This window comes from Ammospiza nelsoni, chromosome 21 (genome assembly GCF_027579445.1).
Source record: "Ammospiza nelsoni isolate bAmmNel1 chromosome 21, bAmmNel1.pri, whole genome shotgun sequence".
Lineage (NCBI taxonomy): Eukaryota > Metazoa > Chordata > Aves > Passeriformes > Passerellidae > Ammospiza > Ammospiza nelsoni.
Window position 1 is genome coordinate 6599063 of NC_080653.1, and position 1029144 is coordinate 7628206.

At 49.5% G+C, this 1029144-nt stretch overlaps 57 protein-coding genes, 2 long non-coding RNA genes and 7 other non-coding genes across 93 annotated transcripts; 31 read left to right on the forward strand and 35 right to left on the reverse strand.

Moving 5' to 3' along the window:
* The first annotated feature begins 405 nt into the window (after positions 1 to 405).
* Positions 406 to 14031, forward strand: VKORC1L1 (vitamin K epoxide reductase complex subunit 1 like 1). The gene is made up of 3 exons (XM_059486830.1): positions 406 to 604; positions 12147 to 12256; positions 13318 to 14031. Exons 1-3 carry the CDS (start codon positions 411 to 413, stop codon positions 13542 to 13544), a joined length of 531 nt encoding a protein of 176 aa, XP_059342813.1. The 5' UTR covers positions 406 to 410; the 3' UTR covers positions 13545 to 14031.
* A 5265-nt stretch (positions 14032 to 19296) lies between these two features.
* GUSB (glucuronidase beta) lies at positions 19297 to 30043 on the reverse strand. Its single transcript, XM_059486831.1, has 12 exons — positions 29807 to 30043; positions 28095 to 28283; positions 27106 to 27287; positions 26557 to 26699; positions 26211 to 26398; positions 25301 to 25453; positions 24666 to 24844; positions 23853 to 23999; positions 22748 to 22832; positions 21131 to 21307; positions 20566 to 20701; positions 19297 to 19516 (listed from the first exon to the last, which is right to left on the reverse strand). Exons 1-12 carry the CDS (start codon positions 30041 to 30043, stop codon positions 19359 to 19361), a joined length of 1974 nt encoding a protein of 657 aa, XP_059342814.1. The 3' UTR covers positions 19297 to 19358.
* Positions 30044 to 30947: 904 nt separating this feature from the next.
* On the reverse strand, positions 30948 to 38370 carry LOC132082555 (argininosuccinate lyase-like). The gene is made up of 17 exons (XM_059486885.1): positions 37898 to 38370; positions 37845 to 37865; positions 35979 to 36173; positions 35797 to 35880; positions 35439 to 35495; positions 34785 to 34882; positions 34544 to 34621; positions 34222 to 34299; positions 33784 to 33836; positions 33499 to 33561; positions 33221 to 33335; positions 32535 to 32619; positions 32321 to 32380; positions 32103 to 32186; positions 31789 to 31869; positions 31590 to 31696; positions 30948 to 31168 (listed from the first exon to the last, which is right to left on the reverse strand). The coding sequence occupies exons 2-17, from the start codon at positions 37857 to 37859 to the stop codon at positions 31018 to 31020; spliced, it is 1404 nt and encodes a 467-aa protein (XP_059342868.1). The 5' UTR covers positions 37860 to 37865; positions 37898 to 38370; the 3' UTR covers positions 30948 to 31017.
* Positions 38371 to 40247: 1877 nt separating this feature from the next.
* LOC132082556 (argininosuccinate lyase) lies at positions 40248 to 47386 on the reverse strand. The gene is made up of 16 exons (XM_059486886.1): positions 47342 to 47386; positions 45936 to 46130; positions 45271 to 45354; positions 44914 to 44970; positions 44581 to 44678; positions 43902 to 43979; positions 43628 to 43705; positions 43432 to 43484; positions 43053 to 43115; positions 42769 to 42883; positions 42051 to 42135; positions 41837 to 41896; positions 41503 to 41586; positions 41225 to 41305; positions 40778 to 40884; positions 40248 to 40398 (listed from the first exon to the last, which is right to left on the reverse strand). The coding sequence occupies exons 1-16, from the start codon at positions 47351 to 47353 to the stop codon at positions 40248 to 40250; spliced, it is 1401 nt and encodes a 466-aa protein (XP_059342869.1). The 5' UTR covers positions 47354 to 47386.
* A 5524-nt stretch (positions 47387 to 52910) lies between these two features.
* Positions 52911 to 52981, forward strand: TRNAG-GCC (transfer RNA glycine (anticodon GCC)). The gene has a single exon. It is a non-coding gene; the product is annotated as a tRNA-Gly (tRNA).
* A 72-nt stretch (positions 52982 to 53053) lies between these two features.
* CRCP (CGRP receptor component) lies at positions 53054 to 81340 on the forward strand. The gene is made up of 6 exons (XM_059486887.1): positions 53054 to 53192; positions 56131 to 56167; positions 58583 to 58681; positions 60828 to 60922; positions 70682 to 70739; positions 80241 to 81340. Exons 1-6 carry the CDS (start codon positions 53185 to 53187, stop codon positions 80382 to 80384), a joined length of 441 nt encoding a protein of 146 aa, XP_059342870.1. The 5' UTR covers positions 53054 to 53184; the 3' UTR covers positions 80385 to 81340.
* A 4393-nt stretch (positions 81341 to 85733) lies between these two features.
* TPST1 (tyrosylprotein sulfotransferase 1) lies at positions 85734 to 119366 on the forward strand. 9 transcript variants are annotated; one of them, XR_009419858.1, is made up of 7 exons: positions 85734 to 85865; positions 100166 to 101111; positions 107615 to 107813; positions 116017 to 116067; positions 116927 to 117002; positions 117846 to 117893; positions 118823 to 119366. XR_009419858.1 is itself a non-coding variant. In XM_059487178.1 (6 exons), exons 2-5 carry the CDS (start codon positions 100252 to 100254, stop codon positions 117861 to 117863), a joined length of 1128 nt encoding a protein of 375 aa, XP_059343161.1. In that variant the 5' UTR covers positions 95020 to 95124; positions 100166 to 100251; the 3' UTR covers positions 117864 to 117893; positions 118826 to 119366. The 9 variants fall into 9 exon arrangements, 2 of the variants coding, with proteins under 2 accessions (XP_059343161.1, XP_059343160.1); XR_009419857.1 differs by lacking the exon at positions 85734 to 85865 and adding an exon at positions 94376 to 94587; XR_009419856.1 differs by lacking the exon at positions 85734 to 85865 and adding an exon at positions 95021 to 95124.
* Positions 119367 to 120216: 850 nt separating this feature from the next.
* KCTD7 (potassium channel tetramerization domain containing 7) lies at positions 120217 to 132704 on the forward strand. Its single transcript, XM_059486906.1, has 6 exons — positions 120217 to 120319; positions 122048 to 122280; positions 124881 to 125073; positions 125695 to 125864; positions 127973 to 128151; positions 129495 to 132704. The coding sequence occupies exons 2-6, from the start codon at positions 122261 to 122263 to the stop codon at positions 129869 to 129871; spliced, it is 939 nt and encodes a 312-aa protein (XP_059342889.1). The 5' UTR covers positions 120217 to 120319; positions 122048 to 122260; the 3' UTR covers positions 129872 to 132704.
* Positions 132705 to 133545: 841 nt separating this feature from the next.
* RABGEF1 (RAB guanine nucleotide exchange factor 1) lies at positions 133546 to 159703 on the forward strand. Of its 5 annotated transcripts, none has more exons than XM_059486799.1 (11): positions 133546 to 133662; positions 142844 to 143029; positions 144983 to 145149; positions 146115 to 146234; positions 148159 to 148179; positions 150522 to 150691; positions 153916 to 153997; positions 155172 to 155304; positions 155734 to 155825; positions 156743 to 156999; positions 157741 to 159703. In XM_059486799.1, the coding sequence occupies exons 2-11, from the start codon at positions 142851 to 142853 to the stop codon at positions 158137 to 158139; spliced, it is 1620 nt and encodes a 539-aa protein (XP_059342782.1). In that variant the 5' UTR covers positions 133546 to 133662; positions 142844 to 142850; the 3' UTR covers positions 158140 to 159703. The 5 variants fall into 5 exon arrangements, with proteins under 5 accessions (XP_059342782.1, XP_059342781.1, XP_059342784.1 ...); XM_059486798.1 differs by lacking the exon at positions 133546 to 133662 and adding an exon at positions 134054 to 134072; XM_059486800.1 differs by lacking the exon at positions 133546 to 133662 and adding an exon at positions 138851 to 138931.
* Positions 159704 to 161302: 1599 nt separating this feature from the next.
* TMEM248 (transmembrane protein 248) lies at positions 161303 to 177986 on the forward strand. Its single transcript, XM_059487151.1, has 7 exons — positions 161303 to 161493; positions 169837 to 170011; positions 170935 to 171220; positions 172793 to 172943; positions 173542 to 173725; positions 174305 to 174448; positions 175282 to 177986. The coding sequence occupies exons 2-7, from the start codon at positions 169853 to 169855 to the stop codon at positions 175300 to 175302; spliced, it is 945 nt and encodes a 314-aa protein (XP_059343134.1). The 5' UTR covers positions 161303 to 161493; positions 169837 to 169852; the 3' UTR covers positions 175303 to 177986.
* Positions 177987 to 190688: 12702 nt separating this feature from the next.
* On the forward strand, positions 190689 to 248486 carry LRRC75A (leucine rich repeat containing 75A). The gene is made up of 4 exons (XM_059487229.1): positions 190689 to 191302; positions 214868 to 214996; positions 228147 to 228259; positions 246370 to 248486. The coding sequence occupies exons 1-4, from the start codon at positions 191039 to 191041 to the stop codon at positions 246953 to 246955; spliced, it is 1092 nt and encodes a 363-aa protein (XP_059343212.1). The 5' UTR covers positions 190689 to 191038; the 3' UTR covers positions 246956 to 248486.
* Positions 248487 to 257442: 8956 nt separating this feature from the next.
* On the reverse strand, positions 257443 to 259759 carry LOC132082801 (uncharacterized). Its single transcript, XR_009419870.1, has 6 exons — positions 259725 to 259759; positions 259393 to 259472; positions 258784 to 258807; positions 258291 to 258361; positions 258042 to 258148; positions 257443 to 257666 (listed from the first exon to the last, which is right to left on the reverse strand). It is a non-coding gene; the product is annotated as an uncharacterized LOC132082801 (long non-coding RNA).
* LOC132082833 (small nucleolar RNA SNORD65) lies at positions 257738 to 257811 on the reverse strand. The gene has a single exon (XR_009419879.1). It is a non-coding gene; the product is annotated as a small nucleolar RNA SNORD65 (small nucleolar RNA).
* Positions 258473 to 258546, reverse strand: LOC132082829 (small nucleolar RNA SNORD49). Its single transcript, XR_009419875.1, has one exon. It is a non-coding gene; the product is annotated as a small nucleolar RNA SNORD49 (small nucleolar RNA).
* A 1414-nt stretch (positions 259760 to 261173) lies between the features above and the next one.
* NCBP3 (nuclear cap binding subunit 3) lies at positions 261174 to 277355 on the reverse strand. The gene is made up of 13 exons (XM_059487222.1): positions 277203 to 277355; positions 275600 to 275665; positions 274738 to 274843; positions 273729 to 273854; positions 271696 to 271824; positions 269411 to 269484; positions 268425 to 268533; positions 267528 to 267627; positions 267135 to 267241; positions 265844 to 266123; positions 264938 to 265095; positions 263623 to 263787; positions 261174 to 263122 (listed from the first exon to the last, which is right to left on the reverse strand). Exons 1-13 carry the CDS (start codon positions 277353 to 277355, stop codon positions 262887 to 262889), a joined length of 1809 nt encoding a protein of 602 aa, XP_059343205.1. The 3' UTR covers positions 261174 to 262886.
* A 4783-nt stretch (positions 277356 to 282138) lies between these two features.
* On the forward strand, positions 282139 to 298998 carry CRK (CRK proto-oncogene, adaptor protein). Of its 2 annotated transcripts, none has more exons than XM_059486703.1 (3): positions 282139 to 282454; positions 289538 to 290073; positions 295751 to 298998. In XM_059486703.1, the coding sequence occupies exons 1-3, from the start codon at positions 282211 to 282213 to the stop codon at positions 295886 to 295888; spliced, it is 918 nt and encodes a 305-aa protein (XP_059342686.1). In that variant the 5' UTR covers positions 282139 to 282210; the 3' UTR covers positions 295889 to 298998. The 2 variants fall into 2 exon arrangements, with proteins under 2 accessions (XP_059342686.1, XP_059342687.1); XM_059486704.1 differs by having other exon boundaries at positions 289538 to 289903.
* A 3408-nt stretch (positions 298999 to 302406) lies between these two features.
* YWHAE (tyrosine 3-monooxygenase/tryptophan 5-monooxygenase activation protein epsilon) lies at positions 302407 to 321840 on the forward strand. Of its 2 annotated transcripts, XM_059487122.1 has the most exons (7): positions 302407 to 302616; positions 311687 to 311886; positions 316449 to 316555; positions 316859 to 317065; positions 317593 to 317729; positions 319580 to 319626; positions 320931 to 321840. In XM_059487122.1, the coding sequence occupies exons 1-6, from the start codon at positions 302553 to 302555 to the stop codon at positions 319585 to 319587; spliced, it is 723 nt and encodes a 240-aa protein (XP_059343105.1). In that variant the 5' UTR covers positions 302407 to 302552; the 3' UTR covers positions 319588 to 319626; positions 320931 to 321840. The 2 variants fall into 2 exon arrangements, with proteins under 2 accessions (XP_059343105.1, XP_059343104.1); XM_059487121.1 differs by lacking the exon at positions 319580 to 319626.
* A 360-nt stretch (positions 321841 to 322200) lies between these two features.
* Positions 322201 to 373726, reverse strand: MYO1C (myosin IC). 4 transcript variants are annotated; one of them, XM_059487117.1, is made up of 32 exons: positions 373548 to 373726; positions 340554 to 340709; positions 339853 to 339968; positions 336429 to 336627; positions 335378 to 335458; positions 334529 to 334708; positions 334237 to 334335; positions 333903 to 334016; positions 333379 to 333450; positions 333049 to 333168; positions 332740 to 332822; positions 332022 to 332127; positions 331635 to 331715; positions 331210 to 331301; positions 330579 to 330673; positions 330401 to 330447; positions 330085 to 330165; positions 329820 to 329925; positions 329250 to 329367; positions 328928 to 329041; positions 328690 to 328766; positions 328513 to 328581; positions 328207 to 328291; positions 327851 to 328010; positions 326970 to 327053; positions 325930 to 326023; positions 325765 to 325820; positions 325249 to 325384; positions 324690 to 324760; positions 324371 to 324468; positions 324109 to 324208; positions 322201 to 323603 (listed from the first exon to the last, which is right to left on the reverse strand). In XM_059487117.1, exons 1-32 carry the CDS (start codon positions 373620 to 373622, stop codon positions 323577 to 323579), a joined length of 3192 nt encoding a protein of 1063 aa, XP_059343100.1. In that variant the 5' UTR covers positions 373623 to 373726; the 3' UTR covers positions 322201 to 323576. The 4 variants fall into 4 exon arrangements, with proteins under 4 accessions (XP_059343100.1, XP_059343102.1, XP_059343103.1 ...); XM_059487119.1 differs by lacking the exon at positions 373548 to 373726 and adding an exon at positions 371674 to 371728; XM_059487120.1 differs by lacking the exon at positions 373548 to 373726 and adding an exon at positions 364094 to 364112.
* A 2768-nt stretch (positions 373727 to 376494) lies between these two features.
* Positions 376495 to 391066, reverse strand: INPP5K (inositol polyphosphate-5-phosphatase K). 2 transcript variants are annotated; one of them, XM_059486784.1, is made up of 13 exons: positions 390913 to 391066; positions 388794 to 388901; positions 388041 to 388149; positions 385183 to 385299; positions 384720 to 384892; positions 384003 to 384114; positions 383376 to 383485; positions 382769 to 382795; positions 380902 to 381094; positions 380545 to 380682; positions 380018 to 380101; positions 379221 to 379325; positions 376495 to 378955 (listed from the first exon to the last, which is right to left on the reverse strand). In XM_059486784.1, exons 1-13 carry the CDS (start codon positions 390945 to 390947, stop codon positions 378839 to 378841), a joined length of 1428 nt encoding a protein of 475 aa, XP_059342767.1. In that variant the 5' UTR covers positions 390948 to 391066; the 3' UTR covers positions 376495 to 378838. The 2 variants fall into 2 exon arrangements, with proteins under 2 accessions (XP_059342767.1, XP_059342768.1); XM_059486785.1 differs by lacking the exon at positions 382769 to 382795.
* Positions 391067 to 391869: 803 nt separating this feature from the next.
* PITPNA (phosphatidylinositol transfer protein alpha) lies at positions 391870 to 416513 on the reverse strand. The gene is made up of 12 exons (XM_059486775.1): positions 416329 to 416513; positions 411486 to 411516; positions 405854 to 405999; positions 405272 to 405363; positions 401351 to 401358; positions 400334 to 400408; positions 399887 to 399970; positions 398958 to 399035; positions 397953 to 398063; positions 396574 to 396696; positions 395773 to 395842; positions 391870 to 394563 (listed from the first exon to the last, which is right to left on the reverse strand). The coding sequence occupies exons 1-11, from the start codon at positions 416346 to 416348 to the stop codon at positions 395795 to 395797; spliced, it is 816 nt and encodes a 271-aa protein (XP_059342758.1). The 5' UTR covers positions 416349 to 416513; the 3' UTR covers positions 391870 to 394563; positions 395773 to 395794.
* Positions 416514 to 417999: 1486 nt separating this feature from the next.
* Positions 418000 to 449605, reverse strand: SLC43A2 (solute carrier family 43 member 2). Its single transcript, XM_059486850.1, has 15 exons — positions 449561 to 449605; positions 447977 to 448178; positions 440946 to 441135; positions 439938 to 439993; positions 439192 to 439268; positions 433086 to 433178; positions 432303 to 432436; positions 431689 to 431891; positions 430902 to 431045; positions 427422 to 427560; positions 426855 to 426987; positions 425849 to 425922; positions 424051 to 424174; positions 421250 to 423235; positions 418000 to 421096 (listed from the first exon to the last, which is right to left on the reverse strand). The coding sequence occupies exons 2-14, from the start codon at positions 448134 to 448136 to the stop codon at positions 423074 to 423076; spliced, it is 1689 nt and encodes a 562-aa protein (XP_059342833.1). The 5' UTR covers positions 448137 to 448178; positions 449561 to 449605; the 3' UTR covers positions 418000 to 421096; positions 421250 to 423073.
* Positions 449606 to 451733: 2128 nt separating this feature from the next.
* SCARF1 (scavenger receptor class F member 1) lies at positions 451734 to 459700 on the reverse strand. The gene is made up of 11 exons (XM_059487194.1): positions 459544 to 459700; positions 458787 to 458848; positions 458406 to 458507; positions 457766 to 458291; positions 457107 to 457325; positions 456895 to 457023; positions 456694 to 456797; positions 456400 to 456511; positions 456198 to 456322; positions 455930 to 456067; positions 451734 to 455629 (listed from the first exon to the last, which is right to left on the reverse strand). Exons 1-11 carry the CDS (start codon positions 459636 to 459638, stop codon positions 454629 to 454631), a joined length of 2613 nt encoding a protein of 870 aa, XP_059343177.1. The 5' UTR covers positions 459639 to 459700; the 3' UTR covers positions 451734 to 454628.
* A 764-nt stretch (positions 459701 to 460464) lies between these two features.
* RILP (Rab interacting lysosomal protein) lies at positions 460465 to 464842 on the reverse strand. 2 transcript variants are annotated; one of them, XM_059486939.1, is made up of 8 exons: positions 464444 to 464842; positions 463868 to 463991; positions 463325 to 463446; positions 462966 to 463157; positions 462309 to 462472; positions 462076 to 462198; positions 461630 to 461713; positions 460465 to 461362 (listed from the first exon to the last, which is right to left on the reverse strand). In XM_059486939.1, exons 1-8 carry the CDS (start codon positions 464681 to 464683, stop codon positions 461206 to 461208), a joined length of 1206 nt encoding a protein of 401 aa, XP_059342922.1. In that variant the 5' UTR covers positions 464684 to 464842; the 3' UTR covers positions 460465 to 461205. The 2 variants fall into 2 exon arrangements, with proteins under 2 accessions (XP_059342922.1, XP_059342923.1); XM_059486940.1 differs by lacking the exon at positions 461630 to 461713.
* On the reverse strand, positions 464795 to 484024 carry PRPF8 (pre-mRNA processing factor 8). Its single transcript, XM_059486938.1, has 43 exons — positions 483974 to 484024; positions 483735 to 483844; positions 483490 to 483658; positions 482615 to 482779; positions 482304 to 482522; positions 480925 to 481137; positions 480678 to 480803; positions 480496 to 480601; positions 479814 to 480004; positions 479524 to 479643; positions 479258 to 479447; positions 478968 to 479087; positions 478531 to 478665; positions 478305 to 478434; positions 477797 to 477993; positions 477484 to 477690; positions 477231 to 477394; positions 476791 to 476917; positions 476473 to 476665; positions 475946 to 476133; positions 475497 to 475735; positions 474835 to 474981; positions 473749 to 473959; positions 473546 to 473662; positions 473215 to 473462; positions 472851 to 473030; positions 472477 to 472612; positions 471753 to 471922; positions 471338 to 471467; positions 470996 to 471142; positions 470652 to 470812; positions 470002 to 470193; positions 469177 to 469414; positions 468823 to 468951; positions 468160 to 468273; positions 467878 to 468051; positions 467449 to 467642; positions 466904 to 467143; positions 466676 to 466817; positions 466357 to 466497; positions 465982 to 466121; positions 465647 to 465849; positions 464795 to 465101 (listed from the first exon to the last, which is right to left on the reverse strand). Exons 2-43 carry the CDS (start codon positions 483832 to 483834, stop codon positions 464947 to 464949), a joined length of 7008 nt encoding a protein of 2335 aa, XP_059342921.1. The 5' UTR covers positions 483835 to 483844; positions 483974 to 484024; the 3' UTR covers positions 464795 to 464946.
* Positions 484025 to 485724: 1700 nt separating this feature from the next.
* Positions 485725 to 490138, reverse strand: TLCD2 (TLC domain containing 2). Its single transcript, XM_059487083.1, has 4 exons — positions 489911 to 490138; positions 489483 to 489565; positions 488921 to 489003; positions 485725 to 487013 (listed from the first exon to the last, which is right to left on the reverse strand). The coding sequence occupies exons 1-4, from the start codon at positions 490096 to 490098 to the stop codon at positions 486594 to 486596; spliced, it is 774 nt and encodes a 257-aa protein (XP_059343066.1). The 5' UTR covers positions 490099 to 490138; the 3' UTR covers positions 485725 to 486593.
* A 7083-nt stretch (positions 490139 to 497221) lies between these two features.
* On the forward strand, positions 497222 to 503596 carry LOC132082650 (apoptosis-inducing factor 3-like). The gene is made up of 18 exons (XM_059487016.1): positions 497222 to 497311; positions 497378 to 497487; positions 497577 to 497686; positions 498073 to 498117; positions 498222 to 498303; positions 498440 to 498552; positions 499208 to 499294; positions 499463 to 499554; positions 499716 to 499846; positions 500376 to 500491; positions 500863 to 500934; positions 501282 to 501345; positions 501446 to 501522; positions 501606 to 501723; positions 502330 to 502428; positions 502794 to 502869; positions 503268 to 503372; positions 503495 to 503596. Exons 1-18 carry the CDS (start codon positions 497250 to 497252, stop codon positions 503535 to 503537), a joined length of 1602 nt encoding a protein of 533 aa, XP_059342999.1. The 5' UTR covers positions 497222 to 497249; the 3' UTR covers positions 503538 to 503596.
* A 2031-nt stretch (positions 503597 to 505627) lies between these two features.
* Positions 505628 to 507842, reverse strand: LOC132082656 (uncharacterized). The gene is made up of 2 exons (XR_009419831.1): positions 507684 to 507842; positions 505628 to 505979 (listed from the first exon to the last, which is right to left on the reverse strand). It is a non-coding gene; the product is annotated as an uncharacterized LOC132082656 (long non-coding RNA).
* A 1427-nt stretch (positions 507843 to 509269) lies between these two features.
* WDR81 (WD repeat domain 81) lies at positions 509270 to 521886 on the forward strand. The gene is made up of 11 exons (XM_059487021.1): positions 509270 to 509329; positions 510080 to 513628; positions 513852 to 513959; positions 514580 to 514770; positions 516509 to 516699; positions 516912 to 517077; positions 517206 to 517371; positions 517688 to 518386; positions 518541 to 518686; positions 518853 to 519032; positions 520278 to 521886. The coding sequence occupies exons 2-11, from the start codon at positions 510088 to 510090 to the stop codon at positions 520602 to 520604; spliced, it is 5715 nt and encodes a 1904-aa protein (XP_059343004.1). The 5' UTR covers positions 509270 to 509329; positions 510080 to 510087; the 3' UTR covers positions 520605 to 521886.
* Positions 521887 to 522598: 712 nt separating this feature from the next.
* SERPINF2 (serpin family F member 2) lies at positions 522599 to 530515 on the forward strand. 4 transcript variants are annotated; one of them, XM_059487225.1, is made up of 9 exons: positions 522615 to 522988; positions 523873 to 524075; positions 524872 to 524928; positions 525795 to 526203; positions 526482 to 526625; positions 526780 to 526983; positions 527836 to 527978; positions 528552 to 528756; positions 529466 to 530515. In XM_059487225.1, exons 1-9 carry the CDS (start codon positions 522664 to 522666, stop codon positions 529789 to 529791), a joined length of 2016 nt encoding a protein of 671 aa, XP_059343208.1. In that variant the 5' UTR covers positions 522615 to 522663; the 3' UTR covers positions 529792 to 530515. The 4 variants fall into 4 exon arrangements, with proteins under 4 accessions (XP_059343209.1, XP_059343208.1, XP_059343211.1 ...); XM_059487228.1 differs by having other exon boundaries at positions 522883 to 522988; positions 524018 to 524075; XM_059487227.1 differs by lacking the exon at positions 522615 to 522988 and adding an exon at positions 523500 to 523600 and having other exon boundaries at positions 524018 to 524075.
* A 3569-nt stretch (positions 530516 to 534084) lies between these two features.
* Positions 534085 to 540879, forward strand: SERPINF1 (serpin family F member 1). The gene is made up of 8 exons (XM_059486726.1): positions 534085 to 534199; positions 536513 to 536598; positions 536960 to 537158; positions 537235 to 537390; positions 538215 to 538418; positions 539179 to 539321; positions 539921 to 540131; positions 540484 to 540879. The coding sequence occupies exons 2-8, from the start codon at positions 536521 to 536523 to the stop codon at positions 540741 to 540743; spliced, it is 1251 nt and encodes a 416-aa protein (XP_059342709.1). The 5' UTR covers positions 534085 to 534199; positions 536513 to 536520; the 3' UTR covers positions 540744 to 540879.
* Positions 540880 to 541356: 477 nt separating this feature from the next.
* On the reverse strand, positions 541357 to 548583 carry SMYD4 (SET and MYND domain containing 4). Of its 2 annotated transcripts, XM_059486723.1 has the most exons (10): positions 548271 to 548583; positions 547431 to 547581; positions 546523 to 546612; positions 545094 to 546234; positions 544166 to 544348; positions 543712 to 543878; positions 543268 to 543403; positions 542724 to 542840; positions 542289 to 542412; positions 541357 to 541677 (listed from the first exon to the last, which is right to left on the reverse strand). In XM_059486723.1, exons 1-10 carry the CDS (start codon positions 548399 to 548401, stop codon positions 541527 to 541529), a joined length of 2391 nt encoding a protein of 796 aa, XP_059342706.1. In that variant the 5' UTR covers positions 548402 to 548583; the 3' UTR covers positions 541357 to 541526. The 2 variants fall into 2 exon arrangements, with proteins under 2 accessions (XP_059342706.1, XP_059342707.1); XM_059486724.1 differs by lacking the exon at positions 546523 to 546612.
* RPA1 (replication protein A1) lies at positions 548560 to 571466 on the forward strand. Its single transcript, XM_059486725.1, has 17 exons — positions 548560 to 548667; positions 548980 to 549027; positions 549285 to 549363; positions 549882 to 549990; positions 550817 to 550905; positions 555469 to 555552; positions 556752 to 556884; positions 557843 to 557945; positions 559054 to 559122; positions 559263 to 559455; positions 560539 to 560678; positions 562281 to 562429; positions 563707 to 563839; positions 565111 to 565287; positions 566609 to 566716; positions 569997 to 570083; positions 570456 to 571466. Exons 1-17 carry the CDS (start codon positions 548635 to 548637, stop codon positions 570561 to 570563), a joined length of 1842 nt encoding a protein of 613 aa, XP_059342708.1. The 5' UTR covers positions 548560 to 548634; the 3' UTR covers positions 570564 to 571466.
* A 26563-nt stretch (positions 571467 to 598029) lies between these two features.
* On the reverse strand, positions 598030 to 627387 carry RTN4RL1 (reticulon 4 receptor like 1). Its single transcript, XM_059486999.1, has 2 exons — positions 627216 to 627387; positions 598030 to 601133 (listed from the first exon to the last, which is right to left on the reverse strand). Exons 1-2 carry the CDS (start codon positions 627226 to 627228, stop codon positions 599770 to 599772), a joined length of 1377 nt encoding a protein of 458 aa, XP_059342982.1. The 5' UTR covers positions 627229 to 627387; the 3' UTR covers positions 598030 to 599769.
* Positions 627388 to 628995: 1608 nt separating this feature from the next.
* On the forward strand, positions 628996 to 646406 carry DPH1 (diphthamide biosynthesis 1). The gene is made up of 12 exons (XM_059486943.1): positions 628996 to 629050; positions 629745 to 629891; positions 631980 to 632043; positions 639335 to 639456; positions 641118 to 641272; positions 641876 to 641997; positions 643330 to 643398; positions 644083 to 644239; positions 645087 to 645187; positions 645407 to 645485; positions 645736 to 645867; positions 646198 to 646406. The coding sequence occupies exons 1-12, from the start codon at positions 629002 to 629004 to the stop codon at positions 646270 to 646272; spliced, it is 1272 nt and encodes a 423-aa protein (XP_059342926.1). The 5' UTR covers positions 628996 to 629001; the 3' UTR covers positions 646273 to 646406.
* Positions 646367 to 647555, forward strand: OVCA2 (OVCA2 serine hydrolase domain containing). Its single transcript, XM_059486944.1, has one exon. It carries the CDS (start codon positions 646367 to 646369, stop codon positions 647363 to 647365), a length of 999 nt encoding a protein of 332 aa, XP_059342927.1. The 3' UTR covers positions 647366 to 647555.
* Positions 647556 to 660270: 12715 nt separating this feature from the next.
* HIC1 (HIC ZBTB transcriptional repressor 1) lies at positions 660271 to 664636 on the forward strand. Its single transcript, XM_059487193.1, has 2 exons — positions 660271 to 660577; positions 661253 to 664636. Exons 1-2 carry the CDS (start codon positions 660526 to 660528, stop codon positions 663196 to 663198), a joined length of 1998 nt encoding a protein of 665 aa, XP_059343176.1. The 5' UTR covers positions 660271 to 660525; the 3' UTR covers positions 663199 to 664636.
* Positions 664637 to 664929: 293 nt separating this feature from the next.
* SMG6 (SMG6 nonsense mediated mRNA decay factor) lies at positions 664930 to 770740 on the reverse strand. 2 transcript variants are annotated; one of them, XM_059486966.1, is made up of 19 exons: positions 770650 to 770740; positions 768044 to 769796; positions 766038 to 766230; positions 765239 to 765349; positions 764460 to 764566; positions 763765 to 763843; positions 762998 to 763108; positions 762171 to 762383; positions 747346 to 747407; positions 743619 to 743764; positions 719576 to 719692; positions 718910 to 719078; positions 710604 to 710805; positions 682081 to 682257; positions 679029 to 679175; positions 672168 to 672321; positions 668805 to 669016; positions 668493 to 668574; positions 664930 to 666957 (listed from the first exon to the last, which is right to left on the reverse strand). In XM_059486966.1, the coding sequence occupies exons 1-19, from the start codon at positions 770738 to 770740 to the stop codon at positions 666827 to 666829; spliced, it is 4257 nt and encodes a 1418-aa protein (XP_059342949.1). In that variant the 3' UTR covers positions 664930 to 666826. The 2 variants fall into 2 exon arrangements, with proteins under 2 accessions (XP_059342949.1, XP_059342948.1); XM_059486965.1 differs by having other exon boundaries at positions 679029 to 679178.
* Positions 770741 to 770824: 84 nt separating this feature from the next.
* On the forward strand, positions 770825 to 772974 carry SRR (serine racemase). Its single transcript, XM_059486968.1, has 7 exons — positions 770825 to 771013; positions 771210 to 771345; positions 771545 to 771648; positions 771719 to 771838; positions 771930 to 772004; positions 772226 to 772435; positions 772694 to 772974. Exons 1-7 carry the CDS (start codon positions 770834 to 770836, stop codon positions 772889 to 772891), a joined length of 1023 nt encoding a protein of 340 aa, XP_059342951.1. The 5' UTR covers positions 770825 to 770833; the 3' UTR covers positions 772892 to 772974.
* Positions 772975 to 773297: 323 nt separating this feature from the next.
* TSR1 (TSR1 ribosome maturation factor) lies at positions 773298 to 779344 on the reverse strand. Its single transcript, XM_059486967.1, has 15 exons — positions 779220 to 779344; positions 779035 to 779138; positions 778520 to 778736; positions 778305 to 778439; positions 777524 to 777954; positions 777122 to 777281; positions 776666 to 776832; positions 776223 to 776425; positions 775655 to 775817; positions 775322 to 775432; positions 774780 to 774912; positions 774325 to 774441; positions 773940 to 774080; positions 773757 to 773831; positions 773298 to 773661 (listed from the first exon to the last, which is right to left on the reverse strand). Exons 1-15 carry the CDS (start codon positions 779320 to 779322, stop codon positions 773483 to 773485), a joined length of 2439 nt encoding a protein of 812 aa, XP_059342950.1. The 5' UTR covers positions 779323 to 779344; the 3' UTR covers positions 773298 to 773482.
* On the reverse strand, positions 774642 to 774732 carry LOC132082835 (small nucleolar RNA SNORD91 family). The gene has a single exon (XR_009419881.1). It is a non-coding gene; the product is annotated as a small nucleolar RNA SNORD91 family (small nucleolar RNA).
* Positions 776072 to 776162, reverse strand: LOC132082834 (small nucleolar RNA SNORD91 family). The gene has a single exon (XR_009419880.1). It is a non-coding gene; the product is annotated as a small nucleolar RNA SNORD91 family (small nucleolar RNA).
* A 1874-nt stretch (positions 779345 to 781218) lies between the features above and the next one.
* Positions 781219 to 788629, reverse strand: POLDIP2 (DNA polymerase delta interacting protein 2). The gene is made up of 11 exons (XM_059487100.1): positions 788436 to 788629; positions 788007 to 788088; positions 787326 to 787423; positions 786467 to 786563; positions 785938 to 786013; positions 785290 to 785397; positions 784913 to 785049; positions 783972 to 783998; positions 783661 to 783786; positions 783183 to 783262; positions 781219 to 781699 (listed from the first exon to the last, which is right to left on the reverse strand). The coding sequence occupies exons 1-11, from the start codon at positions 788612 to 788614 to the stop codon at positions 781585 to 781587; spliced, it is 1125 nt and encodes a 374-aa protein (XP_059343083.1). The 5' UTR covers positions 788615 to 788629; the 3' UTR covers positions 781219 to 781584.
* Positions 788630 to 788724: 95 nt separating this feature from the next.
* Positions 788725 to 790903, forward strand: TMEM199 (transmembrane protein 199). Its single transcript, XM_059486974.1, has 6 exons — positions 788725 to 788916; positions 788995 to 789068; positions 789146 to 789235; positions 789980 to 790016; positions 790300 to 790412; positions 790504 to 790903. The coding sequence occupies exons 1-6, from the start codon at positions 788745 to 788747 to the stop codon at positions 790597 to 790599; spliced, it is 582 nt and encodes a 193-aa protein (XP_059342957.1). The 5' UTR covers positions 788725 to 788744; the 3' UTR covers positions 790600 to 790903.
* A 20-nt stretch (positions 790904 to 790923) lies between these two features.
* SEBOX (SEBOX homeobox) lies at positions 790924 to 792239 on the reverse strand. Its single transcript, XM_059486975.1, has 2 exons — positions 791955 to 792239; positions 790924 to 791831 (listed from the first exon to the last, which is right to left on the reverse strand). The coding sequence occupies exons 1-2, from the start codon at positions 792237 to 792239 to the stop codon at positions 791583 to 791585; spliced, it is 534 nt and encodes a 177-aa protein (XP_059342958.1). The 3' UTR covers positions 790924 to 791582.
* A 364-nt stretch (positions 792240 to 792603) lies between these two features.
* Positions 792604 to 796889, forward strand: KIF12 (kinesin family member 12). The gene is given in 18 exon segments (XM_059486949.1): positions 792604 to 792669; positions 792671 to 792801; positions 793122 to 793187; positions 793315 to 793393; positions 793472 to 793593; positions 793746 to 793821; positions 793934 to 794068; positions 794176 to 794404; positions 794526 to 794617; positions 794844 to 794979; positions 795064 to 795182; positions 795280 to 795384; positions 795469 to 795728; positions 795900 to 796083; positions 796208 to 796282; positions 796359 to 796468; positions 796557 to 796693; positions 796825 to 796889. Coding segments are annotated over 18 exon segments (2187 nt in total).
* A 110-nt stretch (positions 796890 to 796999) lies between these two features.
* On the reverse strand, positions 797000 to 802281 carry VTN (vitronectin). 2 transcript variants are annotated; one of them, XM_059486950.1, is made up of 9 exons: positions 802107 to 802281; positions 800419 to 800552; positions 799805 to 799924; positions 799064 to 799348; positions 798818 to 798957; positions 798416 to 798572; positions 798174 to 798323; positions 797395 to 797667; positions 797000 to 797221 (listed from the first exon to the last, which is right to left on the reverse strand). In XM_059486950.1, exons 2-9 carry the CDS (start codon positions 800477 to 800479, stop codon positions 797103 to 797105), a joined length of 1305 nt encoding a protein of 434 aa, XP_059342933.1. In that variant the 5' UTR covers positions 800480 to 800552; positions 802107 to 802281; the 3' UTR covers positions 797000 to 797102. The 2 variants fall into 2 exon arrangements, with proteins under 2 accessions (XP_059342933.1, XP_059342934.1); XM_059486951.1 differs by lacking the exon at positions 802107 to 802281 and having other exon boundaries at positions 800419 to 800670.
* Positions 802282 to 803807: 1526 nt separating this feature from the next.
* On the forward strand, positions 803808 to 815188 carry SARM1 (sterile alpha and TIR motif containing 1). Its single transcript, XM_059487008.1, has 9 exons — positions 803808 to 804235; positions 806648 to 807266; positions 808227 to 808439; positions 808564 to 808655; positions 810443 to 810678; positions 811398 to 811491; positions 812248 to 812437; positions 812530 to 812651; positions 813113 to 815188. The coding sequence occupies exons 1-9, from the start codon at positions 803808 to 803810 to the stop codon at positions 813240 to 813242; spliced, it is 2124 nt and encodes a 707-aa protein (XP_059342991.1). The 3' UTR covers positions 813243 to 815188.
* A 952-nt stretch (positions 815189 to 816140) lies between these two features.
* SLC46A1 (solute carrier family 46 member 1) lies at positions 816141 to 820983 on the reverse strand. Its single transcript, XM_059487046.1, has 5 exons — positions 820738 to 820983; positions 819459 to 820311; positions 819029 to 819112; positions 817972 to 818128; positions 816141 to 817433 (listed from the first exon to the last, which is right to left on the reverse strand). Exons 1-5 carry the CDS (start codon positions 820981 to 820983, stop codon positions 817358 to 817360), a joined length of 1416 nt encoding a protein of 471 aa, XP_059343029.1. The 3' UTR covers positions 816141 to 817357.
* A 3054-nt stretch (positions 820984 to 824037) lies between these two features.
* Positions 824038 to 836588, forward strand: SLC13A2 (solute carrier family 13 member 2). 3 transcript variants are annotated; one of them, XM_059486900.1, is made up of 12 exons: positions 824038 to 824139; positions 827138 to 827266; positions 827600 to 827736; positions 828938 to 829158; positions 830166 to 830343; positions 830546 to 830668; positions 831636 to 831857; positions 832000 to 832101; positions 832703 to 832817; positions 833969 to 834130; positions 834993 to 835130; positions 835885 to 836588. In XM_059486900.1, the coding sequence occupies exons 1-12, from the start codon at positions 824038 to 824040 to the stop codon at positions 836014 to 836016; spliced, it is 1761 nt and encodes a 586-aa protein (XP_059342883.1). In that variant the 3' UTR covers positions 836017 to 836588. The 3 variants fall into 3 exon arrangements, with proteins under 3 accessions (XP_059342883.1, XP_059342884.1, XP_059342885.1); XM_059486901.1 differs by having other exon boundaries at positions 828938 to 829082; positions 830135 to 830343; XM_059486902.1 differs by having other exon boundaries at positions 828989 to 829082; positions 830135 to 830343.
* A 34417-nt stretch (positions 836589 to 871005) lies between these two features.
* On the forward strand, positions 871006 to 892024 carry FOXN1 (forkhead box N1). Its single transcript, XM_059487080.1, has 8 exons — positions 871006 to 871125; positions 873552 to 874049; positions 876546 to 876656; positions 881163 to 881290; positions 882081 to 882177; positions 886709 to 886916; positions 888148 to 888675; positions 891158 to 892024. The coding sequence occupies exons 1-8, from the start codon at positions 871006 to 871008 to the stop codon at positions 891418 to 891420; spliced, it is 1953 nt and encodes a 650-aa protein (XP_059343063.1). The 3' UTR covers positions 891421 to 892024.
* Positions 892025 to 901046: 9022 nt separating this feature from the next.
* On the reverse strand, positions 901047 to 919648 carry UNC119 (unc-119 lipid binding chaperone). Its single transcript, XM_059486751.1, has 5 exons — positions 919528 to 919648; positions 910108 to 910221; positions 909073 to 909175; positions 908205 to 908377; positions 901047 to 906778 (listed from the first exon to the last, which is right to left on the reverse strand). The coding sequence occupies exons 1-5, from the start codon at positions 919646 to 919648 to the stop codon at positions 906666 to 906668; spliced, it is 624 nt and encodes a 207-aa protein (XP_059342734.1). The 3' UTR covers positions 901047 to 906665.
* Positions 919649 to 920178: 530 nt separating this feature from the next.
* On the reverse strand, positions 920179 to 924611 carry PIGS (phosphatidylinositol glycan anchor biosynthesis class S). Its single transcript, XM_059486942.1, has 12 exons — positions 924560 to 924611; positions 924320 to 924459; positions 924135 to 924246; positions 923688 to 923777; positions 923460 to 923551; positions 922761 to 922959; positions 922076 to 922218; positions 921872 to 921986; positions 921589 to 921734; positions 921388 to 921488; positions 920846 to 921056; positions 920179 to 920765 (listed from the first exon to the last, which is right to left on the reverse strand). The coding sequence occupies exons 1-12, from the start codon at positions 924597 to 924599 to the stop codon at positions 920490 to 920492; spliced, it is 1665 nt and encodes a 554-aa protein (XP_059342925.1). The 5' UTR covers positions 924600 to 924611; the 3' UTR covers positions 920179 to 920489.
* Positions 924612 to 925138: 527 nt separating this feature from the next.
* ALDOC (aldolase, fructose-bisphosphate C) lies at positions 925139 to 928906 on the reverse strand. The gene is made up of 9 exons (XM_059486821.1): positions 928788 to 928906; positions 927736 to 927858; positions 927443 to 927654; positions 927297 to 927351; positions 927033 to 927193; positions 926457 to 926540; positions 926198 to 926372; positions 925918 to 926117; positions 925139 to 925560 (listed from the first exon to the last, which is right to left on the reverse strand). The coding sequence occupies exons 2-9, from the start codon at positions 927845 to 927847 to the stop codon at positions 925465 to 925467; spliced, it is 1095 nt and encodes a 364-aa protein (XP_059342804.1). The 5' UTR covers positions 927848 to 927858; positions 928788 to 928906; the 3' UTR covers positions 925139 to 925464.
* A 1873-nt stretch (positions 928907 to 930779) lies between these two features.
* SPAG5 (sperm associated antigen 5) lies at positions 930780 to 939718 on the reverse strand. The gene is made up of 24 exons (XM_059487244.1): positions 939621 to 939718; positions 939362 to 939463; positions 938839 to 939152; positions 936919 to 938361; positions 936646 to 936838; positions 936051 to 936143; positions 935808 to 935942; positions 935408 to 935527; positions 935077 to 935169; positions 934805 to 934939; positions 934577 to 934670; positions 934415 to 934508; positions 934242 to 934323; positions 933670 to 933803; positions 933217 to 933382; positions 932876 to 933065; positions 932692 to 932763; positions 932424 to 932547; positions 932039 to 932150; positions 931758 to 931838; positions 931529 to 931672; positions 931306 to 931380; positions 931039 to 931119; positions 930780 to 930957 (listed from the first exon to the last, which is right to left on the reverse strand). The coding sequence occupies exons 1-24, from the start codon at positions 939642 to 939644 to the stop codon at positions 930850 to 930852; spliced, it is 4209 nt and encodes a 1402-aa protein (XP_059343227.1). The 5' UTR covers positions 939645 to 939718; the 3' UTR covers positions 930780 to 930849.
* A 450-nt stretch (positions 939719 to 940168) lies between these two features.
* On the reverse strand, positions 940169 to 943745 carry RSKR (ribosomal protein S6 kinase related). The gene is made up of 12 exons (XM_059487107.1): positions 943678 to 943745; positions 943382 to 943591; positions 942634 to 942717; positions 942489 to 942557; positions 942278 to 942347; positions 941515 to 941622; positions 941340 to 941380; positions 941216 to 941243; positions 940978 to 941067; positions 940818 to 940906; positions 940638 to 940748; positions 940169 to 940547 (listed from the first exon to the last, which is right to left on the reverse strand). The coding sequence occupies exons 1-12, from the start codon at positions 943732 to 943734 to the stop codon at positions 940326 to 940328; spliced, it is 1179 nt and encodes a 392-aa protein (XP_059343090.1). The 5' UTR covers positions 943735 to 943745; the 3' UTR covers positions 940169 to 940325.
* A 622-nt stretch (positions 943746 to 944367) lies between these two features.
* BLTP2 (bridge-like lipid transfer protein family member 2) lies at positions 944368 to 957960 on the reverse strand. Its single transcript, XM_059487062.1, has 39 exons — positions 957891 to 957960; positions 957119 to 957248; positions 956803 to 956849; positions 956332 to 956494; positions 956133 to 956251; positions 955728 to 955788; positions 955319 to 955517; positions 955045 to 955168; positions 954557 to 954681; positions 954403 to 954470; positions 954161 to 954309; positions 953805 to 953923; positions 953452 to 953615; positions 953080 to 953344; positions 952781 to 952986; positions 951533 to 952628; positions 951127 to 951318; positions 950846 to 951048; positions 950650 to 950768; positions 950355 to 950575; positions 950058 to 950248; positions 949873 to 949972; positions 949599 to 949801; positions 949018 to 949312; positions 948747 to 948904; positions 948450 to 948656; positions 948247 to 948346; positions 947871 to 948053; positions 947578 to 947699; positions 947347 to 947502; positions 947152 to 947273; positions 946691 to 946871; positions 946528 to 946614; positions 946315 to 946425; positions 946094 to 946229; positions 945752 to 945876; positions 945304 to 945405; positions 945089 to 945223; positions 944368 to 944924 (listed from the first exon to the last, which is right to left on the reverse strand). Exons 5-39 carry the CDS (start codon positions 956234 to 956236, stop codon positions 944742 to 944744), a joined length of 6312 nt encoding a protein of 2103 aa, XP_059343045.1. The 5' UTR covers positions 956237 to 956251; positions 956332 to 956494; positions 956803 to 956849; positions 957119 to 957248; positions 957891 to 957960; the 3' UTR covers positions 944368 to 944741.
* Positions 957961 to 958976: 1016 nt separating this feature from the next.
* Positions 958977 to 960966, reverse strand: SDF2 (stromal cell derived factor 2). The gene is made up of 3 exons (XM_059486760.1): positions 960786 to 960966; positions 960496 to 960692; positions 958977 to 959795 (listed from the first exon to the last, which is right to left on the reverse strand). The coding sequence occupies exons 1-3, from the start codon at positions 960964 to 960966 to the stop codon at positions 959508 to 959510; spliced, it is 666 nt and encodes a 221-aa protein (XP_059342743.1). The 3' UTR covers positions 958977 to 959507.
* A 70-nt stretch (positions 960967 to 961036) lies between these two features.
* SUPT6H (SPT6 homolog, histone chaperone and transcription elongation factor) lies at positions 961037 to 987663 on the forward strand. Its single transcript, XM_059486759.1, has 37 exons — positions 961037 to 961233; positions 966288 to 966419; positions 966869 to 967021; positions 967174 to 967244; positions 967760 to 967955; positions 968640 to 968724; positions 969154 to 969427; positions 970600 to 970701; positions 970949 to 971062; positions 971546 to 971635; positions 972098 to 972240; positions 972865 to 973016; positions 973593 to 973691; positions 973857 to 973986; positions 974088 to 974238; positions 974629 to 974783; positions 975261 to 975456; positions 975661 to 975800; positions 975879 to 975996; positions 976091 to 976167; positions 976296 to 976431; positions 976833 to 976970; positions 977272 to 977439; positions 978064 to 978191; positions 979158 to 979365; positions 979802 to 979949; positions 980582 to 980724; positions 981467 to 981607; positions 982670 to 982865; positions 982999 to 983237; positions 983467 to 983580; positions 983695 to 983819; positions 984266 to 984378; positions 984767 to 984844; positions 984933 to 985099; positions 986297 to 986478; positions 986624 to 987663. Exons 2-37 carry the CDS (start codon positions 966311 to 966313, stop codon positions 986808 to 986810), a joined length of 5166 nt encoding a protein of 1721 aa, XP_059342742.1. The 5' UTR covers positions 961037 to 961233; positions 966288 to 966310; the 3' UTR covers positions 986811 to 987663.
* Positions 987664 to 994266: 6603 nt separating this feature from the next.
* Positions 994267 to 995372, forward strand: LOC132082578 (adenine phosphoribosyltransferase-like). Its single transcript, XM_059486913.1, has 5 exons — positions 994267 to 994449; positions 994571 to 994664; positions 994748 to 994894; positions 994973 to 995068; positions 995157 to 995372. The coding sequence occupies exons 1-5, from the start codon at positions 994327 to 994329 to the stop codon at positions 995282 to 995284; spliced, it is 588 nt and encodes a 195-aa protein (XP_059342896.1). The 5' UTR covers positions 994267 to 994326; the 3' UTR covers positions 995285 to 995372.
* A 135-nt stretch (positions 995373 to 995507) lies between these two features.
* RAB34 (RAB34, member RAS oncogene family) lies at positions 995508 to 998275 on the reverse strand. Its single transcript, XM_059486912.1, has 10 exons — positions 998015 to 998275; positions 997843 to 997934; positions 997060 to 997125; positions 996791 to 996892; positions 996659 to 996723; positions 996531 to 996582; positions 996313 to 996394; positions 996143 to 996233; positions 995946 to 996056; positions 995508 to 995858 (listed from the first exon to the last, which is right to left on the reverse strand). Exons 1-10 carry the CDS (start codon positions 998066 to 998068, stop codon positions 995791 to 995793), a joined length of 783 nt encoding a protein of 260 aa, XP_059342895.1. The 5' UTR covers positions 998069 to 998275; the 3' UTR covers positions 995508 to 995790.
* Positions 998276 to 999099: 824 nt separating this feature from the next.
* RPL23A (ribosomal protein L23a) lies at positions 999100 to 1001131 on the forward strand. The gene is made up of 5 exons (XM_059487017.1): positions 999100 to 999256; positions 999675 to 999855; positions 1000078 to 1000254; positions 1000608 to 1000677; positions 1001070 to 1001131. Exons 1-5 carry the CDS (start codon positions 999232 to 999234, stop codon positions 1001082 to 1001084), a joined length of 468 nt encoding a protein of 155 aa, XP_059343000.1. The 5' UTR covers positions 999100 to 999231; the 3' UTR covers positions 1001085 to 1001131.
* Positions 999937 to 1000007, forward strand: LOC132082828 (small nucleolar RNA Z17). The gene has a single exon (XR_009419874.1). It is a non-coding gene; the product is annotated as a small nucleolar RNA Z17 (small nucleolar RNA).
* On the forward strand, positions 1000468 to 1000533 carry LOC132082827 (small nucleolar RNA SNORD42). Its single transcript, XR_009419873.1, has one exon. It is a non-coding gene; the product is annotated as a small nucleolar RNA SNORD42 (small nucleolar RNA).
* Positions 1001132 to 1003787: 2656 nt separating the features above from the next.
* On the reverse strand, positions 1003788 to 1005826 carry TLCD1 (TLC domain containing 1). The gene is made up of 4 exons (XM_059486983.1): positions 1005574 to 1005826; positions 1005350 to 1005432; positions 1004942 to 1005024; positions 1003788 to 1004552 (listed from the first exon to the last, which is right to left on the reverse strand). Exons 1-4 carry the CDS (start codon positions 1005768 to 1005770, stop codon positions 1004157 to 1004159), a joined length of 759 nt encoding a protein of 252 aa, XP_059342966.1. The 5' UTR covers positions 1005771 to 1005826; the 3' UTR covers positions 1003788 to 1004156.
* A 1503-nt stretch (positions 1005827 to 1007329) lies between these two features.
* Positions 1007330 to 1017884, forward strand: NEK8 (NIMA related kinase 8). The gene is made up of 15 exons (XM_059486937.1): positions 1007330 to 1007389; positions 1007693 to 1007898; positions 1008831 to 1009063; positions 1009680 to 1009811; positions 1009984 to 1010192; positions 1010586 to 1010665; positions 1010935 to 1011116; positions 1011316 to 1011466; positions 1012637 to 1012713; positions 1013840 to 1013957; positions 1014235 to 1014385; positions 1014500 to 1014663; positions 1014879 to 1015037; positions 1015116 to 1015274; positions 1016812 to 1017884. The coding sequence occupies exons 1-15, from the start codon at positions 1007343 to 1007345 to the stop codon at positions 1016838 to 1016840; spliced, it is 2097 nt and encodes a 698-aa protein (XP_059342920.1). The 5' UTR covers positions 1007330 to 1007342; the 3' UTR covers positions 1016841 to 1017884.
* Positions 1017885 to 1021804: 3920 nt separating this feature from the next.
* TRAF4 (TNF receptor associated factor 4) lies at positions 1021805 to 1027311 on the forward strand. The gene is made up of 7 exons (XM_059487028.1): positions 1021805 to 1021947; positions 1024602 to 1024653; positions 1024958 to 1025062; positions 1025136 to 1025297; positions 1025478 to 1025639; positions 1025717 to 1025872; positions 1026272 to 1027311. The coding sequence occupies exons 1-7, from the start codon at positions 1021805 to 1021807 to the stop codon at positions 1026902 to 1026904; spliced, it is 1413 nt and encodes a 470-aa protein (XP_059343011.1). The 3' UTR covers positions 1026905 to 1027311.
* The last annotated feature ends 1833 nt before the right edge of the window (positions 1027312 to 1029144 follow it).

Here is a 1029144-nt window from a genome sequence, read left to right on the forward strand (position 1 = left end):
CCATTTTCCTTTTGGAAAGCCCATTTTCCTTTTGGAAAGCCCATTTTCCTGCTGAAAAAGCCCAATTTTCTCTCTGGATTCCGGCGGGGCGGGCGCGGCGCTGTGAGGGGACCCCGCCGGGCTCGCGGCGGCCGCCAGGGGGCGCCGTGCCACGCCCCCCCCCCCCCCCCCCCCACCCCCACCCCCGCCCAGGCCTGACGTGACGTCGTCGCGAGGCGCCACGTCCGGCGCGAGCGGCGAAGGGGCGTGGCCAGCGCGGGGGGAATGGGGAGGGGGTTGTGGCGCGCCCGCCCGGCCGACCAATGAGCGGCGGCGCGCGTGCGCGGCCGGCCAATGAGAATCGCGCGCGTGCGCGGGGCGGGGCCGCGCCGGGCGCGCGTCGCGGGCTGAGGCGGAGGGACGGGACCAAGATGGCGGCGCCCGTCCTGCTGCGGGTGTCGGTGCCGCGCTGGGAGCGGGTGGCGCGGTCCGCCGTGTGCGCCGCCGGCATCCTGCTGTCCCTGTACGCCTGCCACCTGGAGCGCGAGAAGGGCCGCGACAGTCACTACCAGGCCCTGTGCGACCTCAGCGAGCGGGTGCGCTGCTCCGCCGCCATCACCTCCAGGTGAGGCGCGGGTGGGAGCCGCCGCCGCCCCCGCGGGGGGAAGGGGCCGAGGGCTGCGGGAGCGCTGGGGACGGGTCCCGGAGCGCTGCCTCCGGTGCCTCGGGGCGTGCTGGTGGCCGGGCCGGTGCTCGGAGGGGCTGCGGGCCGGGCGGGGGCGCGGAGGGGCCGGGGCAGGCGGGGACGGGGCAGCGCTCCCGGTGTGGGGCAGCCCCGGGGCTGGGGGGCCGCTGTGGGAACGGGGATTTTCGGGATCGCTACGGCCGCAGGGTGAGGCTCCCGCAATTGCTGTGTTGTAATCAGTGGCAATTAGGTGGAGTGACAGGCGTTTCAGTGGCAAAAGCCGGGCGGAGTGGAGTGCTGTGTGTGTGAGCAGTGGGTAAGGACAGCATAAACAAGTGCGATTGCGGGTGGCTCGCTTTGTTAGCGTGAATTGCAGTATCTGTGTTGCGTTCGCATTGGGACGAATCCTGGCAGCACAGGAGATGCTTTGGTGATCCAGAGGAAGTGCTTCATTCAAGGGAGGCTCGGATGCCTCTGCAGCACAAGCCCAGTCCAAATCCTGACTTATTTTGCAGATGTCCAGCCAGTTCAGCAGTTGTTTTCTAAAGGCCAAGGGCTCTTATTTCTGTCAGGAGAGTCATTGTATAAATCTCGTTCTTAAGCAAATCCATGTATTAAATCCTTCCTCTTTGTTTTAATGACAATTTTGTTGCTATTGTCTTAGTGCTTTCAGTTGAATGCATAGTTGAGATTTCCTTTTTCCCCTCTCACTGTAACCTGTGCAAAAGCTGTCACAGTTTTTACAGAGGTACTGCTGTATCATCATAACAAGCCAGTTTGAGGGAGCATTCTCATCCTCTGTCAAGGTGGGAGCTGTGAAATTATTGAGGCAAAACATCCAGGGTGCTCTTTTGCCTAAATCCTCTTCTGTGGTGGCAGAAGTGAGATTGTGTGACAGAGATCTGTATCTCTGGCCACCTGATATTGTGGTTGAGAGAAGCCTTTAACTCTGCTTTTCTGTCTGCCTCAGGTCATGTTCAGTTTGTGAAGGTGCTTGTTCATCTCTCTGCTTGGAAAGCGGCCTGAAATGAGAAATGTGGCTCTAACTAGGGAGAAAACTTGAATAAACTCAAATAATATAAATTAAATTATGCTCAGGCTGCTGAGTCTCATCAGGCATTTAACTTTGCTCACAGATAAAAGGGTGAAAAGACAATAACAGAGACTGAAGCCTGTTCTTGTACAGAATTGCTCCTCCAACATCTTTTTGTTGTTGCAGCAAGTGCTGCTCTTGTGACAGGGAATGGGATGTCACAGTTTTGATGGGTGTTTACTGAACACTTGGCAGAAGGAAATTACCTAAAGATATAATTGGAATTATTTCTAATTATGGAACCGAGCTCGCTAATTACAGTGTTCATTAACAATGCTGCAGCTGACTCGTTGAGTAAGACCTGGGAATCCTTGGCTGGAGGAATTGTGGATGAGAATGTGAGGAGTTGGGGATGAAATGCTCTCAGATCTGCCAGCAGTTGCTAGGAGAACCATGCCTGGAGTGAAGCACTGCAAATGCCAGGAGAGCTCGTGATCGTGTGAGCAGGTGGTAAAAGGAGTTTGTGCAAAAGGAACGTGCAAGTTCTGCTCACTCCAACCATATTTGGAGAAGAATTTGCTTTCCAGGCTGTGCAGGACACAGAGGGGGAGTTCTGCTTTAAAAGTAATGCAGGAGGGCAAGGCATTAAAGTTGGAAAGAAATTAATCTTATTTTCCACATTCCCACAGCTCCCATCCACTGTTCTCTGTCAGTGTTCCTTGCTCCCACATCACCAAAGTTTCTCAGGAACTTCATTTCTAAAAGGAACTTTTAACCACATCTTAGATTTCACTGGGGTTGTAAAGTTCCAGTTTTGTGTTCCAGCTTTTTCCCAGGTAGTTCAGATTTAACCTCTACATATCTTTTCTCATTGAGCTGTTACAATGTCAGTCCAAAATTAATTGATTTGTTTCTATTTTGTGTCCCACCTTTTTCTCAGGTAATTCAGATTTAACTTCCACATTTCTCATTGAGCTGTTACACTGACAGTCAGAAATTAATTGATTAGCTAATTATTTGAGCCAACTCTGCATAGTTAACTGTATGAGAAACTTCTGTTCCTACTTTTAGATGGTTCCTTGGGTTATGTGACTTTTTATTTAAGCTGGAATTGCTGATGGAACTTGGAATGTTGCAATCTTCACATCTTGAGTTTTGACTCCAAGAGTGAGCTGAACTTTAAAAAGCACTTAATGCTGTTAGGATTCATTTTAAATGCATAGAATAATTAGAATAAATTAGTTTATTCCTTCCTGAGCTGACTTTTTCTGGTATTTTGGGCGGAGTTTTTTTCACCAGCTGTTGGTATTTCCAAGTCTTGCTTTTAAGCCAGATCTGGCTTTGGTACAAGAGCAAGAACAGAAATGTAAAGAGTGCCAGCATGCAGAGGGAGGAGCGCAGAAAATCTCCTATCAGAGCCTGACTCATGCAGAAGGTTATGTTGGAGAGATCCCTGCCCAGTATCCCTTACCCAAAACATGAATGGTCAGCATATTTCAAATTTTTATCAAGGGGAAAGTTCAGGAAATAGTTTAAAAATAAAATTTGCTAAGGAGTGGCTGATAATGGCAGGTATTAGGGCAATACCTCCCTAATTGCTGTATTTATTTTAAATTGATTGCTGTCTGATAATTGAGAATTATTAAGGGTCAAGAATGACTTATTTATAAACTAGATAATAGTTTTCCAGTGAAAAATATTTTTGGTCCTGCTGTATTTTCACAGTGGGAATTACAGTAATAAAACCCATTTCAAGTCCTACAGGTCATGCTCCAGCTTGAAATAAAATGTGACCTTTAAGTGGTAATGCAGAGACTCAGAGCCTTTGGCTTTGCTCTTTTCCATGCCCTGAGAGATTTTGGGATCTGCTAATCCATTTTTCCTTTGTGCCTTGATGAATTGGAGGATAAATGAGAGGTTTTGAATGACTTTAGCAGCCTGGCACGCATTAATGAATGCTGTGAGAGCCTCAAGACAGCAGCACAAATGAGCAAAGGGCACATGGGTATCTTTAGCAATATTTGCAGCTGCGTCACTGAAGGGGTTTGGCAATAGTCAATATTGATCTTTGCCTGATTGCTGAAGGAGTTCTAGAGTGAAAATAGCATTTTGAGAAGCTGCATGTCATTGGTGTTTCAGGAATTCCCTGTTCTGTTCATGGGCAGAGTTTTGGATTGGTGTCTTGTGTTTGAGACACTTTGGAAAGTTGTGGAAAATTCTGATGTGACAGAATGGTTTGGGTTGGAAGGGACCTTCAAGGTCATCTTGTCCCAACCCCTGCCATGGGTGGGGACACTTTCCTCTATAATAAAATTTCACATCCACTTTGTGTTTCTGTGGATGCACCAAAATATTCACCTGAAGATGCCTGTTACGTGTGGGGTGTGTTGTGGGCAGCTCTGAAAGGGTGGCCTGTGACAGGTGCAGTGTTATTTTATAGTCCTGCCACATCCATAAATCACTTTAAACACTGAATTTACACCCTGTGTTCTGTTTGTGCTGCTGTGGAGCTGTTCCTCTGCAGAGTGGGTGTGAATTGCAGATGAAACTGCCCCGTGCTGGTTTCTCAGCAGAGCACACCTTGCTAGAACTGCTCTGGTGCATCTTTACAGGGAGCAAAGTGACAAAAACAACCCCAATGTCCAAGGAAATGGGGCATGGAGAAAACTCCCTAAGCTGATGTTTAAACAGGTTCTGTTGTGGGACAGCTCCTGTAACTTCTTGTCTGTCAAGTTTGATTAATCTCATAAAAGAACATTATGTGAAAATTGTCATTCATATCTCTAGTAGTGAATTCCTGATATCCCAGGAGTTATTTTCTTGCTGCACCTGCAAGCAAATATCCAGATATGTTTGAGGTTTTCAGCTGCAAGTGTTAGTGAGTGGTGTAAGGTGTTAGGAGATGAAAAAGGGATTCTGGATGCAGAATCCTGGATTCAGAAACCTCAGACAGGGTTTGCTGTCTGAGGGAAGCTGGGAAAATCTCTGCTTTGGAATTGGGCAGGGAGAAATTGGAGAAGCCAAATTCAGTGCAGTGTAGTGTTATTGTATGGTTCTGCCACATCCATAAATCACTTTAAACACTGAATTTACACCCCTTGTGTTCTGTTTGGTTGTTTGTGCTGCTGCAGAGCTCATTCCTCTGCAGAGTAGATGTGAATTGCTCTAAGAACTGCAGGTGAAACTGCCCCGTGCTGGTTTTCAACAGAGCACACCTTGCTAGAACTGCTCTGGTGCATCTTTACAGGGACCAAAGTGTCAAAAACAACCCCAATGTCCAAGGAAATGGGGCATGGAGAAAACTCCCTGAGCTGATGTTTAAACATCATGTTCCATTGTGGAACTTGTCTATCAAGTTTGCTTAATTCCAATTAAAGAATATTATCTAGCAGTTATTCATATTTATAGCTATAAATTCCTGATATCCCAGGAGTTTTTTTCTCATTGCTGCACCTGCAAGTAAATATCCAGATATGTTTGAGATTTTCAGCTGCAAGTGTTAGTGACTGCTGTAAGGTGTTAGGAGATGAAAAAGGGATCCTGGATTCACTGGGTTTGTGGTCTGAGGGAAGTTTGGAAAATCTCTGGTTTGGAATTGGGCAGGGAGGAATTGGAGGAGCCAAATTGGTGCCACAGGGGAGGGGAAGGAAACCCAGAGCCACTGCTGAAGGGGAGCCCTGCCCTGGGAGCCAAAGGTTCTCTGTCCCTTGTCCCCAGCTGGGCTGGCACTGCAGGCAGGGCTGGGCTGGGAGCATCCAGAGCTGATTCCATGGGCTGCACAGGGGAGGGTGCCAGGGATGCTGGTAGGAACCAGCTTGGATTTTAAAGTTGCTCTTAAAGCTGCAGAACTCAAATATTTTGGGGTTTTTTCCATCTTTCTAGTAAGAAATTTATGTTTAATACTGATACAACACTTATTGACTGAGGCACATTTTTGTAAAACACAGCAGTGCCCCTGCTGTGGTAATCTTTTATTTTCCATCCTTACAGTGCTCACACAAATGTGTTAATTTTTGCTTTTCATAAATATATCATTTCCAGCTCGAGTGGAATTTCTAATAGGGCTAGGAATTATTCTGCCTGGTGCACAGGCAGTAAATTTAACAAAGTGCTTATAATTCAGACTTGGGCTTCATTTATGGTAGCTTAATAGAAAAGATTATTAAGGAAAGAATCAGTGCTGTTGGTTTATATCTTGAATAGCCAGAGCTTCTGTAAAGGCTGCTATAAAATAATTATATTTAATAATTATCCACTGTCTGCTTAATATTTTGCTGATCTAGACACTGAGAGTTTTTACAGACTCTATCTGAAGCAGAGCTGGAGGATATATAGAAGAAAACCTCCTTTGGTTATGCTAAATGCTGCTAATAGTTTTAAACATGAAATTTAGTGTATCAACACTTTTGAGCACTCCTGGCTAGTTTACAAATGGGAATTTTTAATCTTCTTTTTTGTGGCTTCTAATTGAAGGCTTTTACTTAATTTATTAAAACTGTTAAGAGTGGCCTTGAAGCCATGAATTAGATTTAATCCAAAATCCTCTGGTGAAGCTGGAAAGAAGTTGCAACCAAAGTTTCCTAACATTCTCCAGATCCTTTGACGTTTCTATGAGCTTTTCACTGAAGGCTGGGGTTGAGCTCTGCTCCCCTCTCAGAACTTTCATTCTGGACCAGAAATTGTCTCAGAAATCCAGTGGTGCTTAAGGAAATGTGCACGTCAATTATCAATTTTTATTTTTGATAAAATTAGATTTATTGTTTCCTCAAGGTTACAAAGTGGTAAGGGGTGCCTGCTGTTGATAACAAAATAATTCTCATGGGGTGAGAAATAATCCTGAAATGAGAGGAAGTTAACTACTGCTTAAGTAACCACTACTGCTACCCAAAACCACCCAAATTTGAGTTCTTTCCTTGCAGTTTGAGTATAAATCTTTGTTATTGTTTGCCCTTTTGCACCAAACCCAACAACTGAGAGAGAATTGTGTTGGCAAAGCTGCTGCTGCACAAATGCAGATTTGGGATCAGAGAAGCCTTTGAATAATCTGGTCCCCTGAGGGATTTGATTGCATTTCCAAGCAGTCCTTGGGGACACTGGAATGAAACCTGGGAATTTGTCCTTCTTTTAAGGCATGCTGGAGCTGTCCTGAGCCAGTGGGGTTCTTTCCATAGTAAAATGGAAATCCAGGGTTGGTTCAGTTCTGGGCATAAAAACCAGGGGGTTTCCAGGTGAAATCCAGGGGATGGGGTTCTGCTCATCACCAGGGCTGGTGGTTGAGGTCAGAAATGCTCAGAAAACATTTGGGACACCCAGGAAAGGCTCAGGGGAGGCTGCCAAGGGTTGGTGCAGGTGAAACCCCAGTTCAGGAGTTTCAGCTGATCCTTAAGTGTAGCCAGGACATTTTATGGAAAATCCTTTCCTTAGGATTTTTCCTCCTGAGAAGCTGAGAGGCCACAGGAACAAAATGTAAACATTGATTATCTGCTGCTGGGGAATGCAACAGGTGCATCTGGGATTGGTCTCATGTGGTTGTTTCTAATTAATGGCCAATCACACTCAGCTGGCTCAGACAGAGAGCCTGAGCCACAAACCTTTGTTATCATTCTTTCCTTTTCTATTCTTAGCCAACCTTCTGATTAAATCCTTTCTTCTATTCTTTTAGTATAGTTTTAATATAATATATATCATAAAATAATAAATCAAGCCTTCTGAAACATGGAGTCACATCCTCGTCTCTTCCCTCATCCTCAGACCCTGTGAGCATGGTCACAGTGATGTCTTGATGGTTGAGAGAAGTTCTCAAGGGCCAAGGGTTTGATGGGTTTATAAAAGGCTAATCCCCAATGTTAATGGTCCAGCCTTTTATTAATGAGGATGTAGGACAGGATCTAAACCTTCCTGATTTAGGGATAACCACTCATTGATAGGTTTGGGATCGTTTGTAATCAATCCTTAGGGCCTGGGTGTGCTGCAGCAACTGCTGTGAGAGATGAGAAACCAAGGTCCCCCTGATCTGAACCAGAGCCCTCATCCTCAGACCCCTGTGAGCACCATCACACTTAAGGACAGTGGAGGCCAAGGAAGGATCATTCTTGGGAATTATCTTTGATAAAATTGTTCAAAACATCTGCAGGCAGCTGTGAGAGCTGGGGTGGCTACAGAAACACTCCAGCATTTCCTCCAGGGGGACGCTGCTCCAGCTCCTGGCTAAACAAACACTTTCTGCTTGCTTTGTTTGACTTGGTGGGTTTGGCAGGATTGGAGTTCTGCTGCTTTTGGAGCCAGTGCTGAGAGCTCAGAACTTGTAACTTGTTAAACTGGAAGGGTGTTTGCTTGTCCTCTAAAATGTTTGAGATGCTGGTGGACTAAATGAGGTTCTTGTGTTCCCTTTTAGCATTTTCTCTGCTAAATTATGTTAAAATGTTTCAAGTTTGTCCTGTTTTGGAACACAGAGGATGTTCATAATTGTGCAAAAGAGATTGAAATGATTTTAGTGATGTAAAAGTGTCAGATTTTATTGGAGGTACATCACTTGTGAAGCACAGTGACTTCAATTCTTTTTGTCTTCCTGTTAAGAAGTAACAATTGCACACAAATACTGCTTCAAACTTCTGAAAATGCAACATTGCTGAGCTTTGTGAAGGATCTCAAACCAAAAGGGGCATTGTTTAGAGGGTGGATAATAAAATTTCAAAACCTCCTTTTGATAAAAGAGGACTGAAAATCAACGCAGTATTCAATTGTAGATGTTGGGAAAGGAGATGAATCATTTAATTTTCAGTTTCTTGAATCACTTTTTAACATTTTAGAGAACATTGAGAGTGGTACATGGAGATAGGGAGGGAAACAGTTACAAAGATGTCTTAACAGTTTGTTCCTTGTAATTAGCTGAGATTGCTTTTGATTTTTAATAGCAGTGAAACTGGGCTGTGGTGAGAGTGGGTTTGGCCCCTGAGTGTGTCAGAGCTCTGAGTCACCTCGGGTGACAGTGACCTGGATCTCAGCACGGAGCTCCTGCTCCTCAGGGATGGAGCACCAGGCAGAGGCAGGACAAGCAGCAGAAATCAGGCTCTGCTTTTATCCTGCTCTGCAAGCAGCTCTGTACATCCTGCAGGTCATTTTGTTTACATTCTGTACCAAAAAATAATAATGCAAATGATAACACTTCTTCTAATTTTTTTTTTTTTGTAAAATGCAGGTTACATTAAATACTTCTGAGTTGTTGTTGTTTTTTGGTGTTTTTTTTTGCTTATCTTGCTATTAGGACTTTCTTCTTGCTATTTGTTTGCCATATTTTTTTAGACTTTGAAGTTTTCATCACTCAGGCAATTCACACCTGAGTCTGGTGAGAAAATGAACATTCTCTACTCAGTTTTCATCCTTCCTCCACTTGCTGGCAGAAGTTCCTGGTTCATTGTGAGTTTTACAATGTTAATAAAATTAGGAGACAATTTAGACTTTTCAGCAGGGAAATGAGATGGGAATGGGAATATACAAAGTAAATCTATAAAGTCTAAATACTTTGCTTTTCATTTGATGCAGAACACTTGCTCCCACTCCCAAACCTTATAAGGCTGGGAAAAGTGTTCTGTGCTAAAGCCCAGGCTGCTGAGCTGGCTCCAAGTGTGTGGAATAAGATGTGAGATTAGACCTGAACTCCATGGGCTGAAATTTAATACTTGATGTCCTCAAAGCTGCTACAAGGCCAACAAGACACTTAATGAACTCCTGCATGTGGAAAAAGCTTTCCCTGTGCTCTGACCTTGCAGCTCTGCACAGATCACTGCAGGACTCTGACTCTGGGAAGGGCTGGGACTCATCATCCCTCCTCTGGCAACATTTGATTATTGTCCTGCAGGGGCAGGGTCTGTAAAAGTCATTTCTGATATTTCAAGTCCTGTAAAATGCCATTTCTGATATTATAAGTCCTGTAAAATGCCATTTCTGATATTATAAGTCCTGTAAAATGCCATTTCTGATATTATAAGTCCTGTAAAATGCCTTTTCTGATATTATAAGTCCTGTAAAATGCCTTTTCTGATATTATAAGTCCTGTAAAATGCCTTTTCTGATATTATAAGTCCTGTAAAATGCCTTTTCTGATATTTTAAGCTGCTCTCAGACAGATGTCAGGATGTGAGAGCACTCAGGTAGGGCTGGATTCAGCATCCTGCACTTGGTTGGAGTTGGGCTGATGCTGAACCTTTGCCTGCTTTGGGTTGTGCAAGAAAACCTGAATGTGTTCAAATCATTTTAATGTCACCCTGACATGAATTCTCAACAATAAACTGAACTTGGGCATGGCAGGCTGAAGCATCTATAAATGTAATAATATAGAAAAATAAATAGAAACTATTAAATGTAGAAAGTAGTAGTTTTATATACTACACCATGTAGCATATACTAAACTACATAGTATATACTATACTATGTAGTTTTAGTAGTATATACTACTAAAGTATATATACTAAAGTAGTTTTATATACTACTATGATAATTTCTTTAAGTATTTGTGTGGCTCTTTAATTCAGCCTTTGGAATTTGGACACCACAAGACAATTGTTACATGTGCTGTGACCATCAGGAAGGCTAAAAAATTAACATTTCTCACTTAAAATCCAGATAACCTTTGAGGTGTGGGAGGAAATCTCACCATAATTGAGATTTTTTTTTGTATTTCTTTGTAACTTCCACAGCCCCAGAGCTGCCCTGGGGTGAGATCAGAGATCCAGGCAGCTCTGCTCTGCTTTTCCTGGCAGCTCTGGGATGCTGAGGCTCTGTCCCCTGGAACAGCATTGGCTGTGCTGCCTTGAAGCTTAATATTGGCACAAAAGTTTCACTTTTAAAGATTTGAGACCAAACTAGCTGAAAGTGTTTAATTTTTAACTGTTTGTACAGTAAATCTGCTTTCTAAGAACTGGGACCTGCTGGGTTTCTTGGGGAGAAGAGCACAAGAGTATAAATAGTAAATTCCAACTTAGTCTGCAATTAAAATAATGAGATTTGCACAGATGGCTGTGAGACTAGAAAGTCTTAAATTATCCTCATTGTGGTGCCTCTTTCTGTGAGAAAACTGTTTTGATGTGGGGTGAGTGACACCAGCACCATTCCTGCCATGAGCAGGGACACACCTGAGCTGGGACAGGAAATTCCTAAAACTGCACTTTCCTTGGAGTTTCTGCTGCTGCAGGATGAGGATTGGCACTTTTTTACCTTGCTAATGTGAAGCAAACCTTTCATTTGTTTGCTTGGCTCGATGCTCCAAAAATCTGCTGGCAGATATCCCAGTGTGCTCCTGTGAGTTAAATTACCTCAGAGTAACAAAATAACTTCATATTTTCAAGTGACACTAATAAATAGGGTTCTCACTTTGCTTTTCCAAATAATGGCATGATCTGCCTTAGGGCATGGAATTAATGGTGTCTGGCACAAACACAATTGCTAATTTAATCTTTCCTCCTCCTTTTGTAGGGCTTGTGCTGCTTTCTGCCTCATCACTGCAAAGTTGAAAGTCACTTTGTATGGATTTCAGGTGCTGGTTCAAAGTGTCACCCTGTGCAAGAGCTCCCACAAACAAGGGCTGGGGATCTTGTGATGGTGCCATGCTCAGCTCGTGTGCTTGACAGATTTGGGTTCCTCCTGAGGTGCAGATTTATGTCCTGATTCTTCTCCTGCTCTGATGCAGACAAAGGGAGTGGAACAAATCCTTGCCTCAGCTTTGTAGTGACCTTGTGTCCAATTGACTGTGGTGCATCTCTTCATGAAAATCCTTTCCTTAGGATTTTTCCTGCTGAGAAGCTGAGAGGCCTCAGGAACAAAATATAAATAATGATTATCTGCTGCTGTGGAATGCAACAGGTGCATCTGTGATTGGTCTCATGTGGTTGTTTCTAATTAATGGCCAATCACAGTCAGCTGGCTCAGACTCTCTGTCTGAGCCACAAACCTTTGTTATTCATTCCTTTCTGTTCTTAGCCAGCCTTCTGAGAGGAAACCTTTTCTTCTGTTCTTTTAGTATAGTTTTAATGTAATATATATCATAAAATAATAAATCAGCCTTCTGAAACATGGAGTCAGATCCTCATCTCTTCCCTCATCATAAGACCCCTGTGAATGCTGCCACAGTGCAGAGAGCTGCTAAAGCTGTCACTGGGGGAAGGAAATGTTTGTGTGACAAAACAGCTCCAAACTCCAGCCCTGGCAAGCAGAGCTGGTGCTCAGTGAATTTCCCTCAGCAGTTCCTGGTGTGTCAAACAACTTCAGTCAGCAAGGTGTGCTATAAAGCTGTGCCCAGTGCTCCCCCTGTTGCTGCTTGTTTTTCCAGGAGAACACCACATAAATCATGTCAGAATTTGTGTTCTTTTCTTTCCCCAGGAGCCCTGAAGTGGAAATGCTGCTGGAAAGCAGGAGGTGGGCAAATCAGAGTTAATTAGTTTCCCTGTTTTACAGATGGGGTCGAGGATTCGGTCTCTTGGGTTCCATCTTTGGGAAGGACAGTGCAATAAATCAGTCCAACAGTGTTTTTGGCCTGGTGTTTTATATACTACAAATGCTACTTGGTAAGTATTCATTCACTTCAGAGCCTCCAAGCAGGGCTGTGGGGATGGAGGAGGAGAGCAATATCCATTGCACAATCTGCAGGAAACCAGATAAATGCTTCTGATTTTATATCTTGGGGTTTTTTTTAGCAGCACTCTAATGATACATCTGTCCAAAGGGCTTAAAACCCAACTGATAACAAGAGTAATTGCATTTTCTCCTGATATGCTATTAATAATCCAAGTGTGAAGACAGTTTCTGTGCTGGTATTTTCACTCCAGTAAATTTGGCATTGGATTGCATGGTGGGAAAGAGAGGGAATAAAAATGGAATGGGCAAGTTTTGGAGGAGTAATGGAGAGAGCAGGCAAAAAAGTGCATGAAATATAATTTTATATATTTCTTAGTAACTCTGTGCTTTGCTACAAAGTTGTTAATCCTGACAGAAATAACCTGACCACGAATTTTCCTATAACTCAGGAATATGAGGATGGTTAATCCTACACACACTCCTTATCCTAGGGCTGTCAGACAGAGCCTTAGATACTCCTCTCCAAATACCCAGATGGCATTTTAATCAGAATTTTGTGTAACTTTTGCTGAGTGGCTCAGTTTGAATTGAGTTTTGCTCCTCTCCAAATACCCAGGTGCTATTTTAACCAAAATTTTGTGTAGCTCTTGCTGAGTGGCTCAGTTTGAATTGAGTTTTGCTCCTCTCCAAATACCCAGGTGCTATTTTAACCAAAATTTTGTGTAGCTCTTGCTGAGTGGCTCAGTTTGAATTGAGTTTTGCTCCTCTCCAAATACCCAGGTGCTATTTTAACCAAAATTTTGTGTAACTCTTGCTGAGTGGCTCAGTTTGAATTCAGTTTTGCTCCTCTCCAAATACCCAGAAAGCATTTTAATCAGAATTTTGTGTAACTCTTGCTAAGGGGCTGAGTTTGAATTGAGTTTTGCTCCTCTCCAAATACCCAGAAAGCATTTTAATCAGAATTTTGTGTAGCTCTTGCTGAGGGGCTCAGTTTGAATTGAGTTTTGCTCTGTGTGGAGAGGGGTGAGTAACTTTGTCTCTCTTGTTGCAGGTATGACAGCAAGTGCAGTAGCAGCTCTAATCCTCATGACATCCTCCATAGTGTCTGTAGTAGGGTCCCTGTACTTGGCATACATTCTGTACTTCGTGCTGAAGGAATTTTGCATTGTCTGCGTGCTCACATATTTGCTGAACTTCATTCTCTTTATCATCAACTACAAACGACTAGTTTATTTGAACGAGGCCTGGAAGAGGCAACTCCAACCCAAACAGGAATAACCCCTGCTGGAACTTTTGACTGACAGTCTGAAGACCCAACTTCCATTAAGTTTATTTTGCAGTAATTTTTTTATTCTCCATATCAGACACTTTTTGCCCCCCCTCTTTTTCCCCCCCCACGAGAATCATAATGGAAATTTTGAATGATAAATTTCAAGGGGCCCCAGATAATTTCTCTGTGCTAATCTTCAGTTTCAATGTGGTTATGAAAGAAAGCTCTATAACAATCAAAGACAAGCTTTAACTTTACTTTGAAGGAGTTTTAGCCACAGCAAAACCTAGACTCTCTCTCTTCCCCCTCCACTTGTGAAGTGGGTAACACTTGCTATAAAATATCCTGTATATAAATTCAGGTATAACAAGATGTGATCATGACATGAAATATTCTAGACTAGCATCACCATATTTAATGTTGCCATGTTTACAGTAAGTGTATTTTTTTCTCTTTTTTTTTTTTTTTTTGTTTTTTTTTTCTTTTTTTTTTTTTTTTTTTAGCTGATGGACTTAGATTTGACTAGGACTTATACTGTAAATAAAATTAGAACTCTTGGTTTCATTCCTGGAGAACTCACTGTCCCATGGGTTTGGTTAGGAGCTGTCAGAGGGTTCAGCTCAGAGTCGACTGACACGATGGAAGAAGTGACCTCTAAAGAACATGGAGTTGCTGCTCTCACTGTTGTGCTTTCACAAGAATGATGCTTGGGGTTGGTTCCATTTTTCCTTTTTTTTTTTCCCTTTTTTTTTTTTTTTTTTTTTTTTTTCTCCAGTAACGAAAATGGAATTAAAGCTGAAACCTGAAGTATGTTGATTAAACGACAACCTCATTAATTTCTGTACAGAACAAAAATAGCTTCATGTGGTCAATGAAAAGCTGATTTGCAGATTGGGGGTTGGATGAAGTGTTCTTTGAAAGGACTCCATTTCCAAGCAGAGCTGTTCCATTTGAAGCTGTGCTCAGCCAGCCAGTGTTACTAATGTTTGATGTTCTGTGAATGCTGCAGTATAGAATTGCAATTTGCAGTGGAAACCACTGAGTGAGCAGGATAACCAAGCAGTGCACTGAAAAAGCAGTTCCTTAATTGATCTTGGGCAGGATCTTTGCTTTGTGCTATATTGGGAAATGAACTTTAGGCCTGACACACACAGAGAAGATCTCTTGGAAGGGCAACCTGTTTAATGGGATAAGTAAGTCAATGTGCTCCTGAAAATGAAATGTGATATAGTGCTATCATTGCTCTTTCTAAGAACTAATTGGGGAAAAAAAATACTAAACTGCAGATTTAAACAAAGGAACAAAATTGTACACGTTGTTTCTGCACTCAGTATTCTAAGGCTGAATGTTAAAAGTGCCTTCTGTCTTCAAATCTTAAACCAAATACTTTGTGTTGAACTTGGCAGGCAGAAGTGTCCTTGCTTTAAAAATGAACAAACAAAATTCTCAGCAAACTTGCTGGGGATAGAAGAGTATTAAGAGATCTGGTTTTAGTTTTTAGACTGAGAAGTGGTAGCAGTATTGTTTTCAGTTTAATTTAAAAGGTTGATGTGATTTGGAAAAGTGAAATATTTGTGTTTCAGACTGTGTGACACCAAAATGTGTGGGTTCAGCTACTTTCTGTAATTGGTGCTGTGCTGCTTTTTGCCCTTGTCAGTTCAAAATATGAACAATTCCAACTGCATACCCATTTATTTAAAGAATAATTTAACTCCTTTTAGCATTTTCATTCTCAAACACGAATGTCAGAGAGACACTTCCATTGTAAGTGATTTTAAACACTAAGGATAAACTTGACTGTGAAACAAGCAGTGTTTCCATAGAGCAAAACAAGGTTGGAGATCAAATTCACAAAATTAATACTGAAATTACTACTGAAGTAATTCTGGTTTGCACCAAGGGTGGAGGTGGAAACTGCTTTTCTGTACAGAGTTGTGTGGTGTGAGTAACATCTGTTGCATGTAACACTAAATGACTTGTCCCTCATCTGACAGTTTTAGCCAACAATCCATTAAATGAGTTTTGTATTGACCAGAGTATAGTTAAAGCTTGTCTTGATGTTTAGTTCTGTCTCTCAAATGCCTTCCACTTTGATATTAAGGGGAATGAATGATGTTGAATTGGTCCCTCAAGGCTTGGCTCTGTTCTCTCCCAAGCCCTGAGGCAGTAGCAGTGTTTAATGTGTTGTATAGATTTTATCTCAGTGCATTCCTGTGATCTACACTAAAGATCTTTTTTTCATCCAAGGAAGAGGTGAACATGTGCTGCCTCGAAGTTGCTCCTGTCTCAGAGCAAGCAGCCATGGAGACAAGTCTAATCCATGAGTACTTGGTCCAATTCTGGGAAAAAAAGAGGAAAAAAAAGCCCCATCAGCTGAAAGTATTGGTGTTGACTTAACTTCACTGTGTCTTGTGCTTGTTTGTGTGGGCATAGTCTGTTGATTCAGTTTGTTTAGTAAAAATGTTTAGGGCCAGATTTTCAGCAGTCCTTGTTAGTGTGCACATGGGAGCAAATGGGGCTGGAGTTTGGGCTCTGGGAGGATTTGCAGCCACACTTTTTGTGCACAGCTTTGCAAATCTGATCCTTAATTGTGAACTCTCTTGTCTTGTGTGCTTCCCTTGCAGTTCCTTTTTACTGGAAGTGATTTGCTAGAAATGGGCCCTGATTTCTTCTCTTTCTCTCTCGTGCTTCAGAAATGCAGTTGGCCTGAATAAAGGGCAGAATGATCTTAGCAGGAGAAATTTGGACCTTTTTGCTTCCAGTTCTTTTGACTCTTTCCTTGCTGCTCCCAATGATAGAAACAGCATTTTCCTTCCAGTGAAATGGGTTGTGATTGAAATCACGAGTGCAGCTGTGCCTCCCTGCCTGCCCCAGCCAAAATGTGGTGGCAAATGTGTGCTTGATACTGGTTTTGTCCTTCCAAATCCAAAGGCAAATCCTAAAATTTCTCCAGGGTGCAGGAGTCTGGGTAAAGGCAGGTAAATTATATTTGGGCTGGCAAGGGACAGGGGGGGTTACAGAAATCCTTGTGGTTTCAGCACTCAGGAGAATGGAAGGGATAAAATTCACAGTTTCCAAACAGAGGTTCTGAATCTGGGCTCTTCCTGCCCCTCTTTGGCTCTCTCAGAATCCCAAAATTCCTTTAGGATCATGGAATATTCTGAGTTGGAAATTTCACAGTGAGGGGCAGATTGGAAAGGCAACAAAACCTCATCCCAACCCTGCTTAGGAATTAACCATTCCTGAAATCCTCTTACTGTAAGGTACTTGCTACTCTTTAAGGCCAGGGAGGAAATGAATATTCCTGGAAATTTCTCCCAGTGAAACCTTTGTGAGGCCAATGAAACATTGCTGAGCACCTTTGGGATCTGCACTGACAGCAGATCTCTGCTGAGGAGGTTTCTGGATGCTGGGGTTGGCATTTTTGTGCTGCTGTGGTCTCAGGAGGTTGGTGAGGTGCTTCAGGCAGTTCTGCTCCTCATTTATGTGGGCTAAGATCAGAGCTTGGCTTTAAATGCTGTTTAAACTGGTCCAAAAAAGATCTGAAGTATTCTGTTACCACAAAACTGTGTTAAGCATGGCCTAAATATTATTAGGTGTTTGTTCTGTATAGTCTGTTCCAACAACTATTTATTCCCAGTGCTTTCAAATCCAACACCCATTTAAAAAGGAGTCATTGGGCAGATGTTCCTTTTCTCAATATAGGCTGAGAGATTCTCTACTGGAGGTTTAGGATTCAATTTTGCTAACAGGTAAAAAAACCATGTAAATATGTACGAATTCTATTTGTTGCACATAACTTTTTTGGTATAAAAAAAAATAGAAAAAAAAACCCAACAAAAATAAATGTAGAAATTACCTGTGGATGTCTTGCTGCAATCATTCTTATGCTGCATTCATGCAGTCCAAACATAAGAGCTTGAATGAACCCAACCAGAGGCCTTTTTGGACTCAGTCTGAGCCTTAGAAACTGTTTTTAATGTCAGTACTGTAATTCTGTTTCTAGAATTGTACCAAGTCGTGTGGTTTTCCCCAAGACCTTGTGTGTGTTTAGCTGTGGAAGGGTTAAAGCACTTGATTCTCCCCAGATCCCAGTTTTCCCAGTAGAATTCCTGCAGCTTTGTGTCTGCCTGAGCATTGTGTGTAAAGGCTGAGCAGCGTTGACTTGAGGCTTTCAATGTTTACAGTTCTTTAAGCAAAAAAAAGAAACAAAAAAAAAAGCCCCAACCTTGTGGTTTTTATCACTTTCTGCTTTATTGGGGCTGCTCAAAGCTGGTCCCACAGACCACAAAATCCCTGGAAAAAGTGTTGGGAGTGTCCCTGGAATTGGGGAGGGGTTTGTTGAGAACAAGCAGGAATTGACCCTCAGATGTGTGCTCAGATTTTGGGGGGGCTGAGCTGAGCCCTGCTTTGTAAGGAGTGACAAATGTCAAATCCTCATCTGTGTTTTGGTCAGGTCTGTTGAAATTGAAGAAAATGAGTTTTTAAAGGATGATGGAGAAGTTGAAATGACTTTCAAACACTGCTAGTTGGCAGTACCATGGTGTGGTTGAACAAATGTCTTTTTATTGTGCATAGACTTTTATATTCTGGGAGTTTAGTTCTAGAGAAAATGTAGGCCTAGCACAGTGTGAGGAATGCTGTAGTGTTGTTTCTTTTCCCTTAAAAACACAAGAAAAATTATTGTGGAGTCTGCAGCGAACATCTGTGTCCTTACTGTGCTGGGGCAGGGTGGAAGTGCTGCTGGTTCCTCGTGTACCCCCTCTGAAGGGAACAGAATTTGGCCAGGACACAAGAGAAAAGCAAATATTTCCTTTATATGGTCAGATTTGGTCACTTCCCTGAGGCACTGACACAGAGGCCCCAGTTTCACCCAGAATCTGTGAATTCCAATAATTAAACTCCAGATTGGAACTTCCCAAATGCTTTGGGCAGCCTCTGCTTTTGTTGTTCTGCTGCTTTTGGGAAGTTTGCAGATTAAATATTCTGAGTTTTGCTGAGTGCTGCTGTGCAGGCCCAAAGGGGACAGCACTGCAGCAGCACAGGGATTTATTTACACCTGGCCCTGCCCCTGAGGTTTGGAACAGAATTTCCCTCTGGGCTGCTCTTCCTGTGGTGATATTGAATATGAAGGAAGCCCTTCCACATGGAAGTGGCATTGTTGGACACAATTTGTGTCTGACAGTGGCAGTTTTGGTACTGTAAAATAGATTTCGAGTTGATGTAGTCCCTCCCTGTGTAACATTCCACCTTGCTGCTGGAACAGGAATTCCAAACTCTCTGCTGGATGTGTTGGGTGCCTCACACCCCTCCTGCTGCTGGGAATGCTCAGGATTTCTCACACATCCATCCTGCCAGGCCAGAGCAGCTGCACAAACTCTGCTCCTCTGCAATCCTGTGGACAGTTTGCTGTGATCTCAGTAGTGTTAACTCTTAGGGGAGTTGAACTGGAAAACCTCATTTGCTGTAGAGGGATGTGATGTTCATTTAGAGTAACTTAGGTTTTGTTTTTAAGTTCAGCATTGAGTTGTATCATGTAATATTTGTAATTTTTTTTGCCATAAACAGATACCTCAGTCAGGATTTCTTAACTTCATCTCCTTGAAAGTGAATATTTGTTTTCCTGCCTGGAAACAAGAAGCCTCCAGACTTGGCTGAGCAGAGGAAACAAAAGTTTCTGATCTGCTTTGCATCACAGTAACTACTTCAGGTGGACTAGAAATAGCACTGGACTTGCAAGACTTCAATCAGGCATAAAACTTATTTAAACAGAGATTTAATAACGAGTTCAGCATCATCCCCAGCCCCTAAACCCTTTGTTTTCATTTTAGGAAGAGGGAATGTGATGTCATTGCAGGAGGAAGACAGCTTGATTCGTTTGCAATCCTCCAGTACCTGTCCCTAAGGACAAAGGCGGCGGCTTTGGGCTGGCGCTGCCGGGTGAAGATTCCCTTCTTGTTGCCCAGAACTCTGGTGGTGCCTGCAGAGAAGTTATAAAACACAGAAATTTATACAGAACGTACAAACCAGGCTCTGCTGTGAGCTGGTACAGTGCAGGGACTAAATCAGGCCACGTGGAAGGGACCTCTGCACTTTGTTTGCACAGTCAGGGAGCCATGCATGGGACAGGGCAATGCAGCTGCAGCTCCTGATTTACAGCTGCTGGGCTGGGACATGCACTGGGGTGTGCCCAGTGATCAGGGTTCTGTCTGCTGGAGATTGGCTCCACCTTCAGATTGGATGGAGGAAATGGTGGTGACTATTCACTGTCCTGTGTGGTGTCTGGATCCTTTCTGCCTGTTTCAGTTTTCACAGGAAATTAGAGAAAAGGATTGCAGCAGGTTGAGAGCCTGGAACTGCATCTGTGTCTGACCTTTTTGATGCTGCTTTTCTGGGCACTGCCATCACTGAGCTTTCTAATGCCTGTCCTGGTGCTCTGCAGGGTATTTTAGTGCTGTTCTCCCTCTCCCTGACTGCTCACCACCCCAACCCACTGCAGGTGGCATAAGCAGAACAGGTTCATTGTTAGATCTGAGTTGTGATTGTTTCATTTCTGTGAATTAGGGAATTTCCCTTCCTTTGTGACTGCACTTGTCTGTTAATAATGGATGGAGTGTCATGGTGAGCCAGCTGTGTGCCAGTGTGGCACCTGCTCCTCTGCTGCTGAACCTCTACCAAGTAAATTGTGATTATTTCAGGTGCTCTGTTCCCAGGGCAGCTGCAGGTGACACTGGAAGCAAGAGAGATGTCCCTGACAGCTGCCTGAAGCTCTGAATTGAGGGTGGCCAAAAACCAGGAGCAACTGGGTCCTCACAAGCTTCCCCTGTGCACTGTCCCATGCTCCTGGGAGCATCTGTGCAATTAAGCACAGGCAGGACCTTCTCTCTTGGCTCTGGGCATGCTGGATTTTGTGACAAAACCTGGTGAACAGAGAGCCTTTTGTCCCACCCTTCAGCACAGTGTTTGTGTGGCACAACCACTAAACTCCCAGGGATGATGCAGAGGTTTAGGATGTAAATAAAATCTCACCTTGATTGGTCATGAAATCAGCAAAATTCCAGATGAGCTCCCCAACCACGTACTCCTTCCTCTTCTTGTCCAGCACAGAGTGGTACTCCCTGAGCATGGCCTGCTGGTACTCCTCACTGAACATCATGGGGGGGTCCTGCAGCCAGGAGAGAGCTCAGGGCACAAACAATCCCACCCAGAACATTCCTGACCAGCAGCTCTGGGGCTGCCTGTGCTGCTTTAACCTGGCTGCTGTGACCATCAGCAAACACACAACTCCCAGGGGGAATTCTCCTGGTGGCCTTTGTCATGACAGGGACAGGAGTGCCACCCCCTGCATGGGACAGCACCAGGAACCTCCATTCTCCAGGGTTTGCTTTCATTTCAGCATTTTTAGCACTTCAAGGACAGATTTTGGAGTCCTGTGTAGCAGACAGAGTGAGTGGCAGAGCTCTCTGGTTTTGGTGGAGCAGGATCCCAATCCTGGAGCCCTTTGGACACTCCCAGCACAGCCAGGCCCAGTGGTGCCAGCCTCTCCCAGTTCCCATTTTCTGCCTCTAGGAGCTGTTTCCACCACAACACTCACACTGTGCAGCCCAGGCACTGAGTCTGCTCCATATTCACTCTGGATAATGGGTTTTTGGTAGGTTTTGTACCAGTTCTCAAACTGGGCTGTGAGTTGCAGTGGGATCACTTCCAGGTGGCCTGGGTCGTGGTACCAGGAGAAGTAGCTGTTCACACAAATCACATCCACATAGGGAGCCTGCAAAGAAAACAGTGAGAGTGTTCTTCAACCTTCTCTTGTAAATCTAAATCCTCCTTTGGGTTCAATTAATGGAATCCAGGTTTATTACACATAGAATTAATTGTTTCCCCCATCACTCAGGCTCTCCAAATATAATCTCTTTCCCAGAAAAAAAAATTAATAAGCTAACAGCATTAATCTGGCATTTTTCTTACAGATTAGGAAGTCACAGCAAAGAGTTAGACAAGATCAACACGTTTCATTCTCAGGTTTGTTAGAAGTTTTTTTGTTTCCAAGATGTCTCTGGCTTGCTGGTACATTTAGATGTACTTTTTCTTTTTGAGTATTGGAATGTGATTATCAAGTGAGTGGTCAAATATTTTGACTAGCAACTAAATTTTGTGCATCAATGGTGCAATACTAAGACTAAAGCATTCTGCAAGTTATTTGCCATTTCTACCACATGGACAGTGTGATAAAAGGGCACAAAGCCCCCTCAAAATAAAGTGATGTTGTATGTAACTTGTTCAATGTTCTCTTAACATGTTTTGTAATAAAAGAAAAAAAAAAGTTCTAATATCACATCAGTGTATGAGAGATCTGTTCTCTGGGATTGTTTGCCTGAGCTCCTCCAGCTGAGCAAAATGGGAATGGGATATCAAAAGCAGATTCCTGCTGGGCTCCATCAAATTTAAAACCATCAGAAGTTTGTTTTTTTTTCTGGGGTGGGGAGGAAAAACCTCAGAGTTGCAGCCATTCCTGCTAATTAGAGGATATTTGAGAAGAAATCCAAAGTGTAACCTGGATCAGGGATGTGTGGCAGCACCAACTCACCTGCTAGAAGTGATTATTGTACAAGGATCTACCCTGGAAACAAATACAGGTGTTAAAAATCCTTGGTCCATGCTATGAAAGGCCCCAAAATCCAAGGAAAGTGCATTTTGATTATTTATCCAGCTCCAGGGCTTTAATTGTGGAGCTGGAGGAGCTTTTAGATTATTCAACACAAAGAGACATCTGCCAAAGAAGATCTAGAGCAGTTGAAAGCAGGAATTAAAGCAAAGCTTCCTTCCTTTAGACTTCCACAAGGGTTGTGAGCATTTTAAAGAGGTTTAAGCTTTGGCTTAATTGCAAGTGAAAATCCTGAGCATTAGTAAACAGAATCAATGGCATAGCAAAGCATGACACTATTAATGGAATCCAGGGCCATAATCCTGCACACAAAGAATTGTTCTCTCTTACAGATCTTTTTTTTTTTCCAGTTGGACTACAATTACAGGATAAGGTGATTTCTACTAGAAACAAAAATATAATTTTTTTTTAGCCTTTCCTTGCTAAATATCTCCAGCAAATTTAGATAGGAGTGGGGGGGGAAAGGAGTGTAAAACAAGTGAGGAGAAAACGTATGAATTTAAAAAAACAAAAGAAAGAAAAAGCTAGAAAATAAAGCAAACTTACACCATGATCAAGAGCGTAATTAGCATCTGTCACAAAGGTGACTGGTCTGGAGGGGTCGAGGGCTTTAGTGTGAGCTATCACTGTCCTGTTTGCAAACAGTAAAGCAAGAGTTCAACAACAGCATGGAGCAGCACAGCCCCCTCTCCCCTGTGTCCCTCCACCCCCCAGACTGAGCTGCTTTGGATTCAGCAGCCAGAGCTTGAGTGAAATAAAGAGAATATCTGTCACCAAGTGCCACCTGAGAAGGAGCAGAGTGAAGCACACCAAGCACAGGCACGTGTGTGGTGGAGGGACAGTTGAGTTTGAGGACAAAACTGTAAAAAAAGGCAATGGGAAGTCTCTGAACAACTCCTGGGATGTGTTCCTGAGGCCCTGTGCCACAGCTGGATGTTTCTGAAGAAACCCTGAGTGAGGGAGATGGGACAGAATGGGAGAGTCAAGCTCTGCTGCTGGCCTGGCATTGCAGGAGGGTGGTGAAACTCCTGAAGACTGAAACTCACAGATCTCTCTTAATGCACCTCAGCTCCAGGGACACTCTGCTGCCCATTACAGCTGCCTCTGGGCTACCCAAAGCTTAAATCTTTTTAGAAACAAACCAAGGGGGCTGCAGGGACTCAAAGCAGTGCCTTTGAAGTGGGAAGCCACAGGACAAATAAGCAGCACTGACTGCAGAACCTTGTGTCCACAATGAAAGGCCAGTTATGTTACAGCTTTGCTGGAAATCTCAAAGGATTGCAGCTCATCCTCCCTGATTTCTGCACCTGAACATCAGAGCAGCTCATCTTCCAGTGCTAACAAGGAACATTCCATTCTCACCAGGTCTGGTTTTACTCGACCTTCAGCTCGAGATGCTCAAACCAAGTGGACTCCTGGGAATTTTGTGGAGTCTTGGTGGGTCTGAACCAACACATTGGAACAGTTCTGAGCAGCAGTTCCGCACGTGCAGCAGTTCCATTTTAGTTTGAAGTTTCCATTCTAGTTCGCATCCACAGGTTCAGCTCCAATGTTCCCAAAAAATACCAACCCTCCCTTTACTTCCTCTCTGTGCCACCCCAAGGGAAGAAGAGGCATCACCTGCCACGAGATGAGGAGCAGAGGCACTTACTTGAAGTAGTGAGCAGCTGGGGGCAGCTCTGAGGCCGGCTCGTTGGCCACTGACCACATGACCACGGAGGGCCTGTTCTTATCCCTGCGCACCAGCTCCTCCATCACTGCCAGGTGGTGCTGCAGGGACCTGTTCCCAAAGCTCTCCCTGGAAAACAGAAGGAGGTGAGGGTGTAAAATGCATCCATTTCCCTGGGAAAATCCATCCATCTCCCTGGGAAAACTCAGCACAGCAGAGCTGAGGATGGCTGTCTCTACAGGACACAACACAAGCACACATCGCTGCTCTCCAGGTGAAGGAAATAAAGGGAAGATTATTTTCTGACCCCAACATTTATAGTTTTCCAAAAGTGACAGTGGACTGGAGGGTGACAGTGCCACCTCTCCAATGACACTGGATAAACTAACAGTCCATCAAATTTCTCCTCCTCCATAAAGGAATGCAAAACAATGAGTTATTTACAGAAAGCGTGAGAGAAAATTCGCTACAAAAATGTCAACATCAGAAAGCTTAAAAAATCTTTAAAAATGAAAGTGACAGATGGCTTCTGCCCTGTTTCCCCAAAGTTTACTGCACAGTTCAGGGCCATGGTTTGGGCTCATTAACGGAGCCATGTGGCAAAATGTGGCAAAGTGCCCTCATCATGAGGCATTGCCCAACACCATGAGGCACCACGGTGGCGCAACGGGACATTTCCAAACAGAGCAAAGTACTCCCATTATCAGCACTGAGCACAGAAGTGTAACAGCAGTAAAGGGACCCTTGTGAGCAGCTGGGAGGGGAGCAGAGGGGCGAGGGCAGGGCAGCTCTTACGGCAGTTTGATGCCCACCCCCGGGCTCTCGTCGATGACGGCGATGCCGTAGGCGTCACACAGGTCCATGATCTCCTCAGCGTACGGGTAGTGGCTGGTGCGGAACGAGTTGGCGCCCAGCCAGCGCAGCAGGTTGAAATCCTTCACAATCAGGGGCCAGTCCAGGCCTTTGCCACGGATCTGGGGAGAAAAGAGCAACCAGCCCTTGTGAACAGAACCTCCCTGCTTGATCTAGCACCAGCCCTGCCCAGGGTGGGGAACACGACAGCCACTGCCACAGTCAGAGGGGTTTGGTTGGAGGGGACCTTAAAGCTCTTATCATTCCACCCCTGCCATGGTTGCTCCAAGCACTGTCCAACTGGGGCAGCCACAGCTTCTCTGTGCCACCTGTGCCAGGGCCTCCCCACCCTCACAGCAGACTGACTGTCTGTCAGCATGTCTGGCTGACAGCTGGGACATGCTTCAGTGTCTCCAGCAGCACATCCATGTGCCCTGAGGGATGGCAGGACTGTGGCAGGACCGGGCATGGTGTGGCTGTCCCCTTAGTGCTTAGCCTGGGAGGAGGGTGTGAGAGGAGAGGGCAGGTGCCACCTGGGCAGCAATGTGAGCTGAGGTGGCCCTGGGTGTCACACTTACATCTGCATCCTCGTGCTTGTTGACCCCGTGGAAGTAGAAGGGGCGGCCGTTGATGAGGAACTGGCTGCTGGTGACGTGCACGGTGCGGATGCCCACGGGCAGCGTGTACACGTCCTCCAGCAGGGCCCCGTCCAGATGGGCCTGCATCCTCACCTGTGTGACAGGGAGGAACAGGAGGGACCCTCACAGGGATGCCCAGGGCTCCCTCCCCTGTGTGGGAGGGAGAGTCTGGCCCCACATCCCTTCCCAGCCCTCAGCACACAGCCTGCTCCTCACTGCTGCTGCTCAGGGGCAGCTGGGTCTGACTGAACAAAAATACAAATGGAAGCTGAAGGATAAAGAATGAGCTCCTGGATGACCCTTTTTGTTCATCCCAAAATCTTCAGTGTCTTTTTGTTCATCCCAAATTCTTCAGTGTCTTTTCCCCATGCCATCCCCCCAGGCCATTTCTATGCCCTGATGCCAGGCCATGACTACCACATCACCTGCTCCCAGGTGTGACCCCGAGTCCCTGGAAACTCAGAGCAGCTCACCTCCCTGATTTCTGCACCTGAACATCAGAGCAGCTCATCCTCCCTCATTTCTGCACCTGAACATCAGAGCAGCTCATCCTCCCTCATTTCTGCACCTGAACATCACCACTGCCCTTAACCCCCACAGGATCTCCCAGGTTCCAGCTGTTAACTCATCATGTCCCCAGAGGGGATGGATGGACTCTCAGTCAGGAGCTCAGAGCACACTCCAGGAATGCCATTCTCCCTGACAGCCCCTTCAGAAGCTGCCAAAGCTTGATTTGATTAGTGCTTAATTAGCAGAGCCACTCTGGTCACACACACAGGCAGAGGCTGGGCCATATGGCAGTGCCTTAACCCCATTAACCACACCCAGAGAGGAGGAAATGCCACGTTACCTCCAAGGAGTACAGGTACCCAGGGTTCTCGTGCATCAGGTAAGGCCACCAGAGGTTGGGGTTGAGGACTTTGAGCTCTCCCTCTGGGCCATCACCTGTGGCCACCACCTTCCCCTCCTGGTCACGCAAACTCAGGGACAAGGAACTGTCAGTGCTGCCAACCACTGACACCTGGTACTGCACCCTGGCTGGCTCAGAGGAAACAAAAAACAATCACAGACTGCAGGAGACAGCTCAGCCTCAGGAAAAGCCACTAGGAAACAAATTCAATCAGACTAGAGCAGGATGCTCTCCCTGCTGCCCTTGGCACCTCCATCTGGAGCCTGAGGGAGCTCAGTGCACCTACCCAGACTGTCTGATGAGGAGGTTGTCACAGTGATGTCATCAATGTAGGCAGCAGGAGTGGTGTACAGCACAACTGGGCGGTGGATACCAGCATAATTGAAGAAATCAAACTTGGTGTTCTGCACAAAATAGTTCTTGGGGTACCTGAGTGAGCAAGGCTGCATTACACTTCACTACACAGCTGAAGGCAGTGCAAAATAATCATGTAAAATATCTGTATGACAAGCTGGACCTGTCTGTCAGCTGCTATACTGAAGGATTTTGCAGTTAACAAAGAAGTTAAAAAAGATCTTCATCCTTCAGGAGAGCTGGTACTTGCAGCTCCCAGCTGAATCCAAGCTTCTCAATCCTGCCCTGGATTCAGCTTGGCAAATCACCCAATCTGTGCACAAAACAGATGCAATAACTCACTGCTGATTCCTCACAGCTCCACCAACAAATCCACCATTAAGACAACACCACAGAGGGACTTCTGAACCATCAGCTGAACAAACTGCCCCTGTCCCACACCCCTGGGATGATCCCAGCAGTACAACAGCCCAGAACTCACCTTGATTTGTCAGCCATGTACTGGATGGAGCCCGGGGGCAGCGTGTGGGGGGTCAGGGTGTTGTTGAGGGCCACAGTGATGCGGCACAGGGAGCCTGGGCTGCCCTGCACCACGCTGCTGATGTCAGCCTCAAAGGGCAGGTGCCCCCCTTCGTGCTCCGCCACCTGCACCCCATTCACCCACTGCAAGGAAAGACATAAAAAAATGGGTTATTGGGATTTTGGGGTCAGAAGAGCATGGGGAAGGGAAGCCCAGTTATGAGGAACAACTGGGCTCTTGATCCTCAAAGGATCTTTGAGGGATCAACCTTGATCTTTGAGGGATTCCTTTTGCTGGGAGCTGTGTCTGGGTCACACCAAGTGTCACTGAGGGACACAGTGTCACAGACATGTTTTATGAGAAATCCTTTCTTTAGGATTTTTTTCTCCTGAGAAGCCGAGAGGCCTCAGGAACAAAATGTAAACAATGGTTATCTGCTGCTGTGGAATGCAACAGGTGCATCTGTGATTAGTCCATGTTGGGTGTTTCTAATTAATGGCCAATCACAGCCCAGCTGTCCAGACTGTCTCAGTCAGTCACAAGATTTTGTTATCATTCTTTTTCTATTCTTAGCTAGCCTTCTGATGAAATCCTTTATTCTTTTAGTATAGTTTTTAATATATAGCATAAAATAATAAACCAGCTTTTTGAAACATGGAGTTAACATTCTCATCTCTTCCCTCATCCTAAGACCCCTGCGAACACCACCACAACACAGTGTGGGGCAGATCCATCAATCAGGAAATGTTTAGTTACCAACCCCAAAACTGCAGGATCAGAGAAATTGGAATTCATCCTTGCTGGGGAAAAACAGGCACGAGCTCAGCAGGGGACGCAAAACAGAAGCAGGGATGGATTTGCTGAACAAACCACAAAACCGCCTTTAGCCCAGCCTAATTTAGGAAGCAGTAATTGTCCCTAATTGAGGGCCGATGCCCCGAGGCACGCACCACCATGGAGTAGTAGTGGGCGCTCCCGAAGCGCAGCACCACCCTGGGGGCGGGCTGGCCCTGCAGCCAGCGCAGGGGCAGCAGCACCTCCTTCTCGTACCACACCCAGCCGATGTAATTCTCCAGGCTCGGGTCCTGCGTGATGTCGTTGAAGCTGGCAGGCACCGGCATGTCGATCACAGGCCCGCTCTGGCAGGAATTGCACGGGAAAAGAAGGAACGGAGAGGTTAAAAAAAGGAATTTTACTACTGGAGGTGTCCCCTGCCAGTGACAGCCCTACAGTGCCTTTGCCAAGGGGAAATACTTGGGAAAAGCTGTTTAAAAACTGCTGAGATCTCTCGCAGCTCCTATACAAGCTCTGATCAGCACCAGGCACATAACCTGCCTGTTCCTAGAGGAAACAGCTGCTCCTTTCTACTCCCCTCCTGCTGTACAATGAAATGTTTTCATTAATGGCTCTGGCAAAACCCAAGCCCAGGTTGTTGTTTCAGTGGGAATTTTCTCCTGCACAGTTCCAGAGCAATGTGGGGGCTGTGGTGCTGTTTGTTAGCTAAGAGCTGTAGTAAATGTGTAACAAAATAATAGATATTTTGGGCAGTAATGGATATTTTGGGATATTTTTCTCTCCATGGAGATTGTTTGGGATCAGCTCAGCCTTTCTCACTGCATGAAAAAACAGATATTCCTTGGGATTACAACAGAATCCATTCAGTTGCTTATTCCAACATGAAGATTAGAGAGAGGCAGTGTTACAATACATTGAATATTGAGGAATCCAGATGCTGTTGCCAAACAGAGCTGTTCATTTTCAGCACTTTCTGCACTCAGGACGTTGCACAAAGGAGTTCTGCAGTTCTCCTTTCCTGAGGAAGCCTCAGGAAATGGAATGAGGAAGGTCTGGGCACTCAGGGTGGGCATCATGTGCGTGGCTGACTCAGCACTGGCACTGCAGAGAGCCCGGTGCCCTCATCAGAAAATCCTAGTGGGAAAATCCTTGGGTGGGCAAGAGGATTTTTCTTATATCTGATGCAGGAAAAGCCTTGCCTGGGCTGGCCAGAACCTGTGTGTCCTTCAGGGAGATTCTGTGAGTTCTAAAACAGGTTGAGTGCACTGATCCAAGCCTCTCTTTGAAGGGACGTAACTCAAGATTCCTCTCCTCTGCAAAACCTCCATAGTGCCCTTCTGCTCTTCTCTCCTTCCACAATCCAACAACAAAATCGGCCAAAAGGCTAAAAACAGAAATAATGAACGACTTATCCATTTCATGCATAAAATCCCTAACTCTTTTCTGTCAAGTAATGCACTTATTTCCAAGCACCTCTCAGTCACAGCAAAACTTTTCTACCAGCACTCTGAAACTTTGGAATAAACAATTCCCAGTGTCCTTCCAGGCACATTTTGTGCTGATTCTGTGCTGCTGGAAACTCAGCGCTGTACAAGGCTCCTGGAGGTGAATGGGGCTCATTCAAAGGGTGTTTGCCTTCGGAGCAGCACCGGGGGCATCATCAGGGGCTGCTAATTAGGAAATGCCTCAAAAACAGGGCAGGGTCAGCACCGTGAGGAGAACGGCAGCCCGGTGGGGAAGAAGGCATGGAAAGAGGAAAAGAGGAAGAAAGAAGAGGAGCCCCTGCAGCGGGCCGGAGCCCGGTTCTGAGGGGAAGGAGGGCAGCCCGTGCCCGGGGAAGGGCAGCGCCCGCCCCGCTCCCCGCTACCTGCCGGAGCGGCCGCCGGTACCAGCGCTGCGCGAACCCGGCGTCCCTGCCCGGAGACAGATCGGCGCGGAAGCTCCAGAGGCCGCCGAGCTCCCTGCGCTCGCGGGAGGGGGTGTCCCGGGGCTGCAGCATCCCGGCGGGACCGGCCGCCAGGCCCGGGAGGAACAGCAGCAACACCGGCAGCATGGGCAGCGTGCACGGACCGCCCGCGCCGCCGCCTGCGGCAGCCACCGCCATCTTGGCTGTGGGCAGGGCCCGCTGAGGGAGAGGGGCGGGGCCGAGGGAGAGGGGCGGGGGCTTGGCTGAGGGGAAAGGGGCGGGGCCGCGGCTGAGGGGCTCCCGATCCCCGTCGCGATCCCGGTCCCTGTCGCGATCTCGATTCCTGTCGCGATCCCTGTCACGGTCACGATCCCTGTCACGGTCCCGATCATGGTCCCGGTCCCGCCCCAGCGTGATGAGCGACTGCAGAGCTCGACATGGACCGGGTCCTGTCCCGCGGTCGCCTGCGGACAAAGCCACCAGTGTCCCGGCGTAAAGGCACCTCCAGGAACTTTCAGGCTCTGTCCTGGATCGCTGGATTTCATCGAGAGGCGAGTGCTCCCCTGCTCTCCCCTCCCCTCCTTCTTATTTATTACTTAGGGGCTTAAATGTATTTATCACCTACTTTTACTTATTTAGTCATTTGCTTACTTATTTACACGATTTATTTATTTATTTGTCGCAGAATCATTTCAGTTGGAAAAGGCCTCTGAGGTCACCAAGTCCAACCTGTGACCCCACACCCCCCTGCCACCCACATCAGGCCACTGAGTGCCAAACAAACTCTTCCTTAAACACCTCCGGGGATGGAGATCCCACCTCCCTGCACAACCCGTTCTGATGTTTGGTGACCCTTTCTGGGAAGGATTCCTCCTGATGTCCAACCTAAACCTCCCCTTAAGCACAGCTTATGTTTATTATTGTTGCTTGCTTACTCTTGGTTATTTCTTTAATGCCTGCTTGCTTACTTCAAAAAGTGACTCTGAATATAAATAGAAGTGTGGAGGTTATAAGTTACTGGAAATGGCAAAAGGAGCGCTGGTGGTTTCATGGGGAGAAGAGGGAGGGTGAACTCTTGAAGAAGCAAGACACAAGAGCAGGATTTCAGTGAATTATAGATACTTCAGTGTTTATTAACTCCATATCAGTGGCACGGGATCTCTCCCCACACTCTAAGCCTGCTCCTTGAGCCTCTTGAGCAGCTCCCGCAGCTGCTCGATCTGGGCGGAGACGCTGCTCTTGGCGGTGCCGCCCGCGGCCGTGTACTGCTCCACGCTGCTCAGCACGCTGAACACCTGCGCCACGTCGCTGCCAAACAGGGGGCTGGGGGCACAGGGGGGGCTCTCAGGGGGCTGCTCCCCGCGCCCAGAGCCTGTGCAGAGGCTGAGGGAGTGAGCACGGAGCCTTTTCCCCAGGGGAAACGCTCCTGAGCTTCTGCTGGCTGATAGCAGCTCACCGAGGAACTCCAGAGCCAAACCCCTCTGTGGGCTTCCTGCTCAGGGCAGAGGTGTCTCCCAGCCCCTCCCAAGAGCTCCTGCCCATGCCCATGCCAGCCTGCTGGAGTTGTCCCCCTCCAGTGTTTCAGCCCCAGCAGGAGCAGGTGGGATATTCAGGACACCTCAGCTGCGATATTCAGGGATATTTTGTCACCTCAGAATGTTGAGGTGCTGCTCGGCCCAGGCACTTCGGGGAAGGCAGATCAGGGAGGCTGAGCCCAGGAAAGTGAAATAACAGAGGGACAAACCTGATGTTCTGCAGCTCCTCCAGGCTGAGTTTGTTGATGGTGATGCCTTTGGTCTCAGCCAGCTGCACGGCCTTGCCAGAGGCGACGTGGGCTTGTCTGAAGGGCATCTGCAGGGCGAAGGGGACAGAGCAGAGGGGACTCAGCTCAGTTCCTCTGCATCCACAGAGATCCCAGCTCCAGCTCTCCCTCTGGCACTTACTCCCTTCCGAACCAGGTACAGAGCCAGGTCAGTAGCCAACATCTCCGGGCTCAGCGCCCTCTCCATGCTCTCCTTGTTGATCTGCAGGAGGAGGATCCCAGGGACACGTTACCATCAGCTCCTCCTTGGGGCATGTTAGTGGCAGGGTGAGGGGAATTCATCTGGAGCTCTGAAAGAATGCTCTGAGCAGCTGGCAGAGGGACCAAAATGAGCAGTGTGGGTGAGGCACTGAAGAGGAACAATCTGGAGCTGTGCTACTCACAGAATATGAACCATGATAATGTGAATAGTGAGAGGATGAAAAGAATCCTTACCTTGAGGGTGGAAATCACTCCAGTGGCAACCTGGAGCACAGCATTCAGGGTGTCTACGACATCAAAGACAGCCTCCTTGTCCTCCTGTGGTGGAACAGTGATGGAAATGGCTCTGAGCCAGCCTGGTGCAGCCCAAAACCCCCCAGGCTGAGCAGCCCTGCTCTGCTGACTCCTCCAGCCAGCAGGAGAGAGGGTGTGGAGAGGAGCAAGGGCTCTACCTGCAGGTCCTTGTTGTAGGTGCTCGGGAGTCCTTTGAGGACCATCAGAATTGCAGCCAACTGCAGAGGGAACAGGAGAGGCAGGGAGTGAGCACAGAGCAAAGCACAGCCCCAGAACCCACAGCTCTTTACAAAGAAAAGGCAAAGAAAAAGGAGATTGTCCAGCCCCAACAGGAGCAGTTTCCTCTCCCTCCTCCTCCTCTTTGGGGCTCACCCGTCCGAACACTCGCCCGGCTTTGCTGCGGATCAGCTCCAGACTGTCGGGGTTCTTCTTCTGAGGCATCAGGCTGCTGCCAGTGCTGGGAGGGACAGGAGTGCACTGGTGAGCAAAACCCTCATCCGTACACACTCATCATCACTGGCCCAGCCCTACAGAAGCAATGTGTAGGACCCTCTTCTCTGTATCCGTGTTTAGGGTGTAGGAAATCAGTGAACTGACTGAGTTCTCTTTGGTTTTGCACCTTGTTCGGAGCTCCCACACAGTCCCACCTGTCACAGAGAAACTTAAAAGGAGGCTCCCCCTACAGGGTCGCATCAGCAGGTCAGACTAAGTGTCAGCGTGACTTCATGGAGGGAGGGCTGTGGCTGTGCCACCCTGCAGACAAGGAGTCTGTCGGGACTGCAAACCCAACCACACAAGAAAGGGCTCTGGCAGCATTCCCAGCACAGGAGGAAGTTCTCTCTGCCAGCAGGTCCTGGACAGGAGTTGGGCTGAACAGAGACTTGGCTGAGTTAAGGGAATCAGAAATAAGTGCCCATTGCTGAGGAATATTCACCCTGAGGCTCTTGGTGCTGGGTCAGCCTCGTGCACAGACAGAGCCCAAGCACTGCCTCACCCAGCGTGGGCAGCTGAGGAGGAGAGGCTGAGCGAGGAGCTCCCTGCCCAGAGCTGGGACCCACCTGTAGGCATCAGAGAGGGTCAGGAAGCCAAACTCGCTGGTGCTGTAGATGATGAGATCCTCAGCCATCTTGCTGAGGTGGATCATCAGCAGGGTGGCAGCAGAGAGGAATTCCACTGCAGGGAAGGCAGGAGATCAGGAGGGGAAAAGGTGCTTGGACAAGCCACGGAGCCCTGACTGGGGCTTTAGTTCCCACATTTCAGTCCTTTATTAAGGAAGGGAACAGGAAAGGTGTCAGGAGCTGCTTCCCCCCGTGCTGGAAGCTGTGGCTGTGCTTACCCACAAAGTCCCTCTCGCTGACAGCATCCATGCTGTTCAGGCTGATGGAAGCAAAGTCCAGCTCTGCAAGGAAGGGGATGGACACAGGAGCTCACACTGGCTCTGACAGGAGCCTGAATGCACCAGAGGAGGTGACTTTTTATCTATTCATTACCCTCCACCCCCTTGTTCAAGTGCTGCAACACATCCAAAATAGTATTAGGACAATGTGGTGAAGCTTCCCAAAATCCCAGCTATTATGAGTAGTCGTTTATTATTATTTTTTATTAAAAGGATAACATTTACCACTGCACAGCAGCTGTCTGTCAATTCCCAGGGCATTTCCAGCCAGAGCTCCACTGCCAGGGGAAGAAAGAACCAGAAGTCACCCATGATATCCAAACTGATATCTGACCAAACTGAGCTCTAGTGATGACACCTCTGAAGATTTCTCTCCCCCAGTTCACTTGGATTTCACAGTGTGGTCTGAGGCTCATCAAACCCTGAACTCTGGACTAAACGAGATTTTCTCTCCCAAACAGGAAGATTTGCTTAAGGAAAGCCTTGTAATCCTTGATTTTCAATAAATAGAAAAATATTTCTATGTTGAGAGTCTTTGCAGAGGCAAACTGGGCTGCAGTGTCTATGGAATCCCCAATGGCTCAGGGGATGGACAGATCTCCCTCTTGTCTTCATCTCAGAGCAAAGTGATGGCTGAGGATCACAATAAAAAATAAACTTTACCTCCCTAAAGGCAAGACATTGATCCTCCTCTTCACCTCTCCCAGGCGCTCAGAATCACGGGTCAGTGCAACAGCATGGCTGGGGAAGGACAAGAGAGATGAAACAGAGAGATGAAGCTGGAAAATGGAAAGTGCAGGAAGTGAGAATGGCCAAAGGATGGAGAACAGGGAGTTGTCCAATGCATGTTTGGATTCCCAGCTGGTCAGAGCCACACAGGGAGTTCCTGTTCCAGTTTGCAGGGCGCCCTCTGGTCTGTCACTACCCCTGGGTGTCCCCTCAGCAGAGCGGGGCCCCGAGGCTGGGGAGGGTGGGAGGGGCTCACCTGAGCAAGAACTGGCTCCATCGGATGGGCTGAGCTTTCTGCAGGTGAGTGTAGCCAGGCAGGATCACATCGATTTCTCTGGGAGGGGAAGGACAGAGAGGTGAGCAGCAGGGAGGGCAGGGACAGGTCTGGAACTCCCTGCACAGGACACCCTGCAGCTGCACAGTCACACAAGCCTAGGACTGTCCTGCCCCCAAAAGGCCAAAGTTATGGAAAACAGGGACTGAGGGAAAGGACTCACATGGCAGCACGTTCCACCAGGGTCTCAGTGAGCCTCAGGAGGTGCGTGGAGATGATGGAGAGGGAATTCTTCATGAACAGCTTCAGGTCAGTCACAACCTGTGGGGGATTGGCCACAGCCAGGCCAAGCACAACAGGACAGATTTAGTGACCAAATATTGCTCAGCAGAACCCCCTGGCACCATTATCCCCTCCTGGTTCTGTGTGAGGGGAAGGGAAATCTTCCTGTGGGATGCATCCCTGGTCACTGATTTGTGAAAGCTGCTGTTGCTTTCCATGGACAGAACCAAAATCTGTGACTTTCAGTGGACTAGTCAGATATTGTCACATTTGAAGCAGAGAATTCCCAACCAACACAAGCTGATCATTGTGATCCTGAAAGATGTGCACACCCAGCCAGCAGAGTCGGGGGTCCTGGAGGTTTTCAGAGATTCCAGTGGAATTTTGTGGCCTTTTACCAGCAGGATGCAGCCCTGCAGATCCCATTCCCCTGGGTGGATGAGTCACTGCAGCATCATTAGTTTAAAGCCATCATTAATTTAAAGGGAATACAGGCTGGAGTGTGTCAGGGATGAGAGAGATGGCATAAAAATATTCAATTAAAGAACTGAGGTGGAGGAATACCAAAGGAGAAACAAAAAGATTCTGTCCATACCTGATCATTCCTGCTTCTGCCAGTGTGCAGCTTCCCAGCTACGTCTCCAATCAGCTCCTGAGGACAAGAGCAGGGTTTCTGTCAGCATCTCTGTGCTCTGAACAGGACAATGCACAGGAGCACATCTCCCTGCCTGCAAGGGACTCAGCTCCAGGATCCTGTGAGGAACCCTGGGATGTGCTCTGGGGAAGGGCAGCTTTGGGTACTTGTACAGTGCCACAGAAGGGGGCTTGGAGACCCTTGGCTGTGCCCCAGGGGTTCAGTGCCAGCAGCTCTAAAGGGATTTCCCAGAGGGACAGAGGGACAAGGCCTGAATGTCAGGCAGAGGATGAGGAAGAAGAGGCTGGAGGAGCCAAACCTTCAGCCTGCGCTCGTTGGCAGTGTGGATGTCCTCATCAGTCTGGATCACAGCAAACACTCCCTTGGACCATTCCTCAGAGATCTGCAAACAGCACAAACACCAGTCAGCCACAGGAGTTATTAAATCCAGGGAGGCTGCTCTCATTCATTCACCTGACAGTTTTTGAAGGAAACAAATACCTTTTCCAGGCCACCCAGGATCTTCTCCAGCTCAGCATTAGACAGGATCCCAGACTTCTCCAAGGCTTTGGCATAAGCCATGCTGCCCTGGATGTCCACCTCAGCCAGCCTCTGGTCATAGCTGATGGAAGCATTGAGCATCTCCATGATGGGATCTGTGCTTCCACTGAATCTTCCACCCCAAAGTTTACTCCCCTGAGAGAGAAAATAGCCAATTAAAGAGGCCTAATGACTCCAGATAAATCCTGTGCAGTAAATAACATCCTGTGGTCCATTTATCTGATACAGAGCCCCTGCTCAGCTCCTTCAGTGTGACAGCACTGACCAGAAAGTCCTCTGGACTTCAGGACCTCTGGAAATGGTTGAAGTGCTGGAGAACACATCATTGTCAATGTTATCTACCCCTGAGCTCCGAGGTCTGGCCCAGGAACCCTCCAAGATATTTTACTCTGTTGGGAGTCCTTGAAATTGGTATCAGGGAAAGATGCAAGACCAGCACAGATTTCTGTTTTGAGGCCTTGTAAAGGGAGGGAAAAATTAAGCAGTCAGTAGGATTAAAGGGAAATTAATATCCTTTAAATCCTTTTGGTGCTGTTTAACTAACAGATTCTTCTTTGATTGACAAAGAGCTGTGGGCTCTTTTTTCACAGAAACAAAAGTGGAATTTTCCTATCCAAGCCAGGATTCCTGTGGTGACCTCAGCCCCTGGAATGTGTCACCCACTCCAGCCAGTGCCCAAAGGCTGTGCAGGGTTCCAGCTGTGCCACAGCAGGGTGTGTGGGGTGTGTGTTGTGTGGGAGCTTCTCCAGCAGTGATTCAGAGCCTGCCTAGCCTCACCTGAGCTGTGTCAGCTCAGAAGATTTTTTCATGCCCAGGTAAGACAACCCAAGCAGTTTTCATTCTGCCAGGCTTGCACTGAAGTGGGTAAGAATTTTACTTGGGCAGAGACAATTTATCCAAGACTTCAAAAGCAACTTTCCAGTGCTACCAGGCACAAAAAGGAATTCGAGGGCACCTGAAGGAAGGGACTAAATACAGCAGCATTGCAGAGTGGATAATTACTAATCTACTTGATTTTTTTAAACACCACTTGCAAGTTTTTTCTCATGCTGGTCACTATAACTACCATGGACAGCAAGGAGCTGGAAGCTGATCAGTGCCAGGGCTTTACCAGCAAGGGACTGTTGAGTAACCCTAAAGTTTTCCCCGGTGACTGTTTCCATGTCCCTGTGCCTGAAAGGACAACAGGAGAGAGCCTGCAGAGGTGAGGTGTAGCCGTGTGTAAAATACAGCTTTGTTAGAAAGCTGAGGGAAGGCAGAGAGGGGAATCAGAATTGAAATTGAAGTGTTAGAGCTCTTCAACACTCATTTGGTGCGCCCAGGAGCAAAGTGAATGCTAAATTAGAGGCCATTCCAGAGACTCAGCACTTGACTGGGGATCAGGAGTATCCAGGTATTTAAAGCTTCCTATCAAAGCAGGAAGGGTGTCAGCAGAAACATTGCAATGTACACATTTACAATCCAGAAATCAAAGCTGAAAGGTTCATTTTGGGCATCTCCAGGACTCTTTGGAGCAGTGGCTGTGCAGCCTGGCAATGACAAACACTGCCTGGAACGTGGAGCATCGATGTGGGGAGCAGAAAGAGAACTCGCCAGGATGCCGGGTCACGTCTGGGCAGGGAAGGAAACTGAAAACGCAGCTTTTGTGCCGAGCAGTGTTTGTTTACACAGGCTGCTGGGAAGTGCCTGAGCCCCAGGCACAAGGATCGGCCTTTGCCTGGAGACAGAGGCAAGAACGCGGCGGCCCCGGGACGGCTCCGCTCGGCTGAGCACCCCCGACACCCCCGGGAAGCAAAGTTCGCTCACCTCGGCTGCTGCCATCGCGGCCGGGCCGGGGACACTGCGGGCCGGGGACACTGCGGGCCGGGGACACTGCGGGCCGGGGACACTGCGGGCCGGGGACACTGCGGGGCGGCTCCGGGCACGGTCCCGGTCCCGGTCCTGGTCGCAGTCACGACTTCGATACCAGATCCACTCACGGTTCTGATCCCAGCTCCAATCCCGGTCCCCGTCCCAACTCCGGTCCCGATCCCGGTCTTGCTCACAGTCACGATCCCAGTCCCAGCTCCGGTCCCGATCCTGGTCACAGTCAGGATCCCAGCTCCGGTCCCAGTCCCAGCTCCGGTCCCGATCCTGGTCACACTCAGGATCCCAGCTCCGGTCCCAGCCCCAGCTCCGGTTCCGCTCCCAGCTCTGCCCCGATCTTGATTTCAGCTCCAATCCCTATCCCAGCTCCATTCTCGGTGCCGATCCCAGCTGCAACCCTGTTCCCGATCCCAACTGGATTCCTGGTCCCGATCCCAGCCCCGGTCCCAGCTGCAGTCCTGGTCCCTGTCCCGGTCGCGGTCCCGGTCCCAGCTCCGCTCCCGGCGCTCCCGCAGCTGGTCCCGCCCGCCGGGGCGGGGAGTCCCCGGGCCAGCCCCGCTCCCGGTCCTGCTGTGCAGGGGCACGGTTTGTCCCTGTGCCTCACAGCACACTCAGGAATGGCATCCCCGCTTTCCTGTCCCCTGTCGGGGTTTGCTGGCCTTTAACCAGCCCCTGTGCCGTAATTCAGCTGGGAAGGAGCCTAATCCAGGTCCTCGGGTCATTGTCTGGAGCAGCAGGACACTGCCGGCGACACCCAGCTGCCTCTGGCGGCCCCACAAGGTCCTTTCCCAGCTGCATTTCCCGTGTAGTGCCCTCAGTATCCATCCGGAACAAGGCACAGACTGTCTATGTAGCCACCAATTAACTCACTGCTCCCCATTAATTATTTCTTTTTCAGACTTGCAGGCTTGAGGATGCACACACCATCACACTGTCTGCACTGAGAAAAACTCTGAACCATTTTGTTGCCAGGTTCCTTCTTCTTCTGGAGTCCCTCACTTTTAATATTCTTTTTTCATGTTCATTCTTTATGGATGTCCCCACTCCAGCTTTGACGGGAGGTTGCTGAGGGTTTGGAAGGATGGTGAGCACGAGATTTACATCCAGAACTACCCAGCTGATAATCAGCCTGAGTGAATTCCTGGCTCAAGCACCTTCCTGTGGCCTGTAATGAGCAGGGGGTTGAAACCAAAACCCAAATCCCAATGAGTCAGAGGAGGGTGATGGTGAAAGTCTGAAGACACCATGGACTGCACTCTGTAATGTCTGTGGAGCTCCACAGGCCCCTCCAATCTGAAATATTTCACAATTTTAAGAAAAGGGTGCATGGGTGGGGAGTACCAGGAACTGTAAACTACTTAATTAGGTAAGAAACTGAAATGTGGTAGTCTGCTGCTTCCCCTTTCCTTTCATGAGAGACAATGCCAGACTGTTGCTGCTGGGAGCAAGAGAAAATCTGTCCAGCTGAGGATCTAAAGAGAAGGAACCAGAAGATACAAACAGAAAAAAATAAGGGGAGTGGCGTGGATCAAGAAAGTTTCTAGGAGGAAAAAGAACTGTGAGGGGGAAATCTCTGTTCTTCTGACTGCAGGTGTTGAGTGTTGGTTACCTGTGTCTTTCTTGTTCCTCTAGCCTGGCAGCTGAGAGTGCAAAAGTGATTTCCTGGTGACCAGTGTGGAGAGTGAGACATGGGCCAAGACAGGAACACAGCAGGAAGGGAGCAAACACAAGGGAGGTTTGTGGAAAGGTAATTGAAATGTGCTGTTTAAATGCCAAGTGAATGGATTTGTTTTAAGGCCAGAATAAGGAGAGATGAGAAGTTGGTAAAAGTGAATTTTGCTGTTGCTGATCCTTCTTCCATGTGTTAAAAGCACAAATGCTCCAAAGGTGCAAGCACTCTGTGTCTCCTGGGGTACTTTGGCTGCAGATTTAGCTGCTGACAGTTTGTCCTGCCTGTGCTGCAGCCCCTGCCCCAAACTTGGTGAGGCAACACCTTTGTTATTTCTGTTCCCTGTGTGTTCCAGACCTGCAGCTCTGAGTCAACAACGCTGTGCTGCCTCAGCATGGGGACAAGGGGCTGAGCAAAACTCCAGCTTTGCAAGGCTGGGGTGGGAAAGGAATTTTGCTGAGCAGAAAGGGACAATCCCCATCTGCCAGCCTCCCCTGCAGGAAGGGAGGAGAGACCACACCCTTCCAAACCCGGGCTGAGCCCAGCCCATCCTCACCCCGAAAAACCAAGACACAAGAGCAGGATTTCAGTGAACTACAGACACCCCAGTGTTTATTAACTCCAGACCAGTGGCACGGGCACTCTGCTGCAGGCACGGGATCTCTCCCCACACTCTAAGCCTGCTCCTTGAGCCTCTTGAGCAGCTCCCGCAGCTGCTCGATCTGGGCGGAGACGCTGCTCTTGGCGGTGCCGCCCGCGGCCGTGTACTGCTCCACGCTGCTCAGCACGCTGAACACCTGCGCCACGTCGCTGCCAAACAGGGGGCTGGGGGCACAGGGGGGGCTCTCAGGGGGCTGCTCCCCGCGCCCAGAGCCTGTGCAGAGGCTGAGGGAGTGAGCACGGAGCCTTTTCCCCAGGGGAAACGCTCCTGAGCTTCTGCTGGCTGATACCAGCTCACCGAGGAACTCCAGAGCCAAACCCCTCTGTGGGCTTCCTGCTCAGGGCAGAGGTGTCTCCCAGCCCCTCCCAAGAGCTCCTGCCCATGCCCATGCCCATGCCAGCCTGCTGGAGTTGTCCCCCTCCAGTGTTTCAGCCTGGGTTATTCAGGACAGGAGGATGCTGAGGTGCTGCCCAGCCCAGGCACTTTGGGGAAGGCAGATCAGGGGGGCTGAGCCCAGGGAAGTGAAATAACAGAGGGACAAACCTGATGCTCTTCAGGTCCTCCAGGCTGAGATTGTTGATGGTGAGGCCCTTGGTCTCGGCGAGGTGGACGGCCTTGCCAGCAGCAATGTGGGCTTGTCTGAAGGGCATCTGCAGGGGCAAGCAGAGGTGGCACTCAGTGCCCAGGCAGCTGGGCTGCTTTTCCATGAGGAAAATGGATGTGCTACTTTCTCAGCTGGCCTGTTTTCCCTTAGGGCAATGCACGCTGAATCTGGCAGTGCTGGTGTGGAAGAGGGGAGGATTTAGGAATAAGTTATGATCAAGTAATTTGGATGTAAATTACTGTGAAGTCCCCCAGGTAGCACTGCCTGAGATGCATGTGAAGGATGTGTTTTCAGCTCTCATGGTTGTTGACTGCTCATCCCAGATCCTCACTGAGCAGTTCTGCATCCACAGAACTCCCAGCTCCAGCTCTCCCTCTGGCACTTACTCCTTTGTGAACCAAGTAGAGAGCCAGGTCAGATGACAGGATCTCAGGGCTCAGTGCCTTCTCCATGTTCTCCTTGTTGATCTGCAGAAAGGAGGGGCAGAAGGAGATGTTATCTATCATCAGCTCATCCTGGGGCACATGAGCTCTGAGAGGGACCAAAATGAGCAGTGTGGGTGAGGCACTGAAGAATTTTCACTTTAGGACCAGTCTGGAGCCCTGTCCCCTGTGTTACTCACAGAATGTGCTCCATGTTCAATACTTGAAAGATGAAGCTTTACCTGGAGGGTAGAAATCACTCCAGTGGCAACCTGGAGCACAGCATTCAGGGTGTCTATGACATCAAAGACAGCCTCCTTGTCCTCCTGTGGTGGAACAGGGATGGAAATGGCTCTGAGCCAGCCTGGAGCAGCACAACAGGCTGAGCAGCCCAGGCAGCAGAGTAGGGATGTGATCCCAGAGGCTCCTGCCATGGCACTCAGGGGGTCACCTGCAGCATCCCCTCCCTCAGCCCCTTTTCACCAGCACTCAGAAATGGAGTGCTGGGACAGCTCAAGGGCAGGGGATCACTGTATGTGCTTAGAGAGATTCTGTGGAGAGGAGCAAGGGCTCTACCTGCAGGTCCTTGTTGTAGGTGCTCGGGAGTCCTTTGAGGACCATCAGAATTGCAGCCAACTGCAGAGGGAACAGGAGAGGCAGGGAGTGAGCACAGAGCAAAGCACAGCCCCAGAACCCACAGCTCTTTACAAAGAAAAGGCAAAGAAAAAGGAGATTGTCCAGCCCCAACAGGAGCAGTTTCCTCTCCCTCCTCCTCCTCTTTGGGGCTCACCCGTCCGAACACTCGCCCGGCTTTGCTGCGGATCAGCTCCAGACTGTCGGGGTTCTTCTTCTGAGGCATCAGGCTGCTGCCAGAGCTGCAGGGAAGGTGTGGGGAGTGCACTGGTGAGCAAAACCCTCAGGCTGAAATCCCTGTTCCTGCCCTCTGAAAGGAACCTCTAAAGCTCCTTTCCTAGTACTCCTGTTTAGGGTGTAGGAAATCAGTGAACTGAGGGTGCCGAGTTTCTCATGTTTCCCACAGCAAAGCCTTTGGGTTTGCACCTTGTCTGCAGCTCCCACACTGTCCCACCTCTCACAGAGAAAGGAGAAGGAGGCTCCCCCTCCAAGCCACTGCAAAGGTGGTGTCAGCAGGCCAGGCTAAGTGATCTCAGGGAGGGAGGGCTGTGGCTGTGGCTGTGGCACCCTGCAGACAAGGAGTCTGTTGGGATTGCAAACCCAGCCACTCAAGGAAGGGCTCTGGCAGCATTCCCAGCACAGGAGGAAGTTCTCTCTGCCAGCAGGTCCTGGACAGGAGTTGCTGGTGAATGTAAACTTGGTTAAGTTACCAGAATCAGAAGTAAGTGCCCATTGCTGAGAAATATTCACCCTGAGGCTGCCTTTGTGCCAGACTCTTGGTTCTGGGTCAGCCTCGTGCACAGACAGAGCCCAAGCACTGCCTCACCCAGCGTGGGCAGCTGAGGAGAATCCCTCACCAGAGACCAAAAACCTACCAGTAGGTATCAGAGAGGGTCAGGAAGCCAAACTCGCTGGTGCTGTAGATGATGAGATCCTCAGCCATCTTGCTGAGGTGGATCATCAGCAGGGTGGCAGCAGAGAGGAATTCCACTGCAGGGAAGGCAGGAGATCAGGAGGGGAAAAGGTGCTTGGACAAGCCAGAGAACTCTAATTGGGGCTTTACTTCCTAATGATGGATTTCAGTTCCTTATTAAGGAAGGGAACAGGAAAGGTGTCAGGAGCTGCTTCCCCCCGTGCTGGAAGCTGTGGCTGTGCTTACCCACAAAGTCCCTCTCGCTGACAGCATCCATGCTGTTCAGGCTGATGGAAGCAAAGTCCAGCTCTGCAAGGAAGGGGATGGACACAGGAGCTCACACTGGCTCTGACAGGAGCCTGAATGCACCAGGCTGCCCCAGAGGAGGTGACTGTGAGCCCTTGAGCAACACAAACATGTTTAGTGGGGTTTTGTTATGATCCCAGACAGGCAGAGTGCAGCAGGGGCTGCTCTTCCTCCCACCTCCCTGGCACTGCCTGTCTCGGCAGCAAAAATCCTGGCAAATGAAAGGCTCTGGCTCCAGGATGGGGCACTGTGGTGCCATTCCCTCCCTCCCAGCTGTGACAGGCACTCCCATGCCCCTCAGGCCCAGGATAACATTTACCGCTGCGCAGCAGCTCTCTGTCGATTTCCAGGGGGTTTCCAGCCAGAGCTCCACTGCAAGGGGAGAAAGAACCAGAAATCAAGCAATTCTCCTTTCATATCCATCCAAAGCTGAGCTCTGGGAAGCAGGGAAGGCACCCCTGAAGTCTTTGCAGAGCAAAGCAAGGCCAAATGATCACACAAACAGTAGATCTTACCTTCCCAAAGGCAAGACATTGATCCTCTTTTTTATCTCTCCCAGGCGCTCTGAATCACGGGTCAGAGCAACAGCATGGCTGGGGAAGGACAAGGGGGAGAGAGCACGTGAGGCAGGGAATGGCTCTGTCCTTTCCAGTCATTATCCTGCCATGCCTGGAGCCTGGGATCCCCCTCATGAGGAGCCTGGCCAGAGCCAGGGGATACAGGGAGCTCCTGTTCCAGCCTGCAGGGCTCCCTCTGGGTTGTCAGCAGCCAGAGGTGGGAGGGGCTCACCTGAGCAAGAACTGGCTCCATCGGATGGGCTGAGCTTTCTGCAGGTGGGTGTAGCCAGGCAGGATCACATCGATTTCTCTGGGAGGGGAAGGACAGAGAGGTGAGCAGCAGGGACAGGGACACACCAGGGCTCCTGGCAAGGTCACAAACAGCATCTTTAGCCTGTGTTTGCTGAAGCTCTTCCATCTTCCTTCAAACCAAGCACACTGTGTTTAGCTATTCCAGAATGGTTAATCCACCCTGGGCCTCCTGGAATGTTGCCTGTAGCAGCAACCCCTCTGGGCAAGGATTCCCCAGCCCACCCCAGGTCTGGAGTGTGAGGAGCAGAGCCAGACAGGAAGCTAACACAGCTGAGCTTTTTCTCCTACAGAAACCTTTTTCCCACTCCTTCAGACAGGTTTGGTGCCTTCCAGAATCTTGTGTGGACCTCCCACCTCAACTCCTTTGCCAGGCATGAAGGAAAGTTTCTCTGAGGGATGAGGAAAGTTTCTGTGAGGTGAACTCTAGAAAAAATGGGGCTGCTGTGTCCCCTGGGCTACCCCAACGTGCCTGGCTGTAACTCCCTGCACAGGACACCCTGCTGCTGCCCAGTGGGGTCAGACAAAGGACAAACCAAAGAGTCTCCTGCCCCCAAAAAAGCCAAAGTTATGGAAAACAGGGACTAAGGGAAATGACTCACATGGCAGCACGTTCCACCAGGGTCTTAATGAGCTGCAGGAGGTGTGTGGAGATGATGGAGAGGGAATTCTTCATTAACAGCTTCAGGTCAGTCACAACCTGTGGGGGATTGGCCACAGAGAATGTCACAAATGCAGTGACAGCAAGGCAAACCCCTCCTTGTCCTGTGTGATAGCAATGTGTGTCTTCTTCTCATCATTTGGTTGTATTTCTGTGTTCATGTTAGCATTTCTGGCTCTCCAGGAAGATTTCCAGAGGTCACTCTGGGCTGAGGACTCCTGAAGTGAGGTAGAGGAGGAATACCAAAGGAGAAACAAAAAGATTCTGTCCATACCTGATCATTCCTGCTTCTGCCAGTGTGCAGCTTCCCAGCTACGTCTCCAATCAGCTCCTGAGGACAAGAGCAGGGTTTCTGTCAGCATCTCTGTGCTCTGAACAGGACAATGCACAGGAGCACATCTCCCTGCCTGCAAGGGACTCAGCTCCAGGATCCTGTGAGGAACCCTGGGATGTGCTCTGGGGAAGGGCAGCTTTGGGTACTTGTACAGTGCCACAAAAGGGGGCTTGGAGACCTTGGCTGTGCCCCAGGGGTTCAGTGCCAGCAGCTCTAAAGGGATTTCCCAGAGGGACAGAGGGACAAGGCCTGAATGTCAGGCAGAGGATGAGGAAGAAGAGGCTGGAGGAGCCAAACCTTCAGCCTGCGCTCGTTGGCAGTGTGGATGTCCTCATCAGTCTGGATCACAGCAAACACTCCCTTGGACCATTCCTCAGAGATCTGCAAACAGCACAATCATCACAGTTACCCTGGGGCTGTGAGTGTCCCCAGCAAATCCCAGCTCCTGGCATTCCCAGAAGTCTCATGCAAACTCTGGTATTCAGGCTGCTCACTGCATCCTGATATTCCACACTGTTGGTGGGATTCACCTCTCTATCCATGATAACCCTGCAGTGTTATGGAGGATTTAAGCATTGCAAGGAAAAATTGAGCTTAAATATCAGTGATTTCTTTATCATCATCCACAAAGTTTTCCCTGTAGAATATTGCACAGACTCGCTGTTGTCCAGAGTGGGTGAGCAAAACCAATGGATATTTTATAAAATCACTTCTCTGCTGCCTCCTCTTCCCCCCTACACCTGCTATGCATTGCCTCCTGCCAAGCTGAGCAGCCAGACTCAAAATTCCACGTGCCAGCAGGAAAAGGATGTTCTTACTTCCCACTGAAATGATTCCTAGTGCCTGCTCAGTCTGAAGAGAACACAAGGACATTTAAAGGCACTCTTTAAAACAGCAAAATGCTGTCAGGTAAGGAAAAATTCATTCCAGCACACACAAGAGGTTGTGAAGGGAAGAAATACCTTTTCCAGGCCACTCAGGATCTTCTCCAGCTCAGTTTTGGACAGGATTCCAGCCTTCTCCAAGGCTTTGGCATAAGCCATGCTGCCCTGGATGTCCACCTCAGACAGTCTCTGATCAACAGTAATGGAAGCGCTGAGCATCTCCATGATGGGATCTGTGCTCCCCACAAACCTTCCTGCCATCATTTTGTCCCCCTGCAAGAAATGAAGGGAAGAGACACAGATTTATGGATAGACCCCCTAAAAATCTCTTCATGTCATCCTTATCAGAGTAAAACTGAGGAACATCTCAGGAATGGTTTTATTCAGTCTATACCAGCAAAACCCTGGACTTGAAGCATGTCACTGTCACTAGAATTTATCCCTTGAGGTTACAGGTATGGTTTGGGGATCTTCCAAGATATTTGAATTCTGCAGGATTCTCTGAAAATAAACATCAGGGCAAGACCAGCATGGAACTGTCTTTTAAGGCAGCTGCTGATCTCTGAACCTTTGATGGACTCTGACCAAAAAAAAAACAAAACCAAAAAACCCAATAAAAAGGTAAAGGAGTCAAGGATATAGTGAAAACTGTTCTCTGATCCTTGAAATACTAAAAAAATACTACTCTTTTAGGGAGACTGGAAGGAAATATTCAGCTGGCAAGGAGCTGTGGGCCAGCACAAGCCACACACCCTAAGCCACCCCTGTGACTGCAGAGTGTCTGAAGTCACCGTTTGAAGCAGCTCCAGAGCCACGACATTGTCATGTAAAATGAGGATAAAACCCGCAAAGGAGCAGGTTGCAGAAAGGGAGGCCTGGGTGCCTTTCGGTGTAACAAATGTTCGAATGAGATGCAAAGGGAAGAGAAAACCCCAAAGCAGCCCCGGAAGGGCTGGGCGGGTGCGCGGCGCCGGGCGGGCGGCGGAGCTACCATGGACAGCGGGCAGGGAGCGGCAGCAGCGGCTCCTGTCCCCAAGGATGGGCGCAGAAAAGGGCAGGAGGGAGCCTGGGGGGCAGGATGAGGGTTCGGAGTGCTGGAGCTCTGAGTTGGTCCGCAGGAGGGAAATGGGGGAAAAAAACAAAGTTTGGCAACTCCTCGCTGGACACGCCGTGATGGGCAGAGGGGACAGGGGGTGAATGGTGCTGTTGGAGGGAAGGGTTGGGGTGGGAAGAGGTGTCCAGGAACATCTTCACTGCCGGGATCAGAGCTGGGACTGTGGGCTATTGCAGCAAAGACCTTCGCTGTGCCCTTCTCCATTGAAAACCCGGGAAAACCACTCAGAGAATCATGAAGGTTGGAAAAGACCTCCAGGATCAGCGAGTCCAACACTGCCAGGACCACCCCTAACCCACAGGGACACCTTTCATGAACCCTCCCAGGGATGCTGATCCCACCCGTTTCAAACGGAGCAAATCCCCCTCACCTCGGCTGCCATTTCGGACGACGTTTTGCTCGTTTGTGCAGCGATCCTGGCACTTGGTGCAACCTGCGGGACAGCGCGGAGATGCTCAGCTGCCGCCGTGTGCGCTCCCGGTTCCCCGAGCATCACTCCCGGTTCTCCGGGCATCACTCCCGGGGCGCTCCCGGTTCCCCGGACACCTCTCCCTGTGCGCTCACTGTTCCCCGGGCATCACTCCCGGTGTGCTCCCGGTTCCCTGAGCATCACTCCCTGCTCTGTTCCCGGTGCGCTCCCAATTCCCCGGGCATCGCTCCCTGCCCCGCTCCCGGTTCCCCGGACACTGCTCCCGGTGTGCTCCCGGTTCTCCGGGCACCGCTCCAGGTGCGCTCCCGGTTCCCCGAGCGCCACTCCCAGTGCGCTCCCGGTTCTCTGAGCATCACTCCCGGTATGCTCCCGGTTCTCCGGGCGTCGGTCCCTGCCCCGCTCCCGGTGCGCTCCCGGTTCCCCGGGCACCGCTCACCTGCTCCGCACGCAGCCCCGGCCGCTCTGTGGCTCGCTGCTCCCCGGCCCCGCTGTCCCGCTTTTACAGCCCTCGGCTCGGGGCTGGCGGCTCGGCCCGCCCCGCCTGGGCGGGGTGTGCCCGGGGCCGGCCCCGCTCGGGTCCCCCCCGTGTCCCCCGTGTCCCTTCCCACCCCTGCGCTGCTCGGGCTCAGGGGGTGCTTTGGACAGCGAGGCTTGGGAGGGATGCTCGAGTGGTGCTTCTCACCCGGTGTAGCTGCTGAGATGTGAACAGGTCAGGAACATCCTTGGAATGATTTTGTGGCAGTATCCATCTCTCTGTCACACTCCTCTAACGAGCAGTCTTTATTATAAACAGAACTGATCCAGTGCTCTGTGCCCATGGACACCCAGCAAACACAAAAAACAGATGGAGCCTCTTGTTTCCCATCTCTGCATGAAAGAAAGTGTTCACCCCACCTGGAAAGATGCTGCAGCCCCAGATCTGGGGCTCCCCTGCTGTCCCCAGGTTGTGGGGTCACCTGAGAGCCTCGGGCAGTGGCTGTGGGGCTCGGAGTTGTACTTGTGGCAATAACCTCTATATTAAACCCATCACACCCTGAATGTCATGGAATGAAGTGACTGATGGAAAGCACAAGGGACCTTTTGGAGCAGCAAAGCTGGAGCTCAGCACGAATATCTCATTAACTCAGAGCATTTTCTGCAGCCCCTCCACAGAAAGCTGAGTATTTGCTGCTGTCTCCAAGTGAGCTCCTGCAGTGCAATATTTTTCCATGCACATTGTCCAAACCTCTCACAGAGCTCAGGAAAGATATTCCAGCTTTCTCATCCACGTTTTTGTTGGATTTTCCTCCCTTAAACTGACCCTCTTCTTTTTCTACTGTTCTCTTGGTTCTACAACTTATCCCCTTTTCCTCCACTGGAAACCTGAAACAGTTCCCAATTCTTTTGCAATTCTGTTTCCTCTTGTGAAATCCATCATTTTTACCACCTTTCTTGCCTTCTCCACCTTTTCAAATTGTCCTTGTCCCCACTCTGGGCTTTGTCAGGAGATTGCCAATGTGTTGTGAAAACATTAAGCACTGTGTTTATAACTAGAGTGAGTGGGTGTAAATAAGATTTTGCTAGCCTGTGTCTGATATTACATGTGACAGGGGATATTCCATCCACATGGGATCTGTCAGCAATGCCTCTGTGGATTTAACAAACTTCCCAGGGATTAGCTGGCTTGGAGTGCTCTGCTCAGCTCCTGCCCCAGTGTGTGTCCAGGAAATTACGAATTCTCTCTTTATTTTTAGCTCAATCAGGCAATAACTATGTTTTCTCTATAATAATCAATGTAGGATGTAGATTAATATTTTTATCATGAGAGTGGAAGTAAAACAAAATACAAGGAGAATTCCTCAAACTAAAAATGAACATTGAAGAAATAGGATTTCTTAAGGATGCTTGGAGCTGGAGAGTTGAACTTTTTTGAGGGGAAAACAGTAAAATAGCAATGCAAAATATACTTTCTAATGCAAACTGAAGTGCATTCTCATTACTGTCTTCTCCATTTGTTCTGGTTTGGAAACAGAACAAATCCATAATTTCATCCATCCAAATTTCCCATCATTGTGTGATTTATTTGAACCAGAAAGATTAACTTCAAAATCCTCATCCCACAGTTAATACTGAGGAAGTTGTGAAGGAAAAGTGTCACACTTGTTTCCCATTCTAGCACAGGGAATGACAAATGATTCCCACATCAATATTCCCAATATTTTCCCTTTTTGAGGTGAAAATAAGTACTGGAGAGTAAATTGCCAATTCTGCAGCACAGAGAAGTTAAATACACTTGAATATTCTCAAATATCTGAACTTTATTTGTACTTCTGTAATCAGTCTTTCTCTACTATTTTTTGCTAGAATAGTGCAATGCAGAGGGAGTGCAGCTCCAAAGAAGCTTTGGTGGCTCTGGAACTCCAATTTTCACAACAGAAATGTGAAGAAAAAGTTCAGATATTCTCAAATATCTGAACTTTATTTCTACTTCTTTAATCAATCAGTCTCTCTCTACTATTTTCCTTTTTTGCTGGAAGAGTGCAATGCAGAGGGTGTGCAGCTCCAGAGGAGCTTTGGTGGTTCCAGAACTCCAATTTTCACAACAGGACTGTGAAGGAAAAGTTCAGATATTCTCAAACATCTGAACTTTTATCTCAAATATTATCTCAAATATCTCAAATATTGTACTTCTGTAATCAATCAGTGTCTCTCTACTGTTTCACTTTTTTGCTGGAAGAGTGCAATGCAGAGGGAGTGCAGCTCCAAAGGAGCTGTGGTGGCTCTGGAACTCCAATTTTCACCACAGGACTGTGAAGGAAAAGGATGGCAGAAACAGCTACAGTGCACCTTCATTTAAAAACATCCTTTTTTTAGCTGTCTTTTTGCTTTGGAGAAAGAAAACAGCTCCATGAGCTGAACGTGCACCGTCAGCTCGGCTGACACGGAGCCCTGCTGACATATTTTTATACAAAAAACCCCAACTTTGTTTTTAACTAATTTTTAAATGTAAAAGACCAAAAAAAAAAAAAAAAAAGGGGGGGGGGGAAGAAAAAAAGCCACCATAGGGTGCTGAGGGAAATGCTGAACACAGTAAACATCTTTCATGACAAAGAACACAAATACCCTGCAGATCTGCTGTCAATAGCAAGTGCTGGGCCCCCTGCTTTCAATAGTTAATAGAGGCCCCTCTCTCCCCAAGCAACAATCACAGTGTTAAAATGTTGACATGCTAAGCACATTTGGAAAAACCCATGTCTGCATTCCCTATGGATGGTGTAGCATCACTGTCTACCACCTAAAGAGCAGCAGTTCCAGCCAAAGTGACCTTCTCACCTCGTGGCTTCTCTCTTGATATTCCCTTTCATGGGGCGCAGTGCAGATGGAGCTGAGCCATATTTGGGTTCCTGTCTGCACTGGGAAATGTTTAGGAAATTTTTATTTGGGGGGAAAAAGCTGTTGGGAAAAAAGAGATGTTCGTGTTGTCGTCCTTCATCCCCAGCTGAGTCTTCGTTGTGGGTTGAAAAATGTCAGGAATGTGAAATTTTGAGAAAAAGGTGGAAAAAATGTGTCAGGGAATTGAAGTTTTAGGGAAGGGGTGGAAAAAATGTGTCAGGGAATTGAAATTTTAGGGAAGGGGTGGAAAAAATGTGTCAGGGAATTGAAATTTTAGGGAAGGGGTGGAAAGTACATGTCAGGAAAGTGAAATTTTACGAAAAGAATAGAAGGAACGTGTCAGGAGAGGGAAATTTTGGGGAAATGGTGGAAAAACGTGTCAGGAAAGTGAAATTTTAGGAAATGGTGGGAAAACAATGTCAGAAAAGTGAAATTTTGGGGAAGGGGTGGAAAAAATGTGTCAAGAAAGTGAAATTTTGGGGAAATGGTGGAAAAATGCATCAAGAAAGTGAAATTTTGGGGAAGGGGTGGAAAAATTGTGTCAGAAAAGTGAAATTTTTGGGTAAGGATAGATAATATGTGTCAGGAAGGTAAAATTTTGCAGAGAGGATGGGAAAAACGTGTCAGAAAAGTGAAATTTTTGGGAAAGGATAGAAAGAATGTGTCAGGAAAGTGGAATTTTGTGGAAAAGATGGGGAAAATGTGTCAGGAAAGCAAAATTTTGGGGAAATGGTGGAAAAAACGTGTCAGGAAAGTGAAATTTTGGGGAAAGGATAGAAAAAATGTGTCAGGAAAGTGAAACTTTTGGCGAAATGGTGGAAATAAATATAATAGTTTGTTGCTAGGGGAGAGATATAAAGAGATACAAAGGATTAGGATTATTGTGCTGAAGGTTCTGAACCCTTGGCTGAAGGAAGTGGTGAGAGGCAGACAAGGATTAGCAGATTTCTGGAGTGAAACCCTGAAATTTGATTGTCTGGAAATGCAGTATTTTCACATGAAACCTGCCATCCTTTCCCTTCTTTCAGGCAGCTGCATGAGGAGGGTTTGGGACATGGCAGAGCACTCACAGAGCTTTTGCTGTGGCACTTTTGGCCAATTTACAAGGCCAGTTAATCCTGACATGAAAAAGGGCAGCATCCATCACATCCTATGCTCTGAGTCACACCAGCAGCTCTCTCCTGGCTCTTTTTTATTCCACAATAAATTATTCTGATATATAAATAAATTTCTATCTGTCTGTGATGGATGCACATGCCCCACCAAAACTTTTTTTTAGGGGTTTTCAAATTAAAAGGGTTGAAAAGCCTTTGCAGTTGGCTTTTAAATTTTGCCCAACACTTCTATATCTGGTGATGGAAGTTTCTGGAAAACTGGGAGCTGCTCCTTGCCTGCAGTCCTGGTACTGGAGACTGTTCCTAAAGCAGTTTGCTCGTGTTACTCTGAATTAGCTTAGGATTTGCAACACCCCAAGGAGAAGAAAAGGCTTAATTTTGTCTGGTTTAGTTATGGAGAAAACAGTGGCTGCTGGGTTTTGTGCTGGAATTGCAAGGCAAAGATTGTGGGCACAAGTCTGATCCATTCAGTTTGCCAAATCCCTAAAAGATCTTAAATCCCAGCTGCAAGCAAGCAAATCCATCTGTGTGACACTCCTTAGGGAGTTAGAGGTGCTGTGTCTGCATATGAAATTTCCCCTGAGAGATAATGTCAAAATTAAGGAATTAATATTTCCCTGGCCAGGTAATTTTCCTTGCTGTTTCCATTACCATTTTTAGCTGTTTGCACCCATTGAAGTTTCACTGGTTTTACTGAGGATGTAAAGAGCAGTTGGAAAATTTAATAGCACATGGTTTAGATGGGAAAGAGTCACGGTGACAGCTGGGGGAGACACGGTGCTGATGAATTTGATGTATGGGTGCTTTAAAAGGCAACAGGAGTATTACACAACTACCTCAGCCCTGCAGCACTCCGCACGTGGTTAAAGATTTGATTTGAACGTACTTTCGCGATGCTGTTTTGCCTTTGTCACAGTTAACAGCGGCTAATTGCCAACCTGGGTGATTTCGGTGAAAAATTAAACAATTTTCCGTATGGTATACGAACAAAACCTGCGATAAAAGCAACTGCGCTATCACTGGCATTGGTGGTTCAGTGGTAGAATTCTCGCCTGCCACGCGGGAGGCCCGGGTTCGATTCCCGGCCAATGCAGTTAGTCCTTTTCCGCGTCACTCTTTTTTTTTTTTTTTCAAGTTCCTTCTTTCTCCTTCCTTTTCCGCTTCCGTCGCGGCTGCCAAATCCTCCTTCAACTCCACCGGGTCTCGGCTCGCTGCTCCCCCGCCGTGCCCCGCCGGGCTGCGGCTGCCCGGGGATAGCGGGAGGATCCTCGGGGAGGCCGCGCCGGGGAGGACAAGATGGAGGTGTAAGGAAGGGCCTGAGGGGGGAGCACAGGGCACGGCCGGGCCTCGGAGCCGCCCTGCCGTGACCACAGCGGGGCTGCGGGGCATCTCAGCGGGGTTTGTGTGAGGAAAATCTCTATGGGGTGTGTGGGTGCTTCTCTGTGGGCGTGGGGTGTGTGTGGGTACATGTGTATGTGGTGTGTGGGGGGGTACATCCATGTCGGTCTGTGCGTGAGGGGTGTGAGAGTGCAATGAATCCGTGAGGTTACAATAAATCCGTGAGGGTACAATAAATCCATGAGGGGTTTATTGCACCCAGCAGTGAGTTCTGGTCAATGTCAGAAGGGTTTGTTTTATTAAAACTCCTGTCAGATAGGGTGTTGGGGTGAAAGGCAGCGTGGCTCTGCCTGAATCTCGCTCTTGTCCCCTCCTGTCCCTTCCTGTCCCCTCTGCCCTGTGAGAGGCAAAATGGGAATTTTTCATTATTCCTGTGAGCTTTGTGTGGGAGCTGGAAATGCTGGAGAAGGAAAAAACCTGAGGAGTTTGTGCCAGCATTGCAAACACAGTAAGAGAGGCAGAATTTTGGCTGGTGGCTCTTTCAGGCCTTCTTACCGTGTGTTTTGGGCACAAAACAATAAGATTTGACCTGTTTTGAAGCTTAAAATCTCACGAGTTCTGTGGAGCTGGTTAAATTTCTAGTTTTCATTTAATTTTAATTTCTCTAGTGCGTGGGGACGCTCATAGGATGTATCCCTCAAAGTCACTGAGCTCCTACAGCCCTGTAATCCAGAGATGCTTCATTATTATTGAATCTTCTCTACTATAAGCATGAAAATCAGAAGTTGGTAAAAAATATGAAACATTTGCTGAAGTACAAGTTTGTATGACAGTCTTAATATGAATAGCAGCCTGCAGAGAAAATGAGCTGTTCTGGCTGTTATACACTGAGAAAAATGCTTTTGATAGCATTAATAAAAAAATCTGTGATGCTTCTTACACATCCACTGAGTTTGTATTAATCTTCTTTTGCCTCCTGCCTGATTTGGAAGGGAAACTTTGCAACTCTCAAAGTTCTTACTGTGGATTTTTCTTACCAGAATTATTCTGTATTTCTCACCAGAATTATCTGTTATTAGAGAAAAGAACTCTCAGAAAACTGTGTGGTTTAAATATACAACACGTGTGAAGCAGCAGACTTAAAAATATGAAGTGTCAGTGATATTTGTAAATGTGTGATGCCCTGTACTAAGATATTTTTATATATGCAGCCCTACTCAAGAGTATTTTGGTTTAGACTAAAATTTGGGCAAATATTAGCAATTTAAAGACCCTACAAAGTGTTTATGTTTTTGGGGTTACTATGAAAATTTTTAACTTTCTGCTTAAGTCTTAATCACATAAAAATTAAGCGAAGTGTTGAGCTGACTGCTTAAAAATACACATTAGACTCCATTATTCAGAATTCCTTGTTTCCTGACTGTAAAATTGGTAGCTGTGAGTTAGGACTGAAGGAAATTTTATTTCTATTGCAAAAATTGATCAGTTTATAATTCTGATATTTCAGAGCTGTTGAAGATTTGAGACTGACTCGTTGGCAGAAGCGCAAAAAAATTTTTTTTTTCTGAATGGACAAAGCTGATTGGAGCGAAAAAAGAAAGAAGGAAAGGAATTATCTTAAATAATTTCATTCTCAACCCTTGATTCCGCAGCCTCATTTGCATGGCCGCGTGTGGGTTTCACCCCCTTTCAGCCGAAGAATTCCATACGTAATTGTCCCTATAGAATGTCTTTGATCCGCGGGGATTTCTGTAGGGCCCTGCTGAATGCAAACATTCTGAAGACTCGCATTTCCCTCCCAACAAAAGCTACATATGGTTTGGGAAACATGAATGAAAAACTAATGCGTGCCTGAGCTCACTTGCTGAAGTTTCACTCGGGTCAGCGAAATGGAAGTTGAAGTTCATCTCAGCGTATTTTGGAAGGTCCTTTTCATTTAAAAACAATGCTAGAACCTGTGGAAGTTTGTGGATGCATTTACCATTTGAAAGTGATGAACGTGACAGTTCTATTCAGGCCGTTCTCGGTGCTTAACATCACATTGTACCTTTTTTTTGTTGTTTTTTTTTTTTTAATTTGCTTTTTCCTAAGCTGCTGCACAGACCTGAGAAAAGCTTTTTTTTTCCTTTTGTATGGAAACTTTCTGTTGTTGTGGCTGCTGACTGCTCAGCAGAATGTGTTGGTCAGGAAATAGAGGATGTTCTGGGGCAGGTTTTCTCCCTTTTTATACTTTAAATGTATAAATTTACAATATCTGGGAGGAATAAAGGCATCATGTGCTTGGCTCTGCCAGCCTTGGATAAGGATTCTTGCTTAATGGGGACTGAGGAAGTGGAAAATGGGAAACTCACCCTTAATATAGGAACAGGCACATAAAGATGGGAAGAATAAATAAAGAGGAAATGCAATAATTTTTTTTTTCATTCAGTACAACACATAAAAATTAAACCCTGTTTATGTCTATACACACACACGTGTCCATGGTACTAAAATACTCTGGTTGCTCCTGACTGATAAAGACAATAGTGCTTGTAATCTGAATTCTTTTTTCCATCAATTTTTATTTTAATAAAATCAGGCATTTTTTCTAAGGAAGAAGCAAAGCAATTTGGTTTGAGTGTGTGAAATTGGCTGAGAGTAAAATAGGGTGACTGAGTGAAAGGAGTGTGTTGTACAAGTGTGTTATAATTTATGGGGCAAACTGTGCAAAATATCCTCAATATTTATTCACAATTTTACTGACAGCATGGAAAATATTTCCCAGAGATGGCAATTGTAGAATCACCAAAATAAGATGTCTTGGGGCTTTTTTCTTTAACTTCTTTTAGTGTCTGTGAGTGGGCAAAGAAAAGCTTCAAAATGGAACTGTTTTTAATAATTAACTATTTTCATTTTTCCCTTTAGAAAAGATGCAAATGCTGCATTGCTGAGTAACTTTGAGGTAAGTTTGTCTTCATTCTGCTTTTAAAGCAGCAATTCCAAGCTGTCATCAGTCCCTTGTATAATCTTTGGAAGCTGAAACTGGCAGTGGCAATCAGCAAAACCTGCAGGGGATTTCCTCTTCCTTGCATTTGGTTTGGTTTCAAGAAAAAAAAAAAAAAAAAACAAGAAAAAAAATCTTCTTTTTAAAGAAGATTTGGAAGAGGTTTTGCTAGTAATGGGTACTGTAGTATTGTTTGCTTGGTCTTGAGATTATTCTGAAAAACATAATGGGAGAGTATTTTCCTCTCTCATTTTAAGGGGAGTAGAAAGAAATGTTTAATTTACCTGGTTTAATTTAAGCCAGGTAATGGAAATATTTTCCTTTGCTGATTAATTTAATTTTTGGAGCAGTTTTAATAACCCAGATGGTTTTGTCTGTGTTATTGTATTGCTGAAGCTGCTTTCTAATGCAGCTGTTTCATTCTGTTCTGAAGTTAATCTTGAGGTGTTTTATCCTGCAAACAGCAGAGCAGCACCTGGTGAGTGGTAATGAGGCATTTGGGATGAGCTCTGCTGAATTTCCTCTGAGAAATAGAGTGTTGCCCGATTGATAAATGACACAAAACTCGGATAAGTTTTGTGGGTGCTTTATTAAGGGCCCGGGGAACTGGGGGACTCACGTCCCAAAGTCCGAGCCCCCAAATTCACGTGTGGGTGCTTCCCTCTTATACATGCGATTCACAACAAAGTCTCTAAGGAACAGTTCCCCGTTCCCCTTGCCTGGTCACAGACCCCTTGTGATACATTCCTTGGTTCACAAACAAGGTCATTAATCCTCTGCTTATCTTATTCTAAGAGCATTGTATGCTGCCTCTAGACAGGTTAGCATTCTTACCTTCTTGCACTAGTTTAATTATTTATTAAATCTCTAAGACTACCTACTAGGTAACACACAAAACCCAACACACTTTCAACGGCTACAAAACTACTTTTTAACAAACCAGTTCACACTCAACTCACTATAATTAAATATTTTGCTAAATTTCATTTCTTTTCCAACAAGAGGAGACCCTGGCACCCAACTGGTATTCAATGTCTGGCTGTTAAAATAATGTCAAAAAAATAACGAATATGATTTTTTAAAGTACTGATTCTCTCCAGCTGCTGATCCCTTTCCATTTGCTCCTCTCCCCAGTGGCAGTTCCACTGCAGAGCCAAAGTTGTGTAAATGCAGGGGATGTTTTGCACACCAGCTTGCACCCTGCACATCCCTGTGAGCTTCTTGTCCTTTTGTGTTCTCAAAGCTCACAGCCTGAGTGATTTCAGCATTGCCAGGTTCCTCTTTCATGGAGGTGTGCAGTGATGGAGGGTTTGTAGCTGGTTGTGTTCATGTTTCTCACTGTCTGGAAATGTTTGGTGTCTTATTTCTGTGGAACTGTCAGTTTGTGATTCCCTGGGCTGGATCTTGAGTGAAGCCAGGTGCAAATGAGGGGACGAACAGTGAGAAGGGCTCTGTTGATTTACTCTGGGTATTGACTCTGGATATACTGCAAAGCCTGAAGCAAAACATCTGAAAAAGTCCATCCATCTTGTCGGTTTTTCGGCTGTTTGGGTGGCCTGGAAAGGCCCAGGGTGGCCTTGGACAGCCCGCGCTTCAAAGGACGAGAAGAGGCTTCAGATCTTTTCTCGGTCTCGGTGTTTATTAATTGTTTATCTAAAAGGTTTTCTCTTGGCCCGACAGAGGTCTGCACAGCAGCCAGCCATGAGCACACTGCGAGCCCCCAGGGCGGTCACCTATCTTTATACTCGAAATTATGTATACAATATTTATCATTTTTCCCCAATACCTTTTACCCTTATTGACCAGTGCACTTTTAGTAATAACCAATCCCAAAGTGCCACCATCACCACAGAAGATGGAGGCTAAGAAGAAGAAGAAGAACAGGACACGCCCCAATTCCTCCATCTTACTTCTTTAGACCCCCCTGTACAGAAATCCTAAACCCTGTGTCTTACACTCTAATTAACTTATCCCTTCACCATTCACCCAGTGAATTCCTCCCATCCTCACACAGGTGTCGTCTCCCGTGCAGGATCAAAGTGCAGCCACCAGACACTTCTGGCAACATTCCAGGACTCCCGAGCCCCCCGAGGGTGGTCTCGGCCACTCTGCACCTCAGTCCTGAGGTGCTGAGATCCCACACCATCTCTTTAAAATAGTCACAGCTTTAAAAACCAATTTACATCCTTATTCACCACTCTGGGGCCAAAACATTTCTCATTCCAGCTGTTGATGCATCCACCAGAACAACCACACAATTTTGTCGTTTGGCTGATAGGAATTTCCTCTTCATTTATGATTTCTTGCTGGAATATTTGTAGGTAAAATGCTCTCAGATGCTCTAAACCACTTTATCTTTATTTTTATTTTTAGGTGTACCAGTTACTTACTGATCTCAAGCAGCAGCGTAAGGAGAGTGGCAAAACCAAGCAGAGCTCTGGGCAGCAGAACCTGAACACAATAATGTATGAGGTGAGAAGCACTGGGAAAATCCATTTACCAGTTGGCTCAAGCTGCAATAATTCAATAATTCAAGCTGCAATGCTGTGTATTGATAATTTGGTATCAAATTTCCCCTCATTCAAACCATAATAAAATGTTTTATCTGCACTTTTCTGTGGTTGTAGGGTCACTGTGCTGTCAGGGCAGAGTTAGGCAGTTGCTGTTCTTAAAATCTATAAAAGAATTTCAACATTTCAAGAATTTCAACATTTCAAACCCCCTGGTTTTCAGCTGTTTAGTTTTGTTAGGATTTTTTTAATTCTAAAAATTCCATCCTTTTAAGACACAGGGCAGAGCTTGCCTTCATCTGATGAATTTGTGATATCATCTAATGTGATAATTAAGATGATGATCTCAAAGCTGAGGCACAGATGACGTGATATTTTTTAATTAACAGAACTAAATCAATCATTCCCAGCCAAAACAGATCATCTAAATTGGGTTTTTGACCCAAGGAAAAGCCAAACCCCACATACACATAACATCACTTGGATGCCAGGTGGGGAATAAACATTTCATCCCTTGCTGGGAAGGAATTCTAACATCTTATAATACAAATCTTACAATACAAATCCAAATTTATTTAAAATAAATTAGCAACTTCCCAGAGCCTTGCAGAGGGAGCCATTGTGTGTGTGCTGCAGAATTGCATGAGCAGCAGTGCCTGGCAGGCAGCTGAAAGCTCTTTGCCTTTGCTTGCATGAGTAATTCTGTTCAGCCCTGAACCCACTCATGTGGATAAGATCTGGCCTAGGCTTTGGTTTTGTTTTAGTTCTGGCTTTGTTTGAAAAAGGTACAGAGGTTGTAATTCCTGAGCCTTGTGTTCAACAAAATAGGGGCTTACCAAAAATGGGAATGAAATCTTCATGGAGACTGACAGTCTCCTCCTGCACCTCTGGGAAACAGCTGAGGGAGATCCTGTAAGTAGATTTGATCAGGATGCACCTGAAATCTTGAATTGCTTTGTTATTCTATGGGTTAAATACCTCTAGGGTGCTTGGTGTCAATTCTGGGTGGATTTTCTGTGTTTGACTGAAAGAAAAGCAGAATTTGATTTTATAGGGTTGTCTTTGGATTTCCTCATCAAGCTCCCTGCAGATTTGGATCCATTGGCACTGAAGTAACTCCATAAAAGGAGTTTTGTTGTTCTGTGTTTTGGCTTTTTCATTGATTTGAAATTGCCAAAAAAAAGATGAACCTGGAAGAGAAATTACTCCTGTGAAATAATTAATTTACATGACAATATAATGATTTAATTTCAATCACTGCTGGTGAATAACAGCTTCATTTTATCTGGAAAGGTCAGACAGGGCTTAAAGAAAAGAAAAATAAATTATATTGTTTAATTCAATCAACAATAAACATTTAGGAAGACTTAAAGAAACTTCCAGTGAAAGGTCAGCTATGAACTGCAATTTTCATGGGGTTTTTAATCAACAAATTGTTTTTTTACTTAATTCAGATTACTTTGTGTAATGTAATTCTTTTATCCACCTGCTCAATGTTGTTATTGTAAATAAAGCAAATAAATGGAACATTTGCTGTCAAAGTTAAGGTTGGTCGGTGTTACATGGAAAAAACTGATCAAAGTTTAATTGTCTCAATTAATTTTGAATAGCAAAATACCCTTGTAGATTTCATAACAAGCCTCTTAATCTGCTTCTATCAACTTAAAATTGCCAAAAATGCAGGTAAAGGGTAAAAACAAGGATAGGTTGGAGATCTTAAAGAGGGATTTCTGGGCTGGCAGTGAGAATATTCCTGGCACTGGGAACATGAAAACGGGTTTAGGATGAATTCAGCTTTTCCTGTGTGCTTTTGAAAGACAAAATCCAAACAAGGAGCAAACCAAGCAAATGTCTCACAAACACAAGAGGGATTTTTTAGCAGGCAGAGCTAAAACTCAGCCCTTTCCTGTATTCCTCAGCTTGCAGTTTTGTGCTTTGAACAGCTCAGATAAAGTTGATTTCCAAACCCAAATTGGTTGTCTAGGTTTTCTTGAGACTTTTCAGAGTGCTTGTTCCATACACAACTGGTAAAACAAGTATTAATTAAATAATTAATAATTAATTAACTGGTAATTAAATAATACATCTTTTCTTTCTGTCCCTTGCAGACACTGAAGTACATCTCAAAAACACCCTGCAGGTACCAGAGCCCTGAGACTGTCAGGGAGTTCCTGGTAGCAATGAAAGACCATAAATTAACCAAGTAAGTGGAGCTGTGCATTGAACAGGAGTAAAAACTCAATTAATGCTGACAAACTGATCCTGTGGGCAGTGTGAGGATCTGATTCATGGATTTTAAGGATTTTCTGCCATTCTTTAAATGCTCAGGCAAACATATTTTCCTTCACTTGTGGCTATTTCCATCTTTATGTGCTGTTTGTGCAGGATCTCTGAGATCTACACTTCAGTTCTTTAAATATTGTATCAACCACCCCCCTGTCCTCCCCAGCAGTTTCCTGTGGAGCTGAACACCCAGTTGTCATTTTGGGAAAGAAAAAGATTTCCATTGCAGTTCCAAGACTCCAAGGGCTTTTTTCCCCTCTGTGAGTGCTTGTCTTGAGGCACATAATCCTCCTGGAGCTCTGCAGAGTGGGACTGAAGCCTGATTTAACAGAAATGGAATCAGCTGGCCAATTTTGGAGAGTTCTGGTCACTGCTGACTTCTAAAGCAGAATAAACCCAAATATTTAATGCTTCTAAATGACTCCTTCACTTAGAGGAGGAGTTTTTCAGACACTGAGTGTGTTTTTAGTCCCAAGGAGTTCATCCTCTGAGAAAGAGGCTTTTCCCTCATTTGGCTGTGCCACAGAATGCACACTGAGGGCCCTGCAGTGCTGCAGGGAGGTTTTTAGGCTGTCCAGAGCAGGGAGAGCAGATTGGCAGCTTTTTGTTGGACTTTCAGTGCCCCCTCTCTACAGCCAGGCACACCCAGCTCTGCTGTTCCTTGGGAATCCTGGCCTGGAACTGTGCTTGGAGAATTCTGCCTTCTTTGCCAGCTCAGTAAATCAGTGTTTAACCCTCATTTTATCCAGCAGGATACTCATTTATGTATCCTCGTTATTTTCTGGAGGTATTGAAGCATGGAGTAAAGAAAATACTCTGCAATAAAAATACCAGAGGTGTAAAGAGGTGGTAATATGGCACTGAGAGGCCTTAAAATTGGCAGCAAATATTTTTTGAGTAGCAGTGAGCATCCTTTTCTTCTGGGTGTAAACCAGCCCTTTCTGAAGAGAAATAACCTTTGCTGGCAGTGCAGGGCAGCAGTTTAGGAAGAAGCAGCAGAGCAGGATTTTTTATAGTAAAACAACTGAATAATATTGGTGTAAAACTCCCATTAAAAATCAACAGGTTTATTCTTATTTAAAGCTCATTTCTAAACTTTTTCAGGTAGAATTTGACCAGAACCTGAGGATTAACTCTTAGTGTTATCACTTTCTGAGGGTTAACTCTTAGTGTTATCACTTCAGGTACCTTCACTGCAGCTGCTGCCAAGGTACAGCAGTTCATTATTTCAGTCTAGGAGATCCCCAGAGTGAAATCCTAAACAATCTAAATTATGACTGAGAAACTTCCAGCTACAGATGCTCTGTGTCCCACAGTGCTGAGCACTTTTGTAGAAGCTCTACCCAAATATTCACCTTCCCACAGCTGCTTGTTCAGTGAACTGGGAAGGTTGGAACAGTTACAAGTTTTAAATGAACTTTTGGACTGTTCCTTTTTTTGTGGATGCTCTGAGGTGCCTTTGGGGCTGGGGATCATCCTGTGTGTCCTTTTCCTGAGGCACTGAAGCAAAGGAATTATTCCCAGATCATTTCTTGTGCATGGTGGCAGCAGGATGAGAATGAAGAGCAGCCAGTGGTGTAGGTGGCAAATTCACATTTGGTTTGTGAGCATCCTGTACAACTTTTATCTGGTAAAGAACTTCCCAACTCTGCCATGTGCTAGAATAAAACCCAGAATTGTTTTGTGTGATCCTGGCACTTCTTTTTTTCTGATCTTTTCCATTGTCAGGGCTCATCTGGCAGCCCCTTCACCCCAAAGCACAGAGGGCACAAGGGGTGAATTCTCTTTAGGGCATTTTATGTTAAACCACTTAAAGCAGTGATGCCTCCAAGGCAATTTGGAGCTGCCTTTGGTTCCTACCCAAGGTCATTTCAACACTGCTCCTCTTGTTAAATAAAAAGGCTTTGGTGGTTTCCATCCTGTGGGATGCAGGTGGTGCTGAGGGATTTCATTCCAGCTGTGTGCAGAGAGCTTCCTTCCCTCAGAGAGGAAAGATTTGCAGTGTTTGCTCTTCCAGGACCTTGCTTGTGTGATCCCTTCAGTGACCTCTCCTCCCACCAAGAGTAATGAGCTCCAGACTCTCTTTGCTGCTTCCTTTCTGGGTAAGGCACCCCAAAATGTGCTCTCTGAGCTGCTCTGACACTGTCAGTGCTGCTAACAGCTCTCTGCAGTGGCTGATTAGATTAATTTGTGTTAATTGGGGCCTGTCCTCACACAATTCAGTCTGGTTAAGGGTCAGCAGCACCCCATCACCCCAAAGTGCTTCCCTGCCCTTTACATTCTTCTCATGACTCCACCTCTAATCAGAGAGGAAACAATTAACCAGCATGTTTATGCTGTTAATTAGGCTTAGCCTATTTCCTAATAGCAGAAGCCCAGGATTTGCAGCCCTGCCTGGGCTGTGCCATTCCCTGCCCAGGCTGTGATTGCTGCCCTCAGCACTAGGCTGTGCTCGTGGATGGGAGAATCCCCAGCTGGGAGGAGACAGCAGCCAGGGAAACACCAGGAACTGAGGAACAGAGTTTTCAATCAAGGGAATTCTTATTTTTCCTTCCACGGCCCTGCAGGATGTCAGGTTGCACGTGATGTCTGTGCTCCTGTGAGAGAATTGGTAACATAATTCTGGCAAATTCTGAAAATCATCTCAAATCCTTCTGTTATCACTGATTTTTGCCACTCAAAAAATCAAGTTACACTACCATCCATTTTGTAATGGATTTGTCTCTTTATTGTTACAGACACAAAAAAAACCCTTTCTAAAAGGCAGATTTTAAAAAATCAATTTTAAAGATTTTTAAAACATCAGTGTGTGCAAACAAGTATTCCAGAGTCATTTCAGAAAGCTGCCTTGCTAAATGGAGCAAATTCAAAGCCAGATATTTCCCTGACACAGTTAAGGTGTGGTAAACCAGTTTTTCCCATAGTTTTTAATCATTACTTTGCTAAAATTCAAACTGTAGAACTGAGATATTTTTAAAACTACAGCTCTGAACACACATAATGAATTTTATTATTACCTTGTTGAGGCCTCAGGCTTTGGCTGAAGCTCCAGTTCAGTGAGCCATGTTGTACTTGGAAATAGAATTTGCCACTAGCAGCTCATTTTCCAGTCTTAGTGCTGGAATGGCTTCATATTTGTAACTTATAGTGAATTGCATTTCATGAAAAGAACACTTATTAAACTGGAGTTCTGTAATTATCAGTTCAATGAAAACTGGCTCTGCTTGTGCTTCCTCCTGCCACTGATACCCTATCTTGTATCTAATTTTGGGATAACCAAATTTCCAATCACTGCATACTTTTATAATTTTAAAAGAACTGGTCAGGAACATTGCCCTTTATGTCTTTAAATCAACACAGCTGAGGAAGTGTTGAGCTGAAAATCTTCAGTACTTCTAGAAAATATTTTCCCTCATGACTGCCAAAAACTACAACAGATACAAACCTCTGCAATATGAAAGGCTGAAGGATTTGCTTTGTAATTTTTGTCTCCTCCAGAGCTTTCAAAATGAATATTCAGCAGCAAGTCAGCATTGTGCTCATTGAACAACAGCATCATTTAAGTGATTTTGAGATTATTCTCAGCTTTTCCAGTGGGAATCCTTGTGGAGAATCACAGCACCACTGGGGCTGTGATTTCCCATTTTGGGGAAATCCTCCCTCAGCCAGACCCTGTGCTCAGGACTCAGGCACTAAAAGCTGCCATGGGTGATTGAGGAGCATGGGATTTATATTTCCAGCAGGAATCAAAGCCCTGCTTGTGTGTCCAGCTGTTCCTTCACAGTTTTCCCAGTAACCCTCAAACATCCCTTCCTCAGGATAAATTTGCTTCTGCTCAGGCACAGATGTTTGAAGGGTTTTTTTAGCTCTCTGTGCTGGATCTTGGCACTCTTCTCTCCTTACCCAGACCTCTTGCTGGAAAAACACTCTGGGAGTTCAGCAGATTAAAAAAGGGCAATACCAACACACAGAGGAGATTTTGGTTAAAATACAAACTGCAAAAATTTACTTAGTGCTGACAGAAAATGGTGCATTTTGTGTGAATTTCCACAAGAGCATGCAAGTGTGGTGGAGTTTGCAGGGGCCTTAGGATAAGGGAAGATATGAGAATGTTGATTCCATGTTTTAGAAGCCTTGATTTATTATTTTATTATATATATTATATTAAAACTATACTAAAAGAATAGAATAAAGGATTTAATCAGAAGGCTAGCTAAGACTAGAAAAATAGCTATAACAAAGGCTTGTGACTGACAGACAGTCTGGACAGCTGGACTGTGATTGGCCATTAATTAGAAGCAACCAACATCGACCAATTAAAGATCTACTTGTTGCATTTTACAGCAGCAGATAATCATTGTTTACATTCTGTTTTTGAGGCTTCTCAACTTCTCAGGATAAAAAATCTTAAGGAAAGGATTTTTCATAAACCATGTCTGTGACATGCAAGTATTTGTATTATTTTTTAGAATGGATGTATCAATGTAGGGTTGTGCTGACTGTTCTGTTCTGTGATCTTGAACATGACCCAGAGGTGGTTTTTGTCCTGTAGAAATGTTTTTTAGGATTTTTAGGTTGGAACTCAACATTTTCACCTCCTCCAGCACTCTCCCCTCACACAGACCTCAGATCCCTTTTCCTCCCTATAATTGCACAGGTTTTTGTCCCCTGCAGCCTGAGCTTTGTGTGTGTCCCCAAAGCCACTCCAGAGCATTTTTCCATCCTGGACAAGCTGAGCCCCTGGGCTGCAGGATGTGGGATTTCTCAGCAGGGATTGCCATGGTGGGATTTCATCAGGAATTGCCATTGGGATTTCTCAGCAGGGATTGCCATGGTGGGATTTCTCAGCAGGGATTTCCATTTTGGGATTTCTCAGCAGGGATTTCCATTGGGATTTCTCAGCAGGGATTGCCATTGGGATTTCTCAGCAGGGATTGCCATGGTGGGATTTCATCAGGAATTGCCATTGGGATTTCTCAGCAGGGATTGCCCCATTGGGATTTCTCAGCAGGATTGCCATGGTGGGATTTCTCAGCAGGGATTGCCCCATTGGGATTTCTCAGCAGGGATTGCCATGGTGGGATTTCTCAGCAGGGATTTCCATTTTGGGATTTCTCAGCAGGAATTACCATTGGGATTTCTCAGCAGGATTTGCCATGGTGGGATTTCTCAGCAGGGATTGCCATGGTGGGATTTCATCAGGAATTGCCATAGTGGGATTTCTCAGCAGGGATTGCCATGGTGGGATTTCTCAGCAGGGATTTCCATTTTGGGATTTCTCAGCAGGCAGGTCCTGTACAAGTCTGCAGCACGGCCCATTAACTCTGATTAGTGGGATCTTGCTTTTATGTGAGAAAATTGCTTTCTCTGTCACTCATCTTTTGTATGGATTCTCCTCTTGAGTGAGCAGCTTTCATGTTCCAAACTGGTGCTAAAATCCAGGCAGGGCAGGGAAAATGCAGATGCTGAAGTTTGGGGGCAATGAGGCTGAAAATGTTCTTCACCTTCTGTTTGGATGAGTGGAACATTTCCCCTTTTATTTAACAAGCACCAGCGTGCCCTGAGTGCTGTAGGAAGTGTAAAGATGAATTCATGGGAGCTGAAAAAAGTTAATTTTACTTTTTAGATTTAATGGAGCATGAACTAAATTCAAGCTTAGCTCTGTGCCCAAGCCAAACACTGCAATCAGGGCTGATCCTAATGCATGGTTGCTTTACTTAAAGCTAGTCTCTGATGAAATTGTGGTTATTCAGGTTTTAATTTGTGTGTGTGCTGTCAGGAAATTCCAGGTACACAGAGAGCCTGGTCCCAGCAGTGAGATTTTGGGATCAGGAAATTCCAGGTACACAACCTGACCCCAGCATTCAGTTTTTGGAATCAGACCCAGATCCTGATCCCAGCAGTCAATTTTTGGGATCAATATTAAAAAGGTGCAGTGGGTACTGAGCTCCCACTCAAACCTCTGCCTTCTGCTGAGGGCTGAGCAATCCAGTTTCCTCTAAAATGCATTTTAGAGACATTTTGGGAGTGTTTGTTTCATTGCTTCCCTCATAATTACACATTACCATGTCTAAAGATCCTTGTGTCGGAGTGTTAATTAGTGCCTGTGCTGCACAAGCAGTTCCAGATGAAATATGGCATTTTTTATGCAGCTTTTGGGGCTTTTTTTTTGCTCCCTGCTGCTTGTTCCTTTTTGTTGTTCTGCATCATTTTCCAGTAGGGAGCTTTGCTGATCAAAACCAGCCATGAAATATTTCAGCTGCCACATCTGAATGTGTTAATCACTGTCAGTTCTCCCTCATTCTTCTGTTCACATTTACAAAAACTGCAAATCCCCTGAAATGATGCTTTTAGGATCTGTTTGGCCTGAGTGTAAAATTTCTGTCTGCCCCTAATGAGTTGGAGTGCTTATGAGCAAAATCTCTTGGAGAGGTGACCTTTTTTTGTTGTGCCCGCTATTTCTTCAGGAAACACCAGCAGTTGCACTAATTGATTGTTTTAGTCACCATGTTTAATTGGTGTTAATTTATTTCTGCTTGCTGCTGATGTGCCAGTAATCTTCCTGTGATAAACACAGCCCCACCTGCTTGAAAAGAACTCTGGATAAATCAGGTTTGCATTCTTCAGCTCAGCCATAAAATGGCTTTTGCCATTTGATCCTCTTTATTTGGCTCTGGGGTTTATATTTCAAGGATATTACTTTGAAAAGAACAGGATGGGGAAATTGATTTAATAAAAGTCAGATAATGTGCTTTGTGTGGAGCTGGGGGATTGGGATGTGTTTTGCTGCAGAAGAGAAGAAAGAGTTGTTTGAGAAGGCTCTGAAGTGTCATGTGAGAGAAACTTGGGTAAAATATGAATTCATCACAGGCTGTCCTTGTGAGTAGGCTGGGGGAGGAGGAGGAGCAGGAGGAGGAGGAGGAGGAGGGAGGTTTTTACAGGGAGGAGTTGTTGGAAACTCTGGAAATTGAGCACCAACATTTGCTTGGCCAGGGAGCAAAGCAGAGAGCACTGAAAGCACCAACTCTGCCTCCATCAGGCACCAAAGCAGGGAATTCCCAGCTCTGGAGGAAAAATCTTTCAAAACTCCAGCTGAATTAGCCAGATTTTTATAGGATAAAATTATTATTTAATATTCTTTGCCCAGCTCTGCATGGCAGTGCTGCCTTCAGCTTTGCTTTTACACAAGTGAGTTTTATCTCTCATTGATTCCTTAAATCACCTGCTTTCCATGTCAAGGATTTGAGTGCTCATCTCCTGCCATTATTGGGTTTTATTCCTGATTTTTATGACTCTGGTAGATGGCAGCAGTTGTAAACATCTCAGCTGTCTGTCTGAGTTCAGAGCAAAATCCAGCCTTGCTCTCCATGGCCTCATGTTGGAAACACCAAATTACCATGGGAAAACAAAGGAGGTGGATTCCCTGCTTCCCATCACCAGTGGAAACCTATTTTATTTCTCCAAAAGCAAAGCAAATTAATAATAAATAATTTTCCTGGATCTTTCTGTTAGGGATTGTTAATATGTCACAAATGCTGGATTGAAAATTCACAAGCTTTTTCTTCTGAAGCTGAAAGTGATGATGAAAATGGAAATTTTAGCTGGATCATCCAGCAGCCAGTGGCAGAGACCTTTTGAAATGAAATTATATCTCTGAGGTATCTCCAGACACACAGAAATTGGTGGTTGCAAACATGGAGTGATCTATGTTCTCTTAAAAGCTGTGAGGTTTCCTTCTAAAATCCCCCAGGGGAAAACTCTCCAGAATAAATTTAAATATGCTTTAAACCATCCAGAATCAGTTTAAATAGGCTTTAAACACTCCAGAATCAGTGCAAATATGCTTTAAAGCCTCCAGAACCGGATTAAATATGCTTTAAACCATCCAGAATCAGTGTAAATATACTTTATTTAAACCTTTCAGAATCAGTTTAAATATGCTTTATTTTAAACCTTCCAGAATCAGTTTAAATATGCTTTAGACCCTCCAGAATAATTTTAAATATGCTTGTTTTAAACTCTTCAGAATGAGTTTAAAAATGCTTTATTTAAACACTCCAGAATCAGTTTAAATATGCTTTAAACTCTCCAGAATCCATTTAAAAATGCTTTAAAATGCCCTATAATAAAAAGTCAGGGATGTTCAGCTCACCATGAGAATGGTTCAGCTTTACTTAATGCTGAAGATGAAACATTTTTTTTAAGGAACAAATTTCTCCACGTTTTTCTCTCTGAATGGAAAAGCAGATTTTAATTTTGTGCTTTTTAAAAATGTATTTCTACCTTGGAGAAGGTAATAAATGCCAAGATTTAGATTTTTCCAATTTGTAGTTCCCTGCTAGAAGTTTGTATTTGCAATGAGCTAAAAGAAAAAACCAAATTGCTGCTGTTTGATGGGATTGGAACTCCTTAGGTATGAAAATTGTTCTTGTGGTTGTGTGTTCATGGCAGAAGTTTTGGGTGTCTGCTGAGTTGTTTAACATTTCTGCAGACTTTAACAAAGCAGCAGGTAATTAATAATTAATCTTGCACAGTAATGATCTCAGGGTCTCTGCTTGCCAGCTTGGGCCAACAGCAGCATGAGCTTTTCCTGAGCACAGGAAATTCCCCAAATCATTCAAATATCCAAATGATGGCCCTTCAGCCACACTGCAGAGCCAGGCAGGACCATTCCTGGCAGTGACATTTCATCCCTGAGTTATCAGCAGTGTTTGCATCACTGCAGCCACTGAGGGCTCCCTCAAACCCCCAGTAATGTGTATTTTCCCCATTGTGCTTTTCACCCTCAAACCCCCAGTAATGTGCATTTTCTTCCCTGTGTTTTCACCCTCAAACCCCCAGTAATGTGCATTTTCCTCACTGTGCATTTCACCCTCAAACCCCCAGTAATGTGCATTTTCTTCCCTGTGCTTTTCACCCTCAAACCCCCAGTAATGTGCATTTTCTTCCCTGTGCTTTTCACCCTCAAACCCCCAGTAATGTGCATTTTCCTCATTGTATTTTTCATCCTCAAACCCCCAGTAATGTGCATTTTCTTCCCTGTGCTTTTCACCCTCAAACCCCCAGTAATGTGCATTTTCTTCCCTGTGTTTTTACCCTCAAACCCCCAGTAATGTGCATTTTCCTCACTGTGCTTTTCACCCTCAAACCCCCAGTAATGTGCATTTTCTTCCCTGTGCTTTTCACCCTCAAACCCCCAGTAATGTGCATTTTCTTCCCTGTTCATTTCACCCTCAAACCCCCAGTAATGTGCATTTTCCTCATTGTGCTTTTCACCCTCAAACCCCCAGTAATGTGCATTTTCTTCCCTGTGTTTTTACCCTCAATCCCCCAGTAATGTGCATTTTCCTCACTGTGCTTTTCACCCTCAAACCCCCAGTAATGTGCATTTTCCTCATTGTATTTTTCATCCTCAAACCCCCAGTAATGTGCATTTTCCTCATTGTGCTTTTCACCCTCAAACCCCCAGTAATGTGCATTTTCTTCCCTGTTCATTTCACCCTCAAACCCCCAGTAATGTGCATTTTCTTCCCTGTGTTTTTACCCTCAAACCCCCAGTAATGTGCATTTTCTTCCCTGTGTTTTTACCCTCAAACCCCCAGTAATGTGCATTTTCTTCCCTGTGTTTTTACCCTCAAACCCCCAGTAATGTGCATTTTCTTCCCTGTGCTTGTACCAGGGCAGAAAAGCTGCAGCTGCTCAACCACAGGCCTGTGAGTGCAGTGGAGATCCAGCTGGTGAGTACCAATGCCTGGGCCTGTCCAAGCAGCCTGAACCTTGGAGATAATTCATAATAATCAATAGGATTAGTATATATTTTATTGATTATTATATAATCAATAAATAATTGCTTCCTCATGGGCCAGGGATTGAATGGATCCCTTCATTTTATGCACGTTTTACATCCACGGCTTCAAATCCACTCAGCTTCCCCTCAGACAGATTCTCCACCTCTCTTTGTTTCATTTAAAATGCCCAATGGAGTCATTAAAGGTGATTTATCAAAGTATTGTAAATAAGAATATAATTAATATTTTTGCTGTGCAACTCTGTGATGGAATACTTTATTTTTTTACATCTTTCCTGTTTTAAATACTTTATTTTATTACATCTTCCCTGCTTCAACTCCACTCACCTTCCTCTCAGACCAATTCTCCACCTCTCTTTTCACTTAAAATGCCCAACGAAGTCATTAAAGGTGATTTATTAAAGTATTGTAAATAATAATATATTCACTATTTTTGCTGTGCAGCTCTGTGATGGAATACTTTATTTTTTACATCTTCCCTGTTTTAAATCCACTCAGCTTCCTCTCAGAGCCCTCTCAGACCAATTCTCCCCCTCTCTTTTTTTAATTTAAAATGCCCAATTCAGTCATTAAAGGTGACTTATAAAATTATTTTAAATAAGAATATATTTAATATTTTTGCTGTGCAACTCTGTGATGGAATACTTTATTTTTTTACATCTTCCCTGTTTTAAATACTTTATTTTATTACATCTTCCCTGCTTCAAATCCACTCAGCTTCCTCTCAGAGCCCTCTCAGACCAATTCTCCCCCTCTCTTTTTTTAATTTAAAATTACCAATTCTCCGCCTCTCTTTTTTTAATTTAAAATGCCCAATTCAGTCATTAAAGGTGACTTATAAAGTTATTTTAAATAAGAATATATTTAATATTTTTGCTGTGCAACTCTGTGATGGAATACTTTATTTTTTTACATCTTCCCTGTTTTAAATACTTTATTTTATTACATCTTCCCTGCTTCAAATCCACTCAGCTTCCTCTCAGAGCCCTCTCAGACCAATTCTCCACCTCTCTTTTTTTAATTTAAAATGACCAATTCTCCACCTCTCTTTTTTTAATTTAAAATGACCAATTCTCCACCTCTCTCTTTTTAATTTAAAATGCCCAATTCAGTCATTAAAGGTGACTTATAAAATTATTTTAAATAAGAATATATTTAATATTTTTGCTGTGCAACTCTGTGATGGAATACTTTATTTTTTTACATCTTCCCTGTTTTAAATACTTTATTTTATTACATCTTCCCTGCTTCAAATCCACTCAGCTTCCTCTCAGAGCCCTCTCAGACCAATTCTCCACCTCTCTTTTTTTAATTTAAAATGACCAATTCTCCGCCTCTCTTTTTTTAATTTAAAATGCCCAATTCAGTCATTAAAGGTGACTTATAAAATTATTTTAAATAAGAATATATTTAATATTTTTGCTGTGCAACTCTGTGATGGAATACTTTATTTTTTTACATCTTCCCTGTTTTAAATACTTTATTTTATTACATCTTCCCTGCTTCAAATCCACTCAGCTTCCTCTCAGAGCCCTCTCAGACCAATTCTCCACCTCTCTTTTTTTAATTTAAAATGACCAATTCTCCACCTCTCTTTTTTTAATTTAAAATGACCAATTCTCCGCCTCTCTCTTTTTAATTTAAAATGCCCAATTCAGTCATTAAAGGTGACTTATAAAATTATTTTAAATAAGAATATATTTAATATTTTTGCTGTGCAACTCTGTGATGGAATACTTTATTTTTTTACATCTTCCCTGTTTTAAATACTTTATTTTATTACATCTTCCCTGCTTCAACTCCACTCACCTTCCTCTCAGACCAATTCTCCCCCTCTCTTTTCACTTAAAATGCCCAACGAAGTCATTAAAGGTGATTTATTAAAGTATTGTAAATAATAATATATTCACTATTTTTGCTGTGCAGCTCTGTGATGGAATACTTTATTTTTTACATCTTCCCTGTTTTAAATCCACTCAGCTTCCTCTCAGAGCCCTCTCAGACCAATTCTCCCCCTCTCTTTTTTTAATTTAAAATTACCAATTCTCCGCCTCTCTTTTTTTAATTTAAAATGCCCAATTCAGTCATTAAAGGTGACTTATAAAATTATTTTAAATAAGAATATATTTAATATTTTTGCTGTGCAACTCTGTGATGGAATACTTTATTTTTTTACATCTTCCCTGTTTTAAATACTTTATTTTATTACATCTTCCCTGCTTCAAATCCACTCAGCTTCCTCTCAGAGCCCTCTCAGACCAATTCTCCACCTCTCTTTTTTTAATTTAAAATGACCAATTCTCCACCTCTCTTTTTTTAATTTAAAATGCCCAATTCAGTCATTAAAGGTGACTTATAAAATTATTTTAAATAAGAATATATTTAATATTTTTGCTGTGCAACTCTGTGATGGAATACTTTATTTTTTTACATCTTCCCTGTTTTAAATACTTTATTTTATTACATCTTCCCTGCTTCAAATCCACTCAGCTTCCTCTCAGAGCCCTCTCAGACCAATTCTCCACCTCTCTTTTTTTAATTTAAAATGACCAATTCTCCACCTCTCTTTTTTTAATTTAAAATGACCAATTCTCCGCCTCTCTCTTTTTAATTTAAAATGCCCAATTCAGTCATTAAAGGTGACTTATAAAATTATTTTAAATAAGAATATATTTAATATTTTTGCTGTGCCACTCTGTGATGGAACACTTGATTTTTTTTACATCTTCCCTGTTTTAAATGTTTTTTTGTTACACTAAAATCCAAAATTCTAAAAAGAACTGAGCAATAATGCAGGATGAGAAGTGGATATAAAGTAGCCATTGTCAGTGTGAGAATAATTCAGCTGCACAGAGGAATTGTAACTAAATGGAAATAGATGCTGCTGTTCTCTCAAACATCTCCTCAGGACTACAAACCCCTGTGGTAATAAAGAGCTTGTTACACTCAGGATATTATTTCAATAAAGATCTCTTGCATTAAGAACATCTGTTTGCAATCTTGCCCTGGAACCAAGCTGAGGAGGAGCAGGATCAGATTTACTGTAAAGAAAAGGGGAAGGACTAAGAGGGCCCAGAGAAGAATTTTCCTTGTGTCACCAAGGAGCAGAGTGGAAAAGCTGGAAGCCTCTCAGAGGAGATCAGTGATCCCAAGCAGGAGCTTTATTCAGTCAGAAACCACAATTGGAGCCTTTCTCACACCTTTGTTGGCTTCATGTGCTTAAACAGATTTATTTAATTGCCATCTGCAGCCTTTTCTTCCCTTCTTTAAATGCAGTCACCTTTTGGGGCTCTCAGGTCACTGCATGGCTTTGGCTGTCTCTTCTCCTCTGTCCTACTTTCATTGTTATCCTGCCTACACAGAAAATATTATACAAAAATTATATATTTATATATATATATATATATATATATATATATATATATATATATATATATATATATATATATATATATATATTTTTTTTTTTATTATTATTTATTTATTTAAATATATACTTTATATATATTTAATATTTATTCTATTTATATATAATAATATATATTATTATGTGTATAATATATACAATATTAATATATAATATAAATAATATATAATATATATTACATATTTTAAATAAATATATTAAAATAAAAATATTTTATATAAATATTTACATATGTATATATTGAAATATATATTATATATTGTATACATATAATAGATATAATAGATATTATATATATATAAAGAAATATATTAAATATAAACTAATTTATAAAAATATTTATATGTTTATATAATAGATTTTAAAATATAAAATATTAACTATAACATATTATTTTAAATATGTATTTAAATATATTTAAAGAAATATATTAAATATAAACTATTTTTATATAAATATTTATATGTTTATATAATAGATTTTAAAATATAAAATATTAACTATAATATATTATTTTAAATATATATTTAAATATATATTTAAATATATTTAAAGAAATATATTAAATATAAACTATTTTATATAAATATTTACATATTTATATCATATACTTTAAAATATAAAATATTAACTATATTATATTAAATATTTATTTAAATATATATTTAAATATATTTAAAGAAATATATTAAATATAAACTATTTTATATAAATATTTACATATTTATATAATATATTTTAAAATATAAAATATTAACTATATTATATTAAATCTTTATTTAAATATATATTTATATATATTTAAAGAAATATATTAAATATATCATTATATATAAACATATAAAATAAAATTCTCTCGGAATGGAAAAGCAGATTTTGATTTTGTGCTTTTTAAAAATGTATTTCTACCTTGGAGAATTTCATACTTACAGGCTGGCACATTGTCTTTTATACTGGAAAATATTTTGGAAAATGAAAGATCTTAAGGGGGTTTAAACAGTTTATTTTCTCAACCATGTGTTTTGCCTTGCCTTTGGTTAATTATCTCTGAGGGACATTAATTCAATCATTCATTCTTTTACTTTATTTCTTTTTTTAATGTGTTTTTTGCTATTGATGTGGTGCTGAGCAGTTTCAAATCACTGCTCAAAGGAGGAAATCACAGTGATTTTCTCATCAAACATCTCCCTCCCCCAGTGGAGGTAAATTATGTGCTTGATTGCTTTGGAAATGATCAGAGCCCTATTTCCTTTATTGCTGCACTTCACTGATTATTTAAAAATCTAATTCTTAGCTTATTATTCCAATGAACATTAGCTTTTAACTCACAGGTTGTTCTTTGATGCTGAGGTTTGTGGATCAAATGCTGAGAGAATTTCTCAGTTCCTTCAGGACTTTTTGGGGTTCTTCAGTGTGGCTTTATTTATTCTTCATTCTTGATTTATTGTTATGGCTCAGGAGACTAAACTAAATAAACATTAGCACTGAAAGCAGCCCAAGGAGGAGGATGAAGTCTCTTAAATTCTGTTTTTATTTGGATAAGCACAAAAGATAGGTATGGTTTGAATTAGGGATGTTTGTCCTTGTTTCACTGAGTAAAAAAAGGAATTTAGACAGTCCTCAGTGATTTTGTGCTTCCTTTTGTCTGTGACATTTATTTACACCTTAATTTATGAATAAACACTTTAATCCCTGGGATTATCTTCATGGGCTGCCTGTGAATTTCTGAGAATTCAATTGGAGCTGCAGGGGGAACGTGCTGCTTTTTGTTTGAGCTGGGAGAATTTTACACCAATTAATTTATAAAGTTTTCCTCTTTGATTCGATGTAGAGCATTTTGGAAACTAAATGGGAGCATTGCTGATTTTATGAACATATTGCAATGGAAATTGAGTATCAAACTGCTCTAATTTGGGTGAAATAGAGATGATGAGTCCTGAGGTGAGTGAATAATCCTATTTCACAGGTAGCACACTCTGGGTGTGGTGATGAATGACATTGATGTGCTGCAGCAAATTCTCTTTTAATGCAGAAATTACATTTCTGTCACACTCCCCACTTCTGCTCCTCACCCAGATCTGCAGATATTGAGGCCAGCAGCACTTTGGTCAGAAATACCCCAAACTTTGGTCAGAAACACCTCAGACTTTGGTCAGAAACACCTCAAATTTTGGTCAGAAATACCCCAAATGTGGGTCAGAAACACCCCAAACTTTGATCAGAAATACCCCAAGCTTTGGTCAGAAATTGCCCAGTTTGGGTCAGAAATACCCCAAACTTGGGTCAGAAACACCCCAAACTTGGGTCAGAAACACCCAAAACTTGGGTCAGAAATACCCCAAACTTGGGAGAGAAGTACCCCAAACTTGGGTCAGAAGTACCCCAATCTTTGGTCAGAAACACCCCAAACTTGGGTCAGAAACACCCAAAACTTTGGTTAGAAATGCCCCAAACTTGGGTCAGAAATACCCCAAACTTGGGTCAGAAACACCCCAAACTTGGGTCAGAAACACCCAAACCTTGGGTCAGAAACACCCAAAACTTGGGTCAGAAATACCCCAAACTTGGGAGAGAAGTACCCCAAACTTTGGTCAGAAACACCCCAAACATTGGTCAGAAACACCCCAAACTTTGGTCAGAAATACCCCAAATTCAGGTCAGAAATAGTCCAAACTTTGCTCAGAAATACCCCAATCTTTGTTCAGAAACACCCCAGACTTTTCCCATGGCATCCTCTGAGAGGGGAACTGTTCCCATTAGGGCTGGGTGGCACTGCCAACATCAACATCTGAGCTCATCCCCTCCTTCCAAACATTTGCATTTTTGTTTTCTTTACTATAAACTTTGCATTCCTGGCTGCTTATGGACTCAGTCTGGCTCTGGAGCAGTTTCAGCCAGTGCAGGGCTTTTGGCTGGACATTTCCTCCAGGATTGGTGAAATTGCTCCTGGAAAAGGAGGCACCTGAATCCATTTGGGGGTTTTTTGCCTCTTGGGCTGCTTTTTACATCTCATTTCTCTCCTCAGCACCGTATTTCTTGGTGCTCTCAGCATCAGAGGTATTTTGTCTTGCAGCTGTAAATCTGAAGGCTGAGAACATCTGCTGAATGTAGGATGAGTGACCTCCTGTTCCCCTGAGATCTGTTTTCCTTTAGGACAGTTTCATTTGCCTCTTTATCTACATGCTGTCTGGGCTTAATTTTTGAATTTTTCCTTTTGGCTTGTTGCTCTGCTGCTTCCTCACTGCTTATGTTGTCATAAATCATCTCAGGCTGGTTTTTTCACTTCCTGAAAGAGTGAAAAAAAATTTATTTTCACAGTTTGTGCTTTTGAGCCTTTGAAATCTCAAATAATATCACTACAAAATAAGGCTGAAATATCAATTTGACTAAGAAGCTGTCTGTCCATCCTGCTCTGTGTTGATTTGTGTCTGTGGGTGATTCCTGAGAGCTGCTGGAGAGGCACCAAGAGGTGAATTTTGCTGCAGGAATTGAAGGAATTCCCACTTCCCTCTGGATGTGTCAGCAGAAGATCCTCATCAGTGAAGGATCCTCATCAGTGCAGGAATATTTGGGCAGGTGCCCAAATATTCCAAGAGTTCTGCTTTGTAAAATGCTTTTGTGATGAGCTCAGGCTGTGTCTTGACAAAGTCTTCCCTGCTGAGCTGAGTCCTTCTCCCTGAGGGAGGAAGTGTGGATTTGATGATGCCAATGGGGTTTTTTTGGTTTTTTTTTGACCTGCAGATGGTGGAGGAAAAAACAACATTTTAATGAAATCACTTAGAGCACCAGAGCATCTGAAACAGCAGAGATGGTTTTCTTTCATCAGCTTCGTGCTCAGCTGGGATTTCTGGGGCTGCAGAGCAACCCCCAGAGCTGCTGTGTCTGTCCCTGCAGTCTGTCAGCCTCGTGCTGGGCCACAAAAATCACATCCCAGGGCTTGTTCATGCTGGGACTGGGGCATTACTCATCTGGAGTCACTGGGGAGCAGGGAAGAAAACAGGATTAGAATTCACATGTTCTGCTTAAAGTCAGGAGTTGGTAAGAGCTGATCAGAAATCCCTGCAGGAATTGAAGGAATTCCCACTTCCCTCTGGATGTGTCAGCAGAAGGGAATTTGGGAGCTCTGTCCCCTCTTTTTGTTTGAGTTCTGATGTCATCAGAGCAAGCACCTAAAGGAGAGAGTGGAGGGGAAAAGGGAGAGGAGATACAGATTTGGATAAAATTAAAATGGGAAGAGAGTTGGACTTCATGGATACAATAAATCAAATCTGAACAAGGCCAAGTGCTGTTTTCTGAGGGATGGTAACAAATCTGGGAGACATTGGTTCAGTGATCCTACCTGGAGTGATCCAGGTGCCCAAAGCTCCTGGGCTGGTTCTTTGTGCAGCTCCTGCTCCCACCTTGGAATGGAGTGTAACAGAAATGAAATTAATAACCCCATATCCAGAAATTAATAACCCCAATTCCAGAAAAGAATAACCCCATAATCCAATCTGAAAGGCAGGCTGATCATCCTCTGTGAGATTGAACAGCAGAGCTCATTGCAGAGGAGGGATTTGTCAGCAGCACTGGCACCAAGGAGGGGCTGGAGCAGATTTGATCGTGGAATCCCAATCCCAGAATAGTTTGGGCTGGGAGAGACCTGAAAGAACATTTAGTTCCAGGGATATCTTCTACTTCCACAATTCCTGGAGTGGTGCTGATGCTCCAAGGTGAGCTGAGATGATTCCCTGTAAATTGCTGGCAGGAATCAGCTGCAGGGGCTCTCCCAGCCAGGGCAGGAGGATGTGAGTGTGTGTGAGCACAGGGAATGCAGAGGAGCAGCTGCTGGGGAGCAGAGCCAGGGCTGCTGTTCAAGCCTGAGTCCTACAGTAGTTGCTGAGCCTGGAAAGCCACTCCACAGGGATTTCATCCTTTGATGGGGATAGTCCCCAGAAAGTCATTAACAAATGGAAATTCAGTGTCTGCCTTTTGCTGAGGAGTGGATTCTCTGTGTGTGTGCAGATCTGTGGATGATCCTGATGAAAGATGATCAGATTGTTTTTCTTCAGAGTCCTCTTTGCACAAAAATGAGTTGAAGTCCCACTCTGCTTTTCAGAAGGCATCTGAAGAGCTGGCAGTTGCAGCTAGAGCTGATTAAACCTGCATTGACTTGGAACCATCATTACTATAAATCACTCCTCTTCAAAGGCCATTCTCAAGGACTTGTTGTAAAAAAAGACAACTCAAACCCCACAATCCTAATTGGTTTCATTTGTGTTTGAAGAGTTCTTCTGACTTGCTTTTCCAGTCCTCTGACAAGCTTTTTTCCCTTTTAACAGCTGCCTATAAATTAGGGCAGTTGTTTTACTGGTAGCAGTGATGGAAAAGCTGCCACAGCTCCACAGTGGGAGTAGGTCCCTAATTAATCTCCTGGAATCATGGAGTTGAGTCATGACAGTGTTTTTGATGTTGCTCAGAGCTTTTAAATGTCTTTATATCCAGGAGTCTCCCAATCCAAGCAAATTCCAGTGGGGTACAGCTGCTGTAGGATGAGGTGGTTTCTTTGATGGGCTGATTATTTCCTGCAGGTACTGCATGAGATGCCAAGGTCCAGGGAATTCCTCTCAGGATATCCCATGAAAACACAAAAACTTGGGAGAAAGGTCAGGAAAGTGAGGCTGCATCTGAGCTAAAGGAAAAGCCTGGCTCAGGACAAGGATGTGGAGGTTGAGGGAGGCTTTAGGGGAAGCCAGGCTGTTCCCAGGGTGGTGTTTGCCTTGCTGTAAGGAAATCAGGATCTCATTACACAGTGCCAATTGTCGTGCTGAACAATGGAGTTCTTTCTTTCTTTCTTTTTTCAAAATATTCCAAGAGTTCTGCTTTGTAAAATGCTTTTGTGATGAGCTCAGGCTGTGTCTTGACAAAGTCTTCCCTGCTGAGCTGAGTCCTTCTCCCTGAGGGAGGAAGTGTGGATTTAATGATGCCAATGGGGTTTTTTTTTGGTTTTTTTTTGACCTGCAGATGGTGGAGGAAAGCGAGGAGAGGCTGACAGAGGAGCAGATCGAGTCCCTCCTGCAGACAGTCACCAGCATCCTGCCAGGGGACCCAGAGGAGCAGCACAGGGACTCAGCAGTGGCAGCAGAACACAAAGGTGACCAGGCATAGCAGGCAGCACTTCCAGAAGAGAACCAGCTGCTCTTACTCTGGGTTTGATACCAGTTCAATCCTGTATTATAACTGTAAAATAGATTCAGATTTTTATGATTTGGAGGTGATGAGGGAACCAATTGTTCACAAGGAAGCAGGGAAAAGGACACTATTGTTTGGGGGTTTTGTCATGAACAGGGGTGGCAGAGCCAGGGTTTGCAGTGGAGCAGCCTCAGGAGTGCTGGGGCTCTGCACCTTTGGGGATTTTTCCTTTCCCCACAGAATCAGCACAGCAGTGCTGCAATGAGAATTCCTTTCAGCTTTGCAGCTGCCCAAGTGGCTTCCAGAGCAGTGCAAAACCAATTTTGGGGCTGTTTGCACAGCAGGATCTCCCAAATCTGGGTATCATGGAATTGAGAGGATCTGTGGGAGGGCAACTCAAGGATGTCTGGGAGTCCCTTCTAAATAAAAGAGATCCAGATTCAATAAATCTGGATCCAGATTCTGCACTGAAGCCAGGGAGCTGGAGGGGGTTGAAGCTGGGAAATCAAAGCTGGGAGTGCCCAACCAGCAGAATATTGGGGTGTCTCTCTGCCCTCTGAACATTTATTGCAATATTCACACACTCACAAGGCACTCCTGAGATGGAGGAATAAATGAGGCAACACTGAGCTCTTGATCTGGTTTGGGAAAATGAGAGTCAGGCCTGGATGAAGCAGAATTTCCTGAGCTTTTTTGTGTGATGAAGGATTTCAGGATCAAGTATTTCATGTTGAAAGCCTTTGTGATTATAATAAATCATCTGTGTGTGAATATCCACACAAAGTCAGCCACTGGTTTAAATTGTGGCTGCAGACCATTCTTTTATAATTATTATGATGTACTGGAAATAGAAATAAAATTTTAAGTATATCCTGGGAGTTTTGTGACTTACAGACGACATTAAATCACAATATCTGGCTTTTTCCCCCCCCTCAGCTCTGTCATGGGTTTATTTTGTGTTTTTATGCAGAGAATTTGTGCTTTCTGAGCTTCAGTTGTGCAGTGTATAAAAGGGACTGATAAATTCCACTGTCTGGGGGATTTGTCATATTTGTTTCCATGGTATTTAAGCTTCTTTGATGTTTTGGAGAGGAAAGAAAATTATTGGAAAAATATATTTGTTGCCTTTTAAAGGATCATTTATCATACATTAAATGCCTTCCAAGGCTGGAGACTCAAGGTACATTTGGACTGGGTTTGTTTGGTGTTGGAGGGGGAAAGTTTTTAATGGGTTTGTGATACCTCAATGTATATTTTTCTCTCCAAAAGGGAAAGAAAACGAGAGATAAGTGGATCATAGCATGGAAAGACACACAATTAATTTTAAAATTAACATTTTTATTCACAGCAGCCCCTGATTTTGTTTGACAGGCTGCAGCCTTGGGCTGCAAGTGTTTACATTTTGATCTAAAATGAAGTTATTGAGATTTGTCCTGAACATATCAAAAGCAGCTGGAGCAGCCTGTAAATATCCTCAGCCAACAAGAACAGCTCAGCAGATCCCTGAAGCTGGGTGTTCCATCTTGGGAATTGATTTGTGGCTGGGCTGAGTTTCTGCCAGCAGCTGGGTGCCTGTGGGGTGCTGTGCAGGATGCAGAACTCCTCACTTGCTGCTGCACTGAACCTTTCAGTGTATCAGTTCCAGATGTTAACAGCTGGTAGCCCTCTGTGAACCCATCCATGGCTTGTAAACAATAATTCCCCTAAAAATCCAATGCTGAACAACATTTGAAAGGCTCTGGGCTTGTGGCTTGTGCACTGCATCAAGAAATGAGTTTTAAAGCTGTAAATTCAGGTGAGGATTTGCTCTGAGCACAGGTTTGAGTTGTGTTGTTTGATCTTTTCTGGGTCAGAACCCCCAGATCAGAAATGATTTATGCAGGTATCACCTTGCTGATGTGATTTCCCAATGTCCTGAATATCACACAGAAGATCTGCCAGTCTCCCACATTGCTTTTGATTCCCTTAATTATCCCCTTAATTAACCACAGGAGATGGACCCTCCTAATCTTGGAGCAGAGAAGGTGGCACTGAGTGGCTCTGGGGGTGCAAGAAAGGTAAATGTGTGTTCTGAGAAGAAACTCAGCACTTCCTGAATATTTAAGAAGTGGATATTACTTTTAATTTTCTCATCTCTTCTCTCTCCCTCACTATTTTCCCCTGTTGTGTGTGTTTGGCTCTGCTCAGGGCTGAGAAAGTGGAATGAGCTGCCAGAATCCCTGATCTGATACTTGAAAACACCTGGGCTTTCTCTCCCATCAATTCACATTTCCTGAGGATTCTTTGGCAGTCCCTGCTGGAGGATTTTGTGAGAAGAGGATTTATTTTATGGGAGGAGAAGGAGCTGCTGCTCCTGCCTGTGCTCTGGAGCTGGGCAAGGGGAGTGGATCTGCTGGAGCCAGATGTGCTCAGGGAGTGCTGAGGAAGGTGCAGGAAATCCTCCTGCAGAGCTGAGAGCTTTGGTGGGGCTCAGGGCTGTGTGTGAGGCTGGACCTGGACATTTTTTGGGTTTTTTTTTTTTTTTGGTTAAGATGGGAATTAAATGTGTGAGATGGCATTTCTTGTTTGGACTTAGATGTTATTAGTTCTTATCTATATTATAGTCTTACAGCCTGTGAGTTCTACACTACTTCATTCTAACAAACTAAAAATGGAGCTGTATTTCTCTTTACAAGGCTTTTTAAGGGTAAACTGTCTAATTAAGAAATGATATTTAAATTATTTTTACTTTTAATTTAATAACTAACTACTCATGGCCTGCAATGCAGATTTTTTAATCTAATTACACAAAACTATCTAAACTCATAAAGAAGAAGGACCAGTCTCTGGCCTAAAACTTCTATTTTATCAAACTATATATTTATATAATACTTCTATTGTATATATTCTATTTTATATATTATATGATATATGTTGTGTATATTATATATAACACATAACATATAACATATAACATAACATATAACACATAACATCTATAATATAACATCTATAATATATAATATATAATATATAATATATAATATTTAATATATAAATGTATTATATATTCTATATAATATCTATTACATATTGTATATTATATGTTATATATTATATATTACACTATATATTATGTATTATATATATTATGCTTCTATGTATTATATGATACTTCTATCTTACCAAACTTTATATTATATTACTTTATATATTTTTTACTATATATATTATATATTTTTAAATATATATTACTATATTCTAAAACTTTAAGTTTTCTACCATGTGGTATTACACACTTCTATTCAAACTACACATTTATAATCCCAGTTCTATCATTTAATTTTAGAATTTAATTTTGTTTAAATTTAATTTTTCTCCACAGCCTCAGGTGAAATGCAGTTTTCTCTTGGGGGTCAGTGCCTGTCAGCACAGAAAATCTAAAATCCTTTCAGGATGATCTTAACCACAGTTTTCTCTTGAATTTTTCTTCATTTGGTCAAGAATTACTCCACTGCCTTAAATTTGACCCAATCCAGAACCATTCCCTTCCCCTGGCTGTGCTGGGCCCCTCCAGCTCAATCCACCCCAGCCCAAGCTGGGATTATTCTGGATCCTGCTCCTGAACCATGCACACACACACACAGATATTTTTCTCTTTCCATGCACACACACAGAGATATTTTTCTGTGCTGCATTTTCTCTGATGGAACTTTGTCACAGACGTTTCTCCACAGAAATCCTTTCTTTCACATTTCTGCGTCTTCGGGAGCCAGAGGCTCCTGAAGAGAAGGTAAACAATTATTATCAGCTGCTGGGGAATGCAATAGGATTCACCTTGATTGGCTCATTTTCTATGTTTATAATTAAGGGCCAATCATCAATGCAAGCTAGGGGACTGAGTCCCTGGACACAACTTTGTTATGGATTCTTTTCTATCTTTTCTTAGCTTAGCTAGCAGCTCTGCAAACCTCTCTCTATATTCTATTTAGTATAGTCATAATGTATTATATATCATATCTTAATAAATCAAGCCTTCTGATCAAGATACAAGATTCACCGTCTCTCTCTCACCAGCAGCACCCACTCAGGTCGCTGTAATAGAACTTTTCATTGCCTGTGCCTGCCCTGGGGTGGCAGCTGTGCCAGGGCAGTGTGCAGACAGCACGTTCTGCATCCCAGAGAGTGCCTGCCTTGCTTGGCACCACATCCACCTCCTTTGGAAGCAGCAGCCTCAGCTGGGAGCTAAACTTGTGACACACTTTGGCTTTTGGCAGAGGGGACTCAGGAAAGGCTTTGTGCACCTCAGCCTGGCCAGTTTCAGGCTTTTCCTATTTTTTTCTTTTATTGCTGCCCTTAACCAGAGTGGAATTTAACTCCTGGGGATGTGTGAAGGCTTTAAACATGGACTGGAGAGATTTTGCCAGGTCTAAAAGAGTCTCCCAAGTTTTTGTTGTTTGTGAAGGAGGGAGAGTAACCTGAGGGCTTTTATGGCCATGTGTGGGTCATTGTACAGGGCTGAGAGGGTTCCAAAAATTGCTGGATTTTTATTAATTTGATGTTTTCAGTTTTCTGAGTGCTCCAGACCAGGACAGGGATGAGCAACACACGCTGAGCTCTGAAATGTCTGGGGTGGACAAAAAGCAGGTGAGATTTGGAGAAATGTGCAGGACAGGCACCTTGGGTGCTCTGCACCATCCCAGTCCCCATCTGGGTGCACTGGTGTCCCTTATGCTGTGGGGAAGGTGGGACAGGATTCACCTTCCTGGGCTTGGCTGAGCTCTGGAGCCCTTCCAGCCTCACCAGCTGCAGTGTCCAATCTCCATCCCCTCTATCATCTGCTGGGTTTTAATAACCTTCAAAATCATCTGCATTTTCCCTTCTGTGTGGTTCCTGCATTTCCTGACACAAAGCCCTGAGGGAGGGAGGGAAAAGGAAGGACTGGAAACACCCACACAGAACCTGGTGGGATCCAGCTCATCCTGCACGTGTGCTCTTCATCACCTCCTCCAAATGGGATCCAGCTCTTCCTCCCTGCAGGTTTGCTCTTCATCACCTCCTCCAAATGGGATCCAGCTCTTCCTCCCTGCAGGTTTGCTGTTCATCACCCCCTATAAATGGGATCCAGCTCTTCCTCCCTGCAGGTTTACTGTTCATCACCCCTTCCAAATGGAATCCAGCTCTTCCTCCTGCAGGTTTGCTGTTCATCACCCCTTCCAGATGGGATCCAGCTCTTCCTCCTGCAGGTTTGCTGTTCATCACCCAGAAACCCCCCCAAAAGCTGCTGCTTCCCTGTGCCCAGCTGGGTGAGCAGGCTGGGGGATGAAAATGGGCTAATCCAGGCAAATTTAAACCTTGTCCCTTTCCCTCTTCAGCATCCTGCCTCCAGGCATGGGCTCTGCAGGAATTTGCTTCTTTCCCATCCCCATGGGCTGCTCCAAGTGGGACAGGACCCCCTGGCCTGTGTCACCACCTCAGGTGAGACTCAGCACAGGGAAAAGCAGCTCAGACCACTGGAAATGGCCCCAAATGCTCCTCATGCTCCCCAAAACCTGCTGGAGGGTTGCCATGGGTCACCCATCCCTGTGCTGCCCTCTTGTCACCCTTGGAAGCCACCAGCTTTAGTGGGATGAGATGGGATCTGCAGCTTTTCACCCCAAACTCTGACTGACTCTTCAAACACTGCTTCTTCCTCTTTGGCTTTTGAGTTTTCCCTTCCTTTTCCCTGCTGAAATCTTCCCTCCAATGCCAGCTGAGCTGGTTGGAGCAGGCCAGGAGCAAAGGCTCCAAGGAAAACCACAATATTTTGATGAGGCAGGGAGAGTCAGAGGGAGCCTTTGGATTCAGCATTTTCTGCTGGGGCCTCAGCAGAGCCCAGGAGTTAATCATTCAAATATGCTTATGTGTAACTAATCTCTGCAGGACAATGAGCTGAGGAATTACTGAATGCAATTGAAATGGGGCAGAGTGGTTGCTGTAAAAAGGGTGTCCTGAGCCAATGGGAGCCAGCAGGCTCCTATAAAAGTGGGTGGGGAAGGAAAAGCAGCTGGTGGGAAGAGATCCCCAAAATCCCAAAGCATGTCCTGAGCTGCCTTTGCTTGGGCAGAGATCATCCTGAGCTGCTGGAAATCATCCTGAGCTGCTGGAAATCAGGCTGAGCCCTTCTCCAGCACTGCTGATCCCTGAGGGGTCAGTGGGAAGGGCTGGATCTTTCTGGAATCACCTGGTGGAGCCTCCAAAGATGAAATCCTGCAGTGCTGTGAGTTTGGGTCAGATTTTGGGGAAAATGTTGATGCTCTTTCAGGAGCTGGGTGGGATCCATGGAAGGACCAGCTTGTGGGAAGAGATCCCCAAAATCCCAAAGCATGTCCTGAACTGCCTTTGCTTGGGCAGAGATCATCCTGAGCTGCTGGAAATCAGGCTGAGCCCTTCCCCAGCATCTGTGGGATCAATGGATCTGGTGAGAAGGGCTGGATCTTTCTGGAATCACCTCGTGGAGCATCAAAAGATGAAATCCTGCAGTGCTGTGAGTCTGGGTCAGATTTTGGGGGAGATTTGGATGCTTTTCCAGGAGCTGGGTGGGATCCATGGAAAAGCAGCTGGTCAGAAGAGATCCCCAAAACCCAAAGCATGTCCTGAGCTGTCTCTGCTTGGGCAGAGATCATCCTGAGCTGCTGGAAATCAGGCTGAGCCCTTCTCCAGCACCTGTGGGGTCAGTGGGAAGGGCTGGATCTGCCTGAAATCACCTGGTGGAGCCTCCAAAGATGAAATCCTGCAGTGCTGTGAGTTTGGGTCAGATTTTGGGGGAGATTTGGATGCTTTTCCAGGAGCTGGGTGGGATCCATGGAAGTGGAAGCCTGGGTGAGGCTGAATTTGGGGAGCAGTGAGGTTCAGCAGTGTTACCCTGTGGGGTATCCCTGGAGCAGGAACCCCTGCCAGGGCCTTGCAGCAGGAACAGGGAGGTGAGGAAAGGGATGGGAATGGATTGTAGTGGATTTAGGGATTAGATCAGCTGGGCTGACCCCATTAACAATCTCAGGGCCTGTCCCATCCCTTGGCTCCCAGCCCTCCCAGCAGCTTTTGGCTCTGTCCCTGGTGTTGTTTGGAGCCTCATTGGATCCGGTGCCATTGGATAGCTCAGCCCTGGCCGGAGCTGGCAGGAGAAAATTCCTGCTGGAGCTTTCTGCCAGCCTTCAAATCCCCCAAAGAGGTGTTAAGTGCAGCTATTTCCAGCTCCAGGGCACAGACATTTATTCCTCTCGATGCCACTGCCAATCCTTCGAAAAGCAGGAAATCCCAACATCTCCAGGCATCCCATTCCTGCTGCTATTATTTTTTTTTTTTAGTTTAATAATTTTTTATCTGTCTCTTTTTGTGACTTTTCTGCCTTTTGTCCCAATTGAACCCACAAACATGATTTACACCAACCCCCCCATGAAATCAGCCTTCAGCCCCCTTTTTTCTCCTTGCAAATCAGCAAATGGGTGTGAGCAGTTTTGGATGGGATCACCCCTGCCCCAGCCAGCTGCTCTCCCATCCAGCAAACCAAGAGCACAGCCTGTTTCCTGTTAAATCTTGCTGCTTGCATTGGTTTACATTGTTTGTCTGATGTTTTACAGCTTCCAAGCTGATGTTGCATTAAAGCTGGCTGGAGTTGAGGCAAAAAATCAGATGCAGGCACTGGCAGAGTTCCCCAAATGCTTTCATGAGGGTTGATCCCATTTTCTCGGTCCCTGCAGGAGCTGTGTCCTGGCCCAGGCTCCAAAAGGTGCTTTTGGGACAATTTTGCAGTTTTGGGACAATTTTGGAGTTTTAATTGGAGGAAAGGCTGTGCCTCCTCCTCCTCCAGCAGCTTTGGTGGCTCTGGGTGGTTCCTGAGTTTCTCTTGACCCTTGAACTTTATTTTCAGTTTCTCTTCCTTGCTGTCCTGTTGAGGAGTGAGGGAGGCTGGGTGGGCACCAACCACAGGCTGGGGCAGAATTATATTTATATTTATCGCTATATTGATATTTATGTGAGTGTTTATAGAATGGTTTATAAAATCTTGGAGTAGATTGAGTTGAAAAGGATCTCCAAAGATCATTGAGTCCAACTCCCTGCTCTTCACTCCTACCTCAAGTGAACCATGTGAGCAGGAGAATCCAGATGCCCATGAACTCTGGGTTCCCTTCCCTGAGGAACCTCTTCCAGAGCATTTTATGTGGATATTTTTAATTTAAAAAATGCATTTTAGACAAAACAGGATGAGTCTCTGACTGAAGAATTCAGGTTTAATTCAGTTCCTTGCAGCTGGCACATGAAGCTCAGCCCTGCAGGAGGCAGGGGATGGTGAAAACACATCAGGAACCAGGAACCACGGTGGGGATGGGATTTAAATCCTGCCTTGTCTCATCTTTAACTGTGAGAATTTGAATTTCCCTCCTAAGAACCTCACAGAAAAGGGCTGCACCATCCCATCAGCAGCATTAGTGACCAACCTTCAGAGTTTTGATCTTGTATCTTTGACAGTGGAGTTTTTTATTTTATTTTTTGGGGGTTTGTGAGCTGCTTTCACTTCCTTGTGCCATTTTCCAGGTGCAGATGAGATCATTGCTTTTGAGCTCTTTATTAACAAGCTGATGGAGATTTATCTCATGAGGAGGGCAGTGTGCTAAAGATTTACAAACTCAGTTTTGATCTTGACATTAGGAATTTTCAGCCATTTAAACCTCATGGGACAAGAAATAAGAAATAGGAAATAAATAGGAAATAAATAAGAAATAAATAAGAAATCCCTCTTCTCTTAAAGGGTCAACTGAGAGCATCACACATCACACAAAACCTTCAGTAGAGACTTTATAAAAACTCCAGCCTAGCCAGGCTCTGTAATACTGATTTAGGGATTTTTTTAGGGTTTTTTTTTTCCTCAGGAAAGCCTAAGAAGGGGGAGGAATTAGGCAGTGGGTTATTCTGGGATGTCCCCGTGCCGGAGATGAGCTCTCCTCCCGCACACGTCCTCGTGCCACATCAGCAGCTGTCTGCAAGCCAAGGCCTGGGGAGATGCCTATGGCTGGAAAAACAGCTCCTTCTGTATTTATTGGACTTCCCAGCAGCTGGAAAATCCCAAAGATCTGCACCTCCAGGGGCTCCTGCAGCTGGGGGAAAAAGTTTTCCTGTGAAAGAAATCTCTATGATCCTAAAATGCCTGTGATGAGGGAGCATGGAGATGTTCCTGCCCCCAGAATTGTTTCTCCAGACGTGTGGCAAGGTCAGTTCACAGCTGTCCCATGTAGAAACCTGCAGGGATCAGGCAGACCTGGGGAGCTGTTTATCAGAAAATAAATAGCTCAGCTGTTTTTTGGGGTTGGAGCAAAAATCACCTTGATCCTCTCTGAGCCATGAGCAGGTGAAAAGTTGTAAAAATGAAATCTGTGTTCTCCTGACTTGGATAACCTGTTTAAATCCTCCTGAAATGGTGCTGGAGCAGGAAAACCCTGCTTGGTGCTGGATCAGGATGAGTCCAAAGCCTGCAGGAGCCAGGGATCCCTGCCAGGCAATCCAGGGAAATCTGGAGGTGCAGCTGCACTCAGGTTTGCACGGGGGTGATGCAAATCTGCAGTTTTGGGGGATCCCTGTGCTGGCAGCTGAGGGGTTTTGCTGGCAAACCCTGGGAATGGAATTTCTGCTCCCCCAGGGATTCCCAGGCTTGGTTTGGGTGGCTTTGGCCAAACCTTGTCCTGCCAAGGGCACTGCAGGGAAAAGCAATAAAAATGAGTGTTCCTCTGGGGAAAGCTGAGCCAGACACCAAAATCCTTCCAAGTTAAGCTCTGTCCTGGCTGCCTGTGTAGCTGACAGGTCTGCTCTGCTCCTAAAATGATCTCAAGGCAGGCAGGTGAGGCTCCAGGCAGGATCTGGGTGCAGGAACATCTCATTCTCCTGGGGTGCAGCAAAATGTCATCGGCTTCCTGTCTTGTGGCTTTTCCCTGAACTCAAAGGCTTGTTCTTGGGACACAGTTCTTGGGTTTTCTCCTCCTTTGGGAATTTTAAGTTATTTCTGAATGTCCAGGTTGGGTTTTTTGGCTCTGTTCAGTGCTTGTGCCCTTGCAGACACTGCTGGGGTCCATCTGTGGTGCTGGGTGCCAGCTGTGGGTAAATCCCATTCCCTGTCCCTGCTTCAGGGCTCTGGGATCCCCCCCAGCCCAGGGGCATCTCTTGTGGGCAGGGATCCTGCCCTGGCATCCTCCAGGGCACACTGAGGGCTCTGCTATGGAATGATTGGCAGTTCCCTTTGGCAGGAAAGTGCCAATCCCATCATTTCCCCATGGTTTTGGTCCCATCCATAAATGCCCAGGTCCCAGGGTGGGCTCAGCACATCCCTGATGGGACAGGGACAGGGAAGGATGCCCAGCACAGGGCACACAGGGCTTGGGATTTTGGAACTTTACCCCAAAACCAAATGAATTTGCACAGGACAAGCTGAAATCCACCCCTGCTCCTTCGTGTGTGCTTTATCACATCCTCCAAATCCCTCCCTTCAGTTCCTTCTCTGAAGGCTCCAAACCTCTACAACAGAGCTAACAGGGATTTTTTTTGAGCCCCTCACCCCTCCCTGCCTTTCCAAACTCCCTTTAGTGACCTCAGACATGAAAACCACAAGCACTGAACCTCCTCCAGCTGCTTCTCCCTGAAGGAGAGATCAGAGATCTTTCTCATGTGAGACACAGAATGGGGTCCTGCCACTGCTGCTGAGGGATTTGAGGGAAAAAAATCATATTTAACAGTTCTGGTCAGAACAGCTCACCCTGCTCAGGGCTCCTGGAATGAGCTGGACAGAGCCAGGGGGGAAATTCTTTGCATTCTTGGGATTGGGAGGTGGAATTAAGGTAAAATACTCCTGGATGAGGGCCAGGCTATCTGGAGCAGCAAGCTGTTAAATCTCACATTGGACTTGAATTCTGGAATAATTTTGGAGTGGAGTTGGTGGCAGGAAGAGTGTTGGGTTGGGAGTCCAGGCAGGGGGAAAATCCTCATTTTGGGCTGTGAATGAGCCAGACCCCAGCTAGCAGAGGTCAGGGCAGCAGATGCTGCTCCCCAGGCAGCAAAATGTGTCCCTAATTCTGGTGCTGGGACAGTCTGAGCTGGCCTGGCTCCTGCAGTGCCCAGCTGGGCTCTGCCATGTGGGGGAAAAGTCTGCTGGGTGCTGTGGGTCACATCTGGAAATGAGATGGAGAAAAAAAGCATCATTTGAGCTCCTGGATAGCACCAGAACTCAGGGATGCTCCTCCTTCCTCCTCCTGCCAGCAGGAACCCCAGGCACAGCTGGGGGTGGGAGAATGGGAACAGGCAGGAGCTGTGACAGTGATGGGAAAAATAGGGGGAAACAGGGGAAAACAAGGGAAAACCAAGGCAAAAATGGGAAAACCAGGGGGAAACAGGGAAAGAAACAGGGGGAAGCAAAGAAAAACAGGGAAAACCAGGGGGAAATTGAAAAAGAGGGGAAAACAGGGAAAACCAGGGGGAAATTGAAAAAGAGGGGAAAACAGGGAAAAAGAGGGGAAAAGAGAGGGAAACGGGGAGAAGCAGGGGAAAACAAGGGAAAACCAGGGGGAAACAGGGAAAACCAAGGCAAAAATGGGAAAACCAGGGGGAAACAGGGAAAGAAACAGGGGGAAGCAAGGAAAAACAGGGAAAACCAGGGGGAAATTGAAAAAGAGGGGAAAAGAGAGGGAAACAGGGAGAAGCAGGGGAAATGGAAAAAGAGGAGAAAACAGGGAAAAGCAGGGAGAAACGGGAAAACAGGCCAGAACAGGGAAATGAGGAAACAGGGAAAAACAGGGAAACAGGGAAAAAGCGGGGAGAACAGGGGAAAACAGGGGGACACAAGGAAAAATAGGGGGAAACCGGGGAAATGGGAAAACAAGGAAAGAACGGGGGGAAATGGAGACACAGGGAAAAAATAGAAGGAAACGGGGAAACAAGGGCAAACAAGGAAAAAACAGGAGGAAGCAGGGAAGAAACAGGGGAAAACAAGGGGAACTAGGGCAAAGCAGCCACTTCTGCTCCTGTCAGAGCCCCAGACTGTGACCCTGCAGCCCCGTCCTGCTCCCCCTGAGCTGCCCCTGGGCTCTTCCTTCATCCCTGCTGAGCCCAGGGGGAATTGGGGGAATCGTTCCCAACTTCTGGGACCAAATAATGGTCTGGCAAGAGGAGAAAAAATAAAAAATAATTAGAATATTTTTACAATAAATTACTTTTCATGAGTATGAAATCAAATGTCCCACTGAGCCATCCCCCCTTCCCTTCTCGGGGTGTTTGTGTGCACCCAGCCAGCTCTGGGTGCCAGATTTGTGCAATATTTGATCTGTGGCTGCTGGGTGAGCTTTGATTAAAGCAGAGCCCAGCGTGGGGCACTTCTGCCTCCTGGATTTCCAGCTGCTCCCTCCAGCAGCGCCGTTTTCCCCCTTTTCCCTCATTTCCCCCAGCCCGGAGGCACCGTTTGATTGGAAGGTTTTAAAAGGGACAATCTGTGTGAGTCACAGTGAAAGCCATAAAAGAAAAACCAATAAAGCCATCTGAAAAGTGCTGTTTAATGGATCGAGGGAAAGTTACTGGAAGCAGGAGACAGATTGTTTCATCTTGAAATCGTTGCTTCAAATCCCTCTGCGTTTGGGAGCAAAGGACATTTATTGCTCATCAATAGCTGTCAGGGAAAAGAGGTTTGAAAGGGATTTTGCCACCTTTGAAAGGAGTTGTGGGTTTTTCTGGGCTCCCAGCGGCTCTCTGAGCATATTTAAAAGGTTTTCAAGTGCTGGGTACTCTGGAAATTCAGGACTTCCAGGGCAGAGCTTTTCAGAGAATGGAAATAATTGTCCCTGTCATGGATACAGGTATCTGCTTACATGGCAAATATTGATTTTCTTAGTAATTAAATGCACCTGATCTAATCCATATTCACCTCTAGAGAGAAGTGCTTTTCCTCTTTCTCTGTGGCTTTTCCCAGACTGAATTTTGGGATGTTGAATCTTTTTGGATGATTTTTCCCTCATCAGTTGGCAGGCAGCACCAATCTGGGGAGTGTCCCGTGGGATTGTCCCCTTTGCTGTGACCCTGCAGCAGCACTGACATGTCTGCAGGCTGTTTGTCTGCATCTGAGCTTCTGTTTGTGGAGAAGAAATGTGTTTGCAGTTGGATTTAGCATTTGTATATGGCTGTGTCAACCTTAGCAAGTCCAACCCAACGAGTTTTCCTGCTGGTGAGGAGCTGAACCTGGATTTCCACAGGAGCACTGGGAGTGAGGGGGCAGGATGGCCTCAGGCCGAGCTTTGTGAGAGGTGAGTTCATCTAGAGATGTGAATTTCCTCATAAAGCTGCGCCTCCAGGGGCTGAGAGTCACCCTCGCTCCTTTCCTGGCTGCCTCACCCAGCTGTGGGTCACAGCTGGGGTTTGTGCCAGCAGCTGGCTCAGCCTCCGGCTCCTGCTCCGGTCTGACGCTGTTCCAGATGTTTTCCCAGTTGCACACGTGGTGGGCACGTGGCTGGCGCCTCCCTGTGCTGCAGAGCAGGTGTGTGACCCCAGGGGACACCTGAGCCCTCAGCGGGGCTGTCAGCACCGGGGTTTCTCTCCATTTACAGAACAGCTGGAGCTGGGCTGCTTTGGGAGGTTCCGCCTCTAAAGCCGAGCCCGGGGGCAGAACTCGGGCAGTTTTGTCCGTGTTTGTAACGCAAGGATAATTCTCGGTGAGCAAAGGGGGCGCGGAGCCGGGCCGGGCCGCCAACATCTGCCTGGCACATCTGGCCAGACGCTGCCGCGCGTGCGGCCCCGCTCCAGACGCGCGCGCGCGCCCCGCCCGCGGCCAGCTGTGCGCGCCAGATGTGCGAGAGGGGCGGGGTCACCGCCACGGTCACGCCTCCTTCCGTTGTCAATCACCCGCGGCCACCCAATGACGGCCCGCGACACATCGAGGCCCCCGACCAATCAGGGCGTGGTTGTGATTTCCATGGCAGCCGCAGCCGCGCGGCTGAGGGGAGGCGGCGGCGCCGCGGCCGCTCCCGGAGCCGCTCCCGTTCCTCGTCCCGCGACCGGAGCCGCTGCCGCTCCCATCCCGCTCCCTGCGCACTGCGATGGTGCCCGAGCGGAGCCGCGGCGGCGGAGGGGCGGCCGTGCCGCTGCTGCGCGGCTCCAGCCGGGCGCGGGGGCGGCGGCAGCAGCAGCAGCAGCGCAGGTGAGGGGCGGCCGCGCCCGCCGCGCACCTGAGGCGAGCCCGGGGCGGTTCCGCGGCCGCCGCTCCGCTCCCCGCGCCCGCCGCGCTCCGCCCTGCCCCGCCCGCGGCCCGGCCGTGCTCGGGGCTGGGGGCCGCGGCCTGAGGCGGCCGCAGGAGCCGCTGGGTCCCCGGCGGGCCGGGCAGCCCCGGGGATGCGCGCAGGGCCGGGCCCGTGCTCGTTCCCCGCAGCCGGGGCGTTGCCGAAGTTTCCGTGCGGGCGGGAGAAGTCCCGGCAGCGGCTCCCGGTGCCTTTGTTCGGTGCCGGGGAGGGCCCGGAGTGGCCGCGGTGGGGCTGGGGAGCACCGGGGCCGGGGCTGGAGCGCTGGGTCGGTACCTGCGGGCAGGTACGGAACGGCTTGGCTGGGAGAAGCCGAACGGGCTCCGGGGACACCTTCCCTTCCCTGGAGCAGCGTGTTCTGTTCAGTTTGATCGGTACAGTTTGATCGTTTCGCAGTTTGATCGTTTATAGCAGGAGTTGGAGCTGTCGCTCGGCTGGAGGTGGGTTTGCTGCGGCCGCTGCGATTTCCATTTGTTTTTGTGAGTGTGCCGTGCGGATTTCTGTGGGTCTGGGCGGTTTTGCTGTTCCTGAGGAGTTCGAGTCTCTGCAGTGCCCCGGTGTAGAACGGAGCGCTGAAATCCCTGTGAGGAGCACACAGAGAACTCGTCTGCTCTCAGTGTGACATTTTTCCTCTTTTTCCCCTTTTTTCTTCTTTTATGTGTAACTTTAGAGAGCTCAAAGCCTCTGTGTGTCGCCAGTGAAATTCCTTTTGTTGGATTGTTCTCCAGCAGGAACTGTAGAAATTAACAAACGCTGTTTGTTTTTGCATAACCAGCAGCATGTTGGTAACTCTTTTTTAACCATTTTCTATGCAAATCCTGATAATTTGCTGTATATATTCTAGATGTAAGTAGAGCATAATAGATAAAGATATTTCCTTTCATTTTAAGCAGAACTCTTTAATTATGTGGTTTTTAAAGTCATTTTAGAGGCCTTAAATGTTGAAAAACCTAAAAATATTGAATTTTGAGTGCTTGGGTAACAAAACTGAAAAGCATAAGTATGAGCATATGTATTATGTGATTGTAATAGAAATAGTGAAATTATTCCATAGTTGTGTGTTGTATTCCCTGATATGGAAACTTTCATTTAGGGATGGTGAAAGAGCTTAGTGGAGATGTTCTTCTAAGAAATAACTCTTCACTTTCTACATGTGCATTGTTTTGAGGGTGATTCTTGAGAATTCCCACTACCTGCTGCTTTTCCAGTATTTATTTTAAGAGAGAAAAAGTGAAAGGTGCAGGAAGAGGCAGGGAAGAAACTGATAGAGTTGACATTTACTTTTTGAAGTCCTAACAGCATTTTCATTTCTCATTCTCCAACAGAGTGATGATGGATGGCAGCACTTTGGGATATTTTCCATTCAATTTAGCCACTGCAAAATGAATTTCCTTTGTAGTTTTGGGTGTAGTGGTCAGGCTGTGCGTCAGAATCTTCCGTTTCTGTATTTTGGAGCGTTTTGGCTGGGGAGGGGGTGTTGTTGTCAAAGCCCCAGAAAATGAGGGATTGAGCAGCTCCCTGAAGAGGAAAAGGAATCCTGGGAGCATGGTAGGAAAACATGAGGGGAAAGACAATTTTTTCCAATGGTATGAAGTCTTCCCCTACTTCTCTCTTGCTCCTACTTTCTGGCACAACAATCTCCTTTTTTATTGTTTTTTTGTTTTGAGGATGCCTGTGGAGCCTCATGCCCTGTTGACACAGAGCTGAGTGTGACCTTTCCTCCCAGAAGAGCTGAGCTCAAACTCTGGCCCTTTACATTTTTCAACCAGTGTTGAAATGTGTGAAAACATTCCTGCAGTGGGAGCTGTAAGGGGAAGTTGCTCACTGCACTTGGAGCAAATCAGGAACAAAATCAGGAACAAATCCCATTAAAAAAAAAAAAAGAAAAACAAATCCCATAAAATCCAAGCTGTGCTCTTCCTAGAAGGAGCTCTGATGGTCAGAATCAGAGCCAGGACTTCAGGCCATGCAAGCAGAGGACAAGTTAATCACTGAGAAATGCTATTTATATATCTGGGGCTGTGTTTTATTTTGGGATGGGTGATGCCACTGGCACTGCCCTCTCAGTTTAGGCCTGGAAAAGCTCTGCTTGAGCAGGAGAAGGGAGCTGCTCCCTGTCCAGCCTCCACAGGGAAATCTGAGCTCTGGAACTCCACAGGATTCCTGGGAATGGAGCAGCTTTTATTCCTCTGCAGGGAATGTTTGAAACACCAACAAACCCCAGACTAGCATGAAATACAAATGAATGGCTTTGCCTCTTGACTAAGCTCAAAATTTTCAACATTTTTTGGATGAACTTGAGGAAAAAGGTCCTGACCTGCTACGTGGAGTGACAGGAGGATGAATTGTGAGCAGGAGAAGGAAACAAAGCAGTGCAGTCAGATCTGCTGTGCTCACATCATCTGAGGCTGACTCACAGGCCTGACTTTTCTGGGCACAAAATTCACTTACACACAATTCTGCTTGGCTGCACTGTCTTGTGATGAAACTTGTAGATCCTGATTTTTTTTTTTTTTTTCTGGGAATTCTTTCTTATCCTGGCACTTGAAACTTGCTGCCAAAGTCCTCTCTACCATTGTAGCCTTCTACAACTTCCTCAGCTCCTGTTTTTGTGTTTGTTTGGGTGATTGTGGGGTTTGGTTTTGTAAGGTGAGTGGCACTTTGCCCTTCTCAGATAAAAACCCCACAACATTTCAAAGCTCAGAGGGCTTTGCTGATTGCCCTGCTGTGATTTTGAAACGCTGTCAATTTAATTCCTGTTAACAGCAGAGCAATAATAACTTTTATAACCCTTCAGGCTGACAGATGCTCTCCAGAGCCCTTACTCATGGGGAGGAGGGAAGGTGGGGTTTGTTTGCACAAGGGCAGCAACTTCCATATGTCATCCTCATCCCAAAGAGCTTTCCTTGGAAATTATGCACACAGGGGATTTTACTGGCTTGGAGAATAATTGAATTTTGTGAGCTGTTCCTGACTGCTCCTCTCTGGTTTTCCTGACACACAGAGCCCTGGTTTTTATGGCGATAAAAAACCAGGACAGAAGGTTGTAGGACATTAAATCCTGATTCTTTATGGTCTTGCAGCCTTTGGCAGCTTTGAACTTCCCAAAGTTTGAGCTGATTGAATGAAGGTGTTTGTGGGTGATTGATGTGGGATTTTCCCACATGGCTGGATTTTGGTGGTGTGGGTGAATCAATACTCACAGAAATTCAGGAAACCTCCTCAGAGTCTGGAATTCACAGCTGGAATTGTGCCCACAGGGAGTCATCACTTGCTTAAAATTAAAGATTTCAACCTTCAATCACCAGCTTTCCTCCAATACTGAGAGTTCTTCAGCTTTGTTGTTGTTAAAGCAGGGTTTATTTCATTTTAGTAGAACAGATATTCTAATATAAATCTTAAATTTGACCTGATATGCTTTTCTCCAGTGATCACCTACCTGACTCCTGCATTTGGGGAATGTTGGTGTAACTTCAAGGAGCAGGTTTAGTTTGGAACATGAAGATTTCTGTGGAGGATTTTTTTTTCCTTCCTGAGGAAATTAGTTTTGTGGCATTTACTCAAACTGAGTAATGGTAGGGATTGGAGGAAGTGTAAATATTTGTAGGGTTTGTGTGCTCTGTGCTGAAATGCTGTTTCTTCTGGGTTAACTCTTCTCTCCAGTGGGTGCTGTATCCAAACAATTTTAAAAGATTCTGTATTATTTAAGTAGAACAATTTCCCCTTCCCTAATTTCAAGTTAAGTCTGCATGCTGAATCTTTCAGAAGAGAAACTTTGATTTTTGATGCTATGGAAATATGAACTGCATGATTTATTTTCCTTACTTTTTGAGCACTGTTCAGGTGACCTCCACTTAAATTTCTGGGAATTTGAGGGGTATTTTTTAAAATGTTTTTTAATGTGATCTTTAAGGTCCAGTTAAAGGAAAGAGAGGTTTGTGAGCAGAATGAAACTTTTCACAGAGGATGAATTATTCCTGTGAGTGGTGTTCTGGCCACTTCACAGGAAAAGAAGGGAATTAATATTTGAGTTATATTTGAGATTAATTTTGGTAACAGAGACTAAAAACTGAATTTTGGTTGGAATATTGTGACAGCTGTTGATTGGAATAAGCTTTGTAATGTTTTGGATGCCCTGGCAGAGAAAAACCCAGCAGGAATTCCCTGCTTTTCCCCACTGCTGATGGGAATTCTGTCCTGTGCCTGCACCTTCCCATAATAAAACACCCCCAGGGCTGGAAACCTCCTCAAATCAGCCATTTCTGAGTGAAACACTGATTTCAGGAGGAAAAGGTGAGGTGGACAATGGCCAGGGAGCAGGAAGGAGGATCCTGTGCGCTCAGGGATGTTCCTGCAGAGCTGACAGGGATGGGAAAGCCTGGAGGAATCCAATCTTTGAAAATGTTGGCGCTGCCTCCGTGCTTGGAGCTCCTCCCAATTAAAAGCATCTGTGATTCTGAGTGAGCTATTTCAGCCCTGAACAGCCACATCTTCCTTAAAATTCCAATAAAGTACTAATTTCGTTGGAGTTTTGGGAGGAAGAGTCAGTTTTGGGAAGAAAAATCAGTTTTCAGCTCACCAGATCTGAAAACCTAAAGCAGGTGAGCTGCAGAACACAAGTAAATTATTCTCTACATCATCTGTTAAAAATGGGAAAAATAAAGATACAGGTGGAGTCATCCAGCAGCAGAATAAAGATTTGTCTAAACCAGTGTTTGATAAAATCTCTGATATTCCCTCTAAAACACAGAATGTCCTTAGTCCTTCTTGGAAATGGAATTCAACAGACAGATTTTGAAACTATTTTCTATCTAAAAGTTTTGCTCAGACTCTTATGCATGTTTAGAAATCATCTATTTGTTTTTCTTCTCATCTGTAGAAATTAAAATTACTTTTGAATAATGCAGTTTTATGAAGCTGCAAAAGAAATGAGAAGAAGAAATAAGAAACTACTGAAATTCAGAAATTTCTTTCTGATAAAGAAATGAGAAACTTGCTTGTGTTTTGGGGTTTCAAACTGAATCTTGTGTCATCTCTTGGAAAAGCAATTCCTTGAGTAATTCCAAGAATAATTTCTTGTCTCATTGTCTCATCTCTTGGAAAAGTAATTCTAAGTGTAATTTCTTGTGTTATCTCATGAAAAGTAATTTATTGTAAAAATATTCTAATTATTTTTTATTTTTTCTCCTCTTGCCAGACCATTATTTAGGATTGGGATCCCCCATGGCACGTGCACTAGAGGACAATTTGGAGTAGGAGGTGTTTTTGTCTCATCTCTTGGAAAAGTCATTTATTGTAAAAATATTCTAATTATTTTTTATTTTTTCTCCTCTTGCCAGACCATTATTTAGGATTGGGATCCCCATGGCACGTGCACTAGAGGATAATTTGGAGTAGGAGGTGTTTTTGTCCCATCTCTTGGAAAAGTCATTTATTGTAAAAATATTCTAATTTTTTCTTTATTTTTTCTCTTCTTGCCAGACCTTAATTTATTTGGGCTTGGGATCCCCTATGGCACGTGCACTAGAGGACAATTTGGAGTAGGAGGTGTTTTGGTCCTTGCCAAGATGGTGGGCAAGCTGAAGCAGAACCTGCTGCTGGCGTGCCTGGTGATCAGCTCGGTGACCGTGTTCTACCTGGGCCAGCACGCCATGGAGTGCCACCACCGCATGGAGGAGCGCGGGCAGCCCCCGCGGGGGGACGGCGCCGGGGCCGCGCTGGGGACAGCCCCCAGTGGCATCGGTGGCGGTGGCGGCGCCAACGGGAGCCTGCCCTACAGCAAGGACATGCCCCTGATCTTCATCGGGGGCGTCCCCCGCAGCGGCACCACGCTGATGCGCGCCATGCTGGACGCGCACCCCGACATCCGCTGCGGAGAGGAGACCAGGGTGATCCCCAGGATCCTGGCCGTCAAACAGATGTGGGCCAGGTCCAGCAAGGAGAAAATCCGCCTGGACGAGGCCGGGGTGACGGATGAGGTGCTGGATTCGGCCATGCAGGCCTTCCTGCTGGAGATCATCGTCAAGCACGGCGAGCCCGCTCCCTACCTGTGCAACAAGGATCCCTTCGCTCTGAAATCCTTGACTTACCTGGCCAGGATCTTCCCCAACGCCAAATTCCTGCTGATGGTGCGCGACGGCCGCGCCTCGGTGCACTCCATGATCTCCAGGAGGGTCACCATAGCTGGCTTTGACCTGAACAGCTACAGGGACTGCCTGACCAAGTGGAACCGGGCCATAGAGACCATGTACAACCAGTGCATGGAGGTGGGATTCCAGAGGTGCATGCTGGTGCACTATGAGCAGCTGGTGCTGCACCCCGAGAGGTGGATGAGGACTCTGCTCAAGTTCCTGCACATCCCCTGGAACCAGGCAGTGCTGCACCACGAGGAGATGATTGGAAAAGCAGGGGGGGTTTCTCTTTCCAAGTGAGTATGAGCTTTTGTCCTTCACCTTGTGCTGTTCTGAAGTGGTATATTAAAAATATACTATACTATTCTAAAATATTATATAAAAATACACAATGCTGTAGTAAAATAGTATATTAAAAATACACTATACTATAGTAAAATAGTATATTAAAAATACACAATACTATAGTAAAATAGTATATTAAAAATACACTATACTATAGTAAAATAGTATATAAAAAATATAGTATACTATACTGAAATAGTATATAAAAATATAGTATACTATACTAAAATAGTACATTAAAAATAAACTATACTATAGTAATATAGTATATTAAAATATACTATACTGAAATAGTATATAAAAAATACAGTATACTATACTGAAATAGTATATAAAAAATACAGTATACTATACTAAAATAGTACATAAAAATATAGTATACTATAGTGAAATAGTATATAAAAATATAGTATACTATACTAAAATAATACATAAAAATATACTATACTTAGTATATAAAAATATGGTATACTATACTAAAATAGCATATAAAAATAGGGTATACTATAGTGAAATAGTATCTAAAAATATAGTATACTATACTAAAATAGTACATAAAAATATACTATACTAACATAATACATTAAAAATATAGTATACTATACTAAAATAGTACATAAAAATATACTATACTATAGTAAAATACTACATTAAAATATACTATACTATAGTAAAATAGTACATAAAAATATGCTATACTATAGTAAAATAGTGTATAAGAAATACAGTATACTATACTGAAATAGTATATAAAAAATATAGTATACTATACTAAAGTAGTAAATAAAAATATAGTATAGGATACTAAAATAGTACATTAAAAATATAGTATACTATACTAAAATAGTACAATAAAAATATAGTATACAATACTAAAATAGTACATTAAAAATATACTATACTATAGTAAAATAGTATATTAAAATATACTATACTGAAATAGTATATAAAAAATACAGTATACTATACTAAAATAGTACATAAAAATATAGTATACTATAGTGAAATAGTATATAAAAATATAGTATACTATACTAAAATAATACATAAAAATATACTATACTTACTTAGTATATAAAAATATGGTATACTATAGTAAAATAGCATATAAAAATATGGTATACTATAGTGAAATAGTATCTAAAAATATAGTATACTATACTAAAATAGTACATAAAAATATATTATACTAACATAGTACATTAAAAATATACTATACTATAGCAAAATAGTACATAAAAATATAGTATGCTATAGCAAAATAGTACATAAAAATATACTATACTATAGTAAAATAGTATATAAGAAATACAGTATACTATACTAAAGTAGTAAATAAAAATATAGTATAGGATACTAAAGTAGTAAATAAAAATACAGTATAGGATACTAAAATAGTACATGAAAAATATGGTATACTATACTAAAACAGTATATAAAAATATAGTATACTATACTGAAATAGTACATTAAAATATACTATACTATACTATATAAAAATATTAAAAAGTATATAAAATATAGCTAAAATAGTATATAAAATATATATACAAAATAGTATATTTTGTTTATAAAAATCGCAGCTTGGTTTCAGTTTCTCCCTCGGGCAGCTGATTTTTGGTGCATCTTTAATGCTAATGAGCAGTTTGCAATCTCAGCTTTGTCACTGTGTAATGTGAACAAAGTTTTACCAGTCAAGGCCAAGTTGAATTTGAATATCTGGTAGAGCTTTGCTTTTCTCTGTGGCCCTAAATAAAGCTGAGCTGTTTTATCTAGCCTGGTGTCACCCACAGCAGCAATATTGTTGTAGTGCAGGAATGGCCTTGGAGCTGAGTTTGCCAAGAACATCCTCTTCCAGGAAAGTGGAGAAACTGCTCCAAGAGAATAGAAAGCAGAGCTGGCAGCTTTGCTCCTGGCATGTGCTCCCAAAATGACAAACTTTTTGCTGAGAAGTAACCTTGTTGTAAGCAGATCTTTCGCTGTTCTCTTGGGCCATCTGTGCACCTGATTCAGCTGCTTTCAGAATCCAAAACTCAGCTCTGCTTAGGAAAACTGGATGGGTGTTGTTAAGAGATAATCTGATTTATTCTCTGGTTAAATTACTCTGGTTTCTTTGCCACTGTCCACAGCTGAAATACAGGCGCTGTTTCATCTTTACATTGAGAGAAAAATGTCACATTTTGACACTCCTCCTATTTTTGAATCCATCAGAATTGTTTTTAAAATCCTGAATAAGAAGCCCTGTTCCAGCAGCAAGGGCTGCCCAGTTCAATTACTCAGCTCCTGGATTTGGAATATTCAGCACTGGCCAAGTGCTTCTGAGTAGAGGCACCTTGCACAGCAAGCACTCACAGACTGTTACAGAGCAATTCTAGTTATTTAAACTCCAGTTTTGAGAAATAAAAATGAGGAATTTTCCTTCATTTAATGCCTAGGAACACAGTTGTGGATTTTCTAATATATTGTAAAGGCATTTGATTTAAAACAAATATCAAATTATTATCAGTGATTACAAAGAGAACTTTAAACTCAGGTAACAATTAGATATTTACAGTGTGGAGGTTTCACATCACCATTCCCACTGAGGAAAAGCCTCCACTGTTCCCAGGCTATCAGGAAGGGATCTCATCCCTTTTTTTGGCAGTGTTGTTCAGTAGCAGATTGAAAATGTGGAAATGTTATCCTGTGATACCTGCCTGGAACCTGATCCACATGGGAACTTCTCCCCAATTCCTGGGGTTTGTGGCTGCTTCAGCAGTGCCTGAGTGGAGATAACCTATTTTTACTCTTTTTTTTTTTTTTATTTTGGTGGTTGCCAAGCTTTAAGTAAAAAATAACTATAATCCTATTTCTAGTAAAATATTACTGTATTACAGTTTCCAGATTGGTGTTTCTAAAAATTGATAGACCCTTATACCATAAAACTCAACCACCTTACTGAATTCTTACTAATAATTCTTATTAAATCTGCTGGAATGGGCTCTGAGGAGTTGAGAATATTTGTTTCTAAAAATTTGGAAAATGGCTTGAGCAAAGCCATTTTCTTAATCTTTAGAAACAAAAAATGTGGGGTTTTTTTAGTAAATATAATAATAACAATAGTACAAAAAGGTGTCTATTTTTAGTAAATATGATGATGATGTGGGGTTTTTTTTTAGTAAAACCTTCACATTTAAGATAATAGAGTGTGGACATGTTCTTATGACCCTCAATCCAGTCTGGTCCCAGAGTTCTTTATGCCTTTATTATCTCTCAGGAGATGATCTGAGGAAGCAATTTCTGATTTCAGGAGGCTCTGGCAGTGCTGGAAGAAGACTGAGAAATGGGTTTTGTGTCTGGGGTGGCTTTATCTAATCCAATACCCTTGCAGTGGGTGGTGAAATTTGGTTTTCATTGCAGGATTTGATGATTTCAGTGACTCAGGCCTTCAAGGGCTGCAGAAATCCCAGTGAATATCAAAACCTTCAATGCCTGTGTTGTGTGTTTGACATTCCAGTTGAAATTGTGCAGGGAGAACTTGAGATTTCCCAGTTTGATGCTCTTGTTCCAGTGAAAACCTGCTGGGTTTGGCATTCCCAGTTGGGATATTGTGTAAGAATTTCTGGAAACAAGCAGAGCCCCCTGCTTTCATCACCTCTCACTCACCTAAGAGACCTCCAGGTCTTCAGATTCAGCTCCAGCCTAGGATGCTGGAGATGTTTTAATTGTTGCAGATATTTTTATAAAAGAATTCTGACAAGTTTTTACCATCTTGAGATATTCAAAATCATTTTGAGAACGAGATCACAGCGTCACTAAAAGATCTTTATAACCATGTTAGTACCTGCTAATAAATGTCCAGAATTTATTTCTCACCCTTAATTTTGATTTTTATCCAGGAAAAACTGCAAGGGCTGTGGGGATGTGCAGGATTTGTAGGAATGGGGATTTTCTGGGGTTTGAAGTCCCTGCCAACGTGGCTGTTGAAGGAATTCATTGTGGGCTCCATGCTCTAACCAGGATTGTTAATTGAGCTCTGGCATTTGCCTAAGTGAAAGCAGCTGTGCTGACCACTGATGTAAAGAAATGTCAACCCCTCTAGAGCAGTTTTTATTAGGTTTTTTTATGGAAATAGCTGTCTAGGCAGAATTACTTCAGAATTTACTATATTTAGTACATAGCTCTCATTTGATTCTGGTACAGATGCAGAATTATTTGGGGTTAGTCCTGTGTGCTTCCCAAAGCTGAAACTCTTCCTAGAGCTGGAATCACTGCCAAATCATCAATTTCCCCAAGAATTGGTGTTCCCTTGTTTTTCTGTTTGGATTTTTACATTTTGTCTTTCCTCCTGCCCCCAATCTGTCTTCCCTCACAGTCTTCATAAATTCTTCATCTGAGGAATCTTTCCCACAAATTGATTTTTTTTTTCTTCCCACAAATTGTTTTATTTTCCTTCCCACCTTAACTGAAAGCACAGAGAAGGATTTAACCAGCCCAAATGTGGAGCAGTGGATTTTTTATCAGTTGGATTTTAGCAGTGGATTTTTTATCAGTTGGATTTTAGCAGTGGATTTTTTATCAATTGGATTTTAGCAGTGGATTTTTTATCAGTTGCATTTTAGCAGTGGATTTTTTATCAGTTGCATTTTAGCAGTGGATTTTTTATCAGTTGCATTTTAGCAGTGGATTTTTTATCAGTGCTTGGGAGCAGCTAAGTGTGGTCAATCACCAGGAAGTGTTTCATGCTGAGGATATTGTTAGCAAAGATTAAAATGAGAGGGACAAAACACACATTTAAAATTTGTCATCAGGGTGAGGAATCCATCTGTGACAAATTTAGACTCAAATTTATCTTAACACCCATTTTTGGGGTGTCCTGCAAGCTCTTTTCCTTGTTCTCCCAGTATCACTCTGATTTTAAATTCCCAAATCAATTTGCAGTTTTGGTGAGGAGGTTTCAGGCTTGGCTGGCTCTAAGGACCATAAATAAATTTTACTTTTTTCAAACACCTCCTGATATTTTTTTCCTGAGTGTCCCAATCCACCTCTGGACTCCTCTTGTGATGCTTTGAACTTCTAAATCTCAATTTTCAGCAGCTCTTTTCTTGCTAATTTAATGTGGAGTCAGATGCTCATCTTCTAATTAGAATGATCACAAAAAACTTTTTAATTTTCCATCCAGACTTAGGAGCTCAGTCTAACAACCCTCAGAATGCTGAAATTTAGTCACAACTCCTGGTCCCAAAATCCCCTTCTGAGCTCCTGCCTTTGGTTTGAGGCTCTGCAAATTTTTATTTCAAATTTTATATCCTCTGAAGAGAATAAAGCTGAAAAATCTGGGTGTTTTTTAGAGGTTTTTTTGTTTTTCAGCTTCCATAAAACACCAATTGAAGGCCCTGCTTGCCAAGGCAGTTTCTTTATGAGCATTTCCCTGTCTGGTTTGTTCTTTGTTGATTGTATTTAAATTATTTCACCTTCCAGCACTGGATGAGTGATTTCCTTCCTCTGGCCTGGGAGGATTTTAGTTCTGCTGAGGAATAAAAAAGAGGAACAAGGTGAACTCTGGTGACTGCTGTGTGCTCAGCTGTGAGGCAGACAGAAATATTCCTTTTATATATCCAAAAATGTCCAAACTCTTTCTGAGGTCAGGAAAAAAAAGTTTTAAATTATTTAGAGTAAAAAATCAGGGAGTTTTCAATTATTCAACCTGAATTCTGTAAGTTTTGTGTATTACAATCAGAAAGACAGAACAAAGCAGTGCCAGGTTTCTTCCCTGGAAAAATAAAACACAAAAGTAGAGCAAAAATGAAAATTACATTAAATGAACAAGAAATCAATGATTTTCTAAATATGACATTAATTGTGCACTTGCCTTTAAGATCTGTGTAAAAACCAAACAATCAAAGGAATTATTATGGAAAATATTTCTTTTAGTTTGTAGCTTTCTGTCATCTCAGGTCTCTCTTTTATTAAACAAGTTTAAAAAAAATTAATCACAGAAGGGTTGTGAGAAGAAATAACACATGGATTGGAATTTAGAATACAGCTTTTAATAAATCCCAGACAATTAAACAGCAAATGTGGGAATGTGCCAGTGGGAAAATGGGTTTATATGTAGGTGTGGGTTTATTTTTCACTTAACAGTTCCTGGGCTTTCTCTGCTGCTTTTATGGAATAAAGGAATTGTTTCAGCACAGTGTGAGAGCCTAAACCTGACAGCATCTGCAAATATTGTGCAAATTGTTCTCATTAAAACTTCACTTCCCATCAGCTCTGTAGAAAACATGAAATTATGAGAGGGAAAGAAGAAAAATGGGAGAAAAAACAAACAAAAAAGCCCCCAATAAAACAGGCTAAAGGTCTTAATGCTATTGAAGAATAATTCATTGGAAATGGAATAATGGAAAGAGTATAATGGAAATTTAAAATTAAATCATTAATAATGGAAAATATAATTTTTTTTTTCCTTCCCCAGGGTTGAAAGATCCACTGACCAAGTGATCAAGCCAGTGAACGTGGAAGCCCTGTCCAAGTGGGTGGGGAAGATCCCAGCTGATGTCCTGCAGGACATGCCAGTGATTGCCCCCATGCTGGCCAAGCTGGGCTATGACCCCTATGCCAACCCCCCCAATTATGGCAAGCCAGATCAGAAAGTGGTGGAAAACACCAGGAGGGTAAGGAGTTTATGGGTTTAATTACTGCCTGAATGGATTTCAGCTCTAGAGCAGGAGCCTTGTGTCTGTTCTGACACTTTTTGCTGCTTCACAATGGTTTTTCTTTGGGGGAAATGAAAGAATTCTTTGGGGTCTTGAGCTGTGCTCTTTGGTGTGAGGAGCTGAACCTCCTGAGAGCTGCCCAGAAAGTTGGGGAGCTGGAAATGTCAGTTCTGAACCAAAATCTGTGTTCAACCTCATCTGGGGCCTGCCACTGCTTGGGTTTGCCTTGGTAAATTGTGCTGTGGAAATGCTGATATTTTCATGGGAATATATAATATATAATATATAATATATAATATATAATATATAATATATAATATATAATATATAATATATAATATATTGTATATAATATATAATATATAATATATTGTATATAATATATTGTATATAATATATTGTATATTATATATTGTATATTATATATTATATAATATATATTATATAGTATATAGTATATATTTTATATTATATTATATATATTAATACTATATTATATAATATAAATATATACTGATATAAATAAACAAATACTATGTTATGTATTATATAGTATATAGTATTTATTATAATATATACTGTATAATGTATAAAATACAATATATAATATACTATATATTATATATTATATGAAATATAATATATATTATATGAAATATATAATATATATTATATGAAATATGTACTATGAAATACAATATATAATATAGTATAGTATAATACAATATGGTGTAATATATGATATAATGTGATACAATATAATATTTTATATATAAAATATAAAAAATATAATATAAAACATTTGCTTTTCAGTAACATTGTTCTTAATCTTGCTGATCTTGGCCATCTGCTGTTAGGTGTTTATTTGGGTTAAATGCTGTTCCTGCAGAGGTGAAGCTTTTAGAGCATACACAAATCAAGATTTATAATATAAAAATTAGACTGAGTCATAATTAACAGTGGGAAAAGTTTTCTTGTCTGGATTTCAAACTCGATGGACAAGCTCAGTTTTTTATAGATGAGGTTTGGCAAAAGCTCTGGCCCAAACTTACCCCCCAAATACTCAGTGGGGTTTGAAAAATGACCCATAGAAAACAGCTCAAGATGATCAAAATGTCTGATTTTCCAATTCTTTGTAGAACAACCCAAAGATGGAGAAAGGTCTGGTGCTGATTAACCTAAACTTAAGGATTTGAGTCTGAATTTAATGTTGTTGGAACTCGAGTAGTTGGGCTGTTAGAGCTGTTTATCCCTGGAGGTATCCCTTGAAAAACTCATTAGCATTGTTGGAAATAGAATTAATAACTCTGCTTCTGTTCTTTTTGGTCTTAGTTTATTAAAAGAAAGTGACTTTTTCTGCTGCAGCAGAGTAATCAGGGAAAAAAATTGAATTAAACAATTTCAAAGGACTTTCTTCCACCAGCCCTCTGATCCTGAATAAACTGCTTGGAATACTGATGGGGTAGATAGAAATGAAAAAGGAATTGGGGTTTGTGAAGTCCCTAAACACTCTTGCATTATTTCTTTTTAGAAAAATTGTCATTAATCAACAATCAGTGTGTTAAAGGCTGGCAGGTTGATTTTTTTTAATTAATAGCTGCTAGCTCAGCATGGAAAAAGTAACCCACCCTATTTGGTTACAGTTTATAAGTTCCCTGTTTTAAAAGGGTCACAAACAAATGAAGTTGTCTGCAGTTAAAATAAGTGTTCAGTACTAGAAATTGCAAATTTTATTGGTTGTGTCTCAGTGATAAAATGGACAGAAGTTTTTACAGCCTGCTGACCTTTCCGAGCCTCCACCTGTGTGGGACAAGCTCAGGCCAAGCTGTAAAACTTGTCTGGATTTCTGTCTCTTCTTGAAATGGGTTTGATTTCACAATACATGAGAAGAATTCAGGTAATAAACAAAACCAGGGCAACTTTAAAGAAATGAAAACCTAATTTCAAAGGCTGAGAGTTTGCTGAGGCTTTTTCCAAGTTTGCTTTGAAGGATAATTTGTTTGTTTACTCATGCTAAGAGCAGCTGTTAAAAACTAAGCTGATCTAAATATTGCAGACATATGGAACACTCATTAATATTTTGGCTGCTGTTTTAGTTTAATAGCTTTACTCACAGCCCCAGACAGCATTTTAATTTTGTTGTTTATTGTATTACCCAGTATAGATTTTTCTAGTCACTTGTTCTTTGCCAAAATTCCATTTGCATGTGTGGTTTGTACAGATAAAATGTGGGATGTGTTCTGAATGAATGCTGAAAGCAAGAGAGTTCAAGATGGAGAGTTCAAAACTTAGAATATTTCTTTAAAAATAGAGGAACATAAAAATTTCAGACAGTTTTAGGCTCTGATGTGTGAGTTTGCTCTTGTGGAGTTTCCTTTCTCCTCCAGGAACCTGTGCTAATTTATTCCTTGCTACTGCAGCCTGAAGAAAAAAAAAAAAAAAGCATTTATTTAAATGGGTAAAATAAATAAATCTGGGTTTTTCCAGCCTTTTGGAGCTGGCACTTGGCAAGTGAAGTGTGTTCCTGTGTACTCTGAGCTGGTGAATTTGTAAATCACTGGAGCACTTATTTTGCTTTCTTTAAGCTTCTTCACCTGGGATAGCCTTTCACAGAGTTTTGTACTGGGTATCTTGAATATGGATGAAGCTGGCCAAAGAAAATCTTTCCAGAATTGCTTTTCAGTGCATAGTAAGAATATCTGGATCTTGTTTGTAGCCATTTATTGGCTCATTTTGTATTTGGAAGCAGCTCTCTTATATTTATATTTGTATTTGTGGTCTCCAAGACTTTAAAGTGAACACAGAACTTGAATTGTATTCATTGAAAACAGATAAAGTTTAGACTTTTAAAGCTGAGCAAAATCTGTCCCTTCTTGGAAAAGACCACAAATTGCACTTAAAGGTGAAAATAATGCTCAACAGTGAAAATAATGCTCAACAATTTAAAGCTACTGCTCTTAATCATGGAAGTGAGAACCAGCAGTGTCAAAATTCCTAAACCAAGGGCTGCTACTGGAGAAGAATGGAAAGAGATGGCTGGTGTGGTGCAAAATATTGATTTTCCTGAGCTTTCTGAACACTCAGCTGCTGTTCTTTATTCCTCTTTTCTCCTTTTCTGTCCCCTGCTGGTGACTTCCATATGTACAGCTTAAATATAATTCTTTTATTAGTCAGTCTGGAGACAAATGATGATTTTCCCCAGCTAAAGGACAGTGCTTAAATTAGAAATGCTGTCTCCTTGCAGGTATGCAAGGGAAGAAGTGCTCTCTGCTAAATTTGGATTTTTCACTTGTCTCTTACCTGTGGAGGACACAAAAATGCTGAGGTTTGGTTTTCTGTGCTCCTGCAGCACAAAAATAACAAGAAACAACCTGGGTTTGTATTTTAACATCTCTGCTTTTGTTTGGGGAGCTACCAGAGCATGAGGGGAGCTTTGTCTCCTCTTGTGCTGCTCTCCCAGTGCTGTGCTGGGAAATCAAACATCTCTGACAGGACCTGCACTGGGCCAGCCACGAGTCCAGCAGATTTTCCTGATGTGTTCACTAAAAACAAAAAACCATTAACTTTGTGTTGCTCTGTTTTCTGTTCAGCCTGACAATTTTATCTTTTCCGAGTTTCTCTTGTCTCAGTTAAGGAATGCAGAGCAGGGAGAGCAAGCTCTGGCCAGGGTTGTGCTGTTCCCTGCCTGTGACCTCTCCAAGGAGGGGATTTTGCCTTCCCTGAATGTGTTGTGGTTTTCTTGTAATTCTGTTGCTGATCTGTTAATTTATCGCTGCAAGGGTTCCTTCCTTATGGATACATAATTACTCATTGTTCCCTCCTCGAGTTTTAACAATTTCTACATCCTGAGCAGAGAGGAAATCAACATCCTGAAGTAAATGAAGTTTTCAGCTGTAAATTATGCTGAAAATGCAAATAATTAAGCTGTGTGTGAGCTGCTAGCCCAACGTCTATGGGGTGAAACACAAAAGTGCTTCACTCCTCATGAGAGCAGTGTGTAAAATGTCCTTATCAGTACTGTGAGATGGTGTAAAAGTGAATTTCAGTTTGCCAGAAGCCAGCAGAAGAGGAGAGAGCAGCTCCCAGCTGCAGAGCTCTGCCTGCCCCCAGGAGAAGCTGCTTGGTTGTGTTATGGTTGGCACAGTGGTTTCCTCTCCCATCTGTCATCAATTACATCAGATTTTCTTTGGCACATCCTTCCCCCTAAATCAATTTGTATGCTTGGAATACACACTCCAGTCAGTTCTTTTAACTTGTTCGTGGAGCTGTGCTCCCTGTCCTGGAGAGATGCAGAGGTGGAGTTACAGAATTTCTGAGGAGGAGCTGTGCTTTTCACCAGCACTGTTCAAATAGGTTGGATGTTAGGAAAAACTTTTTACAGAAGGGGTGATGAAGTTCTGGAATGTTCTGTCAGGGGAGGTGGTGCAGTCCCCATCCCTGAGCGTGTTTAACAAATGCTGGATGTGGCACTGGGTGCCAGGGTTTAGGTGTTGGGGCTGGGTTGGACTCCATGATCTTGAAGGTCTTTTCCAGCCTGGTGATTCTGTAAATTCTGGGAATTCTGGGAATTTTGGGACTGGGGAGGTGGTGCAGTCCCCATCCCTGGGTGTGTTTAACAAAGCCTGGATGTGGCACTGGGTGCCAGGGTTTAACAAAGCCTGGATGTGGCACTGGGTGCCAGGGTGTAGCTGAGGTGCTGGGGCTGGGTTGGACTCCATGATCTCAAAGGTCTCTTCCAACCTGGTGATTCTGTGAATTCTGTGAATTCTCTGGTTCTTCTCCTGCCAGCCCACAGCTGTTCTCAGCTCTGGTTTATGTTCAGCTAAAGGTGTTTTATGTTCAGCTGATGGCAACACCTGGAGATAAAAGCAGAGTTTCCTCACTCCAGTCTTATGCCTGGTTTATATTGTGAGGAACCATCTCCTGATTAGAGTCAAAACATCCATGACAAGCAGGGTTTCAGGAGTTTCTCTTTGAGGTTTTAAGGGCAGGAACAGTCTGTGATAAAGGTAAAAAGTGTATTTATCATTTATCCTAAGGGATGAGGGTAATTGTGCTGTTTGGATGCCCAGCTGCTCAGGGCCCTGCATCTCCATTTTCACTGATTACCCTGATCATAAAGTCATTTGGCTTTGTGGGTGTTTTCTCTGATATTTAAAACAAAAATCTGGGGGTTATTCCATCTTCCATGTGACCACAACAGCACAAACTTTCTCAGTCCCCTCTAAATTTAATATTCACTTTAATGGGTTTTTCTTCCAACATGTGGATTCCCAACTGCATTGTTTCTCTCCAGAGGTGCTGCTATCTCATTTCTTTTTTTAAAAAGGCATCCCAAACCCCTTAACACAGCACAAATATGATTAATAATGCATAAAGAGAGTTATTCCCAACTAAAATGCCCACTGAGGAGTGGTTGGAGCTGCCTTTTGGCAGCCATTGCTGGGCCTGTGTAAGATCCTGCTCTGTGTTGTCCCTGCTGGGTAAACATTTACATCTCCCATGGCCCTTCCTTGGCAGGCCCAGCAGAGGTGAAGAATTGTGTAAACCTTTAAAGCTGCCTTAAAAGTTCAGGAAAATCTGGAAGATGAGCACTCCTTGTGCTGTGGAGTGGTTCTAGGAAGGGGCTCAGCTCTGGTTTTGCCAGTGTTCTTTAATTATTTTTTTTCCTTTTACAATTAAACATCTTATACTCTACAGCTTAGCTATTTTAAAGTTTACCAAGCCCAAGCACACTTAGTTGCAGAGTGACTTTTACACAAAAAAAAAAAAAACATTATTTTTGTGTACTGGAACTGTCCAAATATAATGGGACTCTTTCCAAAGCAGACAGGAAAGTGGGTGAAAAAAAAAGCTTTAATCTTCTATAAAAAAGAATTCTAGGTTACACTTCTGTTCTGAAGTTCTCCCTGTGTGTTTAAAGGGGTTTTCTCAGGCAACTGGATGTGAAAATTGTTTTCTGATCTCTTTTTGAGGATAATATCCATTCAGTTTGGCTATAAGAATGTGTTTTGCTTTTTAATAGAGCAGCTTGAATACTGCCAACACTGAAAAACAAATTGACACAGGCTTCAGATCCCCCTCTTCTGGAATTCCATTTGGACTTGCAAAATAATTCCCTTAGAAATTATAAACCCCATTTCTCCTCAATTTACTGAATTCTTGCTGAGACTGGAAATAATTCCAATATCCTGCTTCTGTCTCTGTAATGCCACAGTGAGTGATGTGTTCTACACTTACAAATTGGTCAGAAAAGAATTTGGAGTCTGAAGCCTCTTTAATTTCTTTGGCTGCAGATGGAGTCATTGTTTTTAGGATTTCTGGATTCTTGTTGATGCCTGGGTTTTGATTCAAAAGGGACCATTTATGTTTTTGGAGCTACTTTAAACCAGTTTTTGTGCAGTCTCCTCCTGACAAAACCAACCCTTAGGTGATGTCAGTTCTGAACCAAAATTTGTGTTCAATCTCATCTTGGGCCTGCCACTGCTTGGATTTGCCTGGATAAATTGTGCTGTGTAAATGCTGAAATTTTCATGTGAATATAATATAAAATACCCTCAAAACATGTGCATTGAGTGACATTGTTCTTCTTAATATTACTGATCATGGCCATGTGCTGTTAGGTGCTGTTCCTGCAGAGGTGAAGCTTTTAGAGCAGACACAAATTGAGATGTGCAATATAAAAACTAGACTGAGTCAGAATTGCAGGAGAAGGAAAGGAGAAGGATTCTGGTTTGTCCTTTTCTGAATCAGTCACAAAGTGCTGTCACCATCAGGATTAATTGTTTTTTAAGAATTCCCAGCAAAGGAGAAGGTTCCTGTCTGTTCCTTCCACCTAACACAAAATCCTGGTTTTTCTGGTGACCTTTGCTGAGGTTATTCTGGAACATTTTTGCTGTGACAATGTTGTTTTGTAACTTCCATTCCCGTTCTCTGGGACACAACCTGCATTTAAATAGTTGGATAAAAGCACAAAATGAAAAATCCTCTCCTTGACTTATAAATATTTATGGTGGAGCAAGGCTCCAATAGCCACACACTGAATTTCTGCCCAGGGTGACTTTTCATAGTGTTCCCATGTGGGAATGCCAGTGGCCCCTGACTGAATACAAATGAGAGCTGTTCCTGTTTTATCTAAACCATGGAATATCAGAGTGCCACAGTGAGGGTGTGGAGCAATTCCTGCTCTCAGTGAAGCCTTGGATCCCAGGGATGGATTGGGAAGGGAATCCAGTCCTGAACCAGGGCAGGAAATTCAGAGCTGGCTCAGCTGCAGTGCCAGGCACTGCAGAATATTGACAGGCTGGGCATGGATTTGTGATCTGGCTATGTACACATGGGAGAGCAGAGAAAATGGTGATAAACATGCCCTGACTTCCTGGAGCTCCTTCCTGGGACACAAACCAGGGAGGGCAGCTCAGGGTGAGGCTTTGGAGCAGCCCCATTCCCATTTCCTGGCTTTAAGAATTTTCCTGAGTAGGTTTGGAGCAGCCCCATTCCCATTTCCTGGCTTTAGGAATTTTTCTGAGTTGGTTTGGAGGAGCCCCATTCCCATTTCCTGCCTTTAGGAATTTTTCTGAGTAGGTTTGGAGCAGCCCCATTCCCATTTCCTGGCTTTGGGAATTTTTTTGAATAGATTTGGAGGAGCCCCATTCCCATTTCCTACCTTCAGGGAATTTTTCTGAGTAGGTTTGGAGCAGCCCCATTCCCATTTCCTGCCTTTAGGGAATTTCTCTGAGTAGGTTTGGAGCAGCCCCATTCCCATTTTCTGGCTTTAGAGAATTTTTCCAAATAGGTTTGTGCCCTTTTTTAATTTTTATTTTGAAATTATTTCACAAGATCACAATCATGACATTGGGATGGTCAGTCTTTGTGCTATAGTAGACAGGATGGTAAAACTCTTCAAGTATGCTTTTGTTGTGGAAAAAAAAATACATTTTTTTGCCCTTTGGAATGTTTATTCTCAGAAGAAAAGATGTTTTAAAAATTATCCTCTAGAGAGAAGACAATATGCCAGAATATTTAATGTTCTAGCATTAGTGGATGCTAACAGCACAAAACTTATTTTCTTTTTTTTCTCTTTCCTTTAACAAGGTCTTCAGCATTTCAAACAATAGTGAATGAGGCCTTTGAGTAACAAAATTTTTGTTTGTTTTTCCAGGTCTATAAAGGTGAATTTCAGCTTCCTGACTTCCTCAGAGAAGTGCCACAGGTACAGTATGGAATTAATTTCCTTTTTGTGGGTGTAGCAGCAAAGGATATCAAACAGCCTTTATTTTATAAACCACTTCTTCATGAGCCTGATTTTCTGATTGATGGTGAGATTTGCTGATTATCCATGAGGTGGAATCTTGAACTCAGCATCCCAAACCTCTCCTGAATCCATGTGTAACTCCAGGGTGAAGAGTGGTGTTTGTCACCCTGAGCTGCCTCAATATTGCTGTGAAATGGAAGGAAAAATTGAGCCTCTTTTGTGGACAAAATTGTAAAATTTGTTACTTCTAGAGGAGCTTTATCTTTTCTTATCTTGGTTTAAAGCAAGTCTAGTCCAGAGGGCAGGGTTATAAATACTGAGAGATTTTTAAAATAAATAGAGATGTTATCAAAGTCAACAAACCAAGCCATGGATAGGGATGGTGTTGATTTAATAGCGTGCTATGGAACTTGAGGTTTCACTGAAAATTCACAATTTGGTACCCCCCAAATGCTGTTCTTTGTCATCAGCTCCCTAAGGGACCTACAAAAAAAAAAAAAAAAAAAACAAAGAAAAACCCTATTGTGAAGCTCTCAAACTGCAGGATCTTGTTGATATCACAGAATTGTAAAATCCCAGAATGGTTTGGGTTGAAGGGCCCTTAAAAATAATTTTTTCCACCCCCTGCCATGGACAAGGACAACTTCCTCTATCCCAGGTTGCTCCAAGCCCTGTCCAACCTGGCCTTGAACATTTCCAGGGATTGAACAGGTTAAAAATACCCAGGAATCTACCACAGACAAAGCATTTTAACTTCTCCATTTGTTCAAATAAAAATCATTTGATTTAAAAGGAAAACTGATTTCTTTTGTTCCAGCCAAAGAAGACAGTAGAAAGGAAGTCTCGTGGCAAGATAAAATGAACGTGGAGCAGTAAAGAGGCATAGCTGTAGTGTGTGTTTCATGTTTTCAGAAAATAACCCTGCTGTGGCCACCAAACCTTTCTGAGCAGCCTTTGTGTGATCTCTAACGTGGGCTTGGCTTTCCCTGGCTCTTTGCCTGCTTGGATCACTCAGTGCTCCTGCTTTGCTCAGCTCTGGAGAACCATCCCAGCCCTGTTGCTGCCAGCCTTGTCCCTGTCACTGAGTGTCTGCTCCATGTGTGCTGCTCAATTCTCAGGAGCTGCTGGGCTCACTTCCACGTGGGGTTGCTGCTGGGATTGCAGGATTAGCTGCAGGAATCATGGGGTGTGCTTTACCAGAGGGGAAATATTGCTGAGAGGGATTGATGGAAAATGCAAAGAGATCCTTCAGAATTGAGCACATCATGTAATAGATGGTGTGCTAGCAAAAAAATCCTTGATTTTGAATAAATCCTGGGTTAAATCCTTTAAATCCTTGTTTGCATACAGTATCAGTGGTTTTCAATTATCCTGGGGTACCCAAAACCACTCTGGTAAATTCCTTCTTCACTTCACAGGATAGGGAGGTTCCTGCTAAATCCCAGGAGGTGAATTTATACAATTAGCTTGGTTTAAATACAGTATTTACCAAAATCTGAGCAGATTTATCCATAGCAAAGACAGACCATCCAAAAGACAAAAATAAGCACTGTGGAAGAGTAAAAGTATATTCCTTAAAACATTAAAACCTGGTCAAATTGTTGCTGGTAGTGTTCTCCTTTAGTATTAACATAATGTAACTAAAGAGCTCAAAGGTTTGGAGAGCAGACATTGGTACTGATATTTTTGTCGTCTAATGTAAAATAGCTGATTCAATTTTAATTATTTTTTGACAGACTGAACCTATGGAATAGAAGATAAAATGGACATTTCTTGCACAGAAGGTAATAAAAGAGCGTTGCAGTTCTGCTCATTTGTTGTTCTTAGTTCAAGATGATTTTTGTTTAACTTCTGTAACTCCATGGGTAAGATAAATATGAAGTTATATTTTTTAAAGGAAGGTGCTAAAGAAGAGCTGGTTTGTGATATTTGATTTAACATCTCACAGCCAGTATTTTCAAAAAGCTGCATTTTAGTCACTGAATCAACAGTGACAAAATTTTGCAGGGAGCTGAGTAAATTCCAGACCAGTTAAGGAATGAGTGATACAAGATTTCCTGTGTTAATCCAGGATTATTCTGCTATCAGATGTTCTGGCCTGACAACAAAAGATGGCAAAATTTAAATCCAGTTTAAAAATAGCCCAAAGCAGTGTGCCCTACAAATATCCCCAAAATAGATCCTTATGTGGCCATAAATATAAACACCCTAAATATAGCCAAAAGCACTGCTCTGTGTAGAAATAATGGCTCTAAAATCTTCCCAGAGATGAATTACAGACCTTGACTGTGAAATCAATAGAGAAACCATCATCTGTTCACACAGTCAATTTGAAATAATGAAAGCATCAACCTCACTTTGCCACTTAGCTCTGAAAAATGGGTTTCAACCTGCAATATTTCTGTCTGAAGAAACCAAACTGGGAACTTCCCAGCATAACTTCCCACTGGCTCACAAGGCTTTGGGATGTCAGTGGAAAAACAATATTTTATTTATTTTTGTACCATGCTGCAAGCAGTCTCTCAATGATAAAGGAGGGACAAGCAGCTCCATTCCTTACAGTGGGATTTGTCCTGGCAGTGATTTCCACCTGCTGAGACAGCAGTGGCTGCTCTTAATTCTGCAATATTTGTAATTCCAAAATGCTGTCCAGGATAAAAAGCTGAATATCACCAGGAAATATTCCAACATAACTTTATTTGTTTTTCCTTAGAAGATCAGCTGCTGCCTTTTCCATGGGAAGGATCCCTCAGGCCTGTCCCCCTGGCATCAGAGATGTGCTGCTCTTGGCCTGCTCTCTTCAGAATGTTCTCTCCTCTTTCTTTCATCTGTTTTTGTTCCAAATTTTGCTGTTGTGAGCGCATGTAAACCTGTTAAAAAACAAAACAAAAAAAAATCACAGATGTTAATGTAGAACTGCATTACATTCACACAATTATTTTTTTTTAAGGTTTTAAAAAATGCAGAAGCAATGCCTGTCTCTGAAATTGCTCCTCTGTTTTAATTACAGGGCTCCATCTTCAGATTTTTTTTTTTTGTTTCTTGTAGCAGTTTGGTTTTGAATGTACAAAGCTTTCAAGAGTGGTCTGTGCTTGTCCTGAAAGATTCTTGGTGGAAAAGTTGTTTGTTTTATTCATATGTGAAAAATGTTAAATATCTTTTATTTAAAAAGAAAAAAAAGTTGATAAATTACATGTACAATTACAATTCAATGATCTTTTGTATTTTATTTTTCAAAATAAATGCTTTAAATGTGATTTTTTGTTTATTTATTTCTTAATTAATGGTCTTGTTTCCAAGTTAAAATTGACATAATTCAGGATATTGCTGTGTTAGTAATAATTCAAGATATTGATGTGAGGGAAGATATGCTGTCATGGGTTTGGATCTGATTTTAAGGTTTGCAATTTAATGGTTTTTGTTTGCTTTTAATAGCTGGGTGATGAAGGAATTGTAAATTGGAGTGTCCCACTGAGAGGTGTAATGTGAGATTTGTTTGCTGCAAGTAGAAGTAGGTAATTTTAGACTCTTGAATTTTTTTCCTTAACAGCAATTTTGTTCGGAGATGCTCTGCTGGGGGAAAACTGCTGTGAGTTGTACCCTAAAGTTTCGATCTTTAGGATACAACGCAGAACATGATTATTCCATGAGTTATTTTTGGGATGGTCGTTGTGGCTCAGTTTCTGCTCCCCTCGCTGGTTCAGGGCGGTGAAGGCGGTTTCAGCCTTCCCCACTGGTGTGGAGAGGAGTTGGTGCCAAAACATTTCTATTTCCTCGCACTGTGGATGTGACAGAGTTTTGCTTTTCCTCCGTTTCTCCATTTCTCGTGTGTGGTGCTGACAAACCCGCAGTGCCGTGAGGAAGGGCGGGCGATCCCCGTGCTCCTGGGGCCGCCTGAGGGCAGCGCGGCCCCGCCGCTCCCGAGGCCGCTCCGAACCCCGCTCCTTCCCCCGTTCATTCCCGGCGCTTCCCCGGAGCCGCCCGGGATCGCCCCGGTGCCGCCGCCGGGGCGGCTCCTCCCGCCGGGACCCGGATGGGCCCGTACGTGACGCGGGGGCGCGGCCGCTCCCCCGGGCCGGAGCGGAGCGGAGCGGCGGCCGCGGGCGGGCAGCAGGTGAGCGCGGGCGGGGACAGCCGGCCCCGCTGCCCTCAGCTCTCCCTCATCGCCTGCCTCCATCCCCGGCGGGGCTCCGCTACCGACCCGCGGCAGGTGAGGGAGCGCCGGGGAGGCCGCGGGGCTGCAGGGGTGAGGGGAGCGGAGGGACCGCGGCCGGGGCAGCCCCTCGCGAGCGGTGCTGCCGGTCAGGCTGTGTCCCCGTGGCATTATGAGAGTTTAATGTTTAATTAGTTATGAATGAATTATTGGTTATTTGCCTGAGTGTTGGCGTGCCCGCCGCCTGGTTTGTGCTGCCCCTGTGGTGATGCCTGTGCTCCTACAGCTGTCAGGCGGCTCCGAGCTCTGAGAGCTGCGGGATTCCGTGAGGGGCAGTGCCAGCACCAGTGAGAGCTGCCCCGGTGTTCTCAAAGCTGTGGGATTCCATGAGGGGCAGTGGCAGCCCCGGTGTCCTGAGAGCTGCGGGATTCCATGAGGGGCAGTGCCAGCCCCGGTGTTCTCAAAGCTGTGGGATTCCGTGAGGGGCAGTGCCAGCCCCGGTGTCCTGAGAGCTGCGGGATTCCGTGAGGGGCAGTGCCAGCCCCGGTATCCTGAGATCTCTGGGATTCCACGAGGGGCAGTGCCAGCACCCGTGAGTGCAGCCCCTCTGTCCTTCACCATGGTCACTCCAGCCCCCAGCCCGGTGTCCCTGCTGTCCTGCAGTATCACTGGGATGGACACTCCCATGCTGCCCATCCCTACAGCTGTCTTTGCTCTCAGCTGTAAAGTTGAGTTACACAGCCCTTTCATCATACTCTGTGGTGTTTGTGACTATGATGATGGGATTTTACAGTCCAGTTTATTGCCCCTCTTCCAGGATGTTTCTTTGACACAGATTCATTGGAATTTACTGGATGTTGTGTCTTTTCCCTCTGTGTTCACACAAACCTTACAATCATCTGTGTCTCTTGAAGTTGGTGATGCAGACTTTCCTAAATCAGGTCTCATTTACCCCAGTTTCTCTCTAAAAGGGGGAGCCTTCTAACTTCTCATAAAAGCACATCCCAAAGAGTTACCTTTGGACAGGAGTTTGTGTGAGACTCCTGTGATGTTCATCAAAACCTTGCTAGAAAACGCTTTGACTGTATAACCAATATGTCATTTCTTTGTTGGTATGTAACTTTTTTTGGGTTTGTAACTTTGCCAACACTGGTGCAACCTCAGAAGGTATTTAAGAAAAAGTTGTTTAAACCAATATGGAGAAGCTGAGAGAACAGCAGAGCCTTGAAAAGCTCTTATAAAACTCAGCATCAAGCCCAGTTCAAAGGTTGCTGTCATTCTCTGGGGAATGAAGGCAAACTGGCAGGGCCAGCTCATTTACTGAGCTGTCCCCAACAAAGCTCCAGGAAACAATCCCTGCTTTTAAATGGCAGGTGAAGGACTGGAAGGAAGCATTTCTGGTAGAGTTGAATGATGCTGATGTGATATTTGATTCAATGATAATTTTATTTATTGGTGGTGTTTTCTGTTGATCTAGACCTAGATGTATTTGAAAGTGAAATGGAGGCATTTGCTTAGTTTAAATAAATAAATTCTGTAAATTTAATACGAGATTTAACAAAGGAATATTTCTGCACATAGTTTAAAATAATTATTGCAGGTGCTTTGAGTGCAAAGAAAAGGATCAGCCCGGGTTTGGATGGGGCTTGGAGCAGCCTGGTCTGTGGATATGGCAGGGGGGTGGAATTGGAGGATCCTTAAGGTCCAGTTCAACCCAAACTGTTGTGGGGTTCAGGTGGATGTGTTTTCTTCATGAAATGTGATTAACTTGTGATTTTCTTTCAGGAGGACTCTGCTCCTGTCAGCACAGCTCTGTTTCACTGCTCCCTGGGTGAACTGGTGAAGCCAGCCCAGAGAGAGACTTCACTCACCTTTTAATGAACATCAGAAAACAGGTTCAGCTGGTCACTCATTGATCTTTTTATTGCCACTCCTGGTTCTCCAAATCCTGCTCTCATCATGGCCTAAACCTCTTTATTGAGGGGTTGTTCTGTGTGGATGTTCCAATGGCACAGAAGGTTGGTATCCTGAGCACAACATAATTCATGCTGTCTCATGGCTTTTTTTTTAAACCTTAGTGTCATATTGAAGATTATGAAAGAGGGAGAAAAATCTCTTTTCTCTTTTCCTCTAGCTCTTTTAGGAAAGAGACCTTTTTGGTGCAGTGCCAAATGGATGAACTTACCCCAAAACCCATTCTGTGGTCAATAATGCTGACATAGTTAATGGAGTGAATGTTGTTTATTCACACTAAATTCCATTTAGTGAAATCTATGGGACATCCTTGAAAAATGCAGACCAAGAACACATTTTTGATCAATCTTCTGTTCTTTTGAGTACTCTAAAGAGAACTAGAAATAGCAGCCAAAGCACTGGTGTCAAGTGGCAGCTTTATAAATAATTACTTTCACAGTAAATACATGCTCACCCTCAATTTTTGACTGTGCATCTTATAAATGCTGATCTGTAAGTTTTTCTGGCTGATAATTTGTTTATTTATTTAAAGGAATCCCTAGCAAAAGAATCTTTAATTTATATTGAGTCTATTCTTTATCTGTGAGGCATAGTTGAGTTGTTTGGATAACTGATGATGTCAGAATAAACTTTCTTTTAGGACAAATATTAAAATTGTTAATAGGGTGTGGCCCTTCAGAAGCTCTTCCATCCTTATTTATCTGCCTGTGCATTGGGCTGGGGTGGAAAAATGATTCTGAACTGTAGAGAAAAGAGAAATTAAATCTCTCTCTGAGCTGAGCCAACCCTCTTAATGATGTTTGGAACTTCACAGTAGCTACTTCTCTGTGTTTACTAGGGTGTTAAACAGGATCTAGGATTCATCTCCAAATTTTGTGGACACCCCCACAGAATGTGGAGATTTTCAGGAGATGTGGAGATGATCCTGTCTCCATGAAGTTCCTGTTTTGTTCAGGAGCATCCCAGCTCTGTCTGGGTTCCCTCTGAACTCAATATTTCCTTTAAGAGTTGAGATCTAACAGTGTGCACAATGACTGTTAGCACCATTATTAAGGCAGGTTTTAAAAAATTTTATGTCATTTTTTCTTCCTGATTTTGAAGGGAAGCATCCTTAAGTTAATAAATAAATGTGCCAGATGTGCTTGTACAAATAATCTTCCTCTTTCTGTATTTTATACTGGTTTGAGAGAAGGTTTGGAGGTGGAGAAAGCCTCTGGTGGTGAAATGTCTTTGTTAGGGAGTAGCGATGCCGCTGGACAACAGGGATTTTACATAATGCAGTGTAAGGAGAGCAGCGGGCTTCCCTTGCAATTATTATTTTTGTGGTGCAGTCTGTCCGTGCATCCCATTCTCCCGCTGAGGATGGGCTGAGAAGCCTCAAAGTGTTAAATTGAGATGATAATTAGCAGCGTGCTAAGGAGAGTTAAATATTCCTGTCCCACATCCCGTGTGTGCTGTGAGAGCTCAATATTCGTGTCTCACACCCCGTGTGTGCTGTGAGAGTTCAATATTCGTGTCCCACACCCCGTGTGTGCTGTGAGAGCTCAATATTCGTGTCCCACACCCCGTGTGTGCTGTGAGAGCTCAATATTCGTGTCCCACACCCCGTGTGTGCTGTGAGAGTTCAATATTCGTGTCCCACACCCCGTGTGTGCTGTGAGAGTTCAATATTCGTGTCCCACACCCCGTGTGTGCTGTGAGAGTTCAATATTCGTGTCTCACACGCGTGTGTGCTGTGAGAGTTCAATATTCGTGTCCCACACCCCGTGTGTGCTGTGAGAGCTCAATATTCGTGTCTCACACGCATGTGTGCTGTGAGAGTTCAATATTCGTGTCTCACACGCGTGTGTGCTGTGAGAGCTCAATATTCGTGTCCCACACCCCGTGTGTGCTGTGAGAGTTCAATATTCGTGTCCCACATCCCGTGTGTGCTGTGAGAGCTCAATATTCGTGTCTCACACCCCGTGTGTGCTGTGAGAGCTCAATATTCGTGTCCACACCCCGTGTGTGCTGTGAGAGTTCAATATTCGTGTCTCACACCCCGTGTGTGCTGTGAGAGCTCAATATTCGTGTCCCACACCCTGTGTGTGCTGTGCTGTGATGCAGCGGGCAGGGGAACGCCTGCTGTCCCCGGCTGCAGAGCAATCCCGCTTTTCCCATTCCCAGGGAATTCCAGAGCTCTCCCCGTGCCCGTCTGAAGGTGACAGACGAGCCGGGTGTCGCCAATGTGGCACGGACGCGTCCCCGCATCCCGCCCCTGGCAGGGCCGGGTTCCTGCATCCCGCCCCTGGCGAGGGACAGGCTGGGACAGCGGCCACCCAAATCCTCGCAGCAAATGACATTTTCCTGCAAAGCCGCGCCGGAGCCAATCGCTCCCTGCACCGTGCAGCCAATGGATGCCGGGCTCTCCCAGCCCCTGCCAGCGGCTCGGCGGCTGGAGGGCCTCGCAGCAGCTGTGCCCGCAGCCTCTCCGGGGGTGCCCGGCATCCCTGCTCATCCCTGCTCATCCCTGCTCCTCCTCCTCATCCTCCTCCCGGCAATACCGCCCCTGCTGCTGTGGGAGCGCTCGGGGTGACGCGGCCGCCGCGGGGAGCGCGCAGCCATCGGGGTAATCCGGGTTAGATTCATTTGGGTCTCCCTTCAGCAGTGCCACGGCCTCCTACCCAGCAGAGCTGCTCCCCAGAGCCAGAGGGATGGTGGTAGTCACGGGGCAGAGCAAAGCGAGTGCCACCCCGGATGATGCCATGTCGAGCTCGGATGCAGACGATGATTTCCAAGAGCCGGCCACTCCCACCGCCACCCAGGCAGCACAAGCGCTACCTCTGCTGCCCCAGCAGGTAAGAGCTCACCTGAGACGGGCATGATCGCGGCAGCACAGACTGCTCAGGTGCTGAGGAATTCAGGATTTGAATAAAACTCAGTCTCTTGAATGTATTTGAGTAGCTCGGCAGCTTTACTTACAAATTCCATCCAGGTTTGGATGGAGACATGCAGTTAAGTGTTTATTCTGGTCCTTAAGGCAGCCTGGGATGTGATAGTAAGATTTAGGCCTGATGTAAACAAATGCAATTTTTTTTTTTTGCAGTGTATAGTATAGTCTGGTTGTGTAAAGGACCAGCAGAGTGCAAGTCCCAAGGTTGACCTGAGATTTCTTCCCTTTTTTTTTTTTTTCCTCTCTGTGTAAGACTGGGAAAGAGGTTTTGTTTTGTTTCCTTTCCCCAAAAGAGCCAAGAGGAGGCATTAATATCTCAAATATCTGCTATTCCAGCTGAGTGATTTCTGCTGTTTCAGATTCCCAGCTACAATTAAACCACTCACTGATTCCTCCCAGCAGCCAAACATCCAAAATTTCACCCCTCAGAGCTCCCTGATCCGTGGCAGTGGGGCAGGAACCACACATTGACAAACTGCAAGTGTCCTTTGGCAGCTCCTCTCTGATGTCCTGGTTGCTTTTGCAGTTCCCAGAAGTTGTCCCACTGAACGTGGGGGGGATGTTCTTCACCACCAGACTGTCCACGCTGCGCAGGTACGAGGACACCATGCTGGCAGCCATGTTCAGTGGCAGGCACTACATCCCCACAGACGCTGAGGGCAGGTACTTCATCGACAGGGATGGCACCTACTTTGGGTATGTGCTGTGCTTTTATACTTTGTAATACTTTGTGATAGTTTGGTTTTGTATCCCAGTAGTTTTCCCAAATGGTTTACCCCAGATTGTACCCCCTCCCTTTACCTGTGTAATCCCTTTCCTTTGCTGAGATCATCCTCAAATCCTCACCCTGGCTCTCTGTCAGTCACTCAGCATCCCATCCCCTCCATCTAGAACTTTCTGTCCAGGACATGAAGTGATTGGCCAGAGGCCAGGGATCAACCCCCCAAGTGGTACCCCATACACTGACCTAAATGTCCATTTCCCAGTACCCATCCCTTAATTTATCTTATTGATCAGTAAATGTTATCTGCTTTAGGTTTCCACCTCCCTTTAAATGTAACTCAGCATCCCATCCCCTCCATCTAGAACTTTCTGTCCAGGACATCAAATGATTAATCAGAGGCCAGGAATCACCCCCCCAAGTGTTACCCCATACACTGACCTAAATGTTCATTTCTCAGTATCCATACCTTAATTTTTCTTATTGGTCAGTAAAATGTAACCAACTTTAGGTTTCCACCTCCCTTTAAATGTAACCTTTTAAACTTGTTTTTAACAGCTCTTTATCTTAAAGTGCAGCATTTAACATTGCACACCTTCAAAGCATCACAGGAGTAACTGCAGTTAAAAATTCTTTGTTGGTTGTGCAATGGGAAAAGAAACACACGAAATGCTTTGGATTTGTGCATTGTCTCCCCTAGAGTATCTCCTTGAATTTGTGCATTGTCTCCCCTAGAGTATCTCCTTTCAAGGTATCAAGTTGTTTGGATGGTTTAAAGAAGTGTTTGGAAATAGGAAACTTCTTGCACAACACTGGGTTTTAATTGATATTCAGTATCTGTAAGGAAGAGGGAATGGAAGGAATTAATCTAGGATTTTTACACAGTTGTAAATATGATGTTTTCAATCTTTAAATGGGATATAACTGCTAAAATAAAGCACAAGCCTTTAAAGAATTTCTTTTTCTAAATTATTTTTGTTGCTAGTGCCATATTTCTTCACCTCCAGGATTCCTTCCTTCCTGCTCAGCTTTAATTTTATTTTTAATTAAACTAACCATGATTACTAATGCTGTGTTTGAGCTGGGGTGAGATTGCTAAGAAAGATGATCAGTGTTCCTGGATTCAGGTCTTTGCCCAAAGAACACATTGCAATTTATTCCAAATTTCTTGTTGCTCCTTTATAGACATTTCCTTATTGCCTTCAACAGAGGAGCTTTGAATTATTTTCAAAACACTTTTGGGTTGTACCATAATCTGGGACAGAGGTAGATTAAACCACTGTGTTTACTTTAAAATAATTCTGTCTTTACATGAGGCAATTGTTGGAAAACCAATTAATTTGTGATGTTATCAACCTCATTGAAAATACAGCTGGAACAGAGAGCCAGGTTAGCAGGTGCTGTATTTGTTGTCATTCTAAGATTGTAGTAATGCTTTTTAATTTGATAAGATTTTCTTGGTTAACACTTATAAAGTGATTTTTTTTTGTTTATTTGATAAAGGTTTTGTTGATTAATACTTATAAAGTGATTTTTCTCTCTGTCAAAAGATCCTGTTGCTGAACAGTGTTTCAAAACTACGAGGAAATGTTCTCTCTCTTTTTAAAAAATTCTGATTCTTGATGATCTGTGATGAGAAACCTCCTTTGCAGATGTCCCATCCATTCAGCTGGATCTGTGTGGAATAAAATGTCCATGAAAATGATTCTCTGGGAAAATGCAGAAGTTTATTTTGTCCCAGACCTAAATTTGAAATACAGTGACCACAATTTCTTTCCCATGAAACACTCTGGCCTCTTCTGTGTTATAAATGGTTTCCTCCACAATGAATGTTTGGTTTAAAATCCACTGATATTTCTTCATATGAGTTTTGACATCAGCTGAGGCAAAATGTGAAATAATGGCTTGGAAAGCTGAACGTGGCAAACGGTTTTACAAACAAATGTTGGGAATATGGCTCATTTATCTCAGTTACTGTCTCAATAGAGCAAACAGTGAATATCCAACATTTCCTGTCCTTTCCCACCTGCAGCAGTTTTGGCAGAAATGTGTTTGTTAATGATATTTTTGCTCTTTTTTTTAGAGACATACTAAACTTCCTACGGTCGGGTGAGCTGCCCCCCCGAGAGCGAGTGAGGTCAGTGTACAAGGAAGCTCAGTATTATTCCATAGGACCCTTGCTAGACAATCTAGAGGATATCCAGCCTCTTAAAGGAGAAAAAGTTAGACAAGCTTTCCTGGGCCTAATGCCATATTACAAAGGTAAATAAACAAAGTAGCACTGGCTGTTTCTTCTGGTGGGGTTGCAGTGTTAAACCTCTGCTTTCAGTCTGCTCTCAGCTCTCAGACTGAGCCCATTGCTGCTGGGAAGTTTATTCTGTATTTTTTATGCTGTTTGGATCTTTGAGGTCTCCACATCCTGCTGCATCCCAGAGTGTGGATTTGTGTGCTTAGAAGGGAGCAAGGTTAGGCTGAAATGTTATCAAATGAGTGGGTTTGTCTGCATTTGTTCTGTCAGGACCTGCAAGTGAATAAACTTGGCCTTGTAGTGAGGCCAGATAGCTTGGCCATGTAATAAGGCCATCAAGCTCACCAGATAACTGAGGTCTATTTGATTATTCTATACATTATATAATTATATAATATACATTAATTATATAATTATGTCTTTATATATATATATATATATATATATATATATATATATATATATATATATATATAATATAATATAATAAGGCCACCAGGCTCACCAGATAACCGAGAGTGATTTGATTATTCTAGATTTTATATATTTATATAATGTATATAATTTAATATATATTTTATATATATAATATAAAATATCTACTATATATATTTTATATTGTATATATAATATATATACAATATAGTATATATATTTATATTTTATATATATTATATTTTTTAATATAATAAGGCCACCAAGCTCACCAGATAACTGAGATTTATTTAGTTATTGTAGATTTTATATAATTATATAATGTATATAATTTAATATATATTTTATATATGATTATATAATATATTAATTTATATATTTTTAATATAATAAGGCCACCAAACTCACCAGATAACCGAGATTGATTTGATTATTCTAGATTTTATATAATTGTATAATGTATATAATTTAATATATATTTTATATATGATAATATAATACATTAATTTATAATTCTTTTATATAATAATGCCACCAAGCTCACCAGATAACTGAGATTGATTTGATTATTCTATATTTCGTTATATATATTATACAATATATAATATTATATTTTTTATTATTTATAATTATATGTACACATATATAGAATAGAATAGAATAGAATAGAATAGAATAGAATAGAATAGAATAGAATAGAATAGAATGATTCTGTAATTATATATGAATTTATATATTTTTTAAATAAAATAAGGCCACCAAGCTCGCCAGACAAAGAGATTGATTTCATTATTCTATACTTTGCTCCATGCTGCTGATATGCTGCTGAGAGCAGCTGCAGTGAAACGTTTCACATGAAATAATTGTTTTTGATCTCTTTCCCTTGCCCTTCCTCGGGACGCTCCACCCGCGTCCTTCGCAGACCACCTGGAGCGGATCATCGAGATCGCCAAGCTGCGGGCCATGCAGAGGAAGGCCAGGTTTGCCAAGCTCAAGGTGTGCGTGTTCAAGGAGGAGATGCCCATCACTCCCTACGAGTGCCCCCACTTCAACTCCCTGCGCTTCGAGCGCAGCGAGAGCGAGGCCAAGCTCTTTGAGCACCACTGCGAGGTGGACGTGTCCTTCGGGCCCTGGGAGGCCGTGGCCGACGTCTACGACCTCCTGCACTGCATCGTCAGCGACCTGTCGGCGCGCGGCATCACCGTGGAGCACCAGTGCATCGGCGTCTGCGACAAGCACCTCATCAACCACTACTACTGCAAGCGCCCCATCTATGAGTTCAAGATCACCTGGTGGTGACTGGGGGCACAGAAAAGGGTCAGGGGACTGCCACAGGACAAATGCGCTTTCAGGGTCACCTGGTGGTGGCACATCGAGGGGTGAGAGGACTTGTAGAGGATAAATGTTCTTTCTAAGTCGCCTGGTGGTGGGTTGTGGTGGTAAAGAGGGGTGAGAGGACTTCTAGAGGACAAATGTTCTTTCACCATCGCCTTGTGGTGAGTGTGGTGGCACTGAGGGCTCCTAAAGGACAAATGTTCTTTCACCATCTCCTTGTGGTGAGTGTGGTGGCACTGAGGGCTCCTAAAGGACAAATGTTCTTTCAAGATCACCTTGTGGTGAGTGTGGTGACACATCAAGGAGTGAAAGGACTTCTAGAGGATAAATGTTCTTTCAAGATCATTGGTGGCGAGTTGTGGTGGCACTGAGGGGTGACAGGACTTCTAGAGGACAAATGTTCTTTCACCATTGCCTTGTGGTGAGTGTGGTAGCACTGAGGGGTGAAAGGACTTCTAGAGGACAAAATGTTCTTTCAAGATCATTGGTGGTGAGTTGTGGTGGCACTGAGGGCTCCTAGAGGACAAATGTTCTTTCACCATCGCCTTGGGGTGAGTGTGGTGACACTGAGGGGTGAGAGAACTCCTAAAGGACAAATGTTCTTTCAATATCATGCGGTGGTGAGTGTGGTGGCACTTAAAAAGGGTGAAAGGACTCCTAGAGGACAAATGTTCTTTCAAGATCATCTGGTCATGAGTTGTGGTGGCACTGAGGGGTGAGAGGACTCCTAAAGGACAAATGTTCTTCCAACATTGTCTTGTGGTGAGTGTGGTGGCACAATAAGAGGTGAAAGGACTTTTAAAGGACAAATGTTCTTTCAAGATCATCTGGTGGTGAGTTGTGGTGGCACTGAGGAGTGAAAGGACTTCTAGAGGACAAATGTTCTTTCAAGATCACCTGGTGATGAGTGTGGTGGCACTTACAGGACAAATGTTCTCGGCAGTTGCCTTGCTGCTCACATTCCTTGGGATCAGCCTGCTGGCAGGGGTTGGGAAAACCTCTGGAAACGTGACAAACCAGCCTGAACTCAGACTGTTGGCTCAGGTACCTTAACGAGGCACAAAACAAAATCACCTCATGCAAAGGATGGAGGGGAGTGGCTGAACATCTGCTCAAAGGTGCCACCAACCACGTGGCTTCGGGATGGAATTGCAGATTTTTCCTGCATTTTTGAGAATCTGGGGTGCTACTAAAGCTGACATTTCAGTTTTACCCTCTTAGAAATGTTTTAGTTCCTCCTTCAGCTTTATAAAGTTTGAGTCACACCCAACACAAAGATCTGGAAATGTCATTTTGATGTACTAGATAATTAAAAAAAAGGAATATTCCTTATATATAATTAATTGTTGTCAGGGTTAAGCTGTATTTCTTTTTTAATTAAGAATCTACGTTGTGAATTATAATGTTGTACTTCAATTATTTCTGTTGTTATCAAAAGGAATAGCAGATCTGGAATATATTCCTTAATGCTTTTAGGAATAATAACTGTTCATGGAAGACTTGTGCCTGTTTTTAGCCTTAGAAATTTTAAATGTTTACAATATCTACAAAAAAAAAAAAAAAGCTCTTTAGAATCAGGTTATTTGCAAAGGCTTTTGGTAAATGAGAAAACCCTGTCTGTATGTTCCTATTAGCAGCAGTAAGAGGAATATTTAATGTATATTATTTTACTACTGACTCTTTTTACATTATGTGATATTCAACTTTATTTTAGACTTAAAGTCAGATGATATTAGACGACAAGTGCTTCCTTCACCTCACCTTTTTCAGACAATTAAATCTTAATTTTATCCTTCTTCTTGACCCTTCTTGGTGTCATAGGAGGAAAAACAAAATTCAAACTTCATATTCAGATACTTCTCCACTCTAAAGCAGTAGGAAATTCCTTTCCATGCTGGAAGAGGCAGCCACTGCAGAATCATATTTTCTTTGGAAGGTCTTTTTGTACTTCTGACATCAGCAACCACATCCCAAATTTCAACTACTGAATTCAGCCCAAAACTGAGAGGGAGAAAAGTCTGAAAATCTGATTGTTTTGTGAAGTACAGAAAACCCCAACCCCCTTGAAGTGGCTTCAAAATAATCTTAAAGAGAAAGAAAAAGGAAATATTTGTATATTGCATTCCATTGGATTAATTAAAAAGCTCATTACTGATGTAATTAAAGGTTTTGTAACTTCATTTTACCCTGGACAATTTATAGACCCCACTGGCTTTAAGCTGTGGTTGGCATTACTGAGCCCTGAAGATTTTTAGGTTTTCACACACTGCACAGAGAACCCAAGATAGCTCTAAATTTTGGGCTATGACAAAAAAAAATCCCTCCAGTCTTTGATTATCTTTCTGCATATAAGCAGATTTCAGAGGATAATTCTATCTCCTGTATATAATTCTCTAACTGGAAATCACTTTCCAGAACAGCAATTCATAGTTCATTTTACTTACACGAGCTTAGGATAAGTTTACCTCCACTTTCACTGTGACTTTTCTAAATGGATTTTGTTTTGCTGAATTATAAATTGTATGTGTCTATGCATTGTAACCCGTAATGCCTTTGAAAATCCAGCCTGGATGCTAATGATCAGGGTTTGGAATTCTCTCCAAATGTGTTTTGTTAATAATTATGTTGATGTGTGATGTTCAATACTGTGAGTACTGCAGTGTATTATTTCTTAGTACTTTTGACTTTTCAGTTCAGGTAATATATAATCTGTATGTTTTTTATTTAAAACACATAGAAGAAAACGTGGATATAAAGGTTGTGTTGTGCAATAAATTATGATACTGAAAATTTGGAATTCTGGCTCATCTAGTCTGCAGCCACTGCTCTGTTTTTCCTCACCTTCCCTGGGATTTGAGTGTCCTTTGCCTAACTGCAAATGAAAATTAAGCCAGGAATCTCTGTCCTGGGCTGTTTTAATGGCATTTAGGTGTTTATTATAATTTCCTAAGCAGAGGCACTGCTGCAGCGTGTGCTGAGAGACCGGCTGGGATGGATCATTGCAATGACTGACCCATCCTTCCCTCCCCACCCATCCCTGTGACACAGCACAGCAGCTGCTCCCGTTTCTGCAGTGCTCAAAAAGAACCTTTCTGCCTCTGTTCAGAAGGATTTCCCCTTGGTCTGAAGTAATTTCCTTCTGTCCATCTGTCCGGCTGAAGCGCTGCCTGTCTCACAGTGGGATGTCCGTGCTGAAAAAAGAGAAAAAAAATAAAAGAAAAAGAGATAGAAGCCAGGACACAACACTGGTACTGAGCACGCAAAGAGGAGTTTGAAATAGCAGCGGGTATTTTGTATTTTTATATTTCCCCAAGGCAGCTCTGGGATGCTCGTGTGGGGCCAGGGCCGGGCCCTGGAGCCCTGCGGAGCTGCTGCGGGCTCTGGAGAAGGAAGGGAGGCTGCGGGGCGGGAATTCACCAGCTGGGAGAGCTCCATAGCAAAAAACAGAGGAGAGGGGCTGTGGGCGCGGTCACAGCAGCAACCCAGCCGTGTGCCAGCCCGGCCCTGTGCCAGCCCCGCTCACCATCACGGCACCCGCCGCCCCTCAGCCCTGCGGCCGCCGCTCCGCCCAGCCCGGCCCCGCTTCCTTCCGGGCTCGGTCCCGCCCCGGAGGTGCCGCCCGCCCTTCCGCCGGAGCCGAGGGAGGGCCGGAGGGGCTGAGGGAGGGCCCGAGCAGCGCCGGGGCTGTGAGGGGCTGCGGCGGCGGCAGCAGCGCAGCGGAGCGGCCGGGCCGGCCCCGCCGCCCGGGGCAGCCGGTGAGAGCCGCGGGGTGAGGGCCCGGCGGGGTCGGGGATAGCGGGGGCGGCCGCGTCCCCCCGGTTATAGCTGGAACCGAGGGTCGGGGCTCGGTGTCTGCCCCCCGAGGGGCTTCACACCGGCCCCGCTGCCGCCTTGGGCCTGGACGAGGGGACCCTGGGCCCCACAGGGCGGCGGCGATCGGGATAAACACCGGGATAAACAAACACCGGGATATGCGGGAACTTGGCAACCCGCCTTCCTCCTCCTAAAAGTGATTTTTATGAGATGTACATGTAAATGTTCGTTCTGTGGGGCTGTGCCGGTGTTACCGGGGTGCAGGTGGCGCTGACAGCTTTGCCACCATGCCCCCCCAGCCTGTTTTCCTCATGAGCTCCTTGTGGATCAAGGAGTTTTTGGCTTTTTTTTTGTAAGTATTGCCTCTGCCCGGCTGAGGATTAAAGTCCTTTAAACTCCAGCCGGGGGAAGTTTAGAGCATTTTTAAGGTGCTGAGCGGTGCTGCTGTGGGTGTTTGCCCTCCTCCATGTGCAGCTCCTAAAGCTAATTTTTGTTATCTCTGTGTTTAATTAATTCCGTGGCTCTGTGCCTGTAGCTAACAGGGTGCAGGTGTCACTGGTAGCTTTACCAACAATCCCCCACCCCAGCCTGTTCCCCTGATGAGTTCCTTGCGGATCAATGAGGTTTTGGCTTTTTTCCTGTAAGTATTGTCCCTGCCTGGCTTCTCACTGCACAGCTGAGGATCAAAGTCCTTTAAAGTGAAGCCAGGTGAAGTCTGGAGAGCACTTAAGATGCTGAGCATTGCATTTTGGATGGTTTTGTGGGTGTTTGTCGCTGCTGTGGAGCTCAGGTTGTTCCCTTGAAGCAGGGAGTGGCTCAGGCAGGGTGTGAGGTCCTCGGAGATGAATGATGTGCTTGAATTTCCAAAGGAATTCTCTCAGGGGTGGCTCAGTGCTGTCTGAAATCCTGCTGGGATGGGCTGCTGAGAAGGTTTTGTAGGTAAAATTAAATTGTTTTTTTGTTTGGCTGAGTGGGGCCCAGTGCTGGGAGTTAGCAGCACTGAACAATTTAGGTGAAAAGCATTGTGGAAATTGTGATTTAAATCCATGATTGACTTGCCATATTTTGTTGTTTGGGCTCATTTGAAGCTACTTTTGGTTCCTCACACCAGGACTTTGGGAGCTGCACTGAGCTGCCTTTGGTTTTCCAGTTCCCCAACACTTTTGTGAGACTAATGGGCAAACCAGAGCAGCAGAGAAGGGTGAGGTGTTTTCCAGGAGCAGGGAAACTCAGGAATTGGATGTGCTGCCCTTCTGGACACGGTTACACAAGTGGTTTTTGCAGCAGGGAGGATTAGGAGGAGAATTGTATCTCACTGGAATGTTTTGCTGACCAGGAAAAAGCCCAGAGCAACACCCAGTAGAAAGGGAGAATAGGATATAAAGCCAATTACAGCAATTCCTGAGACTGCTTTACACAACAAACAGATTATAAGCTTGAAGACAGTCCATGATTCTGGTATTTAATTTTGTTCTGTGGTGTTATTTAAGCTAGAACAGCATTTCTCAGCTCCTTTTTTTCTTGCTGTGTAATCCCCAATTACAGTTGGGTCTTTTTTTTTTCCTTATAATTAACCACTTGTGATCTAAAACTAGGCCTAGAAGTCTTGTTGGTGAAATCCTGTTAAGATGCCACTTGTAACAAGTCAAGTATGAAGTTTATAAAACATTTTGAAGTTTTTCTCTGAGGTTTTAGGCAGCTTAATTCCCATCTGTGTCCAGGTGAGTGTGGTTGGCAGGAAATAGTGTGTAGGAGCCTGTTGCTGAGGGGATTTTAGCAGTTTAAGCAGATATTCTCTTTCCTGTGACCTGAACTCCCAGCGGAGCAGCACAAAGAGTTTTTGATGTTTCCTGTGACCTCTTCAAAGCCCAGCTGTGGGTCACACGGAGGTGGTGAGACACAGCCTGGTTGGTCACCGATGTCACAACCCAAACCTGTGCCCCCGGGCCCGGGCTGACATTTGAAGGGAAATCCCAACTCCAAGCTGAGGAAATGCAGAGCTGCAGCCTTGCGGCCAGCAGGATTTTGGAGGTTCCATCAGTGGCTGCAATTTCCCTCCCAATGCCAGGAGCAGCTCTGTGGTTTGTTTGAAGTGGGTGCTCATGGCTGTTTCTTTTCTGGGGACTGTTTTCCCTGCACTGTTTGTCCTCCAGCTGCTGGAGCTGGAATGCTGTAATTGCAAGGGAGATGCACATGGAAGGTGTGAGCACTGCAGAGATAACACCCAGACCTCTTGCCTAATCCCCAACTTGTCCAATGGCTTTTGTGTTTTCTGTTCTCCAGCCTGAGCTCATCCTGCCCCACCCTCTCCTTAGGAGGAAATTAGCTCATGGTTAATTACCCTGCTGCTAATTACATGCCTGAGTGTTTGGGGTTCCACCCGAATCACGACTCTTTCAACACTTGGGTTGCTGCTCTTCAGAATTTTGGGGTGTTTGAGTCAGTGATTCTTTGCAATAAATCCATTTTAAGGGCACTTTTCCATTGGCAAAATACAAAATACACCTTGACTGCTTCCACCCCTCAGTTTTGATGCACTTTCTAACCTACCTTCTAAATCTATTTTTAGTGATTAAAGTTGGCTTGTTCTGAATTAAGATGGAGTATTCAGGCACCAGTAAAATGTGACCCAGCAGCAGTTCCTGTAAGAATTGTGTGTTTGGAGCCTCCCTGCTTTTCTTATTTTTTTTCTGCTTTAATATTCCATTTCTGGGAATGGCCATTAATGCCAGGGAGTTGCAGTGAGTTCATTGTGGGCATTCTTTGGGGCACTTTGATGTTTCTGAATGAGAGGAATTCAGGTTGTTCGTGAAGGGCTGGGGTGACTTTTGAAGAGCTGAATCTCATTTAATTCAGCCCAGTGAAAAGACTGCTGAAGGTTGTTGCTGATGCTTGTGCCAAGATATTTTTTTAATTTTAAAACTTAATTTTAGAGAGGGAATAAAAAACCAGACCAACAACAGCAAAAAAACCCAAAACAGCCACAACCCAAAGCAAAGCTGCCTGTTCCCAGTGTTTGCTGGTTTTAGATACATTTAATTAAGTTGTTACCGATGCTGAAACTCATTTATAGAACTTCAATTATAGAATTAAAGCTACTCCTTTAATTTCCAGTGCTAGTTTGTGGAGTTACTTAAAAACTGTTCTTCACAGCTTGTAATAATTATAAATTGATTGCAATTAGCTCTTACTGAAGGTGTTTATTGATTGATTGAGCAAGACCCTTTCTGCTCAGCTTTGAATTTGAGCTTTTCCAGCCAGCTCTCCAAAGGTGACCTCAGCAATCCAGCCCTAATAAATAGTTTATGACCCAGCTGAGATCTCCTGACGATCTGCACTGCTAATAAAGCTTCAGATCACTTTGCTCCATCCCTGGCAAGGCAGGGAGGTGGAAAAGAACCAGAAAAACAGGCTGGGGGTGTTGGAGTGGTAAATCCCTGCTGCTCCTGAAGCATCTTTCACCCAGAGCTGTGTCTGCAGTGCTGGGAGGATTCCTTGTGTTCCTTGCTGAAAAGAAGGTGTTACATGAGTTTAGTCTTTCATGTGTGCATTAAATTTGCTCTAATTCAGGTTGGAGGAGCCTTTTTTCCCCACCCATAGAAGCTGAGGATGCTGCGACTAACACCTGATTTAATGCATTTAATTTGGATTTTTCTGGTTATTTTGTAGCTTGGTCTGTGTGAAAATTAGACTTTATTATTTTGCTGTTATTGAGCTACAGAAAGTCCTGGAGGAATGATTGCTGCTCCTTCAGTCCCCTTCATGGATCACTGGCAAAAATGGCCTTGGAGCAAAATTGGTGTTTGCTGTGCCTTAACTCTGTCTGTGTTGTCCCAGAGGTGTGACAGGGAAAGTGAAGTTGGTATTGCCCTTCTGAAAGGTGTTTGCTCAAAACAGGTCAAAAAAAAGGAAAAAAAATCTCAAAGTGTGGGTGCAGAAACAAAAATGTTTATAGGAAGATGTATTTGAAAGCTTCAGGATAAATTGCATTAGCCAACAGAAAGCTAATTTTGAATTAATTGGTATTGCCCTTCTTAAAAGGTGTTTGCTCTAAATGGGTGAATAAAAAGAAAACAATATTCTGTAAGTGTGGGTACAGCAAAAAGAAATGTTTATAGGAAGATGTATTTGAAAGTTTCAGGATAAATTGTATTCAAGTCAATAGAAAGCTAATTTTGAATGAAACCACAGCGATTTGGTGGTTTGCTTTTTTTTTCATCATAACAAAACTGCTGTGAGGTGCTCTGAAAAATCTGGAGCAGCTCTGATCTGTCACTGGAGAGCTTTGATGTGCAGCCCTGCAGGCAGATCTGATTTAATGGGAATCTGAGGCCTCATTTCCTTTTGATTTCAGTAGAATTTGGGAAAATAAAGAATAATCTGGACATTCCCAACTGGGAATTCTTGTGGCAGCAGGACAGGGAGCATTTTGGTGTCCCCAGCCAGCAGGGGGACCTTTCCAGGCTGGGATTATCCCAAATCCATCCCTCAGGAGCACCCACAGTGTGTGAGGTGCACTTTAAAAATCACAAAAAAGAGTTGGCTGATTCCCATTTCCCCATTTCACTGGAGAAGGGAAAACCAGCAGATTTACTTGCAAATAAGTGACATTAAGTAAAAGCATTTTATAAATTAACAACCAAGTCTGAGAGCCCATTGTTTTTGTGAACTCTTGGAAGGGGTGTTGCTAATTAACACAGATACTCAAGAGTGATGAGGTTCAGTCCTGGCACAGAAACGCTCAAAAGAAGTTTTTTATTCTGTCCTGTGGTGTTTGAGGTGTCATTCCTGCCTTCCCTGGTGAATTCACATGAAGAGATGTTAAATGATGTTAAATTGTTGATGTGCTGCCTCCTGAAGTGCTGGAACTGGGACCAGGAGGGTGTTTGGTGCAAAGCCTCTCTCCAGCTTTTACTTGTTAATGTTATTTGTGATCATCTGGTATTTTATTGTGGATAAATTCTGGATTCGATTTTTTTCCATTTAATGTGGGAAATTGTTACCTTCCTTATGGTTTTCTGATTTCTCAGTGGGCAGGTGGTGTAAAGGTGTTTGGAGTTTGCTGCTCTCCAGCTCCAGAAAAACAACAAATTTGGTTTTTTCCTTTCAATTATGTCTGAAGTCAGCTTTGAACAGGCCATGAGTGAAAATAAGAGATGTGACCCTGCAGAATGTGTGGTGTGAGTGTGCAAACACAGGAGCTGATTGTGGGTAAGCAATGGTCACCTTTGGGACTGGGAGGGAAAGGAACAGAGAAAGGGGGAAAAAGCATTTTGGGCACTCTACAATTCCAACAAAACGTTTTTATTATGTAATATTATAATTATAAATATATTAAAATATATTATTTCTATATATAGTATATTATAATTATATAATTATTCGTTAATAATAAAATTTTATAATTATATAGTTATTATAAAATTAACTTTTATAATTTATAATTATAAATTATATATAAATTATATAATTATATATATAAATTATAAATACAAAATATATAAAAAATAATAAAAAATATTATATAATATATATGTTATATATTGTATATATAACATATAACATATGTTATATGTTATATATTATGTAGTATATATTATAAAATATAATTATATTATTAGAACTATAGTGATAATATAAAATATTAGTATATATTATATGTTATATTATATATATTATATATTATAATATAAAATATTAATAGTATTTATGCAACATATAGTATTCTTATAACATAAGATTGTTATATAATATGTTGTAAGAATACTATGTATGGCATAAATATTATTAATAATATGTTATGAATAGAAACAATCATTATGCAATATTTTAATATTGTACATAATATAATAATTATTATATATTGTATATAATACATTGTAATATTAATATGTAATAATGTTACTATATAATGTATTATGATAGAATCTAATATATATATTTTATTATATAATTATATATTGTGTATATTTAATACTATCTATTATAATTTAAACTTTTTTAATTAAAAATTATTTTATTAATATTATGTAAGATTTGGCGTTAAGTTACTTGCCAAAAATAATTTGATTTTTTTTTCACATTCATTTTCTCAAACCCTGAGCTGTTTCCTCATTACAATATTAATGCTGACCTGCAGAAATCAGCTGAGAAACTTTTTTTTTTTATTTGTTTGCAAGGACTTTTTCTGTGTGAAGTGTCAGCTCTGTGTGCAGCATGTGACTCCTTGCTGTGCTCAGGTGACTCCTTTGTCCCCAGGCTGGGCTGGTGGCCCTGCAAACACTCAGGGAGGGCAGGGCTGTGCCTGCAGCTCCCTGGCCACTGAGCAGGATTCATTTTTCATTTCATGTGCACAGGGCTGCAGCTCTGTGGGCACAGAGGGGATTTTGGTGCCCCTCTGGTGGCAGAGCCATGCTGTGCTTTCAGGTGTTTGATTTGTCCTTTAATTTTCAAATTAAATCTAGAATATGGGGCTTTGAATAAGAACAGATACCTCAATTCTTGGGATTATTGCAGTTCCTGAGTTGTAACTATATTATAGCTATTGCAGTTCCAGAGTTGTGCTTTTGAATAAGAACAGACACCTGAATTCTTGGAATTATTGCAGTTCCAGAGTTGTAACTATATTATAGTTATTGCAGTTCCAGAGTTGTGCTTTTGAATAAGAACAGACACTTGAATTCTTGGGATTATTGCAGTTCCAGAGTTGTGCTTTTGAATAAGGACACCTGAATTCTTGGGATTATTGCAGTTCCAGAGTTGTAACTATATTATAGTTATTGCAGTTCCAGAGTTGTGCTTTTGAATAAGAACAGACACCTGAATTCTTGGGATTATTGCAGTTCTGGGGTTGTGACTCTGTTCTGGTGGGTGACAGGATTTTACTGAATAAAGGACACCTGAGTTCTGGGGATTACTGCAGTTTCAGAGTTGTAACTATAAGTTGTAATTGTAGTTATTGCAGTTCCAGAGTTGTGCTTTTGAATAAGAACAGACACCTGAATTCTTGGAATTGCTGCAGTTCTGGGGTTGTGACAGGTGGGTCTGTTCTGGTGGGTGACAGGATTTTACAGGGTTTTATTCCCTCACACAGATCCCTGTGGCATTTCTGGGAAGTTTGTGGTATGAGAATGTTTTTATTTGTTGTGGTTTCCAGTGAAAGCATGGATCAGCTTCACATCAGTGGCAATTAAACAATTAAACATTTGATGAATATTTGCAGCATTTTTTTTTAGGACAGCCACCTGCAATTGAGGTCTCTGACCAAAATGCTGCTGCAGCTTCTGCTTTTAGGAAATGCTCTTGAAACTGAATCAGTGAAGAGTTTCAGGCTTTTCCTTCCCCTTTCTTTTCAGAATTGTTGCTCAAGGACACGAGTGATGCTCTGGGAATGGCCTGAGTGTGCCGATGCTGCCAAAATGCAATTCCTGCCCAGGCTGTGCAGCTGACACACACTGAAAATTTCATTTCTGACCTCTGAGGTGTTGGCAGCCAGGAGCTCCCACACAAGCCTTCCTTGAGAAATCAGCAAATGAAACCAAAAAAATTTTTGTGAAAGCAAAATATTTATGTTTCTCAGTTATTTCTGTCTATGGGAATGAAGTAAAACTCTCAAATATTTAATTTCTTTTCCATTTTGTTCTGCAGCAGCACAATGTTGTCTGTCAGGCTTTTCAGTGGGGAAAAAAAAAGAAATTATTCAGCTGCTCTCCCATCTATAAAAATGAGAACACGTAGCTATAAATGATGTCATCAAGAAATTGATTCCCTTAATATGCACATCTCTACAATGAAACTATTTTTAGGTTATTTTTAGCAACTCATTATTTCTTTCAAAAATAGAAAAGTGGGAGAAATCTTAATCCTTACGTAGATAAGATGGAATATTGAATTTGTTCCCCCCTCAGAGAAAATTGTGTGTTTCCTGTTACTTAGCTCAAAATAACTTGATGACATTAATGGGAAATGTTAAACATAATCAGTCTTTTTTAAGGGGATAACTGAGCTTGGAAGAAAAGAGCTGGAATTTCCTGGAGTAGAGAACTCTCAGTGACATTTGTGCATATTCCATCCTTTGCTGGATGATCCAGAGAAGAGTTTGGGGGTGGAATTTCAGGGGAACAGAAGAAAACTCTGAGTCTTTGACTGATGTTCTTCAGTTTAAGAAAATCCCTTTTTCCTCTTGCTTTCCATACATGGCAGGAAGGAAAAGGGGCTGCATTTACTGGACAAAACCTTGCTGTGCTAATTCTGCTATTTCCCTGTTTGTCAGTAGTGAAAAATAAATATCAATATTTGAACATGCACACCTTAACATTGCTTTTTTTGTTGCAGTCACTAAAGATAAACCCCCAGGGCTGTTCTGTGTGCAGGAGGGACTTTAACCCTGGCAGAGCCTGGGGAAATGGGGTCAGCTGTGATTCCCCAAGGGCCCTTTAGGGGCCCTGAAGCCTCACCAGAGTGGCTCTGTGCAGGCAGAATGCATTCTGTTCATTCATTCACACAGTGCATTGTGTCTGCTCCCTTTGCTGCTTTTTGGAACTTTATTTCTGTTTATTTCCCCATTGCTTTGTGTATTGGCTCTGAAAGCAAGGTGCTGGTGAGAGCAGAGCCTGGGGCTTTGTCCCCTGGCTGTGGGACTGTCACTGCAAAGGTGTGCATTGGCAATTTGTGCCCTGGCTGTGGGACTGTCACTGCAAAGATGTGCATTGGCAATTTGTGCCCTGGCTGTGGGACTGTCACTGCAAAGATGTGCATTGGCAATTTGTCCCCTGGCTGTGGGACTGTCACTGCTGCCCTGGGCCATTTTTTGGACCTGTGTGAGGGTCACAGCCCTTCAAAGTGTGTCTGGGGCCTTTGTCCCCTGGCTGTGGGACTGTCACTAGTTCCCTGTACCATTTTCTGGACCTGTGTGAGGGTCCCAGCCCTACAAGATGTCCCTTTGTCCCCTGGCTTTGGGGCTCCTGGTTATGTAACCGTGCCCTCCCTCCCCTCATTCCGTTGCTATGGAGCTGTTCAATAATTCAAGCAGGTGACTCCTTTCTGAAGGCAAACCCTCAGAAGCAATGATTTCCTGCAGGCTGCTGCCAGGTTTGTGATTTTAACCCTTCTCCTCTTCCTCAGGAGGAAGATGAACCTGAAGTCGGAGCGCAGGGGGATCCACGTGGATCAGTCGGAGCTGCTGTGCAAGAAGGGCTGTGGGTACTATGGCAACCCTGCCTGGCAGGGCTTCTGCTCCAAGTGCTGGAGGGAGGAATACCACAAGGCCAGGCAGAAGCAGATCCAAGAGGATTGGGAGCTGGCAGAGCGGTAAAGAACCTTCTTTCCTTCCTTCAGGGTCACTCTTCCAAATCCTGTTCCTGCCTCCTCTTTCCCAGCCCTGTTTGCTCAGGTTCATCACAAATCCCCCAATCTGACCTTTCCTTCCTTTTGATGCAAAGATGATGGATGTTTTCTTCCTTCAGAGTGACTCTTCCAAATTCTGTTCCTGCCTCCTCTTTCCTGGTCCTGTTTCTGGCTCAGGTTCATCACAAATTCCCCAATTTGGCCTTTCCTTCCTTTTCGTGCAAAGATGGATGTTCAGGACATTCTGGTGTAAGAGGTTTGAAAAGAAAATCTGAGAGGGAAGAAATCTAAACAGAGCCCAAGCTGCCCATGAATACTTTGACCTAATTTGCATATGCAAATCTGTATTTCTATCAGCAGTTAGACAATTTTGATTCAATACCCTCTGGAGATGGCAATTATTTCTTTCCTGCACCATGGTTTTACACTCCAGCTGCTGGTTAAAAACTGATTTTAGCCTTCTCTGTGGTCATTCTTTTCAACTACAGGCTTAAGCCCAAGAACATCAAAGCTTTTTTTTAATTGTCCAATCACTTATTTTCTGCAAGCCAATCTAGTTTTCCTCGTGTGATAAATGCTTGACCCTGAAAATGGAAGGTGTGTTTTCACAGAGGTCATGTCATTGTTTTGCTCTGCCATAAATGTCTTGCACAGTTAATATCAACTTTATTATTAGGGCAGATGTTTATGCTGCCACTCTTGGATCATCTCTAAAGCAAAGTGGAGTGTTCAAGGAATTCTTTAATGAGTAGCTGGGAGATACTGAAGGCACAGATAAGCTGTGATTGTTTGTTGCAGTGAGCACAGGTTTGTCAGCACTGATAAAATACAATTCCTGCCTCAAGAGATTGCAGATCCCAGACTATTGATGGTCCATCCTGAGCTGGAGGGATGTTTAAAGACAATTCCTCAGCTCTCAGCATCCTGTGACCAATTTGAATCCTCCTGCTCAGGAGGAAAAAAGGGTACAGGGTTGGTGAGTTTGCCCTCCTCTGCTTTAGATTAAAAACTTGCTCTTTCAAACTTTGCCTCATCCATTCAAGCAGATATTTATCACCAAAGCAGATTGTGACAACAATGATCTATTTCCCAAAATATTTCTGAGACTGGGACAGGGTATTTTGCTTTTGTCAGACGGGGAAGGACTGCCTGAGGCAACAGGTTGGGAAACTCAGTGTGAGGCAGGGGGGAAGGAATGAATCTGCTGCTGAAAATGAATCTGCTGAATAAATCTGCTGCTGGATGAATTTCCTGCTGGAAATCCCCCCTGTGCCTTTGGGTAACTCAGAGTGTGACATCAGGGGAAGCTGACCATGCTTAAACCTCAATCATCTCTCTTTGCACCTCACTATTTAACCCTGAGCTTTCCACACTTCTACCTCTGCATGGAAAGGGGGGTGTCCTGTAGTGAAGGGAGATAGGCAGAGGGGAGAATTAAAATGTAAAATGAGTAATTAATGATTGCACAGGAAATCAGCTCCTTTGCCTTGGTTCTAAGCCCTTAAACCAGACTGTGGTGGTTCACAGGGGTCCCAGGATGAGGGAAGAGATGAGAATGTTGACTCCATGTTCAGAAGGCTGGTTTATTATTTTATGATATATTGTATATTAAAAGAAAAATTACATATTAAAACTATACTAAAGAAAGAGAAAGGGTTTCATCAGAAGGTTAGAAAGGAAGGAGAGGAATGATAATAAAATCTTGTGACTGACCAGAGAGTCCAAGACAGCTGGACTGTGATTGGCCATTAATTAAAAAACAATGACATGAGACCAATCAAAGATTCACCTATTGCATTCCACAGCAGCAGATAATCATTGTTTACATTTTGTTTCTGAAGCTTCTCAGGAGAAAAGATTCCAACAAAAGGATTTTTCATAAAATATGACACCAGACCTGTGTTTTCCCACCTGCAGGCTCCAGCGTGAGGAGGAGGAAGCCTATGCCAGCAGCCAGAGCAGCCAGGGGGCACAGTCCCTGACCTTCTCCAAGTTTGAGGAGAAGAAAACCAATGAGAAAACAAGAAAGGTCACTACTGTGAAGAAGTTCTTCACTGCTTCCTCCAGAGCAGGAGCTAAGAAGGGTAACTCTGCTTTTCATGCTTCTGTGCATTTTAAAGTGAAAAGTTTTTGGCAGATGTGTTGTTCTAAAAGACAGATTAATGCTCTGTGCTTTGACTTTTAAAAGTTGGACTAGTGATGCTTCTGGAGAGTGATTGCTACTGAAAACACAGAAAAATGTGAGTGATGGCAAACAATCTGTCAAATAGAGCTAAACCTGTGTTTCTGTGTGATTTTACCACTGAACAGCAGAAATGTGTTCCTGGTGCTGGCACTGCACTGCTGAGAGGAAGTTCCCTGTTCCTCTGGCACACATTCCAGAGGAATTCCTGACTCAGCCATGGTGTCACACCAGGATTTAGGGCTGCAAGGGGAATTCCTCCTGGAGAGAGAGAGAGCAGCAGAGAAGGTGCTGCCTGTCAGTCACCCCAAACTGCTGTGTGTGAGTGTGACAGAAATATCACACTCACAGTGAGAGAAATGTCAGCTGGTGCTGCCAGGGTGCCTCAGTTTGGCAGGAAAAATGGGATGTGTGAGCAGGGTGCCCTGAGCTGCACATAAAAGTGAGGCTGGCAGTGTTTGTGTGGGCTGGCAATATCAGGTTGGGTGTTTGCTCTCCAGAATGTGTTACAAGCAGGAATGATGAATGGCACTGCTGGCTTGGCATAGCAAAGCTCACACAGGCAGAAGCTGGGAGATGCTGGGCTCTGGAGGAGGAATTCCAGAAGAAAAAGCAACATTAATCTGTCTTAACCTTAGAGACAATGCATTTTCTTTATTTGAAATTCAGCATTTTTCTGGTTAGAGTTGTCCTGGTGCATGACAGCAGCTGCTACACAAGGCGTTCATTCACCTGCATTAAACCTTTTTAGTTTTTAATGTTCATTTTTCTCACTTTCCATCTTTTCTTTTTTTGTTATCCCTTCACCACCTGTCCTGCCATGCTCCTGCTCTTGGTGCCCTGCTTGCTTTGGCCCTTTTATTTCAGCAGCTGAAGAGAAAACCCCTAAGCAAGGACAGCTGGGGAGGGAGAGGAATGCTGATAACATTCTCAGGGATTTGAAGGAGATTTTTACTCCCTCCTGGGAACTGGCTTCCCCTTCTGAAGGTAATGCAGCACAGCCTGGGAGAGCTGTCTGCCTGGTTTTAGTAAGCTTGGCTCTTAGTTGGGCTTTGCTAAACACAAACTAGGGTTGTGCCAGTTGTAACTTGTGCTCTTCAACATGAAGATGGCAAAAAAAAAATCAAGTCCAGCATCCTGAGGTGGTGTTGAATCTCTAAACCAATCCTTTGCTTTTTAGAAGGGAGCCACAAATGTAAAGCTGAAGCTTCTTTGAGCTCCACTTCAGGATTAGGATCAACAAAACAAGAATTTTGTAAGAATTAGCTGGATCTTTTGCTGCTTTGTGTTTTTATTTTTAAAAAAATCAGGTTGCTGTTACAAATCTGATTATTATGAGTTGAAACCACTTCAAGAACTTTGGCATTCTCAAAACATCTCCAGATATTTGTTATATAAACCAAGAAGAAAATTTCCCATCAAGAGGAGACACTGATTTCACTTAAACCAAAAGGACACCAAACAGCTTTTAGAGCTCCTCCTCCAGGAATTGTTTGCAGTCCTGACTCGTTGTGCTGGCTAAAGAAATGTGCAATGTTTATTAATGATTCCAGGAAGGTGATGAAGGGCTGTGTGTGACAGAGTTGGGGACAATTCCTGTTCACATCCATGCTTGGACTCCATGGCACAACCATAGTGAATCCTGGAGTGCTCCTGGTCTGCTGTGACAAGTGGTTTTCCTCTAGAAAGAGTGAAATATTAATTATGTTTATTTTTGTGAAGCTGGTCCTTCCTTCACTCTTCCCATGCTTGCTCCTGGCATTTTGGCATTTTCCTCTCTTTAACTTGTTGGAATTTCTTGGCTGTGATCAGCTTCTTTTTAGTTGGATTGAATTCTCTGAGAACACAGGACAAACCTGAGGATATTTTATTGCTGGAAGTTCATTTATTCCTGCAGCACTTGATAATCAGTACAGATTAATTTTCCTTAAAACAGGATTTCAGCTCAGAGATTAGAGAATCTGCAACTACAATAATTCTTCGTGTAACTCACTAAAAGACAGTTCATTCTAATTAACATTCACTTTTTAATACTTAATATTAATCTGCCTCAGTTGACTACATCTCTCTAGTCACTAAACAGCAATCTAGTTTGAATTTGTGACTGAAAAAATAATATTCACATTGCTTAAGGTCATACAGTAAAATGAGGCTCATTATTTTTATAAAAGAGTGAACTCATTGTTGAAGTAAGTAAATAAACCTTCAGCTGTGCTGTGAAATGAGATTAGTGATTAATCGTGGAAGAAATAGCTGATAATTCTGCCCTTTTCTTGGTTTATTATTTCCAAATAAGCTTTGTGCTTCTCTAATGACAAATTTAATTAATGGCCACCCTTCAGCTGGAATCCTGTGGAGGGTTTGGGGTGCATGGAGTGAATTGTAAAGGCAATGGAAAGAAATCCCCTCTGGAAATGTCCCTGAGTAGCTGGAAAGGAGTTGGGTTTGCACTCTCTGTCTCAATTGCTGCAGTTGGAATTTCAATATTTGCGTAACCTCTCCTGTTCTGGGCACTGAAATACCAGAGGTGCTCTGGTGGTGCCTGCCCAGGTCACTCCCTGTGCTGAGTGTGGGCTCTGCTCAGAGGAGTTTGGAGCTCCCTGGGTGACACAACTTGGGATTTTCTGTGGTGCTTGAACTCTTCAGAAACACAGAACAACCAGAAAAACCCCACTGAGCTCCCTCAAATCCAAATCACACCAACTTCAACACATCAATCCCATTTCTTTCTTTTCCCTTTGGATTGTGCATGCTGGTTGGAAGCAGCATTTCTGTGCATGTGAGGTGGTTTCAGGTTAAAGCCCTGTTTGTCTGGTGCTGACCATGAATATTTTCATGTTTTCTGTCTCTCTGCTTGCCTCTCACCACGTTCATTTCCACCACCTCTGTTCAATCCCTCCATTTCCAACAGCGCTGGCTGGCAAGCTGAAAGGTGGGTGAAGGTACTGCAGCAGCACAGTGAGCTTGGAACTTGGAAAATCAGATTATTTTGTGGAAAAAAGCATTATTATTATTATTATTATTATTATTATTATTATTATTATTATTATTATTATTATTATTATTATTATTATTATCGTTATTATCGTTATTATTATCGTTATTATTATGGTTATTATGGTTATTATTATCGTTATTATTATCGTTATTATGGTTATTATTATCGTTGTTATTATGGTTATTATGGTTATTATTATAGTTGTTATTATTATGGTTATTATTATCATTATTATCGTTATTATTATCGTTATTATTATGGTTATTATGGTTATTATTATCGTTATTATTATCGTTATTATGGTTATTATTATCGTTGTTATTATTATGGTTATTATTATCATTATTATGGTTATTATTATCGTTATTATGGTTATTATTATGGTTATTATTATTGTTATTATAATCATTATTATTATCGTTATTATTATAGTTATTATTATTATCGTTATTATCATTATCGTTATTATCATTATCGTTATTATCATTATCGTTATTATCATTATCGCTATTATTATCATCATCGTTATCGTTATCATCGTTATCGTTATCATCGTTATCGTTATCATCGTTATCATCGTTATCGTTATCATCGTTATCGTTATTATCGTTACCATCATCTTTATCATTATCGTTATCATCATCGTTATTATTGTTATTAGAATCATTATATATTTTTATCATTATTCTTATTATTACATCCAGCATTTCCCTGGCAAACCTTGAGAAATACAATTTACACAATTCCTCATTTGCAATTCACATTTACACAACTACAAATGACCAATTTGCACATTTGGAAATGATAAAGCTTTCTGCAATTATCAATCAGTGTCAAAAACCTGGAAAAAATTTGTAAAAAATATTGAATTTAATATAGAATATAATAGAATTTAATATATTTAATATATTAAATTAATATAACTAATATTTAAAGTGACTGGAAATTATAAAACTTTTTTGCAGTTATCCATCAGCGTAAAAAATTGAAAAATGCTGACTTTAATATATTAAATTAATATAATTAATGATATTATTTTAATATCTTAATGTAATACATTAATATAATTAATATTTTAAGTGACTGGAAATGATAAAACCATTCTGCAGTTATCCATCAGTTTACAAAAAAACTGTAAAAAATATAGAATTTAATATAGAATACAGTAGAATTTAATATATTAAATTAATATTAATTATTTTAATATATTAATTAATTTAATGTATTAAAGTAATATAATTACTATTAAAAGTGACTCAAAATTATTATACTTTTCTGCAATTATCCATCAGAGTAAAAAATTAGAATTTAATATAGAGTATAATTATAATATTTTAATATATTAATTCAATATATTAATATATTAAATTAATTATATTAATTTAATATATTAATTTATTTAATATGTTAAATTAATATAATTAATATAAAAAAGTGACTGGAAATTATAAAACCTTTCTGTAATTATCCATCAGTGTAAAAAAACTTAAAATATAGAATTTAATATAGAACAGAATATAATTTAATATATTAAATTAATACAATTAATGATATTATTTTAATATATTAATTAATTTAATGTATTAAAGTAATGTAATTAATATTAAAAGTGACTCAAAATTATTATACTTTTCTGCAATTATCCATCAATTTAAAAAACACAGAATTTAATATAGAGTGTAATAGAATTTATTATGTTAATAGAATTAATATAAAAAGTGACTGGAAGTGATAAAACCTTTCTGCAAGTATCCATCAGTGTAAAAAAAGGTTAAAAATATAGAATTTAATATAGATTACAGTAGAATTTAATATAGTAAATTAATAGACTTATATTAATTTACTATATTAAATTATATAAGTAATATAAAAAGTGACGGGAAATGAGGAAACCTTTCTGCAAGTATCCATCAGTGTAAAAAACTAAAAATACAGAATTTACTATAGAATGTAATAGAATTTAATATGTTAAATTAATATAATTATATTAATTAAATATATCAATATATTTTTATAATAATAATAGAATTAATTATAATAATTATATATATAATTAATATAATTAATATAAAAAGTGACCGGAAATGATAAAGCCTTTCTGCAAGTATCCATCAATGTAAAAAAAGGTAAAAAATATAGAATTTAATATAGAAAACAGTAGAATTTAATATATTAAATTAATAGAATTACTATAAAAAGTCACTCGAAATGATAAAATCTTTCTGACCTTACCCATCAGTGTAAAATCCTGATCTGTGTGCCCTGAATTTTGGCAGCAGAGCTCCAGGAGGCCAAGGCTCCCAGCCCTGCCATCCACAGGCAGGCCAGCCTCGAGACAGACCGAGTGTCCAAGGAGTTCATCGACTTCATCAGGACCTACCAGAAACCTGGCCAGGACATCTACAAGCAATGCAAACTCTTCTTGGACACCATGAGCCATAAAAGGGTGAGCTCTGAATGGTCTTGTCTCAATAAAATGGGGCAATTTGGGAGAGGGAGGAAATGCTGCACTTCTTCCAGCAGTTTGGGTTACAGAATCACAGAATCACAGAAGTTCAAGGCTGGAAGAGACCTATAAGATCATCAAGTCCAGCCGATGTTCTAACTGTTCACTAGATCATGGCAACAAGTGCCACATCCAGTCTTTTTTTGAATTCTTCAAGGGATGATGACTCCACCACCTCACTGGGTAAATTATTCCAGTATCTGACCACTTTTTCTGTGAAATATTTCCTTCTTAATTCTAACTTACATCTCGCTTGACGCAGCTTGAGACTGTGTCCTCTTGTTCTATCTGTTGTCGCCCGGAGAAAGAGACCGACCCCCAGCTCACCACAGCCACCCTTCAGGAAGTTGTAGAGAGTGATGAGGTCACCCCTGAGTCTCCTTTTCTCCAGGCTGAACAACCCCAGCTCCCTCAGTCGCTCTTCGTATGGCTTGTGCTCCAAGCCCCTTATTAGTCTCGTTGCCCTCCTCTGGACACGCTCAAGTAACTCGATGTCCCTCCTAAAGTGAGGGGCCCAGAACTGGATACAGTACTCCAAGTGAGGCCTCACCAGTGCCGAGTACAGGGGAAGAATGACCTCTATGCTCCTGCTGGCCACTCCATTTCTGATACTGGCCAGTTAGATACTGGCCATTGCAATATGGATCCCAGTATTACCAGTTGGATTGTGCCTGGGCCAGTCTGGCCCTCGCTGCCGGGCCAAAGGCAGCAGCTGCGGTGTGTCACCCCAGAGATCCCTTGGCTTGCTGGAGGTTGCAGCTGGGCACTGAACAAGCCCAGGCTTGTTAGGAACTCCATTTACCTCAGGAGGAAGGCTTCAGGTGATGGTGAAGAGAAAAGGAGATAGATTCTGCTGGAGGGTTTATATCCAGGGGTTTATTCCATGGTTACAGAGGTCTGAATGTGAGCAACTGCCCCAACAGAATCCCGACCGCATGGCCTGATCACCTGTTTAAGCTCGGGGACAGATGAGCACCAACCAGGTGGAAGGGGCAGGGTCTCAAGGGACGAGGGACACCCAGACAGGCCAATGACCCCCAGGCCTGAGGGGCATCCTTTGAACTTGACCAAGCTGATTGACAGGACTCACTCAGCGAGGGGCGAGGGGGAAGGGAGAGGGGGGTATTGGCATGTAAGTTTTCTGTGCTGTCTAGGTGGCCTGGAAAGGCCCAGGGATGGCCTTGAAGAGCCGACGCTTCAAAGGACGAGGAGAGACTTCTGATCTTGTCTCGGACTCGGTGTTTATTAATTGTTTATCTAAAAGATTTTCTTTCAGCCCAACAGAGGTCTGCACAGCAAGTCAGCCATGAGCACGCTGCAAGCCCCCGGGGCGGTCACTTATCTTTATACCCGAAGTTACGTGTACAATATTTATAATTTTTCCCCAATACCTTCTACCCTTATTAACCAATGCACTTCTAGTAATAACCAATCCCAAAGTGCCACCATCACCACAGAAGATGGAGGCCAAGAAGAAGAAGAAGAAGAACAGGACATGCCCCAATTCCTCCATCTTACTTCTTTAGACCCCCCTGTACCAAAATCCTAAACCCTGTGTTTTACACTTTAACTAACTTATCCCTTCACCATTCACCCAGTAAAATCCTCCCATCCTCACACAGGTGTCGTCTCCTGTGCAGGATCAAAGTGCAGCCACCAGACACTTCTGGCAACATTCCAGGACTCCCGAGCCCCCCAAGGGTGGTCTCGGCCACTCTGCACCTCAGTCCTGAGGTGCTGAGATCCCACATTGGCACACCTGGGGAAGGGACTCGGAAGCTTAGGACACACCGCAACAAGTTTGGATTTTCTGGAGTGGGGCAGGAGCCTTCAGATTAATCAAAATAAGATCTGGGTGCCTTTTCTTGGTAGTGTGGGACCAAAGGATGCTGCTAACCCCAGAGCAGCCCAGATAAATGAGTCCTGACTAAATCCCACATAAATGGGTCTGTCCAGCAATATTCTACATTGATATGATTGTGGAAATGACCTAAGATATCACTTGGTGAGGTTTTAGATCTCACAGGGTGGTTTGGGTTGAAAGGAATTAAAGATGATCTGAGCAGGGACACCTTCCACAGTGCCAGGTGGCTCCAAACCCCAGCCTGGCCTGGGACACTTCAAGGGTGACACAAATTAAGACTAAAAATTTCTAAAGATAATTCAGCATCTCCTTATATCCTTCACTGTGCTGCTTGTTTTTAATATTAAATAAGTGTTACCTTCATTTTCCATTTTAAAAAAATCAATATTCTTAAAATATTAGTCTGTGGTGCCACCTATGGTTGGAATCAGTCAGAATTCAGCACGATTTTTATTCCCCTCTTCTTCTCCCTTTGCTGTTTAGTTCCAAATTATCTCCTGAGTTCTCATGGAATCTTAAATTCCCTCTGTTTTAAATTCTTCTTGAACTTTTATTTCCTTTTTTTGGATCTGTTTATTCTGAGCACAGAGTTTGTGAGAACAGATTGGGTTTATATTTGAGTTCTCATTTCCTACTTCAGCCTTCGCAAAACTTGGGATTTTTTTACTACACATAAACCTGGCCTAAAATCCAGTTTCAGCAAGAGCTGACACCTGTGTACAGGAAAATGTCTGGTTTTTGGCCTTAAAGAATTCAGAAATCAAATTGTTCCCTCACTTTTTTTAATGTTTGGTTTAATTTAATGATGAAAATTGCCTTAATTAAATTAATTTTATGTTCTTCTGGTGCTCAGTTAGCAAAGTCCAGTGTTGCTTCACAAATACCACTGTAAATATATTTAACAGTAACTTTATCATCAGAAATGTGCTGTAGAGATGTTATTTCAAATAATTTTTGTTATTGGGGGTTTTATAGATTATAAAATATCTTTTTAAAAAATCAGGGGAAAAATCAGGGGTTAAACAGGGACAAACATTTTGTTTAGTCTGAGTTATTCTGTCAGTGCTCCCAGAGGAAAAAGCCATTGCACCTGTGCTAATATCCATTTATTTTTCACACATTAAAGAGCCAGTGTTGCCTTCTCCTGTTTGTAACTAAAACTGAGCCACTCTGAACACCTCTGCTGACACCTCTGCATTCTCAGACTGTTACTGCAGCTGGACAATTGCCTTAAACCAAACGAAAACATGAGGTTTGCTGCCAGCCCTTCACACTTACTCCCTGTTCTGTTCTCCTGCAGGATTTGAGCATTGAGGAACAATCTGAGTGTGCCCAGGACTTTTACCAAAATGTGGCAGACAGGCTGCAGACACGTTGGAAAGGTACCAGCTTCTTTCACCTTCCTCTTCCAAAAGCAATGATGTAAAACTAAATTGAATTTTCAGTGCAAGAAAAGCTTCAGAAATGCTTTTCTCTTTTCCTTTCCCTTTTCCTTTCCCTTTTCCTTTCCCTTTTCCTTTCCCTTTTCCTTTCCCTTTTCCTTTCCCTTTTCCTTTCCCTTTTCCTTTCCCTTTTCCTTTCCCTTTTCCTTTCCCTTTTCCTTTCCCTTTTCCTTTCCCTTTTCCTTTCCCTTTTCCTTTCCCTTTTCCTTTCCCTTTTCCTTTCCCTTTTCCTTTCCCTTTTCCTTTCCCTTTTCCTTTCCCTTTTCCTTTCCCTTTTCCTTTCCCTTTTCCTTTCCCTTTTCCTTTCCCTTTTCCTTTCCCTTTTCCTTTCCCTTTTCCTTTCCCTTTTCCTTTCCCTTTTCCTTTCCCTTTTCCTTTCCCTTTTCCTTTCCCTTTTCCTTTCCCTTTTCCTTTCCCTTTTCCTTTCCCTTTTCCTTTCCCTTTTCCTTTCCCTTTTCCTTTCCCTTTTCCTTTCCCTTTTCCTTTCCCTTTTCCTTTCCCTTTTCCTTTCCCTTTTCCTTTCCCTTTTCCTTTCCCTTTTCCTTTCCCTTTTCCTTTCCCTTTTCCTTTCCCTTTTCCTTTCCCTTTTCCTTTCCCTTTTCCTTTCCCTTTTCCTTTCCCTTTTCCTTTCCCTTTTCCTTTCCCTTTTCCTTTCCCTTTTCCTTTCCCTTTTCCTTTCCCTTTTCCTTTCCCTTTTCCTTTCCCTTTTCCTTTCCCTTTTCCTTTCCCTTTTCCTTTCCCTTTTCCTTTCCCTTTTCCTTTCCCTTTTCCTTTCCCTTTTCCTTTCCCTTTTCCTTTCCCTTTTCCTTTCCCTTTTCCTTTCCCATTTTTTAATTTATCTTTAAATTTTTTTTTATTTTTAATTTTTTATTTTATTTATTATCTTTATTGTATTATATTTTATTAAATTTCTAATAATATATATGTATTATAATTCTTACTATATATATATGCACACATATATTTCTTATTTTTTATATATATTATAATGGATGTATTATATCCATTTATGAACTCAGGTTGCCTTGAATGAGTAACCTTAATTTGCTGATATTGGGATTAAACCTTGCAAAGAGCCCTGGAATATTTAATGTGTGGGATTTGTTCCTTTCAGTGCCCCCTGAAAAAGTGGAGAAGGCAATGGATGAGGTTGAGAAATACATCATGACTCGCCAGTATAAATATGTTTTTTGCCCTGAGACAACTGATGATGAGAAGAAAGACCTTGCTGTCCAAAAGAGGATCAGGTAAGGCTTGAAAGGAAAATTAATTGAGTAATTCCTAATTTTCTAAATGAGCTCTGAATCAACCATGTTAAAAACTTTGTGCTGTGCACAGAAAAATGGCTTGTTAAGGGTTCAAAGCTTTTTATTAAAAATACAGAAAGAATGAATAGGTGGGATAATGACAACCACTACACTGGGAAAATTAGCTCTTATTAAATCACTGCCAAAAATAATTTTTAAAAAAAGGAAGTGCTTTCTGTGAAAATAAATGACATCAGTGGAATAAACTGGTTTGTGGCTGGAATAATGGCTCAGTGACACAAAGCATTCCTTTGCCCTGAGTTCAGGTTTCAAACCCCTGCCTGTGAGTGGCACTGAGAGTTTTTTAACCCTTTTTTCTCCTTTTTACCTTCACTCCTTAACCCTCAACTCCTTTTTCTCCTGTTGCAGGGCTCTGCACTGGGTGACTCCCCAGATGCTCTGTGTTCCTGTCAGTGAGGAGATCCCAGAGGTCTCTGACATGGTTGTAAAGGCAATCACAGGTTTGTGAGTGATCAATTCTGGATTTACAGCTTTCAATCTCACCTCTCTTCCTTATTGAGATGGTTTTTGCTGTGATCACAAAGGTGGGTCTGTTAAATGTGCAGGAGTTTGGAATTTCAGCTGTGGAGCAGGGATAATTTCCACACTGAAGTGCTTAGAATTAACTGATCTACTTAAAACACTTCCCCACAGACAGAAATGATGCAATAAATGCAATAAATGATGCAATAAATTAATTTTTAAAAATTCATGTAATTTAAAATAATATAATTTTAAAATAAATTGTATAATTTAAATTAAATTAAAAATTTTAAGTAAATTCACGTAGTTTTAAGTAAATTCATGTAGTTTTGAGTGAAATCGCCCAGGTTTTTGGGGTGAAATTGCCCACTTTTTTGGAGTGAAATTACCCAGGTTTTTGGAGTGAAATTGCCCAGGGTTTTGGAGTGAAATTACCCAGGTTTTTGGAGTGAAATCGCCCAGGGTTTTGGGGTGAAATCCCCCAGTTTTTTTGGGGTGAAATCCCCCAGTTTTTTTGGGGTGAAATCCCCCAGTTTTTTTGGGGTGAAATCCCCCAGGTTTTTTTGGGGTGAAATCCCCCAGGTTTTTTTGGGTGAAATCCCCCAGGTTTTTTGGGGTGAAATCCCCCAGGTTTTTGGAGTGAAATCCCCCAGTTTATTGGAGTGAAATCCCCCAGGTTTTTGGAGTGAAATCCCCTAGTTTTAAATAAACTTGCATATTTTAAAATTAATGCATATAACTTTAAATTAATTCATATAATTTGAGCTTGCTTTTTAGAAGGATCAGGAGCAGAAAAATGCACTTTATTTCCCTGAATATCACCCAGCAAATCCTGCTTATTCATTGCCTGATCATTACAATTGAAATAATTCCAGGATTTTTTTTCCCCTCCCAGACATCATCGAGATGGACTCCAAGCGTGTCCCTCGGGACAAGCTGGCCTGCATCACCAAGTGCAGCAAGCACATCTTCAATGCCATCAAAATCACCAAAAATGAGCCAGCCTCTGCTGATGATTTCCTGCCCACCCTGATTTACATCGTGCTCAAGGGGAACCCCCCACGGCTGCAGTCCAACATCCAGTACATCACTCGCTTCTGCAATCCCAGCAGGCTGATGACTGGGGAGGATGGATATTATTTCACCAACCTGGTGAGTGCACCAGGGAAGGGGGGCTTGGACAGCAAGGTTGGGCTTTTAGCTGGAGGTAGGAGTTGCCAGCAAAGGGCATAAATTCAAATTCATAAATATAAATTCACATTCGTGAACCTAAGCTCCAATTCGTAAATCTAAATTCCAATTCATGAACCTGAATTCCAGTGGGTAAAGCTGAATTCCAGTGGGTAAAGCTGAATTCCAGTGGGTAAAGCTGAATTCCAGTGGGTAAAGCTGAATTCCAGTGGGTAAACCTGAATTCCAGTGGGTAAACCTGAATTCCAATTCATGAATATAAATTCCAGTGTGTAAGCCTGAATTCCAATTTGTAAATAGAAATTCCAATGTGTAAACCTAAATTCCAATTCATAAACAGAAATTCCAGTGTGTAAACGTAAATTCCACCAACAATTAGTTGCTGGTGTAAGAAGAGGGAAAGGAATAGTAAATGTTGTAACATTTTCTGTAAATGTAGAAAACATTTTCTGTTATATTGTATATTCTCCCCTTCTTTTGCCCTTCTTTTGCCCTTCTTTTGCCCTTCTTTTGCCCTTCTTTTGCCCTTCTTTTGCCCTTCTTTTGCCCTTCTTTTGCCCTTCTTTTGCCCTTCTTTTGCCCTTCTTTTGCCCTTCTTTTGCCCTTCTTCCCTTCGTAAAACAGTGTCAAACATTTTCTGAGTGTAAAACATTTCGGTGTGTGGTGATTCTTGCAGTGATGCTCTCTGTGCTTTGTTTGCAGTGCTGTGCTGTGGCCTTCATTGAAAAACTGGATGCTCAGTCCCTAAACCTGAGCCAGGAAGATTTTGATCGTTTCATGAGTGGCCAGACCTCCCCAAAAAAGCAGGAGTCTGACAGCTTCTCCCCAGATGTGTGCCTGGGGGTGAAGCAGATGTGCAAAAGCTTAGACCTCCTCTCTCAGTTGAATGAGAGACAGGAAAGAATTGTCAGTGAAGCCAAGAAATTGGAGAAAGACCTCATTGATTGGACTGATGGCATCACCAAGGAGGTGGAGGATATTGTGGAGAAATATCCCTTAGAAATCAAAGCAAAAAGCCAAGCCTTAGCAGCCATTGACTCTGAAAATGTGGAGAATGATAAGCTGCCCCCACCCCTGCAGCCTCAGGTCTATGCAGGGTAATTCTCCTCAGCTAGCTGGGAAGGAAAGGAAATTTAAATCTTAAAGAGCTTAAATCAGTACATTTTTAAAGGTACTTTTGGTTTGGGGTTTGGTTTTTTTTTTTTTTTGGTTAAGTGGAATGAATTGTATTTATTTTAGTCCTGTAGGTTTCTCTTAGGCTTTGGTGGGTTTTTTGAACTGAATTTCGATTTTCTACACAAACTGGTGTAATTTTTAAGCAACGCTAGTCCATTGACATCTCTCCTGAAAGTTCCCTTCTAAGCATGCACTTAATTGTTTTTAATAATCAGTTTAACTTGAAGCCAAGTTCCAGCAGAAAAAAAAAAAAACCAATGTTAGTCTGAACTTATTCTGTAGCTGTAAAGATGAATTATATATTGTAAAATATGTAAAATTGTAAATAGATTTCAAATCTAATGTCCCAACTGTGCATGAGCTCGTGTGTGAGTGAAAATGTTCTCAAAATATTCATTTTAGCACCTTTTAGTTCCACCATCTTGCAGTAAAAAGGCAAAAATGCTGTTGGAGTTTGGATAACCTGGAGGGGAGAAGTTGTGATTTGCAAACTTGAGAAATCATCTTAATCTGCTTTGTTAAAAAAAATTATTTAAAAGATGCCATTTCTTCATTTAAATGCTCTGTCAGAACACCTGGTAGCCTTGAGTGGTGCACAAAGTGCTGATTTTACTGTGTGGGGGCCAGAAATTGAAAATATTTCAGGAATAGGAGGAAATATTTGTATTAAAAACTGCAGAATGTGGAACAAAAAAGGGGAGAGGAAAGAGACCATGAAAGAGTTGCTCCAAAAGTGTCTCTCTCTCTCCTGGTCACTTCCATCAGTGGGATGAATTTTGGTTGCTTTTTTGACAATCCTGGGGAAAATAAATAAATAAATAAATAAATTCATATAATTTGAGGTTGCTTTTTAGAAGGAGCAGAAAAATGCACTTTATTTCCATGAAATATCAACCTTCTGCTCTTCAGCGACCCCTTCAGCACCTTGAATGGCTTTTTGTGTCACTAAAAACCACTAAAATTCAGATTGGGGTGAAAAAGAGGAGCTCACCCCACAACCTCTTAAACAGAACTTGGAAACTTTTTCTGTGTCATTTGGAAATCTCTTGCAGCTCCTGAGATCCCAAACACAAAGCTCAGCTGGAGCTGCTTTTTAAGCCAGGTTTAATTCTTGCCATGAGGAGGAAAACACAAACCTGACGCTTCATTCCCATTCACTGAGGCTTCTGTTAAATCTGCACTGCAATAACTTCAGACCACGACTGTGATTTCTCCTTTTTCTGGCATTTTTGGCCTTTTTATGAACTATGCACCACCCCTGGTGTCCACAGAAGCAGCTGCAGCGCTGGGGTGCTCAAAACAACAGCAAAAAATCAAATTATTCCGTGTGTCACCACCCAAATCGCTTAGTAAATAATCCTGGGATTTATTTCCTTTATTTAGGTGCTGATTCTGATCTCCAGGTTTGTCCCCAGGGAGGGGTGGGGGAAGCAAATTTGCAGCTGTTGTGTAAATGAGAGTGTTTAAATAAAGTTCTGCCCTGGTTAAAGAGTCCCTAAACCCCTCCTCACCTTTTGTTATTCCATGAATGATTCATGGCTGCTCCTGCATCCTCTGAGTTGGGAGAATCTCCACCAATTTCTTATCAATTTCAAATATCTCTTTCTATTTCCATCAGTTCTCAAGTGCCCTGCAAGTTCTAGGCTGGGTACCAATGTTTATTTTTATTTTCTTTGCAGAGAAGTCATTTGAGTGATGCAGCATTTGGGAAGGATTTTGTGACTAAATATCTTTTTTTCATGTGCCATCTTGTAATTAAGGCACCAAAGTGGGGATGCTTGGAATAAATTAGTCAGGAAAGGTGGATTTGAGTCAATTTGATTTGAGTAAATTTGATGTGAGTAAATTTGAAACATGTACTCAAAATTTGAGTAAATGAGTCAGGAAAAATGGATTTCCACACCTTGGAGTAATCTCAGAGGCACTCAGAAAGTTTGGGTGAGACCCCAATGCTGCAAAAAACAGTAAAGCAGAGACTTTAAAGGAAATATTATTCCTTAAAGTGATTTAAAATACAGGTGCTGTGCTGTGCCCTCAGTCACAGTGTCAGAAATTTTCTTTATTTTTCCTGCTGTTAGCTCATTATCACTGAAAATAAAGACTCTGCAGCTCTTCAGGTTGGATCTTTTATTGTAAAATATTTCTTTGCATGGGAACTCCTGCATTTATTTCCTTTGGTAAGAAGATATTTTGCAGGAAATGCTGGATCATAAATTATGATTATCACTTATTAATTCAGTGCTGTCATTTTGGAGTTTCTGACCTTTCAGACCCTCATGGGACTGCTGAAGTTTTACATTCCCAAAGCAATTTTAGGGAATATTTTTCACCCAGGTATTTTAAAGCAGAATTACTAATTTATTTTTAATAATTAATTTATTTGAATGCAGAATATTTAGGGAAGGTTTTCTCCCAGCTTGCCCAGCTGTCAGGGACAGTAAACAGCTCCACCAGAGCCCACATTATCCTCGTGGAAATATCGCCATAGTATTACCATTAATAATACTAATTATTAATAATTCGTATTACATTATTAATAATTAATATTACATTATTAATATTATAGATTATTAATAATTATAATAGTGTAATATAAAACAATGGTATCATTCTTATTTATCACGATAAATTTTATTTGCTTTAAGGATTTACCCCGGACCACTTTTAGGTATTGCAATAGGTATCAGTATAGGTAGTTATGTTAGGAAATATTAAAAATAAAGATGTTTGGGGATAATTTTTAGAGGAAAAGGGGAGGGGGAAGGCGGAAACATCGTGAGGGCGGCTGGAGCGGGGAGCGCGGGGCCGAGGCGAGCGCGCCGTGAGGGCCCGGTGCCGTTCCCGGTTCTGTTCCCGGGCCTGTTCCCGCTTCTATTCCCGGTTCCATTCCCAATTCCATTGCCGGTTCCGTTCCCGGTTCCATTCCCAATTCCATTGCCGGTTCCGTTCCCGGTTCCATTCCCCGTTCCGTTCCCGGCCCCTCCTGCGCTGCCGGCGCCGCCTCAATCTTGTCCCCCCCGCGCCACCGTCGGCGGGTGAGGGGTCAGGGCTGCGGCCCGGAAGCGGCGGCGGAGGCGGGGCCCGGTGCCGGGGCCTGTCCGTGTGTCCGGCCCGGGGCTGCCCTGCCCGGGGAGCGGCCTCTGCCCCCGCCCGCCGCCCGTCCGCCCGTGCCCGCAGCCCCGGCAGGGCAGGACCATGGTGCAGAGCCCGCCCGCACGGCAGCGCCGCCGCCTCTGAGCCCCGCCCGGCCCGGGGGCCTGAGCCCCGCCGCGGACGCCGGTAAGGAGCGGACGGGGGCGGCTCTGGGCCCGGCCTGCCGGGGGATGGCGCCGGGGGATGGCGCCGGGTGAGGCCGCTCCGGTACCGGGAGAGCCCCGGGGAGCCTCGGGCCGCGCTGCCCCCGGGCCCCGGCTCGGCTCTGCTGGGGGGTTGTGCCTCGGTTTATTTTTGTTATTTCCATGTAATAATTATGTTGGGAAAGGTCGTCAGCTTGAAGTTTGTGTGCGTGGCGTCGTAGCAGGGAAAAAAAAAAAAAAAAAACAACGGTGAAAAAGAATAATTTCTGTAGCACTAAAAATAGTTGTGCTTCAAAATAGCGTCTCAACAGTGGGGCTTTTTGTGTGGTTGTTTTGGGATGTTTTCCCCGATTTTCTGTACACCTATATTTCATGCTCTTTCACTTTTTTTGGGAGGGTTTAACTTGACTTTTGATCTCCTGATGGTTTTAATAATAAAATTCCTGGTGCATCATGCCTGGAACATGGCTGCTCCATCCCCGCCGTTACATCCCAATTACCCTGGGAGAAAAACCCATTCCAGCACAGCTGGGATTTTATTTTCCCCCATTTTCCCTTTGTTTGCTCTTTAAGGCTTTGTCTTTGGGGGAAATTTATTTCCAGGATTAGCTCTGGAGATGGAATTATCGGGGTGAATTTGCCTGGAGGGCAGATGAGGATTCAGTAATTAAGGTTTGCTCTGCTCTCCCCATCCTCGCTGAACTTCCCCGAAGTTTGGCCGCTGTGGTGGAGACAAAAAACCGGGTCTGGCTGTTGTGGTAAATGATTATTGCGTTTTATCCCGAGGGCTGAGTTACAGGAAAGGCTCCCGATGAATCGCAGTGCCCCAGGGCAGGACCAGCGGCTCGGGTTTCACGGGGAGTGCTGCCCTTCCCTTCCCTTCCCTTCCCTTCCCTTCCCTTCCCTTCCCTTCCCTTCCCTTCCCTTCCCTTCCCTTCCCTTCCCTTCCCTTCCCTTCCCTGCCCGGAGCATCCCGGCGGCTGCAGCTGCTCCCAGCCGGTGTGCTCAGCCCTGGGACAGCTCCTGAGGCAGCCCCAGCACAAATAATCCTCAATTGTGGCCGCAGATCGCTCCCCGAGCCCGGCCCACCGGGCTGGGTTAAACCCCGGTGGCTTTGTTACCTGCCCTGATTTGAGGAGTGGCTCTGCTGGAATGCGATTCTTCTTTTCCGCTTGAAAGACAAGAGCTTGAAAGGTCACCTGAGAGAACAGAGTAGTCCCTGTGCTCGGAGTGCCCGGCTGAGGGACAGACAGAGCCGGGTGTCCTTTGTGAGCTGGGGACAGAGGGACAGAGCCTGGCACAGCCAGGCCCCTCCTGGAGCACCCTGAGCTGATCTGCAGGTCTGGCAGCTGGGATAATCTGATTTTTGTTAAATAACAGCACAGGCTTTGTGGAAATGAAGCTGTTTTATCAGTCTAGCCCTCAACTATTAATGAAACTTGGCTGGTGTCAGAATTGTTTTGCTTTTCCCAAACCTCCTCTTACCCAAAGCATGGCTGGGTGGGAATTAATTTTCTTTCTAAAACTGTCCTGACCTGTGAATAAAGCAGGTTCCCAGGGCTCAGAACTCGCAGGCTTTGTTTTGGATGAAATCTGTGTGTGTGCTGGCATTTGGGGTCTGTTAATCTGTAAAATGGAGAGAACTCCCCCAGCTGGGGCTGGGCAGGCTGAGATCCTGTTTGCTCTGAGCAGTGGGGGTGAAGCACAGACATGAGAATATTCCAGCCACAGCTTTGATATCTCAGCTGTGTCCCAGCTCCCTCGTTTCACTTGGTTTTGCTGCTGTTTCTGTTTCCATCAGTGGCCACTGGCTGTTTTGCTGCTTTTCTCCTTTCTTTCCACACCCAAACTCTGAATTTGCCTTTCCCCAAAGCTGCCATTTCCTCAGCTCGTCAGTCATTTTTCTGCTTGTGATTCAGGCTGTGTATCTGTCTGCATCCCTGTCTCCTCACAGTTCTCATTACAGCCTGAAGAGCCTTTTCCTGGCATTTCTCTGCACTTTCACTGCTGAATTGGGTCCCACATTCCTTAATGAGCAGCTTTAATGAAGTCAACAATTAACCTTGAACTGGTCACTCAACCAGTTTGTGATTATTGAGCAGTTCCTGAGAATTTTCACACTTCTTCATTAAAGCCATCCTGTATTTTTTGATTTCTCATGGATCTTTAAAGGTCCTGTAAAATGGAATAATTTCATTTTTCCTTTCCTCTGCCAGGTTCTCATGCTGAGCACCAGTAACCAGAGTAGCATTTTTAATACAAATTCAAAGTCCTTCATCTATAATTGTGTGTTTTATTGCAGCCTGGGTGATTTGTGTTGTGGTAACTCACGTTGGAAGTCATGACTTGGACAAGCTGGAAGGTTTAAAGATGCCCATGAGCTCTTTTAGCTGGAAGTGGATCCATTCCCATGGCACAGCTCTTGGCAGACAGAGGTGCCTGCTTCAAGTTTGGCACCAAAATGTCTGATTTTCAACCAGAGGTTGAGTTCATTTTGATTTTACAGCTGGGTATGTTTTAAATTATGTTTTTCATTTCTAACAAAAGTCAGAATTCAGAGTTCATTGAACCGGGGGAAAAAAGCTTCCTCGCTCTGTTGCTGCTTCCTGACTTGTAACTTTCCTTGCCTTTTCTCATTCATCATTTTAGGAACTGAGAACATACAAAAAATACTTGGAACTTGTTTGGATTTGTCTGTTTCTGCACGAATTTTTGTTCCAGTGGGAAATGGAAATGAACTTTGCTGTCCCCAGAGCATCAGCTGGCGCAAAGTTCAGGTGCTTGTGGTGAACCCACCAGACTTTGTGAACAGCACAAGTCTGTTGGGAAGGGCTGTCACACACAGATTGAGTAATGTTTGTTTTCCTTTTTATTTTTTACATCATTTTTTTTCAAGTTTTCTGTCTTTATAGAGAGTTGAAGTCAGAAATTTGGGTGTTTGAAATTCAGTCTCAATTTGATCTTGAAAATTTTCCAAATTACTTCCCTTCCTTGGCTTTGTTTCGTGGGCAGACCTGAAGTGCTTGCTGTTGGTGCCCCTCTTGGAGATGCTGAAATTATTAATTAATCTTTGAAAAGTGTTTTGAGGGGTGAAAAGAAACATTTCATGCAAATATGAAGCATTTGCTTCTTTCTATTCATGCAACCCCCTGGTTTTTGTTCATATTCTGCATCCTGATCCTTTATCAGGAGGGAGGAATGTCCTTGTCCACATTTCCAGGTGCTGTTCTCCCCCTGCCCTGTGCAGAGCATTCCAAACCCATTCCCTGCCACTTTCAGCTTCCAGGCTGCAGGAAAATTGAAGTTTTTTGGAAAATGTGAAGTTTTTTTCTCAGTAAACATATTTGTGGATAAAATAGCTCAGCAAACTGATAAGAAACTGGAGCCAATTCCCCTTATCTCCCAGTGGAGCAGATGTGTTTGTGCACAGCTGCTGATGCTGGGGTTATGTTGGGTTGCATTCAAGGACCCAAGGTGATGTTTTTGTGAAGTTTCCTCCTCCACATGCCCTGATTGCTTCCCTCCCTCCCTGTGTGCTGAGGAGAAACTGCTGCCATTTCCTAGGAGTTGTTTGGGTTTGGGTTATTTTGTTCATGCAGGAGGAGCTGCTGTGCCCTGGGGGATTCCTCCAGGTTAAATTCCTCCCTCCTGCCTGCCCTGGTGCTGCTGGGGAAGGTTTTGGGCTGTGCAATTTCATCCCACTCCTAAAAAAATTTTCTGAAGCTGCTGCAGGTCCTAACACCTCTATTTCCCCCAGATTCAGGATGCTGAATTATTTTCCTTACACTTGGTCTTGAGCCTCATCAGGTTGTCCCAGTATTACTGCGCCTGAGTGGGTGCTGCTGGTGATAGAGAGACGGTGAATCTTGTATTTTGATCAGAAGGCTTGATTTATTAAGATATTATATATAATACATTATAACTATACTAATAAAATATAAAGAAAAATTTGCAAAGTAATTAAGCTAGCTAAAAATAAATAGAAAGAATCTACTACAAAGTTGTATTCAAAAACTTAATTCTCTAGCTTACACTAGTGATTAGCCCTTAATTATAAACATAAAAAATGAGTTAATTAAAGTGTCTCTGTTGCATTCCACAGCAACTAATAATAATTATTTACTTTGTTTTTTAAAACATCTAACCTCTAAAAAACGCAGAAATCCAAAAAAAAAGGATTTCTGTAGAAAAATGTCTGCAACAGTCCCAGAGCCACCTCCCCAGCCTGTCCAGATCCTGTCACTGCCATTGGTGTCACTGCCAAGCTTGTCCCCATGTCCCTGTCACCCCCAAGACGCTGAACAGCACCAGCCCCATCAGCTCACACAACTCTGATTTTCATTTTGCTTTGTTTTCACTCTTAGACATCAAATTTGAAGAAAAGAAATCCAAATGAAAGCTGATTTTGGTACCTGTTTATTGTTGTTAAAGGTGTTTGAGGTGAACACTGCTTTGTTTGCGTTTATTTGTGGCTGCTTTCCCATGGTCTGTTTGGTTTGTATTTGTAAATATTCCTTTGGCACACAACATAAAGTGGTTCACCCTGAGCTGACCCATTTCCTAACCCCTCCTGGTAGGGGGGCACCTTTGAAAATACAATTTATTTATTTTTTTGAGCTGCACAGCTCTTTAAACACTGCTCTATGCAATGAGATCCTGAAAATTGAAAAACTTATGAGATGCTGGGACAGGCACTGCTGCCTCCTGCCCTTCTCCTTCACCCAATTTTCCTCCTTAGGGTATTTCAGTGGTGATTTCCCATTTAAACCCCTCCTCTAGAGTGATCACCTTGCCCTCACAACAAGAAGGGAAATACCTGTGAGGAAATTCCATCATTTTAAGCTTTCTAGTGGCAGGGAGGTGGATGACATTATTGACAAAAATGTCAAACCTCTTTGATCTCTTTAAAATTCATATTTGGTTTTGGGTTTTTCATGTTGGTAAGTGCAGTTTTGCTTTCAATACCTGCCTTAGTGCAGCATATGGGGTTTTTATTGTTCTTAGGAATTCAAGCTCCTTTGATATTAAACCTCCAAATGGGAATTCAATATTTCAGCTGTGACTCATTGTGCATTGACTTTTTGGTCTTTGCAATAGACTTGAAGATTTTCCTTGTTTGCAATTTAGCCTTGAAAAACTCATCAGTCTCTTTCAGCAGCTTCCTCTTCCACACTCTTTCACCCAAAAATAAAGAGGAATTCACAATGTTGCTCCTTTGAGATTGCTGTCAGGAGCTGTTTTGGAGGAAATCTCCCCAAAATATAGAATATTTTTAATTCTGTGTTTCTCTGGCACTCTGATTAAACTGTTGTATTTCCCCCCTTTTACCATTTAAATCTTTTTCCCTGCCTGGGTTTGTGGATGCTGATTTAAGAGCTCAACATCTCCAGGCTTTGCTGGTGAGCTGTAACTCCTGCTGAACATCCCTCGTGCCCAGCAATTACCTTGGATCTGCTGGCCAATGTTCCAGCCTGGCAGTTTTCATTCTTGAGCTCCTTGTTTAGTCTGACTGGGGAGATTTTTATTGCACCAAGTATTAAAAGGCTTTGCTGGAGTGCAGAGAGGCAGCAGCAGTCATTAGAGCCACTCACTAAATTATTTATTTGGCTAAAAAGTGAAATCTGATCTTGCATGCCTGACCTGCCAGGAGGTAAAAGCATTGTTTTGTTTTGGTTTGGTTTTTTTTTTTTATTTTTTTAACTGTGAACAAGAAATAAAAGTTTAAATTATATTCTTGAAGTTATTCATTTACACAGAGAAGGAAGTCAGTTACTAGAGCTGGCAGAAGAGTTGTGATGCATTGTGATTCTGACAGAGAGGAGTTTGAGGAACCCTGAAAATCCACAGACACTTTGATGTGATGCACTGATCTGCATCACAAATTCCGTGACAATTAAAGTCATTTAAGTACTTTGATTAAAAAATCAGTAATTCTTCAGGCAGCAGCATGGCAACATTCATCCTCGTGCTTTCCCCCACTGCTGTTTTCATGTCAGCTCCAGCACTGAAATCCACAGTTGTTCCCTTTTCCCTCCCAAATGCTCCAAAGGCACATTACTCCTCAGAAATTGCAGCTTATGGCATTTTCTAATTGCTTTCAAAGCCACTGAGTTATGGCAGCATATTAAACAACTGGCACTTAAAAGCTGGTGATCTCTTACATAAAAATATTAGCCTGAATATTTCCCTGTGTAGGATTTTCAGCACATCCCTGTTTTGTTTTTTTGTTTTTTATTTTTTATGGCTGTGGCAAACAAATTCTGATAGAGCTGATGGAAACCCCTTTAAAAAAGGAATCCCAGCCCTGGGTGTACTGTGGGTGACACTGAGCCCTGATTAAAACTGCAATAAACTCTGCAGCTGTGTTATTTCCTCAAGGAAATCCAGGAGGGGACACTGCCTACAACTCTGCTTTTGGGTTAGGTTTTGACCTCCTTCCATCTCCCCATGTGTGTCCCACGTTTCCAGAAGGAGTATTTGGGATTTTGCCTCTGGATGGAGCATTTGGGGTGTTTAACAGTGGCTCTTTGAAGGAATTTGGTGCCAGGACAAGACAGGCAGGAGGTGCAGGAGGGCGGATCGCTCCCAGCACGATCCCTGCCAGCCCAGCTCCCCTTCCCTGTCCCTGCTCCCTCTGCCACCTGCCCTGCCCGTGCCACAGCTGCTCTGGGACAAGGTTCTGGTAAGGGGAACGTTTCTCATCACCTTTTCTTCCCCTCTCACCCCTCTCCTTTCCCTGCTTTTCACCCTGGTTTTGTAGAGGTGTTCGCAGCACCTGCTTCTCACTGAGAAAAACCTCCTGGGCTTTGCAGGGTGGATGGTGCAAAATAATAAAGCCAGGGTGAGATCTTGAGCTCTGTCCCAGCAGGTTTCAGCCAGGACAGCGAGTGGGGACTCAGCAGGCACAGCCCAGGGTTGTGTTGTTGACACTGCACCTCTGTCTCTTCTCCCTGAGCTGGATTTTCCCCTCTCTGGGACACTTGTCAATATTTCTTCTGCTAACAGGAACTGCTGAAGCATTCCTGCCAGTAAAACCCTGAGTATACACAAGGAAGTTGGGATCATTGTACTCTGTGGGCTCTGAAAAGGGCTTTGTCTTCAGGCTTGTTCTTTACCCTTCTTTTGTTTTCTCTTAAATCAATAGATCACAGATCCCTCCCTGCCTTGCCCTGTGCCTCTCTCATCCTCTCAGCTGCCACTTTTCAGCCCTGCTACACTGGATTGGAAATAGGAGCCAGTGGGAATCACCCCAAAATGCAGGAGCATTTCTTAATTCAGTGCTATCAGATCTCTGTGGATGTTCCAGTTTAACCCTTGCAGTACAGAATTGTCTTTGCCTTTCCCTCAGAATTGTGGAGATAGCAGCACATTGCTAGGAGCAGGTTTAGTTGGGGTTGAAAGCCTTTTCAGCCAGGGTTTTAGGTAGAACAAAGATAAAGGTGGGCTTGGAGTTCCTCCTTGCAGAGCTTCTGAAGGAGATGCCACAAGGCTGCCCTTTAACTCCTGGCTCTTTGCATTTCCCTGCCTGTGGAGATGGGGAAGCTGATCCAGGAATTTAGGTCTTTCTGCTCTGCAGATAAAAATTCAGGAGGGGAATCAGACAAAATATTATATTTGGGGCAAAAATTAATGACTTGGGACATTTTATCAGTGTGTAAAGTCCTGCTTATGCTTACAGACAGAACAAAAATTCTAGATCGTGCAAGAATTAAATAAAGACCAGGAGTGTTCCATCCTCCACCTTAATGCAGTTTTTTGGGTGTTTTTGCCCATAGGATTCTTGATGCAAAAGCCTGAAATAATGTAGGGCTGCTTTTCAGATCCTGCTTTGAAAATAAAAGCATTTGGGGTGGGGTAAAGAGGGATCCTTAAGGTTTCAACCTCAGTTTTCAAAGGATGTGCAGAGTTTGAAAATAGAGGCATTTGGTGTGGGGTAAAGAGGGATCCTCAAGCTCCAGCCTCAGTTTTCAAAGATGTGCAGAGTTTGGTTTGTGCCTTGGTGCATTCAGACATTGCTGGCATTCAGATGTAGCAGTGATACCTGCCTGGGCAAAGGCAAGAAGAACTGGCTTTATTACTGATCAGTGATGCTGGGCTGTGCTGGAAGCCCTCATTGTTTAAAAGCTGTTCCCAGCTGGCACTTTGAGGCCCTGGGAAGGTGATGTGGAGCCTGTTCTGATTTCATGGAATACAGCAGTGATCAGAATCAGCCATGGAATTTAATCCCAGTTCTGTGTACAATCCCATTTCTCTCCTGTGTGATCCACCCCCCCCCAGCTGTAACACACAGTGCAGTGACTCTGTTGGAACATTCCTTCCCCCTCAGGTGAACAATCAGAATAATGTTCTACATAAACCTGTTGGAGAACCTGAAGGTTTACATCAGCAGCCGCCCTCCGCTCGTGGTCTTTATGATCAGCGTGAGCGCCATGGCCATTGCCTTCCTCACTCTGGGCTACTTCTTCAAGATCAAGGAGATCAAATCCCCAGAAATGACAGAGGTATGTGCAAAAATGATGCTCATTTGGAAAACATGCCAAAAGTTAGGCTTTTTCCCCTCTCAGATAGCACAGAGTTGTGTGGGGGATTGTCTCCATGTTATTTTCAGAAGGGCTGTTGGGATGGGTGTTTGTTGGTTGTTTTATATCAAGGATGAGGCCAAATCATTTGTCATGGATCTTCCCTGCTGTGGCTAGGAACCTTTCAGTTTGTTATTTAGGTGTTATTCAGTTTGTTTATTTAGCTGGTTTGGGGAACTTCTTCCCTCAGCACTGTCCTGAACTTGGGCAGAAACTGCTCATCCCTGAGTGTGGTGAGGGGCTGGGAACACAAACCCTGTGAGGAGCCACTGAGGGAGCTGGGGGTGCTCAGCCTGGAGAAAAGGAGACTCAGGGGTGACCTTGTCACTTTATAACTCCCTGAAAGGTGCCTGTGCTCAGCTGGGGCTGGGCTCTTTCTCCAGGCAGCACTGACACAACCAGAGCACACAGACTCAGGCTGCACCAAGGGAAATATAGGCTGAATATTAGGAAAACTTTTTTACAGAATGAGTGATAAAGTTCTGGATTGGCTGCCCAGGGAGGTGGTAGAGTCCTCATCCCTGGGTGTGTTTAACAAAGCCTGGATGTGGCACTGGGTGCCAGGGTTTGGCTGAGGTGCTGGGGCTGGGTTGGACTCCATGATCTTGAAGGTCTCATCCAACCGGGTGATTCTGTGAATTCTGTGAACAGATGAGTTTCCTTTCCAGCTCAGGGGAGGGAGCTGGGGCTGAACCCATCTGACTTGTGCAAACAGCTTTGCTGTAGCTGAGGCAGCCCTGCTGCTGTTTGTGCTGCTCTCTGAGCCGTGATTTTTGTTCAATGGCCTGGAACCGGGCGAGGCAGGAGCTCCTTCATGGGCTTAAAATCTCCCCTTTTGCTTTAAGGACTGGAACACTTTCCTGCTGAGGTTTAATGATTTGGACTTCTGTATATCTGAGAATGAAACCTTGAAGCACCTCCTGAACGACACCACAACCCCAGAGAGCACCGTGACCAGCGGGCAGGCCAGGTCCTCCACACAGTCCCCACAGACCCTCGAGGACTCTGGTCCCATCAACATCTCTGTCACCATCACGCTGACCCTGGACCCTCTGAGACCTTTTGGGGGATACTCTCGCAATGTCACACACCTCAGCTCCACCATTTTTGGGCACCAGATTGGACTTTCAGGTAGGCAAGGCTGGACCTTCAACAATTCAGGTTGCAGTTGGCTTTTAGTGGTTTTTTCCTAACCTTTCATGGGGGGATTGGCTTCAAACTGGAACTAAAGAGGTTTGGATTAAATATTAGGAAGAAATTCTTTATTGTGAGGGTGATGAGTACTCAGAAGTGTGGCTGCCCCATCCCTGGGTGTCCAAGGTCAGGTTGGGCAGGGCTTGGAGCAACCTGGGCTGGTGGAAAGTGTCCCTGCCCATGGCAGGGGTGGAACAAGATTGTTTTTAGGGTCCCCTCCGACCCAAACCATCCTATGATTCCAAATAATGATATTATTTTATTATTTCCAAACTATCATAATATCATTATTTTATTTAAAATAATGATATTATTTTAATGATATTATTTATTTTATTATATAGTGATTATTTTAAGCCTTATATCATCAAATAAAAATTTACCAGCTTACTATGGGTGAGATAACTCTTTTGCACAGAACACAGATGTGCTCCCAGATTTATTGTGAGTTTATTCCTGTATGGAGCTCTTGTTTGTTAGAGGAACTTTTCCCTGCATTCAGAATGGAAAAGAACCTGCAGGCGTGCCAAGATCAGGCTTGGCAGTTTGAAATGATTAAACCTAATGACAATGGAAGGTCATTTTTAAGCCAGCAAAATTCCAAACAGTGACTCTCTTCAGTTTTGTCTTGATCCATCAAGTCCTCAGCTGACATTTCAAATGTGGCATAGATGCACTAGAGAGTATTATGTTGCCTGAAAAATTCTAGTTTATCTAAAATGCATAAGTGAATCAGCTTTAATATCACAAACAGCAGCAGATAAGATGATTATGGCTTCTGTGGTGTGCAGAGACCAATCTGCTCTCTGGCTGCCTGCCAGGAAGTTTTGATAGGAGTTCATAGAGAATTAATAGGAATTGATAATAGAACCTCACTGTGTTTTAGCTTTCAGCCAGAATTGCATTTTATAATAATGTTGAAGGTCTTGAACCTGTGGAGAGACATTGCCAGTAGCTGCAAATGTGCATTACTGGGTTTCTGTTGTTATTTTGTTGCTGCTTTGAGAGCTACCAAATGCAAGTTCCATTTGCAGCAGCCTGGATTTGTTTTCAGTCTGAATTTCTCCACGTGGAGTTACCATACAGGACTCAATGTGCAGTTCAGTATCTCCTGGCACCTTTTTCTCTACACAAAATATCTCCAGTTTGAAAAGTGAGCATCAGAAAAAACAGATGTGGAACAAATTTCTTAGGAGGAGAAAATTCTTTTCTAATGAAGGCCTGTGAACATGCATGAATTCACTTAGAAAGAGTTTTTAATTTCTGAAAGCAGCCTGATGAGGCTGGGAGAGGTGGGAGAGATTAGAAAGAGCAGCAGCTGGGGGATTTTCTGCTTTGTTTTGGGTTTAACTTTTCTCTTTGCTCTCTTTGTTGCCTGCAAAGATCCGGGCTGACTCCAAAGGGTGATGTTTCCTGCCTTCATCATCTGTGTGTTCTCCTTCTCCCAGCAATTGTTGCTCAGATACTTTTGTGACCCAAATCCCAGCTTTCCTTGTGTCTCTCTCACAGGCAGAGAATCCCACGAGGAGATAAACATCACCTTCACCCTGCCGGCAGCCTGGAACTCTGACGAGTGTGTCCTGCACGGCCACTGCGAGCAGGTGGTGTTCAGCACCTGCATGACTGTGACAGCAGCCAGCAACGTGTTCCCAGTCACAGTGTGAGTGCAGCTCTCCCCAGGGGCTGCTTCCTGCCCCACCCATTCCTCTGAGCTCTTAGCTCCTCCTGAAAATTCCTGTTGATCGTGGAAATTCCATCCTTGCACTCCTTCCCCCGTGGTAAAGCGTTTGTCACAAAGCCTTTGCTGTCTTTGTGATTTTTTGGCCCATGCCTCCCTTTTAAACTTCACTGGGAGCAAGGGAATCAGTGGAAATTTAAGGGATTTACCCCATAATTGAGTTCCAGAGATGAGATTTGACACTGAGGTTCTCACCCTGTTCCCTGCTGAGAGATCAGCACAAGGCAAAGGCTGCTTTGCCTTCACCGAAATATCTTCCTTTGTCTTCTCTGGGGAAGCCTTAGGAAAACCAGTGTTTTTCCAATTAAGCTGTGGGATGTTGGCTCAGTGCAACAACATGCAGTTAAATTCTGATTTTAGCATAGCAATCATGTGGCTTTTGGGGTTTTTAACCTAAACTTTGGGGTTTTGTTGTTGCTTTGGAAGGCCCAAACTAAAACCATGTTTTGAGAAGCAAAGTTGTCCTGGTTGAACATGGAAAACACATTTCAGGGTGCTGATTATTTCTGTTTTCTTGCAGTCAGCCACCACATTGTGTTCCTGAAACCTACAGCAATGCCACTCTGTGGTACAAGATCTTCACCACGGCCAGGGACTCGAACACAAAATATGCCCAGGATTACAACCCCTTCTGGTGTTACAAGGGAGCAATTGGCAAAGTCTACCATGCTTTAAACCCCAAACTAACTGTCATAGTTCCAGATGTAAGTGCTGGGCTGTTCCTCTGGTGTTTTCAGTAAATGCTTAGCTCTGGTTTCATTGGGTATGGTTCCTAAAATTGTCATTTTTGCTGCTGGTTTATTGTGTGGTTTCATTGAATATGGTTCCTAAAATTGCCATTTTTGCTGCTGGTTTATTGTGTGGTTTCATTGAATATGGTTCCTAAAATTGTCATTTTTGCTGTTGGTTTATTGTATGGTTTCATTGAATATGGTTCCTAAAATTGTCATTTTTGCTGCTGGTTTATTGTGTGGTGTGAGGGCTGAGAATGCTCCACCCTAATGGATTTGGTGATCTTCATCCATGTGCCTCACAGCTCTTAATAACCACCATTTATAATTCGAAATCATTTCACAAAAGCCTCTGCCAATATTTGGAAAAATACCCTTAACACAGATCTTTATCATAAAAGCATTTTGTGCCACAATTAGGAATCACTTCCATTGCTGTGTAAAGGGGAGAAAGTTGATTAATGAAGTAATTTCTGGGTTGATCTGTTAATTATTGCTTTAATGTCCAATGCTAAGCCAGTGAATGGTTTTAATTTGGTTTTTTGTGTGCAGGATGATCGCTCTCTAATAAACCTGCACCTCATGCACACCAGTTACTTCCTCTTTGTGATGGTGATCACAATGTTCTGCTATGCAGTCATTAAAGGCAGACCAAGCAAACTGAGGCAAAGCAACACAGAATTCTGCCCTGAAAAGGTGAGTGTGTACTAACAAAATCCTGGCTCTGATAAGGAAGCAGAGAAAAGCTCCTGTTGGGCAGAGGACAGACTGGTTTTTCTTGTCTCTGGAGATGGGGATTTAATTCCTTTCATTGTGGACAGTGCAGGTAGGGGTTATAAAATCCACACAAGGGCTTTAGAGATCCTCAAAATGAGATTTCTGTCCTGCAGAAATGGATTATTGCAGCTCAGGAAGTGCTGGGCTGTGACTCTTCTGCCATAATTGTGGTGTTGCTTGAACTGTTTAGTGTGAAGCAATGAGCAGGTGCCATTAAATCTTCATTTATTCATTATCTTCTACCACAACAGACTGAAAACCCTGAGTAAAACATGATACATAATTCTAAGGGTTGTTCATCAGAATTAAGTTAAAAACAAAGCTGTTGAAAGAGTCATTGGTTGTTAATCAGAATTAAGTTAAAAACAGTAACAAAGCTGGTGAAAGAATCAGTGTTACCTTGGGGATCTGCAGTTTGCCTGAAGGATTAAATATTAATATTTTTAATTGAGAAGTAGGAAGCCACTGTTGACCCCTTTTGGTCTTAATGATATTTTGTAGTTTGAGCTGGTTTGGGGTGTTTTTTGTGGGGTTTTGTTTTTGGTGGTTTGGGACTTTTATTCTATTGATTTTTGCAAAGTACAAAATGCCTTCAGACTCCCTTTGATTTCCTTTCCAAGTCAGACTTTCCAAGCTTTCTTTGAAAAGTCAAGGACAGCTCTGCCAGCTCACAGAGATAAATCATATCACTGTTACAGGATTAAGAATTTGCCTTTAATTAAATATTTTCTCTTCCTTTGTTTTTCTTCCAGGTTGCTTTGTCAGAAGCATAAAAACCCTTCCTCCTCCTCCTCCTCCTCCTGAGAACGACCGAAACCATTGCCTGCTGAACCCAGCCTGGGTCTTAACACTCTGTGAATCCATTACCTTGCAATGTTGGTTTATTCCAACCAAAGACATTTCAAAGTGCCTGTAATTGATTTGTACATATTTATAAAAGCAGAATATCCAGAGTAATTCTGAGCAGATGTGCTTGTCCCCTGGCCCTGCCCTGGGACAGCCCCATGGTGGTGTAGATAACTGCAGTGAAAAGGCTCCACAGAGGCAGATTTTTGTCTAGCTGCACCTGGGCAGGTGAAGATGCCTTTGCAAGTGTCTCAAACCAACCAAGAGATGTTTGGTTTTTTGCCCAATCTGTACAGTGTGTTTGAACCAAGTATGCACCTTTGATATAATCCTGCATTTCCAAAGCCACCAATCTACAACATGAATTCAATGTGTGTTTGTGTGGCCTAATACTTTATTCCATTTGCTCCTTGCTTGCAAGAAAAGATATCAACGTTTTAGATTATTTTTTTTTCTCTTTTGGAAGAAAAAAAAAATACATATTCACATTTTAATAGTGCTGTATTTAGGACAAACTTGTGCTTTTATTCATAGTAAAAAAATTAAGAAGTGAAGTCCCATTTTAAACTGTTACTTACTGAAAAGAACTGTTTGATTTTTTTTGTTGTTTTGGTTTGTTTTTTTGGTTTGTTTTTTTGGTATTTCATTTGGCTTGCTGAATGCCAGAGAACCAGTCAGCACAGAGACTATCTGGAAAACTTTTCCACTTGGCCTCCCATCCCCAGCCCTCCAGCCAGGATTGTGTGTCTCTGCTGCAGAGCAGCTGTCTGTAAGCTTTTTTTATTTTTTTTTTCCCTTTTCTTTCTTTTCTTTCTAGAAAGTGAAACTTAATAAAAAGATGTATTGTGTTAGCAGCCTGCTGGGGCTCTGCACAGCCTTGGGCAAGTGCAAAGAGTGAAAGGAAAAAGAGATCCCAGAGTTTGTTCCAGAGCTTCACTGTGTGACTGTGCCTGCAGCTCTGAGGGGCAGCTGCCACTGGCACTGCTGAGCTCTGGCCCATTCAATTCATTAATTTGCCATTTTCTGCAAATTAATGAATGGGGGAAGTGGCCACAAAAGTGGGGATCTTGTGAGGAAGGTCAAAGAAACCACCCAGTGAAACCCCTTCTGTTCTCTGTGTCCATGCTTCACTCAGAGATTTGATTCTGTGCATTTCTCCCTTCTCCATTCTGCCTTTTGCTGCTTTTTCTCCCTGGTTCCTTGAGCAGCCTCCTGAATTTCAGGGCTCAGGCTCTTCCTGCAGCCACTTCCACCCCTGCTTTTAAATCTCACTGGTTGCCTTAACTGACTTTTTATTTTCTCCCAGCTTTCATTCATTCCTTCATTCACTCCTTCATTCCTTCCCACAGGCTTTTTTTCCTCCTCATTTTGCTCCAGACTCCTCAGAAGAAAAAAGCCAAGTGAGAATCTCATAGTCTCAGTGATGCTGGCAGAAAATTCCCAGTTAATTCCCTCCAGACACCACTCCTGGTCTGTGTGTGTTGGGACTTCAAAAAGTTCACGAGTGTTCAGGGTGTTTGAGCAGTCACAGTTTTGTTTCCTCCCACAGTTTCAGTTTCCCTAAATTGGGATTACCTGACATGTTTTCCTCCAGGGAATGTTAAGGCAAAGCTTTAGAGATGGCCTGGTTTGAAGTTTAGGGATTAAAAGAAGCTCCCAGTTTTTTCCTGATGCTGCTGTGGGCTGCTGCTGCTTCCCTGGGGGTGAGACAGGCCAAGAGCTCCTCCTGAGCTGTTCCTAAATCCCACAAATTAATCCTCACTCCAAGAGCTGCCTCTGAGGGTGGCTGGATCTGGGCCCCAAAGGCAGGAATAGGAGATGGATTGGGAGAGAGGAATCCTGGAAATACCCAAAATCCCCTGATTTCTCCAGGAAAGCAAAGCAAATCCTTTCTCCTTCAACAAATTGCAGCTCCAAACATCCCAGCTGGAATTTGGGCTCTTGGGGGAACCATTTGGGAATGAAAGGAACCTCCTTGGCAACTTCTCCCCCACTTTCTGCACCCCCAGGAATATTCAAGATTGTCACCCACAGATGCAGAAGGGAAAAGGTTGGAGAGTTTTGGATTTTTGGCCTTAGTTCATCCTTTTCCCCCCTGTACTGCAGCAGGGAGGTGCAGGGTGTCCCAGCAGGCCAAGTGCTGGAATGCTGAGGAATATTGGATTGTTCCCAGGTGATGTACAAAGTTAAATGCAGCCAAACAGAAGAGTTAAAACTTAATATTAAAGTTCAGATCATATTGATCTTTCCTTTTTTTGTTTTCTTTTTTCTTTTTAACTATGACTTGAATCAGTTTTGATTCTATTTGTACGTGTTTTCTTGTTCTTAGAAAGCTGCCATTTTCTTTTTTTTTTGTTTCTTTTTTTTTTTTTTTTTTTTTTTTTGCATTTTCTTTGGCATTACATAGAAAATCTGAGCCTTGGTTTCAACCCTCTGCAGGTGATTGTAGGGTTCCAGATGGCTGTTTTTTGTTTTGTTTTGTTCTTACATTTCACTTGTCTTGTTGCATGATGGTTAATAGCTGATTTGGAAATGACATTTCTCTCCTAGATTAATTTTTGTGTTTGTAAGATGTGCATATTGCTTTGCAGAATAAAAACTATGAAGTTTATCCTTGCTGTCTTTATTTCCACAGCCTGATGGCTGCAGAGCTTTCATAAATCAACCAAAATTACGTGGAGCACAGGAGGAAATCAGGGAAAAACCTGCAGCAAAATGAAATTGAATTTGGGTTGTAAATTCTCTTTTTCTCCCCAGCACTCATCAAAACCTTGCTGGAGATGAATTGCCTGGCAGGGAGAAAATCAATCTGAAGGTAGCAGCCCCTGTTTCTCTTTAACTCCTGGGACTTGTTTCTCTGCTGTCACCAAAATTTGGATTCCTGAGCCTTCCCTGTGCTGGGAGATGCTCAGGAGCTGCACTCACACAAAGGATCCATTGTGGCTCCTTCCTCTCAGCTTTTGCCAAATTTCTGGGTGCAGTCTGAGGCCTGACCTAGAGGTGTCTGTGAGCCCTGGCTGGGAACAGCTCAGAGACCAAAAGGAGGGTTTGGGTGTCCTTGCAGCCCATGGCTGAGCTGTCCCTGTCCCTCAGAGCCCTGTCCCTGCTCTGCCTTTTCCTGGGCTGCTGGGACACCTTGGTTTGTGTTTCTGCTTTTTAAAGATTTTTACAGCTCTGCTGTGACTTTTACTGACAGCTAAAAACTGGATCACCCCAGCTCTGCCCTGCTCTGCAAGGCTTCCTGGCAGAACCAATATTCCTTTATTTACCTCCTGAAGAAGTTTCTTTACACAACTGTTGGGATCTAAGCATAGATTTCCCTGGGCTGCCTTATTTTTAGCTCCTTGCAACAAAATTCGGGCACCTCAATGGAATAAATAGCAATAAGATTCAACCTGTAGTGACAGAGTAAGGCAAGGCAGAGAGCAGCTTTTTAAAATGTTTGTGAATAGAAAAATGTCACATTTTCGTGTCATTTGTCTTTTGAAAGATAATATTCCAGCAAGAAGGGGCTTTATAGTGAGGAAGGTGGTAAAATATTCCCTGTGGTCATGGGATAATCACACCTTGGAGTTGTTTTGTCAGTGGGGAAAGGATGAGAGAGCCCTGGAGCAGCTCAGCTCAGGTGAGGGGCTGAAAAACAGGCGTGTCCTTGGATTTTGTGTGAACAAAATTGTCACCTAGAAGCACAAATTGTTAAAAAAGGGAATTTTTGGGGGGTAGGGGCTTGCTGTGGGGCTCAGAGCAATGGATGTGCCCCTAAATTTGAGCCTCACTCTCCTGAAAGCCTGGTTGTGTTTCTTAAAGCTTGGAATGGGGGAAAACAGCTTAAAAATGCACATTTCCAAAAGGAAACCCTCCGTGAGATCCCAGGCAATGCAGGTGACCTGAACGTCCCTGGAAATAAGAAACCAAACATGGATCTGGGTCAGGGGGAAAAGCCTGGAATTCCTGCAGGGAAAGGATTTGTAGGATGAGGTAAACTGAGGCAAAATGAGGAATGTCAGTGGGGAAGGGAAGGGGGAGCTGTGTCCTGAGGGGACTCGGGGGGCTGGAGGGGAAATCCTGAGGATGGAGGGAATGGAGGCGATGGAGGAGGATCTCGGAGTGGGGATTCCTGAGGGATTCCTGAGGAGAATGGAGAGGCTGGAAGGAGAACCCTGAGCGGGGAGCGCTGAGGATGGAGGGGATGGAGGGGATCCTGGAGCGGGGATTCCTGAGGGGAATTCCTGAGGGGGATCCCTGAGAATGGAGGAGATGGAGGGGGATCTCGGAGGGGGATTCCTGAGGGGAATCCCTGAGAATGGAGGGGATAGAGAAGGGTCTGCGAGCGGGAATTCCTGAGGGATTCCTGAGGGGAATCCCTGAGGGGGATCCCTGAGAATGGAGGGGATAGAGGGAGATCCTGGAGGACAAAGGGTCCGGAGGGGGTCCGTAATCGGGTGTCCCTGTCCGTGCGTCCCCGTCCCGGTGTCCCCGCCGGAGGCCGCTGGGTGGCGGCACCAGCCCGTCCTTTCCCGAGCGGTTCCTTTCTGAGGGGATGGAAAATGGAGAATCCCGGGCCCGCAGCGTTTTCCCGCCCCGATGTTCCCCAGGGGTCTCTCGCTCCGGGTGGTGTCTGGGTTTGGCAGCGCCCGGGATTTGTGCACTGAAGGCAGGTGTGGCAGTGAAAACTGGGAATTTTCCTGGAGATGTCCCAGGGGGAGAGGCACTCCCGGCTCCCCTCAGGAGTGCGGCCGTGCTGCTCCTCCCGCATCCCGCTCCCCATCGTGCCCCGACAGCCTCCAAACACAGCAGGAGAGCAAAACACTCCCCTGACAAAATTCCTTGTCCTTTCATCCCCACCTGTATTCCCAATAAACAACAAACCCAGCCCTGGCACTCTGATGTAAGCCCCGAGCAGCATCTTAGGTCACAGATGAGCTCTTAATTATAAATATTCCACACCTGCAGCTGCCTGAGGGAAGTCTGGGAGTGAGGTTATTTCCCCAGGTTTTGCTTCCACGCAGGGAAAAGGAAGAGCAGGAAACTCCTAAGGAATAAACCCTAAATTGGGTTTGTGGATCTTCCCCTTGGAAGCCCAGCCCGGTGAGTACAAAGGTCAAAGCAATCAGACAAAACTTTTCCTGCCATCGATTAAAGGAGGAATTCCTGAGGATGTGTTTTTCTCTGTTGTGATAACCGTGAAGCTCAGCCCCCAGGTCTGATGCTGGTTCTGGCTGCCAAGCACAGGGTCTGCCTTAATTCAGAATTAACATCAGCAGCGATATTGGGGTGGAAAGGTGCTGGTTCCACGATGGTGGCTCAGATCCCTGCTGGCAGCAAGAATTCACCATTTCCTGACCAGAACCCAGCCAGGGATTGCTGGGGCTCAGGACAGGCTTGGTGTGCCTGGGGTCGCTGAGCCCTTGGGATGGCTGCCCTGACACAGGCAGGATCCTTTGGGGAGCAATTCCCCATGGCTGAGGGCCAGAATCTGGGCAGGATCCTTGGGGAAATAATTCCCCATGGCTGAGGGTGCAGGATCCTTTGGGAAGCAATTCCCCACGGCTGAGAGCTGGGATGGGGCAGATCTGTGGAGCACCCGAGGGCTGAGGGTGCATCAATGTCAATGTCACAGCCTGGGGTGGATGCTTTGCTGCTGCTGCAGCCTCGGGTCGTTTGTGGCACTGAGAGAAATTGGAGCTCAGCTTTAGGGCTGCCCCAAAATGAAACCCAGGCCCCGAGGGGCTGCTCCCTGCCCTGCGACTCCCTGAGCTCTCCCGAGTCCTGCTGGAGCTCTGCAGATCTGGGAATATTTCCATCACCAGATCCGAGCTCCAGTCCCCTTCAGGGGCTGACAGGGAAGGGCACAGGCTGGGTGAGGCCTTGCTGAGGGGGTGAGCTGCTGCCTCGGAACAGGATCAGGGTTTGAGATCAAAAACTCACTGAAACCAACGTTTCTGGCAAGGTTGAATCTCTTTTTGTGTCTCATACCCTGCTTTGAGCAGTAGGTGTGTGATGCTCTGAGTGCTCTCCACAGTGTGACCTCAGTGGGGTCAGAAGTTTGTGGACAGCAAACTCTCTGAGGACAGCACATCTCTGCTGGTTTTGGCTGGATTTTCCTGAGAGCAGCTTGCAGATGTTGCTGTTGGGAACTCAGAGCTTCCAGAGCTGGCTGGGACAGCCCAGGAGAGGCAGCTGGAGTTCCTGCTGGAGAGATTTCTGTGCTGGGGCTGCTTCCTCTGGGCCTTTGAGAAATGATGCCTCCTCTTTCTCCTTCCTTCCTTCCTCCTCCTCCTTCCTTTCTCCTTCTTTCTCCTTCCTTCCTCCTCCTCCTTCCTTTCTCCTTCCTTCTCTTTCCTTCCTTCCTTCCTTCCTTCCTTCCTTCCTTCCTTCCTTCCTTCCTTCCTTCCTTCCTTCCTTCCTTCCTTCCTTCCTTCCTTCCTTCCTTCCTTCCTTCCTTCCTTCCTTCCTTCCTTCCTTCCTTCCCTCCCTCCCTCCCTCCCTCCCTCCCTCCCTCCCTCCTCCCAGCCTCGCTGGCAATTTTGCCATCGATTGCAAATCCAGATGTGACCTTGCTGCCAAGAGATTTTTGGGAATCCTCCCTCCCTGCTGCTCTGAGCCTCTTTCTGCTCATTTCCCCACAGTCAGCCCCTTCCAGCCTGGGGCGCTTCGGCTGCTGCAGAGCTGCCAGGAAAGCTGCGACCTTCGGCATTCCTGGAAACGGGAAACCCTCCCTTGTCCAGCCAGCTCCTCATCCCAGACTCTCCCTGCTCTTGGGAGGGGTTGCTTTTCCTCGTGGCACGTGGAAGGGCTGGGATTTGTGTGGTTGAAGCTCCTGGGAGATGCCAAGAACGTGTTAAAGGGGTTTCATTTCTTGGGCTTGCAGAGGTGCTGGAAGCAGAGGGTGACTCATTAATCCATCCCGTGTGGGAGTGCTGGGATCTGCATCGTGCCTGCAAGGGGCAGGGGGCATTTCTGAGGCTGCAAAGTGATTTATTTGTTTTATTTGCAAAGACCAAAACCCCCAAAACTATTCGTAAAAAAGAAAAACAAAAGTTTATTTGTAAAAAGATGTAAAGGGAAGACAAAGTGATTTATTTGCTTCCAAAGCCACAACAGAGAAGAACCCTCTCAGCAAAGCCAGAAAAGATCATTTAAACCAGGAATCTTCTGTCTCTGGATGGAGGAAGGAGAGGAAAGAGGAAAGAGGAAAGAGGAAAGAGGAAAGGAAAGGAAAGGAAAGGAAAGGAAAGGAAAGGAAAGGAAAGGAAAGGAAAGGAAAGGAAAGGAAAGGTAAACACACCTTAGCAAAATTATTTTGGGTGTTCACAACCAACAGAAATAACTTTGAGGAGTTCTGGCTTTTCTTTCCCAAGGGGCCATGGGTTACCCCAGGTGAGAAGGAGGCAGAAATTGGGAATATCCACGGCAATAAATGAACCAGTTGGGTCTTGAGAAGCCTCATCCCTGTCTCAAAATAGCAACACTCCCCCTGCTCTGCATGTTTTAACACCCTCATCTTCTTACTGAGCAAAATAAGCTCTCAGCTGCAGAAGAGAGGGCTTTTATCTAGATTAAGGCTAAGGCCAAGCAGGGAAGAGGCCTCTGGCTTGCTCAGGACTGTCACCATCTGCTGCGTGATGAGCTTTCTCTTCTCTTTGCTGAGCCTTTTGGAGGTTTTGGGTTAATTTGTGCTGGGAAAACAAAATAATCCCAGAGAGTCTGGTTGTGCCCAGCTGGGAAAAGGCTCTGGGTGTGGGAAAGCTGTGAAATCCTCATTGTGGTGATGAGAGAGACCCTAAAATGCTGCTCTGAAAAGGATTTGGAGCCTCTGCAAAGGCAAAGCCATGGCTGGGTGGTCACTGAGCTTTTAATGCCAATTTTGATGAGTGCTGGTTGTTGGTACTTTAAATTCCTGGAAACTGAGCTGCAGGGAGTGCATTTCAGAATGCGCTGCTTCCAGTTTTGGGATATTTTTGTGTCCTGAGTACCCCTGAGATGCTGAGCAATGCCACAAAGGGGAGAGGGGAGGTAGATGCACATTTCTCAGCACTGCTTTTGTATTTTCCTTCATTTTAGGTCTAAATTTTTGGGTTGTGGCTCACCTGCATAATTCATCTTTTCTTTCTGAATTTCGGGTGCTCCAAAGTCCATTTGGATTCTCTCCTGCTGCATCCTCTCCCTCCTAATCCCATTATTCTTCTTCCTTAAGATGCTTTTTTATTCCAATCCACCAGAAGCACTTCTCCAGCCTCATCTTTCCCCAAATCCCGGTGTTCGTGTTCTCCCCTTCTCTCTCCCAAGGTTTTCCACACAAAACATTCCCAGCCCAACTCAAGCCCTCAACCCTGAGCAAACCCCAAACTGCCTGGGGCTGCAGGAAGTGATCCCTCCTCCCTCTGGGACAGCTCCAGCTCTTTTCCCACCCCCAAGCCTGGATCCCATGTTTATAAAACCCAAAGTCTGTTTACACACTGGCCAAAAGCTGTTTAGCACGAGGTTAAAGCTGCCAGGAATTTTGCTGGAGTCATCTGGACAAGGCACCCTTTGCTTCCCTCCCTGCAGGATTGGGAATTCCTCAGGGAATTTTCTGTGGGGTGCAGGGAGCAGCATTGGCAGGGAAATAGGGCAGGGAGATTTGGGAAGCTGTGCAGGGAGGATTTGGGACGGGGAACTGTGGATTTGGGAGGTGACACTTTGGGAAGTGTGTCCTTGGGTTTTTCCTGGAGTTTTTGCATCCACTGCCAGGCTCCAGCCCCAGATCCAGGATGGGATGGGAGAGGGAACCCCCCAGGACCAGCCCTGCTCCTGGGAAGGGCTTGGCCAGGATTCCTTGGGCAAGATCCCTTTCCAAGATCCCTTCTCCATGATCCTTTTGCCAGGATCCCTTTCCAGGATCAGATTTTCAGGATCCCTTTTCCAAGATTACTTTGCCAGAATCCCTTTCTAGGATCACTTTGCCAGGGCCACTATTCCAGGATCCCTTTTTCAGGATCCCTTTTCCATGTTCCCTTTTCCAGGATCCCTTTCCATGTTCCCTCTTCCATGTTCCTTTTGCAAGATCCCTTTTCCATGTTCCTTTTCCATATTCCCTTTCCATGCTCCCTTTTCCAGGATCCTTTCCCATGTTCCCTTTTTCCATGTTCCCTTTTTCCATGTTCCCTTTTCCAAGATCCTTTTCCATGTTCCATTTTCCATGTTCCCTTTTTCCATGTTCCCTTTTTCCATGTTCCCTTTTTCCATGTTCCCTTTTCCATGATCCTTTTCCATGTTCCCTTTTCCATGTTCCCTTTTTCCATGATCCTTTTCCATGTTCCCTTTTCCATGTTCCCTTTTTCCATGATCCTTTTCCATGTTCCCTTTTCCATGTTCCCTTTTTCCATGATCCTTTTCCATGTTCCCTTTTCCATGTTCCCTTTTCCCATGTTCCCTTTTCCCATGTTCCCTTTTCCCATGTTCCCTTTCCCATGTTCCCTTTTCCATGTTCCCTTTTCCAAGATCCCTTTTCCATGATCCTCTCCCATAATCCTTTTTCCATGTTCCCCTTTTCCATGTTCCCTTTTCCATGATCCTTTTCCATGATCCCTTTCCCAAGATCCCTTTTCCATGATCCTCTCCCATAATCCTTTTTCCATGTTCCCTTTTTCATGATCCTTTTCCAGGATCCCCTTTTTCACATTCCCTTTTTCCATGATCCCTTTTCCATGTTCCCTCTTCCATGATGCTTTTCCAAGATCCCTTTTCCAAAATCCTTTCCCATATTCCCTTTTCCGTGTTCCCTTTTCCAAGATCCTTTTCCACAGCCCATCCCTTTGGATTGAGGCAACACTTCTGGAATCTCACAAACATTTTTCTGCTCTTCTGATTGGATTAAACAACTAAACACTCGTTAGTGACAAAAAAAAAAAAAAAAAAAAAAAAAAACAACCAAACAAATGAACAACCACCACTCCAAAATCTAAACCAAAAAATTCCCCCATTAATTCTCTGGGAAATCAGCAAAACCTTTGCTGGAATTTCAGTTTTTTAAAGTTAAAATCTTCATGAGGGAGCATTGGAGGAACCCTCCTGTGCCTGCTGAGGAGCAGGAGCTGCTGGTGGGTTTGGGGCTGGGGGAACATTTTAGGAATTAAATTGGTTTGGCCATGAAAAATCCCAATTTCCATCTGTGGCAGCCAAATTGCTCAGAAGGGGACTTGGGTTTGTTTTAAATATTAATTATTTCTTCTAAAAATGCTTGTACAGGTCCAGTGGTTTCAGTGCCATGAAAGGTGCAGCAAATTAACAATTGAGAAGGAAATTCTGCACGTGGTGCTTTGGGGTTTTGGCAGCTCTGTCCCCTCTGTGGTCACTTTTCCTGCCACAGTTTATTCTCCTCCCTGGCCCCTCTGTGACCCTGCTGAAATCAGATGCCAGAGCTCAGGGCAGATCTCAGGACTCCATTGCAGCAATGTTTCCCTGCCTGCTCAGGTTCCCCCTTGCTTTGGGGATATTTTTTCTCAATTCTTCTCCCTTTTGCAGCTGAGGCCAAAGGCAGGGAATTAATTCAAAGGTGAACACAGGAAGATTTCATCCACTGCCAGGAGGAAACATGAATGCTTCTACCTGAGATTCTTTCATTTCTCCTTCAAAACGCCTCTCATGTGATGCTTCTCATCATTTTATTGGCCCCTTTCATCTGGAGTTTGGTTCATCTGCAATTTTATCTCAGCTTTTCCACCCTGTCTGCTGTCAGAGCCCAATTGAATCAAGCTTGGGATGAGGATGCCTCTCTGTCCTTTTAAAATCACATTTTTCAATTTGGCCTCCTTCCCCAGGGATTGCTGAGACTCCTCTTGCTGCATATGCTGGGGTCTTACAGGAAGGTTGATTTTTTAAATTTCTTTTTGGAGAAAGAGATAAAAATCACATTAACTCTGGGATTCCTTTAAATGCCATACTGAAAGGATTATTTCCCTCAGTCTTTTTCACACAGTGAGCAGCTGCAGTCTGGCTCTGATAGTGATATTTAAAATTAATCCAAATTATTCCATCCCAATCAACAAAAATTGGGAATTCCTGGGTTGCCTTTCAAAGGAGGATGGTGAGAAGCAGATTGGTCCCAGCTCAATCTCTGGTTTGAATGAGCTGCCAGAAAGGAGGAAGAATCTGAGAGGAGAGGAGATGCTTCCTCTCAGGTGAGAAAGAATCCCTGAATTCCAAGGGCTTTGTGTTTGGGTGTCTCAGGTGCAGTGTGAGAGCTCCAAACCCAGCAGTGATGGTGGGAACTCATAAAATTCCCACTCAGAGAGGACTCCAAGGGCAGATGCTCTTTGGAATGTCCCATATTGGATCAAACTCATCTAAAGTGAATTTTCCAGTTCAGGATGGGAGTCCTGGGCAAAACCTGGGATCAGGAAGGCGTTTTCTATTTTAGGGAAAGGAAATTAATTCTCCTGTGAATGTCTGGGTGAGCTGCAGGATTTGCAAACACACAGGAGGGCTGGAGAGAGACTGGGACCTTCCAATCAGTCCTTCCTGGAAGTGGGAATGAGTTTGGTCTGAAAAACAATCTGTAATATTTATAACAGGTGTGCCAAGAGGTTTGGTGGGTGCCCCCACCTGGGACTGAGGGCAAACCTCTCTGTTTTCAGGGATTTGCTGTCAGAATTCCATCAGGTTATCAGGGATGTTCCCTGGCTCAATGCACTGGAAACTTCAATTTCTTTTTGATGTGGAAGCAAGGATGTTCTTAAATCTGGATTTTGTGGCAGAGGAGTTGTTGGGTTTTGTGATCTCACGAGCTGAAGTTGTTTCCCTTTGAGGACTTTCCTAACTCAATATCAGACATCACAAAAAGCACGATAGGAGTGAATAAAAGAGAAGAAACCCCCTTAGACAAACAGCCCTTAATGGGCTGTGGCTCTGGGGATGAGTTTGGCAGAATATTTCAGTGTCAGAGCTGCAGGCACAGCCCTGGCTCCCAGCACAGCAGCATTTCCCAGTGCATGGCTTGGTTTGGATGTGCTGAGCACACCTGGGAAATGCTGAGTGTGCAGGGAGGGTTTGGGTCTGTGCCTCAGGAGACCCTGGGAAGGTGCAGGAGGGGATGGAGGCCCTGGGATGGAGCTCCTGAGGGATCTGCTCATCTTCCACCAGCCTGGGCTCATCCCCTGGGTGCTCCTGCTGCCTCTGCATCCCTCAGGGACAGAAACCCAGCTCCTCCTGGGGCTGTTTGCTCTCACTGCTAATGAGCTCACACCCCACACTCCTGACTTTATTTTTTCTAATTTTTTTTTTTTTTTTTTTTTTCCCCCCCTGGCTTTGTCCTGTGTGCCACAAACATCCAGGAGCAGGGGCTGAACTCCCTGCCCTGCTGGCAGCAGTGTCAGGAGGGCAAAGGTTGGGCTCTGTTTGTTGACTCAGGGCTGTGGTTGCTGGGCAGAACCCTCTCCTTGCTCTCCTTGGCCAGCCCTGCCCCTCCTTGGTGCCTCCAGGGTGCCCCATTCCACTGGGATCCCCAGGGAATGGGGATTGGGGTGCCCCACAATGGGTGGATGGGCCTGGAGAGGCTCCTGGTGCCTGTGCTGACAAAGCTGCATGAGCAGCCAGTTTGGAACTGCTTGAAAATGCACAAAATGCCTTTCTTTTAAGTGGGGGAAAGCCAGAGGTGGGCTGGATTTGGTTCTCCTCGTGCCCCAGCACCTTTAGGGCACCTCTCCCTCCCTCCTGCATGGGCTGCTCTGGTTTTGGGGCTGTGTCACTCTGGGGGAGTGAGGGCAGCTCAGCCCCATGTGGGATTTCCCTCTCTGCTGCTTTTCCAGCCTGGAATATTTTTGTTGGAGAGGTGAACTGACCTGGCTGGCTCCTTGCTGTACCTCAGACTTAGAGATGAGAGGAAAGAACAGGCTCTGGGATGCACCTGGGGACAGGCAGAGGGTTAAAGAATAAAGCAGGGATTTATTAAAATCCATCTCCTCAATGGATTCATCTAGGGCAGCACAAGAGCCCAGCCAGGGCTGCACCCAAGATGAACCAAAATGGTCCCAAAATGAACCCAAAATTAACCAAAATGGTCCCAAAATGCACAAACACTCACAGGGACTCTCACTTTTCTCAATTCTGCTCCATTTGCATATTGGAGTTAATTGTCCAATTACAGCTTTAGATTACATAAGTCCCATCCTTCTTGTTTTTCTCTCTTCAATTCTCTCTTTATAGGAATGCATGAAATAAAACCCTGAGTCCCTCAGAGAGAGAAAAGAATGCAGAGTTTGAATGCAGAACCTCTAGAGAAGCTGAAATATATTATGAAGTCAGGCAGACTTGAAGTAGAAGTGTAAGTTTTAGCTTTAAGTAAATAGAAATAGATCTTGAATGCCTTAGGAGACTGTGTCAGCCAGTCAAAGGCCCTAAAGCCTGGTTGAACTTAGCTCCAGACATAACAAAAACACAGCAGGACATTGCCTGGGTTTCCAGATGAAAATGTTTGTGTAAACAGATAAAATTATATATGCAGATTTTAGGTAAGAACACAGATTGTACCATTTACATAAATAGACAAAATTATATATGTAAGATTTTGTGTGAGAACTGACATTACTTTTGTACATTAGAATTAAGTTCAGATTGGTGCAGAATGTTTTAGAATTGTGTTTTTAGCTGATTGGATGATTTATGAATAAAAAGCTCCTGTAATGGGGTGCAGATGATGATGATGAAGAAGAAAAGGAGATGGTGGCTGCTGCTTTTGCTTTTGCTGCTTCTGCTCAAAACATCAGGGCTCTATGCCAGAAAGCTTTTAGCAAGGACTTTAATAATTACTCTGAATTCCTTACATTGATGCAAAAAACAATTTTACTACAACAAATAACTGCTCTTCTCTCTTTGAAGACCCAATGCCCAAAATGACAACCATTTGTTTGTATTTTTTGGGCCTGCAGCTTGTCCTTGGTCAAGCTGGAAAAGATTGTTTCGTCTCCTTACCCTGTGAAGGGAACTGAGTAACATATTATATGAAGCTCAGAGCTACACCTAAAGCAGCACAGAATCTGAAAAATATAAAAGTTAAAACCTGAGGCATCACCTGTTTCCCTCATGACTCGACTCACTATGGCTGAAGTGTGAACTGGTGTTTTTGGCCCTGAGCTGTGTTTTTGGGGGAGGACACCCAGCTTTTGGCTCATGGGCAGCACAGCCCTGCAGAGCAGAGCCAAACCCTGCTGAAGTCACTGGGGCCGTGCTGTTCTCGTGGTGTGTGGATCAGAACGAGTCAAGTCTGAGAAACAATTGCAGAGGCCTCCAGCCCTGTGGTGGTGGAGAGCTGCCTTTCATCCACCACAGTAACGTGGAATTTGGGAATTTGTGTGTTCAGGGATGTGCCGTTGCACGGGGTGCAGAGAGGCAAAAACTTCTCATGGGGGATTCTTTTTTAAAAACAGTTGCAGAGCGTTTCTGTGTGGGAAAACATCCCCTCATTGCCTTGGGATTCTTTTAAAAACAGTTGCAAAGCGTTTCTGTGTGGGAAACCATCCCCTCACATCAGGAGAGGGTCTGAGGCCACAGCTGGGGCCTCATCACCCCAAAGCTGATCCCTCCCAGGTTCCTCTTGAGCAATTTGTGTCCTGCAGCAGGTGAGCAGAGCCTGGCCGGAGGAGCTGCTCACCGTGAGCTTTATCAGGGAGCTTCAATCCATGACCTGAGCCCGGGCAGAGGAGTGTCTGAGATATCAGGAGTGATGGAATATCAGGGGTGATGGAACACCAGGAGTGATGGAACACCAGGGGTGATGGAATATGGGCTGGGGAGCGGCTGGAAGGAGCAGCACCTGCAAGGGAGGGGTGGCAGCGCTGGCTGGGGATGAGGATGGGGCACAGGTGGTGATGTTCCGATGGGCAGCAGGGCTGAGGGTGAGGGAGGGCAGCAGGTGCAGGATCAGCCAGGCTCGGCGTGGCAGGACACAGTGCCAGCATCGCCCGCAGGGGACAGGCAGGGGGACATCCCCGAGGGACCGAACGGCACCAAATCCCGCGGGTGACGAGGCTCGGGCGGGAATCCCTCCCCGGGGATGCCCTCGGGGGCGCCGCCCAGCCCGGCCCCATCCGCGCTGCCCCCGGCGGGGCGTGCGGAGCCCCCGGCCCGCGGGGAAGGAAGGACGAGCCAGCCCCGTCCGGCTGCGGCTTCCTCCGCAAGCCCTGCCTCGGTGCACCGTGCCCGCCCCCGGCCCTCCCCCGGCTCTCCCCGCTCCGAGCCGGCCGAGCCGAGCCGAGCCGAGCCGCGCCGCCTCCGGGGGAGCTCCCTGAGCGCAACAGTTCCCCCCGAGCCCGGGGCACCCCCGGGGACCCCTCGGCACCGGGAGGAGGCTGCGCGGAGGAGCCGCCGCTGCCGCCGGGCTGAGGCAGCGCCCGGAGCTGCCCGGAGCTGCCCGGATCCGGCGGTTCTGCCGCTGCCGGCGATGGAGCGGAGCGGAGCGGCCGAGCCGCGGCTCCTCCCGGCCGGGCGCAGCCGCCCCATCCTCCGCCTGAGGGAGCGGAGCCGCCCCGCCGCCGGCGGACACCGACCCCTCCGCTGATCCCCCCCGGGCATCCTCGGAACCTCTGTGCATCCCCAGCCTCTGTGCATCCCCAGCCCTTTGTGCTGTGCCCCCCCAGGCTCGCCGCCCCCTTGCATGCGGCCCCCGGGCTGCGGGAGCCGCCGGCCATGGGCACCAAGCAGACCAAGGGCTGCCAGCCGGGTAGCGCCGGGGAGAGCCCCCCGGGGCAGCCCCGCAGGAAGGCGGCCCCCAGGGAAAGGGGCGATTTCCTGGCTTCCCTCGTGGCCAAGTCCGGCGAGAAGTTCGGCAAGGGCGCCGGCGCCAGCTTGCCCCCGTACCACCGGAGGATCTGCATGATCCAGGACATGCTGCTGCTGGTCAAGCAGGGCAGGCAGGAGGAGGCCACCGAGCTGCTGAAGAACCTGCGGCAGGTGAGTGAGCACGGGCGGCTTTATCCGGGGAAGGGGCTGAGCTGGGGAAAACGCAGCTGGAGAATGACTGGTGCTGCTTCTGGTGGCAAACAGCGGCCGCGCTCCGCTCCTGCGGCTCCGACTCGCGTGGTGAAATTTTGGGGAAGCTGCAGGGTGGTCAGGGTGTCACAGAGGGGGAAATACCCCCAGGAAGGTGCTCGGGGTTGTCTGCAGCCACCAAACGCTGCCGGGTGTGTTTTTCCCCCTTCCCTTTTGCCTTGTGGCTCTGGGGTTTGTAGCCTGCTCCAAGTGGTTCCCACTCAACTTTCCAAAAGTTTGGTGTTTCAAGCAGCTCCGGAAAAGCGCCGAGGCAATTGGAGCTGGCAGCTTTTGAGAATCAGCTCTTTTCTTTGCTGGCTCACAAATACCCAGAGCTGGCAGTGTTGCTTTTTTATCTTTTTGGTGCACACAATCGCCTGATGGAGTTTTGCTGGTGTTGACTGTGGCTGGGAGAAACGAGAATTCCCCACTCCCCACTCTGGGGAAGCGGGCAATTAATTGTAGCGAGCCCGAGACCTTTTGCCTTGAAAAATCTGTTTGAGCTGGGCATTAGCTGGGAAGCAACAGGACGGAAAGTTGCTGTGAGCAAACAGAAAAGCAAATTAGCATTTAATCTTTTCCTGCTGATAGGTGCTGATAAAAACACCCGAGTGCTCTGGGCGTTTTCAAGGCTCTGGGGTGCGCAGGGCTTTGAGTTTTCCATGCAAACCTAAAGCAGATCCATCTTCCAGCTCGGGGTTTCTCCCTGGGCTGCTCGGTGTAACCAGTTCTGCCAGCCAGGAAAAGTTGTTCAGATCTCAGCTGGGCACGGGGAGCTGCTTTCCTGCCCTATAGTCTGTCCATGGGACTGCTCCAGTCTGGTTTTCTTTTGGGATTTTTGTGTTTGGGGTTTGCTGCTGGTGGTTTTCTGGTTTTCTTTTGGGATTTTGTGTTTGGGTTTTGCTGCTGGTGGTTTTCTGGTTTTCTTTTGGGATTTTGTCTTTGGGGTTTGCTGCTGGTGTTTTTTTGCTGATAGCATTTCATCCCCACACCATTTTCTGGTCCTTTTCAGTGAGTGGATGTTTTGTTTGGGGCACGTCCCCATTCAGCCCATTTCCATTTCTCCCTCTGCCCTGCAGGTTTAGGATTATCTTCAGAGCAGCGCAGCTGAGAAATCTGAACTGTGTCATATGATTTCTGTTTTTTTTTTTTTTTTTTTTTTTATGGAAAACTCTCCCCACTTTCAACTTTGGGATAAAATATTTTTCCTGAGAGGAGCGTGCTGCCTCTCTGGGATTTGGGGGTGGAATTCCTTGGGGCAGTGACCTCTCCATGTGGGATCTGTGGGACTGTGGGGGCTGAGCTGGGCAGCAGATCAGAGCCCAAATGTTGCATCCTCTCAGCCACGCCAAATCTTTATCGTTGTCACAACCCATTGGAGCTGGCAGGAGGGCAGGTGCTAATTTTAGAGGGTGTTTATCTCAAACACCTCCCCAAAAAATAAATCTTGGGGCCTGCAAAGTGCCAGGAATCACTCTCACATTCTCCCTGGCCCCAGGCTGGTTTTTCTCAGGTCTGTCCTCACTCTCTGTGCAGAATGAGGGAGCTGGCATGTGTCACCATGGATGCCCTAATGACAAACCTGACCACAGGGGAACCCTCTCATCTCACTGGAGATTGGGAAGAAAAAGCTAAAAATTAATCTCAAACTGCTGGGGGAAGCAAGGAACCTGTTACAGTCAGGTGCATCTCTGGCACTGAGTGTCTCTGAAGAGCTCTCTCTGATAAAATATATCTTAGAGTGTCAAAACAGAGAACTCTCTGTCCTAGATACCACAATAGACTCCAGGCAGGTTTTTAATGAGGTGATATTAATCCCTGCCTCCAGGGAGGGAGTGTGGGATGCCCCACTGAACAAATCCTGGTTGCTCTGGAGCTTTCAGCAGCTGCGTTTTGGGAGGGGATGGTTCAGGAGGGCTCCAAGGCACCCCTGGGGTTGTTTCCACTCCAGCAGGAGCCTCCCAGAGCTCCCTTGGAGTGTCTCAGCCTGAAAGGGAGGATCTGGGGAGAAGGAAAGGGGTGGGTGGATGAGCCTGGTGGGGCAGACTTTTCCCTGAGCCAATTTTAGGGTGTCTGTGCTCCCTGTAGGTGCTGCTGTAAAACTGAGTGTTTTCCAGCAAAACTGGGGTTTTCCCAGCAAACCCAGTGCCCTGGTGCCCAGCTCTCAGCAGAGATTTTTTTAAAATCCCAGGCATTTAGGTCACTGGGAGCCTTTCCACTGAGTTCAGCTGCCTTTGAAGCCAGCCCAGCGTGCTGCTGAGGGGTGGCTGACAGCATCCTTCCACAATTCTTTTTGGAGCAGGATGAGCCCATGGCCAGAGCTGAAAATCTTGGTTTTTCAGGTCTCTGTGCCATAACACCCTGCCCTACCCACCCACTGCAAGACAAGGTTTGGGGGGCTTTTTTTGCCCCCACAAAAGGTGTGTTTGATAATCAGAGCAGGGCTACAATCCTGTATACAATCCTCTCCTTCCAGTCCTATCCCTGGCATCAATGTCCACTGTGGCCTTTGCATTCCACCCATTTATTTGGAATTTATTTGGAATTTATTTGGAATTTATTTGGAATTTATCATCCTTCACCCTCCCCTGAGGTGGCAGCGATGCTGTTTTCCTTACAGGCTCCTGTAAGGATTCGTTTGTGTTTCTGGGAATGCCTGGAGGTTGCAAACAACTATAAAATACTGAGATACAAAGTGATTTTTTTGTTTTGGTTTGTTTGTTTGTTTGTTTGTTTAAAAATATAACAAGCATGAAGAGCAGACAGAGTTTGCTTCCTCAGAGAGGTCAGCAGTGGTCTCTGCTGTGGAGGCAATTTGATCCCACCGCCTGCCCCCAAAATAACACTCCTGTTATTGCTGCTGCCAGCAGCCATTCCAAAGGGTTTGTGCTCCTCTGGCACAGCCAGGCTAATTTAACATCGAGCTCCTGAGGCACAGAATGCTCATTTCTTTTTCCTTCTTTCTGCTCCGGAGCCCAAAATTCAAACCCCCCAAATCCCAACTTTTAAATGTGCTCTCCTTGGCCGAGGTGTTTTCCCTCAGGTGCTGCAGGGAGGATGCCTCTGGCATAAATGCAGTGGGAAGACACTGAAATAATTAACATTTGCTTTAAGCTGGTGCTGGGGGTTGCCAGAGGCTCGCTGGTCACCTGGAGGGAGCTGCTGGAAGTGATTCCTGCACGGAATAACTTGGAATTTATCTGCCATGAAGGGACTTCCCAGGTTTACCTGGCAGCATCTTCTCTGCGTTCCTACAAGGAGAGGCTAAAAAATGAATTTATTCAGGGTGTCCAGCACTTGGGACATGGGAACCCCCTCTCAAACCCCTTACTCCATCCAGCTGGGAGAATTCCAGCTCCATTTTTCCCAGCTGCAGAGCAGGAGAGGTTTGAACATTACAGAGCATGGCAATTTTATTTTTCCTTTTGTTTTCTCCCCCATACCGGTGAATTTCAGTGGTTAAGGCAGCCAAGCGCCGTCAGTATATTAAATTCTGGGAGTGTCTCTCCTGCTGGGGAGAGGATTTGTAAAACAAAGCATGTTTTCCTCCTCCTCCCTGCTGCCAGAGGATCGCTTTTCCCAGGCGAGATGGGGAAGCGCTTCCCAGCCCATTACGTTGCACTCAAGGAATTTGCCATTGGTTACGTGGAGCTTTTGCTGCTCTTCTGGGGCTGGGGGAGAGGGGAGGATGAGGAGGATGAGGAATCCAGCAGATCTGAGCATCATCTGCTCAGGGCAGGTGAGCAGCAGCTGCAGGAATTCAGTGGGGAAAGGGGGGAAAGCAAAGCGTGGCAGTAAATGCCAGGGTGTGCCCAAAGCCAAATGCCAAGGTCCAAGGTGTGGCAGCACTGGCAAGGTGGATTCTGTGCTCTGTGCCAGCCTGGGGTGGGCAGTGCTGGGGTGGGGAGGGCCCCAAAATGGGCAAAAACATCACCAAAAATCCCATTTGTAGGAAAAGGCTGGGAGCAAATGCGCTCTGTGCCCACCAAACATTGCAGCCCCTCCTGGCTGGGGCCCTGCCTGGGATCCCTGGGGTTTATCCCACAAAACCTTGAGGGTTATCCCACAAAACCTTGAGGGTTATCCCATAAAACCTTGGGGTTTATCCCACAAAACCTTGAGGGTTATCCCATAAAACCTTGGGGATTTATCCCACAAAACCTTGGGGTTTGTCCCACAAAACTTTGGGATTTATCCCACAAAACCTTGAGGGTTATCCCACAAAACCTTGGGGATTTATCCCACAAAACCTTGGGGTTTGTCCCACAAAACTTTGGGATTTATCCCACAAAACCTTGAGGGTTATCCCACAAAACCTTGGGGATTTATCCCACAAAACCTTGAGGGTTATCCCACAAAACCTTGAGGGTTATCCCACAAAACCTTGAGGGTTATCCCACAAAACCTTGGGGTTTGTCCCACAAACAGCCCCTGCTGTGGGTGCAGCTGTGCCCCTGCCCCATCCCAAGGGGATTTTCCAGCCAGAGTTTGTGGGGAATGAGACACGAGCTGAGCACCTTTGAAACTGTGTGGCACAGGGATGCTTAATTAATTAATTAATGATGAATATCTTCATTGTAAAAGGGGCTTGACTGGATAATAAAACACACAAAAAAAATTAGAAATACTGATGGGGACAGCTCACTTTGGGCTCCCGTGACTTCCTCCTTGAGACACAAGAGAGGGAAAAAATGAAAATCTTTGTGGCTGGGCTCAGTGCTTGCCCCTGGCCCTGTGCTCCCCAGCCATGGGCAGCATCCCATGGAAGCCACCCCAGGAATGCTGGAGGAGTTTCCCCAAAAATGAGCACCTGGTCCCTTCTCCTGTGTGCTCAGAGCACCAGAGGTGACCCAGCCTGGGGTCTCTGGGCTCCTCCCAGCCTGTGGCTGCCAGCAGAGGACAAGGATGAGGAATTTTGCAGGATTTTGGTTGTTTTTCCCCAATTGGGAGCTGCTGGGGCTGGGTGAGGGCCCTGCCCTGGCTGCAGCAGGGCCCCACAGGGTGGAAGTTGGGTAACCCTGCTCTGAGCGGGGTGGTTTTGGGATGAACCCTCATTTCCTCTGCCTCAAGCTGCTGCTGAAACCCCACCAGAGCTCCCCACACACAGTGCTTTTTAACTCTTGGGCTGCTGCAGGCAGTGACAATAAATATCTCTGAGATTTGGGGTGTTTCCAAAAAGGGTTTCTGGTGCAAGATGCTCGCTCACTTTGCCTCTTCCCATCCTTCAGTGGGATTTGCAGGTGGATGTGCAGGCACAGGATTGGATTTAATGATTTAATGATTAATTAACCCCCTGGAAGGTGCCTGCTGCTGCTCCTCCTGGGGGAAATGTGGTTTTGCAGGGAGAGGGAGGCTGGGAGAGCTGGGATGTGATACAAAGTCAGGGCTGGGCTGGGCTGTGGGCACCTGGAACAGAGCATCGGGTGCTGCCTGTGCCCTCACTGCAGACAGAAACCTCCAAGCTGGCACCAGTTAATGGTTGTTGTCCACCCCAGCCCCTGTTCAGCACTTTCTCTGCTTATATAATAGCAGGAATGTGTTTTTTCCCCACCCCAGGCTCTGCTTTTTTCACACCTGATAGGAAATGCAGCAGCTGGGGGCTGCAGACAGCCTGGCACACACCTTTTTTCCCCCCTCTATTTTCCTTTTTATCCTGTTTCAGGCTGTGAAAACCCCGAGTGTGAGGCTGCCTGCTCTCCCTGGCAGTGTGGGTGTGTGGGCACAGCCTCCCTGCACATCCCTGGGCTGTGTGGGGGCAGCAATGGGGCTGGTGCACCTGAAATTCAGTGTTTTGGAGCTTCACTGGGGGGATTTGTGGCTGTGGCCTTCTCTGAGCTAAGGGAGGTGGTTATTTATTAATATTCATTTCATTCTCCTACAAGGAGTGTGGAATTTTTTTAGTATTCAACATCTTCAGGTCCTGGCCAAATGCCTGCTATGATTTAATGCCTGATTCCATTTCTCTTTCTCTCTGTGTGTTTCTCAGCCTCCTTCTCCTTCAAATTTTGGGGAAAAGATCACTGCATGGCAAATTTCATCTTGCCTGTAAAAGGAAAAGCAAATTGTCCATTCCATTCCTCTCCAGGCCCAAGGTTTTAACTCCAATTACTCTTGGCTCTGACCCTGCTGCTGGAGAGCAGGAGCTGCTTGGGGCTTTCCAGCATTCTCAGATCTTTTCAGGACTCTTTATCTTTCAGACTCGGTATCTTTCAAAGTCAGAGGCTCTTCCTTTGTGAGAGCTTTGAGCTCTGGACAGGCAGCAGAGCCCAGGGCAGGGAGCTGCCTTTCCCTCATGCCTTTGGGTATCTCAGTGGATATTTCACTCTTTATATCACAATAATCTCCCCAGAGTCCTGCCTGGGGTTTGATGTCGATGGGGGAATTTCTTTATGGGATTCTTTATGCCTTTTCCAGTGGTCCCAAAGTCCTTGTTGGAAAACCATGGAGGTTTTCCTTGAGGTCTGCTCCTGCCCAGCCCTGGCTCCTGCTGATTTCTGTCCCTGGATGTCCCCTGTGCTGTGGGATTGCTTTCTGAGCAGCTTCCCAGCCCAGCTCCTGCTCCCACTGCTGCTGCCCATTCCCAGCAGTGCTCAGGGGCTGCATTTGGGGGAGGTTTCAGCAAGGCAGCAAAGGTAATTCCAGTTGTGTGGAAATGAAGGTTGGTTCATTGAAGGAGAGGCTGAGAGGAGCAGGAGCAGAAGAAAGGAGAGCCAGCCTGGAGCTAGAGCAGGGTTTTTGTGGAGGATGGGGATTTGTGTGCTGAGTTTTCAGCTCCTTGCTTTCTTTTAGGCACAGAAAGTGAGGAAATGAGTGCTGGGGACAGGAGCTGCAGTTCTGTGGCAGCTCCAGCTCTGTTTCCTACCCTCAGCATGCAGAGAACGTCAAATTGAGCAAGCTCTGTCTGTCCCTTCCTCCCACCCCAAGGACAAACTTGGAAAACAGAGACCAAACCCTCCTTGGGCAGTTCCTGTGCCTTCCCCTCTCCTTGTGCAGAGATCCCCTGGGTGTCAGAGCACAGGGTTGTGTGCCAGGAGCCCCAATTTCCATGGCTGGGAAATTCTCTTTTCCTGTCCCAGGGGATGAGCCCACTCTGGGCTGGGAGCAGATCATTCCTGCCTCGTCCTGCAGGGCTGTTCTGCCCAAGGCCAGGATCTTGGCACTGCACTGAAATCCCAGCAGGAAAAAAGCAAAAGCTGCTGAGGAAGGAGGGCACATTTTGGTGGGGAATGGTTGTTTTGGCCAGGGATGTGCTGAGGGTTTTTCCTGGGGCATCTCTGTCCCTGTTCCCACCCTGCTGGGGCTGCTTTGGGATTTGGGGCATCCCCAGCCCCAATGGGAAGTGGGATTCGGGAGCTGGGGGGGTTTAGACCTCAATAAAAAACCCAAATTCCCTGCACAGGGAGGAACTGAAGCTGCTGCAGCCTCTGCCCCAGGTTTGGTTGGTGTTGAACAAACGCCAGCTCCTGGTTCAGCCTGAGCTCCCCAAAATCAGGGCAGAGCAGCCCAAATCTCTGCAAAAACAGCACTCAAACCTCAGCAAACAGCCCCAAAACCTTGGTTCATCCCAAACCCCTCCATTTATTTCCATTTGGCTACAGCTCTCCCCTCTCCAGAAAGGATTTGGGGGAAATCTTGCTCCCAAATATCTCTCTGAGCTTCCTGGGCTTGCAGAAAAACAATTTAGGATGAGAGTGTGAATGATCTACACCCATGATTTACATCCAGCCAAAATAATCATGCAGGATTGGATTAAATCTTGATTTAAGCAGCCTTTTTTGTGTGTATGTGGGTTTTTTTGGGGGGTTTTTTTTGGGTTTTTTTTTTTGTGTGTGTGTGGTTAGGATTTTTTTGGGGGGGTCATTCTGTAAGAAAGAGGATGTTTTCCTGTTTGTTTGTAAAAAGCTGCTCCTGCTTGGGTGTAATTGGATACTTCCTTTTCTGAGGAGGGAGCCTGGTGGATCTGGGGACATTTATTGAGGCAGCTGTGTGGCTGGGTGAGGAGTTTTGTGTGGTTTTATTCTGGTGGGGAATGGTGAATTTGGGGTTTGCAGGGTTGATTGATCCTTTTGTGTTTCTGACTCATGTTACAGGGAAATTAAAGCAAGTTTAAAGAGCACAAAAGTGATTTTTAATGTTTTTTTTTTTTTTTTAATTAGTTAATACACTCAGAATATGCTGGATAAGAAAGCAGACAAAGTAAATGTCTCCAAACAGATTTTGCATTTAAAACTGGTTGATTCATTAAGTGGAGTGTTAATTGTGCATCATGAGTTACACTTCTGGTCACCCTAATTACAGAGCTTGGTCTCTCAGGTTGAAGTTTTACTTGCAGATTGGAAATTGTGCAATTCTCCTTTGTACTCCTGATTTTTTCATTGACATGCTGAAATTCAGTGTTAAACTGGAATAAGTGAATGAAAACCCTGGAAATTGGAACAGAACCTTAAGATCATGGAGTGAAACATTTGAATTAATTGAAATTAAGATGATTTCTTTGTCCAAACTCTCCCCAAAGCTGTGTTTGCACTTTTTTCTGATTGTTTTTATCACTGACTTCCCTGAAATCATTGGCAGCCATGTCCTGCCTACCTGGGCTAACAGAAGTTTAAAATTTGTTTAAAATTAAATATTTTTTTCCATTTTAAAATTAAAACCTGGCCAGAGGTTGGCATCAAATTGCTGGTTTGAAGTCTGGGTGGTTTAAAGTATTCAGTGTTTAAAGCTACTTTATACAGCAGCATTAATTGAATTTTAATATCACTGAATGGCATCCTTGGGCAGCTCAGTCATTAATTCTTCCTCAGCAAGTTTGGGCATTTCCTGGTGACTTTGATGAGCCCAAATCCTTTATTTTTGGGTTTCTCTGGAGAGACTGAGCCAGCTGGGAGGATCCCACCTCCAGTTTGGAGGCTCATGCCAAGGTGGATCCTCAAAGGAGCCTCCAAATTCCCTGGTGCCAGACAGGGAGGGAAGGAGCTGTGAAAGCCTTCAAGAGAGATTTTTACCTTCAAGAGAGATTTTTACCTTCAAGAGAGATTTTACCTTCAAACCTTCTTCAAATATCAAATACCAAATCCCAGCCCTGCTCTGCCTGATGGTTCCAAATCTGATGCTGCAAATAAAACCACACAAGCATGGCAGAAATCATGGGAAAGGCTTCATTTCTTCCCTTCATCCCCAAAACTGACTTTCCTTTGTTGCTATGAGGTTCCCAGCTCCCTGTGGTGTGGGCACAGCACTGATTGAGTCTCAGGCTGGGAAATTGGAGACTTTTGAGCCACCCTGCAATAAATGAGGGTAATTTGCCCATGCTGATGGTCTCATCCATTCCCTTGCCCATTTTCCTGAGGTGTTTTGAGAGGAAAGCCTCCTCTCAGCAGCTCCAAAATGGATGTTTTATTTTGTGTGTGTGCCATTGCCAGGCTGTTTCATGGGCTCACAGAGTGCCTGGGCAGCACAGCTGGGCTGGGTGTGCTGGATCTGGGGGGAATTCAGAGCATCCAGCAGGTGTGGAGCTGAGTTTGGGACTCTGCTTTTCATCCTCTCTCAGGATTGGAGCTGGAACTCCTCACCAGGTACCCCAAAACCACAGAGTGTCACCAGTGTGGGGGTTCAGAGAGGCTTCAGGCTGGGAGAGGGGAGGTGTGGGTGGGATGGTGGGCAGGAATTGCTCCCTGGCAGGGTGGGCAGGCCCTGGCACAGGTGCCCAGAGCAGCTCTGGCTGTTCCATCCCTGGCAGTGCCCAAGGCCAGGTTGAAGCTCCCTGATCTATGGAAGGTCTCCCTGCTCATGGCAGAGGAGTGGGAATGAGATGAGCTTTGAGGTCCCTTCCAACCCAAACCAGTCTTTGCACAGATTTGTGGGTTTGGGAAGGGGAAATGTGTCTCAGCTGGATGTGCACAAATCTGCTCTCCAACATCTCCTTTCTCAGTATAAAAATCCTTTCCATGGCATTCTTCTCTCTTGCCTTGCTGCTTTAGAACAAAGGTGGCAGCAGCCCCAGGAGCTGCCAGGATTCCAGGTTTTCCTGGATTTTAGGATATGAGCATCCCTGTAAGGCCCTGGGTACCTCATAAACAACAGAGGTGTGGGGGTGCAGCATCAAACACAGCCCTGCTCCCACGTGGGGAGCAGCTGCTGGGGCTGTACCACTTCCAGGCAGGAATTCCTGGCATTTCTTGGCAGGAAAAAAGGTCTCAAAGCTGATTTCCCACTCCATGGCAGTGGGCATTCAGTGGAAAGGCTGAACTGTAGAACAGGAGCAGCTTTGGTGCTTCTCCTGAGCTCTCCATGCACACCTTGGTTTCCCCTCTGGTTTCCTTCACACCCTGTTGGTGTCCAGAGGAAGAGGATGGAGAACCTGGCCTGGTGCAGGTGACAGGGAAAGTTTTGGCTGTGATAAACTTCTCCATCCATTTTTAGATATAAAGCAGTTCTCAGATGGGATGAACTCCCTGAAATGTGGTGAGGAATCTCTGCTTGGGGTGCTTTCATCTCTTGCCCATCAGCTGCTCTTCTCTCCAACACAAAGAAAATTCATCAGCCAAACTCCTCTACTGAAAGAAAATTCATCAGCCAAACTCTTCTCCTGAAAGAAAATTCATCAGCCAAACTCTTCTCCTGAAAGAAAATAAATCAGCCAAACTCTTCTCCTGAAATATTTTTTTTTAAAAAGACCTTTTAGTGTTGCGTCATAGCATAAATCAGCTTTATTTTCCACGAGGACCCGTGTTTGCTTGTGTGCCCTCCCTTTGGAAGAGGGCAAAAATCCAGGAGCTGGAATATTCCCAAAGGCAGGGACAGAGTGCCATTCCCACAGGCTGAGATCATCCCACTGATTGGGAATGTAATTGTGCAAAATCCTGGTGGGACCCAGACCTGACCAAACTCCCTGGGATGTTCCAGCTCTGACTGACCCATCCCAGAGCCTGCAGGGAAATGCTGGAATCCCCATCCCTGGAGGAATTTATGGGATGTGGGGACATGCTTTAGAGCTGGGTTAGTGGTCAGATTTGAGCTTTTCCACCCTAAATAATTCCAGGATTCTTTATCAGGGAAAAGCTTCTCTGCTTTCATTTTTCAGAGGGAATGGAGCAGCAGAAGGGCTGAGCATCCCTCTGGCAAAGGGAATTCCCAAGAACAGGAATGGAGTGCACAGAAGTGGCAGGGCTGGGAGCAGCTGCTCCTTATCTCTTCCTGAGCAGGCACATCAGGGAAGATAAAGCAAAAAGGGAAAAGATAACACAGATTGAGTCAGCCTGCCTCTCAGAGGGAGCTTTTTCCAACCTATTTACTTGTCACTGGTGATTTCAGCCCAGCCTGTGGATCTTCAGAGAAAACCAAGGGTTTTTTTCTTCCTGTTTCATGCCTTGCAAGAGGGAATCTTTCTTCCAGCCATGAATTTCTGGCATTTCTTGGCACGGGGGAAGGCCCCAAGGGCAGGTTTGGTGTCACTGTGTGCTAAATGCCACCCCACATCTGTGTGTGTGAGGCTGGAGGTGTCTGATCCACCACCCACCAGTGGCTCCTCCACTTTCAAACCAGCTCAGGGCCTGTGTTAGTCATGTTTTAATGATATTGGGATCAGCTGCTCGTGGCTGTGTGAGGAATTCCAGCCCAGGGCTGGGGATGGAGCAGGGAAGGGGAGGCTCAGCACAATGAGCTCATCCTGCCTTTCCTCTTGCTCAGCTCATCAGGTTTCAGGGATTATTCAGTGGTTGGAGCTGGGAAACGAGATTAAGGATTTGGTGCCGTGTCCTGAAACTTTCTGGGGTTCTTCTTCCTTTGCTGTGAACTTCAGGAGGAGCTGCTGGTGTGAAAAATATCAGTGCTGGCTGCTTTGGAGTTGGAAAATCAGCATTTTGGGCTTGCAGTGGCAGCACTGGGAGCAGGAGCTGTGAGACTTTGTTGTGGCACTGTGGGAATATCCTGTGGGTTCCATTGGATCCAGCTGAGTGATCCCAGGAAGGCTCAGGGAAGCAGGAGGGATTAGCAGGGTGCTCTGTTACCCCTGGCATCCCAGGCTTCTCCCTGGGGACTCTTCTGGGCTGGTGACACATTGTAGGGGACATCCCAGGCCATGGAGACAGGGATGCTTTGCTGGTGTTGCTGCTCTGTTGCTGCTCCCTGCCCTGTCCTGGGGGTGTTTTGGTGCTCACCCCCACCACAACTGCCCATAGCCAGGTTAGCTTGTAATTGCTCCAAGTTATGTATTTTTGTACCATGCAAATTTTGTTTCTAGAGTTTATTCATGATACTTTGCTAGCTATTTTCAAGCTGTAAGCAAAGTGTGGTTTTAACAAAAAAACCCTCAAGTGACATAGTGTATTTTTGCAGGAATGAGGGAGAACCATGGAACAGGTATTTTTTAAAGGATGCATGATAGGAAGAAGGCTGCTTTTAACTGCTTATATCAGACATATTTCAATGCACTTGTCATTGGCAAATGCCTTGAAATATGGGCTGGGGAGAAGCCCTAGATGGAAGGAAACTCCCAATCCTGAGCTCTGCACAGCAGCTGTGACTCAGCAGTGGGAGCAGCAGCTCTGCTGTGGATCCTCTGCTGCAAAGGGAGCTCCAGGTGTGGTTTCCATCACCCAGCCCTGGCTCCTTCTCCTCCAGGGGCCACAGATCCCTCACAGGTTCCATTTCCTGGGGCCACAGATCCCTCACAGGTTCTGTTTCCTGGGGCCACAGATCCCTCACAGGTTCTGTTTCCTGGGGGCACAGATCCCTCACAGGTTCTGTTTCCTGGGGGCACAGATCCCTCACAGGTTCTGTTTCCAGGGGCCACAGGTCCCTCACAGGCTCTGTTTCCCTGGCAGAAGCTTCCTGGGCCAAGGTGTGCTTTGTGTCTGATCCTCCCGAGCTGCTCTGGCATCTCCACTGGGAAATGGAATATCAACAACAGCGATTTAATGGCCCTGGCTGTCAAACAAAGCAGAAATATTTGGATTTTAGTGAGGAGGTTGGCACCTTTTATTGCTGGAAACAGGATGTGATGCTGCCTGTGCCACGTTTCTGCTTCTCCTTGCCTGCCCTGTGGCTTTGGGGGTCCCCACAAACAGAAAAGCAGAAAATCTGTTTATTACTTGTATCTGTTCAGTGAAACCTGGAGTGGATTTCCCTTCTCAGCCAAGCCCAGAGGCTCTCAGACCATTTTTGGGTTAATCTGTCACATCTCTGAGGCTCAGGACCAGCAGCCACCACCCTCTGGCCTTTCTGGAGCCTGGTGTGTGGTGAAATAAAGAGAATTTTAATGGCATTTACTGGAAATATTTGCTGGCTCTGGAGGGCAGAGCACTCTCCATTAGCCCAGCCTGTGTCCTCTGGGATCTCATTCCCTGATTTTGTGCAAAATTCTTCTTCCACTGCTCACTCGAGCTCAGCTCACTCTGGGGTGTCCCAGTCCCTCCCCAAGAAGGGAACTGGGTGGAGAAAAGAAGTTTTGTTTAACAAAAACCTGCGTGAAGCACTCTGCTAACCCAACCCCCTTGGCTCCAGAGGGATTTAAACATGTGCTTGTAGTTAATCAGGTATTTAAGTGGTTTTGTGACTTGGCAAGGCTGAGAGGAGCTATCCCAGAGGAGAGCAGAGCAGAGCAGAGCAGAGGCCTCCCAGCTGGAAGGGTTTGGAAATGGGGGTGTTGAGGGCAGCAGTGTGAGTTTGGCTTTCTGTGACTCAGTTTCTCCTTTTGTTCAGCTCTCTGCAGGAGCTGGGAGGCACCAGAGGCACCCCAAAATGCAATGGTTTGTGAAACAGGATGAGTTGGGGTCAGTGTTGGTCAGTAAATTCACCTGAGCTGGCACTGGGGGCGCAGGAAAGGTCCTGCCAGGTTAATTCAGACCTGGCACATCCTGGGCAGGATTCACCCAGGGTGAGAAAGGGTTTTAAAGGAAATCATCCCCCCTCACTCTTGGAAAAGCTGCTTGGGGAACCCCCAGCTCTGTGTGGGGCTGCTCAGAGAGGTTTCATGGAGTGTGAGGGAGATTTTCCCCTTGGCTCATGGATTTCACCCCTGTGGGGCAGCTCAGGAGACATTTCATGGAGTGTAAAGGAGATTTTCCCTTGGCTCATGGATTTCATCCCTGTGGGGCTGCTCAGGAGACATTTCATGGAGTGTAAAGGAGATTTTCCCCTTAGCTCATGGATTTCATCCCTGTGGGGCTGCTCAGGAGACATTTCATGGAGTGTAAAGGAGATTTTCCCCTTAGCTCATGGATTTCATCCCATGGGGCTGCTCAGAGAGGTTTCATGGAGTATGAGGGAGATTTTCCCCTTGGCTCATGGATTTCACCCCTGAGCAGGGAGGTTTTCCCACCTCAATCTGATTTTCCTGCTGGGTGTTTCTGCTGGGATTGCTCTGGAATTTGTCTCCACTTAACCACCCAGCATCACAGCACCGATGTTATTATGCAAAGTGTAGATTATTTAACCACACAAGGTTTTTTAAATTTATTGATTTGATGTTGCTTTGAATCCCATTACAGAGATCTGCTTTATTAATGGACTTTGTCCATGCTCCAGATTAACTGGGGGTGCTGGATTTGCAAATGAAAGAATTGGAATTCATGCTGTCCATATTAATTACTTGGGTGATGCTGGCTTCCTTGGGGAAACCTTTCTTTTTATTCCACTCCTGTTGCTTTGTCTTAATTCAGAAAATCAGTTTGGTGCTGTGAGATTGGGTTGGTTTTTCTCCTTTGCTGGAATTCCCTTTTAACATTTAGGAAGATACTAAATGGTTTTATGGAATAGGCTGCTCCTGAGGATAAATTTTAATGCAAAAAAGGGTCAGGGAGCTTTTATTTCAATGTTTTGTTCAACCCCACTTCCTCCTCTTTTGCTTTGTGCTAAAATCTCTCTGTATCTTGTTCCTTCTAAATCTTTGCCTTGCAAAATCTCCTAATTCCTGCAGTGACACTCAGCCAGATTCTTGTGCTGAGTAATTCCACTCTCTTTGCTGGTAAAAATCCAGGATATGCCTGGATTTTGGTGTGTGCAGGTATTGCTATTGATCCAAACCCATTTTTTCCCTGTGTTCTCCCCACCCAGGCTCCTGCAATGGTGTAAATGAACCAAAAAAAAAAAAAAAAAAAAAAAGAAAAGAAAAAAAGGTTTGGCATGATTTTATAGGAGTCAGCTGTAATTTGTTCACTTAAATTGTCTTTTTGTCATGCTTGCATTATTCCACAGCAGCCAGTTTGGAGAGTTAATTGAATATTTGTGTCTCTCAAAGATGCCTTCAATTACTTCCATTGAATAACTCTGGGAGAGAGAGCTGTGATGAGGAATCACTGATGCTTATTTTCTGTAGCAGAAATATCTGAGCCTTTATTCCAGCACCTATTAAAGGATGCCAAAACATTCCTGGAGCCTCCCAGCCCGAAATTCCATCCTTTTGAAGCAGAGATGAGCATCCATTGAGCATTCACAATGCATCCCTCCATGGCTAATGCAATAATAATCAGCTCAGGCCTTGGAGGTGGGAGCAGCTTTCAGAGAGCAGTTCTTGGGTTGCAGCCTCTCATTGTGTGTGCAGCAGGGGATTGATTTCTGCTGGGTCCAGGAGGCTTCCAGGTGAGGCAGGAACAGCGTTATTGATGCTGCAGGTTCTGGGGGAGGGTGTGGGAGTGTTTTCCCAGGGCTGGGCATCAAAACAAAACCCCTGTATGGTTGTGGGCAATCCCCACCTCAGGATTTATGGCTGCATTGATCAATCCCCCATATTTTCAACTTTTTTTTTTTTTCCTACTGTTGGATTGCAATAGCTCTGCTGGCTGAGGAGGGCAAGGGGAGCCATCAAAAGCAACAATTTTGGAGTGGATAAAAAAGCAAATGTGTTGTTTCAAGTGAGATTTGCAATTCCTTCTGTTTCTGCCTGCTCCTGGGAGCAGCAGGTCAGGATGGGCTCAGAGAAGGGTTTTAACCTGCTGTACATCAGCAGAGCCACCCTGGCCTCCTCCTGAAGCCTCTCCTGGTGGCAGCTGCTGGGCCCACACCATAAATGCTGATTCCTGCCCAAGCAGAGCCTGGCTCAGAATCGATGGCAGAGCCTGGCAGCTCGTGCAGGGCTGTGTTAATTGTGAAGGGAGGGAAATTTGGAGAAGGTGCCTGGGTTAGGGGAGTGAGAGGTGAGGACTCCCAGTGCCCCATTTGCTCTGTTAGACCAGGGCTGAGCTTTCCTGCATTTTCCATCCCCTCAGCCCAGCTCCAGCAGGACCCAGGGTCCTGTCCCAGGCACAGTCCCTGGCAGCAGCTGGGGACCATCTGGCCCAGCTGCAGAGCATCTGTTCTGCCATGCTGGGCTTTCCACAGCCCAGTCCTGCTCCTCCCCTTGCTGGGGTCTGCTCCTTTTCCCTCCAATTGCCCTGAACTCAGATGACCTTCATCACCTGTGAGACCCCTTCCCCATTTTATAAGCTACAAGAATGTAAAATTTGGTGGATGATTGGTTGATGATTTATGATCATGATTTATATTTTTGTTTGGTTTTTTGTTGGGGGGGGTTAGTTGTGTGTTTGTTCTGGGGTGGCTATGGAATGATGATGACAGCTGGTTATTGTTTTTGATGCTGGGGAATATAGGGGAAGGTTAATTGGAAGTGTATTGATGATCAGTGATTTGGGATGAGGGTTTAACAGGAGTGGTGACACCAGAGTCACCTGGGGAAGGGCAGGGGGTGGCAGGATGGACAGCAGCACCAGCCTTGGTGCCTGTTTGGCTCATCCCTGAGGCTGGGCCATCTGGGTGAGGCTTTTTGGACTCTTTTCCCAGCAGAGATGTGTGCAGGGGTGTGCAGAGCTGGGGTGTCTGGCCCATGGACGTGGGGGTGAGGAGCAGCCTGCACCAAGGGCTCAGTGTTGATCCAACAGCTCCCATCAGCTGGAGGGGTGTGGGGAGCCTGGGCTGTGATTCCAGGCAGGGAATTGTGTGATTGGAATGCTGCTCTTGTCCCAGGAGCTGTTCTTGCTGCAAGCCCAGACACCAGAGCTGTCTCACACAGGCAGTGGAAATGATGAGGGTGAGTGATTCCTCTCCGTCCTCTGCTTGTGAACCTCTTCCCCTTTCCTGCAAGGATCCCAGTTCTGCTTTTCTTTTTTCTTCCTGTAAATACTAATTTTAGGGTTGTTTGTGGATTTACTGCTTGTGAGGGCAGGGTGGGAGAGCTGCACACACAAATAAAAATCTTCAGTGGCCATCAGGCATCTCCTGTCACCTCCCAAGGACAAGAGTTGTCTGAGCCTCGGGTTGTCTCTAAAAAAGCCCCATGGGGTGCTGAAACAAATCATAAAAACCTAACTAATATGGATGGGTGATCAGCTGCAGAGCAGATGGGGCTGGTTTGGGCTGGGAGAGGGGCAGGAGAACCAGGCAGAGCTCAGTGCTGGGAACAAAGGTGAGAGCAGCACGAGGGGGATTTTCCTGCTCCAGCTGCCCCCACACTGGATGTCTAGGATCAGCTAATTAGAGGGGCTTTTCTTGGCAGGTAAATGAGAGACACAAGCTCATCCAGGGACTGAGTCAGCCCAGCTGTCTCTGAGCAGGATGAATCACCATCCTCATATGAATTGACAGCACACTGAGCTTAGGTGGCAGCTCTGGCTCCTTCCCTGACAGGAGATAATAGGCAGCCTCTCCTCCAAGTCCATTTTCCAGCAGGGATCTAGGAGGCTTTTGCAAGTGGAAATAAGTAGATTTTTTGCAGGTGGGATCTGGCAGCACGATGTGGTTGAGGCTGGGGCTGATCCTGGGAATCAGCCCTGTGCTGGGGCAGGAATTCCTCTGCAGCCCTGAGAGCTGCTGGTCACAGGGCAAAAGGGATAAGAAATTGAGAAATTGATGAAGATGATGAGAATTGATGAATTCTGCTCCTGAGCTGTGGTTTGGATACTCCAGGCAGCACCTGGGATGCTCCAGGAAGCTCTTTGGGCACACACACGAGGATGGAATGGCAGAGTTGATTAAATTGATTATATTTTCATTTAATGCTTCAGTGCAGAGCTGTGAAGGGGAGGCCCAGCAGCCAGACTGGAGTTAGCAGGGTGGGTGTAGGGCAGGGTTGATGCATGAGCCTTTTCCTTTGGGTTTTAGCCAGGAATGTGTGGGGCTCTGGGTGGAGCTGAGGGGGTGGGAGAGTGACCCCTCAGCTGTGCTTTGCTCAAATCCAGCTTTTCCTGCCTCTTCCCTTTGCAGGAGGAGAACTTTGTGGCATCACTGTCCTTGGGAGGGTTCTAAAGAGTCCTAAAGGGCTCCAGAGCTGTCACCCATCCATCTGGGAGCAGCAGCAATAAGTGACAAGTGCCACCAGGAGCCATCTGGTGCAGGCTCTGCATGGCCAGCAGGGTCCTGGCTTGGGGCTGGAGCCCCAGCTGGAGCCCCAGCCCCAGGCTTGGATGGAAAAGCAGGATTTGGGCAGCTCCTGCTGCTTTGGGAGGGATGAGATTTGGTGAGCTCAAGGCAGAGTTGGGTTAAAGGCAGTGGTGGATGGGAATTGTTGGGGTTGTTCAAAGCAAATCCTGGAGTCACCTTACCCAGACAGAACTTCCAGGCTTTTCCTGGGCTCCCAGTGGCTCTGTAAATCAGCAGAGCTGAGGCCATCCCCATTAAACATCCTCAGGCACTCTCCTGAAGAAATGTTAACTGAGATCTGGCCAAATTCCAGTTGGAGTCCTTGCCTTTGCCTGGCAGTATGGAATAAAAGAGCATTTTTCTGCAAATCTCCTATTCTCAGTTGTTTATTATCTGGCTGGCAGCATCACATCTCTGCCCATTAATCCATCTCTCCAAGTTCCTCCAATTGCAGCCTCCTGGAGGGGGTTCAAGCTGCCACCATTTATTATTTGAGTCAGTCTGCCAGGGAAATATTTGCTCCTTCCCTGAAGCATCAACTCCCTTCTCTCACTGCACCCTCAGTGCTTGAATGAGCCATTTGTGGCTCCCAAACTGATACTAACTCTGTGAAACAGAAAATACTCAATTATTATATCAATACCCACATATTTAATGCTGATTTGACTCCAGGCTGGTGGGTTGAACATGAAATGTGCAGAAGCAGTTGCTGGTTTGTGTGGAGCTTCCCAGGGTGGCTTTTGGGACCCCCATCCAGGTGTGCTGAGCTCCCAAATGCTGCCTGCCCTCCTCAAAAGTGCAAATTGTAAATTTGATTATCTCTGTGTGCCTGAGGGCTGGTTTGTCCCAAAATATTTTGTGGCATCGTTACCTTTGGGGTGCTTTACTCTTCTCTCAACCAGAAATCGATTCCTGCCTCAAAAATCTTTTTGGGGAAGAGTAGGAGGACGTGGTTGGGTTTTCCTCATAGGACACAGGTTGTGTCCAAAATGCAGAAAAACACAGGGCTGAGTCACATCTGAGCTGACCTCCCTCCCCACACCAATCCCACTTGCTGGAATCATTTTTCCCCAGATAACTTGGAGCAGATGATGGATGGAAAACTGAATTAATCCTTCCTTCCTTCAGTGCCTGACTCTTGTTTACAGCACCAACCTCCCTGCTTGGAAATTCAGGAAAATGCTGCCCTGATTTTAGTGGAGATAAAGGAGTTTTGGAAGCGGTGCTGGCCAAACCAGCAGCTCTTGGGATATTTGTGAGCAGCTGTGATGAGGTTTTTTTTGCACAGGAACCTCATTTGGGCAGCAGTAATTTGGTGTTAGTGAAAACAACAACAGCAGAAGCTGCTTTCCCAATGACTCCTCACAGGGACCTGCTGCATTTCCCCCTAATTACAATTCAATTTGCAGTGATAAATAGTTTAATAAGCAAAAAATGGGCTTGGCTGTGGTTGGTTATGGCTCTGTGTGGCTTGGGGGATGCTGGGATTGGTGGAAACACAATTTGGAGCTTCCAAAGGCTCAAAAAAAAACCCAAAAATTTGCAGTTTGAGCAGCAGAAAGAAAGAAGTGATTTTACATGAGGGAAAGAAAAGTTGGGGGTGCAGCTCCCAGATGTTTTCCTTGGGTGATGTTGGCCTGCAGAGTGATGGGTGAGCTCTGAGTTTTGGGGGAAAATAGATGTTTTTGTGGGTTTGCTGCAAATAACAGGTTGGGCACAGCATCCCTGTGCCTCTCACTGGGCTTGGGGTTTTGTTTTCAAAAATAATTGGGTTTTTTTTAGACCTTTCATGGCTGTGGCTGGTGAATTTCTATTGCTGGCTGCCGGAGGAACACGTTACATTTATTTTCTGCTGGATTTTTGGATATAAATTTCAAATTCACCCCTCTAAGTGGGGTAGGTGGTTGAGGGTTTTTGTTTTGGTTTTTTTTTTTTGGTGGTTTTTTTTTTTTGGTTGATGGGTTTTTTGGTGTTTTTTTTGTGTTTTGTTTTTGGTTTTTTGTGGGTTTTTTTTTTTTGGTGTGGATTTTTAAAATTTGTTTTGGTTTGGGAGTTTATTTTTTGTTTTTGGTTTTTTTTTTCCTATTTTTTTAAACCTGATAGCTTTACACTGCTACATTTGCAGAATATTCCTCCTGTGGAGGCTCAGCTGGTTGATGACAGGAAATTTTCCTTCCAGTGGATAAGGATGCATCAACGATTTGACTTTCAGCTTCCTAAAGCTGGAAACAAATGGGATAAACTGCAGAGAAGTCATGGTTGATTTCTATTTGAAAATTCCCCTTTTTCCTGCAGAGATGTTCCCATTTTTCTGCCACACCTGGACAAAGCACCCCAGCAGAGTTCAGGAATTGGATCCACTCCTGAACACCCTCAAATCTGCCCTGAGAAAGCCATGCCTGGCTTATAAACCACTTTAAACCTTATTTATTTAAAATCTGCACTTGCCATCCAGGTAAAATCCGCTGGGAAAAAGGAATGTGCTGAAAAAAGTGGCTGGAGCCAGATGCTGGGCGTTCCTGCAAAGGCACTGATGGGTGATTTGCTGCTGACAGCATGAACTGGTGTTAAGTTATTAAATTGCAGATGAGCTCATCACTTGGCCTCGAACAAGTTTCAGCCTTCAGAGGCTTTAAAATATTGTGTGTGGTGGAAAAGAGACAGTGCTGGTGTGGCAGAGAGGAAAACATCTGTGCCTAAAAAAATGGGAGAACCAGGAGGGAGCAGGGAATGCTCCACGTGGAAAATGTCAAGTTCTCCCAGCAGAGAGGAGGAGAAATTCTCTCGTTTATCAGCTGGAGTTTTTCATTTTAGCTGAGGAGAAAATGGTGAAGAGTTTTGAGATGCTTGAAGGGGCAAGATGCTGAGCCTGGTTTGGTTCTGAAGGTCCCAGTGAGTTGTGCCAAGTCCCCAAATTGGCCTTCTGGTGTTTGCCACAGATCAGGGACCAAATCCAGCTTTTATCTGATATTTGCTTGATCCTAATGCTGAGCTTTACTAAACTGGGAAGGTGACATCCATGCTAGAAAAGTGGGAGTTTCCTTTGAGCACCTCCCTCCACAATTTCTCTTCTTCCTCTTGCAAAGAAGCCCAGGGTCTCTCGACACTGAGATTTTTTTAAAGTACAAAACTAATATTTTGTATAAATTTGTAAATATTAATTATTATAATATATATAATTTGTATACTATAATTTGTAAATAGAAATTTGTTCCTTTGAGCACCTCCCTCCACAGTTTCTATTCTTCCTCTTGCAAAGAAGCCCAGGGTCTCTTCACACACTGAGATTTTTTAAAGTACTAAAATAATATTTTGTATAAATTTGTAAATATTAATTATTATAATATATATAATTTGTATACTATAATTTGTAAATAGAAATTTGTATAATATATATAATTTTTATACTATAATATAATCTGTATAATTTGTAAATAGTAATTTGGCAGAAGCCGTGAGACAGACCAGAAATCAGTTTGGCCACTTGATTTTCCCAGCTGGGCAGCCTCACACGTGTGTGGTTTTTAACATTCTCCTTTTTTACTAAATAACCTGTTTGCAGTCAAGGAGTTGCTGTTAACTCAGGCAGTGCTGCCGGGCTGATCCTAAAAATACCAAGGAAAGCAGTGGGATAAACACTTGTCACCTCGTTTGTGGCCTGAGCTGGAATTGCTATCATGTGAGATCCCTCGGGCTGTTGTGTCTGAAGGCTCAATGGATTTTTTTTAAAGTGTGGATGTTTATTTTCAACCTGTCTGAAATCACAGAGCATCCACGCCTACAAGCAATGTGCTTTCCCGTGGGGTTTTTGGGGCTGGAGCATCTCTGAGCTCAGGACAAGCTTTAATTTATTGCACGGTGGCAAAATGTTATTGGCTTGTGTTTGTCAGGAGGAAATTCTTTGTGCCAGGTGCCACCAGCTCCATGGGAAGCAAAAGAAGTTCCAAAAGGAATAAAAAGATTGTTTGGGTATTATACACACGAATATATTTGAGGTGAAAGGAGCACACTGTGTATAACCCTTCCCCTCACGTGTAATATGATGGATTCCACACGGGGAGTTCTCTGCTAAAATTCCTCTAATTATTCAATCTGAGAAACACAAACCATAGAAATCAGCCTTGGAGGGGGCCTCAGGAGGTCTGGCCCATCCCTGGGGCAGGATCAGCTCCACCTGAGCTGCTCCTGACTCCACCTTGTCCAGTCTGGCACAGCTTCCACTCCCTCCCAGTCAGCCTAACCCAGCATTTTCCCTTCCCTCTCTCCAATCCATCCTCCAGTTTGCAGTGCTGCAGTTTTGGGCTCCTCCCTCTCTCCCTGTGCACAGCAGCCCCAGAACTCCTCCAGTGTGGTGGTGTTCACAGGAGTCCCAGGATGAGGGAAGAGAGGAGAATCTTGTTTCAGAGGAGGATAATCTTGTTCCAGAGAGGACTCCATGTTTCAGAAGGCTGGTTTATTTTTTTATCAATATATTAAAAGAAAATGATCTATTAAAACTATACTAAAAGAATAGAAGGAAAGATTTCATCAGAAGGCTTGCAAGGAATAGAAAAAGAATTGAATGATAATAAAATCTTGTGACTGACCAGAGAGTCTCAGACAGCCAGACTGTGATTGGCCTTTAATTAAAAACAACCACATGAGACCAATCACAGATGCACCTGTTGCATTCCACATCAGCAGATAATCATTATTTACATTTAGTTTCTGAGGCCTCTCAGCTTCTCAGGAGAAAAAAATCCTAAGGAAAGGATTTTCCATAAAATGTGTCTGTGACACTCCAGTGCTGCATTTATTCTCCAGCTGCAGCTCTGTGTGTGATGTTCTCTGGGGTTATCTTGCATTTTTACCTGTTGCAAGTGTGTCATTGACTCAGTGGGTTTATGAGGTTGATCCTGCAGCCCTAAAGCCTCTTTGCAGAGCAGGTGAAGGCCAGGAGTGCAGCTTCCCTCAAGGTGACACAAGGTGTCCCTTCCTTCTCTTTGTCACCAAAACTGCAGGACAAACAAAAACCCTCCAACAACATTTTCAGTGGGAGCTGCTGGGGATCATTTCCTCCTGCAGTCAGGGCTGACTTTAAGAACCTTTGACTTTTCTGTCCCACCTAACCTTGCTGCTTTGCCCTGTTTCCTGCAGGATTTAGGGATGGAGTCCACCTCTCTGGATGATGTCCTCTATCGTTACGCCAGCTTCCGAAACCTGGTGGATCCCATCACCCACGACCTCATCATCAGCCTGGCAAGATACATCCACTGCCCCAAACCAGTAAGTGCCATGGTCTCCTCTCATTTTGTGCCTTGGCAAACTGGGAATGTGGAAAATCCTCCCAGTTCTGGGTGGGTCTGGACCAAGAGGATCGGGTTTTCCAGCTGAACAAGTGATATTCTGCTAATGTTGGTTCTCCTTCTGGCTTGTGTGTGGCAAGGGATCATCCATGGTGGATGGACCTGCAGGCATCACTCTGCTGTATTTGCTGCTAATAACAGGTCTTTAATTTCCTGTGAGAGTATCTGAAGGGATGGAGTCATTCACTGCTGCTTCTTGTGGATGTTTCACTCAGTTATAGCCTCCACCAGTGTTTGAAAAGGAGGGAAATTGCTTTTTTTTTAAAGCATTTACAGATTTCTTTAATGTTATGAGGCAAAGCCACAAAGGTCCTGTTTGGGCTGTGGTGTAGGTGTGACTCTGAAGGGCTTCATAAAACCCTCAGCCCACAGTAAAAGGTGCTGGGAAGGGTGGAGAGGACACCAGGGACCCAAATCTCCATTTTCAGAGACAAGGATGGCTCTCCATGTCCTGCAGCGCGAGATTGAGATGGAGCCACACCCCTGTGCTGTGCAGGGACATCCATGGATCCCTTTTCCTGTGGAGAACAAAATCCTTTCCTTCCTCCTCCCCCATGGGCTGGGAAAGTGCAGAAAGCTGCTCTCTGCTCTCGTGCGGGGCGCGTTTCCAGCAGAGAGGCCCCGTTCCCCTGCTGGGCCTGCCCTGTTCCAGAGCCCTGAGACTGAGCTGGTTCCTCCTCCTGAGGGTGAGAACCATGGGAGGAGAGCTCTGGATTCCCCATAAAAACACCCTGAGGCCACTCCTGGGCCTGGAGCTGCTCCAGTGCTGAGCTCCTGCTCTCCCCTGTCCCCCTGCAGGTTTCTGTTGGCACCAGAGGCTGTGCAGGAGGCAGTGCCAGGGTCAGCAGGGAGATGCAGAGTCCTCGTTGCTCTGCTCAGCCCTGTGGGGCACATCTGGACAGCTGTGTCCAGTTCTGGGCTCCTCAGGGCAAGAGGAGCTCCTGGAGTGGGGCCAGAGCAGGGGGACAATGAGGATGAAGGGACTGGAGCATCTCTGAGGGAGCTGGGGCTGCTCAGCCTGGAGAGGAGATGCTGAGAGGGGCCCCCATCCCTGGCTGTCCCTGTGTGCAGGGACCCAGCAATGGGACAGGAGGAAAGGGCAGGAACTGATGCCCAAGAAGCTCCACCTGAAAATGAGGAATTCTTCCCAGTGCAGGTGAGAGCTGGAGCAGATTGTCCAGAGGGGGTGTGGAGTGTGGAGCCTCCCTTCCCTGGGAGTTGTCTGGACACAATCCTGGCCATGTGCTGGGAATTCAGGGCCTTCCAGCCTGATAATTCTGGGATTGTGTGCTGACAAAACCCCAAATGAATCAGCCTGTGCAGCACTGAGGCTCTTACTCTGCAGGAAAGGCTTTTTGGATGCCCTTGGTGCTCTCCACATCCTCTGCACAGCTCAAAGCACCACACCAGGGATGGAAGGATGGGATGGATTGGATGGATGGATGGATGGATGGATGGATGGATGGATGGATGGATGGATGGATGGATGGATGGATGGTGAGGGAAGCAGGGGTTGTGCAGGTGACAAAGAGCAACTCCAGCAGCATCAGGGCTGTGCTGCAGCTCCTCATTGGTGGCTTTGCCTTGCTCAGCTTTGGGTGCCACTGGCTGTGCTTTAAACCTTTTACTTTTTTTTTTGTTTTGTTTTGGCAGCTGAGTGAAAAGTAACTTCATCCCAGTGTTTCGTGGTGGTTTCCTGAGATACTGATGTTCTCCAAGTCCCCAGAAAGTTGCCTGCTTTAGTCACCAGGGTTATTTTCCAGCTCCCAGCCCTCTCTTCCCCCAGACTGACTTCACTTTGACAGAGCCTTGGCACGATGTGTGAGAGCAGGAGAACACTCAGGGCCAGGAGTGCTGCAGAAGTTTTGGCTTTTGCTCTGAATCCTGTGCCATAAATATACATAAATCTATATGTTGAGGCAGCTGGGAGCTTGTCCTTATCCATGCAGAGGTGGATGGAGCTGGCCTGGACCCTGATCCCTGTTAACCTTCTCTTTTAAATGTGTTCCTGCTCAGGGTTCTGGGGTCCTGGAGAGGCTCTCCTGCCTCTCTGTACATTGCTTTTTTCACTCAGCTTCTATTTATACCACCCTCAGCTTAAAGGTGACCCCTTGGTCTCTCCTCTGAGCTAAAATAAAAGTTGAATCATTTTTCCAAGCCCTGGGTAAACACAGCCTGAGTCTGTATGGCCAGGAAAAACTGGCCTGGGCTCCCCAGCGTGGCTCTGGGGGTGCTGATTCCAGGCAGCAAACCCAACCCAAAAGCTGTAACTTGTGCTGGGGGAGGCTGGAGTGCTGTGAAGGAGGAATTTGGAGGTGGAAGTGTTTGGGGGAGCTTTGTGTGGGTGTCCAGGCAGTGCTGCAGGGCTGGATTGCTGCTGAGATCCCAGCCTGGCCTGTTGGTTGGGGTGTGAAAGGAGCCGAGGAAAAATCTCCTTCCCAGATCCTTTGGAACTCAGGGCTTGGATCTGGTCCCATTCCAGTGTTCAGTGCTGTTCAAGGAAACCCAGGTCCTGGAGTGCAGCTCTTGTCACCTTTGGGTTTCTGAGGCTTGGAAGTGGCAGATTTGCTGTTCAGGAAACTCAGATTGTGCAGGAAGCTTTCCAGCATGGAAAGGGAATCAAAGACATCTGAACAAGTGTCTTCTCCCCCATGGCCACTCTTTTATCTCCCTGCCTCTCTCCTTGTGGGAAAGGTTCCTTGGAAAGCAGCTCAGCTCCAAAGCCACTTCCCAAAACCCAGTGCCAGCAATCAGTGGGTGCTGCCCTCAGGGTGATGTCTGTCTGTCTGTCCCCACGGGCAGGAAAAGGGGACAGAACACCCCAGCAAAGCCATGTGCTGTGGGATTGCAGCAAACCTCCTGCAGCTGCTCTGGTTTGGAGCTGAAAACACAAACTTTGAGTAAGGAGTGAAGGGCCCCCGTAAAAAATTCACAGCTCTCCATGCCAGCAGGGATATCTGGCCCTGAACTATTGGAAAATTGAAGCAATTCCTTTTTTTCCACACACCAAAGGCACGTGTGTGGATGACTGATGGCTGAGATAGGGAGTGAGTCAGGCTTCCCTCCAGCTTGGGGACTTGGATTTGGGATAAGCACGGGGGGAAAAGGGAAAGTGGAGCCTTGGGCAAGGCTGGTTTGGGCTTTGTGCCGTTGTGCTGTTTCACTGCAACCCCTGGGATGTACCTGGGAGCTCCTCCAAGCCCTGAAGGTTGCCCAGAGTGAATTTTGGCTTTGCTGATCCCCATCCTGCTGCTTTCTGGCTAGGCAAGGCTGGCAGAGCAGCTTAGCAAAGCCCCATCCCAAAATCCAGCTTTGCCTCACCATTCTCCTGCAGCTCCTGGGCAGCAGCTTTTTTATTCAAAAAATGAAAAAAAAAATCCCAAAATCCAGCTTTGCCTCACCATTCTCCTGCAGCTCCTGGGCAGCAGCTTTTTTATTCAAAAAATGAAAAAAAAAAAAATCCCAAAATCCAGCTTTGCCTGGCCATTCTCCTGCTCCTCCAGGCCTCAGGTGGAAGATGTGACCCTGTTCAAACACCGGGGAGTCAATTTGGGCAAATATCTCATGTTGGGATTATCTCAATTTTGAATATCAACTTCATCTTCCCCACTGAAATTCAAGATAAATGGGGACAGGGGGAGTTTCTAAAGCTCTTCTAAGCAGCTGGAGAGTGGAAGCAAAGTGGATTTTGCCCTGGGTGGATGGAAGCTCTGTTTTCTTGTCATTTGAGCAATTTCTGTGTGGCTTCTTCCAGAGAGGAAGCACCCTCTATTAGGAAAAAACTAAAAAGGAAATAAAGAAATAAAAGCAAAGAGTTTTTGTAAATAGGGAAGGTGCCAGGAGGCTTTGCAGTGATTGCTCTTCCTCGATGGCAGGGACTGGGATCCCTGGCCAGAGTCCAGCAGGCGATTATCTCCCAGTTTGAGCTATTTGGGGATTTCTAAGAGCTTTATCCCACCCTTCCCATCTTCAAAGAGCTGTTGGGTAATTTGCTAAATCCTGCTGATTTCTCTGTCACTTTTCCTTTTTCCCCTTGCCATCCATCCTGCCCCAGCACAGCTCCTGGGTCTGCATCCGTGTTTTCTCATCTGCTTGGAGCCCTTGGAAGTGAAATTTCCCTGCTGCATCCCGGAGCTGCTGCTGGGAGAGCTTGGGTGCCCTCGACTGCTCCTTCCTCACCTCTTTTTCTCTTAAAAAAATACAGAAAATCCCCAGTTGTGCTGCAGAGCTGAGGTGGTGAGTGAGCTGCCCTTTCCCTGGGATTCACATTAGCAGGGACTGGATGGGAGAGGGTCCTGCCACCCCTCCCCAGGCTCCCAGGGCTGAGAACTCCCAGGGAATGACAGAAATGTCCCAAAAATATCCCAGGGACACTCCTGCAGCCATGGGGGGCTGGCCTGGGCTCTGCTTCCCGTGGGATCCCAGCTGATCCAGGCTGGGAAATGCTGAATTTGGGACATAAATAACCCAAAAATTCACATCTGGTTTCATCCTGGGAGAAGAGAGGGGACAGAGGAGGGTGAGTGGTGCCTGCTGGGATGAGACCTGAGGTTCCAAGGGCGATTTTCCCTGAGAAATTCCAATTTTCCTCTGAATTTCATCTTCCCTGTGCATGCTGAAAGGGAAGGCAGTGCCATCTTTCAGGAAAGGGAATGAAATCTTGAAATCAGAGGACAGAGTGGAACAAACACTCCGGAAAGGAGATATGATCAAGTTAAAATGAAATGGAAAAAAAAACCCCAGAAAATCTGAAATGGAGTGACTACAACAAAATACACTGAGAGTAAATGAAGTGCAGTGAAAAGGATCAAAAATTATTCCCATTGAATTCCCTAAAATCAGGGAATAAAGGTAAACAAAGAGACAAAAGAGAAACAGAAGAAATGAAATTTCAGAAATGAAACAAACCTGATACAAAGTGAAACAAGAAAAGCAAAATGGGATGACATGAAGTGCATAGCAATGCCCCATTGATCCTCATTTAAATCAAGATTTCATTCCCTTTCCTCAGAGTGCCATCATCCCCCTGAGCACTGATTCCAGTGGGTGTTTTTCTCTTTTTCTCTTGTGCACCAGCTGCAAAGATTAACCTGTTGTTTGCTGAGATATTTCCAGAGTAATGAGTAAATCCAGAGCAATCCCTCCTGGATTTTTAGTTGTTCATGGCAGGATACAGATGGATTTGGCATTAAAATTTCGCTGCTCCAGTGACCTTTCCAGTGGCATCTGAGTGATCTTCCCATAATGATTTTGTTTGTAGCACTCAAGTGGGTCCAGTTTAGGATGCTCCAAGGCCTCCCCCCACACCTCAGACAGGTTTTTAGGGCCAGGAAATGCAGCACACACCTCCCTGCCAGTCCCCACCCTGCTCCCATTCCTCCTTTTCTATGGAAGCTGAGCTGGGTACCCTCCAGCAGCTCTCAGGGAAGATTTTGATATAATTTTTTTTTTGCAATTTTATCTTCCATGTGCCCCTCAGGGCCATCTATCACCTCGGATTTTATTGCCTTCTCTCTCTAATTGCTTCTCTGAAGTCCAAGTGCAATATTACTGCAGGATCCTGTGGAACAACTTCCTGAGCTGCTGCAATCCCCTTCATCTCCTGCTCCTGCCTCTCTTGATAAGCCCTATTGTACACTGATTTTCATTTTGGTGTGTCAACACCCAGGCTGAGGCTTTGCACTTTGGCCTTTCTGCAAAGCACATTGGGGGAAAATGTGCAGAATTGGGTTCCACTCCTTCCCTTTGTTTCTACAGATTTTGCCTGTCAGTTTTCTGCCACTTCTGCCTTTCTGCAGCTTCAGCAGCTCCTGATTTGGGTTAATTCAGGGTTTAATTGCTGGGTCCTTGGTGCTCTGTGGTTGTCCTTAGTGAGCACTCAGTGCTGCTGGGATGCCCAGGGGTTTGTGGTGGCACAACTGGAATTTTAAGAGTTGCAAAAGAGCAAATCCTCTGCTGAGAGCTCAAGAATGAACCTGACTGGTGCTGAGGGGAGGTGGCCACCCCATCCCTGCAGCCAGGACGTGAGGGGCAGCTGTGACAATCCCACTCTTTTGGGGTTTCTAGGTTTGCCTGGAATCAGAGGATTTTGGGGTTTGCTCAATCATGAAGTTAAAACAGTTGCCATGCTCAGTGTTGGGCTAATTTGATGAAAGCCAAGGGTTAATGTGACCTCCTGGAGATGGGCCAGGCAGGTCCCCTCAGGTGACACAGCCTGGCTGTCCCTGCAGGCCCCTCCTGCCCACAAGTGCAGCCCAATCCCATTTTGCACCAGTTGCTGCCTTTCCCCCTCATTGAGTTTTATGCTGCTGTCAAGCAGGACTCCACAAAATGTTAATTTTGCCCTGGCACGGAGCCCCTGCCATCTGCTCCAGGACACCTTCAGCTGCCAGGGTGCCAGGCTGCTCCAAAAAGGTGCTGAAGGGCCAGAAGTGCTGCTCAGGGTCTGTATTCTCACCCTGCCATGCAGCTAATTACAGCCACAACCTTTAATTATTCCTACCTTTTTCAGTGCAGTCCTTACCTGCTGACCTGGGTTTGGAATTTCCCTGGATGGGTTTGTAGATGGCTTTGGGTGATGGATGGGGGTGAGTTTTCTGATCAGCATCTCCAAAATTCACCTTCCTGTGCAAAAAAAAGTTGCTGCTGGATGGGAAATTTAGTGATAAAACCTTCTAATAAGGTTTTATCAAAGTCTAATTTTTGCTTGATAGAAGATTGGTTCTTCTCCTCCTTAAAAAGAAAAAGCAAAACCTTTTTCTTTTATTTATGCTACTTCAGATTTTACCTCTTTTTCCTCATTTACCTTCTTCTTTCCTTTTTTACCTTCCCACGAAGAAAGTTTTGGTCAGATTTTACTTCTTTTACCTTCTTTAAGAGGGGATTTTTGGTGGTAAAACCTCTATCCAAGCAAACCAGAAGGAAGGGAGTGAGGTTTCTGCTGTGAACAGCATTCCCTATCCAAACAGCATCTGGAGCTGTTTGCTGGGTTTGCATTGTTTCTGTGCAGCTTTTATGTCTTTTATTTCTGTTTCTGTGCATCTTTTAACATTGTCTCAGTAGAATTTCCCACAAACTACAAGGGTCTCCTAATATTTGGTGTAGTTTGAGATGAAAACCCCCCTGAAATAGGTGATGTAGGATCTGATTTGATGCTGGGCTCTGACTGTGTGTAATTCCTGTGGCTCCACAGTGATCATTTCAAAATATGACCAAAAAAAACCCCCTCATTCTTATTAAAATAGCCTTTATTTAATTGCTTAAGTTCCTCCTATAATTTGAATTAAACCAGACATGATTTATTTTCAAAAGCTTTTCTGCTCTGAGCTACAGGGTGGTCAAATTGATCAGCCCTAAAGCCACGTTGTCACTTTATTTAGAATTTATTTTTGGGATCTATCACTCCACTATGCCAAATCTGCTTCCCTTTGGGGATCACCCTCATCCTCCACACACCAAATCCTCTTCCCAGAGGAGCCTGAATTGAGGAAAGGGGAATTGCAACAGACTCGTGGTGATATTTTAAGGTGATATTTCAAGGACATCTCCCTGGAGAGCTTTTCCAGGGTGGATTTTTCATGCTTTGCCCAAGGAACTCAGCCATGAAAGAGGAGGGATTTGGGATTTAGGATTTGGGATTTGGGGTGGATTCCCCCTTGCACACCTGGATGGGGCTGTAGGTAGGAACAGTCCCCAATCCCTGCGTTCCCCTCCTGGTTTTTGGGATGTTTTGGGGGAATGGTGGATTTAAATCTTTTCCCACCTCCTGATCTCACAGGATTTGCTGGAGAAAACCCCATTAGGAGTTGCAGAGGGGAATCTGGGACTGGCTGCAGCACAGATGTCTGCAAGCAACAATAGGCTGAGCTCAGCCCCACGCTCTGGAGGCACAGGGGGGAGGGACAAAAAGAAGAAGAAAGGGAAGGGAAAAAGGCAAAGCAGAAAATCATGAGATGACTTCAGCCCCTCGTGACAACATCAAAAGGGAAGAGTCGTAAATTCGGGTCCCATTAAAGCCAGGGGGAGCAGGAAAAGCCATTTTGGGGCTGCAGCTGCAGGTTTGGGGTGGGCAGAGCTCTGTCCTGGGGTTCATCCTCTGGGCCCTGGGGGTGCTGGACACGGATTTCCCTCCCTGATCCCCTGAGATCTGGGGGTCCCTGCCGTGTTTGGGGTCTCCATTCCCACTGTGGGCATCTCACAGGGTGTGAATCCCTCACACATGGGGCCATTTCCACATTTCCTCTGTGTTTTTCTCTCATCCTTTCCAAACCCCAACTCCAATCCCTGGGGATTTGCTCTCTTTGCCTCCTGCTAATTTGGGATAACTGATTGGATACACATTAAAGCCATTGAGGATTTTCTCCCCTGGAGCTTCCCAGGGCATGTCTCACTGTTTTATGCCTTTGTTTAACTGGATAATAATTCCATTTATCATTGTCAACATTTTTTTTTTGTCTTTCAACCACTTGAGGTTTTTTGCTTAATAATCCAGACTATTATCCTATTGTCCTAGCTGATCATCCAAGACAAAAAGAGGAGGATTTGGAAGGAAATCTCTCATTCTCTTTATTTTTAAGGTGTGAAATAGGTCATGTTTTAAGGTTCATTGTCTGCTGAACTGCATGAAAAGCAAAAATCTTGGCTGAGGGATCCCCACACCAAATATTTCCTGGGCAGGAATGGAGGTCCCAGGATAAGTGTGGTTTGTGCCTCATAGCTGCAAATCCTGCAGCATCCAGAAAGGGATGTGGCAAATGTGAAAATTCTTCTAAAGGAACCACAAAAGGAGAGGGGAAAAAAACCCCTATTTTTAATGGATTCAGGAAAGCCAGGGAGTTCTCATTTTCAAGATATGCAGGACAGCACGTTTTTATTTAAGATTGATTGTGAGTGACAGAAATGTGAGAACTGTGTAATAACGCTGGGGAAAAATATAATAAAATCCTGTTGCTTCCTCACAGCCCCCAGACAATGGCTAATTGTTCTAATTTGGGTCACTCCCCTGCTGTGCTGCAGCAGGAATCCTTCACCAGGGCTCTTGAATCATTAACATTGGCCTCTTTTCCACGGTGCTTGGCCCCAGGGCTCTGCCCATCCCCAGAGATTCTGCTCCTGGAGGAGGAGCAGGGATTCATTTCTTAATGAAAACAAATTAATTTGCTGTCACATCTTTATCACCTCCTTTGAGCTCTCTCTCCTTTTGGAGCAGCCCTGAAATCCACTTTGGGGACCCAAATCTTGCCCATGAGGTGATGCAGGGAGGGCAGGCAGTGACCCCAGGTTTATTTACCCCCAGTGGAATCACAGCCCTGCTCATTTCAGGGTTGTTTTTCTCTGGGGAAATCCCTCTGCCCTGCAGAAAAGCCAGGAAGGTGCTCAGGGGTGGTGAAAGGTGCTGGGTGATGCCTCAGCCACGGGGTCTGGACACAAATCCCAGCTCCAGATGTGTGGCTGATGGATCTGTAGGAGCTCAGTGCTCAGGAAAAGGGCACATCCCAGCTTTTTTCCCTTTTTTTCCTGTCAGCAGCATCAGCTGGGAAAGCTGGACTCTTGTGTGTGTGTGGTCTGTCCCATCTCCTCAGCCCTACCATGCAGTTTTCCTCCCACAGTTTGAAAACCAGATAAAAAGTGCACATTCCCACCCCCTGTGTGATGTTAGAGGGGTCACATCTTGTGTGAGGCTTTTCCTGTGTGTTATTTCAGGAGAGTTTGCTGCTGGGATTGGGCTCTGGTGGTGAGAAAATGCAATTTTTGTGCTTGGTTGTTGTCCTTTCCATGGAAAAGGCACTCAGGGTTTCCCAAAACCAGCTCTGTGGGATTCAGACTGTGCAGGTTGAGGTTTCCCTGCCCTCTGACCACAAAAATCAGCTTTGTATTGACCTTCCATGAGTGATGTGATGCAGACTGATAGAGATGTGGCAGAAAGAGATTTTTGCCTCAATTTTGATGTTGTGGGAAGTGCTTCACCCCTGGAAGCAGCAGGATCTGCCCAAAGGGGTTTGTGGCTTTTTTTTCCATCATTCCTGAGGGTGCTGATGGTGCAGAGATGTTATCCCAAGGCAGAGGGAGCATCCCACAGGAATTCTTGCCATCATCACTCCCCTCATCCCAGGGGTCTCCCCATTCCCCAAGAGGTTCAAACCTTGCCAGCAGGAGCTGGGCTGCTTTTGAAGCTGATTTTAAAGCTGATTTTTACACTGATGCCCTTTCCAAACAAGCTCTTGGGCTCAGTCCCACCAGGGTGTGTGTGTCAGCTCCAATTATTTCCTGATAGATTTGGATCAGGAACAGGGAAAAGCTTTTGTTTGGAGTCCTTGGCGCAACACCAGCAAAGTCTCTTCTCCTGCACAGAAGTTTTGGGGCTGCAGAGGTTTGGGTAAAAACCTGAAAAATTGAGATTCCTGAAGCAGAGAGTTTGTGGGAATGAGATGTGCAGAAGGAGGGAGCCCAGCCTGTGCCTTAGGAGGGCTCTGAAATGGGAATTTTATTTATTATTATATTTATTTTCTTATCACAAAGTTGATAAAGTGTGCAGGAATCATGTGCTCTAAATCATTTATTAAAGCCCCCAAAATAGAAATATCTCAGGATCTACAGGGCTTGGGATGTGAGCTTGTGAAGAAAAAGGGCTGAAAGGGTGGGGATGCTGGATGTGGAGAAAGGATTAAAATATTCCTTGTCCTGCTCCTGTACCAGCATGGATGGGCTGGGTTTGCTTTGGGCTGAATTTTTCAGGAATTGGTTTGATGGGAAGTTAAGGCCTGAGCTTCCCTTGGCCATCTGGAAGGCTTAAGGGAAAAAAAAAACCCTCATCAAAAACCTCAAAAAATCTCATTGGAGAGGCAAGATGGTCATGACACACCTGAACCAGCAAAAATTTGTGGTATTTTTTTTTTTACTTTCTCAGCTTTTCTGCATTCCTCTTGTGAATCATTTCACTTCCCCAACACTTCAGCTGGGATAATGCTGGAGACAGCTTGAATTGTCTCTTGCAGGGTTATTTTGGAGGAAATTTGCAGCACAAAATGCCAGCAATGTCCTTCCCCCTCAGGATTTTAACACTTTGTTTCCTTTTCAACACCGGTTCTTCAGGGAGGCCTCGGAGCTGAAAACCCCCACTCCTCCCTCAGGGTGGATCTGCTGTTTCAGGGGCTGCAATGCTTAAAAATAAAAATAATATTTAAAAAAGCAGATGAAATGAAAGCAGCTGGCACCTGGCAGGTAAAAAAAAATTAAAAAATATAGAAAGGTGTCAAAATCTGTGGTGTTTTCTTCTCATGTTGGGGTGGGTGCTTCCACAGCCGGGAAGGTGTTGCTGGCAGTGTTGCCTTCCCAAAATATTTTGAGGCTCTAATTAAAGAATTGCCTGCTTTTCAAGGCTTTCCTGAGGGAAACATGAGGTAAAATCCTGCTTTTCTTTATTTTCTCAGTGTTCATTCCACAGCTTGAGCCTCTCAGGGTTCATCCAGGCCCGGGGTTGGTTTTTGCCACAGGGCCTGCAGTGGGAGAGGAGCTGTGGGGACGCCTGAGGGATGAAATTTGTGGGATGAAAACCCAGATTTTGGGTTCAGCTTGGTGGTGAATGAGGTGTTGAAAAGCAGGGGTTTAAATGTGCTCCTATAAACCCAGATTTCCTGGGCAATTTCTGCCTGAAATCCCCTGGCACTGCTGCCATCAGTGCAGGTGGAGCTGGGCAAGCACCACCCTGGAATTGTCAGGGAAAACATCCTGGAATTACCAGGGAAAACACCCTGGATTTATGAGGGAAAAATCAGCTGGAAAATCAGCTTGTGATTCATGGGAATCACCATGATATATCTGGGAACAAACCCTCCCAATTTATATCAAGGCTTCATTCTTACAGTGGAGTCAAACCCCACAAATCCTGGTTGATATTTCTGCCTCAGCCACCTGCAGAGATGTCCTGGCTTTGTGGTTGTTGTGTTTTTTGGTTTTTTTACCCTGAGAAAACCTGCTGTAATTGTTTCCCTGTACACCCCCAAGTGATTTGTCAAAATCCCAATTGCTCCCAGGTAATTCAATATTTATGATGTCTTTATAAGGCTGGTCTTGCTCCACTGATGCAGAGGTGAGGGGGTGAATAAATTGCATAAATTTCATAAATTAGGGGGCAAAATCTGAGCTCTCAGGGAGGATGTGAAGGCAGCAATAATTGGCTGTCCAGGCAGAGGAGATACAGAACCTTCCTCAGGATTTTCCCAGAAAATCCTGAGCCATCCCCATGGCTGAGCAGCCCAGACTGACTGTTTATTGTAAGGTTTCATCTTTAATTCCTGTGTCTTCCCTAATGATGTAACATTTTGATAAAACCAGGCAGGCAGCACAAATTGTCGCATTTTGAATGTTTTTTTATCATTATTGATCTTTCAGTCAGGCTCATCTCTGCCTGTGACCTTTCAGAGAGCAAGAGAGGCACTGCAGGATGGGTGGTTGGAATTACTGGAATGCAGATCATCTGTATGAAAATCCTGGGGTTTATTTTATAAAAATAAGGACTGGGTTTTATTTTATTTTACTTTTAGGACCCAAAATTTCTAGACCCAAATCCTTAGAAACTCTCAGAGTTCAAGTTTTTCATCCCAATATCCCTTGGGATGAAAATTTGATCCAAAATCAAGAAGACACCACGTTTCTTCATGTTTTATTTTTCCTAACAATTAAATTTGTGAGATTTTTTCTCTTCCCAAGACTCCATCAGCTCACAAAGCTGCTGGGAAGTGATTTTGGGTGGTACTGAATGGGTGATTTAACCAAATTTAGTCAATCTCTGCCAGATTTTAGTGCTGGAAGCTGTTGTGTGGTGTCAGGTGGTAATGGTGGGATACTAAGGATATGATGATGATGATGATGATGATGATAATAATAATAATAGTAGTTCCTGCAGAATCTTAGCACTCAGAGAGGTTTTTTCCCCCTTTCTAGACAGTTTTAAGGGTGGTCCCTCAAGGTTTCCCAGCTCCAGCTGGAGCCGCTCTGGGCTCGGGGCAGCCCCTGGGTGTGGTGGCAGTGCTGCAGAGCTCTCACCCCGTGTTCTTTCCGTGTTTTTGCAGGAAGGGGACTCCCTGGGAGCCATGGAGAAGCTCTGCAGACAGCTCACCTACCACCTGAGCCCCCACTCGCAGTGGAGACGCCAGGGCATCATGAAGAGGAAGCCGCAGTCCTGGTGAGTCCCTGCTGGCTCCCTGTCCCCAGGATGGCCTTGCCACCCCTCGGGCTGGGGACACTGGAGAAGGGAGTTTTCCACAATGGTTTTGGCAAATTTGGGAGCTGCCTGTTGCTCCCTGCAGCCACAGGAGGAACAAATCCGCCCTGCTCAGAGCTGGGGTGTCCCAACCTCCAGAATCCTCCTCCCTCTCCAACTCACCAGAATTTCCCCCATTTATGGTTCCTTCATGCTCCCCCAGAGGTGTTTCCCTCTATTTCCATCTTCCTTTCCCTGTTGAACAGCACTTCAGTGCCTGGGGAGGAGGAATGGTCTGGAAAACCCGAGCCATCCATCCTCCAAACATCCCTTGCCTCCCAAACTTCTCCAAGAGCTTCTAATTAGCTGGTAATTAATGTACAGGCACGTGTCACCATGCACACTGTGGCTTGCAGTGCACAGAAGGAATTTTGTTGTTAAAAATAGGGAAAAAATAACCCAAATCCCCTCCTCATCCAGCTCCTCAGCAAAGCATTCCCATCTGGTGTCATCCTGGATCCACAGAGCTGAGAAACCTGTGGCTGAGGCTGATGAGAATGGAAAGGGCTGCTTGTTTTCCTTATGTTGGGCATTATATATTTATTATTTTTGCTTAGGGAAGCGAGAAATAGAAACAAAGCTGCAATCTGGGAGAGTCAGGATTTGTATCCAGGTGCTGGCTCGTGGTCCCAGGAGAGTTTTGGTTGTAATGGAGCTGTAGTAGGAATTAATCCAATGAAAAAAATGGGATAGGTAAAGAGAGGGGAGGAATGTGATCACAGGAGGAAAAAAAGACACAAGGAAATGAAGGATTGAGTGGCCAAATAGGATTAGGAGCACATTTCCCAGGGATCTGGCTTATCATCCTCACAAAGTGATGCCCTGAGAGAGCAAAACGTGGAGAAATATATTTCACTAGCAGCATTAGGAGAAATGTATTTCACTAGCAGTGTTACCTACATTTCTGGTGGGTTTTAAGGTGCATTAATGGCTAAAATCTGCATTTTCCAATAAAGCAGCAGAAACTGGGGGAGTGCTGGAGCTCCCAGGCTGTGTCCTGGGGGCACACGGAGCTGTAATGACCCAGCAGCTCATTAACCCTCCGGGGTTTCCTCTTAATTAGAGTAGGAAATGCTCACCCCTTATCCCCCCATTGTTCAGGTCACTCTGCTGCTACATCCGAGCTCTTCACAGCCCCCAAACCGCCCGAAATCCTTGGAAATGACAGAACCTCGAGCCCTGCTTTGTGCCCCTCTGTCTTTAATTACCAATCGCCGTCCTTAATCCCCAGCCCGGGATCAGCGCGGTGTGAGCCCAGCCTCGTGCCCGAGATTTGCAAGGCTTTATCTGCAGCTTTTCCTTGCAGCAGCCGGGAAATGGCTGAGGTTTCCCGGGGCTTTAGGGGCAGGGATCAGGTTTTGGGATCAGGTTTTGGGATCAGGTTTTGGCTGCCAGCGAGCCCTGAAGTGACCCGGTGCCAACGTGAGCTGCTGGTTCTGCCCCAGCCAGGCTTTGGAGGGTGGGATTTTCCTGCATTTCTGGTTTAGAAGCTCTTTTAGGAGGTGGCTGTGAGTTGAACCCTTTGCTGGAAGGTGAAGTCAGTCTTGTGCTGAAGTCTAAATGCCATAAACCAGGGATTTTAGAGTGAGCATCCTGCTCTGGGCTGGGCTTTCCAAGTGCACAGTGGAATTGTGAGCTCCCATTCCCAGGTGCTGGCATTGCCCTGACTCAGCCCTGCTGCCAGGTGTTGCAGGAACTCCCTGATATCACAGATTCACCCTTTTTCATGTGTGTGTTGCAGGGAAAATCTCTTTCCTTTATCCACACCCACATATCCACTGCAGGTGGGAATGGGAAGCAGAGCAGCAGCAGGAGGAGGAGGAGGATGGGCACAGAGGATGGAGCTGATTTTTTGGCCAGGCAGAAGGAGAGAGGCTCTGCTTCCTAATCCCAGCTCCTCCCAGGCTGGGTGTGCTCCCTAAATCCAGGCAGACATCCCCAGCCCTGGCACAGCAGCACCCAAACCTCTGCCAAATGACCTTATTTATTTTTTTGGCACGTTGTAAATCTGTCTGGCTCTCCCTCGCTGTCTCCACGCCCTCCCTCGGAATACATTCAACATCCAGGGATGAAAATCAGGGGAAAGCCAACAGCAGCAGGATGGAGGCAGCCTGCTAAAATCATTTCCCTGTGCCTGGCTCTGCCTGGGGACAGGATTCCAGCCCTGGAATCTCCCTGCTCCAGGAATCTCCCTGCTCCTGTCGGCATCACAAAGGCAAATCGGGAATCAAAGCTCCTGGGAGCAGGAGGTGTTTCCAGGGGAAACCATCCCCGGGGATATCCCGGTAGGAATGAGGCAGGAATGCAGCAGAGAGGATGGGGCAGTGGGCAGCAGCTGAAGGAATATCAAATATTCACGTTGTAACTCCAAATTTACATCAGATAAAACAAATATCTTTCCTTATACACACAATTCTTGTTAATGCCCCTGCACAAAGCAGGAGAAGAATTTAGGGTGAAGCAGCTCAGTTTAAATGGAATTAAATGGGGTCAATCTGGACCTAAATTTGTGGATTTTTTGACCCTGGTGCTGCTCAGAGAAACCCCCGAATGCTCACACCAGGCTGAGCCAATGTGGCATTTTCTGCTCTTTCTAACCCCAGTTTTCATTTCACAGCTCCCAGCCCTCACCTGTGCAAATTCCCCAGTGCTGGCACCTGGGAAGAGCCAGGAGCTGATTCTCTTCTCACTTCTCCTGGGTTTTCCAGGTGGTTTTCCTGAGCTGGGTTTTCCTGGGTTTTCCAGCCTATTCTTTTCTTTGCCACTTGTCCTTTCTGCTGGTGACACCTGTGACTCAGCCTGAACTCCTTTCACCCTCTGATGTGAAATCACCTTGAAAACAGCAGGAAAATGAATAATTTGGGACAGATTTTGGGCATGTGGAGGCTCTGTGAGGCTGTGGCAGATTTAACCCCTGGTTACCTGAGGGTTGGATGTTCTCCATGGCATTTGGCATCCAGGAGCAGAGACCTGTTGGAACAGAAGGTGTTTGGATTTAGAGATGAATTCACAGAGGTTGAGCAGCCTTATTTTGACGGCAGGAATGATCTTTTATCATCCCACTCCTGATTCCATCAGGGACACAAAACATTTCTGTCTTGCAGGAATGCAGGATGCAGGGCTTTCATGTTGGCAGTGCCTGCTTGCGTTGCTTTACAAAGGAAAAAATTATTAAAAAATGAGTTTTGATGGTGGGAGAAGCCCTTTGGAGAACAAAAGGGAATGTTTGTGGTGGAAATCCTCCTCTGCTGTGGCAGCTGGTGGGTGAGTGAGAGGAGTTGGAGCTCCTGCAACAAAAGGTCCCTTTGGAGCACCCAGCACAAACCCGGGTGGTGGGAGGAGGCTGGAGCAGGGGCTCCTGGCCATTAAAATCCCATTTCTGTGTGTGTGTGTGCTGGAGCTGCTGCAGAGAGCAGGGAATGTGGGAGTGGAGCCTCTGGGATGTGTGTGGGTGATCCCTTCTCCCTGTGCCCATGGATGCCATTCCATGCACATTCCGGGGCTGGCCCAGGGAGCTGAGGGGACACAGGATGCTCCAAATGCTCAGAACTCAGTGGTTTGGGGTGGTGGTGAAGTTTTCCACCTTTTGCAGTGGAAAACAGGCGATTCCCAAACCTCTCTGCTCTGTCCAGCATGGCCTGAGGCTCTGGGGATGGAGAAAAGCAAAGTTCTGGTTCCTGGTGGCTTTCCAGGTTGGGATGCTCAGCCCAGACTCAGACACACTCTCTAATAAATGTCTAAAAGTGATGGGAAGGCCTGGAGTGACACAGAAATGAGCTAAGATTTTTGGGAGAGAGAATGGAAAACCTTTGGGAGACACCTTTGGCTTGGTGGAGTTCCCACAGGGCTCAGCCAGTGTAATAAATTGGGAATATTTCCTGTGCTTTGGCAGAAATGTTTGGGAATTTGTGGTGCTGGAGAGCAGCAGGGAGCTGGTCCCAGCAGGGCTGTGGGATTTGGCAGGTGAGGAGCTTTGATGGGGTTCAGGGCACACAAAGAGGAGAAAAGGAACTTTTTGAGGTACCAATAAGGAGTTGGAATAAAAAGTTGGATGTAATTTTATCCCAGGATTGCCCTTTCCATCACCCCTGTCCTCCTCACCTCTCTCTCCCCTCCATGGCCATGGGGCATTGCCTCCATCTGCCCACTTTGGATTTTTATAGCTACTCAAGATGTGACTTTTCTCTTTCTCTTATGGCTGGGCTGGCAACAAACCCTGATGTGCCCTGTCAGTTCTGTTCCCTCCTCACCCTCTGCTCTGGGCTGCTGCCCTTGAGTTTATTCCCTTTGGCACCTCCCTGCTGCAGCCACAGTCCCACAGTCCCTGCTGTGTCTGTGCTCTCATGGGCTGGGAATGTCCAAGCTGCTCCTTTGCTTTGTGGAAAATCCATATCCCAGGATACCTGAACAGGAGCAGCATTTGGGGCTGGTCCTTTGCATTGAGATTTTTGATTTTTTTGTAGATTTGAGTGGGGTGGGCAGGTTAAACTGGGGTTAAATGTGCCCAAGCTGCTCCTTTGCTTTGTGGAAAATCCATTTCCCAAGATACCTGAACAGGAGCAGCATTTGGAGCTGGTCCTTTGCATTGAGATTTGGGATTTTTTGTGGATTTGAGTGGGGTGGGCAGGTTAAACTGGGGTTAAATGTGTCCAAGCTGCCTCCCAAAGAAAGGGAAAATCCCAACCCTCTGAAACTGGGATGCAGCTCCCTGGAGCTCCTTGTGGTGTAGAAATTCCAATGAATCTTCTCCAAAAATGGTGTTTAATGTGCAAATATCTCCTCTGGCAACCCCAGGGTTTTGTGACCATGGTGAAATGTTTTGTCCTGGTGGGAATTTGGTGTGATGTTGGAGGGGAGAGGAGGAATAAGTCAGCACAGGCTGAGTGGGAAGAAGGGAAGGATTCCATCCAGCTGGAGGTGGATTTCTTGAATGAGAGAGGAATAAAAAGAAAAAAAAGAAAGCTGTGTCATTTTAAAGTTGATAATGTACAGACTAAGAGGCTTTGGTGTTAAATATTTCTCTTTTCAGGCTAGTGGGGTATAAATTCAGGGTGTCCCTGGTTTGTGCTTTATCCCTGGGTTGGGGAGGGGGTGTCAGGCAGGGAGGGATGGACCTGACAGTGCACAGGGATGTCCTGAGCTGCTCCCAGCAGCAAAACAGAGGCTGAAAACCACCCAAGGAATTCCTTTTCCACCCAGTTCTCCCTGCTGGATGATGCTGAAGGGCCCAAAAGCCCAGAGAATTCAGGACAGGCCATTGAACCCCGCTCCAGAGGCTTGGAAGGAAAATGTTGTGATGCTTCTGGTTGAGTTGAAAGAGTCAGAGACTTTTGGCAGGATGAAAGCAGGGCCAGGCTGTGAACAGATGAAATGCCTGGTGTGGGTGAAAGGTGGAATGCTGCAAATCTGGGGGAGTAAAGATCTGTGAGGGCTGTGGTTGAGAAATAATTCTGCAATGTGTGGCTTGTGGCAATTAAAGGAGCTGCCACCATCATGGCTGGAAAAACCTTCTGAGATCAAGTCCACCACTAAGCCAAGATCACATCTCCACATCTTTTAAATGCCTCCAGGTATCCCTTAAATAATTTTAAAGCATAAAGGGAGTTATTGTTGATGATATTCTGGGAAAATTCTGATTTTCCTGTGCTTGTTGCAGTGGGAGCTGTAGGATCTGCCCCCTGCTTCCAGGAAAAACTGAGCAAACCACACCAAGCAGGTGGTGCTGAAATCACTCCTTGCCACTATTTGGCCAGCAGACCAGCAGGTTGGGGTGGAATTGAATTCTTTTTCCAGCTGAGTTTGGCTGGGGGAGAAATCCTCCCTGCCCATGGAGAAGCTGCAGCTGCTGGCACACCTTGCCCAGCCAGGAGCTGGCATTGACCAAGAGCTGCATTTGGAGCTGAGCTGTGAATAATTGATGGCCACTGAAATGCCACCCGGGTTGGTGGCACAGGGCTGGCACATCCAAGGGATTTCAGTGTGTAAAATGAGCCCTTCCCCTGCCCTTTGTGTGGGCTGCCCCAGAATTGAAAGCAATTGACCCAAACTGCAAACCCCGTTCCCCCCAGCCTGATGAATACTGACCCTGACAAAATCTCAAATTACTTTTGCTGCTCCTGTCAGCCGGAAATGCTGGAAAATAAAGCAGAAACAACCTGAGGCTGGGCTGGGGTGATTTAGAGCAGCAGGACACCCTTCCCCACTGGCTTTTCCCTCACACTTTTGCTGCAGCCTAATAAACTTAAGATTTTTAAGGCACTACCTCGATTTCAAGCCCCCCTCATCCTCCTCTTTCCCCTCTCCTCCTGCAGCTCAAGCAAGGAATAATGATAATTTTCCTCCCCTCCCACCTCCTTGCACTTGGGTTCTTGTGCCTCTTTAAATGTGTTTTTTAGTCCTGTGCTTAATTAGAAAAGGCCTTTGATGGTGCAAAGTGTGGGGTTTTAATTTGTTTTTTTTTTTGGTAATAATTACTCCTCTGCTTCTGGGCAGAGTGGAAATGAGATTTTCCATGGACACACGGCTGGGATTATTTAAATCCATCCCCACCACTCGGCCCGGTAGAAATTGTTATTAAACGAGGGAATCAGCTGGGAAAATAATTCATCCCCCTGCTTGGAAGTGGTCCAGACACTCTGGGATGATTTGTTTTGTCTCAAAACGGCCACTGACTCCTTTTTTTGGGTGCTGAGGGGCAGTTTGGGGCCTGGACGCTGCTCTGTGGGGGAAAGGCATCACTCCCAGCAGCAGAGCCCATTTAATCCCCAGCCAGCCCAGCCTGGCTGTCACCCCGGGCTGGATTTCCCAATTAAAACCATCAAGCTCCGTGATGAAGCTTTGATGGGCGCTTTTTACATTTATTTGATTTCCCCAGCCCTTTCAGGCGGTGAATGAAGGTGTTTAGTGAGCTCATCCATCACTTTAACTCGGTGAGTTCCCACCTCCCACTGCTGCTGCTGCTCTTGGAATGGAAATCATTTAAAATAACGCTGCAAAAAGGGGATGGGGGGGCTGTGTCATCACCAGGGGGTTCTGTCTGTCCCCGTGGGTGACACAAACTGGGGTCACCCCCTTCCTTCATCCTCACACTCCCCTTGGCTCCTGAGAGATGGGGAGGAGGGAAAAAACCAAACCCTCTGGAGCAGCTGAAGCACAGAAGGTTCTTTTGCATCTCAAAAGGGGATTTTGGCACCTCCAGGAAAAAGTCCAAAGCTTCTGGACGCATTGAGGTTTTTGCAGGCCTTGCCAGGCTGTTTTGACACATCCCAGCGTCAGAGGACCCCCAAGGCTGATCCCCTTTGTCCAGCCCAGGGTGCAATATGTTCCTGCAGGTGTTTTCCTCTCTCCTTATCCAGGATTAGCGCCAGCCTGGGGAGCTGGTGGGGTTTTTCTTGGGATGAATCCACGTGGTGTGCTGCAGGTCCCTCCTCTGGTGCCCTGGGGAGTGAGGATTATCCCTGGGCAGCTCCTGGCCTGGCACAAATGCCCATCTGGAGCCAGTCCTGTCCTGCATCCCCTCCCTGCTTTCATCAGCTGCTGGCCCCTCCAGTGGGGCTTGTTATCCCAAGGATGATGAGCTGGAGATTTGGGGGAAAAAAAGAAAAAAAGGAAAGAAAAGGAAAAAAAAAAAAAAAAAGCATCTGTTGATGTTGATATAATAATATGGACAAATCACTGGGGAAGATTTGAAGATTTGTTGTTGTGCTGATCTTTGCAGCGGCGTTCCTTAAACGGTGACACAACCCCTCATCACTGGTGGGTGCAGAGAGCAGAGAAAAAAAGCAAAATATTTGCATTGTTGGAGCAGGGAAGCCAAACAAGGAGAATCCAGGGAAGGTTTTTTGTGGTTTTCCTGCTTGTCCAGCAGAATTTGCAGTGCCTGGGGATGGGGGAGCTGGGCAGTGTTTGCTGCTCGGAGCACAGGATCACATCCCTGCTCTGTTTGCATCTCTGGGGGCAGCTGGAGGCTGAAATCCCCCACCAGCAGGGCAATAACCTGCCAGAAGCAATGGAGAGCTGGGGGAGAGGGAGTTTGCTGTGGGCAGCTCAGGCTGCTCTCGTTGTTGCCTGGATTTCTCCCTTTGTTTGGCTTTGCAGGAATGGCTGCAGTCACTTTCTGGGCTCAGGGAAGGGGATTTCAAATGAAACAACTGCACCAAAAACTGTGCCCAGCAGGAATAGCAACCCACAGGGTGCCAGAAACTCAATTCCAACCTCTGCTGCAGTGACAGAGGAGAGGGATGCTACAAAATCCTCTCACTGGAACAGAAGATGAAAAACCACCCCAAAAATCCCTTTTTCTTTAGAAGGCAGCAGCAGTGGGCCAGGTTGTGTCCTGTCATTCCTCACTGGGGGACAGCTGAGGGGACAATGGTGGCTCTGTTCTGCTCAGACCCAGTGTTTGGTGTTAATGGGAAGCAGATGCACCCCAGGGTTGGAAATTCCAACCCAGGGCTCCTTATCCTGGGGCTGCCAAATCCCAGGGACCCCATCCCAACCCCTGGGAGGTTGGGAACAGAGTTTGCTTGGCCAGCTGAACCCCTGGGTGCTGAAAACCAGGTGAAACAAAGCTTTTTTTGCTTGACAGATGTACAAATTATGATTTAAAAAAGCTTTTTTGGCTCAATAGATGTACAAATTCTGATTAAAACCTGGCCAAACATCAGGTGAGAGGTTCTTGGCTGCCTCACTGTGTCCATCTCCTCCTCCTTTGGCTGCTGCAGCTCCTCCAAGCACAAATCCCTGGATGTTCCTCAGGATGTTCTGTGCTCTGGAGGAGCTTCCTGACCCCTTGGATGGGCTTGGAGGCCACCAGCCCCACATGGGACATCACAGACCCATCCCATGGGCATGTTCCCCAAACCAGATCAGGAGTTTCCCTCTGCTCCATCCCCGTTTGCCTTCACTTGGGCACCAGAGCTGCTGGGATTTTGGTGGGACGGGCAGGATTTAGGGTCCTGCCAAGGATTTTGGGGGAAAAAGGGAGAAATAGGGGGTGATGGCAGCTGCTGGCTGTGGGAACAGTCCCTTGCCAAGGAGGGAGGGGACAGCAGGACCCCGGGAGCCAGGCTGGCTGCTCTCGGGCTCTGGCTCTCATCAGAGCAAGAGGGGACCTCAGCCTGCCTAAACTCTTCCAAATGTGATCTGTGCTCCAAGAAAATAAACATTTTAGGGAAAGCCAAGCCCCAGGCACACATTTTGGCAGCTGATCACTCCCTAATTGCAGGAAGAGCAGTTGGGAGAGGGGTTTTGTTTTTGTTGTTGTTGGTTTTTTTTTTTTGGTTTCTGATGAGAAAACTGGGCTGGAGGATCAGAGTTGAAATTTCTCTCCCCACCCCCAAAAATCCTGGGGTTTTCCCTTTTGTGTGAATGGAATTCAACTTATTTCAAGGAACAGGAAACACAAAGAGCCTCTGCCGAGTGTGAACCTCAAACCCCAGTGAGGGCCTGGATACAGGGAGTTCTCCACACATTTTTGGGGGTTTTTTTGTTTGTTTTTGTTGTTGTTGTTGTTGTTGTTGTTGTTGTTGTTGTTGTTGTTGTTGTTGTTGTTGTTTGACAGCACCAGGGGCAGATTTGAGGGCTGGGAGAGGATTTTGGTGAATTGGAGCCGTTGCCTCTCAATTCTGGCTGTTCCTGGGTGTTTCCCCCATCCCAAAGCTCCTGAGGCTCTGGATTGGGATGGGGATAATTAACACCAGCCCCAATTTCTATCGACGTGGCAAAACTCAGTTTGTGGTGAGGGGACAGAGCAGGAGCAGCCACGCTCTGCCCTCACTTGTGAGATCACATCCAGCCTCTAATGGGCTCATTCCTTCCAAAAATCAAACACAGCACCAACAAAACCAAAGGGGGAGGCTGGAATTATGGATTTTAGGGAAATCTCCATCCTGCTTTTCCAGAAAAATGCAGGAGTCCTGGCCAGCACTGCTGTTCTCCATCACATCCCTCTCCCTTTTCATTTTCCTCCTCTTCTTTCGCTTTTTTTACACTGCTGGCAGCCAGTTGGGTGTTTTTATGAGCAAATTATTCGGAATTTCTTTTCCTGTGGCCTCTTCCCTCTGGTTCCTGAGGGCTGCAAATGGATTTAAAGGTCCTTTTCCTAACCAGCCCTGCTTCCTCTCTCCTTAGTGGGGAATTGCTCATGTAAATCCAGCATTATTTGGGTACTTTTGTATCTCTTCAATCATAAAAGTCCCTTTCCAAGAGCCTTTCCAGCCTTTTTTTCCCCTCCTGTGCTAGAATGTGAAGAAAATGCTGTTTGTTTTATGGCAAACTCTCATTTATTGTAACACAAATCCTTATTTTGGGCCAATTCTCTTCCAGGGAGTCATTTCCAGAAGCAACGAGCCCAGGATGTTTTCCTTTGAATTGCTGATTGCTTTTCTCTGTGCAAATTGCCTCTCCTGTAAAATCCAGGTTCTATCAGCTGCAGCTCCTTATTCCCCTGGAGTGGAGTTTGCTGGGAAAATTCCAGCAATTTCTGTATAAAATCAGAGGTTTGGGAGCAAATTGGATCGTTGGGAGGGTGATATAAATACATTTTATTTTGGGGAGGATGGGATAGGAAAATGGAGCTCTCCAACAGCAGCAGATTTACTTTTATTTTTTTTCCCCACTAAATTAAATAGAGTTATAATTATAGCAAAGCATTTTGATTGCTCCCAAGTGTTTATTTTTAGCATTTTGTTTAGCAGGAAATAAAAACAAATTGAGAAGGGGGGAGGAATGATGGTTCTGAAACAGAGCAAGGAGCTTTCCCTTCCCTCCCCATCCCAACCTGCATGCAAATGAGCTGTATTCAAATGAGCTGCATGCAAATGAGTTGCTAATTGTCCCTGCTGGAGATATTGATGGGGGGATAGCAGAAATCCAATTTCTGAGCAGCTCCCGGCTTTTCATGGGGTCCCTTTGCTGAGGGACACTGAGGGACAGGGGAGGGACAGGGGGACAAGGGTGGGTGGCATTTCCATGGGATCATCCTGGGACAGCCCTCCCAGGTCAGGGAGTCCAGCAGGACCCCAGACACTGCTCTTGGGTGACATTGTGAGGTGACACTGCTCTGTGAGGGGACACTGTTCTGTGGGGTGATGTTTTTGGGTGCCACTGCTCTGTTGGGTGCCACTGCTCTGTGAGGTGTCTCTGCTCTGTGGGATGTCACTGATCTGTGGGATGACATTTTTGGGTGACATTGCTCTGTGAGGTGACACTTCTCTGTGTGGTGATGCTGCTCTGTTGGGTGACACCTCTCTTGGGTGTCCCTGCCCTGTGAGGTGACACTGTGGAGTGTCCCTGCCCTGTGAGGTGACACTGTGAGGTGTCCCTGCTCTGTGAGGTGTCCCTGCTTTGTGGGGTGTCCCTACTCTATGGGGTGACACTCTGGGGTGTCCCTGTTCTGTGGGGTGTCTCTGCTCTATGAGGTGACACTGTGAGGTGTCTCTGCCCTGTGAGGTGACACTGTGGGGTGTCCCTGCCCTGTGAGCTGACACTGTGGGGTGTCCCTGCTTTGTGAGGTGACACTGTGGGGTGTCCCTGCTCTCTTGGGTGTCCCTGCTCTATGAGGTGACACTGGGGGCTGTCCCTGCTCTGTCCCTGCTCTCCAGTGTCCCTTTGTCCCACAGCCCGAGGTGGAGCCTTGTGGCTGTGGGAGTGGCCAGCCCTCACCCAGGATAGAATTCCCTCTCCTTGGGGTTTTAGGTTTTGGGTTTTAGGTTTGTACCTGTGCCTGTCCCCATGGAGGGGCTGGTTTGGGTCCCTGTGTGTCCCTGTGGGTCCCTTCCAGCCCAAAGCATTGCATGGATCAGAGCTGTCAGCCACAGCTCCTGACTCTGATCCTGCTGGCCAGGATTTATGGATGGAGCCCTCCCAGGAGCCCAGAATTCCCTTTTGCCATCCAAACCCCTGGCCTGGAGCTTGGTGTGGAGCCAAGGGAAACGGGGATTTGGGGATTTGGGGATTTGGGGATTTGGGAAGCTGTGAGGGCACAGAACAGCACAGGAGGTCACTGTGGGGTCCTGCTGCCATAGGAACAATTTTAGCTTTCCCCTCCAGGTTTGCTTTTAAGGTGCTTCAAAATTCCTGTGCTGAATCCAAGGAGCAGCCCAAACTGTTTGGGGATATTTATTTATTTATTTTCAATATACTGTTTAGGGTTGTGATTCCCACAGAGCATTCCCAGCAGGCACAATCATTTTATAAACACATTAAAGTTAATTTTGATGTCACATTTCAGGGCCAGGCTGAGCAACCTGCCCTTCCTACCCTCCAAAACCCAGCACTCTGCAGGAGGAGCAGGCTGGAATTTGGGCAGCACAGGGATGATGTTGTAACAGGGATTTTGGGAGTTTCTGACATGAAAAGTGCAAACCTTGGCAAAACTGGGAAAGCTCTTGGAACAAGAAGAGAGCACAATAATTAATCCCCACTGGTGCTTTCTTACCAGCAAAGACTTAGGAATTTTTAATGAATTTATTGGTAAGCTCAAAAGGAGCTTTAAAGTTCCATATTTTGAAATTTATGTATTTTAAAAATCCTCTTTACCCTGAGAGTCTCTGAGGAGGGGTCTTTCCAAGCTGTGGGGAACAGAGGCTTTAAACTGTGCTGTTTATAAACCTTTTTTATAAACCTTTGTGACCACAGAGCTGGGGCAGCTCAGGAGCAATCCCAGCAGTGCCCACACTGGGTTTGTGTAAAATTCAGTAAAAAAAAATGATGAACCCAAAGGAGGAATTTCCTGGCTCTAAATTTTGGAGAATTTGGCAACTCCAGTTCTGGTCACTCCATTTGGGTGAACTGCAGAATTTTGATTGCTCCTCAATACCAGTCAGTCCACAGCCAATTTTTTATTTCTTTATTTATTTTTAAATCCTACCACAATTTTGGATGTTCTCAGCCACAGCAGTGCCCTGTCCACCTGGGACCTCCACAAAGTCCTTGATCTCAGGGCTATCCCATGGCTGCAGGTTAATTTGAGCTCCTTTTATGCCCTAAGAATTCAGTCTTTCAGCATCAGGAGGTGTCCTCAGATCCTGCATTAAGAGGGGTGAAAAAAGAGCATTTAATTCTCATTTCTGTTTCATTCATCCTCATTATATTGATATATTTTATAATATATAAATAAAATATAAAATAATAATATATAATTATAATATAAAATATAAATATAATAAAAATAAATAAATACTATACTATAATATATATGCTGTAATATACTATAATATACTATACTATAATATAATGTAATATACTATAATATAATGTAATATAATATAATGTAATATAATATAATATAATATAATATAATAATTAATATAATAAATAACAATAAATCAATACAATAATATTATACAAAATAATAATATATAAGTATAATATGAAATAGTACAGGCTATTTAATATACAATATGTTATTATCAAGTCACATTCCCTCTTTCAGCTAAATAATTATGTAATAGTTATTTATTATTCAAGACAAATAATCAATAAAAATGTATTTATTTGTCTTGATTCCTCCTCTGAGGGTGGGGATTCTCAGGCCTTTACTCACAATTCTCACTGATTTTGCAGCATTTGTTTGTATTCCTTCCTTTCCCAGTCTCTACTCCAGTGTTTGCCATCGTTTGGCGCAGGGATTTTGAAAAAAGATTCAATGCTGATCCTTGCTACCACCATTATTTCAGGACAAATCTTTTATCTCAGGATTTTACCTTTCTTTTGTTGCGTTGGATTTTTTTGGGTGACTCATTACACCCACTAATGTTTCACTGACATTTTCAGAAATACTTTTCTCACCAGGTGTCTCTCCAAATTCCTTGCTGGAATTCCTCACTCTCTGGGGCTGCCTCTTCATTTTCCCTGAGCTGTTCCTTTGCAGGGAATTGGGCTGAACATCCCAATTTTCCTTCAGCACACGACACAAGTCACGATTTGTGCAGTGCTTGAGAGCAGTGCCATGAATTTAAAGCAGGAGGAAACCCCTTTCTTTTCATTCCCTTTGATCTGAACATCAATATTTCTGTTTATGACAACATTTTCTGATCTGATTCCATGGCACAGAGCTTTCAGCTCAGCGTGAGCGTGGATAAATCAGCATCCTGCCAGTGTGGAGCTTAGGGAAGGGCTCTATTCCCAATCCTGGTGTTATATTGGGCAAAACCCCAGCTTGGGGGGGAAGAAAAAAATCAGTGTTTTCCCTGTGGAACAGCCTTGTAAAATGTGAGGATGAAACCAAGTGGGTGTAACTGATCCCCCACTAAAGCTCACAGGGATTTGTTTAATGGTTAAGATTTTCCTCCTGGGATTTGGGGCCAATTTTCTGGCAGGGCTGGGAGCTTTTCCAGCTGTTTGTTAACATAAATATCCCTCTTATTTCCATGTTCTGCCTCAGAACTGCTTGGATGCAATCCTGTTTGGGGTTTGTTTGCTTGGCTCCCCAGGGACAGGAGGGCAAAGCCTCCCCCAGGAGCAGCCCAGGCCACTCTGACCTGGGGGTTCAGGGGATCTTTGTGCTCATCTGCAGGGTGAAAAGGCAGCTTGGAAAGGGAATCAGTCAATCTGTTCCACTGGGGATCTGCTAAATCCCTCTCAGGGGGAAAGGATGGAACCCCAGGGAGAAATCCCCTTTTCCTGCCTGGCAGAAATCCCATACATGCTCTGAGGGAAAGAACAAATGTGCAGCAATAATGAAAGCAGATGAAAATAGGAAAAAAAAAAATACAGCTGTCCTGAAGCTGTCCCCATTCCCCCTTTGTTGTCTCCTTAACTTTGCTTATTTAAGGCCACACCAGACATCCCACAGGAAAAAATGGATAAAACCAGGATCAAGCCCTGGCTGCCGTGCTGATAAATGGTTATCACTGATTCCCAGGGGTGCTCTGTGCTTTATTTGGGGGTGAGATGCTGCTTTGGTGCTCAAAGGCTGCAAGACAAGAGGGATTTGGGGTTTTTTTCTGGGCAAAACTTGTTACTGAGGCATCACCTTGATCCCACATGGGGCTGCTCCCAAAAATGATGTGGCTGCAGATGTCCAAGAGAAACAGCTGCCAACACCAAAGTACAGCTCTGGATGTGGAGTAGCTCTGGATTTAACTGGTACTCAACTCATGGGCATGGATTTTTGGGGTAAAGCTCCCCTTTTTTGCCTAATTTGGAATCTCTGGGCAGTCATCCCTCATAGGCCGCTTGGAAAAAACTCTCCCAGAGGAGTCAGAGCAGCAGCATCACAGAATTCTCCACAGCATCATTCCTTGGGCAGCTCAGGAGACACCTGAGGCCACCAAGCTGACACAGCAGTCACAGAGCTCCTTCCACCCCCTCAGGCATCCAGGATAATTCATTAAAAACATCCTCAGCACATGGTTTGCCAGCAGGGCTTTGCTGGAGATAAAGTGACCTGTGAAAGTCCAGCCTAGCTCGTGCTCATAAATCTCTGAGATTGTGAGAATTCATGTATTTATCTGAGGGTTAATGTATTTATCTGAGGGTTAATGTATTTATCTGAGGGTTTCTTGTAGACCTCTAGAAAGGAGAGAACAGTTCTCACACACTGGCAATGAAGTCAAACCACCCTGGAATTGTCTGAGCTTCCTTTTCTAAGCTTGGGGTCTCAGTTTCCCACCTGTGCAACTGAGAGGACAAAAATCTTGTCCTGCTGCTCAAGGAGCTTCCTAGGGGAAAATGTCCCACAGCAATTCCTGCCTGTCTAACCAAGGGCTTCCTCACCCTTTTAAAAGCAGCAGGAAAGGCTCTGAAAAGCCAGGATAGCCTCTTTATGCCAGGGGTGGTAAAAATGAACTTTGCACTCCTGGAGGATGGGGTTGGGATGTGGGTTCCTCATGAAACAGCCCTGGAATGTCCCAGTGACCCCCAGCAGCACAGACACCCTGCAGAAGAGCTGCTGGAAAAGGGACAATGCCCTTTTCTGCCCCAGAGATGGGGCAGCTGAGAGGTGTTTTAAAAACTTTTATTCCATTTTCAGTCTCATGAGAAGGGTGAGACAATGCAGGTGTTAAAATTCATGCCATCACAATCACAGGCAAACTATTTTTAAATTACAATGCATTTATAAGTTTCTTGGTCTATCAGCTTCTTGCTGTGCCATGCCTTAAAGGCAATAATCTAAAACAACCCCTCATGGATGCCACTACAGTGCATCTTTCATAGTTCTGTTTCTCCAAAGTATCCAGTCTGATTTGCAAGGCCATCTTCTGAAACTTTTTTGTAGCTCCATTTCTCTCTCAACAATGTCTGTCCTATTCCATGGCATTTCTAAGTCAGCATTTCTTATCTCAAGGTTTGCACACTGTGTGGGCCTTGTGTCAGCCCTGAGAACTCTCCACAAACCCATTTCCCACAGTCCTCCATCCATCCCAGCTGAAATCCTCCAGGAAACCTCTCCATAACTCCTTGCTGGACAAGAGCCTTTCCCTGCCCCAGAGATGGGGCAACTGAGAGGTGTTTTGAAATCTTTTATTCTGTTTTTAGTTTCATGAGAAGGGTGAGACAATACAGGTGTTATAATTCATGCTGTCACAATTAGAAGCTGACTATTTCCTAATTATAATGTAATTATAAATTATAATACATTACATAATTATCTAAAAATCAATTTCCCACAACTCCCGTCCTTGCCTGTGGGTTTTCTGTATTTATTTTCTAACTCTGTTGAAGTCAGGATGGAAGGCACTAGAGGGGGTAGTTCATGTTTGGACTCAGGTGTTTATTATTTCTTATCAGTGAAACAGCTCCACAGCCATGAGTTCTTTCATGAGCAAGGCACAAAATGGCAAACTGTCTCTTGTTATGAGGTCTTCTAAGACTAAACCATCCAATTAAGAAATGACACCTGGATTATTTTCCCTTTTAACCCAATAACTGATCCCTCAAAGCCCAAAGTGTGGATTTTCTGTCCAATTACAAAACACCACCCAAACCCATGAAGAAGAAGGAAGAAGAAGGTAAAGAAGAACAACTTGTCTCTGCTGTAAAACTTCCATCTTGCTTCATATTTATTTCTAAATTCTAAAACCCCAAACTCTAAGTTTGCCACCCTGTGATGTTACACGGTGGAAATCTGGAATAACCAACTCCACACCTGTGATCCCAGTGCTGTTAGTCAGTTTTGGAAGTCTTCTCCACACCTGAGGTCAAATGCAGTGTTCTCTTGTGGTTCTCCCGACATTCCCTTGTGGGTCTGTGCCTTTCAGCACACAAAGGTTCAAATTCTCACACCCAGGCTCCCACACTTCCCTCTCATCAGTGCTGCCCCCAAGCAGAGCCAACCCCATCCTCACTTGTCTCTGCTCTAAAATTTCTATCTTGCTTCATATTTATTAATATTGTAAAACTCCAAACTCTTAAGTTTTCCACCCTGTGATATTACAGGGTGGAAACCTGTAACAACCAACTCCACACCTGTGATCCCAGTGCTGTCAATCAATTTTGGAAGCCTTCTCCACACCTCAGGTCAAGTGCAGTGTTCTCTGGTGGGTCTGTGCCTTTCAGCACAGAAAATTTCAAATTCTCACAGCACAGAAAGTTTCAAATTCTCACACCCAGGCTCCCACACTTCCCTCTCATCAGTGCTGCCCCCAAGCAGAGCCAACCCCATCCTCACTTGTCTCTGCTCTAAAATTTCTATCTTGCTTCATATTTATTAATATTGTAAAACTCCAAACTCTTAAGTTTTCCTCCCTGTGGTCTTACAGGGTGGAAATAACCAACTCCACACCTGCAATCCCGGTGCTGTCAATCAATTCCCAAACTCTTAGTTCTCTAAGTTCTCCACCCTGTAACATCACAGGAATAACCAGCCAAAATCTGGAATAACCAACTCCACCCCTGCGATCCCAGTGATGTCAGTCAGTTTTGGAAGCCTTCTCCACACCTGAGGTGAGGTGCAGTGTTCTCTGCTGGGTCTGTGCCTTTCAGAAAGTTCCAAATTCTCACACCCAGGCTCCCACACTTCCCTCTCAGCAGCGCTGTCCCCAAACAGATCCACCCCTCATTAACCCCTTCCTCGCCTCCCCCCGCAGCTTGAAGGCCGTGCTGATGGGGAAGCCCCAGGACAACACCGTGGACTTGTCGGGGATCCCGCTGACCCTGAAGGACCTGGAGAGGGTCACGTCGTACCTGGAGCACAGCTCGGAGCACATCGACACGGTGGAGCTGTGCTTCACCGAGCTCACGGACGAGATGCTGCTGCAGCTGCTGCCCGCCCTCTGCGGGCTGCCCCGCCTCACCACGCTGGCGCTCAACGGCAACCGCCTGACCAAGGCCATCCTCAGGGACCTCACCGAGACCCTCAAGGACCCCAAGAAGTTCCCCAGCGTCACCTGGATCGATCTGGGCAATAATGTGGATATTTTCTCGCTGCCCCAACCCTTCCTGGTGAGCCTGAAGAGGCGTTGCCCCAAGCAGGGGAATTTGCCGACCATCCTGGAGTTTGGGGAGGGTCAGGTCAGTGATTTGGAGGGGCAGGAGGGGCTGGGGGACAGCCAGGAGGAGCTGAGGGCTGGGCCAGGCCAGGCTGGCAGCACGGACTGGGTGCAGATGGACAGAACAGCCCAGGCTGGGGAGCTGCCTGGCCCAGAGCAAGGGGCAGCCACAGCACAGACATGATGTCCAGCCCCTGGGTGGGCACCTTGAGCAAGGATGACTTCAAACCTCAGAGCTGGGGGAGTTCTGTTCCCACTCCTGGGTGCTCCAGGAGTCCCAGTGCTGCCTTCCCCCTGTGCCACGAACGTCAGTGATTTCCTTCTGGAAGAACACATCAAAGTGATCACGTGGAGTGTTTGTATTTCCTAACAGCTGGCCAGGTGTTCTGAAGCATTAGTGGTGTGCTGTGCTTTTGGCTCTCTCAGAAATGCATCTCCAAGGGGCTGCAGAACCTCAGAAGGGCAAGAGAGGGGAGCAGGGAGGTGCCCAGGCTGTGCAGGGAAAGGCTCCCTTCCCTCAGTGCTGCATCTCAGCTGCTCCCCACGTGGGATGGACAGACAGCAGCCACCCCAAAGGGACCTGCCTGGGATAAACCTTCAATCCTTCCCACTCCTGACTTCAGGAATCACTGGTGAGAGGCCTGGCTCCTGAGATACAACAAAAACCTGCTCAGACACAAAGCAGGGCTCAAAAACCTGCTCAGACACAAAGCAGGGCTCAAAACCTGCTCACACACCAACCCGGGGTGTTCCTGTCAGTATTGTGAGCCCAGCCCAGAGGCAGAGCTCTGTTTTCCTGGGGCAGGGTTAAATCCCAGCCTGCAGCGTGCCTGGACACCACCCTCACCTCCAGCCTTACCAAAACCAGGCTGGCACCTGTGCCTGCCCAGGATTTATCCAGTAAAACCCAGTTTCCCACCAGCTCTAAAAATTCCTGAGCTTTTAATGGGAGGGACACACAAATCCTGGAGTCAGGGCTCAGGAGCATCACTGACAAAAAGAGACCACGGCACTGAAGGGTTAAAAAAGGTAAAACAAGCCTGGGGTTCATCCCCTGTCACTGCCACACAGCCAGCTGGGATTTAGAGCCCTAGAAAGCCTTGGCCATGGCTGTTGCCCCCTGGACCAGAAGTGCTTTGTTCCCAGTTTTTTCCAAGCCAGGGCTTTGGTTTTATTTTGTGGGAAATGGATCAGCCCAGAGCAGCAGGGCTGGAATGGGCACTTTGGCTTTTTGGAACCAGAATTTCACTGGATCCCAAAGCTGGGGCAGGGCAGGAAAGTGGGGAAGATTCCTCTCTGTGTTCCAGGAGCAGAGCTGACTCCCTTTGCAGGGGGAGCCTCTTTGCCCCAAGCCCTTCCCTGAGCAGCTCCCAGCAGAGATTCCAGCTTGGCTGTTTTGGGTGCAAACAGATTTTTGGTCCCATTGGCTCTGTCCATTTTTCCAGAGGGGATTCAGGCTGCCAGTGGTTGTTTGTCCTCCATTTGCAAGAAGGTAACTTAGGAAAAACTCTGCTACTTTTAATACATTTGGCAACAGTCAGTATGATTTGCATGTATCCAAGCCTTTTTTCCTTATTGTTTTTTTTAAATTCTAACTCTTTCCAACAGGCATGAAAAAAAAAACTAAAAAACCAAACTTTCCAGTGAATATGGAATATTTCTGTTTGAAATAAAGGAGCTATCCATAAACAAAATAAATGATAATGTTTAATAAAGGCCCAGTATTGAATTTTCCCTCTGTCCAGGTTGAATGCCCAGGAGAAAGCCAAGGACAGGCAGTGCTGAGAGCTGCTGCTCTGGCTTCTTCAGGGGGCTGAGAAATAAAGAGCTCAGTTTATGGGCTGGATTTATCAGGGTGGGCATAAGCTGGACACAGAAGCATCATAAAAGAATCTTTTAAATTTTAAATATTGCCAAAATAAAATAATGTGGGAGAAAGGAAGGCTGAGAGTGGTGGTGCTCCAGAGGGTGTTGATCTCCTGAAGGCAGAAATGCTCTTTATTGCAGCAGGGGCTCTGTCCCAGCAACAAACCATGGGGGCCAAGGAGCTGGGGGAACATAGGGGGATTTAATCAAGAATAAGATTTCTCTTTGCAGAAAAAAAGAAAAAGAAACTGCAGCAATTTCTTTTTCTACCCAGGTACCTCAGTACTGGGCTCTGCTCCTCATGCACAGCTCAAGCCCCTCTGCCTGTTTAAATTATTTAAATCACAAGCTCCTTGCTGCAAGGATTTTATTCCCTGCTAAGTGTTTGCACAGGACCCAGGGCCTGAGGAGCTGCCTGGACCCCCCAGTTCACAAATTCCCAAACCAGAGGCACTTTGCATTTAGAGTGAGCTCTGCATCCTTTATTCCTGCCTTGCTCCATTCCCTCACAGACAAAAACCACCCAGGAGCTGCTCCTGCCTCATCTCCAGCTCAGCCTCCACCTGCTGGGAAACACATCAGCCATGGGGAAATAATTCCAGTATCTCCAAAGGGAGATCCCCCAGCCTCTGCCCTGTGCAGGTGTTGCAGTGCCTGAGCACCTCTGTTCCTGACAATACCCCCGTGCCCAGGGAGGATTGAGCCCTCCTGAGACACACAAAGAGCTGGAAAGGGATTTTTGTCAATAGATCCGTGCATGCTGGAGGATGCACCAAATTACTGCCATGGAAAAAGGGGGAGAAAAGCAGAGCTGTTGTGGAGAGTCGGTTCTAAAAGCTTTGGCTCATCAGTGCCTCCCTCACAGTGTGGATTAGCTCAATTATCCACTTCGTGCACTTCGGGATAATGATGATCCTGTGGGCTCAGCACTGAGTGGGTTTGGTTGGGTTTTTTTTTTAAAGAAAGCAGAGTGAGAAGCTTCCCTTCCCAGCTCATCAACATCAAAACAAGCTCAGGGCTCACTCCACATATAATCAATGTTCCCTGGGCTGCTCTGGGCTGCTGCTTTGGGTCAGAAGCTTTTAGCTGGCCCTACATGAAGGATTCAAGGATTCAAGGACTGAAAATGGCTGCTGTTAGAATATTAAAACACAATGAGGTCATTTCTTGTCCAGGAGAGGAGGAAAGGGCCACCATAAAATAAATAAAGCATAAAAAGCCTCAGCCTGGCTTGGTTGGTTCTCTCCCCACAGCACCACAGCTCTGCCTGGGCATCAAACAAACCAGTCTGGGGAGATTTATGGGCTCAGCAACAAAAATGTAATTGGAAATCATTCTGTGCAGATTGAGGAGCCCACAGACAGTGAGGGGAATGGGAACAGCAGGCAGGGAATGAGAGAGGGGTGGGAGAGCCATGGAAGGGCTGGTGCCAGTTCCAGAGAGTTCCTGCCAGCTGGGGGGTCTGGGAAGGGTTTGCACCAAGGCTGGCTGTGTTCTGAAGGTGGTTACTCATTTAAATTGAGGGTTCCTTTGCCTGAGGATGGTTGGGAGCAGCAAAGAGGGCTGGGAAAGGTCACCCCTGAGCAGGGAGTGTGTGGGAGAGCAGAGGGAGACACAGAAATGCTGCTGGGGATGTCCAGAAACACAAAATAACTTAGGCCAAAAGCACTGCTGCTGCTCAGGGGCAGAAGGCAGCAAATGTCAACCCAAAACTGCCCAAACACCAACCTTTGCCAGAGGAAGAACCAAAAAGTGACCTAAAGGATCAAGGGGACACCAGGGGAGGCAGCAGTGCCCCTGGCAGTGCCACCACTCTGGGTTATCCCACTAAAACTGCCTCTGGAGAGGGGCAGAACCCCTCCAGGGCTCCCCTGTGCTCCATCCCCCTGTCACAGCAGCAGCAGCAGCTCTGTGAGCTCACACTCAGCACTCAGGGCATGGAAACACAAAGGCTCCCCAGCTCCATCAGCTGGGATCTGCCATTGCCAAGGAAACAAACTGACCTCATTAGCAGAATTCACATCTCAAGGCTCAGGGAAAAGGGGTAAAAACAACTGACCCAACCTCTGAGGAAATGTTCCTTGGTGAGCAACAGATGGAATCTCCTCCCAACCTCTCTGGTACAGGGATGTCAGCCTTGATCCCACTTTTCCTGCACTCCAAGGGCAGTGGAGTTTTTCTGTGCCTGGGGATGATTTCCACCAGCAGCTGTAAGAGCAGAGCAGCTTTCCAGCTCTGAGATGTCTTCAACAGGAAATTCTGAAGGACAGAGCCACCCCTCCCAGGGCTCTGACTGCCTCCAGCCAGCTCCAGCCTCTCTTCTAGGGAGGGCCCAGCTCCAGGCATGTTAACATTAATATTAATTAATTATCATGAATAAATGAAGGAATATCCCCAGGCTGGACAGGCCTTGGAACAAGCTGGATTTGTGGGAGGTGTCCCTGCCCACAGCAGAATGTTGGAGTGAACTGGGCTTTAATTCCCCTCCAACCATTCTGGGACCTGTTTCTATAAAATGTTAGCACAGGGTTTGTTGTCAGGGAGGAGCACCAGAGCTTTGCTCACTGGAACCCTGGATCCCAAGGTGGCACTGCAGGAAAGGTGTTTAGGAATAAAGTGTCATTTCTGTGCCAGCCCCACCAGCCCATGCTCAGTTACCCCTGAAGGATGAGGAACTGGAGATGCTTTGTTTGCAGCCTCTTCTGGCAGTTCTGGCCATGCATTTTTTATCCCACTTTTTTTATCCCCCTATTTTTTATCTGTAAATACACAGAAACACAGCTGGTTTTACCTTCAGCTCAGCTGATTGTTTTACATAAAACTGAAGAGCTGATTTAATAGAGTCAGAAAAGATGCAACCTGTTCACACAGCCTTTAATTATGTGTGCAGTTTGCTGAGTTTTCTTGGCTCCTAACAGCTTATTGATCCTGTGGCTTCTGGGCCATCCTTTTTCTTTGCTTTTTATTAACTCAGTCTGAGGAGAAAATAAACCTGTGGGCTGGTTTGCATCCAGCAGGTTGGGGTGAGCAATCCCAGCCTGCAGTGAGTGCACGTGGCAGCTCTCAGGGAGCTGTAATTGGAAGGACAAATAGACTGGAGGTTTACAAAAGAGGAGAGAAATATTAATGTTTAATTCACTGCAGGTTTGGTCTGGGCATTTATCACTGGATTTTCGAGGTGTGTGTGATGTAAAATCACTTCATTCCTGGCTCTCCCTGCCAGCTCTGTCCTTCTCCAGGGAAAAGCAGGGTTCCTCTGGTGTGATGTAAAATCACTTCATTCCTGGCTCTCCCTGCCAGCTCTGTCCTTCTCCAGGGAAAAGCAGGGCTCCTCTGGCTCTGGGAAAGGGTTTGGGGAGGTGCTTTGTGATCAGGATTTTGCAAGCAGCACTCACAGCCATCCTAAACAAAATCTACATAAATAAAACCTCGAAGCATCTTCCTAAAGGCTCAAATTTATGGAACAGCCATGCAGAGTCAGGGATGGATGGAAACCTGTGGGATATTGGGCTGCAACAGATGTGGAAACCCAGCAATGAGCTTCCCTTGGGCAGCTGCTCCTTGCCTGGTCACTCACTCAGGTGAGAGCTGCAGTTCCAGCTCTTCTAGGAATGAAAACCAAGGCACTAAAGAATCAATCCCACTCTGGGAGCTGCTGCCCCAGGGCTCTGACCCTGATCCTGGGATCAGTTCTGCATGCAGAGAAACAGCAGAAAATCCCAGAGGTGGAAAAGCCTCAAACACACAGAACAAAAGGCTCTGCTTGGGGCTGTGTGCATTTCCACACCACTTCCCAAGAGCACAACTTCACCATTCCTTTTTTGTTGTTGTTTCATCCTCCCTGCACCCACCTGCTTGTTAAATGATCAATTCCAAGGCTCAGCATTTTCCCCAAGCTCTGCTTTCCTGCAGGCTCAGAGCTCCCCTCCACCACAGGTGCAGAAACAGCAGAGCTGGGGGCTGAAATGCAAATATTGTCCTTTTTTCTGTGCCAGCCCCCAAAATGGGCTGAACTTCAGGGCAGGGGCAGCCACCAGCCCAGAGCTGTCCCCTCACCCTGGTGTCACACCCACTCTTCAAACCATTTTGGTGATGGTGATTTTTCAGCCCTGTTCTCCTCCCTGAAACCCTTCTTTTGTCTCAGCTCCAGCCTCTGACCTGTTGCCAGGTGACACCACGTTGTTGCTGTCATCTCCAAAGACCTTTCTGAAGCATAAAAGCAGCACCTTTGAAATCCCTGCCCTTGATGCAGCTCTTGTTTTGCATTTCCAAACAGCCTGGCCCTGACACTGAAGCTTTATTTCACCTCCTGCAAGCACAGAGCACCTTCCCCCAAAGCCCAGCAGCAAACAGGCTGCTGGGGAGGTGCTGGAATGATTCAATAAATTAAATTCAAAGTGCAGCTACCTTGGTGCAGGGGCTGCCCATCACTGTGCATTTCAAAGCTCCCACCTCTGAAACAATTCCCATCATCTTCCCAGCAGGAATCCCCTGGATTTCACTCAGCACAAAGAGTTTATTATTTACTGCCATGGATGGAAGGAATGAAATACCTGATTTGACACAGCTCAGGAAAATTGCTTCATCCAATGAGTGACCAAAGCCTCTGCCTGCTCCCAGCAGGGCTCCAGCCCCAGTTCCTCATCTGTGCTGAGGTGATGTGGAGCACTGCAGGCTGCTGCAGGATTATCAGATGGAGGCACAGATGTGAAACATTTCTGTTGGATATTTCAGCTGCTGCTGCATTAAACAGCTCACAGATCACCTCAGCCTAGCACTGCACTTGCTGTCTGATCAGGGCTGATAACCAAATTATCATTGGTGCCACTATTACCTTGACTCAGGTGTTTATTAATGAAGTTTCAGCTATCCAGGAAAATTTATTATTTTTTATTATGGCTGATAACCTCAGGCTTAGCTGGGAGTTTGTCTTTAATGTGCTGTTAAACCTCAAGCCTATTCCACTGCTCAGTGGTAACAGCACCCAACAAACCTTTAGGTGCAGTTTCCAAGTGCACAAAATACACAAAAAACCAAGAAAATCAAACCTAGAGTGACTATTTGACAGGATCTGGGAAAACATGAGCAAGAAAGCAATCAGAACATCTGGGAAATAAATCAAAATGATAAAGAAAACCAAGGAGAGCCCAGCAGAAAGCCACAGGCAACTTCAGAAACATCAATCATTATTTGTTTAGAGTTTGTGCTGCAGCTGGGCTGTGCAATGATTTCACCACAAACCATTACAAATAAAAAAAATTGTTATGGAAAAAAAATCCAGGTATTGACTTGCAAAAATGAACAGGAGTCTAATGAACAAAAATCTCAATTATTGGAGATTAAACTTTTAACATCTCTATTTGATTAAAACAGCAGGGATTTGAAATCAGCCTGCACTGAGTGCTTTCCTCACTTGCATTTTGTTCAGGTTTCAGTTGCACACAGGTGCTGGGCTGGGGGTGTTCACTGACTCAAAATCCACCTGGAGCAGGCACAGCCTGGCAGCTCCTGAGCTGCATGGGAGGGGAGGGTAATGAAGGGCAAATCTTGCTTTATTTTTATCAAATAAAAATAAGTTTTAACTCCTCTGGCTCCTCCTCACACTTTGGGGTGGAACCATGAACTGCAAGTTTGCACAGCATCAAACCTCATCAAATGAGGCTTTGCTGGTCCAACACTGAGACACATTAATTAACAGCTAATTAAAGAGTGACATTATCACTGTGTGTGGGATTCTCTACACAGTAATGAAAGTTGCAAATCTTATTACAAACAAGGAAGGAAGCAGCAGAAAAACCAAGTTTCCCCAAAGAATCTTCAAGGCTGCAAAAATCTTTTTTATTTCAAATGCTCTGAGCTTGGTCACTGCCCCACCTTGTGGGCTGGAGTAAAGCAGGACAGATGTGACTCTGAATTAGAGCACAGGAGCAGAAAATGCTCAAAGTTCTTTAAATAAGCTCTCCTTGCACACCCTGAATCAAACCCCACCCATGTTCAGCAGGTTTGGGATCAGTTCATAACAGCTGGGCTGAAACTGATGTCAAGTGTAAAATTAAGGCACTAAATGACATGAGGTGACAAAGCAGGGGATGTTTGTCCTGGCAGAGCATTGAATGATGCATTAACCTTGTCCTTTCTCACAGGAACACACAAATGTGCTCCAGCTCTGGCAGCACAAGGTCAGGGGGTGCCAGGAACACCCTGAGCCTGAGAAAGGCCAAAGTCCCCCTGGTTGTTTTGAGTTTTTGCTCTGAGCAGCTCAGGAGTTGCTGCCTGTGATGTCTCAGCAATTGGAACAAAGCTTTTGACATCCTTTAGCTGGGACAAAGGAGAAAACAAACCTGGGACACTTTTCTTGCATGACACCAACAGCAGCTCCTTTGTGCCTCACTTCTGAGATGAAGGAGAGTTGGAAAATTAACAGCTCCTCCTGCTCTGAGGGGAAAAGGAGTGAAATATCAATATTTAGGATTTCTTGCACTCTGAAAAGCTCAGACACACAGGATATCCCTTCCTCCCTCCTGATTAAGGAGCTGCAGCTCAAACTGCCTCAGCTGGATCAGCAGCCAGCAAGCCAAGAGAGAGCTGCTCTTTACATTGCATTAATAGCTGGCAAGTATTAATTACAGTAATTTATGGCTTTGCATCAGTGATGATTCTCATGCTGCTGCAGACAGGATTGCTTTACAATACTAATCAAGAAATGAGGATGATAACCAGCATTTATGTGAAATGTGAAGCTTGTGATTTACAAGCTGTGGATCCTCTCCTCCTCCTCCTCAATTCCAGCCCCTCAGCCCAGATTTTGGGGATAATCTCCATGTTTTCTCTCAAACTCTGATTTGAGACATGGCATTGCCATCTCTCTTATTGCTAAAAGCTGGCACTCAGCCATTCTTTGCCTTGTTGCATATTTTTTCTTTCTGCTTTAATCTTTTCATCTACTTTAGATTTATCCAGGGTTGTTGGCTGCTGTTGAGTGCCAAAGGGATTCCTGCCAACTGTTCTTTTGAAACCTTTAGAAAATCCAAAATAATTGTGTTTTAAAACCAGATTTTTGTCTGCTGTTTATTCCCCAACACTAAGTTTTAAGTGCTCCAAATGTAATCAAAACAGAATGGTTTTATTTCCCTTCCCCTCAAGCACCATGAAATTATCTGTGCTCCCCTGGAAAATCACAGTAAAACACTGAGGACATTTGTTATGTTTGAAAGGCACCATTTTCTAACAGAAATAACATTTTCCATTCATTAATCTCAGCAAAACCCCAGCCTGCTAAAGGATTCCTGCTGAGGAACTTTGGTTTTGATTAGAACAATAAACAAGTGATGCTAAAATGAAACTCATGAATATTTATCTCTAACAGATACCAACTGCACCCTCAATAAACCCAGGTAAATTCAATATTCAAGTTTTCCCAGATCAGCTTTGCTCTGCTTTAATGAGAGATTTCCAACATTAGAAAGCAAGAACTTTAAAACAAGTTGCAGCAAACCTTCCTTGAGCAAATTAAACAGCTCATTAAACAATTTGCTCATTATTTCTGTTTGCTGAGGGCATGTGGCTGCTTTTACCTCCATGGTCTGCAGATTGACATTTAAGAGGTGGATGTTTGTGGTTTTTGAGAGCTTTAAACCCATTTCTATTCCCAGTGAATGTTATAATATAAACATGTTCTAATACACAAGCTCGTAAAATCAGGCAAAAATAAGTTTTGGTTCTTTAAACACTGGGAACAGAATGGAATTTTAAATTTTAATAAAGCAGAGGAGTAACCTGTTTTTCATCCTGCTCAAATCCTTTCAGATTAAGAGCAACTAATTAATTCCAAACATGTTTTACCTACTCCACTGCCCAGGCTGAATGTCTTTATTAAGCCCTGGATGTACTTCAGTAACAATTCTAGGAAAAAAATTCCAGATTCATTTACCTGCATGTTGTAGAACCAGATTTCTCTGAAAAACACTGAGCCTGTTTTTCTGAACACTAACTTTAAGAGAAATTCCTGAAATTCTGCATTTCATGCAATTTACACCTCAGGCAGCACAGCCACCTGTGCTTTTGGAGGGACAGGGACACTGCCCTGATGCCACACAAGCAGCACCAGGTCACAGCAGCTTCCAGTCAGAAAATCAAAATGAAAAGCAATTCAGATGAACAATTTGATAAATTGAACAATGAACAAAATGAACAATTCAGATCTTCAGCTGAACTGCACAGGGAAGGCAAAACAATCCCAAGCTCTCCCACTTGGAGCTGTGCAGTGACCACTGTGATCCCCCCTTGGCAGTGACCACAGGCTTGTGAGGAATTGGTTTAATTATTCATTAAATTTTGCAAAAAGCCTTTGCAAAAAGCACACCCTGAAACCCTCACTGCTGACACCAGGTGGGCAGAAGGCTCAGCACCATCACTTTGGATGTCTGGAGCACTGAAGTGCAGAACCTGCCAGTTCTACTGATATATAATTAAGCTAATTGGGAGTTTTGGCCTCAGACACTGGGTTGTAACTCTTTAAAGCATCTCCAAGTTGCCAAGATTCCCCCTAACCCTTGAACTTTGCCTCTGCAGCAGACTTTAAATTCAAGTTTGAGATCAAAATGACAGACAGCAAGCCTGCAAACAAGCTACAGAAGCAGCTGCATTTGCTGCCCTGGTTGTCAGAGCACTGAAGGGCTGATCTGTGCAGTAATTAATTAATCTGTGCAGTAATTAATTACACTCTTGGTGTCTTGTTTAAACTCTCATTACCACCCTAAAACCCACTGGCATCATCTGCAGTGAAAATTTTTCACTCTGGGTACATCTTCATCTTACAGCACATTATAGGAGTGCCCATTTTCCTTAATGCAGTAAAGTGACCAAACAGTGGTTCTTTCTTTTTTAATTATTTTAATGTACATGTAATAAAACATTTGAACTGTTACCACTTTGTAACAGGCAGAAAAATGTTCTGTCTACACAAACTCCTCAAGCCCAGGTGTTTTGTTGGAGTCCTTCTGCCTCAGAGATGTTTGCAGCAGCATCACCTGGAACACAGGAGCAGGGTCAGGTAACCAGCTTTAATCCTCATTAATGCATTTGTTAATGAGTCAGATATCATCAGAAAACCTTTTGCTCACCACCAGTCAATCTGCCGGTAATTCCAGCAAGTTTGGGTTAGTTTCATCATGTGATATCACAGGAAATTGACACTTTGTGGCAGGAACAGGAACAGACCTTTATCTGTGTCTGCAGTGCAGAAACAGCTGCTCTCACACATTTACTGCATTTTTTGCCTAGAGCTTCATTAATTATACATTTACAACAGAAAATCTGCTCTAAATGTACAGTTAAGTCTCTTCTTGAGGCTGCAGCCAAAAGCCACCACACTCAGCTAAGAGCACAATGAATATTAAACTCACCCAGCAGATTCTCCTGCTCTGCTGTCCCAGTGCCCTCCACAGGACTCGGGAAGAGCTGTCCCATCGATGGGGGGACATCACCACCAGCACAGCCCTGCAGGCTCTACCTAAACACATCAGAAAATAAAGATTAGGCTTGAAATTCTAAGGAACACAGACTCAAGCTCCTTATTTCCTATAAACCTCACCCTAAATTGACATTTCACCTGGTATAGAACTCTATATAATGCACTGAGACCCATCACTCACCTTCACATCAGAGCCACCTCTCCCAGCTGCTCCTGGTGCTGCTGTGTCACAGCCAGGTGGAAGGCCCAGCTCTGCAGAGAAGTGGGACAGAAGGACAAGGTGAGATGTTTCCAGGGACAGCAAAGCTGCCTGCTGGCTCTAGAGGGCGAATGTGGAGGTTTGAGCTCCTGTGTGTAGCTGTGTTTCAGACCAGAACCAGGGTATCGTCAGTTCTCGCATCTGACGGCACTTCCTATTCAGGGTTATCATCATCAACAGCCGTTCATTAACTCCTCTAATTTATCACTCAAAACACCAGCTTGTATCTTAAACAGTTGTACAATCTCCCCCGTTGTCATGAAGCATTAACTCTTGTGTGTACACAAAATCAGTTTTATTTCGTTTTTATTTAACTTAAGAGGTAATTTTTACAATTATTTTTGACTTGTAAAGGCCTGGAACTTCTTTTAACAACTTTGCCCACCTTAATGTAAGAAGAAAAAATTGAACTTACTCTTTACTTCACGACATCTTTCTGCTGTGGGAATAAAAGCAGAAGTGTTACTACAATGCTTTTCAGCAGTATAAAATAAGTTTATGCAGGGAAAAACAAGAACAAAACCAGACCCTCACGACCAACTCTGCTTGTGTTTCCACCCATGCTTACATTGATATGAATCACTGAAATATTTATATTAGACAACTATTAGTACTCAAATAATTCTCTAAATTAATTCTTAATGAGGAAATTCTCTGTAAGTAATTCTTAACGTGGAAATTTAGAATTATGTAAACTTAAAGTAGTAGAAGAATGCAGCTCACAAGACTGTATTTACCAACAGGGCAATTTTCAAACTGAAATCGCCAACACCCCAATGCTCTGGGTGCAATTTTAAATGACACAGAAAGGGTCCATTATATTAAAAAATTTTAAAAAGGGCTTTAATTGCTGATTTTTATGGCTGCAGCGCCACAAAAACCCATGCACAGCGCTGGATGCCGAGCACTCCCCACAGCAGCGATTCCTGCAGGGCCCTCACGGAGCCCCGGGCAGGCCGTGCCAGCAGCGCTCCCCACACACACAGCTCCAACCCGGCCGAGCCCCGAACCCTTCCCGACTTACCGGGGAGGCGTTTCCGCGGTCCCGGCGGGGTCCGGGCGCTGCCGGCGGGGTCGCGGTGCCGCTGCGGCCTCCATGGTGGCCTGAGGGACAAGGACCATGAGGGCACGCGCCGCGAGGCCGCGCCCCCCCCCCCCCGCCCTTCCAATGGTGCGGCCCGGCCCGCGCGGCTCAGGCAGGCCCGGCGGCCGCTACCATTGCCGAGCTGGGGGAGCGAGCGCTTCAGCTCGCTCAGTGGTACGGGCCCTTCGCTCGGTACGCCGGGCCTGCGCCTTTCCGCTGCCCGCCCTGCAGGCCCCGAGCCCGGCCCGGAGCTCAGCCCGGCCTGCTCTCACCTCAGCAGCTCCAAGGGCACGGGACGAAAGGGCGCGAATCCGTTCGGCGGCCGCTTATAAAGCCTTGGGCCGTACCACGCCGAGCGGGGGCGGGCTGTGCCACTGCTCCGCAGGCGGGGGGAGCCGAGGCTCCCATTTCCTCCCGTGTGGGCCGTGAGAGAACGGGGCGGGCGGAGCTGTGGGGATCGCTCAAACCCCGCCCAAACCCCCCAAAAAACCCCAAAAAAGCCCTAAACCATCTCAGAGCAGGGACAGGTGACAGCCTCGGGCAGGGACCCTCGTGTGGCCGGGCACAGCCCCTGGGAGCATCGCCCTGCCCTGGGTTCTGCGTTTTCCAGGAACGCTGGAGAGGTCGGAGCGATTTCAGGCCACTTTTATTTAGAACAGAACAGCTGGTTTTAAATAAAAGTTCCATTCTTTTCTCATTGTGTCATCTTGAACTGAAAATAGGGGTGTTTTGGTGTCCTTTTCCCTCTGTTAAGTGCATCAGCCATCGTTTTAAAAACAAACATAAAGCCAGCTTTGCTTTAAAATTCCACCCTCAACACCACGTGTCCAGTCAGCCTGAAGAACTATTTATCAAAAATCCACATTTTCCAAACAACAAAAACTTCCCTACAAGAAGGACTAGTGTGGTGCTATAACAAATCAACTAAAATTCAGGTCCTGCAGCAAGAGCCAAAGCCAACATTCTCCTTTTTTGCCATTTTCGACATAAACACATTTTAGTGAAATACACAGGTCCCGTCCCCTACCAAACATCAATTTCTGCATCAAATTCTTGTAGGTGATGATAGCTGAGAGGTGAGTGAAAAATCACATTAGCTAAGGATTGAACAACTGAACTCAGAAAGGAACAAAATTCTCTTTGCAATCTCTTGATCAAAGGGATGTAAGTTAAAACGTTGAGGAAAAAGCATTGAGTTAAAATTCAGAGTTCATTTTTATACCAAATCCCTGGCTCAGGTAACTAAGGAAGCCCAAAGCTGGAAAGAATTCCTGATACCAGCACTTTCCAAGGCTTCTCTGTGCATGATAAAAAAGCAAAACCAGGCACACTCAATTACAAAACCTTTTCTAAACAATAAACTTCATTTTTTTCTTGCAGCTAAACTCCTGTGGGCTCAGCATCACACATAAACCCCCCCCCAAAACCATAAAAGCACAGTCCTGACCTGGATGGGGGAATTTTTAAGGCATATTTCTGACAACCTGGAAGGCAGAAGCAGAGTTAAGGGTCACAGGCCTGTACTTGATTCACAAATCTTTTAGATCAGCTAGAGATCCTCTAATCCCATCAATTTATCCTTCACCAGGTTTAAATTAGGAATATTGACATGGAAACACACAAGGGCTCCCAATAATCCAGCTTTGGTGCATGAGGTGTTGATTCATTTCAGGAAAAAGAAAGGTCCCAAATGGATTCAAAGCAGTGACACAACACAAAGGTTTGCTGGCAAAAAGACACCAGTGAAATAAATTTTATCAGGATTGGAAAGATGGGAGTGATTCTCTGGGAAAGCTTGGGGAGAGGGTATCAGTGAAAGCACACGTTTAAAATGAGTTATTACAGTGATCAGACATTGCAGGCGTTTCTCTCAACAGCACTTTTATGAGACATTTATATATTCAATAATTAAATATAAAATCAAGGATGAGTGTCACAAAACAAGGAAAGAGTAAGGCTTGAAGCCTGGTCAGCCCCCAGATTGCCCCTGCAGTCACTGTGCCTGTCATTTGACCTTTCATTTGACATGCTGCTATCCTCACACATCATAAAGCACAAGAAGAGTTCATTTTGCAGATTCCTTGCTGAAATCTCCAACCTACTTCAACTTAGTACAAAAAGAGGAGGGGCAAAAAAATAAAAAGTGAAAAAGTTGCTTGTTAAAAAGCAGAAATGGGAAGAGAAGTTCACAGATATTTTGGACTGACAGAACCAAGGAATAAGGACAATGCAAACAGATTTCAGACTATTAAAATGGTTTTGCTACCTGTTGTTTACCTGAATGTGATGTGCTGCATTATTCCTCACTCAGAATTACTGGCAATATGAAAATAAAAATAAAAAACAGCAGCTGCACACTGATCAAACCCTTGTCCTACCCAGGGAGGGGTGAAAATATGCAGGTAAAAAAGCTGAATGGAACAAGTCACCCATGTCCACATCCACGTGTAATATACAGGAAGAACATCCAAAATATTGACAGGAGACAGTGATCCTAAAGTTTTCCTTTTCTGTTTCACTTCTACATAGATAGAACAGCACAGAGGAGAACACCACTAGAGCTTTCACTGTGGCCAATGGGAAGATTCTCACAAATATAAAAATGCTTTCCAGCTGTTGGATGGATTGCTTCAGGACATAATCCAGGTGGAATGACAGGGATATAATCTCTCCTCGTGGAACAACAGCAAAAAAAAAAACAAAACACCCCCAAACCCTCAAGGGTTTACACAATTGTCAAACATCCAACTTTGCAGTCCTGAACATCTCAATCCCTGCTACAGCAGAATGTGGCATCACCAAAATGAATGAGCAGGATTCCTTGGATCCTGGTGGTGCCACTGGGATACCTATAGGGAATTTAACTGTGATAAAATGTGTAACTTGGATTTACATTCAGTGTGATAATCAATCCCTTCATGCTTTATCCTTGCTGGCTGCCCACCCAGGAAGCTTTATTGTTATTACTTCAGGAAGAAAGGAAAGGTGCTGGTAAGAGCCAGAAGGGCAAGGCAGTGATCTGGATCATGAAATAAATGCCCTGTTCTTTGGATGAGGTGTGTAAAACATTTTGTTAAAAGCCTCCATGATGAAAACATCAAGAACAGAAAAGGTCTCCTTAAAAACACAGAGCATTTCTGCCTCATCTTTTAAGTTCAAAGCTCAGGGGAGAAAATGTTTTGCTACAATTCACTACAGGTTTGCTGTCACAACCAGAGATGACAATGCCCTGCAGAGCACAGGGCCGGCCACAGACTCCAGACAAATGTCTTTGCTTTAGGTTTCAAGTGGTTTATGCCTCTCTTGTTGTAGAAAAGGATCAAAAACACTTCTGGAACCTTCACTGCAGAGTCTTTGCCAGTGTCCAGCTCCTGGGCAAAGGGGATCCTGCCAGGCTGCAGAGGCAGCACTGCAGGGTCAGGCTGTGAACCCAGTCATGATTCAGAGTCTGAGCCAGAGCTGCTTTCCCGGCTGATCTCGATTTGTAGGGAGGGTAAATGATCCAAGCGACTCTTTTTTTGCCTGGACTGTTCTTTTTCCTTGATGAGAGCACCCCAAACCCTCTGCAGCTCAGAGTCATCTTCCTCTGGAGATGCCACAGAGTTTTCAGCTTTCTCTGGAGTCTTTTCCTGCGTCTTCGGAGCAGACCCCAATCTGGTCCATAAATTACCTAAGCAGATGAAAAACAAACATTTTATAAAAACCAAAACAGACAGGACTGAGAGGAAAAAGTCAAGGAACCAATTAAACTCACAAACCCTTCAAACTCTTCAACCCTTCCTACTCCTCCCACCTCAATATTTGTCATGGAACTGATTATGCTTTGAAGAGTAATTGAAATTAAGCTGCAGAAGGCTCAGGGCAGCCTTGTTCACGTTTCCCCATTTTCAAAGGATGTTTAATTCACACCTCCAGTGCCCCTGCATTCCTGACACTTGTTTTGGTGCCCACAGTTTGAAAACAGATCTTCAGCCCACCTCCATAAAAATCCTGCTCCCAAACCCCCCAGCTCCTCCCTACACGTATTTAGATTTCAAAGCTCTGAACAAACATTTGCTAATTTATCCTGAATTTCATTCAACTTCACCCCTTCATGGCTTTCTGCTGGGACTTCTCTTAGACTCCAAAACCAAAGGAAGTGCAGCAGAACATTTTCTGCACAAAACTAACCTGATTTCTTCTCTCTGGTGTCAGAGTAGAGGCCTTTCACATCTTGTTTGGGGATTCCCAGCCTGCTGTGCACATCTGAGATTGGTTCTCGACGAGGAGCACAGGCACTGCTTGGAGCTTTGATTTCTGGAGAGTGTGGCCTTTTTCCCAGTCTCTGCCTCACGTCTGGGGATATTTTCAGTGATTAAAATGACAAAAAAAAAATCCTGTGGCATTTACTCTACCTCTGCCAGCTCAGTTTATGCTCATTCATTACTGAAACTAGACAGATTCTCTGGTTTTATCTTTTCTTTAGCCTGTTCATTTAAGTCTTTCATACTCACACTTCCTGGAAATTTCTGCAGTACAATTAAGTCAGATTTCATTTCAGTTTTGGCAATAAATTTGACATTTCATGTTTTCAAGCTGTGCTCTGTCCAAAAGATAAAAACCTAAGTTATCCCATGGCTCCTGCTGCTTTCCTGGTGTAGCAGCAGAGTGTGTAAATATCCAGCAGGAGGGAAAATTCCATGGAAACTGGTCTGCCTTCAACAATTCTTTTCAGGTAACAGATACCTTGATTTAAAATTCTACCACTGCTTGGTATTTGGCAGAATAAAATAAAAAGAATACTAAAGCTATTGATACTTAACCCTTGATGTGAATTTTGTATTCTGAAGTTTGCCTGGCTTAGCTGGATGTTCCCAATCTTACAGAGGGTCCAGACAAAAATATGAAGGGAATTTTGGGACCATGTGTCAACTTGTCAGAGGCCCAAAATGGGCAGAAAGGGTAAAATATACAAACATTATTTTGACATTTCATTAATACAAAAAGGATATAATATTATCTGACAGATAAGTTAAAAGATGTCAGAAGCAGCTGAAATGATACACATTTAAGTTAAATAAATAAGTTATTTAAGCTCAGAAATAAATCCTGCCAAATTGAAAACCACCCATATTCATGTAATGCACATTTGTAATGTGTATTTATGTGTATTTTTAAGTGTAGTCAGTGTTTCACATTTGATTTTGGGCAGGACATTCCCTGTGTGCTGTTTCTCAGCTGCAGAGAATCTCTGCCTCAAGGAGGGAGCGAATTAAAAGGGACAAAGTGGGGGGAGATTGGCACAGGCAAAGAAAATGGATGGAAATCAACATCACTAAAAAAGCTTTCACTAAAGTGTACTTGATTGTTTCCCCAAAGCAATTCCCACCTCAATCTCTGAGTGAGGACAAACTGTGTGAATGCAGAGCTTATCTGCAGTGGAGCACAGGTGTGAAATAAATATATTTTAGAGACAATTCTGCCCAGCAATGAGAGATAAAATCACCTGATTTGACAGTGCTGTTTGGCTGCCGTGGCCCAGAGTTATTCTGACGTTTCTCTTCCAACAGGAGCCTCACATCTGCAACTTTCTCCAAGGATCCTTTGCTGCCAATCCTGTTTTTGATGTTGCTGGTGGCTATGCTATCTGCTCGCATGGAATTCCTAAAAAAAAATCATAGATTTGATGTCCTCTAAATAAAATTCAATCTTGTGTTCTAAAGTCTTCTTATGTGGAAAATTACATCACAAAAAAAAATAATATCATGACTTCTCTGCTGAGAAAAAGTAGTAAAAACAGTGCTTAGAAGCTGTTCAAGCCAGAATCCTAAATATAACAGTAATTCCATGAATACCTCAGTATCCATTTCAAGGCAGCCTCAAAATTGTTGACATTATAATGAGTACAACCACCCTATTGAAGGGGTGGTAATATTTATTTGGATTTATATGGATGTTATTTTATTCATCTACAATATATACAACTTTGGCTAGTAAGCCCATAATGAACATAAATTCCTCTTTGTCACCAACAACTGAGGGTTATTTTTTTTTCCTCAGATAAAGAGCAAGAGGCAAAGAGATAACAGAGAGAGGAGTTATTTTTCCCTGTTAATTAGGGTTGTTTGCATAAATTTCTCTTGATTCTACTTCAGGTAATAAGCAATGACAGAGAGATCTGCAGAAAAAGCTGTATTAAAAACATGTTAATTCTATTGAAAGCCTAGTTTCTGTATTTCTTGTTAGAAAATCTATACAAAATAATATAATATATAAAATAATAAAATAATAGATTTTAATAAATATATCTTATTGTTTTATATAATTTTGCTACCTCAGTCTTCGGCAGCTCTGTCGCTAAAACCACGCAATCCCTCTTCACTGCTGCTTTTAAAGACTAAGAAACTTTTACCTAATATTTTTCAGCTGTGACTCCACCTCATCTGCATACATGGTCATCTTCATGCTTTTTTTGGGCGAGGGGGTGGAGATCATTTTCAGCTCCAGGTCATAATCCATCTCGTCCGAGTCAGAGGCGCTGGATCTCCGGGCGGCGCCGCGCTCCCGCGCCTGCCTGAAGGCCTGCAGCTCATCCCGGTACTCCACCACCACCCTGTCATCCTCATCCATGTCCTGATCCTCCTCCTCCTCCTCTTCCTCCTCTATGGGCTCCTCAGGAACATTCACCAAGCCTGCAGTGAAACAAACTCAGTTCTGATCTACTGAATTTTATACAACCAAAACCTAAAGGAAAATCACCTCACTAATTAATGATCTCCTATAAGTGAGTCTGTAGGTTTTAGTTCTCTCTTCTTAAAGAGAGAGAATATTTTGCAGAGTATTTTAACTGGAATCAATAAATGGCATAAAACTGCTACAGGACAAAATGTGTTCATTCCTCAGAGGCCTGGCCAAGCACAAAGCTGGACAGAGTAATTAAAGCACAACTGCCTCCTGTAGGAGGTGCAGCTCTTCCTCCCTGAGCTAAGCACAATTCCCAGGATCTTACAGGGCTTAATGTGCCAGCTGCTGGCTCTGCAAAAATCCCTTCAAGTCCTGCAAGCAGCAGTGCCAAAAAGAACACAGGTGTCATTATGATGCATTCATCACAGACACTGATTTAAATAGAAACAATTTCAATTTAGTCATCAGCAGCACTCAGACATCTCTTCAGACAGCACTACATGACCAACATGGAAAATCTTCCATGAGATTTGTCACATCCATGGCTGTATTTTTAACAGGCCAATCACATTGCACTTGTCTCATGTCAAATTTTTACACCCATTATTTTTCTACCTTAGGTAGGAGATGAAGGTATTCCAGCCTAATTAATAGAATTTTCTCATCTCTATTGTTCTACATTTAGAGATTGGGAGAATTGACTTGGCAAGTGGGACAAATTGCCAAGAAGGCTGAAGATGTCATTCATCCCTTCTTTTGGCCTTTGATGCCACAGTCCCCATGCCCTAAATTTTATAAAAGAAAAATGTCACATAAAAAGCAGCAGCTATTTTGGGAAGCAATGAGCAGAATGAAGTTTCCACCTCAGGAATTTCCTGTAAACTCTTAAAATAGGACTCAAATTTATTTTTTTAAGAAGACTTCCACAGATCCCATGGGATTGCTGAGGCACTGCTGCAGATCCTGGCCAGCCCTCCATGTCCCAGTGTCCCCCAGGGCTGTCCCAGTGCCCCCAGTACCTGAGTGCCGATGTTTGTAGGGGGGAGTCAGGCCCACATCATCCCCAATCAGAGTCCTCTTCTTGATCACATCCCGGTGGATCCTCCTGGAATGGTACCTCCTCTTCCTGAAAGCAGAGAGAGAGGCTGACATGCCTGCCAGAGGAATTATGGCTCATTCACGACCCCTAAATCCTGCAATTCTCACCCACTTTAACAGCAGATAAGTTTATGTCAGAGCTGGTCTGAATAGAAACTTCATTTTCATGAGAAAAGTCTCTCCTTATAATTGCAAAAACATTATTTACCTTGAAGCATCTACATAAACTCAATAGAAAATCCACAAATTAAAACAGTTTTAGATTAGCTTGTCCAATTACCTGCAGTGTTCCAATTCCTCTGTCCAATACTCACCAAGAATTGCTAAGAATTCCTTTCATGCCTCCGTAATTTGGATTGCCATATTTCATGTAATACTGGCTTCTCCTTGCAGCTCCCAGCTCCTTTTTGTCATCTGCAAAAAACATAAATTATAGGAATTTTTCCCTCTTAGAGCATAACTTACAGCACAGCATAAAAATAAATAACTATCCAAAGTCAGAGAGCGAGACTGAGTGTGCCTTAAAATCAGAATTACTTCACCCTCCAACATGAAGGATTCAATTTTGCTTACACCTCTGGAATTTCTCCTACCGCCACAGCTTTATTTGTGTCTAGAAACTTAATTCCAGGGAGACTGGGTTTGTAGAGATCAGCTTAACAGGGCATTACATCCCCCTGTCACTGCTGCAGTTTCCACTCACCTTCCTCATCACCTTTCTTTTCTTAATGAATGTGCCACTTCCTGCATGGTCCAGAAATTATATGGACATTAATTTTATTTTATTAACATGGATATTAATAAATAAAATTAATATTTAGCAATAATTCTTACTAATCCCTCATTGGCATCTCCAGTTGTATCCATATTTATAAAATGTGGAATTTACTTCTGGAAAAAGGCATCATTTCTATTCCATGGGATTGGGAAGAATGTCTTGTGCCCAAAATACAATTTCCAGGTACAATAATTTTCATACAACATGAACTGATATAATTGACACAAGAAATGTAGATTTGTGGCAAAATTTTAACACCTAATAATTAGCAAAAAAAAATCACACTTTTATAAGAAGTGTAATTTTTGAGGTGTTTATAAGAAGTGTTATTTTATAAGGAGTGTTATAAATAAGAAGCAGGCACTTTGAGGCATTAATTAGCCAACAAATAAAAGTACAAGAAGCAGTGAATTCAGGGTGCTTGGTCATTTACCTTTAGTAGCAAATCTCATGAACAGCTTGTTTCCTTTAGCCAGTTTATTGGCAGGGCGAAGGTCGTTACGCAGGAGGGAATCCTCTTCTACCTGGGAGAGGGCATCCAACTTTGGGGGCAAAAAAGGGATTTTGGACTCAAAAATCAAATTTTTGTTGAACAAAAATGGGTTGCTTACAGAGAAGCAATCAAGTGATAATGAAGAAAGTCGCTTTTCAAATGATGTTCAAATGAGCTCTGCTTTATTTTCTTGACAAGCTGATGTTAATTTTTAATGTAAACTGCCCTGAAAATGTAAAATATTTCCTTCTCTTGTTCCATAACATTAACTCAGGTTATTAAATCCAGTCATTGTCAAATGACTCTATATTACTGACTGAAATGCAGAAAATAAATAGCAAAACTCAGGCATTGAAAAGAATGATTTTTTTTTCCCCCTGTTTCATATCTAAATTATTTTATTAACAGGTTGTCATGCCCTCACACAATGACTAAAACCATTTCTTTTTCATTTATAGCTGCTTTATAGAAACTCAATTCAGACATCCATGATGTAGGAGTGTTCACTGAGCCATTGCTACAGGAAACCCTAATCACACCTATTATACACTCAGGCAGTGAGGATTAAATTGCTGCCAGGCCATCACTGTGTGTGCTGATTCCCACAGATCCATGGGCAGCCTAAATCCCATCGGGCTCTAAGCACTTTCCCTGCTGAAAGGTCACTGCCTTCCATTATTGTTCTGTCATTGCCTCCTCTCAGCAGAAAAGAGAAGCCAGGCTCACTCTTCAACTCCCCAAAATCTATTTTCACAAAGCCCTTTCCATTGGGATTATCACCACCTGCACTCCCTCTCACTCCCCACCTAATTTATTTTGATAATTAAATTGTGAATTGCAAATAGAAACCTAAAATGCTGTGAAAACTTCACCCCAGCCAGAGCAGCACTTCCAGAGCAGAGTTTCCACTTCCCTTCTGTACTGACCTCCACATCACTGGGATTGTCATCCTCAACCTCTCCTTCTTCTGTCTCATCATCAGAGCTTTCCTCCTGTTTTTCTAAGGAAAATAATTGGGGAAAAAAAAACAAAACAAAACCAAGCTCCATTTTAGTGTGTCAGCCTCATTTGATTTATGATTACCTACATTGTCTAAAATCAGCCTGAAGGTGTTTTCCTTCCTCCTGAGCAGCCTAGGGAATAATCAAAGCACTGAATGCCTATGGAAAAGTGGAGCACAGTGAAATTCAGAGCCCTGTGCCTGCAGCAGCACATGTGCATCATTAATTTAATTCTTTGAAAGCAAATGAAACTGCACTGCCTGTCAGGATTTAGTGTGTTCAAAATCAGAGATCAGCAAGGCCAAGGCACTAAAGGCACATTAAAGCATTTCCTTCCATCTCCTTTTCAAATGCCTGCAAATATCCAATAGTAACAATTAATCAAAAGCTTGAGAGAGAGAGTAGTAAAAAGGAAAAAAAACCTAACCTTAGTGACTTAATTTTGCTGTGAAATAACTAAAAAATAAGAGCATGCTTCCAGAACTGTTAAAATTGTGAGTTACTTTGATTCCTCAGTTCTTTTTAGCTCAGTGTAAGACAATTCATGGTGGTTTTTTTTCCAAAGCCCCCAAGAAATAAAATATTGTACAAAAGTAATGACTGTGGACAGCTATGAAGTGTGATGTGCCAATATCATTTGCAAAGATCTCAAAGTATTTCATAGGCCTAAGATTAAAAAATTCTCCCTCTTATATTTCAGAGTTCCTTATCTTAAATCTCTTCCAATGGACTTAAAAACTTAAAATAGAGAGTGGCAGCTGTCTAAATGATCCTGAAAATATTCCTGAGTGAAATCAATAAAGCACAATTAACTAAACTGAAACCAAAGAGAGAATTTAAGTAAACAAATTACCCAAATTTAAACCAAAATAATTAGGTTCCAGCCGGGAGAGTACTCAGGCATTTTTCTCCCTCACAAATTAGAAGTTTCTCACAGCACAGACCAATCTTTTGCTTCCCTAAGTGTCTAAACAGCCCTGAAATTCCTATCTAAAAAAAGGAATGTAACCAAGCCAGATGACTCCAGGGTATCTGTATGGATCTCACACCTTAAGATGTAATTGAACACTCTGTACTTTCTCTAATATCCCACTTTTCCAGAGGAACAGGAGTAATTCACATGACAGTTCTTATTTTCAGATGAGGTGCAATGATACTATAATTAGAGCAGGATTAAATATATATGTTTATGCTCCATTTAAGCAATGTCTCTAATCTCCAAAAATTTCCTAACAAGTCTTACTTGAAGCTTTATCAACATTTGGCCAAAATTAAAGTCATGTGGATGGCTGAGGAGCCACTGCTTTGTGGAGAAAAGGAGCAGGAAAAGGGGGTGAATTCAGAGAATCCATAAATTTAACAAAGCCCTAAACACCAAATTTCCCAGAAAGGCTTTTGGAAGAACGGCAGATATCTAACAGAGAGATTGGCTACTTGCATTTAAGTCATATACAGCATTTTAAAGCAAAATCCATGGAAAAGTTAATAAATATAACATTTTTTTGCTCTGTATCTTGTGATAGAGCACCTCCAACCACAGCACTCACAGCAGCCTAAGAGCAAAACTCTCCTCAGGCAGCAAAATTCTGATTTTAAACTTCCCCACATAAAAGGAAAATAAATTTACAACCAAGGCAGCGAGGTACCAGACTGTTCACGACACAGACATGTACTTTTGCTGCTCTGCTCTTTTATAACCAACCTTTTAATAACTTCTTTCTTAAAAGGATAGCAGCCAAATTTAGAGCTGGTACACACCCTGCTGAAGTGATGCACTGTCACGCTGCTGTGAGGGATCCACTTGAAGGATGCTAGTGCATCAAAAAGGGAATTAGCTGTGGCATTTCAAAAATAGGCCACTTTCTCACACCTGCTTTTTGCCCACTTTGCCTGCCTTTGTAGCACATCACCCAGAGCTATTTCTGTGCCCAGGGCCCACTATAAATACCAGCTCTTAGTGGCAGCCTCATCTAACACGTTTAGTATCGACTGAATTACTGCTTTTGGTCTAGCTCCAACCCACCTTTTAAGAAGCAGCTTCTTCAAAAGGTTTCCAAGATGAAAGCCTTTTTTAAAGTGGCAGAATACATTTACCTGCAACTATATGATAGAAGCTCCTTCAGTAATTTAGGTTATGCAATACCCCAGCACAAGTTTAAAGTTTCATTGATTTAATGAGATGATGGCTGTATTTGCATATCTCAATCTACCTTTCTTGGTTTTTTCAGCTGTCTTCTCCTTGTTGTTTTCTCTGCTCTTTGTTTTCTCCTGATCAGGCAGGGAACTCATATTTATCAGAGCCCGCGTTGCTGTCACTTCATCAAGCCAGACCACATTACCTGGGACAAACAGAAACACAAAACACAAATGCAGTTGGTGTCATCAAGCAATCACATCTCCCCCTGCCCTGCTGGAAGGAAATCAATGAAAAAAAAAATCAGAAATGACAGAAAAAGCCATCAGATCTCTTGCAGGGAAGGTCGTATTTTTTACACACCTGATAAGCTGAAGGACACACAATTTTCAGTTTGTTACAAATCACTGAAAGGCACAACAACAGATTTGAGAGGCTTCCTGAAACCAGCAAATCAAGGCACTGGATGGGGGTCAGTGGATCCATGTGTTCCCAAACAAATGTGATTAAGGGAGCAGCAGGGGGCAGGAATGAAGCCTGGATCTTTTTCCCCTTTGGCAATTGACAGAACTTTACTGCAGAATTCTGTTAATCTTTTCCAAAAAGCAGGAAAATAGGGGGAAATAGGAGACTGCTCCAGCACTTTGTACAGATTATAGGGTACACAGGTTCACAGTATCATTCAGGATGTGCCTTAAGCATCAGCAGATGGTACTAAAATATAACTTATTAGGCCAATTAAAAGCATTTAATAGATGTTGAAATTGAAAGAGCTAAAACTGCTTAGAAACAGGATTTGAACAAAACCTTTCTGCATTTGGTACAAATACAGCAACAAATGTCTCTGTTCTGCTGTTAAGCAGAGTGGATTCAGATATTAAGACTGTACAATGACCCAAAATAAGAGAATCTCTCTTAAATTACTCAAACAGACAAGAATTACAAGGTGAAGAACACCCAGGTATTAACTTCAACGATTGGTTAATAAATCTACATTTTTTTCAGTCTGCCTCATCTTCCCATTGCCAAATTTCCAAAACCTTCATCATTTCAGATTCATCAGTTTGAAACACAGGACACTAAATCCATCTTTGCACTAAATCACCTTAAGATGAAATTCAGTTGGGAATACTGAAGTTTTTGCCATGATGCAAATCTATGCTGAAAAGAAAAAGCTTCTTGATATTTCTACCAAGTGTAGCTGACATGGTAACTCACACACAGCATGAAAATTCACCATTAAAAAAGATGTGCAATAACCATAACTGGGTATTGTTACAACCCTGAAGCCTTAATTTTCACATGAATTTACTCATGCAGCATTTATAAAACAGACAATCTTAGATTGCCTCAGACAGAGTTAAGCTGTGCATTTCCAAGCTCCTGCATCAGCACAGGTCCATCCAGCAGCTCTGTACTGTAATTATCCACCCAGGGCTCATTGGGTTTCACATTTTCTATCAGCTTGTGCCAGTACCTCAAGCTGTCATACACAGTGACTTCAAGGTCACCATCTATTTTGTCTTGCACTGGAGCAGAATTTCTTCAGGGTCACTCCAGAGAATCAAGGTATTGATTCTCAGCTTTCAGCCATGCTTGTCAGGAAGTTTCCAGCTATTTGGAAAACCTGCGCTGGCTCCTTTTTCTTTTTCTATTATTTCAGGCACAAGGTTTGTAGCATGACAGTTTCACAGTATTCCAGTTCCATTTTCTGTAGCAGAAAATCTCTTCTACAGGCCTCAGTGTCAGTAAGGAAAGCACAACTCTCCACCACCTTTGATCTCACTGATCTCACTCCCCAAAACAGCCCTCACCATGTGTACCCACATTCCTTTTCCAATCTATGGAAATCACACCCAGCTGCCACCTCCTTCCACCCACCCATTTCTCCTGGAGCATGCACTACACAAATATGGCAACAAATCTCCTCCTCCTCCCAGAACCATCTCAACCTGCCCAACTGCACAGCTCAATCACCCTCTCTCAGATATATTATTTATGTCAAGGTGGAGATAATAATTTTAGACATTTTTCTTTTTTTCTTTAGAGATACAGCTGTGACCAGGTTTAAATAAAAGAGTAAGAATTACAAATACTCTGTTTGCTTACATGAGGTGTCATCCAGCCACTCAATATGAGCAGGAGGATACTCTTTGAAATAGGCAAAGATGTCCTGGGTGCTCATCTCATCCACTCCACAAATGTAAATGGTGTCCAGTCTTACTTTAGGAATTGCTGTAAAGAGGAAAAGACACAAAACTGGTACTTATTGCAAGCTTTCAGATTAGTGCCATATCAGTTTATAAAGCAAATACTTTAAAATAAACTAAAGAGGAACTAATTGAAGTGAAGCATGACACAGACCATAACTTAGTTTATTCTTCCACAATGCAAAATTTTAAATAAATTAAGAATTAAAAGAGGTTTCAAGCACTGGTAGATACAGAGATTGCACAGCAACCAACCAGCTTGAAAAATATTTTTTTTCCTTTTTGAACACTGCCAAAGTGCTATCATTAAGTACTAAAGAACCAGAACAAAACAAGGCCCTGCACAAAGCACTTCCACTTGCATCACCTGATGGGGAGCTGTTCCAGGCCACAGCTTAGCAGGTCCAAGCTGCCAGCTGGAAAAAAAGCCTTGAGAACCAACTGGGTGCCAAAAGCACCAATCTGTTGTGCACACATCTCCTGGCTTCTGTTCCAGCTTGCCATCAGTGCAGCTTCACTGTGTGTACAGCAGAGTCTGAGCTCCCTGTGCACAGGACACTGAATCCTCCACGTGTACCCACACACTGCTCCAGGCTTTGTACAAAGCATTTAAAAATTCTTAAAGAAGGTGAATCTTGGGCATTTAGCAGTAGTAAAAAAGGCACACCAAAAAATGTTTCCTTTTCCTGGGGTTGGTAAAACAAGAAGTGAAGTGGCAAGTGTCAAATAGGTTAAAAAAATAATAACATGCAAACAAGGAGGTGGAAGAACCCCCAAGTGATTCCTTTCAGCAGTAATGGGGAAAAACCTCTGGGAATGTAGGAAATATTGCAGGATAAATCAAGTCAAGACACTGTGAGGAAGTAACTGAAGGGATCTTTGCTCCTGAGTGCTGGATGAACTCGTACCTTTCTTCATCATGTCCCGGTCCAGGGCCACGTTCCTCTGGGCCAGGTTCACCTCAGCCCGAAAATGGAAACGTTTGGCTCTTTGCTCCTTCTTCTCTATTGCTTCCTGCAAAATGCAAAACAATGCACTCAAACAGGAGCCAGGAGCACACTCAACAAACTGCACTGAGGATACCTAAAATCTACCAGACAGCGACGATTTGTATTAATAATTCTGTTAATTCTGGAGAGACCTGTAGGTTTCAGAATGTGGAAGTAATTCACAAAAATATTTCTGTGTCACAGAACAGTTTTTGTGTGGATCCAGCAATGGGAATCAGGATGCATGGAAAACAAAGTGGCTTGGACAACACAGACTCCATCATGGAACAGGAGCATTATAGTCCTTAGTAATAAATATTAGACCTTACTAACAAATATTAAATACAACCTCTCTTCTAAAAGAAGTCTTTCTACCACAGGCAAAATTAATCTTCGAAAATGATATAATTTTCCCCCTATTTTTTTAACATATACAAAAGTGTGAATTTGTTTTCTGAGCATGAATTTAACACTGGAGAGCTGGCTCCAGAGAACTTTTTAGACTGGCAACTCAGGCTCCTCTTATGCAGCTCATGAGCAACAGTCTGCCTGGAACTTGTGCAGTTTTGGGAACTGGCTGAGAAGCTCCTTGTTCTCCAGATTTTATTAGGTAGCACTATAGATTTTTGAATCTTTGGAATATGCAGTGATTCATGCCAGCTGCATCACCTGAACACCAGACTAAGCCTTTGTGCATGCTGGGAAAGAAAGAAATGAAATGGTTCTACCTCTCCAGGGGCAAAAATGATAAAATGTTGAAGAGCCATAGCACAAAAATTACCTTGGAGGTTACATCTATGCCAGTGATGAAACTTCCAGCTTTGTTTTCATATCTCCTACTGGTGTCCTGAAACAAAGCAAAATGGTCATGAAACTTCAATGAGCGCTGAAAGCAACACATTTGTTACACTGAAAAAAACACCTGATCATTCTTACAAGAAATAGATCCTCTTTTCACTTTCACCCCATCTCATGTCAGTGAAACTGAAAGCACTGAACTGAACCAAACTTCCCTCACTGTAAGGATTCTTTCCTTTGACAGAATTTAGTTTCTATGTCAGCTGCTGCCAAGCTTTTACTCTCTCAGTAATACAGGAAAAGTCATCAAACATCTTTCCCAAGTAAGACTTCTACAATTTTGGGTTTGGGTAAAATTTCTTTGTAAAACATGAGCAGATTTAACAGTGATACCTGACTACTCAAATGTCAGTTTGAAGCTTTTAATCTCAGAAAGCGAGAACACCAAGCCACATCCAAAATTAAAACAAGTAACTTTTTATTCCTATCATTATTTCAACCCCAAATTCCAAATCCCAAGGTGAAACATTTCTGTTTTGATACTGAGAGAGGGTAAAAATGAAGAATGAGAGGGGAAAAAATTACAGGTTTCCTCTCTATCAGTCAGAACTGCTGAATTCAGAGGGACTAAGCCCCAGAGCCCCTGGACCAATGACCCAATTCTGTGCCCTCCATTGTTTGCATCTGTAAAATGGCACCTCTTCATTCTGACACTCTCAACTGGCAGAAGTTCGGAGCTGGAAGAACATCTCCTCCTTTCCTTAGGAGTAAACGTGTTCTTTACACTTGTGCTGCAATAATTCCTTTGGCTAAAGGACCATTTCTAGAAGTAGGTTAGTCTCAGTTTAGAAAGACCGAAGAACACACACACAATCCAACTGCTTTTCTTAGTAACAGCACCAAAGTTCCTCTAATGCTGCCAAATGGCCAGAGTTACTAGAGAAGGAAAAGCAAAATAAACATGGTTTTTCAAGCTGAAACCCCACAGTGTCTGAGGTTGACTCAGGGAGCAGAAGGAAGTGCAGCACGATGCTGTCTCTCAGGCCACATGTTGTGCAAAAGCACAAGCACACGTTGGTAGACCAGCTAATTAAAGATTAGCTTCCAAAGCAATTTTCACCCAAGTTTTCAGAGCAAAAGATTACTTAGGATTTTAGAACTCTGACCCATTTTTTAGTTGGTAAACCTAATCCTACTAAAACTTGTACAGAAACAATCAGCGAGTGCAAAAGGGCAGAAAAACATGGGGAAGGAAGGTCTCAAAGCCTGCTCGTCAGAGCCCACAGTCCCGGCGCTGGTCAGTCCCTGAATTCCCCGCTCCAGGAATTTATTCCCGGCATCAAACACCCCCTGTACACCCTCCCTGCCACCCACAACCCAACGCTGCACCCCAAATTCTCATCTCCGCCGCTTCCTTTATTCCATTCCTCCCCAAGTACACCCCGCCCGCTTCCTCGAGTCCCCTCACACCCCCGCTCCCACATCCCCGCTTTTCCCAATAATCCCCCCAAAAGCCCCCACAGAGCGCCCAGAGACCCCCAATCGCCGGACCCAGCCCCTCCGAGCCCCCCACCGCCGGCCCTCACCGGGATGAGCTCCCGCAGCGAGCGCCTCACAGGGATGGTCTCCAGCTCTCCCTCTTCCACCTCCATGGGCTCGGGCTCGGCGCCGCGCGGCTCCGCCGTGGTGGTGCTCGCCTCCGCCTTCACCGAGATCCGCAGGCCCCGCACGGCCGCCATGGCTCCGCCAGGCCCGCCCAGCGCGGCCAGCGAGACGAGCGCGGGGCGGCACAGAGCGGCGGGGCGGCTCCGAGCGCCGAGAGCGGCCGGGAGCGCCGGGCGGGCGGAGCGCGGCGGCCCCGAGCGCCGCCCGCAGCACGGCCTGGCCCGCCCGGGGCTCCCGCCGAGACCGAGCGGACCCTGGGAGCCAGCGCAACCCCCGAGCCCAGTGCACCCGAATCCAATGCACCCCCCGAACCCGGTGTGCCCCGAGACCCAGCGGACCCCGAGCCCGGTGCACCCCCGGAGCCAAACACAACGCGAGCCCAGCCCGGCACATCCCGGCCCGCCCGGAGCCGGTTCATGCCCAGGGGCTCGGGGTAGAACGGCCACAGAGACCGGGCAGAGCATGGCTTCCCCGTGTCCCCGGCGCTAGAGAGCGGACAAACACAGAACTTAAGTCTTTTCCCCAAAAAGGGTTTTTTTTTAAACTATCTGAACTCTAATGTTCAATTTTCCCGTCCATATTAGTGGAATGTTACACCGCTGATAAACTAATTCTCAGCTCGTAGTCCCATTGCTCACGTTCAGTTATTCTCTTTGTCCCCTTGTCCCAAGGTGTTCGGGTTGTTCCAGGAGAACAGCCTTGCCTTTTCTTGGCCTAAATAAACCACATGCTTTCACCAGTCCCCATGAGACCAGTTCTTCATTCCCCTCATGACTCTAATCAGCTCCATTCCCTCACACACAGCAGACCAGAGCCCTGTTGTAGCTGAGGAGTTGCTCCTGCCCTGGCATCATTATTTCACACAACTGCCAGGATACACAGCCACATCCCAGTGTTATTGTGTGTTATTATCACACCACCGGGAATTCCTGTTACCTCTCCAGCAGGACCTTCCCCTCCAGCTCAGGCTGCTCCACGCCTCATTTCTGTGTTTACATATAAACTCCATCCAGTGCATTTCCTGTGACTCGTCACTTTCCCTCTGAACTGATGGTACCTCCCAGGAAAACTCAAATTTAGACTTTGTCACCAAGACATTTCCCAGCTGGCAGCATCAAGGCTGCTCCCCTTACACAAAACCCAGTGGGATCAAGAGATCCTTCTACCCATCACTCATTCCAAGATTATTTATTCTCAAGTCTTCACGCAGAGCTCATTACACAAAGGCTCGTGTCACTGTTCACCAAAAGTGCTGCTGACATCCCACAGCAGCACCTGGCAGGAACTGCTGGCACAGGTGACATTTGCAAGCCAGGTGTGAAGCCAGGTCCCAGGCTACAGGAGGTGAAGAAAAGGAATAAACAGGACACAGGCACCTCCTGCGAGCAGCTGAGCCTAAACAAGAGGAAACATTTCTTATCAGTGGGATAAATGCTGTTTCTTCAGGTCACAGGGAAAAGAAACCAAGAGATGGAACCTTCCTTTAGGTTTAGTTTTCTAAGTAGGACACAGTATCACCATGTGATCTAGACCAGCTTGACAAAGCCAAACCCTTCAAGGAGCAGCTGGGACAGGGTTATGTGACACCAGGTCACCTTGCCCTGCTGTCAGCAGAGTGCAGATGAACCCTGGGCTGACCCAGGTGTTTCCTGATTTTGTTTCAACATCCCTTGGATGTCACCTCAGGCAGAACATTGCTGTACTCCAGCCCTCCATGCTTGGCACCTTTTCAAGATTCACTCATTGCACTCAGCAAGAAACTTTCAACTGACTGACTGTGGCTTTGGACACATTGCCAAAATTTTAGAGCTCCTTAGGAAAAAACAATCTCTGGCCAACTGGTAGGGACAATAAAATCAGGAGAGGGGAACAAAACCTGGGTACCAGTGGGGCTTTTTACTGCTAGGTGAGTGAATAGAATGTTTTCATAACATTTTGTAATTCCTTTGAGGATCTTGTAATTAACAGTGAATTCTTCAGCATTTCAAGCTGATTTAGGTTTATTCTTCTGAGACTGTGTCCCAGAGCTTTGTTTTTCTTTCACATTCCTCTCTGCAATCCCTCTGCCTATGAAAGATCACCTGAATTCTTAAAATTCATGTTAATTGTTTTCAAATTTGTAGGAAGCAGAAGGGCTGTGCTTTGTTGTAGCCTTTGTGCAGCAGGGATGGGGCAAGGGTAATAAACCACTGAGGGATGCAGTGTTTAAATAGGGGAGGAAAAAGAAATTTGGGAAAGGCTACCAGTCATTGTCAGAAATGTTAAGTAAGGAAAGGCTTTTACAAATAATGAAGGTGAGAAAGTGACTGTAGGAGAGAAGCTGTGGATGACCTGGAAGTGATCAAGGCCAAGTTGGATGGAGCTCTGCCTTAGTTGAGGTGTTCCTGTCCATAGCCGGGGGTCAGACCTGGATGATCTGCGAGGTCACTTCCAACCCAAACTACTCCAAGATCCTATGAAATCATTCCAGCATGAAAACACTCACAGGAGCGATTTAGGGCAGGAGCGTTATTGGTTTCCCCTCTTTGACCACCAGAGAGAGCTCATGCAACAGAATTCCCAACGTGAGCAAAAAGCAGAACCAAAACCTGATGGAAAACACCAATTCCCGCAGTTCTGGGATCGGCTGAAAACAGGAGATGGGGACCGGGAAGGGAGGGGAAAAAAATTAGTCTGCAAAAAAAAAAAAAAAAAAAAAAAAAAAAAAAAGAGACTTTTTTGCAGAGGTCTGGTAGGAGTCAGAAAAATGGTGAATTTTGCCCTAATAAAGAATTGGTTGTTTGTTTCTTTGTTTTGAGGTCTGCGAACACTGAACAGAAAGGACACGTGTTCCTGCGGATATGATTTAACTCTCCTGCCGTCCTGGGCTCTCAACAAGGATCTGCAGCTTTTCAAACCTGTGAAAAACCCATGAAAGTGTGTGTGCTATCCCTGCAGCTGGCCAGCACACCCCACACATCACCAGGGAAACTGGGACTGACTTCCAAATGGATATGGGCTCCTCCTAGCTCCAGTCCATCTAGAGAGAGAACAGCATTGGCAGAGGAAGGATGTGCATTTGTGAGGCTGAAATCAAGCACCTGGTGTTTTCTTATGGATTTGATGAATCCACAGGCTCCCCACCTGTAAAACAGAATATTTTCTCACTGGGATATTGTGGAGGTTAGTACAACCCTGGTAACCTCACACAATGCCAGAGTCCCATCCAGGACACAGCTACAGGGCCCTAAAAAAAGCAGGATATTGGGTGCAGGGAGGAGCACAGCACCCTCACAGTCAGGGACAGCTGTGCTCTAACATTGTTTATGCAAGTGCTGCCACAGGGAGAACACACAGTTGAGAAAGCACATTCCTTTCTGGAAAAAGCTCACAGAACTGAGCAGAGCTGGAGCAGAATTCTACACACATTGACACATACTACTCTGGCATTTAAGATATCTTGGAGAGCAGTCTAAAAGTGGTAAATATTTCTGTGTTTTCACAAATAGAACTCTTAATTTGTGCATGCCCACACACACATGGTTCTTCTGTGGCACCAGTGGAACTTAAGCTCTTTGCTGTTGCAGACCTCTGTGGTACTGCAGTCAGTGAACTGCCCTGAATAAAACAAAACTTTTTCTTTCACAGGGCTATTTTTAACCCAGAACAGCTCGTTGGCCCAATTCAGTGTGTACTGCCATGAAAAGAAGCTGTGCTAGCACAGCCATAGGTGGGAATATGTGGCTGGCAGTGAAGATGAGGAGAGAAGCTGCTGGCACAGCCCTGAAGGAAAACACAGCGAGCTGCAGCCTTCAATGTACAGATGAAAATATACACAATATACTGAGCTAGAAGGCACCCACAAGGATCATCTATTCCAACTTCTGGCCCTATACAAACATCCCAACAATACCAGAGCATCCCTGGGAGTGTTGTCCAAACCCTCCTGGAGCTCTGGCAGCCTTGGGGCTGTGCCCATTCCCTGGGGAGTCTGGGCAGTGCCCAGCACTGTCTGGGGAAGAACTTTTCCTAAAATCCAACCCAAACCTGCCCTGGCACAGCTCCTGCTCTTCCCTGTCCCTGGTCACAGTGCAGAGGTTGGTGCTATCCCTCAGAAGGATGTTGAAGATCACAATGAGGTTTGACGTCAATGTCTTCCTCTCCAAACAAACCAAGTATCCCCAGTCCATTCTCATAAGGGTTTCTCTCCAGACCCTTCCCCACCTTTGCAGGCAAGGAATGGTGTGGCAGCAGGGCCAGGGAAGGGATTGTTCCCCTGTGCTGGTCATTTTAAAGGCCACATTCGAGCGCTGTGTCCCTTCAGTTCAGGAAGGACATCGAGGGGCTGGAGCATGACCAGGGAAGGGAACAGAGCTGAGGGAGGATCCGGAGCACCAGGAGAGGCTGAGGGAGCCAGGAGAGCTGAGCCTGGAGAAAAGGAGCAGGAACCTTTTTGCTCTCCACAACTGCTGGGAAGGAGGCTGGAGCCAGGTGGGGTCGGGCTCTGCTCCCAAGGGACAGGACGAGGGGAAACGGCCTCAAGCTGTGCCAGGGGAGGGTAAGGCTGGATATCAGGAGGAACTTCTTCCCAGAGAAGGTCATTGGAAAGGCTGCCCAGGGATGTGGCGGAGTCACCGCGCTCGGAGGTGTTCAAGAAACGACCGGACGCGGCACTCCGGTGTGGTTAAGAAGGCGGTGTCCGGTACCGGGTCGGACTCGCTGATTACGGCGGTGTTTCCCAGCCCGATCGATGCCGCCACTGCCGGGATTCACCGGCCGTTCCCGCCTCCCCCTCCCAGCCGCCCTCACACGGACCCCGCCCGCGCGGGGAGATGACGTCAAGGCTCCCCGTGTGCGGTCACGTCCGGTAGGTGAGGTCAGGCCGGGGCCGCCATTTTGAGCGGCTCCGCGGGCGGCGGCGGCCGCGGTCGGGGGAGGAGCGCGGCCCCCATGGCCGGGCAGTTCGACTCCGAGGACCGGGCGAGCTGGTACTGGGGCCGGCTGAGCCGCGGCGAGGCCGTATCGCTGCTGCAGGGCCAGCGCCACGGCACCTTCCTGGTGCGCGACTCCAGCACCATCCCCGGCGACTTCGTGCTGTCGGTGTCCGAGAGCTCCCGCGTCTCGCACTACATCGTCAACAGCCTGGGGCCGGCGGGAGCCCGGCGGTCCGGCGGCGAGGGCCCCGGGGCCCCGGGTGAGTGACCCCCAGGGCCGGCGGTGCCCGCAGCCCGGGCAGGGCAACCGGGGCGGCTCCGCCGGGCGCCCGGGCGGTGTTCGCAGGCTGCAGCGCTTTGTGCTGGAGTTAAGCCGCGTTCGGAGCTGCGGCCGCTGCCCGAGCACAGCCGTGTCCGCACCTGCCGTCCTGTGCCACAGGAAATTCAGCGTCCTGGAGTTGGGCATCCCGCGGCTCCAGCCTCGCACCTCTTTGTTTTCCTGACCCCCTTAGGGATAATTCATAGATTTCCCGTGTTATCTCAGCCGGGAGGTGGTTCTGTGCGAGTGTCATCTCCAAAGCCTGACTTCTGACAAGGCAGTTTTGCGTTATCAGGGAGGCTGAGCTCGAGTTTGAGTGGTGGGAACTCCTCAGAATGTTTCTTGAAATCAGATGTGAAGTTCGGTTTGTTTCCCCTTGAAAGGAGAAGTTTGATATTATTTCTCATCAGCTGAACATGTAATAATGAAAACAACACACTGCCGATTGTGCCAGAGGGAGAAGCAGAATTTTTGCTGTTTAGTCCAAGTAAACCCCAGCAGTGCAGAACCCTTAGATGTGTCAGAATGTGCAGTTCAAAGGCACTGGTGTCCCTCTGCTGGAACTGCTCGAGTTTGGATATTAATCCTTGCAAAAATGATGTGGATATGTGATTAGCACCTCTGCAAGGAGCCACTAGATAATTTTTAATAATACTAAACCTGTGTAATAAGAGATTTGGTGAACTTGTTTGGCAGAAAGTAGATAGAGACACTGTGGTGTAGGTCTGTGGGTGGAATAGGAGACTAGTGGTGGAAAGATATAACAAGACTTGTTTTATTTTTCAGTCTCTGCACAGAGTGTTTGACTAAGGAGATAATCTGAGAGAAAACAAGATTAGTGCCAGTAGGTTTGCACTGTCATACAGGGGAAGCATTTCAGATTGGAAAAATGGGGAAAGTCTAAACTGATCCTGTTTGTGCCAGGAACCTCCTGGAGCTGCACGGTGCACTCAGGTCACAGAGCTCCACAGGCAGAAGTTAAATGTGGCTGAATTCAGCTGGAAATGGAATTTATTGCTGCTGTGGGAGTCAGAACGTGGTGGGTTCCTGTTGCTCTGTGTGTGCAGGCAGAGGTTTGTTTGGTGCTGTAATTGCTGACAAGGATGGCTGGTGTTGTGTGGAGCAGAGTCAGTCACCAGGATGCTTTGTTGTGAGTCCAACCTAATTGGATTTTAAAGACAGTGAGAAACACTGGCTCATGAGTGTCTGTCACTTCTGGGCAGTTGTTTTTTGGGGAGCAGCTCATCTCTGGAAAAACAGTGGCATCACTTCAGTACAGCCATCCTGACTTTTTTCTTGTGTTACATCCTAAGCTCAGTGACATTTGTGGCATTCTGTGGGCTGGCTTTGGTTAAAATCATGAAGTACCTTGTAATTCTCTTCTGTTTTAAAAGAGTAGCTGTGTAAGCTGGTGCCACAGTAGGCTTAATATATCTGGAAAAGTATAATTATGTTGTGGTTGGTCTCCTTTTTATTTGTCCCCTGGAGGTTCTGGGGAGGGGTGATGCATCACTGCTGCACTCCAGACACTCCCACGCTGATTTCAGTAATTTTAATTAAATCTTGCCTCCATGCTGATGCTGCTGCCTTCACACTCCAACCAAAGAAGGTGCTGGGGAGGTGTACATTGAATTATACTCCAAGTGTAATTAAGGTGCTCTTCCAGAAGAAAATAAGTGGGAGGTTGTTCTGCAGTGGAAGGGAGGTGAAAACAGTAGAAGATTGAAGATGATTCTGTGTTTGGGTAGGGAAGCTAATGCAGTAAAAAGAGCTAAACGTTTGCAGATTGTCCTGCTTTTTTACTGTGGCCAAGTTAGAACAGTAGGGAAAACAAAATTACTATATTTTAGTATGGTACAATTTTTTTACCAATTTATTGTTTGGCAAATGCACAGATCTCTCTGGGAAATTTGAATATTCCAGGTTGGGTTCTTGGGTTGATTTGTGTTGGGCTGCTCAGTGTCTGTGAAACCTCCTGGCTGCTCTCAGGGATAGGGAAGCCTCAGCACAGAATGAATGAGATGAGGGGCTTTGGCTTACCTAAAAACCAGAATGTCACAAAAACATGATACCTTCTCTGATTTCTGAAGTAGAAAGTAAACTTGCAAACTCTTTGTTAAATTGACCTTTTGACTGATGCTGCAGTTTCTAACTTCTTGCAGGTGATTTTTCAACAAAGAAAAAAGAATTGAACAGAATTTTTTATGTCTTTCTGGAGTGTTTCAAGGCTGTTAAAAAATAGGATAAATCACTGAATTATGTGAAAGAAAAACAGTCTGTTTTCAGTGGGAAGGGATAATTTGTGATGAGGTATCACAGTAATGGCTGAAGAAATCCTAAACAAGTGCTCCATGCAGGCATTAGCATGGTGATAGACAGCAGAGGAAATATTAAATATATCATGTGTTTATGATGTGACATGGGGGCTTGGGGTAAAAATGTGTGATATGCACTAAAAAATGCCTGAAATACCTAAAGATAGAAATGTTCTCTGTTGAGAGTGCAGCATTATAAAGACAGAAGCCTTATAATGTTATTAAATTTGTCTGTCTGAAGTAGGCAAATATAACAGATAAAATGCAGAAATGGATGTTTGCACAAGAGCATGAGTCTGCAATGAATTTTTCTTAATCACTTCCATTGTGACTGAACCTCCTGGAATCACAGAATCCTCACAGAATGATACCCACACTCAGCCCTGGGTGAGGTGGCTTTAGGCATGTGTGAGCAGAGTGGTTTAGCTCTCATGCTTGGGTTTTGGTTTTATTTTCATTTTTATATTGGGATAAAAATATATTGAAATGCAAACTAGTTGTAACTAGTGAGCAGAGTGGTTTAGCTCTCATGCTTTTGGTTTTATTTTCATTTTTATATTGGGATAAAAATACATTGAAATGCAAACTAGTTGTAACTTTATAAAGTGCTGTATTAGACATCTGCTGTTATCCTGTGATCTGTAAATGATGAGTGCAGTGATCAGAAATGAGTGTAACTCCTCAGTGAATGTTTTCCTGGTGTGCTCAGAGCTCTTCCACTCAATGGAGTTTTATGTTTTTATAGGGTGTTCATGGGGTTTATTTGTTCTGCTCAGCATGAGTAGGAAGGTACTTGAGAACAAGGAAAAGAGGTGTCCCTGAGGGGGTGGGGGAAGCACAAGGGCTGGAATGTGATGCCTTCAGAGCCCAGTTCCCATCTGCTCCAGGAGGAAGTGGCTGACATCACTGGGGTGTCTTACTGCTGCTCTGGCTGATAAGAACAGCTTTGCTGGCCCTAAACACTCTGAATTGGGAAAGGGAGCCACCCTTGTAGAATAAAACTAGATGTAAAAATAAAGACCTGTATTTCTGTGAAAGAAAATTTCCAAAGCTTGGGAATGAAGAGAAAACTCCTTATTGACACAATTGGAGTGAAGGGAGAAATGCAAACCCCCTGAGATGTCTGAGAAGGTGAGAAGTGTCTCTGTGGTTTCACCACCTGCCCAACCAGCACAATATTGGGTGGTTTATAGCCCTGATCCCCAAGATCTGGACAATATTTAAAACACACACCAGCACTTTTCCCAGACTGACACAAGGCAGCTCAGTGTCAGAGGGCTGTGACAGGAGGGAATGTGCATCATAAAGAGAGAACTGATATGAGCCAGGTTTGAAACGTTCTTCAGTTGTGGGACTCTTTGGATTTTAACTCTTTCCTCCCCTTTTGTGGCATCCTGAGATGGCTGGAGTGATGTTAGTGGAGGTGGAGTCAGGAAAGAAGAGGATACTCAGCCCTTTGTGCTTCTCATTCAGAAAGTTCCTCTTGCTCAGCTGAGCAGTGCTGGTGTTGGAGGTACTCCCTGAGCAGCTTCTCCAGCTGTGCCAGGCTGCAGAAAGAGAATTTCCAGAACTCAAGTGTCCCAGTTTCCACAGGACGTGACAAAGGACTCACCTTTCCATGCTTGTGCTCTTCTGGGAGCTTCAGGAGATGTGCACACTGTGCTGCTCAGGCTTGTGCCTTCCAGAGGGATCCCAGGATCATGAGGAAAGCTGCTCTTATTCCCAAAAAACCCCACTCACCTTGATGCTGTAACTTTTTCTTTGTTAGATTTTGTTAGAATTATTCCATTGGCCTGCAGGTATGAGCAGTGTCACAGTTCAAACAAGAGGCTGAAGAATTCCTCTGAAATCTGTTAATCTGTGAATTTCATTGTACCAGGGAGTGACAAAAGTCAGGAGCCTGTAGGGAGTGGAATAATTAATTTCCCCACTGCATGTGAACATCCCTTGGTTCATGGTAGCTGAAGAACATCCACAAAAGATTTAAACTGATGGAAAGTTTTCCACTTGCTTGGGAAGGTGGAATTGTGTTTTATTTCCAATCTGCATTTTACCACCTGTGACTTTGAACTATGTTGACCTTTTTATGCGTGTTTTAGCTAAATTTTAGGAGTCTTCTATTTAAGTTCTCCAGATAATTATGAGATTGCTGCCTTGATATTAATTGATGATTAATTTAGATTAAGTTTATAGATTTCTTGTTCTAGATCTTCTGTAGCCACATTACATTTTCTAAAAGAAAAGCATCAGAAGTGCACGTGGTTTTCTGGCAGTGTGGTCTTTGGGAGGGTGACATCTCTCCTTTCTGATGCTTTTCTCTCTGTCCTTTCAAGGAGTGCATTGATCTTTCTGATCCCAGAGTTTGGAGGGTCTGTGTCCTCTGGCTGTTGTTCAGCTGTGTAAAACACCTCTTAGGATCTGATTTTCCAGGATACAGTACAGTGATTTCTGTCACTCCTCTGTACATAATGTTCCAGAGGACTTTTCTTTTTAAAGTCCAACTTGTATTCAGGTACATTTGGCAGGTCCCTCAGGCTGTTGTGCATTAATTCAAGAGGGTGAACCTGTTCCAAAGGAAAAAAAGACACTCCAAAATGCCTTGTTCATCCTGGTGGAGATTGAAGATTGACCAGGCTGATGAATGTTACTGATGAACTGCTCATTTCCTGTGACCTGTGAAGATTTCTCAGTGAATCCCACATTGCTGACAGAGCTCAGCCCCCTGGCTGAGTCAGCTTGTAGCAGGTTTCACTGAGGTAAATTGGTGTTTCAGGATCTCTGTTTCTGTCATGTGAAATAAGTTCCATGTCAGTGAACTTCCCTGAGACTGTCTTCTCCATGTGGGTTGCAAAGAGCTTTGCTGCCCTGCTCTTCAAGTTCCCATGACTTTTTCTTTTTGCTCAGATGTCAAGTTTGATCCTTAAAGCTAAAGGTAAAATAGTGCTAGATATTTGCACGTTTCTGTCACCAGGTTGGTCTGAGACCTGCTGTGTTCCCCACTTCTGCCTCTAGTGAAGTGCAGCATTCCCTGTTTCCCACTGAGCTGTTTGAAGTGGTGCAGGCACGCTGCCTGTCCAGCCAGAATTCCTGTCCTGTGAGCCCACAGAGCTGACAGTGCCACTGGGATGAAATTCCAGGGTTCTGGCCAAGTCTAGAGCTCTATGTTACATCTCAGCAACAAAACTTGAGGGGGTTTTGCATCCTCTCAGCATTACACTGTGGGAGAATATGATGGATTCTTAAATCTCTTCCCATGCTGGGCTCACTTTTCTCACTGATAATTACATTAACTTCCTTTATCTCTGGTGATGCCGGTTTGAGGGGGTTTTTTTGCAGTTTTTCAAGGCTATTGCTTTTGGGTTTTGGCTCACTGTGTTTGTATTCATTTCTTTAGAGAGCCTTTCAGAGCTGTTAAAGCATGCAAACATGCTTTTTGCAATGACTTAGTTCTGCTCCTTTGGATTTCCTTTAAGCAGCCCCACTAATGCTGCTGTTCCTTCAGGATACTTCAGAACTCATTTCTCGGGTGTTGGTCTCATTGAATCTGCCCTTTTCTCTCTTAGAACCCCTTTCTGCTCTCCTGAAAGAACTTGTTGTAACATTAGCTTTCCATGCTGACAGTGCTACTTTGCAGGGAGTTTTGGATCAGTGACAGCTTGAAAGATTCTGCTAGCTTTGTACTCCAGAGCTAAGGCTTGGGACTGTTAGATATTCCCTGCAGAGAAAACAGACTTGCAAAGTAAGCATCTCTGTCTTGCTAAAAGAGTTACTCATTAAAGTATAAATCTTTTCATCTGCACTCCCTTCCCCCAGCCTTCCCCAGTTCTTCCCATAGCTGGTGGCACGGGATATGGTGGAAATAGAACATCATGTGTGTGTTTTTCCCCAGCTGAGCCTGAAGGACATAGAGTGGAAAAAAAAGCACAGCACACAGATTGGAAATGGATATTCTGCACTTGTAGTGATGCTTGTAATGGCTTGGATGTGAACATCATCTGTATTCCAGTGTATTTGAGGTTTGGATTTATGGCTTAGGCTCCATCTGACAAACATGGCAAAGAAGCTACAAGACATGAGATTAAAAGGCTGAGTCATTCCTGTTATGAAAATATAGGTTGTTGCTTTACATTGCATAGAATGGAGATAATTTTCTTTGCTGGTATCTTTTATCAAAATGAAAAATAACTTAATTTGTTTGCTGCTGTGCAAAGCAGTTTTCTGTAGTGTCCATGCCTTTAATGCAAGGTGTTACAACAGGTAAATAACCATTATTGCAGTGTTGTTCTTTGGAAATAGATCTGAGCAGCAGAAGAGAGTTACAAAAAATAATTTCCTTGAAATGGTACCAAAATTTGCTTCCTATATTTAGAGTATAAAACAGGGGAATTGTACAGGCTCCTGATGTATTGAGCATTTTCATCTGTTGGGTCCATATAACACTGAAAGAAACAAAGATATTTTTATCATAATTTGGGAAGTTTGGCGATGCCAGAGAATTTCTCTTTTCTTTCCTTGAAAAAATCTTTTTAAAAAAACTACTCATGGTCATGATAGTGCTGCCTTTGATTGAAAATGTTCAGAAAAGCTGAATATGATGTCAAGGTGATCAAATTCGGTGTTGAAATACTTCTGTTTAAATGTATTTGTCTTCTCAAATGTTTGATTTGTAGTTTCAATGCTCTCCTTGACATGTTGCCTTCTCTTTTCAGGGTCGAATCCCACCAGGTTTCGAATAGGTGACCAAGAGTTTGATTCTTTGCCATCTTTACTGGAATTCTACAAAATTCACTATTTGGACACTACAACCTTGATAGAACCGGTCTCGCGCTCGAGGCAGAATAGCGGGGTCATCCTCAGGCAGGAGGAGGCCGAGTATGTGCGAGCCCTCTTTGACTTTAATGGCAATGATGAGGAAGATCTCCCCTTTAAGAAAGGAGACATCCTGAGAATCCGCGATAAGCCTGAAGAGCAGTGGTGGAACGCAGAAGACAGCGAAGGGAAGAGGGGAATGATTCCCGTTCCTTACGTCGAGAAGTATAGACCTTCCTCTGCTTCAGTCCCCACTCTGATTGGAGGTAACCAGGATAGTTCCCACCCACAACCACTGGGTGGGCCGGAGCCAGGGCCCTATGCCCAGCCCAGCATCAACACTCCGCTCCCTAACCTCCAGAATGGCCCCATTTATGCCCGGGTTATCCAGAAGCGAGTCCCTAATGCCTACGACAAGACAGCCTTGGCTTTGGAGGTACATAATGGGCAAAATGTAGAAGGAAGAGATCTGTTCAAGGGATTTCCCTTTTGCTCACGTGGTAGTTTTAGAGGAATGAGAAAGGGAAAAGCTTTGTAATACTGGTTTTATGTCATCATTAATAAGTTATGGATAAAATGAGTGACTTGAGTCACTTTTAAATTAGATTATTGTTAATTATTACTAGGTTAATGAACCAGTATTGTGTCTGTTGTCAACCGTCACTAACATAAGTGTTTCCCCATCCATGTTTTCAGTTCTGAAATGTTTATTTTGGGGGGAGGGAGAGGGAGCAGCTCATAAATTGTATGTCTGAACCTGTGTTTGCTGTTGTGTGCCTCACCACAATCTGTACAAGGTGTGCTGGGTTGTTTGTTGGTTTGTGTTGTGTTGGGCATTTTTTTCTCCCCAATGTGTCAGCAGTTTTAAAGCAATCAGTGGAAACATTGCTACACTTTGAAATTACCTGGACTGAGATGATGATCACACACAGAATTTAATTGTAACATCACCTCAAGCAGATGACTTTGGGTTTAGGTTTGAGGCAAGAGCATTTCACAGTTCACACCACAGTTTGTTAGTCTGGTATAAAGCAGTGATTGATAAGAAATGCAATAGCACTTGTTCACACCACAGTTTGTTAGGTCTGGTACAAAGCAGTGATTGATGGAGCAGGGTTTGTAGTAAAGCACTGAGTTTTCCCCAGGTTGATTCACTTCCTGACAGGACCAAGTAATTGCACAGGCTCTTTTTGATTTGTCTTTTTTCCTCTTAAAAAAGTGACTGGAGTGCTCTATCTCTCCACATCAGATAGTTCTCTCCCAAGTTACACTTGAGGAAATTGAGAGTAAGGTATTCCCTGTGGCAGACCTTTGCCTTAGGATATGTAAATTGTATCCTTTAATCTAGGCTTTCTTTGAGCCAGAGGCTCTGGAATTTCCTGATACCTAATTGACTTCCTGTTTATATAACATTTTAAGTACTTGGGAAAAAAAACAGTTTCTGTGCTGAGTCAGAGCATCTCCTCTGCACTCTCAAATTCTTTGTGCAATTGTGCATAGCACAGGAGGCACTCCAGGACTTCAGGGACCTGGCAGCTGTAGGTGTGTGTCAGTGCAGAAGTGGGAGGTGCAGCACAGGCTGCAGGTGGGTCACTGATGTACAGCCTGGCAGGTGGGAAATCTCTCCCATGTAGGTAGGAGATACACTCTTGAGTTGCTGCACATTCTGTTATAGGGCTGAATATTTTTGGGTTGAGAAGCAGGTATAGAAATTCATGTAAACTGACCAGATTTTGGGGAAATGTGAGGATTTTTACCCTTCAAACTCTCATAAAGGTTAAAATGCTGTCTCTCTCCTTTTTCTCACCCTTTCCACCCAGTTACCCCCTGGAGCTTGGGAAGATTCCTGAATGCAGGCTGTTGTAATCACCAGATGTTAGATTGGTTGTGAGCCTCTGGATACTGTTGTGGCATATTTAGCAAACCCTTTTGGTTTTCTTTCTGAATTTTGCATTCTCTTAAGCCTTAACTTCACACTTTATTCCACCAAAGAACCCCACACTGCTGCCCAGTGCAGGATTTGGGAGCATGGAGTGAAACAGGGAGGGTGAGGAAATGCTGCTAATCCAGGCCATAAGCAACTTAGAGTGAAAGGAAATGCTTTCCACGCTGGAGAGCAGCTTGTGGGTGCCAGGGCTGATCTTGGGTTAGTTCAATCCTCTTCACCAAACTCACATGATCTGGCAAGAGTGCAGTGCTGTAGGAAGAGCAGCTTTGTGGGTAACACCTCTCTTTTCTGAGCTACCTTACACCTCTAGAGTCTTTTACTAACTGATGGGAGAGGCTGAGTAGCTGAAGGATTTGGGAGAGGCAGCTGAGAAGTGTCAGCTCAGCTTGGCTGTGAGACCACAGGGGATTTCTGGTGTCCAGAAATGGCCTTTGTGGGCCTCTTAAAACTACTTCAATATTTATCATTAGACACCTTGGCCCTCCTGGTTAGGGTGTTACATTCCTGTCTTGCTCTCCATTTAAGAAATGCAATAGCACTTGTAGTTCTTCATTCTGTATGTAATATTGCAAACATTTAGTTTTAAAAAGTGAGCCATTTATCACTGCTTCCAGTGGCCTTCAAAGCTTTGCAGCTTTTATCACTTCCAATCACAATGTTACTGAGTTGCTTTCAATGTCTGTACAAGGAAAAAAGCAATATTTCATTTTATCCAAGTTTTTCTTCATCCTGTCTATCAAAGTGCTGTCTCTTGTTGTTTCCTTTCTCCACATTCCCTTTCACTTCATGGTGTTCCTTCTCTGTTTATTTAGAGATCTCTTTCTTAGATAACTTAGTAGAGAGCATTATGTAAATCTGATCAGGCCATTTTTGCCCAGACCTCTTTATAAATACAGCAAGTGGGATTCTTTCCAAATGAAAACTCTTATCCTTAAATCTGGCAATATTCATGGCAGGGGGTGGATCCCACTGCTTCTCTGAGAAAAATAGATTCTTAACATCAAACAGTTTTTGCCCAAACTGCAAATAGAATATCTGTGCTGTTCTGTTATTTTAAGCCTGACATGCTTTTGAAGAGTTCAGGGAAGGAGGATCAGAGCAGATGATGTTCTAATAAAGTCTGTGCTCTATTATGGAGAAAAGATTCAGCAGGAGAAGTTAACATTTATTTTGCATGTAACTGGACCTATGCAAGGAGATTTCAGTGTATTTTAAGAGAAAAAAGAGGAGGAAAAGGGAAGATCTGTGTGGTGAATGACTCTGAGATCGATCGATTTATTTTTTTTCTTTGTAACAGTAGCAGAACTCTGCCACCTTGACCTCACCAAAGAGGAGTACTTGGAATAAAACCACAGCATACAGAAGTCTTCACTTGAACCTTCAGTTTTGCTTTGAAGCATATGGGGTATATTTAGTTTTAAAGCTTCTGATGAAGACTGAGACAAAGCTGGCTTTCTAGCAGGGTACAGTGTTGTTCCTGAGGTGCTGTGCTTGGTGGGATGATGCACTATGGACTGATGTGGCCATAAATCAATGCTGAAAGTGAGGAGAATTCAGAGACAGCGTCCACTCCTTGCCTAAAGGTTTTAAAACTTCAGCACTTGTAATCATAAGTAATTTTTGGAAGGTTTCTCTGTATTGTCTTCAGGAGAGTGGTTGAAATGCAGCTTGCTAGGCAGAGGTTTGAAGCAGATCTAGAAAGATCTTTCAGTTAGTCAGGATCTAATGGAGCCGTTTTATTAAGGCAGCATTTGTGAAATGGTTCGTGCTTGCTTAAAATTAGTCCTGCTTTGGCAGATGTACAGATATATAGATACATATGTAAGAATGAATGAGAAGGTTTATATATATATATAAATGAAATGGGAATAAAAAACCGTATCAGTGTGTCTGCTAAATGAAATTACTGGCCAAAAAGGAATATTTGATCTCAGAGGTCTCTCCTCATTTAACAGTTACCAAAAAGCAGCTTTCAAGTGTAGCTCTGTATGGTAAGGGGAATTCATAATTGAGTGTCCCTTGGCTGCAGTGACCCTGAAACACCCCTGGAACCAAAAACCAGCTGCAGGATGCTGGGGGAGCAGGGGAGCTTCCCAAGCACCCCACAGTGTAACTGTGTCACTGCTCTGTTGAACCCACCTTCTGCAGGTGAGTTTATTGTAAGGCATCCAAGATAAACCCTAATGAACACTAATTAGGTGTGACAGAGCACAGGCCCACAGTCTGCAAACCAGTGCAAGTGGTGCTTTTCCCTTCCCAGTGGGCTGGAGGTTAAACACTGCTCTGGTGAGGGCTGATCTGTAGATTATATCCAGGTCTGAAGCAGTTTGAAGTTATCTGGGACATTGTTCTGTCATGGCTGTGATTAGGAAATCAGATTTTCCACTTCTAGTATTGTCACATTAAATCTTACCCTTGTTAAATGATAGCTGATGTATTGTTTTGGTCAGCAGAGTATTTTTGTTGGTACAACCCCCCAGTGGTTATTAGCAGTAGCAAAATTATACAAACTGCATGATTAAATTCCTAAAGAGCTGAAGCTTGCATTCAGAACTGGAGGAAGGCTTCTTTTTGCCTGTAGCTAATACATAAGAGGATTTTCTTCAAAATATGATTCATTAAAATGTCTATACTAATGACTACAAAAGGCAAAAATAAAGCTACAGCAAGAGTCCCAATGGGCCTCTCATTACCAGATAAGTAATCATGAGAGGTATGGGAAGCTTAATTAAATGTCCATGAAAGGGGTTGAATTTATGAACTGTTAAAAGCTGTTCTGACAAAAGATTTCAAGTGATTAAAACCTGTAAAGTTAATGGAGAATGGTAACATCTGAAATTGTTTTCCTTGTTCTTTGCTGGCTGCCTGGAAAGTGCAAATAATGAGGTTGTATTTTAGATGGATTTGGAACACAGTGATGAGCATCTGTGTGAATTATATATTCAGTGAATTTCTGGATGAAATGCAGCGAGGCCTTTGGCCACACCCTCAGAGTTTATTTACAGTATTAGTGAAAGAAAATAGAGTCTATCTATCCCAAAAGCATCCTCCATCTGTGATGTGGGAAGAATTCTAAAAACCGTTGTACGTTACTCGTAAATCAGATTATTGATAAAATTCTGCAGAGGGGTAGAATGGGTGGGCAGCTTTTCAGTGGTGCATTCATTGACTCTGCAGTGAGTGTCTACAATGTAAATTGTGCTTCCTTGGGGTGTGTGAGTGCCACTTAATGAAGTGCCCTTAAATATGAACAGAGCTGGGGACTGATCAGACCCAGACTTGTGTCCTGGTGTGAACTCCCTGCACAGCCTGGGGAAGGGCCTGCTGTGCAGTGTGTCCCTGTGTCACAGTGGGGTGACAGAGGCTGCCTTTGGAATTGGTGCTGGCAGTATTAGGGTGGAGATTAGAATAGGGGATGTATTCCTGGGCAAGTGGGAGAGGCATCTGTTGTCTTTACTATTCCCATGAGTGCTGGACTTGGCAGTGCTGAGTTAATGGCTGGACTCGATGACCCTGAAGATCTTTTCCAACTTAAACAATTCTGTGATTCAGTGGGATTTATTTCTCTGAGAAATCCATGCTGGGAAAGCCTGAAATGCCATCTGGCTTTGCCTTTGGTAGTGGCTGACTGTGGATGTCCAGAGCAGGAACAGAGCAGCCTTATGGCACTTCTTACACTTGTTATAATCTGTGAAGAGTGAGAGATCCTCCACTTTCCAGCTTGAAAAGTGGGATTCCAAAGCTAAGGAGCAGTTGAGCTTGCAGGTTAGTGTCCACTTGGTCCAGGTGCAAGTAGGAATAGAGGTGCCTTGTTTTATGAGGCTCTGGGTGGAGTCCCAGCAGTGTGCAGGCCTCTGTCAGCCCAGCAAGGCACATTTCTCAGGACAGCACCTGATGGCAGGTCCCAGGAGCACTTGGAAAGGTTGGTTTTGGATTGCTGACTCTTCAATTCAGGTAGTTCTCACCTGATCGAGGCACATTTCTTTATACACTTTGTTGGAGTGAATGGCATTGGGGGCAGGCTGGTGTCACAGACACTGCCAGGACTAAAGCTGCTTTTTCTGGGTGTGTATCTGGTGCACGTGGGTGAAGCACACCAGGGAGGGGTGGCAGCTGATCCTGCCCGTGTTTCTGGTTTGTAACATGTTTATTTCTTACCCCACAGGTCGGTGAGCTGGTAAAGGTCACAAAGATTAACATGAGTGGTCAGTGGGAAGGAGAATGTAATGGCAGACGTGGTCACTTTCCATTCACACACGTCCGTCTGCTGGATCAACAGAATCCTGACGAGGACTTCAGCTGAGTGTGGCTCAACAGTTGCTCTTACAGATGGGAACAATCTCAACTTGTTTTTATTGCAGATGCCATCAAGACTAAGCTCGGACCGACGCTGCAAGTGGTATTGCTTGGATAAGCATTCTGATAACCTGCAAACCCCTGGGACTCAACACCACCATTCCTTAAGCAAGGGTCATGTAATTCAGGGTACGACAGTAGATAACTCTGTGTCCAGTGGCAGAACTAGGCCATGATTCTAGGTTGTAATGCCTGCTTATGTCCACGTGCACAGCAGCCTGGACCTTCCAGCAGCAGCAGCTGGAGAAGGCAGTGCTGTAGATGTTCAGAGAACATTTATAGCTCTCTCCAGGCCCATTGCTTATGTTGCTTCTTCCTCAGGCAATGAAAATCAACCGTAGACAATTCAATACCTTGATAGAAATTTCACAAATTTATCCTGGAGCTCTCTCTGTGTTTTTTTCCATCCTGGGTTCTCTGCAGTGCTCTGCATGGTCAGTTAGCTGTGCACAGCACAGACTGAGGCAAGGGCCTGTTGGGCACAGCCTTATGATTTACAGATCCTTACCATTTTCATGGTAAATGACAGATCCAATCAACCTCAGAATTCTAGAACCTTGTGGACACTAGATTGATTTCTTCAGTACTGTTGATGCTCCAAACATAGCAGCTGATTTTAATTTAAGATTTTTATTAACACACAGTATCTCCTTTTATCCACAAATACAAGGCTTATGGAAGTGTAAACCTCCATATCAGTGCTGAAAAATACGTGCATAGCACTTTAATACGTAGCTTTAAAGCAGTGTTTGATTCACTAAATATACTAAAATATTGACACTGCTTTCCAATAAAATTAAATTGTGTAGGGTTAGTTTAATTTTTCTAGAATTCTTCAATATTGTACAATACTGTTACAGTACAAATCAATGTCAAGCACGGTGAACTGACAAACCAAATATTAGTTTTATTTTAAAGAGTCTGGGGACTCTTCTGGTTTAATTCCCATCTGTAAAATATTTGATAGTGAACTCATGAGGATTTTATTTTTAATAAACTAATGGAAAATAATTGTGTGCTTCTGGATTGATTCTCAAAAGGCATAATAGAGTAAATATGGCTTCCTAGCTCATGATGAAAATCAGTGCATTGAGTAGGCACTTTATGCACTGCTTGATGGTTGTTTTTTAGTCTGTTCTTCTAATTATCTGGTTTTCTCTAATATAAATCAGAATGGATTTAGTAAGTTTTGTAAACTGAAATTAAACACTGAAATAACTCTCCCTTGCCTGTACCCTGGGTTGTTTTCCAAGCACAGCACTCTGGTGACCAAACTAAATTTTGTAACTTTGACTACAGTATAATCCATGCAGAAGGGTTTTTCTAAATAGCATCAAACTGAAACTGTTGGGTTTGGTTGCTTCACACCATGTGACCCCAAGGCTCACGGGTTGCAAAGGCCTTTGCTGCAAGGCACCAACCCTACAACCATACTGGTAACACTTTACCTCAGAACTCTGTAACATGCTGGAAATTATAATATTTCTGTTCTATTTAAGTACTAGTTGTTTTACTTCAAAATTAATCCATCAGCAAGTCTGAGTAATGTTCAGGTTATGGGCACTCATTAATTCTGTGGACTAACGTTGATCACACTTGTCCATCACCAGTCTCATGAGCACTACTGAGGATTAATGTCAAAAACTGACAGCAGGGACAGTGGGGTAAGAATGGAAATGAGGAATTGCAGCTCTGTTCTACCTTGGATTGCTATTCTGGTTAGGGTGACATGCCAGTGATTGTGAGAGCTCTTCTAGCTTAGTACAAAATTTACTTTGAGGGCAAAAAAATTGTGAAACTAACTCTAACTCATCAAGTTCTTTAAGGCTGATTTGTTTTCCTGTGATCCTGATATTCACTATAACTGTTAGCTGCACTCTGAATAACAGACTTAATACTGAGTTTTTCAGTAGCCCATATATTCTTATGTTTTTCTTCAGGTATTGCAAAAGGAACACAATAAACAGTGTGCCATTAGAGTGACACTGTTCTGAAGGATTTCTGCCAACTGCACTTAATGAAAGCCCATATATTTCTACCTTTCCAATCAGGAATTCAGATACCAAAAGATCATTTTTCTGGAAGTTTTATTATGCAAACCTTGCCTTTTTAATACAAAAGACTTTAATTGAATTAACTAGCAAGTTCCCTGCAAACTTTGTAGATGTGGTTTTGTTAAGACTGTATAAATTGTGAATATTTGTACACTTTGAAAGAGCAAAATAAGGAAACTAGAGGAGTCTTGATAGCTGCTGTTACACTAGAATCCCAAGTTCTTGTCAAGCAGTTTTTTTAGCTGATTGATACATTAATGCAACTGTTTTCCACTCTTCAGTTCTAAGCTGAAATGTGATTTTGTTTCATAGGTGATAGAAAGGAGTATGAATTTGGACAAAATAGACATTTCAACTTGTCAGGCTCTTCAAGGCAAATAGGTAGAACCCATGTCCATGAACATGTAGAGGAAATCCTTTTGTGGCCTTTGTTTATCCTCTGCTGTTTGTTCCCTCCCTTCTCCCAATGCGTGCAGAAAAATCATTGCTCAGAATGTTGGTCACAATCTTTTGTCTCTTCCTTGGCTGTGGTTTTGGTCTCTTGTGCATAGGCAGGTGTTAGAACTAGAATAATCATTTCTAGAAATACACCATGAAAGCAGAATGCTCAATTACACTGTGTTCTTCTGGTGCATTTACACGTTATATCACACTAAAAAGTACAACTGGCTGCTATGGTTTTTTAATATATATTTCATTTTGGTAAGCCCCTGCCTTTTTACTAATATATGACCTGGTTAAATCTTGTTAATCTGTTTGAATTGTATTTGTTAATAATGCAAAGATTTCTAATCATCTTTAAGAGCAGAACACTTCCTTTTTGTTAATGGTTTTGGGGAAGGATTCTAACCAAACCTGTTTGAAGAAAAATATGAACATGTGCCATTGTATTATAACACTATCCACTTTCTTGACAGTTAAAGTCCTTTTTTTATTTTTTTGTAGCATGTAATGTATATGTTCATAGTACGTGAAGTAAATAAAAGTATAGCCAAAACTTTGACTCAGTCATTCTCAATCAGTTCTTGGAGTACTTGCATGTAATAATTAAAAATAGAGGGGGTGTGGCCATTTTTAATTGGCCATGTTAGTATGAAAATAATTAAACACAGCACTACAGAAATAAGACAAACCAAGCTAACTAAATTAACTTATCAAACAATAAAATATGGCTTTTTTTGAAAGAAGGTGACTTTCTGTAATTAAATGAGTCAAGGGGTTGGGGGAAATGTGTATTCTCATTTCAAAAATAACTTGTGAGAAATGTTAAGATGAGATTTTGTAGCTCTTGCTCTCAATTCTACCTGCACAAGTGTGTCAGGGAATAGTCTGGGGATTGTTTGGATGGGAAGGTTGGGAAGATAAAAAGCTGTTCATATATTCTTAGAAATATCAGTGAACACAAAGTTACACAAATGAATACCAGCAAGAATCTCCTGCAGGAATCTACAAATGGTTCAGAAGAGCTGTTTTCATGTGTGGTGGTGTGAGAGCACTAACTCAGTGAAAGGCCAGGGTGTGCAGGTGTTGTCCAGGGCTGAAGGACAGAAAATCAGGATCAGAATCCCATGGGGAGCAATGCTTGTAACATCAATCTGCATTAAAGCTACTTTTGCCACACTATTCCTTAAAAACTGCGAGGGGACAGTGGCCCTTAGGCCCCAGGGATAAGAATCTTGGTGTGTCTCCACAGAGCAAAGATTATTCTGTCAGCTCTAGATGGAAAAAAACTTGTCATTTTTCATAGGTAGAAGCCCCCAGCTTTGCTCCAGTGCTCACCCACTGCAAAGGTGCCTTTTAATGAGATTAGCTGGGAGAATTTCAGAGCCAAAAGGGAGAGGGCCCTGCCAGCCATCCCCTCCTGCTCCACCTTGCTCTGGTGTCTGCAGAGCTCCCTGAGCTGATGGAGCACAGGGCTCATGCAGAAAATGCTTTTCCTTTTCCATTCCCTCTCCTTCCAGCTGTGGGGTTTGGCTGCAGCAGTGGTTGAATGAATTAATGTGAAAGTTCAGGGGGCAAAGGGCAGGCAAGGATTGCATCAGCAAATTGTGCTGTATTTCCTTGGATTAGGCTGTTTATTCCTCATGCTTTGCCAAATCCATGACCAATTTCCAAATATCTGAATGCCATCTGTAACGAGTGCATTCAAAAGAATTTCAAGTATTTAGACAATATGCTATTATTTAGCAAGGGGACCAAGAATGCACCTCACTTCTGGCAATTAAATCTGCTTGAAGTGTCCTGATTTATTGATATTATTGAACTCCCTGCAACCTGAGTGCCTGCTGAACATGAGGATCACAGAAAAATTCCTAAATTGATCCAAATCTAATTTGTTGTGCACAGCTTCCCAAGTCTCTGCTGAAAAATAGACTTTTATGGTCAAGAGAGTGCAGAAGTGATTTGCAAGTCTTAAAAATTTACACAGAGATAGTGTGCACTACTGGGACCTTTTGAGTGCCTAACTTTGTATCACATATTTACCATCAATTCAGAAGTAAAGGTTTACAATGATTCCCAATTTCAGCAAAATCAGCATTTTCTAATCTTACTTCGAATAAATAAAAAAAGCAAATTTTTTCTGGACTTGGCACCTAATTTTCAGTGATCTTAGTCACTGATGTCTTTGTTTTTAAGAAATCCTGATTAGATTATGCTGATCTGTGAAAAAGAGGGCCTAAATATCCCTTGAAAACAGAGCATTGATTTTCTGAGCAAGTGATATAAAAATAACTCTGTCAAGCTTTTAGATTTATTTATAAGAAAACCATAAGGTAATGTTGATCGTGCAGACCCTAAAACTCAAGTTCATCAACTGAAAAATAAAAAAGGCCACGAATAAACTACTGAAAAAATGTGCTTTGAATGGTGTTCAAGGTGTGTGCCCTCAGTCACCCATCAGGAGCCCATTTCAGTGGGCACAATACAATAAGTGGGGATACCTGACTTTGTGTCCAGGAGGTGCCAGGGCCAGCTCTGTCTCTGCTGTCGAAACTTGCAAAGGTCTCTGGGCACTTTTCCTGTCAGTGAGCTGATGGGAGAGCATCTGTAGTCTGCACTTCCAGGGAGACACTGGGAAAAGAGATAAGAATTCATTCACAGCTACCCTGAGCAAATCACAGAATTGTGGCATGGTTTGGGTTGGAAGGGACCTTAAAACTCATTCCAATTCCTCTGCCATGGGCAGGGACACCTTCCATGAGACCAGGTTGCTCCAAACCTAATCCAACCTGGCCTTCAACACTCCCAGGGATGGGGATCTTTGAAGATCAGGTTCATGCCAGCCATGCATCATCCCTTTTAGTTTTCTGAAACCATTATGATTTCAGAAATCGAGGCATTATCTCAGTTATTGAAGTGAATGCTCCTTTTGGTTTTCAGAAGTACTGTGTGAGGAACTCGTGAAACATTCCATTTTACTTTCTAGATTTTCTAGCCTCTTGAAACTGTGAAATTACCACGTGCTATGCACTGGAGGTAATTCTTAGAGCAAACACCCTGAGGAGGCTGCAGACACCTGTATGTGACCGTCTGCCTCTCGGTCACAGATCCACCCTTCCACGAGGGGCACATGGGGTGATTTGTACCCAAATACCGAGAGTGGGTAACACAAACAGCGCTGTCAGCGTCTGAGGTTAGCATAAACATGGAGAGATGGAGCTGCACTGAGGGAAATGCGACCGGCGGCCGGGCCCGCTGCCCCCCGCTCGCCCATAGCCATGAACCGGTCACGGCCCCGCCAGAGCCGGGTAGGGGATGGGGGAACCATCCCCGCCATTGCTGGGCTGCCTCATCCTTCATCCCGCGTTATTCCTCATCCCGCCTCACCCTCACACCGCTTCACCCATCCCACCTCACCCTCACACCGCTTCATCCATCCCGCCTCATCCGCACACCTTCATCCATCCCGCCTCACCCTCACACCGCTTTATCCATCCCGCCTCACCCTCACACCGCTTCACCCATCCTGCCTCATCCTCACACCTTCATCCATCCCGCCTCACCCCTCACACCGACAACACCGCCTCATTCCGCTTTATCCCTCATCCTGCCTCACCCTCACGCCGCTTCATCTTTCCTGCCTCACCCTCACGCCGCTTCATCCGTTGTCCCGCCTCATCCCGCTTTATCTCTCATCTCGCCTCAGCCCTCAGACCGCTTCATCCATCCTGCCTCACCCCTCATTTCGCCTCACCCCTCACACCGTCTCATCCTGCTTTATCCCGCCTTACCCCTCATTCCGCCTAACTCCCCATCCCATGTCATCCCGCTCGATCCCTCACACCGCCCCATTCCCTTTATTCTCACCCCTCCTCACACCCCTCCTGCCGCCTCACGCCGCCTCACCCCGCCCCCCGCCCGTTGCTAGGGAGCCGCCGTTGCCATGGGAGGCGGTGGGGCGCATGCGCGCGCCCGCGGGAGTGCCCGGATGCAGCGGGAGGAGGCGCTGCCGCCATATTTGCCCGGAGAGCAGCGAGCTGGTAGCTGCAGAGCCCTCCGGACCCATCGGCTGCCATCCGCCCCGCACAGTCCCCGCCGCCGCCCCGCCCGTAGGACATGGACGATCGGGAGGACCTCGTCTATCAGGCCAAGTTGGCTGAGCAGGCTGAGCGCTACGATGGTGAGCGCGCGGGCTCGGGAGGCCGTGCACGGCCGAGGGGAGAGGGAGGGAGGGAGGGAGCGGCCACAAAATGGCGGCTGGGCGGGGGAGGGGGGCAGGGGCGGAGGAGGGGGCGCACACAAAATGGCGACGGGGAGCGCCCTGAGGGGCCGCTGGAAGCGGGGATGGGGGGCCCGGGCGAGGGGGTGTCTCGGGCCGGGGCGGGGCCCGGGGCGGGGGGCGGTGGCGGCAGGAGCCGGGAATAAAATGGCGGCCGCGAAGGGCGAGTCCTGGAGGGGGGGCAGGGGGAGCCGCCCCCGCCTCGAGGGGCCCCACAAAGAGACCCCGCTCCCCCTCACGGCGCCGCGAGGTCCGGCCGGCCCCGGCCCGCGCTGCCCCGGCCGGGCGGAGCGGAGCGAGGGCGGCTCGCCGCAGACAACGCCCATGCCGAGCGCTCGGAGGGGGGGCCCGGCCCTCGGCCCCTCACCGGCCGTGCTCGCGGGGGTCCCCGGGGACGGGGCTGCGCTTCTTTCTCTGCCTCTACCCCCGGCTGGAGATCCTGCTGCCCCTGGCAAAGCCAGAGAGAGCGAGTTCTCACCCTGCAGGGAGCGAGTACATGATTCACTGCCTAAAGAAAACGCATATGCTTTCATTATGTGGTAGGGATTATTACAGGTAGTTTCACTTTCCCAGCGTTTTTCTTTTCATCCTTTTTCCCCTTTAAGTTTTTTTGTTATCTCTGATCATTTAATATCCGTGATGATTTAATATCTGGGGGAAAAGGGGTAGAGGGGAGGAACTGGCAACCCTGGGTGGTGTCTCTTGCCCCAAAAATGTCTGTCTTGCAACTGTTCCTTTTAAACATGGTTCCCCTGCATATAATAGAAAGGGCCTTTAATTTTCTCGACTCTTCTAAGACTGTTACTTTGCCCTGAGAACTGTGATTGCTCATTTGAAGTGAAATAAATATATGTAAGTGGAATGTGTGAATGCAGTAGCACCTCATTTAGAGAGGTAAGAATACACTCCAAATACTTTCTGTTCCCAAATTTCTATAGACGACATGACCAAGTTCTCACCAAATGACACATTTTTACTGAGCTGTGCTTAAAAAACATCTCATGGCAAAAAACATCTGATAGCATCATAGCAGAAAATCTGAAAAATACACGTTTTGGAGAAAAAAGGAGAAACTAAAACAAAAAGAAGGCCTAAATAAAACTCCATTCAGTTAGAGTTCTGATGGGAAAATAGGTTATAATTCATAGTATCACTAAAGGAAAGCAGTAAGTCAGTCTCTGCAATAACTGAAGGACCTAGAGAAAGGAAATGCCCCCAGAAACCAGGTATTGGGGTACCATAATTACCTTGGGCAGAGGAACACATCCATATTCCACAGAATGTGTGTTGAGGAGGGAAGGGTTCTCCACCTGGCAGGGATGAGTCAGTGCCACTGAAGGTGTTGGCTTTGGCTTGAGTGGAAACCCAACATCCTGGAGGAATCATCATCCTTGGGAGCTCTGGAGGCATGACTGTCTTTGTGGGCTTTTCTGAAGTCAGCAGTAAATCACTTTGTTAGAAGGCAACAGGACTCTACCCCATGGCACAGATCTGCAATGCAAACTTCCTGTCCACTGATAAAAATGGATTGGGAAGGATTATTGCCTTGGTGCAGCATTTCCCTGGGTGGACTTTTGGTTCTCCCAGCACCACGAATGTTTGCTAAACAAGCTGCCCAGAGCAGAATGTAGCAGACCTGTTGTGCTGTATTGCTTTTGAATGGGCATGAGACTTGTTACAGTTTTGGAGGGAGCACTGGACTTGAGTTGTTTTGTTTAAATCAGTGCTCTGGGGTTTAGGAATCAGGTTGGGTCGCCATAATTTAAGATGTACCCTCTGATTCTGCCAGCTGCTCTAAATGCATCTTCACTTCCTTCATGTCCATGGCCTGGAAGAAAATGTACTGTAGATACTGTTTTATCATTTAATTCTCTGTTCCTGTTCAGCTGAAACAATTAAAAATGATTGGCATAATTTGTTCTTGTTAATGTGAAATAATGCAGTTCTGCCAAGATCATAGCTGAGACTGCTGGATAATTCTGTGAACAAAGTGATTTCAGAAGCAATGTGAGGAAAGAGTCAGCCAATCCTAATTTTGCTCCTCAGTTTGATCTTTGAGGTGCACAATTAAGGACCACAGTTATTAATGGGCTCATAGAAAATGGGGTGATGGTAAGTACTGGCTACAGATACATTGGAATACAAGTCCTTTGGGTAATTCAGATATGAATTAGACAAATCTTTTTGTGTTTAACATTAGAATAAGTGTAAATTTCTGTCCCATCCTTCTCCTGGAGACTGGAAGAATGGTGGGTTGCTATTTATGTATGGCTCCTGGCATTTATAGCAGCACTTATGGTGGGCATCCAACTGTGGCTTCTTTGGTGTTACTTACCTGACCCACTTAGGGAATTTCTGAAGTCTTGGGAGCTGCATTTGTGAACGGTTGGGAATCTAGTCCTGTGTCTGTGCTGTCCTCAGGATGGTGGCCCAGATTAAGAGGACAACTTTCTAGGTACTTCTGCAGTGTAAGTAGCACTTAAACCCTGATCTCCAGAGATATATTAAGAGATTTGGGTGTCTGACTATCTTCACAGATCTGCTTAGGCATGTTATGGCAAATCACAAAATGCCAGGAAGCTTAGTGGCAGTACAGGAAGCTTGGTGAGAAATCTCACTCACTGCTATTCCTTATTGGTAGGATAATATAGAACTAAATGCACTCCTTTTTTGGAAAACAATTGGAGTAAGTGATATTGTGGAACTCTTTATATCAAGAGAATGTAGAGGATTCCTGTAGACTGCTGCTGAATATTGAAACCAATTCCTCTTTGTGGAGGCTGGGAACATCTTTGTTTCAGGTGAGAAACATGCTGTGGCTCAAGGCAGTCTGAGCAGATACTTGCAAGTCTTGAACTACATCACTTGGGTGAGGTGAAATAGGGGAGTTTCCCCCTCAGAACCAGAGAATTGGTCAAGGTACAGGTAAGGAAAGCCCAGCCCACCAGGACAGGCTTCCTGCTTCCCAGCACAGCAGGCTAACAGCAGCTCCTTTGTCTTTAGAAATGTCTTTATCACAGGCAGGAATGTGTGCAGCAGTGGGTTCAGTTCAAGATTTGAACCCTTTTTAGGAAGAGCTGTCTCCTAGTAACAGGTCTTCAGCTTAGAGCCTAATGAGGAATCAATAAGTCACAAATTAGAATTCAAGTTGCATATTAATTTTGCTTTGCAGAGCATTGGTCTCTTTCAAGCAGATGTCAAGCACACTTCAGTTTTTTGGGTTCCTCTCCCCGTGAATGGTTACCTCTTCCCCTGTTACAGCTCTTGCTGCTGTGGTGGTGTGGGGTGTGACTGCTGTCTCTGAGGTAAAAGGCAGGAAAATCTCAGCACATCCCTGAGAATTGTAGGAATCCAAGAGTTAAAATATGAGCAAGACAGTGCTAAAGGAGTAAGACTGTACAATTCTTTAAGTGGGAGTTGTACACACTGGGACATAAATTAACTTGTGATTATGAGCAGTGTGTGAGAGAGGGCCTTTGTCTGTAACGGCCTTCTTGAATTTCCTGAGGTACCAGCAGCAGACAAAGGAGACAGAATTCTGCACTTGCATGGTGAGGTCCTCTGCAAGCAGCCCAGAAGCTGAACTGGTTTCCAGTATTAGAGGATTGCTCAGAGCAGATCTCAGTCAAGGGAGAGATTTATGATCAGGCCCAGGCTTAAGATGTTTGCTTTCAAACTGAAATGTTTGTTAGAAATAGTGGGGAAATCCTCTTGTTTTGGAAAAGTAAATGTCCACAGCTTAAAGAGATTAGAGGAATGATATAAAAATGTTCTTGTTGCAAGAAGGACTTGTGGTAGACCATACAATTGATCATGCAGAAAATCCCACTGTTGCTAGGATAACTTGGCCCTAACCTGTGTTCCTCCATGTGTGTAAAGGTACAGGAGTGTTTATTGCAGAGTCATGCTGCCAGGTTTGGAAGGGTTTTCACTGCACCAGCTGTTCCAAACCTTACACAAGGAATAGCAATATAACCCTCTGCTTTGTCCACAAATCATCAAGCCACCGTGCAGGTTGGATATTATTTGGGTTTTTTTTTCCTTCTCTGCCTGTTGGTTGTCTTAACCAGGAATCCACCTGTTAGGTTCTTTTATGTGATAAGGAATGCTTCTCATTTGTGCTTGAATTCTGGTCTGACCCTTAGAACCAGTTCAGTTCTCTAAATAAAAGGCAGGATTAATTTTTTTTTTCCCCTGTGAGCAGTTGTCTGAGCTGGTGACCTGAATGAGGCAGTTGAGAGGTCAGAGGGGTGTTGAGCTGGCAGGAGGGAATCGATTGGGATGGGTTCAGCCCTGTCTGGATGCCAAACACAGGATTCCCTAAGAGAACAGAAAAACCTCATGCAGGCAGTGCCACGGTGTGTTCAGAGGAGTTCATGGATAGCAAGAGGAGCTGAACTTGCACTTGGTTGAATCTGGAGCTCAGCAGTGTAGTGAGCAGGGTGGTGCCCACTGATGCCAGGTGGAGGTTTTAGCTGTGGGAAATGCAGTCTGTGCCATTAATCTGCACAGTACATTCATCTCTTACTGAAGAAAACACACTGGTCCCTATTTCTTCAGTTCTTCTCATGTTTGTTCCTAGGAGTTTGCTGCTACTAAGTTAGAACTTCTTGTTTGCTTCTGTGGCTCCCTCAAATGCCAGCCTGCTTCCAGCCCAGATCCCTTGTGGTTCCACTGGTGGGCTTTCTCTGTTCTCAACACTTGAGGCTCATATTCATGCCCTGTTTCCTTGTCTTTCAGCCAAATGTTTATCCATGTGAGGACTTTCCTTCCTATCCCATGGCAGTTGAGTTCCTTAAAGAACCTTGGGTGAGGGACCTTGTCCAATGCCTTTGGGAAATCCAGGTAGACAATTCCAATGATGTCTCCTTGTCCACGTGCTTCACTTGTTCAAAGCATTCCAGTAGATTTGTGAGGCATAATGGAAGGCCATGCTCTACAGGATAATGATTATGCATATACCCACTTATTCAGGGTTTTTAAAGTGTAATTCCCATTGACTTGCCCCCTAGTGAGTATTGGGTTCATGGTGTTGTAGGTCCCCTTGAGTGTGTGCTGGAGCCCTTCTCAAGTGAGCAGTGTAAACTGCTTTGTGTTTGCAGCTGTTAAAGCCTTGACTGAAGGTTACACACAGCAGTTTAGGGTCAGACACTTCAAGTTGCTGTGACTTGTTGCTGATCATCTTTTGTTCATTGCAAAAATGAACAAGTACAAGGCTAACACTTGTACTGAGTCTTTGAATACTGTTTATAGTCTGTGATCATCTCTGGTAGACACAAGGGAACATTTCTCTGCTGTGTCCTCCACCTCCTCACAGCTCACAGGGTGCTCACTTGCAGCTTTTTGCTCCTGAAATGCTGGAGGAGGTACTGGGCAGCCGCTTAGAAGCTCGAGGATCCTGGTTTGCTTTATTGCCCTTAGATCAGGGCAGTAGAAAAGATTAAACTTCCCCATGACTTTTTAGCTTAGAGTAAGGCTTATTCTTTGTCTTTCTCTTTACACCCCAATCCCAAGCTTTGCACCTTGCTGTTCACAAACCCTTTGTAGGTGCCACCTCTGTCCCAGCCCTTGGTGCTTTCCAGGCTTTGCCTGTGTGTCCCTCCTGGTGGCTGGAGGTGACTCAGCAGGGTTTGCAGTGGGGAGCCAGCATTTTCATCACAGCAGCAGAATATAGGAACCTAAAAAATGGCCTGGTTATCATGACAATTTTGTAGTATCTTAGGCAGTTGTTTGGAGTCAGCTTTTCCATAAAAATACACAGACCTGGTCAGGCAGTGTGTGTGTGTTGTGGTGTTTCCTAACCAGCAGCAGGTGCTATCTAAATCTAGGACAAGCATGTCATCCTCCAGAATATTCCCCTCTCCTTCCTCAATTTACATTTTTGGGATTTCCTGCTCTGATGGTGGCATGAGCTGACAGTAGGACAATAAGTGACAGCCACAATCACCTGAGAGGCTGGAACTTAACCACTTAAATACAGTCTGTGCCTCTGAATCTGTATAACACTGCTTCTTCCATAATGCAGTGGAAGCATCTCTGGATTTTGTATGCCATGATTTGTCATTCCTGCAGTAATCCTTGGTAATGAAATGTAATCTCAGACTTGTCTTTTGTCTTGAATGGTCTCTGACTGAGCTTTCCACCTCCTTGTGGAAACTTCTAGATAGGTAAAACTGCACTAAAATTAAAAAGTAATTTTCTCTGTTGCCGGTGTGGGTGACTTTATTTTTGTTTTCTGTTGGAGGAGATACAGATAGGTTTTCCCCTTGCTTTTGTACTGCCTGTGTTCTTAAGATTTTTCATCAGGCTTAAATTTTCAGGGCTGGATTATGGCTTTACCATGGAAGACCCAGATATGTGCATAATATTTTGTCTTGCTGAATATCAGCCCAGATTTTTGTATTCTTAAGTAAAATTGGGCTCTTTACTTAACTAGAAACCTTTTGTGGGTAGCCTGAGAAAGACTGATAAATGTTCTGTCTTTGGGTGGGACAGTTGTTTATGGGTGGGATTCTGATCTGTGGTTGTGTGGTTATCTAGTGCCAAAATTAAGATTTTGTGGGGGAGCCCTTTCAGTTCCTGTCGTGGGTGTTGGGAGGTTGTACCCAGTGTGAGGGTGCTGCAGCTTCACAGCAAATGGAGGAACCTGAGGTGCTCCCCCATCCCCCAGCATCCTGTTCCCAGGGGCTGTCACTGTCAGGGAGCCTGTTTAACTTACTAACAACTCAGTCATAAAAATGTTGGGGTGATAAGGGCTGTTTGCTGATAAGGAGCAGTTGTGAGCCTGCTTTCCTTTGGCTCCCTCCTTTCTGTGGTTGTGGCTCTGCAGGAGGGGGGGGATGACCTCCTTTGCCACAGTCTGAAACACTGACCCAGGAGCTCCTTGTAGGGCAGGGCTTTGGCTTTGGCTTTGGCTTTGCACCAGCTATTGCTCAGCTGAGTTGGGTTTAACCTCTGTTTCAAGAGCTTGTAGATCTGCAGACTGGTGATAGATAGATAAATCCTGCAGAAGCCAAGCAGTTGATTAAATTGGTAACGATGTGTTTGAATGTCCACTGAAAACAGCTCCTCATTTACAGGGAACTGCAAGTCTTGTGTATAGTTTTTTATTTCACATTTTCATACTACACAAATGTGCTTCTAAGGAAGAGGTTGTGAAGGAAACCTGTAGAACAGTTGATAAAATGTGCCCTTTTTGGCCCAGTTGTTGCAGTTTCCTGACACAGAGCAGATCTTGGAAGCTGTTGCTGTCCATGTTCCTCAACCTCCACACTTCTGCACTCGTTAATCCATGTAGATCATTGTTATGTGGGATAAGTGTGAATGGATTTCTGTTGTCTTCATTAAGAGGCAGATTTTCTATAAAAGCACTGTGTACATCCAGGAGTATGACTGAAGAACTGTGCATTTAATCCCAATGGATAAAGCACAATATTAGAAACCCTTTAAAGAAAAGGCAGCATCTTCTGTAACCTCTGGGTTGCTTCTCTGAAGGCAGTAAATATTAGCCTTAAAAACAAGACCTGCATTTTGTTCTGGAGCTTGACAAAGATACCCAGGTCATGAAGACTGCAAGTCTCAATTCCTGATTGTCATTTTTGTCCCTAAGAACTGTCAGGCATCTTAATCTTGAGCATAGCTCTGTTGTTTAAAAAACTTCAAAATATGAGATGGCTTAATTTGCATAATTTAAAAAATTCACAGCTTTTAAGTAGATTCATTGTATGAATGGGATGGTAGGGTCTTTCTTCAGGGAAAAAAAAATCACAGTATTTGTTTTATTTAAGTAGCAAATTGTAGCTATATTATATTGCCTGTAGCTTAACTGGCATCAATTTCTTATGTTTATGTTAATATTAATTGTGTGAGCATGGAGTGTTTTAGGGCAGCTCTCAGATTCTTCTCACCATTTTGCAATTGCAGGGTGGTGTTTTCAACAAACTTTATCAAGTGATGGATTTTTTTGTTACTTTCTGTGATTTGGAGAAGCAAAATCTGCTGATAAAAATAGAGCCACCATAAAGTGTTGTCCTCCACATATGGAGACCTGTTGGAGACTGATAACACTGTTCTGCCAGGGAGCCTGCAGTCTCCATTGCTGCAGTAGCTCATCCCTGTTCAGGTTGTGATTTTGACATCTGAGGGCAAAAAAATGAAAGTTAAGCTTTATTTGTGTATTTAATACTGTTCTTCTAATGTGTCCTGAACAATCCCAATGTGGTTAGGTAAGGAAAGGGTTACAACCTTCCTTAAGTGGTTCAATCTTTGCTTCCATTGGAGTGTAGGAAAGCTGGCTTTGGTTTTGGTATTGATTGTTTTAACCTTAGGTTTAGAAATACTTTTCAACAGGCTTAAAATACAAATATATATTCATTCATATTTTGTGTGTTACTTTTCAGTGTGAATGGCTGCTTGGCTTGGGTACATATGGTTGCTGTGGGTACACTCAGGATGACTTCTTTGTTACCACTTAAAGCATCAAATATTTCTTTTGGATGTTCATTTTCCTACTAACAGTACTCATACATCTCTACATGTATTCAAATCTGGATTTTATATTTTTGTTCATTACCACGTTACACTGTATTCCAGTTAAAAAATCAGTGGAGCATCCTCTGATTCCTCAGATTTCTCCTGATTGTCCCAAGAGCCAGATCACATTTGCTCACCTTTTCTCACTGTTCTCTGCTTTTTCCAGAGCACTCTGGAGAACAAACACTCCTGTAGGATTGTGCTGATAACTGTTATTAATTTTTGAAACCCTTGTAAAATCCCAGATGAATATCAGATACTTCCTTTGTGGATGTGCTGATTGATTTGTTTGGAACACTCCAGGGTAAAAGTGAAGAGTAGCTGGATTAAAGGAGGGAATCTAATTAATTTCCCAAGTTCTCATTAATGTACAGCTTGTACTGAATGATTTGAAAGATGCTTCAGGTGTGAGAATAATTGCTTGACCTTTTCCTCCTAGAAATGGTTGAATCAATGAAGAAGGTGGCTGGCATGGACGTGGAGTTGACAGTGGAAGAAAGAAACCTGCTTTCTGTTGCATATAAAAATGTGATTGGAGCCAGGAGAGCTTCCTGGAGAATAATCAGCAGCATTGAACAGAAAGAAGAAAACAAAGGTGGAGAAGACAAATTAAAAATGATTCGGGAATATCGGCAAATGGTAAGAGGGAGTTGGTCTTAGAGCAGAATGTCATTTAGTTCTGGTCCCTTGCCATAAACAGCCCTGCTGTTCCAGGCTGCCTGTGCTGTGCTGACCTGGAGTAGGAAGGCTGGAGCTTGTTCCTTGTCTGGAGAATCAATCTCCTGGTGCAGGGGAGAGCTGTGGTGCTGCTGTGTGAACACTCAGGAGGGCTCAGGGCTTTTCCCTCAGTGCATCAGCAGCTCTGCCAAGCATCTGAACTGCACTGGCACTTCCCTGCCTGCTCAGGTGGGAGGCTCCACCTGCTCAGGAGGCCTCATTCCTTCCCCTCCAGCCTCACTGACCCCAAGCAACTTCTTTTTTTAATTAACCCTGTCAGAGGAGGTGTTTGGCTGTTAAACTTCCACTTCCTATAAAAGTTGCTTTGGATCATACAGTGACACTTTCTGTGATTCTCTGTCCTAGAGAGATCAAAACATTAACACTTGAAATGTCCATGGGGGAGTTCTTCAGGCTCTTCTTGGCTCCTTCTGTCACTCCTGTTCCTGGGGATGTCCTGGTCATCCCAGCTGTGAAACTTGTGTGTGTAGCAACCTCCAGGGCCTTGCTGTTTTCTCTCTGAAGAGAGGGAAAAATTGATCCACATAACTTCATGCTGACTTAGTCAGTGTGTGCAGCTTTACCTAAAATGGAGAACTTGCAGCAAGCTCTGACTTGCATTGGTAAGGGCTAATGAAAGCTCCAGCTCTCAGTGAGTTTGTTCCCCCTGCCCTAAATGATGGTTCAGCACAGAGCAGGCAGCCTCCCATACTATTTAAATCCCACACACTTCTGCAGAGACTTCATCTCCATTATTTGAGGACATGTGCCTCCACATGGTTCACATCTTCACTTCCAGAGAAACACTGGAGTCTGTTCTGTCACCTGGCACTGATTCACATACCAGCAATGGAAATGATCTTGCCTTGGAAATCTTCTCCCAGGAATGGCTCTGTCTCCTTGCTGTTGACTCACAGCGTTTCTGTTGCTCCATGGAATTGTTAAAGTTGGGAGTTTCTAATTTTATGCTGGCATTCTGATGGGATGAGACTCTGCCAGTTACATACAGTCCCAAATAACCTTTTCTTGATGGGTGTTTCCTAAAAGAACATAGAAAACAAGACAAAAGCTATCCAGTGATTAAATTTGTTTTACATTGTGTTTCCAGATTCTTTTGCACAGGGTTTTGTGGGTGGTTATCATCTTCTGCCAGAGATCCTTTGGTGATGAAAAGACTTTTCTCCTGCTTTTGAAAGGACTCTGGAAATAGCCTTTAGTCTGATCTCTTTTGTAAAGGATGTCTGACATTCTGGATGGACTGGGGTGCAAGAAATGCAAGTTTGTAGTGCTTGAGGTGTCTGAAGGATGGAGAGGCCACCTGAAGTCAGTGTCATGCCAGCTGATTGAGCTGTGAAATCCTCAGAGGGAGCAGCTGTCAGAGCTGCACAGGAGGAGCAGTGCCCTGGACTCTCCCTGGTTCCACACTGGGGAAAGGGTGGCTGTGTCTGCCCAGCTCCACAGGGACTCCTACAAGAGGTTCCTGAGCATTATCTGAAAGCCAGATCCTCTTAGTGGCTGCTGGGAGACTTAATAAGGGTTGGCATCTGCTCTGAGTGTGTGAGGGTTTGGCAGGATGGCCTGGGAGCAGGAACATGGCCCAGGTTTGGATGCTGCTGCTCACTGTCACTGCTCTGCACTCCTGCCCTGTTGTGCTCAGTGCTTCCCTGGAGAAACAGCTTCAGCAGAATTCTGCTCACTGTGATTCCCTTGTCAACAAATTCTGCCTATTGTAGCATTTTCCAGAGTAAGTTCATTGCTGGAAAAACCTTTTCAGACTTGAAAGGCTCTGAAGAAGGGAAAAACATCCCAACCAACCAAACATTGCCCCCCAACCCCCAAACCACGTTTGGGGGCCAACAAGGCCAAGTTTAAAGCAGTGAGGAGTTGGAAAGAACCAGAATCTCTAAAAGACACATTTCTCATCTACCAGAAGCAGCTGTGAGCGCTGCTGCAGTAGGAATTGAAAGTTTCTGTAGTGGTTTTTGTGACAGTAATTCTTTGCTGGGTTGGGTGTGTGTCAGTATTTGCTGTAATTCAGCTCATGGCTCACCTGGAGGTTTTTGAGCTAATGACCAGTGTGAGCTGGGGCAGAGCTGCAGGGATGGTGGTGCTGGGAGGGCAGAGCTGGGCTGGGCTTGTCTCAGGTGTGCACTGGGCAGTAGTGAGGAATGGACACCAGACTGTGCCTCTCCCCAAGCCACTTAGCTGAATGGAGCCAAACACATCCACAGCCATGAGGGAAAAGGCCACTGAGGTGCTTCCTTTGTACACAGGCTGCTCTCCTGGCTCCTGTGGCCATTTGGATCCACAACAGCCCCTGAATTTCTCGTCTGGCTGCATCTCTGATGAGAGCACAGTGAGGTTTGTGCTCTTCATCCTGCAGTGGGGTGTGGCACACAGGGCAGTTCCTCCCTTGCAGTTTAACCAGATCCATCCTCACCCCATAACACAGATATTGACCTGCCCCTTCCTGCTCTGGGGATGTGGCCCATGGAATTTGTGTTCCCAGTGCTCTCACTTCCAGCCTGGGCTGTGTTTGGGGCAGCTGCCAGGCTCTCCTCCATCCCCCCTTCTTAGAGAGTGCTCACTGAGCCACTCTGTCTGGAACTGATCCTTTTTGTACAAGAGCTTTTAGTTTTGTTGTGGGGTTTTTTGTTTATTTGTTTTACTCTTAATCACCTTGATTTCTATTAAATCTTTTTAAACTAAGCTTGCTCAGGACATTTCCATTGCCCTGGACAGCAGCTGATCTCTGATAAGTGTGACTGATCCTTTAAGCAAAGCTGGAAAAGGTCTGTCTGAGATGAAATAGAGTTTGTACATGTATGGTTATTTAACTAAAGAGGATTAGAAACTGATTTAATTCTTTGCAGTTTTACTGAAGATCTCTCTGCAAAAGAAGTCATTGAAAAAGAGGATCAAGAGGAAAGAAGTTTGCAGGAACTGACTGCTGGCCAAAGGTTTTATAGCGTTTGTAGCCCAAGAATATATGAAAGTAGATTCTTCTCAAGTGACCATATTTCAGCACCTTTCTTAAGCATTTGTCACATAATTAAGTACAGCATCTTATTCTTCCTGTGAATGTCAGGGCATTCTGACATTTGTCCATGAAATTTGCTGACAGTTAATTTACCTAAAGGAACTTTTGCAAATCTGTTACTTTGTACAAGTCAGTGTGTGTGTATGTGCCAGTTTATTATTTATTTTGGAGCTGTAATTTGAACTCCTTTTGGGTATAACTGCTGTGGTTACAAACCCAGATAGTTTGGGAGCTGTGTGGTGATAAAAGGATTACAAGGCAAGGAAAATGCTTAAAGGAAGAAGGAAAGCAAATGCTTGGGTGGGAGAATAGGAAGGGGTGATGGACTGAGTGGGGCTGCTCTGTGATCCAAGAGTTGCAGTTCCTGGCAGTTTCTTTAATGCATTTGCTTGAAATCTCTCCTTTATATGAAATCAGCTTGAGCCAGAGTTCTCTTCAGTGTAGCTGTGAAAGTTCCTGTGAAATCATGAAAAAGCAGCAATGGATGGGAGACTGCATTAAACCAAGCACTGCTGCTGGGCTGACCTGGGGGCTCAGAGCCCCCCTGGTTTGGGCAGTGGTGGTGGCACAGGAGGGGTTTCAGCTTCCCTGGGTGTGCTCAGTTCCTTTGCCTGCAGGTGTGAAACTCTCTGTGCTAAACCCTGACCTCATAGGCCTTGCTTTATGTTTGGAACTGGAAAAAATGAAGGTTCATGTGAATGTTTTCAGTTCAGACTATTCAAATCCAGTATCTGTTTTTAAATAAGGCTTTATGTGCTGTATTTTGGCCACAGATTTCACTGTCAGTGTTGATGATTTCTGCTTTTTCACTGAGTTTTATGCGCTTTGTGTTTTTCACCTGCTTCTGGAGCTTGTTTTCATCTTGTAGCTGACCTTTGTTTGTGTGCACATCTTGATTCTGTTGTGATACTCCATGATTTTTGTATTAAAGCTCTATTTTTAGAGCTTTGCCTCCAAGGACTCACTAGGACCTGTTGTGAAGGTGCCATTTCACTCTGGGGTATAATGGAGTTGAGCTGATTCAGGTTAATTACCTTCAAATTGTCCCCTTTGCTGTTACCACTTTTAGGGCAGCCTTCTGGGATCAAAAATGGAAGGAATAGAGTTGTGCAAGCCTTGCAGTGAGGAATTGCATCCTGAGACAAACAGTGCAATGGTCTAGCAAGATGTCTTCCAAGGAATTTCCAGTTCCACTGTTCAGTTCCCCATTTCATTGTCCATCAGTCCCTGCCTCTTGTGTGTGCCAGCTGAATGTGCAGAACTGTTTTGCTTAATGCACCTGTGGAGCAGCTGCATTTTATTTATTTTGCTTCTGTCTTAACCCTCTTTGGAATCTCATGATGTTACCTGTTTGATATTTGGGTACTTTTGAAAGCTTTTAGGCTTAAGCGCTCACCCTGCCCCCTCTTCTAATTTTTTGTTACATTTTTATTCTTCTTTATAGGTTGAGACTGAACTGAAGTTAATCTGTTGTGACATTCTGGATGTACTGGACAAACACCTCATTCCAGCAGCTAACACTGGCGAGTCCAAGGTTTTCTATTACAAAATGTAAGTACAGGCCTGAAACAGAGACAGAAATCTTAAAATACATCTAAGAGCTGCACAACAGTGTAAGAAACAGCAGTTTTAATTGAGTTGCTGATCAAGAAATCACATCCCTGCTTGGATTTTTTTATTTTGCATCAGCTGAACATTTACAAAGAGAAGAAAAGGTGTGTCTTGTGATGATTTAAAATTTCCTCAGCTCCTGGTGCAGTGTGTAAATATCTAAAAACACTTCAATTTCAGCTTTTAATTTAATGGTTGGTGGGCAAACAAGGATTACTGACTTCCCACTGTTTCTGTTCTCAGGAAGGGGGACTACCATAGGTATCTGGCTGAGTTTGCCACAGGAAATGACAGGAAGGAGGCTGCAGAGAACAGCTTGGTGGCTTACAAAGCTGCTAGTGACATTGCAATGACAGAACTCCCACCAACACATCCCATCCGCTTAGGACTTGCGCTCAACTTCTCTGTATTCTACTATGAAATTCTTAATTCTCCTGATCGTGCCTGCAGGTAGGTGGGATATGGGAATGCTGTGTGAGTACCAGCCAAGGCAGGAGTAACTGCTTTTCCTGCTTTCTTCTGCTGATGTTTGCTCTGGTTGGTGTCAGTTCACTGGGAAGATTTTTAACATATTTTGGAGTCCAGAGCTGCCACCTGTTTGTGTGGGAGTAATGAGAGGCAGAACAGTGATAACCTTGAATTGATCAGCTAATGGCAGCTCAGAGCTTGCCAGGTTAACTCTGTGCATGCTCTCAGATGCCCAAGGTGTGAGGTGATTTAACTTGTCTTGCACAGGCTGGAGGGGGTGGTGGCACTGATTTCTGTGGCCTGTGAGCATGTACAGAGTGGCAGTGATTGAAGCAAATACCATTCCTCTAACACTAAGGTTTTAGCAGCACTTAATCAAGATGTAGAAATGCTTAATAAAACCAATATTGAGTAAAAAGTTTCTTAAATCACACAAAGTGGCTGGTGTTAAGTTGTGCTTCTGGGTTGTGTTCAGCAGTGTTTGTTACATCTTTGTTGTGTCACTGCAGGTTGGCAAAAGCAGCTTTTGATGATGCTATTGCAGAACTGGATACACTGAGTGAAGAAAGCTATAAGGACTCTACACTTATCATGCAGTTGTTACGTGATAACCTGACACTATGGACTTCAGACATGCAGGGTGATGGTGAGTGAGTGCTGCTGGGAAAGCTCCTCCTGAGCCAGGAGCAGAGTGTGGAAATGGAGAGCCTTTGGTTTACTTCTGTCTCTCCTAATAATGACCCTCCTGTCCTGCCTTAACACTGACCAGGTGACAGGGGTGACTCTGGGGCCTTCTGAGCTCTCACTTGAAGGAAGGAGGTGTGGAATTAGCAACACTTTGTTTGTCCCCCCCCACGTGACTGTAAAAGCAGTGACTTCATTGATTTCATCTTTTCTTTCTTTCATGCTCATCTCTGGCTGTCATTCCAAGCAGTTGTGACCCTCCAGTGCAGGAGGGAGCACTGCAAATGGTTTAGTTCCCCTTTATTCCAGGTCACTCCATGTTCTCACTGCCACAGCAAATGCCAGATGTGCCCCTGACAGTACCAGAGGGTGGGACATGGATTTCTTCTGTTCACTAGCAAAGGACAGCACACATTTATGAAATGGTTTTGGCTCACTGAATGCACTTTCCCAACAGTTAAACTTTCACATACAATACTTAGTAAAATCTACTCATTTTAGGGTTTCTCTCTTGGAGAGACAAATGAAAAGAGCTGACTTCTTTACTTTTAACTTGGAGGGGAAGATATAAGTCCTGCTAAGATGATTTTGGGTACCTAAAAATGCCAAGAGCTTAGAAACAGCACTGCTGAACTTCACATAAATATGTGAGTGTCTTAAATTATTGGCAAGCTGTTCCTTGTAGCCACACAGCATTCCTGGGGCACTTCACTGGTGGTGTGTCCATTTGAAAGCAAGTGCAGAATCTTTTAACTTCCCAGTTTCCTGCTTTTGTGTAGGATGATGGGTTTGTTTTGAAGTGTTGTTACTCCATAGCTTCTCACTCTGCTCTTTGGGCTGTTGAGGCTGGGAATGCTGTAAATGTGTGGGGTCTTGGCTCCTGGTTTGCTCCACATCCCAGTGTTTAAGGCTCTTGTACCTCCCTTTTCAAGGATTATCTCTGGTGCAGGATGGACCCTGGGTGGATCTGTAGATTTTTCTCTAAGCACTGAAGTGTTGAATGCCTTCCTTGCCATGAGTAGGCATTGGAGAGGAGAAATGTATTCCAAATTCCCTCAGTTTAGATACAACCTTTACTTTATACTGGGGCCAAATACCCTGGTAGTCTGTGGAAGCCATTTTAGTGCAGTAACAAGGTTGGATCAGTGTGGGACAGTGCCAATCTCTTCCAAACAGTGCCTTCCAAAAGTTCCTGATCTGCCCAGAGCTGATGTCTCTCATGGATATTGTAGAAGTTCCACAGGATTATTTACAGGCTCTTTAGATTTTGAAAAAGGAAATAGAGATCTAAATTTCTTGCTCCACACCATGGAAAATAGATATTTTTGTTATTCCTGAAGCAGTTCAGGTTGTCCTGGTTACTGTGCCAGAAAGATAATGATGACAGAATTGAAGATACTGTAGGACTGCTTAAAATCTTGGTGGAATTCTTCAGATCCAGAGAAGTGATAATGTAGAATATTCAGACACAGGTGCAAAATTGAGTTTCCTCGTACTTTGCCAATACTCTGAGTCCATTTCCAGAGCTCCATATTCCCAGATGAGCAGACCTTTGAACAATAAATCAGTGGTGGCACAATGAGCAGTTTCCAGGGGATGGGAGAGGCTTGGAAAGGGCTTGTCCTTGGCATTGAGCTTTTCCCTTTTCCATTTCAGCCATGTAGGGATGTAAAGCCAGGCTTGACCCAGCTGCTGCTCTCCCATCCCGGTCCCTGTAGCTTTCCCATTCCCCAGATGATCTTGAGTTTATTTCCACACTTGTAATTTCATCTCCATATGATTCCTGTTCTCCCCTTCTTTCCTGCTGTATAGATTCCTAAAGGAAAGTCCAACTGTTCATTTCCTAAAAACTCTACTTTGTAAGTCTCTTGTTGTGGCTCACTGGAGTTTTCAGTGTCAGTTTTCCTGTCACTAACAGTGCCTGCCTCTGTCACCTGCTGCTGACAAATGCTTGTGTCCCTGCTGCCACTCCTGTGGCACCTGTCCCTGCCCAGGGGTGATGTGCTTGACCAGGATCCAGAGTAACTCACATGGTTGGGAGCTGAGCTGCAGTCCTGGATGGATAGAAGAGTATTTGGGCATGGGAAGTACTCACAGTGGCCTGGTAGAGGAGTATTTGCTCAAGTGTGTTGGTTAGAGCATGCTCAGATCCTCTAGTCTGGGTTAAAGCCTCTGCTTTCCTCTCTTAAACAGAATTCTGTCTATAAACTTTATTGTTGTTGAACGTCCTGTGTTCCTCTTCCAAAATCTACTTCCTATTTTACCTGGTGGTAATCCTGAATCTGGACATGCTCTGAGCAAACATTCTGGTTATCTGCTGGAAGTTACCAGTTTCATTTGATTGGGTTTTATTGCAAATGAAGTTTTTAGTTACTAATTTCTGTTGATTGCCCTTAAGAGAGTCCCATCTTATGTGGTTACAGATAATTGTAAGTGTTTTTTCAGCCTCCCTTATCAATTAAGTGACTTGTGCATGTGTGATGGCACCACCTGGAGCTTGCCCAGGTGCAGCAGAGTTTTGGTCAAGCCCTGCAGAAGGTGTTGCATGGAGCTCTGTGGGGCAGCTGGAGTGTAACCAAAGGAGGAGTCTCATGGACAGCCCCACTCCACTGCATGGCACAGCCTGTGGAACAGAGACATTCATTTCCACAAGATGTTTTTGTTTAATAACCTTGAACCCAGGGTTTCTGTCAGGTTGGACTCACAGTAGGGTGTTTTTCATACACTGAGGGCAGGAGTTACCAAAGGTAACTGTGTAAAATTCCCTGTAGTGCTTTGCTGTTGAGGCTTGAGTGGGCTTGGGCAGGAAAGGAGATGAGGGTTTGGGGAAGGGATTTGCAGATCCAGGGCTGTTGTTCCACAGCTGCTGCCGTGGTTTCTGCCTGGGCTGTGCAGCCCTTGCTCACCTGAGTGGTGTCAGGTGTCAGGGCTGGGTTTGTTTGTCCTCACACGTTCCAATGGCCTGGCTGCAGTTGTGTGTGAGGGTGCAGCTGATTCCAAGGCTTCGTTTCCATGGGAATGCTTCACTCTGGAGCTGGCAGTGTGGAGTGGGAGAGTGAGTGTGTACTGCATGAAAATATTAATCTCTGGGTGCTTGTTGAGCTGTTCTGCAGCTCTCAGTTTGGAATGGTAACATTTTCCTCCCTTCTTCCCACTTCCACAGGTGAAGAACAGAATAAAGAAGCGTTGCAGGATGTGGAAGATGAAAACCAGTGAGACACAAAGGCCAACAAGAGAACCCATCTCTGACCACCCTCCCCCTTCCCCACAAAAACCCTCAGTGTCACTCTGAGAACCACCAAATCTGACTTTTACATTGGGTCTCAGAATTTAGGTTCCTGCCCTGTTGGGTTTCTTTATTTTTATTTTTTTTACACAGTTTAAAAGTTCTTAAAGGCAAGAGTGAATTTCTGTGGATTTTACTGGTGCCAGCTTTTAGGTTCTTTAAGACACTAACAGGACTGCATAAAGGCTCTTTCAGCATTACTGTATTGTCTCTGCCAGCTGTGGTGACATTGCCATCAGACCTGGATGTGACACCCTGAAGGCCGTGTAGGGAGAGATTGGTCCTGGCCAGGTAGTGCTCATTGTGGTGGCATCTTTCTTTTTTTATAACTGTTTAAACTGAATTTTATACCAATGTTTCAACTTAATTGGGTGTTTAGCTTGAAGTTACGAGGTTGCATTTGGGACATTTCTTGTAGTGGTTTTACTGTATAAAAACAAAAAGTTTCCAAACTGCTGAAACGTTGCTGAAAATCATGGTGCTGGTAACAGTTCAACAATCCGTGGCTGCTCATTCTTGCCTGTTCTTTACTTTCCCTCCAAGCAGGTTAGCATTGAAGGTGGCATTGATAAGCCTGCATGCGTGTTCAATATTTTTTCTTTTCTCCCTCCCCTCTCCCCATCTCCCTTCGCTCGCTCAACCTCTTTTGTTCAGTATGTGTAACTTGAAGCTAATTTGTACTACTGGATATCTGACTGGAGCCACAGATACAGAATCTGTATTGTTCTTACTGAAACACAGCATGGAATTAACATTAAACTTAAATAAAACAAACCTAAATTAAAAATGCCAACCATCACTATGAATTTCTTTTAGGATAATAACTTTCCTTTGTTGCTTGTGCTAGGAACAGTTGGAGGGGGAGAGAGCAGCAGGAACAGCCTTGTTCTTCAGACAGGAGCTAAGGAAGATGTGGTGTGAGCGTGAGTTGTGCTGCTGGGAGCAGCCCTTTTATCCAGTCTTGCCCTGTATAAATCCCTGGGAAATGGTTGGTGAATTCCTCCCACCTGCTGTTGAGTTCCATAGAGGGAGAGAAGGGACTCAGGTTATCTGCTCTGCTGGGATAACCTGCTCCTTGGAAAGAACACAGAGCTGGGGTCAGCCTCCCCCAAACCATGTAAGGAAACAGCACCAAAGACAAGAGGGGTTGGTTTTTTGTAAAAATTTATTCAGCGTAGTCTGGCAGAGGTTATACACCAGCATCTGCAGCGTGCCCTGCACACACTGAGTGCAGCTGGGATGGCCTGCAGTGTGTCCACATTCCAGCCAGGAGCAGGGCTGGACAATGGCATCAGGAACCAGAGCAGGAGAGGGAGCTGAGGCTGTGAGAGGCAGCAGTGGGTGGGAGGCACTCAGGGCTGGCTGTGGCTGCAGCAGCTGGAGGGAAGGGTGTCTAAGGCAGGTAGGGCTGGGCCGTGGGGCTGTGCCACGGGTGCAGCAGCAATTCCCCGTGCAGCCCTGCACCCTCAGCTGTTTGCATTAAGGGAAGGTGCTGAGGAGGAGCCTGTGCTGCAGCCAGCACCCACCCCTGTGTCCCTGGAGCTGTGGGACAGCAGCAGTGCCCCATCCCTGGTAAGGCAGCATTGAGGCACTGCTATAAATACTGCGGGAATCAGAGTTCCAGTTCTGGAGCAAGAGGAAAAGCCATTTTTCCTGAAGGTGCTCTGAGCCTGCTGAGCTGTGTGGGAAAGGGGCAGTGGGGATTCCCAGACAGGGAAAGAAAGGAAGTGGGGGAAGCTCATGTTCATCCCATGGCCAGCCCAGAGCAGTGTAACCTCTGCAGTTTGTATTACATTGTGTTTGTGTGGATATGAAAAATTCCTATGGTATAAAAATAGAGAGCAAGAAATGGGACAGCTGACTTCAAAAAAAGATAAAGTCTCTGGCTCCTGATCAGTGAAGTTACATCATGGGTTTTTAAGGTTATACCTTGTAACCATAAACTAAAACCAACAAAAATTCCAAATCTAAAACATAAAATTTCCACATCAACTCCATCTCTCGTAGTGCATCTCGTCCTTGGCTATAAAGTATTTACAGGTTTTACTCATTTACACAATATGGCTTCACTATATTTGTAACACAAAGCATTAAAACATCTCCGAGCAAAATTCTTCATAAAACATTCTGAATACAAAGTTTGGCATTTCAGTGATTTGGCTGAGAAAGCAGCAGAGTTACTTGTTTTCTGATTGTGCTTTTTTTGGTGATGACAAGCACAAATTTTGGTCATTTCCATCAGGGCTTAAACTCTTCCTCCAAGCCCAGCTGAAGGTCCCGAGCTGTGGTTGCAGGGATGCTGTGCTGGACCCACCTTCAGGCAGGGAAGGAGGAGAGGAGAAGGCCTTTGTCTGGGACTTTGAGAGTAAGAGGAGAGAGCAAGGATGAATTTTGTGGTTGTTCTGAAAGTGCAGGTCTTTGGTAGTAACAGAAAGAGCAAAGCGAGGAGGGGGGGATTGCTGGGAGCAACGTTCAGCCAATTCCGTGGAGGGGAGGGAAGGTCCTGGGGCAGGGAATTGTTCATCATCGGGAATTCAGCCGAGGAGCCACCTGCAGGAGAAGGACAGGTTTGGAAGTGTCTTCAGAATGCTGCAAAAGACACTAAACATGCTGATTTTAATTCCTGAACATGGTGAGGCTGCTGTGAGGGGCAGCCTCTGGTCTGAATGGGAGCTCTCAGCTCTGCTGGAACGGCTGTCACTGCAGTGTGGGTTTGTGCTGGATTTATTTCTGAATAAGCTGGGGTCTGACAGTGCATAAATCAGCTGTGGGGCTGATCTGACTGCCAGGATCACCACAAGCTGAGAAAGGGAGAGGATTTTGAGTTCTTAAATGTATCTAAAATTTGATTTGCTATGAAGTAAATGAACTTTGGGAGGTGGAAATAAAAAGTGAGGACAGACCTGTGCTGAGTGTGAGTTTGGCAGCAGGAGCCCTGTGCCCAGCTCCAACTAGGGGAAAGGCTGGGATAGCAGGGCAGGAACATCCCCTGGCTGTGTCCCAGGCCTCAGTGCTTCTTGGGATCCAGGGTAAGTGATCCCCAGCCCACACTCACCACTGTTAGATGCCCGTTCTTGGCTTTGGCTATGAGCAGCTCTGAGCCCGAGATGAAGTCGATGATCCCTTCTTTGCCTTGTCCCACTGTGAACTTTATGCTGTGAGGAGCAGAGGGTGAGAACAGCCCTGGTGAGTGTGTGGGACTTTCCAGGAGCTGGGTGTTAACAGAGCTGCAGCAGATGTGCTCTGGAGCCTTGGCTGAGGTGGATTGGGTACATTTGGGTGGGTACAGGAAGAAGCAGGGCCCTGGTGTCACTCACCTGCCCTGGTTGATGTTGACATTGTTGATTTTGTTGGCCAGAATTGCTGTTTTTGTCAGTGTCTCAATCACGTGGTCACTCTGCAGGACAACATCACCCTGGGAGGGGAACCCATGCTTTAGGATCATGGCTTTGGTGTCACTGCACCAAAACCACCCTGCTGGAAGGGACAGGGTACAGGGACAGCACCAGAGGGGGCAAACACTGCTGAGCTACAGCAGTGAAAGAGCTGGCACAAAGTCACACCCCTGTCCCTTTGTCAGCCCCTTCTCCCAGCTGGATGTGCTCCCTGGAGAAGGGAGGGATGAGCCCCCAGTACCTTCTGCTTGTTGTCCTCACAGTGCACGTGCAGCACAAACAAGTTGTCACTCAGGCTGCTGACCGAGATGCCTGGGGAGAGATGGGAGTGTCACTGCTGTCACTGCACTGCCAGGAGCTGGGGAGGGCTCCCAGCCTCTCCAGGAATGCAGCAACTGTTCCACCCAGCACACTGGGAGGCTGCAGGGGGCTGAGGGGCCAGGCAGGGCCCACACTGAGCAGCGTTGGCAATTTCCCCCCCAGTCAGATATTCCAAGGGCCAAAAGCTGCAGCAGTGGCTCAGGGAGCTGCTGTGCAGGAATGGTGCAGCTCCCCCATGACCAGCCCTGCAACTGGGAAATCACTCAGGGGCAGGGCTGAAAGGAGGCCAATTGAGTAATTTTCGTGACATTTATGGAGCTTCATTTGAGAAAAACACAATTCCAAGATACTAAAGTGCTTGCCAGGATCAGCTCAGCCCTTTCTTGTCCAGGACAAAGACAAACTGGAGTGTGTAGAGGTGGATATCAGAGTGGAGCTGAGGGTCAGGGGGTGCCCAGCCCAGCCTGTGCCATCCCCACCTGTCAGCCTGGAGTAGTCGATGCGCTGCTTGATCTTGGACTCCTCCACCACGATGGCCGAGCTGTGGGTGAGCAGCAGCTGCCGTGCCCTCGCCTTGTAGCCCTTCCTGTCGTACTTGACCACGGGCACTGCATACTGAAACACGAGTGAGCAGAGCCAGGGCCCCCCTGGGCACTGCCAGCCCCCAACCAGGCCTTGGCAAACCAGGAATGCAGAAATTCTCTGTGCCAGAACTTCCCTCCTGCCCCAGAGCAGCTCTGGGCACACCCTGGTGGTGCCTGGGACACCCAAGGGGCTTTTCCCCCTTCCCCTCCAGCTCTAACCCATTCAATTCTTAACTGCCATTATTAAACTGCCCAAATCTCCACTTTCTCATCCATCAATTCTTCCCAGCCTGCCCTCAAAAGTATTACAAGCTTAATATAATGTAAAATTCTTGCTGTATTTTCTCCAGAAAACTAATTTGCCCTTCTGCTGAATAACTGGGAGCTTGACAAAAGCTTGACATCTCTCACCTTAAGTGCTTCATTTTCTAATGCTTGAAGGACTTTAGCATTTATTTCTTCTCTACCTGTATTAAAACCAAAGAGGTGGGAGGTCAGAAAGGAATTTCCAGCAAGGAAAGAGTTCATTAATCCCCCAATTCCCTCCTCCTGTTAAACTTGGCAACCCCCACTCACCCAGTCGAGTGTTGATGAAGAGCCTGGGAACACTCTGAGGATAATTGTCTTTTTTACCCTTGAATATCTCACTGGCAATTACTTTTTGTTCCAACTGCAAGGACAAAAGAAGTGTTCTTATTTAGTAGAAAATTTCTCCTCATTAAAAAGATACGTCTGTGTTAGAAGAGATGTTCCCTTTGTGGTTTTATTAGCAGTCATAATTGGATGAGGAGTCACCCTAAACTTCCACTCCAGCCCCTGTCAGTGACTGAGCCCTGGGCTCCTTTGCTCCAAGAACAAACCAGGGGCTGGGCAAGTGGGAAATCCCCCCTGTGACACAGGACAAGGCACCTGGGATGATTTACAGGGAAAATGGGGATAAAAGAGGCTCCTTATCAGTGAGTCTGGTCTGCTGGGGGAAAGCAGCTGCTGAGCTGAGTTAATCCCATGTCCCTAATCACAGGCTCAGCCTCATTCCAGGTGTCCATCCACTACAGGAGGTGAGAGAGGGAGCAGTGAAAAACCTTCATGGCAGTTAGAGCCAACATCTCCTATTGTCTCTTTACTGAGCTTTTTTTTCCCTCCCCCTACCTTTCCATGAGATGAATCAAATCTCAGTATAATTTTTATTCTTTTTAGCTACAACAGAGCAGCTGAAATGGTTCCTACAACTTCTCTGTTTAGAAAATGACTGGGTTTGTGTCTGCAGGATTCTTACTCTCTACTTTACATGGTACAGGCAGAATAATGCAGCTTCTTATATTTTTAGCTTCCATGGGCAGAGTAGCAGGGCTTTTCAATAGAGAAATTATCTGGGGGCTTGGCTCCAGAGCCTGTTTAAATGGTATCTATTGAAATATGTACAGAATGGGGTCTCTTCTGTGCACATTCCAGGCTTTTAGTGTTGTGTGTCTGACCTAAACCCAGATCAGTGACACTGCTCCTGTGGCACCCAGAAAGCAGAAATTCCCAGCCCTCCCCTCCCACTGCTCCCCTCCTCCATTCCCTGGGGTTCTGCCCTTGGCAGAGTGAGGGAAGCCCTGCAGAGGTTCCTGTACCTGCTGCTTCCACTCGGGGCTGATCCTCTTGCAGTAGGTCCAGACCATGTTCTGCATGCAGAGCCTGCGCAGGAGCTGCGACGCCTGCGGGGAGTGGGGGACAGGGGATGGTCAGAGCTGGGGATAAACCCACAGGGACAGAGACCAACAGAACCCAACAGCCCAGAGCCACTGACAAACCCACAGGGACCAAGAGCCCAGACCAGGGACAAACCCACAGGGAGAGAAACCAACAGCCCAGAACCTCTGACAAAGCCACAGGGACAAACACCCAACAGCCCAAAGCCAGGGACAATCCAACAGAGACACATCCAACAGCTCAGAACCACTCACAAACCCACAGGGACAAACTCAACAGCCCAGAACACTGACAAACTCAAGAGGGTGAAATCTGAGAGGGGCAAACCCAACAGGGACAAAAACCCAACAGGCCAGAGCCAGGCACAAACCCAACAGAGCAGCAGCAACTGCAGAAAATTCACTGCTGGATTAAAAAGCTCTTTCCTGACCAAGAATTAAATAATAAGCAATTGATTTTTTGCCTTTCTCTATGAGAGTTTGACCTGGGACTTCTCCAGCTGCTTTAGAATGGGGAATAAACACCAGGGTCCCTCCTCTCTGCACTGCTGTGCCCGCCCTTCCTTCCAGCTGTACCTTCAATCCAAACAATTATTTGGATAAAGTAACTGGGATTTTCTGCAATATTTGTTTTGAGCAGATAAACCAATTCAGGCAGATGCAGAATAATAACAGCAACAGAGGGAACTGAATTTGTTTAGAGAAAAATTAAAGTTCAGAAATGGATGAGAAGCCCAGGAGGAAATGGTGCTGCAATCCTCTAGGCCTGGATTCCCCTCCCACATCCCAGAGCTCATTCCCACCTCACAGAGTGATGGGGGAGGAGTTGGCCACGATTTGTCCAGGACATTTTTTGGTAAGTTCCTCTTGAGGTTCATGAGGAAGGAGAATCGGATGTAATCCAGGAAATACTCGTTCTCTGGGCACCGCGGGTGGTTCCGGTAGATGAAGCCTTTAATGAACCTGTGGGAGTGGAAAATATTGTTAGGAAATTTAAAAACTCATCCAAATTAGTGGTATTTCAAGGTTCTGTTTCCTGGGCTTTATTTAATAGTTGTAATTTATTTTAAAAAAACTCTGTAGTGACAAGAAAGTTTATTTTTAGGATCTTATTGTTAAGGAGTGTGATGTTTGAGGGCTTGGGCTGCTCTTCACACACCTCCTGATTGTCTCCACTGCCCATTTCCTCTTGGCAGCTTTTCGGCGTCCCAGGGTTCCCCTCCACCAGGACTGGATGGTGATGGCTAAAAATAACACAAAGATTTTGCATTAAGGGAGCTCCTTCACAAAACTGGCACCAAAAATGCTCAGGAAAACCCACTCTGGAAATAACCAGCTTTCAGTAGGGCATGGGGGCAAGAATATGAGTTTTTAATAATGTGATACATGGGATAAATGTCAGGAAAAGGATGGGAATTGCTGTGGGAGCTGCTGGAGGAACCTTTCTCCCTCCTCTGTCTCATACCTGAGCGTTTCATGGTCAGGAATTTCTTCCGGCGGTAGAATCCTCTCCACGTCGCCTGCATTTTTGTGGCTGGAATTGCAAGAAAAGCAGCAATTTGCAACTATGACCAAGCACATTTGGGCAGAAAAAAATGCAGCTTTTTAAAATAGAAATCTACTGCAAGTGTGAGTGCCTCACCCAGACTCTGTTTCCTCACTTCCAGAGCATCTTCTGTGGCAAACAAGGTCTTGGGAAAGCGGATAAAAATCTTTGTTCTGGAAATAGAAATGCAGAATTACATTTGGAGCAATTTGCTTTTGGCATCCCCTTTGGGCTCTGTAATCTTTCCCTCCCCCATTATCTAGAGAAGCTTCATTTCAAAGGGACAGCAGGGACATGCAATGATTCATAACCTCAAACAGAACACAGAACTGACCGTCCCATTTTGTATTCTTCTGGTTTGTAGCCAAGGTGCTTGACCAGCACAGCCACCCCATCATGGGGCCGCCCATCCCATGTGGGCCACGTCTCTGGACACAGGGATTTGTACCTGGAATTGGCAAGAGAGGAAATCTTAGGGAGAGAAGTGCAAGCCAAGGAGGAAGAGGGGGCAAGGGAAGGGAGGGACCCCGAGTTTCCCACACCTGTACGTGGTAAAGCTGCCCCTGTGCTGTTCAAAACAGCTCCCAGCCTCAACACCAGTGGGATGAAGCTCATGGAGAGGGAGAGGAGAGGACAGAATTGCCAAGCAGCCTCACCTCTGCAGGAACACCTCGTATTTCCTGCGGTAGGCGAAGCCGGCCCTGCGCACGCGGAGGTTCTCCATCAGCCCCAGGTACTTCACCTGGTGCCGGATCAGGACTTCATCAAACCTCTCTGGGCAGGGCATGGAAAGGGACAAACACCATCAGTGCCCAGGGGAATGGTCAGCTCTGGTTGTATCTCACAGGATGATCTTTAGTCTCCAAATAATCCTCACAGAACAAGTCCCACACAGTTTTGTGTCTCCTGCCTTCCCCCCTCCCATCCCTTTTTAATTATTTATATTTAGCTCCAAAATGAAGTTTTCCTTTGGGATGTTTTATGCATAGAGGAACCAAAACTGAGGGAGAATAGGGTCATTATAAAGAATTTACATAGGTCAATAATTCTTTACTATAACCACCACCTTCCCCTATCCAAGAGCAGTGCTCCCACTGCGATTCCTGGCTGCTGGCACTGCCACCCTCTCCCTACAGAAGCTCAGGCCCAGCCCCAGAATCTTCCTTTGGCTCCTTTCTGTGCCTCCCTGGCTGGGCTGCAGCTCTGCCTCTGTCCCAGGGCCATACCAGCCTGTTTGGCATCATTGGGTTTCATGCAGCGAATGTAGGAGGGCTCTTTGGACATCAGGATTTCCATGAGTTTGGAGAGGCTGTTTTTGAACTGAGTTGCTGCCTAGGAGAAAAAAAAGAAGACTGCACATGAAGGGATGACTTGGAGCTGGCTACAAACCAGCAGAATACAAGGTCAAGGGGTTTGCATTCAGATCATGTCAGAGTTCATGTTTCAAAAAGAGAGAACAGCCACAGCCCCCTCCAGCCCTCGAGTTCTCACCGTTTCAGGTCTCTTTTTGTCTGTCAGCTCTGTCCTATCAAAGCACTGGTTTATGATGGGGTTCTCTGAGTTGCACATGGTCTGCAGAGAGAGATGTTTTCAGAGATGAAGTACAGAGAACTACCAGAGAAACCTGAGGACAAAACTATTTAAAATAACAAAATGAACAGTGGAATCTCAATCTGCTTTTTCAGAGCACAGCCCTGTGGACACAGAGCCTCCAGGTGGAGTCTGGAGGAATCCTTTCCCTCAGGTGCCACCTCATTTGAAACCCAACTCCTCATTCTGTCCTGGAACCTCCTCTCTGCACACTCACCTCCTTCAGGTTCCTGAAGAGAAGGTCGTTGTTTTTATCGAGAAAACCTGCAAGAAAAACAAAGCACTCAGGCTGTTCCACTGGGACTTCAAGGCAGGGATTTGAGATTTGAAATTAATCTGGTTGATAAATGATGTGGGGATGTATTTAAGGCCCAGATTTTTGTTTTTATTGTTACCTGCAACACTATAGGTGACATCCCCAGCATAGTGTGAGAGCCGGAATTCCTCCCGCCCCAGCGACTTGCGCGTCTTCTGGTCAGCAAGTTTGTGCCTGGGGAGGGAGCAAAAACCTTCAGGAAAAACAAAATCCTGCAGGATTCACTTCAAAAAGCACCAGGACATTCAGTCCTAGAGCAGGACTGTGCAGCAGTGAGCAAGGAATGCAAATTGGGCTTGGGGATTTTCAGGTAAATGAAGTTATCAACCAACACATCATAGAAGTGACATTAAATGAATTTATGTTTAATTAAAAGGGGAATTTCAGTGTTCCTGGCAGATTGGTTCTGTGTGCACATCCTAAACTGAGGATTCAGAACAAAAGCAGAACATTTAGAATAAACAGACATTTGGAGCTCCAAAACTGAAGTAAACAATCTGCAAGGTGAGAGGTGAGTCAGTAACAAGAGTTTTGTTGCTCCTATTGCATTCTGAAGCTCAGTCAGGCATTTTGTGTTGACAACCTATTTTATATTATCTTAAATATCAATCAAATTCTCTGTAAAAGAGAATTATCATCTTTTATGTGGGACCCAGCACAGTGAGGATGCTATTCACACACAGGGATCCCTCAGCTGAGGGAGCACTCACGTGAGAAAATGAGGGTGGTTCTTCACAGTCTCCTCCAGTTTCTCCAAGAATGTCGTGTCTGTGGCATCCCCAGGTCTCAGACACTCCTCATCCTACAAACACACAAATTCCAGGCATTTCTGGGCTCTGCCTCACTGAAACTCTCCTCCAGTCTGGCCTTTCCACAGATAAACAATTTTTAGCTCAGTAAATGAAGAATTCTTGAGCTGAAAAGGAAAATATTTCCCTCCTTCCAGACTGCCTGTATTGGGAGCTGCTTTCCCCAGAGCACATGGAGGAGATGCAATGACTTCTAATGGTGTCACTATTCAGTGTATTATTGCTCTTCCCACCTACTCAAACACTTCCAACATAAACTGATTTTCCCCCTTGTTTTCCACTACACTGCTCAAAATTTTTCATTCAAAAAGATGTTTTCAACTCACCAAAATAGAAATGATGCCTTTGAATTTCTCTTCCACCAAATCACAAATTATTTTGTTATTGAAATACTGAACTGGTTCCCACTGCAAAGACAAGAAATCACACTTAGGTGAAAACAACTCTAGACTGGAAAAGAAATGTAAATTTCAGAACATTTCAGAGAACATCTGATTTAAACAATCTTTCTGTCAAAGCCTTTTTTCACTCATCACATTTGTTTTCCTAACATTGCCCTTATTAAAAGCTTGGGATGGCATTACTCACTTCCAGCTGTCTCACACAGTTACCAGGGTTTCCAAAAGAAGGGAAAAAGGAAAGTTCTTTAATTCCTTGGTTTGGAGCTGGTGGCAGCATCTCTGCAAGGAGAGGGAGGGGATTTGGGCTCTTACCGCGATGCCCTCGGACTCGTACTCCTCCTGCTCTGACTTCAGGGTCAGCTCTATGAAGAGCTGCTGCAGCTTTTCATTGCAATAATTAATACAAAACTGCTCAAAGCTGCAAAGAAAAAGCAGAAAAAGAATCACAGTTTGTACTGAAGGGGGTACAAAGAGTGGGAGCAGCAGGGATACAGTGAATTGAGAGAAATAGATTTGTGTGAAGTATTTATTTACTGACTGCATGCATTTAGTAAATTGATTATTTAGGGAAACTCAAAGAGTTCCAGAAGGAGGGAAAAATGGACATGAAGGATGGAACATGGAGGAACACAAAAACCTTGAATAAAGGCCCAATAACACTGCAAATCTGAGAGTCTTGGTTCAGTGCTACCTGCCAGGGAGGTTCCAGACTGTGCCAGTCCCATCCCTGGTTTGTCACCACCATGGGAAGATGCCACAACAGCCACCCTGGAGAGCTGGACAAAGGCACAGCTCCAGGTAAGGCATGAATACACCCTAAAACAACAGTTTATTTAAAATACCAGCACCATTAATAGCTGTAAATGCTAATTATTAGCTGGATGTCTTAAGTGTTAGAAGCCCTGTGATTAGCAGTTTTCCACCTGATGTTCTGACATTTAAATGCCACCTCTTTTACTAAGAAATGGAATAAAGCCTTGTGAAAACAGCATAAACTGAACAATGTAACTCAGAATTTATCAAAACAAACCTGTTGTGCTGGAAAACCTCAAACCCATAGATGTCCAGCAATCCTAGAACTGTTGTACTTCTCCAGCCTGGAAATTTCTCTTCCTGCAACAGAGCAGAAAACAAATGTAGGTAAAACAAATGCAGGTATTTGCTGACAGCTATGATCCACCCCTGGATCTTCATCATCAAATCCCAGCGTTTACTGGGATTAGATTAATAAAAAATTAATTTAGAAATTACTAAAAGCATGGGACTTGCTTTGAGGCTGAAAGATCTGGAAATTGCTGTCCCTTTTGGCTGGATCTCAACAAGCAGAGGGTTCACTTGCCTTGTAAGCCAGGGATTTGTTGACCTTGCTGACCAGCCAGGAGAAGGTGCGGCCGTAGACGGCCTTGGCGAGGGCATCCCTGGCATAGGCTGCCTGCTCCAGGTTCAGGGGACTCACCAGCTGCAACAGAGCAGAGCAAAGCACTCAGCAGCCCCCAACCAAGGGATCCCCTTCCTTTTCCTGCCTCATCATCACTGAACAGCCACTCAAAATCATCCTGCTGGTGGCTGGAGCATCACCAGTGGGATCCCTGCAGTGCCAGCCTCCTGAGAGGCGATGATGGAGCTGATTCACTGAACCCCCTTTGCCTCCCAAATCCCCTGTTCTTACCTCCTCCCCTTTTGCTATGATCTTCTTGTGGATCAGGGCATCCCGAAGAACCGAGCCATCCACTGCCAGCAGCTGCATGCAGGATATTCAATTAATTTATGGAGTTGTACATTCCATTCTCCTAAAATCCCAGCCCAATGAAACAACCCTTTATTTCCCACTCACACTGAACAACTCTGCAGCATCAATCCCTCCCTTCCCTCCTTTCTGGCAGGGATTTGAGCTAACAAATGGAAGGAAGTGACCAAGCAAAGGCACTAAGGTGGTTCTTCCTTTAGAACTTTTCCAGATTCTCTTCCTACCTCACTGCCCTAAGGTGGAAACCTCAAGGCAGGGGTGGTCAGATGGTAAATAGAGAAGTTGTCCATTAAATGGGTTTGATGATAATATTTGCATTCTACTTAGGTGAAATTAAATTTATGAGAACTTCTAAATCACAGTCTATTTGATGATATTAACCTCAAAGTAAGGAATCCTCTACAATTGACCTTTCCTGTAGTATCTCCCTCACTGGTGATACTCACCCTGGCCAGGTATTTAATCTGGTTCTCTGTAGTGACCTGAGCATTTCCCTGCTCATCAGCAGCAAACTGGACATTCCCCAGGTGCAGGACACTGGCCACAATGCTCAGCAAATCCTGCCATGGGAGCAACAGCAGAGATCAGGATGATGGAATGAACACACAGCAAGGTTTTGGTGTTAATTCACTTTTTAGAGAGCATTTTGTATCTTTTTGTGGGGAATTTTTGTGGGGAATACATTCACTCTGAATTGATTCACTGATTTCAATCAGAAATCTGAAATCAAACCAGAAAAAAATCCTTAAAAGTAGGAAAATCTGTGCTGCTGAACCTCACCTCCACCTCAGTGTCATTGAAGCCGATAACAGACAGGGCTCTCCTCATGATCTTCCACTCATTTTTGTCATTTATGGAACTCACTCTTGCACAGTGACCCTAAAAAGACACAGCTTGATATAAATAGGTAAATAATCATCAAAGATACATTACCCATGCTCAATGCATTGTGCTTCGTTTTAGAGCAATCACCTCAGAGTTATTTCTGAAGTGAGGGAAGGAAATTACAAAGTTAGTTGGAGATATCCCAACCCTGTAATATAATATTTTAAGAATGATAATTAATGTTCACCTTTACTAAATAGTGATACTGCTGTGGGTTCTTCTCAAGGCCCAGCCTCCTGAGCAGGTCCTCCTCCCCTCCCTCCAGCAGCTGGTAGAAGATGTGGAAGTTCCTCTCGCCGTGGTTCTGGTGCACAACTCGGGATTTCTCCAGGAGGTAGTTCAAGATGTGGCCCCCAACAGGAGCCCCCTAAACCAAACCACACACGTGGAAAGAGTTCATCAACACAGAGGAAAATGTTTCTGCTTCTTCGTTGTCTGTTCAAAGACAACATCTGAAGCAAAAGCCCACAAAAACACAGAAAATGATCTGCCATTCTGTGCCACAAGCTCTATTTCAGCATGGTGGTGATTTCAGTGCTAAAATTCCTTCTAGGAATTCACCACAAAGGGAAAGCACCAAAACTGAGTGTGGAGGGATTAAAGGAGACCTGAAGGATGGCAGTGCTGAGCTCCTCAGCCCCTGCACTGTGTCCACCTTGCTCCTGTGGGGCAGTTGGGATCAGAGTGGGCACAAACTCTGTGCAAAGTTACTCAGGACAGGAATTATCTTCAGATCTCCCAGCTGGTTTATGTGGATTTACCTGGGGAGCATCCACTGGCACAGAGCACTAGAAATAAAATACCCCAGAAATAAAAGGGTTTGATCTCAGGGTCTCCTTGTACAGAGAAATAAGGGAGGAATGAAAGGAGAGTGAGTGCCATAAAACTCTCTGGACCCAAACTTTGCTACCACAGGCTCTGCTTAAGCTGTCAGCAAGGAAATGCAAAGCACTCACTACACACACACAACAATATAAAAACACAGAGCTCCTGTAACTGGGACCAGTCCTGACATATAAAGCAGATTCCAAGTTACCCTGTAATCAAACTGCACATCCATGTACTTCCCAAACCGACTGGAGTTGTCATTCCGAAGGGTTTTTGCATTTCCAAAGGCCTGAAATGAAAATTATTAGAGAAAATTAAATGAGTACCAAGTCAGACTATTTATAAACACTTGGGTGAAGCTGTCAGTTATTTATTTACAGCCCAGGATTTTCCTTCCTGGAAACACAGAAGGAAGCAGATTTCTCCCTGAATTCTAAGGTTGATCTTTACACCCTGTGCAAGCAGTGCAGATGGAACATCCCTGAAAACACTTCCACCCTCCTGCAAGGTGATTTTAATGCCAGTTCACTGCTGACAACAAATGTCACATCTGACAGCCTCTCCTCTGTCCCCACAGCTGTTTGTCACAGCTCACTGCCACAGGGGCTGCAGGGCTGCCTGCTGCTGCTGGGGGCTCACCTTGCCTGGGACAGGGGACAGGGACACAGGGACATAGGGACACAGGGATAAAGGACACAGGGATATAGGGACATCTCAGGGAAACGGGGGTACAGGGACACAGGGATAAAGGGCACAGGGATAAAGGGAAACAGGGATAAAGGGACATCCCAGGGCACAGGGAAACAGGAATACAGGGCACAGAGACATCTCAGCCCACAGGGATACAGAGACACAGGGCACAGTGAACCAGGGCACAGGGACACAGGGAAACAGGGACACACAGATACAGGGACATCTTGGGGCATATAGATACAGGGCACAGGGCCATCTCAGGGCACAGGGACACACGGATACAGAGCCAAGAGCCATCTCAGGGCACTGCACACAGCCAGGGCTGGACACTAGAGGACACCACAGCACCACAAAACGAACCCAGCCTGTGTGAGCTGCCCACTGGGATGTGTCCCTTTGCAGAGTGACCCAGAGCTCTTCCCACCCCGAATCCCCTCTGTCCCCAACCCCCATCCGTGCCACAGCTGCTCCTGGAGCGCTTTGGCCGGGAATCAGAGCAGGATTCCCTGCTGATGTCCATCCCCAGGACACGCTGTGTCACCGCTGTCCCCAGGGCCGGGAGGTACCTCCAGGACGGGGTTGGACTGCAGCAGCCGGTCCTTGACGGTCTCGACCTGCTGGCTGGCGGGGCAGGTGACGGCGTAGTACTGCAGGATCTTCTTGGTGGCCTCGGTCTTGCCGGCGCCGCTCTCTCCGGAGATGAGGATGCACTGGTCCCTCCTCTCGGTGCGCAGGGAGCGGTACGAGTTGTCCGCGATGGCGTAGCTGGGAGGGGACAGCGGATCAGGGGAGTGCCCGAGAAACCCCGGCTGAGACAGCCCCAGAACAGCCCCGGGCCGTGGGCTGGGTGGGATCACAGCTCCTGCACGCTGGGGACAGCGCAGGACAGCGCTGACACTGCTGCTCACACCTCAGCCACCAGCCAGGCCATGCAGGGTCATCACACAGATGTCTGATCCTTTGAGACCGCTCTTTTGACTTTTCTTTCTGACAAAAATAGGTAAAAGTCGACTAAATTGTGCAGAACAACTGGCTTTTGTAAATACAACTGATCTCTCTTGTCACACCTCAATCACCGAGCCAGGCTTCTGCAGGGTCATCACACAGTCTGTCAGATTCTTAAAGACTGTTCTTTTAAACTTCTTCCTGACAAAAAGAGGTAAAAGTCGACTAAATTGTGCAGAACAACTGGCTTTTGTAAATACAAATGATCTCTGAAATATAAATGATCTCTCTGGTCACACCTCAACCACAAACCAGGCCTCTGCAGAGTCATAACACAAACTGTCAGATTCTTTGACACTGTTCTTTTGACTTTTTTTCCTGACAAAAATAAGTAGAAGTCAACTAAATTGTGCAGAACAACTGGCTTTTCTAAATACAAATGATCTCTCAAATATAAATGATCTCCCAAATATAAACGATCTCTCTGGTCACAACCTCAGTCGCCAGCCAGGCCATGCAGGGTCATGACACACTGATTATTTGAGACTGTTCTTTTGACTTTTCTTTCTGACAAAAATAGGTAGAAGTCGGTTAAATTGTGCAGAACAACTGGATTTTCTAAATACAAATGATCTCTCAACATCATGATCTCTCCCTTTCTGTCCTGGTCCCATGGGACAGAAAAGTTTTACACTCAAGAAACACCTCGTTCTCCACTGGTGTTTTTTCTTGCTTGTCTTGTAAGTGATGACACATCCAGGAGGTCACAACAGAATTTTGCTGCCTGAGCTTCTCTTGGGTGCTGGGAAGAGCTGGAAACGCCACCACAGCTTCAGGAGCACCCTCAGGTCCCCTCTGCCCCAAACACCAGGCACTTCCTCTGGCCCTGCCCTTCTGCTTCCTCCTCTGCTGCTTTTTCTTTCATTTCTGTGTGTGAGCAGGCAGGTCTCACACCCAGCCAGTCACACACTCCCACAGCACCAGAGAGAGCAGGGGATGAGTGACAATGGTGACAACTGCTCAGGGGGACAGGAAAAGGACAACCCCCCCAACACCATGTTCAGCTCTCTCATGTGGTGAGCAAGCAGATATCCTGTCTTCTTCACACACCTGACAACATTTGAGCAGCTTGGCTTTTTAAATTTTCATTTTTATTTTCATTTTTCTCTTTTTTTTTAAATTTAACTCTCCTGCTGTGCTATTAATTAGAAGTAATCACACCAAAATAACAGCAGTGGCCTTCTCCAGTCTATTAATACTTGGTGCTAAGGCAACACCAATGAGCTCCCTTGGCAACACAACTCACCCCACAAAATACATCATGTCCCTCTCTCCCCATCCACACTCTGCCTCTGGAGTCTTTTGGAAAGCAGCTGGATAAATGCAGATTTAATTTGGATTTGAAGAAGTGCCTCTGGCCCCAAGAGCTCCAGGCAGGCACAGACAGAACCACAGAAATAAAGATTTTTATGGTGCCATTTGCAGGCCATAAACAGGACAGGATGTGGCAGATCTCTGGGAATATGCTGGGTTCCAAGCCCATAGGGATAACTTTCCTCCTCTGAGTGTGAGGCACTTCCCAGAAAACCCAGCTGAACCATCTGACACCGGAATGGAGATCTGGAAGTGTTTTGGTTTTCTACAGTCAGTTTAGAAGAGGAGAAAGAAGAAAAAAGATGAGTGACTGGAAAAGGAGAAACCCAGAGCATCAGACTGCAGATGGAGCATTTTGATGCTCCTCAGAGGATTTTGAAATGCATATATAATCAAATAATACAATAAAATAATCAAATAATGCAATGAAACAGCAAAAATAGTCTGCAAAAAATTCTGTTCTCCCAGTGGGAGCAGCAGTACCCAGGAACACAATTCTCCAGGGCTCACTTAGGAGCTGCACATTCTACAGCTTCTGGAGGGACTTGTTAAAATGAAAGAAAGCCTAAGAAATAATCAGCCACAGTGTGATTTAAGTGGAATTAAAGCACATCTGCTCAGGGCTTTGTGCTATCCATGAGCATTGCCATCATCCAAAAACAGAGCCACAGCCCCAAGGATTTTCAAGAGAGCCCCAAAATTCCCATTTAAGTCCACAGAAGCCCTTCCCTGACCACAGGCAAAGGGAAGTGGGCAGGTTTGAATGCAGAGTTTTTCAGGTTTAATTCTCCCCCATCTGGGTTCATACAGTAAAAAATCATATTTTTGTCTCAACAAATCCAATTTCAAGTGCTGAGACTTTCCCAAGTAATGGTGTTTCTCCCCCTCTCTCTGTGCTTGCAGCACATTCTGATTTGTTTACTCTCCTGGGCTATGTGCCAGCAATAAGAAACAACCCAAATAGTTTGTTCAAAAATAATATAATTTACTCTTCCAAGATCTCTTTTAAAAAAAAGCCCAACAAAACACAACATAAAAAATCCTCCAAGAGGTGCTCAGAATTTGGCCTTTAGTCCTGAAGAAAAACCATTTTGAAGCCATGTGGCCTCAGCTCTCAGTCATCTTTTTTCTCTCAGTCTGACAAAAAAATTCAAATGCTTTCAAAAATAACTTTAAACCTCAAGCTTTTTTTTTTTCAGATGGGAAATTGGGAATGCTCACCAAGCCAGACCATGTAAATAAATACATTCCTTGTTCCAACAGGCTGATGGTATCTTAGCAACAAGGGAAATACCAGATAAATATTGGTCAGGCAGTAACAGCAGAGGTAGGAAAGAAACCCCCACACAGCAGAAACTCTTTCCCCTACTTAGCCCTGGACACAGAGACCCCAAATAACCCTGGAACAATGAACTCCTGTCCTGCCAGGGCTGGGTGAGCAGCTCTGTTCCTGCAGCCAGGAAGGAACCAACTCCCTTTCCAAATACTGCTCTTGCAAAGGCAACTCATCCTCTTTGGAGAGAGGAACAGGAATAGAAAGAGCCTCACACCACACCCTCAGAGGATCCTCTCTGTCCCTGGGACTTGCACTGGGACAGGGCAAAGTTCTGTTTGCCTCTTTTGACGTGTCCCATGGGTGGGAGTGACCAAACCTGCCCTGGCAGCACTCACAGGTGAGGAGAGACTTCGTAGAAGCTGACGCCGCGGTAGCGCTCCATGTTCTGCTTGGTGTAGATTTCCAGCTCCTTGTAGGGATTCACAGACACCAGCACAGAGCCAATGTAGGTCTGGAAAACACAACAGAAAGCAGAGAGATTACAGGAGGGCTGGAGGCAGAGCTCAGGTGTCTCTGGAGGCTGGACACACATCCTGGTGTGCTGGGGATGCTGCTGAGGGTTCCCAAACAGGCCAAGGGGGCTGAGGAAGAGAACTCAGCTCTGGGAAAGTGACACTGCTGCAGCTGTGCCAGCCATGTTATCCTTGCTGGGTAAAAAGCACCTCAAATGGTTTTAGGGTTCCCAACAAGCCATAATACTGGGTTATTTCTGATATGCATTTAGGACTGAGGTCAAGTCTGGGTGTGAATGAATTCGAGAGATGGAAGAATGTGGTGGGAGTTGGATTTTCAGTGCTGTCAATGCCACCAGATCTCAACAGGGGCACTGCAGTGAGTCCCTATACCCATGAAATGGGTGGTCCTGGCACCAGACTGGTCCTGGCACCAGACTGGTCCTGGCACCAGCCCCCTGGCCAGTGTGATCTGCCACCAGCACCCCAAACCCCACTGCTGAGCAGAGCCAGGTCTGTCCCATGCAGCAAACACTCTCCAGCTCACTGAGGGCCACCCTGGGGACTGTCCCTGTACTACTCACATAGATGAGGTTCTCCTTGAAGCGTTTCCTCAGGTTCTCAATGAATGCAGCCTCGCTGGTGAAGTTCTCCAGCAGGACAAAGTCCTGCACCCCGACGCGGTCCCGCGCCGTCAGAGCGCTCTCCATGCTCAGCCGGATGCCGTTGGCTCCCAACCCCTGCAGCCAAAAGCACAGGGAAATTGGGATGGCTGTGGGTTTGCAGGCACTTCCCTGAGTCCACAAGAACCACAGTTATCCTTGGATAACCATATTAAAATGGGATATTAAAATAATCCCATTGTTGATTATAACACATCATCAGTTGTCTGCTCTAATTGCTTTGAGGGAAGACAAGACAGCATTAGGGAAAAATTACTGCTAAATTTCCAATAACTTCAAATCAACCAAAGAAACAAACATTTGATAAAGAGAATAAAACTTGGATTTCCTTTCCCAGGCATCCTTTAGCAAGAGGGAGACTGAAATGTGTTCTCTCCTGTCTCTGATTTCACAACGGGAAGCTGTTTCGAGGTAAGGAATCTTTTATGACTAATGATGAGTCATCTCAGAAGCAAACAGCTTCACATTGCTAACCAATTGAAAAGCTTTAGCAAGGCACCCAATGGGAAAATTCTGAGGAAATTGAGAAGAAATGAGAAATGGGCATTTCTGCACCCACGCTGCTGAATTTAGACCATGAATCACTGACGTGCATCAAGAGGCTCCAACCCCTGACCCTCCTCTAAAGGTTCCATTTCCAACCTGACGTGGGTGAGACACAACCATCTGTGGAAAGCCCTCATCTGCTGACTCCTGACTTCACTGTAAAGCTGGGAGGGGAAATCTGCACCCAGGGGTGACTCAGTGGCTGCCTGTGGGGAAATCTCTACTCAAGGGACAGAGATGGAGAAGATGAGAGGCACCACAGAAACCAGAGACAGGAGAAACCACGCCTGACACCCTCTGCCTCTCTCCTGCATGATTTCCTTCAGCCCTTCTTGCTTTGCCCACTGCTCACAGCAGCACCTTTATCCTAAACCATTTCCTAAAGCACCAAGTGATGTTTTGGGATGCTGCACAAACACCATTGGGGTCTGTTCCTAAAACAGGCTCATGCACCAACAGCAATCCCAGACACCCATCACAAACTGGGAGTGCCAGACCCTGCACAGCGATGAAGATGAGTTTTTACTGACTCACAGAACCTTCTCAAGATGTGAAAGTGGTCAAACCACAGGGACTGGTGACATGCAGGGAGAAAAATAACCCCAGCCTTGGTCAGGAAGAAAATTTACCTAAAGTTTTGTTAAACAGTAATAAAAGCAAAAATCACTGAAGTATCAATTTGGGTCAAACCAGGTGCAAATCCTCTCAGTCTGCATTGTTTTGACTCACCAAATTCTTAGTAAATGTTTTTTTTTATTTGGTAAATGATTAGTAAATGCAGTTTTGCCTATTTCTGCCAGTTCTAATTGGCTTCCTCCCTGTAAGCCTGGGCAGAAGTGATTGCCTGAACCCAGCAGTTTTCAGATAGGAAAATCAGTTCCTTCTGGAAATCTCAAATCCAGACCCTCTCTAATGGCTCAAAGAAACATCATTTGATTTCCTGTTTTATTTTTTCCAATTAGTCTCATGGTCTGGAAGGCCTGAGTTCTAAGCTTGGAGAGACACAGCCTGGGAGGAATTCTGCAGATACTCTCGTGAAGTAATCCTTCTAAAAGGGGCCAAAATTTTCCAAGCCAAATCCTTCACAGCTTCAGCAAAATGCTCTGTTGTCTTCTACCCTCTCTGCCAAGGTGAGGAGAAAAGGGATAAACCCTTGGAGAAGGAAGGTGATGAGATAAGGGAAGGAAAATAGAGATAAATAAACTCTGCCTAGAAATTGGAATCTTTCTATCAGAGCAGTGCAATCCCAGAACAGGTTTTGGCCAAGGTGATGAGAACAAAGACAAAACCAAAGGAAAATATCTCCTTTTCCAGTGGGGAAATGCACAACTACAGCCCTAAAACACAGCTGCCTCAACAAGGAGTGAGGAAAACTTCCCCCCTGGCAGAGTTAATCCCAGTTTATATAATCCTGAAGCCTTGCACAGAAAACGTCACTTGGGCAGCTCTTTCATCAGCCCCTCCCTGAGGCCAGCACAAAGTGATCCCAGCTGTGCACATCCAGCAGAGGGAAGAGCCAATCCATCCCCCTCACAGCACACAAACCTCCTCTGGGACAGGCATTTAAGGCCAAGAACTTTCGGTTTCCTCCAGTTTTTGTCTCCTCATTCAACTCCAGCCCCTCGCCGTGAGAACAAAATCACCACCTCAAATCTGCAGCCGGCTCGAGACAAAACAAAAGCCAAACAAACGGCTGCAAGTGGCTTTTTGGTGATAATTAAATGTGCCCAGGGGATGTGATGCAGTCAGAGCCTCCTGAATATAAACTTCACTCAGTCCTGTACCCTCCCAAGCCCAAGCTGGGTGCAAATTTGAGCCAGAGCTGAGCAACAGGCACTGCTCCATACCAGCTTTTTGCTTTATTGCATATGTCCAAGTCTACCAGCAGCTTCAAATGTCAGTGTTAACTCTTTCACTGCCACTGACATCAACATATGGGCCATAAAAGGAGGTGACAATGAACTCTTTTTGCAAAATGGAAACAGAGCAGTCATGCAGAAGGAAGGAAGTGGGGAGGGAAGATGCTTCTTAAGAAAAAATAATCACAGTGATGATCATATGTTCCTACTGAATGTAAGGCAGTGAAAAAATTAAAATAACCAAAAATTTAATAAATTAAAATAACCAAATGATTTTCTGTTAGCAGGCAGACACCAGATCTGGTGGCTGTAAATTAATGCTAGAAAACCCAGTTTGGGGGATTAAATGTGGTGCAGTGGAGCTAATTAACCACTAAAGCAGTTTGTCTATGGACAACACTGGTTCCCTTTGAAATTCTTGATGAATTTCTGTGTGCTAAACCACCTCTGACTGATATACATTTACAAGATCCTCTGCTCCAGGCCAGAGATCAGCTTGGAGCACTGTGACAGCCCTGTGGCAGGGAGTATATTTCAGATAATTGGGAGAACACAGGCTGTGAGGGTCAGATCAGACCCTTCCTTGTAGAAATCAGTTTTTTTGGGAGTTGCCAGGAGATCTCAGTGCTAGAGGACACTGAGGGAGGATCTCAGTGCAGCTGCACCCTTTGGTTTGCACTGGCCCAGGACTTGTGCAATAAACCGTGCTGGAAATCTGACAGGGATTAAAACTAACTCAGATTTTTTTCTTGCTTTAATCCAGGTCATTTTCCCACACTGGTCCCACATGGCCAGGGATGGGGTAATGGGGAGCCAGAGCAGGGCCAGGGAGGAGCCAGGATGCAGCAGCAGGGCCAGTTCCTGCTGCCTTGAAATGCTTGGGAAACTCCCCCCTAAGATGCAGGTCGGGTTTAAGTTAAAGCTCAGCATCAAATCCATCCTCAGGCTCTGCTGCCTCCCTGGGACAGGGTAACACCTCCAAACCAAACCAGGGCAACTCCATCAGCAAAACAAAGAGCAGGAAAGAGGAATCTGCTGGTGTTCTCTGCAGGTTTTGAGCTAAATCACCTCCCTGTGGGACTGGGAGGGTGTCAGAGGCAGGGAAAGGAGGAAAGAGAGCACATTGAATCAGTTATTTGGGGCACATCCACCTTAGAGGTCCCCTATGGGATCAAAAGGAGGGCCTGGCTGAGGATCCCGACCTTTGTAGGATGGGGACACCTGATGCCACACCCAGCACAGGCTGCAACCAGGGAATGGCAAAAATCTGAGCAATCTGCATGTGATCTTGGTGCCTGTGGGCTCAGGAGTGCCTGAGCCTCCTCTCCATCTGAACCTGCTGTCCTGAGGGTCACTCCCCTCCAGGGTGCCCAATGTGACCTCTGCCACCACAATTCCCAAAGGCACCCCATGGAGCCGTTTCCAGGATCTGTTCCCACATTGTTTTAACCCATTCTTTGCTTTTAATGCCTTCTCCAGAGCCTGGAGCACAACAGTGGCTCAGGGCCAGGAAGGGAATAGTCCCTCTGGAATGGTGGGGACCAATCACCACCACAGCAAACCTTCCAGGGCTCTTTCTGTCCTGGGATTGAATTTTGGGAAAGACTTTCCACTGGTGTAAATTGGTGGCTGAATGCAGCCTGCAGAGCCAGGTTTACATTGGCTGGGGTTCCAGCTTTTCTTTGTGTTCATACAAGAGTCAACAAGACCAGCAAATACCTCCAAGCTCCTGGGAGTGCAAAACCGCTCCAGACTGTACCAAGGAGTTTCCTAAACTGAACTGGGAAATCGCTGACATGGGGTTGTGAAGGTGTAAACACATATTTTTCCTTTAAACTCTGCTTAATGCCAAAGCATGATAAAGTTTTTCCTCTGCTTAGGACATGGAGAACTAACACACCTCAGAAATGAGAAACAGGATCTTTTGCTCAGTGCAGCAAAATCAAAAGGGTTAGAGTCAGCCAGGCTGAGCACTTTGGGGGAATTTGTGCTGGAAAATGGGAGGGCAGCTCTGCCATGAGCAGAGCAAGAAACTCCCCCTGCCTTTGTCCAGCAGCTGCTCCATGGCCATGGAATACCCAACATGGAGCAAAGACTCATTCCCAGGCTTGATTTTCCAAGAGGGGCACTGGAATGGTTTAAAACTCAATTCCAGACACACTGAGGGAACAGGCAGCACCAGCAACTTTCCATGAGAAAACACCTGGAATTCTCAAAATGAATGGTCTTGTATGGAGCAGGGAAACTCCGTAACTGCTTCAGAAAGGAAAGTCACAACATGAACAGAATTTGTGCTTCAACACCTAAAAATGGATCTTGCAATATTTTCTCCTGGCAATGTATTTTTACAGATTGGGTTGTAGGCTCACTGGAAGAAGCCCAGGAAGTGGCTCCCTCTGGGAAGAGGCAGGCACCTTTATCTTGGTATCAAGTGCAAGATGATTGATCTGCAGGCTCCAGAAATAGCCACAAAGCCGGGAACGGAAGAACAGAACCAAATGTGAGTGGGAAGGGAAATTCAGATTAGATTCTGGAAGACAATGCAAGCTTGAACCAAGAAGGAACTCCTCGTGGGGAGGTGGCAGCTAAAAAATATTTGTCTCATGGATAGTTGGACATTCTTCACTGTCAGGCCAAAACTGCAGGAAAGAGAAAAAATTCCTTTGATTTCAACTTCATTCTACAGCCTGGGAAAGGGCTTGGACACAATGTGGGCCAGACAGCAGAGCAGACAAAAATCAACTGTTGTATCCACAGCCTCAATTCCCAAGGTGCAGAATGGGAAAGCTCCTCTTTCCCTCTGCATGGAGAAGGAAATAATGAAGGTGGCAGAGGTGGACCAGAATGAGGGATTCTGCCAGAAATCCCTGACAGACTGAAGTGCACCCAGGATCCTCCTCCCTCCTGCCACACTGCAGATCAACTGCTCATTTTGGACACAACTCCCTCTGTTAGTCAACAGCAGGGTTGGAAAAAAGGTTCCCTGAGAGGCAGCTCAGTGTCTCCCACAAAAATCCCCTACAAGAACCACGTGGATTTGTCTGCCCTTTCTGAAGCCACCTGAGCTGAGATAGTAATTGATAAGAAATTTGCTTTTAATTATGTAAGGACAATGAAGTGATTTCCCAAAAGACAACCTGGGAAAAGCAGAGCTGTCAGGTGGATTGGGACAAAACCAAGTAACAGCTCTGGTGCCCCAGACCAGCAGAGTTAGAGGGAACAACTTGAACTGCAGCTGCCACTCAAGCACCATTCTCAGAATTATTTTTTATTCCTGCTTCTTTTAGACAAATACATCACCAACAATGGAATGTCTGGAGTCAGGGAACTCGGAACTTGGTTGTTCCTCTGATATTTCCCATCCTAACCAGATGGAAGGATGGAACTCCAGGAATACACTATTTAGAAACTTATATTAAAGAAATATAAATGCTATATCCTTAACTAATTCTTGCGAAGTAATTACTTTGAAGTTTTCCACATTTGGGGTAGGGACAAATTGAAATAATAAGTAGATAATATTATTTGTTCAATATTTATAACATAATTATGCCTTCCAGACTTTACTTTGTGGGGGGATGAGTAAGGAAATAAGCAATTAGCAGTGAAAAGGAAAAGGCAGTTTTAAGAACTGATTTGAAGGACAGGAAAAATGTTTACCATTAAGAGGGGTAATGATATTTCAATCAACAGGCTAAATATAAAAGAGCACTAAGAAAAATGAACTAGGCAAACCAGAAAGATCACCAGGGCTGGAAAAGTAAATACACAGAATTTCTATATTTAGGGAGCTGACATTTTTGCTCCTGAACAGATGGCACAAGCTGCTGCTGCTTCAGAGATGTTGCTGGTGGCAGTTTGCTCAGGAGACCAGTGCCCACAGGCCTGGGCATCCCACAGCAGCTCCAGGGGACAAACAGATTTCAAAAAGGCATTTAAAAAGGTGAAACATCAGCTTGCTGTCCCTTCAGGTGAGTTTTGATGCTGATTTCCAGAGCAGCTGAGCAGTGAAGGGCGGCAGAAGCTCAAACATGAGGACCTGCTGCAGCTTTGGGGCACCCCCTGTGCCCCATTCCCTGCTGCCCTGCCCTGGCAATGCCAACCCCCCTGGCAGCCCTTCCCCTGCATTCCACACCCCCACAGAACCTCTGACACCACGAGGGCTCTGAGACACTCAAACTTTCCAGAGAGAGCTCCAGAGCATTCCGGGGCCATGCTGAGGGCACCTCCACACCCACAGCTCCCTCAGAGAACATCCCAGACACCACCCCAACACCACCTCTGACTGTCACACTGTCACCTCTGCCAGTCACACTGCTACCTCTGCCTGTCACACTGCCACCCCTGTATGTCCCACTGCCACTGCCACCCCTGCCAGCCTTCCTCCAGGCCCACAGCTGGCCCCAGCACCCCAGATGCCAGCAGAAATACCCTGTGGTATTTCACCTGTGGAGCTCTGTCACCTCCACTCCCACAGAGAAGGACTCAGGAGGTTCTCCAAAAGCTCTGCCCTTCCCTTCATCACTTTCTCAGCGGTCAGCACCAGAATATTTGTGAAACAGGCAAGGATCTCTGGTTTGAGCAGGTATGGGATGCAGCAGCCCCATGGTAACTCTTCTTTTTAACAGAGAATTGCTCCAATCTACACAAGTGACGTTTTCAACCCTTCTTTTCCTAAATTTGGTCACTTTACCAATTAAAGCCTTGAGCATTCTTATCCAGGCAAAAACTCACACACTTTTTTATAACACTCCTTCATTCTTGACCTCAACATCTTCCAGAATCAGTGAATTCCATGGCCCAATTATTCATTGTATGAAAATAATCTTTGCATTTCTTTGGCAACTTTTAGCTTAACTCAGTGTCTCTTCCCATGCTACACAAACCCAGAAAAAGGATCTCTGTGCTCTCTGTGGCACTGTTTTTTATTTCTCCTCCTCTTTTACCAGGTATCAATCCCAGTCCTCTCAATCTTTTGCCACAAACTCCTTTTCCCAAGCCTGGGACACAGGGCCAGGTGTTCAGGCTGCTGCTAAAGCATGGACAAATTTTCCTAAACTAAAAGAGCCTGGAGGAATTGAGGGGCAATAAATCCTTAAGCAGGGGCAATAAATCCAAAAAGCAGGTACTTCCTGCCATTGCCTAGGATGGCAGGAATGGGACAGGAGCCAAGCCCAGCTCCAGGACAGTCCCTTCACATCCTTGTGCCCAAGTGAAGGCTCCACCCTTTCTTCCCTCCTAAAGCAGAGCACAGCTTTCCCCTCTCTTCCCACTTTCTCAACTCCCACCTTGGTTTCCTCCTCCAAACAGGTATTCCCTGAATTTTTAGCCAATTTCACCCAACTTTCCAACAAAAGGATCCTTCTCAAAGCATTTCACTTTCCTGCTGAAACCTTGAAAACGTTTCTCCTCTCTTCCTCTGAGACCAGACACGCATCTGAGAGCTGCAAAGCCTCCAAAGGAGTGAAATAAACCTTAAAAAAACCTTAAATAAACCTTACCCCTCCTCGGAACTTCATCTCTGCCTCCTGCCAGCTCCCGCTGCCCTCGCAGAGCCTTCGCTTACGCTGCTGCAAAAAGCAGCACTCTCAGGACAACTTCTCTCCTCTGTCAGCTGCTTTATTTTTTTAATTTTTTTTTTTCATGGCATTTTCAGCGCAGTCAGAACTCCCTCCCTCCACCAGCTCCTACTGGAGCATCTGGAGAGGGCGTTTTCCAAGGAGAACTCCCCTCCCAGCAGGAGCAGCCCGGCAGAGGCAGTCCCAGGGAAATCAGCTGCGCTCTGCCTGTGGTGTTCCCGCTGCCCAATGACAGGAAAAATGGAAAGAAAAGTCATCCCAGGCACTGGAAAAGCTGGGGCTGAGCCCAGCACACAAAGCACAGCCATCAGACAGGAAGAGAGGAGCTCTGGGACAGGGGGTGATTGTCCTGGGACAGCAGTGAGGACAGGGTTGCCCAGACCCGCCCCAGCTCACCCCAAACACAGCAAACCCACAATTATTACACTGGGAATCACCCCCTCAGAGAATCAGAGACCATAAAGAATCCAGGCCTGGATGCTGTTTGCCTTTACAAGGATTTAAAATCACAGAATGGTTTGGGTTGGAAGGGACCTTAAATATCACCTATTTCCAATTCCATCAAGCCCCATCCAACCTGGCTAATGCAGGATTTTATTCCAGATTCCTTAGGAGTCATCCACCACCAAAACACCCATTTTACCTGAAAGTTGTGAGGTCCTTATTACAAAATAACCTGCACTAGCAAGGAAAAGCTTTCTAGAGAACACAGTGAAGGCCCTGCTGCCCTCATTCCCCAGCCCTTGCAAACACAAGTTGCACATTTTGCTGTCTCTGAGCTCATCAGTTTTCTCACACAGAATTATTTATGATCACAGTTACACCAAGAGTGTGAAAACCCCACCTCATTTCCCACCCACCTCCTGAGATAAGGACATTCTGACAAAAATACTGCACAGCCTTCATTAGCATTAGGGAAAAGTGAAAGAACAAGAGACAGTGGACACAGGCTGGAAGAAGGGAAATTCCAATGAGTTCTTGAGAAATTTCTTTTCCCAATGAAATATGTTGTCAAATACTGGAACAGGGGTCCCAAAAAGTTGTGAAACACTATCCCTGGAGATATTTAAAACTCAACCAGACAATGCCTGAGTGACTCAATCTAAATTGGTCCTGCCCAGAAGTGAGGTTGGACCAGAGATCTCCACAAGTTTTTTCCAATCTAAAATCACTCTATGATTTTATTAAACATTTTGTTCCTCAATGGACTAAGCTGTGGATCCATCCTAAAAGGAGTTATAGATAGTGCAAATAAAGATATAAATCTGTTAGAGAGGATGCCACCCCTCAGGTGTTTCAGGCAATTCATATTGTGAGCTGACAAGCAGATTCTCTAATCATTGAACATGCAGAGCCATGGAAAGATTCCCAAGCTCAGCTGCTGATGTTTCATGACTGGCACTATCTGCACTCAGCTCTGCTTAAAGGGTTTTTTGTTTGCTTTGTTTTTTCCCTTCTTATCAAAATGCATCCTTCACAAATTCTGCTACAGGAAGGGTAAGGTCAAGACCTGAAGTAAAAAGATTTAGAGCAAAAAGCTAAAAAGCTTCATCCTGCTCAGAGAGGAGGCTATTTAAAAGCAAACACACACAGCAGATGTTGTCAGTGGTTGGGTGCAGCACTCCCCTCTAATTAGCTCTGCCCAAGGCAGAGATCCCAGAGATCCTGGCTGTGGTGGATGTCACAGGCAGAATGTGCCAAGGATTTGGGATGGAGCTTGGCTGCTGGGAGCACTGCAGTGCCACAGCTCCTCTGCCCTCTCAGACTCCATTTTGAACATTATTTGTGCTTCTTGCACAACTCTGTTTGAAAGGACTTTCACTCACTCCTTATCTCAGCTAGGTGAATTTTTAACAGCAGCAGCTTCAGGATGTGGCTCAGAGGAGGGTTCAGCTTTGGGCTGGCCCTGGAGGAAGTGGACACTGCTCCAAGCCCCTCTCCTGTGCACAGGTGAGATCAGAAGTGATAAAAACTCCATTTCCCAAACTGAGTCACATCAGCCATTAGTGAAACACAACAGTGAGCCCTGAGCCAGGAGTTTTCCAAGCATAATTAAAGCTGTGGCCTGGCAGCTCTAACTCTTCAGGAGGAGAATGTCAGTGCTCCACCAGCACTCCTCAAACCAAAATAATTGTCACCAAACAGATTCAGTTAAACTCCTGTTACAATTCTAAGTATTAGCAGAGTTATCTGCACACAAACAACCTCATCTTTTCCTTCCTAACACTTCTCAGATCACATCTCATCACAGAAAATGCCACATAAGAGAAAAGTATACAACACCCCAGCACTAAAAAGTAGATTTTTAAACATATTTCCCTTGGTTTTTTCATTCAGGAGAACCCTTTTATTTATTTATTCACTGAAAAGACCTTTCCTCAAAATGCTTTTTTTCTGCAGCCAAACTACTGCCCAACTTCTGCTGGTGAGCAAATCCTGCATGTGGATTAACCTAAATTAGGAGGGGAAAAAAAAAAAGTTGGAAAGCAGAGATAATTTTACTTTATAAGATCTTGATCCTGGATTATGAAGGTGATAAAACCAGACTCTTCCTTTCCAGCAGAGCCCAGCCCTTGTCTGTGATTTCTGCTGAGGATGGCTGGCAAGGTCTGGCTCACTCCAACAGGCAACTACAGGCCGAGAGATGAATCAAGTTTTCCAGGCCTCACCAGTTAGAAGTGACTCATTTAAACCCTGGATTAGAGCACTGGGATTGCTCTGCTCGTTGCAGATAAGCAGCTGATTCCCTGAATACAATATCACATTCAAAGCAAGGGGACTGGAAACCTTTCCTGTCAGCCCTGCTCCAACAGGCTCGCTAAGCTACACCCGCAAGCAGTGGCTCTGCTGAAAAAATAAAGAGTTTGGTCCCATAAAAACACCACCAGTGTTCCCCTCTGCAGTGCAGATTTCACTGAAAAATATAACTCTGGAGGTATGAAATGCTGCCTTGGGTTTATGCTGTTCAAAAATCAACATGGATCACATCTGTGTTACTCCAAAAGGTGTCAAGTTCATCTATAAGTGAGTGAGTTCTTTCTGGATTTTTGTAATATTAGTTATTTCTGCCTTGCTAAAGAACTACAGAATAAGATACATTCCATAATTAGAAAGCACTTGGCAAAAATACCATGGGAAAGAAACCACCCTAAACAGGCCAGGAATTTGAGAGCCCTTCCTCTTGCAGGTCAGAGGAACGTCTTAATCAAAAAATAGAAATGTCTTTAACCTGTCACATGTGTCCTGCTGTCCAGATTATCCTGATCTAAAACTGATTAAAATGCCTCACATTCCTAAAACACCCTATAGCAGAAGCTGAAGGTTCTGAGGGACATTTGTCCCGTTGCTTAGGAAAAGCACCCTGTGTCCCACAGAGGATGAACATCCAACTGCAGGATAAGGATAAATCAATGCCCTGCCAAAGAGCCAATGCTAAATATTGTAACAGGTTTGATAAAAAGGCAAACCCTCCTCCCTATATTATTAGTTCTGCTAAGAATTGTCTCTTTTCTATCCAGTTTTTAGATTAAAGCATCTCCTCTTCCCCTCTCCAGAGTGCTCCAAACAAGTCATCATGAGCAGAGGTTTGAACACAGGACACTGGTCCCTGGAGACACAACATTCCTGCTCAGTTATGAAACTGCACACCTAGAAAGGTTAAACCAAAAGCTTGTTATACTCACTCAAAAGGTGCCTCAAGATGATGAAAGTTCCTTCACTTTACTGCAAACTTCATGACATCACAAGTTGACTGAATTCCCCGATTCTGTGTGAAGGTGTTTGCAAAGTTACAGACAAAACCTTCAAAATAGTGAGGTGTGGCCAAAAGGGTTCAAAAACCAGAAGACAAAGAATATTTAGATTATTATTTTGGATTCTAATTTATGCTTTGTAATGCCTAAAACTGTCAATACTGGTTTTGTTTGTTTTAAGAAAGCTTTGTCAGTGAGAACACCAAACTTCTTTTCTTCCCAAGCTCAGTCTTTCATAAATAAATACAAAAAAAAAAGGAATATTGCAAAAAATGGAGATGCACACGTCTCCTTGGATTCCTGCACTTTCTGTGCCAGTGCTGTTCCCTGTTTTGATGCCCCTGGTGATGGATTAAAAGGCACATATGACAGGCTTGTATTTAGTTATGGCTCCCGCACACACACAATAATTCTGGGTCTATGACGTGAGCGAAAACAGAAACTGGGTTAATCTAACAAATTAAGATAAATTTTCCTTGTTGTTGCTTTCTGCTGAGGCAGTGAAACAGAAATGGCTGGCTGGCTTTGACAGTGGCCATCAGAACAAAGTCCCACTTTACAGTCACCAGATGCCCTTAATGCGATGCCAGCTTGTCTCATGCCCGTGGCTGCTCCCGCTCACGGTCCTGTCAGGGTTTCCCTGATTTTACAAACACACTCCAATCCCAACAGCAATTGTTGCACTGACTCCAACAGCAACGTTTAAACCCAGCAGTTAATTCCCTGTGATTGCTCTGACACAATGGTTTGCAGCAGCTCCCTGCAGTGGCTGTGGCAGGGATGGGGTTTGGAGGGAGCTGGTAACACAAACAGCCTGACTCAGTCCAGCTGATGTGCATTCCTGCCGACTGACTTTGCAAACAGTCACTCCTAGTGGCAGGACCTACAGCTTCCTTTTAAGGGGAAAAAATGTTTTCACAGGAAAAATTAAGTGTTCAAAGCCTGTGCATATCTCTGTGCTTCCAGTGAGTCTCGCCTGTAAAAACACTTCTTGTTGCACGCAGCAGAACAAAAACTTCTCCTTCCTTAATTTAAAGCTGTTCCTCTTTTTTAACACAGCCATTGGCTGTCTGCCCATCCCTGGCACTCTCAGGTGAAATATCCTAGCACACTGCTTTTCACACAAATCAGCACTGAACACAGAGCTGGTTTTCCAAAGGAAGGACTCAATTTGAGTGAGGAAAACACGATGAAAGAGAACAGGGAACGTTCAGGCTGCAGACAAAACTTTCCAGCTCACACTGCTGACTGACAGTTCCTATTCCTTCACATTTCTTTTCCTGCATTTCTGAAAAGAGGTTCAGTGTTAGAAAGGGCTTCAGGCTGGAAAGCAAATCACAACAAAAACTTCTTGTTCCATCCACTGAGATAAGGAAAGAGTGAGCACTGGTGCTTTGCCTGCAAGTTAGATGAAGGAAACAGGATTTCCCTCTGCTACTCCCTGAGCAAGATCCCAAGGAAATGTTTCTAATAATAGGAAATTACTATATAAGGCCAGATCAGCACTAAACTGTTTGCAGTCTGGAGGAGAAGGATGTACAGGAATCCTGAGGAGCTGCTCACACATCAGGGCAAGGCAGCACACCCAGGGCTCCCCTCCACACAGAGGGACAGAGTTTAACCTGAGCTGAGCAGGGTCCTGTCCTACAGCCCTAAATAGCAACTAAATGGACAGATTAGAGATGCTCTGTCCTTCTGTGATGCCCTTGCTTTTCTCCATGGCAGGAAAAAGACAGAATATACTTTGAAATCTATAAAATAATACTTGCAAAGCAAAGCTAAGCAGGTCTCTGATTGGGAAAGGGCAGAAAAAGACACAATCACACAACATGAGCAGAGCTGATGCAGAGGGCAGGCTGAGAGCTCCCCTTCCTGGGCTGCAGATCCATGGAGCACCAATGTTTTATGAACTGGACAGTTCTTACTCATCTTGGTTTAAACAGCAAAGACATTGGGCACCATTTAAGTTCATTTTTGCAGCATTCCCACAAAATAGCAGGAATTAATGTCTCCTAGGCCAAGAGTTTCAGCAGCTCCAGGCAGCTGCACATCCCAGCAGAGCTGCCAGGGATGTGCATCCTTTCCACCATCCCTTCAGCAGACACCAAACCTGCAAGCCCAGTTAAAGGACACATTTTTCTTCTTATAAAAATGGGAGTTACTACAACAATGCTCACAGAGGCCTCCTTTGGGGAAAGTGATAGAACTGGAAGGTTTCTCTGTGATTCCCATCAAGGGGGATCTTTCCATCTCTGTTATTCTATGGGGAAGGCCAGGAGCACCCAGTGCAGGGCAGCCTGCTGAGCAAACACAGCCCCAGAGCTGCCACGGAAACGAGCACAATATAAATTGCCAGACATATTTATCACCCAGAGTTTTGTTAGGTTTTTTTTTTTTTCCTCCTTGACAGCAAGAGATGTTTGTGACAAAATGTACAAACAATTCTGTATCTGCAGCCTTGCCACATCCTATGTCTCTTCTCTGCAGAATGACACAACTTCCAGGGGAAAGCGAGGCCAAATCCCAGCCAACATTTTCCTGTCAGCTGGTGAGACCTCCTTGAGCTGCAGGGCTCAGTTTGCCACAGCAAATTTAATTTAAAAAAACTTAAAAAGAGAGCATTTAAAAAAAAAACAAAAACCACAACCCAGGCTATCCTTGTGAAAGTCATTGATGAGAGATTAGAGTTTGACAGCAAAGTTCTCTCTGCATCACAGCATCAGGAGCTTCACAGCCCCCATGAAAACACAGCTGAGATTCCCAATAATTCCCAATTCCCTCTGCTGTCCCTCAGGATTCCTCCAGTGCCACCAGGACCTCAGCAGCTGCCCCTGGTCCCCACAACACCTGGCCAGGACAGGGTGTGCACTCAGAGCCTTCCAGGGCCTGTTCTGGGCCAAGAGGATGTTTCACTCTGGGCTTTATCTTTAGGGACATCTTGATTTCTGAGGATTTTTAGACTGACCTTTAATTTTTGTCCTGTTAAATACTTCACATCCTTGACTGCACAGCAAGGGGGAAAATGAGTGCAGGCACCAGGCAGAGCTGGGAAATACAAGTGGTTATGACTCTGAGAGAAAAACAGCTACAAAAAAGCTCTAATTTTAAATGCTCTTATGCCTCTTTTCTCATGTAATACTTGCTCCATAACAATTATAAAGCAATTCAGCAAGATGGCCTCTGCTGCTATGGTTTGTGGTCAGTGGTATCTGAAGTTAAATTTGGAGAAGAACATTTTTGGGAATGAGCTCCCTGTGGATTTAAGTCAGTACAAAGTCTCAGCTGTCAGGCTGGACCCTAACACTGCTGTATTCCCTGTTTATTTTTCATACCAGCTCCAAGGATGCAGGCACTAAGATGTTTGCTCAGTTTCAAAGTCAAGTCCAGGAGAAATAAGATATTTGTCTTGGCTCTAAAAAGTGAGAAGAATCGTACCTGTGTATTGACAGGATCCCAAGCCTCCCCTGTGCCCTCAGTGATTGCAAAAATCTTCTCTAAATATAGAAATTATCTGTTTAGAACTGCCAGCACTAAAGCAGAAAGTTTAAGTTGCTTTATTTTCTTTAGTAGGTTAAATCTGAAACTTAAGGAAGGCTACCTGAAAGACATCATTCTTAACTGTGCCAACACTCATCATTTTACACAAAAATCCATTTTACATACAAATCCAAATACCAAATTTATCTACTACATCAGACTGCTTTACAGGAAAGAACTTCACTTCACTGACCTCTCTTGTCGTTTTCTCTTCTAACTGACAATTTCACCTATGTAGCTTTACATTAAAACAAACCACACCCAAAATCAGATCATTAGTACTGTGAAAAACAGTTTAAAAAGGAAATACCTCCCTCCAAAACAGCCAAATGAAATTGTTTCTTTTAAGGCAGCATGGAGCTTTTCCTTTTTATAAAACTTGAATAAAGCTATCGTGGAATTCCTAATTTGTTTTCAAAGCCATGAACTTTTCTGTTATGTGCAGACTGCAGCATAGGTAATATCTAGATTTTATGAGTATATTCAAGCTTCCAAAGTCAGAAGAATAAAGGTCAAATGACTAAAACTTTCCTCAAAAGCACAGGAGAGAGGCTCACATATGGAACATATTTGCCTAAATTTGGATTTTTTTAGAAAATATTTTGTACATGAGTGATACCCCAACAAATAACTAACCCTACTCCTCTCTACTGTTACTGTAACAACAAAATCCCTTTCTATGGACAGTTTATAGTAGGATAAAGATGTTTATATCAATGTAATATCTGGGATATTTTTATAATTTGTACCCAAAATATGGGGATATGTTGCTGTGAGCAACATTTTGTATTGGTACAATTGCATTTGCCATAGGTTTGTTCCATGGATTATCCACAGGTTCCTTGGGGAAAAAGCCAAATCAGCAACCTGTGAGTGTTGGGTGATATCTGGGAGTAACAAATTCTTATTTTCCTTCTGGGTGTGACCCCCCTTTGAAGCAAACTCTGTAGAAATTCCGTGGCAAACTCCAAGTTCTCAAGTGGAGTTAAGTTCATTGAATGCTTTGGATATTCAAACAAGTGGAGCAGTTTTTTAATTTGATGATTTGTAAGTGAAGAGTTTACAGGCACAATTTGTACTTCCACTTCTTTTTTTTTTTTTAACTTCTTATTTTTATTTTCCTTTTTCCTCTCTCCTCTGTTTCAAACTGACTTTGTTTGGCCTAAGGCAGGCAGTTATTTTGGGGCAGTGCAAAGTTATAAATAAATTCTAATAAAACTATTAGTGACACACATGAGACTGAACTTTTCAAACCATTCTTTGTAAGGGAACAAAGAGCACTTTACACTGACTGTGATGCCACAAGCCCCCAAAGAAAAATTTAAGGAAAGAGTTTCAACAACTAGCTCATGAACCCAAAATAAGAATATTGGATGAGCTGTAGAAATTCCAGATTGTGCTGAAAGGAAGGGGCTGAGCAGTCTGTCTGCAGGGGGAAGGAGAGGAGCCAGAGGCTGGCAGAGAGCTGAGCACGTGGGCAGATGATATTGCAGCTGATGTCTGAGCTGCTTCCCTTTGCCCTGCCTGCCCTGCTCCTGCTCCAAAGGAGGGGAAAAGGCAGCAGAGGAAGGGTATTTATTGTGTGAGCTCATCTCCTCTGGCTGCTCTGCCTGTGCCCCAAGGAGCCCCCCCTGTATCACTTAGGAAGGATTTAATGCTTTGGTGAATCTTTTCTGTCCCAAAATAGAGTCAGCATCACTTAACATCCACAGGGAATGATGAGCTGTCATTGGGATGGCAAAAGTGTTCCAGGCTGCCTGGAAAACAGAACTATAATTTCAGAAGGGTATCCCATTCCACCTGCATCAGTTGGCACTCACATTCAGAATATTCTCAATTCAGAATTTTGTTTTTCAAGATTGAATATTGTTTTCCAAGAATTTTAAAACTGACATTCCCATTGGATTAAAACCACCTTAAATCAAGATTTTTTAATGTAAAAAAAGCAGTATGACATTGATGTTAAAAAATAAATAAATTATGCCCTGCATAATTTACATTTGGATTACAAGCAATATCTCATCTCCAAGGTAGTTTCAACTCTCTCTTAAGGAGAACTACACAGTTTGCAATCTGCATTTTCAAAACTTTTTGCATTATCAGAGGCATCAGTTTAATCAGAAACAGAGACACTAAAGAACAATGAAGGAGTCCATCCCTTTGTGGTTCTCAGGAATGTGTGTTGCACATCTGGATAAACATGGGTCTGCAGAGAATGGAAACATTCATTCCTCAGCTGTGGTTGGGTCCAAACCCTTTTTCTTTCTCTGTCTGATTTACTCCTAATCCTGCATTTGGTGGCTGCAAAACTGCACAAACCCTGCTGAGGCTGACACAACAGGCCCAGGAGTCTTCCTCATGACCCTTCACACCTATTTTCTAAACAAAACCTTCTCCTGGGCTGTGAGCTCCAGCTGAAAGGAGAGATCCTGAAGGAATTGACAGTTGTGACATTAACAGAAATGCCAACTGTCCCACAGCATCTTGTTCTCCAGCAGGAGATGAGGGCTGGCACTCCTAAGAGAAAGCAAAGGGATGGACTTTTGCATTCCCTGTTTGTTTTTCATACCAAGCCCAAGGATGCAGTCACTAAGTTGTTTGCTCATTTTCAAAGTCAAGTCTAAGAGAAATAAGATATTTGTCTTGGCTCTAAAAAGTGAGAAGAATCAGAGGTATGAGACTGAGAAACTGAGAGCAGAGTTCACCATCCTGCTAGAAATCCTGGATTTGGAGATCTCATGGAAATTGGGTGCATTTAGATCTTTTGTTCTGATGCTGTGTGGGAAAACCCCACAGTCCATGGCAGCCAGGAGCACAAGAGGAACTGTCTGAACCATCCCACTGGGAAGGAAACACATTTTCCCCTCTGATTTCACAGGTACAGATCCTCTTGGATAGATCAAGGGCCTCCCCTTGGGAGGTGCTGCAGCACCATGAAGGAATCTGAGCTCTAATCTGACAGAAGGACCTAAGGCTCTCCAAAATAGATATTTCACATAGAAAAATCAACATTTGTTATCAAACCCCATCATGAAAGAAATACATAGAAACCACAGGCAGCAGCTTTGATTTGTTACCTTAAATTTTCTGTTTTACCAGCTCTCCTAAAGCCAGGGCAGCAGCATCTGCTGTTACAGCAACAACAGGAGCCCAGCCCTCATCACTCCAACAATGACAGGAGACTGCAAAAAGCTGAGAGCTGATACAAAATGCAGGGCAAGCCCTAAATTAACCCTGCCTTGCCAAGGACAGTGCTCTGCCCTCAGCCTCAGTGGTGTTGGAGTGCACCTGTGGCAGGAAAAAAGGTCAAGCTCTTTTATATCACCTAAAGGAAAGCATCAATATTTGAGGGTTTGTTTCAGGAGCTGTTGTTTGCATGGCTGAAGTAGAAAAACAGAGGCACAGAGAAGTTCATCACTGTAAATTATTGATCTGCTGCTTTCTACACACTGAAACTGGTAATTAAACAAATGGTAAAAAGATACTTCATCAATTATAAAGGTGCCACTTTAAATTACACTTGCTCCAGGATGAATAAAACACAGAGGTTAAATGCTTTGGGTATTTCATGCCTGCTTCTTGTTCAAAATCCTCACTGCACCAATGATTCTAATTCTCATATCCTGCTGCTCCAGAGCTGTGTGCTCTGTGTTAAGCTTCACAGAGGGAAATTAGAGCTTTTGTTTCACAAGTTTTAGTTCACACAATGTCCAGGAAGCACAGTGCCATGGTCAGGAAAGAGCATTTGGAGTAGATATCATGGGATTCCCTTTCTGCTCAGCAGGGCTGGTTATATGGCCACAAGTCAAAGCCCTGTGATTACAGCCCTCCCTCAAAAATCAGACAAAAAAAAAAAAAAAAAAAAAAAAAAGAGTTTTGTCTGCTAGCAGCCACTTGTGCAATCTATGAAGCACTGGGCAGACATTTGACACTGGCCTGATGGTTTTTAGTAGCTATAGACAAGCACACACCCTCTCCAACCTAAAATAACCAGCAAGCTGCTTGTGAAGCAATATGGTGATGACATCAAAGATGCCCTTTTAAGCAGAAATCATGTCACAATCATGATGATGACTCAAATTTGATTTGTGATAAAATTTTATATGAGGATGCACACCTTGCTGCATCAAGCTTAAGGTTATCTCATTCCACATGTTAAAGATGTGAATGTAAAAGTACACTAGCTCTAATACTGATTTTGAAACAGCAATCAAAGAACAGCTTGGCTATCTTGTTCTGGCATGGGTTCTCTAGAACAATTATTCCATCTTAAATAGATTTCACCCTGGGAAAGCATTTAGTGAAGGCTGAGTTCATCCATTGATTGAGATATGGAATATGAATATTCCAGGTTTAAGGCTGCAAATGCAGCAGAAGCAGCTGCCTTAAAGGCACATGCAAAACAACCCTAACAGGTGGACACAGCTGGCATCCCTCATGGAGCAGGGAAACAGCAGCTGCTGCCGGGGCCAGAACAATCCTGGAAGTCAAAGAGCTCATCATGGAGCAGAGGGGCAGGAGTGAAGGTGGGAGCTCAGAGAGGCTGAGGTGGAGAACTATCAGAATGTGGTGTGGAAGCTGGAGGTGATGGAAAGCTGCAGCTTTCAGCTGATGGAAACAGCCCCAGTGGATGATGGAGGTTGGGCTGTAGGATTTTTGTGGAGGAAAGAACATCAGTGCTTGGTAGGGGGACAGGAGAATCAAAGGCTGAGCTGACTCTTCCTACTGCTCCCCAGATAATGAGGCTGAAGCACAAGGAGAGCCAGCTCTGCCACAGGCCTGGTGCCAAGTGCTTTGTGAAGTGCTCCTTGCCTGTTCTGAGGAGAGTTACACAAGGTTAGGCTTTATTCATAAGTGCCTGATGGATCCTGTGTGTGCAGCAGCTCCTACCAGCAGAGCAATGTTTGTGGGAAATGTTAGCAAGAGTGTCTAAGAGATAAAGCCTTTGAGCTGCAGATGAAGCTGCCAACCCTCATTTCCAGCTTGTCAGAGCAAGTCCTCCTTGAAGTCAGCGGGCTGGAATGAAGAGAATCTGGCATTTGTGCTGGATGTATGGCTCAGGCAGGCGGGGCGGAGCTGTCTTTAATCAGACTTTCCACAGAGCAGCGGCAGAGGGAGTGGCCGGGGCACTCAGTGATGGGCGTTATCGCTGCCCATCCACAAATTCCTCCCCTCCGACTTCGGATTTCAAGCCTGACCTCCTTTCCTGCTTTCACCAGCCCTAGAGCTGGAGGGGAAGGGTCACACAGGACTGGAATCTGAGAGCCCTTCACATTCTCAGGATTGCTGGGCTGTGAGAGGCAGCACGCACTTGTCTGGTGAGCGGACAAATTCCACAACGGCTGATGGCTCCCAGGAGTGGCTGCATGCAGGTACCTGCAGGGCTGAACCCCCCTATTCCAAAATCCACTTCTCCAAGTGCTAACCCACTCCAGCTCACAGCTGATTGTGAAGCCTCTTCACCCACAGTGCATCACAAAGGAGCAAAATTCCAAAACATTTTAATCCAGCTGCCTACGACAGCATCAAGAATTCCAGTGCAAACCACTTTGGGTTGTTTTCTACCCTCACAACGAGCCTACAGTCCACTACATCACACAGAGCTCCAATTCCATCTAGAAATAGCCTCCTGAAGTCTCTGTTGCAGGATGACATTCTTAAATTTTGTTTCCTTGTGTGCCACTGCTGGTGGTGACAGCAACAAATTGCAGGAACCTGCACGAATACCCAGGGTGGGCACAGAGCCACATCCGACCTCTGGCATGGAAGGTTTTGGCAGCAGAATTAATTCCTTGTCCCCTCCCCTGTGTCTCTCATGGCATGCTCAGATACCACAACAGAGTAACCTTGTTCTGCTACCCACCACAAATGCCTTGTCAGAGTCTCACAGGGCTCTCAAAGGTTCTTTGGATCTTTCCACCTGGTGAAAAGCAGGGCAAAAGTGGGGATCTGTGCATCCTCACCTGGGTAAGGTATTGCCCATCCTCACCCTCGGCGCACTGGCTCTCCCAAACTCCATCCATGGAAAAAACAATGCTCTGGGAAGGGAGCAAAATATTCCAGACAGCAGTGCCCAACTGGATCCCTGTGCCTTGGGCTTCTCTCCCTGTGTGACCGTGTTCACAGGGGTTTGAGGATGAGGGAAGAGATGATGATCTGACTCCATGTTTCAGAAGGCTGATTTATTATTTTGTGATATATATTATATTAAAACTATACTAAAAGAATAGAAGAAAGGATTTCTTCAGAAGGTTAGCTAAGAATAGAATAATAAGGAATGATAACAAAGGTTTGTGGCTCAGGCTCTCTGTCCGAGCCAGCTCACTGTGATTGGCCATTAATTAGAAACAACCACATGGGCTAATCAAAGATGCACCTGTTGCATTCCACAGCAGCAGATAATCAATGTTTACATTTTGTTGCTGAGGCCTCACAGCTTCTCAGGAGGAAAAATCCTAAGGAAAGGATTTTCCATAAAGGATGTCTGTGACATCCCTGTTTTGGATGCCAGCCACTCTAAGGATGCTTTGGCAAGAGGCACAACAGACAGCAGCTTTTCCTGGCTCTGTGTCCAAGTGTGTGCAGCCTGGAAGGATTTATCAGTGCCTCTCTGATCTGAATGCACATTATAGGGCACCAGCAGTGCAGGACTCAGGGGCAGGTGCTCCTGCACTGCTCAGGAGCTGGGGCTGTGGGAGCTTGGGAATGCTCATTATGAGCAGTGGAGTGGAGATCGCCTGCTCTGTTTGTAAACCTTTATAAAGCCAACATTTAGAAAGCAACTAATTACCATTTATGTCCCAAACAGCTGGCCTAGCTCCACATCCACATGCTGGGAGGTTTTGGTGCCAATCAGCCCACACATCAGAGCACAAAAGTGCCCCAGTGTGACTGCAGAACCTTCTAGCAAACAAACTAAACTTCTCACTAGCACTGACTTCAAGGATCCAAACACAGCAGTGTAAGAATAGAACAGCCACCCAAGCCATCATTCCCACATCATTACACTACAGACACTTGTCCAAGGTGAAAAGGGCACAGAAAATGTCCTCTGAGGTGCCACAGGGCAGTCCCAGGCTGCTGGCAGCTGATGTTACTGTGACACAGCCTCTGTCCCAGCTGTACCTGTCCTGACCCTCTCCCCCTCTGGATGGGACTAAGATCCATTCAGCTCTGAGCAGACACTTCAGGGAATTAAACAAACAGAAAATGCTGGTTTTGTCATCACAGCTCTCCCAGCTTTGTTTCAAAGAGTTAATCAAGGGGTCAGATGGATGCAAGGACAAGGCAGGGAGTGGAGAACTACAGTGAAACCAATTAAAATTGGTTCAGTGAAAGGTGGAACAAGATGATCTTTAAGTCACTTCCAACCCAGATCATTCTATGATTCTAAACAGAGCTGATATCAAGATAAGCTTATCTTAGATACAAAAGAAAGGGCATTTCATGGAAGTGACATGGATGAAGCTCCAAGACTCCCTGGCTGCTTGCACATCCCCTCCCCTGTGCACACCCTCATGCCTTGAGCACTGGAATCCTGGAGAAGTGACACAAGGACAGAATCACCCCCAGCAGCCCTGGGGACAAGCCCAGGAATGTCACCAGGGGTGCAGCCTGTCAGGAGCAGGGAGCAGCACCATAAATCACCTAACCTGACACATGAGGATCCTGTCCCAGCACTGCTCTGCTACTCCCAAAAATTGCAAAACTGACACTTTTTGGCCTTAGAAATGAGGGCTGATGCTGGTGGGGTTTGGTTGCCAGCACAAGGAAAGGAGCAGCTCACTGCACACACTCATCACTGAGCCATTTATTGACCCAAATGAACCTCCCCATCCCCTATCAATCCAGAAATGTCAATCCAGCCCACACTAAACACTGATTGATTTTCTACTCTAACGAGCACCGTGTCACATTTGTGTTAACTACTCATCAGTTCAGATAAGTGGTTTGCAATTAAGATAATTTGAGACCAGTACAAGTGTGGCCTGAAAAGGAGTTCAGCACAGAGAAGTTCACTGCTCAGAACAGACAGCCAGGTACCAAGCTGACAGCTACAGCAGAATTTACCTTTCCAAACAAAAAAAAAATTTGTCACAACCTATTTTTTGCCTAGGAAGGCAATAACTGGCTCGTACAAAGATTTCTTCCCAGATGTGAACACTCACCCTGCAGCAACACTGATTTCTGCTTTCCTTCCTTTCAGGTGACACCACAATCCTTTCACAGGTGCTCCCTTATTCTGATGGCAGGCAGGCAGCATTCCAGCAAAGCTGCACTCAGGGACAAACAGCCAACTTGACTGAAGCCTCCAGAGAAAAATAAACAGTTACAGGAGAGCAGCTCTGAGTTCCATGGCCCTGAGCCTGGACATAGCTCACATTCTCATCCTACACAGAGCCACTCTGTGGAATTTTCCTCCCAGTGCAAGTGGTTTGGACACCAGCAGCTGCCAGTTCAACACATTCAGGTTACAGTTGGAACTCTCCTGTCCCCACCTAGATCCGGAAGCTTCAGAGCAGACACTTGGCAACCACCCAGGTTTTGCATAGAGAACACCACATCTCTTGCAACATTTCCTCTTCACATGAAGCCCTCATGATCAGTGTGCCAGAGCAGCAGGGAAGTCCTCAGTCCCTCCCAGCACTCACTACCTGCCAGGCTGCCAGCACCAGCCATGCCCTGCTTTTCTCTCCAGGAAGTGCAGCTCGTCTCTCTTTTTACTCTCCTTTCCTTTCTGCTTCTTCCTTGTATCAAGCCACAAATACCTCAAATCAGATTAGTTTATATTTTAATCAAATAATGTCTGAAAGCTTTACCCTAATATGTAAATGGCTCATAACCATCAGCCCTTGTATTCTTTAATTATATCAGGCAAAGTAAAAAGACATTCTGCTTCTTCATTATGCTGTTTTTCTTAAAAGTTCTAAGAGACTTAAACACACCTGGTTTGGAAATACCTTTTGCATAAATTATCCCAAATTCCTCCTAGCTGTCTCAAATCCCTGCAAAAGCAGCCATGAGAGTGCTGTTTCTTCTGTGGGTTTAGGGGACACCTCTTTGGTGATCTTAAAGGACAATATTTTAAGGTATTGAACAGACAGGCAGCACTACAGCTCACCTGTACTATTTTTACAATCAAGACTCAAACAATTTACAGACCTGTTTTGTGCTGGAAACCAAATTTTTAAGTGCTGAAACTAAGCTGCAACTGAAGCAATACAAGAGCCAGGACAATGGGCATTTGTCCCCAAGTTATTCCATGAAGCTGAGCTTTAACTTCCTTCAGCTGAATAGTCTGAGAGTCCCCTTCTTCAGGAGGATGTGGAGGCCAACAGAGCAAAATGAGATTGATCAGAACTCTGATATGGGCTCATTTTGGCCTCACTATCTTTTCTGCCTCCCACACACCTTTATCTCCATCTAACTTTTCAAGCCTCCAGTTTTTGGCCTCTACTTTCCTTGCTGACCTCCCACTCCTTTTCAGTTTCTGCTTTTTCTATTGGTCTCCCACCCTCTCTCAGCCTCCACTTTTCCTTCTGGGTTTTCAGCCTCTGGTTTTCTCTCAGACCAGCACAGAATATTCAAACCCCCTCAAGGTTATGAATTTGTAAATTCTCTTTCCAAACAACCAAGTTCCACCTTAATATGTCCATCCACACTTTTTCTACACTCTAGCTGACCAGAAATAATCCATGTCCATCCTGACACCTTGCAGTCAGAGCTTGGGTTTATGTCCAAGGAAACCTGGTGGTTCTCTCAGTAATTCCAAGCCTGCTAGGATTATCACAGCACTGTACAGTTGTTTTAATGGATTTATAAAGTAAAACATGAGAATTTCTGGGATGGTAAAAGTTGATGTTCTAAGCTTTGCTGATAGCTCCATAAATTGCTGTTCCCAGGTCCTACCCATCAGATTCCTGGACAGATGATCAGCAAAATTAAATATAATCTGCATTCCCACAGAGTGCTATGGTTGGGCACACACAAAAACACACTCTGTACTTTTCTGCAGAACTTGCTTTTGATCCTCTCCCTCACTTATAAGAGCAAACAAATGCACGCACAAATAAAATGAGGATTTTGCAAGTCACATATTTTGTATTCACCTTCATTATGACACAAAGGTTTTCCTTTCTGTTTTCCAACAAAATTGTGTACAAAAAAACCTTGTAATTTTGGGAAAAATAAAAAATAAACTTTTTGAACACAGTATTTAAAATGAAGCACTTGGTTTACTTGAGAAATGTGATGGGTGCTCTGCTGGTTGTTTATTCAGAACCCCAAAACCAAAGTCAAACCCTGACTGTTGTTAAAACCTTTTCGGGTGTAATGGGTGGGGAGGGAAGTTTCCTGTAACATCTGTGAGAAATCCCACGCTAACACAGAGGAGCAGATCATGAGTCAGGAAAAGGCAGAAAAGCTCTCAACTGAACCCCAGTGTTCACTCAAAGGAGGCAAAAGAAACATCTGCTTTTCTGTCTGAGTTCCAGTTCTGTCAGAGAGAGAATTCCTGCCTTCCTGGTGCAAAGGTGTGGCTTTCCCTCCCAAGAAGAACAAGAGGCAATTTCAGACTCCAAAAGTCCTAAGAGTGGAGGACAACCTGTTATTTAAAATAACAAGGTGTGTGGACACAGAACAAGGCTTCCTGGTCTCTAATTTGGAGATTCAATAAAACTCTAGAGAAGCCCAACACTAATTTGTGCAATAATCTTCCCACCACACCATTGGACTCGCCAGCTTTTACTGCAGATCAAAACCTGAGCTGCAGCAGCAGCATTTGTAATGCAGTGCTGTGTGATGTTGCAAACATGCACCAGGTTTTGTTTTTTCCAAAATGTTGGTTATAGTGTGCAGCCTTGTAAAGGACAGAACTGCATATTTTAGTTATTAAACTTCACAAACAAGTCTGGCTGTTGAAAGTCATTTCCCTGAGTAAACAATGACTCAGTGTGGGCTGTATAATGTACAAGTTATTAGTTACTGTTAGTGAGTTTAAAAAAACTCAACTCTATACAAAGGCCTGCTTCAGAATGGAAAATAGTTTTCCTCCTACTTCCATAGTCCCAGTTATATTGTTTCAGTGGAATTTAATTTTCTAAAAAGCTAAACAGATCACTATCTCTTCATTATATAATTGGACATTGACTTAACTGGACCCTTCAGCCATGAACAATATGTGCAGTGTGAAAGCTGAGTTTACCTTTTTTTCTGTTCTCAGTTTGTCATTATAATGCTGAAATCAAGCTGATTCTTTCCTGGATAGGAATAGCCCATCTAGCCCAGGCATCAGGTGACAATGAAAACAGACATAAAGACAGCCATAAAATATTGAGGATATGGTAATGAAGAAAAATTCAATTGCAAGCTCAATAAAATCCTCTGACAAACACTGCTCCCTAGTTGAATTACAGCTCCTTCCATAATCCCCCTCTTCATTAGCAAAATGGCCAAACACACCTGGTGATTGTCAGCTGGCAGAAGGCACCAGGACCACTCTGTCTAATGAAACTCAGCTGCTGAGGCACCAAGGAGGTTTTCCTGCAGCCTCCAAGCCCCTGCAAAGGCTGCTTTCCTGTTCCAGTGTGCCCTGTCCCAGGGTAGGAGCACATCTCTGTGTTAGCTTTTGGAAGGGGGAAATCTCTGGTCAGACTAAAAGGAAATACAGAGTGAGATCACAGAAAATCCTGAGCTGGAGGGACCCACAAGGATCATCTATTCCAACTCCTGGCCCTGCACAGAGACCCAAACAATCCCACCCTGAGCATCCCTGGGAGTGTTGTCCAAACCCTCCTGGAGCTCTGGCAGCCTCGGGGCTGTGCCCATTCCCTGGGGAGCCTGGGCAGTGCCCAGCACCCTCTGGGAAGAACTTTTCCCTAAAATCCAACCCAAACCTGCCCTGGCACAGCTCCAGCTGTTCCCTCCTCCTGTCACAGGGCAGAGGTTGGTGCTGCCCCTCACGAGGAAGCTGCAGCCCCCAGTGAGGTCTGACCTCACTCTCCTCTTCTCCAGGCTGAACAAACCAAGTGACCTCAGCTGTTCTTTACAGGACTTCCCCTCCAGACCTTTCATCATCTTTACAGCAAACTCTGTGGTGAAATTTTACTAGAAAAGCGCCTTCAAAAGAAATCACCAAAATAAATGTCAAGGCACAACAGCTCTAGCTTGCAGAGCCCAGCCTGCAGGCTGAGTGCCATCACAGCTGTGTCACAGAGCACTTTTTAGTCATTCATGGACTCTCCATTTCCTGGCAAATATCACAACACATTTTGACACGACATTCTTCAGCACCAACAATGACACTGCCCATTCAGTGACAGAGCTTTCAGTGGCTGCAGCCTGCTGTACCTCCCATCCCTGGGATCCCACTGCCCACAGGGCAAACACTCCAAAGGTGCTGCCAAAATGGCAAATTCTACATCCAGTTATTATCAGCTGCTGAACAGAATCACAGGAAGGGTGGTGGCCAGGCTGGCCCAAGGTCACTGTGCTGGTTAAAGGGCTGAGAGTGTCCCAGGAAAGCTGGACATTGGCACCTGACCAAATGCTTTCCTAAAGAAAAAAGCTGCCAGGGAGAGCTATCCATGCATGCATGAATGCCACAGGAGTTCTAAATACTAACCTTTACTGCCTTCAGTACAGGAATTTAATATAGAACAGACTACACTGGAGATATATAGCAACAGAAAAGGTACTGGCTCTGCTGCTCCTTGCTGTATTTAAATGTTAAAATATTTAAATAAGGGAGGGCAGGGCTGTAAGGAACACTTCCACCCCCACAGAACATGACTCAGTTACAACAAATTACTTGAGATTTGTCCACTCCAAACTTCTGCCATAATAAGCTTTGTTAGCCTTTCACATTGACTTGTGCTGCCTGCTTACATCTTTATTAATGTTTTCTGGAAAGAGCTGGCCACCCACCCCACTAATACATCAACAAGAAATATGCAGAGGAGGGCACAAAACACAAAGCAGGATATTTTCCAGCAGAGAGATCCCTGAATCCAGGCACAGAGAGGCACAGCACAAGTGGCTCCCTCCAGGCAGAAAAAGAACCGTGCTACAATCTCACAGGAAGACAAGGCATGCAAACCTCACCCACCAGAGCTGACAGCAAGGCTGGATGGATGGTTTCTGGAGAAGCCAGGGATAGCAATCCTAGGCAGAGCCAACCACATCACTCAGGAGCTGGTTGCACAGCAGCAAGGCAGCGTTTAACACAGGAAAAGCCCTGACAGGAGACACACACATGCCACAATTGCAATCACTTCATGACAGCACAAAGGGCACACCTGAGCCCAGCCCTCCCTGCCTCTGTGCAGATGTTGCTGTGCTCACACTGAGATCTGGGCTGGGGAACTGCTCCTCACAAATCCCCTCTTTGTTTGTTTGGCTGCTCAGTTCTGATTTGGATCAGTTCTCAGCAGTTAACCACCTCTGGCTGCCACTGCCAGAGGTAACCCAAAGCACAACACAGATGGTTTTCCCCACCACACAAATCAGCCTTTCTGAATGGCTCTTCAGCCTGTGTGAAAGCACAAGTGATTGAGTTACACCTCTCACAAATGGCTGTGGCACACACCAGCCCTGGGGAAATTTCTACTTTGAGTTCTCTCCACTCATTTTCTGCAGCACCTGTAACACTCCAGCTTCTCCCAAACACACTCTTGTCCTCCAGAAGGCACAGCTGGTTATCTGAGAGCAGTGCTCACTCATCAGCCCTTTGAACTGGGGGGGCAAAGTGCTGCAGCCAGTGCTCCTCAATATTTTCCATGCTGGAAGCATTCACAGCTGCCAGGTAAGGGCCAGGGGAAGGGGCACTGGGAGCTGGGTTTAGGCACTGTCCTGGGACTGTGGCAGCTGCTGCAGTTTGTTTTTCCTGCATTTGGAGCAGACTGTTCCTTTGGACAGGGGGAGAGGAATTTGTCCTGTTCCTAGAAAGCATGTGGTTCCTAATGCAGTAATGAGCAACATGACACTACAAACAGAAAAATCCCAAATATCTGAACATATTAGATAGACTAAGACTATCTTGGCTTTGCATAAAGGCATCCATAGAGTTTGAGCTTATTCATAAAAAGAAACATTATATTTAATGTTATAAAGCATTCTTAGCCCCCAGTTTTTTACTGGCCTTCCTCCAGTGGGGTTAGATCAAATAAAAAAATTAAAATGGCTTGGCTCATTTTGTCAGGATCTATGCAAGTTCTCTTACAGTTGTTATAAATCCTGAAGATGTACTGTAAATCACAAGTTTCTTCACTATTAATTATGCAGGAGAGAACAGAAATTACACACTGTGCATACTGACTCACGTGGGATCTCTCAGTCCTTAGTGTGTTATGATTCACACTTTTTTTTTCTCTTTAAAAATAAATCTATCCTTTATACCATGATAAATTAGAACATGTGTTCAGTGTAGCTCTCCATTGGTCCCTGCCAGGCAGAACACAAAATTCATATTTACACAGCCCCTCCCTAGAACACAGGATTATATCCACTATCAAAACTAAAACCCCTGAAGTGTTATGACAGTGGTTGCCATATCAGGGCCTACTGTGAAAATTAAGAACTCATCAGTCCCATAAGCCTTAGGCAGTTTCTAAAAGTTTTGAAAAGGTGCTGACAACCGGCAATTGTCTATTGCTCCAAAAGGGGATGAAAGAAAAATGCCTTTCTTTCCAAGCACTCTAAGATGTGGTTCTGTTTTCATTGCTTGTCCCACCAACCAAGCAAATTTTCTCATTTGTCACTTTTAAAAACTAAGCAGCTGCCATCCACAAGTAGTTCTGGAGGAGCCTTCCCCCCCCCCCCAGCAACTGTCAGAGAGAGATTAAATACCAGAATAATCTCTGTATTGTATCTCAGAAGCACTTTTCCTCTGCAATCCTCCCAACGACAAGAATGCAGCTCAAGCCAGCTTACTTGGAAAATTCAAGTTACTAGAATGAGTTGCTCATTCAGGCAGAGTCAGATTCCTCCCATGAGTCACTGTCACTTAAAACAATTAACTCCAGGTACATTAGAACTGGGGAAAACCGGCATGGAAAGCAGCACTAGAGATGGGGACCCTGAGCCTCAATGGGGACGCAGACCTGTGGTCTAAATTGAGAAGTTAAGGAGTTTGACCATCTCCACCTGTGACAGAGGGCTAAACAGAAAGGGCACTTCCCCATGAAGTGCTTTGAGGCACCTGTGCAAGCACTGGCAAAGAAGGAAGAATTCCTTCAATGCGAACAGTCAGCGCTGTGCCCAGCAGGGTGGATCACACCCAGGAGCTGTAACGCAAGTTCGGGATGTACGGGAAGCCTGTCTTGACAAGGGCAAGCCGAGCCGCCCGGAGCCCCGGCCGTGTCACGGCCACGTCTGAGACCCGCCCTGCCCGGCCCCGGCTCCGCTGGGGCTCGGCCCGTGCCGGGCAGGGATGCGCGCACGGAAGCGTTACCGGAGTGCACCGGGAACCGGGCAGCGAGAGACTGCTGCGGGCAGCCGGAGCCACGCCGTGCCGCCAGCGGGATGCCGGCTGCTCTACCCCGGTCATCTGCTCCTTCCGCGCAGAACGCTCCGAGTTTCCGGGAAGGTTCGGCGGCTGCGGGGAACGGCCGAGCCGCGGCTGCCCCCGCGCCGCCCCGCGCGCCCCGCGGCCACCATGTGCCCGAGCGCCGGTACCGCCGGGCGGGACGGACACACCGCGCACACCGACAGACGGACAGAGCGCCCGCTCGGCCCTCCCGGCCCCGCTCACCTGCGCTCGGTGGTGCCCCGGGACGCGCGGCTCGGGGCCCTGCGGCGGCTCCGGGAGCGCCTCGGCGCCGACTGCCCGCGGGAGCCCGCGGCGCGCCGCTAGTGAGCATGTCCGAGCGCCGGGCATGCGGGCTGGGCTGGGGCCGCCGCTCCGCCCTCACCTGCACCGGCCCCGAGCTCCGCCGCCGCCCCGCCTCGCCCCCCGGGCCGCCCCGCGATCCTCACGGTGTCCGCGGCAGCAGCAGCATCCTGCTGGGCAGCTTGTGCAGAGAGCTGCTGTTAGCTCCGAGGGCAGACGCACCTGTCTGCTGCAGACGGACAGATAAACCTGGAACGCTGTCGGTAATTCTACCGGCTGTGAGAGACATCGGGAGTGCGTGTTCCTGGGAAGGACGCAGGTGGAGTTCATTGCACCCAGCTCGGGTAACCATCGGCTGTGAGCAGCGCATTGGTTCATCCCACACAGGTGTGAAATACCCCAGGCGGTCTCGTCAGGATCTACAGGAAATTCTACGCACTGAACTCCAACAGCCTGAACCGCTCTGAGTTAAAGAGTAAAAAGCTCTGCTCTTGCCACTCCTGCAGCAAAGTATCTTAATGTTTCTCTAAAACCACCCCTATCTGGCCATTCATGCAACACCAACCCTGCTTGACACACAAAGTAGCAAGTTATTATTTCATGGAATGTTCATAAGTGTTTAAAACTTTTTAGGAAGTTGAACGGATTCCTTTTCTCTCTTTGATGTCTTCCCCAGGACCCCGGCACACGCTAAGGTTTAAAGGAACATTCACCCCTGAGAACAGCATTTCAGTCCTGCCAGTGTTCCCTAATAACACTACAAATGAGTCAGTAACACTCCTGCAAACCAAAGAACACCAGAATTGCCACTGTCTCCTCTCCCAGCAAGGCAGAGGGAGCTCTAGGTTTTTTCTGAAGTAAAATGACTCTACCTGCCGATTGTGTAACCACACAGTAAATGTCTCAGCTCATTTTCAGATTGAGTTTCAGATTAGTCACTAGAAAGACAATGCTAGGAAACAGCAGCAACGTGCACAGATGTGCACTTCAGTACAAGATGGCTCTGCCAGGGCTGAAGATCTGTTAAACAGGTTTTAAATAGCTATGACAGAGTGAAATTCAGTTGCACTTAGGTACTTCCAAACATTTTAAATTTTACATAGTTCCTTTTCTTTGACTCCTTTAATTAAAAATTATACAAATGCAGACAGAAAATATTCTGAAGCAAAACACGCGGAACAGCCATTAATTCCAAGAAAACTGAAATTATTCTTAGAGAAGTACCATCCTTCTCAACTGTTTGTGTCAAACCAGAAAAGATCAGCTCATGGATTTCCATTTGCTTACATACAAACCCTGAAAACAAGTCAATAAAGTTAACAGAATATTCAGTTCTTGAGATATTTATAAGTTTGTTAATATGTGCCTGTACCACTGAATTTTCCATATGTGAACCTTACTATAACATTCAGGGCATGAATCCCATGACAGCACAACCAACATAAGAGGAACAAAACAACTATTTCAAAGCTGTTCCCTTCCTCTGCTGTCTGAAAGTGCTCCCAGAATTCTGACAGAATTCATACAGCCAGGCCAAACACCAGCTTTGGTTCACTGCAGTATCTCTACAGAAAATAAATCTTAATGTTTTTCTGAACTCCCACTCACTTCACTGCTACTAATTCCATCCCAGATAGGAAAAACTGTTCACAACACAGCTCCAGTCCCTCCAATGACCAAGCAGCCTTGCAAACCCTTCCATTCTTACCCTGGGGTTGCTCAGTTCAGATCTAGGTTGGTTACTGTGGAAGCAGCAGTACCAGAAGGGAACAGGGAACAATAAAAGCCAGGCTTACAGTGCCGCGCTGTGCCTTGCGCCCGACCACGCGGATGATTTCTCCTGTAGGGACACGTTCAACCTGCAGCTCCATTTTCCCAAGGAAAGTCAGTAAATCCCTCTATTCTTTATGGATGGTTCTGGTTTCAGTGTGCAGCAACAGCAGCAGCCAACCTTGACTAAGTGCAGCCTTTGGTTCAGAGCCCTGTTGTGAGAGGAAAAGATGAACCTCTGTATTTATACCAAGTGTTAGGTGTGAGCTGAAACAATGAAGTTCAAGATTGGTTCCCACTCATTCCAATGTGCCACGACAGTTCCAAGAAGCCTAAATTTATGTTTGTGTTTATTGCCTCCAGCTTTGTTGCTGTTCCATTTCTGTCCCAGCAGGCTCAGAAAAGTCAGGTCGCTGCGGATGCTGTTCCAGAGGTGTTGGCACGAAACAATCCCATGGTGGACTTCAAAAATCTACCAAGAGATTTTGTGCAGAAAAAAATCCTTCATCTTTGCCTCCAAGAGCAAGCAATAAAAAACCCTGACTGCTCCCATGGTAAGTACAGGAAGTTCTGCAAACTGCTGCAGAATGGAATCATTATTAATTGAGTCCTTGAGTAGCTAACTAATCATGGCAAAGGAAATTAATTGGCACGTTACTGCATGAAAATTCCTACAAATAGGAGAAAAATAATCTGGTGAATGCTGGTTTAAGTTCAATTACAGAACTTTACAAAGATCATGCCATCCATTAATGGAGTGGCCAGACCTATCACTCTCCAAAAAAAAGATATCACATATCCTGCCTGTGACTGTGGGGGAAAAAAAATCAGTTTAAATTTCAGGTATTTTAATATTTGCTCAGGAGGTAATTCCTTCTATCTTCTTGGAAGAGCCAAACTTGAATTTTCAGCTCTACTACAAACCAACTGGAGTTGATAATGCTTGCCAAGAAAGCATTAACAAGATTAATTAACAAGATTACCAAGCACTGGCCACTCCAGAGCAAATACAGGTAACACAGTTCTGTTCAGCAACTGCAAAGAAAAGTTCTGTGTTTTGTATCTGGAATTATTCTTATGCTTCCTTAGTTGCTATACACAAGATCGTTCCAGTCCAACAATTGTTTCCTTGAGCACTTACTTCCCAATACAGAGTTCTACTAAAAAATAAATAGACTTTATCACATTTTCAAACCCAACACTGTCACTTCCCCAAACAAACCCACCCTATTCTCAGTAATGAGGAGCAATACCCAGCCTGATTTACCTCCCCTTTCTATGGACAAACATCACAACAGTCAGAACACCAAAGCTGTGTTAGTGGAATGGCTCCTGTGATGCAGATACCAGAATTATGTGCAGAAAAGCCTTCTGAAAATGGGCTACAAGTGAGTGGTAAGAGAAAAAAAAAGGTAAAAAAAGCAGAAAGAAGGTGCAGGAAAAAATGTAAAAGAACACAGAGGAGCAGAGTGTGGTCTGTGATGACCTGAGCTGTAAAACCACAGTACAGTGCAATTAGAACTTGACAAGTGATGCTGAAGCATTCCCTACCAGAGCTGATGTCTGCACTTGAGCACTGCCAGGTTCAAAGCACAGTTAGCAGGGTAAAACATTTTCTATCCTATTTTTCATCCTTTTGTGTTGCCTACATTCATATTTTCTGTATTATTCCTGCACCTCTGCATTTCCTCCTGACAGTTTGCATCCCCAGATCTCACACCTCAGCGTCTGACTCCAGTGATTCTCCCAAGCTGTGCTCAGCTGTTCCCACACAGATTTCTCTTGCTGCTTTCTAGGCTGCACAAAGTTCTCCTCAATTGCAGACACCCTGTAAGTGGAAATGACAGTTCCACTGCAATGGAGGGAGGTGGGATGTACAAACACAGATCCATGATGTTCCTCAAACTGAAGGAATTAAACAAGTTCAGGGCAGTTCAATTCCTGAGCAGATCATTTTCCAGAGTAAGTGTATATTAAATAGAATTTGCTTCGTGTCAATCACGTGCAAGCAGCAATTCCTAAATCCAGGGGCAGAAAGGGCCACAGGAAGTTTCCTGTTAGCAACACAGAGCTCTTAAAAAAGGTATCATTTCCTCTCTCAAGGAAAACCTAACTCCAGCTTTGTCCAACTGGCCTTTCCACTGCAGTATATTAATTGAAACAAGTTCATCTGAGTGTCACTCAGTGTCCAAGAGCAGAGAAGGAAGCAGTGGTAGTAGAAACAATGGTTTTTATCAGAATGTATTTTTAGGGTCTCACAAACACGCAAGACATCTTAGAAATATTTCCTGTTTACACAGAGCTGTACTATCTGTGTGCAATGATACACTGCACATCCTGAGCTTAGCCAGCAATCAGAAATATATGGGAGTTAAATGAGGCTAGACTGGACAACATTCCTTGGATATATAGCTCCCATCTGAAAATTATTTCTTCAACAGCAGGAAGTTATGAAAAGTTATCCTCAGATGGAACCTGAGTGCAAATTTATATTAAAATATAGAAAATTTAAAATATGATGCATAACTTAGTAGATATTTCATAAAGGGGAAAGAGACACCTCAAATCACACCATGAAAATTCACTGTGAAAAAGTGAAATTAGAAGAACCTGCTCTCAAAAATTAAGAAGCAATGTCAAGTGGTCTGGGCATTTTTACAAGGAAAATGTCAAAACCTCAATGGGGAAGAGGGACAGAAAATGCAAAACCACAAGAGCATTTAATACTGGATTCATTGAAATAGGGAAAAAATAAGATGAATCTGCTTTGTCAAAGGAAAACCTGCATTTATCCTTGCTCTTCTTTTGCAGCCCAAGCCCTACCATAAATTGTAACTAATTTCCTCCTAAAATATTTTGTATCTGTGCATCAAACATGTCCAAAAGAGGCTCCTTGGAGAAAAGTTACAAATTAATCCTCCCCACCCAAACCAATCTGTTCCTCCTCAAAGTAACAGAGGCCATGCACAACACTTCACTGCCAGGATTTATTTTAGAGGTACATGAAAAGAAAAACACATGAGTATAAAAACATTTCCAGTGATTACAACATCCAATTAAAAGTGTTCTAAGAAAAGAGAAATTTCATCAGAAATTGCATCATTACAGGTCATGGAATAGTTTGAAAAGCTACCATAGGTAACAGTAGTAAACAAAAGTGCCTCTGTGTGCATAATACTGAAGAAAGAAGTGCAGAGTTGTGTGCAGCATCCTCCTCACACACAAGCAGCTCCAATCCCAGCTGCTGGGGGCATTTTCTGGGAAGTCCTGTGGTTCAAAGGATCAGTTTACAAAATGCAGCTTCTGTGTCCAGTGACAGAGGGGTCTCAGCTCCCACAAGCACAAAGGATCTCGAGGGTCTGGCCCTGCAAAGAGGCTGCATGGCTCCCTCTGAGCTGCTCCTGCCCAGCAGATGCACCCTGCTTAGAAGAAACTGGATCTTGGTCCACAGTAAATTGCCAGCTGTGGGCTGGAATTCAAAGCCCACTGCTCTTTGGGCTCTCCACAGAATCTCCTTGCATGGAGAATGGTCAGAGAGTTACACCAGTGAAACCAGAGACAGCTCAGGAACTGCAGGAGGGACTGCAGTTCAAAGCAGGGGTTTGTATGATGCCCTAATTGCCAAGAGAAGTCACATATCTGGAAGATTCAGTGCAAAACAAATTCTTGGGAGATCAGTATAAATGGGCAAACTGTTTCTAATATGGTTCCAAAGTGTAACAGGAATGTACAAACTGTAAACCTCAAGGCAGTGTTAATCCATGCAATGAACACAGTATCCTCTGAACCTGCCCTCACTACTCACCAAGTATTCCCAACAGCAAGCATCAAGCTGAGATACAACTAAAACCTCCAGAGGCCAAGTGTTCCTAAAGCCCCCTGAGCTACCTACCCAGAAACCTATGGCAGAGCTTCTACAGGACACAAACACCTGGACCTCAAAAGGTTTTGTACAGTGAATGATAAAAGCAAAACAAATATCCTATCAAGCTGTTAACTTTCTATCTCAAAACAACCCTGAAAAAAATAAGGCTTTGAGAAAAAGAGCAAAAAGGAATCCACTCGGTTGTGAAGCAGAATTCCAGCATGAACATCCCAAACACTCCTTGCTCTTCCAGCTGAACCAAAGCTGCTCCTTTCCATCCCTGTGGGAGTGAGGAGGGACTGACTGTGCTCCCCACAGCTGGGGGGGAGCTGTGGGCACAGAGCAGGGGACACTCCAGGTGCTCTGGCCCAGCACTGCAGTCTGATTCTGTGGAATGTTTCCTATCCTTTCCAAAGATCTCTATTTCCCCATGCAGAAACAAGAGCCTTTCAGAAGCTAACTACCTTTCAGGTTCCCAAAGATACAGGAAATTTCTATTCCATCTCCACCCTCAAGTGCACAGGATACACAAAGGTCTGAGCACCTCTAGAAAAACACAAAGTTTGCAGACTGATTGTTATAAATTGAAGATATTTACAATTTTCAAAGATTATGCCGAATAATCAACCATGGGCTGCTCATCTATGCTAAAGCATTTCTCAACTTCTGCAAATTCCCTCAGAAGCTGTGGGATCCTGGCTCACTCCCAGCCAGGGACTGGTAAAAAAATGGGTTTATTTTACATTTTATAATGAGGGGAGTGAAGGCAATAGGCAAACTGCTTAATTGTTTTATAAAATAAGAATTTCAAAAATCAGGAATAGTGCATTTTGATAAATGTATTGCAATTTGGAAGAATCAGAAATTGAAAGTCCTACAAAGAGTTTTTCAGTAAGGCATGAAGAGAAGGACCTACCAAAGGAGACTTTACACACTCCAAAGATTTTGTTTTTCATGTGACCTGCTGTCACTGGTGTTTCCCAAAAGGTAATTAGCTTACATCTGAAAGTCAAATAAAATTTCAAAACAAGCTAACTAGCTGTATCTAATAAATAATTTTTAAATAACTTCATTTAAACTCAAGATTTGGAAATCAATTATTAAGTGGTTACAGCATAGTAAATATTGCATTGTAAATAAAATATCCTCTACAAAAAAAGGAACAGGCCTAAAAAACCTATGAAACATTGCAACCTCCTTGGGTTAAATCATTGCATCAGAAATGTCTATCACCTTAAAACATACAGCATACCTTAAGTGCTATTTTACAGTTCTCATCCAGTGCAAGAGAGTCACTCTCCCCAGAATAAAAATAACCATTTCCACAATAAATTATCTTCTACGAGCTTCCAAAGTTTCTGAACATTCCTACCTGTCTCACTCCATCTTCTAAGAGCAAAAGCTTACAATCACTAAGACATAAAGAATCATCTGACAGCTGAACCAGGACCATTAAATGCCCTTTCTATTTTCAGAATCACCATCTGATTTTGGATTGTCATGTTTCTGCAGCCAGCTGCACTCCTCCTCTGGCACATTGTCTTCTATGGGTGTTTGGCAAGACTGAATCTAGGAGAAAAACAGGATAAAAACCAAATTAATAATTCAAAATCACTGTGTTGCTCTGTATTATCCATACCATAATATAAAGATGCTGTAACAGGTACTCAGAGCAAATTCTTTTTAGCCAGGACACATCCTTTTAAAAATTCCTTATTCTGCCACTTTCCCAAGGATTAACACAGTTATGTTCAGATGCATATGAAAACAAATGAAGTAATAAAAAATAAATAACCACATCAACATTAATCAATGCTTCCTCCTAATGTATTACCTGAAAAGGTTCACTGATGCCAACTATTGAGTGCAGGTTATTGCTATAATAACAAAGCAAAAATTCTCCTCCCATCTTGGGTATTTCTGAAGCACTCATGTAAACCTGGCAAGAATAAGAACAGGCAATGAGCAATTTCCAGAGCAAAAAAAGTTTACAAAAAAGCCCTTCAGGGCACCATCAAAATCAGTATTTGCTATTTATAAGCACGTTTTAAAACATAAGCTAAAACGGATGGGGACAGAAATAACTCAGGAAACCATCTGAAAATTAAATCAGGGAAGAGAAGGAATATCCTTCACCATGTCAGGAGGCTGGATTGGTTCAGTGACAAGGGAGAAGGGACCCAGAGTGGCTGGAAGGGAAGGGCCAAAGGCAGAGAGCAGCAGAGGGAGTGGAGCTGCCTCCTGGTGGCAACAGCAGAGAAATCCACAAGCTTGGTTTGCTCCTGTCCCAAGAAGCCACCGTTCCCAATTTCAACTTCTATTTGCTCAGATAAGCATCTCTGGATATTTATCACTTGCATCAAAATAAGGTGTTCTTTGTTTTTTGGTTTTTTTTTTTTGTTTGTTTTGTTTAAATCACTACTAGAAGGCTTTGTAGCAGACAGCAGTTTTTAAAGAGGGACCAAAACATTCAATAGGAAGAATCAGGAAGAGGGATCTTAATAATATTGTTCTCAATTAGCTTCAACTGGGAAGAGAATACAGAACTCCTCAAGTTGAGGGAAAGGGGATATGGAACAGACCTTCAATGCTACTCTATGGAAAACTACATTAAAAAGAAATACAACTGACTTCTTTGCTGTCACTGCAGGAGGAAATTTCATCATCTTGCACCCAAGCATAAGTAACATAATCCTTCACATGCCTGAAAGTCACCTGCGGAGAAAGATACAAACTATCAGCTTCCTGATGGAAACAAAAACCATACTACATGAAAAACAGAGTTGTGAGAGATGTTTACTGTTTCACTGAAGTAATTAAAACACTCTAAGGATCAAAACATTTTGGGGACATGCACACATCTTCTGTTTCTGGGAGGGTGGGACTGCTCTGGTCTCTCACTCTTCCATTGACTTTGATTTTTGTTGCATTTCCACAGCTTTTGCAACATTTTACTTCAATAAACAACCAGATTATTTTAGCAGAGAATTTAGAGGATGTGGAAGAACTCCCATGCTGCAGAGCTAAACTGTCAGCACACACAAACTAATGGCAATCACACAACTATTTCACAGAGTTCTGCACCAGCAAGAATCATGCTCTAAAACTCCCCAGGACCTCCTGCAGGCACATCCCCATCTTTGGTGAGGTAACATTACCTGGAAGAGCCCAATCCAGTCCCAAGCACTGCTGGGGAACTCAGGCACTGCGGAGTAGCGGATGAGAACGTCGTGCTCTGCACACCACTCACCCTCAGGACTCAGCACAACCAGGGGCTCTGAGACAAGAGGCTTCATCTACACCAAAAAACAGAGTTTAAACTCAGTCAAGCCTGTCATTCTTTCAGTTATTCTTCTCTTCCACAACTGGACTCTTTAACTGACTGGAAATAACCTGACAACAATTTGCTGCCTTCACTATGATCAGAATGAAGCAGAGATTATGGTTTGGGAAATCAGCTGCTCTAAGGCAACACTGAGTAAAAGAAACTTTGTCTTAACATAACTGGGAAGCACCTCAAGTTTGAAAGTTCCTGTGACAGGTTTGTGATCACTGATGCCATAGCTCATGTGACTGATGTAGTTATTCAGAGTAACAGAAATTTGGTTTTCCTCTTCAGGGAATTCCCCTTCTTTTGATGCCACCTTGCTGAGATTTTTCAGTTTCCATAGAATTCTGTCTGTCCATGCTGGCTTCCTTTTCTTCTCACTGCAAAAATGTAAGGTGAAAAGTGAAATGAGCAGAGAAACAAGCTGCCAAAAGCTAAGAATGCTGTGCAAAATCTACTCAGAGTTCAAAGACTGTGAGATACATATTAATAAAAGGAGGCAATCATATCCAAGCTTCATTTTACAGCTCTGATTAAAGGGTTTTACAAGAAATGTTTCCTTAATTTGAGCTCCATTCAGCACAGATCATGGATTCTGAAAGAGGAGTAAAATGAAGGGGAGAAGGACATTTCAGTGGGTTAGTTGGCTTCATACAGGAAATGATACTTTCTCCTAAAACCCTGTAAAAACATGCATGGATTTAGAGAAAATACAACAGCTGTCCCAGGCTCCATACAGATATTCTGAGAAATGAGGGTGCAAACATAAGGAATGTGTAGGAAGAGTTTGAATGATGTTTGAAATTATTCAAGATATTTGAGAGCAAGTTTCTTTTAACAACACAAGACAGGACAAATTTGGGTAGCTTATGGTAACCACAGGTGCCACAGCAATGCTTTATTTAGAATTCTGTAAATTGTACCAGCCTGCATTTCAGGTTTGCAAGTTACTGCTGTCTCATAACAACAGGCTTTCAAAATTCCATAATCAAGGATGTTGTGCCTGCAACTGTACTTATCACAATGCTGAGTTTCCTTTTAAATCATAAATTACATCAGAAGACATGAGCCCTCTGTGGTTCTCTCTGTAGTGGGAAGAAGGCTTAACAGCAACTCTCTGGATGGGTGGATCACTTCAAATTGAAATGGAGAAAAGATCATACCCTATGGAAGGGGAATTAGAATGGACTGGATTGGATTATGAAAGTTAAAAGCAGGATGTGCAAGGAAAACTGTCAGTTTAATAACTTTAAATATCAAAACCAAGGCCATTTAGTTCAATATTCAACATAATTTTGTTTTACCCCTTCCTACCTTTAATAAAGTGGAAAGATTTGAAATGACTAAGGGCCCTTATCCCACTTACTGCAGTAATTCTATAAATGAACAGAAATCTTTAGGAGATGCCAGATGTCTGCTCTGCTGTGCAGGAAATACCAAAAGAACAGCTTAAGGTAAAACACTCCCTGTTTCAGAGAAAATGGAATATTAGATGGGAAAGAAACCCTCAGAATTCACACTGAAGGAGTGTGAAAAATAAAATTCTCTGGGCTTCAGTAAAAGCAACTGCAGAAATAAAAATTAACTTTTGCAGGGTGCTTGCCTTGAGGTCTTGCTGCTCACCCCACCTGAGCAAAGTCTCTCTGGTAGCTGGAACAGCAGCAGGATGCACACAGAATGTGTAACCACACTTTTGGTTCTCTAATCAGACAATACAGACAACCAGGCTGTGAATAATTTGTATAATGTCTAGGTTTGGATTATTTAAAGTATATTTTTAAGATGGATTTACTGCTGGGCCCATTACATCTTGTTATATGAAATTAGGAAGTAAAATGTCTTTGGGTCTACATAAATAAACTTCCAATATTAAGTGCAACAGCAGAGTAGATAACACTGCAGCTTTCAGACAGGTTAAGAAAATTCCTAAAGAAAATCAGCTGTCATCTGATTTTCAAATATTTCACAAAAATCAGAGCAAAAGCTCAGATGGAGCCTTGTTTTGATTCTGAAATATTAAAATCACTACAAAATTCAGAAAGTTCTCTTCTTACTTAAACCAAAACAGGGACTTCTGTTCTCTGGAAGTAAAGAAAAAGATCATTACAAAACCCTGTTTGGACAGGAACTTATCCTTCTGTGGAAACATAAGACTAATACTTAACAAACACACTTCAATATCACAGAAAAACTTTGGAAATTTAAGATACTCCACCTTCAACTTAAATTAATCAATAAAGACAAATATACAATAATTTTCAAATAGCAGCATATCAAATGAAATGCTTAAACAGAGAAGGGAAGCAAAAATGTCAGACAATTATTATTTTGCTCCTTTTTGACAACCAATGAGCACTTTTAGTAGGAAAGAACAAAACAGAAGCAGCTTAAACAAGTGCTCATTTATTTTGTTAATCTGGTCTTCCCAGAAAAGCAGCTGGGTTGTTTCATTACTTCCCTCATACAATCAGCAGACCCCAGCTTCTTCAGCCAAAAATATTCATTTATTGAGATTTGATCAATCCAAGCCTAACAGAACAGCTCAAAAGCCCCTCAATAGTGCACACAGGAAATTCAGGTTTGCTGATTACTAAAGTGATATTTAACCAAGCACCATAATCTCTCTCCTGGTTCCACATCTAAACTCATTTTATCTTTTACCTTGTGTCATAGACATCTGAGTAAAGGTCAAACTTGTAGGTGGGCTTAAAGTGCAGAGGACCCTCTTTGAATTCCTTCAGAAATTCTTCCTTCTTTTTTGCCATATTTAACTGCAGAAATAAAAAGTAACTTTTAAATATTCTGTTTAAAAAATCAGAGCTTAAAGGATGAGTGGAAAAGCATCCTCGAAGAATTCAACATTGCAGTCAGTACAACATTGGAAAGGTAAATTCAGAAGGGCCTCTTTGTTATAGCCAGAACTCTTGACACAATCCATCTAAAAGTTTAGAGGCAATTCTACCCAAAACATCCAGAATAATGTTGTCTTAAAAAGAATTATTGGGAGAAGAGGAGAGATAAAGGTGAAGAACAACTGACAAGACAAGAAGTTCAAAGAAATCTTCAGTCAAACATGAGTATTGTAAATGAGTAAGAAACTGCACAAAAGCAGAAAAAGTTTGCAAAGAACATGAGGGGCTTATGACCACCTCATGTTCCACCTCATGACTGCTCTGAGTTTGTGTTCTTTAACAGAAATCAGAAGCTCAAGGTGTAATTTAACTACCACATTGAGTTTGTGTGCATTAAAATTAAAATCAAACTCCCAAAGAGACTGAGCCAACCCACCTGGTCCTTTTCCCAGAGCAGACTGAAACGTTTGTTATTGATTGATTCTCTGACAAAGTGTATCCCATAATCTGCTATCCGGAAGTTTAGGTCTCCAAACCAGAAGAGAAGCCTTAAAACCAAACCAAGATGCATCAAACAAGGAAAATTTATATGAATCTACTAACTCAAGGGAAGAATTTGACAGAATGTTAGCCATTACACTAATTAGGTGCTCTAATCACTTTTATTACTTAATGCAAACAGCTTTAACACAAACATTAAGTAGCTATAGATAAGCTTACAAAGGGGCAACCTGCTGCTAAACAAAAAAAAAATTGAAGTAATTGAAACACTAAATTAAGTCCCTTGCATTCCAGCTGCTTGCTTATTGCTGCCTGAATATTAACTTCTGCATCTTACATCTCTGAACATTTAACAGCAACCTAAAGGATTTTTGGTATAAACAGGCTTTAGCTTCTAAAGCTTTCCTGCATGACATGTAGTCTATATGCTAACAACTGAATGTAATTAGAGACTGGAAGAGAACAGTCTTGTAAAACAGACATCTGTCTTTCAGGTTATCTTTCCCTCCCAGAGTTCAGGGTCAAGGCTGAAGGGACATATAAAATAAAATGATAGATGAAAAATCCAAACCCAAAACTCTTCAGTGCAAGAAGACATAAATAGATAATAGATAATAGATAGAAATAACACAGAACTGAGTGAACAACTCACTCATGATCCCAGGGACTTGGAATACCATCTCCTTCAAACTGCATTTCCAGAATTTTCTCAAAGTCATCCAGTCTCTGCTCAGTGTTCTCTATGTGAGCTGGCAGGTGGCAGTTCATGAAGCAGATCGTGCGCCCAAACAGGGACAGGCGGACACTGACTCCTCCTTTGTTCCCCTGCCATGGGAGATGAACAACATTCCCTGAAACTTTCCTGCAAATGGAACTGACACCACCTACAACCTTTTAAATCTTGCAATTAAGACTTAAATCAGTACCATTTATTTCTACACAACTTGTTGCGCATCAGCAAATAAACTGAAATCTGAAATTCCGGTCTGTGCTGCACATGAGGTTCAAACAAATGAGTTTGCTTGTCAGGTAATTAATTTTTAATGAAGCCACACCCTCCCTGTGCCAGCAGGGCCCGTGGAGAGGCACAGGGCACAGCAGGGAGCAGTCCTTACCCAGTAGCCGAAGAGGCCCGTGCGGGTGTAGTGGGTGTGGATGTCCCGGATGAAGGGAAGGTGCACGTGCTTCACAAAGATCAGGAGCAGCAGCCCCTGCATGCGAACCGAGGAGAGCTGGGAGACAGAAAACAAGGAATGGTCACTTCCAGGAGCTCCTTGGCTTTACCTCACAGGAGCTTTTAGGTGAAGAAGGCCACAGCAGAAGTCATGCAATTCCCTCACCAAGTCTGGCCTCAATACTGGGACACAGTAATTGCAGATTCACTTCATGTGAAAAACATATTCCACATAAACAATTCTGATCAATTCCTCAGCAGTTCCAACATTATATTTCACTCTGAAGTCACCCTCAGAACATGCACCTGCCCAAACCTCTTTAAAGACTTTTCCTCTGCGTCACCAACCTCTTGTTTCTGCCTGTAAGAATCCTATTCATGAAGGACCAAATCCTTCACTTTTCATTAAAAGCTTTAGAACTCACACCTACAAGTCCTCCAACAGCAGCAGCTTTTTCAAACTGAAGCACCCTTGAGCAGATCATTAAATATTCTAAATGCCTTCAAAAGCACAGCAGTCAATTCCAGGCATCTGCAAAAACAATGAGCTGCAAACAGCAGAAACTCCTGCCTTGCAGTGCCTGTAAAATCTCATTTACCAAACACTTAGAGAGCACATAAGACACGGGGTTTTTGTGGTTTGGGGTTTTTTTCGGTTTGTGTGTGTGGAAACTGTCTAATAAAGATGTTCTTCATTGAACATTTATGGACTTTACAATGATCCTGGCACGAGACACAAAATTCATTGTGTTTTAATGATCATGGTTCAATTTAAAATACAGGCATTGAAATACATTAACTGTAGTTCAATTTTATGCTGGATTAATTTAGAAAAAGACTGCATTAGAATAAATCTGACTATTCAACTGCTGGAGAAGCACAAAAAATTCAGCCCAAAATTTAAAACAGAATTCCTCCTTTGTCTCCCTATCTACACAATTAAACTATTTCAGAATATATTTTAATGTTTTCATTGTCCTTGAACCCAACAAAATACCCCACAGAATACTGAAACAATGGACTGCAATCACTAATGATGCATAAATATTTTAGTAGTCAGCATTCTCCTTCCCATAATCACATTCACGAGGCACCAAGATCTTCCAGTCCCTTTATTATTTATTTGCTTTATTTCACTTTGCTGAGTCCCCAGAGGTTTCTCAAGATCCCCAGGACCTGAACACAACAAGGCAGCACTGGAAGCAGGACCAGTCCCACCAGCCCTCAGAGCCAAATCAAGCACAGCCCTTGCACAGAGGGAACAGGATCCTGGTGGGAGAATGGACCGTGACCAACAGAACACTCTGAAAACAGAGCCTGCTACTGAGGGGACAGAATGTCCCAAGGGTGACACCTCTCCCTCAGCACAGGTCAGCCAAGGGGTGAGTGCCCCTCTCCTGCTCAGCCAAATTCCTGCCTGAGTCCCGGGCTGACCTTTCCTTGCTGCCTGCTTTGATTCTGACCCGGCCTGACAGCTCCCCCTTATTACTGCAGCCAATCGAGTCCTGCTGGAAGCCATTAGGTGGCAGCAGCCACTCATTAGTGTGCTCCAAACTGCCTCTGTAATAAATTAGAATGCAAAATCAGCCAGGCATACCAGCAGGAATTCTTTTAACTGTGTGGATACAGGGCCTGAATGTCAGCCCACGGCCAGATTTGGAATTTTTATCAGCAATGACTTAGGCCAGAGTGAACAATGTGGGTTTTTCTCCTTTTTGTAATTCCCAATGGGTCCTTTGTTTTGTTTAATTACAATTAAAAGAACAGCACAACTACTGAGTCTGATTAGCATGCAGATAATGCAATCACCTCAGCAAAATCAGCCAGAAATAGTGCTTGGTTTAGAAAATCACTACAAAAGGCTTTTAATTTCTCTTTACTAGAGAAATCCAGGATATCTTCCTACATTTACTGTTGGCATTATTAAAATATTGAGTACTTTAGCTGCTCTTATGTCCCTGATATTACCCCAAAATCTTATCATTTAAATTCCTATATAATGCTATAGGTCTTCAACCAAAAAATCAAGTCCTCATGTAAATATAAATATATACACCCATGAAAATCCTGTTTTACACATATGGAATTTACTTTCACCTGCAAATAAATTGGAAAAAGAAAAAAAAAAACAAGATAAAGGAGTCTTACCAATCTTAATGCAAATCACTACAAAAGGCTTTTAATTTCTCTTTACTAGAGAAATCCAGGATATCTTCCTATATTTATTGTTAGCATTATTAAAATACCCAGTACTTTAGCTGCTCTTATGACCCCAAAATCTTATCATTTAAATTCCCATATAATGCTATAGGTCTTCAACCAAAAAATCAAGTCCTCATGTAAATATATACACCCATGAAAATCCTGTTTTACACATATGGAATTTACTTTCACCTGCAAATAAACTGGGAAAAAAAAAAAAAGAAACAAGATAAAAGAGCCTTACCAATGTCAATGAAAATCACTGCCATTGCTTGGGATATTTATAGTGCAAGACTACATTAGAAGCATCACAATACAGTTCCCCAATACTGCACAGAGCAAAAAACTTTTCTACAAACAAGAGAGAGATAAAGATATTGTGGCCACAAGAAATCTGCTGTTCAGTATGAGTTCACATCACATGAAAAACAGGAAAACACAGGTGTGATGAAGAATCACCTCTACCATATATGTACCTATGGAAGTGACAGACACCTGCAAAAACACCATCAACTTCTCTTTTATGGATAATCTGAGGGAAAAAATTAAGACTTTTACTTCAATGCTGTGACATTTAAGAGTGATGTAAATAATTACCTTGACATATCCCAAGGGAGACAAGACAGTCATGAAAAAAATGCTCCATGGATCATCAAATGCCAAGTCAGACAGAAATTTTGTGATTCTTGAATTCACCTCCTGTAAGCTGAATACATCACAATTACTCACATTGCACCAGTTGGTTGGGACAGAATTCATAGGAGCTTTGCAGAACACAGACCCCAGAAAATTCTTGCAGTTCAGTTCCTCATTCAAGCAGTTTAACCCACACACAGATCTAACACATCTGACACTGAGTAAAACAAAATTAAAGGAGGTTATATACACCTGAAGATAGAGTTTAAGACAATGCCAGACTCAAGATGTGTTATAAAAACCTATTTGTCAGGACTTCAGAATTTCAACATAGTTTGGAAAATACAGTGGCAGATTGTGCCTAACGTGCTTGCACTAATTCCCTTAAAACATGCTGAATTTCCAACAACTTTCATATCAAAATGAACAGGCTAACAAAAAAACCAGCAGTCCCAACTTTTTGCGTGTTTAGAAAAGATATTTTGCATTCTGTCACTACACAGCAGCAGCTATAAATCACAGCAAATAATAGCAACTGCTATAAATCATCTCTGTTCTAAGTTAGTCAGGCTAAGTTAGTCTTCACCCTCTGGTAGCAGTAGTGTTAAACCATCTCCCAGGCAGTGATTCACACCACACAGTTCAAAACAGACCATGCTGAGACCCAGCAGTTTTGCAATAAACTCCCAAAGCAAGTTGTGGCATATCACTCACCCTATAACGTACATGTCCGTGGTGGGTTCCAGCGAGTTGAGCTGAAGCAAACTTGTGACATCAGGAGGGGGAGAAGCTGTGCCCACATTCCAGGTAACTAAATGTAATCTAGAAACAAACAGAAACCACACAAAACCAATGCTAAAATTGAAATGTGGACAGGCAACCAACTCTAAGAAGATTCTTGAGTTGATGAAAAGCGATAGAAGTTCCATTTGCCGGCCCCATCACTGCTACAAAAACAACCAACTGCAAAACCTGAATTCTTGCCCCTTATCCTTCATCTTTTTGCCCCAGATGAGGAAAGCTTCATCCAGAGTGCGGGACACCTCCTCGTGGATCTCGTCGTCGGAGCTGATGTCCTCCACGCAGGCCATGAGCTGGGCCACCCTGTGCCGGAGCTGCAGGCGCCCGCTGGAGCCGGTGCTGCTCAGGCTGCCCGAGCGGCTGCGGCCCCGCTCCGCCTCGGCCAGGGAGAGCCCCAGAGCCGCGTCCTCGCTGCTCAGCGATGCCATCGGCTCCCGGTCACCGCTACACCCTGAAGGACTGGCCCATTAAAGCCAAGAGATTGATCAGGGTTCTCCAGATCCAGCATTCAAAAGGACAAATGGAGGTGCAGCAATGCTGGAAAAAAAAAACCAAACCTGTGGTGTTCCCACCGCGCTGGCTGGGCTGTTACAAAAGCTGCAATTCACACGGTGAATTGGTTTTTTTCATAATAGATTTAACGTGGTTAATTCGACGAGCTCAGGGTTTAAAAGAATTTATTGTTGATTTGAATCGATCATGTGCCTGTCTGCAGGCGAGGAGAAATGTAATCTCCAGCTCCCAAAAGTTCTGAGCAGAACCAAGCAAAGCCACTGACTCTCAACATTCACGTCACAGCTGTTTCTTTACAAAATGGTTATTTTGGTAATAGAGCTTCTAAAAAGAGATTCACTTTATTGTCAGTCTTGTTACATGACAGAGAGGCTTAAAAGAAATTGTTAATTTTCCATCATCTTAAGAGTTCTATAATGACCTTATAAACACTGATAATTAGTGAACCCCATCAATACACCCATTATTAAGGCTGTGGTTTTATCCCACAATCAAATGCCTGCTCAAGGTGACGTATACAGAAATGGATACAGAAAAGCTGGAAAACAACCTTGCACAATAGATTAAAATGATACATAATTTTCCTCACTAATAGGGTATCTTTGTAAGGCTATGCTAAAGTCACACAGAAGCTACTCCAAAACAAATTTCTAGGGGAAAGAAAAATGTAGGTAGGTGCAGATCTAATTTTGCCACCGGAGATGGCACTTGGGAACACTCTCCAGTTACTAATTTTGTAAGACAATTACCTGATTAAACAAAACTGAAATAATGTTGAAGCCATCAGTCATTACAGACAGAAATTCAATTCCTCAAGGTGCCCAGTGACCACAGCACTGACAAAAACAATCTCAGAGGTAGAAACAAACACTGTCCTAAATACAAGCAACCTACTAAAGTCATTATTTAGCATCACCGCTGCTAATGCTCAAATGACTCAATAGCGGAGAATTTCTCAGGGTCACAGTGCTCATAATAAAGCCTTCAAAGGATTTTTAAGACATTTGAGCTCTTGTCAGCCTTGTTAGTTTGGCTGTTTTAAATTTTCCTGTCGCAGGCTGTTACCCAAATCCCATCTAAGCAGGTTTCTGTAGGGAAGGGATCGAGTCCGGACAGAACACCGACAGAGAGTGAAGAAACATTGTAAAAACACCGTAAAAGCAGAAGTTCGGTGTTTACTCAAGCTTGTTCTTCCTCAGGGAAAGTGACAATTTCTTGACAGCCGGTCTGTGACAGAAGTGCAGATGCTCGTGCCCTCACAACACATTAACAGAGCTCCGGGAAGTCCCGAACACCCCGAAATGCCCCATAAACCTCCCTGAACCACCTTCCACACCAGAAAATCAGCTTTTCTCCTCTATTTCATATGACTACGCCACGCCGCCAGTTTGTGTAATTCTGCGCTAATAAGCACGCACACAAACACAAGTTTCGCTAATTCTCGCTCATTTACGTAACCGCTCGCGGCCACTTTTCGGAGCCGCCCTCAGCCCCGCGCCCCTCCGCGCCCACCACTCACCTCAACTCCTTGCTGGGAAGGCCCGCGGTCTCCATGCCCGGGGGTTCTCGCAGGGAAGCGCTGCCCGAGGGACGGGGAAAGGGCCGGCGGAGCCCCCGGCTCTCCCCTCGCTCGGCCCGGCCCGGCCGCGGCCTCCGCGCCGCCCTCAGCGCTCCGCGCCCATCGGCGCGCGTGACGGGGGCGGGCACGCGCCGCGCCACGGCGCCCCCTGGCGGCCGGGAGGACCCACAGCGGCCTGAGGGCGGCACCGAGACCTCCCCGTCCTCAAAAAACCCCCCTCAAAAAACCCCTCCAAAAACAAACAAAAAAAACCCCCAAACATCCAACCCCCCCCAAAAAAACCCCAAAAACAAACAAAAAAAACCCCAGAAAATCCCCCAAAAAGCCCTTAAAAAAAAAAAAAACAAAACCCCAAAAAACCCTCTAAAAAAAAAAAAAACCCACAAAAAACCTCAAAAGAACCCCAAAAACAAACCTCAAAGAAATTCCAAAAAAGTCCAAAAAACCCCCCAAACAAAACCCCAAAACCCCAAAAAAAACACCCCCAAAACCCCCCAAAACAAAAAAAAACCCCAAACAACCCTCCAAAAAACCCCCCAAAACCCCCCCAAAAAACCCCCAAAAAACTCCAAAACTCCCAAAAAACCCCAAAACACACCCCAAAACAACCCCCAAAAATAGTCCAAAAACCCCCCAAACCCCACCCCCAAAAAAAACCCCCCAAAATCCCAAAAAAAGGCCAAAAAAACTCCAAAAACAAAACAAAAAAAAAAAAAAACCAAAAACTCTCCAAAAAAACCCCAAAAAAACCCTCCAAAAAAAACCCCCCAAAACCCCCCAAAAAATCCCCCAAACCCCATCCCCCAAAAAAACCCCAAAAACCCCCCAAACCCCCCTTCAAAAAAAAACTCCAAAAAACCCTAAAAAGACCCCAAAAAAGGAGGCAGAGGCGAGAGGCTCTGTCTAGTATTTTATTAGATTTCATTTCCAATATGCCTGTATTGGAAGATTTAGGAGACAAAAAAGGCACAAACTCACATTGAAAGAAACGACGAGATAATCTAACCCATTCTACAAAGTGTGTGTCGCCAAAGGAAAGAGCACGGGAGAACCCGGCGGGATGAACCCAGCAGGGCTGCGGGATGTGAGGGGCGAGCGGCCCTGGGGCAGGCTGGGGCTCGGGGGCTGCCCCTGGAACCCCAAAACCCGGGTGGGAATGGCGATCCCAGCGCTTGCAGCCCCTCCTTGGGATGGAGCCGATCCCGCCAGGAGGGTTTCTCGCCGAAGCTGATGGAAGATACGGCACGGGAACGCTGCGTGATCTTTGCTATGCTCACTAGCAGGAACCAAGCGTCGAGACTGAAGGGTCTTTACAGGATTTGTCTATCCAAAGGCTGAGGGATGCTTTCACTTAGGATCAAATTGGAAGGACAGAAAACAAAGGGTAGGGAGCAGAGGGGGAGGATTCAGGCTGAAGGTCCTGTAGTTTTCCCCCCCTCTCCCTCCCTCCAAGTTTTTCCACTAATCAGGAAAGCTTTGTGTAAAAGCTCTTACTCTGAAATCAGAGGATCAAAAAAGGATTGCAATGGTGGAATGTTACAATCTGCTTCCACGGCGATTAGTGTCATCAGATGGAAAAAGCCTCTTGGATAACACAAACTGAAAGAACAAGTGTGCTATGTGTATTCTCAGGTTGCCCTCAAGCGTAAGAATCCCTCAAAACATAACCAACAAACATGAACAGAAGTCAGTGCATAAATTCTCTGTTAAAAATACTTCAAACTGAAAGAACTCTAACTGGGGCCTACACTCCTAGAATACTTCTGGAACAGCTATACAACATGTCATGAAACATCCTGGTCCCAAATAGCCTCCAAGATTAAAATTTAGTTTTCTTTATCTATTTTACAATAAACTTGTTTTACTTCTGTCTGGTGAGATTGCTAAAACCCCTCAAACCCCACCCCAACCCCGCAGAACCATCTGAGGTCACTGAGAAGAGCCTGCCAGAGTTACTGGTACAATTCAGAGCTTATTGCACTTAGACATGAGTAAGGCAAAATAACAAACTAAAAATAAAGGGATAAACTGCCCCCTCCCCAGAAACCAATGCCATCCTCTCCCTCCAGAGCATTCCCATCTTCCCTCACACTGAAAACAGGGCATGGGAGCATTTCAGGATCTCCTGCTTGCAGGAGTGGGAAGGGCTGGAGGAGTCAGAGTATTACAGAATGCTAAAAAGACTCCTCAAAAGTGGTGATACACCCACGACTGTTTGGCATTCAGGGTTTCATCTTAGTGCTGCCAAACACAGAAGTGGAAAATAAAGTTATTACTACTAGGGGAGGGGAAAAATCAAACATTGGGCCTTGGGATAAGCAAAGAAGTAGGATTTTTTTTTTCCTCATATGTATTGAAGAAAGCAGCATTTCCTTGATTCTGTTCTGCTGAGTTGATTGTCTAAAGCTGATATCAACATAAGGATAGTTACAGTAAATATCTGAGTTCATTAAATAATGAGAGCTCTTCACATTAACAGTATCCTCTATGATTTATAATAACCAACAGATATCCTAGCAAACTGCAGGATTTAATAAGTAGTTTTTCTTACAGCACAAAAGAAGATATTTCAGTCAGCCTTGCAATGGGAAGAATATTATTGCTGAGCAGAACCACGGCCCCAGGCACCTGGAGGTAACCAGATGCCAACACCTCTCTTGCACACCAGCCTTTGCAACATCCCAATTTGTCCAGGGAGAATCACATTGTAATTATTAGTCAAAACCATTCCAGCTTTGTAAGTTATGGGAAGTCTTAATTAATAAAGAAGCAGGAAGTTGCAACATGTGTCAAGAAGGATTCTTTAAGACTGACATGTACAGCTGGAGGACAACAGAGCTACAAGGGCCAGAGAGGCCCCTAAAATGGAAACTCAACGGGTAAGTGCTGAATGCCCCAGCACAGGGCCTGACTGCAGCTTCTGGGCAGTCTTTAATTCATGTTTGTTAAGACAGAACAAAGGAATGCCCTGCAGAAGCCACAAATCCCAACTCACCACAAACCAAGAACTCTCTGGCTGCTCCTCATGCTGTACTCAGGTTACCTGCCATTAAATATCTCCCTCTGGGAGCAAGGGTGAGAGCAGAACATTTCATGGAAGAGTTTTGCACTTTTAAATATAGACTATTTCCATCTCCAAACAGACATTCAAAGAACAGTAAAGGGCTGGGCAGAAACAAAGGTGGCAGTTTATCCCACTTGGAAAAAAAAAATCAAAAACAAAACCAAAACAAAAAAATTCTAAGTCACCACATCACAAGACTATTTGAGCTAAAAATGTCACTTGGAAATCAAACAGGGCCACATGGAAATTGGTCTGAACACAATGAAAAAAAGAGGAGGGAGGAGTTGTAAATACAGATCTCTAAGTCACACGGCCCCAGGAGGAGGAAGCTCCTTGGGATGCACGTGCTAACATTGGAGTGCTTAGTACCAGACTGTCTATTTGCTCACAATATTAAGGGGCATCTAGAATTAGCTATGGGAGGTTTAAAATCGCCTGCCAGCTGGACAGAGAAAGGCTTGATCCAGAGATGGTCCATCAGTCAAGGGTGTGCATTCCCTGGGCCTTCCTGATGACTGTCTTGCAAACTGAAACAAAGAGACAACAGGGAAACGTTTCAGGATGGCTCTGGGAGAGCAGTGTGCCAAGGGAGGGGGCACACAACCTTGAGAGAGCAAATGTGAGTCAGGCAGACAATGCAGGGTTACACTGCAGCTCTGATCCACAGGAAATGCAGAGAGGAAAATCAAGTGGCTGAAGCTGCATTCAAAATTAAAATATTTCTATCAAAGAACTCCCTCACCTTGTTTTCCCTACTTACCACCAAGCAACCAGCAGATAACAGAGGGCAAACAGAACAAATAGTGAGTACTCCAGGAGGATGTGGTTCTGCCCCACCCCATTCCTTCCAAGGATAACTAGGATGGCATTTATTGCCCTAACAACCTGTTCTTCCCAACAGAAATGGACAATCCCTTCTTTCTCCTTGCTTTCTTACCTCTCTAATACTATACAACACAATTGTATATACTGTATATACTATACAACACAATTGTATATATTGTATATACTAAACAACACAATTGTATACATTGTATATAGTAAACAACACAATTGTATACATTGTATATATTGTATATATTGTATACATTGTATACATTGTATACATTGTATACATTGTATATACTAAACAACACAATTGTATATATTGTATATACTATACAATTTTTGCAATGTCTAAGAAAAATTTGGCAAAACCAGCCCCCAAACTGATGACATATTTTACAGAATAGAAAAAAAACAAGTCAAAACCTTTAAAATGGTCATTGCTACTTCTCCTGCAATGCCCAAGTGTTACTGCAAGCCTTGGCCCATTAGTAAATACTACTAACAAGCAATGGAAAAAATAAATTCCTCACAAAATGCTTGGAATATTCAATTTCCAACTGTATTCTAAGTATTTGCATGTCTAACTTACTTTTTTTGAGACTGACAAAAGTTTCTATGCAAGTCATGGAAAGTAGCACATGCATTACAGAAATAATAGCAGTAAACTACAGTATATTCCAACACATTTTTCTTACACTTTTCACTCAGACTTTTCTTTAGAATAGTTCTGAAATGAGGCAGTAAACCTCTCTCATCAACCTGTCAGTGAAATGGCTTCACTATAAAAAAAATCAATAGCACAGATTTGCTTGTCAGAAGATATGAACAGGATCATTCCTCACACAAATGTTGGGGGTTTTAAACCAAACAGAGCAATAGAGATTTGTCAGAAATCTCTTGATACCTACAGTGCACAAGGAAGGAGTCACATTAGTCATCTGCAGCCGACATTCCTTTCACTGGATCTTTTTCTCTCATCTGAAAGAGGAAAGAAGTGCTCAAGTAATGATTCTCACGTGTGTTATCTCAAAATTTATCAGTATGGAACATCTCCTGTGTGTAAGACATTGATTATATCTCAGCACCTCAAATCAGTGATTGTGAAATGCACATGCAGGGATCACTTCTGGTTAAGCTGTGGGTTGGCAGCAGATTTGGAACCATTATCCAAAGGGCAAGAGTGTACATGAAACTGTAATGAAATATCCTGAGGCATGAAGGGAGAGAAGGGTGCAGGGCAGGACACAAACCACAGAACAAGGTTCTCATTATTACCAAACTTGTGTTTCTCAGAGTGAGAATGCTGTTACAACCCCCACTACCTGCTTATGGTACTTAGAGCTATAAAAACCTTTTACCCAACGGGTTTCTGGCAACTAATGAGGACAAAAATCGACCATTCAGCTTTGAGTAAAAGCAAACAGAAGATATTGAGGCAGTAAATGAATCATTGCCACTCAGCCCCTCATTACCTGTGGTTCAATACATTTACTGCCTCAACAACAAACAGAAGGAGAATTCCATAATGATTAGGAGGAGATGCCAGCACGATGGACTCATGGCAAATCACTCACAGCACACACAGCATGACCTAAATAGCAGGAGCACAATTCACACCATGCCCTGACAATGCAGCAGCCTTTCCTCTCTCTGTGCTGGAGAGAAGCAGCTTCTCACACATCCCACACCTGCCCTGCTTTGCCACTAACCTCATCCAGCTGTCTCTTGGTCTCCTCCTCCATCCTACGGATGTCCTCCATAGTCAGATCAACCCACTTATCGAGCCAGCAAAAGAGCTGCCGGTGGAAGTTTGTGAAGAGCCTCTTTTCTTGCTGCAAAAGGAGGAATAAAACACAAACCAGCTTAGTCACAGGGCAATTACCATGGAGCTCACAGCACTGGAACAATTTTCAGAGATGTGTAGAATCAGCTCCCTCGCCCACCTTTCCATCGAGCTGCCACAATTGGAAACTGGAGATAGCTAATTTTTAATCTTTTATCAGAATACCTAATCTAGAGCCTTGAATCCCCAGAGAAATGCCTTTTTTTTTCCTTTCCAAACCTAGACAGCAGTCTGCACACTGCACTGAAAGAATTAGTGAATTTCCTTTGATTTGACAGTATTGTTCTGACTCAATAAAGTGCTCCAAGCTGGGTTTACTTAGAGCACAAAAATTGGTCTGGAAGTGCAGAAAAAAGGAGAAACAGGTATTTTGAAAATCCTTTACTTGCTAAAAACTACAAGTTAGGAAATGTAAAGGGCTGACATGCACTTATCTTATTATTTTTTTCTTTTGAAGTGACCTAAAAAAATGCCTAAATTTGTTTTCCACAGCTGAAAACCTTTCAGCACAGGTGACTAATGTGCACAAACTACTCCAGGTTTGGAGCAATTTATTTCCATTTTATAAGAGATAAGGTAGGCAAAATCATTATATTAGACAGGGATATATAATGCCTCTTGGAAAGACCTCATTAAGGAAGGACACTTCAGTTTTACCAATTATGGTTTCGTATCTCATCAAAAGCAGCCTGAATACTTTGATGCAAGCCTGTAGATACTCATAAATAGAAAGGGATTGGAGACACTGCATTATTCAGGTCTTTTGTTAGAGGTATTTAAATCCTGCAGCACCATGGTCATTCCCCCTTGGAGCTGCCTTGAATTGCTTTTGCAGAAGCAGCTCTGTGGTTTATCAATATTAACCACTGAGAAGTCTCTGATCTGAAGGCACAGAAGTTTTATGAACACAGCACTGCCTGGAAAACCACACACAACCATTCCCAGGTGTAGCATCCTGCCCCAGCTCATGGGTTATAGACTCTGCCACAAAAAAGCTCTTTTCAAGATACCACTTATGTTTTAATTTAATAAAGTTTCTCACCATCTGCTTATTTTTAACACAGGTTTTTCAAGCAGCAGACTGGGAGAGGAAAATGTGACCAGAGCTCCAGGAGTTTCAGAAAGATCCTCAGCAGCAAATTGAACCCAGCTTTAACTGAGTGCAGAATTTCAGGCATTGCCTGTACAGCAGGTGGGTGATGAGATGTGCCCCATTCCCACATCTCCCCCCATCCCAGAACTCACCTTCTGTATAAAGTTCTCCACTTTATTTTGCAGACCCCACCACTTGAATTTGACTGTTACCAGCTTGTAAGCACACATGTATGGACAATCTGACTGCTTCCCCAGGTCCTTCTGCAAAGACACAAAGATATCCACATTAATCCTCCAGTCAAGTGTCTCCAGGAAAGCAGCTCCTTCAGTCCTAACTGCAAAGTCTTCCCACAGTTCCCCACAATCCTCTTGCATTGTTACACCTTTCTTGTATTTTATTGACAAGTTTTGTCACACCTTTGCTCACCCTTTTTCAAGGCATGATGAAACTAGACCCTGGTTTCCTTCACAGGTGGCTTTCCCTCCATTCTGAGAACAGACTATTCCTTCCTCTCCTCTGTTGTCCACTCTTTCTTCCATTAAAATTATGTCTTTCAGCATCTTCACTGTTATACCACGGCTACTTTGCTTCCTTTAAAGTCTCTCCATAAAGTCCCTACCTAAAACATTTTGGAATTAGATTATATCATCTGAGTCATGATTACAAAGTCTTAAAGAAAACTCCATAAGGTTTCCTATTTCCCATTACAGGAGCCATAACCACTCCTCCCAAATAAATCACATCAACCTCAGCTCCTGCCAAGTTTGCCTGCTAGGAATCAGAGCTGGACACCAGGAGCTCCCCAAATCCCACCCAGGGTCCCTTTTAAAGACTGGCATTGTATCTGCACTTGTAATGTCTTCAGATTCCAAGGATTTCAGTGAAAGGTTACACACTGCTGGTCATTACTCAGCTATCTCATACTTGAATTCTCTTGGGTGAACCCTTGGGCTGAGCAGCAGACAGCTCTAGAGATTTCCTGGAACTCATTCTCTTTGTACCAAGCTCTTTCATTTCTTTTAAAATCAGAACAGATTCAGGTCTGAGTTTTGTATTTCCTTCTGCAGAAGGGATTCCAGTGTTTTCCAGATGTATCTTTGGCTCCAAACCCCAGTATCTGTCCTGATACAATTCCTGAACTCATCAATACAAACCTTCCAGTTGGGACCCAGAGGTCCACGTCCAGTCTTGACAGATTTAAACCTTGCTGGATCTTCTTCTGCCTTGTAATCCTGTTGGACAGACACAAAGATTAAACACAAGTTATCCTACTGTTTTCCAGCTGTTCCTTCACAAAAAGGATTTATTTTCCTGGCCCAAGACAAATCTCTGCCTTATCAAGAGCTACTGTTTTCAGACCTCAGCTTTAGGTCAGACACTCTCCAAGGAAAAGTATTCACACTGTGTTGTGTCCTAGACCTATGAAGAAGTGATAACAAAGTGATATGACCTTTGTAAGGCTATCAGAAGTCCTGTAGGATATATTTCCTGTAACCACTTGTTCTCTGGGAGCTAAACACAAAGCAGCTGTGCTATCTAGGACTGTTCACAGCACTGTATCAGTGTGATGCTCACATGCTGCTCACTAGAAGAAAAGTACAGACAGACTCACATACTGCCATGAAAATGGTATCAAATACTGTCTGTAAGTCAGGAAACTCAACCAACATTCTATTTTTATGCAGCTGATTTTTCTTTCCAGTAAAGAAACACCCTTTTCTTTCTCACAGTAACTGGAGTGGTTCTTAGAACCAAGTATTGCCTACATCATTTCCAGACACACTTGTGAAGCCATGGGTCAGTCTCAAAAGGAGGCAAGTTTAGGAGAGATCCTGTGTGGAAAGGGGAGTGCCATTTCCTGCTATTCAAGCACTGCTGCAGAAATACTGTTACATGCACAGGCAACACATTTTACAGGCAGTGTGACAGTTTTTAAAAGCTTTTCCTCTGGCTTGCATGAGTAGTTTTAAGGAAGGCCTTTCCTCCTCTGTCCATCCTCCCACTTGTCCTGCTGCCTGTGACCACCCCTGGAAGCACAGTTTGTCCCTGATCCCCCCCAGGGGCTGTTACCCACCCACCATACCTTGGGCAGTACTTGGCTCCTGTCAGCAATGTCTATATAAATGGCTTCTACACTCTTCCATACCTCTGGCTCCAGTTTGTGCACCTGCAGGGAAAAAAACAACACCCAAGGAGCTGCTTCAGTGACAGAACACTCCCAGCCTGAGAAAATATAAAGCCAGATGGAAATGCAGATACTCAGTGCTCCCCTTCCCACCCACAGAGAGGCAAACACACAGTGGGAGAGTTTCTAAAGAAGCAAAGGTGCTCACACAGAACAAGTGCTTGGGGGTCAATTTTATTCAGTTTATGTGAGAAGGCAAGAGAAGGGAGTCTGCCTTGGTAGTGAGACAAACATTTGAAATGCAGGAACACAGTGGAGAGACAGCTCCACACAGCACTGCTCTAACCCAGCACAGAAAGCAGTGACATTAAAGAGATGAGTAAAACACATGACACAAGTACTCACATTCTCTTGTGTTCCAAGATCTGATTTATGCCAGGTTTCAATTTTGATCAGGAAGTCATCCTTCATATACTCATTCTGTCATCAAAATAAAGCTTCTTATTATTCTAGGATATATAATTATATAAGACAAATATATAGTTTGTCTTCTTATTACACAGATAAGCAATAGGAGAGTCAACTCAAAGAACTAAATCAAAGAATGAACTTTCCATTTGACTGGGGTCCAACTTAGAGAATTTCAGAATTATTTGTAACCAGATCATTGCTTTCAGCAAAATTGACTGATCATTAATTACTCAGGATTAAATAAACCACAAGCTGTTCACAAAGAAAACCACCATAAATTCTATTGTTTTAGTGAAACATTTGGAGTTTATAAACAGCTTTTTCTTGAAAGGACAATATCTGCCACTCTATTTAGAGTTTAGAAGGGGTAACATAAGTTAGCTGGGCAGAAACTGTCTTTTCACAGAGATTATTGATCTAGCACTGAGTACATATTTTGATGCAACTCTTCAAATTAATAACAACATTAAAGTGATGTGCTGAGAGCTCTTGACACAAAGGGAAGGGACAAAAAGCACAGTTCTGCCAAGTAAGCAAAAAACTTTCCATTTCTCACTATCACTGTGAGTAGCAAAGGACTCCCAAAGGTAACCCTATCCTCCCTCAGGGGAGCAGAAACAAAGGCACAAGGCAGTGAAACATTCAGCATGTAGAAAGGAAATATCAAATTCAGAAGAGATTAATCAAGGGGAGAACATGGCAATAAACTGGTTTTTACTCAGTTTACCCAAGCAAGGGCTTGTTCCCATTTGTAAAGCTGAGTTTTGCTGAGCACAGACAGATCTCTGTCCATGCTCACATGGACACACCACCCTTGGTAAGGGGAGTTCATCTATGTGATCTTACAGTGATAAAAGCTAAAGGTTTTATCATAGGTTAAAGAGCTTCTTCTACCCAAACCACTTCATTTCAGACATTATTCCACAGATTAGCAGTAAAAGCAATACTTACTGTAATAACTGGTCCAAGGAATCAACACATGGAAAGAAAGAGACACAGTACTTTAGTGAGGAAAGACTACAGCAACCACTGCCCTCCTCCCACTCAGCTCCAGCTTCCCAGGTACCTCTGAGGGAAAAGACATGGAAATTGATAAAACCCAGCTAACTTCACGCCCTTCTCCTCTGGAAATTCTCAGAAAAACCCAGAGGAGCAGCAATTAATTATGCACTGCCACTTGTGCTCCCTGGCCTGCAGCCAGCTGGAGGAGAAGATGGAATGAATATGTTCAGCTGACAGCATTTTACCAATGCTCTCTCAGCTTGCAGATAAGGAGCCTCTCCACAGTTCCAAAGGAAACCCACGCTGGATTTCAGGCCAGAGCAGCCCTGCCTGGAGTAACCAGACCCTCTGCATCTCTGCTGCTCATGGTAACTGAGCTCCCTGGACACCCAGGCTCAATTATTCAACACAGAAAAGCAATTAAAGATCCTGTAACAGTCAGCAGCTGCTCTACCTGAGCAATTCTACTCGAGCAGAAGGAAGTCTGAAGCTGGAGGTGAAGTTCGTGGTCTGTTCTGAAGTCTAACATCAGGGCTTGATTAAGAAGCAATTTGGTTTTAAAGCTATTATAACAATTTTTGAGTTTTCAATCCAGCATCCTGCAGACAGTTACCATCCCAAATCACCTATCAGGCACATCCAGCTGCCTTAATTACCCACTGCTGGGCTTGGGCTGTTCCGAACCCCTAGCATGTGAAAATTGCTTTTTACAGCAATTTTACAGAAAGCAATTATTCAGACTAGCATGTTGGGCTGGAGGGAGAGAACAAGACAGCAGAGCTGAGGGTAATTTTTCAAAGGCTGAACTTCATCTCAAAGAACATTTCATTATTTCTGTAAGAAGGAATTGGGGTTTCTTTCCTGCTAGTCCGACAAAATCTGAATAAAGCAGCAATAATTATAAACCAGGGCCTTCCCACTTTGCCATGACTGTGTGCTGGGACTATGCAGCTGCCTCAAAACAGGTTCCTTCACCTCCTTAACTCCTTCCCTGTGGGGAAGACTCCTCATTTACAAAGAAACAAATTAATCTCTTCAGAAATGTCCACTGAAACTTCAATGCTTAGCTTGCTACAAATTAGGACCTGCTTCTTGAGGCATTATAGCAGCAACTCCTGCATGTTTCACTGCAGTTGTAACCTCTCAGTTTCTTGACATCTGGCCACAGGCCATGGTTACACTCACAGTGGAACACACATCAAATTGCTTTTCTAAAAACATTTAAGCAACATTAATATTTAAGTCAGACTGCAGAGAAGAACACTGCTCCCCTTGGCACCAGCCCACAGGTACAACTCTTAGACAATCCCCACTTCATTTCTACTGCAGAAGTTGTGAAACCATACAATAGCAACAACCTCACTTATAGCTTATACTCTCAAAGGAACTAAGCAAAGCTTCCATTCAAAGCACATAAAACAACATATTACAGCACAAGGAAGTGTGCAGAACTGCAGAAAGTTATAAGCCAGGCATTGAAATTCCCTCAATCTCTAGTACTACTTTGATAATGGCCCATAATATGTATATTAATTGAGCTTCTCAGAGGAGATATAGGGAAATGGAAGAAGGATGCAGTCATAATAATTAAGAAAAAAATACCATGAGGCACAATTAAGTAAAAGCACTGCTTTATTCCAGTTTAGAAGGCTCTGTGCAGAAGCAAGCTGTGCTCCAGGGACAGCACAGCAACACCACCTTGGACAGGAGGGCACGGGCAGAAGCACCAGCAGCTCCTACACTCAGGTTTGGCTCCTACTGGGTCCCTGGCTCTTAAATTTCAGATTCTAGTGAGAGGGCTGAAAGCCTGGCTGCTCTGAGCCAGCACAGCATTTTCTGCTGCCCAAGGATTCACAGCAGGGCATCAAAGTCTCCCTACAACCAAAACACTTGAGAGCATCCAAAGGAAAAGGGTAAAAAAAGGCAGCCCCACAATGCATCCATGGGCTCCCACATCCAAGGAATCACTCTCACATCCATGGGATCCCTCTCACATCCATGGGAACACTCCCACATCCATGGGATCACTCCCACATCCAAGGGTTCCTATATCCATGGGTCCTCACATCCATGAGATCACTCTCCATCCAAGGGTCCTCACATCCATGGATCTCTCACATCCATTCATCCCCACATCCACAGGTTCTCACATCCATGGGATCACTCTCACATCCATGGGATCACTCTCACATCCATTCCTCCCCACATCCACGGGTTCTCAGATCCATGGATCCTCACATCCCTGGGTCCTCTCTCACATCCACGGGCTCTCAAATCCATGATTCCTCTCATCCATGGGTTCCCACACCCAAGGGTTCTCCCCTCCTGCCCAATCCCAGCCAAAGGAAGGTTTCAGTAACTTTTCCAAGCTCTCTTGCTTCATGTCAGGCTACAGATTCTCTAAACAGATTTATCAGCCTCCGCATCAAAGCTGCCTTCTGCTCCAACCCCCACAACAAAGCACTTTTTATCTCATATTATGATGCTGTTTATTACAGTTGAGGGGGGTTTTTTGGCTTTGTTACCATTACTAGCATATTAAAATCTGAAATTTCTTTGATGGTGTTGAAAATCTTGTACTTGAATTTAGTATCCCATTCTTCAGTGGAATTTTATGAGTGTGGAACTGAAGGATAAGCAGCTTGAGAATAATAAAAGAAGGAACTCCCTAGCTTTGTTTCAGAAATTGGTGGAAAAGGAAAAGAGGAGGTGGAGGATACAGCCAGGCATTTAAATCAGCTCAGTGGGCTTAACATGGAAATAAACTAGACATTTACTAACTAATTTAAGTAACATGAAGCAAGAAAACTGCATAAAGTTTAGAAAGGTTGTGAACAACCTTGTTTCCACATCTTCTGTGAGACATTAAAAATTTATTCTAAAGTTGATGGCAGTATCTGAATTTTGTGTTTGAAATATCCATTCCACTAGACTGCTGCATGTAATTTCACAGACTGAAGTAACACTATCCTCTCCCACTGCAGAGCTTTTTCCTTCTTTTAAAACACTTCATTTAAAATTCACTTAAATAAATTGTCAAAAAAAGGGGGGGTTTATATATTGAGTTTCAAGAACAGTTGGAATTTTTAAGTGTTTTGTTCCCATAGCAACTGTACCACTACCAATGAGCAGCAAATGTATCCTTCAGAGATACAAACAGCACAAAATGCTGCCAAAAACACCACACAAGTTTGGAGGCAAAGTCAAATTTTCAGTTTACAGCAATAAAGACCAGAGAAGCTGTACTGGTTAAACACCATGGCTGGTAACTTCAGTAAGTAAATACTAACCACTCCTGTAGAAAATAGGTTTGACATTATCCCAACCCTTTACACAGCTCGCAGAGCCTCAGCCCTGCCTTTACAGATGGATTCACTTCAACTGCAGCATTGAGTTCATCCCTCACTGACCTCAGACCCTGCAAGTGAGCAGAACCCATCACTTAACTGCTGTTCCCTTCACCTGCTCTAAGCAGGAGGCACCTGAGATCTGCCCTGCTCCCCTCTGGCATCTTCCACTTTTTCCCACCTGGCTGTGCTGCACTTGAGCACATAAAATCACCCCTCATGTATTTATTTCATCTGTGTTACAGAGCTGTTCCTTTAGGAAGATTTCTTAGTCTGTTCTTTCTCTACCACAGAGGAAGGTCACTCTTCAGCAGCACATCAGACAAGGACAGTTCTTTTACCTCCTCACTTTATTTTGCTTTTCCTGACCACACAAAGAGCTTAGAATACAGGAATCCAAGATTTTAGACCTGGAACAGCTTCTCTACAGGTTGCATTTTTACTTATACCCTCCCCTACCTTTTTTCCCCCTGCCCCCAGAAAACAAAAAGGGAGAATCCAGAGTCCTTCCTCAGGCACTCACCAGTTCTGCAGTAGGGATAGGCATTCCATGCTTTTTCATGGATATTCAGAGCTCCTTCAGGGGCCAGCATTCTCACAAATGTTGGCACTTTGCTGTAGAATTTGGAAATAGGAAGAAAGGCATTGATAAGGACTACATGGAATGAGAACTGAGACAGGCAGAACATCACCTGGAATGCAAACACTGGAGATTTGCACAGCTCTAGAATTGGTAGGGCTCTCCCCAACCCCATTACAATGTTTTCCAGAAATTCTAAATCAGACATTTTAATATAAATCTTCTTTACATAATGAAAGATAAAACAAAAGAGGCTGAAAGCAGGTTGAAATCTAGGAGCTGTTTTGTTCTTCAGCCAAATTCAAGTATGAAAATATTGGGTGGCAGGATCAGACTTGCTTTGAAAAGCTCCAAGCCAGATTTTCTGGGACAGGGGAGGGTGGGTGTCCCAGTGATGCTCACTACCAGGTGCTGTCATTCTCCTGCCTTCTGCACCTTTCAGCCTTTACACAATCTGTGATTTACAGCTGCTGCAACCCCTCTGGCTCCCCTTGCCCAGCTCTGGGAGTGAACTGGTTCCCATACCTCTGTAGGTGGTAGATCTTGTGTGTGTACTGCCCACGCTCTCCATCCCTCTCGTAGGGCTCGTTCACCAGGACTTCCACTCCTTCACCTCCACCAGTTTCATTTTTACTGGCTTCTGCCACAGAATACAGCTGCCCCACTTGATACTGCAGAAGTTAAAGACACATTATTACCATGGCTATAATTCAGCTGAAGTAATAACTTTGCCAGAAGAAGCCAAGGACAAATTTATTACCCGGGGAGAAGGCAAAGAAAAGGACATCCACTGGTATGGGCAGATAAGCAGCTCATTTAATTTCATTTGAGATAGAAAGCTTGAGTGGTAGTTAGGAGGAAAGCACTGCCAATAAAACACCTTTAACCCTTCAATGTCAAGCTCCAAACCAACACAGAATCAGGAGAAAGCAGGAAAGAGTAAAGGAGCATCAGAAAGTAAGAAAACACAGATGACCTCAGGGATACTGCAGCAAAATCAAAAAGGGTTTCACTCCTTTTGAGTGACACACAGCTGTCCCCACAAAATTGAGAACAAGGTACTGCCAGTCCTGAATCAATAAGCAGACAGTGCTGCATCCAGAAGAGTCCCAAAGAAATTCACATCAAGCTTTTTTATAAAATGCAGGGTAAAGGAGTGAAAAACTTCATAAGGGAGACAGAAGATAAAGGGTATTTGCACCACCTGATTTAAGTGCTCCAAGAAACAAACTTGTTAAATGTGCACAGCTTAGGAGCCCTGAGGGTCAAAGATGAGCATCCCCCACTGCAGTTCAAACAACTGAGTATGAAGTGTGAAGTAAAAAGGGAATTTTCATTCTGAAAACTTTATCTAATGAAATAATTGAGCCAGTGTCCCAAATGACCAGTTGATCTATCCTACAGTCACTGCTCCCACTATTATTTTTCCTATTATCTTTGGTTTGGGTTGTGTTGTTTTTCCTCTGTATCTCACTTCCTCTTAGCCACAAGCTTAAACCACTACCAGGGACAGCACAGAATTTCAGCATACAGTAAAATTCTTACCCTAAAATCATTTCTCAGTCTCTTACAGACACTCACTTGGCAGCATTATTTCCCAGAAATCACCTAAAGTACTTGATACTACATAATTTCTTTCATAACAGGCATTCACAAATGTTTCCCTGGGCAGAACAGAGGAAAACCAAAAATAAACAGAAGAGAACATTCTCCTCTGCAGAAGATGTAAAGATTAATACTCTTGTCTCTTGTAGCTGAAAAAGGAGATGCAGAGCTCAAAAGAAACATGATCAAATGAAGAAAATTCACACAGGTCTCTCTGAGGCAAAGTTAAATGAGCAAAGTTTGAGGATGGAGAAGCTAAACCACTGACTTAAAAGGAAGAGTTCTAACTTAGCAGAGTTAAATCTTCAGAACTCTGAAGTGAGCAAAACAGCAACTGTTGCCAAAGGCAACAGTACAGGGACGCAATCTGAAAGGGTAAACCACAAAGTGTTTGGCACCAGAAGTGCAATGACAAAAAAAAAATCAACCACCAAAACCTCCTAAAAATTCCATAACATAACTACAAAGCAATGCAACACTGTTCAGGCCATCTTCCTTTTCCACAGCATAAGGCTGTGCATCAGAAACAGGAATAGCACTTCTGAAAGGCAGCCTGGAAAAGTGGAATGCTGCTCAGAGCTGAGAACCCAGAAATACCTCACTGGGCTGGAACATCTCCTGCAATGAAGATTTCCACAGTCGTTAAATTTTGTTGTCACAGCATCCAAAATAACAACAGTACCCAAAGCTCTCTTTGTGCCATCTGGTGCCAACAAAGGCCTGCTGGAAGAATAGATGGAAGCAAGGCTGGGTGCCCTGGGGGACAGAACAAAAATCAGACCATTTCCAAGATAAGAGCAGCAGCTCTGCTGGATCTCTCCAGAAGGTCCTGGCCCAGGTTACATGAGCAGCCCTCACTTGGCTGGACAGCTCCTGCCTGTCACAGCAGGTTGGGTTTCAGTCTGGGCTTTGGGCTGCAACACAAGTCTGTGACTTCTGACATTTCATACACCACACTGCCTTCCTTATGACTCCCTACACATGACCCACACAAAGCAGAACTCACCTCCCTCCAGAAGAGCAAAACAGGAGAGTTGTGAAACCTTAGAAGCAAAGTTGCTTTAGCAGAGTAAGAGCCACACAAACACTCATAGAACAGAGTTTATTATGAGTTTGGTAAGTACAGGATTACAGGGAGGACTGAATGGCTTTGCCTGCTTTGCAGCAAGTCCCAGGCCAGAGCTCCAGGAGCACAAACTAATTCCTCTTAGTAACAGCCTCTTATTCATTCCTTCTCCCTTTCAAATACTTGGGTCAAAGCTCAGACACTAAGAAGATAAACCCTTTGGTTTAACATCTTCACCATTTAAACTTCCCTGTTATTTCTGAGCCTTTAATCACATTGATAAGAGAGGAAATGGCCCAAATAAAACTGTCCCAATGAGCAAATCCCACATCATTCTCCCTGCAAAGGTAAACAGAGAGAAAGATTTTGGCTCTAGGAATCTGAACTTCAGACAGACCTGAGAGCACCAAAAAACTTCTCTTCTGCAGGATCATGCCTCTTGCTCTGTGCCAAACACCTCTTACACAGCTGAGAGAATATCTTCATTGCACCAAACTTCCTCCAGCAGGCCTGATCTCAACACAACCACCTTCAAGAGCAGTTGTTTTCCTGAAAGCTGCTTTGAATGCAATTAATAAGATTCCTGTGTGTTTGGCAAGCTCCTTGCCATGTGAAAAGGAACAAAGAGGCAGCACAGAATGTGTACACACAGCTCTAATCCATACCAGCATTTCAGTGGCAGCTGGCAGAGCCACCCACACGAGTCCAAGCTCCCCAGGCTGGCACCTGCTGCTGGTCAGGGGATGGGGGCAGAGCCTGGCACCCAACACTCAACAAGGAAATTCCCTTTGCTCCCCACAGTGGGACAGGGGGTAACCCAGCACAGCAGTGCAGCCTGCACTTGAGCAGGACTGTGTTTTGGCAGGGTTTCCAAGTAAAGGACAGACTGCTACAGTCTAACTCCTACATGCCAGTTTTAGTCATCACCAGGGCTTCTCTTGCACTGTTTGGTTCCCAGCTTGGCTAAGCAGCACTGAGCTCTGTGTTGATTAAGTCACAGCTCCCCAGTGCCTTCCTGATCACCAGTTTTCTCTTGAATTCCATTCTATTGGTTAAGATCCATTTGCTAAGGGTGGAGACTGAACACAGAATCCCTGGTATATCACAGAACCTCACAAAAGCCTCCCTGAACCCTTTCATGAGGTCTCAAAGTTACAATTAATTTCATTCCCTATCTTACACACTGGTATCAGATGCAACAATTTGCACACAGAAGATGTGAACTCTTAAGCATTTTGAGCAAAAACCAACCATATGAAAATGAAATCAGAAGTCCTCATGCTATCCAGAGATGCTTCATGAGCAGCTACACAGTCAGGAGCAATAACAAGTCTCCAGAGCCCTATTTAAGAGTTCTGCACACAAGGAAATCCTTGAAAGCAATGAAGGTTTAACAGCTGGTTTGCAGAACAGACAGCAGTGCAGTGACCAAGTGATGCACAGATGTGTCAGCATCTTTGCACACAGGAAGGGGGATGAGGCAATAAACACAGCAGCACTCATCTTGTGAGTCAACACTGGAAATAACCTTTTTTCTTAAGCACACCCAGCTACACAGGCAAAACTAAGTGAACTTTAGAACTGCTCAGGGAACTGGCTCCTGAAATCTGCCCTGTCACAGGAAAAACACCACACCTTGGAAAGGGACATCACTCATGGGACACAGGGACAATGTGCAAGTCTGGGGAGAAATTTGATTTGGTCAGGTTGGGGGTTCCTCCACAAGGACCCAGAGTGGAGCAATGCATGTCCTGAAACAGATAATCCCAGGGCACCCACAAAGGAGTTTGCCAGAGACTGACAGGTTTATCTACAGCCCAAACCCTCAGTTTTCCACACAGGCAGTTTACACACAAGGCTCTGGACAGGCAGGGAGGGACAAGAGCACAGCCAGGGACTCGCTTTAACTGGATGAAGGCTAATCCCAGTATCAGAGAACTTAGGAAAACCCTGAGTTGGGTTCCATCCAGTCTAACCCCCTCAAAGGAACAATCTGCATGCGGGTGCTTTGACTTTCTATTTACACACCTTGACACCAAGGAGCCACATCACTACAAGGCAGGGTTCCTGCTATTCAGGAAGGTCCTTTCTGTCCATTGAGCTCAAGCAACCTGCAATTTACCCACCAGTCTGCATCCTTTGCTTACTTGATAAAGCTGATCATGTTACTCCTTCCTTTGTCAAGCTCTTGCTCTTGTGAGTGGTGCTGGTGCACAATAAAAGATCCAAACTTCCCTACTCTCATACTTCACTCTGACTCCTGTTAAAACTGCTGGAAACAGATTCATGCAGAAAGCATAAAAGCTACAGGTAGGGAGCAAGCAACAGACAGAACTTCTGGCATTAACAGCCTTGTTCTTGCACTAACACAGAACACAGACCTAACCCCACTCCCTCATCAGAGTTCTGGGCTTTCTGTCAGTATCTGATACCTGTCACAGGAACAAGAAACTCAGCTCAGACACTGCTTCTGCTTTACCAGCCAGTCTGATGGCTGCAGGAATGCACTACATGAAGTTCTAAACTGTGTTCTGTCAGAAGAGTGAGAGTTATAAAAGGGATGTGCTTAAAAAAGTGCCTCCATGAGCCAGCCCACCACTGTCTACGCCACAGTAGCTGCTATATTGAGAGGAAAGAGAAATGAACAAGAGTGCTGTTATCACAGCTCTCCCTAAGAGTCAGAACAAGGCCTTGATCAGAGTTCACAAACCCAAGGCTCACAGCCAAGGATCACAAGGAAAAAATAAAACACATCCAGGAGAAGGAATCTGCTATGGAAGTGCTATAGACTCAGGCATTTCAATTTCTACCTTGTTAGTATAAAGATTAAAAAATTCAAAACACTTATATGGTTAGATTCTCTTCAAGAGTGATGTTCAATGCAAGAGGAAGGAAGGAAAGGCAAGCTGAAAATCAGAGGAAACAGGAGGGAAACAGCCACTGAGTCTGCACAGCTATTCCATGGGTGGTTTGGTGATGAAAATCACCCTGTCCAATAGAAACTACATCTCTTCTCTCAATTCAGCTTTATCTAAACAAAAAGAAAGTTTGCTGTATGTAAGAGCTAAATAGCACAGGTCTTAAAAAGTCCTTTTGCTATATGAACCTCCTAAGTAATTCTTGATCTTTGCCTAAGAGTTTAAAACAAAAGAGCTCCAGCAAAACACAGTTTAAAAGGTGACTTAAATCTGTGCTAAAGCTTCCCCTTTGTGTTAAAAAAATAGAAAAGAACAATAGTGCTAATGAAAAGGAAACTGCACTTGAAAACAGCCTGACAGCTCAAGATTTATAATCAGCATATCTAAAAGTATTTTGTAAGAGAGATGATTGGCACCCTCAGACTTAATACAATTATTTGGTCAAAAATGATGGTGAATGAGTAACAGCTCACAGGGGCTCCTGAAGACAGCTTGCATTTTCCAGTTTTTGTTCATGCTTTGATCAGAGGTTTATTTACAGTCCTAAAGCAAGAAGCAAAGAACTCACCTCCTCCACAGACACGGGCAGGATAACGCGGCTGGAAAGGAAACAGAGACAGAAATCAGCAAATATCCCTGCAGCCCCCAAATCCCCACATTGCTCCCAGCAATGGCTGCACAGCTCTCCTCTCCCCCCAGAATTCCAGCACCCACCCAAACTCCTTGGGCCAAAGAATATTTATATAACAACCTCAAAGAGAAGCAATACAGGATGGAGCATAATTGCAACCCTCTCTTAAAACTCTGTAATTCAACTGGTGATCCCTCAGCGGCCTACAAACCCACACAGCATCAGCACAGGGTGATCCCTCTCACTCCACCCTTTCAGCAATCCCATCTCATTCCTCATCAAGCTGCTGGGGAGGTTTCTGTGGGCTCAGCAATTCTGCAGAGATCTGCAATGGCCACAAGGCACGATTTGCTCACATGTCCCCAAGCAGCAGCAAACAGCAGAGGAAAGGCTTTCTCAGAGCTCACTGCAAAGCAGGGTGCAGCCACTGCTTTAAATTAATCTTTTTTTTTTCATTATTGTGGTTTCCTGAATGCTTCTGAGAATCAACTGACTGGACAGCAGAGTAAAAACTGCCTGAAGTCACAGAGATTTTTTAGAAAAGGATCAATTTAAAGCTGACAGAAATACATGCTTGTTAAGGTCTTCTCCAAAACTGGATCTGTGGTTGACTTCTGCTTTCAGCAAGGATGATGTCAAACAAGGAACCAAAGCAGAGACAGATAGGAAATGGATATGGCTACCATGGCAGAAGAATTCCCAATTCTTTGGGAATTAGTCTCAAAGGAACTGGGACACAACCAGGAAAAAAAGCCCTCTGTATTAATAAACTGATTATGAAAAAGCAATTGTGGTGAAAATAGAATTCTTTTTTTACACTTAACCAAAAGAACAAACTGCAATAGGGGCAAAAGATTACAGATTATGCAAGATTACTTGTGACAGCAACACTTTATGCTGACTGCAAAGTACAGCAGAAAGAACTACTGAGAACTGCAAATGAAGTTCAGTGTCAATTAAAAAAAAAAAGAATAATGCACTAAAGGGACTCATTTTCACCAAACACATGGGGTTAATGAGCCCCAAGTTAGTTACTGCCAATATCTTGTGCCTTTATGGAAAAGCAGCAGGAAACATCAGCTCAGTGGCAGTTCACAAGTAAATCCAATAGAGAAACTGGAACAGCACACAGACACACAAAAAATTACAATTATGTCACTAGAATCTCCCACATATCAACATCCTGAATATCGCACATAGTCCTGGTCACTTTATTCAAAGAGGATACAGAACAAGTGAAGGAAGTTAGAAAATATTATTGGAGATGGGGAAAAGCTTCTGTGTGAGGAGAAAGGAATTAAGAGAAAAAAAAACAGCTAAAAGGCTCAGGTATGGAAGAGTTTTAATGATCATAAATGATGTAAAAATAAAAGTGAATGGAGAAGGAACAGTGACTGTTTTACAACAGAAAAATCATTAGGCAACAAATTTTAGACCAAGTCATGTGTGCTTCTTTATGTCAAGTCTACTGAAGACATGGCATTCCTTGCCAAACACAGGAAATAAAAACAATTTTAAAATGGGATTTTAAAATAGAAATCCATGGGCCACTTGCTGGTAGGATACATTGAGTATAATTGCTTTAGCCACTGTTACATACTGTTTCCTGAAAATAGTATGTATGTTTCCTTGCTGAAAGGCAAGGGGGGAGAGGACCAACACCAGTGTGGTGTAAGGGAGGATGAAAAAAAGGAAAAAAGGGATTTTCACAGGTAAATTTTGCAATCAAGCATGGTGTTGGGTTAGTTAACTGGATAAAAGTGCAATAAAAGAGGGGCTGGATGACAAATTAAAGTGAAAGACCAAGAAACAGGGAAAAAACAATTTCTTTGGAATGGAGTTAAAACATTTCTCTTCAGAAAATCTGGTGTAAAACATTGCTGTAAGCAAATTAAATTCCATTTAGGAAACTGGAAGACACTAAATCTGAATTGTTATCTTGGAGCACAATGGAGAAACAGAAACACACACAAGATGAATGGTTTGCAGTTTGTTCAGCCCAAACCAAGAGAGTGAGGGTGAAAACCACTTACAGGTAGTCGAGTGATAAAGGAGGAGGAGGGAAAACTCCTCAAGAGGATCTTGAGGAAATCCTTTGCAGGAGCAGCAATGGAAACAAAGATTCCTAACTTTAGGACAGAACTTGCTCAATTTATGAGAAATTACATGGTGTGGTCAGCCTGAAAAGGGTGAGGAACATTTGAGATCCCTGTTAGATTAAAATCTGCCTCAAATGACAGCAGAGGGAAGTACAGCTGCAGGGAAGGTCAGTGGCATCATCATCACTTCACAGGAAAGGGAAGTGAGTCTCCACACTCTGATTCTCCTCAAGGTCTTCCAAGGCAGTTTAAATCAAAATAAGGATGGCAAGCAAGACTCCAGCCAGCATTTACAAACCCTGACACCAAAAAAATGCAAACAAATGAACAAAATCCAGGCAGCTGATCTGCAGCACGGATGGACAGAAATGCAAGATAAGTCTGAAAGTCTGACAGGACAGCAAATGAAAGGGTTAAAGTCATCACTGCATAACCATCAGGACAAGAAGCTGTAGAGAAATGATGATACAGACTTGTCTGATAATAAAATGTGACATCAGGTTTTTGTTCTATTGCTCTATTTCTGTATCAGCTCCTAAAATACTTACAGGCATAATAAAATCCATCTGATTTACTAGGGAGAGTGTGACAGGGGGTCACAGAGATGGAAGAATAATCTGCTCAGATGAGATGGAGTTACAGATCATTTAGCTTTTTACCACCTATGGTAGGAAGGCAGTAATTACCTGCATGCAACCAGAACTAACATAAGAAACAGCAAAGCACTTCAAACAGCCAGCTCACACCAAAACAAGAGGTTTCAACATGCCTTAAACAACTGCTTCCTGGAACAGGAGATTTCATCAAAAACCATCTCAAATGGGATGTAAATTGAGCACGTACAACACCAAGAAAATTTAAATCTGAGCCAACACAGTGACACAACTCAGAATGTGCAACTGTCAGAGGTGGCTGGGAATCTCAGAAAGTCAAAAATAAATTTTCATTTGGAAAGTCCAGCAGCAACCTTGACTGTCCTCAGAGACACATTTGTCTTACTAAGGGCAAAACAAAGGGAAGAAAAGAAACAGTATAATGGCAACTCTAAAAAGGTTTAGTGATCCTTTTGAAAATACAAATGGAAACCAATGTAGTAATTCTGTTTTTTTTTAACCTTTACTCTTAACGTTTACACTTCCCACCTTGTTTCTGAAGCAAGCAGCGTGAAAGACCAGTAGGCATGCTGATATGGTGAGGTAAATAATACTGAGTAAAATGACTTTTGGAAGTGATAGTCACGAAAATGAATTGCTCATGCTGTCAGAAATCTGATTCAAAATACATATGTTCTCACCTTCACAGCACAGCTGACTGATAATGAGCTTTACTGTGGCACAGGGCAAGGGATTGTGAGCAGAAAAATGAAAAATAACCCAGCCAAGGTGCTCTAAGAGGGAAAGCAGTAAATCCACAGGAAAACATCAACAAAACAGATGTTGTAGAAGGAGTTAATTATCTTTTCATGCACCTGAAACTAAGCACTTAGGCCAGGTTTCTGCCTGCTATCCAGTTTAACACTACAGAAGGTAATGGTGTTTCTGTGTTAGCAGCTCTGCTGCTCCTGAACTCTACACTCCTATTGTTTGGATAAATATAGCAGGGGTTTAAGGATTGGGAGAAAAAAAAAAGTTAATCAAGTTTAAAGGCAACTACAAGGATCAGTACAACCCTCAATGTAGTTTTAATATTTAAATCCACACCATGGTCCATAATCTTGCAAAAAAATTCCTGTAAGGAGGACACAGTCATGTAGGTAAATGTGTCTAAGAGAAGACCTGAAAACCCACTTTATCCCTGGGATCACAGGTATCTTTTGGAAGGGGAGAGATAAAAAATAAATAGAAAGCTTCTTCCATCAGCCAAAAGAAGTTTAAAACGATGGAATGCACTTAACTTGGGAATGCACTTGAGTTAACCTTAAGAATTCAGGAAATAACTATGTGCAGAGTGCACACAGCTCTGAAGACACCCAGGCAAAGTGCACCGGTCCAAGAGGAGATTCCACATCAGCAAGCACAAAGCAGCTGAACCGAGCACTGTGACAAGTGGTGACCAACAGCCACACACCCTCACGTCCAGCCAGCTTCCCACCCTTCATCCCCATCACAGGGCAGGACACCCGCAGCAGCCTCAGCGTCACTGAACAACTCCAAGGTGAGCCTTCCACACACCAAAAATATTTTGGAGCTACCTCATTTCTGACATTCTCAGGAGTCCCTTATTGGAAAATACACAGCCGAAGGCGGGAGGGGATCACAGCCAGCCTTGACACTCGGCTCTGTTACAGCGAGCAAGACGCCCCTGCCTCCCTCAGAGCTCCCACAGAAACCGCCGGGACCGAGCGGGCTCCGGCTCGGCCCTCGGCACCCGGGCACCGGCAACACCCACCGGGCGCAGCCGGTGCGGAGCCCGCGGGGGCACCGGCGGCAGCCGCGGAGCCGCACAGGGGCCGAGAGGCCCCGGAGCCCGCGGCCCCCGCCCCGCCGTGACCTTCATGCCGCCCCCACCGCCGCCGCGGCCCTCACGGCGCTCCCCGCTCCCTCCCTCCCTCTCCGCGGCCGCAGTGCGGGGCGAAGCCGGGCCGCCCACCCGCGGCCGTCACCGCGCCAGGCCCCGGGCGCGCTCGGAGGTGACCGGAGGGGCTCGGGGGGGGCCGGCATGGGGGAGCTCCCCGCACTCACTATTCCTTGATGAGCACCATGGCGGCGCCGCCGCGCGCCTCCCGCCCGGGCCAGCGCCGCTGAAGGTGACAGGAGGCGCGTCCGGGAGCCGCTGCGTGGGATGGACCGAGCCGAGCCGAGCCGAGCCGAGCCGAGCCGAGCCGCGCCGCACCGGGACGGGGGGGCCGGGCCGGCGGGGGGGGCCGGGGCGGTTCGTCTCTGCGGCAACGGCTGCGTCACCTCCGCGCCGCGCGCGGGGCGGGGCGGGGCGGGGCCGGCTGGTCCCGCCCCCCGGCCCCCTCAGGCGGCGCGCGCCGCCCTCACGGGCTTCTGCCCGGAGCGCCGCTGACGTTTTAAATTAAAACGCTTGGGTTTTTGGTGTTTGGGTTTTTTTAGGTTCTCTCATGACGTGTAAACCGCGCGGTGCTGTTTCAGTTTCAAGGCTAGGCTTGCCAGAGCAGTGCCGCAGTCTTCCCAGCAGTGCCGCTGGCAGGGAACTCCTGGCAAGCCCTTAGGTTGTTCTGGATCAACTCATCAACTCGTTTTAAACTATAGCTGCCTCTGTAGGTTCTCTCAAGAGGTGTAAACTGTATGGTTGTTACTTGTTTCAGCTCGGGACTGGGGTTCCCGAGAAGTCTCCCTGCAGTGCTCCCGGGAATCTCCGTCCTGCCACCAGCAGATTCTCCTTAAATCACACAATGGTTTCGCTTGGGAGAGACCCCAAAGACCTGTTCCACCCTTGCCATGGGCAGGGACACCTTCCACCAGCCTAGGTTGCTCCAATCCCTCTCCAACCTGGCCTTGGGCATTTGCAGGGATGGGGCAGCCACGGCTCCTCTGGGCACCCTGTGCAAGAGCTTCCCCACCCTCACAGGGAAGAATTTCTTCCCAATATCTAACCTAAATTTCCTTTCTTCCAGTCTGAACCCATTCCTCCTTGTCCTATCACTACAGTGCCTGACGAAGGGTCCTTCTCTGGCTTCTCTGTACCTCCTTCAGATACTGGTAGGTGCTGTGTGGTCTCCACACAACCTTCTCTTCTCCAGGCTGAACTAACCCAAATTTGCCAGCCTGTCTCAACAGGGGACGTGCTCCAGTATTTTTGTCAACTTCGTGGCCCCCCTCTTTTGGGAGGGTGGGGAAGGGAAATGACGAGTGGCCAGGGCATTAACGCAAATAGCCAGGGGATAAGTCAGTCCTACAGTCAGACAGGGTGAGTGGCTTCAGGTTATGGGCTTCACCTTGTCACCAGGTCATGATTTATGGCATTTTCAATGATTGTCATTATTGGATTGGAAAAGTAAACCACCACAGATTTAGCATCACCAAGCTAAGGCATGGATAACTGAGACGTGCAGCTTTGCTGTTGACACCTGTGATCCCTTCTAAGGCCACCCTGTTTATTTGTCACTGTTTGACAGCAGTTCACACTATAGCAGAGCTCAATCTCATTCTCAACCTGCCACCTACAGGGTTTGGGGTTTTTTTTCTCCAAGATTAAACTCATTTGGAGAAGAAAAAATTAATTGGCAGTGGCTCTTAGCTCCTAACCTAGAGAAGAGTCAAGGAAATATTCAACCTGGGTCCTGCCCTTTGGCAGATGCCACTCTATAAAGCATTCATGGTTCCATAATCTCCTTAGGAAGCAACCAATGCTTTTATTATGTTCACCCTCAGAAAGAAAACTAATGATTAACTTATTATCACTTTATTTTGAGATTGTACTGCAAGAGTGCACATCACCTTACAAACACAGAGAAGATGACACAGGCCTGCCCCGAGGAGTTCACAATTCCACTTCAGCAAATACAAAAAAATTCAGTGGACAGGAAAAGGTGGGAGAGGTAATGCTGGCAGGTTAAAGAGTGGGTTTTCTGAAAGAGGGGATTGTCTCCAGAATAAAAAGCAGGTGACAGAGGGTCAGGCACAAGGAAGTGACAATCAGCAGTAGGAGGACAACGTGGAGCACAGGACACCTGCTAAAAACAGATTGCACAGAGACAGGCTGGCAGCACATGGAGGAAAACAAGGACCTGTGGGCTTTATAATTAACGTGTAAGATTGCAGCTACATAACACATCATTGTTTCAGCTATTCCAGAGAAGATAACATAGTGAATCAGAAGTGGCCCTTTTTTTTTTAATAAAAACCCACAAACCAGTCCATTCCCAACAGGAATCTGTTGTACTATAATACTATTTTCCATTATGAGCACTTTGGAATTTTAAACTGGGGTGTAGGGAATATCAAAAAGCTCTGCAGGTGCAGAAAAAAAAATCAAAGGGGAAAAAAAAGAGAGTAGCAAAAATGCATTGTTTAGAGATTTCATTCCTTTTACCCTACAGTATCTGCTTTGAATTTTGTAGCACATTTTCCAAATTCATCAGCCTGTCAAGAGGGAAATCTCCTACTAGAAAACATTTTAGTAATTTACAGACTTAGTTAAAATCTCATTATCCTGCCATTTTCCTTTGCACACAGAGCATGAAGAGGCCAGGCTTTGCTGTGGGAGTTGAACATTTCAGTTGCTGTAGCAGCATTGCACTTAAATTGGTGTCTCAGCAAGATTTGCCCCCTTTTTTTTCCCAGACATCTGTGTCCAGTTTCATCTCAAGGATCCAGATATAGCTTTGCTCAGTGACTGTCATAGTGTGTCCTATTAAGCAGAACAGCACAGATTTTCTCTGCTACTTCTGACATTGTGTCATTGCATTAGTGCTATAAAGGCTGTGTCAACAGGGCTTAGGTTCTGACAGATTAGTGAAAGCAAAAAGCTGTCACCCTCCCTTCCCCACTCTGTGAATTCAATTTTATTTTAATACAAATGCAGATTAAGTGCATGTGAGAGGCTGTAGAGCCTGGGAGCAGTGTCTCCAGCAGGTGCAATCGGTTTACACAGCAACACCTTTGACTCTGAGGTACTCACAGATCAGGTTTCTGCTTCCTTACATTCAGCTGGGGTTACTTCCATGGAGCCCTTTCCCATGGCCACCCTCCTTGCACTTCCCATATGGATCAGGGTAAGGAGCTACAAAGGACACAAAAACCCCCAAGTCCTACAAATTCATCATTTAGGAATTATGAGAGCAGTACAAGACATTGACCTATATTTGAGTTCCACAGATAAATGCATTATTGATGCCAGCTGCTGGGACTCCACTCTTTGGTAGCACATTTATTTTCCCCACAAGGTGGCTCATGCACCAGGCATTGTCTGGTCCTGAAACACTCTGCTGGGAAGCAGCAATGCTGTTTTCCACTCCAAATGTATATAATGTTATTATATACAACTCTATTTCCCTAAGCATCAAAGGATGAGGCAAACTGCCCCTGATCAACCGCCCCAGCTGTGTTTCTGCTGTGCAAGACAATGTTTAGAACAATCTGAAGGCAGAATATTGCCCTCCTGCAATACTGACCCCACTGCTGCAGGAGGTGCAGCTCTGAAGCAGTTATGCCACAATCAGTAGAGTGTTTGCACATCTTGCATGCAGGTGCAGGTTTTTGATAGATAAATATGTTAGTTTGGTTCACAACTGTCAAAATAAATTTCACCCCATTCGATCAGAGCAGTGTTTCACTTTAGCCCAGTGTGTTTTCTCCAGCTTTGGCCAATTCTTACAGGACAGAACATGCAGACAAGTATCTTTCCTTGGCATAACTTTCTTATTTACAGCAACTTAAAATCTCCCTGAGTTAGTGGATGCATCAGACCATTGTTTAACCAGCCTCTTCTTTAAAAAAAAAAAATGTTACTTCTGTTCTCCACTACATTCTGCAGCAAAGAATTCCAGTTTGACTTTGCATGATCCAGAACATGATCCCATTTGTCTGTTCAACCCTGAACAGCTAAAAGCCTCCCTCTGTACCCACCAGGACATGAGCTCTCCTCACAGCTGACCAGCAGCTTCTGACATTAAGCACACACATTCACCAGATCATCAGATTAAACTGGATTTGAAGATATCCCTAATAAAGGGCAGGATCTGAGAATTGCAGTAGGGAGGTAGATGGCAGAAATAAAATTGTGTTCTTTGAAGAATGTGCAGCTAAATTAAAAGGCAGCAGCATCTCCACTAAGACTTCATTCAAATATGCCACTCTCTGTTCCACTATTTTGCTGAGACATATGTAACAGGCATTTAAGTGACATAAGAGTGGAAGAAATCACATTCAATTCTGAAACTGAGGTGGAAATAATGCTGGCTAGCACACAAAACACCAACTCTGCTTTAGGACACTGAGACTATGGATGGAGGCTCACACACCTGATACTTTATCTGTCATTGTCACGTCACAAGTATCTCTGAGCAGGAACAGGACTCTTCTCAAAATATTTAAAAGTATTGTAATATAAAATGCAGAAATCTGCAGAAAGCCCTCTGGCTGTACCACTGCTGGTGTGTCTCTGAACATGTACTTGAGACAAGACAGGTGACCAGCAAAATTAATCAAAACTCTGCCTTCTTAATTATTGCTCAAAAAAAGATGGAAAGCTCACTAAATCATCAATCACCAAAACTCAAAAAGTTCCAGAAGAACACAGTGCTGACAGCAGGCAGTAAATCTGCCTTGAAACAAACACATTTAATAAAGGCAACACATTATTTAAAAAAAAAAAATCACAGATGTGTAAAATCCTCGAGTGGTGAATCCTGAAAGGAGTGAAGACTACCAGGTACCAGGGAGTGCAGAGCAGCAGCGACTGGAGATGGCGCTGCCGGCGCACGGAGCGCTGGCCCCGCCACCGCCAGGGAGGGACCCGCGGGGCTGCAGCGAAGCTCAAACCCTGCCCGGCCCGGGGTTCTGCCTCCCTCAGGGGCTGCAGCAAAGCTGGAACCTGCCCGGCCCGGGGTTCTGCCTCCCTCAGGGGCTGCAGCAAAGCTAGAACCTGCCCGGCCCGGGGTTCTGCCTCCTTCAGGGGCTGCAGCAAAGCTAGAACCTGCCCGGCCCGGGGTTCTGCCTCCTTCAGGGGCTGCAGCAAAGCTGGAACCTGCCCGGCCCGGGGTTCTGCCTCCTTCAGGGGCTGCAGCAAAGCTGGAACCTGCCCGGCCCGGGGTTCTGCCTCCTCCAAACCCCAGCGAAGGAGCTCACACCCAGCTCAGCTTCCAGGTAATCTTGTCACAGGAAGGCCGCAGCACGGTGTTGTTTCTTGGACTTTTCCAACCAGACATAGAAAAGTTGAATGTCTGAGCCCTTGCCAGGCTTTGCAGTAAAACACCACCACTATTTCTCCAGAATTGTTTTATTTCTGCCCCAACCTTCCCGCGGCCACCAGCTCAGCCCGGTGCAGTCGGTGCTCCTCCTCAGCCCCGCACAGTCCTGCTCCCACTCAGTGCAGTGCTTAACACAGGGCTCCAGAGCCTGAGCTACCGACCTCAACAAGAAGGTTAAGGGCAGAAAAGTCTGCTTTAGACAAGGAAAACCTCTATAAAAATAAGCAGGTTAAAAATTCCCTTTGTATTCCCTCCCTGGTGTGAACAGGCCTGGGGCACCTTTACCCACACGTATTGCTCTGGCAGCAGCTCCACCTTACAATCAATCACCAGCTGCTCTGTCCAGACAGAGCATCAGCATTGCAGAAGGCTCCTAGAACAGCCCAAGTGGCAGCATTTTGGTCAGTCACAGTAACCTGGTGTTCAGCAGCTTAGTGACCATTATCATAGCAAGGTAAATCAGCTATGGCTAAAGGAAAAATGACATCACCACATCACCCTGCCATATGTCCACAGGATGCAGTTACCAGACACAAAGGAGTGTTCTGCACTCCTGGTTCTTTTCACCAGCAGGTCAGCTCATGTGAACACCAAGGTATCTGAAGCCCCAGAACTCAGCTTCAAGAAGCTTCTCCACTTTTTACTGAACACACATTGCTGCTCCCCTCCCAGGGGCATCTCAGGGGGGAAGGAGAGGCAAAAGGCAACAAAATGTCAAAGCACTTCATCGGTAAACAAGATCCAATTCTTATCTCAGAGGCTCCAGGACTGCAGACAGTTTAAAACACGTACAGCTGAGTTTGTGAACCGGGAAGAAGAGGAATTCCAGGCCTCCCAAGGCTTGGTCTAGGACCAGCAGTCCACTATAGGCTCTTCATTTCAGTGTGGAAGGCAGATCCATTGCTCACAGTCTGTGTCATTTGCAGTAATAAAAGGTTTGGGAGCTGTCAGTGCTAGCAGCCAACATTGAGCAAAACACTGAAGCTGTGCTCATACACATAGGAATAAAAACCCCTTCCCTGCCTCAGGAACAGGGATATGTCTGGAGAGACAGTAAAACCACGGTTCCAGCTACACATCAAGCAGAAAGACCATTATGAAGCCTTGGGGAGGGAGGACAGTGCAGCTTGCATCCGAGACTGTGTCAGCCAAGTTTGGGGGAAGAAGGGGAGAAAACAGACTGCAGTGTGTTACATTTGCAAACTCAAATTATGGTCCGTCTTCCTTCTTCCCCCATCCCTCTATTCCTTCTCTCCCCAGTTTCCCATGCAAACTCTCTGCTGCTGGAGAGTGTGATCAGGGGATAATTTAAGACACAATAGCTGTGTGGCCTTTATAAAAAGGAAAAGTGTCCCATGTTTTGGAATAAGGAGTGGGAAGTCTCCTCCTGCCATATTTCTGAGGAAATCTCAGTCTGATGTCCAGCCCTCACTCCAGTGATGAGCAAAGACTGGCAGAGCCAGGGGAGAAAAGTCCTGGCTTACACCACAGGTAGAACCCACAGATGTGGTAGGAACTTGTACAGGGGAGGTTGCACATGAAGCACCAGTTTAAACAAAGGCTTCCTCAGTGGGAGTGCCGTTGATTTTGAAGAAAAGTTTGGCATCTTCCATCTTCTGCTTCTTTTCTCTCTCTAGCCTGCGCCTGTAGCAGACCAGGTAGATTGGGAGGCAGAATCCCAGGAGGCTCAGGCCAAGCAAGCCAACATTCACCTGCAGGAGGAAAGCAAACCAAAATTAGGCTGGTTAGGAGAAGACAACAACCCAGCCACGCGTGCAGCAGTGTCAGAGCCCAGCCCACATCACCAGCTGTGGGCAAACAGGACACACCCTGCTCCCTGTGCTGGCAACATCCTCCACTGTTTTCATCCTTAGAGAACCTTGTGTGTGCAAGCTAAATGCTGCAAGAGTTTGTCACTCTGGATTATGGTTGTGGGAGTCTTGTTCCATAGAACAGGCAAGGGCTGGTGGAGCTGCAGGTGTTTCACACCAAGTTTGCTGATTGAAGAGCAACAGGCATGGGCACATGTAGCCTAGAGACCAGAATTCTCCCCAGCATCACCCATGTCACAATTTTATTGAGCTGCCCAGACTCTCAGCAAGACACCACATCAGCCCTGCCCTCAACAGCCATTTGGCTTTTTGGTCATTAGCATCAGCAATCCAAAATTTATTGGTAATTGGAGCTTGTAGTTCTCAAGCATCACAGTGTTCTTTCTCAATTTTGAGGTCTGCTCGAACTCACCCATTTTTAACCTGACAGATTCTGACTCACCACATAAAGTGTTAGTGGAAAGCACTCCCTTCCTCCCCTTCCATTCACCATAAGGGTTACTGGCTTCCCTGCCCAGGGACTCATTACTCACACAGGGACAGGGAAAGGTCTGGACAGCACCAAGGTAACAGCAGACTGAGGGACATGTAAAATTACAGCTGTTTTTAACCTTGGTCCATGCACAGGAGTCCTTAAATGAGCTAAAAATCATCTTAACCCCCAAGCTTTCATATCAAAACTGAGAAGAACTTGCCCAGAGGGGGTCTCCTTTCAAAGGTCCTGTCAGTGCCATGAAGAGAGGCTGCTGCAGGAGGGCAAAGAGGGCACTGATCAACGACTGCAGCCCTGTCAAGCTGCCAAACTGAGTCGAGGGGTATCTGTCAACAAAGAAAGCAACAGCATTATTATGTGTCACCTTGACTTCATATCACCCAGGTCAGATTACATTCCCAGCCCAGTAACAACAGAGACCAACGTGAGAGCACAGTGCCAAGACAGGCATAACGTGCAGAACTCCCTCCTGCAGTTAACTGCCCCTGCAGGGTAACTGCCCCTTTTTACAGGGTATTTACACAGACCCTGTGGTGTCACACTGCTCCTGAGAGCAGGATGGAACTGCTGCCAAGGCTGGAGCCGCCTTCTTCAGATCATTCTCACCCTGAGTCTCAGACTTTAGCAATATCAGATCCAGCACTTGTTTTGTTTTGCAGCTCTACTGTGGGCAAGTGGAAGTGCTTATACAGCTCCTGTTTCTATTGCACAGGGAGCAGAGTGGGGATATTTACAAGTTAAAAGCAGGGCTGCTTTATCCAGATGACAACACCAGTGCCTGAGCAATCATTTTCATCTGGTCATAACAATTTGCTCCCTTTGGAGGTGAGTGAAACCTGCACAACAGGTTAGTGTTTTCCTTTTTAGAGGACGAGTCTGATCCTATGTCAAACTAAACAACACTATTGACTGGCAAGTGCTGGTATCAGATAATATTAATGGAAAAATAAATTTCAGGAATCTTCTAACATCTTTCTCTTTCCATGAATGAGCAGTAATTAAAAACAGTCATGTTAAACTAAACTTGGGAAGAAAGAAGCAAATCAAAACTTTTAAATATTCAAAGAAGTCATATTCAAAGCAAAAATACCTCAACTCCAGGAAATTCCAGAGTTGCAGTGGTCAAATAGGATTAGTTTACCAGTAAGGTGATACTTACTGCAACATACTTTTATTTACCTTGCCCAAGACAAAAATATTTTGCTTCTGGCTGCCAGGGAACCAAAAGTTTATACATTTCTGAAGCAGAAATGTGTTCTCTAGTCTGGATTCTCCCAGATGTGGGGCTTAGATTTCGACAGAAAGAGTCTGTGGAGCAGTGGAGTCTCCATCCATGGAGATATCCAAACAAAATCAGTTGCACTCCTGGACCACCTGCACTACCTGACCTTGGTCTGGAGAGGTCCCTTTCCAACACAACAAATCTCTGATTCCCTGAAAGAAAACAGCTCCTCTTTGTTCCTCTGTCCTACCTCAGCACCGAGGGACAGATCTGTTTTCAAGGCCAAAAACATTGCTTAATGAGGAAGAGAGCATTTAGATTCAGCTATTGATAACTTGCAAAGTTGGAAACAGGATGGGTGATCTGTCCTGGGAAAGGGAGGAGGCATCACTAATGGTATCTTGAGCAATGTTTTATCAATGTCAGCTTCAGAGGAGAGCAGCAGTGATGTTTTCAGTCCTGTTAATGTTTTACCTGGGCACATGCACACATCTGCTCATTGCAAGACAAAAAAAGCCTTGAGTTTTTACTATATAACCTGTGTGTCAATAGTTTAGTCTCACACATAACTGATTCTGGCTCTGTTGCTAAACAAGGAAAGCCCTGGGATTTCAGCCCAGCTATTGTCATGTCTAGAGGTGACTGAGGAAACAAGTTGCACCATTTTTCTCCTCTGACCATGAAGACTTTGTTCCTGATCTCCCTCTTCCCTGGACAGCCCATCATCCCAAAGCAGTTTATCTGGCCAGCCACATCTTATGGGGAACCAGAGACTTACACAGCTGCATAGAGGCCTCCCACAGCTGAGTGGATGAATCCTCTCACAATTGTGTGCAAAATGAAGGACAGAATCTGAAAAAAAGAAGCAGAAAAATGTCACATCCTAGACACCCACTCAGGTGTGCCAGAACCCAACACCAGCCATTCCTAAAAGCTGCTCTTTTCAGGTAGGATTGGGAAACCCAGACCCAAAACCTGAAATATCAGCACGAGGGAAGAAATTTGTATTTGTCTCCAGGCACTGCTTTTCCTTACTCTGCACACACACAGGATCTCTCATTTGTAGGTGGCATTGCTGCAAGGACATGTGCCCAGCAACCCCTGGCCAGGATCACAATGCTTTTCCATGGCCACCAATTTAGTTAATTTTCCACAAGTTATTGCAGACAACACGTAAGAATGAGCAAACTGCTTTTACTTGCTCATAGGCAAACTGATGTTTGCCTACATCATCAAGGTGTGTTTAAGTATAGCATCGAATCACTAAACTCCTCTGCCAAAAATAGGTGGTGCCACAGAATAAATATTTTAAGAGGTTTATAATCCCACAGGTACCATTGGGCACAGCATTTGACGCAGAAATAAGCTGCTGTACACATCACCATGTTATGCTTCTTGCTGCAAGTTTTTCCAACCTTCAGCAGCTTAAATCAAGCCCAGTTTAAATGTACAGGCACTGCTGAGAGGATCTTGGTGGGCAAGAATTAGCTGCCACACAGGCCAGCTGCAGAAACTTCAAAAAATTAAAAAAAAAAAAAAAAAAAAAAAAAAGTTTAAAGTGCAAATAAATTCTGAATCAAGTGGCATTTTAACTACAGCTGCTTGTTCAGGTTTTCCCAAGAGATCCGAAGTGCAGAGTGTTGTTTCTGCTCTACAAGTGGGGCTTGCAAAGCAGGATGGAAGTTTCCCTGCAGTGCCAATCCCAGCCCTCCTGCCACCAGCAGCAGGTTCTCCTGGCACTGTGCTGTCATTCTGCCAGCACCCCACCCATTTCACCCACTCACCTGCAAGGGTAGATTAGGAATAAGACAGGTGATTCCAAATCCAACCAGCAGGAAGTTGGTGAACACAAAGGCATTGGTGGCATTGGTGATTTTCTGGATCTGACGGTCACGCTTTTTCTTCTTCTTGTCACCTCTGGAAGGACAGCAAAACCTGGGTTACAAACACCCCCAGCAGCTGCTGGGACTCACAGCAAGATTCTCTACACATCACATCAACTATCTACACCAGTTTGGTCACAGATCTGCCTATGGAGGTGCTGGGATCTCCACCAGTGGAAGCTGAGGAACATCTGGGTAATTATTTCAGTGCTGTTACTCTTACTCTTAGGCTAGGAGGGAAGTCTGAGCCTCTCCTGCTACAACTTAAATTTGCTCTTCTCGACTGATCTGAGTGGACATGGAAGATAGTCTGCTCCTTTCCTCTGCAATTATCAAGTCTTCCTTCAGGCTTTCTTTTCTATACTGAAGAGCCAATATTCTTTTCAGTCTTTGATCCCACAACACACAAGGCAGAGCAGAGGGGGCCTGCCAGTTGCCTGTATGTCCCATGTGGGGCACACTACGCACTGCTCAGCGTTGCTCTCCTCATTCTCCTCTGAGCCATCATCACACTCTTTCATTCTCCAGTCCATGATGTATCCGATCACAGGCGCTGTCAGCAGGCACAGCAGCTGCAGGACCCCAAAAATGGAAGTGTAGAAAGCCACTGCAGGGAAAAAAAATTATTAAAAATAGTTTTCAGTCCAAGCAATAGGAAAAAATATGAAAAAACCCTTCCCATTATCACTTCTCTTATCAGTCACTCATCAGCCTTCCAGACATCAGAATAGACATGCTGGCCACATTTCCTTCAGCCATTCTGATCCTGCACTGGAATTCTCTGGGCAGCAGCAGGCAGGGCTCCAAAAATGGGGACACAGCACCCACTGAGTGTCAGTGAGGTTTATTCTGGGCAGGACCAGCAGGAAGAGTTTTTATAAGCTTTGTGTGCTGCACAGCCAGGCCTGCTTTAGTCATCCCCTCTCCTGCCTTGCTGGGAGCTGCAGCTTCTCCAGCTGGGATGCTCCAGTGAGGACAATCAGGCTGGGAAGGTGAGGAATAACCCAGTTTGTGCTGAATGGACAAGTTTGGAAGAAAGGGGACAGGAGATTAACATCTAAAAATAACATCATTTGTGAGCAATTGTTACAAAGCTCAAAGTGATGAAAATTCCGTGCTAACGATGAGAGAAGTGTCCCCGTGGCTTGCTGAGGGAAAGCTGATGCCAGCAGACTCAGAAGAAATTGTCCCCTCCTGTTACTGAGCAGTTCCCCCACCCTGCAAGGCTTTTTTCCACTTCCTCTGGGCAGCCCACGTGGTGACTGAGGCAGCACACAGAAGGGCTGGTGAGTCACGGTGTGCCACAGCTCCAAAATAAGGATGTGGCTCTGAAACTGCCCATCTCAGCACACAGAGCACAAGTTACAGCCCTGCAAGCAAAGCAGCTGAAATTCTCATTTGTCCCTCCCGTGTTTAAGCCTAGCCAAAGCAGTATAGCCAGGATTTCCACCAAAATCCACTTGGTAATGGAGAGAAAGTTTCCAACCAGCCTCTCTCTCCTGAACAGTTGCAGCAAACCCCAGCAGGGCTGCTCTGCAGTGCCCAAGGATGGCACCTGGTGATCTTTTCCTGGCTCCAGCTGCTGGCAAAGGAGCTGAGAGGAACCTCCAAACTCACATTCATGGCCCCGTTCCTCCCACAAAGACAGGCCCTGGAGTGACCCCACATCCCCTCTCATTATAGCAACTGCTGCAGCCAAGAGAAACAGGTGGCATCACTCTCTGAGAGCTCTGCAGGAGCTGATTTACTGCTGGCTGGTTATTTTTTAATAGAGGGTAAGAAGCAAGCCACGCTGTCATGTTTTGCCTCTTTATGCTGCCCTGAACATTTAATCTTAGGCTCTAAACAGCAAGGGCAGAGGGCAGCTTGAATTAAGGAGTGAAATTTATGGGGTCAGCAAGGGAAGGGGAGGAAACAGTAGCTGCTACAAAACAAGGCCCCCTCAGCTTATCTATCATGTTAAAAAATATTTTTTCCCAAGGAGAAAAAGCAGTAATACCTAGCAAAGGAAGCACACTTGGGCACAAACCTTTACATTTCCCTGTTTTAGATGCTTTTCACTCAAAACTACCCTGAGCAAACACCTCACACTGTTGAGTATTCCAGCCAAAGGTCTCTCAGTATCACCACGTTTGAGAGCAAGGTGACAATTTATCAAAGATGCAGACAAATTTCAGGTTCTAGGTATAGCAGGCCTCCTCTCCCCTGCCTTCCTACAACACAATTATTTACAGAATGTACCCTTAAAGCTTCTTCCTCATCTTTTGGGGGCTTTCAGCAGATAAGCAGCCACAGGCTGACTGCTCTCTCCACCTTTTGGTTTCCTGACAGGTCTAACTCACCATAACCTGCACAGAAAGAACTTTCAAGGACACTGTGCCTCACTGCAATTAAAGACTTCACTACTGATCTGCATGATTCTCCCCACATCCTTCTCTCCTGCTGTAATCCCAGGAATATTTAACTTTTGCCCACAACCCTTGCAGGGTTTGGCTCAGCTCTCCCCTCCCTCAGTGCTCCCAAGGGCAGCTGCAGGTGGAGGGAGCTCTCTGAGCAAACCCCAGCCAGGAGAATAAAGGCAGGAATCAGGAGGAATGTGAGGGAGCAGCATCCCATCCCCTCCTGGTGCACACACAGATTGCATTTCTGGAGAGCTGCACGTGCCTTGGAGCTGCTCTTGCTGCAGAGCCTGACACTGCTGAGACCAGACAATGCCACTGTTTTGCTGATGCCATGGAAACACCAAGACAGAGACTGCACTGCAATGAGCCCAGGCTACAATCAGGGGGAGGAAGGGGAAAAAATAAGGAAAAAATCTTAAAGGTGGCACAGAAAAATTGCAGCATACTCAAGGGGCACAATCCCTGTTTTAGCAGGGAGCTGGATCAAAGCAGAATTGGCAGCTTATACAGTTAATGTTAATTCTGAAATTCCAAGGAGGGGAGGAGAAGGAAAGAAATTAAAATTAAATTAGTACAGCAAGCCTGGGTAAAAAGAAATAATATTTTTTTTAAAGCAGTGTCAGAGTTACAAGGTAAGCAGAAAAGGAAGCAGTGTTGGGAAAGGTAGGCAGTGTGAAGTTTGTCCTGTTTCTGCTGTTTAATGTCTAAGCTGGCTCCTGAGGCAGGAGATAAAGAGCTGAATGCTGCAGGCTGTCAGAGGCTCAAGAAACAAAGCAATTCAGGGAATGCCAGGGCACTTGGAGTTTCCTGAGTTTCCTTCCCTCCCCCAGAGCTCACTCCTGTTTTCAGAGGAGTGCCTCTTGATTTATCAGCTTCATGCAATCCAGATTTAACAAGTTCAAACTGGATCTTACTACAAAGGACAAAAACAAAATTTAAAAAAAAAGGCTAAGTCCTGTTTTGCAATCCTGGGTATTTTTGACAGTAAACTAATGTACTCTTTCCTGTTTGCTCCATGAAACTTCATCAGAACTATAAATGCAGGGAGTCCAGCCCTGAGCCTCCCCAGCACCCACCAAGCTGCATAAAAAACCAGCTCTGACTTCACTTCTCCCCCCTGGGTGCTGGGCTGAGGCATTGAGTCCAAGCATTACTCATGAGAGTCAGCTGCTCTGCATTCTCTGCTTGCTTGGGATAACTCAAGCAAATACCTGCTGAAATAGGTTTTCTAGTTAAAATAAAAATTAGCAGTCCACCCCTGGGGTTACTTGCAAGAGGCCTGTGTGGGGAAATAACGTGGGGCAGTATCTGACAGACACAGAGTTAAAATTAGCCTGACATTCAAGCACCCACCTCACTGCCCCTCTGTGCTGGGCTGCTTCCAGCCCTTCCCTGGGCCCTCCCAGCAGCTGTCAGTGCACTTGGACACCAAGGATTGCCCTGCATGGAGCATCTGCTGAGCAATCAGCTGCTCGGCCTTCACTCACCAAGGCTGGGTCACTCCCAGCCCCAAGGATGCAGTGAAAGTCTTCAGGGGTTCCCTTACCTTGACTTTCATCTCCAGACAGAAACTCCAGGATGGTGTTCATGGCTCCCATGTAGAAGATGAGCCTCAGCTGGGTGACACACATGGTGATGAGGCTGAGCAGCAGGATGGGGCTGAAGACACTCTTCATGAAGGAGGGAGTAGCTGCAGAAGGAAGAACAGAGCCTCTGAAGAAGGCAGCACACCCTGGCAAACATTCACAGCAGGGCCTCTCCTGGCCAGGAGTGCCAGTGGCAGCCCCAAGGAGTTCACCTGGTGCCTCACAAACTCCCACCATCAGCAGCTGCAGATGCTGGAGTTTGGCTACCAAAGTGGGGCAAGGCAGCAGGAAAGGAGGCTGCCCTGATTTGGTGGATTAGGACAAAAAGAAGCCTCAAACCATTTGCTTTCACTATCAAGGCCAGGTTGGATGGGGCTTTGAACAACAGGTTCTGGTGGAAGGGGTGGAATTAAATGATCTTTAAGGTCCCTTCCAGGTCAGACCATTCTATGATGCTCCAAAGTAAAGAAGACTTGGTCATGGTGGCAACAATCCACCTAAGAGCCAGCAGTGCCCAGCTGCCCTGTCCCCCTGCAGCCACAGCAGCTCCCATGTGCTGTCCCCACCACTGGCTGCACCATTTGTGTTCAGGGAAGGACACAGGGACAGGATTCCTTACATAACTGGTGGCTGGCACGAGGCCCTGGCAGCACCTGGCTCACGTTTTGCTCCCTTGCAAACAGGTCTGGAGCAGAGCAGGGAGGCCAGCAGGCCTGTGCCAGCACCCTGGGGCACCCAGAACCACACCTGCACTGTCAGGCTGGCACTTCACTTCCAGGTCCACTGTAGAAAGACAGAGCTTGTTGTTCTCCTGCAGAGCTGCTGGCTCCTTGGGGCCCTTCATGGAGCTCCCCACGCTGAGACGGCGCCCCACGGTCGTCACTTGCTTGTAGAACTGCTTCCCAGTGATTTTGTGGTCAAAGCCCAGCCAGCTGAACTTTATTTTCACCCTGTTGGGTTGCAAAGAGCATGAGAGCTGCAACACAGGGTGAGGAGTCAGAGGCAGCAGTGTTGCAGGAGTCAGAAGGGCTATTTGTGGATTTCAGGCACAGGTTTCCATTACAGACCCACAAATGGTTTTGATCCAGAGCACACTGAGATACTTTCCCTGGGCCAACTTGGCATAAATCAATATAAAAATACTTATGACCAGGAACAGATCATTCTCCCTTTGTAATTCCCACAGTTTGGAAAGTTCTGCTTTGCACAGGTAAGCCATGCTAGTGGCAGGCAGAAACCCTCAGCCTAAGAGGTGGCAGCAACAAACAACATGCAAGGGGTTCCCTGTCTACTACTCCTCTAAATTCTTTGTGCCAGCTTTTCCTAGAGGATTAGGAATGGGATTAGCCCTGCAGACTCACGAGTAGTCCATGTCTTCTGGTCCTGGGAAAGGCTCCAGGGGCCAGTTGAAGAAGCAGTTGAGGAAAACGAGTCCTGCACAGCTTGCCCAGACAAGCAGGATAAGGATGAAGGAGACCCCAAAGTCATAGATAACCTGGGAATCACAAGGGAATATGGGTTTGGCTACAGGAGCAGAGAGATGCTGCAATATTCTTGGAATGAGGTCTGAGAGAAGCAGGGAAAGAACATCATGATACACTTAAAATGGGTTACTCAAGTGGTAACAAAAAATTTTGTGACTTTCTTGAAAAACCAGCAGGCATTTCCCTGCACACCTGAGACTGCAGTGAAACATCCCTGGTTCAGACCCAGGTGATTTATCCAGGCAGCCCAGGTGACCATCTCACATCCCTTCAGTGCCATCTGCCAGCCATAAATTATCTTCAAAGCCAACCACTGGTGACCATCACGCAGATAAAATACACATTTTTGTATTAAAAAATATATATATATATATATATATATATATATATATATACAACTTAGATATTAACAAAGCAATCTTTCCTAAAAAAACTTTAGTTTTTCACTTCTACTTAGTACTTCTCAAGTTTTCTATCTGCTGCATTCTTGAGGCAGTCACTTGGGAAGTCTCTGATACAGACAGGAACTGAATCTTGCAAATGCACATCCCTAAAAAAGACCTTTAGCAAATGGTCTCACTTTCTTTCCACTTTATTGCTAAATAGGACAAGACACCAGCACAACACCACCATTCCCAAGCCTTGATCCCACAGCCTCACCTTGATTCCTGGGAAAGTCACGGCAGAGGAAGCATAGGAGCCAATCATCAGAGCAATGAACGTGGAACGAAGGTCCCCAAACATGTTGGGCAGCTGTGGAGAGAGAGGAACATCAGCTGGAGCAGGAATGAGGCTTTCTCAAGGAGATATTGGCATTTAGGATTAATTCTCCTGGATACCACAATGTGAAGCAGCCAGTTGTACTTAGGCATGACTTAGCTCTATAAGATATTACTCTGCAGGTTTCACTGGTGTCTCTGGAGACAGGCAATGTCTACAGCCCAAGATTTATGCGCTTACTGATGCTGCTTCTTTCCAGACTGACAGCATATTTTGCATCATTCACCTTTAGCACAGGAGCATTTGCTCCAGCTCTTGTGCTTTCTCTAGAAGTTCCTTACCCCAAAAACTTTTAGCCACCACTTCTCCTCTCCCACAAACACATGCCCAAATTCTCTGTTTATCACCTTCTTTTGAGCCAAGGGTTGTTAGACACAGGCTGCAGTCTTTAACACACCCTGCAACACCTTGAGCTGCCAGCTTTGTTTATGCACCTTGGGTCAGCACCCAAATCCTTTGCAGCAGACCAGAAAGTTCCTGTTATAACAAGAAGGAACAGAGACAAGCACAAACAGTGCTGCTGTTTGCATTTCCATTTCTAGCCATCTCCAAGGCTCCTTCTGTGGCAGCAGACTCTCTGCTGATCATTTCTGCATCACTGGGATGGCTCAGATGCCTCAGCAGAGCTAGGTGCAGGGAAGGAGTCACAAACACCAGATACCCAAGGATTTATCACTCAGCACAGCTACTGAGCTCTGCAGCAGGCAACACAACATTGCTGCTCCTGCCAGCCACCCCCTTCACTGCCTGGGCTCCCATCAGGTGTGCTGAGAGCAGACCAGGCTGGTTCTGCAAGGAGCTGTTGGGAAAGCAAAGCTCTCAGTAAGGACAGGCAGCAGCAGCTCACAGCAACCACTTCTGCCACCCGAACAGCAAAATCACTCCCCGAATGGCTCAGCAGCCCCTGCTTCCACCCAAGATCCAAAGGCAGAAACCAAAGGAAGGTCTCTCCAGCAGGAAAGCTTCCTACTCTGCTAGGAAAGGAAGAACTCCCTGTTTTCCTAAACAACCAGAAGTGAACAAGTTTCCATCACTCACTAATGCTGTCCTGGAAACTGGAAATTACAGGGAGAAGCATTGAAGTTGTCAGGCTATGGAGAGCTGGGCTGACACCTCCTGAAGCTGGTCAATAGGCAGAGATTCTGCCGCAGGCTGGCAGGTTTCCCTCCCACCTCCTTTTTTTTGGGTCACTTACTCCCCAAATTCACTTGAGCATCACTCCCACGTCAGCCTCAGAGGACCTCAAAGCAGGACACTGCAGATGCCTTCTAGGACTGAAGGCACGAGCAGCCCTTTTTCTGTGCAAAGAGGCTGCTGAGCAAAAAGATTCAGAGAATTTCAACCTGAGCAAGCAAGTGCTGCCATCACACCCCCCTTGCAGGGCTGAAAAACAAACCCATCTTTCCCAGGAGCAGCATATAAGGCCAGCAAATCTGGCTCGTGTCACGGCGTGTTTACAAGGCAGAAATATTCCCGAGCAGGAGCACTCCGGGACCCATCTGGCTGTTCATCATCCACTGCAGAGCTTCCTATGCACTGCAGCCTGCAGGTCCTCACATAACCCCAGGCTGGGCAGCAGCAGTGATGTGCTGAGCCTGATGCTGCCCGTGAACCCTGGAGGAGGAGGAGGAGGAGGAGGAGGCAGAAGGGCTGTGCTGCTCTGCAGAGCATCCCCACACCCATCACCCCGCATGCGGGAGAGCTGCCAGCAGGCTGCTCCCGGGAGCTGCAGACAGGAAACTGCTCAAGGATCCAAAGGTCTGTTACCAGGCACTGAAAAATCTCCTCTTGGAAGCACTGCCCTCGATTTACACACTCCCAGAAAGCAGCATCTGCCGAGGGGAATGGCTGAGGGTTGTAAAAAAGGATGGTCGCTGTCACCAGGATGGGCATTTGTTTCATCCCAAACACCCCAAACTTTAAATAATGTCCAGAAATGACAACAAAACTGCTGCTCCTGCTGGGGAGCTCAGGGCAGGGCAAGAGCTGCACAAACACAGCTGCTTCTTGGCAAGGGCTGGTTTTCCCCAGAGATCCAGAGTCCACAAAAAGCTTTTTTCATGCAGCAGGAAAGGAACTTCCAGGTGGATCCTCCTGCTCTGAGGGCTGCTGGAGACACAGAACAGGAAGGCACAAACAGGAGAACCCAAGGCTGCTTCTGCCTTGATTGGGACAGAAGTCCTAGAAAGGCTAAAGATTTCCTCAAATCCAATTTGGCACCCAGCAAGGAGCTAGATTAAAAAAATTGGACAGAAGAGATTTAATGTCTTATCCAGCCCAATCAAAGCAGGAAGTGCAAACACTGAGCACTTGGAAGGGACAGAAATGTGGGACTGCCTGGAGGGGCAGAGGGGGAAAAGGGGGAAAAGTCTTGAAGAGTTCAAGACCAAAAAACCTCTCAGACAGAGCCAGCACTGGCAGTGCCTGTGCAGGTCTCATCTGAAGACCAGCCACAAAAACAACATGCAATATTTACCAAGTCATTTTTCATGCTGTCTTTATACTAGCAAGCATTGGAAAAAATGAACCACAGAAAGGAGAGAAAAAAAAAAAGGCAATAAAAAACACAAGCCATGGAGCAAGTGAGCTCTGTTTTTCTGCCACCAAAAAGGATCTAATCCTCATTCTGATCTCATCCCCGCAGGGCAGAAGTGACTCCTCCAGCAACTTCTGCCCATTCTGGTATGACAGCTCCAATTCTGCAAGACCTATGACGACAGAAACTCTTAAGCCTCTTGTTTAAAGGTCACTGACACTCAATGCAATATTAACTTTATGCCCTGTCACAAAACACTCTGTGAATGTTGCCACACGTAACTGTTTTTTACTGGAATCCTTTATTGCAGGTCTGTAATCCTAAACTGATAAATCATTTCCTCTTGCAGATTTTTTTTTCCTCATCTGCCCTACAGTGAGTTTATAATAATTTATATTGTTTTCCAGCTTTTCTCTGGAGACATTCCATATACAGAAAACAGCACAGCATTGCTACCAAATCCTGTTTCCCTCCTCTTGCAAGGACTGTTTGAAAGAACAGCAAAAAAAAAAAAAAAAAAATCAAGGCATTGAGAACTAGACTACTGAAAAATGGTATTTTTGTTCAATTAAACTTTGTTTTCCCTATTGGGGGTGTGTTTGAAAGTTACACAGACACTAAGAATATGTTCTGCAGGAAAGCCTCAAACTGCCCCCTTTGCCCAAAGCATATGGAAACTCCTGTTCCCATTCTCCAACAAACAAAAGCTCACAGAGCCCAAAGTTTTCCTAATATTTCCAAGCAAAAAAGATTCCCTACACAGAAATGTCCCCCTCCTCTCTGATTAAAGGGGGCTGTTTGCAGCAGAAAATCAGACCAAAGCAGCTGTAGTTCTTTGAAAGGAAAACAGGACAGAGAACAATCTATAAAAGGCTCTTTGTGGTAATTTATCACACATGTTTATTTCATTGCATGAAATAGCTTCGGAGCAGAACCAGCGCCAGATTCCTGTGTTGCTGTCAGAGCCACCAGCACAGATCTGTTTCCATTTCCAATCTTCACTTACATTGGCCAAGACCAAGTCACGAGGCAGAAATCTCCCCTCTCTGCATTTTAACAACAGCACAGGCTGACCTTGTTCCCAGAACTGGGAAGCCTCTGCTGGCTGCCCCCTCGTCCCCAAGCCACAGCCCAGGCACCCAGGAGCAGCAGCTTGTTTTGGCTCCACAGCTTGCCATGTGCTGTCATGATACCCTGGGGACTTGTTGCTGGAAAAGGCTTTAAACTCAAGAGGCAAAAGCTTTGTGGAGCACTGTCCCAGGCTCTAATCCTGTTTATCCCTGTCTGAGGGTCCCTGCCACCAGATCACACCGTGTCCCAGGAGGTGTCAACACCTGACATCCCACAAGCTGGGCTTCAGGGACACCCTGCCACAAAGCAGCAACCAAAACCTGCCTGGGGTGGCTGAGGACCATGGCACCAGCGGGTCTGAGCCATTTCCTGGAGCAGCTCAGGTCACCTGCAGCTGGCAGGAGCAGGGAGTCACCTTGCTGTGACCTGTGGCAGCCAGACCCAGCTCCCCTGGCACCGGCAGGAGCAGGGCTCATCATCTCCTGGGTAATGAACCTCCTTACAAAGGTCTTTTGGGTGTCCCCTTTCAGTTCAGGCCATGCAGCGTGCTCAGGACACAGCCCATGAGCTTGTCCCTGTGTCCCTCCCTGCCTGTCCCCAGGAGCCACGGCTGGAAGGAATCCACAGGGCATCACCCTGTGACAGCACAAGAGGGTTCTTGACACACCAAGTGCAGCTTGCAGGCACAATGGTAAAGCTGTGAGCTGCCAACAACCAACATACAGCTGGCTCTAACAGGCAGCAGCACAGCTCTGCTGTGGTGCAGGTAAAGGAGCGTTTCCCTCCCACTTGAGGCTATTTTTAATGACATTTAGACACCTCAGGTACCAAAATGCATCAGAGCAGCTGCACAAGCAGCTACACCTGCCTGTGGGTTGGAGAAGCCAGGCCTGAAGCCAGCCCAGCTCTTTGCAGAACACACTGAGGGATGGGCTCCACCTGAGGCATCTGAGTGGCCTCACATCATCCCTGCCTCCTTCAGAGCTCCCCAAGGCTTGGATCTCCTCTTGGAAGAGCTGACCTTTTTCCTGCTGCTGCTCTTCCTTGGCACTGCAGAACTGGCTCACTAATGAGGGCACTAATAAGTGGCTTTGCTTGCTTCTGCTGCTAAAAGCCACAGCACACCCAATCTATTCCTGCCCTATCCTGCCCTCGCTCCTATCATCACCAGTGGTTCTAAAATAATCTGTGACCCCTTAATAATCACCCAGGGAGACAATAATCAATGCTGGCAGCAGCAGGATGGGAATCCTCTCCTCTCCCACAGCACTACTGAGGTGCTCCTCTATTCCTTGCTTTTATTTGAAGCAGGATGACATTTGCCCCACAGTTCCTTGGGGTCACAGACAAGGCTTCCAGTGAAGAACACCACATATGAAGGAGAGAGCAACATCTGCACAGAGTTCTGAAAGCTTTGGGTATATGAAAGCAACAGCAGCAGCAAAACCATGGTACACAGAGTGCTCTCTAAAGCCAGCCTCTGCCAAGCTTATGTCTCAGGACCTCAGCCAGTGTCTAAGCCCTGTTAAATTTGAGGCAACTTTAACAGGAAGTTTTACTTTAACAGCAAGTTCAAGGTAGTGCAGTCCAAATCTGAAAGTTTTTAACTACAGCTCAGGGGGAAAAAAAAAATTAAAAAAAAAGCAGTGCTTCCCAGGCTTGTTTTCTGGGCGACTTTCCACCCAGCCCTGCTTGAGCCACACTAACAACAATCAGGGTAATGAGGCAGAAAATAAAGCAGTTATTTGGAGAATGATACTGCTTCTGCCTCCAGGCAGAAAGAACCCCAAAACACAGAGATCCAGCTGACAGTTGTTGACCAAAGCTTTCCATACAATCCTGAATATATCCAAGTGGGCTGTGCACACCCAACAGCACAGCATTTCTAAAGAAGCCTGTGAGAGACTCTCACCCTTCTGAAAAGCAAAACCTTTTGTGATCAAGAAGAGCCATGGGGGCGAGATGCACACTGTGCTTGCAGAAAGCTGGTCATACCCAACTGCAAGGGTTTGTGCCCTGCTGATTCTTGCTGCACTATGTCAGTGCTAAATCCAGTGCAAACACACCTCCAGCCTGTGCCAAGCAGCTGAGCACTGCATGTACAGGCACATTATGAGCCCTAGACAAAAACACTTCCTTTTTTCTCCCCACCTTCACCTGAGATACAAAGGGCAGGTGGAAAAAAAAAAAAAAGAATGGGGAAAACAAGCTTTAGAATAACAACCAAGGACTCACTCCCAAGGGTGAGTGACCCTTTGTACCAAACACAAACACGTGCTATTCAAGCCACAGGCAGAAGATCCTCTCTGCTGCTGCCTGCCAGCCCAGCTCACAGGCACAGTGAGGGACAGAGCAGTCAGGTAGTAACTCTTCACTTACCGTGAGCGATGTGAAGGTCATGCACATCCCACCAAAGCCATTCAGAGCCAGGGCAATGAATATCAGCACAGACAGAGCTGCAACAATAAAAAACCTGCCCTCAGCTCCCACGGGGGTGCAGAGGGAAAGGAGGCAGAGCCCTAAAGGCTTTGGTCCTGACATGTGGGGACCTCCGTGGATCAACACCCTCAGGACATGTCACCAGGCATCTCCCCAGCCACACAGACAGGCAGGGACAGGGCTCTCCTCCAAGGCAGCTCAGAGGGGATGGAGGGGTTCCTTCTCTCTAAGGCACAGACTTGCTGATGCAGCTTGTCTGCTGGGTCTCAAAAGGAAGATTTACTTGAACAAACAATCCAAAGGGTCACTCACTATCTGCTCTTGAGCAGCCAGCTCCATCTACCTCTGCTAAAAAAGCCAATTAACTTTAGGTGCTATTACCTATTTCCCAACCCTGAAAAAGCCAGGAACTCGTTTGGAATTGCTCCTTTACAGGACCTGGCCCTGCCCAAAGACAAAACTAAGAGACCTGGGTATCTCAGACGTTTGGCCCTTGCTGCACTCTCCACTCGGTGTTGTGAAACACCAGCCCTTCCCAGAGCCACTTGGCTCCCTCAGCCTGGCTGACTGCTTGGCTTGTGACCCCAGTACAGCACTGGGGGGGTGACAGTTGAACTTTGCTTCCCCAAAAACCCCAAACCAGAGCCCTGCAACGCTCCCAGCTCAGCAGAAAGATGCCAACTTACAGTCTGGGTTACTGGCACCGTACGCAATCAGCACACAGGACACGGCAAAGCAGGCACTGCAAGGGAACCAGAGCCATCAGTTTCTCACAAACAGCCCTGCCCACAGTCAATTACAGCTGCTTCCACCTCCTCAGCACCTCGCAGGGCACTTTCTGTAAGAGGGAGGGAAGCTGGCAAAAAAAAAAATCCAGGGAAATACCCAAATCTTACTGGCAAACAAGTATTACAGGCAAGCCTTGCACAAGGGCTGGGGCAGGAACATTTCCATCCAGCACTGACACAGCTCTGTCTGGACCCAAATTCCCACTGGTTTTCCAGCACAGTTTTTCCAGCCCTCGCCTCAGGGTGACCAAAGGCAACAGCAGCAGCTTTTGTCCTGAGCCCCAGCACTCAACTCCCCTCTGGTAGGGTCTGACTCAGACACCTGCCCTGTTTTTCCCACTCTGCCCACAGGCCAGTTTGGTTTCTAACCAAGTTCACTGCATTAAAATTGTGACAGTTAAAACAGTGCTGGGGTCCAGTGATCCCAAAAGTCACTAATCCCTACATGCCATGACAGAAGCAGTTGACAATGTCACTGTTTGAGACAGAAAGCAACACACACCACATGGAAGAAAAGGGCCCTGGGAAAGGCAACAGGACACGTTTATCCCTGAGTTAACTCCCCAGCCAGCAAACAATGATGCAACATCTTGGTTTTGTGCCTCTCAGGACATAGCTCCCAGCCCAAGGAGAAAGCTACCCTCCCTGACTCACAAATGACTCTGCTCTTCCTCCAGGCTCCATCTGGCCAGGGATCACAGAGCAGCACTGCAGAGCTCAACTGTGGACACTGAGTCCCAGGCCCTTCCCTTATGGAGCAATGCACTGTGCTGGCTGAAATCACCCCAGAGCTGCTCTGCTGCCTGCACATCCCATCCCTCAGCCACTTCCCAAGGCTGCAGGGAGCCCAGAGCACCCAGCCAGGGTGGGAGTGAGCCCCCAGCCCCTCGAGCCCTGCACACCCACCTGCCCAGCAGCCGCAGCTTGCGGGGGCCGTACTTGTCCATGACAATTCCCAGGGGAAGAGTGATGGCACTGAGCAGGAAGGAGCCAATGGTGAAGGCCAAGTTCAGCATCTCATCCTGGGCGTTGCAGGAAGGCCATTTGTGCTCTGATGCTGTGCTGTTGTCGAGCTCAGAGGTGTTGGTGGTGGTCTCTGCACGGGGTGAGAGAGGACAGGGTGTTAGGATGAGATTTAAAATGCTGCAAAGGAGGGAAGGGAAAAGCCCTGCTGGGTATATGCCCTCCACAGTGCAGTTTTTATTCTAATCAGTGAGAAATGGAGAAGCAGAGCAGCAGAAGGGTGAGGGAAACCTGATGAACTCTGTTTTGAGCAGGAAAAAGCAGCTATGAGACACGTATGCCATGTAGCAGTAGGGTAAAAACCCAGGGATGGAGATTCATTAATTTATTAAAACAACTACGCAGCAATGGCCTGGCAATTACAGGACACTAAACCCTGCTAAACCCAAAGGGATACAAAAATAAGGTCCTGCTAATCTACAGCTGTCATGTTCTCAGAGATCTTCTCCCTAACAAAACTAACGACAGCTACAGCCAAATCAGTTATTTTGGTTCCAGACACCAGGCTGACAAGGCCTGGCACTGAGCAGCAGCCTGCTCAAATGAAAAGCTTCCTACCCTCACTGCAGGCATCAGGATGAAGAATGGCTTTGCAGCAGCCACCCTGCTTTGACTGCCCTGGCTCTGAAAAATCCTTCCTGGATTTAACTACCCTGTTCCCAGGGGGGCTGGCAGTTCACCTGCCTTCTCTGTTTTTTTAGAGCATGGATGCATCTTTAAGTCCTACCCTGTAATTAGCATTTTCTAGTCTTTCAAAATGAGTTTAGGTCACACAGATCAATTATATCCCCAGCTTTCTGTTCTTCTGTTCTTGCCCTTACATGAGGAATTCTGCATGCAAACTCCCACGCTGAACAGAGCCCACGTTGTGTAACCAAGACAGAAACAAGACAGTTCAAAAAAAAACCCAAAAAACAAAAAAGAAAGGAAAGAAGTTCCCTTTTACTGCCTCGTGTCAGCTCTTCTCCTGTTACATGCCTATCCCAAGGCTGCTTACAACTCCTCGAGTGAGCTGTGTGTGCCTTCAGACTGCCATTAACTCACAGCTCCAGTGCACTCCAGCTCTCCTCCTCCCAACACTTATCTGGAACCTTTGCTGCTATGACAAAGCACTTGCTCTCTTGCTGCTGCAAGCCGGTGATATCAAACACTCTCCTTCTTATTTAATAATTGATCTGACAAAGTTCAGTACTAAAGGAGGAACAGAGAGAAGTCACAGACATAACCACCAGCATGAAGTGAGGCTGGAGATTCCCAGCGAGGCCAGGTTGGTTTAGTTAATTAGCAGGAATCCCTCATGTGCCAGTGGCTTCTCATCCACTGCTTGCTGAGGCTGGTGGGGGAGATCCCCATGGCTGCTCTGTGTTAGCTCTGGAGGTGGCACAGCCCCACCTTGCACCTCCCTCCCTTCTACTCAATCCCAGCTCCTCTACAGTTACTGGTTTCAGCCTGGCTCTCCCAGCTGCCCTGAACCGCCCTCCCAGCTTTGTGTCCACTGCAAACAAACCTCACCCCACCTTCCTGCCTTCAGGTATCAGCAGGAATTCAGGCACTGATATCTGAGGCCTTGGAGCTGCCTCTGTCCCCTCCCAGCACTGCAGGGAAGGCTGGGGCATTTCTCCCCATTGACATTGCTCCCATCAGCATCTTTGCTAAGATTGCTTCAAGCTGTCTGTGTTCCTTTCCACTGCCATGTGCTCCTCACTGATAACCTAATCTGCCCCTTCTCTTGTGCTATGGATTAGGCATGGATAGCCAGAGTAAGCAACAAATATCCCCAAAATGTCACACGTGCCACCAGCAGCATCTCCTCTGCACGGAGGGCAGTGCACTGAGGCACCCGAGCCACATCCTTCGGAATCAGTCCTGGACAGACTTTGGGAGCCTCTCTGCAGTTTTCACCCACAGCATCAAGGCTTTTGGTCTCTCCACAAAGATAAATTCATAGGAAACAGATGTGGGTGAGAGGTGAAACTCGGGAAAACAAGGAGGAGGGTGGGGGGAATTGACAAAGTAGTAGCAGTTTGCCTGTGTCAGCACTCTCCAGAGATAGCTCAGCTGAGGAGTGGAAGGAGGGTGGAGGGACACGAACAGTGCAGTGACCTTATAACTTCTGCACGTGTTAAAGCCTCAGTAACCCTCCCCACACAGATCTCCAAGCAGGAATCTCAGCCTTTAAAGCTGGAGAATACAAATTCCTGTTCATGTTTGGATGTGTTCACTGCTGCATGTCCCCAAGGAGCTCACACAGCACACACCATGACGAGTGTGCATGAGGTGAGGACACGGCTCAGAAACAGCAAAGAAATTTGTCCCTTTCTAAACACTGGAAAGCTGGGAATGGAACACCAAACTTCACTCCCTGCCTGTACCAACCACCTTGTTTACAGCTGCTGGGTGCCAGCTCCAAGGAGGGGCCAAGCAACAGCGCTATGTGGAAATACAAATTGTTTGTGAAAATAGAAGCAGCCCCTGAGCAACAAGAGAAGATCCACTGAGGCGTAATGGAAATGATTCCAGCAGCCCTTGGCACCCTGACATCCCCTGATCCTTTGAGCCACCTCCATAAATAGAACATTTTGGAAGGGCTGCAGGTGTGTGCTGCAGGCACAAGGTCCAGCCAAGAGCTGGCTCATCCACGAGCAGGGATTTGGGTGCCAGCAGTTCGTTGGCACAGGACACAGAGTGGCAGCACAGGACATGCAGCTAGGAGGGGCTCAATGGGCAGAGAACCTGCCTAACTACTCACCTACCTCATGCACCTGGCTGCAGCAAGCAGCAGCTTCCCCTCAATCCCAGCTCAGATCCCGTTCCAGATCGGTGCGTGCCACACTCCCGGGACAATCTCCTACGTGCCTGGCTCCATCTGGAAAACTGCTCTGGGCAAGGACTGGCTCTGTGCCCAAGGTGCTGCCCTCCCCAAATCCTCCTGCATGCAGCACTCGAGGTGTCACACCCGGGCAGGGCAGCAGCACAAGGGCTGTGCTCACTCACTGCAGCCTCACTGACAAGGCAGCAGAAGCTACAAGTCTTTACCAGCAATTACAAGAACATTGCTGCCTATTTTTACAGCACTCCCCACACAAGCAGCAGGATTTCTGCTGCCCAATTAGTAGTTCAAGTTACTATTTAAAGAATGACAGCTTAGGTAAGGAGAAGGCTGCCTGGGTAATCATTTGTGTCAAGATCATTGCTGGGATTTGTTCAGGCTGGAACATTCAAAGCCATCCTTTCTCCAAGCAGCAGGTCAATCATTAACTGCTCTTCACCGACCTCTTCAAATCCCAGGCACACACACAGCACCAGAGGAACGAGTCTTGCTTTTCCAGCAGTGGCTGCCATCTCAGATAGCAGAGAGCAGCTTTCCTTTCATCTTATTTCAGATGCAGACTGAGTCAAAAAGGCAAGACACCCCCAGCCACCCTGACAATAGCTCTGTCACAGCCTGCACACCCTCATCTTTCTCCTCTTTTTTTATAGAAGAAAAAAAAATTGAGGGAAAAAAAAAGACAGAAATCAAGGGCAAAGAACAGGGAGTATTGGTTTAAAAAAATAGCACACTGAAAGACATGTGCAAACAACTGATTCTGCAGTCTGCCCACATAAGAACATGTTTTCTCTTTTTAGGATGGTGTCATACTTCTGGGAACTGGGAGGAGATGTTCTTGCTTTGTACCACTGCAAAAGCAATTTATTCGGGTTTCCCTGCCCTTCCACTTGCACTTCCAGGACCCCCTCTCTGAGTGCCTGGAAAGCTTCATATGACCAAGGCACAGTCCCAGTCAAACTCCCCTTCTCTGCCCAGCTGTGGTTTCATTTTGCAGCTGCTCTCAGCCAGCACCTTCCCACGACAGCTGCTGATCAGCACACTGTGTTTCCTGTACAAACTGAATATTTACTACCTTTACTCTTTTCCTGTTTACAGCCCCACACGTGCAGCCCTTCCACAAATCCTAGCTGTCATATCTGCCCAGATTGTGAGGGACCTTCAGACTGCAAGTTCCCCACCCAGAGCTCAGATAAATAAGGGAAAAGAGCTGTAAGGCAGCACCTTCCCCCTCTGACCACGTCAGGGCTCGTTAACTCGCTGTAAGTGAATTAGCTTATCATCCCTTTGGTACTCTGCAGCCCTGTCTTAGAGGAAAGCCCTCTGTGCCCCTTATCTCTGCTCTTTGTGAGCAAGATTATCAAGTTCAGGACATTTCTCTTTCTTCAAGCATGTTTCAGACCCAAGCGTTCAGCTTCCCAATCCCAGAAACATCATAGCAAGGCAAGGCCCTGGACTGATCAAATTCCCCCAGAGCTGATAAGGCCCAGAACGGTGATAAAGACTGAGGAGTCAGCACTTGCAGGAGTAAAAAGATGCTGCTTCAGTTGGTTAAAGGCCAAGTAGTAGTGTAGTAAAATCAAAATGGGAACAAAGTGCTACTACCAGACTCCTTGTCAGCGAATTTCAAGCATACCTCAGGAGGTGGCCCAGCGGGTACAACCCCCCACTCCAGGCCTGTTGCACAGCTGCTCTAAAAATATTTTATTTTTTGGATTTTTTCTCCCCAGGTGTCCATCTCCACCCTCATGTTACTGAGTTAAGGGTCCATTGGACCCCACGTTTGTACAATGGGTGAGTAAAATCCAACAGGAGGAGCCAAAGGCAAGCAAGGGATTCAACAGGGAGACAGAGTCCTTCATGAACTGCAGCACTTTCTGGGCAGCTGCTGATACCTTCAGAGAAGAGCCTGCAGAAGGCACAAGGTCTAGTTTTGCCTTTCATTGGAAAGTATCACAAAGTACAAGAGCTTATGCTGACAAACTGAAAGCCCTGCCAAGAACCTTTGGCTCATTAGGAAAATTCTAATTTTTTTTTTCCTTTGCAATACTTACATGCCCACAGCAGCATTAGGAACAACAAGTGCCCAAAGGCTACTCGTCATGATTTGTGTGCAGCAGCCTTCCAGCCAAGTTGGCTGCAGGATTCAATAGGTTACACTGAAAAAGGCAACCACTGGGTCACCCTAATGCCAGCAAAGGCAAAACTCAGTTTGGGGCTGGTCATTGAGAGCCTCCACACACTTGGAGCCAGGAGTCTTCCCCACAAAACTCTTACAGAGAGGACAAACCCAGGGAAATGAAAGTGAGTCAGCACAGATTAATGCCCCCACAGCTCATCCCAAGCCATCACCCGAGTTCAGAAGTGATGGCCAGATATTTGAGGACAATGAGAACATTTGACTGCACACATTTCTTCTCAGGGATTAAGCTTTCTTGCCTCGGGGCACAGGTTGGCCACTGGGAGGGAGCAGTTGCCCCCAGGGCAGCAATTTCACAGCAGTCCAAACATTTGCATCTTCCCTGTGGTCTGTGGGCATGGGCACGCCCAAGGGGAGGGCCAAAAAAAGCCACAGGTTGGGGAACAGGAGTGACAAACCGAGGTGAACCTCAGTGATCTGGGACAAACTGAAAGCAGCCAAGGCAAAGAGCAGGAGGTGGGCCCCCAGTGAAGTTCTTGTCCGCAGAGCACATCTCAGGAAGCAGACAAGCAAACGCCTGCTCGCAGAGACAGTCAGCATTTGCTTATCAGCTCCTGTGTGCTTTATCTGCGTGGCAGAAAGTCTCCACCTGATGGGTTTAACGTGATCTCTCGGCTGTGACAAAGTCTCCCTGGTGTGGAGGGAACACAGCAGCCTTGGACAGAAGTCCTGCAGGGTGTCCTGGCACTGGGAGTGTCCCGCACACACAGGAGTGCTCCTGGGGACACAGAGTGACAGGGAGCACCGCCCTGAGAGCGGAGCACAGGATGGGGATGGAGCTGCCAAACTGCAGCTGATAAAAGGCTCAAACATGTGCGTTTTTGCCAGGTGCACCAACCCAGGCCCTGGTACACAAAGCAGGGGAGATAAGCAGCTGATGAATGAGCAAAACCATCAGGTGATGAATGAGCAAAATCATCACATCATTCGCAGGTACCTTTGTCTGGACTTTGCTTCCCCACACCTCGGTTTTCCCCCACTGTTCTCAGCCATCAACTCAGCTGAGGCTCCATGCACTGATTTCCAACTCTTTTCACCAACTGCTTCCTCCACCAGCCCCAGGTGGGCTGATCCAGTCTCAGTATCCATCAGAGAGCCCAAACTGCCTCTGTTCACTCTGCCCTCCCCTCCTCTGAGCACATGCAAACCCTCAGCCACCACAAATCCACACCACACCTTTACCTCGAGTTCCTTTTAACCCCACTGACCACCCAAACACTCTGTGGGGTGCACAATTCCCTCCATGCCCAGGCTGGGGACAGATGTTCACCTCCAGGCTGCTTTCCCAGATTACCATTCCCACACCACAGATTTATCCCTCCCCTTCCAGGCTGTGTCTACAGCACGGACAGTCACTTCTGGCTGGGGCAGAGGGTGAATCTCAAGCCCTCACAGAAACTCAGCCTGGTTTGAGCACATCCTGGGTGCTTGAAGGAGAGGAATGATCAGATGTATTCAATTCTGCAAATTCTCCTCAACAGCAGCACTGGACTGCCCTGATATTATTGCCACCCATGCTCCTTGTTTTCTCACCACTAAGGACAAAGTTCCTCTTAAAAACCCAGGACAGCCTCCCCAAAAATCACCATCCTCCAGAGCCCTTGCAGAGGAAGAGCTCATGGCCAAGTAGAAAAGGCCATCCAGAAAAGCTCTACCCCATCTTTAAAGCTCCTTTTCCCAACCACCATACAAAACAACAGCACCTCCAGGCACACTGCACCATCACCAGGATGCCACTGCCTTTGGGAAGGAGCACAAATCCCTTTCTTTCTCCCCTGGGATCAACATGGAGCTCAGCCATTCTCCAACCACCTCCACACCCCCCTGCACCAGGGAACCACACCAGCAGCACCTTACCCCAACACGAGCCCAAAAAAAAACGCTTACCTAGCCCGTAGCACAGGTAGGAATAAAACCCTTCAGCCTTCAGCATGATGAGCAGGGACCCCCAGCCCAGCAGGACGGCAGAGAAGAGCAGGTTCTCGATGATGGCCGTGAACGCCATCCACCAGCGCCGCCGGTGCGCCGTGGCCAGCGTGGGGGCCATGGCTGCCTGGGGGGGTGGCCTCCTCCTTCAGAGCCTCAGAACCTGCAGGGAGCAACGCCCAGTGAGCCCACGCTGCTCGGAGAACATGAAAAACCCCCGCGGTTTAAGGGATGTCCTCACTGAGCACCCAGGCAGAGCTGCCTGATGGATGGCAGGGACTCCGGTGCAGAACTGGTTTGTGTAGGCGCCGGCCTGCCAAGGGACCTGCAGGGGTGGGGGAGGCACAGGTGCCCTTGGAGAGCCCCTGGGTGCTCGCTCAGTGACACAGGGCTCTGCTCAAGGACTCTGTTCCACTGCCCGAGCACCAGGAACGAAAATGCAGCAAACAGCCCACGGGGAATAAACGCCAGGACAGGACCCTGATGTCCCCACTGCCACCAGGCTGGGATGGGGACACAGCCCCACATCCCAGAAGTGACTTCAGAGACCCACCACGTCTGCTCTGCCCCGTGCAAAAGCTCTGGAAGGTGTGTGAGGGGTCTATAAATGCAATTTATACCCCCAATATATCACCAAGGAGCACTTTTTGCTGCCTGCCAGACCAGCCAGCTGTGAGACACCGCAGCTCAGTGGCATCTCCAGGCTGCCCCAGATGCTGGAGCTGCATTAACTGTGTCCAGCTCCACTTGTGCCAGTCCCTGGAGCCCACGGGAGCGAGCAAATTGGGGAACACACCTGGCCAAGGGGACAACCTGACCCTGGGGAGCCCCGAGTGACACAAGGCAGGTGGCCCTTCTGAGCCAAGCTGAGGCTTTTCCCAGCCCAGGCACAACCCAGGCTGCACTGTGGGGAAAGCAGCTGGCCACACAGCCAGCCAGGGCAGCTGCCCTTATTGGGGACACCCCAGCACCGGGTGCTTTGGCAAGTCTGACCCAGCAGCGATGCCTGGGGGTCAGAGCTCCCTCCCAGCCACAGAAGCCGGTTCAGAGCCCCCCTCACCCACAGCGCAGGCCCGCTGCCCCAGCACAGCCCACAACGCATTTCCTCCATCACCTCCTCCTCCTCTTCCTCATCCCTGCACAGCCCCCTCCCCAGCCTCGCCATCCTCTCTGCGACAAGAGCCGCAGCCCGCTGTCCCCGCTGCCAGCGGTACCCCAGTGCCCCCCAGCACAGCCCACCCCCACATCACCCCCGCAGCATCCCACACCCCCAGGGAGCCCCGCAGCACCCCCAAAGAGCCCTTCAGCATCTCACACCCCCAAACTGCCCCGCAGCAACCCCCCAAGAGCCCCGCAGCATCCCCTCCCTCCTCGCCATCCAGCCCCCCACCCACGCTCCCCTCTCCATCCGCTCTCCCTCCGCCGCCTGCCACTCCCACGCGTGAATGCCCCGATGCCCCCCACCCTCCGCAGTGCCCCCTCTCTCCCATGCTAAACCCCCGGCAGCCCCCGGTGCGGTGCCCCCGCCGCCCCCGGTCCGCTCACCGCCGGTGCCGCGCCCGCTCCGCTCCGCCGCGGTCCCACCCGGGCTTTTTATCCGGCCTCCGAGGCAAAACAGGCGCGCCCGCTGATTGGCCGCCGCCTCAGCCAATGGCCGCGCGCGCCGCTGCCGCTGGGGCACGTGCCGGTTCGCGCACCCCCCCCCCCCCCCCCCGCCTCCTCAGGGCCCCCCCCGAGACCCCCTCACGGGACCGCCCCCACATCCCCACGGGATCCACCCGGGATCTTAGCCCGGGACCCCCGGGATAGTCCCGAGATCCCCCCACGGGATCCCCCCATGGGATCCCCGATATCTCCTCCTGGGACCCCCCGGTATTTTACCCCGGGATCCCACGGTACCCCTCGACATCTTCTCTCTGTAACCTCCTCATTTCTTCCCCCCGGTAACCCCCGATATCTACTCCCCGGTATCCCCCAACTACCTCTCACCCCCAGGTGTATCCCCCGATATTTTTCTTCTCCGGTACTCGCCGGGATTCCCCCGGTGCTCCTGTAGTACGTCTCGATATCCCCCGGGACCCCTCTCGGTGTGCAGGTACCCCCGGTACCTTCACAGACAGACCCACACACACACTCTCACACAGACCCTCGCACACACAGAGACAAACACACACACAGAGACAAACACACACACACAGAGACAAACACACACACCCACCCTCACACACACACAGACCCTCACAGCACACACAGACACGCACACACCCGAACTGTGGTCGGGCTCGCCGCCTTCCAGGGCAAAGCGAAAAGCGACAACCCCGGGCTCGGCGGCGGGAGGTGAAGCGGCTCCCCCGCCCGGCCCGGCGCGGGGACAGCGAGACCGCCCCGCGGGCTTTGCTGCCGCTCTCCGCCGGTCTCCGCCGGCCCCGGGCGGCAGCCGCGGGAGCCGCACCGCGGAGCGGCTGCTGTGAGGGAGAAGAGCCCCGCCGGGCATGGGGAGCCGTGTGGGGAACGGCACCCGCGGCATTGCTGCGGGCACGGGCACCGGATCGGTCCTGCGAAGTCTGCCTGGGCTGCTCAAAGAGAGAGACCTGAGAAGCTGCTCCACCCCATTAAAAGAGTATTTTGGGAACAGCAGCCAACGCAGCTCTGGGCTGACCACTCTCATGACACAGCGGGACAGGGGCAATGAGCCCTTGAGACACCTCAGCCAACGACACAGCTCATTCAAAGAGTCACAGAAAGGTTTGGGTTAGAAGGAACCTAAAATATCGTCTCATTCCACTCCCTGGCATGGGCAGGGACACCTGCCACCGAATCAGGCTGGTCCAAGCCCCATCCAACCTGGCCTTGGGCAGTTCCAGGGGTGGGGGCAGCCACAGCTTCTGTGGGCAACCTGTGCCAGAGCCTCACAGCCAAGAATGTCTTCTCAATATCGCATCTAAGCCTGCCCCCTGTCAGCCATTCCTCCTTGCCCTGTCACTCCATCCCTTGTCCAAAGTCCCTCTCCAGCTCTCTTGGATCCCCTTTAGGTACTGGAAGTGCTGTAAGGTTTCCCTGTACTCTTCTCCAGGCTGAACACCCCCAGCTCCCTCAGTCTGTCCATAGCAGAGCTGCTCCAGCCTCTGATCATCATTGTGGCTTCCTCTAGCCTTGCTCCAACACATCCTGTCCTTTTTATGTCGGAATCCTCACACCGGACACAATACTTTAAGGTGAGCAAAGTAAAGGGGGGAAATCCCCTCACTAAACCTGTTGATCACACTGTTAGGGATACAGCCCAGTTTCATGAAATAAAATAATATCACTACAAGCCAGTTTCACATCTGACTTCACCACAACTCTGCCTTCTTTTTTTCTGTTAAATTATTTTTCAGAGCATTCCTCTGAGGTATTTCTAGACCTTCCATAAATCCTTCCCTCAATAGGGAGGTCCTGGCTCAGAGGACGTGTCCATAAATCCCTAGAATCTTTACAGGGGATATCTTCTCATCCAAAGCAGATGAAAACAGCGTTTGTGGCAGGTAAACACTCCAGAGGAAGCAGAGGGTCCCAGACAGACGGATGTGTCCCCACCACTCCATCCCTGTGGCGGGTGGGAAGAGGAAACTCCCCGGCCTTGGCTGTGGGAGAGGGATCAAACGTTTCAACAGCTGGAGAGTTGAAATTTAAGCCAATGCAAACAAACAAACAAAAAGCCCGAAGAAAACAAGGCAGCTTGGATCGGTGCCAGGTGTTTAATGGAGGTAGAAGAAGGCTGAGGCAGCACGAGACCCAGGAGACCTCAGCACCCAGACCTGGCTGCTGTGTCCAAGAAACACAAACCGTGACGGGGAGGAGCGTGAGGAGGGTTCCGAGGCTGTTTGGGGTCACGGGAACCCTCTGCCTCAGCAAGAGCAGGGAGGGCTCGGTTTTCCTATCCTAGAAGGAGAAAAGCTATCAGGTGATCTGTGGCCAGCTATAAATACCCCAGGGATTGAGTAAACAGCATGGGGAGAAAAAAAATAAAGTGAAGCCGACTAACAGCACTGACACAGAGATGTGTTTTTAGAAACTGGCCAGGAATGAGTTTTGCTGGGGGGGAGGTGGCAGCTCCTGCTCTGGCACAGCCACTGGGCTAAATGATGTGGTGCTCCTCAAAGGCTTGGGCAGTTTGGGAAAGGAGATTACAAGGCTGACAGGATGACAAGGAGAGAGCACCATGGGACAGACCCCAGGAACAGCTCCAGCCTCTGCTCCTGCCCCAGCAGAGCACACAGACACCTCTCTGCTTACAGACAGCACCTGCACATGGATCCCTTCCCACTGCCTGCCTTCCAAATGCTGCAGCAGCTCTGCAAAGTCAGAAATCCAGCACGGGAAGAGATTCCCCAGCCAGCTCTGCCTTGCAGACCTCCCACACCCAGAGCTAACCCGACAGAAGCATCCCCAGCAAGCAGCACCAGCGCAGCCACGCTGCAGGAGCGTGCGTGGGCAGCCACACGCTGGAAATCTGCAGCTAATTTCCCTTTCACTGCCCAGACACGGCCAAGATGCTTCATCTTCAAGCAGGGGAAACATCCTGGCTCCATGGACAAGGAAGGTTCTCCCAGCAGCAGCGTTTTCTCAAGCCAGGCACTGGTTTGAGGCTGTCAGGTTGTTGTCAGCTATTTACATGCTGCACCCAGAGTGAACTGGCTCACGTGGTGTTCACTTCTGGCACAGCACTGCTCAGCTCACAGGCTCAAAATATCCATCCCATTAGGGAAAAAAAATGGCTGCTTATAAATCAAATGTGGGACTGTCCCTGCTGCTATCATAAAATGGTGTCAAAACAAAAGCAAGCCCGTGCAGAACAGGCTGCTGCTCCAGTCCTGCCAGGATGAGCAGTTTTATTTGGATGCCAGAATATTTGGTGTTATAATCCCAGCAGCAGATGATTCCACTGCAGGAAAGGGTGCTTTGTGCTGGTTGCAAAACTGGAAGCTTCAGCCACATCAGATTGTGGGGATTTGGTGCCTTGTGCTGTGGAGAAGCACCCATGGGAAGCAAAAGGGAAAAAGCAAAACCCACTGTGTTTTCTGAAACACCCCAAACCCTGAAGCCCAGCTGAGCAGTGCCAGACCAGAAGGATTCATGTGGAGCTCTGCACATGGTGTGTGAGGTGCAGGCTGCAGCAGAGGGGCTCTGGACACTCACAGCCCACTCACATTCCTCCAGCACTCCAGTCTTGGGCTCTGCACAGAGCTCAGCTCAGTGAGTGAGAATTCAGATTTCAACAGAGATAGAAAATCTAAAAAAAATTTCCCAAACGGAAAGCCTGAGGCTGCTGACAGTTTCCACACTCTTGGGAATATTCCTGGTTATATCTTTGATTCAAAGGGCGGCTGGGAAACCCATCTCCTGAAGGGCATTTAATCTTCATTCCAAGGCTTTCACACCAAGTGAAATAACAGAGAAAAAAAACACACAAAAACCTTCTACTACTTAGATACATCTAAAACCAGAGCACTCTGCAAATCCTCTTTAGCATCTCAGCTGCCTTCACAGCAGGAATGAGGCGTGGGAGGTGGCAGGAGCTTAGGGCACCCGTGGAAATCCCATTTTCCAGGCAACTTCCATCCTTATCAGCACGGCACCAGGTGCACAGGTTGATGGTCACTGCCCAGCTGCCACGTTTGCACAACTGCAGATTGGAACTGTGTGGAGTTTAAAAGGCTGTCACTACCCCCTGTGTCCTGCCACGAGCTTTTCCACGTGGAAGCAAAGGCAGCCAGGCCCTGCCACAGAAGCCAGAGCCACACAGATAAACCCCTGCAGACCCAGATACCCTTTGAGATAAGCAGCTAAAATTAATTTTCTCTGAAGCTGCTTGTGACAGCCCATCATCTCTCCTCAGCCCAGCTCCACAAAACACTCCCCTTCAGTGAGAAGCACCTTTCCAGCAAGAGGCTCAGGGGATTTGGGGCAGGGAAAGGTGAAAACCCATGGGGTGAGAGTGGATTTTGTGCACGCATTTCCCAGCTGAGCACTCAGCAGCCCAGTGGTGACACGGACTTGAGGGTGCCACCACAGCACCCAGAGCATCGCTGTCCCCCGGGGCTGTGCAGACACAAGTGGGGCTGGTAGGGCAGCGAGGAGCAGAAAACAGTCCTTGAGCACCACAACCCCACCGGCTGCCCCGCTGTGGCCCCAGAGCAGAGGGGGTCACCAGGAAGGCTCGATGCTTCTCCAGTTCCCAGCTCTGGAGCTGAGGGGGTCACCAGGAAGGCTCGATGCTCCTCCAGTTCACTGCTCCAGAGCAGAGGGGATCACCAGGAAGGCTCGATGCTCCTCCAGTTCCCAGCTCCAGAGCAGAGGGGGTCACCAGGAAGGCTCGATGCTTCTCCAGTTCCCAGCTCTGGAGCTGAGGGGGTCACCAGGAAGGCTTGATGCTCCTCCAGTTCACTGCTCCAGAGCAGAGGGGGTCACCAGGAAGGCTCGATGCTCCTCCAGTTCACTGCTCCAGAGCAGAGGGGGTCACCAGGAAGGCTCGATGCTCCTCCAGTTCCCAGCTCGGAGCACGCTCGGCTGCCCAGGCCGGGGTTGGAGGAGCTCCCGGTGCTCCCGCGGCCCCAGCCCGGGCGGTGCCGGCTCAGGAGCCCGGAGCGCTGCCCGGCAGCTCCTTGCCGGGGCCAGAGGGCGAATCAGCACGGCTGCTGGCCACGTTCTCGTATTTCGGCTCTTCCTCCGCGGCAGCCTGTCCCTTCCTTTCCAGGCTGCCAGCTAACTCCGGGCTTTCCCCCTTCTCTGCCGTTTCGCTGGCCCCGTCCTGGGCACCGGTGCTTTTTGACGAGAGGGATGCGAGGAGGAGGGACAGTCTCTTGGCAGCGGGATGCTGCTGCTGCTTGCCCGGGGCTGGCTCGGCAGGAGCCCCCGGCACACTCTCCCTCTGCTTGCAGCTGTTCTCCGAGTCCCTGCGCTGCGCCAGAGCCCGGCGAGGGGGTTTCTGGATGGCCTCCATGCTCCTCCTCACCTTGGGCTCCTCCTTCGCAGCCCACTTGCCCTTCTGCAAGCTGCCCAGACGCTTCAGCACAGCCTGGACCGGTCCCTCGCCAGTCCCCTCCGCCTTGGGGTCGTGCCCTGCCGTTCCCACCATCATGTAGATGGTGGTGACATTGGGTTCCTTCCCCTTGGCCTCCCAGCTGCCGCATCTCGCAGCCGCTTCCAGCGCCTCCACTCTCTGTGCCACATGCCTGGTGCTGGACACCACCCTGCGGCGTCCCCCCGGCGTGGCCCGGGGCGATGGCCGGTGGCTTTCGTCCCCCTTGCTGAGGGGCTCGGCGTTCTCGTAGCAATCGCTGGCCGGGCTCTCGCTGGGCGGCTCGGCCGCCGCATCCCCCGGCGGTGGGGTCAGCCTGGATGGGCCCCACGGAGCCTTGGGCTTCCTGCTGGGGCTGGGCGTCTCGGCAGCCCCGAATTTTGTCCCCTCGGCGAAGGACACAGAGGGACGCTTGGCCTTGGCGATGCTGGACGTGCGGGGGATGGCGAAGGGCTGCGAGACATCCTCGGAGTCGAAGGCGGACGGGTCCGGGAGCGCCTCGGCAGCGGGGGATGCTCCGTCCTGCAGCTCAGCCCCGCCCAGCAGCGGGATGCCTGTGGGACAAAGTGACACGTGTTACAGCTGCCAGCCTGCCCGGGGACATGATCGGGGACACTGGGACAGGAGCTGATGCAATAGGATTGTCCCTGGGAACGTTTCCCAAGGAGGAGGTTGTGAAATGGGGTTGCCCCACTGGGCACGTCCCATCGCAGGCAGCCAAACACAGCCCTGCAGAAAGGAAAACAAGGACAAGGAAATAAACAATGTCTGAGCCAAGCACAGCTCCCTGGGACGGCCAGGATTGACCCCAGAGGTGAGCAGAGAGGAGGAGGAGGAGCAGCCATGGGCGTCACCTTCTCTGGGAGGGACGGAGTACTCGGGTCCCTCGTTGTCGGTGTCGAAGGAGGAGAAGGAGCTGTCTGAAACCCACGCAGATGATGGGGGCTCGATGAAGCTGGGGTTGTAGGGGATTTCCATGTCGTGGTGGGAAACTGGGGAAGAATAGACACCCAGGTGAACTCGAGCACCCCAGGGTGCTCAGAGGAGAGGGGTTTCAGGCTTCCCCCCAGAGAGAGAGTGCAGCTCTTCTGGAAGTGCTGTGGGCAGCTCTGCCTTGCTCACCTGTGACTTTGGGAAGTTTTGAGGTGCCCAGGTTAAAGCAGGGCATGAGAGCACTGAGGTTGGCCAACACCCCCTGCACGTGGTGCTTCATCCTGGCCAGCACACCATCATCTGGCACAGCTGCCCTGCAGAGCAGAGAGGGACATCAGGGGACACAGGACATGGGGGTTTGTGTCAAAGGCTGAAAAATGTGAAAAAATACCTGTCTCTGGCATCTGCTGAGCCGGCACCACAGCAGCAGCAGGCAACACAGAGCAGCAGCAGCAGGAGAGGGACAAGGATGGCAGCTGCAAGGGCTCCGTGGTCCTTCAAACCTGTGTGAGGAGATGGGCTGAGTATGGCATGTCCTGTGGCTGTGACTTACAGAACAGCCCTGCATGGAGAGAGCAGGAGCTGACAACTCCCAGTGGGGCCAGGAGGCACCAACATGCATCCCAGCACCTTCCCCAGTAAGGATGTGACCATCCCTTGCCCAGAAATGTGAGGTTAATCTTACTCAGCACACAGTCACCCTGCACAGGGTCACAGGTCCCCCGGGAGCACTGGCAGGGTGAGGAACAATTCACTCCAAAATAGCCCTCAGGACAGGTGTTGTTGCAGCTGGAAGAGAGAGGAAAGGAGGGAAATGCCCCCAGAGAGAGCAAGGCTCCAGCCCAGCCCCACTCCCAGAGTTATCCCAGCATTTTCCTGGTGTTACCTGTCTCCCCAGTAGCCTGCCTGGCAGATGCAAACTCCTGTCACAGGGTCACAGCTCCCTGAAACACACTCAGGGCAGAGGAACTGGCAGCCGTCACCAAAGGTGCCCACAGGGCAGGAGCTGTTGCAGCTGCCAAAACAGAGCAAAGCATCAGTGACTGCATCCCAGAGCAGGGACACCCCCAGGGACCAGGGGCCTCACCCTGGGCATACCTGGGTCCTGTCCAGCCGGGCTCACAGCGCAGGCAGGACCCGGTCTGGGGGTCACAGGGCTCCCCGTGCAGGCAGCGGGGACACGGCTGCAGGCAGCCATCCCCATGGAATCCAGGAGCACAGGGATCCTTGCAGAGGGTCCCGTTCCAGCCGGGCTGGCAGGCCAGGCAGAAACCATCCACGGGTGAGCAGGGCTGGCTGCGCTTGCAGCTCCCACAGCTGTGTAGGCAGAGAGGCACTGGGGTCACAACGCCCAACCTTTGTACCCCTAAAAAGCAGCTTTCACCCCACAAAAAGCAGCTTTCACCCCACAGAAACATTGAGCATCATTTTGGACTGAGGGGAAACACACAGTGGTGCCTAATGCTCTGTGGTAGCAAGAGGAGAGGAGGGCAGCAGAATCACAGAATATTCTGAGTTGGGAGGTGCTGCTTTATCACCACGGGGAGTGAGATTAAGGACAACCAGATTTTAGGGTGACACCTTCTGCTGACATTAGCAAGGTGTTTCTTTCGGGGCAACGCTGATGCTGCATCCACCCTGGGATGCTCAAACCCAGGACAGGTCTCCCTGCCCACCCAAAGGAACAGACACAGCAGCAATGCCTTCTCCCAAGACCTTTCTGCCGCCTGCTGGATCCCGCAGCTCCCCCATCTCACCTGTGCACGCACTGAGAGCCGTATTTCCCCGCCGGGCAGGGCTCCCGGCAGCTCCTGCCCTGGTAGCCGGGCTCGCAGGTGCAGTGGCCGCTGGCGGCGCTGCAGGAGCCGTGCCCGCAGTCGCAGCGCCGCTGGCACGCCGGTCCCCAGAAGCCAGGCAGGCACTCGCACTTGCCCGTCTCCTGCGCGCAGGGCGAGACATTGCAGGAGCACTTGAAGCTGCACCTCCGGCCCCACCAGCCCGGCTGGCAGCGGCACAGCCCGCTCAGGGGGTCGCACTGCGACGTGGAGGGGTTGCACGGGCATTGCTTCTTGCAGTTGGGCGCCCACCAGCCCGGCTCGCAGTGGCAGGCGCCGCTCAGGGGGTCGCAGCGGCCGTGGGGGCCGCACTGGCACGGGAACTGGCACAGCCCTCCCCAGTGGTTGGGGTCGCAGGTGCAGCGGCCGCTGGCGGGGTCGCAGCGCCCGTTGGGGTGGCACGGGCAGCTCCGCTTGCAGTCGTGGCCCCAGTACTGCTCGGGGCAGCCTGCCAGGGGAAAGGACACGGGCAGCATGGGGAGAAAGAAGCCCGGCAGCCCCCCGAGCATCCAGCTGGATTTACAGGGGGATGGCAGGGGCTGGGCGCGGGGAGGGCACTCACGGGAGCTGCAGTCTGCTCCGAAGAAGCCGGGTTGGCAGCGGCACAGCCCGGGTTTCACGCACACCTCGCCCTCTCTGCAGGCGTCCTCCCCCTCGCACACGGCTGTTGTGGCAGGAAAGGCACTCAGCTCTCTCTGACCGGGGCTCGCACCCCACCTGCCACCCACCCAGCTCCTGCAGGGACTGCATTCCCAGGGACAGCACCATCCCGCTTCCCGCTCCATCCCATCACCCTGCTGGTGATGCAGCACCATCAGCACCTGGGGCTCGGCTCGGAGCAGAACCTCTCTCAGGGAGAGCTGAGGGTTTCCCCAACACTCAGAGGATCCGCCCGGATGAGCGTGGGGGCCGCCCTTTGGGATTCACCCCATCCATCACTCACCGACCGTGCACGCCCTCCCCTCCTGCCTCCAGCCGGGACAGCACTCCGGGCCGGCCGCGAACCTGCGGGAGAGACCGGGGGTGTCAGCCAGGCCCGGGGGGCCAGGGCGGCTCCATGGCCCCGGCCGAGGCACAGCGATCATTGCCCCAGTGCTGAGAAGGCGGCGTGGCCCCCAGGGCAATGCTCCGGACGGAAACCAGAAAAATAGAAGGAAATTTAGGAGGCTGCAGCCCGAGTGGGCGGCTGGGATGGGATGGCTGGGCTCCCCGGAGCGCTGGGAATGTCCCCACGGAGCCGGGCCGGGTGTCCCTTGCCCTGGGAGAGGCTCAAAGCTTCACCAGTAGTGCACAAATGAGGCACCGAAGTGAAGGTCATGAGAGGCATCACTAATGATGGGAGACAATGGGAGTGGCAATAAATTCCGGGGACATCAGTCCCAAAGCTCTTTGAGGTTTGCTACAGCGGCATTTCCCCACGATGAGTTTTGCCATGGGTCCCATATTGCCCTGTTGCCCTGCACTCCGAGGGTGAATAAGAAATAAACCCTGGAGAAGGGATCTGATGCCCCAAATGCCCAGACATGCCCCAGCCGCACTCCCCAGCACCTCCACAGCCTGCACCCACCCCGTGCCAGGCTGCACATCCCTGTCCATGGGAGGAGGGATGGACAGCGACCCTCTGGGGCTGCTGAGAGTCCCCAGGAGATGGCACAGGTGGGGACCCCCGTGGCACAGGTGGGGACCCCCGTGGCACTCACCTGCAGACGTTCCTGCCCTCAGGGTCGAGCTCCTGGGCAGAGCTCTGCACCCACAGCCACAGCTGCAGGCAGAGGATGGGCCGGGCGCTCTCCATCCCAGCAGGGCACAGGGCCCCCGTCCTGGTGGCTCCCCAGCCCCACGCTGGTGTCCCTCTGTCCCGTCTGTCCCGTCCCACCCGCGGGGCGGCCTCTTCCTCCCTCCAGCCTTGGGTTTCTTCCTGAGGAAACGCGGGAGGAGGCGCCTGATCCAGGCGCAGGGGTGCGGCGGGGAGGGAGAGCAGGGAATGCTGCCCGGGCTATTTCTGGCCCTGGCTGCCACCCTGCCATGGAAAGGGGAATCCAGGGGCTCCACACAGCCACACAGGCGCTGGTACCTGCCTGAACATCTCACCTGTGCCACCCCACTCCCCTTGTGACATCCTCTATCGTCCCCAAAACTGCTTTAGCCAATGTCCCCCCCAACCCAAACAAACATCCAGTGCCACCCCCTGCCTCACGCCCCATGAGCCACCCCATGGCACTGCCAAACCCTCGCAGGGACTTAGAGAAGGGGTCCCCTTGTCCCCCATGGCAACAGCCTGACCTGTGCTGGCCTTTGAAGGGCTGCTGGCCACTGTCCCACCTCACCACGTCCCCAGGAGCTTTGTGTCAGCAGATGCACAGGAAACACCTTTTTCCTACCCAAGGCCAGCTCAGCTGGGGGGGCTCCGGGCTGGAAGCACCCCTTGGCCATGCAGGAATTAACTCCTCCATGCCCAGCACTGTGGGATCACACCCCTGGAGCCCCCTCCCCACCAGAAGGGGCTCAGGGAGCACAGCCATCAGGAGAAGGGTAAGGGAAATCTGGGAGCGTCACCCAGCCCTCCCCAAGCAGAGAGCAGAGGCTGCAGGCAGAACCTCAGAGGAAAAACAAGACTGATTTATTTCCAAATTAAAGGTAGAAAGTACCTGATCTGAGGGGACTGATGCCCCCATGAATACAAGGATTGTTCCAGTCTGCCAGGTCCCAGAGGTGCCAGGAAGAGGTGTCAGTACAAAACTGATTCACCCCAAGCCTGAGAAGTGCAGGAGTGGCCCTGGAGGTGCTGATCCTGTTGGCTCCAGCCACAGGAGCACCTGGACACCCAGTGCAGTGTGTTCAGCCCCCCCCAGCCCTGTGGGGACCCCAGGGCACCCCAACTGCACCTTCACATTGCAGGGATTGGGGAGCTACTAAAGAAAGGGGTGAGGTAAAACACCCACAGAGCAGGATGGGGCAGCTGTGGGCTGTGAGCAGAGGGGTTTGCAGAGAGCCACCAGGGGATGGAAGATCCCTTTTGGGGTGTGGAGAAGGAAGAGGGTGCAGCCCCCCACCATGCTGAGCTGCAAGCAGGGAGCAGTGGGGAGGGGGCCCAGCTGTGAGGGCCCCTCTTAGCTAAGCTGTGGGCACAGTGAAAGGGTGGCTGGTGGGCAGAGGTGCCCAGAGGTGCTGAGCTGTCCCAGCCAGGCTGGCAGCCCACATCCAAGTGTCCCAGTGGGTCTGCAGGAACCTGCCCTGGTGGCTTTGCCACCACCGTGGCACAGGGAAGTGCCAGGGCTGCTGTGCTGCTCTGGAATCCACTGGAAGAAGAGGATCCAGGAAGTTCTGCTGCGAGGACAGATCCTGCTCCCGTTGCCGTGGGGTCAGATTGCTGCTGTGGCTCTGTCAGGGCAGCTGGACCCTGCCTTGCTCTCTCCCTCTGGCTCCAGCTGTGTGTCCAGTGAGTCAATGATTTCCCAGGTTCCAGAGCAGCTGGATGAGGGGGGGTCTTTGCTGCTGCCCTGGTACCACAGCCCAAAACTGCAGAGAGAGCAGAGAAGGGCTATGGGGGAGAAGAACTTCCCCAGGGAGGATGCAGAATCCCAATCTCCCTCTGTGGTGATGTGGCACCCAGGACAAGGCAGATCCCCCTAAAACAGCACCCCCTGCTCTGACAGCACCCCTGCCAGCCCTGCTGACTCTGTTCCCATCACATCCAAGCTCCACAGCTGCCAGGTCCCAGCCAAACCCCAAACCTCTCTCCACTGGCAGAGCTTCCCATTCCTACCAGCACAGGAGCAAACTTACAAGCTCCTAATTTTGGATTCTGGAGGCTGAGCATCCACACAGTCTGTGCCATGACCTGGGAGCCAGGAGCCCTCCTCTTCATCACTGCACAAAGAAATGGGGGCAAACCTGCACTGAGCCACAGCAGCGAGTGCTGGAGCCACTCTGGTGTTTGTCCAGTGCTCCCAGTGCCACCACCTCACCTCCCTTTTGTCACATGCACGCAGGGACAAGTGGCATTTGGCCAGGCCATGCCTGACTGGTGACAGGGACACATGAGCCCCGGTGGCACAGCTATGCCAGAGCAACACATCAACTGCAGACATCAAACCTTTGATCTCTGGAGGGAGGAGGCAGCTCTGGGCTTGGGGAGGCTCCAATCCAGGGCATCAAGACATGGAAATGCTGGAGCAGGGCAGCCAGCCCCCGCCCTGCATGGGAGGATCCCAGCACCCAGCTGGACTCACCTGCTCCCCGACTCCTCCGTCGTTCCCAGCATTTTGGCTCTGATTTTTTTCCTCTGTTTTTTGATATTTGACTTCATTGCATCCAGGAAGAAGCTGGGAATTCTCTCCTCGTTCAGCAGCTCCCTGGTAAAAAGCAGCCAGCTGGTTAAGCAAGAACCTGGGGAAGATTCTGCTCTGGCTGTGGTGGGAGCAGCCTCTGCTGGGCCAGGGGTGGCTGCAGGGACAGGACTCACCTCTGGTAATAGGCCAGCTCCTCCTGCACCAAGAACAGGTTGGTCTTGAGCTCATTCCTCTCTTGCAGGATCTGCTGCAGCTCTTCCTTGGAGAAGCAGCAGTGAGCAGGGATCCTGTCCCCATCCTGGTGCTGTGGCTCCTCTGAGGGTGACAGGGCTCCCTCCTGGAGGGCACGGAAAGAGAGTCAGCAGGCAAGCAGAGACCTCAAAACCCCCACCCAAAGGCTGGGTGCACATGCAGGCAAAAATGGAAAAGCCTCAAAAATGTCCTCATCTCAGCCAGCAACCACACATGGCAAACCTCCCTCATCCTCTGTCCCATCTACTTTTAACTCCTGTCACCTCATCTTGCTCCACCCATAACACTTCTACAGAGAAGGTGTTGGTGGCATTGCAGACACCACCACACTATTCACTTTTAATCTGTGGGGTTTCCTTGAATAGCCATGTCTGGGTGTGCCAAAAGCTCCACACAAGGCTGGGAATGTGAGGTCAGTGTTGGTGACGGCCAGCAGCAGCGAGGCCACAGCTCAGACTCACCACACCAGGCTGTGGTTTGGGGTCACAGCTCAGACTCACCACGCCAGGCTCTGGTTTCGGGTCACAGTTTGGATTCACCACACCAGGCTGTGGTTTGGGGTCACAGCTCAGACTCACCACGCCAGGCTCTGGCTGCCGGCTCTCCAGGGCTGTCCTGCTCCTCCTGCTCGTTTCCCTCTGGCTCTGCAGCATGGCAGCCTCCAGGTCTGACTTCTGCTCCAGAGCACTCTTGAGCTGGGCCTGCACCACGGCCACCTTGTGCCGCAGCTCCTCGTTCATGGCCATGAAGCGCTGGAGCTGTTCCTGCAGCTGGAGGGCCCAGGGCAGCCAGAGGTGAGGCAGTGTCCCCACGCAGGGACAGCAGTGCCACCTGCCCAGCAGGCTCAGCAGCTGTGACAGCCCCGGGGAGGGGGATGTGACATGAAAGCAGCTGCCCGGGCCCTGGCACACCACACCCCTGAGCTCCCCGCCCTCACCGCCTCCGTGTCCCGGCTCTTGCAGACGATCTCGTGGGCCTGGGCACGGAGCTCATCCCTCTGCCTGTCCACCACCTCCTTGAGCCGCAGCATCACCTCCCGCTCCTTCCGTGCCGTGCTGTCTGGGAGCACACACAGGACAGGAGTCAGAGTCCCCCAGGGACTCCCCCAAGCCCACAATGCTATCAAGTTCCTCAATGCTTCTGCTAAGTCTGACTTGTTCCTGGTAATCTCACAGTGGAAAGAAGGGAACTGAGAGTTTTAGACTGATCCCGGAACATCCTTGTGTTGCCACAGCAGCCCAAATCCTGTGCCTGCCTCCATCACCCTTCTGGGGGCTTTCGAGGTGCTTTGGAGGTTTGGGATCTCCGATTTGCAGAACAAGGTAATGCCTGTGCTCCCTGCTAGGACAGGTATCCAAGGTGAGGGAAAGGAGAGCAGCATTCCAGACTCTAGAAGAACAAGTTCAGCCCTGCACCCAGCCTGCCGCTCCACAGGGACACCGTGTGGCATAGGGGACCCCAGCCCCACGGGGACACCCACCTTCCTGGGACTGGCTCTCGGCAAGCTGCCCCAGGAGCTGCCGGTTCTGCTCCTCCAGGCAGGCCAGGCGGCCGTGCAGGGCTCGCTCCCGGCGCTCGGCCTCCCACAGCCTCTGCTCCGGCTCCTGGGGACGGGGACACCGGGTCAGAGCCACCCCCGCGGGCAGTGACGGCCAGGACAGCCCTGAGCAGTGGACGGTGACAGCCAGGTCAGAGGCTGCCCAGGAGATAAGGGACAGTGGGGACAGTGCCACCATCCCGGAAAGGGGAACAGCTGGGTCAGACCCATACCAGAGGACAGGGATAGCGAGAAGAGAGCCGTCCCAGGGGATGGGGGACAGCACGGACAACCATCCCCTGGGAAAAGGGAACAGCGGGGTCAGAGCCATCACCACGGAGAACGGGATCAACGAGGTCGGAGCCGTCCCCACAGGGAACGGGAACAGCCGTCCCGCAAGACGCGGGACACCCGTGCCAGCCCCATTCCCCGGGAAAAGCCACCAGCCGGCTCAGCGGCGTCCCCAGGGCCACTCCAGCGGGGACACGCGTGGCTCGGCGCCACCGGCTCCCAGCTCACCTCCGCCTCCTGCGGCCCGGCCGGCGCTGCCGCCGGCGCCTCCCCCTCAGCGGCCGGCGGGGCCACCAGCGCCTCGAGCAGCTCCAGCAGCCGCACCACGGGCGGCACCAGCCCGGCCACGGCGTCGGGCCCGAAGCGAGCGGAGAGGCGGCGCAGCTCGGCGCCCAGCGCCCCCGCCATGCGGTAGACGTGCGGCGGGGCCAGCCGGGACGGCGGCGTTCGCCACAGCGGCTCCGCCATCGCCCCGCGCCCGCGCGGCTCCGCCCGGCCCGGCCCGGCCCGGCCCGCCCCGTCCGGGGCCGCCCCGTCCGGGGCCGCCCCCGAGGCGGGATCTCCGCGCTCCCTCAGCAATGCTCCCGTTCGTACAAAATTTATTGAGAGGAAAAGTGGGGAAAAACAACAACGCGAGGGGTGAGGGGGGCGAGCGGGGCACAGTGGAGGGGAAGGGGGGGAACACGAACACGCTGTTGAATATCAACAGTACTAAAGGGGCGCGGGCAGGATCAGGCGTAGAGATCCTCGCGGTCGGCAGAGTAAACCTCCCCCTCCTGCAGCAGCGCGAAGTTGAGGAAGTGAGAGGGGCGATGGACCTCGTGGTAAAACTCCTTGGGGTTGGCGAGCTGCAGCTCGTACTTCATGTTGGGGTCGTGGCGGACACCTGGAGAAGAGGGAGTGTCACCCACATGAGCACCCCTTCTGCCTCCTCCACCCTTCAGGAGCCTAACACAGCCCTCCACCCTTCTATGACTATTTCCCTGCCAGGAGAAAGGTCTAAACCCACAAAATCATCCCTCTTTGGGTTCCTCCCCTCAAGAGATTTATAATCCTTTTGTGCTAGTCGAGTGTTCTGTCACTCTCATTTCCTGACCCTTTCTCCAGCTGCCCGTGGTGTTCATGATACCAGCACCTCCCTACTGGGAACAGCTTCTCTTTTGCATTTTCCATTATCTCTCCTGCCTGACAGGGATTAATTATTCAGTAGCGATAGACCATGCACTACAATCCTGACAGACATGGGATCTATTTTTCCTCTCGAGCCACCAAAAAAAACCCAATTGAACTGGTACTGTGTAAAGTTCAGGGCACAGTGCTGGTATCCTTGCCAGCCACTCTGAAAAAGCCTTGGAGGGGATAAGGAGCTATTCCTCCCTCCCCAAGCTCCTCACACTGCCTCCTTTCCCTCCCCTCCCCAGGCCAGCTCACCCATGAAGTTGTAGTTCCAGGAGCCCTGTGCTGGGACCATGAAGAAGCCGAGGAAGCGGTCAGACAGCAGCATCTGCACCCTCTCGTAGTGGGAGGGCAGGTACCCCTTGGGGTTGTTGCCCTTGTCCGTGTTCTGCCGGCCCCACTCGTACCCGCTCGGGGTCAGCTTGTAGGCTGTGAGCGTGCAGGAGCCAGGGGTGAAACTGAAAAGGAGAAGAAACGAGGCAAGTCAGACTCACCTGGGGCAGAGGAGGGGTAGCAGGAATGAGCCAACACTCCCTTTGTGCCGATTTTGAGTTCTCCAGCTCTGCACCAGAAGCCTCCCTGCCCCTCACCTGCAGGTGATGATGATGGTCTTCTCCCCATCCCAGGAGGGGTTGTCAGCCATGACCTTGGCGTGGGTGGTGACATCCTGTGGTGAGAGCTGAGGGGACTCGTTTGGTTGGGTGTGAATCCACCCCAGAGGTTCCATTTCCTGTAAAAAGAGTGGTTTAGAGAAAATTCAAAACCATTTAAAATGAGACCACTTGAAGCCTGGCAAAAAGGACACAGAGATCACAGGCTTCCCTCTCACTTGATCTTAATCAAGTTTGGCGTCAGACTGAGCCCTTTCAGTCCTACAACTACAAAAGACCAAGGAAAGCTGTTCCACCACTTCAGGTCCTTTTTAATGACCTTCCACCCACCCCAGAAGCTGAACCTCTACCCACCTTGAGATACTCGTGCTGTGGCAGCTGCCCTGGGAGGTGCACGGTCTGGTGTGTCCCCCACTGGGGCACCATCACAATGCACCGGATCTCCTTCACCTGGGGGTTGTCTGGAGGGCTCACTCCATACAGGTAACCTGCAATCTGAAACACACACACCTGCCTTAGAAAGCCAGAAGAGATATCTGTGAGTGGGAACTCCTTCATTCCTGAGGAGAGCATCAGAGGGATCCACGTGGACAAAGCACAGCAGGTTCCCAGCCCTTTCTCCCCTGGTGTGCTTGAGTGGGGCACAGCTGTAACAAACTCCCTGCACACTCACCTGGGCCCTCAGGTCTGAGATGCAGATGAACTTCTTCAACACATTTTTTGGAAGAATGTAGGTGTAACCTGTCTCCTTGATGTCATCTGATGAGACATAGATGTGGTTTGTCCGCAGGTGGAGGTTGGCAGCAGAGATTGCTCTGTGAGGAGGAGACAGTGATCAGAGGGGGCACAGAACCTCCCTGAGCATTCCAACCCTTCCCAGCACCCCTGCCTGCCTTCCTACCTGACCCTCCACTCAGTCTTGGAGGAGAAGGTTTGGGTTTCGTAGTTGCTGGTGGTGGAGGTGATGATTTCATCCCCGTGTTTGTTCACCGTGCGGGTCTGCGTGGCCGTCAGCTGCGACTGCTCCTTGGTTTGCTTCTCAATTTCTGCAATCTGCTGTCTCTGCTGAGATGGGGCAGAGATCTCCATGCCCAGGATGATGTCTCGGATCTCTGACTGGGTCAGGGATGCAACGTTCACGCTGGGAGAGAAAATTCACCCGAGTCAGGCATTTCAAAACACATTCTGGAGCCTTCTCACCTGCAGGCACAAGCTCTTAACACCCACTCTGGGCACTATAAAAAAATTAAACCAAACTTTTTGAACAAAAGAGGGGCCATGATCACATAATGTTTAGATCAGTGATTTGGTGCAGACATTTTTATCTGCATTACCAGAAAGTTATTAAAATTAACCAGATCCCCGACAAAGCTGAGAGTGCACTGACAAAGACCCCTGCCCACAGCCTTTATGGCAGAAGGAAAGGCTGACAGGATTATGGCTTACTTGTTCTTCTTGCCATAGTCAGCAAGGATGAGATCCTTCAGCTGCACCTCCACCTTGATCCACTCCTCATCTGTCAGGGTTGGCCAGATGTGGTGAGGCTCAGTGATGGTTGTCTTGTCTGGCTTCAGGATAACTTTGGCTCGATCGTTGTTCACGTGCAGCGCCCGGAGAATCAGGATCAGACGGGAGAATGCCTGGGAGATGGAAAGAAGATGGAGTTAGGAAGAAGAAAATTAAATGTACAAGGCCCTAGAACAGCATTCCTCTGTTTGAGCATATGGGAATTGCCAGGGAAATCAATGTAAAGGAAAATCCAGGCAGATTCAGAGCCAAGTGCTCCCAAACAAATCATCAGGGATATCTGAGCCCTTGGTTCCTGCCTCATTTATCAGCAGCAAAGCAAAATGCAGGAGACACATGTGTGCTTACTGTGTAGGAAGAGATGGTTTTCAGCCAGTCATCATAGAGATTGAAGAGAACCATCTGGGGTTCAGTGGCCTTCAGGATGAGATCACCAAACTTCTCCACTTTCAGACAGGCCTGGAAGGGCAGCTGCAACTCCGAGCCTTTGATCACAATATTGGGGAAATCCAGCAAGTGCACCTGGAGTTTATCAGGAGGAATTAGCTCACAGCTACTGCAGAACATGACACAGAAGTGTCCTGTTATCTCCCACAGATTTTACACATCCTCAGGGAGCTGCAGCCTTACCTCAAGTGGGTCCAGCATGCCCTTCCGTGTCACTATGATCTGCTTTGGCTGCTCCTCCACGGGCAGGGATCGGATCAAGGCAGCCACTTCCTCAGCAGTCTTCCACTTGGCCAGCTGCAGAAAGACAGCAGGGTTAGAGAAATATCCCCCTGCTCTCCAGCAGCCTCTCCATGTCTCTGGGAACCAAAGGGACGCAAACCAAATTCTAAAAATACAACTGGAATTTATGGCTTGTTCCAGATCAGTGACAAGGCCCAGCATTTCCTCCTTACTGATCACAGAGGGCAGTTCCCATTCCTGGAGCTCAGTTACTCCTGAGTGGCTCAGAAAAAACCAGCTGGCTACTCCACCTCCCTGGATTTGCCACCTGAGCTGTCTCACTGCACTGGATGTACAGCCAAGTGTAACACGGAGCAGAGCACTGTTCCTCAAGCTCTGCTTGATGATGTGGGGTCTCTACACCTCAGAATCTCAAAATCCTTCCAGCAGCAATGCCTGTGTTCCTCCACTTTTATACCCCATGCTCCTGCCTGCCTGACCACTTGGACTTTGGAGCTCCAAACCCATTAAGAGGCAGGAAGATGAAGATCTTTGTGATGTTTTCCGCTCAAGGGAGTTCCCCAAGCAGTCTGAGCCCACCCCCAGCTGACATCCAAGCCCTACCTGTCCCAGACGTTTCTGTCCTGCCCACACAGAGGTGTGGATGATCTTCAGGAAGAGCTGCCCAGTTCTGGGATTGAAGATGAAAATGGCTCCGTTGATGGGTTTTGTGGTCAAATTCCCTTCAAAAGTCTGAGGGAAAAAGTGAGAGTGAGAAGTGCAGGGAGATAAACTGAGCCCACCCACACCTTTACACAAGAGCCAACTCTCTGTGTGCTTTGAGCTGTGAGGGAAATGTAAGAGCTGCCCTGTGCACTCTGCAAAAATCTGGCTCCATGTGTTGCCTCCCAGATTTCCATCAAGCATGGAAACCTCCACCCCATTCAGTCCTTTCCCTGAGCATCCCTCAGGCCTCACCTTGTGGATGGTGACTCTGTACACATTGGTGTCATCCACAAACCAGATGATCTGGTTGGAGAAGAGCTCCCCATAGTTCTGGGAGGACAGGTAGGGCTCAGTGGGCTCTGAGGAGTAGAGCTGCAGCCCTTTGCGGATCCGCTCCCTCAGCACATACAGGGCAGGGTTTGCTTTCATGATTTTGGCCATGGCCTGCTGGATCAGGGGTTTGCTCCCAGGGAACCAGTTCCCATAAGCACTGAAGGAGGAAACAAACAGAAGTTTGTTACCATTAGACCTGAAGAGGTGACAGCCCCACTCAAGTCTTTCCATGCAGCAGCTAGACCCCTTTCTACCTGCTGAAAATACAACTTTGTGCTGCAGTGTGACTTCTATAATGCCCTGGGAGGTGGGCACCTATGGCTTTTACCTACATCCCCTCAGTGGAAGCCAAAGCACACACATGCTGCAGTCCCAGAAAAGCTGCACCATCTCCAACAAACACACTGGAGAACAGATTTGTGACTCTGCCCCTTGTTTCCAGTGAGAAATAGCTGTCCCCACTTGTAGGGCTTTGAAACAAGGCCTGTCCTTCAGCTCCAACAACAGTCTGACAGAAATATCCTAAGAAACAAATTATTAATGAACTGAGGGAACTGAACCACTACTACTGAGAAAAACTGGGAAACCTGAGATGCCTTATGCCACTCACTACCCATCTCCAGCCTCTTCCTCTCCTCCTCCTGCCTGGAATACAACCCAGTCTGGAGATGCACTGAGACAATTCCCACAAACCACCAATCCCAACTCTAGAAATGAAACCACAGAAGAAGGTGCAGCTCTGACCTGTGCAAGTTGTAGGCCAGATCAATGGCAATGAGCACCCCAGTGGGAGAGGGGTAGATGCTCATGTTGTCTGTGGTGTAGTCCAGGAACTTGGCCCTGGCGTAGCGCTCGATGTCGTGTGAGTCGTAGTCGCCCCAGCGCAGCTGGATGTCAATCCAGTACTTCTGGGTGGTGGTGCTGTCCATCACATCCCTGAGGAGAAAACAGCCCACAACAAGCTCATCTGGCACAGAATTCTCCTGCAGTAATTGTCATCTAGCATGGACACTGCAGCCAGCTCATATCCACCCTGGAAAGGGACCCTGCTGTTCTCCCACACAGCAGCGAATGCAGAGGCTGGTGAAAGGTTTAAACAAAGCAGCACTGAGTCCAGGGATTGTCTGGTGAGGATTCACTCCAGATTCTGGCCCTGGGCCAGCTCAGCTTTGTGGGGTTTGCAGAGGAACCTTCAACAGCTCAGGGGAAAGTTCACCCAGAGGAGAGGACGGGAGCAAAGGCAGTGCCAGGAGGTGCTGCAACCACCTACCCAAACAAGCCCTGTGCACTGCTGGGCACAACCTCCAGTGTCCCCAAATGCCCAAGAGACACAGAGGCTCTGGATGACAGCAGCTCTGCACTGCAGGGAGACTGAGGAGAGGGAAAAAACTCACTTGGAATCTGCCAGCAAGGATGGACGTGACACATTCCACTTGTAGGAAGCAAAGAGAAGGATATCTGCACATGAGGAGTTCATCTTGTAGGACTTCCTGGGATGGATTGTCTCCTTCTGCACTGTCTCAATCTCCAGAGCATCCAGCTCTTGATCAAACACCTGGGGAAAAGGCAATTAAAGATGAGATGTGTTCAAGCAACCCAGATAAGGAATCTATCCTCAACACCAAGGCAGTCAGGAAAATCTCATTTTCCACTTCTTCCCTTTCTCTGCCAAATTCCTGGGGGAAGACTGGTCCTGCTCCAGAAGGGCACAGAAACAAACCAAGGTAACACTGCTCACCTGACACAAATCCATGACAATGCTCTCATGGATCTTCTGCCACAAGTGAGCTCGGAAAATCTGGATGAGGGAAATCTTCAGTGTGGGGATTTTGCCATGCATGAAAATCCCTGTCAAATCCAGCTGCACCTGGAACCCCACATACACCTGCAAGGGAAAAGCAGCTGTGAGAACACACAACAGCACAACTGAGGAAATTTTAAAAATGGAGCACTTAAACCTGTTAAGGAGGTTTAGTACCTCTCTAAGAGACGTTCTGATAATTAATTGGATCAATTAACTGCTCTAATTTCAGTGGAAAAGCACTGTCTGCTCCTAGAGGGACAAACACCAGGTACTTACATTGGCTCTGTTGATGGTAGGAGACCACCAGAGAGTGAATCTTCTGTTTGGAATTTGGTTCAAACCCGATCTCTGGGCATTTGTCAGCTTCTTCCACTTCATGGACTCCTCAAAGCCACTGGCCTTCTCCCTATAAAGGACAGATCATCAACTGCATTAGATTCAACTGAATGAGATGTCCCCCATCTCTGCTGCCATGTGTCACTTGTAACAGACACAGGGATCAGCCATGAGCTGGGAGTTTTGTTTCATGCCAAGAAATTTCCATGGATTTGCAAGAAGTTCAGCTGTAGCCCCCTTCCAGGTCCCTCACAACTGAACTACAGAAGGTTCTGAAGTGACCACTGAAAACCAGCAGAAACTCAAGAGAACCAGCACAGCCTGAGCCCAGAGCCCACAGCAAAGCTCCTCTTACCAGAAGAGACCCTCCCACGTGGGGAAGTAGGTGCCCTTGAAGAGTGTGTGCTCCAGGATGCCTTCCACCCCGCCCAGAGCCTGGATCATGTCCGTGCGGTAATTGTTCAGGTTCCAGAGTTTGCCATCGTGGCGCTGGTGTGTCCACCAGAACGGGTTCTGCTTCAGCACCTGCAGAAACAGAGAGCAGATCACTCACCTGGCTGCACTACCTGCAGGAGCCAACACCATGGTGATGGTCAGGGAGCAGGTAAAAAGCTTCATGCCCTCAGTGCTGGAGGACACAGCTCATCTGCAACACGAGTTCTGTCAGTGCTACTCTGCAATTCACTCTGGGTGGAACCCCAGGTGATATTTTTATCTTTCAGGGACTGGCCTTCTACAGAGCTGTCATTAAAGGCTTTAAATAACAAATTATTCCACTGTTACGAAAACTTAATATTTTGGAACGTTTATTTTGGGATAATTATTCTTCTCTCTCCAGAACTGATTCTGTAATATGTTGTTGTGTTTATTGTGGTTTCCTCCAATACACTGCAATCTATCTAAATGATTCCAAAGGGGATAAGCTACAAATTCTGGAGCACTTGGCTCCAAATAGCCTCTACCAGTCCCAACACAAGGCTGTAAATTCTTTCTGCAGCAGAGAGACAGAAGTGCACCTGCAATAATGCAAGGTACAAGGACTTTGTTTGGACAGGTGAAGAGAAATTCCCTGTCAGTACCTGATACTGTTTGAAGTCAGTCCTGACTCTCCATCCTTTATCATAAGCCAGAGTGTGCCTGTCCTTCTGGAAAAGGGTGTTAATCCGAGGAATTCCCCTGTCCCATGAGTCCTCCAGATCCTCCAGGGTCAGACGCCTGAAGGAACAAAATCCCCACACTTTGTTACCTCTCAATTTACAGCAATGCACTAATGAGTAGTTCAGCTGATGAGATCACAGAAATGACACAGAGCTCAGGGCTCTGGCAGGGGATACTAAAATGCCAGAGGTAAGAGAACAGCATTGCAGGTACCACAGGGCCAGCAAGGTCTCCAAAACCCCCAGACAGCACAAAACTTCCCACTGCTGCCTGCCTCCCTCACGTGGACACACACCTGTTCTGGGCTATGGCCTCCTGCCGTTTCAGGGCATACTCTGCCCACACCCTCTGAGAGTCAATGAATTCACTCTCCCATGGCTGGATGTAGCGGTACAGGTTGGGGATGAGCTGATCCTCCTCATGACTCATTCCTGAGCGGAAGTGAGTGATGCCAACATCTGTCTGCTTGGACCACCTGGAGCAAAGAGACAAGAATGAGGTAGGAGGAACTGGGACTTCCCTCATCACTGCCATGAGCTACTGTAAAGGCAACACAGCTCTGTACCATGGCATGGTTCAGCACTCTTGGAATATTTTTAGTGGAAAGATCATCTGAGAGAACACTCAAGTCATGCAGGAGTTAGAACAGCACAACTCACCTCAGGTCAGACTGAGGGATGAGAACGTGGCCCATGGAGAGCATGCCCAGCCCTCCCAGCTCCTTAGGGGTGTAGAACACCACAGGAGGAAAACGGCTGGGCATTTTGGAGTTCAGGCCAATCTTGATCCGAGTCTGGATTTTATTCTCACACTTCACCAGCAGATCAAGCAACTCCTGGGTATTTACAACAGCTTCCCGGAAATAAGTCATCAAGCCAATCAGAGCTGTGTTCCATTTATTGACAATCTAGAAAGGAAAGGAAAGGATCAGCTCCTGGATCATTTCCAAGAATCTGTAGAAAGCTATCATAGATCTCCCTCCTCCCTTACCTTAGTGAAGGTTGTGGAGCCAGAGGCCATGAGGATCTGCCTCACTCTGTTGTGAAACCTCTGCATGGACTCATCATCCACACGCAGGAAGCACTGAGCCGTGCGCTCCTTGGTCACCTGGAGAGCACAGAGCCATCAATCCCCTCCTGGGACCCCTCTCCAACCCATGGAAACCCCACCCAGGGATTGCCCTCCCAGCCCACCTCGTTCTGCAGGTTCCAGACCCCATCCTTGTGGGTGAACTCCTCGTAGCTGGTGCGGCACTTGGGCAGGATGCGGCACTCGAAGCCGCACATGTTGAACAGCAGGTTGGGGTTGTCCTTGCTGTACACGGACACAAAGCTGTTCTCCCACTGCACCGTGGTCACCGAGCGGGGCAGACGGTTCTTGATGTCCCAGAACACAGCACGGCCACTGCACAACACCATGGGCACAGGGACACATCACAATTTATACCCAAATAACAACTGGGCAAAGTCTCAGAGCTTCCTGAATTTTTCAGTGCAGACCCCTCACTTCTCACGTCTCATCCTGTGCATCTATCAGTCTCCAACAGTTATTTATCACTGATTTTCCCCCTTTTCCCAGCATTATTTATCACTGATTTTCCCCTTTTTCCTAGCACTTCTTCCCCAGTCTCCAACAGTTATTTATCACTGATTTTTCCAGCACTTCTTCCCCAGTCTCCAACAGTTATCTATCACTGATTTTCCTAGCACTTCTTCCCAACAGTTATCACTGATTTCCCCCTTTTTCCTACCACTTTTTCCCCAGTCTCCAACAGTTATTTATCACTGATTTTCCCATTTTTCCCAGCACTTCTTCCCCAATCTCCAACAGTTGTTTATCACTGATTTTCCCCTTTTTCCCAGCACTTCTTCCCCAGTCTAACAGTTATTTACCACCGATTTTCCCCTTTTTCCTACGTCTTCCCTAGTCTCCAACAGTTTTTTCCCCTTTTTCCCAGCATTATTTATCACTGATTTTCCCCTTTTTCCTACCACTTCTTCCCCAGTCTCCAACAGTTATTTATCACTGACTTCCCCCTTTTTCCCAGCACTTCTTCCCCAGTCTCCAACAATTATTTATCACTGATTTTCCCAGCACTTCTTCCCCAGTCTCCAGCAGTTATTTATCACTGATTTTCCCCTTTTTCCTAGCACTTCTTCCCCAGTCTCCAACAGTTATTTATCACTGATTTTCCCAGCACTTCTTCCCCAGTCTCCAGCAGTTATTTATCACTAATTTTCCCCTTTTCCCCAGCACTTTTCCCCAGCTGCAGCACTCACAGGTTCACGTCGTGCTTCATGAGGCGCATGCGAGCGTCCCGGGGCCAGCACTTCTTGTTGTTGTAGCCCACGATGTTCTCGTTGTTGGGGTCAGGGTGCTCTGTCAGGTACCTCTGGATCAGGTCCCTTGCCTCATCAGCTGTAAACCTGGAAATGCACAAAAAAGGATCTGGAATTACATGGTTGACTTAGCAACACCAGCCTGGTCGGAAAGATAAGGATTAAATGAGGAAAAGCTGTTTGTCAGACTGTGTGAAGCTAACTATTCCATTTTTGTGTCCTCCCAAGGAAGGGGGAAATTTCATTAGCAAATTTCATTAGCAACAGAGCAACTCAGGGTTTGGGTTACCTTCCCATGAAGAGATAGAAAAGGTTTATTTTACCAGTCTCTAATTTACCAAATCTCTAACAACTGGCATATTTCTATTTCTATTCATTTGTGTTTCTTGACATTGTTGTATTTCTATCAGTCCAGTGAAACTGCAGAAAAGCAAACTGAGAAAGCAAGAGGAGGCATGTGGACATCCAGTTATCCACAGAAATCTGTAAATTAAAATATTCCTGACCTTCAAAGCAAAAGAAACAAAAGCCAGCAGCAGGAACATATTAAACCCTCCTTGCCTTTGTGCTGACCTGAGGAAAGCAGGGCCCAGAGATCTCACCTGAAGAAGATGTGAATCCTGTCAATGTATCTGCAGAAGAGGCGAATGGGATGGGCCACCTCTGTGGCAATGTCCTGGAAGCTGAGGAAGTCATTTGGCATCTGGGGAGGCCCTGCCATCTCACTGGCCCTGTGCAGGCCCAGCACCAGCAGGTCCATCACGAGCCCATAGTACTGGACAATGAAGGAAGCAAACTGCAGCCCACGGATAATCCCATAGGAGTTTGTGTGATTCATGTCCTGAGGAGATGAAGGGGAGTTGTGAGAAAACACATCCCAACACATCAGAACCCTTTCTCCTGAGCAGCCGTTCCTCAGCACGACCCTGAAGGTTTTTTTTACTCCCTCATCACCTTTCCTTGGCAAGTCTTGTGCTCCTTCTTTTCCAAACCTTCCTCCCTCATGGGTCCCTTTTAGCACAAAACCCCCTTTCCTGACAAGAACCATCACCTTGTAGTTGATCACCACGTTGTTCTTGGCTGTCATGTAGTCAGCAATGTTGTGATCAACGATGAGACGCAGCAGCCTGTTGAGCAAGGTCAGGTCAATCTTCTCATACATCTTCTCAAAGCGAGACTCCAGCATCACGTTGCACTCCCCTTCACTCGTTTCCCAAACATCCTGCAGGTTATTGATGCCTGAGGGAACAAAATCTTGGGTTATCTGACACATCAGAGCACAGAAGCAGCCACTGGATACAGGAACTCAACATAAATCCTGCAATGCCTGATTTTTTAGACTCTGGATCTTCCAGTCTATCCAGAAGTGGGAGGAAAACTATGTAATCAACCATAAATGCTGCTGTGCAAGTTGTCCTCCTCCAGTATACACACATGTATTAACCTACAAAATACATCTCTGATTGTAATTATTGACTGCAAATTACAAAACCAAAATTCAGCTTCTAAGGAGACTCATAGGACACAAAGGAACCACAGGAAAAATCATTTTTGCATGGAATCCAAGAGCCCACTGACCTTGGCACCACTTGTACACCAGCAGTGGGGGTGGCTCAGTGTCAGCAGGTTTGATCCAAGGAGGGAAGAGCCTTCGCTTATCAGCCTCATACCACAAGTACTGATCCAGATAAGCATCTGTGATCTTCTCCAGGGGCTCAACATCATAAACAGGGACCAAGTGGCTGTAGAGATCCATGAACTCAATTCCCACCTAAAAAAAAAAAAAAGAGGGGGAAAAACTGAGGCTGGTAGTTGAGAGAAAATACAAAGTTTTTGTGCAATTCAGCTTCTGAATGCAGCATAACCTGGCTGGGCTTTCACCAGGCTTTTACTCACCTCCTTGAAGGCTCTCTGAGTCAGCAGATGACGCTTGATTCTGGACAGAGCTTCGTGGGGATTATCATAAGCCTGCTCAATCAAGCCCAGCTCCTCTCTCTGTGACTGATTCAGGCGTGATTTCACACTGAAAACAAGGGAGAACAGCTCAGCACCTGCACACAAACAGCCTAAGGGCCACAGCATTAAACTGATGAATGATAATGTTCAAACTGTAAATCCTCACAATCCACATCCCCAAACTTGCAAACATAGCAGTGGTTTTGCCCAAGTGACAGAGTCAATAGGAACTCCCAGATAAATTGGCAGTACCAAGACCAACAGCTTTACCAGTCCACCAGGGGAAATTTTATACCATACTTCATCACAGGAATAATGGATAACAAAACAGAAATTTTTCCCAGTGCCCCTAAAGATCAAGAAAATTTCCCACTGCTTACCTGTAAGCTTCCTTCAGCCTCTCCAGGGCTAAGATCAGCAACTTGGTGTCATGCTTGTAGGACAGGGGTGGGAAAGGAATGGGGGAGAACCTCCTGCTCTCCAGCCAGTGCACTGTGGTTGTGTACACAGCAACGGCCTCTTCTGCAGTGATGTAAGGCCCATCCTGCAGAACCACACCACCAGAATTCATCAGTGAAAGCTTCCCTATGAGAACAGCATTAATTTGGGCAATTTCAGGGAGCACAGAAGTACCTTCAGGTAATTATGCTGCCGTTCCTGCTCAGCTTTCAGGTAGAGTCTGGTCAGCCTGCCCAGGTTCTTCTTACAGACGGTTTTGTCAACGGTGGCGCCCCGGCGGATCCGCTCCCGGTTGTAGTGAGCTGTGTTTGTCCACCAGTCAGCTTTGGCCTTCACATACCTCAGGATCATGTTCTCAATAGGAGTTGGCAGCCCTGGCACCTGGGGAGGGACAGGAATTTGAGGGAAGCAGGAGTGGGAGCCTTCCAAGAGCAGTTCCACTTGGGTGATGTTAGAACTGAACCCAAAGGCCAGGTGAGAGCTTTACCTTCCAGGGAATATTGGCCTTCCAGCAGCGCCAAGCCTCACTCAGGTGCTGCAGGATGGTTCTGGCTTTGTTCTGCTTGATCCCTTCTGGCATCATGTCCAGGATGTCGTGCATCACAGCTGCCCTGAGCTCCAGGTCAAAGTGAGACTCCACGCGCTGCTTCGTGACAGTCTTTGCCACACCCTTGGAGTGACGGCCTGGAAAAAGCAAAATCCTTCAGAATTCTGACACCACCAGGCAGTGATTCTCCTCATTCCTGAGGAGGTGCAGGATGTCTGGAGAAATTACACTGCCAGGAGTCTGGAGTAAATGATTAAGGGGCTATGGAGCAGGAAATCCCACTTCCACTTAGAATCTGTTCTGGGGGCACAGATCTTGAAAGAGCTCTAAGTTGGTCAGTGGAGCATGGATAAAAACCACCAGTATGAACAGGGAACTGGCTGGCAAGCAAACAGTATTAATCTTTACCACACACTCCTCCCACGTGCAGCATTTACAGGGTGCTGACCTTCAAACTGCCTGGCCAGCAGATTCCCCAGCCAGCGTTCCAGCAGTGGGGTGATGCCCCTCATGAAGAAAAGCCACACTCTCCAGCCTGGAGCCCAGAAACCACAGCCAGGACCTTTGCCCACAGGCCCCTGGAAGAACAGAGACACAAGAGCAGGTCATTTATCGACATTCCAGAATTCCTCAGTTTAAATGGGGTCAGTATCATGTGGAAAGGTGGAACTCACAGTGTTAAACCTGTAGTAGATGAGATGTTTCAGGTCCTTGCACATTCGAATCTGCCTCATCAGTTTGTATTTGTACCGGTACATCCCTGTGAGCTGACCCACGTGGGCAAAGATGTACTGCAGGCCATCTGCCAGCTGAGATAAGGAACACAGTCAGGGGCAACAACCAACACCTCAGACACCCCCTCCAGCAGCCAGGTTTATTGGACAGATTGTATCAGGCCATACGAAGTTCCTAATGCTGGCTCAGACAATGATCAATTCTTATAAACTAATATAAAAGCAGAATTTCAAACAGTACTGCATATTTTCAATGTTTCCTCTCTTCACCATAACACTGCAATATTCAGCCACTTTGTGCATCCCATATAAAATATTCCAATTCTCCTCTCACCTTCTTCTCACAACATTTAAAACCAAAAAGCCAAAAAGCTTACCTGAAATGCATCCACATTCCCCAGTCTGTACTGGACGTGGCTGTCCACCACCAGCTTAGTCAGCCGCAGCACCTCCCGGCACAGATGGAAAGCGTTCCCAAAACGGGATTTCTTTCTTTCCTGGAAAAGACAAAATATTCAGAATTTATGTAAAAATGTCACAGAAGAGTGAAACAACTCAAATCTGGTCCACAACTGAGCAGCTGAGGCACTGTGACCTCTCTTTCCTCACTACACAACAACCTTCACATAAACTCTGCTCTTGTGTACAACAGCACACGGACTGGTACCTTTGTGGTGAGGGTCTTCACAGGCTTCAGGTTGAAGTTGTAATCCAAGTGAAGGTAATTCAGGTTCTTTCTGTGGATCAGCAGGTTCAGCATGTTGTAGCCCTGGCGACACACCTGCAGGCCAACCTCCACCCAGTCCAGCTTGGTGGACTGGAAAAACTTGGTGGCCTTGAAGGAGCGGAACAGGTACCTGGAGAGAGCAGAGACCACCATCAGCTCAATCCCTACAGAGATCAGCAGGTCCCCACTGAACAGAGCCCACTCACCTCTTCTTCTGGGCCTTGGGAGGTCTGTGTTTGAGTGCATTCAGGACATAGTACTTCAGGAGCTTCTGGTAGGACACTCTCACCTTGACTGGCTGTCCTGCTGGGCAGTGCTCACGGTACCTGCGGATAAATCACACCCCAAAGCTTCAGCTAACTCACATTCCTTAGACAAAAGTCTCCAGAAACTCTCCTAAAATCTCTAGAAACCAGCCAGCATAATGTCTTTATTTAATTTTCAGGTAATAATGTCACGATCACTGCATCAGCCCTTCCCCCAGGACAGAACTCACCAGTTCTTGACCAGTGGGATGTCAAGAGCTCTGCGGGTCCTGCCAGACCTCAGGTTGAAGGGTCGTGGTGCCCACAGCAAGGCAATGCCATTGGCTGTGTTATCAGTGTAGAGAGGGGTATCCTTCAGGAAAGGCTCCACAAACTCTGGCAACTCAAACTCTTCATCGTCATCAGGCAGTGGTTCCTGGCTCTGAAATACACAGCATCACACAAGGTGATTGCTGGTTGTTTCAGCTCAGTTTCTGAGTTGAGCAAGTTAAAAATCCATCTCTTTGCTCTCATGGAAAAAGTGTGGCTGCACTGAGCATGAGAGAAGCAAAAAGCACCCAACAAGGCAAACTGTGGCTACCAGACCCTGAGTTAGGTGTTATGGGATAACTTCAGGGAGATACCAGCTCCTGAATACACCAAGAGCAACCAAAAAGACAAATTATCTGTCAGAAGACTCTAAAATCATTAATTACACATTTGGCTTTATCCTGCAGAAACCAAAGGAGACAACTTTGTGCAACTCCAGAAGAAAACTAAAATGACAACTGTGGCTTTTTTTTTTTTTTTTTTTGTTAAAGGGCTGGTGCTTTCTTCTGAAATATTTATGTTTGTGTGCTGCTATCAGAAGCAAGATGCTAAAGCCCCCTACTTCCACACCTAGGGTTTATCACAGTTAACCCAGTGACTCACCTTGACAGAATGTCTGTGTGAAATGGGGTTTATCAGAGGATCAAAGTAAAAAGCTGGGAGGTCAGGATCTTCTGTTTTAATGAAAACAACGTTTGGAGTATGATACCTGCAACAAAAAATAAGCATTAGAGCCTTTGACAGCCTTTCCCCCCTCTCCTGGCTCTGGAGGCTGCTGCTCTTACCAGGTGAGGTGGACATGGTGTGGCAGGTTGTTGTACAGGTACGGGAAAGCGATTTTGTACTCTGTCCTGATGGGCTGCCTGATGATGATCTTATTGATGTCATTAAATTCATTCCAGTCTTCATCCCTTAAAATGAGACAAGAAACTGTTATGCAGGCATTCAGGGTGAGAGAGACAAACATTTGTGACTGAAAACATCCCCATTTCCCAGATAACCACTCATCACTCTCCTAAACCCAACACTTACTGAAGGTTGATGTCCCTGACGAGGGGCTCAAACTTGGGACCTCCAGGAATGGCCATGTTCAGTGCCTTGGAGGTGAAGAATGCTTTCAGGTCAAACAGGTAGAAGTAGTTGTCATCCACCAGGTCAGTGAGCAGCTGGTTGGCCAGGCGGTACAGGGTGGACATCATGGGCAGGGTGAACTGCCAGCGCTGGTACGTGGAGCCGTTCACATACCTGGGAGAGCAGAGCAGGGACACTCAGCACAGCCACAGCACCAGAGTCACCAAACACCTCCTGCCACCCATCACTCATCATGGACAGGTGACACATGGGTGTCTCTAGACTTAAGAAAAGGCTGCAGCACTGTTAAAGATCACTCTGGACTCCTCCTGCCCAGAAAATGCTGCTCCAGTTCCTCTCCTCCTCTGTGTCCCAACTCACACAGAACATCTCTGCACCTTGAGCAAATTTCAAATTCCAGCTAGACAATGCAGGCTGTCAGCTTTACAGCATGGTCAGTGTCACCATGGCATTTTCTGAAAAATCCTCTTTGCCCAGGATTTTCTCCTGGGAAGCTGAGAAACCTCAGAGAGAAATGAAAACAATAATTATCTGACTGCTGCTCCTGTGTTTGCTGCTTTGTAATATGGTCTGGACATTGTCTTACCAACAGGTGCATGTTTGATTGGTTCCATTGAATTGTTTTAACTTAATGATCAATCACCACCCAGCTGTGTTGGACTCTCTGAGTCAGTCATGAGTTTTTAATATTCATTCTTGTCTAGCCTTCTGATGTATCCTTTCTCTTTCGTTAGTATAGTTTCAATATAGCATAATATAATATAATTAATATAAAATAATATAGAAATTATAAATTAATAGAAAATTATAATATTATTAACAAATGATAAATATATTTATATTATATTATATTATATTATATTATATTATATTATATTATATTATATTATATTATATTAGCCTTCTGAGACCATGGAGTCAAATGCCCACCTCTCACCTCATCCTCATCACAAACACCACAGCCAGAAACATAATTTTTAGCAGGTGAGTGGGTCACAGGCCTCCTGGATAGAAGGGCCTTGCTGGATGTTGAACCATAGAATCCCAGAATGGTTTGGCTTGGAAGGAACCTTAAAGCTCATCTTGTTCCAAGCCTTCCACCTTCCACTATGCCAGGCTGCTCAGAGCCCCATCCAACCTGGCTTTGATCACTTCCAGGGATGGGGCAGCCACAGCTTCTCTGAGCAACTTGCACCTTCCCAACACTCAGGTTTTCCCTCCCACCCCTGAGGGAAGGTTTTTCTCTCCCCACCAACATCACACAAAGGTTACACACTGCTCTGCACTGTTTGTTTTCCCCCTCTCCCAGTGCCACGTACTTCCTGTTGTCCTTCAGAGGCTGGTGGTCATAGAACCAGTCCAGCACAGGGGCATCCTCCTCTGGATCCAGCTCCAGCTGAATGGCCTCCAGGGGCTCCACATCCAGGATGTTATCAGCATAATCCAGAGGGGGTTCTTCATCATCAAACGGGGGGAATCTCATCCTCTTGAAGTGACGCCTGTCCCTCTTCTCCCGCCTCATCATGATCCACATGGAGCTGCAGGAAACCAGGGGGAAGTTCAAATCAGGGGGGCTTTATGGTGGGTGCAGAAAGGTTTGGACCAGCTGGGTGAAGGAGAAGGCACCTACCCCCACTGGGCAATGTAGACAGGCTCGATGACCCAGGGGATCTCGTTGACGAAGGAGATGGCGCCGGTGATGTGGTACAGGACAGGAACGTCTCGGATCTGCTCCCAGGGCATGGGCATGTTCTCCAGCAGCTTCAGCACAGCATGGGGCATGTACTTCAGAGCACTGCAGCCACAAAGCGAGGGAAACCACGCTGGAGTGGCTCTCAGGGACAGCCAAGCAGCTGCCATGAGCCCCACAAGCTCCCAGTTTTCCCTGAGAGCTGCACATCTAACCCGTTCAAAAACCAAATCCGTGAATTTCCCGCTCTACCTTTGGGCTAGCAAAAGATGTGGCTTTCAGCAATGTTGCTAACAGAAATGGAAGTTTTAAAGTGAGTTTCTGGAGTTTTTATGGGTAATGGTAAGTTACTGCAGCAGACCATGATGTGTACTAGACAGCTCTCTACACCCAAACAGCAAAGAAGCACTCAGGATGCTTTTTCACCTTTCAAAAAACATTTCATACTCTCCCCAACTTCTTCTAAGACACTGTTTTATGCAGGGTAAAGTTTTTTCTCATAAATTCAAACGAACATTTCCCTTTGCTGATGCTCTTTTGCACTGACACCTCACAGCAACACTGACACTGCAAGCCCTTTGGAGAAAGGGCTTCTCCTTCAATGATACACTATCCAGGCTAATATTTCTTCTCATAAATTCAAAGCAACAACTCCTTTCACTGATCCTCCTCTGCACTGACACCTCAGGGCATCCTAAGCGAGCTACAACGGGCACGAAGAGACTTTTGGAGAAGAATCTCTCCCCCTAACAACCACCAAAGCAGCAGCGGCGGATCCCCCGAGCTCCCCCTGTCACACACCGGGGACCCCTTACCCCAGGTAGACGCGCTTGTCGTGCCGGAACTTCCTATTGGTCATGTCGCCGTGGTCGCGGATGATTTTGCGGACGTGCTCGGGGGGCATGTCCTCCTTCTGCGCGTCCACGAAGCCGAATTTCCTCTTCTCCGCATAGCGCTTGGCCTGCAGCTGCTGCCACTTGCGGGCTGCGGGGACACAGAGCCGCCGGGTCACGCCTTGTCCCCCCCGGAGGAGGATCTGGGGGGCCGGGGCCGTACCCACCTTTCTCCTGCAGCTTCTCCTCGGACATGTAGTCGGGCAGCGGCGCCAGCGGGTTGGGCACCGGGGCGCAGCCGCCGCGGTACGGGAACACGGCGGCCATGGCGACGCTGCTGCGGAGAGCGTGGAGAGGGGCTCAGGGTGAGGTACAGAATCACAGCGAGGCCGCCGCCGGCCGCTCCCCCGTCACTCCCGCCCGCCCCGGGCCCACCCCGGGCCCGCCGCTCCCCCTTGGCCCTCACCGGCAGCCGCGACCCCCGCGCTCCCCCACCACAATGGCGGCGCCGCGCCGTCGCTACCGCGCCTGCGAGACCCGGATGTAGGCGTGACTGGCAGCGCGGGATGTCCAATCAGCTTTCAGGAAGTCTGACAGACAGTTGGCTTACCCTATCAGAGCGAGGAGAGGTGGGGGCGGAACTGAAGGCGGAAGAGGGGAGGAAGTTGTGTCTGGCTCACACTTCCGGTGAACTGCCCCGCTTTCCCTGGTCCCGCCCTTCGCTGCTTCCCATTGGCGGAGAGGGGCGGCGGTGACAGCGCGGCGCCGCTTCTGATTGGACAGCGCCTGGCGTAGTCCACTGCTCGCTGCTGTAGGGGGCGCCACGGGACGGGTTGTGCCTTCCCCCCTTCCCGAGGGGTGGTAGGGGCAGGGGGAGCCCTCAGGGAGACATTTTGGGTATCCCGGAGAATCCCGGTGATGTCCCCGGTGGAACACGGGGCCTGGACATTCCCTCAGTGCGCTCAGCCAGCCCCCGTGGCCCAGGCAGGCAGCGGATGCTGTGCCCCAGTGATGCCTCACCCCCAGCCCTGCCCCCATGGCCACACTGTGGCTCCTGATCCCCCAGCAAGAAGCCACCCACCTCACTGCCCCCTTGCTGCCCCTCTCCAGGAGCACAGGGCCCTCCAGTGTTTGCCCAGCAGCTGTGAAATGTGAGGGCAGCTCACTGTGGGTGCGTTTAATGTGTTGTCAGGTCTCAGGGCAGGCTCTTGCCTTAGGGCTTTCCATGAGAACAGGGGTTTGTTCTGGAAGGAAATTGGATGGTTGGAGCAGGGGTGGTTCCCTGATGGAGATGCCCCTCCCAGATCCATGGTCCCCTATATGGTGGGAACAGAGAGGTGAGTCCTTCCCAAAGCCTTTCTAGCCAAGGCTGTGGCACTTCCCATGGGGATGGACAAGCACAGGGCATCCCCACGTCCGACCTCGGTGACCTGCAAAGCCGCTGCTTATCCCACCTTAGCCCTGTGGGAAAACCACGGCGGATTAAGAGGAGCCCAAACCAGGCTCCCCTGGCGCCCAGCCCCACGTGCCCGGGGTACAGGGCATCCATGTGACAGCAGGAATGTGGGAACACAATCCAGGCCTTGAGAAACACCCCGGCTGTGGGCAGAGGCAGCGTTTTCAGCTGTGCTAAGGGCAAGGATCACTGCAGCAGCTCCTGGAAAATTTGGAATATGTGGGTCAAACCAAAGAGAAAGCCCTGGGTGAGAGTTCTGCTCCAGCTGGGAGCTGTGAGGGTCACACAGGCACCTCAGCACTGCTTGAGGTGACACATCCAAACCTGGAGGAGTTGTGCCCAGCACCTGGAAGCTTCCCTGCTCTCCACAAATAGAAATATAAGCAGCTTTGGGCACACATTGTCTCCAGCCTCACACTGCCCATGGATCACTCATGTTTTCCCTGCCCAGCAGGAATGTGTCTCCATCTCAGAACACGTGCCACCCTCTGTGAGCAGTGCCTGCTCCTCAAACCAAGGCAGAGATTTTGTGTTAAAGCTTATTTGCCACACAAAGGAAACGTGACTGAGCCGGTGGATTTCTCCAGACTGGTTCACGTAACTCCACATGGGATGATCCTGTTATGTACACAGTGCTGGGCTGCTGGGGAGCAGTCCAGTGTGAATCAGTGAGGAAATGTGGGGTGGAAGAACATTTAAAAACCTTCATCTTCCTCCACAGAAAGGAGAGAGGTAGGGGGAAAAAAACCCAACAAGAGAGGTAGAGTGTGCCAGTGTACAGTGTATTTTCACTCCATGGCAGGGAGACACGGGGTAAGGACTGTGCTAAGTGACAGCCCCAGAGTGGGCTGGGGGATGAGTCCTTTTGTCCCCTCTCAGTCCTTTCCCCTCAAGCCACTTCATTTTGCAGCCATTGATTAAAAGCTCGTGTTAGTAGGAGCCTTTGCTGCCGGGTGAGAGCGTTACCCCGGGCTCTGCAGCACAACCTGGCACTCCTGAATCCTAAAAATTGCCTGAAAACCCCACATCTGTGGGAAGTGACCACTACACAGCATCCTCCTGCCAGCCACTCGTGCTCTCCCACCCTCATTAGTGGGCACTTAAATTATCTGGGGACAAAACACAGAAAAAGCTCCATTGTCAGCAGAGGTTGGGGCTGATCCTGACCTGCACCCCACAGTGACCACCCAGCCAGGTGGGACAATCTCCTCAGGGAGGGCTTATCAATGCAGGGCTTGGTTTTCACTGGCCATCACCCTGAAGGCAAAACCTTGGAGCCTGTCTTGCTGGTGCTGTTCTACAGAGAAGCCACAGAGAGCTCAGTGATCCGTGGCTGACGCTGGGGGCTGGAAACACCCTGTGGTGTTGGGATGTCTGGAAGAGCAGTGAGGAAACAGCATTGCCCTGCCCCCTTCTCATCTCAGTGGTGCCTCAGGGAGCCTTTCTGAGCAGCTCCCAGCTGTCCAACCACATCATCCAAAAGTGGGGAGCAGAGCCTGGTCCATGAGCACCTCCTTGCTGTGCAGGGCCACGAGCAAAGCCTGGATGCTCTGTTAGTGCAGCCCCTGCCTGCAAGGTGCTGAAACAGCCGCATTCACCTTCAGCGCTCCATGGGCTCACAGGGGAGGGGCTATTCCTCCTTGTCCTGCCGTTCCTCCTTGTCCTGCCCTTCCTCCTTCTCCTGCTGCTCCTCTTTCTCCTGCCGGGCTTTGAGGAAGTCGCTGCGCAGCAGGCGGTAGAAGAGGACGATGTTCATGGGCGTCATGATTGCCATGCCCGCCGTGCCCACGGCGTAGGCGGCCGCGGGCACGTTGTGGCGGTTGAGGAAGAGCCAGCGGCTCATCCAGGCCAGCGTGGCCATGCGGAACACCACGTAGGTGCCCAGGTTGACCAGGCTGTTGAGGCGGTAGCAGGGCGTGTGCACCAGGTTGGCCATGAGCAGGATTTGCCGCAGGTGCAGGAAGATGGAGTTGATCTCCACCAGTAAAGCCACGAGGGCGAAGCCCACGTACTGGTGGAGCAGCACGGCGATTCCAAAGCAGATGATCACCTGGCAAGGAGGGAGAAGAGGGGCTGAGCCCAGGGGGTGGTTGCTCTCAGCTGCTGCAAGCTGGAACCCCTTGGGCACAGCGTGGAGCAGAGGTGGGAAGGATCATCACAGCAGTGCTATCCCTGCAGCTTTTTCCTGGGTAAATTGTGGCTCTCTCCTGGGTAAAATGTGGCTCTTTCAGAGCAGAGAGTCGCCCTGAGCACAAGCACCAAAGCTGTGAGGTCAGGAAATGTAAAACATTGTATTTAAGTTAAAATTCGCATGGGAGGTGCCAGTGTTTGGGTGTCCAACACAAAACCAGCACTGCAGGATCTCACCTGCTGAGCAGAGGGCCCGGGCTCTGGCTGTCCTGCACTCAAACCAGAGCGGGTTTGGGCTGTCACTGAGTGTCCCTCCTCATCATTGCAGGAAACCTGAGTGGGCTTTTTTGTTCCAGTGGGAAGAGAAGGAAACAGCTGAGCCCCAGGCTGGCTGAGGAGACAAAGCAGCCTGACCTAACCCTGCTGTTGTGGCCTGGGGAATGCAGCCAGTTGTGGCCAAGCAGGTTTTTCCACACCCAGTGAATGGACAGGAAGGGAGACTGTAGCTCAGGGCTACGGTTGCTGCTGGCTCAGGGATTGTCCCCAGGACAGGGATTAGGTGGCTTTGCTGTGTCAGAGAGCCCCCTGAAGCACTCTGGGGCTGTTTGGGACAGGATTCCTGCCCCGCACCCTCCCTGCCAGGCAGGGGGACAGGCTCTGCCTGCCCACGCTCCAGCACACTCGGTCCTTTCTTTGGTTCATGCCATTAATGCTGTTCTCTGTATGGGCTCTGTAATGAGATTATCTGCTCCCCGCTCGTTAAGTCACTGTCTTGGCTTGAATTAGCTCCATTGTGGAGATGAACTTTTGGCTCACCAGCAGCAGCCAGCAGAGCCCCAGGGCTCACTGACAGAGCAGGTCTGACTGCCCCTCTCATCCCAGGTGAGTGCCAGCACTGTCCCTGTCCCTGTCCCCCTCCCCAGGCCCTGCACAGTCCTGAGCCTCCCCTGCACCCTGAAGCATCTCCACTGCCCAGCTCCAGGCTGTGCCACCCCCCTGCCCTGCAGCATCCACAGCCTCAGCAGCACAGAATTGTTTGGATGGGGAAAAACACTCCGGAACCTGGACAGAGAGAAACCCACACAGGGCACAGCAAGACATGCAGGGGGCACTGGAGTGGGGGTCCTGCATCCCAGCTGCTCCAGCTACACCAGAAAGTCACCCCGGGGAGGGAAGTGGATGGAGGGGATGTGCAGCCCTTGCTCAAGAGGGCAAGAGCCACAGGAGATGAGCTGCTCACTGTGCCAGAGGGGACACCGGGGTCACTGCTGTCAGTGACACTGTTGTGGATCAGCCCATACTCTGTACACATGTTGTTTCCTACTCTATTGGGACACACAAGACAGGTGATGGACTTTGGACGTGATTAGCATAAGATGTTTGATAATCAGGATGCCTTGGCAAGAACAAACAGAGCTGAAAATTAAATCAGTCTGGAAAGAAAATTACATCAAGTTCTGCAAGCAAGAGATGTTGTAAAATGTATAAGTTTGTTTATGTGATGATTAACCCAATCATTGTAATAAAAACTTACTAGCCATCCTAGAATGGTATATAAGCATATGTAGTCTGCAATGAATTTGGATTCTAACCAGCATTCAGTCTCCCCATCTCTCTCATCATCACTCATACCACCCGATTTTTGGATGCCTTTCTGCAGACCCTCTAAGAGTCCTGCAGGACCAAGAGGAGCTCCAGGCCCTGCTGTCTGGGCCCCTCTTCCCAGGAAATAAAATCATGCTTTGAAGCAGGCAGCAAACAACACAAAACAACAGCAGGAGCCCCCATGCCCAGCCTCCCTGGTGGTACCCGTGCAGGTGCACTCACCACAGAGTGATGAAAGAGCAGCTCCCAGGACTGATGAAGTTTCTGATTGCACAACATGTCCACAAAGTCTTCAATGAAATAGCCTGGGGTTGGGGAGTGCATGAACAAAAAGGGGGTCAGGAAGGGCTGTGCCAGCGAATCCCCCCCGCCCCGGTGGGCTGGGCAGCCCCCCCGGGACCCGCTGGTTACATCTGTGTGGGTGGGGAGTCACACACAGCAAAAGGAGGAAATTGGTGCTTTGGGTCCCTCTGGCAATCACTCTGTAGGACGTGCTCCCAGGAGGAGGCACCAACCAACTCCTCCAACCCCATGCGGGCACTTTTGGGGTGCCCCGAGCCCCGGCTCCCCCCGGGGCCGGTGCAGGGCAGCCCGGTGCCCATTAGCTCCTGGCTGCGGCTGCCGTGGGACAGAAAGGAGCCACTGTGCTTTGCCAAGAATAGCGCGATTGTTTGAGGTGCCTGAGACATCGCGACATGGCTCGGGGGGCTGGTGTCAGGCACGGACGAGCCCGTGAAGACCCCCGGGGGGACGGAACAAGGGACAGTCCGTGGCCACACCTCACCTACAGACACGGCCACCAGGCTGTGCGCCCCGGGCGGGTGTGTGCCCACCAGGTCGTTGGACATCTCGGGGTGGAGGTAAAACCTGCGGGGAGAGAGGCTGTGAGTGTCGGGCAGTGCCTCCAGGTCCCCATTCCCCTGCCGGTGTCTTCATTACCCACCTGGTGCTGCCGACCCTCCTTGGAGACCTCCTGTTGCCCTGCTCCCCTCTCCTCCTGTTTTCCCTGGAGTCTCCCCATCCCCTGGTGCCTGGCACCTTCCTCCCTCTCTCAGCATCCCCATTCTGCAGGTCCTGACACTCCCCAGGGTCCCAAACACCCCAATTTCCTTTCGCACCCCCTTGGCCGCAGTTTCCCCTCGGGGGAGCCCTCGACGTCCCCGTTCCCTCCCGGTGTCCCGGTTCCCCCGGTGTCCCCGCGGTGCCGCTCACCCGGCCAGCGCCCCGCCGCCGCTGAGCACGCTGTGCGCCAGCGATGTCCAGATGTTGCGCCACTTCCAGCGGTTGCGCCGGGCCGAGGGCGGCGGTGGCACGAGCCGCTCCAGCCCCCGGTTCAGCAGGCGGAAAGCGGCGAAGGAACCGGCCACCACCAGCAGCCCCGGGCTGAAAGCCATGGGCATCCACCGGCCCGCCGGGCTCCCATGGGACCGGCCCCGCTGCCCGCCGGGCTCCGCCTCGCCCAGCCCCGGGGCCCGCCCTGGGCACCGGCACCGCCCGCCGGCACCGCCCTGCCCTGCCCGCATCACCCCCGAGCGGACGGAAAGCGCCGGGGGCCGCCCCGTCGGGGAGCGGGACACCCGGGAGCGGGATAACGGGAACGGAGCCCCCGGGGATGTTCCCGCCTGCCCCGGCACCGCACGGCACAAGCGGCGCCAGCCCGGAGCCGGCCGAGCGCGGCACGGAACGGGGAACGCGTGTCCGGTCCCCGTGCGGGAACTGGGACGCTTCCCTCGTTCCCCGGAGGTTCCTCCTCCGCCTGGTGGCCGAACGCTTCTCCCTTGAGGTGCTGCGGCCGGGGGTCCCTCACCCCAAAGCGTCCCCGGCAGGTGATGCCCGTCGTTGTTTCCTTGGGCAGGAGCTCTCCAAGCGCCGCTCACCGCGGCTCAGGATCCCCCAGATCACACCAGACCACCGGAGCTGATCGCACATCAAGCACGGAAAAAGAACTGATTGCTTTGCCTAAAAACGCTCTGCCCACAGCACTGTTATCCCTTACTCCCCTATCCCATGTCCGATCCCGAGAAAAGCTCCCCGAAGTCTGGGATACCCCAGCTCTGCTGTCTGGAAGTTGTGGAAATTCACAGTCCCGTAGCCACAATTTTAGTTCTACCCTACAACTACGCTGCTTTTCCAGCTTCCCGTAATTTGATCGCTCCCTTGTTGCTTTTTGATGTCTCCAGCAGAAGCAGCCCTCGCTTCCCCTCCTGCCGCTGGGCTGAGTCACCGTGTACACACCGATTAATGTCAAACTCCACCTCTGCTTTGAGGTATTAATTTTGGATGAAATCTTCCACTTCCTCTTCGCTGAAACACAAGAGCGTGGAGACAGCTCTTAGTTGCTGTCCTGGCTTTGGGGTGATGGACACACAAAAACATCAAATACACACTGATGGAAGAGAGGCTGAGTGATTAAATCAAATTAGGGGATGGGTGAGGTTCTTTTCCAACCTAAACAATTCTGTGTTTCTATGATAGTCCCAACTGGTAAAAAAAGCATCTATTCATGCTGCACAAATTTGCTTAAAAGCCAGGCAAGACACTGCACTTTCATAACAGTTACGTGGCAGGGAGACAGTGCCTGAAGTAATAGGCAGCCCTGAGTGCTCAGGGGATTTTAAATAATCTCGTGTATTAGCAGTGGAAGGATCACACAGGCTAATCTGTTACTGAGAAGACCAAATGCAAAGACATTTTTGTTCAGCAGAAGATGTGCTGAGGAAAAGAGAGACATGCCTTGGAGACATGCTGGGCTGCTCGGGGCACTGAGGAGAAAAATCATTTAACAATTAATTGAGGATAAAATTGCACAGAGCCGGTTTCCGAATGAGAAGTCATCTGCGGTGGTTTAGCCTAAAAAAAAAAAAAAAAAATCTTGCCTGCCCTTTTCCCTGGTGACAACTCCTGCCTTCACCTTCCTGCAGGGAAAATCCCAGGCTGTGCAACGCCTGCAGCCCCAGCCCTGTTTCCTCAGGAGCTCCTCCATTTGTGTTTGTCCTAAAGATGAACATTCAGGGTTCGTGCACAGGAATAGTTAAAATGTTTCTGGAGGCTGGAGAGCTTTTACCTTCCACTTCTGCATGGCAGGAATTTAAGCCGAGATTAATGGAGCCTCTGGTTCAAGGACTTTGATCCCAATTGCTAGAGCACTACCAAGAGTTACATATAAACTACTTTTTGGGTCGTTTTAGCCCAGATTTTATTTAATTTATTTCCCATTGAGTTTCTTACAACCCCGATTCCAGCCTTTTTCCTTCCTCTGCAGCAATGGCATTAACCGGGGCGGTTTTGGAGCTGCAGACGTCCAAACCCAGCTACAAACAAGTCCCCTGACACCAGATCGGGCCAAAAAATCCAAACCACACGCCACAGGCTCGGGGGCCAGGCTTGTCCCAGAAGAACCCGGAGGGAAGAAGAGCAGGGACGGGAACTCTCGGGCTCGGCTGCCACCAGAGGTCCCTGCACGCCCGCTGGAGAGCCGGGAGCCCGCTCCGATGGGATTCCTCATCCATCCCCACCTTATTTGGAGACGCTGCCTTTTTCACCCAGATTTCCAGAAGTTTTCCGGCTGTCCCCAAACGACCTCGTTTTGCTGCGGGGATGCGGCTCAGGCTGGTGCCGGTGCCTGCTCCCAGCAGGGCAGGGGGAATCCTTGCAGATCCCAGCAAGGACGTGCCCAGGTCCATCCCATAATCCCACAATGGGGGCTCCCCAGCAGCAATCGGGGTGTAAATCGAGGGTACAGAATTTAATTAAATAGCTAGACAATCGTTTTTGTTTCCCTTTCCCAGGCTGGAGTTTCTCTGCAGTGTATCGGAGAGATACAACCCATTTTCCACAATTAAAAGCTGGCACTGAACTGAAAATTTAGTGATAATCCACCACAGGAATTCTGCCAGCTGACCTCTGTCCCCCCCCCAGATACTCTCCAACTACTCCTGAGTAGGGTTTTGGGTGTGTTTTTGCACTTCCACCATCGCTTACTTCAGGAGGAGCCCACTCTGCTCCCAGATTCCACAGAGGATTCACTGGAGCCAGGCACAAGTCTTGCTCCTGTTTTTGCAAAGCTTCCCTCCCTTAATCTGCCTCTCTGCATCCAGGGAGTCACAAAACCCATCTGCTCACCTAATGCCAGACCTGGCTCACACCTGAAGTAATCTGAGGAGTCCAAGAGCTCAAAACAAATCCAGTTTGGCTTCCAAACTTTAATTAGCTGTTGTCTCCATGCCTCTCTAAACTGTGCCACCACTCCGTCTGCTGAGGCCATAAGAGGTCAGATGATGCAGGAATGCTTTGTATATCCAGGAAGTCTGGAACTCCACACTCCTGAAAGGATCTGCTGTGCAAAATGCAGGTTCTGCATGGCAAAGCATGCCCATGCATTGCAGAGACAGCTGTGGAGAGAGATGAAATCAATTCAAACTTCAGCATCCGCCCCTTCCAGCCAGGTACACCTTCGTGGTGTGGAGAAGCTGGATATTCTCCAGGTAGAACTTGCTGTGGACACTGGAAAAAGGGATTTCAGTCTCTCAGCCACAGAGTTTATGGCAAGAAATGCCAAAAGTCAGCACTTGAGCCCTGACCTCAGGACCTGAGCTCACCTGGCAGAGGAAATCACCTGTGCTTGCACCACAGTGACCGTGCCCAGGTCTGCAAGCTCTCACTCCTGAGGGAAGCATTTTCCTTCCCCCCGGAGGGTTTGACCAGCACTGCAGGTGTTCTGCTGCCCAGGCTGCTCCACCTTCCTGAGACCATTCCTGGAATACCTGGAATGTCCCCTGGGAGCTTCCCAGAGCCAGCAGGTTCTGGTGCCAGACGCCAGCTGCAGCCTGGCATGTGGGAATGCTCCCAAACCACCCAGGCACAGCCTGCTTTGATAAATGACCCCAGGGCAGCTTGATCTGGATGCTCTTCTTCTGCCCTTCCTTTTTCCCTGCACTGAAAGGATTTTTTTCCCCTCAGGACTTGGCACAAGGGATTCGTTGGAGAAACCTGTGTTGACAGCAGTGTCCCCAAGGATGCTGCAGGCTCAGCTGCTCCTCCAGGGCTGTGCTGGACCAGTGGCACAGAGGATGCGCTCCCTCCTCACTCCAGCTGCACAGATATGCCATGGGATGGGCAGAATTCCATTGGTGGCAAATCCCCTTCAAGCTCAGCAGCATGGGCAGCTCCCCTCTGCTTTCTGCAGCTGTTGTGCTCCAAATGTTTTGACTTTCTGAACTGTCAATGTGCTGTTATTGGTAAGGTTTCAGGTTCCTTCTTTCCTTCCCCAGTGCTCACTGTGAAGTGGTGCCAGGTGTCTGCCAGGCCTGTGTCCCATCTCCCACCATCACCAGACATGAATGCTCAGGAAGAAAACGTGAAACATCACATATAATTATTCTTACCCTGTAAGCAAATTCGTTCTCACTAAATTTTCCTTTTCCCCGTCTTCTTCCCTTGTGGGATAAACATTTTTTCCCCTGTTTAATTCACCAGTCTCAAGCTTAAGTAATTTTTGATGAATATGTATGTGCTTCATGATTACATCATGATGCATTTACCACTACGTGGGTTTTTTTTTTTTTTTTTGCATTTCAGGCAGGTTAAGAATGAATCCTCCAAGGTGGAAGCACATCCCAAACCCCCACACACCCTCTGAGCCCACTCAATTCCTCCTGCTTTACAAACACCAGCACAGGAGCTTCCCCCCTGCATCTCCTGCTGCTGCTGGCTCCACAGCTTGGAACAGGTTGGGTTCCCTCCTGAATTCTCTCGTTATTAATATCACAAACCAAGCTGTTCTGAGAGCAGTGCCCCATTAATCACTCCAGCTCTGCTGCAGGTTTCACCTCGCTTCCTCTTCCTGCAGCTGAGCAGTTTCACTCCGCTTGTTAAAATCAGTGGCAGAGCAGGGAAGGGCCCTGAGCTGGGGAAAAGGTGGGAAAAAGATGAATCCACACAGCCATGGCATGAAAATGTGCTACTCCAGCTGATGGTGGTGGGAACTTGAAGGCAGGAAAGTTACACCCCTTAAATCTTTGCCTCTAAACTTGGGTTTTCAGCACTGGGGAGGCACAGCAGAAGGGAAGGTGTCTAATAAAACCCAAGGTCAGCTCAGCAGCTCGTGTGAGTCAGCACAATGTGGGTGGCAGATCTGCTCAGAGATGTCTGGTGCCCACCTGGGCTCTCTTTGTGGTTGAGGGCACCACTTCCCTTTCCTCTCTTCCTTCCTATGTTTAATCCTGACTTGTGCTGCAAGAAAAGGTCTAAAACCCTCTGAGTAACCACCTCTGGTTAACCTAAAAAAGGCCAAAAGGTGTTTACAGAGCATCTTCCTGAAAATCTGCCTTCAATCCCATCCCAGTCCCTTGAGGGCACGTTGTGTATTCCTGACACACACTCACATCCCCACAGCCAGCCCCCAGCTTCCCCCTGACATCCAAAGCCCTTTTCCACTTTGTATCCTCTGTCTATCACCTTTCTAATATCCATTCTATCACCTTTGCCTCTGTCAAAGCATTTTGGTTTGCCCTTTCCAAAATCCTTTCCCGGGCGCTCGGCTGCATCCATCAGCCAAATCTGCTGCTCAGCCCTGCAGTGCAAACATCCCTGCACAGGATCAAGCTCCACCTGCCTCATCCCCGAGGCTGCACACCTCTTTGCCTGCTCTCTGCACATTTCCATCCATGAGCAAACGCTTTTCCAGCCTTTTCTGCTGAGTCAGAGAACGCCCGGCGAGGGCTGCTGCTCCTCCACGTGGGAACGCGCTTCTGGGGAATAATTACACAGAGTTTAAATACGGACATTTGGCAGCCAAATTGCTTCACATTCCGGCTCCTGGCCAGGAGGGCAGAGCCCAGAAGCTGCTCATTGCTGCTGTGAGAAAATCCCTCATTCCTGTGGCCGTCGTGGGTGTGCAGAGCCCGTGGGCCGGGCACAGCGGGGTCCTGGTACCCTGCTCATGGCTTGGAGGATCCCATGAATTTTACTGCTTCCCAAATAATCCATCCTGCACTTACCCAGCATCCTGCACATGCCTTCTTCTGCAGGTGATACCCACCAGAGGATTTTTATCCCCCCTGCTGCAGATCTCCTGTTCTGCAAGCGAGATGATGGAAGCGCGCTGTTGGTAACTTTTCTCCCCCCCCCTTTAATTTTTTGAGGCATATTTTAAGTTGTGAAACATACTGACTGTGAAATAGTGATAAGAACACAAGAGGAGACACAAACAGTGTAGGTGTTACTCCCAGTTTTTTGCAACTCCCACTTTGTTGTAAAAATAGCCCAGCAAGCAGCACCCTGCTCCAAGGCATCCTTCACGGGCCAGGGGATGATGGAATTGTGTGCCTGGAAATCGGTGGCTGAACCAGGAGCAGAGCTGGGATGCAAGGCACATGCAGAGCTACTAGAAACTTCATGTTTCTTAAAATCAACGGAGAAAAACCCTACCAAAAAAAAAAAAAAATTAAATAATTTTAAGTGCTGTTAAAATATACATAAAATAAAATGTAGCAATATCATTCCAAAGTGCTGCAAAAATACCTTGTGTTGAGCTGGAGCACTTTCCACCAGGAAAAGGGGCAGTGGGAAGGAACCCTGGGATATCACTGAACCCCCTTGAGATTCTGGTCACGCTGCCCATGACGCACCCCATCTTCACACCACACCTGTGCCATAATTCCTGTGTGCCCTCGATTCTTTTGCAACTCTAAACCCCAGCAAAATACCTTTAATGAGGCCCGGGCCAGTTGCAGAAATCAGATAACGCTGCCTGGCAGGCAGCCTCTGCCAGGAGCTGCATCTCCTGATGGGTGGGAGCGTTGTGCAAGGAGGGGAGAGCATCACCAGCCGTGGGCTGGCAGCTCTGTGAGACACCAGGGTGTCACCTCGCAGGAGAAAGTCGCAGGCAGCAGCAGTGGTGGCTCTCTGACCTCGGGGACAGGTGCCTGAACCCCCCTGGCAGGAGCAGGTGAGTACCCAGAGATGCTTCTCCCAAAAAACCTGGCGTGAGGGGAGTGATGTAGTGGGGTTTGCAGGAGCAAATCACCATCCTGCATCAAAATCTGCCTTAAATGATCTTACCCTGCTCCATTTCTTGCCTTTTTTCTCTGTAAAACAAAAAGGGAGATTCCTAATCAGCCTCTCAATGACCGCTAAGGCAGGGAGAGCACTAAGGACCAAGGGGGTTGGCTGTTTTCTAGCCCAGGAAGCATTTTGGGATGGGATTAGTGCTTTCAGGGCAATTCCCATGAGTAACATCTCTGCACAAATGTTGGAGAGGCTTTGGAGAGGCTGAAGCATCTCTTTAGACCAAATTTGAGGGAGACACGGGCTGTGGCAGCAGCAGCAGCTCCCCATAAATAATTATATTTGTTTACAAGAGCCATTACCACATCTGCTCACTCACCCTGTGCTGCAGCTGAGTTCAATGGGGCTGGAAATGAGAAATGGGTTAATTCAGAGGAGAAAAGGGTGTTGGGTTTGGACAGAGAGTTACAAAAGGGGCGTTTGGAGGTAATTTTGGTGCTCCATCAGAAATTTGGGGCCCTCTGAGCACCTGCCTGAGCCCAGCATGGAGAGCAGTGACACCATCACTGAGGAGGTCTGCAGGGAGGACGACGTTGGGGACGGACAGTGAGTGCCTGGGGGGGCGCTGGGGACCTGGGGGGTTCTGTGCCCACCTCTGCTCCTCTGCCCCAGGCTCCTGGAGGTGACGGTGGCCGGGTACCCAGTGCTGCTGGTGAGGAACAGGAGGGAATTCTGCGCTCTGGGCAGCAAATGTCCCCACTACGGTGCCCCTCTGAGCAAAGGTAACCCCAGCTCGGGGCAGGGGGGAATAAAACCACCTTGGGGAGGTTGGTTCTCATTGCCCAGCTTGGCGGGGGGGGGTCTCTTGCAGGGGTTTTGAGAGGGGAGAGGCTGCGCTGCCCCTGGCACGGGGCCTGCTTTAACATCAGGACTGGAGACATTGAGGAATACCCTGCTCTGGACTGCATCCCCTGCTTTAAGGTGAATTCTTGGCCTCCCAGCTGGGTGGGCTCGCATTCATTCTCTTTCCCAAGCCCCCCTGAGCACAGCTCTGTCACTGAGAGCTTCCACACAAGGGATGATTGTGGGATTAGGCAACTCCCTGCCCTAAAGCTCCTTTCAGTCCAAGGGGATGCCACAGATCCCAGTAGTCCTCAGAGCCAGCACAAGTGCTTTTGGAAAGAAAAAGAGGATTTACAGCTCTTCCTCAGTGCTCTTAGGATGAGGAGAAAAGCTCATGAGCTCCTCAGCTCCTCATGTGACACCCAAGATCAGAGCAGAGGCAGATGGCACCTTGGACCAGGATCTCCCAGGAGAGCTCCTGCCACCACCTCATGGATGCAGCACTTAACAAACCTCTCCTTTAGGTGACAGTGGAAGATGGAAAGGTGTTCATTACAGCAAAAAAGAAGGTACTGACCTTACCTGCAGTCACTGAGCACAGGCAATGCCTTGGGCTGCGTGTGACTTGAGCATTTTTCTTTTTTTATGGTTTTTTTTTTTTTTTTTTTTGCAGGATCTGGAAAGCAGCCAGAGGGTGAAGGACACAAGCAGGAGGTGCCTCCTCAACAAGAACACGATGCTGCTGCTGGGGGGAGGTCAGTGGAGGCATCTGAGATCTGAGCTCTGCCCCCTCCACACACGCTGGGAGCTGCCGCTCTCCTCTCCAGGGAGCACCAACCTCCTCCTCCTCTTCCTCCTCAGTCAGAGGGCTGAGATGAGCCTCTCCTGCAGGTGTGGCTGCCCTGGTGTGTGCAGAGACTCTTCGCCAGGAGGGGTTCACTGGCAGGATCATCATGGCCACCAAGGAGAAGCACGTTCCCTATGACAAATCCAAGCTGAGCAAGGTGACGATGCTCAGCAATGTGACAAGGGCAGCACCGTGCAAATCAGGAGTGCTGAGGCATCCAGAAGGAATAGGTGTTGTCATCTTATCGCAGGGGGTCCACGCTGTTGTGTCCTTATCACAAAAGTTTCACACTTTCTTGGTGTTTCTCCTGCAAGCACTGACTCTTTCTTCTTCACAAAGCACCCAACTGACTCCAGTTCCCTTCCCAACCACCCACCCCACTCTTTTATAGCATCTTCTTCTCATTGCTTACACCTGTGACCTCTTCAAGTCAGGCCTGTTCCTAATCTTTGATAATTGGCCCAGCTGCAGCTCCTTAGGGGTGAGATTACTTTCTACACAGTCTTTATTTTCTTATATTCTATCCCCCCACAAATAGGGGTGTTATTTCCAGGAAAACTTCTTTGTCCTCCCAGAAAATCTCTGAGCAGAGTCAACAGGAGCTGATGTTTTTATCTCCTTTTGTTGAGCTCTTCCCTTGAAGTTTGATGGTTTTTCTGAGGTCACAAGGTGATGGGGATGGGGCAGTGTGGGGAGCCGTGATTCACTGATGTAAAATTCACCTCTTTTCCAAACTGACTCCACAAGGAACACTTCAGGAGAATTGCAGCCTCTAAGAAATGCTTCATTTCATAATTTTGTTGTGTTTCCAGGAAATGGACTTGAAAGCTGAGGATATCTACCTGAGGAAACCTGAATTCCTCCAGGCTCGGGGCATTGAGTTCTGGACAGAGAAAGAGGTACCAGAGCAGCTGGGCTCAATCCCCATGGGGAGGGTGAAACATCCATGGATGGAGCTGTGGGAAATGGGAGAGAGAACGCCAGCACCCCTCATATCTCCCCTGAGTGCCCAAAAACACAAGCAGGACAGGGGAACCTGTGAGATCCGTGCCCCCTCTCTCCTGCAGGCAGTGTCTGTGGATTTCCAGAAGCAGAAGGTTCGTTTCATGGATGGCTCCTCTCAGAAGTACCACCAGCTGCTCATTGCAACAGGCAGCCAGTGAGTGCACAAAGTGCTGGATTTTGGGCAGGGATGTAGAGGTGGAGGTAGGAGATGAGGTGGGAGGGCAGAATGGAGTGACACAGCCGTGGGCTTGTGCTCCCTTCTCATTCTTTGTTTAATTCACACCATGGAATGCATCTGGGTTCTCTCTCCCCCAGCTCTGGTTTCCTCAAAGTGCCAGGTGCAGACCTGCAGAACATCTGCACGCTCCAAACCCCAGAGGAGTCCAGCAAGATCCTGGAGCTGGCAACCGGGAAGAATCTGGTGATTGTGGGAGCCTCATTCATAGGTACCAGGCTGGAGTGGGTGTCAGACCCTCAGTGAGAGCCCCCAAACCCCCTTCTGGTTCATGTGCACATTAACTGGAGGCCCTCAGGGGAGGGATGTTCCTTTTCTACCCAGCTGGGATCCTCCCTGGAGCTGCTGGGGGTGTGAGTTACACAGCACACACTCATCTTTTCCTCTGATAGCCAGAAACTTGGAGAGCTATAAACAATTGCTACACATGGACAGAGGGAAATGTGCCTTGTGGAAAGGTCACTGTCCTCCAGAGGAGCTGGATTCCCCAGAAGCATTGGGAAAGCAAGGGGCTAAGGCACAGAAAGGGAGTTTTATGGACAAAACCAGGAGCTGCTCTTTGCATCTCCCAAAACCCAGGAGAACAAAGAAAGGGGGGAGCTGAACACCTCAGAAATGCACAGCAAAGCAGCTCAGCACTGGCAGCACATCACATTTGCTGTCTGGAAGGGGAGAAGGGTTCCAGGGGTGCAGGTTGGTGCTTGCAGCAGGCTTACCTCGGGCATGCCTCTTCCCTGCAGGGATGGAGGTGGCTGCCTTCCTCTCAGACAGGGCTGGAACCATCTCCGTGGTGGAGAGAGAGCAGTTCCCCTTCCAGCACGCCCTGGGTCCTCAGGTTGGAGGCGTTGCCATGAAGGTGAGCAGAACCTGGGGCTGATTTCTGGCATGGAGAACACACAGGGGAGGGAGAGAGAGCCAGGCAGCCCCAGGATCCACATCAGCCCAGGAAACCTCGCCCCTGTGCTGAGTCACAACCCTGCATGCCCAGCCTCTGTGCTCACCCACACAGGGCTGCTCCCAACCTTCCCCTCATCAATTCCTCGCCCCAAACCCACCTCTGACAGAGAAAAGCCAGGCTGTGTGTGCCTGCAGCAGGCAGGGACACAAATGGAGTCTCCCTGCAGGCTGGAGCAGCAGCAGCAGAGCTGCCTGCCTGGCTTTTGGCTGGCTACAGCTGTTTTTATAGCCTGGAATTTCCTAATGAATACTCAAACCAGTCCTTTTCAGATGCTGCAAAATAAAGGGGTGAAGTTCCACATGAAAACAGAGCTGTGTGAGCTGAAAGGAAAGGATGGAAAGGTCAGTCCTGCCTTTGTGATCCCTGAACTGCTAATTTTAGGGGGAAAAAAAGCCCAAGCTGAGATATAACCCAGTGCCTACATCAGGCTTTCCTCTCCCATGTCTAGACCCTCCATTCCTTTTCACTGAGCACAGCTCTGGGCTCAAAGGGCACCAGTAAAATGTTCCTATCCCAGGGACAACAGCATGATTTTCTTTTACATTCCCAGCAATACACATCAGCTGGACAAGGTGATCCCAACCTGGGGGAGAGAAAAAAAGACAGCAAAGAGCCAAGCAGCAGGGAGGCTGTGGGAATCAGGACAGAGGTTTTAACTCTTCATTAAGGACCTTTCCTTCTTCCCCAGGTCACAGAGGCTGTCCTTGCCAACGGAGAGAAGCTCCCTGCAGATGTGGTGGTGGTGGGGATAGGTGAGAGCCCTGGGCTCGCTGGATGCTCTCCCCATTCCCAAATTTCCTCCCTGTCCCTGCAGAATTTCTCTGAATCTCACCCCTGCTCCTCTCCCCGCAGGCTCAATCCCCAGCTCAGCCTTCCTGAAGGGCACCTCCATTGCCAGAGATGCCAAAGGCGCCATCCTGGTGGATCTGGTGAGTGCCAGCTGAGCACCCAGCTCACTCCCCATCCCTCCCCTCCCATCAGTGCACTAATTAATTGCCTTCTGCCCAATTAGCACATGCAAACCAACATCCCCAAGGTCTTTGCTGCAGGGGACGTGGTGACCTTCCCAGTGGCACTGCTGGGTGGGGACAGGTCCAGCATCCACCACCAGCAGGTGGCTGAGGCCCATGGTGAGTGAGGGACATCGCTGTCATCTTATTGCAAAATTTCCATGCTTTCTTGGTGATTTCTCATGGTCAACTCCTCACAGCACTGATTCCTCCTATTCCTCCTCCTCCTTCTTCTCTTCCTCCTCCTCTTCCTCCGTCATCATCTTCTTCTTCTCCTCCTCTTCCTCCATTGTTGTCATCATCATCATCATCTTCTTCTTCTCCTCCTCTTCTTCCTTCTTCTTCTTCTCCTCCCTTGTTGTCATCTTCTTCTCCTCCTCCTCTTCTTCTTCTCCTTCTCTTCCTCCTCCTCCTCCTTCTTCTCCTTAAACTCCATCTCTCTCCTCACCCAGCTAACCCACTCTTTTTTAGCACTCATCCTCACTGGACACAGCTGTGGCCTGTTAAGGGCAGGCTTGTTTCTTATTTTTGATGATTTGTACAGCTGCAATTCCTCAGGGTGAGACTATTCTCTTACATTCTGTCCCCCCACAGGACTTGTCACCTTCCAGCTCCCTCAGAGATGGGAATGGCACAGAGGAGGGACAGCAGGGCACACAGGGAGCAGTTTTTTATTTTATTTTATTTTATTTTAAGAGCAATGTTGAGTGTGTTGGTTGCTCCCAGGTCGCTGTGCTGCCCTGAACATGCTGGGCAGAGGGGAGGAGCTGCACACTGTTCCTTACTTCTGGAGCACCTTGCTTGGGAAGAGCATCCGCTATGCAGGTAGGGAGGGGCACAGAGGGGAACAGAGGAATTCCTTCCACCAGCTGGGTCTGGGGGTGGGTGCAGAGGTCACCTGGAGCAGCTCAAGCTCTGGAGTGGCTGCCATGGTGAGTTTGAGCCCTGGAGTTCACCCACAGCTCTTGTTCTTTGCTGATCCACGGCGGGTTTGGAGGTCACAGAGGAAGAACATCTCTCTCCAAACCAAGGAGAGGCTCAAAGTCAGTTCTGCCTGTCCAGGGTCCTCATGTCTGCTCCAGCCCTGTCCCAGCCCCAGTACTGTCCCCTCTGTCCCCACCACGCTGTTTCTGAGGTGGTTTGGGTACAATCTGCTGTGCCAGGGCTCCTGAGCAGGCTCTCTCCCCCAGGCTGTGGGAAGGGATACACGGACACTGTGGTGAAGGGCAGCCTGGAGCAACAGAAATTCCTCATCTTTTACATCAGGTGAGTGAACCCACGGCCAGCCCATGTCCTGGAGACAGGCACAGCCCTTTCTCTTACAGCTGCGGGGATCCCACAGAGGCTCCACATCCCCCCTGTGCAGCTGCTGGGTGCTGAACCAGAGAAAAACCAAAGCAGGGCAGGGAAGGAGAAGAGAATGAGGTCAAACGATGGCACCAGCTGGGCAGAGAGCCTGGGACACATCTCTGCCTGTGCCCCAGTGCTGCCAGGCTCAGTGCCCAGCTCCCAGCAGTGCCAGGCTGTGTGCCACCAGTGCCTGTGCATCCTGCAGCAGCAGCCACCCTGCCCTGGGCCCTGTGGGGCACAGCTGCTCCCTGTGCCACGGGGCTGCTGAGCTGTGTGCCCCGAGGAGATCCACACTCTTCCTCTTTCCATGCCAGGGATGGCCATGTGACTGCAGCTGCCAGCCTCGACTGCGACCCCATGGTGTCCCTGATTGCAGAAGTGCTGTACGTGGGGAAACAAATCTCCAAAGAAGAAGCAGAGTGAGTGGCACCCTGACCCAGCTGCTGGGTGGCTCTGTGCTGTCCCACATCAGCAGAGCCCACTGAGAGACACAAAACCTAAAGGAATCACTGCAAGCCCCCATCCCACCTCTCGTTTGCAGGGCCTGTGACATTGGCAGCATCACGTCGCTGGCACAGAGCTGAGTTTGGTGTGTGGCACTCACAACCAAGCGCCAACAGCTCCACACCCTCCCACCCTGGAGCAATAAAACCATCAGCAAAGCTGAACCCAGCCCCTGCATTCTGTGCTTGCGGACAGCCCTTGTGCAGGGCAAAGCTCAGCAGAGCTCTGTGCTGGGTAAGAGGAGGGGGCCCATGGCCTGGGGCTCAGCAGCCACCCCTCATGCACAGATTCACCAGCCAGAGACACAGCAGCTCCTTCCCTGCCGGCAGGGAGCTCTCATTTAGCACACCGGTCACGCTGACCTTCTCCTCTGCAAAAACACATTTTCCCAGCGAGGGGAGCTGTGACCGAGACGAGCTGCTCCTCTCCCAGCAGGGAACGAGGTGGGCTCTGTGTAGGAACTCGCACAGAATGCCCTGCCCCTGAGGACACAGGGATGCCACCCGAGCTCAGGGCCAGCAGCACCTGCTGGCAGGGTCACTGCTGCCTGGAATGTGACATTCTGGCAGAGAAATCCCAGATCCAGCCCTCCCTGCTCTGTGCCTGCATGCTGGATGCCTGGAGGAGGTGGCCAGATGCTAGAGGAAAGAGTCACCGGGGTTTTGCACAGCCAGGGCTGTGCTTTCTACAGGAAGCCTTGCACTTACTCACCAGTCACATGGGGCTGTGCAGGAGGAAGGGTAAGTCCCAGGAGCTGGGCAAGTTCCCACAGGGACACTCAGTGACAGCCCAAACCCGCTCTGGTTTGAGTGCAGGACAGCCAGAGCCCGGGCCCTCTGCTCAGCAGGTGAGATCCTGCAGTGCTGGTTTTGTGTTGGACACCCAAACCTGTCCTCTGGCACCTCACAGGAGAATTTTAACTTAAATGCAATGTTTTACATTTCCTGGTATGGTGCTTGTGCTCAGGGCAACTCTCTGCTCTGAAAGATCCACATTTTACCCAGGAAAGATCCACATTTTACCCAGGAAAGAGCCGGGTTTCAGCAGCACAGGGTGTTCCTTCATGCCAGGGGAGGTTTGTAGATTTGTGAGGCACACGGAGCACGCAGCACATACACATCAGAGGAGGGGGAGCACGGCCCAGGAGCTGCTCCTCCCTGCCCTCAGGCACCCTCCACCATCACTTTCTGCCCCTCCATGCACTCCAGGATGTGCTGGGCACTGAGCAGGTGCCAGCTGCTCTGCATGGACTTGCAGCAGGGCAGCTGTGGTGGAAGAGAACTGATCCAAGGGTGCTCAGCAGTCCCACCCCCTGTGGGTGAGAACCACCCCAAAGAAACCCAGCTCCTCGTAGCCAACAGCAAGAACACACCAAGCACAGCGGCTTTATAGACCCCAGGACAACAGATTTATTCTACTTGTACCACTTAATGGACACCAGGCCACTTTGTGTGCTTTGCTGGGTGCCAGAGCTTGGGAGCAGCCCTGCCTTGGGCAGGCAGATGGAGTTGAGATTGTGCAGACATTTCAGCACAGGGCTGTTCCTCCGTGCCCGCCCTCGGAGCGGGGATGAGCTGTGCTCCTCTGGCAGGCTCTGAGCAGCAGCAGGGCCTGGACACTCCCCTGCTCCCAGTCACCCAGGGAGCTGCTGCTCCTGCCAGTGCCGGGGGAAATCCTGGAGCCCTCATGGAGCTCCCCTCTCGCTCAGTGCAAGGCAAACTCCTCCAGCCTGGGAGAGCAGCTTCAACATTCCCTCCAGGCCAGTCTGGAGCTTGTGTTCACCAACAAACCAGAGCCTGGAGCACAGAGGAGCCCAATAAAGTGTTCTGGAGTGCTGCTAGCTCCAGAGTACCCAGAGCCCTGGCACTGCTGGGTGTCCCCCCAGGCTGGAGGCTCTGGGAGCAGCGTCCAGAGCTGTGTGTGACTCTGTGTGACTCGCCCTGAGTCACCCTGGCCCAGTGGCCGCGCCCTGACCCACTCAGCCAGCCCTCTCCTGGGCTCCATCCCCCTGCCTGCCATGCTGCAGGGCTCATTCCTCTCCTGGGCTCAGCCTCTGGCACAGGACAAGCCCAAAGGATCGACCCCTCCATCAGGGTGGCATCACTGGGGACACAGATCTGGTGCTGTGCCCCCACCTGACCCAGGCAACAAACTTCCTAAGACTCAACAGTTGAGCAAAATAATGTTTAATGCTTCTCTCAGTCTCCTCCCAGCTCAGTGCCACCCCACTGAGGGAGGGGACGACACATTTTGGCACAGCTGCCTACAATCCTCCAGCCAAGGCTCTGTCTGGAGTCTTTCTTCATCCCGGTCACACTCATCCTCGGGCCTCCAACGCAGAGTGGCTCATCCTGGTGGCTCAGGGCACGGCTCTGGCTGGCATCCAAGGTCCCAGTGACGAGAAGAGAGTGGCTACATTCAACAGTTCTTCAACTGGCAGCTTTAGCTACTGGAGAAGGACATAAAGCTTGCCACTGAAGAACTGGTGCTGGTTAGCCAGGGGCAGGGTGGCACGGCAGCACCTGGGGAGGGAACACACAATCTCAGAGCCAGGATTGAGCTGTGCCCAGCTGAGCTGTCACCCACAGCAGCTCCCATCCCTCCCCACAACGCTGATCCATTCCTCTGTCCTCCCCCCCATCTAGAGGCAGCTCCGAGCTCAGCTCTCCCCATCCCTCCCCTCTCCCAAAGCCTGAGCTCCAGCACCTGCAGCCAGCCCCAAACCACGAGGAGCAGGCAGGGAAAGCCAAGGCCACTTCTGCTGGAAAATAACAGAGATAAGGGCATCTCCTCGGGCAGGGAGGCCACTGCAGGTGGGGGTGACAGCGTTCCCAGGGCTCACCTCGGGCATCCATCACTGCTGGCAGGGTCCCACCTGGACGGGAGCCAGCTGCTTCCCGACGGGGAACACAAACGGGCAGGCGGCTGCTGCCGAGCTACGGCGGGGGAATGGGGCAATTTCGGGCAGATGGGGCAATTTCGGGCAGCTCAGCCCCTTTCTGAGCCGTTTTGTTGGAAGGCAAAGACGCCAACCCCAGGGCTGGTGTTGGATCTTACTGCTTTCCCGTGACCCCGGAAAAATCCCTTTTTTGCAACACCCGGAGCTTTGGCTCCAGGGATGAAGTTTTGGGAACCTCCCGGGAAACCACCGGGCACGGTGGGGGACAGATGGTACCGGGAAAGCCCCGGGGGGCCCCCACAGCATCTCCCGCCGGCGGCACCCCGAGGGCACTGCGGAGCGCGGCGGGCCCCGGGCCGGGGCGGGCCCCGGGGGCGGCCGGAGCCCGGTGGGTGCCGCGGGGCGCTCGGTGCGGGGCCGGTGGCCGGGGCGCAGCGGCGGCGGCGGCGGGGCCCGGCGGGGATGCCGAGCATTCCTGGCGTGCCGGGTACATCTGGTCCGGATTCCAGCGAGCTGGTCCCGGCCCTGCTCCACCCCCGCCGGCCCGTGAATCAGCACCCGCCGCTGAAGCCACCGGCCCCGCCGGCACCGGGGGCCCCGCCGGCACCGGGGGCCGACGAGGGGGGGCCCTGTCGGTAACGGGGCTCCCACCCAGCCCTTCTCGGCGCGGACAAACCCCAGCGGCTCCGGGAAGGACCCCGGTGGGAGCTCGCCCCGCTAGTAAAGAACGCTGTGCCCCCAGCCAGTGCCCCTCTCCCGGTATAACCGGGTCACCCCCCTCCCCCGGTGCCTCTCCTCCCGGTAAAACCAACTCCCCCCTCCCCCCTAACGGAGGCAGCTCCCCCACGCCGCTCCACGGCAAAGCCGCTCCCTCCGCTCCCTCCGGGACACCCTGCCGGCCCTCCGCCGCCCGGGATGCTCCGCTCCGTGCCCCCGGCGGGGAGCGGCCGCGGGTCAAAGTCTGCCCAGTCCGGTCCCGGAGTGAAGGTCACCCCCGGGGCGGCCACCGCCCGTGGCGGGGAGGTCCCGGCCGCAGCCACGCCCGCCCCACCGGGACCCTCCGGCGCGGGAGCCGCGCACGGGCCCGGCCCCAGCCCCCCCTGCCCGCCCCACCGACACCGGGAGCGAGGCCGCCCGGCCCAGGCGGCGCCGCGGGGCCCGGCGAAGGACGCCCCGCGCCGCACCCCGCCCGGCCGCGCTGCCCCGGGGAAAGGTGACCTTCCCTAACGGGGCACGGCGGGGCCCCTCAAACCCCGGAGCACCGAGGGCGCCGTGCGGGGCTCCGCCACCCGAACCGCCCGACCCAACGCGGTACCGGCGGACCCACCTGCGCGGCTCGGCCGGGCCCGACTTGGCCCGGCGCCACCAGCGCCGCCGCCCCGCCGGTGCCGCCCGGGCCGTGCCCGGTGCCGGTGCCGCCGCCTCCCCCCGCCGCGCGCCGGCTCCGTCCCGGATCAGCTGGCGGAGTCATGACGCAGCCGCCCCCCGGCCACGCCCCTCGGCCACGCCCCCGGGCCAATCGCCGGCCGGTACCGCCGCCGCGCGCCGCGCCCGCCCCCGCGCCGCGATTGCCACACGCTCCCGCCAATGGCGGCCCGACGAGACCAGCGGCTCAGCCAATGGGAAGGCGAGGCCGGCGTTCTGCCCCGCCCACCCCCTGGGGGTGAGCTCGGTTCCCTCCCGGCCGGGCGGCGGTTGCCGTGGGAACGGACGGGGCCACCCCGCCGCGGGGCACGCCGGGAGTTGTAGTGCGGAGCGGCGCTCCCGGCGTGCCCCGCGTGCTGTGAGTTGGCATTTTCAAGCGGGTGAAGGGACGGCGGGGGCAGGGCGGCTCCGAAGGGGCTCGACCCTTCCGCGGGCCCCGGGCGGGGCGTGGCGCTGCCGCGGACACGGCTTGGCCGCCCCCGCCCGCCCTCGGGCGGTGCCTCCCTGTGCCGGGGCTGGTGACACAGCCCCGATTCCGAGAAGTTGCTCTAAGTCCTTGACCAATCAGAAGTGAGCGCTCTCCGCGAGCACCAATGGGCGGGCGTGGGGGGCGTGGCCGCGAGAACTCGGCTGACCCCGATGACTTGGCAGCACCGCGCGATGACTGGACAACTTCTTTAAAGGGGCTGCGCCCGCCGCGGGTGCCGGCGGGGGACAGCGCAGCTCAGCGGCGGTCCGGCCCGGCCCGACCAGAAGCGCTCACCCGCTGCCCCGTCGGCACTCCCGACGCTGCCGCTGCCGCCCCGCGGGACGGGGGTCGGAGTTGTGGTGCCCCTTTAAGGCCGTTTCCTGCCCTTCGTCCCAGTAACAGCTGATTGCAGCGGGCCAGGGCCGGGCGGCCAATCAACGGCCGCCACGTCCCACCCACGTGACTCCCACGCGCCGCCGCGCCATGCGGCGCTGCCCGGCGGGAGCCCCCGGCGCCCTTAAAGGGACCGCGCCGGCCCGTGGCTATCGTGACCGTATGCCCCGTGGGTACCGCCGCACCCGCCGCTACCGTAGGCGCGGCAGCGCCCTGGCGGCGGCGGGAGAGCTCGGCTCGGCTCACGGGCACCGAAGCCGGGCACCTCCCTTGGCGTGCGGTGCCTCGCGGGGCAGAGAGCGGCAAGGTCCCGGGGCGGCGGCGGCGGGGCTGGACCGACCCCGCTGCCCCACACCGGCTGCCCCGGGCACTCACCTGCCGCCGGTGGGGTCCGCCCGAGGCGGGTGAGGACCCCTTTAAGACCGGCTGCCTCGTCAGCGCGTCTCGCCCGGCTCCAGCTGACAGCCCGGGGCGCCTCTGACGTCACGGTGACGTCACGCCCCGCCGCTGCCGCCCATGCCCGCCCCGGCCCGCGGCCGCGTGAGGGAGCCCGGGCCCGGCCCCCCCCGCGCACATGGCGGCGCGGCGGCCGCATGTGACCGCCGTCACCTGACCAACATGGCCGGGGCCGCCCCCGCCGCCGCTGCCCGCCGCGGCTGAGCCGCCGCCGCCGCTGCCGCCGCCAGGTAACGCGGGGCCGCCGGGGCGGTGAGGGACCCCACGGCGGGGGAATGAGGGCTCCCCGGAGCGGTCCGCGGCTCTCAGCCCGGCTCTGCGGTCCCCCCGCCGGTAGCGAGGGCCCCGAGGGGCTGGGGCCGCCGGACCGGCCGTGGCCGTGCTCGGTGCTGGGAGCATCGTCTGGGTGGCCCCCGTGGCCCCTCTCCGGGCCCGTTGTGTCCCCAGTACGGAGTTTATGCTGGAGATACTCTCGTATCCCCCCTCCAGCTGCGGAGGTGCTGTTGTGTCCCCACTGCCAGCCCTGGGGTGCAGATGTCCCCCTCCATGTCCCACCGCGGTCCCTTTCACTTCCTGCTGCTGTGAATGTCCCATTGTGTCCCTCAAGCTGAACAGGTGCCACCCCGTCCCACTCCCTGGCTGTGGATGTTCCATTGTGTGTCCCTCCAGTCTGCAGAGGTCCTGTAATGTCCCTTCCCACAGCACCAGTGCCAGTCCCCATCGAGTCCCCATCATGTTCCCCTGCCAGGGGCTGTGGGAGGCCCACTATGTCACCCTGCTGAGGTCCCACCTTGTCCCTCACAGCCAGGGCTGATCCCACCTCCACCCCCACACACAGGCACAGCCGCCAAGCTCCTCAAACCCTTTTTTTTTAACCCGAGTGCCGATGGGGAAGTGATACTTGCTGCTCACTGGGGCGGGCAGGGCGTTTCTGTGCTCTGCTCTCTCACAGCCTGCCTGAACCACCTTTCTCCCAGCAGAATCCAGCATGGAAAGCTTCCTGCAGAGCGTGGAGAAGGACCTGAACATCGACCGCCGGCAGCTGGCCCCCGAGAGGACCCACGTCACCGCCTTGGTGCCGGCCAAATGGCTGCAGAGCCTCAAGGAGCGCCGGGTGCTGCCTCCCGCCTGCCCGCGGCCCGAGGGGCTCAGCGAGGTGGAGCTCAGGACGTTCCTGCAGCCCTCGGTGCAGAAGCTCCCGGTGGGCTGGGCGCGGGTGGAGATCCACGGGCTGCGCAAGGCCCGGCTGCGGTACCCGCTGCGGGTGGCACAGCCCCCTGAGCAGCGTGGTGGCAGCATGGACACCCTGCACGGCTTCATGCAGAGCGTGGCCACCCAGAATTACCACAACCTGTGGGGCCGGGCTCACGGGCTGTACGCCCGGCCTTACCGGCGCCCGGACCCGCCGCCCACGGTGCCGGCGCTGGAGGCGCTCAGGGCTGCCCTGCACAGAGTTTATGGCTGTCCCATCCTCCAGCTGGGCCGGAACGTGCCTGGCACATCCCCTGCCAAGGAGAGCGTGGCCAAAGCGGCGTCCTTGTGTCCCAATGTGCTGCAGGCTGAGGCGCTGCTGGAGTCGGCTGATATGTTGTATGTCATCTACCCCTATGTGCAGTACTGCCTGCATGATATCGTGACCTTCAGCCCGGCCAAGCTCACCAACAGCCACGCCAAGATCCTCTTCCTCCTCTTCCACGTGCTGCAGGCCATGAGGGCTTGTCACCAGGCGGGTCTGGCTTGTGGGGATTTCTCCCTTCGGGATGTGGCTGTGGATGAGAAGCTGTGCAGCCGGCTGCGTGTGAACTTCAGAGGGTACGAGGGACCAGGGGAGGAGGAGGAGAATCTGGAGGGTGGTCTGGAACAAGAAAGCAAGCAAAGCTGCGTGCAAAGGCGGGAGGTGACATGCAGTGCCTGCCAGAAGGACCTCCGAGACCTGGTGTTGCAGTGGGTGCATGGACAGGTCAGCAACTTTGACTACTTAATGCGCCTGAACAGCCTGGCTGGGAGGAGAATGGGAGACCCCAATTACCACCCGGTTCTCCCGTGGGTGGTGGACTTCACTACCAAAAATGGCAAGTTCAGGGACCTGAGGAAATCCAAGTTCCGCCTCAACAAGGGCGACAAGCAGCTGGACTTCACCTACGAGATGACCAAGCAGGCGTTTGTCGCGGGGGGCTCGAGTGGGGAGCAGCTCCACGTCCCCCACCACATCTCAGACGTCCTCTCAGACATCACCTACTACGTGTACACGGCCCGCAGGACGCCCAAGGCAGTGCTGTGCTGCCACGTCAGGTCCCAGTGGGAGCCCAACGAGTACCCAGCCAGCATGGAGCGCATGCAGAGCTGGACACCCGACGAGTGCATCCCGGAGTTCTACACTGACCCCTCCATCTTCCGCTCCATCCACCCCGACATGCCCGACCTGGATGTACCCTCGTGGTGCAGCTCCTACGAGGAGTTCATCCAAGTTCACCGCATGCTGCTGGAGAGCCGGGAGGTCTCCCAGGACCTGCACCACTGGATTGACCTCACCTTTGGCTACAAGCTGCTGGGGAAGGATGCAGTCAAGGAGAAGAACGTCTGCCTCCACTTGGTGGACAACCACACGCACCTGACGACCTACGGGGTGGTGCAGCTCTTTGACCAGCCCCATCCCAGGCGCATGGTGGGACCTGCCTACACTCCTGCTGAAGCTCCAGCCATTGCCAGGCCTCTGCTGCAGAACATCCGTGAGACCGTGGTTTTGGAGGACATCCAAGGCCAGGTGACAGACGCAGTCAACGGGCTGGTCCTGGAGGCTACTCCCAGTGAAACCACCTGGTCTGGGGACAAACCCATGGCTGGTGAGGATGATTTGGAGCAAGGCACGGAAGCCCTGGATTCCATTCCTGCTCCTGGGAGAGCCCCTGACCAGCCTTGTGCCGCTGTGCCTCCAGCACAGCCCTCCACCCTCCCTGCTTATGTCACTGATGGCAAATCCTCAGGGGTCCGACCGCTCCGTCGGAGCAAGGCAGGGGTTGGGGATCAGCTGGACATGAAGATCACTCTTCCTGAAGGCTTCAACCCGCTCCAGGCTCTGGAGGAACTGGAGAAACTGGACAATTTCTTGGTTAAAGGCTTAAGCAGCGAGATGCAGCCGATGGAGCAGCCATGGGAAGAGCCACCCTTGGGTCTCTCAGACCTCTTCCAGAGGGACATGCAAGCTCTGGGCATCCTGGTAGCTGAGATTATATTTGCTCCGAGGCTTCGTCCCTCCAAGCCCGACGCGTCGCTGCTGGAGCGGTTCCTGATGGTGAGGAACCTCTGCCGTTACCATCCCAAGGAGATCCCGGCCCCACTGCAGCACGTGCTGCACGTCCTGCTGCAGCTCAGCGTGCCTGTGGAGAAGCTGCTGAAGAGCAGGCTGGGCAAGGGCACAGTGCAGCTGTTTGAGTACAAACCCATCTCCCAGGGCCTCCCCCCACCCTGTCCCACGCAGCTCCTCAGCCCCTTCAGCTCCATTGTCCCCTTCCCCACCTACTTCCCAGCTCTGCACAAGTTCATTTTCACCTATCAGGCAAAGAAGATCGAGGATGAAGGGCAGGGCCGGGAGCTTGTTTTCCAGCTGTGGCAGCAGCTGGAGGGGATCCTTGCTGAAATCACTCCTGAGGGCCTGGAGATTCTTCTGCCTTTCATATTATCTCTGATGTCCGAGGAGAACACCGCTGTCTACGCGGCGTGGTACCTCTTTGAACCCATAGCTAAATCCCTGGGGCCCAAGAATGCCAACAAATACCTGCTGAAGCCCCTGATCGGAGCCTACGAGACGCCCTGCTCCCGCCACGGCAGGTTCTACCTGTACACAGACTGCTTTGTGGCCCAGCTGATCGTGCGCCTGGGGCTGCAGCCCTTCCTCCTGAACCTGCTGCCCCACATCCTGCAGATCCTCGTGGGCATCGAGAGCTCGCGGGAGGAGAGCAAATCCTTCCTGGGCACCGCTGAGGACGATGAGAGCGGAGGGGAGAGCCCGGTGTCGTGTGTGTTTGGGGAGGAGATCAAGATGGACGTGGAGCACAGCTCTGCTGCACTTGATCTCCTGGACTACACCTCTGGGGTCAGCTTCCACGATCAGGCCTACCTGCCTGAGGGTGAGGACTTCCAGAGTGGCCTCTACGTGGGGGAATCCCTGCAGCCCCAGGAGCAGGAATCGCTCAGCCTCGGCCGCATGAGTGACAAGAGCAGCGCCAGCGAGGTGTCCCTGGGCGAGGACAGACCTGCAGATGGGGACTCCCAGAAGGACAAGAGCAGCTTGAAGTCCATGGACAGTAGCCAGGACCTGAAGCAGAGCGAGGAGTCAGAGGAGGAGGAAGAGGAGCACGAGGAAGAGGAGCAGGAGGACGCGGTGGTCGATGCGGAGCTGACGGTGGTTGTGGACGCTGCTGGGGCCTCTGTGGATGTCACCCTGGCTGATGACAGCAGCGAGCCAGAGGATGGGGAGGGAGAGGAGCTGCCAGATCACTCTGATGACAAAGAGCAGACCATACTGCTGGGTAAGACCCTGCCAGCGTCCTGGCTGTTGTGCAGAGCCTGGGGAGAAGCAGAACCAGATCTGGGGATGTTTGTAGTCCCAGCTTGGGGACAGCGATGAAACCAGGGTGAGAGGCCAGGACTGCATGTGGGTGGCTCTGAGAGTCAGGGTTGGGGCAGCAGGGACTGCTAGAGTGCTGGATAGCTAATCTGTGCCGTGTCCTTGGGGCTGCTGTTGTTTTGCAGACACAGCCTGTAAGATGGTGAGGTGGCTCTCGGCCAAGCTGGGCCCGACCGTCACGTCCCGCTTCATCGCCAGGAACCTGCTGCGCCTGCTCACCTCCTGCTACGTCGGTAATGCCTCCCCAGGGCACAGGGCGTGGGCTTTGTGAGGGTCCCCAGCACCAGGGAAGAGATGAGAATCTGATTCCATGTTCCCAGAAGGCTGATTTATTATTTTATGACATGATATTATATTATAGAATGCTATACTAAAACTATACTAAAGAAATAAAGGAAGGATACATCAGAAGGAAATTATACTAAAGAAATAGAGGAAGGACACATCAGAAATAAACTATACTAAAGAAATAGAGGAAAGATACATCAGAAGAAAACTATACTAAAGAAATAGAGAAAGGACACATCAGAAGGCTTAACAAGAATGAATAATAAAAATCTGTGGCTCCTCAGAGCCTCGACACAGCTGGCAGTGATTGGTGATTAAGTTAACACAATTCACATGGAGCCAATCAAACATGCACCTGTTGGTAAACAACGTCCAAACCACATTCCAAAACAGCAAAACACAGGAGAAGAGAATCAGATAATTATGATTTACATTTTTCTCTCAACTTCCCAGGGGAAAAAATCCTGGCGAAGGGTTTTTTCAGAGAATGTGATGGTGACACAGGGTGGGCTGTCCCCTCAGTCTCTCTGCTGGTTCAGCTCCTGATGTGTTTTTCTCTGGTCAGGCCCCACCAGGCAGCAGTTTGTACCGAGCAGTGATGAGAACAGTCCCCTGAGCACAGGGAACATCTACCAGAAGCGGCCTGTGCTGGGAGATCAGGTGTCCAAGCCAGTGCTGGCCTGCCTCGTGCACGTGGCATATCTGTATGGAGAGCCTGTCCTCACCTACCAGTACCTGCCCTACATCAGCTACCTGGTCAGTATTGCCTTTTTCTCCTCTCTGTTGGGGCAAGAGCTGTGTGCAGGCACAAAGGGAAGATGTAAAATAATAGTCCAGCCTCACCAGGAGCTTCTTGTGTATAAACTGAGCTTGGCTGGGCCGGTGTGGGCTGAGCAGCTCTGGCTGTGCTGGCTGAGAAGGGCAGGAGAGGCACTGTCACCTCCTGCCACAAGCTCCAGCCTGCTCTCAGCAAAGCACACAGCTGTGTTCATACCCTTCTTTCACTGTCAGACCTTGTGGAAGCAGAGAAAAAGCATTTATTCTGCTTTTCTGTGCCCAGACAGAGCTGGCACAAGGGTGGGATTGTGATAACAGGCAGGAGAAGCAGCTTGTGCTGCTGTGAGATTGCTGGAGTGAGTGTTCCCAGAGGTCTGTGTGGGTAGATAGGGCTGAACTGGGGGGAGACCAACGGGTTTTCAACTGAATAAAAAGCCCTGGCAAGGCTCACCAACTTTTCAGCTTGAAGTTCCTAGCAAGAAGGAAATGTATAATGCAGCTGTTTGAGAAACTTAATTTTTCATTAAAAAGAAAAAGGGTTTGAATGTTTTAAACAGGCTTATTTTTCATATTGTTCCCTCTTTAGTGGTTGTAAACACTTTGGTTATGGATTCTCGTTTAAATGGAAAACTTCAGTAGCTTTCTGATAATTTAAACATAGAGGAAAAGAGGCTACAGCTGTTCATTTAAAGAAAACAAAAAGGCATTGTCAGTTTTTCCAGTGTTGAAGGGGAGATTTTTCAGGGGAAAAAATCCCATTTTTCAGCAAAAATCATTCTCCACCCAGTTGCAATCATAGCTCCAGCTGTTCTGCTTTGCTTTCCTAAGCTCATTGCTTGGGGGCACAGAGGGGATTAAATACCCCTGTGAAACAGCATTTGGCAACCTGATACTGGAGCCATGGAACTGGCAGGTCACAAATAGGATAAAGTCAATCCTTCTTGCAGGATTTGGCAGGGTGGCTATTTTGTGAGAGGAAGAGCCTCTGTGATGAGCTGGAAGATGGCAGGTGTACAAGAAATATAGCAGGAACTGGGAATTGTCTGTGGATTTTGTTACTGGCTCTCTTTTCTTGGGTGTTTGATTTGTCTAGGAGTTAGGAAATAGGACAATCTAGAAAGAAATATTTTCATGTTGCTGCTGATGTTATTAACTCTTTGGCACTGCCATAACAGCAGCAGTACATTGTCAGCAGAAAAAGGATGTGCAGCTCTGCCTCATGAAATTATTAGCAGCTGGGTTTCTAGAAGTCAGCAGCATGTTTGCTCATCATTTGTGTTTGGTTATTTCATGCAAGGACTGTTCCTCTGCATACTGTGGGGTGAAGGCACTGATTTTTGCTTTTAAAATGTAAGGGTTTCCCCTTTCTCTGTGCTGGCAAATGATGTTCTGGGGTGTCCAGGGTGGTTTGGGCCAGTGTGGGGTTGTTGGTCTTGCTACTGAGCTTCCCATTTGTAGGGATGTTGTAGTCTGCAGAGGAAATCTGTGAGCTTAGGGGTGTCATTCCCCATTTTCTGCAGGCTCATCTCTTGTGCTGATGGGTGTCAGTTTTTACTCATCCCTTTGGACACATTTTGCTGTTGAGGTTCAATGCTCAGGTTCCTCCTCCAGGAGTGCTGTGCTGGGTTTGAGGCTGAGCTCAGGTGGCCCTGGGGTCCCTTTTCTGTGTCCTGCTGGGGAGGTGGTGGCCCTGGCACTGAGGGTGTCCCTGTCACAGGTTGCACCCGGCGGCGGCTCCGGCGGCGTGCGTCTCAACAGTCGGAAGGAGGCCGGGCTCCTGGCTGCTGTGACACTGACACAGAAGATTGTGGTGTGTCTCTCTGACACCACACTGATGGACATCCTGCCCAAGATCAGCCAGGAGGTGCTGCTCCCAGTGCTGGGCTTCCTCACTTCGCCAGCTGTTGGGTAAGTGCTGCAGGATTGGCACAAAATCAGGGATTTGGGAATGGTTCTGTGGGGGCATCAATGCTGCCAGGGCTGGGGGTGTTTCTGCTCTGGTGTGCATCTCCTTGCACTGCTGGAAGCATTCTGGTAACATAGAAAAGGCAGGAGGCATGAGGCAGAGGATGGAAAAAAGGGAAATGTGGAGGGCATGGGGTCATGGATGTCCTCTTCAGTTTCCCCAGTGGAGCCCAGGCCCGTGTTGTGCTGTGTGTGAAGACAATCAGCCTCATTGCCTTGATCTGCCTGAGGATTGGGCAGGAGATGGTGCAGCAGCACCTGAGTGACACAGTGAGGAACTTCTTTGGGGCATTCTCGCTGCTGCAGGAGCTGCAGGACCAGGTCAGTGGTGTGGGAGAAGTTCTCCTGCACTTCCCCAGGTGTGGGAATGTGATGGGCATACCTGGCTGTGTTTGTGTGGTAAGAGCATCTCATCTTGGGTTTTATCTGACCTTGTTTTTCTTGTCCAGGGGTTGACAGCAGAGTCACTGAGCAGCTATGAGGTGCCAGTGATGGAGGTGCCCCTTTCAGATGGGAAGCTGCTGGTCCTGGATCCATCGGTGCTGGTGGAGTTACAGAAGGTGTTCAACCCTGAAATGGCCTACATCACCTACATCCCCTTCTCCTGCTTGCTGGGTATGCCTTGGCCACCAGCTCCAGGGATCTGTGAGGGAGCTCTGTGCTCTGGGCATGTGTGCTGGGTCTGAACTCCAGAGCAATCACAGCTCCCAGGGCTGCTGGGAGAAGCCCACAGCTTCTGCAGCATGGCTTGGGCTGGTTCTTGGCTTGGGAGCTCTCTGAACTTCAGGCTGCCTTGGCTGGGAGCAGATGTAGCTGATTTGGGGGATGCTGTGTCCACATCCCAGTGTATGGAGGGGATGATGATGATGATGATGATGATGATGATGGGGACATTGCTTGCCTTGCAGCCACTCTGTCCCTGTCTCCTCAGGTGACGTTATCCGCACGGTTGTGCCCAACCACTCTCTGGTTGAGAAGCTGGCCAGCCTGCACCTGGAGAACGTGAACCCCCAGAACCTGCAGGCTGTTGGCCTGGAGCAAGCACCGAGTGTGGTGGGCTCAGAGCAGGACCCTCGAGGGGCTGAGCCCTTCTCCAGCCCCCAGGAGGACTCTCACTCTGGCACTTTTGGCAGTGTCCTGGTGGGGAACCGTATCCAGGTGCCCGTGGACACGCAGCGGGAGGGTCTGGGTTTGCTGCACCTCAGTGCTGGCACTGATGGATTCACTCCCAGCTCCTCCAGCGAGGAGAGTGCCCTGAAGCAGGACCTGCCCCGCAGCACCCACATGCTTTGTGGGAACTGGCTGGCCTACTGGCAGTACGAGATCGGGGTGAGCCAGCATGACCCCCGCTTCCACTTCCACCAGATCAAGCTGCAGAGTTTCTCAGGGCACTCCGGGGCCATCAAGTGCGTGGCGCCGCTGGGCAGCGAGGATTTCTTCCTGAGTGGCAGCAAGGACAAGACCGTGAGGCTTTGGCCGCTGTACAACTACGGGGATGGCACCAGCGAGGTGCCCCCGCGCTTCACCTACGCCGAGCACAAGAAGTCAGTGTTCTACGTGAGCCAGCTGGAGGCACCGCAGCACGTGGTGAGCTGTGATGGCACCGTGCACATCTGGGACCAGTTCACGGGTAAGGAGGGAAAGGGTGAGCAGCTGGAGTGAACTGGTCCAGCCCTTACAGGCAGGGCTGTGCTGAGTTTGGGTGGCTCCTGTTAAAAACCAGCACAGAGCTGGAGGTTTGCTGTGTGACTTGCCCTGCTGTAATGTCTGTCATCTTTTCACAGGCAAGCTTCTGCGGACCTTTGATGAGTTAGACAGCAAAGTGCCCATCACAGCTGTGACCACCATGCCACCTCCCTATCACAGCATCTCTGTGGCCAGTGCAGACTCTGTGCTGAGGTTCATCGACCACAGGAAACCAGGACTACAGGTAAGGACATGGTGCCGTGAGTCCCCTTCCTCCATCCCTGTGCTAAATGATGGGATCACAGCTGGCCCAAAGCCCAGATCCCAAGCCAGCTGTGATGGCTGCATGGAAAGCAGTCTGTCCCTTGAAAGGCAGCTGCCCTGAGCTTGCTGGGCTGTGTGTGTTGCAGCACGAGTTCCGCCTGGCCAGCGGCGTGAGCGCGGGGCTCATCCGCTGCCTGGCCGTGAGCCCCGGTGGCCGCAGCGTCATGGCCGGCTTCTCCTCGGGCTTCATCGTGCTGCTGGACACCAGGACAGGGCTCATCATGCGGGGCTGGCCTGCCCACGAGGGAGACATCCTGCAGATCAAGGTGAGAGGCTCAGCTGGGATCAGGGTGGGGCATCAGTGCTGCTCTGAGGCTGTGCGGAGCATCCTTCCCTCAAGGTTGTGTGCACCATCCCTCGCAGTGTCCCAAGTTCTCCTGCCCCATGGTTAGTGCTGCTGCCAGCTGTTCTTGGTCCAGCTCGTGCTGCCAGAGTTCAGCCCTCCTGGCTTTCAATGCCATATTCACAACCTGAATAAGTCACATCATAATTGCATCTCTCAGTTGCCATGTACACATTGCTGACTGAGTCTATGGCTCAACATTCTTCATTGCTACCAGATTCCACGGCCTAAAATGGAGTAGGGAAAGTATTAGTATGAATACTAGAGTGTCTTTAATGGTATAGTATGGGTGGAAGGGGAAGTAGATGTGAAATTATCACACCTACTTCAAAAAGGAGAACACAAGTGAGCTGTATTTTATAAAGCCAGAGGAGGAAAAAAAGTTAGAGCATACAGGCAAGGGACTGGGTGTCAAAACCAGGTTACAAAGTCTTTTCCTGGATAGGGTCTGATCAGAAATGGGGTATGGGGGAAGATGTCCTATGAAGTGCCACATTCAGTGTCAAACCAAGTTTTTCCCAGTGTAGACACTTCAAACAGGGAGGAGCCACGGCTCCTGTGAAGGAGCAAATGTGTTCCTTTCTCCACAGGGCTCTGGGCTTCCCTGGGAGAGTGTTGCTCTAATGAGTAACTCTTGTCCATATTTACCCACCCCAGGGAGCAGTGCTGGCTCTCCAGTGTCCTCGACCCAAACGTGGGTTAAACAAAGTTCAGCAGTGTGCCTTGTTTACCCTCTCACTGGCTCTGCTAATAAGCAGCTCCATGCTTCTCCTACTCTCAGCAGTATTTTCAACTGTGAGAGAACCTCCCAGTTCTTTCTCCTGAGAAGGAAAATAGTTTGGCAGGTGATTTAGTGGAGAGGAAGACTGCATGGTAGTCCCTGGTACTACCCACTGCAGTAGTAAGAGATGATGAATGAGTTGTGTTGGGTGTCAGGGTGTTGTTGAGAAGAGGCCCAGCCCATCTCTTGGAGGAGATTGCCAGGAAATTGCAGTGTCCACCCAAGGCCTTGCTCAGTACCGTCAGCTGCCTGGAAATGGCTCTGAATGTCCTGAGGGATTTCACAGTGACCATTGGATCATTGGCAGCCACCTGCTGCTCTCACGTGCAGCACCAGATTGTGAGTTTTTACAGAAATATCTGTTCACTGGCCTTTCCTCTCCTGCAGGCTGCAGAGGGCAATGTGCTGATCAGCTCCTCCTCAGATCACTCCCTGACTGTGTGGAAGGAGCTGGAGCAGAAACCTTTGCACCACTACAAATCCGCCTCCGAGCCCATCCACGCCTTCGACCTCTACGGTAACGAGGTGGTCACTGGCACCGTGGCCAACAAGATCGGGGTCTACTCCATGCTGGAGTCCTCAGCCCTGCCCAGCAGCACCACCAAGCTGAGCTCAGAGAACTTTCGGGGCACCCTGACCAGCCTGGCAGTGCTGCCCACAAAGTGCCACCTCCTGCTGGGCTCGGACAACGGCGTCATCCGGCTCCTGGCGTAGGGACCCCCTGGCTGTCCCTGGAGCTGGAAGCCAGCAGCATGGCTTTGGGAGGAGGCACAGCCAGGTGTTTGTGAGCAGAGGATGCAGAGGGAGGTTTATTTGTTAGGTCTCTGAGCTCTTTCTGTATCTTGAAAAAGAAAGAAAAAAAAAAAGCCATAACTGAGAAACTGAGAAACCTCCGCTGCTGCTGCTGGGAGAGATGTTGGGTGTTGTAGGTCACTGCCAGCCCTGCAGAGAGGCCTGGAGCTTTCCTTACCGTGTGTGCCTGATCCCCAGGGGACTGTGAGCTGCCCTCCACACTAATAGGGACCACAGGTACCCTCCCCCCTTCAGTTAAGGGGTAGGAGGTGCCCCTTGACAAAACACAACAGTTTAGCTACTGCCACCTGCACTTCCCTCCCCTTCCTCTCCTGAACCCCTGAACAGCCCCACTGATGGCAGAAGCTGAGCCTGGGAACTGCTGCCTTTGGAGCTGCATCTCCTCCTGCTCAAAGCCCAGAGGAGGTGCTCTGTGAACCCCAGGTTCTGCCAGCTGAGTTAGAGCCTGCATGGGAGGAGGAGGAGGAGGAGGAGAGGCTCAGCAGGGCCCTTCTGCTGCCGAGCTGGCTGCAGGGCAAGGGCTGGGATGGAAGGCAGCCAAGGCACAAACCCCATCTGCCCTGCCAGATCCTGTCAGAGTGGGCACATTGGGGTGGGAATGTGACTCTCTAAGGAGGTCAGGACTAGATAACTAGATCCTTCCATGGGGATTTTGGCTTCTGGAGCAGTGGGATAGGGCTGTTGGTTCCTACCCCAGCATCCCGTGATGATGTAAAGGGTGAGGAATGCCATGTGTGCTGTGCACTGGCATTGATCCTCAGTAAATCCTAATCTTCTGTGCTGGTCAGGCTCCTGGGGAAGACAGGACAGCAAAAGGTGCTCAGTTTTGTGCCCTCCTGCCCTTGAAGGGTGAGAGACAGGAGGCAGGAATCCAGCCTGGTCTCTGTTTGACCTTTCCTTTGGGACAGCACTGTCTGTTCCCACCCCAAAGGCACAGAGGGTGCTCTTTGCCCCACCAGTAGGAGCAGTTTCCTCCCTTCTATGTCAGCCCCTTTCCCATCCATCCTTCAGAGCCAGTACCAGGGGAGTGGGAAGCTCTTGGGCAGAGGAGGAGCCTGCTGAGGGTTGTCCTGGGAGGGGAAAGGGGAGAGGGCTTCCATCCAGCTGCAGGGAGCTGGGGAGGTGTGGCTGGAGTGGTTCACCAGTGCTGTCCTTCCCTACCCAAGGGGAGCTCTCAGTCCCGTGTTGCCTATTAAGCATTTGCAATAGATGTAAATATTTACTTCTAATATACTCTTTGAAAGAACTGCAGAGCTCTGTGTGTGTGTGTGTGTGTGAGCTCTGTGCTGCTGGAGGGGCTGGGTGTGCTGCCTGCAGCTCTCCTGCTGCTCAGCCCAGGTGACACCTCATCCTTGAGGCTCCTCTTGTGCTCTGGGGCAGCCCTGGGTGCAGGACAGGGCTCTGCTGCACAGCATTTGCTTTCCAAGGGGAAGGAGCTCCCAAAAGTGGTTGGAGAGCTCAGATCTGTGGGTGAGCTTGGGAACCAGGAGTTCTACAAGGAATGGATGAGTGGAAGATGCTGCTGGTGCTCCCTGCTGGCCCTCAGTGCCTTCTCTCCCCCTGAGGACACGGGCAGAGGCAGAAGGATCAGCACCGCTCCTGCATGCAGCACAAATGCACCCAGGGCAGCTCTGCTGGAGTTCTGCCCGTCCCCAGGGCTGTTCCTCTGTGTCCCAGCAGTGTGTGCATGCCCTGGGCACTGGGGCCTGCTGCCCTGGCGAGCTCTGGAGCGTGCTGTGCCCCAGGGCAGGGAGCAGCTGCTCCTGGCTCAGCCCAGCCGGGCCCTCAGAGCTGCTGTGTGCAGCCACAGCCCCCTGGGCACCTCTGTTAAACCAGTGCCTCACACTGCAGAGCTGGGGCTTTCAGCAAAGAAAATCCCCAAACCAGACAGCCCTGTGGCAATAAACACCCAGCCCTGCATTTTCACTGAAGTTTATGAATAAAAGAGAATATTCCTAGCATGGGGAGCGAATGCAAAGTGCAGCCACTTGCAAATTACTTCTGCTGCTGGGAGTTTTGGATCTTTAAGGTTGTCTTGAAGGTACAGCAGCCCCAAAAGTGTGTCCCCATCTCCAAAAGCACCAGAGGTTCACTCTTCTCCCCCAGAGAAATGTTTACCCGGATGCTGTGGGTCAATATTTGCCTGCCAAATTCTCAAACAGGGGGTGGTGCTGAAGGTCACTGCTGGGAAGGGGGGGCTGGACCAGAGCTCTGTGTGCCCCATGCAGAGCTGCTGGACAGGCTAAAGCAGCTGCCAGCTCCAACGTGGACATCAACAGCCTCAGGTAAGGGAGAAACCAAAGGATTTGACAGAAATGAGGGCTCCTGCAATGGCCCTCTGGGAGAGAGGGGTGAATTTGGCAGAGGGTTAAAGGATGGGGCAGCACCAGGGAGGAAAAGGGGGATTTAGGGTTTTTATTTGGGGTATTTTTATTTGGGGTGTTTATTTGGGGTATTTGGGCCTGCAGGATTTGGGGTGAAGGAAGGGGAAGAGTGAAATGGCCTCAAGTGGGATCTCAGCCCAGCAGTTCTGGGTGAAGTCAGGACTGCTTGGAGAGTGGAAAGCAGCCCCAGGAATTAAATGTGGGCACCATGCAGGGGGCAGGGCTTTGGCGTGGAGGTATTTATGAGAAGGAGAAGGTATTTTATTTCTGTCAGAAAGGGAAAAGTGGCCGGGTGAAGCGTTGGGTGGGGTTTTGCTGTGACCCTGGCAGCCCTGTCCCGGTCTGGAAATGGAGCAGGGATCAGGGAGAGGCGGGGTTTGCCAGCAAAAGGGAAAATGAGTGCTGGGAAGGGGAGGACTCCCCCTTGCAGGACACAATGCTGGGAAATTGCTCTGATATTGCACTTCATAGCTGCAAACTCCCTCCCAGACAGCACTTGCTGGGCACCTGCAGGTCAGTAGCCCTTCTCCCTGGGGCGCAGCTGAGGATGCTGTGCCTGTATCCCTGTATCCCGGTTGTTTCCATGGGAAAGGAGCAGAGAGGCTCTTGTCTCCTTCCAGCGGCACAGTGTGTGCAGCACTGATTAGGGAAACACCATTTGCAATGCAGAGAAACCAGGGCAGCAGGGTCAGACAGGCAGGATCCCAGCCCGGCCTGGCTGTGGGCCCCTGCTCCTCTCTGATTTCCCTGCCTTGGCACCAGAGTCCTGTGTTGTTCCTTTGCAGCTTTGTTCATCTCCCCGTTGCTTTCCACGAGCTCCTGTGCCAACCTGTTTGGCCAGGTTGATAATTTTCTCCCTGCAGAGCTGAATAGGCAGAGCTTGCAGCTGGAAATAACTCACTCCTCTCTCGGCTGGTCCTTGTGTTCCAGGAAAATGGGGTTCCTCTGGGGGCTGCTCTGCCTGGCTGCTCTGCACAGCCTCCCAAGGGTAAGTTCCTACTCCAGCAAAGAGCAAGGGAGGTCTGGTGGCTCCCTGAGCCAGACCATGGGGTAAATACCACCCAGAAAAGCCCTGGAAGGCAGATTGGTGGAGGAGGTTCACCAGCAAGGTTTCTAATCTTTTACCCAGCTCAAATAGTTGTGGGTGTTCTTATTTTCATTCAATATTTATAATATTATATATGTATTCAATATTCATAATATTACATATAATATTTATAATATTATATATAATATTATAAATATTGAATATATAGTATTATTAAATAATATAATAATTATATAATAGAATATAATAGTTATATAAAATATTATAAATATATATTTTTCAATATTATATATAATGTTTCAGTCTTATATATAATATTTTCAATATTATTCATATTTCTGTAGAATTTTTTCTTTTGGAACTTGACCTCAAACTGTATTTGGTGACCGTGACCTGCAGGAGTTAACGGGAACTTTTTGAAAAGCAGGTTTTTCCTCCTCCCCCCACCCCCACTTTTAAATCTGGATCCCTGTCAGAACTTAGATTGCAAAACCCCACTGCTCACTCTCAAAAGGATCCATTATTTTGTGCCAGACTGGCCTGATCCATTTCTAAACAAATCCGGTGTTTGCAGTGTCTCCAGCTGCTCCTCACTTCCACCTCCCCATGGGTTTGAATCCCAAAATCCTGCCCATGTGGGGACTGCAGTGGGAGCAGGAAAAACAAACTCTGGAAATTCAGAGGGACCTGATTTGGGTTTTTTTTTTTTTTTGTTGTTGATTTTTTCCCCCCACAGCTGGCACATGGCATCGAGCAGCACCGTCTGTTCCTGGACAAGGATGGGAAGCTGAGGGTAAGCACTGATGGGTTCCACCCGAGGAGGATGAAGTTTTGCTGTGGATTTGCAGTTTTTTACTGAGAAGGGATGAGCCCAGGCAGTGCCAATGCCATGGGAAAGTCCATTTTTCTGCAGGATTTACTCCCAGCTGCTGCCAATGCTGTGTTGGAAGCTCCACCCTAAATAACAGCAGAGTATGGAGTTAACATCAGCATGGTGTGTACAGGGGCTGGCAGGTGGACGATTTAATTTCTGATTGATGAGGAAAGGTGAGGGAAACCAGCAGCTGTGAGGATGACAGGGAGAAAGGCCTGTAGCTGGTCCAGCCCATTGAGCCTGGGATGTTTCAGATCATGCAAATGTGAGGAGAGCAGTGGCAGTGCTAAAGGCTAAAGCTTAGAAGAGTGGAAAATGAGGGAATTTAGAGAGAAGGAGGATGGAACAGAACACACAGGTCAAGAAAACACAGATGCCTGGAGGAGGAATTGAGCCAAACTGGATCAGGGCTGTGACAGCAGCAGAAGGGGTGAGCAGTGTGAGGCAGGTGGGCACTGCTAAAATGTGTGAGGGGAGGAGATGAAATCAAGGCTGAGCATGATGGATCTGTAAATGCTGAAGACACGGGACATGTGCTGAGCTGGTGGTGGGTCTTGCCCTCGAGCTTTCCTGAGAGCAAGTAGAGGAGGAACCACTGCCAGGCCCTCACTGGGTCCATTTTCACAGGATCCAAGACCTCTTTTCCAAACCATTATCCTCAGGGTTAAAGGGAAACTGAAGCAAAGCCACCACCAGAGCAGAGCAGTCCAGTTTCCTCAGCCCATTTGGGTGTGCAGTGACAGCCCATGAGGGTGTCACTGTGCTCTCTCCTTGTTTCTCCCCAGGATGTGAAAAGTGCTGGAATTGCACAGTCAGATTTGCTGGGAGCCATCCCAGCCCTGCCAGAGGGAAAGATGGTAGAATTTAGTTATGACAGCTTCCAGGAGAATGATGGAGCCATGTCAGCATTCCCCAGCACCCTGCCAGACTCGAGGGATGCCTGGAACTCAGAAGATGAAGCCGTGGCTGGGGCTGGGGGCTGTCGTGGGGAGAAATCACCTGGGGAAAATGCCTCTGCTGAAGAGGAGGGAGATAAAAGCTGTGAGATGACTTGGAAGACGAGCCAGAAGCTGGCAGATGGCTTGATGAGATTCAGCATTGATCTCCTGAGAGAGGTGGAGCTGGAGTCCAACAGAAGCAACGTGATCCTGTCCCCCCTGAGCATCGCCCTCGCCCTGTCCCACCTGGCTCTGGGTAATTCTCAGTGGCAAAGCCACCATTCCCTGCCCCAGCTCCTCTCCCAGAGCCATGAGCAACCAGATGCAAATGAAACACAGTCCCTTCCACTTATCCTTGCTCCTGCAGCTTTAATTAGCCATGATTACAATTGAAGCTGCCCTCTGAGGCTCCGGCTCTCAGATTTCTGCAGCCTCTTTTGTGAGGCACAGCGTGTCTCTAACAAGAGGCAGCCAGAGTAACATCCCTGTTTTCCACTCTGTGAGCATGAGACCTAACAGGAATTTGATTTTTAGGGGCAGCAAATCAGACAGAGAAGCGTTTGCTGGAGGTGATGCACCTGGAGTCAGTGCCCTGCCTCCACCAGATGCTGGGCACCCTTGGCAGGAGGCTCTCAGAGTCCACCCTGAGCCTGGGGTCATGTCTGTATCTGCAGAAAGGTGAGAGGAAGGGCTGGACTGGTGGAGGACAAACCTCCCAGTCACACAGAGTGATGGAAGCACCCTGCAGACATCAATTTCCCCCATTTCCTCCTCTTGGGGAGTGTCATAGCACACTGAGCAAAGCTTCCCCATCATTCCTCCCCTCTGCCAGGGTTTGAGGTGAAAGAAAAGTTCCTGGAGGATTCAGAGAAATTCTATGGAGCAAAGCCCAAGATCCTTTCTGGGATCAATCAGGACGACCTCGTGGCCATAAACAACTGGGTAAAGGATGTCACTCATGGAAAAATTCCCTCCTTCCTCCAGCAGCTCCCTCAGAACACAGTGATGCTCCTGCTCAATGCCATCTATTTCCACGGTGAGCTCCACAGCCCTTCCTCATTTTTTTTTCAAGAGGAAATAGTCAGAACTCCAGTTTTCTGCAAGCCCTGTAGCTGAACAGCCTCTCCTTGCTTCCTGCTAGGCAATCTGCTTGTTCTTGTGCATCTGCTGCTCCTCTTGCTTAGATTTCTTTACAGTAATAATTCCCAACTGCTTCACATGTGCTAAAAATGTTACTTGACAGCAGATCCAGGACACAGCAGGTGGGACCTGCGGCATCTTTGCCTCCTGGTTCAGGATCCCAGGCAGTGGCACATCCCTGCTCATCTCCTCGGTGATCTTAAAGGTCTTTTCCAACCCAAATGATGAACCAGGTCATTTGCAGCTCTGCACACCCACCACAGAGCTCAGAGGCAGCTTCTGTGGATTCCTCTCTGAGTGCAGCACAGTGGTCGGCCACATCTTCCTTTTTTAATTCCCTGAGGGCTGTGCACAGACCAAACACTTCCAGTGCAAATCTACAAAGGTTTTACCTTGGTCTTGGAGCTGTGTTTCCCCCTCTGCAGCACAGAGGCAATACTCCCCATTTTTCAAAGCACAAACAGAGTTTCTTTTATCTCCATAGCCTTCAGTAGTCTCCCACGCTGAGGCATGAGGATTAATCCGTGTTCTTTTTGTTATTCCATAGTTTCTCTCTGGATGATAAGAGTTTCCTGCTGTTAGGACTCTTCCAGCCTTGGTACTGACTTCTCTTTGCTGTATTTTCATTTCCCTGGTCACTCCTGGCCTTGTTAGAGAACTCAAGATAGGAGGAGTGTCAGCTCAGCAGTTTCTGGTTTTCTACTCAAATTGAACTTCATCGCTCTCAAAACTTTTATTTTTTTTACAGGGTTTTGGAGGAATAAGTTTAATGCAAGCTTCACTGGGCCAGATGTGTTCCACCTTGACAATGAGTTTGTGGTCCCAGTTGAGATGATGAAAGCCCACCAGTACCCCCTGAGCTGGTTTACCCTGGAGTCCCAGGATATTCAGGTAGAGATCTCTCAGGAGTACAGCAAATTTTCACTGGAATTTCCTCTTGCTGTGGTATTATACTAGCTGAAAGCATTCCCTCCAAAAAACCATTTTTTTTAACAGGCATAGCACACAAAAATTTAATAATCATTCTTTCTCCTTGCTTCCAGCAAGAATGTTGAAACTTCATTTTTAATCTCTAGGAAAAACCACAAAGAGATATTCAGACTAACTGGGAAATAATAGAATTTTAAAGCCCTGAATTAAAGATAAATGAGGAAATATGGAAAGGAATCCCCTCAGACAATGTGCTGTTGGAGTTTTTCAGAATCCAGAGTGGGGCAAGCTGTGGGCTTTCACTCTGCCATGTGCTCAACCTTTATCAGCCAGTGGCCAATACTAAAACCTAAAGCTGTTATCCCAACAAATTCTCCTCTGGAGAAATCAGATCCCTCCTTCTCACCAGGCTGTTTTCATCTGCGAGCAAGAGTGGCCCTGTAGACCAATTAGAAAATTACTAAATTGAAAGCATAACTTTGTGGATTTCCCTTCCTTTTCCCTGAATCCTTCTCTGGTTGGTTTCATTTCCAGGTGGCCAAGTTTCCCTTCAAGAGCAATGCGAGTTTTGTGGTCATTGTACCAAACCACAACACCAGGGACACCTCTCACGTGCTGGAGAACTTCCCTTACAAACAACTGTGCAGGCTCTTCCCCAGAGAGGTGTCCACCACGGTGAAGATCCCCAAAATAAAGTTGGACCTCAAGCTGGAACTCAACCAGGTTCTCAGCCAAATGGGTAAGGCCCCTGGCAGGGTTTGCACAGAACAAGATCAATCTGTTCACTGCCACCCAAAGCTGCCACCCTTGTTTCTAAAGCTGTGCCTCACAGCTTGCTCCAGAGCTCCAAACCCTCACAGCTCTTCTTCCTCTCCTCCTCCTTACTCCTTGCTTGCCTGGCACCAAATGTTTTGCTCCAACAAGATGATACTACAGAGAATTCACAGCTTCTCACAGCCTCTACGAGTTCTTCCTGTTGTAGCCGAGACCAACTTCCCCCGTGCATCAATCTCAGTCTCTTTGTCATTTCATTCAGTGGACATGGAAATTGTCAACAGAGACAATACAGATCCCAAAACCTGGAGCTGAAATAAAACACCAGGTGCTGCCTTTCTGGATGAGAATAATTTAAGAGTTCACTTTGTTTTGCAAAGAATTGCTTAAAAAAAAAAATCTCTGTAGAAAAATAATCTCTATAGGAAAAATAATCTCTATAGAAGTGTTTCCAGCCTAGCTAGAAGGAGTCTTCAGACTTGGTGCTGCTTTTTAAGGATGACTTCAAGTTCTTACACTACTATTCTTAAACAGGTGGAATTTTTGTTTCTCTTGTTTTTCCAGTCCTCCATGGTGGGCAGCACATGGAGCAACAGGTCAGGGAATTGCTTTCTTCAGACAGATTTGAGAAAACTCAGAACTCACAGCACCGACTTGGTCTCATTTCTCTGCAGGCCTCCAGGAGCTGTTCACGAGCCCAAATCTCCAGAAGATCACAGAGGAGCCTCTCTTTGTGTCCAGTGTCCAGCATCAGGCCACCCTGGAGCTCAGAGAAGATGGGGTGGAAGCCTCTGCTGCCACCAGTGTGGTGCTGTCACGCTCGGTCTCTGCCTTCAGCCTCGACAGGCCCTTCGTCTTCATCATCTTTGAGGATGAAACAGGGATCCCACTTTTCATTGGCAGTGTCCAGAACCCCAACCCAGATGCTGCTCCCCAGATCCGAGAGCCACAGGACTCGGGTGAAGCCACAGATGCCAACAAGAACCGCGTGCCCAAATAACAGAGGGCACAGCTGAGTGTTCTGGGACTCCTGCCTGACCCTCTGGACCAGCTGGGAGAGGCCACAGGGGGGCAATTCCTTGCTGTTTTCCTTTCCAGATCCCTAGAGACCAGTCCTGGGATTTTTGAGTTTCTCCAGGCTGAGGCTCCCCTCTGTTGAACCTGAAAACCTTGTTCTGCCTGGATTTCCCTTCCAGGGCTCTCAGTCATGGAAGGGAGACTTTCTTGTCCCCAGACTGTTATTAGAGTCTTCATTAAGATCTTATTAGAGTCCCCTATAGCCTGGAATCATCATTAGCATCTGGCAGCTTGGACATCAGCCAGGGCTGTCTGAGTGTGGCTCTTCCTTCCGCAGTTCTGGAACACGAATCCCTCCGTGTTCCTCTAAAACCATCTGTGCCCACCTAGACAGCGACCTCCAGAGCAACTGGACCAGAAACCAGTTGTCTTCCCTAGGATGAGTCACAACCTCTTCCAGGCATGGGCTCTTTTCAAAGATTCCCTTTTCCCACTCCTTGGCTGTTTGGATCTGATGTAGGAGGCTCTGCTGTAGGAAACCCCTCCCTTTGGATCCTTCTTTCCAGCCCTTCTTCTAGAGGCTGGGTAATTTTCCCTCTCCAGCCCTTCTTCTAGAGGCGGGGTGATGTTAGATTTTTCAAGGCATGTTTTATAAAGTGTTTTTTAGTAATTTTTTTGTTGGCAGAATAATAAAGAATAAAGCAGAATGTGTTTGCTGAAGGTGTTGCATTGAAAGACCCAACAGAGAAAAGGCACAGAAATTTATTAATTGTAAAGATCGGGAGGAAAAAAATCTGGGCATGACAGAAGAAAAGAAAAGAGGGGTTGTGGCAAAGGATCTGTTTTTTGCTACACCTTGTCACAGGGAACAGCAGGGGCTGTGAGGTGAAATGGCAAGTCTGTAAAGACTCTCCAAGGGCCAAGTCCAACAAATTTTGGGCATCTCCCCTGGCAAGTGTGCAGGGGATGGATGCTCTCTGGGTCAGAGCTGGCTTTGTGAGATGGCAGAATTCCCTGAATTAGGGCATGAGCTCAGTGGCACAGGGTCAGGAGGGTGTTTGGCCTGTGAGCAGCAATGCAGGGATAAGCAGGGATGGAACAGCCCTTAACCTTTCTCTTGGGTAAAACCTGACAAATGCTGGGATCTGCTCAGGGGGTCAAAGGTGCTGATCTGGCATCTGTTACCTGCGATTTGGATGGCTGGGACAGCTTCCAGGGAGAGAAGGAAAGATTTTGACACCTGCAGCTGAATGTCACTGCTTTTGTTTTGGCAAAAGACAATGTCCAGTTACAGCTTCCCTTTGGTCTGAGATGGGTCCTTGTTCCAGTGCAGCAGTGCCTAAAAAAGCCCATGAGGCCCTGGCACAGACTGTCCAGGGAAGCTGCCCCATCCCTGGAAATGTTCAAGGACAGCTTGGAGCAACCTGGGATAGTGGAAGGTGTTCCTGCCCATGGCAGGGGGGCTGAAACAAGATGGTCTTAAAGGTTTCTTTCAAACTAACCCATTTTATGATTCTATCAAGGAATTTTGGGGTCTCTCCACCCAACCAAGCCATCCTACCACTTAAAAATTCATGAATACTTCTGTACAAAACAACTCCTGTGCATAGTAATTTCTGCTTCCAAACTCTCTCAGCTGCTGGGTGGAAAGGATGGTGCTGTGTTCTTGCAGAGCAGCAGTTATGGAGCCCAAGGGCCATCCTTCTGGCAGTGTTTTCCTCTCTTGGGAAGGCTGCCTTCCCTCAAAGGAAGGAGCAGAATGCTTCTGGGAGCCTCCGTCCCTGAATAGTCTGCACCATCTGCTGGCATAAGAGCAGGACTGACTCACTAACCATGAATTTAGGGGATGCAGGCAACTTTGGGCAATAAAAAAGTCCTGGCTCCAGCCTCCAATTATGCATTTCTTCCAGTCTAAAAGGGGAAGAATGGCCGAAGATAATGCCTACCCCTCCAACCAATGTCATGACACAAACCCTGCAGAAAGAGGCTGTAATTACAGAGCCCTGCAATTTTAACAAGTAAACCCACAAGAATTCAGCCTTTCTTACTAGAGGGCACAGCTCTGGCCCACAGGGAACATTTTAGCTTATTTATTTATACAGATTCATTCCTAGCATTCAGAAATACCATTCCATGCCTTAGGTAAGTCTTCTTTGGCTACTGTAGCCTCCCTGAATGCCACCCTGTTGCACTGCAACCGCTGCAAAATTTGAAGCTCAAGTTTTCCTCTTCACGCCTCTGCCCTCCAGCTCCTGCTTTTATAAAGTTTTTCCCCTTGTTCTCAGTTTCCTGAACAGCTTGGTTCTTATTTCCTATTTTCTGTCTTGCTGCCATCACTCCTCCTCCAAGCTATTCTTGTCAAACTATTAATTTCATCTTATTTGACAGTACAGCAGCCCTCCATGACTGTGCTTCGCTCAACAAATTATCAGTTACACCAACCATAAGACTCTTTTTCACTCCACTGACTTTCCAGAAGAGGCAGTTTGTAAAATGCAAAGTAATATTAATGTTTCTGCTCAGGAGTTTCCACTTTGCATTGCTAAAGCTTTCATTTTGACGGAGCTGTATTCTGAAAAGACATGACTAGCACAGGGTGTCTGCTCTATCCATCTGCACCACTGGCTCAGAATATCAAATAAGTCCCAGTTTCTTTCATATTAGATGTGTTTTTTTACTTACCTAGAGCAAATTCATATCAGCACTACTTCCACAGCAGAGGTGAACCCTGTCAGAGAGCACACAGAGACCAAACCAGAACAACGGCAAAATGTTTGTATTGATTTAATAAAACTGATTTTGTTAGATGAGTTTAATGCACCATTTCAGGAACACCCTTCACCTACAGGAATAAAGCTGGATTTGGTCTGTAATAACATTCTATGAAACTACCACTCTGATTTAAATGGTTTTAAAACCAAACCTGTATTTAAACAGATGGGTTTTCATTTGAAGATAGAGACAAGGCATAAAAACTTCTCTAGTGCTCCTTCCATAAAGGGCATTTTAACACCACAAACAAGGTATCACAAAGAGATGAAAACCACCAGAAAACATCTCCACAGCCAACACCCCCATTCCTGGGCTGAGAATGGAAGAATAACAAGCACAATTTTTTCCCTGCAGATGATTTTGCACAGAGCAAGCTGAGAAGCAGCTGAAAGCAGAAACCCCTCTGGTTAGGAGGGGTGGCCTTTGAAGCACTGACTAATCTCAGGGCACACCTGATCTGCTCTCCTGGCTTGCAAAGCCAGCAGGTAATGCACCTCTGAGCCCATCCTTCCCCTTTGCTGAGGGACTGGGTGAGCTCAGTGCTCACGGGGAGGAGCTCCTCGGTACCTGCTGGCAACAAGCCCAGAGAGATGTCCCAGCCTGGGGGCCTTTGCAGCATTTCCAAACAGACAAACAGCTGGATCTGGTCAGCTACATCATGTACAGTGTCCTGGCCCTTCCAGTAACCATGGCTGAGATAAAAAAGAACGGCAAGGGTCAAGCAAAACCCTCTGTTCCCTGGCTGTATTGCCCAGCTGGCCTTCAGGGGACCTTTCTTCCACTAATTTGGTTTGGGTTGGGCTTTTAACCTCAAATCTGTTTTTATCTTTCATCTCCTGCAATATCTAGCTATAATGAGTTTTACAATTTAATACTTGTTTAAAAATACCCTCCCTTGATTTAAATGTGCATGGGTGGGTGCTCCCCTTGAGCCTCCTGTGGAAAGTAATAATGGAACTCCTCTGTCCCTCTCCTTTCTCCATATCATTTATCATTCTGAAAGCTTCTACAAGATTCTCTTAATTCATCTTCTTTTTTTAACAAGTCCTTGGCTTTCCAGCCTCTTTCTTTTCAGCCAAAAACTTTAAGCCAGTTAATGATTTCTTGTTAACTATAACTATCACTGGATACAAGCAGTTCCCAGCATCTTAACTGCCTCAAACAACAGAATCCTGTTTCCACAGTCTCTCCATTAAACCTTGGACATAAATCTATAAATCCATTAAACACTGCTGCATTAACCATACCTCTGAGACAGAAGGAATTCCCTGATGTGACCTATGGCAGAACTGCAGGGATAAAAGACATGCTCAAGCAGAGCAGGGAGTGTTTGCCTTTCCTACCTGTGCTTTACACCCACCAGGCTGCCCTTGGCACAGGTATTTGTTTTTGGGGTGAAAAAAGGGATGAAAATTTGGTGCAATTCAGGGCGAGGGTGGCAGGGGCAGAAAATGGGAGCGGAGCACTTTAAGAGAGCCCTGGGAAGCTGTAACCTGAAGCCTGCCGAAGGCTGGGCTGGGGGAAAGCAGCAAAAAGCAGAAGTGGCTGCACCAAACCCGCGCTGTCCTCGCCTCGCACCCGCTGGGAGCCCTGAGAGCAGCGGCCGAGAGGAGCCCCAGGTAAGGGACAGCCCGGGGACAGCCCGGGGACAGCTCACCTGGGCCAGGGCAGCACAGGGCAGCGGCTGAGGCTGGGCAGCTCTCAGAGCACCTGGGGAATGGGAAGAATGGTTCTTCTGCAGGTGGGATTGCCACCAAGAGACCTCAGCAAGGATGGGGAGCCACCAGCATCGGTGGCTGAGCTGTGCTGGGGAACTGGGGTGGGGTTTGTGCCTTTCAAGCAGCTGGGAATGTGTTCTTTGTCTGTGATGGTGTGACAGTCAAATCCTCTGGCTGCAGGATGCTCCAGGAGCCTTGGAGCAAGCAGAGGGAGCAGCCTGAGCTCTGGGTCCTGTTTCACAGCACCTCTAAAGTCTGAAGTGTTTATAAATGATGTGAGAGACCTGTACCACTGTAGGTGGAAAGTAAAATATTTCCTTTGCACCTGCAGGCCTTCCCAAGTTGACAACTCCCAGACACAAAGTTCCTTCTCAGCTCATTTCTCAAGGTTTTCTTCCTGTGCTTTTTGATGCTCCTTCTCTTCTCCTTCAAGGCAGCCACAGATTTTAATATCATGCCTGAAACCATCCCACCTCCAATCCAACCAAATTCTTTTCTCTGCGTTTCTGGCCGTGTGCTAAGAGAAATACAAATAGAATCCAGATGTTCAGGCCAATTCAAACTCAAAAGGCTTTGTCTTTTTTAAATGGAAATTGCTTTTTGGCGAAGTCTGAGAAATATGAAGCTGGTGACAGTACTGGCAAAAACAATACAAATCTGCAAAACCAATCTCTGCTCTCATGCTCCCAGGAGCTCAGTGTAGCGGGAAGCAGAGGTTGTGTTGAGATTATTTTCTTTTTCTTCAGGGAAAAGGTTATGCTCCATGGAAAAGCTTCATCTCTGAGCTAGACTGGGCCAAAGCTCTTCCTCTCAGCATGCAGGAGTGCAGCTTGGCACAGCAGCCTCACAGAGCCCTCGCTTAACCTGTCAGACTGAGACTCATGCAGGACTTGTGGCATCTCTCTTCCAGCTGTAAATCTCTGGAACGACAGGAGCAATCCCAGCACCACACCCACTATCACACCATCAGTAAATCCTCTTGATCCACATCTTCTGCACCACAAACCTCACCCACTCTGCAGCTGGGATGGCAGCAGGTTGCAGGATGCAAGTGCAGGGTGGGGAAAGAGGGTACCACGTCTGTGTTACACTGGCTGAACACAGATGAGAGCTTAAAACCTCCCCTGTGATGGTTTTTTCTCCAAGGGAGAGCTGCCTGGAGAAGAAAAGGCAGGCAAGGGAAGCAGCAAAACCAGCAAACTGCCTCTCACTCTGCCTGAACGGGGTCTTGAGCTGGGGCTGTTGTGGCCACGTGTATTTCTAGCAGCAGGCGTGTTTTTCTTTGTAGCTGGGTTTAATCTGAAACACATGTTCTTCCTCTGATTTCTCCAGTTGCCTGGATGACAGGGGTTAGTTAAATACAACCCTCTTCCTTTAATTTCTGGGAATCTATCTAAACATTGCCTCAGACCAGCCTCGGTGGCGTCTGTTCTCGGGGGCAGGACCCTTCATAGCTCTGGTTTTACCCACAGCAAAGCCCTGGGTTGCTCAGTGCCCTTCTGGACCAGACAGATCTGTCTGGAAGGGCCACTCATCCCAGAACTGCAGTGGTGAGAAGTGGATTCCACACAAGCAACAGCTCTGGGGAGTTTGGTGCTTTTCTCCCACCTCCATTTAAAATGTTCAATGAGCCAAGCTCTGCCTTTCACTTCTCCAGGTTTCCTTATTGTCTTTTAAGAAACCTCTTTTACTTCATCAGATTGCAAATAAGAAGCAAAGAATGGACACAGGTACATGTAGACACAAGAAAAAGCAAACTGCTGCCTGAGGCAGGTAATTTGTATATCAAAGCAGTACCAGTCAGTGTTGCCTTCACCCCATTCAACAACATGGATTTGGTACCTTGTATAAATGAAATCTTTAATTTTTCTGAAGCCCAAGACTCAGAAGCAATGATTTGGTGCTTTTCTGGACCTTGGCACTCAGTAACTGCCAGCATCAGTGTGGTTTGGGCCACACACATCTGCTTTTGTGCTCAGGCACACCCACACCCTGTGCTTGCCCAATTTTAAAGTCACTGGGGCCAGTCTGGCTGAATAATTGCAACTAGAGAAGGAAACCTGGCTCAGATCAGGCGTGTGTTTCACAACTGGAAGGACAAGCAGCAGCATCTGTCACTGCAGCTCCTGTCACAGCCAGGTACAGTGAATAGCTGTGGTAGAGATGGATTTACCTGATCGCTCAAACTCTCTCTGTCATATTCTTACTCTGTAGGTCCAGGCATGCAGGTTCCAGTGGTTCTCCTTTTCCTGGGTCTCCTAACTGTCCCAAGCAGAACCCAGAACTCAGCTACTGAGCAGGTGAGTGGGAGACAATGTGCAGAGAGCAAGGGGGAGAGATGTGGAGCAGGTATTTTAATTTTAGAGATTCTTACCGAAGGATTAAGCACCACCCTCCTAAATTACTGGGATTTTATTTAGCAACATAATGAGACTAACTCCTGCTTTACCTGGATAAAACCACAGTAGTTACATCAGGGGATGACCAGGAGGCAGAATTTCAAACTCAGTGCTGCCTTTGGCATTAAAGTAATTATTCCTACACCCTCTGTAATATTAAGTTAATATTTCTGTGAGTCATTCAAGAATATCTGTAGTTGTTTGCCTATGAAGCATTTACCACACCTGCAAGTCTAACCAAAGCACTCCTTGGGCCTGCCAGAACTCTGCCACAGCTGATGGAGCCAACGCTGGTGAGGAAGAGGAAGATCCATTCTACAAGAGCCCTGTGAACAAGCTGGCAGCTGCAGTCTCCAACTTTGGCTACGACCTGTACCGCCAGCAGTCCGGGCGCATGGCCACGGCCAACGTGCTGCTGTCCCCCTTCAGCCTGGCCACTGCACTTTCTGCCCTCTCCCTTGGTGAGTGCCTTGCCCCATTTCCACACCCCCCGTCAGGTTTGGCAGCCCTTCCCTCACGTTTTCCTGCTCGTTTCAGGGGCTGGAGAACGAACTGAGGATGTGATTTCCCGCGCGCTCTTCTACGATCTGCTCAACAAGGCTGAGGTCCACGACACCTACAAGGAGCTCCTGGGCAGTGTGACTGGGCCTGAGAAGAGCATGAAAAGTGCCTCCCGCATCATCCTGGAGAAAAGTAAAAGTCCTTCTTGCCCTCTATAAAATTTTACCTAAAAAGCTGTCAGCAGCAGTTATTTTGGTGTGAGTGTATATATAAAAACACACGGCGCTAACAGCTCTGGCTCTGGCATCCTGCTGAGCCAGGCTGCAGACAGGGCATGGAATGCTCCTGCTGCTCCAGGAAAAGCCTGGAAAGTTTGTGTGCACTTAAATAAAAGACCAGACATGCACACAAAGACATTGGTGACAGAACAGTTAACTCACAGAAGACCTAAAAGAAACTTGCTGATAATTTTGCTTTCACTCCAGGCTGTCTGGCAGGTGTTGCTGGCTTCCAGGAACTCACAGATCACGTTTTCTATTTGTGATAACACTCAGCCATATTCCTTTGTTTAATTCCTTGCAGACCTATTTGAAATGTCTGCTTCTGGCATGCCATAAACATCTGCTGAGAATGCTAAGAGCTATCTTTTGGAACCTGCTGGTTCCAAGAATCCAGTAGGTTGAGTAAGCTGTACTCAGAAAGGAGGCTGGGGAAAGAAGAAAGGCTGATGTGGGAATGGCTGTGTCCAAGCCTTCAGTTCTTATCTCCTTTTTTCAGTTTTCAGAAGAAAGTTATCCCATGCTCCAGCATGGGTGGCTGTAGGATTTGTAGGATTTGGATCACTTTCCTTAATGTGCTTTCAGATATTCCTCTTCAAAGGAATTTGAGTTTCTGGAGACAAACAGGGCCAGATATTTTATGAGAGACCTGCTGCTGGGCTTTGGATTGCCACCTGCAGCCTGGAGATTGTTTGGATAAGGGAGCTAGCTGCAGCCATCCATGTTTTTATTCCCCAGGACTCAGGGCAAGGCCTGGATTTCACAGCCAGCTCGAGAAATCCTACAAGATGAGGCCGAGGGCACTGAGTGGCAACTCCCAGCTGGACCTGCAAGAAATCAACACCTGGGCCAGGCAGCAGACAAAGGGAAGGATCATGAGGTTCATGAAGGACATGCCCACAGATGTCAGCATTCTCCTTGCTGGGGCTGCTTTCTTCAAGGGTAAGAATGTTGGGTGCTGGGACACAGAAAAAGTGCATTAAGTGTTAGAGGAGATGTGAAGGAATGCTCTCACCTCCAATAAAGCAAACAGGCTGTCAAACAGAGAGTGTGAGAAGAAAGTGTTTGAGAATGTTTAGTAAAGAAGGACTACCTGAACAAAAATAGTCCTGAGGGAGGAATTATTACTCTTGGGAAGCTGAATCTTGACCTGTTTGCAGTAAGAATCAGAGGGGGAAGTTTAAGGTCACAGAACTCCATTCAGAGATGGGATATTGCCATTTAGGGAAGGAACAGCTCAGAGTGTTCTGAGCCTTCTTACCACTGTAGAAGGAACAATTTGATACTAGAGAGCTGTTCTTAAACATGCTGTAAGCCACTGTCCTGGAGAATTATTGCTTAGAGACAAGGAGCAAAATAAAGGGTGGGGAGAGAAGCACTTTATATCCATTGACACAACTGTTACCCTTTAAAATAGTTTTGTAATTACATAAGTAGACATCAACTTCCCACTGGCTACTCCACCCATACACTGGCTTGATTATTTATTTGCCATTTAGCCAATTCTCAGATGAAAAGGAGGGGCCAAGGATGGCAGTAAATCAGTAGCTCCAATCAGTCTATTTCTATCCCTGTTCTGCCTCAACTCCTTGAAGCACAAATGCTGTATATTAAAGCACAAGATTTTTCAGCCACAGGCATAAGCCTAGTTTCATATGCTGTTATTCCAGAAAAATCCTCCATTTTCTCTCTTATAAAACAGGGACGTGGAAAACCAAGTTTGACACCAAGAAGACTGCCCTGAAGGACTTCCACCTGGATGAGGACAGGACTGTGAAGGTGTCCATGATGTCAGACCCCAAAGCCATCCTGAGATATGGTTTTGACTCAGAACTCAACTGCAAGGTCAGACAGCAAATATTGCCTAAGATCTCCTAAACCCACTGAGGAGCAGGTTCAGCTACACCTGCCTGTTAACCCATCCCAGCCTTGCTCCTCCCATCATTGCTACTTTTGCAATCCCTCTTTTGAAAGGCAGTGTGTTGACTCTTAGGATATCCTGCTTCTACCCAAACTATGTCACAAGCAATCCAAAATATAAATTATGCCCAGGTCCTACCAGTCTGTATTGCTTGACTTAAAGTTGGGCAAGAAGAGCAGGGCACACCTCTCAAAACTTTTCCATCTCTACCTCTTTCAACTGATCTTTCCTTGGAGCATGAGTTCAAAGGTGTTCAAGTGAGAATTCCCCAAAGCAATGCTGCAGGTGAGAGAGCACTTCCATAGCAGGAAGAGTGCAGCAAGGATGGATAAAAGCATGGGAAAAAAACAGAAGTGTCAGGAAGCATCATGTCAGATAAAAGCAAACAGGGAAAAAGATCAAATGGTCACTGGAAAGGTTGAGATTCCAGCCTGAGAATCAGGCCACTGCTTGGTACAGGATGGGTAAAACTTTATTATTGATGTGACCCTTTCTTACCTCTCTCTTATTTCTGTCCTTGCAGATTGCCCAGCTGCCCCTGACAGAGGGAATCAGTGCCATGTTCTTCCTGCCCACGAAGGTGACCCAGAACATGACTCTGATTGAGGAAAGCCTCACTTCTGAGTTTGTCCATGATGTGGACAAGGAGCTGAAGACAGTCCACGCTGTGCTGAGCCTGCCCAAACTAAAGCTGAACCACGAAGAGGCACTTGGCAGCACAATAAAGGAGACAAGTATGTGCATCACACCCCCCTTGCAGGGCTCAAAGCAGTGGTTAAGGTGCTTCCTGCTCTCAGATTATGAAGCTGGTGGGTTGTTAAATTATGGTTGTGGAGATTTCACCAGCAACCAAATCACCTTCACCCAGGATTTCTCAGCTTTTTATCACATCCCTCCACCAAGCTCATGCAGTGCTGCTGAGATTGTGGGTGAAGCTCAGTACAAGCAGATGGAAGCTGCTCCTCCCTGTTACCCCAAAAACCTCAGCCCAAGCAGCTCCCTGCCCTTGTGGATCACAGGAGCAGTGCTGCTCCCCCTGCTGCAATCCATGCCCCCAGCTAATGGAACTTTCTCTCTTTTCTCCAGGGCTCCAATCACTTTTCACATCACCTGATTTCTCCAAGATTTCTGCCAAACCTCTGAGATTATCCCATGTGCAACACAAGGCAATGCTGGAGCTTAGTGAGGATGGGGAAAGATCCACACCAAACCCTGGGGCCACTGCTGCTCGTCTGACCTTCCCCATAGAATACCACGTGGACAGACCCTTCCTTCTTGTACTGAGGGATGACACCACTGGAACCCTCCTCTTCATTGGCAAGATCCTGGATCCCAGGGGGGTTTAGATCCCTTCACAATAATCTGCAATGGTAAGGGTGATACTGGGAGGGATACTGGCTCCCTGCTCTGCTGCACAAAGACACAACTTGCAAATCTTACGCCTTCATGCTGCAATAAAAGAGCTTTTGCTATTAAACCTCAGCAAGCCCAAGTATTCTCCCTTGAAAGGTTATCTGCCTACACTCCCAATTTCCCCAGAGGAGGAATGCAGTTCTGTGTTCTGAAAGCAAACATTATCTGGTGTATGCTGCACTGTTCCCCATCCTGTTTTCCAACCGGACACCAGCTGTTGATTCTGAGTCCCTCATCACTGACAGAGCTGTGCTGGAGCCCTCCAGGTTCTGCAGTGCCCCCTTTTACAGACTGTAAGTTTGCACTTCCCAGGCTGTTGCCTCACCCCTTCCAGCCGTTTCCATTTGACACTGGCAAGAAGGAAAGTGCCTCACAGTATTAAAAATAGAAGGCAACGTGCTCTGGATGACTGTATGTTCATAATGCTCAGGGCACCACACAGGGGAGAGTCACACCTCACACAAAAGCAACTCAAACATTTGCTTCCAACCCACACACAGAACTTATACAACAGCCTCTGTTCCCACCATACCACACACACACCTCTCACGTTAGAATTGGTCATTTTATTTACAACAGGCTCACTAAAGAGCATTCCAAGACTTCATTCAAGTTGCTGTTACACATGATTTTCCAGCTTGTACTACATGACTACCTTACCACATGACACTTAGCTTTGATGAAAGATCACATTGCAGCTTCCTTTGACAGGGAAATTAAGTCCTCTGAAGGATGTTTCTGGGAAGCTCTGACAGGCAGGCCTTCATCTCTTGTAGTTCCTGCATCTGAGCACTCTGAGGACCAAAGTGCACTGACAAAATCCCCTCTGCTCTTTGTATCGTGCTCAGAGCTTCAGAAACTGCAAAGCTGAAATAGGAAGATAATAAGAACAGAGCATGCAAAATACTTAATTCAGCTTCTTGACTTACACAACCTTTAAGCCCTCCCTAACAAAAAACCTAAACCTGTTCATGGCTACAGATCCCACCCTCCCCTACCTTCCAGCACCAGGAAAATTGTGTCTGCTTCAGCTGCAAAGGGAGGATGAGGGGGATGGAAAGGTAAGGACAAAACCTGAAAACATTATCTTTGAGTATATAAAAACCTACTATTTCATCACTGCAGCTCCTGCTAAAATTAATTTGGTTAAAGGGAGTTGTTGTGAGGAGATTTTCAGAAGCAGTCAGGGGATTTCCTTGCCAATAAAGCAAGAGGATTTCATTCCCTCTTTTGAGAAGACGTCAGCAACATTATACAACTGAGATACAAACACCAAGGGTGATGAGTTGACAGAATGAAACAATTGGACAGGGAATAAATTGAGCCAGGGAGAATAAAAAGATAGGCACAAAATAGAGAAACAGATTCCTGAAAGGGTACCTGTGCTAGACTGCCCTGTGTCCTGTGAGACACCTTCAAGGTGCTCTGATCTTGTGTCAGACACACAGGGCAGGGACAGAGGATGAAACCAAACTCACCCATTGAAGAGGATTTGTGCCAACTTGAAAAGTTCATGGCCTGTTTCTACACTTGATGGCCCATGGTGCATTTCCACAATCTCAATACTCTTCCTCAGGTGTCTGGCTGCTTCCTGCCACTTCCCTGATGGAAAAACAAACAAAACAGAACAATGAGAAATGAATAAATACTTCCTAGAGTTACTGGCACCCAAAGAATCTGACAGAATTAATAAAAATATGGTGAACTGTGCCCACAGAACCAGGACAGGGAGTCTAAAAGAACATTAGAGCAGAGTTTATTGTTCACTGACTGCTGGGAACACAGGTTTGGTCTTTCTGAGAGCTCTGCAGACAAAAGCAGGGGAAAAAATGAGAGGGCCAGTCCAAGAAAAAGCTAGCCATGGTAAATTCAAAGTTCAGGAGACATGGGATAGTGAGAGGACAGTGCCATACCAACAGTAGCATAGACCTGTGCCAGATGATCCTCCATCTCTCCCATCAGCAAATGCTCTGGGGACAAGAAGGTTCCAGCATCCATCTGACACTTCAGGAGCTTTTTGATAGCCTGATCTATTAAAAAAAAAGGTTATAAAGTTCACCCTGTGGTGAGTGTCCAGTTTTCCATGATCCATGAAATAAAATCAATCCAATCCATCTTTGCAGAGCTGACTGGGGTTTGTTAGGATTCAACACTGACTTCATCTGCACCTCTGCTTATTGCTACCCCAGCATTGGCCCAACTCCCTCCAGGAGAACAAGGCCTGGGAATGCCCAACTCCAATGTTACCCTGATTTCTTTTTATTTAATTACTTTACTATGGAACACTATGTGACTTGGATTAACACCCAGATCAGGGGGTATAAAAAAATCTAAAGCTGAAGTCCCCAGGGACACCAGGCCACATGTCACAGCACCCCAATGGCATGAGCAACAGTGCCATCTCATGGTTCCTGTCCCAAGCTGGGCCTGACCTCGGGGCACAAAGCTGAGCCTTACCAGCCTTCCTGACTCTCAGCAGCTCTAAAGCTTTCTTGATTTCTTGCTGAAGGTCCTGTAAACGCCCAGACAGGTGATCTCTGCTGGCTGAGGTTGCACAAGCTTCAATTGAACAGCAAAGTGTGTCTTCTTCCCCCTGTGGAAATCACCTTTGTGATCATTCCTGCTCACATTCAGCTCAAAGCTTACTCTCCATCTGCATTAGCTCTGGGTTCCAGAGATGCTAAATTGTTTAATGAATATAACTGAGAAACAAAGTGATTTTTAAAATAAATTGTTATCAGCTTATTTGATTTTATAAGAAACAGCTAGATACTTGTCTTGACTCAATGGGGGCTTTTGGCTTCTGAGCAGGGCTCAAAGTGAGGTCGCACCTCTTGGCTTTCCCAAACCTAAACCTTACACACCCCAGCAAGTTGCACAATCATAACCATGGAGAATTACCTGCATTTGGGCCTGGCATTTCGGACAGCAGAACGAATTTCTGATGGACACCACACTCTTGACACCAGACTGTAACTCCTGGAGGCACGCTGGGCAGCGACACTCGAAGAAATACTGCCTGAGAAGCTGCTGTCTCTCAGCAACCCTCATCCTGCACCAGTGAGGCCCTGCAGAGGATGGCAAGGGTAAAGATCTCCCACAGGCACAGTTCTTAACATCAGAATAAAAGGATTTTTGTTACAATTGAGACTAGGTACATTTTGGGGAAGACACAACTGGAGACTGAAAATCTAAGAGGGGTTAAGGGATGAAATGTTGGTCAAGTCTGCTAAACAAAGATCATGGCAATATTAGAACAGAATTAGATGAGAATTAGAATAAAAATAGCTATCAGCATGATAAGGGGAGGTGAATGATGTCTGTGCCTTGAGACAAACACAGAATTGGGGCTTACCATAGCAATGCAAAACCTCTTGGCCACTTGAGATTGGCTGTGCTGCCCTGACAGTGACAGATGTCCCGCTGAATGACACGCTGGTGTTGGGGCAGCACGAGTGGTTCAGGAGGCTGAGGACAGGGAAGAAGGCTGTTGCCAGCCTCACAGGCTTCTTATCTACAACAGCCCCATCTCCAGGCCCTGAAGACAGAGGAAAACCAAGCAGGTTGAGATGGAATGCTCACAAACCCACACAATTCCTGCAAGGAGCCCCGTGACCGATCGCAGGCAGCAGCAGAAAGGTTCCTGGTATATTGCTGCAATAAATAACAGCTAAGCACACTCTGCATGGGCACCAAGGAACAGGCCAGCATGGGACAGGCCATTAAATTGTAAACAAATAATTTCCATCTGCAATGGGAGCGTTTTACAGCTGAGAATTTAATGTCTTCACTTCCCACAAGAAGATGGGCAAGGAGAGGACAGTCCTGGGATCCTCAGGACAGGAAAGAGGAGCTACAGGAGAGGGTTCAGTGGATAAAGGGTCTGGAGCATTTCTCTTATGAGGAGAGACTGAGCTGGGCTTGGTTAGTCTGGAGAAGACTGAGAAGGGATCTCATCAATACATTTACAAATACAAGTGTCAGAGAATGGTGATGGACTCTTTTCTGTGGTGCCAGGATGAGGAGTAACAGCCACAAATCAAACAAGAAGCTTCACCTCAACATGAGGAAAAACTTCTTTCCACTGAGGGTGGCAGAGCACTGGAACAGGCTGCCCAGGGAGGTCTGGAGACATTCCAAACCCACCTGGACACGTTCCTGTGTCCCTTGCTCTAGGTGACCCTGCCTGGGCAGAGGGTTTGGACTGAATCATGTTCAGGGGTTCCTTCCAACCCCAACCATTTTGTGACAACACAGTAGGGCTTAAATTTTTTTTATCTTACCCATCTCCTGCATTACAGTGATTGCTTGTGCATTACACTGCAGCTGCAACATGTGCCTCAGCATTGCTTCTGCCACAGTCTTCAGCTCTGGGGACAATTCCTCTGAGGTTTTCTCACATGTCTTTGGTTTGGAGCACTGCTGAGGCGATTCCTGACTCAACACAGCAGCCTCCAAGCCAGCTACTTGCAGCTGTTTGCACAGAGCTACCACACTGAGAGTGCAGAGGAACTTGTGCTCAGGGCTGTGCTGCTCAGTGTGGGGCAAAAGGTGGAACAGAGCTTGGTAAGAGCTCTGGTACCGACCACTGCTGTCACAACCAGGGACACCTCTGCTGCCAGCTCCTGCATCTGCCTCACTGAGAGGCCTGCAGCTTCCCTCAGGGTTCTGAAGGTTCTTGTCCCCACAGTGGGACCCTTCCACCAGCCTGCTGACCTCTGCATATCCTGCCAGCAGGACAGTCCTCAGGGCCACGTGGCAGAAGACCCCCAGGGTGAGGAGCAGCGCTCCCAGGGGACACTCTGTCCTGTGGTACTGCTGCCAGGCCCTGTCTGCACAGTCCTGGCTGCAGTACTGGGCATAACTGCAGCCCTGGCAGGGCACTGAGGCCAGGAGCTGCCTCAGACAGCGGTGGCAGTAAAGGTCTGCGTTGGTGGCTCGAGTGTCCCACGCTGTGTCACCATCCTGCAGGGCAAGGCTCTCCCCAGGGCACAGCACGCTCACAAAGGCTTCCTCCTTCACCAGGCTCTGTCCTGCCATGATGTCCTGGGAGGCCACCAAGTGTCGTCCTCTCTCTGCATCAAAACTCAGGCTCAGGGATGAGGATGCACCTGAAATGCTGCTGTTCTCTTCCCAGATCTCTGGCTCCCCTTGAGTGCCACCATGTTCTCCTTGTGCAGGCTCTGGACACCTCTCTTTCTCACCTAATTTAACCTTCAGCTGACTTAGCTTTTTTAGCCGTGTCAGGTGTGTAGTCATGGCCCCATCCAGAGCAATTTTACTCTCCAGCACCCTGAGGACATCCTGTGCATCCTGTAACCTCCCCAGGCACAGCAGACACTCAGCTTTCCGCAGCAGGACCTTGGGCAGCAGCCTGTCTGGATAGCCATGGCTTTCAGCCCTGGCAATATCTTCCAAACAAACCTAGGAACAAAGAAAAGGCCTTTTAAGTGAACTTGAAAACCAGCTCGTGCTCTTTCATTCCATCTAAGACAGTCTCATGGTAGCAACCAGCAAATTCCATGTGCATAACCAACCTGCTGCCCAAATAAAGTATCCTGACATGGAAACGAAGTAGGAAAATTGAGCTATGGATGCTTTAAGCTTGGGAAGCAGCTGATCTGCTGTCTGTTGTTCTAACAATCAAACACCTCAGGGGCACCCAGGACCCTGTGGGGTGGGTGCTGCCCTGGCCCCAGGGGCAGCACTTACCTCAAAGTGCCCCAGGTGCAGGAGGGCGGCCGAGCGGTTGGCAAAGCACACGGACACCTCGGGGCTCCCAGGGAGCTCGTGGGATGCTGCCTGCAGAGACCAGAGAACTGCTGCTGCCTGGGGGGATCCCTCACAGCACCCCCTCAGCAGGGCCTGCAGGATCCCCTCTTTGGGGATCCCCTCATGGGAGCTGCTCCTCTCCCCTCACCCTTCAACCATGAGGGCTGCAGGACCCTCTCTTGGGGATCTGTGGGAATTCAGGACATCCCTCTGGCTGTCCTGGATTGCCAGGGGGTTCAGAGACCCTGGCACAGAGCCCAAGACCCCTGTGGTTTTGATTATGACCCATGGAGCAAATTACCAACCTTAGATGAAGACCTGCAAGGCACGACAGTTTATGTAGAATGATAGTGAATTTATCACGGGGTGAAAAATAGATTTTTGGTGTTTTTAGAATGGGGGTTCAGCGGGCAAGATGGAGGAATCTGGGTGTGTCCAGCCTTTCTCCTTCTTCTTCTTCTTGGCCTCCATCTTCTGCTGTGATGTTGGCACTTTTGGATTGGTTTAGAGTAGAAGCTCACTGTCTAACATAGGTGATAGGTATTGGAAAGTGATTGTAAATATTGTACACGTAGGTTTTAGTATAAAAAGATAACACCACCCTGGGGGTGGGCAGAGTGCCTCTGACTGTCTTGCTGAGTGGATCTCAGCTGGACAGGAGAAAAAATTTTATAGATAAGACACAATAAATAACCTTGAGACCGAGAAATGAAGAGCTCTGACTCCTTCGAGCGCCGGGCTGGGAAGAGACTTTCTAACATATCTCAGGGTCACTCTGAGCAGCTAGAGTCCCGAGAGGGATCCCCTGAGGGGATGTGAGGTGTTGTGGGACCTCACACCACACCTACCCTGGAGTAGAGCCTCAGGGCAGCCTGGTACCGGCCCCGCTTGAATTCCCGGTTTCCCTGCTCCCGGTACCAGCTCGCGGCCTCCGGCTTCTTGTCCATGGGTGCCTGGTGGCACAACTGCTCCAGGGCTGCCTCCTCCTCCTCCTTGCTCCTGTGGGGACATGGTGGGAGAAGAATCAGTTTGGAATTTCTGGTCCAGCCTCCCTGCTCAAGCAGGATGCTCCTTGTGGCACAGGACCGTGTCCAGAGGGCTCTGGGATATCCCCAGTGAGGGATACTCCACACTCTCAGTCTGTGTGGTCACTGCACAGGGAAGAAGTTCTTCCCCATATTCTCAGAATCACAGGATCAGTTAGGCTCGAAAAGACCTCTGAGGCCATCGAGTGATGGATGTCCAACCTGTGAGGGATGCTTGGTTTGTCAGCACTGAGTGCCACGTCCAATCTTTCTTTAACACTTCCAGGGAAAGCGACTTCACCTCCTCCCTGTCAGCCCATTCCAGCACCTAATTACCCTCTCTGCCAAGAAATTCTCACTAGAATTCTTACTAGTGTCCAACCCAAACCTCCCCAAGTGAAGTTTAAGCCGATATCTTCTTGTCCTACCACCAAGAGCCTGGGACATGAGGCCGACCTCCAACCTGCTAAAAAGGGGGCGGCAGAAAGGTGGGGCATGGTATCCCTTTCTGCCCGTCACCCTGTGTCCTATTGCTCGGTTCCACCGAGCGGAGCCTCATCCATCCTTCGACACCGCCCTTTATTATTCATTCCCGTTAAGAGATGCTCCAGTTCCCCTCTCCCCTCGTTACCCTGCACCGCACCTGCCCCGCCCGCGCCTCACCGGAGCACATCGCAACCCAACCGCACCGCGTCCTGAAGCGAAGCCGCCGCCAGCCGCTCCCTCAGCGCCGGCTCCAGCGCGGCCCAGAGCCGGGCGGTGCGGCCCTGCCACTCCGCCACGGGCAGCGCCATCACCGCGCCACCGGCAGCGCCATCACCATGGCGGCGCCCACAGCGTCCCTGAACGGAACCCCGCGGCACTTCCGCCGTACAGCACCGGGGGGCCAATAGTGGCGCCGAGCTGGCGGGGCGCGCCCGGCGTGGCGTGAGGCGGCGCCGGAAGGAGGCGGTGGCGGCAGCGGCGGCGGGAGGATTTGGCGGCAGCGACGGCGGGAGGATTTGGCGGCAGCGGCGGACGCAGCACCATGAGCGTGCGGCTGAGCGAAGGGGCCATCGCGGTGAGCGGCTCGGGGTGGGCTGGCATGGACCTGGTCGTTGTCAGGGTGGGAGGTGAAAGCCGGGCCTGGGCACCGGGTCCGGCCCGGTCCCGAGGGGAGAAGCAGGCCCGGAGCGGGGCCTGGTCCCGGGGGGGTGTCCTGGCCGCACCCGCGTCCCTGGCTCTTCCACGGCAGTTCCTCCTCAGCTCTTTGGCTGCAGCCCTTCATAGGTTGGGCCGATGGTCTCGGACATCCGAGCTCATTCTGGTTCGGTCGCTGCGAGTGGCGAGGCGTTCCGGTAACGTTTCCTGAGCGTCTCTTTCGTTTCTGCAGGCCATAATGCAAGGGGAGGAGGTCTCCAAGCCCGTGCTGCAAGTCATCGTGAGTACCGTCCCTTCCCTCGGTGGCTGCATGTGGGGTCCTGAGTGCAGCCAGACTTTCCTCTGCAGAGAAGCCGAGCAAGGCTGCTCTATTTTTAGTTCTCTTAGTTTTGTTTTACATTACTTGGGCTATGCCGTTGATATTAGTGTAAAAAAAGATGAGTAGATAAGTCACTTGTTGTTAATGTCAGTTTCTGTTTTTGAGAAGTTTCTGAACAAGTGTGAACTGACAGCCTGGTTGGTTTTTTTCCCCTGCAGAACACACGGGCTATTGCCACAGGAACTGGGCCCCCACGTTACAGAGTGCTGATGAGTGATGGGGTGAACACCCTCTCCTGTGAGTATGGCACGCTGCAGTGAGATTTTTCTAAGTTTGGAGATGCTAAGGGTTGTTAAATTCCTAGTCTGGTGAATGGATGCAAACTGCTGAAATAAATATTGAGGTAGAATGTGGTTTTTCACTGGGCCACAGACTCTGAAGTATGCAACTGCTTTTTGTCATTTAGGTGAAATCTTTGACTTTTGGAACTCTGTGAAAAATAAGCAATCAACTCTCTAGAGGATATAATGAAAATACAGAAACCTATACATGTAATATTGATTTAAAAGTAGTTTAACTTAATCTTTTTCTTAGCTTTTTGATATACAATCATTCTAGCTATCACTGCACTCTGACGTGTGGGGAATAAATACAGCATAGTTTATGGCCAGTTTTGATGACTTCTTAGCAGTTGCACTGTTTTCTTTGTCAAGTTGGAGATCCAGTGTAATATTTGACTGGCTGGAAAAGGTGTGGTAGCCCCTTTTAAAGCTGGCATTGTGAATTATCTCAATATTTTCCTTCTGCTCCTGCAGCATTCATGTTGGCAACACAGCTGAACTCCCTGGTGGAAGAGGAACGCTTGTCAGCCCGGTGTGTTTGCCAGGTTAACAGATTCATTGTCAACAGCCTGAAAGATGGAAGGTATTTGTGATAATCTTTAAGTTCAGCCCTACAGAAAGGCAGCTGCACCAGTGGGGACTCTGTGCTTTGTGACTAAGCAGAGGCCAAGTGCTTTTGGTTGGGATTATGTGACAATACTCAGGCTTTAGGGTGTGAGGGGGAAAGTCCACAGCACCAGTGACAGAAGAAATAAATTGCAGAATGTGACTCTGGTGGGATCAGATGTATCTGGTACAGTGATTTAGTAATATAAAGTTTCCAGTTGCAATACTCCAACTCCAGCTGGAATACTCCAAATACTTGCACAAAGCTTCCTTAAAATTATCTGCTGTTGGAAAGAAACAATAAAGGTATCTTGTTACTTAGGTGTTGTGGAATCTGGTCTTTTGTTAAAATTTGAAGAAATGAGAGGAAAATTTGAGGGAATAGGATACTTCAAAATAAGAAGAGATCCAGGTGAAACTATAACAGAAAAACTGTGTATATGTCTAGCGGGGTATGAACTATTCTTTTTATTCTGGGAAGAAGACAACAGCTTTTGCAGCAGGAAATAAAAATCTGGTATGGTTTAGCTACTTTCAAAACACAATGGTTTCCCAAGCTATTTTTGGTGCCTGTTCAGGCCTGTCCTTGATGCAGTGATATGAAGTGTCCTTGATATTGTTTCAAGCTTACTTGTCCCTCAAGAGAGGGCTTAGTTGACAGTGGAAAGCTTTTGTCTCCCAGATTCTTCATCCAAAGAATCAGCCTCTTAATGCTTGGCTTTCTCACCTGCTGCAGAGGATATCCAGAGATGGGAGTTGCAGAGAGGGTGAAATCTTTGTTTGCTGTCTGTTCTGTGTTGCAGGAGAGTGGTGATCCTGATGGATGTGAATGTCCTGCAAACTGCTGATCAGGTTGGTGGGCCCATAGGCAATCCCCAGCCATACAATGAGGGTGAGTAGCTGTAAGTAAATACTTTTCTGCCACCTCAGAGCCTTTCAGCTTCTCTCTTTCACTTGAAAAAAAAAAAGCAGGCAGACACGTTCAGGTTTTTTTTTATGCCTGGAATGAGGAAGTCCAGATCTTGAAAATCCTTTTCATTCGTTTCACACAAACTGGGGTGTCTTCCTGTTTTAATAAACTCTGCACCATGGCTGGAGCTTGAGTCTCTCCATGGTGTTTGGAGCATCCATCTCTTATAACCTTGACAGGTTTTTATTGTAGTGAGTGGTCTCTACCTCGAGTTCCAGTAAGTAAACGGAAGCGATTTTATGTCTCCTCATAATGAGTAATCAAATAGATTCTAATTTCTCCTGTCTGGAGAGAAACAGGAGGAGGAAGATGGAATAATGATCTGTAAAAGTCTAAGATGGCATAGAGGGGATGAATAAAGAATGATGAATCTCTCTCTCTCTTTTCTATGTTCCTTTGATGCTCTTTAGCTCTGGTGTTGTCAGGCAGTGGTTGTAAAACAAAGGCTGCACCACACCCCTAAACTGCACACTTAAATGATGGAACTTGTGGAGGTAGGTGCCAAAAATTGGCACAGGTTCAAAAAGCAATTAGATGTGAAAGAGAAATCCATTAAAGGCTGTTAAACATAACAATACATCCTCTGCATGAATGTTAGGTGCAGGAAGCACTAAAACTTAGATTGTTCCAAGTACATAGATGAGAGACTGGTATGAAAACAGGAGAGCACAGAATTCCCTAAGCACCCATTCCTACCATGCCCAGCTGAAAAAGGACTGAGGCACTGGCTGGAACTTAATCTGACCTGCCATTAATCCCCTTGGATCTGTTATGTTGCATAAATAACTGTGTTCTTCACTTTTGTGTGCTGAGCTTGCAGTTCTCATGCAAATGGTTTTTTAAATTAAAGCATTTTTCCCTCTGAGAATGTTGAAAAGTCTGTGCTGCTCTTCCAATTCTGATCTTTTAAAAAGGAGGGAGAATAATAAGCACTTAAAGAAAATATTTGAACAGCTCTGTCAGTGATGTATACACAGATAATGGCTGGAATTTAATAGCAAACAGCTCTTCCTGAAGATATTTTTTTATATCCTGAGAGAAGTGGACTAATATATTTTTATTACTAAGGGACCACACATTAGAGGCAAGAGTTTTCTGTAGAACAGTTGGGACAAACAGTGGTGGTAGGTACATTGCTCTTCTGGTTAAAAATCTATTCTGTTGCAAAGGCAAAGACATCTTTCTTCATTAACTTTTTCCAAGGGAATTAAGAGGGGCGTGTGTTAAATGAGCCTAAAGAATCCTTTGTTCCTTTGATAGTTACTTAGCTAATTGCTGTTTAAAAAATGTGTTGACATCTCAGATTTTATGGTTTAATCCCACAGTTGCTGTAGAGACCAAGACTTTCAGAATAGCTACTGAGCAGACTGTTTTGTGCCTTTCTCCCATTTCCCTGCTTATGTGATACAAGAGCTTGTGAACTATAGTGTTTTTCAGTTATATTGTTGCTTAGAAACCACTGAGAACGTGGTATCTGACAGAATTGAGCTGAAAATATACCTTTAACTATAAATTCTGGTAAAATTACCATTACTTTGATCAAAGTTGTGTTCTTCATTTGGACTTACAAAAATACTCTGCAGTGAAGGTTTCAAATCTAAACTCTTTTGGAGATGTTACAGGTCTGTGGTCATAATATGTGTGGGCTTGCACTAGGTAAAAGATGCCAAAAAAGATGTGATGTGTATTTCATTTTAACACTGATCTTATTCTGACGACTTCATACCCTTTTATTTGATACTAAATAAAGTTTCTGATACAGAAGATGGTAATAGTTTAGATTAGGTAAGCTTAACCCAGCCTTGCTGCTCTGCAAGCTGCAAGATTTGTCATGAAGGCCTTGATGAAATGGCAGAGGTGTGTATTTTAAATTGCATATTCTCTTAAATTCCTGTATATATTAAGAAATTGTATTTTTTGAGGGACACTCAGCTAATGCAAAATGAGCATCTTAAATGTACTTCATGGTTTCTGTTAAAAAAAAAAGGTTCTGGTATTTTAAAAATGTATCTTTTAGCCCTACTTTTGGTTTTCCCTGAAACACAGATCTCAGACTGCCAGACCTAGGATTAAGGAGTATTCTTTCTCAGGCTGTAATAGCACAGTGGGACCCAGGGGGGTGAGAAGCTGGCTTTTGGCCACTTTACATGGGAGCAGTAGGTGGTTAATCTGCCTAACAAGGAAGCTGGAGACACAATCTTCTTATTACAAATCATAAAAACTTTTCAGGCAGCCTCTCATAATAGTATTGAAAATTAAGACTGAGCAGTTGAGTTCTTGTTGAAGACTGGATGGTTGTGTTATTACTGTCGTTAATCTCATTCAAATTACTCTGATGCTGGACTTCCTTTTCACTTTGACAATGACTTGCTACTTATGTTTAACTCCTGTCATTAATCTTTCCATGTTGAGATGTTTATGTACTTGCACATTCACTTGAACTCCTTCCTCTTGCCCTTCCCACTGCTGTGATTTAGGGGTGTGTTGTTTCAAAGTGCATTTTTTCCCCTTCTCTCCCTTCCCTGCTGCTCAGTTCTGGGGCAGGTCTTGTGTCATGGCACTGTGGCAAAACCTGTTGGTGACAAATTATTGGGAGCTGAGGGTTCCTGTTACACAGTTATTGCCTTTGAGTGGGCTGGGGAGGGCAGCTGCAGGCAAAGGTCTTGGGTTTACCTAATCTACCACACACAGCAGAAATGTGAGCAGGTATTTCAGCTGCTTTTTTCACCTCCTGCTAATAAAAACGAACAGCAAAAACCAGGCAGCCTCCTCGGTTTTCTGAGCACTTTAAGTGATCTGTAGGCCACCAGCCACCAAAAATCACAGTTTAGGAGTCCCTAGGCTCTGTAAGCGAGAAAATTGGAGAGATATTTCTGCTACTTCTGTATTTGAACACATGCACAGATGTGTGAATTTATTCTTACTCTGTTGAGAAACACTTGGCTGTGGGTAGGCAGCCATTAAAATGTGAATTTGTGTTTCATAACGCACACGTGTTCCAATGGATTTGGTGGTCTTGGGTTTGGTTTTCAGTGGAGTTTTTTTTTTTTTTAATCACAAATTCCTACAGAAAGAAACATATTTGGAACAAAAGCAATAAGGAAACCTCTTGCTGCTTCATACCCACATTCTGTTCCTCCTGAATATTCCTCCCCTGACCAGACATATTTTTCTCTTAATGCGTCTTGTTGGGTTTTTTTCCACCTTCCCTTGCACAAAATGAGTTTGGGTGTGGAGTGCTGACCCTCTGAGCACCTGAGGCCACGGAGCAAGGGGGAGACCTGGCCCCTCCATCTAGTGGAACCTGCAGTAAATACACATTTTGCAGTTTGACGTCACGCTGTTGCCAGGGAGACTGTCACCAGTTCACCGATGTGACTCTGCTGCGGCAACTTAGAGATTGGGGTTGGTGCAAGGACCTGGATTTTGGATTAAAAATAACCAGAGGGTTGCCTCTGGAGACTCCACCACATCAGGCAACACCTCACTGGGATCTCCTTGTGTTGCTTCTGCTCCTCTCCTGTAGTTTGGTGCCATCCCTCTGTCCTGGGATTCTCTGCTTTTGTTCCTTGTGGTGCTCTCCAGGCTTGGTCTGACCTTCTTTTCCACTTTCTCTGAGCATCTTCCTCCTCACATCCCAAATCACAGGGATTTTGCCTGCTCAGGCCTAGGTCTCCCTGTAAATCAAGACCTTAAGAATTAGTTGTGTCCAAAAGGACAAAAATGTTGGATATTTTCTCATCTAGAGGCAAATTACATTGTAAAGGAATTCAAATTTTTGAATGGTAGATTAGTCTTTTAATGGACTTTTACTTTAGATATGCCTGTCTGCTCTTTGCCTTGTAATTTATCATTAATTTAGAGCAAGTAAAAGTCCTGAAATCTAAAAAATGGACACTTCTTACTATGGCATCACTTTGCTCCCTAAGCAATTTACTGCTGTGTGCCAAGAGGAGCCCTGGTGAATTCTGAAGTGATGGCTCCATCGCCTCCACATTAAACATCTTCATATTTCAGAAATAAAACGCAGCAGGTGTTTTCTTTGTCTTGGGTTAACTTCTGATTTGACTTTACCCAGTGGATTTTTGGCCCTTTCTGAGTGATGAGACAGAATTCTCTACAGGTTTTTTTTATCATAGCTCTTAGGTAGGAGCAGAAACTACCTGTCAGAGCAATAGCAGCTGATAAACACTGAAAAGTTGTCAAGATTACTTCAGGGCTGTCCTTTTAAATCACCATCAGCCCTGAGTTCTTTCCAAGTAGAAAGCAGTTGCTTGAGGAAAGAGATCTGACTGGAATTCCTTCATGGTACTGTTCAACAGATGCCTGGCTGCTCCTGTGTCTTAAATACCTGGAGTTTGGCATGGTCTCTGTGGGTTTATTATTTTATTATTTCTTTTTTTGCATGCAAGTCTTATTTCCTAAAAGGGTACTTCTAATCGATGTGCTCCCTACTCTATGGTCTCTTTCCATTTTAATTACCAGGACAAGGGCAACGTTCTGCAGCTCCAGCAGGAAACCCAGCAGCCAGCAAACCACAGCAGCAAAATGGCAATTTGTCTGGAGCAGGTAAGAGTCATGCTGGGCAGGAATTCTGATATGTGATCAGTGAGAAACTACAGGTTCAGTTTAAATAAAATCCTTTCTTTAGTGATGTTGCACAAGAAACTCTCCATTGAGTAGTAACTCATAGCTAGACAAGGTGAATTCTCTCTAGAGAACTGGTTATAAAAGGGGGGGAAATTTGTCCCTTTTCCTCCCCAAAAGGAAAAAAGCCCAAAAACCCCAACTTTATTAAGTTTACACTGCATTCTTGAAACAGTGCTCTGTGGACACCCAAATTAGGCTGCAGTTTGGAGCTGGCCACCAACTCTGTGTGTTACCAGTGCTGAGATGGAGGCCAAACATTTTTTAGGCAATACACTGAAATTATTTGATAGTACATCTAGAAATCTGTTTTTTTTGATCAAGATTTCAGTGAGATATTGGAAGATGCAGTCAATTTAAATGTCAGCCTGTAGACTTTTTTTTTTTTTAGCTAAAAAGTTGTCAATCCTAATTCTTGGTGCTGCTTTAACTTGTCTGTATTCTTTACCCCTGTGTTTAGGAAGGATTTTTAAATAGTAAAATTTTGACATTTGCTTAGAAACTTGCAGCAGAAAACAAGCTTCTCCTTCCTTGCTTAAAGTTGATCACAAGAGTTTTTTTGCATATACATTGACAAGTTTGAGTTTAGAATTACAGTATCACTTTATGTTAAAAAACTGTTTGTAGGGTGTTTTTCCTTAGCTGTTCCCCCAAGTGGTGTCTTGTTCCAACACTTCCCATCCCTGGAAGTGTTCAAGGATGGGGTTCTGGATAAAGTTGTTTGTGGAAGGTGTCCCTGTCCTTGTCAGGGGGTTGGAATTATTCCCTTCCAACCCAAACCACCCTGTAATTCTGTTATTTTAGAGGATTTACTGCTAAACAGTTGTTTGCCACTTAAACTCTGTTCAAGTGGTTGACTCTGGACACATCTCCACTTAAGTGCAAGCACTCTAAAAGGTCTGAGAGTGTCTCTTCTGCAGCATTTTGCAGCCTAGAAAACACTTGTGACCAAGAGCAGAAATGGTGCAAGAAGCTCCAAGCCCCTCTGTGGTGCCCACGTGGCACAGGGTGTTGTTCCCTCCCCATGCCATGGTGGCAAAGTTCTGCACCCTGAGTTGGTTTTAACCTGATTTTTGTGTGTGAGGCTGAAATCCTCTCTGCTCTGTTGTGGTTTTTGGAAGGTCCTGCTGCTCCCAAGTACCACGCTCCCTCCCACCAGTTTGGAAAAGCGAGTGCTCCCAGTGCCCTGAAGACACCTGGGGGGTCTCAGATCAAAGTGGTGCCCATTGCCAGCTTGAATCCATACCAGTCCAAGTGAGTCCTTGTGGTTTGCCAGGCCTTTTGTTCATCTCACAGGCATGGAGGAACAATAGCTTTGTTGTGATTTTCTGTGTGTGAGTCTCTGTCAAATAATTCATTGAGTTCTTTGGATTTTATTGGTGAAGTTCAAACAAACCAACCCAACAGCAACCACAAAACCACCCAGAGAAAGAAGCAGAAAACCTTCTACAGAAACACTGGTGGGCTTTGTTTTGTTTTTATGGGGTTTTGTTTTCTTGTTTTTGTTTAGGGTTTTGTTTTCTGATATTTTTTCCTGTGGAGAAGGGTGTTCTTTTCTTTCTTTTTTTTTCTTTTTAAATTGCATCAACACTCTTAACAATCTGAGATTTGCTTTGCCATTGTCTTGGTGCAGCTGCCCTGCTGAGCTTGATAGGTTTTTAATATTTTAGTTGAAAATCGATTGACTTGTCTGGGTTTTTTTTTTCCTAAAGCAACCTTCTTTTTGGTAACTTAATGACAAAACAGCTCAGTAAGCTATTCACTTCAGCTACTGAGCTGTTGAAAAGCATGAGGATGTAATTATTTAGTGAATGACATTTTTAAGTTATGCAAACTGATTTGATTACCCAAGTTAAATGCGAATCCTATAATTGAGCTCTTGAGTTCTGGCGTGGCTTTTCAGAGCAGGCAAACTGCTGTGTGAGAAATGTACCCTAGAAGAGTAAAAGATTTGGGGCCTGCTTCTGTGCAGAAGGATTGTTCACTATTATTATCATACTGGATGTTTTATGGCTGCTTTGTTGCCTTCTCTACAACTTTGTGCCTTTAATGGTCTAGGCCGTTAAAACAGAAAGCAAAGAGTTGCGGAGGTGCAGTGGGAAGATTCTGGCTTTTAAACAGTCACATTCCAGTTCCAAAGGTTTGCCAAGCCAGTCTCTTCTTTAAAAAGATGCAAAGAGATGCAGAGCAGTGATTTCTTGAATGATTTCAGGTGGACCATTTGTGCTCGTGTTACTCAAAAAGGTCAGATCCGCACGTGGAGCAACTCTCGTGGGGAAGGAAAGCTCTTTTCCATAGAGCTGGTTGATGAAAGTGTAAGTGTCATATGTGGAGACAAAGATAATGTATGCCAGATGCTGATGAACCTTTCATAAAGACAGAATAGAGGAAATAAAGTGCATTTTTCGGAAATGATTTTTTTTTATTACAACTGAAACTTGTATCCCTGCATTCATTAAGTTGCACATCAACGTGCCAGTTTTTATCCAGAATGAAGTCTTAAATGTGCAGCATTGCTGATTATTTTTCATCAAAGTCTATAGTGTGTGACTGGATTTTTGCAGCTTCAAAATAGAGTTGTTTATGCAAACTGACAACCTAATACTGAAGGTTGTGGTGGTTTCCTGTAGATTGAGAGTGACATCTCCTCCTGGCTGAGCTACACCTTACAAAACAGGGAGTGAGAGGAGCATTACCTCCAAGTTACAAGCTTTCAATTTTCATGAGGAAATTGGAGTACAAATTATTGTAACACTGAGAAATTTCCTTTGTGGTTTGTTTGGGGAATGGTATCTGGTTAATCTAACTGAACTTGCAATTTGTCAAACCTCTTATCAAATTACAGCCTTCTGTCGTGAAAACAAACAAGATTCTGCTAGATTATATTGAGTGTAAAATGTGAGGTTAATGTAACATGTTGTCACCAGGCATTTGTTTTCTCTGCATAGTGTCTATATTCTTCTTTATTTTTTTTTAAACAGTGTTTATATCTAGTGAGGGTATAATTGTTATTAATTCTTACTTATAGACATATCTGAGTGGGAGCCATCACAATATACTGTGTGCTAACTTGTGGAGCTCTGGGGTGTATTTGAATTTTATTCCATCACTGCCAGTTTTTCTGGCATTTTCAGAGGTGTCTCTATGATGGATGCAGTTCTTATGCATTTTATTCTGAAGCTGTAGATGTACTAATGAGACTTGAATATGAGGTTTGATTGTCAGGTGTAGAATATGTCATTTTAGCTCTAACTACAGATGTGAAGAGAATGTTGTTTGTTTCTCACATGCCTGGAGCTACCCTGGCAGACCCCACTGTCTCTGCAGGACTGCTACCACTTAAGATTGCAAAGATTTTATTTTTTTTTTAATTTTTTTCTGTGCCAAATTTCACTTCTGACCAGCTCCCCTATTTTCCTGCAGGGTGAGATTAGAGCTACTGCATTCAACGATCAAGCAGACAAGTTCTTTCCACTCATTGAATTGAACAAGGTATGGTAGCTTTGTGCTTTCTTAGACTGACAGGAGCTGGAAAAGAGGAACTTGAGCCTAGCAAGGATTTTTAAAGGTGAACACAATCTATTTTCCCTCACTGCTGATAATACCCCCTGTTTCATTGCTTTCTCCTGTAGGTATATTATTTTACCAAAGGCAATTTGAAGACTGCTAACAAGCAATATACAGCTGTTAAGAATGACTACGAGATTACATTCACTAATGAGACTTCAGTTGTGCCCTGTGATGATGCCCAGCATCTTCCATCTGTTCAGTTTGATTTTGTATCCATCTCTGACTTGGAGAACACGCCCAAAGACTCGATTGTTGGTCAGTCAAAAGTAGAAAAATGGCAAATTTTAAAGCTTTGAAGTTTGATTTTTGTGTCCTGAATTCTGGGCAGGTAGTGAGCTTCGAGTGTTGTGATCTCTTAATTGAAGTCATCCAGTGATGGTTGCCATTAAAAATTCCTCAGGCAGTTTTCCTGTTAAGATGATTTTGCCTGTTTTCTAACAATATATAACAATTATTCCTCAAACTTGTGCTTCAAACTGAAGACAGTAGGTGATAGTTGTTTATTGTACTGTGATCGCTGTTTTCCACCGAAAAAGGCTGAAAGAAAAAATGCCCTTGCTCAGCATGTGTGCATTTCATACCTTCTGTGGTCTTGCTTTCTTTCACTATCTAATTATCTCTGTAGTGATTTTGGCATAATTCATTGCATCCAAGTCCAAGTTGCATGACTGTTTTGGCTTGCTTTATGAAGTATTGGAGGTTTGTTTTTCTGTAATTCGTTGGGCAGAGTACTCCGGAAAAAATCAGAGGCTTGGGTGGGGGCGAGGGTTCTCAGGTTTCAGAGGCACAAGATGCCTGTGATTCAGAGACATTCAGCTGGGAATTTTAAAGGTAGATGGGAAATATTAAAAGTGGTGTATTTTTAGGGACTGCACAGGGGATTGCTTTAGCTCTTGCCACCTGAGCATGCAGACTTGTTAAAGTTGCAACTTGTAATTGCAGAGTTAGGTGGAGGCACGAGCCAGTTGTTTCATTGTGTTACAGTCACTTTGAAGGCTCTTGCTTGTGCTTTAACAGCAAGTGTGTTACATGATCAGGACTGAAGTCCTTTGACAGAATGTGATGGGGAAAGATAGTACAATGCCTTGATCTCTCTAATGTGGTGAGGCTTGCATTCATGAATATCTTAATGACTGCGTCAACAAAATTAAAGCACTGAAGAGTTCTGTAGTGGAACATTCCTACCATAATACACTTAATTTCCATATCAGATTTCATTTCAATAGGGAGCTGGGATACAAGGTAAAAATCTGACAGTAGGTTTGAATTCTTCTCTTGTGATCTTGTGTTCTCCAATTGTGACCCTTTGAGTAGCTCTAAATTGTAACTGTTTCTCAGATGTAATTGGAATTTGCAAGAGCTACGAAGATGTCACTAAAATTACAGTGAAAGCTAACAATAGGGAGGTTTCAAAGAGGAACGTGCATCTGATGGATACATCAGGGAAACTGGTGACAGCTACACTGTGGGGAAATGAGGTATGTGCTCTCTTACCTGCTTTAACAAAGCTTCCTTGGTGTAAGGCTAGGCAGTGCTGTTGTCACCTGAGATGGGCACAGCACTGCCACAGCACTGGGTGTCCAAGGATCAGGGGCCAAGAGAAGGTGAAAGACTGTCTGCTTGCATTCAGGTGTGATGTTCCTAACCTTTCCCTGACAAACTGCTGACATGATCTGACTAATGTGTTCTGAACAACTGCAGACATTATGTCTCAAGCCAAAATACTGAAAGTAACGGGCTCCAGGTTTAGGAAAGAGTGTGAGCTGCAGTTTGATGATGGAAAAGCCTGGTGGCTATGGCTGTCTCAAATAAGATGAATTTTATTTGTAGGTGGGATACATATTACCCCTAATGAGCAGGTTGAGAGGCTCTGTCTCAGGCTGGGAGTTTAAAGCATCAGAGCCTTGGAAGTGGAAGTTTGAACAGTTGCAGTAAACTGTTTCCTTATCTTTTTAACAGGCTACTTTGTTTTCCACTGTTGTTATAGATACTTAGGGATTTATGTGGCAGTCTATAAAATGGGAGTGATCCTGCCAGCTTGACAGTGATGCTTTATGGCTAAATGATCAAGTGCGCTGATACTGTAGGTACCTAAACACCATTAACCATCTGCTGATACAGATGAAGTAAACTGAAGTTCAGTATTGTAAAGCCTTAAGATTGAACTAGGTTATAATAGGAGAGACTACTGGTATACAATTCCTGGCATAACTCTTCCAGCAGAGATTGGGGTCTGCATTTTGCAAAGTTAAATCTGTTTGCTTGCTTGTAGAATAGAAATGTCAATAAGCATTGAGGGGGAGTGATGTATGGCTTGCAGCTGGCACAGTTGGGGTCAGAATCTGGATGTCCTTTACAGCAGTCACTGCCATGACTGCTGGGATGTGTTTTCTGTTCTTTTTGCATCTCATGGGTACAGTAAGTGCTACTGCAACGCCAGCTTATTTGTTATCTTTAAGTACATGATCCTCCCCTTGCTTGCTGAGTGGTGTGGGGTCCATAAAATCTATACCTTTCAAACCCTCTCTCATGCCATGAGGTTCTTCGTTAGTGTCAGACTACTCAGGTGATGGCAGTTGAACAACATTAGAGCAGCTTTATGACATAAAAAACAGAAGATGGAAAGTTGACTAAAAATGTTTGGTCAGCACGGCTGCACTTTTGTGTAAGTGGTAGTAAGATGGACATGATTGGCTCAGTGAAGCTGAGTGAGTTGTTTCATCTCCTGAGGAGTCTGATATGAACAATTAATTTTGTTTGCATTCCCATAACACATCTCCCTTCCTAAAATCCTGCTGTAAAGCTGCTGACAGAGGGGACCAGTCCTTTCTAACAAACCCGTGGTGTGATTTAAGGATTCTCTGGTTCCCCAGGAAACAGGGTGTTAGGATTGCACAGAAAATTGTCACCTATCTTTGCTTAAACTCCTAATGACACCACTCAAACCCTTACCTTTTAGATACAGTGGGGCAGTTTGATTCAGGTCTGGTCTCTTGTCATGATCTGTGAATTATGACCACAAGTTCAGAGCCTTTCCTGTAACTGTGCTGCTGCTGCTCTCTGGTTTTTCACACATGCAGGCTGAACAGTTTGATGGCTCCAGACAACCTGTGATTGCCATCAAAGGAGCCCGTGTCTCTGACTTTGGTGGCAGAAGCCTGTCTGTCCTGTCCTCCAGCACAGTTGTCATCAACCCTGATAGCCCAGAGGCTTTCAAGCTCCGAGGATGGTAGGAATGTGTTTATTTTGCTTTGTTTCAGCCTCCTGCAGAGTATTTGTTTTATTTTGTTTCTCTGTGCTTGAGCAGTGTGTGTAGCACTGAGGGAAGGTGGCAGAGGCTATGGCTTCCAGAGCTGCAGAAGCTTCTCTGGCTTGCAAGCCTTAGAGCCTGGAAGGCTGTCCTTCTTAAGTTGTCCAATTCAAAAAACTTTTAATTCCATGACAGACCTTGAAAAATTGAAATCGGGCTAGTGCATGCTGACCCAAAGCCTTGGAAGGCAGCATGAAATCAGGCTTGACCAGCTCTACTTTCTGAGGCTTGATCTGAGAGAATGGTATTTTTTTCCCACAGGCTTTTCCATTGTGTGGAATCTGATTCACACTCAGTTAGTGTGGAGGGACTGTTTGACATCTCTCAGTGTCTAGTTCTTGCCAGATATTTTTCAGATAGCAAAATAACTCTTTTATTGTCAGCAAAACAAAGCGATTTCATTGTTGCTTCTCCTGCAAGGAGCTGTTAAATTGTCTGTTGTAAGTATGAATGTGGTGAGATGTGGTGTGTGTGTGTGAAGAGGGTTAAGTGCCAACAGCATCAGACTTGTGAATCCTGAGTCTTCAGATTCCAGTTACATCACCCAAATGTGGATGAAATAAATGGCATCCTCCATTTGTCATTGAGCTCTCCATACTTCAGAGGCTTGTTGGAGATAAAATTGATTGTGGGTCTGAGCTATTACTGTCACACTTTAATTAAGCTTAATCTTGGAGCCTCGTTGGTGTGTTTGTGAAATCACAAAGCCCATCACAACGGGAATGCAGTGCAACCTTTTGCTGAAGAGCTCTGCTTTCTGATTTTAACAGAGGAAGCATAATCTTTTCAATGCTATTTGCTTTTCCTTTCAAAGCTGCTGCGAAGATAATGGTACCATGTAATTTAATTTTAATTATGGAAATATCTGATGCCCTTAAATCTTGTTATCTGCCAGCCTCTAAGAAGTGTGCAGTGCGTGGTTTGACCACTAGCTGGCAAACAAATTGCAGTTATATAGAACAAAGCTGTCCTCCTTTTGTGGGTTTATAAAATACTGTGCTAATTAAGTCAGACTATTAACTTATTCTGAAATGCTATTTTTGTTTGCAATATACACATATTACTGTAATTGTTTCCTTTGCAATCATTGATAAAAAATCCCTCATGTATCGAGCACATGAAAATAAATGTAAGCTTTTGATAAGTCTGTGTGGTCTGCTCTCCAAAAATAGAAGTGCACATCTCTGTGGTTGCAGGTTTGACTCTGAGGGGCAGCTTCTGGAATGTACCTCCATCTCTGATGTGAGGGGTGGGCCAGCAGCTGGAGCAAATACCAACTGGAAAACTTTGTTTGAAGCCAAATCTGAGAACTTGGGACAAGGAGATAAGGTAAGGCATGGCCACTCAATGCAAGCTTTGTGTATTGGGGAGAAAATAAAAAGCAAGGCTTTGTGCAGATATTCTTCTTATTCAAGTATTGAGCAGTAGGTGTTTACTGTCTTGGAATTTATGCTATTAATTAATATTATTGTTTTTCAAATAAATCCAAGCTTGTTGCTGATGTTGCAACATGATATTTTGTTTGCAAGAGAATTCTAAGCCCTGTGTAAATGAAGGGAGGATGTTTTTACCCCAAAGAGGTTCAAAGAGACAGCACAGAGTGTTCTAGGAGAAACAGGTGCATTAGGAGGAAGTGGTTTTCAAGGGTGCACACTTGGTCAATAAAAAAGCTGGTAATAAACCCCAGGTGCTTGGCTTTTCATTCCAGAAACCTCTCTAGGCTTATGCTGGTTTTTTTGTTTTTTGTTGTGGGTTTTTTTTTGGGTTTTATTTTGTTTGATTTTTTAGTTTGGTTGTTTTGTGGAGCGTTTTTTTTGGGTTTTTGAGTTTGGTTTTTTGGTTTTTTTTTTTGTCTCAGACTTAAATGCTATGCTGTTTGGGATATACAAGACTTTCTATCCTTGGAAAAAAAAACCTTTAAAATAATAGGATGGTTTGGGTAGGAAGGGACCATACTTCTTTCCAAACCCCTTATCATGGGCAGGGATGCCACCCCTTAGATAAGGTTGCTCAGTCCCATCCAGCCTAGCTCTGAACACTTTCTCTTTACCTGAAATTCAGCTATTTTCTGTAACAATTTTTGTCCATGTTTCTTAAGCAACCTCTATTTTTCTGCTGAAAGACTTGACCGTGGTCTTAAACCATTATGATGATTATTTTAGTGTGGTGAGTGGGTATTTTGTTCTGTAGGCTATAGTTTAATCAAATGCTTATCTGTAACACTACACAATAGGCTTTCTGTTTTTTGTATTGGTTCCTGAAAGAAGCGTAGGAAAGTGCAGAATCTTAATCCTGTGAAAAAGTGCAGATTTGAACAGACACAATGGAGAATCAAATATGCTTTATCTAAAGAAGACCTAGCAATTGGAGTTTCCTGCAATGGAAACACAAAATAATCTTGCTGTAGGGGCTTTATTAACATAATGGAAGCCTAAAAATTATTGCAACAGAGGGGTTGATTTACAGTTTCCCAGTAATCCATAGCTGTTAAGCTTTCTAATCCTAAATATCCAAGTATGGTTGCCTTGCTTTTGTAGTTAATTCAGAATGGGGGAAACATTGAGTATTTTGAGGCTAATGTTGCACACTCGCTCTGGCAGGCAGATTATTTTAGCTGTGTGGGCACCATTGTACATCTGCGCAAGGAGAACTGCATGTACCAGGCGTGTCCCTCCCAGGATTGCAACAAGAAGGTGATAGACCAGCAGAACGGACTTTACCGCTGCGAGAAGTGCGACCGCGAATTCCCCAACTTCAAGTACCGCCTGATGCTCCTGGTGAGTACCCGGATCACATTTCAGGGCGTTCCCTGCCACGTTCCCAGCACAACCCAAGCAGGAAATCTTTTGAGGATGCTGTTTGTCTGTCTGTGCTGCAACCCTGTGAGTTACAGGGTGTTTAGCTGTTTAGTGTGCTGTACCTGAGTGAGGGATGTTTCATTGAGCTGATTAGCAGTTTGTTTTCCTAGTGCTCCAATTAAAAGCTTTTCTCTTTGCCAAAAAGTTGCTGCTAGCTCAGTTGGTTCTGGTTTCCAAGTGTACTATGCAGTGCAGAATACAGATGGCCCCCGCCTCTTCAGTAGTGAAGATAAACTGAAGTAAAATGGCATTTCTGGAGAGCAGTAATTGCACTTTTACAGCTGCTACCTATATTTAGTACAGGATTTTTTTTGGTAGGTATTGTTCTGCCTCGTGCTTTAATGGAGTCTGCTTTAGAAAGTTGTCTGGGGATTATTATTGTGATGCCCACTTACACCATAGACATTGAACTTTCTCATGTTTTACATTATAAATTAGAGTTGTATCTGCTTTTTAGAAATGCTCTGCCAGGTGGGCATGCAGAGAGAAGGGAACTATCCCTGCAGCCTTCTTAAAACACAAACTGCTTCTGAATAATTTTTATCTGATAACTTCTAGGAATGCATGAACTGCTTTGCATAGCAGAGTCATTCTTGTAGAATATAAAGAGGATGCTGAGAGTGCACTCAAGGCCTTCAGAGCAGTGTTTCCCATTTCCTCATTCCTAATTGTCAAAGCAGCCAGGAAATGCATGTGAGGCTGGAAATTGATCTTTTAACTAAACCAATCTAAACCAATGTTTTCATTGATCTTTTAACTTTTAACTATCTTTGAGTGTTTTGATAGTTTCCTTGTAACATAACATAATGTTCCATGAGTTTATGCTCAAGTACTCAGGTATGTGCAAAGTAAATTCAGTTTGCAGAGCTGCTGCTGTTCCCTTTGGTGGTTGTTGTTCTGGGATACCTGTTCCTGCTCTTCAGTGGCAGCAGGAACACAGCTGAGCATCCATCAGTGTTTTCCTGCTATGATCTTGTTGGCCTTGCCCTGTGGTTCAATCTACTGCCAGAGTTAACTTGTGTTAAGTTATGGACATTCTGTGGAGCTTAAAAAAGGTGGGAAGTCACTTCTTTCCACCCACAATGATTGAAGGGACACACAGGTCAGGCTCTGAGAGTTAACTGGGAATTTAAAACTCTTTATAGCTTTGAGATATATTTTTTTCTTTTGTGTTGTCTTCTTTCTGGAGGAAAAGGCAACTGGAAGAAATAACCTTTTGGGTTTTGTTGTTGTATTCTAGGTGACCATTGCAGACTGTCTGGAATATCAGTGGGTGACTTGTTTTCAAGACACAGCAGAATTCATTCTTGGCCAAAATGCAGCTTTTCTGGGAGAACTGAAGGAAAAGGTCAGTCAATTAGCTTGTTGTATTTCTACTGTTTGCCTTGAAGTTGAACTGTTTCATTCATCCTCTCTTGGGCTGCCCTCAGATTTTTTTGGTGTTTTCTTTGATCCTTCTGGTAAGGAAATATTCTTGTAATGTTTTGAAGGCAGCTCTGGCAAAGATGTAAGGTTTGTGTGGAGCACCAGTGCTGATCCACCAGAGCATGGTCTGATATTTGTGTATGAATGGACAGCAAATGTGGCACAGGCCACAGGTTTTGGGGCACGTTCATGTACTTGCTGTGAGAATTAACACCATTGAAAACACATAAAAATAATGCCATATGAAAGAAAGGGATGTTCTGTTTCATTTGTCAAGGATTTGATTTGCCCTTTCTCTGGGTGATAGGCCAGCTCAGCCCAAGGTTGTCCTCCAGATGTTGGCCTTCAGTATCTTTAACAAGTTCACAAATCATTGCTTCTCCCTAGCCTGAAGTTCTTGGCAGGGACTTGTTTACTCTCCTCAGGATTATTTTCCACAGGCCATCTGCCTGAGGAACAGAGATTTGCCTGCTTTCCCCCATAGTTTGCTCCCACAGTCAGTCTGTCTCCCCCTGAGCTCTTTTGGCTGCTGAAAGCTGCAGCTCAGCCTGTCCTCATCACCTGGACCTGCAGAGGCAGCTGCTCACCCCAGGGTTGTGCCACAGCCTTTGTGGGACTGACAGCTTTCACAGTGTTGGCTCCTGTTGAAAACACAGCCTGTTTTATCATTGTACCTAGACTGGAAGAATCTGAAAAAAAAAATAGTTTAGCAATGAGTACTGACAACATTACCCCTAATGTGTTCCAAAAATTTGTTTACAAAATCAAAAAGTTCTAGAACACTTTGTATGTATCTTTGTTTAGTGGGCAGGAAGCTTTTTGAACTGATGTGTGTGAGCCCACTTTTGAAGGCTCTTTTTTTTCCCCCCCACCAAATATCATCAGAATTTTGTGGGTCTCACAAAAGCCACAATTTGTAAAACAGGTCATTGGCAGAGGTGCTGAATTGATCTTTCTGTGCAGATTAGAACAATTTTTAAGGTTTTAAGTCATTAGACACTAACAGGCAGCATTATCTTCCCTTTTGTCACTCTGTGCTTTTCTACTGCCTTTGTCTTTCTTCCAACCAAAATAATCTTTTCCTGTTTTTTTTTTTTTTTTTAAACTTGTGTACTGTATAAAAAACTGTGTGGCTTTGTTTTGTTTTTAAATGATGATGTGGAATGCATGATAAGTTCTTGAATTGCATATGAGCCTTGCTGTGCTCCCAGGCTAAGGCTGGTTGATTCCAGGGCTCCACAGATATCCCACTTGTTGGTTAACCCCTTGCTTGGCTGTGGGAGGGAAATGGAGCAGGAGGCATTGTTGAGGCTGTTGTGCCTTGAGACACTGTTGTAGACCTCTGTTTCTACAAAGCAGGGCTGTTTATCCTGTAATATGGAATGATTTTTGGAGATTTTCTGCACTCTGGCTGTCGGAGGTGAAGGGTACAAAGGTTGTGGTGTGGCATGCTGAGTTTTTGTGGCATTACAAAGACTGGCCACCTCTGTTCTGTAGGAAGATGTCTAGCTGGGGGGATTCTAATTAGATGTGCTTGCACTTTTGCATTTCCATTTTCAGACTTTCTTAACCTATCAATATTTTCTTATTTCAGCCGTGCTTAATCTCTGCTAGAGTTTAAACAAAATTTCTTAAGTCGCTTTTAATGCTGAAGATACCTGGGTGGGGAAGGAGAGACAGCAGATCCTATGTACCAGTACAAACATGTAATGTCTTTTGAAGAGCTGCCTAATGGAAATGGCTGAGGATAGAAAATGGAACATAATATGGAGTGAGCCCTTGAGCAGGAATGCTTTGTGTTCCAGGAGAAATTGGTTTTGATTTGACACTTTTATGAGCCTTTAAAAATGGTACTCGATGCATTTGCAGCAAGCTTTTCTTAGTGGTTTTTCTCTGATAGAGCTGATGCAGTGTCTTGTGAAGTTGGTGGGAGTCTTTTCAGTGCTCACAGTATGGATGGAGTTCATGTACAGCCTGTGACCACGCTAAGCACAGATACATGTGCAAGGTTTTTCATCTGCCTCTCGCCTGTGCTTGTTAGATACCAAAGGAGCTAATGTGGGGTAGCAGTGGCTGCTATGCTGAGGGCATTTTCAACTCACTAATGGTTAGCACAGTTTGTGACAGAGCTGCAGAGAGGAGCTAAATGCTTTATTAAGCGAGTTTTCTTATCCTCTAATCCATAAGACGGCCAAAGGAAGGGGTTTTAATATTCAGGAGGGATATGCTTAAATTCTGTAATCTGTGAACCTAGCTGCTCCTGTTCACCTCCATTTGTTGTGCTTTTCTAAACCCTAGGAGAATGACTGTGTAGTGTAAAATAGTGCTGCACACAGTGAAAAACAGCAGATGTAACACTTGGAATGTGAGTGGAACTGGGGTGGATTCAATTCCAGATCAGATGCTCTGTCTGCTGCTGGAGTGACTGATCAAGTCAAGTGCATCTGGTAGATAAATGCATTAATAATTACTTGTCACTATCATCAGGGAGATGCAGGATCTTTTTTGAATGTCAGCAAAGGTTTTTACGACTCATATTTTTACAAAAATAAACTTTTTTTTCACAGTCTCCACGACTTGCCTGCTCCTTTTCTACTGTTTTGACAAATTGTCTATTAGAAATGATGATGATGATGTTTAGTGTTCATATGGTAATTAGAAGCTGCTTATGTTATAAATATGACACAGTCTTCTCATGGTTATTAAAACACGTTCAAAACATGGATCTGATTTTTTTATAGAACATTCTCTCAAATAGGCCTGTGTCAGGATGGGAAAGATTCATGCAGCTTTGATGGATAAGCAGAAAACCAGAATGCCTAATAAGGCAATTAATAAGGAAATAGTTAACTCTGTCGGTGTTTGTGATCACAGCACAACACCAGAATTAACCTTAGCCAGTTTGGCAGCTCCTGAAGATTTGTAGTATTTTTGTTCCTTACACCTGGTTGCAGATTCAGTGCAATTGTATGTTCCTTTGTTTAAGCAGCTAAAAAGTTGTCACCTTTTTTATTTTAAAAACCTTTGAGTTATGGGTTTGGCATCTAAAATGTGATGATGGAACACTCAGCTCTGCCTGTGTGGGCCAGGTAGTTCCAGTGTTTTTGCCAGCCTCCCCAAAAGCTGAGCTGTTCTCAAAGTTCATGGCACTAGTGGGAGCCTGGAGTGTCTGCAGCTGATCCCTGTCTTTGTCCTTCCCTCAGAACGAGCAGGCTTTTGAAGAAGTGTTCCAGAATGCAAACTTCAACACCTACGAGTTCAGGATCCGGGTGAAACTGGAGACTTACAACGTAAGTGTTGCCCAAAAGGCAAATAATGTAACTTGTGGCTTTTGTAGCTCAGCTTGTCTCCATAGGAGGTGACTTCCTCCTCTTATGTTTGTGGGGAGAGGTTTCCCTTGCTCACAGAGAACAGAAGATTCCAGAGATCACACAAATACGTTCAATCTTGAGCACTGAAGGAGGGATCCTTGCTGCTCCCTCTCAGGCTCATCAAGAGTGGCTGGTTTCACATGAAAACAACATGCCAGCTCTGGGAGGTCATGTTGGCACTCCCAGCTAACCCAGATAGCATGAGCAGTAAGTTACTGGGGCAGAAGGATGTTGGAATCAATGCCTGGAGTGCTTCATGTTCTTTTACATGCTAAAATTTCTCTTTTGCAGGACGAGTCTCGTATTAAGGCCACAGCACTGGACGTCAAACCCGTGAACTACAGAGAATACAGCAAGAGGTTGATTGCCAACATCAGGAGGAATGCTCAGCTGGGATGAGGAGGCCAGTGCTGGCTGCTTGAGCCTAGAATTCCCAGGAAAAACTCGATAGATAACGTTACATTGACATTTCCCCCACCTTGTGTGTGACAACTGGGCAATAGTTACACCCAGCATAGTGAGTTAGGTGATTTTTGCAATTCTCTGGAGATGTGCTCTGGGAGGTAAGAGTGAACTGTGATGGCCACCACTCTGTAGCCTGTTGTGGTCTGTTAAACTCTGACAGAGCTGAAGAGGAATCTCTAGACAGATTGCCAAGGACTTTAGACAAACCACCGAGAATGTCTGAAGTAACTTTGCTCTTTTCCTATATGTAAAGCTGAATTATATAACCATTTTGTCGTCTTTGCAAGGGAGTAGTGACAACCTTGACACTTTGACTTGTTCAGCAGAGGGCAGGAGGAGCAGTGTCACAGAGCTTTCAGATCTGGACAAAAGAGAACAGGTCTATTAGTACAAGTTAGTTCCCTTCCATAGAATTCAAAGGCTTTCACTTTCCACAGGTGCCATGCAGTTGTTAATGCTTGGAATGGCAATATGGTAGAATTATTAATCAAAGACATATCTCTTATATCTGAAGAATATCCTTCCTTCAGGGTTTAATAGACTGAGTCAGATGGGTCTGATATTAATCAAAATTGTCTCTTCTGAGGAAGGCAGATAAGCATTGACTCTCCATCCCCCAGGGAAATCCAGGCAACTACAAAGCATTGCTTTAGTTTTCTCTTCAATTAATACTATGGATTTCTGACTGATTTTTTTTGGCTCACAGTTCCTGCCTATACATGTTTTGTATGTTTGTATGTTGAGTTTCTTTGGTTTTATTTGTAATGATGTTAATCAGAAAGAGGTCTTTAAGTGGGGGGTGCTTTGTTTCAATAAACACTGTTTAATTCCTGTGTACTGAATTTTGCTTTCTTTGAACACCAAAGACTTCTCATTACTGGAAAGCAATTAATTAGCTTTCATAATAAGCATTCACTTGGGGGAGATGTTACCTTATTACAAACTCTAAGGTTAGACTGAAGAATGGAGACTTCCTTGCCTGATGTTAACAGCATGGAAATGCAGTGATATTTTCACCATTTCTGTGCCTGAGAATGCTGATGAGCTGGCACTTCTGGGATTTTTATTGACGTTTACACAGCAGTCTAAAACTAACCAGGCTTTGAGATTTGTTCAGACATAGAGCTAGTACAGAAAACAGTAATTATGCTACTGGGCTTTTCAGTCAGCAGAGCATGCTAGCTCTGTGTGCTCCTAATCACATTAATTATGTGTTCCCTGGCTGCAGCTCACAGCTTGGCATTTGCTGCACAGCTCCAAGCATCCAGGCAGTGCTGCAGTGGGGCTCTGGTGGCAGAAGTGAGATTTATTTATTTATTTTGCTCTGTAGAGCACAGTTTCTTAGTGTATTCAGTTGGTGCCCTTTATTCCCTGTGATTTCCTGTTTGTCATCTCAAGTCTTGGTGTTTAAGTACTGTAAATGTCATTTCCCATTGATGGACATGAAGCACATTATTCTGGGCCCATTAATTGCAAACACAACCTCTTCTTTTTTGGATTCTGAGGATCATGACTGGGTTTCTTCTGCTGATGTCTTGCATTTTTTTTTATTGGAGTATTTGTTTCCTCTGACCTTGCTTATAAAGCATTGACTAGAAAATTACAGTCTTCAGCACAGTTCTGGATTGACAAATGGTAGGTTAGTGGTGATTATCCATCTTTCCACTCTGCTAACCAGTCTTTTACTACTGCTCCCTTCCTATCCCTCCTACCCAATTTTAGGAAACTGGGAACAAGTGGTAGAAGTGCACAATGTTCCTTGAGGCTCATTTCCAATTCCTGGGCCCATCCTTTTACACCAGGAAGTTTTTATGGGTGTTGTTTTTGGCAGGTGTTTGCTGCTCTGAGTGTGGCACAGCTGCCTCTGCTGGGGCAGCTCCTTCTCCCAGGGGGAATTGCTGCACTTCCACCTTGCTGGGTTTGCTGTGCCATCAGCCAGAGCACTAGAGATGCAGGGTATCAATGCTCGAGAGCATTAAGATATCTTACAGGATCAGCTGAATGACCTTGAGAACTGCAACAGAAAATCAACTTAAAACAGTTTGTGTGAAAAGCCATTTATTTGAGGACTAATAAAAAACAACCTTCTGCTCTAAAGTGGATGCTCATTAGTGACTGAAGAGTTGAAGGGTTTTAATCATGCTTTAATCAGCTAGTATATGATAAAAACATCAAGCTATGTGAGGCAAGGTATTTCTAGTGTAGCTATACAAGTGCCACAGCATTATATAAGCCTCTGCTGTGAGATCTCATCTCGAATGCTATGTACAGCTCTGGCCTGCAATGTGGAGAGGCAAAAAAGAAACTCAGCTGGGGCGAGTACAGAGGAGGACTACACTGCTGAGTAGGAGAATGAGGATCTTTTTTAGGAGGGGCCTGGAAGAGCTAATATAGCAGAATGAATCCTGAGAGGGGCATATGATTTCCCACTTACATAAAAGATAAATGCCTCTCTCTATCTTGCCTTCCTTCTCCTGATCATAGGCTGGGACTGCTGAAAGTAACTGGTTAATAAATTGTTTGTTAATCCCAGGAAAGTGAGGGCAAGGAAGCTGTGGAGGTGTCTCCATTCTCCTTCCACCTCACTGCCGGCTGACCACATCCATCCAAACCCTGCAGCCACTGGCAGGAGCTGTGGAAAACTTCACAAAGGCTCTGCGCTCTCCTGACTATGCTAATTAAGTGGACTCACAATGCTAATTTGGATTATTGGCAAACTAGCCTGTGCCTTCCTTCCCCTCATCATAAATCTCCCCTGCTGCCACCCAGGTTATTCTGCATGGCTTCAGCCATTACCTGGCCCTGAATATGTATTTGCTCAATGGAAATGGTTCTGGAATTGTTCGTAACTAGATCTCTGTGAGGTGAGGATTCCTGTGGCTACTCTTGTTTTGCTTTAAATTAAATGTACACAGCAGAGATGAAACTGGGAGGCTGCTGGTTTGGAAACAGGCAGGTGCCAAGGCAATTACACGAGAACATCAAGTTGTGCCTGGCTGGGGGAAGATCTGGAGCGTGCTCTGCCAGGCCATGTTCAGGTAGTTTTGCTGTTTGTCTTAATTCCCTCTGGTGGGATTGAGCTGTGTTTTCACCAGGTGTGAATTTTAAATGAGTTGTTAGTGACCCTTTACGAGTCCCTGGAGGGGAGATTCTGTTCGAGCCAGGCTGAGTTTTTAAGATGCATCAGGTGGTTTGTTGTTTGTTTGTTTGGGGGGTTTTTTTGTCCCAGAAGTCAAGCTTGTGGCAGCAATATATTCTCAGAGCCGTTGTAAGGAATAAATGGTGGTGGTGGATGGATCAGGAGTGAGTGGCTGCTCTGTGCTGTGTGTGTGCTCTGCCTGGCAGCTGGGATGAGTGAGTGTGTGTGGGCTCTGTGTTCCAGCACCCTGGGATTGTCCTTTTAGTGCAACCAGGGTGAGAGTGGAAGCTGCTGAGTCTGATCTTTTAATTCCTAATTCCTGGTGATGTTTACATTTGCTGCCCAAGGTGCAGCACAACATCTCGAGGAGGGAACAGTAACTTTCCTTCTGGGTCCTTTTTTTGTCCCCTTTCCTTTGGGCTCCTTGTTTTTCCAGCTTTTTTTCCAAGTGGCCACTTTGGAGAAGAGTGACCACCCAATAAGGCTTCTCCCTTAGCCCCCAGGGATGCTGGGGAGGCTCAGATGGCAAAGAAAGGGAAATTTCACATCACTTTGATATAAAAGGCTTAGGAAAAACGTGAAATGGAGTGGGCTGCCTGCTTCCAAAGCCTGTGTTCATGGGAAGGAGTGGTCTGCAGCATATTAGGCATTATAAATACTGGAGTAGTGCAGTAAATATCAGTAATCTTATTACAGGGAGTGGAAATTCTCTTTAATATATCTCTTTACAGGGATGAAAGAGGCCCACAGACCTTCTCGCAGTTTTTAAAGTCTGTTTTTCATGTTTACATTTTTGCATTTCAATCATATGCATATTTAAAAAAAAAAAGTAGTTTGGATTGCCAGATGGATTTTTCATGAGGTCTGTTATGCATTTTTCTGTGTATTTTATTTGGATATTTAGGTGTCTGTGTTTGGGGGGTAGGGTGTTGTTTGTTTTTAGTTTTTTTCCTGTTTATATTGCATTGATTTGTTGTTAAATTCAGCCTCTGTGCCATGCCAAAAGCGTGCCTTTGGGAGTGTTCCTCAGCTGTTTGTTGTGCTTTTCTTTTTTCCCATCCTTGTAAGTTATTTAAAATAAACTGGACACTTCCACAGGCTTTTTTTCTTTTTAATTTGTCCCAAACATTTTGCCCTTTAAAAGGAGATTTTAAACAACAACAACAACAAAATTAAAAATTAACAAAACCAAAAAAAAAAAATCACCATCCTGATCTCCTTTTTTGTTGCCTGATGAAATTTTCTTTAAGGTCCCACCTGAGGATGTTGCCTCTCATAGGGATGTAATTCCCAGGGATATCCCAGGTTGGGATAAAGGCACTTGGGAGGCTGCACTGCAGAGGATGCACCAGAAATGGGCTCTGTTCTGAGAGTTTATCCTCAGGAAAGTTGGCAGAGCAGAGCTGGTTGCTGGTTTATCTGATGGAGAAATGAAAGATGTGAACATTTGTCATGTCCACTCTGACATCACCGCTGAGCAATTAAGGGGAAGAAATCTAATTTTTTCTGCCATCAGTTTAGCTCTCGGAATTCCCTCATGGCTTATTGTACAAAAGGCTGAAAAATAAGAGTAATAATCCGATTTTTGTCTGTTTCTAGTGTTTTATGTTTTCCATTAAAGCCTTGCTGCTATGCTGCACTGACTTCTTGAACTGCAGGATCAAAAAATACTCCTGCCTTTGTTTTTGGTGAAGAGCGGCTCTGAAAAGGATAAATATTATTGATTGAGGTATTTAATACACTAATGAAACCCACAATTATTGACTGGGTAATTAATATACTGTCTAAAAGTAAAGTTTGACAGCGCATATAGAAAAGCGATATTGACTCGGGCTCCTTTGGCAAGGAGCCTCGCAGGTTTTTATTTATAGACACTGAAACACGTTCTCCAAGTAATGATTCAATCCCACTTTGTGCTTGCCACAAGCTAGAAGCCTGCCCTTCTTCTTGCTGACTGTAAGGCTTTCACATTAGCTGTGGGGAAGGAGAATTTTCAGCCTCCAGCCTCGCTGCTCCTCTGTTGGGTTTTGGGGCTGGAGCTGCTCTGTGTGCTCTGCTATTTATTGCAGGGTTTTCCAAGGAGCTTTCTGGGTTTTGTGAGCGAGTTTGAGGGGGTTTTCTAACTTGTTTTTGGGTTTGTTAACCTTCGTGAGTGGTGAAAGCCTGGGAGACAGCTTGGTGGAGCTGGGAGGGATCCATTGATCAGAGGGTTTTCTCAGCAGAGCTGCATTTTTGTTCTGCAAGCATCTTATGGGGCAAATGCTCCGCTTTAGGCTCAAGGTGATACATGGTTTTGCTCTCAGCTCAAGTGGCCCTTCCTAAGCCTAGCAGCAAGATTAATCTTTCCCCTGAACTGACAGGTATCTGCAGCCTGAGGTGTGTTCTTGTCTGATTCCAGGGTTTGGTGATGCTCACACATCTCCTTTAGCCCTGCTGCTCTTCCCCTTGCAGTCCAGCCTTGTGTTCTTTGCTGCTGCTGCTGCTCAAGTTGCCAGAGACTGCATTTAGATTGCCAGGAAGCTGAAGCTGCATTTATAAATGGCTTTAAGTTGTTCGTGTGCCCCTGTGAAATGTTAAACTTCTTAGCACCAGGTGAAGTTATTTACATCCAGCTCAGAAGCTGATAATGAAGGTTTTTTTAGATTTCAAGTGATTTTAAAAAAAAACTTCCAAATCCCAAGTGTATCAGCTATGTGGTAATTGGAGCTTGTGCTGTCATTAAAAATGACAGCTTTCTCCAAAAACATTCTTAGTGCTTGTAAAATGCAGCTAACATAACCTATATTTAACTTGTATTAGCTAGAATTTCCTTTCTGTGCTTGCTTACTTTCAGAGCTTTGGTGTGAATACCAAGGTCCTGCTCTATTCCTCAACCACGAATTATTTAACCTGGTTGGAAGAATAGAAAGCTTTTAACCAGGGTTGGGCAGAGGGTATCTCTATGATTTTCCCCATAGAAATTTTGTAGTTTTTTTTTCCTCCAGCCAGCAAGTAGAAGCCATTCTTTGGGCAGAAAGAAACATTAAGCTCTAATGTGTGTGACAAGAAAGCCCAGGTTGCTAAAGTGTGGGACAAAGCTCCTGTTCCTTAACCTCCTGAACAGCTCTTTTTTTTCTTTTTTTTTCCCTTTTTTTTGTCCCTCTGTGGTCAGTCGAAAACATTTGCATGTGGAATCGTTAAGGCTCTGTCCCATAATTGAGATGCTGGGTGGCAATCTGCTCCCCTCCTCCGCCTGGAAGTGTTCCACACAGAGCCCTCTAATTAAACAGAAAATGGTTTGTCATGTGTAACTGCCTCTTCTGAATGTAACAAACTCATTTCAAGAGATGCCAACACCATCTTTATAGCTGTTTTAATAATCTTCTCTTGAATCAGAGAGGGCTCTAACCTCGTATTTCACTTCACCAGCTGTTTATTTTGCTGTTTGCTTGTTGATTTTTTGGGTCGTTTTTATTTTTTCCCTTGCACTGAGAATGTGTAGACTCTTTTTTTTTTTCTTTTTTTTTTTTTTCTTTTTTTTTTTTTTTTCTCTGTATGTGTGTGTGTGTGGAAATCCTCATTAAGAGTAACTGAGTTGAAGCCTGTGAAACAGTCAGTTCGGGCTGAGGCTTTTAAGCTTTACTATTTACAGTGGGAGCATGTGCAGGCTTTGGGCTCCGAGCTCTGTCAATCCACGGGGTGGGAGCCCAAAAAAATCTCCACTGCCAGCCCCGTTTTGCTGGGGAATGGAGGTGTTTAGGCACTTTCCAGGGCTGACATCTATTTTGCAGACAGATGTGCATGCCACGGCCACCCTCCACACACGCCTGTAATAGAAACCATTAGCTCCCCGCTCCCCCAGCGCGGGGGAGAGCTGCAGTGTGTTCTTAATGCATGAAGTGTGGTCTGGGTAGGACACAAATAGTGTAGCAGATTACCAGGTGAAATTGGCTTTTACCTCTCCCCCATCCTTCTCAGACACTTGCCTGCCAAACTTCAGCTTTTAAGTCGGTGCTCAAAGAAATTCTCCCTGTGTAAAAGGCCTCTTGCTGCCTTTTAAATTGGCTAATGTTTGGCAGAAAATCCGAATAGCGGGTACAGTTATTTAGTGCCTTCATTACTTACTGCCTGGAGACTTTCTCTGATATTAGTGGCTCCTGTTTATTCAGAGTGTGCTCATGTCTGCCTCTCTCTCCTGACAGCCCTTTTAGGTAAGGGAGGACCTGGAGAGGATCGGGGTGCTGTGGCACAGCTCTGTGTCCTGGGACAGCACATTTTGCTTGGACAGCTCCCATCTCCTGTGCTGGAAACCCAGACCCTGCCTGGTTGTAACAGCTTCCTGCACTGGTTAGATGAGGAGCAGCGTTCTCCCAACAAGCCACGTTGTTAACATCCAGCTGGGATGTGAAAATCACTTCTAGGTTTATGTCTCTAAATATTGCGAGTATGATGCCACCATCTTCAAAAAGGGAAGGAACAGCAAGCTGACTCCTGTCAGTTTGTTAGAGCATATTTATAACTCAAATGCTAATTCCTGCTCTTGACTCATAATAGCTTCTGAATTCTGAATCTTTAAATTCCGGATCTCGTGTTTTGAGGTTAATCCATTCAGATAGATCGGGAAGCAGAATTTATAATTTGGAGAAGTAATGTCAGTCCTTCTTTGCTTCAGTCAGTCAGTCCATGCTGGCTATAGGTCCCACCAGCAAGCCACTGTTTGACCCTTCCTTACAGACTAGTAAAACTCAACATGTTCATTTTATCTGACTTCATCCTGCTGTTCCCTTCATACTCATACCTTGGCCCATAAGCTTAAGAGTCACAGGAGCTGGCTGTCAGCACACTTGCCTGATTCTGATTTAACTCATTCAGCTTATTGTGAGCCTTAACCTATTTTCTGTGCTGTCTCCAAGTGTACAGCTTCTGCAAAGAGATTATTAATTAAAAAAAAAAAAAAAATCTTTAGTCTTCAAACCTCTCCCAGGCAGCGGTGCAGACTTAGAGGGTTTGAAGAAAGGAGTGGCATTAATATCCCACCTATCAGTGGACATGGTCTTTAGCATCAGCCCTTAAGCCAGCCTTTGCAGTCAGAGCCTGTGTCACCACAGCTCCTGGCTGATGCTAAAGCTCCAGGAGCTGCCTTCACCTTGTAGAAAGCTTTGCTTGACTTGCTCTCATTATACCCTGGTGTTGTGGAGGATTTTGGGGAGAGCGTGCTCATTGCCAAGAGAGATTGAAGGAAAAGAGTATAGCTGTGTTTTGATTTAGAATTTTAATTACTCTGCTTGGAAACAAATGCAAAAAGATAAAGCAGTTTGAAGGTGAATTTCTTTTTGAAATTGAAGTTTAGTGTCTGATGGGTAGGTTTGTTTTTTTCCCCCTCCTGAGTTAACAAAGCTGGTGAAAGATCACAGCATTGTAATGGTCCTGTTAGTGTCATTTCCTCTGATTAATGGGATGTCATCTGGTGTTAATGACTGGTCCAGTCCTCAAGCACCAACCTCTTCCCATGCTCTGCTCCTCTTCCTTGAGCATTTTGAGGACATTGGGGATCTCAGAGCAGGAGATGAGCCACGTCCCCTCTCCCAGCTCAGGCTTCTCATTGAATTTACCAAACCTGAGGTGGTTGATTTAGCATTCCCCCTCAAGGGATGCTCCTGAAAATAAACTTTAGACTCTGCTTACACACCTTAGTTTATTGTGGTGGGTGCTAAGTGCTTACAGGGGGGGCATTCATCCCAATTGAAGCCTGCAGAACACGGTGTGCCAGCTGTGTGTGACTGCTCCCATAAATCCCCCTTCCAGGAGTTCCTGGCTGTGCACTTTATAAGTAGGCTTGTAGCAAACACCTTGCAATACATATTCATTATTTCAGCTTTGCCTAATGCATAAGGGCTTGGGGATGGGGGGAGAAGGAAGTGGCTTCTTCTCACCAATTTATGTTCCCTGAGCTGATCCGCCTCCCCCTGCTTGGCACCGTTAACTTTTAGTTGCAATATTTTGTGTCTCGCGGAAGCAAGTTTTAATTGCACCACAGAAGTCCCTCTCTGCCAATAGTTCATTAGACTTCATGAATGCTCCAGCTGAAGAATGGTCTCCCTGGATTAGCATCGTCTTCCAGCACACCCGTCCTGCTGGATGGCTGTCAGGTGAATTTGATAAAAGAGTATTTCTGAACGGAGCCAAAAAAAGTACTGGGGGTGAGATGCAACAACCTACAGGCTTCCCAGACAAGTGAGCAGAAACCAGGGAAAGCCATAATTCTGCATTCAGGACGTCACAGGCATGGCAGGAGCTTTGGAAGGTCTAGATTAAAAGGGAGCTATTTTTCTTCTGGAAATGGGAAGAAGGGATTTGGTGCCAGTCAGAAGCAAAGCCTCCCCGAATCAGGCAGGAAGCAAAATTCACTGCAACAGTTCCTCCCCGAGCTGAGAGCAGCTGCAGTGCCTGATCAATGGGCAGGATCCAGAGGTGCAGGCAGGAGCATCTCTAATGCGCCCACACTAATTAACTCTGAATTAGCAGGTGTCTGTGTGAAACCTTTCGATGATCATGCCAGGGTTTAGCAAGCACTTCTGTGCAGCAAAGTGCTGCCTGGGCTCTTCCTCTCCACAAAGCTCTTAGTGACCCTGGCTTGCATTGGTGGGGTAAGTGAGCTCCATGCTGCTGCTAAAGCTGAAGGTGATCCAGCAGTGCAGCCACTGGAATAACCCTTGGAAATAGGGTTTAGGCTATAAACCTTGTTTCAGCTATCTCATAAGAGCTGCTCATCCTGGCAGATAAGTCATGGCGTGCCTGCCTTTAAAAAATGACTGGCTCAGCTATTGTCTGCATAAAATCACCTTTGTTTATAGTGCATTTTTTTCCTAATGGCTCGAGCAGCAGAGTAAAATTTAAATAAGTAATTATTGTGCAGGAGGCACACGCTAAATGGAATTGTTTCCCTGGCTGCTCTGCCCTTTTGGCTGCACTCTGAGCACAAGGCAACTCCCTTGGTGATCAGGTGGGTTCGACCAGGCAGCTTTTGGCAGCTCCTGCACCTCTGCTGCAGGAGCTCAACATCTGCCTGAGCAAATCAGCCAAATCATTGGTGCAGCCCAAGGAAGACTCTAGAATCTGGAAGATTTTTTTGGTTTATTTTTTTTGAGGATTATGGTTTGTTTTTGGGGGGGGGGGGTTTGGGTTTTTTTTTTTTTTTTTTTTTGGTTGGTTGCTGGTTTTTTGTGGGTTTGTTTTTTGTTTTTTTTTGCAGCTGAGAAAGGCAAGAGGCACAGAGCGTGGGCTTGGGTTTTTCCCCCAATAACTCGATGTCCCTCCACAGAGTGGCCCTTCAGAAAGCCACCAGCACTTCTTCCGGGGCCAGCAGGTGGAGCTTGAAGAATAGCATCAATATCCAACCCCATTTGAGCCAGAGCCCATTGAGTGGGAACTATCTGTGCTGAAATCCTGATTGAATAAAAATTGTTCATTATGCAAACTGTCTGGTTCAGTACACAGAGGCAGCCCCCAGGCACAGACCCCAAGTAGCTGCTTTCTCTTTCCCCAGATTAAAACATATGAACTGCTTTGATGTAATCTTATAACAAAGCCTAATGGACATTTTATATCCTCTGAAGTTGACTGTCATTTCTCATTGCTCTGCTTCCTATGGCCTATTAATACTCCAACCCAGGGAGTGATTTGGGCTCTTTTTCCTCGCAAATACGGTACATTTCCCATCCATATTTAAGTTTTTTTATTTATGTTTAAATACTGTTAGATTACATTACAGTATGTTTAATCCCTTGTTTTTTCCATAGCTATTTATCATTTTAATGGAATGCTGCAGAATATTACATTGTGCAATGTGTTTAAATTGATAAATTGTATTAGAAAAATATTGGATAGGATTTTTAATGGTAAGTGGGGCTTTAGTAGATATATTTTCTCATTAGTAGAGTAACTGCACACAGACTGCATGAGGCTGGAATGTTAAGGATTTTGGGATAAGCTATATTTATGACTTATTTGACTAATTAAGGCACAATTTTATCATAAAGTTTTTCCCAGACTTTGCTGAGCAGGATGAAGGAGGAAAAGTTGCCCCAGTGCAGTTACTCTACAACATCAGTTGCCATAACAACTTCATGCAATACTATATTTTTACTTGAAATTCCTTTTAAGACTCAGTTGCTGTAATAATTTGTTTCAGCTGCTAAAAGGCATGTTTCTCTTTGTGGTGGTTTCAAGGCTCTCATTACAGTAACAAAAAAGTGGTTGTGTTAATATAGACTCTTTTCATTTCAACATATGCAAAAGTTCAATAGACTCCAAAAATAGAATTAAAGGGTGGAGGTGATGAATCTGCTATAAAATCTCTCCCAGTCTTTGGGAAAGAGGAATGGGTTTAGCTAGTGAAGGTGAACTTTATTAACAGCCTTATGGAGGGATGCTGCTGTTACTCCCTACCTGTGATTATTGCACCCAATGGGAAGCTAAAACTGTAACTTCATGTTGTGCCTCCCTCTGCCACACATCACACCCCGGCCCTGTAACTTCCACCAGAGATGGGGAATGTGTTTGCTGTCCTAAAGAGCTGAACCATCAGCCAGTCACCTTTCCAGGGATGCTGCTGCTGTTTTGTGGAGCTGGTCCCAAAGTTTTTGTTCAGGAGCATCAGCTCCTCCTAATCTATCTGCACCCTTAAAATTCATTAAATAATCACCTCACACGAACATGTATTGTCTAGGTTTTAGCCATGGGCATGCTGAAAGTGTAAAAACAATTTTCAGGCAGCCTGGAGCATCATCTGATTTTTGATTCTGATGTTAATTCAGCAGAAGGCAAGGAGTGCATTATAAGAAAGTTCTCACTTTTATTTTTAACCCTTTCCCCTATCTTTGGTGGTTGTTTCTTTCTTCCAGGAACACGCTGTGCTGGAGCAGCCCCTGCCCATTGAGCCAGCCTTGTGCTGTTTTAAATCCCCCATCTGGCTTCTGGCATCTCACGGTGCAGGCAGCGATTCCTTGAGCAAGTTCTTGTTCTAGTTCAGCATATGGACCCTGCTTCTACTGGTGCCAGGCAAATAACAAAGTTTTTAGCTATTTGGTTAATTGAGACAGTCAAAATACAGCTTTTTTTTGGATCATCTCCAGGTTTCTCAGGTCCATGGAGCAAGAGGAGGAGATGTCCTGATGGCTTTCCCAGATGTTTTTTCTCCTAGGGAGGATGAGGAGGCAGGAGCTGAGCTGGTGGTTTGATTCCAGTGTTCTTCAAGTGCCAAAGGATTGTGGCTTTTCTAACACAGCCCTTTTGGAGCAGGACTGAAGGTGATAAAACCACTTTTCTTCCAGGGCAGAACCAGTGTTTCCTTTCTGGAGCTGGGGGATGCAGAGAGCCCAAACCCTCCTTTCCTCCCCGCTTCCAGAATCTGGAGAGGATTTACCCTCACTGCAGGGAGGAGAAACCACCAAACTCCTTAAAATCTGTGATTATCCCTCCCCTCCATGGCTTTGACAGGATTCTGACTCTGCTCTGCCATTTTACAGCTCTCCAGCTGGATCTCAGTCTTCCAATACATTTATGACTCTGCTGCCTTTTCCTGCATTCTGGTCTTTTTTGTTCCACCCTTTCCTAACCCCGATTCGCTCTGCTGAGTGGAAAAGGTTAAAATGTATGGGTTTTGTATCTCTTCTCTCTGTCCAGTTCCTACCACGACCCCTGGATTTTTTAATAGCAGTGGAAATTATGGTCATTTAATGCAGCCCCCTGCCTGCAGCAAAATCTTCATCAAGGTTTCCCTGCCGCCTCCCTCAGGCAGCTCATCTTGTTGTTTAATTGTCTTTAAGCATTCTCACAGCTTCAGATTTTAACTGTATTTCCCTCAAACTGTAACTGTGGCTGAGTTTTGTGGCTCAGGAGAGTGACCCCTTTACAACTTGGTGTCTGTCAGCCCTGGCTGTGAAATTTGGGCTGGGCAAATTATTTTGGGTGAGTAGAGATGATAGAAAAGGGCATGTCTCACCATGAAAGATGAATCATCCCTTTGCCTTTTACTCCTTGTTGTAGTAACATTATTCCTGAGGAATTTTTTTGCTGTTTATGTGATTGTCAGATGTGATTCCGTCAGAATTACAAAGGAATTCAGCACGAATTAGTGGCCACTTAACATTACAGAAAGCTGCGATGTAAATGTACTCCATGATCTCATCTACAAGTCAGTCCTTAGCGGATGCTTCAAGGTAGATTTTTTTTCCTAAAGTGGTCATAAATTGCAACCAGTCATTGGACTCCCTCCAGTCCTAGAGCAATTACTGGGCCAGTTCAGCTGAAGGGTTTGATCAGGTGTTTTACTAGCAGGATTTTATTTCACTAAATGAACATCTCCTGAAGAACCGGGAATGTAATATTTACACCTTAAAGTGCTGCTGTAATGGCGCTGCATTTAACTTCACTAGGAGACCAGGAATCCTGTGGTAAAATGCCTGATAACTGCTGCATTTACCAGGGGGATGAATTTATAGCATTTGAATTCCTCCGGCAGAACAAAGGGCTGTATTATGAAAGGACCCTCTCCTCCCTAGCAAAAGCTCTGAGCCAAGTCCTGTTTCCTTCTCTAGGAGACAGTCGTGGTGTTGCTTTGCATCGCTGCAGTTGTTGCCTTGCCTGACTGCCTGGGAATGTTTTGGATAAGTCAAAAGAGAGGGGGTGTCATCCTTCTGGTTCACCCTCCACAGGTTGTGTGTTATTTAATGCCATGTGCAGATCCTGGGACAGATTCTGTGCCTGCTGCCTGCGAGGTGATGGAGATGGCATTCAAATCCACCTCCTTCACCCTGGAGTGCCTCCCTGCAAGCTGGAACACCCATGGCACAGCCACAGAGCTTCCCAAAGGCCCTTCCAAAGGCTCTCAGGGATGTCCCTCATCCCTGGGCCATCCTGTCCCTTCTTGGAGCTATGAGCATCCTATAAACCATTGCCATCTTTACTCCTGGCTGGTGGCGCCACCTCTGTATAAATAATTTCTGTTATGCAGCTTCCCTTCCCGTCTATTTTCATCCACTGGTATTAATAGTAGCTAATTATTGCTTTTACTATCAGGTCATGTGTTGTAAATACACTAAATGTGGATCGTGTCCCGTGCGTGCCGGTTTGGGTGCTAATGCCTGGATCCTGCCTCTCTACATGCAGCCTAATTGCACTGCTCTGCCTGGCACGCTGTTTTTTGGGATAATTGCTCCCAAAGTCTCAGCATTTTAATGTAGTCAGTATTACATGGTCTGGCTAAAAATTGTTCCAAGCAAACCTCGGGTCCTACCACAAAAGAAATCACAGCAGAGCTTCCTGGGGAAAACGGGGTTTTTCCTCCTCTCTCTTTCTCTTTCCTCTTCTCATCCCTGCAGTTCAGTGTGCTGGGATTACTGGGGTGGCAGAATCCCTCAGAGCAGAGCCCTGCTGTCACATCCATGGGTGGCAGTGAGATGAGTCGGTGACAACCTGGTCACTGGTGAAAAATCTTTTTAATTATTTAAGTAGCGGTAAACGCCTGCTCTTATTGGTATGGGCATAAGCTGCAGCTTCTCTAATTTTCCTCTTTAATCTCTCCTGGAAGAGCTGAGTGCCTGCTCTCCTCGGCATTGTGTTTCCCTAAAGAAAGCTGCTTTGAAGAAGTCGGCTCCCTGCTCAGGATGCTGATGCGAACGAGTCCCTCAGCAAACAAGTTTCAGGCTTTTACACTAAAAGCACTTGAGGGTTATTTGTGAGTGTAATGTCAAGACAGCCTAATGGGAGATATGAGCCCCGCTCAGGTTTAAACCACGCAGCACTGTGAGCTTCCCAGGTGTGATCTTAGTGCTGATTTTGCCTTTTTCCCCACTTTCCATTTGGGAGATGGAATAAAGCAAAAATCCCGCGTCGCCTTTCGCAAGGAGACTCTCTCCTCTACTGGCAGCTCCAAGGAACCTCCCTGCTGCTCCCTGGGACCTTTGCCTTCCCCCTCCCAGGCCAGGAATGCTCCTTTGCAAAGGGAATTCTTTGTGCATGGATGTGTTCACTCCATCAGCAGCTGATTCTGGTAATAAGCAAGTCCCACACCCTGGGCTGTGCTGCTGCAGAAGAGCTCATTTTCCTCCCTTTCCCACTCTTCGGGGCACGGCAGAACATATGTGCTGTTACCTCTTAATTCTTCTGTGGAGCATTAGGACTAATAAAAACCTTTCAGGGTTTCTGATGTGAGAAGCAGCTGCCATTGCATGCTAAGAGAAAAAAAAGGCTGATTAAAATAAAAAGCCCCACGAACTTCTCCCAGCAACAGGGACGGGGAAGGAGTTTGTGACCCCCTCCTGTGGTAGGTGACACTCTTCTTTGCTTGACTAATTGCAGCAGGACTGCATACCTGGGTGGTAACAGGGACTGTACCCTTTAAATAACAGAACACTGAAGTGTCATTGCTTTCATGTTTGTCTACTTGCTTCTAATTATTGAAGGCAGCTGACTTTAAAGCATAGGCCATTTCCTCCCCTTCCTGCAGCGGGGTCATAACAGCTTGTTTATACACTCCTAGGCTGGCTTGCTGCAACAGATTGTGACTTTAAATAGAAGGTTGCTAAGAGTGAGGTAAGGGTGCCGGGAGAAACCAGCTTGCTCCAAACAAGTCGCTTTGGTATTTCGGGGAGATGGGAGCAGCAGGCAAAAACGCAGCGCTGAGAGGTGGCGGTGGTTGGTGAAACAACACAGATCCGTGCATATGTAGGTACCTCTGCTCTTTTAGAAAGCGCAGGGGGAGTGTGATGGAGCCAGCCTTGTCCTGGGGAAACCTCGCCCAGGATTTTCCTGGACCATCTCACGAGACTGTGCCGCTGCTGGTTATTTATTCATCCTCGGCAAATGCCACTAGCTCCTGTTTGGCGTTGGGCTGAATATCAAGAAAGTTGATTCATTGACTTGAAAAAAACAAAACAAAGCCTACACTGGACAAATGCTAGAAAATATGTGTTGGTAAAGAGGTGGACTGAGTGATGAACATATTTTCTATCTCTCATTTCTCTGACTCATGGCCCTAACTTAGCACAGATCTTATCTTATCAAAGAATTAATTACCCACATCCTTTAATTTCATATATATACAGTTTGAGATTGTTGTTCTTGTCTTCAAATGCCTCTTATCCTCTCCCCAGTAGACTGTTGCTGCTAAATAGATGGGATTATTTTCTTGGTGGCCACACCAGATTTATTTATACTGCTAAATCTGCATGAGGAGTTGGGGTGAAGACAACTATCAGGCTGTCAAATTTAGCTTTACCCCCTTGGATTTAGTCCCTGGCAGGCTTCTGCTAAAGTCTTGGAAAGTAAAAATTCATTAGATGAACCTTAGCATGATTTTTCCATGGCTCTGATTTTAATCAAAGTGCGGATTTGAAATTGTTTTATCGTTAGAATCTGTTGACTGAACGTCAATGCAAAGCAATTCCCCCCCTGCCTGGTGCAGAGATGCATCCTGTGTGCTTAGGTAAATCCCAGACTGAGGGAGTGGAACAGCAGAAAGGGTAGAAATTAGCCTCTGAGGTTTGCAAATGCACTGCAGGCTGATGTCTCTCTGCATTTCAAGGACTTGAGGTTCAATTGCAAGGCTGCTCTTCTGCTCACCCATAATGGGCAAACTAATCAATTAAAATGGTCTGTTCTTAAGCCATCGCAGGAGGGAAGGCTCGTTTCTAGTAACTGCCTCGCAAGGTCTGAAGGATGCGGGTTTAACACAACAGCCTTTTATCTCCAGATCTGCAGCATCAAGGCGCTGCGTTGCACCCGGGTACCTGGAGCACAGGCGAGGCAGATCCTGGGGAAGCTCTTTAGGAGGTTACTAAAGACGGGTTTTGCACAAGGCAGCCGAGCTGGTTTTCTCTGAAGACCAATTTACACAAGCCCCAGTGACTGCAGAGAGCCTGGAACTCCCAAACCTCAGGGCTGTGGCTCAACATCCTAAAAGGAGATATTGAGGCACCAGAGGAGAGCTGGAGGAGAGTCACACTCAACACCAGATTTTTTATACCTCGAGATGGAAGCCTGTGTGTTTAAGAGCTTGTTTTAAGAGCGTGTTTTCCATAATACCTCCTGATGAGATCCGCCCTGGGTGTACGCATTTGAATTTTAAGAGCTTTGCTTTCCAGGTCAGCACGGTGCCTAACTCAGGCCCAGCTTTCCTTGTGAATGAAAAATAATAATAATAAAAAAATACAGAGTGAGGCGTTGTGTGTGCTGCTGTGGTCTGGGTGTGCTGCCTGCAGTGTTCTCCTCTGGGTCAGCCCAGTGTTCATCCCAGGATGCACGTAACCTGGCCAAAATCTGCTGTGTGACAGGTGGCAATTTTGTGTGTTCGTAGAGCATTTTCTGTGTTCACAGAGCACTTTCTGTGCCCTGGGTGTGCACATTTGAATTTTAAGAGCTTTGCTTTCCAGGTCAGCACGGTGCCTAACTCAGGCCCAGCTTTCCTTGTGAATGAAAAATAGTAATAATAAAAAAATACAGAGTGAGGCGTTGTGTGTGCTGCTGCGGTCTGGATGTGCTGCGAGGCTGCAGGTAACCCCCTTGCCTGGCCAAAATCCGCTGTGTGACAGGCAGCAATTTTCTGTGTTCACAGAGAATTTTCTGTGCTCGCAGGCAGGACGAGGTCAGAGCGTCCTGGCCCCGGTGAAAATTGGGGATGAGCCGTGCTGGAACGGGCGGCTGCGGTGATGTAAGGAGCAGCGCAAGGCAGAGGTGAAGGCAGAGCCCAATGACAGCTCCTGCCTGCCCGCGGAATTCTGCATCGACATCAGCACTTCCAGCAACAAAAGAAAGTAGGTCAGAGGCAGGTCCCCCTCCCTGCCTGCGCTGGGAGCACATGTGTTGGATTACACGCCTGCAGATTGAGGCAGGAGTGAGTGTGATGGGTGCTTCTCCTTCGGGAAGGTGCCTGTGAGAGCAGAGCAGCGCTGCTGTTCCCACCACACAAACACCATTTGTGTGTGATGGTGCTCACACGGGTGTGAGGATGAGGGAAGAGATGAGAATGTTGACTCCATGTTTCGGAAGGCTTGATTTATTATTTTGTGATATATATTATATTAAAACTGTACTAAAAGAATAGAAGAAAGGATTTCATCAGAAGGCTGGCTAAGAATAGAAAAAGAATGATAACAAAGGCTTGTGGCTGACCGAGACAGTCCAGACAGCTGGATTGTGATTGGCCATTAATTAGAAACAACCACATGAGACCAATCCCAGATCCACCTGTTGCATTCCACAGCAGCAGATAACCATTGTTTACATTTTGTTCCTGAGGCCTCTCAGCTTTTCAGGAGAGGATTTTTCATAAAACATGTCTGTGACAAGGTTTTCCATGGAGCTGCTGCATTCCTGATGTCCGGGGAGCCCAGGGACCCATTTGTGCACTAAATTTGGGGGGATCTGCCCTCATTCCCCCTGGTTTGGGGAGGGGGTGAGGCACCTGGCTGTGCTCCTGGTCCCTGCCCCTGCTCTGATGCTGAGCCTCTCCTTGCCTTGCTGCAGCCATGAACCTCCAGTTCTACTTGAGCGATTACCCGACACGTTAATTGGGACTCCCGCTATGATTAAAAAGAAATTTCAGATTAAGCCCGCCATGCTGTAGAGCTCAGGAAGAAAACATCTCTTTATAAACACAGCAGGAATGTGGGGACTCCATTATTACTATTTTCTTTTAACTTTGAAGAAGCTGGCTCTCTCTGCTGCTCAGACCACAAGGAAACAAGTGTGGCCATCTCTGTGCTATGGTCAGAGCTGAGTGGAAGGGATGCTTGCAGGGAGATAAAATTGCAGGGTGTTTCTCCTTCCTTTTTTTTTTTTTTTTTTTTTTTTTTCATTTGAACTTAATGTGATCACCATAATGGATTTATCTCTGGAGATTTCAGATCCTGTCTATGGCAGAGTCAGGCTGTGCCACTCCTAGGCAGAGCTCAGGAGAAGTTTTGTATGAAACAGGTGAGTGTGGTGCTGGCTCCAAGGAGCAGAATGAGGTGTTTAATGTACTTAATTCATGACACAACCTTTGCAGTGCCGCTGTTGGCCAGCTCAGAGAGTGTCTCCAGCTTGCCCTGTCCCTGGGGAGCATCCCAGGTGAGCAGCATTCGATTGTTGGACACCACTGGGCAGGTGATGTGCTCCAAGACTGGTGATATTCTCTTCAACCCCCAAATATTTGCCCTAATTATTTTCAGTTTGGAAGGCTGTCACATTTCCAGTCAAAACCCAGCCCTCCCCCTCCAGACACTGCCTTTCTGATGGGGAACATCAGCTGAGGGAGTCTCCTCCTCCTCCTGGAGCTTTCTGCATGCAGCGGCTGAGGCGGGGATGATTTCCCACTTGGAGGGGCACGGGGTTCTCCCCCTGCCCATCACACAACAGGGACCAACTCCAGCCCTTCCAGAGCACCAGGGGATGATTCTGTGTGTGTTCAATATCCAGAGCAGGGATCTCTGTGGCTCTGCAGCTCCCCAGCCCTGCCTCTGCTCTGTGCTGGACTCACTGAGCCAGTGGGTGAGGGCAGCAGTAGATTATCCCCCGCTCCCCCCTGCTTTTTTTTTTTTTTTCCCTTTAAACTTACCCTTTGGTGTTCCATCTGAAGCAGCATGAGGTGAGTAAACTCCACTGCTCAAAATAAGAGTGGATAAGCTCAGTTTACTTGCATTTATTCATGACTTCACCACTCCACTGGGGCCTGAAAATCAGAGCCAAAAGGAACTGCAGTGAAAATTGGCCTACATGCAATGGCTTTAAATAATCTGCCCTTTTGCTCTAGTTCTGGGTTGAGATGTGCTGGAAGCCTGAGGAGCTGGGATCTGCCTTGATGTAGGAGCTGCTTTTTGTTTTCTTTCCCTGGTGTTGGTTTCTCTGTGTACAGTGTTACTTGGGGGAAGTTACAAAGTGGGGGAAAAGGGAAAAAAAATCTGCTTGAGAAATGCTGTATTTAGTGCACAACTAAGAATTACCAGAATCTGCACAATGAATTAGCTTTTATTTCCAAAGCTGTAAAAAGACAGAAAATAGAAATAAAGTGAGCAGCCTATGTTCCAAATATTGACACCTGGGAACAGAGCATTGTATTGGACTAAAAAACATTGTTCTGCTGGAAGAGGAAGAGCTCCTGTTAACAGTGAATTCTTGTTTGCCCTTACATTTGGGCAGGCTCTGAAGGCAAATATGATTCCCAGATGCCCTGTGGTACTTGCATGTGCCTGACACTTGCACCAGGCAGGGAAGGAGTCACGCAAGCCATGGGAGAGCTGAGAGCTCTGGGTGAGGCTCAGCTTCAGCATCTGAGCAGAAATAGAAATGGATCCATCTGCAAACCAGGTCATCTCTGCTCTTGTGCTTTCTCTCCTGGGCCCCCTTGAATCACATCATGATTTTCCTTTACCCCCCGCCCCCAGCTCCCTGCAGCTGGGATTACTTTTCACATTCTCTGTTCACATAATTGGCTCTAATAATTTCTCAGCTCTCAAGGCAAATATGTCCACCTTTCCCCTGGCAGGGCTGCACACACCCACTCCAGCCAGCCAGCACGTCTGCCCTCCTTCCTGCTGCTCCTGCCTCTCCCGCGCTCCAATCTCGACAATTCCCATCTTCCTTCCCTGAGATCCCCTCACTGATGGCTCGGGCATCAGCTGTGCCGTGCAGCTCCCTCATGCAGATGTCCTTGGCTGGTCCCAGCCCTGCAGGAAGGGGATCCACACGAGGAGATGGAGCCTCCCAGGAGGGGATGCTGTCAGGCAGGGCTGCTCTGAGCCTCTCTGCTCCAGCGTTTCAGGGCAGTGCTGTGTCAGCATGCCGCACATGTGGAGGGGGGATTTTGGAGGTTTCCCATCTCTGCTCCAGAGAAAACCCTCCCAGCTCCCCGAGGCGGGCGGGCGGTGGCCGGGGCGCTGCCGTGCCAGCTGGAGTGCCAGGGAGCTGAGGCAGGCTGTTAACATCCCGTGGTATATTTAGTTCAGGTTTAACAGGGGCCCCATATGTGTGTGTTCTCCTGTTTCCTTTTGCTTTCTACGTGCTAAGTAGATGCAGGGAGGAGTGGGGAAGCGAGGGTGAGGTTTCGCTGCTCTGCGCTCTGCTCTCCTTGGCTGGGCTGCTTCCCCGAGCTGTGCCTTGAGGAGCTGGAGAGGAACAAGTGTCCCAGGGATTCCTTCAGTCAGGGATCCCTGAAAAAGCGGTGATGGGCGTGATTTCTCTGGGAGCAGGGCACACAGGGCTGTGGAACAGGACCCTGCATGCAGCCAACGCTGTGCGCCAGCGGATTCTGCACATTGGGTCCTCCCCAGGAACCTCTGGTGCCAAAATGGTCGCTGCTTTTCCCCTTAAATTATTGTCTTTCACATTTCTATATTTCAGAGGGGGGTTAAGGCATGAGTTGAAAATCACACAGATAGCCTGTGATTCTCAGGAGGGGCTCCAGGAGGGCTTTTTCTGAGGACACAAGGGCATGCAGGGCTCTTCATGAGCCAGAACACGCAGAGAAGCTTCCTCAGAGAAGATGTGTGAGGAGCCAACACCTTTGATTACGGGATATTTTAGCTGTGGAAGGATTGACTGGGGGAATCATGATGAAAACCTTTTCCAAGGAGAGCAATTTGTATGCACTATCGAGAAATCAGGCCTGAGAGAAGTTTCGCGAGGTGTGCAGGAAAAAAAAAGAAAAAACCAAGTCATGCTGGTAGGCTCAAAGTGGAGGTGTTAAATCTCATCTGAGAGATGGGGAAGGTGCAGACAAGTCCTGTCCTGGGGGTGCTGTGGTACCTGCCCAGGTGGACAGGGATCACCTGGTGCAGCTCAGATTGAGGCAAACAAAATCCATCTCTAGGGATGGTGGCAACCCTTGATGGGAGCAGGATCTGCTTCTCTGGGGAGCAAAGTGTGTGTTTGTGGGGGAGAAATTGAATTCTTCCTGGGCTAGTCAGCAAATAGCCAAGAATTTCATTATTCCATTACAGCCTCAGCAATCCTCAGCCTGTCATATGAACAATTCTGTATTTTAATAGAAGTGTTTTGCTTTCCACCATGTGTGGCAGAGCAGCCCCTGAAAAGCAGCAGAGTTTTCACTGTTTCCATCAGATTTTGGGTTCCCTCCAGCTCCATTTGTTTAAATCTCCTGTCCCCCAGGCAGGTTTGGGCAGGTGAGGTGCTCAGTGTGGGTGCTGGAGCCTCGCAGGGTGTAGCAGGATGTAGTTTTGGCAGGATGGAGGTGTAAGACACCAGAGATGTTCTGTTGGCCAGGACATCATTGCAAATCACAATTTGATACTTGGATTTTGAGACTCTGTAAGTACAAAATAACCCAAACTCCTGAAGCTTCCAGCAATGCCTTTTGTCCCTCAACAAGATCAAGGGTTGGGTTGCAAATCACTGATTTCTGCCTCCATCCCCAGAGAGGAGAATTTGACTCTTTTCATCCAAACAAGACCCGTAACCTTAAACCCATGATTAAGCATCCCCCTTTTGGGTGGAAAACACAGGATCCAGAGCATCTGGCGGGTGCTGCAGCGTGTTGGCAAAGAGGAGACCACAAACAAATGGAGAGGAGAAATGGAGAAGAGGAAGGAAGTGTTGAGTAATGTTAGGAAGTGTTTTACAAAGCAGATGGCAAACAAGGCCTGCCTGACCCCGTGCCTGTCTGCAGCACCAGGGCTGTGACAGGGTGTGCAGGAAGCTCTCCATAAATCAAAAGCACCAAGACCATCCAATTTGTGGGGTATTACTTGCTGTGTTTGACTCATGTGGCTATTTTGTTTAGTTCCTTTTAGCTGCATCCCCCCAAAAAAAGAAAACATTTTGGAGCGTAACTATATCATTATTCCCTTTATCCTTAGATTCTTTCTCTCTTTCTTTTTTCTGGATTATTTTCTTTTTCCCCCCAGAAGATAACAAGGGAGCCGTGGTGGAGCTGGTGGTGTTAATGCTCTGCAACAGGAGTGAAATAGCCTGGAGATGTGCAGCAAGAGCAGGGGCGTGTGCCCTAAATAGGAGGGTTAAACAGGGCTTATTCTGAGGGAAGCAGTAATTGCAGCTTGCGTGAAGCAGTAATATTCTTTTGTGCATTATTTACCCAGGAACATCTGCTAATACATATACATTCTCCGGTGCATGTAAACAACCTGTGCAGGAGGAGGATTAGGAGATTTATAAAAAAATTAGAAGGAAGTTAAAAGGGCAATTAGAAGAGCAGAAAGAGATATTGAGCAGTGAATTAGGGAGGATATTTTAACACACAATCAGAGCTCCCCGAGACGTATTCAGAGCAGAGAGAAGGTAAAAGAGAAAATTGGCCAATTACGAAATGATAGCAGGGAATTGGTGACATGAGAGAAGGTAATGGCTGATTTGTTAAACAGTTATTTTGATTCTGTTTTCACAAAGGAGGAAGAGGATGGAGGGGCAGCTCCAGAAAGGACTCGGGCTGTGAGGTGAGGGTGGGGATGAGCCTGCAGAGAGATAAAGCTGCATCTGCAGAGTGGGGAGAATTTCACCCGTGTTCACAGGGTGGGGGGAAAAATTGGATTTACTGAGCAGCAATTTCCAGCAGGGAGCTGGGTAACGAGGGACTTGTGTTGTTCGCCAATTTTGCTGCCTTTGAGTGGGGACCAGAGAGGTGGCCACTGAGCTGACACATCCCTCTCCCTGCTGAGGGCTGCTTCTCTGGGAAAGGGGAGCACAGAGATGGATGGGGACCCTGGAGGGGTGCTGCTCCTGGGCAGAGATGTTTGTGGCTCGTCAGCGTGACACCTTCCCCAAAAACACACATTGCAGGGTGTGAGCACCCGTGTCCTGCTTTCTGAGCTTCTTTTGCTTCCATCTGTAACCCACAAACTCCAACGCAGTCAGGAACACAACAGCATCCCTGGAATCGCTGTTCCCACCAGCGCTGGTGTCAGTATCTCACGTTTCTCCAAAGCAGGGATGAGCTCAGGGGATGCTGGATGTGCTAAGAGGGGCCTGGGGGCACAGGGGGCTGGTGCCCACCAGCAGGACCTCAAGGAGATAATGATAAAAAAGGAAATAATCTTGGTAATGGGAAATGGGCTCTTGGGAAGTGCTCCTTGGGGGAGTGGTTGAAGCTAAGACAGGGAAAGAATACACAGGCAGGGGATTTAGGGAAGGATAAACTTGAAGGGCTGCAAAAAAAAAAGTGTTATTTAGCTGGGAGGAATGTGAAGTGGTGCTTTTGTTCTGCTGTGTCCCTCTGAAGGGGAGTATGTCACAAAGCAACTTTCTGAGACAAAGGAAAGAGTTTGGGATTGGTGCAGGGGGGGCACAAGCGTGGTCTGGGAAGGGATGGGGAGCACAGGAGAAGCTGTGGTCTCGTGGTGTTGGTTTAGGCTGATAAACTCAAAATTTATTCTCAGTATCCAAGAGGTGTTTGGTTTTTCATCCTGCCTGGGAGGATAAAAGAGATGCAGTGTTGCGTGGTTTCTGATTTCAAAGCATGTACGAAAAGCTCCATATTAGCAATTATGGGATGAAACTGTGGAAAAGTGCTACAAAGGAGAGAAAATTGGCTCTGGCTCAGGAAACGGGATTCTGCCGCTGGGAGTGAGTTCCCAGAGGCACAGTCTGGGGTCTCTTCTGGGTTCTCTGGTGTTTATTTTTTTTAATGGAAAGGATTTGCATGAGCAGCCCAAAGTCAGAGTGTTAAAGCTCACTGATGGGAGGAAGGGGAAAGCAGGCACTGATCTCATCTTCCAGAGCAGCACAGGCTGGAGAACACTCAAGGAAAGGCAAATTGATGAGCAAATAGAGGCTCAGGTGATGTTTATCCCAGGGGGGTGTGTGGAGATCACAGCTGAGCTGTGGGGAGCTACTGGCAGCGTCTGCCCAGGCAACAGGGCCTGTCTGTCCCCACCCTGAGAGGGGATCGGGGCACATCCAAAGGATGAGCTTGTGATAGGAGCATGGAAAGGTTCAGAATTTATAGAATCATGGAATCATTTAGGTTGGAAAAGACCTCTGTGGTGATAAAGTCCAACAGTTAACCCAGCACAGCCAAGGCCACCAGTAAATCACGTCCCCAAGTGCCACATCCACAGGTCTGCTATATCCCTCCAGGGATGGGGACCCCAGGTCAGCTGCCCTTGGCCTTCTTGCCCATTTGGGCTTGTGTTCAGCACCTCCAGGTCCTTTCCCACTGGGCACCTTTCTAGACACTGCTCCAGGCCTGTAGGGGTTGTGCAGCACCTGCCTCGTGGCCTTGTTGAACCTCATCCCAGTGGCCTCACCCCATCCTTCCAGGCCAACATCACGTCCAAGGGGCTTCCCACCACTTTGGGGATCATCTCTTTCCCCCTCCCAGACACCTTGGGCACCTGGGAGCAACTCCAATGAGATCCCAAGTTTCCCCAGCTTATCAGTCAGACAATCTCCGGCAGGCAGGGTTATACCTGAGCCTGCTCCTCTGGAGAGCTGCAGCAGAGCAGAGGGGATTTCTGCCAGGCCTCAGAGCAGCATTCAAAATGCATGAAGACATGCTGTAGGGAAGGAGCTGGGGAGAAGGCACACGAATGTGAACCCAGGGCCGTGGTGAGCTGAACCACGCAGCTGGGAAGTTCATTATCGAGCCCGAGTGTCAGAGCATGCCACAAAAATTTAGTTTATCCTCAAAGAGCTGTGGTCGTGGAAGAAGGATGGGGATGGGGAGGGATGGCAGCTGAGGAGGAGACAGGAGGAATAGCAGGAACCTGTGTGTCCTGGTTTGGGCTGGGTTGGTTGATTTTCCTTCTAGGAGCTGTGGTTTGGGATGAGAATAATGTTGATAACACATGGATTTTTTGTTGTTGCTCAGCAGTGTTTGGTGTGAGTCAAGGACTTTTCTGCTCCTCTGAGGATGCTGTGGGGCACAATAAACTGGGAAGGGACAGCTGATCCCAGTTGGCCAAGGGGAAATCCTAAACCAAATAGAATCATGGTCAGTACATAAACTGAGGGCCTCTGCTGAGGGACTGGCTGGGCATCAGCAGGTGGTGAGCAACAGCGTTGTGCATCACTTGGTTTGCATATGCCAATTCTATTGTTGCTATTATTGTTTCTCTCATTTCTGTCCTATTAAACCAGCCTTATCTCAAGCCATGAATGTCACTTGTATTTTTCCCAATCCTCTCCCCCATTCCAGCACGGCCCTGTGGTGCTCAGCTGCCTGCCAGGTTAAACCACAACGCCATGTCAAGAGACATCTCCTATTTAGCAGTGTATCATGTCTCCCTTCTGGTTTTTAAACAGTTGCCTTTATCACTAGGAGTTAGAGCACTTGATTGACAAGGCTTGTAATACACCGTGGAGTTGCCTTTATTTTTCCTACATGTTAAAGGAAAAGATACTAAAAATACAATTATGGTTTTGAGCCAGGCGTAGTCTGTTCTAATATAATTCATCTCAAAGACTATCCACCGTGCCTGCTGCACCCAAATCATTTATAAAACATTAGCATCTCCTGTGCTGACATTTCACTCCTATATTACAGGAGTTACACACAGACTTAAAAAAAAAAAATTAATAAAGTGCTTCTCTTCTTCATTCTCCCACTGAGAGCTTTGATTTCCAGAGTATGAAACGAAATAACCAACATAACAACATGCTCCACTTCTGAGGGACAGTGCCAGGCTCATTCAGTTGCTATTGGTTATAGAGAGTAGGACATGAGGGAGCTATTTCAGACCACGGATTATTTGTTCTGGCTGCATTGGACATCCCTTTAGTGGAGCTTTAGAGCCCTGTAGACAGAAAAGTTTGGGTAGGAGCTGGAAGGCAGAGGGCTTGATGAAGTAACCTCTTCCTTCCTCCTCCCAGAATCACTCTTGCTATTCCCCAAGAAGGGTGTTTAAAAGAGAAGCATCCAAGCCTCTGGCTTTCCTTGCTTGCAAGATGGACAGAGGAGGCCGTGCCCCTCCAGCTTCCCACTCTCAGCATCCAGCTGCTCGTAAACACAAGTGCATCAGGGAATTTTCTGCTTCTCTTTTCAGTGGGAGTTTCCCTTTCCATTTCCAGATACCTCCAAGGGATCTGCCACTGTGTAAATACCCTCTCCCCTTCCCCACAGTGGTTGGGAGAGCATTTCCCCAGCTGGCCCGTCCTTCCTGGAATTAATTGTGTGTTTGATGGAAAACTGCAGCTGTTTTTTTTTTCAGCATTTCCAGCCCCCCCACATGAGCCACAAACACCACCCCTGAAATGTGGTTATGGAAAGAACAGAAGCCTTTTCTTGTCCAAGATCACTTTTATTTCCCTTGTTTCATTAACTTCAGTGTCTGTTTGGTCTCACACATCCACGCTGACAGGGAATTCACACCAAATGCAGAATCTGGGCAGCACCTCCCCGAGCCCACGGTGGAGCTGCCAGCTCTGCCATGCCCCCGACCAGCAAACACATCCCTCCAGCGCATGGTTTAACCCAAGAAGAAAGGAACAGGATTCCCTGCTCCCTCTCCTCCACCTCCCCACAACCCCCTTTGTACAGCTCTCTTGGACCACGGATTTCCCTCTCCTGCCATGGACCAGGAACCTCGGGCACCGCGCTTCTCGCCGGTCCTCTGCAAGCTGTCGCTTCCCCCTGCTCTGACTCTTCCAGAATCTGTTCCTTTTAAGAAACAAAACCCCTCCTGACTCTGTCAGGTCTGTCTGCAGCCTGGGAGCTGCTCCTTGCTGCCCCAGTGAAAACCTTAGTCCAGCTATAAAGGTCGTCACGCCACTGCCATGGCTGGGAAGCCTCTCTCTGCCTCCAGCCCCAAAACCAGCCCCTGTCCTCCCCGGGGCCTCGAGTGCTCTCCGGAGACAGAGCTCTATGGCTCTATTTATTTGGGCTAATTAATCTCTCTCTCTCTCTCTCTCTCTCTCCCCCCTGCCAGTTACAAATTAGGATGTAAGGGTGAATTTTGGCTCTCTGGGTATGGACTTTGCTGCATCGCACACCGCCACCACCCAACCCCTCCCAAAGTTTAGTGTTCTGAATTGCTGAGAACATTGGTCCGTTGTGGTTCCCCCGCGTGTACTGAGCCCGCCCGATGGCTTTCAGCATCTGTAGGCACTGCTGCCGGTTTGTTTTCTCAAGGAAAAAAAAAAAAAAATCATATACTGGTCTGCTATAAATTCAATAATACAATCCTTAGTTCTGAAGATACAGTTTCCATATCGTTTATAAACATTGTAAGACATACATATGGATAATTGAGGGGAAGAGGGGGAGCCTGTGCAATTGTTGGGGTGTTTTTCTCAGATGTGTGAACATGGTTACAAAAAACACACCTCCTGCAGGTACCTCATTTCTTTATGTGTTGGGTTTGTTGGGGTTTGGTTTTTTGTTTTTTGTTTTTGTTTAATTCCACCTCTAATCAGTCTTTCCTTTGGTTGTCGGCTACTCCAAGCCCAGCAGGCAAGCCCTGTTCTGCTGTAATGCCTGAGATATTCAGGGGTTTTGAGATTGTCTTCTAAGAGATTCCCAGCCAACTTTGGCCTCTGGGTTTGGAGCCAAAAGGGCTAAAACGTGGGAGAACCAAATGTCCTTATTACATCGGCATCAGTGTCCTTGCACTCACTTTCAGAGAGAAACAGTGTAGGCTTAATCGGTGATGGTTTTTACAGCAATTATGTTCCTTTCGGTAATTGGAGGGGTCGTTCGGAGCGCTCTCAAACGAACGGGATTTCACAAGAGCATGGATACAGTCCATTTGTCTGGGTGCTGTCACCGACGAATTGGTTACCACCCCTGTTATCTGCTTTTTGTAAGGTTGGCTTTTTTTGTTGTTATTGTCGTAGGTGCTCGGTTAGGCTGTTTGTGACAAGGTGTGATAATGCCTTTTAATCTGCTCCCGCTGCGCTCGGCACAGTCCGGCCGGGCACGCAGACAACCCTCGCAGGAAGCCGAGACAACGTTCTTCCCTTCGCCAGGCCAACGCTGAGCCACGTACAAAAAAACAAGAAGAAAAGAAACTCTGGTCCTTTGTAGATTGGTGGCAGTACAAGCTCCGCTCCGTCCGCGGCCGGGGCCGGCGGGGCTCAGCGGATGACGGCCGCCAACACCACCAGGAAAAGCAGGAGCGACGCCCTGAGCCCCGGGCAGCCGGCCGCCTGCTGCACCCCGCTGGGCGGGCGGATGGGCGTCCGCCGGGTGCACTTACCCTTGCGCCTGGGCGACAGCGTGGGCACGGCCCCGAAGCTGTATTTGTGCTGATAGTCAGGCACATAGTCCGGGAACTCCTGCCCGTTTTTGCGCGGCCCCAAGGACACCGGTTTGGAGGTTCGGTTGCGGCTCTTGTGGCTGGTGCAGTTCTTGCCGGGTTTGCGGTAGCCTGGCCGGGAGCCCGGCGGGCCGGCGGGCTGGTTGCTGTGCAAACTGTTCTCAGCCCCTCGCTCCTTCCCCTTCTCCTTGGAGGAGTGGTGGGGGTGGTGGGATTTGGAGGCTCCTCTGTCCGCCGTGGAGAAGGTGTGTGTTTTCATCTGGTGGAGCGACTCGGACCCTGAACAGTTCCTAAAGTCTTCTGCTCTTAGCACCTTGAGGTCCTTGCCGTGCATCTGCTCGGGGGACTCGCAGATGACGCTGGAGCTGGAGCCTCTGAACCTGTGCAGCCATTCCCAGAGGGAACGGGCTTTGCAGTCGCAGCTCCACGGGTTCCCATTCAGCCTGAGGAACTCCAGGGCTCCCAGGTGGGCCAGGCAGTCCCCTTGCAGCTCCGAGAGGCTGTTATTGAACAGGAAAAGGGTGGTCAATCTTCGGAGGTCATGAAAAGCCCGCCTATGAATCCACTGCAGCTGATTTTGATGGATGAGCAGCCGATCCAGGTTTATTAGTCCCCTGAACGTGTTCTGATGGAGGCTCCAGAGCTTGTTTCCATGGAGAAAAAGATGGCTGAGGTTAACCAAGTCAACAAAAATATCGTCCTGAAGGAACTCAATGTGGTTGTCTTGCAGGTAAAGGTATTGCAGGTTGTGGAGGCCACCGAAAATCCCGCTGGGGAGAGAGCTCAGCCCGCACTTGTACAGATACAAGGCGTGGAGTTTCACCAGCCCTTGGAAAGTGTCTGCAGCCAAAGCCCTTAGGTAGCGGTTGTCCCCCAGGTCCAGCTCTTCCAGGTTGATGAACCCGTCGAAGGTGTTGGGGTCGATGAAGGTGATGTTGTTGGAGTAGATCCAGAGGGTGACCATGGAAGGGCTGAAGTGGCCCCGCAGCAGCAAGGTGATCTGGTTGTTCTGGAGGAAGATCCTCTCGCTGTCCTCAGGGATGCCCTCGGGGATGGTGACGAAGTTGTGAGCCTGGCAGCTGACGGTCATGGGCGAGGGGTAGCACACGCAGTCGGTGGGGCAGCCCAGAGCACCGGGCACCTTCAGCCCCAGCAGCACCAGCAGCAGCTCCGCAAACCCCCCTGTGCGGAGAGAGGGGAGAGCGGCGTCAGCGGGAACCGGGCACCTCCCGCCCACCCATCGCTGCTCCGGAGACTATTCCGGGTGAAAAACACCCCCAATTAGCTCAGCCCTCCTCTCTGCTCATGAATTACCCACGCGGCTGGGATGAGTAGGCTCATCACCCACGGCAGCTGAAACGTGATGTATGGAGTACTCCCTGCCTCCTCTCCCTGCCTGCAACAGGCGCCTGGTTGTGTTCCCAGCCCGGAACAGGCAGGAGAAACTTTCTCGGTGAGAATTCAGGCAGCAGAGCCTCTTTGCCTGCAGGCAAGGAAACGCCGCGGTGTGAGAGCAAACAGGGGCTATTCAAACCCTCGCAGGTGTCCCCACTCCTCTTGAAATGCATCTGTTAAATCGCCTGCACATATTGGAAAGGAAAAGCTGCAGAGATTCAGCAATTTCCAGCGAAGCACCTAAAATCACACGTGTGCGGTGCATCCCACTCCCCCCAAAGGCACAGACCCATCCCCACCGTCTCCTTTCACTACAGTTGTTAGACACCACCATCCACCCTGAAACCCGAGCGCTTTACAGGGAAACATGTTGTCAGCAGTTGGTGGAAAAGGCTGAGCCGAAAACTCCGTTTGGAAGTGGGATGCTCAGACATATTTTTAAATGGATGTCCTGTGGCAAAGCATATTGCATCCTCTAATGCTACAGAATGTGCCTGTGACTGGGGTTTTTCTCGCAGCAGAGAAGCAGAGAACGAGGCAGAACCGTGCCCTCCCTCTGCTCAGCTCCTTAGAGCTCGGGTTCCGCCGCCCCACTCGCTCTTGTCTCGCTCCCACTCCTCGCACCAGGCTTGCTTTCAGGCTATTCCTTCTGCGCCGAGTGGCTTTTCAGACTCGTTGCACCAGACTTGTCATTTCTCATTCAGATTTTCCTCCTAGATTTGGCTTTTTCCTCTTACACGCAAAATTTGCTCATGTCTAATGTATTCTGCCTCTGGACTTTGCAGGGAAAAGGAGTAACAGCGGAGCAGCGCACAGCTGCCGGTGCCATCCTGCCCACGAGTCCTGCTCAGCTTGTACTAATCTGAAAAACGAGAGTGGAAGTGGAGTTCATCTCTAATTACTCCACGTCGTTATCACCAGCTAGTCCAAGAGCCAGGACCCCTTGGGCTTTTACAGTCCTTCTTTTCAGTGCTTACAGCCTAATACGAGTTGGAGGTACAAAAACCTCGCTGTTTTCTTATTAATTGTGTTTGAAATATAACTGTGTGGTTGCTGTTGCCTTTTCCCTGGTATGGAGATCTATTGCTGTTTAGTTAACAGCAGGTGACCCCTCCATCTAACCCTATCCTTTCAAGGCAAAGTTGCCACATATTTTAGGTAAACTGAGTTATTCAGACTCTCCATAAATCACCAGTAAGAGCCAGTCATCGCTGACTGGGCGGTTAATAGGGGAAAAAATAGCATTGCTGCCCAAAGCATGGGATGGAGCCTTGCCTGGGGATGGGAATGAGGGGGATGACTTCCAGGCACTGCCCTTCAGAAACGAAGCACGGGCTACCAGGAGGGATGTCTCATCCCTGCGCCACTGCCAAAAAGGGCTGGTGAGTCGGGAACGCTGAATTCGCGACAACTCCTACGGCTGTGTAGGAAAAGGAACATTCTCCAAGTCACTGCCGTAGCATTTTGGCTTTGCTGTCGTGCCTCTGCACGATGAGCGAGGGGCTGCGCTGGTGGGAGCGTCGTGCTGACTACCCAGAGCTCTCTGCCAGAACGGGAGCCCTGGCTGCCACTCACAGCCCGGGAAACAGCGGTGTCCTGAGGATATTGTGATTATCCTCCCATGGGAGGGATAAAGCAGTTTGCAGATATGTTCTGCTGGGTTTTTCAACTCGAGGATGTGCTCCACCAAGGTGGGACAACTCCATGTCCCCCGTCTTACCTCGGTGACACCGGAGCACGGCACCTTCCGTAGGTCTGATGTTTATTAGCAAAACCCTGCCAGGCACAAGTGCTGTGACGATCTCCCACATGCAGAGTCTGTTATTGCAAATACCAAATCACAAGGGTCTGAATCAATAAACCATCTCCCAGCTACACGCAGCAGGTTGGAAGATTACATATTGCTTCCAAACAACAGTTTTATGCGCTCTTCCGTGACACGACAGTTGCCAGGCTAACGGGATTACTGACGGGAGGTGGAGCTGGGCAGGGATCTGGGAGCACACAGGATTTCACGTGTAGGGATGGTGATGACAGGAGGCTGTTAGCAATGCATGGTGATGGACCAAGGCAGCCCAGGCCTCCCTGGAGCATGGCCAAGGTGGAGGTTCCTGCAGAAAGGGAACGCGGCGTTTAACAGCTCACGGCCTGCGGGGATAACTCCGGAGGTAAAGGTCAGAGGGAACTGAGTTCATCTCTTTAATTAACAGGCGGCTCTGAGTTAATGGCTGGAGCTCCTATGGAGAGAGAGATGGGATTCCTGCAGCCAGGGATGGCAGTGAGGATAGGCTGGGGTTGTTACTGGCTCTCAGCTTCCCGAGAATAGGATGGGGGGAAGAAAAGACAGGGATGTCTTTCTCCCTGTTGTAACTTGGGAGTGAGGAGAATGGGGAAACAGAAGGATGGATACTTAGGAAAAATAGGTGAACAGGACTTTGATAGGGAGTATGTTTACATTAGGTATAATGAAGGAATTTTCCTTGCCAGGGTGGTGAGCCCCTGGCACAGGCTGCCCAGAAAAACTGTGGCTGCCCCATCCCTGAATGTGTCCAAGGCCAGGTTGTATGGAGCAGCTTGGTCCTAGGGGAAGGTATCTCTGCCCTAGACGTTCTTTGAGGTCCCTTCCAACCCAAAGTAATTCCATGAAGGTCTGGAACCCCCAGTGGATGCACACAAGGCCTGTGGTCTCATCCCTTCCAAGCCTGTAAAACCTGCTGCCTGCTTAGTGCTGTGAAAAGCTGCTCCTGGCATGCTCTGGGACTGCTCCCAGTTCAGATCTGGGAATGACATCCCCAAAAAGCAAAGAGGTTATGAAGCCATGAAGCTCCTGAGGCTGTAACACCAGCACTGGGATATCCAGCAGCCAAACCCCACTGAGGCATGGCAGCCAGGAGCTCTTGGGTCTCACTGGGCTTCCCAGACTGGAAAACACCATGGGAGCCCCCTGAGAGGCCCCAGCCCAGCTCTCCTGAGAGTTTGACCCTGTCTAACATGTTATTCCTGACTCAGCCCTTTCAACTTCATCTTGTAAAGGTTGTGAGGCACACGGAGGGTCACCAGCCCATGTCGGAGCTCGCCGGGGAGGGAGAGCTTCAAAAGCAGCACAGAAAAATCCTCCAGGAACCTGCTGGTGAAGTGAGTAAACCCAAATCCCTGCTGACACGGATAAAACCAGCAAAGGGGTGTTTATGTCCTGCCTCTCTCCCACTGACGTGCTGCGTCACCCCGGCCTCTGCTCGCCGAGTCCTTCTGCTGCCTCCTGCCTCTGACTGAGGTTTCAGTGATTGGAATGAATTCGTCTGACTGTCCAAACCATTTCCCATGTAACATCCCTCTAATTGGGCATTAATTAGGCATCAGTTAATGAATGCTTGAAATAATTTATCTTTGGATGCGTCCAGTTTGCAGTCTTACTTTTAACAGCATTAGACTCATTATTAGATTAACATCTTTATAAATGTTCTCCATTACCTGCTTGTTTCCATTGTCTTAGCCTTATTACTGAGAGTGAAAATCACTCCTCCCACATGCATTATTGATGAGTAAGGACTTTCTATATGTAGCACGGGATTAATTGTTATACAGTGTAATGCATTTAGCGTGAAGCCTCAATTTGTGCAGGAGCTGAAGGCAGCCAGAAGAATGCAGACACCCGGAGCCAGCATGAGCAGCCAGACACTGCACATCTCTCTCCAGCCCAGACCAGGTTCCTCCCAGGCCGGTGCCAGCACAGGAAGAAATTTGGAAAAAAAAAAAAAAAAAAAAAAAAAAAACAACAAAAAAACCCTGGTTTGATACCCAGGATCAAAGACACATGGTTTGAAGGGTTGCAGCACTTCTCTGCCACCACGGCAGGGACTCTTGACTCTGCAGTGCCACTTGCTCCAGAGAGCCAGGTGTACCTGCCCCGGCAGTTTTCTTGCTTTTTAAGGTTTAGAACATTTTGCTGTACCTCTGAGCCAGGCAGGGACTCGGTTTCTTTAGAACACGATGCCACTTACTTTCATTAGGAGGCTCAGACTCGAGGCCAAGACATCACTTAGGACAAGGATGGTGGGAATCTTGTCCTGCAGGACGACCCCAAAAGGCAGCCCTGGCACAAACCCCAGCACCCCCTCTTGGTGGGCTGCTTCTCCCTGATGGATATTTTCACCTCTCCACCCGGACAAGCTTATGTGGGTCAGAGCCTGCCTAATTCTCCAGCAGGAGAATCCGCTCTCGAGGATGGAGCAGGTTGCTTCTCTTCCAAATCTCTCCTAAACCCACCATCTGCTTTGGGAGACCCATCTTAGCTCATGTCTACATGCAACTTGACTGCCTGCTTACTGTGTCCATTACCAGGGCTGCTCAAGCTGTTAGATTTATAAGCTCTTTAGAGCAAAGCCCTCGTCTTCTGGTGGCTGATTTATGTATCTTTGCTGCCATAAAACACTATGTATAGCTACTACATAATATAAATAATAATACTTAACCAGAGTGCGCTACAAGTGGGGACAAAGCATCTGCTCACAGGCGGGATTATCAAAAAGGGAGAAGCTTCCTCATCACTCACCCTCTTTTGAGGCCAAACTCACACCTGCTCTAACACCAGCACCTCACTGAGCTCTACAGAGAGATTTTCCTCTCCTGTTCCCACCCTGCATCTATCAAAGGATTTTTCAAAATCCACCCCTAACAAGCTGGTGCACAAAGACATGACTGCAACCCCCGGGGGGAAAGCACACTTTGAAACTTGGGAACGACCTCAGAATTGGATGTTCACATAGAGAGAAACTGTTGTTTAGGGAGAAAAAGCAGCCTCAAACGCTCACAATTTCATCAGCTAAGTGAAGGACGATGAAAGGCAAGGACAGAGTAGCAAAAGCAACTGGGCACGAGCCAAGAGCCAAACTCAGGATCTGGGACGGTTCGACAAAGCAGTGTCAGACCCTGCTTAGCAGCTGCAGGGTTTATTTCCTCTTATTATTCTTTTTTTTTTTTTTTTCTTTGCAACACAGAGGATAAAATAAACATGCCCATGCTGCCTGTCACAAAGCCTAAATTCCCCAGCGAGCAGCAGCTCCCTTTCAGCCTCTGTGCAAAGCCCCTCAGGTGCTGCCCCACGGCCCTGCAGCAGGAGCATCCTCACTGGGATTGCTCCCCAAACATCAGCTGCAGCTCCCAGCACCGGCACACGAGGCTCTGCTTTCTGCACGAGCTGCTTTTCAGCCAGAGAGTGGCAGCCACCCATCCACCTTCTTTTTTTTTTTTTTTTTTTTTTTTTTTTTTTTTTTTTTTTTTTTTTTTTTTTTTTTTTGCGACCGGTGTCATAAATAACTGACAGATCCCAGCTGTTTGGAGTTATGGTTTCTGATGGAGTGACAGCTGCTCCCAATCCCCCAGTCATCACCCCGGCAGTTCTGGAACATTTCAGCAACATAAAAATCATTGGAGATAATTTCGGTTTTGCATAATTTGGTTAGGCAAGCTGTGATTTAATGGCAATTATGACCTCCGAGGCAGAAGATGAGCTTGGAGGCTACTGGCTTCACACGACTTTAGCTCGGGGTGCAGCATCAGGGATGTTCCAGGGAGATGGCACTACAAGGGAAAAAAACCTTCTCCAGCAGCTGGAAATTGCCTTCCTTGGCTGGCAAGTTGGAAACACAGTTCCCATAGGAAGAAGCATACAAGGAAATTTGGAAGGAATAGTGCTAAAGGAAAGCTTTGGGAAGAGCCTGGTGCCAAAAGATGCATCAGGAGGTACCTTTCACAGAAAAGCCAGGAAAAGGCTGTAGACTGGGGAGTGCCTTTGCAAACCCTTCTGTGCCACCAGTATATTGTGTGTTAACTGGTACAAACATCCTCTTATCACTCTGAGGGCAAATCCTGTGACTGAGATGGGAGAGCTGGAACCAGGAATGGGCAGTGGCCTTTGCAGGCAGCTGCTTGCTCTGGGCACTGCCCTTTGCTCTCCCCTCTCACAGGGTTTCTCCTCTCCCTGGGTGCTCCTCAGCCATCCCTGAGCCCCTTGGTTTGCATTTCTCCAGCTGTGACTAAAGGAGACAGCCCAGCTGTGCTGGGGAGGTCAGCTGAGGATGGAGAACCGTGCTCAGGAGCTCTGGGGACGTCATGGTGTTCCTGGATGGGGGCAAAACGTGGCTTAACAGCAGGAACAACTTTTGTTTGGAGCTGAGAAGGTCCAATTCCCAAGGTCCAATTTCCCCACTCCCCACTCCATCACGGCTGTCAACCAGATTGGGGTTTGCTGTGAGCTCAAGCTCAGGGCAGAGACCCAGAGCCAGCAGCACCCCAAAATCCAGTCCTTTAGGGTGCTGCAACTTCAATTTACATTTGCTGACCTGGTAACTGGAGCTGCTCACCTTCCCCCACCAAAGTCAAGGCCAAGGTCACCTGGAAGTTTCTGGATGGTGGTCATTAACTCCTATTGCAGTTTGAAACCAGACCATAAATTTCATAGTGTAATAATGTAAAAATCAATAACTCTGTTTGAAACAATAGCTTTGTCTTCCATTTCAGCCGGCTCTGATATCTCCCCACAGACCACGTCCCTCTGAATCACACAAACAGAGAGAGAGGAGCCATGGGTGGTGGGGCTGCTGCTCCCCTGCCAGGTGCCCTCCATAGCTACAGATTCAATTAGCTCATTTATTCCTCTCTTGCAGTTAAACTCGAGGATGATTGAACAGGAAAAAACGAGGAGCCTTTTAGGCTCAGTCTCTCTGACATCCCGTCCAACACGGCGTCCCTGAGGCTTTCCATGTGAGAGCTGCCCAAAGCCCTGCTCTCTATTGCCACGAGCAGCAGGGCCAAAACCCCAAACTAATTCTGGAAATATGCAGAACCAACTCAGACAGACAAAAATTAATGGAAGTCCGCTCTTTTCCAGCCCTGGCTTTCCGGGCGAGGGAGGTCTGGCTTGCTCTGCTTGCTTATTTTCTGTTGTTTGCTGTAGCACTGGCTCAAAATATACATCGAGAAGCAGGATTGTCTTTCACATGTTGGTGGATGTGTGATCCTCAAAAACAAATTAGCACCGATTCACTTCTATATAGAGTGCAGCCGTCAGGGAATCACTCCTGAATTCACAGTGAAGGAAAGTAATAATGCTTCCAGCGTGCTAATCCTCTCCAAGAGCAGCCCCTGAACTCTCTCCTGGTGCTGGAGGCACCATTGGAAATTACAATTGTACTGAAAAAATAATAAATAAATGCAGAAATTGGCAGGGTTTGTGCTAGTCCAGAGGATTTGTACCCTAATGTGGAACTCCCTGTTTAATTAGCACTCCTCTCTGTCTGCATCTCCTCCTCCTGCTCTCAAGCTGAAGAAAAAGGGGGAAAAAGGAGGTCAATGGTGGAAGTGGCTGTGGGATTGAAACTTGGCTATAGAAACTTGTTTAATTTAAATGCTTCTTTCAGGACTAACACAGGCAGAAGCAGAGGGAGCGTAGAGTGTGTTTTCCCAGTATAATCTGCTCTGCTTAACCCCAGCTCTGAGCACACCTTCCGTGGCAGGGATGCCCTTGGTGGAACACTGCAGTGGGATGCTGCTGGTCCTGCGGCTGCAGGCACAGGGAATAACCCCCGTAGCTCAGATTTGGGAGAAAAGAGTTTAAATCAGAAGCTGGGCTGCTGCTTGCTGCAGCTGGGGACAGATCCTTGGAATGGGATCATTGGGATGGGAGGGGGTAGGATGGGATGGGATGATTGAGATGGGATGGGATGGGATGGGATGGGATGGGATGGGATGGGATGGGATGGGATGGGATGGGATGGGATGGAATATTTCTCTTGGAAGGGACTACAATTATCATCTGCTCCGTCTGCCCAAAAGCTAAAGCTTGTTATTAAGGGCACTGTCTAAATGCCTCTGGAGCACTGACAGGCTTGGGGCACCAGCCACCTCTCCAGGAAACCTGTTCCAGGGTGTTCCAGGGTCTGATCACCCTCTCAGTGAAGAAATGCTTCCTAATTCCAGTCTAATCCTCCCTTGGTGCAACCATTTCCATGTGTCCTGTCCCTGGGCATCAGGGGAGACAGACCATCCTCTTTTCCCGGGTCTGCTGCAGGGTTTATTGTGCTCCTGTGTCTCACCCCACTGTGCATCTCCAAAGCCACTGGGGCCTTTTAGGAGTGCAGGAATGCTGGAGGGAAAGGCACATCTCCCTGGGCATGGATGAGTCAAATCCCTGGGTCCTGCTGAGGCTGGAGGTGTCAGTGCACACCAGGATGCTCCAGGAGAGAACAGCATGGACCGGGGAACACCCTGAGCAGGATTCCAGGCATGGATAAGGATTTCACCAGCTCCTGGCACTGCTGTCCCGACTCCCTGCAGGCACCAGGCTGGTCCCCAGCACAGGACAGGGCGCTGGCAGGACTTGCCAGCATCCTGCAGTGAAGCCGGGATGGAATTTGGCAAAGGACAGGGAGATCTCGAGGTCCTTGAGAAGGGACTAATAATTCCAATTGCCCCCGAGGAAAGAAATACAGGAGGATGACTTGAGCTTAGTGGATTGTCTGAGGCGTCTCAGGGGATCATCAGATACTTCCACTCCCTTTTTGTCCCGAGGTGACAAGTTTTTCTTCCCATTCACAGAAATGCAAAGCAGTTCATTCACAGCGGTAATAAGAACGGTGTCCTTTGTAACAAACAGCCGGGGAGTGAGCCCTTCGAGGTGCTTCACAGCAAAACAATTGCAGATGAAATGACAAAACCCACCCCAGCTGAGCACCAGCCAGATCGGTATCAAACGCTGAACAAGCTCATGTGCAGGGAAAGCAGATTCACCAGCCCCTTTCCCTGCCAGCAGCTGGCCAGGAGCTACAGGAGGGTTTCTTTAGGATCAGAAATGCAGCCAAAACTGAGCAAATATGAGATGGAAGAGCAAAGTGACAGCTGCCTGGGCTCTCAGTGCACGCTTGGCTGCCCCATCCAGCGCACATCCACAGGAGATGGAAAAACTGGAGGCTCTGGAAAAGCAGGGATGTGCTGGATGGATCTTTACCTGGCTGGAGCTGGGAGTGGACAGCAACCCAACACGGAGGCAAAGATAGCTTCATGCAGGCATGGCTAATAGGGAGGAGATTAGTCCTATAAACTTGTGATCCTGCTGAGGTCCCGACCCCAGCAGTGTCCTGTGCCACCGAGATCCACAGGCCGATTCTGCGCCGTGCCACATGGGCTCCGTTTCATCATCCCTTTTCAGCCTTTCTGCATTTGAGATTTACTGGATGTCCTTGTGTTTGGTGGGGTAGAGGGCAAATTGGAGCCTGTCGTGTACCTTCTCCCTCATTCAGCAGCACATCATTCTGCCTGCAGCAGGGGGGAAGGAGACGGACGGGCAGGCATCAAAGCCGCCGGCTCTGTCACATTTTCTTCCCCCCCAACCAAAAAAGAAGTGTTGGCGTCATTTGAAGCCCAGCCCACAGCCTCAGGCCTCTCTCCCACACCCAAAAAGGGCAGCAGCACCTTCCCCTGTGCCCTTGGCCTCCTCTCAGGGCGATGCCACGAGCCCTCCAAGTGAAAATCCCTGCAGATTCCAGCAAAACCCCATCCCCACTGGAGCCAGCATGCTGGGTCATGAGCACGGCTGCCTTTCAGAGACCTCTCCTGTGCTTTGCACTGAACTTTTTACCAGCTCATGAAAAAGGCAGCGATAAAAGCAGAGCAGTGTGAAGAGCTGAGCTGCGCCGCTCCTCCGGCCGGCCAGGATGGCTTAATGAGCCGCGAGGAAATGCCATGTGCCCAGTTGGATATTGGGCATTGTCGCTCTCCCACACAGCTCTTGGGGTGTGTGGGGATGTGGGGGACCTGAGCACTGAGCAGCAAGTCTTTTTCACCCCCTGCAAACTGAATGTTTGGAGCAGTTGGGTGCTGGGAATTAATGCGCAAGCGACGAACGCAGTCAGGACACGGCGCTCTGCTAATGTCCTGCTTTGTCTAGCTCCAGTGCCGGTATTCCATCCCAAAATATCCCCCTGAACATCCCTCTGGGAGTGGACTTTGTGGAGATGCTGCACATCCCCCAGCACCACGCAAATGCCTGCATTAAAAGCTTAATAAAAATAGCTTGATAACGGGATGTGCTCCCATCAGCGGCGGCTCTCGAGCCCGCCGCCGAGCCTGTGCCTCCAACACAGCAAGGCCAAGTAATTATGGGATGGGGCTGCAAGGTCCTGGCAGACTAATTTCTATTAATTACAGCCTGTGTAGGATCCTGTCACTGTGGAAAGGGGAGATGGGAAATCATTGCAGGGCCGGGAAGATGCTGAATGTTGGTGGTGCCAAAACATCTGGGCTGGCCACAGATGTTTGGTTTGGTATGGTGAGAAGCAACAGGTTGGGCTGGATGGAGTGATGGGGATGTTCTGCCCTCCTCCTCCTCGTGTTTGTGTGGCTCGAATGCACGTTTTGCAAAGTTAAAACAAATCGCAAGGAGTGGAAATCAGCGGTTTTAAGGGAAAAGAAAAAACAAAAATAAGATCTTGGCAGAAGGATAAAGGAAGGCAACTGAAATGCTCATTAAAACTGAGGGGCCCCACTTCCCTGTCCAAGTGGCCACATCTCTGGAGGTTCCCAGATCCTTTGAAATGCCTTGTCAGACGAAGTCTTTCATCCTACCTGATTCTGGGTAAATTCATGGACCCATAAATTTTCCCTGGAAGCGTGAAAGACAGAACAACTCCATTCTGACTTTTCACTTCCCATCTGATCGCTGTTGATACAATTTATTCCTATGACAGCATCTGCTGCTTTCATGGGTTTTTTTATTCTGAAGTACAACTCGCCTTTGTTAGTCCCATTTTCGGGCCTTTCATCATTTGAGTCACAACATAAAAGGCATTTAAACACTCCTGCTTGGAAACCAGGCTGGCAGAGGGTGGGAGCAAGGAGATGCCGTGTCAGCCCAGCCCCAGCCCTCCTCTGGCATGGTTGTGGCACACACAAAAGGGTGTGCCACAACCCTTTTGTGCTCCCATGTGCCTCCTGCCAAGGATGCCAGTGATGGGGATGCTGTGGCTCCATTTTGGAGTGATGCTGTGAAATCCAGATGTGCTTGGAGGTGCAGGGCCCTGTACACCACATCTCTGTTGGGGCAGCATCTCTGTCAACTCCCACTGACTCAAGGAGTTTTTCCAGGGGTTCTGTGCCCTCCTCATCGGCCAAACCTCTCATTAGACAACTCATTGCCTTTTGCTCTGCAGCTCCAGACCAGGCTGTGGTGCTCAGCTCTCCATGTACCTGTGCTGGGGGGCTCTGCCACCCCTCAGTGCCACTGAGCTCACCAGGGACCATTGTCCCCAGCAGTGCCAGCAGATCCTGGCATCTGCCGGGCTGCTGGAGGCACTGGGGAGTTCAGAGCTACCTACAGAAAATTGGAGTCTAATAATAGCTGGTGGTGTTGCACCAGCAGAGAGCTGGAACAGCCTCGTCTGGCAGGGAGAGGCCACTGCTGGCTCCTGTGTGCTCAGCTGGAAGAACAACAACGCCTTTCCCCGGGCTGCTCCTCCCTGCAGCCCCTCCTGAGGCTCACAGACCTCTCTGCACACCCCAAGGATTCCCTGCCCCAGCAATGTGGCTCACACCACTCCCAAACCTCTCTGTGCACCCTCTGACAGGGTTTGGACAAGGTGGAAAAGCCACTGTGGGCACAGGACGGGCAGGACTCACCCACCACACCCCTGGGTGAGCATCTCTGGGATGTGGTGGCCTCTCCCCCTCCTGCTTTAACTCCCCTGCTGTATTTTCCACTCCAGCAGGCATTGCTGCCACCTGAGCATCCTCCAGCAACATCCCTCCATCCCACCTGGTGTCTCTGATCCTGGATCCCTTCCCTCGTCCCCTGGCTCCCAGGGAAGGGAGCGCAGCTGGAAACTCTGCTGCTGCTTATTGGAATAACCTTTCAGGATTCATTTAGTGCCGCTTGCTTCCACCCCACCTTCCCACCGTCAGCACTTCACTAATTGCAGCTCTTAACTCCTTGTGCCCAGGTAGCCTGAGAGCAGCAGCTGCTGGCAGGAATGGGGTGCCTCTGTCCCCCATCTCTCTTTAGATAGGGTCAGCCTAGTGAAGCATGAGCACCACGCTCACCCCAGCCTGCCTGACCCCAATCCTGCTCCCAGCTCACCCCACAAGCTTCCTGCTCTGGGAAAAGGCCACAAATCCCAGGCAGAATCCCAGGCACCACCTGGGAGCATCAATCAGCGCTCGGCTGGGCAGGGAAGAGGCGAGAGATCCCGAGGGCTATGGGAGCACTGTCTGCCTGAGCCTTATTCAATTACGGCTCTCGAGTTCAGCCTGAGCCCGGCGCGGCGGGGACGGGGCTGGCAGGGGAGGGGGGTGGGTACAGCCCCCTAATTCAATCACAGGGCACAGCGATGGTGCAGCTGGTGGGGGAGAAGAGATCTCGCTGTCAACACAGGGAGAATGAGGCTTCCACAGCTTCCCCGGGTGGCTCTGCCCACTGACCCCTCACAGGTGCATTTACCAATGCACCAGGAGTGGCTCTGTGTCACTGTTAAGGGCTGGGGTCTGGTCCTGTGCTGGTGCCACCACACAGTATTGCTCTGATCCAAGGCCACCTGCACTGAAATGTGGGATGTTGCCAGCTCTGCCGCCACACAGCTTTCTGTGCAAAGAGAAAACGAGCCAAGAAACTACATTTTCAGGAAAACTGAGGTGTTTTTTACGTAAGTGCAAGAGCAGGGCAGGAGGAAGGTGAGATGCTGTTTCCCAGCTGACACCATGAACCAGCGAGTGTGACTAAAACTTGGGAATGCTTTGCACAGGGCTTCAGGCACTGTGCTGAGGCACTGAAACCTCAGCGGCTGCTCAGGGAGATGAGGACAGAGGGACACAATCAGGTAGGAAAGAGAGCAGAGAGCTGGGAAGGCAGATGCTTTCCCTGAAAGCATTTCCAAGGTCAACGCTCAAAAGTGGAGCAGAGCGAGGGTTTGGCTGAGGCGGGGGAGCGGGACCACGCAGGGATGCTCAGTGGGAGGCACAGGAACGCCCAGCTCCCAATTCCCCAGCCCAAGGAGGGCTCAGGGAGGCACCCAGACAAGGTCACGGTCCCAGCAGAGCAGTGAGGGAGCTCCGGCTGCGCCGGCTCTGCCTCCGCGGCAGCAAATCCAATCGTGGCCAATAACAGGGTGGAACAAAACCCAGCAATGCAATAAAACCTCCCGGCGCCTTGTTCACCTGCAGCCTGAGCAGCACAGGAGGTGGCACGGCCTCTGTGGGCAGCCTGGGGAGCCCAGCAAGGGCAGGCAGGGTTTGGGGTGGCCCTTGGTGAGCTCCCCACGGGTCACAGCTCATCCCACGAGGAGGGGGACGGGCGGATTTGTGAGCAGGGGAGAGCTGCTGATGCTTTGAGAAGCGGGGAGGTGAAATCCAATTGTGCAGCATGCACGGCTGCCATTAACCTGTCTGTGTACTCCCGTGGCCGCCCATCCCTCTGCGCCTGACAGCCAGGGCTGCCCCGGCTGCTGCAGCACACAGCCCTGCCTCAGGCTTCTCCCCAGTGCTTTCAGCTGCTTCCAAAATGGAGAGCTGGCTGAACATCCCCTGGTGAGCCGGGGAGAGGCAGAACTGATTCCTGGAGAATGAGAAATGGTGGCAGCGTGCGATGGGCGGCTGCAGGAGGAGCTGCTGGGGCAAACCACAGCTCCAAACTGAGGCCAGGATGATAACAGCACCAAACTTCCATGAAGGAGGGTCCTGAGGACATTGCTTGGGAATATCCCTTGGGTAGTATCATCTCCATCATCTCAATCTTTACATCTAGGGATCCTAATGGCAGTTTTGGAAGCACAGATGGGATCGCGCCAGGGTCGCACATTCCTGGGGGATGCAGCCAGGTGGGCATTAGTGGGGTCCATTTTTTCCTGCTGGCAGGGGGAAGAGGCAGGATCTGGGCTCGCTTTGCTCAGCCCCACACTCCTCCTGGCCCACGGGGAGGCTGAGAGCAGGCTGGTGGAGAAGGGAAGGGAGAGGAGGGCCGGGGAGCAGGGAGGAGGCGCAGCCAGCCCCGCCAACCGCCTCGCCTCCCTGCATCCCAGCTCCATTTGCAGATTTATTAAATCGAGAGCCAATTCCGACATAATTTCTTTCAAGCAGCTCCACCTCGCAGGTGTGCGGAATTTGTTTGAGATAAAGAAAACCATTACAGAGAGACAGCAATCTTCAAAGACCACCTCGGAGACCTGAGAGAAATAAAAACACTAGCCCGTGCAAATGTGCAATTAAGTTTCAGAATACTCCTGCTCCATGAAAAGCTCCGTCCCTGCAGAGAACAGGCCTTTAAGGCAATTTTCCCAAACCCTATTCAGCATTCACTCAAAAATGCCTTTTTAAAACAACATGTGATTTTTTTTCCCCCTCCCTGCCTCACTCCTCCTCCTGCCTGCGCCTGCTCCATCACTTCCAGGTGGGACACAGACAGCTCTGGTGGGGATGTGGTTCCTCCCCACTTGGAGGAGGACACAAAGCACAGGAAGGGTCCCATCCACACAGGCACAGCTCTGTCACAACCTCCAGTCATGTCAGATCCACAAACCAGGGATTTTTAGAGCTACTCTTGCTATTCAAGGAGACCATGACACCAGCATGGCCCCGCCTGGGGACAATCTGCCAACTATTCCCAGTTGAAGGATCTTCATATCCCTTATTCATGGGTCACTCTCTGCTTGGTGATTAATTAAAAATGCATAATTAACCTGTGGAACGCAGCGCTGCCATGAGGTATCGGGGAGGCCAGGAGCTTAGTGGGATTCGGGGGAGGATTATATGTTTAACTGGATAATGAGAACATCTGGTGGTACATTAACAGGGATGAAGGAGAATTAGGGAGAAGAGCTTGGCCAGCCACCAGCACAGGGTGCAGGAGGGTGACCACGGGGCTGGCTCAGGGAGGGCACTGCTGCTCCAGCCACAAGCCTGGCAGAGACACCAACACACCCCTGCACCCTTGGCAAGTGTGATTTTGGGAATGAGGCAGTGACAGAGGTGTCACACAGCGCTGGTTTCCTTTGGGCTGGAGGTGGCTGCCTGGGACAGCAGGATGGTCACAGCACTGCCAATCCTTGCCACAACACCCAACCCAACAACACCTCTTGTCCATGGAGACCTGTGGCATGACTGTAATACCCTGATAAATCAGCCACAGTGGCCTCAAAAGCCCAGGAGAGCATCCATCAGCTGCAGCACTTGCTGCAGGTGACACCACGCCTGCGTGCGCGGCCATCCGTGCTGCTGGTAGCACGCCACCAAGAACGCAAGCAAAAGTGCAGGAGACACAAGAGCAAGCCTCAGACAACCTGGCCACGCAGGATATGCCATCCCAAGGGTGTGCAAGAGGCAGTACCTGGGGGTCTCCAGCTTCTGAACAACATGTGGCTCCCAGGACCGAGCCTGGCACACACCTTCTCCCTTTGGCAGCATCCCTCATCCACCCCAGGCTCCACACAGAATCACAGACACCACCCACTATCCCCCTTGCACGGTGGGCACAGACCATGTGCTTTGCTCCACCTCTTTCCCCCAGCCTCAGAAGTTTTCTCCCTGGCAGGCACAGCCAGGGACTCCGAGAGCAAACTGCGGGCTGATGACAGGATTACTAAATCCCTGTCAGCAAACAGGGCTCAAGCAGCTGCTCTTTTGCATTGTAAATCTGCTGCTCCAACTGATGGTTGTGCAAGGCCTGGGAACCACAACATCTTGGGGTGAAAAGCACTGAGGGCTCTCAAAAATGTCCCCAAGAATTGGGGGGGATCCTCAGCTCTTCATCCCACTGCATCGCCAAAACTTGGAGAAGGAGGGAGAAGGAGCTCAGTGCTCCCTGCAAGACTCTGGATGCTCTCCATGTCCCTTCACCACTCGGCAGAGGTGATGCCACCAAGACTGGGCAGCCAGAGGGGTTTTGGGTGTTGTGGCCCCTCTGGGCTCTCTGCCGGTCCCCTGGGACGAGGTGGCTGCAGCACATCGTGCTCAGCCTGCCGAGCACGGCCGGGGCCTGCTGGGCCGGGGTTAATCTCGTTGTCACACTTTCCCTCCTTCTTGCTGGCTCGGCGTGCTTTGACCCGCTGTGAAATTGTGGCCAACAGCTCTGAATATTTTAAGAGCAGCAATGCAGTGATGGCCGCGCACGGCGGAGCGGCAGCAAGGCAGGCCGGGAGCTGGGCTGGGCCCTCACCTCCCCCCCGCCACCACCAACCCATTAGCACAGTTCAGGGAAACCTAAAAAATTCAAAAGACACTGAAATATGCAGCATTTTTTGCTCTCCCTGGAAATGACGCGCTTCGCTTCCCAGATGCTCCCGAGCAGGACGTTGTAAATAAGAGGCTTTGTCACACACAGAGGGTGTTGCCACTGGGGCTGGGGGATGCTGCAGAGCCCAAATTGACACCCCAAAGCCTATCCTGGGGACAGAGCCACGCTTGGGGCTTGGATAAACCCGCACTGGCATCAATGCCCATCCTCACTAGCGCAGTCATTAAAGGAGATTCCCCTCTCCATCCTTGGCTCGGATAAACCTGCACTGCCATCAATGCCCATCCTCACTAGGCAGTGCAGCCATTAAAGGAGATTCCCCCCTCCATCCTTGCCCTCTGCCCGCTGCTCCCTGCCCCTTTTCCCCCTCGGGGCATCCCCTCGGTGCCTCCTCCCCTCGGCCGGGCGGGACTCGGGTGCCGCAGGACCTGACGCAAACACCTGTCCTCAGCACTTCTGCTATCTGGGGCACAGCAGAGCAGCAGCGGAGGAATTAAAAAAAAAAAAAAAAAAAAAAAAAAAAAAAAAGAAGAAGGTCTATTTGCATAAACCTTCCAAAAAAGAAGAGCTGGAGCCTGAGTCTGGAGAGCTGGAATATCAGTCAGGGACCGCTGGAGCTGGTAGAAGGTGCAATAAGTATTTGGGAAGCGTCACCAGGACATGGGCACGTTCTGCCACCAGGTCCCTGCACATCCCCAAAGTGCTGCCCCAGGGCTTGACACCCCATCTAGGAGTGACATTGGGACACTTTTGTATTCAGGTCTTAAGAGGGCAGATTAATCGCCATGTGCTGGGTCTGTCATGTGCAGGGATATATATTCTTCTCAGAATTTACAAGTAGTTCTGTCTGAGAAATAAACAAGTGGAGATAAAAATTACATTGTCACTGTGCAGGTGTGATGGATGGGCAGGACAAGCCCTGGGAGTGCCAGCAAGGTGCCACTGGTACAGGGAGTGTCACTGGCACCTGGGACAGCTGGAGATGCCAAAGGGACTCCAGGAAAGGCAGTGGGATGTACTCCACCAACCCCAGCCTGTTGTGCCTCTGTCCCAAAAGCCAGGAAAAGTGGGAACAGCCACCAAGGCCATCCCCAAGTGAGGGAGATGCCTGGAGAATGCAATGCTGGTGATGGTGACCAGGGGGCTGCAGCCTGCAGGTCAGCTCCTTGTAAAAGCCTCTTGGGCTCTGTCTCAAGCCCCAAATCCTCCTCTCCTGTGTGTTTCCAAGGTCAGCAATGGGCAAAAGACACAGCCAGCCACAGGATTCCCCAGGGATGTGAGGGAAGGGTTGATGCAGTTTACACCAAGCCCCTTTCTCCTTTGGTTTCTCCTTCATCCTCCTCTGCTTCCTGAGGCTGCACTGCCTTGGCCCAGCTCGTCAGGGAGTGACAGAGCACATTGCCTGCTGGGGTCACTCCCTGGGGAGGGACAGCCATTGGCTCCTCACAGTTTAAATCTGAATTCACACTGAAAGCACTGAAACAGCTCTGCGTGGATCCTCTTCCCAGCCTTGGGCATCCTGAGGAGTCATGACTCGGCTCAGCCTGCCGGGATGGAGATCCCAAAACCATCTGGGGACATCCAGCTGCCCCCAAGGCGGGTGCCTGGCTCCAGGCTGGCACCCAGCAGCTGGTCCAGCAACTGCCTTCAGTCTATTAATAAAGCTGGAGCAGCTGGTGGAGCATCCACCGCCAGTCCTCGGGATTTATCCACACCGCTCTGCCTTATCAGCCATGCTTTTCACAAGCACTTAAATTCAGGAGGAAAAGGAAAAAGTGAAATCAGATAGAAATGCAGGTCTGTTTGCTGTTTTCTCCAATGAAATGGTTCTGGGTAAACAGCAGACGCCTTTGATGAAATCCCAGCAGGCTTAAACAATAAAGCTGGTTACAAACTCAATCTGGCGCAGATATCAGATCTGAAATTGTTTCAAAAAACATGTCAACATTTTCTAATGCCGCTGCAAAACTTCCTCGGCACTTTGCCACAAGCTGCATCTGTGACGCAGGACCTGCGCCGCTGTCCCGGCTGCTGCTGCCACTGCTGCACCTGCCCTGCCCTGGCACCTCTGCAGCCTGCTCAGAGGGACACCCTGGGCTGCAGGAGGAGGCTCAGCAGCATCACCTGGGGTGCAGGAGATGCACATTCCCAGGAGATGCACGCTGGGGGTTGTGTTCCAGCTGTAAATGCAGTTCCCATACCCAGGCACGGCCTGGCTGAGGGTTTGCAGTGCTGGATGAGGGGCAGCAGGCAGCGTGGGCATTCCTCTCATCACATCCCAGGGATGGAATTCAGCTCTGGGTTCATCCCAGGTGTTACCAAGGACGACTGAGCTTTCTGTGGAAAAGCAATTTGCAAAGCCTTGTGGTGGCAGAGGAGCAGAGCCTGGAGCCCCTCCTGGGTTCTGCCTCCTGTGTGCCACCTCTGCATCCTGCTGGGACACCAGGGCAGGATGGGGATGCAAAGGTCCAGCTTGGGAATGCCTGGCTGGGGGCAGAGCTTGGTCCCTCTCCTTGGCATAACAGGGACCATGCAGTGCAGGGCAGCTGGGTCAGGGTGACAGGGAATCTGGCAGCTCCACTGGTGTTGGAGTGACAGGGACCATCCAAACTCAGAAAACATGCAGAGCTAGAGGGCAATGAAGCATGTCCTGCACTGGCATTGCCAGGAGCAGCCTGCCAGTTACCTGCACTTCCCAAACTCTGTCAGCACATGGGGGTCTCTGGAGGGCGGCAGGGGATGCAGCTCAGGGGGTGAGAAGATGAGGAGGAGGGGGAAAGACCTCATCCCACCACAAACACTGATTAAAAAGCCAGCTCCAGCTCCAAAGGTACTTGGCAGAGGGGGCTGCAGCCCCCAGGTCAGCTCCTTGTAAAAGCCTCTTGGGCTCTGTCTCAAGCCCCAAATCCTCCTCTCCTGTGTGTTTCCAAGGTCAGCAATGGGCAAAGCCTTCCCAAAGGCTCCCACCTCCATCCAGAAGGGATCTGCTCCCCGAGTGTGGGGTGAGACACACTCATCCCATGTGGGATCCAGCCCTACACAGACCCCATCCCACACCCCAAGGAAGCCCCCAGCCCACAGCAGATGCCTGCCACACCTCACGTCCCGTGTGGCTGTGATGGAGCAGCAGAACCATCCCTCCCACCACTGGGAATGACAAAGGGAACGCAGGAGAGGGAAAGCGGGGCGTGAGGAAGAGGATGGGGAGGATGGGCAGCCCTGGGGGGTGCAGGGGGCCAAGCCTGAGCCCCGGAGCAGCACGGGGGATGTGGCAGAGCTGACCCCTGTGCAGAGGTTGCCTCTGCCATCGATCCCTGTTGCACTCAGGCTCATTAGGGCCGGGGAGCTGCTGCGAGCGGCTGCTGCAGGAGACAGACGGGGGGAGCGCTCGCTGTGGCTCCCTGGATCGTATTAAATATTTACTTTGTTTTGTTTTGTTTTTCCCAGCTTATATTGATCAGAGATGGAGTGGGGAGGGGGGGCTGGGGGGAGCAAGGGGGTGCTGTTGGATGCCGGGAGGGAAAAGCAGAGGAAACAACTGAGCTGGAAAACGGGGACAGAGCGCACCAGGGCGTTCCCGAGGGATTCACCTGCTCTCCCAAGGGACGCCCAGCGCTGTCACCCTGCAGAGATGCTCCCCTCAGAGCCATTCATCCCCTTCAGGGTCAGGATCATCACCAGCACACGGCATGAGGAGCAGTGGGGCAGGTCCCACTCGCCATCCCACACCAGCATCTCGAGGGACGCAGGATGGGGGGGATACCCAAGGCAAAAATCGTCTCATAGCTCGGGGTATCCCCCCAGCCCGGGCCGGGAGGAGCCCCCCGCACCCAGGCTGGGCCCCGGGAGCGGCCGCGCAGTCGGCACTGTTTCTATTTCGAGAGGAGCTCTACTGGAAAAGGAACAAAAGCCGAGCGAAGCTATAAATAGCCGCCTCCTCCTTCACACCAGCGCCTCCTCCGCCCCAGCATCCCGAGGAGGCCGGGGGGGTCCCGGAGCCCGGCCCGGGCTCAGCCCCACTGCCAAACCCCCTCCGCGTCTCGGAGCCAACATCTCCATCTGAAAACCAGGGGGAATAACGAGCCGGGGAATATCTGCTGGCTCTGAGCAGCGCTGTGCCAAGTTACCCAGAGCAGCAGCTCTGCCCAGCCACAGCCCCGTGCCCCGGGGGATTTGCCCTGCACCCAAAACCACCCCGCGGGCACGGATTGCACCACCTGGGGATGCTCCTCTTGTCCCTGGGCCTGTCTGCGGCTGGCAGGGAGCAGGAAGAGCCGAGGAGCTCGGGCAGACCTACTTTCAAGGCTTTAATCCTTTTTGCTTAAAGAATCTTTTTTTTTTTTTTTTTTTTTCCCTCTCTCCCCTCTCTTTCTTTCTTTTTTTTTTTTTTTTTCCCCCTTTCTTTTCCTTTCCTGCTCGGCAAAGATGGGGTCTGATCAGAGGAGACACGCAGGGAGCTGACAAGCTGCGGCGTACGGAGAGAAAGGAGAAAGAAATACATATTTATTACCCTCAATTATTAAAAAATAGATAGCAGCAGATCTTAGGCCCTGGCAGAGGCACTGCAGAGTCGTTTGTCTGAGGACTATTTTGTTTTTTAAATTCCATTGAAATTATAATACGCCGGGGCTTGTTAGCACAAACACCCCGGCACATCCCTGCCGAGGGGGGATCATCCCAAGCCCCTCTGCTGGCTCGGGGGTGCCTCCCGCAGGGTGCCTGGGTCCAGCACCCGATGGGATGCCGGATTTGCAGGCAGCGGGGAGGGAAGGAGGGATGCTCAGGGATGCAGGAGCGGATGCATCCGGCAGCGTTTGTGCCCCTCTGCTTTACCCCCGGCGGGGATCAGGAGGGATGTGCCCGGTGCTAGCACGCACCAAACGCACATGGATGCCCGGCTGGGTGAAGGTCTCATGGACAAGACCCTCACCCAGGTCACCTCGGGCCGAAAGCAGCCCGGTGACATTCTCGGGTGACATTCCCCGTGCCCAAGGACGGGCTGTGCGCCCCTCGGGTGGCACCGTGGGGGCCCCGCGCTCACCGGGATGGGGTTTCCCCGAGCAAAGCGATGCAAACGCTGGTGCAAATGCAGCTGGAGAAAAAAAAAAATAAAAAAATAGAGAGCGGTTCCCAAGTGCGGCACACGGGGCTGGCGGAGCCGCTGGCACCTCCCCTCCGCTTGCAGGGCTGCTCCGAGAGGAGAGCAGCCCTGCCAGAGCAGCAGCAGCCAAATTCCCTCCCAGTAAACAGCGGCTGCATCCTCCCAGGGTGAGGATGGCGATGTCGGGACTTCGGGAGCACGTGGAGCGCCTCTGACACCCTCTGATTCCAGCACCGCTCCCTCTCCACATACAGGATCTGCTGGGATGTGCTGGATCTACACGGACCTGCTGTGCCATCACCTCTCCAGGGCCAAACCCCCCCGGCCGCTTTTGGCACTGTGAGCCAGCAGAGCGGTCACGGCTCTGCCGGCCCAGGCAGGAGCATCGCTAAAAGCTGCTCACCAAAGCTGGGCGGGCTCCAAGCTGCCGTGCCGGCTCCGAGCCGCTGTGCCAGCACCGCCGGGAAGCAAGCAGCCAGCGGGCACATATGCTGTTCAAAAGGAAAAGGAGCTTTCTACACCAAATGGAGCTTTTTCCGCTTAATAACCCCCAAATCCTAATCTGTGCAAAGAAGATTGCCCCCCGCATCTCCCCGTCCTGCATCTGCCGCTCGCCATGCCCGCACTTAACACCCCGTCAGCACCTGCCCCCGGCAGGGAAAGCAGGAGAAAAACCAAAACCGGCCCTGGGGAAAGCAGGCGATGCCCAGGAATGGGCTCATCTCCTCTGTCAGCAGCGAGCCTTCACCATTTGTCATCAGTAAAAATAATGCTCCTAAAAGTGTCCCCCCTCTGATTGCCGGGCTGTGGGTTTCCATGGAGATGCTGCTCCGCAGGGATGGCACGGGGGGATCGGTGGGATTGGCGCTTCCTCCGTTCGGGAGATGGGACGTGGTGTTGACATCGGGAGCGAGGACAGCACCGGCCTTGCTGCTGGCACAGGATCCTGAGGCTGAGCCAGCTCTTCCCACCTTGGGCTCGAGCAGCCTCACCCAAAATAGCAGGGGAAGAGCAGCCTCGCAGGGGAGGACAGGGATGCTCCTGTATCCCAGCGGTGCCACTGAGGCCGTGCCCTGCACCCTGCTCCTCCTCACTGACTCCCACCAGGATCCCCCTTGCTCCCGGCTCTCCCTGCAGCCTCCCACTTGTTGCAGCTGCTCCTAAATCAGATTTCAGCCTCCTCTGGTGGGTTCTGAATGAGGGCAGCACCTCACCCATCCCAACCTTCTGGGAACCAAACAGCATCCACCACTGCTGGGGTGTGGGTGCCCGAGCTGCTGCTGCTCCACCAAAGTGCTCTGCAAACATAATCTGCTCTTAATAACCCAAGGCTCTATTGATCGCGGCTGAACCCTGGAATTGCACTTGGCAAACAAAGCCCGAGTTTTTGGGCTGTTTGGGGGAGACTGGAGCAGCTCCCTGGGGTGGGGGTGAGTGGCAGTGTCACCCAGGGGTGCCCCAGTGTGGGACAGGTGATGTGGGGCTGAGGTGGCCGTGTCCTGGGTCACTCTCTGCGAGGGGGGCTTTGCCTCTACACTCCCTTGCCAGGAGCAGGGGACACCCCAGTGGGAGACAGCCCTGGTCACACCTGGCCACCACCACCACGTCCCTCCAGGCTCCCACACTCCCCTGCCTGGTTTTTGCCTTCAAACAAGATTTTGGCTCTTGCTGTCAAATCCCATCAGCAGTTTCCAGCAGCCCAAGCTCCTGCCCGGCCCCAAGGCAATGACCTCCCACTCATGGCCTCATGCTGCACACCATGGAGCCCCCCTGCCCCTGCTGCTGGCCTGTGCCACTGGCTCCAGCACTGCCAGGTGCTCCAGGGGAAGATGGGTGTGAAATCACACTGGAAAATGCATCTTTTCACATCTCCCCAGCAGGTTCACTGATGTTTTTAGGGCAGCACTTCGAGGCCACCTGGAGTGTCACACACAGCTTCCAGCACCCAGATGGGACTGCAGGGCACTGGGTGTGGCATTTTAGGCAAAAAGGGGGAATAACATCCAGCCAAGCATGGCCATGGCTCTGACCCTGCCAGGCTCCACCAGTGCAGGTCACTGAGCAGCCACGGCTCCTTCACATCCTGAATTTGACTCCAGGTCCAGGCAGGCTGCGCTCTCCTTGCTCCCCCCAGCACCACCACAGGGACAGCCTGGGCCACATCCTGACTCCCTCCCTTGCTTCAGCGGGCACAGAGAGCTTGTGGCTTCCTATCAGCTCTTTATGAAATTAAACTTTTATAAGCAGAAAGGTTTCTGGGCTCTTGGATCCCTGGCGCAAGAACCGCAGTCCAGCCTGCGCCTGCACCCTGCCCACTGGCTGCTGCCCTGGCAGGCAGGGACGGAGGCTGGACACTCCACTGATGGCATGAGCGATGGAAGGGACAGGGATGTGGCTGCCCGTGACCTTGGTGTCATCCTTGACCTGGAAATCTCCTTCTCCTGCATCGCCAGCGTTGCGCTCCTGCCTGCGGCCGCCTGCGGCCAAGGCTGTGACACCCTCACCCAGGATGGGGCTGCACCCACACTGTCACCCACTGCCACACACCAGTGACATCCCACCGCTCAGAACCCACCCTGAACCCCACCAGTGACTGCACAGATGAAGCTCACGGGGTGCAAGAGGCCCAAAATGCCCTCAGGAACGGCAGCACTCGCCCGGCCATGCTGCCACCATCCTGCTGCACACCGTGTGGCACTGGCCTGTGAAGCTGTCCCCTTGGAGGTATCAACCATGCACAGCTCCTGCTGCCTCCCTTGGAGGTGACAACCATGCACAGCTCCTGCTGCCTCAAGCCCTGCCATGGCCCAGCCTCAAGCCTGGTCCCTGGCAGTGGGACATAGAAGGTGGTGGCAGTGCCACCATCAGCCCGCGCTGCCACCATCCTTGACAAAATGAGCCACCCCAGAGCCCCACAGAGGGGTTTGGCCCAACCCCAGTGCCCCAGCAGCAGCTGTCCCCTTGTCCCCTTGCTTCACGTGTTGGATGTCCCCTCCACACCCTGCTTGGGGAAAATGCCGGGGACAGGGATGCCCTGCCCAGGGACACCTGGCCACGGTGAGGCAGGGAGGGGAGAACCTGTGGTAGGATGGAGGCCTCCTCTAACTGCCTGTTGAATTATTCAGGAACGGTATTAACTTATAAATGAGTGTGTTTGACTGATTTTGTGGTTGATGTACAGATAAATTCTAATGAAAGACAGCTACAAGATTTTAAATTATTAATTAGACTGCCACTTAACAAAGCCTATTTGGCACTCTATTTCCTTGCTTAACAAGACAAAAAACTTTAAGAATAGGTTTTGCTTTAGCCCACAGGCTCTTCAATTTGCATTTTGTTTTTCTAGCTCCACAAATGAAAGCTGTAGATCTTGACCTTAACAGGCTACCCCTGGTGGGATGCAGCCCTGTCGGCAGCCTCGCTGCCTGCCTCCACCTCAGGCTCCCCATTTCCCAGCCTGGATGAAGCTTTTCCTCCAGCAGGGCTGGGAATCGAGGCTGGAAAGCAGGACAGCTCCAAAGGCTTGGGGATTGTTCTCAACTCATCAGCCGGGCTGGGTTAACACACCGAACAAAGCTGAGCCGGAGGAAGGAGCACCCGAGTGCGAGGCCACGCCGCCGCAAGGTGACATTTCCCCCAGCGGGAAAAGCCACTCGGGGGTGGCACAGGGGCCTCTGCCCTGCCCGGGGGTCTGCACCCCAATGCCAGGGGCTGCACGCAGAGTATTGGTGCCTTCCCCTCTGCCCGAGCCTCGTCGCAGAGAGGGGCATGTGCTGCCGCTGGCGAGGGCTGGGCCTGGGGCTGTGTTGCCGCCCCCTCCCCGGGGCACGGGACAGCGCTGGGGGTCCAGCCGGGTCCCCCCCCATGTCACCGCTGTCCCCAGCATCTCCCGGCAGCGGCCCCGGTGCGGCGGGACCGGGGGTGCTGCCCCCCCCTCCCCACCGTCCCGGACCCCCCGGGAGGGCCGGCGGCTCCCCCGGCCGTGATGTCACAACGCTCCCCGATGATGTCCCAGGCGGTTGCCATGGAAATCGCGTGATGTCACAGCGGAGCGATTCTCCTCGGGGGGGGCCGAACGGGACGGCGAGCCCCAACTTCCCCTCCGAGCCCCCCGCGCTCCCCGGCGAGCCCCGTTTGCCGTTCCCTCGCTTTGAGGAACGAGCACCGACCCCCCCCGCTCCCGCCGCATGCCCGCTGCCTCCGGGACCCGCTGTAGCCCGGCGCCCGCGGGACCCGCCGCGTCCCCGGTCCTGCGGGACCCGGCGCCCGCCCTGCCTCCCGTCGCTCCTCCCGGTCTCCCGCCTCCCCGCCGCGCTGCGCTCCCGCCGGTGCCGCTCCCCGGGGGGTGCCCGAGCCTCGGTGGCGGCGCCGGTAACGCGGTGGCGGCGGGGGGCGCCCGGCGGCGCGGCCCCAACTTCGGCGGGGAGACAAACTTCGGGGCCGGCCCCGCTGCCCCCGGTGCCCGCGGCGCCCGCTGCCCTCCCGGTGCGCTGCTCACCTTGGCGGAGCATCTTGGAGCCGGGGCGGGCGCGGTCTCCCGGCGGCGGCGGCGGCGGCGCTCAGAGCCTCGGGCGCGGCGGCGGCGAGCGGTAGCGGCGGCGGCGGCTGCTGCTGTACCGGGAACGAGGAGCCGGAGCCCGGGCGAGCGGCCCCCGCGGGGGCATGGCGGGCCGAGCCGCAGCGGCACCGGGGAGCGGCGGCCCCGGAGCACCGGGAGCGCCGGCCGCGCCTCTGCCCGCCGCGCGTCCCGCCGCCGGCTTTTAGGGGGGAGCCGCCCCCTCGGGGCTGGGGCCGCCGCCGCCCCCCACCCCCTCGGGCAGAGCCTATAAAGGGGTGCCCGGTGCCGGTGCCGCGCTGCCTGCAGCGGCGGGCAGGGCTGGGCAGGGCGGGGCGGGGCAGCGACGGGGCGGGCAGGGCTGGGCCGGGCCGGGCTGGGCTGGGCTGGGCTGGGCGAGCCCCCCCCGGGCCCCCCCTTCCGCCGCCGCCGCCGCCTCTCCCGCCTCCCGTGGACAGTTCGTGAAAGTGCCGCTGCTCCCGTTCCCCGCGCCGCCGCCCTCCCTCCGCCCCGCCGGGGGAACGGCCCAGCGCCGCCCCCCCCCAGCTCTGCGGTGTCCCCGGGACCGGCTGTCACCCCCGGCACACCGTTGTCCCCTCTGCCGTCGCCCTCCGCACCGTGCCCCGTTATCGCAGCGAGGCTCCGCCGCGCCGCCCCGCGCCTGCCGTGATCGCGGCTGTCCCCGCTGTCCCGCCTGCCCAGCACCGTCCCTGCCGCTCCCCGGGGACCGTCCGTCCCCTCGGCCCCGTATCGTCCCCTCTGCCCGCCGTGTCCTGCCGAGATGTCGCCGTCCGATCGGGTCTCCGCTGTCTGCGCTGTCCTCGCCGCCCCGGCACGGTCCCGCCGCTCCCTACAGTGCCCTCCGCCGCTTCTCGTCCCCGCCGTCCCACCGGGGTCACCGGGGGGCTCTGCTGTCCCCTCTGCTTCCCGGTGGCCGCTGTCCCCTTTGTGTCCCGATCCCTGCTGTCCCCGCGCTCTCCGCCGCGGTCCCGACACCCCGGTGTCCCCGAGCTGTCCCCGCTGTACCCGGACAGTCCCTCCCGCCCCCTCCCCGTTATGCCCCCGGGAGCGCAGCTGTCCTCCCCGCCCCGTCGGGATCGCTGCTTTCATCGGGGGTCCCCGCTGCCTCCTCGGGGTTCTGTCGTGCCCTGGAGGTCCCCGCTGACCCCAGACTGTCCCTGCTGCCTCTCGAGGGTCCCTCTTGCCTCCTTCCCTCTGTCCCACCACGGCTCCCGTTATCCCCACTGACCCAAGAGTGTCCCGTTACTCCACCGGGAGCACCGCTGTCCTCACTGCACTGTCGGGGTCCCCGTTATCTCCAGGGGGTCCCCATTACCCTCAGGTCCCTCTTGCCCCATGCTTCGTAGGAGCGTGAGGGGGTCACACACGGTGCCGGTGCCGTCCCCGGTGCCCCCGCCCCGTCCCCGTGTTAACGTTAGGACAGGTTAACCCTGAAACACTCAGCACCGCGAGGGATGCGGCAGCACCACGTCCCCGACGTGAAGGGCGGACAGCCCTGCCATCGCAGCGCTTGTCACACCCCACTGCACTCCCAGCGTCCCGCCGGGACGGTGCCGAGAGCGCTCGGTCCCCGCCTGTCCGCGCCGCCCGTCCCGTCCCGTCGGGGCCCGCCCGGTGCGCTCCCGAGCTCGATCTCTCGGCCGGCGGCTGCTCCGGCCTTGCGCGGGGATCGCTTAGTGCTGCCTTCCGCCCCCACGTGCGCACAGCCATGGCGGCCCCCGTGCGGGCCGGGAGCGCGGCCCCGGTGCCGGCCAAAGGTGCGCTGAGACCGCTCCAGCGCGGGGCTCTGCTGCCGCTACCGGCCGCTGTGCTGCTTGCCTCGACGGGGGAGGCCCGGCCGGTGGCGGGAGGTGGCTCCCCCACCGTCGCGGCCACCCCCGCCGCCGGCCCGGCCCAGCTGGCCCTTTGTCGGTTGTGCCGTGGGCCGTGCGGGGAGGGTTCGGTGGCTCGTGAGCGCCGGTGTTGGGCTGGAAATAGTGAATAATCCCCCTGCTGTCACTCCCCCGCTGCACTCTGGCATCGCCGAGATGTAGGGGGGCGGCTGCTGTCGGGGGGCGGCTTCGGGATGAGGCTCCCGGGGATGGCTCAGCCGGCACCGGGCGGCTCCTTCCCGGTGGGATAACGGGATCCCCTTGCTGGGGAAACCGGGGTGCATTACGGTGTCAGCGGGGTGCTGGTGATGAGCCTTGAGGGGCTGTGCGTGCTGTGCCCTCGCTGTGGGTTCAGCCAGCTGCACTCACCGGGTTTCACATCGTTACTGCGGTGCTTTCTGGGCTAAAAAATCCGCCTTGTCCCCCAAAAAGCGAGAGCACTCTGCCCCCAGCGTGCAGGGCAGGCCCCGGCCCTTTGCCCCACTGTCCCCAGAGGCGTGACCGTGACCCAAGGACAGCACGGTGACCCGTGCCGTGCCCTCTGACCGCTCCTTTCGGTCCCTCCCCGTTTGTCCCGCAGCCCGGGCCCGGCAGGTGGCCCAGCAGATCCCCGAGGAGATCCTGGGCAACGCGGAGCTGCGGGAGGCGGCTCTGGCCCTGCCCCCCAACTACAACTTCGAGATCCCCAAGACCATCTGGCGCATCCGGCAGGCTGGTGCCAGGAAGGGTGAGCGCTGCCCCGGGGCATGAGCGGGTTTGGGGCTGGTTTGTGCTGCTGAGCCCCTCCTGTGGGGCAGGTGAGGCTGGGGCTGAGCTGCTGCTGTGCCCTCGGTGTGTTCAGCTCTGTGTTGGCGAGCTCTGCTCCTCTCCAGGGGGGTTAATAGATCTGTATCTCTGGATTATAATCACATTGGACAGGACAGGTTGAGCTGCGTGGACCTGTCAGCCTGGAGATGTGTCTGGGATGCTGGCTAGGTCCCTGCTGTGCTCCTCTTGCCTCTCTCCTCTCTCCCTGCGCTTTCCTGACGCGCTGCTGGCGCTGGCAAGGGGGAGCCCCACAACACCGGGCACCGGGTGGGGCTGGCAGGGAGCTGGGCCGTGCTGCTGCCTGCTCTGAACCTTCCTCGGAGGAGCAGGGAATGATTGTGGAGCCTTCAGGTGTGTGCTCAGCTCGGGGGAGCAGGGCTGGGAGCCTCCCCCTCCATCCCCGGGTGTCACCAGCGTCCCCACCCTGCCTTCACCTGCATGCAGGGGCTGCTCGTGTGGCACAGCCGGGTTTGCAACGCTTTGTATCCACCTGGGAACGGCTCTGCCTGCTGCCACCGGGCTGGCAGGATGTTCTGGAGGCCGAGCTGCTCGCGGCTGCCATGCCCAAGGGCCGCAGGGTGTGGGGCTGCGCTGCCCGTCCCGGCTCTGGGGTGGCAGTCAGGGCTGGGCGTGTCCCAGCAGGACACGGCGGGGCCGCCCAGCCGTGCTGGCTCTGCCTTTCCTCGCCGTGTTTTGCCGCTTGGCACCTCCTAATTAAATGTAAATATGCGGCTGGGATTTAGGCTTCCGAGCTGGGAGCCGAGCCCATCAGGCAGCCAGCCGTGCTGGGATTTAAAAATCCGCGTGTGCAGAGAGCAGCCAGGGGCTCGTTGCTGGGGGAACGCAGCCTCCCACAGGGCTGCAGCCAGCCCTGCCTGTGCCCGGCCTGCTGCGGGCTTTGGGGGGCTGGGGAGCACCCCCTCTCCCCATGGTGGAGAGTGACCTCCTGCCAAGCTGCTCTTTGCAGATCTGGGGCGGAGGGTAGCCCCAAATGGGCCAAAATGGGCTCAAATCGGCTCAATGGGGGATGCTGGGATGTGGAACCTCATCCCTGCCAGGTCAGGTTGCTGGCAGAGCATGTGCAGCTTTCCTGCAGGTTGGAACAGGGTGGGATCTGCCTGATTTGAGCCAGGCCTTCACACAGCTCCACGCTGGCCTGGGCTGGGCCTGGAAGCACAGGGATATTGTTGGAGAGAGTGTTTGTGTAGATAGCACAGAAGCTGGGATATCTTAGTGGGATTGGGAGGTGAAAGAACAACAGGATTAGTGGGGCCTCCTCCATTTACCTCCTCCATCATGGTCCCTGCTCCTCCCCACCACCCCGTGGAGCCCAGGCACTGGGCAGTTTGCTGGCCTTTGGAGGAATGGGGATTGTTCTGATTGTTCTGTGAGGAGGGAGCAAATGAGGAAACATGAATTTGTTGTTGAATAAATTCCTGCAAGGCACAACGCTGCGGCTGTTGCTGGCCACCCTCCTGGAATGGAGAGAGGAGCTGCGAGGGAGGTGTGGAGAAGGGCACTGAGGATGATCAAAGGTTTGGAGCAGCTTCTGTATAAGGAGAGATTAAATAGGTTTAGATCCTTTAGCTTGGAAAAGAGGTGAACGAAAGGGGATATGATAGGGATGTGGAATTGTGAATGATGTGGAGAGGCTGAACAGGGGATGATTATTCACTCTTTCTTGTACCAGGAGAACCAGGGGCACACGTTTACATTATTAGGAGCAGGTTTAAAATAAACAGAAGAAAGTCCCTTTTGCTGTGCAGCACATAATTAAAATCTGGAAGTCATTACAGTGGGAAGTGGGAGAGAGCAGCAGTGTCACGGGTTCAGAGAGGGATGAGGTGTGGATGCAGCCCAAGGCAGGGCAGGCTGCACCCCAGCTGCCAGAGACACAGGGAGTTTTGGCCAACACCTGGCTGGTCTGGGGAGGGTGGTTTGTGGCTGCACCTTGAGCTGATCCCCACTTTAGGATGTCTCCTAACCCCGTGGCTGTTTCTCTTCGCAGTGGCCCTGCAGATGCCAGAAGGGCTCCTCATGTTTGCCTGCACCATCGCTGACATCATTGAGCGGTAAGAGCACGGCTTTTCCCTGTGGGGCTGGCCAGGGGATGGGGAACACTGCTGGGGATGGCTTGGCCACTGGAAGGAAGAGGGCTGTGGATGAGGAGGTGCTGTGGCTGTGGCCACAACCTGGCTGGGCAGCGCTGTGGCGGGTGACAAGGACCTGCTGCCATCCCTGGGGACAGGGACCGGCTCGGTGCCAGCCCAGCTCGGCTTCTCCTCCCCTCTGCGCTGTGCCGGGAGCTGCTGACAGGCTCAGCGTGCCGGGCCCCGCAGGGGTGCTGGAGCCGGGAGCAGCCGTGTTAACAAGCGGCTGACGCCAGCCCGGTGCCCCGGCAGCGCCCCGGGGAGGGCCGGCAGCGGGGCCAGCGCTGCGGCAGGGACCCAGCCTCCTCCCCCGGCCTCGTCCTGCCTCTGCAGCCGCGGAGACGTGCAGGGGCAGCCCCGCTGCGGCAGGGGAGGCTCGAGGCCACGCTGGTGGCACGGAGAGGGTCACTCCTGCTGGGTGACCCCATGGCCACGGCTCCTCTCTTGATTTTTCCGAGCCGCTTGAGCGGCGAGGCTGAGGCACTGGAGAGGAGCTGGGCTGTGCAGTGACAGTGGATGCAGGCACCTTGCAGAAATTGGCCGTGATCTCTTTCCTGCTGAGCGCTTCTGCCTTCCTCCCCACCCACCGCAGCCCCCTCCGCAGCCCCTCTCTGTTTTAGCACAATGAATTAGTGCTAATAGCACTTCGTGCCTCGTCTGCCATCGGGGTCGTGGCACTCATTAGCAGCTGCCTTGCCTCGCTGCCGTGCTGGGTGGGAAGGCAGCCGTGCCCGCGGGCTTTGTCCCCGCTCTGCCATCGCCTCCCCACACTGGGTGGGAAGGTGGGCACGGGCGGCGGGGGCAGGGGATGGGTGCGAGTGTGGGCAGCTCGGCGTGGGTTTGTCCCTTTAAGTGGAGCTGCCTCCTCTCCGGCTTTGGCACCCAGCCGCTTTCATGTCTCCGACTTCAAAGGCAGCGGATTAAGGGGCTCTTTTATCTGAATGAAACCTTAAGCCACACTTCCCGGTGGATGGTGCATTCCAGGGTGCTGAATGCCAGGGTGCTGCTGGATTCTGGGGTGCTGGCATCCTCGCTGGGCTGGTGATGGGGTGCTGCGTGGGTGGAGGTGCCCAGCCAACGGGAGGAGGGGATGTGGGGGCACCGATGGGATGGTGTTTGGATGGGGGATGGCTTCAAGGCTGAGCAGGCTGTATCTTCCCTCACTGCCATCATGCAACATCCAGAGATGCTCCACTGCCACTCCCTTACTGGGAGCACTGGGTGCCATCCGTGACCCTGGCTGGGGATGTGGACTCACAGCCACAGGATAGTGGCTGTGGGCAGGAGTGAGCCCAGCCCTGTGTCCACTCTCTTGGGGACACACTGGGGACCCAGCCACACTGCTGGAGGTGAGGTGTGAATCGGCAGGTGGCCTCGTTAGTTCCTGCCTCTTCCTGCTATTAATATTCATGGCCAGCATTAATGTGGAATGGAAGCTCGGCCCCCCGCTCCTGCTGGCCCTCCTCACCCAGCGCTGGGGCCGGATGAGCCTCCAACGTGACAGGAATCGCTGCAGCTGTGTGTGCTCTGGCTGCTGTCACCAGGCTGGGGACAGGGGCTTGGGGTACCATCAGCCCTGGGCTGGTGTCCCCTTCCTCCTGGTGACAGAGAGGATGTGACAGGCATACCTGTGTGCCCACTGGGGGCATTGCTCAGCGAGCAGCCCCTTTCCCCAGCCCATCCTGCCCTGTCCTTGCTGGTGGGAGTTTGGGGGGTGAGTTCCCCCTGCCCTGCATTCCCTGCTGCTGGCTGCAGAGCCATGCCCAGGGCTGTGCCCCTGGGGTGACAGTGCCCACCCCTGTGTGTTTGGGTCGAACTGGAGCCCTGTCAGCTGCCACTCAGACGGAATATTTATCCCTTCTGCTGGAGCTGCCTTCTAATAGAATATTTGTGCCGTGGCCTGGTGCTGCTGGGAGAGCCGGGAGCGGGGATGTGCCTCACTCCCTCGCACCGCAGGAGGGGGACACGCTGCTCGCTGTGCGTCTGTCTGTCCCCGTGCCGTGGGATGGCAGTGTCACCACGTCCCTCGGTGCCGTGTGGGAGTGAGCAGGCCCCCGGGGAGAGCTCCGTGGAGCGAGGAGGGGAGGGGGCCGGCCAGGTCTGAGCTTCCCAGCATTGCCCTGGCGCTGGCCGAGCCCCCAGGGGCTGCGGGGATGGAGATGCAGCCGAAGCATCGCCAGAAAGGCCGGTGGGGTTCTCAGCCTGGAGCCTTTGAAACCGAGAGCACACTCGGAGCATTGACCGGTGTGAGGCCACTTAATTACGCTTAATAGGTTTGTCATTGTCACAGCCGTGCCGGGGCGGGCCGGGCTGCCGGGGGGGAGGACATCGGGGCCGGGGTCTGCTCGCTGCCGGCGCCACATCACGACACTCCCGCGGCACCTTCCAAATTGGCTCCGTTTGTCACGGCTGATGCAATTCGGCGGGGAGGAACTCGTGCTGGGGGGCGGCAGCGTGGGGGGAGCTCGGACCACAGCTCGGGGAGGGGCAGCCCCCCCAAGCCCAGCCGCTGTCATGCCGGGGAGGTGGCAGTCGTGTCCCCCCGCCCTGTGCCACCAGCTTGCAGCTGGGGGCTGTGCAGGCAGGAGCGGGCCCCTGCTCCCCTCCCTGCCGCGGCTGGAGCAGACGGATCAGCTGGGCTCTCAGCTGGGCTTTTGATTCCGTGTTAATAAAGTCGGCTGTCAGGCTTCGCAGCTGCTAATCCCTCTGTCTTCCTGTGCCACGCCGGGGTGAGAGGCTCCTGCTAATCAGCCCAGGCTGGGTGGTGGGGATGGGCGCTGGTGGGGGGCTCAGGGGTGTCCTGATGCTTGCAGAGGCTGCCCTGACGTAGCTTTAAACACCTCCCAATTCCCAGTGGCTTTTAAGCACATTTTTAAACACCTCCCAACTCCCAGTGCCTTTTAAACACCTCCCAACTACCAGTGGCTTTTGAAGATCCATGCAAGGGGGTGCTGGAGGTGCACAGATCATCCCAGTCTCATCCTGCTGACTCAGGAGCAGACAGGGACTTTTTGGAGTGGCACCAGGTCCTGGTTGAACAATAAAAGAGTTAAACATCTGTATGCACAGCCCAACAGCTGTGGCAGAGCTTGAAATGCCCCACTATGGCCAGGACAAAAGAGGCCCTGATGGATGGTGTGCCCCACACAGTACCCAGTGCCATGGCTGGTGTGCCCAGCCCATTCCCAGTGCCAGCAGGTGCCAGATCCCTTGGCCAGGCAGGTCTGCCATGTGGCACTGAGCAGTGTGGCACTGAATGCTGTGATGAAGCTGGCAGCATCACCAGGAGGTCCCAAAGGCCACCCTGGGACACTAACAGGGATCAGGATCTGGCCTCAGCTGCACAGTGCAGCTCTGCTGGCCAGCACTGCCATCCCTCGTCCTTTTCAGCACAACCTGGAGGCTCTGGCAGCGGGTGCACACTGTGCAGGGGAATTTAATCACTGTCATTAACCACACAACAGCATCATTAGGAGGAATGAAGTTCTCACTTCATTGGAGATGTTCAAAACCTTCTACCCGGGTGGTGGCTGCGCCAGGGGGGTTGGGCTGGGGGGAGTGTGTGGGGTCTATAGGGCTGGCACCTCCCAGGGCTGGGATGTGCCAGCACAGTGTGGTGCCCACCACCAGTGCCCCATGCCACCTCCTTGTACCCCACAGAGCTCTGTGTTGTGAAGAGGGGACAGGCATAATCCAGACACAGGATGGTCATGGTGCCTTTACAGCCAGCATGCACTGACCCTTAGTTTGCCTTATTTTGGGTTTTTTTTGTTGCTACCTGACCATCAAAGCTGGGGTGCCCTGGGACTTGCCCCTTGAGAGGTGGTGTTTGCCCTGCCACCTATAGTGATGACAGAGTGGGAAGTCCCTCAGGGGAGGGGACTGAGCTGGAGATGGTTCCTCCTGGGGGGCTATGGGGACACTCACCTCTCCTCATCACGCCCCACTTCCAGAAGCTCTGTGGGGCTCCATCTGCAGCCAGGCTCTTCCAGCACCAATTGCAATAAAACCTCAAACTCATTATTTTCATTATGCGCAGCCTTCCTGTGCTAATGAAGTTGGGAGTCTGGTAATGGGGTTTGGTGATGGGCTTCTCTGCTAATTGAGTGCACTGTTCTCAGCCAGGGCTGCGCTCAGCCCCCACAGCCCAGGACAGCAGCACCCACGGGTGTCCTGGGACACGCTGGGCTTGGGCACAGGGCAGGCAATTGTGGGGTGATTACAGGGTGGTTGTGGGGTATTTGAAGGGCCACATGCAGGTGAGACAGGTGGCTGTGAGGCAAGGGGCAGCACCGTGTCCCCAGCACAACATGCAGGCATCCCAGTGCTGCCTCCATCCTCTCACAGCACAGGGGTGCCAGGACTGGCCACTCTCAGCCCAGTGCCCTCAATCCCCTCCCCACCAAGGGCTGGTGGGCACACAGGGGCTGAGGACTCGTCCCTGCTGGGGAGAGCAGCTCTGCCTCATGGCTCGAGGACCAGCACTGTATCATTCACACGCTGCCAAGGGAACTCGCGCTCCTGCCAGCAGCAAATGCTCTCATTCATTTTTCGAGGGGCTGGGATAAATCAGGGCTGCTCCAGCCAAGTGTCTGTGCTCAGGTGACAGGGGCTGGCTACCCCATGCTTGGAGACACGCAGGCCCCATGTGTGCATGTCTCTGACCCAGCGTTTTCAGCCCCAAAACTTGTCCCTGGATTGCTGCTGCTTCCATCCTGTGCTGGGGAGCAGGGCTGGGAGGGTCTGGGGGTCCCAGCTGGGATCAGGGTGGGACCTGGCCTGCCCTGGGGCACATCCTGCCAGTGCTGAGCATGGCTCTTTATAAATGGGATTTTGGGAGCCATCTGTTTAAAGGAGCAGATAATGAATTAAGGGGAGATGAGAAAAATGCTAAGGCCAGGCGGTTTTTCAGAATGAGCCGGGGTTTGCGGGACGTAAAAGATGAATAACCTCCCCACGTGTTCAATATTCATGAGCTCCCAGCTGTAATAAGCATCTCAGCACTGGGTGGGGACATCCCTGTCACCACTGCCAGCACGCTGCTGGGACCCATCCGTGGCTGTGACAACTTCCAGGGACACAAAACACTGACAAAGATGCTGCTGTGGCTGCCCCTTGCCCACGGCCTGGTCCGGGCTGGTTGGGAAGCAGCTCCCCAGCCCGCGTTGGAGGCAGGTGGCTGCTAATTGACATTTCCTTCCTCTGTAGTTTGATGAAAGACTCTGGCGACACTGAACTGATTAAAACATCAAGGGGAGGCCCTGGTGCCTGCCTTTGATTTGTCTCTGGAGATGATTACGGCTCCGCTCGATTGTCCAGCCCAGCCGGAGCGGGTGAACCCGGTGTGTGCCATCCTGGAGCCCCTCCTGCAGCACCGCCAGGCTCCTGGCTTTGCCAGGGTTCCCTCCTCACCAGGCACCATCCCGTGGCATCTTTGCTCACCTGCGACTCCACTCCCTGCATCCAGAGGAGGAATCTTGCCCACGGCCAGTGCAGGGCTCAGCCTCATCTCTCCCTGCCCAGCTGCAGCCCCACACATCAGGCAGGGCCACGGGCACCTCTGCCCTCCTCCTTCCACTGTTGCTATTTCACTTTCTTGCTCTTCACCCCCAGGGACTTTCTCTGGGGTTTGGGCCAATTTGCATACATTTTAATCTATAAAAAATTAAGCGGCGCTGGCTGCCGCTCTGAGTCAGACCTCCCCATCCTGAATCTTAAGGAGCTGAATAATTTTCCACTTTTGCTGAGATGTGTGGAGTCTGATTCATGTTCATCTCATCACCTCTCATTAGAGGAGGGGGCTGGGGGCTCGGAAAGGTGGGAAGAGCCTTCTGGAACCTTCATTGGTAGCCCCCAGCCCCACAGTGTGCCCACGTGGGCAGTGGAGGAGCCATCCTCCCATCCAGGCCACGCTGGCCGTGAGGAATGGCGGGATTTGGGCGCTGGCAGGATCCTGCCCATCTTCTGACGTTCCCCAACCCTTTGGAGCAGGAGCTGCCCAGACCAGACTGAGGTGAGGATGGCTGTGCCCCCTCCTCGGGGCTGCTCCAGCATTGCTGCTCCCCTGTCCCCCTCCCCGGGCGCTGATGGAGGGGCCAGAGCTGTTAATATTCAGCACGCTCCGCCATTTCTCCACCTTCTGCCATCTGCCCAGCTCTGCCCACCATTTCTATTCTTGCCGCCGACGTAACGCTCCCTGCCTGGCGCTCGGGGGGAGCGCGGGACCCTGGCCCCCAGCCAGGCATGGGTGCTGCAGGGGGTGACGTTGTGCCAGGGCCCCCTCCTGCCCTGGTGCCCGGTGCCAGCAGCAGGGGGGACCCCGCTGGCACGGAGCTACAGCAGGCCTCAATTAAATGAGGAATTAGCATCTGGTTTAAGCAGCCCCTCCAGGCACGGGGCTTTGTCATCGCGATACCTGCTCTCATCCTGCTGCGGCAGCTCCCCGGGAAGGTAGCCAAGCTAATAATCCCCCAAAATGGTGCCATAAATACCCACAAAGGTGGTGCCTCTGAATGATGCCAGAGCCCTGGCTTTGCTGCTCCGTGCTGGTGTGTGCCACTTCACCCACAGGCTGGGTGTGGACTGGAGCACTGGGGATAGGGGACAGCATCAGTGGTGGTTTGGTGCTTTCTCTCACCAAGTGCCACTTAAGCACCAGCTCTTCTGGAGGTCACACAGCTTGGCCACACAGCCAGGTGCAGATTGGATTCACCAGCTCACACAGTGCCCACAGCCATGGGGTGGTGGTGGTTTGGCTGGCACCACAAGGGATGCCAGGACAGCTGTTCCACCTGTCCTGGTGGCTCCAGTCTCCAGGGCTGGCTGGTGGAAGCGGTGGCACCACAAGGGATACCAGGACAGCCCATCCTGGTGGCTCCAGTCCCCAGGGCTGGCTGGTGGAAGCGGTGGCACCACGCTGTGCCGGGTCTCCCTGTGCTGCTTTCCCTGCTGGAGCATTAGGAATCTGGCAGCGTATTGTTTGATGAGTGGATAATCCGCTGAATTGCAAACAGCTTTACCCAATTGAAGAGGCGGATTACCGCTCTCCAGCTTAATCATGTTGACATCTCGGAGAGTAGCCAGTGCTTGTCCTCTCCGGCGCGTGGCTCGCTGGCGGCGCAGGGTCCCCCCATGATGACACGCCACGGGGCTGGGGGGCAGGACCTGGGCTGTGGTGACACGGCTGTGACCCTCAGTGCTGTCCCTCCCGCAGGTTCACGGATGCAGAGGCAGTGGTGATGGGAGACGTGACCTATGGCGCCTGCTGCGTGGATGACTACACGGCCCGGGCCCTGGGCGCCGACTTCCTGGTGCACTATGGACACAGCTGCCTCAGTAGGTGACACTGAGCCCCAGGGTGCTGCTGGGGTGGCCATGTGTGCCCATGCCACACCGAGCAACTCCACACCTCTCTGGATACCAGCTCGGAGACTTCGTGCCAATGGCTAATCCCTTCCCAAAGGGCTTTCTGTTCTCCAGTTCAGCTGCTGGCTTTGGATGGGGCCAGGCTGGCTGGGTGGCTGCTCCCAGGCAGGATTTGGGGTGCAGCAGGGCGTGCTCATCCTGCTCAGCTGCTGCAGCAGCACACAGCTCCAGCCGTGTCCCCGAGAGCAGAGCAGCGAGGCCATGGCTTGGCAGGACCCCCTGGCCCAGGGGATGAGGCTGCTCCTGCTCCCCACCTGGCCTCTGAGGAGTGATGACAAAGGGAATGGTGGCAGAGGAGAGCAGGGGCCCGGGGGTACTGCTTGCCCCAGGGCCAGGAAAGGCAGCTTTGAGGGTACAGTGCAGGCTGGGCGGGGAAGGGAGGAGGAGGAGGAGGCTGTGTGCTCCCCAGGCGGACAGTACTCTGGATCCAGTTGCCATGGAAACTGCGCTGCTGTCCCAGATGCTGCTAACTTTGAAGTCCACCCAGGATGGAATCAGCCCAAAAATAACAATAAGACGCTCTGGGTTTTAAGGTGGATCTGCAGAATTGCCATAATGAGTAGGAGGTGTGTGCATACCTGCTGCTGCCACGCTCCCAGCACCTGGCAGCCCTCCTGGACGTTTATGGGGCCCTATAAATGGGTTTGAAGAATTGCATCAGGCTCTGTGTGAAATACTGACTCCCCAGTTGAGAACTCTGTCCTGAAAGCCACGCTGGTGTGAGCGTTCCTGGTGATAAATACGTGTGCTAGGTGCTTTGTTACGGGAGGAGGGTTATGGCACCACTGGAACAGGGAGTATAAAACTCCCGGTTTGTAACCTGCTGCTCATGAATGAACAGCAGGAAGGGGAAGAAGGGGCCATATCCATCAGGCTGCTCCAGGGAATGGGGGTGACATCAGCTGGAGCTGCTCCCTGCAGGGACAGGCAGGCACTGCCATGCTGACTGTCACCACACCAGCTGCCATCTGCTGCTCATGGCCTCATTTCCCTTGCCTGCTCTGGGTTGGGTGGGTCACGGGGCAGAGCTGGGTGGGTCACAGGGCACCCTGGGTTACCCACGGGCTGCCGTGAGGATGCTGGGCTCATTTTGAGTTGCCCAAAGTGATCCTGTCAGCAGGGTGGCCAATGGTGAGGCACACGATGCTTCCTGCTCCCTGCCAGCCCCACGTGCCCCGCAGGAGGGAGTAATTTGCACTTAATTGTGATCAGGCAAAGAGCACCAAAATGGGAAGTGAACATGAAGCTGTGGATCGATGTGGACTCTGTGTACTTTAATTATTCACTTAATCGTGGTGACAAAGGCTTCTTAGCACCAGGGGTAATTAGATTTGTGTTCATTGATTCCCCAGGCTGCCATTATCTGGAGAGAAACGAGCGGGTGCTCTCTGTGGCTCCCATCTGCACCCCCTGCCCTGGGTGCCAGCACGGCAGAGGGGTGGCACAGCCCAGCCTGCCTGTGCCAGGGCAGTTTGGGGCACAGGGAGCCCCACAAACAGGCAGCAACAGCCTGGGGCTCGCTGGAGCCCTGGTGTAACCCACACTCAGACTCTGTCTCCTCCTGTCACCAGTTCCCATCGACTCCACCCAGGGGCTGAAGATGCTCTATGTGTTTGTGGACATAAAGATCGATGCATCCCATTTCCTTGAGACCATTCGCTTCAACTTTGCAGCAGGCACCTCCCTGGCCCTGGTCAGCACCATCCAGTTTGTCTCCACGTTGCAGGTGAGGTGCAAATCCCTGGCTTTTGTCTCCCCCTGAGTTTTCCTGTGGCTCAGCCCTTCCCTGTCCCAGCCCCGCGGCTGCCCCGGGGTGCTGGTGGAGCTGGTTCCCCTCTGACGAGTCTCTGCAATAATGTGGTGCTGCCAGAACGTTGATCAAGTACTTTATAATAACTCTGATCAATGTTTCATGGCGGCACCCCTCCCCTGCTCCCCCGGGAGCTGCTCTGGAAATGTCAGGGCAGGCGGTGGAGCACTTGGCATTTTGATGCAGTGCCGGCAGCGGCCGGGGGAGCTCCGGCGGCTCTGTCTGTCTGCCCCTCAACGGCCGGCTGGCCAGGAGGGGAGGAGATGAATGAGCCTCTTGAGCCGTGTCTATCAAAACACGGGGCCATCCAAGCGTTAAGCCTTTTCCCTTGTCTTTTAATTGATACTTTGGTCGAGCCTCGCTGAGCATCCCCGGCTGCGCGGGGCCGTTCCTGGTGCCGCCCCAAGCGGGCCGGTTCCCCTCCACAACAGCTGGGACTGCCAGGGTTGGGGTGTCCCCAAGGGTCCTCAGCCACCCTTTGTGCTATTCCTGCCCCTGCTGACCCCACATCTCCCACAGGCAGTGTCACAGGAGCTGCGTTCCCAGTACAAGGTGTGTGTGCCCCAGTGTAAGCCACTGTCCCCGGGAGAGATCCTGGGCTGCACGTCACCCCGGCTCGCTCAGGACACGGATGCCATTGTGTGAGTACCCCGGGTCCTTCAGCACCTTCTTGCCTGGCCCTGACTTGCCATCCTTCCTGCACCCCCTGCCTGGTTTGTGCAATTTTAGAGGGTGTTCAGGGCTATCCACAGGTTGGGATGGGCCCCCTTCAGCTCCTCACGCTGCTGAAGTGGAGTGTGCTTGCAGCACCTTCCTGCCTGGCCCTGACTTGCCATCCTTCCTGCACCCCCTGCCTGGTTTGTGCAATTTTAGAGGGTGTTCAGGGCTATCCACAGGTTGGTATGGGCCCCCTTCAGCTCCTCACGCTGCTTTAAGTGGCGTGTGCTTGTAGCACGGAGGAAATAATTGAGTCGTATATCAGAATAGATAATAGATGGAAGGGCGGGTGGATAATTGGAAAAGACAAATGGCCGGGGCCCAACATCACAGCAACATTAATTTTATTTAAGGACAGCAAATTAGAGGGAGCACTTCGCTTCCTATCACCTAATTATTTTAGGTAATGGAAATGCTTAATGTACTGTGAATACAGTGTGCTGCAGAATAAATAAATACAAGGACCCCACCCTTGGGGGGAGCTGGGGAGCCCAGGTGTGGGTTTGGGCTTTGCTGAACTCCTTTTTGCCCACGCTGCTGGGAGCCAGCAGCACCAGTGCCTTTCCAAGCACGGCCATGCAGGGAGCTGGGCTCCACATTGCTGGACACAGGGGCAGTGAGAGCTGTGGATTCATCCTGAGCCACTCTCTGTCTCTCCAAGGACATCAGGGGCAGCCAGGCTGGCACTGCATGGGTGAGAGTGGGTCCCTGCAGCTGGCACAGGAGCAGCAGTGCGGTACCAACGCGCGCAGGTGCACTCGGCCTTACCTGTGTCCTCCCTGCATTATTATTTTCTTCTTTGCACCGTCTCTGGGGCTAACTTTTGCAGACAAATTAGCTTTGATCTCCCAAAATGTCATTCTCCAATTAAGGGCAAAATCTAGTCAAGTTTTACGTCTGAATTCATTTTCCAGGCCCTCACTCCATTAGGGCAGCTGAATGAAAGGCTTTGAAATGTAATTGCTGACTGGAAATCCGATTAGAAATGGAAGCAGCAACGTCTAGAACCAGCCATTGAGATGGAGCAGCTCCCAGCCGCCCCGTGCTGGTGTGAGCACCCCTCCTTGCTCCAAGCACAGCTGCCTCTCCAGCCCTGCCATGCCAGGGAGCCCTGGCTGTGCCTGCTGCCCCTGGGTCCCAGCAGAGGAGTTTGAATTCCTGACATCTCCACTGTGCTGCAGTTTGGAAAACCAGTGGACACATGGATAGGGTGCTGCTGTTTCCCAATGCCAAAACTCTCCCTCCCCTCTCTGCAGGTATTTGGGCGACGGGCGCTTCCACCTGGAGTCCATCATGATCGCCAACCCAGGGATACCTGCATACAGGTACAGGCTCCAATCCCATGGTGGGGACCTCCCCATCTGTGCCCCCATGTGCCCCCCAGCAGCAGGCATGGGCAGGTGAGAGGCCACGGGGTGGGTGGGGAGGTGCTTGGGGGAGATGAACACCAGCCATTTACTCCGGCTGAATATAAACATTTTGACAAGTACCTGTGAAAGCTCGTGGAGGTGCAGCCATTAAAGCCCGGCTGCTGCAGGCAGAGGCCATAAAGCGCGATGATGAGGCCGCTGAAAGCAGATGAAATATCAGGAGTGAAAGGCTGGGCCCATTTGGAGGAATCTGAATTTCCTAGTAGGTCGTTTGTTACAAACGGGAGGCGCACGTCAGGTTTATGGCGCTGGTGAAGCTGCCGAAACCCGAGTGGGATTTGATTAAAATTCTCCTCGTCAAACAAAGCAACAAATCAAAGAATTCTTCATAATTGATGAGCCAGGATGGGGGGGAGCTGAGTGTGAAGCTGAGCACGGAGCCGAGGCTGTGCTGGGCGTTGGGGTGCTGTGGTGGGACACTTGTCCGTATCCCTGTCCTTGTCCCCTAACGAGCCGGCTGGGTCCTACATCAGCCAGGAGGACAGATGCTGTGGGAGGCAATTAGTGCTAATGAGGGACAGGCATGGCTGGGAGGAGGGCAGGTGATGGAGCCCGTGTGAGCCTGGCTGTGCTTTGCAGGTACGATCCCTACAGCAAAGTGTTCTCTCAGGAGCACTACAGCCACGAGCGCATGCACCGCGCCCGGCAGGACGCCATCCTCACTGCCAGCTCTGCCCGCTCATGGGGGCTCATCCTGGGCACGCTGGGACGTCAGGGCTCCCCCAGCATCCTGCAGGTACCAGCCCCACTCCCCAATGTCCCCACTGGGCACCAGGAGCTGCTGTTGGGTGTGGGGAAGGGCTGGAACATCGCTGCCAGGGTGGATGTGGCACCGCTGGCAACCCATCCGTGGCCACTGGCCCCGGCCTGCGTGGGCAATTAGCAGCAGATGAGGGAGGCTGGACAAGGGCTCATTAAAGCCGTTCCTGGGGAGAGCTGGCCAGTCTTGGAGAACCCCCCCTCGTCCAGACAGCTCGGTAATTAATTGGCTGGGTTTGTTTTAATTGGATGAACTTCCGATCAGGTTCAGCCTCCCTGCTCAGCCGCCGGGCTGGCACTTTCTGCACCCCGGCTGGGAGAGGGGAGCAGGACAGCAGAGTTCTGCCCTCTGAGCATGGTGGCCCTGCTCACACCCAGAGGCGCTGGGGTGGCCACAGGTGAGATTTGAGGCAGGGCAGCAAGGTCCCAGCTGCTCTTCCACAGTGGGCATGGCCAGGGCTGGCTGGGCAGGGGGTGATTAGTGCCACCTCTGGAGGACAAGGACATCTCTGGCCCTTCTCCTCCTCCTGCAAGCCCTGGCTGCAGCCAGCCCGTGACAGGCGGGTGTCCCAGGGCAGGCAGCCGCTAACGAGAACAGATTGTTGTCATTGAGCAGTAATTACTTCATTAGGCTGAGGCACGTGCTGGGGAGAGCTGGGCACAAGCCGGAGCCATGGCCACAGTCTGGCCTATGACTGCCAAGGGGACACGTGGGGCAGAGCTGGGACCCACAGAGGGTCTGATGGCCAGGAAGGGGCTGTGGGCAGGGCTTGGGGGTGTTGCTGGGAGACCCTAACCCTGCCAGGTGCCTTTTTCCCTTGCAGCACCTGGAGTCACGTCTCCGTGCCCTGGGCCGGCCCTACGTGCGGGTGCTGCTGTCTGAGATCTTCCCCAGCAAGTTAAAGCTCTTCCCAGAAGTGGATGTGTGAGTGCTGCTGACCCCCCTCGAGCCCCAGGGTGCCCCATCCCTGTGCAATTCCTGCTTGAAGCTGTCCCTGACACTTCTGTCCTGCAGGGAAGGGACATGGCTGTCCTTACCAGGGTGGTGCTGGCACAGTGAGGACCTTCTGGGGTTCTGCTGAGGGGCTTCACTGTGCCTTGTTCTTCCCAAAATGCTCATCCCCACTGTGACATTTCCTTCCAGGTGGGTGCAGGTAGCCTGTCCCCGGCTCTCCATCGACTGGGGAGAAGCCTTCAGCAAGCCACTGCTGACACCCTATGAGGTGAGCACCCCTCTCTGCTTTGGGGGGACGGTCCTGGCTTGGGGTGATGCACCAGAGCAGCCTTGGGGATGTCCCTGCACCCAGACAGTGTCCCCTCCTCTCTGCACCTGTGCTCTGTGCACATTCCAGGCACGCTGTTGGGATATCCAATATTTTGTGAAACCTGTGGGATTCCCAGTGCCTCCAGCTTTGCCCCAGCCGTGCCCTGTGCAGGCACCACTTGGGGACTCATCCCAGGTCCTCTCCACAGGCTGCAGTGGCTCTCCAGGACATCGAGTGGCAGCAGCCTTACCCCATGGACTTCTATGCCAGCCAGTCCCTGGGGCCGTGGACGGTGAACCACGGTGGCACCCAGGCCCCGCGCCGCGCCCGGCCGGCACAGGTGGGCAGCGGGGGGACACCACCAGGGTCCCGCTCGGTCCCTCGGGCCGGTGAGAGCACCGGGACGGGCTGAGCGCCCGGTGCCGCTCGGTGTCACGTACCGAAAGCGCCACCCCGTGGTGTCGTTGCCACCGAGCAGTAACGGGGACAGTGCCAGCCCGGCCCGGGGGAGGGACACGCGGGTCCCCGCAGCCGTGTCGGAGTGAGCGCCTGCCGAGCCCCGCGGATCCCTGGGGGGGTTTTCCCCGGGGGTGCTGCGGGCTGGACACGGACCGGCCCATGGCAGCTCCGGCCGGGGCTGGGACGTCCCTCACCCTCCGTGTCCCTGCAGGGGAAGCCACCGGCGCCCCCCGCCCCGCCCGAGGGTGGGGAGCAGCCAAGCACCGGGGACCTCGCAGCCCCGTGAGTGTCGCCCGCAGCTGCCGCGCTCCGGGACCTGGCGGGGACAGCGGCGGGGGCACCGCTGATGTGAGCACCCCCGGGACCCCCTACTGCAACGGATGGGGTCGCACCCCGTAACTCGACAACACCGCTGCCCGCAAGGACCGACCCCGGCTGTCCTCGGGGAGTTGCCCCTTGCAGGACCGGGCCGTGCTGCCGCCCTGCCCGGGTCTCACCGGGGGTCCCGTCCCGCCCGCCCCGCCGGGGCTGCCCCGTCCTCACACCCACCGGTGACCTCCGGCCGCCAGGGGGCGCCGTCACCTCCGCGGAGCCGCTCCGCTCGCTCTCGTCTGTCCAGCCAATCAGCGCGCGGCGTTTCGGCGGGAAGGCGGAAGTGGCGCTGCCGGGGCGCGGCCATGGCGGAGGCGCGGCCGCTGCGGCTGCTGGCGCTGCACGGGTACCGGCAGAGCGCCCGCCGCCTCCGCCAGCGCACCGGCGCGCTCCGCAAGGCCCTGCGCGGCCGCGCCGAGCTGGTGCCCATCGACGCGCCGCACCGCCTGCCCGCCAGCGCTGAGGACGACCCCGACGGGGATGACCCCCCCCGCGGCTGGTGGTTCTCCGGGCCCGGCACGTTCGAGGCGGGCGAAGCGGCCGCGGCTCCGGCGGGGCTGGAGGAGTCGCTGTCGGCCGTGGCGGCGGCGCTGGCGGAGCACGGGCCCTTCGACGGGCTGCTGGGCTTCAGCCAGGGCGCGGCGCTGGCCGCCATGGTGTGCGCGCTGCGGGCCCGCGGCGACCCGCGCTTCCCGGTGGCCTTCGCCGTGCTGGTGGCCGCGTTCGCCAGCCGCGCCCCGGCACACGGACACTTCTACCGGGAGCCCATCGCCCTGCCCTCGCTGCACGTCGTGGGCGACACGGACGCCGTGATCGCAGCGGCGCTGAGCAGGGAGCTGGCGCAGTGCTTCGTGGAGCCCGTGGTGCTCTCGCACCCCGGCGGGCACTTCATCCCCGCGGCTGCGGCGCAGAAGAAAGCCTACCTGGAATTCCTGGAACGCTTCTGCCCCGGGCAGGGCCAGGCCGAGCGCCCAGAGGCTGGGGAGGCTCGAGAAGGGGCTCTGTAATAAAGAAGGGCTCTGGTGAGCCATGTGCAGCCACCCATCCTGTGAAACTTCACTGTTTCCTTGCCTCCAGAGGGACCAGAGAACAGCTCACTGCTCTTCAGTGTTCACCCAGGCCAGGCTCAATGGTTCTTTTATCTCCCTTTTTTCAGCTTTGTTGTATACATCAGTATAAAATATATATGTATATATATGTGTGTGTGTGTGTATATACATATATATGTATATAAAGTTATATAGAACATGAGTGTGGGGGTGTGACAGTGAGGGGATTGAAGGCAGGAGGGTGACACTGCTCTGTGGGCAAGGTGCTTTCAGAGACTCCAACACCTGCTCAAAAGGAGAGTTCCTCAGCTCAGCCACAGGAAGTATCTGCAGAGCACAGAGCTCTTGCAGTTTTACACCCCAAAACCTCGTGGTTTTTAATATCTGTTAAGCCAAGCTTCCAGCTGGTCTGGGCCTGGAAAACCCTCTCTCTCATCCTTGGCAGTGCCAGGGCTGGTGTTTGTTTCAGGAATGAAATGCCTGCTGGCTCAATGTGCATGTGTTGAATATTCCCTGCACAAAGTGCCTCCATGAACAAGGAAAGCTTGTTGCTGTTTGTGGCTCTGTATTATCCAGAAGCACAGGAAAATCTTTATTGCTGTAACAATTGCAGGTGTCCTGCTCAGCTCCTGCCCAGTTCAGCCCTGGGCACCAATCTCAGGAGAGGAGAGCTAGCAGAGCTTCTCTACCCACAGCTTTCCTTGGGGGTGTCGAGCTGGTAAAAGAGGGAAATGGGGTGAAAAAAGCGAATTTTCCCCCTGCTTGAGCAGCAGGGCAGCATAGTGCCAGCTGTTTGAGGCTGCAGGACACTGAGCTGCTGAAACCTTTCCTGCGCTCACTGAGCTGGGAACGGGCCTGGCAGTGCTGAGGGTTAAAACAGCAGAGCAGGGGTGAGCAGCTCAGCCCCAAAGCAGCACAGGAGGGGTGAGCAGCTCTCAGACCCAAAACAGCACTGCAGGGTGAGCAGCTCTCAGCCCCAAAGCAGCACTGTAGGAGGGTGAGCAGCTCTCAGACCCAAAACAGCACTGCAGGGTGAGCAGCTCAGCCCCAAAGCAGCACAGGAGGGTGAACAGCTCTCAGCCCCAAAACAGCACAGGAGGGTGAGCAGCTCTCAGCCCCAAAGCAGCACTGTAGGAGGGTGAGCAGCTCTCAGCCCCACAGCAGCACTGTAGGAGGGTGAGCAGCTCTCAGCCCCAAAACAGTACAGGAGGGTGAGCAGCTCTCAGCCCCAAAGCAGCACTGTAGGAGGGTGAGCAGCTCTCAGCCCCAAAGCAGCACTGTAGGAGGGTGAGCAGCTCTCAGCCCCACAGCAGCACAGGAGGGTGAGCAGCTCTCAGCCCCACAGCAGCACAGGAGGGTGAACAGCTCTCAGCACCATCGCGTTTTGCCCCTCTTTGCACACCGTGCTGATGCTGGCAGGAGGATGTGGCTGTCCCCCCGCAGCCCAGCCCCGTTCTGCTGTTGCCCCGCGGGTCTGGGGGGGCTCGGGCAGTGCTGGCCGCCTGTGCCACTTCACGTGGGCTGTGTCACATCTGCCGCGAAGGCGTGGGGCGTCTGCACCCCTTGGTGACACCACGGGCTGCGTTTTGGGGCTGCCGAGCACAGCGACCAGCTGTGACAACGCACCGGAGCTTTTTGTCCCCCCCCGCCGCCGCCGGGCTCGCAGCCCCGGGAGCTGCTCGGTTGTCGCCGAGCCCCCTCCCGGTGCTTTCCCGCAGCCATGGCCGCCCGCCCGCACTGCGGCCCCGCAGCTCCCGGGCACGGAGAGGCACCGGCAGCTCCCGGGAAGAGAAGGAAGGAAGGAAAGGGAAGCAGCTCAGGGTGCGGTGAGTGAGCAGCACGGTCCCAGCTCTGCAGACAGCTCGGTGGGTCGGGGAGGGATGGGTCACCCGGACTGCGGTTCCTGCCCCTTTCCCGGGGTCTGCATAAAGATGGCTCCTGCCGGGTGTCTGCTGTAGCGGTTTAAATAAATTATTAAAACGGATTAACGCGACTTCTGTCCGCAGGAGGTGTCTGTGTGAGCAGCGCAGGGAGGTCCTGCTCGGTCCCGGTGTGGTGGGAGGAGGGAAGCGGCTCGGAGGGGTTTGCCGTGGGAATCCTGCCCTCTCCCTCCTTTCCTGGCCTGATGCCCTCGGGCTGGCCCCTGCCTCTCGCAGATCCAGGTCTGCTCTTGGGATGCAGCCACAGAACTTGGCTGCCCGCAGGGGTGAGCCTGGAGACAAGACTGGCTGATGTGCTCCCACCCCTCACTCAGCTCCATCATGCTGGGGAGTTCCCTTTTCCATCACCCGGAGTGGCCCAGGGGAGTTGGTTTTCCCCCCAAAACAGCGTGGCCCAGTTGCTGTTGCTGAACAGGGGGTGATGGAGTGAGCCCAGGGTCTGGGTGGCAGCTGTGCCACTTGCCTGGGACAAGAGGGCCCTGGGGACAATCACCAGTGTTGGCAGCAGGAGCCTGTGTGGTTTGGCAGGGGAGATGTCACCCCTGTCCCCAGATGTGCCTTTCCATACCCCAGTGCAGCCATTGGAGCCACCTGTGTGACCTCAGGGACAGGAGGGACCCTGGCTGTGGCCCTGCTTGTGAGGAGGGCATGGCTTGGCTAGGCAGAGCTTTGCAGCCCCTTCCCTGGGTGAGCAGAGCCCCCAGCCCTGTCCCAGTGTCCCGGGGAGGGCAGGAGGAGCCTGGCATGAGCAGAAACTCCACCAGTGCTGCCAGGGCTGCCGGTGCTGCTGCTTCCCTGCAAACTCCCAGCTGTTTTCCCACCTCTCCCCAGCTCCTTGCACCCCTTCCCCCATGCCACTGCCACCTCGAGGTCACTGCCACTGCCCACCCTGCCAGCCACCCATGTGGGGCACAGCAGGCACGGGCAGGGGTTCCTGTGGAAAAAGCGATGTCCCGCCGAGCCTGGCCTCAGGTGCGGCTCGTGCCAGGGTTTGAGCCTTACTCATCTCACGCTCTTCCTCCTCTGTCCCCACCAGCAGGACAGCCAGAGGCGTGGGGATGGGGCACTCTGGGAGGGTGATGTGTTTCCCAGATGGTTTTACAGCAGGGCTTTTCCAAACCTGCCAAGGTCCTGCCTGTGAAGTGGCGGTGGCACAGGCAGGGCACAGCCGGGACCGTGCCTGGGCCCCGCTGCTGGAGCAGGACCAAGCCGTAGAGAACAGCCCCCCCTTCCCTGCTTCACTCGCAGAAGCTTCCAGTTGTGGCTGAGTCACTCCTGCTGTAGCTCCTTCTCTCTCCTTGTTTTGGATGGAAGTTTTCCATGGAAACCCACGCTGGGCCGGGCTGCAGGCTGGGATAAACACGGCTGAATCACAAAGGGCCGTTTCGCCAAGAGCTGTCAGATGGCAGCAACAGCGTGTGGGGCCAGTGGGCACCTGCCTGGCCTTTGGGGGGGCAACAGCAGCACCTCTTCCTGCAGCCCCCACCAGCTCTGCTGGCTCAGCGCCCCCGGGCCCACCCTAAATTCCTACGGTGCCAGGATGCCACTTGGCACAGCCGGGAGCGGGTGACAGGTTTTGTCTAGAAGTTTTCTGGGGCCACGTGCTTTCCCAGGGATGCACAGGGAAATCCCATCCAGGAGAGTCCTTTGCTGGGGCAGTGTCCACCCCTGTCCTCAGCTGCCAGGCTTTGTAGGGTCACGGCCTGGAGGTGCCAGGAAGACCCTTCCCACCCTCCTGAAGCCGCCGGGTGCGCTGCCGAGGTCAGGCACGGTTTGTGCCATGCCTGTGCCCTGCTGAGCACCAATCCAGCGTGGAGGAGGCCGTGGCAGGGGCTGAGATCCTCCTTGGCACCACGTTCCTTCCCGGAGGTCTCTGTGCTGAGGAGGAGCACGGGAGCTGGACAGCCTCTGTCCCCTGGCGCTGGCGGCTGGCCCCGGGCCCAGCGGCTTGGAAGACAAGTCCTGGTGTCAGGAATCCAGGATATTTTTAAGGACTCTGGAAGAAAAACTGATTCCAGGGTGTCAGCGGGAGAAACTTGGCCTTCCAAACAACAGAGCAGCTGGAACGTTCCCAGGCTGGAGTGTGGGGTACAAGGGGCCACAGCGCTGCCCACAGGACATGTCCCCTCATCCAGGGGTACCCTGGAAGGGACACTGGTGTCACCATGGCCTGGACCTCACTGTGGTGCTGTTGATGGGGTGTAAACAAGGAGTTGTTTCCCAGAAGATTTAAAGTGAGTTTTGTGGCAGTGGCAGCTTTGCAGCATGGATGTGCTGGACATAGCTGTGGTTTTACCTGAGCGCTGCTGGGACTGCCCCAAAATCCCCGTCCTGGGGGTGAGAGGTGCTTGGCCCATCACCAACAGCAGCGATGGGAAAAGCAGGAGTCACAGGGAACAAGCAAGAGACACGGCAGGGCACAGCAAGGACCTGCTACCTCTGATCCTCCCATGTCCCAGTGTGGCCCTGCTGTCCCCTGGGGACCTGGTGGTGGCCATGCCTGTCTGGGTGAGGACAGAGCTGCCAGGTGCATCACCCCATGGATGGGTGAGGGATCCTAACGGGGCTGCTTTGCAGAGAGAGAGTGTGGGCAGGGGACCCTGCATGACCCCTACTCAGTCTAGATGGGACACCCACGGGAGCTGAAGGATCCCAGGACTGAAAGTTTTTGTTCAGGGACTCTTCCTGTCCTTCTTGCCACCCTCACTCACTTGGGCCTGACCCTAAGGGTGTCCCCATGGCAGTGACCTCCCTCTCCTCCGGGTCTGTGTGGTCCTACAGCCCTTCCAGCCCCTCTCTCCATCTCCAGGGCCGTGAGTCCCCGGTGCCCCCCACGAGGAGCCCTGCCCGGCCAGCACCGGTCGCCGCCGGCTGCTGAAGGCCCGGTGCCCGGTGCCGGGGCAGGCCGGGCCGCTCTGACTTCGCCGCTCAGGAATCTCCTGGCCGCGCCGGGCGGGTTGTGCAACCTGCGACCGCCCCCGGCCGCCCCCGCCCCGGCCCCGCCGGCCGCGCTCAGTCCCCGCCGCCAGCCCCGCTCCGTGAACGGCCCGCGGTCCCTCCCGGCGGGGGGACACGGGACCCCGGCTGCCGAACGGATGGATGCGGCGGGGCCGGTCCCCGAGGGGCTCCGTGTCCCCGCCGGGAGGGCAGGTGAGCGGCTGCTGAGGATGGGGGTTCCGAGGAGGGGGTCCCCATGGATCCCGCTGCCCGAGGAGGAGCCGCTCGGCGCCCGCTCCCCCGAACAGTAAGAGTTGATGTGCGGTGAGCTGCATCCTGCATGTGAGCTCCTACTGCCCCGGGAGGCGGGCCGCCCCCGACGGGACCCCCGCGCTCTGCCTCCGCTTCCGCCGCCTCGGGGACCCCCGGGGGTGGGCGAGGGAGGGAGGGGAGCCGGTGCTGCCCGCGCTGCGAGTCCGCCTGTCCCGGCGACCATGGCTGTAGACTGTTACCCCCCCAGCGGCACAGTAACAATCTAAAGCCACGGTCGCCCGGGCGGCGTCGGAGTTGGGGGGGGGCCAGGAGGGCGGGATGGGAGGGGGCAGCGGTGCCTTGGCGACGGCGAGGAGGCGTCCCCGCCACCGCAGCGAGCGCGCCCGACCCCCTCCGGCGGCGCGGGGGGGACTCCCGGTGCTTGGGAGGGGGGGGAGTGTCGGTAGCATCGGTAGCATCGGAAGCATCCGCCCACCCCCCTGCCCGCCCCCTGCCCTCCCACGCGTGTCCGCCCCGCCGGGAGTCCCCCCCTACCTGGGCTGCAGCGGGAGGGCGGGGGGGGGGCGTCCGCCGTGGGGGGGTCGGTGTCTGCGGGGGGGGAAAAAGAGAGCGGGGTCAGGCGGGCACCGGGACACCCCCCCATCCCCGCCCCGTCCCGCCTTCCCCCCGCCCCCGTCGGGGCGCGCTCCCCGACGGCTCAGCACCACGGACAGCGCCCGCCCCCCCGGCGCTGCGGCGGGGCCGGGGCCGGTGCGGGCCGGGCCGGGGCCGGTGCCGGCGGTGGGTCATGCTTCAGTAGCCATGACTGTAGACTGTTACTGTCCTGTCCCTACGCAGCAGTAAGCAGTCTAGAGCCAAGGTGCCGACGCTCTGACTCGGGCTCTCCTCGACGGGGTCTCCGCGCTCTTTAGACGCAGCGGGGTGAAGGCGATGCACCCCCCCTTCCCCGGGCTGCGGAGCCGGCAGCACCCGGGCTGGGGACACGGGGCTGCGGGGGAACCCGAGGGAGGCGGCGGCGGACAGCGCCTGGCACGGCGACGGCACCGCGGGATGGGGCCGGGGGGTCCCGTCGGGGGTGGCTCGGAGAGGGGGGACAGCGGGCTCCGGTGTCACCGCGGAGCGGGACACGCACGCACGCACGGCCCCGCACCCGCAGCCCCCAACCCCTGCAAGGTGCGGGCGGCCGGTCCCGCCGTGCGCCCCCCCGGGGCGGCCCCGCGCCCAGCGCCCGCCCCCGCGCACCGCCCCCGCCGGCGCCGCCGCCCGGCCCGCACGTGGGGCTGCGCCAGGCGCCTCCGCGCCGCCCCCGCCGCCGCAGCGCTCCCCTTCCCCCGCCCGGCCCCGGTGCCCTCCGCTCCGCCTCACCCCGCCCCGGGGCCGGCAGGTGCGGCGAGGGCTCCGCTGCCCCCTCCCGCCCCCGCACCGGGCTCCGTCCCCGCTTACCTGCGGGCCAGCCCAGCCGGTGCCTTACCTGCTGCGGGCCCCGCGGCTGCCGGGCCGGGCAGGGGCCCCGCGGCTCCCGGCGGGGCCGGCGCCGGTGTCGGTGCTGCGCTGTCCGCAGCGCGCGGGGCTTTTATAGGATCGGGCTCGTAGTAACGGGGATCTCGGCTCATTCATAGAAAAGCATCAACCTACACAATGACGTGAGCGCTACGTCAGCGAGGAAATTTAGGGAACGGGAAGACGCTACTATTTATATCGGCGCGGGGGGAGGACAGCGGCCCGGAGCCGGGCAGGGGGTCCGGGCTGCAACAGGACCCCGGCCCTCCCCCCGGCCCCTCCGGAGCCCCCCCCGTTCCGTGGCTGCTCGAGGAGAGCGGTGGGGCAGCACCCAGAGCCCCACATCCCTTCTCCACCTGCTGCCAGAGCCAGGGGCTGTGCACACACCGGGACACAACCGAGGGTCCTGTCCCCCGGGACGGCGGCGTGGGGCACCCCCTGCCCCAGACAGAGGGGTCCATCCAGTGAATGCATGGAGTTACACATGGGAATCCAGGGTGCCCATCACCCCTGAGCACCCTGCTAGGCCAGAACGTGGCCCCATCCTGGCGTCACCACGGGGCTGCTGATTTGGGGCTGTCTGTGACCCCCATCATGGCAAGAGGGTGGACAGGGGTCCCCAGACCAGGGCACCATGCTGGGGGTGCCCCCTGCCCACCTGCACCCCTCACCCACAGCAATGTCCTGAGCAGCACCTCCCACGTGTCCCCTCATCAGACCCCCTGTCCCTGCAGTGCCACCAGCACCCACGGGTGCCACCCCAGCGCCCTGCAGGACAATGGGACAGCACAAGCAGTGCTGGGGGCTGAGTTTAGAACACATGGGGTGAGCAACCCACTGCAGCACCGTGCTGACCTCTCCAGCCTCACAATGGGGCCTGGCCCTCACTCCCACCAGAGTTGGGTCCCCAAAAACCGTCAGTGCTACCGAAGAAGGTTGTGTCTTCACGGGTGAGTTAATTTTGGCCCCTTGCTCCTTCCTAAGTGCCAGCACCCCTCAAGATGGGCTTAGAGTCATATCCAGGGGGATTTGGGATCATCCTTTCTCCCTTTATGCACCTGTGCGTCCATCCATCCATCCATCCATCCATCCATCCATCCATCCATCCATCCATCCATCCATCCATCCATCCATCCATCCCCCCCACTCCTGCTGGAGCCGTCTGACCTCACTCTGCTCTGGCGAAGCATCACACCGGTAACCACAGCAACAGCGGCGTTGTCATTGACAGCAGCATCCGCGCCCGCCAGCATCCGCCGCTGCGCAAGGCCGCGCTGCTGCAAGGCCACACGCTGCTCCGGGGACTCGAGCCGCGACCCCCCCACTCCCCGACCCCTCGCACCCCCAAATACCTGCAGAGCGCCTCGGAGATTTAACCCCTCCCAGCCCCACCAGCACCTCCCCATCCTCCACCGGCCAAGGTGCTGCCACCCCGCTAGAACTCCCCAAATCGCCTTTCCCACCCCCTGCTGCATGGGGGTGTCCCCCTCCTGTCCCCCCCTTTATTTTTTCCCCCACGCAGCAGCGGCGCTCGCCCCGTCGGGGCTCTCCGGTTCGGCGAGGAGAGGTGCGGAATCGCTGCCGCAGCGCTCCCCGCCGCAACCGTGACTCAGCCCGGGATTAGTCAGCACCCGGGGCCGGCCCACCCGCACCCGGCTGCGCAGCTCCGCCGCTCGTTCCTCCGGGGGCCGCGACCCCCCCGCTGCCCGGCCCGGTGCCCCCGAGGCGCGCACGGTGCCCCGAGCGGGATGCGGAGCGGGGGGGTCGCAGCCCCGAGCAGGGGGGGTCCATCCCGGAGCGCGGCCCGTTGCTGCCATCTCGTGGGCTTCCCACCGGTGACACGGCCGTGTCCCTGCCGGGGGAGGCGGTGAGGGGAGCCGGGGGTGTGCGTGGGGAGGGGGACGGCACCTGTAGGTGGTGGGTGAGGGGGATTGGAGGAGGAGGAAGGGGGAGAGGAAGGGAGGTCTCGTTGTGCCCTCGTGACTCCGCAGGGGTGGGGTGTTCACCTGCTTGGATGGCACCTCACAAGGAAGGGATCCTACTGCCCCACGGTGCATCACTTCAGAGGAAGGGGTCCCATCACCTCAAGCCCCAAAATATCACCCGGCTGGAAGTGTTCCTCAGCCAATCTGTGCCACAAGGAAGGGGTCCCGTGAAGCATCCCCCATAAGGGAAAGGTCCCAGTGTTTCACCGATCATCAGGGATGACACCATCACCTGCCTGCAGAGAAGGGGTTCCATCACCCCATCCAGTGTCATCCCACAGGGAAGGGGTCCCACTGCCCCATGAAGCATCACCCATAAGGGAAAGGTCCCCATGTTTCACCAAGCATCATCCCACAGGGGTGAGATCATCACCTGCCTGCAGAGAAGGGATTCCATCACCCCATCAAGTGTCATCCCACAAGGAAGCGGTGCCACTGCACCAGGAAACAACACCTGGCAGGGATGGGTGCCCTTGTTTGACTGAAAATTGCCCCCAAGAAGCATCAACTGTAAGGAAATCCCACCAAACTCTGACCCTCAGGGACAGGATCCTCATCTACCTGCAGAGGATGGGTCCTGTCACCCCCTCAGGCACCATCCCACAAGGAAGGGGTTCCATTGCTCCACAAAGCATCACCCCACAGGGGTGGGTTCCCTTTTTTTCCCAAACATCCCCCCCATAAGGAAGGGATCCCATTGCCTCTCAGTTCAGAAAGGGGAATTGCCAAGCCCTGCTCCTGGGGAGGAAGATCCCTGAGCTCTGGGATATCCCAGGACTGTCCAGCTGGACAGCAGTTGGGTGGAAAACACCTTGAGGGTTCTTGGAGAAGCTGACCCTGTGTCGTTGGGATGAAGGAGGTGAATGTGTCCTGCTCTGTGCTGGTTGGCAGCAGTGAGAGGATCCTTCCCCCTGCTCAGCCCTGGAGTGCTGGGTCCAGCGCTGGGCTCCCAGCATGGAAACACTGCAGGGAGTCCAGGGAAGGGGCACTAAGAGGAGTAAAAGGCTGGAGCATCTCCCTGAGGAGGAGAGGCAGAGAGCTGGGAGAAGGCTCCAGGGATGTGAGTGCATGCACAGCCCTGGAGGGTGTGGAGGGCAGAGCCAGACTCAGCTCCTGCTGCCCAGCTCCAGGACCAGGGGCAGGGGGCACAGACTGAGTCCCAACCATCAGGGAGCATTTCCACACTGGGAGGGGAGTGCTGGCCTGGGCTGCCCAGGGAGCTGCTGGAGTCCCCATCCTTGGAGATACCCAAACCACCTGGGCAAGGTCCTGTGCAGCCAGCCCTGCTGGGGCTGGGGTGACTTCCTGAGGTCTCTCCCAGTCTCAGCTCCTGCTGTTTGATTCTGTCTCTTGTGCGCCTGGATATCCTTCCGCTAGGAATTGTTGCCCTGCTCCATCAAATATCACCTTGCAGGGATAGGTGCCCTTGTCTGACCAAGTATCTCTGCAAAAAGGGTCTTCTCAGTGTCACCCCAAAAGAGAAAGGTCCCATTGCCCCATCAAGTCCACAGAGAAGGACCCCCCAAGCCACTGGAGCATCCCCCCACAGGGAGTGACTCCCACTGTCCACCCCAGCAATGCCACCCAGGCAGCACAGCAGGAACAGCCACCCCAGCCCGGCTTGTGCTGTGCCAGGGCACCTCTGCCCTTCCCAGGGATCCTCTCCTGACGGGGGCACCCTGGGAGAGCCCGGCCGGGTCCCGTGGCTGCCCCAGGGCCTTGGCATCGGAACAGCTCAGGAGATGGGAGCGGTGACGCAGGGCTCAGCACTGCCATGAGTTGCACAGCCTCAGCCCCGCACTGGAGGGGACACAGACGCACATCCATCCCCATGCATCCCCTGCACACACAGGGGCGCAGTTTCGGGGCTGCTCCATCCCGGCGGAGCGGAGCTGGAGCTGCCCGCGGGGGCTGCAGGCTCCTGGCGCTGCCGGATGCGGCCCCGCTGGCCAAGGGCAGTAATGGAAGACATGTGTGTGGGCTTTGGGGAGAGGCTGCGCTGGGAAACAGGGCCCTGCAGAGACCGGGGGGCTGTATCCTGTCCAAAAGCCCAGGTCCCACATGAAGCCAGGCATGCGAACGCGATCCAAACCACAGCTGGATTTGAACCGAATCTCCCAGCATCTGGGCTAATTTGCTGCAACTTTGATTGATCGTGGGGAGGGGGCACAGGCGGGAAACGCTCCAGCTCAGACCTCCCAACAGAGCCAATGACTTAAGCAGAGCTGGTTCCAATCTGCTCAGCACATTGAGGCGAAAATGCCCCTTTCTCTGCGCGCTGCCGGCGCTGGCTCCTCCTGCAGCCCGGCTGTCCCCGATGTCCCTCGGGGCTGGACATGGGCTGCAGCTCCTTGGGGACACCCGGCAGCTTCTGACAGCTCTGGGTGCGGAACTCTGGCTCAGTCTGCTGTGTTAGGATCCCTCCAGAAAACTGGATACTCATGCAAGAACCCCCGTCCACCTGCCCCAAAGCCCTGCGGGCACCGATCCGCCCCTCCGCTGCTGGGAGAGGCCGGGAATGCGAGAGGAGCTGCAGAGGAGGGTGGAAAAGGTGAAGGGTTTTTCCAGCGCCTGCCTGGGCCGCTGCCCCCGGGGCTCGGCGTCACTCAGCAGGTAGCAGGGGCAGCCCGGGGTCCCGGCCGGCCCCGGGGGATGCAGCTGTCCGGGAGCCGCTCGCTGCCGTGATTTATGCGGCTCAGCCCCATAAATTACCGGCACGGAGCCCGCGGGAGCCATCGCTCACAGCGACGTCCAGAGCTCGCTGCCAGAACCTGAAACACTTCCAGCCGTTAATTGAAGAGAGGGGGGAAAAGAAAAAAAAAAATGGCAGAGAAGGGAGAAATTAGTGCCCGGGGAGTTGGGATTAAACCGCGGCTCTAACGAGGGTCGCCCACGTCCCGCTCCCAGGATCCCGGCGCTTCCTGTGGGCAAGAGCCCAGCGTGGGGAGCAGCGAGGGGAGCTGCCGAGCCTGGGATGAGCCCGCGGGCAGTGACACTCCGTCCCGGTCCCCAGGGCGACATTTCCGTAGTGAACGGGGACACGCTGAGTCTGAAGGGGATCTGAGGGTGAGTTCCAGGTGAGCGATGCTGAGCTGTGAGGGCAAGGGCTGCCACCACCCTGCCAGCACCCATCTCCTTTTGTCCCGAATTCAGGGCTGCCCAAACCCTGTCCCAGGCACCCCACATTGGCTCCCCTTCACCACGGGACCGAGGTTATGAGGTGAAACCCCAGGTGGGAGGGACGGCCCTGCTAAGGCTGCCCCGCTCAGCTCAGGGGGTGCCAGCGGGACACCCCCGGATCAGCAGCCGGCCTGGGGAAGCCCATCGCGATGCTTTGCCGTACCAGGAGGTTGTGCAAGAGGCTGCGGCTGTGAGAAAGGAGAAGTGAAAGTGTGAAGCGAGAGGCGGCTCCCCCCGCGCCAAGGGGGGTACCCCACGCTGCACCCCAAGCCCAGCAGCTTTTCCAGCGGCGGCTGGAGGGATAAAGCCGGGGAAACGTGGCTCTGCCTCCCCCTCCTCCTCCTCCTCCTCATCCCGAACCACCGCAAGCCCCCAGCCCACCGCAGCCACCGCACATCTGGGCGCCAGCGCTGCGCGTCCCTCCCGCTCTGCTCTCCCCCCTCACCAGCAAATTGCGCCCCTCTGCCCTCCCTCCCTGCTCCCCAGAACCCCTTCCCACATCATCTCCACCCACAGGACACGGCCTTCCACCCTCTGCACCCCAAAACGCTGCCACCCTCTCCAGCCTCCCCAACCGATGGGCGCCCCCCGCTCTGCCCATCCGCACCCACCCCTCGGGCGGGGCGGCGAGCGAAACCCCTCGGCTCCATCGCTGCCCAGCCCCGTCCGCCCCGTCGGGTCCCACCTGCCGGGGAGGAGCCGCCGCCGGTACCGGGCGGGGTGGGGCGCACCGGGAGCCGCTAGATGGCGCCCTACGAGCGGGACCGACGGGGGGGGACGCATCGCCCTTTGCCCGGGGACACCCCCGGTGCCCCCGCTCCGGGGCTCCCGGCCCCACCCGGGCCGTCCGGGCAAAGAGCGATGTGCTGAGGACCGAGACCCCCGAGGGGGCGGCCGGGGCGCGGCAAGAGAAGATCGGGAGGAGGGAAAAGCCGGGCAGGGAGGAGGAGACCGGGATGGGGAGGGAGGGGTGTGTAAAGGGGGGGGCCCGGCTTGTCGGTGCCCCGCCCGGGGATGGGAGGAGGAAAACCTCCCGCCGTCCCTTTAACAGCCAGCGGCGCTGCTCGGAGTTCAGGCCGGGGTCAGGGGGAGTTCGCAGCCCGGGTTTCACCTCCGAGCTGGCGGCGTCGGGAACCCCGAGGAACCGCTGCTGCTTCTTCCACAACCACCTCCTCCTCCTCTTCCTCCTCCTCCCGTTCCGTAGGACCGGCCGGGAGCGCGGGGTATGGAGGAAGAGAAGCAGCAGAGGAAGAGGAGGGTGGAGGGGAGCAGCAACCGGCGGCGGCCCCCCCGGGGCTGAGCCATGAGAGTTCACCGAGACCTCAGCTGGCTGGCGGAGGCCACCGGACGCCCAGGTAAAAGGAGGGGGGGAACGCCCCGAAATGCGGGGAAATCAGCCGAAAAAGCCGCTCCGCGGGCTCTTGGCTTCGCGCACCTGGGCGGGGGGCACCGGCACCGGCACGGAGGCGGGGAGGGGAGGTCCCGCTCCCCCCACACCCCCGACCGTCCCCCCGCTCACCTCGAGGGGGGGAGAGGAAACGGGGGCGGGGGGCGCCCGGGGGGTCCGGCCCGCCGCCTCCCGGGACCGGCGCGCATAAGAAGCGGGGAGGCGCGGCGGGGAGCGGGACAGCGGCGGGGAGCGGCGGGCGGGCACCGGCTCGGGGCGGCCCCCCTGCTCTCCCCCGGCAGGTGGGCGCGGGGTCTCGGGATCCCGCGGCTGGCGGGGCCGGGGCGCGGCGCTGGCGGCGGCGGCGGGTGATGTCACTTTCTCCAAAACCCTCCGGGGGTTTTCGCCCCCCTCCCGCCCCCCCGAGCCGCCGAGAAACGAGCCCCCATATAAGCGGTGGCACCGGCCGGGCGGGCGCGCAGAGCGGCCGGGACTCGGCGGAGCGCGGGGCTCAGACCCGCCCCCGCCACGCCGCCCGCCCCGCGCGTGGGTGAAGCCCCGGCCGCGCACGTCGAGCCCCCCGCGCGGTGCGGCGGGCACCGGGGCCGGGCACGGCGCTGACGGCGCGGCCGCTGTGTTGCAGGGCGGCGGGCGAGGAGCGGGATGCTGGACGCCATGGAGGTGCCGAGCCACTCGCGGCAGCTGCTGCTGCAGCTGAACACGCAGCGCACCAAGGGCTTCCTGTGCGACGTGATCATCGTGGTGCAGAACGCGCTTTTCCGCGCGCACAAGAACATCCTGGCCGCCAGCAGCGCCTACCTCAAGTCGCTGGTGGTCCACGACAACCTGCTCAACCTGGACCATGAGATGGTGAGCCCCGGCATCTTCCGCCTCATCCTCGACTTCATCTACACCGGCCGCCTGGCCGAGTGCGAGCCGGGCAGCGAGCAGAGCCTGGGTGCTGTGCTGGCTGCCGCCAGCTACCTCCAGATCCCCGGCTTGGTGGCCCTGTGCAAGAAGAAGCTGAAGCGCAGCGGCAAGTACTGCCACCTGCGCGGGGGCTACGCGCCCTACAAGCTGGGCCGCGGGCTGCGGGCCGCCACGCCGGTCATCCAGGCTTGCTACTCGGGGACGCCGCGGCCCGTGGACCTGCCTCCCGTGGAGCCGGCGGCGCCTCTCAACACGCAGTGCGGGGAGCTGTACGCCTCGGCCGCCCAGGGCGCCCCGCTGCACCCCCACGGGCTGTGCCCGCCCGAGCGCCACTGCTCGCCGCCCTGCGGCCTCGACCTCTCCAAGAAGAGCCCCACCGGCCCCTCCGCCCAGCTCCTGCCCACCGACCGCCTGCTGCCCAGCGAGCCCCGCGAGCCCTCGCTGCCCCCACGGCACGACAGCCCCCCGGTCAGCGCCGGCCTCCTGGGCAGCCACGCCGCTGCCTACAAGGACTCCCCGCCGGGCGCTGAGCCGGGGGGACACCCCCACGCCCCCGACCCCTTCCGCAGCACGCCGCCCTGCGCCGAGCCCCCGCTGCCCCGCGCCGACGGGCGAGAGCTGATGTACCGCTGGATGAAGCACGAGCCCCTGGGCCCCTACCTGGACGAGGGGGAGGCGGAGAAGGAGCTGGAGCGGGAGGAGAAGGCCGAATCGCCGCCTGCGGCACCGCAGCCCCGCTACCCCAGCGTGGAGAGCAACGACCTGGAGCCTGACAACAGCACGAGCGAGGAGACGGGCAGCAGCGAGGGCCCCTCGCCTGGAGACGCGCTGGACCGATACTGCAACCACCTGGGCTACGAGCCGGAGAGCCTGGGCGACAACCTGTACGTCTGCATCCCCTGCGGCAAGGGCTTCCCCAGCTCCGAGCAGCTGAACGCCCACGTGGAGGCCCACAACGAAGAGGAGCTCTATCACAAGGCGGCGGCCGAGCAGGCCGTGCCCTTCCTGGACAAAGGTGGCCCGGGGCTGGGTGACATCTTGCGGCCTTACCGCTGCTCCTCCTGCGACAAGTCCTACAAGGACCCGGCCACGCTGCGGCAGCACGAGAAGACGCACTGGCTGACGCGCCCCTACCCCTGCACCATCTGCGGCAAGAAGTTCACGCAGCGCGGCACCATGACCCGCCACATGCGCAGCCACCTCGGCCTGAAGCCCTTCGCCTGCGACGCCTGCGGGATGCGCTTCACCCGCCAGTACCGCCTGACCGAGCACATGCGCATCCACTCGGGCGAGAAGCCCTACGAGTGCCAGGTGTGCGGCGGCAAGTTCGCCCAGCAGCGCAACCTCATCAGCCACATGAAGATGCACGCGGCCGGCCCCGACGGCAAAGCCAAGCTGGACTTCCCCGACAGCGTCTACGCCATGGCCCGGCTCACCGCCGACCAGCTGGGGCTCAAGCAGGAGAAGGCGGCCGAGCTGCTGTCCCACACCTCGCACTTCCTCAGCGACCCCAAGGCCATGGAGAGCCTCTACCCCCTGGCCAAGTTCACGGCCGAGCACCTGGGGCTGAGCCAGGACAAGGCGGCCGAGGTGCTGGCGCAGGCTCCGCACCTGCACACCGAGGCCGCCCGGACCATAGAGCGATACTCGCCCCCCTAGCACCGGCCTGACCGGGGGGCTGGGGGGGCCGCTGGCCTCCCCTCGCTGCCCCGTGTGGAGCTGGGGGGGCGAGAGGCGATGGGTGCTCGTCCCCAGGCGCTGCCGGCGGTCCCGGAGAACTCGCTCAGTAGCCAAGGTGCCGTGAGAGCTGCTCCGGGATGGATGGACGGCGTGTCCCTCGGGAGAAGCCGATAAATCAGGGACTGACCCCGCGGCACCTCCGCCCCCGGCCGTGGGGGGTGCCGGGAGCCCGGCACCGGGCGGCAGCGACGCACAAGCTGTGAGTGAGGCCGGGCTGCGCCCCGAGGCTTTGGAGGACATGAGCCCGCTCCTTACCTCAGGGCTGCCCCCGGGCCAGGGGAAGGCCTCGGCAGCGGCTGCACCGCTCCGGCTCCGCTCTGGGAGCCGCCGGCGCTCGGCTTGGCCGCGACGGGACCCGGACTGTGCCTCCCCGAGCGCCGTGAGTAGCTCGTCCGTCGTGGCCGGAGCGGCGGCTCCGTGCGAGCGGGAGCGGCCGGCGCTGGGCCGGGGTGTGAGCCCGAGCATCCCCGGGGGCTCGGGACGGACTGACGGAGGGGACGGTGCGGGCTGAGCCGCAGGAGCGGGACGGGGCAGCGGCGGTCGCGTCCGTGCTGGGGGGCCGGGGAATCGCGATGCTCCTCGGCCCGCAGCAAGCACTGAGCTCCCGTCCCCGGCGCAGGGCTCGGCCGGCTGCTCCCCGTGTGTCTGGGAGGCGGGGCAGGGCCTGTCCCAGACTGAGCCCCTGGGCCCTGCTCGCCATCAGGGATGCCCGGGGCACCCGGGCCAGCCCCGGGACCCGGCGGATTCGCCCTCGGGCGGCCACACTCGCCTTGATTATTTTTTATTTTTTTATTTTTTGCCAAAGACGCCCGTCTCCAGCGCGGCCGGGCCGGGCCGGGGGGTCCATGACAAAGACAAAGCGGTCTCTGGTTTGTCAGCTACGGGAGGTGGGCAGGGGCTGCGGGAGGGGGCGGTGGGGCAGAGCCCGGGGCCGAGTCCCCCCCGGCGCCCTCTGCCTCCACCGCAGCCCCTCTCCCACCTTCTGCTCGGTGTGGGCCAAGCCCCCCCAGCCTGGACCCCCCCGGCCCGTGCCCTGACCCCTCCGTTGGGGCAAATGTGAAGCTTCTCCCCCCTCCCGAGCCCCCTCCTCTCCTTTGCACACGAGGCTCCGGGCGGCCGCCAGCAGCGCCTGCCCCGGCCTCGCAGCCACTGTGCCTTAGCCTGAGCTGCGCTCCTGCCCCGGTGCCCCGGAGCTGCCCGGGGGTGCCTGGCGGCGGCGGCAGCACCCAAAGCACAGCTGGCAGCGCCCAGCGGGGCCCCGGCCCCCCCTGTATCACGTCCAATTTGTACACGGGCTTCTCGCCCTTTTTTTTTCTATAGTCGAAACGGAATGAGCAATAAAGTGACATTAACACGCGTGGCCTCGCGTTCTTCTCTGGGGAGGGGCCTGGCTGGTGCAGGGTTGAAGCTGAGCATGGCTGGGAGTGACCCTGGGGGTCACCTGGGGGTGCAGAGCTGCAGGGAGGGGACCCGGGGGGCTCTGTTGTGCACCTGGTTAGTCCAGACCCCCTCGGCTGGGGGCAGCAGCAGATGCAGGTGGGACAGAGCTGTTGTCATCCTTACAGTGTGTCCCACTGCTGCCCCTCCCTGGTGTCCCCCACCCCACCCTCAGCAGCAACTCATGGGCTGACAACAAACAACACAGCACGCTGCACTGACACATGTTTAATACTAAAAATTATTAAAACCAACTTAACATCCCGAACGTGGGCGCTGCCCCAAGACAAGAGCTCCCAGCCTGCTCAAGCTCTGCTCACTCTTGTGCCACCTGGTCTGGTGGCATCAAAACTGTCCCATGGCCGAGCCTGTGACACACCTGGCAGAGCTGCAGGGCCCTCCAGGCTGGTGGCACCTGGCAAAGGAGCGCTGGGGCAGCGCCGTAAGAAAACAAACACTGAAACACACCCGGCGCGGAGGAGAAGGCAAAGTCTCTGCAAAGCTGGCAGCCAGCACGGTGTGGGCAAGGAATCGGGGTGTGGGTGCTGTGCCAATGGCTCCGTGTGCCCCACAGCACCCCAAAGTCTCTGTGCCCGGTGCCCTGGGCTGGGCACTGCTCTGGCACGGGTTACCCAGCACGGTCTGTGTGTCCATCGCGCTGCCGAGGTTCTGACCCTGCTGCTGCCCTGCACTGGGGCTGGGGGCTGGCACAGGGGTGGCTGGCACAGGGGTGGCTGGCACAGGGGTGGCTGAGCTTCCTGATGCAGACTCTGGGTCTGAGCCACCCACACAGGAAAGGAAAATGCTGGGCTCTGTCCTGCTGCTTCCTCTGCCACCTCTGCCACGTCCCTCCCACGGCTGCGGCGCCCAGAGGGGACCAGGGGTGGCCCTGGGGCTGCTCCCACCCTGGCTCGTGGGACTGGGACTTGACAGAGCTCCAGGGGCTCTGGTTCAGGGGTTAATGCTCCCTCTTAGCTTCTGTGTCTGGTGTGTCACTGGGGATGGGACACTTGCTGATGGGACAAGGTGGGGTGTGGAAGGCTTAGCAGCACCCCAACCCCAACTCCAAGTGCAAAATGACCCAGGGATGAGGCAATGGCTCCATCCATGGACCCTCTCAGCTAGGCAAATAATGGGGCTGAGCATTTCTGTGGTTCTCTCTGACTCTGCAGCCATAGGCAGAAGCCAGATCCCACATGGAATCCCTGTGGCAATGTGAGGACACCCAGCACCCATGGGACAGCCGGTCCTGGGGTCCTTGGAGAATTCTGTTAGCCTCACACTGAGTCCTAGGTCAAAAGCGTGCCTGAAGGTAGCAGGGTAGGACTAAGGGGTTTGGGGGAGAAGAAAAGGGGCAAGGAACAGCTGGGGTGGGCAGGGCATCAGGACAAAGCAGCTGTGGGGGTGTTCAAAGCCTCCCCCAGCAAAGCAGGCAGGGCACACACCTGAAAACTAACCTACACTGAAAAAAATGAAACTCAACAAGCAAACCCCGCACCACGGAGAGGGCAAAGCCCTCTGCAAGCAGCACTCCTGCGTGGGGCAGCACACGGTGGGGAAGGGCATGGGGACCTGGGGCTGTCTGGCCATGCAGGACAAAATAGGCTGGGGCAGGGGGAAACCTGCCCTCGAAATCCATGGCCTCTCCAAGGGGTACAGGCTGGACTGAACAATCCCAAAGTCTGTGCCGGCGTGTCCCCAATCTCTGCCCTACGCAGCCTACAAACCCAAAGAGCCACCGAGGCATGGCTCGAGCTCTCTGCACCCAAGCAAACCAAGCAAAAGGCTGGCTGGTGATCCAGCACAGGGCTCACCCAAAGCTTCCCTCGCCAGCGGGGCTCTCCAGCTCCGCGCTGGCACTGCCCAAAGGCCGGCGGGCCCCTCAAGGGCCCAGCCTCCACGTGAACCATCCACAGCAATGACCTTCCCAGCTGCTCTGCCCTCGGGGGGCCCTTCTCAGCACGGCCATTCCGGGGTGGGTTGAAGACGTGGCGTTTATTGTTCGTGGTGGGCTGGCGGCGGCGGCGCGGCGAGGCGGCCGCTGGAGCCGGGCTCCTGCCGTCAGGGGCTGCGTGACTCCCTCAGGGGCCCTGGGCCCCCCTCGGCCTCCTCAGCCCTCCTGAGCCCACTTGAGGAAGGTGGGGATGTCCCGCACCGGCACGTTGCGGGTCAGCGCTTTGACTCGCAGGTTCCGGTCGTCCGTCAGCAAAACCACTTCCCTGAGCAAACGGATGGGATCGTCTGCAACGAGACACACACACGGAGCACAGTGAAGCTCTGACCTGCCCCGGGCCTTCATCCATCCCATGGTGTGCTCCCCTTCCATCCATCCCGTGGTGTGCTCCCCTACCCTCCCTGCTCCTTGCCAAGCTGCCTGGTGGGCCTCGCACACAGCCCCGCATCCCCAAGGCCATCTGCTCCCCTCTCTGTGCTGCCCAGGGGTGATTTGTGACCATTGCCCACTGGCCACAGAAGTGGTGGACTGGCCACAGGCTGGGAAGAGGAGGTCCCTGGCCAGGCCAGGAAGACGGCCTGCGACCCTGGCTCCAGCAGGAAGCTGGTGCTATTATTCTGTTGATCTCATTATAAGATCTAAAGCCACCCCTTATTTTTTGCGGAGCTTTTTTGGAGTCGCCACTGACACCGAGGCGTTTCTGGCTGGGGCTCAGACAGACACTGGGAGTTGATGCCTGAGAAAGAACCAGAGGGATCTTGCCCCCAGATGGATGAGCTGCCCCGCACGCAACGCGCCGGGCTGGGATGTGGGAGCCACGCTTACGTGTGTGCGAGGCAGGGGAAGCATATGGGCTATGTGTAAGCAGCTGGGTCCTGTGACCAGAGCACTGTTCCTATGAGCACAGGAAACACAGTGCCTCCGAGCCAGGACGGGAATGGAAAAAACAGAGTTTATGGGAGCCCAACATGGGCCCAGATTGGCTGTGCAGGGAGCAGCAGGACGAGGGGAAGGGGAGGGTGGCCAGGAACGCGGGCTATGGTCACGGTGTTGGGGCTGGGGATGGTGGGCAAGCACCTGGCTGGCTGTGCTGGAAGGAAGGGAATTAGGGGCTCAGTGGGAAGGCAGGGCAAGGATTGAGAGCTGCCTCAAGTGGGAGCAGGAGGTTTTGCGCGGACACTTTAAGAAATGTGTAACAATAAACATCCTCTGCCCCGCGCTGGTGACGCGCCTCCTTGTTACAAACCAGAGGCTGTCAGCTTGTCAGGCCCCATTCCCCATAATCCACATGATTTCAAAATTCAGCATCATTTGCACATAAACATTTGGTGACGGTTTCTCTGTGAATCTGACAAGTTAAGCTGCTAAGAATTCGTGCTGACAAATGCGGGTTGATTTCTTGGGCAGCTGCTGATGTGATTCCCATCCCTGCCGCCCTGGCAACAGCCTGGAGGCTGTCTGGTCCCAGCACACATGGCTGATGCCAACCAGGAATGCAGAGGAAAAAGCTCCTGGACAGAAGGCACAAGGGGTCATGGGGAGGAGGCATTTTCTGGATCTCTGTCACCACAAAAAATGGATCTGTGGATGTTTATGGTGTGTTTGTCACAGGCTGGGGCATCCCCAAGGTGCCATGAGGTGACATTTGGCAATGAGGGGGAAGGGACACAGCCTGGGGCTGACCGGAGGCAGGAGGTGGCACCTTGGTGTGGAAAGAGGCAAAATGCAGGAGGGAAACAGATCCAAGGGCCATGAAAGAGAAATGGGAGGAGTCTGTGGAATGCCACAGAGAAGGGACAAAGAGGATGTGAGGATGTCCCACCTTTGTTGGAAGGCATGAAATCCTTGGCCTTGTCATTGCAATAGTGGAGGCAGCAGGACAGAATCAGGTCGTCATTGTTTCCCTGGAAAAGAAAGAGCAAGGTTACCCTTGGCAGGGAAAACTTTGCACCCTCACCACCCTGCACTACCTTGAGACACCCCAACACAGCTCAGTGACAGCAGGGACACAAGGGCCTGCTCAGCCAGCTGCAAAGTGGGGACACAGAGCCACCCCCTGCCAGAGCTCATGGAGCTCAGAATCCCTGGTTTTCCCAGAGGAGGTGGTGGCACAGAGCTCCCTGATGCCCCTTACCTGCTGGCCGGTGGTGTCCTCGCTGCGGAAGGAGATGGACTCCAGCTCGTTGCCCCGGCTGGTCAGAGCCCTCAAACAGTTGTCCCTGCTCTCAAACCGCTCCTCCAGGAACTCGATGGACTTCCTGGCTCTCTCCTGCACTTGGCGGGCATAGCCTGCAGCCCGGTGCTCCATCTCTGGGCCCTTGGCCAGGCCATCCAGCTCGTTTATCACTTCAAACAGGAAAAGGAGGTACAGTTACCATGGGACAAGGTGCTCCCGTGACCTGCTGCTGGAGCACGCAAGCTGCCAAGGCCTCAGGGCCGGGGCACTGGGAGCTGGCTCAGGAAATCTGGGTTCAGCTGCCGCAGTGTCCCTGTGCTCCCGGACTTGGCTGCAGGTCTGGAAAAGCTTTGCTGCCTTCCACCTCCGTGGGTCACCTGGCTGGGCCCTGAGAGCTCAGACACCTCACCCCCACAGCGTAACTGGTGAGGGCAACCGGCTCTGCCCTGCCAAACACTGGGGAGCACCGCTGTGCCCCCCATCCCACCCTGCTGTACCATGCCAACAGCACGGCTGTGCCCAGGGCTGTCAGGAAACCCTCAACTCCTGCATCCTGCTCGTCTGTCTCTGAGCACAGCCATGGCCCTGTGCCTCCTGCCTGTGTGGCACTGCTGCCTCTGACTGCAGGGCTGCACATGGGAACAGGAAGCAGGCAGTTCCCACCCTGGCACTATTTCCCACACAAATCCCAGGCCTGTTTTCCCACTTGAAGCCACCACCCCATGCTCCTGGCAGGGAACACGCTCCTTTCAACGCCTCACCCATCTGGCTCTGCGCATCTGTCCTGCCTCGAGACGAGCTTGGAATCCAGGTGGATTCCCAGCCTGTTCACCTTGACTGGAACCCCTTGTACTGCTGCCAAGTGGTTGGGAACTCCAGCTGCTCCATCCTGTCGAGCCCAAGGGACCCCAGAGCTCCAGGAGGGACCAACCCTTGGGCGCTGGGGCTGCTGGAAGAGCCGCTCTGTGTGTGAGTGATGATGCTTCTCAGCACATCTGGACACACCCTTGTATGCCTGGCCTCACAGCTGGCAGCAGGGCTGGGCACACAAATGTGCATCCAGATGTGCAAACAAGTGTCCCCTGGCTGTCCTGCGTGTGCACAGAGCTGGTGTGCACGTGTGTGCGAGGGAGCCTCCGCTCTGTGTGTGTGTGTGTGTGTGTGTGTGTGTGTGTGTGTGTTTGAGCCATGGCTTCATTTCTGAAGATTGTTTCCGAGCTTGGAGCCAAGTCCTGAGTTCAAGTGGGAACTATGCATTCCTTGGGGGGTTCGGGGAGAGAGCTCGGGGTCTGAGGCCTCTCCCCAGTGCTGTGAATCACTGCCCGGGGAGCCTGCGTGATCGCTCTGTTCCATGGTGAGCCTGGCACTCACTGTCTGGGTATTCCAATTAAATCTGCGTGGAGCTGCTTTGCTCTTCCCTGGCTGGAGACTCTCCTTGCTACCGACCTGATGCTGCCATTTCCACACAATGCACGGCTGGGCCCGGGGTGGGGGGAGCCGTGCAAGAACGGAACATCAAACAGGAAAAGCTGGTATTCCCTCCCGAAATCCGCCTTCCTGCTTCCAAGCTAAACAGGCTTCAAAGGGGAGGCTTGTTTGTGCTTCTGCACCAGGCCTGGCTTCTCCATGGTGGGGTCAGGCTCAAGGAGCACGGAGCAGGTTAAAGAGCAAGAGAAACAAACCCAACGAGAAGCCAAGCGCTTAACCCCTTGCTGCATCCCCGGCAAGAGCAGGGAGCAGTGCTGGGGAAGGGCACTGGGGCTCTCTCCAGCTGCCCATGGGACATGGCACCAAGGGCTCTGCTCCCAGCAGCCACAGGCCCAGGGCATGGCTTCCTCCTGCCCATACTGATGGCTGTCCTGGGGGATGAGGGGGAATGGGACCAACAAGTGCATGGACAGGGAGTTGCTGGCTTTGGGGTGCTTCTGGGGGGCTTGTGGCAGCAGTGGGAGATGAGTTACTCTGTCCCCATATGACGAGGCAGCAGAACAGGAGGGCACTAAAGTGCTCAGTTGTGCCTGGCAGGGCAGGCCAGGCTCCTTCTGCAGGTTGGGGGCAGCAATATCTTGGACAGGGGGAGGACCAGAGTGTTCAGCTCTCCTGCTGCCCCTGGCTGGGGTTTGATGGAGAAGCCTCCCAGCAACCACTGGAGTGCACCAGGAGGCAAAGCCATGGCTCCAGGGCAGGCCCCAGCTCTCCCAGGGGCTAACTTGCCCCACAGCCCCCAGGGCTTCCCAGGCTCTGCTGGTGCTGCTGACTGCCTTCCCTTGCCTTCTGCAGTGCCAAGCCACGGAGCAACTTGGCAGCTCCTGTGCTGAGCTGGGCAGGCGTCCAGCCCTGCTCTCCCCACCCAGGGGTGCCAGCCCCAAGAATCCCTCCTGAGCTGGGGGAGAAGGGCAGCAGCTGGATGTTGGCTCTGGGACAGGCAGAGCTGCCTGCTGGTCCCCAGGAGCTGAGAAGGAACCCCCACAATGGCTCGGAGGGCAGCACGGGGTGCACCTGTGCCACCTCACTGCCCGACACCCACAGAACCCAGCTGCTCCCCATCCTCTGGGGGCTGTGGATGGGATGTGGGCTCTGCACTGCCCAGCCCCACTCCTGCCCCAGCGTGTCCTGCTGTCCCTGGGGATGCCGTGAGTGCCAGGCTGGCACGGGGCCGTGCCAGGCGCCGCGGTGGCACTGGCAGGAGCAGCGGCACCTCCAGCCCGGAGCCTGATCAAACACCCAGAGCAAAGGCACAGGCCCAGGGCTGCACCACCCCGGGAGACCACCCAGCAGCACAGCCGTTATCTGCCAGGGTGAGTGTTTACCAATAACGGGAACCAGCTTGCTGTTTTACTGCGAGCTTTATAAGGAGAAAAAGAAGGGCTGGGCTTGAGCAGCCCCGGGACGCTGCTGGGACACAGGCCGGCCATTTGCTCAGCCTGCCTAAGCCCCAGCTCAGCTGGGATAAGCTCTCTGCTCTGATTGTTTAACAATTCCTCCTCCTTGCTCCCTTCGAAATTCCCTCCAAATCCTGTTTAACACCCATCTGCTTACTGCCAGCCGCTGGCACCCCCAAATGCAGCAGTGGGAGAAGTTTGCTGAGTGCTGTGGGCAGAGGGCTGGCAGGGAGGGAGCAGGGTGACAGGGGTTGAAGGAATGCCAACGACTGGGATGAGACAGGGCAGGATGAAGTCCAGTCCCACGGCACAAGCTGACCAGCTCCAGACCACACAGGCACTGAGGGCACGTGGGGCATGGAGAGAGGGAGCCAGCCTGGAGGAACAGACCACACCAGGGGAGAGGAGGAGCCCCCAGCACAGCACTGGCCCTACTCACCGATCAGGGGCACCACCAGGATGAACTTCCTGCAGTCCAGCAGCGTGACCAAACTGCCCAGGTGGTCGATGAAACCATTGGTGTCTGGGACCAGAAAGACAGGTCTGATCTCCAGCTCCATCTGCCTCATTTGGCTCTGGTCTTTCAGCACGGCCTGGAGGAGAAGGAAGGACACATGGTGAGTAAGGAGGATGTCAGTCCTATGATCCATGGACCCTGAGAGCACAAGATAAGCCTGGCTGGCACGTACAGGTCCATGGGAAGGGGATGGGAGGAGGCTGCATCCATCCCACCTGCACACAGCACACATGGGAGCAGGATGGCAAAAGCCTCCAAGAAAACATTCTCCTAGAAAAACAGCCCTGTCCAAGCTTTGGGAGAACTGGCACCGGCCTTGAAAACGGAGGTATTTTGGGAATTGTCCTATTTGTGGGACTGGCAGTTGCCAGGATCATCTGCACTGGTGCCAAGGGCGAGGGAGGACAGGGGTTCTGGGGCTACACATGGAAATAGGTCAAGGTGACAAGAGACAAAACAAACCAGTTTGGGATGCATAAGTCTTGCCAACAGCCTCCTAACACAGGGACCTGAAGCAGGCAGCCAGAGGTCTGTGGGGTAGGGATCCTTGGCTGAATATCTCCTTCACTGTCCCACCACCTCCTGCACATGCCTTGTCTTTTCCAACTCCATCCAGCTGGGAAACCAGGTGGGTTCCAGCCCTGAAAGCTCACAGCACTGTCCTTGGTCGAGCCCTTCACACCCACAGAGAGCAGAGGTGCTCACACTCACAGGGGGAGGGTCTACTGGGGCTGGCTGGCTGCCCTCTGGGCTGCACCTGGACCTCTGGCCCAAGCCAGCTGCCAAAACGGGACCCCAGAGCTCACGTATGACTTTCGAGGCTCTCGAAGGACTTGGGCTCTTCAGTAAGCCACAGGCTTAAAAAACTCAGGATGCTATTCTAGTGCTTCCTCTGCTTAAAAATAGCTTCCCTGGACTCGCTGATGTTTGCTGCCTCTAATAGGAACTGGTCACCCATGGAGCAGAGCAGAGCTGCTGTGGAACACATCCACCATGCAAACCCCTCTGAGATCGGGCTTGGACCCACCAGATGTGCCCTGGGCACACGTGGTGACCACCAACCCTGTCCTGCCCAAGGTATGGGGAGCTCCCCCTGCCCACAGCGAGGATCCCAACCCTCCCTCAGTCATGCCAAACCCTGGAACTACGAGCTGCATGGGCCAGCAGTGGCCATGGAAAGAAGTGGTTTTTAATTCATTTCCAAGTGTTGTCATCTGGCTTTAAATCAAGGCGGCTTGATGCTGCCACCTCCCACAAGTGTCTCCAGGCAAGGCAGCAAGCAGAACCTCACCACGTGCCTCCCACCCTCCTTCTGGCAGTGCTGGTCCCACAAACCCTCAGGGGAGGCAGGCAGAGCAGGGGGCACGTCAGGTCCTGTCTGCTGCATGCCAGCAGGAGGACAAGCCCTGCCCATCACACAGAGGACACAGCAGTGTCCCCAGGCTGCAGCTCTGCACCAGCCACGTGCTAGATGCCATCCCTGCCTGTGCTCTGCCTTGGCACCCACTGGTGGCACAGGAGCTGCTACAATCAGGGACAACCTGGAACCAACCCCAGCATGGAGCTGCTGCTGCCCCCTCACCACAAGGACAACAGCAGCTGGGGCGTCACCACAGAGTTTTGGGGTGTGGGAGGAGTTGCTTGTCCCTTGGAGGCACTGGAGCCTGCTCCACCTGCCTTGGGGACATAGAGAAGGGCCTCAGAGAGTGGCAAGTCCCTCGTGGGGCTGCCATAGAGGTCAATGGCCCTGAAGCTGCAGGAAGTGGGGGTGAAACCACGCAAACAGTGACGGTGCTATGTGAACAAGAGCTGGTGGCAGGAGGGGACCCCCCTGCACCCCAATTCACTTCCTGAGCCTGTGACTCAGCCCAGCCCGTGCAGGTGACCTCGGCAGTGTCAGCAGGACCCGCTGACCTGCTCACCCACCCCTGGGGCCGGGGAGGGCAGCACCCTCGTGCGTGGCATTTGCCCCGGCAGGGCCGTACCCGGGCGATTCCTGGCAGCCTCCAGCCAGGCCTGTGCCGGCCGTCACGTCCCATTCCGCTCCCCGGGCCGCCCGGTGAGAGAAGGACACAGGATGCGCCGGGAGTGAAAGAGCGAGGTCGGCGGGGAGCGTGCCAAGTCCCCGCGCACAGCTCCGGGCCGCTCGGGGAGCCAGAGGGAAACTCGCCTCTGCAGAGTTCAGAGGCCGGCAGCGAGATTTATTTTTGTTTGTGTGAGTAAAAGGCTGCAGAAGCCTCCGGCCAAGGGGTTTGGGGGAGAGAGGAGTGGCCTGTGATTCATGCGGACGCTGGCTGGCCCCACGCCAGAGATGAAAGGGAGCCCATGTGCGGCAGAACCGGGGAGGCCAGTTCTGCCTTAACCCTTCTGCCGGTCAGTGGGGCACGGTCCCACGCGGGTGTGGATCGGGATGTCCATGTTTGGGACTCAGCTTCTGTGCTTTTAGGGCTGCCAGAAGCGAACTGCTGGTCCCATGGTGCCTCAGGGTCCCTAAAACGAGAAGGGGGAGATGGTGGCCTGTGTGCCCTTCTGGGAGGTGGGCTTTGGAAACCAGGGTGGATGGAACAGCAGAGGTACAGCCTCGCCCTGGCCCGAGTGTTTTGGGACAGCCGCATTTTAGCTTTGGCTTATTTGGGTTAAACAAACAGGCTGAGCTTGGCTCAACTCAGTGGCAGGGTGACCCCACAGCGCTGGATGTGGCAGTGGAGCTCTGAGACCAGGGGCTCCTTGTGCTCTCCTGGGCTGCCAGCTCCACTCCCCTCACCTCCTGCACCCGCACGCTGCAATGTCAGCGCTGCCAGCACCCGCAGCCCCCTCCCCATCCCGCTGTCCGGCCACGGGGGCTTCTCCCGGGAGCTGGGCCGGAGCCGGAGGTGGCTCCCCCGGCTGCCCCAGCTGGTGGCAGCACTGAGAGCAGACACTCCTGCACGCACAGTCCCAAATTCCCAGCTCATCCATCAGCTGCCATCACCTGGGGAATTCCCCGGAAGCCGATGGCCGGGTGAGGGCTCCTAGCGAGGGCAGGGGACGGGTCCCCCAAAAGCCAGGGCTTTGTGCAGAGCGACAGGGGGGCGAACTGAGGGGATCCACCGCCAGCACAGAAAAGAAGAAGGCTCCACACGGAACCTGGAGCTGGGCACACGGACCCCAGAACTCCTCTGCCCGTGGTGCCAGGATGGCAGAGAGGCCGAACAGAAAAGCGCCAGGTCACACGGGGTCACGCCGCTCAGGCCAGCACCATCCTGCCACCACCTCCGTCCCGCCACCACCCTCTCCCCAACCGCGGCCAGAGCCGGCGCCGCTGCCCCTTCCAAGCCCGCGCTCTCCGCGGGGATCGGATTTTCCAGGGCCGAGAACAATGCCTCCTCCAAGCCTCTCTGCTCCAGGGCTTCCTCCTCCCAAGGCTCGTCCCCAGCGTCTTCCTCGGGAGCGAACGTGCCCCGTGGCTGGTAGCGCACCGGGGCCGCCGCCGTGGCGGAGCCGCCGTGGGTGGGTGTGCGCCTTCCGCAGGCAGCAGGCACCCGCTCCAGGCAGGTGCTGTGCGTGTGCGCCCGCCGCATTGTTCCTGCGGGGAGCGAGAGCGTGAATGGGACACGGCTAAATTTAGCCACTTACTCACACTACCGCCACAAAGGAGCGGCTGCATCTTAAGGGGGCGGCCGTTCCGTGGGCTCAGAAGGGACAGGAGAGAGGCTATTTTGGGAAGACATGTCATAATTGGCAGTCCCCGGTTGAGCTGCTTCTGTAATGCTGAGCAAAACAATAGCAGCATCCAGAGGAAGAGCCTGTTATGTTTCAGGTGGGATGTTTTCAACCGGTCAGGAAACTCGACCGCTCCCAGCGCGCAGCGGCGGCACAAAGGACAGGGGAGGCTGAACAGCATGGACCGGGGGCTGGCCAAGCAGCAGGACATGCTGTGGCTTGGGGACAGCCCTGGCCAAGCAGCAGGACACGCTGTGGCTTGGGGACAGCCCTGTCTCACAGAGCTGCCTGCCCCAGCAGTGTTGCTGCCACCTCTTCTTGTCCACCTGCCTGCCTGCTCTCTCCTCCCTCTGAACACCTGAGATGTGCCGGGTTTTACACCCCGTGCTGATGCTGCATCCCTGCTGTCAGCAGCTGGCACCAGCTCTGTCCCAGTGTGGAAATGTGGTGAGGGCAGTGGCAGGCTGGTAGTGCAGCCAGGGAGCTGCTTGGCATCTGGAGCTGACCAGGGACACAAGAAACCTGACCCTGCTCTGGTCTATCCTTCCTCTCAGAGTAATGGTTTGAGGTCTGTGCTTGTGTAGGGGAGTGGAGCTGAGCTGAGTTCCCTCTAAAGCTGGTGCTGGCTGAGGGCCACCCCATTTGCCACTTATCCTGCCTGGACCTGTGCTTCCCCAGCAGCTCAAGCCACAGTCCTGCAGATAGCCAGGACAGGGACAGGGGCCTAAGGAGAGCAGTGAAGCTCAAATCCCCCTCAAGGTGTCAATCAGCAGCACAGCTGGGCTGCCAGAGACTGGGGAGCAGGGCAAAGGCAGGAAAACCTGCAGGGGAGAAGGCAGATCCATGAGAAATACAACTCTGCAAATCCCAGGTGAGGCTGTGACACTGTGCTCTCCTTGGGCAGAGAAAGGAACCACACAGCCAAGAGATGAAGGCTTTGCACCCTGGGGGACTGCACACAGCATCACAGATTCCACAGGAGGCAGCCACAGCACCTGGACTTGAGTCCTGTGCGCTGAGCCAGGAGCCACATCTGCTGGACTCGGATGGAGCTGTGCCTTGTCCCCAGAAAAACGAAAGGGTGACTTGGAGAGCAGCTGACATTCCCTAGGTGGGCAGTGAATGAGAGGCTGTAACAGGGAAGGGAAAAGTTCCCCAGCTCCCATGAAACACTAAATCTGTTGGGAAGAGCAGAAAGGTCAAGGATCACAGGTTAAGAGGGAAAGTGGAGGGGGTGGATGCTGAGCTGGCTCCAACCTGGCCTCCCCCAGCAGCATTTTCCACCCCAGCTCCTCTGCTGCTCCAGCTGCGTGGTCAGTACCCGGGCAGGGAGAGCACTGGGGCAAGCACACATGTTCTGCTCCAGGCCATTCCCAGCCAGCCACGGCCTGGATGACTTTACTGAAGCCCCAAGGACTTCTCCTCCACCCCGCTCCTTCAGCCTCCAAGTGCACCTCAGCTCTCAGCTGTGCAGCCCCTGAAGCTGCCCACACCCTCATTCTGACCTCTCTCTGCCTGCGAGCATCGGCCCCAGCACGGCTGAGGAGGAAGGGAGGAGCAGGCCGGGGGGAGAAAGCCCCTGACAGCATCAGGCAGCCCCCACTGTCCCTGCAGAGTGGGCAGCGGCCATCCCGGGGGGCCCCGGCGCAGCTGCAGCGCTGCCCTCCCTGAACATGTGCAGTTCCTGTTTGCTGCGTCTGTACAAGGCACTGGGAAGTGGGGAATTTACTTACACCTCCCTCTTAACAACCATGGGAGGCTGGAAGGCTTCAGGCCGCTTTAATTTACGGCCCATCTCTCCAATCTCTCACTCGTTTTTTTGCGTTGCTGCTCTTTCTTCCTCCTCGCCTTAACGTGACCCAGGTACCTGCCAACAATAATGGACTCGCCTGTGGGGGCGGCCCCTCCCTCCCTGCACACAAACTTCTACCTTGATATGGATTGCTCCGAATTTCAAATGAAAAAAAAAAAAAAAAAGTGTGGGGGGGGGGGAAAAAGAGAAAAAAGGCGAAATCTGCAAAGGTTGGGGTGGGTTTGGAAAAGCGAAGCGCAGTGGTTCTGGGCCCGGCGCCAGTAGCCCGAGGGTACACATGTGCAGGCTCTCCCAGTAGGGCCTTCAGCAGCCCTGTTTTACAACCACCTCGGCACACACTGCAGAGTTCACGCATATGGCCAGACAGATGTGTCTGGCTTACGTTCAAGGCTGGAAAATGAAGAATTATGGAAGTGAAGGGCCCTGGGCATTAGAGAGGGCGGAGGTGAGGGGGAGGGGAGCCAGGGAGAATTTTTCCTCTGCTGAGAAATCCTCATCTGGGCCGTGAGGCTGGAGGAAGACGGGTTGCGAGCGAGGAGGCAGCCAACAGCCGTCCATGCATGTGAGATTGCTCTTAAAGCAACAGGGTGCATCTGCTCCCAGTTCAACCAGTTTGCTTCACCAGCTCCCACTGGGAAACACGCTCTCATCAGGCCAGGGCCAGGCCAGGATCACCTGCATCCCGTCTGTTTGTCCCCATAACGATGGCAACGTTCTGGCTCCAGCAGCCCTGCACAGACTATTTTTCCGCCGCTGGCTCCTGCATGAACTCTGCTGTTCACGTCCCACCCTCTCCCCTGTCTGTGCCCCGCTGCACAGGAAGGCTGATTTCTCACCAAACCTGGCTGTCACGGAGCCTCTGCCCTGGGTGGGGGCACAGCTCGCTGGCACACACACAGAGGAGCTGCTGCCCTGGCGCACAGCTCGCTGCCTGGCACACATTGCACTGCACTGCAGCCAAAGCACTGCCCTGCCACTCCTGGGTGAGCTGGCAGCTCCACAGGGAAGCTGTGTCTGCCTTCAAGAGAGTCCCCAAAACATTCATTTCAAGGTCTGTGAGGGCAGAAACCCACATTTCTTACCCAGGGTGGGCACAGCAAGCCAGATTTGGACCTTCCAAAGGGCCACAGCTGATTGCTGCTGGGTTTCACACAGGCAGCACGTGGCATTACACCCAGGAAGGTTAAGGTCATCCCAAGAGGTCTTTGAAGCATGGTAGGAAAAGAGCTGCACCATTGGCACAGCAAGGTGGGGTCAGCCCATCCTACCTGAATCTTGTCCTGACGGCGCTGCTGCTCTGCCACTTTCCTGGCCAGTGCTTGCTTTTTGGCTCTGAGCTCCTTGATGTCCATCTCTCCTCCACTGCCTTCAGTCTCAGAGTCATCTTCAAAGGCCTCAATCCTCACATCATCCTCCTTCTTGCAGGAAATGCAGAAAGAGAGAAAAGAACAGGAGGGCAGTCACTGTAAGGGATGCTGGTGGCAGGGATCATTCTCGTTCTGCTCTTCCTTTTCCAGCAGACAAATCCCTGCCAGGCAGTGCATCACTCCTGACTACTTCTAAACATCCAAAAGAAGCCAAATAAATAGTAAACCTTCAGGAAATGACAAGGTGAGACAGGAGATAATGGGCAGGAAAGGCAGCAACCAGGCTGGGCAAGGGCAGCCCAGCTTTATGCTCTGTTCTAAAATCACACCCTCTTCCTCACCTTGGGAAACTCTTCCCACAGCCTTGGGTGAGTCACTGATATTTTATTGCCTCCAGTTCTGTGAAATCATGGTATTTCCCTGTCTCTCTGCTTTGCCTGGCTGCTTCAGGCTGCTTCTTCCTGCACCAGGGCACTACAAGGCTGCTCTAACCCTGCTGTCCCATCCCACAGGGCACACGGGCTGCTCATCCTGACTGGAACCTCAGATCCATCCACTAACTCAGGTGCCCTTCTCCATTCTGACCTCTGAGCAGGCCAGAGAGATTCCTGCACCCACCCCAGAAGTTCCAGCTGATCTGGAACAGATGTTGCAGAAGGAGATGTTAAAAAATCTTGATTTTAAAGCTCCTCATGATGGAGCATCCACTGTGTCTCAAGGTCACTCATTTCAACAGTTAATGACTTCCTCTGTTAACATTTCCACCCTACTTCTAGTCAGCCTTTGCCATGCTCCTGCTCTCCAGGAACCTTGTCTTGGCTGAATTCAAGGGTCCCTGCTTCTCCAACCTCCTGCCCACACCCCGACCACACTGCATCTGCTTCCTCTCCTAGAGACCCTTCCCCACCAGTCCTGCAGACCATTCCCAGTGTGCCTGCACTGCCTGAACTGGAGAGCCCAGAAGGAGCCATGCTGTTCCTACCTTGGGTGGAGGCCACACTGGCCTTTCCCCAGGTAACCAAATCTCTGGGATAAGGAGGGTGGGGGATGGTGGCTGGTGTCTAACTGGCCATCACTCACAACCATGCTCTGCCCAAGCCTTGCTGCTCTCCCCGCTCATTCCACACCCAAAGGGGAGCCCACAACTCCCTGTTCCTCAGCATGTGTCCCACATGTGCTGCCCAACTCTCCACTGCTGCCTGCAGACCCCTCACCTCATGCAGCCAAACTTGCTCCCCAGTGACCATGGTGGCCTTCCCAAGCCATGCCACTCCCCATGGTCCCTTCTCTGCACAAAATCCAAGCCTTGTGATGGGGCTGGGTAGAGTTTCTAGATGGCATCTGGCCAGAAAAACCTGCTCTGAGCCCCTGGAGGGCTGCAGGAGACAGACCCTGCACAGAGGGCAAGAGCAGGGCTCCACTCCCTGCCCTGTGCAGGCTGCCATGACACGTGTCAGCAGCAGGGACTCGTGGTCTTAATTTAGAACAACCCCAGTGCTGCACAGTCGTGCACTCAATCACTTCACCCAGGCCACAGAACCCCCTTCTCTTCTCTCCCTGTGACCTTTTAGCCATGGGAACGAGGAAGATGGGAGCCCTCAGGCTCACTTCCCTCTGCTGGGACAGCCTGGACCACAGGGGATGGGGAGATGCAGCCAGAGGGACAGTGTCACACCAGGGCCCCAGGGACAAGCCTCTGTCTGATGCAGATCTGCTGGGCGGGTCAGGACCTGCTTGCCCCACAGTGCTGGTGGTCACTCTGGGGAGCTGCAAGCTCCCTTGAGATCAGAGCCCAAAGGGAAGCTCCAGGGTTGCACAATAAGCTCATGGAGAGATTCCCACAGCTGAGCAGAGACTGTGGGGACGGGGTAGGAGGGAGCTATCCTGGTACTGTGCTTGCTCACAGCAGGAACTGGAGGGACTGAGCCAACAAAAGGAGCCTTCTGAAGAACAGGACCATCCCTGTCATGACACTGGGAAGAACCTAAACACCCTCCCATATCCCACAGGCCAGCTTGAAAACCTCCAGCACCTTCTCCAGAATAGGACAAAGATCCAGGTCTCCCATCTTACAGGGACAACTCTTGCCTGGGGATTTGCTGTCCCCTGCTCAGCTGGGTCAAGGAGGCTGCTGGGTACAGCACTGCTCTGGGTTTCTCTGTGAGCTTTCTGACTTTCAGTTCCCATGAGACAGAGAGGAGGTGCTGTCCCTGCTCAGGGTGACATCCCTGTGGCTCTGAGTGCCCGGCCCCAGCACAGGGAGGGCAGCCAGAGTGAGCCTGGGCAGCACCAGGCCACCCAGCCTCCCGTTCCCAACGCCTCTGCTCCTCTCTCCTGTTTCCCCGGCCTTTCCAACTGCAAGATTAAACAGAAGAAAGGAGTCAACCTGCAGAGCAGCTGGCAGGGCCCTTAAACACACACACGGAGCCTGGAGTGAAGCAAGGCCTACAGGAACAAGCAAGGGCAGAAAAACAAGAGTTGAATTCCTTAATCACATCAGGATGTGAGAGGCAGGGGAGGGACGGGGCGCCAATGTCAGCTCTTCCTGTACGTGTGCTGGAGGCTGGAGCTCAGGCCTCTGCTCAACCAGCTCCACGGCTATAAACTTGATCCTGAAGCTGAACCCTGACACCCCCTCGCCCACCTCCTCTCCAGGGGCCGCGCTGCTGCACGTTATTAAAGCTGCCCCCACCCTGGGTATGAAGAAAGCAGCATCTGGAACTCATAGCGGCGCGCGAGATAGAGGCGGGCGGGCCGGGCTGGCAGGAAAGGGCACGAGCAAAGCACACTCAGGAGACAAGGGCTGTGCACCATTTGCCCCCCCCTGCCTCCCCCCAGAAAATGCACACGCAGCTAGGCCAGCTATAAATAGCGGGAGCTGCAGGGCAGGCAGAGGCTGGGCCCCACAGGGGTGATTCTTCCTTCACCGAGGCGCGCTCTTCCCGCACGGTACCTGATCTTCCAGTTGTTTTCCCTCTTGGCTTCCCATTTCCTTTCCCATGGCGTCTGGGACGGGTGCCACTGACACATATTTTCCACCCTTGAATGCCAGCAAAGGCTCTTCTTGTCCACAAAGGGCTTCCAGGAAATACTTCAGAACTGTGACCCTCTTGCAGTCGGCTGCAATAACCTACGGGGTGAGGACGAGGGGGTTGGGGAGAGGGAAAGGAAAACAAAGTCAGTGCAAAGGGGAGCGGATGAGTAACGACCAGGGGGAAATGTTGGGGATAGAAGGCCCAGTGGGATGCAGGCAGCACCACTGGGATGTGAGGGGTGCCCCTTTTCTAAACGTGGCTGGAAGGGTTTGCCTTGCTTTGGAGTCCCCAGGGAAAAGGAGGCAGGCAAAGTCAGGACATTCAGCACCAATCCTGTCCTGCTTCCTCTGAGCACTCCAGGGCTGCAGGACTCCCAGGGCACAGCCAGCCCCCTGCCCAGCCCCAGCAAATGAAGGAAAATCCTGCTGAACCATGAGAGATCAATGATGTGGCCTATCCCTCTGCTTCCTTTTGGCTTCATTGCCGGATTTTCCCCCTAAGAGCTGTGGAGGGATGCAGGTGTGAGGGTGAGAGAGTGGGGGCATTTGAGAAAACCTGAGCTCCATCTCACCTCCAGCCCGACCCCGTCCCACAGGCCCATCTCACAGACCAACTGGGGAGCCCTGCTGGGGAGGCTGGGACGGATCTGGCCTGAAGGAAACTCAATAGCTTGGGTAATTATCCAATTTATGAGGCTCTCAAATGGAGTTTCCAGAGCACGGGAGCCCGGTGCCTCCGCAGCCCCGTCCCACGCGGCACAGCCTCAGCCGGCACCTCTGCCACGCCTGGCCTTGGCTCAGCCTTGTCCCCTTGCAGCAGGGCTCTGCACCTGCACAGCTCTCCCCTGGTGCTTCCTGCTGACTGGTGTCACCCCCAGGGAGCTGCAGATTTACAGGGAGAAAGTCAGCAAAGGAGATTAAAAGTGCTACACACTATAGACACAAAGCCTGTGCTGACGCCTGAGTTTGCCCTGCCCCCAAACCATCCTGGGCTTGCTGTGCTCGTAGACCAAAGCAGTCTCAGAGACCCCCATCCCAAAAGGGTCTCTGCAGGCTGCCAGGACTGGGATTTGGATGCTGGGGAGAGGGCTGGGTGCCTCACAGCCAGACACACACCATGTGATGCCAGGCCAGGTGCTGGACATCGCCTTGTCCCCGCTGGTGCCTCGGTGAGCCAGGGCTGGCAGTGGCACTGGCCCCGCTGCACCAGGCTGCCGTGAGAGGAAACTTCTGCTCTTCCACAGCACTGCCAGTTTCCTCTCTGAGGCTAATTTTAACCACTCTGTCTCTGCCGTGCGTGTCAAAAACCTGACCCTGCTCTGACCTCCAACCTTCCACCTCGGCTGCTGCCGGAGCGAGGCACCCTCGTGCACCTGGGGCTGCCTCTCTTGGTAGGTGTCCCTCTGAAATCCTCCTGTCCCCCTGTATACCTGCATGGCAGGAGAAGCCCTGTCCTCCCCACAGAGGCAGCTGCTGCTGCAGGGAGGTGGTGTGAGCAGGGTGATCACAGGAATTAGTATTTTGGGGATCAAGAGATTCATAACCACTGATTCTGCAGCTATAAAATGTGTGCTGTGGTACTGAGGTGGGCAAAGAACAAGGTGACACCAGCTCAGCAGCTCCAGGAGCTGCTGGGGACCCTCTTTCCCAGGACAGCCTTTTGCTGCTTGTGACATCCAGCCAGGAGCAATCCCTGCAAGTGTCACCACAGGAACATTCCCAACCTCCTGGCTCTCCTTTAGGAACGATTGTGTGCAGGGGAAAGTCCAAAGGAAAGGGAACACGAGCGAAGTGGGAATGGCTGTCATGGGAAACATCCCTCCTGAGAGTTCCTGAGAGCTCTGGGCTGCAGCTGAGGGAAGTGGTGGAAGCCTCACCACTGGCTTCACCCCCAGCTCCATGGGCTAATGCCACGGAGACCCAGCCTGATTCACACGGGATAACTTCTGCCCAGGGATTTTCCAGGCTGGGTATCTGCAGTTCTGTTGTGCCCAGGCTGCTGGGCAAGCAGAGTGCCCACCACCACCAGCCACGTGTCAGAGGATGCCAGGATGTGGCCAAGAACAGCAGGAGTGGGGAAGGGGATGCAGGAACTGCTTGTATAGGTGGGGAAGAGATGGTGCCCCATCCTGACCCCATTCCTGAGGGATTTCTCAAGACATCTCTAGAAATAAAAGTCACATCCATGAGGTTTTCAGGAGGGGCTGAGTGCTGACACAGCTGCAGTGCAGCCATTGCTCCACAAAGGCTTAAACCTGAGCCTCTTGGATCAGGAATGATTGGACAAAACTCAGAAGAGCTCCCCTCACCCCTGGCTGGGGACAAGGGCAGGTGGGATCACTCCTTCCTCCCCTGAAGAAGAAACCAGTAGGAAACACCAGATTTCCTGCCAAGCCAGCACAGCACATGCTTAAATCCAGCTCATCTGCTGCAGGGGGAAAAGAGCCCAACCAAAAGGCCCATGACATAATGCCACAGCAACTTGTCTCATGAACACATTTTTCCAGCCCACATGAATGAAAAACAGGGAAGGAGCAAATGCTCTGCACATCCCCGTCACGTGCAGCCCTGCCCGGGGAGGACGCGGCAGAGCCCCGGGCTGCCGGCAGCCAGGCTGGGAAAGAAGTGACCCGTGACTGGCACCCAGGGACACGGACAGGGACCTTGCGTGCCGCCCAGCAACCCGCCCGGGGCACAAGCTTCCTGTTTCAGGGTGGAAATGTGAGTGGCAGCACCGGGATCACCGCGATGGTGCTCGCCCTGCACAGGTGGCAATGCCAGTGAGGCGTGGTGGGGACACCGGGAGCTGTGCCCGGCTTTCCCAGAGGAATGGCAGTGTGAAATGGCACGGTGGGGATGTCTCTGGTGATGTGGCAGCACACACCTCAGCCCCAGTGGGGAATAGAGCCCTTCCCCCTCCGTGCAGGGCGGCAGCAGGAACCGAAAGCCTGGCTCCGAGTCACTGCTGGGTATGAAAATAGGCCTGACACGAACGCAGCCGCTCTCAAAGGAAAACCGAAAACGAGAATTGCTGAAGTGGTCTGGTGCCCCCGTCCGTGACCCGGGCTCAGTTCCCCAGAGCCAGCCCAGAGCCCCTCGCCACCGCGGTGCCTCTCGGGGACACGTGGCTGCGGGCCAGGCGTGGGACAGAGGCGGCTCTGGCTGCCCTGATTGCCACCGGGGCTGGAGGGAACACGTTCCCAACCTCCTGCTCCATCCGACACGCTGACCCCCAGCTCCAGCACCAGCCACCCACTGCTGCTTGGCCACGCTGCCGAGGCTCATTAGCCGGCTGCTAATTCGTGGGTCACACATTAACATACTGATCATTGAGTAAGACACAGCGGGACACACATTAACGCGCACTGACTGCCTGTTGAGACCCACAGGGCTGCAGCGTTAACTGTACCAGCTGTTGTGTTCTCAAAGCCACTCTGCAGTGCCAGTGCCACCAGGACCTCATGAGTGTCACCTCCTGCCAGCAGTCAGTGAGGTTCTCCACTCCAACCAGGGCATCCCAGATCTAATGAAGCTGATCCCCTCTATGGTCTCAGCTGCATTTCCCCCCACTGATAAAACAGGCAGAAGAGAAAGAGCATAGGACTCCACAGCACAGCACCACATGTCCTCCAGAAGATTTAAGGGGAGGGAAGGACTTGCTCTGAGAGCTCTGTGCCTAAGGGGACACCTGCACCTGGTGCTGGTGACAGCACCAGAAACCAGCCCTGGCTCTCGCTTTGGGTCAGAGCAGCCTCTGCCCCCGGGCCGGCCCCGCTGCTCCGCACGCCGCTCTCCCTCCCGCGGCTCCCAAAATCCCTGTCACACCCTCCGCCGCCTTCAATCAACTTTTACAACTTGTTAATTTTACACAGCGTCCTAAAGAGCAAACAACTGGGAGGCAGGAATGCAGATTCCTTCAGCTAAGTCCAAAGAGCCTCCGGCAACCCAGCCAGCTGGCCAGGGGAGCCCTGCTCAGCCATGGGGACCTGCCACATCCCGGGGGGACACGGTCCCCACTGCTGCTCTGTGTGTGCAGGGATCCTGGCAGCTTCTCCCTCGGCCAAACAGGAGGCAGCAGCTCTGGAGAAGCGATTGCTCAGAGGACAGGCTGCCATTGCCGGCTCTGCATTCCTGTGTGAGAGGGGGAGACACCAGCACATCCTGACAGCTGGATTCAGAAGGGGAAAAGGACATGAGAAGTTTGAGTCATAGCATGGAGAGATCCCATCCCAGATCAGGAGATGGGAATGGGATAGGACAGGGACTCAGAGCCAAGCTCCAGCACGATCCAGAGTGGGGATAACACTGTTTTTGCCACATCATTTTAAACATGTCTTAGCTGAAGTAGCTGAACGATGCTGAGACCAAGTGAGCCCCAAACAATCTAAACCACGCAGGGACTGCCCTGCCCAGCTGAAACGTTTGCACTGACCCTGCAAAACATCCAGGCAGGCCATGGCTCAGTGCCTCCCTGTGCCCTGGGCTGCCTCCTCCCATCCCTGGAGAGCCAGCTCGGAGGAGGAGCACAAAGGAAAGCGCCTGCCTCCTCTGGTCTCATCCCTTCTGGGTTTTAATCTCACAGGCTTGCACAGAAGCTGGGCTGGGTTCAAGCCTGCACTCATCACAGCCCAACTCCCCTGGGCTCGTTCCCCACCCGAGGAGCCCCAAACACAGCCTGGAGGGGTTTGGGTCCTGGGCAGGGAGGCCCAAGGTGTCCAAAGCAGCTGGGCAGAGGCACTCACAGCTGGGTGTAACCCTGGTTTTGGCAGCTGAGAGCTGCCTGCAGGCACAGGTCTCTCAGAGAAACTTTTAATTTCAACTAACCCCACAGGCAGGCTCGGGGGACTGTGGGTGACCCCAGAGAGCCACAGCAGGGACCAAACCAGGCACCTCTGGCTTGGATGGATCTCACTGCTGGATCCTGTGCACCAAGCAGAGAGCACATCTGGGGAAAGGATCTGCCACATCCCTGCCAGATGCTCCACCACAGAGAGGAGCACAAGAAAACACCCAAGGAAGACAGAGAAGAACCATTCCAGTTGCTCTTCCCTGTGGCCACAGCTGGAGAACCACTCTCCAAAGAGAGAGTGTGGCCATGTCTCATCCCAAACTCTCTCCCAGCATGCTGAGCCTCACCCAGGCACAGCTCCAGCCCCTGCACTGGGGCACACACAGTCTCAGACGAGTCATCACAGCAGATGTGCTCTGGCCTGGCAAACACCTCCGTCTTTCCAGCTTTAAAGGCCACTCAGCTCAGCCAGGACTGGCCTTTAAAGCTGGAAAGCAGCATGGAAAGGGAGCCAGCTGCCCACCATCCCCAGGGCTTGCTGGGCTTGCCTCATCCAGTGCAGTGATGCAGAGAATACACATGGGTGACATAAAGGTGCAAAGGGATGGAGCTGAGCTGAGTCACCCAGTTTTTGGGGTCAGAGACCACAAGAAGCCCTGAGCAGCCTGCCCAGATTCCTGCCAAGGTTCTGGTACCTGTCACTGCTGGCAGCTGTAGGACATCAGGGTGTAGGACAGAGGGGAAGCTGTGAGCAGCTCTGGGGCTTGGAGCCAAATTAGCTCTGAGGGTCCTGCAGGAACCTTTAGTTAATTTTGTGGAAGAATCACACCAAAGCCAAAGCAGATGTTCCAGATGAAAAACCATCCTCCAGATCCACCTCAGGTTCCTGTGCCCAGGATGGCCTGGAGAACTGACACAGCCCAGCCCAGGACCAACTCCTTCCCTGGAGCTACACAGCCTGGAGAGGAAAGTTCCTGCTGGATTCCAAACCAAGCTTTTGGCTTCCACTGATGCTTGGAAAGACTTGCCCTAATGTCTTACTCACCTGTTAAATGTGCTAAAGAACTTCACTGTCAGATCCAGGGAGCAGCAGCATTTGCAGCATGGAGCAGTTGGCTGCAGGCTGCATCTGACACCCTGTAGGCAGGAGGTGGCTCCTCAGCTTGTTTGATTTTACCCCCACCAGAGCAGTCCCTGAGAAGATGACAGGATACAGGAACCTTCCAGTGAGTAATGGGGATGTTTCATCTGGTTTGTGAGTGTCTGATTCTCCTCGTGTCCTCAGGCATTGGTGCCAACAGCTCAGCAGAGGCTGTGGGCTCCTCCACAGAGCAAAATGGTGCCTCCAGTAAGACACTGCAGGAATTTCTGCAGGAATTTTCACTGGAGAAAGAATTTGCATCCACCCACCATGAGCACATGTGCTGATCCCCACAGCAGTGACACATCCAGGGCATTTCTGCTCTTCAAGGTGAAGCCTTGAGCACAGGACCACACATTTAAATTTTCTGTCATGTGAACGAGGGGCTGAAAAATCACAGCTGTGAGAGAGACGGTGACTCACACACAGGGACTCCCTGTTACAGCCACCTCAGTGCCTTCCTGTCTCCCAGCACATCCCAAACTTCCCAAGGAAAGAAAGAGAAAAAGTCAGGCCATGAGAAAAACCAAATCCAAAGGAGCCTGCTCTGTTTCTCCCTTGCAAATCCTACTGGAACACAAACCAGGGAAGACAAATCCCTGAAATCCTGCCCCTAGCCCGTGGTCCCAGGCTGGGGAAGGAGGAAGGCAAGCTCCTTATCCTCAGCAAAGCCAACATGGCACCACTGACAGCTCTCCCAGGGCACGGGCTGCTCTCCCTGCCTGCCGCGGGAGCCTCCGGTCTTTTCCTTTTCGGGGACTGGGGGAATTTATTTCCTCTGCCATTTCGGAGGATGCCTGCCTTGCCAGAGATTGTTTTGCAGAGTTCAGACAGATAAGAAAGTGGTTAGCAGGCTCTTCGGTGGAGGAAGGGAGGATTGCTTAGTAAGGGAAAGGCGACAGCTCTGCTCTCAGCAGCCGCACGCTGCCCTTCCTCTGAGGCCACCATCAGAGGACACTGGCGCTGGGGACAAGGCAGGGCCACCCCCACACCTCTCCACCCTGGGTTTTTTTTGGGTACATCTGCTTGTGGGGCCACGTTGGTGACCAGAGACTGTGTTGCTGTGCCAGGACTGGGATCTGTCTCTCCTGGAATTTGGGAAATGCGGCTGATGAATGTTCAATCCAACATCTCAATTGCAAATCTCAGGGAGCTCTTGCGACAGTGCCCTGAGACAGAGCCCTTTCTGCAGGATATGTGGAGGGGGAAAAAAGGGCAGGAGCCCAGTGCAGGCTGCCCTGTGCTGTGGGGACACTGCTGTGATTATCTGGCACCCTCCCTGCTCCGGAATGTGTCTCTGGAGCTGGCCCTGCTGGGGGCTCACAAGAGGAAACCCTGAAGATTCACCAGCAGCACAAACTCTTTCCCAAGGATTGCCCATGGAGACAATGAGAAAGTGCCCCAGGATTTCACCCACTGGGTAACTGAGAGATTCCTGTCCCACAGGACAAAGCAGCAGTGTCACAGAGTGCTGTGACAGTGGGAAGTTGGGTGGTGGAAGGAAAAGCATGACAGCAAAGGAACGGGGAAGCAGGGCTGGCAATCTACAAAATAAAAATATGAAAAAAAAAGGTGCAAACCAGAGCTCACCCTGACAGCCCCCACCTGCCCAATCCACCTTCTGCCCTTCCTGTGTCACCTCTGCTTCAGGCAGAGAGGCAAGAGCTGGAATATTCTGCCTGGTCCTGGCAGAGCTGGCTGGGAAGCCATTTCTGTGAGTTTACACAGCTTATACGTTCTCCATGCAGTTCCTGGCTGCCTTCCACTGCAGATGAGAGTTTTATGTCGAATTTTAAGTTTGACCACAAATATTTAAACTTCCTTGGACCACAAATGCTGTATCTTCTTTGTGGTTTAGTTGGCACCAAATGAGTATTTACAGATCCCTATATGTCTGTCTGTCATTTAAATATCTCACGGAGGTGCCAAAGGCTTCCAAAGCAGAGGGGCTCCTCCAGCAGACCCCTGATTTCCCCCTCTCTGCTCTTCCTTACCCAGCACAGGCAAGGGAGGGGTCTGGCAAAGCCCTTGCAGAGGGCACAGCTGCTCTGGCCTGAGCATTTCATACTTGCACTCTATTAAGTTTTCTTTCCAGAGAATGTCATCTGAGATCCCACCGTAACTTCCACAGTTCCCTGCCCTGGTGGATACTTGAACTGGGATGAAAGCGTTTGGAATTTTCTCCTCTTCTTTTAGGAAACTGAGTCTACAGGAGACTGTTTTAATGAGAACCACTAAAACCTCCTAAAGCAGCAAAGCTCCCACCTGGCCACTGCTCGCAGCCTCCCCAGAGGGTTTTCACTTCCTCAAACACCAGCAATTCTCAGCGGGTGATAATCCCAACCTGCTGAACTGGGACCCCTCTCTAGGTAAACTGGTCAGAGTGGTTAGTGCCAGTGGCACAACGGTATTGAATTCAGGCAGGGCTGTTTGGCCAGGAAAATGCAGCCAAAGAAATACCACAAAAGATCCCTCCTAAGCATCCAGTGCCAAAGGAATTTGGAGTTGCTCTTACGGGGAGCTGGATGTGGAGCAGAGAGCTGAGGGTCCTCGAGCTGACACCCAGCAACAGCCCAAAATCTGAGTTAAAGTGCATTGCCTTGAGTCAAGGTGTGTGTGTATTTCATTTCCTTCAGACTTTTCAGTCTAAGACATAAACTGGATGCTCATCCCACCAGTTTTAGGGGAACTTTAGAATACAGAGATGCTGCTCCTGCAATTCTGCTTTTCCCATCCCAGGGATCCACAGCACCGTCCAGCTGTGGCAGCACTTGGGGAGCTCTCCCACAACTCCCACCCTTTAGGGACACCCTTTAGGGACACAAAACAACAGTGTGCCCAGGGCACAAACTCCAGTGATGGCTGCCCACATCAGAGGAAACAGATACCTGAGTCAGAGCCATGGGATGAGAAACCTCTGCTCCACAAACCAAAAACCAGACAGAGCAACGTCAGTGCCGAGCTGCCCTGATGCTGCTCGCACGCCTCACCAGCCCTGGATGCTGCTGGGAAGCTCAGGGCACTCTGCCTCTCTCAGCTTTGGAAGGGGAAGGAGAAGCAGCTTTGCTTTGAACTAACAAAGCCCTGGTGCAAGGGCAGCTCACGGGGCTGCCATGTGCAGGGAGGAGCTCCTCCGACTGCTCCGTCGGGGCCAGCGTCGAATTCCCTTGAAAACAGAGGGTGGGGATAGAGCAGGCAGTGGAATAACACCAGAAAAATGCCACCATGGCTGGCAGGCAGTGGAATAACACCAGAAAAATGCCACCATGGCTGGCAGGCAGTGGAATAACACCAGAAAAATGCCACCACAGCTCGGCTGGCTGGGACACCACAGCCCCAGAGATATTCCCAACACTGGCATCTCCCCCCCGCCGCAAGAACCACGCTGGCAGCACGCTCCGGGCTGGGGCAGGGCGGGAAGAGGCTCACACCACTTCCAGCAGCCACTTCAGGGAGGGACAAACGCTCTGTTTTGCTTTACAGTGAAATGCTGCCACTTAGGGGACTCCCGATGACGTTCCTGTGCCTGAGAGCCCGTGTCCTCTTCCAGGAGGGGCTGCTCCAAGCAGGACATGCTCCCTTAGCCTAGCAGAGAGGTGATTTGCAGCACTGGCCCTGAGCACTGGCCCACGCAGATCCTGCTTTGCTTTAAGGAAGCAGCAAGCACAGCTCTGCTACTTATACCCAATACTCAGCTTTTCTGGCAAATGATTAATGGCCTGAGCCTTGCAGTTGCTCGCTTCCAGCTGGGCCAAGAACTGCAAACACACCTAGGGAAGGGAAGGAGGAATTGGAACGTTGGCTCGTGGGGAAAGGAAAGCTATTCGCTGTGTCTTTGTTTTCAGGAGAGCTCCTCCTCTCGGGAGTGGGATGCTGAGTGCAGAGCAGGGCCCCTGCCCCGAAACGGAGGAGCTGCAGCAGAACAATAGGGTGGGGACTCTGGATGGGCCCCGACAAGTGGGGTGGGCTGGAGCAGGGGCACCAATCCATACTTTTGACTTCATTCACACTTACAGCTGCATTAGAGACATTTCCTGAAAGCACAGTAGGAAGAGAGGGGTATTCGCTCACTCCACCCTCCATCTAACACCGTCCTCGCGATCCAGCTGTGCGCCCAGAGCCAATTCTGGCCTCTGGCAGAGCTGCAGGCCAGACATTACAAGTGCTGGTGTGAGCAGCACAGGTCCCCACCCGATGAGCAGCAAGCAGACTTGGAGCACAAAGGAAGGGTGCAGCAGCCAGCAAAAAATAAAATAAAAGATCAACGCAGGGAAACGCAGAGCATTGTCCAAGGTGGAGAAGAAGGTGTCAAAGAGTGGGATCTGAGTGTTTGGCTTCAGGACAAGGAACAGTGCAGCCCCTTGGTGGCATCAGGTGAAAGGAGGGCAGTGACAGCCACGCTGCACAGGGGGCTTGGGGCAGGAGCTGAGCCACAGGGGCAAGGACACGGCTGTGTCCCCAGTGTGTCATCTCCTGGCTGTGCCATGAGCTGCAGCAGGAGCAGGGGACAAACCCTGTGCCATGAGCTGCAGCAGGAGCAGGGGATGAGCCCTGTGCCATGAGCTGCAATGGGAGCAGGAGACTGGGAATGGGGATGAGCCCTGTGCCATGAGCTGCAGCAGGAGCAGAGGATGAGCCCTGTGCCTGACTCACCCAGCCCAGGAGCCTGCGCAGCCCCGGCATCAGCAGCCTGCATGTGCAGCCTGAAAAACAACTTTTTTTTCCCCTCTTTTCTAAAAAACAAAAAGCCAGACGCCCTCTTGCAGATCTGGAGTTACTCAGGCTGACTCACAGCAAGGCTCTCCTGGCTCTGCTGGCAGTGCCTGCATGTACCTGGAGTGGGCTGTGCTGGTGGTACCCACAGTGTCACACACCTGGAGCCGTGGCACTTTCCTGACTGCTGTGACAACAGCCTGCTGCAGCCAAACTAATTATTTTCAGTTTCAAACTTCAACCATTTTTGGTGAATCCCCGAATGAAAAAAAAAACAAAAAACCAAGCCCAAATAAATGAAGACTATAATTTTTTTTTTTTTTTTTTTTGTAAATGGGAAAAGTATTTCTTTCATTCTCCCATAATACGAATCCAGCAAACAGGAAAAACATGAACCCAAACCAAAGCTCAGACATCACATCTGGGGAGAGACCAAGCATGGAAAATTTTAATCCAAAGGTTAATGTTTGGGAAGCTCCGAGTGTGTGAAAAGAGGGGTTAGATGGGTGCTGCTCCGCGGCTCGAACAGTTATTGCCGCCAAGTGGCGGCTTTCAAACGGTGCCTGCCCGCCCCAGCCCAGGCACTCGGGGTCAGGAGCTAAAATAGAAAACAACTGAAATCACTGGAAGCAAACAAACACTCAGATCAGATGCTGGAAAAGCCAAGCGAGGAAGGAGCCAGCAGTAAGAAATGCAACTCGAGCCCTGAGACTGGGAACGGCCTCCTGACTCGCCCTGGGTGAATCGCACCAAGCCACATGCTGCTGCTGGCCCTTGTGACCCTCTGCTGCTCCCCCAGCCCTCCTGTGCCACCTCCAAGGTCACCTGACAGCCCTGTGACACTCCTGTCCCAGCTGTCACCTCCGTCTCCTTTGCTCACTACTCTGCAGGGTGACACTCTAGTCGTTGTCACACCTTGGGGCTTTTTCCACCCCACACTTTTCTCACCAGAACCATCATTTCCTGCCCAAGGACAGAGCACCCAACTCTTTGCCTTCCCCCTTCACCCCACCCCAGCTGAAACACCTCCCTGTACCTGCCCAAAGAAGCATCTCTGTTACTCCTGCTCACTCCACCCTTGCACCCCCAATCCTGCAGAAAAACCTCCCTGTACCTGCCCAGAGCAGCATCTCTATTATTCCTGCTCACTCCACCCTTGCACCCTGAGCTGCTGGGCTCCTGCATCCCCAATCCTGCCCTCTGAGCATCTCATGCCCCCATTTCCCCCACATCCTGCCTCCAAAATGCCTTTGTCTTCATCTTCTGCATTAGATTATGCCCTTTCCAGACTGCTCCTTCCAGACACTAGAAATCTCTCATCCCCAAAGCTCCAACAGAATAGCATCCTAATTGCCTTTGTTAGGGCTGGGGCCGTGCCTGTAAAGCTGCCCGGCACTAACAATAGCTTAAAAGCTCCAGGAGTTCAGCGTGGAGCCCTCCCACACTAAAGCAAACACAAAGACAAGGCACCATGTGTCTGCAGAGGCAGCAGGGGCAGGTGGGGCTCCCCGGGGGTGGGAAGGGAAGGCACAGCCCCGGGCAGGCGTGAGAGCATCCGGCAGAGCCACGCTGCACCCCGGCCTTCCAGGGAGCCTTCCTGGGATCAGCCAGGCCTCAGCTGCTCCTCCAGGCAGGCTCCAAGGAGTGCAGCAGGCTCCAGGACCTGCAGTGCCTCCATGGTGTTCAGCAGCCTAAGGTAGGAAATGCTGAGTCATGATAACTGGACCTTAGAAACCCTTTTTTCTGCCTTCGGATCCTTGCTTATCTCTCTGTATAGGACACATTCCCCATGACCCCTACTATTGGACAATTCCTAAAACCTCTGTACCCTAAAAAACCCCTACTTTTGCCCAGCTTGGCAGAAGAGTTGTCCCTGATTCAACAAAGACTCCTGTGGAACCTCACACAGCCTTCTCCTCTCTCTCCCTGCACCTCCTTAAGGCACTTAGCAAGCAAAGAGCTGCAATCACAAATGAGCTGATAATCACTAGAGCTGATATCACCTAAGCTTGCTAAGGTAGCTGGGGGCTGTTTAGGAACTCGGACAGGGTGTGCTGAGCAGGACCGGGCTATCCAAACCCCACTGCAGCCCACCAGGGATACCCCAAAACCCGGCCAAGGTTGCATTACATGAGCTGCAGCACCCATGGGCTGGGCTCTGCACTTGCCAGAAGGGCTGGGCTGATCCTCTCCCAGCTACTGCCCAGGCAGCTGCTCCTGGAGCCACGGGAAGGTTTGATAATTGAGGCAGAAAATGACTGTGACCTGCTGCAGAGCAATGAGTGACACCTCCCAAAGAGCTGGGATTGCTGCCCCCAAGGTGGAGGTGCTGACCAAAGAAGCATGAGGATGGATGATGGAGTTCAGCTCCAAATATTCTAATTTTGAGGCTGCTCAAGGTTAGGGACACACAGACACTGGCCAGAGAGGAGGAGAAGGGTTCAGCTCTTAATATTCTAATTTTGAGGCTGCTCAAGGTGTCAGGCTGCTAGGGGACACACAGACACTGGCCAGAGAGGAGGAGAATAGGAACTGTCAGCTGTTAGCAGAGAATCTCTGCAAAAAATACAGGAAAAACATAAACTAGTGTACAAAAATGGAAATTATTCTTTAACAAACCACTGGGTAAGGTAACCCAGCTTAGGACCAGTGCCTTGCTTGGCTGAGCCCAAAGTCCAGGAACCTCTCGCTCCCTGATCATACACTGCAAAAAACCCTAAATCTGCTGAAAACCAACTGTAGAAACATGGAGATAAAAGTGAAAAGGAAACAGAAGTGAGGAACCTCTGTAGACACTGAATGTCTCTCTAAGCTGAGCCCAGAAAAAAGGCTCTAAAAGCACATGCAAAGCACCTCTGCCCGGGCAGGGGAAGGGAATGGAGATGCCAAGGGAAGACCCCGAGGAGCAGCTGAAGGGGAATTGTGGAAGGGCTCACCTGCAGAGGCAGGGGAAACAGAAACATGAGCAGAGCAGGCTGGCAGAGCCCTGGCTCAGCAGTGGGCTCCCTCAGGGGCTGTGCTGATGGAAGCATGTGCTAGCACGCTCACAGCAGCCCCAGCACGGACCAGGCAGGCGTGCTCCAGCTGCCCCTGGACCATCACTCCTGCTCCTCATCCCTCCAGCCAAGGGGGAAAATGTAATCAGAGCAATTTCTATTAGCAAGGATATAAAGGCTTGGAAGCTCTGGGCTGTCTCTTGACAACTAATTAATTACCAGGTAGCATCCCATTGAAGCTGCCAACACAGCACACACAAGTTCCAGCATGATTTAGGGAGAGGGATGAACTTTACAATAAACTCCAGAATTTTGCTTCATCTCCCGCCACCATCTGAAATCCTGGGGGAACATGAAGGGGTGGCAAGAGGCAAAGTCTGAAGCCATCTGGGATCATCATTAACTCCTTCACTCGTGGCCTCTGAAACAAAAATGTCAACTTTGCTGTGAGCAGCAGCTCCCAGCCAGATGAGATCCTTGGATACTCCATTTTCAAACTCCTTGGATATTCCATTTCCAAACTCCTTGGATACTCCATTTCCTAACTGCTTTCCTGCCAGTTTCTGCCATTCCCAGAAGGAGGACACAAAGGGACAAAGGCCACTTGGGCTGCAGAGGCTGTCAGGGAGAGCACTGGAAGCTGCTACCCATTGTGATGTGTTGAGCTTTGTCAGGACATCTCATACAAAAAAAAAAAAAAAAAAAAAAAGTAACAACAAGCTAGAATTGAAGATCAGGATGTGTGACCTGTCAGGGAGCTGGGCTTGGGCAGCCAGGACCAAGAATCTCAGAATGGTTTGGGTTGGAAGGGACCTTAAAGTTCCAAGCCCTCTGCAACTGAATACTCCCATGATTCATTACAAACCTCATGGCAGCACTGTGAGGTCTGAACTAGGAGACAACAGATGAAATCTGAGGATATTTAGGGGCAGTCATCCCAACATAACATTTCTCAGGGCTCTAGAGCCACAAGGAAAGATAGCAGAGGCTGTTCAGTGTGGCACAAATGGCCTGAACTACTCAGATTTTCTGCACCCAGGGTGGTACAAAATTGACCATCAGCAGCACCTTGATCAGCACAGGGGGACAGTGCTATGTTTGAGGAGCTTTTTTTACATGTGTCAACTCTCTCACTACTCAAGATAACCCAGGCAGCTTCTGGGAGCAGAAGCCTCCAAATCCCTGCTCCAGGCCACAGCTCTACTGGTGGCCACAGATTTCAGCACAGCCACAGGTCATCTTGCTCAGGTGCAAATGTTCTGGGCTAAGCCAAAACATTTCTTTTCTTTTTCAGATTTACTTGATGTAAGTCCAAAAACTGAGATGACATCAAAGAGCCCATTGAGCAGATCCCCTCCAGAAACACAAGGGGACTTTACCTCGTTAGCACAAACACGGTTCCCCCTGCAGACTTCCTGGGAACAGCTGAAGCAGCAGCACACTTCAAAAACCAGCCTGCACATCACAGGGCTTGGGGAGGAGCTCACTTCTGGCTCAGGATTGTTGTCAATCCTTTCAAAGCCCACGCAGGATCACACACAAAAATTGTCACAGCCCTGGGGGGAACAACTTTCCCTTTGTCCCCAGGATATGGGCTGGAAAGGCAATGGCAGGGCAGGAGCTGTCACAAGGAGCAGGCAGGGAGGGCGTGAAGCCTGATGTGAAGGAGAGAAAGAGAAGACTTAGAGGATGGATTTACCCCTGCTGGGACTGGTCAGTGACTGTTTCCCATGAGCTAACAAGAGGAATGAGTGTCCCTTCAGGATTTCAAACCCGTGCCAAGAGCTCATCTTTCTCTGAGGGATGGCAACTGCCAGCAGTTCTGTCCCTGCTGCTGTCCCCAGCTTGGATCTGCTGCTGGCTGGGGTCTGAGGTCACTTCCAGAGGGACACAGGAGACCTGCAGGAGCCCAGGCTAAGCCGTGGCACGGAGTGACAATCAGGAGATATGCTGCTTCCTGGAAGAGTTGGAACTGATGTGCAAATAATGGCAGAAAAATGCAGGGCAAGGGAGGGTTAGAGAGAGAGATTAGTCTGGGGCACACTCTGGGAGATACACAATGTTAAGTATGAGGGCAAAGGAAATGAAAACTGGAAACTCAAACATAGTCAAGAATCCAATCCCAGCCTGGGCAGGAAGTTTACACTCTGCTTCTAAATATACATGTTTTTAAATCAACAAGCTTTCTTGTTCCTCAGCTCTACTGTACATCCACACGGGAGAACGAACCGGATGGAGGCACTGCCAAGCTCTCCTGGAGAGGTGTCCTGAGCACAGGGGACAAGGCAGGGGTGACAACATCCCTGCCAAGGCTTCCCTGCTCCTCAAGATGCTCTGGGAGAGCAGAATTCCCTGCTCCAAGCTGGCTGCTCTGCTCAAAGCTCACAATGCATTGCAGGCAGACTCTCCTGGGCTCTCCAAGTGCCTGTGGACCATGAGGAGAAGGATCCTGGAGCAGGGCTCAGCTGTGGTGCCTCCTTCCTCCCTGCTCTCTTCTCTGGCCACCGCATTCATGCTCAGCAGCCGGATAGTCACATAGGTTTTTTTTTTTAATTTGATATAATTATCTCCTAGAAATTACTGTACACAGCCTCTTGGGATCTAAAGCAATTAAGTGAAGATAAATTTCTTTCATGGAGCAAGCTGTCAAAGGATGAAGCAATTTCATTCCCCATTTGAAGTGGAAGCTTTGGGTCATGCATGGTTTATTTGAAACAATGCCATCACCTAAAGCTGCTGATCTTATCTGTCTCTCTCTGTCTCTCCATTTCAAACTGCTGAAGATGTGCAGCGTGGCACTGCCTGAAGTGATGACATCTGGCACCAGGCCAGCTACAGAAACAAGCTGCTCCTCCCCGAGCCCGAGTGCAAGAGGCCAAACATTCCTATTAAAAAGGGGGAAACCGAGGTGAAATCTGGGAAGAGCTGAAAAGTGGGAATCCTGCCTGAGGGAACAAGCTCCAGGAGGAGCGAGGTGCCAGCACCAAGGGGTGACACTGCCCAAGACAGGATGGGACAATCTCTGAGGGTTAGTGCTGCCAGGCTTCCTCTTCCTCATCAGGCTGCCCTGGAGCCATGTAAATCAGGATTCCAGGATTTCATCACGAGGAGGGAACAGCCCATGCCCTCAGCCTGTATGAGGAGAGACATGGCAGGGTGGAAATTATATCCCATTAGCACATGCGTGCTAAGTCTCTCAGAATTTCCAGCAAATTCTCTCCTGTCCTCACACTTCACCATGCCAAGATGTTTCATTTTGCAGAAAAAAACCCCCCACCACATAAAAATGAACTCATTTAAATAAACCATTCTCCAAAGTGGTGGATTTTATCCTGGAAAGGGGAGGATGCTGTGGAGCAAAGTGTGGCTGTAAGGGTCAGAGATTCCAGAGATTCCCAGGAACAAAGGCATGCTCAGCAGGTATTCCATACTTCCCAAATGGGGAGACCTGGAGGATCTCTCCCTTCCCAAATCAGGACAGTCACTAACTCAAATCCCAGGGAAATTAGTGAGGATGCTCATGTCTAAATGGAAATTTTATTTATGAGTGTGAAAATGGGCAAGTGCTGAGCAAATTCAGCTCCCACGGCCTGGACTGACGAGAGCATTTCATCCACGAGGCTTCAGCAAAGCTCAGATCACCGCTGATTAAATCTTTACTCATTAAAACTAAAAAAAGTTACTGGTACTAGAGGGAGCTAATAATAAAAACTGGCAAGGGGTGCAAGCTCCAGAAGCATCTGGGTGACTTAAGAGTGCAAAAATGATCTTCAGGAGTGACCTCAGCACCAGACATGTGGCACGTCACCGCAGCTGGGAGGTCACTGTGTGAGCTCCAGGAATGCACAGCAGCAGGCACGTCCCTGACACACCCTGGGGAGCTGCTCAGAGACACTTTTCCATGGGAATCACACATGGAAAAGAGGTGTCAGGTGAAGTGACACAGCTCTGGAAGGATGCAGCAGAAACATCCTTTAATCATGTGTGGAATAGGTACCAGGTGAAGTGACACAGCTCTGGGAGGAGGGAGCACAAACATCCTTCAATATGCACAGAACAGGTACCAGGTGAAGTGGCACACCTCTGGAAGGATGCAGCAAAGATCCTTCAATCATGTGTGGAACAGGTACCAGGTGAAGTGACACAGCTCTGGAAGGATGTAACAAACATCCTTCAATATGCATGAACAGGTAGCAGGTAAAGTTACACCTCTGGAAGGATGCAGCAAAGATCCTTCAATCCACATGGAACAGGTACCAGGTGAAGTGACACAACTCTGGAAAGATGTAGCAAACCCCTTTTTTTTCCTGTGCCTGGATATAAATCTCCTTCCTTCCCTAATAATGGCTGCTGTAATAAACATCACATCGTTTATGCTTAAGATAAATACAGAACCAGAATGTAAATCTGTTCTGCTGCTCACAGAGCAGGCAGGCAGTAACTCCTCAGAAAACACATTTGTCTTCATACTGAGAGCTTGTGTTTATATGTGCATCTACCTATTCCAAGTACAATGAAGTTTTGGGAAAGTTTAAAAAAATAAATCAATGAAATGACTACAAATAAGAATCACAGTTGTCAGTATTCATAATATATAAACAGATAGACAAATATTTGTTACATATGGTGGAGAAAATGCTTTATGTAAAATGCTGGTATGTAAAATGTTAAGGCAAATTTTGTTAATTTAAATAAATTATGGTTTCTACCTTATGTTTAAGGAAATATATACAAATATGTTATGGGGAAAAATGCGATTGAATTATCTGCTGGATTAAATATCCAACATTTTTCATGTCCCACCACAGACACAGCCAGGCCAGCAGCAGTCAAGCTGCTCATGTGGGGTCTGTGTTTGGGAAGAATTTTAATGCTTCCCAATGAACCTTCCCTTAGTACCCCCCTGTCTTCCTAAGGGACACGGGTGGCCTGGGGCTGAGGCAGTGGCCTGAAATCCTGGGTATCAGGGGTTTGTTCTCATCCTGAAGCCAAGGCTTCCTGTGGGACCAGCTTGGTCCCTCAGCCCTGTGTACCTCTGTTGCCAATCCCTAACGAGGAAATTGCTTTTCCTTCTGTCACAACGTGTTGTGGAGATACGTTCATTAATGCCTGGGAAGTGCTTTGCCTTCAATGACTTTGAGAAAAAAAAGATCAATAAATAAGATTGTGGTGGTGTCTTCTTCTCTCTGGGGTTTGGGATGTGACAGCAGGAGGGCATTGAGGGTGACAGCTCTGTCCTGCCATGGGAGCTGGGCCCTCCAGCCTCACCCAGCCCCAGCCCAGTGCTGGCAAACGGATTTGGCATCCACAAAAACAACACAAGCCTCAGCTGGGAGCAGAAACGTGGGGAGCAGACTCCAAGCTCAATGACAGAGGTCACCTTCCGTCTCCCTTAGAGACAGAGTAGATCCCCATCTGTTATTTGGGCTGACCACTCCCTGCATTCCACCCCGTCCACTTCTTTGGCAAGCTCTGCAGGACATGGATCTTTCTTATTCAGGATAACAATGAGGAGTTATTAATTGGATCTTTTTTAGGGTTTCCTGAGGTCCTTCCCATAGCTGCCTTGGTGGATACCACAGCCGTCCTCGCCTTCAGATGGGATTTAAGCATTTCAGTTGGGCAGAGACAAAACAGTGCCATGAAAGAGGCTCCCTCTAAAGCTGAGCTCCAGGCAGAGGCCAAGAGCCAGGTCAAGGACTGAGTTTAGTACCAGAAAGAAGAGTCTGAAAAAAGCAATGGCAGCATATCCAGGTGGCAAAGTTGAAGCAAAGATGCAACCCTGAGTCCCAGGGACCTCTCGTAATCCAAAGCACCACAATAACACCTGAGCAGCACAAAGATTGTCTCAGGCCACGCTTCATGCCCAGGGACAGCTCAGCCAGCCAGAGCAGCCTTTCCATTTCCTCAGAGTTTCTCTGGGTAGCAATAAGAGATGGCTCATTGGGAGGGGATCCAGCATTAATGGTGTTTTAATGAGGCCTTTCAATACACTTATAGACTAATCAGCAAATTCCACTGGAGGATGTCTGGGCTCCAATACGTCATTCAAACTGTGGCAACACCTCTGCACAGCTAGAGCTGTGCACTCTGGGCCTGATGTCCTGCCAAGAGGTGGCAGGGTTTGTGCTATCTGGATGTTGGGGCAGCAGAAACAGGGCCATTTCACACTGCAAAATCCCAAGGGAAGTGAAGGCTGCTCCAAGGAGGTGCTGCACGTGGTCTGCCTCTCCTTTCCTAGGTCACTCCACTATTCCCAGCCCCAGGAACACACGGTCAGCGAGTTTCTTGAATAGGACATTTCCCGTTTCCCAAGAATCTGTGCTGAACCCCTGGAAGCAGTTTTTAGGACAAAAAGACTAAACACAAGTTAAGTTTCCCATCCCACTACACAAACCTGGCCTGACCATGACACAAGTGAGCACGCTGGACAATGAGCGTCATCTGATCCGCACGGAAAGATCCAACCCCAAGGCTGATTTATCCTGTCAGTCTCTGCCTCCAGGAGCTGATGATCCCATCTCACTTCCAGCAAACACTTTAAAAGAGCCTTCAGCTGACAGCAGAGCCAAGCTGAGCAGGGCTGGCTGAGCCCCCGACACGTGCTGGGGCACGTGCACAGCTCACACCCTGATTCACTTGGAGCCCGCGCTGTGCTTGAGGCGCCCTGTCCAAGATGAGCCTGGAGGAGAGGCAGAGGAGCATCCAAGGCTGGGGAGGAAGGCATGGAAACATCACAAGCCACTTGAGAAAACTCCCCACGCAGCGTGGTAGCGCTGCTTCCCTCCCCATGCCAGGAAAGAGGCATTTCAGGGACAGGCAAGGTTGTTTCCACCAGCTGCTGGTTCCTCCCTCCCTGCTCCCCCCTGCAGGACACAGGCAGCACCCTGTACTTCCCTGCAAGCTGTGCCCAGACCACAAAGCCTCTCTGCCTCTCGCTGACACAGGGGTGAGGAGAACACGTGCAACTGGATCTTAACACGTTGGCAGGTGGCTCCTCACCTCGCAGTGCGACTGCAGTTCCCACACACAGCCCTGACCCTGGGCAAAGCAGCAGGACCCCAGCTCTGCACGGAGCTTAGATCTGCTCCTCCCGGCCCCCCTGCCTGCCCAGGGCTATGGAAGGACCTGTTCACACTCGGCTGTGGCCAAGGGGCTGCAGGGCTTTGAATTGCTGCTGCCTCCAGCTGCCGTTTCACAGCAGCCCTGAGCTCTCATGGCCAGGCCAGAGGATGTGAAAAGCTCCTATGCCCCAGAGACTGCAGTGCACAGGATACGGCCTGGATTAAAATCTGGTCAGCAGAGGTCTTAAAATGTCAGAGTAAATAGGAGGGCAGTGCTGGCGGGGCCACAGGGAAGCTTGCTCGGGCTTATGCTGCTTAACAATAGGTTCAGTGACCTGGACAAAGAAAACCTCTCCTGATAAAGCCAGCAGATTAGACACTGACTCAAACCCTCCCGAGGTTTCAAGAGAGCAGCTCAGTAACAGGCAAAAACTTGGGATTGCTCAGTCACTTGCTTAGGAACAAACCCCGTGCTATTTACCACAGCTGTGCCTGCAGGAAGGAGCAAAGGCTGCAGGACACTGGGAGTGTCCATGGGTGTAGAGGACAGTGGGACAGCACAGTGCCACCTCCTCCTGAGGAGCAACATGTGGAGCCTGGACAGACACAAACACACCAGGAGAGCAGCTCAGGGGATCCAAACCATGCCCCAGACTGTTCTGCCTCTCTATCAATTCAGCTTACAAAAAACAGGATGGGAACTGGGGGGACTTGGGACACATTTACATATCAGAGCTAGAGCAGCAACCCACAACTTCCCAACCTACAGCAAAAGTCAATTCTTGGAAACTGAGACAAAGCAAATCTAGCTGGGAAATAATGCGTGTTTTTAACAGTGACTGAAACTGGGCCTGGTGACAATTTGCTGAGGATCCTGAAGGGTTCTCAGCCTTCCAGAATCAAGGGTTTGTGCTTTCTACAAGACCTGCTGTTGGAAATTTCCTTGTGGTTTCATGAGGCAGAAAAAACCAGTGGAGATGGCCACAGCCTCCCCAGCTGGCCAGCATCCGGGGATGGATTCCCCATCCCCAGAACTCACACACACCACCCTGGGCTCCTCTTTGAACAGGGAGTTTCTGACCTGTGCATTCTTCCCAGCAGCTCCCTGGTGTTCAAAGCACCTTGCTGACAGACAGGCAGGTGTGCCTGTGACAGTGACCACCTCCCCAAAGCCAGTGTGGGGGCGGAGGGGAGGGGGTGGCCCCCCAAACACAGCCCTGGGCAAGGCACGGGGGAGGGCTCCCAGCCCAGCTGTGACATTTCCTTTCACCTATACCTGTACAGCTGTTTCCTACAGGGCTGCAGCCTCGAGTGAGATGCGTGAGGCTTCTGTAGGTGCTTGGGAACAAGATGGAACAGAAACGCTTCACACCTGGCCCCAAAATTACAGCACGCTGGCAGGTGGCCAACATAAACTGGCAGAGTACCAGTTGCAATGGACATCAATTAAGCAGCCTGTCATCCTCAGACTGCAGGCTTTGCTTTTTGTGATCTGCATCGCTCCTTAAGCCTTCAGCAGCACCAGCACTGGAGTTTTCCAGATGGGATCATTTCCCGCAGATTCCACTCGCTAGATTTATTGCAGGTTTTTTTTTTCTTCTTTTTAACCCACCCCCCCTTCAAGAGGCTGAACTGTTATTCCACATTGCAGATCTCTACAGTGCTGGATTCAGCGTCCTTGTGCCGTGCTAGTGCTTGTTTGCCATCAGTTCCCTTCACTTTTAGCTGCAGAAACTCAATTTTAAGAATATCCTCAGAACTCTCTTGGCTTAAAAAGTGATTAAAAACTGAGGCCAAACAATAACTGAACAGGATTCCTCTCTGGAAGATGCCCTGTGCAGCCCTAGGAGATGTTGCAGCAGTCACTGGACAGGACTTGTGCCTGTTGCTACAATGCTGTATTTAAACAGCACAACAGGTACCAGCATTGCCTCCTCTGCCACCCAGACTGGGAACATGGACTGAGCCTGGCACTTCCCACTGTGCCAAAGGCACCTGGCAAAGGCAGAGAGAGGCTCCCATGGTGCCCACACAGCCCCTGGCACTGGTGGTTCAAGGTGATGCCAAGGACAGCTGAGGAGTTCAAAGCAGGTGATGTTCCCCATGCTACCTCCATGGTGGCATAAAATCCAGCCTCTCCTCCACCACCCCGTGACATCATCTTCCAACACTGGCCCATAATTTAGTTTAATTGCCTTTTACAATCCAAAGGCAGCACATGAAAGGGAAGGTCGAGGCTGGGATGGAGTTCAGATACTGGTCAGAAAATGTAAACACCTCAAACTCTGCCGCCTCGGGGCTGCCAGCTCCTGCCAGATCCCCACTCCCAGCACGGCTGCCCGTGGCAGGGATCTCTCACTGCTTGTTTGGAAACCAAGGCAGGCAGGAATGGAAGGAGTTTTTCAAGGATGACTCCTCATTGGACTCTCCTCCTTGGGGCTCCCATCTCTGCTCACAGTTTCCCTTTTCCTCTTTGGACCAAACTCCAAGCTGGAAGCTCTCGCTCTCATGGGCTGAGAGCATTTGCCTGCCAGCTGGAGGGAGATGCTCCAAGGCTATGGAATGGGAATATGGAAAGGATGCTGAGAAAACAAGTTACATTTGCTCACTGGGGTTTTCTCTCTGCTTACAAAGAGTTTGTGTTCTCAGAGCCCTGGTCTTGCTACCTTTTCTCTGATGCCTTGCAAAAAGTCCTCCCAAAATCACTACAGTGTGGCCACTCCAAGGTGGATTTAATCCCTGGCATTCCAGGAGTCATTAGGTCTCAGAAAAGACAAAAAGCCTGGTGTTCAGAGGCATGACAGAGCCCAGTCACTCCAACAGCTACTCCTCCTGGGCTTTTAAACCTGGGGCTCCCTTTCCAAGAAGCTTCAGACATGACTACACGCTGCCAAGAGATCTCTGAGAGTCTTAGGAACACTGAAATACCATAAATAAGTGAAGTGAATAACAAGACAGGACTAATTTTAGCCCAAGCCTAAATAATAATTAGCTCCTAAACAGCTACTGCCCAATCTTGAGCATATTGGGGCAACTAGAGAGAGGGTCACATTTGAACTATCCACCTGGGCTGGACACTGCAGAGGAAGGAGATTTGGGATTTCTAAGGAGAATAAAGCTTGGGATTCAGGCTATCTGCACTGACAGGTGAGTGAAACAAGGAACAGCACCAAGTGTGGGAAGCTCACTGGCCACCCCAGAGCAGGAGGAGCCATGCAATCCTCAGTTTGTAGGTCTGGCAGTAAAACGTTGCTAATTAATTTTCAGAGCCTCGCGTTTTAGGGCTTTCATTTGCCTGGTGAGGTGAGACAGGGTTGAGACCAGTTGAGTGGTGAGTATCTGAGACAGTCCACTCCACACATGAGCATGCACATGAGGGAAAGGGAAAAAAGTGCCTTTCTGTTAGAGAGGAGGGAACCACGGTGACTGGCCCTATAAGCACATGTATTAATCATGCACCGTCTGGTTTTAATCCACACACTGCTGATCCTGCGTCTCACTGTATTGTTATCAGGGGAAGGAGTATTTCTCCTCAATCTTATTCACCAGCCAAAAGCCTGAAAATGCAAAAAACACATTTGTGAAGTGCCTTCCCAAGGACCCTGGGCCCCGGACCTGGTGAGCTGGGGCTGCTGCCTTTTTATTGGCGTTTAAAAACCTTTTATTAACGTGTGTCAGGGCTGGGGGAGGAGAGACAGGCTCAGGTTTCAGGACCCCCCATGCAGAGAGGTTTATTGTGGGAAGGGACATTAACACTTTCTCCTCCACATCTGCCCATGGCTGGGGCATGTGGCAGAGGGTGTGCTGGGGGATGCACACGCTGAGCCCATGAAGAGCTTGCAGGGATGTGAGCAATCCCTGCCTGCAGAGAGGGGAACCTCCCTGCTCTGCTCCACACCAGGGATATCTGCAGCCCTCTTCCAGCTTTGCCACGAGCTCCATGGGGTCACTGCAGAGCAGGATGCTCCCCAGACAACAGCATCCAGTGAGAGCTGAGGAATCCAGGACATGCCCCAGGTTCCCAGGGCTGCACTCATGCACCATCACCAGGACCCAAGTGTTTTCCATTGCCACCACCATGACTCCACAGTTGCCACCTTCCCCCTTCCCGACCTTAACTCAGCCATGCTGCTGCTCCCTGCTCCTGCCTGGGGTCCAAGGCTGGGTGAGGGAGGTCCTGGCAGTCTCCTTGGGCTGCAGAGGCTGCAGACACAGCTGACAGCTCAGGCACCAGGCTGCATAGTTTGCTGCTGACTGGTACGGTCGGTGGTGTTCCATCACACAAGCTGCAGTGGAGATGTGCCCAACACACACACCCAGGAAAACAACTCTGAGCTCTGCTCACCCCAGAGCCAGCTTTTGTTGGTTACAGCTCCAATGACAGTGCAAGAGACGATGGGAAGCTCTAAGTGTCCCACTGGCTCCAGCAGGAATTCGAACGCGCGGCTCCGTGGCAGCGAACGGAGTCAGAACGTTTTCACTCAAAATAAGAGCCAGGCCAAATGCTCAAAAACTTACTGAGGAACTCTGGCTGAATTCTGCACTCCATCTGCTAAATGGGACGTGGAGAACAAAAAGGAGTGGGAAGCACAGTGTTTGTCCTATGCAGCTTACAAAACAATCACCCTCTTGGTAGAGCAAAGAGCCCAATATCATTTTAAACCCAATTCCTTCTGGTTCTGCCTTTCAACAGATCCTTTTCCTCTGAAATGTTACAAACTAATTAAGAAGCTAGAGGGTAAAAAAATGGGCAAAGGATTTGGAGCATCAGCAAGCAAGGTGAGATATCCTTGTAGTAAAACTGCCTCTTAGCCATGCAAGAGGTAGAAAAGGGACCCGCAGTCACTCTGGCACACCAGCACCCACAAGACATTCACATTGTGCCATATAAAGAGCAGTACATTCTCATTGCCTCTCCAGCAAAGAATCTGGGCTGAAAACTGGGCCAAGACTGAGAACACAACAGAAAGAAATTTGGTGCAAAAAATAACTCCTGCTAAAAAGCAATGAAAAATCAGTATGGGAAAAAAATCAGTGCCAGAGAGAGTTGCTCTGCTGCCATTGCCTGCTGGAGGCTCAGGGACACAGATCCCAAAATGCCACCATGCTCAGCACAGACCTTCCAGTGCAAACAGCCCAGAGATGCATCCAGAGGCTCAGGATGGTTTGGGTTGGAATGGATTTTAAAGACCATCCAGTTCCAAGTCCTTGCTATGGACAGGGACACCTTCTACTAACTGGAGCAGGTTGCTCCAAGCCCTGTCCAACCTTGAACTGATGAACTGCCAAGGAGTTGGATTCACCTGGGCTCAGCATGCTACAGGGAGGGCAAGGAGCAGATGGTGCAGTGGAGATGGCACACAAGTTTAGGTTGGGTTGGGGGATTCTTTGCTAGAAAGTGCCTTCTTGTGTCTTGCTCACAGTCAGTCCCATGTGGGTTTGTGCCTCTCGGTCCTGGCTGGCTCTGCAGAGCCTTCTGCAGCACCCCACTCCTGCAGAGCCCAACAATTCCTTCATTAATGCTGCAGAAGGATAACATTTGTGGAACAGGGCAGTCACTTGACTGTACTGACGCAGCTGCCACTGCAGTCTCTTCCTAGAGCATTTCCAAATGGCAGAAAATGGGCTGAATTCACCCAAAGAGGTCACTTTGCCTTCAATTCCAAGGCGTTTACCTCAGCCCAAGCTGTACCTGAGACAGTCATCCTGCTTGCTTTTAAAATCTCCAAGGCTGGAGAGTTCCTCAAGACTCACTGAGGAGGCTGCTCTCAAGTGCTGAACTACCCAAAGATATGAAACCTTTCCTGAAGTTTCTTAATTTATTTTGCTACAATTTCTGCCTGTTCCTTCCTGTGCTTTTCAACACGGAGCTGGAGGACACCTTGTTCTCCTCTCTGCCTTTTCCCTGAATTTCCTTTAGATTAAAAAGCCTCAGTTCACCCAGGCCCTTCTTGGAAATCAGGCTTTTGAGCTGTCTTTGCTAACTCACTGTCCTCTCCTTCCTGCTCTCAGGTGTCCTCTGCACAGTGAACATGCACACTTGCTGTTTCACCTGTCTGACCATCAATAAAAACACTGGTCAAAAGGAAATGAAGGGGTGCAGGCACAGCCAGGCCTGGCTGTTTCCCTCTGGGATCAGTGCTGCTTTTTCAGCAGAACTGAGATAACACCATGCCTGATATTCCTGAGTTCCTGGGTGGCTGGTGCTGAGCTGTGAGGGCACCAACTCCCACCTGTGGAGTTGTGCAGTTCCTTTACAAAGCACCAGAGCCAAAGGGAGCTGGGGCAGGGAGAGCTCAGCTGGGTAACTCAGGTGTAGCTACAGGACACAGACACAGAGATGAGTGCAAGTGCCTGGCAGGGCAGGTAGATGGCACTCCAAATAAACTGGTGTGTGGTTAGAGGAGGCAGAGTTCAGGGAATACTGACCCCCTCCCACAAGTTACAGGATATCAGAGTTGCTCAGCCACCTCATCTGCCTGCTGGGGGCTCTGGTTTGTGGCTGCTGGGAAAAGAATCTCTGTACAGGGACACTTGGATTGTCCCCAGCAGAACCCCCTGAGGCCACCACACACACTGGGCAATCCTTAGGGCAGCAAGGGCAACTGCACACTTCTTATTTTAACCCTGCCAAATAGAGCCTTGAAAATTCATGTTTCCACAGACACTTCCTGGACTAAGCTCCTTCCCCAAACTGAGAGGGCTCCTGGTTTTACTGGGAGTCTGTGCTGCAGGCAGTGCTATGAGCACAGGTTGGGGCAGACAGGGAAGTGAAACAGAAATTTGCACCTTCGGGTCCCTCTGTGAGAAATTCTCACTGTCATTTCAGGACAATGTCACGAAGAAGAAGTGGCACAGGGAAAGGCACCTTTCCATTGTCACACACAGGCTCTCCACAGAAACCTGCTCTGCATCCCCACTTCTCCTCCTGGAGCATCAGCCCCTCAGGGAGGGGACACTGCAGCTTCCCAGATGAGCCACGCTCCTGGAGCTGCAGCTCTGCCTCTGAGCAGGAAACTGTTGAGAGCCACTCTCATCCTGCCGTGCCTCCAAGGGCGTGCAAAACAAATGACAAATGCCATTGTGCCTCCTCCATCCCCCGCCAGGCTCACACACATTCTCCAAGTGCAGCCCCCAGATCCCTCCTGGCCAGGTGGTGGCAGAGAGCAGACCCAAAACCCCACATCAACAAGGGAACTGATTTCATTATTCTAAAAACAAACAGCCAAAGGAAAGTTCAGCCTAGAATGGGCTCCTAGAGCAAAGAAAGGAAAATAGAGAGCGGGCAGTGGGGAATGCTTCATATTCCTAAAAGCCTTTTGTACGTTAACACATGGTGTCTGCTTCTCTCTAGTCACCTATTTATCACTCTCCTCTTTAGAGAAGGAAAAAAGTCCTGGCTGCCTTCCTAAGGCAGAGTTTTGTGGCCGGGGGGAGGGGGAGGGTGCTTTAAGCATGATGCAAACCATTTGGAGTGCGCCGAGAGCTCTGCCAACACAAGCTGCACTATTTAAACAAGTGAGGAAATGATCGTATATACAACATGCCAGCGAGCACACACACACCAGAGGAAGTCGAGAGGGGTTTTCATGACACAGAGCTGGATGTCAGCGGCTGAAAGGTCGATATTTTCCCTTAACACCCTTCTCAATGACTTAATCGTGTTCCGTTTGCACAGAAAACTTCCCAAGAATAAAAGTCTGGAGGAATCGAGGGGGGATGTTTGGCCTACTGCTGACCTTGTCCGAGGTCCTCTCCACGTAGCAGGGCTCCTGGGGGGCGACCAGCAGGGGAACGAAGCCCGAGAGCAGCCGATCCTCTTCCAGGCTAAGCAGGGCAAGGTCGTCATCTGGGTCCTTGTACAAGGGCACCTCCGACTGATTCACTGTGGTCAGTATGTTACAGAAGTCAGCCAGCGTCGCCCACACATCTACTGAGACCCTGGGAGAACGAGGAGAGACGTGAGCAATTCAGGGCTGGAATGCGTTGGGAGTTGCCTGCAATGCTGCAGCGAATACCAGAGAGGTGAGGCGAGGCGAGCCCGGCACCGCTGCTGCTGCTGCTGCTGCTGCTGCTGCTGCCCTGCCCCGGGGCCGGCCCCGCCGCAGCTGCGCTGGCACCGACCCTGCCAGGGCCGGGGATGTGACCCTCACCCCGGCCACCACCGTCCCCCTGCATGGGGACAGCTCCCGGGATGTCCCTTCCCACTGCTCTGCCCACCTCTGCCCGCGGGGAGCAGAGCCCAGCCCGTTCCAGATGGTGTTACTCAATTTTAAAGCCTGCTGGACGGACAGAGTGAACACCCGCAATGCTGTCGGGGCTGAAGGGGCTCTTGGAGGGCTCCAATTCACCCCGGAGCATCCTCTCCTTCACACAGCTCTTATCTCTCTGCAGCCACAGAGATTTCACAGCTAAACCCAGCCATGGCGGGCTAAAGCCGTGTTTTGCTTCTGGCTGTGGGCTTTAACTCTCACGAGTGACCTGCAAAGCTGCCTCTGCCATGTCTCACCTTGCCAGAGTGGCAGTGATGTCCAGGGTGCAAACATCCATCACACATCACTACCCAGGGAAGGCCCAGCACCCCAGAGAGAGCCAGTGTGGAGAAAGTAGGGAAGCAAGCAACAAGCATGGGGGTACTACAGCTGACCAGGCTGCCTCGCACTGCATTTCCCCCTCCTGTTCCTACAAACACTCAGATTGGGGTTTTTTTAAAGATGTAAACTGGGATTTAAGTAGGAAATAGGGGAAACTGGGGCTGATGTGCTTCTGGTGGGCTGCTCCTCTGGAGGAAAGCAGAGGGAATCCAGCATCCCCAGGGGTGCAGCAGTGACCGGTGCGGGCCGAGGCAGCCCAGGGCTGGAGGGAGGCCCCCTGCTCTTTGAACTGCTCCAGGTGGACAGAGTCTGCACTGGGTTATTTATGGGAATCAATGTACCAGGAAAGCACACTGAAATGAAACATCTTGTTTTCAAGAGCGTCCTGGGAGCCAGGCAGAATGAGGAGCCATTAATCAAAGCCCGGCACGTAATCAGCACACATGTAAGGCAGAGTCGCCCACGTCCCTGAGCCAGCCCTAGCCCACGTCCTGCAAAGGAGGAGAGGTCCTGCAAAACCCTCTGGTCACAGACACACCAGGAGCTGGGTTCATTCACAAAGCTCCATCGCTTGGCTCAGCCAGGTCTGGCTGTCAGAAATGTTTAAATATGGAAAAAAATAAACAGTTGCAACACGTTTTTCGGAGGGATCTGTCCGAGGCCCTTTGTGATGTAATGGGAAACGCTGCGTTTGTGCTACCAGCTGGAAAATAAACAGAGCTGCGAGGGTTAAAAGGAACTGAACTTTCCACGACCCCTATCTGCAAAAGAAGAAAATAATAAGAGGAATGATCCACTGCCCCACAGCCCTGATAGTTTATCCTCCGGCCCAGGCTGCAGAGACAAGCACCGGATGTGATAGGGCTGCTCTGGGCCACCTCCAAGGCGAGCTCTGCCCATGGGAGATGCACAGGGCTTGGGAGGCTCAGCCTCCCCCAGTGCCCTGCTGGCAACTGGGCTTGGCTGCCTGAGGCCAGTCACATAGCACTGGTGGGGCCCCAGGGCCACGAGGGCTCGCTGGGATGAAGGAGGTGCAGAGGCATCAGCAGGGAGAAGAATGGGAAAAGTGCCCAAAAATGCTGGGGAATGAGAGCACTAGGGTGTTGGGGACAGGCAGAGATGCAGGGGACATTTCCAGGGGGCTGGGACAGCCAGGTGTATGGGGCTGTGCTGGAGGAGAGGGGAAAGAAACACATTGTAGAGAGCTCGCCCATATTTCCAAAAACAGAGCTGCAGGCAGGGGATGATGATGACAGTGAGGGTGAGAGGGAGGCAGAGGGCAGTGGCAGGATGCTGGGCTGGGCTGGGATTCACTGCAGGGCCAGGGTGGTGGTGGCAGGAGTATCAGCACAGATGAAGTACAGGGAGCATCTTCCTCCACAGGGCTTGGCATCCAAAGTCAGCAAAATGCCACAGGAACAGTCACTGCGCTGGCACTACTAATGCCCCTGCAGGCACCCAGCCCAACAGCTCCCTTTCCTCCCTAATGCCCCAGGCAGGGCACCCCCCACCACCCCTGAGTGTGAGAGCAGCCCCTGTCACTTCATCCCTCACCTACAGCTTCACAGTGCCTTGCCACATCTCCCATTTGCCCTGGACGTGACAGATTCCCACCTTGGGCTCGCTTCAGTCAAACCTCAGGCTGTGTTGGTTCCCTGGGTAGCCAGCTCTCACTGCACTGCTACCCCAGCAGCACCCTGCAGAGCCTTCAGAAAGCCAAGAAAGAAGTAGTGCTGGCGTTTTTCCCTGGTTTTCTCCTGTGATGGCAGAGGCAGCACTGCAGAGATCAATTCTGACCATTTTCTGCCACCCCCTCCTCCTCTGCAGCTCATCTCCCATCACTGCCACCACCACCATCATTCACCAGCTGCCACTGCTGGCAAAGCCAGCGAGGACAAACGGCTCCCACTGACACCTACAGCCCTGGGAATCTCCTGCTGGGACGTGCACTTGCCCTGGAAGGTCACACAACACTTGTGAGCCCTGTCAGCCTCCTTCTCCCCACTGCCCAGGACCACTTCACGGCCACCCCCAAGCATTTCTGGCTTATGTCACCCCCACGATGCAGCAGTGCTGGAGCCTCTGTGCAGAGCCCAGGCAGCTCCAGGTGCCTGGAAGCTCTGTGCATGCACAGTGCCACGGCTTCACCGTCCCTGTGAGGAGGGAGGCCCCGAATTACTGACACTGAGCCCAGGCACGCAGCTCCAGGTACGGGGACGAGGCTCCCAGAGCTTTTAACCGAGGAAGCGAGAAGGGGGTGAGCGCGAGGTCTTTCCTCGGAACGGGGGTTCATTCCCTTCCCCACAGACACATTTACATTTGCTTATTCCACTAGGACGGGAAAAAAAAATAAGAGTTAATTTCTTTTTTATTGCCTCAGGATTCCAGGTTTAATGTAGCTGTCAGTGTGAGCGCAGCCCAGCTGCAACGCCGACGGACACGGCCCGGCCAGGCAGCGGCGAGAGCGCAGCGAGCTGGACCACAGCCCTGGGGCTGAGCACTGCCCCAGCGAGGCTGGGGAGGGCTCCTGGCAGAGACAATGCCCAGATGGGCATCACCACAAGGCAAAAAGCACAGAGCAAAGCACAGAGAGAGCAGAGGATGCCAGGGCGAGCCTGATGCTCACCGAATCCCCGCCATCCTCACCGGGGGCGCGCGCTGCCTGGTGATTAATATCAAGCACAATGACCCCACGTTACAAGCCTGCGGGGGCCTGTGGAGGTGGCCATTTCCTGTGTAATACCAGCTTGTTTAAACACTAACATCCAAGCTGCACAGCTGCAGCACAAACCCGGGAAGCGGCGCAGAAGAAGCCCTGCATTGTGTTCCCAGCGCTGCCGTGCAGATGGCAAACGCCTCGGGCTGCTGCTCCTGGGGCTGGCACTGCTGGATCCCAGTGCCCACAGGATGGATGAGCTGCTCTGCATCCTCCTCCTCCTCCTGCCTTTCCTCTCTCCCGGACCACGGGAAGCTGAACTAAAAGCGGCTCCTTTGCAAGGAGTAAAAAGGGCCATGGGGGTTTTTCCCAAAGGCCTTCAGCAGCCCTGGTGTGGGCTCAGACAGAGCAGGATGAGGTGGTCACAGCCCTTGTGCATCAGTGATTTCCCCCACTCTGCCCTGCACATGGTCCCTTTGGCCAGCTAGGCATCCATAAACCCATTCCTCTCTCAGGAACCCACCTTCTGAGCTCCTTTACCCAGGAGAGGTGCAGTCTCCTCCCAGCCAGCCCCTGCTTTGCCACAGCCCCCTTCTCCACAGAGACTTTTGGCTTCTCTTTTGGTTGACTTTATCTCCAATCTCAGCCAGGTTTACCCTACTGAGACACCTCTGAACCCTGGCTTTGATGTCTCGATAGGGAAACTCTGGTGGCCAGAGTTACTGAGGATGGGATCTGCAAAAGGGATTTTCCATTTAGTCTCCAGCAAACTCCAGCAATGTCTTGGCACCTCTGTGCAAGACTCTGTCCATCCCTCCCAGCTCCAGTGGGAGCTGCCATCTCAGTGACACTTCTCCGCGAGAGCGAAGTGATGAGAGCAATCTGGCACATCTCTCTGGGAAGGTAAGCTCTAGAATGTGCTCACAGCTTTTGGATTTAATTTAATACTTGGTTTAAATTAACCATTTTTAAATGCTTGCAGACAGTCTCCACAAGCTGAGAGGCCCTTGGCCCCGTGTGGAAGGAGCATGGATTTGCCAGGGTCAGCCCTGCAGCAGTGTCTAGTCAGTGGCTTCCCCATCAGTCCTTGTGCTTCATTTAGCAGTGGATTAATTGTGGCAACAGAACAGAGCAAGGAGCAGCTCTGCCCAGCCCTCTTCACCTTCCTCCCAGCCACACATCCCAAAAGGGGATGGAGTCACTTACACAGCAGCCTCCTTGGAGATCCACCTTCTGACCCATCTGCTGCCCCTATCTCTGCCTTAGGGAAGCCACCCTGCTCCCTTTTTCCCAGAATCCCTGCTTTTACACCCCAATCTCTGCAATTCACTCCTGGGGACATGTGGTCTCAAAAATGCTTCTCCAACTGCCTTAAACCACCACGTGCAGAGAACTCGACACAAGGTTTGCCATGAAACATGAAGACAGAAATTAATTTTAAGACACAGGAGTGACAGCTGCTTGCTGCTAGGAGACCTGGCAACACCTGGTTCAGAAACACAATTCCTGAGGCACTGAAGCAGAGATGTCCAAGGTTAAGTTTAGCTCCTATTCTGGAAAGGCATGAGGAAAGAGTCATGGAAAGCTTGCTGAGCCCCTCTTCCAAAATAGGAAGGACACCTTTCACCTCTCAAATTCACACAGAGAGGTAGTTAGGAAGTCCAACAACTGAAAATCTGTTCCAGAGCATCCCCTGAGCCGTGATGGCCATGCAGTGTGGCCAGGAGCTGCAGGAGTGCACCAGACCAAGAAGAAGGGAGGATTTGGGGAAAGATGCAGCTTCTCGCTTGGGTTGAATTCAAGACTGCTGAGCCCCCAGGTAGGGAGAGGCTGCCTGCCAGGAAGCAGGGTTCATTCCCAAGCTCCCACCAAGAAAAAGGACCCTGAAGACACAGCCTCCTGAGCTCTCATCCCACTCCACAGAGCCCACTCCTGCATGGCTCACATCCATCTGCCGGCTTTCGGCAGCGCTCACCCCTCACACCTTTCCCTCCACCTCTGTCCAAGGGGGAAAGCAGCGAGCTGAGGAATTTGGTGTGGGGTTGGTTTTTCTTTTTTTTTTTTCTTTTTTTTTTTTTTTTTTTTTTTTTTTATTGTAAGGACTCAAATCCAGCAGTGTGATAAATGCATCCGAGCTACAATTAGGAAGATATATAGCATCAGAACGCGAAGGTCTGGGCAGCGTGGTGAAACGCGGGCTCTCCAGAGCCCCAGCTATGTTTCCCATTATGTAACCCTGGTCATGGGCAGACAGCCAGACTCCAAATGAAAAAGAGACTCTGGCTTGGCACCGTTTCTATTTTCCTATCCTCATTCGGGGTCAGCGCAGTGTCATACAGCTGCAGAGAAAGCTCCGGGGATTAAACCTGGGAAAGACTCCAAGACCAGGACCCGGGTTCAAGTACCAGCTGAAAGCAATAAACCAACTGCCACAGCTGGGCTGAGTTTAGACGTTCTCAAAGTCCCCCAGCTCTCTCCCATGTGAAGAAGGAGCGATTGCAAACATGGCAAGCGAGGCCTTGGGACGCACAGCCCCAGCCCAAAGCTCTGGCTGAGCCCTGCCAAGCTGCCCTGCTGGCCACGAGCCCAGCCCAGCATTCTGGCCCTGGATGAGCTGCATTTGATGTGAGCTCTGGGCTCTGAGTGGGCTTCCAGGTGGGTATGAGGTCTGTTTTTTCCAGAAGCTTTAGCACGTTCATGGCATCTCTGCAGGGCGCTGCTGTGCTTCAGGGGATTTCCACATCCTTTCTCTGTGCCCATGCCACCACAAGAGACAAGGAAAGTGGTTTAAGAGTATTCAACCAGCTTCTCTGTTGGCAATGGTGGGATTTCACAGCACATCCCAGAGGCAGGAGCATGTGTGACATGGCCCAGGCCCCTCACTCAGCTCTAACTTGGCATCTGCACTTGCTCCTCACGTGCTCTCCCTGCTCCTGAGCTCACCCTGCCCATAAACCTTGGCTTACTCCACCACGCCTGCTGCTCTGACCCATGTTTTACTTCTCAACTTCTTTGAAGCTGTTCCTATCTAAACCCTTGGACTCGGTGGCTCTACCTGGTTCCTGAAGAGCCCCAGGGCAGCCAGCAGGCTTGTGTCAATAAAGAACTGAAACACTAACCCAGTGCTCTCCTTTTCTTTTCCTATCCCCAGGGCAAATGTTGCAAATTCCAGGTCATGCCCAAGAGCAGATCAGGTTCTCTGCTGCTCATCACTACCTGCATCTCCATGGAAGCTCAACCAGGGTTATCCCAGAGTCCTGGACCACCAACACCCATCCATACAAGAGGTCTGGGCTGGAAGAGCAGTGTGGCTAAGGCAGATTCTCCATGAGAGCCAGAGAGTGGAGGAGCTGGGAGCCAACATGGAGGACAGGATGGGCATCGTGGGACAAGAGGGAGACCCTCCATGGAGAGGCCAAGCAAGACAAGAGATACTCATTCCTTCATTGAACACATCAGGATCTTGTGGAGTAGAGCCCCCAAACTATGCCCACCACTCCTCCAAGAGCCCTGCTGTGGGCTGCCACCACCACCACCATCACCACCACCACCAGCAGCATCTTCTCCCACCCCAAGGAGCAAACAGGAGCCTGCACCTGCTCCATCACCTCAGGGGGACATTGTCACAGCCCTGTGCCCCACAGGAGGGGGAGCAGCTGGTCCCAGGGCAGGCGCCGAGCGCTGGCTGAGTGAATCCAATCACAAATTCCATCTTGAGGCTGCCCCTGGCCAAGGGCTCGGCGCTCCCTGCGAGGGGAAGGGGGGATTGGTGCAGCCAGGCTCACGTGATGGATCCCAGTTTGAGTTCCTGCCCAAAGATGGGCAGCAGTTCACATGAGCAGGCAGCGGTCCCACACCGAGCAGCCGACAAACAGAAAACAGACTCCATCTCCACAAAATGAGGCCCAGAACTTCCTGTGTGAGATTTCCATTTCCTCAGCCAAATGAAAAAGAACTGGAGTAAGAGGCAATAAACCAGGAGAGCGGGACTGGACCTGACGCACGGAGAGGGGACCCATTAATGGTTAAGCCACTTTGCTGGATTACTCTTAATGCTCCTTCCCATCACCCAGGGTTCTGGCTCCTTTGGATTAACAGTAAGACGTGATTTCAGGCTCTGGATCCGGAGTACCGGAGGCAGATGGAAAATCCTGCGGGAAGGCAGCTACGGAGCATGCTCAGAGGCCGTTTGCATACTCCATACTTGGCCCCTTCGCTCAATTTTCTGTCCAAAAATATGCAAATTGCCTAGTCCGCATTATGGACTAATGGGCTGAAATCGGCCAGTTTAGAAAATTAACCCTTTCGGGTGCTGTAGGGTAGGGACAAGCAGTTTCTGAAGCAGAGGGGAGGTGGCTTTTGGAGCGCCAGGAACAGGCAAGCTGCTCCAGGCTAGCCCAGCCCAAGCAAGGTTGGCCTGACTCAGTCAAAAAAAAGGCAATGAAATGCTTATGCTGGAAACGGAGTTCCCTCTGGTCCAGAGGAGGGCCCTGCCCATCCAGCTGAACACCCAAAGGAAGGGTATCCCAACAAAACCAGATGCACATCCTAAGCAGAAAGTCAAAATCCACCTCATAAGTCATCTTCTAACACATGAAAACATAGGGCAGCCTGCAGGCACCCTCCAGCCCCATTCACACATCAATGAAGAAGTCACTGTGTCACCAAGGGTGACAAATTCCCAACATTCTCTGGGCAGTGGGCCTTGCCTGCGTGCCACAGCCAGCAGTAAAGCATGAGCAAGAGGGAAGCATGAGGACCTCAGGGAGGGAGCAGAAACCAGAGGTGCACGTACTGTTTGGGGAGCTCAAGAGCCGTTGGAGGAGGGTTCCAGGTGTCCGGGTGGCCAAGCATCCAGTCCGACCAGACCTTCACGCTGGGCAGCAGCTCCTTCAGGTCCTGGGGCAAGGCAGAGACCTTGATGTCGTCCTCCTCATCCTCCTGCTCCATCTCTTGTGGCTGAACTGCAAATAGAAGACGTGAGAGCTGAGGCAGCTCACCACAGCCAGGCTCAGGCAGGGACTGGGAAAGTATGACACAGATCCCAACATCCCAGCCTGGGACGCACAAGGGAACAGCCACAACCCACAGCAAGCACAAAGGCAGATCTGTTCTCCCTCCATGGACTGCCCTGGAGGGCAAGCCAGGGTGTTTGTGATCCCTTTTCTTGAGGGCAGCAGGGTGCCACTGCAGCAATCACAGAGACAGGATTCCCAGGTGTCCCAGTTTTGGGAAGTTTCCCAGTTGCTGGCAGAAAGCATGGCCTCAGTCTATCCCCTTCTTCCGAACATTTCTGTCGGCACACACCAGGGGCTTTCCTGCAGCTGAAATCTGGGCAGAGCTTGGGATGCTGGGGGAGAATCCTGAGACCCCAAGAGACAGCAAGGGATGTAAAAAACAGCCTGACCCCCACCAGGCTGCCTCGTGGGCCCCTGCATGGACCCTGCTGCTGAGCCCTTACCTGGCACACATTCCCTCAGCAGGTTGGTGCACCTCCTCACCAGGAGGGCAAACATGGAGAGCCCCAGGGCCGTGGCCTGTTCCTGGATGACGGAGCGGCAATCCTCGGAGATGCACTCTAGGAGACACACAGGGTGTGGGTCACAGCTGGGTTCACCTTCACTGCCCCCCTTTCTGCATCCCCATGAGGGGCAGGGGTGAGCAATTCCCTATTTTACACCTGTCCCAGACACAATTGTTCCATGTAGGGAGGAAAAAGGTGGTGAGTGGCTGCTTTGGAGTGGGGAGAGGCTGCAGCCCCCCTGCCCACACCATGCCCAACCCCATGGCATGTGCTGAGCCATGCTGGCACTCAGGGCTCCCAGCACAGAAGCTGCTGCTGGGGGCTGATGCCTTCCCCTGAGGAGGAGGGGATGTTTAAGTGTTAAAAGGGTAATTAGCTGCATGTTTGATCTCTGTCCCTGCTGGAGTTTTAACCTCAGCAGCTGAGGAAGGGGCTCCTCCCATTAGTTTCACAGTCACACAACAGCTTGTCAAGAGAGCTTAATTGGAACTGTTACTCGAGGAGATGCCACACGACCACAGCTCTTCCAAAGAGAGCTGGCTCAGAGTGAGAGCAAATCCCCCCAGCCAGAAACCACTTCTGAGGCTGCTGAGAGCAGCGGGGAGCTGGCTCGAGGGAGCTGCCTGGAGCCAGCCTGGGTTAGGCTGGGGAGGCCAGCAGTGCCTGGGACATGCCAGCCTACCCCAGAGCTCTCACAAGGGGTTTAAGCCTTAAGGGAAGCCTCTGCCCTCCCAACTCTCTCTATTCCCCATCCACACCCTCCCAGGATGTGGGGGAGTAGCTGGCTGGGGAGAACCCACACATTTACTGGGTTGTACGCATCAGGGCAGTTTGCTCTGTGCAGGATGCTCCTCCCTGGCTTACTGCAGCATCAGAGCTTCCACCTGAGAACAGCTGCCCCAAACCAGGCAGAGGATTTCTACAAACTCACAGCTACTGACTCTGAAGGGGTGGGTGAAGCCCCAGGGCTGAGTAAAGAAGGGAGAGCCCCCAGAGCCCCCCCGCTGCCAGGCACCTTTGCTGGAGACATCAGCATGGAAGTGTTGGGAGCTCAACTGCCCAGATGTGGCAGAGCAGGGATTCTGAACAAACAGCAAGAAGATTAGAGCAAGACGCTGAGATCACATTTAATCTCGAGCTAGCAAAACACCTGAGGTGCACAGAATTAAACAGCGGGGTTTTAAAGACAGATCATTTCAGAGGAGTGGGGTGGGAGATTAAAAACATCCAAGAAAATACAAGAACGCACCAAGAAAATACAGGAAAAATAAGGAGAAACATCTGAAGGGTGGATTGACAGTTCTTACAGCTGTCAATGAGTTCAGCACCCAGTGTGGAGGGTAACCCAGGGTAGCACCAAAGGCACTGGTAGCTGTAAGAGGGTGCTTTGCTCACTGAGCCAGGCTGAGCTGGTGCTGCAGAGCAGTGGTAGGAAGTGCTGTACTACAGGGGCTGTCAGCTTTCGGAGGAAACATAAAACTAAAGATGTGACCACTCTGGGACAGTAAATCTCTTTCATGAAGCCTTTCCCACAATCAAGAGTGTTAGTCCCAGTGCTCTGGCCACAGTCCAGTCCAAGAAATTGCAGTCATCTTCCCTGAGCTCACTCCCCCTGCACTCGGGTGAGATGCTGTGAGAGTCTTCCCTTCTTGTCTGAAATGGACACACAACAAGACCACGGTGGTCCAGCCACCACATCTGAGTCTGGCAAGTCCCCTGGGTGGTGAAAATCTCTGGGCATTTCAGCATGGACCCCCACAATTTGAGTGGGCAGCCCCCAGGACTCACTGTGCTCACAGGGACCCCCAAACTGAGCTGGTGCAAAAGCTACATCCTGACCCCTCCGAAACAGGCAAAGCTTAAAACATCTGCTGCAGTGCTTGTGATGGTGAAGGTGATGAGCATCCCATATTTCAAAGTGTATTTCAGAGATACAGAGACCAGTGCTCTGTAGTGGCTGTGGCCAGGCTTGGTCCCAGCCCTTCCCACTGCCACCAGCAGCTCTTGCTGCAGGCTACAAGCTCCTCACACAACATTTAACAGCCAAAATACACTAAAAAGTCTCCTGCACTTGAGCTGTAGCAGGTACAGCTGTCCATCAAACATCTTGTGCTGCTGCAATCATTAACTGTGTGCCCACCAGCTCATAAAGGTGCCCTGATGTACCCCAACACTTCTCAGCCCTGGTACAGCCTGCAAAGCTGCCCTCTGTGCAGGTAAGAGCATTAGGACACCCACACTGAAGGGCTGCTGTCACATAGCTCCAGCTCAGCTACCATGGGTGTTGTCAGCTCATCATTAAACTCGTAAAATGCACAAAACTCCCCCAGTCCTGAAAGTTCATTCACTGGATGAGCTCATCAGCCTCATTCCCAGGAGGCTCCTCCAGCACAGAAAGACAAACATCCAGGTGGGTGCTTGTTCAAGACCCCTCAATATGCACCAGCAAAGGCTCTTAAGAGCTTAATTGTAGGACAAAAGAGGAAAGCACCATAAATCAGGAGAAACTTTCTCTCTGCACCTTTTTACCACTTTCCTTGGGAGGCTGGGAGCTCTGGCTTGCCCTGAGCTGGAAGCCAGTGGCCAGGGCTAACAGAGGATATGGGGACAAACTCCAGGAGACAGACAAGGTGAGGGCAGAATCAAAGGGGAAAGCACTTGAAGTGTTTAAACAGAAACTTGTAAAATGTTTTGAGTGATGGGCAACAAGGAAACCAAATCTCTGGACCCACTCAGTGTCTGAGCCTACCTTGGCACTAAGAGGAAAAGATTTTGTAGAAAATATGCTGAAGTGAGGGCTGGAGCAACAAATCTGCTCTGGAGCCCACAGGGCACCATTACTTCTGAGCTGAGCTGGTAATTACGTCTGTGCTGCTGGTAATGCACAATAAGTCACAAACTTATTGGGAAAGATGTTTTTGGAGGATGGAGTGACACTTGGGTCATTTCTGTCCCTGCAGTTGCACAGCACTAGTAAAAATGGAGATACCAGCTGCCCCAGACCAACAAGAGCAGGCAGAGAGATCCTGACTGCCCAAATCAGAGCAAACTGTAATTCCCAGATCTGTTTTCCCAGATGCACAGTGGGTGCAGGTGAAGCAGAATGAGTGTCAGGTCCACAGGCAACCCTGCAGGCTGCCACCAAAAGCTCGGTGACAGAGACTTCAAGTGGCATCAATGGCACCCCAACAGCTAAAGCTGCCACAAATCTACTCCACTTCCTCCCTGAAACCCCAAATGGGGCTGTAATCAGATAACCCTCCCAATTGACACCCAGGCACGCTGCACAGCTGGGGCACACCGTGGAAGTGTCAGGCAACTGTGGAAAGAAATCACACACAAAAGAAGGGGCCACAAGGTTACAAGCTCTGAGGTAGCTGGAGCTGTGGCTCCTCTGTGCCACCAGCAGCCACAGCAGTGACACTCCACAGGAAATCATCCAACACCACCAACCACAACACATTCCCCCTCCACCTTCCTCCCCTTGTAAGCCAGCAAGCGTCCCTGTTAATGCCAGCCCTGGATAAACAGCTGCTGTCACGTCAGCTCTCAGCTCTGAGAACACCAGTGCTCAGCAGGCTCACAAATGTCACCTCTCAGCTGTGCCACTGCCTTCAGGGGTGCTGCGTGGGTGCAGAGGCAGGTGGGCAAAACTGGCACTGCTGCCTCAATAACTGCTTGTTAAACCACAACCTAAGGTCAGGGCTCCTGCACTCAGAGCCAAGACTGACTCAGGGTAAATGCACAGCCCTGTTTGTGCTGCTGTACCAACACACAGAGCCACACTGCAGCCAGCTGAACTGGCCTAAAAAGCCTCCTTTGGGGAGTTTCCTTAAGCTGGAGCTGTTTCTTGGCCACTTGTAGCCCCACATCAACATCAGCAAAGCTCCAGTCTGTGGAACACTGCATGGGGCTAGGAAGGAGAAGGCATAGCATTTTAAAACAGTCACCAAACACTTTGAAATAACTGACTTGCACTACCCCACTCCTCATAGGCTGAATTTGCCTCAAAGATCTGTATTTCTGCACCAGAAAAATAAATGAGAGCCCTGCAGGCCCCTGTGAAGGTCAGACTGGCAGCAGGTCAAAAGCTGCAGCAGTTCTGAGCACCCTGCCTGACGCTCACCACTTGTCAGCCCCTTTTTCTGGCTGGCCCAGACTCTGCTGAAGTTTCCATAGTAGGTGCCTGTGTCAACCTGAATCCTCCTGGAAATCTTCAGCCAAAACAGCTCAGCCACTTGTGAGAATGAGGCTAGGAAACAAGATAGTGGCTTTCCCTTGTTTGTAAAAAACCACTTACAACCTTTTCCTTCAGCTAATCTAGCAACTGTAAACCCTGGAACAAGGATCTGAGATTTTGCTGCAGAATAACTTTTTTAACAGAGAGTTTTCCTGTCCTACTAGAAATCCGTCCACACTTAGCCAAGCTATAAACATCTGAAAGACAGCAGTTTTTCCAAACTCAATAGGAATTCCTTTCAACAGTTAAAACCTGCTAAGATTTCACCTTCCTGAGCAAGCTCCATCTTCCTACCTCCCTTCACCTGTATTACAGGAATTCCTTCCACAGTTAAAACCTGCTAAAATTTCACCTCCCAGGGCAAGCTCCATCTTCCTACCTCCCTTTCACCTGCGTTACAGGCAGCAGAGCAAGTGCTCTGCTCCCATCCAGCAGGTGGGGACTCGTGTAAAAATGTCCTTGTATGAGTGCCTGAGCTGGAGATTGGAGCCAGGCTCTGAAGCAGAGCGCAAGGGTGAGAGATGGAGAGGGATGGGATGGAAAAAATGGGAGCTGATGAGCATCAGACTGCAAGGACAGAGCAAAAGCAACTGGGAACCAGCAATGGGTGGTTTTTCTGAAGATCAAGAAGAGGAGTCCTCCTGTTTCTTTGCATGTAGGAAAGGGTTTTTTTCCCCAGCTGAGGTCTGGGCTGCACAGAGAGCGCTGTTTCCCTAGCAGGAGGCAGTTTCCTGCAGGGACTGCAGGGAGCTGGGTGGATCAGCAGCTGCAGCGCCCTCTGCAAGCTCCTACCTGGATCCTCCCGGGCTCTGCTCCCACCCAGCCCTCCTGCAGCCATAAATCTACCTGTTCCACGGGGGAGAGGCTGAGAGGCAGGGAGAAAAGGGGACTTTTGTAGCGGGGAGAAAGCAGTGTTTCTCTGAGAACGTTATATTCATGGAAAACATAAACCAACTGTCGTCAAAGTCGTCTGAGCTCAGGAAATGGAGCGGCCAGGAGAAGGCTGCCATGTGGCCGGATGTTATGTATTTCTAATTAGTGCTATACATCTTTCAGCAGAGAGTGTCCTTTTGCTGGGAAACACAACGCGCTGCCCTTGTTATTGTAACTGTCAGAGAGTGCTTAAACAGATAATCTCCAGGAAAAGTGATAAACACATCCCCTCTCCCACTAGGGTGTGCAAAACAGCAGTGCCAAAGCTTTATTAGGGCAGCACGACCAACCACAGGAAATGGGAATGGGAAAAGAGCAAGGGGCAGCCGCCCATGAGGAGAGGGATTTGCTGGAGGAAGCTGCTGGTGGCTGCTCCAGTGCCATGTGCTGAAGGAAATCCTGCGAGGGACAACCGGGGCACAGCCAGCACAGCACACGTGGGCTGCTCACAGGGATGGGGCAGTGTGGGCCCCCAGCTGTTCTGCTCTGAGTGTGCCCCAGTTTGGGTGGAAAGGAGCCACAGGAACCCCCAAGCTTACAAGCAAGCACAGGACATGCTCCTCCATCCACCCATCCCAGCTAACTAAACACAAGGAATGCTGAACCTTCCACAGTTAAAACAATCCCAGCCAACAAATCTCAAAGGAGAGCAGATTCCTTTGATTGAAGCAACCAGACTGCCTCAGCCAAGGGTCAGGAGGGCTCCAGAGGGACAGCCTCCATGCTGGCCTCTCTGTCCCCACCTGAGCTGTGCCTCCAGGCCGGGAAGCCCAGAGCAGTGCTGGCAGCAGGTGATGCCAGCGCTGGCAGAGCAGCAGGGATGTGCTTTGCTCCCAGGGAACAACAGCTGAAGCCACCTTTCCTGGTGACAGGGTGAAGGACTGCATGGGAAGGCACTCAAAAGAACGAACAGTTCCATGGCCACAGTCCCAGGGATGACATAAGGGGCTGGCCAGGGGACACAGGAGCTGCAGGAGCTTGGTGAGCACAGGGCTGGGGGCGAAGGCACCCGCCTGATGTGTCAGCACATCAACCCTGGAGGCACAGACAACTGATTCACCAGCTGGCTGCTGCCCCGAGGGGAAGAGACCCGAGCTGGGGTCACCTCGGAGCTGACACCACCTGAAGGCAATTCCTCTGCTCCCTCACTCTCAGACAGAGCTTTCCCCGAGGTGAGTCACTCCCTGCTGCCAGACACAGCCCTGGCACGGCTACAGGGCAGCAGGAAATGGGTGAGGAGAGCCCTGCTGCCGGCCCGGGCTGGTGGAGACCGCACACAACCACGGGAATACAAAGCAGCAAAAGTGAGGGGGATCCTCACATCTGTGTCCCCAACACCCCCTGGAAGGGGAGCTGTGAGTCACTGGCACTCCCAGCTCTGGGAACTGGCGAGTCACACATGCACTCATCTGCCCCCTGAGAGAGCCTGGGAACTACTCAGCCCTGCCTGATACCCTGGGAATGATGGGCAGCTCTCCTGGAAGGATGCTCCCACACTCTGAGCAAACAGGATGGCAGCTCCAGTACTATGGCCGAGCTGAGCATCACCACCTGCAGCACACAGGGCTGGACCCCTCCCCAAGCAACCTCAGGATTTTAGTAATAACCTGCATGCCCCCAAACCACCTCCCTGCACTGATGTCCCCCCGTGGAGAGGCAGGAAGGCCCTGGGAAGGTCTCAGTCACAGCAGCAGCACCAGAGAACTCACTGCACGTGTTCCCAGAGCAGCTGGGGCCGCCCAGGAGCCCGCAGCTCCCTCTGCAAGCCTGACTTGTCCGAGGGAAGGAAGGAGGGAGGCCTAGGAGGTGAGGAATGCCGGGGGCCTGGGGAGGATGGAGCAGCTCTCCCTGTGGAAGCCATTAGATATTCAACACTTCATTTGTTTCCAGCCGTCCTGGACTGCAGCGCTGGGCTCTAGGACGGGAGGCTCTTCTCTGACGTAACCAGGAAGCAGCTGCAAAATTAAGGAATCCCTCATGACATCATAAAAAGGGTCGATGGTTTACAGGGGAAGGTATAAAAATTAATGACATATTCCCACCCGAAGCAGAGAGCCTGCCCAGGAGGCACAGGGGAAGCCATGCTCTGCCCAACACGAAGGGGCTGCCTGCCCCAGACAGCTCTGGGCTGCCAGCTCCCTTTGGCTGATCCAGGAGCTTGTCTCTGGCTCTCATTGTCCCTCAGCCCAGGCAGGGCTGGATCCTTGCACCTGGGGTGCGATAACCAGCTCAGTATATCCTTCCTGACCCTGATGAACAAAGCTGTAGGGAATGGCTTTAGGGACAGCTTTCTTGTGTACTCGGGGCTGGCCAGGAGTCAACGACAAAAAACATCATTGTGAAGTGACTATTAATAATGCTAACTTAATAAGAAGTTATTAATTTAGACAGGGAAAGCAGACACATGCACAGAGTGTCCCCAACACCCCAATTTCTGAAGCTCTGGGAGACAATGGCACAATGGCAAGAGGAGGCAATGGCACAATGTCCCTCCCCAGCACACAACCCGGGCTAGGTCAGAAAGAATGACATTAGCCTTGAGGACAAGCACAAAGCCATTTCCACTTGAAAAGGGAAAAGGATAGTGGTTTAAAATTAACTACAGCCTTTTCCAGGAAATATCAGTGGAAAGAAGCAGCCATTTTTAGAAATGTTATTCTCAGAAATTTCCTGAAAAGACCCATCAGTCAAAACACAGATTGAAGCCATTTCCACTTGCACTGAGCAGCACTTCAGAGCTCTCCCTACACGCTTGGGGTGCTTGACCCAGCCAGCAAGGGCAGGCTCCTGCTCTGCCCCCCTGACCCCAGCAGGGCTGTGGGAGTCAGTCTGGGATGTGGGACAGCCCATACAGAGTCAGACACACTCCCCCTGCCTGGGGAGGCACATCCATCCCAGTTGTCACCAGTCACATTTGCACTGAGACACGCCAGCCCCTGACCATCACAGCTGGAGCAGAGGCACCTCCAGGCTCAGCCATGCTGGCAAACCTGGAGAATTGCCAGAAAAACTCTCATTTCTCAGCACTGCCCTCACTCTGACGCTGGCACTTGTGACAAAGGCACAGCAAAGTGCCAGCAGTGTCACAGCAGATCCCCCAGAGCCACAGGTTCTGCTGCCAGCAACTGACAGCAACGTGAGTTTGACCCGTCTGGCAGCTAAAAGGCTGGCAAATCTAAATGTATGTAACTCCTGGCTGGCTCATAAGGAAGTGTGTCCCTTTCAAGCTGGCATGCCAGCTCATCAGCATATCTATAGCTCCAGACCAGCCTGGCACCAGCTGCCTCTTCCTGTGGAGGGAATATTTGCCATAAAATGCACAAGCAGGATGTTTTCAGATGAAACAGGGAGTGAAAGAAGAAAAATCATGGATGATAGAAATGGAAAAGGGTTTTAGGGGCACTGCAGTGATGCAGAATGGAAAAAGAAAACCCCTGATGGCCTATCCACTATCTGCACAGATCTGTCAGCTGTTTTTGAAGATGCCAGAGCTATGAACCTCACCAAAAGAGCCAGTGAGGAGTTGGGGAGCTCAGCTGGGTTACACAGCAGCATGGCAAGAGCTACCAGCATCCCCCCAGGAGCTGTGTGTGCCCAGCCATAACTGTGTCAGATGTTATTTACAACAGGGAGGAGGTGTGAACAGGGCTTCCCAAGAGATTTCCTCCAGCCCTGAGGGAAGTTTACAAACAAGGACAAATAGCAGCAGCAAATAACAGGCAGCATTTTTTACCCCCCAAGCTCTTGCTGGGGGTGGGCATGTCCTTGGCAGCAAAATGGGAGCAGACAGCCTGTAACTGGCATCCTTGGGTGTGAACCTGGGTGAACAATTTGAGTCTGCAGTTAAAGCTCATGAGAGCAAGTGCCTGCAGACAGGAGCATTCAGAGAAAGGAGCCTTTGATGGGGCAGGAACAGCAAAGTGTGGAGCTTCCTTTTCAGCACATTCCCTCCTTTGCTGCTCGTCTTTCTAGGGCTTCCTGAGGGCCCACTGTTTGCAAATCAAAACATGAAGTGAAATCCATGCCCTCCTCCCAGCTCTTGGGAAGCAGGAAATCCCAGGGTCTTCATCAAACACTTGCAAGCCTGAACTGCCTCCTCACCTCCCACTCCAGCCCTGCTTAGTCCCTCCAGCCTCCCTGGCTGATGGCAATGGCACCCCCAGCCCCAGGACACCCCATCAGGAGGGGCACAGCCCAGCCACTCTGCCTGCAGTGATGCTTACTTAACAATTTCCATTATAAGACCTTGGTTTCAGTTCCTAAGAACTTTGCCAAACTTTAACCATTTAGGATGCAATCCTTCATGCCAAAAGCTTTCTTCGAGCTAAATTTATTGGGAAAATTTCCACTACAAAGGTTCAGCCATTTGCCAGAATGAGGTTAGGGAAAATATATTGTTCTCCTCAAGTTAAAAATTCTTTTGACCATTTCAGCAAAATCCCTAGCACCTTCACACTTGGAGCAGGAACCAGAAGTTTGGCAGGGGACAGCAGACGGGTCTGGGTGTGCCTTCTGCCATCTCCATCCTGCTTTGCCAAGGTGGGGGCCTATGGAAATTGGGGTGTTTGCTATCAGACAGCTCTCATGCCACTCTGAAAGCAGCAGCTGCTTCACCTGCTTGGACAGAATAAACCAAGCCAGGTGAGGCAGTGGGGAGGGAAAAGCAGGTGGGAAAGGAGGCTGAAGCAGCACAAGAGAGGCACAGCACAGCAGCCCCTTCTCCAGCCCCTCAGCGCTCTGCTGGCACCATCAGTGGCTGCTCTCCCAGAGGATCCCATCCCCACACATGCAGCATTCCTGGCATGGCAGAGCCTCGTGTGGTGCATCCAGACCCACGTGCCAGCCAAGGATCCCAGATGAGCTCAGCCTGGTTCCACGGGGGAGCTCGCTTTTCTGAAAACTATGGAAACTGAACAGAAACTACACATGCAGAAAAATCTCAGAACACCAGACTTGGAGGCATCTCTGCAGCTTCAAGTCAAGTCCATCGCACTTACTCACCATAAAGCTGTCCTAACGACACGTCACTTTTTCTCCCCTCAAGGTACCATTTTCAGTCAGCACAGAAAATTAACAGGCAGCAGAGACCCTCCTGCAGAGTGTTCTGATGTGCTGAAATGTGCATGTGTTCAATGAGCCTCAGGGCTGCAGGACCAGGTCATGGTTTGGGGGATTAAGATGGAGAACTTGATTCCATTCCTTGCCTTGGTCCTGAACTTTCAGGGAGATCCAGAAGTCCCCTTAACTCCTCCCAATGCATGTGCTCAGCTATTTTTGTGTCCCTGACTTGTTGGCTGGCTGGTGACACAGAGGGGATGGAATTTGCAGACACTGGGCAACTCTGCTTTGAAGGATTCTCTTTTTAAGAGCACTCCATCTTTTGTATCTCAAGGTGGGCAGACAAGGGACTAGAAAATCTGGTATTTTCCTTAAGCTCAGTTCTCCATCAGTACCATGAAAAAAGGCACCCAAACCCAAGATTTCAGCATGCATTAGTGAGTTTACCATCCAATTATTTACACCTGAATCTTGTAGATTTTCCTATACTCCAAGTGGCACTGAGTACAACAATAACTCTTAATTAGTGGCTTCTCTGAAAAACTCCCATGAGAATGGAAAGAAATTTTATAAGCAAAAGGACAACAGGAAAATTGAGCCTGGGAGCTCTTTATCATCACCTTGTCTATCACAGGAGGCTTTGTGTGCCTTACACCACACCTGAAGTGCCACTGGGTGCAGCCTTTGAGGCTTGCTCTGTTTGAAAAAAACCCCTAAAAATGCTCCTCATGAAGATACAGCCAGATTCACCACCCAGACCTCTGGTGGTGAATGAGGACTGTGGTCTTTTGTGGAAATTTGGAAGAAGTTCAGCTGCGGGCGGTGCCACGCAAAGGGAGGTTCTCAGGTGGAACAACCCCTAAAAATGCTCCTCATGAAGACACAGCCAGATTCACCCTCCAGAGCTCTGATGGTGGATGGGGACTGTGGTCTTCTGTGGAAATTTGGAAGAAGTTCAGCTGCCAGTGGTGCCACACAAAGGGAGGTTCTCAGGTGGAAACAACCCCCAAAAATGCTCCTCATGAAGACACAGCCAGATTCACCCTCCAGACCTCTGGTGGTGAATGAGGGCTGTGGTATTCTGTGGAAATTTGGAAGAAGTTCAGCTGTGAGTGGTGCCATGCAAAGGGAGGTTCTCAGGTGGAACAACCCCTAAAAAGCTCCTCATGAAGACACAGTCAGATTCACCCACCAGATCTCTGGTGGTGAATGAGGGCTGTGGTATTTTGTGGAAATTTGGAAGAAGTTCAGCTGCGGGCGGTGCCATGCAAAGGGAGGTTCTCAGGTGTCGAGCGAGCGATTCCCTGTGGGAAGGGCCGTGACCACAGGCACAAACCCACAGCACGCAGAGAAACCATTCCAGGAAGTTCAACATCCGAGCCCCCCTGTTAGAAAATATGATCTCAGTGCTCCAACAACTCGCATGGAGCCAGAGCCTCGGCTCCCAGCGCACGTGCGGGCTCACACAGGCGATGGAGCACTCGGCAACTAAAGAGCCTCAGCCCTCCACATTCAAACACATCACACTTTTATGCCAAATGCCTCTTTTCCCCCATGGTTTGAGATAGGATTGGCACAACTGTGATATTCCCTGCAGCTCCCGTTGGCCATACAGATGGAAAGGCTGTGCTGGGGGTTGGTGGGCTGGCCATGGGGTGCCCCAGCACCCCTTTTGTTTGCTGCTGTGTCTCCTGGCAGGAGGACACAAGGGAGCTGCAGGCTCCAGCGCTGTTTCCTGCAGAGATTTGAAAACCTGTTGCAGTTCCAAAGCGAGCTTCGATTTCACTGTGACCAGCAGCTCGGAGACTCATAGTTACTATACAGCCGAATAAAATATTTTTTCATAAATTTAACGCCAGCATGTCTGTGTTTGGAAACTTTGAAAATCCATGTTGTATGGTTTACTGCACTGGAAAAGGTGCCAACAGAGTTTCAAAGGAAGGGAAGTGTATAACTGTTTCCTTTCAAATGTATTTTCCAATGGGATCCATTGAGGGAAAAGGCTGGAACTAACTAAAACATTATTAAAAACTGTTATGAAAAGAGACAGAGAGATGGAAAAAGATAGACAAAAACTCCAATACACAGCCGAAAGGGAGGGAGGGAGACAGGCGGCAAGAAAGGGGATATGGGCAGAAAGACACTTTGGGTGGGGAAAATGGGGCGAGACGGAGAGTTTTAACTGGCAGTCACCCTTCGTGGTTTCATATTGTTGCAGATCAATTGATCAGGATTTCAAGTGCTGCTGGCCCGGTGGCACAAGGCGAACCACAGAGTTGGCTGCGAGCGCAGCCCTCGCGAACTGCTGACCTTCAGTTTTCAAACCAAAAATATTCCTTGGGAAACGGTTACACCAGGTCCCAGCCCCGAGGCTGCCAAGCAAAAAACAAGCACTACGGACCTGAAGGAACGCCCCGAGTAACTTACACCAAAGCAACAAGCAGGGCTAGTAGCCTGAAGTAACTCCCTGGTGTGACTCAAGCGGCAGGAACCGCGCGTGACATGTGTGCAGAGGGGCTTGGCTCTTCCGTCCTCCCGGAGCGGGGAGTTCTCCAATCACCCTCCGTCGGGATGAGCGTCGGCCCTCAAGCCGCTCCCGCTCCCTTGGCCACGCTCAAGCTGCTCCAACCAAGCCTATAAATACCAAAGCCATCGGGTCCATATAGTGCAGTCACAGCCTGATTCCAAACCACCGCTCCGGCTCCAGGCGCAGCCCTGGGTTTGCTGCCCTGCGAGCAAAGGGGGAGCCAAAAGGGGCTGAGAATGCACGTTTTGTCAAAGGCTTCAGTGCCCTAGCCATCAGGAGGCTGCCAGGGTCGGGGCTGGATCTCTGTTGCTCTGCCAGGCTTCAAAGAGCCAGGCCGGGAGTGGGCAGAGCTTGGCGAGCGCCTGCAGAGCTCCAGGCCTGTGGTTCCACGGGGTGTAGTAACCCTGGGCTGTAGCACACATGTCGAGGGATGAGGGGAAAAAAATAAACAGACAGACAAAAGAATGAGGATGCTCTGCCAATTCCAATTGTGCAGCTTTTATTTTAAATGCTTATCAAGCTGAGAAAGAGCAGAGTTCTTGGAAAACAAGGTTTCCTTTCTTCCCATGCCAGTGTCAAACACCCTCAAGGACGGGTACAGCACAGGCGCTCGCTGCCGGCCGCCCTCTCCGCAGCCGCCATCCCGTCCCGTCCCACCCGCCTCGGGAAGGGTTTCCAGCTCACAGCCCTGGTGTTTCTGGTAAAAAGATCTCTCTATGATTTTTTTTTTTTTTACTATATATATATATATATATATATATATATGCATGTGTATGAATTTTTTTTTATTAATCTCCAATCTGGCTGGGTTCAAATTATGGCCAATTACCCACCAACACTTCTCGCTAATAAAATAAATTTTTACGGGCCCTAATTACTGCTTTCGCTGAACTGCTCTACAGGAAGCAGAGAGGCTGTGGCTCTCCAGACGGCAGCAGCAGCCGACAGGAAAGCTACGGCGAGGAGCCCGTGAGTGAACAGAGGGGATGGAGGGGGAGCGCGGCGCGTGTGCCATGCGCACGGCGCTGGCCCGGCCGTCAGCCCCCGTCAGCCAATGCACCCACCACCTGTGACGCAGGGCTGCTGCTGCTGGGGACAGGAGTGACGGCCGCAGCTCCACGGACGCGAGAAGGAGGGGAAATCGTGTTTGGAAAGGGCTGCATCAATCACACGTGACGGAGAGGCTGAGCCGCCTCCCAGCGCGGCACAGGGGTCCCCCCGCAAGCAGCGCACAGGGGAGGCGGCTTCTCAAGCCCAGCGCCCACCTTTGGTTCTCTCTGTTCCAATCGCAGCTAATTGAAGGAGACACAAATAGCAGGAAGGCAGAAAATCCCTCTGAGAACGCGAAGCATCCAGCCTGCTCCCTGCCACACACACACACACACACACACGCTGCTGCCTGCCAGCACAGCGCAGCCCCAAGGGGTTCCCGGGTGTGACAAATGAGCAGAACCCACCGGGTGACTGCAGCCCGCAGCCCGTCCTGCCTGAACCCCGCTGCTCCGGGGGAAGCAGGGAGAGCAGAGCTGCTGTTCTCCGTCAGGGAACACCCTCCGAGGCAGGAAAGCCGTGGCAAAACCACCGGCTGCTGGAGCCCTCCGGAGCGCGGCTGCCACGCAGGTATCCCGGCTCAGCTGGGGAAACGCGGCTCTGCAAGATTAATTAATTTTTTTTTCCCCTTTCTTAACCGGGATTACACTAATTTCCAAAGCCTAATGGAGTCCAGCTGTGATGGGGAGGCAACGCTGCAGTAGTACAAAGACCTTTGCACGTTGGTGCAAACTTGCACAATGCTCAGCATACACACACACACACACAAAGCCCTATAAAAAGGATGCACTGCAGCGGGATATTTTTAGTCTTGACAATACAGCCCTAAAAATACGACTTTGCTAATACATCACTACAGAAATATTCCCAGTGTCCATTCAGGAACGGTTTAAAACATTTATTTTTGTTTCCTTGTGCAATGGTCAGAGAGGAGGGAGAAAATAGAAACTCATTGATAAGAGGAAACGAGAGAGACATGAAAAATTGAAAACTACCTAAAAGCTCATGGAGAGGTTTATTTTATTAGTTCTTAATAAATATCTTGCAGATTTCCTCAGGAAATACACCAGATCACATGTAAAATAGTTTGGTACTGATGTCAACTGTGTCAGCATATGAAATCTATTAGGGTGAAGCCACAGCAGGGTGATCAGCGTGCTGAAAAACTGCACGGCACTGAGGCAAGGGGGGGTGGGGGGAATCTCACGGCCCTTCCAAATTCTTCGAGAGGTAAAAAAGTCAGCCAAGACGCAGAGAGAGAGAAAAAAAGATCCCACATCCTGCTTTGCGCTGCCAGCAATGTGAAGTGCCCAGAGATTAATTCTATGTCTGGCCTGGAAATGTGACTTTAAAGCATTGGAGGGAGCGGGGAGGAGGAGGAGGAGAGAGCAACGAGAAGGCCAGGAGGACCGGGACTGGCACCGTGCCACCGACCCCCCTCCCGTCCTTCCCAAGCCGTGTTTCAACGTAGACAGCAGTAAAGCCCAACAGACGGCAGCTCCCGGGGCTGCCAGGGCCTCGCACCAGCTGGGGCGCGTCTCCCGCTCCCCGTGCAGATGGGTTTGGGAGCATCACTTCCTCTGCGCTGCTTTCCGAGCCACCCGCGCCCATGTGGCCGCCTTTGGCCGCTCTCCGCCGCGGCCCCGAGCGCGCCTGGGGCCCCCCGGGCGGGCGGGACGGACGAGCTGCTCGGCTCCCAGCACCAGGCACGAGGGTTGTCAGCCCTTGGCTCCTCGGGCTGAAGGGTTTATGCTGTTCCCAACCCGCCTTTGGCAGCCGGAGCCTCCTTCTCCATCCCCTGTGCCATTAGCCGGGGAGCAGGCGCTGCTTTCGCAAGACGCCCCAGCTCTGCTGCTGGGGCTGGCAGAGAAGCACCACGAGTTCACTGAGCCAGGGTCAGGGGGCCAGATGATCCCAGGAGGGATGGGAGAAGGGGGAATGGAGAAACTCCACAGCCAAACCCATCCCCGTCGGGTATATTCTTCCCATTCCACAGTGATGTGCTCCTGGCTGCTTCTCTGGGGTGGGACTTGAGAGACCCAGGGCAGACAAATCACTTGTGCCCTCTGTGTGTCACCTACCAGCCAGCCCTAAGGCCACCACAGCCACACCAATCAGCATTAAAAATGACCCTTCCATTAGAGATGGGCCATGTTCCTTCAGGGCTGGCACTCAGCTGGGGTTAAACTGTCCTGGTCAGTGAAGCTGGAGTGAGCATCACACAGCCAGGGTGACACCTGAAGGTCACACCTTCCTCCTCCTGACTGTCACTTAGCAGAGGCAGAGCCAGCTCTGTGCTGCCAAGAACCCAGTGCAGGGCACACACAGCCTAATTTGGGAAAATAAAAGATCCCCACACCTAAACCTGGATTGGGTCAGCTCCTCAGACACTCAAGAGCAGAAACAGCCTCGGCTGTGCTGCCATTCCTGATCTCAACATTAAGGCAAGAAGAGACCCCAACAAGCTCCCCTAGCTCTGGGCACAGCATTCCCAGAGGGAGTGCAGCCCGTGAAAAGAGGAAGGCAGGATGGAGCTGGCAGGGGATGAGGCTGTGGGGCAGCCCCTGGGAAGGAACTGCCCTCACTGAGCTGGCAGGCTGCACCCAAACCTGCACAGGGCACGGGGCGGGCAGCCCCCCCTGCCTACACCTGGAAGGTTATAAAACAGCCCCTCAAGCTCAATCAGGAGTTTTACAACTTCACAAAGCAGCATAATTAGCCTAATTATACAGTGTTCTCTCAGAGAATTAAACAGAAATACAGTAATTGACTTGGTGCTACTTAAAAGCATGAGGAAATCAAAGGTGCAAGGCACATTAAAGAATCAGAAATATCTCTTCAAAAGCAAAAGGACTTCCTGTCACGCTGCAAACATCTAAGGCTTCACCAAAGCTGCTGCACCTGGTGCACCTCACTCTGCCTGGCACCCCTCTTTCTCCACCACCAAACCTGGGAAGATGCAGAGACCTGGGCAGCTGCCTGAGCACCTCCTCTTGTTCCACAGCAGGACAGACAAACACAGTGTGCCACTGCTCCATTTCCTGCCTTTCATTTTACACAGCAACGCTGCTTCTTCATCCAAATAGGGTCTGGACTCTGTGTTTGCAGAGCTGGCCATGCCTTGGAACCACAGCAAAGCCTCTCCAACCTCACCTCACCTGTCACTGATTGTCCTGATTTGCTGCTTGGGCTGCTGAAGCTTGGCTCTAAAGCAGACTCAGGCTTTGTGTTTACAAATCATTTCCCCTCGATTTGTTGCCCTGAAATGAGATCCTGCTATCACCTAATGGAACAGCTTCAAGGGCAGATGTAAGGATGTGCTTGTGTGACAGGCAGACCAGGCAGAACCCCCAGCAAGCTCATCTAACACCACTTGATGTGGACTTTGCTGCACTTGAGCTGGAGGGCAGGAGTGGAGAGTCTGACACACCAGCAAACGCTCAACTTTGCTGGAAACCTTTCCCTTCCCTGCCACAAAGCCGTGCTCAATCTTTTGCCTCCCAAGCCAAGGTCTAGATTTCAGAAACCTGAACTGCCAGTGGAAATTCCCTGCAGCGCGTTGATTATTGCATCTCCTGCTGGCACTTGTGGCAAGGGGAAAAAAAAGTCACATGGCTTTCTGGACACACGTTTCACTGAGGAGTCTTGCATCAGAGGGCAGAAGCCAGCAGCCAGGAAAATAACTCCAATTACGGTAAATAAATCCCCAAATATGTGACAATCTGCCTTTTAAACAGGAAACAGAGGGGAATAAGCAAAGGAAGACTTTGGTCTAAACATTGCTGCCACCAGCCTCAAGAGCCCGAGAGCAAGACTCTGAAGACACGAATTATTTTACCTGAACTTTACTGATGTGTCTCAAGTCCGAGACAGCTTCCTTCCCTGAAGGGAAAGGCGTTGACAGTTCCCAGCAACTGTGCCAACCTCCAACACTCCCAGTGGCTCAGAGGAGAAACCCTGGAGGGTCAGCTGCCATCTCTGGACACGTACGTGTCCCTCAGGAGGCTCAGCACAGGAAGCTGTGTGGCTCCTGAGATGAGCAATGCAGGTAGAACTCCCTGCACCACTTCAGCGCTTCCTCCTACTCACACACCTCAGGGTATGGGTTGTGTCTGGACACAGGGAGTAGCAGATATCACTAAATAACACTAAATTCAGTGTAAAAGCCCTTTGCAAAGGGAGTGGCATCAAAGAGCCAGCTCCCTCAGGAGCCTCAGTGCAAGGCAGGCAGCAAGGGGAAGGATGGACACCAGAATCAGCTAGCCCTCCTCTGAGTTTCCTCTCTGAAATACCACTCAAATGCAAAGCAAATACAAGCAGTAATGTGAAAGGAGGGGAAGGATAAATTAAACATCCAGTTCCTCCAAACTTAAGGCCTTGGGAAGTGTTATGTCTTAACACCACCTCACTAAAGACAGCACTGCCCAGTCCCAGAGGCAAAGTCACACAGCGACTCCAGGTGCAGCTGGAGATCTCAGTGCACACACCTCAGCCCACAACTGCTGTACATCAACCAAAGCCCCAGCATCCAGAGAAAGCCAGACGTCAAACTGCTCAACTCCAGCCTCCCTGCATCAAATGGGCTTTGCACTACAAGCTGAGCCCCCCAGGCAGGTGGAGGGACCTCAGGCTCTGCTCTCACCGGAGCACAGGGCTGCAGATGCTCAGCGTCCCCCTGGCACAGCCCTGCAATGTGACATCTTCATCACCCTCCTGGCTGCTTAGCCCAAAGGTGTCACAGCCCACAGCTGAAGTGTGTATTTACCACACAAAGAGGAGAATTCAGAGAAAAGAACTCAGTTTTGCACCCCAGATAGGGACACATCAAGTTGCTTCTGCTGCTATCTATAGCCAAAGGTTTATTAAGCTTTCTTTTGTGCCTAATTTTAAAACTCCACCAAACCAAGGCAGTTACCCACAGCACTGCTTTATTTTTAAACTCGGGCAAATGCACTGGACTCTCTTGCAGTCGATTACCCCCACCTTTTTGTCAGCTCCAACATGCAAGATGTGGTTAGAGCTTCACAAGAGGAGGTGGAGATGAGGCTGCCACAGGTGATCAGAAGGTGCTTCCTCTGAGCCCTCTGATGCTGCAGTCAGCTCTTTGAGCAGAGCTGGGTCCGAGCGGCACAAACCAGCCCGTGGCAATGGTCAGAGCTGAGGCAGACACCACCAGCCTCTGCATCATCTCTAGGGATATTTTAAGGGTTCGGGCTGCAAGGCTGAGCAGGTGCGGTCAGCAAAGCGAGACCCGCCGTGTCCGGCACAGGGCTGTGAGGAGGGTGGAATGGCAGCAGAGCTGGCTGCTGGTAACCACAGCACAGCCTCACCTCAGAGCTCTGACCTCCCCAGTGATAACAGAAAGTCCTGGACCTGCTTAAGAGCTGCAGGGGATTTGCACTGACCTACAGATCTTTCCTTGCGTGTATCAAGATTTGGGCAAGATCCGCATCTTAAACTGGTGTCAGTGCTCAAGGAGCAAGCAGGGCCACGTGCCTTAGCAAACCTTGCACAGGCTGCAGTCACAGCTGTGTGGCAGCAGCTCCTCTCTGAGCCAGGCAGAGTCTCTCCAACCCCTGCAGCACTGACCTGCTTGGCCCAGGTCTCAGGACCAGTGTGGCAAAAGCCACAGACAGTGCTCGGAAGCTGCTGCTGTGAAACCTCCGTTTCCGCACGAGCCTTCAGGGTGTCCCAGCTGACGCCACCTTGCACAGAGAACCTGACCCTGTTCCACTCAAGAAGACAGACCCAGGGTGTGCAGAGCAAAGCTCAGCCTGCCCCTGCCACACTGAGCCCTCCTCACAACCCACATGCCAGGGCACAAGAAGCAGTTTTTCCTCCTTGGCAGAGCAGATGCCCCGTGCACAGCTCACCCTGCCCAAACTGTCCCTTTCCACTTCCCCAATCCTCAGCTAAAGCAACACACTTGGCCAGACCCTCCTTGTGCCTCTGTGCCCTGACTCTGCTCGGCCCTGGGGGATGCAACTTCATTCCCTACATGTGCTGAGGATGCACATATGGCAGCCCCCTCCTCTCTCCACTTCCACCTAAGCCCGACCTCCTAACAACCTCCACACTGCACAACTCCACCGGCCCAGAGTGCCAGAAGGCATCCAGGTGCTGCAGCCTGATGCTTCACACCCACAGCCAGGCAAATTTGCTGGGATTTCCGGGAAGTGTCTCTAGGGTGCCCCGTGCTGCTGCACCCCCACCTTGGTGTGTGCTTGTTTGGAATGCAGGGCTGTCAGGGGGGAGTTTGGGGGGAGAGGGGAAGTTATTCTGGTGGTGGCCTATGAATAACATCCAGTGATTTATAGGAAGTATAATCCAATAATACAGTAAAATAAAACAGTGTGTCTGAGATGGGTTTGATTCCAGGAATTATAAAACAAATTATTAAAGAGAGAGAGAAAGAAAAAAGCCTCAGAGAGGCCAGATTGGAGTAAATTGGGCACAGATGGGCTGGGAGGGGGTTCCTCTCTCTCCACTCACCGAGATGCCCCTGCCGCAAGCACGGCTTCAATTAGTCTTTTCAGAAACCAGAGTTTTATTTCCCCAAATTACAGAATTAAAAAAAAATTAAAATTCTTGGAGTGTTTGTGGTCGGGATAAAGGGATCCAAACTTCTCTGTGAGTTGGTTGTGCAGATGGCTACCAAACTGTTAAAATGGGCCACCCCACTATGGTCCCGCCCCAGCCAGAGCCCAGGATGGTCCAAAACACTGGCTGGTCACCTATGTCCCAGCCTGGGAAGCACCAGCAACTGCAAATCTCTGCCATGTCAAGTGGCCACCTCTCTGTGTCTCCTTCCCCTAGGGGGGCACTCCTTGCCCCATGGGTTTGAGGTCTGCAAGAAGCTTTTTCACACCTGAAGTGCTCCTGACAGGAGGCAGCCGGGTCAGTGGGACCCTCACTGGCTGCATGCCTCCCTGGACAAAGCAGGAACACACTGTTTGATGCTGAACAGCAGGGGATGCACTTCATGTGGGAATTCTTTGTCTTCCTCTGTCAGAGAAAACAACAGATCCAATTCATCTCCCAGGATCTTCCCAGTGCTGCCTGGCTGCACAGGCAGCTGAGACCAGCTCCAGCGTGCCTGGTGCTGTCCCTGGGGACAAGCACAGCTCAGCTGCACTGGGTACGGGCCACAGAGCCCTTCCTGTGCTCACCTGAGCCCTGGCACCCACTGCAGGGCTCAGGTAACCACAGCAGTGAGCTGCGTGGGAGGAGGATGTGAAATGCCACGTGCTGCTCACAGCTGGCTGGTTTTGAAACCAGTTTAAACACAGCACAAAAAAAGTCACCCTGTCAGAAGAGCACACGGTGACCTTGCGGTTGGTGTTGGGTGGTTTATGAAAAAGTGGCAGTGGCTGGGAGAAGAGACACAGAGGACATGTCACAAATCCTACAGGGGACACGTGCCAGGACAGGGCACCCCTGAGCGGTCATGACCAACCCACACCACAGCAAAAGAATAGGAGCAAAAAAGCAAAGAGCAGCAGATATGAACTATCATGCATGAGCCCCAATCTCCTGTGCTGTTCATATCCTCACTGAAGGTCTGGGACAGACCAAGCACAATCAAAAAATGGGAGAAACTGAGGTTGAGATAGGGCAGGACTGTGTTTGGTGCAAGCCTGAGGAAGATGGAGGACAGGTGCTAACCACAGCATTTATTTGTAAAGTTCCCTTTTTCTTAATACCTGACTCTTTACTTAAAAGTTCTTATTCAGGGGTTAAGAATTTTATAGAATTCCCCACATTGTGACTGTTATGCCAGTGACACCACACTGTGACCTCCAGCACCATTGGATCTCAGCACCAGGGATTTGTTACACACCAGACATGGAGCAACAAGCACATTTACAAATTTCTCAGGAGTAGCTGGGGCTCCAGAGACCTGGGAATACACAGCAGGGAAGAGAACACCCCCGGACAGCAGGGAAGAGAGGCTCAGACCTCCCTCCCAGCCCCAAACCCACAGATCTCCTCCTGCTACTGCACACACAGTGTCAGCCCCGTGAGATGGGAAGGACCCAGACACGCTCTGCTCCCAGATTTGCAGGAGGATTTCAGTAGGAGGAGATCTCCGGAGGCTGTTTGGTCCAAGTGCAAAGTTACATCCAAGCTCTGCGGAGTGGACACAGCCAAGCTCTGACTGCAGCCGGCTCCCCAGCAACGCTTCCTGGCAGTTTGGGATGCAGGCAGGGTGGGACTGCTGCTCCCACAGGCCCACAGGGGCGGCTCGGCCCCCGGGCTCCCCGCTGCCCCTGCTGCTGCTGCAGCACAGGGAGGTGACTCATGTGCTGGGAAATGGAAAGCCGGCAGCACCTTCCCGACAGCGTTCCTGCCGCGCTCCCCCAGGCCTCTGCCCACAGCAGCCTGGGGAGCGAGCCAGCGCCCTCGCTCCACGCAGGGGACTCCGAAACCCTTCCAACATTCCTGCCTTCCTTCCTTCAAAATTCCAGACCCTTTGCTGTTCTGCTTTTCATTTCCATCTGCACCCAGCTCTTCCCAGGATGGCAGCGTTGGCAGCGAGCCCGACCCGTGCTGTGCCAGCACTCGGCGTACGAGCGCTCCGAGACCACCGGGGCGTTTGTGCTGACAGCAGGGTTTGCTTTGCCAACACCACTCTCAGCGATATTTCAGGGTCACCAGAGCAAAGAGCCCTCAGGGAAATCCCCAAAGGGCCCTTGGCATCAGATGGCAGCCGTGGTGCCATCCGACCTGCAGGCATTCCAGGAGCTGCCACCTGCTCCGCACGCAGCCCGCGGGCCCGGGCAGGAACAGGTTTGCCTTCTCCAGAGATCCAAAAGCTGGGAGCAGCTGGCAGCTACCCACACAGGAGGCAGAAAACTCTGAGAATACTTATTTTTCATGAGATAAAAAGCACTCCCTCCGTCACTCACACACATCCACAACTCGGCTGTGGAGGGACGAGCTCAGCCCAGTGGTGTTAGAGCTGGGATTGCTTCCAGCTCTGCCATGGGGGCTTGCCATCCATCCCAGACAAATCCCATCCTCTGCTTCCCACCCGCCCCTGTCTGTGGCACAGACACCACTATTAATTCACCTACCAGGGGTATTATTAATATTATGAATATAATAATTACTGTCACGCAGAGGCATTTGCTTATAATCACAAAGTACTTTGCAGCTCAAAGATAAACACGCCATCACTGGCTGGCATCTGGCAGGCAGGCAGGGCACGGCTGCCTCACCAGTGGGACTGACAGCTCCCCCCAGGAGAGGAGAGTGCCTGCATGCAGCCACAGGAGCCACTTCCCAGCCCTCCAGCTGGTGCTGGTTTGCTCCATCAGCTGACCTTGGCCACTGACCACCAGCCTGAGCAGTGGCCAACTGGCTCACGAGGGAGGGATCTTCCAGCAGCAGCTCTCTGGGGCTCAGCCTGATCACCCACATGCTGGCCTTAGCTGAAATCCATCAGCTGGAGGCCTTCATATTTGGGATCTAAATCCCAAGGCACCAGGATGTGAAATGTTGCTTCCTCCCACCCAGGGAGAGCAGCCCCATCCCTTCTCCCCAACTCACAGCTCAGGCAGAGCTGGGTAGCTGCTGCTGAGTGTGTGTTGGAGGGGACACAGGGAAAAGTACAATCCCTGGAAGCATCATTTTAAACTCAGTAAAGAGGCTCTGGTTTGGTGGCACATTAAACTTGTCAATGGTAGAGACCATCCAGGCTGCTGGGTGGATGGAGGAAGTGAGAGGAGGAGAGTAGTTAACACTAGATCTGTGTTGTTCTCTGAATTACCACGGGGCACAAGCTCCAACCCAGTGTTTCAGAGAGTGGCATCACATCACCACCCACCTGCATGGACACAGGCAGACACAGCTGAGGCCTCTGAGACTGTCCCAGCCCTCCTGGTGCCAGCACAGGCACTGAGCAGGGCCCAGCTCCAACGCTGGGAAGGCAGAGCCACAAAGCAGCATTTTCCTTCTGTGCTGATGACTCAGGCTCCAGGGGGATGTGATGCCTCCTCACTCCTCAGACACCTCAGCCAGCTCCAAAGGCCCAGCCAAGGTCCCTTTGTGTTGACACCCACAGGCATCCAACCACCACTCCCACCTCCCCATCTGGTGTGTCCCCCACCCTTCTCCACGTGGGGAAAGGCTGATCCCCATCCAGCTTCCCCTCCAGCAGCACGTGGTACCTTTGGGCTGCGAGTTGTACACTGCAAACATGTTGATGGCCACGAGCTGCAGCATGCGGGTGCTTCCGATGGGAGGGGGGCTGTGCTGCAGCAGCACCTGGAACTCCCTCAGGACCTCCTCGGCCACGGCAGGGAAAGTCTCCATCCTGCAGACAGAGAGAGAGGCTCTAGAGAGCAGGCTGTGCCCTGAGATGAGTCTAGAGAGCAGGCTGTGCCCTGAGATGAGGGCTGGGAGGTGGGCACGGCACATCTCCTGGGGAAGGGGGAATCCCTGGGGTGCTGTCTCCCAGCCAGGAGCTGTGGGGAATGAAGGTGCAGGCTGCTTCCTTCGAGAGGGCAGTGAGGGATTGCTCTGTGATCGACAGGCAGCATTCTTTTGGCAGGAAAACACGGCCTTTATGAGTCATTTCTGACCAACCATTTTTTTCTACTGACTTCTACCAATCTGGGAGAGGTGCCAAGGGGCCAGCAGCTCACTTGGACCAGGAGCAGCCCATGGGACTCCCAAGGCTGCAGCAAAATGCACACACTGGTGCCACATTGCGGATGTGGCAATTCCAGTGCGTTGAACGCCGGCCAGAGCGTGCTTCCTCCAGAACTCCTCGCTGCAACATGGCACCGAGCCCTGTCTCCCCCAGGCTACACACTCTCCAGCACTGTGATTGAGCCCCTAAACTTCATCACTTCGAGCCCCACAGGACAGGGACTCTCTGCCTGGTGGAGCTGCTGACAGTGTCAAAGCTGGAGCGGGTCCCCGCAGCCGCTGTCGCGCGTCAGGACACGGCAGCCCGCGGCTGCGGGGCCACGCCTGGGGATGGGGTGAGCTTTCAACACCCCTCACAAGCGCCCACGGAAATCTGACACCTTTATCCTGCTCCTCATCGCTGAGGGAATCAGCTGAGGTCACTTATCAAAGCTGTTGGATCCTCAGCAAGCTCCCAGAAATTATTGCAAAGAGCGCAGTCAAACCCCAAAGATGACTGAGGTGTGGCTGCCCACAACAGTCCTCACCTGGTATCCCATGAAGACAATTTTATAACCAAGGAGCTGCCCAAAACCTTGGGAACTACTGAGGGGTGAGGTCCTCCAGTCCCACTGGCTCTTCTGCAGAGTTTGCTGTATTGATTGTTGTTCCTACACTAGAAAAACCACAGCCAGACCCAGCAGACTGAAATTCTTCCAGAAAGTGCCCACAGCAGTTATGAGTTGCATTATCAAGTGCCCACATGGCAGTGAGGGAGCCAAAACCCACAGAGGGTGAGGCATCTGGAGCTGGGGCAGGCGACCTCAGGGGCCTCCATAGCAATTTCCTCTATCTTCCCCCCAGGAGATTCAGATCTTGTGATATCACCACGGGCCAGATTAATGAGCCACTTCTGGTAACCCACACGGGCAATTTTGCTGGGCTTCCCCAACAGACTTCAGGACAGTGACAGTTTTATTTTTCAAGACAGAAATGGCTTTCTTCTTAGTCACATTTCATGGGTGCTTTTCATCACCTGGGTCTGCCTACCAGCAGGGTACCCTCTCCCTGGGCATTGTTTGCTGGAGCAATATAAAGTCTCTGTTACCTTCCCAAAAACATGGGCTGGAACAGTCTCCTTGTACTTTGTAGCTGTGCAGAATGGAGCAGGTCTGTCAGTACAAATGCACTGCTTTCCCTGCAAAAGGCAAGTTCCCTGTATTTGGGGCACAGCCAGAGAATTAGAGCAAACTGATTGCTTCTAAAGACTTCCTAATTTTGAGAAATCTCAGACCACATCCAGTGTATTCAGCAACATCCTCCTAGGGCAGACAGCACTCTGGGGATGGAGGAGCTCTTTGCAGGATGGGTTGTTGCTGAGGAGATGAAGATTATTGCCAAGGAATAACAACAAGAAGGAGTGAGGGCTTCCTTAGCTCCACCACCTGTGCTTTGATACCGCAGCACATCTGGAACAGCATGCAGTAACCCCACTGAGCTCAGAACCAGCAGGTCAGGAGCCGAGCGGAAGCTTTTAATAAATTGCTTACCTGTGGTTTTAGGAGCAAGAGTCCAATTAGGACAACATCATCTTTTCCATATTTTTTTCCAGATAAATCATCAGAGATCCTGCCCAAAAAGAACTTGGCTATTCCTCACCTTTTACCTATTTTAAGCACGGAAGCTGTTTAGCAGGGCTGGACGATTTTCTCTTCCTGTGTCATGGTATTACTTTCTAGTTCCCTTCTAAGTACTTCAGGGCATATTGTACCATTCAACATACTTGGGTTTTCTAAATGACTGTCCTGGGAAGCAACTGCCTGAAACGCTGCATCTTAATTTCACAAAAGCCTCAGGAGCCAAACGTGCAACTGATCTCTGCTACATCCCCATTAATCCCCTGCTGGCATCCGTTCAAGCGGAGCTCGACCGCGAGCGCGGCCCCACAGCGCCGGGGACCAGCAGCTCCCCGGATGCTCTGCCCTCCAGCACACACCCTGCACTTCCCAAACCCTCCCTGGGCTCTGGCGGCTCTCCTCCTCTTTCCCTGCAGGCAGGACACCCAGCTGTGCCTCCTCGCTGCAGGCCAGCCTGGTGGCCCGTGAGGGGATAATCAGTGAATCAGGGAGAGGTCAGCAGTGACCCTCAGACTCTTGGATCTCTGGCAAAGCACCAGCCCCTGCTTCCCTGCTTTTTGTGAAGGTGCTCCCCTCTAAGTGGTCACCCCTGTAAGCATTGAAGACAGCTGAGGTGCTGCTGTGTGGCAGGATCTGAGCTGTTCCCAGCAGGGACAGGCTGTCACTTTGCACCCACACAGCCTGGAAAAGGTTGCACCCTCTGAGCCCTGTGACCTGCAGCCAGCAGTTCCACAGGAGAATGAAGGAGCCAAGAGAGCTCTGGAGACTCTGCTTGCTTCCGAGCTCCTGGCAGGCTCAAGCAGAGACCACCACTGCCAGAGACCCACATGGGGTCTCTCCTCAGCAGCTGCTCCCACACAGTGAGGGCCAGGCTGGACCTGGAGCAGAGGCAGCTCCAAGGGAAGCCCATCAGCTGCGAGGCTGAGCTCTGCCCTCGGGGCCATAAGGGTGTCCCCTGGGCTGGGAGCTCAGCCCAGGCTGGGATCAGGCTTGCTTTGCTTCAAGGGGAGCTGTTCAATTCCTTGAAACCCATTTCTGACAGCCACTGCCAAGGGCTCTTTGTACAAAGCAGTTCCCACAGCCAGGGCAGCTCTCAGCTATGGGGCTTTACAGAAATGGCAGCGAGGAGATGAAGGGCAAGGCTTGTTTTGCCATGCTCTGGATGGCAGCTTTCAGCCAGCACATGGATCTGCCTCCATGGCTTTGTGATCCTCACAGGCAACAGCCACTGAGACCCCCAGAAGCCACCTTTGCACTGGGTGAGGGTAATGGAAGAGAGGGCGTTAAACCCAGAAATTCAAGTGGAGGGGGCACAGTTAGGTGATGGGAGAGAGAGAAAACAGCCTCTAATCCCTCCTGTGTGTGTGTGAACCATCTGAGCTCAGCCTTTTGCCAGAGGGTCCTGGGGCATGGGCAGGAATGGGCTTTGGGGTGGGGCAAAGGAAAAGCCCAAGCTCCAGCCAGTGTGGGTTGGAGGGCGGGTAAGGAGAATAAGAACCAGGAGGCCAGGCCTGCAAGAATTCACACCCTGTGCCCTCAGCTCCAAACACAGCTTAGTTGCTAACAATATTAAATTCCAAAAAGACTTGTAATGTAGGAAAATAAAATAAACATCCTGCACACTTACCCAATCCTGGTAAACAGCTTCCCATGGGCATGGAGAAAACTGAGGATGAACCTTTTGTTCAGCTGCATGGGAAAAAAAAAAAAAGGAAAAAAAAAGAGAGAGAGGAGAAAACAATTAAACTCTCTCCTATTTCCTGTGAATTAAGAATGTCCCCAGTGACAGAAGAACCTGGCCTGGATGCTGGGGGTGGCACTGGAGATGGGAACCAAATGGACATGCCCAAACTCTTACAAACATCATGCACAGAGGCAGAGGCAAGTGCCAAACAGCTGGAGCTGGAAGCGGAGCCGGGAGAGGCGGTGGAGACACAGCACCCTCTGCCGGGTCCTGTGATCCTGCACAGGGCTGCTGCACCCCGGGAGCCCCAACCCCACATCCTGGGCACCCCAAACCTGCACCCCAGCAAGCCACAGCTGATACCTGCACCCCTTTGATAGGCAAAGCTCTCCTCCCCGCTGTCTCATCAATTCAAAACTTAGCGCAGCCTAAGTGGTTCTGGAAAAGGAGTCTCCAAAGGCAGCGTTCCCACTGATGGAAAAACACAGCCCCACAAGCACCAGCAGCAGCCTGCTCCGTGCTCCTGGCTGTGTCAGAGGCAGAGCAGCAGCTGGACAATGCAGAGAGGGAGCAGGATGTCCTCCCAGCACTTTTCTGCAGAGCAGCCAGCACGGAGAGCTCAGCAGCAGCTTTCACACTCGTTTGTGCCCTGCCAGGAGCAGCTCCCAGAAGCCAGGGAGGATTGGGGTGATGCTGCACCCCCTCATTTATCTGGTGCTAGAGACAGTGTTCAGATGGGCCAGCAGAGCTCTGAGACCCTGCCTTTCCAACATCTACTGAACTGCCCAGAGAAGCTGTGGATGCCCCACTCCTGGAAGTGTTCAAGGCCAGGCTGGACAGGGCTCTGAGCCATCTGCTCTAGTGCAAGCTGTCCCTGCCCATGGCAGGGGGGGTGAAACTAGATGGGCTTTAAGGTCCCTTCCTACCCAAACCATTCCATGATTCTGTGGATATGAAGCTGGATCAGCACACAGCGTGAAGGCAGCTTCCTGCCCTGCTTTGCTCCCCTGACTCCAAACCTGACTTGAATAATTACTGACTCTGCTGCAGGCCAGCTCTGCTCGCTCAGCACAGCTCTGGGCTTTCCCAGTCCTTATCTGCACAGCTCTGAGGATGGCTGTGGGTGGGTGAGCACTCCCTCAGCCTGGCCCTGGGGGTGGCTGTGTCACAGCAGAGTGGACTGGCCTCACTTTTACCTTCCCCAGAGCAGGAGGTTTTCCTCTCTCGCTGTGCCTGCACAGCCTCAGCCTGCTGAGAAAAGCCAGGCCCCCAGTGCTGCGAGGGAGACGCTGACCAGGAGCAACCCAGAGCACCACCACGCTGCTCCAACCCACCCAGGGCTTTTACAGCTCCAACTCCCCCACTTCCACCCACAGGGGGAGGATAAGATCACCTGGCAGGGCTGTGGCAGTGCCCAGCCAAGAGCTGGGCACACGCCAGAGGACGCTGGGCAGGCACTGACCAGAGCCTCCCGAGCTCTCTGCCAGGCTTGGCTGCAGGGGACGGTTGTCACTGGCATCCCAGCTCTGGTGCCACCTCCCAGCCCCATTTGCTGAGCCCCTGGGCTCAAGGCGTGACTGATGCCAGCTGCTGTGCACCTCCAGTGAGGTGTAATTAACCCGGCTGCGTTCCCCCAGGATCCATGCAGGAGAATGATGCCCTGCTGCAGAGCTGCTCCTGGGCCATGTGCGAGTTTAGACATAAAACCTGTCTCATAAAACAAGCCAGACCAATTAAACTGGCCCCTGCAGCAAGGGGTTCTTGCTTACTCACTATTTTACTGCTGCCCTAAAGAGCCCTTTCCACTAGAGCTCAACTTGATTTGCCACCATTTTATTAACTCTGCAGATGGAACCCAGAAGAGACTGGGGAATACTGGGACAGCACAGCAAAGCCCTTATTCATTCTGGCAGTGAAGTCTGGATATAGCTGATTCTTCACCTTAGGACACTATGGTAATTGAGAGCTTGAAGCCTTTAACAGGTCTTTTTCTATTTATTTTTTTTTTCAACAGCTTGTGGAGGCAAAAAGGCTGGTTTGTGACCAGCTCTGGGTGAAATCAGACCCTGACACAGACACAGGCTAAGGAATCACAGCCCCCAGCTCAGTGCAAGAGCCTTGGAGAGGTGGTGGGGAATGCTCTGCCCCACAGCAAGACCCAGTGCAAGAGATGGAAGAGTGGGACCATGCTCTCCATCCTTTGAGAGGAAATATGGAAAGGAGAAGGAGTTCATGGCTTGACCCATCTCTACTGAACAGCAACACTCATGGGCAGGCTGCAGGTGGGGGAAAGAAGAAATTGAGGCAGAAATTTTCCTCCAAGGGCCACATTCACCCACGAGTGCTCTACAATCCCCACACTTTACTGGCAGCAGGGGAAAACCAGAATTCCCCACCTTGAATGGAAAGTGACACCCAGCAGGGACATGCCCAGAGTGTGTCCACAGACACCCAGCTCCAGGAGGGCTTGTCAGGACATTGGCTTCACCCCCATTTTCTCTCACAGCAAGTTTCACACTCAGCCTTTTCACTCACAATCCAAGGACTAACCAGTCACACTCCCAGCATCCAGTACAGAACTGGGACAGAGATATGTGCTTACTTATGATTGTTTTTAGGAAATGTGATACCTGCCTCTAGGAATGAAGCCTGTTTCATACCTCTTGCCAGTTTAAATCACAGCTCCAGCAAGCCCAGGCAGAGCCCTGTGTGCCCCAGCACTGTGGCATCTCAAGCAGGCACCTCACACTTTTTTTCACCACTTTTTCTCTCACAGCCCCGAGGTTTTGACGAGCTCATCACTCAACTTTGGACCTTTCATCTTCGGGTTCATGCAGAGGCCATGGGGCTGCTTTGACTGGGTTTTCTCTGGATGACTGTTTCACTACTGACTCACCTGTCCCTCAGCCTCTGGGAGCCCTCCCAGCTCCTCCCATCACACTCAGCTTCTCACGGGGAGAGGGAAACAGCAACCTCCATGAGTGGCCTGGCACGGAGGAGGAAGTTCTGTCACCTGCTGCTCTGCATTCACATGGTGGAGAGGAACACTTCCCAGAAATACTGTCAGCATGCTCACTACCCTGACAGGGCTGCCATGAGACCCACAACAACTTCTTCTCACTGATTGTGCAGCCCAAAAGCTGCTCCCTCCAAAGATTTCCCAAAAATGGTCCTCATGCTGATATCAGGATGCCAGACCAGGACTCCCAGCACACTGACACTGCTGCCCTTTGTGGGCAACGCTGCTCCTTAGGTCAGGAAACCAAATCTGGATCATCCCAGTTGCCCACTTGGGAAAAGCCCATCAAGAAAAGCTTATACAACAACAAAACTATGTCAAAAACTGGATTTTGGCCCTTGCAGCTGAAAAGCGGGCACCACCGATATGGAAGTTATGAGCATATAGGGAAGGCATTAGTTACAAAAACAAACCAGCTGTCAAGAAGAAGAAGGGGTCCCTGCACACAGTAGTGCCTGAAGCTGAAAACAGCTGTTTCAGCTGTCATGAGTCAGCATGTGCAGACAGACTAAATCCACCTGGGAAGAGCAACCTCACCAGAGGAAGCAGCCCAGTGCTGCTTGGGGAGCACTCACACACCTCACCGCCAACCCAACTGGATTTGTTGCCATGGAAGGAATCAACAGTGACTAACAACTTCTTGTGGAGCAGCTAAAAGAGCAGAGATAGCAACAGGGCTGAACAGCCAGCTCAAATCTCCTCGAGGCCACAGGGAGCACGGCCTGACAGCAACACAGAACTGCTCAGGCAGCTTTGGGAAAGGTCTGCATTGGCTCCAGCCAGCAGAGAAGGAAGCAACATTTCACCTCCAGATCCTGCACTGAAAATTGTGTCCCCCACCCAGGAGAGCAATGCTGGAAATGCCACTGCAGGGCACAGGAAATGGAGTGCCATGACCAGGGCTGGAACCCATTTGTCTCCAGGCAAGGAGTGCACAGAGCTTTGGCACCTGAGCATCAGCCCCAGCTGGGAAGGAGGCACCAAATAAGGGAAAGATTCTGGAGAAGTGACTCCTGGGGAAAAAGCATTTCAAGTTAAAAATTGTTACTTCAGGTTTGGAAGTAAATTCCAGGATCTGGTCTTTATCAAGCGAGGCAAACTTTCTTCAACATCAGCAAAGCATCTGTGGAGCAGAAAGCGGTGTCAGAGTCAAAATAGGCTGCAAGAGACAAGTCCATTAATCAAGAGACCAGATGCAAAACTGCCTGTAACAAATGTGCTGTCTCCACTGGAGTGGAAGGGCCTGGAGCACAGCAGGACGTTCTCCTGAGTCTAAGGGTCCCTCAGTGACAAGGGGTTGGGATACAGACCACAGAGCCACACAGCTCTGCTCCAAAACACGTACCACACTCATCCCTAATATTTTCAGGGTTTCTTGGGCAGCCAGGCTTTTCCAGGCACAGCTTCCTTGCTGAGAACTGTGTGAAATAACATCCAGGCACTCAAAACGTGCCATATTCTCACTCCCAGCTCAAGGGTTAGATATACCACATTCAGATTATTCCTCTTTTTCCACAGGCAGCTCTCTCAGAGCACCCAGCCCAACAGTGATACAGATTCCTGAAAAGCTCAGAATGCTGCAGTGGGCTCAACTGGCAGGATAGCAGGAGGAATTTTTACTGCTACAGGTGTAACCCCACCAAAGTGCTGGTGGAAAGGGTTTTGTGCAAATGGCTACCTACATAAAGGTGATGAGGCAAAAGGGCTGTTAAAATTGTCTGGCATTTTTGCAGTGTTTACAAGGTACCCACAGAGCTGTGGGCAAATTCCAGCTGGGCTAATTACCATAATCACTTCTCTTCATACACCACCTGCAACCACAAATGGATACAGGGCTTGCCTTGGCTGCCTCGTGCCACGTGTTTGGTGCAGGTTTCTGCTTAGCAGAGCAACGTCCTGCCCTCAAATGGATTCATTTCTGTAGCAGTAAAAACAATTCCAGTGAAAATCCTGCTACTTAACATCAGACACCGCACAAACATAAAATCCAATTTGCTGTGGCATGGAAGAGAGAGGGAACCCTGATGCATCATGGCCTTGAGGCATAAAAAAATTAATTTACAGGTAAAGAGACACTGAGACACTCCTGCAGCTCCATGGCTATAAAAGTTACAAGCCATCAACCCAGCAAAGAAAAAGAGGAATTTAAGAAGCTCCCTGGCAAAAGCAATGAGCTTTTGAGTTCTTCCTTCATCCCAGCAGGGAGCAGGTGAAAGGAAAAATGTTAAGGAAGAAAATTATCTGCTTTAGTAACATAAAGATCAAGCTATGGTAACTTCACTGGCTCCAGAACAAGTATCTGACTCCTAAATAAATTCAGCATAATTTAGTAGCAAACTTACTAGCAGAACGTTCAACTCAATGAAAGCAGGTCAAATAGAATATTTATATGTGTGTTACTTCCTTTTCAACCATGCTTGTATCTAAATTTGGTTTCCATTAATTAGTAATATGCAACATTCTTGAAAAAATATTATCATTAAACGAATAAACTGATTCAGTAACCTCTTAAAGAGAGGACTTCAGGGACCCTCACTGAACTGGATGGAAAGAGGATGGTAGAGACTCACTAGCAACATTTTTAATCAACAAAAGGAAATTCTGCTGTCAAACTGCCCGTTTGGAGCAATAAGTAATGATGGCTACAGAACATTCACACAGGGTTTATTATAACAGCTTCAAAATCTGGGGGTTTCCAGCATCAAATGTCATGTTATTCATCTGGCACCACACGGAAAATGAAGTCTCCAGGAGATTGTGCCCAAGGCAGCTTCTCCACAAAGCCTTCAGGGACCACAGTGGCTGAATTCCCAATGCAATGTCCAGCAAAAAGGATTAAACACATCCCTTGGATGTGCCAGAGAGCAGGGACTGGACAGCACATTCACATCTAAATACAGCCCTGTGGGGGCTGGCACTGAAATACTGCATCCAGCTCTAGTGCCCTTCTTTTTAAAAGGATGCTGAAAAATTGGTAAGGATCCAAAAAAACAGCCATAAAAGAGATTCAAAGGCTAGAACTGATGCCTTGCAGTGAAAAAATTCAACAGCTCAATCTGTTCAGTGTTATCAAAATAAGACTGGGAGGAGATTGGATTGCTGGGTGTAAAATGCCTCCGTGGTACTTGAGGGCTCTTTACACTTGCAGAAGAGCAAAGCATGGCAACAAACTGGGAACATTCACTCTGTAAATAAAGTAAAAGCATCTCAAAAGCAGTGCAGTTATCACTGGAATGAACTCCCCAGGAAAAGGGTGGAATCTCAAGGCTGGATGTCTTTCTGGAAGTCCTGCTTTAGCCAAACACAAGTTATTTGGCTTCATATAGGGGTAGCAGGGTGAAATTTAAGGACCTGTGATATACAGGAGATCAGACTAGATGATCTAATGGTCCCTGCTGACCATAAACTCTCTGAATCTATGCAAACACGCCAGAGAGTCCTCAGCTGAGATATCAAGTTCACTTTTGACACAAAGCTTTTCACAAATTGGCTCTGGTGCTGCAGGTCGTTTAGGATACAAGCTCAGCTCTTCAAGGCTGCATCTGGTTAAGCACTAAAGCCCAGGCAGAGCTTTGTGTCCAGCAGGTAAGGGGGAGGCCACATGTGCACTAAAGCAGCCCCAACCAAAAGCAGCTCATACTCAAACACTCACTGCTTGCCAGGAATAAACAGCATTCACCTTTCTGTGACAGAAAACTGACACAGAGAAATGTGTGATGAATTCTGGTTGTAAGAGATCAGCTGCAGAGGCAGCTCAGGGTGCTGTCAGCCTTCCTTACTACTCCAGAGCAGATTATTCGTGGGGTTAAAGCACAAAGGAGGGAGATTACGTGAGAAATTAAGGGTGAAGACTGAAGAGATGGAACCCTGAAAGGCTTAGCATGGAGTTGGGCCAAGAGAGAAGACATTTGGCCACCAGGCTGAGCAGAGACAGAACCTTCCAGAAGGATGACAGCATTATCTCACGCAGCCTTCACATCCCCACAATCCCCACCCAGGACAACAGGAGCTGCTCCCACAGGTAGCTGTCCACCCTGCTGCATCTTTGAATTGTGCAGCAGTGAAATCTGCTCGGGAGGAAGAGGAGAGCCAAGGACAGAGGAAATGACAGAGTCCAGCAGGTTCCACTCCCTGATCCTCCGGAAGGAAGTTTCTTTCCTAGTACCCAGCTCCACAGTGGATAGGAGCCTGTCTGGAAATGGCTCATTCAACAGTGAAGAGGAATAAACATTCCCCATGGCAGAATTAAGAGGTTTGGCTGTGGGATACAAGGTGCCAATCTCAAAAACTCTACAGCAGACAGCAGGAAATGTTGGCCTGGGCCAACTTCAGACAAAGATCAAGGTTAGACTAACAACAAAAAAAATCTCAAGAGAAATCTCTGTCTACAGCCTTCACCCTGCTCTGGAAAATCTCCCAATCCTGCTATTAAGATATTTTGCTTCCTTTACCAGTACTGCCAATTCTGGCAGCATTCTCATCCCAAGTGCAAAGTCTCCCTCCCAACACCCCTGAGCAGCACCAGGATCATCAAACCCAGGGCTCTGAGAGAGGCCTCGTGTGCAGCAGCAGGAGGGGTTTGGTTACACACAAATCCCTGCCTGATCAGCACCAGCAGGAGAGGAAATGAGGGAAGAGTGACTGACAGGGAAAGGCGGTTTCTGGATGATTGTGTTTGGTTTTGGGGTATGAGAAGCTTGTTGGAACATGAAGTCTCTCTCCCCTCACCGCAGCCTCTCTGAGCACAGGGATAGAGCAGAGCCCCTCACAAAGCACAAGGCCTTGATGTCCTTGTAGTGCTCCCACCTCTGATCCACCACACACATTAGCACCAGATGCGTGCTGCCACAAGGAGAACACGCCAGGGTCTCTCTCCCATTCAGGCAACATCAGCCCCTGCCTTGTTCTTCACAGCTAAATCAAACCACCAACTAAAAAGAAGAAGAGGGGGGGAAATTATCAACACCAACTTCTGGAAACTGTTCCAAATAGCTCAGTCTTCACTTTCTGGGTAGTGACAAAAGGTCAAGTTGTGCTGGAAAGGATTATTTGGGTTCTACATGACATGAGAGCACAGGCTGGATTGAGCTCTGGTGGAGCAGCACTGAGCATCCACAGAACATCACAAGCCCAGGCAAAGTGGAAACAGCATTTTCTGGCTGGACTGCTAACACAGGAATTGCAGCTGAGAAGGTTTTTATCAGCAATTTGATGTGAAAACACAATTTATTAAAAAAAAATCAAGTGCTAGCAGGGATGGTGCACAACTGGCAGGCAAAAAAAAGCCAGGGCTGAACTGCATGGCTGAGTGTCACGTCTCAAACCCAGAGAGACCAGGAGTGTGGTTTTGGTGTTTAACCAGTTTCAACTGCAGCCTGGCACTCTTTTACTTCCTCTGCAGAGATCTCTTCTCACTGCTGAGGGAAAGAAAGCAACCTCATCACGCGAAACACAACGGCCTGAGTAAAAATAAAGCTCCAAGGTGGTTTGGTGGCTGAGGTCATATCAGGAGGCACAGGGGTTGCAGGCAGGGGAAAGCACTCAGAAATACTCATGCTGCCAACCAAGAAAGAGATTACAGAAGAGGAGGCAGGGCAGAGAATTAATGCAAGTCCAGCAGTAAAGAGGCTGACAGGCCTCTTTCACACGCCACCAGCTCCCCCGTGCTCAAAACAGTTTGTAAACTGTTTCCTAAACACAAAGGGAAAAAAAAAAACCCAGACCTAGTGCTGACCTCCATGAATGAGTAACCAAACCCAACAGCTTCCTGCAAGCTTGTGGGGGTGAGGAAAATGAGGGCAGGGCAGAGGGAACTCCACACTTCTCCCTCTCAAGTCTCGCTTTGGGCACAAAGATGAAGGATGCAGCAGCTCTTGCTGTTCTCTCATGTGGGTGGTGGAGAAAGGCCAGAAAGAAGGGAAGGCAGCCCTCAGCTGGCTGCTGGTGCCTGGCATTCCCACCCCTGGAGCAGCTCTGCTTGTTGTGGTGCTGCAGGGGAGGCTCGGCAGTGCTGGAGCTCTGCAGAGGTGTGATCAGGAGCAGGCTGGGGGGAAGCACTGCCATCCTCTGACAGCAAGGACAGGCCCAGAGCACAGCACCCCCCACACAAAAAATCACCCACTCCAGCACTAGAGAGCATCTAACCAGAGAGGGGACAAACTTCCTGACACAGGTCACCCTCCTGTGACAAGGTGATGGCACTCTCAGAGCTTGTGTGCATCCCACTGGCTCCTTCCATGAGACAAACCCCAGGGGACACTCCCTCCCTCTGGGGACACACCTACACCACTGCTCGGGTGGGGCTCAGGTGTTTCACTGCTGTGGGAACAGCTCCAGCACAGCACACAGGCCATGGGCAGGCACTGCTGGGCTGCTGGGTCCCATTCCCTCCACTCTCTGCACCAGCATCTAGTTTTGGGTTAAAAAACCCCTAAAAGCATGCAAAAGGACATCATGTGCAGCCTGCAGAGTTACCTTTTTGGGGAGCAATGCCCCAGCAGTGGGGGGAAGGCAGCAAGTCTGTGTTTTCACCCTGCCCATCTAAACCACAGGCACAGTCCCAGCTGCCTGGGCTCATTTTCCAGATCACAAGATCCTAAAATGGAACATTCTGAGGGCTTTGCCCACCTGACACCATGGAAGGATCAAATGAGAGAGCCCTGTAGGAGCCCTGCACTTCATCCAGCAAAGATTATTTATAGGAGTCTGCAAAGAAAAGATCAATCTTTCAGTGTCCTGAGTGAAACCACCCAACCATGCTGGCAGTGAGGAGAAATGCTCCCACCAGCCTGGCAGGGATGCACCAAAAATAATGAGTTCCCCAAGCAGCCCCTTCTCTGTGCATCTGTATGGAAGAACAACCATCATTACAGCAATACATCATTTCCACTTCTGCCTGCCACTTACCTCCAGCCATGTGTAATGGAACAGAGTTACAAGGTGAGGGGAAGAGCTGAGAGTGGAGGGGGAAGCTCTCAGAAACAGGGGTGTCTGTGGGGTGTATTTGCATGAGCCATGCTCAGAGACACCCAGCTCACACCACAAGAGCCTCTGAACAAAGCAGACACTCCCAGGGAGCAGAGGCAGTGACATGCAGGCAGCCCCAGCTCTGAACCTGGGTCACTTCTGCCCCCCTGTGTGTGACTGGCCCAGGCCGAAGGAGCAGAATGGCCAAGAAAGCCCCAGCACAGCTGCTCCCAGACCAAAAGGAGTTTTTACCCCTCCAGATGCAAAGCTCAAGGTCCACCAGACGAAAAACTGCATGGATTGAAAGCAGGCAGGAGAAGGAGCCAGCCCAGTCACCCAAGTGGCTGCTGCCCAAGAGGAACAAGAGCACAAAGCAGGAACAACAAACACCACCAAGGAAAAAGGGATGTGAAACAAGCAGGAGCTGCCTGGGACAGGGACTCTCTCACTAAGGACACGAGGTCTCTGGTGAGGAAGCAGCCTGGGCAGCCCCAAGCTCCTGCACACGATTCCCAAAACTGCCCAAAATACAGGTGCTATTTACTGCTCACTCATGGAAACCCTGGGGCAGTGCTCCACACTCCCTGCTGCTGAGAACAAAGTCTGGGTAAAGGAATGGAAGTTAAAACCTGCTCCGAATCCCAGAGCTAATGGTTCCACCCCAATTTCTCTGCCACTGCAAAGGGGCTGTTGCTCCAGGCAAACCCAAAACCTCCATCCCTGACCAGCAGGCTGGAGGAAAATGGGAATGCTCCTGCAGCTGATGCACAGGGCTGGGACAGCAGATCTTGACTCTGCCCTTTGCTTTCCCAAGAGCTTTTCTGGTGGCCCTGACCAAACTTTTGATGGTTCTACAAGACTGACCTCTCACAAAGAGGCTAAGAGACTTAATTCTTTAATGATGATGAAGTATTCAGCCATCTGGAGAGAAGTATTATTCAATTACTGGCCTGCCAAGGGAAAACCTCTCTTCCCTAATCTTAGCTGCAGCAATCTTTATTAGTGGCTGCATGCTGTGTGTAACACAAGGAAGTGTCTACTGCAGAGCACAGGCAGCAGGCAGCAGCAATTGTGAGAACCTTAACTCAGCATTTCCTGACAGGAGTGATTAAAATCTCAAACTCAGTGTAATATTAGCACTTTCTCAAGAGACTGACAGCCCGTTTGCCCTGTTTACTTTACCAATTCACAGCCTGCAGAGCAAACTGCTTACAGTACTATCAGATTTGAGATGAATACAGAGCCATGGCAAATGAAACCAGGGGCAGAGAAGAAATGGCAGAGGTTCAGCTCTTCAGCTCACCTGCTCACTTGCTCAGCCTCCTTTTTTAGCATTTCTCATTGGAACTGCATAAAAAGAGACCAGATATTGCCAGGGGAAGGGTCAGCCTGGGCCCTCCTGCACACCCAGAAACGTGCAACGTACAAGAGACCACAGAGAGCAGCTGCTCACAGAACGAAACCCCAAAAGGCTGTGGCCAAAACAGCCAAAACCCTGAGCACAAAACAGCCAGGCTGCAACTCAAACACCTCCTCAGCTCATTCTGAAACTGTCCCTTGTTCTGCGTGCCAGCAGTGCCAAACCCAGCGACAGGGGAAGGGGCCAAACACAGATTTACACCCCTTGGTGGGCACAGGTGGTGTGTTCCTCCAGCTCTGCATCTTCCTAGAAAAGGGAATGGAGCAAACTGTGAAGCAGGCAGCTCTGCCAAGCCTAACCTGAAAGCACAGGGCAAGGCAAACTGCCAGCCCCACACGCTTCTCTCATCCCAGAAATGGCTGTGCTTTGAGCTGGCCTTCTCACCCTTGCCATCCCACATCACTAACTCCAGCCTGTGGGCTCCTGACCCTGAAATAAAGCAATTTTGGGGTCTTTGTACAGAGCTGCATAAGGGAGAATGAAGTGAGTCCTGGGCAGAGATGTGTAGCATGTGCTGTCAGGGACAGCACACACAGCAGCAGGTCCTGGCAGAGCAAATCATGCAGCACCTCCCTCAAAGTGTGTCATGTCACAGGGCTGGCACCTCACCACCTGCACAGCAAAGACAGCCACTGCTGAGGACAGAAAACATCCCCAATCGATTTCTTGCCACCTGTAGAACAGCCAACATCCTCACAGTCAAACCACCTGTGGCTGGGTTTGAAACAACAGCCTCTGTCCCACACCCTGCCCAGAATGCATCCAGAGCTGTTATAGCTTTATTTGCAGTGTTATATCTGGCATGTGAATTTACCCATTCTGCCCTGCAAAATCCCCTTCTCTGGCCCAGAAACTGAGAGGAGTTTGGGGCATCTCTGAGGAGGGGTTTAGGAGTTCTGAGGTGGTTTAGGACATTCCAGAGAGGAGTCATGGATGTCTGAGAGAGCTAAGGACATCCCTAGGGCAGTTTAGGGGATGTTAAAGTGATTTTGAGGGTGCAGAGGGGTCTCTGACAGGGTTAGGGAGGTATGTGAGGGGATTAAAGGGGTCTGCAAGAGGGTTTAGGACATTTCTGAGGGGGTCTCGGGGTGCACTGAGGGGGTTTAGGACATTTCTGAGGGGGGTTAGAAGGAGTTCTGAGGTGGTTTAGGACATTCCAGGGGGGAGTTAGGGATGTCTGAGAGAGTTAAGGACATCCCTGGGGCAGTTTAGGGGCTGTTAAAGTGATTTTGAGGGCGCAGAGGGGTCTCTGACAGGGTTAGGGAGGGATGTGAGGGGATTAAAGGGGTCTGCAAGAGGGTTTAGGATGGCAGCATTATCAGGGTTTAGGACATCTCTGAGGGGATTTTGGGGTGCACTGAGGGGGTTTAGGGCATTTCTGAGGGGGTTAAAGGGGTTTTGTGGGTCTGCATCAGCTGCCAGAGCAGAGCTATCAGAGCCAGCACAGAACACAGCCTGCCTCTGCCTCTTCAAGGGCTGAAGCTGGCAAGGAAGGGACTGGGCAGGCCATGATGACACATTTAGCCTCATTTCCCCAAAATGACACACAAACGCTGGCACACGTCCCCTGGGAGCAGAGCTGTTCCCTTCCTGCCGGCCGGGGATGTGGGGCAGAGGTGCTGCCATGCCAGGGCTGCTCCTGCTCCTGCTCCTGTCCTTCCGAGGCCAAACACTGCCACACAGTGGCAGCTCGGGGCTGCTCGGCTCCAAAACACCCGGGGATGCTGCGAGGAGCAGGGTAAGAGGCTGCAGCTTCATTGAGGAAGGAGCCCAGAGCTTCCCCAAGAGCTGCTGTCTTCATCCAGCCCACAGCTTCACAGCTCGGGAGCTTTGGCAGCAACACAGATTTCAGGTTTCCTCTCCACGTGGTTATTTTGGGTGATATGGCCCCAAAAGCAGTTGTGCCAACTCCAGTGCTGCCCCACAGTAGGCACAGGCAGCCTGAGAATAAATATATTGGCTGCCAAAACGAACAGTGCCCAAGCCCAGGCCCTCAGCTCATTTTGGCATTCTATTTCTGCCCTCAGCTCCCTTTTGCCATTCTATTCCTGATGGTGTGGCTTCTCCATGATCAGAAGGCTCCCGCTTTTCTGCAGCCAATGTTTCAAACAGAAAGAAATCAAGACTAATGGTAAATATCACACAGTGTGTACAGACAAGCTGCACTTCAGAGAGCACAGACCCCACTGAACAGAGCAAGGGGAAGCTCCAGCACAAAGTGCTGCACTACAAACACATCCCTGCCTCCCACTCTGCCAGCTGCTACTCTGCCTCATGTGACAGCACTGCAAAAGAGAAACCCCCACCAGTGCCCCAAAAACACTGACAAAATCTCATGCCAAGCAGCTTCATGTGTGATTGATGGAGAAGCTAAAGCTTGGCAATTTCCTTTCAGGGATGCTGAGGAAGCAAAAGTCCCCAGAAGAGCTGAGGAGAGGGAAAATAACCAAAGGCAGGAACATTTGAAAAATGCTGCAGCAATGTGCCAGAGCTTATCTTTCAAAGCCCCAAGACTTCACCCCAGTTCCACCCAGCTGAAGTCACAAACTCGTTACAAAAGCACAAATCTGAGAAGCTTTGGGCCCCACAGTGTGCAGGGAAGGTTTTCCCAGCTCTCCTAAACTCCCATCCTTAACAGCCATTTTAGGACAGGCAGCCCAGAGCTCACTGGCAAGTTCTCTTGCAAGTCAAATGTGCCAGAGCAGTGCAAAGATTCCTGGAGGATGAGCTCCCAACCACCACTGCCTCTGCCCACATTCCTGGGCCTGACAAACAGAGCTCACCCATGCTCCTCCTGCAAGGTACAGCTGGACAGGCTCACAGGAGACACCACCACTTCATTATATTTTTAATTCTTGCAAAAGAAAGGTGCTGGTCCGGCCTCTCAGCAGAGCAAGTTATGCAAATGTAACACCTACACTGGAAATTGAAACCACGGTTTTCCCGTTGTCAGCGATCATCTGGCAGTGGGACAAGTGACACACTTCCAGAACAAGCCTCACAACTGCCAGGGTCACTGTTAACCCTGCTCTCCAGCACCTGACCTCATTTCCCACCGGGAGCCTCACCCAAGTTAGAGCCCTCAGAGCAGCAGCATTTTACAGCATCTCGTGTTTGTGCCTCTCTCCTGCTCCACATCAGCCACGCCAGCGTGCGCTGCCAAGAGAGGGATGGTAACAACATGCCTTAAACACGAGAGGCACGAGGTCACCAGCTCCTCAGCCTGACCCAGGCACAGCTCCCACAGGGAAAGCCAAAACACTGGAAAATTTAGCAACAGGAAAGCAAAACAGATCCAGTGTCATTCCACTGCATTCCAAAGACATGAGAGCGAGGGCAGCGGCCGCCTCGCGCGGTACTCACGTCGCTGGGGCTGAGGTTCCCAAGCCCGTTGTCCTGCTCAGAATCCCGGCTGGACTCGTGGCCCTGGCACGAGCGGGGGTGGGAGGGATGGATCCAGATCTCCAGCCTGGTGGCATCGTCTCCCACTTGTCTCAGCGTGGCTTTCTTGCCCTTGCCCCGGCGGTTGGGGCTCACGTCCAGCACCTGGTGTTTCCTCTGCTCCATCTGCTCGGACTGGGCACACAGGACACATGAGATCACCCAGGGATCAAGGGTCAGGGGAAATGTATCATTTCCTATTCGTGGAAAAATTAGCTCTTTCCCCTGCTTCACAACAACAGTAACTCATGGACACGTCCAGAATTTGGTTCTGGCTCTGCAGGACACGTCCAGAATTTGGTTCTGGCTCTGCAGGACAGTGCAGGTGAGCAGTTTTCAATTCCAGCTATCCCAGGACAAGAAAAGCTGTGTTGAGTCCCAGGAGCATGTGGCAGCCCATGGGCTGTATTTGGGCTGACTCCCTGGGGCACAAAGGGACTGCAGCCTCCCTTATCCATCCCCACAGATGTGGGGCACCTATGGAATAAAGCAACAATTGCATACCAAGGCCATGCTGCAAACCACAGCAACCAACAGCCCTTGCTGAGCTCAGCTAAATCAGTTTGTGACCCAGAAACAAAAGATTCAGCTCCCCAAACAACCCCAAAACCACCATTCTGAAGGCTGCCTCTGTCATGAAATCTCTCAGAAGTAGGTAAGGAGTGTCTCCAAATCCAAAACCCACCAATCTCTCCATGCTCTGCAGCACAGGCAGGAGCAGCACCCCAGAGCCCAGCTCCAAGACCCACCTTGCGTTTTGTCTCCTCAAAGAGACTCATCAGGCTCTCCTTGGCAGTGAGGATGGGGTTGCTGGCAGCCAGGCTGCGCATGTAGTAGTACACAGCATCCAGCTTCCTCCTCTGCAAAAAACACAACAAAACAAAAACAAGTGGCTCAGAGCTGCCACTCCTCTGGGGCATTCAAAGCCCCAGTGCTCCCATGTGTTTCCCCTTCTCCCTCCCTCAATGCTGCCTGGGAAAGGTGCTTCTGAACTGCTATGCTTTAAACCAGCATCTTTCAGGCTTGGGAACTGGCAGATCCCTGTGCCCCAGCAGGATGCTTCCTTTATCTGCTGCCACATCTTCCCTGAAGTCATTTTTCCTGCATGGCTGGAGAAGCCAGCACAACTGAAACCCGGGGAAATCACATGTGGATGTTGCTGAGACCAATGCCCACAGGTTTAGTGATAAGACAGCAAACAGATGGCTCTGAGCACAAAAATCTCATGCAAAAAGTGGGCTGTGTTTTCAACTTAAAACAATTACACTCTCAACAGCCCACAAAACAGTCCCCAAAATCCCTGGGGGAGTAGCGTGTGTTTGACAAAGCTGCTTGAAGCCACAGCAGCTGGAATCCACACAGCACATCCTGCCATCAGCCTCCTTTTCCTTTTAAGAAAAAACCCAAACCATCTGAGCACTGCCCTCAGCAATGCATTTCTCCACCAGATGGAATCTCCCAGCCATCCCAGAGGATCTCCCTGTGCCTGCACATCCTTGCCTGAGGAGCATCTTACCGTGTAGATGGCCAGAAGTGCCAGCTGGTTGTATGGGCGGCCGTTTTTGGGAGCAATTTGCTGAGCCTTCAGGTACCAGCTGGGGAAGGGAAAAAACAGAGAGAAAAGGTCACTGAAAGGACATCAGGCTGCCTTCCTTGTCCTCAAGGGTGCAGAACTTCCCTTGGAACTGGCATTTCTGCAGGGATCTGGCCCTTCCCACAAGTGCCCTCTGCCTGCAGGAGTGAGCACAGACAGGGAGCTGTGCCCATTCTTGGCGCTGGGTAAGAGAGGGCAGATCCAGCTGCAGAAGGAAATACCCCTGGCAAATACCCCAGATAAGCAGGGGGCAACAAGTGCTGCTAAGTTCTGATGGAGTGAGAGCATATGGATGCAAAAGCCACCAGAAAATACAAGAGCAAATCTGCCAGGCTCAGTGGCCTAAACCCTTCCACCCTACTGCAGGATCAGCTGAGGACAATTTCCACCACCTGTGCTGCAGGATCAGCACAGGACAATTTCCACCACCTCTGGAACAGCCAAACCCAGCTACACCCTTCACCTTTACAGACTGCCATAAAACAGAGGACTGGAAAGACTTTAAAAAGGAAGAGAAAGCCTTCTTTGGCTAGAGGAGAGCTCAGGGATGAAATTACAGCCAGCCCTGGTGTGCAGAGGCAGAGCTGTGCTGGAGGGACACAGCAACTGGTCCCTACCTGCGGGCCTTGCCGTAGTTCGCCGTGTCGTTGGCCTGCTCCCGGTAGCGGCAAATGTCCCCCTGGCAGATCATGCACCTCTGGGCACTGATCAGGGCGTACTTCACCTGCAAAGGAGCAGCCATGGAGCACCTGGGACACAGCCCTGGCTCACCTGCAGAGCCAGAGAGCCCACAGGGGCTGTACAGAGCCAACAGGAGGTCAGTGACACACTGAAGGTCTCACAAAAGGGCAGCAGGATGAAGTGACAAGGTTCCAAGCCAATCCCCCAAACACCTCCTCTCTGACACAATACCCCACCTCTCTCCAGAAGGGGGTTGTTCACTCCATGACCAATTTGAGGACAGCTGTTGGATAAACACATCTCTGTGGGAATGGAGCTGGACTAAAATATCCTCTCCCAGCTGTCCCTGCACCTGCACTTACAGCTCAGGGCAACACGTCAGGGAGGCAGCACAACTGCCAGCTTTCCCTCATTATTCTGGATTCCACAGGCAGAAAAAAACTATGTTCAATATCTCAGGAAAGGTCAGGGTGCCTTTGGACACTGCTTTATTAGCTCTGGTCACAGAGCTGGTACAAAACAAGCTCTTTGCAAATGAAGCTAAGAAATGTTACTGCACCAGAGTGCAGAGTTCTCCAGCAGCTGGGAAAGATTCCCTGCAAACAAACTGGCTCTGTTTGGAGTAGAGCTGCCTGCCCCTTGCATTCAGGCATTCTCCTGTGCACCTTGCCCAGGATTACCAGGATGAGAGGTCCCCAGGAGGAAGCCAACCTACCATTTTCCTGAGAGGCTTGCTGCGGATGGCCATCCCATCCATGTAGTCCTCCAGCTTGAACTGGTAGGAGACCTGCAGCTTCTGGAGGAGGCCATCAAAAAAAGAAGAGCCCTGCAAAACACACACACACACACACACACACTTAGATGTTATGAGCTTTCTAATGACAAGCACAAAATCACCACACCAGCCCTGCCACGTGCAAGAAAGGAGCTCCAGCTCCCTGAGGTTTGGGCTGTTCAGAACACAACAAGGAGGTTGGAGGATCTCCAGCCTCAGAGGTTTTTAAGATTGAGCTACACAAAATCAGGACTGACTGGATTTAGTGTTTAACGAGTCCTGCTTTGAGGAAAAGGGTGAATAAAGCCTCCAGCAGTTCCTCTTCTCACCCTAACTCTTTAAAACAAATCTTCTCAGGTCTGTCAGCCTACCTGGTACAAAGACCAGACTGAGCTTCAGTTTTACAGAATGATTTCTAAGCAAATTTGGTAAAGTTGCCACAAACACCTCCAGGAATGTCTCTTTTAGCTTCACTTCAGGGCATTAATTTCACTTTAGCTTAAATCAATTTCTAATTAACACAAACACACTAAAACAAACTGGTTTAAATTGTAACAGATGTCTACCTTGACCTACACCTGCCCCAATAAACCATAATGTGTCTGAGCATCCTCTTTGCATAAGGATGACATGAATAAGATCAAGATGACCAGTTGCCCCATTGCACCATCCCTTTCTAAAAACCAGGCAATCCCACCCAAAGGTTTAGTGGAATCTGGGGATGTTTCTCTCTTCTTACCTCATCTAGAAGCAAGAGCAGTTTGTTCCGAATTTCTTGGGCGTTTTCCCCCTGAGGATCCTTGAGGAGCTGCCGGAATTTCTCAATCACCTGGTAAAAAGCATTTTTCCACAGCAACTGGTCCACGTTCTGGGTGTCAGAGAACTCAATATCCATGAGGATGCACCTTTCGTAGAGCTGCAGCATCTCCACCCTGCAGCAAAGCACAGTCAGGGAAGGGTCAATGCAACAGCAACTGCCCAGAGTCCAGGGAACATGTGCTGAACCACCTGCTGCTCACATCCAGCTGCCAGCAGCACTCACTGCTCACACACAGCCCCCAGGGAGCTGGGAGCTGCTGCAATCCAACACCCTTCCTGCTCTGAGAGGGTAAATCCAACAGGAGCATCTCCCTGGTACAGGTGACTCAGGATGGATCAAGGCTTGGTAAAGAGCAAGGAGCAAGGTTACAGTTCTGCCAACAGCAAGGCACAAGTGTCTCCTGATCCAACACAGAGAGCACACACACTGCTCTGAACACCCACAAGGTTCTGGGCCAGGAACCGGAACACAAAGAAGCACAGGGCAACACGGATCTTGCCATTAAAATGGTCCCAACTCCCCTTCCATCCAACCAAAATACACAGAATACAACAAAATACACACTTACTTAAAAATGAACAAGTTGGGAACAATGGAAATAAAGCCTCAGAATCCCAGAAATCACATTCCCCTTTCTCAGCTGCCTACAGCCCTGCCTGGATGCTGGAGCAGAATTCCTCCCCCAAATTTTATAAAATAGCTGCAGGCTAGGAACAGCTCTGAAACATGTGGGGCAAGTAAATGGTAAAGGGGCTCCTCAGCTGTTCCTGCCTTATTCCTTATAATCTTTCAGGTCCTACAGAAACAGTAGGAGAGCGTGGATGGTAAAGGCTGGAGTGAAGCCTGATGGCAACGCCTGGAAGAGCCTGACAGGATAAGAGAAAGATGCTGGTGGGTTCCTGCCCAAAGCACAGAGCCAGGATGGGCTGCCTGACCCCACACAGTCCCCAAACCCTGCACACACACCTGGACAGCACAAACACCAAGGGAACAGGAATTTCCACAGATGGATGCCATGTAAGAGTCCGCACACAGCTGGGACTGTGTGCACTTCTTCACAAGCAGGACACAAGGGGCACTACCAGCAAGGACAGGGTCAGCTGTGCCCACCAGGGCAGGGTGGGCTTCCACAGGCCACAGCAGCACTCCAGTGTTTCCTCTCCCTTCACACAACAGCTCTGGGTGACCTCAGCTCCTTGAGGAAGACCTGAAACCTCAAGTGCTGCTTCAATCACAGACATATTCCACCCCATGGTTTATAGAGCAAGTGCCCAAAACACAGAACAAGCCCTGAAATGAGCTCACTCGCTAGATTTGCTGTCAGTCAGCTCTGAAAAACAGCCTCCAGAGAAGCCCTGCAGACACAGAGACGACAAATAAACCTGAAAGATGCCAAGTTGAAACTTGTTACAGCCATATTAACCACCCCCCAGAGCAACAGTGTTACTGCTCTCCTGACAGACTGGCATCACTAGGCTACTCCCACGGGAGTGTCACCATGCTAAGTGGCATCAAGAGCAAAACAACACAGCACTGGAAAGGCACTGACAGCACCAGGAACAACAAAATGCTTCCTGAGCACACACTAAGGATAGGTAAGAAAGCAGAAGTCTGACAACAAACACTGAGAGCACTGGAACTGAGAAACATCAGCTCCAGCAAGAGCCAGGAGAACCAAAAATCTTCAGCAGGTGCTTGTCCTGCTCCTGTGTCCCTGCAAGGCATTCACCAAGCACAAGAAGCCACAGGGAAGTGACATCCATCCTCACCCACAGCTTCCTTCCACCACCCACACACCACTGGCACACAACAAACAGAGCAGGCACACCAAAACCTGACAACCCAGTGCCACATCTCCCAGCCACTGAGATCCCCAGGGAGACACCATTCTCCTGTATTTCACCCTCCCCAGCCCACCCACCAACCTCAGCTGGGCCATCTTCTCCAGCCCCTCCGGGCTGATGCGGTCTCTGGACAGGAGGTTGCTGAGCTGCTGCTCCTGGTTGCCAGCCTCACGCAGGAGTTTGCTGAGCTCCTGCTGCTGCATGTTCCTCATCTGCTGCTCCATCTCGGGGCTCAGAGGAGTAGGAGGGAGTGGGCCACACAGGTACTGCCCTGCCTGGCCAGGGTACCCAGGGTAATAAGCTCCTGGGTACACCCCGTTGGTTGGACCCATAGGATACTGCAGGGAATATCCCCCGTAGGGATACTGGGGGCCTTGCCCGGCGGCACGAGGGTAATAATAGGGGTTGTCAGAGTTTTGGAATTTATAATAGGAGGGCTGGGCCTGGCGGGCTTCCCCCCAGGAGGTGGGGCTCACTTCATCATCCGTGTCTAGGAAGTGAAGCTGAGCAGTCTGGCTCTTCAGGGCGGGTTTTTGGTCCGGGTTGTTTGGGTCCCACAGGCGGCGGGCGGTGCCACCCCGGCCCCGGCTCCGGGAGCCTTTGCTGCCAGCCCCGCCCAGCAGGAGCCTGGGGCCAGGGTGAGTGGCTTCAGGGACACCCACCGAGCTGGCTGAGAGGTCCGTGTTGGCAGGCAGGAACAGAATCCCACGGCCCCTCCCTTGGGGCTCCCTGCTCTGGCTCCTTGCCTCTGAAACCTCTAAGGCCTTCAGGGACTTTTTTTTATCTGTATCTGCCAGGCTGCTGTCCCTGCTCGTGGTCCTGCTGTCAAATGTCACTCGAAAGGGTCCCTTGGCTTCCCTGCCATTGCTGCTCCATTCACTCTCACTCCTGGAAGCTCGGCTCTGCTCTGAATGTCTCCTCCTGTCTGAATTCCTGCTGGAGACGTACACCTCAGCCTCATCAATCCTGTCATCATCCAGGGAGTCTGTGGAGGACACAGAGAGCTGCTTCCTGGGACGTATCCTCTCCCTGGCACGCTCCTGCCTCCTCTCCACGCCGTCCACGAGCAGGGCTCCGTCCGTGCTGTTGTTGCTGCCGGCCGAGCTGGTGCTGCAGGTGCGGTAGCGGCTGCGCCGTTTGTCCGTGCGGGAATAGCGCTTGGTGGAGCCCAGCTTCCCCGGCAGCCCCTCATCCCCCACCCTCCTCACCCTGTCACCCCGCTCTGCTCGCCTCCCTTTATCCCCCCTGGAGGCTTTCAGTGCTTCCCCTGCCTGGCTCCCCTCTCTGTCCTCCTTGCTGGATTTGATTTTTCTGCTGTTGTCTTTTCCAGTGCTTTTCTCAGCCTCTTCATCTCCCTCGACTTTGAGCTGCTCCATCCTGCCGGTGATTTCCTCGCCGGCCGGCTGCAGGGAGGGCTCTTTAGCAGCAGAGTGCAGGCGTTTCCCAGGCTGGTAGATCTGCTGGTCTGGCTTCTTGGTTCTCCTGGGGGCCTTTGGACACCACTCATCCACAACGGGCTGCGTGGATGAGTTTTCCTGGCTTTGCAGGCCGCCTTTGGTCTCTGTTTCTTCCTTCTCCTGTGAAGGACCGTTCTGCTTGGGGCCATCGTTTTTGTCACAGTCCTCCACAGCTGGAGCTCCTATTCCCACAGAGTCCTTGTACCCAGCACTCTCCTCCTTGTCCTCCTCAGCTCTGCTCCTTTCCTTCTCCGAAGCCTCTTGCTTTGGTGACACAAGTTTGCTCCTCAGTCTGGAGAGGCCAGGCTTGTAAATCTCCTGGTCTGGGCGCCTGTTGTCTTTGCGGTGCCTCGGCTCCTTCACCTCCTTCATGTTTTCTGGGGAAAAACAGACAGAAGAAAGTTATTCCTGAAAAATACCATGACAAATAATCAAGTCAAGGCAAAGAGCTTGCCAGCCTCAGAGCAGGTCCAGGAGAGATCTGAAAATCTATGTCAATATTTATGGGAAATCACAGAGAAAAAGTAGAAAATGAGAAAGTCTAACACAACTGACCAAATCCTTGGCCTGATCCATTTACAAATCCCATCCTGCAACAGGTTTTTCCTCAAAGCACACCACAAGACTTGAGCACAAGCAGCAAGAGTAAAGTTGTATCACGGCAGGTTCAGCAGCAGTCACCGCGTGCTGCAGGTGCAGGAGCTGCCATCCCCAGCAGCGCCCGCTCTGCCACCGGACCGTTTGCCTCAAAGGCGCCTTTCCCCATTGCTCGCAATCCGGTAACGTCTCTCTCATCCTCCTTTAACCGTATTTACAAAAAAAAAAAAAAAAAATCGTTACAGAGCCCAGGCCGGACCCCGCACGGTTAAACGCCCCACCGAAGCCGGGCTGTTCCCCGCTGCATTCCCTAAACTTTCTCCTTCTCAACACCGCAGCCCCGAACCCGCCGGTACCGGGGGCTCGGCCCGGAGGACCGCGAGGGGCTGGGACTGACCATCCCGAGGCAAAGCCGCTCCGGGTGCCTCCGTCTGCCCCGCAGGCTCCCCGTGGTCGGTGTTGCGCGCTCCCAGCCCGGACAGCCCCGAGCCGGCGCCGGCGGGGCGGCAGCTCTGCCCCAAGCCCTACCCCAGGCGCAGCGCTGCCGCGGGGCCGTGCGCGGCCGCGGTCAGCCTCCCGTGCGCGGTACGACCGGCCCGGCAGCGGGTCGCGAGTGCCCCCGGCCCCCCTCACCTCGCCCGCCGCCGGCCGCGCGGGCCTGCGCCGCCACCATGTCCCGCAGCTCGGCGGCCGAGACGCGGACGCGCTCCAGCCCCTCCGCCATCTTGGCAGCGCCGGGGGCGGGCGGCGCCGACGGCGGCCGCGCAGGGACAAACCGCCGGCGCGGCCGCGCGCAGGCGCGCACGGGAACGCGCACATGGCCGCGCACGGAGGCGAGCTGCCGCCGCTGGGGCTGGGCGAGGTGCGGGATGCGGAGCGGAGGCTGCGGGGCCGCATCCACCGCACCCCGCTGCTCACCTGCGCCGGGCTGGACCGCATGGCCGGCAGGAAGCTGCTCTTCAAGTGCGAGCTCCTGCAGAAGACCGGATCCTTCAAGGTGCGCGGGGATGGCGGCGCTGCGAAGCCCCGGGGCAAAGGTCGCTTTTTGCAAGAGGGAAACTCGCGTTGCGGCGGCACCCACAGCTCCTGCCGCCCCGTTAATTCCCTGGGGTGAACGGTGCTGCCCGGGGCTCAGGGAGTGCTGTGGGGAGGATGTTCAGCCCAGCACCCCCAGCCCTGCGCTGTCCCCGCAGATCCGCGGAGCGCTGAACGCCGTGAGGAGCCTCGTGGAGGAGCGGCAGCGCACGGGCCGGGAGCTGCCCCGCGCTGTGGTCACACACAGCAGCGGCAACCACGGGCAGGCACTCGCCTGTGCTGCCCAGGCAGAAGGTAACCCGTACCCCGACCTCCCACCCAGCTCCCAGAGGCAGGCACGGGGTAAATACAGAGCTGGTTCTGTTGGAGAGGATGGAGATCACTCTCCTGAACCCATGCAGGTGGCATAGGCAAGGCATTGCCTGCTCCTGCAGTTTGAACTGGCTGCTGTGGCTTTTGGGCTGTTGGATTGACTCCCTCTCTCATGCCACAGGGATTCCTGCCTACATCGTGGTGCCCCGGACTGCCCCGCAGTGTAAGCAAGATGCCATTCGTGCCTATGGTGCCACACTGGTGCCATGTGAGCCCAGTGACAAGGTAAAGCACAGGGAGATGGGTCAGGGACACTGCCCAGGCAGAGAGAGGTGACTGCTGTGCTTTCCCTTAGTCCAGAGCAGAGACAGCATCCACTGTAGTCCAGGAGACAGGAGGAGTCCTGGTGCACCCCAACCAGGAGCCAGCAGTCATTGCAGGGCAAGGCACCATCGCCCTGGAGGTGCTGGAGCAGGTGAGGGAAATGCACAGCCCAGCCCCTGCAGGGGCACAGCAAAAAAGGGGACACAAAGTGTCAGAAGCCCTCACACTTCCTTTCTGCACAGGCACCTCAGGTAAATGCAGTGGTGGTTCCTGTTGGAGGTGGAGGAATGGTTGCAGGAATAGCAGTCGCCATCAAGGTAGGTAATAGCTCATCCAGGAATCTCCCTGTGGGAAGGGCAGGACTCTCAAGGCAGGCAGCAGCTTTTAACTTTAGAAACACAAAGACCCTGCAGTGAAAGACACTGACTGCCTGGGGTCTGCATGGCAGCAGCAGCAGGGCCTGCTTACCCCCTGCACACACAGAAACGGGACAGGCACACACTGGTGTCACCCCAGTGGCTCCGCCTGCTCTCCCCAGGCTTTGAGGCCAGATGTGAAGGTGTTTGCTGCTGAGCCAAGCAATGTAGATGACTGTTACCAATCCAAGCTCCGAGGGGAGCTGACCCCCAACCTCCACCCACGGGACACCATCGCAGACGCGGTAAAAACCAGCATCGGGCCCAACACGTGGCCCATCATCAGGGATTTGGTTGATGATGTCCTGACAGTCTCAGAGGAAGAAATCAAGGTAAAGGGGCTCCCAGCTCCCTTCTCACGGTAGCTGCCAGCAGGCAGCTGCCTCCAAGCCCTGCCCTTCTGCTCTCACCGCAGCACATTCCCAGAGCAGCACAAACCCCCTGTGCACCACTGCAGCTGTGACACCCACGCTGTCTCCAGCTGCAAAGGGCTGTTGGGAGCTCTGCCCTCCCTTCCCAGAGTGCTGCAGGGATGCCCTGAGCAGCCTATGCTGGCTGCTGGGCTGACAGCTGCTGCCCTGTCCCCACAGCAAGCCACGTGGCTGGTGTGGGAAAGGATGAAGCTGCTGATTGAGCCAACAGCAGGCGTGGGACTGGCGGCCGTGCTCTCGGAGCAGTTCCAGGCAGTCCCCCGGGACGTGCAGAACGTTTGCATCGTGCTGTGTGGGGGAAATGTGGACCTGAGATCCCTGACCTGGCTCACAGAGCTCTCTGGGAAAGCAGAATGAGGATGGAGTGCTGTTTCAAGGAATGAAAAACTCACTCATTTGTGTGGTGGTTTGTGCGCTACTAAAAACAGATCGAGTCCAAATGTTTGGGAGTTTTTGTGGAGGGACAAGGGGAGCTGGCATTGGTCTCTGTGGGGAGACTGGAAACAAAGCACTGCCTGTTCTCCCCTCCCCAGCTGCCTTGCTCTGGCTCAGGCCTCCAGAGAGCTGCACTCAGTCACCCTCCCCAGCTGCTACTTGGCTCTTCTTTCTCAGCAGCACAGGAACTGCCAGCAAACTCCTCCACACAGCACAATCCCCCTCACCCCACGTGGCAGGGCATGAGGGACTGAAACAATCCCAGTGGGGTCAGTGGACAAGGGGTGCTCACAGCCTCCTGGCCACCACCACGACACAGGCACTGAGGCATTTTTGACATTTTCCATTAAAATAAATAGCTATAGCTGGTACCTGAGCAGCAGCTGGCCACGCAGCTGCCCCTGTACAGACCCCAGCAGTAACACGTCCAAGGCATCAGTGCTGTCCTCACAGTGCACGGGCCAAGAACAGCATCCAGGGAGCCAAGGCACAAACTCCAGCCATGCTGGAGACTCATTCCATCTCCACCTCCTGCTCTGGCAGAGCACTCTCACTCCTCACCCACGGCACAGGCTCTGGGACGTGAGGGTCATAAGTCCATTTGGGAAAAACGCGCTTGTAGAGGTTCAGCAGCACCGTGTCCTGGGACTTGAGCTGCCCATCAAAGTGGCACTTCATGTGCCCATGGGTCCCTAGGCAGAGGGCAGAAGAGGCCATTAGCAGTCTCTCAGGCACAGGAGGATCACACCATGTCAGAACACACAGATAAACACCAAATCAAACCTACCTAATGGCTCCTTGATGTGCCCTCTGCGTCCCCACTTTGTCCTCAGCTCCACGGGCTTGAACCACATCACATCCTCTGGAGATGGAAACACGAAAGGCAGGTAAGGAACAGGCTGTGCTGCACCAACACAAGCACAGGGACAGAACTCCCAGAACGCCTCCTCCCACCAGAGACCAGCTGTACCTCTGTTGAAGAACATGTATCGCACCACAGCCATCTTGGTGAAGATCTTGAAGGGGTGGCCACTGAGCACCAGGCGCTTGATGACGATCCTGTCGGGGTCCACGGAGAGCAGGGAGCCCGTGGCAATGAGGTCGTGCATTCCTGCCAGGCAGAGTCACCATTGCACCAGGGCAGGTGCCTGCATCACCCCCTCCCCACCACAAGCCCCTTCCCCAAAGGGCTGCAGGCCCAGACAAGTGACAACAGAGAGGGAGAGGAGCTCATCTCAAACAGCAGGAAGGGAGAAGCTTATTCAAGTCATACTTTCTGGAGAGATGGACTTGTAAGCAGGGTTTGGGGACAGTTTGTTTCCCAGACATCACCTCCTCAGCATTTATTAACTCACCATTATTTCTCTGTTTAAAAACCAGCACTGAGGCAGGAGGGAAAGTGATGGGAGCATAGACAGTCACCACCAGGGCAGCATCTGGGCGCAGGAAACGTTCCAGCTTGTGCTTATCAGCTAGGACAGAACAGAAATTATCAAGTTGATGCCCTCAGAGCTGTGGGAAACCCCAGAGTTCATTGTTCCCTGTTCAACAAACACCTCTGCTCTGCTGGCACTGAGTATGTGGGAATGAAGGTGATCCTCTGGCATGGAACCTGGACCTTGCCTGGATCAGTGAACCACCTTTCCCAAGCCACTCTACTCCCCATGGTTTAATGCCTGGAAGCCTCAGAGCCAAAGAGAGTCTTCACAAGAATCCTTCAGCCAGGTTCAGACACCACGGCTAAGACATCACAGGCTTCCTGCTCCAGAATTCCCACCCCCACTGCTGCTGTACCCAGTCCCTGACAAACCTGAGGTGTGCTGGGAGAACAGGGGGGACGCTCGGAAGCGCCTGAAGCCGCAGTGGAAGATCAGCTCCTCCTTGGCCCTCACTGGCTCGCTGTTGCCCGGGTGCCGGCGCACCAGGAAGTTCAACACGGACATCTGCAAGAGGCAGCACAGTCAGGGGCTGCTGGGCAGCAGAAAGCAACAGGACATTGCAGCAGAGATGAATGTCCTGGAAAATGGGGTCCCAAAAGGTCACTGGTCACCAGTGCCAAGCTCAGACATTTTCTCCTAACCTGCCCCCCAGCAGTTTCTGTGTGCTCCAACCTGCTCTGAAACAGGAGCAATGTGGGGCGATTGCAGCCCAAACCCTCTGCAGCCAGACCCTCTGAAACAGGAGCAATGTGGGGAGATTGCAGCCCAAACCCTCTGCAGCCAGCCCCTCTGAAACAGGAGCAATGTGGGGAGATTGCAGCCCAAACCCTCTGCAGCCAGACCCTCCCCAGGCCATGCAGCCTGAAGGAACAGGGAGCTGCACATCCCTCCAGGGTTTATTCCTTGTGTTCACCTTTTGTTCATGGGGAAGCAGTGAGAACAGCACCAGGGGTTTCCCCTCCTTGAAGCTCTCCATCACAGAGACAGGGACATTGCAAACATGAAGTGTAACGTACCAGCCCACCTGCCAAGACAGGAACAGTTGTGAACACGTCTCTCAACAGAAAAAAAAGTGTCAGAATATGTGCCTGGATTAGGGAGGGACTCCAAGAGAAAACTGTCTGAACTTAGGGCTTCATGGTAAGAACCAGCTGGCTGAAGGATCCACCCAACCACCTCCCTGATGAGTCACTCCTATTGGGAGCAAAGGAACACAATAGGAAAGGGATCAGCAAAAGGGAATTACCGAGGCTCCCTCAGTCTCCTCCTTCTCTATTTGCCTGAAGAGGTTCTTCCTGGTTCGGGAGAAGTCCTGGAACTGGAAGATCCTGGCATAATCCCTTGGAAGATTCTCTTTGGGGTCCCAAGGAGAAGTCCGGAAGCTTTTCAGCCCCCTGTACTTCTGGAACCTTGAGAACAGAGAGCAGGAAAGACAAATTACTTAAACAATTGAGGTGAATCCCATCCTCCACCACCAGCTGTGGCCTGCAGGGTCTCACACACCAGGACATCGGGTGCAAAGCAAACATTAGCCCTCAGGAAAGTGTCGGTGCAAAGAGAGCTAAAACCAGCAACCAAATCCCCAAACAACCTGTCCTTGCCTCAGGACCAATCCTCCTCTCTCTCCCAGGTGAGGGCTCAGCCTTCCCTGCCAACAAGTGCCTGCTATGGAAGCCTCAGAGCCAAAAAGGGTCTTCACAAGGGTCCTTCAGCCAGGTTCAGACACCACGGCTAAGACATCACAGGCTTCCTCACCAAATGAAACAGAAAGGAACCTTCCAGCTCCTCTCCCAGCAAAACATCCCATTTCTTACCTGACTCTGGCAGGCACATCCCGTGGCGTGTCCACCTCATCTGGAAACATCTCATCCATCCTCTCCTGCTTGTATCTCTCCAGCATCTGCTCATCCTCCTCCATCTTCTCGTCGTACTGCTCATCCCGCAGGCACTCGGACACGGTCATGGTCTCGCTCTCCTCCTCCCCAGCCTCCTCCTCCTCCTCACTGCTCTCCCCCTCCTGGCACAGGGCAGCACAGAGCTGTGAGCACACAACGTGCTCACACTGTGGGATTTGGGACCCCAGCCCATCATTTTGGGGTCTAAGAGGCCAAAGAAGGAATGTGATACATGCAGGGATTTAGCAGTGGAGATCCAGGCAAGTCCTGGTTCTGCACCAAGCCCTTGCATAGGACAGAATCTTCCTAGAACATGCAATAATGGCCTGGAGATCACCTGTACTATCAGCTCTTGGAGGTACCTGAGAAACTGCCTCTTCCATCAGATCATCATCCATGTCGTCATCTTCATCATCATCATCATCATCTTTCTCACTGCCTTCTTCTCCATCATCCACAATCCAGGCAGCCTGGTACTTGGATGTGCCTTTGGGGACCTTCACCACCCTCCTGTTTGCCTTCAGAGAATCTGTAGGAGTCCCACCAGGGGTTAGTACAGGAACAGTTCTCCTTCCCCTCAGCAACATTTACACCAGGACAGCCAAAACCAGATCTAGACTAGAATTGCTTTTTTCCCAGCACAGAATTTGTCAGGACAGCCAAAACCTGCTAACTTGCCAGACAAACCACCTGATGGGACTGGGGATGGGAGCCATCCCAACTGAGATGTTTCTTCACAGTCACCCTGGTGACAGAAGTTTCTAACAAACCTCTTGAGAGGGACAAGGAAGAAATACAGAACTGTTGCTTCTCCTCACCCTCTGCTTCCTGCAGTTCTTCTTCAGTGGGCCACGTCTGCTCCCCTTCCATGGGATCAGGAACCACTTCTGACTGCAGAGACTCCTGCTTGCTTGGATCTGCCTTCATCAGCACCTTGACATCTTCCTCCATCTCCACAGCACCATTTCCAGAGTCATCCTGAAGGGGAAAAGCAGAGCTCCTAGACCTGAGCACACCCAACTGAAGCTTGCAGACAGCCTCAGATCAAACTCCCTTCATGATGTTGTGACATAACTTTCATTACACACTGCAGGCACAGAACCTCAGCCCAGCACCAGCCCCTCTCCTCACCCACATATTTCCCACAGGTGCATTTTCCCCAATGAAACTTTAGAAACCTTGTGTTCTAGAAGGACTGACAAAGCTCTCACCCCACACACCTGAACCTCCATGTCCTGCTGACTCCTCTTCTGTCCTTTAACCACGCGTGAGTTCAAAGACAGCGGGTCAGGGGGAGCATCCACCTGGCTCAGCTGGAAATCCCCGTGCCCCACAATGTGCACCAGGCTGTTCACGTTGAGGGTCTGTCCCCGGACAAAGCCAGACACCTTCAGGGTCCCCACCAGGTCACTGTCCTGGCTGGGCACAAACTCAGCAGCGCGGGCCAGCAGGTGAGCGCGGCGGGCACGGAAGGCCAGGTGCCTCTGCTTCTGGGAGCTCAGGTGCCTCAGGAGCAGCGAGGACTCCTGCTCTGTGTTCAGTGGGAACAGCTTGGCCTCGGGAAAACGCTTCTCAATGCACTTGGAGAGTTTCTTCCTGGCATCTATCCTCTTCTTAGGGGGCAGGTCAGTGCCTCCCGGGACAGCCAGAGCTGGCGAGCAGAGAACAGAGCTCAGATCAGATCCTAAACTTTCTGCTGTTCTTTTTACCAAACACAGGCAAATATTTGGATGTCAGCAGCCCAAATGGCCAGATTTGCACCACAAGGTACAAAGGGAGTTTCACTGGTTTCAGTGGTGCCCAACAGTACAGGGAGCAATGGCCGTAAACTGCAAGAACTTCCACCTCAACATAAGAAAAATATTATTTTCACTGAAGGTGGCAGAACCCGGAAATTTAATTACACTGACAATCTCCATTAAGGTGACAGAGCCCTGAAATTTAGTTATTGTGACACTCAATCTCCATGAAGCACCCCCAGAAATGCAAAACATTTCTCACCATAACTGGGCAGCCCCTGTGCGAAGAGGCAGGAGAGGCAGTGCTCCCCTTCACTGTCCCAGCCATCCACAGGGTCCAGGATGAACAGCAGGGAGTCAGCAACCTTGGCAAGGTCTAGAACAGCGTGGAGATCCCCTGCACCCAAAACACCTCCATTAGTAGGGCTGCCAGAGGCACCAGAACCAAGAACCCAACCCACAGCGGCGCCTCCTCACCTGCCTGGGCTGTGACAAAGCGCCAGCGCTGCTTGAGCCGCGGGCAGAGCAGGGCAAAGCCGCCAGCTCCGCCCTCATCCGCACGGACAGTGGCCGAGTCCTGGCTCTGCAGCAGCCGCAGCGAATCCTGGGCCGCAGCCCTGCTGTGCAGCAGCACCACAACCACGAGGTGCGGGGGCCCGTCCCTGCTGCCGAGGCTGCGCTTCTCCGCCAGCACCTGCGGGTACACGGGCAGGGCTCGAATGCCAACCCGAGCGCGGCTCCTCTCCCGTCCCCGGACCAGGCCAGGCTCCTCCACACCGCAGCCCGAACCCACCCGGTCCGTAACGCTCCGTTCGACCAAACCCAACCGGGCCCGGCCCCCGCTCGTTCCCCCGCAAAGTCCCGAACCGGCCCGGCCGCACCGCCCCCATCCGGACCCCCCGGCCCCAATCCAAGCCCCTTCCGGTAGAGACTCGAACCGAGCTCTATCCCGCTCTCCCGCAACAATCGGCCCGGTTCCCTCGGTGCCTCACCGCCTCCTTGCGCTGCCGGCGGAGCTGCAGCGCCTGATGTCGCCGGTCCACCCTGTTCAGGTCGCGGAGCCGTCGGCGGGGCTGGGCCTTCACGGGGACGCGGCCTGGGGGAGGGGGACGGAAAAAGAACGGTCAGGGCTGGCCGAGAGCGGCGGGGAACCGGCGGGGAGCCCGTCCCGCCTCACCTCCAGCGCGGCGCTGCGAGGAGCCGCTGTGCTTGCCGCCTTTGTGCGCCTTGTTCTGCTGCTTGAGCGGCCCGGGCCGGTGCGCGCCCGCCGCCATCACCATGCTGCCGCCTCGCCGCCACCGCCTCGGCGCGGCCGCCGCGCGTCACTTCCGGCGCGACGGGGACCGCGGGGATCCACGTGGGCATCGGGAGGGACCGGACCGGGAACGAACCCCGAGAAAGGGAAAGGAGCCCCGGGAATGGGAAAGGAGCCCCGGGAATGGGAAAGGGAGGGAAGAGCAGTGGGGTTGGTGGCCGTAGCGCCGCTGGGCAATGAGAGGCGGGAGGCACAGGCGTTCGTTCAGCGCTTTATTGGTCGGTTCTTTGTACAGGTATTTACACCGAGAGGGGGACGGGGCTCGGCCGCGCTCCGGGAAGGCACCGGAGGGATGAAGCCGTTCGGGAAAGGCCCTGCCGAGCCTCTGGCGTCGCGCCCAGGCGCCAGGACAGGCCGGCAAAGCCTGCTGGAGTGGAAACATTCCTGCTGTGCTACCGCGGTGACCTCGGCCTCGCCAATGATTATCCAGGCAGGAATGTCCGTTCCTGCCTCAGCCCCTGTGGAACATCACCCCAAAGCCCAGCAGAGCCTGCCCCGGGATCACTCCATCCCTTCAGGGTGGAGCAGCGGGGTTAAACATTCACAGGGGTGTTGCAATCGCAGGAAAGCTGAAGGAACCCGAGGGAGGGCAGGGCAGCTGCTTGGGAAGGGAAAAGCAGGGTCCTACAGGCTCCTGCTGCCTCGGAACTCGAGGCATCTTCCCACCTCCTCCTCCTGAGAGGAAATCAGCAGGACAGCAGCAATGGGGGGTTGTCAGCTGTGAATGGTCTTTAGGGATCCTTTTCTACCCCTAAAAGCAGGCTGGCTGTTTGAACCTTGCCAAGTCTAAATTTGAGCATGGACTACCTGAGAGGAAGGAAGACACAAAACTGAAGAGACTGGTGATAAACAGATGAACACTGCAGTGATTGAGTCTCTCTAAACAGGGATCCACTGCCTGTGGGACAGATCAGAGTCTCCCCCAAGGCTGTTTGCTCACAGCTCTGCCCTCCAGAGCCAAAGGCAAACAGAGTGCTCAGAGGGGGTTCCAGGGAAGAGGGAATAACTGGGATACTTCTAAATCAAGGAAAACATCCTGTGAATTAGTTACACCTTGTCATTTATGCAAGACTAGCAAAGGAGGAAGGTTGGAAAGGAGGAAGGTTGGGAACTCTTCCTAGGGTTATCACAAGGCCAAGTACTTGTGCCTCAGAGTGATGCAGAAGTCTGGATGCCCAGAGGCAGCCACAAGGGTCCCACACCACGGGGGCTGACGATCTTTGCAATCCTCAGAGCTGCTCTGCCTTTCCCACACATCCATTCATTGTCATCTCACAGGATTTCACATCCTGCAGGGCCCTCCATGCCACCAAAACATCACAGCCTGGCACCCAGAGCAAGCAGGAGCAGAAAGCCAAGCACTGCCTCACAGCAGTGAAAACAAGCATCCCAGGTGAAAACAAGCATTCCTGGACAGAAACTACCAAGGAAATATGGGTGCAGCCACAGTGTGAGCAGAGGAGCTGCTGAGATGGCAATCCCTGCAGCAAAGCAAAGCCCTGGCAAGGGGAAGGGCTCCCCTCAGCTCTCCTGTGCCATCACAGTACTGAGCACACACAGGACACTGTGACAGCGCCACATGTCACCCACCTTGTCCCCTCTGCACCCTCTTCTCCAACAAGAACAGGCTTTGTGTCACACAGCACAAAGCCCAGACAAGCTGTGCCACGAGTGGAGCTCACAGGCTGCTCCAGCCCTGGCTGAATCCCAAAAAGCAGCTGCACTGCAGGAAAGCTGAGCTCACATTCCTGATCCCTAAAGGAGGAGCAGCTGCTTCTGAAGCAGCAACAACTCTGGGGGATCAACAAGCTGGGACAGGCTGGATGCAAAGCCATGGCCTTGGCTTAGGAAGGAAGACTGGTTGCAACTGGAAGGGCCAGTTTATTAGAGAAACCTCACATTGCAGAGAAGTCACAACACATTGGAAAGGGTCCAGGCCTGCTGAGGGGGGCCAGTCTTGTGCAGCAGCACAGATCTGCATCCCCCAGCCCCAAAAACCCAGCAGGTGCCACAGAGGGAAAGGGTTACCTGGAACACAGCTCATGTTTTACAAGCAGCCTGAGAGAAGAGCCAGTAGTAAAGTTCCCAAAAAAAGCCTCCCTGGCAGACAACAGTTAAAACAGAAATGGTTTAAAATGTTTAAAAGCTCCGTGTTCTTGGCTGCAGCATAAAGGGGAGGCAAAGGTCTACAACACACACAGGCCTCCGTGGCTCTGGGCACTCTGATCTACCAGTGAAGGCCGGAGGGAGGGGTCTTCTCATCTTTGTTGCTTTCCAGGGAAAAGGGTGGGATTCGCACATCAAAGTGGGAGCCATCAGGCCTCTCAAACCGAAAAGTGCCCCTGCAAAAGTAATGGCACAGGTCACACTGAGGCCAGGGACAAACAGGACACACCTAGGAAGCATCAGCAAAAAGGTAAAACCTGAGCTCTTCAACATCCTGGGGGTGCAACTGCAAGGCTGGTCCAGCAGCAAGGATATGGGCTCAGCTGCAAACGTAACTCATCCATGGAGGACTCCTGGGCAGTTCTACAGCACATCCCTGACACATTTCCTGCACAAAGCTGTGATGATTGCAGCCCACGGGAGTCAAGCACCCTCCATGCACCTGCAGTGGTGTTTACCCATCTCCCACTCCCCAGGACACAGAGCCATCTGAGCTGTTTTTACAGACTGGTTACACGGAAATTCAGATTTGTGTTTCTTGGCAGGAGCTCCACTGGTTGTCAGTGACATTAAGAAATCCCATCACAGATGTAATTTGGAACAGCTTCAGCTTTGCATTTCAGAGCTGAACCTGCCTGTCCTGGTACAACCATTGTTTACTGCTCTGAGCTACAGACAGCTGTACTGCAGAACACAACAGGGGCCAGAGGGCTGTGGAGATAAATTAACAGGTTCTCAGGACAGAGAGGACACAACTGAACACCAGAAGTCCAGCTGAGCAGCTTCTGAGATGCAGAACCTTTGTGTCTCTGTCTTCAGGATGTATGCAGACAGGGAAAAACTCCTAGACCACCTGGTTTTATTCCCCAGGGCATCCATTCAGGCAATTCAAAACACTTCACATGGCAAACAAGGTACACCCTATATGCAAAGAGCTGCTCTGCTTTTTCCAACTCAAATACAACCTAACTGGGAAGGAGATTTCCTTAAAAAAATGCAGAAGGACCTGTCATACAGAAGGCAGGAGGTGGCTGTGCAGTCCTTGTCCACACAGTGGTGGCACTAAATGTGCTAACCCAGCCAAAAGGCAAATAAAGGGAAGCTGCTTTAACCCCAAGGCACAGGAAAAGAACAACTCAGCTGGGCACTTCTCTCCCTGCACTTACACCAGAAGAAACTTAAGCACCAGTTAGACTGAAGTCCTTAACTGGTCTAAACTGGGAAAACCCCTGCATGCCAATTCCTGACACAGAAGTGAACAGAGATGGAGTTAAAGCCCAATCCTCTCTCAAGAAAGGAGATACCAGAGCACACATCCCTGCTGCTGAGGGAATCACCAGCACAAGGCCTTGGCTCTTGCACCAAGGACAAAAGGAATAACTGCTTCATGTCTTTAAATCCAGTCTAGCACAAACCACAGCAGGAGGAAAAATTATCCTGGAACCCCTCCTGGTGCAGAGAACCAACAGATCATCTTATCACTAACTGGGATACAGCTAGAGAGAAGCTCATCAGAATTTAGCTACCAACTATGCCCTGTCTTCTCTACTTCCACCCAGATTTCAGCCACGACCCCAGGCTGCAAACTGCACCCCAGCTCTCTGCTGGGGGGTCCTACACCCAAAACACTGCTGCAGCAATGAGGGCTTCTTTTCTTACCACATGTGACCACTGGATGCCTGCAGGGAGACGTGGCTGCTGTACTGAAATGCTGGCTGCTCTTTGGACAAAACTGGCTCCTGAGAAAACAAGAGACCACTGGGCATCAGCAGATATATCACAGATAGGCATCAACAGGAAATTTATATAGCATGAAACAAAACCAAACAGAGACCTACATCCCGGCATTTCTCCCAATCACACAGCAATTTATCCACTGAGTAGCACCAGAATCCCGTTATTATTCCAGTTTTCCAACCACCAGTCATTTAGGATCACCCTCTAATACTCAGTGTGAAGTTTCAGTTCACACAGACAAACAACAGATGAAAAGCTCATGTGACTTTTATCACTGCCAGCTTCCCACTCCATCTATTTCAAGTGCCCACTAAACAATTACTGGCAAATCCACACAACCTAGTGAGAGAACTCCAACAAAGGGCCGTGTTTCCCAAAAAACAGTGTGGATGGCACCTACCCTTCCTACAACCCCACGGCCCCGGACTGTCTCCAAGGTGCCAGACAAGCTGAATATCCTCCAGTGCCGTTCTCTCAGCTGCACCACCTCGCTGTCCAGGTTCTCCAGGCGGATGCAGTAGCGCCACTGGGCAGAAGAAAGACTCTTATCAAGAGCTGGAATCAGCTGCAAGCAGTTGATAACCTGCAGCTGGTACTGGGAAACAGTTGCCAAGCAAAGGCTACTCTCCCTCAGAGCTTATCACACTGCAGTGATGCCACAGCAAATTAACTCCTTCCCTTTAGCTGCTCCACGATACAAAAGGCACTTACCCAGTAGACATGGGAATTCTGGGCTTCCTGTCAAGAGAAACAAAAGACTTTAGCAGCTGCCCTTGGATGTGAGGTGCCAAAAACCTCTTCAGCTGTCACCACAGCACCGGCACAGGGGCTCTCACTCTGTGCCAGGGTGACGCAGACAACTCACATGAGCACAGACAGCTGCTCTCTGAGAGCCTGGCACTGCCTCTGCTCTACACTAATCATGACGTGGGAGATCTGCAAGGAGCTCGTGACAACCCCCAGGGTTCATCTCCATGTTAATTATGCACTTTCTACACATCTAAAAACTCCTTTCCTTGCCTTTGGGCACTGTTTTTCTGACAAACACCAGCTGGATCCACAAAAGTTGCAAATCCACACCAAAACGTGCACCTGCCACAGCTCAGACTCCCTGTGGGAATTCCCAGCTCTCCCACTCAGGAGTCTGTTGGGGCTGCATTATTTTGGATGGTCCACGTGAAGTTCTGTGCTATAAAGAGCACATGGTTATCAGCTAAATCCAGAAGGCTTTAGCCAAACCTTCTAAAGCCAAACTAGAGGCAGGAAATGGGCAGGGAGCTGCAGCCCATCACTGGGCAGGATAACAAATGTGGCTGTTGTTACAGAGCAGACGGCCCCAGCCTCACCTCACGTGACTGAGGCACTAACAGGACCAACTCAAGTCTTCCCAAATATCTTGCTAGCACTGTTGTGCAGAACATCACAGGTTATTTCTCATCCTACTGATAACCAGCAAAAGCCAATATGCAGGAGATGTTCTCCAAAAATACATGGCAAAACAGTTTCATGTTTATACCCATGAGAACAAAATGGCAACTGTGGTTAAATGTCACTTCTCCAGTAAGCAGAAAGTACCTTCAGGCAGCAAACCAATCTTACAAAAACAAGCCAGTGAAACAGATGGCAGAATTACCAGGGCAGCACAGACTTACCCTCATGCCCATGTAGAAGGGGATGACAGTGACACGGATGTTCTCCGTGGTTTCTCGGTGCACATCCGAGAGCTCCAGCCAGGGGTGGTTCTTCTCCTGCCACGCACACAGAGTGTCCCTTGCTACAAAAGGTGGGACTGTGGGGAGGGAAAGGTGAGAGGAAACACTGTAGCTGGACTGCTCTCCCCTCAACACAATTCCTTTCACATGGTTAAAATAAATATTCAAAGGCAGTTTCAGTGTAACAAACCCCAAGCCAGACATGATTTTTATACCATATCCAAGATGATGGGGTTTGGGTATTTATTATAGAGCACTGGGTATTTTTATAGAGCACCATCTGGCTCTGGAGAATTCCCTGTGCAGCCAGAATTTACCTTTAGTTTGGTCGTACATGAGGAACCTCTCAAAGAGCTCATGCTGGATGGGCACTTGATCAGTGGAGCTGTAGGGAAGGATGTCTTCATGGCTTACGTAGTCTAAACCTGAAAAAGAAACCCCAAAAGCTATGGAACCTCTCCAGAGTCTCCTGGCAGAAAAATTGATCACACTAGAGAGGAAAAAGGACTTTGGCAGCAGAAGTCAAAGCTAATATCACAACTGCAATGAAGAATGGAGGAGATGTGCCAGGAATAACTCTTGGCAGTGTTCTCCTGTGAGATTTTTCATGGAGTGACTCCTCTGATAAACACACACTGCCCTGCAAAGTGCCTGCACTGCCCCAAAAGCACTCTGGGCAGGAAATGCACAGGACAGGAATAAATCCAGCTGCCCTGACCACAAAGCAGAACAGCCCATATACAACTTGGTATGGGATCTATGCCTCAAGAGCCCAAATCAGACAGGGCTGTGTCAGATCACAGCCTGCAGCTATCCAAAGGGCTTCCTGTACTTTAGTCACTCTGTTGTGTCCAGCACAGCCCTAAGCCATGGACAGATCCACTGCAGAATGTCCTGTAAGAATTGCTGCTCCTTTTCTGACCTCACCTCACAAGGAGCAGAGGCTGCAGGAGGATTTCACTCACCTGGGATGGCATAGAGGGCTCTGCTGTCATCATGATTTGCCAGGAATGTCACTGCCTCTGTCTGTGATCTCTGGGACTGAGAAACAGGGAGGTTTATGTTTTTGTGTGCATTGCTGCAGGACAGCTTCCAGTCATATTTCAGGTTAGTAGTGAGGTTTATGAAGCACAAAATGTTTATTTCATTTAACCAATTCACCTCAGAATTCTCTCAATTTAACTCCTCTGGGCTAACTCCTCACTCAGACAAGTGAGAAGCATTTTCAGTGCTGCAGCCCACACTCCTAATGACCTGTGTGCAACAGTGTGGGAACAGCACCAGCAACAAGAAAGGAGGTTGGAAAAGGGAAACATGTATGACATTCCAGATGATCTCTCTCAGGGAAAACATGCCTTGAAGAACAAATTTATCCAAAAATCCTAACCAATCCAGTTAGCCACCAAAGTAATTTTCCTTCAGTGCCTGTCCCTCTGAACCACTCATGTAGGAGAAGATACTCAAGTTTCAATACCAACATTACTCATTACTTACTATATGTGGACAATCCCGGGCATCTATTAACACCTGGTAGTAAGTGTGTGTTTTACCCTTGACCTCTTTGGAACCATGGCCTGCCACATTCTCGCTCCTGAAGAGAAAAGCAAAGCTCTGAGCTCAAGCCCAGGATAGCAGCAAATTCTTGTTACCACAACCAAGCACTTATAAGCAATGAATTTTTTAAAAGTCACATTTTGCAGCCTGTAATCATCTGGCTGCACCCAAACCAAAGCCCCATGAGCCACCCACACAATGACAGATGAGCTGAGATGACCATCAGTGGTGTCTGACACAGCTCCAACAGCTCAGAGGTTTTTCCCGCTCAGTGCAGGCTCCTCTCTGGGATGGATATTCCTACTGCTCTCTGATTTTCTCTCTGATCCTCACTCCTCCCCAGCACAACTGATGACAGGCCAGGGGAAACACAGATGCAAGAGGGGAGAGAACTGAACAGCAGCTCAAGAAGGATGAACTTGGCTTAGGGGATTGAAATTGAGGAGGAAGTTGACAAATCCAGTTCACTGGCAACCTACCGCAGCCTCCAAGTGGTAACACAGGAGCCTGGATCTAACCCAAAAAGGATCTTTTTGTATAATACAAAATTCCATTTGCATAATTTTAAATTGATTTTTATTTCCTCCATACACACACTTTTATCCTTCATGCTTCCATTATGTCTCTAATTAACAATACTCAATACTTAATAATGAAGTATCTCTTTAATGATCTCTCCTAGTTTACACTCCTGCAAACAGACCCATGCCATTGCCCCTCCTTAAAAACACTTGTTTACCCCAAAAAGGTAATTCACTACAAAATGCAAATCTAACAGTCCAAATCCTCAAATCCTTACTTTTCTGTGACAGGAGAAGCCACATCCCGATCATAAAGCCTGGCTTGCCAGGGAAACAGGACTATTCCTCGATAGCCAAACACACTGTGCAGGAAGAGCTGGAAGGAACAAATAATTGCAGCTGAATTATTTTAAAAATCTGTTATCTGAGGTAAAACTACAAACATTTGCTAAAGGTTTAATGTGTGGGACGGGGATACAGGGAGAAACATCACTGTGATGGTCCAGAGCAGAAAGAGAGAAACAGTTTGGGATGAGAGAAGAAATCCATGTAATCTCAATCCCATAAAAGGGAAGGACTAAATGAGTAATGCAGTAGTAGAGCAGCAGAAAGGAGAGACTGCTCACAAACAGATCTGAGAGTCTTCAGGACAGGAATTACAAGTTTAGCTCTTATTTCTCAAATTCACTGATTGTCTCTTTGGATCCTTGAGGGAGAAAACCCCGAAGCAAGACAGTGGAGCAAACGCCATTGTACAACAAGTGTGCTGTGCTGCAGATTCTTATCGAGCTGCTATTGTCAGATGACTGACAAACTGCAGACACAGCACAGACAAGGAGCACTGAGCTGTGAAACTCCCGGCCTTCTGCTGCTGACTTTTCCTTACAGGAAATCCCCCAGCTGCCCAATCCCTGTGCCAGGAACCCACAGGGCCAGCTGTGCCCCCTAAAACCCCTTACCTGGCCTGTCTCGTATTTCCCGTGCTGCTTCGGGGCCTCAAACACCCCCACGGTCTCCAGCACTTTGCCCTCGGGACGGTTCCTGCGAGCAGAGAGGCAGCTTGGGAGGGTTTGCAGGGGCTGAAACAGCGCCCAGCCCAGGGGGACACTGCTCCCCACCTCGTGTGTCCCTCGGGCACCCCACAAACAGCCCAGTCCCTGCCCTGCCCTCCCCCTTTTGCCAGTGTCCCCTCTCCCCACAGCCCTGCACACCTTCACCCAGTTGTCCCTTTAGCCCAATCCCTCCTCTCCCATACGTCAACCCTGACAGCACCAAGCTCTTTCACAGTTTTTCCCCAGCGACTCAACAGACCCCAACTCCCCTCACCCTCAGTCACCCCCTCACCCCTCAAGCGTCCCTGCCCTCACCCATCCCCTCACAGGCCTCACCGCGACGAGAGGTGCCGCCTCGGCGGCAGCAGCAACGACGGCAGCGCCGCCACCGCCCCCCCGGTGCCCAGAGCGCGCAGGTGGCGGGCGGGGGGCGGCTCCCAGAGCGGGGGCGGCCCGCGGGCCCGGGCCCGGCCCAGCGCCGCCGCCACGTACCGCCGCGCCGCGCCGCCCGACATCCCACCGCCCGCGGCCCACAGTGCCCCGCGCCGCCCGCCCCGCCCGCGCCCGCGCCGCCCCGCCCCGCCGTCTCTATGGTTCCCCTCGCCGCCCCTCCCGGTCGCCCCGGCAACGCCGGCCGGGCCCAACATGGCGTCCTCGGTGCGGGCCGGGCCGCGGTTGCGGCGGGCGGTGCGGGATGGAGAGCTGGCGGCGCTGCCCGCCGCGCTGAGGGATGAGCTGGAGGCGGCGCTGGCGGAGGAAGGAGCGCTGGTGCCGTTCGGGCTGCTGCGGAGGCTGCACGCCGCGCTGAGGGAGGCAGGTAGGCCGCGCTGCGCCGGGATCGCGCCGTGACCGCGGCCGTGACCGCGGCCGTGACCGTGCCGTGCCCCGCCCGCAGGGTCTCCGCTGCACCTACACGAGCTGCTGGAGGGATGCGAGATCCACCTGCCCGAGGTGCCGGTGCCGCCGCGGGTGAGTGAGGGCCGGGCCGGAGCCGCGGGAGGAGGCGGCGACTCCCGGGCCTCACGGTGGGTCTGTGCCTTCCCCAGAACCCCGAGCTGGTGGCACGGCTGGAGCGGATCAAGGCCAAGCTGGCGCACGAGGAGTACCAGCGGATGACCCGCAACATCACCGGCCAGGTGAGGGGCTACTGCAGTGCCAGGATTCATCCCTCAAACACCTGAGAACAAAGGAGATTTTCCCCCTTAGAGTGAGTGCAGTGCAGAGGGGATGTGGAAGGCACTGGAGGAAAGCACACTGTAAACACACCGGGAGCAGATCTGGTGTTAAGGACAGAGGTAGGACAGGATTAACAAGGTGGTGAATTAGACATACTGACTCTTGGGAACTGTTCACTGTGCCAGAGATCTCAGGTTCTGTTCTGGGAGACTGAGCACATGCTGTAAATGTTTGACTGGGAGCATCTCTGCTGGTTAAATTTTTGTCATGGTTTTAAAATTGCTTCATTCATGTCGAGGTAAAAGCTGAAAATACAAGATCATATGTGGGCACTCATTCTTTCATGAGAGAGCTGAGATCTGGCAGGGTGGCTGTTCAGCCAAGTCAGCATCCCTTGCTGCTGGCATCCCTTGGGGTCCCATTCTGCCCTTCCACACTGTACCTGGCATCCAGGTGCACATTAACTCTCGTGGGAAGATCTGCTTTGCTCTCTGCCAAGCTGGACCCCTCCAGGTTTGACCTGGTTTAGTGAAAGGTGTCCCTGCAGTGTGTGTCTCCCCCACAGCCCACCCACCCAAAAGCTCAGAGTTTTGTGGACAGGGCAGGGCATTGGCATTGCTTTTATTCTGCACACACAGTAATAACATTAACATATTAACATGAAAATACAAGTGATCACAAGCTGTTTCAATCCCTTCTTTCAGGAGATGAATGGGCCATTGGCTGAATTTGGGAGGCAAGGTGAGTGGCTCCCTGTCCTGTTGGCATGTGGCAGGCCAGGCATGGGAACTGTTCCATCTCCAGCTGGTGACAGCCCTTCCCTCTCGGAATATCTCACCAGGAGGTTTCCATGCACTGAGGTGTTCCTTGAATAAAGGAGCGTCTTGGTCATTCTCACCAATATTTCTGGAGGCACCAAGAGCGTGACTCCCCAGGATTACATCTACAGCTGAGGCAGCTGTGCATGATTACACCTTGTGTCCAGCCTTACCTAAAACCAGCTCCTCCACCCCTGTGTCCCCAGTTCGCTCCGTGAAAGCCGTTGTCATCACCATCTTCAACTTCATTGTCACCGTGGTGGCCGCCTTTGCCTGCACCTACCTGGGCAGCCAGTACGTGTTTGCAGAGACAGCAGCGGTGAGTGAGCCAGCCCCTGGAGCCCCTCTGTGCTGTGTGCTGGCCAGGCTGGACACCCAGGGTCACCTCTCTGTCTCTTTTGTGTCCCCAGCGTGTCCTGTCAGCTGTCATTGTGGCCTCAGTGGTGGGCCTGGCCGAGCTGTACGTGATGGTGCGGACCCTCGAAGGGGACCTTGGGAAACTGTGACCATGGACTGCAGGCTTCATGCTGGAGGATTTGTCCTCTTCAGGAGCTGCTAATTTGGGACAGATCTTGTCCTGTCTGTGCCTGTTCCTGCTGTGGGAACACTTCTGCACTCCTCAGGCTCGTCCTTTGCTTCCTGCTCCTGAAATGAATCTTGGGTTGGAAATCCCAGAGCTGCAGAACAGGAGAGGGAATGGCTGTGGACTCCGACCACCCCAGCAGGGAGAGGGGCATGAGCTCCTGCCATCCCTGTTCTGGGAAATTCCTGTCCTTTTATTCTGGGAATAAATAACACTGTGTGTTCCTGCGTGTTGGGAGGTATCTGTTGGTGGGAGAAACATTGATGTGGCATCTAAGACATCGCAGAGATGTGAATCTTCCCTCTCCCTCTGCATCTCCTGTCCAAACCTTCCTGTGCCTACACAGTGAGGGATGCACGGTGCTCCCAAACCATGCTGCTCAGATTCTGGAGGTAGGGATGGAACACCCTTCAGCACTGAGCCCAGGGGTTTCTCAGGTGCTGTGGGACAGAGAGCAGAGCCAGCTCAGTGCACCCACAGCGGGGAGTGGACACCCACAGCAGGCCCTGGGGACCCGGACACCTGCCTGGTGGGCTCTCTGCCAGGGCCAGACACAGTGATTAATGCTCTGATGGCAGCTAAGCCCCCCTGGAAACACGGTTTAATATCTGATCCAGGGAGATCTGCCGGCACCTGCGAACGTGCCTGCGGATTAGGGGCGACCGCGCCACAATCATCCCTGGACACGGCCTCAGATTAAGGTATTTTTTCCAAAAGATTAGTCGGTATTAGGGAGCTGATGGGGAGCTGTCCCTGCTGTGGCCGCACCGGCATTTAGGATATTGGATAACATCCTCAGAGCCTTTGGGACCAGCAGTAATTCCACACCCTAATGAAATCGTGGCACTAATCCGGGGGGGCCGCGGTGCCAGGAGGGTCCCCAGGAGCCAGGGGTCCTTGCCACGCCTATGGCTCGCCCAGGTTGGTGATGGCCGCGCTGTAGATGAGGTCGGAGATGGAGCCCAGCGAGGTGGGGAGGCCCCGCGCGGGGCTGTGGGATGGCGGCGGCGGCAGGGCAGGGGCCGGGCACGGGATGCTGCCGTCGGGAGGTGCCGCGGGGGGACCCCGCTCCCCGGGCGGCGGCAGTGGCGGCAGCGGTGGCGGCTCCGGCTTGGCGCTACGGATCCTGCGGGCGCGGCGGTTCTGGAACCACACCTGGGACGGGCGAGGGGAGCTGTGAGACACCGACAACGCCCCGACAGGGCGGCCCCGCGGAGGAGAGGGTGCCCCGGGAGGGAAGGAGGAAAGGATGGAGGGGAGGGTCCCGCCTGCGCTCACCTGGATCTTGGCCTCGGGCAGCTGGGTGAGCTCGGCCAGGCGCTCCCGGGTGGCGATGTCCGGGTAGGGCACGGCGGCGAAGGCGCGCTCCAGCTCGGACAGCTGCCCCCGGCTGAACGTGGTCCGCCGCCGCTTCCGCGGCCCCCCTGGACAGGGACAGGGACAGGGGCACGGCCCCGGGGCGCCGGCCCCGCCCGCTGCCCGCCCGCCGCCCGGCCCGCCCGCCCCGTCGGGGAAGCGGAGCAGCGGCTGGGGAGCGCGGGAGGTGCCCGGGGCCGCGCTCATCCTGCCCGGCTCCCCCGGGCCCGCCGCCGCCCCGGCTTTTATCCCCCCCGGGTCCCCCCCGGCGGGCTGGCACCGCCCCGAGCGGGCGGTGCTGTCCCCCCCCAGCCCTTCCCAAGGGCTCCCGGGGCCGATCCCAGCTCCGCGCCCCCGATGGCAGAGCCCCGACAGCCCCGACTGACTCCCCAGCATCCCTAGGGACCGGTACCCACACCAGCTGCTCGTACAGCTCTCCCCGAGCCGCCATCGGTGGGGCCCGGGAGGATCCCAGGGCTCGGGGACCCACCTGCCACCCGCCCCTCGCGGTTCCTCCCCCGCTCGCCCCCCGCCGTGCGACCGCCGCTCTCCCGCAGGGCTGGCACGGTCAATGTTTAACCGGAGCGGTGGTACCGGTTGTGCGGGGCAGCCTGGGCCGGCTGGGGGTGGTTCCCACAGGGACCGGCCGGGCGCTGCGGGCACCCCGAGCACCGGGTACTGGGGACCGCATGGAACCAGAGGGGGAGCGGGGCGGGGACCCCCAGCCGGACCCCCGGCCCAGAACACTCCCACGGGGCCAGGACAGACCGTAAGTTGTGGGGGAGACGGAGGAGACAGAGGCGACAGAGGCCACTCCGTCCTGGAGCAGCAGGACTTGGGCAGTGGCTGATACAGGCAGCGGGGGTGGCATCCCAAAAGGGCTGGGGGGGACAGGACCGTCCTTCTGCGGTGACATGGCGGGGACAGCGAGCTCTGTCCCCGGCCAGGCCTCAGGGCACAGTGGAGGTGGGAGGACGGTGCGAGCACAGCAGGACCGGGGGTCCCTCTACCCCAGCCACCGGGGTGCCCGCGGGCAGAACCCCCCAGCTGCGGGGCACCCACCACCCTGCTGCCCTCTGTTCCCCAAAGGAGCCCTGGAGAGGAGCGTGGGGGGCCCGTGGAGGGCAGAGAGACGCGTCTGAGAGTGGTGCTAAGGTAAGGGGAGATGAAAGGGCTCAGGGACGCGGCAGGAACCTCCCTGCCTGGGGCGAGGTCACAGCAGGGCTCCGCAGGGTCCCCGCGCAGCGACACCTCTGTGTCCCCGTCCACACTCCACCCTCAGGGTCCGGCCACTGACCTGCACGGAGACGCGGCGAGGTGACCAGCAGGTTGTGCACAGCCTCGGTGACGGCGCCGTGCACGTGAGTGCCACCTCCCCGTGGGACTGTGGGTTTGGGAGGGCAGTGGCACCCCTGAGCCGCCGCTGTCCCCACGGCCAGGTGAGCGCGGCCAGGCACGATGCCACCTTCGGCTTCAGCGCCGTGTTCGACGCCGGCGCCTCGCAGGAGGCCGTGTTCGAGGGCAGCGGGATGAGGCAGCTGGTGGAGCTGGCCATGGACGGGTGAGTCCCGGGGAGCCCCCCGCGGACCCCAAACCCTCCAACCAGCCCATTCCGGGCCGTTCCGGCGGGTTTGCACTGCCCGGGCAGTGTCGGGAGGTGGCATCGCTGTGCCACCGCCTACGGCCGTGCCTGACGCTCAGCATCTTCCACAGCTTCTCCTGCACCGTCTTTGCCTTCGGGCAGACCGGCTCGGGGAAGACCTACACCCTGATGGGACCCCTCGGCCAGGTAGAACGCTGACCGTCTGACCCCATCCTGGCCGTGGGATGAGCTCTCCCCACCCGGTCATGGTGCAGGTGAGTTCCCGATGTGACCGCTCACCATCCTGGCGTCTCTGCAGAGCGACACCCAGCCGGCGTCCCCGGCCCTGCTGGGGCTGATGCAGAGATCCTTCACCTGCCTCCTGGAGCAGAGCCGGAGCCGTGCCTCTGACCTGGCTCTCAGCGCTTCCTACCTGGAGATCTACAACGAACAGGTAAGTTCCTGCCCAGCCGCCCCCTCCGGCCCTGCTGGCACCCTGTGCCCCATCTCCAGGTGCCTTCCCCTGTGCTCTCCCGGTGCCTTCCCCCTGCCACATCCCAGGTCCGGGACCTGCTGAGCCCGGGACCCCCGTGCGCTCTGCCCCTGCGCTGGAGCAAATCCCGCGGCTTCTACGTGGAGAACCAGCTCAGTGTGGAATTCGAGAGCCTGGAGGCCATCGTCAGCCTGCTCCTGCAAGGTGCTGAGCCTCACACACGGGGCTGGGACGTGTTCAGGGCGTGCTGGACCCGCTGTGTGGGGATTCAGCCCCTCGCAGGCCGTCCCAGGGCTGGTGGCGCTCTGATGGCAGCCAAGAGGAGCGGCCAAGGCAGCTCTGGTCGGGCAGGGGGTGCTGAGCAGTGGATGCTGTGAGGTTGGGGTGGCATGCAATCAATCAATTCCTCTCTCGGCAGGATCCCAGAGGCGCCGGACATCGGCACACGCCCTCAACAGGCACTCGAGCCGCAGCCACGCCCTGCTGACCATCCACGTCCGCAGCCGAGCCGTGAGCGCGCATCCCGCTCCTGGGCAGGGCTGGGGGGCTCAGGGCGCAGCGCGGGGGTGCAAACAGCCCCACGGTGGGGGGGTCATGCTCTCCTCAAGGATACCCGGGTGGGGCTGGAGTGAGCAGCCGGGAATCCTGTCCAAAATCCAGGAGTCAGGACAGTGCTGTGGGCCATGGGGAAGGGGTGATGGGGGCCAAAGCATCACCCCCCAACGTGATTCCCCAGGCCAGCGCCTGCCCCAGCAAGCAGGGTACGCTGTGCTTCGTGGACCTGGCTGGCAGCGAGCGGGTGAAGGAGACTGGCTCCAGCGGGGAGCTCTCCGTGGAGGCCAACAGCATCAACCGCAGCCTCCTGGCGCTGGGTAAGGGCTGGGGAACCCGCCCTGGGAGCGCCCCCACCAGAGCCTTGTCCCTTGTCACATCCTGTGTGGCTCATCCTCCGGCAGGACACTGCATCTCCCTGCTGGCCAAGCCCCGAGGGAAGCGAACGCACATCCCCTACAGGGACAGCAAGCTCACTCGGCTGCTGGCTCGCTCCCTGGGCGGCTCGGGCATCACCCTGATGGTAAAACACTCAGGAGGCTGGGCAGGGGTCTCACCCCATGGAAAATGGTGGTGACCCTCTGGATGACAGCCCACGTGCATGTCTTCCCCGTTGGCAGGTCGCCTGCATCTCCCCGTCCTCACGCTGCCTCTCAGAGACCCTGAGCACTCTGCACTACGCCAGCCGTGCCCGCAGGGTCACCACTAGACCCCTGGCCAACAGGGTATCACAGATAAGGACCCCTCTGAGTTCCTCTCCCTGCTGCTGGGACCCCCCTGAGCCCCCCTTTTTCCACCCACCCTCCCAGGTGTCCCGGGAGAAGCTGCTGCAAACCTTGGAGCGAGAGATCCACGCCCTGCAGCTGGAAAACCTCTCCCTGCGCCAGCAGCTGAGCCTGCCCAGAGTGCCAGTGAGGGGCTCGGAGGTGGCAGGGAACCGTCCAAAGGCATGGGCAGGCTCTGGGGACAGGCACGGCCCTGCAGGGCAGCTCCCACCAGAGGGAACCCCAGCCTGGCCCAGCCTCTATGGCCTCCTGCGAGACTTCGTGGTGGAGAACGAGCAGATGAGGTATGGGAGGCTTGTGTGGGACCCCTGGATAGGGGATCAAGGGGCTGCCAGGGCAGCCAGAGCCCCTGGCTGGGCAGCACCCTGCACCAACCGGCCTCTCTCAGTGACTCCATGGGGCTGGGCTCTCTGGAGGCTGCCAATGCCCTGCCGGGCTTCCTCACTGCTCCCCAGGCATCCCCATCTGTGCCCACACCTCAGCGGTGACATCCCAGCTGGCCCATCCCACAGAGGCACCCGCAGCTCCTGTGACAGCCAGCCCCTGCTCCGGAGTGCCCGCAGCCTGCACGTCCCCCAGAGGCTCCCGGTGAGGCAGCGGCGGCCCGAAACCACACCCAGCTCCGTGCCCCGGCTGCCGGTGAGAGGCAGGGAGGGCTGTGCAGCCTGCAACCACGGCAGGGAGAGCAGGCACACGCCACCCAGCTGTGCACAACCACCCAGCCATGCACACACCACAGACACACTGCTGTCCTCTCTTGCAGAAGCTCCCTCCTGCCTCCAGCCACCCCAGCTGCCCACAGTGCTGCCCTGTGCCAGCTGATGCCGCCATGTTCCAGGTACAGCCCCAGGGATCCCTTTGGAAGGGTGGCACAGGGGTGGCACAGCCACCTTGACCGCTCTGCTCACGCCCAGGTGCTGCCAGTGCCCGCTGTGCCACAGCCAGTGCCCCCTGAGGGAAGTGCTGGACAGGAGGACACGGCTCTGCCTGGCTCCCATGACCCCCAGCCGCACCAGAGGCAGAGGTGAGAGCCACTCCTTGGGCATCAGCTGCAGCTCAGGAGTTCCCTGGAGTTTTGGAGGTGATGGTTTGTTTGTGTGTCCTCATGGCAGGAGCCGTGGCAGAAGCAGGAGTTTGTCTCAGCAGCATCCGCTGCAGAGGGAGCTGCCAGGCCCTGTGTGCGTCCCCAGCCCTGAGGGAAGGGTCATCCCTTCAGCACCACCATGGCCAGGGCTGCCAGAGCCCAGAGGTGAGCAGGGCAGTGCTGGGAGAGCGGGCAGGGCCTTGGATGGGCACCCATCCCTGCTCAGCCTCTCACACCTGGGGCTGTGCACTGATTCTGGGGAGATGGAGACCTGACCCTGCTGCTCCCGCTGGCAGCTGCTGGCACCGTCCCTCTCCTCCAGTGGGAAGAGGCACTGGCCTGGCTGGCAGAGCAGATCTGAGCTGCCACAGGCACACCATGGATGGGGCCAGCATCACAGACTGGGGGGACAACCACAGCCCTCGGGGACATGGGACCTTGGACTGCAAGGACTGCACAAACCACGGCACAGACGGTTGGATGGATGGACAGACAGAGCTCTGCAGCCTGCATGGCCCTCACAGTTTATTTCTGTCTAGCTGGGGCTGTGCTGCTGGTGGTTCCAGGGATCCCATCAGGTGCTCTCCTCCGCGGGCTGGGGGCAGTCCAGCCAGTACTGGGCGATGGAGCGGGGGTAGCGCGGCCGCACCAGGTCCACGCGCTTGGTGCGCAGGTTCACACGGTAGTACTTGTCTGGGGAAGGGGACAGGGCAGTCAAGACTGTCCCCAGGTCTGGGGAGCTGCCAGGCCTCACTGCCAGCACCTTCCCACTGCACCCCAGAGCCATTGCAGAGAGAGAGGAGCGCTCCCCATGCCCCAGCAGCCCTGATCCCACATCATTCTGGATCCTGCCAGAGCAGACTCACCTCCCACAAAGAAGTAAACACTCTGGAGCATCTCACACGTGGAGCCCGACAGCCCATCGCTTTCAACACCTGATGAGTCGGGGTCGTTTTGCAGCCAGCTCCAGAATCCCAGGTTCAGTGAGCGGTGGTGGTTGTACCTCTTGCGCTGGCGGCGGGATTTCCTCCTGCGGGGCTGCTGGGAGGCCACGTAGATCCTGCCGGCCATGGCGGCGTCCAGGCGGCTGGGCACGCCCCGCCAGTCCCGGCTGATGTACCACGGCCCGTTTGCCCCGGCTGCAAAAGGAGCAGAGGCTGAGAGAGGGGGCAGCAGCGTGCCCGAGACCCACGGGAGTGCTCCAAGGGATCCCAGCCTGGATGGGATGTGTGACAGTGACACAGGCCAGGCTGAGCCAGGAGTGGCTTAGCCCCTTGGCTGGGATCTGCTGAGCCCCCTTCTCCTCCTCTCTGTCTTTCATTCTCTCTGCTCAGGGCTGGGGTTTTGCTGTGGCATCTCCAGCTCCAGTGACAATAAACAGTCCCCAGCAGTGACACCGTGGTGTGAGTCAGCTGGCGATGGGTTTGGTCATGGGGGGCATAAGGGCTGTGAGGGTGGGATTGGGGATGCTGTGGGAGGTGCAGCTGTGGCCTGAGGGATTCCTGTGCATGGCCTGGGCAGGAGGTGATGGCTCATCCTGCCCACCTTTGCTTCCAGGCATCGCTCCCTCCTCCCTGGCTGTCTGCATCCCTTGTGCCCTGTCAGTACCCACTGTTGGGACCCACCAACCCTTCCCAGCCCTTACGCATCCTGCTGCCAAAGAGGATCTGGAAAACATCCTCCCAGCTGTCCCTGTTCATGAAGGCATAGTGCTTGAACACCGTGGAGGGCGAGGACTTCTCGCAGTCGGCCTGCGTGGGCTGCTGGGCGAAGTCGTAGGACCAGTAGTACTTGTCTAGGAGAGGATGAGCAGGGTGTTAGTGGGGGGAACAAGCACTGCAGGGGTGCCCAGCCTGTGCCCAGTGGTGCCAGGCTCTGCCCCCTTACCCTTGAAGAAGTACACTCTCTCATTGCCACGGTAGCTGTGGGCAGGCAGGGCAAACGCTGCGTCCACGTTGTCAGGGATGCCCTCAAAGCCCTCGGAGATGTCCCGGGGGTACCCAGGGTCCAGGGCTCCATCATCAAAGCGCCAGTACTGGGTGCCCTGGGGGGTGGGGGACAGAGAGGGGTCACAGGTGCAACATGCCCCAGTCACAGGTCTGCCAGGAGGAGTGTGGAGATGATGGGGAGCCCTATCATGAGGCTGTGGTTGCTTGGGGTTCCAGAACAACCACAAGGATTTGGGGTTTCTGGCAACTACCGCATGCATGGGTGTATGGGAGGTGCCAAAAGGGGATTTAGGGTGGATTGGGGGTTGTGCTGGCCACCCTGGGAGTACCCCCAGCCCACCTTGAAGAGGTAAGTCTTGCCCTGGCAGTTGATGCGTGTGAAGGCTGCATCGATGGGGCCCTCGATGCCCCACACGTCACTGATGAGCTTGGGGTAGCCAGGCCTCACACTGGTCTTGTCCAGCTCATAGAAGTACTTCCCTGGGGAGAGAGGAGAGGTGGGGGCAGCAGGAGGGACTGCAGACACCAGCACAGGGTGACAGCATGGCAGCACGTCCCACGTGCCTGGGCAAGGTCCCCAAAGTACCTCGGAAAGCGTAAAGGGAACCGTTCTTCAGGTCGGTGAAGGCATCAAAAGGTTTCCCGCTGCACAGCTCCTCAGGCTCCTCAGACACACCTGGGGTGGTGTTGGGCACCTCTGGCAGTGTCTCTTCGGGGTTTGGCTGGCTCTCTGGCGTGGTCTCCACCGGCGCTGGGGCTGTGGGCAGCTCTGTGGGCTCTGCCACGGGCACCTCCTCGGTGACAAAGTCCACAGTGAGGTTGTAGTCCAGGTAGTCGTCCTCGGGCAAGGCAAAGACGTCTCCCCGGGTCACTGCAGGGAGGGAGCAGGTTGGTTCCCCTGGGGTTTGGGAGCAGGAGATGCTCCCTCCCAGGCAGTAGGGATTTATAGAATCCTGGAGTCATTAAAATTGGAAAAGTCCTCTGAGATCATCAAGTCCAATTCAAGCCTGCACTGCCACCCATGTCCCCAAGTGCCACAAGTATATTTTTTTTAGAACACTTCCACAGATGGCGATTCCACCTAGGCAGCCTACTCCAATGCCTGAACACCCTTTCAGAGAAGACATTTTTCCTACTAGCCAATCTATCCAATTAGCACAGATCCCTCACTCCAGATGGCAACGAGCCAGCTCCCAAACCCCCCTGTGCTGCAGCAAATCCTGGTGCTGACTTCACCCCTCAGCCACAAGTGGGTGCAGACCTGACCCAGCACAGACCCCATGAGTAGAGCACCCGTTCCCCCTTGCCCTGGCCATGGGGACAGTACCTTTGGCTTTGCAGACGGTGGAGTAGTCACTGCAGCAGCTCTGGTAGTACACACAGAGGGTGTCACACTGGCACTTGTGCCCTGCATCGAAGCCTTCTTCACAGCGGCCCTCACAGGAGTCTGCAAAAGCCATCCATAGCTCAGGAGGGGTGATGTGGGGTGGGGCAGTGGGGCCCATGCCTCCCCTCTGGGGGAAAACAAACTTGGGGATGTCCTGGTTGGGGGTACCCCAATCCTTCATGGTCAAATCCATCACCAGGGGTGACAGCAGCTCCTTGCCCTGCTCCCACTCAGGTCCTGCTGGGATGGGAGCCATGGATTGGGGTGTTCCCTGTTCCCATCAGGTCCTGCTGGGATGGGAGCCATGGATTGGGCTGTGCCATGCTCCCAGTTCCATGCTGGCAGCCCAGCTGTGATTGGGCAGGGATTTGCCACAGCACCATTGACACCCATGTGCTGCCCACCTCTTTCTCCCCATCCTGCAGGGTACAGCCAACATGGCCATGGCCACCATCCGCTCCCTGCCCACCCTGCCCAGCCCCTCCACCAGCCCACAAATCTCTCTTTCTCCATCCCCAAAGCACCTGGCAAGGTGTTGGCTGGCTAAAGCTCACCTTCTGCAGCACGGGTGGTGGCCAGCAGGGCCAGCACGAGGGCAGGGAAGAGCAGCCTCATCCTGGGTGTCCCTCCTGTGTCTGTGCGAGCTGGAGCACGGCAGAGCCCCAGCAGCGTCCTGTGTTTGCTCAGCCTGCCCCAGAGGGGAAAGCAAACAGGCCAAGGTCGGCACGGGGGGAAAGGGGCAGAGATGATCTCCCACCCAGCTTCCCCCGCAGCCCACGCTGAGCTGGGGCTGTCTGCAGGGGGACAGGGGGTGTAAGCAGCTCCTCCCCAGCCTGGTGCAGGGTGGGCACTGCTCAGAGAGTGGGCAGGGACAGCAGAGAGTCAGGAACCACTTTTGAGGTCCTGCCACACTCATTTCACAACATACCTCACGGTCTAAGAGCAGCCAGCTGTTTCCCAGCCTGGTCTTGGCAAAGCCAAAACCCCAAATGAGATGGGATGGGGGAGCAATGCTCAGAAGACAAAGGGAAGAACCCCGGGCTTATACTTGCCCAAAATATCACCATTTTAACGGGATTTCAGCTTTCTCAGTGTCAAGGATGGGAACAGACCTGGGGATCCCCAAAGCAGGGTGGCTTAGGATGGGGCAGATGCCACCTCCATGCCTGGGGACCAGAGGCCAGAGGTGAGTGGCTGGGGCCGGGAGCGCTCAGCACTTTCACTGCAGAAGGCAAACAAAGGCCTGTGTATTTTGCTCCCGTCATCCCCTTTCCAACCAATCTCTCAGTTACTAATTAATGTCGACTCAGCTCTTTTGGCAGCTCCTGATAACTCTGGGGTGTTTGTTTAATCGGGGCAAGGAGCAAACGCACACGAGGCTGCAGCAATCCTGGCTCTTCTGCCTCTGCTGGGACAGGAGCTCCAAGGGATCTGTCCCAGCCCCTGGTGCAGCTTTTAGGGGGAAAGAAACCCGAGCAAGGTGCCCAATTCTCCAGGGTCTTTCCTCTACCAGCTCAGACACAGCAGTTCCTGGCATCATCTGCCCCTGGCATCTTGCTGGAAAGAGCTTTATTTGGTTTTGAGAGGCATTTCCACCTGGAAGCCCTGGGGAGCTGAGGGCAGCTACCAGACATTGGCTTTTGGGGCAGAACTTTTCCTGCAGCCCTCACCCACTCCTTGTCCCCTGGCCTCAGCTGTGGCAGGGCTGGCATTGTCCCCAAGGGGTTCATCCCATCCCTGTTGAACAGGACAGCAGCCCTGAGAGGGCTCAGGCTTGCAGGAGGCTCTGGGGGAGAAGGGCTGGGCATTGTCTGAGCTGCTTTGGCTGATCAGCTAAGACAAAGCTCCCTCCTGCTGCTCCGGGCTCCCAACCAGCAGCCACAGCCCCATGGAGGCTCAGGGAGCCCTTCCCTGCCAGGAGCAGATCCCAGGAGAGGGGCTGTGTGGATAAAGGGGCCCCGGGGAGCTCCTGGGGAGCAGAGCCGGTGAGGAGAACTCGGGAAATGGGGCTGAAACCCCAGGGCAAGGCTGGGAACCGCTGGGTCTGAAATCTCTCCCAAAAAATGCAAAGCAAAGCAAAACTAAAAGCAAAACAAAGCTCAGCTGTGTGGGCTAGCCAGGACAAGCCGAAGGGAATGGTTTGAATTCTGCTGCCCCCGGGCAGCAAATCCTCTGCTGCTCTACACTGCAACAGCCCTTATGGTTACGCCGATTAATAATAATTCATTAGGAAATTCCTTACTGGTTCTGTGCCGAGCTGCTCCCGCAGTTTTGCCCTGCTCTGGGTGCCTTGTTCGCCGTCCTTCCTTGTGGGGTGATGTCCTTTTCCTCTGTCTGTCCCTTCCAAGTGGATTCAGAGAGGATTAGGAGCGACTCTGTCACATCCAAACATCAACTCGAATTTAAGTCTCAGGCTGACCTGGCAACAACCTGGTGTTGGAGTCAAGGATTTAAGCTGCTCCTCCCAGCACACCCGAGAAATGCCCAAAGCGTTTAAGCATTTCTGCCCTGAGCACGTCTGGCCTGGAAAAAAGAAAACAAAAGAGGCCCAGGCTGCCTCTGCTCTTTCTTTTATCATGCAAATCCCGAGCCCACCCAGAAGAGCTGCTCTGAATTTCCACCGAGCAATGGGGATTTGCTTCCTGCTGGTACCAAAGGGGTTCAGAGCGCCGTGCCAGGGTGGTCACAGCCTCACCGTGACCACCACGGTGCCTGGTGGCCTTTGCCTGCCCCCTGTGTCCCCTCGCTGCTCACAGAGGGTCCTGAAGGAGTGTCCTGAACAACCAGAGTGGGGGTCCCTGCCTGCCATGGGGGTGACACCGCAGCAGCAGCTCGGGCACAAAGGGGGATGTGGGCCATGGGGACAGCAGGATGAGCCCCAGGTCGGGCTGGGCAGGGAGGGCTGTGGAATAGAACGGTTTGTGTTGAAAATGGAAAATTATCTAGTTCCAAATCCTGTCACGTTCCACTATCCCAGGTTGCTCCAAGCCCCATTAACCTGGCCTTGGACACTTTCAGGGTTGGGACTTCCACAGTTTCCCTGAACAAACACTTCACAAGTGAAAATTCTCTCCTAGTATCAATCTAAATCTCTCATCTTTTATTTTAAAACTGCTCCCCCTTGTCCTATCGGTATCTATTCGTGTAAAAGTCACTTCCCCTTTTATTAATAAGCTTTATTTAAGCGCTGAGAGGCCACAATCACAGGAACATAAAATTTAGGATGGAAAAGCGACTCCAGCCGTTATCCCAGCACTGCCAAGCCCACCACCGAGCCACGTCCCCAAGTGCCACATCTCTGATTCTGTTAAATCCTTCGGGGGCTGGTGGCCGGAGGGCTCTGGGTTGGGATGTCCACAGCTTCCCTGAACAAGTACTTCACAAATAAAAAATTTCTCCCAGAATCTAATGTAAATGTCTCATCTTTTATTTTAAAACCGCTCCCCCCTTGTCCTATCGGTATCTATTCATGTAAAAACTCAGTTCCCCTTTTATTAATGAACCCTAATTAAACACGGAAAGGCCGCAATCACAGAAACATAACATTTAGGATGGAAAAGCCCGACTCCAGCCGTTAGCCCGGGACTGCCAAGCCCACCACCGAGCCACGTCCCCAAGTGCCACATCCCCGATTCTGTTAAATCCTTCTGGGGCTCTGGGGGGCTCTAGGGGTCTCAGCATCGGGAGGAGGGGGCTGCAGCCGCCAGCACCGAGCCCCTCCTCGGAGAGAGGCGGCGCCTGTTCCCGGTGACATCAGCCCCGGGGACCGGGATGCTGAGCCCGGCTCGGGGAAGGCGGATCCCGCCCCGCTCGCATCTCCGCATCCCGGCCGGGCAGCGGGGGCAGCGGGGGCAGCGGGGGCAGCGCATCCCCGCTCCGGTGCCCCGCTCCGGTGTCCCGGCAGCAGCGGGGGCTGCCGGCGCCGGGCATGCCGCGGTAGCCGATGCTGGCCCTGCTGCTGTCGCTGCACACGCTGGGCCGGTCGCTGGCCATGGCGAGCGCGGAGCTGCTGGCGGTGCCCGGGGCTGCGGGCCGGGCCGGCGGCGGAGGCGGCGGGGTCTCGCCCGGGGTGGGCACGGAGGCGCGGGAGGCGCTGGAGCGGGTCCTGCCCGTGCTCCGCAGGGCCCTCGGCCACGCCGTGAGGGCGGACGCGGCCCCGGCGCTGCGGGCCGCGCTCTCCGAGGTGTTCCGGCTGGTGGAGGAGGCCTGGGGGATGCCCGCCGTGGGCAGGGACGTGGCCAAGGTGCTGTGCGATGTGATCCGCCTCGAGGGCGGCCTGGACCTGCTGCTCAGCCTGCTCTACACCGCCGAGCTGGAGACCAAGTGCCAGGCGGGGAAACTGCTGGAGCAGATCCTGGTGGCGGAGAACAGGTGAGTGTGCAAAGAGCCCCTCAGCCTCGCCCTGCTGGGCACAGCCCCCAGAACGGGCTGGGTTCAAAGGGACCCCCTCATCTCAACCCCCTGCCATGGGCAGGGACACCTTCCACAGACCAGGTTGCTTCAAATCAATCCAACCTGGCCTTGACTTACCATCCCCACAACCCCAGATTTCCCTGATATGGATGCTCTCAGTTGCACAAAACCCCTTGGATGCCCACAGTTTGAGGGAGGAGGAGCAGCCACAGCCCAGGGGTGCTGGTCAGGACTGGGGTGTCCTCCTGAGCCCCCTCAGCCTCAGGTTGAGCTGAGTCAGTTTGGCTGGCTCACAGCATCTGGCCCAAAGCACAAGGTGTGACTCTCCTTTAGCCATAACTGCAGCACAAGGAGGACAAAGCCACTCCCCAGAGCCTCCCTGCTGCTGACCAGGGCTGGGATGAAGCCCTAAGGAGGGGCCAGCAGCCCTCAGCCCCACATTCAGGTGTGTGTGCTGCTGCCCAGGACAGCAGCAGCACAGGTGAGAGGTGCTGGGATGTCTCTGTCAGAGCATGGGCACGGTGTGTGTGTGTGTGTGTGTGTGTGTGTGTGTGTGTGTGTGTGTGTGTACAAAGGTGCATGTGTGCACCTGACACATCCCAATCACAGCACCCACACACAGCTCACCCTTCCAGCACCCCAAATGCACTCTGACAGCTCTGCTCTCCCTCAGAGCACCCCAACCCAGCCCAGCCAGGGCTCTGGAAAGGATGTGGAGGGAGCCTGGCCAAAGGTTGCTCTGGTTTCCTGGGGGATGTCTCTTGCTGGAAGGCTGTGGACTCACAGCTTGGGCCTCACTTCATGCTCTGGCAGGCAAAAATAAGCAGCAGCTAAATCAGGAAAGCCCATTAGGGTGGAATTTAATCCCAGGAAGCATCACTGGCATGGTCTGCATTCAGCACTCAGCTCCTTAGCAAGAGAAAGCATTTGCTGGAGTTGTTGTTTCTGCTCCAGGAGCAGTTCATGCTCTTGGAGCAGCCGTGACATTCCAGCCCCTCACTCCCCACAGCTCCTGAGCCATGGCAGGGAGGTGTGGGGCTCCCCTTTGGGCCCAACCTCCCTCTTGCAGAACTCTCCCAGCCCGTGCCCAGCAGCAGAGGTGTTGAGCTGGGAGCTAGACAGGTCCTGGCAGCATCTGCAGCTGCAGGGAGTCAGGGACCTGTGTTTGTCATCCAGCTCCATGGCTGAGTCCGGGCTCACAGCCAGACCCAGGCTGAGGGTTTATTTTATTTTATTTTTTTTTCCCAGGGCTGTCCACAACATTTCCTGTCAAACCCACCCCAAGGTCAGTGAGAGCCCTGTGGGTCACAGGCTTCCCAGAAATGCTCGTCCTGCCTGCCAGCACAGAGGCTGGAGTGCCATCACCCCACTGTGAGCATGGCACTGCCCTCCTGAGCAGCAGAGCTGGGGCACCAGGGCCAGTGCTGCCTCCCTAACAGAGCAGCTCCAGCACAGAGCCACCAAATGGCACTGCTGAGGCAGGAATGGAGCTGCCACTCACCCCAGGAAACTCATGGGAGCGCAGCCAAGAGCTCGTCTCAGAGGGTGGGCAGGCCCTGGCACAGGGTGCCCAGAGAAGCTGTGGCTGCTCCATATCTGGAAGTGTCCAAGGCCAGGCTGGACAGGGCTTGGAGCAACCTGGTCTGGTGGAAGGTGTCCCTGCCCATGGCAGGGGGTGGAAATGGATGAATTTTCCAATCCTTTCCAACCCAAATAATCCTATGACCCTGATTTTCTCCTTCCTCACTGCATTTTCAAGGCACAGCCCCATTCAAGTGTCATTTTAAGCACAGACCTCCCAAGACCAGCCATGGCCAAGCAGCAGCTGGTGGCCCTTGGCCACCTACCCTAGGCTCTTGCTGTTCTCTTCCAGAAGAGTGCAGGGTGAGGAAATAAAGAGCTTTCCTCAGCTGCTATCCCAGGACAGACAGACCCCTGTGTCCCACCTGTGAACAGGGCTGCCTGGCTGCTCATCCACGTGTGGAAGCCCTGTCCTGTCACCAGTGCTTAGGGGACAAACAAGTTCCACTCCCAAACACAAAACAGCTCCACACCACAGCAATGCTGGTCCAGCAGATCCATTTCCAGCCTGGCAGTAACCCACCCTGCCTGTTAATTGCTATGAAAATCCTACCTCGAGCATGAGAGCATCCAGTGAGGGTAGGTGGGATGTGCACCCCATCACAAATTCTTCCATCAGACCCACACAGGTTCCTCCAACACCAGCCTGCTGCACCTTGCTGCATTGCATATCTGGTAATGGGATAAATACCTGTCCTGGGATAAATGTCACCAAGGCATGGGCCTCACAAGCCACTGCTGTCACCCCTTGCACATCCACCTGCCCCTCTCCCCATCTCCTCCCCACAGGGACCGCATCGCTCGCATCGGTCTGGGCGTGATCCTGAACTTAGCCAAGGAGAGGGACATCCCCCAGCTGGCCCAGAGCCTCTCTGGCATCCTGGAGCACATGTTCAAGCACACGGAGGAGACCTGCTTCCAGCTCATCTCCGACGGAGGCCTGGACACCATCCTGTACTGGTGCCGCTGGACGGACCCCGCCGTGCTGCGCCACTGCGCCATGGCCTTGGCCAACTGTGCCATGTACGGGGGCCAGGCCAACCAGCGCCTCATGATCGAGAAGAAGGCAGCAGAGTGGCTCTTCCCCCTGGCCTTCTCCAAAGACGATGAGCTGATCCGGCTGCACGCCTGCCTGGCCATCACGGTGCTGGCCACCAACAAGGAGATCGAGAAGGAGGTGGAGCGTTCGGGGACGCTGGCGCTGGTGGAGCCCTTCATCGCCTCGCTGGACCCCGAGCAGTTCGCCTGCCGGATGCTGGGCAGCAGTGACAACATCCAGGGGAGGACAGCGCAGGACCTGCAGCGCCTGGTGCCCCTGCTGGACAGCTCCAGGCTGGAGGCTCAGTGCATCGCCGCCTTCTACCTGTGCACTGAGGCTGCCATCAAAGCCAGACAGAAGAAAACACAGGTAAAGGGTAGGTTGGCCTGGAGGAGGGTGATGACAAAGGGAAGGCGTGGCACAGCTGCATTTTGGTGTCTTTTGGTCCTTACCCAGACCAGCACAGCTTGTTGGGAAGTGTGGCAGTCATATTTTCTGGAAAAATCCCTTTGCCCAGGATTCTTCTCCTGAGAAGCTGAGAAGCCTCAGAGAAAAAGGAAAACAATATTTATCTCATTTGCTTCTCCCGTGTTTTGCTGCTTTGGAATGTGGTTGGAGATTATTTATCCAACAGTTGATTGTTTCATTGGTTTCATGTGAATTGTTTTGACTTATTGGCCAATTACCATCAGGCTGTGTCGGGGCTCTGGAAAGAGTCACGAGTCTTCATTAGTATCTTTTAGCCTTCTGTAAGTATCTTTCCTGTATTCTTTAGTATAGTTTTAGTTTAGTATTCTTTAATATAATATAGTATCATAAAATAATAAATTAACCTTCTGAGAATATGGAGTCAGATTTATCATTCCTTCCTTCGTCTGGAACAATAGGGAAGAGGATGAGGGAAGGCAAAGTGACATGTCGCAGACATCTTTTATGAAAAATCCTTTCTTTAGGATTTTTCCTCCTGAGAAGCCGAGAGGCCTCAGAAACAAAATGTAAACATTGATTATCTGCTGCTGTGGAATGCAACAAGTAGATCTTTGATTGGCCCATGTTGGTTGTTTCCAATTAATGGCCAATTACAGCGAGCTGGCTTGGACAGAGAGTCCAACCCACAAGCCTTTGTTATCATTCCTTCTTTTTCTATTCTTAGCTAGCCTTCTGATAAAATAATTTCTTCTATTCTTTTAGTATAGTTTTAATGTAATATATATCATAAAATAATAAATCAAGCCTTCTGAAACATGGAGTCAGATCCTCATCTCTTCCCTCAACCTGAGACCCCTGTGAACACGGTCACTGTGACATCTCCTCCCTTTGTGTCCCCAGATTTTCAGTGAGATTGGGGCCACGCAGAGCCTGAAGAGGATTGTGTGCTACTCCACCAGCAGCACCACCTCCTCCCTGGCCAAAAAGGTGCTGCGCCTGATAGGGGAGGAGGTTCCTCGGCGCATCCTGCCCACGGTTCCCAACTGGAAATCCTGCGAGGTGCAGACGTGGCTGCAGCAGATTGGATTCAACAAATACTGCCAGAGATTCCTGGTAGGGCTCTGTGCTGGGGGAGGGACACATGGGGAGGGACATCTCTGCCCCATCTCGCAGCAGAGGTGCAAGTGTCTCACCCAGCTTTTCCTGGGACCTCTCCAGCCCGGATTTCTCTTGGCAGGATCACCAGGTGGATGGGGACATTCTCCTGAGGCTGACAGAGCAGGAGCTGCAGCAGGATTTGGGGATGGACTCCAGCATCACTCGGAAAAGGTAGGGCCAGCACCAGGGCACACTGGACTGCCTCAGGGCCACCACCACATGGCAGAGCAGGGACAAGGTCTCTGCCTTTCCCTCCTTGCAAAAACAGGAACGGAGATCCTCCAATTGCAAAACCTGAACTGCCAGGGCTTTTCCACTGCACTTTTTGTAGTCACAGAGAAATTTCTGTAATGGGACCACTGCACAGCAGAGGTGTGGGTGGGGGAAAGACCACCTATGGCACAGGGCAGGTGGGATCCTGCAAGTTACCCAGAAAAATGGGAACTGACCCTTAGCTGAGCTGCTCACACCCCGTTGTCCTGAGGACCAGCACTCCCATGCAGCTGTTCCTCTGTTTCCTGTTCTTCATCCTTCACCCCAGTGTGGAGCTGCACTCCCTCCTGAGCAGGTAAAATGTTGGAATCCAAAATGCAGGGAACTCTCAGAACTTTGGGCCTGTAAGCCACAGCTTAGAATTAAACACAGGATTTGATTTGAGACCTTGGAAAAAGGTTCCAAAGTTAAATGCTAGAACTAAGAATGTGGATTTATAGTTTAAAGTAGAGACACATTAAGAAGAGGAAAGTTTAGAGTTCCAGAGTTTAAGATACAGAAAAAATAAAAGTAGTTACAAAGGTAAACAAGAAGTTTAGAGTGCAGTACTATAGGTTTGTGTGTTAACATAGTTGGTTAAGAAAACTTACATTGTAGCATGAGTCCATAAGACAAAATAGATTAAGATAAGGATAAAGGATTAAGTTAAAAGCATAAATATCCTTATTAGTAGTGTTTTATTGGTCAATAAATCCTTAAAAATCTTGCAACTGCAAGTCTTGCGACCTTCTGAACCGTGCGGTGAGATGTGAGCCGAACTCACCCTTCCTGCCTATGCAGAAGATAAGAAAAACAAACCACATCCTCTAAAACAACTCAGAGGTCCTGTGTCTAACTCATTCTAAATTCCTTAAAAAATCCCATAGTGGTACCACGTGTCTCTAAGTGCTGCCCTGTGACAGTGTTTGCAGGGGTCTTAGGATGAGGGAAGAGATGAGAATGTTGACTCCATTATTCAGAAGGCTTGATTTATTATTTTATGACACATATTATATTAAAACTATACTAAAAGAATAGAAGAAAGGATTTCATCAGAAGGCTAGCTAAGAATAGAAAAAGAATGACAAGAAAGGCTTGTGACTGACTGAGACAGTCCGGACAGCTGGACTGTTGTCACAGACATGTTTTATGAAAAATCCTTTCCTTAGGATTTTAACTCCTGAGAAGCTGAGAGGTCTCAAAATGTGAACAATGGTTATCTGCTGCTGTGGAATGCAACAGGTGCATCTGTGATTGGTCTCATGTGCTTGTTTGTAATTAATGGCCAATCACAGTCAGCTGGCTCGGATAGAGAGTCCGAGCCACAAGCTTTGTTATCATTCTTTCTATTCTATTCTTAGCTTATCTAGCCTTCTGATGAAACCTTCTATTCTTTTAGTATAGTTTTAATGTAATATATATCATAAAATAATAAATCAAGCCTTCTGAAACATGGAGTCAACATTCTCGTCTCTTCCCTCATCCAAAAACCCCCGTGAACACCATCACAGACTGTGATTGGCCATTAATTAGAAACAACCACATGAGACCAATCACAGATGCACCTGTTGCATTCCACAGCAGCAGACAATCATTGTTCACATTTTGTTCCTGAGGCCTCTCAGCTTCTCAGGAGAAAAAATCCTAAGGAAAGGATTTTTCAGACAATATCATGGCTACACCGCTCCTCTTGTCCCCCCAACCAGGTTTTTCCGGGAGCTGACGGAGCTCAAGACCTTCGCCAACTACTCCACCTGCGACCGCAGCAACCTGGCCGACTGGCTGGGGAGCATCGAGCCCAAGTTCCGGCAGTACACCTACAACCTGCTCACCTGCGGCATCGACCGCAACTTCCTGCACCGCGTGACGGAGCAGCAGCTGCAGGAGGACTGCCACATCCACACCGGCTTCCACCGCGTCCGCATCCTCACCGCGGCCAGGGGTGCGCCCGCCCGCCAGGGAACGGGTGCAGGGGCTGTTTGGGATGGGCTGCTGTTGGAGTTGCGTTGTGATTTTAGGGTTTACTTCAGAAATTTGCTTCTTGTTATGATGATTCTCTGCTAGGTGTGTCAGTCACTTCTTTGTCTTGCTCCTTGGTGAGTATTGTCTGTCAAACTTGGCGTTCTAGAAGGGTGTTGGGTTACTGGGCAGATTTAAAAGATGCCTCTTGCCCCTGGGGGGACATTGGGCCATTCAGGTGTCTTTTGTCGCTTGAGACCTCCTCCCATGTACCTGGTTGGTGGCTCCCTACCCCTTCCCTGCCCCTCTCCCTGGGGTTAAAAGGAACAGCAACCACATGGTTCAGGGAGTTCTGTTGGAGCTGGTGCTGGATTCAGAGGCCTGTGGGCCAGAATAAAGCTCTGGATCCAAGCCCTCCATCAGAACTGACTCCTTTCCTTCACCATCACCTTAAAGCTTCTCCACCAGAGGGAAACCTGAGGATAGAGGGAATCCTTTGAATCTGCCAATTGCTCGATGCCCTTCTGGAATTCCAGGATGACAGACAGTGCTGGGAGAGGTCAGGGAGGGGGAAGGAGAGGCGACTGACACACCTGGGAGGGAATCTTCAGAGGAGGGACCAGGTTTCTGAAGCAAACCCTGAAATCCCAACTCAACAAGCTGCTGGTTTGTGACTCCTGGTGGTTGTTTTGTGCTGTCCAGAGACGCTGCACTCGCCCATCACGCTGCAAACCGCGACCAACGGGACCGACGTGTTCATCAGCTACCGCAGGAGCACCGGCTCCCAGCTGGCCAGGTGAGCCCTGAGGGAAGGTGGGTGGTCACCTGTGGGAAAAGCGGGGAATGGGGAGGAGGGAGAGGCTGCCAAAAGCTGCAGAGGAAATGGGGACAGCACATGCACAGTGGACAGACTAATTCCCAGTCCTGTCACCGCTGCTTCGTGGCCACAGCTCTCTTCACAGAGAGCAGCAGGCACAACCTCCCCAGGATTCCTCCTGGGGAAAGTCTGCGAGAAAGCTCAGACAAAGAAGAAAATTCTTATCTCTACTCGGTGCTCCTGTTGTTTAGCACATGTGGAATGTGTCATAGAGATTGTTTACCAAAAAGGATTTGTTAATTAGACTCTGGTGATGGTTGTTTTGATTGATTGACCAATTAGGCCAAAGCTGTGTCATGACTGTCTGTAAGGGGTCATGGGTTTTTCTTTAGTATTTTATAGTATTAGTATATATTATAGTATGTAGTATAATATAGTATAGCTTAATAAAGAAATTCTTCAGCCTTCTGAAACCACTGGAGTCAATGCACATTATTCCCTGGCCTTGCTGCAATACCACTTTGGCACTGAGTGACCTTTTCCTCATGCTCCTAGAGCTCTAAGGGATCACAGCAGGGTATCAATGCCAGCTCCTTGTGTTCTCTGCACGTGCCCAGACAGCTGGGCTGGAGCTGGCATCTCATTCCCTGCTCCTCTGTCTCACTGTGTCTCAGCCAACGTGCTGAGACAGCAAATGAAACCTCTCCTCATGGTGCTGTCCCCTCTTGCCACCAGCCTGCTGAAGGTCCACCTGCAGCTCCACGGCTTCAGCGTGTTCATTGATGTGGAGAAGCTGGAGGCAGGGAAGTTTGAAGACAAGCTGATCCAGAGTGTCCTGAGTGCCCGGAATTTTGTGCTGGTGCTCTCACCAAACGCGCTGGATAAATGCATGGAGGACCCCGAGTGCAAGGACTGGGTACACAAGGTAAGAGATGCCACCAGGTGGGACCTCTGGTGGGAGAGAGTTGGTGAGGGGCTGATAGAGGCCATGAGCACCTGCCTGTTCTGTTCCTGCAGGAGATTGTGACAGCCCTGAACTCTGGGAAGAACATTGTACCTGTTACAGACCATTTTGAGTGGCCAGACCCAGAAACGCTCCCCAAGGACATGAGGGCTGTCCTGAAATTCAACGGTATCATGTAAGTAAAAGCCACCTGTGCCATGGGGCTCCTTGACACCTGGGGAGAACAGCTTGCATAAGGAGCAGCAAAGAGCCCAAGGACATGGGGACAAACAGATGAGGGTGGCAGAACAGGTCCAAGGGATACTGAGTCACTCCAGGTGCTCCAGAGCTTGCAGGGAGCAAAGGTTCCCACCACATCCCTGCTGCTGCTGTGCTGGAGCTCCTTTGGGTGACACAGGGACACTGCTGGGAGGACACACATCCTCACTGATGCTGGCAGTTTTACAGACCACCTGGGTTACTTTTCCCCCCTGCTTCCCCTTTGTGCAACCTGGCAGCACCCATGGGGAGAAGGGAGCTCCTGGAGAGCTGGGGTGGAGGAAAGGGGTCTCTGGCGGGCCCAAATGAACTGAGCTACCTTGTGGCACCCCACACACAGCAGAAGAAGTAAACATCACATTTTTCCCCTCGATTCAGGTGGTCCCACGAGTACCAGGAGGCCACGATTGACAAAATCATCCGCTTCCTCCAGGGCCGCTCCTCGCGGGACTCCTCGGCTGGCTCGGAGAACGGGCTGGACTGCCTGCACTCCCTGGGGCAGAGCTAGAACCAGCACAGCAGCCTCACAGACTCACAGGCGACCCCTTTTTTTGTGTGGGGGTCCAAATTTATGCCTCCTGACTTTTTTCCTATCTTTGAGAGAAATCCTGTGGCTCTTACTCCCTCTCAATACAAGCCCACAGCCCCAGCGCTCGCTCCCCCAGCGCCTGGGGAGCCAAGCAAAGCTGGACTCTGGGATGGATTATGTGTCTTCCACGTCCTCCTGTGGGTGGTGAGGGTGACTGGCACCATCCAGACCCCCACAGGCAGCTGCAGCTTCCCCCAGAAACACATCCAAAGAGGGAGAATCTTTGGAGGACTGAAAATTGGAGAAGTGTTGAGAATCCGTCGTAAGAGGACACAAGGGAGAGAAGAGCAATTGAGAGGAAGGTGAGGCTCTGCCGTGTGCCCCAGGAGTATCCTTGTGGTCAGAAACTGAGAGCAGGAAAGGGCAAATAAAAATTAAGCCCTAACAAAATCTTTGTGTTTGGGAAAGATAACCCACAGGGGCCTCCTGAAGTGCTTTATCTTTCCCAGCAATGTCCCTTTATCACAAGAGCTCCTTCCCTACTCAAAGGACTTCCACCTCCCAGTGCTGCAAAACCACTTTGTGCTCTTACCTCTGGCAGTGGGAATTTGGGGTTAGACCACGTGAAGCTTCTGCAGGATCCCTGCAAAAAGTGCTTTTCAAATACCCTCCTTGCCTCCGTCTGAAGTTTCAGCTTCACCACTTTATCAGGTCTGTATTTCCAGGGCACTGGAGGCTGGATTGTGACCCTGGAAAACTCGAAATCCATGCAGGGAAGATGCTAATTGCTGTGCTTGTGGAGATATTCCACACTGTGGCTGTATTTTATCCTGCTCCTGTGGTCTGTGCCTTCAGCAGGAGCTGGTGAATCTCTCTGCTGAGCCCCACACCCCCACAGCCCTGCCTGAGCTCCCTGGGGCTGTCCCTGCTCGCTGCTGGATGCAATTCCAAGCAGCACTTGCTTCTTCCTATCAACCTCTTCTCAACAGCCACCTGGGCTTTTTGCAGCTCCTCACCTTAAAATATCCAGGAAAAATGGAGCTTTTGCAAAGGGCTGGCAAAGGATGCTCCAGGACCATCAGTGTCTGGTGAGGAACCACTGGCATCCTGACACAAATCCCTGCATTCCACACTCCAGGCTGCTGAATCACCTTGAAAAACAAACAGGTTCCTCTTCCTATCCTTGCTCAAGAAGAACTCAACTTTTTCAGGAGGTAACAAGGAGTCTCAGCCAGCTTGTCCTCCTCCTTGCTCTCCCTACAGCTCTGCTTTAACTGTCAGGAACACAAACACTTTCTTCTTTTGGCTTGGATCCACAAACATATCAGGGGCAGAAAAAAAAATAAAGAAGTTAATTCTGGTGCTTTATGGATAGCTCTTATCAGCTCCCAGTTAATGGCATCTTTGCTCTCCAGTGAAAGGTTAATAGCCATATTTGCCCAGCATTCATCAGAATTAGAATCCATCTAATCTCCAGAATAAATAACAAGAAGGCAGCAGATGAGCCCAAAGGTGAATCTGCCCAAGGATAAAAGCCTCTTGTGAGCTGCTTCAGGGAAAAGCCTTCAGAAACTGAAAGTCAGGGCCTCCATGGCCACTGAAGGAGCCCCACACAAACAGTTCTAAGGATTTTCCTCCCTGCAATAATCTGGTGAGTGATTGTGTCTTGTTTCCCAGGAGCTCTGTAGCAATCAGCCCCCTCACCCAGCACTCAGTGGGGAGATTTACTCACTCTCCCCAGCTCAGGTGTCTCACCTGACACGAGATCCCATCTCCTGCTCCAGCTGCCTGGACTGTGACTCCTCCTGCTTCCCCATCATTATCTTCACCTTAATGAACTTGCCCTCCTTCTGGCAAAGCATCCCAAACCCAGCCCCTTCCAGCTGGAGCAGACCCAAGGAAATTAATTCCTCTGCCCTCACCCTCCCTCATCCCTTTGCTCTGCCACGTCAAAAGTGTCTGGAGTTATTCAATCAGACATTATTAATAAATCTGGTTTTTACTTTAAATCCCTTCCTCTTTGTCTGTATCACGTGCTTCTCTCCCTGCAGGCTTTTCACACTCGCCACCACTAAGCAGAACTGACATTCCCAAGCAGGATTCCTGCAGGAACCCCTCACTTCCCACTCACCTTTGCATGGACTGATGCCCTGCACCCCCAGGGACTCTGCCTGCTCTCACCAGCCATGGCTCCACTGTTGCAACTCTTGGAGGGTGGCCTAGAAAAACTCTGGTGTAATTTTTTTAATTAGGCATAATTGCTGCCATTGAATGTGTCCCCCTGCAGAGCCAGGTCTCACCTCCCTGCACAACTCTGAGCAGCTGAATTGGCACCCAGGGGGTGGAGAGGGCTTCACTTCACAATCAGCTCAGCCACAAACATCTACTGCAACGTTCACAGCATGCCCTGTTCCCCAGGGAGGCCAATTCCAGGCTGAGCCCAGCAGTCTGACCTGTAATTCCAACCTGCCCTGGCAGAACTGCTTGGGCCAAGTGGCAAAACACCAAGTTCTTCAAGCCTCCCTGCTCCTCTGCTCCCCAATTCTGCTTCTACCACAAACTCCCAATGCACAGGCAAAAAGCTGGGTTAAAGCATTTCACATTTTCTGCACACTGAAGGACAGGTTTCAGACAAAGCTCTCCTGCAAGCTTTACTCTGGTGGTCAGGAAAAGCAAGTTTTGGCTGATGGCAAGTCCCAAACCTGCATTTTCCCTGACTTTCCACTTTCACACACTCATTCTCCACGAGACAGATAAATTCCTGCTGCTCCTTCTTTACTGCAGTCTTCAATAAAGGACTGAGAGGTAAAATAATGGAGACAAACCTCCAATGAGTCAAGGACAAACGATACCAACAGCTGCACAAGATATCCAGAGTTTTATGAACCATAAAAGAGCACGGAGGTTTTATTCAATCTGAAGTAACAGTAAAGTCATTACTGCACGTACCTGAACAGCATGTGCAGTGCAGTGTACACAGAACTGGTTTATGGCACTTTGAAGACAAAAAAAGGATTGCAGCAACACAGGTAATGCTTTGGAAAGAACAATTTAAGTACCATGAACATGGAGTTTGCTTGCTGGCATCAAGAGATCCCAGGACAAGCAGCACTGAGGTCATTAACACAAGATTATGCCACATACAACAAAAAAAGATTAATCTTAAAGACACTAGTCCTGTCCCCATCTTGCTGAGGAAGGGCTCTGGATCAGCACAGCAGGGATTTCACATGATTGGGGCTCAGATCTGCAGTGTAAGGGGGGAACAATTCTGACAATTTTCTCCTTCATAGCTTTTGGCTATGTCAATTTTTATGTCAATTAAGGCACCTACAGGAGCTGCTCCAAGGATCCTCGTGGGTCCCTCCCAACCCAGGATTTATTCTACTGGCCCTGCAGTATTCTCAGATGATCTGTTACTTCTCAAAACCACCTCTGAGATCCCTCTGAGATCCTGGGCTGAGCTGCAGACAAGGCAGGACATACCACTGGCACTCCAACACTTCATGGATTAGATCCTGTTCTTAGGACACCTCTGACTTGCACAACTAAAGCTGGCTCAGTCAGTAAGGACAGCAATAGCACTCCTGTGCTAAACCACCCCTCTCCATAAGGAGTTTTGTGGTCTGGCATGTCACATTTGTTGGGTTTTTACTGGCAATGTGATGATTTGGGGCACAGGACACTGTTGGGTGCTTCTGGTTCAGCCTGTGCCTCACCCACACCAACAGCTCATCCCTGCACACTGGAATACCCTGAGGGGAAAATGCTCAGCAATTACAGCAGAACTCAGTCCTCTCTCCCCACTAAAAGCAGGGCAGAGCCTTCTGGCCCCACCAACCCCAAACCACAAAGCAGCTTTGCAATAGGCCCTCAACAGCTTGATTTGCTCTGGGGTCTCTTGGGTTTTCTCTGGTTTTGGAGCCATTCACAGCTCCAAATCAATTTCCTCCTGTGATTTCCAATTATTTGGCATTTAAAAGTCAGTAAGGACAGCAGAGTGTCCCTCCCACACTGATCAGTCCTTTGAGGGAAGAATGAAGTGCAGTGTTCAGGTGGACACTGCCGTGCTGGCCAATTCCTTGGCATTAAATTCAGTCTTTTGTGGGGGTCAGGGAAGCCTCTTGGAAGTGGTTGTAGTCGTGTTTTGAATCCCAGATTTGTATCCACCTAGAAAAGAATGAATAGTTTCAGCTTCCAAAGTCAAATGAGGATGTTGCTGAATGGAGTGAATCTTAAAAGTTTCAGAGGAACAAAATAATATGACCCTGCCAGGAACTGCTGCACTTCTGCAAATCCAAATACATTCCCTCTCCCAGAACCTACCAGGGGATTTGTTTTCTATCACAACAAAACTTCTGCTTCAATTACTAACGAAATTACAGGAAGAGAGACTGCTGAGAGAGCTCCATCTCTTCCGTGAAGAACTTTCAAATTCAGTTCCAGATTTTGGATTCCATTGAGGCTGCAGTGAGGCTTTGAAGCACTTTGAATGTTGGTTTGAAAAACTTCAGGCTGCAGGTTTATCCCTAGGATTCAGATTCCAAAGGAAATGACCTGCACCTCTTTCTACTGGAGACACCCTCTCACAACCAGAACTGAAAATATGCCTTTAAAACTGCCAGCTTCTATCCTAAGAGTAAATAGAGTAAATAGTATTTTCCATATGACATTGCATGGCAAAGTTTGGACATCTGAAGTAAATTACCCAAGGATAGCTGCTGGAATAAGGAGGATTATAGCCCCAAAGAGAAATGGGAATCCCCTCATGAAGTGCAAGGTGGCAGGGTAGAGAGAGTTGAACACTCCTGTAGACACAAGTGAACACAGCCCTTCCACGCAGGCAACAGAAGCAAAGAGAGCACCTGGAAAAGAGAGATAAGAGGTTAATGATAAGATAGACAGGCGGTTATTGCCTGTAAACAGCTGTAACACATCACCATCAGTGCATTCTGCCAATCTTTCCAAGGGTTTGCACTTGCCATCAGAAAAGTGTGTGAATATCAAGCGTGGTAAGGTGGGACAGGACTGGCCTGGCATGTCCAGCCTGTGGCCATGACCACCTCACCAACCTGCAGGATTTGTATCAAGAGATGGCCAGGACATTTTATCAGCTGGATTGTAAATGCTCCAGGCCAGGGCACCTCTTATCACTTGTTAAACATTAAGTACAGCACAAGATTTAGCACCATAAATCTGCTGTACGTGCCATCGCTGTCCCAAAATAAGAAACCTGAGTATTGCAAAATCACCTCTCCATTGCTGCCACCCAGATTCCCTCCTCCCCATCGGCCCCAGAGACATTCCTGTGCTGTGTTTCACAGCAAGTGCAAACCCTCCAAACACAGAACTGGACAAAAGGCAAACATGCTCCTCCTGTGGGTTATCCGTGATCTTTCACCGTGGTCAATGATACAACCCTCCAACAGCACCTGGTTCTCCCCACTGTTACTGATCTACAGAGGAAAGTTATGGTCAGGAGAATGACTCTTTTCTCCTTGTTATATAATCCATTTTAACTCTTGCTCCCTGTAAAAGTTTTGGAAATGAATGTATGGATGAATGAACTACTCCTGCTTTTCTTCCCTTGTTCTCATGTCGGAAATGCAGCGAGTCTGAATCAAAGAACGACAATTATTTGGGGGGAAAAAAAATAAAATTACCCTGGGCCTGAGGATGAATGCAGGGGCACAGGAGTCTGGTTTCAATATTTCAAGAAAAAAGTGTTTCAGGATCTGGCTTAAGCACAGTGGTTAATTCCTTACCTTGTTCTGTCTCACTGACCAGCTTGGAGAGCTTGGATCTGATGACTGGAGTGGCTGCCATGGAAAGGAACAGAATTCCATAACCTGTGAGCAAGACACAGCACATTAGGGAAAGGTCACCTGAAAAATAAAGCCTCCCAAGCCAGCCCCAGAAATCTGCAGCTGCTGGCAGTGTCTCCCTGCTATATTTAAACACAGTTCCCCCTCCTGGATCTCATAAGGCACTTTGGTCTGTGTGTGCAGTATAATACAGTTCTAGGAAGCCTAATGTTCTAGGAACTACATGGATGCACTTCCAAATTCAGTGTCTGGACAACACTGCCCTTAGCAAGGCACAGTTTTGTTGGTGCACGAGGCAGAACTCCCTCACATGCCTGAACTCCCCGTGAAGCACACTACCAGAAACAGGGATTTCAGCCCTCAGCATCACCTGTAAACATCAGTGGCGTTGTGGTAGCAAGAGACATCACCACCAGCCCAGCAATGTTGGAGAGCAAGCCTATCTCTGCCACCCAGGTGTCCTCAAGGCAGAGCTGCAGCAGCCTCAGCCCCGCCAGGCTGCTCAGGTACGCCAGGTAGCTGGCGGCCGAGCCGTACCCGATGAGATCAGAAGCCCAGCACAGAGGGAAGCCCAGCTCGTACAACACATAGATGTCCTTGGCTCCAAAATGCACCGTGACAATCAGAAAGAAAGCCAGGGAGTACAGAGCCAGCTTCCACCTGGAGCTCGGCTGCTCGGGGGCCGTGTACAGCCTGAACACAGCCTTGTAGTGGCTGAGCGTGAACAGCCTGGCCTCCTTCTTCTGCTTCACCGACTCCCGCAGGAAGAACGCGGCGTAGAGGGTGGCAGCAAGGCTGGCAGCAAAGGCCAGCCAGAAGGGGTTGATGTAGCCCTGGGCCTTGCGCCACTGGCCGCCGCCAATGCTGGCCACCATGCCCGCGGTGCCCAGGCAGGCCTCGAGGATGGCCACGCGGAACGTCCGCGCGCGCCGCTCGCTGGTGTCGGCCACGTAGGAGAAGCAGCCGGCCAGGATCAGGTTGTAGTCGCCCGTGAGGCCGCTCAGGATGCGTCCCAGGAGGAAGAAGGCGACGTGCAGCTCCAGGTACATGACCAGCAGGTAGATGGCTGTCTGCAGGGCCATGCCTGCTGTGGGCAGGATGAGCGCCGGGCGCCGGCCCACGCTGTCGCTCCACGTGCCGAGGAGGGTCACGGAGAAGAGGCTGACGAAGAAACCTCCCAGGTTGATGTAGAGGTTCCAGTGGGACACCAGAGCTTCCACCTCCTGCAGGAGAAACAGGCGGCTGAGGAGATCCAACAGCATCCACTGAGCTCCTCCAAACTCCTCCTGGCGCTCCGTGGTTCCATTACGCTCCCCTTCCCCTCAGGGCTCCCTGCTCCCTTTGGGGCTTCACGTTCCCTCCTGACTCTGCTTCCAGGGACTCCCAGCTCCTCTCAAGCTCTCTGTTCCCTTTGAGGCTCCCTGTTCCCCTTGGGGCTCCCTGTTCCCCGGGGCACTTCTCCTCCCCTGCTCCCCTGGGACCTCCCGTTCACCCTGAGCCCCCCGCTCCCTCCGGGGCTCCCCAACCCCACGGACCCGTCTTTCCCCCCGGCTCCCCATCCATCCCGTGCCTCCCCTCAGGGCTCTCCCCCTGAGCTCTTCATCCACACCAGGGCTCTCCGGTCCCGCCGTGTCCCCCGGTGTCCCCACCTGCCGCAGAGGGTCGGCGGTAGCGTTGCCGTCCCCGCAGCCGGAGGAGGAGTCGGTGCTGGTGCTGTTGCTGTAGCCGTGCTCGGCCCCCAGCCGGTCCCACAGGTACTGGGTGGCCAGCGGGCCCTGCAGCCCCAGCGACAGGGTGGCCAGGAACAGCAGCGGCTCCACGGCGGGCAGCGACAGGCGGCGCCGGCCCGGGGGCACCGGGGGCTCGGCGGGCGGCGGAGCGGCCATGGCGGCCATGGCGGGGCGGAGGCTCCGCCGGAACGGGACTGACACGGCTCCGCCCGGGATGGCACTGACACTGCTCCGCCCGGGATGGCACTGACACGGCTCCGCCGGAACGGGACTGACACGGCTCCGCCCGGGATGGCACTGACACGGCTCCGCCGGAACCGGACTGGCACGGCTCCGTCCTGAACGGGACTGGCTCGGCTCCGCACGGGACGGGACTGGAAAGGCTCCGCCCTGAACGGGACTGGTTTGCGCCTCTTGGGATGGGACTGGCACGGCTCCGCCCGGAACGGGACTGGCTCGGCTCCGCACGGGATGGCACTGACACGGCTCCGCTCAGAACAGGATTGGCACGGCTCTGCCCGGAACGGGACTGGCTCGGCTCCGCCCGGCATGGGACTAACACGGCTTCTCTCAGAACGGTCCAGGCTCCGCTGTGCCTGGAACGGGACCGACTCCGCTCCGCTCAGAGCGGTCCAGGCTGAGCTCTGCCCGTAACGGGACCGGCTCCGTTCCCTCCGCCGCCGGGACCGCGGGGGTTCCCGAGACCCCTCGGCGCTGGCGCTGCAGCGAGCCCGGCGCTAAAGGTGCAGCTCTCAGGGGATGATGTTCCACAAATCATGTCATTTTCGAGGCGAGAAAATCCCTCTCACAGCATCGACTCCGCCGTTAACCCAGCACGGCCAAGCCACCGCTAAACCGTGTCCCCATGTGCCACATCTTCGCACAGTTAATCCCGGCAGGGATGGGGCTCCGCCACTTACCTGGACAGCCTGTGCTAGTGTCCCTCTGGATGAAAAACCTTTTCCTAATATCCAGCCTCAACCCCCTGACATGCCTTCATGCTGCTCCCTCGGGTCCTGTCGCTGGTCACCAGAGAGCACAGAACAGCCCCTGCCCCTCCAACACCCTCAGGAGGAAGCTGCAGGATGCCATGAAAGCTCCCCTCAGTGTTCTGCAGGCTCAACAAACCAGGCAAAACATAAATCAACATTTTAACTGCACTAGGATCAGCAAAATACTGTATTTAGCAATATACGATCACTTCTATTAATTCACAGTGCACTAGAAAATGCTGCATTTTATAAAGAACAAAATATCTTAGAAACTCATTTAATAAAGAAGGGTTTGGCTGTGCTGTTTGCTTTTCTGTGAGGTTTGGCTGTCTCAAAGAGCAGATCAGGAAGCAAAGACCAAGTTGTCCTTGAAGTTCAAAGCACACAATTCAGAGTATTGATTTAACCTGTTTATATAAAATGGAGCAGTACCAAAATAATGTAAATTAGCCTCGCTCCTCTGACAGCACCAAGCTGCTTATGGGCCACAGGAAAAGTTTGGACAAGATGTAAACCACTCATTTTGGAGTAAAGCACTTCTAGAACTCATTTCTAGCGTCCTTGAAAGTGTTGTGACTCACATGACAGTGGCCACCATCTCTGTGGAGCTGCTGCTTTTAAAGTACAGGCACAATTCTTCAGCTGAGACCCTTCCACATTGGTATTTACACTCCATAAATGAGGCTGCAGCTGGAGGCCAACATTTATGTTGCAGAGATACAAAAACGAGATGTTCTTTTAGATTTCCATCACAGCCTTAGGGCATAAGAGTAAAAAGCAGAAAAACGACCTTGCTGTTGGCTGCTGTCACTGCACCTTGTCAGGCAGTAATTAAACATTCAATGGATGCAAGATAAGGGGGAACAGAATTAATTTGAAAGCTCTTTCTCATTCTTTTTTTACCATGGGTGAGATGCTGAAGCTCAGGGTGGGCACCAAGAAACGTGATGCTGTTTGTTGTGAGCAATGTGCCCAAGTCCAGCTTGCAAATCTAGCAGCTGATTTTCCATCATTAGCACATTCTAATGATGGAAAATCTCCCTACATTCTTGGGAGAAAACAAGCCCTGGCAGAAAAAGGGGAAGAGGCAGAAACAACAGAAGCTTTTTGTGCAGCTGACATCAGATGACCTGGTGGCTTCCCTTTGTCTCTCTCCAGTAAGCTATAAACACTACCGAGCTGATTTATAGCAATTAAATGGAAATGTTATCATCATTAGCTATGAAATGGACCTGGATGATCTAATAAAGCCATCAACATGGCATTAATAAGAAATTACCCTTTGGACTTAATTTATTTTATTTTATTATTATTGTATTATTACTTTTATTAATTTAACCCTTTGGATTTAAAATGTTTAGTACTATTCCTGTTAATGTCTAGAATCTATTGATTCACAGCTTGTATTTTGGAAGTTGCCTACAACTGGGACAAGAATTACCGCTAATTTCCCTGTAGCACCTTTTTCTTCTTAATTTTCCCCATCCCCAATACAGCCTGCAAGTTCCCAAAGCTGTGCCTATAAACCTGCAAGATCAAAAATGTGGGAAAAAACTTAAAACAAACCAGTGTTTGCAAAGAGATCCCCTGTAGCCGAGTGTTTCCCAGTCCACTAAGACCTAAGGTAGGGACTGTCAGTCCCTTTTTGTTTGGGGACTTGATGGTGACACCACCTCTGCCCAGTGGGTTTTGCTACCCAAAGTGAATTTCTCAGTGAACAAACATAAACATCATAAACAATCGTGTTTATATAACATTTTACACTGGTGTTTCTAATCCATGTATTTGAGCATTACAGGTGCTATCTTCAGTGTTCCCCCATATTCTTTGAAAACTGAAGTTATTTTTCCACCTGTTTGGGAGGGAGCAGTTTCTTTTTTTTAACAGGAGGAATAACAGCACCTATTCAAAGAGGGCATTATGAAAGAGCAAGTCATTAATATTATGCTTTTAAAAATGCAGGTCATGCTTTCAAAAACCCGCTTGCTCCGCAAGGAATTAATTCTCCGCCAGATTTATCACCTTTCTGCAAGATTCCCTTCAGAAAGTTCCTGCCCTGACACTCTTCTACTGTCTCCTCCCTTCTTTGTTCGCTTCCTTCTTTCTCCGATTACAGTTCCAAAAACAACACCCAATCTCCCGAGGTCAATGGTTAATATTCCCGGGTGTTTATATAGGCTCCAAGAGCAGATTCCAGGCCCTTCAGCACTGGGCCAGCTCCAGCACCATGGCTTTCTCCTGGCAGGCAGTGCTGGCCTGCAGGAAATACCTCATCGTCATCCTGGTACCCCTGGTGTTTCTCCCTCTGCCCCTGGTTCTGCCCACCAAGGTAAGGAGTTTTTAAAATCCACTTTCAAAGCCTCCAAAGTCTTAGAGCTGCTCTTTTCGAGGGGGAAGAGGTTCTTTCTGCATCTGCTGCTTGGAGATCTCTTTTCTCTTTTTTTGGTTTTTTTCCTGAGTATATTGGGGCTATAAAACAGCAGTGGGGCATAGATGGATGAGGAGCTGCATCTGTGGTTGCATCTTCTAGAGGAACATTCAGCCTGAGAGAGATTTTGTGACTCTTGCTTTGCATCTGGCTGATTTAGAAAAGGACTTTCTATGAGGACTTTCTATGCTGCACTAGGATCTAAGATATACTAAGATATTCCTGTGGACCTAAAGCTCAATTTTAATCCCCCTTTGCATTTTCTAACAGTGTTCAGTCCACATCTTCTTTTATTTTTTTCCTTGCTGTCACTGCTGCTTAGAAAAGCCATTTTTAGACAGACAAGACATTCTGATACATAAGGGAAAATAACATGCATTTCAGTTTTGCTTTAACTTATTTCTGTAAGAATCCAAACAAGGATTTTAAATTTAAAACACCAAGTTCTGGAAGACACCTGGCTTAGGGTTCCTTCAGGGAAAGTTGACTCAGGAGCTGCAGTACCTGGGTTGGTATTTCCGGGGTATTGATCATTTGAAGAGAGCTGTGAGCTGACAGACTCCCACTCTTCTGCTGCTTCTTCACTGTTTTTGCACTCCCAGCCTCTTCATGCAGAAAGATCTGATCTCTTGTCTTTTATTACAACCCCAGCACCACAGAATAGCTCATCCCAGACTGCCCTTCTTGTCACTTCTCTTTGGACAGCAAATCCTCACTCTTCCCTGTGGTCTCTGCCTCCCAATCCCTGCTGATTCCCAGTTTAGATTCCTTCTCCAAATTCCATTCTCCTCTTCCCTAACCCTTCCCTCCCTACCTACCTCAGCTCTGAGTGTGGCAGCTGGTCAGCTCTCATTCCCTCACTAGGTAAATAAAATAGTTTAAATTACTATTTAAAAGCTCACCAGGAAGTCAGGAAAAAAAAAAAAAAAAAAAAAAAAACAAGAAAAATAAGAAGTCCCTTTTTTTGCTAGTTAACGTTCAGTGGGCAAAGGAGTCACTGAAGTGAAAAGAGATCAGAATCAGGAAAGTTCTAAGTTCTAAGGAGACAGAGAGTGATTTTATTTTCTTTTTTTTTTTTTGTCCTGAGGCCATGAGTTCAAACTCACATTGTTACATACAGTGAGTCCTTGGAGTTACCAGTGGAGTGATTTGGCAGTCTTGGTTCAGTTGCTCTTTGAAAACGACTCTCTCTGGTTTCTATGCAGTCAGCAACAAGACAAAAATAGAAAATGTCCAGGATCTTTCCCTTTGCCACTTAAGGAAATCTTTGAAAAGGGTTTTTTGGGGTTAAATTGTGCACTGTGCCACTGCTGAGCAGGAAAAGCTGGTGGTGTGAGCCAGCAGCTACAGGGTGGAATTTCACATTTTTTCTATTCTGTTCATCTATTAACCTGCCCTAAGATGACATAGCACTGGACACTGAGCTATTATAATTGAGGGCAAACAATGCTAAAAATCTTGCTTAAAGGCAGAAGAGTGTCTTTACGGGGTGGATGATTTTGGGGAAACCCTTTTTCCAGCTTTGCCTGAGGGTCTGTTCACAGCAGGATGGGGGACAATGGCACTGTGCCCATGAGATACATCCCAAAGTTCTACCAGGGTCTCTCAAAAGGCACCCATCTGTGTCTTTTGATAACAAACATGGAGAAAAAGGATTGTCAAAAGGGCAAATTGCTCTCAGTGACCACTGGCATGAATAATTAAGGTTCTTAATGCTCTTGTTCAAAAATAAGGTTCAAAAAGGAATATTTTAGTATCTTTGGGAATCTCTCAGACTTACTTCTTCAGCCTGGCTGCTTTGATAATTCACACCTGGATTGCTGTCTTCTTCTTTCCTCCAAACTGCTCAGCTCCCTGCTCAACCTTTCCCTTCACAGCTCTGTAACCTCCACACCGCGTTCAGAATTCCTGAACGTGTTCCCAAGAGTCTCAGATTCAATCCTGTCACCCATTATCCCAGCTCCTTGCTTTAATCCTCTGTAACCCAACCTCCAAAAGCATCACTACAGTTTCATTCATACTGAGCAGTATATTTTAGTGGACATCCTTTATCCAAGACCACACATCCATGGTTTTCTTCCTTTGGCTTTGGTGTCTCCCACAATTGTGCAAGTTCCAAGACACAGAAGACACCAAACCCTCCTCTTACTTTCTTTCCCAACCCAACAAAATGCCACTGTTGGACAAGTAATTTTGAATCTTTTCAGTGTGCAGGGACTGGCTTAAACATTTTTACTTGAAGTTTGGAATGGTTGTCCAAAGCAGTAGTAAATTAAGGTTTCCTCAGAAAAAGAGTGACATGAAACAGGGAATCTCACTTTCCTCAAACAAACAAGACAAAGTCAGTGGAAGCTGAAATGATCTGTGACCAGTCTGCCAGTCAGCCTTTCAAAGTCTCTACTAAGCTAAAAATCCAGTGAAAAGTTATAAAAGCATTTACAGTACAAGGAGTCCAAGCTGCTGAAATTAGCTGTGGTTCACCTGGGCCATGACCTGCAGCCCGTGTGAAAACAGGCGGAGAAACCCTGACTGGATCAGCAACTGATTCTACAACTCAAGGACATAAATACAGAATATAACACCATCAGCACAATCAAGAAGCCTATTCAGTGATTGCCAATCCCTTATCATGAAAGTCCAAAGTCACCCATGCTTCTTTTCCCCAGTGCTATTTTTGCCCCTGCTGAAGGTCTCATCTGGTCCTCAGAGTTTTGATGAGATTGCTGCACAGTTTGACATTTGATTAGGATCTGCAGAGGCCAGAGGCTAGATGGGAAAGGAAATAACCTTTTATCTAATCCCTTTATCAGGCAATGGATGTAATTAAGAGGCCTTGGCTTTGGAGAAGCCCTAGGTTCGATGTTCAGCATGTTCTGATTGCTGTCCCCTTCCCTGGCAGGAGGCACTCTGTGGCTATGTGATCATAGTGATGGCAATTTTCTGGTGCACAGAAGCTCTGCCTTTGGCTGTCACAGCTCTCCTGCCCGTCCTGCTGTTCCCACTAATGAATATCATGGATTCAACCACAGTAAGAGATCTTGCTCCGTGTATTAATCAGTTAGCTGCTTTTATTCTGGGATTGCTCCCCAGGATTATATGATGACCATCATTATATTTATGTTATTGATAGTATTATTGTTTTCTTTTAACTTTATTATTATTATTCTCTGTCTTCTCCATGGAGTAGACCTTGCATGAGCCCAGAGTGAGCTCTGGGTGGAGCTGCTAATCTGAAATCAAAGCAAATTCCCCATCCGGATGCAACCCAGAGTTACTCCCTGCTAATGCCTTTGGAATGAACTCCCTCAGAAAATGTCCCCCTCTCTTGTGACTCTTCCCTCTCCCCTCTCCCACCTCACAGGTGTGTCAGGAGTACCTGAAGGACACCAACATGCTCTTTTTGGGGGGCCTGGTGATGGCCATTGCCATCGAGACCTGGAACCTGCACAAGCGAGTGGCTCTGAGGGTCCTGCTGATCACGGGTGTCAGGCCAGCCCTGTGAGTGACAGGGGTGGAAACGCTGTGGGATGAAGGATTTTATGGCATTAGACCCCATCTCTGATGGGAATCTGCAAATCTTTCCCTGCAAATGCTTTCCTGCAGCCCAAGTGAGTTAGGGCCTGAGCAAGCCTTGCAAATGTTGAGGCACGTCTTTATTTTATTTTATTTTATTTTATTTTATTTTATTTTATTTTATTTTATTTTATTTTATTTTATTTTATTTTATTTTATTTTATTTTATTTTATTTTATTTTATTTTATTTTATTTTATTTTATTTTATTTTATTTTATTTTATTTTATTTTTTAACTCCGAAAGGCTTTTTGATGGAGAAATAGCAGCAAGAGAGTCAATACTGGAAAGGGAAGGGTGCTGCTAGGCTGGGCCAGGGGCACAGCTTTGGACAGTCAGGAAAAAGCACAGCTGGAACACAAAGAACATGGACTCTCTGCCTGCTGCTGATTGCACAGAGAAGAGAAAATATGAGGATGCTTGTTTGAAAAACAACAAATGTTTTCCAGACTAGAACTCTGAGCTATGAACAGGCTACACCACACTGTTTAATCAGTTTCAGCTCATAAGAAGGGGGAATACTGAAGGAAATTACAAAGCAATAGAATAAAAATGCATACAAGATAAACCCTTTTTCATCTGATATATAATCTACATCTCATCTAAAGAATAATTTTGAGACAAATAACAGAGTAATACCGAAACCAGGATTAGAATTTTAGATGAGTCAGAAGAGAATCTTAAATAATAGAGGTGGGATAAAATAACAAGAGGGGGAAAAAAAAGAGATCATCTTCCTTATGGCTTAAACTGATTGCCATTTGGGATCAAATTCAGCTTGCAATCCCTCTTTAAAATCTATTGTAATGCATTGAAATGTGCTGTTGAGAAATGTCTTCCTGAGAATGATGTGGGATAAGCAGGATCTGTCTGGATAAACTGTTCCAGCCCACCAGCTTCCACATCCTTAGCCATAGGAATGTCAAAAAAATTGGCTGAAAAATAGAAATTGATGTTAAATCTTAACTGGGTCGCTCACAAAGCAAACCAGGGCAGGAGGAAATGCTGGGTGGGGGATTGCTGAGCATTCTCCAAACCCAGCATTTGCAGCTGACTCTTTGCAATAAAAATAAAGAGCACTGCAGGGCTGGGTTCTGATCCAGCTTTCCCAAACCTTCTCGTTGCAGGCTCCTGATGGGTTTCATGGTGGTGACAGCTTTCCTGTCCATGTGGATCAGCAACACAGCCACCACTGCCATGATGGTCCCCATCGCCCAGGCCGTGATGGAGCAGCTGCACAAGTCAGAAGCAGAGTCTGGCACCACTGGCCAGGTGTCTGAACACACCAACAAAGCCTTTGAGCTGCAGGAAAAGTCACCTGACAGCTCCAAAGAGCCTGAGGAAAAAGGTGAATGGGTTGAGGGTGATTTTTTCTTCAGGGTGATGGAGGATGGCCTTTCTTCTGTCATAGCAGTTCCTAGTAAATCCTAAAAGAAAACTGTCCCCAAAGCATCCTGACTGCACCACACAGCCCTGATGAGACTCTTCCATGAACCAGACAAAACCACAATTTGTTGTTGTTATTAGTATTATTATTATTACTACTACTACTACTACTACTACTACTACTACTACTACTACTACTACTATTACTACTACTACTGCTACTACTACTGCTACTACTACTACTACTACTACTACTACTACTACTACTTGGCTGAAGTTAAATCAAAAATACAAAAAGTTCATAACTATTCAACAAACTGACCAAAAAAGTACAAACTCTCCACTAGGGGAAGGCTTTATATCAGGCTTGCTATTTCCCTGCATATTTATGTTAGCTCAATTATTATCTATTGTGTAACTTATCATATCATAGGGGATTCCCAAGGCAAAATTTCTGGCCTGTTTCCAGCTGGAAGGTTAGGGATTAAAAAGATCTTTCTAATCCAAAGGTACACAATCAAGCAAGAATATCTCTTTACCAGCTGTCTTGCCCTCTCCCCATTTTTGAGGTGATTCCAGAGTTTCTGAACATAAATCTCAGTGCCAGCAGACAGGTGCTGGTGCAGGAAAAATCTCCTTTTAGCCCAGCTCCTCCAACTCTGTTATAATTCCCTGAATTTCTGCCTCATTCCCTTCCATGTGCAGTTCAGACATTGCCCTCATTCACAAGGAAGTGTAAAACTTTACACACATTTCAAATTCCCCTCTGAAAAACTGCTCTGTGTCAAGACAACCAGTGAAAATGGGCAGAAGGTCAAAAAATTAACAATGCCAGCCTTAAAAGGAGGAACTTTGTTTCCTTCAGCTTTGAATCCAATGTGTTCTAGCCTTGAAATATTAAATTCTGCAGGCCCGAGGCCTTCTCCTGTCCAACATAGTCCTGCAGCTCTTCTGTTCCTTGGGATCTAGGTAATTCTCATGTCGTGGTAATTGAGGAAGAGAAAAAGAGAAAAGAAGAGCTTGAGAAGAAGCACTTGAAGCTGTCCAAGGGAATGTCCCTGTGCATTTGTTACTCATCCAGCATTGGAGGGATTGCCACTCTGACGGGGACAACCCCAAACCTGGTGCTGCAAGGACAAGTTAATGAGTAAGTCTGGGATTAAACACCCTCCAAACTGCAGCGTTCTGCTCCCGCTGGCTCCCAGAGAAGGAAAATGTCACTTTGGTGCCTTTCCTGGGAGCTTCTCTTCCCCAATGGGCCCCACAGAACCTCCCCTTTTCCGGCTCATTAATGAAGGACAGAAGGGAGTGTGGAAATTTGGATGCTAACAGCCACCTGCATTTTCCAGCATCTTCCCAAACAATGGTGGCATCATCAACTTTGCCTCCTGGTTTTCCTTCGCCTTCCCCACCATGCTGGTGCTGCTGATTTTGGCCTGGATTTGGCTGCAGATCCTGTACCTGGGCTTCAAGTGAGTACCCTGAGCCCCTGCCATGCACCTGAGGGCTCTGATCAGGACTTGCTCAACACCAGGGATCCTTTATTGATGAGAAAAATCACTCAGAAGGTGGCAGAGTCCAGACACACAACAGAGACCAGAACAGAACTCGGTGCCTGTTAAAATTCTGCATTTTCCTTTGAGGAATCTGATTAAATCCCAGCTAAATGTGCCCTGTAGATGAAAACAGGGAGCTGTGAGTGCACATGACCTGTTCTGCAGCATTGCTGTCGTGTCCTAGGAGATTGCTGTGCTCCAAAGCAGGAAATTGATTTCTACAGAGAGCTGTAAATGCCTTTGTGACCAGGGTTGCCTCAGACCTACAGGATTAGTTCTGGGCTGGTTCTGGAGCACCTCACCCCACACAACCAGCCTGCATTGCCTGCCTGTTTAACACTCAGCTTTTCATGTTTGTGTTATCCCAACTTCCCTCATGTTACATGGAAAAAGTGCTGTAACACCTGAAATGCTTTTTCACCTTCAAATTCCTCCTTTAAAATTCTCATTCTCTGTCATTTTAAAAAGCTTGGCAACTATTTACTTCCTAGTAAAGTGATCAAACAGCCTTGTCAATCACATTAACATTGTCCTGGTCTAGTGGAAGGTGTCTCTGCCCATTCATTGGAATGAAATGGGATTTAGAATCTCTTCTAACACAAACCATTCTGTGATTCTGTATTTTTTTTCCCTCACATGTCCATATATCTCACTTATTTAAATTAAAGTAATGAGCTTTTAGGGACAAGATCATCTTGTCTTTCTGATCATCCTGTCACGACATGCAGCCCCTACTCACCATGGTTGCAAATTATAATATATTTAATTTCAATATTCATATATAAATGCATATAAAGACATTATGATTGAGAATAAATTTGGGTTCTTAACTCTCTGGATACCTGGCAAATTTCTCTGACACTTCTCATCCATTTTCTTCCAGTTTTAAGAAGAATTTTGGTTGTGGTGTCAGTCCTGCTGCCAAGGCTAAGGAGAAACAGGCCTATGAAATCATCAAGGAAGAGAGCAAGAAACTGGGCAAAATGAGCTTTGCAGAAATAGAAGTTTTAATCCTCTTCGTTCTCCTGGTGGTGTTGTGGTTTACAAGAGAACCTGGGTTCATCCCAGGCTGGGCAACAGTTCTCTTCAACAAAGATAACACAAGGTATTATCCATCCCCTTCTCGTCCTCACTTGGAATAAAAGTGGAACAGGCTGGATTTTATCCAGCTGGAATCACAGCTAATATACTAATATATTAGTATTATATAATACTAACTACCTAAACTCCTGCCTGCTCTCCTGCAGCTATGTCACTGATGCTACAGTCGCCCTCTTCATCTCAATATTGCTCTTCATCCTCCCTTCTGGCTTTTCCAACCAGGACAGAGAGCAAGAGCAAACAGGTGAGTCACTGAAGCACCAAAAATCAGCTGACTGAATAGGTGTGTGGGAAATGTTCCCATTTGGGGTTTACAAAGGAATTTTCAAATATCAAATAACCCTTCAAAGTGCTCTTCCAGCTGTGTGCTTTAGGTTTGGCAAAGCACATATTGCATAAAATCCTCTGTTTCTCGTAATTTCATTAGGAAGCTAATCAACTATTCAGGAATTCATCAACTAATCAGTTTCTCATCAACTAATTAGGAAACTCTTATCCCAGCGGTATTCCTGCCCCCTGTTATTCCCATTTGTGAAAGATTCCAAGCTGGAATCTTCAGGAGGGAACACACAACAGAAACACACGGAGCTGCTGCCACACCTTTAACTCACCCTCCCCTGCCTCCTACTGAGCTTCTTGGAGCAGCAAAGATCGTTCCTTAGAGCTTTTGCAAGTCAAGTTTTTAAAACCATTGTTGCCGGTGCTCCCAGCGTTTGCTTTGGGAGATAATTCCAGAGTTTGCTGACAGAAGGGATTCCTGATGTTCAAACCAAGCTCCCAAGTAGTTCTCCCTTCTTTGGGGATTTTTTGTGGCTTCACAGAATCTCTTTTTTGTGTTCCAGGGGGCAGGGCAAAGTTCCGGGCCCCTCCACCCCTGCTGGGCTGGAAGGTGGTGCAGGAGAAGATGCCCTGGAACATCGTGTTCCTGCTGGGAGGGGGCTTTGCCCTGGCCAAGGGCAGCGAGGTAACATCGCTCGGCTCGCCTGGGATCTATCTCTGCTTTCCTGGCTGGCTCCTTCTCCACCTTGCTCCTCGTGCTCTCCCAGGACACAAGAGGGCACACCCGGAGCATCAAATGCTCCTTTTCCCCAGCTCCTGGCTCTGGGACCATCCTTGGAGCGCTGGCATCACATCCTGCTTACTCCCCGCGCCAATCAGGGCAGCACCATTGGCTGCGTTTCTAGAAAATTGGCTGATTAAGAAACTGCCCCAAACAAATTTATTTAAAATTTCTTTTAAATAAAATGTAATTGGTGCAGGCAGCATGATGTGATGATTCACCCAGGAGGGGTCTCCAAAGTATTTCAAAACAAGGATTTATGAAAATGGGATTTAAATTCAGCTATTAGAAGAGAAATGTAGAGCTTGCTAGGGAAACATCACATCCAGTGCCACACATTATTTTTCAGTAATGATTTAAGTGATGGAACAGATAATCCATTTTTTTAATCTATAGACAATAAAGAAATTCTAAAAGGCTTCAAGTGCCCAGAAATACTAGTTTGGAATTCAAAGATCAACATTAAAATGGAAAAGTACATGTTTAGAAAAGGAAATGTTTAAGGAATCAATTTAATTTTTTCCTAGAATAATTAACCAAATACATAAAAGCTGCTGCAGAAAGGCCAGAATGACAGGGAGGATGCTGCTCCTTCCCAGTGACTGACAAGGATGAAGGGTGTGAAAGGATTCAGACAGTTATCAAGATCTCAGACAATGTGATGAAATGACATTAAATCACTACAGCATCTGATAAGATTTATATTAAAATATTTTAGGAAGTTAATTCAAATATCTTTGCTTATATATAAAAAAGCACCTCAAATATTGATCATGTACAAGTAGTGATCTGAACAGAGAAATAATTATTTGCTGTCAATAATGCAATATAAATGCGGGATCTCCTACTTTCCAATTCCTCGGATGGGAAATAATGTTGGGGTTTTTTTCTTTACCTGACTGGACAATCCTGTCTGTGAGCCCTGGCTGTGTTTTCCTGCAGTTTGCATGAGAACTGCTCTGAGGAGGGAGGGCTGAGCTGGCATGAGAACTGCCCCAGAACACTGATGCGGCTCTTCCCCCTCCAACCTGGCCTCCCTCTCTGCTCTGCTGCAGGAATCTGGTCTGTCTGCATGGCTGGGCACCAAGCTGACCCCTCTGCAGAGCATCCCTCACCCAGCCATTGTCTTCCTCCTGTGCCTCCTCATCGCCACCTTCACCGAGTGCACCAGCAACGTGGCCACCACCACACTCTTCCTCCCCATTCTGGCTTCTATGGTGAGTCCCAGCATGTCAAAATACTCTTGTAAGAACAGCTTTCAGCTCCTCAGTAGCCAAAATTAAAGTGATCCATTTTGCTGGCAAAGCCAAACACTGGCTCCTGTATCCCATCAGGGGTACCAGGCCTGAAACAAAAATCTGTGTGTGCACACAGGAACACACACCATGCTTAATTCAACCTTTCTGGAACCATTGCTGGGGAAAAGCAAAGGGATTAAATTCACTGGCATATGAAGATTTTGCCTTCTGGCCTAAACATGAGGTCACTGCCAGCTGTACTTGTTTTTTTCCAATTTGTTCTGCACGGAGAAAGCAGCAGCAGCATTTCCTTGCCTGCAACATTCCATGACTGTATTTCACCCCCACCAAGGCCTTGCAGAAACGTCTGAAGGTGGTAGCATGACCTAATTCAGACTTCTGCATTTCCACAGGAGATTCCTGCTGCTGGGGCAGACAGAGTTCTGCAAACTGAAAAGCTGGTTCCAGACAGAAACTGGAACGAGCTCCTCCAAAATCTTTTTACATAGGCCACAGACTCCAGCCAGCCCCTAAACCAAAGCTCTCACCTCCACAGCTTCACCTGCCTCCCCTGGTGCTTTAATTTTGTTCTTTACCAACTCAAAGCCAGGGTTTGGAGCTGAATATAAGCATTATTTATCCATTTATACAAAGCCCTGACCACAAAATCAATTCTTGCATTTGCTGCGTAAAGATGCTGGAAGTGTCTGAAGCAGCAGCAAAACATGAGTGGCTGCAGTGTTTGGGGGAGAATGAGCCTTCTGACATGGACAAATACAACCAGATTTCTGTGCATTTCTGTGTGTCAAACCCATCATCTCTGCTCTCTTTTTGTGCACAGGCTGAAGCAATTTGCCTCAACCCTCTCTATGTCATGCTGCCCTGCACACTCTCTGCATCTCTGGCCTTCATGCTCCCCGTGGCAACTCCTCCCAATGCCATTGTCTTCTCCTATGGACAGCTCAGGGTTATTGATATGGTGAGAAAAAAAAAAAAAAAAACAACACTTTTTTTCCAGAATTTTCACCCCTAGGTTTGATCTTTTCCTGATTCTGGTTCTTCTTGGAGAGTTAGAAGAGTCAGTGCGCCTGTCTTATGTCAAGTGAAAAGATGTGTGTGCATTAATAAAGGGTCACACTGTCTCTAATATACTCTGAAAATCTTAGAAAGGTGCTAATGAGCCTTTAAAGAACAGCCAGGGCCTCTTGAAGATTTTATAATAAGAGCTGTCAATGTCTCACTGCTTGGAAAATCCCAAATGTAGAGCATGAGGGTGTCCAAGGGCCTTGTCACCTGGGCTGTCCTTCTGCAGGGACAGGGAACAGCCTGGCACATCTCACTGGGTGCCCTCTTGAGTCTTTAGAGACTGAAGAAGTCACTAAAGATGCAAGGACAGCAGTGCCATGTCTCTTGATAACTTCCATAACTTATAACATGGGGCCAATTCATTGATGCTGTTCCAAGAAGAAATCTAAAGTAACATTAGAGAGAAATGCCAGGTCAGAAGAGAAGTGGAATAAAAGAAATTTGGGACTTCTAGTTTTAAGAGTTTTATCCAATGGAAACCTTTCCCTTTATACAAATTATATTTCTGAAGAAAACCAACTTAAATATAATTTGGTGGAAAAAACACACCAAAGAGAAAATCAAACCATGCAAACCATCCTAACCATCAAGGAAGGAAAAAAAAAGCACTCAGGGCTGCTAACAACCCTTCTCTTTTCCAATTCTAGGCCAAAGCTGGGTTTGTGCTCAACATTCTGGGAGTTCTGACCATCACCCTGGCCATCAACACCTGGGCCTCATCCCTGTTCCAGCTGCAGACCTTCCCCTCGTGGGCCAACAGGACAGGGACCTGCCTGTGACCTGGGCAGGGCACAGAGCCAGGACTGCTCCTGTCAGAGCTGCAGGGAGAGCAGGGCTCTCACCCACACAGCTTTAGAGAAAAGCTTCTTCTGTGCAAAAGGGCAAGCAAAATCCTCCCAATGGTAACAGCAGTGAAATTGCCCGGCTGCTGTTGGGTTCTGAAGGGGGATTGAGGTGATTTTTGGCTTTGCAGCCCTCCCACCTTTAGGTTTTCTGCCTCTGCAGGGGTGTTTGCCCCCAGTGCTTTTACAGTAAGTCTGAAATCTGCAGCAAGAAAATAAGAGAGAGGTGTGAATAGGGAAAAGGAGGGAGAGAGACTCTGAGCTCCTGATTTTGGGCTGTCACCGGTCTCCACCTGTATATGTGTAAATGTTCAAGGTGTACATGATTGTTATATACTCTGTGGGCACTGACAGCAAGCTGTGTATTGTGTGATCACAGAAAAAGCACTGTCAGCCCCTCCTAGTTTGAAATGTATTTATTTGCAGTCCCCTTGTTAGGAATGTAAAAGATGAATTTTCTCCCAGAACATCCACCCCGGTGTTATTTATGTCAGATTACAGCCTGCAAGTTCATGGTAAGGCATTTCCTTGAAAGGGAGAGAATCCCTGTGTCCTAAAATATGTATGACTGAATTAAAGTGTTTTTTAATGTACCCCTGTCTTCTAGAGTTTATTTTTTTAATTATAAATCACTGCTTCTGTCTTCGAGGTATCAACTGCTTGTCCATGTTCTCACTTACAATATCTTTAAATAATCAGAGAAATCAGCATAGCTGATTTTCTCTTATCTTTAAAGTAGCAATTATGTTGTTATTATTACTGAGTCAAATTTTCTTGGACTGTGCAGCCCAAGATTTTCCTTTGTGAAAGCCTATTATGTAATCCTGTTCCATATCTCACCCCTGTTCTTCTGGAGCTCGCTTTCAGTAGCAGATAAATTCCTAATGACCCACACTGAAAAATGTCCAAAAGCACTTTGCCAAAACAATCTCCTGGTGCCATAACTGAGGTTGGGCTCAGGCAGAGCAGTTGCTCAATGTGTGCCCCTGAAGTTTGCTCTGAAACCTTTGTTCTGTTGTTTCCTGCTTCAATGGTGCACAAAGTGCATTTCTGAAACCCCACTCTGGTGGGATCTCCACACTGGTCCCATGAGAGTGAAAATGAGGGAATTTCACTCTAAAACAGTATGTTCTCCTCAAAATCTTTAATTTTTCTTTCTCTAATTATTAGAGAGAAAGAATTATAATTATTAACCCTAATTATTAGGAGATGAGGGGGCAGCGTGCAGCATAATTTGATTCAGAAAATGTCCAGATTCACTGACTTGCTGCAGTTTTTTTCCAGTTCCAAAGATCCAGCTAATTCTGGTGTCTGCTGGTCATTAATTCCTCAGTGGCTGTGGAAATCTCTGTCTTGGAAAGAACAGCCTGGTGGTGTTAATCCTCCTGCGGCTTTGACAGAGTTTTAATTTGATGTGAGATAGAGATCCAGCAGAATATCCACAGCTCCAGAAGGAAAGGCATTTGTTCTCTGCTGCTAATGAGCTCCTGGGCAACAGATTCCAATCACATAATGACTTGCTCAGGTCACTGCTACACCACTCTCCTTTCCCTCTGCTTTTACCTCTACCAAATAACACCCAAATCTCTCTAAATATTTTCATTATTACTCTGCTCACCCTCTGTCTGAGGACTTAAAAAATGCCAAACTGGAGCAGATGATTTGCTGAGAGCCTCTCCCTTCTCCCTCCCTTTGTCTCCAGCATCAGGGCAGTGTGCTCTGCTTTTGTTTGCTTTTTGTTTTCTTTGAAATTCTCCTGTAGACTTTACATGTCCTCCTAAATTACTGCTTAGCTAAGCAGGAAAGGTGGAATTCTTATAACATTTCCCATTGGCCTCTCCTTCCAGCCCTTTTAAAACTCTGTTATGGTTCTTTGAAGTCTTTTCTATTAGTCTACATTATTCAGAGGCTGTGGTGTGCATAAAGAACCTGAAGGAGCACAGGTGCAATCTTTATGCCAATCTCAAGAAGAAAGGAGGGAGACATCAAGTAGCACAGAGTGTCATGGGGCCAATGCATTAATGCTGGGTGTTCCACCTTCATTAATGTGGCTGAGCACAGATTTACCATATTTATCTGCAGTGGGAGTTACTCAGAGGGCGTAAAAATGCCCAAATTCCAGGAAAAAATGGGGGTGAAAATCTGGAGGAGAGATGGGAGAAGAGAGAAGGGAAGGGAAGGGAAGGGAAGGGAAGGGAAGGGAAGGGAAGGGAAGGGAAGGGAAGGGAAGGGAAGGGAAGGGAAGGGAAGGGAAGGAAGGGAAGGGAAGGGAAGGGAAGGGAAGGGAAGGGAAGGGAAGAGAAGAGAAGAGAAGAGAAGAGAAGAGAAGAGAAGAGAAGAGAAGAGAAGAGAAGAGAAGAGAAGAGAAGAGAAGAGAAGAGAAGAGAGAAGAGAAGAGAAGAGAAGAGAAGAGAAGAGAAGAGAAGAGAAAAGAGAAGAGAGCAAACAGGACACAAGGAGAATTCCATGACCAGTTTCCACCTTGCAGTGGTGGTGGCACTGGGCAGTTTGGTGCCTTGGGTGTGTCTGAGCTCAGGACCAGCTGAGGTACAGCTAAATATAGTGTGCTTGTGCAAAATCCAGTAACACTATTAAAAATTTTCATAATTTTCTAAGCAAAGCAGGTAGAAAGTGCTTCTAAGCCCCATTATTACCTGGATCACCTTTGAAGGGTGGCTCCCCATTATGTTTCCAGATATTGCCCTCAAGGAGTGGCTCCATTTCCCATTGTGAGATCAAATTTCACAATCTGCTGTGAAACTGCCAGCTCAGCACCTGCTGTGCTTAGCTGGGATTCCCACTGCAGCTCCTCAGCTCACACCAAGTTTGCTTTTCCACCAGTGATAAATTTGGAGACGAGGAGGGGACCTGTGTTTTTTTTTTTGTTTTTTTTTTTTTTTTTTTCCTGACTTGGCCTAAAAAAACTACTCTTCAAAACCACAAAACACAGGTTTCCAGCAGTGAGTAAGTGGGTGACTCGGAGCCACCTCCTGATTCTCCCTGCAGTTATGGAGCTGTCCTGCCTTGCCTTGCACACACACACAGCCTCTGCAGGCACACACATGCACTCTGAGGGAGCAGGGAGGCCTTGCCCTGCTAAAAAACACACCATTTCTGTGACCACACCATAAAAGATGATGGTTTCTGGGCAGGCTCCTGAAAAAAAAAAAATTGCTTACATTTGGGAAAGGAACCTGGCCATAAACACCTCGGCAGCAATTTGTAAAAGTGGCATGGGAGTGATGCAAGGGTCACTGAAATCATAAACAGACTTAACAGGACACATGGCAATTTGAAAGCTAAACCAGGGTGAAGCCAGCACATCTTTCTAATCCTCAAATTGCTTTGGAGAAACCAAAAATTTGCTCCCAGTCACTTAAGAGGCATTAAAATGAGCCTTGTTGCAATAGCACTGACATCTTGAAATGTGTCAGGACATACAACTCAATTCCTAAACTTTCATTAAAAATAAAAGTAAATAAACAAAAGCTGCTTGGAAGGACACCTTATCATTAAATGGACATGAAATAATTCTCAAAAAGGTGAGAATTATTTTCAGCAAACAAACAGAAACATGAGGTTCTGTGTTTTATTCAATAATTAGCAGCATGTGGGTAACTATGGACCTTTCTCCAGGGGCTGTAAAAGCTGCTCCTCTGGTGTCCTTGAGGAAATTCCTCCCTTGGATAACCATGGAAAGCTGGGTGCATCTCCAGCCCTCTCTCTATTTGGTTTATTTTATTTCAGGAATACAACTCTCAACTAGCCCACTGGATTTAGTGCTTGCCAAAGCAGAAACAGAATTTAAATCCTCTGCAATGATGAATAACTAAAGAACAGAAAGCAGAAACACAAGGACTTAAGAAATACCTAACTTGAAATCATCCAGGAATTTCACAACCCTCATTTTTTTCTTTTTTTTTTTTTTTTTTTTTCCAACATGGGACCAATAAAACTATTTACAACTTGATTCACTGAACTTTATGGCTTGGGTTAGTAATGAGCAAGGTGCCAAAGTCTGGAAATGAAGTGGTTTGGATGTACTAATCACCTGGTGTCCAAACTAACAACTGTTTAATGGAACTTAATCACCACTGTCAATGCTGGGTATTTTCTCCTATTAAGGAAACATTTAGTATTATTTATCCTTTAATCATATTAAGACACCGAAACCATGCAGGAGGTGCAGGTTCCCTCCCCAGTGTCACCTCCTGCTGCAGACACTGCACCAGGCCAAGCCCAGGGTGCCCAAATCCAGGCCAAGCACCTGGGCTGGTGTTGATTTTCCTTGGAGAATTCCCTTTAAAATGAATGGAACAAGGGAACACTTCTCATAACCAGTGCAGGGCAGCAGAGTCATACATTTAATAAAATGCACGAAAATTGTCCAAAAACCAGCAAAACCAAATGAACTTGAAAATAGAGAAGGAGCAGGATGATTAATTCAAGGGTTCAACACATTTATTTTTATGAATCAGACCAGATTCAACTGCTTCCAGGCTCAGATGCTGGATGCCTGTGTGAGGTATTTGTGATCTAACAATGAATCACAACCACCTTCAGGTGTCACTGCACCTGAAATATTAACTAGCATTAGTTAGACCATCAGAAACTTACTCTGCTCCCAGTTTATACCATTCAGATGATTTCAGGACCTGAAATCATCTAGATTTCAGGAATGAAATCCAGAAATTTCATTTTCTGGAAATTAAATGGAAAATTTCAGGTATTTCCTCACTTCCCTTGATCCCTTTCGGGAATGAAATCCAGAAATTTCATTCTCCAGGAATTAAATGGAAAAATTTCAGGAATTTCCTCACTTCCCTTGACCCCTGTCCAGTCCACGAGGAGCAGAGCAATTCCAAGTTTTCCCCATCTAGGACTTCCCATTCTTTGGCAGGGAATTTCAGTCATTTCCCAGTTCTGAAGCCCAATTTCAGTAATTCTGCTGATCCTTGCTCCTTTCCATCAAGCACAAGGAGAAGTGGTCAGGGTTGCCCATGAAAATAAAGCACATTTTCATGGAATTGCACAATGTGAGACCAGCAGGGTGTGTGCAGAGTGTTCCAGTCAGCTGCACCAGCATTCCCAGTTTTCTCTTGGGAGGATTTTAGTGGGTGCTGGTTATTCTGGGGCATTCAGTGACTGCAAAAGGAAAGCCACATTTCCCTTTTTTTTTGCTCCAGGACTCTCCTGATGAGACTTGCCAGAAAGCTGAAAAAGGATCCTCTTTCTCTGCTCTGTCACCCCAAGGGAGCCTGAGTTCCCCTCCTTGCTCTTTCCTCTGGCAATGTCATTGCTGCTACATGAAAGCTGCACTCATCAATCACCTGTGTGCATCCCAAATAGCACAGCTGGACAGGGGCAGCCTCCTCACACCTGGGATTCTGCTTTTCTCTCTCCTCACACCTCAGCAAATGCTCCTGTGGCACTGAGAGCTGCAGCTGGCACAGGAGAAAGAGCGGTCCCGCAAGATTCCGTGGAAATAACCCAAAATAACCTTTGTGATTCCTTCAGTGTTATGTTTTTATCACTCTGTGGCAGAGAGCAACATCAGCAGGGTTAGTTCTGAGGACTTTTAGGGTGTAGATAGGGCAGTTTCCCCCCTCCAATTATTGGCAAAAATCAATGATCACAGCCAGAGCTACCTGGACAGTCACAACAGATTGGTGGATGGGGCAGTAAAAACAAGCAGCGATTTCATGTTCATGCATTATCTAATGCATGATAATTATTATCATGTTAATTCGAGCTAAGACAAAAATAAATTTGTGAAATAAATTCAGGCAAGGCTGAGGCAGAGCTGCCAGAGGGGCAGGCTCTGACTGAATCCTGGCTCAGAAACCAAAGTGAGCACAGGGGGTGTGGAAGTGCAGGAGTTCACACCGTCAGCTTTTGTAATTTGGCACAGATACTCTCAGAGAGGAAAAAAGAAAAAAAAAAACAACAAACCCCAAACCAAAACATGCAGCTTATTAGCCTAGAAGAAAAATCTTTGCTGTGTTTACACAGTAACCACACACCTGTATCTCAGAAATATGAGACAAGTGATGGGGAAAGGGGAGGGCACCGACAGCTTTATTTTCCTCTACGCCAGGTGCAGCCAGCTCTGTAATATCTCTGCAGCCTCTGTCTTGACTCAGTGCCACTGCTGGCCTCCTGTACCTGCTGAACAGCCCCTGCAGGGAGTGACTCCCGAACATGCCCATGCTCCCTGCTCCAGCAGGATCTGCTCTTTGCTGGAGCCCCGGCAGGTGCGGGCAAACCCTGAACCCAGCACAGCACAGCTCGATTTTCCTACTCAATTTTTCTATTGATTTGTTTTTCTTACGGGACATTCCTAATTTTCTGGTGCTGCCATTTATATGAGGTAAAAATTAAGGAAACTTTTCCTGTCACAGTAAAACGTCAGGGTAGGGGACAGAGCTGAAGAATGTCCCACCTCTTTAACTCCTCAAACCAAAGCACAATTCAGTAAAATGCATCTGCATTAATTACGGCAAATTTGTGTGTCTGGTTTTACTGAATAGGATTGTTTGATATTCCTGGGCAAATGGAGAAAAAAAGAGGGGTATATATATGAAAAGAATAAATTAATTTTTTCACCAGAATAAATTAATTTTTGTCATGAGAACGACAGAGAGAGCTGCTTTGTGCTTGTTGAGACAGCAGCCACGTGAGTAACAACAAGGCAGCTCCTGCAGCAGTGCTGGTATGTCACAGACATCTTTTATGAAAAATCCTTTTCTTAGGGTTTTTCCTCCTGAGCAGCTGAGAGGCCTCAGGAACAAAATGTAAACATTGATTATCTGCTGCTGTGGAATGCAACAGGAGCATCTGTGATTGGTCTCATATGGTTGTTTCTAATTAATGGCCAATCACAGTGAGCTGGCTTGGACAGAGAGTCCAAGCCACAAACCTTTGTTATCATTCTTTCCTATTCTATTCTTAGCCAGCCTTCTGATGAAATCCTTTCTTCTATTCTTTTAGCATAGTTTTAATATAATATATATAATAAAATAATATATATATATTATATATATTTTATATATAAAATATATATTTATTATATATATTCTCTCTATATATAATATAATGTAATATAATGTAATATAATGTAATATAATATAATATAATATAATATAATATAATATAATATAATATAATATAATATAATATAATATAATATAATATAATGTTATATTATATTATATTATGTAACAATATAATATATAATAAAATATAATAATAAATAATAATAGGTATAATATATATAATATATATTATATATATCATAAAATAATAAATCAGCCTTCTGAAACATGGAGACAGATCCTCGTCTCTCCCCTCATCCTCAGCCCCCTGTGAACACCGTCACACTGATGGAACCCAAACATGGAATGATGGAATTATTTAGGTTGGCAAAGACCTTTGGGATCACCCAGTCCATCCGTTACCCAGCTCTGCCAAAGCCACCACAGCCCTGTCCCCGAGGGCCACATCCACACCCTGGGATGGTGGCTCCACCACTGATGGTGGCCCTTTCAGTGATGTTCCTCCTGAGATCCAATCTTGCTGAGGCTCCTGAGGCAGACCACGGACGGAGCTGTGAGCCAGGACTGAGCCAGGTGAGCAGGGAATGGCTGTGGCCCCATCCCCACCATTGCCTGGGCTCCAGCCAGTGCTCCACCAGCAGTGCACCCACCCAAGCCATGAGTTTCCCCAGGAGAATCCTGTGGGAAGTGGTGCCAGAGCCTCTCCTGACACCCTGACCCCGTCAGGGCAGATCAGGTTGGTCAGGCAGGACCTGCCCCTGGTGGATCTGTGCCAGCTCTGCTCCATCACCTCCTGTCCCATGGAACGTGATGCCATCCCTGAGGGGCTGCCCACAGCCTGCCCTGGCACCAAGGCAGCTCTGCAATGCCCTGGATTCCCATTCAGATGTGGATTTTTGGAGGTGGGTGTCACTTTTGCTGACCTCCAGCGAGCTCCAGTCGGCCTGGGCTGCTGGGGAGGGATGGGAAGGGGCTCAGGGAGCATTTCCAGCTGGATCCTCAGGGTCCTTGGATGGATCCAGCTTCCTCCTCATCTGCTGTCACTGGGCTTCCCTCTATGAACAGCAAAGGAGGGAGAATCTCCTTTGCTCTTCCTCTGTTGCTGATATATTTATAGGAACATTTTTATTGCCTTTTACAGCAGTGGTCAGATTAAGTTCTAGCTGGACTTTGGCCCTTCTAATTATTGTCAGCTTGGCTGTTGAAACCATCAGTGAATAAATCAGTTTTATTTCTCTATTGCTTTTGATTTCACTTCTTCTCTTTAGTGGCAGTGTAACATGAAATCGTCCAGGATTTACAGGATAAACAGTGTGAAATTGCTTTAAGAAAGTGTATTTTGTCACACAAAATACCAGGAGAGTGCAAAGGCACGAATAACACAAAATAACACTATTTATCATGGAATAATGGAGTGTTTGAGGCTAAAACCATTAAAAACCATCTCATCCCAGCACCCTGCCATGGGCAGGGACACCTTTCACTGGATCAGGTTGCTCAGAGTTTTGTAAACTGCTCTGCACAGGCAGCAGTGGGTGGAACTGGACTGGGCTGCTCCAGAGGGATATTAAGGTATTGCACCAGCACAGAGTATTTATATCATTTTTATGTCTTTAATCTGACTGCATGCAACCCCACAGAGCAGAGAAAGTCAAATCTCTGTGCTCAGGAACCCAGATCTTCATTGGGAAAGGGGTATGGAATATTCTTAGGCAGTGATTAACGTGAACTCTGAGTTTATAAATATGATGAGTCCTTAATTTGCACAACAAGTAGAGTGATAAAGATTAGAGGAAAGAACTTGAGAGGGGGGGAGGGAGAGAAATCTCCATATCTAACCTAGGCTGCTAACACACTTTAATTACAATTGGTCTCACAACAAAATCTTTCAGGAGTCAGGATGTTTCAACTTAAGGTTTGAAAATAACCAGTACACCACATGAGTGCAGAGAATTATCCAGCACATCCAACAGCAGAGCACCTGGTTTTCCTTTCAATCTCACCCAGGTTATTTTTTCATCATGAAAGAAGTACCTGCATCTTTGGCAGTTGTAAAAATATCATGCATGGCACCACCTGCCAGACTAATAACAATAATTAGAAATGTAATAAACTGTTCATTGGCAAGGGAACAAATTGTCTTATCCTTTGAAAGTCACACTGGCCCGGGGCAATTCCTCACAGACATTTGCCACTGATGTCACAAGAGCCAGAGTGAAAAGCACACAGTGCAGAAAAACAACTGAGGAGGGCAAGGAGAAAGGGGAAAAAAACCACTGACAAAGGCATTTCAGCAGTGTGGAGTAGCTGCAGAGAATTCCCATTTCACTGAATAAACCATTAAAACCTCAGGAGTTACAGAGGGCTGACAATGAGGGAGAGCTGATCATGTTCTTCCTAAGGAGCTGCGTGGAGAATCACATGAACTCAAAACTCTTGTTTTAAGCTGAAACATTTTTAACTGAATTTAGAATGGAAACCTCAGGGTTGCAATTACTTCCTTTTCATCCTATTTTCATCTTTTGTACAATGATTTTTCATAAAATAATTAGGATCTTTCACAGCATGCTTTGCACTGAATACCTTCTAGAGTGGATTACTCTGACTCTTGTATCTCACACACTTAATTTTAAGTCTGGAAATCTGAGATCAATATTTCATTCTAACTGAAGCTCCTCTAAGTGCTGAAGCAATCTTGGTTTGGCTGCCAGGGAGGAATTAATGACCTGCTGAGGATTTTTACCTCCCATTATAACAGACAAGATTTCACATTGTCTGTTTTCTAAGAGTGTGTTTAAAAATCATCCTCAGCAATAAAAATGTGGTTTCATATTTACATGACCTCATAATGTCTATGCCCCTTTTCAGCTCTAAAAAAACCAATTGTCAGCCTCTAAAATGTAAAAGACATCCAAAATTCAATGAGTATTAAATATTTGCGTTCCTCACCCATTTTGTGGACTAAACAGTGAGCAGGTCCACGCTCACAGAGGACTGAAGAGAAGAAAATCAAGTTATAAATGCTGCCTAAGCACTTCTTTCTGAGGCTTCTGATGATTTCACAGTCCCAGTAAGTCATCTAGGAGGGGCCCATGCCAGGCAGCAGCCTGCTTTTGTTCTTTGCTTTGTACTCAGAAGGGAGGGACATTGCTGAGGTACAGCTCTCTGGGTATTTACGTGATTCACTCCTTCTTTCATTGAATCATTTTCTCATTTTTAAGATAATACCTCTGGGATGATTTCAGTGGCTGTTGGAGGAAGCACAGAGTTTTTGTGTTTTCCATTATTAAGGATGGTCCAAGAAAGATGGGAAAATGGTCTGGACAGGATGGGGAGAACCTGGGAATTCTGGTTATTGACCTGATGGCTCCAAAGTCCTGACCAGAGGAGCTGGAAGGTCAGCCCAAAGCTTGACCACACACAGCTGTAACTCCACAACCTTCCTGCTGAACGTGCTGCTTATTTCCCCAAATCCAGGCTCTGCTCTAGTCTGGCTCAAATAATTCATCCCAGGCTGTGTTTGCCTTATAATTGGTCAGGAAAACCCAAGTGTGTCCCTGCTTTCTATTGTCCCAGCTCAGCTCTACCCAGTTCTCCTTTCTGTTTCAAATTCAATACAATCATGGCTGGTAGGATTTGAGGCAACAGCTTGTTTGAATTGTGATATCACCTTGTGATATCACACCCCTGTCAGTCCTGCAGGTATCACTGTGTTCTCTTCAGGAGCTTCCAAGAAATTCACATTTCAGCCTGGTTAATGTTTGGGTAAGGCTTGGAATGGGATGATCCTTAAGGTCCCTTCCAACCCAAACCATCTTGGGGCTCTGTGATTGGAGAGCTAAATCTGAGTTGTGCTCCTAAACCAGTTTTTCTGCAACACAACCCAGTCCTGCTGATGCATCTGCATTTCTCCCATTGATTATTTGGAAATCTTTGGGGAAAACAGTCCTCCAGATTCTATGGAAGTGGGGAAACACAAAAAGGGTGTGCATGTGTTGGCACTGGCTGCTCATGGAGCAGTCAGGAACATCCAAGCACACACTCCAAGAAGCAAAGAAGACAGACCAGTTGTTCTGGTTACTAGACATGGTTAAGGGGCTAAAAAAAAAAAAAAAAAAAAAAAAAAGAAAAGAAAAGGAACACCAAACCAACACACACACACACACACGTTTCTGCCAAGCCAGTTATGAGAAGATAATCATGTGCTAGCCTAAGCCTCTGGCAGGAGTAAAACACTGTTAGCTGTCTTCTAGCTGGCTAAATATTAATCATCCTGTTTAGAACCAATCATGTCACTAACTGGAGAGAAACTTGGTTAAAGGTTGTGGTGCCAAGAGGGTTTAGGGTTTTATTTCTAGCTGAAGGATTCCCTGACTTCTACAGAAAATATGTTGAGCAAGGCAAAATCCAGAGCAATATTCCTGAATTGATAATTTTTTTGGAAGGGATTTAGGAGGCTCTGCAAGCTGAGGATGTGGAGAGACACTCCAGCAATTCAAACAAATTCTTCTGCTGCTGTAGAGGAGCAGTGTCAGAGCACAGTGTTTCACCTTGGGTTGTGAAGTGCAGTGAATTGCAAACATTTCCGTCTGAACCACCAAGCAACATCTTATTCACAAACTAATTCTGCTTCTGAGCCCTGCCACAGCTCCAGAAATGATGCTGTGTGTTCACCACAGAGCATCAGCAAGGAGGAACAGGAAAATAAACCCCAAGAACAAAAAGTTGGGCATTACTGAGGGAAGATGTGGGTTGTTCAACACCTCTGAAATCACCACTCAGCCTAAAATAAATGGAAAATAAAAAGAGCAGGCAGCAAGCCTTAGAAACAACAGAATGAAGTCATGGATGAGTGTTCACTGCCCTGCTCATGCCTGGACACTAAGTGGCCAAACCTGCATGACATATTCGGAGTCAGGAGTGTGACAGGAGTGGGTTGGGAAGACTCATGTGGTTCAAAGGTCTCCCTTGGAGATCCACACACGTTCTTGAAACTCCCACAAGTCCCTCAGGGCCTTCAAACCAGGATTCTGCTCTGAATCTCTGTGCTCTCACCTTCACAAGGTCCTGCTGGGGGTCAGCACCTCCTGCTGGGATTCCATCATTGCCTTGTGACATTGGCCACATTCTCCTACACCCCTGGCTTTGACATCCATCCAATTCTCATCTCTGGGAGCTGGTGGAAGGCAGGATCTCCCCTTTCCTTGCTGTGTCACCAGAACTGCCCCGACAGCCTCGCTCTGTGATGTTGGGAACAGCCAAAAATGCAGGAGCCATCAGAGCAAACAAACACAGACAGCCTGCCAAGCTACCACTCATCCAGCAGCTGCAGGCTAGGAAAGCCTGCTCCCTTTCTGTTAACCTCAAAAAAAAAAAAAAAAAAAAGGGGAAAAAAAATCACAAAAGGCTTTTTCTGAAGCGCAGTGTCAACAAAAAAAGGGGAAAGTTGACAGAATGCTGCCAGCTCCTCACTAGCTGTGTTCTGTGAGGAGAGAAGGAGGTTTATCATCTGTTATCTGAGATCTGAAATTCTGTATTTCTACAGTGATCAGCTGCAAGGAGGAGCAGGAATTCCTCCCTGAGGACAGGAGAAGGATCCAGCTCCAGCTACCCTGGAACAATGCAGGGTCCTGCTCTGAATATGGAAGGACCAAATAACTCATCACAGGACAAAATAAACCTGTGAGGCCAATCAGAGATTATTACTCCCAATTATTAGCCCAATCTCTGTGTCTCTTTAATTAATTATCCCACTTCTGCACTGAAAGCTGCTCACCAAGAGCAGTCTTGTCAAAAATGCAAAGCAAAGCCCAGTGCTGGTGACACAATGCCTGGAACACGTGTCAGGATCACCTTCCTGAATTTCACCTAGAGCAGAAAGGCACAGAGTCAAGGCTAACAGCACCTTGAGCTCAGCCTCATTTCCAAAATAACCAAATAACACCTTGCAGTGGCTGCCACACTGCTCCCATGCTGTGCTCTGTGGGCAGCACTAAATCACCGGTCAGGAAATGATATTTCTGTGTGTAATGATGGTCCTTTGTATTTTAATTTGAGATTGAACAATTAGCAAGCTGAAAGTTCTGCAAATGGCAACAAAAGAGCATCTTCTGGGCGTGCCAGATTTGGAGGCTGTGATTCAGATCTCCCTGGTGAATTTTATCCTTCACTGCTCCAGCTCACAGCTCCTCTATAACAGTAACAGGAAAAAGATAAATTTTGCCAAAAGAAGAGGGAATGAGAACTAAACTTTATTAAATCCTTGGAATTGTTCAAGTACAGGTTGGAACAAGTTAGTGGAAGGTGTCCCTGCTCACGGCAAGGGGTGGAACAAATGGTCTTCAAGGTCTCTTCCAGCCCAAAGCATTCTCTGATTTGGAGAAATATTTGGGATGCTGACACTGCCAAGCTCAGTTTAACCAATGTGTTTTTCTCCACACATCAAACTGCCAGATAAATGCACTTGTGATCACTTCTGAGGGGCAGAAATGGACTGGGGTGTATGTAGGTTAAACCAAGGTGTGTATTCCCTAGGGATATCTCAGAAGATAAAAAGCAAGTCCTAACTACTATTTAAAGGCAGCCCAGCAGACGAGTAAAGTTACACCCAGGTGTGTCTTCCCTCAGGTGATCCCAAGGGAGAGATGCTGGGCCACTTTTCCTATTTAATGGTGGCAGAATAGCTGGTTAGATTACGTCCTAAATCATTTTCTAAGCTTATCATCCAAATGTTAGGACACAAAAATTGTGAGCCTACAAAGCTATTTATGATAACAAATACTGCTGCCATCACTGCATAATAAAATATAAACAATGTATTAAAAATAAGCAATTATCCCTCTGCTAAATTAAGCAGGAATATTGAATCAAAGGGATTAATTTATGCTTTAGCTGGGCAAAAAGTGAAGTTCATAGGGAGAACTACTGGCTGACAAATTTCCAGATCAACAAGACTGTTCTTGTCAATTATAAATAGCAGGAGGGGTTTATAATGAGGTCAGCAGAGCTTTGCCATGTCAAGGAATTGAAGTTAAAATTGATCAAACGCTCTGAATTGCACACAGGGTGTCGTGCACAGCTTTGAGCTCAGCTCTTCCTCTTCCTTTGGAAAGCAGAAAGCAGAAAGCAGGGAAAACTTCTGGAAAACAAGGATCAAACTGTGGGAAACAAGGAGCTCTGCTGGAAGTGGATAGGAACCATTTCCACCTGACATTGTTACTTCAGGCTGCAGACACAGTGAATGGGTTCCACTGACTTGCTTTTTGAATATTTACTTTACAACTTTAATAGCTGTAATTTTAATTTCCCCCCCCCTAAAATTAAATATCAGATTAGGGAACAGAATTTAACAGCTTAGCATAGCTGCCAGTACAGCAAATCAACAGCTCAGTCTTTCCATAAGAGCCCAGACCAAGGAGAGACATAAAGTTATCACATTGCAGGAGTCTAGTCTGGATCTGACAAAACCAAGGTTGCTCTGATTTAAACATCTTGATCTCTCCTGTTGTTCAGCTTCATCTCCCGAGGAAAAAACTGCTTTAAACAAAACCCTGTAAGGGAAAAAATAGTGATTTTAAATGCCACAAAACTGGAAAGGAGAGACCCCATGAAGCAGTGCTGGGCTGAGCTCCTCACATCCACAAAAGTGGGTGCTGACCCAAGGCTGTGAGAGAGACAGGTAAAGTAAGAGACAGGAAAATGTGCAGCAAATTCTGACACCCTGCTTTCCTCTAGGTATTTCCTCCTGATGCTCATCCCAGAAATGAAGAGATAATGCTCTGCAGTCATTTCACTTTCATTCAGGCTCTTATCTCTGCACTGCAACCAACCTGTGACTCCAGATGGAGCGAGGGTGAGCACCACCAGACTGATGCTAAAACAGCAAATTTAGGGACCAGCAGCTGCACCTGACCTGTGATTCCACCTGGAGGGAGCACACACACCAGGGTGATGTAAAACCAGCAAATTTAGGGACCAGCAGCTGCACCCAGGCCAGGCTTTGTTTCTGGGCTGTCCCCACACAAAAACCATCTCAGGTTTGTCTGTCCCAGCCATCACAGCGAGAGCTGGAGATTAAAGGTGGTGCAGAATTTGGGGATAATGAAGAGGAGATGTGGGGTGCCATCCCAGCGCCTTCCCTGGCAGATTCAGACACACAGCTCTGAGGAACATCAAACGTGGAAGTCCTTGGAAAAGGCAAGTCATTACCCAGCACTATCTTTGGCATCTTCCAGACAGGAAAGAGCACATCCACCAACACTCTGCATTGCTAGAAGATCCAGCAGATAAATTGACAAAGTCTTCATTTCTAGTCTCAGAAGTCTCTGATAGATCTCATAAAATCAAGCTGGGAAACTCAGGATTGGAAATAATTCAGCACAGATGAAAACATGGATTTTCCTCCACCTGTTTTTGTGGCACGTGGGTGCCCTGGCAGAGATTTTCTATCACAGATCAGTGGAAAATATTCTCCAACAGGCATCACAAAAAAAAAACACTTCACAAACAACATGAGCTTAACATGAATTTAAATACATCCTCAAGAACAGAGAGGGAATTTTTATCAAAGTTTCAATACCTGGTTCAGTATCTGACCATAATCGTGGCAGATAAACATGGGTGTACCTATACAATGACCTGGGGGCCATGGAGATGTTTCTACTGTTTTGTGGAATGATGATAATTATATTTAGCACTCATTCAGGGCTTTTCATCTTCAAAGCACTTTACAAACATTAATTAATCCCCACAACACCCTATGAGGTAGGTGAGTGTTATTACAGTAGGTGTGAGCAGGGGATTGGAGAGGGTGCACAAAGCCAGGCAAGGGCAGCAACACACATTCCTGCAAATGCACATCTCAGCTCCTGAGATCTGCACAAAAAAAGACCTCTTCTCATAAATATATGTACAAAATCAGGCCCACACTAAGCTGTTCCTCTGGTTTTGGGAAGGAATAAAATCTTGGGTGCCCTGGTTCTGTAGTGTTCCCCTGATGCTTTAAACAGCGCAAGATGTTTTGACATTCCAACGTGTTCCTTCCATGCTGAGAGTTCAGGCTGAACAAACACAAGAAAGGCACCTAATTCTGGGAGCTGGAGGCTTTGGGATCCTCTGGCAAGCTCCATGCCAGGAAAGAGTGTTTTTAATAACCACAGGTGGATAATGGGTTTGCAAAACAGGGTAACAGATGGGTGTTTTAAATCAAAAGGAAAACAGAGAGGTGGAGAGGGAGCTCTCTCTTTCCAGACAGTTAGAGCTGCGTACCTGCCCAACTTCTCTGAGGAATCACCAAGAGAACAAGGCAAAAAAAAAAAAAAAAAAAAAAGCAGCTTAGTCATATTTGTATTCTTATTAAATGCAGGACTGCCTGAGGCCAACAAGAGCTGATATCATAATTATTGGCTTGCCCAGCCAGCTGCCTTCTCTCACCTGATGTAAGATCAGATCTTTCCAGCCTTTGGAGCCTCTGAGCTCCACTCTCTCTCTCTGTCTCTCTGGGCTCTTTGAATGACCTAATCCTGTCCTGGAGCAGCACCACGCCGTTGTGCTTCAGTAGAAAGGTAAGAGGAAACCTCTGAGCAGCTTTTCAGAACTCAGCCGTGAAAGCCAAACAGAAGGGGGAGCAGAGCTCTCCTGCCCGGCTCCTCTATTTAATGTGGAGTCCCTGGGGCTGACTTTGAAGAACTGCAGGGAAGGGAAGGTCAGCACCTCCATCCTGTTCCTCGGCAGCTCCTGTTGGTGTTTACCAGCCAGCAGCACACAAGGAGCCAAGGAAATCCAGAAACACCCAGGTAAGTCCGTGGATCCATTGGTGCTGGGAGAAAGGAAGGTTGGAAAAAGGAAGATTTTTGTCCTTCCCAAAGGAAAAAAAAAAAAAAAAAAACAACAACAACAACAAAAAAAAAAAAAGTTTATTTTCTCGTCTCGGGTGCAGCTCAATCCAATGCTTCTGCTCCATAATTATAAAGAAAGCTGGAAGTGTTTTCATTACTTGAAAGGAAAAAAACAAATGGGGGGAGTTAAACAACAAACCAAGAAAAGTATTGATGAAAAACCCCCATGTCTCACCAATTCTTGAAAGATTTGTGTCCAACTTTTCCAGTGGTGAATCAAAACCTTGGGAAGTTCTGAGTTTTGGAACTAAGCTTGTTTTTTAATGCTGTTTTAAATCTGGTAGTTCTGCCTCGTGTGGTTTGTAGCAGAGGATGAAAACTTTGTTTGGATTTATTCCCACATGGAGAGGTGGCTGAAGTCACCTCCAGAGAGCAGCCAGGATGTGTTTAGGGCAGGAATGGCTGGATTTGAGCACTGCCAGTAGAAACTGAATTCTTATTTCTTTACATCGCTTTCTTTTCACTTTTTATTTTCAGACTGTTCAAGAAAGGGACTGTTTGTGTTACAAAGACAATAATTACCTAAACCTATAAATAACAACCATCTGTCATTCAACTCTTGACCCTCCTGCCTTCCTGGACAGCAGATTAAATCTTGGGGAATTAGATTTTATAAATGTTTCAGTTTGGTTTATCAGGATCATATGTTTCTAATTTGAATACTCTATGAGATATGTTGAACTGGGTGAGGCGTTGGCTGAAAATGTATTTATTTTGTTAATAATTAATTATGGGCATAAAGGGAAAAAATGTTGGATAGATAAAGTATATTTCTGAAGAAGCAAAGGATTGTGAGGTTTTCTGTCAGCCAGATATGATATATGTAGACAAGAAAGAAAACACACCATTAAAGCAGATTGTTTATCCTGGTGATGGGAGATGGGCGCTGGCAGAAGAAGGGTTAATGTAAACTAAATAATCTGAGCTCCAAATGTAAAAGCAGAGTGTGAGAAGGTCCTGGCTGGTACAGGAGCCCAGAGCCTGGTGTGACATTGCTGAGCTCCTGGGGGTCACTGAAGCACGTGCCACACACAGGAGTCAGTGCAGCACTCTGGGGAGCAAATGGAATATCTGTAAAATGCCACTGTGGTAGGTGCAGCGCAGGAGCCTGCCAGGAACACAGAAAACATTTGATTTTATTGACCTGAAAGAGGAAAGTGGAGAGAGAGGGAAGATTCACCTGCATGGAGCAAAATCCTTCAGATCCATCCCTGGTCACAACAGGCTTTCCTTTTTAGGAGCTCAGAATAATGAGAAAAATACATTTGAAAAAATCAGAAAATGTCCTTTCAGTTCTCTGTCCTTTCAGAGCATCTGTGTTGTACAACAGAAATTAAAAGAAAACTTAATTTTTTAGGATTTCTGGAAACTGAACATTAAGCACAGAATAGCAATATTCTGATATTTTTGGCCACTAAGTTCCAGATATTTCACACAAGAAGTGGTGTCAGAGCTACTTTCACTCATTAAATCACTCCCATAACCTGATTTCAAAATCAGGCCTCCAAAAAAATCTGAAACAGGAATTTCCAAGCCCCTGCAGAAAATATTGAGAATTGATTCATGTTAGAACCAAACAGATCCTTTGGTTACAGCCTAAAGTGACCACGATAGGTTGGGAGGCAGAACTCCTGCATTAGTCCATTCAAGACATTGTAAAAAGCATAAAATTTCAAATAAACCCAAACAAAATGAAAAAAAAAAATAAATAAAACCACTACATGTATTTACCATTTAAAAAGCAGGGACTCAAAGCACTCAAGTGTCTCATGGAGGATTTTTACAGCTACTGCATACAAACCAAACAATTACACATGCAAAGCACTCCAGCCTGGCTCCTGCTGCCTGTGCTCCGTGGAAAGTCAGGAAAATTTGGGTGGGATGTGAGGAAAATGTGGTGAAGCAGCAGCTGGGGCTCAGTAAATGGGCAGGAATGTGGATTTTTCAGCCACAGGAAATGTGTATTTTTCCCACCAGAGAGGATTTGCTGGTGGTGGCCCTGCCCTTTCTGGTTCCCCATCTCAGAGATTTCCCTGCTCTCCTGCATCTCAAAAAATCATTAGCTCCAAAGACAAAGAGATTAATTATGGAGATAATGCAGATTAGGAGGGAGCTACAAATCGCATCCTCCTCTGCTGCCTCTGTGAGCACAGTGTGTGTCCTCCCAAGGGATTCTCCATGGTGGCACCCATGGGAGCAGGGTGGGAGCTGCCAGAGCAAAGGGATTTACCCTGAGCAAATCACCACAGCCTGCCCTGGTGGAGGGTTTGAGCTTTAGGGTCCTTCCCCACCCCAAAATTTCCATGGATTTGTGTGTCAGGATCAGAGCTGTGGGGTGATGCTCTCCCTCCTGAGCCACTCTGGCATCTCGTGTGCTGATTGGAATATTGAGAACTAAAAGCAAAGTCTTGGCCAGTCCTAATGATACTTTGCCATTTCTGATTGGATTGGGGCAATAATTTACTCTTCTGCCACATTTAGACATAAATCTGAGTCATACCCTCATTAGCACATCCTCTGCTATTCCCCCAGCTGTCTCCTCACCCCTCATACAAACATCCCGGGTTTCTGTTGTTTTCTTTACAATCAATTAAGTCCTGTACATAACATTGCCCATTTTGGGGGGTTCTCCACCCATTTTGTGCACCCAATCTCCTGGTCACACGTGAGATACCAGCAGTGCTTGTTTCCATCATGCCAAAAGAGCTGAGACCCAGAGCTCTGCGCTTGCTGGTTTTTTGCAAGAAAATAAACCCTTTTTGGGGGAAAAAAGTCTCCCTTCCCAGGGGAATATGTGCCACTATAATTCCTTAAAAGAGCCCACACAGAACCATAAAATCACAGGATGGTTTGGGTTGGAAGCCACCTTAAAGCTCCTCTTAAAGCAGGGACACCTTCCACTAGACCAGGCTGCTCCAAACAGCTGTGCTAGAATATATTATTCTTTATTTTATTCAGGATGCAAGGGCTTAGAGCTATCTGGCACAGTTCCTCCTTTTGCATTCTATGAACAAAATAACAACACATCAGGTCATTATATGTCTTTTACCTAAACCCCCTCCATTTTCAAACCAAACCTGCATTCTCTGGGCCCTGCTGACTGGAGGGAGCTGCTAAACATGTGGTTAGCAAAGTGATTCCTGCTGCAGCCTTTACAAATCTCAGCAGTGCCTTTTGAGGCTCAGTTAAATACATGCAAAATCATTTAAAGATGTTTGGATGAGACAGGGCCACTGCAATGCAGAGCATTATTATCTTTCTGTTGGTGAAGTGCTCAGAAATGAATGAAGCATCGAGGGTGAGGTTCCATCAGAGTCATGTAATGAAGTTAAACATGCTGTCATTTTAACCCAATTTGTTTCCCTCTGTACTGCTGCCTCACCAGTTTGTTAGAGCCTCTCAAAGGAGCTCATCCAGTGTCAGCTTACAACTTCCACACCTATCCAGTACTTTACTCCTGGAATGGGCAGGTATCCCTGCCCTGCAAACTCCTAACTGCTGGTTCAACAGACCTGCCAGGACAGGTCCCTGCAACATTCCCCTCTGTGGGCAAATGGTAGGATGCCAGAAATATTAGACAGGAACCTGTTCTCCCAGGAATGCAAGTAATTCATAGAAGGAAATAATTTACTATTTTCCCAGCTGGAATAATTAAACAGCCAGGCACTGTCCTCCTGAGCTGCTGCAGAGAAGAGCAAGTAAGAGACGGGGGGAAAAAAAGAGCTGGAATGTTCTGGAGTATAAATTCTCCTTCAGACCAGCCAACCTTAATTCTGGAAGCTTTCCCTCACAAGCTACAATTCCCAGGGCTCTGACCATTCTCCCTCCTCTCCTGTGCACTTCAAACTGAAGGGTAACCTTTTGAAATGCTCTGACCCAAAAAATCCCAAACCTTCAGCTGACTCTTGACCAAGAGAATTTCCCCTCCCAGGTCTCACAGAGCACTGTCTGCCTGCTCCATTATGCCACAGTCTGGCTGGTTTAGGCTCAGCTCACAGCCCTTTAAGCCCCCAAGATGTTCCCATGCAGAATTGCTGCTTTCTCCTCCCTCTCTGTCTGCAGGGTTCCTTATTCCTGCCTGGATGCTGAGCTCAGTTATCCCTGAACTGTGTTTTGCTGTCTGCAGACTCTTTTTCCTGGTTCCTTTTGAATATTAATCCTGCCCTCCACCTAGAGAGGCAAAGCCTCCCATCCCCAGCTGTCTCCAAATCTGATTAGAGCTCCTCTCCAGCCTATCACTCAAGTCATTAGTGAAAATACCAAGTAGTGGAATACCAAGTAGTGGCAGGCTCTTGAAGAAATCCACTCCAAATACCCTTTCATTCTGACAGCAGCCAGTCTCTAACTCCTCCTGATGCTCTGCTCCACCCAGCTTCACCTCCTCTCTTAGAGTTTTATCTCAAATACATTTTCTTAGCTTGCTTATGAAAACATCACAGAAAAAAGCAGAGCAGACTCACTAATACCCGGCTGTGTAATCTCTGTTATTCTGTTCCTGCAAGGCCAAAATCCAGGGAAACTACACTGCCAGGACAATTATTCCTTAGCAAATTCACAATAACTTCTACTTTCCCCCCCCCCCCCCCCCTTAGTTTGGCAAGTTTAAAATTTTGTCCTTTTCTACTTTTGCCCTTTTTTTCCTCCCTTAGTTTGGTAGGTTTAAAATTTTGTCCTTTTCTACTTTTGCCTTTTACCCCCACTTAGTTCGGTGGGTTTAAAATTTTGTCTTTTTCTGGGAGTTAAAGTTAAATCTGCCACCTGTAACTCCCTCACCCTTTCTACTTTGATGACAGGGAGTGATTTACCTCCTTTCGTTCCTGTAAATCCACCCGTACCCAGCCCATTCCCAGACCTGCAGCTCTGCAGGAATTTCAGCTGATCCTCTAAAATTCACCAGAACTAAATTAATTGGGGCCACTGAACCTGGAGACCTCACAAAGCCTCAGCCCTGTCCTCTGGGAGGTGAGAACACAGGTATTCTTCCAGGGGTGAGATCACAGGCAAACATCATTCATATTCCACAATTTCTCATCCTCTGACTTGGCAATGCCCCGTTAGTTTTCCACTGTGCTTTAAGGTCAGTAATTAATGTTTGCCCTACTTTTCCAACCAGGAATAGATTTGGGATGGGTTCTTTTTTTTTTTTTTTTTTTTTTTTTTGCTTTTCTTTTCTTTTCTTTGAAATGCAGAGTGTCTAGAGAGCACCTGTTCTACCCTATGGGTTTGGGGTCAGCTTTGTGACACCTGGATTCTGTTTTGGGAACATGCAGCAAGGATTATTGTCCAACATCTTTTGTAAGAGCCTTTCAAAGGGCTGAAAAATTATAAACCAGGATCAAGTTACCCAAGATTAGCTACTCATGCAAAGTAATTTTTTGTTTTTGGATAGTCTGCACACAGTCTTGTGAGGTGTTGAGCAATAATAGCACTTATTTAAATCTATGGAAATTTACTGTATATGGGTATATACCACTTCGGCACACAGCATAAAATACTTGTGTGGAAAAGCTCTTGGCTCAAAAAAAAAAATCATTTAATGGTTAAAACACTCTAGAATTTGTCCTAAAAAAAGAGAAAATTTCCTAGATTTCTGCCCATCCTCACAGTGGTGACAGTGCCCTGCAGCTCAGTGTTCAGCAAGCTAAAACCCAACATAATTCTGTCACATGCTACTTTTCCTCTCTGACTCTACAAAAATCCAGCAGAAAAGAATTTTCAACAGGCAAAATAAGTCAGATTTATCCATGCAGAAATGTTCAACAGAACTGCAAAGGAGGCTGCAAAATTTGCCTTAAACTGATGATGTTCCTCACTGTTGAAGCCTCCTCAGAAAAAGCCATTCTTAAAAATCTGTTCAACAAAATTAGTAAAAGATCAGGTATACAGGAACAGAATATTTTCCTACATATAAAGACATTGTTAAGGGAAAAAAATAAAGAGAAAGAAAGGCAAAGTGGAATTTAAGAGAGAATGAAAATGTGGAATCTGTGGATATTGAAAGGGAAGTGTCAGGAGATTCATGAACTCCATGAAATAATGGATAATCAAATTGAGCATCTTCAAATTCTGAAAAATAAGCATGTGATGTATCTATAATATTTGCCTGTGGTTTTACAAGAAACCCGTGAGAGTCAAGCTTTTACCTTTATTTCTTAACTGCCAATGCAAACATCCGCATTTCCGATGAGGTAAAAATTGCAATTCTTGCACACTCCCTATTCCAGCAGCACTGAGTTTCCCAAAAATAACTTTTAAAAAAAAGAGATAGCAGGGATCACAATAAGAAAAGTGACGAGTGGCACTGTTTAATTTGGAGAGAGAGAAGAAAAGGAGGACTGTAAGAAAAGCAAACGAGAGAACCCATAAGAATTCCTTTGCCCTGGCTGAGCAGGTTTGGTGCTGGGCTCATTAGGGATGCAAATGCCCAAACCTCAGGCGCAGCTTTGGAGCAGACACAGGGCCTGCATTGCCCTGACAGGAGGCACCAGGCACGTGCTTTTTATTTTTGAACTCTCTTCCTGCTCTTGTCTCCACTTTAACTGAGCTGAGCTGGGATCGAGCAGGGAGAGCTGGAGCAGATCAGCTCCAAGAATCCCTTCCAGCCCAGTTTGCCTGAATTTCTCCAATTCTGCTCTGTAAATCTTGGCAAGAATTTGAAATCAAGGCTTTGAAAACCACGCACTTTTTAGCTCTGCTCTAAAAACTCCTCCGTGGAGGAAAATGGTCCTTGAATGTGGAGTGAGATCTTCTGTCACAAAAAAAAAAATGTGATAAAGGAAGCAAAGTATGAGGTTGCTTCCGCATAGAAATTTGTGCCTCTTCACCAGCAAAGAGCAGCCAAATCTGACAAAAATTCACACAGAAATTCCTTTACAACAAACTCAGATAAAACTCACCCCAAGCAAGAATCTCCTTGGCTATAAAACACATTTCCCACTTAACAACTGACAAGCTGCCACAATATAAAATTCTGGGTTTAACAGGAAAAGATATTAAATCTTCTTAAATGTGTGTATTTATACATATTTAAGAGTATAAATATGTGAAAGCAAAAAGTCTTAAATAAAGACACATTTTTTAATTTCAAGTTTATTCATTAATTTATGAATAAGCATCTACAAAGTCACTTTGTTCAGGTTTCTACTTTCCCATGTTGACATCTCTTTTCTCCTACTAAATCCATGACTGACTCCTTGTTCTGGTTTTGCATCACTCTCTATAATGCCCAAAATACCATAATATCATAAATTTACTCCTATAATTGTTTAGAAAATCCAAGAAAACAAAAACACTGGAAAAAGTGAAAATTTGATTACCCACAGAGATCTGTAATAGAAGGCAAAATGTTGAGCTGTTGCCATTATCAAACTTGATACAGATTTGTGAGTGTTTATATAATTAATAATATATTAAAATATATTAAAATATCAATTATTTTTTTCTCCTGAAATTGCCTGTCACAAGACCTCGTCAGCAATAAAACAAAACTGTATTTCTAGTCCCTTAATGAATATTCTTTATCAGCTGTGCTTTATGTGTTGAAAACAAACACTGATAAAAAGTTTAATTTGCATGGTTTTTTATGTATAAGAAAACAGAAGAGCTTTTGGAATAGGTTTAGTTTTATGTCTTGGCCTTTAATGTGGTAATCCCCTCAGATCATTAATTATGTTTTATGTATCACTGAAATTTAATATTTTAAGGGAGAAATTAGTATAATTTCAACCTCTTTAGAGCTAGCTGCTCCCCAAAATTTAAGATTCTGTTATAATAAATGAATTAATTTTCACACTAAGGAGAGAATGGACAAAATCCCTGTTCAGAGGCTCCCGGAAAGAATCTCTTGGGCTTCATAACTGCACAAGGATACAGGAAAATTAAGGACTTGGATGATTCTTAATTTCAACCATTTTCTTGCTTCTAATTTTCATCCCTATGAAGAATTTTGTAACAGCTTCAAGGTCTTGTACACAATTCAATATTCTTGCTTAAATGATGTTTTCTCAATGAAACAGGCACTGTTTATTCAGAGTGTTTGTTGCAAAATTGTTTTTGAACACAAAGTTTGGGGATGTTTGCTGTTTCTGTGAAATTCCTGTCCCTTATTTCAAGGGTGTTTTTACCTCAGGTTTTGGGGTGAAAGAAATCCCTGGGGGTTTTTTTGTTTTTCTGTAAGTGAGAAGTGTTCATAAAATCACAGAACCGAATTCCTCCTTTGCATTTCCTAGTTTATTTAATGTTTTTTTTTTTATTCTTCTTTATTCATACTCTGCATTAAGATATCTTCATTTACCATAATTTGGGATAGAAAAAAGTAAAAGCACATTTGTTGTCTCAATTATCAGCACTGTGGACGTGCTCAGGCTGAAGGGATTCACTCAGTACAGGGACACACGAAAAAGATTGAATTTAGAATTTGCTCAGAAACAGTGGAAAGCAGAGATGCTATTTTGAACACCAACAGAGCTCTTGAAGGAGGTTATTGCTTCAGATATTCATTTTAAAAATTGAGATATTTAAGCATGGAAAAGACTTTTATCATGGTCTCCATTTCTTAGCTACTCTTGATAAAATACTTTCAAGACTGAATCCCTGAAGAGCTTCGTTTATCCCTCAAAAAAATTCTGCACATCACAAACTTTGACATTTTCCCTCTGTGGTTCCCACCATTTCTGTGGTTTTGCTGAGGAAAAATTAAATTAAAATGAATATAAAGATAAATATAATAAATATATATATTATATTGTATAAATTATATAATATATAATAGATAAAATATTTTTATATTATACAATATATTATAGTATATAGTATATAGTATATAGCATATACTATATACTATATACTATATGTATATATATAATGAATATGCAAATAAAATTAAAATTAATATAAAAGCTTATCACATTTCACAAGGCTGAACAAATCCATCCCAGATAAACAAATTCTGCAAAAGTTCTGCTTGAAACATTTAAATCACACTGGCTGGAACAATCTGTTTCCAAGCACTCAGGAATTAAGAGAACTGGGGAAAGAAACTTTGTTTTGCTTTTCTTTTAGGAGAAACAGTTTTCACAAAGAATTTTCCCAAAAGAGTTAAAGTAGCTGAAGAATAAAATTAAATTATTGGTTTATATTATATTAATTATTATTATTTATATTAATAATTGTTATATTATAAAGCAAGCAGCTGTTCTTGGTGTCGTTGCTGTTCCTGGTGAGGACACAGGGTTTGTGGGACAGAAATAGGCCAGAGGAATAAATGAGGCATTGGGAAAAGAGGTGGGAGTAGCAGAGGTGGGAGTGCTTGGAAGTGGGCAGGGAAAAGGAGAAAAACCAGCCTTGGACATTTGGCAGAGAAGGGAAATTGGGGAAGGAATGATGTGGCCACAATTTACAGGTTTTGGATCCTCTGGTGCACCTCAGGACTGTAAAAGCAGATTTAGCTGTGCCTATTTCATATTTTCCCTCATTTCCAGATCTTCTCCTAGGAATTTCCTTTGTACTTATATTTACAGCAAATATTAAGTTTTCCAACACTTACAAAACCCTTTAATGCCTTTATGTACAACCTCTACTTTTAACAAAACATTTGCTTTTCCTTCCCCCTCCCCTTCTGTTAGTCTTCCAATTTCAGCTTCTATCCAATCTTCTCCCCAGCAGTTATTCCTCCCTAAAGGATTAACATATTTCTATGTTACTCATTTTGCACAACAATGTCAGGCTGTATTTTCCCAGAAGGTTATTTAATCTCCAAACTGTCCCTCATTTATCCCTCAGCCTCTCTGTCTCGTGTTTTTCCTGGAATCCCAAAGACAATGCTCTAAACTAAAAAATAAGTTCTTAATTTGATGCTGGGGTGGCAATGACTTTGTAATTTTCTGGGAGAAGGGAGAAGAGTGTTGGGATAATGAGGAATTTGCCTCTTTTTTTTTAAATTATTTTTTCACCCACAGTTTTGTCCTATCTCCCCCTTTTCCCTGAGCAGTGTTTGCTCCAGCTGTAGCTGTAATTTCTGGAATTGTGGCACTTCTTACACTGCAGAGAATTCATGGCACTGAAATGTGAAATATTCTGTGGGTTTATGTGTTTGAAAGAGTCCTCTCACATCAGAGCTGGTGCAGAACTGCAACCCTGTTTTGCTTAACAATATTTTTTCACTCCTCTTTAACTTGTCAGGTTCATGCCCCATCACTGAACCTTGTAATTTTTATATTTTTTTTTTCTGTTCCTCCTACCTCATCTTCATCGTAACTGTTCAGAACAACACCATCACCTGCAAATTCTCTCATGGAGCTTTCCCCTCTTTTATTCCACGTTGTTTGGGAATATTTTCAGCCCCACAAAATCTCAGCAGACCCCCAAAAGGTCACCCCACAGCACATTTACCTTCTATTTTCTCTTTCAACCAAATATTCACCCGTGCAAAGAGCTTTTCTGTCTATATTCAGGATTTAATTGGAAATTTGGTTCCTTTAAACCCTGGTGAGGAAGAATCTTGTCCAAATCTCTTCCTGCTCACCCAAGCAAACCATCAGCCCAGTTTCCCCAGTAAACCTTAACACGAGAACCAGTATGGACAAGGGAAAACACAGCACTGTGGCTCTGTGCACAGAGGGGTTCTTGCTAGGAAAAAATGTCACTGTCCATGACCTGTTCCTCCATTTTTCCTGCTTTGTAGGCACCATTTCTCATGCATGCCTAGGGATAGGTGTCAGCAGAACACATCACTGCACATCAGCTGTGCTCCTGTCAGAGGCTGGATTAGCTGCTGCTTGTTACATGGATGCTGAAAGGCCTTTGATCTTCTGAAGGATCAAAGTCTTGGGTTTTGGGTGGATTTTTTTTTTTCCTCCTTTTCAAAGTTTTGCCCCAAAAATAAATGCTGCATTATTGGCTGTATAAATTGGGGGTTTTTTTCCCTGAGAAGCTCAGAGGCTTGTGTAAACTACACTGTGCAGCCCAGAGTAAACATGTAAAACATGCACAGGCTTGAGCTGATTCCATTTAATTCCATGTAAAACCAACAGGATCTGTTCCAACCAAAACTCTAACTCAGGGCAGCTCTGCCTGCTGGCATTAGGAATTCAAAACAGGTGAAATTTTTGTGTTTACACCTATTGTAGTCTGACACCTCCAAAGAAAAACTAGAGCAAACTGAAGTTAAACAGCACCTAAACTTGGGTTTTGGTGTGTCTGATGTTTCTGCATTTAACACATCCCTGCCATCCAAAAGGTGGGGGTTTTTTTGTTGGGTTTTTTTTCCTGTTTTTTTTTTTTTTTTTTTCTTTTTTTATTTTTTCAACATCCTCAGCTTACGAGTGTGCTGAGTAATAACAAGATTCCCAAATCCATTTCTCAGATCAAATAAAGGTAATTACAGAGCTCACTGTGGGCGATTCCCAGTGGGAGGGTGGGAGTGGCCGCGGGTGGGGCTGTGCATGCACAACAGAGAAAATGGGAATGCACCACGCCCGTCATAAAACATGCTGCCACAGCCAGCAACAGAAACCATTAGGGTGGATCATCCTCCACACCTTCTCATAAAGGCACAAAGGTGGCATGAGATCCCAAGATGAACTCTCCAGTCCCAGGGAGATGAGCGTGACTCACGCGGGGAGAAAAAGGAGCCTAAAACAAATTAGGAGGCTCCCAAAAGTCCTTCCCCTGTGTGTGTCCCCCCTCTACGTGTTCCCCAGAGAGGATTTACGGGGTGCAATGTGGCACTCAGAGCCCTTGAGCTATCAATAGGTTAATTCATGGGAACTGCTGCTCATTAATCATCTTTTATTATGCACACAAGGAGCAGGGCCACGGCTTGTTGTGTTTTGGGTCTGACAATCCCTGACCCACATTATTTATTAAATCATTCAGTGCTCCTCACGTCTTTGGAAATGTTAACCAGTGTCCACTCTTAGCACCTGGTTTTAAAAGCAACTGGTGTTTGCATTTTCATTCAAATGTAGTGGTGGACTCTAAAAAAAATAACCTTATACAAAATATTGTGGATATAGAAAACATTGTGGATAGCCCAAAAGGTGCTTTGGAAACTAGGAACCCAAATAGCCACAGAAAGGAAAGGGATACATTGGAATATATTAAAAGGCTTTATAATGTGGTAGAAGAAAGTGAAGTGACCCAGACTGTCACTGCAGGGAGAGGGAAGGAAAGGAAGGGTGCAGGAATACGTGGGAGACAGCACAGATAATTACAGGAGAAAGGGACACCAAGGCTCACCAGTGATGGTGTGAAACAGGGCTGTAAAAAAGGTAAGAGTGAAGCACAGGTGCAGGGCTGAGAGGGATGCCTGGAGAAGCACAGAGTGCTCGTTCCCTGCTGCTCTGTCCCAGCTTTCAGCAGTCTGCAGGTGATGGATTCCTGAGCCAAAGGAGGCACCTCCTTATCTCCCGTCCCATTTATTGGCTGCAGCTGCTTTTAGCCTCGCTTCTTCCTAGGAACTGTTTTTATAAATCACATGGCTGTGTTGATAGCTCTGCTGTGTTTGTGGTGTCTCCTCACTGGCACTCCCCAGAGCCAGAGTAAAACCCTGAATTCAGCCCAGAGCACCCAGTCACAGATTTGCTGCCATCGGCCAGGGAAACGCCGTTATCTCCTGCGCTGGCTTTTCCTGCCAGCCCAGCTGGTTATTCATGACAGAATCACACAGTTTCTGGATCATATTAACTGCTCCCAGCCCTTGGAACAGTGTCTGACTTCATGCTTAGATGTCTGCAAAGAAAGCAATGAAATTTCACACCCCTCCTTCAGGAAACAGCAGAACCATTCATCCAGAAAACAGGAGAGGCTATGCAAAGGATTGGGTTTGAAAATACTGCCAGAGTTGCAGGGCTGGTAGGGAGAGCTGACATCTATTATACAGGTTAAATGGTGGAGTTAGAAAGGTGTTTTAGTGTTTAGGATGAGGAGGGAAAAGGTGAGGGGAAAACCAAGTTCACCTGACAAACTCATTCGCCTTCTCAGCTACATTTTTCCATGCTTGGTTTCTGTTCAGTGCTGAGTTCCCTCTTTGCTGGGTTAATTATGCAAGTTCAGCACCTGTCAGGGACTTTTTCTCTATTTATAACTTAACAGATGATGAGTCTGCCCAGTCTACAAGAAACAGGGAAGTCCTTGCAGTGTTATTTCAGCCATAATGTGAATTTTTTTCAGGATTTCCACTTCTGCATAAATTAATACTTTAGAACTAGAGGTAAAATCCATTCCCAGAACAAACAGGACCTGCAATGAAGCTGAGAAAAAGCCCTATAATCTGCTTTTCTCTATTTTGAGGGAATTTCTGTGTACCTGGAGAGCAACCACCACGGTGTGCCTACATCTTAAACACCACAGCTGGTTTTGCATTTCCATCCCAAAAAGGTGTCAGCAGAACTAGAAATCCTTCAGGAAAGGATTGTAGTATAATCTAAGGTGTGGAATGGCTTCAGAAAGAGAAATTACTACATTTCATCTGGGAAAACAGAAGAAAAATTTAATAATTCACAAAGTTCTCTGCAGGGACAGACTGTCCTCACTGTTGGTGTCAGAAGTAAAAGATGCAGGATAAAATATAAGTAAAGAATAAGAACTAAAATGCTGATGTAAGGATGGGAACCTGGACCAAACACCACAGTCAAACATCACCTGGATATTTTCTGCAATCCAAAAAATAATTCCTTGTTCTGCCCCTAAAAACATTTTTTTCCCCCCATAAAATAGATTTGGGATAAATGCCTTTTGAGTTTTTTTTTTTTTTTTTTTCACAGAGACCTGTAGTTTTTTATAAATGTGTTCCTAGAGCAGATCAAAAACCTGATGCAAACACTCTCCCCACCTCAGCCAGGAGGCACCTGGATGTTCCAGAGCTCCCAACCCCTCCTGCTGGACAGCACACCTGGACATGGTGGCAATTAGTCCACACTGCTCACCTGGTATTCAGCCTTGCCTACGGGTAGCCCTTAATGAGCAAACCCTGATAGTTCAGGAATGATTTAATTAAGAATGGCATCCTTCTCTTACAGGAATTCAGTAGTTTGCTACTTAGCTGGCAGCAAACACATCCCATGTCACTGGATGCAGAAAGGGTTTTATAATTGTAAATTTTCTTCACTCATCCTTGAGATTGTCAAATGAACGTTATTTTTCCCTAAATGTGCAAAAGGTAAATAAATATCTAAATATCCAGAGGTAGCCAATTATGGGCACCAATCACAGCTAACTGTGAGAGAATTGAGCTCAGAACACTTGAATAAGAAAGCAAAACCAGCACAGTTAAATTAAACAAATTCACAGGCAGATTTAAATCCAGGAGAAAAGAAATTACAGTCCTTAGAAGCTCTGTAAAGTTAATCAGGTGTCCTGTAATCAAGGTGCTACACATCCTGTAAAGAGCAGCAAGGAAGCAATGAGGAATTCATGTGGCCAAACCAGAGTTTAGTGCTGGGCTGTGCAGGTTCCAATCCTGTTCCTGAAAATGTCTCCTAAAAACAGGGCAAGGCTCAGTGACAGGAATGTCAGGGATCAACAGAGCAGTGACAGCTCTGATGAGCCAGCACAGCCTCCAGTGTCAACCTGGCAGGAGCAACCTCAGAAAAATCTTAAATTCATCAAGAGCCTTTTAAAAAAAATGCTGATTCTTATTAACAAATCCCTTTTCTGACTGTTTTCCATAATTAATTATGTGTAGAGATTTCCTGTCTCCGTGACAAGTGTTAGTCACAACATTCTGGGCACTTCTGGGATATTTGGCACGCAGCATCATTGACTGGCATGTGATGGATTTTTAAGTGCAAGAGGAAAAATGGAATTCTGAAACCTTTTTTTCATAAAGTCTTGAGGGGGGAAAAAAAAGATCCCACAGAGTTATTTGGGAAACATCAGATGTGGAGAGGAAAATGATGATTTAGGGTTGAGATGTGAGCAGCTCACACAAGTCGGTGTCAAGCCCAGCTCAGGGAGCGCAGAGGATGGATTGGGGGCTGAGGAACACCCAAACACCCCTTGTGAGAGCAATGCCAGCCCCAGGGGCTGCACAGGGCACTGCCAGCAGCACCCACAGAGTTATTTGGGAACCATCAGATGTGGAGAGGAAAATGGTGGTTTTTAGTTCTGGGCAGAGATGTGAGCAGCTCGCACAAGCTGGTGTCAATCCCAGCTCAGTGAGCAGGCACAGAGGATGGATTGGGAGCTGAGGAACACCCAAACCCCTCTTGTGAGAGCAATGCCAGCCCCAGGGGCTGCACAGGGCACTGCCAGCAGCACCCACAGAGCTCAGGAGGCTGCAGGAGACACAAACCCAGGGGTTGTTCCAGCCAGGGATTGCTGCCACGGGGCTCAGTCATGCAGAGCTGATAGATCAGCTGCTGCTGCCCTGCTATCCCCAACACCCAGCTGAGGTTACACTTTCTCACTCTTTTCTGACTTTCCAGGTAGTTATCTTATCACAGGAGCCTGCGTGGTCACGCCACATTTGCAGCAGCCAAAGTGACATGAAATGGTTCCAGCTGCAGCTGGGATAATCAGATACCTCTCCCCAAATCAAAGCATCATTGTTTGCTTTAGCACATCCTACATCCAGGCAACCCACAACTTCCTTAAGCTCTGTCTCCCAGGAACTGCTTGTTGCAAATGATTTATTGTAATCCTGATTATTGGCAACCTCCCCTGGCTGTAATTTCTGCTCCTTAAGAAGATTTGTCAGTGAGTGTTGTGATTTCTCTTTGCTAAAATCCATGTTAACAATGCAAAGTGGTTTTGAGTTGGTTTTTGTTTTGGTTTGAGGTTTTTTTGTTGTTGTTTTTTTGTGGGTTTTGGTTTGTTGGTTGGTTTTTTTGTTATATGTTCTTTTAACAAAATAAAATGTCTCTAAGGGACATTAAAAAAGATTTAATGAACAGTGACAGCAGAAAGATTTTTCAGTGTGTTGATTTGGCAGTTTAAACTGATCTGCATTTGCAACCTGCTGTGAGACACATAAATGAGGCTGAACTTGCAAATGGCTTTTGAAGAGAAGTTTGGAGACTCCAAGAATAAAATGAAAATCAGAATACACGGCCAGGGGTTTTTCTCTCACAAAAAGACATTTCCACAATATTCTAGGATGAGCAGAACGTGGAGCTGCAGCTCTTACTGATCTGCTGGTGCCAGTGTGAAAACTGAGAGCAGCACTGGGATTGCAGCCTTGGGATTTATCCCCACTTGGGAGATCTTCCAGGATGGATTCTTAACAAAGGCATTCAGTAATCACCACTGAACACAGATTATCAGCCCAACACTGTTTAAGTATAAATGCTTCTCATTTAACAGTAAAAAAAGAAAAATACTTTCCCTGTGGCTGCTTCTCATTTAATAAAAATAAAATAATTTTTCTACACAGGGGGAAATTTTTATAGTCTAAAATGTGACTAAGACTCCTCCTTTCCCACCAAAATGCAATTTATCAACAGAACTTGGCAAAGGTCTCAATTATTTGGTTTTCCTGGGCCTTTTGTATTAATTTTCCATACAACCCTGACAAATTCACTTTGCTTTCAAAAAGGATTCGTGAAAATTCTCACAATGCAGAAGCCGCCAGGCAAGAACTGTACCTGTGCAGAAGCTTTTTATTAAAACTCTAATGCTCCAGACCACAAATGAGGCAGCTGGGCTGAAAAATTGCAGTATAAAAGAGAGGTCAGAGACAGCTTTGTATAACCTGAAGATAAGTGGGGAAGCAGCACTGGGAGGGCAGCCAGTGTGGAGCACTCACAAATTACAAATAGGCGCTCACAAATTACAAATAGATTCTCATATCTTTTCTAGCTGACATTTTTCCCACCTGCCCCTTTCAAGATGAGGAATCTCTCTCCTCATCAGCCTCCAGTTAAGCCACTGGGAGAAGAGCTGAGACATTTCTGAACTCTCTCTCACATCATTTTTTCCCCCTGATGTACTGCTACAGGTCTCCTGCTTGATTTCCAAGCCCCATTGTGCTCCATCCCCCCGGGCAATGCAGTTTTACTCATCATAAATACATATTTCTCTTTGAACTAGAAAGGCAAAAAAAAAGGTTTCCACGTTTTTAGGTGATATGTCTTTGTTAAGCAAACCTAACAAACCCCTTAGATATTTACCTAACAGCTATTTCAACACGTGGCAAAGACCTGGCAGATTAACTCTTGAATTAAAGTGGCTTTTTTTCTCCTGATTTGTCCACCTGAAATCAAAATTATGAGCATGAACACCTTCATCTAGCTACAAACTTGACATAAAAGGATGCATGTTCTACTTTTGTTTTACTCTAAGGTTACAGTCAACAAGGAAAACAAAAGACCAGAAGATAAAATTTATTCCTTTTAATCCAAACACCATCAGATATGGCTCCTATATCTAAAGATCAAAGATTGGGAACTTGAGAGGAGATCCAGCTGACAAAAACAGGGATGGAATGATGAAGTCATTTGCGTATCTCAGATACATTTCAGTCATGCAAAACAGAACAGAAAGGCTGAAGGGATTGGGACTAACAAAAAACAAAAGTGAACATATAAGTGTGTTGTAGTCATCAGTCTGAATAATGATAGAAAAAATATCCTTTTTTTTAATATAATCCCTCTGAAAACAGCTGGGGTGCATTTATATCCCAATCTCTCAATAAAGTGACATTGCTAAATTTGCAAAACCCCAAAACAATACATTTTCCTTAATTTATGATCCTGTAGAAAACAAAGAAAGTGCTTATTTTTATAAAAATTATGTGGTGAATCCACAGAAACCCCATACCACATCTTCATTGGAATTTCATCTACAGAACACTTCTTTAAGAGCTAAAAAATAATTCCAGTGTCAGGAATTCCTCAGGATGGCTCCAGCTGCACATCCAAGCCTGTTCCATCACCTGCACCAAACAAGGGCTTTGTTTCACAGCTCAAGTTTGAAAAAGTGCTAATTGTAATTTGATTTTTGCCCTGACAGGATTTCTGTGTGCCGTGGGTTTGGTGATGGTTTCGCTACTCCAGGACCAGTCCAATATTAAATTTTCTGCCTCGGACACTCTGGAAAGGGACCAGCAGGACCTGATGAAGGCACAGGGGGATTCAATATCCCCAGTTCAGCAGAGTGTGAGTAAAACTGGCCCAGGCCTGTTCTCTTCCTTTAAAGATCAAAATAAACATTCAGCTCTTGCTGGATCTCACCAAACCTACCGGTGACAGAGCAAACCCTGGAGGTTTTATTCCTGAAGGGTGGAAACCTGAGTTATCCTGCTCAGCTAATCTTAAACTCCAGCTGAATGTTCTGTTCCATTCCTTAAAATGAGTGGGAAAGCTGGGTTTTGTTCCCCAGCAGAAAGAACTGGGTTTATCCTGATTTTCCTTGTGGGATTTCTTGGATTTGCAGAGCACTCAATAATCTGGTGTTTGCCTTTTTGAGGAGCACAGGACATTCCCCCATCCCTGAGCACAGCACCCTGCTCCAGCCTGATGTGCGTCCTCTCAAAGGCTTCCTACTAATTACTCATCCCTGATACCAGGGAAATGTGCATATTTTCATTATACCCATATTTTAATCTTAATCTCCACCTGAATGTTCTCTTCCGTTCCTTAAAATGAGTGGGGAAGTTGTGCTGTGTTCCCCCTGCAGAAAGAACTGGGTTTATCCTGATTTTCCTTGCGGGATTTCTTGGATTTGGAGAGAGGAGGGAAGGGAGCACTCAATAACCTGGTGTGCCTTTTTGAGGAGCACAGGACATTCTCCCATCCCTGAGCTCTGCACCCTGCTCCAGCCTGATGTGTGTCCTCTCAAAGGATTCCCAGTAATTACTCATCCCTGACACCAGGGAAATATTTTCATTACATGCATCTTTTAATCTTAAACTCCAGCTGAATGTTCTGTTCCATTCCTTAAAATGAGTGGGGAAGTTGTGCTGTGCCCCACTGCAGAAAGAACTGGGTTTATCCTGATTTTCCTTGCGGGATTTCTCGGATTTGGAGAGGAAAGGAGCACAGCACCCTGCTCCAGCCTGATGTGCGTCCTCTCAAAGGCTCCCCACTAATTACCCATCCCTGATGTCAGGGAAATATTTTCATTATATGCATGTTTTCAGTGGCAGGACCCAGACTGCAGCCTTGCTCCAGATTAAAGAGCTCCCGAGTGGTTTCTCTTTGCTGGAGAGCACAAGGGAGGGAGGAGATGACACGGGAGGGTTGGGGTGTCTGCCCAGAGCCTGTCCTGTGTCTCCAGATGAGTGTGGCCACCCTAATGAAGGGAAGTGATGCAAGCACCAACATTTCTGGAGCCTGGAAGCCCAGCAGGGATGAGATCAAGCTGATTTGACTAAACTTGCAGGCGACAGGGCTTGCACTTATCACATTCCTGTCATTTAATCTGTCATCACCTGACCTTCCTCAGCTTTTCCCTGAAATGGGCAGAGCAGAGTCGAGGTGTCCTTGTTTTTCAAGGACAGCTCTGTTTTCTGAGTGCTTTGGGTCGGAAGGAACTTAAAGATCATCCTGCACCAGGTTCCTCCAAGACCAATCCAACTTGGCCTTGCTTTTATTGATTAATTAATTGCTGAATAGTTTTGGATACCAAGCAACCAGAAAACCCTCGAGATTTTTTTAGGGCTTCCCTGCATGAAGGTGGGCAGAACTGGTCATGTCATACTTGCCATTTAAAATGTATTTTTAATATAATTAAAATATAAATTTTACATTTGAAATTTACTATAAATAAATAACTTAGACAATGAAAATAATAAAATATCTGCTCAAACTTAAATACTAACCTTAAATAAATAAATGCCAATTAAAAAATTTCTCTAAATAAATGGCTTAGATAAGGAAAATAATAAAATATTTGCTCAAACTTAAATATTAACCTTAAAAAAATAAATGTCAATATTATATCACATGTTACATTTATGTTTTAATTGCATTAAAATATAAATTTTATCTTTTAAAAAGTCTATAAATAAATAACTTAGATAATGAAATTAATGAAATATTTGCTCAAACTTCAATCCTAACCTTGTATAAATGTCAATATTCCATTGCAGCTTTTAATGTGATTAAAATATTAATTTTGTCTTTTAGAATTTCTATAAATAAATAACTTAGATAATGAAAATAATGAAATATTTGCTCAGACTTCAATCCTGACCTTAAATAATTAAATGTCAATATTCCATTGCGTATTACATTTATATTTTAATGTAAAAAATAATGTAATTAAAATATAAATGCTATATTTTAAAATTTCTATAAATAAATAACTAAGACAATGAAAATAATAAAATAACTTACACAATGAAAATAACTTAGACAATAAGAGAGAGCAGCACTGGGATTGTAGCCTTGGGATTTATCCCCATAGGGATAAATCAATAATATCAATTTATCCCCCATAGGGATAAATCAATAATAAAATAACTTAGACAACGAAAATAACTTAGACAATAATAAAATAACTCAGACAATGAGAATAATAAAATATTTGCTGAAACTTCAATCCTGACCTTAAATAAATCAACATCCATATCCCATCACAGGACAACCCCAGCTACAGCTGCCCGCCCTATGAGCCAGACGCCCGGGCAGAGAGGACAAGCTCAGAATCCTCTCCCAGCCCCAGCCCTGCGTCCCCATGCCAGGACCCCATCCAGGGAGGGTTCCCTGGCAGCCAAGGGATCCCCTGTGGCACCAACAAGTTCAGGGCATCCTTCGGCACCGAGAGATTCCGGCGCTGCAGCTATGAGGAGAACGCCGCCGGCAGCTACGAGCGCTTCCTCAAGAGCACCAGGAACCCCTTCCACCCCTACAAGAGGCAGATCAGCGAGGATGTTTTCCAGGAATCTCACCAGGCCCTGCCACCAGAAGCATCTCCCTTCAAAAATCACAGGAGCATCGACGGCTTCGAGGGTCTGCCGGGATCTGCTGAGGAGCCGGAGGCGTTTCCCACCCACATCCCAAATATTTCTGCAGAGCAGCCGTGGTGTAGCAGCATCCAGTACAGCTCCACGGGGCAGGAGCACGGCGCCCAGGTCATGGTCAGTGGGGTTTGGTGTTGTTTGCATTGTTTTCAGTGGTAAAAACGTGCTTTTGGAAGGATTTTCTTATTGGGAGGATTTTCTTGTTGTAGCGACTGTGTTGGTGTTTATCGCTCTGTCAAGCTGGAGGTCAGGGAAAGCAGATTTAGAAATATCCATGTTTATTTGTCCAAGTTCTCTATTTTCTGGTCTTTCCCTCAAACAATCCTCAGAGAGATGCACAAGGACAAATGATTTTCCATCAGAGGGGGTACACGAATCCTAGATGTTTATTGCTCTGTCAAGCTAGAGCTCAGGGAAAGAGATTTGGATATATCCATGTTTATTTGTCCACATTTTCTATTTTCTGGTCTTTTCCTCAAAGAATCCTCAGAACGAGGCACAAGAACAAGTGATTTTCCATAAGAAGGGGTACCTGAATCCTAGATGTTTATCACTCTGTCAGGATACAGGTTAGAGCTCAGGGAAAGCAAATTTAGACATATCCGTGTTTATTTCTCCAAATTTTCTCTTTTCTGGTCTTTTCCTCAAACAATCCTCAGAAAGATGCACAAGGACAAATTATTTTTCCATCAGACAGGGTACACGAATCCTAAATGTTTATCGCTCTGTCAAGATATAGGCCAGAGCTCAGGGAAAGCAGATTTAGATATATCTGTGTTTATTTCTCCAAATTTTCTCTTTTCTAGTCTTTTCCTCAAACAATTCTCAGAAAGAAGCACAAGGACAAATTATTCTGTGTCAGACAGGACACATGAATCATAAATATCCAAATTTGTCATCAGTTGGGGTTTTCTAGAGACAAAAGTTCACAAAACAATATTTTCAAGCATGAGGATATGGAACAGATTTGGTCCAACAGCTCGCCTGCACTTTTCTCAGTGCAAATAGAAGAGAAAACTCCAAGACATCAAAAAATAAATATAAGCACTGTTTATATGTGCAGTGCAAAATTTCCTGGGCTGATTTCAATACCAGATGGAGGCAGCTGCCTATTTAGGGCAGCAGAGATCCCTGAAAAGCAAATTAAATTCCCCTCCAGTGTCTCCACAAGATCTCTGCTGTGATCCAAGGTGCAAAGTGCATCTTGATCATCTCCTGCAGCCAAAAAGAACAATTCCACCTGCCAGAAAGGAGCTCTGAGCTGGTTCTGAATGGCTGGGACAGGAGGAATTCAGAGCTACAAATGGAAGAGGAGTTTAAAAAAGAAAAAAAGTATTAATTGGATTAAGACCAGGAGAATGGAGAGATGTTGTCAGGGAACATACCTGGGGATTGAAGCCATCCAGGTTAAGGAGGAAATCGATCTAAATCTCTTATTTCCTGGATAAACACTCATCTAGGTCAGGGGAGTTCAGTGCTGCAAAACCTATGAGCAGCTGATGAAAAAGAAATTCCCATTTTCTTCCCAAATCCCTGCAGGATGCAAAGGCAGCAGTGCAGGAGCCCTTTACAAGCAGGTGTAGCTACTCCCTGTTGGGTCTTGCCAGCACCCCACTTCCCACTTTTAAATCACTTCCATGCTGCTGGAAAGTTGGGACTTCCCAAAATCTTCATCTTCATATCACCAAAATAACACTGATGCTTATTGATAATGGATGTCAAATCAAGTCTAATTTGTGCTTCTAATAATATAACATTAAAATACTGAATATTTTTATATTTATTAGATATACTAGATATACTAGATATATATTTTTATATATTAGATACACATGCATTATATATAAAATATATATAAGAAACAATGTGTATATATGTTTATTTATTAATATTTTTAGATTAAAATGCCATAAAAGCTGGCCATGTTTTAAAGCAGAAGGATAAGTGCTATTGGATTCTTGGAAAAAGTTTCTCACTGAATTCCTCCATTTTTTACATATTTCCTGCACCTTGGTTGAACCCAGCAGCCAGCCCAGTGTGGTTTTTCTCTGCCACCTCTTTCCTGAACATTACAGACCTGCCAAAATTCCAGAGGCGCTGCCAGCCTAAAGATAAAATCAGGGAGAATGAAAGACGAGGGAGGCACTTGTGCACACTCAGGAGTGAAAGCTGGAGTGTGTGGGTTGTGTGTGCAGGGGGGGAAAAAAATAAGAATACACACAGAGCTTGATGTTTTCTGAATTGCTCTGCGCACGGAATGTGGGCTGGGATTTCCTTTTTTCAGGCTGTAGTCGTGGAAATGCAGGAACTGGTTCGTTTCTTCATGGAATCACGGGGTGGTGTGGGTTGGAAGGGACCTTGAGGGTGCTCCAGTGTCACCTCCTGCCATGGCAGTGTCACCTCCCTCTGTCCCAGCCTGGCCCTGGCCACTCCCAGGGGTGGCCAGCCCCAGGTTTGCACCATTAAAACACAAACCAGCTCTGTTGGCCCTTACCAAAGCACAACTAAACCCCAAACACTCAACGCAACGAAGGCAAATCCAGACAGTGATTAATTATCCTGTTTTAAATTCAGCTGCTTTCTCTAATTGCTCATTTTTTGGCTGTTCTGCAGCAGGATTCAGACCTGAAGCTCAGGACATCCCCGCTGGAAGGGCAGCCTGGCCTGTATTGCTACCAGCCCCAGGTGCAGCAGATGTATTGCTCCTCACACCCCTTCCACCAGGTCAGTACAGCACCAAAACCCTGGGTTTTAGCACTCAAATGGCACAAAAGTTGTGGTAATCATCATTTTTTTTTAAATACTTAAAATATCTTTACATTTGTGTGTTTGCAGGGCTGTGTTTCTATGCCTACATTCACTTTATAAGATCTAAAAACAACCACAGCTAAATGCAATTTAAGATGCTCACTAAGAAAAAGAAGAAAAAAATGCCAAACCAAAACTTGTGGAAATGGAATCTTAGTACCAGATATTTATATTCTCACCATTACACTCGAGAAAATTTGCTTTGGAGCCAGATAAATTTTTAATATAACTCTTGATATTTCAGGATCTTAATTAACTGTGTGTCCTAGAATGACACACTAACTTCCTTTAACTTGAGTTCCTTTAATTTCAGGGAAAAAAAAAACCTAAACAGATTGCTAAAATTCAGACAAAACATAGAAAAATATTTTAAAGTGAAATTGGAACAGCAAAATGATGTCAGCTTTCCTTGTGCTTGATGGCACACACATCTTTTGAAACCTTTTGCCTCTTGCATCATCCCCAGAGAAAGGTTAGTCAGCTGAAGCATAACTGACAATAATAAAAATCAAAATAAAATATCTACAATTAAATATAAATATAAATATAAATATAAATATAAATATAAATATAAATATAAATATAAATATAAATATAAATATAAATATAGATGTGAATGTGAATATAGGGAAAGTGATATTGTACTACCATCCTAACTTACAAATCCATTATCGTTATTTTAGAAGAAAATGGTCCCAAAATGGTGCCAAAACAAAGCTCTGCTGCAAATACAAACTATTGTGGATGTGTCACAGTTCCATATATATCATTCACTATAAAAATGCCATTTCTGTGTGCAGAAACCCCACTTAACTTGTGAATTCACAGAATACTCCTAATTTCCCTATCCATTCTGCAGCAGGCACCTTTCCCCTGTCCCTGCTGGTTTGACAGCAGTGCTGTTCCTGTGCTGATCACATTCCAAAAACCTCCAGATTTAAAGCTGCCAGGCAAGATCCAACAGGCACCAAGAGGAAAATCCTCCATCCACCTGCAGGCTGGCACTGGGACAAATCTCTGAAGTGCAGCAGGTTTCTGTCAGACTTTTCTTCAATACCTGGTGCTTAATGTTAATATAGAAAAGAGTCTGGCAAGGTGTTGTGCTGCTCAGGAATAAAATAAAAATAATTTTTTTTTAAAATTTAAAAATTAAAAAATAAAATTTCAAAATTATCCAATAGGTGAAAGAGGTAGAATTGCTATCCCTGTGCCATAATCACATGCCATAATCACATAATTGTATTCTTCAATACCTATCCCTGTGCCATAATCACATAATCATATTCTTCAATATCTGTGCTTAATGTTATTATAGGAAAAAGTCTGGCAAGGTGTTCTGCTGCTCAGGAATAAAATAAAAATAAAATTTAAAAAAATAAAAATAAAATTGAAAAAAGGTCTAATAGGTGAAAGATGTAGAATTGCTATCCCTGTGCCATAATCACATGCCATAATCACATCATCATATTCTTCAATATCTGTGCTTAATGTTAATGTAAAAAAAGTCTGGCAAGGTGTTCTGCTGCTCAGGAATAAAATAAAAATAAAATTTTTTAAAAAATTAAATAAAATTTTAAAAGGTCTAATAGGTGAAAGAGGTAGAATTGCTATCCCTGTGACATAATCATATTCTTCAGTGTCTGTGCTTAATGTTAATGTAGAATAAGTCTGGCAAGTTGTTCTACTGCTAAGGAATAAAATAAAAATAAAATTTAAAAAAATAAAAATAAAATTGAAAAAAGGTCTAATAGGTGAAAGATGTAGAATTGCTATCCCTGTGACATAATCACATGCCATAATCACATCATCATATTCTTCAATATCTGTGCTTAATGTTAATGTAAAAAAAGTCTGGCAAGGTGTTCTGCTGCTCAGGAATAAAATGAAAATAAAATTCAAAAAATAAAATTAAAAACAAAATTAAATAAAAAATTTAAAATGTCTAATTGGTAAAAATAGAATTGCTATCCCTGTGCCACGATCACATGCTGGAAAATGAAAAGAGCTGAGAAAAGTGGAATGAGCCGTCCTGCATGGAGCAGCCCCATGATTAACTCTTTCCATTCCAAGCTGGAATGGGGCAGTGCAAGCTCAGTCACTCCAAGGAGGTTCCTCTCTGCAGAACGGGCCCTGGAGTGAGGGATGTTCCAGCCCAGTTTTCATTAGAGGGATGACAGGATCCAGCCCCTTCATTAATTCTGTGCAGATGATAAAACAGCCTCACCTTCCCCCCGGCTGGACACAGCAGGAGCGGTGACTCAGAAGAAAAATGAGTTATTATTGACCCAAATGAGGAGCAGACACTGGCTGGAGCCACTCACCCACCATAAAACACCTTTCATGCCATGGCAGACTGTAAAACCAGCTCCAGCCTGTCATTCCAGCCCATTCCCCAGCCTCCCTTCCCTCCAAAAGGATTCATGAAACCAATAAAACAGAAATAATCCCTGAAACACCCAGGTCTGGCCTTTCATGGTGACATCAAAACCAGCCCTATCTTTCAAAGAGCCACCAAAACCAATAAAAATCAGAATTATTGTAGGAATTTCTTGGGTTTCTGCTCTTGGGGGAAAATCTGCAGCCAGTGCACAAGGCAGGGAGCACCACAGTGCACACAAAAATTAGTTCACAGCTGCTCTGGAGGCTCTAATTGTGCCCAATATTTGGTTTAACAAGGCAGGACATGATTAATTATGTACATTTCATTCCTTTCACCATGCAAACAACTGAGTCTATTCAGTCTGGCTTTCCACATTCCATTTCAGGCAGTTCAGCGTGAGGAAGATAAAAGCAAACAGGCAAGGAAAACTCCAGCAGCCAGCATAAAATTACTGGGGAAATGACATCAATTATTCAGAGTACAGAATAAATAAATAAGCTGGGAATATTTTGCTGTTTTAAGGGGACAAAGACCAAGAGCAATCAAAACTATTGATCAAAAAAAAAAAAAAAGGAATTAGAATTAGAAACTACGGAGATGTCCAAGGGCTTTTTCCCAATGAGTCTTGAGGGCTACATGATGATTTTCCAGAGGAACCACATAAACCTCATGGCACAGGATGAGCAGTGAAACACCAGGACAGGGCTCAGCAGTGCCAGGGAAGGCATCCAGGTAGATTTTTTTTAATATCATGTGACAGAAATTCTAATTCTGGCCATGTCCTCACCCCTGGCATCCGCCAAGATAAATCTGGAAGAGGCAGAAATTCCTCTCTCCCAGAGCTGATGTTATCTTACCTAAACTACATCATGTTCCTTTGCTCCTGAAAAACTCTTTGCAGCAGGTTTGAACTGTAATTTAAGGGAGAAAAACGTGGAATATTCGGAAAAGAAAAAGACCAAGGGCTGTGCTAAAAAACTGAGGACAAATCTATGGAAGCTCTGGTGCAATCCAGGCTGTCTGTGGGGATCATCCCATCTTTCACCTGGCTTTTTATCCTGGTGATCCCTTCACTTTAAGCGTGTCTTGGAACAGGTTTGGTGATCTCCTGCAGAGTTTGGTCAGCATTTCTCAGGAAGCTCCTGTGGCTGGTACCAAGGCATAAATATTATCTGTTTTTAGGGGTCCTGGCTGTTATTTTCAGCTTTCTGATAGAGAAAATTGAATGGAAAAATCACTTGAGGTGGTGGCACATGAGCTCCTGGCCCTGTGGAGAAGGATTTTCCTTGGATTTTATGAAGGGAACAGACAGGGAGCAGCCCAACAGCTTCAGCACGAGACAGGCAGAGTGAAACCACCCCAAAAATGTCTCATGTGCTGCTTTCCTGACCCCTGGAATGACATCACTGACTTATTCCATAATAATACATTCATCTTAAATATATTCTGGTGCATCCATTTAAGTTCTTCTTGTTATTTGTTGAGTTTTTCCCTGCCTTGCACAGTAACAGTGATTTTAACAGAGATTTCAGGATACTATTCCCTTAGCAGCAAATATGATATGCTTTCAATTTTTGCCTTTCTGTACCCTCTCCACCTAAAAAAAAAAAAAAAAAAAAAAAAAAGGCAAAAAAATATAGCACACAAACCCAAATAAGGCTCAGGCAAAACTTCTCTGTTTTTTCCTATATTTTAGCAGCTTTACTTCCTCAGCTGGCTTTTATAAGGTGAACACTGAAGATTTTTACTCTGGTGGTCTGGGGTTTTAATGTCGATAAAATGACATCATTCATTATTTGTGTGCTTGTTCAGGGGAGGCTGAGCAGGCTGAGATACTTCAAAAGAGATGGCTGGAGGGAGATAAGCTTTAGGTCTATAAAATTAGGAATTATCTGGGGATGATTAATAGGACACGGCTCCTCATAGCAAGAAATAAAGAAGAAAATACTTTTTCCCATACAGTATCAGAAATAATGCTGTTATTAGGGAATATTTTTGGGAGTTTTTTGCTAAAATAAATGACATTTTTGCTGTCCCCCCAGTACCCCTCAGGCGGCAGCTACCCCGTGACTTACATCGCCTCCTCGCACTACCCCTACCAAAGGATTGCTCCTCAAAGCAGCCAAGAATCTCAGCAGCCTCTGTTCCCCAAACCCATCTACTCCTACAGGTAATCCAATCTTTTTCCAAGCCCTCACCTTACAGGAAATACCCCGTTCACCCCTGGCCCTGTTCCAGCATCGTTTGCAGCAACACGTTCGCTCCATTTGTCTCCTTGCTGGGCCGTTCTGTCCTGTCCCCGTGGATCACAGAACGTTCCAGGCTCTGGGGCCAGCCAAGGCACACAGAAATTAAGTGTTGTAAAGCAGGGGAGCAGTCTTGATCACTCCCCAAAACAAAAAAAAAAAAAAAAAAAATTCTCTAAGGAAAAATTTTAAGTGTTGTGAATTTCATCAGCACAAGACTGGTGCCACTGAGTTGTCTATTCTGTATTAAAAATTTTTCTTTCCCCAGTTACTTGAGCAAGGAAATGCCTTGAAAACCTACCTACTATGGCAGTCATCACATGGGTTTAGCCACCAAAGTAGATCTGATAATTAAATTTTAATTATGACTCTGTCACTGTCAGTTTGATTCTCTCTGTGGCCTCCACCAGTCAAACAAAATCTTCAATAACTCCACACCAGCAGGATTCGAAGGTCTTGTATCTGCTTTCTATGTTCCTTTATTTTAAACCCAGATTGGACCTTCTAGATGAACCTGGAGAATTACCTGTAGGAGTTAAGGAGATTGTTGTAATTGACTGAGTGAAACATAAAATCATCCCTGTATTTGTGCTATGACAGTGAAAGTCAGAATAATTACACACAGTGCAAAAATTGATCTACTTTTGGTTGTGAGGAGTCAGGCAGAAGAGGCTAAAATGCTTTTTTTTTGGTTTTTTTTTTCTTTCCCTAAAGCATCCTGATCTTCATGGCTCTCAAAAACAGCAAGACAGGGAGTTTGCCAGTCAGTGAGATTTACAATTTCATGACAGAACACTTCCCTTACTTTAAGGTGAGTTCCACGGGAATGGGGAAGGGAATCTCCATCTAAGTTTATCTATCAGCAGAGGGAATAAGGGATGGGATTCCAGCTATGAAAAGGGATTATTTCTTAGGAGATTAATACCAAATCAATTACACACTACATACTCCCCTGATCACAAGCTCCTCGGCCTTCTGCACCTAGGCAGAAATGTGAAACGTGGTAATATTTAACTCAAGAAGATGTTAAGAACTGTTCCAGCTGTGAGCTTGGGTGTACAACAGTGACCATTCCTCACCATAAAAAGGGTAAATAATTTAAAAATCACATTCCCTGCTTCTTCTCAGATCTCAAACACAGGCAGAACTGGTCTTGTGGCTTCCTGTGCCACCAGCAGCACCTCCAGACTGGTGTGGAAGCAGAGAATTCCAGGTTATCCCACTCCATCCTGGAGCTGGGAAATTCATCTTGGGCAACAGCATCCCCTGCATGCCCTGCACAAAGAGAAGTGTCAGCTGTGCTGATGGCACTAAGCTGATAATGACATGGTGAGCTGGGCTGGGGGGTTTGCAGCAGCACCTCTGAAATTCGGATCCCTGCTGGTTGGGAATGGCTCCTCACAGCTGGAATGGCGCTGGGAACTGCTCACTCAGCACAGGCATCCTGGAGCAGCAGGATTAGTTCAGGTTTTTGAAAGTAATGGAATCAGCGAGTGCCGCTCCACTCAGGGATTTTTGTTTTTCTGCTGATTCTTCAAAAGGACCTCACTGAAATCCACAGTGGGTGAGCTCAGCTGTGAGCAAGGCCCAAAAATGAAAATAAAGCCAGTGAGTCTGTCCTGTTTCCTATTGCAAATAGCCCTGCAGCGATCAGGGCAAATTTCAAACAGCCACAGCAAGGCAGTTCAAACATTTGTAATAAAGGAACACTGAGAATAATGAAAAATAAATGTTCCAATACAATTTTGGACACTGAGGATAAATAGAGAACACACACATTAAAAAAAGAGAATAGCCAGAGAAAAATACACATTATCACAGAGGAAGAACTGTCAGGATCCATCACACTCCCAGATTTCCTCCCAAAGGAGTTACTAAGTACTCCATCATTTGTTACAAGCAAGAAAAGGAGAAAAAAATAAAGAAATCTACCATTAGAAATCCCAGGGGAATCCGCAGGAAAATAGCCAGAGTTTCAAGCAGAGAGGTGGGAATATTATTAATAATTTTTACAGGCATGTGGATGTTTATTCTTCAGATCAAACTGAAATTAATTCTCTGTTGTCTTATAACACAATTGATCATAAAATTAATCAGCAGCTTTAAACCAAATGCTGCCAGCATGGGCAGAATCCCTCAGACTCAGGACTGTGGCTCCTCCAGGTGTCACCATCCTGTTGCCTCCTGGTTTTTCAGAACCTCGTGTCTTTTTTAAAATTCATTTAAAAACTGATGAGAATGAGGTCACTGCTATAGGAACAGAATAGAGCAGGGGTATTACCCATAAATTCCCTATTTTGCACTTTACTTACAAATTCAGCCAAATGTATTTGACTGTAGCATCCTTAAAATAACCAGGGGAGAATGAGCAATCAGATATTACATTTACAGTCATCAATCCCTGTCTGCCTCTGCTCTTTACTGCAGAGAATTACCAATACATGGCAAAATTTAAAATCCTCCACCCTCCCTGCTTTTGGAGACTCTTCAGCAAAATAAAACCACATAAAAATCAGCAAAGAACATTTTGCTGCTGTTACCAGTGCTCACTAAAAAGCAGAATACAACAGGGGAAACAATTTAGGTTGGAGAAAAAGAGAGCAAGTGCACACAGAGCCTTGCTGGGATGATACAAGCAGAGTCAAATTAACTGGGATTCGCTGCCACAGCAAATTTAGTTTCTATGATGCAACAATCTCATTTCTAGTTGAAACAGAGCAATCCAACTCCTACGTCCTAAAAAAAAAAAAAAAAAAAAAATCCACACAGCTAAAGTTGAATTAGTCTTTGATGTACCTCTCCCTTCTCTTGAGACCTAGATTTAAAGAGAAAGGGTTTTGCAAGATCACTGAACTCTTTAAACTTCAAGAGCTGGTCAGGATCAGTGGGGCTGGACAATAATTTTCTCTCTTTTTTGTGGTGATTAGTGAGTCTAACAGAAAGCTTTAATCTTTTTAATTGGAGTTGTTGGGCTGAGAGGGCAGAAAGGTCTGAGGTGTGAAGGGAGGGCTCAGGTGGTGTGGAGGTGGCACCTGGGGACATGGATTGGTGGTGGCCTTGGCAGTGCCAGGGGCTGGACTTGGTGCCCTCAGAGGGCTTTTCCCACCTCAGTGATCCTGGGATTCCCCAGCTGATTTTGTGATCCTGGGATTCCCCAGCTGATTTTGTGATTCTGCACTCGCATCCCCTCCGTGCTGAATGCAGTGATTACCAAAACCGGCCACAGCAAGGAGATTCCAGCTGCTCAAGAGCAGCCCCAGCAGCCAAAGTTTGCTCATTTACAATCACACCTGCTTTAAAAACTGGTGTTTTTTCTCTTAATAATCTCAGTGTGTTAATCCCTACCTGGGCAAATAAATTCTCACAGCTCAGCAATCCCGAATTTAATGCAAGAACCTGCTCAGCTCCTGGCAGCAGCCTCCAAAATCAATCCGTGTGCTTTTTGCTTGTACAGTTTGTAAAACCATCTCCTAATTTACACCCCCACACATTCTGCAAGCCTCTGAGGAGCCCATGCCACTCCCAGCTGAGCAGAAACACCAATTATCCTGTCTAGGTACACAGGGGTGTGGGGAGCCTCTGTGCAGGGCAAGAAACAGGAATATTCTTCCAGGTCAGCTTGTTCAGTAGTTAAACGCACAATTTAGCTGGGAGGAACAGCTTTATTCACTTTTGGAACTACCAGAAAGTTGCTTGAATACTATCTGCAAGGGAGAAAAAACTGATTTGTTGTGTTTAGTGTGATCTTATGGCAGAAAAGGCTTTAAAGGTTTGGGGTTTTCTCTCTTCTCTTCTCTTCTCTTCTCTTCTCTTCTCTTCTCTTCTCTTCTCTTCTCTTCTCTTCTCTTCTCTTCTCTTCTCTTCTCTTCTCTTCTCTTCTCTTCTCTTCTCTTCTCTTCTCTCTTCTCTCTTCTCTCTTCTCTCTTCTCTCTTCTCTCTTCTCTCTTCTCCCCTTGTATTACAGTTTGTGTTGTCTCACCCATGAGGCAGAACAGTGAAATGCTGACATCAGGTGGGCCAAAATGGAAGAGGCTCTGCTGCTCTGAAGGGGGAATAGTTTCTCTTTTAGTAAATAGTATGTATTTAATTCCACACCTATTTATTTTTTAATGAAGTGAGTATTAAATTTGATCCTCATCTCATCAATAAGGTTTTTAATGCCTTAGCCCACACAATAGTTCTTTACAAGCTACAAAACAAAAGGTTTTACATTCCTTATAAAAGCATCTACAGAAAATTAAATCCTGATAAAATAATTTCATCAAAGTACGTTCAAATTTCACAGTCTGCCTGGTGAAAGCCAAAATGGGCTCAGATTAATTCATAAAAGATGGTCTAAGTGGAAGTCTGATGGACTAGGCAGCAATTAAAGAAATTATCAAACTATCAAAAATCTAGCTTTGTATGAGAGAAGGATCCTAGTAATAAAGAGTAAAAATGGAAAAAAAAATTATTAACCTAAGAGGGAAATTCTAATTTTAACATTTAAAAAAAGACTGTGGAAACTCACATTTATTTCTCATGCTCTCTGTTCAATAATTCTCTACTTGATATAAACAGTTATGATGACAAATATTTGCATCCATGAATATGAATCAACAGCCATGGACAACCTCCCCCCATTTGAGAGAGCTGATTCATTTCCTGCGATCCTTATGAGGAATTGAGAAGAAAATATGAGGATTTTTTGGCAAAAAGAAAATAATAATTTTGATGATCCAGTTTAAAGAACCTTCCACCTTCTTCTGCTGAGTTAAAAGTAAATGCAAAGCACAGAGATGAGTGATCAGCTGTGGAAACCTGTATCTCATCTGGAGGGCTTGTGATTAAACCATTTGCTTATGTAATTGGCCAGCACACAAAGTTACACTTACAGTAGCATGAAAAACCCCTTTGAAGTCTGCCTGGACACTGAATTTGAGCCCAGGTGGCACAAAGTACTTTAATGAAGAATTGGAAATATTTCTAGGTGTTCTAAAATAGATTCTGATTTCGTGTTAGTTCTTGAACATGAATTTTTACACACTTAATTCTGGTGATGTGCAAATTCACTCTTAGAGACCCAGCAGGTCTCTGACAACCTTTTTGCTTAGAAGATCAGTTGATATTTTATCTCATCCCTCTCTTCCCACACAACATGACTGTAACATTTTTGTGGCTTCCCTCTAACGTTCAAGCTTCTCACTGCAGAGAAGGCACAGACTTAAACAGCATTTCTTGTAACCTCACCAGTCAAAACACAGTTATATATATACACATACATTTTAAATTTATTTATTTATTTTTCAGATTTTAATTTTTTTTTTTTTAAGCTGGTTCTTACATTGGGTTTGTTTCTCCAGACAGCTCCAGATGGTTGGAAGAATTCCGTGCGCCACAACTTATCTTTGAACAAGTGCTTTGAGAAGGTTGAGAACAAGTCAGGGAATTCTTCTAGGAAGGGCTGTTTGTGGGCTCTGAATCCAGCCAAGATTGACAAGATGCAGGAGGAGCTTCAGAAATGGAAGAGGAAAGACCCAGTTGCTGTGAGGAAGAGTATGGCAAAGCCAGGTCAGTCATTTGTCCTTGTTTTAGCTCTCAGCTCTCCCCAGAATTTTTCTGTTCACCAAGATCCATAAAAGAATTTAAATATTATTTAGGAAAATATTTAAGGATTTTTCCTGGTTGTCAAAACAAGTAAAAAATTAATATCAGAATTAAAATAGACCCAATTTTGTAGATATTTACAGATAAGCACAAAGAAGCTTCCCCAAGAAAATATTCTCTCTTGACATGTCTCTAAACTTTAAGATAAAAAGGAAGGTTGGATGGGGATTGGAACAGCCTGGTGTGGTGGGAGGTGTCCCTGCCCATGGCAGGGGGATGGAATGAGATGATCTTCAACATGCCTTCCAATCCAAACCACTCTGTGACAAAAAGAACGCTGAAATATGAAATATCAAATAAAATCTGAGGTTAACTGCCAAGTATCCAACCTTTAAAAGTGGGATTTATTACATTCTCACTTGGCAACAGTAATTTAAAAACAAACATCTCAGTTGTTTATAGCATGGTGCTAATATCACTGAGGGTGTGAGTCCAATCCCTGTATGGGCCATTTACTTAAGATTGGACTTGATGATCCTTGTGGGTCCCTTCCAACTAAGAATTTCAGGCTTTGGAGGTTTGAATATATAAAAACTAGCAACTTCTGTTAACCTGTTCCTGAATAACAGCAGAATTCCTGCTGCAAGTTATCCAGGGAAAGTCAGCCACGGACTATCCCTTGCCATTTTCTGAGTAGCATCACAACTCCTGCTGCAAGCTGTGCAGGGATAAATCAGCCATGGACTTTTCCTTGTCATTTCCTGAGCAGCACCACAATTCCTGCTGCAAGTAATGCAGGAATAAGTCAGCTGTAGACTTTCCCTTGTCATTTTCTGAGTAGCACCAAAATTTCTGCTGCAAGTAATGCAGGGATAAGTCAGCTTTGGACTTTCCCTTATCATTTTCTGATTAACACCACAATTCCTGCTGCAAGCTACGAAGGGGTAAATCAACTATGGACTTTCCCTTTATATTTTCTGAGCAGCATCACAATTCCTGCTGCAAGTAATGCAGGAATAAGTCAGCTGTAGACTTTCCCTTGTCATTTTCTGAGCAGCACCACAATTCCTGCTGCAAGCTACGAAGGGATAAATCAACTATGGACTTTCCCTTTATATTTTCTGAGCAGCATCACAATTCCTGCGGCAAGCAATGCAGGGATCAGTCATTCACGGCCTTTCCCTTTGTTTTCCAGAAGAGCTGGACACCCTGATAGGCGACAAGAGCGAGAAGCTGCGCTCGCCGCTGGTGCCGTGCAGCCCGCCGGGCGCTGCAGGTGCCTCGCTCTCCAGGCAGATGGCAGCGCAGCCCCATCCCTTGTGCGAGCCCCCGCTCTCCTCGGGCATCCCGCAGGGCTTCCCCGGCATCCCCGGCTCGGCAGCGCTGCACGCCAAGAGCCCCCTGCCCGCCCTGCTGGGGGGGCAGCAGCCCGGCTGCTTCGCGTCCCCGCAGGGCTTCCCGCAGGTCCCCACGGCGCTGCTGCAGCACACGGCCGAGCCTCAGAGCCTGTTCCCTGCTGGGGAGGCTCAAAGCCAGCTCCGGACTCAGCCCAGCATCCCTCAGGATTCGCCAGTGCCGGCTCAGAGCCCCCCGAGCTGCGGGATGAAGATGCTGCCCGAGCATTCTCCGGCCAGGACGGTGCAGGACACGCTGCTGCAGGAGGGAGACCTCAGCAATGACATCGATGCTCTCAACCCGTCCCTCACTGATTTTGATCTCCAAGGTAGGTGCTGGAGGTGTTTTTGTCTTGGAGAGTCAGGTTTGTTACCTCCCATCCCATGGATCCCTCCCATCCCATCCCACCCCATCCTATATCCCTTTCCATTATTCCATCTCATCCTATAGACCCCATCTCATCCCATGGATACCACCTCATCCCATCCCATTATCCCATCCCACCCCATCCCATCCCATCCCATCCCATCACATGGATCCCATCCCATGGATCTTATCCCATGGATTCCATCCCATCCCACCCCATGGATCCCATCCCATCCCATCCCACCCCATGGATCCCATTCTATCCCATCCCAGCAATCCCATCCCATCCCACCCCATGGATCCCATCCCATCCCATGGATCCCATTCTATCCCATCCCACCCCATGGATTCCATCCCACCCCATGGATCCCATCCCATCCCATCCCATCCCATCCCACCCCATGGATCCCATTCTATCCCATCCCAGCAATCCCATCCCACCCCATGGATCCCATTCTATCCCATCCCACCCCATGGATCCCATTCTATCCCATCCCAGCAATCCCATCCCATCCCACCCCATGGATTCCATCCCACCCCATGGATCCCATCCCACCCCATCCCATCCCATCCTCCACAAGATCCATTTCTCTCCCTTTTCTCACGCCTCCACGCCGCTGTTAGAAACCTCACCTTCCTGGATTACATTTTATATAAACACGATGTAATTTTGTGTTAAATCTTTTAAAAGTTTCCCAAGGAAGATACAGATTTGCATCCAGAAACGGAAAAAACATTCTTACTGCCCCCTGGCTACAATTACTGATATTAAATACTGCAATACAGTTTTTAGAATGTGTTCTTTGAATTCAGACCTGTTTTCAACTGAAAGCTACTCAAGCACAGCTATTTAGTGCCATTCTTACAAGAGAATTGTCGAGTGAAAGGCACCAAGAGAAATAAATTTGATTAAATTAACATGCTAGCATTTTTCTTTATCAATATTGATTCCACATCTCTGCTAAAAAGGATGCTTTTCCCTCTTCCCAAGGCAGTAATAGCATCTACACCCAAAACAATTACACTTTCTGAGATGTCTTCTTATATTCTTCATAAATATACATTTCTAACAGAATTTTTTAAAGAATTTTCTAAAGTTAACGCTCCTTTCACCCAGATTTAAATTTATGGAGACAGACATATAATAATAATCTAAACAACCTCCTCCCTTCCTCAGTCCCACCTCCACACAAATGTTTAATAACCAACATCTCCTGCAACACAATGATTCAAAAAGCAAATATAAAGAAACATATGGAGAGAAAATAGAAAGAAATTTGAATTAATCTGTGCTGATTCTTTAGCTTATTTTCTGCCTCTGTCAAGGTCAGGATTGAAGGTGGTATTTTGTATTCAGGCTCAAATGTTTGTTATTTCTTATCTATGCAAATTGTGAGTTCTACAGCATTCTACTAACAAGCTACAAAATGGCTCACTATCTCTACAAGGCCTTTTAAGGCTAAATTATCCAATTAAGAAATGAGACCTAAATTATTTTTACTTTTAACCCAATAACCAACCACCCAAAATCCACAATGCTGATACTTTTCTGTCCAATTACACAAAACCACCCAAACCCATGGAGAAGAAGAAGAAGGTGAAGAAGAAGAAGCAGCCACAACACTAAAATCTGCATCTTAACATAGATATAGATATAGATATAGATATAGATATAGATATAGATATAGATATAGATATAGATATAGATATAAATATAAATATAAATATAGATATAAATATAGATATAGATGTATATATGTATATATGTATGTATATGTATATATATAATGCTTTATATATATATATTGTTATATTGCTATATATGTTACAACATTATAATAGCTATACCATAATATAATATATGTAATATAATTATATATAATAATATATTAATATTATTATATATTTTCTATATTATTATATATAGTATATATATTGTAATATAATCAATTCCGTATATAATATATAATATGTCCTATATGATATGTAATATATAAATTGTATATTATATATAAATTATAAATAATATATAATATATAAATTATCTATTATATAAGATAGATATAACCTATCTTGTAATATTATAGCTATATAATATTGATATTATATATATGTATATATGTTAGCTATATAATATAGATATTATATTTATAGATAGATAGATAGATAGATAGATAGATAGATACTATTTTTATATATATATATAATAATGAACCTTGAACTCTACGTTTTCCACCCTGTGATATTACACACTTCTATTCAAGCTACACACCCATAACCCATAATCTCAGCTCTATCATTCAATTTTGGAAACCTTCTCAGGCCAAATGTAGTATTATTCTCTCGGGGCTAAAAGAGTTGGGTTAAAAGTAAAAAATTGAAAATTCTCAGCATCCAGGGCTCTAACAGACCTATAAACCAACACGGGATGTTTTTTGTTGTAGGGAATCTTTGGGAGGAGCTGAAGGACGACAGCCTGGCCGTGGATCCCCTTGTGCTCGTTTCATCATCCCCGCAGTGTTTTCCCTCGCACTGCCAGCTGGAGAGCGGCGGCCCCGGCGCGCACGGGGGCGCGCACGGGAGCGCGCACGGGAGCGCGCCCGAGCTGCAGCTCACCACGCTCTATTCCGCCTTCATGGAGCTCGACACGGTGTCCCCGTCCTACCTGAGCAACACCCCCGGCTCCAAACCCATCGCCCTGATGTGAACCACAGCCCCGACACCCCCCTGACCCACGGGAACAGGAATTTTATCTCGTTTTTTCCCAGAACTCACCCGCAGGATATGTAGCTTTATCATGATGGTTTTCTACAGACTGATATTAAAGCAAAAAAATAGAAAAAAATGTATAATATTATTTAAAGAGGATATGGTTAACAGCTGAACTTGTCAACCTTCTTCGTCTTCCAGAAATAAGAAGCCGCTCATCTTCTTCTTGACCTTCTTTTTCCTCTTTCTTTCTTTTTTTCTTTGACAAAAGCTGCTTGGAAATCAGCACAGAACTCACAGCACACAACAATTTAACTTATTTCTTGGAGCCACTGATGGCAACAACATCCACCACAGACCATCCAAAATATAAAATCTACCAATTAAAACATTTGTAGTCCCCTTGAAAGAAGGGACCCATAGTCCCCCTGGGTTTTGGTAAATGTGAACTGAAAATTCTGCAAGTATTAGAAGATAGAGGACAAGCTGCTGACAGACAAAACCAAAGCAACAAATATGCTTCAGTGGAAAACATCAAAGTTTTACTGTATTTAAAAAGAAATTTTAAACTCTGCTTTTTTAATAAAAAAAGAACAAAACTATTTAGTAGAATTTTTACTTGGCTGGAAATTATTCCCATTCATGCCTCTTATCTTTTACCACATAAACTAAACATTAACTGAATTATTGAGCCATATTTTTTTAATGGTAATAAAAAAGAAGAGAGAAATTGCAGTTGGCCAAATCCAGAGAGCATCTGTGTTTTAATTGATCCCTCCAGGGGGGTTTCTTGTGATGCCGAACCAAACCTTGCAGCAGGTTCCTACTGTGAGCTAAACTTCAGGCCAGTTTTTCAGGAACGACCTTCTCCCTCTGATTTTCCACAAAGCTGGAATTAAAAAAAAAAGTAGAAAAATAGAATAAAATAGAATAAAACAATTTTGGTTTAAGTGATGCAATAAAAACAGAGTGAGCTGGAGAAGGAGGTTTAAAATTGAACTGAGCACTATGGAAAATAGTCCAGAAACCCCAAAAAATTGGGGTTACCTGGAGAAGCTGTGGCTGCCCCATCCTGGAAGTGCCCAAGGCCAGGTTGGACAGAGCTTGGGACAGTTTGGGACAGTGGAAGGTGACCCTGCCCATGGCAGGGGGTGGCACTGGGTGACCTTCAATGTCCTTTCCAACCCAACCCATTGTGGGATTCTCTGATCTCCTTTCACAGATGATGTAAACTCAGCCTAAACCAAGGAGGGTAAAACTTGAGTCAGCTTGGGTGATTGAGCCCACGAAAAAGCAAGGATGGAACAAAGGAGATGGAATTGTTAAAATAAAGACACAGAGGTTAAATTGGCTGCTGTCTCCCAGCAAGGTGGGAGCTCTGCCCAAGCCAAGGCCTAAAGCTACACCCTCACCCTTTCCTACTAGTCCAGACTTAAAATCAGATTAGGGGCAGACGGATAAAGGGGACTTAGGAGGAGCACACGTGATGCAGCTTTGTAATCCCTCACGCAAGCACCAAGAAATCCTCACTTGACTCCAGCTCCTCTTCCTGCAAGGAGAATAAGGAGCAGAAGAAATGCAGCCAGGAAAAAAAAAAAAAAACCAGCAGGATGAGAGTTATACAAACATATTAGAGCTGGGGGAATCAGGTATTGGCCATCTTAAGGTTTGGATAAAGAAATGCAGAAAAAGTTAAGTATGACACATTATTAGAAATGTGAATATTATGGTAAGTCTAAAGCATGTAGTGAGTAAAAAGCTGCTAAACAGTATGTAAATATAAATATAGATATAAATAACTCTAACTCTAACTCTAACTCTAACTCTAACTCTAACTCTAACTCTAACTATAAATATAAATATAAATATAAATATAAATTATAAAATACAAATTATAAATATAAATAGATATAAATATAAATAGATCTAGGTATATAAATAGAGATATACATTATAAATATAACTATAAATGTGCCTTTAAATATAAATATAAATATAAATATAAATATAAATATAAATATAAATATAAATATAAATATAATTTCTATTTATAAATATAAATATAATTTCTATTTATAAATATAAATATGTGAGTAATATATATACAATGTATATAAACACAGCATGTGTATATACAACACTGTACATGAACAGGAAATTATATGTACATATAACATTATATGTACACATAAAATACTATTTATAAACAGTATGCATGCATTTTTATATATATATATAACACTAAATAGATATCAAAAACACAGTATAAATACATATATATTCAGATATATATTCAGTGTAATTTAAGAATCACCAACTTACAACTAAACACACAGTATTTAGAGTAGATATTTTTAGAGGGATATTATTACCTTAAGTGCTTTTTTAAAAAAAACCTTCACATTTTAGTCAAATAAATACACATTTTAATACAGACAGGCACTGAGGAAAAGCAAAACCAAAGCAGCCCCTGCCCTGTGCTCAGGCACTGTTTTTGTACCCCTGTGGCTCTTGAACACACTGCTTCTCTGATGCCTTAAAATATGTCACCATCCCTCTTAAGCCAAAAATAATAATTGGTAAATATTGTTCTCTAAGAATACAGACACAGGTCTAGCTCAGGGTTCCCTCAGCTCTGAGTGTTTGTGAGCTCTGATTTCAACAGAAGATCCCAGTCTCAGACCAGGACTCCCAGCGCTGGGCAGGACCAGGTGTCCCAACCCTCCAAACCCCTCAAATTCATTTCAGCCTCTTCAGTTCCAGTGGGAATTCTGCACACCTCCATCCTCAGGGAATTTCCAGATAAAACCCTCCTTTTCAAAGCTTTTCTCTGCAAACAGCAAAGAGCTGGCACATGGATTTTCTGAAACATTTTCAGCTCCCCAAGGGAGAGAGATGCTCGGCCCTCCACTACTTTCAGTCAGTATTTGCACCAAATTGTTCTTAAATCCTTTTTAAACTCCTTACAAATTCCCCTCCTGAGTGGCACACAGTGGACCACACCATGGCCAGAACAGCACAGGCCTTTGCAAGATATTCCTGACAGAATGAGCAGCACTGCCAGTGTTTTATATCTGGTAGAGGGAGACAAAAAAAATTAATGAGAACAAACCAGAGGAAGTGCAGTGGGATGGCTCATTGCTCTAAAACCACAACAGAAATGTAATAAAATATTTATGATTAAAGCAAACCCATTACATGTGAAAAAAATCTATCAAAACTGACAGTAGGAATCTGGACAACATCATCAAGCTGAGTTAAATGTCTGTGAAACTCCAAATTCACAGATTTGAAAGTGAGAAAAGCAAACCTTCTTTTTCTGGGTCAAAGATTTATAATTCATGGGCACAACAACCCATCCATGTTTTGTTAATTCCTGTGTGTCACTGTGTCCTCTGTGGCCTCGGGCCCAGCCATTCCCTCAGGGGCACCAATACATTCCGTGCTTGTGACCACACACACGATCACAAGCTGGAGGGGGAGGAAGAAATAGAGAAGAGATCAAACTGTCAGACTTTATTCTATTTTTTTTTTTTTTTTGGTAATGAGTCTTTGAAGAATGATCAGACATAAAAAACAAAAGGGAAATAAAATGCTTTAACATGTTTTTTCTTGTGCTTTCTGGAGTTTCTTGTATCCACACCAGAGGTTTGTGCTCCCTTTATGAAGTTCTTTATTCAAAGCACCTAAAAGTATTTTCTCCAATGCATTCCATATTTAATGGAACTAAATTAATGGTTGGACATTTCACTGAAGTTATAAGAAAAGTCCTATAATAACTTTTATTAAAAAGAGTTCTGATTAAGATAAACAAACAAACAATGCTGCAAGTTATTAACTAATATAAATTGTCTGGGTTTGGGTTTCCTTTCCTGCTCCACTTCAAGCTCCTACATCTGAAATTTTATTGTCTTGCTTCAGTTTAGCATTAGTGATTCTGGTAGACACAAAACAAACTCATTGAAATATGAGATCATGAGGAAAGAGTTATATTATAAATTACAATTCCAGAACAATTACTAAAAAAAAAGTTTGAAATTATGTTTATTTAACTACTTTTATAAAAGTTTATATACAAGAATAACCCTCAGCTTGTGCAATCCTTATTTTTGACTTTTGAAATAACTTGACATATTGATAGCACATAAACATTTCCTTAGAGCTGGTGACACCTTATTTTGTACCTACCACAAAATCAGTATTTTGCACACATTGCAAATCTATTTCAGATACATTAGCATTAAATTCCATTTTAAGCAGCACTCTGAAAAAAGGGGGAGAAAGAAAGGAAAGAATGAAGTTTTCCCAGTCCAAGGCTAATGCTGTCTGCTTAATCAGCCTCTTCCAAAGAGATTATGCAAACCTGTCTAGGAAAAAAAATAACCTTAAGTGTAATTACCATAAAAATATCTTATTACCAAACAGAAGAAAGTGCTCACAGCTGCCCTCTCCAACATATGATTAGGAAAAATTTGCACTCTAAAGTTTAGGATTTATTAGCTTAACCTTTTTTTTATTGCAGGTTTCATTTAAACTTCAAAACATTCAAATAACCATTTATATTGGAACTATGTTTTGAAGCTCTTTTCTCTTCTCATGGGGCCAAATTATTACAAGATTTCTGCCTCCCATATTTGCATGTTCTTGGTGAACATTCACTTGCTTTTGTTGAGATAGGAACTGATCTGAGGAGAATTCTCTCGGCAAAATCTTTCAAACCCCGGGCACAGCACTGAGCTATTTAAACCCAGCAGTGATTAACTGGAATTGTGGAACAGATAAAACACTGAATTTCACATCAGCTTTATTGTACACAAGGCTTCAGAAGTGCAACTGACTTACTGGCACTTTCAAACAAATTTAAACTACTGGAATAAATATTTGGATTCCAGAATTTAGTTTACCAGGACTGCTGCTGAATTTTTGTACTTCAGGCTTTCAGATTTGTGTGTAAATGTTTGTGTTTAGGCTATTGAATATCAAAACCAGCAAACACTTTTACATGAGTTTTTCCTCACCTCCTAATTAATTTCCAGTCTCACACAAACAAACCCAAAACCCTCAGTAGTAGAAGATTAACTCTCTGGTTCACTGTGCATTCCCTCCCTGCAATGACATAAATGGAAATTTTAAAGCAGCATTTTCCATCTGTGGTCACAGCAAAAATTGAATTGAGAGCTACTAAAATAGTGAATGATGGAGTTGTCATAAAACAGAATTTATATGCAGTCTGTAGAAGCAGAAAAGGGCTATTTTTTAGTTCAAAGAAATAAACACACACAAAGAATATTTGTTTGCATGGAAAATGCTGAAATTACTGAAAATTACAGCAGTGGGAAGGTCATTAATGTACGTGGCACTTATTTCACCCAGGGGCTCTTATTCAAGCAGCACATTGATGACAAATACCAGGTATTTGGGTATAATCATAATAAATGCTGACTGAAGTATGAAACTGATGATTTTAAGGTCTTTTTTTTAAGCATAAAACCACAGAATGGTTTGGGTGAGAAGGGACATTCAAGACCATTTTGTTCCAACACCTTCCTCTGGGCCAGGTTGCTCCAAGACTGACATTGAGCCACAACTTCCACCCTCATAGCCAAAAATTTCTCACTCATATCCCATCTAAACCTCTCCTCTCAGTGTGAAGCCATTTCCCCTTTTTCTGACTTCCCAAAATTCCAATCCCAGCCCTTTTGGGGGCCCTTTGGACACATAAAGGCCCCAATAAATCCACCCCGGGGCCATTTTGTCACTGTCGTATTTTATGAAAAATCCCTTTGTCCGGATTTTTCTCCTGAGAAGCTGAGAGGCCTCAGAAACAAAATGTAAACAATAATTATCTGATTGCTTGGAATGTGGTTTGGAGGTTGCTTACCAACAGGTGCATCTTTGATTGGTTCCATGTGAATTGTTTTTACTTAATGACCAATCCCAGTCCAGCTGTGTTGGGACTCTTGTCAGTCATGGGTTTTTATTATTCATTCCTTTCTAGCTTTCTGATGTCTCCTTCCTCTTTCTTTAGTGTAGTTTTAGTATATAATTTTATTTTAATATAATATCATAATAAATCAACCTTCTGAGAACTTATAGTCAGTTCTCATCTCTCACCTCCTCCTGGGACCCACAACAACACCGCAACAAATTATAACCACACCATTTTGCTGCTTGGATGAAGGGGAGAATCCTGCTCTGGATCGATCCAGCTGTGACCTGGGCACAGTAGAGGACAGAAAAACCATTAAAGATTTATTCCTGACAGAACCAATTAGGCCTGGCAGTGCAGGAAAGGCCCTCGTTAGTCACACGAATTAATTCCTTACTCACGCCATCGGCACCAGGAAATTCATTCCAGCAGCAGCCCAGGCTGGGTGCGTGAGGGAAAAAAACCCACTGAGAGCCCAGGCAGAAGCACATCTGCCCCAAAAATCCACTGGAGAGGGGAATTCACATGATTTGAGCACAGAATTCAAGATCTTGCTTGTCCAGGAAGCTGCTGGAATTTAATTTCAAGTAGATGAATAAACCCAGCGTGTTCGGGCCTGCTGGAGGCACCAGGCCCAAACCATCTCTTCAGGCTTTTATTTTACTTGCTTTTCCCCCTATACTTGTCCTTTCCTCCTAGAACAACTTCAGAACATTAAAAAATCTCCTGAAATATTCAGAAAAACATACAGAAAAATATTTTCTGCCAAATTTCCAGTTGATCTAGGAGAAAACTGCAATGCTTAGCTGGTGTTAAAGGCATAAAAAAGTGCAAATTTTTGCTTGGCTGGAAAGCAAAAATTTTACTTGCCTTTCTCTCTATACTTGCCTTTCCTCCTAGAAAAACTTCAGAATATTAAGAAAACTCCTAAAATATACAGAACATACAGAAAAATATTTTCTACCAAATATCCAGTTGATCTAAGAGAAAGCTGCAATGCTTAGTTGGTGTTAAACAAATAAAAAGGTGCAAATTTTTGTTTTGGCTGGAAAGGATCTTTCTCATCTTAATATATCGTACAGAAATTTAAACCTTGGCTGAAATAATAGCTCTCAAAAGTTATCTGAGTGGTGACACTTGTGTTTGTGTTTCCTCCAATCATCTCTTGCCACACAGCCACAGGAAGCACAGCCCAGTGTTTGTCAGCTGCAAGGAATATTTCTGCACTGTTATTTCAAATTTAGGTGATGAGCAATGCCAGCTGATGAATTCCAGTGGGGAAATATCTTTAAAATCTGACATCTAAGTGCTGAAGAGCCTTGGTGTGTCTGGGGCAATGTTGTTCCTCTGAATTTGTGTCAATCCTCTTTGCACACTTTAATTTAAAGGGTTACAGTGAACCCTCTGTTCTCCTGATTTAGGAACCTGCGCAGACATCAAAGCAGGCAGCAGGTTTAATTAGACACTTAATTATAGATCAGGACGGTAAGGAATGCATTTGGGAAATAAAAACATGATTTTCAACCCCAGTCAAATGCCAGTGAACAGAGTAACACGGGCACAACATTGGTGCCCTGTGCCCTTCAGGTAACTCATGAAAAACAAAGTTTGAGTTGGAGTTTTGGGTTTGGTGTTTGGTTGTTTTTTGGGTTGTTTTTTTACTAAAATAGAGACTAATTATTTTTAGCTTTAAGGTCTGGCACATGTAGTCCTGTGGGCAACTTCTGCCAGGGACTCAACGCCCTCACAGGGAAGAATTTCTTCCTCATATCTAATTTAATCCAAATTGTTATTCTCCTCACATGGATTTATCCTCTCATTCCACAGGAAAGGAAGAACTGAAGGTGTTTGGAACTCTTCTCTCCTGTCTGTGTTATCTCCCTTTCATAAAGTAAATTTAATTATGTGTTTTCTCTATTGCTGTTTGTAAATTCCCTGCCTGTTTTTATTTCTTGCTACAGATTGCTTTCATATGCAGCTTCATTAACATGGTTTATGCCCTCCACTAGAATAATTAAATTATTATTAAATAAAACAGGCCTTTGTTATATAAGGTCCCAAGTCAGTTTTCAAAATAAGGGCTGGGAATCATCCAACTGCAATTATGTTCTACCTACCTAAATTCTCTTTGTAGTTTTAATTAAAATACATTATCCAGGATGATTTCACCTCCTATTTTAAGTTCTTGTACAGCACTGATGAAGGGGAAAAAATCATCTCTGTAAAGGAATTGCTCTATTTTGTGGGCTCAAATAGGAAGAATAAATGGTTTTGGGTTATCCTAGCATGCAATGAGAGATTTCAGTAATCTCAAAAATTATCTTTAAAGTAAGATCTATTGTGTTAGAGGGAAAAATTGGGAAATTTGGAGTACTTTATCACTGAGAAGTGTTCCTCCTACAAGTGAAAAACATTAAGGGAATGCAAGTCAGAGATAGATGAATGCCCTTGAACAATGACAAATAAAATAGAAACATGGGGTGAATACATAAGATTTGCCACAATAACTCAGCAGCTGAGAAATGCCAAAGGAAATAAGAATCTGAGGAGAAGCAGAAACCATCTCCAGAATTATTAGGCATATTTATTAATAAACGAGACTGACAAATCAGCTAAATGGGGGGGAGCACTGGTAATGCAGGGTATTTTTGGCAGACATTTAACACTGTGGAGTTTTCATGGGAATTTTTTTTTTTTTCTTTTAAGGCTCTTTGCAATCTCAGATTTCTAAGCAAGCCCAGTTAATCAGAGAGACTGCTTAACCTGCTTTATTAGTTATTAGCACTGATTTTGGTATTTTTTATATTTTTTTAGGTATTCTGTGAATCAGCATGCAAGAATTCCAAGTCACAATCCAAAAGGGAAGCCCTTGTATTAATAAATTCCTCACTCAAATTCCAGCACACAATGATGTCCCCCAGGATATTGTGAGGCAGTGAGGAGTCCCCAGGAATTCTGTGGAATCAAAATGAGTTATAGAAGATATTTTCAAACAAAATCATCTTACTTCTCTTCTTCTTAGAGTTGTTCTGCTCCCAGAGAAACACAGAGGTATTCCCAGGAATTTCTGAATAAAATATCTAAGCCACCAAGATGGAATTATCACAGTAAAAATCACTTCAGCTCAAGCTGCTGGGTCAGTTTTAGTCAATAAGGCAGAGACAGCAATTTTCACATGAATTTCAAAACTTGATTCTCCAAAGTGCAGCCAGAAATTCTTCAGAAGCACAACCTGGTGCATAAGAGGGATCCAGGGAACTGCAAGGTTCTGTTAATGTACTTTGAAACTAATTTCTTTTTCACATTTTTCATTTTCTCAAATTCTCAAACGGACTTTTCAAACTTGCAAATATTTTAAAATCACAACCCGATACACAGCTGTGATCTGTGCAACTCCAGAGTCCCATTAATGCAATTGATACCAAATTATTTTAATTACACCCCAAGACATTTTCCCAATCTGAAAGTTAAATCCCACTTGAGCAGTTTTAATGTGATGGTTTTACCCACAGAACTACCCAAACCACTGCAGAGTCTTTCCACCAATCACCACAAAATGAAGCTGCTCACACACATCTGCACAAAAACTGGAGTTTGAATATTGATGGAAGAGACCTGAAATGAAAGTTTGAATGCTTTTTTCACAGAAATATTTAAATAAAATAGACAATCACCCTCGTTTCTAGGATCAATAATTTATTTCTTTTTTTTTTTTACACATTTTGCAATTTGTTACAGGAGAAGAAACACTTGCTAATGGAAGTGACATGTTTTTGAACCATTTTCCAAGGTAATGGAAAAAGTTAAGCATATTCCCTAGGATGCACATCAATGACTAAGCTGCCAATATTAAACCAATTGAAGCAAGTGCAGTCCCTATTTAAACCTTGTATAAATTAATTTAAGGACTCTCCTTCTCCTACAGGAAGACTAAATTGTAGCATCTAATTTTCTTTTTTTTTTAAAGTCTCAGTCTTTTCTCTCTCTCTACTTAATCTGCAAAAAGTCAAACAGGCTGAAGCCAAAGCCACAGAATGGATTCTGTGCCAAGGTTCTTCTATTCCTGGTGATCTCCTCAGTTCCCTCGTGTCCCAAAAAGGAAACAAAGGACTCCCAGTTTTCTGAAAACCAGATTCTCTGCATGACAGTGCATTGCATTGCCACAGGATGGGCCACAGTGGATGTTCTCCTAGCAAACAAATCACTACCAAAGTACAAAGAATTAGAAATTAACTCAGTAAAAATGCTCCTAACGTTTTCCCAGTGGTACAGTAACGAGAATCCTACTTTCCTTCCCCAAAAAATAGATTTTTTTTTTTTATAAATACATTTTAATACAGACAATTCTGTTTCTACGCCAAGAAAACAAACAAAAAAAAAAAAAAAGTCACATTCAAACAGGTTTGCTGGGTGTATTCAGATAGAAGCAGACACCAGAGCAGGCAGGAACACAGGGGGTTTTTGGGGGGCTGCAGACACACAAACAACATTTCACCCACTGACCAGTGATGGGGAGAACAACTGAGCTGCAAGGTGAGACCTGGAGCACCACAGCCCCCAAATAAATCAGCAATTTCCACGTGGACTAAATGATATGAACTCTCAGTGGTATTTAACATTAATATTGAAAAGCCTCTATGAATTTAGGCAGTGTTTATGCTGGGGGTAGAGAGAAGAGCCACGAGCAGGAGCTCCCAGCTGCCTCAGACCCAGGAGAAAATTGAGTCACTCACCATGGCCTTGAAGCTTTTGGGTCCAAACAGCTGAAATTAATGCTTTTTTCTGTCCTTGTCCTCCTTTCCCTCACTTTCCCCCAAAAATGCAGATAAATCTGCTCAAATTTTGTGCCACACACACAGTTCCAGCTGCTGCCCCACAGCCCCAAACGACAGCAATGATTTCTATGGTTTCCTTCCTAACCAGAGCTAATTAAAACTGAGCTGTTAACCATCTTTTCCAGGCTATGAATAATTAATAGAGCATTTTTATAATACTTACTAAATATGACAGTTGGGTATCAGCATTTTCTTACCTTAAATAGCCCCAATCTTTGCATAACTAAAAGTTCCCTGCAGCTTTTGTCTTTAGGATTGGGGTTTATTTTTTAGGGGTTGATATGTAGGATAATTCTCAATACACCTTAACAGCTCTTTCTCAAATTGAAGAGATTTTGGAGGTTGCCTGCATGTTTCACACACAAGCCAGCCACCACTGTGACACTACACAAGATTTTGGAATAAAACTCAGAGGACAGAGGTGGAAAATAGAGCATCTTACTGACCTGCTCGAAAAAAACAAGACATAGAGAGAGATTATGAGCAAGAACTGAACCCCAGCAGATTGTTTTCAACCCTGGGGAGACTTTCTACATGAAAATAAATAAATAAATAAACTCTTCTGAGTCAGGAAGGGTGGATCATTCAGTTATTTCAGAAGTGTCACCACCTAACGGGTAATTCACAGAAACAATTTTGGCTTTTGCCACTGAACTGAGAGCAAAGTTTCTAAATTTTCAACCACAGCTGATGTGTTAATTATAAAAAAAAAAAAATTAGTTCTCTCCCTGCCACAGAAGTGTGAGTTATTAGAGCATGCAGCTCACCACCAATGTATTGCTGCTTTCCTTAAAAACCCTGACTGTGAAAGGAATCCAAGACTGACAAAGTGAAGAAAATATGTCAAATTGTAATTTCCCTGAAAGAATGTGTTGAGCTGTAATTTCCCTGTCTCTCAGAAAAATTATGTCACTATTAGCAGTCAGAGAGACTCAGTTTCTTTTTCCAAGATTAAGTCACTGTGTAAAGCACACACTTAATCCTGTTTTATGACAGGAAACAGAGGGCATTATTAGCAGATAATCTTGGTTAGCTCTTGGATGTTTTCTTTCACTTTCAGAAATTCAGATCCCAAATTGCCAGGCTGGCTTGTTAAAACAAAGCTGCAATGCTAATTAAAGTCATATTTAAAATGAGATCAAGGAAGAAAATACAACAATTCCTTTTTTTCCCAGAGCCAATATTTGGGGATTTCGTAATGAACTTCCAAAGTAAACCCAATAATGATGAAAGTTAAAATACAAAATAATAGCTAGTCAAGAAGATTAACAAATTCTTCTGTGAACAATGCTGCTAAGACTTCATTCTCAACTGGTTTATTATAAGAACCAGCTGCCAATTTAAGGGAAAAAAATGTGGGTTCCACAATTGAGCTGCAAACTCAGCTCCCTCTCAGAAGGAAGTTGAAATTATTGGATGCTGCACAAAGCTTGGTCTTTACACTAAATTTTGAAGGTGGTTTTTAAGCAAAACAAGGAGAGAAGTGGCACGAAAACAGCAACTCTGCAGCCAAAATTTTTGAAGAAAAAACTTTTAGTGCTGTTTATGTGCCTCATGTCAACACCACACTTGATGCTGCTGCGTGAGCAGGTGGGAAAGGAACAAAACCTCTCTCCTGGACACTGATTCCCAGGTGTTTGCAAAGATTGTGGATGTGCATGGCCTTGAGGAAATGCTAACAAATAATTCCCAAGCGAAACAGAGAGATAACAGTGATAACTGCTTCAGTGGGACACAGAGAAAAGCACTTTCATTGCATTTCCCACAGAAAGTTCTGTTGCTTGTCTTGCTTTAGGAATCAGAATTTGCTGCTTGTGACAAACTCTGGGGATTTTTAATAAGATTAAATTGTCCTAACTGAAATGTTCAATCTAAAATTGGTTGAAAGTTATTTTATTGAAAATGTTCAATTTTTATTTCTGGCTTAAAATATTCCTAATAATATTTAGGCGACAATCTCACTCAGTGCAATATCTCCCATATGATTCACAGTAAATTTTCTGTGAGATTGGAATTATTACATATATAATCTGAATTACAAAATATTTCAGAGAGGAGCAGCTGATAATTCATCCTCTTGTGTTTAACCTCAAAACTACACTAGAAAAATGTCAGAAATTCCATCCACACTCTGCACTCCTTGGAGCACAGTGACTTTCTCTTGGTTCTTTTATAAGGGGCATGTCTACCACTCAAATTTCCCTTGATTACAGCAATATTTTATGGAATTACTACTTTTTTAATAAGTCTTAAAAGGAGATGGCATAAAAAAAGGAGCAGAACATAACTATTTCAGAGGAAACTCCATCAAATGACCCAAAGTACAACTGATCTCATCACAACATATTAAATAGATGAATGGAAATTCTGGGCAAATTCAATTCCTAAAAGTCTTTTAAAAATATTGTGCACTGAAGTGGCTGTTATGAACAGCAGGTGAAAAATAACCCCCCAAAAAATCCCTATGAAGGGTGGTAATTATAAATATTCATTTTATTTTGTCTTTAAATTAGCATTTTTTTTCTCCTGCAAATTGAAACAAAGCTCAGAAATACTTAAAACTTGCAAAATGTCATTGGATATATGATTTAACAGCCCTGATTAAAAAAAATAAATTGGGGGAGGAATGAAAACATTTTTGAACCTATTTCCATCTTTAGTAATTACTGTGCTATAAAATTAATGGTCAGTAGCTCAAAGTACTGCACAAATAATGAGGAAATCCTTTGTATCTCTCAAACTGATCAGTCAGCCGTAGGCTATTTGTATGATTTAATACATTAGAGACAAAAAATAGCGATAAATACAAGTCTCACTGTGATAAGAATTACTACAAGCTACTCCTTGTGTAAAACCAGTGAACTTGACACACTTTTGTAGCTACCAAGCTTAATAAAAATTGCGCTGTAACCTAAAATCACTGGGTTTTATTTTTTTTTAAAAACTGCCTCCTCTCTCAGCAGTCAAAAAAGCCAAGCCAAACACAAATGGTGACACACTGAAAAGTGACCACAACCCCAACAAGAGCACAAAAACCTCCCTGGCCTGAGGCTACACTTGGAATTGTTTGTCCTGTCTGACACAGGCTGCGACTACAGAGATGCTCATCACGACTGGAAATGGTATTTTTATAAAAATTATTACAATTATTACACCTATCTGAGGCTAACATAGAATGTTCCACTTCAACTCACAGAATTAGACATGGAGACATCAAGTATTTATAGAAATATCTACAGACTGCAACTGTCTTTTATTTTTGTTGTTTTTTTCCTTTTTTTATTTTTTTTAAATATCAGTGAACTGACTTTCAGAGTAAGGGTTTCATGACAACAGGTCACCCCACACTAGTTTATTCTTGGTGTTGCTCTTTCTTGGACTAAATTGGTGTTAAACTTCTTCCAGAAGAGAAGAGAGAACTCTTGCTAAATATTTTGCTGTGTGTTAAAGTTGTAGATTATTAGATTTAGCTTCACCTGTATTATTATCTGATGAGAAATGTTTTTAACAAAAGGGGAAACACTGTCTTAACCTCCTCTAAATGCAGATACACATAGAAAATTGGAAATTTCACACCACCCAGCTGCCCTAGACAATTAAAATGTTGCTCTAACAAGCAGTGCTGAAGTCCTTATCTTGGTATCGAGCAGAGATGAAAAAAATAGACATGGGAAATGTGTGGCATGAAAAGGCTGAATGTTAAATAAAGCAAAAATGTTAAATAAAGCTAAAATCCTTCTGGTTTTACTGATTATTCTGCAAAAAAACTGAAATCAATGGAATGTACTTAGGGAGGTTCATAGACCCACAATGCCATTTTACCTTCATCTGAAATGTAAAAGGAATGTAAATGTAAAAACACCCAATTAACACAGCTCTGTCACTGAACTATTGCTCTTCATTGCAGGTTTAGGTGTTGCCAAGGTTAAACAGAACATTACCCAGAAGGATTGAAACTAAAGGATGAAATATCCATGGAGAGAGCCAGTCTAAAGATGAAACTTGCCTTTGTGAGATGTTTTGCTCGATATTTTCAACAGGCTGGACAAGTTAAATTGGCCTTTGAAGCATCCACAAAGAGAAACAACCACCCAAACCTCTGCCTTTGCATCCATCCACTCCCATGGTTTTCTCTGATTACATTCTTTGGGAAAGCAATCCTAAATGATACTCGAGGGCAAGAACACAAATTCACAGAATCAGGGCAAAAGCCCTCAGGTCCCACAAGGCCATTTTCAAAGCAGACACTTAAAAGAACTTAGGGAAGTGGTATCCAAAGATCATTTTTAGCTCAAAAACTTCTGAAGAACCGGGTCTGCTTCAGAGCTCAAGAGAGATGTCATGAAACTCCTACTGTGGCAAAGAGTCCTTGGTGGGTGGATCCTTGTCCAGGTGACACTGCAGGAGCTGGAGGTGTTGGGATCCCTGACGACTTCCAGAGGGAAGGGGAGGAAGAAGAGGAAGCCATCCAGCCCAGGCTCAAGGTCCTCCACTGTATGAATAATCTGCCTTGTTGTGCATCACCAGCTTGTTGTCTACAAAGTAGAAACTGTCCGACTGTGTCTCGTAGGGGTGCAGGATCATCTCTCGAACTGTGAGGGGGGAAAAAACCCCAATTAACCCAATATTGAACCAAATTAACCCAATTTAACCCAAAAACCCAATTAACAGGGACATATAGGAATGTGCTCCCTGTTAACAGAGTGACAAAACTGTCCTTTGTCTCCTCAAAAAGGAAAAGAGCCCAGAAGTTTCTCTCCTCAATCAGGTGAAAAGACACCTCATAGGACCTGGGGGACTTCACCTCAAACTTGGACAGGAGCCAGAAAGTCCCACCTGAGCAATTTACTGGAAAAAGAAGAGAACAAAGAAACTAATGGCTTTTGTGAGGTGTTTTACCAGGGGCAAGGACCTCCTGCACCTGGCTGGGTTTTTATCTGTAAAGGGTTTTGTTATTTTGCCTTTTATTAAAACTTTTTGTTTCCAACACTACCACAGAAGCCATCCTGCTGATTTTATGCTTTCTAAGGTAGCTGAGCTATCTTGGGTGTGAAATAGATCTCCAAGAGTTTATGAGACCTGGCTGGAGGAGACCCTTATTTCAGGGATACTCCCCAATGCTGGGCTCAAGCATTGTTCAGCATCCCCCAAGCAGCTGCAAAATCAGGTGAAAAAGCAAAACTCAAATGGGAATTGCCCAAAACCACTCCTTGTTGGTGTCTTTTAAATAATTCAAGCATAATCATGGAGGTTTTAAGTTGGAAAAGCCCTCAGAGGCCTTGAAATCCAACCTGAATTCACTAAACCTTTGCGCCACATCCACAATTTCTTTGAATAATTTCAGGGATTAAAAATGTTCATAATTCAAATATATTATGGCACCATATAAAGGGGACCTCAGAATAAAATCCCATTACATTTTAGGTTGGGGTTCTTTTTGTTTTGTTTTTAAAAACAGTGATAAACCAGCAAACCCAAAGTAAATTTGTTCCGGCCTGACAGCAGAGCCTCACTGTATTTTCCACAGACTGCAATATTAGTGCTGACACACACAATTAGGGGTTGTAAAGAGGAAAATCACAGAGATTTAGTGCTTGTGCTATTGTCTCTTTTGAGAGAGGAGAGGAAATAAAAGTTATGTTCATACTAAAACCTCTCAAGCTCACAATGTAGCACATCAAACATTAAAACAGATCATAACATTTAAGTTACCCATTTATTGGATATCTTTTTAATCTTATTTTTGCTTGTTTTATAACACAATTATCTTTTTTCTCCCTGATACCAAAGCTTCCCTTTTATGAATTAAAAAAAAATAATAAACCCAAGCAACTGCCTGGTGTGTGATGAGATACATCCTACTAGAAAACAAAATCAGTGTTAACACAGATTTTAAAGGATGAATTATTGTACCCCACCCACTCTCTAGAGACAGCTTTTAAGAAAGGGCTCCCCCAAAACACCACGAACATCATGGTGTGACAACCCAGAAATGAAAGTTTACAGCAAAGAACTTACTGAGATCCTCCGAGAGCTGGGGGAATTCATAGATGTGCTCACAAGTATTTTTACTGCTGGGGATGCAGAAGCCAAATTCAAAATCAAAACTTTTCAGCAGCTGGTCACGGAAGTAGTGCCGCTCGATCATACGGAAATTATTAATGGGTTTGTCCCCTACTGTGAATTCCACCCTGAAAAACAAGGGTAAAACTGACGTGAGCTTTCATGCTTCAGTAAGATCTGCAATATTCCTGCAAGGCAGAAGAGAGCTCTGAAAAAAAAAAAGCCAAAAATATAAAGCAACAGCACTAATCAAATTACTGTTTCCTCTTTTACTTAAAGCGTTCTACAGGGACACACCACAGCATTAGATAAACATCCTAAAGCTGCCATGGGCAGGGACACCTTCCTCTATCCCAGGTTGCTCCAAGCTCCATCCAGCCTGGCATTGGGCATCTCCAGGGACGGAACAGCCACAGCTTCTCTGGGCACGCTGTGCCAGGGCTTCAGCACCCACAGGGAACGACTCCTTCCCAATATCCCACCCATCCCAGCCCTCTGGCACTAGGAGCCATTCCCCCTTGTCCTGTCACTCCAGATCCTTTCCAAAAGTCCCTCTCCAGCTCTCTTGGAGTCCCTTCAGGCACTGGACGGTGCTCTAAGATCTCCCCAGACCCTTCCCACTTTATTTTTCCTCTTTTAGCACCAATCCCTTCAGCACCAGACTGAAACCTAACGCGACAGAGATTTGGAGATCCTCATAATAAATGAAAAAGCCCCCTGTTCAATCACCTTCCTGGCAGAATGAACATGGAAAAGAGGGTTTTTTTTCCCCAAGATTTCAGCTGTTTTCTGTGCCAGGCCAAGGAGCAGGGGGGTTACTCACGTGGCTCCCACTTGCCGCAGTCTGAGGAAGGCGGGCGTGAACTGATAGCGCACGAAGCGTCCGGCGTTGGGGTCCACGTCCTTCCTGTCATTGTGCTCCCGCTCTGCAAAAGCACAAGGAAAGCTCTGTCAGAGCTGCCTGAGAGCCACAAACTCAGGGGAAACACTTGTGGTGGGGTTCTTGAGCCACCCGAGCCGGGGAATCGCTCTGGTGCTGAGCTCACACTTCTGTCCTGAGATGTCCACCCCTGGTCACTCACAGGTGGAATGTTGAGAGATGGCCCTTTTGTTTGAGTAATTTCTTATCTTCTGGATTCCTATTCCTTATCTACTGGAGGATGATAAGGAATAGGAATCCAGAATCTTCTGGATTTCTATTCCTCACATCAGGACTGCAGAGTGACTCTGGACAAGCCATTTCCCCTCAGCATGCTTGCTTTGCTATCTATAAGCTACAGAAAACTTCCTCTCACCTGCAGGGAGGTGGGGAAGGGTTAAAAGTGCTTGGCCAGGAACAGAACAGCTGCCCTGGGTTTTTATCACCACTGGCAACAGGCAACACTTGGATGCTTACAAGTAACACCTAAAAATTAATCAAACCAAAAATAAAAGGCGAATGTTCAGTTTGTTTCGTTTGCCTGTTGGCAGTTTCTCGCCTTTGGAAATACCATTTTCCTGACTCCTCAGTGAGAGATGTTTAAACTAAGAGCTAAACTATGTGCAGGGGGCACAAGCTGAATAACAGCCAAGAAAAAACCACCCAGTGATCTCCTCCTCCTCCTCTGCTCCTGTTTACAACATCCATCTGTCCCTTCCCATCACAGATGGCAACAGGAAGAGCACAGCAGCAGCCAGCTCTGCTCACCCTGCTAGTACAAAGAGACACCTGAATAACATTCCTGCAGCAAGATGGGGCTCCTGCCCTCCTGCAGTGGACAGATTCTGCTACTTTTGGGAAATGTGTGGAGTTAAAGGAGTGGGGAAAAGCAAAAGAAAGCATTTGTTCATGGAAACCTTATTTCGTGTGTGCACTCACCTGAAGCTGCTGGCTTGGTGATTTCAAACAAGACTGTGCCAGATTCCATGTCCCGGATTTTGAACCTGGTGAAGTCTATCTTGTAAACATTTTCCTCGGGAGTGCACAAATAATCTGCAGGGGGGAAGCAAATTTAAATGAAGGCTGCCCTGAAATATCAGGAATTTCTGGCTCCTGTCTGGAGGCCACACCAGCAGTGAGAGCAGCCCAAATGCATCTCCGCCACTGCCTGTTTTAATTCAAAACTGATGTCCCTGAAGACATCTCAGTTCTAGAGGCTCACACTGCCCTGCTCAGACAGGACGGGGAAAGAATTCTCTCCCCCAACACTCAGAGGTCATCACCTTTTTCCAACTCTGTGCCAGCAACTCCTGCACCCATTTCCTCCCAGACTAGTCAGCACCTCCATCAAATCCCAGCCTTTCCAGGGTTAAGAGGCTTTGCCTGTTTTAAAAACTGCCCTGTGGCAGAATGCGAGGGCTAAGCAGCTTTGGGAGCTAAGCTGACTGCACTTAACTGGAACAGGAGTGTCCTCCCCTGAGCCACCTCCCTGCTCCAGCCCTCTGCACACAAAGGGTGGCCTCTTCTCACCACACCAGGCCTTGTTTTCCTCAGCACTGAAATTATGGTGAAGCCTTTCCCTGTGTCAGGAAAACAGGGAGCAGAGCCCTTCCCTGCTGTGAGTGTCTTTGAGAGGAAGTCAAAGATGGAATCACAGGATTGTTAAGGTTGGAAAAGCCCCCTAAGATCATAAAGCCCAACTTTTCACCCTGCACTGCTGTGTTCACCACTAAACCATGTCCCAAGGGCCACATCCACAGGCCTTTTGAACATTTCCAGGGATGAGGATTCCACCACTAAAATCCCCCCAGCTTTGGCCTTCAGCTGTGCCCTAAGCCAGCTCCTGGCACAGGAATCATCCTCCTCCTCCCTGGGGAAGGGAGCACAGATTGAATGCAGCTCCAATAACTCACTTTACCCTCACAAATTTAAAGAAATGCTCTATGCAGACAAGCCAGGTCAGCTTTCAAACAACAGCACATTTGCTTGATGTAGGAGACTGGTTCTGGGGGTTCCAAGGTGAAAATAACACTTTAACATTCTAATTCAAAACACTTCCTCAGCTACTAATTCCTGCTGTTAATCTGAGCTAATAACTTATTTCTGTGTGCTTTCCTATTTCTGAAACTCCAACAAATCCATCCACCTGAATACATAAAAACAAGTTACAAGTGCTCAGAGCTCAGACCTGCCCATGCCAACCCAACTTCAGCACAGCCCTAAGAAATCCAAGACCACTGTGAGAGACTTCTGAGCTCCTGGACACAAACACCTGGCACCAGCACTTTCCTAGAAGCCTTTTATTCCTTCCAAACCTCCATAACTTGGAGAACTGTCCAAATAAGCTCAGTACAAGGAGCAGAGGTGTTAAATGTTCTCCCTGGCCAGTTTCACTGCTCTCCAACAACCCCATATGGTGAATAGTCAAAAGAATGCCAGAGAATTTGTAGATGCCCCATCCCTGGAAGTGTTCAAGGCCGGGCTGGATGGGGCTTGGAGCAACCTGGTCTAGTGGGACGTGTCCCTGCATGGCAGAGGGGATGGAAGTGGATGATCTTTAAGGTCCTTCTTAAGCCAAAACACTCTGGGTTTCCACAATTCTATAAATGGGTGTTCAGGCAGAGGACAGTGCTCAAAGCATCCCTGGCATTTGGCAGGGATTTTCCCTTCCCTATCAACACAGCACAAGGAAAATTGACACAAGCACTCAACGTTTTTACTCCCACAAGAAAACACAAGCCTGTGTTAGGTCAAATATCCCAAGTACTGCACCAAAAAAATCTTCCTTTTGCGCCTTTAACAGTAGCCACGATGACAGGACAGGAATTTAAACCCATCCCTCGCCCTAGGCCCTGATGTTTAGCATTCCTCAGGGAGATGTCCTGCAATTACCCTGCGATTTTGGGCTCTGACACATCAGCCACCCCAATTCCTAACCCGCCCCACAACTTCCCAGCTCCGAGCACCAGCATGCAAAACACAAACTGATGGAAGCAGGCACAGCTTCCCACAGCCCAGCTTCCCCTCCCCGGGCCCATGGCCACTGGCTGTTCCCTGGGAAGGCTGTTGGCAACAGGCAGAGTCACCCAGGAGCCCAGGACACCTTCCCTGGAGCACGCTGGCGAATCTGAAGCGCCGCGTTTGTCTGCAAGTTAATTATTAAGTGTTTCTACTCCTGCAGAATTCCTGCCCATCCAGCACCATGGCAACAGCTTTATCCCCCTCCTTGGCAGCAGCGTTGCTGCAGTAACAGTGTCCATGACTCATCTGGAGCAGAGCAGAGCCAAGCAGAGCCTCCAAAGAGGAGTAAACCCCGGGTAGAATCCCCACCAGGCTCCTGCTCAGTGATGCCTGCACCTTTATGCTGCTATTTTCCAACTCTTTTTGCCCTGATAATATTTTAAACCCTATTTTTTGGGGGGTTTTTTTGGTCTTTTTTTTTTAATCAGCATGCCAATATACAACTGGATGCCATCCGGGAAGATCAGCTGCCAGAATACTGCAATGAAATGGGTTTTTTACCTCCTCTGGCAGTGCCCAGTCTCCTAGAAAGAAAAAAAAAAAAAAAAAAAAAAAGAAAAAAAAGAAAAAACAGAGGAATATATGTTCCTCTCACTCTGTATTACACATATATTCCTCTCAGTCTGTACTACATTTGTTTCTGCTGTTCCTGCTCAAAAATCAATCAAAGTAGCCACGTGCTGGTTTTTTCCCCCCACACGTAACAGGAGCCTGGGGCTGCACTGGAAGGGCTTATTGGGAATGGGCTGCTTGCAATTGGCAGATCCTTCTGCTTAGCTGAGCACTGTCAGATTTGCTAATCTCATCCCATACACACTTATTTTTAAATTACTGTAGGGCCCAGTTGCCCACACTTCCGTGACTCACTGAAATGTCTCATCTGCCTCCCTTTTCCTAATTCAGCGTCACCAGGATTTGGGGAAGGGAGGCAGCAGCCCTGGTTATTTCAGAGATCAAACCTCCATGGAGGGGATCGTTACAGAGAAACTAACAATGGTGGGTTGATCTCTCAGGATACAATATTTTCTTGTTTCTTCCACTTCCCCTGAAGCAGGTTGTGCTGTTTCCCTGTTAATAACCGAACCATCACGGTGTGTCCCTGAGCCTTCAATACTCACCTGATTTAGGGATGAAGGCATGGACACAGCAGCACTGCCATGGAAAACCCATCAGATTGGTTTTTATCCATAAGAACCCACATTCAGTAGTGTAAAAAAAAAGGTCACAAAAGAGGAGTACTTCCTACCCTTTCTTAAAGCCCAGGGAACTGTCATATCCCAAACCCTTCCTGAAAACAATTCACCTGGTATTAGCAGCCACTTTTCACTCACATCACCATTCCTGATGGTGCCTTTCCAGCTTCTTTCCCAGAACCTCTGGATCATGCCCAAAGATCTGCAACTGCCCACTTTTAGAGACAATTTCTATCTGAAGATCTATCACAAGTTGTGAAGAGTTTGGATCACAACCAACACCATTGTGGCGGTCTGAGGAAGCAGCAGAGGTGATTGGCTTCCTGAATCTAACTCAATTAATTCCTTCACAAATCCTTCCTTTGTAGGAAAAAGTGATTCCAAAGTGACCCCAAACAGTTCAGTGGCCTCAAGCTTTGTTCTCAGAATCAGCAAGTGCTCCTTCCCCTGGTACAGTTCTGAGGTGGTACTTCCACTGCCTAATCCAGGGAAGAGACAGTTCCTACCCAGGAAACCTTCCTGTGCTCCCAAACCCAACCAAAATTACAAAACAAACCAGCAGAACAATGCCAGCAGGCACTGCCTGTGAGCACTGGCACATCCTGAACCCTGGTGCAGAACTCCAGGTGTGTGTTTTAGCAGCTGGTGTTACAGAGGAGCACAAAAGGTGAGGGATAATGCAGAGCTAAATAACACAGGAAAGCAAACAAAGGCACTTTGTCCTCTAGACCTCTCCCTGTCATTTAAACACACGAGATCAGGTTTGCTCCTCGTGACAGAAAGCTAAAATTCAATGCTGTATTTCCAAATTTCCTTTGCAACCACCCCACCAGGCCCATTTTACAACAAGCTCATGGGCAATAGGATTCAGACTCTTTGTTGTGCTCCTTTTCAAGATCCCTTCTCCATCTCTGCAATCAGCAGGAAGCATGTGTCCCCTCTCACAGACACCAGGGATATTTCTGTGCTCATCAGAGTCTAATCTCAGATGGGGCAGCTCCTATTTTAAGGCCTTAAGAGCCCTCTAAGGAAAGCAGAGTGCACCCAGGGTAAGAAAAACCTGAAAATTTGGTTCTGGAAATGGGTGTAAATCAGGAGGATGCTGTACAAGAGACTGGGGCAACAGCAGAGACTTGTAACAGGAATTTCTCTCCCCAACATAGACAACAACAATTTAGGGAATGGATGAGAAGGGTCCTGTAGTTATGCAGGCCTATTTCCTAACATGCATTAACCAACAAGGTCAGGAGCTATTTTAAAGCCAACTCCCAAGACATAAACCAGGTATAAAGCCAAGACAACTGCAGAGGAATTGCCAGGAGCTGGAGATTAGGAGATTATCAGATTGAAGAGTCTCAGGAGGAAGCAAAAATAGCCCAGACCCCACGAAGAGGCCGAGCAGTGACGCAGGACACGGAGCAGGACCTGAGGGCAAGGCAGGGCAGGCTCCAGGTGCTATTGATACACCTGCCCAGACAGCTTGGGTTCAGTTAAAGGAAAAAATAAACCATTTCCCTGCCCTCTGCCTCAGCCCTGTGACACCAAGGCAGCCAGGAAACAGGATCTGCTCCTGTAAAATAAATCCCTCCAGCCCAAACCACGGGGTTTGGAGAAGCAGAGAGCAGGGGAATTGCACAGGGAGGGAGCAGCTGCCCTCTGACCCAGCACTGGAATTAGGCTGCTGCAGGGCCCCAGAGGGACAATCCTGCACCACAAGGATCCCACGGGGGTTTTTCCACAGCAGCACATTTACTGTCAAGGAAGCAGAGGGATTTAGGGCAGGAGGCACTCCCCAAGGTCCCCAGAGCCCCTCAGTTGCCAAGCCCCACTGCACAGCTCACCAGGCACTGATTTTTGTGGCAGCCTGCTCATCTCTTTTTTTTCTTTTTTTAATTTTAGCTAGAGCTTTCCAGACTTCACCCTCTCACAATTAATTTGATCACAGCCCTGCAGCCTGTGGATGGAGCTGCTCTTCCCCCATTTCCAAGGCACCCAAACACTTTCTCCTACCCCCTTTTCACTGATTGCATTCAAAGTCTGAAACCACGTGCACAACATCAACTAAATCAGCCCAATTTTTGGGCTGAGCCAAAGCCAAGCTCTGCCCAGACCCTCAGGCTGAGTTCCTCTTATCTTTCCCACTTCCACCACGGCCCAAACCCACAACCCCAGGAGAAGGAGGAATCCCCACACCACACTGTGTGTGCTGCCCCTGGGAATCCTAACAGCTCCTGTTGTGCTGTGAGACTTTGGGAAACACAGAGCCCTGGAAAAGCTCAGAGGCTGTGTGGGATGCTGAGGGAAGGGTCGTGGGGAGAGCAGCTTGGCACAGCTCTGCAACAAGAAATCAGCACATCAAAACACAGCCACACATCACAGTCCTGGACAGGGCAGGGCAGGGATTTATTAACCTCACAGACACACACACACAGCTCCTAATAAAATGCATTCTCCCCATTAATTGGGGAGAGAAGTCATGGTCCAGGAGCAGCTTTGAAGATGGATTCGTGCACATCTGCCTCACATTCCTGTTAGTGCCTCCCTCTCTCCTTGCCTATGAAAACCTCATGGATTTGGAAACTGATTTCAACATGGATCCTGTATGGTTTAGCATTACAGAACTTGAACTGCTGAGGCAGAGGGGAGGGAAATGGTTTATTTGGGGTTTTTTTCTTTAATTGACTGCAGGAAACTGTTATGGAAGTCCCTCAAGAAGGGCCTGGCCTGCCTAACCCACCGAGGCAGCCCTGTGCCAAGCTGGCCTTTAGCTAAAGCTGCCTAGAGAAGTCTCAGAGAAATCCCAAGTGACAGCTCAAGGAAGAGATTACTTTCAGAAACGATTACGTGTGTGCTCCTTATTTTTAGGGTTTGTTTTGAAACACTTTCCAAGCATGTAATCAATTATTTAACCCCTTGGTTTCCTAAAATAAAATCAGCATTAGAATAAAATTTAAAATGTAAGATTTGATCTGGTATTCCAGGCAAAGTGTGTAGGTGATAAGCAGGGCAGCCTCAGAGGCTGGAGCTTGTCTTTTGTTACACATCTGACTCCTCTGATGCTCTGGCTGCCTCAGTAATTAATTGCAATTTGAACTGAGCTCTGCCCCACTCCTTTGCTAATCTTAAATTAATCACGTCATGAGCTTTTTCCGCTTTTCCCAACCACAGTTGTGTGAGCCAGTGACAAATCTCACTAATTGCAGAGGAAATGGTTCTCCAGCCTTACACCTGATCCAGCTGGAGCAGAGCCAGACCCAGCCTGCCCAGGAGGCCCAGATATCCCAGGGCAGCATCCCAGATCCACCAGGCTGGACCCAGCGTGCCCAGAAATGCTGTGGGCACAAAAGCTGATGGGAGGACACAGAATGTGCAGGGCAGCTCACACAACTCCCCAGTTAAGCTTATTAGAAGCACATTAAGAGCAGAGCCCAGCTGGCTCCTGTGGCTGCCCACAGAGCCACATCCTGCCTCGCCACCCTGCCAGCTCACACTGGGTCAGCTGCACCCACTGGGAGAGCAAAGTCCAGCTGCCTGATGGAAGGATGATTAGGGAGGAATTTTTCCCTGTCAGGCTGCTGAGGCAATGCCAGGGGTTGGGCAGAGAAGCTGTGGCTGCCCCATCCCTGGAAGCGTTCAAGGAAGGGTTGGGTGAGGCTTGGAGCAGCCTCATCTAGTGGAAGGTCCCTGTGCTCCTGTTCTTGGTGAGGCACTTGGAACAAGGTGGGGTTTAAGGTCCCCTCCAAACCAAACCATTCTGTGCTACAGCCAGAATTCCACCTCTCCCTGGAGAGATGGAAGGCTGCTCCTGGTGTGAGCATTCCTAGAACACACTTTTCCTGTGGTACCAAGCCCTGCTGGGCTCTGGTTGATGAAGCAACCCTAAAGCACAGCCAGCCCTGCCCAGGTCCCAGGCAGGACACAGCTCAGTGTGTGAGCTGTAAGTGCTACTGGCCCAGGAGTTTGGATAAGGATGGATTATCCTCTCTCTGGAACAACAAAGGGCAGCCAGGGCACCAGGACATTTCTGCTGCAGCCCCACCACCGACTCCTCCTTCACCTCCAGCCTGTCAAAGACAGAATTGCTGCAACAGGGTGTGGTGTCTGCCCTGACACCCAGCACGTCCAAAAGGCTGGGGCAGCTGTGAACTTCCCTCCCACAGCCTGGTCCTTCCTCCTCCCCTACCTGAAGCAGAAGAGCGGAACAGTTTCACATTGCTATTTCTGGCCATCTGTTTTTAAGGGTGTCGAAATGAGCAAAGGCCATAGAATGCCCCAAATAATTATTAGGTGTTTAAAATCTGAAAAATATTCTTTGCTGTCTGTTAAACCCACCAGGACAAAAAAAAACTGAGCTTGAGAAGGGGAGTTGCAAAGTGTTCTTGGGTGATAAGATACAATATGCTCAACGTGGGTGTACCCCCAAACTCAGCGAGGGTTTCAGGTGTGGGGAGCATTTCCTGGCTCCCACACATCCAGCAGGACAGGAAGCACTTCCCAAGGTAAGCCTGGGACATCATCACAGTGCCTGTCTCTGACCCTGGTACCAGCAAGTCTCACAGCAGGATGGGAACACAACATTTTCATGCATTTCACATCCTCCCTGTGCTCCAGAGCACTCTGACCCAGGGCTGGAAGAGGCAGACAACAACCAGCTCTGCTCCAAGCCTGGCTCACCAGCTTAGCTCTCTGGGAAGGCAGGAGCTTACCAAGAGCACCATCCATCCCCACTGATGCCACACGAGGTGACAGCAAGGCTGTGGGGTGGCCCTGTCCCCTCCAGGCAGCCCTGGTGAGGGCAGGGACACTAAGGCTGCCATGAAGTGAGCACACAGAGCTTCACACAGCCATGGCTGGGATTCACCATCCAGCTGAGGATGCTGGCAGGATGCTCCAGTGCCTGCTGCGTGCTCTCCCTGCTAGAGGCGGGGGATTTCTGGGCACGGAATCACGCAGCTGCACCAGCAGAGCTCGCAGAAGGGCACCCAAAGGTCCCCAGCAACAGCAGCCCCTCTCAGAGGAGCCTCTGTGAGCCCTTCCTGAGGGCTGACACGAGTCCCTGCTGGGCTGTGCTCCTCCCTTCCTGCTCACACACAGCCCCACGGGGCTGCCTGCACGCAGCAGCACCCACACCGCATCCTTCCTCTCCACGGCTCCTCACAGCCCCGGCCGGTGACACTGCGCTGGCGCGGAGGGCAGAGTGCTGAGGGGCACAGCGAGCACAGCCAGCCCCCCGGGCAGCCCCTCAGCCCTGACAGCCCAGAGAGACAACGCAAAGGTCCTGGGAGATGGAAAAAGGACCTTTTGGGACACCGGGGCAGATTGTCCCTGGGCATTGCTGGCCTGAGGCAGTGCCACGGAATGGTTTGGGTTGCAAGGGACATTAAAGACCATCTGGTTCCAACCCCCTGCCAGGGGCAGGGACACCTTCCACCAGCCCAGGCTGCTCCAAGCCCCATCCAAGCTCATCCTGAACACTTCCAGGGATAGAGCAGCCACAGCTTCTCTGTGCCAGGGCCCCACCACTCTCCCTGGAAGGAATTTCTCCCTAATATCTAATCTAAACCTGCTCTCTATGAGTGTGAAGCCATTCCCCCCTGCCTTGGCCATTCCTCAGCCCCGTGTGCTGCTGTCCCGAGCTCTTCTGCCAAGCACAACAGCCCCTCCAGGCACACACTCCCACCCACCGCCTCCAAAATGCCCTCAAGACCTCGGGTGTTACACTGGAGAGGGGGAAGATGGGTTTGGGGCTGCTTTGGAGTCCCCCCATGCTGTGGCCAGGGATCCAGCCCGTCCCATTGCCGTGGGAGCAGACACAGGGTGATGGGGAGAGCAGTGAGGAGCATCCCAACACCGACCTTCGAGCACAGCTGGGGGGCTGCACTCAAGAAGAGAAGGGAGAACCTCTGCTCTCCCGCCGGTCCCCAGCCCCCGGGGTGGCACATCCCTCTGCGGGCTCCGTCCCCTGCCCTGCTGCATCCCCACTTCTTGTCCCCAGGGAAGGGAGCACCGCTTCCCCTTTTCCCTCTGGGTTTGAAAGGCAAACAGCTCCTCTTTTCCCCCCGGTTTAGAGAGGAGAACCGGCTGCCCTTTTCTCCCCCCGGGGACGCGGTCCCCATCCTCCCGCCGCGCCATCCCCGGCACGCACCGCTGGTGACCCGCTGCAGCCCCAGCACATCGTCGGGCCCGATGAGCGCCTTTCGGCCCAGCTCCTCCTCGGTCCTGGCCGCCGCCGCCCCCCCGGCCCCGCCGCTCTTCTTCACCTTCATGGCCCCGCCGCCGCCGCCGCCGGTGTGAGCGGCCCCGGCCCCGCTGCGCGCCGCCGCACCGGGAGGGGCATCGCCATCACCGCCCCCGGCCCGCCCCCGGCCGCCAGCACCGCCCGGCGCCGCGGGAAGGCGGAGGAACGGGCCAGCAAGGAAAGCGGCTCCTCCACGCTGCTCCCAGGGGCTCGGGGCAAACCCTGGCTGCTGCAGGAGAACCCCCCCCAGGTGAGGTGGGGACAGACCCCACACCTGGCCCAGAGCACAGGGATACCCGCCCCGACCATCTCCAGACCGACACACGGTGGAGGAGCTGCATGCCGGGCCGCCCCCAGGGGCTCTGGACCCATGGATGTGATGGATTCCAGGAACTGCCCCCCCAGGAACTGTCCCCCCCTCCCCAACCAAGTATTTTTGGCTAAATACCCATAAGATAGGCGCCAGACCCATAAAGCAATGGAGTGGGGACAGGAAAGCTGAGCTAAGGGAAGGCAGGGCAGTAGGTACCCCCCAAAAGGTTAAAGGAGTCACACAGCCTCACATCAGCCCCCCTAGAGAACAGGGGGTTCTTTATTTACACAGCAGCTTCTTCTGAACACAGCACCAAGCTGGGGGTGCAAAAAGGCAGCACCCTCCCTCCCCTCTCTTTGGGTGCAGGAGGGCTCAGCACCCAAATTGAGACCCCTTCCCACTTCCCAAAGCAGCCTCTCTTCCCACTCCTGCATCCTGGCCCTGGCACACACAAGCCAAGCAGCCAGGCCTGGACCCTGGGGTGCCTTTCTGGGCCATGAGTCTGTGACAACAGCCCCCACAGGGTGGGGACAGCCCCAAGGCAGGGCAGCACCGCTCAGTCCATCTTGGTGGGCTCCTTCTTCCGCAGCCTGGTCTCCCGGACAATCTTGGCCAAGGATAGGAGAATTGGGACAGCCATGGGCAGGAAGAGCGGGATGTAGATGGCAAATTTCTGGTCATCGGGGAAGTAGAGGAGATGGAGGAGAGATGGGTCAAAGAAAGCCCTCTCTGAGCAGGTGACAGCCTCCTTGCTGGCCTGGAAAGCTGCGAGCAGGTGGCCCAAGGACAGCTCAGTCACAGCGCTCTGCACTGAGGCCACTGCCCGGTACACCTGTGTGGGAACAACACCAAGGGTCAGTCCTGGCCAGGAGGGCAACAGGGAGACTCAGCCCCTCTGCTCTCCAGCCCTACCTCAGAGGCAACATCATCCTTGATGACGATGTTCCCGATCTTGTCCAGGAGCTGGGCCAGCGAGGTCAGCGTGGTGGACACGGTGGCGATGTTCTCCACGGTGTGGGCCCACAGCAGGTGATCCAGCTCCCAGTCTGCCAGCCCCTCATTCCCTGGGCTTTCCAGCAGGAACTCGGGGGGCACCTCTTCCCGAGACAGCCCAAAGAGTAACCTGGGAGTAGAAGGGATAGTCCCAGCCCACATCAGAAGCCTTCATTCCCATGAGCTCCCTGCCCTTCTTCCCTGTTGTGTTTAGTTCCAATACTGCTTAATTGTCTCCTGGATGTGTGGCATGATAAGCCAAGCTTCCTATCTGAGGAAATGGGAGATGTGCCAGCACTCCTGGCCACAGAGCAGTGATGGCCAGTAGCCAGCACCTCGAAGGCCACAGAGAGCCACCCTCAGAGCCCACGGAGGGAGGAGTGAACAAGCTGTTTGGGTACAGCCTGTTCTGACCCCACTGATTTCCACAGAGGCCCGGGGAGGGAAGAGCACATCCTCACCGGAGCTGGGCCAGGAAAACCTCCATCACTCGTGCCATGTCCACATCCACATGCACAGGGAGGGAGGCTTGGGGGGAAGCAGGGGCTTCAACGTTGTAAACCTGTGGGAATGCATGTTAATGAGACATAGCCAGGGCCTCAGGGACAACAGATGGAAAGGGGAGCCACCAGCTTGTCCCAGCACCCCCGTGGTTCCCATACCATGATGCCACCCCAGCGAGGGCTGTGGAAGGCGTTGGTGCTCACTGGGGCTCCATCCTTGTCCTGGATGTACAGAGGGGAGTGGGAGCGCTCTGGCACATAGAGCAGGAAGTTCAGCACGGGGTAGAGTGAGGCAGCACTGGAGCCTGCAGTGGGACAGAGTCACAGAACTCTTGTGGCTGGCAGGGACAGCAAGAGCAGCCCACAGCCCAGCTCCTCCTTCACAGCTGGGGGGAAAGGGAGCCCTGAGCAGATCCCAGTGAGCCACGAGCACAGTGCTCACCCAGCCGGGCCTCCACGGGGTTGATGACGTGTGGGAGGCTGTGAGCACTCAGGAGGAAGCTGGAGGACTCCTTGTCATAGCGTGGTGTCACTCCTAGGACAGCGTAGTACAGGATCTGCAGGCACACAAGGGACACATTGGCAGAGAAGTGCACCCCAGGGAGGTCAGGGCTGGGCTTTTCCCACCACCTCTCCCAGCCCTCACCTGTGAATCCACAGAAAAGTTGGCCACCAAGCTCAGCTTCTCCAGGACGGGCTTCACAAAGCGGTTCACAGCCCCCTCGATGTCCCAGTCCACCGTGTGGGACTTGGGGTCGGGGTTCAGCAGGCTGAAGGTGATCTCATACCCTGCAAGGACCCACAGCCTGTGAGCACTGAGGCTGTGACAGAGCTCCCCAGAGCAGCAGGGCCTGTCCCCTCCTCCCTGGGCCAGCCCAGTGTGAGATGACACCAACAGAACAAAACAAATGCTACAGGCAAAGGGGTCTGGTAGCCCAGAAACCATAAAGGGATGCCATAAAAAGAGCAGGAGCAGGTTTCCTGAAGCCTGGGAACACCTTCCCCAGGAGCAGAGGGTTTCCTGGAGACTGGGAACACCTTCCCCAGGAACAGAGGGTTTCCTGAGGCCTAGGAACACCTTCCCCAGGAGCAGAGGGTTTCCTGAGGCCTAGGAACACCTTCCCCAGGAACAGAGGGTTTCCTGAGGCCTAGGAACACCTTCCCCAGGAGCAGAAGGTTTCCTGAGGCCTGGGAACACCTTCCCCAGGAGCAGAAGGTTTCCTGAGGCCTGGGAACACCTTCCCCAGGAGCAGAGGGTTTCCTGGAGACTGGGAACACCTTCCCCAGGAGCAGAGGGTGTCCCAGCCCAGGGAGCAGGGATGGATCCGTACCCAGGCTGGATTTCAGGCTGCGCCGTGCGTCGGGGCCCAGCTGCCCGTCGGGCACACGGTCCGAGAGGGCGGCGGCGATGGAGGTGGCAGTGAAGGACATCAGCTGTGTCACCTCCCTCAGCCGGGCCTGCAGGGCAGCCAGGCCACCCCCAGCCCTCAGCAGGGCGCTGCGGTGCTTCCCCACGTAGACATTGATGCCCTGGGGATGGGAACAGAGCCCTGAGAGCAGCACGGTGCCACCTGTGACAGCCACCTGTGACATGTGCCACCTCCCAGGGGGGAAGCACGCAAAGGTGTCACAGACATCTTTTATGAAAAATCCTTTCCTTAGGATTTTTCCTCCTGAGAAGCTGAGAGGCCTCAGGAACAAAATGCAAACATTGATTATCTGCTGCTGTGGAATGCAACAGGTGCATCTGTGATTGGCTCATGTCGGTTGTTTCTAATTAATGGCCAATCACAGTGACCTGGCTCGGACAGAGAGCTCGAGCCACAAACCTTTGTTATCATTCTTTCTTTTTCTATTCTTAGCTAACCTTCTGATGAAATCCTTTCTTCTATTCTTTTAGTATAGTTTTAATATAATATATATCATAAAATAATAAATCAAGCTTTCTGAAACATGGAGTCAGATCCTCGTCTCTTCCCTCATCCTCAGACCCCTGCGAACATGGTCACACACAGGGTGCTGCTCCTTACCTGAGGCAGGAGAGAGGAGGTTTCAGGGACCACATACATGGTCAGAGAGCCCAGGGTGGTGTCCTGCAGCGGGTACAGAGCAGCATCAGCCTCTGGGGAAGATGGAAGCACTGCCAGGGTGGGGAATTTCACTCCAATCCCTGTCTCGCTCTGACACAAAGCAAAGTGTGTTCTCTGCTGTGCCAGCCTCAGGAAAAGGAGCTCCCCAGCAATTCCCTGCTCCAGTACCTCGTGCAGTGGCTGCAGCCAGTGCTGCCTCCTCCTGAGCCGTGGTGCTGCGATAGCGCATCTCATAGCGGGACGTGACGCTGGTTCTCACTGCAGGGCAGAAACCTGAGTGAAACTGCTGATCCCAGGCCTCCCACAGGAGCCTGGTGCTCACAGGGACAAGGGACAACCCCACGGGACACATAGCAGAAGGTCCTTTGGGTGCCGGTGGGATGAACCACTATGGGATGTAACATTGCACTGGCAGTGAGACAGCCCCGTCCCTTCCCTGCAGCACCCTGGGACCTCATTGTCCCACCCCTGCTCCCTGCACTGCCAGCTCAGGGCAGGGTGATGCTGATGAATGGGGCTCGGGGAGTGAAGCCACGAGCAGGTGGGACGCCAACAAAAGAACAAGGCCACCCATAAGGAGCACACGGGGCAGGGACAGACAAGGGAGTCTCTCACAGTTCACGGAAATCTCCATCTCCTGCACGTCCCTGAAGGGCAGCGGCCGCGGCAGATCCCTGGGCACCGATCCCGGGGCGAACACCACGGCCATGGGCACCACCAGCTGAACCTGCACAGGGCCAGCGTCAGTCCGGCCTCCCGAGCCCCCAGAGCCGCCGCCCCCGGGCCCGCCCGGCGCTCACCGGCTGCTGGCTGAGCCCATCGATGTCCGCGTAGGGCAGGGCAGCCCGGTAGGTCTCGGTGGTTTTCCACCACAGCGGCAGTCCCAGCACCACGGCGATGGTCGCGAAGGACAGGGCGGCGCGCCGGCCCCGCGCCCGCTCTGTGGGGACACCGCTCAGCACCGGCCCGGCTCCTCGGGGAGCGGGGACGGGGAGCGGGGAGACAGCGAACAAACACCGAGCATCCACGCCCGCCAGTACCTGCCTCATCCGCCGCCATCGCCGCCGCCGCCGCCACCATCTTCACTTCCTGGCCCAGCCGCGGGGGCGTGCCCTGCGCCAGCCCAGACAATCAGAGCTCAGAATACCGAAAGCACCCAATGGGCGCGGCGTGCGCCGCGCGGCGGCACAGACGGGCGGGCAGCGGAACCAATCAGAGCACGTATCGGCTGTGAGGCGGAGAGCTTTGCCCTCTACGAGTGCCGCGGAGGGACATGTGGCGTCGCCTCCCGTGGGAACCGGAGCAGCGCCGAGTACGGGGACCGGGCGAGGGACACAGAGGGAGCGGACAGGAGGTCGTCACCCGCCCCATCGCCCGTAGACGGAGCCCACCCACCCCCCGCCAAGCTCACGGAGCCTCACGATGTGTGCGGGCGGGCTGAGACCCAGCACAGCTCGTTGCGTAAGTGAGCACAACCCGCTGCCGGTGATGCCCGGAGCGGGAGGCGGGGGACAAGAGCTCCGGGGTGCGAGGAAAGAGGCGGCACAGCGCTGTCTCTACCATTTATTCGTTGTTAGGCTATTTGGTACACGGGGTGCACACGGCGAACACAACACAGGCGCCCCAAGGGCGGCAGCGACCAGGACTGCAAAGCTACGGCAGGGCAGGGGCACCCCCAGGCCTCCCCTCCTGCCCCCCACGCGGCCTGCCCTCCTCCCCTCACGGCCCGGCCGGAGCCCCCGGCCAAAGGGGCCCCCGGCTGGCTCCCCCCAGAGCCCGGCTGAGCCGGACCCCCCATTCCATCTGCGGACATGCCGCGGGGCGCTCTCCCCTTCCCCTCCCCGCGTGGCGGCTCCCCTGGGCGGCTGGGGTGGAAGCGGGGTGTGAGCGGTGGCGGGGAGGGGCCGGGGCGGGGGCCGGGGCCGGTGGGGTGCCCGGCCGGGGCTCAGTACGCGTGGTTGGCCACGTAGAGGGACTGCCCGGCGGCCCCCGAGTTGTCCCCGCTGCCCTCGTACTTGCCCAGTGCTGCCAGCCCGTTCACCTGCAGAGGAAGGAAAGGTCAATGGTTATGCTTGGGGTGTCACTCGAGGTCCCCAAGTCACTGGGGACATGGCCTTCAGTGTCCCCTAGCTCCTGGGGACACCTGGGGAGCAGAGCCCAGGCCCTTGGCACCCATCATTCCCCTATGGGAACACAGCTCTCAATGTCCCCCCACAGAGACAGAACTGTGTCCCTTCCATGGGGACCATGGTCCTTGGCATCCTACAGGGCACAGCCCTCGGTGTTTTATATCAGCCTGTGGGACATAGTCCTCAGCCACCTCCCCTCCCATGGGCACACAGTGTCCCCACCTCCCCCGCCCTTGGCACTGCCCTCCCAGGAGGGCCACCCCCATCACCTCTGCACGCTTGACAAACTCCTCGGTGGCAGCTTCGGCGTTGTCCTTCTGCCCGCGCCAGGCGCTGAGCGCCGACGCCTGCAGCGCCCGCCCGTAGGAGAAGGTGAGGGCCCATGGCCGCACCAGCGGGCACGTGTTGATGGCATTGAGGTTGATGGAAGCCTCCTCCTCACTCTGACCCCCAGACAGGAAGGTGACACCTGTGGAGAGCAGGGTTGTGGCACGGGAGGGGACACAGGGGATCGCTCTCCTGGTCTCTGCCACATGCCAGGGCTGGTACCTGGCACGGCTGGGGGCACAGTGCGGCGCAGAGCGGTGACAGTGGCCATGGCAATCTCCTCCGGGCTGTACTTGGTGGGGCAGGAGTGCCCAGGGGTCACCATGTTGGGCTTCAGCAGGGTCCCCTCCAGGTAGATGTGGTGGTCGCTCAGTGCCTTGTAGACAGCTGCCAGCACCTGGGGAGGACAGGCAGCGGGGAGTCTCCCTGGCATGGCATGGCACAGCACGGTGCCCGCCCTGCTGGCCAGCCCACCGCTCACCTTCTCTGTCACGTACTGGCACCGCTTGAGATCGTGGTCACCATCAGGCAGGATCTCTGGCTCCACGATGGGCACGATGCCGTTCTGCAAACAGCACAGCAGCAGATGCCATCACAGTGATGCCCCTGGGCACCCCTCAGCCCCATGGCTACATGGGACAATGCTCAGACCTGCAGAGTAATGCCCAGCCTCGAGGCTCAAGGCCCCCCTTGGCGGTGATGCCCAGCCCCATGGGGGGATACCCAAGCTGGGAGGGTCAGTTCTGGGCCCTATGGGGTAATGTCCAGGTTTGTGAGGTGCACATAGCAATGCCTGGCCCCATGGATTGACACCTGACCCTGTGGGTGATGCCCGTGCCACAGGGCAATGCCCCATGCCCACCCACGTGAGGTGTTACCCAACAGGGGTTATGTGCAGCTGCTGGGGATGATCCCCAGGGATCACCAGCACTGCACAGGCGCAGTGCTGAGCCTCACAGATGTGTGCCCACCCCCGTGGGGCAGTACCTGCCCACACAAGTCAATACCATCCTGCCCATCACTGCCCACCCTGTGGGGGATGGCAGCAGGCACGTACCTGCTGGCAGATGCTGGCATAGCGGGCCAGGACGTTGGCGTTCTCCATGATGGCCAGAGCAGAGGGAGTGTGCTCGCTGATCTTCAGCACGCAGCGCCACTTGGCAAAGTCTGCCCCGTCCTTCTTGTACTGGGCACAGCGCTCCCACAGCCCATCCAGACCTGGGGGGCAGCGCGTCAGCCCCACAGCCACAAACCCCATGGCCCCAAACCCTCCAGCCCCAAACCCCCTGCCTCCACACGCCACAGCCCCTGCAGCACCTACCCTGCGTGGTGGTCTCGCCATCAGTCCCAGCCAGAGGCACAACACCCTTGTCCACCTGTGGAATGAGAGGAAGGCAGTGCTGAGCCTCACCAGCACCCCCCAAGCACCCTGAGCACCCCACAAACCCACCAGGACAGCCCCCACACCTTGATGCCCACAACGATGCCCTTGTCCTTGATCATCTGGACGAAGGGGGTGCCATCATCAGCCTTCTGGTACATGGTCTCGTGGAAGAAGATGACGCCCCCGATGCATTTCTTCACCCGGCTGTCAGCGCTGAAGAGGATCTGGCGGTACAGCCGGCGATTCTCCTCCGTGTTTTCCACTCCAATCTGGTTGAGGCGCTTGGCCATGCTCCCTGCAGGCACCCAGCACCCTCGTCAGCCTCCAACCGGAGCAGGGAAAAGGGGTGACGGGACAGATTCCCCCCCAAACTGACCTACGGACTCATCGGCTGCCAGGATGCCCTTCCCCGGGGCCACGATACGCTGCGCGATGTCCGACAGCTCCTTCTTCTGCTCGGCCGTCAGCGCGGGGTGTTGGTGCGTCATGGTGGCGGTGGCTGCGAGCGGACGGGGACTGAGTCACGCACCAGCGCGGCGACACCCCGAAACCACGCACAGCCCCTTCCGCGGGCAGCCGGGACCCCACGGGGCTGCCAGCGCGACCCCAGCGGCCAGGGCACGTTGTGTAAGCCTCGTGGCAGGGATCGTGGAGGATGCCGGGCAGCTCCCAGCCATTTTGCTGCGTGCCTGCCAGCCCGCCCCCAGCCCAGCCATCTTGAGGGAGCGCAGCTCCGCGGGGACCCACGCAGGACACGAGGGGACCGGGATGGGGGTGCCCTGGGGATGGGAATACCCCGCGAGGAACGGAAACAGCCCGAGGATGGAGGTGCCGGGGGGACGGAAATACTCCGGGAAAAGGGGAAAGAGAAACGCCAGGGAGGCTCTACCTGAGTTCTGGAGTTAGCCGGACTTTGGGGTACCCCGGAGACGGAGATACTCCAGAGTCGGGAATAACCCGCGGGGAGGTTACGCGGGCGATGACGATAACACGGGCGTGGGGATACCGGGGGGACGGAAATAGCCCGGGAATGGGGGACGGAGCCGCCCCAGGGCGGCACAACCCGGGGATGGAGGTACCCAAAGTTTGGGGTACTCCAAGGATGGCGATCGCCCGGGGCTGGCGCCTTCGTGGGGCCGGTGATGCCCCCCGGAGCCGGGGCGCTCGATCCCCCGGCCGGCACCGTAGGAACTCGAGCTCCGCCAGCGCAGGAGGAATATCCTCGGTCCCCCCAAATCCCCAATACCCCCATGCCCGGGGGTCTCTCTGCCCTGGAGCGCCCCAGCGCGGACCGACCCCCGGGATGCCGCACGGAAACACCCGGGATGCTCGGGGGGCTGCCGCCTCCCGCCGGCGGGATCCCCCGGCTGTTCCCCCAGCAGCTCCCCCCGGCTCCCCGGCTCTCCCCGACCCCCGGCTCCCCCGTACCGTGTCGGGCGGCGGCGACGAGTACGGACTGCGGGCTGCGCGCTCTGGCCCCGCGGTAAATGTGGCTGCGGTGCCGCAGAGCTACGTGACCGGCGGGGCGGCACCGGGCAGGACCGGCCCCATGCCCCGCCCCGGCCCGCCCCCGCCACCGCCCGCTCCCCCCGCCGGCTTCGGCCCCCCCTCCCACCGGGGTCGTGCCCCCCGCCGGAGACAGCCCCCGCGCTGCTGGCGACCCTAAGGTGACAATCCCAGGCTGGGGACCCCGCTGTATCACACGTTTGCAATGCTTTTCTGGTGGTGGGGACCCGTCTGTGCCCCCCCTGCCGCCGCCCAGGGACACAGCTGAGTCACCCCTTGTCACGGGAAGGCCCCCTCATGCCAACCAGGCACTCCACTGTGCCATCTCCAGTTGCTGCTGGAGACCCCTCTGTCCCACCACCCCTGCTTGGTTATGGGCAGGGACTTCTGCCCCTCCCCTGCTGCTAATGGGGACCCTACTGTGCCCCCCTATTGCTACTGCCAACTAAGGACAGCAACCCCTCTGTGCCACCCCCAGGCTGTGCCCCCTATTTCCACTATTATCTAAAACCAGACTTCCCCTTCATCACCCCTGGGCCAGGGACCCCCCTCTGCCACCCCCAGGCTGGGGCCACTGTTACTGTGCAGGATACCCCATCTAGGCCACCACTGTGCCCAGGAACCAGCAGCACTGAGCCCCAGATCCTCCAGGACAGGGTGGGGACACTCACAGGAGACCAACCCCCCTAAAAACCACCCTGAGCCGGCACAGGGACAATACCAGTGTCCCCACTCGCCCCAGGGGACGGCTGCCAGGGCCCCGCTGTGCTGAATCCCGCCGTAAAAGGAGGCTCAGCCACCCTGCATGGCCCTAATCCAGGGAAGGGAGCACATCTCCCTGCATCCCATACCCGGGGCCCCCCACTGCTGACCTCACACCTTGAGAGCTGTACCTGACACCGTGGGGTCACAGGGCAGGGAGGAAGGCAGGGCCAAGGAGCAGAGGGCACTGCTTCCCCACGAGCCACCCACGCACCCGGGACATGCGGGCACAGCCCCAAACATTTCCCGGTAGATAAATCGGTGCCAGCGCCCCACGTGTCACGGCACCCGCCCCACACGGCTGTGGCAGAGGGCAGGGGAAGGTGATTTCATCCCCCTTGGGCAGGAGAAAGAGGCCATTAAAAACCAGAGCACTTGTTGGAGTGCTGCTATTTTGGGCCATCGCAGGGGAGGGAGGGTGCCGTGGTCCCCATGGCGGTGGGGAGCATCCTCGGGGTCAGGAACACCGGGAGGGGGATCCCGCAGGAGCTGCCCCCGCAGGGAAGAAGGGAGGTGAGGTTGGAGCTGTGCTGGGAGCTGGGGAGCCCCTAAGGGAGCCCCCCCTCCATGCAGCAGCAGCGACCAAGGGGGGTTGGGAGCAGGAGCTGGCAGAGCTCCCAGCACTGGCTGAGCCATGGGATGCTGCATGCTGGAGCCAGGCTGGGAGGGGGAAACATCATCGTGCAACAGGCATGTGCGTGCCCACAGCCCCGTGATAGGGGTGCAGGATCCAACCTCTGGAACCATCCGTGATAAGGAGAGGAATCCAACCTCTGGAACAAGTTTCATGCAACAGGCTCGTGCCCGCAGCCCCGGGATGGGGTGCAGGGTCCAGACAAGCCCCTGCAGAGCAGGGCAGGGAGGGAATCTAGGGCAGGAGGAGGAGCAGGGAGCAGGGGAGGGAAGCTGGCTCAGCCCGGGCGCTCTGGCTGCTGCCGGGGCCGCGGGGTGGGAGCCTGGGGAACGCGGGCCCTTATTGAGAGCAAACACTGGCACAGAGCAGGGGACATGTCCCCCGCCAAGGAGAGGCCCTGGGGTGGCAGGGAGCTGTGCCCACAGCCCCGTGACGGAACAGGAGCAACCGGCACAGGCTGGACAAGTTGTCCCCACCCACAGCACCAGGAGCTTCCTGAATGCACACAGCAGGCAGGGTAAAAGCCAACACAACTTTATTCAATAAATAATTACAACATTAACAACAGGAAAGGTTTCAGGCTACAGGCTATAGCGGCTCAGCAGCTTCCTTGCTGGCTGGCTTCAGGCCCAGGTAGCGCAGCAGGCTCTGGAGCTCCTGGCAACCCAGAGCCACCTCAGGGAGAGCCGGCAGGACCTGGGGACAGCAGCAGCAATAGTGTTTGGGTTGGTGGTGTTGCAGTCACAGCAAGGGTGAGAAATAAACTGTAAATCTCACCTCTTTTATCTTCTCCTGCATCTCCTCATGGGTCCTCAGCATTTTCTGGGTATGGTGGAACTTCATTTCCAGCCCTCGGACCTATGGTGGTGGGAAATGCCCATCAGAGCTCTGCTCCAAACTTGGGCAGGGACGAGCCCAGAAGGGAGAGGGGACCCCTGCCCAGGTAAGGAGGGTTGGAACTAGGTGACCTTTATGGTCCCTTCCAACCCAAACCATTCTGATTCTATGACTGGAGCCAGGACAGCCCCTTGAGGCTCCCCATACCTGCTCCAGGTACTTGTCAGTGAGCCGTATGTTCTCATCCTCTTTTTCCACGAGCAGCAGCCGCAGTTTATCCACCTGCAAAAGGAGCAAGCCCTGCTGAGATCCCTGTGGGGGAAAGCTCTGAAGTGGGGGACAGGGTGGGAAGAGCAATGTCTGCAGAGGTCTCCTTGTGCATGGTGGGGTGACAGGAGGAGCCCTCAGCCCTGCAACTCCCCGGCCTCACCTCCCGCCGCAGCATGACCCGCTCCTGGACGTAGGCAGTGTCCACCTTGTGCTCCTTGCCCCTCATCTCCTCCCACAGCACCTTGGCCTCTGTCTCTGCACGCTGGAGCAAGCGCTTCAACTCGGAGACTTCTGCTTTCAGCCTCTACAGGGGAAAAAAGAGATGCTGGGAGGGGTCCTGTGCCCAGCATCCCCCCAGGGTGCTGCCCAGCCATGCCCCCCTCACCCACCATCACTTCCCCACTCTTGTCGATGAGTTGCAACATCTTCTCTTCCTGCTGTTTCACCAAGTCCTGCAGCTCCTTCTCATTCTGACAGGGAGGAAGAAGCAGGGTCAGGCAGTGGCCAGCCCTGGCCACCCCCAGCACCCAGAGCGGGTTTTCTCATGTTTGAGGAGGTCAGACAAGCCAGGAGCACCCATGGGGCATCACCAGATTCTCCATGTCCTAGATCAGCGCCCGTCCCAGTTCGGCTCTGCCCTGGGGTAAGCGCTGGCCCACTTCTGGCTCACCTCCAGCTTGGTCCTCAGTGCCTTGTTCAGCTGGGCAATGGTGGCAGCCTGGGCATCCACCTTCTCCTGGCTCTCAGCTGTCACTGTCTCCAGGCGGAGCTGCAGGTCAGAGCTGGGAGAGGACAGTGGTGGTGAGAGTGTGGGGACCACAGCCAAGCACAGTACCAGGTACCAAACCCCTCCTGGGCATGTCCCTGGGCCCTTGGTGAGAGAAGACACCTGGTCCAGCCCAGCCAGCTGGAAAAAGCCCATCTAGCCATGAGAGGAGAGGTCTAATCCAGGGCTGGACAAGAGGCAGACTTAGGCAGGCTGCCTGCAGGAAAGGCCATGCCCAGGACAGTGATGCCCCTGCCCAACCCTTGACACAAGCCCACTCTGAACTCACATCTCTGTCTGCAGTGCCCTGAACTCGCTCTGCTCCAGTTCCTGGATGCGGGAGCTCAGCATGGCAAGGCTGGAGACCACAGCTCTCAGCTCCTTCACGCTCTCCAGCAGAGTGTCCTCAGGATCTGCAGGCAGGAAAGAGCCCAATGAGCAACACAGAGAGAACATCAACCCCAGGGCACACAAAGGAAGGTGTGCCTGCTCATCCCTCTGCACAGCAGCCCTGCAGCTTCAGAGCAGGGTCCCAGACAGGGTGACAGCCCCAATACCTATTGCCTTTGACACAGATGCAACTTTGTCCTTGGCAACTCTACTCCCACTTCTGCTGGTTTCATTGGCATCTATAAGAGGAGAGAACAGCAGCTGTGCCCAGCCCTGCACATCCCCCAGCACAGGAGGGAGCAATCCCCATCCTGGGACTCCCCAAAACCCAGAGAGGGGGTGCCAGCTCACCTTTCCCTGCCACAGCTTTCAGGATGCTGCCCACGAAGGAGCTGCCAGCGCGGTGTGGGGTGTGGCACGCCGGGGTGTGGAAGGCCGGGGTGCGGAATGCCGGGGTCCAGGCACGGCGCGGGGTCTGCCAGCCCGGGGTGCGGGGACCGGGGGTCCAGGCTTTGCTTCTCGATGGAGCATCATCATCATCCTTCAGAGGGGAAGGAGAGCACAGCACCAGAGTGCAGCTTGTGACTGTCCCAGCAAGCACAGGGTCTCAAAGCCATGCTATGGAGAGCCACCAATGTGTGACCCTCCCCAGGCCATCCTGTCATGCTTGTCCCTAGCACAGGGCTCCCTACCTGCTCTTCCAGAGCAGCCTTGAGGCAGTCAGCGAGCTCCTGCAACCGCATCTTGCTCTCCATAATGTCCGTGGAGCACCAAGAAACTTTGTTCCTCTTTGTCTGCAAGTTTAGGAGCTCGGCCTTGGTGCTGTCCAGCTCCTTGCTGAGGGCAGCCTGCTCTTCCCTGTGGGATGGCACCAGCCTCAGCAGGAGCAGCATTTCCCTTCCTCGATGTGGGATGGGGACATGCCTGCCTCTCACCATGAGCCAGCAATAATGCAAATCCCACAGATTTAGGCAGCTTCCCTCAAGATGGGATCTGCTGTCCTTCCCCATAGCCTCCTCCACCCACCTGGACCACCACACTTAACTGGTGCAGCAGTGGTCAAAATGTCCCCTCTGACACCCCAGGAAGGGCCTGATTTCCCAGAAACAGAGGGGTTTGAGTGGAGCTGGTGAGTGGGGCAGTACCGCAGGCGTTGGTGGGACTCCATCAGCTCCTGGTGCTGCAGGACACGCTCCTGCAGCGTGGCCAGCGTGGAGTTCAGCCTGGCCTCCACCTCCAGCAGCTGCGTGTGGCACATTTGGTTCTCCTGATCCAGGAACTGTAAGAGGGTGGGGAGACACAGCTGTGAGCAGTCAAGCAGAGACCCGAAGGGGTCCATTGGGACCCCCAGCACAGACCCTGCCATGCCTCAGGGCGCTGTTTCTAATCAGGGGCAGCTTTATCCCAGCAGCCCAAACCCCACAAACCAGTTTACTGGGGACATAGGAAAGACTGAGGGACAGCTCCATGCCTGCAGGGGAAATTTATCTCCAAGAAAACTATCTCCAAGAGCTGCCCAGCCCCCTCCCTGGGAATCCCTGCCGAGCAGGATGAAAAGCTGCGCTACGTGCGGGATGTCAACTGCCCTGACGAGCTCATCCCCCTCCGTAGGAGGGCTAATCCCGCTCCTGGCCATCTGCCAGCCTTCCGGAGAGGAGAGGCCGTGATGGGGGCCCGGCAGCGCGTGATGGCGTGGGCAAGGTCAGGCAGCTCCTACCTCCCGGCACTCGGTGGCCTCCCCCAGCTCCTGGCACAGCTCCTGGCGCTCCTGCTGCAGGGAGTTCCTCTCCTGAGCCAGCCTGAGGGGATGGGATGGGATGGGATCAGGGGGTGCTGTGTTTTGGGGGCCAGAGGTGGGATGGGGCTCAGGATATAAAGGCTCAAACCCACTGGGCCATCTCTTCCCACTGCTTCTCGTTCTCCTGCTGCAGTGCATCCCGCTCCTGCTCCACGTGGGCCAGATTTATCATCACAGAGTTCAGCTCTGCGAGGGACAGAGCTGTCAGCCAGGGGGACAGGGGCAGCTCCAGCCCCCACGTCTCCCACCCCTACCTTTGCCCAGGCGTGAGTTGGCCACTGTCAGCTGCTCCAGCTGAGCCTCTGTGTCCGTCAGGGTCACCAAGGTCTTCTCCAGCTGGCAGGATGCCTGTGGAGACACAGTGCTCGCTCTGGGGTGCTCTTGGGGTGCTCACCTCCCCATGGGGTGTTCTCACACCAAGGGGTGCTCCAAATCACCGTGCCTCAGACACCTCACAGCACTGAGAGGAGGCACCCCTGTACCTCCTCCTTGGCTTGAAGAGCTTCCTCTGCTTGTTCCCGTGCGGCAGCCAGCTCCTCCAGGCAGCTCTGCAGCTTGCCAGGCACACGCTCCAACAGGCCATGGGTCTGGGACACCAGGGCCCTCATCTGCTCCCGCTGGGAAGGGAGACAGCACCAGGCAGAGCTCAGCATGGCACTGCCATGGCACTGTCCTGCTGTGTGATCAGGGACAGGTCATGGCACCCAGGGCACAGAGCCCTGGCAGGGCTGAGCCCCCACTGGACACTCCTCACCTCCTCATCCAGGGCCTTCCTTTCCTTCTCCAGATTTTCAAAGGTGACATCTAAGAATTCTCGGAAAGACTGTGCCTCGGCAGACAGGGATGCCTGTAGGGTAGGAGGAATGACTCAGAACTGCTGTGGTAGAAAAGCCACATTTAATGGCCATGCAGGAAGACAAGTACCAGCCCTGAGGCCAAATCTGCAGCAGCTTCCCAGCAGCAGCACCAGAAAACCTCTGGTGCCCCCAAGCCCATCACAGAGCATCACCCAAGCTCAGGATGTGGCAATGCCCTTGCAGCCCCAATCCATCGTGGGTAGCTGGGGATGGCACCACACTCAGTACCTGCAGGTTGATGGCTTGGGCCAGTAGCGTACTCAGCTCTTGCTGGGAGGCCAGGCTCTGGTCACGGGCACTGATCTGGGCGCTGGCGTGGGCACAGAAAGCCTCCAGGAACAGATATCCCTGCAGAGGAGAGGATGCTGCTCCAGCCACGCTGTCACACAAGGGGAGACTCCCAGGAGCCCTCCCTGCACCAGCCTAGGACTCCTGCTCCCAGGGGGGCACAGCCCGTGCCAAAAATAATCCAGAGGGCTCCATCACACAGCCTTCCACATTGGGATTGTCTTCCTCTGGGATGCCGGGGAGATTCTCATCCCCAGAAATGGGTGGAGATGCAGGATGACCCACCAAAGGCATGAGGACAGCTGAGACTGCCTCGACCCCACAGCAGCTGCCCCCTCACCTGATCCTTGGCTTGTAGGGCTTCATCCACTCGCTGCCTGATGGCATCCCGCTCTTCCAGGCAGCTCTGCACCTTGCTGGGAGCACTCTCAGGCACAGCCTGGCACTGGGACACCACGGTCTTCTCCTGCTCTCGCTGTGGGAGGTGACAGCACCATGAGACACCAGGTACAGCTGCTGTGAGTGCCAACAGGTCTCCCAGAACCCAGGGGAAAGGGGAAGCAGAGGGATGTGTGGAGCTCACCTCCTGCACCAGGGCTCCCTGCTCATCCTGCAAGCTCCGAAAAGCGGCATCCGCGAGGCCCCGGAGCAGGAGGCTCTGGCTGCTCCAGGTGCTCTGGGGAAGGGACAAGGACACTGGTCTTATGGCAGCTGGCACAGGCAGCACCAGGGGAATATGTGTGCCCAGTGTGGCTGAGATCTGGCACACTCATGGCCAGTGGCACCCAGCTCCAGCTGCAGATCCCACTCCACTCCCCACTGCCACTGCACAGCCTCTGCTTTCCTCCACAGCTCGAGGCAGCGCTGCCTCCAGAGCAGAGGGCACTTCACACCAGCCCCGCTCCACCCTGGGGCCAGCAAGAGCTGGCCAGCCATGACACCTCCCCTCCTCCTGCCACGTGCACCAGGGATGTTTCCCCCGCGAGGGTTCAAATCCAGCAGACTCAGCGGGTTGATCCAGGCATGATAATGCAGGACCGGGCGCGTGATGCAGCAGCCGCGCTTTACTTCCACTCCACCAACCCAGACGGGGTCACTGCTTGCCAGCGGCACAAGGACACTGTCACGGCACCGAGGCTGCAGGGGACAGGATGGCATCACCTCAGAAAGGCTCTTACCCCTTCGGGGTGGGTGGTGTCTGTCTGTGTGAGCACGTCCCTCTGTCTGGCTGGCCCCGCGCCAGGCCGTGGCCGCTGGCTCTCCTGCCAGTCACGCAGCTGCAGCGAGAGGGCCTCGATGATGATGAGGGTGCTCTCCAGCCTCCCCTCCAGCTCTGCCCGTGGCAGGGTCTTCAGCTGCTCCCGGGGACAGCTGGGGACAAAGAGAGGGTCTTAGGGCAAGGACAGCGCCCACAGGTGCCACAGCCAGGTAGGGCACGTTCTCATACTTACTGCCAGAGCAGGGAGTCTGTTTCCGCAGCGCTGTCCTTGGCACAGGGGAGGCTTCCCCTGGATGTGTTCACACTCCTGTCCCACATGTCCCGAGGGGTCATGAAGGTGCCGGTGGCCATGGAGAGCACTGGGGTCATGCTGGTGCCCGTGGCCATAGAGGGCACTGGGGTCATGCTGGTTCCAATGACTGTGGTAGGCACTGGCGTCGTGCTGGTGCCAGCCACCACCGTGGGCACAGGGGTCATGCTGGTGCCAGCAACCACAGTTGGCACTGGGGTCGTGCCAATGCCAGCAACCACAGTGGGCACAGGGGTCATGCTGGTGCCAGCGACCACAGTTGGCACTGGGGTCGTGCTGGTGCCAGCGACCACAGTTGGCACTGGGGTCGTGCTGGTGCCAGCGACCACAGTTGGCACTGGGGTCGTGCTGGTGCCAGCGACCACAGTTGGCACTGGGGTCGTGCTGGTGCCAGCGACCACAGTTGGCACTGGGGTCGTGCTGGTGCCAGCGACCACAGTTGGCACTGGGGTCATGCCAATGCCAGCAACCACAGTGGACACAGGGGTTGTGCTGGTGCCAGCGACCATGGTGGGCACAGGTGTTGTGCTGATGCCAGTAACCACAGTGGGCACAGGGGTTGTGCTGGTGCCAGTGACCACGGTTGGCACAGGGGTCGTGCTGGTGCTGGCGACTGCGGTGGGCACAGGGGTGACACTGCTGCTGGCATCCTCCTGTAGCTTGCGGAGGGGCAGGCTGTGCCGCAGAGATTCCGTCAGGAGCGAGGTGTTGAGGGTCTTCTCCAGCCACACCAGTGGCAACACCCAGGACACAGCACCCAGGGTTGATTCAGGTGAGGTGACAGGGGTGACAGTGGCTTCTGACCCAGCAGGCTCCAACCCACTTTCCTTGATGGGAGAGAGGCCAGGTGGGCTCTCTTCTGGGGGGACAGAGGTGGGGAACTCTGCTCCCTCAGGGGTGCCTTGGCAATGCAGATGATCAGCACTCCCATTTGCAGATGGGGGCTCCGAGGCTGCAGAGCTGCAGGAAAATTCTGGAGGTGCTGCTCGCCACCTGCGGAAGGGAGTCTTCTGCGGAGTGGAGCTGGTGCCAGGGGGGCCTGGGGTGCAGGAGGCTGTGCTGGCATTGCCAGGGGACCCAGAGCTGCACAGGGGTAGAGCAGAGCTGCCTGGGGAGTTTGGGTTGCAAGACACTGAGCTCATAATGTTGGGGGGCCCTGGGGTGGTGCTGCCAGGGGATTCCAGAGTGCAGGGCCCCAGGACAAGGCTGCACATGGTGCTGCCAGGGGATTCCAAGATGCTGGCCAGTGGCATGGAGCTGCGTGGGGAGACTGGCACGGTGTTGCCAGGGCACTCTGGGGTGCTGGATCCTAGGATGGAGCTGCACAGGGAAAGTGGAATGGTGCTGCTGGAACGCACTGGGGTGCTGGGAACAGGGAGGGAGCTGCACACAGAGACTGGCACAGCGCTGCTGGTGGGCTCTGGGGTGCTGAACACTGAGATAGAACTGCACATGGAGGCTGGTATGGTGCTGCTGGGGGGCTCTGGGGTGCTGAGAACGGGGATGGAACTGCACACAGAGACTGGAATGGTGCTGCTAGGGGGCTCTGGGGTGCTGAAAACAGGGATGGAGCTGCACACAGTAACTGGCATGGTGCTGCTGGGGGGCTCTGGGGTGCTGAGAACAGGGATGGAACTGCACACAGAGACTGGAATGGTGCTGCTAGGGGACTCTGGGGTGCTGAAAACAGGGATGGAGCTGCACACAGTAACTGGCATGGTGCTGCTGGGGGGCTCTGGGGTGCTGGACACTGGGATGGAGCTGCACACAGAGGCTGGCACAGTGCTGCTGGTGGGCTCTGAAGTGCTGGGGCCCAGAACTGGACTGCACAGAGGGGCTGACACAGCGTTGTCAGGGAGCTCTGGTGTGCTGGACACTGGGACAGGACAGCCAGGGGCCTCTGGGCTGGTGCTGCCGGAGGCCTCCAAAGAACCAGGAACAAGGGTGGCATTGCTGGGAGCTTCAGAGGCACCAGGCTTAAGGATGGGAGTCCCGAGGTCACGGGTGGAGGTCCTGCGGGACTCCAGGGTGCAAGGCACTGGGGTGGTGCTGCTGGGGGGGCCCATGGTAGCACTTCGCGGGGCTTCTGGGGTGCAAGGCACCGTGGTGATGCTGCTGCGGGGGCCCCGGGCACAGGACACCGGGGTGGCACAGTCCTACAGGATATTTTAGGGGGAAAAGGGGGTCAGGGCAGCCCTGCCCTTTCCCCCTGCACCCGCAGCCATTCGCCCCAGTGTCCCCATTTCCCCCATGCAGGAAATACGCCCGTCATTCCATTGCGCCAGCACCATCTGCCCGCCCAACATCCGCGGTTCCGGGACTCCCCGTTACCCGGCCCGTCCCGTTCGTTATCCCGCACACCGACCTTGAGCCGCAGCCGGCGGAGCAGGGGGGTCAGGCTGGTCCGGTCGGCGCCCGACTGCAGCTGCAGCTCCTGCAGCGGGGCGCGCCGGGGCCGCTGCTGCGCCTGCCGGGGAACCGGGGCGGGGGGGTCACCGGCGGCAGCACCGGCAGCTCCCCCCCACCACACACACACAGATACCGGGAGCGCTGCACTGCACCCGCCGCCCCCTCGAGGACCCACCGGAACATCCAAACCCAACCCCGCTCCGGCCCGCACTCACGGCGGGGGTCTTGGCGCGCCTCATGGCCCGGCAATGCTCCCGGTATCGGCCTCGACTGCGGCTGCGGTAACTCTCAACCTCGGCCCCGCCGGGTTGGGGCTGGTCTCGGTCCTGGTTCCCGGTCCGGGCCCGCCGGGTTGAGGTTTTAGGGCTGGTCTCGGTTCCCGGTCCGGCCCCGCCACCGCTCGCGCGCCGCCGGTTTGAAAACCACGCGCGGCTCTGATTGGCTGCGCCACGCGCGCGTCACCCCGCGCGGCGACCGTTGGGGCATGTCCACTGCCGGTGATTGACATGGGATGGGCGTGGCTTCATCCATTGGCCACGCCCCTGCCGCACGGCACAGCTCCGGTAGGGACAGACGGATGGGCAGAAGGATGGGCAGGCGGATTTAGCTCCTCTTGCATCGCCTGCCCCGGGATAACCATCCCACAGACCTGCCCCAGCCCGCCCCGAGGGAGGTTGTCCGTCCCCGTTCCCCCGCTCCGGTGGTCCCGCTTTGCCCACCACGAGTCAGGGCAGCACCGCAGCAGTGCCCGCGGCTCTCGGGTTTATTGCTCCCGCGGGGAGAGGTACAGAGCTGAGGTACCCGGGGAGGAGATCGGGGGGTACCCGGGTGACCCCTTGGGGACCCGGCCCAGCAGGGTCCGACCCGCTGCCGGGGTGGGGATGTCCCTGAGCGATGCCGAGGGTCCCAGCCGTGGTGGCTCAGCCAGGCCAGGGCCGGTCCGGGGGGGCGGCGAGGTCGTAGTCAAAGTCGGCGAAGGTGGCGGGGTCGGGTGGGGGCTGCTCGGGGGGTCGGGGGGCCACTGCCACCACCACCGGGTCCTTCTGCAGCAGCTCGGCGTCGAAGGCCACCCCGCGGAAGAAGGGATGGCCCTGAAAGTGGTGGAGGTAGCGCAGGCGGTACAGGGGGTTGTGGCACAGCAGCTGCGGGCAGAGAGAGGACAGTGAGAATGGAAATCTCGGCATCCAGCCCAGGGCCCAATGGGGATCCCAAAATCCGGGCAGAAGGGTTACCTCGGCGAGCAGCCGGGCCAGCTCAGGGCTGAACTCGGGTGGGCTCTCGTAGCTGCTCTGTTTGACACGTTCCAGCATGGCCACATGGTCCCCCGCTGGAGCCACGGGGAACTGGGGGAGCACAGAGTGAATTCAGGGTCTCCCTGAGGTGTCCCTGTCCCCCCACTCTGCAGTCCTTACCTTCCCACTGGCCAGGGCAAAGAGCAGGACTCCCAAGGACCACCAGTCGGCTGCATGGCTGTAGGGCCCCCCACTCAGCACCTCTGGGGCTGTGGGGGGAGTGGGTGAGCACCTGGGGGTCTGTGCCCCCCAGCACAGCCCCCCAGAACAACCCCCTTACCCATGTACTGCAGGGTGCCACAGATGGTGTGGGCTCGCTCACCCCACTGCAGGTACCGGGAGAGGCCGAAATCAGTGAGCTTGAGGTGCCCTGTGGGGCCAGAGGGTGTCCCCATTGACAGGATGTCCCCATTGACAGGGTGTCCCCAAGGATGGGGTGTCCCCATTGCCAGGGTGTCCCCATTCACAGGGTGTCCCCACGGATGGGGTGTCCCCAAGGCAGCGCCACAGGCTCTTACCTCTCTCATCCAGGAGGATGTTCTCCATCTGAAATGAGACAGGCACTGAGGTGGCCTCTCCATGCTGGGGGTTCAGAGGCCCCCCCCACCCCATCCTCCAGCCCCCAGCCCCACTGCCACCCACCTTGACGTCTCTGTGCATGATGCCCAGGTCGTGGAGGTACACTGGGGACAAAACAGAGCCATCAGTGCCGTGTGTCCCCTCCCAGCACAGCCACCCCGGGGGTGGCTGACCCTGCTTGCAGGTCTCTGCTGCTGGGGACACTGGTGGCTGTTCCCAGCTTGGGGGCGTCACTCACCCAGCACCAGCACCAGCTCGGCGGCGAACAGGCGGACGGTGGCCTCGGCCAGGCAGCCAGCTGTGCGCCACAGCGCGTGCAGGTCCCCCGTGCTGCAGTAGGTGCACACTGCGGGGACAGGTGACAGGCCTGAGTGGCACCAGGGACACTGGGGTGGCACGGTGTGCAGAGGGGTCAGACACTGGGCTGGCACAGGGGTGCAGGGGGTCTCTGGAGCCATGCACTGAGGTGGTGGAGGTGCTGGGGTTATAAAGGCAGCAAGGTGGCACAAGCACCTGGAGCACACGCTGGCAGCAAGGTGGCACAAGCAGCAGGGCAATAGGGGCACTGGGTGACATACTGAGGTGAGAGGGATGAGTAAGATGACATCAGCACCAGAGCCCTGTGGGCACTGGGAACACACAAGCACCTGGGACCACACAAGGTACCAAAGTGACCAAGTGGTCCTTGGGGGTCACACAGGCACCGGAGCACACAAACCGCAGGCACTGAGGTGACACAGCCATCAGGGCCAGGCAAGCACCAGCACTGGGGTGCTCTGTTCACCCCCACACTGGTCCCTGCCCCGCCGTGGCTTGTCCCCATCCGTGTCCCCATCCGTGCCCCCCCGCAGGCCGCGGTGGGTGCGGGTTGGAGGCGGCAGCCGGAGCGCCGGGCTGGCCCCGGGGCCGCGGCGGGGGGAGCGCGCAGGGCGGGGACACGTGTGCGGGCGGCGGGGACACGTGCGCGGGCAGGGGGGGCCCGCGGGCAGATGGTCACTCACTGATGAAGAGGTGGCGCTGGCCCTGCCAGCTGTCCCCCAGCCCGTGCACGAACGGGTGCCTGACCTGTCTCTGGGGACACAAAAGCGCACAGAGTGAGCGGCCCCCGGGCAGGGGACCCCGCTCCTGCCATCTCCCATCCGCAGCTCCTGGGGTCCCCATGGCCGCCCTGAACCCCTTCACGGGCTGGAGTCCCTCCCGGCCCCCCCTCACCTGGATGCTCACTTCTTCTTTGCACTGTTTGAGGGTGTCACGGCGCAGCACCTCCACTTTGGGCACAACCTGGGGGGCGAGGCGCTGTCAAAGGGGGGGACAAGGGCAGGTGGGAGCACCCAGGGGCCCCAGGGGCAGCACCCACCTTCACGGCGCAGACCTTCTCCCTCCCACAGTCCAGCACTTTGAGGATGGTCCCGAAGGAGCCTTTGGCCACGAAGCCCAGGATCTGAGGGGAGGAACGGGCTGAGCACGCCATGGAGATGGATTTGGGGCGCTCAGAATGGGGTCCGGCATGGGGTAAGGTGAGGGGCACAGAGCACCCAGAGCAGACCCTGGGGACACATGGGGACCCAACAGAGACCGCAGCAGGATTCATGGGGACCCAGTATGGAGCACAGGGACACGGGGGACAGGGACACGGGGACACCAAGGAGGCAGCGGTGGATTTGACAGAATGCACAGAACCCTGCGGGTCCTCGGTGGGATGCCACGCTCCGGTGGGGTGCGGGGGAACGCCGGTAGAGCATACCGAGACCCGGTACGGGCACCTGGCGGCGGCGCGGATGGAAGGGGAGCCGGCGGAGCGGCCGGGGACGCCGGTAGGATGCGCAGGGAGCCGGCAGAGCGTGCGAGGGGAGCCCGGTGAGGCAGCCGGCGATGCCGGGATGGCGGCGCGGGGTGCACGGACGGCACGAGAGGATGCTCAGGGCGCTGGGGGACCCCGGTAGAGACGTGCAGGAAGCCCGGTAGGACGAGCAGGGACAGCGGTACAGGGTGCGAGGGGACCCGTTAGGGGACTGCCGGGGCGGGATGCACGGGGGAGCACGATCGGGGATCCCGTTCGGATGCAGCGGGACCCCGTTCGGAGGGTGGGGGCTCCGGGACGGCACCTTGAGCTGCTGCTGGCGGGCGGAGGGGCGGACGGGGAACTCCGGCAGGAACAACGAGACGAGCTGCGGCAGCGGCCACCCGGGCAGCGGCGGCTCCTCGGCGGGGCCCCGCGGGGCCAGGGCGAGCCCCGGTACCGGCACCGGGACCGACACCGGCACCGACCCTGCTCGGCTCAACAGCGCCCGCACCCACGAGCCCACGGCGCGGCCCTGCGGAACCGGGGACAGCGTCAGCGAGGGGACCCCGGGGCGGGGGATGCCCGGGGGATCCCCGGGGCTGATGCCGCCGCACGCACCTGGGGGGGCCGCACCGGAGCCGGGGTCGGGCCGGGGCCGCTGCTCGTCGCTCCCATCGCGGCGCCGCCCGGCCGCGCCCCGGGCCCGGTCCCCGGTAATCGCCGCCTTACATAACCCCGCCGCCCCGCCCCGCCCCGCCCGCCGCGACCACCCCCCGCCCCGGGGCTCGGCGGCGGAGCTGCTCCTTGCACGGTGACATCCACCCGTGACTGATACCCCCCCATCAGGGACCCCCACTACACACCGGGGGGCTGCTCACCCACCCAGGACTGATCCCAGCCCCTCTCCGGGACCCCCGGGACTGATCCCAGCCCCACCCAGGACCCCCGGGACTGATCCCAGCCCCTCTCCGGGACCCCCTCATTGCACACTCTGCGGCTCCCCCTTTAACCTTTCCTTTTCTCTTTACACCCTACATGCTGCAGCCCTGAGGGGATGCCTGCAGTCCCTGCAGTCCTCTTTATTTAAACTCTTTCCTTTTCCAGCATGGCCCTGGGCTCACCGAGAGGACTGCAGAGGGGTGAAGGCACAGGCTGAGCCCAGGGGTGCCCTGAGCCCCAAATTGGGTGCCCTGAGCAACTGCTGGGGAAGGGCAAGGGGTGAAACCCGCAAGGATGGGGGGCTGCCGGGCTGAGATGGGGCACAGTGCTGAGCCCAGCACTGCAGGGTGAGGCACTGACCTGAGCCTGTTCCAAATTAAAAACTCTTTATTTAAACTCTCTCCCGTTCCCCTTTTTCCCAGCCTGGAGCGATCCTGCTGCTTCACCAGGCCCAGGGGCTGGGCCCAGCACCCGCACAGCAGGGAGGGGGAGAAGCTCCCAGGGGCCCTTGGCACGAGGGTTCTGCACCCCACAAAGCAGCCCCGGAGCACCCTGTGCCCACATCCCCGTGCTGCTCCACCCCTGCCCCACAACAACGGGGTTACCGAGGGTCTGCACGTGGCTGAGCCCTCCTTGGGCACTGCTGGGCAGCACAGCCCCCCCTTCACCTTTGGGGTGTCCCCCCAAGTTGGGGGGGAGCACGGGGCACCCCAAGTCCCTTCCCGGCCTGCCGGGTGCTGCCGTCATTTGCGCCTGCCGAAGATCGACTTCTTGCTGGGGTTCTTCTCGCCCACGCTCAGCCCGATGAGCAGCCGAGCCTTCTCGTCCTCCTCCTGCTGCTGGATGGTCCCGTCGGATTTGTTCTCCAGCTTCCCCCGGGCCTCGGCGCCCGCCGCCGGCTTCAGGCGCAGCTTCTCCTTGATCACCTGCCCCGGAGTCAGGGGGCTCAGCCAAACCCCGGGTGACAGCCTGAGCTGCTGAGCCAGGGGAGCTGCTCCCCACGCTGGGGAACGTGCCACCCACCCTGGGGTCACCATCTCCATCCTGGGCAGAGCAGCTCTGGCAGCCTGAGGGATGTGGTCCCACGTACCTGTGCCACCAAGGCTTTGCGGCTGTCCCTCTTCACCGCCATGGCAAAGTCCAGCCATGTCCATGTGTTGTTGTGGTACTCCAGGCACGGCAGCACCAGGTTCAGGTCACCCCAGTCCACGCTGTTCTTCTCCCCCTGTGTGACAGAGGTGTCAAGCAGTGTGGGGATGATGGCCCAGAGCACCCCAAGCACATCCTGTCCCACTGGTCCCACACCTTGTAGCTGACACAGAGTGGCACCTGCGGGATCTTGATGTAGATGAAGGAGTTGTTCATGGCTGCACGCTCCTTCATCTTGTCGATGTCATCCACGGGATGCTGGGGACAGAGCAGAAGCCATGAGCAGAAGGGAAGGAGAAGGGACACAGCCAGGAACCAGCAGGGAAGGGACAGCCGGGCACTAGGCCACAGCATTGCTTCATCAGGGAGAGGTGAGAGCTGCTCTGGCACGGTGTTGGAAAAATGAGATACAGGGATCACATCAAGCGTGCAGGCGCCTGGCTGTAAAGGATGCAAATCCTCGTGGTGGGAGGGAGCAGGAGAAAGCAGACAAGCGTGGGAGGGAAGTGTGGGAGGACATGGCTACCCAGCGCTGCAGTTAAGGAAAACAGACTGGCACCACAGCAGGGCTCTCAGATTCCCCCCTCACGGCAGCAGGAGGTACCTCAGGTGCTTTTCGGAACGATCTTCTGACCCCTGATGTCCGGTTCAGTCCCTGAGCAACTCCCTTCCCTGAGCCCAGCGAGTCATCGGCCCCGATCAGCTGCCGTGGCTTCACCACGGGGATCCCTGGGGCAAACAGAGTGCGAGGTGGTGGTGGGGGTGTCCAGCCAGGGGTTAGCCATGACCCCAACCCTCCCACCACCTCCCTGTCCCACAGGGGAGACCACAAATCCCTGTTCCTCAATTCATGGCTGGACAGCAGCTGCCCACAAAGATAATCCTGGACATGCAGCCAGAGCTGCTCAAGGACATCCAGAGAGGAGGGTGATCATGAGCCTCTCACCTGTTGTCACCAGCTTGGACTTATCTTCCTCATCCCCCACCTCCTCCTCCTCCACATTACGGCCAGGGAAGAAGAAACCCATCATTCTGTGGAAGAACTGGTGGGTGAGCTGGATGGTGAGAGGCACCACGTTCACCTGTGGGAAAGTGACATATCAGAGCCAGGCACACATTGCCTGTGCCCCACAGAGAACCTGGCACCTCCCAGCCCAGCCCTGGCACCTCAAAATGCTCCTTGATGGAGATGCCTCCCACGGGAGGCCGGACCTTGCTGAAAATCCTCAGGGCCAGCTGCCGGCCGGACTGGCAGGAGCTCTGGGGACGCAGCACCACCTGCAGGGAAGAGGATGGGTGGCTGGGGTGAGGACAGGCCACTCTGCCATACCACGTGGGTCCCCAGGATGATGCAGAGCTGCTCCCCCAGCTGCCACTTGCCTTGTACACAGCGTTGGGCAGCAGGTTGTTCATGGTCACCCAGCCCAGTTCCAGCAGATGCTCGGCCGTGTCATCCGACTTGTTGACCTGTGCAGACAAAGCCATCAGCTCCCAATGTCCCCATGCCCAGCTCAGGGGCTGTGGGCACTGTCCAACTCCACACCTTGCTGTAGAGGAAGCGCTGGAGCTCCAGCTCAGCAATGCCCAGCTGTCCATCCTCCTCTGTCAGGCGCCAGCGTGCCTGGGCAAAGTAGAACTCAGTCCTGCGTGCCACGCTCACGTCCTCCGGCTGCTTTCGCAGCTCCATCTTGTTGGCTCGCTGCAGCTGGAAGTCCTTGAAGCACCTGCAGCACAGAGGAGAGAGCAGGGATGTGGGAGTCCTAGAGCAAGGGGAACACAATGCTGGGGAAGGCTGAGATCATAGAATCAGAATGGTTTGGGTTGGACACCTCCCACTGTCACAGGTTGCTCCAAGCCCCATCCAACCTATCCTTAAATACATCCAGGGATGGGGCAGCCACAGCTTCTCTGGGCAACCTGTGCCAGTGCAGCACTGGGAAGAATTTCTCCCTAATATCCAATCCACACTTAGTCTCAGTTTAAAGCCATTCCCCCTTGTCCTACCTGATCAGTATGTTCAGCTCCTCGCTCTCCAGCTGCAGGTCAGCTTTTTCCTGGCTCAGCTGCTGCTGCAGCCGGTGGTTCAGGTCGAGCAGCACCTCGTTTTTGCTGTCATCCTTCAAGGACTGAAGGACAGACAACCCTCAGCACCCTCTGCCCTGGAGTGTGGATCCCAGGGAGCCAGGGATGCGGGCTCACCTTCATGTTGGAGTACATCTGCTTCTCCAGCTGCCGGATCTGGGCCACGTGCTGCCTCACGGCCTCCTGCAGGTGTAGGATACTGCTGCGCTGCTCCTCGGGGTTGCTGGAGATTTCCAGCTGGAAACGCACCCTCTGCTTCTTCTCACTGTGCTCCTGGGCATAGAACAGGGCAAGGTTAGGCCTGCCTGGGTGCAGGGAGTGGCACGGACACCTGGACCCCGTGGGTACCTTGCGTTTGGGCTCCACGTGCAGCAGCAGGTTGTTGACTATGTCGAGGATCATGGCATACTGTGCGGGGTTGGTGGAGATCTCTAGGTCGTGGTGGATCAGGGTGAAGGTGTCTACAGCTCCTGCAGGGACACAAGGGGCAAGTGGGGCCTCAGCATGGCCAGAAATGCGTTGGGGACCCCTCCTGTATGCAGCCCTCTGACCTCAGCAGGGCCAAAAGAGATCACCCCTGGAGTTAGCCATGGGTCAGCCCAGAGCTCTAACCCCACAGCACACTGCCTGGCTGCACCCACCCTCCTGCTTCTTCAGCAGATCCTCCTTCTCCTGGTTGGCAGGGGTCTCAGGGGGCTTTATCTGCGTGGCCAGCTCGGGGTCGATGTCGTGGCTGTAGCTGATGTAGTACATGCGGCAGCTGCAGCGAGAGATGATCCTCTGCACCTGCTGCGTCTGCTGGGCTTCCGAGGGCTGATTCCAGTCTGGGGACAGGCAGAGGGACCACAGTCAGAGTGCCACGTCCCAGCACAGTGGGACTGACAGTGCAGGGCTTGGAGCATCAGCCACCTCCTGGCGCCACACAGGGATGGGACAGGTGCCCTCAGCTCTACCAGCCTTGGAGTCACACCCAAGTGGGACTGGGGTAGGCACAGCAGCCAGGGCTGTGGGCAGTACCTGTGGTGGTGCTGACCATGCCCCCCACTGCTTGCCCGCTCTCCATCAGCTCCTGCACTGAGTCCAGGCTCCGCTGACGATGCTCCTCAATATTTTTCACCTGGGGAAGCAAGGAGGGACTGGCTGTCCTCACTTTCCCTGGTTTGGCCAGGGCACTGACAGCACTACCTGTGCCCCACGTAGCTCACCCACCACACACTCACCTCCAGCCAGAGCTGGCCATGCTCCCCCTCAGAGGGGCTGCTCTCTGTCGTGGCAAAGTACTGCATGCCATCCAGCAAACAAGTCCAGGATGTCTTCTGCTTCAGAGTGTCTCCATACCAGGCAGGGTGGTGCTGGCACTGCAGCAGCTGTGCCTTCGCAGCGGACACGATCACACAGCCCTCCGTCTCTGCACCACGCAGAACCATCTGTGGGGAGAGAGACCCCAGGGGTCAGATGGACCTTTCTGGGGCAGGCCCAGCCCCTGTCAGAGCCAGGCTGAGGGGACAGGCAGGTACCTGGCAGTTGACCAGCTCGATGAGGCAGTTGCGGTTGTAGATGTCGTCGGTCTGGCAGGCGGCGATGCCGCAGAGCTGCTCGCTGGCCCCCGACTCCTCTTCTGTGAAAACCACGAACTTGTCCGTCTCCTCAATGAGCTTCTGCAGCATGTAGGCCCCTGGGGAAGGAGAAAGGTCAGTGCAAAGCTGTGGGGGGGATGTCTCACATGTACAGAATGAAAACAGCTTTGAGCTGTGGGTTTCCCCTTGCTCCCCTCCTGGCTGTGCTCACCCCCTGAGGAGGCTCTCTCAGGCCGGCCGCTGGTGATGGGAGCGGTCACTCTGGCAGGGATGGAGTGAGCAGAGAGGGGGCCACGCTTCAGCTTCTTGGCCTGCAGCTGTGTGTCGATCTTCAGCCCCTTCAGGGCCTCAGTGGACAGGTTCCGCTTGAGCACAGCCGCTTTCTTGTAGCCATCGTAGAGGCCGAAGGCGATGTCCCGGTTCGTGGTGGTCCAGGACGCCCGCAGGTCCACCAAGTGCAGCTGATGTGTGTGGAAACCATCATCCCCATCACGCAAGGGCAGCTCCTGGGCACAGAGGGACAGTGCCTCAGCACAGCTAAGCTGTGGCCCTGGCCCTGCCCAGTGGCCTTGTGCACTGGGATTAGGAGCCCTGCCAGCCCCTCAGGCAGAGCATGGGGATTAGAGCCCAGACCACCCCAGCGACCACAGCATGGGCACAAAGTGAGGTGCTTGGTAGATTCTGAAATTCTCTCTCTTCCCCAGCCAAATCCCTTCCCCATTGCACCCAACAACCAACATCCCCTTGTGCTGGAGTTGCCACCAAGCTGCTGTGCCCTGTTCGCAGTGGTACCTCCTCAGCCGTGCGGTTGCTGTGCCGCTGGTAGGTGAGGGAGGACAGGCTCAGCAGGTGGGTTTTCTTCACCAGGGTGTCGAGCTGGTGGTCAGCGTTCTCATCAGAAGTGGAGGCCATGAGGTGCACGGTGACCTGGCTCAGGTCACTCACCATCTGTGTGATGCTCCACTCCGAAATGAGGCGTCTCATCACCGTGCCAGCTGGGGGACAGGACAGGGCTCAGCCAGGGCCCTGCTGTGCCTGCAGTGCTGCTGGCAGGACTCCCACTCACCTTGTGGGATGAGCCGCTGTGTGCCCCGAGTGAAGATGTGTCCCTGGCAGCATTCCACCTGGATCCCCCGCTGCTGGGCAAAGGAGGCCCAGTAATGCACCTGAGAGGGAGCAGAGAGCAGGAGCTGAGAATCCAGCAGAGGCAGAGCAGGGAGGAAACACCGGATTCCTCGCCCTGGGAATTACCTGAAGCCGGGGGAAGAGTGCAGTATAGGACAACTGCTTGTAGTGCTGTCCCAGCTTCTTCTTGCTGGGTTTCATGTTGTTGAAGAGCTTCCCACGGCAGATGGGCCGTGTCACGCTGGTCCACGTGGCCCAAAAATTCTGCATCCAGCGGAGGGTGCTGCTGTAGAGCAGGATCCGGGGCTGGGAGTACTCTGAGAATATACCCACCATCAGCCAGCACCATGGGGCCAGGACCCAACCCACAATCAGCATGCCCTGCCCTTTTCCCCCAAGGATCCCCAGGATGCTGTCAGCCACCTTTACTGGGTTGTGTCAGGTCCATCCGGATGGAGAGGTTGAGGTTCTCGGAGCGGAAGGCACGGTAGGAGTCATACTGCTGCCCCACTGGCACCTCGGGCAGGAACTCAGGGGAGCGCAGCACCACGCCGTGGTGGTCATGGGGGTTCCCATGGCACAGCCACTGCAGGTCCAGCGTCATGCACAGGTCAGGCAGGTGCAGGAAGCAGCAGTCGTCATATCTGAATGCAGAAAGAGATCCCAGTCACCCCCCAGCACTGGTGAGGGCCCCCCGTGCTCATGGCCCCACACTCACTTGGAGGCTGTCCGGACGTTGATATCCAGGTTGCCCTTGAAGACAAACTGCCCGGGCTTCCAGTGGAAGGAGAGTTGGCTCCATTCCCAGTGCATGTTCTCTGTAGTGTTGTAGGGGTCCTGCAAGAGCAGGTGTGAGGAGAGGCAGGTGTGAGCTGACCCCACACCATGTTGCTCCCCAGTCCAGCAGCACCCACCTCGGTGGCCAGCTGGTGCAGGTTGGCCTGTTCAATGTCCATGTGCCAGTTTCCATGGAAGAGAAGGCGGCTCTTGTCCCACCAGGGCAATGGGGCACTGGGGTCCTCTGAGGGCTTGGTGAGGAGATCCACACACTGGCCAATCAGGGTCCAGGCTGGGTCCCAGCAGGGCCCCCACACGATGGTGTACTGGGAGATCACAGCTGGGGACACAGAGGTTGGCTCAGCCATTTGCCCTGTCCCTACCCCACCACAGACCTCCCCATTCCTCCAGGTCTTACAGTGAAAGTCATGGTAGAACTTCAAGGGTGGCATGTTCCTCTCCACTGTGGCGTCGCCCCAGGGCAGCCCCAGCTTGAGGAGCTGGCGGCGCCGGGAGCAGGCCTGGCCACACTGCTCGGCCCCAAGCAGCCGGCCCGAGAGCTGCCAGTTCCGGATCTCAAACAGGTACCGGGGGTAGTCACGGATCCGCACTGCGGGGGGAGGAAGGGCTGAGGAATGGGGCAGCAAACAGACAGGCAGCCCCCCACTCTGGGACACAGTAGGAGCCATCGTCCTGTCACATCTCTGCTTCCTTCCCACTCCCTTTGAACCTCCAAAAATCATCTTCCCTCCCTGGTTACGCACCACAATGGCCACATAGCCATTGTGCTATCCCCCAAGGGCACCCCCCACAAAGCAACTCACCAAAGAAGCTGCCAACTGTGCCCTTCATCATGCGGCACCATTGGGTGACCATCTCCAGACCCTCTGTGGGGAACGGGCTGACATCATCCATGTCCCTCATCTGCTCCAACACACGCTCCGTGCCATGGAAGGACTCATCAGCCATGGCCACCAGCTCCAGGTGGGCAAGGGTCCAGGTGAGGAGGGCTCTCCTCATGGGGGTGTTGGCGTAGAGGCGCCGCGAGCGCTGGATGTAGATCTCGATGTTCTTCTTCTCCAGCGAGGCGTAGAGCTCCTCGATCTTGCGGGCAGGCAGCAGCTCCCCGTGCTGCTTGCGCAGCGCAGCCACCTTGGCGTCCAGCAGCTGCAGCCGCTTGGCGCTCTCCTTGCTCTCATCCTTCATCAGCTCGTAGTTGTCTCGCAACTTGACCTCAAAGACATCATCCAGGAAGACCCAGGAGAAGTGGGTGACTTTGAGCAGGAGGTCGGGGGGCAGGGCCGTGCTGGAGGGGCGCCCAGGGCGGTGCAGGCCCTTCAGCCACTTCTGCACGCCCACGGCAGCGTCCAGCGTGCGGGAGAAGTCGTACTGGTAGGGGAACTCGATGGTCACGCTGGCGAAGGAGAAGGCCCAGCCGCGGTTGCGGAGGGTGCGCAGCGTGGGGAAGGCGTCGCGGTGCCGCACGACCTCCTCCAGCTCCGGCAGCAGCTTCACCTCCACCTCCTTGAAGCTGAAGATGCTGTGTCCATCAAAGCCAGCGGCCAGCTCGGGGCAGTAGCCGTGCAGGGCGCCGCCGTGCCAGCTGACCGAGGTCCGTTCCGCAGCCAGGCTGATGTAGTTGGCCTCAGAGACAAAGGCTGTGAGCTTGGCAGAGCTCAGCTCCAGGGACAGTGACAGGAGTCTTTTGGGAGGGGGCCCTTTTGGCTGGAGGGGCGCTGGTGACTCGGTAGGGGTGGCTGGGTGGGACACGGGGCTCTCTGGGGGTGGGGAGGGAAGCGTCCTGTGGCCGAGGGCGCTCCGCAAGGCTTCGTAGCACTGCAGGGTGGCCAGGGTGTGATGGTACAGGTGCATGTGGTCAGGTGGGCTCCACAGCACTGCCAGCCCCTCGCCGCACTGCACCTGCACCAGAGCGTGAGCAAGCACCACGTCACTGCCACGGCCAGCACAGAATGGCCCCGTCCTCCCCACAGCACCTTTCGTGCCAGCCAATCCTCCCCCTGCCCCATCTACCCCAGAATAGGACAAAGCAGTGGTCCAACAGCCAAACCAACCTCCAGGGAGCGGATGCTGCTGTGGTAGGTGACACAGAGCACGGAGACGTTGGCCACTGGGTTGGGGATGGCAGGAGCTTTGCAGCACGGCTGCATTTTCTCAGTGATGCTCTTCACCAAGGCCAGCACCATGCCCTGGACGCTGAGCGTGCAGCTCTCAGCACTTCCCAGGACAGTCAGCGTGTCCAGCCGCAGCTCCAGGGCACCTGGAGAGACAGCAGGTCAGTGCTGGAGGCACAGCACAACATGCCAGGGTTATTCCAGGACAGCCATCTGGGATCAGCTTGGATGCTACCTACCCACTACAGCCGAGAGTGTGAACAAGTTCACGTCCTCCACCTTCAGATCCACCTTCCAGAGCAGCCCCCAGGGCTCGCTGGAGGCAGAGGATGGCTGCTTGGCAAGTTCAGCCCCATCAGGCTTTGGGCAGAACAGGGGCAGGACCCTGGCCAGGCACTCAGTGCAGGTGTCAGACGACTCCACTTGCAGCCCCCGGATGGTGCAATCCAGAAAGAGCGTATCTGACTGGGCGCTGGACATGCCCAGGGGCTGGTTGTAGCTGCCCTGTAGGACAAACAGGATGATCACTCTCAGGCTGCAGGACATCCCTGTGCCACCCACATGGAGTCTGAGACTGAAAGCCCCCCTTCGTCCCTCAGTTTGCCCCTCACCTGGAGGTTGAAGGAGTCGAGGATGAGGGCCTCTCCCCACACGTGCATGTTGGGGGGATGTGGGGCACGCTGGATGTGGGAGTCGTTGCCCACTCGCCAGCACAGGTGGTCCACGGCCACCACTGCTCGCTGGTGCACGCTCTGTGGCCGCAGGTGCTGGTAGTCTGTGGGCACAGAGGAGGGGGAACTGCAGACAAGGCTCACCCAAACATGGGCACCCCAGACACAACCAGGCAGGGATCCACAGCCCCTGGCCACACACACATGGGCAGCGCCACCTTCTCCATCCCCACCCTGCTGCCTCTCTAGCAGACCCCAAGAAGAGCCCAGCACGTCCCTGATCCAGCCTGTACCTGCAGAGATGGAGTTGAAGCCCAAGGCGAAGGGTGGCGTGTCCCCCAGCTGCACGGACACGTTGACGTTGGACAGCGAGGCACACAGGATGATGGGCGCTAGGATTTGGGGATAGCTCCTGCACAGACAAGCAGGGATGGGCTGTTACTGGGAGCTGTGTGCCACAGAGCCTGGCAGGGAGCAGGCACAGAGGGATATCCTCCCTGCAGAGGCTCCCTGATCAGCTCCTGACCAGCCTCCCCATCCCACAGGTGGTGCACAGATAAGGTGCTGAGTGCCCAGGCACCATGCCAGAGCGTGGCCAGCAAGAGGAAACAAGCTGTGATACCAGCAGCTGCACTGAGGCCAAGTTTACCTTCCCTTGTGCCCTTGGCTGGGGACAGGCACCGCCTGGCACCTGTATTCCTGTGCCAACAGCCCCAGCCAGTGCGAAAACTCTTGGTGACGGTAGTGGATGATGCAGGTGTTGAGCAGCACAGCAGCCGAGAGGTCAATGGCTGTGACCTAGAGCAGGGAAAGGGCCAGGTGGCAAAAAACTCATGCCAGGAGCCAAACCAGCCACCCCCAGGGGACAGAGTGTGCCCAGCGCTCGCTCACCTGCACACTGGTCTTCAGGGAGTTGAGGCACACGATGCGCTGGCGGCTCTGGGACAGGAGAAGGCCATCTGGGGGGGACAGAGGAGCACAAATAAGGGGTGGCAGAGGGCAGTGATGGCAGCCCTGTCCCATCAGTGCCCTCCTGGCTACTTGCCCTCCAGGTGGAGGTCTACACTCATTTGGTCCAGGTCTGAGGTGGGCGTGAAGTTGCGCAATGGGATTTGCTCCTCCTCACGCTGATATAGAAACTGAAGCAGCTTCAGGCTCCAGGTGAGGTGCCTGGAAGACACAGGGAGTCACTGCCAGGAGGGAACTGCACTGTCATGTCCTCCACTGTCATCTCCTTGTCTCTCATCACCAGCTGACCAGCATGCTGGCATGGACAAACACAGCAGCCCAGCTGCAGCACAGCTCAGTGCTCTCATCCCATCGCCTGAGGATCCTGTCAGCTGTCCTACTGGAGAACCAGCTCACGTGCCTTCCTCCCTCTCCAAGAGCCCAGGTCAGTCCTTCCCACTGGAGTGGGCTCTAGGACTCACTCTCTGCAGTCCAGCAGAGCCAAGAGACAAGAAGGGAATGGCACAGTTGTCCCCAGGTTCATGTCCCCAGCATTACTTTGGATTCAGACAGCATGCCCCTCACCTCTTCTGGCTGTTCATGGACAGCACCATGCTGGTGTTCTCCAGCTTCATCTCCACCCTCCTGGGGATGAGCTTCAGTGTGTCCCTGCTCAGCACAGACAGGGATTTCGAGGGCTCCCCTGGGCCTGCAGAAGGACAGACGGAGTCACGGGAAGGACTTGCCCAAACCCCCGCACTCGGGGGTGATCCCACAGCCAAACCCTCTGGCTCCAGTGCAACCATGGGGACCACCAGCCCCTGCCCTGCCCCAAACTTGTTCCTGTCCTCATCCTGACCTGTGCTGGGCTCTTCCCCCACGCTGCTGTGCTGGGCCCCAGCAGTGACGTGGCGCAGGAGGGGGCTGCAGAAGAGCCCCTCGTGCAGCTCTGCCTGCAGCGTGCGGACGCAGAGCCGGACGCCCACCAGGCGCCGCTTGCTGCTGATCTCCAGGGACAGGGAGAGAGCCAGGGCCAGCTCTGCCAGGCACGTGTCATCCTGTGCACAGGGGACACAGCAGGGAGCACACAGGGAGTCACACAGTGCCCTCCCAGTGCCTGCTGCAGGTGGAGAGCAGGGCACAGCAGAGAGCCCAGCACCTGGCAGCGTCACCCAGCCTCGGGGACACCTGAGACAGGTCCTCAGCGTGTCCCAGAGAGGCATTACCCAGGTTCCAAGTGTGGCATTTCTCCCTCCTCCAGCACTCACCAGCTGGCTGCTCCTGAGGACTTTGCTGTTCACCTTTGTCAGGCTCACCTCGCATGTCAGGCTGGGGAGAGCAGAGAACAGAAGGAGGATGTGGGTCCTGCTGCTGCCAAAACAAGTTCCTGCCCTCTTTCCTGTGGGACACAGGGACCCCCAGGTCCCTGCTCCAAGTGTTCCCAAAAGCAGAGCATGCCCTAACTCCATGCACGCCACATTATTGAGAGAACACACAACTCAAGCTTCCTGTGACAGGAAAAGGAACCAGGCCAGCCTCAGAGGAGGTTAATGCGTCACACCACAGGTGACATGAGATGCTGCTGAGTGGGACAGAGAGAGGACACACACAAGGCTGGGCTCAGAGGAGCTTCCCTGCCCTGGAAGCAGACAGGGGTACGAGCACAGCATTACCTCTTCCCATTGCCATTGAGGAGGAGACGTGTCTGGCTGGCCTGGATGTGCCAGAGAGACTCTGAGGTGGCCACGTGCAGAACCATGATGTTGATGGAATCCATGTGGATGGAAAAGAGCTGGGGGGAAGGTGCTGCTGTGAGGGATATCCGACAGCAGCGCAGCCCACAGCAGCCTCTCACAGCCCACAGTGCCTCACCTGGCTAAGGAGCCTCAGCAGGGAGGGTTTAAGGGTCAGCTCTGTCTTGCTTTCATTTCCATCAGCTTCTCTGGGAGCCTCTGGGACGGACGGCTGGAACCCAGGGCCTTTCTGGAGATCCGTGCGGATTCGCACCTCGCCAAAACGCAGCTCAAAGTAGCGCCTGGGGAGCAACAGCACAGGCAGCTCTGACAGGAGCTCACACTTGGCACACCTGGCCCTGGCACCAGGGATTCCCCCTACCCCAGGGACGTGCAGGACCAGCACAAGGGCACCCACAAGACACTGTCACACGACCAGCACAAGGGCAGCCACACTGTCACCTCCAAGTGTGGGTCACTCCCTCACAGAGCTGACCACAGGGCAATAAGGATGGCAGGAAGGTGTAAAGGCAGCAGGATGGCAAGCAGGGCGAGGGGTGAGGCAGACCCCCAAGGGGAGCAGGCAGGGAGCTGGGGAGGGGGCACGTACGGCAGCTCCCGGCTCAGCTTGCTGGAGATCCAGATGTTGTCGATCTCCTGTAAGGACACACAGCTAGGTCAGAGAAGAAACAACTTGGCTCTGCCTTGTGATGCTCATCTCAACATTCCCACTCCACCCCCAGTGCCTGGGATCATGCAAGGAGCAGCCAAAACCCCAAGTCTGGCCATGGGAGGAAGGGACTGGCACCAGCCATGGGGGTGTTCAACAGAAGAGTGGCTCCATGGATTTGCTGCCAGCCTGGAAGTGACAGCAACCACCCTCCCTGCCTTGTCTGGCAGTGACCACCCCTTGCCCAGGTACCCACCACAGTCTGCTGCTCCCGCTGGAACTTGAGGCTGATGTTCTGGGCCCAGAAGAAGCCAAAGGAGCCGATCTTCAGCTCTGCATGAAGCTTCTGCCGGCACCAGGTGACAGCCAGGCGACATGCCAGCCATCTGTGGGGACAGGGGGAAGGCCAGGGTCAGCCTCCCCACTGGGGTTGGGGTCTAGAGATGCTCTTTGTCCTTTGAGCACCAGCTCCAGCAACCACAGATGGACAGGAGCTCCAAAGGACTCATGGTGGGAAATAGACCCTACAGGACCATCCCCAACAATCCCTGACAGCCCCCTCCTAAGACCAGACACCTCCACACCCCCCTGGCCCCCATGCCCACCCCTGTGAGCTCCTCTGAACTTCTCCAAGCCCCCAAGCCTCTAACACCAAGCTCCACAACCCCCCAATCCCCTGCAGGCTCACCTCCCAGCCCTGCGACCCCCCAAATTCCTGACACCCCTCCAAGCCCTCTGTGTCCCCTTTGCTCCCTCCCCCCAGACCCCCAACACCTCACCCCCAGCCCCGCACGCCCCCCGCACCCCTGACACCACCCCAACCCCCCTTTACCACCCCCAAAACTCCCCCAAATCACCCGCACGCCACCGCCAGCCCTGGGGCCTCCCCTGGACCCTGCGGGCTCCTCCCAGCCCCGCTCAGCCCCACCCGCCGCGCTGCCGCCCCCCACTCCGCTGTCCCCCCGCCGTCCCCGCCGTGCCCCCCGCCCAGCCCCGTCACCCCCCTGTCCCCAGCGGCAGGCCCTGACCGCGCCAGCAGCCCGGCGAGCAGCGCCACGAGCACCACGGCGAGCAGCGCGGCGGGCAGCGGCGGCGGCATGGCGGGCACGGCCCCGGTGCGGCCCCCGGCCCCGGAGAGACCCCCTCCCTCCCGCCCGCCCCTGCCCCGGCCCGGCCCCGCCGCCGCCGCCGCCCGTGGGGCCGCCCGCCCGCGCACCCCGAGTGGCCGCTGGGAGGGGCGGGACGGGGCGGGGCCCGGCGGGGACAGCGGCGGCCGCAGCGCCCCGCCAGGGCCGCACCGGCATCGGGACACGGGGATGGGGACACAGGGACAGCGGGATGGGGACACAGGGACAGCGGCGGCCGCAGCGCCCCGCCAGGGCCGCACCGGCATCGGGACACGGGGATGGGGACACAGGGACAGAGGGATGGGGACACAGGGACAGCGGTGGCCGCAGCGCCCCGCCAGGGCCGCACCGGCATCGGGACAGCGGGACACGGGGACAGCGGCGGCCGCAGCGCCCCGCCAGGGCCGCGGGACGCGGAGATGGGGACACAGGGACAGCCGGACAGCGGGATCGCACCGGCACGGGGACAGAGGGACAGCGGGGTGCGAATAGAGGGAGAGCGGGGACACCGGGATGGGGACAGCAGGGACACCGGGAAGGGGACAGAGGGATAGCGGGGACATGGGGATGGGGAAAAGGGATGGGGACAGGGATGGACTGCAGCGGCACCAGCATGGAGAGAGCAGGGACATCAGGACAGCACAGAGGTGACACCAGGGCAACACCGGCATGGGGACAGCAAAGACACTGGGCGAGCACCGGGATGGGGAGACAAATGACACGTGGGCAGCACCAGGATGGAGAAAGGAGTGGTATCAGAACAAGGACAGGGGTGGCACCAGGATTGGGACAGGAGTGACACCGGGTCTGGCACTGGGATGGAGTGAGGAGGGTGACACAGCAGGTCCAGCACAGAAATGGAGTGAGGAGTAGGGCACATCACACCAAGTCTGGCACTGGGATGGAGCAAGTGCAGATGACACCAGGTCTGGCCCCCTGTGCCAGAACATCCCCTGCATCCCGCACACAAACAGCCACACCACAGGGCAGAGTTCAGCGCTTTTATGGCCCCAGGTCCTTGCAGGGCATGAGGAACAGTTTGGGGTACAGCAAGGGGTAGAGCTCCCAGGGACAGCAGTTCTTTAAGGGCAAGGTCCTTGGACAGAATGGGCTGCAAAGTGACAGGGTGGAAGCTTGGGAATTTGTTTTCGGTCAAGTCTGGATGTTGGGCTTGGCTTTGTGCTAATTTGGGATCTTCAGACCTGCTTTGTGCCGACCTAGGATGTTGAGCTCTGTTGCGGGTCAGGCCTGGACATTGGGATGTACTTTGTAGTGGTTTTAGGATGTTGGGAGCTGCTTTGGGTCAGGTCTGGATGCTGGGGCCTGTTTAGTGTCAGATTTGGAACAATTAAATCTGCTCCACTTTGAATTCAGGACATCAGGATCTGCTTTGTGCCGGGGCGCTGTGTCAGTGGTGTGTGTCAGTCCCAAGGTGGGGACAGGAGCCATCCCCTGGCCTCAGCAGTCCCGAACACAGCAGGGCAGCGCCCAGAAGCTCAGCATTAGTCTGTCCGTCCCTCACAGCTCGGCGTGGTGCTGCTCCATTTGGAATGCCTCGCTGGGCTGCATGAAGATGCCCTCCATCACCTTCCAGTAGTTATTCTGGCTGGAGGTGGCCATGCCGTGCACCTCCTTCTGCCCGTGGATGGGCCGCCCGTATTGCTCGCCTGTCACCGAGAGGAAGACGTCGGTGGAGGTGTGCTGGAAGCGCACCTCGTCCTCCCGGGCCCAGTAGGTGCCACTGCACACCACGGTCCAGTCGTCCAGGTAGTCACCCTCGCCAGCCTCCCCGAAGGCACTCACCTCCTGGGGGGAAAGAACAGCTCGTTTGGGGCCGGGATGGAAAAATGGAAAAATGAGGTGGGCAGAGAAACCTGGTTGTGATTGAGGCTCTGGTTGGGATTCAGGCACTGGCAGGGCACTGGGGAGTTTGGAATAAGGTGGGACTGGCAGGGACCCAGCTGGGATCAGGGAACAAGGCAGTGCTAGTAGGGACCCAGCCTAAGGAGAGACCCACTCTGAACCGGGGAACAAGGTGAGACTGGTGGGGACATGGGGACCAGGAATTAGGAAATGCTAGTAGACATATGGGGGATCTGGTTGGGATTCAGGCACTTGCAGGGCACTGGGGAGTTGTGAAAAAGGTGGGACTGGGCAGGGACCCAGCTGGGACCAGGGAACAAGGCAGTGCTGGTAGGGACCCACTCTGAACTGGGCAACAAGGTGAGACCGGTGGGGACATGGGGGACATATCTGGGGCCAGGAATTATGAAATGCTAGTAGACATATGGGGGATCTGGTTGGGAGAACCTAGGAGAATGACTGGAGAATAAAGTGGGGCTGGCAGTATGGGGGACGAGGGGACCCCAGACGGGATGCGCAGGGACAGGAACAACCCAGCAGAGACTCAGGGGACCCGCCAAGAGCCGAGTGACAAGGCGGGCCCCATCACGCCCAGGGAAGCACACCGAGCCCGGGGACGCGGGCTGGTGATCCCGGCCGGTACCTGGTTGCCGGAGAGCGGCGATGTGAAGCGGTGGCTGTGCAGGTTGCGGCCGGTGCCCAGGTGCGTGAGGCGGATGGCCTGCCCGCAGCGCACCGGCGTGCCCCGCTGGCACACGGCGGCCGTGCGGCCCCGCACCCGCCAGTAGCTGTTCCCGTCATCCGCCGCCGACACGCCGGTCACCGACTGCTGCCCGCTGCCTGCGGAGGAGAGAGAACCACCATCACTCACACCCAGCTCAGCCTACCGAGGAAACCGAGGCGGGGGGGGGGGGGGGGGGGCGCGCCCGTTACCGGAGCCGTAGCGCACATCGTGCGAGTGCAGCCGCACGTTGTGCCGCACGTTGAGCAGCTTCACCACGGAGCCGCAGGTGACGGGCCCGGGGTCGCCGCGGCCCGCCGCGCCCAGCGCCGCCGCCAGCAGCGGGAGCAGCAGCCGCAGCAGCGGCACCGGCGGCCGCCGCGCCGCCTCCATCCCGCAGGAAGCGGAAGCGCGGCCGCTCCGCCCGCCGGGAGGTCGCGGCTCGCCCGCTCCGCCCCCCGCGCTCGCCGCCGCCGCCACCGCCTCCATTTTCCCTCGGCCCCTCGGGTAAGGCCGCGCCGGGCCCGGTGAGGCGGCGGTCAACGGTGGTCCCTTACCGGGGGAAGGGCGAACCCGCGTTTGTCCCGGCCGGGGTGTCACGCCCGAGCCGGCGCCGCGGCGGCTCCGAGCCCCGGTGGAGGCGGCAGGGACGTGCCCGAGGTTGGTGTCGGGCTGCGCCGCGGGCCCGGTGCGGGGTGAAGCGGCGGCGGCGGGCCCGGTGCGGCCCTGTGGGTGGGGCTGGAGCCTCCCGGGGCGGCGGCGGCGGCGGCGGGCAGGGCCCGGGGGAGGCCGGGGCCGGGGAGGCTCCCCCGGGGCCCGGAGGTGCCGCAGCCGCCGCCCCTGCCGCAGCGGGGCAGCGCTGATGCGGAGGGTGGGGAGAGCTGAGGGTGTGAGGCGATGGCGTGGGGAGCATCGAGAGGCTTTTCTCGGAGCGGGGAAAAGGGCCTGACCTTCGTTTCTCGCCGCGCTGGTGGTCCTGGATCTCCCTGCGCTGTGGGTGTGATTCCCGGATCGCTGCTCCGCCGGTGTGATTGCCAGACCTCCGCATTAGGCTTTCCAAACTTCTGTCGAGGTGCTCCCTAAAAAGCCAAGGGCCTGGGAAAGCCCTTTTGGGTTTAATAAATGACTGAAAGATATCAAACCCTTGATTATCGCTCATAGTGGAGTAAGGTTATTGTGGAGATTCATATTCATCCCTGCTGCTTTTTCTTCCTGAATACAATGATGTGGAGAAGGAAGGTTACTCCTAAATTATTTAGGATAACTAAATTCTGAGGAGTTGCAGAGGCCAGATAACACTGGGTGGGAGTGCTAGTGTGGTAAATGAGATATGGCAGAACGTGTAATGAAGGTAACAAACATCACAAAATTGGCTCTACATCAGCTCCTCTTATTCAGGGAAGAGCAGTAGGCGTCTCAACAATTGTTTCTTTTAAAACGACTTCTACACCCCGTTGTAGCCTAAGAGGGATATTTTGAAATTAAAGGAGGAGAGAATGAAATAGAAAACATTGTTATGCTGCTGAGTAAATGGTTGGCAGTTTGTGTCCTGGCAATTTTGGTTAGACTGTCCCAAAAATGGAGCGCTGTAAAACACAGGGGCAGGAGCAGAGCAGGTTTTTGGGCGAGAAAAGCCTTCGTGTCCTCACCTTGGAGGAGAAGCTTGCTGACAGGAGATCTGATCCAGGTGCATGAAGTCATGGGCAGGTCAGAGAAAGCGAGGAGGGAGCATCAGTTTTCTGTTTCTGGCCGGAAATTATGATGCAGCAGGGCTAAAATAAACAGGCGGAAGTGTTCCTTCACACAACGTGCTATTAAATGTGTCACCCTGCCACAGGACGTGCTGCCACCTGATAGCATCGGGGGCGGTGGGACCTGCAGCAGCATCAAAACCAACGCAGCAGGTATGGGAAGTTCCTGAGCTGTGGTGGCTGCCTGGACTTTCCCCATCATTTGTCCCCAGTCATCACTTCCCCCCCGTGTTCCTCCCACTGAGCAGGGTGGGAGTGTCAGGTTCAGATGCAGGCTTCAGAAATCTGCAAAACAGCTGTAAAAGCTAAATATAAAGTGATGTATTGCTGATGTCAGGGCTGGCAGGCCCCAGTGGCCATCAGAAGTCCATGTGGGTACCAAGAAATGCCTGTGAGGAAGAGCTCAGCATTGAGGTGCCTGTGAGGGTAGTTTCTCATGGTGGGAGTGCCTTGCAGTGCTTCACAGGGATGTTTCTGTGAGGTTTATAAGCTTCAAATTAAAATATGCCACAATTATTTTGTCTGAGTTCTGTGGTGGGACATAGCCTGAAGATCATTGCTTAGTTATTGGTGTTAAATCCACACATTCCAGATCAACCATGGCTGGGGTTTTTTTTAAATTTAAGAATACTGATAATTATTTAACTGAGAAATACACTGAGAACTTCAGGGGGTAAAAGAGTGGTGTTATCTTTGCAGTTCATTTGGGTTTTTCCCAGTCAGACATTTGCTGCCAGTCTTGAACTCCTGTGGATGTACTTGGACTGTGCTGAAATTAATTTAATGAGCATTTAATTGACAAAATTAATAGATTTGGCTTCCTTAGGCTCTGCATTTTGAGTCAAGCTCCCCAGCTCTCTTATTCTCACTGAGCTTTCTGAATCCTCTGGTTTGACCCTTTGAAATGTGGCCACGAGGGCTGATGTTCAGTGGTGGCTTTGTCATTGTGGTTCCCTGGATCTGTGTGATCCTAAATGGACTGTGAGTTGAATCATGAAGTGGCAGAGGTTAGAACCATCCCTGCCCAAGCACTCTCCCTCCAAAAAAAACCCCACAAAACAAGTGTTAATGTGGGATTGATGTAGTTTCTTCCATAAAGGATGAGGAGAAGTCAAGGGCTGACTTTGCTGCATCCATGCTGTCCTAAAGCCAAGGTGAGCACCTGGCTTTGTTGGTTTGTGTATTCACACTGCAATCCTGAGGTTGATTGCTGAATAATAAATATATCTTGCTCTGAGGGCACTGCTTGGTTATTCTGTGAACACCACTGAGGTTTCCTGCCTTTGCTGGCATCCCTGTAGCTGGGACAGTGTCAGATGTTTCTGCTTTCTCTCACCCCACACCTGCTCAGGTGAAGCTCTTGAGGGACTTACCTATTCCCAATGTCCATGTTTTCTATTCACACTGGATGTGTGAATGATTTCTGAAATCCTCAGTCTCTCATAAAGCAGCATTTGTTGTACAGGCCCTGCATCACCTCACAGAGTCTGCAGCCAATGTCCATCTTGGTCCTGCCCTGATCAGAACTCAATGGTCCCAGTGAAAAGGTGCTTGTGGACTCTGGGTCAGTGCCACTGTGCCCTTGAGCTGAGCAAAGTGCAGACACTCCTAATCAGAACAGCTGTGCTGGCCCAGCACTCCTTGGTCCAGAGTCTTTAAACCCTCCTCAGGTCTCTCCCTGTGTGACCACACCAAATTCCACCTCTGCCCACTTCCCTGGCTTGTGTTGTCTCAAATTAAGTCCTCCTGGCACAGAGGGTGGGAAAGACACCTTTAATCAATATCTGATTTAATATATTGCATCTCTTTTCCATGCTAAGTGACATCCCTGCTGTCCTGAGGTGAATTTTGCTGGAGCTGAAAATACCTGGGTTTGTGGGTGGTTGGCTCATGTGGAACCTGCTTGGCTGGATCATTAAATAAGATGGTTTTCTCAAGTTCTGTTTGTTCCCCATGTCCAGACAAATTTAAATTGACATGGAGTAAAATTGCCAGAAAATTTTAGAGCAAGTGATGAGGAAGAAAGTTGGAATCGTGAGTTAAATTCTTCACTGACAGAGAATGGTGAAATTGGATGTGGTGCTTTGACAAGGTGGGTTTGTGTATTGATCATGGGCAGGAGATAAACGAGGTTATTAGACTTGGAAATGCTCTAGGAAAAGCCACTCAGCCTGCAGGTTTGTGTATGTTAATACACCGTGGTGAATACCTGGAGGAGGAGGATTGGTGAGAAAGTGTGAAGTTGGCAGAATATTCATACACAGGCTGGTAAACATAATCTCTGTTTCTGTATTATGTGTACTCACATGATTCATCAGGAACACACATTAACACATCAGTGCTGCCCTCTGAGGTGCTATTTCTGAGAGGGATGCTTAAATACAAGTATTTAACTTCTGAAGTGTCCTCTTGAGGATGGGGATCCCACACTGAACCAGAGCAGCCACGTCCTGGCTGGATGCAGAGCAGTAGCCTTGGCCTGCTGTGATTTCTGCTTGTCTGGAGCATCCTGCTCAGGAGTTGGCCACAGCCACATAATCTGCAGCCAGGGAGTATGAGCTGCTCTCTCCACTCATGTCTGAGATCTGGCAGAGGTCTTCCCCTCATCTTTGTTGTGGGTTTTCTTTAATGAGATATGGATGACACGTTCCTTCGGAGCTGCTCGTATTTTAAGACTTAAAAGATCATCCAAGATCAGCCTTGGGCCTTTTAACTCTAACTGAGCACTAAGTGCCTGTTTTTCTCCAAGTTGTTGTGTTTGTGCAGCAGATGTGTGGATCTTGGGGCAGAACAAGAAATCTGCACACAAGAAGTGTCATGGCAAAGCCTTGATCAGGTTGTCCTGTATGGGACTGATTTCCTTCAGTGGGGAAATGATTATGGGAATGTTTTAAAGCGTATTTGTTTAGGTAGCATTCCCTGCCATATGGAATTTTTTTTCTCATCTTTTTTTCCTCTGTTGTTTTTGCGTGTTTGTGTATTGAATTACATCAGATGTAATTTAAGATGGAGGTTTTGGCTTTAGATCTGACACCTCTGAACTGCTTTTTGTACTGTTCCTTCCCAAAGGCCTGTACTTCTTCCTGGGCTGGCATTTTCATCCTCTCAGCCATTTGAGGAGTTCATTTGGTTTTCCTCATAGCTGACTCTTGTAAGGCTCAGTTGTTTTGATGTATGTAAAAGGGAGATTAAAAAAAAACTTCCTTTGAAAATTTCAAAAATGTCAATGAGTTTGTTACCACCAGAAGTGGAAGGCTCAAAGAAACAGAACTTGGCAAACACTCTTCTTCATGCCAAGCTTGATTTATGTTGTGTCCAGAAACCCCAGTTGGGAAAAGCATCAAACAAAAGGTTCTGGATATAAAAAACACTCTGGTTTTGTAGTTTTCTTGTTGCTTCCTCAACTCTGGATGGAGGCTTCTGACATGGAACATCCTGGCTGTGGTCTGGTTTGTGGGCAGCCACAAATTCCCTGCCCCAGCCCAGGACCCCCAGACCCCTCCCCAGTTTGCTCTGGGGGCTCTGCAGAGTCACTTACAGATGGTGCTTGTGGCTCAGTCAAGGCCCTTTGCAGAGTCACCCTGGCTTCATTAACTGAGTGAGAATTAATCATATGAAGATCCTAATTAGCTGGGCTGTGTGCCTGACCCTGTGCAGCATCAGTGGGAGGGCGTGGGTGGGCTGGAGGCTCTGGCTGTGAGCACGTTCAGCCTCAGGAGCCATGAGTGCTGCTGTGCCAGCTCTGCCCTCCTCACCCAGACACGGGCTGGCAGGAGCTCCTGGCTGCTGCCTAATCTCTGGTGACAGGGATGTCCAGGCAAGGTGGACACTGGGTAATTCAGGGCCTCTGTAGATAATTTGAAGCCCTTCTTGCTTTAGCTGCCTTCTCTCCAAAACCTGAAGGGGGAAGTGCTTGTGTTCTGCTTGCTCAGCTGATGCCAGGCATGTTTCCTCTTTCCCCAGCTGCTGTGTGAGAGGTTGCAGCCATGTCTGACTTTGTGGAGAGCGAAGCAGAGGAGTCAGAGGAGGAGTACAACCAGGATGGGGAGGTTGTACCCAGAGTAACCAAGAAGTTTGTGGAGGAAGATGAGGATGGTGAGTTTGCTGAATTGTTGGTGTTCATTGCTGTCCTCTTCAACATTCTGTGGCTCTGCAGATGGAGCAATAACTGTGCTATAACAGCAGGGCCATCTGTAGTCAATAATCTCAGCTGTTTGAGTGCTTCCCTTCCTCCAAGTGCTCCAAGTGATATTTATAATTGGCAATAAAAATACACAGCTTCACCCTCTGGGACTTGCAGTCGCACAGTTTGATAGTAAATGGTAAAAGCAGAGGAATTCTCCCAGTGTGACCACTCCACCTGTTCCCTCTGCAGAGAGAGCACGAGACAAGAAGTGGGGATCTGGCAGGAGCAGCTGGCTGGGTTCTGTGTCAGTGAATTGTTCAGTTCAAACTCTGTGTGGATGGTGTGGAGGAAGATGCTGCTTGCACAGGTCCCAGTGGATAACCAGTAAGTGTCTAACACGTGCTGCTCTTCATCCCAGATGAGGAAGAGGAGGAGCTGAACCTCGATGATCAGGATGAGCAGGGGAACCTGAAAGGATTCATTAACGATGATGACGATGAGGAAGAGGAGGAGGAAGCCAGTGACTCTGGAGACTCCGAGGATGACGTTGGCCACAAAAAGAGAAAGCGCAGTGAGTTTTGTGATGGTTGTTACTAGCAGGGCACGGGGTAATGCTGGCAGAGAGCACCCTCTGCCCTGGTCTGTGTGAGCTGTACCCTTTTGGGTGAGTGCATTTCCAGATTAGCAAAGGGAGAGTGTAACTTTGCTCTGCTTCTTCTCCAGCTTTTGATGACCGCCTGGAGGATGATGACTTTGACCTCATTGAAGAAAACTTGGGTGTTAAAGTCAAAAGAGTGAGTTGTGTTCCCATGATGCTGTTAATGGTGTGGGGTGTTTTAACACAGGGGAGGGTGGGCTCCAGCCTGGCATGAGCAGACAGTGCCTCACATCAGTCTCTGCCCTCTTGGAAAGGGAGAGCTGAGTGCTTGAAGGAAGCAGGATCTATCCCTGCCCAAGTGATTGGGACCTGGCTTCCCAGAGTTTGCAAAACACTTTTTTCTGGTGCCTAAAGTCTGCTGTGCTCCTCCCTTTCCACCTCTTCAGGACAGTCTCATCTTCCATCCCTGTGTGGTGCTAACCTCAAGGTCAGCACAGGCTGTTATGGGCTCTAAAGCTCTTTCTGAAACATTAGAGTCACATCAACCAGACCAGCACTGGTGGTGACAGCATGCAAGTGACACAGCTCCCAAGGGGGTGGCTCCTCTCCCCTGTGTGCCTGTGCTCCCTCCTGCTCCCTCCCAGGTGCCTGCAGAGGAAGTGCAGTGCTGAGCCAGGGCTTGTGAGCACTAATGAGGAATTGTCCTTGCAGCAAAAATTCAGGCGAGTGCGAAAAATGTCTGATGATGAGGATGATGAGGCAGAAGATTATGGAAAGGAAGAACACGAGAAAGAAGCCATTGCTGAAGAAATCTTTCAGGATGGTGAAGGCGAGGAAGGAGGGGAAGCTGTGGAAGCTCCTGTTGCTCCACAGGAAGAGGAAGAGGAGGAGGAGGAAGATGAATCTGGTGAGTGTGGATGGTCAATTACATCCAGTGTTTGTCCTAGGATTAAAGCACAGGAATAAAATTCAGTTTCTCTGAACTAGAAGTATCCAAAAGGCTGTGATCCTGTCATGGTGAAGCTCTTGTTGTTCTGATTAGTGCAGTCCTTAGAATTAAACGTTTCTGGGTGACAGATTTGGTTTGTCTGTCTGAACCACTTTGTGCAGTAGCACATTATATGTGCTGAGGTCTTGAACACCTCCCCTAAGCTGCCTCAAAAATTAAAGTGCTTCAGAGGAAGGCACTCAAGGCACTGTTTAGTACCTCATAGCACAGTGCATGCCTGCCCTACCTCTCTTCAGCATCAGCCTCTCACTGCTGCTACATTACCCAAAAAGTTTCAAGAATTCTTTCTACTGTCCAAAGCAACCAGGCCTTTCCTGACTGTATTTTCAGTGCGCTGAGCTGCAACTCAGATGGCTTTGCCTGCAAGCTTGCCTGGAAGTTTGTTCCAGCTTGTTACTGTGGTTCAGGCTCCTGGACTGTGTGAGATTGCTGTAGGAGATGCTGTGGGGAGCTGGGCAGTCTGACAGGCAGCAGCAGCCTATGTCTGTGGTGGAGGCTCATAGTTGCACTGGCTGAGCTTTGTCAGAGGTACCAGTTCTGTATCTGAGTTCCCTGACCACTGAATTATTTGTCAATGTCCAGACATTGATGACTTCATTGTGGATGATGATGGACAACCTCTGAAGAAGCCAAAATGGAGAAAGAAGCTTCCAGGATACACAGATGCGTAAGTATTGATTGGAAGTTGGCCTGGAGCCTTGAAAATAGTGCTCAACTTATTTGGATCTTGCAACTGCAGAGTGATTCAGCTTGTGGTTGGGTACTGCTGGTCTTTTTCCCAGAAGAAACCTGGTAAATTTAGACACAGAGCTTTTAGTGTGTGATTTCTGAAATGTGTGGCTCCTTCCTTTTTTACCTTTTTCCCCTGGATTTTTTTTAAAGGGATACCAAAACCGGGCCCTTAAGAGACATATTTACAGTAAAGATCAGAGTTAAAACTCCAATCATGGAGTACTTGTCCATGATTTTTTAGCCTTGGGTGTAAAACTAAAGCTTAGACTTTGTGTTGCTGTCAAGATATTCTGTGAACTGTTCTGTGCACTGTGGGGCTGAGCAACAAGGTTTGTTTTGTAATTTTTTTTTTTTTGCTTTCCAGTGCTTTGCAGGAAGCCCAGGAAATCTTTGGTGTGGACTTTGACTATGATGAGTTTGAGAAGTACAACGAGTACGACGAGGAGATGGAGGAGGAGTACGAGTACGAGGATGAGGAGGCGGAAGGGGAGACGCGCGTGCGGCCCAAGAAGGCGGCCAAGAAACGCGTCAGCCGCCGCAGCATCTTCGAGATGTACGAGCCCAGTGAGCTGGAGAGCAGCCACCTCACGGACCAGGACAACGAGATCCGCATGACAGACATGCCTGAGAGGTTCCAGGTGAGGCAGAAAAGCGTTTTGGCTCCCAGGCTTGGACCTGCAGGCTGGCAAGCTGCTGGATGGATTTTAGAATATCTTTTTCCCCACTTTGAGGACCTTACCTGTCAAATGTACAGGTTAAAACTGCATGCAGAAGTATCAGTGATGTGGGAGCTGTTGTACCTGTGTGAATATGGGTTTAGCTCCAGTCACAGCTTCTCTCTGGCCACTGGGTGCCAGTGTTGCACTGCTGAAGTGCAGGGCTTGGGCTCTGCTGAGATGGCTTTGTGCTGAGTGATGTTAGGAATCCCTCGAGCTGGATATATGGAGAGCAAGGTGCAGTGCCAGAGGAGACATGGGAAGGTTTCTAGCTTACCTGTATGCCAGCCAACACATAACTGCTGTAACCAGCTTTACTCAAGGTGATGAAGCTTACACTGCTCTCAGTACAAGGTACTGTTTGTGCTGTGTGGAATCCTTCTGGTGTCTCATGTTTTTGTCTTAATTTTACACTATATTCAGATTTCACTGAAAAATCCATCTCCCTTTAGTGTATATTAGTGTAATTCTGTGCAGAGGTTTATTACCCTTCTCTGTGAAATGGGATGTGTGAAGCTGCCAGTTTTCCAAAGGAATTTTTTCCCATGCCAGTCTGTGCCATGGAAGGAAAGGCTGTTTGGATGGTGGCTGTAGGTGACCTGTTCACGCATATTGTCACCTTCATGGATGTCAGTGGTGATTAGAGTAGCACCTTTGAAAGAGAAGTGGCTGAGACTGAGTGCCCAGAGAGGCTTTGGAGCTCCTTTAACTTTTGTTACTCTGTGGCTGCAGCAATGAAAGTGGTAGCAAGGCACAGATAGATTGGAGCAGAGGATTTAACTGCAGAAAATTTGGGTGTCTGGTGGGAAGTGGAGATATCCTCACTTGATTTTCACAGCAGACTTTGCACCATTGCAGGCCTTTCCACAAGCCTTTGACAGGACTGTAGCTGCCTTTATCTAGTGTAAAGCTGATGCAGTTTCCTGTGTGCTCAGAAGGTGCAGACATTGAAGTGATATCCTTGGCACCCCGTAGGTGGGGGTCCCCAGAGGTAACCTGTAACTCAAAACAATAATTTCCAGGCTTCTTGGAAACATGGCAGTGCAAGCCCTGGTGTTGCTCGTGCCTGTGCTCATGGTGTTGTCTCTTCCCAGCTGAGATCCATCCCAGTGAAGAGTGCTGAAGATGATGAGCTGGAGGAAGAAGCTGACTGGATTTATAGGAATGCCTTTGCAACGCCCACCATCTCCTTGCAGGTAAAGGACTGTGCCTGGGGCTTGTTCCAGGGCTCTGCTGATAGGAATGTGGTGCCTAGTCCCACCTTCATTTCTGGTTTTGAGCAGGTCATTTGACGTGTGTGTGTCTTCATTTTTGCATCCACAAAACAGAGGAAAAAGGAACAAAAAAAGCTGAAAGAGCCACAATTTCTCAGCCTTAACCTGGGGCTGCTCTTTTAGGGGTTCAGCTCAGGAGCAGAGTGAACACAATGTGTTTCCTTTTCAGGAAACTTCTGACTACCTTGACCGTGGACAAGCCAGCAGCTTCGGCCGCAAGGGGCCCAGCACCATCCAGAAGATTAAAGAAGCCCTGAATTTCATGAGAAATCAGCATTTTGAGGTAATTTGCAACTTTTCGTCATTACCAAGGTCTGTCTCCTTTTCCTGACAGGTTTAGCATGGCTGCTGGAAACATTTAGGGTACACAGAAGGGGCTGAAATACCATCCCTGGTTGTCTCTCCTGTGATGAAATGATGCTCCATTGGGAACTACAACTCATTTTATGTGAGCTGTGGAAATGCAGGTTTTTAAGGCCTATTTGACAGAGCTGCTGTCATTAATTTTCCCTGATTGTGGACAATTTGAGGCTGAATGAGGTGGGGGAATTTCTCTTGAGCCTTGGTTGATCCATCCAGTCTGTTCTCTGAGGTGTTCCCTGATGTTGCAGAAGTTTTTTGGCCTATGTGATGTATTCTTTGGTGGAGTAAGAGCTGCCTCATTAGTTTGTGGTCCCACATGGAGCAGAAGCTCTGTCTGGACTCCTGGCTGCCAGTAACAGCCCAGTCCCCTGCTCAGGGCTGACGAGTCTCATTTCTGCCCCAGGTCCCCTTCATTGCCTTCTACAGAAAGGAGTATGTGGAGCCAGAGCTGCACATCAACGACCTGTGGAGGGTCTGGCAGTGGGATGAGAAGGTGAGAAATATTTTCATTTCTGCTCTTCCCATCAACGTTTGTCCTCCTACTTAGCCTGATACTTTCAGCAGTTTGTTTTGGCCATGTTTGGGGTTTTTACCTGGGGTTTTTTTTTTGCATTTTTGCTGTTGTATGGTGGTAAAAGGATATCTGACAAAATAGGATTCCAAAAAATCCTCCTCCTTCACAGAGTTCCTATTGTGTAGTGACATTTCCTGCCAGCAGTGCAGGTTGCTTCTCTGCTATCAGATCCAAACATGAATTTTGTTTTTTTTGTATTATTATAATACATCTGTGAGATGAAACCTGCCACATGTCACATTTGGCTTTGGCTGTGGATGAAGATTTTAATGATCATTTTGAGATGACAAATATCCCAAATATCCCTGTTTGGGAAGGGAGGAGAGAAGGTAACACCCTGCAGTGGGGTGTTTCACTGGAATTCTTTTGCTTCTGTATCAGTGGACCCAGCTGAAGATCCGCAAGCAGAACCTGACTCGACTGTTTGAGAAGATGCAGGCCTACCAGTATGAGCAGATCTCTGCTGACCCAGACAAGCCCTTGGCTGATGGAATAAGGGCCCTGGATACTACTGACATGGAGAGGTAGGGTGCCAGGACTTGTATATTCATTCCAAAATGAGTTAAAATGTCCATTGACTTCCCCAAACAGCACAGGCACTCTGGCCACTGTGGTTATTCATTGTTGTGGTGTTATGGGTCTTAGGACGAGGTGAGAGATGAGAATTGACTTCAAGTTCTTAGAAGGTTGATTTATTATTTTATGATATATATTATATTAAAGGAAAATTATATACTAAAACTATACTAAAGAAAGAGAGAGGAGACATCAGAAAGCTAGACAAGAAAGAATAATAAAATCTTGTGACAGACTCAGAGAGTCCGACACAGCTGGCTGTGATTAGTCATTAATTAAAAACAATTCACACACTGAGCAAATAATTCTCCAAATTACATTCCAGAAGAATTAAACATAGAGAAGCTGAAGCTTTCTAGCTTCCCGGGAGAAGAAATCCTGGCCAAGAAATTTTTCAGAAAATATGACAATAACAGGCCACTGCAGAGCACCCACAAAGCCAATAATGAGAAATACTTAAAATTCTTTTGTGAGATGAATCCAAGGGCTCTTCCTCTGCCTGACCTGAGTCAGAGCAGGTTCCTTGAGTGTTCTGAGCTGCAGGCAGGGTGTAACATGCTGGTTTTGTGTAGGCTGAAGGACGTGCAGTCCATGGACGAGCTGAAGGACGTGTACAATCACTTCCTGCTGTACTATGGCAGAGACATCCCCAAGATGCAGAATGCTGCCAAGGCCGCTCGCAAAAAGCAAAAGCGGATCCGGGAGGATGGTGAAGAAGAGGAAGGTTTGTCTCCCCACATTTGATAGCTTTCCTCCTTGTGGGCTGCTTGAAAATGCTGGTTTGAAAGAATAGGAAGAAAGTAGTGAAATGTACAATGCATCTCTGCTGGTCATTCTGTCTCAAGTTAGTTCCAGGTCTTTAAGGCACCTTTTAAAATGTTCAAGGTTTACCACACAAGGTGCTTTCCAAATGCACAATGCATTTTTGGTAATCATTCTGTCTCAAGTTAGTTCCAGGTATTCAGGCACCTTTAAGGCACCTTTGAAAATGTTCAAGGTTTACCACACAAGGTGCTTTCCAGTGGAATATGAATGCCACCCCTTGTGGCAGGGGTGGCATCAGCAAACTTGATGTGTGTTCTAATGTGCAACCCAGAGATACTCCTATTAAAACTGCAAGAGTGACACTGAAGATAGTTCTTTTCCAACCCTGAATAATTTTAAGGCCACTGTTACCTTTGAGATGCCTTTGTGGGATTTAGGGGCTCTGTTGCACAGTGTAGGTTGTGTTTAATCTCTTTATTGTGCTTCTGACACGCTCCAGCTGTCTGGATGCCTCTCTAATGTGTCCTTCCTGCAGGTGAAGGGGAGGATGCAGAGGATGATGAGCAGAAGGGGCCTGAGCTGAAGCAGGCTTCCCGAAGGGATATGTACACCATCTGCCAGGCAGCTGGGCTGGGTAAGGCTCTGCTCTGTCCTGCTGAGCCTGCAGTGGCCTGGCCCACATGCTCTGCAGGGTGCTGTGACTCACCTGTGGAAGGAAGACTGGTGATTTTGCTCACTATTAGCCACAATATCTGTGTCCTCATTGCTTTTTGTTTGGTTTTTTTTTTTCTTTCACCAGATGGCTTGGCTAAGAAATTTGGTCTGACACCTGAGCAGTTTGGAGAGAATCTCCGAGACAGTTACCAGCGTCACGAGACAGAGCAGTTCCCTGCAGAGCCCCTGGAGCTGGCCAAGGATTATGTGTGTAGGTCAGTGTGGGGGGGTCTCTGTGGGGTTACTGTGGATGTAACACAAGTGAGAGGATCTGAGGACGTTCTTCTAAGGCTTCATGTTGCCTTTTTGCCTGCAGTCAATTCCCAAGCCCAGAAGCAGTGCTGGAAGGAGCTCGGTACATGGTGGCTTTGCAGATCGCCAGGGAGCCCCTGGTCAGACAGGTCCTGAGACAAACTTTCCAGGAACGAGCTAAAATCAACATTACACCAACCAAAAAGGGGAAGAAGGTAAGGAAGAGAGCTCTGACTCTGTGGGTCAGTTCAGGGAAGGATCCAAATAACACACAAATGCTTGTTCTCCCATGTCAGTGGCAACTCTGAATAAATCTCAGAGCAACACTGAGCCGGGCTGTTGCTCAGCCCAGCTCAGCAGTGTGCTGCATTTTTAGTCTCAGCATTTTACCAGATGAGATGTTGCCTTCAGTTATTGAAACAATCTCTGTTTCTCTGGGACTGGGAAGCAATTCCACTGTGTCCTGGTGGGGAAGGAAATGCAGACTGTCAGGCATAGGGCTGAGGGGGTATTGAATAAAAACCATTGTCTGCTGTGGCATAGACAGAAGGGTCTTTCTTCATGAATGGCCTGTGTGCATGCTGACTGTCTCTCCTCTTTCCCAGGATATTGATGAAGCCCACTATGCCTATTCTTTTAAATACATGAAGAACAAGCCTGTGAAGGAGCTGAGAGATGACCAGTTCCTGAAAATGAGCCTGGCAGAGGATGAGGCACTGCTCACCATAGATATCAGCATTGACATGAAGGGAGTGGAGGGGTGAGTTCCTCCTGGCTCTGCCATTTCTTACTTGGCAGAGCTCATTCATGCAGTGCTCTTTGAGCACCTCTGTAACCCAAATTACTTCTGAAAGTCATGGCCTGGTAGTTTCCTGCACCTCAAAGTCAAGCAGCCTCTCAGGGTCTTGCTTTTTTTGTCACCTTGTTGAGAACTTCAGCAGACATCTGTCTTAATCACTTGAAAGCAAACTCTGAAACCTTGGAATTTTTGCAGATGATGTTTGTTTCCCAACCAGCTTAGTTCCTTCCTGCACATCTGAGTGGCCACACTGTGCAATATGGCTGTGATCTGTGATAGCATCTCTTCAGCAGCTAAAGCAGCATTGGATGGGAGGGTTGGCTCTTCCTTAATTTTTCCAAACAGCTACCTGAGTCTGAGGTGTGCAGGAATCTGCCAGTGATGGGTCCATGCAGGTGTCTGGAGCCTTTCTGTATCTCCTCTTCTCCTTTCCTGCAGTTATGGCAGTGACCAGACATACTTTGAGGAAATCAAGCAGTTCTATTACCGGGACGAGTTCAGTCACCAGGTGCAGGAGTGGAATCGGCAGCGCACCATGGCCATCGAGCGCTCCCTCAACCAGTTCCTCTACGTGCAGATGGCCAAAGAATTAAAGAACAAGCTCTTAGTGGAGGCCAAGGAGTATGTCCTCAAGGTGAGATGAGGCACAGCAGGACTTACAGACACTGGCAGCCTTGCAGTGTTCTGGGGATGGCTGCTGACAGCTCATACACAAGTTCTTGGGGAGGAGAAAGAGGCAGGGATTGAGTCTGGTTCAACTTCTCCTCCAGAGGAGGGTTATGCCAGGCCCCTGCAGTGGATTTTCTCACTCCTCTTTGTCCTTTCTCTGCTCTCCCAGGCTTGCAGCCGCAAACTTTACAACTGGCTGAAGGTTGCTGCATACAGGCCAGACCAGCAGGTGGAGGAAGATGATGATTTCATGGATGAGAACCAAGGGAAGGGGATCCGGGTGCTGGGCATTGCCTTTTCATCAGCCAGGTAGGAGGGAGGGAATGCTGTCTGCATGCATGTCCAGCTTTAGCAGTCCTCCATGTCTGAGTGATCTCTGTTTGACAGGGACCACCCTGTGTTTTGTGCCCTCGTTAATGGAGAGGGTGAGGTGACAGATTTCCTCCGACTGCCACATTTCACAAAGAGAAGGAATGCCTGGCGTGAGGAGGAGAGGGAAAAGAAGGTGAGCCTTGGTGCAGCTGTCACTGAGAGGAATCTAGGTAGCTCAGAACAGAAACCCTCTAGCTTTCTACTCTGATTTTCTACTTTCTTTCCAGGCCCAGGATATTGAAACATTGAAAAAATTCCTCCTGAACAAGAAGCCTCATGTGGTGACAATTGCAGGCGAGAACAGGTCAGTCTTTGTGCTGCTTCCACTTGCCAGTCTCTCTGCAGTCCTTTCCTTGTGCCTGTCTACATTTCACTGTTTCTAGGACCCAGCTCTATGCTCTCCCCTCAATCCCCTTGGTTGTGTCTCCCTAGAGATGCTCAGATGCTGATGGAGGATGTAAAGAGAATTGTTCATGAGCTGGACCAAGGGCAGCAGCTGTCCTCAATCGGAGTGGAGCTGGTGGACAATGAACTGGCCATCCTCTACATGAACAGCAAGAAGTCTGAGGTGAACCTTCTGCTACTCCCTCAGTCCCTCCCTTAGTCTGTTGCTCATTCATGCTGTGTCATCCTCTATTTGTTGTGCTGGCCTTGCATCATCCTCTGTCTCATATGATCCATCTGGACTGTCACGTACTGATGTTTGGATCAAGGCAAAACATCTTAGGCTTCCCTGAAGAGATCATCACCAGCAGATGCACAAAGTGGATATTGATGTAGTTGGAAATTAGTGAGATGGTTCCATTACTAATTGCATAAGAGCTCCTGGGACCCTTTGACCTCAGCTTTCTTTGCCATGAGCACCAAGTGCTTCCTTGCTGCAGTCCCTGTCTGATGTGTCTTTGCTGCTTGTGGTGCAAAGTGTGGAAGCCCCACGAGGGTTTTCCCTGGTTCTGTGTCCTGTTGCAGAATGAATTCCGGGATTACCCCCCTCTGCTGCGCCAGGCCGTGTCCCTCGCTCGCCGCATCCAGGACCCCCTCATCGAGTTTGCCCAGGTCTGCAGCTCTGATGAGGATATTCTCTGCCTGAAACTCCACCCTCTGCAGGTAAATTTTCCTTGGGCTAAAATGATCCTTCTCTGCAAGAGAAAGCAGCCTGTGAGGGTTTGCTTTCAAAGAAAAGGTTTCCAGGTTAAACTTGTGCAAGTTCTGCCTGTTCTGTGCCATATTCAGGCTACACAGCACCTTCCTTTTTTTTTATTGCTTCTTTCTCATCAGCCTTTAGGCTGTTCTCAGGGGTAGCTGAGGTGCTACACAGCTCCTGGGTGCCAGTGTGTTGTGTTTGGCTCGTGGCAGAGGGCTGCACAGAGCCATCTTTTGCAGGGCTAACACTTCTTGTCTCTGCCAGGAGCACGTGGTGAAGGAGGAGCTGCTGAACGCGCTCTACTGCGAATTCATCAACCGCGTGAACGAGGTGGGGGTGGATGTGAACAGGGCCATTGCTCACCCCCACAGCCAGGCTCTGCTGCAGTACGTGTGTGGCCTGGGACCACGCAAAGGCACTCACCTGCTGAAGGTAAGGATTCATTCTGGGCCTGCCTGCAAAAGCAGCACATCACCAGCTGGCAGCTCTGTTGATGTGTTTTTACCTCGCTGTGCCTTGCCCCGAAGCTACCACGTGGACTTGTGTCCTTGAGAAACACAAACAGCTCAGCAGATCCATCAATCCCAGCCAGCTCCCAAACCCACAGGAATGGATGTGCTGTCAGAGTGTCAAGACACCTCCACAGTGTAGAAAACACGAGGCAGGAAGCCAAAGCTTTTCCTGAGAGTTGGAGCCGTGATGATGTGGAATCATCATCTCTCACACAATGTTGAGACACTGGCAGGGAGCAACAGCTTAAGAGCTGTGATGAGCGTGTGTCAGATGCTTTAAACACTGCAGTGTGAATCCTGTGCTTTTTTTCCCAGACAGAAACAATTTGGGTTGGAAGGGACCTTAAAGATCATCTAATTCCAACCCCTGGCCATGGCCACAGACATCTTCCACTAATGCAGGTTATTCAGAGCCCCATCCAGCCTGGCCTTGAACAATTCCAGGGATAGGAATTCCACAACCTCAGTGAGCAATGTTATGTTTGAATAGCAGGGTTTATACTCTTGCCTCTCTCAAGGCTTACATTCTTGCCTCTCTCTGCAGATCTTAAAACAAAACAACACCCGTCTGGAGAACAGGACCCAGCTGGTTACAATGTGTCACATGGGACCCAAAGTGTTTATCAACTGTGCTGGCTTCATCAAAATTGACACAGCATCACTGGGTGATAGGTGGGTATTGGGTTGTATTTGATGTTCTGTGGGATCAGTGTAAGTGACAGGGTGGCACAGTGACCTTCCCTGAGTCAGTGTTCCCTAGAGTTTCTGTGTGGCCCCTCTGACTTTAGGCCAAGTTCAGGTATTGCTGGTTGTTAATCTGATTCTTACAGGCAGCTAAACTTGCACAGCAGCAGTGTGTACTGCAGAAAATTAATTATATGGCTTGTTCTGGTGTGAGGGACTCTTTGTGGTCAAGAGGAACTAGACTAAAACCAATTGTTCCCTAAAATAGTTGTCATGGAGTCATCAGTAACCCATAGGCACTTCAGCTTAATTTCTGTCTGGTCCTTTCAACAGTATTTTATTTTTCTAAAGTTTCAAACTTGAAAAATAACTCAGCAATTTGGCTTCCTCTTAAACCAGTAGTAGTACTGGGAAGTATATAGAGCATTAAGTTACTGGTAACTGCACAAGAGATGTTTTGAGGACAGCTGTAGCCTTGTGTCTGGCTAGATACATGATTTCTTCAGGGTTTTTTGCCCTTGTAAAGCAATATGAGAAAGAACACCTGGCTGAATCCCTACACTGAGTGATCCAACACTCCTAGATCCCTTGATTCTTGCAGGATACAAATCCCAGAGATGCTGAGGGTAAAGTGTAGCCCATCCAAACAGCTCATTGGCAACACTGAGTTTGTGTGAGGAGAGAAACTGGAGGGAGCTGTGTGCTCATAGAGCAGCTGTGGTGTGCAGGGATCAAATCCACCCAGCATCCAAAATACCTGGCTGTGTTTTTGGAGGTGCAGACTGGAGTTTGCCAGGTCTTGCCTTGGCTCCTGTTGGTTTAGCAATGAATAATTCAGTGTCCTTTTTGGAGTGCTTTGTTCCATGGAGGGCAGCAGTGCTGCTCAACAATGTGCTTGATCACTGAGCTGCAGGAACAGCTCAGAGCCTGATCTGAACATTGGTTTTGTTTCAGCACTGATTCCTACATTGAAGTCTTAGATGGCTCTAGGGTCCATCCTGAAACCTATGAATGGGCCAGGAAAATGGCAGTGGATGCCCTGGAATACGATGAGTCAGCTGAGGATGCAAATCCTGCAGGAGCTCTGGAGGAGATCCTGGAAAACCCCGAGCGCCTGAAAGACCTGGATCTCGATGCCTTTGCTGAAGAACTGGAAAGACAGGTGCACTGGGGGTTCCTGGTGCTGAGAAACAGAGGGGGAGCTCTGCTGCCCAGCTGAGATTCTCATGTTTTATAGCTTTATCCTTTTTGGGAGCTGGGCATTAGCTGTGCTGTTGTAAAATGTATAAATGGCCACAATGAGCAGTCAGAGTCTGACAATGGCATGCAGTAAATGCTTGCAGAAAGTACACTTGGGGCAGGGAACAGTAATTAACCATTTAAGCTCTTCTCCCTGATTTTTTTTCTAAATATGTTTGTCCTTTTGACCTCCTTAACATCCTGTGACTGAGTTTCACCATTTGTTGGTACCTGCTGCATTCCCCTTTTTAAAATTTGCTGTTTCATAAGTTGCTTGGGTTCTTCCAACACTTACACTGGATTTCCTACTGACCTTCTTCCTGCTGCTCATGCCTTTACAATCTCTGAATCCCCCACAGGGCTATGGTGACAAGCACATCACTTTGTATGACATCCGAGCTGAGCTAAGCTGCAGATACAAGGATCTGAGAACCCCGTACCGCTCTCCCAACACAGAGGAGGTCTTCAATATGCTGACCAAAGAAACTCCAGAGACATTTTACATAGGTACAGCCCTGTTCACATCCCTGCTTTCTGTCCTCCTGAGTTGACACAGGATGTGTGAAGGTGGGGCAGAGGGATCTTAGTGAGTGTGTGTGTTGGTGTTCACAGGGGTCTGAGGATGAGGCAAGAGATGAGGATCTGACTCCATGTTTCAGAAGGCTTGATTTATTATTTTATGGTATATATTATATTAAAACTATACTAAAAGGATAGAAGAAAGGATTTCATCAGAAGGCTAGCTAAGAATAGAAAAAGAATGAATAGCAAAGGCTTGTGACTGACCGAGACAGTCTGGACAACTGGACTGTGATTGGCCATTAATTAGAAACAGCTACGTGAGACCAATCACAGATGCACCTGTTGCATTCCACAGCAGCAGATAATTATTGTTTACATTTTGTTCCTGAGGCCTCTCAGCTTCTCAGGAGGAAAAATCCTAAGGAAAGAATTTTTCATAAAAGATGTCTGTGACAAGCGTGATGCTGGGACAGTGCTGTGGTGGAGTGTGAAGCAGTTTTTCAAGTACTTGTGTGACCTCCTAACACCTTCATGCACGGATAACAACCTTAGATGCAGGGAACTGCCCAGCTCTGCAGATTTTCATTCTTTTCTTCCCCTCTCCCATCACCCCACAGGTAAAATGATCATCTGCAATGTGACTGGGATTGCCCACAGGCGCCCACAGGGAGAGAGCTACGACCAGGCGATACGGAATGATGAAACTGGCCTTTGGCAGTGCCCCTTCTGCCAGCAGGACAACTTCCCAGAGCTCAGTGAGGTGGGGCTGCTTCTCCTGCCTTTCTCAGGGGGCTGCTATCACCAGGAGTGTTGTGTAGGGTTTTTGGGAGACAAGGAATCAGAGCCAGGATTGTGTCTGCAGTGCCCCAGGATCCCAACCTGATGTGGCCTTTGGCTGTAAATAAAATCTGTTGCACTTCTGACTAATTGCTTCAGTATAGATTTGACAGGTCTTTTATGGCTGCATTGTGGCTTTTAGAGTGAAATGGACCTGGGGCTAAGCTGACCAGTTCTTTGCAGACACATAAAGCATTCTTGTTTGTGGTCTGGGATCGTGTTTTATGCAGAGAAAAATTGCCTGTGACACTGAGAACAGAAGGCTCTGCCACCTTCTCAATTTTAAGAACTTATCTGGACTACCTGCTGCTTAATGCAGCTGTACTTTAGGTCCCTTCTAAACACTGAATTCCAGCCTGGGTAATCCGTGACTTTAAACCCCTATAGTGTTCATTAGAGACCAGCCCTGGCTACAGGCTAGTGTTCAGGGTCTAAAAATGTTCTGACCTTCCTGGTTGCAATGTCCCATAAGCTGAGCAGAACTGGAGGAGGAAGATTGCATTACTGGGTAGCATTTGTTGAAGTCTTCTGTCCCCTGCCCTTCCACAAGTCTCTGCTGGCTGCACCACTTTGCTGACACAGCTTTTGGACTTGTTTTGAGTATGAACTGCTGGGGCTATTTTGTTTCCATGCTGAATGATTTATTTGCTTTTGCCTTGCTCAAGGTTTGGAACCATTTTGACAGCGGTTCCTGCCCAGGTCAGGCCATTGGAGTGAAGACACGTCTGGATAATGGCGTTGCTGGCTTCATCCCAACAAAATTTCTTAGTGACAAGGTGGTCAAGAGGCCAGAAGAAAGAGTGAAGGTATGAAAGCAGTGGATTTTCACATTCCCAGTGAGAGCTGGAAGAGCCTGGAGCCAATACCAAAGACTCAGAGTTTGGTTAATAACACTGTTCTTAAATGACTTTTCCGACCTTATTTTCATGTAAGGACTTTAAGTCAGCAGGAAGTTCAGGTTCTGGTTAGTGTCCTTGTCCCACAGTGCAAATCTCCCTTGGCAGCTGGTGGGACCCTGTTAATCAGTTAACACGTTGTGCTGCAGGAGGATTTATTGTTGTCTGGCTGGAGTCTGGGTTTAGGAGACCAGAAGGCATTCTAATGCAGAGCTGCCCTTTGTTTCTGGCTTTCTAAAGAGTTCACTGAACTGCTTTTGGACAATCATTTTCCCTCTTACAGCTTTTTCTTCCTTCTCCATTAATTTGTAGAGGTTATCAGAGTTACTGGTCCTGCTCAGGACAGAGTTCTTAAAGAAATGGAGTAACACCTTTTTATCACATAATAAAATAGTGGTTTAACATCTTTGCTGTCTTTTGGGGTCCTCAGCAGGCCATGCAGGTGATGGATAATCCTGTAAGCTCAGAGGTCTTAGCATTTCTTTAAAGAGTTATTAATTAACTTCATCATGGTTAATTGAACTAAGACATTGCTGTTTTTGTGGGGGGATTTTCTGCCTCACAATTTATTAGAGCAGTCCTTCGGGTGTCTGCTTTGGAGCATACATGACTGCTTTCTTACACATCTTGAAGTCCAGTTTTGCTGCTCCCATTGTGAAAGATATTTGAAATACAAAAGGTGATTGTCCTCACCCTCCAGACATGCAGTTTTCTATGTGATGGGTAATAGGTAACAGATGTGCTGGAGAGCTGCCCATTTTTCTCTCAGTCTCTTTGATTCCGGTAATTTTTGGGATCAGTTGACTTCCAGTTTGTGTAGAAAGATCACTTTTAAAGGTTGTATCAGTCTGAAGTGGCTGAGGTGATTTGTATCTCCTCAGTGCCAGCAGGATCCCACATGGATTGTTCTGTAGCTCAGGGATTCTGGTGTATCAGCCAAACCTGCTGCTCACCCTGGCACCTCCTCTGCAGGTGGGAATGACCGTGCACTGCCGCATCATGAAGATTGACATTGAGAAGTTCAGTGCAGACCTGACCTGCAGGACCTCAGACCTGATGGACAAGAACAATGAGTGGAAACTGCCCAAAGACACCTACTACGACTTCGACTCCGAGGCAGCGGACCACAAACAGGAAGAAGACATGAAAAGAAAGCAGCAGAGGACAAGTGAGTTCTCTTCACTTCTCTCTCCCTTGTAATTCCAGCCTCCCCAGGCTGCTCCAGGACAATCAGCACAATTAGGTACAGTTGCATTAAAGCAGTTCCTCTTGGAAGGCTGAAGGTTCCCTTTGTTCCCCAGCGTACATCAAGAGGGTAATTGCTCACCCATCATTCCACAACATCAGCTTCAAGCAAGCAGAGAAGATGATGGAGACCATGGACCAAGGGGATGTGATCATCCGGCCCAGCAGCAAAGGGGAGAACCACCTGACTGTCACCTGGAAGGTCAACGATGGCATCTACCAGCACGTGGATGTCCGGGAGGAGGGCAAGGAGAATGCCTTCAGCCTGGGCTCCATGCTCTGGATCAACACAGAGGTAAAACCTGCAGAGCACACCTGGGAAAGGGAATGATTTATTTTATAAGTTGACACAGCCCTTCTGTCCTTGCAGCTGCTTTTACACTCTTGTCTTTTCACGCTCTTCCAATACATTATCTGGATCCTTAGACAATACTTGTCTCTTTTTTTTTTTCCCTCAAGCCTTGCTGTGCAGAGTGTATGACCAAATACACCCTAAATACCTCTTTAAATGTGTTTGTTCAAAGGAGTTTGAAGACCTGGATGAAATTGTTGCTCGTTATGTCCAGCCAATGGCTTCTTTTGCCAGAGACCTATTGAACCACAAATACTATCAGGACTGCAATGGTGGAGACAAGAAGGTGAGACAATCCCAGGATGTGGTAACTGCTTAGGAGGATATCCATGGGCTCTGTGTGCTGCTGAAAATGTGGGCTCCCCTGGAGCATTTATCTTCTTTTTTTTTCTCTAATTAGAAGCTGGAAGAGCTGCTGATAAAGACCAAGAAAGAGAAGCCAACATTTATTCCATATTTTATTAGTGCCTGTAAAGACCTACCTGGTAAATTCCTCTTAGGATATCAGCCTCGAGGCAAACCAAGGTAAGTGAGAGGCAAGCCCACCTTCTGCACTGAGTACTCCCAGTAACAAACCTCAGCTGACTGCTGTCAGTTTTTCTTCCAGCTCTGTCAAAATCCCTGTAAATCACGCCTCCTCTTTGCCAGGATCTGGCCTCCTGACAGTGGAGGACCCAATTCTAGCAGTAAATCTCACCCAGGAGATTCCCATGTTTCTTAACCATCTGGCTGCCACGAGCAACACTGCCCTGTACTGTGGGAGTGTAGGCAGGGAGGGATGGGTTTTTCATGGAAAAGCAGATTTTTCATGGAAGGGCAGGGTAGTTTGAAGCAATTGTTTAAAGATAAAGTGCCTTGGGTGGATCTATCTGTTCATTACCAGGCTGTGGTTGTAGTCCATGCCTGTTCTGAGTGTGACCTGTCAGTGAGTGGCTGGCACATGATGTCTCATGCTGTCCCTGCTGTCCCAGGATAGAGTATGTGACAGTGACACCGGAGGGATTCCGCTACCGGGGCCAAGTCTTCCCTACTGTGAATGGACTTTTCCGTTGGTTTAAGGATCATTATCAGGACCCTGTCCCAGGTGAGCACCCTGAAACTTCAGTGCCTCAACTGTTTGTTTATCACACAATAGCAGGGGCAGTTATTAAAGGACAGTTCCATCTTCCTTGTTCCAGAAATGTGTCCTAGGATTTTTCTGTGTGTGGGAAGTTTCTGAGCAATGCTTGAAATGCTTGGCTCCATGCACCAACCCACTGAGAGCTCTCCTGAGAGTTAATCTTTCATCAAGTGGGCTGTGCAGCAAAGTCTGGACCAGTCCCTTTCCTCTCCTTTGTCTCCCCCACCATACAATCCAGCCTACACCATTCCCTGGTAGCAAACCATCATGCCAGAACAACTTCACATCCTGAGTTTCAGACCAATGGCTGCTCCTCCAGGAGAATTAATCAACCTCTTGGTGTTTTACACAGGTATCACCCCCAGCAGCAGCAGTCGGACCAGGACTCCAGCCTCCATTAATGCTACTCCAGCCAACATCAACCTGGCAGGTCAGTGCAGGCCATTCCCAGTTGGGACTGGGACCTGAGCTTTTCCTCCAGGCTCCACTTTTCCTAATGCAGCGTGTCTCCCTTGCAGACCTGACACGTGCAGTGAATGCTCTGCCACAGAACATGACCTCCCAGATGTTCAGTGCCATTGCTGCTGTGACAGGCCAGGGACAGAACCCAAATGCCACCCCAGCACAGTGGGGCTCCAGCCAGTACGGCTACGGGGGCAGCGGCGGCGGCAGCAGCGCGTACCACGTAGGTGTCACTTCCATTTCTGCTGACTTCTCCTTGCTGCTAAAACCACTGGGAGCCCAAGGAATCCCTCACCGCCTGGTGTCCCCAAGTCCTGGTTTTGTTCCCATGGTGCTGCACAGGCTGGATTCTTGAACCAGGTTTCCTTTTGCCTCCCGTGACTGGAGGAATGAGGCACGTAACACAGCCCTGCTCTGGGGGGAGTTGGAGCAAGGAGCAAACTGCTCTGGCCCCCAAGGAATGTGGCAGGGTGGAGAGGGGGGATCCAGCCGTGAGGGCACACAGCCTTCTGATTGTGCCCCTGGATTGGCAACGTGAGCTGCCAGTGGAGGAGATTAGCTGGGGAGGTATGCGCTGAGTGTGCAGGGCTTTTCAGCTCAGTGCTAATCTCTGAGCTGCACCAGAGGAACACCTCAGCCTGACCCAACGCCCAGGGGCTCTGCAAGGGAGCAAGATGGAATTGGGCAGCTTTGGCTCATGGTGATGCCTTTCTTGATGTGTGCCTGCTCCCAGCCCACTCTGCAAGCTCCCAGCTGGCACGAAGGCAAATTCCAGCTGCAGGAGGACTGAGGAGCCTGGGTGCAAAAAACACACGCAGGGTGCAAAAAACACACCCAGCTGCTGCACCCAAAGAAGAGATGCTGCAAGACAAGGCTTGCAGAGAGGAGTGATCCTCCTTTAGAGCACCTTGGGAGGCTTTCAGGAAGTTTGGCACAGTAAATGCTGAGCTGGGGATAGGCAGGGACTGTGGATAACTCGATGTATTAATCATCAAAACGTCTGAAAAAAAAAGGGAGGTGAAGTCCGGGGAGCAAAGACACTAAGATCTTCATGGGACAAGAAGCCAGCTGGCTTGGGTTGTGGGAGGGAGCCATCCTGGGAGCTGCTGCACCTTCTCTGCAGCCTGCAGAGGTAGAATTTATCTGTTCTTTGTGCCTGCTGCAGGATGTCATTGCTGCTGGCTTGCCCCAAATGCCTCTGGTGACCCTTGCCTTTGCTTGGCTCCAGCATCTCCCCTTGGGCTGAGCAAGGAGGGCAGGCTGTGCTGGCCTAGCTCTCAGGGGAGCAGATGTGCTGTGCTCAGCAGGGCTGGGGGCATGCACAGTGAGGGTGGGCACCCTCCTGGGTGGGCAGGGCAGTGCAGGACCCCCCCAGCCTGGCAGGGTCCACCCCCTGACAGCTTCTGCTCTCTCTCCACAGGTGTTCACAACTCCAGCACAGCAGCCAGTGGCCACCCCTCTGATGACCCCCAGCTACTCCTACACTACTCCCAGCCAGCCCATCACCACGCCCCAGTACCAGCTGCAGGCCAACACCACACCCCAGTCCACCCAGTCCCAGTCGCAGCCCTCATCCAGCTCCAGGCAGAGGCAGCAGCCAAAGTGAGTAGCTCTGAGTGCTCCCATCCCTGTCCTGTCTCCATTGCTTTCCTTGGTTTTGTGGAAGCAGCATGATGGGGAGGGAGAGAGGGAGGGAGGGCAGGGAAGTTTGTTTGTCACATCTCACGTTGTCCCCGTGTCCTTGCAGGACCAACACCCACGCTGCCATCGACTGGGGCAAGATGGCCGAGCAGTGGCTGCAGGAGAAGGAGGCTGAGCGGAGGAAACAGAAGCAGAGGTTGACCCCTCGCCCTTCTCCCAGCCCCATGATCGAGAGCACGCCCATGTCCATCGCCGGGGACGCCACGCCTCTCCTGGATGAGATGGATCGATAGGACCTGACACCCGACACCTCCGCTCCCCGCTCTCCCAGCCAGGGGGAAGGAGAGGGAACAATAGGAAGCGACTTCCCTTAGACACATAACTCCTGTTTTATACGCCGTGGGATGGTGGGAAATGACTCTTGGTGATGTGCACCTGAGCGAGAGAATAGACTTGGCAGGGCTGGTTTAAAAATATATACTATATATAAGAAAAATATATCATAGAAAGGAACACTGCATCGGCCTCTGCGTTCTAGGCTCCGATTTTGAGGCACCTTTGGGAACTTAGCAGAGCAGACGTGAGGTCAAAGGAGTCTGTCCTTGTACATGCACAGCGCTCTGCTTTCACCCCAAAGACTGGGAAGCAAATGGAGCTGGAAGTGCAGTGCCCTGGAGTGAGCCTGTTTCCTTTGGATCCTCCCAAACCCTGACTGTCACCTCCCCTCGTCCCGGGGCCACAAAGCAGAGTCGTGGGGGTTGTGACAAACGACCCAGAGTTCTCACCAAGTTCCTGTTGTTGTTTGCTCCATGTTTTCATGCGTGACAGGCTCAGCAGAGCCTGTGCCAACCCCAGCTGTGTCTGGAGGGGTCCAGCACAGCAGCTCGGGGTCTTGCTGGAGATGCAGCTGTTGTACCAAAGGCTTGCTCTCTCCTCTGGCTTCTTTTGGAACAATATTTATTTAGTTTTGATTATTTTTTTTTTAATCAGACTGCGAAATAAAGCGCCAGCCTGTGGCAGCTTCCCCAGGCAGACACGTGGGATAAAGCAGCACGGAGCAGCCCGGAGTGCATGGCCTCCTCCTCTGTACCCCCTTCCCTGCCCAGCTGTAACCAAGAGGGGTGAATAAATAGAGTTTTTACTGAATGCTAGCTCAGAGGTTTTCTGCCTGCACCCTGCCCTTCCCTTAGGATTTGCTCAGAGCAGAGTTGCTTGGTGGAAGTGGATGCTCCTCCTGCCTTTGTTGCTTGGTGTTGCCTTCTGTGTGTTGCAAGTTTCACGGAGAAGCTGATTTCTGTTGTTAACAAATAAGGTTTTGTTATGGATGCACCGCATGGAGACATCACACTGACATCGGGGGCACCTCCCTGTGGCTGTGGGATAGGGAGAGACACCGGGAGAGGGATAAAGTGGATAAAGGAGCAGCCCAGTGTGGGATTGCCCACATAGGAGAGACATTTCTGAGAGGGAAAGTTCCTGCTGCACACACTCTCCCCTCTCCTGCTTTATTAGTAGGGATTTTCTATGGAAGCAGAGTCTTTGTTCCTTCCCAGTGCTCCTGGTCAGCCTCCTTTGCTAGGAAATGAGCAGGAACAGCAGATCTTAGGAAACAAAGCTCTTCTTTGCATGTAAATGCTCCTGAAGAATGGCAGCGACCCGGGAGACAAAGCAAAGCTCTTTGCACAGAGAAATGCAGGTCCTGGCTTCAATGCCGTCCCCTCTGCAGTGCTGAGGGGCTCACAGGGTCCTGTTCCTCCCAAAGCCACCCAGGCCAGTGGGGAGAGCCGTGTGGGCTGGGGCCCACAGCTCCGAGCTCACAGGTGGCTGAACCTGGCGCTATTTTGTTATTTCATGAGACTGTACAATAGGAATTTGACTGGGAGCAGCTCCTTACTGGTTGGACCTGAAAGAGGGGAGGCTAGTTGTGTGTTGTTGCCTCCTTTCTGCCTATCTTTGTTTTTAGTTTTCCCTTGCTGTCAATAAAAGTTCTACTTTTGGGAAGCTGCTCGGCGTGCCCCCTGTCCGTGCTTCCTGCCGGGATGCTGTGGCTGCCACAGGGGCTTTGCAGCCACAGAAGAAGCAATGCCTTCCTCCACCCTTGGAATTCCCCCCTGGCCTCATGTGATCCGCTTATTTCAGGGATTTGGGATTGCACTGCACGCTCCTCAGTGTGGGCTTTGCTGTCTGCTTGGCTCCTGGCGCTCCGGCTCTGTCCAATGCTGGTATTTGGTGCTGGTGCAGGAAAATCTTTCCACCACCTCATGAGAATGCTGGGCTGATCCATGCTCCACCCTTGGAAGCATTTGGAGGAGTTGGTGGCCATGCCCTGTTCCCTGCTCCTGGCTACAGGGCCCAGACAGGGTCCCCACCCGCGAGAAAGGGACACAGGCAGCTCTCTGTGCCCCAGCTCTTCCCAGGCAGTGTCTGCCTTTGTCCCAGGGCTGGAAAAGTGTCTGCTGTCCCACTCTAAGGAGCCTTGCAGGCATTTGAGGAGCCTTCAGGGAGGGCCAAGCCCCTGTTCCTCCCCAATGAAGGGAGAAGGAGTTGATGCTGGTGTGGGAGCAAGGGAGAGGCAAGGCATTAAGAGGATGAGAGAGAGCTTGGGTGGTGCAGTTCAGAGAACTCCCAGAGAAAATGAGATGCCTGGGGAGCTGGAATTTAGCCCCCTAGCAGGGCAGCTAAAACTGGGGCTCAGCCCTGCTGCCAGCATGTGGCCAAGAGCTGTGTCCCTAATGCCAGGATGATGACATGGACTGAGGGGGGCAGTGAGGAACAGCTCAAACCCCTGGATCCCCACCCAGCTCTAGGTCTTCCATGATGGGATTTCCCCTGGATGCTGCCCCAGTGCCATCCTTTCCCCCACAGACAAAACCAAGGATGCTTGAGCAGATGTGAATTTATTTCACAGCCAGGACCCGTGCAGGGCTCAGGGAGGACTCAGACCTGCACCTCTCATGCAGGCTCAGCCTCAGTTTTACTTTTCAGCCTCTTCTTTCTGTTCCTCTCCTTCCTCCTCCTCTTCCCGCTGGTGGTGGGGACTGGGGAGGGAGTGGCTGGCACTGGCTCCCTGCCCACTCCCTCCCGTGCTGGGGCATCACTCAGGATGGTGTTGGATGATGGCAGCAGGGCCCAGGGATCAGCAGGGCCAGCAGGACGGCTCCGTGCCCCCTTTTCAGAAGAGCCTTTCTTTTTCAGACCTTTCCCCTTATTCTTCTTATCTTTCTTCCTCTTCCTCTCTTTCTTGCCTGCCCTGGGAGCTGTCTCGGTGTGATGATCCACTGGGAGCTCATGATGATCCCACAGGGGACTCAGGGGGACTCCCCTGGGCCTGGCTGCCCTGTCGATGAGCTCCCCCCCAAACTCATACAGCACCGGCTCTCGGGGCACCGCCACGGCCACCGTGTTGTACGCCCTGCACCTGCCAAAACCCAGGAGGCACCACAGGCTGGGACAAACCCCACAGGGCAAGGGGACAGTCCCCAGGGCAGGGGGGCACTCACCAGACATAGAGATAGGGCTCCACACACTCCTCCCTGTAGGTGAACTCGAAGCAGGGCACCTGGATGACGTTGAAGAAGGCCTGGCCCACCGCGCGCGAGGCCGTGTCGTTCACCCGCCGCAGGCACTGCTTCAACCTGCCCGGGCACAGCCAGCTCAGGGGTGCCTGTGCCCCTGACACACCACCATGCTGTGCCCCTGACACACCAGTGTCCTGTGCCTCTCACACACCACCATGCCAATCTGCTACACCTCCTTACCTGGGGCCCTTCTGGAAATGTGCCTGAACGCTAAGGGTTGTCGCAGACATCTTTTGTGAAAATCTTTTTCTTTAAGATTTCTCCTTCTGAGAAGCTAAGAAGCCTCAGAAACAAGATGTGAACAATGGTTATCTGCTGCTGTGCAATGCAACAGGTGGATCTGTGATTGGTCTCGTGTAGATGTTTGGAATTAGTGACCTCTCTCTCTCTGTCCGAGCCACAGACCTTTGTTTTCATTCCTTTCTATTCTTAGCTTAGCCAGCCTTCTGAGATGAAACTTTTCCTTCTATTCTTTTTAGTATAGTTTTAAGTAATATATATCATAAAATAATAAATCAAGCCTTCTGATAGAGTCAACATTCTCGTCTCTTCCCTCACCTGAAAACCCCTGTGAACTCCATCACAAAGGGTCACTCTGATAAAGTGAACATGGAGGTATACCAGCCCTCTCATTTCCTGCTACTTAGAAAAGCAGGAATTGAACCTACACTAAAGGAATCAAAACCCTCCACACTTCCTTTATGTTACTTTCTAGTAGGGTCAGCTAAACAAACTATGGGGCCCATACCCTGAAAATGATGGTTCAACTCCTTCCCCTGCTCCCCAAGCAAATCTAATCTTCATCATTAGCCTTACTCCTAGGAACAACCATTACTATCTCAAGTAATGAGATTATGTTACCGAATTACCGCCTTGAAATCACACACTCGCCATCCTCCGGTTAATCTCAAACCCATCACCCACGAGCACTGAAGCTGCCACCCCCGGGGGGGTGCCCGGGTGCCCCGGGGCAGTTTGGGGACGCTCACCGGAGGTCGCAGTCGCAGTGGCTGATGGTGTGCCAGCGCAGGTTGCGGTAGCCGTAGCGCGCCGTGAACGGGTGGATGACGTGCTGGCAGTGGTCGTGCTCCCGGCAGCAGCGATCCGTGTCCCGGTGCTCCCCTGCAGGGAAACAGGGCTGCAGGCAGGGCTGGGGCTGGGCTGGGGCTAGGACTGGATTGGGCTGGGGCTGGGCTAGGATCAAGATTGGATTGGGCTGATTTATGCATGGAATGATACTGGGGTAGATAAGGATGGATGGGCTCAGCTGGATCAGCATTTGGATGGGGACAAGGCTGTCGCTGGCTGTGCCAACACCACACTGGGAATGAGATTGGGGTCCTGGACAGGGCCACAAGAGGGTTTAGGCTGGGATCAGGATAGCGACAGGGAGTGGAGCAGTATTGGGATGGGGACTGGGGTAGGAAAGGATGGGTGGGAAGGGCTCAGTTGGATCAGCGCTTGGGTGGGACAAGGCTGGCACTGGCTGTGCCAACACCACACTGGGGATCAGACTGGGGTCCTGGAGCAGTACCACAAGAGGGTTTACGCTGAGATGAGGATAGCAACAGGAAGTGGAGCAGTATTGGGATGGGCTTTGAATATATTCTAAAAAATAAATAAAAGGCGAGTAGTCCATTGGCAAAAGAAGATCTGCACTTGTGAACTGAGCCTTCCTTTCCACTCAGTTTCAGCCATAATTCTTAAGTGCAATGTCAGGATCCACCTCTTTGTTGGGCCGAGCAATTTGCAAAGCACGATTCCTCACTGATTTCCTATCTTAAATAATGAAGGTTTTGTAGGGCCAGAAGAGAGGGGAAGAGTGTGAGAAGATATTTTCCTAATGGTCAGCCTTACAGGAGAAGTTTGGATCAAAATATTGGTCAGAAAAACAGGAAGAGATGACAAAACCCTGGGATGGGGACTGGAATGGCAGCAGGATGGACCACAGAATAGGCTGGGGACAGAGGGTGGATCAAGAGTGGAGCAGCACCAGGAGGAATTGTGATAGGAACTAGGCAGAGGTGAACTGGGATTGGACTGCTGCTTGGGTGGGGGCTGAACTGGACAGACAGGGATTGAACTATCATGGGAACAGGGACTGGAGGAGACCATTGCTGGGATGGACTGGATTGGGATTGGTGAGGACTGACCTAGTGATGGGTTGGGGATGGGATGGGATGGGATGGGATGGAATTGGAAGGGATGGAAAGGATGGGATGGGATGATAGATGTAGCAGCATCCCTGCCGCCCTTACCCAGCTGCTCGTAGCTGTCCGCGTTGCTGCCCGCCCCGCACCACAGCGTCCCGGGGTAGGTGAGCCCGCGGCGGGCGCGGGGCCGTCCCGGCGGGGCCGCTCCGGGGGCAGGCTGCAGCAGGAGGAAGAAGAGGAGGAGGAGGAGGAGGCGGCAGAGCAGCCCCGGGGCGCACATGGCACCGCGCCGCTCGCCGCCGTGGGGCCGCCTTATAGAGCAGCGCAGCCCGCCCACGCGGGGCGGCCCGGCACGGCCCGGCACGGCCCGGCACGGCCCGGCACGGCCCGGCACGGCCCGGCACGGCGCGGGGGGTCCCGCAGAGCCGGGGCGCTGCCGCCGCTCCCGCCGCACGTCCCGCGGGGAAGGGCTCACCCCTGCCGCGGGACCGGCCCCGTTGCTGTGGCAGCCGGTGGGGTGATGTGCCGGGGCCGGTAACGAGCCGGCCACAAACCCCCGCCCCGTGACGCGCCCGCCCCGCACAGCCCCCGGCCCGGAGCGGCCCCCGACGGGAGAACGATGCTCCCTGCATCCCTGTGTCCCTGTGTCCATCCCTGCATCCCTGCGTTCGTCCCTGCGTCCCTGAATCCCTGCATCCCTGTGTCCCTGTGTCCATCCCTGCATCCCTGCATCCCTGAATCCCTGCATCCCTGCATCCCTGCGTCCCTGTGTCCCTGCATCCATCCCTGCATCCCTCCCCGAGGATGCTCTGTGTGGCCCCGGATCCCGGCCCACAGATGCTCCCTGAATTCCCCCGTCCCTTCCCGCGGTGCTCCCCACATCGGCACCTCCCTGTGACCGTGCTCACAGGGGTCTGAGGATGAGGGAAGAGATGAGGATCTGACTCGGTGTTTCAGAAGGCTTGATTTAGTATTTTATGATATATATTATATTAAAACTATACTAAAAGAATAGAAGAAAGGATTTCATCAGAAGGCTAGCTAAGAATAGAAAAGGAAGAAAGATAAAGCTTGTGGCTCAGACTTTCTGTCTGAGCCAGCTGACTGTGATTGGCCATTAATTAGAAACAACCAACATGGGCCAATCACAGATGCACCTGTTGCATTCCACAGCAGCAGATAATCAATGTTTGCATTTTGTTCCCGAGGCCTCTCAGCTTCTCAGGAGAAAAAGTCCTAAGGAAAGGCTTTTCCATAAAAGATGCCTGCGACACTTCCCCATGCCCCATGAGTGCATGCTGCATCCTCACATCCCATCCCAGGGTCGCTCCCTGTGGCCCTGCACATCCCATCCCACGGATGTGCCTTCCCCAGGCCAGCCCAGAGCCTGTGCCCAGCCGGGCTGGCCGCCCACTCTGCCATTCCCAGAGCACTGCCAGGGCTGTCCCTCCTGGCCAGCTCCTGCCCTTGGGGCCCATTGGCAGTCAGGACACAGCCCTGGCTCAGTGGGACGCTGTGGCAGCCAGCTCCCAGCAGGGCAGGACAGTGCCTGGACACCCCAACGGGGACGTGCGCGGCCTCAAAAAATCCCTGTGCTGCCCAAGACCACCCAAAACTGCAGGAAACCCCCCTGAGCATCCCCCTGGCTGGCTGGCACAGGGTGCCACCCCTCTGTGCCACCCACACTGGGTGCTGGGGACACTCATGTGGTTTACAAACGCCACAGCCTCATTTCTTCCCCGCACAGCCCTGCCTGGCTGGGACAGCAGAGCCAGTGGGGGACATCAGTGGCCCATGGGAAGGGTTCTTGCCTGGCTCTGTGCCAGTGTCCAGCTGGCTGAGGGCGCTGGCCCAGTGCCACAGGGCTGGCCCTGCTCAGCTGTCGCTGTCTGTGACGCCCCTGTGACGCTCCTGCTCGGCTCAGCCCTGCCACCAGCACCAGGTACGGAGCCAGAACGGGAGCCCTGGGCCCTGGGGTGCCACGTGTGGCTGTGGGTGTGGGGCACCAGGCCATGGGGAGGTGGGGAGGTCTCACCCCCCTTCATGCTCAGTGCTTGCAGTGCCTGCAGTCCCCACGCATGGACCTGTGCCACGTCCCTGCCACCCGGGAGAAGGGCTGGTACCTGGCACTGATGGCTCCCAACGTCAAAGGTCCCAACTATGCCTGGCTGGACCCGTCCCGGCTCTACTGCCACCCGCAAGTACCCAGTGCCCGGGGTGGATGGCATCCACGGGGTGCCCGGGGTGGGCTGTACCTCTCCAGGGGCTGCTGGGGTGCCCACGGGGGGCTGCCCACACCCAGCCCCTCCACTCTCCCCCCAGGGCTTGCAGGACTGCGTGGCCGACCTGCTGCAGCCCTTCCAGGGAGATGCCATCGACATGGTGGCCGGCGTCGACGCCATGGGCTTCATCCTGGGTGAGCAGGGCACGGCTCACAGGCGAGCACAGCGTCCCTGTCCCTTGTCCTGGGGGTCCTGACGGTGCTGTGCCCACCTGCAGGCGCTGCAGCCGCTGCCACCCTGCAGAAAGGCTTCCTGGCCATCCGCAAGGCCGGGCACCTGTGCGTGCACACGGAGGCTCAGCCCTACAGCGACTACTTGGGCCAGCAGAAGCTGATGGAGATCCGCACCGATGCCATCACACCAGGTTAGCCAGGGGTGCTGCCCTTCTGGGGGGCTGCAGGGTGGGCATGGAGCACTCAAGCACAGCCTCTCCCCCCTCCAGGCCTGCGCATCCTCCTGGTGGATCAGTGGGTTGAAACTGGGGGCACCATGAGAGCGGCCATCGAACTGGTGGAGCGGCTGGGGGGGGTCGTGGCAGGTAGGAGAGGGCACCCATGGGTGCAGTGGGACACCACTCACTCCCACAGGCTGTGGTGGGCAGCGCTGAGCCCCCTGTGTCCCCACAGGGGTCGCTGCCATCTGCATGGAGAGCAGCGAGGGAGGGAAGTGGATCCAGGAGCGCTACAAGTGCTCCCACTGCGTCCCCCCACGCCTGCAGCCCCGCTTCGACCAGCACCAGCTGGGCTGGGAGTGACGTGGCAGTGTCACCTCGTGTGTCCCCCCGAGAGGGACACATCCCCCCTGGCTCTGCAGGACCGGGATACTCCTCGGTGGCAATGGAACTCGTCCTCAGTGGCAATGGAACTCGTCCTGAGTGGCAGCCATCCATCCGCCTGCTTGCCTGTGAGCCTGGGGGCTGCACCCGGGGACAGGGACACCCACAGCCACCCCCAGCCCCCTGCCCCCAGCCCCATGCCTTTCTTACAAAGCATAAAAAAAGATTTTATTAAGACAAAAGGGAGCCTGAAGGCATCTCCCCCTGCGAGCAGTACCTGGGTTTGCATAGCTACAGGAGCCACACGGGTGCTCCTGCGTGCCCCAGCGGGGGTGCCCAGGCAGGCCAGGGGTGCCCAGGCAGACCAGGGGTACCCAGGGAGGCCAGGGGTGCCCAGGCAGGCCAGGGATGGCAGGGACATGTCCTCGGGGCCGGCTGGGATCGCCCCTCTTTGGTCCAGAGCACAGAGGGCTTGGGGCTGTCCCTCACTGGCAGCACTTGGGTTTCTTGCGGGGCGTGGACAGGTACAGGTCGCTCTCCTTGCTGCTGATCCCTGAGGGGCAGAGCAAGGAGAAAGGGTGGCTGTGAGGGTGGGGGGACACGGGGGACACCCAGGAGGGGCCGGCCGGGGATTACTCACGCACGGTGTCGCCGATGCTGCGGGCGCCGCTGCCGCGCTCCAGCTCGGCCAGCACGCTGCTCTCAAAGGTCAGCGCCGCCACTCGGAAGAAGAAATCCCGCACGTTCTCCCCTGGCCCACGGGAGGAAGAGACCCCCTGAGTGCCCCCCGAGCTGGCTGATGTGGGATCTGCATTTCCCCACCCCGCTGGGACTCACCAGTGAGCGAGGACACAGCCCAGTACTCGGCCTGCATCTCCTGGGCCACCTTGAGGGCGTCCTTCTCCATCAGGCTGTACTGGGCCGGGGTCTGCCAACCAGGCCGGGTGTGGGTGGGTGACAGGGACAGCCAGGGCACGGCCTGCCCACAGGGAGGGGGACACACTCACGCTCAGATCCTTCTTGGAGCCCACCAGGAAGAGGATCACGTTGGATGGGTCGTTCTCCTTCAGGGCATCAGCCAGCCACTGCCTGTGAAGCCACTGTCACCAGGTGGTGGCCAAGCACTGTCCTTGTGCTCACACAGCACAGCAGCCCCACAGCCCCTCTTTGTCCCTAAGGTCCCCACGCCCATCCCTGTCCCCACCCCTGGCCATGTGTCACCTACCGTGTGTGCTCCAGGGACCCCACGTCGTTGACATCGAAGACAATCACGATGGCTGGGGAGGAAGGAGGGTGAGATGGGGACAGGGACAGGGACAGAGGGTGGGCGGCTGGGCTGCGGGGGGAGCTCACCCTGTGCTCCTCGGTAGTAGGTGGAAGCGATGCACTTGAAACGCTCCTGGCCGGCCGTGTCCCACCTGGGGGGGTGTGGGAGGTGAGGGGGGGTCGCAGGGGTGAGTGGGGAGGGGGCTGGCCAACACTCACAGCTGCAGGCTGAAGGGCACCCCCAGCACCTCGAACCGCTCCATCTCGAAATCCACGCCGATGGTCGCCTTGTAGTTCTTGTCAAAAGTGTCCTTGCAAAACCTGGGGGGAGTCAGGGGGTATCAACATCCCCTGACCCCTTGGGGGGCTCAGTGCCCCCCGCCCCCTGGGCCAGAGCTGGGCTCAGCCCAAGGCGCTGCTGCCCTTTGGGAGAGAGGGATCATTTCCCCCCTCTCCATCCCCTCCGAGCCTCCCGGGGCTCCCGTTACCGATTGATCAGGCAGGTTTTCCCCACCGAGAGATCGCCCACCACGATGATCTTGGAGATCTTGAACCTGCAGCGAGGGGGACACGCGGGGGCTCAGCAGGGTGGGGGCACCCCTGAGCCGTCCCCGAGGGGTTTGGGCTGGTCCCATCATCCCATCCCCGCCCGGCCCCTCGTGTCCAAAGGGCTCCCCATCCCGGCCCTCCGCGGCTCATCCCGTACCCCCGTGCTCCTCCGGTGTCCCCTCCGCTCCGCATTCCCGCCCCGCCGCAGCTCATCCCAGACGCCCGCGATCCTCCGGTGTCCTCCCGCCCCGCATCCCGGTCCTGTCGCTGTTCGCCCCGGATCCCCGTACTCCCCGGTGTCCCCCCGTGTCCCCTCCCGGTTCATCTCGGACCCCCGAGCTCCCCCGGTGTCCCCCCGCTCCGTATCCCGGCCGCTCCGCGGTTCATCCCGGATCCCCGGCGTCCCCCCAGCTCCGTATCCCGAATCCCCGCGCCCTCCCCGCGTTCCTCCGGTGTCCCCCTCCCGGTTCATCCCGGATCCCCGCGTTCCTCCGGTGTCCCCCCCCGGTTCATCCCGGATCCCCGCTCCCGCCCCGCTCTCCCCGTGTCCCCCCCGCTCCGCATTCCAGCGCCGTGACGCAGGGCTCGGCACCGGGCAGCGCCGGCAGCCACGCGGCGCCCACGCCGGGACCCCCAGGGGACCCCCACGCGCGGCTGCGGCCCCGCCGGTCCCTGTCACCCCCCCGGGCCCAGAGCGGGGACCCCGAACCCGCGGGACAGACCCCACGGTGCCCGTCCGCTGCTCCTGGCAGGCTCCGGCCACCGTGGGGTGGAAGGCGGGGCGGGCGTGCAGGGCGGCCTCCTTGCGGAAACACTGCGAGGGGACAAAGGGGGACAGCGGGGTGAGCGCGGGGCTCGGCGGGGACAGCCCGGGGTGGCGGGGCCCCCTCTCACCGCGGGCAGCTCGGCGATGACCCGGTCCCTGCGCACCGGGGCCAGCACGTTCATGGTCCGTGGGGGACAGCGGGGATGGGATGAGGGTCAGGCGGGGTCTGGGGACACAGAGAGCAAGGAGTGGCCGTGTCCCCGTGTCACAGATGTCGCCGTGAACAGCACTGTGGATCACTGTTGTCGCCGTGTCCCCATGTGGGGCTGTCCCCTTATCCCACACTTTTCCCTTGTCCCTGTGTCCTGATTCCCCACGTCACCGAGGATGGCTGTCCCCACATCCCTGCCACCTCGAGGTCCTTGTCACCTCCCTGCCACCCCGAGCCCCCTGCCTGTGGCTGTCCCACACCCCGTGTCCCAGCTGTCCCCGTGTCCCACATCCCGAGTGTGCCACCCCAGCGTGTCACTGTCCCCCTGCCACCAGATGTGGCTGTCCCACACGCGTGTCCCAGCTGTCCCCATGTCCCGCCACCCTCACATTCCCGCACACCCGGGTACCACTGTCCCCGCCATCCACCCATCCATCCATCCCCGTGTCCCAGCTGTCCCCACGGCCACCCCAGGCTGTGGCAGTCCCTGCCCCGCAATCTGTCTGTCCCCAAGTGCCACCCAGCCCCATCCCCGTGTCCCACCGCTCCCCGCGTGTCCCCCCCGTCCCGTGCACAGATCCCGCTGTCCCCTCGCCTCATCCCAGTCCAACATCCAGCTCTCCCCGCCTCGTCCCTGTCCCCACGGCGAGGAAATGAAGCGGGGTGTCCCCGTTACCGCCAACCTCCCAGCGTCGGTAGCGGTGCTCGGTGCTTCACGCCCAGTCCCGGAGTAACCGGCGTCCTGGCCCCTCCCACGCCCCCGTTCGGGGCGTGGGAGGGGCCAGGACGCCGGTTACTCCGGGACTGGGCCATTGAGCTGCTACCACCGCGGCGGGACCCCGGTAATCCCCCGCCACCCCGGGGCTCACCCCGGTCCCGCACCGCCACGACGGCGGGAAGGGACAGTAGCGTGCCAGACTACAACTCCCATGATGCCCTACGGCACGCAGGACGATGCTGCGCGTGCGCACAGGAGTCCCTTGGCGAGTACTACCACTACCGACATGCTCAGAATATGTCGCGAGAGTTGGGCCGGAGAGGTGGTGGGGATTCCGTCTTGCTCCCGCGAGATTTGGGGGTATAAGCCCGTGCTGCGCGGAGCGGGAGACCCCTTTCGGCTTCCGCCTGGCCAAGATGGCGCCCAAGGCGAAGAAGGAGGGTGAGGGCGCGGGGCGCTGGGTCTGGGTTGGGGTTCCCGGGCGGCGTGTGGGACCCCGCGGGGTGCTGGTGTATGTGCGGGGGAGCCGGGCTGAACGCAGCGGGGAGTGGCGCAGGGTTGCAGCGCTGTGTTCAGCGCGGGCACGTGGAGGGGGTGGGAGAGGCCTGCCAGGTTGCCTGAGGGAGGTGGGGGGTGTTCCCATCTCGGTGCTAGGAATCCTGCGCGGCCAGGGAATGAGCGCCTTTTCCCGCAAGGAAACGGGAGACTTTTAACTCAGTTGGGCGTTCTGGGGGCTCCTCGTGGTTGGATGAGGGAGCCCGGGCCGCTGGGTGAGGTCCTGCCGGGGAAGCCATGCCCGGCCGGGGAGCGCACCCCGACCCTGCAGAGCCGTGTGGCGCTGACTGAGCTCTCCTCACAGCTGTGCCTCCGAAGACAGAGGCTAAGGCAAAGGCGCTGAAGGCCAAGAAGGCCGTCCTGAAGGGGGTCCACAGCCACAAGAAAAAGAAGATCCGCACGTCGCCCACATTCCGCAGGCCCAAGACGCTGCGGCTGCGGAGGCAGCCCAAGTACCCCCGGAAAAGCGCCCCACGGAGAAACAAGTGAGTGTGGGGAGAGGGCTCTGCCCTGCTCGGGCGTTTGGGGGTGGCAGCAGCCCCGTGAATGGGGACCTGGTGGTTTGGGATGCACGTGATGATTTTATGCGACCAAAGCCTGAGAGTTTGTGATTATAACCTTAGGTGACTGATGCACCCCAAAGAAAGCCCCTGAAATTCAGAGGAGCACCTGCCAGCCCTCTGTTAATCACAGCATCTCTCTTGCAGGCTGGACCATTATGCCATTATCAAGTTCCCTCTGACCACAGAATCAGCGATGAAGAAGATTGAGGACAACAACACTCTGGTGTTCATCGTGGATGTCAAGGCAAACAAGCACCAGATCAAACAGGCTGTCAAGAAGCTGTATGATATCGATGTGGCCAAGGTCAACACGTTGATCAGGTGAGAAGGGGGAGGAGAACAAGTCCCTGCTGGGTGTGAGGTGCTTCATTTTGGCAGAAAATGGGAATACATGTGTGAGATTGAGCAGATGTGGGGTAAAGCTCCACAGCTAAGTGCAGCTTTGGACTGAGCACGTCTTGGTGGAAGTGGGAAATGTTGGCAGAGCAGAGGGTTGGTTTCCTCAGGGAGCACTTTTGGCACCCAGGGAGTCCTGTGCAAATGATGTAAACTTCAATTTCACTGAGTAATGTGATGTTTCCAAAGGAACCACTGATGCACACGGGGGTTGCAGGAATGTGGAGCGGGGGGAGGGAGGAGTTGTCTCTGTCCTGATGCCTCCTCTTCCTCTCTAGGCCTGATGGAGAGAAGAAGGCTTACGTCCGACTGGCTCCTGATTATGATGCACTGGATGTGGCCAACAAGGTGAGATCTCTTTGATACTTGGAAGGTTTTTTTTTGCACTTTGTCTCGTGTCTCCTCCACTGATTGTTCTTCATGAGGTATTTGTGTGGTGGCACTTGTGTGGCTCTGTAGCCAGACAGGATGTGAGTACTGAGGAGCCACGTTCTCAGTCAGCTCAAGGTGATTGAGGCAGGCAGGAGGCAGAGGTGGTGCACAGTGGAGTAGGGGAATGCACAGCACAAGGATCACTGTGGGATGAGTGTACAAAGTGGATGTGTGAAGCTCTTGGGCAGGTCTGGGAGGAGGAAGCCTTGGAGGACAGGAATCCTGGGGAGATGCAGTGATGTCTGTGGTGGAGGCTCTGCCTTTCTGCCACCATAACATCTGTTTTAACATCCTTTGCTTCTTTCCAGATTGGAATCATCTAAACTGCATCTGCCGGGGACTGTACAGACTAATAAACATTGTGACACCACTGAGGGCTCCTGTGTTCTGTGACAGCACAGCCCCGTGCGAGAGAGAGCACCCAGCAAAGTCCTGGGGCTCCACTTCTTTAAAGGGGCTCCTCCTTCCCTTCCTGCAGTGGGTGGGCAGGGCTGACTGCTCCACCAGAGGGTTTGCAGGGGCACTGCTGCCCTGCTCAGAGGTGTCTGAGATGCTGTCAGCATGAGGTGACACCTAAATCTCAAATATGTCTGCATTTACCCCCAGGCCTCTTGTGTCTTGCATTTTCTTGCACAGGGTAATTGGGATGTGTTTGTGATCAGTGTTTTTGGTGTCCTACATCGCTTCCTTGTGGAGCAGAGCACAACAAAAACCTGTCAGTGGCTCTGATGTGGCACAGGTGACCTGTCACACCATTTCCCCAGCCTATCAGCTCTCTGCTTATGCTGCAGGTTCACTTGGAGCCCTCCTGCTAATCCAGCAGTGGAGGCTTTGTGGGTTTTTCTGGCACACTCCATGTGCTCGCAGCGTGTGAGTTTCCCTGTGGCTGTTCCTCACGGGGTTCACTGTCCTCAGGGTTGTTTCCAAATGCTGCTGTTGCTGCCTCTGCCTGTTTGGCTATGAGTCTCTAGGTGAAACCAGGTTTTAGTGTTTGGAGTCAGGAGAATGTGGAGCATTGGGTGAGCAGGGAGTGGGGGTGTTATGGAAAAGTCTCCAGGGTACTTGAGCTTAAGTACATACTTAGACTCGACTGAGAAAGATGATGAAAGCCCTGACCAAATATTGATTGGGCTCTTGAATGGTGGGACACCAAGTTCCTCCAGGCCTCTTGTGGAGGGTGGCAGATTCCCAGGACAGTGGGGGATGGAAAGCAGGAGCTGCTCTCGGGTGGAGCTTTGTGCTGGGCTGTGTGGCCCTGGCTTGACACCCCTCACCTGGGCTGGGGGGAGGTGGGCAGGAGGTGCTCACCTGCTGTAAGGGGTTAAAAACTGCCTGGAGGGAGGAGTGCTGCTTCCCTGTGTGCTTCCCTGGCACCACCAACGCTGCCTCTGCCCTGTGGGTGCATGGCAGCAGGGTCCCCTGACCCCCAGGCCACCTTTTTACACACAGTCACCCCAAGAAAGATGTGGGAGAAGTTGCCACTTTTGTAGCAAAGCTGCTGTCAGTGCTGGGCAAGGGTTGGCTCTGGAGAGCCTGGATGTGCTGCAGGCAGAGGCTGGGAGGGATTCCACATCAGCATGACTTGCAGTCAGCCCTGGCCTTGGCTCAGCTCTGCCCAGTGGTGCTGCCCTGGTGCTTCCCTGGCCTCTTGCTCCTGGCTGCCAGCCTGCCTGATCCACAGCTGGGGATGCTCCTGCTGGAACCAGGAGGGGAACAGCAGCAGCTGCCTCCTTTGGGAGCTGTGTCATGCCTGGCCTTCCACACTGGTTTAAGGACAGGAGAAGTGTGAGCTGGTCTGAGCCTGTGACCTGCTGGGACAGACCTGTGTCTGCTTCAAGTGGAGAGACAAGGGGAAATGTGCAGCAAATAAGGGTGAGGGGAAAATTAACATTTGAGCTTAGTTGTGATTGTAGATGCAGTAATTTAAACTGCAGAGGCCACGAGGCTTCAGCTGCAGCTGGAAGATGCGCACACAGCTGTTGGGATGTGCTGCTGAGAGCAAGGCTGGGCCCTGCCAGGGCTGCTGAGCTCTGCTTTGAGCGAGGAGGGACAAGGAGCAGGTTTGGAGCTGGCATTGATCCCTGCCCACACTGTCCCAGCTATCACATCTCAGTTCCAGCTGCCAGGCTGCTCCTGGCACTGTGTCAGTGCACACCAGGGAGTCCCACCAGGATCCATCCACATCCTGTGGGTGTTTCCCAGCTCTCTGGTGGAAAGGTGATCCCCCCCTGCCTCCCCTTAACCGCTGGCTCATTTCATCTGCAGTTCTGTCTCTGCCTGAGCTGGCAGGTGCTGGGGTGGGTGGGACACATCGTGCCCAGAGCAGGGGCTGGGCAGGAGTGCCTCTGAGCCCTGCTGCTAACTCTGATCCTGCAGCTGTTACCATCAGCTGGATTTGCCTCTCTAGTGCTCCACAAGACCGGCTGGGCCAGTTCTGGGCCAGAGCTGAACCCCCCTTCTGCTCTCACTGCTCTGGGAGAGCTGCTGGAACCACCCTGGTCCTGTGGCTGCAGCAGAGGGCCCAGCACGCTCACAGCACTGCAGCTGCACTGTGCCAGCGAAGACTGCTCCAGGGGGATGCAAGCATGCAGCAATCTTCCAGGAAGAGCCCTTGGCCTCACATGGCTTTTCCATGCCAGCTCCACTTCACGTGGCTGCCGGGTGAGTCACACAGCCCAGCCAGGCTCCTCACTACCAGACTGGAGACAGGCAGGTCAGGCACTGCCACAAGGCTCAGCACCTCTCCTGGTTCCCTTCAACTGTCCCCTGCACAGCCCTGAGTCTCTGGAAGAGCAGGGGAATGAGGAAGAAGAGGGGAACCAACCCATCCACACAAGAAACAGATTTGTGCTCAAGGCTTAACTGGGTTGGCAAGACCCAGCAGGCTGAAATGTCCCTAGAACAAAGCCAGCAGCAGGAATGTGTCTTCTCCCTCCCTGGGAATAGGGCACATCCTTCCCCACAGCCCTGGCCCAGGGGGAGTCCCCAACCTGCTCTGCCCCACAGAAGAGCCAGCCCAGGTGTGCTGCGGCAGCAGTAAATAGACTGATTTTAATGCACATTACACCCAACATCACCACGGGAGGGACTCCTCCCCTCCCTCACAACCCTTCCAGGCATCAGCTGCAAAGCACAGCCACCCCTGGCCCTCCAGCTGCCGGCAGGGAAGCTGGCTTGGGCTGCTTCTCCATTGGCCGTGCCTCTGGCTTCAGCAGCATCCCCGCGGCTCAGCGAAGCTGTCGGGCTGGTCCAGCAGGGAAGCGCGCTTTTAGGCAGCAGAGCGGGTGAAGGCAGGGCCTTGGGCCAGGGAGAAAGCCCTAAGGCACATCAGAGCGGCTTTGGAGAGCCCAAAACTTCCAGGAGCCGGAGGCCGGGTCCCCCTCGGCGCACACATCTCAGTCTATCAGAAACTTCTCACCGTCTACGTCTCTCCCCGCGGAGCCCTTGCGCAGGGAGGGGAAAAAATCGGAGCGGAGGAGGCGGGAGAAATACATGAGGATCATGGCATCGAGCAGCAGGAGGTTGGCAGTGAGGAAGGCACCCTGGCCCTGCAGCTCCACGTGGCGGAGGAAGTAGCAGGTGAGGTAAGCCTGGGGCGCCAGGCGGAAGGCGAAGTACACCACCAGGTTGATGTATTTGTTGGCCTCGTAGAGCGCCGGGGAAGGCACGTTGCTCATCTTCAGCAGCATGCGCACCGTCAGGAAGATGTTGCTCACCTCCACCAGCAGCAGCAGCACCGCTGCCACCAGGAAGCGGCCTGTGATGATGAGCGAGACGAAGGCAGAGATGGCCTGGGACACAAACACACACACAGAGAACAGGGTCAGCTCGCCGTGCCCTGGGGAAAGTGAGTCCTTCCCTGCCCTCAGTGAGAGCACACAGTTCTCCCCACTGAGATCCCAGCAGGCACCTGAGAGCTTAGAGAAAACCAGAACCCCCAGGACCAGTTACACCTCCCCGTGCTGGGTTGAGCCTCCAGCTCTTCCCCCTCCCAGCTCCCAGCCTGTCTGGCTCCAGGCACTCGAAGCCGATGCTGGCAGGCGTCCTGCCCTCGCCTTGTTGGTGCAGAGCCTACCTGGCAGCCAGGGTGAGGCAGACACAAGGGCTCCAGCTTGCCCATGAAACCTGGGTGGGCTGAGCCCTGGGGTGTGTGGAACCCCCCCGTGCTGGTTATACTCACCATGGCATGGTGCACCAGGTACTCCCAAGAGGAGCGGGACTGATGGTTGAAGATGATGTCAAGGGTGTCGTGGATGAAATAGCCTGTGGGATGAAGGAGAGCGTTCAGAAGGTCTGGCTTGTGCATCGTGAGCCACTGTGGAAAGGAGCAGCAGCGAGGAGGAGGAGGGTGGTGTGACTGTTCTTCAGGTGTCAGAAACATCTCCACCCCGTCTGGCTATGGAGACACGGCCATTCCCTGGGGGTTGGCAGCCTGTGGGCTCCACGCTGTGATTAAGGCAGGAGGCATGGAGCTGCCCAGCCCTTGAGTCAGTGGCTCGTCCCGAGCCAGCATACCGGGCGAAGCTGAGCAGGGAGTGGGCAAAGTCCGGCGGGGTGGCTGCGGCCACTGCCCTGCCAGGCTCCTTACCTGAGGAAAAGCAGACCAGCAGGTGCCCTGAGACGCTGTAGCCGTCCTGGATGTCGGAGAGCAGCTCCGGAGAGTGCCAGAGGCTGCGAGTGAGGAGAGCAGGAAGCGGGTCAGCCTAGGCTCCGGGACGGGGAACACCGGGACCCCCTACCCCCTGCCCACTCCCCAGGAGCGCCCGGCTCGCACCGTGTGCAGCGTGCCCGCCGCTCCCCGCGCTGCCCTACCTGAAGAGGGCCCATAGCCCCGCCAGCACGGAGTGTGCGAAAGAGACGAGGAGATTCCTCCAGCGCCAGACGCGGCCGGGACGGCTCCTTACGGCGGCGGGCTGTGGCACGGCCAGGGCCAGGCGGCGCAGAGCCGCGAAGATCGCCACGCTGCCGCCCACCAGCGCCGCCGAGGCCGCCCGCCAGCCCGGGCCCATCGCGCCCAGTCCCGGCGGCGCGCGGCCGCGGGGCCACGCCCCATCCCCGACCACACCTTCGCTCCGGACACGCCCCCCGCATGCGCCAGCGGGGCCACGCCTTCCCATTGGGCACTCCCCCCCGCACTGGCCACGCCCCCTGCGTGCGCGCCTGCGCGGGGTTGGCTGCCGCTGAGGGGGCGTGGCTGCGGCTTTCATTGATAAGGGCGCGGTGGCCACGCCCCCCGGCCGTGTCTGTGTGTGTGTCTGTGTGTGTGTGTGTCTGTGTGTCTGTGTGTGTGTGTGTGTGTCTGTGTGTGTGTGTGTGTGTTTGTGTGTGTGTGTGTGTGTGTGTCTGTGTGTGTGTCTGTGTGTGTGTGTGTGTGTCTCTGTGTGTGTGTGTGTCTCTGTGTGTGTGTGTGTGTCTGTGTGTGTGTGTCTGTGTGTGTGTGTGTGTGTGTGTCTGTGTCTGTGTGTGTGTGTGCGCGCACGTGTGCGGAGCGTGGCGCACCTGGGCAGGTGTGCGGGGCTGCTGGGCGTGTTCCTGCTGGGCGGGCGGGGCATTGAACTGTGCGCCAAACACCGCCCGTCTGTACCGGGCAGCGCGGGAGGGTGACTGCAGCCTGTGCCTGGCAGACGTTGCACATCTGTGCTCGGCCCTGCACATCTGCCACAGTGCTGCACAGCTGGCGTGGGCTTCGCACATCTGTTCTGCGCCGTCTGTGTGTCCCCGGCACGGTGTGGCTGTCGCCGGGGGTTGCGGCTTATGGTGTCGGGGGAGGACGCCCGGGAAAACATTTGGAAAAGTAGTGGGAGCAGCCACAAACGCTCACCTCAAGGCATGGCGGGGGGGCTGAGGCACTCAGAGGTGCCCCCTAATACCAGGCTGCAGTAGGATAAGACTGAAAGGCGGTGGGATCCTGATTCCTGCGTGGGGGTCCTGCCCCATCGCTGCCCCACGCTGCAGGGCGCCGGCTTGCGCCATGGGGCTGACCCCCCCTCCCCGGTGAGCCGGGCTGGCTGTCGCTAGATGGCAGCAGGGCCACGTGGCAGTGCCACCACTGCCATTCTGTCACTGTCCCCACTCCAGGACAGAGGCCACCCCTCCTGGGTGCAGGGCAGGATCCGCTTCCACGCTATAGCCGCCATCGCGCCCGGTCTCGGGGATGCTCGTGGTCCTGGGGGATCTAAAGCAGGTCTGGGGGGCCATGGAGGGGACTCGTGCCCCTTGTGCTGGCCCCGCAGCAGCGCAGTCCCCGCAGTGGGTGCCCCTCCCGGCTTGGGGCTGGAGGCTGCTGGGGACACCGCCGCTCTATGTGCGTGCGGGGGGTCCTGCTGGCATCCCGCAGTGTGGGCGGGCACTCCAGCGCACCCCAAACCTCTCTGCCCCGTCTCTCTCTCTCTCACACTCAAGAGGGTCTGGCTGCCGGTGGAACTGGGGTGTCACCCAAGCGGGGGTGGCGTTACCCCCCGACCGAACCACGGAGCCCCCCGGCCGTACACAGCCGTACACAGCGGCGCGGTTTGTCCGCCCGCGGCCGCCGTAGCAGCGCGGAAGTGTCTCCATGGAGACGGGAGGAGCCGGGCCCAGGGATGGAGAAATACGAGCGGATCCGGGTGGTGGGGCGAGGGGCCTTCGGGTGAGGGGCGCCGGGGATGGGCGATGGGGACGGCTACAGTCTTTGTACCTCCGGACGGGAGGCCTTTGAGCCGCTTCCCTGGGGCAGCGAAGCGCTTGTGGCCACGGCAATGCGGGGTCGGCCGGGGTGTGGCACCTGGGGGGACATGGCACAAAGTGTGTGACACCCCGGGGGGACATGGCGCAAAGTGCGTGACACCACGGGGCGCGGGGATTGCGGGCGACCTGTGTCACCCCAGGGTGATGGCCAGGCCCTTTGCTGTGTCCCCCTCCCCGCGCTGAGGCCCCGTCCCTGTCCCCGCAGCATCGTGCACCTGTGCCTGCGCAAGGCCGACCAGAAGCTGGTGATCCTGAAGCAGATCCCGGTGGAGCAGATGAGCAAGGATGAGCGGCTGGCAGCGCAGAACGAGTGCCAGGTCCTCAAGCTGCTCAGCCACCCCAATGTCATCGAGTACTACGAGAACTTCCTGGAGGACAAGGCGCTCATGATCGCCATGGAATACGCCCCAGGTGGGCCCTGCTGTCCCCTACAGTGCCTGTAGCTGCTCCCTGGGCAGGTCCAGGGCATGCCAAGCACTTGGCTCTCTTTGGGTCAAGCACTTTGTGCTCCTTGTAACAATCCTGGCTTTGCACCCCCAGGAGACCAAGCCTGTCTCTCTTGAGGAGACATTTTTGTAGAAGAGTATCTGTGGTTCTTGATGGACACCAGATTGACCATGAGCTAGGTCACCAAGCATTGATGCAGGTTGTGGAGTCACCATCTTTGAAGATACTCAAAGGATTCTGGTCCTGGACAAGCTCAGTGGCTCTCCTTGAGGAGTGACCTCACAAGGTCCCTTCCAAGCTCAGCCACTCCATGATTATATGCCTTACACCTGCTGACCATATCCAAAACAAGGAGATTTCAAACCCCTCTGTCCCTGATCAGCATGCTACCATCTGCCCTGCCTCAGGTTTCAGCCACATTTCCCTGTGTCAACTCTGTTGGCCCCACATTTCTAACAAGGTTTCCTGTGGAGTTTCAGATGAAATCAACATTTGCATGAGGGTTTGCTAAAATCTGTATGTGAGCCCTGAATCTGGACCTCCCCTCCTGACAGGGGCCTCTCTGTGCCACGTGGTCTCTTGGACTGCAAGAATTCTGCTCTGCAGAACAGGCTGATCTTGTTCTGCCGTGGAGGTTTATGTCCTCTTCCAAGAGCTGTAATTTTAGTGTTTCTTTTCCTGCTTTTGATAATGTATCAACGATAACTGGCTGTTTCTTCCTCCCACCAACTGCGCTGCCGTTGTTCAGGAGCATTGGAGGATGTGCTGCTTATCCCAGCAGGATGTGTTTATCCCACATGCTTGCCTTGTTAGGATGCCAAAATGGCAAAATCCCCCCAGTTTTAGGCCAGGTTTGTGCTGTCCTGTGCCCACAGCCCTTTGTTTGCTCCTTGCAGGGGGCACTCTGGCAGAGTTCATCCACAAGCGCTGCAATTCCTTGCTGGATGAGGACACCATCCTGCACTTCTTCGTGCAGATCCTCCTGGCCCTGCACCACGTGCACACCAAGCAGATCCTGCACCGTGACCTGAAGACCCAGAACATCCTCCTGGACAAGCACCGCATGATCGTCAAGATCGGAGACTTTGGCATCTCCAAAATCTTGAGCAGCAAGAGCAAAGCCTACACAGTGAGTGGCAGGGCAGTTCTCACCCCCTGGCAGCACACTGGGAATTCTGGATTTGGCTCACAGTAATCTCTGGGAAGTGGCTTTAGGCAGTGCTGCTTCGTTCCGTGGCTGATATCTTCATGGCTGAGTTTGCTGTGGCTCTGTGGGCTGCAGAAAAGTAAAAGTTGGGAGAGGATGAGGTGTCTGAGTCCATGGTGAGGGCAGGCAGGGTGGCTCTTGCTGGGGGTGGTGTTTGCAGACTCGTCTGACACATCCTTAGCAAATAAATTCCTGCCTGTGCACTCCCATGCTGCCTTAATCTCCTTTCTCTGCTTGACATTTAGTGTCTCTCCCCACCTGGGCTAATCTGACCAGATGTTTGTATCACGCTCTGGGCTCTGATTCTCTCAAGTGGATAGAAGCTAAATTAGAGGCAATCACTGTATGTGTCACTGGAAAGGCAAATCCTCTTGTTTTTCACTGAGATTTTCAGGCAGCTGTTGATGCCAAGGGAACAAAAGCCCAGCTCTGTGGAGCTTTGCTTGGTGGTGTTCCAGCCAGCTCTGCACCAAACCTCCCTCTTTCCACCTCTCTGCCCCAGTTTCACTGCGCTGTGGTAAATTTTTGTCTCTTGTAGGTGGTGGGAACTCCGTGCTACATCTCCCCAGAGCTCTGTGAAGGGAAGCCTTACAACCAGAAGAGTGACATCTGGGCCCTGGGCTGTGTGCTCTACGAGCTCGCCAGCCTCAAGAGGGCTTTCGAAGCTGCGGTAAGAGCTGTGCGGTTTACACGTAGCACAGAGAGCCGTGGCCTCTCACAGAGGTGAAAATGTGTGCTGGGATCACTTCTCTGTGAAGGCAGAGGGCAGTGCTGAGAGCTCCTTCCTCCTTGGCCTCGCCCCTGACTGCCCAGCCTCTGTTTTTGTGTTGTTTTCTCTCCAGAACCTTCCTGCCTTAGTGCTGAAGATCATGAGTGGGACGTTTGCCCCGATCTCAGATCGGTACAGCCCCGACCTGCGGCAGCTCATCCTCAGCATGCTCAACCTGGATCCTTCCAAACGGCCCCAGCTGAACGAGATCATGGCCCAGGCCATCTGCATCCGGCCCCTCCTCAACCTCTACACAGACGTGGGCAGCGTCAAAATGAGGAGGCAAGTGACACTGCCACCTCAGTGTCCCTTGGGAGGGGCTGCCACAGCCCACAGCATGGCTGACCAGCTGACTGCCTCCCTTCTGAGCTCCAAAGGGAGCATTTTCCCAATGCCACGCTGCTGTGCTGCCTAATGTGCAGCTGCTGCTGGCTGAGCTCGGCCCAGGGGCTCAGAGCCAGGCAGGTGCCATGGCAGGTGTGGGCTTGTCATCACAGTGACAGCAAACAGAGCATGGTGAGCACAGGGGGAAGTGAGCTGGTGCCAGCTCTCCTCTCTCGGGTTGTTTAAAGCAGTGCTGGGAGTGATTCCACCCGTGGCTTCTGCTGTAGCTCTGCCCAGATTCTGTGATCCAGGGCTCTGCAGGACATTAAAGGCTGGGTTTTGGTTTGACAGGCCTGAAAAACCCTTGGCTCCGGTGCCCACAGTGACCCACAGCCGGACAGAGGGACGGGCAAGCAGTGCCAGGCAGAGGGGTGAGTTCTGGCATGGTGTGTCCAACTCAGCTCCATTTGGAAACACCCTTTCCTTTGGATGACACGAGTCAGAGAGGCACTCAGGGTTCTGGAGAGAGGAACTTTAGAAATCTCACCTTCCCTGAGCTCTGAAGGAGCCCTGCAGCCCCTTGAACCCGCACGGGTCTGGCTCTGGCAGCTCTGCTGGCACCTGCACTGGCTTCTGCTGTCACTTTTCCCGTGGGAGGAGAGTCAGGGATGCACATGAATGATTTCTGTGTGCCCCACAGGTGCCCGATGTGGTTCAGGCAGGACAGGAATCCCCCCTCCCCTGTCCTCCATCTACACGTGGGGCAGTGGCATCACCACCCCCCTGCGCCTGCCCATGCTGAACACTGAGGTGGTGCAGGTCTCTGCTGGCAGGACACAGAAGGCTGGGGTCACCAAATCTGGGAGGCTCATCCTCTGGGAGGTGAGTGACAGGGAAGCTGGGATGTGAAGCCTTGGATGTGTGATTCCTGTGAAAAAGGCATTTCTGCTCACTCACAGACCCTGGCACTGCCTCCTCCAGGCCTGCAGTCCCAGCCAGGGTGTGGGTAATGCTGATAAGCCTGTGGAAGGGGTTCATCAGTGTTCTCCAAACCAGCTCTTCCATGGCTTCTCTCCACCAGGCTCCTCCCATGGGTTCTGCTGGGGGTCCTTCTCTCCCAGGAGCCACTGAGCAGCTCCAGCCTCAGTTTGTGTCCCGCTTTCTGGAGGGCCAGTCAGGAGTGACCATCAAACACGTGTCCTGTGGTGATCTTTTCACAGCCTGCCTCACAGGTGAGCTGCTGCCTTCTGCCTCCACCTGCCTGACTCCCAGAACCCCCTAAAACCCAGTGGGAGTGCCTGGGGAGCCTGCTCAGAGAGGAACCAGAGAGGTGCTCTGGGCTGGGGTGACACAGAGGCCTCTGTGGCCTCTCATGTAGCATCAGTTGGGAATGAGAAAGGGCAAACATAGTCCTCCTGTGATGCCACACTGGTCAACTTGGTCCCAAACTGGTGTAGGGAGGGCTGCAAACAGTTGGACTTAGGTGATTGATCTTAAAGGTCTACATTATTCCATGATTCTATGAAATCTCCTGTGCTTGTTGTCCTGGTTGCATTGGTGTCACCTGAAACCAGAACTGAGTGGGGACTGCAGTGTGAGGAGAATATCTGTCACATACTCTGTGAGTGTGACATGGGCACATGCAGTGACCAGCAAGGACTGATTTCACAGTGAGGAGTCAGTGTGAGCTGCTGCAGGGCTGGTTGTCCTCACACTGCAGGAAAGCTGGGTTTGAAGCCCCCTCAGAGCAGCCCAGCAAGTGTTCTGGTTGGAAGTGGAGCACACACACCAGTCCAAGGCCATGTTTGTGGAGCAAAGCCCTCCCAGTGGTCCTGTGGGAGCTCTGTTTGTTCTTCTCCTGGGGGTCAGAGCAGCAAACAGCAGATACACAGTGGGCAAACTCCATGGGCATGTGTTTATCCTACCTCCCAAGGAGTTTCCTGCCACCTCTGTGCTGGGCAGCTGCTCAGGGACTGCCTCTGTGACTTTAACACCTTGACAGACCCTGGGGTTCTCAACTCCTGCCTACACAGCTGCAGCAATGTTATCTCAGTGCTCTTATCACTGCTGTTTCTTTGTCGAGCCGTTGCAGCACGGTGAGGCTGCAGCTCTCTGGGAGCTCCTACAGCTCTCTAGGAGCTCCTACAGCTCTCTGGGAGCTCCTACAGCTCTCTGGGAGCTCCTACAGCTCTCTGGGAGCTCCTGCAGCTTTCTGGAAGTTCCTGCAGCTCCCTGGGAGCTCTCTGAAGGCTCTGTGACCCCTGCAGCTCGTTCTGAGTCACAGTGGGTCCAATGTCCTGGGAGCCACGGCCACCCCTCAGCTGTGTCACCTTGCAGGGCCTCACGTGTGCCTTGCAGGGCCTCCCATGTGCCACTGACAGGGCTCCTTTCTGCTCCTGCAGACAGGGGGATAATCATGACCTTCGGCAGCGGCAGCAATGGCTGTTTGGGGCATGGAAACTTCACGGATGTGAGCCAGGTTGGTGGAGAGGTTGCTGGGTGTGCTTCTCCCCTGGGATGAAGGATGGATCGTGGCTTCTGCACCACGTGAGGGGGCTCATCCCAGCTCCAGGGATGTGCATCCCAGGCATGCTCTGGCATCTGACCCCCTCCCCCTCCTCTCCCTGTCACTGCGGGTTTTAAAAGACCCAACCTGCCTCTCTCTTTCTCTGCCTCCCCTACACAATGATCCCTTTGAGCGTGGGGGAAGTCAAGAGCTGCCTTGTGGTTGCTGTTGGCAGGCTCCCAGCTTGGAGCCTGCCTCCAATCACACACCTGCCTGCTTCACTCTTGGCCTGCAGCTGCCAGGGTTCACTGAGAAAAGTTATTTTTCAAAGGAGCCAGTATTTAAAGAAGAGCTGTGTGTTTCCGATTGGCTCGGAGCACTGGGGCTGAGGGCTCATTGCTCCCTTCCAGCTCCTTCCTCGGATGTGGCAGCAGCCCATGGCTCCCAGCCGAGCCCGGGGACTGGTGCCATTTGTCACTGTGGTCAGCTGGCCCGTTTGTTCCTGCTCCTCCCAGAGCTGAGCTGCTCCCTGCTTATGGCTGGGGAGGGGAGCCCAGTTGGAAGCAGCAGCCAGATCCCAACAAACGGTGCTTTTCACTGGAGGATGATAATGAGTATGAGGCGAGGTGTCAGATCTAACAGCAGGTCACAGCAGGGGCCGGGTGAAATGTGGAGATCCTGCTCCCTCCACCCCCTAATGAATCCGAGCCGTTAACTCACTGCTCCTCTGAGCCAACACATCCTGCACCAAGCCCCTGCCTGCTCAGAGCAGGCGTTCACAGCCCCTGGCACTCCCCACATGGGCAGGGGGGCGAATCCCAACCCTTGCTGAACTTCTTCCCTCTCCAAACTCTCGTGCTGGCTGCTTTCTTCCGCCCCAGAGATGTTTGCATTATCTTCTGTGCTGTGTGCACGTAGTCTCTTATCCCTTTGAAGACTGGAACAAAAAAAAACCAGAAATTTCTCTGTTGTTTGTGTTGGATGAACACTGGGATGCTGCCAGCGCTGTGTTGAGTCTGGGGGGGCCGGGTGGGAGGGGTGGGAGCAGCCGGGCAGGCTGGGAGGTCTGGGCTGACGGCTGCTGCTCTTCCCCTGCCAGCCCAAGATTGTGGAGGCCCTGCTGGGCTACGAGATGGTGCAGGTGGCCTGTGGTGCATCTCACGTCCTGGCGGTCTCCAACGAACGGGAAGTGTTTGCCTGGGGCAGGGGGGATAACGGTAAGAGAAGTCTGTTTTGCAGAACAGGGCTCGTGCCTGTTCCCGCTCCCCTTGCTGGCCCTGCTTGCCCACAGTCCCCTCCAGATGTGCCAGGGTGGGTGGCTGTGGAGGAGCTGCAGCTGTTTTGCTGCATACCAGGGTCCCTGTGCTTTGGGTTTTGCTGCTTTCTGGGATCCTGAGCTGGGCTCTTGCAGCAGCTGTGTCAGTGCTGCTCTCAGTGGGGCTGTGCTCAGGGTGTGTTCCCATCAGCTGTTCCCTGCTCTGTTCCTCCTACCAGGTCGGCTTGGGCTGGGCACCCTGGAGTGCCACAACTGCCCCCAGCAGGTCACAGTCCCTCCGGAGCACGAGGCTCAGAGGGTCATCTGTGGCATCGATTCCTCCATGGTGCTCACAGTGAAGAACCGGATTCTTGCTTGTGGGAGCAACAGGTAAGAGGGGTGAGGGTCCATGCCCCACATTTTACTCTCCTGGGCCTGTCTGTGTTGTGACCAAGGGGCTCCAGAAGACATCCTTGTGTGATCCCAGAGATTTTCCCTGTGCAGGTGTAACAAGCTGGGCCTGGACCGGATCAGCTCAGCAGAGGAGCCTTCCCCAGAGGACCAGGTGGAGGAGGCCACTGTGTTTGCGTGTGCCCAGTCAGCCCCCTTGAACCAAGAGCCCATTGTGTGTGCTGACATTGGTACTGCACATTCAGCTGCTGTCACAGGTGAGAGTGTGTGCCCACATTCTGAGAAGGGGGACACCTGCATTTTCCCTGTCTTCCTTCTGCCTGTTTCCCATGGACAGTCTCTCAAGAGACACCCTGCTCCCAGTGCTGAAGCTCTGTGGAGCAGGATGCTCAGCCTGGAGACAGCAAAGAGCTTCTAGGGTTTCAGTGTGTCCCAAGTGACAGCCAGTTGTGTCTCTTCTCTCTGCTGTCAGCCTCTGGCCACTGTTATGCCTTTGGCAGCAACCAGCACGGGCAGCTGGGCACCAACTCCTGCCGCAACAGCCGCGTGCCCCACCTGGTTGTGGGGCTGGAGACCATGAAGGTCACCGTGGTGGCTTGTGGAGATGCCTTCACTGTGGCCATTGGAGCAGGTGAGGCTGAAGGCCCCATGTCCTGGGCTGCAGGAGGCCAAGGCAGGTGTGCAGTGAGGTGTTTAAATCCCTCTGCAGATGGTGAGGTGTGCACATGGGGGAAAGGAGCCAGGGGACGCCTGGGCAGGAAGGATGAGGAGACAGGAGTGCCAAGGCCAGTGCAGCTGGAGGAGACACATCCATACCTGGTGACCTCTGTTGCCTGCTGCCACGGGAACACACTGCTGGCAGTAAAGCGTGAGTAAAGGCTTTGTGCCTGTGATTCTGCCATGAGGACCCAGCCAGACTGGGGCTGTGCTGAGTAACCCTGGCATGTAAGCTCACTGTTATTCTAGTCCTCCTTGAGCTGTAGATGAATAGAAATAACTTCAAGCCCAAAATAATTCCCCTACTTCCCTTCAACTCTGTGACACTGCCTCTCCCACTGGGCAAGGGGAGCAAAGGGATGGCAGAGGCTGTCTGGTGCACTCCCAGACAGGTAGGCTGGCCAAGCTACCCTGCCAGCGGTCCACTGAGTATCCAAAAAGAGCAGCTCTCTAATTGATGCTGCTGAAATAGAAGCTGAGATTTGAGGCGTCATTTTGGCTGCTGCCTTGCCATTGTGGTTTGGAAAAGATAGCAATGGTTTTGTGGTTCCTCTCTGCTGGGGCCAAAGGCAGCATCGTGGCTGGGTTAAAACGTGCCCATGGCATGACCTGCCCTTCCTGCCTGGATGCACAACGGGAGCCTGGCCCAGACTGCTGCAGGGGCCTTTCTTCCTCCTGTGCTGGGCTGATGATGGCCTCAGCCTGGGCTGAGGGATTCCAGCCCCAGCCCACTTCAAGGAGGCTAATTACAGCCCTGAGGGGAGGAGGCCTGGCTGACAGCCCCAGAATCGGCCCTGGCTCTGTTCCTCCCCTGCAAGTGCCCAGCTCTCGTGTGATGTTTGCTGCCACGTGAAGGGGCAGGGAATGGCCGAGTCCCCAGGCTCGGGAACAAGTAGGGCATTTGTCATGGCAGTAAAAGGGTTTTGTCTCTGCAGGAAGACTGCAGGCTGCTCTCCCCTTCCGCTGCTCGAGTTGCCCTGCACTCTGTGGCAGCTGGTCTGTGGGCTCCCACCTGCAGCACTGTAAGAGCAGGGACTGAGTGTGTACCCCCACTGCTGTCCCAAAACCTTGTCCTGTCCCAGTACCAGGAGTGCAAACTCAGCAGTGTGAGGGCAGCAGCCTTGCCTGCCCCAGCATCCCTCAGCAACCAGCGTGCAAAAAAGCACTGAGAGCTCTGTAAAGAGCTGAGATTTGGGCTTTCACGCAGCTCAGTCTGCCTGGAAATTTCTCCAGCGAGAACACGAGGTCTGGTGACACATGTGATGTCATTGCTGCTGTGATCTGGCCTGGGAGGGTGCTGGCACAGGCAATCTGCACTCTACCTTTGGGGTGGCTGTTCTGCTCCTCCCATGGGACCAACTCCACTTTTGACTGGCTTGGGCTGCTGCCCAGGTTATCATGAGCTCCTGCTGCTCCCTTCTCTCAATCCCACTGCAAACAGAATAACTGGGAGAAGCCAGGCTGGAGAGGAGGAGAGCACAAACCTCAAGAGATTGCATTTTGTCCTACTGGGTGTTGCCTTGCTTGTGCCACTGCTGAGGTCTTGCAGTGGCTTCCTGTAGGGAAGAGGACAGGGATTTTGGTGCCCATCTGTGGGATATCAGGCTTGTGTAGGGCAGAACACTTCTTGTAGCTTCATCAAAGTGGGGCTTCCAGCTAAATCTCAATCTTTTCTCTTTTTGTTTCAGCTGTCGTGGAGGAGTCGCCTTCCCAGTGAGTGAGAGCAGCCACATCCTGCTCTTCCTGCTGCCCACGGTGGCCTGGCTCCAGAGCTCCTCAGCTGCACTCTGAAGGCAGCAGTCTGGAAACAGAGAGCTCCTAACGATGGTTCCCAAGGAACCAGAGCTGGTCTCACTTATTGAGTTGTCACTGTGATCCTCCAGTGCCTGAGAGTCACTGCCCTGGACGTGCCCAGAGCTCTGGTGCTGCCTTCAGGGGGTCACACCGTGCCTCTTCCCCTCCCTGCTGGAAGTGCCTGTGTGGAAGAGTGAGGAGCACAGAGGTTGTTTTCCTCTGTGGAAACTGTTTCTGGTTACAAAGCCCAGGCTGACAGCTCCGTGTCTGAGAGAGCTGTCAGCCTTTGCACAGCAGCGTCTGGAGTCGGGGCCCCAGGCGCTGTGCTGGGTGACTAAATGCAAACCTCTTTGCTAATTAGAGAAGTCTGTCCTTTCCCATCCCCCCCTGAAACGTTTTACCCATTTATTGAGCACACTTTGGATGGTCCTGCCTGCACGGCTGGCCGAGCTCTGCACGAGCAGCCTCCCTGTGCTGCACAGCTCTCCCCAAATGCTGCCTGGAGCTTTCCAATTACAGCCTCCCCTGGCCCCAGGAGCTCGCTGGAGGATCCTCCAGCTGACATTTGTCCTCAGGCTCCTCAGTCCTGCTGCTGACCGGCTCACTGGCTCCCAGCTGAGCTAGGGAAGGCAGCAAAACACAGCCAGTGATTGTCAGTACTTGGAAGTTTTTTAACCCAGTTTTGTTGAGGGAGCTGATGAGTTTCCACCAGGGGTCTTAGTGGGCAGGAGAAGCACATCCATGTGTTATGGACAGGAGTCACGTTTTTTGTCTCCAGAAGGGTCGTTTCCTTTCCTTTACTTTTTTTCCTCTTCTTTTCTTTTTTTAACTTACATTTGCCCTGGGCCATTTTTTGATGAGCTTCTGTCTCTGATCTGTCTGACATTGCAAATGCTCTTGCCTTTCACATCCATCTTTGTGCTGTTGCCAATCTGTTGTGTATAAAGTCGGTGCTTTCATAAGCTGGCTGAGATGAAATCTCTCTAATTATTTTTGTGATTCTTTCCTGTTTTCAATGAGGGAAACCTCGACGGGCTCTGGTAAAAGCCAACTGATCCCTCTGTCATGTGGAAGGTAATGAATTTCTGCAGCTCTCCTGCCCATCCTTCCCTCCCCTTGCAGGCTCCAGCTGGGGAAGGGAGCAGGTCCCGTCCGGCCGGGAGAGGCGTGTGCAGCCCTGGCTGCAGACACAGCCTCCCTCCCTCCCTCTTTGGCTCCTGGCAGGGTGGGTGCATGGGTTTTCCCCTGCCTTTTTTGTTTCTTGTGGAGCTGCCTTTTCAGGCGGTTACACCCTGCAATCCCAGGAAGCCGACTGGAACTCAAAGGTTCTGCCAGTCCTTTGGCACTTTCCTGTGCTGCAGGTTACAGACACAGCTCAGCGCGGTGTCGGGGAAGGTGCTTTCCCTTCCCAGACCAACCTGGGCACCAAAGTGGTTGCAGGGCTGGGTTCAATTGCCTCAAAGCCTCTCTGGGCCACTGCCTGTGTGGAGCTTGCAGCAGCTCCAGCTCCTTCCAGCATCAGATTTCTCTTGCCTGTGTGTTGTGCAGAGCTCTCATGGCTCCCCTCGCCCCACACCACATCCCATAGGAAGGGGCTGGTGCTCCTCCTGCAGCCTGGCCAGGGCTGAGGGTTGGCTGGGACAGCAGCAGACAGGACAGAGGTCTAACACCCTTTGTCTTGTCAGTAGTGGCACCAAAATGCCACTGCTTCAGGAACTAAACTCTTCCTGCTCTGGCTGGGCTGCCAAATCCAGGGGTGCGGCCCCCACCTGCCTCCTATCAGTGCGCTGGTGTGAGGTGAATGATTTTATGGCTTAATGACACCTTTGCACTGCACTGCTGGCACTGGAGGTGTCACCAGCCTAAATATTGGGATCCTTTGCTCCAGACTGGGCAAACCAGTGTGGACCAGTGCCCTTTGTGCTGGGCTGGGGGCTCCGGGGAGGGCTGGAGCCCTCGGGGTTTCACAGCCTGGGCTCTCCACACAGGAGTTCAGCTGTGGAGCCCAGCGAGATCATTTGAATAATTTAATACCGGGCTGTGACCAAGCCTAGAGAGAGGGTAAAGGAAACAAAGAGGCCCCCAGCCCCGAGCAACAAAAGCTCCTGCAACGACAAGCCGAGGCATGTCCGTGCTGCCGGAGGCAGAGAGCAGCCCGGGCAAATAGGCCACTTGCATTCCTCACGTCTGCTGCTTTGTTTCCCTGCAGAAGCTCCCGGTGAAATCTGCAGGTCTCGGGGCTTCTCCCTTTGTCCTTTTTTTGTTCCCGTGTTGTGTGGGGCTGCTGGTGGATCGGTGTCCCCGCGGCTGTTCCTGCCGAGGAAAGGCAGGGCTGGCGGGGAGTGATGTGGGGTGAGGCTGCCTGGTCCCCGTTTGTGCATCCTGGTGCGGGTCCCCTCTGGCCATTGTCACCCACAGCAAGGCTGTCCCTGTTCCAGACCAGATCCTGCTGACTCGGGGCCATTACTGTAGCAGGAAACTGCCTGCTGATCCCGCAGCTGATTTATTTTGATTCCGGCACCTCTGCCGAGGCCGTATCCTCATTCCCACGAGGCTTAGGCAGGAGGTGCGGCCGCTGTCCGTCTGTCCGTCCGCCCGGATCCCTTACCCCTGCCCTCCCCGGGCACGAGGCCCCGGCAGCCGGGAGAGGAGAGGAAAGGAGTCCCCACTCCTTTCCCTGCGGCGAAAGGCTCCACCTTAACTTGTTTAGAAGCCGGAGCGTCGGTTTTGTGTCCCTCCAGTTTGAGTGAAATAGAAGGCGGAGGGATGGAGCAGCAGGGAGAGGCTGGCGAAGAGGACGAGAGGCCTCTCCGAACTCAAATGGTTTCAAGAAGCGACCCATCATGGGAGACAGGGAACATACCACCTCCACAAAGGGAATTGCCCCGAGTGTCGCCTTTGTGTGAGACAAATGCCTGGCTGTGATGTTGAGTGCGGGGAGGGCTTTGCTCGGGGAGAGGGGAAAAGGAGGGATCTTTGTTTGCAGGGTCTGACACCTCCCCACCGCCCTGCCGGCACAGCCAGCACCTTCTGATGGCTTTGTCAGCTCCTGGCTAATTAGCAGAGATGCTCTTCACTGAGGTTAGGGAAGAATAATTTTAAAACATCAAAGAGAAGCAGTAAATAATGATAAAAGTCGGCTGTTTCATGGTTGTCATCGGAGGCACAGGCTGCCTGTGTTTACAGGACTGATGTGTCCTGTCTTTGGAGTCCCATCAAGGACCCGTCCTATTGGCCTGAACCTTGTCCCACAGTCGTGTCCAGGAACAGTTTCCAGTCGGGGCCAGGTCACAGCGTGTCAGGGACAGTGTCTGGGTTGTGCCTATCTCTGGTTGGAGACAGCCTGTCTCCGGGCTCTGCTGGCACAGAGTGGCAGAACCAGCTGGACCATGGGGCTGCTGCCCTGGGGGTGCCACAGCCCTGAGCAAACCCGGCCGGGGAGCACCTCAACCCCAGCTCAAGGTGGCTGCTGCTCCCCTCTGCTCTCTGTACGGTTGTTTTTACCTGTCGGGTTTCCAGTATCACTGGGAGCTGGTTAAAGTTTAGCTCAGTGCTCTCCATCATCTGAGCGCAGCCTCACATCTCCTGGTAAATCCCCTGCTCAGTGCTCAGTGTACCCCAGTACAAGGTTCCCTGATATTTGGGAGCCCCAGCGCAGCTCAGAACAAGCTGCCATCCCTCAGGGTAACCCCAAAAATGAGCCACCCATCCCTTCCCTGGCAGCTCTGGCAGCGAGCAGGCTGCATCCCTCCGGGCTGCTGCAGGGTTTTATTTTAAGCAGAGCCTCTCAGGGAGAAGGGTAACGTGAGCTCCTTGAGTGACAAGTGATAGAGCTCGACTTGCTCAGCGTGTCCCCCAGGAATCCCTCTCCTCTGCCATTTGCTAATTGAAAACTGCTAACATTTGGGTCTGGAGCAACTGCCGCCCTTAATGGGAAGCTGGCTGGAGCGAGCGTTGGTGGGACTAACACATGCTCACAGCCTGTCATCTGCTCGGCTCCATCTCTGGGGAAAGGGGCAAATACTCCCATATGCTGCTCTGATTTCTCAAAGAGTGACGAGGGGGCTGGAGCCAGACAGATTTGCTTTTATTCTCCCTCCTCCAGGCTTTTGCTCAGTTACAAACCGTGGCTGGAGGGAGGCTGTGAGCCTGGGGTGTGAGTTCCCAGTGAGACAAAGCCACAGGAGCGTGTGTCCCCTCGTTCTTGTGGTGTGGAGGGCTCAGGGCAGCCCCTTCATGTCCTGCTGTGGGTGATGGCTGGGATATGAGCTGCTCTGTGGTGGGAGCAGGCCTGGGGGCTGTATCCCGCCTCCAGCCTGCTCAGGGGCACAGCCGTGCCCTCGGGCTGCCTGCAGGAGTGTGGCACCCCTGGGGACACCTCTGAGTCAGGGAGGGCATGCAGGGACAGCGAGGACACGGCCGTGCGTGCCCGCAGAGCCCCGGGCCGGGGGAGGCTGCAGGGGTGAGGGGGCCGTGTGTGATGTGATGCTGATGCTCCCCAAACTCCTGCGGTGGCGTTCCCAGTGTGGCGGGTACCAAACCCACCAGTGGGGTGCTCCCCATGTCCGTAGGGTGCCTGTCCCCATGTGCTGCCCCCCAAACCCCTCGGAGGGGCTGTCCCCGGAGCGATGCTCCCCGAGCTCCCGGGATGCCGGAGGGGCTGTTCCCCCTGCGATGCTCCCCAGGATGCCGGCACCGCTCCATCCCCCCCGTGCGGCGGAGGCGGGGTCGGGCCGGGGGGCGGTGGCGATGCCGGTGCCGTCCCCCGTGGCGGGGCGGGCTCGGGCCGGTCCCACCGCCCCGTCCGGCCTCCGGGCGGAGCCGGGCACGGAGCGCGGAGCGGAGCGGGCGCGGGGCGGCGGCGGCGGCGGCGGCGGCGGAGGAGGGATGCCGGGCTACGACTACAAGCTGCTGGAGCGGCCGCGGCGCCGGGTGCTGTGCCCGCTCTGCGGGAAGCCCATGCGGGAGCCCGTGCGCGTCTCCACCTGCGGCCACCGCTTCTGCGACACCTGCCTGCAGGAGTTCCTCAGGTGAGACCCCGCTGGGTTACTCCGCGCACCCCTTCCCCCGTGGGGTGCCCCGGTCCCGCACCGACCGCGCCGCCCGATGCGGGGCTCCGTACCCCGGAATGCACCAGGGGTGCTCCTCGCCATGGCCACCCCCCATCCGCCGCCGGGCCCGGGGTGCGGTGTGCCGGGGTGCCCCGAGAGGAGTGCGGGGTGCCCCGGGCCCGGGAGGGAATGCGGGGTATCCCGGGAAGGGGCGCGGGGTGCCCGGGGGGTGCGGGGGTGCTGCGGAGAGATGCGGGGTGCCCGGGGGTGCTCCGGGCAGGGAACGGCTGCCGTGTGCCCCAGGAAATGTGCGGGGTGCTCCGGGGAAGTTGCGGGGTGCCCCGGGCTGCCTCGGGCCAGGGAAAGGTGCGGGATGGGTGCCCGGCGGTGCCCCGGGGCAGGGAGCGGGTGCGGGGCGCGCCCAGCCCGTGACAGCCGCCCCGCGGGTGCAGCGGCCCGTGGCCCCTCTCGCTGAGGAGGAGGAAGAGGAGGGCCCGGTGAAGCCCGGAGCGGCGAGTTTCGAGAATCGAGCTTAACCCCTTCCTGCCCCGGCCCCGCCGCAGGAAGTGGCCGGGGGTGCTTTTGGGGAGGGGTGTACGGCCAGTCCCGGTGTCCCCGCGCCCACGGGTGAGCGCGACCCGGCCGTGTGCGGGGAGTGAGGAACCGGAGCCGCTTCCGAGCCCCGCGGTTTGGGACGCCCGGTACCGGAGCAGGGGACGCGTGCGGGGCCGGTGCTGTCCCGGTGCCGTCCCGGGGGTCCCGCGGGGCACGGCCAGGGGGTGCCAAGCGGTGCCAAGCGTCACCCCGGGCCTTTCCCCGCCTTTCCCAGCCGGAGCGACCTTCGCCCGGGGACAGCTCACGGGCACCACCGTCACCGGGGCCGGTTTCTGTGAAACCGGGCGTGCCCCGGGACACGTGTCAGAGCGCATCTGTCCCCCTGCTCCCCCGCACCTTCCTGACGGGGGCAATGGCCTCGGGGGTCCCCCCCAATGAGAACAATGTGTTTGCTCAGGATCAGTGTGGGGCTCCCATGGGCTGAGCCATCCAGCCCCACCGCGGTGCCGGGGGGTGCCGAAGGGTACCGGGGGGTACCGGGGCTCCCACCCCATCACCTCGCTGTGCCCCAACACGCCGTGAAGGTCAGAGGCAAGGACGGTCCCCCCGGGTGCTGCCTCAGCACATTCCCTGCCCGGCCAAGCGTGAGGAATGGGGAGGCTTTGTCGGGGATTAGGCGCTGGCTTCGGGTCATCGTCCCAATTCCCCGCCAGCCCCAGCACCCCAACACCGGGCACGGGGTGCGGGCACAGCCTGGCAAGGCAGCAGAGTGATCCCAGCCACGAGGCAGTGCCACGGGTTCAGAGCCCGGCCCTGTCTGCGAGCACCTTATCTCGGTGTATGGATCCACCTTATCTCGGTGTATGGATCCACCTTATCTCGGTGGATCCCTGATGACTCCCACAAAACCACCTGCCACAAACAGAGTGGGCACGTGTCTCACGTGGGTCACACCCCACGGTTCCTGGCGTTCCTGGGGTTCCTGGGGTTCACTTGCACTCCCAGCTCAGCGCTGGTGGCCGCAGGGGACACGGCCAGGCAGCCCCGGCTGGCGCGTGCCCGGCGGCACTGCTGGCACTGCTGGCTCCGTCCTGGTGTCTCACATCCACTTGGCAGCTCCTGTCGAGGCCACACCAGCGCCTGCCAAGGGCTTGCGGTGATTATATGGGCACAAGGATGTCCTGCCCGGACAGCTTTGTCCAGTGTCACCTCAAAGAGAGCAGAGCCACAGGGTCCCTTTGTGTGCCTGCTGCATGTCCCTGTAGGCAGCACCTGTGGTCTCCCACCCCAGTGTCCATCAGGGATGGTGCATGGACACCCTCTCCTCCCCTGGGCACAGTGATGTGTGGGCCAGAGGTGATGGTGACTCCTGGCCAGCCGTGTCACAGGCCAGGCTGCCTTTTGGCTGGGTCCTTGTGTCCACTTCATGCTGCTCCTTTGTCCTCAGGGACAGCTCTCAGGAGGAACAGCCCATCCTGGGGGCCCAGCAAGATGGGGACCCCTCAGGGGGGCTGCCTGTCCCCCTGTCCTGACTCACCGAGGTGGCTGCTGGGGCCGTTTCCTGTGGAGCCCCAGGGCTGCACATCTGGCGCCCAGCTGTTGCCCTCCCCCACCTCCCCTGGGCCCCGGCACCTGGGGCTGCGAGGCCGCCCCGGCCCTGCCCTGCCGGCCCCTCCTGGCCACGGCCCCCTCCTGGCACCCTCCTTAATCCCAGGGGCCGGACGGGATGGGCCCGGGGCTGCCGGGGCTCCAGATGGTGCCACGCTGGCTGGCGGCTGCCCAGGCCCCTGGGGACCGGGCCGGGGGTGGGGGGCGGCCTGGGGGGTGTCTGGCGGGGGCATTTCCCAGCTCAGACAGATGGAGCAGGATTAGAGCCGTGGCTGCCCCAGGGTGGCGGCTGGGTTTGGTACAGGGTGAGTGCTCAGCAGTGCAGGGACAGCAGCAATGTCCTGGGGTGGGATGGCAGGGACGGTGGGACATCGTGGCTGTGTCCTGGGGTGGGATGGCAGGGACCCGTGGGACATCGTGGCTGTGTCACTGGTGATCCTGAGTGACCCTGAGCCTTCTGTGTCTTGCAGCGAAGGCGTCTTCAAGTGTCCGGAGGATCAGCTGCCCCTGGACTACGCCAAGGTGAGCCTGGCACAGGGATGTGTCCCCTGCTCCAAGGGGGCATCCCCACCCAGGGGCTGTCCCCAGCTCAGCACAGCGCCTGGCACAGCCCTGCCAGCCTGGCACGGGCGCCCGGGCGGAAGCAAGAGCCCTTTGTGCCGCGGGCCGGGAGCGGAAACCAGCTCCCGACAAAGGGTTCTTGTTGGTGTGCCCGGGGGGATCCGGCCCCGGGCAGCGTGCCCAGGGCTCCCAGCCAGGCTGTGCCAGGGGCTCTGTGCCCCCACAGCCGGTGCAGGATGCTGATACCCCCCTGCTGCCCCTGCAGATCTACCCCGACCCCGAGCTGGAGGCGCAGGTGCTGAGCCTGGCCATCCGCTGCATCCACAGCGAGGAGGGCTGCCGCTGGAGCGGGCTCATCAAGCACCTCCAGGTAGGGCCTGGCAGGATGGGGAGGGCAGAGTTGTACCCTGAGGCCTCCCCATCACCATCCCTGTGTCCCCCAGGCCCATCTTGGCACCTGTGGCTTCAACGTGATCCCGTGCCCCAACCGGTGCAGCGCCAAGCTGAGCCGCCGGGACCTCCCCGAGCACGTCCAGCACGGCTGCCCCAAGCGCAGGGTCAAGTGCGAGTTCTGCGCCAGCGACTTCACTGGGGAGGCCTTCGAGGTGGGCACTGGGGGGGGGACACTGTGGGGGACACTGTGGGGGACACATCATGGTGGGGACAGGCTTGGTGGACATGTGGTCATTGTGCCCTCTGGCTGTGGGGGCTCCGTGTGTCCTCACCCCTGTCAGGGCTGGCTGGTGAGGGCAGCCAGAGGGTGATGACACCGTTGTGGTCCCCAGGGCCACCAGGGCACGTGTCCCCAGGAGAGTGTGTACTGTGAGAACAAGTGTGGGGCCCGCATGATGCGGCGCCTGCTGTCCCAGCACGCCCTGGCCGAGTGCCCCAAGCGCACCCAGCCCTGCACCTACTGCTCCAAGGAGTTCGTCTTTGACACCATCCAGGTGAGATGGAGCCCACGGGGACCCTCACCCTGCCAGCTCCCAGCCCCAGCTGACCCCCGGCCTCTGTGCCTCCCCAGAACCACCAGTACCAGTGTCCCCGGTACCCCGTGCCGTGCCCCAACCAGTGTGGGACACCCAGCATTGCCCGGGAGGACGTGCCCACCCACCTCAAGGAGAGCTGCAACACTGCCATGCTGCTGTGCCCCTTCAAGGAAGCTGGCTGCAAGCACAGGGTGAGTGCTGTCCCTGTGACCAACCTGCCCTGGCATCCTTGGGCATGGGCTGCTGTCCCTGCTGTGTCACAACACCCCCACACCGCCCTGACATCTGTCCCATCCCTTGTGCTCAGTCCCATCCATGTGCCTCCATGACCTCACCCCTGTGTTTGCCACCCAAATGTCACCCTGCCACCCCAACCAGTGATCCCTGTGCCACCCCATGTCCCCTGTGCCAGTACACCATGCACCAATGACATCTGCATGTTATGCCCATGGTACCTCCCTCTCCTGTCCCGTGTCCTCCTGTCCCATGCTCATGTCCAATGCCATCCCCACGTTATCCCCACTGTATCTCCCTCTCCCGTCCCCGCTGTCCCTGCCACCCTCCTGCTGACGGTCCCGCTGTCCCCACAGTGCCCCAAGCTGGCCATGGGCCGGCACCTGGAGGAGAGCACCAAGACCCACCTGGGCATGGTGTGTGCCCTGGTGAGCCGGCAGCGGCAGGAGATCCTGGAGCTGCGCCGGGACGTGGAGGAGCTGTCGGTGAGCAGCGACGGGATCCTCATCTGGAAAATCGCCGACTACGCCCGCAAGCTGCAGGAGGCCAAGGCCCGCAGCAACTACGAGTTCTTCAGCCCCCCGTTCTACACCCACAAGTACGGCTACAAGCTCCAGGTGTCGGCGTTCCTCAACGGCAACGGCAGCGGCGAGAGCAGCCACCTGTCCGTGTACATCCGCGTGCTGCCGGGCGAGTACGACAACCTGCTCGAGTGGCCCTTCTCCTACCGCGTCACCTTCTCCCTGCTGGACCAGAGCGACCCCTCGCTCTCCAAGCCCCAGCACATCACCGAGACCTTCCACCCCGACCCCAACTGGAAGAACTTCCAGAAGCCGGGGGCCTCGCGCAGCTCCCTGGACGAGAGCACCCTGGGCTTCGGCTACCCCAAGTTCATCTCGCACGAGGACATCAGGAAACGGAACTACGTGCGCGACAACGCCATCTTCATCAAAGCCTCCGTGGAGATCCCCCAGAAGATCCTGGCCTGAGCCCCGGAGGGGGACAGGGTGTGACTGGGGTGCCCACCCAGGGGTGCCCCGGGTGGTGCTGAGCCCCTGCCCGCAGCCGGTGCCCCGGCTTGGGGACGCTGCTGTGGCACTGTGGTGGCTCTCAGGACAGGCAGGGATGGGGCTGCTCCCGCGTCCCTCCCGGGGCTGGCACTGTCCTGCAGCCCCTTCTCAGGTGCCAGGGGGTGCCGGGGGGCTGGGCCCTCTGAGCCCCTCCCCGAGGTGCCCACCAGCCCCCACCAGCCTCGCTGGGGAGCCTGCAGGACCCCACTGGCCAGAGCCATATTTTGTAAACTGGTGCTTCCCAGGTTGTTATTTATTACCCCGGGCTGGGGCTGCTGCCCCCTCCCCACATTTTTTTCTTTTCAATAAACTTTTCTTGTATTTATTATGGCCGCCTGAACCTCCTTCCTTTGCCTGCCGGGGTGGGGATGGCAGCACCGGGGGATGCTCCTGGGTGCTGGGGGGCACGGAGAGGGGTAATCCCTGACCCACATCCCGGCGGCAGACGGGCTCAGATGGAGCCGGTTAATTCGGTAATCACCGGCAGCAACAGCGGGGATGTGTCGGGCTGGAGGAGCCGCCAGCCCCGGGGGGCTGTTCCCTGCACGCCCCCTCGGTCCCATCAGCCCCTCATTAGCGCTGGGTAATTAACGCCCCGGGGGAGGGCGGCATCCCGAGCACACAGGGGTGGGCGATGGTGGGGGGCGCTGGGGCAGACTGGGGGGGGTCGGGCTGGATCAGGCCCCGTGTCCGTGTGTCTGTCCCCCCTCCCGTCACCCCGGCGGCAATGGCGGGGGTCGCTGTCTCTGCAGGATAATCCCGCAATTGCATTAGTGCTGCTCCGCTTTAATGCAATTAGCCTCTAATTAGCTGCACCCTGCGGCCCTGGCTGGGCTGGGAGGGGGCAGCACTGCCGGGAGTGTCCCCATATCCCAGTGTTCCTGGGAGTGTTCCTCCCCCAGGAATGTCCCCCTGAGCAGGTCCCAGCCCGGTGTGGCAGCCCTGGGCCCTGGGGAGCTGGGCAGTACTCCTGTCCTTGCTTGTACCCAGTGCCAGCCTGTGCTGGTGCCCAGTTCCTCCCCAAACTGGTGCCCAATGCGAGCCCACCCCTCTGCCCAGCGCCAGTCTGTGCTGGTGCCCAGTGCCATTCCTGCAATGGGGCGAAATGCAGGTCCATACTGGTCGCTGGTGCCAGCTTATAGTGGTGTCCAGTGCCAGTCCATACTGGGCCATCAAACTGGTGGCTAATGCCATCCCATGCTGGTGTCCAGTGCCAGCCTATACTGGTGTCCACACTGGCACCCAGTGTCACCCCACACTCGTGGCCAGTGCCAGATTCATGCTGGATTCTGATGCCAACCCCTAATGATGGGCAGTTCTTGCCCATACTGGTGCCTGGCCTGTCCAGTATCAGCTGTACTGGTGCCCAGTGCCAGCCCAGAGTGGTGGCAGCTCCAGCCCACACTGGTGACCCATACTAGCCCACATTGGTGCCCAGCGCCAGCCCAAACTGGCGACTATTGCCAGTCTATTGCCAGCCCATGCTGGTGCCCAGTTTCAGCCCATACTAGTGCCCAGTGCCACCTGTGTGTTAATGTCCACTGCCAACCCATACTGGTGACCTGTGCTGGCCCACACTGGTGCCCAGTTCCAGCCCATCCCAGTGCCAGTTCCATTCCATCCCAATGCCCAGTTCCAGCCCATCCCAGTGCCATTTCCTGCCCATCCCAGCACCCAGTATCAGCCCATCCCAGTGCCCGGTTCCAGCCCATCCCAGTGCCATTTCCTGCCCATCCCGGTGCCAGTTCCAGCCCATCCCAGTGCCCGGTTCATGCCCATCCCGGTGCCCTGTCCCGTCCATCCCGGAGCCCGTCCCGCTGTCCCCGTGTCCCCGTCCCGGCCCCGTGCTTGGCTCAGTGGCGCCGCCTCGTGGAGACCGAGGGGAGGGGAAGATGTCAATAGAAATTTATTGCCTTATAATTTACATAAATGTATAATAATTATCATTATTAGTATAATCATCGTAATTATTACGTTAGCAAATTGTTATAATTCGTATTAAGTATGCATTTTATCCTTACACGTTTTATGCTTACTTTTTATTTTATAGTAATTTATTGTATTTAATATATACATTTTATATATAGTACTTTTTAAAGATTTCAAATTCAATATTCAATATTTAATATTTAATAGTAAATATATATATTAAATAATAT

Bases quoted from the DNA above. Each gene is read 5' to 3' on its own strand.
- VTN (XM_059486950.1), bottom strand. From the start codon at position 800,479: ATGAGGCTGCTCTTCCCTGCCCTCGTGCTGGCCCTGCTGGCCACCACC. The intron at 798,324-798,415 runs GTAAGGGGGCAG...ATCCTCTCCTAG, and splicing joins GAGAGTGTACTTCTTCAAGG to ACAAGTACTACTGGTCCTAC. The intron at 797,222-797,394 runs GTGAGTCTGCTC...CCCCTTCCCCAG, and splicing joins TGTTTACTTCTTTGTGGGAG to ACAAGTACTACCGTGTGAAC.
- DPH1 (XM_059486943.1), top strand. From the start codon at position 629,002: ATGGCGGCCCCCGTGCGGGCCGGGAGCGCGGCCCCGGTGCCGGCCAAA. The intron at 629,051-629,744 runs GTGCGCTGAGAC...TTTGTCCCGCAG, and splicing joins GGCCCCGGTGCCGGCCAAAG to CCCGGGCCCGGCAGGTGGCC. The intron at 645,486-645,735 runs GTGAGCACCCCT...TCCTCTCCACAG, and splicing joins CACTGCTGACACCCTATGAG to GCTGCAGTGGCTCTCCAGGA.
- WDR81 (XM_059487021.1), top strand. From the start codon at position 510,088: ATGGAAAGCTTCCTGCAGAGCGTGGAGAAGGACCTGAACATCGACCGC. The intron at 514,771-516,508 runs GTCAGTATTGCC...TCCCTGTCACAG, and splicing joins TGCCCTACATCAGCTACCTG to GTTGCACCCGGCGGCGGCTC. The intron at 519,033-520,277 runs GTGAGAGGCTCA...CCTCTCCTGCAG, and splicing joins GAGACATCCTGCAGATCAAG to GCTGCAGAGGGCAATGTGCT.
- TLCD2 (XM_059487083.1), bottom strand. From the start codon at position 490,098: ATGCCCATGGCTTTCAGCCCGGGGCTGCTGGTGGTGGCCGGTTCCTTC. The intron at 489,566-489,910 runs GTGAGCGGCACC...CTCTCCCCGCAG, and splicing joins GGCGGCGGGGCGCTGGCCGG to GTTTTACCTCCACCCCGAGA. The intron at 487,014-488,920 runs GTGAGTGCACCT...CCTCCTTGCCAG, and splicing joins TGCTCTTTCATCACTCTGTG to GTGATCATCTGCTTTGGAAT.
- RPA1 (XM_059486725.1), top strand. From the start codon at position 548,635: ATGAGCGTGCGGCTGAGCGAAGGGGCCATCGCG. The intron at 555,553-556,751 runs GTAAGAGTCATG...GGTTTTTGGAAG, and splicing joins TGGCAATTTGTCTGGAGCAG to GTCCTGCTGCTCCCAAGTAC. The intron at 566,717-569,996 runs GTCAGTCAATTA...TCCTTCCCTCAG, and splicing joins TGGGAGAACTGAAGGAAAAG to AACGAGCAGGCTTTTGAAGA.
- GUSB (XM_059486831.1), bottom strand. From the start codon at position 30,043: ATGGCGGTGGCTGCCGCAGGCGGCGGCGCGGGCGGTCCGTGCACGCTG. The intron at 24,845-25,300 runs GTAAGTGTGACA...TTTTCTCCCCAG, and splicing joins ACAAGCACGAGGATGCAGAT to ATCCGTGGCAAAGGCCTGGA. The intron at 22,833-23,852 runs GTAAGTGCCTCT...GTTTGCAAACAG, and splicing joins CCAGCTGCTCACTACTTCAA to GACAGTGATAGCTCACACTA.
- TLCD1 (XM_059486983.1), bottom strand. From the start codon at position 1,005,770: ATGGGCCCGGGCTGGCGGGCGGCCTCGGCGGCGCTGGTGGGCGGCAGC. The intron at 1,005,433-1,005,573 runs GTAGGGCAGCGC...CCTCACTCGCAG, and splicing joins GGGCTATGGGCCCTCTTCAG to CCTCTGGCACTCTCCGGAGC. The intron at 1,004,553-1,004,941 runs GTGAGTATAACC...TTTGTGTCCCAG, and splicing joins ACCTGGTGCACCATGCCATG to GCCATCTCTGCCTTCGTCTC.
- SCARF1 (XM_059487194.1), bottom strand. From the start codon at position 459,638: ATGGAGAGCGCCCGGCCCATCCTCTGCCTGCAGCTGTGGCTGTGGGTG. The intron at 458,292-458,405 runs GTGAGTGCCCTC...TTCCCCTGGCAG, and splicing joins CGGAGCAGACTGCAGCTCCC to GCTGCCCCGAGCAGTACTGG. The intron at 456,798-456,894 runs GTAACACCAGGA...TCTCTCTTCCAG, and splicing joins GCAGGCTACTGGGGAGACAG to CTGCAACAACACCTGTCCTG.
- LRRC75A (XM_059487229.1), top strand. From the start codon at position 191,039: ATGGGCACCAAGCAGACCAAGGGCTGCCAGCCGGGTAGCGCCGGGGAG. The intron at 214,997-228,146 runs GTAAGTGCCATG...GTGTTTTTGCAG, and splicing joins ACATCCACTGCCCCAAACCA to GAAGGGGACTCCCTGGGAGC. The intron at 228,260-246,369 runs GTGAGTCCCTGC...CTCCCCCCGCAG, and splicing joins AAGAGGAAGCCGCAGTCCTG to CTTGAAGGCCGTGCTGATGG.
- PRPF8 (XM_059486938.1), bottom strand. From the start codon at position 483,834: ATGGCCGCCGTGTTCCCGTACCGCGGCGGCTGCGCCCCGGTGCCCAAC. The intron at 471,143-471,337 runs GTAAGTACCTGG...TTTCCCTTGCAG, and splicing joins CTACCATCAACAGAGCCAAT to GTGTATGTGGGGTTCCAGGT. The intron at 466,122-466,356 runs GTGGGTAGAGGT...CTCTTTTTACAG, and splicing joins CACAGCACGAGTATCTCAAG to GAAATGGAACCTCTGGGGTG.
- POLDIP2 (XM_059487100.1), bottom strand. From the start codon at position 788,614: ATGTCGGGCGGCGCGGCGCGGCGGTACGTGGCGGCGGCGCTGGGCCGG. The intron at 785,050-785,289 runs GTAAATTCTGGC...CCCTCCCCACAG, and splicing joins CATGTACGACCAAACTAAAG to TCCCACCTTTTGTAGCAAGG. The intron at 783,263-783,660 runs GTAGGTGCCATC...TTGTTTTCTCAG, and splicing joins GCCGTGGGGTTGTAGGAAGG to GAGCCAGTTTTGTCCAAAGA.
- OVCA2 (XM_059486944.1), top strand. From the start codon at position 646,367: ATGGGGTCGCACCCCGTAACTCGACAACACCGCTGCCCGCAAGGACCG.
- SLC13A2 (XM_059486900.1), top strand. From the start codon at position 824,038: ATGGCTTTCTCCTGGCAGGCAGTGCTGGCCTGCAGGAAATACCTCATC. The intron at 830,669-831,635 runs GTGAGTACCCTG...ATTTTCTTCCAG, and splicing joins ATCCTGTACCTGGGCTTCAA to TTTTAAGAAGAATTTTGGTT. The intron at 835,131-835,884 runs GTGAGAAAAAAA...TTCCAATTCTAG, and splicing joins AGCTCAGGGTTATTGATATG to GCCAAAGCTGGGTTTGTGCT.
- SARM1 (XM_059487008.1), top strand. From the start codon at position 803,808: ATGCTGGCCCTGCTGCTGTCGCTGCACACGCTGGGCCGGTCGCTGGCC. The intron at 804,236-806,647 runs GTGAGTGTGCAA...TCCTCCCCACAG, and splicing joins ATCCTGGTGGCGGAGAACAG to GGACCGCATCGCTCGCATCG. The intron at 811,492-812,247 runs GTGAGCCCTGAG...TCTTGCCACCAG, and splicing joins ACCGGCTCCCAGCTGGCCAG to CCTGCTGAAGGTCCACCTGC.
- SUPT6H (XM_059486759.1), top strand. From the start codon at position 966,311: ATGTCTGACTTTGTGGAGAGCGAAGCAGAGGAGTCAGAGGAGGAGTAC. The intron at 983,820-984,265 runs GTAAGTGAGAGG...CTGCTGTCCCAG, and splicing joins CAGCCTCGAGGCAAACCAAG to GATAGAGTATGTGACAGTGA. The intron at 985,100-986,296 runs GTAGGTGTCACT...CTCTCTCCACAG, and splicing joins GCGGCAGCAGCGCGTACCAC to GTGTTCACAACTCCAGCACA.
- CRK (XM_059486703.1), top strand. From the start codon at position 282,211: ATGGCCGGGCAGTTCGACTCCGAGGACCGGGCGAGCTGGTACTGGGGC. The intron at 282,455-289,537 runs GTGAGTGACCCC...TTCTCTTTTCAG, and splicing joins CGAGGGCCCCGGGGCCCCGG to GGTCGAATCCCACCAGGTTT. The intron at 290,074-295,750 runs GTACATAATGGG...CTTACCCCACAG, and splicing joins AGACAGCCTTGGCTTTGGAG to GTCGGTGAGCTGGTAAAGGT.
- TRAF4 (XM_059487028.1), top strand. From the start codon at position 1,021,805: ATGCCGGGCTACGACTACAAGCTGCTGGAGCGGCCGCGGCGCCGGGTG. The intron at 1,025,063-1,025,135 runs GTAGGGCCTGGC...TGTGTCCCCCAG, and splicing joins GGCTCATCAAGCACCTCCAG to GCCCATCTTGGCACCTGTGG. The intron at 1,025,640-1,025,716 runs GTGAGATGGAGC...GTGCCTCCCCAG, and splicing joins TCGTCTTTGACACCATCCAG to AACCACCAGTACCAGTGTCC.
- HIC1 (XM_059487193.1), top strand. From the start codon at position 660,526: ATGAGAGTTCACCGAGACCTCAGCTGGCTGGCGGAGGCCACCGGACGC. The intron at 660,578-661,252 runs GTAAAAGGAGGG...GCTGTGTTGCAG, and splicing joins GGAGGCCACCGGACGCCCAG to GGCGGCGGGCGAGGAGCGGG.
- UNC119 (XM_059486751.1), bottom strand. From the start codon at position 919,648: ATGAAGGTGAAGAAGAGCGGCGGGGCCGGGGGGGCGGCGGCGGCCAGG. The intron at 909,176-910,107 runs GTGAGTGCACAC...GTGCTTTTGCAG, and splicing joins CACCAAGCCAGCAGCTTCAG to AGCGGGAGCACAATGACAGG. The intron at 906,779-908,204 runs GTAAGTTCTTTG...CCCCCCTCACAG, and splicing joins CCAGCTCTCGGAGGATCTCA to TTCGAGAGATGATCCTGCAC.
- SDF2 (XM_059486760.1), bottom strand. From the start codon at position 960,966: ATGGAGGCGGCGCGGCGGCCGCCGGTGCCGCTGCTGCGGCTGCTGCTC. The intron at 960,693-960,785 runs GTAACGGGCGCG...TCTCCTCCGCAG, and splicing joins CGATGTGCGCTACGGCTCCG to GCAGCGGGCAGCAGTCGGTG. The intron at 959,796-960,495 runs GTACCGGCCGGG...CTTTCCCCCCAG, and splicing joins CGCCGCTCTCCGGCAACCAG to GAGGTGAGTGCCTTCGGGGA.
- ALDOC (XM_059486821.1), bottom strand. From the start codon at position 927,847: ATGACGCACCAACACCCCGCGCTGACGGCCGAGCAGAAGAAGGAGCTG. The intron at 927,655-927,735 runs GTCAGTTTGGGG...GGGTGCCTGCAG, and splicing joins GGCAGCCGATGAGTCCGTAG to GGAGCATGGCCAAGCGCCTC. The intron at 926,118-926,197 runs GTACCAGCCCTG...TGCTCTCCACAG, and splicing joins TGTGCCCCCAGCCGTGCCAG to GTGTCACCTTCCTGTCTGGG.
- TSR1 (XM_059486967.1), bottom strand. From the start codon at position 779,322: ATGGTGATGGCGGCGGGCGCGCACCGGCCCGGGCCGCTCAAGCAGCAG. The intron at 778,440-778,519 runs GTGAGGAGGCGC...TTTTGGGTGCAG, and splicing joins CTTTGTCACAGCCCAGGCAG to GGGATCTCCACGCTGTTCTA. The intron at 774,442-774,779 runs GTTTGTCAGGGA...GTTCTGTCCTAG, and splicing joins GTTCTCCCAGCACACCTCAG to CTGATAAGCACAAGCTGGAA.
- SMG6 (XM_059486965.1), bottom strand. From the start codon at position 770,740: ATGGCGGAGGGGCTGGAGCGCGTCCGCGTCTCGGCCGCCGAGCTGCGG. The intron at 747,408-762,170 runs GTGAGTACCGCG...TTTCCCATGCAG, and splicing joins GGAACCTCAGCCCCAGCGAC to CTGAACAAAAGGTTCATCCT. The intron at 669,017-672,167 runs GTGAGTAGGGCC...TCCTGTTTGAAG, and splicing joins CCTGGTGGTGCCCCTGATCG to TGATAAACGAGCTGGATGGC.
- LOC132082650 (XM_059487016.1), top strand. From the start codon at position 497,250: ATGGAGAGCAGTGACACCATCACTGAGGAGGTCTGCAGGGAGGACGAC. The intron at 498,304-498,439 runs GTCAGTGGAGGC...CCTCTCCTGCAG, and splicing joins GATGCTGCTGCTGGGGGGAG to GTGTGGCTGCCCTGGTGTGT. The intron at 498,553-499,207 runs GTGACGATGCTC...TTGTGTTTCCAG, and splicing joins ACAAATCCAAGCTGAGCAAG to GAAATGGACTTGAAAGCTGA.
- RABGEF1 (XM_059486799.1), top strand. From the start codon at position 142,851: ATGAACCTGAAGTCGGAGCGCAGGGGGATCCACGTGGATCAGTCGGAG. The intron at 143,030-144,982 runs GTAAAGAACCTT...TCCCACCTGCAG, and splicing joins GATTGGGAGCTGGCAGAGCG to GCTCCAGCGTGAGGAGGAGG. The intron at 157,000-157,740 runs GTGAGTGCACCA...CTTTGTTTGCAG, and splicing joins GATATTATTTCACCAACCTG to TGCTGTGCTGTGGCCTTCAT.
- SLC46A1 (XM_059487046.1), bottom strand. From the start codon at position 820,983: ATGGCCGCCATGGCCGCTCCGCCGCCCGCCGAGCCCCCGGTGCCCCCG. The intron at 820,312-820,737 runs GTGGGGACACCG...TTTCTCCTGCAG, and splicing joins CCGCCGACCCTCTGCGGCAG to GAGGTGGAAGCTCTGGTGTC. The intron at 817,434-817,971 runs GTAATTTACTTC...ATTCTTTTCTAG, and splicing joins ATTCCAGCAGCTATCCTTGG to GTGGATACAAATCTGGGATT.
- RSKR (XM_059487107.1), bottom strand. From the start codon at position 943,734: ATGGGAGCGACGAGCAGCGGCCCCGGCCCGACCCCGGCTCCGGTGCGG. The intron at 941,623-942,277 runs GTGAGTGACCAT...CTGTCCCCGCAG, and splicing joins CCAGCGCCACCTCTTCATCA to TGTGCACCTACTGCAGCACG. The intron at 940,749-940,817 runs GTAAGGACTGCA...GTGCTCCCCCAG, and splicing joins TTGCCCTGGCCAGTGGGAAG to TTCCCCGTGGCTCCAGCGGG.
- NCBP3 (XM_059487222.1), bottom strand. From the start codon at position 277,355: ATGGCGGCCGTGCGGGGCCTGCGGATCTCGGTGAAGGCGGAGGCGAGC. The intron at 273,855-274,737 runs GTACGAGTTCAT...TCCTCTTTACAG, and splicing joins CCGGGACATGATGAAGAAAG to CAATTCCTAAAGTAAGACTG. The intron at 263,123-263,622 runs GTTAGTTTTGTG...TCATCTGCTTAG, and splicing joins CACCAGAGAGAAGAAATCAG to GTAATTTATGGACCAGATTG.
- TMEM248 (XM_059487151.1), top strand. From the start codon at position 169,853: ATGTTCTACATAAACCTGTTGGAGAACCTGAAGGTTTACATCAGCAGC. The intron at 170,012-170,934 runs GTATGTGCAAAA...TTTTGCTTTAAG, and splicing joins AATCCCCAGAAATGACAGAG to GACTGGAACACTTTCCTGCT. The intron at 172,944-173,541 runs GTGAGTGCAGCT...GTTTTCTTGCAG, and splicing joins AACGTGTTCCCAGTCACAGT to TCAGCCACCACATTGTGTTC.
- PIGS (XM_059486942.1), bottom strand. From the start codon at position 924,599: ATGGTGGCGGCGGCGGCGGCGATGGCGGCGGATGAGGCAG. The intron at 922,960-923,459 runs GTAAGGAGCAGC...TCCCATCCCCAG, and splicing joins CCTCCTCTCTCCTGCCTCAG to GGCATCAATGTCTACGTGGG. The intron at 922,219-922,760 runs GTACGGATCCAT...GGGTCCTTGCAG, and splicing joins CAGCCTGAAATCCAGCCTGG to GGTATGAGATCACCTTCAGC.
- YWHAE (XM_059487121.1), top strand. From the start codon at position 302,553: ATGGACGATCGGGAGGACCTCGTCTATCAGGCCAAGTTGGCTGAGCAG. The intron at 311,887-316,448 runs GTAAGAGGGAGT...TCTTCTTTATAG, and splicing joins TTCGGGAATATCGGCAAATG to GTTGAGACTGAACTGAAGTT. The intron at 317,066-317,592 runs GTAGGTGGGATA...GTGTCACTGCAG, and splicing joins TCTCCTGATCGTGCCTGCAG to GTTGGCAAAAGCAGCTTTTG.
- VKORC1L1 (XM_059486830.1), top strand. From the start codon at position 411: ATGGCGGCGCCCGTCCTGCTGCGGGTGTCGGTGCCGCGCTGGGAGCGG. The intron at 605-12,146 runs GTGAGGCGCGGG...CCTGTTTTACAG, and splicing joins TCCGCCGCCATCACCTCCAG to ATGGGGTCGAGGATTCGGTC. The intron at 12,257-13,317 runs GTAAGTATTCAT...CTCTTGTTGCAG, and splicing joins TATACTACAAATGCTACTTG to GTATGACAGCAAGTGCAGTA.
- SERPINF2 (XM_059487225.1), top strand. From the start codon at position 522,664: ATGGGGAGCGAATGCAAAGTGCAGCCACTTGCAAATTACTTCTGCTGC. The intron at 522,989-523,872 runs GTAAGGGAGAAA...GTTCCTTTGCAG, and splicing joins GTGGACATCAACAGCCTCAG to CTTTGTTCATCTCCCCGTTG. The intron at 528,757-529,465 runs GTAAGGCCCCTG...ATTTCTCTGCAG, and splicing joins CCAGGTTCTCAGCCAAATGG to GCCTCCAGGAGCTGTTCACG.
- SPAG5 (XM_059487244.1), bottom strand. From the start codon at position 939,644: ATGAGGCGCGCCAAGACCCCCGCC. The intron at 934,324-934,414 runs GTGGGTTTGAGC...CCATCCCCTCAG, and splicing joins CAGTGGGAAGAGATGGCCCA to GCTGGCTCAGGAGAGGAACT. The intron at 931,120-931,305 runs GTATGGGGAGCC...CCACCACCATAG, and splicing joins CTGACAAGTACCTGGAGCAG to GTCCGAGGGCTGGAAATGAA.
- FOXN1 (XM_059487080.1), top strand. From the start codon at position 871,006: ATGGTTTCGCTACTCCAGGACCAGTCCAATATTAAATTTTCTGCCTCG. The intron at 876,657-881,162 runs GTCAGTACAGCA...CTGTCCCCCCAG, and splicing joins CCTCACACCCCTTCCACCAG to TACCCCTCAGGCGGCAGCTA. The intron at 881,291-882,080 runs GTAATCCAATCT...CTTTCCCTAAAG, and splicing joins AAACCCATCTACTCCTACAG to CATCCTGATCTTCATGGCTC.
- LOC132082555 (XM_059486885.1), bottom strand. The intron at 34,883-35,438 runs GTATGGACAGAA...AATCCCCCACAG, and splicing joins GCAGAAGCAGGAATGATCAG to GTTGTGACTGACCTGAAGCT. The intron at 33,336-33,498 runs GTAAGCACAGCC...CCTTCCCTGCAG, and splicing joins CAGCGAGAGGGACTTTGTGG to TGGAATTCCTCTCTGCTGCC.
- BLTP2 (XM_059487062.1), bottom strand. From the start codon at position 956,236: ATGGATTCCATCAACATCATGGTTCTGCACGTGGCCACCTCAGAGTCT. The intron at 955,518-955,727 runs GTGAGTGCTGGA...CCCTGTGCACAG, and splicing joins TCCTCAGGAGCAGCCAGCTG to GATGACACGTGCCTGGCAGA. The intron at 953,924-954,160 runs GTAAACTTGGCC...TTGTCTGTGCAG, and splicing joins AGCCAAGGGCACAAGGGAAG to GAGCTATCCCCAAATCCTAG.
- MYO1C (XM_059487117.1), bottom strand. From the start codon at position 373,622: ATGGAGCTGCAGGTTGAACGTGTCCCTACAGGAGAAATCATCCGCGTG. The intron at 333,169-333,378 runs GTAAGAACAGGG...GCTCTGTTGCAG, and splicing joins TCATAGCAAAAGGGGAGGAG to CTGGTGAGTCCCCTGAACCT. The intron at 324,761-325,248 runs GTGGGGATGGCA...ATCTCTCCCCAG, and splicing joins CGACTACTCCAGGCTGACAG to GCATCTCGGTCAGCAGCCTG.
- PITPNA (XM_059486775.1), bottom strand. From the start codon at position 416,348: ATGGTGCTCATCAAGGAATA. The intron at 406,000-411,485 runs GTGAGTTCTTTG...TAACTTCTGCAG, and splicing joins TGCCCGTGTCTGTGGAGGAG to TATCAAGTGGGGCAGCTGTA. The intron at 399,036-399,886 runs GTATGGTGGGTG...TCTGTCCAACAG, and splicing joins GGAGCCAAGTACTGCCCAAG to GATTACAAGGCAGAAGAAGA.
- SLC43A2 (XM_059486850.1), bottom strand. From the start codon at position 448,136: ATGGCCCCCACGCTGGCCACGGCGCACCGGCGGCGCTGGTGGATGGCG. The intron at 439,269-439,937 runs GTAAGTTGGCAT...TTATTGTTGCAG, and splicing joins CGGTGCCAGTAACCCAGACT to CTCTGTCTGTGCTGATATTC. The intron at 433,179-439,191 runs GTAAGTGAAGAG...CTCTCTCCACAG, and splicing joins TGACCTTCACATCGCTCACG to CTGCCCAACATGTTTGGGGA.
- SMYD4 (XM_059486723.1), bottom strand. From the start codon at position 548,401: ATGGCGCTGCCCGTGGCGGAGTGGCAGGGCCGCACCGCCCGGCTCTGG. The intron at 547,582-548,270 runs GTGAGGCGCGGG...ATGTCCCCACAG, and splicing joins TTGGGTTGCGATGTGCTCCG to GAGCAAGGAGGAGGAGGAGG. The intron at 543,404-543,711 runs GTAATTCTCCAT...TGATTTCCACAG, and splicing joins AATGCCAGGCCCAAATGCAG to GGGGAAGAAGACACACTTTG.
- RPL23A (XM_059487017.1), top strand. From the start codon at position 999,232: ATGGCGCCCAAGGCGAAGAAGGAGG. The intron at 999,257-999,674 runs GTGAGGGCGCGG...CTCTCCTCACAG, and splicing joins GCCCAAGGCGAAGAAGGAGG to CTGTGCCTCCGAAGACAGAG. The intron at 999,856-1,000,077 runs GTGAGTGTGGGG...TCTCTCTTGCAG, and splicing joins AGCGCCCCACGGAGAAACAA to GCTGGACCATTATGCCATTA.
- SEBOX (XM_059486975.1), bottom strand. From the start codon at position 792,239: ATGAGCGCGGCCCCGGGCACCTCCCGCGCTCCCCAGCCGCTGCTCCGC. The intron at 791,832-791,954 runs GTGAGCGCAGGC...CGCCCGTCCCAG, and splicing joins TGCCCGAGGCCAAGATCCAG to GTGTGGTTCCAGAACCGCCG.
- RAB34 (XM_059486912.1), bottom strand. From the start codon at position 998,068: ATGAACGTGCTGGCCCCGGTGCGCAGGGACCGGGTCATCGCCGAGCTG. The intron at 997,935-998,014 runs GTGAGAGGGGGC...GTCCCCTCGCAG, and splicing joins TCATCGCCGAGCTGCCCGCG to TGTTTCCGCAAGGAGGCCGC. The intron at 996,057-996,142 runs GTGAGTCCCAGC...CCCGTGGGCCAG, and splicing joins GGCTGTGTCCTCGCTCACTG to GGGAGAACGTGCGGGATTTC.
- SERPINF1 (XM_059486726.1), top strand. From the start codon at position 536,521: ATGCAGGTTCCAGTGGTTCTCCTTTTCCTGGGTCTCCTAACTGTCCCA. The intron at 538,419-539,178 runs GTAAGAATGTTG...CTTATAAAACAG, and splicing joins TGGGGCTGCTTTCTTCAAGG to GGACGTGGAAAACCAAGTTT. The intron at 539,322-539,920 runs GTCAGACAGCAA...CTGTCCTTGCAG, and splicing joins ACTCAGAACTCAACTGCAAG to ATTGCCCAGCTGCCCCTGAC.
- CRCP (XM_059486887.1), top strand. The intron at 56,168-58,582 runs GTAAGTTTGTCT...TTTTATTTTTAG, and splicing joins CATTGCTGAGTAACTTTGAG to GTGTACCAGTTACTTACTGA. The intron at 58,682-60,827 runs GTGAGAAGCACT...TGTCCCTTGCAG, and splicing joins TGAACACAATAATGTATGAG to ACACTGAAGTACATCTCAAA.
- INPP5K (XM_059486784.1), bottom strand. From the start codon at position 390,947: ATGGAGACCGCGGGCCTTCCCAGCAAGGAGTTGAG. The intron at 384,893-385,182 runs GTAAGGACTGCT...CTCCCATGGCAG, and splicing joins CGGGCCTCTTCGGCTACTGG to GGGAACAAAGGAGGAGTCAG. The intron at 378,956-379,220 runs GTAATACATTAG...TTTTTCTCCTAG, and splicing joins GCATCAGTGAACCTTTTCAG to ATTCAGTCTTGCCAAACACC.
- TPST1 (XM_059487178.1), top strand. From the start codon at position 100,252: ATGGTGGGCAAGCTGAAGCAGAACCTGCTGCTGGCGTGCCTGGTGATC. The intron at 101,112-107,614 runs GTGAGTATGAGC...TTCCTTCCCCAG, and splicing joins GGGGGGGTTTCTCTTTCCAA to GGTTGAAAGATCCACTGACC. The intron at 107,814-116,016 runs GTAAGGAGTTTA...TTGTTTTTCCAG, and splicing joins TGGTGGAAAACACCAGGAGG to GTCTATAAAGGTGAATTTCA.
- KCTD7 (XM_059486906.1), top strand. From the start codon at position 122,261: ATGTTCCAATGGCACAGAAG. The intron at 122,281-124,880 runs GTTGGTATCCTG...GTCTCCCTTCAG, and splicing joins ATGTTCCAATGGCACAGAAG to CAGTGCCACGGCCTCCTACC. The intron at 128,152-129,494 runs GTAAATAAACAA...CGTCCTTCGCAG, and splicing joins CCTAATGCCATATTACAAAG to ACCACCTGGAGCGGATCATC.
- TMEM199 (XM_059486974.1), top strand. From the start codon at position 788,745: ATGGCGTCCTCGGTGCGGGCCGGGCCGCGGTTGCGGCGGGCGGTGCGG. The intron at 789,069-789,145 runs GTGAGTGAGGGC...TGCCTTCCCCAG, and splicing joins AGGTGCCGGTGCCGCCGCGG to AACCCCGAGCTGGTGGCACG. The intron at 790,413-790,503 runs GTGAGTGAGCCA...TTGTGTCCCCAG, and splicing joins TGTTTGCAGAGACAGCAGCG to CGTGTCCTGTCAGCTGTCAT.
- SRR (XM_059486968.1), top strand. From the start codon at position 770,834: ATGGCCGCGCACGGAGGCGAGCTGCCGCCGCTGGGGCTGGGCGAGGTG. The intron at 771,649-771,718 runs GTAAAGCACAGG...GCTTTCCCTTAG, and splicing joins CATGTGAGCCCAGTGACAAG to TCCAGAGCAGAGACAGCATC. The intron at 772,005-772,225 runs GTAGGTAATAGC...TGCTCTCCCCAG, and splicing joins GAATAGCAGTCGCCATCAAG to GCTTTGAGGCCAGATGTGAA.
- LOC132082578 (XM_059486913.1), top strand. From the start codon at position 994,327: ATGGACCTGTGCCACGTCCCTGCCACCCGGGAGAAGGGCTGGTACCTG. The intron at 994,665-994,747 runs GTGAGCAGGGCA...GCCCACCTGCAG, and splicing joins CGCCATGGGCTTCATCCTGG to GCGCTGCAGCCGCTGCCACC. The intron at 994,895-994,972 runs GTTAGCCAGGGG...TCCCCCCTCCAG, and splicing joins CACCGATGCCATCACACCAG to GCCTGCGCATCCTCCTGGTG.
- NEK8 (XM_059486937.1), top strand. From the start codon at position 1,007,343: ATGGAGAAATACGAGCGGATCCGGGTGGTGGGGCGAGGGGCCTTCGG. The intron at 1,011,467-1,012,636 runs GTGAGCTGCTGC...CTGCTCCTGCAG, and splicing joins TTTCACAGCCTGCCTCACAG to ACAGGGGGATAATCATGACC. The intron at 1,013,958-1,014,234 runs GTAAGAGAAGTC...TCCTCCTACCAG, and splicing joins CTGGGGCAGGGGGGATAACG to GTCGGCTTGGGCTGGGCACC.
- LOC132082556 (XM_059486886.1), bottom strand. The intron at 43,485-43,627 runs GTAAGATCTACT...CTCCCCTTGCAG, and splicing joins AATGTCTTGCCTTTGGGAAG to TGGAGCTCTGGCTGGAAACC. The intron at 42,136-42,768 runs GTAGGTTTTTGG...CCTTCCCTGCAG, and splicing joins ACCCTCTCTGATACCTACTG to CTCTGGCAGCAGCCTGATGC.
- RILP (XM_059486939.1), bottom strand. From the start codon at position 464,683: ATGGCGGAGCCGCTGTGGCGAACGCCGCCGTCCCGGCTGGCCCCGCCG. The intron at 463,158-463,324 runs GTGAGGGCGGGG...TGGGCCCTCCAG, and splicing joins AGAGCCGGGACACGGAGGCG to CTGCAGGAACAGCTCCAGCG. The intron at 462,473-462,965 runs GTGAGTCTGAGC...CGTGCCCTCCAG, and splicing joins GGCAGCCAGAGCCTGGCGTG to GAGGGAGCCCTGTCACCCTC.